This window comes from Penicillium malachiteum (assembly GCF_028827825.1).
Source record: "Penicillium malachiteum strain IBT 17515 chromosome Unknown utg000002l:1.0-8849297.0:1.0-8852440.0, whole genome shotgun sequence".
NCBI lineage: Eukaryota > Fungi > Ascomycota > Eurotiomycetes > Eurotiales > Aspergillaceae > Penicillium > Penicillium malachiteum.
This window is the reverse complement of record NW_026643095.1, coordinates 1-948,645: the sequence shown is the minus strand read 5'-3', so window position 1 is coordinate 948,645 and position 948,645 is coordinate 1. Positions and strand designations below refer to the sequence as shown.

The following is a 948,645-nucleotide window of genomic DNA, read 5'->3' as shown; positions in this document are numbered from 1 at the left end:
CATAGGCCCTGGATTGAACGGGAGCCCAAGTGCGATGATGTGCCTAAATACTAGTACGTCAGCCCCTCTGCCAGAGCAATCCCATACAGTTTTGGGAATGCTAAAGTCAGGACTCAGGCTGACATTTATGAGCCAATCAGAGCACCAATGTGTAACTATTAGATCAGAGTCGAGACCCACTATTCACACTCTCGTACTTGTAGACCAAGGGGCTATGCAATGTGTAATAGTAAGTCTTGTTGACTTCAAGTTTTAGGATGAACTTCTGAAAATAATGAAACACTCATCTATTACTTCAACATTTTACTTGAGAAAATTGATTACAACGTTGGAACATACCTGCCACTACGTCATTTCTTTCAGTTGAAGATGTGATCCTCTGCGCGCAAATAGCTTATCATATTTTACAATCTATGACCCAAGGACGCAAGAAGGCACCTTGTGAAATCAAGGAGCTCGGGGATGTTCTCTTCGGCCTTTATTGTTCTTTGGGATTTCTACAACGAGAATGTGAAGCCGTTGCATCAAGAGATACCTCCACTAGTATGCCTGATGATATTGCGACAAGGGTAAATCTGCAGCTGGCATATATGGTCAAGTCTTGTCTGGAAACATTAAAAGAGCTTGATAATGCTACGGCCAAATATCGACATATTGCCGATCCACCTTCACACGCAGTGACAACAATCCTCCCTGGTTCCACACCGCTGAACGTCCCACTCTTAAGGCTCAAAAGAGTCAAAACCTTTGTTAATATCTAATGGAAAATGATCTTATGGGATTTGCGAGGTGGCTCTTATGTGGCCAAGTATCGACAAAGACTTCAATCTCATACGGATTCCATCAATCTCTTCCTCAATACTTTGACCTGGTAAGTCACACATTTGCCTTATTCGCAATTCTTCTTGATGCGTATAATTCTAACCAATATTATAAGGTCTGCAACTGATCGAATTGGAGATTATGTTGAGTATCATGCAAGAAGGCTAGATGAACTTGTACATCAGGCCCGTCAGTTCAGCATGACTGCACAGTCTTCCGTGCCAGCTTTGCAGCCCATTGTAGCATATGTCCCGAATCACCGTGAGCTTGCTTCCACTAGTCCAGCCCAGCAGGCAAATCCTGGTGCCTTCTTGGACAACCAGACCCTGATATAGAAAGCTGTTTTAACCGACCATTTCAGCGGAGGTCGACCTTGGGGGAGTTATGGGGATTTTGATAGAGTTTTTTGATTGATTAGCATCTATGGAGAATGCCGAAATATGATTATATGCCTGAAATCGGAGGCACGGAATGGGGTTTTGTACCTAGTAAATTCGAGAATTCTCCTTCAAATGGTTGGTTTCAAAAAGGTATCATCATCTATATGAAGAAAGTGATGCATATACAGCAGTCCATCATGCAGTGGGTAGAGGAAATGATGGTTGATGTAGACCTCTTTTTCTACTTGGGTTGCAGTGGTTTTTCGAGTTTCCTCACCATCTGGCAGAATACCTAAGGAGGCAGAACCAGCCTATAGCTTAGACCATAGATTTATAAATAAGCACCTGGTCAGATTTTTATTTTGTTTATTATATCTCAACATGAGTATATCCCTCTTGATTCAGCTATCTCTTACTTTTGAATATCTCTAACATCAGATATCTCTCACTGTACCAATCTCTTACTTTAGCCACCTCTTACTTTAGATATCTGTCTATATCTAACTATATAGCAGCTAGCCTTCCCCTCCAGGTAATCATATAGGTAACCCAGTAGGTAACCATGTAGGTACTTCCATATAAAGAGGTGTTAGTTACTAGTCATCTGTAGATGCTACTGACTCAGACTAAGCCCTGTACTAAAGTATGTGAACATAACTATCTGAGAGGATGTGAACACATCTGGCCAAGCAATCGCGTGCTAAGGACATACCCCCCCAATTTCAAATGCCCGCTGCTTCACTGGCAGTGCCGCGCGATGCATGGCGTAAGGACTTGTACTACTACTAAATCAAAAGAGCAGAGCCCTGGAGGTAACCATTGGCATGACCCTACTACTATCCTCCCTTTCCACGCGGGAGAAGGAAGACTCGACCGTGACCATGGCGAAGTCCGAGTTGAGACCACAGCAAGCAGTAAGTAAATCACCACTGGCAGTCCTTCGTCCACAATATACCATTCACTGTTCAGGAAACAACATGCTGTTATAATATCTACGACAGGGCTAATACTAGTAGTATTTTTGAAGTCACTTGAAGGCAATGATATCGTATCGACATGGGCAGTGGGGGTTGAGTTCCAAGGTTTGACCTCGGGAGTGATTGGTAACTTTCCAAGGTTCTTTGACCAGTCTGCCCAGGTGTCTTTCCAAGGTTCAAATGTTGTTTTGGGGCAAGTTTACCTATCATAGAGGTGCCGGCTCTCAAAACAGCAGCGGATCTCAACGCAATATACTCTGTAAGATGATTTTAACGCCTGGTCCAGGGATTTTTCCTCATACGAACGTTAGATTATTTCTCTCATATCTTGATCATCATTAATACCAGGAAAGCTTTCTCAGCCCACAGTCAAGATGGTGCGATTTTTTGCAGCATGCTGAAAAAGGAGGAAAAGCTGGAGAAGGAAGGGAAAATTAATAAAATTCAACGATATCGTTATCGAAAGGCCCGAGGGACTGACTACCACTGGCTTTTTGAATTTGGGATAGGAATACCTCAGTTTCTCCGAACTGAACGAACACTCCGAGAAATCACACAGAGAGAAGCTATGCTGGAGGAGATTAAGCGAGGCCAAATCTCCTCGGCAAGGTCCAAAGAGATTGAGAGGGAGATTCAAGGTTTTCGAGGTAGATATTTTGTGGCTGAGTGCGAACGGCGTCAGCTACACAGAGAATTTAGTGGATCTGTGGTGAGAGGACTTCAACTATGGCGATCAGACCCCAAGTGGTATTTGTCAGACCCGTGAGGTTAAGGCTACCCGCAAGTTAGGACTTGGTCATTGTACGGTTGAATGTGGTTGTTGTCAGGATACTCGCGGCTGCGCACTTTCAAACACGGAAAAGGAATCCATGAGAAACCTCTTTGCACTTGACCCGACCTACAACCTTCTATACTACAAAGAAATCATGAGAGCATCGATTTTTGGTCTTGTTGTTAGCAACACTGCCAGTTCATTCGACTTTATCGAAAGACCACCAAAATATGAGCAAATTGTATCCTAAGTTATAGCCTACTGAGATACTTCATGATCCAAATGTTTCAAAGGCCAATTCAAAAGAGAATTTAGCACAGAACTACTTTTATTTCTCTGAACTCAGATATTAAAAAGGAATACGGTGTGCTTGAAATCAATAAGGCATAAAATACACTATTTTATAGATATACCCCGAAAGAGAACCGTGACGTGATAATATATGATATAACGTGATATGAGAAAATATGAGATAGACTCGTCAACTGGTATGGTATGCAGTATGTGCTGGTTGGAAGCGATGTGGATCATAGATATCCTTCTCAGGTTCCAATGGTTTCACTTATCTCTCATCTACCCGTGGACGTCTTACTTGAATCCTTTTTTGGAACCTTGGAACTCTCACTCATCACATCACTTTCCTTTCTGAAGTAAAGCTTGAACTGTCATATCCAAATATGCATTCAATTGCTAGTCAACACGCTTATACCATTTCAAGTTACCATCATTACCAGACTACAAAAATCATTACATCATTCAAATCAAGTTTGCAAAATGTCTGTTGAAACCAGGTGGGTGTAGGCCACCTGATCCTCTCAATATCACCTTCTCCCTCACTCCAACGCACCACACACAGGGCACATGTTCCATCCCCACTCCAGGTCCCAGTGTCATCCAACGCAACTACTTCGACCTCACAGTCCTCATGCGAGTGAAATCACACCACATCCACTGTCCAATTTGACGAGGAGCCGTTTGAAACCTTCGAGGATAAAGTTCTCAAGCTCCGCGACAATGAACTGGAAATGCCCAAGGGAAATGCGAATGTCAAGGGGCTACGTGGTGGGACCTTCAACAGTGTCGTCAGCTTCCAGTCTCCAGACAAGGACCGGATTCTCCGAATTTCTCGCCTTTTTCATAGTGAACCCTCAAGACAACAAGCACAGCACCTCAACCAAAGGCTCCACTCTACCTGATTTCATCGGATAGACCGGGCCCCTCAAAGCCATGGCGGCTGTTTTTCAATGCTGGCAATCTGAGCGCAGAAAGTCGCTGGGATTTAAGAGGCATTTTCTGGTTGCCTGAATTGCTTATTTTGGGACTGGGGCTCTTTGTATCACTGGCCAGGACGCTGATGACTTCGGTAAGGTGCCCCTTCCTGCGGGCGTTGATCCCCGTTACCTGTCGAGCGATAGTGACGAGAGAGAGAGAACGGAGAGAAGGCGCGCTGACCGAAAGCCAATGCAGCCACTTTTTCCAATGATGCACGGGCTAAGGCTCAGCACTGGGCTACTGTCGACAAACACACCAAGTTCCATCGAAAGAAGATTCGTGCTGAGCCGGCTGGCACCTGGGACCACCACTGCTTGGCGCTGCTAATCCGTTGTTATCAGAAGGGATAAAGTTCGGAGCGGAGAAAATCCAACTCAGGATTATATGGTTCTTTTCTATGCTGTTAAGTCGTGATACATGGAAACAGGCCCTCCGTGCGGGTTTATTCTGACCTCAGGACTAATTGATAACCTTTTTAGCCAGACCCTGCCCAGGAGCCCGCTGAGCAGAATCAAGCCCTCAGAGGCAGATAGAGGCCCCTTTGAAACATTCCACCATTCAATGGTTTTACCTTGTTGCGAGGTAGGATTATACCCAGGTGTTTGATTTCGGACCCAGTTCGGAGGTCCTATTAGTTTCTTTGTCTGTTTTGTTGCCAATAGTAACTTATTTCGAGGGCAATCATAGTAGTTTTTGCCCGATCTGCAATGGGCTATCGGGGCAAAGATGATTACCTCACATTGAGAGTGCAAATTTCTTACTGTCAAACTTCACCCTCTGTAGAGACCTTCTGGTTTTGTATCAGAATCGGACACGAATGACGAGTACTACCTTTACCCGACATTTTGTCTAGATAGGATCAAGTCCAAAAGTCGACCGGGCGTACTATTCTGTTGTTCAAGTTTGTACAATAAAGATAAAGTTAGGTGTAAACCAATAATCTCATTTAATTATGAGCTCTCTTCAACATATCGGATTCGCTTTCCGATAGTTGAGGCCAACAATCAAAGCAACAAGATGACAGGCACCTCCGAGTACAGCAAAAGAGTGAAACAGCTGATGAGAATGACCCAAGATATCAAAGGACCCAGGACTTAGTCTCTCAGGAACTCGACTAACGAATATACTGACTCCGACAAGCAGGAAGAGGCCCTCGGAAAGGTACCATCTAGCGCCCATCTCCGTGCAAGCGCGCTCCCATCCCAGTTGATGCACACTGTGGAATACAGGCAGCATGGCAGAAATGCCTAAAAAAGTGAAAGTGCTGCCACGAAGCGTTCGCATTCGACTACCCCCACCACCGCTATTGAATAGTGTGTATGCAGCTGCCAGGGCAGAGAAAAGGTTGAGTCCCCAGTATATCCGTTGAATTGATGGCTGGCAATAGAATGCGTAGTATGTTATAGACATTCCACCGCCAAAAGCGAGTAAGCTGATTCCGAGGATGTCCATGCGTCCCCAATAGTGATGGACATCGTATGAGTGGCTTCTTAGTGTGTGGAATGTTGTACTCAATCCGAAGCAGGTGGCTGCGGAGGCTGTGAAAATGCCGAAGGCATAGATGTCTCCATAGTCGGTATCGATGTTCATTATCTTAGTCGCGTATCGATACAAAACAAAACCACTACGTAGTCGCAAATGCTGTAGACCCGATCAGATGAGTCCAGATATTCATTGTCTCCATATGCCAGCATCGCCATAGTCGTAGAGATCGCCAGTAAGAATATGTGGGCATTGGATGGCCCTTCACAATATAGTCATTATCGCGTGGCTATTGGGGAATTTGATTCTTGTTGGCGATCGTGTGCTAGTATCCTTGATTGTCTTTCTTGTTTGACCCCGCGGTTGTTTTGGTCATTGCGTCGGGAGACGAAGATGGTTGTTTAGCGTTGCGAGCCATCTTCTCGAAGTAATCAGATTGAGCGCCCGGGCAGTTTGCGATTCACTGTTCTCTCAATCACTCCATCAGGGAGCTTGACCACAAGACTGAGGATGATGTCCTTTCCAATCCAGGGGATGTTGGTTTTCTTTTAGCGCGTTCTTCCCGATCCCCAGCCCCAGCCCCGCTTGACAGACCCCTGTTCGTTGAAGATAACCGCCATTCGCCAGGAAAAGCGGAACGGTCGCCGCTGAAACAGGAGAACATGCGGAGTAATTCGTATGCAGTTCTTTTTTTGGCCACAGCGCATTGCTGATTGTTGTCTCCGCAGACCTCACGACCTCAGGGCCATGGCGATCATCATTTCAAAGAATGAAGCGAATTTTACCTCCATGGGAGTTTACTCCGATCAAGACAACACTAAGGGGATTATATTTCTACAATATGAGAACCATATACGGAAGGAAACAACATGGAAATTTTTGGCTGTGTTTCACATAATGACGACCATGCAATTAGCGCCCATACAGCGCATTGAGGGGCTGCGCGCGTTCATCTCTTCGGAATTTCAATTGCAAAAGCCATATTCGGGGCAAGAGAGATTGATTATTATCTTCTACTTGACCAGACAAAAGCAGATTAACATGCCTAATAACAAATCCCTGTCCTTAACATTATGGACAATAACACGAGCGATATGACTACCTTAGTTCAAGGATGGAACTCAGGCCCTAACACTCGAGGGACCATGGACATAATATGGTCTTCATTACTGACAATTGTCCTCTGCACCTGGACCGCGCTTTGTTTGAACCTCCCTCACCCTAACGATGGGTCTTTCGAAATCCTCCGTCAACGAGCAAAATGGATTTTCTGGGCTATTGTCGCCCCAGAACTAGTCCTTACAGTTGCCATGGGCCAATATGCATCGGCGCGCCGATCTGTCCTCAGGTTTCGAAAGTTTACGGCCCAGCAGGATAGTTGGACTCTTCGGCATGGGTTTTATGCTGATATGGGTGGAATGCTTCTTCAGCCCAGAGCAAGCACCCCGTTTCTTGTCAATGCTCGTCAGCTGGCATATCTGGTGGAAAAAGGATATGTGGAAGTTCCCCAGATCACAGCAGGGGAGATCTGGGACCGATCCAAAACTGATGCTTTAGGGCGTCTTCTCTCATTACTCCAAGCCACTTGGTTCTTAATAGAATTGCTTGGCCGTGCTTTTCTCCAGCTTCCCACAACCACATTAGAACTTTCTACGGGAGCGATTGTGGTCTGTACCATGGGTACATTTCTCTGCTGGTTCCATAAACCAAGCGATGTACAGACTGGCATCATCTTGAAAACAGAAGCTACAAGGGCAGACATTCTAATCGATGCTGGTGATGCTGCCGCTGTTCCTTACAAGCACACGCCTCTTGACTTCATCGCTAAGCAATCACCGACATGTGGATTTGAAGTTATGGAATTTTTCAATCTGCGCTTTGACAATCGCGAAAGGCCATTACGTCGTTTCCCCAATGACCGTTTCCCTGATATTGGAACGATGGAAAAGTTTCTTCCATTCTGTACCACTACCACCTTTGCGTCTCTCCATTTGATAGGATGGAACTTTGAATTCCCATCCCAGACCGAAAAGGTCTTGTAGCGCGTCTGTAGCGGGCTGGTAGCCGGGGCAACTCTTTCTTTCTGGATCTTTGAAACAATTGCAGCACGTCAGCGATTCGGCAGATGGGACAAGTATTTGATATGGTTCAAGTTAAAAAAGGCACAATCTGAATCGAAGTCTGCTAAGAAAAAGGCTCTGGATTCGCAAGACCCTGTTGCTCGCTTGAATGCATTTGAAAAGGAGCAACTGAAGGCAAAGCCCATATTGCTTTGGGAGGTCGCTATCATTCTTCCCTTCATTCTCTTATACGCTAAAGCGCGGGTATATATGATGGTCGAAATGTTTGTTAGTCTACGATTACTGCCTATGGGGGTCTATCAAACATAATCCCTCATTGGTGAATGCCCAATAAGTTTGTTATATTCTTAATTTTTCACAGCATCTAATAAAACGATGTCTATGACATGTATTATACTCTCAAAATTCTTAAAACATAGTAGCGTCTACTAAGGTTAGCCTCATTTAATTTTGTAATACATCAATTTAAGTCACAGTCACAGTGCAGGGCCAAGATCTAAATTTTCTAGTAGTCCTAACTTGGAAGTAATAAACATAACCTTGGAATGCTAAAGTGAGAGATAACCAAGTCTGAAGTGAGAGGTATCTGAAATAAGAGTAAGAGATAGCTGATAATATATACAGTACTTCTCTTTTTTTCTTCCTTGAATGTTCTTTCTGCTAGCCATATGGAGTGTATAGGGGGTTTGGCTATGTGGCTATTATAGGCTCCCGTACCCCTACAGGCAACAAACTCAACTGCTGCCTGTTAGCCCCTTGGACAAAACCCTTCTTTTTACCAGACTGAAACTTCAAGTTTCAAGTTATATCACTAATTTTCAAGACCCAACATGTTGGTGTTTCTTAAAGATCGATATCACCCTAAGATTTAAGATTAATTCCACAGCCGCCCTTCCAGGATAAATCTGCGTTTGAATGGCCATCGAAGACTCCATCGACTGGTTCGATGACGAGAAATTCATCAGTACCGAGTTGTCGTTTTCCTCTGGCTCAGTATGGAAGCTAGACACCAAGATAAGCGAAAGCGATCACTGCAATGACGAAAGTGAGTGCACTGAGCTGGGCGTTGGATCTGAGGCACGCGGAGTATTCTCTTGCTCCAAAATATCTGGGGAGGGCCCACTTACTGCTATCATCAAAATTCGCTAAAAGTAAGTTACTTCCAGGTTTCTCCTATATTATTTTTTGGGAAACTTATAGTATATTCATGGATGCTAATATTGATCACCGGGATTCCATGGTATGGGACATCCCAAGAAATCCCTGACGTTCGTGCCAAGCAGGCTATCCGGGAGGTCCCTGGCAATTTCAAGTCGGAAATTGACGCCTTGACTCTTTTGACAAATGAAGGATGCTCCAGCACCCCGGCTTTAATTGATTGGATGGCGGAAGAACAAGCGTATGACGAATGGGTTCCGGGTGGCTACAAGCTAAGCATTTTGATGGAGAATCCACCAGGTTCCGATCCCGAAGATTTATGGTTCAGTAGTCAGATGCCCATTGATGAAAGGCATCGTTTACGAAGCGCCTTTAAGAAAGCATGGCTGTGAGTCATTTGTTCCTTGAATATTCCGTGTCTCAACTTGAACTACATACACCTGGGCAGTCATGGAGTATTGGCTAATAGTGATACTAGGGAAATATTTGATTGCGGTGGTTACCGTATAGTTCATTCAGACGCAGCCATGCGCAATCTTGTTTGAGATAAGGAGAAAGATAAATGGTGAGTCTTTTTCTGTCGTTTATTCCAAGGTTATGATCGACTTCTGACTGTTACTAGCTACCTGATTGACTGGGAGTACTGGCATTTCGAAAAGAAGAAGAGTTGGCAAGATTACTTCTACATTATGTGGAACCTTGCTCAAGAGGGGCCATCAAGCAATATCCATGATATGAGCGACTGGGAGTTATGATCCTGTTTTAGTGCTTACTGCTCTTCAGGTCTACTCAACATTCGAGTTTGAAATAAAATTGAGGACGCCATTTACGCCACTAATCCACCGAGCTGAATTGATAGTCATAGAGAATCCCCGTATTCGCATTGACCCACATGAAAACTTAGCTTCAATCGGGAAAAAAGCCAAGAACCCGAAGTCCACACAGCTTCTTGAGTGCCGAGATGCAGATCTCAGGCTCCTATTATAAAGAGACATCGATAAGTTCAAATGTTCTGAACTATTTTGAACTATTTACATTCCTCGGGAACTTTGGCTTCTAATTCGGACCTTTTAAATCTCACCACATGTTCTTCATGCCACAGCATTGAAGTTTAATTTGATCGCTTGAAGAGAATCAGGGGTGGTGGTAGGGTCTTCAGGGATTCTCCACTAAATACAGTGGAGCATAAACCTAGGGAAATATCTCCATGTCTGGAATGATTCAAGTTTATAGGTTGATCTATCCCGATTTCAAATGTTGAGCGAACTCCCCCACTTTCTCGGCCTTTTTAACTCCTAGCTGTCTTGTCATGTTTGAGTTTTCTTGCTGATCCTTTCTAAGAGATTAAGAGAGATTAGGCTATTCAGGTGCGCTTGATCATGTATTTAATACGATCGGATACGTAAGATCCTTAAGACGAGATGTGGCGTTGAACAACTTGAAGCTCAGCTGGTCGGAAGTTTAGGTCGGAGATTAAGTTGAATATAAAAGGGGAGCTCTTCCCCCAAACCTAAGAATCTTCAGATCGAAAACTCAACTTGGGCAGACCATCTCAAAAATATGATGTTCAATACTTTCAAGTCGCTCGCCATTGCGCTGGCGCTCGGCGCCAACATGGCGTTGGCACGGGTTCCTGCAAACTCTACACAGATTGCTTCCAACTCCCTTGTGAGCCGTCGTCTCACTGAGTATCTCATGCCTGTCGCTCTTGAGACTCACGAGTTTGCGCGTGTGCCAAACACAAACTTTGTGCTCTTGACCCAGATGTCCGACAGCGAGCTTATCAAGATCGAGCTGGACTCAGTCACCGAAGAGCCCATGGCTTACCACGCATTCCCCATGGGAAAGAACAGTAGCTCCCAGCTGCATGGTGTGTGGCCCTCCACCAGATATCCCGGCAAGATGTGGCTGTCCCTGCAGGGGGAGAACAAGCTGCTGCTCGTTGATCCCGGCAAGAACCTCACAACTCCCCCCACCGTCCTCCGAACTATCAACATTCCCGCCCCAGGAAACGGTCCTCACTGTGTTTTCGAAATCGGCAACCGCGTTTGGGCTGGTCTCAAGGTGGCTTCCCCGCAAACTGGCCAGTACTATGTATTCTCTGCCAATGTCGCCAACTCATCCGACCACACCCTGTACGAGTGCCTCAACAGCCCCGTCTTCATCAAGGAAGAACCCACCTCCGGCCTGATCTACGTCACCCAAGACACCGACTCCTCCATCATGCGCATCAATGTCACCAGCGGCGAGACAAAGCAGATGCCTATTCCACCCAGCGTGGGTAACAACGCTGTCGGAATGATCTCCGCCTACGGTGATATGAGTGGTGTGTGGTTCACTCTCGCTGGAAATGCCACCGGCGGTACCGGTACCTTCGGCCATATCGGAGCCTCTGGTGAGATGGAGTTCTTCACTCTTAAGCACCCGTTGCTCGGCGTCAACGCTGGTCTGCTCCATATCGCCGATGCCTCGACCGTAGCCGACGGCCCAGCCTTGTGGCTCTTGTCCACCTCGCTACTCAGCACCAACTCCCCTGATGCTCTGATCCGCGTTACTTTCAACTCCTCTAAGTCCATTGCTGGTGAGGAGTATATCTCTATGCTCACTCAGAATGCCATGGTGCACCGCGTCTTGCCTCTCGATTCTACGGTGCTGGTTTCTGAGCTCCATACATTCACACTGGCTCAACTCAAGTATAACAACACTGTTGCTGGACAGTGGTTGCCAGCTGAGGCTGTGACTAACAACACTGTTTACACTGAGGCTGGTTGAAGAAGCATCTCTCTGTGAATAGCTCATATATGCGCATACCTCATCATAATGCCTATTGGTAGTATAGACTCCGATACATAGACTCATTATTAAACTCTAATCTAATAAAACACCATACATGCCCAATATTTGACTCCGAGTCCCTCCTTGCTCCCAGGTGCCGTTGCTTCTTCTTTGAGGGTTCAGCATAAGCTGGATTATTCAGGATACTTCTTTGTACAAGGCAGAATGTCATGGAGAATCAACATCAAATAAAATTTGAAGATTCAGCACCTTCTAATGCTCACCCATCGCAACTCTTCACTGGCATCCTTATCCAGAAGTACCTAAGAGAGATGTATTCATGTATAGATGTAATAAATAAAAGGGAAATATAGTCTATTGGTGAATATATGGTCTTAGCCATAGACTTGATTCTGCTACTCTCCTTGAGTCTTCTGTCAGACGGTGAGGAAACTCGGAAAACAAACTGCAACCCAAGTAGGAAAAGAGGTCTACTATCTACAACTGACGTCTCTTTACGAAGATCGTGATCCCCAATCCAATAGCCAGTCCAACGAGAGCACCTTGAAAGAAACCTCTATTTAAAATATTCATATCCTGAGCCAATGGTGGAGTTAGTGAGTCATGGGTAAATAAAAAGATTAATGACTCAGGTATCATACCTGTGGAGCTGGGTCGCCCTTAACTTCAGGTATCGACTGAAGTGGCTCCTCTGCTTCATAGCTAACACTTAAGTCCACCCCAAGCTCTTTGTAGTATTCCTGGAGCTGTTTGATTTTTGATTGAACGAAATCTTCTCGTGCCTTGTAAATTTCTGGTGTTGTTGTAACCCGATGAACTCTCTCTGCTATGCTTGACCTTGGCCCCCAGCAATATTCATCGAGTAAATCCCAATATATGAGATCAACAGTAGACAGTGCATGTAAAGCAAGTGCAAACCATGCAGATTTATTTTCAATAGACTGATGCATCCGAACTGAGAGGCGGGAGTTATGTTCAGTCAATCCATGAGTTTCCTCTCGAGCTTCTAGTGCTTCCAAGAATAGCGTGGCCTTTGGAAGGAACTCTTGGAAGAAGGCTTCAGCGCCACGTTGATTGGCGATCCGATGAGGCCGCTCTAGGATTAACCACCAAGGAATACTTCCCGCGAATTGAGAAGGGGCTGCATAGCTGAACTCCCAGTCAATAACACCCACAATCCGAAGTGAGTCATCCACGAGAATATTGCCAGGGCGGAGATCATCACAAAACAGCTTGAAAGGACCACAGTCACTCGGAGGGATAAAATTCAGCGCGATAGCTTTCATCAACTGACGACACGCATATTTCTCTCTGCAATCCCTGGAGCTGTACACACTATTTTGCTGCTGTTCAAGGTGTGTTGACTGCAGATCCAGAAGGGATCCTATGTAATCGACAGAGGTTTGATAAGTCCTTTCTGGCATACAGTCATTCAACCCGCAGGTTCGTATTAACTCGTTCATCTCCCGAGTCAAGGGTCGTCCATCAACAACTGGCTTCCCCGCAACGCTATCCTCACCAATGCTACCAATCTTGTCAAAGTCGAGCTTTCAGAGCTGGGTAGAACTTCCGCCACTTCCCCATATAGTGTCTTGAGTGTCTCAAGGTTGACAGCAGGGTCCAAAACCTCATACTTGTCAGGGCGGTCTTTTGATTTGATTAAATCTGCCATATTCTTGCCATCAATCCAGGTCATGAGAATAAAAGGACCCAGGCCAGTCGGATTCTTATCGCCCATTCCATAAGCGATGACGCGCGGTACAGGAATCGTAGTTTCTTTGGCAAGATATTGCATCAACCATGCCTCTCTTCGGACCTTCTCGTCGAGAAACATGGATTTCCCAGGTAGGGGAAATCGAATTAACCAATCTTCCCCTCCATCATCCCAGTTGACTCGGAAGCTGAAGTTGAATGACCCGCAATGCATGGAGACCAACATACCGTCATCTCGTTGCCGATAGCGATTCGCGAGCTCGGCGATTTTGAGGCCTGATCCAGAAGCCAGCTTCACTAATTCCTGTCGCCGACTATCGATGGCTTCGAGGGCGATATCATCGAAATCCATGCCGCTCGCTGAGACGACGCTACGGAGTCTTTTGTCTCGTAATAGGGGTGTTCACGCCCAATTGAGGCTCTTCCCCCCCGGATTTGAAATTATTCCGGGCCGGAATCCCCTGTATGTGCCCGGTCCATTTCGAGTTTTTAGTGGTCAAGGGAGGGTACGAGTCATGCCAGCACGAGGTGGTGGCTATAATACTGCCATCTAACTCACTGCCCCGCTGTCATTGGATGGATCACTTAAATGGACTGTTTGCCCAAGTTGACTCATGTGGCTTGAGCTAGGGTGTCCCATTCTGCAATAGATATTGGTTGACAGCCCCGGTGAGTTCAGACTATAGTAACAACCCTTGGAAGATAATCAATCCCATTTCACTTGGAGCTAAACCATATCGGGTTATGAAATTCATTCCGCCAGGTTACACGTGAAATGCAACTCTTACCGCTTTTAGAACATCCAAATTGATACTTACAAAAAAGTGTTGGTTGAGATAATAGAATTGTAAAGGGAAAGTAATCCAAATTACACACATATGAGGTTTTCATTGCCCGATATAAATTATTCATGAGACTTGACTAGATTCGTTAACGTACATATTCCAAGGTTCTCATACATAGTACGTAAGCCTTATACCTCGGGACGGTTAACTTCGGCGCTCGCTCGGTACTGCGGGGACTATCTACATCATCCCCATAACCTCCCTTCCTAGCTCTCCACACTTTCAACATCATCCCGGAGTACCTTGACAATTACTCACAGATTCACCATGTTTGCCCGTCGCTGCGCCCGCCTAGTCTCCTCACAGACATCCGTGCCCCTGAATTCGTTTCTTTCCCGTGCACGGCCCTACTCGATCAACTCATATGAACACATCCTCACCTCGAGCCCGAAACCTGGCGTTGGTTTAAGTACGATCGCTTCAACCAGATGGGAAAATGAAAATGAAACCCAATTGACTCCATATAGTTACTCTCAATCGACCAAAGGCTCTAAATGCACTTTGCAGCCCTCTATTCACCGAGCTGAATGATGCGTTGAGCAAATATGACGAGGATAAGGGTATCGGCGCTATAATCATCACTGGAAATGAGAAAGCTTTTGCAGGTACGTTTAACTTAACTCTATCAGCACCAATTTCACATAGAACGAAAAGACACACTCCAAAAATTCCCAAGTCAGACTCGAAATAATCTGATGTCTTAACACCTTCCAGCCGGAGCCGACATCAAAGAAATGGCCCCCCCTCACCTTCTCCTCCGCATACACAAACAACTTCATTGCCCCCTGGTCCCACCTCGCAAACAATATCCGCAAACCCGTTATCGCCGCTGTATCAGGATACGCTCTTGGCGGTGGCTGTGAGCTCGCACTCATGTGTGACATCATCTACTGTACTAGCAATGCGACCTTCGGACAACCTGAGATCAAGCTAGGCGTTATCCCCGGCGCCGGTGGTTCGCAGCGTCTTACGCGAGCTGTTGGGAAGAGCAAGGCTATGGAGTTAATTCTGACTGGAAAGAACTTTAGTGGGAAGCAGGCTGGGGAGTGGGGTGTTGCGGCGGAGGTGGTCGATGGTGGTCATGCTGAGCTTTTGGATGTTGCGCTTAAGACGGCTGAGACTATTGCCGGATATAGTCGTGTGGCGACTGTTGCGGCGAAGGAGGTTGTTAATAAGAGTCAGGAACTTTCTTTGAGGGAGGGGATTGAGTATGAGAGAAGACTATTCCATGGACTGTTTGGGAGTCAGGATCAGAAGATTGGTAAGTTTATTATCTATTTTTCATTGGGTTATTGTAAAAATCGCTTCATTGGAGTTATGGCTAATTCCATAACAGGTATGACTGCTTTTGCTGAGAAGAAGAAGCCTGAGTGGTCGCATGAGTAAGAGGAATACCCGATGGGCTCATACTGCTGATCATATCCATCAGCACTAGTGTAATGCAGATAATGGTCTTTAAAGACTAAAGAATACATCAATAGTTCCTTCGGAACTGTCACTCCCAGTTGTTACGGCCCGCCGCAGCTTCATTCTTCCAGTTCTCATCTATCGTCGCATCTGCGGGCTGAGAGGCACCTGTTGGAGTTCCACACTTGTACTGCTCAAGAGATCGGTTAATGCCGATGATACCCCAGGCAAAGACAGCAACATCACGAATCGTATCCATGAGATTGTGCGCCTGAGGACCACTGGAGCCACCTGCTTTAGCACCGGGTTGGAAGCGAGGCATTCGGAAAGTGTGCGCAGAGGTACTAGGAGTGTACGTGGAGGGAGCAGAGTGATCGTCCCGGCAAAGAGTAGTCTGGGCTTCCGGAAATATTGGACCTGGAACAGTGTTCTCCTGGGCATGGGACGGCGCACCGTAAGAGTAGACCGGTTCCAATGCCCATGGTGCCGCAAAGATTCCATTAGAGTAGACCGGAACGGGCTGTGGTGGTACTGTACCACTAGTGGGGATAGGAGAGCGTGCCCGACGAAGAATCACAACGAGGCCATCCGAAGTACATGAAACGACTGCTTCCAGCTCCAAAGGTGGGTTTGGGTCTGTGAACGCGGCAAGCCCATGGCGACCCATTTCCGGATTCTCATCTTGCATGGGATTTCGGAACCAAAATCGCAAGTATGCGATCGAGTCGTTAGCTTTGGCACTTTCCAGGCATCGCACGGCATCCCGCAAACATGCTTCTTGGATACAGTAGAAAAAGCTTTTGGAAATAAGCTGGTCCGGGCTCAGTCCAAGGATCTCTGACACGCCTCTAGTAGCGTACATGATGGTAGCTGTGCGAGTAAATCTATTCACGAACATGGCTGCACGTGGCTCATGAAGTGGCTCAGATAGACGCTGCGAGAATTTGTTGGAAATGAAAGTCAGCATGTGGTATCGTGGGTCGTTGGGAGATGAGTCGAAAAGCTGGCTGACAATGGGAGCATCGACAGCTCGTTCTAGATATACAGTTAGTCATGTACCCATGTTGGTAGAAACCTGACATAGAGGGATGATAGAGAGAATTGGAGAAACACATACTTTGAGCGCCTTTCCCACGCCCATAAATGGTGGTACTTGCGATCAACACATCGTACACAACCGTAAAGACACACTCACACCCAACCCACGCCCCATTTTTGTGCCGAATCGAACAATAATTCAGCACGGCCGCTTTATCCAGTCGTACACCCCGACCATGGACACTGCGCGCAAAGGGAAGTTCTTGGGGATGAAAGTACTCCCAGCATGAACGATTCAGCACCTCATGTGGCTGGTAGCCAAGTACCACCTGAATGCTATCAGAGGCGTACCGAATCGAGGCATCGCGCGAGAGATCTGACCAGCCAGTTAGTCCATTGGTAGTGCAATAAAGTTATAAGCATGCAGCTATATTGGGCGTTCTGGTCTGAGAACCCTGTGAACGGTCGGGCATACTTGCCATGGATTGTAATGAATGTGGTGTCCATCCTGCAGAAGAGTGGGACCCCCACGAACCCCGCGTGGTGGAACGCTGAGATTTCTGACTCGCGCACTGGAGATTACTCTCCTTGCGTCAATCTGTACGGGAAAACAGGAATCCCCGGATTTTGTGGTTTGCAGAAGAGCACTTGAGTAGGAGCGGGAAATGATCGTACTGACTGCGGGAGAAGGTGTGGTCCAACGGCTGTCAACCGTGGATCGCGGGGGCTAGTATTAGTGTACAAGGAAACATTCATTAAAACTGTGATTACTAGCAACCTCTACATTAGAAAGTTAAGTAGTAGTGATCAACATTCAATAAATCATTTTGTCATTCTTATTATGTGGATTAAAGCTAGATAAAGAGCAATGTAGTATGTACATCTCAGAAGGTCATATCGCTATGTCATGCATGTGGGTAAATGATGCGGACAGCGTAAATAAAGATCTCAAATCATAAACATGAGACATGATCGCATTAAGCTAAGCCAGCGTTCTTCTCAGCTTGGCTCGGGTCATTGTTGGTGGTCTTTCGCGTCTTATAGTCATGGACGACTCCTCCCTCAATAGTCTCATCGAACACCTCAACCTTTGTGGTCGCAAACTTGCGAGCGCTGACCTTGCGTTCAAAGAGCACATCCAGCTCTGCAAAAGAACGACCAGAAGGCTCGGGGATACGGAAAAAGGCATAAACAATGCAAAGGAAGCAGCTGCCACCCCAGAAGAAACCGGCATAGTTGCCCCAGTTCCAGGCAGTGGGATTCAGCATGTAAGGGGTGATAACACCACAGACGATAGCAACAACGTTGTAAAGACAACGTCCGAGGACAACAGTCTTAATCTGCAGACGTCGTGTGGAGACCTCGGCAACCAAGGAGTAGCAAACGGTTCCAACTGTCAGTTGATAGAATAGGGCCCAAACAAGCATCATGCAGCCAGTAGCCATGGAAGCCTGAGTCTGGTGCGCCTCTGGAACCAGCCCAAGGAATCCCATGACCATAAGCATAGTGCAAAGACCGCATAGTCCATATACGATCAGGGTGCGACGACCAACTCCCATAGCCATCAAGGCCCAAGCACCAAATGTGCCGACAATGTTGATACCGTACTGGCCCATGGCAAATGAATAGGAGCTGGAATCAGATAGACCAGCCTGCTCCAAGAAGTAAGTGGAGTAGTTGGAGAAAGAGTTGCCGGCAAGGTTTTGGAATGCCCAGGCCATACACACAATCTCCGTTCGGCGGAGATCAACACCCTTAAAACAATCCAGGTAACTGGCGCCTTGGGTGATCTTGGCTTCCAAGGCAGTGGTATGAACCATCATCGAGATCGTTTCATCGGCATCAAACTCGGAGTCAGCTTTCTTGTTCGTTAATCGTTCCAATGCGCGCTTCGCATCTTGTGTTCGGCCCTTCCGAACCAGCCACCAGGGGGACTCGGGCGCAAGAGCGATTCCAATGAAGAGAGGGAGAGGCCAGATCCACTGCAGACCATAAGGGATGCGGTATGCCCACTGATCCTCTCGGCCAAGCATCGCCTTAATCACACCGACTCCAATCAACTGGCCAATTCCCCAGCAACAGTTGACGTAGGTAGTCAAGTATCCACGCAGGGCAACAGGGCAGACTTCGGAGGCGTATGTGACGGTCAACGTCTGGAAAACACCCCACGGAATACCGCAAAGAATTTCGGCAGCCAGCAGTGACTGGATGTTTGGAGCTGTGAAAAAGATCGCAGTCCAAGCCGTCACGAGCACAAGACACGCCATGATTGTATACCGGTATCCAAATCGCTCCGAGGCCCAACCGTTGATGAATAAACCGATGATTTCGCCGCAGTAGGCACCGTTACTGAGACCTGCTTGCCACTATAGTGAGTTAGTATCTTTTTTGTCCTTATCTCAACAAGCTTCCCGGGCGACGAGACTCGGGGAAGATGTGAACTTACCCGTGCCGGCACCTGATATGATCCATCAGACTGCAATTGACCGTATTTCTGATTAAATGTATCGAATCCATAAAAGTTGGTGACCAAACTGATATCGTATCCCTCCATGACAATGCAGGTGGAAATGAAGATACTCCACGCAACAGCCTTGGGGTACAATCTGATACCCTGCATCAGAGTCATATTCTGCTCCTTCTGGGTAGCAGCCATGGCACTTTGAATGACTTTGGTCATTGAGGAATCCGAACCAGGGCCTTCTGTTGAGTGGTATTGTTGAAGGTCATCATCCGCACATTCTGTGGCAGCCGGTGCCTTATATTCCACCCCGCTCGAGTGACCAGGAGCCAAAGAATCTCCCGCCGAGAGGGAAGCCCCTTGCACGTTGTTTTCGGCCATCGTGGGAACGGCGTAGAGTGCAGAGGCCCAGGAGAGGGAATGGATAAGAGGGTGAAGAAGGGGAATGGGGCGAAGAGAGAGTTGCGGGCGAAAAAGGTGGAAGAGCGGAGACTTGCGGAGGTAAAAGAAAAAAACTGCGGTCTCCACCCGTGGAAACAACACTCTCAACACTCTTTCAGGGGCTGAATCTTCCCTTCAGAACGTTGAAAGCCAAATACGAGAAACGAGCCGGTGTTTCTAAGGTCATAAATTCGCGGATTGGGCGGATTAGGTCTAGATGAAAAATTTCGGCGATCACGGAGCACTTTTAAGGGTATGGGGAAGATTCTTCCTTTAAGTCGCCACTACGGAGACAGGTTACTCAGGTACATGTGGCTACCCTTACCAGTTACACTGGTAGTTCCTATATAATATCCGCAATTTTTCAATGCCATCCAACTTTGGAATTCTTCAGATATCTTTCATTCTCGGAGAATATTCTAAAATCTATGGAATTCTTTGACCCCTCACTATTTCCCATGTGTGGCGCAAGTAGCCGCGGGCCCTTGCATACAAATGCCGCATTCGGCGGACTTCAAGCTGGCCCGAGCGTGGCTGCGTGGGATTGATGTGACATCTGGATGTAGATCGCCTATGTTTACGAGACTAGAATTGATTGTAGACCAGATATGAGTACTATTACCGTGAGAAATTCCGGTGCGGTCTACTAGCACTAGATATAGCAGTTGTGAAGAGGACAGCATAGATCCAAAATAAAAATATTTCAAGACTATCACTTTTAATAACAAAGACTCCTATCAAGGATCAAGGGTCTATTTTTCACGCGGGAGAAGCAGTGGATCCTCAATCAACCGCTCCATATCTTCCGTTCGAATATGCAGGGAGACATCAACACCATTATCAGTCCAGCCTCCACCAAAAGCATCAGTGTTTCCGGTAGGTGGCGCCTCCTTGATCAAAACGCATCCATCCAGATCAGCAATCACCCCTTCTGCGTATCGAATATGAGGGAAAGAGTGTAATCCAAAATCAACCTCGTAAATCCCAGCACGGGCCCAGCTCGTCACAAGAAGATGACGCGATCCCAGAAAAGCCTGCCAAATTCGTTGCGGGCAACTATCAAATGCTAAGCTATGCAAATGGGCAGCAATAGAGGTGGGACGGGCCATCTGGTTGATAGTCTTGCGAATCTTTAGCGCAATCGAACGCGTTCTTTCCTCTGCAGAGATCGTAGATGATGCAAGCTGGGTTCCGGTCATTTCGATGTTCACCATCATACTTGGCGATCCAATGAAATCAGGATCAAGGTTGAGTGCAGGTCGGAGTCCAAGTGTGAGATCACAATGCATGATACCTGAGTCCTCACCTTGCTTGCGCGCACGAGTAACGCAAGACCAGATGTGTGCAAGGATGGCGTCATGGCGACTGATTCTAATGACACCGCTCTCATGGGGACTTCCTCTGATAGCGTCTTTCCAGATTATCTCCACTTGTTCACGGGTTAGATGCACGATGTAGTTCGATACAGGTGACTTGGAGTCCCATTCTGACCAGGGCATTGCGTCGCCGATCGGTTCGATATTTTGGCTTCTGTATGGTTCGGGGATCACTGCTTCCCAGGGACAGCCTTCTGTTGAGATCCACCAGTCGTACCGATTTAGAGGTAGGCTTGCGCATTGCTTGAGGATTCCTGGATCGGGGCCATCTGCATTGATGTCTCCTGCAGCCATAGAGTCTATTTGATCGGGCTCGAAGATAGTATCCAGGACTGGGGCTGGTGAGTTGGAACCAGCAAGTATCCATTGACTGATACTAGCCCAATCCTTTGCAAATTTCACAAGTGAGGAGATGTCAGAAAGTGGGTGTCCAACCTTTGCCGATAGTGCGAATCCCCCACATGTAAGTTGAGTCACCTGAGCAGCCATCAAGGGAGCGAGCAAGCCGGACTTATCTGGAGGGCTTGGTCGGGAAGCATTGGCGATAACAGTTTGAGGGCTTAATTCATGGAGAGAGATAGCTTGGCGATTGTATATCGGTTGATCTCTTGTTCTCAAAGCAGGGCATAGGATGTCAAGAGTTACCGGGCTTTGTGCAGTGATGAATTCAACCCCAGGGTCTGAAGTTGTACCGTAGTGAACATAAACACGGCCGTAGTGAAGGGCATGACGAGGAAAGTCGGCTGTTTCCTTGTTTATCTGAGAGCGATCAAGTGTGGTGATACTCTTTAAATGACCGGTCCATTGGGGATACGCTGACAGGGTAATCTCGAATGACTTGCGGAAGTGATCGAATAGGCTGAACCCATCTCCTGGAAGATCAGGTTTCTCACACAGCCAGATAGCACAGGAAGTTGAAAAGTCGACTGTTGTAGCATCAACTAATGACAGCACCGTTGTCTTCTCAGTGGGCTTTGTAGCTGGGAAGAGCCGTTCAGATTTGATATGATAGATCATTTGGTGTGCAGTAGTGGAACCCATGGTGCCGAGATTGACTGTTATCGGTTTCCAAATCCCAAGATATCATGAAACTCCAGAGAATGACTTCCACGGAAGATATGTGCCTTTATACCCTTTCACTATCAGGAAAGAGTGACGGTCTAGTTCTCCGAGAAGTAACCCCAAGTGGCATAGATACCACCGATAACCTCGAAGGAGTAAAAAAAGGGCTGCTAATATTTTCTTGGCAAACTATCAAGTAATTCTATTATGCTAATTTTTTGAAATAAACTATTATTGGGTTTGTACGGAGTAGATTTGGCTCAATCAAATGGAATAATGACAATGGTGTCCGCCAGTAAGACGTGCTAGCGGATGTAGCTGAGCCTAACATTATGACCAGCTCTGACTCAATCTGAGCAATCATGAAAGGAATTATGCTGCGCCACAAATCATTCTGAAGGACCCTCTCATGAGGCAGTATTAGGGGTTGATTGGAAGCTGTGTAAGAGGACCTAGGATTTTCCATGTCTGAACTCCGAGTCAGTGGACCAGCAGATAACCGAGAAGTGACAATGTGGTAACACCATCGGGTCTCGCGTACAATGGCAAGGCTATTCCGTTATCCGATTGCATATCATGAGTATTAATGCAGCGAATAATCGAGCACGGGTGGTGTGTGACCCTGTGAATTGCAAATGATATGTGGACACTATGGGCACAACACACTGGATTTCTTGAACCCATTACACAAAATCTCGATTTCAAATGTCGAGACTTGTATCCTTCGAACTTGAATAAACTCATGATATCTTGATTGAAAATCGATTTTGCGGTGTAATCATCCAATGGTATTAAGCCACCCCCACTATTAGCCCCTATATCCCTATTCAACTCCATCTTGAGTGTCCTGCACTTGAGTTGACTATACGAGTATTTCCATGGCGATAAAAATGAAAAGCACCAGAACTAACGTCCAGATGTCTAGAAATTGAATATTATGAGAATCTAGTGTCATATTCCATAATTTAAAAATAAAATGTGTCTTTAGTTCTCAAGCATATCAAGATCCCGATTCCCGACGGAGGTCCGCGTAAGGCTCCGAGTCCGGGATTGACTCTGGGATTGAGATTGACTCGGGGCTTGACTCGATGTTCAGTCAACTGCAATAAGATGGAAAGTGACCCAGGCATTTTTATTGTCAATATGTACAGGCACTCGACTTTTCAACTGCCTGAGAAACTGAATGGTGCATTTCCTACGGAGTGTACTTTCACTTTTCAACAAGAATCGACATAGATCATGTATTCTGACAAGGATGGTGCCGCGTCAAAGGAATCGGAGACACAGTACCAAGCCCAAATCCGACCCTTATTGTTCTTGACATCCGTGTTGTCTCTTCTGGGATTCTCGGTAGCCGCTCTGGACGGCCAGTATGTGAATGAAAGCCTGAGGCTGTCATGGTCCAATCCAAGTGCATTAGCGCAGCTTCTGTGGGTAGGTCGTCTTTCCCTACATCCATTGGAAGTATAAATCCAATATTTTGATGGTAAAAGTTTCACTAACTCAAAATTTAGCCTCTTCTCTCTATCCACAGCCTTGCCCTGTATTGGCAAACTCATCCACCAGCGCTGTGGTCCGCTGCTTTGAGAGGATCACTTCTGGCGATCTTGATTGTTGCTGTCCAAATCCACGCAAAATACTTGGATCCCGATGGCTCTTTTTGGGACTTGTCAGCCGCTTCCTGTGAGCTGTATTTGGCCTTTGTGATCGCATTTACGCAACTCTTATTCCCACGCCGACCGAATGTTTTCTCATCAGACGGGAAACCCATAGATCGTGAAAGCAGTGTCTCAGTGTTGGCAAGATACTCTATGCAATGGTGTGAAAATGCTTTGGCCATCGCCGGGAGTGGTGTTCGAATCGACCACCTGCCTCGTTTGAATTGGAAGACTCGTTCGGGGTCTCAGCCACTGATAACACTGTCCAACATATCGCTATGGAATCAAGTTCTATCTGAGCGTTTTTACGGTTTCGCTCTACAATGGACTTTGATGTTAGTACGCTCAGTGATCACCTTTGGTGCGCCCTACTGTATTATGCAGCTTCTGAGATGCCTCGAAGATAACAATACTCCAACCAACACCGCATGGATATGGTTGATGGGCATCACAGTGTCTTCCATAGCGGACACTGTGCTTCATTACCACATGGCATGGATTCAATGGTCGGAGATGGGAATTCCAGTGCGCGCACAGCTTATAATGGCAATCTTCTCCAAGGCATTGCGATGCAAAGATACCAAGCTTGCTGGGGATAAACCAGAAGCCACCAACCTCATTTCCTCTGACACAGTCTCATTCAGCAAGTTCACAGCTGTCAACTACATCTTGCCTTTTTCATTTGTCAGGTTTTTTCTTTCCATACTGTTTCTTCTGAGACTTCTTGGTTGGAAAAGCACGGCAGTGGCTGTAATCGTCACGGTAGCAACGGTGCCTATTCATAAAAGAGTCATCAACCAAGAACGGGTGGCGAAGAAAAGTTTAGTTGTCGCAAGAGACAAAAAGACCAGGACCACCTCAGAGGCTCTGCATGCCTTACGACAGATCAAGTTCTCGGCTCTGGAAGCACAGTGGGAAGAGCGTATTGAAGTATGTCGCCAAGAGGAAATGAAGCACATACGCCGAGCCTTCATCGCAACCAATATCCGATCTGTGTGGAAGGTTGCGTCGCCATTTATTGTAGCTACTGCTGCCGTCTTCACGTATGTGTATACGGAGAATCAGATGTCATCCTCTGTCATCTTCCCGATGATTGAGTTGCTGCCTCATCTTCAAGGCACCCTGGGTTTTGTTCCAGTGGTTTTCCAGGACTATTTTGCTGCTCGGGCAAATGCGAAACGCATGGAGACATTTTTGAGAGCGCCCGAGTTGCAGAAAACGGTGAATCCTAGTCCAACCGATAGTGTCACATTCCAGGATGCTTCATTCGCTTGGCCATCAGATGAAGTCAAACAACCCGACGGTTCGGCTCGTCGGTTTATTCTCCAAAATATCAGCCTGAAGTTTCCAGTTGGAAAGCTCAGTGTTATACATGGAGAAACAGGTTCAGGAAAGAGTCTACTCCTTGCTGCGATCATTGGGGAGATAGATCTTCTTAGCGGTTCCATCGCCGGACCGTCATCAAACCAGCCAGTTGCATTTGTTTCGCAGACTCCATGGCTTCAGAATGCCACTGTGAGAGACAACATCCTGTTTGGAAGCAATTTTGATGAAGTCAGATACCAGAAAGTTCTTCAAGCTTGTGCACTTGAACCCGACCTCGCTGCTCTGCCAAAAGGGGATCAGACACATATTGGGCTTCGTGGGGTCAAACTTAGCGGAGGGCAGCGAGCTCGAGTGTCCTTTGGTAGAGCTCTATACTCGAAAGCCCAATTGCTGGTACTGGATGATATTTTCTCAGCCCTTGACACTCATATTGCAAGAGAGATATTCACTGCACTCACCAGTGAGCTTTGTGAAGGACGCACTCGAATCCTTGCCACCCATCAAGTATCCCTGTGTCTCCCGAAAGCAAGATATCTTGTTGAGGTGCATAATAACACGACTCGAAGTGCTCAAAATATTGCATTCGAAGAGACAGCTGTGAAAGGCGCGGAGGTGCGAGTGACTAGCGAGGTAAACGCACCGCTGGAGAAGCCAAAGAAAGCCGCGAGCACGAACTTGAATGTGAGACCAGCTCGAGCATTCGCGCAAACCGATTTGGATACATACAAGGACTACTTCACAGCTACGGGAGGCTGGAGCTTTTTTATCGTATACATTACAGGTATAGTGAGTAAACAAGCCGTGGCGGCACTGACAACATGGGCGCTGGGTCAAATCAATACAGCAAGACCAGGATCGACATCGCGTGGGCAGGCAGAGAACAGCTTGCAGGGTCATCTCCAATTCTATCTCCTTGGAACCGTTTTGGCCGTTGTCTTGGAGTGCGCGTTCAATGTTCACACGTTTTCAGGATCCTTTCGTGCATCCCAGACCCTCTTTCGCAGAATGACAAGCAACGTTCTCCGAATGCCTCTCCTATGGCTGGACAATACACCCATGGGGGGATATGCTGAAGAGATTCAGCGCAGATGCAAGGCAGGTTGATGATGCATTACTGCAGGTCATGTCGGAATTTGTCAATTGCCTCATCAGAGTAATGATCGTGCTGGGCATTGGGTATGTTTCTTTCGCCATTATCAAAAATTGGGCTCATCACTGACTGAACTAGAATGTATAATTCCGTATACACAGGACTTTTGACGGTCGTTATCTTGTACTGGTGCTCCCAAGTCGGCAAAGGATACATGAAAGCCCGGACGCTTGTCAAACGTGGTGAATCCGAGAGTAACGCCGAGATCTTAGAGTTTTTCACTGCTTCTGCAGCTGGTGTCTCAACAATACGAGCTTTTGGGGTAGTCAATCAGTTTGCGGATCAAATGCATCGGCGAATTGATGACCTTTCAACAGTCAGACGACACTTTTGGATTTTCAATCGCTGGCTAGGTCTCCAGATGTCTCTCGCAGGTATATTCTTCAGCACCGGAACTGGCATCATCCTTCTGCTATCGAGATCAGTGATTGATGCGTCTCATCTCGGATTTACTCTCACATTTTCAATGGGCTTTGCTCATGCGAGCTTCAGCTCAGTCAATACCTTTGGAATGCTGGAGACCTATATGCAAGCCGCCAACGCGATAATCTCATATTCTGAACTCAAGACTGAACGACAAGGCGGCGACGACGTTCCGACCGACTGGCCATCACGAGGGGAAGTTCAGGTCAAAGAATTGAATGTCGCATACTCGCCAGATCTTCCAAAGGTCCTGAAAAATGTCTCATTTTCTGTGGGGGCTGGTAAAAGGATCGGCATTGTCGGTCGGACAGGGGCTGGAAAATCATCTCTGACCCTTGCACTTCTCCGCTTTATTGAGCCTCTGTCCGGCGCAATCTTCATCGACGGTATCGATATTTCAAAGATTAAGTTGGAATCTCTTCGGTCTAGGATTGGCTTCATTCCGCAAGATCCTGTTCTGTTCTCTGGTTCCATGGAGTCAAATCTAGATTACTTCCACCAGTTTCCAAAAAACAGGTTAAACGAAGTACTGCGACGTGTCGGTCTCCTTTCAGAAGATGAAAATAGGAAAGCAGGCTCATTTACGTTGGAATCTCAGATCAGCGCAGGTGGAGGGAATATGTCGCAAGGTCAAAGACAGCTTCTTTGCTTGGCAAGAGTCTTGTTGAAAGACCCGAAGATTGTCATTCTCGATGAGGCAACTTCGGCTGTTGATGACAAAACAGACCAGGAGATTCAGGACACGATTCGAAATGAGTTTAGTCGAACCCTTATTGTTGTTGCCCACCGCTTAAGGACAGTTGCATCCTTTGACCAAATTGTTGTGATCGAAGATGGTCGTGTTGGAGAAATCGGCAGTCCGGCAGAGTTGTTGCAGTCCAAGGGCTTATTTTACGATCTTGTCCAGAAGAGTGAAGATAGAGATGTGGTCACCAGCATTGCATGTCAATAGACTTCAAGTGAGATATAATCAGAACATTTTCATACCAGTATTCCGAGTGTTTCGCAAAATTACTCAGACCTCATCCTACCTAGCTGAGTTACTTGGCATTGCATCAAGCCAGTATCAATTTTAGTGAGGTAAAACATGTAATAGACAAACTAAGAAGACCAAAAAAGCCAGCAACCTGTCAGTCAACTTAATGAACATCTACTACTCGAATCATGAATACAGTTACTGCTTGGTCAAAGTCACCCTCAAGGCCCTTGGTTGAATCGAGATGACTTGGCCATCTTCATTGACCTCAAATAAAAACTCATCAAGACCGACATTACCGTAAATAACGCCATCAACCAGCTGCCACGAGTGACAGGAATTACCAATTGGGCCTTGAAAAGCAGTTGGGGTGTTGGTGTCTGCAAGGCTACGCATAACAGCTCTGAAGCTGATGAAAGTGGAACCAGACTCTACTTGGTGATCGAGAGCTGTATAATAAAGGCGCACGCTGACATCGGCGAGAGTAGGAATCTGGTAGAAAACTTGAACTGTCTGCAGCACATTTACCCCGTCATTTATCCAAGAGGTGACGCTTATACCTGGACCAGAATCAATAGCCAGCGCGATAGAGGAATTAGTGTTAGGGGCTGTGTTAACGTAGGTCCCAGTAAACTTTTGAGCTTCATCCTTGGCAGCCCCTTCCAGTGCACGGATCAGATTTGTTGAGAGCAGATCACTGAGTCTGGTGAGAGTATCCGATGCCAATGCGGGATTTGGACCAGCCACAAGCACGGAGAAGCCGGCATTATGATCTGGTGAAAGAGCCATGGCTGCTCCATACGCAATAATGTTACCCATTTTGGTAAAAAGATCGATCGTTCTTCCTTCTTGGAATGAGAATATTTCCCAGGGCTGGCCAACTGCGAAGTCGAGAGAGGATGTATGAGATATCGGTTTTAGCCAGCGACGAGTGACTGCGGGAGAAAGAAGGGTATTTGAAAGTATCGAGCGAGAAACCGTGCTGAGATCGTTTGCGGAGGAGTAGAATCCGCCGGCTCTGTAGCAAATGCGAAATGATTAGCTATCAGGTATTCAAAAGTGAGAAGGAGAGGGGCGTACGGTGCCTCTTCGCCAAGTGGAAAGCTCCAATAACTAGATGCCTCTGTCCCAGGAATAACACCATACTGTGCATCAGGAGGTAATATACTTGATTTGGAAAGATTCAAAGGTTTTATAATAGCATCGGAGAGTAGACTAGCGAAGTTGCTGTTGGTGATTTTTTCTAGTGCGTATGCGAGAATCTGGAAGGCTGCGTTTGAGTATGCTGGCGAATGGCTGGTTGGAAAAGTAGGATGGCTCCTTGGGAGACCAAGAAAGAGCTCTTTGAAGTGTCAGAACTTGAGGATTGCTTGAAGGTAGAGTCACTGAGATGTACGTACCACTTCTATTGCATGTTCCACTGGATACACATGCAGGGATTTCAGCAGCCGTAAGAGCTGAAAATCCCTGAGATTCCAATGCATATAGTGGAGTCGTAGCGGCCAAATCGTTCAAGCCGTCTAATCAAATTATTATTAAATCATCAAGTCAAAGTATCAGACTCACAGTCTCGAGCAATCCCTGCCATCTGGCCCGCCAAATCCCCAACAGTTATTTCTCCCCACTGTGCAAAGTCAACAGTGTCCTCTGGCTTTGTTATATTCCGCTTTTGCTGGTGGGCAACCCGCCGAAGCTCAGGAATAAAATCCATGATTGGCCGATTAAAGTACCTGTATCCATCTGCGCGGAGCAGCCAGAGATATACAGTTCAGGCTTTTGATATACTCCCGATACGGAAGACAGTATCACCATCGATCTCAGTCACACCAACAGATGCTTGACGCGTCGTTGGTGAGGTTTAGTAATATGTAAAAAGCGGATTCTCTGCAGAGCCCTCTGTTGAGAATATTTGGATCGCGAACGAGGTTGTGTTAATAGTACCATCCGATGGAAGAGCAGCATTGAGAGTGGAGGTAATGTTGTTCGTGGCGGCATTGAATATGCTATTCTGGTGCAGATGAGTAGGCGGAGGATATTGAGGACCATAGAAGGGACAATAATTGTCAATGGCCAATGCTGTCCCTAGCAGCATGTAGCCTAATAATGATTCGAGCATCGCCATGTTAGCTTTAAAGGAAAGGATGATATTTTATGTCAGAATTGAAAGCTCAGTTCAAGTTTTTGGAAGTTGAGTTCAAAGAATCATCATTCAAATCATCATATTTGGAACCGAGCAGCCTTTTAGGTTTATAGACCAGAAATAAGCTTCTCATATTTCATCTAGGATAATTCTCGAATGCCTCTTAAATGCTGCTTCCAACGCTGGTACGCCTTAAAGCGAAATGCAGGTCAAAGAATCTTGAAATGTTATTGATCACATGGCAAAATTTCAATAGAAACGAGGAAGAGTCACACATAGTATATAACATGGATTAATTCATATTATGAGCAGTTAAGTGATGCCAGTCTATGTAACAATTCGAAAATATTGGATTCTTGGTCGCGTGACTCGAAAGAATTAGTAGGCGGAAGATAACCTTGGGAAAGTGAAGCAAAGTATTCAAGATTTCATCATAAACATCTGAGTTGAATTTGTGTTGTGTTTTTTGAATTCAAGTATGTTATTACTTGTGAAACATTGAATATGAATGAAAATGCAAAGTTGGTTGGAGCTTGGGGTCACAGTTCATTAGGTACGCATACAGGTGATCTTGAAGTTTCAGTAGTTGTTTTTTCTCATTAATAAGAATATTGATCACTGCCCAGGTGCCCAGGTGCTCCCAGGTGGCATATAGCCCAGCATAGTCCTACAGTATGATTTTTTATCCTTTCAGACATCAAAATCTATCCATCAATATTATCATGCAGATATTGCAGGGGGAGCCTGACTCGCTCAAGTTTGGGATAACTATGCCACAGCTTTCACGGCGGAGCTATTTTTACTGGTCACCTTCCAAATTTGGAAGTATCTTAAGCTGCAGCCTATTAATGACGAGATTATTCTTGTAGCAGTAATAACGCCGGAATCTCGGAATCTTGGGGCCATAAAGAGCACTGAGAAGCTCGAAAATTGGAGTGGGTTAATTCCTGAACTGCTTCAAGTTTCTTGTTTTCAATTCTCAAACCTGGAAAATCGTAATAGATGATAGTAGGAGACATAATGTGCACAGTTTTAATATCGTTATTCAAAGCCCATAGACTCCCAAGTTAGGAGCCTGAGGCAACATTTTCGATATTGGGCTTCCAAGAAATTCAAGAGTTCACATGTGCAAGTTGAAGTTTTAAACTGAACTGAAAACAGCAAATCGCATTATTGATACACATGTGCAGATCTTTCTTACTACCCCAGTTGGCAACACTCAAAAAGGGAACCTTGATATCATACTGTATTCCTTGGACACATAGTATGGCTAGTCTCGGAATTGATCTAGCTCAGCACAGGAAAAATCACTTCCCCACAACATATGGCCAAATTTCAAAATCCGCTCGGTATTCTCGGAGTTTGGACATCAGATGCGGGATAGTTGATGCTTTTGGGACCACTTTCTTAATTAGGCAGTAGATGTCGGGACCACTTCCAAGGTTCCGACAGTCATTATGTGGGGGCCCCCATTGAGTGCGAATTCTTGGTACAAAGTCCTTCAATTTGATTTAAGCAGTTAGATGCAGAATATTGTCAATTGACGTTCATAAATGTGGATTTACTTTTTTCATATACCGTAGACTGACAACGCGTTCAATGTTTCTACCTAGCCTGATGTCCTAACACTGGCATAAGTAATTCTCATCAAGCTTGAGGTAGGTCACATATTAGTAGTGCCTGATTTATTATCTAGAGAACGAATTGTCCCTACATAATCCACATGCATAAACATTTGAAATTTGAACAGTCCAAAATCCTCCCGAGCCCTGGAGGTCAACTCCATTCTTCATAACCTTAGAACCCTCAAACCTCCAGATGTCAGTATTACTAGTACTTTTTAGCCGGTTTTCCTTATTTCTAGAAATTTAGTTCAACAATTTCTGCTGAAACAGAATTCAGAACTATATTTGGGAGTAGACTATTCGAATATCCAATTTATTTATTTGTATTAACAGCAGCCTGAGAGGGTTGCTGACATACTAAAAAGCATCAAGGTCAGATGAATAAAAAGATGGGTTGACACTTCGCCTTCAGACTGGTAAAATCACATCGTTGGTCCGTATCAGCATGTAAGCTAGCAAACAAACAAAAAGTTGTTCAGGGGTGCCAATGCTTGTTGGAGCTTCAAGTTTTATTCGACTTTGCCAGACGTGGGAACCAAATGTGCTGTAGCGATCCGAATTCTTTTACCGTAGACGAAAAGAGGAATGGTAAGTAGACCGAAAATTCCCATGAGCATACCAAATATCCCAAATGGCTCATTGAAGCCATCTGCAGTAACCCAGTTACCCACAAAGAAAGACCATGCAAAGCTGATGATTGCACGCAGACTGGTAATGATAACGAAACAGTCACCACTAATAGAGTGGTAAGATTCAATTAACTGAAAAGTAGAACAGAGGTTAGACTTGCTTGGATCAACGTAATATGAAAATCTTCTTACATAGTTGAAGCCGATAGAAGGAACTTGCATCAGACCGAAGCAAATCATGCCAATGCCAAACTCCAACCCAATCCATGCATGAGGGCTTCCTGTGGCAGCGCTGAATCCGAAAGCCCAGATACCAGCTGTTGCAAGGATCAAACCAGGGATCATGGCTGGTAATCTGGTCTCTGGCTCGCTGAGACCATTCGTTTGACGATGGGCCTGACGCTTGACGACAAAGTCGGAAGTAAAGAACGTGGCGATAACACCAAGGACAGAACCAATCAGCCCTCCAATACTGATCAGTCCAGCCTTTGCACCCCACAGATAGGGTGGCTCACTGACAAATATCACAGCCATAGACTCGGCAGCGGCTACTCCACCCACCAAGCCACCATATTGCAACATGATAATCCACACACTCGGAAACATCAATGTGCGCCAAGGACCAATGAACTCATGGATTATGTTTCCACGGTACATGCCGACTTTTAGACTGCGCTTGAATGTGAAAGGAGCATAGCTTGCAGTCTCTACAATGTCCTCCCCTCTGTGAGTGGTTGGCTTCTCCTCTGTTGAATCCACAGGGTCTAGACTGGTAGGGTCTGGCAAATCTTCGTCATTTGCACCGTTCACGCGCGGAAGATAGAGAGTTTCAGGTTGAAAGAAGAAGGTGAAAGCCAATCCAGCTAGAGACATGATCACGTTGAGCCATTGCGTCCAGCGCCAACCTGCCTCCGCAGCAATATAGCTGCCGATGATAGCTCCGATGATGGAGCCGAGGACAAGGAAAACAGTGTACACTGCCTAGAGGTACTAGTGAGAAGTAATTCTTCTATTTGTAAGGAAGACCAAAGAAGTGGGAGATCTCACCATGGCTCTTCCCCTTTGATGGAGAAAGAAAATCTCGCCAATGACAGTGGGTGATACTGTCTCGGATGGGCCAATGCCAATACCCTGAAAGATTCTAGCCCCAACAAGACTCCCGTAGTCGTTGGCTTTGGCACACCATATTGATGTAAGTCCCAAGATGAGAAGACCAAGTATGGTCACTGTTCTTCGTCCAAATATGTTCCCTAATGGTACCCAGAAGATATTGGAGCATCCCATCATCAAGGTATTCACCTAAAGTTAGAGCATCAAATCAGACCGATAATAGTTTGAGTTTGCTGACATCAGAAACCTACCGCAAGTGCACGAATTAGTTTAGCGTAGGGAATTGTTGGAAATGCGATTTCAAGGTAGCCAAGTGCGCTAGTGAGGGTGGTGGCTACCACGTTCCCCACGAAGGTATAATAACATAGTGACAACAATACCATCACCTTTCTCCATGTTGCCCAATTCAATGGATCGGCAGGATCGGCACTTGGCTTGGGAATAAGTACAAGAATATCATCTTGATCCGTGTGAGTCCCCAATGCTGATCTTTGTAGTTGATGATCTGAGCAAAATGAGTATATGATGGGCCTTGTAAACAAAGAACGAAAGAATTGGGATCATTTACCATAGAGCTTGGCAGTTCCAGGCGGATGAGCTTTTTCGACTTCACTCTTCTGCAATGAGAACGCGAATCTGAATCCACTCATTTCAATGATGATAATGAGAAATTTGCAATTTGTTCGAAATCAACATGTGACTTTCAAACCCCACAGGAACCTGGATACTTATGGCCTGAAACCCCGCAAAATGGAGGACCCGCAATGTGGAGAGAAAATCCGGGGTAGATTCCCGATCGAAGGGTGATCTTTCGTCGAATGGAGCAAGCCAACTTGGGAAAGGGCAGGGAGGGGATCTTGCTTTCCAAATGAAAAAAGAGACGGGAAAGTGGGGAGATGATGGGAGATGTTAATTCACCAATAACACACCAGATTTCTGTGTCGAAGCTCTCAATTTTCACACCTATTCTCGCCATTATCATTATTCCTCCTATATCTTTCAGTCAGTCCTCTATTCACCAGGTTCTGATACTCCTACACTTCTCAGGTACCTATCGGTGATCCTGTGTCAACCTCTATTGCCAGTATAGGTTCCTGCACGGTCTACAAGAGTGTAGAAAAATAATATGTCCTGATATTACGCAAATCATCGGCGCTTAGTCCTCTGCTTAAGGCAGTCTTGGCCTCAAGATACCTCTGCCAGAATGCTGATGGTACTTCAGATGTCACTGGCAACAGAGTAACACATTCTTTGCTACACCCCTGTGCTATAGTTATCATGCAACCGTTGTCATTGATGGTTATTATATGCCCTCGTATGATTATTCCACCTATACTATTCACAATACTAGAGTACACATAGGATTTGATTGAATTCGAGTATTTCATGTATCACATCTCTCTGTTCTCTTCTTGGAAGTTTTGTGAACATCAAGGGTCAATTCAGGGGATATAGGAATTGGGGTCTAGTGACAATTGAATTTCTATGCGCAATCTCTTCTCCCCTTAGGAGCTAGGACCATCGTTTGACCTAGGCCAGTGGCCTACAGTAAATTGTGAATTGCACATATTTGTCAACTCCCATGTCTCTGCCATCAGCCTTCCCTTGCTCCCGTTGTCGTCCTCGCTTCCCGCAGCCCCGGCCACGAATAGGGTTGCCATGTAATGATCATCCGTAGCATGAGCATCACGGAACTGAGGGTGTTTCATCAGCCGTGTCAAGGCTCGACGCAGAGACGGACCTGAGTTGTTAACAAATGCGTCTTCTACAGCCTGTCTGAAGTCCATTGCCCATTCCTCAGGGGAGTGGGCTGCGCAAAATTGTCGGTATGTCGGAGCATGGGCCCCCAGATATTACGATAGAGGTTGTGGACCGCACCACCTGTACCAATCAACAGGTAACCCTGAGAGCGTAGTTGACGAAGTGCAGTCCCAGCTCGTACATGGAGATGCGGGTCGTATCGTAGGTTGTTTGAGATGATGGTGGTGGGCGGACACTTGTTGGGGAACATGCGAATGAGAATCAAAAAGATATCATGGATCCATTCCAAAGTCTCATTGGCCGAGACTTCAAACCCGGCGTTCCCCAAGAGTTCCATGCATATTTCTCCACCCTCAAGGTCGGGTACCAGCTCATAGTCCACGTACTTTGAAGGATGAACGTATGCAACCGGTTGCTTCACGGGCTTGGGGTTCATGGATATTTCGATTCTGTCAGGCCCTTTGCATGCCCAGTGCGCACCCTTGGGAGGATTTCTCAGTAAATTAAAAAAGGATGATGAAGAGTTTACCCTTACCATCATGACCACGCCTTTGATCCCCTGTGCCAGAGATTCATCGCCGCACTTTTTCCAATAGTCTGCTGATTCGGACTTCTCGCCCAGCATCATGGTTGAGCCATGGGAGAAAAAGTGCACGGGGGACGGGCCCCAAGATTCTAGACACAATTGATCAGCTTTCCAAATAGCGATAATCCAACATAAGTTTTAGGCGCTTTACCTGAGGTTTTGGTTACCATATTGTGGTGACCAATTCACCTTTGTTGGTGTCTAAGGAGGTGGCTATTTTTGGTCCAAATATTTGGAGCTACGGCCCGGAATTTTGAACGATATTCAATCCCTATTGCCCCTTTCCCTAGTGCTAATAGAAAAGACATATTTACCTGTAGCATGTGGGGAGTTGTTAACTTGTTAACACATGGGCATCGGGATTGAATGTGGGGGAGAAACCTCAGGCAAAATTACGGTATTTACATAACCTTGTAACACACGGGCTTGGAATTGGACAGTCCCCACAACTTTGGAAGCCCCATGAAGTGGCATGAACCCCATTATGCCCAATTTGGGAATGAGTTATCCCCTCGTGATTAGATTGAATCACCAGAGCCTCCGCAATCCCCATCGATTTGTACTAGTTGCCGACATTCCCTAAATATAATCCCCGAGTCTTCCCCGCGTCGGGTTTCTGTTGCAGAGATCAGCATGGCGTTTTAGACACTCAACTTACCGGCATTTGTCATTTCACTCCCCCTCCACTCGGCCTCCAGGGGCTATACAGTGCCATCATGCAGGCTCCACGTCAGGATCTTTTCCAATGCTCCACATGTGCCAAAACTTATACACGAATTGATCATCTAGCGCGTCATGTCAGATCACGTACGTTGGGTCGTCCCGAGGTCTGATACTAGAATAATCCTGGTACTGATTTTTCCATTCCTAGATACACAAGAGAAGCCTTTCGAATGCAAAACTTGCCATAAAGGGTTTACTAGAAGGTATGATATATACCAGTGCTAAATTGTACGTTGGCCACTCATGATCAATGGTTAATCTTCAGGTTGGCTATCAAGTGATCTCCTGCAAAGACATCAAACTGTGCATATCGACCCTCCGTTAGAGAACGGTACTAGTAAGCGCCGTCGCATCCGACCGCCTTTGGGTAAACCAGGTCGTGTCTCTCAGGCATGTGAAGCTTGCTCGGAGAGCCACCTTAAATGCGAAGACGAGAAGCCTTGTCGTCGTTGTCAACAAAAAGACATCCCGTGTATACCAATCAAATCCGCCTATTCCTTCCAACACCACAATACTCCAATCCAGGGACAAGAGCAACTTCAGCTCCCAAATCTGCCTACCCCTGATCAAACAGACCTTTCATCCCCTAGAAATAAAGCTCAGTCTATGGGGGACACTGACCCAGCCCTGCCACCTCATTTTTTGTTGTCGCGATCTCGGTCGCAGTCTTGCGTTGAAGGCGATGACCAACCGTATGAGGAGCAACCTCGGATACCGAGCCCATCAATCCCATCGCAGATATTATCTTTTCATAACCCTGGGTACGATGAAAATGAAGCGATATCTCTCACGCCATCATCAAGCAACATACCTCATGGTTTTTTGGATATCAATCCTTTCCTGAGTGGATCATGCACCCCTAGCGGATATCACTTTGGACTCAAGACTAGCTTGGATTTGAGTGTACTAGATCTCAATTTTCTGGAAAACTTCGACCCCCAGGTCCAGTTTGGAGAAAATCATCATCCCACAGTGCCGCCTCCTGAATTTCCAGAGGCTAGCGGGAGACATTCCAAGGCGGCCTTCCAGTCCATCTGGCGCTTTGTACCGATGTCTCAGAATCATGGATACGCTGAGCAGGAAAATTTATCACTACCTGATGAACCCGCTTTATTGAATCGTCCAGCCAGCATCAATATAATTACAAGGCTAGGCAAGGGGCAACTCTCTTCTCGGGAACGTGATAAGATTTTGGCCATCATTCATCGACAACTACGTTCGCCCCTTCTTAATCCCATTTCCGTCTTCCCAACAGCGCCGCTACTCGACAATCTCATTCAAAACTTCCTTCAAAGTCCGATCGGGTGTGGGAGCGACTGGATTCACACCGCTAGCCTGGATTTCAAAACCTGTCGTCCGGAGCTCCTAGCTGCTATGTCAGCTGCTGGAGCAGTTCTTACGACTGCCCATGTACCTCTTCAAAAAATGGGCTTCGCAATCCAGGAAGTTATTCGGCAACACCATGGTACTCTTTTCGAAGCAAACAACTCTGCAATTCAAGATCTAGAGCAGCTTCAATCCTACCTAATATTGTTGCTTCTCGGAATTTGGAGTGGTAACAATCGCAAGATTGAGATCGCAGAGAGCTTTCAACAACCCTTGGTCACCATGATCCGTCGGCGTGGAGTAATGAATCGAGGATGGTACAAACCAATCACAGTTCAGCCTGAAGATGACGGCAAAGTGCTCCAAGAGAAATGGCAGATGTGGGTTATGCAAGAGTCTTTCAAAAGGCTGGCCTTGCAGTTTCTGCGCCATAACTTTCACATTTCCATCTCCCTCCAGATCGTTCCATTGATATCATATGCCGAGGTTGACATTCCCCTGTCGGCCCCGCAATCATGTTGGGATGCACGCAAAGCTACTGATTGGAAGGCTATTGTTCTCGCTGAGCCATCTCTCCTGATGGGTCAAACCCCCTCACTGTCAGACTGTCTCATGAACATGGACCTCCTCGACGCGGCTCGAAATGTGTGCGATCTACAGAAGAGCTGTGAAGCGATTCTCCATTCCATGTGGGGAATGGTGTGGGAGTATCAACAATTAAACAAGCTCTTCCGGAAACAACCACGGTACTGGAACGGCGGGCTTATTATGAGCTCTCGATATGAAGAAATGATGAAAATTTTGAATAACTTCCGCATAATCTTTCCAGGTGAAAGCACCCAACTTTGGGAGCTGATCGCAATGAACTTGCAGCTCTCTATTGATGAGATTCAGGCATTTTGCTGCGCAGAAGATCACGAGGAAACCATCAGACTTAGACCTTCCATTACCCGGTGGGCCACAAGTGACACTGGGCGTCGGGCCGTATGGCATGCTGGACAAATAATACGCTCTGCAAAAGACTGCAGTGCCTCTATTCTTTCCGAGTTTGCTGGGATCGCGGTTTACCATGCTAGTCTGGCACTGTTGGCCTACTCGCTGACAATAAATACTGAGTCTACGTTGGGAGATAGTTACCCTCAACTATGCTTGCCAAGTGGAGAAAAGCGGTACATCTGTCTTGATGAGATTGAGACTGCGGATCTTCCGATATTCATTGAGCTGGGACGAGGTATACCTGGTATACGGGGTCGCAGAACATTGGAAGAGTTTACTCCCTTGGCAGAGCGGCACGCGATGGTGGAAGTCTTGATCGGAGTTCTGCGACCGGGAATTTTGGACCAGGCGCAACCAAGCTTGCCTCTCATCGAAACGCTTATTCTTTTGATGAACCAGTGCAAAGACACAAGCAACAGCGCATGACTACTTTAAATTTCGATTCGATTTTTACAGTCATGCATCTAGATGGCTTTTAATCAATTCAAAGCAATCTCGAAACATATTGAGCTCCCTTGGTTCCCAGAAACCCCACACTAACAAGAATCGGAATTCCAAATAAGGCCAACCCTATCAAGATACCCTGTTCAAAAAAGCCAACGCCTCCACCATTTGGGCGTGGTTTAGAGGGTTTGAGAGCCTTTGAGATTTCCATCAAGGCATGGGAAATTTCGGCGCCTTGTCCTTGCATGGTATGTTGCAGTAGATCATTAAAGGGCATCGACGTCACAAATGCCGGACATCTTTGAGAGAAAAGAGAAATAGGATAGCGTAGGGAGCGATCGAAGCCAATTTGTTGCGGTGCCGCTGGTCCAACTATGTCCATTCGTCAGTAATCCAGTCACTCCGAATTATTATTGTGTTATCGAGAAAAGGCAATGATGAATGTTCTACTCACTGAGTAGCTCCAATGGTATTTGGTTCACAAAAGAGACGTGGGTTGTGATGAACTGGGTCAGATACTTGGCCGAAACCAGATCAGCGAAGATGTATGACGCGATCAGCTTCCGATTCCTGGTTATTGTAGTAAAGAACAATCAGCTGGATTCTCTCATGACATATTGGTAAAACTCGATATTTACCCATTCGCAAGGTCGATAGCATCATCCAGAGACCGGACTCCGTGGACCAAGAGCCGACGACTGGAATTTCTATTTTGGATAACGTTGAACTCCCTGAAACGCAAAACGTCAGAAGCAATTCCCTCTAAGATATTAAAGGTGTCAAGGCCGTCTGTCTCACCTGAATGTCACCTCAAACAATTCTGCTTGGCCAAGCGCAGCAACGAGATCAAGACTGTCATCTTGGGGCTTCGTCCGCTCTGGGATCCTGCTATCAAATCTTCTATCCTCTAGGAACGAAACCATCGCATTCGTTACAGCCGCCAGGAATGGCCTTTTTACAAACTCGTTCACAAGGATGATGTCTGGAGCATATGGTGAAGTACCCCCAAAGCTAAACCTGGCAGCCACAAGAGCTTGCGCCGCACTGTCCAGATCTGCGGTTCTATCAACAATAGCGATCACGCAACCCGAGGGACTAGTGATTTCATGATTGAAGTCCAAAGACTCCTGAGTCTTCAAAGGGTTTTGAAACACGCGGATATGGTTAGGGCCAAGGTCAGCTTTGCTAGGTCGATCTACCACCACTGCAATGACGTCTCGATCGAGGGACTTGTCGGCCAGAAGTTGGCGAATTAGCGTGGACACCTCCCTGGAGGATTGCTCGAGCTAAATTGACCCGAAAAGTTCAGATTCTGTTGGCATCTTGAGCCTTCGATAAATGTAATGATTGTCAACACGCACCTGAATAACAACACAATTTCCTGCAGCTAGCGCAGCACAGATAGCTGCGATTGTCGAGTAAAAAACAGTATGCTCTGTGATAGCGACATACACAATGCCGATGGGCTCGGCTTGTGCTGGTGAATCTTCCCCTCGAGAAATTGCGTACTCCTGGTGGAGCGCCTTGTCCGAATCCAGGGTCTCGTAGTATTCTTTCAACGAACGAAGGGCGAAAAAGTACTCAATCTTCGCCTCTGTATCGGTATGCGTACCATCCTTTACCATGGTCTTCTGTATATGTTCTCCATGTTGTACGAGTATTCGATGAAGCTTTTCAAACTGATCCTGTCTGTAGAGGACATTTTGCATGCGACCATCCACAGAGGCCTCTCGGATTGACTGTAGGAACAACGTCATAACTGCAAGAATGACTGAAATGTTTAAACTTTTTCCTAGATCTCGATCAGCATAGCCTAGGACAACGTGAAATAGATCTAGGAATTTCTTCTCATTTGACTGCCTCCCCCCCTGATTACTTGACCGTAACTGATGACCTCAGGTTCACCCGCACTACATCGGCAAACCGCCCACATCTCTCCCACTTTCCCATCGCCCACATTCCCGATATTCAGAGTAAGGAGGCACCCAACATTTTAAATTGCTAAAATTAAGAAGAATAAAGGTATTTTGCAGCCTTGTAAGTACCTTGGATACCCCATTCAGTTCCCAATCGAACGCTCGACGTTAAAATTCGCCAATATGTCTTCCACAGTGACAGCGACCACCACACTGAATTCATCTCGAAGGTTACATATTCCATCCGGCTATACGGTTCACCTGTCAGATACATCTTCAAATCACCACGCGGAAACTCAGGATATGACTATAGCTCGAAACCCTCAAAATCCGCCAGATTGGCCTACCAACTATCGCAGAATTCCCCCTCGTCGGGCGGTCGATTATGACCTTGATCTCAGTGAGAGGCGGGTGTATCGGAATACATTCGAACATCTTTTGATTATTGTCATGTTTACAGGAGTAGCCACATCTGCAGTAAGCTCATCATTTCCTATAAAACTTGTGTCCTCATATTGACGGTGTTCATTATCATAGGTAGCCAGTCGAGTATGGGCATTAACAGGGGGGAGAGCAACAAGGAGTATTTTTCGTCATCGCATCGGTGGGGAGTTCTGAACGGTCTTGAATTCAAATTTAGTGTGTCATGGTACAGGAGTATCTTGATCAGACCCAATAATATATTCCTGCGCTTCTCAGTACAAGCTAGAAGCACTTGAATTTTATGTAAAGTTGCACATGCTCTTCCAAGGTTTCACCTACTAGTAGAAATTTATCCCTCAGGTCTATACTCACAAGTGCAAACTTCAATGTTGAACTATAATTTTCCGAGTCACAAAATGTCCAAAACTCTTCGGCATTTGAAGCCCTGGAGTCCTACTAGTACTAGCAGCCTTTCGGAGTTCATTTCATCATCCACCTGGACACATGCAGTGGCATAATATGCATGACTACAGGAATCCTGAGTGATTAATATACATACTCCTCAGGCCACTGGCACCCTTTGCTCAGATGCCTGAACCTTGGAACTCATGTGCAAATTGAATTATGTCCGGTGGGTGGCCGCTTTGGGCCGTCGTGCACTTTCGAGTTATTCAAGTTTTCGCAAAGGTAACTCCAAAGCCACTGATACATATGTAGCTGTAAAGGTGACAATATAATTTGAGTTTCGCTAAATAGATCAATATTCCAGCACTGGTCTGAATTCCATAACCTTCAGAATTTGCCATTGGATACTGCTGCTCACGGGGCTCCCTCCGCGCGTCTCACGCGCTGAAAATCACCTGTCTGATATGACAAGGATGGAGTGATTTTGGCAATTTTCCATTTCCCATCTACTTTGATAAACCGATGCTCCATCCAACTCCGACCGTCACTCGTCTCGCTGATCTTATTTGACGAATCTAGAGCACTGTTCTCCCGTCTTCCGTGACTAGCGAGCTGTTGCCATTGCACTATGATCTCATCCTCTGTGACAAGCTTGAAGTATGGCTGACCTAGTAAATGCTGAGTCGCCAGGGCTTTATTTCCAAGGTGTTCTTCCGATAACCATTCCTTTACAAACTCATCGGCTGCCAGTGTTCGTGACCCCCACGCGGGAACAATCAGCGTGTAGTCGATGATAACCTCGGGGGCGATTGTAGCGGCAAGATGATCATAGTCCTATTTTGCATCCATTGGTTATTAACTGTCTTATGGTGTCTGTTCAATTTTTGATTCTTACCTTTAGGTCGTATCCATCAGCCCAGGCGCGGGCCGTCTGAACAACAGCAATGTAGTCTTGGAAAGACAAGTTGTCTGGGATATAGAGCTCGAATGGGGCCATTGCGAATGATTTAATCAAGTCTTCGTATATTTTGTTCTGCAGGTTGGAAGTTCAAGTTGTCCGTTTGGTAAGAGTGATTCAAGTTGGAGAGGTGCACCTGGAATATATGCCCCCATGCGCGCATCTCCATCGGTAATTCCCCCCACCTAAGTTCCGAACATCATGTCATGCCCGGGAAATCCGAGAGAGCTTCATAATAAATATCACTCTGGGAAGTTCCAATCAAGGTACAACCATTTTACTTCTCGCACGCTTCAAAGTTCGCTGACCATGAACTCGCCATTCACATTGAGGACAGATGTCTACCAGCCCATTTCTCCCGAGACACTTGCCGGGTCGGTAAAAGGGAAAAACGCACTTGTCACTGGTTCCGGCAGAGGTATTGGGCGTGAGATTGCGCTTGCGCTAGCTCAAGCTGGCGCGAATGTCGGAATTACTGCTCGTACCGCAAGCGAAGTAGAAGCAACAGTTGTGGATGTCCAGGGCGTGACTGTGGGTGCGGGGAAGGTCATTGGGATAACAGCCGACGTTCTCAAACGGGATGATCAACAACGCCTCATTCGGGAATTCCATGAAAAGCTAGGCCCGATTCACATATTGATCTTGAATGCGGGGAACAATGTGTTCCAGCCATTTCACCTAACCGAGGCTGATGGCTGGTGGGATGTCATGGAGCTGAACGTGCGCGCCCCCGTCGAACTCACTCGTCTGGTACTTCCCGAGATGATGGAACGGAATGAGGGATCTATTGTTTTCACCTCTTCTCGAGCGGCAAAGGCCGATCTACCATTCACAACAAGCTACAACTGTGCGAAGACATCTATTACACGATTCGCGGGGACATTGCAGGCTGAGATGGAACAAATCCAACCTAAACAACACAACGCCGATAACGGAATTGAACTCTTTAGCATCCATCCTGGCGAAATTGAGACTCAGCTTCATCAGTCGGCAATCCCGGAGAAGACCCGTACTGAAGCCCCCCTACGTGGTTGACTTGTTGGAGAGACTAGGGAAGACCCGACCACACTATGCACCCCGCTTACCAGCCTGGACTGTCGTGTGGCTTTGTACCGGAAGAGCCGCGGGTCTAAGGGGTCAATATGTTGACTGTACAAGAGATGTTGAGGAGCAGATGAAATCCCACCAAAGCAATATCAAATAGTGCATGTATCTATAACTCAGATAATGAATTCATGGAACATCTGAAATAGTGAGACTGAGAATTCAAGCTTTTTAACCGGATTCCGAGTATTTAATAACTGAATTAACAAGCATTCAATAACATTCAAGTGATTCGGAAGTTGACCCGGCACTATTTGATGGGCAATTAGATCATTACGGGATTTCCTCATTCCTTTAATCTATCTCGCCCCTCTTCTAACCTTGTGATGATCAATGCTTAGCAATTAGGACCCTGCATGGACCCCTCTGGGGCGCCGGATTATCCGAAAGCTTGAATCCCCGTACCCCATTTCCAGGAAATGAAATCTGGGGAAGTCCGGGGCTTTATGTAATGAGCTGTTCATGGTCACCAGACGGCTGGGTATTTAGAGGCGTGGAAGGATCGCATCCCTGCTCTTCGGTCTATGCATACCTCGCAGTTTCTTAATCTCAAAATGGCAAAACAAGATGCGGAACATGAAGAAGATCAGACCAGGTCTTTGTCATTGGCAATGATACCTGAAGATGAACCGTCTACAGCTTATCAAGTTGGATGGCGTACCTTGATGGGTATTTTTGCGTTGTCATTTGCAAACAACTGCGCTGCTGTTTCTAACACTGTGAGTGACCTAGTCACGTTTTGAGGAACTCCTAGTTCAATTTTATAGCTAACATCACCCGGTTTTCCAGACAAACACTATCATCAGCTTTCAAATTAAGGCTCTCGGCGATGCCTCCTTCGCTTCATGGATGGCAAATGCAAATCTCCTCGTCACACTAGCGTTTGGCCCAGTATTTGTACGTGCCGGTATCCACTTGCACCATTTATGGGCCTGAATATGTCTAATTCTGCAATAACTACAGGGATCACTCAGTGATAGACTGGGCAAAAAGTGGTTTATTGTCATCGGTAGCCTAATCGGCGTCATCGGCTCTGTCGTCTCGGGATCCGCAAATCATACTGCAGTCATAGTGGCAGGAAATGCGTTGACAGGGTTAGCAAATGCAGGCTGCGTAAGGATATCCACAAAAAGAGCCGATTAAACGAAGACTAATCGTTGCATAGATTATGGGAGTCCCCGCTTCACAAGAAGTTACACCCAATAAGTTGCGACCTTGGACAATGGGCTTTTCACAGGCAATGGCTAGCGCAATTACCATCGTAGGTACTATCAGCGCGGGCGCCTTTGTAAAGTTCCAGTCCTGGCGCTGGTCATACTATTTCAATGCTTTCATCTATGGCACGTCGTTCCTGCTCGTCTTGGCCTTTTATCATCCTCCACGACCAGGACTACGTCGCCAGTTAAGTCAGCGCCGTGAACTATTCTCCCAGGTCGATTATCCAGGAATTTTGCTCTTCACAGGCTCAATCACCTCACTCATAATTGCCTTGACATGGGGTGGTTCAACCTACGCATGGTCCTCCGGGCAGGTCATTGGAACTCTCGTCGCTGGCTGTGTTGGACTGGTCGCCTTTGGTCTCTACGAATGGAAGTTCACATCTAGAGGTATCTTCGATCATCGACTGTTTCACACAAGGAATTTCCCCATTCTACTATTTGTGTGTATTGTGGATGGAATGCTACTCCTTGGTGTCAACGTTCTCTACGCCCAACAGATCGCAGGTCTATTCACGACTAATGCAATCCGCATTGCTACAATCCTTACGCCATACCTAGCCACCTCAGCCTTTGGGTGCATTCCAGCGGGCTGGATAATGGCCAGGACCAAATCCTATCGCATAATGCTTATTGCGGCTCTTTTGTGGTGCAGTCTATTTACTGGTCTAATGGCACTGATCAACCCACAACGACTCAGCTGGGCATATGCTTTCTCTGCTCTTTTCGGTATGGGAACTGCTGTTACGACTGTCATTCCAGGTATGTATAGCCCACTCAAACTTGAAAACACTTAGTTCTATAGTACTAACTTTCTATGCAGTTGTGGCAATGGGTCTCTCCGTTCCCTCTTTTCTGCTTGGTACAGCGGGTACCATCAGTATCTCGTGCCGTGCGCTTGGTGGAATTGTAGGTATCACTATCTTCACCGCAGTATATGATAACAAGATAAGTTCAGCCGCACCTCGATACGTTGGCTCCGTGCTTGATGCCGCTGGAGATGGCAACCTGATTTCAGAAGTCATGGCTGCGCTCGGCTCTGGATCTACAGCAGCGCTACAACAAATTCAGGGCTTATCTGAGTCGCTTATCCCAAAGATCGAAGCTGCTTATCTTGCGGCGGAGACTTACTCTTGGAAATTTGTGTGGATCGCTATCTGCGTTGTGGTGGCGGTCAATGCTGCTGTGGCTTGTTCACTTCACTCGGTGGCTACCAAGATGAATGATCATATTGAGTCTGCGTTGGAGATATCTGAGGCTCGGGATAAGCAGCTGCAAGAGTGAGGAAATATTTAATTTTGAGCTTAATATTTTTATTTATTTGGGATGAACGTGATTTTGGCAAATATCTTCAAATTTTCGATTTAGTAAATACACTCAAGTCCACTGAGAAGTCATAATGAGATGGTGGTAAAGATTTAGACACAAAAAGAGAAATTAAAGAACATAGAAGATTTCAGATGATGATTGACTCATCCTCATATAAGACAAAAAAAACCCCGAGCGAGTGATTTAAGGGTGGTTGGGGTTGGTCTTGTTCCACTGAGCATAGCTAAGAGTGGGATCCAAGGCCAGAGTTGGGTCAAGGACAAAGTCCTCAGAGACTTCTCCAATAAGGGTACCATCCCAGCAGTGCTCCCTGAAGCACTTCTCACAGGCCGCAGGGCGCTCAATACCCAGACGGTGCAAGCTGCGATCGATAGCCGCACAGCCGAGACAGTCAGCCCAGGTAGAGCTAAGAGATCCATTGCCCATGGTGACGAGGTTGAAGCTGTTCTCAGTAACACTGTCGAAGTTGGAGTAGGTCATCTCAGGAGTAGCCCAGCTGTAGTTGGTGTAGTAGCTGTAGGGGGCGTTGGCCATGTAGGCAACGATAGGGGAAGAAGCGTCTCCGGTAGTAGTCAAGCTGACATCACAGCCGAACAGCACAGGCTTGAGAGTGTAGTTACGGGCCAGCATCTCGGAAACAGGGGGAACCTCTGGGAAGGGGAGACCAGCGTCCTTAGCAAGGTTGTAGGTGTCCCAGATGTTAGTACCGTTGGTCCACAGGTAAGGCTCATCATCGGCATCGTCATCCCAGGCCATGCTTCATGAAGGTTAGTAAAAGATTTTTACTCTAGGAGCTGGGGTTGACTTACATGAAGTCGACATCACGCTCGGGCTGGATGAGAGGCCAGAATGGCACCGACTGTCCGGCCTCGGAGGTATCGGCAAAAGTGATGGTGTCTTCGCTGGTGAAAGCGTTGGGGATCGAGGGGTTGGCGATTTGGTCAAGGGACAAGTCAAAGAACTCGGCGAATGCATCAGAAAGAGATTCGAGTGAAGCGAGGCCGGTCAGAGAGTCGTCATCGCGCTTCTGCAGGCTGCTCTGACGCTTGGAAAACTGTCCAAGGGTATCGTTTGTGGTGGCACTCAACCACCAGTAGTTGAAAGCAGCCGATACGGCGCCCAGAACAAAGCTTGAAGATGTTAGCTCTGGATCAATTTTGCTCAATTTAGCTGGATTCACTCTACTCACCTGCCCTGGTCAAGGTTCACGACACATTTGTTATCAGTGTTGTCCTTGTTTGTCGAGCCAACGTATTTGGTAGGGGTGAAGCCCAGGTCCCAAGAACCAAATTCGAAGGGAGTGAATTCGTACTGTGTTTCTCTTAGTTAGCCACATCTGATAGACAATCCGGTTACCTCGTCACTTACCAATGTGTCGGTATCAGCAGGCACGTAAAGACCATTCTCAACGCTGTTGCTCGTGTTCATACTGCTGGTGAGAAGGATTGGGAGAGGTCCCTCGAAGTTCTTGAAGCTCTCCAACTCAGCGATCGAAGAGAATGTGCGGTTGACACCAGGAATAAACTCGTAGCCAAAAGTCAAACCAAGGAAGTCTGCAGCGGACACGTTAAATCCCTGCTCATATTTTTCGGCGATCATCTCGAAGTATGCGCTCTCAGGGGCAGCATACTGGGAGTAGCCAGTGGCTGAGAAACGATCGATATCGACACGCCAGTCCTTGACAATCTCGGCCATGGAAGAGTAGTTGTAGAATGCATAAGACGCAGTCGGCCAGGATCCACCAGAAAGACCAGCAATGTAGGTCATACTCTGAAGCAGACCACCGACCTTAGCCTCTTTCGAGCCAGGAGTTCGCTCATCAATGGCTTCCATACCACCCGCACCGGTGTAGGCGGAACGCCAACCACCACCACTGGTAGCCCATGCAATCACAGGCACATTGGAGTAACCATTCTTCTTGATCTTCTTGGTGTAGTCTGACAGGTTGAACCCCTCGAGATCCAGACGGGCCAAGTAAGAGTGCAGAGAATCAGCAACGACTGCCTTACGGCCCTTGACCCAAGCAGTTTCGTTTGGAGAGAGGGTAGGCTCGCGGACAATCTGAATGTCCGCGGGACAGTCCACATAGTAGGGCGCATAGGCGTCTACTGAGCTAGCTGCTGCTGTAGCAGCACCCAGAAGCACTAATGTTTGTTAGTTCCTCTTACTATACTATCATATGACATGAAATTCTTGCATACCTGACAGGGCGACGTGACCAATCATCGTGATGTTTCCAATTGTTCAATTTGAAACGACTGGACACTCAGAAGTTAGGAAATCGACGAAGTATCGATTATTTATGTGTCTTCAATTCGCCACAAGACTGCACGAAACTTGGGCAGTGTTGAGCAATGCTACCAAGGTTGTGTGAATAATTGTCGTGATTCGTGTCCGTACTCCGTACTTATACCACCCACTTCCAAACGCCGCCTACAGGCTATGGAGACGTGGGTACCTAGCCTCGGGGGCCAAGAAGATCTAATGACGCTCCTGTTGAACCTCAACTCCTTCTATGGCTTCCGGTCGGAGAAGAGTGGAGACCGCGAAAACTCCCTACATTTTGATGAACAAAACAAGCACATCCAAGAGTTGTAATTCCACGACCCCCTTGTGCCGATCCTTATGTCGATTAGAACGGAATCCGTATCACGGAGTTTGCCTGAAGAGACTGAGATGCATATTCGTATATATGGTAGTGCAGTCTTCACACCAGGGTATACATCATGATGAATACTAGCGTAGAATCAGGGATAATTCCAAGTTCCATCCAATTTGAATGTTGGGATGTGGAGACACGGAAGATGCGAAGAATAGATTGAAAATCTTCAGGAAGATCGACAAATTCGTTACTATAAACGGACCATCCCCGACATCTACTCCGTTCTCTACAGAGTATAATAGTCATTCCATCCAGGAACAATAGTGTTTGATATCAATAGGCTCTTTTATGCGAGATTAATTATGATCCTGATGGCGTCTATAAATTTCATTAATTCGCACATTCTTCCTATCCAATCTATTACTGGCTTCCTGAGGAAGCTGACTCCGAATTTCCATATTAGACACACTCCACGCAAACTACGCCGTACCTGGATAAATACTACTTAATAGGAAGGAGTCTGAATCTTTTCATCTCTTCAGTATTTTTTGCCTTGTCTAAAGTAGTGTGGATTTGACTCTGTGGTAGTCTATATTCTCTCCACAGAGTCAAATCCACACTACTTTAGACGAGTTGGGGGCGATATGCCACAACACATGAATTTCGGGGGCCAAAACGGTTCCGGCCGCCTACACATGCAACCAGCACCGTAGATAGTATGAATATACTAATAATATACGGCATACACTGAGCATGAATGCCGGCCGAAAATTGTTCATTGGTGGCAAGTTCAAGTTTTTGAAATGCGAGATAAACTGGGCATTGAGTACCTGAATCCTTCAAGATTGACCGGCGCATCCGAGACCCAATGATTTGGTAGTTCCAACCTTCAATTGTTGGAGCCTTGTGGCACTTTTGATGCATGAATTCAAGTCCCTTGCTATGATCACTATAACTATGGGATAATCAGAATATTTCCCGCCTCAAATCCTGTCATAATTTACTTCCAAGTGGGGATTTGCTGTTATACTCCGAACCCAAATCCAAATCTCGATTTCTTGACCTTGAAAACTACAACCCATAGAATTTTTTGATAGGACCAATAGCCGCGATGATTACTACGTACAATGCGATTTTTCCCAATACCTTTTGACTAAAAAGCGCTCGATAAACTAGGGAATCAGTGCGAAGGGGCCGATTTTCTTCTTGGATCGACCTTACATCCGTCTTTGTGAAAACCCCACCCAACATTTAACAAACATTTGACTGGTGAATTCGTCTGAACTCAGTATGTGAGTAGCGTATTCCACTCTAACAAGCGACCAATTGGATTCCAGACGTACTTGCGTGTTCCTTAGCACGGCCCCGGGGGCCCTGCTCCACAACTTGAAATGCTCTCGGCCTACCCGTCGGGAGTTCCGCAGGCACAATGCTACTTAGGCTGAAAATAGCAAAATTTGCGCATGAATTCATGTGGAGTAAACAATTGAACTTGAGCCCCAGACCAAATGTTCTCCTTTGTTCTAGCATTCTTCTTGAGAACCTGGAACTTAACTCAAATATCACAAATTCAAGTTTCAATATTGCCAGTAGACAACTGTCAACTACCACTCAAGTGCTAGTAGTAGTAACTTTTAATTTCCACAGTACTGAGACCTGCTTTCAGGGCTGGCCCCGGGGGTCTGGGTGAATCCACTGTATCTGCTTCACATTGGCATTGAAGAACTCCACTCGACAGTTTTACCTCAAGTGCCGGATACTAGGTAAGTTCAACCTTGGAAGCTCGAGACTCGGGAAAAAGTTCTCGAGATATGATGGCCCCCACGGTAGTGGAGCAAAATATCTTCAAATGATGCAAATATAGTATGACTAGACATGAACGGGTTAAACAATATCACCTTCGGAAGAAACACGCACTTGTGGTAAGGTAGTAGTGACATCCGAATATGATTTAGAAATCTCTAGGACCCACGGAGATTAAGGAATGTGCCGGATCTTCCGTCAATCATGTAAACACTCGGAACTATGGGCTCCCTGCGGACTCCTAGTATCATGCAGTACTATAAATAAACAAATCTGGGTCAAATCTGGGTCCCGAGGTTATCTTGAACATCCGACTCGGAGTCCTGGTTTGCAGAATTGTCAGCTTTTACCCTCTTCCATTCTCAGAGGGCTTGGTCCTCAAACGCAACACGGAGAAGCAATCATGAAAGGCACGAGAAAGCTGATGAACACATGTCTACTTAGGTAGATGCTAGTGTAATGTCTTACTAGGTAAGCTTATCCCACGTGGACCATGCACATGTGTAGAGAGCTCCATACTACACATGTGCAGTAATAATGTTGCGCTTCAAGTTGCATCACAGTTCTTAGTACTTTGATCCCTAGCAAGCATTGGAATTGCGCCAATTAGCGATATGCTCTGCCATCAATTATCCCCTGATGAGACCTGTGAAGATTCATCATGGTTGTCTGGGTTCAAGTTGATGATCAAGACGAATGGAAATGAGGAATATCTGTAGAGCTCGCAGTGGTGCATACTGCTGTCAGCGGCTGGGTATTCGTAGCCTGCTTCAGCTTGACCGTCATAGGATTTCTTTTTCTAATCAGCTTTGCATATAAGACTAGCAATATCTCAAGTTGTTCTCAGCTGGACATCCATGGATGAACATTTGAAAATAGATTGCCTTTCCTGGTTAGCGTGTTTGCAAATCGGAGATAATGGTTTACCCGGATTTAAGCCTCAATGCTAACCTCTTTGGGATTTTCAAGATGGCCAGTCATAGTGATGTCATTTGAGCTGGTTGTTTCCCAAACACGCAGTACGAGGTCGCTGATGAAGATCGATGCTGCAAGTCTATCTGAGAAGATTCCCGATTAATTGGACATGAATGATTTGTTGGGACAATATCAAAGATGCGGTAATCAGAGTCAGCAAGTGTAGTGCGGAACAACACCACCAGCCCTGAAAGAGCTACCTAGGATTATTTCCAAGACTTCGTTCTTTTGTCATCAGCTTATTGCCAATATATACGAATTTCTTCGTTAATGAAGCGCGAACAGTGACGCCTGCAACATTTTGTCATTTCCGAGTCTGGGACGGCGGAGCAAATTGCTAAGGTGTGGATCTCGGAGAGGATAGTATATCGTGTTCTTTTCAGCCGACGTATGTACCGCTGGCATTCATGTTCAAGTTGCAGGTTAAACCGGGTCGAGAGGTCCTCGATACATGTTAATGACACTGGTGACAGAGATATGGGGTATGTTAGCAAGTGATGCAATTTTGCAGGATGTGGATTTTAGGCAATGAACGCCAACGGGGCTAAATTAAACATGAAAGCAACTGGAGAGCGAGTTTGTTGTCGATTGGTCAATGCAGCCTGCATAGTAAAATAAGTTTGCGTAGAAGCCATACTGGGTTGATTCCCACGTGGCAAATCTGGATCTCCATGTGCATTTGCCTCAATGGATCACGTATGGTAGTGAATACGGACAGCATCGAGTCCGTAATGTGTTTTGCCCTGTAGGACCCAAGGGTAATGAGAATGCCTGGAACTTGAATCTTGAAACTCCAGATGAGAAATCCAGATTTTAACTGCCGGTACACCGTACTTACATCACGTTGTAGATCAAGCGTTCAAGTGCGAATTGACGCAATGTTTCATAATGAGATCTCCGGGTTCAAACCTGGAGTTGGATTCGGTTGTACTATGGTGTTTCTCAGAAGATTGGGGTCGTTGCTGGTGTATGGCATTTAGACCCGCCCTTATGTTTGCCTCTAACCTTCACTTTTGGCAGATGTGACAAACTCATGATGCGCCGTACCTAGGTAGCTTGTATATGCTTAAAATACAATGAGGAAACAATCAAAGTCCTCGCCGGCACTGGTAGTATGAGAACGTCAGATATCCTGGGAGTTAAGATCAACTATGGAACTTTCAAATTTGCACTGGCAGTCTCACTTAACATCATGGCACCTGGATCAGTTGGTCTGTTCCTGTGATACTCGAGGACAACGGTAAACATTTGAACTTTACTCCAAATGTTATTTTTATCTTATGAGGAGAGCGATCATTTGATTCAGAAAGATTCCATTAAAAAAAGTAAATCAAGTTCGCACCGGTATCCAATAAACCGTCCTGCTTTTTAGCACACAATCCCACATTTTGAATGACACCCCAAATAGAATTATCCCCATGGCCAAGATATCAACTAACTCAGAAAGATTTTATCTATCACAATCTATCTCTATGTCGCGCTTTTGTCCAAAAATCACCCAATCGTGACGCATGCAAATAAAACATAAATCATGACTCGCAGGCGGAAGGTGTACTTTTTGTCGCCAAGCCAACAAGTTCATGTCCATCATTAATCAACATACTTAGGAATAGTCTTCAGGATACCATCCCGACTGATGTCTTCCAATGCAGCAGTGACTGTTGCCAAGAATCGCTTGTCAGAACGCAAGTCATCACCAAAGAGGTTTCCGATGCTAAGCAGCTCGGCCGGGTTTGTGCCTCCAGCAATAGCCTTAGCTTGAAGTAGCTCACGCATAGGATCGTCGACTTCGAATTTGTTGCCATTGTCATCAACACCCCTCACATAGTGGAACCAGGCGGCTGCAACGAAGCACAAACGGCGGAAGGGGCCTTTTACCCAAATGGCTTCGGCAATCGAGGGCATAATGAATTGTGGAACCTTTCCAGAAGCGTTAAGGCAGATACGAGGCAGTTGGTCCATAATCGTGGGGTTGGAGAAACGCTCAATCAAGGTCTTAGTGTAAACGTCAAGGTCAACACCGGGAATGGAAGGTAGTGATGGTCTCACTTCCTCTTGCATCATCTGCCAAACAAACTTGCTAAAGAAGGGATCCTGCATGACCTCGTGGACGTATTTGAAGCCTGCAAGTTGACCAGGGTATCCAATGGCAGAGTGACTACCGTTCAAGAGACGAAGCTTGTGTTTCTCAAACTCCTCCACAGCGTGTACATCCTTCACCACCTGGACTCCAACCTTCTCAAATGGTGGACGGCCGTCGGAGAAGTGATCTTCAATGACCCACTGAGTGAAAGGCTCTGTAACAACAGGCCAGGAATCTTCAACACCGAAGTTCTCCGCAAGATCTTCCTTATCCTTGGCAGATGTCTGAGGTGTGATACGGTCGACCATGGCGTTGGGGAAGTGGCCTTTCTCAGAGATCCACTTTGCGAGGTCAGGGTTACGGATGCGTGCGAACGAGTCCAGCATATGCCTTGTGATAGCACCATTCTTCTGCATATTATCACAAGACATAACTGTGAAAGGCTTCAACCCTTGCTGATAACGACGGGCCATGGCAGCGTAGAGGAAACCAAATGTGGTACGTGGGGCATTTTCGTTGGCGGGGTCAAGATCGAACTTGATATCAGGGTGATCGCTTTGCAGTTCGTGTGTATTCTCATTGTAGAAATATCCGCTCTCGGTGATGGTGAGGGAAACGATGTGGGTATCAGGGTGTGCCATCTTGGCGATAACGGCTTCTCGGTCATCAGGGGCGAAGAGGTAAGAATTGATGCTACCAATGATACTGGCAGAGCTTCCCTTAGCAGAGCGCTCAATGAGAGTGTACATATGGTCTTGAGATCTCAAAGCATCACGCATGCCAGCATCGAAGGGTTGTAGACCAACACCACAAATTGCCCAATCAGTGATACCCTGGCGCATCAACTGGTCGACATAGTAGGCCAGGTGAGCACGGTGGAAACCACCCACACCAATGTGAACGATACCCTCCTTGATGGCGGGGCCTCGTGGATATTTTGGGATGCTGATAGGTGTTCTACCGGCCGCAATTCGCGCCAAGTTGCTGGTGTTAAGCTTGAGAGTTTGCATTATGAGAGGTATGAGAGGAATTGGTAGAATTGAAAAGGAATGGCGAGGATGAGAAAAGAAATAGGAAAAAAAAAAAGTTGCCACAGCTGCGACAGGGACAGCTTTATCAAGGTCACCGCTGGTTTCTCGAATAGCACAACAATAGAACCGGAAAGTGTACAGCGATGGTATTACATCATGTAGTGGAGAATAAAATACGGGTCTTTTGTGGAGTTCAAAGCAATAACTTCCAGTAAAAAGCACAATCCGGGCCCCCGGTTTCATTCTGGTCATTCTTGTATGGTCCAGCCTATGTAGTCACACGCCCCTGGGATATGGGAGGAATGCCGCCACACAGGCAACTCCACCCCGAGCCAGCCTTATCGATCTTCTTTATGAACGATAACCTAAACTCTTTTCCGAGTAACCCCATCACGAGCTGTCAACCCCACTGTGATTCTTCTGGAAACTCAGGAGGTTCTGAGATCCAGGGGAGAGCTGAGAGGAAGCTATAGCTATTGGGGAGTCACATGATATCCACATTCTCAACCATTTTCTGGTAGTTTAGGCGATCTTTGATTTCTTACATTTGACCTGTTCTTTTGACAAGTCCGATTCAAGTTACTCTTGATTCAGTTTTTTTTTTTACTCTTTCTACCGCGTTCGCCGTATGAAGTATACGAAGTACTCCGTACTGGTTCAGCTCACACTTGTCTTGACCATACTCTGGAGTATACAGGTCCTATTTTTAATTGCCCCGGGATAATGCGTTGCCGGCGATTCCGACCTATCCAACCCGAAATGCATAGTGTCTTCGCCTCCCTCGCTTATGCAGAAATCCCGGCACATCATCAAGTGACCTCCATCAGATGACCACCTGTTTCAATCAGTCTTACGAATTGGCCCATCCCCTACTCCTTATATGAATTAGATTGGACCTAGACTTTGGGTCCAGACCAATAGTTACGCCACAGCCACAAAAGAAAACAACAAAAAACAATACCCAGGCAACCAAGGGGGATCTAAAGATCGACACCAAATTTTTATTTTCTTTGCTCCTTGAACGGCAGTGACATATCAAGCCCCTTTTTTCCGATTAGCCGCGGGATCCTATTGAGGGTTTTTGTCATACGAACAGACAAGCCTCATTCTCCGAGGAGCTCGGACCATGTGCTTATTCTCCTTATTACAAAATAATCCAACTAACTCTTGAACTGAAAATTGATCATTTGAAAGATTATCGCATACGAAATCCCATTTCAAACCATTGGCACCGGCAAATATTGCCTCACATCTTCGAATTATCCTTTGGCCATTGAAGCAGAAGCAAAAACAGTTTCAGTTGTGAACTCTTTCCATTTCAAATACGGTGAAGGTGAAGACCAGTCAGACGCCTAGGCGGGGCTGCTGACATTCAATGTTCACTCCTGACTCAATATTATTGATAATATGAAATGAAACTCATCGTTATCAGCACGTCATCTATCAGAAACATGTGACCCGATTTTGGGGCAAACCCAAGTCCATTGAACGACCGGCGATCTGCTATCCGCGTTCCAGAACAGCTATGCCCTATTTTAGATATGCGGAGTATGTGGAACCAGCCTGTGTTAAGACCCGCCTCCAGATGTCGAGAACTCCAGACCTATCCGGTACTGAACGAAGGAAGTCTCCGCCATCGTATCATAAAGTCGACTTGGACGAGCTGTGGCATTTCCATGCTTTGTCAACCATTGCAAACGAAGACAGCCTAGCTGCTTTGAATAGTCCGCAACAGCTTGGATCATTCTGCGACCGTGCCCCTTTCCCTCTTAGTGTGGGGTCAACGAAGAGATCTATTAATGTATGTCAATTCAGTATATTTTTTAAAAACGCTATGCAATACTTGCACATGTGCTTGGTATTTCCGCGTACCATTCAAAACCTTGGAAGCACTTTGCTTTTTACTTCAAGTTGGTTGAGATAGAGATTCTTTGTCAACTATCTCAGACTAGCAGTTGACAACGACTAAGAGAAGTGTCAAATTCTTTTACTAGTAGCCTGTCTTCATGTAAATTGTTCGAATGGATCCAGGGCATAGATGAGGAGTTCATTGATAAATGTTTTACAACTATTCACGGAGGGAGACTCCTTCTCATTTCTTGACGGCTACAACAAACAGTCGCGGGTATGGAAGTAGCACTCGACCATCAATCGTCGACGGATAGGCTCTCTCCAACCGTTTCAAGTATTCCTTCAGGAACTCCTCTTTCTCCTGTGCATCTAATGGATTGACATAAGGCTGTAATCCCGTTCCCTTGACCCATTCAATGATAGCTTGGTGGTTTTCAAGAGAATGGTAGTAGGTCGTGTGGAACAAGTTTACCTCTGAACAAAAAGGCTTCAGCCGATCATAAATCTCCTGCGGTGACTGGAACGTATCACGACCAACATCCTGCAATTTAGTCGCCCAATGACCACTTTCAGCAGTCTCCCTCATCAACACATGGGAGGGCTGATTCAAGTTATCAGGAACCTGAAACGCAAAAACACCACCCGATGGCTGAGTCTCCATCAATCTTTTGATAACCTCAATACGCTGTTCTCTTTCAAGCCACTGGAACACAGCATTGGAGTAATACAGGTCGACGGGAGCTTGCGGTGAAAATGTATTCAAATCCGCAACACTGAATTCCAAATGTGGGAGCGTGGCTTGAGCTTTGCGAATCATATCAGGCGAAGAGTCCATGCCAACTAGGTGCGCATCCGGATACCGGGATTCAAGCACAGCAGTGGAGTTTCCAGGGCCGCAGCCCAAGTCTACTATCGTCTTTGGGGCTTGGAGGGGGACTCGAGCGAGGAGATCGCGGGCTGGTTGAGTGCGCTCATCTTTGAATTTGAGATATTGTGCTGCGCTCCAGTCATGCACAGGATTGGTGGATGTCGACATTGCGCGGGTTGATAATGCGGGGAAAGCTCGCTGATATAGATGGAATCTTCGGGTAGATGATTGAAGAAGGGATGACATGTCAATGACATGTCAAAGTAGTTTATGAGAGACGACCAAAGCACCAGGACAAAGCCTTAAGATTATGAAGCTGTCTCGATTCTTGTGTTCACTAGTCCCCAAGTGTTTGTAACTGGAACTTGAAGTTGCCAACTTAGACTTAAGATTGGATATCGAAAAGGGTGGACTGACTGCAGTGGGGTATCTGATTCAAGATTCACGACAAGCTTTATATGTGGCGTATGCTCCTGGACCGGCTATTTTTCAAGTTGCCTCAAATAACTAAGCCGTTCTAAATGCGCTCCCAGTGGTCCCAGTCGCCGAAACAAAGAATTCAGTGATGACTCTGTCTGCTGGTGTCGTTGAAAAGTGCCGATATCGGGAGTAAGGACAAGCCTTGCCGGACCCTGTCGGACCGAAGTCTATGCAAGCCAACCATCGGACCTTCTCCGATCAGGATCAGTCTTGCTATGATGTTTGAAAACTCCAGATGAAACTCCTAATCCACAATTCCTACCATCTTGCCTTTCTCGGATCCCTCTTGATGCTCTCGCATCACAAAGGCATACAAGTCACTCTTGGAGTAAAGGATTCGCTCAAAAGTTCTCTTGTATTGATCCATTCAATGTATGCTTTAAAGATAGTGGCCCATTCATCGAAGTCATCCCGATCAAGCTGTGTGATCTTGCATTCCGTTTCTAGAGACATACCGGAAGATGACCTCGCTGGTATGTGGCTGAGATATGCCACAGTCTAATTTCAAGATTAAAACGAAGGGTATTTTACTCTCCAGGTCTCTAATCAGAGCTGGTCGAGACCAATGTAGTCTCTTCTTGGATGCGATTGTGTATTGACACCTCCAATCCGTTTAAGATAGTATGAAAGAAATTGGCTTGGTACTACATAGTAATCTGCCAGTGGGCATTTGATAACCTTGGAAGTGTTGGGGCAAATATTGGTTTTCTTCGCCACATATGCACAGGTAGTCAGAGGGGACAATGTCAGTGTCGACATCAGAAAGTTTGGTATTTGTATAATCGAAATTTCTCACACTTGACGAAGGCATAATAAGCAAACTCCATTTTGGCAACACGAAAGTCCATAGATTGATAGCCTATTTATTAAGGCATTAAGTTATTTCTGCCTGGCCGATAAGGAGATAAGCCTAACCAGATAAGGACTAGTGGAATGGAAATTATTGAACGAAGCCGCGGATCTTGAAACCATCTCCTGGTCGCTTGTTGTACTTGTTGCATTATCGGGAAAGTGCACAGATTGGTGTGCTTGGACCAATTGAGTTTTGTTAAAATAAAGGTGTCAACTTCAGCCAACATTATTCAATAATGGCTAGCCCAGGATGCGTTTGGAGCAGAGCTCTGCGCAGTCGATTGTTGCAGCAACAGCTCGCGCGTTCGGCTCGACAAACTAAATTATCCACAGCCCTGGCAGCACAGCGCTCATATTTGTCAACATATACAGACGAGCCTCGAGCAGATTTCCGTGGTCCTCGTCGTCCACGCGACCCTCACCCCGACTTCAATCCCGGCTTCAAGCGTATGCGCCGGCCTACCCGCTATAACGACAATGCCGACAGAAACAATTCTGAGGGAAACATATTTTCTCGGGGATTTGGACACAAAGGAGATGATGAATTATTGATGGAAATTGCGCAACAAAAGACACGAGCGACAAATCAGAAACATGTTCGCTTAGAGATGGCGTGGCTGGAAGATCCTCTCCTGCTAGCACAGCGAGTCTCGACAGCCCTGGCTAGTGGTGATCCAGGAATGGCGGCTTCACTCGCTCGCGAGGCATTGAGGCAGCATCCGGGCTCAAAATATACGGTGGCGTGGAATCGCATCATGCAATATTGCATGGACCGAGGACACCCAAAGCCAGCCCTGAGATTTTTCAACGATGTAAGTCCATGCCCGGGAGTCTAGTTTTTCACCAGGAACTAATTTCATTTTTTCTTCAATAGATGAAAAAGCGTGCCGGAAAACCGAACCCCCAGACATTCACGATTCTGCTTTCTGGACTTCGCAACGCCCCCGTGACGCCCGGTTTCAACATTGTCCGCACTGCTGAACACATCTACAACTCGATCTCTGCTAGTAATTCAGAAGTTCCACTCGATATAATTCATACAAATGCCATGCTATCGGTCTGCCAGTATCATCATGATATTGAGTCGCTCTGGCGCATTGCTGGGAATCTCTCGGAACAGGGATCGGGGGCACCAAACATGAGGACTTATACGGTCATCTTGGGTGCGCTTCAATTTTCTGCCCGTGAAGATATTAGCAAATTGGAAGCTACAGATATTGACAAGATTTTTGCCCGGAAGTCTCAATTGATGACTGATGCCAAACGAATTTGGGCTGACATTGTTCATCGGTGGAAGACCGACGACGTTTTGCCTGATAACCGCGTGATTGGCAGTATGGCCGGAGTACTAATGGATGGTGCTAGAGAGCAGGATTATTACGATGTTTTCGCTCTTTACCACCAAACCATGGGGATTCCAATCCTAGCACGTGAACCATCTCAAAGATCCAAAGAAAAACCCTCAACGCGTTGGGAGATCAAGCAAAGGAGAACGACTTGGGAAACACCCCAGGAAGAGAACGTTCCATTTGTGGATGAGAACAATAAAGCAATCAAACTTGATAAGGACGGGCGGGTACCCAGGGGAACTCCTGAGAATGAGAGTTCCCGTATTGAGGAAGAGGAGGATGAAGAGGAAAATCTTGACACTATCTTTGATGCTCTGCCGACGGGTCCCGTACCTGAACTCCGGCCTGACAGCAAAGACCTCACTCTGATCATAGATGCATGTTTGAGCATGTCTCAGGGACTTGGACCCGGTTCTCAATACTGGAACCACCTAACACTCGAGGACACTCCTAATCGCATCCAGCCCGATAGTGCTGCTACCATGCATTACTTACGTCTGCTCCGTGTGTCGCGAGCAAGCAAGATCTCTATCAAGGTCATCCGTGAACAAATGGTTCCCTCAGGCAAGGTGGATGGCAAAGCGTTCCATATTGCTTTGTCCGCTTGCCGCCGTGACAATCGCAACCAATCATGCCTTGTCCACGGAAACGAACTCATGGATTTGATGAACGAAAATTTGATTCTTCCCGACCCTCGAGCACTTCTGAGTTACGTTGAGCTTGTCAAAAGGCTGGCAGGGCTTCCAAACATCCTGATGTATTTGAAAGGATTGGAGATTGATGAAAACAAAAAATCGCGCAACATGCTGAACTTGGGTAAAACCTTGCTTGTCAAACTTCATGTACTTGCCATGGCTACCATTCGGCCTCATGTTGCCAAAATTAATGAGGCTGTGCAAAATGGACGGCCAGCCCCGATAGGGCGCTGGACACATTCTCATGAAAAGCCTCTTTCAGGAGACTTGATTATCAACATTTTGCCTCACATTCGTCTGATGATCGACGAGATCCTGAAAAAGGAATACTCGAATTTTATGACCAAGGCTGAGCGCCAAGCTCTTCAAGCGGATTCCGTCGTGCTGAGACAGTACTCCGATCTGGCTGTTATAAAGAAGCTCAGTGGACAATCCATCTTCCCTACCAGAGAGCAGCGTACGGCGTACCGCAATGCAAATATGGACCCGGAGCTTCTGCCTGAAGTCGAAGTCGAAGGGAAGGGAGAGATGCCAGAGCCAGTGAAGCCGGAGGCTGTCATGCCAGAGGCGCAAAAGGCAGATCTAGTGATGCCAGAACAAGTGAAGCCGGAGGCTGTCATGCCAGAGGCACAAATACCAGAGCAGGGAAAGCCCGAAGAGAAAGAGGATTCTCCCTTGCAATCGAAGTCTGACTCCTGATTTCGTTAACTTGGCGATGTTTCGCCATTTGTACAATACCTGTATATCATCCATTTGTTTCCAGTGGCGTTTCGGCTTGCATATGTACAAAAAGACCATGTGACATTCTCTACTATAGACATACAACAAGCATCTCTGCAAGTGATAAATAACATCAATTAATTTCTGTTCAAAAATGCTTTCAACTCTCAAGTGCTCATTGGTCAAAGCTTAATCTATAGCTTCATGATCCCGGATTCCGTGATGTGGCTTGTCCGACCTTAATATTTGTGAACTAACCCAGGTTCTCCTCCATTTTATTGATCGATATTATGTCCCCAGTTCCAGTCCCAACGTGAATTATCAATTTGTGGAATGTGGGAAATGCCACATCTTCTTGCGTGTTCGGCATTTGGCCGAAGCCTCCTCTTTTCCACCAGTCACGCAATTGCCATCGGCAGTGACATCTTGCATCCTTAGCGGGCCAAGCTAACTATGCTCTTTAGGCTGGCTTGATTTAACCTGAATATAAAACCACTGGCAATTAGCAGATCGAGTTTTCTTTATGCACTTTGATCAACTCCCACTGACAACATGACCATTCCTCAGCAACGGCGGAAGTGGTACCAGATTAAATGGTTCGCAGACCATGATACAAAAGAAGACAGGCAACTCATATTAAAATTGGACTTATTGATTGTTCCATATGCATTTCTTACTTACTGGACGAAATATCTCGACCAGTCGAATCTCAGTGAGTACTTTCAGATTTAAAGCCTTGGGTTCTGTCTAATGCGTGATGGTTGTATAGACAGCGCCTATGTTTCCGGCATGAAAGAAGATTTGAACCTCGGAGGAAATGATCTTGTTCATTTACAGACAATGTACACTGTTGGAGCAGTGGTAGGCCAGGTGCCATTTATCTTCTTGTTCACAAAGATTCCAATGTTTTGGTTAATTCCATTTATGGATGTCGCCTGGGGTATCTTTACGCTCCTTCAATATCGAGCTCATTCATACGCTGAGATGGCCGCCTATCGCTTCTTGGTTGGATGGTTTGAGGTATGTGATGTCCATACTTTGATTCCTGGGATGACAGACTCGGAACAAAGGGCTGACTTCTGCCATATAGGCCGCCTACTATCCCGCCGTGCATTATATTTTCGGTAAGTCTCCTTGCTGGAATCATATTTTTGTCCCCAGTGTCTCATAGGTTCTAGGGTCTTGGTATCGCGGTGATGAAATCTCTCGTCGCGGAGGATGTTTCTACGTCGGAAACACATTAGGTTCCATGACAGCAAGTCTCATCCAAGCAGGCGCATCGGCCCGACTCGACGGTGTCAATGGTCTTGCAGGCTGGAGATGGATGTATATCATTTGTGCCATCATAACCATCCCTATCGCCATCGGAGGTTTCTTCGTCCTTCCAGGTACTCCAGACAAACCGAACAAGCCTATCCTCAAAGAAGACGATATCCAACGAGCTAAGATAAGATTGGAGAACGCCGCCCATAAGGTTGACGAAGAGAAATTCAGCTGGGCTATGCTTATCAGAGTTGGGCGTCAATGGAAGTTCTGGGCTCTTCTCTGGTTGAATATTCTCTTCTGGAATGCAAGCACCAACACTACTGCTGGTGGTTATTCCCTATGGCTGAAAAGTTTAAATCGTTACTCAACAAGCCATCTCAATGACCTCGCGGCCATTGCACCCGGGCTGGGGATATTTTATACGTTGTTTATATGCTTCACTTCCGACTTAATATATGGGCCTGCTTGGGCTATCACTGTCTGCAATACTTGGAACATTATCGGCTCTATCATTCTGGTTATCTGGAATGTTCCTGAATCTGCGCTATGGTTTGCCTTCTCCACCGTTTATGTCTCTCTTGCACAGTCCAGTGTTCTCTACGGCTGGATCAATACACAGCTCCGCGCGTCACCGGTTGAGCGAGCTACGACTCTGGTTATAACGAACATGATTGCACAGTCGACAACAGTCTGGACGCCTTTGCTCGTTTTCAAGACTGTCGATGAGCCACGGTTTACGAAGGGATACTCATTTGTTTTGGCTTGCTCAATATCAATGATCCTATTTACACAGATTGTGAACTTTTTCTTCAAAAGAGAAAGGTAAGATTTGTACTCGCACAGGCCCATCTTCAAGCTCATACTTACCATGTCTTCAGGAAGAGAGAAGGACTTGCCAGTGGAGAAGATCACAGTGCGAATGGGTCTATTAGTGCTCCTAACTCTATCAACCTAGAATCCGGAACTCAGAAAGAAACCGTGACTGGGAAAGAAGGTCAGGAAAAAGGCCTACATGAAAAATAGAACCCAACATTTGAAGATTTGAACACCCTAGGAAGCGCAGCATAGAATAAAACTTCGGAGTCCGAGTCATTGCCTCAGGTCCTTTTTTTCAATTCTCACTTTATTTGCTATATACTCTGCCAGCCTGAGAAAACAAACGCATGTGTCTTTCTCAGCAGTTATTGATAAGATTGATAACACCAGTATTATTTACTCTATCGGCATTTAAGGGGATGTTGAAAAATGGGTGCAGTCGAGTCACGCCACCGCCTCCTCAATGGTGAAATACCCATATAGAATTTTTGTGTGTTTCAAGTTGGCTGGACTTCTAAAGTCCCGATAAAATTTAATTCATGAGACATCGGGTTGAGATGAAGAACTTGAAGATACGAGATCTGGGGAGATGGATGATTGCGGATATTTTCATATATTGTCGACTGATCCACCCTTGTCCTCGTTCAAGAATCCACTCCGGATGTCATCATTTTCGGCACTGCTCCGATAATACCCTTTGGGGTATTCTGGGTGATTGCGCGAGATGCGCATGGGATGTGCAATGTCAAATGAACAGTGGTGCGGGGATTGAGGGGAATTTTGTGAAAGCCTTTAGTATGGCCCGACAAGCTGTTTACTAGAGAGTAGCTGTCTATCTTCACTCAAGATTGTTTTTTTTTAGGAAAGCTTCGAGTTGAGATTTCGCAGCTCGGAAAAATTTGAAGATTGATCGATAGATTTGATCATCTCTGAGAAATCATGGGTGACACAAGTATAACTAATGGCTCTGCCAATACTCCCAAGAAACAAATTTTGTTGAATGCTTTCGACATGTCGACAGTGGGACATCTATCTCCTGGTCAATGGAAGGTCTGATGTTTATCATTAGTGATCATATGTTCTTGGCTAACCTGACTTAGAATCCCAAAGACAGATCAGCTACAAAGCGGAAGCTCGACTATTGGATCGACCTGGCAAAGCTCCTTGAACGCGGTGGCATCAATGCACTGTTCTTAGCAGATACAACTGGGGCGCATGATACTTACCAAGGCCACGCCGATGAATGTATCCGGCGAGCTGCTCAATGGCCGATGACGGATCCCACTATTGTGAGCAAAACCGCATAATAATAATCATATGTCAGAATCTAACCTTTTTAGCCCATTTCTGCAATGGCAGCTGTGACAAAGAATCTCGCTTTCGGCATCACAGCATCGACTTCATTCGAGCAGCCATTCTTGCTGGCCAAGCGATTTTCCACATTGGATCACTTGACGAATGGTCGAATCGGCTGGAACATTGTCACATCATACAAGAAAGCTGCTTTCAAGGCTATTGGTCTTGAAAGCCCTATCGAACATGATGAGCGATATCGCCAGGCCGACGAATACTTGAGGGTTCTCTACAAGTAAGGAACCGAACAAAACAGCAAAATCAAGCAATGAGCGCTAACCATATCCATTTGAGCAGACTTTGGGAGAGCTCCTGGGCACCTGATGCGCTTTCACCTAACCCGGAGACAGACTCCTATGTCGACCCGGACAAGGTTCGCCAAATCAATCACAAGGGAAAATACTTCTCGTTGAATACGCGACACATCGTCGATCCATCTCCGCAGCGAACTCCCTTTCTCTTTCAAGCAGGCACATCCCCTGCAGGCGCCGTTTTCGCGTCGACCCACGCAGAAGCAATTTTCGTGTCGTCTCATTCGCCTGAGATTCTGCGGCCCAAAATTGAGAAGATCCGAAAACAAGCGGCTGAACTGGGTCGTGATCCGCAGTCGATTAAATTCTTCGGCACCTTCACGCCCATCGTGGGACGAACAGACGAAGAGGCCCAGGAGAAGTATGAGGAATTGAAGAAATACGCCTCTATAATTGGAGGGTTGGTTCTTTTCAGTGGCTGGACAGGCATCGATATCTCCAAGATTCCTCTAGACCAAGAGCTCACGACAGCCGACTCGTTGGAAGCTGGGAAAGTGACTAGTCTCCTTGACTCGTTACTCAAAACGAGTAAGGACGTTCCTCGCTGGACTCCACGTATAGTCGCAGAAAAGGCTGCGATCGGTGGCCTTGGACCCGTGGCGATTGGTAGCCCACAAACTGTCGCAGACGAGATGGAGCGATGGATTCGTGAAGCAGATCTCGATGGTTTCAATATCGGTTATGTCACCACGCCAGGTACTTTTGAGGACCTCATTGATCTGGTGATTCCGGAACTAAGGAAGCGTGGTCTGTACCCTGAGGCTGAGGCAGCTGATGATGAACCTCTCACTGCCCGAGAGAAAATATATGGCAAAGGACAGAATGAGCTGCGTGACGATCACCCAGGTACCAAGTACAAGTACGATGTGTACCAAGAGGATCCACCCTATGTTGAACCGGAAGAAGCTGAGTAGCTCAAGGAGATATGGGCCCGAAGATACTCCACATTGGGGAAACACTTGTGTTTGTGCTGTTCTTGTCATCGTTGATCGATATAAAATAAATCAAACACTACAGGCTTTTCAAAGTATTGCGAAAGGTAAATTTCAAGGTTTCTAGATAATATACAACAATAGTCAAAGGATAAGTGTCAAACTGCGCAGACTACCTAGGTAAGAGAAGACGAAGCTAGGTATGGATGGAGATAAACACCGCAATACAATTCAAAACACAAATAAAAGCAGAACCCATGGTAATATTACGTTATTTTACCGCTGTGTGACATTTCGACACGGGACCACGTAATGCCACTCTAGCCTTTCCGGGACAGCTGGTCCATCAACACTGATACACTTCATACATATTCCCCCCAAACAACTGGTGACCTGGAGTCAAGGAGCTGGTAATCCTTCAGTACTTCTTCTGTCAATCGCATAATCTTTCAACCCAGGAATCACATTCCGTGCAATCAAAAATGACAAGCGTGCAATATGGCCACTCGCATGGCGACCTGCATGACGACGAATCACTCCTGGATGATGACCTGATCGATGCCGAGGATGGTGAGCGCTTCTTTATATCCAAATGAGATGGATTATCTGTCAAATTAAATGCGTCAAGCTTATACTGATCTCATCGTGCTCTCTTAGCTATCGAAGCCGATGACCCCCTGCACGAGACATCCGATACAGCCCCTCTCCGAGGCAACATTGAAAACGACTCCAGCGCACGAGGTGGCGGTCGATCTGGCTACGGAAATTATCTGACCTCCTCTATTCCCGGTGAAGACCGTCGCGCGACGCAGAATACCATCGATGAGAGCGTCTGGGCTACCTTGTCTCGCGACCTGGTCGCCGTCTGGGAGAAGATGCGTCAGGTCTTGTGGCCCAAATATCTGCTCGGAGGAATGATGCAACGCGGTGGTGGTGGAATTGGTGGCGCTGCTGAGAGGGGTGAGGTTTCTGGATTCGGTCATAACCTGCGCGGGATCGTTGGACGCTGGCCGGATGCCGATGTTGTTCTACAGGGTGGGATGAGCGATGGGCTTCGCGACTGGGATCTTTGGTATGTCATGAACTTGGCTTCTTCTCCAATGGCCGGTTCGGTATCTAACTGTGATTTTTTTCCTTTTCTAGGGGTCCTTTGATCTTTTGCTTGGTGCTGAGTTTATTCCTGTCTGTCGCGAAGGGAGACCAAGCATCGGTTGTTTTCTCGGGCGTTTTCTGCATTGTTTGGATGGGAGAAGCAGCTGTGACTCTCCAAATTAAGCTTCTTGGTGGTAAAATGTACGTTTTGTTCTGACTCAAATCCCCATTCTACTCCCCGATCTCTGGTGCGGTGTGCTGTGCTAACGCTCTAACTCGATCTTCAGCTCCTTTTTCCAGTCAATTTGCATTATCGGTTACACTCTGTTCCCATTGGTCATCGCTGCTCTCCTTAGCGCTGTGGGTCTGCCTACAATTGCCAGAATACCCGTCTATCTTGTTCTTGTGGCTTGGTCATTAGCAGCAGGAGTGAGTATCTTGGGAGGCTCGGGTGTTTTGCGAAACCGAGTTGGCATTGCCGTATACCCTCTATTTGTGTTTTACATTTCGATTGGATGTCTCTGTTTCATTAGCTAGGGGCAGAGCTATTCTCTTTTCATGATCAAGAATGGACTTTACCTGGGCACTATGAGGAGTTTTACACTCAACTGGACTAGAAAAGTCAAATACGATATTGCCGCGCAATCATGTATACTTCTCATTTCTTCTCTCTCTTTTCAGCGTAAGATTCTCGACTACTGAAGAACGTCATATTTAACAATTAGGCATGCACTATGCACTATCCATGTGGGCCGAACTCCATACAAAGAATAGCATGCACGTTTCGGCTAGTAAATCTACTTCACCCAGAGCCATCATTCATAAGACAAACCCCAAATCGAACTTGAACGTCAGATCTACATGTCCAAATTTTGAAAGAAGCCCGGTGGAATTACAACTTGACATGTAGGGTCATAATCTGACGAAAATGAGTGCATTGGAAGCAAGAAGATGAAGAAGAGCCCTGGAGGTGTTGTGGAGCCTGAGGCATCGTTTGATATTACTATAAGATCAACAAAACATTTAACCTGAATCTTGGAAGTATGTATGTGGTATAGTAGTAGAGCATGAAGTAAAGTGATCTATAACCCTTCTGCTTAAACCACGACATGCTATAACAGCCATCAAATTCTTCCAGCTTGGAGACATCTGGATGTTTTGTATTGTTTACTACCTACTAGTCTGATACCCATCCATGGGTACGGAGGTGGACGTAAACACCCCTACTTTCTTTCACTTCAAGCTCGAATTCGCTTTTCTAAGTGATAAGTTGAGCACCAATAGATTATATCTAGATGGACTCAATTCTTGTCATGTCCAAATAGAAAAATTGCAAAGCTATAACCAGTCATTGAATGGCTTGAGTGACACTGTCAAGGTGATAATGTGAGGTTTGTTATCCCAAAAGAGTATTCGATTGACTTCTCTCAACTTTACCTCATTCACTGGTGTCATATATCGACCAAAGTAAGTAATAGTCGTGTGTAGGGTAGCTTCTAATAAATATATAATTCACTAGGTAACGATCATTCACTTCATAGTAGTAGGCTATTGCTCATTCACTGTGCGGGGCGGAGCGGTGACCAGGACTCTCCCAAGTATTTTAATCCTCGCCGTCTCCCCAACTCTTCTCTCTCTTTTCCCCCCCACCTCATTCCAAGGTTGCAACTTTCACTTTCCTCCCTGCTTTAGCGGTCTGGATCACCTTTGCTTTCTTCCTTTTCTTACCTTTAACACATCTTTCAACCTTGCGTACCTTGCCTCACAGCAGGTACTCACCAAAACAACTTCGAAGCCCAACCTCAAGTCCCTCGGCATTCGAGGACCTGTGCGCCATGGCTTCAACCAACGAACCTGTTCCTGCGAGTGATGGTAAGTAAAGTCTTTCTACCTTTGGCGCACTATTTTGGCCACCTCCTTCGTACAACCTTTACTTGCTGGCGTCTGGGAGCTGTGAAGAACGCGGCAACCCAGTCTAACCGCTGGTTCGGAGGATCCGGCGGAGTCACTGCTCATTGGGTCTTTGGTGGCTATGCGTTCTCCCCCGCATCTTCATTACGCGATTCTGGGATCCCCACTACGTGCTCTGAATTATTCTTTGGGGCTTAAATTTGACAGGACTAACATCATGTGTTTTGACCCAGTGCGCGAAGAAGCCCAGTCCCCGCTATCCGACAACGACGGCGGCGAGCGTCCCGTCCGCCAGCAACTCAAACAAACCTCCATTCAATCCACCCCTCTCACCACCGCTACCAAAGAAAATGGCCGAAAGCGTTCCTTTGACGAGTCCCGCGACGACCAAGCTAACCCCGACGAGAATGGTGAGGCTCCCCGAAAGCGATCTCGCGAGGGCACGCCACAGGACGAAAGCAATATCGAAGCTACCACCATGAAGGACGCATCTGCCGGCGCAAAATCAGAGAATGTGAGTGACAACGTTTCTTTCCCCGTTTTGGCCCCCCCTGGAAATGGCCGATAAGACCCTTCAATCTTCTCCCACGTCCCCTCGATCTTCTCCCGCATCAGCTGTGCCAAGTGTACGCGATCCTCATCCTATTCTGGACTTCGAAGAAGACTGTCTATCCCAAGACTGGAAGTCCGAGATGGACAAGGAAATCGCCTCTATCATCGAAAGCTGGCGAAGCAAAAAGGCCAACAGAGTCGCCAAACGCGCTGGACGTACCGGCCGTCCTGACAAGCGCGAGGCCGATGCCAACAGCGACGCCGATTGGGCTGACGTCTACGAGAGTATTCGACGTCAACTTTACAAGGTTGACGTTGAACGCTCTCGTAGCGCCAGCCGCTCTGGCAGTCTGCAACCGGCGGCCGAGGAAGCGACGGGCCGTGGCGCATCGGAATCGTCATTTGATTCCGTGCATGAAGTTCTGGAAGGGCTTCCGAGCTCACCCACCGTCCAAGAGTTCACCAGCGACAATTCATTTGATTTCGTTCGCGAATATCTGGAGGGGCTGCCGAGTTCGTCACTGGCTCCAGCCACCCCCCGCGACGATTCATTTGAATACGTCCGTGAATATCTGGAGGGGATGCCGAGTTCATCAATGGCTCCGGCAAGCCCCAGCGATGGTGGCGACGAAGGCGACGAAGGCGACGAAGACGACGAAGAAGAGGCCGGGCCCAATGAAGACGAGTTCGGCGACGAGGAGTCCGGCGACGATGATTCCGGCGACGCTGATTCCTGGGTCACTCCCAGTACTCCCAGTACTACCAGTACTCCTAGTGGCTGTAGCCGCAGTGACTTGATCTGGGACCACCGGGAGGAAAAGATGACACCAGCGGGGGCATACGCCGACTTGTGGGCACGTTATTGTCGTGAAACAAAGGCCAACAAGAATTTACAGGATCCCGAAACATCGACCGCCAACGAAATCCCCGATACCACCATGCACGCGAGCGACGAAAGCACTCAGAGCCTGAATAAGAAGAGAAGTCTTGAGCAACTTGAAGACGGTTCCAAGAAATTCGACACAATAAAGCCTTCAGCACGGGAACCTCCAAGTGACACCGCTGGTATTAAGTCAACGACTGACGGAGAGCCCGAAAAGAAGAGACACCGCGATAATTCACAGGAGCCAGAGCCCAAAGCCGATAATGGATTTGCCTCAAGTGCTTTCGGAAAGGCAGTCGGCGCCTCACCCTTCGCCTCACTAGGGAACACCCAAGAGTCAAATTTCGTGTCTAAAACTACCTCGCCTTCTCCGTTCGCTGACTCTAGCTTTGCCTCATATGCAGCCTCTGTTAACTCTCCTTTCTGTCCACCAGCAGCATCTAAGCCTTCAGTCTTCATGTCTGCTCCCGCTGGATCTAACAGCTTTGCCTCTGCCCCTGCAACTTCTGGATTTGGTGGCATGGGAGGTGGATTTGCAGGATTCAGTGGTGGGTTCGCTGCTGCGGCCAAGCCCGGTCTAACCAGCTTTGCATCAAACAATGCTCCGCCCACCTTCGGCGAAACAAAGGCCAAGCCCCTTGGCGCCGACGACTCCGATGACGATGAAAGCGATGGGGATGGGGATGAGGACGGTTCAAGCACATTTGAAGCCGCCAAAACTGATGAACGCTTTTACGAACAGACCGTCGAAACTGGCGAGGAACAAGAGGAGACCGTGTTCACCTGCAAAGCTAAGCTGTTCCATTTCTCAAACAAAGAGTGGAAGGAGCGTGGTATCGGAACTTTCAAGATCAACGTTCGCCAGACTGCCGACGGTAACGAAGCTGGCCGTATGATCATGCGTGCTGATGGCGCCGGACGAGTTATCCTGAACAGCCCGATCTTCAAGGGCATGAACTATGGAGGCCCCGATAATTCTGCCCCAGCTAGCAAGCAAATTTTGCTCGCAGGCACTGAGGAAGGACGCACTGTACCACTGTTGCTTCGCACTCAAAGCGAGGCAACTGCTGTTGATCTCTACGATGTCATTGACGATCTACTGGCGGATCCATCCACCACTTCAGCAAACACGTCAACATCTGCCTAGGACAGGAAATGAAAGAAACTTACGAAGATATCTAAGAGAACCCGTGACATGAAATATGTCAATCCCTCTACCCTTACTTTTATTCCAGTCGCTTGTGCCCTGGAAGTTCTCGAATGAGTTTTTCAATCCAACCATTGCATTCCTGTATCTCTATGACGTGAGCGACGCCGGTGGTTTTTTTCTGTCTTTTTTTCTTTAATTCCATTTCATTTTTATTCCTCTTCTTTTATGTCTATTAGATGCTCTCTTTTTCTCGGGGCGTCTTGTTTTGGCGTTGAGCAGTCCATCTTTACTAGACATATTCCAAGTTCTCACTGGTATATCTGATCTCACCAGAGCAGCGGCTACAATTCAAATGCTTGCAAAAAAAAGAATTGACCGTTTGAATGGTTGTGCCTCATTCCCAGACACTGAATCCCGCCTCCCAACAACTTGAGCTCGATCCGCACCACTAAGCCAATCCATTATTATCGTTTGGGCCTCTCTTCATTACCATGACGTTTTAGTCCACTTGAAGCCATGAAGGATTTGATGGATCGAGCACTTCGCCATGGTATCTCAAATACAGATGTCCGCATGTGCAGCGCCTACATTTCTCCTTCCCCGGATTTCTTCTTCTCCGGTGAAGTAAAAAACATGACCCACTCCAATGAGCTATGTTACCTTCCAATCAAGTCATGTCCCCTCGGCGATGTTCTCTGGATTGACGCTTAGGCTGGAAGTTGTTTCTTGTTGATCTCGCGGTTGGGTATATGTTGACAAGACATAAAGCTACATAGTTGGAGAGTGGATTGCGAAGAACTTGGAGCTTGTGCTATCAAATCGAAAAGCATCCGCCCAGCTGCATGTAACACGTGACCTCGTGTCTTCGATTCGGAATTTCCAGGTTCCGCGCCTCTTCCAAATTTATCTCTTCATTACCTCTTCTCACTGCAAAGGCTTTAATATTACAATGGGGTCTCGATATGACAAACAACTCACCCATCGAACATCACAATCCTCTCAAGCGAAAGCAAATTCATGACAATAATAGACGGACCCTTAGCCCCGCCTCGGACCTGGCCCCGGCCCCGAACGCGTCTTTAGAAACGGCTGAATCCACCTCCACGGAGATCCACCAAAGCAACCCCGAAATCGAACAACAGAAGTTAGGCGATGGTCAAAACAAAAGAAAGAAACCTGGCTCAGCCACAGTCAGCTCCACGAAGTCCAAATCAAAAGCCCCGAAAAAGAGAACGCCTAGCACACCTTGGCCAGATACATTAAAACGTCTGGCTCAGACCCACCGCGCCCTCAATCTGGTCTACACTTTCTGTTCCACGAGGAAACACTTCGCAACTACTTTTGATAATATCAAGAAGGCTGTGCAGGCGCAGCTTGGTCAAGGTCAAGAGCTTACCATTGAGGATATCGCAAGAGTCAAAGTCTTGGTTCCACGGGCAGTGCGTTTCGAATATGTCGATGAAGCAAGACTCGAGGTCATGACTGTTGGCGACAAAGATTCTGGCGAGGACTTCAAACATCGACAAGGTTTTTGGACTGCAGATGATCTCAACAGTGGTAGCGTCAACGAAAATAACAGCCTCGAAGTTAACAGAGATGTACTGTTGTTCGAATTTCTTGATGGAGATCTCAAACGGGAGGTTCTGCACCCCAAGACGGGTGAACCGGTCAACCCTGTGCGTCGAATGAAGGACGAAGATCTGAAAATGCCAGTCTACAGCCAGAAACAGATGCTGAAGCTAATTGAGAAACGCAATTCAAAATTCTCTGATGCTATTAATGCTTTTCTGATTCGGTGTGAAGACCAAGCCATTGACCCGGTACTTGTATTGGAACAAGAGAAAGACACGTTTATCCCTACACCTCCGGGCAGTGGCATTACTACCCCCGCCGTGTCAAAGGCCCCAGCCACCATTCCAAAAGAGCGCAAGTCTATTGCAGAAATCATTGCAGAGATTCGAGAGATGGAATGGTATCATGCCCAGATTGTCCCAGAGGGCCACCGAGTATTTGATGCCCAAGCTCCTGTCTACGGAGATTTGACGTTCCAACTGTCGCAAGATCTTGTCAATGCTCTTTACAACACGAAAGGCATCACCCAGCTTTATTCTCATCAAGCGGAAGCAATCAATCATCTCTATGACGGTCATAATGTCATCGTCTCTACCTCAACGAGCTCTGGCAAATCACTCATCTACCAAATTCCTATGCTTCACGAACTGGAAAAAGACCCCGACAGCAGAGGCATGTACATCTTTCCCACTAAAGCCTTGGCACAAGATCAAAGACGCAGTATGATGGATCTTCTACAATACATGAATGGTCTTCAAAACACAATGGTCGAGACCTTCGACGGTGACACGCCTATGACTAGCCGGAATCTTATTCGGGATGAAGCACGAATCATTTTCACCAATCCAGACATGTTGCATATCACAATCCTACCCCAAGAAAGTGCCTGGCGCACGTTTTTGAAAAACTTGAAATTCGTCGTCGTTGACGAGCTACACGTCTACAACGGTCTTTTCGGATCCCATGTTGCATTTGTGATGCGACGACTTCGCAGAATCTGTGCTGCTGTAGGCAATCAACATGTCAAATTCATCTCTTGCTCCGCCACTGTTGCGAATCCAGAAACGCACATGAAGTCAGTTTTCGGTGTACAAGACGTGAAGCTGATAGATTTCGACGGGTCTCCATCAGGTCGCAAAGAATTCGTCTGCTGGAACACACCATTCAAGGATCCTGCAGACCCATCCTCCGGGCGCGCTGATAGCGTTGCCGAGACTGCCCGTTTATTTTGCCAGCTAGTCTTACGAGGTGTGCGGGTAATTGCTTTCTGCAGAATCAGGAAGCTTTGTGAGATTCTTCTTCAAGCTGTGCGGAATGAGTTCAAGGCTCTTGAACGAGCTGAAATTGGCAATATGGTCATGGGATACCGAGGCGGGTATAGCCCTCAGGACCGCCGTCAGATAGAGAAGGAGATGTTTGAAGGAAAATTGATGGGAATCGTGGCGACGAATGCCCTTGAATTGGGCGTTGATATTGGCTCCTTGGATGCAGTCATTACTCTGGGGTTTCCATACTCCATCTCCAATCTTCGTCAACAAAGTGGCCGCGCCGGACGACGTAACAAGGACTCTTTATCAGTGTTAGTCGGGGACAGGTACCCGACTGATCAGCATTACATGCAAAATCCCGAAGAAATCTTCACTCGACCCAACTGCGAGCTACAGATTGACCTTTCTAATGAACTCATCTTTGAAGGCCATATCCAGTGTGCCGCGTTTGAAATGCCCATCCGCCCAGACGAAGACCACATCTACTTTGGTGCACAATTGTACGCCGTCACAGCAACCCGCCTCATAAAAGACACTATGGGCTTCTACCATTGTCACGACCGATTCCGTCCACATCCTTCCCGCTGTGTCGCCATTCGCGATACCGAAGAACACCATTTCGCTGTCATCGACACAACCAATAACCGCAATGCCGTCCTCGAAGAAGTTGAGGCTTCTCGTGCTTTTTTTACCATTTACGAGGGCGGTATCTTCCTCCATCAAGGCCAAACATACCTTGTCCAAGAACTTAATACAGAAAAGTTCCTCGCCCGCGTAACCCGTGTCCACGTTGATTGGAACACCATGCAACGCGATTTCACCGATATCGACCCCATCGAAACAGAAAGCATGCGTCCTGTCAGTAATGATCCATCACCTTGTCGTGCATTCTTTGGATCCGTTCAGATCCACGCCGTCGTGTACGGATTCTTCAAAATCGATAAACGTGGTCGAGTCCTCGACGCCGTGGCTGTTGATAACCCACCCATTGACATCCTCACAAAGGGCATGTGGCTCGATGTTCCATCACAAGCAATGGACATCCTTAAGTCTCATAGACTAAACATTGCAGCTGCAATCCACGCCGCAGAACATGCCGTCCTCTCCCTTCTTCCTTCATTCGTCATCTCCTCCCCCGGTGACGTCCGTACAGAATGCAAAGTCGCTAAAAAAGAACTCGGTCGCTCCCTCCGATTCGCAAATGAAACCTCTGCATCAGAGAGAAAAGAGCTCCAAAAACTCCTTCAACCACCTGCCCGTCAACGACCTGCTCGACTTACTTTCTACGATGCAAAGGGCGGAGCCTGTGGATCGGGTATCGCTAGTAAGGCTTTTGAATTCATTGGGCTACTTCTTCGACGAGCTGTTGCACGCATCGATGCTTGTGCTTGTCTCTCCCCTCAAGGCTGTGTGGAATGTGTTTGTGATGAACGATGCAAGGAGATGAACGTTGTGATGAGCAAGGCTGGTGCTGGTGTGATTCTTCGGTGCTTGCTGGGCTGGGAAGTGGATGTCGATGCTTTGCCGTGGGGTGGAGATGTCGATGGAGAAATTTTTGGTGTTGGTGGTGGTGAGTTAGCAGGCGGATTGGAGACCGTCATAAACGCTGGAGAGATTCCTTGGAAGGCTGGTTGTAGCCCTGATGATAAACCCAATTGATGGCTGCCAGTGGTCATTCTCGTTATGAATATCATCATCAATTTAAATTTCAAATCTTGGACGAGCCTCGTATCTACTTGTAGTATGAATTTCTTTGCATATTTGGATATCGTAGTTCAAAGTGCTAGTATTGAACATCAATCTTTGTGACTCTTAATATTGAAGTATGTCTACGATTCATCATAACTTGAACTTGAAGCCCGCACTTTTTGTCCATCCCACATGCCAGTGGGTAGTTCGGATAAGAAAATAGTAGGTCAATAGATCAGAAAATTGAAAAGAAGAGAGTAAGATAATGTATAGTATGACCTTGGAAAAGGTCAGATGCGATGTCTGGGTCTGTTAAGTTAATACCCAACAATGAAATGTCTGGACAACCGGGTATATATGGTAAGTGTACATCAAGTCATGAGTGAGGAAACGTCGTTGTGACGACAAAATCGAACAGAAATGGTAAAGGGATTAGGATAGAGAGGTGCAGGAATTGGTATCAAATGATGGGTATACAAGAAAAGGGTAGGGGGAAAAGTGAGGTTGATAGGGACGAGAAGTTGGAGGATGCAGAGGGTGAGATGACTTGAGTACAGTACGCATTGAGTCGCAACTGTGATGGTTGACATGAATATCTGTCTCTGGGATTCGTAATAATCGTATCACGTCCAGTGATCGATTCGATTCGATAGTCAGGGGCATTGCCCACTGAGAATGTAGGCAATGTGATAGATCCTGATTGACCCGATCGATCCGACTTGGTTTTGCCACAGGGGTTTCCTTCAGCTCCGAAAAAAAGAAGCAAGCAAGACTCCACAGGGGGCAAGGATCTAGCTCAGAATCCTCAGATCAGCAGAGCAAGGATCCACCAAAAGCCGAGGTTTAACCAAAATGGTCAAGCTATGACGTGGCCTTGAAGACTCTCAGGCCTCAGTCGTAGTTGGCTTCCAAGGTTGTGAATGCAACACGTCATCAGACTCATCACTGGGTTGACTAGGCTCAACTGATTTGATCAGGCCACTGCTAGCTCCGAAAAGAGCAGTAGCTAGCTGATCCTTAGCTCAGGAGAAACCCCCCTTGACTGCTTCCAGGACTGAGCTCGTCTCCCTCATCGTTGACATTCAATTTCCAAAACATTGATTTCATATCGCGTACACTGGAGCGGAAGTCGTCGCGGGGCTGTTTCTGGCGGTCATCGGTCATGGTGCGGATTTCGTGGACAAGATCGGAGCAGCCTTCGTTGTTTGGAAGCCACCAGTTCATGAGTTCGGGGTCTTGCCAGACGGCGGAGAGCACTTCACGGAATTTAGGTTGGAGTATGTAACTAGTTGGAAAAATCAGTTAGCTGGGCCATACTTCGAATTGAAGATGAATTAGAATTATTATTGTCACAGCTTGGACATACCCTGTTTGTTCCATCTGCGCGATCCTGCGCCGACACCACATCTCATTATTGGTATCTCTGGGAAGGAACATGCTGGTGATTCCGATGCTGTTTTTGAACCCGATGCAAGCTCCGTTTGGTTTCTTCGGCCAGCGATTGATCGTCTCCATGAGCTGAGCTTGTTCCCAGGCTAGTGCGGTTAACTCGGGGAGAAGAGGTTGTCTCAGTGCCAGCATTGTCTGGTACTTGTACATCAATTCGGTAGAAAGAAGATCAATCCAAATGTAGTTCGCATCCCACAAAGGTCCTTCATGGATACGACCCGGGACATAGGGATCCACAATATCTTCTTCCGTCAAAGGCTGCTGGTCTGGATATGAGCGAACGGTGTATTCGCAATCATCGAATGACCTCATAATATTCTTTGCTCGTTCAATCGTTTGTCCGAGAAGCTCGTTCTGCACAGCAAAGTCCTCGAATGCAATCAGTCCTTGAGACAGCTTTGCGTAAAGCGAGGCCATATCCAAACCAAAGCGCCGGTTAATGGAAGCAACCAATTCGAGCTGCTTACGTGCATCCTCGGGGTAGAGAGATGCTTGTTCTGCATCGTACTGTTCCTTTGCAAGATACCAATCTCGACCGAGAATTGCCTCTGTCCCGGCCAGAATTCCCGCAACCACGTCAAACCGCGCATACCAGAGGAAGATATTGGTGTGTAATTCGTTCAGGTTGGAAGAGTCGGGTGTGAGAAGTTCCCGCATTAATGCGTGAGCTGCTTGGTGATGATCGATTAAATTTAGCCAATCTCCAGTGTATTCCTATAGATTCCAGCCAAAATCAGTAAGAGCTTCAAATAGATTCATATGTTCAGGGAGACGCGAGTAATAATCACATACCTCGAAAGTTGTCAAGACCAGAACAGTGCACAAGGTTGCCTCTGTATGTTCCTCACCAGAACTAAGAGACTTTCTTAAGAGCACCAGCGCTTTATTATAATATTTGAGAAAGGTGTAAAGTTTTCCTCCCGAGCTCTGCAAGGTATGGTGATATGCAGCAAAGCCCACCAGAGCATATAGCAAAGGTTCATACTGTAAAGCCAGCTCGATGATACTGTGCTGAACGAAGACCATACTTCCTCTCCTCAAGAAGAAATGGCCAGGCGTGATGAAATCCTGGTGAAAATTGAGATAGAACCGCAGATCTTCGGACACGCGAGCTGAATTGAGCATATCCGTGGTAGTCTGGGTAACACTGGCCGATCGCACACTCACCGACTCAAACCGTGAAGACTCGGTAGAAGGCGAACTTCCAGGTTCCATACTAAACGAGCCAGCCTCAGAGACAGTCTTCAAGCTGCGTTTTCGCAACGACTGTCCACTCTGCGACCTGTGCAGATCAGGCCGAGATGATTGCCCTGTACTGCTTGATGGTGAAGGCCTGGAAGCCTGACCAGCGGCACTGTCGGGTTCATCTTCATCAAGAATAGGTTCCAAAGGACTGATCTCCTCAGTCCCTAATTTACCAGAAGAATCACTTCCCTGAGAATGCGGACGACCAGCCCGGGTCTTTGCCGAGGTACGGGCGCCAGTCTTGGAAGATCCAACCGCGGGGGTCGGGTAGACGCAGTCGCGACTACCTTTCCGACATCGTTCGCAAACTGGACGAGACTCATCACATTTAATGCGGCGCGAACGACAGGTAAAGCAACCACTTCGGGTGCGCTTGTGCTTCTTCTGATCTGGCAGAGGATGAAGCAAAGTTGGCTGCTTGTACGGCGCGGGAATAGTCATCGCCGGCGGAGCAGCGGATGGATCATGCCAGAACGCCAAGTTCTCAGGATATTGTTGTGCCCCGAACATGGAGTAGGCTGACATGTTCGAATCTTGTTGCATTGAATCCATAAAGCCCGCCAGGGCACCGTGGGATTGATGATATTGATCCATGATGTATTCCGTACTTGGTTCGTCCCAATAGTTAAGCTCCGCGCAGATCTCTCTCCCCCGCATGAAAGATTAGCGTGAGCTTCAAAATTGCATCATCGAAAATAGAAAGTTATCACGGGTGATTACTCTCTATATAGAAAGTGAGAGGAATTCAAATGTTATAACCTAAGGGTACGAAGTACCAAGGGTGTGGTGTTCCAGTGTTCCAGTGTTGTAGGGGGTGTGTGGGGTGAGGTTGGGACCCAGCATGACCCAGACTACTAATAAGTTAATAAGTCTCTTAGTCTCTTTACTTAGTCTTAGTCTTTTCCTCTCTATTGGATTCAGGATATGCGGAGATTAGAAGAAGAAAAAAAAACTTTGGTTTATTATTTTATTTTGAATTTTGACTAATTTATTATTTATTACTAGGATCTATGATTATTTTATTTTTATTTTTATTTTTATAAAATGTTATTCCTTATTTTAGTGCCCAAAGTCGATCGTGATCGGCGTATATAATAATAATACGGAGACTGCAAACCATTTCACTGTTGAGAATATTAGGTACGGATACGAATTATCTCGGACTATATGAACCAAAAAAAATATATATATAAAAAATTCACTTGATTAAATTATATCAGCTGATTCTGGAAGTAGACCCTCCGCGCTATTGAAAGTCGAAGTTCTTTGGGTCTTCTCTCGGAGTACGGAGTACAGCGGAGTGGGAGTCGTGGAGCCACGGAAATTCGAATCTGGACGAAGATATGGAGTTCTAAGGAATAAAAGGAACGAATGAAAATACAGATATGAAATAAAGAAATCGAGGCAAAAAAAAAAAGACTAGAAAACTTGAACCTTGCTCGAAGTAGTATTGAGAGCATTCTAATGGCCCCTTTCTAATTCCACTCAACCTAGAGGATCAGCCTCTTGGGCTTATTTTTATCATTAGGGAATCTTCCACGGGCCTCGGGTCTTCGGTAAACTTCAAGTAATATATAATATAATTTTATTTAATTTATAACATAATTTACACAGAAAAAAAAGGGGGGCCGGAACTCTGTTTCTTCTTTTTGGTTTCTTCGTTTTTCTTTGATGACGATCCCTTCAGCCACAAAGGGGAGGGGGGAAAAGTGTGATATCACCGATTTTAATCCCTTAAGAGCTTGTCATCAGTGGCTCGAGCCCCAAATATCCGGGTCCATACTCCGTAAAGCCATGATTATTGGAGGAGTGTGAATATGCAGATGCATGCTGAGAGAGAAGGGGGATCCTGTGTGATCAAAGCGCCTGTCATCCACCAGGCCAGATTATGATGTTAAACCCGGACCCAACCATGACCCTATATATAACATTTGAACCCACTTATGATTGAAAATATTGGGAAATTGAAGTCAAAAACATTTTTTAAAAAATAAAAAATAAAGAAACAACATTTGAAGAATCAATCATCTATAAACAAAATTATCGATGAATAAAAGGTCATCGAAATAAAATCAAAGAAAAGACCTAAAACGGACCCCGTCCGAAGTCCGAAGGGGGAAGCTGGTCATCCATGATTGTGGTTCAAGTGGACCTCTAGAACAGGAAAGAGAGAAGCATGGGGCTCTTGAGGTGATTTTCCTCTTGGCTAAAGACATCTGGATCATGTACAAGAAAATGTACTCAAGCTCGGAAGATTCTCAGGCCGAAGAAGTCTAGTGCTGAGATTCTCGGCACATTTACATGGCATTAAGGGGATATTAAAACGGATTCCGCCGCGATATACTCGGCAAATCTGAAACCTTGCCAGTCACCGATTCATCTCGAATAAAATGCCGAAAACGTTCTGTTCGTGACGGCGATCGGATTCAGGGTGGAGCCGGTTTGACTAAGGGACTTACGGATTCCGGTGGAAACTAAGCTTCAATCAGCGGGGAGAAGAAAGTAGATGATTCATGCTACTGGCAGTGGCCATGGTGGACATCTGGGGGCTAAGACTCAACTTAGTTTCTTTGAGAGAACACGGGGATCCGGCACAGATCGATTGGGGAAATACTATTATACTCAAGTGCTACTAGTAACTAGTACATAGTAATATGTACTCCGTAGTAGTAACTTGAAGGATAAATTGGAGTTTCCACCTTTTTCACCTTCTTTCTTGGAAATTGACCTTTTTATCTTATTTTATTTTATATTTTTATTATTCCTATATTTTATTACTTCTTTGTCTATATGTCTCCGAAGTACTCCATTACTCGAAGTTAATTTTTTATCCTATAAGGTATAGTATAAAAAATGCAAATGTAATCGGAGATATACTGACTTTTTTTTGTATGATTTCTTTTTTTCTTCTTTTTTTTCTTTTTTCTTTTTTCCCTCTGATGAACGTGTACCTGATCGACGAAGGTTTGACAGACAAAAAAAAGGTGGGCCAACAAGATCGAAAAAAGACGCTAGGCTTACAAGTCTTCTTTGGGTTTATAGAACTCCATAAGTACCGGGTGGTAAAAAGAGAATGAAAAAAATGGATCAAAGGGGGGGAGGGGGAAATAGACATTTGAGGCTTTTTTTTTCTTACCCCCCTTACCCTTACCCTTTCATGAGAAGAATAGAAGAATACTTCCAGATGTCCCAAGGATCATAAACATTTCAGGGTTAAATTGCAGGAACAACACATATTGGTAGATCATAACCCAGCGGCGGATCATAGTCTTATTCGTTCATGGAAGGAGTCTAAAAATGCAAAATAATGCCTTTTGAGGAGCTCTCACGCACCGACCCTCCGACCATTTTTCTTTGCCATGTGGGTGAAAGGTGAACCGGACTGGCGCTAAAGACACCGTGCTCCATCAGTGGAGACAACAGTTCCCACCCGGGTCCCATGTGGCCCGTCCCCCCTTGAATTTTGTCTTCTTCTTCTCAGAGGGCGATCCTGGTCTTTGGACGTGCTCGCAGCGCTAACTTCTCGCGCTGGTCCAAGATTGGTAACATCTCCGTTCAGATCTCATTAATTCCCCATATTGGAACGGGGAAACGCTGATGTCCCCACTGGTGGTGCTACAAAGTGGAGAGGTGTCCTGGGTAAGAGGCAAAATTCCAGCCTCATGATCCATGACCAAGCTCAGGCTGTTCTACATTATCCGCGGAGTACCGGGTAAAAAAGTGTGCGTGTGCCGAAGTTCGTATTTTCGTATAGATATGAAAAAGTACTAGTTGACATTCTTACTAGTAGTATCCATATAATGCCTAGGTGGTCCATGGATCATGATTATACCCGTGGAGACTTCAGATGGATACTGGATGGATACTAGATGGATACTGTACCAGCATATTAAACTCCGAGTCCTAGATCTACTGTCAATAGAGGGCGTAGATAGGCATTTCCAAGGCTGAAGCGTTAATTTCTCGGTAGTGGATCAAGGCATTTGATTAACCGGCAGATAAAGTATCGAGAAATACACCGACTGGATGATGTAGGGAAACATTCAAGTTTGAAGGATTTGGGATTGATACAAACCCTAAGATGTAAAGGAATGCATGGGTGGATACTGCTAGTAAAAGATGCATATCAGCCACCTGGCAAAGACAATGAGTGGATCTTTCTTAACCAAGCTGCAGGGTTTAGTGGCACCCAACACGAGACTCAAGTACACCGAGGCTGGAAATCATTTCATCTTAAGTGCTTGGCTACATGTTTGGGTGTGACGTTCATATCATAGAGTTGGGGATTCCAATTAAAAGTCTATAACGATCAAGTTTTAGGGAAATATCATGATGTCAAGATACTAGTATTCAGGCTAATTGAAGTTGATATTCACTCCAGGGCTGTCCAGGATCGTCCAAGGTGTCAGGTACGGAGTACTAGTATCTCCTAAAGCCTCAAGCACCGGATGATCGTCATAGCCCTCAGCGCTGGAATTCGGGAGTCTCGGATAATTAAATCAAGTCTGCAACAGTCTCAAGTACTGCTACGTAAAGCACCAACCTGAACAGATACCCAAAACTGATAGAAGATCGTAGTCTGTTCTCATACTTCTTACATCGAGCAAACTTCAACCACAACAAGAATGCCACATCACAAATGAAATTCTAGTACACTGTGACACAAATCCATACTTGTATCAGCATCTACTAAGATAGAGATACCAACACTGAGTGTTTACAGACTTGAACTCGACCAAACGCCACGCACCCCGGGAATTTTCACCCCATTCCAAAAAAGGCGCAGAGATCGGCCGATCCCAGTCCCCGTCGGATATGACTGCCCTCAATTGAGTTGACGCCGGCCGTTTTAGTTGTGGCCCCCAGCGTCAGGAAGTGCGGAAATCACCTCAAGTACTAACAGTAACTGGATCCCAGCCCAGCCCAACCCACCTAGACACATCCTATCTCCACTCATATATCCACCAGGACCGGATCCCGGGGACACACTTGTTGTGCGCTCTCAGAGATATGGAGTACATTACGGAGTAGCATTGGTGCTTTTCCTCAAGTGACCTAGTCGCCTTTTCTGCTGGACTAGTCTAAACAAAAGTACCCTCGTGCCATGAGGGCCCATGACTAACATGACCTAGTGATGATGAGCGGTGCGTCTAGGCACCAGCTGGGCACTTTTCTCTTGTGGATTAGCTAGCGGGGGCTTTCCAAGGTTCCCAGAGAGAATACACGTAGTCCAGAATTCACGGTAGTCCAACGTGGCCAGGCCACGGTGGTATGGAACAACTGATTTCTGGAATAGACATGTCTACTGCATGAGAATTCTATTGCCAAATCACAAATCAAGTTTGATTGAATAAATTATAGGATGAATCCTTGACTGATAATCATTTTCTCCATTAGCGCCGAGGGGAGCCACATCGATCACCGCCCTATAAGCCCACGGTAATCCCTGTCGATGATGGGTTCAACGGTTTGATTTCTCCCAACCCCAATTGGGGGAACTGGGGCCTGATTGCTGATCCTCAAGGTTGCACTGCAGCGACAACTTGAACCCACTCTAAAATGATCCAGTGAAAAGAAGGCTTTGCCTCGGGGATTGGGGATCATACAGGAGAAGAGAGACATGTACGAGCATGTGATGAAAAGATTGACCGGGGAGGTGTAATTTCGCACCCCTGCAACAAGATGGGGTCAATAGGACGCCTCATGGATAATTTGACTTTTACTAGAGATTCTCTTGAAATCTCCGGCAATGTTAGCCGTTCAATTTGATGTTCTTTGATATTAATATTAATATTTAGATTGGTAATTTTTGGGTGCGGATACGGAGGGTGACGCCATAAAATGGTCGATGTGCGTGGCTCTTTTCGAGGTCGATTTTTCAGGTTCTAATTATAATTAACATTATGATTTCTGCTAATCATAGACTGCTTAAATATCACCAGTGAATACTACATACTGTAGTAACTAAAAAATTGAATGAAGTACTAAATATAGTCTGACTATCGAATGACTAGTATCCACCGCATTCCAAGGTTCAAGTTCAACATTGGAAGCCTTGAACGCCTGACAGCACTTCCAAGGTTGACTAGCGTATACTACTACTAGTATTATCACGCCCGAGGTGATATTATTATCATACTAGGAGTAAATATGAATTGCTAGTAAGCACATGTGCATAGTACATACTCAACAATTTCAACATTCCAACCTTGGAAGGTTTGAACACTCAAGTGCTTGAAGTCTAAACGCTCAGATAACAACATTGAATCATAGATTTTGCAAATTTATTGACAAACGGAATTCATCACCATGTAGACAGAGTGGCGTCTTTCCGGACCAGTTTCTGCTATGTATAATGCTTGCCCAGGTGCGTCCATTATATCCACATGTGCAACCTGAAAACAGAACATTATACAAAAGCTCAGAAGAAAGGGTCTCATGAAAGGAAAATGTATAGTTCCATGGCCTGTAGACACCAAAAAGCGCTTGAGTAGAGCGAAGGAATGAATGCAGAAAAGACTGACTTGTGCATGATTCAGATTCGAGGATACCGATTTCACTTCTCAAGGCCCTGGATCTATCGACCGAATAACCGACCCTGGAAGCAACCCCGATTCTCCAACCCTTGTATGTGGCATTTCGAAGAATCGCCGCCTCTTCTTAAGAATATAAAGACGACCCGAGCCATCAGGAGCCGATCCAGTATAGAATCGGTGTCTCAACCATGGACCTAGAATTCTTGTGGGTTCGTTGGTAGGATCTACCGGGTTCCTCGCAATGGCAACTTCAATGATATCCCAATTAGGCATCATCTCGGCTCCTCTACTATTTGTGCGACGGTCTTCTCCCCACAGATTGATTTCGAGTGCCCTGATTTGCTCAAACACTGGTGGCTGTCCGGTAGCACCTGAAACTTCGGCATAACCAAGGAGAGGTGGGAGGCCGTCTAGACCGGTTTGTCCCTGCAGATGAGCTACATCGGCGTCGGTTATAGTGCAAATATCGGCTCCAGTGTCATCGATCAGCCAGAAAATAAGACTTGGATATCCCTCCCGTGGATCATCGTGCCAGTTTGTGTGTTCAACTCCCATGACTGGCGAATCGGGTTGTTGTCGATTCTCGCCAGCTAGGAATGTGGTGTCTGGAACTGGATTCAAGGGTACTAGACTGTACTGCTGCCTGTTTTCACAAATAGGACGGCTAGGATCCACAGTTGAACTACGTTCATAGTCAAATCCTCTCGTTTCAGGGCGTGGTGGTCGAATCATTCGAAGACAAATTGGAACCTATGAAAGAGGAGAGGAAAACAGAATTAAGACAATCTTCTGGAATCACAGCCGAGCTCAAATCGAACTGGCAATAACCTCGAAAGGTTAAGAAAGGGAATCATACCTTCACATTCAAAGAACGGTGGCCAATTACTTGAGGGGGTGCACCAGCATATCTGGCAGGCCAACAGATTCGTCGCTTCCAGAACTTACGGGCAGGTGCATTTCGAAGCTGTAGAATATCAGTCAGTATTTGATGTATTTAGGAAAAGTCAAGTACTTACACCTTCAACCCAGAATCTCTTAGAGCCGTTATACTTGAAGTTCCATTGAAGGAACTCCTCCCAAGAAAATTCTCTTAGGTCTGTGAGCTGTTCTCCATTTGACCAGTAGGTCACATATCCTGGAACCCACTTAAGTCTTCCTGAAATGTAGGCCTCCACAATAGCTCTGACATTGGGAAGCACCTCGCACTCGTCTCCATTAGGATCCGAGAAAATGAAATGTTGGAGTCTCTCAAAAAACGCGATTCGTTGCGCAACCTCGTAAGAAAGGCCAGGCCATCTTGCCAATAAAGAGCTAGAGCACGTTAGAAAGAAGAAGAAGGAGAGGATATATATGGGTAAACTTGATAACATACTCTCGCTTGAGTTTAGACGCCTCGAGAATCTTCAATCGCTCCTCGAAAAGATGAGGCTGAATCCCTTCTTGAATACGCTGGTCGCAACGGGCAATTTGCGCCTCTAAGTCACTATGATGATCTTTAGTTAGCTTTCTGACCAATTTCCAATAGCTTCATCCTCATTTATCTGTTTCATCTCTTGTTTAGCTCCGCGTCAGTGTGGACTTACTCAGACTCATTGAGAAGGTCCTCAGCCCAAGCTGGCATGTTAGGACCACCAACTTGAATTTCTTCAACTTCATCGTCCGAATCACTTGACTCCTCTTCGATTTGATTTAATATCGCCAAGGTAATTGACTTCAAATCCCATTCCGACTTGTCCTTGCTCTTGCTCTTGTTCTTGCTCGCTTTGGATTTGGATTTGGATTTGGATTTAGACTTGGACTTTGCACTGGATTTCTTGACCTTGGCCTTTACACCACTGCCAGTGACCAGTCCCTTGCCTTTGCTACTAGCTCCAAGTCGATCGGAACCTGCCATATTGAGTCTTGGATTCCAGTGTGAATAGTTTCAAGTAAATGAAAATTTCAAGTTGGATGATTTGGGTGGGATTCCCATAATGCTTTATATCAAAATGGACACATTGGATAGAGACTGGAAAATTCGAATAAATCTAGTTCTTTCATTTTTGTTTGCTTTCAAATTTCCACTTGAGTACTATTTTCTCATATCATACGGACCTGTCAAACTAAAAACCTTTCATCTAGTTTCTTGAATGCGCAACTCTCGTCTCAAAAATCCTGACCTAGGGAACTTCAGCAGAATTTGGTAGAAAGAATACATGAACTCATTCATGTCAACCTTGGAATGTAAGAAAAAGGCCCTTCCACATCTCTTTGACTACAAGCGATAGCCGGTAGTTTAGAAATGGATCCTTTGTCAGTATACCCATGCATGTGGTCTTTGAAACGTGACCGAGTACCCGTGCACGGGCACCACAGAAAGCTACATTTTCCTAATACGTACAGTATTCCAACTTGAATACCAGAATCAGTCCTCATGAATTTGAAGCTTTGAGAAGATTTTTGGTAAATTCAACTTAATAAAGTCCACAGGTGTCTTATATGGACTCAATTTCATTGATAAACGGTGGTAATTCGTATGTATATGCCTTTCATTCTCACAAGCTGCATCCACCGTTTCCGGAATCTCAGGGAAAATCATAAAGGAGTCTCGATGTCAAATAGTGTTGTACTCTTTCAGTCATTCATGTATTTTTGGCAAGCCGAGTGATAGCTATGCAAGAGAGAGATTAGGAAGACAAGGAAAGGAGAGAGCCAGGAATTTTGTCATTTTGAGGGGTGCCAGTGAACAGCTCTCAGACGCTGGGGAAAGATTGCACTCCACAGAGGCAACCGGGGATCCACATCGAACAATGCTTCAGGTAGTTTAAATCGAATGAGTTGGAGAGGCCTAGCAATTTCATCATCTGCAAATTAGATTCCCCATTCTTTTGGTCTTGGCTTGACCATATATCCTCCTTTCTCTTGGCATTGCGTGGCGACAACATTGGTCTTTTCTTGTCTGGGTTCCAGACAATCATTGATAAAACTGGTTGAATGAAAAAATCCCGGATTTCTTTTTGGTTCTAAGATTCGTACATGATATTTTTATAGTCATAACATCGTCAACAACGCGATGATCTACATCATCGACGAGGGCGTCGCCGTCACCGGCAATTATGTTTGCTCGGGATTAGTGCTGGCGCTGAACTAGCTGGTGCTAGTGAGCAGAATAGACAATGGAAGCGTCTTAAGTAGATTTCTGAGCCAGCTCGTTTAGCACCAAGCTCACACCCTCGATGACGGTACCCCATTCTATCTCGTGAACCCGCTTCTCAAAGACCTCGATATTCTCGTCCTCGCCCTTTCGGAAAGGAATCTCCCGGACCAGAATGGGGGTGCCCATATCCACCTCCGAGATGACGTCGTGGATCATAACGCCCGTCTTATCGATCTTGCCTTCCATCCACGCAGCATGAGCACGCTCAATTGCATTCTATTAAAAGCCGAATTAGCATTGAGATCTTCATCAGGAACGGAGATTTCGTGTAGGTAATAGCATGTCGCCATTATCACATATCTCCAAGTTCATTAAAACTTACCACACCATTGAACGCTCCAGGCAGCGCAGGATGCAAGTTGATGATGCGCACCTTAGCCAGCTCAAGGGGCTCCAGGAACTGCGGTGAGAGGATGTGCATGAAACCCAGACAAACAACCAACTCCGGCTGGTCAGCGAGAATCAGACGCGCCAGTTCAGCATCATACTTTTCGCGTGCGGCCTGGACACCCTCGGGCGTAGCAGGTTGCTGCTTCTTGTACTTGACAAGATTGTGATATTGAGTCGGGATATTGGCTTTGCGAGCACGCTCGAGACCAAATGCGTCTTTACGGTTTGACAGAACGCGGATAATGTTTGCGTTTAGGTTACCGGCGGCGATTTGATCAATTAAGGCTTGGAGGTTGGAGCCGTTGCCGGAGATGAGGACTGTTGTTCGGATGGGAGTGGCCATTTTGGAGGATTATATGGTATTTCCAAGGAGAAATGCGAGCGATTCTTGGGAGGGCTCTGGAGAGATCCGCGGGGTATTCACAGAGCTTGGGAGGTTCTCGAGGCTAATTTATTTGTAAGTATCTATCGTATGAAGCTTGTTTTTGAGGGTTAAAGGATTTAATTGAATGCAGAGAGTCCATAAGATTCAACCGAAACATACCTGTGCAATTGAGAACGACGAAAGCCACAATCAATTCATGAGAGCTTCCACAAGTTCCATTCCACTTGAGAAACTTTTGATGCACGTGACTCCGCGGGGCTCCGAGTCGGAGTCGCGGGGCATTTCGATATCGGCGATACTACAGTATACCCGCTTAAGAGCCCATTCTGCCACAAATCTCGAAAGTGTCATAACACAGAATACTAGGAAGATCTTATACGCCAAATACTATGTTCAAATGTTGTAAATTAAGCTGTGTATAATAGGACGGGAGCTTTCGTTCACTAGATATTTTATAAGTCTGTGTAATTTGTAATTTTGAATTTGAAAGTTGACCGCCTAGAGCTAGGGGTAGGACTATGTACTGCCAGTGTCTGCGAATATATATTATCCATTCCAAGGTTCCATGGTTGCCCAGGTGGATGACCAACTTGAACTCAATGCCTCCAGATGTCCCCTAAAACGTTTTATGAGAGCGGAATAGGTAGTAGATATCTAAACTTAATTCGATGTTGGACCAAAAAGTGAAGCGTCACAGGCTCTAACGATATGTAATATAGAGGGGAAAAAAGTAAAAAAGAAACGACAGCTGGCGGATTTGAACCGCCGCCTCCGAAGAGAATTGATTTCTAGTCAATCGCCTTAGACCACTCGGCCAAACTGCCTTGATGTCAAAATCTCAAATATTGACTACATGAGGGAATGAGACATCCTGAGGTTGAATTCTTTAGCGCTGCCACCTTCAAGTAGCCATTGAGGCGTAGACCCAATAGTAACATCCGTGCAACTTCTTTATTCCATATTCGAATCAGTGAAAAAAACCAAAATAATTGAAATTGTTATCATAACTGGCATACAAGGGGTAATCGCTCATGAGTATCCAAACCTCCTTTGGTAACAAACTGATACATATGAACTGCCATCGATGAACCAAACCACCAACAACTTGAAGAATTGGATAAGATACAAGGAGTAGAGATTTAATCAACGATGACAAATTACAGTCGAGAGAAAACTGTGCTGTCATTCTAGCTCGAGGAGTTTGCAATCGCAAAGAAGAGAAAGAATCCAAGAAAAAAAAACGTCGGCATGCTGAGGGGATATCAATGAGAGGAAAGATTGAAAGAGTTCTAAAGCAGACGCTGAATGCTTAATGTTCAATGAGAAGAGTATGGGGCTAATAGGCCAAAGGGACTTGGTAGATAGTGCATAGCACATCAAATCGCTGCACCTTCGGGGGCTGGAGGTGGAGCAGCATGATCAGGGGAAGAGGAAGAGGGACCATCGTTAGTGCTACCATTTTCATTCACACCCTGCCCTCGGCATAAAGGACATGAATTTCGACCAGTTGTCAACCACTAGAAGACCGAATTAGTAACTGCTGAGTAGATTGGTTGGGCGGTTGTAAACATACCTGGTCAATACAATCCTTGTGGAATAAATGCTTGCACTTGACAAGCTTGCGGACTTCTTCCGCTACCTCGTAGTCACTTAGGCAGATCAAACAACGCTCTCCATCCTGTACATGAATATTGCCGGCACCATGCAAAGACTCAGCGACCAAAGAACCACTGTACTCAACAAGACGGAACAAACCACCCGCAGAATTGACATCGGCTTGAGTGGCAACTGGAGGCTTGGCTGGGCCCAAGAGTGACGAGAGAAGGATCATGTCTTCATATGTAGGATTCTGACAGGGATATTTAGCATATAACTTTTTGGGGAATATAATGAGGAAAAGCGTTATACATACATCGGTGAAAAGACTCGGTGTTGTAAGAGCCGGGTGATTTTCTGACAGATTGGTTCCAACAACGTAGATCAGCCAGCTGCGACCTCCACTTGGGGGAGGCTGATCGGGTTCGACAACGCCGTTGCGACGGACTGATCCAGAGCCGAGGGCACGGGAGCGAGCAAATTCGGAGTCGCTTCGGCGGCGCTGTCTCGCAGCAGTGTTTGGTTGAGGGATGGACTCTTCAGTAGATTCCACAGTTGGCTGCAAAGACTGGTTTTCGTTGAGCTGGGGCAAGAGACTGGGTGACATCGCGGATGCAGAAGATGGTCTGCGGCTTGGTGTGGATGTTCCTGACGAAACGGCCGACAGACCCTGCTCAGCAGGAGTTGAGGGTGGTGGGTGAGGGCCCGGAGGACTTTCAGATAGACCAGATAGAGGGAAGCTTGGTATACTGGTGCGGGGCATACCATCAGATAACCGTCTACCAGAGAGATTCGCATTTGAGTGGCGGAGGAAATCAGGAACTCCAGGTGCCTGGAACGCTGAAGACCCTGCAGCGCGTGGTACATGCAGTCTTGGGCGTGGTTCTGAACGTTGCGTAACATCACCGGGCAACTCAGGTGGTCGTGGAGTGGCATTTGGTGGAAGGAAAGGCATTCCAAGAAGAGCGTCAAGTCCGGGGCCTCCTGTAACCCCAGGACCCGGGGTTCCGTGGTCATGATTTCCTCCACTTCCCGCTGGGACTGATCTGACTCCAACGACAACTAGAGTAACCGTCCGTCCTTCTCCGGTCTCTAAAGGCTCATCAATTGACATTCCATCAGGCTGTGGTCCGCGTTCGGAGCCGCTGCGGTTTCGGCCAAGTGATGGATTAGTTCCAAGAGGAGAATCGGAGTTGGCAAATCTGAAGACTCTCAGGAAATTAACAGGGGGTGATGGTCCTTCATCTGTGGAGGTACTTGGCCCTTCTCCAGATGCCCCCGGCTGTGGTGGCGCAGAAGTAGCACTCTGTAAGCTCTGAATGAAATTTTCCAATGATCCATCCAAACCATCATTTCCCAATGCTTGAATATTCGGTAATGCAGGTCCATTAGCACCAGATAGTTGAGCGGCAATTGCAGCCGCGGCAAGTTGGAGTACTCGAGAGAGGGGAGTCTGTTCTTCTCGTCGCAAGGTTCGGGTGGACCGCGCTCTTAGAACGCCGGGCAGCCGGCGCATGAGATGAGGATTCGGCTGACTGGGACCCGTCGTTCCATTAGCCTGCACGCTTGGCTCAACTGAATCCAATTCATGCAGGGGTTCTCCAAAATCGAGACGAGTATCCATAGCACTTGGTAGTCCATCGCTGATAGACGGCCCAGGAGAGTGATATGAAGCGTTATCATGAGGGTATGGAACGTCTGGTGGGGGTTGACCAAACATATGAGAAATTGGTGATGATATAGAGTTCCGTACTCGATGCAGACGATTACTGCGGCGCCAAGAAGTTCGGTTAGGTTCAGGCAAATTTTGAGGTGAGCTATCAACTAAAGATGGATCGATTACTGAATCTGCCATCACTGTAGACTCCGCACGCGGAGGTATGGAATATGGACTTCGGGTAGTACGACGACGAGTGATTCCCCGCGATCCAAGTGCGCTAAATGGACTGAATCGTCCAGTGCTATTAGCAGATTCAGACCTTGGAGGTGTTCTTGATACCAAGCCATGTCTGTGTGCATGCCCCTCTGCAGGGGTCTCTTCTTGACTACTCAAAAGACCACGGATCACTGAATTGGGCAATATTCTGGATCCTAGTCTTGACATAGTGGACTGTCGTCTCGCTGCCATACGTGCAATAGCTGTTGAGCGGTAATCTGCTCGATCGTTTCGGCCAATACCAAGAGCATTCTCATCTTCAATACTTTGCATTTGATGCGGAGATTCTCCAGGATATCCACTGTGATGTTGTTCAGGGTCCGGCAGTTCGTTCGGAGGGACCCATGTTGGATCTTGATCGTTATTTTGGTTCATGTTCAATATTGATGAGGTTCCTGCCTCGCCGATCTGTTCAGGTTGTTGTCTGTTGTTCATATCTTCATTCCGCGTCCGGGAGTTGGGGATAATCGAGGCAGGGGTCTGGTAATCCGGATAGCCAATGTCAGGTGAACTTCGTGCTGTGGAAGAAGACTGTCCCATAGTAGCAATATTCGGGAGTGATTGTTTAGTCGATATGAGGCTAGAGGCTGTTTACTGCCATAGGAATTCCTAAGATCATCCGCTGGCGACCGTATCAGCACCCAAGACCCGCCCAACGATACAGGGTGTCGGTTGAGTACAAAAGCGAACCCGAGGACGAATTTTGAGTAATGTGCGATGTATTCGGTAGGTATTTTGAAATATTCACACTCTTCTTTGGCAGATGGGTTCGGGGTTGGCTAATAGATATGGCGAGGTACCAAGATGGGCGGGAGGTCGGTCGGGAGGTTTCGAAGGACGATGAAGGGAAACAACGCGAGGACAATCGATTAAATGATATGGGGATGCTGGGCAACAAGCGAAAGCGCCTAAATTGGATCGGTCACTGTCCAACATACACGAGAGCCGGCGGCTGGAGCAGTCTCGAACGGTCTGACGAGCCCACAGTCAAGACCACAGATATGGGAGTAGCGATCGGGGGAGGATCCGCAGATGACGACGCCCGGGGGGCGGCGGATACTGTTGGGGGGGGGGGGGGAGGGGGGAACAACAGAAAACGGCTGGAAGCAAATTAAAAATCCAAAGTTGATTGTAGAAAGGGGTCATAAGGAAAGAGGAGAAAGAACGACATGGAGGGTGATAGCGATAAGTGATGTTTGCCTACTTTGTTTCGAGTATGCCCCATTTTCTTAGTCAACGGGAACTAAAAGGTGAACTATACCACAACTGGTTCTCTCTATCAACCCAACCTTTGATTACTCTTTGATCAATCACTCTTTCATTTGATATTCTAGAAACTACTAATGTTCAGTTTCGAGTTTAAAGCCTCAAATGAGCTATTAGGCGAAGGCTTAATAATTGAATGTATATTCTTCATATATTCAAGTCCTTCAAGTCCGAGTCTTTGATCTCTAGTAGTATGTGGATACTTCATGGAATGACAGTCTAAGCATGATACTAGATGATACTAGTAAGTTCAAGTTCAAGCTAAACAGAATCATCGGAAAACTTCAAGTTATTTAGAACTTTCGGATTGATCTATTGGTTTCAAGTTTACATTAGACTCTTGACTCGTATTGAGCTAGTCACGTTACTAGTACTGCATAGCTCTCCATTATTGCTCCTGTAGTAAGAGCGGAGAGGTTAGTGTATAAAGGTCTCAGTACTTGAAAGAACTCAAGCTTTTTCATTTTTTCTGTTTTCAGACTCTTGAGACTTCTGCTAAATTTGTTACTTTCCTTTCATTTTTCACTCTCCTGGGAGTTTGCAAATGTCAGGTTGGTTCTAGACGACAGATCATATATGGCTTTACTCCACAAAGGTTAATAGTACATAACACGAAAACATCATGATGTGGCCCCGGGTGGGCCATTGGAAATTAGTACTAGTACAGTGGCTAACTTACTAAGTAAGCTTGTCATTAACGAGCTATTTTTCGGTAATTTGAAACTCCAGAGAATACAAGACATTACAAAGGACTCGGGGCTATAAAATTGAATGCATAACATGTTTCAAACCTTCCCGCATCGGCGCTTATACTGCGAACTGAACCAGTTGATAGATCACCCACATGATTATGTACCAAGTCCCTTTCAAAGGACCAAAAAAAACATAACCCAAGTCAATAATGCCAGGTGGTCAAATTTCATACCTGGTTTGAACTTGTAAATTATGAGTAATGAGCATTTTAACTAGATGTTTGGATCGAATGGCTTTCACGTGATCACGCGGTCATCTCGCGTCGATCTAGCCTAAATAGTCCATTGATTATTCACCCCCCCTGGGTAACCTTTATCATAAAGAACTACCTCCCACGGTCAGAATTTATCAACAGGATTTGAGTCTCATAAAATCCAGCAAATTCTCTCATTTCATCATGGGGGTGGGCGATTACGTCCACTCCAAAGAAGTTGGCCAGCCTCGTGCACCTCCGGACTTAGGTCCCTCTCAACGCCAATTGCGAGCTGCTCAAGCAAAAGTCGATGTGACTGTTACCCACACAGAACTCAATGCGCCCGCAAGAGCAGCTCCACTGATTTTTCAGGAGCCAAGGTCCATTCCAGACAAGCAGTTTCGCCCAGCTCCAGAAAATGGAGTGCATCGGGATGCTTTCGACACTGATGTAGAGGGGATTGATGATTCAACTATTGCGGGAACGAGTGTTTATGGATTTGATGACCCTCAATCTCATGCCCCATTGAACCAAAATTCTTCTTACACGGAAACTTCCCCGCGTCCCTCTTATTTGCCGCGCCCCGCGCGCCGTTCAAGGGCCCCCCTGGTTTGACGGACTGGGTGATAAATTCATGAAGAAAGCAGGCTTTGACTCTGATGATGCCGATGATACCTCCAGCCAAGTTACTTCCTCTGCTGCTGCAGATGATGAGAGGACTGAGCAGTTACCACCGCAGCAACAACAGCAGCCACAGTCTCAGCAAGAAGAGCCTCAGCAACAGCAACCAAGCAGCTGGTATCTGTCTCACAAATATCGCTCAACAGAGGAGCCGCTGAGCAAACGACTGGAAAATTTCTGGTCGGCGAGCAGAAGGGCTCCCAAGTCAATGGATCAGTCACAGGCAGACCCCCGGGTACAAATCTCAGCAGACCCAGCTTCTGAACCTAGCCCACCACCACGAAAGCTTGGTCATATGCTACCACCTACAGCGCCCAGAAAGATTACTCTCCCTCATAGTATGTCCGCGACGCCAAGAACGCGCTTCAGTCCACCAAAGCCATCCCTATTGGACCAACTGGACATATCACCAACTCGAGTTGAATCCGAGTCACCCCCACAGGCTCGAACTCTCAGTATCACAGCCCTCGCCGAAGAGGAAAACAGTGACTATGAGGGTGGGGATGCAGGGATTGACGAGACAATTCGATTGAGCAGCAGAAGGGATAGCGTACACTCAGCCAACGTCTTCGGCATCACGAACATGTCAGACATGTTGGATCGTGAGGATTCTGTTCTTGAAACTGCTCAGGACCCGTTTTTTACTCAGTCAACTTCGACCCGCCCTCGCCGTAACACAGTCATTCGATCCAAGAAAAGACACCTGGAGCCGGATTACCCACCACACCAGCTCTATCAAAAATCATTTGCGGAGTTACAAGCCGAACCATTTGAAAAGGCACCAACTCCAACTCTCCCTCCAGCTAAATCGCCATCCTTGCCTCCCGTGCCTTCCGTTGTTTCAGCTCCTGAGTCTCCTCACGAAATGGGATCTCACCTCCTGACCCTCTCAGAAAAGGACCGTCACACATACTTGTCTGGTCTGTCTATGGACGACTGGGAAGACTGCGGCGATCAACTACTTGACCAGTTCAGCCATCTGCTCTTGGAAATGAAAAAACTGCGCCGTGCTCGCCGACGTACTGCCCAGGCATTTGAAGATGAAATCAAGCGTCGCCATGAGCAAATTGAGATCCAGGGCCAGGAGCTCTCTGCGAAAATGCAAGAGATGAGAACTGGGAGCGCGGATATGTTGCGTGGCCAGAATCCTTGATTTCCCCATTACTTTCTATTCATCCCTCTTATGTTGCATTTTTTTTTACTGGTTTTCATCACTTAGGATATTCATGGCCTGATGTCTTGTTTTCTATTGCTCACGGATTGAAACGTTATATGTTTTCATGCCCAATACCCCCTTATGCATTAATTGACGGTTGTTCTATGATTGTGTCTTATGGTGACCGATGAATATCATCTCTACACTGGCATCATGCAAGGAGTGATGTACGTTATGAATCCTTATAGATTATGTTAATTAGCACTGAGTAATACTACATACTATAGTATCATCATATATGGGCCCTCCCTAAAAACCTGCCAGTGTAATTCAAGTTCCAAGTCCTGTAGTCATTTCGAGTTCCGTAATACTACTACATGATTGAAGACACCCTAAGCACTTGAGGTCGGAGTCGGACTTACCTGTTGGCAAGATATGAAGATTCTTACTACCCAAGGTGGAATAACATGGTAGAAATGGAACTTTCAGAAGATTTATTGAGATATTTGATAGCTCTCACAAAAGAGATAAAAAGTAAACAATGAATGCTTGTAACGCCTTGCCTAGGTATCCCGCAATGCAAGGCCGTCCAGGGGTATACCTCGACCTAATGAGTAAGACTCAAGAAATGAATGATAACAGGCTAAGAAGATAAAAAGACCTGTGAGACGACAAAAGAAATATGAAAGCCTTAACGAGACATAGTAGTCCCGGACTTCTGCAGCGCAGCCGAAAGACGCTTGTAGTCTTCGAGCAGGGCAGCGATATCTCCAATACGCAGATCCCCCGCATCTTGCATGTCGAGGAAACGCTGGATGGGCGGTTCGATCTTCTGCTGAGGCTGTGGGCTCGCAGCCACACTAGTCGTATCGGTTGTTGAGGCAGGTGAAATTCGCAGACGATCCATTGCGGCGGGAGAGAGTGGGCGATTGCTCATACTTTCGGGAGTGTGTGGAGAATTTGGAGCGTTGCGACCGAAATTCTTGATCATCCCAGGGATGTGATTCAAAGGATTGAGAGAGTTACCGAAGTTTCGCATAGACTCCAGTGGGTTCTGGGTGTTGATTGATGGGCTCTGTGGAGGCTCGTCTCGTAGGGATGGAGCGAGAGATGGGGCAATAGATGGGGCGATAGATCTTCTGCCACTTGCTTGGGTTCTTGCACTATCGGTGCTGCGATCGCGAGGAGTGAGGATTCCACTTGTGAGACCGGTCGCTCTGGAGCTGCTTCGGGTCTGTGTACCGTCGTCAGACGGCACAGAGTTGATTGAAGCTAGGTCGTCTTGGATCGGTTTGTTGGCAAGAGGTTGAGCGACAAGACGACGAGCTTCTGCCAAAGTTTTTGGCAGCACTGGTCCGTTTCCTGAGGAGTTGGGACCTTGGTTCTGCAGTTCTTTCAGACGACCGAAGAGGAAGTTGAATGAGTTGTCTAACGTGGCGCCGATATTCTTGAGACTTTGATCTGCGGTTGTGCGGACTGCGTCGTTCGCAGCTTCAAGAACCTTTGCGGGTGGTTGAAAAATATTGCTCAGTCGTCGCTGTTGGGGTGTCGGAGAAGCACGAGGTCGAGGGAGGGTGGCAGAGAGGGGTTCCTTGGGTTCTGGTTTTGAGATTTCGGGGGATGCGGAAACAGTTGTCACTGACAACGTAGTTGTTTCTTTGCTTGGTCTGAAGGGGTCCAACCGTTCTGAAGATGGGGTTGTCACTTCAATTGGTGTTTTAGGAGGACCTTCCTGCAACTCATCCGCCCGTAGACTTGATAACTCGACGTTTTCCAGGAAGCTAATAGCTGCCTCAAGGTTGGTTAAGCAATAAGCAGTCTCACCATCTATCTTGTTGGATGTCCGGAACCTTTGGATGAAGAGTAGATTGCTCACAATGTTAATCCCCTCAGCTGGGCAAGTGACAAGTGAGTAGATTAAGGTTGGGAGAATCTCATCCGCCGAGGAGGTCGATGGCAAGAGTTTTGTTAACGCATCAACAATAGCCTTATGAGCTGCCGCTAATTGCTGAAGCTTGCCCAGAGGGTATTTGTAATCGTTCATCTTCTCCAGATATTCTCTGGCTTGAGCCAAATAGTCATTGGCCTCCTGTTGCTTGCTCTCCTCGATTGTCGAGACATCAATATCTATGCCCAAATCCTTCAGATTAATGCCAACCAGTAACAGAGCAGCAGTCTTCGAGCGAAGCTTCTCATCTCGAACATCATCCAAGGTGCTTTTATGCCTCCAGAGCTTGTCATATACCATTTCACAGACCCGTCGTTCTGCAGCCTCCTCCAACGCAACACGTTTATATTCCAGTGCCTTGCGAGCCTTTCGCCTTTCAGCAACTTCCGAAGCTGTCAACATTTGTCGACCAGCCAAATTTGACCGAACGTCATCTTGAGATCTGCTGTTGCCTAGCTTGGACAAGGCACTGCCTCGGGGCTTGGAGGTCTGCGTGGATGTATCACGGTTGAGACGAGATGCAAGAGCAGATATGTGGGTGGCAATATGGGATTCGGAACGATCATAGAAGACCTGGAAGAGGGAGGAGATTTTATCAATCGTGGGAGGCGAGCTGTGAACCTTTGCACCTAACGAGTTCACAAAACTAACATGAAGGTCTAGGTTAGCACACCCATTAATCTTCCGGATAGCATCTCAAACAACATACCGATCTATCAAGCTAAGCAGCTCGATCGGAAGCTCCTCAGAGGGATCTTGCACACTTCTTGAGAGTACAAAACCGTCGTCTGCATGGCCATCTCCCGCACCGGAATCAGCGGAGCCTCGTCTTTCGAACACATCGGGCCCATTTTGATGTTCCCCGTTATCAACCGAGAAAGACAAGGACTGGGGGGGACTTGTCTCCCCGGTCGGCTGTTCTCTGCCTAGCCGGAAGAGCAGGGCGGGATTCTAAGCTATCCATTCTGGTGAAAGACCGGGAAAAATGTGAAATATGGCCGTGGCCATGGTCGGAGGGGCCGACCATCTTCTAATTAGTCCCAAGGGGGCGACCTGGCCCTATGGCGCTAAGTCGTAAGTGACCCGCCCAGGGCCAGCTGATAGGTTCCTGTGGGTTGATGTCCGAGCTCCGACGTGCGGCTGCAGTCCACCCGTGGACACTTCTTGGGCAAAAAGAATGGAGCTAGAGGGGAGAAATTTCAGAGATTCTAACCGAGACCGATAAAGGCTTTGTTATAGCTTTATTTGATGAATTGTGTATGCTGAATGATGAAAAATGAAAAGGTATACAATTGAAAAACACTGGATTGATAGATCACCACGCGTCCTAGTCACGTGTATGGCATCACGATAAGCCGATAAAGAGCTTTATCGGCATCGGTGTAAACAGTATGAGCATTCACCTGAATTTTTCCAAATTTTGCAAGTATCAGATGTGATACTTCCCAAATTCCTTCTAGCATACTAGTAGAAAACATACTGTGACTGAGGATTGTTCTGAAGATTGCATATATGAAATATAATGTTCGAATATCAAAACTTGGCACTAAATCGATAAAGTTCCAGTTTTGTTCTTATCGCATTATCTTGGTACTTTGAGTGCGACATCTAGGGCTGTGATATAAGATACTTTTATCCTGTGTTGGAATTTGGTACTTTTCTTGTTTGCCGTGTGTAGAAAATTCTAATTTTGATCGCATATTTCGGTGCTTGTAAAGATCATTGAAAATCTTAAGAGGAGTTTAAGCTCTATAGATAAGCCATTGTACATATGGCTATTGAGTGTTTTTTCATGTTGGAACTGCTACTATGTAGTGAGTAGATCAATGTAATTCAAGAAGACCGCATTTTAAGATTATGTCCACAGACATGCATGCATTAAGGGGCTTCAAGTCCAAGTTCAACCTTGGAAGTTCACTTATGCCTGGGGCAAGGTGCATCCATCCCACGGCCATGCCTACACATTCTTAACCTGTATGCATATTCTTCTGATCTTCTAACAACACGACAAAGCATCAATCTCAATTCCAAGGTTATAACGCTCCTTGCTCCCCCGCATACAAATCAATACTATAATTAACTCCAATGTCAGTTTATAATCCCCGAGATAGTTCGGATTACGTGCTTAGAATGACCCATTACCATGTTAATCAGAAGAAGCCCCAATTGCCAGTACATCAAGGAAAGTAACAGTGCTCTAGTCAATGATGGCTTACGCTCTAAAATGATCTTTCTGTCGCTCAATTGGGAATAGCTTGTTGGGGAAGGCACCCAATTGTTTGTCTTCCCCTCATTTATGATCGGGACTCCCACGCATCCCCACGCATCCTACACTCTCCTTCACCATTCAACTCCATTGTCAAAACAATCTTGTTGACTGAAACTTCATCACAATGCCTGATCTTAAGATCCCGGGACCCGATGTCCTCTCTACCACACCGATCCCCGAACGCATGATTGCCCCCGGGGCTACCAGTATCGGAAGAAATTGGATTTGCATTCAACATGATCTTGCAGAATCTGATCTCGGATGTTCAAGTTGTGGCCTTTTTGACACTGCTTCGTTCGACCAACAAGGACAGAGATCCAGATGTTGTTGCAAGATGTGCTAAGCATATGATCGATGCTGCTTCCCGGGTTGACATAGAATCACTGCGCAATGTGATCAAATTGAATGATCAGCCTGCTGGAAATTATCAAGGTGGACTCGTAAGTATCATACAAGGGTCGCAATCAATGTCCAGTACTGATATTTGTTATACATAGTGTGACATCGTGGGAACTGGAGGTGATGGCCATTCAACTTTCAACGTTTCGACAACTGCATCTGTTGTTGCGTCTCCAATTTTGCGGATGGCAAAGCATGGGAGTCGGGATCAGACATCGAAGTCTGGATCCGCCGATATGCTGAATGCAATTTGTCCTACGGCCCCGAGAATTGACGCCATTAACAAAGACAACATCACCGAGGTGTACAATGCTAGCAATTATGCATTTCTTCTCTCATCAAATTTCCACCAAAAGATGGTACACATCAATTTGATCATAAAGAAGCTCGGAACTTGAACCATTTTCAACATCCTCGGACCACTCTCTCATCCACTCACCTCGACCATTGAAGCGCGCGTGATTGGCGTTGCTCAGAAAAGCCTTGGACCTGTCTTCGCGGAAGTCCTCACACAATTCAAAGCGAAGAAGGCCTTGGTCGTTTGTGGTGAGGGGAAGATGGATGAAATCAGCTGCGCAGGGCCGACAAACTGCTGGGGGGGTAACCGAAAATGAGGATAGGGGGTTGCAGACTGATACCTTTCAGCTGCACCCCTCAGACTTTGGGCTATCAACCCACCCCCTCAGTGAGGTTTGCGGCGGCGAGGGACCCGAGGAGAACGCCACCATTTTGATGCGTCTCCTGCGCGACGAGCTCCCACGGGAGGACCCAATCTTGGATTTCGTCCTCATTAAGGCGGCCGCTATCCTGGTCACATCTGGTGCCTGCGAAGGCCCAGATGGTGACGAAGCCATCACGGAGAGGGGGCCGGGTGGCGGACGCTGGAAGGAGGGGGTGCGCCGGGCCCGATGGACAATCGAGAGTGGAGAGGCCTTGCGGAGCCTCGAGCGTTTCATTGAGGTGAGCAATCGCCTTATTTGAGCGTCTCGTAGGTGAGGCAGGCGGGGGAAGGGCGTGAATGTATTTTTAGTGTATTTTTATATACAACTGTAAGGCCATGGTGAGGTGAAATGCAGTTGTATTTTTATCCCTTTTACATTCAATGTAATCTCCAGTATAGTAGACTCGTCCGGTGGTATACTCAAGGCATATGTGTATAGTGAGAAAAAGAAGGGACCAATGGTGAAAAGAGAGAGATACAGATGTAAGGAAAGAAGCTGCAAAGTGGTGAGAGCTACATCTCTCTAAGTCCATTGGATAATGATCATAGACACCTGGGGGTTACATGGTCCATGGATGTAAAGCCTCATGTCTTCCTCAGAAGGTGTGCTAGAAGTAAGAGGCTTATGTGGTAGAGTGGGGAATGTCAATGTATCAAACCGGATTTCACTTGAACAGACAAGTCCCATCTCAGTCCTAGTGCATCCCGCACTATCAGGGACATCATACTATGTAATAGAGAGAAACAGGTTATAGGCAAATCACTGGACGGATCCAGGGCCCAAATTTTGGTATCAGAACTTGTCACATAGCATGAGGTATCACCTAGCGGGGCTTATAATAAAACATGGAGTAAATACATAATGAGATCCAGAATGGCCTACAGACGCGCAGTAGGAGTAACATTGGTTTCAGTAGCTTCCTCAATCCGGGCACCGAGACACTTGTTCACACGACGGAACATCTCGTAGGTCTGCTTGCGAACACGCTCATGAGCACCGCACAGATGACCCGAGATATTCTTAACCAAGTTCTCCTGCTGGCCAGGCTGGCGGCCCAGGACCTGCCAGAGACCATCAGCCTGAACGTAATCCTCATCAGTGACAGGCATCTGCTCAGCCAGAACAGCACCAGTCCACTTCTCGTGCTCCTGGCTCGCCTTGACAGGCTTGTAAGTCAAGGGGCGGAAGGTAGAGGGGTAGTTGGGGTTGGCGCCATAGTTGCCGTTAACATTCATGGCACCGTCACGGTGCCAGGGGCTGAAACCGCGGACAGGGCAATTGACGGGGATCTGATCGTAGTTGCCGCCCAGACGGTGGCGCTGGGTGTCTGGGTAAGAGAAAAGACGGGCTTGCAGAACGGGATCGGCGGAGGCTTCGACACCGGGGACCATGTGCGAGGGAGAGAAAGCAGCTTGCTCAATCTCGGCAAAGTAGTTCTCAGGGTTCTTGTTCAGGGTGAAGCGGCCGAAGCGGCGCAGAGGCACCTCGCTTTGGGGCCAGACCTTGGTCAGGTCGAAGACATTCCAGCGGAACTTTTCGGCTTGCTCTTGGCTAAGAACCTGGACGTAGCAGGTCCATGAAGGGTTCTCACCACGCTCGATGGCGTTGAAAAGATCCTGAGTATGCCAATCGGGGTTCTCGGCAGAGAGCGTGGTGGCCTCTTCGTTGGTGAAGGTCTTGTTGCCCTGATCTGTCTTGCAGTGGATCTGAACGTAGTTAAAGGTGCCATCAGGCTTGATCCACTTGTAAGTGTGGCCAGAGTAGGCGTTCATGTGGCGGTAGGAGTATGGGGTACCACGGTCACTGAAGAGGTGCATCACTTGGTGGACAGCCTCCTGGTGAGTGGAAAGATAATCCCAGAACATGGTGGCATCCTTCAGGTTGGTCTGTGGGTTACGCTTCTGAGTGTGAATAAAGACGGGGAACTTGGCAGGGTCACGCAGGAAGAAAACGGGAGTGTTGTTGAACACCCAATCCCAGTTACCTTCCTCAGTATAGAATTTAATAGCGAAACCACGAGGATCACGGGCACTGTCGGGTGATCCCTTCTCACCACCAACTGTGGAGAAGCGGGTAAGCATCTTGGTCTTCTTTCCCACGCCCTTCAGCATATCGACAGTGGTCTGTTGAAATGTTGTATTAGTCGAATCCGTATAGAATATCCGTGGCGCATACTAACAATGTCGCTAATGTCATCGGTGACTTCAAACTCGCCGTAGGCGCCAGCACCCTTGGCGTGAACCACCCGTTCGGGAATGCGTTCGCGGTCGAAGTGAGCGAGAAGGTCAATCAGATGGAAATCCTGCAGCAGGAGTGGGCCATTGGGGCCGATGCGCTGAGAGGCTTGGGGGTCCATGACCTATGGAACATTCACATTAGATCCAATATTTATGTCAAGGAGTGGGAACAAGATGTCACGTACTGGGCAGCCATTTGAGGCCGTGTAGACCGGAGTCTCATTGTAGCGGTAGGTCTCTATCAAAGTAGTTAGCTAAGAACTGTCGACTGCGCAATGAGCTTGATATCGGCACATACTGGGTTCCTCGTCTTTGCCCATCTTGAAAGATATTTTCACAATCGATGAAAAGCCGAGAAAAGACTGCGGGGAGCACGGTATATAACCCCGTCAATCGAAACAGCCCGGTGGAGAGCCATGGAAAAAATTGCCTTGAAAACATGAGACCCACCCGCAATGCTATGTTGATATGGAATCATCCACAGCCCATTGGCCCACACATCAAGAAGACCCGCGCTTCTTTGCTTCATTCAAGGTAATTTGTATAAGTGGGCTCTAGCCAACAGCCCCTGGTGGCGTAGTGCCCAAAATGTTATAGATTCCTCAGGGTCCCTGCATTCAAGCAGTTAAAACCCGACATCATCCCATCGCAGCAGTATCTGTCACTCAATGGCTTCCGTGTATGGGGAAAAAGCAGATCAATCCCAATTGATTGAAGCTTGTTTGTCAGTCGACCCTGTCTGGGCCGAAAGAGATCGCGATAACGGCTCCAAGAACCCGATGGGACACTATTTTAGTCATTCGTACCCGGTTTCGTGGCGTTTCAGGGAGGAGAAACCGGGAACTATCTCAATATGGCAGGCCGGTCCGCAGCTCAGATCGATGTTGTTCGAATGCATATCAGGATGATATAGATGAAATTCCATTCTGATCCATTATACCAGTACTTGTAAACCACTCTGACCTTGTTCTGAGTTTCTGTTGACACTTTTCTCCCATTGAAATTGTGTGTGTATCTGAGCCGTGGCGGCTCCACAATAGCTTGCGACGATCAAGCGGAAACCTCCGAGCTCCGTCTCGGCTTGCGGAATCCAGCCGATCGGAATGTGTTGGTGATGCCGATTTAGATAAGAATTGACTAGCATATAGAAATGGATGAGGATGTCACTTCCAACTTGTTCCTCTCCAGATTTGAGTTGATGGATATCATATTGAGCCGCATGGGCCCCGGGGGCTGAACTCCCACAATGATGTGTCAAGAATGTGCCAGTGAGAATTAATTCCATGCGAGGATCTGAGAACCTGACCATCTTTTTATCAATACGAGTGAGTTTTTCTGCTATGCCAGTGATATGACTTCTTTCATCAAACCGGAGTCTTGATGTTGATGTTCATAATGTCACGACTCACCTGATCTCCCTCCGTAGACTCCTTTCTTGCCTTGTTTTCTCATCCTCTGTCTTTACCTCAATTTGGACTCGGCGCCATGACATCAAGCCCCGATGTTTATCAAGGTAAAGCGCCATAAACTTTAGGCTACGTTGTTTCATACGGAGTGCGGATTCGGATCCTTGCACCGCGGAGGTAAACTCGGTATATGGACACGGAGTAGATGAGATGTCCGCGGAGTTGCCCCACATTGATCAATGTATCTTTTGTATATAAAAAGCTAACAAAAGGTACATCTTCGTTCAAGTTTCGGTCCCTCGTTTAAATCGTTTAAGAGTGAGATATTTGCGGGGCCTTTATGGAATCATGGACATGAGCCTCGCTTACTTCGTACATTTGTAGACATTTGCATAAGCTTGAATCCTTCATTTATCACTTATGGCTTATAAGCAGGCTGAAATTCCCCTTTCTGTCTTGGAAACTCTACCATACTACATCGACCTCGTTTCCCTTGATATCTCTGTTCTCTACGGAACAAACCATGCCGTTTTACCTTAACTTACACCCGAGTATTATACTCTTGGGCAGTATTGCTCTGGGAACCATCATCTGTCTATCAATAAGGCGTTCCTGGATCCATCGTCAATTTGCAAGGGCTCATGGCTGCAAACCTATCGCACGATCTCTGTCAAAAGACCCTTTTCTAGGTCTTGATTTACTGCCCGGAACTTTTCGTGCTATCAAAGAGAACAGGATCTTGGCGAGAAGTTTGGAAAATTACAAGACTCATGGCAATACATTCACAGTGAGGGAGCTGCACATATCAGCAATAGTGACCATCGAACCGGAAAACATCAAGACAGTCCTTTCGCTCAAATTCCAAGATTTTTGCATTGCTCATCGCCTGGAATGCATGAAACCACTGCTTGGAGAGGGCATCTTTGATACTGACGGTGATCACTGGGCCGCATCGCGTGCTCTGATCCGACCCAGTTTCAACCGTGATCAAGTAGCTGATTTAACATCTCTTGAGAGTATATTCCAGGATTTCTTTTCATTGCTCCCGCGTGATGGGGAGACAGTGGTCGATCTACAGGGTCTATTCTTTCGCTACACTATTGATTCGGCGACTGAGTTTTTGTTCGGACAATCTGTCGGTACTTTGAAGAATTCTGAGGGAGAACTTGGATTTGCAGATGCTTTTCAATATGCCCAAAAGGCTATTCTCATGCGAGGAATGCTGGGTCCTTTGAATTTCCTTTTCCCAGATCGACGAGCTGAAGAGTGCAATCGTACATGTCGAGACTTTGTTCAGCAGTTTGTCGAGGAGGCAGTCAATGCAGTCCAGACCAGGAAGGAAGAAGGAGAAAAGTCAGATCCTAACTCAACGCGTCCAAAGCGTGTTTTCTCTCACGAACTGGCAGCGCAGACATCTGATAAGACTCGTATTCTGGATGAATTGATGAATGTGCTGCTAGCTGGCCGCGACACCACTGCGAGTTTGTTGAGCAATATGTTCTTCATGTTGGCTAAGAATCCAGCAATGTGGGACAAGCTACGCAGAGAGGTGGCATTCTTAGAAGGTCGTCTACCTACCTATGAGGAGCTTTGCAACATGAAATATGTTCATTGCTGTATGAATGAATGTAAGATACCCCTCCGTTTTCAACACTTCTTTCCTCACTAACAGATTTAGCTCTTCGCTTGCATCCAGTCGTGCCGCGCAATGACCGCCAGGCTGTAAGAGACACCGTCTTACCACTAGGTGGAGGGGAGGATGGTCTCTCCCCAATTTTCGTGCCGAAGGGTACCTTGGTTGTTTACAATTTGTTTGCAATGCACCGACGTAAAGACATTTACGGACCTGATGCAGATGACTTCCACCCAGAGCGTTGGGAAGATGGAAAGTTGATGCCACGATGGGGATTTTTGCCCTTTAATGGCGGTCCACGGATATGCATAGGTCAGAGGTATGCTTTGACTGAAGCTGCCTATGTTCTTGTTCGGATGGTGCAAGAGTTTAAGAGTCTGGTAAGCAGAGACCCGGGAGAATGGCAAGAGACAAGAGGATTGACCTTGACGTCCGGGAATGGGAACAAGGTGTCTCTCATTCCTGCTTAAATGAGATGATTTTGATATGACTGGTCTGTTCCCTGAATTAATGAGTGATGCTCTCCTGTATAATGTTTAATTTTTATGAGTGTCGTTCAACATTGAATATTCCCTTGCTCAAGTTCACGAAGAGCGACGGAAGCAATAGAAATTTCGAGACAAATCTCTAGTAAATGAATCCTGTCGTTTACATATGATATAATTTGAAATATGTTAAATGGTGATAGATCTTGATAAATTGAAATATGCATGTAGCTACGGTGTGACTGAAGATCTTACCGCAATTGTCGAGAGATTGAACTGTCACGGTGTCACCTCCCCAGCCACCAGTTGACACTATTTGATTCAGCTCCCCACTCGGTGTTACTTCAAGTCCCCAAAACAAACCAGATTGGGTGAACTTCCAGTGTCAACATGAATCTTGCTAAGGGAAGAAACTCAGCATTATGCTGAGTTTTTTAGTCAAACTTGAAGGTATGCATATATGCCCTATGAGAAAAACCTTGGAATCTCAACTAACATAAGACCTTGTTTTCACGCGTAGTTAATACTTAAAACTTTCATTTACACTACCGAAGTTAACCAAATGGTTGTGCAACACACTATTACTACTTATCCAATACTTCGTGCTTGACTTCGATAAAGTGTAACCCGTGGGCGTGAACTATTCGTGTCTTATGCTCATCACGGCACAGAAGATAAATACTCCGTACTGCTTTTGAACCTTTCATCTCAAAGAATCAGACTGAGAGACACAAAAATTCAGTCAAAATGAGTTCAATATGGGAGTATTATAATGAAAAATCAATACTGATGACAGGTGGTTCTGGCTTCCTAGGAACAGCACTTGTCCATCGCCTGCTTACAAGTACATCGGCATCGCGTATTTATGTGGTCTGTCGAGGAGGTGCAAAGTAAGTATACTCACCAAAAACCACTTGAGCTACAAGATGAATCTATTCTAATAATGCGCGTATAGGAAGCTTGAGGCCAGATGGAAGGAATGGATGCCCAGTGACACAGTCCGTCGTATGTGCGATTCCAACCGCCTGATCGTGCTGGATGGTGATATTCTCTTGCCCAATCTGGGTCTCTCGAAATTTGATTTGGATATTCTACGGCATGATACCGAGATCGTTATCCATGCAGCATCTTCTATCAACCTAGGGAAACGCCTAGATCGTGTTTTTAATTCAATCGTCGAAGCGAGTCAAATGATGTTCAACATCGCACTATCATGTCCAAACTTTGAGCGATTCATCTATGTCTCAACCGCATATTCAAACGCCCATCTTTATTCCCAAAGTCCAGGATCCGACATTCAAGTTGAAGAGAAGATTTACTATCTCAAAGGCGAAAGTGATGTTCTCGAAGAGCTTGATCAAGTACGAAAACATGGAACGAGCAAGGCATATCAAAAAGAGAATTTTCCCTGGAGCTATGCATACGCGAAAAACCTTTCAGAAAGGCTGCTACTACACAGATTCAGTGAGATTGGTGCAAAGGAAAAGCTTCTCATCGTGCGCCCATCTGTGATCGGTCCTTCTCTTCGTTTACCCTTTCCAGGATACATTATGCCCATGTCTTCACCTTGTACCATGAGTATAGCAATAGCATCTTTATACCCATTCCGGACGTTGAAAATTGCAACACTGATGGCTGAGCCTGAGTTGGACGTTCATATTGATGAGGTCCCTGTGGATGTTGTCGTCGACCGCCTTCTGTGTCATCTTGCTATGGGTACATACGGCTGTTTTCATGCTGTCAGTGGAGTGGATTCACGAATAGACTATAACTGCTTTGTTAAGAACTTGGGGATAGTTCGCCGATTTCCGTGGGGAGTGCAGCCTGTCTGGTTGAAGGAAGATTGGAAATCGCGCAAACAGTTCTGGGCAAGTCGCATATATGCGATTATCGGAGTTTCTTTTGCTTTCTCCGATGACAGGACTATTGCTCTCAGCAAGAGACTCTCTGATCAAGAGAAAGTGGATCTACAGTTGTTTTCAGGGTGCAATTTTGATGTTGCGTCCCGTGCAGAAAGCATTCGTTATGTCATGGATCAGTTTGCAGGCCAAAGTTGGTTAGCATGGATGATTGTTTGGCTTCTTTATTCAGACCTTGGGAAGGGAAATTCTCACCGTTGGCGATCTGTAAAGTTATAATTTCAAATTCTCTGCTGCTATGTAGGAAATAATACTTCCTATGGAGTCTCAGGTATCTTCAAGTCGGCCAATTTTCATTGATGATTTTGAGTACACCAAATCTTACTTCGATTCGTTCTCTCCGTGAAAATAAACGGCTTGCTTAAATCCTCTAATATATTGAGATTGACATCATTCTAGATATAGATCATTGAGTGATCCCATATACATCTGTCTCATCTCGAAGCGACGGCATTTACTGTGGATCTAAAAGCCGCAACGGCGACTGGATGGGGACCAAACGCCGGGTTCCCGGAGCATACACCGGATCGCATCTATGAAGAATCTTAGTATGCGAAAGAACATGAAGTCCAGTGGAATGAGTTGGTTCTAGAAATATGACCTCCTCCTTCTTTCTATTCTTTCTTTTTCCCTTTTCCTTCTATCCCAACGCAGTTCCTCCATGCTCCCAAGGACTAGAAACCGTCCACACCAATCGATCTATAAGCTCCCGCCTTGAGTTTCTATCATTCACAACAAAATGAATTCAGATTCAAGCACAGCCGAGTATTTTGCGTCTGCTGCTACAGCTAAGACAATTTCTACTGCCCTTTCAAATGTGACAATGTCCACCAGCGCCATACATGTGGATGACTTTGCAAGTGCTCATAAAGGCATCGCTCCTGCAATTCATGTAGCAGTCAACTATCGCTATGACCGAGATCCAGCAAATTTAGTGCCAGGAGAAAACAGAGATGTATGCTTCCTCTCTGCTCCTGTTTATTTCTCTCCCGAGGTCCTAATCTTCTTCTTTACAGCCTCACAACCCCGAGAATTCGTTCGTGTATTCCCGCTACTCGGCACCCAACAGCTCCCGATTCGAAATGGTTCTCAAAGAGATATTCGGTGGTAAAGTCATGACATACTCAACCGGACTAGCCGCATTTCACGCAATCATGGTGTTACTCAATCCAAAACGAGTATTCATCGATGACGGCTACCACGGCGTCCACGCAAAAATTGACCTGATGACCAAACTCACTGGTGTGAAGAAGTACAATCTCGATCAGCTTGAGTATCTTGCTGCAGGAGACGTGATTCATATCGAAACACCCGTAAATCCCACTGAGAAGTGCGAAACATCTCATACTACAGTAAGAAGGCCCACGAAGCCGGTGCATACCTTAATGTAGATGCGACTTTCGGTCCACCACCCTTGCAAGACCCGTTACATCTGGGAGCTGATATTGTCATGCACAGTGGGACGAAGTACATTGGGGGACATTCGGATATGATGTGTGGTATTCTTGTTGTTCATTCCATGCGTGTCGATCGGGGGTGGTATAAGACTCTTTACTCTCAGAGAATGGTTATGGGGAATGTGATGGGGAATCTTGAGGGGTGGTTGGGCCTTCGATCTCTTCGGACACTTGAAATTCGCGTGAAGAGGCAGTCGGATACGGCTAAGACTCTGGTGGAATGGATTCATCGTGAGTTGCAGAACCCTGATTCGGATATTAGCCGAGTTGTTGAATCGATAAAAACATGCATCGTTGCAGGAGGTGGATATCAAAGAGGGGTGGCTGATACATCAAATGCCTAATGGGGTTGGGCCGGTTTTTGCGATTTGGTTAAAGTCTGGGCACCAGGTCAGACAACTTCCGAGAAAGCTGCGCCTCTTTCAACATGCGACGAGCTTGGGGGATGTTGAAAGCTTGATTGAATGGAGGGCGATGAGTGATGATACTTGTGACCCTAGGCTTCTTCGGGTTAGTTGTGGTATAGAGGATGCCTATGATCTTCAGCAAGATCTTGCTCAAGCGTTTCTAGCTTTTGCGGGTGAAGAATGAGATAGTAGTTTGTTTTTATAAGGCTCGATAAGGTGTATGGTGGCTTCGAAGGTTTTTTGACACAAAAGAACTAGTTCAAGAGCAGACATTAATTATATTGAGAAGCACTGAGAAGCATCCCGGTGCAACCACAGTATTTTATTAGTATTTAGCAGCTAGTCTGTTAAGATAGCTGTCTGGTAAGCAATGAAAATTTCTTGACTCATGCCACCGACTCCTTCGAACATTTGGGCCAATTTCAGTGCTCCAATAATAGACTCCATTCCCTGTCGAAGCTCTCCTATCAGTCTCTCTGCATCTTGAGTCTCCGAATCCGGTTCTGGGAAATTAAGAAGATAATGATAAAGTAAAAGGTGGCCTGACTCCAATGCAGCACGTATTCGATAATAGGATGTAAGCAGAACATATGCGCTCTGCATGGCTGCGCAGACAAAGTATGGCAGTATGCAAGGCGGGGATGAGCTTCGCAATGAAAGATCTTCCAGAGCGCGAGCTATGACTAGCGATGATTTGAGACACATGACAGATGACTCCTGCTCCGTGAAAGGAAAGGTCGCATCGAAATTCTCGGCATTACTAAGATCGGGTTCTGCGATTGCTTCCGTTTTGTCTTGGATTGCTGTCAGATCGCAGTACTTCTCTAAAGACACGGGGATATCCCTGAAAGCGCGTGCTCGGTGTAGTCTTATGCGAGCCCTAGCACAGTAAAAAATATCAGAATGGGATTTGAGGATCATAATCAGTCAATAATCAGATAAATTCACTCACGAATGAACTCAAAGTCTTACAATAAGCCAAATCTTTCGGGAGGCCTTTCTCTCAAGCTCCGTCTCTGAGATGAACTCTGGTAGGCGATCCAACTTCTTGATAAGATCTGATAAATGAGAATTCTTTTCCTTTATACTTTGCGACATATCGCATGATGTAAGGACGTTATTGGTTTGATGCTTGTCGGAGACTTCAGAAATCGCGAGGATAGACTTCTCAGCCTCCAGTAGCAAGTTCCATGGCTGGTTCAAAGTTAGAGAGACGTTATCTCATAATTGTCGGAGCACAAAATACCTCTGGCGTATTTCCAAGTTCAGGGAACGGAGTTGTGATTCGAGGATCATTGAGAGAGATTATTGGTGACTATTTCAGTCAGAATAAGATTTCCAGCACGGAGAACGAAAAGAGCAGAAAAGAATGGAAAAACTCACCACCTGCTGATCGATAGAGGACAAGTAAAGTACAAGCATTCAAAATCCTGATTAGCAACTGACAATTCACATGAATATCTGCATTGACATACAGCACTCCACCATGTGTGACGCTGTGCCTCTGTTGCTCTTGATCCCAAATTATGCAGAGAAAGATCCATAGCAGCAGTGACAGTCTGGTTTGCACGACTTCGCATTCGCGAGATATTACCTCTCTGGCAATATTCATAAATGCTGAGCAGGACTAAAGCAATAATTGGACTGAGTTGAGACTGAACACAAGAATCTGTCGCCATACTACTGTCAGTTCTCAGGTGAAAGCATGTCGCAGATATCCCATCAATCTCATTGTCGACCTCGCTGAACGCTGCTTCTGCATAAAGATGTGCGTGCGAACGTCGTAGGTGTATTGATGGGTTGCTAAATGGATTCGTGTCACCAGGCAGTGAAATTAACGCCAAAATGGCAGAAATCGCTAATGTGCGGGAAGATGCTGGCCAGTATGAGAAGCAGGACCGATCGATGACACTTTCGTTGAGACTCAGAGCATTGATAGCTGTAGGTCCGTCTTGGTATAAGGGTGATCTCTGAGGTGGTAGAATTGGAAGAAATGGATAGATGTAAATGTAATAGGCATTCATTCTGGAGAAAGTTAGATGCCAAGCTGATATATGGCTAGTCGGCACTGGTATCATACATGTCTTGTTCTGATGTATAGATGCGTAGCTGGGGGGAAGAATCATTATGAAGGCTCTTCAAATTTTCCGTGTAGTCTCCATTCGTCAGATTCTGGCTCAAATGGCTTCGTGAGGCTGTAAATGGGATATCAAGATTTCGAATTCCCACATAAGGATTCAATAACCCAAGAATACCATCTACACCATGGTATCTGAGACTATCATTTGTATCAGAGGTCTGGAGGTCAGTGATTGGCGACCATTGCTGCGAGTCATAGCTCATCTGATGGAACAAGGGATTGGTTTGAGTTGCTGGAAGTGACGTGACATTGTCTTGAGTAAGGAAGTACGGGCCCCGCCGGATACCTCCTCGTTGACTAGGAAGATAGGAGCACGTCGACTCTTTAGAAGAACACTAAGTGATCTTTCCAGCGATAGTATCTTGACAAAATTTAAAAGATTGTGAGTCATACCCTGCTGCAGGGATGTTTTCCATCACATCGTGTTTTGGCTGTGCGACTAAGGGATGTTAGCTTTCAAATGTTGAAAATTTTGACAATCCCGTGAAAGACAGACCAGGAAAGAAATGCTGCTTTTACTGGCGGCTGCTGGCTTCGTTTGGCCTGTTGCTTAGGCATGGCTGGAGTCAACGTCAAGAATCGAGGGGAAGTTCCCAGGAAGGTTCTAGGAGCCACGGCCCAGATACATTATTGCCTTGGATAAACGTCAATTACAGACCGAGCTATACACCGCCTGAAAGCTAAATACTGGAGTTTGCCGTGATAATTATAATTTGGTGGATCATCCTTGACCGTGTTAATGTATTTCATGTAATTTAATTTTTCTGCCCTCTATTTCTATAGTGTCTTAGACCGGGTCTGAGGCGTGGTCTTATTTTTTCGCTCTATACACGCCCCATGGCTCTAAAGCTTGTGCTGCTTCAAGATTGAAAATAAAGTGTAGGGCTTGTCGATTACACCAATTTCCTCATTTCTAGTGATTTTAATCCTTTCTCAAAGCCAAATTTTGGGATCAGAAATCTCTTTTGGATGTTTCCTGCAGTCAGTCCTGATGTGTATGAATCAAATGTAAGACTAAGTCTTCTCTATTACTAATAATGTACGAGACGAGTCTATTCAAAGTCATCGGTTCTAACATCCATAAGTACCGAACTTCCAAGAACAGTACAATGAACATTTGGACACCGATGTTCTACTAGTACTTCCGAGTTATTGCTGGGGCTCTAGATAATTGATTTGAGAGCATTTCATAGTCCAAGTTTCTACCAAGTCTACTGGGTCTACTACCTCGAAGAACCTTGGAGCCTCATGATGTTTCTTTAAACCTCTTCCGCGATCACTCGGTGCTTGCTGTGGTGAGTGACACAGATGCACGCATTTTTTGGCATAATCAGCTGCTCTCAGACAGTCCAGTCTGGCCTTGAATTAGCTAGCCATACATTCAGCTATGACATACTGAAATGACACTGATGCGTAGGTGCACAGAATTCATAGCCACTACTGATAACCTTGGAAAGAGTAAGCAAATCAATGATGTATCAACTCCAAGTGCTCAAACTAATCGAACAAAAATCCCCAACATCGAGCGATTATCACTTGCAGTTCCAAGAAAAAAGAAAAACAACTTTATAGATCAATCATACTACTAGTAAAATAAAACCCCACATGTGCACCATAAAACATGGAACGGCATGAATAACCAAAAAAAAAAACTCCTTCCCTATACCCAATAAGGCTAGTTAGATGTATAACATCGCACCAATAATAAAAGATCAAAAACCCTTGGAAATAATCCCAACCCTAACCCAGATAAGTCTAAACTCCCCGCGATCAGCAGGGTTCGACCCACGTGGCATGGACATCAAAGTACCTTTATGTGGGAGGAACTAACCCTATTCGAGATGACGGGCTAAATGCAGGGAGCCGGAACTAAGCTCAGCCACGGGTAATAGTACTTATACGGAGTACGGGATCCGAGTGTATACTTCTAGTAAGGAGTAATGTACCTAGATAGTTAATTCCCTGTCCTAGAATATTCATCTGATTTATGCTATCTCAACTTCAAATGTTCAAATTGATATTGGGTTCAAGTTTGAATCATTGATGTGATGCGATGCACATGTGTTACCTTCAACATTTGAATATTAAATTCATTAAATCAATAGAAGTCACTCTCATTGGTAGATCATCATTATGCAATGTGATTAAAATATTCCTTAAACAAACATTTGAAAGATTCCATTCAATGTTCTACTCGAATACGAGTCCACAAGACTAACATCCCTGCTCACCAGCTTGAATCAAAATAGCATACACACATGTGCACGTTCCAACATGAAGGTTTACTTATACGAATGACTAGCATAGACCCAGTCCAAAATTCTACTAGTGCTATCACGTATCACATACATGTATGCACTGTGATTCCCCGTGACAAAGCGCCGTCGGCAGGAGTCACGGATAGACTAGCCACAGACACTAACTTAGCCAAGGAACCGAAACCAAATCCCAAGCTAGTGGGGATTTCAACCCAACCACTAGGGTAAGAAAAAAAAATAAAAATAAAAACTAAAAAATAAATAAGCGCCCTTGCGTCGGGTATCCATGGAATAACCTTATTTTCAAAATTACTAGCACCACACGGCTGATACTAGGTCCTTGTTTGCGCTAGCCTTATGTACATGCTTGGATTGTTTTGGATTTTGGATGGTGGCTGAGACTAGTGCTAGGTGACGTTTTGTATTGTTTTAAGTTAAAGTCTTTAAGCATTCTAATGTTGAGGTTTAGCTTCATTGTTCAAGCTCGATGTTTCTGCTTTGCTACCAATGACTGATACTTTGTACACAGCCATGGAGGCACATCTAGACTCTACGAGGTTGGAACTTGGATTTGAAGAAATTTTGATAGCTCAGCTTCACTTGACTTGTTGTCAAGGAAGTATTAATATCATTGAGATTGGTCTGTTGTCTCAAGTGCATGTTTCCTGTGGTTCCCACCAGATGGTACATAATCCAGAACTAATGAAATCGGAGAAAAGGAAATAAAAATACTCAGGCACAGGTTACAAGTCCCTCAAAATTAGGACGAAAACAGTTCAGAGGAAAGTAAAATCAGTCAAGGGTCAGATCAGTTCAATAATTCACAAGGTAGCTTTGCAGGTAAAATCACCTGGTTTAGCAGAAATGTACGTTAAAAAGTGGAGATAGAAGAGAGATAGGGAGCTCGTAAGCAAACCCACAGAGAGCAAGAGTTCCATACAGTCACAAGCAACATTGGAAACAAAAAAACCCCTCCCGTAACGTAAGAAAATAGGAATCATTTTGGGAGAGACATTCCACCCATAGGAAAATGTTGATAGGCAAAAAGACATAACAGAAACACATTGATGCAAAATAATCCGCCAAACCATTCCTTGAGGCTACAACCTCAGCAAAAAGCAACCAGAAAGAAAACACGCATGAATCAAAAGTAAAAAACCCATTTCGGAGCTTTTCCTATGGAGTGCAGTTTACTGCGGAGCCAATGGTGCTCTAGTACAAGGGGAAAATTGCATAGAAAAGAGAAGACAGGCAAAAAGCCACTCTTTGACTGGACGGATTAAAGCCACAGAGGTTGGTATCATCGAGATAAAAGACTTGGAAAAGGGGAGAACCGAATCCGAGACGACATGAGTCACAGGCAATGGGATATCGTGAAAAGAGAAGAAAAAAAGAAAGAGAGAGATGGTGAGGATGAGGGAAAGAGAGAACAAGGATAACAAAAGACAGAAAAAAAAAAGATGCAGGCCGTTCCACAACGTTGGTGATAAGAGGGGCGATTAAGAGATTATTGATAAGTGGTCGATGGAGTCTCTGAATAGCCGTAGCGAAGTTCATCAGCCGACCGATTCCTGGGTCGTAGATCGAAGGGGTAGAAAAGCCAGTTTGAGGGGAAGATGGGTCGACCCCATGGATGTCGACTGATCGTTGATATGGTTTGGTTTGGTTTTTGTATCACTCACGTTGTTGGTAAACGGGTCCGCTCTGGTAAGGCGAATGTGGGTAATTGGGAGGGTATCCCATCTGTCCATTGCTTTGGTAGACAATGCCACCGCCAGGACCACCGTACTGGCCGGGGACCTGACTATCCGCTGGTTGGTAGCCAATGGGGGGAAGCTGAGGGCGACCACCGCCGTAGGCAGAAGGTTGACCAGCCTGGGGATCGGAGGGAGGGCCGTCAACCTGGCTAGCTTGCGCAGCCTGGGCGGCAGCACGCTCCCGCTCCTCAGCAGCCTTGCGCTGTGTATCCTCTTCCTTCTTGCGAGCCTTCCATTCCTTGCGAATTTCCTTGAATTCTATATAAGAACAAGTCAGTGATGGGTTGAACAACGAAGACAACAAGATACGACAGCAAGGAGGGATCCGTGGTAGTTACTTGATCCGGCGGGGCGGGAAGGGATAGCATAAGCTAACCTCCACGCCGTCGACCACGCTACTGCGGCCCCGCGAGATCTAGTGTAACTCACTAGCGCGGACCTGCGGGCGCTAACCCCAATCCAGCGATTTGCGACAAACCACTTGGATTTGAAAAGAAACGCGTGCTTTAACCATAACAAATCAATTAGAACTGACCTTCGGGGGTACGTTTCGCGCCATGCGATTGCATCGTAACGTGCGCGTTCAAGTGGTTCAGAGTACCATATGCCTTTTCACATCCATTCCAGCCACACTTGTACATGCGCTCGATTTCTTCATATCGACGGCGAGGACGCTTGTGCTGTTGAGCACCAGGAATAGGGACGAAAGAGTAGACCTGTAATCGAAAACAGAAGACCCATTAGCGATCTAATTTCTAGTCACACACACACCAAATGAAATTTTATCTTTCCAGGTAAAATTTGGAGGGGTCTCCCTGTCACTCAATTTGAGCGTATTAGGAAGCAATGTGGAGGTAATGTTTTTGACAATCCCTGGAGGGAGTGCTTGGGGACCAGGAAGAAATAAGGAAAACACCAGTCAAAACCCAGAGGCACCCCAGACAGCAGTAAAAGAAGCCTTAAGAACCAGGAATCATCAAAAACATACCTGGCCAGCAGGGCGTGACCCTGCGGTTGTAGTAGGGGAGGCGGAACCAACCGTAGTAGTAGGAGAGGCATAAGGACCTGGCAAGCCATGTTGATGCTGGCTGTAGCCATGTGGCCAATCCGGGCGCGCGTAAATCTGGTGGGGAGGGGGGGGTGACCCTGGTACTGCATATCGTGACCCTGAGGCTGATAGGGAGAGTAAGGAGGAGGATAAGTCGGGCTGTTGGCCGGGAGTTGGGGATCTATTGGAAGGGCCGCGTCAGACTTCAGGTTCGGACTGCGCGGGGTTGGAGGCAAGAACGGACTTGTGGCTTGAGCCATAGTGGGAGCACCGCCGGGTTGAGTGTTAGGAGCGTAACCCTGAGGGCGCGGAAGATAGTCCTGATGATAGGCAGGTGATCGAGACGGCGGGGGGATTCAGTCCGTACTCGGGCTGAGGTGTGTTGGAGGACGAAATATTGGCGGGTCGCACCTCAGGTTGGGGGGTGTACTGAGTAGGGCGAACCTCGGGTTGTGGGGTGTGGTTGTAGTGAGCAGCAGGAGCAGCAGCAGTCTCTGCGGCGGGTAGTTCAGAAAGGTGTTGTGTTTGTGCGCTCACGAGTGAGAGAACGAATTGGGGGGAGAAAGTGAGAGATTGGGGAGGGATTAAGCCGGAGCTGGTGCTGGAAGGTGCGAACCTGACTGTGCGTACTCGGAGGCAGGCCGGTTGTCCATGTAAAGATCGGCGCGCCCGTAATAAGAGAATTGTCGAACTTAATGGATAGGAATTGATCAAACGCGATTCAGAAACTGTGCAGGACAAGTGAAGCGCCTTTTGGTCAGTTTCTTGGGAAACTTGCAGGGAAGTTGAAGGGAGAGGTTTTGAGAGCCAAGAAGAGAAAACGGCAAGGGGATCACACGTTTGCACGTTTTGCACGTTTTCTCAAGGAAAAAGAAGAATGACTTACGTTGAGTCCGGGGGAGGCGAAGCAGCAGTAAAATGCAGATCGATGGGGTGGAGATTTAAAAAAGAAAAAGGAAAAGGGCGGATCGACGCGTTCTTGTCAAAGCGCGTTCAAGCGATACCGATGCTTAAATCTTTAGTTCACTTTTTTTTAGGGGATGTACTTGGTGTACCCTAGGTACTTGTATACGGGGTATAAGGGTGATGGGGATTATGACCAATCTGAACCGAGGAACCTTTCCCTTTGGAACCACGTATACTTCTGTTATAAAAGAAAAGAAAAGGGAAAAAAAATTAAATAAAAAAAGAAAAAAAAGAAGCAAGAGGGGCTAAGGTAGAGTGGTAAAAGGCGAGATTCGGCAGCGCAGAACATCCTCGTGGGATCCGAGGATGAGTGGACCCGGGTGGACCGTAATTTTGGAAAAATAAAATCATATAAAAAAGGAGATTTGGGAAGAATCAAGAATTGACAAATACCCTACCAATAGAAATCGAAATAGAAATATAAGAGTGATTTATATGAATATCTATCTGTGTTGGAGAGACTCTAAGAGCACTTGAGAGTACTAGGTATACTGCTATACTGAGGATTAAGTGATGCCACTATCAATCATGAAGAGAATTGTAATAATACAAAAAAATATAATATAATAGGAATTATAATTATCATGAAAATAAAATAAAATACATATCAGAAAATCAGAAAAATCCACGAGAAAACGGTATAATGCGAAAGTCGACACTTGCCCAGTGGGAGATTAACATCCCCCTAACCCCTTAGGTCTGCATATAGTTAATTAAATATTAAATATCAAAAAAAAATATTAAATTATTAAACGACATGAAAATAAATATTCTAAATATTCTAAATTCCTACATGAATTCTGAATTCTGAATTCTGGATAATCTCATAATATCGGACCATTCCCTATTCTTTCCAATACTCCGAACATAATGAACTTGAACTTGGCCCCCTTTCCCCTCCCGGCTAAGTGTTCCATTGTCCGTGTGATTAGGAATTTTTTTATTTTTATTTTTTTTTATGAACTTGGAATTATTTTTATTACTATTTTGGATTTTTATTTTTTTTTATGTTATTTTTATTATTGATTTAATTTTTTTTATATTTTATATTTATTCAATTTTGAAAATATGATTGATCATTCTCGGATTCTTTCCAGCAGACGTCAAGGTGACGAAATCCATTCCCTTTTCAATGGGAGATCAAAGATCTTATACGTAGATATACGTAGATGTATATCATTGTCCTACATTTGACGTGGTGATAAAGGTTAGCCTCCCATCTGACTAGTCTACCCGCAACTCGGGCGCGTCTCACGACAGTGAACCTAGCGTCTCTTGCCCGTGGGTACCAACCAAGATCGCACTGACAGGGGACGATATGGGTACAAGGAGAAACTACCAGACCACCACTACTGTGAGGTACCGGCTGTTTCTCTCTGGTAATAAAAAAAACAGAAAAACACACAAAATTACTCGTATGGAGTCACTGAACCACAGAAAAAAAAAAAAAAGGGGATGGGGGCCAAGCCGGTGCTAGGGAATGGCGTGCCCGAGTGAACCTGAGAAGCTCAACGGGGCAATAAGGAAATGAGCCTGAAAGGGAATAGAAGAAGAGACTAAACCAATCTTAGGACTAGCGTAAGTCGGGGGCAGATAAAACGATTTGCTATAAATCGTCGATGGGCAGCAGATTGCAGAAGCGAAACTCGTAATGGAATAGCGAGGACGTGTGCAATGGTGGAGACCTACAAGATAGGTTTAGTGGCAAAGTCAGTAAAAGCCGAGCGGTTGAAGCCGGTGCCTTTTTGGAGTTTTTGGAACTTTTTTAGTGTAGTCCACCTTGGACACTGGTGGAATTTGGTATGTACCGGTATTCCGGGTATCTGATATCAGGGTAACATGGAACTTTCAAGTTGGAAAGTCAGGGGTATATGAGAAAAGAAAAGAAAAAAAGAAGCATTGAAATTTTTCAATATGTAAAGAAGATCTGATTTTGGTCTAATTTGTGATATTAGATAAATCTTTACTGATTTTCCCTTCAATATCACTAAGTTACGACTCAATCACTCTGTAATCTCCCGTTACGATACATATCACCCGTGGACAACTTGAATCAGGACAGGAACGCGTGTGTGGAGCCAAAAACGAAAAAGCGAACAAGAATAGCTCCCCACTGTCCGTGATCGGAGGCTATCTGCCTGACACTTGGAGGCTGTTTATCCTTTTTGGCCCAGTATTGCTCCATTGACTCCATTATTCATGCGATTGAATTATGTACATGTATTGATTATTTTGAGAACCTTTGGCGACACACATACACACACTCACACCTGGGCATTTTATCCTAACTCCGTACTCCGTACGGCATTCAAAATCGGAGAAAGCCGAGATGGCAGAGGATGACCTCCTTTTTCGTGCATTCCAAGTCCCACTGAGACCTTCTATACAAAGATCAATCTGGAAGTATTCCCTGATGAAATGATGAAATGACTACATACTCTATCTGGAAGTGGTTACCATGGTTGAACTATACTCCGTAATGGAAACCACACACGATTTCTCCCCGAGAACCACTACCTCCCAATCCAGACCATCATACGAGCCCTGGAGGGTTGAATCACGTTCATTAGCGTAGCGGGGAGCTGGACTAACTCAAACCCAAAAGTCCCCAAAGGGTAAAAAGGGGGCGGACTTGATTACCGTGGACCATGGATCAAGCCCCGATCCGGGACCATCGTACAATTGGTCAGTGATTGGTCACCATCGCTTGGGTCCTACTCCAGATTGTCCATTGAGCTCTTCTCTTGGTTCTCTTGGTGCCCTTTGTCCCTAAGAGCGGACTATCGGCGGCTCTCCGGGCGCCTTTGCTTGTTCTTGCACCTATAAGAGAGCCTCGTGGGTCATAAAAGTGGAACCCCCCTTTGGTAAATGATTAAGGAGACTTTTCAGAATATTTTTTTTATTTGGTTTAAGATAGGGAGAACACGGACAATTGGGTGCACAAAGCTGCAAGGCTCCCATCTCGGAAAACGACTGCTCATGTTTCGCCGTATAGCCGATGATTGGTGTAGAATGAAGTGGATTGGATCTCACCCCCGCGCAATAACGGAAACCTGTTGATTCCTATAACCGGTGAAGCAGTAATCAATATTAAATTTGATCAAAACAAGCAATTGGGTCCGTAAGGATTATTTTCATTCCAAGGTTCAAATGTTATATCACTACGGTGTACTATTAGAGTAGCATTTGATGGAGTATAGAGTTATGTCTCCAAGTTTCTTTCCCACATGTACACTCTATTCCTCCGAATTTTCTCCAAAAAAATAAAGATAAAAACTTTCGAGATACATTTTTGTATCCAGAGAATAATATGAAATATCACCGCGTTCCTTACTCCGTACCGGATTCGTTACCACTGACAGACACATCTGTATATCCTCGGCAACCTTGATGGTCTCCGCCAGTGGGCCGCCCCCCTCGCGGAGAGCTCCGCGGGAGGGACGAGGACACCAGGCTGGCCAAGTACGGGTTTTCCGGACACAAGCCCGGGTTGATCGATATCAAATTCATATAGCGCGTCAGTCATTGGACGCCGCAGCCGCAGGTCCCCAGTATGCGGGAGAAAGAGGCCATGCTGGACCTCTGTAACCTCGGACGATCCCTCCGAAAGTGGGCTCCAGTACTTGAGCTGTCCCCAGTTTCCATCTTTTCTTGTCCGAAGCGCTGGTTGATCGAATTAAACCATCAAGGTTGCAGGTCAAACTCAAGAGTGCTTGGCATGGTTCTTGATCCTGTTCTGGCGTCTGCAAGATGGGGTCGGTTTTATCATTCTTATTGTAGACTCGGATATTTTCCAGTACAAAGTACATATGTACGAAATCAGCTGAGTATTTTGTCCCACCTGCAAGAGGTATGGTTATCAATAAACCCTCATATCATACTCGTACATCTCAAGTACTCCCCCGGAGCTTTTTTTATCCTTTTTATCACCCCCTTGCAAATAACGGGCACCGTTATGAGGCGCTTTCCGCGGCTGTGGCTTATTCAGTTTTGTATATTGTAAGTTTTTTATGTTCAGCGTATATGCACATGCGTAATGTGAGTGTGCACGTCCAAAATTGAAATCGCAGCTGGGTCATCTTGGGATTTCCCATTATCTCCGGTGTCCACAAGGAAATATGCACGTGTAGATATTGCAAGATGGACTGGTCGAGCCACGGGTATACTCCGGGACGAGGCACAGTATTAAAAAAAAGAAAAGAAAAAAAAAAAGCTATGGACTCGAGACGATCCAAGCATTCCCCACATCTAGCTCCATCAAATTCCAGCGCCAGCGCCAAAGCCGTGAACACGTCTTCACGATGATCATTCTCTAAGAACGGAGTACGGAGCATCGTACTCGCAAAACGAAATGAAGGGGGCAGGGGGATAACAAAAAAAGAGCTGTCAGTGGGACTTGTGGTCCCCCGTCGGGTACCTCATCCACCGAGCCTTTTTTTTGCTTTTTTAACACTCTTGCCGAGTCTCCATCAAGGACCAAAAAGGACCAAATTCGGTGCCCCGTGCTCAGGGTTGAAGCCGCTTACAAGTTCCATACACACAGCATACACACAAGGAAATCTCCTAAGAGGATCCACCTTTGACTTGGTCAATGCGAGACCCATGTACATTTTCACATTTCGTAGACAAAAAACTATGCCGTACACGGTAAGTCTTACCCGCTTGTCCTTCGGTAGATCGAATTGATTCCGCTTCGGAGTAAGCGTTGTTGGTCACGGGCAAAACAATCCCAGCTGATGATCATTGCGATATTTTATAAACAAATAGACAAAATGGAAAATAGAAAGAAAAAAAAACCGGAGAACAAATTCATTTGTTCCGGATGACCTCTTTACCCCCTTATCTTCATTTGGTAATTTATTGGAATATAATAATATAATGAGACATGCGGCATCTTTTTTCGGATTTCCCCCTCGGTTAGAAAATCATAAGGGGGCTAAGAGAGGCTGATAAAAATAAATACATAATATACATAAAATAAGCGTATAAAAGTAGCCAGAAAAATGCTAGTCAGTTTTTACTAATGTACGGAGTATGTACAAGGATCCGAATCCCGAGACAGGGGGTTAATTCAGTCAATTCAGTCAAAGTCCGGCTAAAATCATACTCCAACATGTACATACCTGCTAGTGACAAGATTAACATCACCAAGGAATAAACCCTGTACTTTTACTCCGTACAATCAAGTCAAATCCTGCATGATTCATATGGCGGAGAATTTCTTGATCTGTCCACATGCGTAAAGCCAAAAGTTCCAAAAATCAAGGCAAAGAAACTAGGAATTAACTTGAACTTGAAGGATAATATCCGGATTCAAGGTTATTACAGACCTCTTCATCATGATCGATCTATACCGGTACATGCAGAGTACACCCATGCATACCATTGTGGCGGAGAGGCGTCGAGGCAAATCGGGTACAAAAAAACACCACAAAAAGCACGAGGCAACCCAGCCCTAATAATTCCTCTCCGACGAGCCGACCAGAGTTACATTTTCCATGCATATTCTACGGCTGCTCTGTACATTTCCACCAAAAGGAAATTGGAACCAATCTTACCCCCCTCATCTGCATTGCATGACAGGGGCGGGATTCCTGCTAGCGTATCCTAGCGCATCCTGGACATTGGCGGGAGTTACGGCGTTACGCTCAGACCAGCTGGCCAGTTCACTAGGATCGTGAGGATTCTTTTTTTTGCCTTCGAAGGTTTGAATCTTTCGGTTTATTCCGCTTTTTTTCTATTCTGGATCATGTACGGACTAGAGTACCGTATGGAGTATACACTTTTGAGAAACATTAAAAAAAAGAAAATATAATCCTTGCATGTACATGTACAGTACGCAGTACATATTTCTCATTTACCTGCTATGACTGGCATAGTGTATTGAGATACATCAACGGCGCTTATGCAATTGCGGGATGAGTCGACGGTTTACTGCACGACGCTTTCTTAGGATAGGGGTGCAGTTGGAGATATGCAGGAGTGGAAACTTTTGGACTCAATGCACGCGACATGCATGCGGTCGGCAATGAACACATTCTCTCGTAGGCTTGGAGTAAAAAGCCGGTTCTCAATTTTGAGGTGCCGATAGGTAATTCGCATTTGGGACTTGTTTGCGTCCTGGTTGCCTTCCTCGACTTGTTCTTTGTCTGGACATATTACGACTGCCTTGGCGTCATAATGATCTCGGTCTGCAGTGTACATGGTAGTCACAGGTACTTTCAAGGTTCAGTTATACGAACACCGTTAAGCTAGATCAGAAAAGCAATGGGCCAAAACCCACTGTCATCCTTAGCGTATTCTTATTTTGCCTTTCTCTTTCATAGGATGCCTAGTCGATGATGTGAAGCCGCTATCAGAGCGCTAGCCTCGTACAGCCTTACTGTGGGCCATTTAAGCATAAATCTTGGGCATTAGGGCATGAACTAACATTTCGGAGATTTCAGTCTGAACCACTAAGCCTTATATGGCTTTGGTTCGAATGTTTGGAGTTTTGATCTGTCAATCTAATGCACCTGCATATGCGCTTGGATAATCGAGCAAACAGTTTAACCGTCAATCCACTTGGGTAATATTCAAATGTTTGAAGGTTATTACTAGGTTTATGACTAGTAGCAACATTTGAACTAGGTGGCCATATCCATACATATGAGTATATGGCGGAAGACAGGTTCGTATAAAGTTATGTAGCCCTGAAGGCATCCTTGTAACTTGAATTAGCTACTACATAAAATTTTAATGACCTTGGAACATCTGAAGATTGGTAGTATTGGAATATGTGCAACCACCACTCGTCACGGTAATAGTACTAGTAATGCTCATCCATATCACAGTAGACATATCATCATCATCCGCCGTTACTGCTACCCGTGGACTCAAGTCCACGGGTGCTCCTTCAAATTGATGTAACTCCGAATCCAATCGATTGAAGTTCTACATATCAATATCAACACTAGTACATCCATTCAGTAGTAGCAGTTGAACTGCGCCGTTCGAGTGTGTCAGTGATAACTCATATGTAAACTCAAGCCGCCCGAGTCATGTGCAGACAGCACTCCATATTTGAAGTCTAAACACTGAAACTCAAGTCGTCTGATTTAAGCATCTTTTACGAACATCAGATGGCATTATATGAGATCATGGGCTTCTGTGGTATCACTAACAAACCCTCGACCACCGCAATGATCGAAAAGTACTTTTTTCTAGTACGTCAACAAGATTTGAATCGGAAATATGAATGAATTTTGGGACCTCAGCCCTGGAGAAAGTAGTGCTGGAACTGCGAGGACTTTCAATTATTTAACTATTTTTTAAAATCAGGTACAGTACTTTAATCTGAAGTTCAAGTTCAAGTTCCTGGTATGACTCCAGATGTCGCCGGGACCGAGAGCTGCCAACTGGTAAATGGTCGTTCCGGGTAACTCTCCCGGCCCCATAGTATGTAGTAACATCATGAAATGCACAACATCGAGTATTCAACCTACTAGTAATCCAACATCCTATACTACTTCAATCAAGAATTTATCTGAATATATTGTCGGTCCTGGAGTAAAGGGGCCCGACGGAGAAATAATTTCCGTCTGTCTGCATTGAATTACCCCGGATGTGCTGTAGATTGCGGGGTTGAAGGTAGTATATACATCTGGATAGTAGATCTACGTTACATCACATCTGGGGTACAAAAAGGCTTAAATATCATCAAGAATACTGAAAAGAACCGCCAAGCTATCAACAAGCAAAACCAGGCAGTTGAGGACCAAGATGGTTCAAACAAGTACCATTCTCACGGCGATATCCCTGGCCTCATGGGTCAGTGCATCTGTAATACCAAAATCAACTGAGAAGTTTAACTGGTCTTCCAAGAAAGCTTTGTAAGTTGATTGAGAGTTCCTAATCTAGGTAAATGAAGTACTGGAATAATACAGCTGACATTGCTAATCAAAAACATTTGAAGACTCGCATTCGGAGACTCATACACATATGTACAAGGCACACACGGGCTTCAGAACTATAGCTTCATCGGTGACAGTTTCGAATTCTCCTACAATGAAGAGGAACTTCTCTCAAACAAGATTGTTCAGAATCAAGTGAGATAAACTCATCTGTCCAATCAATCGTTCTCATAATAACCATATCTCATTATCTACTAGACTGGAACCGCGGAGGGTGGACCCAACTGGGTAGAATATTTGACAGGATGTGGCCTGCAGTCTGGTCTGACCTCACCACGAACATGCGAAAAGCAACTTTGGGATTTTGCATTTGCTGGTGCAGATATTTCAACTGAGTAGTAAGTATCCACCTACCTTCACACATCTAATCTTGGAAGACGAACAGCATGAAACCACTCGCAGATAGCTAATAGCTGATGATATAGTACACCTCTACACCACAACTTCACCGTTCCTCTCGTGGACCAAATAAAGCAATACGCAACATACGGCCACAGCACTATATCGAAGTTCCTCTCTGCAGAAGAAACTCTAGTCGCGATCTGGATCGGGATAAACGATGTCGGTGACAGTGCGAACTACGATGTGGACTACTTCCCAACATTCTACGCAAACCTCACAAAGACTCTTTTCGAATCCGCAGAAACACTATATGAGCTTGGGTACAGATCTTACTTGATTATGAATCTTCCTCCTACAGATCGGGATCCATCGAATATTGGTAGTAGTGACCCGACACCGAACGCAACGCAGGTGGTCTGGTATAATGACGCCTTGACGGAACATGCGGAGAACTTTGGAAAACAGAAAAGGGATGTTGAGATTCGTGTGTTTGATGCCAATTCGCGGTTGAATTATATTTTGGATCATCCGGCGGAGTATGGGATTGTGAATACTACCGCTTATTGTGCTGGGTATGATCAGCCGGATATTGCGTGGAATTGGGCGGCTTACGGATGTCCTACGCCGCTTGATGAGTACTTTTGGTATAACACTGGGCATATGACGAGTCATACGCATCGGCTTTTGACTACGGAGTTGGAGGGGTGGTTAGGAAGTTAAGATGAGGCGACGATATAAGGAATGAGAAAGGTTGCATTGGAAGTTGAAGATTACTGAACAGCACCTTAGTGAAACCGCGGATAGTACGAATGCAAATGGGCGATTAAAATCACTCATGACAGTGGAGCCTCCTTTGGCTTCACCTACTCCGTACTGCTACTTGAAATGGAGAGGGATGAAGGATAATAATGATCATATTGAAAGTATGCACATACGAGATGCACTACCATCTGGTAAAGTAAAAAAAGGCAGTACGCCACCGAGACAGAAAAGAACTTTTTGCGAGTCGACATGTATGGAATTTGCCGTGGGAACCCATGTTCTAGGATTGTCGAACTGTAAACAAAGATCCGGGTGAGGAGCTCTTCGAGATAGGGACCCCCAGGGAACCGGTGAAAATCATGTAAGACTGTCTATGACATCGAGGAAAAAAACGCCGTCCGTACCGAATTACGCGGGTAACCGAGAGAAAGCAAAAACGGGGAAAAGAAGTCTACCGGTGACGTAATATGAAACAGGTCATGAAGTGCGTACAGCACGACGCATTTACCAGCGACGGCTGCCGCCAAGAGGAGCAGCGTTGGAAGCAGTGAAGCCACCGCCGCCACCACCACCACCACGGCCACGGCCACCCCAGCCGCCACGACCGCGGCCGCCACCCCAGCGGCCACCACCGCCGCCACCGCTGTAGCGAACCATCTCGGCGAGACGGGGATCGATCTGCTGCTTAGCCTCAGTGAGGATAGTGACCAAGTCCCGAGCCTGCTTAGAGTCTATTGAGAGAAGATAGGTTAGATACCGAGCTGATTCGAATCAAGAGGGTGAGGAATAAGAAAAGTTGAACATACTGTCAGTGGTAAAGAAGGTAATGGCGGTACCCTTGGCACCGGCACGAGCAGTACGACCAATACGGTGAACATAGTCCTCCGAGTTGTTGGGGTAATCGTAGTTCAGCACGTGGGTAATGTCGCGGACATCTTTTGTTTACAAAATGGTTCGTTAGCAAATCAGAGCTTTAGTTGGGGATAATAATAAGGTGACCATCAGGAAGGCCCTTGTTTTCTCAGTCGTGCAAGACTTGAATGCATCAATGCTCTCGTCATGGAACTTCTTTGGAGGAAGTTCCAAAGAAATGCGAGTCCATGGGAGTGGCGGTAGAAGCCGCGGGTCCTAGAGTAACCTTGGAAAAAATGCAGGTTTATCAAACAGTTCAGAAACAACGTTGGGATATGATATGACTCCAACTCGCTTACGAGTATCTGACACAAAGGAGTCGGAGAAAAAAAAATCCTGTCAGGACTGCTTTCTGTTGCGCTGCATCGTAAGTCCAAGGTCCTCCTGGCTTTATAACCATTTGAGATGACCTGACGTCCCGTCTGGACAAGGCGTGTTCATACACCAACACGCCTCGAGAGGTTGAGCACCGTGCCATTGTAATATAACAACATTAAACACGCGTGAGTGTCCCAAAGGGCCCCATCAAGGGGGAAAGGGGGGGTATATAAAGGGGGAGGGGAGGGGAAGGGGGATGTAGTTTGATCATACCGATACCACGGGAAGCCACATCAGTGGCCACCATGATGGGGCTCTTGCCCTGCTTGAACTCGTTGAGAACCCAGTCACGCTCGTTCTGGGCCTTGTCACCGTGAATGGCTATAGATGAAGATGTTAGCGGGATTGATTATCACACTATGAAGGAATGAAGGGTTGAACGAACAAAGCGCGGGCCAGCCGTCCTGGCGAAGGAATCGAGTGATCTCGTCAGCGACACGCTTGGTACCAGTAAAAATAATAATCTTGTTGGAGCGGTCCTCCATGATCTTCTCCATGTGCTTGATCATACGGTCACGCTTCTCAAAGTCGGACATGACCTCAACAATTTGGGTAATACGGTGGTTAGCAGACAGGTCGGTAGAACCGATGTTGACCTGAATGTAATCGTTGAGGAAGTCGGAAGCCAGCTGGCGGACCTCCTTGGGCCAAGTAGCGGACCACATGCAAGTCTGACGATCAGGGCGAATCTGGCCAATGATCTTGCGAATTTGAGGCTCGAAACCCATGTCCAGCATGCGATCAGCCTCGTCGAGAACGAGGTAGGTGATACGGCGCAGGTTAGTGCGGCCAGCCTCGAGCATATCAATCAGACGACCGGGAGTAGCAATGCAGACCTCAACACCGCGAGACAGATCACGGATCTGAGGACCCTTGGGGACACCACCGTAGACACAGGTGTTGCGAATGCGGGAAGACTTTCCGAACTTGGTGATCTCGGCCTGAATCTGAACAGCCAACTCACGAGTGGGAGCCAGAACCAGAACAATAGGACCATCACCAGGGGCCAGAAGAGGCTGGGCGTTGATATGAACAATGGCAGGGAGACAGTAGGTAAGAGTCTTTCCGGAACCAGTCTCAGCAATACCGACGGCATCGCGACCAGAGAGAGCCATGGGCCAACCCTGAGACTGAATGGCAGTGGGACGCTCGAAACCCTGAGCCTTGACCTCAGAGAGAACATACTGGGGGAAACCAGCCTCGTCGAAGGTCTCGACGGGGCGAGGGACATTGCGGCCCTGGACGGCCATGTCGTGCTTCTTGCGGTACTCAGTAACTTCGGCATCAGAGCGGGCAGTAACGTTAGGGTCCTCCTTGTAGAAAGACTTCTCAAACTTGGGCATGGAGTTCAGGTCTAAAAAAAATTTGAGTTAGCCTTTGTCGCTGCGGTCGGAAATCCCTAGGCTGTCGGGATGCGGTTATAACTTACCCCAGTCCTGCTTCTTCAGACCGGCACCGAGGTTGGACATGCGGTCACCACCGGCACCGCCGTCAAATCCTCCTCGACCACCACCACCGCGGCCACCGCCGTAGCCACCACCACCGCCGCCGTAACCACCACCACCACCACCGCCGCCGTAGCCGCCGCCGTTTTCGTAGCCACCACCACCGCCGCGGGAGCTATGTAGATACAATGTCAGCTTGATGTTAAATTTACATACAGAGACAATACATAATACAGAAAGCGATCATATCAAGGAGACATAGATATAGAAGACATGATATAGATTATGGGAACTGAGCATCCAGCCCAATGGAGCCCGATGCAAAGAATACCATGTTATCAATACCTGACATGACCAAGACAACGTTACCGAGACAGCATGCGCTACGTCTCAGGCAGTGTACTAGGCAGATATAAAGATCTCCAAGATATGATCAAGAGAGGGAGAGTAATGACTCAAAAAAAGCAACTGAAGACGTACCGGTAGGAATCACCACCACCACCGCCGCGAGAGTAGCCGCCGCCACCACCACCGCCGTAGGACATGATGGGTAAAGAAAGGGGGGTTTTTGTGTTTAAAACTGGAAGAAGAATTGAACAGCGAGACGGATTCTACCTGGGGGAGAGTGCGGCAGAAGAAAAAAAGGTGTGTAGAAGGGGAGGATGAAGAGCGTAGAGAGAAGGAACAAAAAAAAAAGTCGCGCCAGGGGATAAAAAAAGGAAGGAGGCAAACTAAGCAAAATCAACCCAAAAAAAAAATCAAAAAAATCAAAATTCTAGGCCTACGCTTTACTAGAAATGGATTAGCGTCGCACGTGATATACCGAGTTTGAATTCTGGACTTGGAACGATAAGAAATAAGTCCTAGAAGATGCTAGATCGATCTACATGATGGGAATTATAAGAGAGTTAAGAATTGACTTGTAGATTGACCTGTAGACTGAGAAAAAAGAGGCTGAATGGTGGATCTATAGAATTGATGCTGTTAACGAGGTCGAGGGAGGGAGCCCTATGTTGGACGATCGACCTTTATCAGACCAACAGCTAATCAGACTAAAGAAATCTTGAAATTTCACCACGCGCTAAGAAAAATGTCAAAGGAAATACAATCTTCGACCTTTTTTTTCCTGCTTTTTTGCGTTTTTTTTGCGCTTTTTGCAAATTTCTACCATTTTAAAATTTCTTGTCACTTAGGCCCATGTCCCAGAAACTAATCTCCAATTCAGTCGCCCGAACAAAGATCTTAATCAAGTCTTCCATGCGACTAGGTGACACCTTATGCACATGTTCTTCCAACAGAGCTATTATAGAAAAAAAATAATCATAAATCAGTAAATGGTTTTCGCTTGAGGGTTTCAACAATAAGTAAGCCCTTACCTGATCCAAGTCGAACCGCTTCAGTGTAGTCGTCAGCAACGTAATTCTCAATCCACTTCCAGTACTGGTTGCCTTCACGGAGAGTTTTCTCTTCAGAGAAAAGTCTACCAGCAATCGCTCCATAACCAATTAAGCAGGGAGCTAGAGCCATTTGTAAGGCAAGCCAATCTTCGGACTGGCCCACATCAAGAATGTACCGGCTGTAAGCAGTGCAAGCTAATTGGAGATAATTTTTTAGATATAGCCCAAACATGAAGAAATAGAGCGAGTAAGAAATTCATACCAATGGTTTCTGGGTGTCTTTCCATCTCTTCCTTGGAAAGGCCAAATGAGGCACAGTAGTCTAGATGCAGAGCCATTTCTCTCTGGATGTGTAAAACAATTTGAGCGGACTAATCATCAAATTAGCAAGAAAGTTCCAAAATTTGATAAATAGAATAGTGTAATACTCACAGCTGCTATTGAATCAATGCTCTTTGATTTGTATGATGCAAGTGCGTTGCTTCGTGCAAATTGGACCTGTTGATTTTGGGTTAGAGTATTTCAACTGATTTTAGAGTCGAGGCACCCACCAGATACAGATAGTCCTGCACAAGATACTCCTTGAAACGGTCCAAGGGCAAGCTGCCCTGACCAAGTCCCTCAACAAATTCATGATGAGTAAATTTCTTCCATACCCGTTGAACATCGGGGCGATCCAGAAGATACTCAATGAATCGGCCACTAATGAAGTAAGTAAAATATTTCGTGTAAAAACTAAATCTCGGGAAAAAAAACTTACGGGGCAAAAGGCATCGTATAGATGGAATGGAAATGGTTGATTGGCCCACTTCCTTGTCCCATGTCGACACTCGTTCTAATACCTGCTTCAACAAATCGAACGGCGTTTCGCACAGCTCTGGTCATATCTTTTCCAAGAGCAAGGTTAGCCGCAATAGCTGAGGCAAGTGAACAGCCCGTCCCGTGTGTGTTTTTTGACACCAAGTACTCAGTATCAAAAAATGTTGTTTCTCCAGTAGTGCCATCGTGAAGAATGTCAATGACTGTGGTTGCTTCTTGGGGATTCTGAGTAGTTTTATGATCCTTAGTGAGCGGCAGGTGCCCTCCTTTAAGCAAAACGGCCTTCGGCCCCATAGCACAAATCTGCTTGGCGAGCAGGACGAGCCCATCAAGGTCAGCAGGTTCGGGAGCTTCCAGACCAGAATCTTTGAGCAAGAGCTGTGCTTCCGGAATGTTAGGTGTCAGGATTGTAGTAATTGGGAGTAATTTTGTGCGAAGCTCTTTCACGGCATCTTCAGGTAGAAGCTGGGAGCCACTGGTAGAGACCATGACCTATTTACTCATTAGATTCAAATAGTATCTTTGGGCGAATCAATGGAAGGTAATTAGCTTACTGGGTCAAGGACTATTGACGGGACTCGATGTGTCTGCAGTGTCTCGGCAATGACATCAATTGTCTCGGCAGACGACAGCATACCTATGCAAAGTTAGTTAATTGAAGCATATAGTAACATGAGAATAACAAACCAAGCTTTACTACATCGGCACCGACGTCTTCAAGACCTGCATTGATCTGCTTTCTCACGAACTCAGACGGAACAACAAAAATGTCTTGCACTCCAAGAGTGTTTTGTGCCGTCAACCCCGTCGTAGCTGTCAGGGCGTAGCATCCGTGTGCAGCAAGAACTCTCTGATCCGCCTCAAGGCCTCTATAAATGAGTAAGTTTACAGTTCATTTTCATTTTCATGTGTTCTAGACTTTTGGCTAGACCATCGATGAGAAATAATGGGTGTGATGACATCGCCCAAACGGGCCGGAAGGAGTTTTCTCGCACACCAGGTATACCGAATTAGGGGGATACTTACGCGCCACCAGAGCTGTCAGAGCCAGCAATGACCAGGACCCGCTTGACCGACATAATTGCAGGAGCCAATCGGGCGAAATGGCAAGGATTGGATGAAAAGCCGAAGATGAGAAGCGGGGAAGATCTGATGGTGGGAGAGGGTTTGATAAGATAAGGACTAGAGGGGAAATTTTGACTTCAAGAATTTACAGCATATCAAAATTCCTACCACTGTATAATGACTCGGAGTCAATTAACTACGAAAATGCATGAGAAGTGATAAATATGAAAAAATAACATTATGCAACTTGATTGATCCTTTAAACATGTCCCTCCTATCCCAAGAATGTAGTAGCTATTTACAAAAATCTCCGTTAGACGCCGCCGGGGCACTCATTGTATCATGAAGTGGAACAAACTGTCCATCTCGACCCATTGTCGACCACACTTCTTAAGATAGCCTTCTGCCACAGTCTTGATTGTTTCAAACCGATTCCGGTTGAACTCAGCCAAGGCAGAAATGCTGTCCTTCTTCTCGCCAGTCTCCTTGCTTGAGGCAGCCTTGGCCTTGTCCACATCCCACAGACCAGCAAAGTACAGCAACTGGTTGTACATCTGTTTCTCATTGTACTCGTACGACATGCGACCCGAACAGCCCTCGGCACGACCCCGGGGTTCCCAAACAGCGATGTCCATACACGCTGATTTGGCGGGTGCGATTACCACACGCAGAGTCATCGCAAGCAAGCCAGCCCTCGTAGTAGCGGGCGGTCTGCTCACGGATCTGGTTCTCCAACTGCGCAACGATGCTGATGACTGAAAAAGGCATCTGGCAAGTCTCATTAGGGCAGACGATGCCATTGGCAGTGCACATTTGCGATGAACCTGCCAAGCCCTCAAATACAGATTGCTCCTTGCAGGATCGGCATCTCAGGCTGAATCGGGCTGCATCGGCAAAACGGACCGCGTCTGGAATCTGTGACTCCAGTGGGAAGATCTCTGCATTTTGCTGATTGCTTGAACTGGATGTATTGATTTGGTATTTGCGAGTATCCAGTCCCAAGCATTCGGCCAGACGGACGGCATCGGTACCTGGGATCGGGGCGCACAGACGCTCAATGGGAGGGAAGATTTGTTTCAGAATGTAGAAATCGACATCGGGCTTGAGCCCTGAGTTCGGCTTCAACACATCTTGTGGGGTGTACGATCGCTTGGCGGGTGCCAGAGAAGATGTTTCAGCATCACCGCTTGTCACAATGTATGAGATAACATCATTGGGTCGAATTGTCTTTCCTCGGGCAATATCCCGAAGAGCAACTTGTGCTGGAGGCATGGTCTCCTTGTTAGGGTACTCGTCGGGTCGCTTTGAAAGTTTCTATACATTCGAAAAAAAATTAGTGAGAGAGTCTCCAAAGGCGCCATGTGGAGTGGCACATACCGTGTAAATGACATATTTCTGAGTTGGAATAGTGAACTCCTTCATCTTCTCAGCGAGTTCGCGCAGATAGTCGTGGATATTATTGAGAACAATCTCCTGGTCTTCACCAGAAAGAATCTCATTCAGAAGTCTTTGGGAGACCTCCTTTGAGAGAGCACAATATTCACGTCTCTTCATGTCCAGACCCTTAACCTCAAGTTTCTCAACATACTTGCCATCAATCTCTGTCAGGTTCACAGCAGCATACTTCTTCTTGGCATGCAGCAATAGTCGGCGGAAGACATTGTCAATGTCAATCTCCAGCAACTTATACCTCTCGTTGACTGACTTCTTGAACTCTTCACCGACCTTGAGAGCTTCACTGATGGTGTCCATGTTGGTATTGATCATGACGGAATCAGTATCACCATAGATGACACGAAGTTGTCTGCTCTCTGCCAAATCCTTGGTGCTCCTCAGAATCTCACGACCCTTGAAGGTGGTAAGCATGGCCAAAGGACGGGCATAGAATCGACTCTGCGTGTAACCTAAACAACCGTACATAGAATTGGCCGTGAGCTTGAAAGCAAGTTGCTTGGTATCCCACAGAGCGAGCTGTTCAGGAGTGGCGCGCTTGTCCTTCATCAGCTTCTTCACTTCACGTCGACGACCGACCAAGGTTGCAATGAGCTTCGGGAGAATACCCTGCTCTTGATCTGAGGACGGAACTTCGGGAACCTTCTCTTCATTTTCGTTCTCGGCCTGGAACATAGTTAGGACTGAGGTGAGCTTTGAGTTTTTGTCGAAACAGAACGATACGTACCGAAGATGTGCGATCAACTGTAGTGAAACAGATGTTGTACTCCTGAATAATGGAAGGATACAGACTGTTGAAGTCCATGACCAGAATGAATCGGTCATAGAGACCCTTTTCGGGCTCAAAGACGAGACCACCCTTGTACTTGTCCTTCTTCTTCTTGTCGCCAGCATCTTCATCATCTCCCTCCTTCTCTTCTGCTTTCTGCAAGCGAGAAGAGTATTTGTCTGGGCAGATATACTTGTTACGGTGGAATTCGTGGAGCAGAATGTACTCATTACGCTCTGCGCGAGTACCACTGAGAGTACGAGCCCACGAGTTACCAGCGATGTTTGTGAGAACCTTAGTGAGAGGCAGCATCTGCAGGCGTAGTACCAGGGCAGCAACAAAGTAGGTGTCAGTATCGCAGTGATTGACAAAGTTCATCAGGCCTTCTTTGGTTGAGGCCCATGATTTCAAAGCCGCCTCAGCATCTAAGTCCTGACGGGCGTTGCCTTCACCAAGGTAAAGCTGACACATTTCAGTCAAATTCCAGGATTGACATTTCATCATCAAAGACTATAAAATCTGTCAGTCATCCTTTCTCTCTTATTAGCTGGAAGAAATATTTAAACTCACCTTGCCCATATCATTGGCCAAGTCACACATTAGTCGTCCAGCAATAAGTTGTCTCTCGGCAAAGAAACTACCGTGCTTACTGTAGTTCTTGGGCCAATCTCCACGCTTGAGTCGCCCAACACGGTGCCAGCCAGGGGTCTTCTTCTCTCGCAAACGGTTGAGAAGAATGCCTAGATCGACATCCTGCAGCTGGTGACCCATAATGACATCCGGGTCCATCTTCTCAAACATGGCCAGGAACTTGCTGAGCAGGAACTGTTCACTTTTCTCAAGCATGATTGTTCCCCTCTGCTTTCGACACTCGGCTTCAAAGTGCATTGGGTATGAAGATCCAGACGGTCGCATCACAGTAAATGTCTTACAGGGAAGTCTTTCCGGTGGTGTAGTGTCAGTGAGAGAAACATTCTCGTACACTCGCGCACTTGCCACCAGAATCTCTTGCTTGTTCTCCTTCACGTTGAGCTGGGTTCGGAAGGAAAGAGACATCAAGGTCAAAGGTGGCACCTCTAGATTCTCTGTGTCTGGAACAGGAGTGATGAGCTGTGGCTTGGCTGCCTGGCACTCGAACTTGCACCAGGATGCATTGTGAACGGCAGAGAAGTCGGCTTCATCGATCTTAAGCCAGCATGGACCCATGATGTTCTTCCACAGGACAAATTGCTCAAAGAGGGAGGTATTGGTTCCAAAGACGTGGGAGAATGTCTCACCCTTGGTTTCCAACGCGAGGACGGGTTTATCGTATGGGTATAGTAACTTCAAATATTCCGCCTCCTTAGGAACACCACGCATTTCAAAGGCATATTTGCGGGTGCAAGGTTTGATCTTGTGCATGCCGACCTTCAAACGAGACATCAATTGATCCACTTCCTCATAAACATCCTCCATGCCGACTTCTTCCTCGGTCTCTCGTCCTTGCTTGAATCGTTGTTCACGGGGAGGAAGTATAGCTTTCGGAGAATATTGTCGACTTTGACGAAAGCACTGGCGTAGGAGCCGTTTTCCTTGTTCTTAACCTTTCCAAACAAGCATAGACTGCCGTTCACCTCGGTGAAATCAAGCCAGAAAAAGCGCAAGCTGCCATCTTCCTCGACTACATCCTGGGCTCTCAGCTTTCCAAAAGAACGCATGTCTGGTGCGGGACTACTGAGAACATTCAACTTGCTTCTCACATCATTCCAGCTAGCATCGAGAATTTCTGGTGCAGCTTTGATGGGCGATGAGTTCACAGGTGTGGTCACAATCTCCTTCTTGATCTTTGGAGGAGGTCGACTTCCCGTGATATTGATGTTTGCCGTCTTGCTGTTTGTGGATACAGTCGCCTCTGCGACATCCATCATATCGATATCGTCATCCTCAAATTCTTCTTTCTTGATGGGAACTGTGATCTTGCGCTCCACGGCCTTGCTGATTGGAGAAGAGGGCATTGGATCACCCATGAAGACGTCGTCGTCGTCAATATCCAGGGGAGCATCATCGATACCGTCAGAAAGTGCTGGGTGGTCTTTTGGCGGGGAGCTTGGAATATCGTTCTCAATTTTCGATTCGATTTTCTCACGGCGTCGCTTCTCGGATAGGGGTGGTGAAAGTACACGAACTTTTCGTCGGGCCTCTGATTTCACAATGTTTCGCGTAGGAGCATTATGGGAGACAACGTTGGTGTCGACTTCACCGAGAAGGTCTGCCATGAAGGCATCATCTGCAGCAGTCGCAACCGGCTAAAGGCAAAGTCAGCGTTACCGTTGCGGACAAGATATGGGAAGAATACGACGCACTTTGGGTTTTGGCGCTGAAGCTGAAGCATTTCCACTGTTGAAGTATTTCGAGATACCATTATTGATCTTCTCCTTGCGCTCTTTCTCTTCTTCGCGCTTTCGCTTGGCGGCTTTGCCGCGCGCAGGCAATTCATCACTGTCATCGCTGTCGTATTCGGCTGTGCGTTCGTTCCAAACTTCTCGACCATCGTCTGCGTACCCGGCACCGTTGTCGTCGACTACAAAGTCGTCCTCGTCTAGTCGGCTGCGAATAATCTTCTTGTAGCCATCATCGTCGACTTCTTCGTAAATGTCTCCCTGCTCCTCGACCTCGTAAGTGGACAGACGCTTTTTTCCGGAGGCACGAAGAGCCCGAAGCTCAGCCAGTCTGTCACGAGCAGAAGGCATGATTGTTGAAAATTAAGGACGATTGCCCATTCGGGTGTGGGAACAGAATGACGAGGCGTTGCGGGGAAGGGCAGAAGAAAGATCATGAACTAAGCCTGAATCCAGGACGCGACTCGGGACGCGCTGATTCGGACTCGCGACGCGTTATAGTGGTTTAGGTAATAGTGATTAGACACCTGACGGCTGAGGCAGGATATCGAGGTAATCAGGCACCAAGGCAGGAATATTTATATCCAATTATCGCTCGGCTTATTCAATGTACTCCAGGGCTCTCACTTTCTACAAACATTGCCAAAAAACCAAGAAAAAAAGACATCTAAGGTACGCACCCAGAGCCTTATCAGAAGAAAGCCACCACTAGCACATAGGTAGCAGTGTGCATGAAGCATACTATTGAGGTTAATCTGCAATTGATTATACCGCGTACTTAATGGGTATACTAGTACTACGGACATTTTCAATGCCATTATACTTTGCTATTGCGACTATTGGCGATTCTGCCTATCGAATTCAAAGCAAGATCCATGCGAGCAACTAGTACAATTTGAAGTGTCAAGTCATGCAAGCCAAGTCTGTACAGGTCAAGACCACGACGTTCTACTAATTCTACAACTATCGGGCGTAAATGTCTTGCTTTCGCGTGCATTGTATACAAATATGCCTTTTAAAATCTAGGAATACGTCATGTGCTAAGTGCTAGACACCCAGGGTTCACATGTCTATTCTTAGTATACACTAAGGATAAGGTCTGGCCTCGCTTTGTACCTAATTGCAATTCGGGGCCCACCAGAGAAAAGGCGAATGTGATATGCTTCAAATTGCTCCTCGCTAGATATTCGCAGTCATGTTCGACTCAAGGTCCTGGTGAGGTGTACTTCCAACATGTACATAGGAGCTTTATGCGTAGTATTTGGCGGATTCGGGTTTGGTGGTCATTAGCATCTAGATCATGGATACTGATAAGAATTGAGCGCCGCACTGTGAGGATGTTCATAGCTGGACTTGGACCAGCAATACTACAGTGTCAAGGTCTCAGTGGCAGAGGGAAATCAGCAGTGATTCAGTATGGATAGGAGCCCGGAGCTCTTCGACCATAAGCAGTCCATACGACCATTTTAAGAGTATTAGAATGTCACCGAACATTTGAAGGATGCCTTTGGTGCAGCCCAAAACCTTCTCAAATGACACTCAAGACTGCATGTCCACTGACATCAGTCTTGGGGTTGCATACAGCCGAATGGCATAAACTGCAGATTCAAAGTGACTGATCTATCCATTAGTCTTTATCAAGACTCCCGTTAATACCCTACGATAAGCAATTCAATCCAATGAACAATAAAAACCCGGTGTATTTGAGCAGATTTTCCTGGCCTATGCTAGGTGTATTTTCCAGCCATCGTGAAAGCGCCAGTGAAAAAATGACATAGGATATCCATCCTCTCCACAACACATCAGCACCGGCACCGGGAACGAGGGTCATGAAACCGCAGACACCTCGCGACACCGATCCTGTCTCACCAACCCACAAATGATCCCATTTTGAAATAGTAATCACTCGCAGGCCAACAACAACCACAGTAAAGATCCTCCCTAGTTACCCAGTCCAACAAGATTCCATGGAAAACTAGTCGTAAAATAATGAAATGAAGACATAATTTTCCATAAACCCCGATATTTTTCCCGTTTTGTTTTGTAAATCCCCAAAAACCGATATGACAACCGATAGAAGGAATTTAACGGTAGGACTTCTGGTAGCGGGAGCGAGCACCGCGACCACCGAACTTCTTGGGCTCCGCGCGACGGTTGTCGGCAACGAGGAGAGTGCGGTCGTACTGGGCGAAAGCCTGCTTGAGCTGGTTCTTGGAGTGCTCATCAACGTACTTCTGGTAGTAGGCAACGATAGACTTGGCGATAGCCTGACGGATGGCGTAGATCTGGGAAGTGTGACCACCACCGGTGACACGGATGCGGATGTCGACACCAGCGAACTTGTCGGCGCCAACGATCAGGAGGGGCTCGTAGACCTAAAGTGGTGATTTCGTTAGAATCGTGATTTGACATGATGCCAGCCGTTCCACGATGCAAAGGGTTTCGCGCGGCGTAGATTGATTCCAGCGTTGTGATGGTGTTTGCGGTTGGGTTCAGGTTGGCGGCGATGGAGAGAAAAGGATGTGATTGCGTACCTTGAAGCGCAGGATCTCGGGCTGGACCAGAGCGAGGGGCTGGCCGTTAACCTTGATGAGGCCCTTGCCTTGCTGTAAAATCGAAAAGTCTCAGTATGTTGTTCTCATCGTGTGTTGAAATCCTATGCGCCATCTGTGTGTTGAATATTGCCCATCCAAAATTCCATCATCAAAAATCCCAATCTTTAATTTTTCTTTTCGCGTGTCGATTCATTTCCTTCTTTCGTAGTACATTTCCCAGGGCAATTTCATATAACTCCGATTGACGCAATAGGACGTAGAACGGGGGGAGGCATCGTCTTCATACCTTGCAGTGGGCGACAGCGGTGGCTATTAAAAAGTCGATTAGCGATGGATTCGTGAAGGGATGGGGATATCGGAAACGCAAGACTCACCGGTCTTCTTCTTGCCGAAGCATTGCACACTCGGGACGGAAGCCATGATGCGTGAAATGGCCCTTGTCGGTTGTCGATAGGGGAGGAGTGTGTTGTCGAGGGAGATGGAAAAGAAGTCGTCCGCGGAATCCCACACTACAGTGATTCGCCTGAATTGCTGGATTGTTAGTGCGGGTTTCGCTTATAATACGCTAGTCCGAGAAGAGGCTAGTACGTTTTACTGGCTTAGGGCTTGATCACATGAGACCACGTGATCGGGCCCAGGCGGAGTCCGAATTTGGCAGGAGCAGAACTTCGGGGATTTGCGTGAAGTCGCGGCTGTCGTTGTTATCCTCAATTAGATCTTTCATATTAATCAAACGCAATGTCGCAAACAGTTGGCAAGGTGAGCTTCGATTCAATTCTATACAGCGCAGAGACTAGCTTCTCCAATTGCAAAGGATAAGACCCTGGCGATGCTAACCTTTGATCTTCTCCTTTAGACCCGCCTTGCCTACTCCCGCGCATGGCACTATGTTGATGCTGGCTCTGATGGCCGGTCTCTTGGCCGTCTAGCCTCCTCAATTGCCCTCGTCCTGATGGGCAAGCACAAGCCAATTTACGATCCCTCGACCGACTGCGGTGACTACGTCGTGGTTGCCGGCTGCCATGATTTGCACACCACCGGCAAGAAGCGTTTCCAAAAGATGTACTACTCTCACAACACACGCCCGGGTAGCTTGAAGAGCATGACAATGGACCAAATGTTTGCCAAATGGGGCGGTGGCGAGGTCCTCCGCCGCGCTGTTAAGGGAATGCTGCCGAAGAACCGACTTCAAGAGCCTCGATTGGCTCGACTTAAGAGTGAGTGCTTCACTCTGAATTGACTTTGAGCGCCGGAAGAGTACGGCCAGATGGACTGAAACTAATTCGGACAACTTCTTAGCTTTCGAGGGTCTTGCCCATCCTTACAAACAAAACATCGTCAAGTTCGGTAACGAGTCCGTTCTGGGTGCCAACCGAGAGATCACAGAAGCTTTCAAGCAGGCCAAGGAGTCTTCTGCGTAAGCTCTTTCCCTCTTTCTATATCGTGTCTGGAACTCAAAAATCTCAGCTTTGACCGAGACTTTCTGTAATTTATTTCTGCGTTATGATCCAAAACCGCAAGCGCATGGGTGTGGAGTCCATCTTGGGATTTATCTTTCTTTTTTCTCCTCTTCATTGACCATGTTCAAATACTCCTGATTTTCAGAGCATTTTCCCTACTTGGCATGTACTTATATCACTCATATAGCAAAATATCTTGAAGACAACAAATGATGTGTTGGTAAACTGAAATTTGGGGATCTTCAGATCCCCAAGGTATATAGAGACATTTATGTACAGGAAGAAAAGAACAGGAAATGCAGGGAACTCCAGAGTCCGGCTTATCCATATAGCATTTACAGCTTGGCCTTCTGAGCAGCGCGACCCACAGTGCACTTGATAAGACCGTTGGGGTTCGACTGGGGAGCGTACACCTCGGCATCCTTGCCGGTGTTCTTGGTGCCCTTGTGCCAGCTGAGGTCTGTATAATATATTAGAATAATGAAATCTAGCAGGGAGCAAGAAAGCGAGAATCGACATACCAATCTCAAAGTAGTGGTTGTTGGGGAGCGCATACTCCACAGTCTCAACCAATGGTGCGGCATCCAAAATCAGCTCGCCCATCTTGTACATAGTAGCCTGAACACTAGCACTGTTGTCCTCGGCAAAAGTCTTCAGGGTGATATTGCGAGCAGCCTCCCAAGCAGCATCGAACTTGGCAGTGTGACTCTTGACCTCAGCCACGCTATTGAAGCGGCGCCACTGCCAGTTAGCAGTAACATCAGTGCTGAGAATACGGTCCCAGGTCTCCTTCAGGGTGGTGAACTCGTCACGAAGGAAACCGTGGAACTGTGAGCCAGTGCTCTTGAGCACGGTCAGGCCGTTAATGGAGGAGTTGATATCAATGCCCTTGCCCTCGACAACATCAACCTGCACGTTGCGGGTCTCGGGGCTGTCCTTGATGAAGGAGTGAGGGTGTGGCTTGCCATTAATGTTCATGCGAACCCAGCGGTGAGTGATGATGTTGACATGTGCGGCGTGGATATGGCTGTACTTCTCAACGAAGTGGGTACCGAGGATGGAACCGAAGACCTCGGGGGTGGTCACGGACTGCTGCTTAGCGGTGATGTAGATGGTGTTCTTAATAGAGTCGGTGGCGACTACAACGCTGTTATCGGCGCGAGTGTAGCTATTAGGAAGTGGAATGTTAGCTTATTTAGCTCATTGACACCTTTTCTCTCAAGCTGCGCGCTACTCTACTCGCCACTGATAAGGGTGCTTTGGTTAACTCACGAAGTCTGAATGTCACCCTCCAGCAGGACGCAGACGGTCATCTCAACGACGGTCTGGGTACCGGCCTTCTCGTCACGGTGGACCTTGTAAACGCGGACATTGTCCTTGCCATAGCGGGCAGCAGCGAGAGTGCTCATGATGAATTGGAGATGGTTGCGAAAGGGAGATAAGGGGATAAGAGCGATAAACAGCTATGCTGGTGATGAAAGGGCGCAAAAGGATGACCTTGAGGAATCCAGATTGAAAGATTTAACAGTCCCACTTCGACAGGAAAGTGATTCTTATTTATTCGAGTGAAAAAAAATGGGCTGATGCGCTCATCAGCGAGCAGTATCGGGCACCTCCGATGCCCGCGAGTGGCCGCCGATCCCCACTTCCGATAGATCTTATCGGCCTATGCAAAAGGTTGAAACGGGATTCGAAGTCTGGATTTTTTTTTGGTTGGTTTTGAATTCGTAGTAAATGGATTGATTTTAGAAAAGCTGGGTTTCAAGCGGGGATAAATTCTGATCTAACTGGAGATTTCTTCCTTTGTTTGTGTTATCATTGGTGAACATCCCACTCTTTCTCCCCCAGATTTTCGGCCTCGAGCCGCAAGAGCTTATTATCCGAACAGTGCACAACATTGGAATTTCATTGGATATATTTTTTACGTATCAACTAGTCTCACCTGGGTCTTAGACTGATTCTTCCTTTCCCGAATCCCGAAAATCCGATGACCGAATATTTAATATTGTGTCTCTATGCAAATCCCTTGCAAACCCCGTGCCTCCACCGGCCATCTCCACCGGTCGGGGTATGCGATCAGCTTGTTCTCCAAGGGATTCATATGGTGGTGTAAATTGAAGGAAATCATTGTATGGAGACAAACGTTTTCTTGATGTCAGATTAATTGAGTATTTTGCCAAAGTCCAAAGATTGCGGCACTTGCCAGTGAGTACTATTGTCATAAAATTAAAGACTCTATAGAAATATGTCTACTAGTAGTTGGGATTTCAAGTTATTATCCCAAAATGAAAGTTGAACAGTTAAAATTGAAATCTTAACTGTCAGCCCAATGATCTAGTAAATACTATGAGTTCTATAGGAGCATTTACTAGTAGTGGTACAAGCATGCACATGTGGACTATGACCCCGGCCACCGGCAGGTCACCGGTGTCAGTGCTCTGCTCCCTTTAGTATAGATGAAGATCTATGTCAGTGCCCACTAGCAGGTGTGACGTACTGAAACATCGAAAGCCCCCAGACTCGGAGATATCATGGATGTATCCATCTATACATAGCAAGTGTCACGGCATATGCTGAGTATCATGGCGTTGACGATCTACCTAGTGGAGACGATCCAAAGTGCGGTGAAGAATGCACCTCTTCACATTGAAGTAATCCGCGCTTGAGATCAAACATGTGAATGAACTTGAATGCTTGGAATTCTTTTGGTTCATCAGATTTCCTGAGGGAAAACCTAAGATTTGACATTGATCTCTGCCTTGAATAAAGGTGCAAGATCATGTTCAAATGTCGTGTCCATGAATAGTAGGCCGACAAGATTGACTTACAACCAACCTTGGAAGTATATTACTTCATATTATCCATTTGGATAAGACGGCTGGAACATGACAGTGATATAGCCTTAATAAAAACCTCGGACTTAGAGATCAATGAATTTCCATGCCGGAGATCATGCTCACACGCTTTTAGACACACCGATCCCAGGCCCCTCAAGTGGACAAAAGCGTCAGAGGGCCAATGCTCAGTTCGAATTGCAACTCTCAAATCGGAGAGTAGCTTTGCGATCTGTGGCTTTTTTCATGCTACCTTGATTCAACGAGGCATTAAGCACATGAGTCAGTTACAAACTGATGATGACGAGGCCATGTCACAGGGGCTCAAATACAGGAATGGAAGACATCTGGAATCCCAATGACTACACTCCTGCTTTAAATTGGCTCAAATGGAGCATTGGGGTCCTAGGATCTGTAATTTTTCAGTGCTTACTATTTTCTTGAGAAATACCTCTCAAACGGATCATAGAGTCGCATAGAGTGAAATCAAAATATCGCGACAAAGAGTTTCAATAGGAAATTGAATTATTCGAAGCCATGCGGTTGATCTTCATCTCCATGGCTACACGAAGTAGACAGCCCCGAGTCCCATGGCTGTTGCATGTCCGATCTTCGGCGCCATTTATTATTGCGACAATATGGATGTCCACATTCACGGTGAGCTTCATTCAAACTTTGAATAATGTTGCAAGAAGAATTTTAACTCAGAAAGTGGGAGATAAGGACTTCCTATTATATGCAATGGTAAGTTCAAATCAGGTGTCCTTCAATCTGCAACTTGGTTAACAGCAATTGACCATTCTTAGATAGTCCCAGTCCTGCCAACAGCACTTATGACACGAGCTGGTGTGTCATATAGCGAGCGTAAGTATATTCAGTCAGATACCTCAGACAATCTCAGACACAGAATCACAGCAAGCTTCAAACCAGTACTCACGATATAATAGGCGAATACTGGGTAAGCGTTCTACTCATGTGTGAAGCCGGTACCGCACTAGCTCTCTGCCCAGTCTTTGGATACCTTGTCGACAGAGTTCATACCAGGAAATTCCCATTCCTAAGCGCCCTCGTCATTCTAGCCGGATGTATGGTAATCCAACACACATCTCACTCCTTAGCAATTTTCATCGTCGGTCGGCTCTTGCAAGGCTGTGCAGCTGCATTAGTCGTCGTTGTATCATTCGCCCTCTTGAACGATTCTGTACCAATGGAGCATCTCGGCCAGACGATCGGATACTTAGGGTCAGCGATAGCACTCGGCTTTCTGCTAGGACCATTCTTGGGAGGTATTGTTTTCCATGCAGGTGGGTATAATGCTGTATTTTATGTTGCATACTCGATTATTGCGGTCGATTGTGCGATGCGCGTGGCTATGATTGAGAAAAGAGCTGCTACACAATGGGAGCAGGAATCCGTAACGGAGCAGGACTCGGAACCGAATGGAAATGTCCCCCGTCCTGGTGCCGAGTCTGCATCAACCGAGCAGAACCAGGAAAATAGACAGACTCCGAGTCAAGATACTAAGTTCGCACTGTTTCGAATTCTTCAGCAGCGCCGAGTACTGCTTTCGTCATGGGCACTTTTGGTACAAGGAATTCTGGTTTCTGCATTTGACGCTGTTAGTAGTAGGAGAAGTCCTTGCATTTATATGTTGCTGTACTGAACATGCTTATCAGACACTTCCGATATTCGTTGAGACTCGATACGGCTGGTCAGAGATTGGAATGGGTCTGATATTCCTTCCGATGGCGATCCCGGCCTTTCTCGAGCCACTTTTTGGTTAGTTATCATATGCCCCTATTGCGTTGAATGCTCAGAGTACCACTAATAATACCATGCAGGCTTCATCACAGACCGCTGTGGCGCCCGACTTATCGCCTGTGGCTGCTTCTGTCTGCTATGTCCAGCACTTATATGCCTTCGCTTCGCCGAGCAAGATGACTTGCCATATATGGCTCTTCTAATCATCCTTTTGTTCTTGATCGGTGTGTTCATTCACGCCTGCACGCCAGCAATGTTTGTCGAGACACAACGGGCCTTGAGTGCGATGGAAGCCGAAAATCCAGGCTGCCTTGGCCCAACCGGAGCAGTCGCACAAGGATTTGGGTTACAGAGCATGTGCCAGTTTGCGGGGGTGTTCTTCGGGCCACTCTGGGGTGGATTTGTGGAGTACCGGTTTGGGTGGGGCGCCATGTCAGGGTCATTGGGGATGTTGGCTGCGTTAACGGCGGTGCCTATGTTGTGGCTTAGTTCAGATGAACATGAAGAGGACGATGAAGATCGAGAGCCACTATTCAGGTGTTAGACGTGGTTTATACCCATTCGAGTCAGTGTGAAGCATTCTTCTCTCTCTCTCTGTTGGATGCATGAAATAGGCAACTCAATTGAGTTTGGATCATCGGGTCATCTTTCCTCTTTGGGGCAATCGGGTGTATCGAATGTTGACGACGTCACGGGGTTTTAAGAGCCTCTTCTTATCATGAGATGAACCTTGGAACATAAATAAGTTCATATTCTGCTGTTGATATTTTCGCAATGTCAATACTTCTTCCCGTTCAATCAAATTTTCGCCGATATCTTTCTCACATACCCACCGCTTTGTTAGATACGGTGGGTCTTTATGCTTTTCGACTACGTGCCACAACGTAGCAACAGATTTGACTAACTTTGGAATATAGAAGTGTTTGATACCTCGATTCAAATATCTCAAGCAAACCAAGCTATCAAGCAGACATCACTGCACTTCCACCTCCAAATCCACCGCCATGGCGACTCTTCAACCTCTTCACACCGAAACAGATCCAACAAAACGATATACCTGCCCCTCTGAAACAAGTCCCCATCGTGCCACAATACTGGGATTCCCCTCTCGTTGCTCCACATTTCCAGCCCTTTACACCAAAACATGCACCGAGATCGTAGATCTAGCATGCACAATTGCAAATTTTGAGAAAGTCCGCCTACACGTCCGACCAGAAGATATCCCTCAAGCTCAGAATCTGGTATCCAAACGATTATCAATGGAGAAAGAGCCCCATAATCAAGAACTCAACGTACAATTGATTTCTGTGGCAACAAATCACTGCTGGGTCCGCGACACCGGCCCTGTTTACGTCCGCGATGCCGAGAATACAGACCAGCGCTATGCAGTTGACTTCCAATTCTGCGAATGGGGGAACAAAACTGGAGAGCTTCTCTACAACAGTTCAACCGATAAAGAAGCCGCACTAGCAGAAGAGGCAAACACTGATCCAGCCGACTGGCCAATTATGGATGCTACACGCCGAGAAGAGAATACGCTCTTTGCGCGCCGAACTTTGCAACTCGAGAATGCAGATGACTCTACTTCCCCTGTGATTCGAATCCAATCTTCTGTACGCCTGGAGGGTGGTGGGATTGAGATGGATGGAGAGGGAACCTTCATGGCGGCTGAAAGTAGCGTGCTGGTTCCTTCGCGCAACGAGGGACTCTCACGCGAAGAAGTGGAAGCTGAGTTATCACGGTTACTGGGAGTTACGAAGTTCATCTGGGTCCCTGGTCGTGAAGGACTGGATATTACGGATTGTCATATTGATGCGGAGGCGCGATTCATTCGTCCTGGTGTGGTGGTGGTCTGTAAACCGCATGCGAAGAGTGGGGCTATCTACTGGGATATCTATCGGGAGATCCGCGAAGTCCTGGATTCTGCTACTGATGCGCGAGGACGGAAACTGCAGGTGTACGATATTGAAGAGCCGGATCCAGATCTTATGAAGGGAGATGTACCAGGAGAAGAGGCAGAACCGTCAGCCTCGTATGTGAACTTCTACTTCGTGAATGAAGGGTTGATTATCCCTGCTTTTGGCGATCCGGTGGCGGACCAGAAGGCTCTTGAGACTTTGCAGAAACTTGTCCCCGAACGTGAGGTGAAACAAGTGGCTGTGAATGCTTTGCCGAGGACCGGGGTGTGCTACACTGCACGACACAACAGGTGTTGTGATATTTCAAGATTATACCCAAGATCTTACAGTTTGACAGTCAATAAGCTCGTTTTCAAAGTTTCTTTTAACAAATCAAGTCTCTCTCCTCACAGATTATTTGCCCCCTTTTCACATTCCTCGAAACTTGCACTTGAACCAGCCTAACTTCTCTCTACCAATGGGTTATGATACAGTTATAAGATACCGGAGTCGCCGGACAAAATATCTCTACAAGACACCAGCTGGCATTCTTCAACTTGACATTAGTCCATCCAGGCCTGATACAAGTTCAAGTTCTTCATGGCAACTTTTCACAGACAAGAAATCACCTAAGAAGGATATTCCTCTCTTCAACGGTTTCATTAATATTGCACTACACCCATTATTAAATTCTCAAAGCGAGAAGGATGGCTGGCTTTCGAAGTCTATTCATAAGGCAGGATTTTTGAAGAAGAGGTATGCTCAAGAGTCAAGCTTTATCGACAATAGACTGCAACTTGGAACATGGAAGCTCATAACAGATTCTGAGATAGATACTGGGATAACATCCCTGAAATCACGAAAAATGACCAATTTTGCCTCAGTTGGGCGATCGTCTATGTTTATCTCCCACATCTATACTCTGCCTGTTCTGTAGTAACACGAAAGGTTCCCTTGGCTCGTCGAGATGATTATTCTCATAAAGATGGCGCGGCTACGCCAGTTGGCGAAACGATAGATCTCGCTGCTGCAGCTCGCCGGGACCTACAAATTTTTGAATCCGTAATCACCCTTCTACAGAATCATTTCCACTTCTGCAAGTCCATCCATCTTGTTGTTAAAACAGACATAAATGATCCAACCATGGAAATGGCTGCTTGGCTCACCAGGTACGATGACACTAGTGTGCTCAAGTTCCTTGAAGAGAACTTATTGCCGCGCACTGATGAGTTGTATCACGCAATTTCACAGCGACATCAGCTACTCTTCAATGCGGAAAAGAGTTTGAATGGTCTATTCTTTTTGCCGTCGATGCGTGGATTTACGCCATTTCAAGAGCAGGCGAAACTCCGAGGAGACTTTATACGAGAAGGGGACTGGGATTGCAACCGAGATGCGGAGGTTGCTGTCTGGCGACAGATGGACGGACAGGCCGTAAATACGACAGATACTAAGTATGAGGGAACCAAGGGGTATTGGGTTATGACGGAAGTGTTTGATATGTTCCAATGGGATGGAATGAAATTCGTCTGATAAGTTCGATCAAACACTACTACCTCACCACTTGTCGTACCGTTTTCTTGTTGTAGAACCTGCACACTAAGCTGTGTTCAAGTTGAGAACAATCCTCCCAATAGTTTGTGGCATATATTATGTACCATTTGGAAAGTTTTTATCCATTCAGCCTTTGTGCCACACTCAGGCTGCTGCCCGCATGTCCCCAGACGCAGGTTTTGAAAGGTTGACTATTACTCGGAATGCTCTCCAAAACAACTTGAACATTTCAATCTCGGATCTCTAAAGGATACGAAAGGAGACAATGGCTTCATCAGGGCAATCTCAGCCCATAGATATAGCCCTACCATATCCGGCAGATAGTGATGAAGGGCATTACTCGGACTTCCAAGCCCACCAAGGACGCAAAAAAGCGAATCCTGGCCCACTAGGTCTTTGTGCCTTTGCCTTTACAGTCTTTCTTCTAGGTTGTATCCAGATGAATTGCAGAGGTATCCCCAGGCCGAATATTATCATTGGTCCCGCTTTGGCATACGGAGGACTGATCCAGCTCCTGGCTGGGATGTGGTATGAGATGGCGATATCTTCCATGACTTCGTTCTACAATCGAAAGTTGGCTAATAAGGCTTGTGCAGGGAAATGGCCCATGGGAATACCTTCGGTGCAACTATATCCGGATCCTATGGTGGATTTTGGATCTCATTTGCAGTGATATTGATTCCGGGTGCATTCCATATTGAGAGTTCGCTGGTTAAAGCTGATAATGGTTCCCATACCATGTTTGATCATGCCCTTGCTCTATACCTCATCGTGAGTGATCTTCAAACCATTGAACTCAAAGCTAAAATGAATCGCGATGGAGACTAATTGCGCAGGGTTGGTTCATATTCACATTTTTGATTGCCCTGTGCTCTGCGATGAAAGCTCCGATCACGATTTTTGCTCTCACCTTGACCGTTGATATTGCAGCTCTTCTCATCGCTCTTTCTTATTTCTACCCACACCCTGACGGAGCACCAAATAAGTATCTAGCCAAAGCTGGTGGCTTTTTTGCCATACTGACGGCATTCTTGGCTTGGTATAGCGCTTTGGCTGAGTTGGCAAACCATGAGAACAGCTTTTTTGTTCTCCCAGTTGGCCATTTCCCATGGTCGAAGAAGAACAGAGAGCAGAGAAATCGCGGAGATCGCAGTGGATTGAATATTGTCTAGTACGAGGTGACCTGCTGCGCATCAAGTTAAGTAACATCATGATGCAAATGTATATAGATTCGATGGACAACTCGAAGGGTCTCGAAGTTGCTTTGAGAAAACGCTGTTTACAGTAGGGTGAATAGGAAACATGTTCGAATAAATTGGCAAGGCTTGAGAGGGTTCCCAACCTTGGACTTCTCCGTTTCGTATCATAAGTAATAGTAATAGGCATCGATGCACAGAATGGCTCAAAAAATACAATACAGGTATGGCAAGATGCGACAGATATGACGATGGCAACGGAATAAGCTCGGATTAAACTCGGGTGGCTCGAGTCGTCTTATCGTAGAAATCTAAAGTCATTGCCGCAAGAAAGCAAGGAATATCCTTTCTTTCCTGGACCCAGAACTTTAGTAGTGGCTTTATCTCCATGGCGAAGAGACTATTATTGCCACCAGACAGCTTCATTGAGCCGTTTTCACCATCAAACAGGATAGAATTCTCTTCCCCATCGCCCATACTACCTGGGCCTCGGGAGTCAGATGAGGCATTGGGGTCCCCGTGTCGGTATGCGGGAGACAAGTGGAACATGGACGTGACGCGTACACGTCCATTAGGAAGAATGTCAAGCTTGTATCCAAGCAAAGAGGCAACAGCTTCTCTGAACTCAGTCGCCTTCGCTGAGTAGATTTCCCGGAGACGGCGGTTGCGCTTTTCCTTCTCCGCGATAGTACGCTCCATTTCTTGAATCTCAAGTTTGAGGCTTTCAAGTGTGCTGACAGGCACGACCTTTACTCCGACATGTTCACCACGCAATTGAGCAAGAAGTTCTTGATTCTCCGTCTGAAGGGTTCGGAGAGTTGTCATCTTGATTTTTTCGGCGTCCGTCGTCGGGTTTTCTCGTAATTCGAGAATGCGGGTGTGGGACTTGGCTTTGAGTGATTTAAGCTGTGACTTGGCAGCTTCTAGCTCCTTCTTAGCAAGAGTCGTTGCTTGTTCTGATTTGAACAAGGCTTCTTGCAACGTGCGGTTCTTCCGTGAAAGGACTGATAACCGTTCGCTTTCTGCTTGACCATTTTCTGGCTCCAGGGGACGCTTTGTGCCACGAGGTTCTTCCGGGGGCGAAGCTTCCCGCTTGGAAAGCTCCTCATGGAGTTTATCGAGCTCAATGCGGTACTCGTCCACGAGTTGTTGCAATTGGACGATCTGAGCGGCCTTCTTTTCATCAAATTTGCTATGCTCGGGGTTCATTATGACTTCTTCTTCGTCATATGTTTTCAGCTGAGCTCGTAAAAATTCCACCTCTTTCACTGCCAAAGTGCGCTGACGCTCTAGTCGAGCTCGGGATCGGGTATCCGATGCTGCTGGTGCGTCTGTTGAGGTATCCGATACTGCTGGTGCATTTGTTGAGGAGGCCTCTGTTGCGCTGGAAGTTTTCAATCGCTGAACAAGTTCCGCCTTTTCGTTTTCCAGGAGGCTTATTGCCGCATCCTTTTCCACGCACTGCTTCTCGGCAACACCGATACGATCAATAAAGGCACCTTTGGCGATTCGTTCTGCGACCAGAGCCTTGACAATTGTCTCAGGAGACTCAAATTCGGCAGATTGATCATTCTCCTCTAGAAGACTAGCCCAGGACTGACGCTCGTCTTCTAGCACTTGTTTCTGACGCTGAAGCGTATGATTCTCTGCTGCAAAGTGTTCCATTCGCGCAATCTGATTTTCAAGCATGCTCTTTTGTTCCTCAAGTAGGTCGATGTTGGCTCGTCTTTCTCGTAGACGTTGCAATTCCGCGTCTCGTTGACGGTCCTTAGATTCTAACTCGGCGACGCGTTTGATTTGTTCGTTCATCTGCGTCCGATAGAACGCAAGTTCTTCCGCATCGGAAGTCGTCATCCTTTGACGCTCATTCTCAGCCTCAAGGTCCAAAATCTTCGCATCTCGCTCATTCAATGTTGCTCGTGTGGTCATCTGAATGGCGCGTGCTTCTTCAAGGTCGTTCTGCAGGGCCTCGACTGTTTTCTGCAAAGAAGCGCGCATTGCTTCCAACTCTCTGATCTGGAATGGGAACTTGCGTTCTAGCTCGCCTTTCTCGGCTGTGACCTCTAAAAGGTCGGACTTCAGAGTGTGGTTTTCGGCTTCAAGATTGCTGACTTTCCGCTCCAAACTGGCCTTGTCCTCCATGGCTTTTTCTTGAGTTTCCGTAAGTTCATTGGATACGGTTTCCAGTTTGCGCGCGGAATGGTTATTCTGGGATTCGGCGGCCTAGCGATATAATATTAGCGGACTGAAAGAGAGGAATAGAGGCCGAGACAGCGTAGCTCACCTGAGCCCTACGAAAATCGGCATCAGCCTTTGATCGTAGCTCTCGTAGCTGTTTTTCGAATTGGAGGGTCTCAAGCTCTCTAGCATGTTTGGAATCATTCAACTGAGCCTGGAGAATGCCCACTTGTATGACCAGTTCATCCTTTATTGGGTCTAGATCGCAATCTTAGCGTTTCTTTGTTTCCTGCTGCGGATCGGAGAGTGTCTTACCATGATCCGGATGCTGAGGTCCAGGAATTGTGATAGAGCGACGTGGTGTTTGTAAAATACTCTTTCGTAGACTTGTAGAACGAGAAGGAGTCCCGCGAACAGAACCCTGGCGGACAGGAGTCGAAGGCATCGCAAACCCCGAAATAATATCCGACGCCGGGCGCGTGTTCTCACTCTGGTTGAGGTCCATGGTTGATCTAGAGAGGGAGGGAGGGTTAAGTGTGAAAGTTGATACAAGGACGGAAGATAACCTACCTTTTATTGCCCACAGAGAGGCACGACAGCACCTCACAGCGTGATTCAATTCATTGATGCCTTTCGCGTCTCCAATAGTCTCAAGGAAGAGGTGGAGCGGGTAAAGTTGTTTGGGCTTAGTCATCTGAAGTGAGCTACCGCAAGGGGTTTAGCGCCAAAATTTTAAAGAAATTATTTCGATTTGCATTTCCTCCCAGCACACACCCACCCAACTACCACGAAATCCCCCCCGCCCTTTTCCACTCCCTTATAACCGACACAATGGGCAAGGACAAGGTTGAGAAGGAGAAGCGCCGCGCTGAGAAGAAGGAGAAGCGCTCCGACAAGGACGGCATCCAGAAGCCCAAGAAGGAGAAGAAGGAAAAGAAGGACAAGACCGCTCTCGTCGATGCGGTAGAGAAGGAGCTCAGCTCTTTGGAGCAGTCTCCCGAGGCCGTTGCTGTCGTTGAGGTTGAGGTTGATGAGATGGCCATTGACCGTCCTATTGGTGCTCTCGTGCCTTTCGCCCAGCCATTGGTCGAGGACAAGCAGGCCAAGAAGGTTCTCAAGAGCGTGAAGAAGGGTGAGTTACAATCTTATATGAATTTCTCAATCGCCCATACATTCTCGATTTCCTCAATTCCTCCCATCCCGGATAATTCGATGTCTCGGTTATGCAAAGCACTATCCTTTCCCGACCATCCACCGTTTCGTTCTCTTATATCTACTTCTCTGTCACACCAAAACTCAATCGATATATTCTGACATGATATTTCCTCATAGCTGCTGTCAACAAGTCCCTCAAGCGCGGTGTCAAGGAGGTTGTCAAGGCCCTCCGCAAGTCGGCCGTTCCCGCCGCCAACGCTACCATTGACATCCCCAACGGTGTTGTCATTCTTGCTGCCGATATCTCCCCCATGGATGTCATTTCTCACATTCCCGTTCTGTGCGAGGACCACGGTATTCCCTACATCTTCGTTACCTCCCGCGCCGAGCTCGGTGCCTCTGCCGCCACCAAGCGCCCTACCAGTGTCGTTATGGTTACCCCCAAGGCTGCCAAGAAGGGCAAGAAGGATCTCGAGGCTGATGCCGACAGCGATGACTTCGACAAGGTGTTCGAAGAGCTCGCCAAGCTGGCACAGAAGGAGAGCAAGAATGTGACCGTCTAAGCGTGTTACTTGACTTGTTTCTGTTTTATGTCGCTTCTTCCCACTAATGTCGCTTGCTGGTGGGTTCTCTTATTGTACAGGTTTATGTTCTTGTCTGATAGGACCGTGCATTTCCTCGGGGGTCCGGCCTTTGGGTTTCTTTTATTTTTTTCAATCTTTTGCTCTACTGCAGCTCGGCGTTTCTTCCACGGTGTATGAAAAGGCAGGAAAAGAATTTCAATGAGAAATCACCCCAGTTATATATCCAATTCCTCAATCCTTGAAGATTTTCGTAATTCGGTATTTAACCTGAAGTGGGCCTTAGTGCGGCTCCTTGAATGGGTCTCCCATGTGGTTGTAGTCGCCCTGCCTCGATCCTTCAATGATTCCTATATGACAGCTCAAGCTCACGGAATCCCATATTTGATAATCTGAAATGATTCTCGTCTGGCATTTATCTGCGCTGAATCCTTCAAATGTTTCAATTGTCATGAATACTAGAAAGGAAGAATTTTGTGGCTCGCTGAAGCCCACCACAAGTTACACAAGCAATGCAACATCCCATTCTACACGCTCATGAAGTCCAGTGATAACCACAGTAACACAGAAGAAACAGTGCAAGTGTTGGTGCATCAGAGCAGAAAAATCAACGCAACTATAGTTTTTACTACTAAGTTTTTAGTACTATACTAGCGTCGAGTCTAGACAATCGGCCTTGCATCGGACCCGAACTATCAAGTGGCGTGTATTATTCCAAATTGATCAATCTGATCGAGCTCCAAATATCTTCAAATAGAGTCAAACAAGGGGCCCGGAATCACATACCACCATACTTAATGAAATCAAAATTTAGCCAACCACAGGTCTATTTGCCCCGGAAATAATGTACTGTTCATTAACCCAGATTCAGTCATCCCCCCTAGATTGAGGGATTCCCCTCATTATGTCGTACGCGGCATCTTCTATGACCTAGGTCTTACTATCCTTGCGGGTAGTTTTCTGGATTTTAACCCTTCTGCCCTACCCTAGAATGATGGTGCGGTATTAAAAAGAAACTGGGGCCCCTCGGTGGCACAACCTTTTGGTTCTTCTTCGATGTTCTTGCATATTTGATCCACAGGTGCACATACCATACTATAATGCATTTTGCATATACGCTCGTTTACTAGGTCTCTCTTTCCAGCGAATAATACGAATCCAACTTCTATATTATTCCAACATGATGCTCTCGCTTCGACCACCATATCTCATTTTGTTCGCGCTGGTTCTGCTTATCATCAAACCTGCGACATCCCATCCTGTCCGAAGCTCCAAATGGACCGAAACAACTCGGCTCGAAGAATATGAAGCGCGGGAACATGGGAATTACCATGACAAGACAGACCAGGATCCCTTCCCAGTGGGTACCCTGCTGGGATCGGATAAGGTGCGTTCAAGTTACACGAGGTTAATTTTCCCTCTATATCGATGTGCTGACCAAAAGTCATATATAGCCCGGAAATCATCCAAGAGCAACACAAATTGATTCAAGTTTTGAAACCGAACACCAGTTTAAACGTGATACTCTTCTGAGAAAACCACCGGGCGTTGTGCTAGTTCCTGGTGGTCGATCGCCTGCATCAGAACGACTACATCGGCACTGGAACCACCGTCCAAAAGGCAAATACGGCGAAATCTTCGGACACGCCAAAGAATCGGACAAAGTAGGCACAAGCGGAATATCTAAAGAAGATACTCAAACCTTGACCTCACCCTCGTTACGACTCTCAACCAGTCACGACCTATCGTTCTTTTCATATCGAATTTCGTTTCCTTTCTTCAAGCTTGCACCAATGTCGCTTCCTCAGCTTCCGCTACCAGGCATATTTACGACGGTTATGATTCTATTGGCTTTGGTGTGGATCGCCATATTGGCGATTGGATTGGTGGAGGTTGCAAATTATCTATGGAGGCGGCGGAGAATAGCTCATGTTGCAGCTGATACTGATCGACTGCTTAATGAGAATTCGTCTTCTACCGAGCTAGTGAAAGAGCCATTTCAGGTTCTTGTCGTCCCTAGAGCCCCTAGGCGACTCGAGAGACTCCAGGATGAGAATCCTGTGTTGGTGCAGAATGATGGTCCAGATGGCGGTTCTGATTCAGAGACTGAAATTGGTGCAACCTATGTCTAAATAATGTACATACCATGATAATTCATGCCGATGACCAAGGTTATGATTGAATGGACTACTTTGTTTCATCGAATATCCAGAAGAATCAGTTCTGTGTTGATGGCTATTATAATTCACATGACACAGATTTACTTGATGCTCAAGATTTATACTGTAATTCATCATTGCTCTAGCCGTAAGTTAAAGCGGAAAATAAGACATATGGTTCGATTCGGAGGAACATCTAAAATGACATCGAGCTTTTAAAGAAAAAAAAATAATTCGTTATCCAGTTTAGGCACGCTGGTTATGCTGCAGTGCATCAAAAGGAGTCTGTGTGTTCACCGTCTTCTGACGAGGAACGCCAGCATCGAGGCCACTCTCAGCATTAGTACGCTGGAACTTATTGATAGCTTCACGAGAAGGGTCTTGATCAGAACCAATCTCAGCACCGAAGCCGACATTATCGGCGCCCTTGGAGGCGAAACCACCTTCACGGATGTTTCGACCATCGGGCTTGGTACCCTGGTAACCGTCGGTGACATCTGCGACATAAGAGGGAGCCTGGCCAGCATTGTATGCACTGCTACCACTAGGAGTGGCCTGGGTACCAGCGTTAATGCCTAGCTCCTGCTTAGCAGCTGTAGAGCCACCAGCATAGCCGCTGGTGCGAAGATGGGTACCGGGGAAGTCACCTTGACCTCCAAGTGCTTCGGGGTACTTCTCCTGAGCGTGGCGGTCTCCACGGAGACCACCGATTGGAGCAGAAGAGAGGGTTTGGGAGGCAGAACCAGGGTTCTTGAGTTGGGAGGATGAGAAATCTTGTGGTTGGGCTTGACGGTTCTGGCTGAAAGCACCGCCGTGACGGACTGACTCGGCAGCTAAAGAGTCATTGGCAACTGGGCCTGAAGGCTCTTCGATAGGCTGTTGAGACGCAAGAGGGTCGGTGGTCACCTTGGTGCTGCGGGGACCAGGAGGGATGGGAGTGCCTTGAAGATCCATGGTGATTGTAGTGATTTGAATTCAGTTGTAGATAGTATGGTAGTAGCTGAAATGCTTGCTTCTGTTGAATCACAGAATCTTATGGAATGAACTGGAATAAGTTTTGAATGTTGTTAGATTTGAATGAGAGATGGTAAGCTGCTATATAACGTTTTTGCGATGGCCGCGAGACTGCATAGCATGACTCAATGAGTGAGGTTATCGTACATATCACACGAGGTGATGTCACAGTTACGATGGTCTGGGCTGTAACTTGTAGGCAAATGGATGCCATGTCTTGTATTTGATCATTGACGGTCACGTCAACCAATTCATCTATCGAGATATCGGTGGCGGATGAGCACATTCGAGACAAGGGACTGTGGAGAAAGGTATGCCCAGCACCAACCGATTTTGAATTTCAGGCTTGTTGTTGCATAGACCGAGTCTCCACATCCTTATTTCATGGTGGATACGTGAGTTCATCGGGTTCCCCCATAGCGTTGCGAACAAACTTGATATCAAGTTGGAAATTGACGTCAAGCCTGGACCCCTGTCAAATGCTGCAAACACCAATGCTTTCCTTTTCGGTAACCCCGCAACCATGCCCTTGACTATAGATGTTTTAATTGTGAAGTTCATTCTTAGAAAGTATTTTTCGTTATCACAATGACTCGAAGTTCCATCCATGTATCTTGGCATCCATTGATACTACGACCTGAGTATATGGGTTCTAAGCAACCCATCCATCCATCAACTATCCATGGATAGCTACGACTTCAAATGTTGGGCTGTAATGCTTGGTCACTCTTGGGGTCCTATTACGATACTTTGCGGTGTCTTCCTAGATATTTGAGGCAGATTATTCATGTATTATGCTACTGAGAGAAAACTTGAACTTGAAGAAAACTATAGAGAATAGCTAGGGAATGTATTCGTTGACCATGACTCCGCAAATGACTATCATACACAATGGATTCCGTAGTCCATAAATTATTCCAAGGTTGTTTAGCGAGTGGTAGCATCAGAGGGCAGATGGTCCAGGCCCTCAACTGCCTGGCGGCCAACCTTACCAGGTGCAGTGTTCTTATGCAACTCGTTGCCGTCAACACGCACACTGCTCTCAGCAGTAGCAGGACCACGCAGAGGGTTATTCGGGTCGTAAGAGATAGGACATTCGATACCACCGGATCCAACGTTCACGGTGCGCTGGTCAGCTGAGGACCAGTCACTAGCAACAGGAGGCTGTTCAGGCAAAGGCAGGTTAGCCTTGGCCTTATCGATCTGCTGTGCCTTATTGGTGTTTTGGTCGATAATGGACTGTAGAAGTGGACAGTTAGTAAAAGTCATATTCAAGCCAACGGGAGTATATTGGAATTTTACCTTCATCTGAGAAACATCAGAGTCAGAAGGAACAACGCTGCCATGCTTCTGGGCGATCTTGGACTCCTCCTTGCGGAGATCCTGGCTGGTGGTGTGGAAAGTTGACTCAGACATGTTGATAGGGAGGTGAGGTGATTGTGATAGAATACGTATTCAGGTTGAAATTTGCAGAGTATGCCTTTAAAGAAGTGCGAATATAATGGTTTGTATGGTTGTTGATATAGTATTTGGATATAGAGCTACGGCGATTCTTATAGGTGGAAAGTCAGTTTTTGCTGTGACGTTTGTTCTGGAATGACGACATAACCCAACCGGAGAATCCCCATGCACTCCACTGAAAGCAGCATGATTCAAGCCCTTGATATTCCTTGAGATCTTGATGGAAAGGGCATATTCAGCTTCCAAGAAAGAGTGACCCTGGTTGACCTGCATCTGCCTGAGTGGAGACTACCCATGTCATGACACAAGGTGGCGAGGCACTTGGTACATACAACTTGTCGCATGTTTTTGACTATGACAAGAAAAATCCTGCCATTCAAAGAAATTGACGATGGTGAATGTCATGGTCCCACTGTACTGCCAGTTCTATGATGAATCTCAACTGAATCTGATCAATCAACTCGATATCGCGCAATCAAAAGAAAATGAGACGAATTGACTCGAAACTCTGAGCCTAACCTCTGCTACTGAGAATATTTTAGGTAACAATTCATCCATATGATCGTACTAGTAATATCAATAGCACCCCATTAATTTGAATTTTTGAAATGTATGAAAATCTAGTATGGATTGTGGATCAATGACAGGCAAAGTCTGCATGTCGTACATACACCAGTCCATGGAGTCCTCAAATAGAATTTGAGATTAGTACTTGGTGATCTGAAATTTCTTCAAGCCTCTTAGTCGAATGGGTCTTATTTTGTGTAAATGTGTATAATATAACATTTAAAACTGATCATCACCACCTGGGCAATGTGGACCAGTTGCCCAGTTGAGAGGAAATGAATCCGCCGATAATATACGGTGCTACCGCCTTTATCTACCGCCCGGCAGAAAATGTTTAAATGCTTATCGCAGATCCAGGTCCCAGTCTAGGTGCAGACAGGTCGCGTGTGAAAGTGATTGTTGACTTGATTTCATTGATCGCGAGTAAAAACCCGTCAAGATGCCACGAGACCCATTAATTGGCCTGGTTGGAAAGGTTTGCGACCACAAACCCTTCCCATAAAGAGACCCAAGACACCCCGCTAACCATGAGGGGCAGCCATCAAGCGGAAAATCCACCACGCTGAACAGTTTGACTGACGCAACTTCCAAAGTCGGTATGTTGAGCACTTGCAAAAGTATGCAGGAGAATGATTACTGATTTCTTTTTTGTGGAATAGGCAACTTCCCGTACGTTCGCATATTACAACAAACCTACGAGTTTAGTTCGATGCGCTAATGGTTGACACCCTCCAGCTTCACCACCATTGACCCTCAGCGAGCGATCGGATACCTGCAAATTGATTGCCCTTGTCAAAGACACGGCGTTTCGGATAAATGCCAACCGAACTACGGAGGTTGTAATGAAGGACGGCGCTCGGTCCCCATTGAGTTGCTGGATGTAGCAGGACTTGTTCCAGGCGCACACCAGGGCCGAGGGTTAGGAAACAAATTCTTGGATGATTTACGACATGCGGATGCTCTGATCCATGTGGTGGATGTCAGTGGTACTACTGATGCCGAGGGCAAAGCCACACGAGGATACGACCCTTCAGTAGATATTGAGTGGCTACGATCGGAGATCGTGAGATGGGTGCTGGGAAATTTGATGGAAAAATGGTATGTTATGGTAAATCATGGCATCGAATCAAAGCAAAGTGTGGACATTAATAGGTGGACATTAGGGGCTCGATAAAGCGCAGACATATTGCAACAAGTTCGTCAAGCAGTCGGCACGATAGAAACCCAGATCGCTAACACATGGTATAGAGGCCAACCCCGTCGATACGCTACAAGGTCAATTCTCAGGTTACGGCAGTAATTCTCAGGTTGTGGCACGATGCCTTGATAAGCTGAATATGAAGGAGTCTTTGGAGCATTGGTCAGATGATACTATCAAGCTCGTGGTGGAAACCTTTATTGATGAGAAGTTCCCTACGGTTTTCGCCTTGAACAAGATTGATCATCCAGATGCGGACAAAGTAGGTTCAGTAACTATGTGGATTTGAACAATAACACTGACCCAAACTAGAATATCAGCAAGATCGCAAAAATGCAAGATCCTCAGAGCATTGTACTCTGTTCAGCCATATCAGAGGTCTTCCTCCGTCGACTCGCTAAACAAGGATATGTGAAGTATGTCGAGGGTAGCGAGTTTGTGGATACCAGAGAGGATCTCATTGAAATGGGTGAGCCCGATGGAGGAGGGCTTAAAGAAATGGACGAGAAGTTGAAGAGGTTAGTTGAAACGCTAATCATACGATCTCTGTTCTTGCTGACCAGATATTCTCCAGCCGAGTCGAAAATTTGAAGGACATGGTATTGTACCGATTTGGATCAACGGGTGTGGTTCAATGTCTTTCGCGTGCTGCAGAGTTACTGGGTCTGGTACCCGTATTCCCAGTGCGAAACATCTCAACATTCAGCGCCGGAGGCTCGACAGCAGTCTTCCGTGATTGCGTTCTGGTGAAAAAGTAAGTATCCATTCAATGGTAACATCCTGCATTTCTAATATACCCCCAGGAACAGTACCGTGGGCGATGTGGCCCGGAAAGTCATGGGTGATGTGCCAATTTCCTATATCGAAGGCATTGGAGGTACTCGGGTTTCAGAGGAGGATATTGTTGCTGTGGGTAAACACGATGTAAGTTGCTCTACCACCACCAAGCACATGTACGAAGCTCATCATGTCTTTAGATCTTATCATTCAAAGTGGGCCGGTAAACTCTTACATGATAGCAAGTTCCTAAAGAACAATCTGGCGGAGTTACGTTACCAATGGAAGGGATCTTCAACAATGCATATTCACATTTTAAGATGACATAGACCCTAACGCCGCCTCCAAATTCAACGAAGATTTCAATTTATCAATTCCCATCTTATTCAGAAGATCAATGGCCCTTCTTTAAAAACAAGCCAGTTAGCTAGCTTCTCTGAACACAAAAACACTCAAGTCTGGAGTGAGCTTCTTACCTGCGCCCGCTCATCATTCATTCCAATAATGGGTTCCGGGGCCGCTGGGTGTTCCTGTTTGGCTTTTCTACCATGCTTAACTCCACCTCTCTGTGTGATTCCTGAAGATTTCGTCTCATCCGCGATTCCTTCGTTTGCTTTCCTTTCCTTCATGCCAGCAGCGGCTGCGCTCGAAGCCGGATCGTGGGTATCTCCTTTCTGGGATCGGCGGGTATTGTGATCCTCTGTGGAGGCACCTTTCCATTCTTTCGTGATGGAGTTGTATCGAACGCCACCAAACCCTGGAGCTACTGTCTGAGCAATGAAAGGCCTCGGCAGGGTCGAGGGACGAGAACGCGCAAGTAAATTCTGCAGCTTCATGATCAAAGTGGTGATTTCTGATCAATTATGGGAGATCTTATGAAACAGAAAATTAGCCAATCCAATTTTTCGTAATCCTTGTTTCTTATAGCATGAATAGCGTGGAACCATTCATTGCCTTGACTTTATGACGTTTCCATGACTCTTTCCTTATCCATAGTTATCAGCAGTGGATGCGCAACTTTCCCAGGATGTGATGAACCGACTATTGCTTGAGCTTCTAACCAGATTACTCTTGTTCATTTCTCTGTGATAATTTTCATTTCATTTCTATTTATTGCCTCATCCAGATATCCATTGATCTGTGCAGCATTTGAGAAAGTTGCTGCTTATTAGCACACAGATGAAGCTCCATGTACGCTGGCATATAGTTGTCTAGATGCATAGTTTACCAAACTATATAGTAAATTTTGGTATTCGGGGTGAAACCCAGACAAGAGTAACTATCAACTTGAATTAGCACAAAGCCGAGATAGTATGGCCAGTTCAATTGTATGTTAAAGAGTTCAAAGAGTTAGTGGCAATTAGTGTAGTGATAATCTTGGAAGCGGTGTGATAAAACTGGAGCAAATGAAGGCGGTAAAGATAACGGAGACATGAAACGCGAGCGCAGCCCTGGAGGACTTATGATATCGTCAAATCCAAAATAAAACACATTCCACTGGTCGCATTTTATTCAAACTTGGGATATGACATGAAAAGAATGAGTTGAAGTAATAGTCAAAATTTGAACGAAAATCACTCATGGAAAACTAGACCTAATTCTGTTATTTAACCAGTCCTATCAATTATTATGGCTTTCTGCCTAAGCTATCAGGCAAAATCCGGATAAAAATTGTTACCGGTTCGAGGCATCTGCCAAGATATCCCGCTTAACTGTGTCTAGCTGGGGTGCTCTGCAATGTACGGAGTAGCTTCAACAGGCCTTAAGGGAAATTGAAATACCGCCTTGAGTTCACTTACATTCATGAAATGTGAATTAACATAAATCCAAGTGACATTTCTGACTTGTACACTATAACCTCCCAACATTGGAAAAGCATAAATACACCAATCTGATCACCAACTTGAAGTTGAACCAATCATAATGAAGCGACAATATCTTCCGTCAGATACACTGCCAGCTTGGTTGCTCTTAAATGGAATCACCACGAATGGTGTTGCAGTTCAAAACCTTGACTCTGAGTTGGGTACAGACAAAGGGAATGCGGTTGTGGCAACTGCAGACAAGCAAGACCAACGAGAGTCTGACGTTCTTTTACATGTCCCACGGGACTTGGTCTTATCTTTGGAAGAAGTGAAGAATTATGCCAAGTCTGATCAAGATCTTCGTGAAGTGTTGGAGGCTGCCGGGCAATTCGGCAGGGTATGAACCCCTCCCATCCCAATTCATGTGAAAGATTATCAACTAATTGATGGCAGACTATGAGGGGCGCGATCATGACTTTCCTTCTCGTTCAAATAACCCATAACAGCCTGCAAGGATCCCGGAAAATAGGAGTCTCCAACCCATGGACCGAATATATCAAGTTTCTCTCGCCATCATTTTCCCTTCCCACCTTCTGGACAGAAGAGGAGCGCGAGTTGTTGCGAGGCACTTCACTACAAGCTGCTGTTGAGGCTAAGTTGAATGTCATGGAGAAAGAATTCGAATTCTTCCGTCAGGCTACAGAAAAGATAGTCTGGTGTCAGCAATACTGGTGGAATGAAAGCTCTGATGGCTTGGCGTTTGATGACTGGAAATACGTTGATGCAGCATATCGTTCCCGCATGCTTGATCTACCCGGAAGTGGTCATTCGATGGTACCATGTATTGACATGGTCAATCATGTGGCCGGGCCGGCTGTGAAAGCCCTTTACGATACGGACTCTGAAGGAAATGCAGTCCTTCGGCTACGAGAATTCAAAACCATCAAGAGAGGCGAGGAAGTGACGATATCGTATGTTTCCCTTTACTGTCCACTCTGGATTGATATGGATAATTTTTCATCTACAGTGAAGGTTAGTCTAACTTTTTTACAGATATGGCGATACAAAGGCTGCATCGGAGATGATATTCTCATATGGATTTCTGGATAGCGAGATTGGTGGAACTACGCAAGTGACGCTTGATATCGAATTCCCCGAAGATGACCCTCTTGGTATGGCTAAGAAGATTATCTGTCAAGACACCCTTGGAATTCGGATTCTCGCCTTTCATGACCCAGCTCAGCCCAATACACTATCCTGGACTGGATTTGGAGACGTGAACTGGGACAGCCCTCTTATATGGTGGTCTAGCGTTAACGAGGAAGACGGGCTTGAAATTGGCGTTGCGCAAACTACCGATGGAAACAAGCAGCTGGAGGCGAAATGGAAAGATGTCAAGGTTGAATCAGCTCATCAACTTATTGAGCTTATTGCCGCTGAACCTTTGGTGGAGGTCTTCCAACTCCGAGCTGTTGTTTTAGTGCTTGGGCGACTGGAAACGCAACTGGCCACCATACGTGAAACAGATGAAGTCCTGAAAAGCGTTCAGGCAGATCCAGCACTTCTCGCTGGTATCTGCAGACCTGAGATTTACGACATGATTTCTCGACTCCGGGGACTCGAAGCGGCTTTACTGCAACAGGCAGTTGAGGAGCTGATGCAACAGGTAAGCGGCCATCCACCCGAGCTAAGCCATTAAACCCACCGAAGCTCCACTATGAAGATCTGCGCTAATCATTAAACCTAGCAAACCGAGTTGATGAAGTCGGAAACGGTGGCAGCCTACCTGAATGCGCAGTCTCAGGCAGAGGAGGTAGAGGATTTTTCATGAGTTAGCGATGAAGCCAAATTAATCTTGTAGCTAGATAAAAGAAATTTCAGCTTTGTTTTGCATATTGCACAATTAAAGTGAAAGTTATGTGAGGAAATTAGGTATTACCTATGAGAATGGACCCCGCAAGATCTTTCCCATATTGAAGCCACGTTTCTCCACTTCAACAGCTTACAGTGCTGTAGTCTAGGACTAGGACTACTTGGCGCGGAGAACACGGAGCACATTTGAACCAAATAATGAAGGATACTTGAGTTCACCGCAATGATAAACTCAATATAGAACTTTGATTTAGGCCCATGACGTTCATGAACTTTCAAGTTCCAGGTTGAATCGGATCTACAAGTTTCGAGTTGGAGTTGACGGCGACAACTTGAAAGTAGCCGATTACCTGCACTTGAGTGAAAAGATTTTTATTATTCGCCAGTGGTATCTTGAAACTTGAACTAACTTGATGAACTAACTTGAAACTTCGGTTCTTGTCTTATTCTTCAGAAGTACTAAGTGAACGGTCCTTCAATCAAAGTACTCGCCGCATTCTTGGAACCAAGAACTAACACCCCGGTAGTTGGATGAACAGCAGCTATATTCAACGGATCTGATAGAAAATAAGGCGTGAGACGGTGAACTAGGACTCCATACTCCTCCACTTTGTATGAGTGCTTTAACATGGTTTCGCTAATACGGGGGATATGTGGATCAGGTGGGTCATATTGTCCCACAGGATTTTTTGTTCGCGATTTTCTCGGGGGAAACTCGTGAATAGTTCCTGCAAAATCATGTACCATGGTTGCAAACCAATAATACATGGTCATCGGGTTCTTAGTCTCATGGTTATGGGGCATCGAAACCGCATAATTAGATCACTATAATTGGCGCCTATTATCATTTAAACAAGTCCAAGCATCCAAGCACGAGCAATTTTCATGGTTGCACAACCTCAGGATCCCCATGGTAGTAGAGCCCCTGTGCATCCGAGTCATCATGAGCAGGAAAAGGGGTACCGGTAAGGGGAGCACACTTTTTTACTAGACGGAGCACAAAACGCTTATGTAATAACACTTATTATATAATCAACTTTTTCTCAGCCGAAAAGAAGGTCACTGTAGCAACTAATAATAAGTTAAATTATAAACAATTATTCTACTAAAATTTCTTCTTCTATTCACCTGAGTTTATCAAATTTCTTTAATCTTTCATCCAATATGGAGGCCCTTATGAACCAATCGTTTGATACTAGTGATCAGCTAGTCCAGGCTATTAAAACACAGGCCTTACAGGATGGATTTGTTGCTGTTATTACTAGTAATAATAAAGATCGAAATATGAGGCTAATGTGTGATCAATCTCGCAGATATGACGATCAGATTGAAGCAAAAGATGGGGCTAAACGTCGAAAAACAAGTACTAGACGTGTAGATTGTTGTTTTTTTCTCTACGCTTGTAGATCTACACGTAAAACATCTGATGGAAAGTGGCATATCACTAAGTTTAACCTTACCCATACAGGACATCAGGTCAATATTGCTAATTTAATTATTCATCCAGGGGCCCGGCAGCTTACAGATAGCCAAAAACAGCAAATTTTCACCTATTTCAATCAAAATATCACACCAAGTTCAATATTAGAACTAATCCAGACAGATTTTCCTAATATTCTAATACAGATTCAAGATATCTACAATCTACGGAAGACTGATTGGAATGAAAAGCTTCAAGATCAGTCAAAGGTTCAATATTTAATCACACAGTTAGGATTAAAACAGTGGAAACATCAGGTTAAAACAAGCCCTGAGGGGCATATTGAATTTCTTATGTTTGCACATCCAAAGATGATCGACTTTGCTAATAAATTTAATAGGGTTATATGTCTTGATTGCACCTATAAGACAAATATTTACAATATGCCACTTTTACATATTGTTGGGGTTTCATCTAGTAATCATTCTTTTTCAATTGCTTTTGGTCTGATGATGAATGAGAAGCAAGCAGCTTATGAGTGGGCACTAGATACCCTATTTTCTTGGCTTGGGCAGGCCCCCCAGGCCCCCGAGGCCACTCCCAAGGCAGCTACACAGGTAGCTACACAGGCAGCTATACAGGCAGCTACGCAGGCTGCCACACAGGCTGTTAAAGTAGCTGTTGAAGTGGCTGTTGAAGAGGCTATTGAACAGGCGGCTACAGAGGCTGCTATACAAGCTATTAAACAGGCTATTGAACAGGCTGATACACAGGCTATTGAACAGACTAAGCTTACCCCCCCAGCCCATAGGCCCCCCTACACCCTACACCTGTTTTAGTTACTGATCGAGACCTTGCCCTACTAGCTGCAATCCGGACAAAATATTCTATATTTCCACATCTTCTATGTCTCTGGCATATAAATCAAGCTTTTCTAGCTAAGTGCAAGCCTGTTATAACAGAGAAAGACTCACACGCCCACCGAACACTTGAAAAAACATCAGACCAAACAGTGAAAATATCAGATGAAAAGGAAAAGAAATGGGATGAATTCTATTCTGATTGGATGGAAATAGTAAATTCTATATCCTTATATGAATATGAATCAAATTTGATTAAATTCAAAGAAAAATATCAGGCCAAGTACCCCTCTTTAATCTATTATATTGAATCGATTTGGTTGGTTCATAAAGAAAAATTTATTAAATATTGGACTAATCAATATCTTCACCTAGGAAATTCAACAACGTCACGCGTTGAGGGGGCCCATGCTGTTCTTAAGAAACATATTAAAACATCAAGATGTGATATTTTAACCCTTTGGTCCCGAATTTCTGCTGCACTACCAGAGCAAATTAGGGCTATTGAGAATGATCTTTTAAATGATCAGACTAAAGCCCTAATTTCCACCCAAGGAGAGTATCTTTTTCAACATTTAGTTCGAAAGATTACTAGATTCTCGATGAATTTAGTGATTGATCAGGCTAATATTGCTAAAAGATGTACAGCTCAGGCCCCGTTAAAAGCCTGTACAGGTGGTTTTATCCGAACTATGGGCTTACCGTGTGCACATCAGATTAAAGGATGGATTGATAGTAAACAATTTATTCCGATATCTGCGATACACCCATTTTGGAGGCTATATTCTTCTGAATCATTAGCCTGGACCTTACAGGAGCCTAGGGTCCTAGGGGGGGCCTAGGGGGGGTGCCTAGCCCTAATGAAATTCATACACCTGCATCAGTCTCAACAGCAGCTCTGAATGTTCTAAAAGCACCAAAAAAAGCACCAAAATGTTCGAAATGTGGGGTGATAGGGCATACGATCCGATCATGTAAATAATTAGTCTAAAATTTGATTTATTTTATCTTATTTTAATTATATGCAGTGATATTATATGCAGTGACCTTCTTTTCGGCTGAGAAAAAGTTGATTATATAATAAGTGTTATTACATAAGCGTTTTGTGCTCCGTCTAGTAAAAAAGTGTGCTCCCCTTACCGGTACCCCAGGAAAAGCGGTCTCGCCACTTCATTTCAGTTCGCACAGAAAATCATGTGTTAGGCTGACAATACATAGTACCGACAGGGGTATGAAATTGTGCCGAGTATCGGAAGCGGGAGAACTATATTGACCTCGGGGACGAAACAACCCAACTGATTGAGACACGGAGGCCCGTCCACCGGGTCACCAGTTGCCCCCTTCTTGGGACCTCAGAAAAATGGAACCCATGGATCTGGTGATGAATCTGTAAGATTGTACATACTGCATATGCAACTGCACAACTGCAGGTCCCGCACTATATAACACAGGAATCAAAGGGGAAAAAAGACGGCTAGAGCAAGGCGGGCGTCAGTGGGCTTCCACTGCCGCGAAGAACGACATCACATTGCATTGTCAGTATGGTGTACCCCAAATTCAAAGTCGAAATAGAGTTCACGCGACAGATGGCCTGCACCGGAGTTTGACTGTGTTTCATTCGTTCCTTCGTAGGCGGAAACGTATACTCATACGCCGGGGCGCATCCCCATGTTCGCGTGTATATCCGGTACAGATGGTGCGGGAGTTGTGTGGAGTCCGAGTCTGGGGGAGCCTCGGGAGAGACCCAACGATTCCAACTTTGCAAAGTTGAAGGAGATCTGTTGTAAAAATCCAATCATGACATATTGTGAAAGCCAATCTTCATCATAAATCATGGTACGGGGAGTTAGGTGAAAAGAAGAAAAAAAATAACGAATAAAATGGGCTGATTAACGTTGAGGACCGCGGGACTCATACCCCATACATCTCCATACATGACGGTACTTGAAGCCAAAGACACAAAACATGATTGGGTAAAGACACGGTCAGCAAAGCCCCCACTAGAACCTGACTCAGCATTAAGGCCATTGCATTCCCCTCCACTTGGTCAAATTCCCCCAAAGTTCTTGATCAAGTCTTGTGCTCTAGTACCCTGCATGATCTGAACCTGCAAAGAATCAGTTACGACAACCAACGCACCTGTTGATATACAAACTCTGCTCAGTCCACCCCCTATCTTTCAACCAACAAGTGACCGAGGCGGCCGCGCCCGTCTGAGTCGATAAAGATGCCCGGTATTTTGCCTATGAAAGTGATCAAGGTCGGAGGTACAGGCGCTCAGAGTCGAATCGCCCAAGCCTGTGACCGATGCCGCAGCAAGAAAATACGATGTGATGGAGTTCGACCATGTTGTTCACAATGCGCCAACGTTGGATTCGAATGCAAAACAAGCGATAAGTTGAGCCGTCGTGCTTTTCCTCGAGGATATACCGAATCGCTAGAGGAGCGAGTGCGAGCTTTGGAATCGGAAGTGAGAGAATTGAAAGATTTGCTGGACGAAAAAGACGAGAAGATCGACGTTTTGTCTCGGATACACTCTTTTTCGCTCTCACAACGCACCGCCTTACCCCGGTCTCCGCCCACATCCGCCGCTCCTACCATTAACAAACCTATAAATGATGAGTCGGAGGGCATGATTCATATAGTCCGTCCAGCGAGTCAAATTGCGCCTTCACAGAATTCCAACCCTTATACCGCTTTCTCCAGCACTCAAGGCTTTGCTGGTAAGTCTTCTGGCCTTGACAAAATTATAAAAGCCACTGATCTAACACCCGGCAGGAGTTCTCACCGATACCTTGGTCAACCAGAGCAAGTCAGCGTCGAAAATACCCACCAATACATTGACAAAATTATCGGCCCCCGTGTCGCGTGGGATGCTTAACCAGCCTATCAAGACACCGCCTCGTCTGGTTTCAGACCAACTTATCAATATTTTCTTCCAAGAATGGGCACCATTGTACCCTGTTGTACATCGTCCGAGTATCTTGAGAGCTTATGATTTATATATTAATAGTGTGGACTCACTGAAGAGCAACGTTCATATGATGGCTCAGTTGAATCTAATTTTCGGCATTGCAGCTCTCTCGTCAAATGTGAGTATTATGCCTTGGATCAACATACCAAATCTGAATTTCAGAATGATTCGCTAACTTTTCGTCAGTCGAGGACTAACCAAGATCCAACATTCTTTGAGGAGAACTGGACAGGGGCTCTGGATTCATTCTCCTGCGAAACATCAATGAGGAGCTTGCAATGCTTCGTTCTCGCTCAGATTTACTGCATGACTAAAGGTGACTATCGTAGTCTGCTACGATACCGTGCCCTTGCCGTGGATGTTTGTCATCAGCTGGGGCTCCACCAGACTCAGGAAAGTTATGCGTCTAATCCATTGGAGGGCGAGACGCGCAAGAAGGTCTTTTGGTGTCAGTATGTGTTGGACCGGTTCTCATCCGCCCTGACTGGGATGCCTGTTTTGCTGCGAGAGTCCGACGTTGAGACCGAATATCCTGTTGATGTCGATGATGAGAACGTCACGGAGACTGGCTTCTTGCCCACGCTTCCTGGCGAGTCTACTCGCCTTTCGAGCGCCCTGGCGCTTTTCCGCGTTTCTCGTATTCTGAATAAGACTTTGGAAGATTTGTATTCTTCTAAGGCTACATACGAGGTCTATGTGTCCAAGGTGCGCATTGTGACGGAGCAACTGGACGAATGGCTTCAGTCGATGCCTTCCCATCTTCGCCTTGAGTTTTCTCAGGATAAGCCTAGTACAAACGTCACAAGCAGCCGATCACCCCTTCTTGTGAGTACAATCCAAGCGCAGACTACTCTCTGTCTGATTTTACTAACATCATATTAGTCCCTTGTATACTATTTCATCCGATCTCTTATTCATCGTCCTGCGGTCTGCTTTGCGAACGAGAACATGCGCTCTCCATCAGTCATGGCATTGGCCGATTCTTCAAAGCACATAATTCAAATCCTCCAGCTGCTTGACGAGCGGAGACTTTGCCTCTCATTCAGTCTCAACCGTCAGGAACTACTATTTTTCTCAGGCCTTGGGCTGCTCTGGCAGGCCATGGGTTTGAAACAGGATAGCAAGTTAGCCAAGGAGAGCCAAAAACTCCTTTCCACAGTTACATCTCAATTGGAATTAGAGTCGATCGCGGCTGCTAATGAATTTGGTCACCTCTTCGGCACTTTGCTTCCATTCGACAACGGACTCCAGGGAACTATCCAGGCACGCAAACAGCCCAACGAAATGGTGGCACCAACCCATAAGCCTTCCAAATCCCCGAAGAGTCAACTGCAATCTCTCAAGTCTCGCCTCGCGTCTAGCATTGGCCGAGATCAAGCGTCAAAGCAAGCATCACCCTCTCGCCGGAATACCGTCTCTGGAGCTACTCCTCCGATCGCTGCTCAAACTCTCCGTTCCCCCAGTTGGACAAGCCTTCCACCTGGACAGGCCGATCATATCTCAAACTCTCAATACCACACGGCCAGACACTCTTTGGATCTATCCTCCAACCCTCAGATGATTCATTCATCTATGGGTTATGACGATCCTCGAAATCTGTCCTCTTCGACTCCATCCGACCCAGCCCATGGCGCTATTACAATGGCTGACTGGGAATACGTTCTCAGTGACATGGATAGAGGATTCTCCAACATCTTTACCGGCATCTACGGTGGCAAGGAATGTGGCGAAGACCATGGGCCATTTGCTTCAATTACTGCTGAATATAGCAAAGCCAATGACGGAATGCTTGATATTCCGCCTCCATCTGATATGCACGAACTTTCTCCGGAATCGTGGTCTGCCAGCAGTGGTGACTATGCTCGTCCACAGGAACACACGGCTCAGAGTGTTTTGAGTTACTCCGGAGAAAGTATGGAAAGTCCCGAAGAAAATCCCCAGGCCCTCGTGGATGTCTCGCTGAATCCGGAAGACATGGGAGTCTTCGATCCGTTCCAGAATTATTCAATGCCTGTCAAGGAAGACATGGATGAATATGCTTTGGTGCAAGGTTGGGACCGACGGCTGGCCGTCTGATTGATTTTTCATTCTACCATGACTCATGTTTATTGAGGCTTCATATTATACTCGGTGCTTATTTCTTTCTTTCATGATACCTCGGAGGGCGAGGGCGTTCTTTCTTTCATCTTGACGCCTCGGCGTTGGACTTTTGACTTGGATATATGCTTCCGCTTAGTATTTATGGAATTTGGTATTTTGATTCAATGTTGAGTGTATATGCCAATAAACTAAATCTTTATAATTTCCTTTTGGCTAGTAGTCCTATCTTAACACCACGATTGCCATTGACAGTGTACATTCGGTCCGAGTCTTAACAATCGGCTCTCGGAACACGCGGGAGGCTTGACGGTGGTGGATACTTCTCCCGAACTACGGCCGAGCTAGTTCACTCCTCTCGGTGCCACCGATCTCATCATTTGGAGCTCAAGCTTGACCTTCCTGATCCGATCCTCGCTCGTACATTTGGAACACTGATTTGCCACGAAAAGAATGTCACGAGGACACCAGGATTATACGATTGGCTTGCCACTGCAAATCTCTCGTGGCCACGGGGTCTAGGTTCTCCAAAAGCTGGATGGCACGACTCGGAAACCACGGGTGCGCCAATGAATGTACAAGACGAACTCCCCACTTCCCCGGATTCTCACGTTTCTCGCGGCCATGTCCGTCAACCCCTACAGGAGACTTCTCGAGGGTCTAAATGAACGAGTCATCGCTTCCCAATCTGTCGATTTCTCCGGACCCCACGAAATGCCAGAGTTTCCTAGCCGTTTACCCCAGTATCCAGCATTGGGCTGAGATTGATCAGGAGAAGTATAAAAGGGGCATGATGTCGAGACTCTGGGGTATTCAGACTCAGTACGAAAAGGGGTATACAGCACATATTGTCGAAATTTGATACCCCATATTTCCCGCGTGTTATCCACGTGGACTGCGTCAACCACCATGTTCAAGAAGTTTTTCCAGAAACGTCCGCAGGACCTCTATGACAATAGTGAGCTCCCTAGAGAGTCTGTGTCTACTGTGGAGCGTGAGAAAGGCCAGCACGATGTTGTCGATACTCCAATCCCTCTGTTCACCGTCCGCTCCTTCGTTATGGGCATCTTCGTTTCCATGGGAGGCTTCCTTTTCGGATACGATACTGGCCAAATCTCAGGCTTTCTAGAAATGCCCAATTTCTTGGAGCGCTATGGCCAGCCTAGTGGAGATGGAACTTTTCATTTCAGTAATGTGCGCTCTGGTCTAATTGTCGGTCTGGTATGTATCAACCTCCTCCCTTAATCTAAGACAGACCCAAGCTAATCTCCCTATCAGCTATCTATTGGTACTCTCATCGGTGCATTAGTCGCCGCGCCAATTGCTGATCGCGTGGGTCGGAAATGGTCCATCAGCAGCTGGTGTTTAATCCTCGTTGTTGGAGTCACCGTGCAGATATCATCGCCTTCGGGTAAATGGTACCAATTTGCCATGGGCCGATGGGTAACCGGACTCGGAGTTGGTGCATTGTCCCTGCTTGTGCCTATGTACCAAGCTGAGTCTGGCCCAAGACATATTCGAGGTTCCCTCATCAGTACATACCAGCTATTCATCACCCTGGGAATCTTTATCGCCAACTGCATCAATTTCGGTACTGAAAAACATACGAATACCAGTTCCTGGCGTATTCCGCTGGGAATTACATATCTTTGGGCTTTAATTCTAGGAGTCGGCATGGTTTTCTTCCCGGAGAGTCCTCGATACGACTATCGGCACAACAAAGTGGAGCAGGCTATGGATAATCTGGCAAAGATCTATGGAGTTCCACGTAACCACCGTGCGCTTCAGATTGAATTTGATGAAATCAAACAAAAATACGAGGAGGAAGTTCGAAATGGGCAGGTTACCTGGGTGCAGCTTTTCAAAGCCCCTACTATGTCATATCGTGTGGCGGTTGGAGTTGCACTGCAAGCTCTTCAACAGCTAACAGGCGCCAATTACTTCTTCTACTATGGTACAACGGTATTCCAAGGAGCCGGAATTCAGAACAGTTATGTGACGCAGATGATTCTCGGAGGTGTGAACTTCGGCACCACTTTCCTCGGTCTATACCTGATCGAACACTATGGTCGACGACGCTCTCTTATCATTGGCGCACTCTGGATGTTCGTCTGCTTTATGGTCTTCGCCTCGGTTGGCCACTTCTCTCTTGACAGAGAACACCCCGAGAACACCAAGTCCGCTGGTGTCGCGATGGTTGTGTTCGCCTGTCTTTTCATTCTCGGGTTCGCAAGTACCTGGGGTCCAATGGTCTGGACTATTATCGCAGAGCTATACCCCTCGCAGTACCGAGCTCGTGGAATGTCTCTTGCAACAGCATCGAATTGGCTTTGGAATTTCCTGTTGGCGTTCTTTACCCCTTTCATTACAAGTGCGATTGATTTCCGCTATGGCTATGTCTTTGCAGGCTGCCTTTTCCTTGCGGCGGGCTTGGTCTATGTCGCAGTCATTGAGGGCCAGGGTCGTACCTTGGAAGAAATCGATACCATGTACCTCATGAAGGTTAAGCCGTGGCATAGCTCCAAGTTTAAGTTCCCGGCTGACCCTGGTGTTATTCGTGGATCTTTTGACAAAAATGAGGGTGCCGGCTTGGGTGCTTCATCTCACATTCCAGACCCGACCACAGAGCTACAAGAGGACGGACATGCAGTGGAAAGACCGGCCGAGGAAAGTCGAGTGTGAGAATATTGGATGGAAATATTTTGAATCGTATGCTTCTATTTTCTTTTAATTTTTTATTTATTTATTTATGATGTTATGTCTTCATCATGATGGTCACGGTGGAAATATTTCATGAGTATACGAATAATAGTCAAATGGATTACAGTTACCACATCAAAATTCAACCTCCATGTCCGGGACTGAGCTCATGCCAAGTGTCTGGGGTTTTTGTGTCAAGAAACCATCCAAATAGCGAATTAGTCCTTCCACGTCTTCCAGTTCACCAACCCATCCAATATACTGATCCGGTCGAAGAACAAACATCGCACCACGGATCCTATCAAGGCCCCATCTCTCATACCCCTTTCCATCACAATATAGATCCCAAAGACACTCAGAGTCACACCAAATCTTATCATAGTCCCAGCCCATGACAGGGTCAAATGGATGTAAGATCTCTGGAAAGTCAAAAAATTCCACTTCCGTCCATGGAGCACTATGAATAGTCAAAGTATCGACTATACCTTCCGGACGTCCTGGAACAGGGCATATCGAGTGAGAATAGAGGGTCTTGTCTTATCCAAGCCTGACAAATAATGACCCAGAGCATCAACACGCTGCTTCTGTTCCTTGTCACGTATATCTCCCGCAAGTACGACTAATTTGAACAGTCCATCACTCTCCATGATCCTCGTCGTCCATTGGATCAGGGCATCTCCAGGATTCCGAAGCTTGACTGGTGGAACTCTTTCTCCTGGAATAAGCTTGGTAGCGCATGGTGGTACTATCTCATTCCCAACTTTGGAAACCAAGGGACTTTCACCATAAAATGCCTTAACCCCATCCGCGAAATCCTGGAATCCAGAAACAAGGTGAATCATTTCATCCGTTTTCCCTGGTGCTCCGCTCTGATTTTTTCCATTGTCACCAGTGAAATAAGTTGACCAGAGCTTGTCAAATTCAATTAATCGCTCTGCGAGAGGATGTCTCTCCGAGTTATAAGTGTTCAGGATGGTGGGATCAGCGACTCCAGCTACAACCAGCGCAATCTTCCACCCGAGATTAAACCCATCCTGCATACTGATGTTCATGCCCAATCCAACTTTCGGTGAGTGAGTGTGTACTGCATCGCCGGCTAAAAAGGCACGGTTGCCCTTGGAGAATGTGGGTGCGATACGCTGCCCGATCTGGTATACGGTCCACCAGTCAACTATCGTGAAATCGAATGTGTATGGTGACAAAATGGCTTGAACTCTTGTTTTTATTTTCTCAGGTATGATTGTCGAACGGTCAAATCGGCCATTTGTATTGGTACTCTCGAAAATATGGGTTGGCACGTAAAATCGGACGAGCTTTCTTTCGCGAGGAATGACGAGCATTGTGCCCGCTTTACTTGAGACGGTTCCCATGCGACGAATATCGGCTATTCCGGTCCATTGTCAGAGTGGATATTGGAATATTGGGACAGGTTTTCACTTACGAAAATTGCTGATCGGAACAACATCAATTACTCCCCTGGGTCATCATTCTTGTTAGTTTTAATGCAATGAAGTGACTCGAGAAGGCAAAACGCACCAAATATGCTCTGTATTCGCGCCTTCATAGGGAATTCCCAGCTGCTTCCTAGTCCAACTATGTGCTCCATCACAGCCAATAATGTACTTGGCCTTGACGATCTCACTTCCTGCTTGTTTTCTCTGTCTCTGACGAGACAAATCATCCCACTCATCAGCAGGCAAGTTCGCGGGTATGTTCAAGTTTGTTTTCGGATCGGAGTGTTGTATCTTAACAGATATAGGATAAGAATTGGGATCTTTATCCAGCGACTGATCATACTCCAACGACTCGGCTGTCACACCGCGCTCCACCTCGATATCTGAGTATTCTCGAATTTTGTCGAGCATGAACCGTTCGATACGACCCTGGCTGAGGAGCAGATGAGCCATCGGCGACTGGAAGACTTGCTCAGGCGTTATCGGACCCTGTCGCATTAACTTGCCGTCCTCTCCAGGTACCTATAAATCACCCCATGCGTTGTCAGATCACTCCGTCGATGAATTCTCCATGTGGGAAATTATACAGACCCAAAAAGCAGGCTCGACGGATGGATGACCCTCATGACGAACGCGATGGTAAATTCCTATACTATCAAAAATCTCCAGTGTTCTCATGCGAACTCCGTCGGCGTGGCCTGTGAACACCTTTGTGTCTCGTTTGTCGATAATCCGTGTTCGGATCCCATACCGCGCCATCCAGTAAGCGACCATTAAGCCCGATGGGCCGGCGCCAACAATGAGCCTTAATATTGAAACTCATTAGATCGTATCAGACAGGTCTGAAAGGTCGACTTACACATCGGTATGCGATTCGCGGATATGATTGTCTAGAGACATGGCCAATTCAAACGTTGGCAGCTGGCAATCTCGGGTGTATCTTGAACGTACAAGAAGGATTAAGGAGTTGTTGGACGCCTGAGTGTTCTAGGCGCAGGTAATTAATTTATAAATTGGATTAATTTATTCATTACATCCCGAGGCCCATTTTGCGACCAATCAATTCAGACTCCGAGAGTCTTTAGTACCGGAAGGTCATTAGACTACATGGATAAGCACTTGTAAGCGCCAAATGTGCAGTAAAGTCAATTTGGAACAGTCAAGTTCTCCTAGAGCTTGAGAGCTTTAATGAACGCCTAAAATTGTATGATACTAGTACTCAAATTAGGATCCAGGGCTCGGCATTACTTAGAACAAACCTTGGAACTTCTGGGGCATCTATGAAGGTCGATACTCACCGAAGCCGTGCTACAACATTGAAACAGGAGGCTTGGTACAATTATCGGGGACTGAAGAAAATCCGAAGGAACTTTATTCGCGGCTTTCTTCAAATTTCACCAGTCAACGTATACAATCTGTGTGTCACCTAATGAGTTGGCCTTGTAGGACCGCTGAGTCAAGGGCTGACCAATAGTGCCGGAACATAGGTACCTAGCTTCTATTAGAATCTAGCTCTAATAAATCAAAATCAAACCCTTAATACAAATACCCCCGCCTACATAAAGCGGCCTAAAAGAAGCCTCCGAATGCAAATGTACCCATGTAGGACATCACCCAAGTCTATAGTGACACTATTCTCTAAGCATGATCAATAGGAGATGGACCAGTGTCAATAGGGTATGTGAAGATGTAGTTCGGACCCTTGGCCATCAGACCGCTACCTCCAGGACGCATCTGAGAAGCAGGGAGCCAAAGCTTCTTGTCAGCAGATACCCACATAAGGTCCGTCCAGAGGAGAGCATCATCTTGAACAAGGATCGTTGCGCGACCTTCGGGAGTAACTTTCCAGATCGCCAGTAAATTAGTATCACTGACATAGATATTCCCGTCGCCGTCAATAGTGGTTCCACCAGTACTGGGGGTCAAAGCCAAAGGCTCAGCATAATCTTCCAGTACGAAGCCATCGTCGTGTTGGTCAACGTCGCATCCACATAGGTGGTCTTGATGCGGTATAGACCGCCATTGCAGGGTTGATAGTATAAGTAGACGCCGTCAGGTGAAACTTCGATTTGGTCGAGTCCAACAGAGAGCGTGCTGTCAGCACCGCTGTAGCCAGGCACCAGGATGCCGTTGTACATCATGGGGAACCAGGCCGAGGCGGAGTCTGAGTTGACAAGCACACGGACTGCATGGCTGCTGACGAGATCAAGTACGATCAGTGCGCCTGCAGTGTCACTAAGGTACGCAATCTTTCCTGAAGCGCTGAACCGGACATCATCCACACCGCTATCGCTGGCTTTGACGTTGTCAAGGTAGTAGAGCTTGTCAACCGCATTCGTGGTCAGATTGACACCCACAAGCTTGGTTGAGCCGTTCACCCCTGTTGAGCCACCATCAACTACCCAGTAGCGGCCATCGGGGCCAATTCGGGCGCCGTCAACGCTGACGAATGTTTTGCGAGGATTGGAGGTCGGGTTGCTGGAGTTGTAGGAATTCCATGCCTCATTCGGATACAGCACGGTTGTGTTGTCGTTGAGTAGTTCCACTATTTGGGGTGGAAGAGAGGTAGAATAGCGCTGGGATAGGAATTTGCGACCACTTCCACTCATGCTAATTCCCTGAGTTGCAAGGTCTAGGGAATAGACCAGCTCCAATTCGGATGCCTATGCGTTGACTGCGGGAGCAAGCAAGCCGATAAGGCCTGCAAATAGGGTGGTTCTCATTGTAGTGGAGATTTTGCGAGAGATCAATGCAATAAAATTCTTGATAATGATGTTTTATCTGAGTTGGAAACAGGCGCTCGCCTCTAGCTCTTCATTGCTTAAATACTGTCTCCAGTATATCCCCTATCATAGATCGTTATTCATCGCATTCAAATTTCGGTGCTGATCCGCCCAAATTCTGGAGACATTGAGTCCTCATATAGATGCCAAGCTCAGCCAAGCAGATGATAATATTGCTTTTGTGTCAACATGACGAATGTAGTTAGCTCTTGATACCAGCCTCAATAGTGCTAGATGGTGTGGCTGTGTGAATTTTAACGCTGTTGGAAATAACCTCATCGACGAATGTATGAAAGGGGTTTAGTCTCCGCTACCAGATCCATGATAAGATCATGTAGATCATCTCAAATGTAGGGACTGAACCTTGGAACTTCAATCTCAAGTATTCTAGATTTTTTTAGTAATATAAGGACACGTACCGTATGCTCCACATATCTTCAAGATATTCAAGTTAACATATTATATAGATTTTTCTAAAGTTTAAAGGATGAAATCCTATATAGACGAAGACATCTGGACCCAGATGCTACTACTCCGTACTATGCTCTCAATCTCGGTTTCCAAACACTACCCACATAATCTTGGAATCATCTTGGCAGTTTCAAATGTTCAAAACACGAGGACCTGTGATTGCGAAATGGCAAAATTCGTCATGGCAGTTCCAAGTTTGAGTTCAACATTTGAAGATTGCGTATCCACGTTCAAGAAGGGATCTGGGCAAAGTCTCCAAAGAACTCCAAGGTGAACATTTCAAGTCCGTAATCGAAAGATCCAGAATAAAATTTATTGTAACTGACATGAATCTTCTCTTTACGGATTGATTTTTAATGAGTCTCTGAAATGTTGATAAAATGTTCACATAATATTAAAAGCTAACCGAAATCAAAGATACATGATATCCAAAGTTTCATAATAATTAAAGTCCTCGCGCGGCCATCACATTCTTTAAAGTCTGCTGGAACTTGGGAACATGCTCTGGCCCGATCATAGTGTAGTGCTCCCCGCCAACCTCATGGTACTTAAGATCGTCGCGGACGAAATCCACCCAGTGATTAAGCTTCTCATACCGGTACTCTTCACGAGACGATGCAACATCTTTCAGCGGTGTACAGAAGAAGACATCCATACACGACACACTTCCAGAAGGATCATAGTTCCATCCGATCTTTTGCAGAGAGAATGCAACATTAACCCAGGTATAAAGAGAGTCATGGGTCAATCCAAGTTCGGCTGTTCGGACTGGGTCGCTCTGGGCAAGAAGTCTATCGATCTGTTCACTCTGCGGAAAGCCTCGGAGTATGGGAGCCAAAGCTTCAACACAGTCTTCGGTTATAATCTGGCAGAAATAGGCAATGTGAACCAGCCCAGCTGTCCAGTCGAGTCTTCGCATGCGATCTCTGATATGAGGGGGGAGATTCAGCGAGGCTAAGAATTTCACGTCCTCCCCAATTGCTTCGAGCTGCTTGGAAATCTCAAACGCAAGAACACTGCCATATGAGTACCCGGCAAGTGCGTAAGGACCATGGGGTTGTTTCTTTCTCAAAGCAGCATAGTAAGTCTCTATGAGTTCATCTCGGTCTTTGAAAGTCTGTTCGCCAGGATTAAAGCCCCGGGGTCTAAACGCATAGACTGGTCGATCTGGGAAATACTGCGCCAATGCCATGAAGACAAGAACTTCTCCGACACCGGGGTGGAACAACCAAAGGGGAGTTTTAGAGCCATGTGGCTGTAAAGTGACGATCGGATGATATTCGCCGGTATATTCATCGCCCTTAAATTTGCGAATGGCCTCTGCCAGAGATCTAATAGTTGTGTGCGTGAGAATGATAAGCATGGGGATTTCCTTGATTTCAAAAGTCAATTCGGCCGAGCGTTTTAGCTTCATAAGCTCCACAGAACTAATTCCTGTGTCCAGGATTGGCATATCAATGCCCATGCCGATATCTAACCCAAGCATATCTTTGAACAGGGACATCAGTGTTCGTTCCGTATCATTGCTTGGAGCTGAGACATGGGTCTTGCGATAGCAATCCAAAGCTTCGACATCTTTCTTCAGATACTCGGCATATCTTCCCCCAGTTAATGCAGTCAATATTTTTGGACGAGAGAGCTTCCCCAGGGTTGTCTTTTGCAAAATCCCCGAAGGAAGTGGCAATACAAGTGGGCGAGAGGAGGTGACGAGCACTACCGTGCGGATGATTGCGTGTAATGCCGCAATACGCGCATCTGTATCATCGGGCTCATAATCTTGTTGGTAAACGACGAAAATCTTCTCGGGACTGATAGTGGTTTCCTTGTACGAGAAGCAAGCAACAAAAGATGGTGCTACACCAGGGATCCGTGCATACTCAATAGCCTCTTCAATCTCGTATGGTAGATACTTGACAGAGTTGATGTTGATCAGCTCTTTGAGACGTCCAGCCAAATGAAGCTGCCCTTGTGAATCAATGGTAGCCAGATCTCCAGTTTTGAACCAACCATCTTCAGTGAAGGCAGCCTGTGTGGCCTCATCATTGTTGAAATACCGTGAGAACACGATTGGTCCGCGTAGTTCCAGGTGACCAGCATCATTGGTTGTAGGGCTGAGGTCATTGCTAGGCACTTCTCGTGCGGCATCCAGGGGAGTGACTCGCATCTCAATACCGGGAACAGGCGTACCCAGCACACCAGACTCACGTAGTGCCTTCCTGTCTATTTCTGGAAATTTGCGATTAAAGATCGCTCCAGCACAGATCTCGGTCATTCCAAATCCTGGGATAATAATATTTGATGACTTGGCGCCTAGCTTCTGCAGATAGTCTGTCACTCGCACTCCAGTATCGACATTGTTGAGTTCGCCGCCCGAAGTGAGAACCTTTAATTGGGAGAGATCAATGCCTTGCTTCTCCTCCGAAGATGCTTCATCAAGTTTCGCGAGTAGTTTGCGCAAGAAGAAGTCAGGAGCAAAACTCATCGAGACATTGTGCTCAGAAAGGAGGCGCAAGAAATGCAATGGATCTCCCAATACTTCGACAGCCTGGACCTGGACCTGGGTAACGCCGGCGAACATCGCTAGCAGATGAACTTCCGTGAGACTAGCAACATGGTCCAGGCCGATCCAATTGAGGACAGCTGCATCTTGACTGACCTCTATGGCAGTCAACTTCCCTCGTAGAGCAGCAAATATTTGCTCATGAGTTAACCCGACAGCCTTGGCATGTCCGGAGCTACCGGATGTGAGCATCAAGACAGCGACATTTTTAAGCTGCGAATTCACAGGCTGAGAAACAGGATTCCGATGTAATGCGCCACTAGTGCTGGGATGGTCGCCGCTATTTTCCCCATTGCTGGAGAGTGATTGGTTAATTGGGCACCCTTGCTTCGCATCCACATGGCGATCACTTTCGACCGCGATAACCCGAAGAACATCATTTTCACCGAACTCACTAGGCAGGAGTTCCGAGTGGGTCAAGACTAATGGGTCTTCGAGAATGGTATGCAGGTGCTTGAAATGAGCTTGACGGCCCTCGCTGGTGTTCACCAAGGGCGGCGACAAAGCTGGTACACTCCCGGCCAGGATACTGGCCCAGAACCAGACGATGTTATCAAGATGATGTTTGAAATGCACTAGAGTGATACCTCCAGGACGATATTCATTATGCTCGAGGAGCCATATTGCCTTCTGCGAAGCCCAGTCACGGAGTTGAGAGTAGCTGATTTGTATTGGAGAGGCGTTGCTTCCCTCTGGGTAGGCGATAATGCCGGCGGTGGAGGTAGACGATCGATTGAGAAGAGATAAGATATCTGGTTCGGAAAGAGATGTCATAATGACTTGCAATGGTTTTGCTGTTTGGCTAGGATTGAGTTTTTGTTTCTGCAAAGAAGAATTTGATGCTTTTCAAGCGAGGGATGGGGGATCTTCGTCCTTAAAGGTTGACTCCTATGCACATAATGCACTTACTCAGCTAGGGGTTAAATAGCTCACCGTCTCATATCAACTTGATGCATCTCATGTTGCTCAATGCATCTATCAATAGTACAGAGAACGAGGTTTGACGTGGCTTTTGATGCAGTTTGACCTGATCCTGTCTGTTTTCGGATCAACATGCCCTCTTTGAGTTACGCATAACTCTAGGTGCAGGTGCGGTGCTGACGCGTGGTCTTGACTCTTGATGAGCTTCATGTAAGGGTGACCATGCAAATCAACCTCTCGGTCTCATGGATTAATTGCCATAGGTTGTTTATTTGCGTAAATCAGGTAGATGATGACTCGAATCCTGGGGTCAAGGGCGCACTGCCCACAATGTACCCCGGAATAAGGATGTTCTGACACTTCAAAAAACAAAGCATCGGACATTTTTTGCTGATTCAGGAATGTCAGATGAGTCTAAGCTTTCTTGTCATCTACACTCGGACTTCCATGTCACCTTCAAATCTCTCAGTTCTTAGCTCTGGAGAGATCGACTAAGATCTCAACATTCCCGCTTGTCTCACCATAAGCTGGGCCCTATTTGAATCCAATTTGCAGTAATCTGTATCCAAGTAGTTAACGCTATGAAGGTAGTACCATTATGTATGCCCTGGTAGAATTTGAATACTCAACCAGTAAGGGGCCCTAGAGGTCGCACCTTATTCAAGAACAGATACATGGTGCTACCAGTGCCAGGGGACTGACCCTTTTTGTCTAGTGAGGTGGTCAAGGTCTTATAATATTTGTGGGCTAAAGACTTTCATTTTCCTTTCTCTGAATAAGGGAAAGAGATTATGCATAGTCTTTGATCAATCACCAATTTACCAAAAGTCTGGACACGCTACTCATCCTCAGTCTGCATGTGTATGTTTGACTTCAAATTCAAGTTCTGGTTAAATAGGTGAGAAAAGGGCTCCTCTACTTAGCTTATGAGGATTTCCAGTGATATCTGGATTTGATTGCGTATGTGTGTGTGCACTGTGTCGTACGGATAGCTTGATTCTGTTCGCGGAATAATGAGTCTGATAAGATTCAATACATACTAGGTAATCTTCAAATATCAGCACCACATTTTGATAATCATGCAACATTGTAATTACCCTTGGAGAAGGAGAGTATGAATGTCTCTCGTTCGACAAATTATTGTCAAGTCCCATCAATTTCCAGTTATCACTTGAGGGTGTTTCGTGTTCTCCAAATCTATTGTATGCAGTTCACTCTCTTAAGAACGGGTGAGTGAAGAGCGCACAAAAGGAACAAACGTGAAATACTAAAAACATCCTGCAGTAGGAGGAGCTTGGACGAAATGACCTTTAAGTTATAAGCTGCTATAACGTTGAATACTTTGGGTCACTAAAGCATCCTTAAAACCCCAAGAGCCCGCTTGCATATGCGCTCATGCCTTTCAAATGTTGAAGTTGATGTTTCTCTCACCAATTGCAAGCTTTTCTTTGAGTTCTTTCTATTGCTCTATGGTGCCATTATCTTTGTAGTTGTATATCTGCTTTATACTATAGCACTCCCACTGTTTTTGAGGATATTTTTGGGTAACATTTCTAAAGTTGTTCCCGATGCGATAGTATGAAACTTTCAAAAGTTACCTAGGCAGTGAGGTAGAAGTAATTGTAATAGTTTTCATTGAGATGTTACCTACTAGTAGTATTTGAATACTAGGTATCATTGCTACTATGTAGTAGTCTTTTCTCTCATCTTAATCTGATCCCTGTGTGTATGTTTCACTGGTAGCTGAAAATGAATAGATAATCCGGGAAAAAAAGGACATTGAAGCAAAAAAGAGAAGGAAAAAGAATCAGCTGCCAATACTATAAATAGATAACACAGCAATACTAAATTCTTCTCCTTTTCAACTTCCAAATTGCACAGGTGATATCAATGTTATATAGCCTGGAGAGGGGGGGAGGGTGGTGATGGGGGGCAGAAAAAGTGATGGTTTTCTGCCGGCCCTTCGGCCCTTTCCGCCTTTCCTCCTCACACCGCCCACGTGCAACCAATGGTGAAGCGCAGAAAATCAAAGATCCACCACTGCCCTCTAAGATATAGAGGGCCAGGCAATTGCCGTAGGGCAGGGGGCCACTGTGTGGAGCATCAGACGATATGCTCAATCCATCATATCGTCCACCTGAAGGGTGAGGCATGCCCAGCATGCAAAAAGTATGATTACTCCTACGACTCAGCAAATAGCTTGATTACTTACTCTTTACAGGACAGAGGAGATGGAGCAGAAGAGGCAGGGCAACGGAAATGCAGCGGAACAGGTTATATTACAGGGCAAAGGAATTGGAGCACAAAAAGCGGTTTTTTGTCGAATCAAGACCACCCGATGACAACTTGCTGGACTTGTCAAATTCCACAAATGAACGACTGTCAATTATGAGGCGAAGACTTGTTGAGTCCAGGTGTACTAGACCACTTGATCCTCCGTGAGATATCACCTTTCTCCCTCACCACAACACATCTCATACAGGGCACTTTTCATCCCCACTCAGGTCCTCCGACAGGTCATGAGTCCTGCTTTGCCCCTGAATAAGAGAGAGACCTTGATTTTTTATTATCGGCCCCTATGTGAGTGGCACCTCGCTGTTACTGGCAGGGTAGCCATCGCCTGGAGGACCACCCGCTACTGTGATGTGATATGACACGACGCAAAAAACACATACGCAATCTCAATTTAAAAACAACCAAGGCCCAAAGCCAGACCCCGATGCTTACTGAGAGCAGAACACTAGATGACAGAGGGCAAGACACCAGATGCCAAGAGCCCATGCTACACCATGTGAAGAGAAGTGCCATGTGTGAAATGAACGTTTATATGGATCTCAGCTATACTTCGATCGCTTTGGACTGTTGACAGACATCTGGACGAACTGCTTGTGAACTTGTCGAGGCGATTTATGATTTCATCATACTAGTAAGTGCATGTGGGACTCGGATATAGTCCTTACGCTGATCTTAAACATTAGAGCTCCTTTCGCAATTTGAAGCTTGAAGAGTTCAATTTATCGACTGAATTTGAGGACCAAATCATGATCTATACTTTCTTGCTTTGTTGGCCTTGTAAGGTACTGCGTAGATTACTTGATTTCTTCAAGCTACGTTGAGTATCGCTTGTTAGAAACCTGTGGTAGATGGACACCAGTAAGACGCATTGAATATGGAAGATAGGTCAGTCGCCATCGACATCGAATTTCCAAGGACGGGCTGAAGAGGATCTTCAGGATAGAAAAGGTAGTCTGATAAACCATCCAATGGGCTGATAGAAGCTGAGTTGTCCAGAGGCTCTCCATCCTACATAGAATCGAATTTTAGCAGACAATAAACAATAAAAGACAAACCAAGGATCAAAAGAGCTTACCTCTTGGTGGACAACTTCCTCGGTTCCCACCGAGTTTATTTTCGAACTGCCTCCGCTGGCCGGCACTGCATGCTGAGATTTGTCGTTTGATTCCCGCACAAACTGCCGAGCAATATGGGAAAATTCCGAAATGGAAAATTCAGGAAGCGAACCATTGTGACTAACTTCCCATCGGCTGAAATATCCACCCGCTATATCCAAAAACGCGAGATTGACATTGATCTCTTTATGGAATGGATTATGAACGACGAAGTCGAAAATAACAAAAAGGGCGGAGATGGGTACAATACCAAGTTCCCTGGTCAAGTTAGCGATCATCAGGCTAGAAGGAAGTTTTCGTTCTATACCAAATAGGAACATGCGGTTCATGCTCAATGTGTCTGCTGAGATAAATAATACTCCGGGCTGCTTCCATCAGTTGAAGCTTAATCTGCTGATCGGAATGACACTGCTGATCTGCATAGAGATGAATTCGCAGGCGACATAGAGACAGTATCAAAGCACAATATAAAAACTGTAACTGAGCTCTCATCTCATGCGCTGATGCATATGCAGTATCCTCTTTGGAAGAAAAGCAGGATTTGTGAGGGCGGAGGTTTTCTGGGAGAGAGCCTCTCCACGCCTCCAGCTCGTAAAACATAGACTCGATAGCTGCAAGACTAGGCCCCTTATGGATCCGAGTCGCACTCACAGAAAAGAGAGATTCGTACATCCTTGACATTAAGCGACCCAAACCTGTCGTGATCAGTAACCAGTTTTGGTGACTATCTGAAGTCCCAGGGATATCTGGAACAGGGCAGCCTATGTCATATTCAGGTATCATCTAGCACATTAGTTAGCTCTTTGCCATGCTTATGTATTCCAGGGTCAACTTACCGAAGCCCGCCCCTGAAAGAAACAAAATACTCTCTCCTGCCAATATATAACCCAAAACACCATATGACAAGCCTTTTCATGGTTCAAGTTACCAGGAGCATGAGCGGCGTTGTAACCAAGGACTTGAACTATTCTCGCAGCTTCTGAGATCAGGGTTTCTCCAATCTGCATACAGGAGAAGTTCGTAGCAAAGATTGCCTATAGTACCGGAATGAGTATTTTCATTTAAAGGATTGCTTTTTCTCCCTCACCATTGCTGCCAAAGCCTTATTTGGTTGTTATTCGACCTTCATGTTGATAGGTGCATGGACACGTACTTGCGCATGGACTAAACCTTCAATTGGAACAAGTATTTGCGGTAAAAGGCCTAGTGCTATTTCGAAGTACTTCCATGCCTTTCCCTTCCCTTGATCGAAAGAGCCACCATCCACATACTGACACCCCAACGCTAGTACGGTATGATAAAGCGCATTAAACGGAGCGCTTTTTGCTAGACGCTGTGACGTATTTGGTCCTAAAGCCTTTTCCTCAAAAGAATGACGGTCGAGAAAAGGTGACAAGGGGTGTATCTTAAGGTAGTAAGCTGGAACAACCATCAGTAAGCTTAGTTAAACAAATGTCTAATTTTAACTAACCTTCAATGTAACAAGCCGCGTCCTCCGGTCGAACTTTTATGGGCGAAGTGGGCATGGTGAACTTGATTACAGCGTCCCGTGCACGCTTAAGAATCGAATCTTCCATGGTTTTAATCAGATGGTGTACTCTGTTGTGGCCAAGAATGCGGTTAAGCGACTTGATGTGGCTATCTGAGAAGAAAGCCATGCCATTACTGGCCACTGGGTATGACGTGAGCTATTGAAAAGTCAAAATCAATTCATTGGAAAATACCTTGATTCTCATTTGTCTGGTCTGGTCAGCTATAGCCACAAGCAGCAAGCAGTAGAAAAGGCTGCCTGACCTTGAAAATGGAGCATGCATCACCATTGTTCCCTTCCATCTGCTGGCCTAGGGGATTTTGGTCGACGTACAATGTTGGACTAATTGTAGATGACAACGAACGTGCTGAGGACACATTCAAATTAATAGTAGTTATGAGTACTGTAAGACTTTATCATAATCAAGTCGAAATATCGCGAATTTCTGTCCACGTACCTGGACTAGGCAAACCGGATGATCCCTTCGGCTTCAATTGCCTCCGTGTGAGGCGAAAATGGCATGCTGCATTTCGTTTCTACTTCTTGTTAAGCCTGAAGCATCCAGCAACAACTTTGTTGATTCCGGAGTAAGCTATCGTACCTGACAAGGAATGCACACGGTACTTCTCGGAGTGCCTAATTTCTCTAGTTCGTCAAATCACTGAAGGAATCGTATCAAATTTGAGCAAAAACGAGCAAAAACTCACGTAGGCATCGAACTTTTCTCGTTTTGCAACTATCGCAAGATTTGGCGATTCGAGGTTGAAGCCTTTCGGCCATTGTCGTCCAAGCGGTTGCCGTTGCCGATGCTCACGGAGGTCAAACGAAACCCGAAAGGCGAGAATCGGCCAGAGAATCACGGGACTCGGGTGTCGGAGTCGGATTTATCTCGGCATATGCACATTGTGGTTCAACTATACGAAATCCGATGTACATTTTATGACTTCCGAGCTACGAACTCCGAGATGAATTGCGTTTATCAATATTTTAGTCCTCTTTAGTGGGACTTTCATTTCTCAAGAGATAGGGGTTGGCTGCTGCCAGTTTAGAGATTTCCGGTGAAATTTTTTCCATTAATAAGTTATGGATCCTATATAATAAATTGCTTTCCAACGTTGTCCGTATACCCATCCGCATTCATTACTAGTCTATTCTTCTCTTCCTGAATTACTACACTCATTTCACTTCATTCCTTTATAATATCAATAGTCCGCAAGCATTGAAGCTACTTCTTGGTATATTTCAAGATACCTCAATGATCTCCGAGTCCACAGCAAATCATACGGGTGATAAGGATGACCCGGTAAATGTCACACCGGCATGGTCACCACATGAGGAAGAGGAGTTGAGAAGGATTGCCACCCAGAGATCTGTGAGATCAGTAGCAAGGACGACTGGGCCTGGGAATGCACAATCTCCAAAGCTTGATCCAACGAGTCCCGAATTTAACTTGATGGAGTGGATGCTGCATGAGGTTAGGCAGTTTGAGGAGCACAATACTGGACGGAAAACCGGGGTCATATTCAAGAATCTTACCGTCCAAGGCGCTGGATCTGATATTCAACCCCAGCATACAGTTGTATCCGCATTTATTTCGCCTATCCTCGATGGCACATTTTGACGCGGTCACCGAGAGCCCAATACGATTTTGCACGACTTTCATGGTCTAGTCAAGCAAGGGGAGATGCTTTTGGTGCTTGGTAGACCTGGTGCTGGATGTTCGACCCTTTTGAAGACGCTTTCTGCTGAGACAAACGGCCTGGAATTCTTACCCGAGACAACCATCAATTACGATAGAATCTCACAGTCCCTGATGAAGAACAATTTTATGGGCGATATCCTCTATAGCCAAGAGGTTGAGAAGCGTGAGTTCCATAGGAGTTTTGGAAGATTTGACATCTAAGACTAATGAATTCGTTCTTGTAGACTTTCCTCACCTAACTAACAGTCGGAGAAACACTTGAATTCGCTGCTGCTGCACGTGCCCCTCGCCAAATTCCAGATGGCATGACGAAGAAAGGACAGATTGAGCACATGCGAGATGTGGTTATGACTGTTTTTGGTCTTTCCCATACCATCAACACAAAAGTGGGATCTGATTTTATACGAGGTGTTAGCGGTGGCGAGCGAAAGCGTGTATCAATTGCAGAGATGGTCCTCGCCAACTCGCCGGTTTGTTGCTGGGATAATTCCACACGTGGTTTGGATTCTGCTTCGTCGCTGGACTTTGTCAAGGCACTGAAAAAGAGCTCGACAATTTTCGGAACCACGCACCTTGCGACTTTATGTCAGCCCTCTCAGGCTATCTACAATCTTTTCAACCAAGTTGCGGTGCTTTACCAAGGACACGAGATCTTTTTTGGTTCCACTTCAGAAGCGAAACAATACTTTCAAGATATGGGCTGGCAGTGTCCTGCTCGGCAGACAACCGCAGACTCTTGACCAGCGTCACAAATTCAAATGAGCGAAAGGCCTACCGGGCTTCGAAAGCAAGGTTCCCCGAACTCCCGAGGAGTTCGAAGCCCGCTGGCGGAGTAGTTACCAATGCAGGGGGCTGATCCAGGAGATTGAAGATAGTATCAAGATGCATGGTGCTGATTCCGAGTCCGTCAATGCATTCAAAGAGAGTCATCCAAATCGGCAAGCCAAGTATACTCGTTCTACCTCTCCCTACCTGTTGAGCATTCCTAGCCAGGTTTCAATATGCCTCAGGCGGTTTTACCAACGCACTTGGAATGATATCGCTTCCACAGCGACTTTGATGATCGGTCAAGTCGTGTTCTCACTCATTATTGGGTCTTTGTACTATGGAACTCCCTTCGGCACCCAGGCTATGACCTTGAGGATGTCAGCATTGTTCTTTGCCATTCTTCTCAACTCACTCTTGACGGTGGCTGAGATTCAAAGCTTATACTTTCAGCGCCCAATTGTGGAAAAACACGCTTCCTATGCCTTTTATCATCCATTCTCAGAGGCCCTTGCCGGTGTCTGTGCAGATATACCCATCAAGCTCGGAACCAGTTTGGTGTTCAATGTTGTGTTCTACTTTATGTGTGGGCTACGCTATGAGGTTGGCCCGTTCTTCATTTACTGCCTTTTCGTTACGTTATCTCTGCTTTGTATGAGCCAGATATTTCGCTCATTGGCAGCTGCAACGAAAGCAATCCCTCAAGCCCTTGCTGCTGCGGGTGTCATTCTGCTAGCTGCAGTCATTTATACTGAATACATGCTACCTGAGCCTAACATGCATCCTTGGTTCAGATGGATATCTTACATCAATCCCTTGAGGTATGCATTCGAGGCGTTGGCTGTCAACGAGCTCCATGGACGCGACTACCCATGTTCGAGCGTTGTACCAGCCTACCCCGGATTTGTCACTGGATCCAGCAAGTCGTTCATTTGTGCTGAGAAGGGTGCTTTGGCTGGAGAGTTATTCGTTAGCGGGGATAGCTATCTTCTCACCAGCTACGGCTATGAGTACAGTCACCTTTGGAGAAACTTTGGGATCCTTTGCGGGTTCACGATAGCCTTCCTTGTCCTTTATTTGATCCTCGTTGAGTTCAATTCAGGGTCCTCTTCCTCAGCTGAGAGTCTTGTTTTCTTACATGGTAAAGTTTCTCTCGCGCTTCAGAACTCGGCAAATGATTCTCGGTCATCCACTACCAGGGCGAACCAGGAGCACGTAGCCTCTGAGGAGGCTATCATGCCCCCACAAACGGATACATTCACATGGCGAAATGTGTGCTACGATATTCAGATCAAGAAAGAAAATCGTCGCTTACTTGATAATGTCAGCGGTTGGGTGGAACCTGGAACGCTAACGGCCCTCATAAATGTCTCCGGAGCTGGGAAAACAACGCTGCTGAATATTCTTGCTCAGCGTATTTCGGTCGGAGTTTTGACTGGTGACATGCTGGTGAATGGATATCCGCTCAGCGCAAGTTTTGAGCGCAACACAGGCTACGTTCAACAGCAAGACCTTCACCTTCATACTGCAACTGTTCGTGAATCGCTACGCTTCTCAGCATACCTTCGCCAACCGAAGTCAGTTCCACTGGCAGATAAATACGAACATGTTGAGAAATTTAACTGCTCATGAATCGAGACAACCTAGGTAGTGGATTTAACTAACATAATATTAGTCATTCGAATGCTGAACATGGAAGAGTATGCGGAGGCTTTGGTGGGCTTTCCAGGTGAGGGATTGAATCTCGAGCAACGGAAGCTCCTCACCATTGGTGTAGAGCTTGCTGAAAAGCCTGCATTACTTTCTTTCCTTGATGAGCCGACATCCGGGCTGGACAGCCAGTCATCATGGTCCATCGTCGCACCCTTACGTCGCCTTGCATCGAGTGGGCAGGCCGTTCTTTGCACCATCCATCAGCCTTCGGCTATGTTGTTTCAACAATTCGATCCTCTCTTATTTCTCGCAAAAGGTGCGAACTGTGTATTTTGGCGACATCGGCCCAGAATCCCGTACAATTCTGGATTACTTTGAGAGGCAAGGTGCTAGGGTCTGTCATGACTCCGAAAATCCGGCCGAGTATATCCTAGAAATTGCAGATGCAAAGGGAAATGGGAATGGTGAAAAATATTGGCCTACGCTCTGGAAGAGCAGTAGGGAGGCAGATGAGATGATGATGGTTCTTGACAAAGCTTGTGCAGAACACCGGCAGGGAGAAACTTCAACTACTGACACCGACGCCAATGCTGCTTCCGCCTTCGCGATGCCTTTCAAAGAGCAATTCATCGCCGTGCTTCACCGTATCTTTCAGCAATATTGGCGATCTCCTGAATACATACATGGCAAGCTGACTTGAGGTGTTCTATCGGCTCGTGAGTGTCTATTTCTCTGGTTACTGCAACTGATTTTCTAACTCTACATTGGAACAGTCTTCGTGGGATTTTCTTTTTACCAGCCTGGCACATCCGAACAAGGCCTACAATCAATCATCTTCTCGGTGTTTATGATGACCGCCATATTTACTGCAATGGTCCAACAAATCATGCCCCAATTCATCTTCCAGCGCGATCTTTACGAGGTTCGAGAACGTCCCTCAAAAACATACCATTGGGCAGCTTTCCTTGGTGCCAATATCCTGGCTGAGATACCTCAAATATTTGTCGGAATCGTTGTCTACGCTTCCTTTGTATACTCTGTCTACGGCGTTGTAGACTCGCAACGCCAAGGAATCCTGCTACTGCTGATTGTGCAGTTCTTCCTTTATGGATCGACATTTGCCCACGCAGTGGTTGCCGTACTGCCTGACGCTGAAACTGCCGGGCTGTTTGCCACTATGCTGTTCAATATGACCCTGGTTTTTAATGGTGTACTAGTCTCCAAAGCTGCTCTACCGGGCTTCTGGTATTTCATGTATCGCGTTTCCCCTATGACATATCTTGTCAACGCAATCATTGCGACCGGAGCGAGTGGCAGACCGGTGAACTGTTCAAAGAAGGAGCTAAGTGTCTTCGAAATGCTAAAAGGGTATGCGTCTTGTGCGGATTATCTCGAGGTCTATCTTCAAGCCGCTGGAGATGCCGCAGGCAAGCTTCTCAACCCCGACAGCACCGATCAATGCGAATATTGTACCCTTCAAACAGCGGATCAGTATCTAGCTAGTCTGGACATATCTTACAGCACCCGGTGGCGGAACTCTGGCTTGCTTTGGGTTCACGTCGGATTCAACATTTTCTTTACACTCGTGGTTTATTACCTCTGTCGGGTGAGGCCATCGAAGAGAAAGGCGTAACTTCAAGTTGAACCCAGTTACTCTCATTACACATTGTCATTCACAGCATGGCTACATATTCACGAAGGATCATCTGATACTTCGTTCGCATGTACATATTTCAAGTTACTTTCATTCAAGATCGACTAGACTAGATAGAATTGTACTAGACCAAGGAGGCATTCAACTCCTGCCACGCTCTGGCGAGCATGATTTTTTTCATTTTTGAAACAACAAATTCATTCCTTACTCCTATTCTAATGTGTCAATGTGCACCGGTCATCGAGAAAGCAGATCTTTGTTTTTGCGAATATTTTTTGCATTTGCCAATCATTTTATGATCTCCATAAGGGACTCGGATGTGAACATGTACCTCGAAGGTCCAGATGTCTATGGTTGATTCCGATTCCACTTGTTACCGGATTGATAGGATTTGAGAAGTATGAGGGTTCTAGTAAAATTCAACAACTTGAGGTTATGTAACAGATTTATCATGTTCTAATATGGCTCAAAAATACTACAAAGAAAAACATTTGAAAAGACAACACATGCACATGTGAAATCACTCTTGCCAACTAGCACCCACCTTTTGAATCCAAGTCTCGTAACACTCCGGCTCCTTTCCGAGCAGCTCAACTTGATCCTTGTATTCCTCGCTAGTCATCTCGAGCTTTCGGCTAGCAAATGACTCCACCATCAATCTCAACTCTCTGCCCTGCTCTGGGCCTGTGAACGGAACAATTCGCTTCTCAAAACTCTCGAATCCCTCTTCAGTGATTGGAAGCATCTTGATTTCCTTTCCAATTGCCTTGGACCACAGCTCCGCAATTTCAGATCCCTTATAGATCTGCTTCGTTCCAACGCAGACGTGCTTGTTGGCCCATTTCTCATTGTTTACCATAGAATTCTTGACAGCAAGAGCAATGTCTGAAGGTGCCACACGACTGACTCCCATCTCACCGAGTGGCTCAGAGTATACATTTGCGCCTAGCATTGACCTCTTCGTTCTGAGGTCGTTGGAGAAGAATAGTGTTGGACGAAGAATTGTCCAGGTGTATGGAAAGTTACCATATAACAATTTCTGCTCGGTGATAATTTTGACCAGAATATGTCCTGCTGAACAATGGCTCAAAAGCTCTTGGACACCCTTAGGGGTAGTGAAGTCAACACATGCCGAGATATAGACAAGGTGTTTAACGACTTTCGATCTGGCAAGGCAGTCCAGAATGTTCATGGTTGTGAAGAGCTCATCTTGGCCGGTCAGACACAGGAAAACGGTGTCGACTTCGTATTTGACAAGCTGTTGTTGAAGCCAAGATGGATCTCTGATGGAGCCTTCCTCGATGATAAACTCAGCCGAGCCGTCGATTGGAGGTGGGAGGACTTTCTCAAGACGAGAAGCATTGCTTGTAGGGAGAATAACTCTTGCTCCCTCTAGAGGCTGGAGGAGGGGAAGCAACTCTCGGCCAATATTGCCGGAGGCAGCGGTGATCAGGAAGTTCTGAGGCATTGAGATGATGTGAATTGACAGAGAAGTGTCGGTTGTGATGTGAGAGATGAGGAGGGGAATATCTGCCTTTTTAAAGAAAAGCTAAATAAAACAGATCAGTTACGATCTTATACGAACAGTTGTACGGGACCTAGATCAAATTCGGTAAAAATCGGTGTTACAAAATTACTAGTAGGGGCCAAGAACTACCATAGGTATAGGAGAGTCATGGCTTCTAGTGTTCTAATCCACTACCATCGGATAGTCGTTAACTTGAAGGAGAAAAGAGTGCGGGAATCCTAAAATTCAATACCGTGTAACACATAGCTAGCTGACTGTGAAGACTCTTGCCAAGGTGTTAGGGGGACTTTTGGTAAATGGCCCCCAGTTGGTCTCTGCATACTCCATACTGGAACGGGTCTGGGGCGAAATCCCCTTAGTGCTAAGCTCGATCCAGTCTCCAGGGCTGATGAATATCTCAAAACAGAAGCATTGCCAAGAATAGAAGATAGTCCGAGCTACTACTCTTCATGGTCAGGCTCCACCGAAGCTTCTCATCGTAAGGGACCAGGAGGACATATGGCTCTCCAAATCAACCAACCTTGGAAATGATCCGTTTGACTGTTATTAAAATTTCTCGCCACTTCCAGTGCTTAGATCGATCTCTAAAATTTAAGTATACGTATAAGCCATTTTTAGTTAGGAACCATGATGTATTTTCTACTAGTATCAGTGGATAGGTGTGTTGGGGGCCCTAGGGATCCGAGTAGTTGTCAACTAGTGGCCCCCAAAGATCGAGTAAGCGGGTCTGTGCAGCCCCAGGCCCGGGGCCTTGGTTACTAGCAAGTTGCCCCAAGTTAAATATAGCCCCCAATTGATGTTCATGTCAAGCCTGGTGCACTTGAGGCTAAGCTCTGTGGCAAATGTGAGGTTGGAAAATTCCTAATAAGCTTGTCAAAACTAAAGCGTAACTCGTACCACATATGCGTATGCCAAGGGAAAACTACATGTGTACACTTCACTCGACATTGAAGCTCGCACTTGATAAATGCAGCTTGAGGTTCTAAAATCACTAAGCGAGATCTTGGCATTGACAGTGTAGAGTATGCCAAGTCTTCAGGTGCTAACTAGTAGATCCAAACATTCAAATACGGCTATACTAGTACAAAGAGGATTTTCAGACTATAACAGCCCCTATATGCAGTAAAACGTTGAAATGGACTGTATTAACAGTATCCCGTATAAAGAATCCCTGCCAGTGTGACGGTCTCGGGCATGGCTGTGGATGCATACATACTAGTAGCTCTTGGGAAACTTCCAATCTGGAGATTTGAATTTCAAGCACTTGAGATGCTATACTATTCTGCAAGTTTCTGGAAGTTCTCCACGTCCACTTTGTTGACATGGAGGAAATGACGTAACATCATGATCCTGATATACGGTTGCCTGGAAGGGGAAGTAAGAAGTCACCGCAGTACATACTAGTAGTAGTAATAGTTGACTAAAATAGGTGGTCATCCAGCTATCAAGATTTGAGCATACCTTTCGAAATCAAGATGACGGTCCTGGATTATCATTGATCAATTAAAATGCCAGATAAACATCGATGAGGCGACCCATTCCGGTTTTAACGGCACCTGGGTGCCAGTGGAAACAAGAAGGATATGCATAGCAGATAAGCATACCTCAGATGAGCTGGTCGTGACTGGACTTAATCAAATGAACATGAACAACTTCCAAGGTTGAATCCATTTTGGATTCCAGGACAAATAGAGGACAGATTTTAGTTTTTAGTCGATGCACCGTAAATCCAATCTGACTCGGAATTCACCGATTCCTCAACTGCCGTGTCGCCGAGCCTTATACATCTGCATCCAGGATTCATCTCGGGGCCAAGGGACTAGAACATTTGAAGGCAAAGCTTGGCTTGCCGATTGAAGGAAGAAGCCGTCATATTTTGACATTGAGGTATACATTTGATATTATTCGGTATCTAAAATATTGTGCTAACTGGTCATTAAGTATAAATTATAATACCGGAAATTATGTTCGTCCAAATCTTCAAGTTCCGAATATTCTCATCTGAGCCTTCTAACTGCAAGTATAAGACTAAACTTTTAGTTCTAAGATTGATCTAAGTACAAACTAGATAGTATGAGATTACTTAAGCTCCTTCCTTGGTGGCTGTCTCTCATAGTTCATAGACGAAATGAAGACCGCGTCTCCAACATTGAATGCTGTAGCCATGACTGACTCAAACAACGCATCACAAGACACTTCAAGAATTGTGAGCCCTTTATTGAACATTCAGTATACAGAAAAAGAGCGAATCATCATCACCAAGAAATTAAAGCTCACTCCATACGACCTGTGCACAGTGTCAGCATATCTCACGGACAATTAGCCGAAGCCAAAGCACTACAGTATGGATCGAATGAATCAATTCCCCCCACAATCTTTGTTCTTTCTTCATAAAAATTGTGATCAAAGCCGCAGCAGATACTCTCTCCTTGCATTAAGCAACATTCCGAGGGGAAAGCATTTTCGGAACTTTAGAGTATGTGGATTGCCACATAGAGCAACGAGGCGGGTGATCATCAAGAAAGGGAACGCGTACGACAACGACCCTTCAGCTCTCAGAAACCTGATCTCTAGACCTAATGATTATGTAGCTGATGCAAGATGGAAACCCGATCGATACGATCCGAAACTTCAGATATCCAAGCTCCCTGTTGTTTTCCCCACTCAGGTGAAAATCGCGTCTTAATCGTTGCTTGATCTTGCGGCTGATCGACAGATGAAGTTCCACGGAACAGCTTCCCGGTCTGAATCTCGGTATGCTCCTGATAAAACCATTGGTTGGGTCTGTGGGTTTGTTGCGTTTTTTGCTCAATCCTTGATTCCCCGGAATGTCAGTGTCGAATGGAGTGGGTGCTACTCCATCGCCTTTTTGCGCAACAGGGTGATGTCAGGTACAGTTTCACAGTATAACGGTGAATATGTGATGTCAAGGGCTTAATTTTTGCTTATATTTATCATGCCGCAAGGACTCCATCCCCGTACCAAAACATCTTATTGTATTCTTTAATTTTTATTCGCTTTTATCCTTCTGTGGATATTGTACGAGGGGGCTTTTGCACAAGTGACTAGGCGCGTTCGTGCCTTGGTGTCGACAATTCACGAGCTTATTCCATATATTGCCAACGGGGCATTTCTCCTGCCTGTGCGAGCTTTCGATCAGGCTCGATATGAATTCAGACGATGTTGAAAAGGTCCATGGATCCCTTTCCTTGAAAAGTGTGAGCCAGTCTGAGATTGAAAATACCCCTACGAAGGAGACTCATGGGAAATTTCTCGACTTGAAGCCTCAATCAAAGTTCAAAAGATGGCTTTATGGATTGAAAAATGTCGAAATGGGCGGAATTGAGCGAGTGCCCGAGGAAAAACGAGAGCCTGTCACAGCATCGACTACATTACACATGCTTCTGATGTGGTTTAGCATGACTTTGGCCGTGAACAACATCATCGTGGGATCTCTGGGGACTCTATTGATGGGTCTCTGCTTCAAGGATGCGGCTTTATGTGGTATTCTGGGCAATTTTTTGGGAACAATGGCGGTGGGATACATGAGTACTTGGGGCCCAAGGAGTGGCAATCGAACATTGGTAAACATTCCGGTGACTTACTCACTTGAGGTGTTGTTCTCACAAATCTTGACAGATCGTCTCGCGCTACTTCATGGGTTACTACCCAAATATGGTCTGTTGTTCGCTGAATATTTTAACCAATCTCGGTTATAGTATGCTTAACAGCGTGGTTGGGGGTCAAATAATTTCTAAGGCTTCCGGGGGACAAATTTCGGTTTTACTGGGTATAGTAGTTGTTGCAGTGATTAGTTGGGCTATGGCTATGTTTGGAATGCGGATATTCCAGATCTATGAACGGTGGGCGATTGATCTATATAACAAACACGAAAGAAGAACCTCGCTAATCGAATATCATTCTCCCAGATTTGCATGGCTACCTCAGCTTATGGTCTTATGTATCATGATTGGCTCTGCGGGTCCCAATTTCAACTTCGATATTCACAAGGACTACTCACCAGAACACCTAAATGCCAAACGAATCACCTACTTTTCTCTATGCTTGTCAATCGCTATCGCCTGGGCCCCGTTGTCTGCCGACTATTACGTCTACTATCCGCCACAAGTGAAACGTTGGAGGACCTGGATGGTAACAGTGCTGGGAAGTGCTCAGGCCATGACAATAACCCTTCTGCTCGGAATGGGATTGGGAACCGTTTTGGCCAGTTCGCCTGGTTACCTCGCCGAGTACGGTAACAGTCCCGGTGGGCTCTTGATGACGGCGTATGCTCCCTTGGGCGGATTTGGGAAATTTTGCGCGGTGGTCAATGTCCTTGCACTAGTTGCAAACAATACTCCTGGTGCTTATTCCATGGGTATGAACTTCCAGATGCTGGGTGGATTCTTTCAACGAGTTCCTCAGCCCGTCTTCACCACGCTCAGCACTGTGATTTATACGGCCTGTGCGATGGGCGGGCGCAATTCTTTATACGAAATCTTCAAGAGCTTCCTCCCTCTAATTGGATATTGGGTGATTATGTGGTTCGTCATTGTTGTTGAAGAGGATTTGTTTTTCCGGAGATCCAAAGGGTATGACTGGTCAGCGTGGAATACTCGAGAAAAGCTGCCCATGGGCATCGCTGCTGGAATCGCTTTCTTGATCGGCTGGGGTGGAGCGATTATTGGCATGGTAAAGATCCCCCCCTATTTTGTATTTCTTGAAATATATTAACGTATCCAACAGGATCAAGCTTATTACTCTGGCGTCATTGCACAGGTTGCTGGGGGCTCGGACCTGGGACTATGGGTGGGTGCTGGTTTCACAGCGGTGGCGTTCCCACCATTGAGAATGCTTGAGAAATGGTATATCGGCAGATGATCAACATCACCGTGTATTTGTATGGCCCTAATAGGTAGATCCGAGTTGCATATGAAGAGGACCGGACCGCGGTCCAAGGAATCAATATTCCCCGCAACCGGAACCGGCACTGAAGATTCCGTACATACAAGCGTAATCAGGGGGGAAATGTCAGGAAAAAATGTATTATGTTTGTATATGAGAATCAACTTGGAGTAGTTGGATTTATAAGTGAAGGAAAGAAAGGAAATAAAAGGAATATGTGTATAGAGTAGATCGGCAAATCATGCATTCTTTAATTATGAACTCCACCAGGACCACCACAAGTTCACAACACCCGAACCGAACCCCACTTGACGAGAACCTCAAATCATAAATGCCGTCAACCCGCAGAGGCCGCCTGCATGGCGTTTCTTTAAATTTCACCGTGGCGCCATAACTGGTGGCAGTCTCATATCACACTGCATTATCCATCAGGGGCACCGAAGTATCTATACAAAAGTCCGCCAGTTCCGTCGTGTCGCAATATCCAGCACAATGGATAACGACACGCTGACTTTGTTTACGAGCCGGGGTCAACCACTCTCAGGGGCTGTGGTAGCTCTCTTTGACGCTGCACCAAAGCAATGGCTTCCATATGCCATAGGTCTATTGATCGGGTATCCTCTTCTCGTCCGTTCGCTACGGTATAGGAGAATTCAGAATCTCCAGAAGAAATGCAACTACCCAACACGAGAATCGATGGCCAAAATGACCGACGAGGAGGCGTTCATGATTCAAAGACAGCTCGGAACTTTTGAGTTCCCATTCATGTTCCTGAAGTCCCTGCAGTTCGCCTTATTCCGGGTATTTTCTCCTGTCATCACTTTATCTTACACAAACCTTACACAGACCCACGGGGCGCCTTATACAGCTTGCGCATGTCCTAGCTCATAAACAATGCTAACAATATTCATATACAGACATATGGCATCCCATCAATCTCCCACCTCCTCACGAAAACAACCCAATTCTCCAACCCTAATACCTCTCTTAAGCGATACACCGATACAGCAGCTCTCGTCAATGAGATGGTAGGAAATAGTCCAACATCCTACCGCGCTTTCGTCTCCATCGCTCGAACCCGATTCCTACACAGTGGTTACAGAGCCAGTGGTAAAATCCTCGAATCAGACATGCTATATACCCTTGCTTTATTCGCTCTCGAGCCTGTAAGATTCATCGGGCGATTCGAGTGGCGCGAACTCACTGATCTGGAACGCTGTGCTTTGGGTACATTCTGGAAGAGTGTTGGTGATGGACTCGGAATTAGTTTCGAGGAGCTACCATCTGCTGCATCGGGATTTAAGGATGGGATTCAATGGCTTGAGGAGATAGAAGCTTGGAGTGAGGCTTATGAGGAGAAGTATATGGTTCCTGATGTTAAGAACCGGGAAACGGCGGATCAGACGACGGCTGTAATCGTTTACATGTTACCTCCTGCCTTGCATCCTATCGGATTGCAGTTTGTTTCTTTTATGATGGATGAAAGGTTGCGCAAAGCTATGCTGTATGTTTATCTCTCTGGATTCGATGTGATGGATCATATGCATGAGTGCGATGCATATGTGGAGAATTGTGACTAACTCGACATTTAGGTACGACCCACCGTCACCATTCTGGTCATCTGTCTTCTCGGTTCTCCTTACTACTCGCAAGCTGTTCATTCGCTATCTCATGCTCCCCAGACCTCAATTCTTGAAGGTGAACAATATCAGCCAGCAACCCGATGAACATAACAAGTTCTATTTGACTTCTTGGGAGGCCGCGCCTTACTATGTCAAGCCCACTTTTTGGAACCGGTGGGGCCCTACCGCATGGTTGACTTGGGCTTTAGGTCGTCCTGTTCCCGGTGATGAGGGTGACAAGTATTATCCCTCTGGTTACCATATTCAGGATATTGGGCCCAAGTTCTTTGAAGGGAAAGGTCAGAAAGCGATTGAGGAGACGATGAAGGAGCTGGAGATTACTCGAACAGGGAAGTGTCCGTTCCACTGAGATTTGCTTAACTGTTAAGGGAGGTTATTTCATTTTTTGGAAGGGTTCATATCACACAGTATTTACCTACCTGTACTTCGAAGCTTTCAGGACTGCTTGAGAGGTGGATGTGACAAGATGGAAGCGTACCGGGCTTTGCCGTTACTTTACAACTACAGAGTACATTTCAGCCTTAAATAATATGACAATATTAAAATCATTTCGTCAATTGCTTTTCCAGTTATGTGCTAATCTGGCCCGGTCATCGACTAAGAAACTCAAGACCTAGAGGCAGGAAAATAGAGACAGAATAAGTTGGGAAATTAAGAGCGCTCAAACAAGATAACTGGGGTTTTCGCAGGCCCACCAAGCAGCCAGAACCCGAAGGGTAGAGAATGTAAGCTTATCAAGGGTATTACTGCGAGCAAATCTCAAAACTCAGAGAGAGATGGGCACATTTAAACCTCCTCCTCAACAACACCCTCCTCAGCGTAGTACTCCTCCTCACCCTCGGAGACGGAGGCATCCTGGTACTGCTGGTACTCGGAAACCAGATCGTTCATGTTGCTCTCAGCCTCAGTGAACTCCATCTCGTCCATACCCTCACCAGTGTACCAGTGCAAGAAAGCCTTGCGACGGAACATAGCAGTGAACTGGTCGCCGATACGCTTGAAGAGCTCCTGGATGGAGGTAGAGTTACCGACGAAGGTGGAGGCCATCTTGAGACCCTTGGGGGGAACGGAGCACAGAGCGGTCTGGACGTTGTTGGGGATCCACTCAACGAAGTAGCTCTGGTTCTTGTTCTGGATGTTGCGCATCTGGTCCTCGACCTCCTTCATGGAGACCTTACCGCGGAACAGAGCAGAGCAGGTGAGGTAGCGACCGTTACGGAAGTCAGAGGCGGCCATCATGTTCTTGGGGTCGAACATCTGCTGGGTCAACTCAGGAACGCTGAGCTGGCGGTACTGGGAAGCACCACGGCTGGTCAGGGGAGCGAAGCCGACCATGAAGAAGTGCAGGCGAGGGAAAGGAACCATGTTGACAGCGAGCTTGCGGAGATCGGAGTTCAGCTGACCGGGGAAACGCAGGGAAGTGGTAACACCGGACATGACGGCGGAGACCAGGTGGTTCAGGTCACCGTAAGAGGGAGAGGTGAGCTTGAGGGTACGCATGCAAATGTCGTACAGAGCCTAGATCAAAGATTCAATGTCAGCTTATTTCTAATATCCACGATTTCTGTTTTGCATCGTACCTCGTTATCGATACAGAAGGTCTCGTCAGAGTGCTCAACCAGCTGGTGGACGGAGAGAGTGGCGTTGTAAGGCTCAACAACGGTGTCGGAAACCTTGGGGGGAGGGAACGACGGAGAAGGTAGCCATCATACGGTCGGGGAACTCCTCACGCAGCTTGGAGATCAGGAGAGTACCCATACCGGCACCGGTACCACCACCGAGGGAGTGGGTGATCTGGAAACCCTGGAGGCAGTCACAGCCCTCAGCCTCGCGACGGACAACATCGACAACCTGGTCAACGAGCTCGGCACCCTCAGTGTAGTGACCCTTAGCCCAGTTGTTACCAGCACCAGACTGACCGAAAACGAAGTTGTCGGGGCGGAAGAGCTTGCCGAAGGGACCGGCACGGACAGCGTCCATGGTACCGGGCTCCAAGTCGACAAGGACGGCACGGGGAACGTAGCGGTCATTGCTGGCCTGTAAATTTCAAGCATATTAGGCGGATTCGAATGTATTGTGGGTATGGATTCCACACTTACGTGGTTGAAGTAGACGTTCATACGCTCCAGCTGGAGGTCGGAGGAACCGGTGAAGCTAGAAAAATGTCAGACCGCCATTCCTTCTCGTCACCCAATTCCATTAATATTGTCACTCACTGTCCATCGCCGTCAAGGCCGTGCTCAGAAGCAATGTTCTGCCTGGGAGGTAGTTAGTAAGATGTTCCAGAGGTTCAACAATTGATGACATGGGGTGTGGCTCCCCAGCGGAAAACACGTACCAGAAAGCGGCACCAATTTGGTTACCCTATTCCCAACACGTATTGTTTAGTCGTTCAATCCCCAAAACAACACTCATATAAATCATATCGTATTCGAAGTCGAACTTACACATTGGCCGGTCTGAAGGTGGACCTATATTGATGAAAAGTTGAGGTTAGCACGGACCTGAACAGGTGGGGGGTAAGGCGCTCAGGGGTCAACAAAGACGCGTCTTTCTTGGGGAGATGGTACGTACAATCTCACGCATGGTTGTGGTGGGTGGGTATTCGTTAAGATGGGGAGGAGAATTGAAGTGAGAAAGAAGAATGACCGAGGGTCAGCGAGATGGGGGAAAGGAGAAAGAAGGTGAGCGGTGTGTGTGCGTGGGGATCAACAACAACTTCTTTTGCGCTCAGGGGGGGGATGTGGCTCGATACGGTATAGCGGGAATCACGGGACCAGTCAGCGGGTGAACCGCAAGATACGAACCACAGTTAGTTTGTTTGCGCATAAACATTGGTTTAAGGCTCTACTATGGAGAGAAATTCACTAGAAATTTTATGATCATGTACGTTCAGAGTGGGGTCTATATTCTCATTAGAAAGGTCGTTTCCTGGGATTTTCCATCTAACATTAATTTTATAGTAATTCAACGCGACTAGTAGATGTGGAGATACCCCGTAGCTCAAGGATTAGGTAATGCACTTGTATGACTAACTATGGATGGGCATCAGTTAGGTAGAAGGTGACCTCACGACTAAATCATGTAATTATATGACTCTTAAGCACCTGGTATGGACAAGAGATCTATGAGGATGCCTCCAATATGCAAGAATCTAGACAGAAAAAGGGAGAGAGGGGAAGAAACAGGAGCATATTTGCTTCTTTCAACATGGCGATCTCTGCAGACTCGAGTACTAGCCAAGAGCAAATTTTCATAATGTCCCTGGAAAAGGTATCGGATGACTATTCTAATATTGTACATTTTTAGTTTGATGGTATCTCACTTGGCAGCATCCTCCTTCTCCAGCCAGTTGCCAAATTGGTTGAGGCGCTCCTCCTCTTCCTCGTCCTCTGCATCAAGCCCACGCTCGAGCATATCCTCCAGAGCCGCCCGACGCTCATTGGTCTTCTTAAATTTCTCACGGCCTTGAGAGACGTATGCTTCAACACGTGTTCCACCGAAGAATCGACCATCCATAGCCTAGTCAGCTGTTAATAGAGTTCATCACCAATAAATACTTCGCGTAAGTAGTCCATGACTGAAGATCTTACCTGAACGCACTGTCGCGCAGCTGCCGGGTCGGCAAACCGGACACTGACCACACCATCCTCCTCCTTATCATAGAGAACCACATTCGTGACGTCTCCAATCTTAGAACACTCGTCCCGAATATCTTCCTTGATGTCAAGGATGGCAGCGACGTCCTCCTCTAATTCTTTCAATGTGAACATATGCTTCAAAATCACTGTCTTTTCCTGACGAGAGTTGGTCTCTGGGAGTGCTGCCGCGGGATCATCATCGTCCCAGTCCGCCAATTTACTAAAAGAATAATTAGCATATGAGCAATCTTGATACCCGGTAAATACATACTTGTTCAGCCTTTGCGTACGTGCAATAATTTTCTTCTTATCACGCATATTGGTCTTTGGCGGCGCATCCTGTTGGCTCTTATACGAAAAGTCTGCCGCCTGGACCTTCATAGGTCCCAGTGCACCTGGGGCCCCAAGTCGGAACTCCGTCTCGTCAAGCATCTGGATGGCAAGGTTGACCGACTCGGGTCGGAAATAGACAACCAAGGCCTCACCCTTGAATTTGCCATCATCGTCCAGATACATCTTGATTCGGGGGCGACCGCTGTCAATTTCCTCCGCAATGACGCCGCATTTAGAGAAGAGGTCTCGGAGCTCATCGAGTTCAACATCGAGAGGAATTGATGTGACATATACCGCTGTATTCACGCGTTGTTTCTTGGGTTTATTTGAATCGGCCTGGAATTCCCCGAAAGCCATTAATTCCATAGATCTTTCTAGGAGAGGGGATGGGAGGGAGGAAATTCAAGTTGGCATAGTAGCACTTACATCATCCTGCTGTTTGCGCTTCTTCCTGTCACGAGGGTGGCTTTCTTCAGTTTCATCTACTCCAGCGACCTTGTACGCTTCTTGCTGTTGTCGTAACAGGTCTTCGTCCACCTAAAATCACCGAACTACTGTAAGGGTGATGCACCACTGGCTTGCGACGACAGAGCGCAAAGCAAAGGGTAAACGTAAACTTACGGCTTGAACCCATCGCTTGATCGCAGAATCATACGAAAATTCTTGTCCATCCTCTGTCTCCAGAATAAACTTGTCATCGAGCTTAGAGAACGAAATCCGGGGGTCGCTGTCGAATTCGGACGGGTCGAGCGGGAATTGGCGCGAGGGCCCACCGTTGTCGAGATTTGGCGAAGCCATTTGAGTGACTCGACAGGACAGAAGGGTTATGCGATTAGGAGGTATTCACAATAGTGGTCAAGATTTGAGGATTTCGCAGGGTGCTGCGTGCGGTGGTGAGGATAGAGCGGGAAGCTCGAGCTTTTTGCGGAGCTCCAGTAACAGTTGCAGCCCACATCACATGGCCGCCATGTCGCCCATGGATTACTACTATTTTTGACCCATATGTTACCACAACTCAAGTCCATGTATAAAAAATAAAATGTTCTTTATATTTGAGGAAATTATTCAAACGGGTACTTAAAACTGCACCAATTTATTGAAAATATTTGCATTTAATTGTTTTGAAAAAGGGTATCTATCACATAAAAAAGAAGTAAAGGCATGAGAAATCCGCGCAGTAGGTGCAAATGCTAGCAAGAGTACAAAGGTCAAAACCCCATGCTAAAAGAACCCCCCCGAGAGAAGTAAAAGATAAAGTGAATGAACGAAGAGAAATTAAAGTATTAAAGAATGGTCATAACACAAGGAAATTAGGCCTTGGTGTCGATGGTAGTGGCGGTCTCGCCGGTGGGCGTCATCGTGCGCTTGGAGCCAGTCTCGCTACTCTCGACACCATTGACGATATCACGAGTGACCTCAACGTAGTCATACTAGGGGAAATGTCAGTATATGTTCAATATTGGAATCAGGAAGAGAATAACTTACGGCAAACTCGCCAATCTCGGCGTCGTCAATGCCCATAATCTCGTCCTCCTCGGGAGCACGAAGGCTAAGACCCGGAATGAGGTTCATGACAAAGAGAATGATACAGGTTCCGAAGAATGAGTAGGCAGCACCAGACATGGAGTCAGCGAGCTGGTATCCCAGCTGGATGTAGTTTTTGTTGATCCAACCACCAGGAATGACAGTGGTGCCATCAAGATGCGCAATGTAGTCAGCGGCGAAAAGACCAGTAAGCAGGTTACCGACCAGACCACCGACAGCGTGGACAGCAAAGATATCCAGAGCATCATCAACGCGCAGCAGGAACTTCAACTTGGTCGCATAGTTGCAGGCAACGGCACCAACAACACCAAAGACGAAAGCGGCCCATGGCGTAACGAAGCCTGAACCGGGGGTAATAGCGACCAGACCAGCAATAACACCAGAGCAGAAACCAACGGTAGACCACTTGCGCTCAAGACGGTAGTCCAGCAGACACCAGGTCACACCACCGACAGAAGCAGCGAGGTTAGTCACAACGGCGGCCATAACAGCACGCAGGTTAGCAGCAAGCGCGGAGCCAGCATTGAAACCGAACCATCCAACCCATAGGAAAACAGTTCCGATAACAACGTGAGTGACGTTGTGAGGGCGGTAGTTGAGCTCGTGGGTACCGTGGCCTCGACGCTTGCCCAGCATCAGGGAATAAGCGAGAGCAGCACAGCCGGAAGAAATATGCACGGGGGTACCACCAGCAAAGTCGAGACCACCCATCTTGTAAACCCAGCCCGACGAGTTCCATGTCCAGCAGGCAATGGGATCGTAAATGATAGTAGACCAAACAAACATGAAAATGGTGCAGGGAAGCATGCGACCGCGCTCAGCAACGGCACCAGCGGCAAGGGCAACACTGAAAACAAATAGGTCAGTATGAGAATATACTACTTGGTATGAGGGGTATGATGACTCACGTAATGGCAGCGAACATGCCTTGGAAAATGGCAAACAAGATGTCGGGAACTTTGTCACTTCCCACAGATGGTGCAGCCAGGACATTTCTGAAACCAATGTTTTCCAAATCACCAATGAACTTTCCGGCTGTGTGAGAGAAGGCGAGCGAATAGCCCCAGAAGAACCACTGGAATGATACCACACCGACTGACATAACCGACAGCCAGATAAGGGAGAGAGCTGACTTGCGTCGTGCGAGACCCGAGTAGAAGAATCTAGACAAACCAATTAGCTCTGTATTATCGATTCGAGAAGACCAAGGTATCCTTACCCTACACCGGGAATCATGAGCAAAACCAGCGCTGATGAGGTGATAACCCATGCGAAATCACCAGCCTATGCAAAGAGAAACTATTTAGTCAATGATCATTTAATGTACACCACAGCTATACACATACATCGTAGTAGATGTTGAGGTCCTCAGTGAGTGAGTTTCCTCCGGTACTGATAGTACCATTGTAGGTGATCGGGTCTGCCGACATGGTGAAACCAAAGAAATAATATCAAATGGTTTCACAATGACCGGGGTAAATAAAAAGGAACGAATCCGGTGATCCGAGATACGAGAGCTGGGGGATAAAAGATCCAGAAATAGTGTAGCCCAGGGGGATGGGAAAGTACAGGTCAGAAGAAGGGATGCTTAAGAAGCAAGTTGAATGTGAGCTGAGAAAAGGAGGATTGATAAATGATAGATCCAACATGCAGGGACGTCCCTAATAATTTAAATAGTGAGACGCAGTAATCCGGACATCAAACAGAAAGCTCCACCATCGGACACTAGATGGCTCGATCTTAGTCCCGATAGTGGGAACCGAGTGTAATGGTCAAAGTAATTGCTATGATTTATTCAATCTAATTGATAGTGATCATTCATAGGCTAAGAAAGTCCCCCATTAGCCATGTCGGGATATGAAAGGAGTCAATTTCCATGGACCTAACCGGGGGATTACGGGTCCAAGCGACGGCATATACTTCATGACCCATAACACCCCAGACGTCTATCAACCATGCGATACGAATATATGACTACAGTACTCCATAGTTTTGTATGCTGATTAAAATACTCCAGTTCTGTATTCCATATGCACAACATATGCCAGGGTATCCCATGAAATTCGCCGACGAGTAACCAAGCTGACCACGCGGGTTTCCGTGTTGTACGGGATCTGAAATCAACTGCAGCGATAAGCAGGGGGTGAATCTAAAGATAAAATGATAGACTTCATATGGGGGCAAATAATAAAAATAATGGAAACTCATTAACAATATCGACAATTCAGGTCCGCGCAGAATGATCGAGGTCTACGACTGGCTGTAGATATGAAGTTGACGCCCAACCAATCAGAGCTCGTTTCTTATCTATGCAGCTGAAGATGGAATATTCCAAATGTTCTCTACTAAATAATGATGTGCGCCTGGCGCGCCTGAAGACTTTCTCCATCCTAGTCAAATAGAATAGAATATCTGATTGATGATTCTATTCCTATTAAATTTATCTCATAATCCCTACCATATACTTGTATACTCTACTTTTAGGCTTGAAGAGTCGGAAAGAGCCTCTTATCTAGGGCTTAAGTGAACAGCCAATCAGCAGCCCGTTTAATCTTTAATCTATAACCATTTTGCCTTATCGCGCCCCAAGCTCAAACCACTCCCAAATCCAAACAAACATCCGAAGGCAAAGCCAGGCCCGCAGATTATTTCTCGTATTTCTTTTTCTCGTCTTTCTTGGCCACGGAACCCATTAGTACCGCTGACGACACCACCTGGGCATTTGAGGAACATCCTTAGACCATCTGATCCTCCAGGTATAGCTGAAATGCTCCGGTACCACTCGAGGCGACTAGTCTTTCTAAACCGTGTGGACTTGCAGGACTCCATTTTAAGCTCCAGAATCCACCGTAAAAGATTCATTGAACAATGATTGACCTTATCCCTCGCATGGAGCCTAACGGTTCCACAAAATGGTCCTTATTTCCCACTTTAACAGACTCCGTTAAACCCCGGGTCCACTCAGGTCTTAAAGAACGCTTGGGGCGGAAAATGTTCGATGCCACGCGGTCCGGGGGTTGCCAAGCCAAGATAAGCATCCTGCCATTCATTGGTCGGGGGGTTGTTGCTTCGGCATCCCGATCAGGCCTTGGCATGCCATACGGAGAAATTGCTGAAAGCACGCCTCAAGTCCTACATTACACTAGTATCCAGCTTGACGTAGATGTGCATATGTGCATCATTTATTGTTGCACTATTGAACGTTCTTGATATCACCTTTTACAGTTAAATGCAGTTACCCGTCTTCTGTACGAGTACTTCAGACATCTGGATGTCTAGTACATATGTAGTCATGCTAACAACCGCGGCTCATCATTGAATATTATTCGAATATTGAACTGTATGCCTAGTAGGTAGGAAGAAGTTCGAGTTCCAGACTTGAACAGCCAAGCCTTTCAGGTTCTCCAGGTGTCTTCTGCAAGTCATCACAAGCAAGACCATCCAGATGTCGTTTCGTGGATCCAAATGGATCCATTGATCGACCAAGACACCCGGGAAGAGACCACAATTATCCTCGCGCAGATCAGCCTTGTCACGGTAGATGCGAACTATTTTCAGGGCATTAAGTTTGCACAAAAAGCAAATAAACAAACTATGAGATTGTACCTACCTAGATCTATTCAACATGCATGCGCTGCATGTACTCCATATTTAGACTAGTCAGGAAAAAAAACACGGGCCGGGTACTATACGTCGAGTGCCCCTTATTATTTGTTTTTCTAAGTGTCTAGTTATACTCCGAGTCTGTTTGCACATGCATCTGCCAGTGAGGATGCATCAAATACATAGTATCAATACTGTCTCGAGAACCTGACTCGCCTGAGAATTTCTTCTGGGTGTTGAAACATAGTACGCAAGTGGCTAGGTACTACTGATATGCAATTATTTTTCAAGGTTCAAGAATTTAGAAACCTTGGAAGCATTACGAGCTTTGAGATCTTGAAGGAATGCTAATATTGAGATTCATTGAACTATTGATCTTTTTCTTTTGCCACTCACTATATCGGACTCGAAGTACGAGAGCTAGTACTAGTACTACCAGTAACTACCAGTGACGATCATTATTCGCCTTCAAGTTGGAACTTGGAATTCCGATGATGCCATCCAGAGGCAAACTAGTATACCTTGCCAGGCTTATAGGGCATATCACTAGAATTCCATACCTTGAACCTTGGAGTTCTCAAGTTGAGGATGCTGACCTTGGGCTCCAGCTGAGCAAACTGATGCTCCAAACTTGAAGAGATACCAGTGCGGCTCCCAAACGTCCACGGGTTGGATCGTCCTCCGGCTAGAATGGGGCGGCATTGGGGCCCCGTGCAATGCGGCGGGGCAACAAACCTTGCCAAGCCAAACATGGATTTGGGTGACTTGGAATAAAACCCATATGCTTCCAACTTCAAGATTGAACGGCATTGGAATTATCTTATGCTTATTGTCGAACTACATCCATAAATGTTGGGCTCCAAGTTCAACATAAACGCGCCTCATAGGATCCATGGATGTAGCCCTGTCAGTGTGGGTACTACTAGGAAAATTTGAGTCCGAGTCCATCATCCTGCTGCTTACCTTGCATAAAACTGCACATGTGTCCCTCCGCCTGAGAGCATGTCAAACTTTTCATAATATTCAAATGTTCGAACTTCAAGTTGGATGTTGAACCAAAGAATACGAGGTATCTCGGTGATGAACCTCGGAAGAAACAGGGCTTGGAAGATCTAGGGAGAAATTACTAGTACCTATGCAATGTTTCCTTAAGTGCTAGAGTTGACGACATTTGGATTCGTTCCAAGGTTTAGATTCAACGTCTCACGAAGTTCCTAACCAAAACTGTTACAAAATTCATATATGGAGTCTCTATAAAAAGACCTGACCCAGGCCAGAAACATCGCGGTGCATATGCAGTATCAAGTGCACCTGGGCACATGTGGTACATCAACCTGGATTCCAGTGAAAGCAGAATGTTCATATTAGGCTAGGACTGGTACTGATTAACATTTGAATAGCTTGTTAATGATCCAAAATTGAACATATGAGATGAATCATGATGTTCAAACTCCAGTGGATTCCAAGACCGTACTCCATCTGTACTAGGCAACGACTTTTTCAAGTACATCCATTGATGGAGAGCCCTCGAGCAACTCTCCCTGGCAAGGATAGGGACTCGGAGTATTTAATTGACAGGTCATCTCTTTAACTGCCCCCATCCTTGCAAATATTAGACCAAAGCACCACGGCTTACCTTGTATTGCGCGTTCCGGTTCTAGGCACTGCGATCAGCCCCATGACCGGGGGTAGGGGCCCTGTTTTAATCTATTTAATATAAATGTCGACGCTCATTTCCCGCCACGTCAGTGGTTTACCCTTCCATCCCATCTATAAGAGGCAAAGATAGGGGTCGATCTAAAGACTCGCAGCTGAAACGATAAAATAAATAATATCAAAACATCCGATTTGAAGAAGTGAAGTCATTTATGTACATCAGTGTACTTCAGTCAAGTTAGAAAACCGGAATGGAACTGACGCGGAAACCAACCCTATTGGCTCCCCCCGCCACGCACCGCCACACTCCCCTATCATCTTACCAGCTTCTATCCCCGTCTGGAGGTGACCATTCATATATCACACGGCCCACCATGGAGCACCCCGACATCGTCAGTAATGACTCCGATGGCTCGGGCTCCTCGGATGAGTTCCCCTCTCAATATCCCTTGAGAGCCAACTCATCCTTTGTGGAGGCCTTTGATGCTCAGGTCCAGACACCCGCTACCACAATCACTTCCTCCCCTCCAACAGCTCACTCCTCCTCTTTATCTTCATGGTCCAATCCCCAAGGAACACGCCCGCGTGGGGCTAGTGTAGGAGCTTCTGTTGCCCTCGAAAAACCTGATGGCTTGGCAATGGCCGGTGACCTGCGAGCACAACGTCCCTCCGCGCCCGTGAGAACACCCTCAAACACATACGCTCCCCAACGTCGACCACCACAGTACATCAGTTTCCAGCAAAACGATCGTCAGCGCTCTTCATCTGCAAAACGAGGTACCCGCCGAGACCCGAATGCCCAATACCGCGCCCAAGAAAAGGCCTACGTGCAGCGAATTCGCGCCAATCCCCAAGCCTGGTATCATTTCAACGACGCGCAGGCGAATAACAATATGCTCGCAGATGCAGATTTGGAGGAACCCTCTCCATCATCCGAGGCGCCTTTCCCCGACGACCCTTACGACCCCGACACCCAACTTTTTTCTACAAATGATAATATCCCCACACCTGAAGAGCTTCGCAACCCCAAAAATCAGGAGCGACTCGAATGGCACTCTATGTTAGCTTCAGTCCTGAAGGGTGACGTAGTAAAGCAAGAAAAACAACGATTATTTGGATCTACGGAATCAAAGCGATCGGCAGCCCAAAGCCAGGCTCTTTGGATGGGGGTAAAGGCACGCACCTGTGGGCGAAGTATCGCTCTACAGCAAAAGCTCATTGAAGATGCCCGACGCGAGCTGGGTCCTGTCATTGAAGAAATCATCACTTTCCAGATCAAAGGCGAAACAGAAATTGGCAAAGCCCCGAGGCAGCAAGTCGAGGACATCGTTGAAAAGGTCGAGCGCTGTGAAATCTTGTACTCAACACATAAAGAAATGGAAGCTGCCAACCCTCGAACTGCCTCAGAAGAGTTCTATGCTAGCCGTGAGGCCATTTTTGCCTGGCACAATATCACCGCCCTCATCAACACGGAATTGGCTGTCCTACAAAGTTGGGTCGGCAATGAATCTCTTGATTTCAGCAAGCCTAAACTTAGATCCGCCAACAGTGATTTGTCCGATGACTCGTCGTTCCTGGATCGAATTATGAAGGAAGATGGTCTAAAAACACTCCAAGGCGATCATAACATGCTTAAAGCGCTTGGTGAGGTTATCCAGAAAGCGAAAAACACATTGATTGAAAACGCTGAGGCTTTTGCGACTCGCCATCTACCACCATATATCGAGGAGCTTCTCATTTTGATCAACTTTCCTTCACGCTTGATTCAGGAAATCATTCGCGTGCGGCTATCATACGCGAAAAATATGAAAGATCCGGCTCAGCAGTCACCGATCCTGGTTGACCAGATGATCTCGCAATTTCAGATTCTAATGAGAGTCGCTGTTGATATCAAGCAGCGCTATCTTGCCATTTCACTGCCCCAACCTGGCTGGGATCTGCCACCTTGTGTCGATGAGAACTTTGATTCCGTTGTTCTTGACGCCATGAAATACTACTTTCGTCTGTTACACTGGAAACTCAATGCCAACAAAAACACGTTCAAAGAAGCCGAAATTTTGGAGCAAGAGTGGGAATATTCCTACGAAATTGGTCGCCTCCTAGATAGCGGTGATATCGAGGTTGCTGAACAGTTCAGCGCCCTGACTGCCAAGTCACTTCAACGACTCATGATTCATTTTGAGCGTGAGCTGGTCCCACGGCCCCAAGAAACTGTCGCCGACATGGACAAGCGCTACAAGAGCATCTTGGACTCAACCCGTATCCGTCAACGAAAACTTTACCGATTCTCAAGATTTTTGTGCCAGTTGTTTGAAAATGCTACCGAATACAACATCACGACCGATATTGCCTATGATTTCTTCGAGGCATTGCTTATTTCTAATCATTTCCTCATTACCTCGCCCAATTCCGTTGGCCAGAAAGGTGTCTATCTCATTGCACACCACTCATTATGGAACCGCCCTACAGACATCCAAGCCATCCTTGCCACCTCCTTCCGGGAGGACGATATTGGCAAAGATATCCCTCACATTCCGTATGTCTTGGTAGTTCGTCCGGAGAGGCCGCTTGCCTGGGCTGGCAAGGAGATGCAGGTTGACATCTTGGAGCAGCCCACTGATGTTCGTCTTGGTAAGCTCCGTCTTGTCGTTGAAGGCATGCAGGATCGCCTTCAGAATGCGAGATTGGAGTTGACTCACCTTACTGGTATTCAACTTGACATGGCAATCGAGCAGCGTGCTAACCTTGGCCGCGTGAATGTGGAATTGAACAAAATTAAGAAAATTTCATTCAAATTGTCCATGGCCATCATGGACAGTGTGGCGGTCAGTAAAGACCAGCTGCGACAGAAGACATGGGAGAATAATGATCTTATTCAAGCTTGCTATGCATTTGCAACAGAGTTTGGTAAGCGGTCTTCGAACTATGTCGACGCCAATAGACGTGCTATGAATAGTGCGCGACTGGTTGAATTGTCTCTGGACTGGGTCTCGTTCATCTGTGATGAATGTGATGCCGCCGACAGAAAAACTTTCAAGTGGGCAGTTGCTGCACTTGAATTTGCCATGGCAATAACTTCCAGCCGCCATCTTCTTTCTTTAGATGAGGAGCAGTTCGCCCGCCTCAGGCTGAAGGTTGCTGGCTGCATGTCCCTTCTCATTTCTCATTTTGATATCATGGGTGCTCGTTCATCTCTCGCGGCTCAAGCTGAGAAGCAACGGATGGAAGAGCGATCAGGCAATCGGAAGCTCAATGCTGGTCGCATTCTGAGTGACAGTGAGGCATCGAAGCTTGTTCGCGAAACCTGGGTTGCCCGCGTGACTGAAATTGAGGATCGAAGAGTGGAAGAAGATGCCAAGCGCCAAGCTCTTGGTCGGGTTCTGGAAGGATCAAATGAAGCAGATCGGTCTCTCACTGTGTTGTCGTCTTCTGCTACCAACGTCAGCTTACGCTGGCAGCAAGGCCAGTTCATCGGTGGCGGTACCTTCGGCTCTGTCTATGCGGCCATCAATCTGGACAGCAATTACCTGATGGCAGTGAAAGAGATCCGTTTGCAGGACCCTCAACTGATCCCGAAGATTGCGCAATCAATCCGCGACGAAATGGGCGTTTTGGAGGTCCTGGATCATCCGAATATCGTCTCTTATCATGGTATCGAGGTTCATCGAGACAAGGTCTATATCTTCATGGAATATTGTTCTGGTGGCTCGCTCGCCAGTTTATTGGAGCACGGCCGCGTTGAAGACGAGACTGTGATCATGGTTTACGCTCTTCAGCTCCTGGAAGGTCTTGCATACCTGCACCAAGCGGGCATTGTACACCGGGATATCAAACCTGAGAATATTCTACTGGATCACAACGGCATCATCAAATACGTGGATTTCGGTGCAGCTAAGATCATTACCCGATCGGGCCGTACAGTAGCCCCAATGGATGGGCCAAATGGCACCAAGGAGTCGCTCATTGGTAAGGATCCTCAGATTACGAACCAACGCAAGAACCAAAAGACCACCACCGGCACACCCATGTACATGTCTCCGGAGGTTATCCGCGGCGATTCCCCTGGCTTGGTCAACCGCCAAGGTGCAGTAGACATCTGGTCATTGGGTTGTGTGATCCTTGAAATGGCCACTGGTCGTCGTCCATGGTCTACTCTCGACAACGAGTGGGCAATTATGTACAACATCGCTCAAGGCAATCAGCCCGCACTTCCGACTCGCGATCAGCTCAGCGATATGGGTATTGATTTCTTGGGCCGCTGTTTCGAATGTGATCCTCTGCGTCGACCAACAGCCGCCGAGCTGCTTCAGCATGAGTGGATTGTCTCTATCCGTCAACAAGTTGTGCTAGAACCTGCTACCCCTAGCAGTGAGACTGGAAGCTACAGCAGCTCTGGTTCTAACACTCGGCACAACTCCTCCTATGCGTAATCCTTTTCATGCTCTCAATTGTTTACATCCTACCTGGGTTGATCTTCCTCCCTCGTTGCATTCGTTCTTGTTTTATCTTCCCGAGTCTTCTAGACTCGACTTGACATTTGTGTCTAAACTACGCTCGCTCGATCTCGACTTGACTTATTCCCCCTCAAACGACATCGCATGTGATACCCCTACGTCTATTGTTTTTACCCTCTTTTGTTTTACATCTGGTGCCATTTTTACGTTATCTTCTTTTATCATGGCTTGCATATACGAAGCTGAGTCCTTCATTTTTTGTTTATCTTACGCTCGGTGTTGGTTTGGGATTTTAGGATGTGCATGAGTTCTTATGTATACGAACAGCGGCGCACATCTCGATATCTGGTTAAAGCGTGCATGGATCAATTGATGCAATTTCAACGGATCCAAAATTGGACGGATTTAAGTTTTTTCTTCATACAGGTCTTGTAACGTAGAATTTCGGAATAAGGACTTCATTTTACTAGAACAATAAGGAGTGAACTAGGTCATTGAAGAATTCGACATGAATTTTGTCATAAAGGCTACGAGTAGAGCTGATAAGCTGCCCGAAGAGTACATATCACAAGAAGAGAAAAAAGAGACATGGCAAGTGATCATGATGTTAAAAGAAACTAATGTAAGGAAGAGACTGTCCTCGAAAGAAACCCCAGTTCGCCGAAGGAGAAAGATATGAAAACGCCATTCATAGTCGTGAGGCATGAGATGAGATACAATTTGGCAATGGTGTTGAGGGCGAGAGTTGCGGACCAATGGGGGTATAATCGTGTTGAGAGTCTCGGACAGATCGATCGGCTAGGTATGGAATTGGGAGGCGGAATATGGAAGACAAGCGAAGCAATGCAAGCAAAGTTTCTCATAAGGAATGGCGAGAATCATACGGAACCAGGAGGCACTGCTCAATACTGGTGACCCGATAAGATGGAAGATAGGATAGGATATAGGAGAAGAGAGCAAATAGAACCTTGGAAGGCGCCAGCAGTGGACTTCCGCTTGTTTAGCGGAACTCGACTACTGGCGCGCATCCACGATCCTCCACGTGTTTGAGCTCAAGCTGTTGGAACCTGGAGCGAGTTAGCAAAAGGACGAGATAGATCATGAATGAGCATGAATTTAGGATGATACTTGGAACATACCGTTCACTCTTAGCATGGAAGTAGACACCGCTCACGGAGCCTTCTATCTGGTTGAAACAGATGTAGTAGAACCCCTCAAAGCTAGCACCAGATATAGTTCGCACTCGGTGATCGGGAACAAGGAAATACTCTTTCCATCTCATGAAAACATGCTCCCGTTGTGCAAAGTTACGATACGTGAAATCGGTGCGCTTCGCCTGCTTCGCAAGCGGTTTCCAAGCTGGAAATCGGGACCAATGGTGGATATCGGTCTTTTCATTGGCACCCCATTCTTCATTACGAGTCTGAAATGTGTGCTTGGTGCCAATTATTTCGCCCTCAAAAAATGTAGTGAGAGTAGGGTGATCTTCTGTGAGGCCTTGGATACGCAGGTAACCGCACAAGTAAGACTCGGCCATGTCCACGTGCTTAATTTCCACGTCAACATTGTATACCTGGCGGTCTGACTGCTGCGTACCGACAAATCTACTCCCTGAGCGAAGATAGGACGACGAGTGATTTGGTAAAAGCTATTAAAAATTTGATTTAGTCAATTGCGGTCAGGAAATACATCTCCGAAGCATGCAAATGCAATGCAAGGATGTCAGCACACCTACCCTAACATTGGAAAATTCATAACGGAGTAGCGCCGAGTTGGGCGGCGTCACAGATGACTCCACGTGAGTGCATGAATCCGTTGGGGAAGTAGATCTTGGAGGTCCGGCCTCTTCATCTGATGCGGCCATCTTCTTCTCCACCCTCACCGGGTCGGTCGCCAAGAGAGCGGTCCCATCATCGGAGCGACTCAGCACGGACGGCGGGTTGACACTAGCTGGTGAGATCACCTCTTCCTCCAAGGCATGAGTTGCTTCGATGATTTCTGAAGAAAGGTCCCAGGTCGAGATTCGATCAACTTCCGGGGGACATGTACGGGTGGAGATCACCTCGGCGATCGAAGCCGGTTGGGTGTCACTCGGGGTCGGCATTGGGGATGTGGCGATCAGGAAAGGAGAGTAGACATCGGATCGTAAAAACAGACGCGCTGATATTTGAAGACTCCGAGCAAACCAATAAAACACGAGAGATTAAGGGGAAGAGAAAAAGAAAGGAGGAAGAATGGGAGATCTTTAAAGGCTTTGACTTGGGGGGGGCGGACCATCACTCAGATGGGGTCATGCGAGCGCATAGCGCGGGGGAGGCGTTTTTAATCGCCTGAGGCATCCGTCCTACGTCAGGTACGAACCTGCAGAAAACTGGGCAGTATAACTATTACTATAGACAATATAGTAAGTATACACATGTAATTTTACATATACATATCCCACTGATCTTGAGAATGAATAATAAGATTGTAAGTTGTGCTTTTTGAGACGCTGAAGGCACAATTTACCAACGAAATCCCTTTTTAGCTACTCCCTACACTAGCTGCATATGGGCTCCATACGGCTATCGGTAGGTGTGGAACCACTTCCCAGCGGAAAATCCTCATAAAAAAAAGAACGCCCGGTATCATAAACCAAGAAATGTCAGACCCAAATATCACCTCTTCCACTTTTTCGTGTCGCGTTCCGTTTAGATAGGCTTGATCTATCGAATTGCTTAGCTATGGCTCAAGAATGACCAGCCACCGGGTGAAAAGGAAACCACATACCTTGAAGTGGAGTGAAATAAGCGAGAAGATCAGCGCCTTCAGATCCTGGACAAGATAGTAGAAGACTCGCAGACCTTCAGGGTCAGCTGACTCTGTCACATCCACCAATGAACCGATTTTCGCGGTCTAGTGACAGTAGTTAGAAAGGTGACTCATTTGGAATATACGAATTCCCATTGAAAGTGAGACCTACCTCGAAGGAGATGTGCTCGCTGCCCAGTCGGATCTCCAGCTCTTGGCGTCCATCCTTGTTCTTCTGCGGCCACTTGGAGTCGTCCTCCCTGTGTAGGTGTGTAAGTATGGCAGACGGGTAAGGTCCCAGGGCAGAAATTGGGCACATACTTCATAATCTCGCTCTCCTTAATGATACGCTTGATTTCCTGAATCATTGAAGAGCTCACACACACTATATTTATTCCGACACGTCAGATTGGGCGCATTTCTGGTTTGGTTCCGCACCGCAACTTACTTTCTTTGCGGATGAGGGAGTCATTGCGGTAGTTGGAGTTGTTCGCATATCGGACTGCGGCACTGCTGCCATCGGCGAGGGTACGGAAATCGAATTCTAGAGATCAAGTTAGTTATGTTGTATAGAAATCAAAAGAAGAAGGACCCTTACCTAGAAACTCATGCCCGAACCGCCCAGAGTGACCTGAGCTGCGGAGCTGTCAGCAGCCGAGGAAACCTGGGCTCACATCATTATAATACTTACTAGTAACGAAGATAAAAGGTGTCGTTAGTCGACATTGTGAATGTTGAGAGCGAAATCTGTCAATCAAGAGCAGACGTGCGGTCTGGTTTGGTGTAGTCAATGTAGTTGGCGGAAGAACGTGGTCGGGGCTTAGTCATCCACACAGACGGGGCAAAGGGGACAGGTTGATGCTTCCCCCCCCATCGCGCATCTTAATGATTTCATGATTTCCTGGCTGGTGACGGGTGTTGGATTTCCTCTAATTGCGCGTCCCTGACATTGGCCTAATAATTTGCTCTTAGGAGTCTCTCCTCATTGTATGAATTCCCTACCTATGCAACGGATTGCTAGGTGTTCATCCCAAAACAATCAATCCCCCGAACTGACACCTTGCCAGCTCACCTTTCCCCGTCGCCCTCAATCCTCCACCCACCATGGCGTCCTTTCTTGAAAATGCATACAGTTTGATCCATATGGACAACACGGCGGATCAGCCCACCGTGCAAGAGTTGCGGCTGCAGCTGGAAAAGGGCAATGATGACACCAAGTTGGAGACTATGCGAACCGTCATCACGATCATGCTTAATGGAAATCCCATGCCCGATCTACTGATGCACATCATTCGTTTTGTTATGCCTTCCAAGAGCAAGCCCTTGAAGAAACTTCTTTACTTCTACTACGAGATTTGTCCGAAGCTCGACTCCTCCGGCAAGTTGAAGCAGGAAATGATCTTGGTTTGGTAAGGAGGCTCTGAAGCCCCAATGTCTCTCCATGGAGCTAATGGTTTTTCTCCTGATAGCAATGGCATTCGCAACGACTTGCAGCACCCTAACGAATACATTCGAGGAAATACCCTTCGTTTCCTATGCAAACTCCGCGAGCCCGAGCTCATCGAGCCCCTCCTTTCCTCGGCCCGCTCTTGTCTCGAGCATCGCCATGCCTACGTGCGAAAGAACGCTACATGGGCGGTTGCTTCCATCTTCCAGCACTCCGAGTCCCTCATCCCAGATGCTCCCGAGCTTCTTCAGACCTTCCTCGAATCGGAAACCGACGGCACTTGCAAGCGCAATGCTTTTGCGGCCCTCATGTCCATTAGCCACCAAAAGGCACTTGAATATCTTGGTACTACCTTTGATACAATCCCCAATACCGATGAATTGCTTCAATTGGCGGAGTTGGAATTCCTGCGAAAGGATGCGGTCCAGAACACCCAGAACAAGGTGGGTCCCTTTTAACCCTGGCCTTTTGCGCCTAAGATGCTAACCTCTAGCTAGTCTCGTTACCTTAAGCTCATGCTTGAGCTCCTTGATGCCCCGACCAGCACTGTCGTCTACGAGGCAGCCACATCCCTGACAGCTCTGACTAGCAACCCAGTCGCCGTAAAGGCCTCCGCGGCCAAGTTGATCGATCTTGCTATCCGGGAGGCTGATAACAACGTGAAGCTCATTGTTTTGGATCGCGTGGATCAGCTGCGCATTCGCAATGAGGGTGTTCTGGATGACCTGACAATGGAGATCCTTCGCGTTCTGACCAGTCCCGACATTGATGTCCGCAGAAAGGCTCTCGGTATTGCATTGGAGATGGTTTCCAGCAAGAATGTCGAGGAGATCGTTATGCTGCTTAAAAAGGAGCTTGCAAAGACTGTTGATGAGCAATACGAACAGGTATGTTTCAATTTTTTTGACTGATATTCACTTTGGGGACCAAGCTAATGGCATATAGAACAACGAATACCGCCAACTCTTGGTTCAATCAATACACACTTGTGCCATCAAGTTCTCTGAGATCGCCGCCAGTGTGGTTGATCTGTTGATGGATTTCATCGCCGACTTTAACAACAACTCCGCCGTCGATGTGATTTCATTTGTAAAGGAAGTCGTTGAGAAATTTCCCGACCTGCGTACGTCTATCGTTGATCGTCTGGTGTCGACCCTGAGTGAGGTTCGGGCAGGCAAGGTCTACCGTGGTGTTCTTTGGGTAGTTGGAGAGTACTCTTTGGAAGAGAAGGATATCCGTGGCGCTTGGAAGAAGATCCGCGCCAGCCTTGGTGAGATCCCCATTCTGGCTTCTGAGCAACGCCTTCTAGATGAGGTGCCCGATGAGAATTCCCTCCTTCAAGAACAAACCAATGGCCACCCCAAGGCCGCTCCCACTGGATCCCGCAAGGTGTTGGCAGATGGAACATATGCTACAGAGAGTGCTCTTACTAGCCAGTCTGCTGCTGCTGCTCGCCTGGAGGCAGTCAAGGCCGCGCAGAAGCCCCCACTCCGTCAACTCATCCTGGACGGTGACTACTACTTGGCTACTGTTCTCTCATCTACACTGACTAAGTTGGTGATGCGCCATTCCGAGGTGTCGCAGGATAGCGCTCGCACCAACGCCCTCCGTGCTGAGGCCATGTTGATCATGATCTCCATCCTGCGTGTCGGTCAGTCCCACTTCGTTAAGGCCCCTATTGATGAGGACTCTGTCGATCGCATTATGACCTGCGTTCGTTCTCTGGCCGAATTCTCGGAGAAGAAGGACCTCGAGGCCATCTTCCTTGAGGACACCCGCAAGGCATTCCGTGCTATGGTTCAAGTTGAGGATAAGAAGCGGGCTGCCAAGGAGGCCGTTGAGAAGGCTAAGACTGCTGTTCAAGTTGATGATGCCATTCCCATCCGCCAATTTACCAAGAAGAACACTGTCGAGGGAGCCGAAGAGATCGAGCTGGACCTCGTTAAGGCCACTGGCGGTGATTCCGTTGTTGAGAATGTTTCTTCCAAACTGAGCCGTGTTGTGCAACTGACTGGTTTCTCCGACTCCGTTTACGCCGAGGCCTATGTGACCGTTCACCAGTTTGATATTGTTCTGGATGTTCTACTGGTCAACCAGACCACAGAGACCCTGCAGAATCTGTGTGTAGAATTTGCCACTCTGGGCGATCTGAAGGTCGTTGAGCGGCCATCAACACACAACTTGGGTCCCCGAGATTTCTTGAATGTCCAAGCCACAGTCAAGGTGTCTTCCACCGACACTGGTGTTATCTTTGGTAACATTGTTTACGACGGTGCTAGCTCTACTGAGACCCATGTTGTCATCCTGAATGACATCCATGCCGACATCATGGACTATATCCAACCCGCCCACTGCACCGAGACCCAATTCCGTACCATGTGGACTGAGTTTGAGTGGGAGAACAAGGTCAATATTAACTCCAAGGCCAAGACTCTCCGCGAATTCCTGAAGCAACTCATGGAGAGCACTAACATGGCCTGCTTGACCCCGGATGCCTCTCTGAAGGGTGATTGTCGTTTCCTGTCTGCCAATCTTTATGCTCGCAGTGTATTTGGTAAGTCCCCATTTCAAAATTTCCCTCTTTTTATGACCACATTACTGACTCTTAACTAGGTGAGGATGCTTTGGCGAATCTGAGTATCGAAAAGGAGGGCGATGATGGTCCGATCACTGGATTTGTGCGGATCCGAAGTCGCTCGCAAGGTCTGGCATTGAGCCTGGGCTCTTTGAAGGGCCTGAAAGCTGCGACGGCTTGAGTTAATTCCTACTGATTGATTCCTTTTATACTCTTTGTTTACAGCGGGTTGCTACTTGTCTTCCTCTTTTCTTCTCTTTTTATCCTTGTGTTTTTCACCATTTATTCTCCTTGCCATTTCTCTCTTTCCTCCCAAGACAAATTTGTGCGAGGGTCATATCAGGGAGTCGTAAAATAGATAATGATTCTTTGGTTGTGCATATGAGACGACTAGCCCCATGATGATTGTAGTTCAGCCCCAACATTCCATAATAAACTAAGCAAGATGGATTCTCGAATTTAGCCCGATGACTTGATAGACAATAATTAGATCTTGGCCCCCAATTAACAAACCAATTCTGCAATCTTAGCTCATCAGAAACATCTAAAACCAACTTTGGCCCCCAAATCCTCAAGGGGCCACCTACCCCCAATGTATCATATCAGAGCGGGCAGCGACGGGGGAACTTTTGCACTTCCGGAGCTGCGCGGCATCTTCATATCTTACCCCATATTACTATCGTTAATTTCGCCCTTCTGGCGCCCTTTCTTTCTTTACAAATATCCTTAAAGAATTCTGATTTGATTATTTGAGCTTTTCAATTATTTTATATCCACAAATGACGTCTCTTAATAAAACGACGTCTCCTGACTCGGCGCCGCAGTCAGAAACACTGCAGCATGACTTGACCTTGCGCGTCGCGAAATCCGTCTCTTTAACCCTTGGAGCTGACTCTCTCGTGGTCGCCGGTAGGCTGCATTCAACCCATGTACCGGAACCAGAACCTCTTTTAACCGATGCAGACGACCGTTCTCCCAAATCGGGCCGGGGCTGTTGCGGGCTACTTTCAAGTAAGCTAAGACCTTGAATCTTCCTCTGACCACCAAAGCCTAGCGCGCGCTATGGTAGATGTCCATCTGACGGGGCTAATTGAAATATTTATTTTCTATAGAACCAAAGACAAAGCATGTTGTCTCCCTCTATAATATCGTGGACGCCCAAGTGACAAGCTCTGAGCTTACCATCACCTACGCGGTCCCGGGCAAAACAAACGGCGTTACCATAACCCCTCTCACATATCCTCTTACCGATGAAGAAACGGTGGAAGCATCCAAATGGGTTGGCAAACTTCTCGATCTTGCATACAAGAATTCACAGCAGAGAAAGCGACTCAAGGTTTTGATCAACCCATGCGGCGGAAAATCAAACGCTGTCTCTTTATATGAAACTTACGCTGCGCCAGTCTTTGCTGCTGCACGATGTGAGGTGGATGTACAAACTACCGAGTACCAGGGACACGCGGTGGAAATTATGGAGAAGCTCGATGCCAACGCCTACGACGCGGTTGTCTGCTGCTCGGGCGATGGTCTTGTCAACGAGGTCTTCCAAGGATTTTCCAAGCGACCTGATGCACGAGCTGCATTGGCGAAGCTGGCAGTCTCGCTTCTTCCAGGTGGATCTGCCAATGCATTGACTTTGAACTGCTTTGCTGATAATCGCAACGTCTCCTTTGCGGCATTGGCTACTGTGAAGGGTATTCGTACTCCTTTGGACCTCGTCTCTGTGTCCCAGGCGGATGGAACGCGGTTCCTTTCATTCCTTTTCCAAGCTACTGGCATCATTGCGGAAGCGGACCTTCATACAGATCATTTGCGATGGATGGGCGAGCTTCGATTCTTGTATGGTTTCTTCAAGAGCCTGATGGCGCATGAGGGCTGCCCTTGCGATCTTGCAGTGAAGGCCGTAACTGCTGATAAGCAGGAAATGAAGGATCGCTACGCTAAGCTTGCAGCTCAAGAGTATGATCCTGAAGCTGATCGAATCCGTGTCGAAGCCGCCGAGAAGGACCCAGCTCTACCTGAATTGAAGTACGGTGGAATGTCTGGCGATGTCCCTGACGACTGGACGGTTCTTCCGGGTGAGACTATGGGAGTTTTCATGGCTGGAAATGTTCCTACTATTGGCAGTGACAAGAACTTCTTCCCTGCAACATGGCCAAATGATGGACTTATGGATGTCCTCACTATTGATAATAGTGTTGGCCGCTGGAGGTCACTCGATTTGATGGACGAGATCCCCAAGGCGAAGTTCTTCGACAGGAAAGAGGTGAATTATCACAAGGCTCTTGCGTACCGTCTTGTGCCTCGCCATGAGAATGGCGCTATTAGCGTTGATGGTGAGGGGCTTCCATTCCAAGCGTTCCAGTGTGAGATTCATCAGGGTTTGGCCACGGTTTTGACCAAGTCGGGCACTCACCTTGAATCCTTTGGACCTTGAGTGTTTTTCGTAAGGGTCTTTCAATGTCATATGTGATTTTTTGTTTCGGGTTGGTACATTCTTACTTTGTCGGGTCTTTGCCATTTCTTCTATACCCTTTTGCAAAGACCTATATGCTTTTTTTTGTTGAGCTTCGGCTGCGACTAGATCCCTGTGCGTGGTGGCTAGTTATCGCGAATTAGTACAGCTTCCTGGGTGTATCCAAATGTTAGAGAATACTGCTATTTATATTAATACCCATTTCCTACAGTCAATCAATAATAGGCGGGGCACTTGTAGTACTTCTACTAGCAACTGATGCCAAAAAATCCAACTTTTTAAGTGTATTCGTAGTCTCGCTAGGAAATGCTGTACATGGAATTGCAATGTCAAGTATGACATCTAATCATCAAAACCACCCCACTCGCCATCGCTGTCAACCTCATCATCAGGGTTGACCCGAGTGCGCACTCCCACTCAATCAACCGATCGTCATCCAGAGTCTCAATAGCTCTTGTCCGCGCAGGCTTGAACTGACTCTCGGTACGCAGCTTCTCCAACGGCCGTAGGATCAGCTCAATAGGAATATCACCCTTAATCTTGCGCTCTCCCTCCTCGCCCTCGAACTCCAGAACCTTCTCCAACTCGTCAATCCAGATATCCATAACATGATACCTCAACCCGTCTGGACCATGGGGCATGGGAATGAAGTCCTTTTCGAGATCCTCTTCAGGCTGATCGGGATCGAAGTTCACGGGGCAAAGTGGGCCCTGCTCAATTATATCAATGTAAGCTGAGAGATCCTCCCATTTTCCATCCGCCTCGCCGGTCTTGTCATCGTCTGCGGCATCGTCTGCCTGCTCCTCGACGCCCTTCTTCTGCTTCTTTCCAGTTCCCTTCTTTTTTGAGTCTTCGCGCTTGCGCTTCTTGCTATCGGCTTTTGTGCTCTTGTTGCCCTTCAGGAGGACCTCGAATGCGACACCGACGTAGCAACGGACCAGGTAAAGGTACTTGTCCAGTCGTAGACGGTCAATGGAGTGCCAGTCTCGGCCGATAGTGATCCAGAAAGCGCGCAGGAAGCGGTGCAGTGTGGCATGAGGGAGAGAAGGAACAATAGAGTAGGAGAGGGCACGAGCGAGAGCTTGTTGAGTGAGTGGGCGGTCAGAGTGGAAGACGCCTGTACATCATTAGTATTTGGTAGGCAAGACGGGGCATAGAGCAAGATATGAACACATACAGAAGAAGAGACCCTTCCAGAGCTTGACCATATCTAGGAGCTTTAAATCATTGCGCGCGCGGAGGAATGATGTCAAGGACTCGAGGGCCTTGTCGCGGGTTTTGCGATCTGAAGATAATTATTAGATATTTTTGCCCCTGATCAGTGTATGTTTCTTGCGATGTGCAAGATATTCCGGTGGATATTCTTACCGCTTGAGGCGAGGTCCCTCACAAAGGGAGTCTTCTGAATATCCGCCATGGTGCTGGTCAATTGCGGGTTCGTTGAAGCTTCAAGATGCGATAAAAAATAATTTCTGATACTGCGATTGGGTTTGTATGGTTTGTATGATTTGCACTGTTTGCATTATCTTATCTAATCAACCACCATATTAACAGACTCTTTCTGTACGTAGTAGGCGGTCTAGATGGCATGTAATACAAGTCTGATTTTCTCTCATCCTATCACTATCGCACATAAACATCTGCCGGACTCAAGACACGTGATTGGTCATGTGACCATTCTGGTTCGACCAATCAGCGTGCTCTGTTCCAGTGGGATTATGATTGGCTCAGTTCTGCCGTGTGGAGACACGACACTGAACTGGCTGACACACCCCTTCAGCTGCAACACCTCGCTGTCGCTGCTGCATACAGATCAAGAAAACACCTCAAATAAACACTTCTACACGTTGTTGTCGTTACTAGCCCGCAGGGTCGACCGGAACGTACGTTCTGCCTCGCTGGCAACGCCCCCAACGCCCCCGTCCATCTCGCTTTTCAACGTGTTCATATCACCCTTCAGGGTCACTGTCGATCAGGTCTTCGACATCCTTGAGCCTCAGGAGACGTAAAAAGTTCTCGTGTTTCTGCCTGGGCAGGATCTTCGTCAATCCATCAGCAACCATATCGTTCGTAGGTACCCATTCAACGTGCAGCCGTCCAGCTTGCACCTCTTGGCGTACCCAATGTCCTTGAATATCGACATGTCTCAATTTTGTGTCCAACGGCAGTTCGGATGTGATCAGGTTCACCGTCCGTTGGTTATCACATCTCATAGTGATAGGGCCACCGGGATTGAACTGAATCCGTTCGAATAGTCGTTGCCACCATTCGACAGTCTTTCCGGCGTCAGCCATGGCTAGCAGCTCAGCTTCAGTAGTTGACGTCGTCACTGTACGTTGCTTGGACGCTTTCCAGTCCACTGGTCCACCAAATATCTGACAAATATATCCAGATGAGCTCTTTCGATCAGCGTGGTCACCATATGAAGCGTCAGTAGACACCATAACAGCTGGTTCTGTCGCACTGTACTCGATTGCAAGGAATCTGGTGGTGTATAAGTATCGAATCAGATGATCAACGGCAGCATGGTGATCTGGCCCTGGATTCGTCATGAATTGGGCTACAACCGAGGCCATCTTCGACGCGTCTGGACGAGTCATTGTCGTGGGAAAGTTCACTGATCCAACCTTCTGTTGATACTCTTTTATCGACGCTGGCGACGCCATTAATGCGTATGGCTCTAGGTTTCCTGGCCGTCCAGGGAACTTCACAACATGGTCTGTGAGGTTAAACTTGACTGCCATTGCTGTGATGTTGCTGTCCTGAACGAGCCAAAGTTTCCTTGCCTTTCTATTGCGTATAATCCTGATGTTCAGGAACCATTCTGCCTCCCCATGATCGGTCAATTGCCACTGCTTATTGAGTAGATCATGTAGCCTCCTTGCGTCATCTTTGGATTCTTTTCTTGACGTAATCAGAATGTCATCAACGTAGAAGAACACAATCAGACCGTCTGTGACGAACACACAGGGATCCTCTGCTACCTGGTGTAGTCCTAGGGACAACAGCACTCGTGATGCTTCCTTTTGCCACAGTTTCGGCGCAACTCTCAAGCCATATAGTGCTTTAAGCAGTCTCCAGCATTTCCCAGCCTTCTTCACCCCTTCAGGGAGTGCAACATAGACATCATCGCCTATCGGTGAGTTTAGGAACGCGTTCACAGCATCAAGCTGTACTAAATCGAGATTGTACGCAGCCACAAGTGCGAACAACATTCTCGCTGTACGTGCTGCTAACGTTGCAGCCTTCTTCTCTTCAGTTGACACAGTTTGTAGGTCTCCACGCACACATATTCTTGCCTTATGCTTCAAAAGAAAACCATTCGCATCAAATTTGTAGGTAAACACCCACATCAGCGGTAATACTTGCAGTCCACGGTCCTTTGGACGGTCAACGATCTCCGCGGTCCCCATTTTCTCTAACGAGTCCAATTCTTTTCTCATCGCGGTGATCCATGCGTCCCTATACATGTGCTTAAACACATCCTTATAGAACCTAGGCGGCGGTGGGAGTTCGTCTCGATGTTGCTCGTTCTGCTTTGTAAACATATTGGTTGCAAAAGCTTGCAAGAACTCTGCTGGTTCTGGAGCCATTATGTCCGAATCTATCATGCTCATGTCCATCATGGCCATATCAAGGTCTGTCATCACTACATCATGATCTTCCATCACTATATTAGCGTATTAATAGCTTGGATCACGCTTCTGCACACGTTTCCTCTTCCCCTCAATGATATGAGCTGGGTCGACGTCTGCACGGTCAACGTCTACACGGTCTACCCCTGTACTGTATCGTTGCTGTCTGATGGGAAATGGAACTGGATCCACTCGAATATCGGTCTGACGTGGTATTGGTCGATCACGAAGAAAATCAACACCTTCCTGAGTTAACGACGTTCGTTCTGGAGTCACTATAGCGTCCCTTGAGATCACCATAGCATCTCCTGATGTCGCTGTAGCGTTCTCTGGTGGTGGTGACGTCTGCGCAGGTGTGTACGGTGGTGTAGTTGATGTAACTTCAGGGAAAGCTCTAGGTATTGCTGACGGTGTGGCTACAGGCGTCTCTGAACGTTCAAAATAGTCATGGCCAAGCCCTTGGTCACGTGCTGGAGTCGCTTGATCAAGCCCCTGAGATATCGAGGGATCAGGTGATGGTAGTGGTCCAGTTTTGCTGAGTTCTGTTGATTGCAACTCACTATAAACGGTAGCCTCTGATTGGCCTAGCCGGAATAGATCATCTGACCTATATGTCACCTGATCTTGAACTTCGTTTTGGCTCTCATCTCTCGCTAGGGCTTGCTCACTAACGTTATCCCTAGTCCTAGCAGGCTCGCTAGCAACTATAGGATATTCCGTTACGCTAGATTGCGGTATACTTCGCTGCTGTCCGGTCCTATCATCTCCATTCAGTGGATCCTCATGTCGCTGGCGCTGATCTTGTCTCTGTCGTACACCGAGAGATTCATCCAGCCCCTGCCTCAGCACGGCTAAGTATTCATCTGTTAAAACCACTGTCGCCTCAGGCAGTTGTTCTGGCATAGCAACAGGCTGATATCTTGGCAGTCCAGGGTGATAACGTCGTGTTTCATCGAACACAGCGTCACGTACGTATTCAACCTTGCCCATAAACTTGCTGTTATGTATCTTCCTATGTGGGAACCATATCTTCCACATATTTAAAGCTACATAGCCCACAAGAAAGCCTACTTCTGCTCTTGAATCAAGCTTCTTGTCATAACCCTCCACGCTCTCAGGCGCTATCCTGCAGTACACTAACGATCCATATATCTTGACATTTGCAATGTTCACCTTTGTTCTCTCTGCTGGCGCCACAAAGCTACGTGCAAGCTCCCATGGAATAATCCATGAGCCATTATCAAGCTTTGTTGGTGTACGATTCAGCAAGTATACTGCTGTCGCCTGTGCCTCGGGCCACAGTTGTTTTGGGAGTTTCCCCTCCATCAGGAGGCATCTTGTGAATGTTATTATAACGTCTCCTGATCGTTCAGCTGGTCCATTCATTATTGGCGAGTACGGTACTGTGAACGTGTGTATAAAGCCCATGAACGTTAGGTAACGTAGTGTATTCTCGTCAACTGATCTCTCGTTGTCCGAGTGCCACACTCGTATAGGCATATTCAGCCACTTGATGGCGAATGTATGAAACTCTCGTATACAGTCTTGAACCTCGCTCTTGAACTTATGTGTCTTGCTCCAATAAAACCGTATACCCTCAACATAGAAGTGAGTAATCCATTGATGTCGATTATAGCCTGCTGGCATTTGAATCAGATCAAAATAGACTCTTCCAAGCGGTCCGTAGTGTTTTCCAATAGTTCGACGTGATATTTGACGCTGCGCCTTAGCCAGCTGACAGACCTCGCACATTGTTGAGCTACTGGTGACACTATTGATCTTGTCCTTATTCTCATCAACACGTACACCGTCGACAAATTGTGGTAGCATGCTTATCGATTCGCGATAGACATGACCTAGTCGTCGGTGCCACACCTCAGCAGCTCCGCCCTGTAGTCATTTTCTCTTTGAGGTCTGTACAGCATATGCATGTATCATAGGCAGTAGGGGCTCCTCCCTCACTGTCTCCCGTACACACATGCTCATAGCATATTTCTCAAATGCTCGCGGATCTGTAGATGGGGCGTGACAGAGATACAGTCCTTGCTCTTTATCACGGTATGTGGCGAACATCGGCTGTCCATCACGTACAAAGCAATGGTTCCCCATATCCCAGTGAGCACCCTTTTCCTCCAATTTTGATACTGATATCAAATTACAGTGGAATGTTGGCGAATACAGACAATTTGACAGTGTAAACTTGCGTTTCTCACCTGTCACTGGGTCCATTCCAATAAACCATGCTGTACCACGTCCAACTGCTGGTGTATAGCCATTGCCTGTTCGCAGGCGTATAGTGGCCTCCTCAAAATCCATAAATCGAGTTTTATCATTACAGACATGGACAGAAGAGCCAGAGTCAATCACCCATTGGTCCTTGATGTCGTTGCCTGCAGAAGTGTGGAATGCTGAGTGGATACTGATGTCTTCGTATGTGATCGGCTCCACCGATGTTACAGTCATAAAGACATCCTTCATAGCATCTCCAAGCATGTTTTCAATCCCCTTCTTGAGTTCAGGATCCTTTTCCATGGCCTTGCGTACATTCTCAACTCCTTCTTTGGTGGGAATATAGCCTTCCGGACGGATTTCAGGTCTGATATCCCAACATTTATACCATCGATGAGTACCACGACCGCACGGGCATAGGCTATACCTCTTTGGCTTTTGCTCTGAGAGCTGCTGTTTATTCTCTGATTGTTTCGTTGCATTACCCGACTGCCCTGTCTTGTTACTAGGCTGGTCGGTTCTTTTCTTCTGTTGTTGGGTCTGGCCTTGCAGTGTTGGTTCATTCGTTGCGAACGCCGCTTGCGATGGAGATGTTGAGGATGTCGTCTGGTGATACTCAGCGAGCGTAGCACGCAAGCTTGCCGCCAAATTCTCGACAGTATGGGCCTTGTAATTATCCCGCACGTCTTCGAATCTGCTCTGCCACCAGATACGATCGACATCCTTCACAGCATGGATGAAAGCCAGTGGATGGAGCTCCTTGGTCTCTATTTTATAACCAATAACTTCTATCCTCTGCTTATTCCAGGCCTCATACCACCTATCAAAGGCTTGCAGTCCCATAGCTCTCTTAGGGGGTCCAACCATCTTCATACATGACCACTTACACCATGATTCATACGGTCTTGCACTTGTACGACCGAAAATCTCTTTCAATTTCACTAGCTTCGCGTATGGTGAGCTGAAGCCGGCGCCATTGATAAGGGTATGGTGTGAAACATCCAGTCTTGCGATGATCTGGTTGCCAATAGCGATTAGGCTAGTATCTTGCTGAATCCAAGCCTTATAATCACGATCATACTCATCCAATTCATCCTGGTAATATCTCCAGGCTGCGTTGGCAATCTTACGTGACTTTTTCACGTCTGGGGGGGTCGTCAGCCTCGTCCGGCTGCGCACCAGGGACCCTGCTTGGGTGCAGCGGTCGATGTGGCCGTACGGGCTTGACGATCAGGTTGAATTGCACTTGTTCTTCTGGCAATTCGGGGTCGCACACGTCCCATACATGATACGTGTCAGCGATGTTCTCAATCGATGAGATCCAGTGAGTCCAATTGGCCTCACTCTTCAGCATGACGCTGCTGGCCGTTGCGGAGACTGCTACACCGTCCATTGCTGCACGAAGACCGCACTCAGGGGACAGGGCACCTTATTCGGAGAGGGAACGACGACGTATGCGACGACGAGGTTCTTATGGAAATTCTGAATAGCTTCACTGTCGAACTAAACCGGGCTCATAACTAACAGACTCTTTCTGTACGTAGTAGGCGGTCTAGATGGCATGTAATACAAGTCTGATTTTCTCTCATCCTATCACTATCGCACATAAACATCTGCCGGACTCAAGACACGTGATTGGTCATGTGACCATTCTGGTTCGACCAATCAGCGTGCTCTGTTCCAGTGGGATTATGATTGGCTCAGTTCTGCCGTGTGGAGACACGACACTGAACTGGCTGACACATATATTTTGGCCTCAGGTGTCAACATTGTATAGATCAGACCGATGATTATCTAGACCTCTATGAACATTTAAACATGCTGATGCTGATTCATTTTTGAAATACGCTTGGCATCACCGTTTCATTATACATGATTCTCGGCTTGGATACCAGACTAGTTGGCATATCTCGATGGATGTTCTTGCGACAGTTGAGGTAGTATTTGTCTGGATGAGATCCCGATCTTGACATCATGACTGTACAACACTACCATATAGCAGTGGAGTAGACCTGATTCCATTTTTAGGAAATCTGTGGCTCAGGGGATCTGACTTTTATTGATTTAAAATCTCAATTGCACGAAAATTAGTGCCTTGTACTCTTTGGCACCCAGGTATTCCAGTGGTCAAACAGGACATGGTCTTTCGCTCTCCAAGTTTACCTACTCCCTCTCACTTGTGTTACCATTTCCAGAGTTTCCTTTGCTTTCACCTCCCACATTCATCAATATGGCTCAACAGGATGGCGATTCCGAGATCTCTGAAGCAAGCTCCGCCCCAGAAACGCACCGAATATCCCATGGAAGCTCCGAAGCATTACCAAAAGATGACCGAACCGTGTTCGAGCATATGCGTCCCGAAGACCGCGAAGAACTAGGTCGCATCGCATCAAACTTTCCTCGACATCAAATGGCTGATTCCACTCTCAGTGGAATGACCACTGTCGAGCGGAAAGACACATTAGAAGGCCTCGAGCTAGGTGACCCTATTCTTGATCCGACTAGCGACCAGTTTGACCATTACAAATGGGCTCGAATGATGTTGAAGATGATGGATCGAGAGGGATTGCCTTTAAGAAAATCAACTGGTGTCGTTTTTCAAAACCTCAATATCTCAGGGACTGGCTCTGCTCTACAGTATCAGAACAATGTGGGCTCAATTCCGCTGGCTCCGTTCCGTCCACAGAATTACCTCTCTTTCGCAAGGCATACACCACAAAAGCAGATTTTGCGAAATTTTGACGGAGTGCTCAAGAGTGGAGAGCTACTTATTGTGCTGGGTCGACCAGGCAGTGGCTGTTCCACTTTTCTCAAGTCTCTTTCTGGGGAATTGCATGGGCTGAAGGTTGGAAAGGAGTCTGATATCCAGTTCAATGGTATTCCTATGGAAAAGATGCACAAGGAGTTTAAGGGAGAGGTATTGTACAACCAGGAAGTTGACAAACATTTTCCTCATCTCACTGTAGGCCAAACGCTTGAATTTGCTGCTGCTGCTAGAACCCCGGGGAATCGCCTCTGCGGTATCTCACGGACGCAGTATGCGCAGAAGATTACCCAGGTCGCAATGGCCGTGCTCGGCTTGAGCCACACATACAACACGAAGGGTATATTCATATACGTTGATATCTATATTACAAAAGGCTGACTTACATCTGTCTAGTCGGCGACGACTACATTCGAGGTGTTTCAGGTGGTGAACGGAAGCGTGTCAGGTATGTCATTTATTGTCTCTAAAAAATCTTCTAAGTTACTGACTTGATATAGTATTGCTGAAATGGCTTGTATGTCGATTTATTTCGCCTGTATCTTTATTCATATACTAATAACTATTAGTGTCTGGAGCCCCTGTTGGTGCATGGGACAACAGTACTCGCGGCCTGGACTCTGCAAGTGCTCTTGAATTTGTCAAATCCCTACGAGTTTCTGCCAATCTCACGAGTAGCTGCCATGCTGTTGCCATCTACCAGGCCTCGCAGGCAATTTATGACGTCTTCAACAAAGTGATTGTCTTGTGTGAAGGCCGGCAGATTTTCTTCGGGAGATGCAGTGAGGCCCGTGAATATTTTATCGAGATGGGCTGGGATTGTCCACTTCGACAGACAACAGGGGACTTCCTTACATCAGTCACTAACCCATCTGAGCGAAAGGCTCGGGACGGAATGGAGAACAAAGTTCCTCGCACCCCTGATGACTTTGAGAAATATTGGAAGAACAGCTATCATTACACAGAGTTGAAGAAGGAGATATCGCAATATCATGAGGCTTACCCATTGGGAGGTACTGCTGAAAAGGACTTTGATGAGACAAAAAGGCTTCGGCAGGCAAAGCATGCTCGCCCCAAGAGTCCTTATATCATCACTGTCCCTATGCAGGTTCGTCTGTGTGTGAAGCGAGCTTATCAACGGTCTGTTGTGTCTCTTCCGCACAAGTATGCATGATGGTTTTTCTAACTATCATAGGATCTGGAATGACAAGCCCTCTACATTGACAACTGTCATTGGCCGAATTGTCATGTCATTGATTATCGGTTCAATTTATTTCGGGTATGTTGACAGTCTCTCGGTTAGAAAAGCTGAAAAATAAAGACGTACTCACACATTCAGAACCCCTAATGCCTCTGCTGGTTTCCAGAGTAAAGGCGCCGCAATGTTTTTCGCTGTCTTGATGAACGCTCTCATCAGTATCACGGAGATCAATTCCCTTTACGACCAACGACCCATCATCGAGAAACAAGCTTCCTACGCTTTTGTGCACCCTTTCACTGAAGCTTTAGGAGGTATTGTCGCCGACATACCAGTGAAGCTTGTGTCAGCTGTGGTTTTCAACATCATTTTCTACTTCTTAGCTGGCTTGGTAAGTTGCGATTCACTTTGGATGTAATCAACCATTTCATGCTAACAAATACTTCAAGCGCTATGAACCTTCTCAATTCTTCATATTCTTCCTCTTCACTTTTCTCAGCACCCTCGCCATGTCAGGAATTTTTAGAACCCTCGCTGCATCAACCAAGACTCTCGCTCAAGCTATGTCTATGGCGGGTGTTATTGTATTGGCAATCGTCATCTACACGGGCTTTGTGATCACAGCGCCTGAAATGGCTAAAATTCCTTGGTTCAGCTGGATCCGCTGGATAAATCCAATTTTTTACACATTCGAAGCGCTAGTCGCCAACGAGTTTCACGGTCGCCGATTCGAATGCTCTCAATTTGTACCAGGTTACCCTAGTCTATCAGGGGATTCATTTATCTGCTCTGTGCGAGGCGCTGTTGCAGGAGAGAGAACAGTCTCGGGTGATTCCTACATCGAAACTCAGTACTCCTACACCTATGCTCACGAATGGAGGAACCTCGGCATTTTGATCGGCTTCTGGATATTCTTCATGGCTCTTTATCTCCTCGCCTCGGAGTTGAACTCTTCAACTTCCTCTACAGCGGAGTATCTCGTCTTTCGGAGAGGACATGTGCCCGCCCATCTTCGGCACCTAGAGAATGGGGGTGATAGTTCGGCGGAAATCACTCCAGCTGCAAAGGCTCCTGAGAATGAAAAGAATGAAACTTCTGCTATTCCATCGCAACATGATGTCTTTACGTGGCGCAATGTCTGCTATGATATTCCAGTGAAAGGTGGACAACGACGTCTTCTTGATAATGTCTCTGGGTGGGTCAAGCCTGGGACCCTCACGGCTCTTATGGGTGTTTCCGGTGCTGGAAAGACTACATTGCTGGATGTTTTAGCAAAACGCGTGTCAATTGGTGTTGTAACAGGTGATATGCTTGTCAACGGCAAGCCACTTGATACCAGCTTCCAAAGAAAAACAGGTTACGTTCAACAGCAGGATCTTCATCTCCCCACAACAACAGTGAGGGAAGCTCTTCGTTTCAGTGCGATGCTGCGGCAGCCCAAATCCGTCTCTAAGAAGGAGAAATATGAGTACGTTGAGGATGTCATCAATATGCTTGGTATGCAAGACTTTGCAGATGCCGTTGTTGGTGCTCCAGGCGAGGGTCTCAATGTTGAGCAGAGAAAGCTATTGACAATCGGCGTTGAGCTGGCTGCAAAACCTGCTCTTCTTATCTTCTTAGATGAGCCAACCAGTGGACTTGACTCGCAAAGCTCTTGGGCTATTTGCTCCTTTTTGCGGAAGCTGGCTCAGCATGGTCAAGCAGTTCTCAGCACGATTCACCAGCCAAGTGCCCTCCTTTTCCAGGAATTCGATCGTCTCTTATTCCTCGCCAGTGGTGGAAAGACAGTCTATTTTGGTGAAATTGGAGATCAGTCTAGAACTCTTTTGGACTACTTCGAAGGCAATGGTGCTCGCGTTTGTGGATCCTCGGAGAATGTAAGTTTACTTCACTCTTTGGGTTATTACAATACTAACAAAAAATAGCCTGCGGAGTATATGCTTGAGATTATTGGTGCTGGAGCATCCGGTAAAGCCACAAAGGACTGGTCCATTGTGTGGAACGAGAGCAAGGAAGCGAAAGAAGTTCAAGCTGAGCTTAACCGAATCCACGAAGAACGGGCTTCCGCTATAAGCAATCAAGAAGTTACTCACCAGGACGAGTATGCTATGCCCTTCGCGTACCAGCTTTTGTATGTCACCCATCGGTCATTCCAGTCCTTTTGGCGCGAGCCCTCGTACGTCTGGGCAAAGATCATGCTAGCAACCCTATCTTCTTTATTCATTGGCTTTACCTTCTTCAAATCCGATAGCACCCTGCAGGGATTTCAAGACGTCATCTTCTCCGCATTCATGTTATGTTCAATCTTCTCCACACTTGTTCAGTCGATCATGCCGAAGTTTGTCATCCAAAGATCTCTCTACGAAGTGCGCGAGCGACCTTCAAAGGCCTACTCATGGGCTGCGTTTCTGATTGCAAACGTCATCGTCGAGATCCCCTACCAGGTCTTTGCCGGCGTTATTGCGTGGGCCTGTTACTATTTCGCAATTTATGGAGCTGATCAAGCACCAGACCGGCAAGGCCTGATGCTTCTATTCGTGGTTCAATTTTACATTTTCACGTCCACCTTTGCGGCACTGGTGATCTCGGCTTTGCCAGATGCTGAAACTGGTGGTACTATTGCCACGCTGATGTTCATTATGACACTTACCTTCAACGGTGTCATGCAAGCACCAAGCGCCCTACCTGGATACTGGATTTTCATGTATCGGGCCTCTCCACTGACATACCTCATTGCTGGAGTTACAGCCACAGGACTGCATGGTAGAGCGATTCACTGTGCCGCAGCCGAGTTGAATGTGTTTAATCCTCCATCTGGGATGAGCTGTGGGGAATATTTGAATCCTTATCTCAAGGTTTCTGGTGGCGAACTTTACAATCCGACTGCCACGAGTAGTTGTGAATACTGTCAACTGTCCAATGCTGATCAGTACTTGGCTGCAAGCAACATCTGTAAATTTCTTCTTGTATCTCGTACTTCTAACAATCAATTACTAACGACGATACAGACTACAGTGAGCGTTGGCGGAATTATGGCCTCGGATGGGTCTACATCGGCTTCAATATTTGCGGCACTGTGTTGATGTACTACATGTTCCGTGTCAAGCACTACAGCCCTACTTCCTTGGTTCGTGGTGTAAAACAAGGTGCCTCATTGCTATGCCGTGTGTTCAAACGTCGATCTGGTCAGACACCTCAAGGGAAGAGGCGAGTAATGGTCGTCTGGTTTGAGTTTGTAGTGTTATGCCGGATGTTACTACCATCTGTATCCCACTGGCAGTGCTAGGATATGAATAGTATCTTGGTAGGGATAAGGATCAACTCTTGGAAACGAGAACTTGAAGGCCTGAGTCCATATCCCAAGGTACGGAGTACTTGTATATGATCTATTGAGTAGCCTGATCTCGGAATTCCTCGAGTTATTACATTTCCTGACTTGTGGTTTTATCCATCTACTAAACTGCTTCATTTCAAAATGTTCTTGTTTTTCATCTTGCTACTGGATGCAGCAACCTATTAGTGCTTTATGCGCAACTCTAAGCAGATGCATTATGTCTTTAAGATAGCATTGTAGAGATGCTTCTCAGAGGACTCATAACCTGATCTGCTGCATCCTGCAAATAAGGCTGCCACTTTTCATCAAGCACATCTCTGATAGAAGCGATCAACCTCGCCGGCCTTCCCCCCAAAATACCAGCACGTCTCCATCCGCTTCATAATAACACAATAATATGCAAGCAGAATCAGTGCGCCAGGATGTCTCTGAAATATCAAATCGTAAAACTCGTTTTCCAGACGCACGCACCAAAGACCCAGGATATTCCACGTACTAACATCAACCTGGGTCGTATCTCGGTCCATATAAGCAAATGCATCCGCCAATGCACTCGCGCCATCCCGATAAACAGAAATAACATCTTCCGACCATGATCCATCATGCGGAACAATGGACATGAAGTGCTCCAGGTAAGGCAATTTGCTATCACCGACATTAAGCTCAATTTCCCAGGCATAAGCAAGGGCTCTTGCTGGCCCGGCTTCAATTCGATCCCAGACCTCGTTCAGCATTTCACAACCACATCGGATAAAATGCAACCACTGTGGGAGGATTAATTGGTCTTGCCCGGTTTCAGTTGATGGATCGTTAATAAGCAAAAGAGAATTCTGGCTGTTGTCAAGCTCCGTTGCAAACGAGAATACTATAAGTAGATAACCGAACGCCATTATAGCGTCACAGTTCTCTGCTGTTGGGTGATTGAGCTCATTGCGGAATATCGGGAGTGCTGTATCCTGGTGGGAGTATGCTCTTATGATGTACATTTCTCGCTGGGCTGGATATAGATGTGCCATGTGCAATGCTGTGCAGGCCAGGATGCCATGTAAAAGGAAGAGATGATGGTATGTAAGGTCTGCTACAACTTTGAGCCAGACTCCTTCTGTTTGGCCTGGTTTGGAAAAGCTCCGATAGGATGAATAAAAGTAGTGTTCCAGTGTTAGAGAGTCGATTGCATCGATTCTGTATCTGTTTCGCATTTTTTGAATCAAGTTCGATGCAGCAGGGAGGTTTTGTGGGGTCTGGTTGAGATGGGTTTCCTCCTTAGTGGTAAAATAGCGTAGCATGTTGCCTCTGAAAAACGTCTGGATTGGAGTTGGAGTCCAGTCCCAGTTTGGATCACCCTTGCAGCCGTGCTTCGAGGGCCAGTGTGTCTCCATGCGTTTGGTTGAGACGCATAGGTAGTCACAGCCCGGGGCGCGACATCTCCACCCTTGTTCAAGTGGAAGATATGACATGGGGAAATCCTGATCCTGTGGATCAGAAACATCTTCTGGTTTTTTCAGCTTGAAGTTGCTTGCGTATAAAGTATATGGCCTTCGATGTTCATTCTGGAGATGATGGATCTCTTTCAGGTGTCGAACGATACCACCGGGTTTTATCGCATGCCTACAACAGGTACATATCAAGACTTCATACTTCTGAAGATACTTCAACAGTTCTGCGGGAGGCGGGAGGTGTTCATCACGGCTATCTTTTGCCTCGTTTTGGGGTCTAGATGCCAACCCGCGACTCCTTGTGGCGGGCATGTGGAGCTAAGAAACCTTCTATATCTCCGATATTTTGAAACCAAAAATAACAGAAGGGATTAGAAACATGTATGAAGATAGTATATGGATGAGGGAGAAAAAAAGAAATGAGAAGGTGACACGGTGAGATGAACAAGGCAAGATGATAGTCTCCGTTGACGTCCCCGCTAATAGTTTCCCGTCCAATCATAATTCCTGAATCTGACGGTGCGGTTCTACACTATAAAAAGTGGAGACGAGAGAGTGCGAAGTATGTATATCATCAGGTATCAAAGCAGCCTAATTCCTTCTAACTGAATCTATCCGATTAAAGCTAGATTATGATCCACATTTTATTACGCAAATGATTCTAGAGTCTTATATCTCATATCTGAAGCTTTACTCTGATCTTGTCCGGAATGAGCCAATGGAAGGAGTCCATTTCGCCGGTGCCGTTCTACTTACAATAGGATTTTATATCGCTTCTATATACATATCACCTTTATTTCTAAGCTTTCAATATTGCGGAGGAATAATCTAACCGACTGAAGAATTTCTTGCTAATGTAGACAACGGAGCTTCAAAAAATTCTCAACTATTTAATGAGCCTGCTCCCCCATTTTGTCGCATCTTCACCATTGAATTGACTAACACTCTCACCTGGACACCTTTTGCTAGTCCGATTTTTCTTGTTCAAAACACTACCTACTACACTCTTTCAAATGTCCTCTAAGTTTCAACGCAGTGTTCTTGTCACCGGTGGCACTACCGGTCTAGGATACCAGTGCGCCCTAGCCATAGCTCGCGAATGCCCAACCTATCAAATCATCATCGCCTCCCGAACTGATAACGGTGCTGCCGAGACTATCAACAAACTCCTGGGACACGGCAACGTCCATTTCATGCGACTTGACCTCTCAAGTCTCTCCCAGGTGCGCTCATTCGCCACGGACTGGGAAGCGAAGAACCTTCCTCCGTTATACTCGCTTGTCTGTAATGCAGCTCTTCAATTTCCCGGTGCCGCCGAGTACACAGATGATGGCTTCGAAAAGACATTTGCTGTAAGCCATGTCGGCCATGCTCTCCTGTTCTCGCTTCTCCGACCATATCTTGCTTCCACGGCCCGTGTCGTAATTACAGCGAGTGGAACCCATGACCCAGCGCAGAAAACTGGTATGCCCTCAGCATTTTATCACTCTGCTGCGGAGCTTGCGCATCCACTGCCTAAGTACACACACGGAAATGGCCGACAACATTACACAAATACCAAATTAGCCAACGTGTTGTACATGTATGCGTTGCACCGCCGCTTCGTGAAGATCAATGAGAAGACTGGGAATCATTGGACTGTGAATGCCACTTGTCCGGGACTGATGCCTGGGACGGGACTTATTCGAAATGCAAGCAAAATTGAGCAGTTTCTTTGGTATAAAATCGCACCATGCTTGATTCCTCTGATGCGTGTTTTGATATCCTCGAATATCCATACACCACGGCAATCTGGAGAGGCGTTGATGAGACTGGCTGTTAGTTCTGATGTTGAGGGTATTAGTGGTGCTTATTTCGAAGGGAGAAAGGAGATCAAATCGAGTCAGGATAGCTACAATGAGGCTAAGCAAGAGGATTTGTGGAAATGGACTATTGAGGCGGTGGCTCGTGATGAAGAGAAATTATCATTTTCTCTTCAGGATTTGCTGTGAGATCCATACTTCTAGCCCTGAATTATGTATGCATGTGCATGAACCCGTGGACTTGAATTCCACGAGTGCATTATGCAGCCGGCACCCATGTGTTCAAGTTGTTTCAAAGTTTCCATTTCTTTACCCGAAGTTTCTTTTCAAATGGGGTTTCTTTTGAATACATATATGTACACGACTCGCATTTTCATACCTGCTAGTAACTTGGAATAGTACATGTAGTAGTAGTAGTATTATCATCATTGATTCAAAACTACTACCTACTAGGTAGTACCACTACCTACCTACCTACATAGGTACGTAGGTAGTAGCTAAGATTTTGCACATGCATGTGTGAACATTTGAACCTTCAAATGTTCACGTTGGAAGTGGTAGTCTTTTCATATTTCATCGAGAAATTCCACTGGTAATTGCCCAGGTGCCAACGGTTCAACTCAAGTGCTTGAACTTGAAGTTGTATATATCTGCCTCAGCACCATGGTATTACATACTAGGAACTCTTGAACTTCAATTCAAGTTTGAAGTTCACACTAGCAGTTGAGACATCGAACTTCTTCCAAAGTCATGTACAATTTTAATTGCTAGCCCTGGATTATCTCAGGTGGGCACTTGAGTGATGAATGTTTCAACTTGAATATTAAACCTGGGGGTATTGACAACAGAATATTTGAAGGCTCCCGAGAAGTGCACAACCTTGGAAAGGACTTTATTGAAATAAGCTATTAGGATTATGTAGTCAAAAGTTGGAGTTGCTTACATCAACTAGCATCATTGGTCTAGTGGTAGAATTCGTCGTTGCCATCGACGAGGCCCGTGTTCGATTCACGGATGATGCACATTTCTTTTTTGTCTTTTTGCAATTTTTTTTAATTTACAATTCCAATCTTAACCCGTTATCTTATCAATTGGATCTTCAAGGTGGACTATATTAAGCATAGATGTTGTTTTGTCTAAACTACTTAGCTACCTGGAAGAGTAAATCATAAATCGTACTTTGAATTCACGTATAAGCTGAACAGATTACTAACTTATAAGCTAGGTGCTATTAGGACAGCAGGTATCTCAACATTAGCTGTTAAATCAAGAAGCCAGCCCGTAAGTGAAATAGATCGTATCATAATCATTAACAGATAAAAGGAAGAAAGGGCAGTTGGGGTATTATGCAAGGCAAGATGATGAACGCCATAACGCTGCAAACAAACATAACATAAAGGAGGGTAAATGGAGGTGAATAAAACCCTGAGACAAATGGTCCAATATATGATACTGAGACCAAATGTCATACAGGTTTCTTGGAAACAACTAGAGCATTGATGACATGCCCAGTCTTCCAGCCTTGATCAACCAGAGACTCATGCTCTCGTAACATATGACCAAGATAGGCAATGCGGATACGCTGATTATTCGATATCTATTCCAATGTCAGAATTGATCCATCCAGAAATACCACACCGTCTTCCAAGGTTGGAATCAAGTATCAGCCCACGTGGAAAGGAAAGAATACTCACCCCAGCTTCCTGATGCACCTTCCTCGCCAGGAAACCCACACTCTGATTCTTCCCAATGAGAAGCACTAGATCCCGCCCACCATCACTCAACCTCGCCAAAACCCGGATCAAATCTCTCTCCCTTGTCTTCCCCTTCTCATCCCTCCTGCGCTCCAAATCATGCGCAGATTGTATGAGCTCATCACCTGACGCATCATCCGTCGCCAGTTTCCCATCCGATAGTCCCTCCATATCCTCCTCCTCTTGTCTCTCAGTCTCCGTATCCTCACCCAAATATTCCGCACGCGATCGCGAACCCAGTCCCGAGTTAGGAGCTATATTCTCCGGGTCGGTGACGATGCACTGAGGTAGTCGATACAGCACACCTTGTTCATCGTAGCATCCTTGACATAGATCTCCCGTTGGAACTGTGACGCCCGCTGCATCGAGGATACTTTGTGCTGTTGCGAGATCCCCGTTTTGCATCAGTGTGATAGCTGTTTGCACCGCGGCCCATATCTCCGCTTGCCCTGTGACCCGGGTTTCGAAGAATTCGCGCCGTTCGCGATCTAGAGCTGCTCGAGTCCAGATTCGTCGCTTGCTACTCCATTTGTGTGGACGGATCGGCGCGTTATAGTGCTGATCGAGTGGGAGGTTTGGGTTCCGTGTGTGGCGGGATTGGCGGTGGGTTGCTTGGGTCGGTGAGGGGTCGGTTGTGTTCAAATTGGGACTTGTTATGTGTTCTTGGGTTGAGGGTCTGGAGTCATGGTCATCGTGATTACGCGATGCAGTTGAGGCGCAGCAGCCCTGGAGTTATTTATTAGTTATCTCTGGGTATGAGGATATTTGTGATGCTGGGTTCGGTGGGTTTGGGGTAGGTCGTGTGACGGGGGAATGTGCCGATGAAGCTGGGGTATTCTGGTTGATTTTGTCTGCGGTTTTTTTTGTATCCGTCTTGTAGATGGCAGGAATATGTATTCTCTCATCTGAAGAGGGAAAGGACTTACCATCTTGGTGGCAGTATAGATACTCCATAAGTTGGAGGAGGGGAAATCAAGAGGGGCCGTAATCTGGTGGAGTTAAAAGCTTTGTAACGGGATGAGCCGTGATCCTGAACCGAGGGTGACCCTTGAACGGAATCAAATAGAGGGATGAAAGTTATTATCGGTAGGTACTTTGAAATGTAAGGCTTCAGGCTTGGAGCTACTGTAGTAGTCGGGATGAAACATCCAGTGCCCAGACATTCCAAGGCTCTAAGCTTTGGTAGAAGGATTTACGTCAAGCTTGATTCGCTTCTAGTTACACAGGTTGATTTATCCCTGGTTGCAATGCTTCATACCATGCAATAGATATGTCGGTATCTGATATAATAATAATTAATATCTAATTTCATTCTTCATCCTCGTCGTCACTGCCAAAGATCGCCTTGAAGATGGCATCCCCAGGTCGTTCCACTTCGATCGCGGCATTATGCTCAGGCTCCACTGGGGCAGGTTTCGGCTTCTCTTCCGAATTCACAGGTTGACGACCAGATTCAATCAAAATCATGTTCATCACTTCGTGAGAGATCAAATCTCTGGGACCGGACGGGGTCTCGTATCCGCCTGATTGGAAGCGAGTACCAGGTCCCTTAGTGTCACTAGAGGACCCACCGGGGTCAAGCTGAACATGATCGGGTGGCTTGATATTGAAACGTTTACAGAGTAAGCGGGTGGGGAAAAAGGAAGTCGTCCTTCGGGTTAATTGACCAAACATGCCAATCTTGGCTGCAGCCACTGCCGGATCATCGGGTTTCTCAGAGGGCCGAGTAAGAGGGGAATCGGACGAGTCGGGTGCATCGGAGGCAAGCTTGGGACCTGAGGAGGCCGAAGTAAATCGGGATGCCATGACACCCGAGATGGGTTTGAATACTTCGGCAGCCCGAGCAAATTCTTGCATCTCTGTTACCCAATCGTCGGTGCTGGATCCTGGCAATCGGTCTGGGAGGGTATCGCGGAGACCGGCTCGAATCTCGATAAAAGTCCGATATCGAGCGCGCTTGGCTTCATCTTCGGCGTAAGGCATCCATCCACTGACACCTCGAGTCAGCGCTTGCACAGCAGTTTGTTTGTCTAGGTTGGGAACAAGGTCCCACAGATCTCGGCGTCGGTCGGCTTCCGATAGTTCATAGCCCTTCGGCGCCTTTTCACCCATAGCCTGTGGCAGATTGGTATTTCCGGTGAGTTTGACGATGCGCTCGCGAGCTTCTGGTGTCATCCAATCGAAAATAGATTTGCCTGGGAGCTGAGCTTCACCCAGGACGGCAGCTCTCGAGGTAGGGTTTAGAGAAGATGATTTGGCTGCATCTGCTGTAGACACATACTCTGCGCGCTCGGTTGCAGCTTTTCGTGAAGATTTCCAACCCTCAGGAATATGTGGAGGTTCGTATTTCTTGTCAGAAATGGAGAGGCCTGAAAGACTATCTGCGAGAACGAACCCATCCAGGGGCAATCGTCCATCGCGACATTTCCTGAACCCTCCAGCGTTGCGCGCAGCAACAACTTTTTTAGATATAAAAACGGGCTTGGCGTTAAGTAAAGGATTTGCGGAAGTAATTGCGGGCTTCAACTCCTTGGCCTTCTTTTTCTTGCCCCCGATGGTTTTGTTGTATGATATTTGCGGACCAAGAGAGTAGGGATCTTCATCATCAGACCCAGTATCATTGAGAATGCCCACACCAAAGCCTGATCGTTGCGGTTTTTTGGCTGTTTTCTTCTTGGTAGACAAGCGATCCCCAAAAAACGAGTCTGATTCTTCCTCCTCCTCCCGGTTGGCCTGGTCAGGCTTCTCAAGCTGGGCCTCACCCGCAAAGCCTAGACCCTTGTGATCTGTTTTGCGGACGAATGCGACCATTGGCGGATTCTCAGGTGCGAAGAGGTATGTCTCCTCCGGAGCACCTGCCGTGGCCTTCACCTCCAGATTGGCTTTGCGCCGTACTTTCGGCCCAATACCTTGTCCTTCCCTCCAGCCCATCTTTTTCAATAATTTCACACCCATTGTTTCGCCGCCCGTCTTAAGCAAGTCCATCAGACCTGCCCTCCGTGTAGCATCCGCTTCGGTGGAACCAAAGCCCGCAAACCCTTCGGTTGTGTTTAGGTTGCGCGATTCCTCCTGCTCCCTCAAATCCTCCTCGTCCATGAAATCCTCCGGTCGTTGTTCAGGGCGTTTCGCATCTCGGGCGCGATTCTGCCGAGACGAGACGAAGGTCGCGGGGGTCCATCCCTCTTTCGAGCCGACGGTATTGAAGTACCTGCAAGTTGTAAGTATATTTCATGATCTGACCCAGCCGAGACGAACTTACCCAGCACTGAACCCGCCAGTGAAGGCACCGTGTAGTCGTTTCCTTCCGCGTTCATCGGTCACCTCTTGCTTCCAGATGGGTTGGTAGGAGCCATCATCGCGGGATCCTTCTTCTAGTGGTGGCAGAGGAGTGCCGTAGACTGCATAGGGAGAATGGGAATGCTCCGTCTCAAAGACGGCGCGAGGGCGCTTTGTGGCCATGCTTTGGAAGACAGGAGGTTCATGTCAAGCTCCTGTTAAGTTCTTGGCAGTCATTGTCGGGAGCAGAACCAATAGGAAAGCGGAGTTGATGATTTCGGACTCTCCAATGGATTATATTCTTTACAACATAGTTCTATAATAGACATAATATTGATAACATCTAATTTATCTAAATATCATACTGATACCGCATTCTGAAATATATTAAAGAAAATGATCAACTATCTATGTGAATATTCATTGAATGTACGGAATAGGCCCGCGGAGTTCTAACTCCATGTGGAGATCACGGGACCACAGTTAGTCAGCGCCAAGTAATTTAGTCCCTCGTGCTTTCACCTTTTAACCAATCACATACTCTTTCATATATGTCTGTGCGTCCATCTGGCACGGGTGAAATGCCGAGTCCCTGTAAATCTTATCAGTTTTTATACCCTGAATTCCGGATTTTACGGCCCCCGGGGGCCATCCAAGAGTTTCAAGCCCCGTAATCATCTTATTATGATGCTTGATTTTATACTGATAAGAAAAAAAACAATCACTTCAAGTGAAATCTGTAATTCATTGTTGAGGACATGAAATGTGTGAGAACAAACACTAGTATTCCTGAATCCTGGTCTAGTCGGTAAAATGCACCTAATGAACCATAATAGACTAAACTACTCTCATCAGGGTGGCGTGGGACTGGGCCGTCGCTAATTTCCAGACCCTCGTTTTCACCTCGCCCCATTTGCGGAGTAGCTTCCCAAAGCCTCTTGAATTTCTCCTTTTACCTCTGTTGGCACTCTCTGCCTCTCTGAAGTTGTCAGGCCTCATGGATTTCCAACCTGTCATGAACTTGCCTTAGTGCTCCTCTATGCGCCATAATTCTGCATTTTCCTTCAAATGTTGCCACACCAGATTCTTTGAATATCTATTTCATCCTTCCAACCCTCACTTAACCTTGGCGCCCGTCATTTGATTTCGGACAAGGGCTGCGTCTCTTTTGCCCGCGCTCCACCATGATGCTCATCAGCAACTTCGGTACTAGGCGCCAGTACTTCTACTTCTGCCTCGCTACAGGCGCAGTGATAACATGCCTGTTAAATCTCGCCCTCTTCACTAACATAGAGAGGCGTACGATTCAGATTCCCGGACTCGGTGAATTTATCATACCCTACAGCCATGCGCCGGCACACTATGCGAACGATAACCACCCCATTCAAAGCCTGATGGAAGAAGCAAATGAAAAATGGGAGAAGTATGAGAGTTCGCATTCAACCAATTTTCGCCATGTGGTCTCCAAATACCGCCAAGCAAATGGCCGGCATCCTCCCCCGGGGTTTAAAGACTGGTATCTATTCGCTCGAAAGAACAAAGTGCACGATGTGGACAACTTCCAGCAGATAATGGATGACCTGCGACCGTTCTGGGCTATTCCTCCCGCAGAGATACGAAAAATGGCAGCATCACTACAGGAGAGTCAGGGCATCGCGGGTATCCGAATTCGAGATCACCATGTCGTATCGGAGCCAAATGGCTGGAGAGCAGAGACATTGTCGCATTCGATCGAGCGCATTGCGGCATACCTACCAGATATGGATATTGCGATGAATACTTTGGACCAACCACGAGTTATGGCGACCTATGAAGACATCCAAGATTACTTGAAAATCGAAGCAAGGAATAGGACTATGTTTGAGTTTCCGGTCGGCAAATTCACACGCAATATGCTGCATTTGTACGATCCGAATGCCACCAATGCCAATATCGACCCGGGGTGGTTTTCTGTCGCAGGAAAGCCCTACATGGAATTTGCGCAGGAGTCATGTTCACCCGGTTCACCAGCTCGAAATGATAGCATGGGCACCGAGGAAATTGAAAAGCTGTACAAGACTCCTGTGGGCGGTTTCATCTCTAACTTTACCGGTTCATCGGACTTATGTACCGTGGGACCAATTTTGGGTGACCAACACGGGTTCTTGTTTTCAGCCTCCAGTAACGTCATCACGAGAAAATTACTTCCTGTGTTTGGTGAGTGCAAGGTCAGCGTCAACAATGATATCCTGTTCCCTGCGAACATGTACTTCCTCAAGGACCCGCGATATGTCTTCAACCCACTTCATGACAAATCCTGGAATTACAAAGATGATTCCTTATTGTGGCGTGGTGTGACTTCAGGTGGAATCCAAGTGGAAGATAATTGGCATCGCTTACATCGCCAGCGTTTTGTCCACATGACAAACGCCACCGAAATGAATTCTCAAACCGTGTCAATCTTATCCCAGGATATGAAAAACGGATACCAACCTATGGATTTCCAGCCTGCCGAATTTGCGACATCCTACTTTGATGTGGGCTTCACAGAGGCCTGGGGCTGTATTCCGGACTGTTCCTTCTACGATAATGTCTGGACATACAAGGAACCCAAGGATTTTAGCGAACAGTTCAAGGCAAAGTACCTGGTTGATATTGATGGCCACAGTTTCTCTGGTCGCTGGCGCGCATTCCATCAGAGCAGGTCATTAGGTCTGAAAGCTACAATCTTCAGAGAGTGGCACGACTCTAGACTTCTTGCATGGCGTCACTTTGTACCGATGGATAACATGTATGGGGATTTGTATTCCCTCATGACTTACTTTATTGGTATGAATTCTTCTCAGACCAACGCTCCTCATGACGCCATTGCTCCTGGACCTGCTATCGCCTCACATGATTTTGAAGCTCAAATGATTGCGACCCAGAGTCGTGAGTGGGCCCAGCTCGCACTTCGTGACGAGGACCTGGAAATCTATCTCTATCTTCTCCTGCTAGAGTATGGACGTATCATCGATGATAACCGTGACGTTCTGGGATACGCTGGGGATGGGAGTGAGCTTGCAGAATTTGATGTCGAATATCAATTGACAGCACCTCTGTAACCCAGATTCAAGATTACTGCCTAATGTGTATTGGTATTTTTGACTTGGTTGTTTGGAGTTTTGGTTCCTTTTTTGGAGTTTGGGTTCCAAGGGTTTCAAGTTTCATGACCGGCATGGTGCCATGATTTGAATGTCATTTAATAATATAGTGCTTTGACCAATTGTACATATTAAATTCTTTATCAGTTTATCATGATAAATGATGAGCTTTATTCAACCTGGCGGCTGACCTGCATGTATCTCGCGTAGGCGAACGGCGAACTACTATAATATGACAGCACGAGGGCTTGAGCGTGCTGGAAGGAGATTCAAATGTTCTTTACTATATCATCCATGAGTGCTTAATACCCATTGACTGAAACCAATCACACCACTCTGATTGTTCAGCGGATAGCTATTGGCCATATGCATGTGGTGAACGTGATAAATGACACTCCTTATCAGTTCCACGGTCTCCGAATATCTCTCTAGTGCTGATTTGCGCCACATTCTTGTTGTTAGATCTTGCAAGGCTCTGATCACGACACTAAAATTTGGACATCTATGATATTGACTTCTACTATTCATAGCTCTAGCCTAGTAGGCCTTGCATTGCATCATGATTCAATTTCTCGCAGCGAATTTGGTACTTATCTCAACCTTGGAAGATATCTAGGTAATAGCAAATACTTGTACAATACTTAACTGCCAGGTGTGAACGAGGTCTCGCACAATTATGTTCCAAACTTGGGAAGTTTCATTTTGATGTTCGGATTATGATGGATCTTACATAAATTTGAACAACCTTGGAAAGAAAGGGGCACCTGGGTGATCAGATATCCAACCTTGGGTAAATTGTATGCTTTTACCCCGTATTCCTACTAGGCTCAGCCTGATCCCGATTTCCATCCATGAACAGCTGGTCTCGCATGCCCAGACGGGAGAACACACCGATTTCATGCAGCAGCGGTTCAAAACCTAGAAAAAAAAGTACTTGAATGAATTCTCGGGGGGCCTGACTGGATAGTTCCCCTCTCACCCTAATCGGGAGATTCGCGTGCAAATGCAAGAGCAGGGATCATGCGCATTTGGCGTATCTCCGAGTGATCACTGGCAGGTGATTAGTTACGTACCGAGGTGGCGATGGGTGAGTTCAATACCTACTCAGGCCGCAAAACCTTCCCAAATTCTTCATGATGGAGATTTCCAGTATCTCAATATATGAGACAAAGAGCCGTCAATAGCCAGCTCTGGACATTCTGGGGTTATTCAAAGTTACACATAAAATTATGCTCTCCACGAAATAAATTGCGGATCATCATTTGCAGGGTCTAAATGCCCACCGGATGAGCGTCGGGGCCCCGCTATGGATTCTTCTCCGCTATACTAAGATGGGATCAAAGGCCGAGGCATTGACCCAATGGAACACTTCAAGCCACTCCTATTAACTTTCTGGAAGAGCAGAGTGCGCCCGGGCGCAGGTGATATATTTGGCCATGCTTGTAAGTATTACAGGTACTAGTATTATCCCCGACGGTTTCTTCATAATATCACACATATCTGACGCGTTCTGCATACTAGTGCGAAGAGCTAGTATGGAGTACTTTGGGTTGCCTTACGCATAGACTGTGCTTTGGGCCGAACCAATGAAGGATACAAATTATCAAAGATCCGACTCATACATCTGTCTATTATTGGTCTCTCCTGAGATGTTGTTTCCGAGATTCAAGTGTTGGAGGCTTGTGTCATAAACCGGGAAGCTTGATTCAGGTAAGCCTCTGGGGCCCCCCTAGGCCGTCCAATGCTACATCCTGTAAGCCTCAGACGCCACAAAGATGCACTTGGCTCTATAGTGGCTGCCCGCAAGGCTTAATTTAGTAATTTACAGTATCTCCAAGCTGGAAGTTCAAATATTCCTCGTACAAATTAGATTGGACATGGATAACGTGCTTCATTACCTACCCTGGAGCGGAGCCTTGCATCCATATATCAAGCCTTTCAAGGTTAAAGTGTATGAGCTAGTAATATCGTATGAACCAGTGAGATTGACGAAATTTCCACTAGACCGCGCGAGAAGAAATGGGAGACAAAGAGGACATCCGGATGGATACTACACTAAACCACTGGCAAGAACAAAGAAATAGCCTTTCTTAGCACTTGACATTGTACGCCTACTCCTTGATTTTCCAGGCACCTGGGGGCTTGCCTCAATTATTGAAACTTGAAGCAATATTTGAATCCTGGAACGATATAGACCTTATTTCCTCCAGGTGTCTACATACTCCCCACACGCATGCATTATGTTCCACCTTCAAAATGGTATTAAAAACCGAGCCATAGATATTCAGCTGTCGTAACCAACTTTGAAAATAACCAATTAAAATCCATAACTGACAGCACTGATAGCAATCTTGGAACTATGTAGCCACCTCACTGGCAGTTCCTTTAGCTGCATACTACCCTGTACCTGGTCCGAGTTCCCCCTGATAAGCAATTAATACCCGCAGAAACTGTGGCGACCAAAGAGCTGCCCTCGCTTGGAAGATACCCTGGAAAACTCCTGGAATTCCATGGCTGCCAGTGGCTTGAATCAACTTTGCAAGGTTATCTTACACTCGTACTAACCCCTGCGCGGATACTGACGGCCTATCGGCCCCCGGCAAGGAAATTGGAGTATCTATTCCAGCTCAATGACTGGTACACAGGGAAATATGCGCTAATACTCACTCAAGTGCTCAACTGGTAATTGTCGTGCTATCACGCCTGTCTCAGGTGGCCCAATCTATTATACATAATGGTACCCCCCTGGGTACTATAAATCCTACGTTTCCTCCCAAATGTTCCCTCCGAGTCCCTGCGTCTGCCCAAGCCTCATCAAGAATTGAATCAACTCCACGCTCAATATGTCTATGCTTCCGGGCCCTTTGGCCGTCACGGCTCCTACGGAGCAAATTCGCGAGGCTGGTATATCACCAGATGAAGTCCGCCAGATGTCCGTCGCCGGTAAACATCCTGGTGTACGCCAGCGTCAATGGGGTCTCCAGGCGCGTCTCGACCCTACCGTAACCTTCGAGGAATTCTCATACTGGGCGAAGGTTGAGCGCGAGATGGAGGAAGAAGAGAACCGGCGCTTCAAGAGTCTTACCACTGGCTATGGTGTCATTGGATCCATCAAGGGCTACTTCAACCTAAATCCTTATGAGGATGCTAAGGCTAAGGCCAATGCTGGTAACCCCCCTGCCATCTCTTCTACTGAGTGGAACGTGAATGAGAAGGCACCTGTTGTGGCTGGAGATGAGGCGGGTGTCAGTCCTATCTCACCATCGACAACTCATGACTTCGATGCTGAGTGGCGACAAGCTGCCCGCGCACTGCGCACTGCTGGATGGGGAGGTATCTTCTATTTGATCACGACTGATATTCTTGGATGGGGTCAGACACCCTATGTCTTTGCCAATGATGGCTACGGCCTTGGTGTTGGTATTTTCCTTCTGATGGGTATTGCTGCCGGTGCATCTGGATGGATGATTTGGAAATCTTTCATCGGTCTTGACTCGTCGCGATACCCTATTGTCAGCTACGGTGATCCTTTCTTCCGTCTCTACGGCCCCTGGGCACGTCATTTTATCAATTTTACTCAAGCTATCCAAGTGTTTTTGAGTGTGGCTGTGGTTCTTCTTGGTCAGACTAGTCTCATCGCACAACTTGCTGGAAGTGTTAACCTTTGCTATATCGTCTGTGCTATCATTGCCCTGGTTGTAAGTATGGGAAGTGGGTATATGCGATCTCTTAAGCACCTTGGATGGTTTTGTAACATGGCGGTGTGGCTGAACATCATTTCCTTCATCATTGTGTGAGTATGGGTCCACGTCATGATACTGACACTGCTAACATGTCATACAGCTGTGTTGCGGCTGCGAAGTATGGTCCTGATCCTACAGCTGCCGTTGAATACGGAATTCTACCAAAGACTTGGGCCACAAACCCAGTCCCTGTGAAGACTTTTGTTGGTACTCCTCCCGCATTGTACCAGCAAACAGATTCGAAACTCTTTGCTGCGCAGTTCAATGGAATCAACAGCATGGTTTGTAAGTCTAGCACCCAGATGCACAATTGATTCAGCTTGCGAGTATGCTTTACTCACTATTTCTATCAGACGCATACTCTGGAGCTGTGCTGTTTGTCGCATTCCTGTCTGAGATGCGCCATCCCATGGATTTCTGGAAGGCTATGTTCACTGCGCAGCTATTTATCACCGTTGTTTATATCTTCTTTGGAGCATTTGTATGTTACTCTCCTTTTGAATTCAAGTTGGCTGAACGCATACTAAATTTAAGAAAAACAGTGCTATGCCTACTACGGTCAATACGCTTATGTTACCATCACTCAAGTCGTCAAGCCAGAGAGACTTCAAGTTGTCAGCAACGTACTTTCCTTGATTACTGGTTGGCTTGCCATCTGTAAGTATACCCATTCAAACTCGCATAATGTCTCTCAATAATATCTACTGACCCACTTTTAGTCCTATACTTCAACGTTGGCATGAAGATTATCTACCTTGAGGTTGGCCAAGAAATCTTCCGCCTACCTCCGATCGCCAGCAACAAAGGAAAGATCCTCTGGTGGTCTCTCGGCCCGCTCTACTGGATCCTTGCCTTCGTAGTATGCATGTCCATTCCCGAGTTTGCATCATTCACAAACTTTGTCGGTGGATTGTTCAGTCTGAACTTTACCTACTCATTCTCCGGTATAATGTTCCTGGGCTTGGTCATTCAGGAAGGAGCTAGACTACCAGGTGAAGGCTTTGACCCTTCCACTGGTGAGACGACTCGCTTTGACAGCGGTTACAAGAGATGGGTCCGTGGCTATAAGAAGTCTTGGTATCTCAGTGTACCTGTGACTATCTTCACTGGTGCTGGTTTGGCTGCTTCTGGTATGGGTACCTGGGCAGCTGTCTTGGCTCTTGAGGCTGCTTTCGGACCTAGTGGCTCTACTGTCACCTCTTGGACTTGCACAAATCCGTTCTATACAGGTTGAAATGGTGGTTCACATGGTTGGCGATATTTCTGGTTGGAGCTTAGGTGCTATATACCTGGTGGGAAAGTACTTGGAGTGGAACATTTGAAAGAGACTGGGCCAGCTTCTCAGATTCCTGAAATACATAGGCCACTGCTGTATACTTGAATTGTAGTCTTGCTTCTCTAACGAGGATCATTTTATTTACTACTACATCCACAATTACATTTTTTCACCCCTCTCATATCCTTTCCTCGGCCTCCTGTACATATCGTCGTACACGGAATGTCTGGCTTTGGTCTAAGCGATGAGACTCGCTCCAGATGTCAGATACGTGACCACAGAAATGAGATGAGACATGTATTTACTTGTCCCCAGTTTTGGAGCTCTCAATATCCCTACTCTTCTTTGGTCTCAACCCAAGTTTCTTCCGAACATTAACCGTTCTCACATGCAACGCACGCTTCCGTCGTCGTGGAGGATAGTTGACAGGACTTTCACCTCCAGTGAAAATTGCCATATCGTAAACCAGTGCACCAAATAACGCTCCACTGATATCGGCACACCAGGGACCCCAGATCCACCAAGCATGACTTTCTCGAAAAAGGTGACCGCCCCACCCAGCCATGACAGCCACAAGACGGGGACCAAAGTCGCGTGCGCAGTTGAAACACCTGAAAAATCAGTCACAACGAACTTGAAAACAATTGAACTAGGTAAATGGGATGACTTACCCTCCAGTATTATAACCCAACGCAAGAATCACGACCGAAATAAGTATACCCAGAATGAAAGCCTGCATTCCCGCTCCAGGGGGAGCATTCGTATCATCACCAAGAGCAACAACAGCACCGAAGAGAATTGCACTTCCTAGAAACTCAGTGAAGAAAGCTGTAGCGGGATGAACAAATGATTTCGGCGCAGTAATCATAGCCTCCGAAGCCGGACCGGCATTCTGAGCTACTTTAGAAGAAGCGTCGACCTCAAGTATCGCATCGTGATAAATTGCATAAGCGATTCCACCAGCCGTGATTGCACCAAGAAGCTGTGCTGTGATGTATATAGCACATTTGCGAGCGGGAAATCCACGGAAAGCAGACATGGCGATTGAAAAAGCTGGGTTGAGATGTCCTCCGGAGATACCACCTGTGATATAGATGGCTACCATAAAACCGAATCCCCATGCGACACTTTGGGATGTGTAACTTCCGGCTTCACCAGACGAGGTGTAGTGGGATAGGGTGGCACATAGACCAATAATCATTGCGACGGTTGTCTGCGACAGAATATTAGCAAGGCTTCAATATCTTGAGTCTGGTTAAGTAAAATACCCCAAGCCATTCAGCCAAAGGCTCCCGAAGGTAGTGTCTGATTCTCGACCAAGTATTGAAGAAACCATCATCAGAGCCTGGATGATGTTGTCCTGACTGCTGGTGTGTTTCACCTGCATTATCACCTTCCTCTTGCGCTGCTTGTCTGTCTTCTTTTCGATCTTCTGGTAACGCGCCATGTTGCATACCCGGTCGGACAATATGGGGAAGAGGCTGAGCTAAACTCCAAGTCGGTGCATCTCTCTCTTTGCCATATTGAGGATTGTAGTCGCGATAGTGCTCTCCGATATATGAGTTGCTCGGAGGATTGGGTGCCCCGGGCCCAGCTAGACTGAATGTTGGGTTGTTGCCAGCACCTTCATTCTTGCTGCCGTCTTCCTGGGTTCCTTCAGGAGGCTCATATTCTTGAGATTCCATATCTGATAGAATCCCTATGTCAGAACTCTGGATCGTGATTGATTTAAGGTTTTGAAGTTTAAGCTTACTGTCGTTTGCATTCCGGTTCGAATCTTTTGAACGCGACATTGTGATAGAAAAACTCCAGATCACAGAATATAATTAAATAGCGAAGGGGGGATTCTTTTTTTAATGTTGAACAATGACCTTAAAATCTCGGTGGTGGAGTTCTCGAACTATGAAAACATGGATCCACATCCTTGGAAGGGACAGCTCTTTTACGTCACTTGAAGATTCTACATCATCCATGGACCCTGGACCACTGTCGATCATTCTTTACAAGGGGAGAGTTACCAACCAATAAGAAAGAATTTGAAATCATTTTAAATTCTTTCAAAATCTTTCTCTTAAGTGGTTTTTGTGTGACCTCCATGAGCAGAAATTCATCATAGGATCATTATCTCTCTATCTCATTCTGAGTTATAGAGGCAGGACGAAGAGGGAGTTCAAGTTCCAACTCACACGGGGCCCGGCTGATCATGCCGAGGAAGCCCCAGTAAAGGTGCCTTCCATTTTACCAGTCTTGCATCATCCCAAATAGCATAGCACCATTGCCACTCTAGGTCACCCATGAACTCGACTCCAGGCATTGTCCATGTATCGAAAGAAGGATCAAGATCGACTGCATCTGTAAGATTGACTCCAGGATCATGTTGGATAATCTTTGACCTCTTCCAGGCTAAATTCGGTCGCTCAATTGGTGGTAGCGTAGACCAGAATTGTTCAAAGTCTCGAATTGCGTGTCGATCCGCAGGTACAGTCCAAGGTAGCTTATCATCATGCCCCACATCCATATTTGGCCCAATAAAGGTATCATTCAGACCATGCCCTCCCCCTGTTGCATTTCCTACCACCAAATTGCGCCGTTGAAGAGGGGTAGCATGTATGACACGATAGAGAAATTCTGGCCCGATAGCGACTAAGCTATCGAGCTTCGAAGGGAAATCGTCAATATCCCGCTCATCCTCAAATCCCAAACGCCCCAACGGTGGAGAAGCAACATCACGCGGAAGGGAAACAAATATAGTGAAATCTTGCCACTGGGATCTGTGTTCTTTCGCGAAATTGCGCATACTTTTGCCAACTTCTTCGGATATAGGGACGTATTTCGATATAAGGTATCCCCATATAGATCCCATTTCCTCATGTTCCCAAGGGGGCATCGCCCCATAGAATAAGCGGTAAGCTTCTTCATTTAGCTCGAACAAGTCACCATGCGAGGTCCACCGGTTCTTACGATAATTCGCCGAATCATCCACTATCTCAGCCGTTCCAAAGATATTCGAAAGAACCTGTAGTCGGCATAATGCTCTCAAAATCCGACCTTTCTCAAGATTGGACAACTTGAGGGGTATGAATTTGTCCTGCCACTGTTTTGGCTGTATCCAGCTGGGCCTTGGTGCGTTCCTCTGGAAATCATCCAAGAAGAAACGTAATACCCTATGAAAAAAAGAGAATTTCCCGGATTTCTTTAGAATCCCTAGGGACGTCTGTTCGTAAAGAAGGACTCAGACCAAGGTCACGTATCTCTGCGCTGCGTCGCCATGTGTCCAGCAAAGCGGTTGCTTGTTCTTTGTGGTGTTCCATAAGGAGCCCTTTTGATCGGATTGCGGTGATAGTTTCTGACAAATCCAAAGACATCTCTTCAGATTGTCTCCTGAGAATGCTACTTAGTATCACATCGGAGTCTTTAACGGACTGATATATCTTATATAATCTTAGTGATGTGAGGCCGGTAGATATCAGAGAGGCATGGTCGGATAAATGATACAAGATGAGGATGATCAGCTCCGCAGGGAGGCTCTCAAATGTGGGCTTGGACTGGATGCAGGAAGATTAGTAAAGTCATATTAAAATATGCTTATCATTTCACTGACCATATTCAATATGCTAGTAGACTGAATATTTGGTGGGATATTCATGAAAGAGGATAAATGGAGAACAGAAGACTGGGACAGAAAATAAGTCATTGAGAGATAAGTAAATCTTAATTTACTCCGAGTCTCTATTTAAGTGTTATGGCTCTATCTATGACAATATTTGCTTATAGCCGCTCGACTTCTCCTAGGAGTCCTACTAACGTGTCATAGCCCCCTTTGACTCAGACGCCTAGAGTGATGTGGACCAATCGATTTGCGCTACGCAATCCACGATCCACCAGTTGACGACTCTCACTACCAACAACTTGGAAATCCCCTATAGCTAGAAGGAAGAAAACTCTAAGTTGGACTAATTTCATACTCATGTATTTTGTCAATAAATTATGATATAATGAGCGATTAAATACGGGCATCATGTGATCCTAACATCTGCTGACCGACTGTTTCAGTCACAAGCTTAGTGGCTGACAAGTGACAACTTCCCTCCACCAAATCTCACACCAACTGCAAAATAATATTCCATGCAACAATTTTAACACCCTAGTTCAATACAACACTCCCTTCATAATGAAGATGGCGATTCAGGCAGTTCGTCTGCCCCTCAGAAACATCACGGGTATTCCGACGCGCTCTGGTTACCCCTCTTTTGCTGCACGGACAGTTCTCCAGGCCTCAAACAGACAGGCAACAATTCCAACTCGGTCGCGGCCTTTCACTACATTTCTGCATTTACATCAAAAACCAACTGAAAAGCAAAAATCAGACCCTAATTATTATGGGTCAAAGCCACCTGAAACTCCACTGGCGATGAGCTTTGAGTCGATTGGTATCGGCAAAAACCTCAAGCTTCTGATCCTCACTATGTTAGCCGTTTCAGGCACAATAGAAGTGCTCACTTATGGCAGAGAAATTTGGCTCTGGTGGAAAGGCAGCGAGGGCGATGAAGTTTGAATGCATATTTCTTTCTTCGAGGCGTTTCTTAGCCCGAATTTTTGCAGACTGAGACGACCCAGGAATGAATGGTTATGTAAGTTCTCAGCTTGTGTCCAGTTGTATGTGAAAGGGTAATATAACTGACTGAAATAGGGAACTAGGCAATGATACCCAGGAATCAGGTGTTTGGTTGGATATTGAACCATGGCTTTACGTACTTGAATGATGCTTGACGACAAATTTATCATTATTTTTTTTCACCGTTTGGATACGCCATAGCATATGCATGGAGCTTAAGAACCGAAAATAGCAGCGTTGATCAGTTGTTTATCGTGGGTTGGGGAGTTAAGGTGATAGCATTGCTCCGATGAAACAGTTTAAATTTGATCTCACACTAGGCTCTGGTCGGATGTACAAAAACTTTGAGAGAGTTCGAGCTCAAATGATATGTCCTAACCCCGTAAAATATAATATCCAAGCAGCGGCCAGTTGACAGTTCATTGGTCCTATTGGCCATGATTATAGCCTTTCTCTTATATCCGAGCGGGAACGGACCTTATGTCCGTCAGGCATCCTGCCGCATCCATCGGCAGTATATTGGCTGATGGATATAGGCTTCTAGGATATCATGAGCGGTATACAGGTGATATTTTGTGATTTAATTACTAGTGGTAATCATAATCTTTTTACAACCCCAGGTCCGAGTTCAGCTTCTCACACTACATAAGGTTCACTTCTCTCAGATATCTCCCCCACTCAACACTACCTCAGGCAAATCTTACATCGCTCAAATTCATTCCCAACTGCAGAACGTGAAGATGACAGACTCAAAGATTGTTCTCATCACAGGTTAGTCAAACCAGCCAAAAAGAAATCCCAGGAGCGAGAGACGCCGGGATACTGACCTTATCCAGGAGCCAACTCAGGCATCGGATATGCCACAAGCAAGCTCATCTCCTCACAACCAAACTACCATGTCATAATGGCATGTCGCAGCAAGGGAAAAGGGTTCAAAGCCATGGAGGAAATACAAGGCAGTGGAATCAAAGGCACTCTCTCCGTCCTTCAGCTCGATGTGACTTGTGACGAATCTATCGTTGCTGCCGTGGAGACAGTTCAAAAGGAATTTGGTCGGGTCGACGTATTTGTCTCAAATGCTGGGATCACAGCTTATTCAGAGACGGGCAGCAAGAAAATGACCACAATATTTGCAACGAATGTCACTGGAGCGGTCACTTCATCCGAAGCATTTGTGAGCCTTTTACTCAAATCTTCGCGTCCATACCTTATCCAGATTTCCAGTGGACTCGGCTCCTTCGGACTAGCCACGGATCCCAAGGACTCCTACTATCATAACCCATCGCACGAGTATCGAATGAGCAAGGCTGCGCTGAATATGGCTACCGTCCAGCAGCACAAGCGCTTTCATAGCCAGAATATTCGCGTGTATGCTTACTGTCCCGGATTTGTGCGATCAAACCTCCGAGGCGAGTCTGAGCAAGCAAGAACTGGTGGTGGTTATGCTGGTGATCCGATGGATTCGGCAAGAGGAATTCTTGATATCTGTGAAGGGAAAAGAGATGTCGATGTGGGTCGATTCATTCATGCGAATGGTATTTATCCGTGGTAGATGGTCGAACCAGTCAAACCCGCATACAATGAGAAGTCTTGAAAAGAGGAGTTATCCTGCTTAATCAACTCGGATAACTGGGAACTCTTGATGACTTGATGCTAGAACTGGAAATTGACCTTATAAAAAGGTTCAGGGTTCAGTATCATCTTTCATGTTGTTCTATGCTGCTGATGTATGGTCGTTCAGTTTATCAATTCCTCAACTTGAAATTAGTATTCACAGGGGCTCGGATCTAGCAGTATTCCCTACTGTGTAGTGTCTAGCATCTAACAGTGGAAGGCCTACCAGAAATTGGACTATTCTTATTCTACAGGTTTGAAGGCAGCTCTTATAAAATGTACCTCAAGTGCTACTAGTAGTAGAAAGGAAACGCTGACTCTGAGTCTGGAAGATATATCCATATCGGGTTAAGTACCATCCAGCGAACCCCAAAATGAGTACGAATGCTCCCTTACATTTTTAAAACGAGAATTCCAAGCATCGAATCTGCCCTGCTAGCCTAGGTGACAAGCGGCTTGCGATCCTCCGGGAGACAAAAGTATCGACTGGGATTGTTGGGTCCCTTTACTCTTGACGGTGGCAGATTCAGTACGAAAGGGTGGGTGGGATCAGCTTCGCTGGGTCAATCTTTTTTTTTGATTTTTTTTTTATATTTTTATCGATGAGACTTGTAACGATTCTCTATTCCTCAGAACTTTCAGATTTTCAAATAAAAAGAATTGAGCGAAATGGAAGGGATTCTGCGACGGGGTTTCACTACGTCAGTCAGTGAGCCATGTGGTTTCTGATTTTGAAGGCCTGGAGTTCATTCCAGCTCTCGCTGAATTTTTTTTCCTCTTGAAATCGAAGTTCTATTGAAGGCTCATATGGAGGCTGGGAATGTCTAAGTCTGATCATTTTAGCTATCGGCACAATGTAGCTAGTCCCCATTTGTGTCCGGCCCGCCCCGAACCTTGGAAGCCATCCATGGTCTTACCCCTTCCGAGTCCAAAATCATGAGTCCGCGCGCCCATTGAAAGCTGAACGACATCAGTTCGACAGAGTAGGTTCGAGAAGTATAGTCGTCATAATGAGCATCTACCCTACAAACGAGGCATAAAAGCGGACTATTTTCTAGCAAACTGAGGTTTTTTGGAGTGTCTAAAAATATCTCGACCAGACACAACTCCATCTTGTTCAAAAATTCATCATGCCCCCTCCTCTATCATCATCACGAGGAACCAGAGATATCACCCATCTTTCCCAAATTATCGGGGTAGAACCGGATAAGGAGCCCCGGTGTGCCGGTTACGCTTACTCCCAAAGACGACGCTGTCACGCCCAAACAAACCTTCATGATCGCAACCGTGCTCTGCATTTATTGAATATAGGAACTGAAGAATTGCGCGCTGGAAGGACGGTTGACCATATACTTGCAGAGTTAGCTCTTCGTGTCCTGTGCATTCGAAATCATCGATCACAAGCAAGAGGTCTTACGCAACGCTGGAAAGAGAAAGTCCAGCTATTTATTCAGGCTCAGGCAAGGTCTTCTAGAAGAAGGGCGACAGAAGCAAGGAATCGGCTGCATAGAGCTCCTGTTACAGAGCCTGCTCCGGTTTTGAGAGAGGCTGAAATTAACATTCCCTCCCCGTTGAGAAACCTGTGGACTTTATCTGACTTTTTCACAAGAGTTAATTCTCTTTTTGATTCAATGCCTGCTTTCTTTCGGTTTAAAAGTGGCAAGGCCCCGGGACAGCCAGTCTCCCCGAAGCAAGTACGTCAACCTATAACAGGCTCTTGCTCAATTTGCTTGGAGCCACTACGAAAGTCTAGCCTCTATTCCAGCAGTGATAATGGCACTTACAAGGGAGTCGTCGAGCAAAGAAAACCGAGGCTTACATACTGCAAGGGCGAGTGTGGAAATAACTTCCATTTGAAATGTGTACAGAAATGGTTGAAGTACCGTGACGCTCATAACTTGAAGGACTCGGAACCAACTTGCCCGATATGTCGAAGCATTTGGACTAACTGAGACATGGCTGGAATATTGAAAACATCATATCAATTTGGTTGAGTTGATAGAATTTTCTTTCTGAATAATAGCTTGGACAAGAATCTAAAAAAGGCATCTTACAGAGGAGAATGTACTGTCTTCAAGTCTACCCGCATGCACTAAGGGGCCATCCAGCTGCTAGCTTTTCATCCTTGGAAGCACCAAATGCTAGAAGCCCATCATCAAGAATTGTAGACCTGCGAACATCTCTAGCCGTCATTGGCTCAGCGTATGGATTCGCACGATGCATAGATTGCCTATGAATGTCAGTATAGGGGACCGAGAACAATACCATGAGCTTTATATCTTACCGATTATCCCACCAGACCATGTCCCCCCCTTGTCTCCACTCCATGGAGAAAACGTACTTTGCTAAAATCAATAACCATTTATGTAGATTCAGAAAAGAGACTCACCTTAGGCTGAGTACAATGATCTATCAGTTCCCAGATCAACTTTTGACTTTCTTCAAAGCTCTTTCCCAAGATTTGTTTCGCATGCGCAGCCAGGTATAATGTTTTGCGGCCATCTGGAGCCACTTGAACGAGTCGATGGAATGCTGGGGGCTTGGCCTTCAACTCGTGAGGAAGAGGGTTGCCAAACACGGCTGGCGATGCTAGCTTTCGCGAATGCCAAAGACTATTTCCAGGTTAATCAGCTAACCCGAGGCGCTCTTGTGACGGTGTGGACGTACTCATGTTCAATGATGAGATCTTCAATCTCAGTCTTTTTGGATTCAGGAAGCTCCTCATACGCTCTTCGGATATCGGCAAAATGAGTCCAAGATCCTCCCTCCACTGGATTTCCATGAGAGAGCAAGATGGAATATTTGGATCGTTGTTGGTGATATGAAGAATCTGTATGCCATAAAGCATTTCCCAAGCTGTGGTGCCATCTGCGACTGTCTCGTTTGACAAGTGAACCATCTAACTCAATACTAGTAATCGTTTGTTAGAATCTAAGTGAAGTCATTTTCTTGTAGGCAAACTTACTTTCCCACGTCAAATAATAGTGGTTCTTTCAAACGGTCATTCTCTCGGCCATAGAAAAATGGATTAATCTCCAGCTCATCTCCCAGCTGCTGAGAGAATGCAATATGACGGGCATTGTCTAATCCAGTTTTTCGAAATATCAAGACACCGAACTTATCTTGAAGAGCGACTAACTAAATCTCATTGTCAGTTCATGTTGCCGTTATATGGGGATAAGACTCACCTGTGCTACAATCTCAGTTGGAATAGGCTGGTCCCAATCAACGCCATATAACTCAGCTCCAAATGATGAGCTTTCAGATTGAAGTACTGGTTTGATGGTCAAAGTACCCTCGTGAATTGCAACATTCTCATCTTCTCCTTCCCGTGGAGGACATGTGTTGTCGTATACACGGATATTCATATGATCTAGAGATGGACTCATCGCGAGAGATAACAAAAGTACTTCTTATCGAAGAAATGATCACTCATTTTGGAGACAGTTCTTGCTTTTAGAGTTCGCCATCTGATATCTCGACTTCAAGATAGTCGCGATAAGAGATGATCAATGAAGCCGTGCGGCCCGATGCCGACAATACCGATAATGGAGAAAGTGAGCGATAAGATTGCGATTATAGATTAAAACCATATCTATTTGAGCTCATAGCTTGATGTCAATTCAAATTTCTCTATCAAATTATTTCCAAGCCAGAATGACCGAATCAAACTTTGTGACCATTACAGCTGGGCCATACCAGTTCCTTGCCACTTTTGAGTCAGCAGCCCCTAAAACCGTCGAACTTTTTCGCACTTTGCTACCATACAAGCAAAAAATTATTCATGTACGATGGAGTGGTGAAGGGATGTGGATCCCATTAGGTGAAACCGACTTTGGAGTTCCTTTCGAGAACCACACTGCACATCCCGCTGCTGGTCAGATTCTTCTATACCCTGGTGGCTTTTCTGAGACTGAGTTCCTATTCTGCTATGGAGGAGTTTCATTTGCAAGCAAAATGGGCTCATTAGCGGCCAATCATTTCTTGACTATTGTTGAGGGAAATGAGAATCTACGTGCTCTTGGAGAGCTGGTCTTGTGGAAAGGGGCTCAAGATGTTTTGTTTGAACTAGCTGATGAGGAAAGGTATGTATTAAAATTTTTTATCCTATTTCCCAGATCTGGATGGCGAGATGCTAATGAATTTTAGAGTACAAAATTTCAAGAGGAAAACTCTTGTCAGGCTCTAGTTGAGTCGGCAGTAATACTCGAGTGCTGGGCATTCAAATGTTGGACGCATGAAGATGATGTACATAGTCTAGATTTTATAGAGTCCCAATATTCCAATCTGCAAAGTCATCAAAGCCACCGAGAAGATTGCCCGCCCAATCAACCCCAGAGTCGTTCATCACTTCTAGTAGGGATTGAAATGCATAATCATTGACTTCTTGGCAGTCTTCTTTGTCGGCGCCATCTTCAAGGACAAGGGAAGAAGCATAATGTACAATGCCTTGAAAATCTTGTGCAGTGTGAAAAGTAGCCAATGAACAAACACTGTCGAAGACCTCAATGGCCAGATGTAGAAGATTGGCGAGGATAGATGTCGAAAACTGTGAAAGGCGGCTAGGTGCCATTGTGCTGCGATCAAACGTACAGATTTGGAGGTTATCTAGTATTTTGAAACCTTAGTCATTGGACTTAGTGTCACGTAGAAGAGCTGTGTCACATACCGTCGACTATTCCTCTGAGATAGCAAAGCACTAGGAATGTGACTGCAAACGTGTGTGAAATCCATGTTGAGTCAACTGTGCAGTGCAGCCGACTAATCGAATCTGAATCGGCATGATAAGGGCCCTCGGGAAAGGTAGACGTATCCTGTGAGTCTAGCCTCCAAACAAATCTTGCGCCATGAATAGACAATGAGAGTATCATCTGAGCAGCTGATGTCAAGCTAGTCTTAAGCATTTGAAGTAGCGGATCTCGTTGGAGTCTGCCGGGATCATGGGTTTCAACGGAAAGCCAAGGCGTTAAAGAGGCGCTATTCAGGGAAAGCCGATACCACTGGAAACCCATCAGGATTAAGTTATATCATGGTTTGGTGTTGAACTCACTCTGACTGAATTGAAGGGCATCTGGTTATGATTTGAAGGTGTATCCTCTTTGAGCCGGTTTGTTAGAAGGTTGTCTCCGTGCCTCTTCGTTTTTCATCTCTCAACTCACTTAAGCGAACAATCCATGTTCTTGTCCAAGTTAGTTGAGCGCAAATAACATATAGTCTGGCTTTCTCTGCTTACCTTTCCCACTCATCAAGCTCCCTGTTCAATTTCATCAGACAGGCTGGACCGAGCCGACGACCAGAGATATCGCCGGAGCTTCGCATAGTGCGGTTGACAAGGGCCACAAGCTCCACAAGTCCACTGACTCGAAGATCTCCTGGATACTGAGAATCAGTGTGCGAGCTGAAGGTACGAGCCATCCTCATTGCTATTTCCGGATCGAAGTCTATGGATGCTGGAAATCCAGAAGTGAGCATGAGGTTAAAGTTGCATGTGATTAAGTTGTAATAGACACGCATTTTGCTAATATGATCTCCAGAGGGCAGGGCATCCCGTATTTGGAATGGTGCTAAGACAGATCGATCTAATCCCATGAGAAGGGCATATCGCATTGCTAAGCCCAAAACAGCGCCTGCGCTGATTTCATTATACCGACTTCGAGGAAATCTAGGGGCGGGGTCGTCATTCTCCAATTCATCTTCTTGTTCTCGGACACACGGCATCCACTGTGCATATAGAAGTAGAACACGTATCGAGTCTAGTGTCACATCGGATGGGGTTGGTCGAAGAAGAAGTCGGGAGACTGCCTTATCCAGAAGACAAGTGAGCTCATTGAACTTGGGATGCACAGATCTCGCTGAATCACTATATCATATTAGTTGCTATAAGTGGCATGCTTACCGTGAAACTCACTCAAAATTCCCCTTGCTCCAAAATCTCGCACCAATAGAGCATATCGCCAAGATCAGGGCCGGAGAGTGGAGTTCGCGTTCATTCCATGATTGTCGTGTACTTTGATTTAGAAGAGGAGCGGAGGGGTGACATTTATCAAAGAATCTAGTTCGAATTAGTGGTGAATCATCAGGTGTCCTCAAGATCTTGCCTTACATATTGATTGCTTTCTGCGCATCTTCTGCGGTGAGAATGCCTTGTCGTACAGGATCAAATGGCGATATCCTACTCCGCCTAGCCACCTCAGGCTCGGAATCGCGTGTCCCTTCATATTTTGCAAGTTCTCGGATTGATCTCAGAGTCGCAATCGGTGGGTCAAGCTCAATAGCATCTACTCCAGAAAGAGATGTGCTGGCTTGGCTGGGCGATAGTGTTGGATGACTACTAGCATGGGCTCCATACTGTTCCGAAGCCGAGGATTTTCCTGATCCACCAGTTGGGATTTGCTTGTCCAATTGGGCTCCTTTTTCAAGTTCCAGAATTCGATTTTCCTGTTGATTGAGCCTTTCCACACAATTTAGATCTCTCAAATACAGATACCATTGAGGAAATGCCAGTTATTACTTACCGACGATTGAGATCCATAACCACCTGTGCCAAGGTAGATGGGCTTTTACCATCTAACAATCGCGTCTCCTCCGTTTCGAATGAACATTTTATGTGAAGCTTCATGCATCTTTTACAGGGTTCCAGAGAATTTTCTGAGACATCTGAAGATGTTGAACATTTTTGCTTCCTTGCTCGACACTGTCATTCTTAGCTATCAGGATTGTGCTTTGATTTGTATGAGTTGGAATTTGGAATTCATACCTGTAAGCATGCACGGGAAATCCGACGAGCCTTAACTGGTCGCTCGTCCTCTGAGCTGGCTGGGTGCGCATGTAGAATCATATTGAAGCTCATCATATCTCGAGCTTGTAAGAGGATATTACATTGAGATGTTGTGAAACATAGTCTCCAAATTTCGTAATAGCAGGCTTATCAACCTTATCTAGAGTCGATAACATACCGAGCGCTGATTCGACAAGGTAATATATGGTAAAAAACGTGGGGGTGGAGATGTGGAGAATACAGACCAGTTGGCCTAGGTAGTTGGTCCAAGGAACGATAATACGATTCAGAAGTTAGATAGCAGTTACAAATTAGTCAATTGATAAGATAAAATCTTCCATAATACAATGTTGAGACAAAACTCCTCGACAAAACTCCTCCCTGTGGTATCCTAGATTCTCTCCGAAATCTTCTGCCATGTACTTTTGGGCTCCTCCTAATTTCGATTCTTAGTTAGTTCGATTCAGCGATAGATATAATAAGAAAATGAACTTACAGTGCTGATGACTTCAATCGAAGACCCAGTAAAGAAGTCCATCTCCGTAGGATCGATCATCTTAGACTTGTTCCAGAATTTATAGCCGAAGAAAAGAACTGCAAACAGGGGTACAGGGAAATAGGTCGTGATGAACGAAGAGACATCGAAGGAATGAACTGACATAATATTAGCTGGGAGAACAGAAGACATTCGATATTCAAGCTTACTGAAAGAACTGAATCCACCAAATATGATCACCAAAATGCAAACTGATATTCCATCTGCAAGTTCTATTAGCCTCCACTGGGAATCGCCGAGATGAGTGAACTTACAGTAGGAAAGGTAAGGCTGGAATGGTGCTCTATAAGGCAGAGTCTTGCGGTCAATGCCCTGGGCTTTGAGGCCCTTATGCCATTGAATACTTGTCCAAAGAATGCCTGTCCACGATATCATGCCACACATTGCTGTCATGTTTGAAACTGAAGGAGTGTTAGTTGAACAATAATTTTATGGGGACTCCTTTTCAGCAATCGAAGAAGAAATTATAAAAATAATGAACACTTACAGTATCCAAAAACGGTTCCCGCCTCGCCGTCAGCAGCGGCCATAAAGGAAAGCAGAGCGAATACTCCACTGAAAACGAAGCAGACCCAAGGAAAGCCATCCTTTCGAGTCTTGAGAAATATCTTTGGTGCGTGGCCTCGTGTAGCCAGTCCGTACAGAGTACGTGTAGAGACAAACAAATCAGCTATGCCTGCAGACCATGCGCTGGTGAGGAGAGCGGCATTGATGATAGATGGCAATACGGATATTCCAGCATTCTGTTCTCTTTTGTCAAAAAGCCGACCGGAGTCAATATTCGAAATTTATTAGCTTACCTCGATAGCGATAACGAAAGGACTTTTTGCCGCCGTAGAAGAAAGGTTCAGAGATGGATCGGACGGAGAGACAAGGATGCCAATCAGAAAGGCGCTGCAGACATAAACTATTGTGACTCGTATTAGCGACTATCAGAAAGAAGACAATTGAGAAGTTCAAACTCACATAAAATCAATCTGATCCAAACACTCTTGATTGCCCTTGGCACGTTTTTTTGAGGCTATGGAGTGTCAGATGAAAAGTCGCATGTAAACCCGAGAGGTTATTGAACCTACATCAGCAGTCTCTGCAGCCGCAATTGCAGTAATTTCGGAGCCGATGAAGGCAAAGGCAGCATTGATAAGTACTAGATGCAAAGAAAGGTTAGAGACGGTGCGCAGAAATAACATAGGGACAACATACCACTGAAGAATCCAAGAAAGCGGCCCTTAGCACCACCTGTGGAAGACGGTTAGATGAATTCAAATCATGCCCAATTTTAAGCACAGATCTTACCGATCCCTTCATATTGAACAAAACCGCCAGTATCTCTCCAGAATTTGAATCCAATTGCTTCATGGTCAGGTCCACCTCCAGCACTGATTACGATTCCCACAATAATCAGTCCTATGATAGTTACGACCTGGAAATTATCAAGTTAGTCAGAAACCGGAGAGTTTAAATCAAAGCAGGCTCTCAATTAAAAGAGAAGATGTATGGGACTTGCCTTGATGGAGCAAAAGTAAAACTCCATTTCACCAAAAACACGCGTGCCAGCATAGTTGACAAGGTACTAGCCATCTGAGGTTAGAAATTTGGCTTTCCGATCAAGCGATTCATCGTAAACATACCACAATTATCAACATCAATCCAACCCACATCGCATTATTACATATGCCAGTCGTGCATGTAGAATCTGTCTGTCCTGCTGGTGTCCAGTAGGTAATGAGGACGGCAGCCGCTGATATTTCCGCTGGTAGAACGACTTTGAAGGTTCAGTATGATCATCCTAGAGTTTGTGGTATGCGGTCTTACCAATATAACTATATATAAGTTAGGACATGATTCGAATGTTCCCAGATACATAGGAAGGTAATAAAACTCACTTGAACCAGAATAGTATACCCATTGCAAAGCCCAGCTCCGGAGAGTTGAATCGTCCAGCAAGAGCGAATTGACCACCGGGAATAGGGAATTGCGAGGCCATCTCACCCAAAGATACCTAAACAACATAAGAGATTGAAGGGACTTGGGATTATGTAGCTTGAACTCACCATCACCGAGTAGAGAAGTGAGGCCATGATGCAGTATCCAAGAAGTAGTCCGGCGGGTCCTCCATCCTCCAGCTCAGTACCAGTACCCAGAAAAAGACCTGTACCAATAACACCTCCAATAGCGATCATTTGGCTGTTGAAACATAGTGAGCAGACTGCAAAGTCCTATAAGAAGTATTCATGTCTTACAGGTGACGTGGCTGGCGAAGAGTTAGTCACAGCTCTATCTTGGAATTCTTTTCACTATACCTTGAGCTGTCGTTGAAGTGCATGATTGCTATGGCTATTTTCAATTGCTCCAACGCCAACTGGTACTTCGTTGGCATCGTGAGCCAGCTCTTTCTTCTCCTAGAGAGCAGATTAGTATTGCTTCATTGCTTCATGTATGCAGACTACCCAAACATACATCCTGAAACATCTTGGTTGAGTGATTCAACTTGAAGTTCGACAAGGACTGATTTCTCACAAGTGAGAATCGCAGCGCCTTTTAGATCATCTCTCACTCTGAGTCTCTTGAGATAACCATACTCATCCATGTTATCTCGCTCCACAGTCCAGATAAGGCTGTTGTTGATAATTGCGCGGCCCCATCGGTACTTTCCCGCGACTCTTATCACAGTGCGGGCGGGCACCGACATCGCCGAAGGATAAGAAAAGGCGTCTGCTATGAACGTTCAGAATAGCAAACTTAATTTGATTGATTTGAGACTGAAAGAAATATTATCTCCTGAATCTCTTCATTACCCATTTCAGTGCACTCATCACCATTATGGCGAATTCCAATTCTAGACGGGCTTTGCTACCTGGTGTCTACGCACCACTTCCTACCTTTTTCGATGAGAATCAAGAGATCGATTATGAGACGTACAAAGCCCACTTGCTAAGTATGACATCTACAAATTTTCAAAGTTTGGGATTCCAGTTTTTGAATTTTTTCTAATCTTTTCCAGATTTAACTTTGAAGGGGATGGGTGAGTGATTCATCGATTGATTCCAAAGAGCGCGCAGCTTATCAATTCAATATACTAGTGCCCGTGTGCGCAGGCTCTCTTGGTGAAGCTGTCCATTTGGTAGGCGATAGTAAATGAACGATCGAACAATGTTCAAACTAACAATCCCAAGAGCTTCGAAGAAAGGACCTCTCTTATCCGATTTATCAGAGCCACCATGGATGAAGCAGGTCTCAATGCCACTCCAATCGTCGCCGGAGTAGGAGGCTTGAGCACAAGAGAGACTATCCAGTTAGCCCAAGCGGCCGCAGAGGCAGGCGCGTAAGTATAAGCACCAAATGTTTGACCTCGCACCTTTCCAAGCCTGATTTTAACAGTCAATAGAGACGCGGGGATGGTAATTCTTCCTGCTTATTATGCAGCAAGTCTTAATACAGACCCGGAACAAGTGGTTCAATATTATATCGACATTTGTGCAGGGTCACCCGTATGTCAGAATCAAGATTTTTGAATGATATGAAATAAACTAAAACTATCTAGATTCCCCTCCTCCTCTACAATTTCCCTGCAAATGCAGGTGGTCAAGACATGTCTTCTGAAGTCATCAGCACAATTATCAAAAAGGCGCCAAATTTGTGCGGTGTCAAGTTAACGTATGCAGTGCCCAGTCTCTATCATCAAATTCTATGATTTACTGACCATATCCATTATAGATGTGGCGGAAGTATTGGAAAGCTCGTTCGTCTCAATGCGTTATTATCCGAGGATCCTATGATCAACAGCAGCAGAAACTTTCCATTCCTCCTACTTGATGGCTTGATCGCCGATCTTACCCCTTGGATGCAATGTGGTGGCCATGGAACCGTGAGCGGCATACCCAACTTTGCTCCGCGAGCTTCTATGAGACTCTGGAATTTATTGAATTTAAAATCGCCCACATCAGAAGAGCTACAGGAAGCTACAAGGATCCAGGCTATTTTGTCTAGAGCCGATGCCTCTGCCGTTCCAGGTGGAATTCGTGCAATGAGTGAGTCTATCTACAAAATGATATTGTCTTTTTTGACTAATTACGTGTAGAATACGTATTGAACAAGATGCATGGATATGGAATCGCTCCACGGAAGCCCCTTCTCCCTCTGAACGAAAGCGAAGGGGAGAAATTCATGGAGGTGCTGAAGGAGATGCTTGAACTAGAAAATGAATTTATGGAAGATTGAGAATTTCTACCTTGTAAATTCAAATCCTATTTCACTTTGTGCATTGATTATGAATCTGGATTTTTTTTCTTTGAATGTCTTTGTTATAATAAAGTCAGTATTAGAGCATAAATTTCTATAGATAGGGTCGATATTAGTGATTTTGAGAGTTTATCAATCCCGACTTGATCTGGTATAATAAAATCACTTAAAAATCACACATGTGCAATCGATTAGCGGCTTCTACATAAAATTAAATTGAAGACACGATAGAACCTTGGAAGCATAAGATCCTAATAATCATGTCATTTCTATGTTTATCACGAGATCACTTTCCTGATTAGGTACATTTCAGATGGAGAAACAATAGTCCGATATAAGGCCCCATACTGACTCTCCTCTCTTCCGATGATGACACAAGGTACTCGGGGAATAACAGAACTCCGCCATTGATTCGTAGAGCAATGGGTCGAAATATTCGACCCGGGCCAAGTCGCCCAAAAGCATGGTGGCTCTCTATCAGCATCTTCATGATCGCATTACTCACTTTCGGGACCATAATCACTTATTCCAACAGATGGCCCGAGTCACCCATAAGGCATCTCTTTGACGACGCGCCTAGCCCCTCACATTCTTCTGGTAAAGGCTGCTCATTAAACCATGGACCTGCCCCAACTGGATCCAGCTACGCGTCTGGCTTTGATATGACCAAAAGTTGGGCCCAACTCACACCTTACAAAGATGCCGACTGGGGCGTTCCCAAGGGTGTCCCGCATGGGGGAAAGTGCGAGCTATCTCAGGTTCATATTTTACATCGCCATGCGCAGCGATACCCCACAATCTCACCTCTTGACTCTCCGAATGTTCAATCATTTATTGCCAAGCTTAATGAGAGCAGCGGAGCGACCGGTCCACTTGAGTTTCTCAATACCTGGGAGTATGTCCTCGGCATGGATGAACTGATGAGGACGGGTGCTTCTACTGAAGCTGCCTCTGGCGCCAACTTTTGGCTCCAGTATGGAAGGCTCTTGTACCGTGCAACGCCTGAAAATGTGGTCGCTTGGGATCCAGCTTTGAATGTTTATCCCAACGGCACGACTCGCCCGAAACCTGTCTATCGCACTACGGGTCAATCCCGTATTCTGGAAAGCGCGCGATGGTGGCTAAGTGGGTGCTGAATACCATTTGATATGGGGAAACGAACTAACCCTGATTCATAGGTGGCTTTTTTGGTGACCGAGGTGCTCATGCCTCATATGATCAATATGATTTGGTGATTCTGCCTGAGGAGATTTTATTCAACAATACCCTAGCGTCCTACTATTCATGTCCAGGCTCACCAGGAGACCAGACTGCCGGTGATGAGGCTGCCCGGGTCTTTATCTCTCGCTATCTCAAGGAAGCCCGCTCTCGCTTAGCTCCATATCTTCCATCGGATTTCAACTTGACTACCCTTGATGTTCTCGCCATGCAAACCATCTGCGCTTATGAGTACACTAGCTTGGCTGGCTCCAGCTTCTGTGGTCTTTTCACTGAGGACGAGTGGAAAGGCTTCGCGTACAATCTCGACCTCCAATACTACGGGAACTACGGTTTCCCTTCCCCTGTGGGCCGTGCTCAGGGTATCGGTTACGTGCTAGAGCTCGCTGCCCGCTTGGAGCAAGAGCTAATCACATCGAGTGATACAAGCGTTAACTACACATACGACAATAACATCGCTCAATTCCCACTAGGCCAGCCTTTCTACATGGACATGTCCCATGACTCTATCATTATTTCTGTGATGGCTGCGTTGAATTTGGACTACTTCAAGTATCCAAGCTCTACAGGAATGCCCGGCAATGTTGACCACCCTCAGAACAGGACATTCGAAATTAGCAATGTTACTCCCTTTGGTGCTCGCTTGATTACTGAGCTCTGGACTTGCCCGGACGATGTCACCTTTGACTCTCTGGATCCTGTTCTTTACACAAATCCAAACTTGGAATCTACCGAGAATACCACAAAGTACATCCGCTTCATGTTGAATGGTGCACCGCTACCCATGACTGGGGTTCTTGGTTGCGAGAATGCTACCAACGGATTCTGCCCACTCGAGAAGTTCTTGAGTGGTGTTCCTGAACTGAAAGAAAAAGCAAACTACCAGGATGCCTGTTATTCCTACTGGCGTAATCATACATATGGCGGGGGTGGTGGCCTTGAAATTCCTGTTGATGCTTTCACTCTAAGGTAGAGATCATGCATTCTTTCTCCCGGTGACTATTTCGGACATAGCAAAGATCGTCTACTTAAAGCATATTGTCTTTTCTCCACTTTGTTCTCTTATTTTCTTAATCTCGTGTCTAACATCGTTTTTATTTGCATTTTATTGGGTCCTTAAGCCCGGCCATAATTTAATCCTCGCTATTAATGGTTGGTCATCCTCAGTAGTTGAGTTTCTACATTGACATGGATACACCCTCCTTTACCTACATGCGAAATCAAATTCGCCAAGCCATTATCCGTAATACTCATCTGAATCTGAGTTTCTAGGAAAACACGCAAACAATCGTCATGCATAACCATGTTACGAAGGGGTGGCCTTGAATTCTTTCTCATCCCCGTATTTCAATCTTTCAAAACCCCTCAAATCTTCCATCTCACAATTCCCCAATCTACCACTGACTCTAAACATGGCACCAACAATCCTCTTTGTCCCAGGTAGTTGGGAAGGCCCAAAACCATTCGAACCGATTTCTGCCCTGCTTGCGACGCAAGGATTCATTGCTGAAACTGCTGTGATCCCTAGTACGGGAACCGTCTCACCCGGAAACCCGAACTACAAGGATGATGTACGCGCTGTTCGCGGACATATCCAAAATATAATCTCTCGTGATGAAGATGTCTTTCTTGTTCTTCATTCTGCGGGTGGATTTACTGGTAGTGAGGCGATGGAAGGACTAAGCAAAAAGGAGCTTGTGGCGCAAGGGTCCAAGAGTGGGGTTATAGGAATTCTGTTTATTGCGGGGGCGGTTTTCCCTGTTGGGCATCATCATGCACCTTTACCCTTCGGTCGATATGAGGTGAGATTCTTTTTCTTTCCATCCCATCTTTTTTTACTTTTATTTTGATCTAACTGCTATTTTTTAGGGTGGTGCTATGTACTGCGCTGATCCACCAGCAATGCTCTTTAATGATTTCACAGAAGAGGAAATGAATAAGTGGCTTCCTGGAGTCAGTACACAACCTGCTGATGGCTGGGATAGTGTCATTTCTTATACAGGCTGGGAAGATGTTCCGAGTGTTTATTTGATTTGTGAGAAGGATGGAATTGTACCAGTTCCGGCGCAAGAACAGTTGGCGGCGTTGTCCAAGAGTCGCATTGAACGGTGCAGTGCGGGTCATATGGCGCAGCTGAGTCAACCTGAGCGAGTGATTGAGGTGATTCGAGCGACTATTGATTCACTTTGAGCTCAATATCAGGTAAAATTCAAACCTGATGTCTGACGATAGCACTATTGGCTTAGATTTAGGATGACAATAATATGATGTTCCCACAATCCTAGAAACTTGAATCAATTGGATAATGACCTTGAAATTACTGGTATCTCATAGTCATATATGGGTTCGTAACATCAGATCCTCTCCCCCGAACCCAAACATCCACAATCTGCGAAGCATCAGGATCAAGATCCGAATCCACAATAAAGTACCACCCATAAAAGGCACCAGTGACGCAAGCATGATTCGGAAAGACCTTCACGAACTGTCCAATCTTCAAGGGAATACTCTCCTGTCCTGCCAGTGGAGATCCCCAAGCCACAATACCATGTTCCTGGCTAATCCGACTAACAATCAATCTCGATTTCTCAACCTCTTTTCCCAACCCCCACGAAGAAAGTACACCCCATCCAGGGTAGCTCTCACAAGGTTCCCTCGCCAATGCCAAAGTCCCCGCAGCAATAAGAGCTTCAGCCTTCTCTCGTTCTCCATCATTGTAAACACTGCACACCTCCGCAAAAACTGAAAGAGCAATCTCATCCTCTAATCTCCCATCTCCTTCCCGCGCGTGTGTAGAGACTTGCTGCATATCCAAAACGGGATAATTGCCCGCATGGAACTCAATATTCACCTTCGAACTCGGATCCTTGAATTCCCGGAGCAGGTCCTTCAATTCCTTCGCTTCAGGAGATTTGTGACACGGATTCGGGGCAAAACCTGCATTCATTTCCTCATTTTTAGTTGGAGCAAGGTTATAAGAAGATGTAACCTGTGGTGTTGCACCAACACTAATCACCAACTTCCGATCTTGAGGTAAAAGATGCGTCCATCGCTGTAACGCATCCTTACATCCCTGAATCTCAGTAACGAGGTAACTCATTGCTTCTTGCGCTGTTTTCGCACTGTAGCTAAGACTACTATGCGAGTAGAGTCCTAGCAAAGAAACAAAGCCTTTCTTCTCTGCGTCGGCGAGTCGTTCAAGTAACCCGTTTTTGTTTAGTGAAACTGGTGGTAAACCGGCACGGTGATAACCGGTATCGACTTTCAAGAAGACACCAATTGGGAAATCGGTTATCTCGAAAAATTTCTCAAGATAGGGAATCTGGTCTGGGTGGTCGATCATTACGGAGATGCTGTTCTTGCCGAGGATTTTTGCAATCTCCGCGAGACGGACCACTTTCGAGGGGATCAATGGGATCCCATAGAGAACGTTGAAGAATCTAGATGTTTTGATGCGCTGGAGAAGTGGGACTAGAGTTTCGATTTCTAAGATTGTCGAGGCGATGAAGTTTGCTTCACTGGAGACTAGGTCCATTTGCATTTCTGAGAGTTCGAGTGTCTATTATTGAATTAGTACTATATTCCCGCCTGTCTGCTTTCTCATATATTTTGAGCAGAAAAGGGGTACTTACCTTGTGAGTCTTCACATGAGCGCGGAATTTTACACCCAATTCTAGGACTGTGCGCTTCATTCGCTCGCAGTGTCGCCGAATAATGGCTTGATCAAGCACCGCAGCGGGCTTCGGGACATCGTCATCGCTGAGGTGTTTCCCTATGTAAAAGATGGCGAGCTCATCTGGGGCTGGGTACGAGGAAGTCATGATATTTCAAGTTTCCGATTCGGAATTGAATCAGTGCCAATTGATAATGTTTCAAGACTTAAATGTGATTCATGTTGGACAGCGGGGAATTGTATCGTTCCCGCGCTCTCGATATGGTATGTGGGGCGGGATGATAGCCTGAAGGATTTGCCGAGTAAGATATGGTATTTCGATAAGAGATATTAGTAAATTGATTGGGGTACATAGTATGCAATCTTGGAAATAAATTGAACAGCACTTGATTTTCGTGGTGATTTTCGTGGTTATAGTTTCAATCAATGTTGATTTCAGTCCTCAAACTATCAAGATGGCGGTCCGCGCTCTGAGCGCGCGCTCATAACTCGGACTCAAAGCTATGAATTACTAGTAAAACTACAGGTGCCACCTACCAGTGCACACTGACGGTCATTATTCGGTATTAATGTGGTCTATCAGAACTACGACTTTAGATGTTCATCTAGAATGTCAAGTGATCAAGTGGTATCAAATGATTGCCAAAATGAAATAAAAACAGAAGAAATAACTTGAGTAGACAGCCGCCTAGTAGTCCTGTGCGCCGAAAGTCTCAGCGGAATCCCATGCCCTGAGAATGCAAATGGAATCATGCAAGAGAAGAGAAGTATCTATGGACGAATTCCACGCTGCGCCGCACCCCATAACCACAAAGCAAAGAAGCAAAGTCATAGTTGGAGACAAACGAGAGAAAAGGATTAAACGACGTAACCGAGATAAGAAAAACAAGAAGTGGAATTCGCGAGGTCAGGTATATTGGAACATAAAAGATAGAAACACCAACGCCGCCCATACGTATGCGCTTTTTTTTATTTTGAATGCATGAGAAAAGTGAGGTTAGAACCTTGAAGGACTCATGCTCGATCGAGAGCGTTGTGATAGAGATCTTCGGCCTCGACTGGACGGCGCTCGTTCTGATGTGGGAGGAGCGTGTTCAAAGAAGGGAATCAGGTCGGGATTTTGACTAGGTGGTGTCTTGGAGTTGTGGGAGTATTCACCAACGACGCGGTCATCAGCTGCAGTATCGGGATGAATCTCAATACCCTGCTGTTGGTCTAATCCGCCATGAGACCCCACTGCCGGGAATCTCATCGAGTCTGCCTCGTCGTGACCACGCTCAATGGGAGACCAGCCAGCGATACTGCCAGCCACGATACCAGCCATAGCAGCAGCTGGTCCAAATGTTGAGTTGGACCGGGAGCGGGTGCCTCGTCGCGAGCGAGATTCTGGGGTAGTTGGTTGAGGAGGGGGGGCTTCCATTGTCACCATTGGGTGTAGGTGGAACAGAGGAATCCCGAGATCGGGATCCACTGCGAGATCGAGGAAGGAATTCTTGCGGGTGCTGGAGCTTGTGTCGGATGTGTCGCAGGCGACCACCACGTACAGTCTTGATGAAAGCGAGTTGGTCCCTGATCTCCTCCAGCGCCGGGTTCCATTCATAGCGGCGATCCTCATCTGACACAACAAGCTCTGGTCCAGGGGACTTCTTGCGATGCCAGAAATGAGGAACAAGCCTGCTGAAGAACTCATCGGGGACGAGGCGGATAACGACTGCAATAGGCAGGGAAAGCGCACCGAGAACCAGGCTGACTGCCCACTGGCTACCCTGATCAAGGCGTGTCACTGAGAAGGCTTGGCCACCAACGAAAACAATCAAGACTTGGCCTCCAATGATGATAATTTGAATACCAATGAACCACTTGTTGCGCCAAATTCCTTCCATGATGTTGAGTTTGTTGTCAATGCGGCGAGAGTTGTACTGATTGAAGATCTGCATGAACACAAATGTGTTGAAGACCACAGTTTTCAGTACATCTTCATCCCAGGAGAAAATGGATCCACCAGCAAAGTTCAACACAAATGTAACCACTAATTGGTAGATCGCTTGTCCGATGATCATCTTCCACATGGTCACCGTGATGAGCGGGCTTGCCTTGGATTCGGGACGACGGTCGAGGACGTAGGGTGATGGAGGATCGGTTGCAAGAGCGAGAGCGGCGAATGTGTCCATGATAAGGTTAACCCACAACAATTGAACTGCACTGAGGACTGAGTTCTCCTCATCGCTAGCGACGGCAGAGACGAATGTGAGGATAACAGCGGTAATGTTGACGGTAATTTGGAACTAGATTGAATAAATTAGCTGTTGGTCATTATGAGGACTAATTCGGGCATACTAACCTGAAGGAACTTCTTGACCGCATCACTGACGGTACGACCCCAAGCCATAGCCTTGACAATAGAGGCAAAGTTATCATCCATCAAAATGATATCTGACGCCTCCTTAGCAACTTCAGTACCAGTAACACCCATAGCAAAGCCAACATCAGCATTCTTGAGAGCTTGAGCATCATTAGTACCATCACCAGTGACGGCAACCGTCTCGCCCAGCTTCTTAAGTTGATTGACAAGGATCTTCTTATCCTCGGGACTAGATCGCGCAATGACCTGCAATCGAGGAATAATCTGGTTCATTTGCTTTGAGCTCAGTTTCCGAAATTTAGGTCCTTCAATCGCAATTCCACCTGGCGTGTAGATACCACACTCCTGGGCAATAGCCTTGGCAGTATTGATGTTATCACCAGTGACCATACGCACAAAGACACCGGCACGCTGACAAGTGTGCACTGCCTCCGCGACACCCGCTCGGAGAGGATCCTGGATACCGAACAAGCCGAAGAGAGACATGTCCTTGAAAACAGACTCAAAAACGGCCATATTGCGATCAGTTTCCTGGGTCTCAGCTCCACGAGGAGGCCACTGCTCAAAATCCCGGTAGACCAGAGCAATACAACGCAGGGAACGAGAGGTGTAGTTGTCCATTATTGTGTCCAGGGTTTTCCGGTTCTCCGTAGTAATAGGAACTTCCGAGAGCTCAGCAGTGGGATCGCGAATGATCCGCGTGGATTTGTCCATCAAAATTTCAGCGGCACCCTTAACATACATTCGATACTTGCCGTTTTCCAGCTGGGCGATAACTGCCATGCACTTACGGCCCGAATCAAAGGGAAACATCTGGGCGATCTTCGCATTGGCTCGACCCTCGGCTGGGGGTCCCATGCCAAGATAGTCACGGGCAAAAGACAGAAGCGCGGTATCGGTCTTAGATCCGATAAAGGTTTTGACGCCATCCTGCTCTCCTTCGAAGGCAGTCGAGTTCAAGACAATTGACTTGAGTAAGAGATCCTTCACAGATTCTGAGAGTGGCGAAACAAACTCCGCGGCAGAGACATCCCCAGCCTGCTCAGAGGAACCTTTGTCCCCAAACCGGGAGGTAGTACCAAGAGTAGCAGCAACCGCAGTCATTTTGTTTTCGGTGAGAGTTCCAGTCTTGTCGGAGCAAATAGTCGTCGCATTACCCATAGTTTCACAAGCCTTGAGGAAACGAACCAGGTTATTGTCCTTGATCATTCTTGTTGTAGCAAAGGCGAGAGCGAGAGTGACCGCCAGCGGTAAACCCTCAGGAACTGCAACAACAACAATAGTAACAGCAACGATAAAAATCTGCAAGAAATCCTGTCCCTTCACATCGGCACCGCCATCGATACTCTTCAATCGAACGAGGAACTTAATGAAAAGTACCACGAATAAAAGCAAGCCGGAGGCGAGACCCAATTTGGCGATGTACTCGGCCAACTTGTTGAGCTTGGTTTGCAATGGTGTTGTTTCGCCTTCTTCCTGCAGAGTCATCATGGTCCGACCGTGGGTCGCATTAACACCGGTTGCAGTGACAAGGAATGTGCCTACACCCTCAGAGACCTTGGCTCCAGAGATGATGAAAGGGTCCATTTTCTTCAGATCTTCGTGATTCTCGATGGTCCGGTAAACTTCGTCTCCCGGGGTCTTTCGCAAGATATCCGATTCACCAGTCGCTGAGGATTCATCGCACTTGACATCGTGACCTTCAATCAGAATACCATCTACGGGGACCATATCACCTGGCTCCAGATGCATGACTTCTCCCACCGCGATATCATGGATGGAGATTTCGACGGTCTTGCCAGAGCGAACCACTTTAACTAGTCTGTTTTCCTTTTTCTTGTTGAGTTTGGCGAATTGTCGTTCTTTCTGCCAGTCATTGGCCGCACCAACAACCACCACAATAATGATAGCTATCAGAATTGCCAGACCTTCCACCCATTCCACACCGGGTTCCCCATCTGTAGGATGAAGAGATTGCGGAATACCAACAGCCAGAGAGATAATAGCAGCAATTGTCAACAGGATCAGCACTTTGTCGTTGTATGCAATCCACGCCAACTCCCAAATGGTCTTCAATTTCCGCTCTGGCAGCTTATTGGTCCCATATACCCGTCTCCGATCCGAAAATGACTGGTCAGATTCATCTGAGACTGCAGCTGCATCAAGCGGTGAAAGTGACGGAGAAGTCGCCTTAGGCGAGGGACTTGTCGCAGTCGCCTCTTCAAAGCTCACAGCCCCATCCAATGTGGTCTCATCCGCGCTCAGGCCACTCCGCACATCAGTGCGCAGCCCCTTTTCCAATCCACGCATTCCACCCAAAGCACGAAAAGCAGCGAAACTCTTAGGATTGAGTAGTTTATTCAGCTGGCCAGGAGAAAATGCAAAGATATTATTTTCCACCTCGAACTCAGATTCTCGACCAGGATCCGGGGTCAGCGCGTCCTTGTCGTCCAGGTTGTGATTCTTGTTTGTAAGATCCGATTGCGAGCCATGGGAGGCCGTGGCCACGTAGGTTTCACCACCATAAGTGCTTAAGGATTGACTTGTATCTTCCGATTCCAACGAGTTGCCACGAGAGCGAGTTCCGGGTACTGAGAGGAAATTTGAGTGAGTTTCCGGTAGCTTGGCCTTGGGCGATGAGATATTATGAGGCGATGTTGGCCGGTCTTCTCGTTCGCGATCTCGGGCTTCCGATGAAGCATTGGAACGAATGGACGCGCTATAGCGCACATCGGTTGGCGAAGCATTGCTGGCACTACTGACCAATGCATTTGTATCTGACTCGACGGTATCCGTAGAAATGCGAAGTGACGGCTGCGGAGGCGTTGAGAGAACCTGGATCGGTGGTTGACTGGCATCGGGGGAGTTCATGGCCGAGGTATCGATAGTAATTGTAGGCGCTCTTTCTCTTCGCAGGGGTGCCGCGCCCTGATTGAGCTCATTGCCCTGTTGATTTGATTCGGACATGATTCCTCAAAGCTATGGCCGATTCACCGGGGCGACATTCAATTTCTTCACGTTTATCTTTGCATGGGTCCAAAAAGATCCGGGGTTGCAACTTGCGATGCGCTCTTTGAGTTTCTTATCCCTTCAAGAATCCACTGAAGCTGAAAGATCCCACAACTCGGAATCTAATCAGAATCCATGAGCTCGTATTAAAACAAGATAAAATTCTGGGGGACGACAAGAAGAGATTAAGTTGCAAAGTGGAAAGGAGTCCCCCGAAAACAGACCCCCAAAAGCCCCTTTCAGATCCACTTAAGTCTCGACGCCAATAATTGATTTGTTTTTTTCCCTTGTACGGAGTGTACGGAGTTGTATGGAGTACCGTACGTGTACCCGCAGTAAAGATCCACTTGGTTAACACAGCCCCAAGTTAGTATGATCACTCGATTGATTATCTTTTTTAGATAGCAGTAGATTCTCTATTTTGTTGGGATAAAAAGATAATAGATTATGAAAAAAAAATGAAGAAGATGATTTCTAAGTTATCATAAAAACGGAATACCGGCGGGGGGCAGATTCAAAACGTTGACATTCTCTTGCACTGCCTCATTATGGATCCCGTAAGAGGCGAATAGGGGCCCAGATTAAACCATTCTGGGTACAAAGACGGAGTAGTGACGTTTCTAATCGGGATGAGTTCTCCACTGTCTAGATACCCAAGTGAGCTTAAATGGCCTTGATACAGCTTTGTAGTTATCATGAGTTATAACCTATACTCTGTATTTCACTGAATACTCCCGACTTCATGCATGTAATAAGATAACCCTAGAGAGCATATTGCCCTAGCAACCTGACTCTATACCACTACTACACCTGGCAGTATGTACTTCAGGGCTCCGTACTATGTACCATATATCGGCAGTGCAACCAGCACTGCCAGCGAATGAAGCTTCATAGTAACACCATCAATACCAATGATGATAATTGTGCAACATAGATATGAATAGAATAACCTCAAGAAGGGGAATTTCCCGATTTCATATATATCTGTAAAATGGTGATATTAGGTAGTATGCCTCTGAGACAGTCATGAGTAGTGCTTAGTATAGCATCCTAAAATCTCACTTATGACTCCCACCTGGACAGTAACCTTAGAACCTGAAATTACCCTTCTCAAAACTCCAACATCTAGAAACTTGAACTTCAACGTCAACTTCAACCTCACTGAAAATGTCCAGCCCAATTACCATTTATGGCCTCACCGCCGTCCCCGCCTCCGCCACTGTTCTCCTCACAGAGACACCAGCATACCCACGCCTCCACGCCCACCCGGATCCAATCCCCATCACCGAAACCCCAATCCCCACTACGGCTCTTGCCCAACGCATCAACACCTATGCGCAAACCCACCTCCCCGAGGAAACCTACAATCACTGTCTCCGCGTTTACCATTACGGCCTCGCAATCAAGAAACACCGATTCCCTTTCCCAGACTGGGCCTTTACTGATGAAAGTTACTTCCTCGCCTGTCTCCTCCATGACATTGGAACCACCGAGACAAACCTCCACGCCACACGGCTGAGCTTTGAGTTCTTTGGTGGGATTCTCGCTTTGCGGGTACTACAGCAATCTCAGACCATTGATGACGATAGTGATAGTGGTAATGGTAGTGGGTCGGCGGCGATTGCACCACAAGAACAAGCCGAGAGTGTGGCGGAGGCGATAATTCGGCATCAGGATTTATGTCAAGTTGGCAAGATTTCCGCTCTCGGTCAACTTTTACAATTGGCGACAATCTTTGGTACGTATTAAGTTCATTTTCATTTTCATTATACTCCGTACACTCCGTCTATCGTCAGTATCCCCCGTTGCCATTGAGATACGATGGATCCTATCTCCACTTCGTTCTACTTGATGTACCCTAGAAGCTTGGCTTGACAGAAAAGAGCAGCACTGCCACTCTTAGTCCACCCGCTTCTCCTTGTCTTCCTTGGCTTCTTCCTCATTGGCACATTCAAGCGGCTAGCTACACCCGAGTAGTTAGCCGATGCGATAGATGCATTGTCCGTGTGCATCACTAGTTCAAGTTCCACCATACGGATACGATGGGAGTACAAACAATATTCCGTGGTCCAGAGTATATGACCTTTTGAGGAAATCAATGTGGACATCAGAACGGGTGATGCGTCATGCAATTGACTCCATTTAACTTTTTTTTTTTCCTTTTCTCCAGTTTTTAAAATTTTCCCCTGTCACATTGAATCATCATACATGTATTCAGTACAAACAGGCATACGGAGTACTAATTTTTTCTCTTAGATAATACCGGTTCTTATGCTGATCTCGTTCACCCGGATACTATCAAGGACGTGTGTGCGCATTTCCCGCGCCACCACTGGAGCGGGTGCTTCGCCGCGACGATCCGTCGGGAGAACGGCTTGAAGCCGTGGGCACATACTACAGCTTTGGGTGAAGAGGCTTTCCCAGCCAAGGTCTTGGGAAATACCTTGATGGAGCCGTATGAGTGATTTGTTTAGTAGTACTTCTGCAGTTGATAGGACACTTTGCGGCAGGAGTGTAGGTTTGGGTGAAATTGCGGGATTTGAGACCAGTCTACCCCGTATGAGTGAGATGAGATGAGATATCAATAATGTGATGAGATTTTTTTTTAATTGGACGCGTGGCTATTAGTATAATTCTAGTTATGCATCAATGCCGTCTATCCACTGGCACATGTCATGGACCTATCTACCTGAAGCCCACTGGCAGATGTTTACTTATACCCATTCTTTGTTGAGTAAAAACTCGAATTGAATATGGATCTATCATCTACCCCGTAGATCTGAATCACTTGACCCTGCAATCCTGCACATGCTAGATTGACGTGGCATGGCATTACCTCAGGCCTCAATGCCTAAGGTTTCTACCAATGAAAGCACATCTCCATCAGTACCCAAGATAAAACCCTGATGTGTAAAAGAATTGGAACAAATTCCAATGTTAAATATCACGAATTACAAGATTCAAGTCCGTAGGGTCCATGCATTTTATTGTTATTCCATATCGGATACACATATGATTCCTGCCCATCCAAATTCATGCCCAGGTATTCCCTTCTTGCCGGTTACTAATGTACACAGTACACATACACATTACAAGCCACGCAATCATTTGCGGGGCTCAAACACAGCCTCATCGTCCTCTGATCCACTGACTCGCCAGATACCCAGTGTCTGGCCATTCTCGTAAACACGGTCCTCTTTCGGGTCGGTGAGTACCATCGCTTTACTGGACAATGCCAAGGCATCCATCAACTCGCTCATGCGCTTCGCCTCAGTGAAGCTGCGAGTCAGATGAGGGATATTGGCAACCCAGATAGCCACAGTCATGCACTGAGTCAGGAGCAATGGCTTATCGAGAGAATGGCTGGCGTAGTAGAGAACGTTGTGGTAGTCCAGAATGAGATCGGGCAGATATGTCCGTCGAATGTATCCATAGTCCTTCTCTTCGTCAACTGTGATGGCGTTAGTAAAAATCCAATTATTGACACGTTTGATGCTAAAGGACCTACCATCGTCGACCTTGACAAGCCACTCCTCCACAATCAATCCTACAGTTGATTCGACCTCTTCTAGCAGACCGGTAAGTTTCTGAAGTGGATCTTCCTCAACCGCACCCGATGACTCCCGTCGACGTTTGGGCCTAGAGTTCGTTAGCGCCAAATGTTTCTCAATTCAGTGAGGCATAAACAAGGCATGTTAGTGCTTACTTAGAGATTTGATCGTAAACAATAGCAAACCGCTCCAAGGAATCGAATCCTGCTGCGAGCGTTTCAAGGTTGTACATCCGAGTAGCCTGCTGGTAGGCGGTCTCATGCGGGTCTTTGTTTGAAATGCTATTGCTGCCGGAATGACTGCGTCCGTGGAGGCTATTGCGTTTGGACTTGACTGGGCTGGTCGGAACGAATTCCTCCGCCAGACTTTCCTCATCCTCATCAGAGTAACCGAAGATATTCTTTCCAAAGGTCTCTTCTGAAATGGTTGCCAAATCCATCCGATGACTCAACTCGCGAGCAGCGGCAAGGTTTCCAGCGACTAATTCCATGTTAGTTGGCGATCAAATTTTAAGTGAACTAATGAATCGGGGGAAATACCAAAAAATTTGCGGTAAAGCCAAGCTCCAAGCTCGCTGATCTTAGACCATTTATCACCAGCGCTGCGCAGCCACTCCAGACTGCGAATCATCTTCTCATCTTCTTCAGAAATTGAGTTTCCAATCAAGTCCTTCCTAGGCGGCATCAGGACACGAGTACCGTCTGGTCGTCGCACAACTCGCGAGTATCCGCTGAGACCATTGGAATGTTCAATAGAAGAGACAGAAGCGCTAGTCCACGCCCATTGAGCGTCAAGAACAGCAGAGGCATCAATGCCATGTCTTGCCATGTGTTCAATCTGTAACTGTTTGTCTTGTGGGTCATCGATCTCAATCAAAATCTTCGAAAAAACATTGTGACACATCTCGGTAGGCAGAAGAGATGCATAGAGGGGAATGGTGTCAAACACCTTGCGCTCTTCTAGATAGGAGATGTATCCTGCCACAAGAATGGCCGCTTTCTCGGAGACCTGGGTCTCTGCAGAAGTATAGCCAAGCGATTGAACGATAAGGTAGACATGTGTAGCAACTGTCAGGGCCTTCGCGTCCTCTGCGGCGATTATGAATGTCTCCTCCACTGGAGACTCTTCTAGCTGCGGCACAATAGATCCAGTTCCAAAGTGCTTCAAGTTGACTTGAGAAACTGCTTCGGCGAAAACTGAGAAGTAAGAGTCGTAGCCCTTGCTGAGGATGGCGGCTTGCAGGTTGCGGAATGGGTTGCGTGCCTCTGCGCCGACCTGCTCGTTGCCTCTCAGGTAGTCGAAAAACTTCCGAATGTCGGCATATCCCGCTGGCTCTGGGGTGAATACAACAGGAGTGGTCGGAGAGTGGCTGAGCTTCCGGTGAAACTGCTTACAGAATCCCTGGTAACGCGAGAGCACAATGCGGTTGAAGTACACGTAAAGGAAGTCATCCCAGGAGCTGCATACCTGAGCTGCAGCCTCCGACTCTCCACAGAGCAGAGCATATACCGCTCGCTCAAAGGTAGATGCGCTAGGGTTGCGAGCCAAAGCAGCACAAGTGGTACGCCATGTGTCTTGGGAACTGCTATTCATCAAACGTGTCATTCCATTGTCGACGGGGGTTCGTGTGTTCGAGCTTTCATCGGTTTTGTCCACGCTGGAACCACAGAGACTGACAGCTCGCCAGCTATCAAGGTGTCCCGCGGCCCACTTCCGAATGGTAGTCCAGTTCTCTCCTTGTCTGATCATCTTCCAGCATTGCATCCACGTCGCGTTTTCGTAATATTCATCTTGAGGCTGAAGCACCCGTTTCTGTCGAGTAACACTGTCCGGGTCCATCTGTGTCACCAATTGCTTCCCGTCCATCCTCAACAATGAACGCACGGCAGCTGGATCATTTGGCTCCACTGGTTGAGGCCAAACACGTGCACGCTTGTGCATCTTGATGGACTCCTTAGTGTATAGCCATCCATGCGACCATAAGTCATTGCCTCGATCCGCCTGCGCCTCCATGTCCGTAATCAAAATATCCATTGCCCGGGACGTTCCTGACTTTGCCGTCTCTTCCAACCATCTCATTGCAATAACGCACTCTGTGGCATATTGATCGGCGCCAAGGAATTGCTCCCAGATTTCCCGATCGGAAGAATACCGGTGCAGGTTTTGAAATGCGGCCTGTTGTCCTTCCTGGAAACTGGCGCGACTAGCCGGATCGTCGATGCTGATGAGATTGAGGAGTAGGTTCCAGGTGTCAACCTCCAACTGCCACCGCAGCATTTCCTCCTCGAGTTTCGTTTCGCCGTCCTTGGTGGGCTTCTGATCCTTTCTTTGATGATCTGTAGTCAGATCCTCAACTGTTTCCTGGGCAAGGTCCCGGTATTTCTCAACCAAGCTGTAAGCCGCCTGGATGTTCTGGAACTCATCGGCAGTGTTCTTTCTCTTAAACTGATCCAGTCTCTCTGCGAAGTCCTGAATCTGACGCGTGACACGAGCGGCGGCATATTGAAGAGGGTGGAGGGCTTCTTGCGCGCCTTGCGCGGTGAAGAGTTGAGGAGATCCTAATTATTTATATCAGCTTCGAGTCCCATTGAAACCGACGAAGGAAATCTCATGTAAGCTTCTGATATACCTTGAGTACTGCTAGTCACTGCCATCAGGGATTTCAAGCTGGGCTCCAATACAGGGTAACCGGATCCAATGTCCGATCGATAATGATCGCCATTCGCATCGGTCATCTCTTCATCGGTGTATTGATCACCTTCCTCCTCATCGTAATCCTCACTCTCATCGTCTAAATTCTCTCCACTTTGCATGCTTTCGTCATCCATGAGTTCCTCGTCGTTCTCGTCGTCCTCGTCGATGTTGATAATTTCGGGTGCCTTAGGCGCAGGGGGAGGCTAAGGCAATCAGTTAGCTGAAAGGAACTAATCTGCAAAGTGAAACAAGATAGAAAGAAATGACGAACCTGCGACCGTAAGGTACGAGCTGATCTAGTGAGGGGAGCCATTATGATGATGAGAAGAGAGAACCCTGGAAAGAGAACATTTGAAGCCTTTGAATTGTTTGTTCCCGGGGCAAGGTCGCGTTCTCCCCAAAAGGGTTTAGCTCGGGCACGGGACCAATATATAAACTCGAATTTCAATTTTCTTTTCAATTTTCTTTTTCTTTTCTTCTTCATGTCTTATAGGCAGTCATTAGAGTCTCGGAACAGATTCATTCAATGTTTGTTCAGGTCCAAAGGGGCCTCTCAGCGTGCTCAAGATTGTCTTAGAACAATCTAGCAGTCCTTTTACTCTAGTCTGGTCCTTCTCGATGAGGATTTAGCTTGGAACGGGCTGTTACATGCCAATGCTATCTTAGTTTGTATATTGCAGAATTTTATACAAATTATTATCAATCACTTCTCTTTCTCCATCTTTGCAGCTTCGGCTCGTTGCTTCATCTTCAATCGCAATAGAGGTGCTTTCGGACAGCTTACTACCGATGCTTGATCCCCTTGTTCCTGATAGAAAGCATTGCAGCATTCGTAAAGGGCGTCGATCTGTGCCTGGCACTTTTCTTCTTTATAAGAATTCTTTGTCAAGCAATCTAGATTGACTTTTAGTATGTGTTCAATTTGATATAGCTTCTTTCTGGGGGGATCAAAGTTACTTTGAATGGCACACTAGCAGGAGATTCCAAGTTAGTCTCTGAAGTTGAGGTTTTCCTTGGTAGAGATTTGAATCTCATCCGGGCAACTGGCAACTGGGCAACTTACAGCGCGTGGATGGCATGGGGTATCGTGCGACAGGTCTTGCTTTAGATTTCCCTGAAGAAGCCCTAGTTCAAAGACAATTCTCTCCATAATTTCCCAAGATCAAACTTACCATCATAAATTGCTCTTTTTTCAATTTTTTCTTTGAAAACAACTTTCTCTTTTAAAGCAATCGTTTCAAGGAAGCTCATCGAAGGCGGCTTCCAACAGGGGACGCAAAATAGATTCTCCGCCTTTGTGGGGCGAGTGTTTTCTGCCGTTGATATCTCTCTTGCCTCTTCCCTCCTCTTTCATCTCTCCCCTCCAACCAACTTCATACTCTTTTTCTGCTCCGTTTAAAGGTAAGATCATCTTCAAATGCATCTTACTTGTACAAAAATCTGATTTCCTCCACATAGTATTCCCCCAACCTCTCAAATTTCTCTTTCCCTCGCCATCTCCCGAGTAAGCACCCCGCGCATCTTGGGATCCCTATCTTTGACACCATGGCAGAGTCACCTTCCACCCCCAAAATGTCCGAAGGGGAACAGGCCGCTGCTCCAGCCGAGCACCTTAACATCAAGGTGACTGACAACAACAACGAGGTCTTCTTCAAGATTAAGCGATCCACCCAGCTGAAGAAGCTCATGGACGCCTTCTGTGATCGCCAAGGAAAGCAGCAGGCCACAGTGCGGTTTCTCTTCGACGGCACTCGAGTCCGACCCGACGATACCCCAGAGACTGTAAGTTTTCCTTTCAAGAAGCCGAACTTCCTTTGTTGAGATAGTCTAACAAGTCGATCCTACATAGCTCGACATGGCCGACGGCGACACCCTGGAAGTTCACCAGGAACAGATCGGTGGTTAGGAGACCCTAGTAACTCCCATATCTCTCAATGGATCCACACTTGCAACTTTAGCATCTGTGACCGGCCGCATACACCAAAGAAAGCGAGATGGTGCGGTGGGAGGATTCGTCGCGGGATCATGAACTTTGCAATGCTGTCGTTTAACGAGTCAACGAATTTCACAAGAAGCGCCCAGTTCTGGGATGCTCTACATACTATTGGTCAAAATGTAAGAGTTTCAGGTCAAAGAAATATTCCGTATGAGTAAACCGAAACGCCGCCATTTTCCAGCAGCGTCTGTCCATTTGAATAGGGATCAAGCCAGTGTGGAACATCATGGATGTCCAGGTACTGTCAAGCCATATTGCAACTATTAAACCCTTAAAGCTCACACAACCAATGTCCACCAAGACTGGCTCTAGCGCCATGTAGCCCACATACCCAGTACTAGTATATACAGTAGACGTATGTATGAAACAAAGTCCCCCAAGCAAACACACAAATATAGCAAAAATCAACTGAGACAGAATCTCAAGAGTATCTAGTCTGTCCAGACAGACATCTTTAACTTCTCTTCCTCCTCCTTGGCCATCGCAGCCTGCTCGCGCTCCCGATTCCGCCTCTTAATTTCCTGCTCCTTTATCGCCCGATCATAAGCCCTCTCCTCCTCTGTACGCTTCGGCGCCCGAATACCCAGCGCACCGGCAATAAGTCGACTGGCGACTGCCGTCTGCTTCTCAGGTCGGCGCGCTGAACCAGATCCTGCAGGAGAAGCGGCTCTATCCCCTCCCCAAGTCTGAGAGGTCTGTGGGGAGATAGGTGTTGGTGGGGGATCCAGAGGGCCTTCCATACTCAAAGTTGGTGAAAGGAGGGAAGGCGACGCTAGGTCAGGCACAGCACTGGGCTCATCTCCCGAGAGATCGGCCTCGTCTTCCCAGGAATCAGCAACGGGTTCTTTAGCCTTCTTTGTTGGTTTAGGAGCTGATGTGATCGAGCTTGTTGTGGAGAATGATGGTCGTGAGATATCCTGTACTGGACCCTTTCCACCGATGGGTAGCTTGCCAAGTGTGGCATGGAGCTCAGAGCTCGGATCAGACATGGTGGGGTGAAAGGGAAAATTAGGCGGGGTAGATAAACGCAATAAAGTATGGATGCGATGTGATGGGCTTTTTCAGACGCTTTGATGGAATCGGTATAGTGTTTGTATTGGTATAATGTATATTGAGAAAAGACAGAAGAATAAAGTAGGAGATTGCAGGTGATGGCGTCAGAGCTTGGCGCATCCCTGGTCGATCGTGGAGAAATGATGGGGCTAGACCTACCTGGGCGGTGCAGGTTTGTAGGCGGGAGCTAGGCATCACATGGGCCAGTTGACTCCCCGAGGCTCAGCTTGGTTTAGTTGGTACTTCTGTGATTTGGAATACTCAAATACTTCCAAGGTTATTCATATGATTTTCCTACTAGCGTCAGAATACTTTCGGTCCGAGGATAACCGCGACCACTGGCAACTTCATGTAGTATGTACTGATTTGATGTGGTCTATGAACAAGTAGTAACTAACGCTCCTCCCCGAGGCCAAAATCTATCCATGATGTTTTCTACATATGCCGGTCTGTACATGGCATATCAATGTCTATGGCTCAAATGTGCTTTCCTAGTTCTTAGCAAGTGCAATGACCTTCTTTGCTGCCTCCTCGAAGCCATCAAAGGCATGCAGAGGAAGACCACTTTCGGCGATCTGTAGAGTGTGTTAGTAGGAACATTTGGAACATCTCAGCCCATAAAGTAATTCGTAGAACGCACCATCTTTTGTCCAAGCTCTTCATTCGTTCCACGCAACCGAACCACAACAGGCACTTGCATATCCAAGTCTCTGAAAGCCAAGATGATACCTTCGGCGATCATATCGCAGCGAGTCAGCCCACCAAAGATGTTGACAAAGATAGCATTCACGCGAGGATCAGAGCAGATAATACGGAAAGACGACTTGACAGTCTCTGAGGTGGCCTTACCACCTGTATCGAGGAAGTTAGCACAGTGACCGCCATGGAAGGTAAGAGCATCGACTGTGTTCATTGCAAGTCCTGCTCCGTTCACTAAAAAAATGTTAGCGATACCAGCTGAGCAGAGGAATGAAAACCTTAGAGCGTACCAAGAGTTCCAACGCTGCCTTCGCCCTCTAGCCTGTTGATTGTTAGCACGATTCGCAACGTGGACTCTGATAGAAACATACTTGACATAGACGATTCCATCCTTCTCAGCCTCTACTTCTTCCGGAGCCTCCTCTGCGGTATTTCTCAGGGAGTGGACTTCTTGTTGACGACCTGAGCTCCGGAATGCAGCATCATCAAATCCGAATCGTGCGCCATGCACTTCCAATTTCCCATCAGCAGTGGACCCAACTCGAGTCTCTAAAACAAACGCCTCTTTCTCCTTGAATATCGTCCACAGGGCTTGGACCAAGCCTGCAAGAGTGTCGCGGGATGATGTCGGGAGACCCACGTGTGAGGCCACATCTGAGATAAGAGATTCGTTCTGGAAATCTGTCTGGGTGTATTTGAATGGAAACTTGTACGATTGGGCTGGGTCAAATTCTGCACTGGGAGACGCGACGATACACGGCGATAGAGTAGAGCGATCGATTGAAATGGAAACAGAAATGTCAGAGGATTGAGCTTGCTCGCTGACAGGAACGGCCTTTTCCTTCAGGATATTGAAGGCTTGGAACTGCTTGATATAAAGACTGCGCTTCTGTTGAGCCGGGCGTGAGACGGGGTTGAAGCGTCTCATAGTGTGCAACCCACGCTTCTGAGATGCCGATCCAATGCTAGACTATAGACACTCAGCCTGAGATCCAAAGAGAAAAATGTCGAGAACTTACCAGAGTGCGAGGTCGGCTTGCTGTACTACCTAGTAAAGTTCTCATGCCCTCGCCGAACTTCTCTGGGTGATTGACCATAACAGCACCAGCCCGTTCAAGCGCTTGGTACTTAGCCTGCGCATCTGGTTCTCCAGGTGCAGCCCAAGCACCCGCATGTCCCATGATTCGACCAGGTGGCGCTTCCAACCCACCAACCAGCGCCATGATGGGTCTATTTCAAGATCAGTAGGAGACTCACAGCAAAAAAAGAGATCAAGCTTACTTTGGGTTCGCAGTCCGTCGTCGATAATCCTTAATCCACTCCGCTGCATCCATCTCGGCCGTCCCACCAATCTCGCCGACAAGTATAATACCCTCAGTGTCAGTATCGTGCTCGAAGATCTTCAACGCATCCACGAAATTTGTGCCAGCCAACACATCACCACCCATACTGATACAAAGACTCTGCCCCAGTCCAGCTCGAGTAGTCGATGCCACAGTCTCATAGCTCAGGGTTCCCGACTTGGCCACGATTCCGACATTACCGGGTGAGAAACATGGCAAGGGCTGGAATCCGATACGGCATTTTCCAATGGCTGAAATAATACCAGGACAATTCGCACCAACTAATCGAGTCTTCGACTGGGTCTGTAGCATGGAATGAATCTATCATGCTGGTTAGAAGGAGATATGTAGACACAGTGGGTTCGTTGACGTACCCGAAGAATATCATGAATAGGAACATGTTCAGCCACAGCCACTACCAATGGAATCTCAGCTTCTATAGCTTCTTCGATAGCCTGTGCTGTCTGATTTCCTGGAACGTAGATTGCAGATGCATCTGGTTTTGCTTTTTCCTGGGCCTGCAGGTCATATGTACCGCGGTTAGTCTACACCCTCGCATTCAGAAGCGCGCGGGTACTCTGCATACCGCTTTAACAGATGGGAAGATTGGAAGCCCAAGGTGTTCACCCTCAACACCAGGCTTCACACCTCCAACAATCTTAGTGCCCCATTCCAGTGACTCCTTAACATTGGCCGTTGCCTGTCGTCCTGTGTACGGGTTAGCTAAGTCGAATGAAATAAAGCTTAGAGCACCTACCAGTAAATCCCTGGAAAAGGACTTTTGTATGAGCACCAATCTTCAAATTGGGAAGCGTATCTGCATAGTTGGCATTACGTGAAGAAGTCGAGAAACGGCGGGTTAAGCTTAATCCCGACTGAGGAACACGTCTTGGTAAGAAGTGCAAGGACATTATTGCAATTCTTTTTTGCGAAATTGACGCTGTGCAGGGCTCATTCAACCAATTGTTGCTTGTTTCTTATTTATTAGGCCCTTCCTTGAGGTTGTCAAAGTTGCCACGGCCGTTCTCCAAGACGGCTTCTTGATCTTCAAGTCGGCTATCCGGTCTCGGAGCTTCCCCACACCGCGGGTTTCCGAGGCTTAACGTGATTCCCAAGCGAGTGGGCCACCCAAGCGAGTGGGCCACCCACCGCCTACCCTACAGTTTTAATCATAAATATTACCACCAGAACGCCAATTTATTAAAATAATTAACTAAATATCACAGTGATCTGATCGATGGCCTTCTTCTCCACACTTCTTACATGTCGGTAGCTTTCTCCTAGCTGGCTGAGGGGGTAAATAAGGCGCCCTAGGCCGTGGTACGGGAGGGATCACTGGCGCCTCAACCACCTGTATAGCACGCTGTATAGCCTCCTGGCCCTCCTGAACAGTCATACCACCCTCGTTAGGTATCTGCCTAGTAGACCGCTTGCGCTTTTGCTTTTGCTTTTCATGTGCAGCGCGTAATTTGCGTGTTTCAACCTCTAATAAAGCTGTTGAATGCATCTGAATTTCGCAGGCCTTGAGAACTTGATCGATTTGCTGTTTGAGTGGACTTGGAGGGCTCTTTGAACGTTGTTTTAGAAGAGCTTTGATTGAACTAGCTTGCCGTTGAAGCTGAATAAGATTCTGAGGTGTTTTAGGTGAAAATTGGCTTGATCGACTAGTAGGGCGGCTAGCTGGGGGTGTAGGTGTTCGAAGAAGAATATTTAACTTAGAAAATACTCGATCTGGGTCAAATGGTACTAAACCAGCTGCCGTAAAGCTGTTTTGAATAGTTTGGGTTTGAAAAGCCTCTTTACGAGCGATTGGGTAGGCTTCAAGAAAATCAAATTTATCAACATGGTTAAAACCAAGCCGCATTTGATTCTCAACAAGCCGACCATAGGCCCGTTTTAAAGGCCCAAAACATCCAACATCAAGTGGCTGATGAAGATGTAAAGAATGAGCTGGCATGCAAATTGGAATAATATTATTCTCTTTGCAAATCTGATCAAATTGGGGAGTTAAATGACTCCCATGACCATTAAGAATCAAAAGTCGATATTTTCCAAGCGTACGTTCAGTTGTTGCTGGAATAAAGTGTTTTTGAAGCCATCGAAGTCCAATTTCATCAGTTGTCCATCTATTTGGACTAGTTTCAAATCGCCAGTCAAGTGGAAGGTTTGTAAACCATCCTTCAATTAAAACTTTGCCTTTGAAAATAATCACTGGTGGAAGGGCCCATCCAGATACATTAATTGTTTCAATAGCAGTTACCCATTCACGATTTCCAGGCTGTAAAAGTAATCGTCGACCATAATATCGAGAACGAGTAACAACCTTAGCAGTTGCTGTAAGTCCCATTGCAAATCCAGTCTCATCAAAGTTATAGATATCCTCTGATAGAATACCATTCTCTTGAATTGTTTGAAAAACAAGATCAAACCATTCTTGAACAACTTTTGGATCCTCCATCTTCGCACGTTCATAATTATATCGTCGAGAGAAACGTGTAGTAAGCTCTGAATGTCGTTTAACAAAGTTTGTGACCCAATTTTTGCCAACAGTTTGAGGGGGGGGTCTGGCCACGCGCTGCGAGTAGAATATTGGCCATTTCTTGGACAGTAGCCGGGCGGGGGGCAGCTCCACGTATATCCATAGAGATCACCCATTGGAGAAGTGATTACTCTTCATTTTCGTTTAATTTGTGGTTATTCGCGCGAGTTTCGAATCGATTGGTATGACCATTTAGTCGGCGGTGGAGGGAAGTAAAAGGCACGTTAAACTGACGTACTACCTCACGGATAGAGCTAATTTTATTGTTTTTAATAGCTTGGATAGCAAGTAAGATCCTTCCCTCCTGTTCGATTGAATTTCGAGAGGTTTTAGAACGTATTGGTGGCATGGTAGGTGGTTGAAGATGGCTAGACGCGGTCGCGACGCGAGTTTTTGGTTGGGTGATCCGCTCGCTTGGGTGATCCGCTCGCTTGGGAATCACGTTAGTTATGTTTGGGTGCCTGAGTATATAGGCAACGACGTTCAAGTTGGAATGGTGTCTGCAATTTCAAGTTCGTAACTTTGGAAGATAATTAAGTAATCAATATTCCAGAGGAGATTGAATGCTTAAATTTATGGCAGTATTTTTTTATCGGATGGGTCATGGATGAATAGAGAACTTGAAGCAGTTAGATATTTGGATGAAAGAGCACTTTCAATGTTGTATGATCCCAAAATATACTACTATTACTACCTACTAGTACTACCACGGACCATCCGAGTCATAAATTAGAGAAATCATAAAATAATGCACATTATCATGAGAATTATAGAAAATACAAGTGAATGTGAGTGTACAAAATCAAAATCTATATGCTTATATTATTTCCGAGCGTGAAGCACGTTCGTTACTGCGAAAAGTTCAAGTTAGACGAAAGCCCATAAGATGAATCGAAACAAGTTTGAACCAACCTTTGCGACGCATCCTCCCAATGCTGATTCAGAGAAACCATCTTAATTATAGTATCATTATTCTCTCCAACAGTTAAACCCGCCTGTTCGTGTGTATGATTCGCAATCAATCTCGCCGAGTCCGTAGAGCCTCGACGTGCAGAGCTACTCAATTGACTTCGCACGAATTGATTCCGACCATATGCGGATGTCGCAGTTGGTCCATCGTAGATATGATTCGTCGTTTTGTCGCTTTTGCGACGCCGATTAAAATATCCTTTCACTGATGGCGTTCTTCGACGAGTCCAGGTGGTAAGAACGTTGATGGCTGGTAAACAGGCGCAGATTAGACCAAAGCCCACTTCCGCATTTCTGTATAGGATAATTAGTCTTTATTTCATTTGTTTTCCGACGCAAACAGCCCTGGTTTGGTAGGATAGTCTTGCCACTCACGCTGTTAGAATTGACGTCATGAACATCGTGGTCGAGTCGGGATGATTCCTCTCGCGAATTCCAATCACAAGTCTCCATAGACTAAATGCTATCGCTATTCCTCCGAATCCGAGTAAGACCATTACTTTGACCTTTTTCCAGAATGGCATCTGCAGCGTCCAGGTGAATGCCACGGGGAAGGCGAAAATAGCGACATCGGTGACGAAACTGATGACCGAGTCGGCAATGATAACGCTTGGCTGATCGAAGCATTTTGCGTTTTCCTGTTCCGCTGAGAGCCAGTATGCTGAGATTGGATCGCAGATGAAAATCTTAATGAAGGTGATGATGGTATAATAACCAATCACGATGCCAAGAAGCGCATACAGCGATATCATGGCTCGGTAGTAAGGTTGGAATACCCTGATCAAGATGGTAATCAGGCTGACCTTGACGAAAAGAGTTGTTGGGGCATAGATCGCCGTAGCAATATAGGAGATCTGGAAAGAGTTTAGCAGCCGCTACTTGGGGGCCAAAACAGAAATTTTGAAGCAACTTGCCTTGACGCAGGTTTCATATTGATGATGTGCTAGCTTTTCAGACGGAATTGTCCCTCCGTAGAAACCATCTGTATACAGAATATCAGCCAGATGTACTCGTCTTCAAGAGTTGATGGTCAGTCATACAAACCATGGCATTGGCACAATACCCCATAAAAAGGAGCTAGCCACCAAACTCATTAGAAATCAATCTGGATAGATCAAGAGTGAAATGCATACCCATCCAACAAAACAAGATGCTATATGAGTTGATCAGTATCTGTAACCAGGTTTCCATCAACGTATTACATACCATCATCAATGCCCAGCCCATTTATCAGTTTCCATCGAACAAGTAGCCGTAAAAACACCAAAGGTGTCACCACCACAAAACAAAGAATCTGCGTCGCATAATTGATCAAGAATAAGGAGTTGCCATTATGTACAGTTATTGACATGACAATAACATCTGAAGGTACTTATTGGCCCAGGCCTAGCGCGATGCAGGGGTGTATCACACGCAGAATTTCTTCCCCGGGTTACACATCCCCGGTCGCTTGTGGAGGCTTAGTCAGCGAGATCTGATCGCACTAAAATGACGCGCAGGCAGGATATTCTCTTAACCATAGTGCATCATACGACCATGCTGTAATTATCCAAAAATATGTAGATCCTACACTTTTATTTGATCTGATATTCATAAAGTCTTTGATCTGAAGGTAATCATCTGATTTCTAGCACATTAGATCTGTCCAAGATCTTTATCTACTACCCCAGATCGTATCAGAGTGGATCCAAGATAACCAATGAAATACGCTAGTGAAAGCCCACGCGCCACTTTGGGATGAGAGGATTTAAGATTCTCATGCCAAGCTTCTTAGCATTTCTATATTAGATAGCTCAGATCCTAATATTTGATGAATAGACAGTAGCAACCTAATCAGGATACTTGAGATAAACTTGGAAAAGTAGGACAATTCTGCCAGGGAGACCATTTATGGCTAATGATGAATCTTCAAAATCGCATGTCATTCACAGATGAAAGTAAATAAGAGGTATATTGCAAAAATCTGTCCAACAATCGCAACCCAAAAGTACTTCCCCAATGCAATTAATATTCGTTCAAATGCAGCTTCTTCCCCACGAATCGTCTCTTCGCAGGCTTATCCCGTTGTTCCCGCTCAGCGTTCACACCCTTGAGCGCATGGAGCAGCATCCCGGCATCGAAGAACCCATCTAAGGAAATTATTAGTAGATGATCATACTTTGATCTGGAGAAGGCCAAGAAGAAAATGGTAAAATACTCACATCCTCCCATTCCATCGTCCTCCAATTCCCCACTATCAGTCGTCGTAGTCGGCGTATCCGTTCCACGGTAATCTCCACGAACGATTCTACCTCTCCGCTGAGTATCATATTGTAAACGTTCAGCCAAGGCTTCAGTCTCACGAGCGCGACTAGTCCGAGGACTCGTAGTCTTCCGATTCGTAGCTCGCATTAGCTTCCGAATCTCAAATAGATAAGACTCCAGTGTTTGCATCAGACGAGAGGTCTGTCTATGCTTCGAAGATGCGCAGAATGAAATTGTCTCATCTTTGATAATGTACCCAATACCGAATCCATCGGCAGACGTAGGCCCAAAACCGAAGTGACGTAGACAGGGATTTCCGCAGTTGGAGGTTGAGAGTATCGTATTGTTAATCTTGTCCCAGCCGGCATCACTGAATATGGCGGGTGTAGGTGGAGATGCAGGTCGGAAGTTTCGGAGACTGCCGCTTGAAGGGGAAGAAAAGCCGTCATCAGAGACAGACGTTCCAGAGAATTTGGCCGATTCGAGACTTTCGCTTGGACTAGAGTATCCGCCCACGGAGCTGGAGTCGTGGAATAGACTCTCATCGAAAGAGCGTTGCCAAAGACAGTATAGAGCGTAAAGATGGCGGTCTTGGCCCTGACCCTTCGAACAGTCTTTTGTAATGGCCGTGTGGCGTTGAGTCGCGGCGCGAAGGGCCTCGATCTTCTGTTCAGCGGGGTTCTCGCCCCAGAATGTGCGAACGAAGTCTAGACACTCCGGTGTAACAGTTCTGACTGCTTCGGTGCGGCCGTGTAAAAATGATTTGGTCATGGCAGGTTCGTATGTATTCTCAAGACGACCATAAAGCCCGTAATAGGCTGCTTGGAAAGCTATTTGAACGAAGGCGTCTGGGGAGAAGCCCATGGATGTGATGAAGTTCTTGCCAAAGCCTTCAAAGTCAAGTACTTGAAATTCGTGCTGGTGGAGAAGGTCTGAGAGGTGGGACTCGGCGAAGCGGAGGGCAATGTTAAGTTCAGGTATCATATCCCACTCTAGCTTGCGAGGTGTTGTGCTGACATTTCCAAAGCTGCGCGGATCACGTTTGGCTGGGTCAGGACTGGATGTTGTCCACAGACTGGGAGCTTGACCATTGATTGTCTTGGCGAAGCGCAGGATGGTGTCGGTGTATACGTCGCTGGCAAAGCGCAAGACAGTATGACCATCCACGCCGGTATGCTCGAAGTTGATGCCCGCGCTTCCATTTTTGCAGACAATAATTTGTAGCTTGTCATACCAACGATTTGTGCAAGTTCCTACTTGCACACCCTTAATCACTTCACTAGTGCCGCAGAGCATGTTGGCGCAGAGCTCCGCGGTATTCAAGGGCTCTGTATCGTCTAAGCACAGAACGAAGAGTGCGGTGTCGACGATATTCAGGCATTCGGCATTATTAGAAGCAGGATCCTTGGTCATGATATCTCGTAATCCAGACCAGACCTTGCGGTTCTCGGTACTGAGAACACCCAAGGCACCCTTGGCAGCTTCATGAATCGGAGTCTGTGCAGCATCATCCACGATGACATGCAAATTTAGTGAAATATCACGCTCGGTCATGATTAGATCACTGTTGTCATCTAAAACATCAAACCAATAAAACTGGCCACGGCACATCACGACGATATGCTTCGCCACTGGGTCCTGGCTGATGACGCAGCCATTATCAGTGGGAAGACGCGCCGTCCCAAAGAGGCGTGAGTATTGATACATGCAGAGAGGACTGCCTCGCACAGTATCGGGTGGAAGCTCCTCCTTCCGCACCGCGCGCACGAAAGACAAAGCTGAAACAACCAAAGATGCAGCCCGAGTGACTTGGTTGTTCCGAGCAGGTGTGGGATCGTCTTCTAAGAGAAAGAATGGATTGAGATTCAAAACGACGGCTATGAAAGGTTAGATCAGTCAGATTCAAAGAGTCCGATGAGGAATATGGGAATCTCACAGCTGTCAAAATTCAAGTAGGAGTCGTACCCTACTGGAGATTAGCTAGTTTTGTTCAGTTTTCTCATAGATAGATACTCACAAAATTGCTCAATGTAGCTTGTTTTCGAGGACGCATAGTTCTTTAACTTCTCCTGAAGAATCGGACCATCTGTCTTTAGGAAATCATTCACCGCCGCCTTGGTCTCCTCATGTTCTCGCGCAGACTGCAAAGCAACAAGAGCATCCAAGTGCCTGCGGCAAGTATCTTCCAGTTCAGGAATTGGAAGTTTAGGTAAAGCGTCTTGATTAGCAAAGGTCAACCCCTGCTTCTTAGGCTGCAGTGTCTCCACACCCTCCGAAGAAGGGCGGTCTGCCGGTACATTTGGTCTTACGACCGTATGACCATGAGATTCCGAGTCTTTGATATCAGAATCCATGGCGCGACCAAATGGCTTAGGAGTGGTAAAGAAGCGAACTGCCACGGACGAATAGGACATGATGTTAGTGGGACTAGTATAGATCAGGCGTAACGGCAGGAAAGGTAAGTTGGGAGGGAAAGGAGGCGTAAAGCGGTGCGAAAGAAGTAATGGCAGTTTTGGAGGCAGTATGATGGCATTGAGGCTACCTCATTTGTAGGCGTGCAATGATGCAAGCAGAAGAAAATGACAAACTGGAAGAACCAGAGAAGATGCACAGTGTCTATATAAGACAAGAAGGTTTCGGAGGGGACAAAAAGCACATGTTATATACAAACAACCAGCAAAGTGTAACCAAGTATAGGGCCAAAAGCCCCCACATGGGATTTGGGGCCCCGTAAGGTTCTCCGTGGAATTTGGGCTCGGATTGAAGGGTGCGGGCAAAGGGACTAGTAAAGGGACTAGACTTACCAGGGTCTTGACGAACGCCCAGAGGTGGAGTTTAGGGGGGACTTGCGTGGATCCAGACTCGTTAAGGCAGTTATAGCGCCGGAGCAACGGATGCTGTCAGATGATCTCAGCCTTGATAACCTCAGTTTGGGTATAATAGCTCTTGTAGGAAGTGGGGGTTAAAAGGACTCGGAGTGTCCACAGCTCATAGTGGGCGCTAGAGGGAAACAAGAAAGTTATCACATACTCAAAACGAGGCTCCGGTCATAGAGTCTAATATTCAAGGATGAGTTCGTTAAATGAGATGAACTGTGGGGGGGGGGGTAAGCTGCGACACTACTGTATGCATAGATGCAACATGCGAGGTTGACGTCAATAAGAATATCCTTGTAAAAACGAGCATAAACTACATGAATCACAGGACTATTAAGGGACCATACCAATAAAGAAACCAATACAAGATGCAGAAAATGTGGAGTGCGGAGGGAGATACACGATGACGTTTCGGTCGAATGGAGAGGGAATGTTTGAAACGTTTGTATTGTTTGAGATGTTTGTATTAGATACGTAAAAGGCACGTGATATTTTTTCATCTCAGATTCATATTTGGGGGCCATATTTTTCTATCCACAGGATGGGCACACAAGTCGCCAGAGGGACAATGAGTCCAAGGCATATTCACATTTGTTAAAAGGAGGAGAATCCCACATGTCCATCTCCAAAGGGATCGATGAGGATTCAAGTACCTCCGCAGGACGGAGTACATACAAACCAATTCCCTGTACCAAAGCCGAGAGCTCCCCCCGGATACTCGGGGAGATCATATCACTAGGTTCGGGGAGGACATGTGGAATTCGAAGAAGTGAAAGATAAAAGAGAAGAGTAAGACAGGATGCAGGAAATGAATGCAAGACATGTTGCTAAAAAAGAAAATAGGTAAATGTAAATGGTCAGGCAACTCGAAATTGATTGAAATCAATCAACCATCACCCTTTTGTATGTATAGTTCAAATCGAATCTCCGATGCACATGTTATCCGTACAAGGCATTTAAGCGGTGTAAGTAGCACCGCCATCAGGCTGCAACACGTTATCGGCATATTCACCCTCAACATTGCCGACCGGGGAATAGTTGCAGACAGTGAACGGCAAGGCCTCAGAAGAGTCAACACCATCCAATGGATCGCAGGTCACGGTAGCACAGCCAACATGAGTGGTAGCCTTCCAGACGATCTGACTGAAGTGACCCCACTTATCGAAGTTGGTCATGCTGGGGTTTGAGCCGTAACCGGGGTAGTACTCGATCTCATCGTTGTACATCAGGTTGGTGATCATGACACCAATGTCACTAGATCCAACACCATAACCAATGTTTTGACCGTAGCCGCCGCCATCAATGCTTCTGCAAGGGGTGTTAGTTTCGGATTGTGGAAATATGATTGGTCAGATGCAGGGTACTTACGTGTCGTGCTCGTAATCACAACGGGCGGCAAGGGTGTAGGCACTCGACTCAAGGTCGGCAGACCACTCAAGTGAGGAGACGGAGTGGTTGCTACGGTGAATGTTGTGGTTGTAGAGAATCTTCTGCTGGTAGGCGCTGGTGGCTGAAGCAGTTTCGGAGCTCGAGGTAGTGGTGGAAGTGGAGCTGGTGCTAGAGCTGGAACTAGAGGTGGAGGTTGCCATAGTAGTGGGTGCGGCGGGCTCGACAGTAGAAGTGAGAGTAGAGGACAAGGAAGTAGAGGTAGAGGTTTCCTCATGGTGGTGTTTGTGAGCAGTGGTAGTAGGTGTAGCATCTTTATCGGGCAACACAGTCGACTTCTTGTACAGTTCGGTATCCGAGGACTCAACCTGAGCCTTCTCCATTGGAGGCAAAGTCTCGGTCACGGTGGGCGCAGTAACAGTCGTAGTAACAGTGACGGTAGTCCAATCAGTCACATAAACACGCTTCTCGAAGGCATTGGCGCAGGTGGCTGCCAAGGCAGCAAGCATTAAAGCAGAACGCATGGCGAGATGAAATGGTAGCAGGATCGATATGTAAACACTTTCTCCAGGAAGGTTGTTTTTGTTGGACTTTGGATTTGTCGTTGTTCAACACACAGATCAACTGTATGGACAAAAAAAGAGTGGGTTTTTTTTAAGGACGCTGTTAAAGGAATGACAGGCCCGAACACTTTAAATTTTCCTTCAAATGAGTGATAGGAAAATCCAAGTGTGGACTGGGAAGTTGGAGTAGCAAAGCGTGAGAGAAAGATTTCAATTGGAGATGGGAGGGTAAATGTAGAAAAGGGATAAAAGCACAATGACGGAGAGTGGGGCCCGTGCAATCCCAGAGTAAGATTGGATTTTAATATTCGAGGGAGATTAAATCCTTGGAATTTGTTTGTTTTTGATTACTTTGTCAAGTTGAAGATGAGATGAAGAATTAAAAAAGAGTTTACATGAAGCCTTTTCATCTTATACTTATTACTCGGGTTTTCAATGTTCATCTTTCCAACCTCACCAGAGACTGTCCGACACATACCAGACCTGCCCGCCACTCGCAGGCGTGGGACATTCCACATTCCAACGCGTCTCCGAATGGATTCTGATTGGATCTTGAATTACAAACCGAAAGTGCCGAAAGATAAAGAAAAAATCAGGAGAGGCTGGGCAGAGCATGGAGTATGGAGCGATATGATAATCATCAATCTTATTCTCCGTAGGAGTCTCGCCCCGGAAAGTGGAAAGTGCCATGGAGATGAGCACCCTGATTCTCATCATTACCATGATGACCCTGAAATTGGCCCTGAATGGATCCTGGAGGTCTCTTAGTGCTCTTAGTGGCCTGTGAGCGGATCCTCAATCCCACTTCTATCCACTAGCGCCACTCTTCCCCTTCAGGGACAACACTAAACAGCTGCCGCGCGTACAAAGACTTTATGTCATCGCAACATTTACACGTGCCGGTTTCATGATATTGATAGGTTCCCAAGATCGAGAATGATCGTTTCAAAGAGATTTTTGACAGCCAAGATCGGAGCTATGATGGGTCAAAGGATACAAGGTAGGACAATCTCCAAATGTTGCGAAACAGCGGCAAGAGCTTAAGGGGCTTCAGGACCAGGACCAAGTTTCAAGTGACGATCACTGTACACCAATCACTGTACTCATTGACGGAGTACCCACATCAACGGGGTATACACTAAAAACTTGGCTTTTGGTCTGGTCCATTTGTCAACGCCACTCTGCACGGATGTGATCTCGGATTGATTAATTGTCAGGCGCCTCCAATATCCCCGTGTTTCAGCCTCGAAACGGAAATTATACGATGAAGTCGAATCATCCAGGGTCATTAGCTCGATAAAAAGACGTCAATTCAACTTCCCTAGGGCTGTTAGATGTGATTTTGGACAGCTCAGATGCAGGGGGAAGCAATAGAAGACCCATAAAAGAGTCCAAGTCACCAAATATCATAACATCATGCCGATCGTTTCAATCAAGCCTTTTCCCAATCCCACACATGACTCGCCCTGATGAGTCCGTGGCCCACGTTAATTAATGCTAATTTCCAAGGTTATCATTTGTGTACAAAATTGGTAGTGATTTTCGGCCATAGACCCCAATGGCGTACGAAGTACGGATTACGGCTGATATCATATTAGATAGCTTCTCCACTCGGGGTTTACTCCGTATAAGGTACTACTAGAAAGCAAACATTTGAATCCTGGAGCCTATCTCACGATCCTATCAAATGTTGACTACAAAACAGTAGCCTCGGAACGTCTAGATGACCAAACCCTGTCATATTATTGATGTTAAAAAATCGTACATAATGGTATTCCAGGGCGGCTCACGGTCCCCATACTACACCCCATGTGCATGAATAATCAAATCATTGCATCCTCAAATTCATAACTATAAATGTAAATCTAAAGTATATCAGATCTGGTATTAATCACAAATTGAAACCATCCAGTACTTAGATCCCATGCGTTCAATGTTGGGATTCAACAAACAATCTCACGATAGCGCCAATATTAGGTACCATGCAGGCACCCGACGCAAGGCCCGCTCGTGCCAAGGGATAGTATAAACGCCGATCCAAAAAAAAAAAAAAAAAATACTACCAGTGAAAAAAAAGTGATAAAGCAGAAACACATGACCAGAGACATTTTCTATAGATCCACCTCTTTACATGAACCAGCCTCGCAGACTAGCAAATAGTTCTTCGCTGGACTGCCTGCCTTCAAATCTTTGTACAGGGGGTTTCGTGACTTGAGCCAGAAGGACTGGTTTCCCACAAAGTCCTTCAGGTGCGAAGGCCGGATGTCGACTAGTGATGTAACTGAGATGGTGGAAGAGACAGCAGCTTTTTTCTCCTTTCGAAGTCGCCTTTGGAGGAGCTCATATGCCGAAACAGGTTGGTCGTAATTGCTGATCAGGTTACCCCCACGTGGCACAGGTGTTGAAATATCAGCAGTTGTAAAAACTCCGGTGACTGTTCGAGTGCCAGTCTGAAGACCCACTATAACATCCAACATCCCGACAAAAAGGAAAGGGTGTTGCATGATCTCCACGGAGAATGAATTCACGGTCTGTCGTGCCAGAGTCACGTATTCAGGGTCATCAAGTAGAGCAGCCAATCGCAAAAGGTTCCGCGAGATGACAGCGTTGACGGACGGGGTGGCAGATTCCGTGCCGGTCTTCAGTCGAAGAAGTGGGCCTGGCATTCCTGGAGTCAGCGCAGTCGGAGTATTGTAGTACCCAGCGGGCGTGGACCCATTCTTGGCAAGGAAGTGATCGTTCAGGTATCCTAGTAATCATGTCAGCCACATATCTTTCCCGCTCAAATGTTTGGTGGAGGGTGAAAAACATGAAGACATACTCTGAAGGCGTTCCGCGAGTTGCAGGTAGCTATCATCAAAGGTAGCTTCATACATATCCAACAATCCACTGGTTAGATAAGCGTAATCATCGGCAAAGCCAGGAGTGTCTCCTCGACTGCCATCTCGGTAGATGCGCCACAGCTTCCCAGTAGACTTGTCGAAGAGATTATTCTTGATGAAGTTAATCGCTCGCGCGGCCGCCTCACGACATTGTAAGGCTTTCGAGCTCTCAATCTCCTCGAATAGAACACTGCACTTGGCAAGTGCGCCGATCGCTAATCCGTTCCAACCAACGATAATCTTATCATCAAGATCTGGCCGGCCCCTTGTTTTCTCACGGTGGTCCCGCAGCTTTTGCTTCCCGCCCTTGATGATTTTGACAACTTCCTCCTCGCTCAGGCCGAACTCTTTCGCGAGCTTACTCGGTGTAGCTCGAACTGATAGCACATTCTGGTTCATAAACTCATCATGAGGGTCATATTCTGCAGCCACGTTTCCGTCAGGGAGCACACCCCAATGACGGGCGCATACGGGCGCATCACGGGCACCTAACACTTGAGTGAGCTCCTTCAACGACCAAACATAGAAGGCCCCCTCTCGCTTCTCGTTGTCATTTGGGTTGGGGAGACTATCGGCGTCTTCGGATGAAAAGAATCCCCCAGTTGGTGATTGTAAGGGAAGGGTTGTCAAATAAGCAGCCAGATCATACACAGCACCAAGCAATTCAGGATCGTGGGTTAATCGGAATGCATCCACATAGACATCCAGTAGTTGTGCTTGGTCATACAACATCTTCTCAAAATGAGGCAAGCCCCAGTCGGCTGTGACACTATACCGAGAATAGCCGTGCCCGATGTGATCCCGAATACCTCCGCGCGCCATGTTCACCAATGTTGTGACTGCCATGGCTGTCGCCTTTTCGCATTCAGTTTTTCCCACGATATCGATAACCTGCCTTGGATAGGTACCAAGTCGGAGAAGAAAACTGAGATTTGCGGGTGTGGGAAATTTAGGTGCCCGGCCAAACCCACCATGGACGGAGTCATATCTGGACGCGAAATGCTGATAAGCCTCTTCCAATAGTTCAATATCGAGATCTTCATCTGTTTCGCGGTCTGTATGCTGTGAATGAGTGCCTTCTTCAGCAAATTCTCGCAACTGTTTTGTGATATCCTTGGCACTCTCAAGGCAGCGCTGCTGCTGTGTCACCCAGACATCTCTCAGCTTTTCTAGAATTTCCACAAAGCCAATTGTATCCGGGCCCTGTATTGTGGCGGAGTTTGTACCAGGCCAGTATGTGCCTCCGAAGACAGGCTCCAGATCTGGAGTAAGGAAAACATTCAAAGGCCAACCACCAGAGCCTGTGGTGGCTTGCACGTAGTTCATATAGATATCATCAATATCCGGGCGCTCTTCCCGGTCAACCTTGATGGGTACAAAAGATTCGTTTAGGATGGCAGCTACCTCGGGAGACATAAAGGACTCCTTTTCCATGACGTGGCACCCTTGGGACGGTTAGATGGGGCTTGGGACCAGACGCGACCGGGATTTAAACATACAGTGACAAGCTGAATATCCAATGCTGAGAAAGATCAAGCGATTGTTCTTTTTGGCGAGTTCAATCGACTCTGCATCCCAAAGTTGCCATGCTACAGGATTATTCATATGCGCCCTAACCTACAGCGGGGTTAGTTTCCGCCTCAGAGGAATCCCTTTGTACACACATGGGTAGGTCTGTTGAAGGGTACGTTCGAGTAGCACCGGTTTCACTCACATAGGGTGATCTACTCTGCTCAAGGCGATTGATCAACTTAGGCTTGGTGTCAGACATATCGTGATGCGACTGCGACTGCATACCCGATGCCATCTTGATGGGATTCAGGATTATGAGTTGCGGGAAAGTCTGATAAGATGTATCGAAGTAGAGTCGGGGGTACTAACGAGATCCGGTAATGGATCAGGGTTGAATACTACCCCACGGGTGTGACTAGGATAGGTTAGCGAGTCAGGAAGCCCCCGGTGGTGGTGTAAAGCAGGGGGAGGGGCGCACAAGACCGGAAGTGGGGGTGGTGGTAGTGCAACGACGGGCGATCGGGAGATCGTCCCTGTGCGTCATCGATGCATCAGGAAAATCACGTGTTTTCTATGAGTGTATGGACTTTGCCAAATTTAATCGAATAGTATTGAATTATTTCAGGTTTTTAGGAAATTTGAGGATAGATTTTCATTGCTCATTTCATGTTATGCACATGCGTGTAGTAAATTTGTACATTTGGTTTCTGGGGTATCGTCACATATCTAATCATCTCCCATCAGCTCGGCTAATTCACGCTCCTCCTCCTCGGTAAGCATGGACTCCGTAGCAGGCTCATCTTCAGCCACCACAGGTCCCTTTTGGGCCAACTCTACAGCCTCTTGAAGATGATCGGCCTGAAGAGACCATTGTCGAATAGTGCCATCAATGCCAGCACTGACCACAGTGGAACCGACCAAGACCAGCCCAGTAACTTCTTCAAAATGGCCAGAGAATACATGGTGGAGCTCACCAGTCTATAATGAGATGTCAGCATTTTGGTCAATTTAGAAAAATAAACATGAAATCCCAATTTTTCAAGGGAATGAAAGAAATAAACCAAACATACCGATCGTTGCCATACCCGCACCTCTTCATCACGACATGCCGTGATCACCCACCCACCGGCCTCATAGACAGCAATATCCCGGACAAAGTCAGGGTGTTCTAAAGTGAGGTTGGGCTTCCATCCATCGGCTCGTACCAGGCACTTAGCTGTCTTATCGGCAGACACAGTCCATAGATCGCCATCCTGATCGAAGAAAAGCTTGTAGACACTGGTCTCATGTGGAAGAAGCGGCTCAGCAGAATCACCACCAGCGAAGATTCTGAACTGGCGGATTTCTCGGTCGCTTCCCGCACTGAACACCAAGGCTTCGGATTCATCTACCTCGGGATCAATAATGAGGTCCTGGACACCCCGGGAGTGGCCCTTGAAGGTCTCAATTCGCTGACCGCTTGCAATATCGAAGACGAGTACCTGGGCATCAGCACCACCCGTAATGAGCAAATCTTTCCCCTTCAATCGAGCACACATGACTGCTCGAACAAAATCAGCATGCCCTTCATACTTCTGCCTTCGTTGGCCTGAGGCAATATCCCAGCTCCACACGGTCTTGTCCCAACATCCCGCAAACAACAGTTTACCATCTGCGCTGATACACAGACTTGTCAATGGAGCTGTTGGACCCTTGTATAATTGGGCAGTCTCGCCAGTCTGTAAGTAGTAATTAGACTATTGTTCTATCTGTAGGTATAGTAGAGGAATAGCTTACCTCAAGTACCACTCGACGAACCACTCCACTACTTAGCGCAACATAGACAGACTTTTGACTCCTTGGATCGGCATGGATAGCTAGAATCTTGCTCTGTAGCCGAATAGGGTTTCCATTGGAATTCTGAGACTTGGCATCCTTTCTCTCCTGTTCCTCCAAGGATGCACTGTTATATATTAGCACTAGTCCCAACCTCAAAATAAGTAGATCCATTTACTCACGAAGTTTGGAAGAAATGATCTCGATGAGTAGATGTAGTCATTTTGAAAATGTTGGATCTTTTTTTAACCTTCTGATTTCCCTTGAAAGAAAGGGGGGTAAATCAGAAAGCTGGATCCCTCATAAACCCAACGTGACCCACAGTTGTTTCGAGCACAGGAAAGAAAACTGCTATCTTAGCTCTTGCGGTCGGCCGTACCAATCCACCAAAACCCCCAACAGAGTTTGCTTCCTCCTTCTTTCTTCTTCCTTTCTCTTCTCATCCTACCTCCCTTTCTACTCTCTCTCCATTTATTTTCCCATCATTTCATTTCCTTTTTCTCCTCTTTTCCCCCTGTTCGCTCACCAATTGCGCGTTTGTCGCGCAACCCATCAAGATGGATATGAACCACTTAATAGGGTCAGTCATCTGCACCTCCTGGGTCCTGGGTTTGTGCGGCTGAGCTGGAGTTAACACCTGGCAGTCAGCGTTTCAACCTGATCTCTAAGAGTGACATTCGGTAAGACTCAACTGTGTACTGGTTCTGTTTATGATTGTGCCTGGCTAATTGCTTGCTAGTTATGTTGGCACCTTGCATGAAATCAACCCAGAGGCATCCACAATCGCCTTGGAGAATGTCATGTCCCATGGCACCGAAGGTCGTCGCGGCGATGGAACAGATGTTCCCCCCTCCAACACTGTCTACGAGTACATCGTCTTCCGGGGTAGTGATGTGAAGGACATCAGTGTCGCAGAAGAAGAAAAGAAGGAGGTTACACAGCCTGAACCCCCTCGGGTTCCTGATGACCCCGCCATCCTAGGAGTAAGTGATACGCTTTTGAATTGTTTGTTCTTGACGACTCCAAGAAGCACATTGACCTTGACGGCCCCGTCGGTCACTCGATCACATGATGAAATATTTTTCGGATGTAAACACAGACCTGTTCTGAATGCGCAAAACCGTGTAGATTTTTCCGTTGCCTTCCTTCTGATTGATCGATGTTTCTTCTTTTGTCTTGACTACAATGATTCGCTCTATGCCATGTTGCATTTGCTGACTGGAAGCAAAATAGAATATGTCCCGACCGGGTCCTGTGCCTGGCCAAGAACAAGGACCTGCTCCTGGTCTTCCTCAAGGCCCTCCTCCCCAACAACCACAGGGCGCTCAACAAGCCCCCTCCGGTTACCCCCAACAGCCTCCATTCCAGGGTGGTCCTTACCCCCCGTACGGTCAGCGCTTTGGTCCTCCACAGTTCCCGCCGGGTCCTGGATTTGCTCCTTATGGTGCTCCTCCTCCTGGCTGGTATCCTCCCCCCTGGTCACGGGTTTCCCCAAGGACCGGGTCAGTTCCCTCCCAATATGCCTATGGGTCCTCCGGGACAGCAGCTACCTCCTCAGCAGCGCCCAGGTCCTCCCGGTGTGCCCCCTCCTGCTAAGGCAACCTCCGAACTACCCGTCGGGGACAAAGTTCCAAGCAAGCCTGCTACCCCCGCTGCACAGAATGCCCCCACTCCCCCAGTGGAGTCCAAGCCTTCCGTAGCTGAGGCTGTCCATGGTCTCACCGGTCCAACCGCAATTCCACAGAAGAATGGCCGTGTTGTGCCTGCCATTCCGATGGCAGTTCCCAAGTCTGCTGCCCCTCATGCTGCACAAGGAAGTAGTGCTATTACGGATGCTACAGCTGCGGCCACCGCTGCTGTCGCTGCCGCGATGGCCAAGCTCCCCCAGCCAGGCCCTCTAAAGAAACCCGGCCAAGGCGATTCTGTCGCCGATGGACTTGCTCGTAAGATGAATGAGATGCGGCCATTTGATGCTCCTCGTGCCCCCCCGCGGTGGTCATCAGCACCCTCGCGGCGGTCGTGGAGGCATTCGTCACCCGCACAAGAAGATTGAGGTCCCTGAGTCTGACTATGACTTTGAGACTGCGAATGCTAAATTCAACAAGCAAGACTTGGTAAAGGAAGCCATCGCCACTGGAACCCCTGCTGCTGAAGCCGAATCCCAGGCTAGTGCTGAAATTGAAGCTTACGGCGAGACTGCTGCCAATGGCACCACCTCGACCAGTGGAACAACTCCTTACAACCGAACCAATTCCTTCTTTGACAACATCTCCAGCGAAGCTCGTGATCGTGAAGAGAACTCAGTTCACCGCGTTGGTGGTCGTGAATGGCGCGGCGAAGAGGAAAAGCGGAACATTGAGACCTTTGGACAGGGTAGTGTCGATGGCTACCGTGGCCGAGGCCGAGGCTACGGACGTGGTCGAGGATATGGACGTGGTCGTGGTCCGTATGGTGGCCGCGGCCGTGGCTATGGCGGCCGTGGTGGTGGCCGTCCCACCTCCCAGTCCACCGGTGTCCCTTCATTGGGCTAAATTGGAAGTTTGCCCAATTTCCCCAACTTTTAACCTACCAAGCTTGTGTCTCGTCTTGACTTCTCAGCTTGGTAAGGCCTATGAACGATACGAATCTTTATGCTCGAACCTTTCCTTTTTCTTCGGCGCAATGGGATGAACCATGGAAGGCATCCTGGGACGGCAATACGATGTTTTTTTTTGTTTTGCAACGGGCAGTCTGGGTGTTCATTTTCATACCCTTGGGAGGCTTCTTCCTCGTCTGGTTTTGCCTTTTTTTTTCTTTTTCTTTTTTTTTTTTTTTTTTTTTTTTTTTAATTCGATCCAGCATACCCTCTAAAGCGTCTTTCCTGATACCCTTCCTTATGGGTGCCATGCCCCATTGCAAACCCACTTTTGAGAAGTGACTACATGCATGGAGGTCTACATGCACTGTCACCCATGTACTATCATCGAATCCCGGAGATATCTCCATGAAATCAAAAAGAACAAGAGGGCCGTATGGCCGATAAATCTACCTTTCCATTGTAATTCTCTATGATGAAGTGCTTAGTAGAAAATGAGAAACATTCTACCCTCGTCCTTGTGTTGCAGTTGAAAACGTAGATGAGTAAGTGTGGTACCCGTGGCAGCATCCATCTAATGCACCAAATGCTCAAACTCAACCACTACCGGGCCTAGCGAGTCTCCTTCAAGTCCCACGTTAGTATCAGCGACTCGGAATTTCAGATGTGATGATAGGCACTGGCATCCAGGAATGAATGGCTCTAAGATTTCCTGTTGGATCATGAGCTTGAATGTCACATTTCTGCCATACAACTTAAGAACTCAGGCCTTGGAAGTAGTAGCCATCAGTTCTGATGGGGCCCTTGTAGAGATTGAATCCCTACTGTGCGTCCAGCTTCGCGCCTCGCTCTAGTAGCATTTGTACTATCTCGTTATTACCATTGTCTGAAGCATATTGGAGAGCACTTCCACCATCCTCGGCTTTGAAATTAACGTCCATGCCATGATCAAGCAAAATGTGTATAACCCTTTTATGACCTTGGAACGACGCAACATGAAGTGCACTACCATATTTTCCCGCTCGGGAATAGATATCAGCACCTCGATCAAGCAGAATTTCTACAACCCTGCATTGGCCCGCCATCGATGCTGCTTGAAGTGCACAGCCAGCTATTCTTCCTGCAGCACCCACATCTGCATTATGATCAAGCAGTATTTGCACGATCTTTTCGTGGCCTCTAAACGAGGCAGCTGTAAGTGCACTATCAAGTTGCCCCCCCTGTGGCATTGACATCTGCGTTGTGATCTAGCAGTATTTGAACAATCTTTTCGTGACCTTCAGATGATGCAGTTTGAAGTGCGCTATTAAAGGAGCCCCCCTATGGCATTGACATCCGCGTTGTGATATAGCAGCATTTCCACTATCTTGTTATAACCCTGATACGATGCAATTTGGAGAGCAGTACCGTATAGTCCCAAGTTGTTGCTGGAATCAGCGCCTTGTTCAAGCAGCAATCGTATAATATTTTCATGGCCTTTCAACGTGGCCTGTTGGAGTGCAGTAGTTTCCCAATACCCTCCCAAGGCGTTAATGTCAGCGCCTCGATCTAGTAGTAACGCCACTATATTCTCATGGCCCGCATATGACGCGAGTCGAAGTGCATAGCCATGCTCCGCTCTCAAGCCAGTGACATCAGGATGAGTGCCCTGATTCAACAAATACTCCACGGTTTGGAAAAATCCCATCCTTGAGGCGAATTGAATTGGCTGCTCGCAATCTTGGATTCGGTTTTCTCTCGAATCATTCCAGAGCGGGCATTCGTTGTCAACCACGCGCGCCCAGTTGAAGTACACATTGGGTTCAGTGAATAGACGATGCATCTTAGCCTGGAAGTCTGGCGCTCGATCGGCGTCCATTGAGGCAGTCATATGGGTATCCCAGTAAGTCGCCGCGTACTTGAAAAAAGGCTGTTGCATCGGCTCTAGCCTTGTCAAGACGGTTGTGTGATCAAGAAGACAGTCTATAGTACTCGTTGCGAGTGAATAGTGACCGTCAGTTATAGAAAACTGGCATTCATGGTGCTGGCTGTCTTTCTCTGAAACAATAAGAAACTCTTGGACGGAGAAGTGGGCGAATCGGAGTTTTCCATCTACCTCACTGACTAGCGCAGTAGTGCAGATTTTGAGGACAGCTTCGGGGAATCCAAGGCCAACAGCAGCGGCAATAGTCTTCAGGTCAAGGACTATTGGGGAAATGCAGATAAGAAGAAGAATTTTGCGGGCTAGAGGCACATTTCTAGGTGTGAAGCCGTCAAGGATCTTGCGATATGTTGCCTCTAGCGTTTGCGGGATTGAGCTAAGGACTTCCTTAATATCCTTCTCCGTGTAGCAATTTTTTCAATCTCTGCAATCTGTAGCTCAGCCCAACGAAAACGCCTGATAGACCGTTACACACTATTAGTAACCTTTCACCATATAAAAATTTGGAGAAATCAATATGGGATAATCATACCGTTCCTTAGAACTCAGCAACTTCTCTCTGATTAGATCTTTCAGATCTTGACTCAACCTCTTCAATGGATCCTGCTTGAGTGATGTTTCAACAAAAGATCTGACATCGCTATCTAGGTAGACTTCTAGATCGATTGTAGAGAATGCCTGTAGCTCCTGCTTGATATCCTGCTCTGGTCGGCTTGTAGCGAGAATGTGAAGTTTGTTCTTGTGTCTCTCAACTAGGCCTGTAAGAAGATTCAAAAGTGTCATTCTCTCCTTAGATTTGGCGTTCTCTGGGCACTCGTCCAATGCATCTAATACCAGGTAAACATGACCAGAAGTGTTAGATATCACGTTATCTAAGAGATTAGACACGGCCTGGGAATTAGGTTCGCTTCCTCGTAGATGATGATCCTCCCAGATCTTGATCATTGACGGCAACAGTGGTGAGCGACTTAACTGACGGATCAACGACCTCATCATTGCATCCACACTCTATGATTTTTCGTCGCTGAAATCGAAGTACCAGTAAGCGACATACTTTGAATCATCGGATTCACAATCATGCTCAATGTTCTGAATCACCGTGGAGCTATTAAAAGTTAGTAATGATATTTGCTTCAAGTAGAACAAATATTGCTATACCAAAGGACAGACTTGCCACAACCCGCTATTATAGACAGTTAACAATGTAATCGTTAATATTAAGCAGAGTAAGCTTCACTCACAAATTCCCGGTAGCCATAATAGCCCCCCAGAATTGGATTTCCAATCAGTGTCCTCTTCTGAATCTAGGAACCAATTACCCGTACCGTCAGTTCGCTTCTTCTGCAAGTCCCTCTGACGACTAGAGTAGGCAGCTCTCGACATCCAGTCAAGCTGTCTTTCTTCTTCTGCAGCTAATCATGGTTATCAGTAATAGACTCCCTTTCAATGAATTCAGAAAGTCATTACTCAAGACTTTAGACTCGACGCTTTTGATTTGTGCGAGATGAGCTGCAGCAACCTTCCGGTCACCTGTATTCCATTAGTCCTTTTTTCATAGAAACACCATGAAATATTGATTATAGACTGACCGAGGTTAGCAGCTAAGTAAGCCCATTTCTGTGCGAGCTCACTCTGCGCGGCGATGGCGTCTTTTAATTGTCCCAGTGGCTGCTCAGTAAGTGCAAAAACAGCTTTAAGGGGACGGACTTGGAAACAATCAGCCAGGGATCCATGGAATATTCAAGAAGGTCTAGATAGAAGTGAAGAATGAAAATTTTAGCTTACCTCCTGCACTCTCATTCTGTGCTTTCTTCACCTCCGCTGTGAAAGCAAGAATGGCCGAATAGACCCGAAGCAGGGCTTGGTCAAGGTTCTGATCACTTTCGACATCCTGGTTTCGATAGTTTGCATCAATCAATGCATAGAAGGCGAGGGTCTCAGCAAGATACTCGGATGCAGCGAAGATAGCGTTCCGGCGATCTAAGGTGTTTTGGACAATCTATGAATCATCAGTATGAAGATTCATAAATAACAGTCATTCAGAGGAGGATTACACTCATTCCAAATGAAATAACAGTCCATGCAGAGGATGCTATATCATTTCTTAGCAGACAATCTTCAAATACTGCTACTAGAGCACTCAATCCAGAGCTCACCATGTCCTGTCGGATCTAATGACACAAATTTCGAGATCAAATCATTGGCTTTCATCGCCGCGTTGATAATCTTCTCCGCCGAATCACGAACATTGATCTCATCTCCATCTTTTCGAGGAATTCGGAGGCCACCCTTCTTCCACTGCTCGTACCTAGCCGTTGTTTCTTTGATCACGTCGTGAATGGCGTCTGTTGCTGAAATAGAAAATCCAGATATGTACTTTGTGAGCTCAGGGCTCAATTCCTCGTATGCCTCTTTCCATAGATTACGAGGGCCTGATTTTTCCTGCGCCAATTTCGTCAAACTCGACTCGCTTTTGATGTTTGCCGGTGTCTTTGCTATTTTCATATCGGGCCGTGGTTGGGCCGATGGGGTTGGAGGGTTATGTTGGTCGTCATTCTCTCGATCCGCTTTGCTACAGCAAAGAGCCCGTAACCCTCCCATGATTTCTTGAACTATCAGGAGATAAGCGGGATTTGTGAAGAACAAAATTGAAGTGTGAATGCTGTGTACTCAGTATTGTGATTATTTATGGGAGGAGCTTTGACCATTGTCTCCACCATGGCGCTAATTATTCAGCTGCGCTGATAGTGCAGTGCTGCTGCAGGTGTCTCCACTTCAAATCTATTTGAGGTGCGCAGTACGAAGGATGTCTCTTCTTCATGCTCGGTCTAAGAATGCTGGATAAATCGAGCGTTCAGATGTCAGGAGAGAGTATATTCTAGGGCTTTCAGTAGTGACTTTCACTCCTACACCCAAATATACATCATACAGCATCCATCGATCTTAAAATCTGGGGATAATGACTGCCAGTGGGGGATTATTCTCCACGCAGGACACTGGCAACCTGGAATAACTCCATTTTCCCTACTACAGAGCCTCCACTGTCACAGCTCTTAGTCATGCAAGGGTTTCATCTGCATAGGGCGTAGGAATAAATGTATATCGACCTCTGGAGGAATGCCTCCAGCTGGTAGGCCTCAAGGCTCACAAATGACTAATCCAAGACACTGCAGGCGTGAACACCTGGGCAGGGGTATGGTAAAAATCAACGAGCTTGATCCTGAAAACTGGCATGAAAGTGGCGATCATTGAAATAAGACTTTAAAGTTCCTTTTGATGTGTATCTGGATGAGAGAACGTCATTGTCAACCTCGGGAGTAAATGCGGAGAAGGTTCCCCGCTTCGGCCCTCGAGATGAGATTCATGGAGAAAAGTGGGACATCTGGAAATAGAAAGAGATCAGAGTAGATAAAGCAGATGGATGCTTCTGCTTCCAAGGTTATCAGCGACGATTCCATCTCTCACCACCCTGCGTGACAATGAGTATGGGCGGGCATTTTGAACGAACCTGGGAACTTGAACAAATTATTACTGGTACACTTAACTTGAATGAACTTAGAAGCCGGTAATTGATAATGAATATCCTCGGTACTATTTTGATGTGAACTATACCCCTCATTTTAGATCCACCGGATCCTTGGTTCCTCCAGAACGTATTTGAAGAGAATGGTCTGATTTATAACAATTATGTGTTTCCTTATATTTCAGCATTGATCATGGCCCCGCGAACCCCTGCTGCAAGAGGATCCTCCATTTCAAACCACCTCATCGAGAATCAACTTCGTGGAAACTCCAAAATGGCCTCCAGATCACAAATTCCGGATCATTTACCCTGGGATCCTACTTGTAACCAGTTTCCCACATTGAAACAGCTTCCTAAATTGCCCAATGCGCCGGAGGGTGCAGCTTGGGTCTGGGGAAGTGATGATCAGGTATACCGAGCTATCTGTAATTTCTCAATCATGATTTTGCATTCTCTGACAGATAGTTGCAGCTGGGTCGATTGAATCTTCTCACACCAGAAAGAGTGAAGGCTTCTGCGGCGGAGATCAGAACAGGTGAACTAATTCGCTTGGAGTACGTGAGATCATGCCTGGAATCTATGCTACCTTTCTAAAAAAAATTACTCCAGTCTTCCCCTCGACGTCCCGAAAAAGCCTGCATTTGAACGCGAAACCTTCATTCATAACATCAAGACTCTCACGAAGGATGTCGTATTCGATGACACCTACGCCCTCAATACACAGAGTGGAACCCAATGGGATGGATTCAGGCATGTGAGTACATTACAGCTATACAAGTATCGCAAGAAAAATTGTCTTCAAGTTACTGAGAAATCATAGTTTGCACACATTCCCACCAAGAGCTTTTACAACGGCGTAAGTACTAACTAGCTTCAAATGTTTATTCCATGGAGCCGATTCTAATGGCATTTGACAGGCGACAAGCAAGGACATCATAGGCGAGGCTGCGAATCATAAATGCAGCATCCACCATTGGGCCGTCCACGGTGTTGCAGGACGCGGCGTCCTCCTAGATTACCGCCACTACGCCCAAACTCATAACAAGTCCTATGATCCCTACACTACTCACGCAATTACCTTATCAGAGCTTCAAGCATGCGGAAAATTACAGGGTCTAGATCTCCGCCCCGAGTCCCAGGGTGGTGACATCCGAGTCGGAGATTTTCTCCTTATTCGGTCTGGTTTTATACAGCGCTATGGTGAACTCAGCCCCGAGGATCGGTACACCGCGGCGACCCGCTCTCATGGTGATCTGGGATTTGCAGGCGTATCGCGAGACGCTGATATGCGCGAGTGGTTGCATGACAGCTATTTCGCAGGTGTCATGGGTGATTCACCTACGTTCGAGGCTTGGCCTGTTCCTGAAGGTGATTTCTTACATATGAGTCTTCTGGCCCTTTGGGGCTGTCCTATTGGGGAGATGTGGGATCTGGAGACCCTGGCTGTGAGATGTAGGGAATTAGGCAAATGGACCTTTTTCCTGACGAGTGCCCCGGCTAACATGCCAGGTATGTATTCAGACTCCAACTTTGATCTTAATGATCCATTTGTGGTTTCCCTGTGATGCTAACTTTTTTTTAATTAGGTGGTGTTGGTTCGCATGCTAATGCGACAGCAATTCTATAATGGCTTGAGGAAGGAGTGAATTAACACGTAAGAAACTTAGTTCTTTGAGAATCATTATACATGGGTATTGGATGTGTTTGCTCTAAGCCTCCTGAACGCTGTTTAGTTCCGTAATATGGGCCATGTCCTTTTCGTCCGGCGAAGTTGGCTCCGTAAATTCTGAATGTTGGTACCCTTGGAAGACAAATTAGCTCATATCACAGAATGGCCTGAACTAAAGACTCACCTTTAAATTCGCGAGCGGATACACCACGCTGGAATATCTCATGGATTTCTTCCAAGGTTCGACCAGATGTTTCTGGCAAAAAGAAAAATATCCATACAGCAGCCGCAACCATCAAGCCACCGTATATAAACCCAATTTTGGCGTTCAAGGCGGCTCCACCGTCACCAAAAAGGTAGGGGAAAGTAAATGTTACCAGCCAGCTACAGAACCAACTTGTCCCACTTGATGTAGCCATAAGCCTGCTGCGATTAGGACCAGTGGATATCTCAGACGTGACCACCCAGACAGCTGGCCCCAAGGCAAGGTTAAAGACAACCATGAAGATATAGACCATTGCAACAATTGCTTGGTCCAGTGCTTTAGTCTTGTCTGGTGCTGAGCCGGCACCACCAACAATGAGCAGCACTGCAGCGACTGCACACGTTGACAGAATTAGCATTGGACGACGACCAAATCGCTCCACGCAGTATTGATTGAGCCAGACGGCTGGCATTGGGGTCAGATACAATCCCATCTGAATGAGAAAGGAATTCGTTATCCCAATCGCTTCGAAGAACAAAACACCATAGCTGGTGATAAAGTTGATACCAGAGGCTTGTTGCCAGGCTATAATAAAAGCATGAGCTGTGAAAAAAATCAATCGGTTGATATAATGGTCATTTCTTACCCTGAAGTGCCATCCCCAGGTAGGCCTTGCGGCCATCAATATTCCAAGTTAAAAGATCTTTCCAAGAGCCGACAGACATACGCTCTTCTTCTATGAGTTGCATTATCTCGCGGATTTCACTTTCGATAAAATCTGGGCGATAACCATGTAACTTTCGAAGGGCGATTCGGGCTTTCTCAATTTTCCCTTTGCCCAATAACCATCGGGGTGATTCAGGCGCAAAGGAGAGAAGACCAGGAATTGTAATTATTGGAAACACGAGTTGAACGGCCATTGGAATGCGGTAGGCGCCACTGTCAGTGCGATCTTTGGTTGCCTCATCGACCAGTATTCCAAGAAGTAGTCCTAGTCCGACATTGAATTGATAGAGTGAGACCAATGCACCGCGAAATCGAGCTGGAGAGCAGTCTGCGACATATAGAGGGACCAGGCAGGAGATCAATCCAACAGCGTAGCCTTAGGATGAGGATGTTAGTATATCTGGCCGCAGAACAACCAATGATCGCGATTGACTTACCCAGGAATAAACGCCCAACAATCAGCAAAGAAATCTTAGGTGCAGAAACTTGGAAGATCACGCCTATCAACACACAAGTACTGGACACGAATAGTCCGCCACGACGACCGATTTTATCATCTACCATGAACGACGAAACCGCCCCAATGAATTCGCCAATGTTGATAATGCTCGTGGTGAGAGATTCGATACTGGAGCTGATGGCATAGGCTCCTGTAGCATCATCAAAATTGCCATAGTCTTGGAGGAACGGCTCCATGACAAGGATACCTAACATATGTGAGTTACATGTTTGACTGAGAGGAAAAATTATTTCACCGACCTGAATAATATGAAGAATCAAACCCAAACTGAAAAGCAGCGATTGTGATAAACAGACAAATCGCAATTGCCCGCCATTCAGCGCGAGCACTGGTCGCAACTGACATTTGGGCTGTCATCTTTCGCGGCGAAGCGCAAGCGACCGAAAAAAAGGAGCATCAATCTCAAGAACTTGGTAGGATCATGACTCTTTTCCTATATGCATCACCTCCTTAGACTAGACCCTCGGATCGCGCGGGGGTGAACCTTGATAAATGAGCATTGAAAGTTTCCCCCGGGTTGACGGGAATGAAGAAGTTGGGGTAGCGGGGCCGGAGTTCTCCTAATGTGATCTAGAATGTTGAAATCTCCATACATCCACGTAATCCACGTGATTATACACGTAATTTAACCACGCTGAAGTGGGTTGAAAGGTATTGATTGGCTTATGCAGTGGAGTGTTTATTATTCCTCAGTTTAGGCTTAGTGCTCAACCACTCTTGACTTCTTCATATGTTCTAGAATCCAAGTACATCGAATGTTTCTGGAATTGTATGGAAAGTAAGACTCATATCGATTCATACACCCAGGCTATTGAGTCCAACCATGACCGTTTCACACAATTTGCAATCTTCAGCGACCGATATCGGCGATGTTCCGGTGGAAGTTGTTCTTCCTACACATACCAATCCATCCTATGAACAGCGTATAATCGGCAAAGCATCGTTGATAAATGGAATCGAGGAATTTCGGGGGATTCCCTACGGAATTGTTCCAGCAAGATGGCAACATTCTTCGCTTCGGGACCGAGTACCTGACGATATCCTCTACGCTACTAAGAACGGGTAAGCAAAACTTGAAGTCATCAACCTTGAGGTTCTAGTCATGACAGAGGACTGATGAAAATAATAATATCCAAGTCCACGTTGTCCACAGGAACAAGAGCCGAACAACAGCGAATATTTCCAGTCGCATCTGGACTTCCCGGATGATGTCGCAGAGTCGGAATTTGACTGCTTGAATCTGTTTATTACCAGACCGAGTGCGTCTGCACTTGATGCGGTCGGTATCGATCCCAAACTGGCAAAGCTGCCAGTCTATGCCTATCTTCATGGAGGGGCTTACAGCTTTGGAGCAGGGACTGATCCCATGTGGGGTAGGCGACTTCCCCGCTGAGAGAGATTCGCAATCATTGACAATAGATGAATAGATCCTGCAAGATTGGTCAAGCGATCTGTCGAGGTGGGAACACCAATTCTGGCTGCGACAATCAACTATCGACTGGGTATATTTGGCTTCGGAGCTGCATCAGAACTCATCCAAGTGCAACCTGACGGCCAACTTAAGGGATGCAATTTCGGCCTAGCTGACCAACGCGTCGCACTTCGATGGGTAAAGCGTAATATTGCCGCTTTTGGTGGAAACAGTAATCAAATCACTGTTGGTGGTCAATCTGCGGGTGGAAGCTCTTCACATGCTCTTATACTCGAGTCGGTCTTTGGGAAACGAGAGCCTCTCGCTCAACGCGCGATTGCCCAATCTGGTGCTCTTGGGGTTGTCGGGCCTGTGTCAATGAAAGTCGCAAATGAGCGATGGGCTATATTTTGTGATAAAATTGGAGCGCCTGACTCAGATTCGAGCGCTCGTCTCAAGTTCATGACTGACGTACCCGCCGAAGACCTTGTCAAGACGTTTCATGAACTGAACTGGTTGATTAGTCCGCTCGTTGTGGATGGTCTCACTATTTTGGAAAAGTCGAATGGTCGCTGGGATATACGCCTGGATGGAAACGAAGAACCTGTAACAGATGCTCCAATAAATGATTCTGAGGTCATCTCTGTTCTTATTGGAGACACAGATCTTGAGGTAAGTCGCAGCTTCAGTATGAAGAGCTATGTAGTCATATATGCTAAAATACAAATAGGGTCGAATGCATTTTGATTCTGTGTCTCGCATTACAACATTCAATCAAATCGAAGAGAAACTAGCAAATAAAAGCCCTGTGGAGTTTCTGGATGAGTTTTATCAGGTCTACGGTCTACACCAAAACATGTCAACGGCCGATATACAGAAACAATTGTTCCACTTCTTGTCCGACTTCCAATTTGGCTATCCTGTTCAACTTGCCCGGGAGGAACTGATGCAATTCGGTCACTCGAAGAAAAGACAAGCGTCAGACCCCACGGCACGTCCCACGCTAGTACAATCATATCGAGTGAATTTTGGCAATCCATTCCCTGGGTTAAACTTCCAACAACCTCACCACTGCGTCGACCTGATATACATATACGACTGTTTTGAAGAAGCATTAAATGCCGTGGATGAATCATTGCCCGCAGAAGTTGTGAAGAACAGAGTCTTGGTTCGCCGTATGCAAGACGACTGGATTAGATTCATCGCTGCTCCACTGGATACGACACAGAATGAGTCGGCAACAAACTACAATGCGGACAGAACGACATCGATAGTGAACATAAAATTGGATCCTGAGTGGTGTGCAAGGCAAAAGAGATTCGATCTTCTGAGCAGATATCGACATGTTGCAAGTCAAGTGATGGGAGAACTGATTAGGGTTGAGCATTAGTTTTAATCTTTAATCTTGTACCTTGAAGCTTGGAATTTCAAGTAGCGAATATTCAAGTTGATCTGAGCTCCCACACTCAACAGGATTGACGCATTGGGCCCTCTGTGATGTACTATCGAATGACAAATGTATTGCCGGTGAAGCCTCAAGTGACTAGTGCCAGGCGGTCGGAGATCCAATCAATAATGGGTCATCTCCACTCTTTCTCCTTCTCCTCATGATAATACAAAGCTCTTGAGCTGTAAACTTCCCATCAATTCTTGCCATCCATTGTATATTCTTTCAAGCCCAATATCATGAACATGGATGGTTCATTTTCAGGGCAAGGGATTCTCCGCTTACTCATCGGAAATGAACCGACCTTGGAAAGGCGCAGGACCACAGGAACCCGTCCTAGTGTTTCGGATCAGACAACAACCTCCTTTCTAATTTCTATCTCGATCCAGGAATTTATCACGCGCTAGAAGGATCAAGGGAAGAAGAACTATGCACATTTAATATCAGCGGTCTTAATTCTCTACTCTACTGAGCCCAACCACTCTTTTCTGGCTCCGTGCTGTCCCTCCTACTCCCTTTCTAGATACCCGCCCGCCCCCAAACGAGTTACAGACAGCGCGTTCAACAAAATGCCATCCCTATCGGCTTTTCCATCGCTAAAGAGCGTCCTTAAGGGCGATGCGACTCTATTGAAACGCGACGATAAACCCACCAGCGATGCGCTCACGATCGGTGTACCAGCCGCGATAGGAGGAGTGTCAGTGAATACGATTCCAATGATGCGATGCGATGGATACTGACTCTTTCTCAGGCTCCTCATTTGCGCCTTCATCACCTTGGGTGTTCTCTATTACCGACGTTACAAGAAGGACAAACAAGAAAACCTAGCGGATGCGCAGTGGACCGAACAAGAAGATTGGGACGACGAGGTCCCTAAGGTCAACAATCGACGAGACTATAGGCCATACGATTCCAGCTCTGTGGACCAGAGCAGACTTGCAGCTCTACCGAATGCCTCGCCCCTAAGTTCAGCGGAATCGATTCATGGGTTCCAACACCAAAACCCATCGTACCAATTATCGACCTGGGACTCTCCTGAGGATGGACGGCGCCATGATTCAGAACGGGCTTAGTCTGGCAAGGAAATTTCTATTTTAAATGACTATCGTTTTTTCTTCACTCACATTCTGACTACTTTGAATGCATACGGCTCTATTTTTGGCTCCCTGGTGGAGAACAGAGCTTATCAACTGGTCTCCCAAGACACATGATGAACACTGTGAAATACATTTGTACTTTTAGCTGGCGAAGCGGGCTGGTAACTAAACTGTTTTGAATAATTTGATGACTTTACATGGATTTCTAAGTCAGTTCTCACATAAGCTACGTCTCCAAATGGGTTACAACTCTGCGATTTGCTGCGATGTTGCCTAATCCTTACGTTTTCCCTACCGAAGCCATCCCTTGGATCCTTTCCCAGTCAATCTACCACCGTTGAAACAATACTACCTCCTTCCAAGGTTCCCGCCCGTCTTCTCGAGCCGTGTCACATCTCGCAAACCGTATCCCAAGAAACGGATCGAACCCTGCACGTAACATCCATACATCCAACAGGCCCGGGCACTCTTGATTGAGACAGTCTTCTGTAGTTGGAAATGCTCCATATAATCACGCAGATATCCTCATCTCGCTCTTTGGGTGGAGAAAGTTGACCGCTTATAACCACACATACTCCATATAGCACCATGAATTATACAATGCAGACCAAGGCCTCAGCAGAGCGTCTGCACCCAACATTGAATACTTCAATTTCCATCCCAAATACTAGTATTTCTCCGATGATCTCAAACTTGAACTCTCACGTGCCGTATTGACTGCTTGGTTATCCTGTTACTCTCCGTTGGTTGGACTATCCTCCCTCTCTCACTTGAATCGTGCAAAGACTCCAAACGTTCGCGACGACAGAATGGCTTCCTCCCAGCGCGAGATACTATCTAACGAAGCAGTTCCTATTGACTACACCATCCAACTAGAGCCAAACATCGATGCCAAAACTTTCACTGGCTCAATGGATATTAGGTAAATGTTCACACCTCGTCGTCGCTTCATTCAAGTTACCCTGCTGATCACTAACATGTGAACCGACCATAGACTACGAGCCTTTTCAGAGGTCCAATGGCTTCAACTAAACAGCGTTGATCTTCGCATCAAGAAAAAAGTCTTGCATGACAATATCTCCAGCCTGCGCCCGTCGGACTCGAAGAAAATCAAATGGAGGTGAGTCCTGTTACAGTCAAGTTTGAGTATCGGATCCACAACTTATATGTCATGATACTCATATAGGCAAATGATATTAGGCTAGACATATCTAAACAAATTCTGACCCTGAAGCTTGGTCGAGCTATCTCGGGGAAGGAGTTCATTGTGCATATTGATTTCAACGGCACTATCAGCAAAGACGTGGCTGGTTTCTACAGCACCGAATACAAAGACTCCGAAGATGTTCAGCACAAACTCCTTGTGACGCATATGGAGCCGAGCTATTGCCGTCGAGTAAGAGAAAACACAATATCCACACTTTGGTTGTGATTACTGATAAATTTGTCAAAATGTTCTTAGGTTTTTCCTTGCTTCGATGAACCCATTGAGAAAGCATCATTTACCATGGAGGTTGTTGTTCCTTCTGGCCTTGCTTGCCTTTCCAATATGCCATTAGAGAAGAAGACGTTGCTTCCTAATGGCAAAGTCCAGACAACTTTCAAAAAAACTCCACTTATGTCCACTTACGTGAGTATCTCAGCGAATCACTTTCATTATCTTCACCCTCTTACACTGACCAAACATTAGTTGGTTGCCATCGCCATAGGCAGGTTCGACTCTATTCAAAGTAGAGAGAATACCCGGGTCCCTATCAAGCTTTATGCGCCACTGGGGTTAGCATCACAAGGGGAATTTGCGCTTGATATTGCCGCTAAGGGTCTTCGGTTTTTCGAGAAGACATTCAGCTGTGATTATCCACTACCGAAGCTAGACCTTGTCGCAATACCAAATTTTGAGATAAAAGCAATGGAGAACTGGGGCCTAATCGTTTATCGTTCATCGGATTTATTGGTTGATACAGAGGTCACGGGCAAGAGAAAAATCGCTGAGATCACACTCCATGAGGTCGCACATCAATGGTTTGGAAATTTGGTGACAATACGATCTTGGGATAGCCTATGGCTGAAGGAGGGATTTGCAAACTGGATGTCTTGGTTTGCAACTCACCATTTCTTCCCCGAGTGGTGTATCTGGCGGGACCATGTTGCATTCACTCTTCAGTCTGCCTTGGAGATGGATGCTCTGCGATCAAGTCACCCAGTTGAAACTCAATCCATGATGTGAACGGACCAAGCTTTTGATGATATTTCGTACAACAAAGGGTCCTACATCTTGAGGATGATCTCAACGGCTCTGGGGGAGGATGTTTTTCTGAGTGGTGTCCGACTCTACCTACAACGACATCGCTTTGCTAACGCTTCCACAAATGATCTTTGGGATGCACTGCATGAGGTTAGCAAAGTCGATATTTCGAAGAACATGTCTACTTGGACGCGTCGGGTTGGGTTTCTCGTTATCTTCGTTGAAGAGGTTGCCGAAGCGGGTCATCTTTTGATCAAGCTCACCCAAAGGCGATACCTTTCTGATGAGAGTCAGACTGAAACCAAAGACTCCGAGTCCCCTGAGATCTACCCTATCTCTGTCATAGTCAAAACTAAATCTGGCATTCAGAGTCATGATTTTTTGACTAGACATATGTCCTTTACAATCGATGACCCCGGTTTCTTCAAGATAAATGTGGACCATGTTGGGTTTTACAGGACTGCATATTCAATGAAGCGCCTTCAAACTTTCGGACTAGCTGCTAAAGAAGGACTTCTGAGCGTGGAGGACCGCATTGGAATTCTGGCAGATGCTTCTGCACTTTCCATTTCTGGGCAGCAGGATACTACAGCTCTTCTGGACCTTTTGCTTGAAATGAGAGAAGAGCCAGAGTATCTTGTCTGGCACCGCATCATAATCGTTTTGAGAGACCTTCGCTTTGCTCTTCGCTTTGCTCTTCGCTTTAAGGACGACGCGATACAAGCCGGTTTGATGAAGCTCTCTTGCCATATAGTTGATTTGAAGCTGCGGGAAATAGGGTTCGAAATTAAGCCTGATGATGACGGAGACACCCAGAACCTCAAGCAGTTGATTTACGAAACTGCTGTGATGTCTGGCAATCAGAGGTGAGTTTTGAAAAAAAAAAACGTTTTCTCGGTATTAGCTAACTTTATTCATTGTCTGCAGTGTTATCTCCAAGGCAAAATCAATGTTCAAATCGTATTGCCGTGGGAATTCAGAGGCACTTCATCCTGCTCTTCGAAACGCCACATATGTTCTTATTCTGGGGAATGGGGTCGATTCATACCATGCTTACCTGAAACATCTTTATGACAAGGCCTCGTCAGAAGAAGAGAAATCCATAATTCGTGGTTATCTTGACTGCATAGCCGCTCAACCTGGACGTCAGCGAACTTTGAATTCTGCCTTCGCTTCCCTCGTTTAAGATCAAGATGTAAGCGCATATGCATATGGAAACTATTCTATTTCACAATAAAATCTCTAACATAGTCTAGCTTCTTCTTACTCTTTGGTGCTTGTCTCACAGTGCTGATTGATCCTGGGAAATATGGGATTGGGCAAATCAATATTGGGAGGATATCGTCAGCAAAAACCCCAAGAGGCTCCATCTGATAATCCAAGCTCTACTCGATGGGTTTTCCACAGATTACCATGTCTCTATGGCGCACAAGTTTTTCTCTGAGAGAGACACGCGCAGGTATGACCAGTATGTGAATCAAGCAATGGAGATTTTGCGGATTCGAAATCGGTGGGTCAAGCGCGACTCTGGTGATATTGCTCAATGGCTCAAACGCCACTCCTTCACTGTTTGAGACACAAGACTTTGGCCACTTTTGCCTCCTTTATTTTCGGGTTTCATACTTTCGTTGCCTGGTAAAGTCCCCTTTCCTAGCATTCGAAAAGAAGAAGAAAAAAGGGAAACGGGGAAATTGAACTGAAACGTCACTTTGGAAGGTGACGGTCCAACATGCAATAGATACCGAAACATTCAATATGTTCTCAAGTGATTTATTGATACATTTTAGGTAGAGAATCAAAAGCAAATTCGAATCTTTGAACCAATAGGCTACTCTGATGAAAACTCTGATGTATCCTCTGCGCGTAATTTCTTCGTCTCATAGACATCATCGTTCTCTTCAAGACCTCGCTTTTCCAGGTTTCTTTCAGGGTGTAAAAGCTCTTTTATTTTTGAAAGAGCTGCCAGGTCCCATCAACCGTCTCTATTTGTGATTCTTTAACCCAGCCATTTGTAAAACCACCTCCATAATCGATGATCCAAGCATCATTGCTCCTACTATCGATCAAAATATTGGCCGCTTTGGCATCACCCCAAACGATACCAGCCTCATGTAATCTTTTGATTGTATGAGATATCTGCCTCCACCACTGTTCTCTTGGGAGGGACAGCGTTTCCGACTCGGAGTTTAGAATGCATTCCAAGTTCTCATTTCCACATTCAATCCACGAAAGAAGAAACCCAATTACCACTGGGTTATCTTTGTCTCGAACAACATCATGCAAGAATGGAACTCTGATCTCTTCTTCAGAAAAGACTTCTTCTACTCTCCTGTAGATGTCGATTTCTCGTAAAGCCGCTAACTGATTTCCCGTGTAGATTGGCTTGAAGTGATAAAAAGTTCCTTTAACAGAAACCTTTCTTGGGAATCGAGAAATTGCCTCATCAACGCTTGGGTGTTCGATTTCTATGTCTTCTGGGTAAAGTGAAAGCCATTTTGGAGATAGTTTTTCCTGGCTGATCGCGATTCCATCTGACATCTGTTCACCAGGGACCGCATAGTCTAAGACAGGCTGAATCCTCCCCTCTTGGCCATATATTTGATACCGATAAGTTTCAGGGGTAAGGTAGTCCTGAAGTGTCACACGGTCTTGCCAGTGACTTAGAAGTTTGAGTTTCTCGAATATCTCAAGGAAGGGCTCCATAGCCCAATCTTGAAGATCTTGCTCTGCTTCCTCAGAGACATCAAACTCATCTTCATCACAGACATCTTCCATCAACCTCGTATATTTTTCAAGGAGCTCCGGCACTGCACTGAAGTTAAGTTTTTTGGCGATAATTGAACAGAAACTAATTGAACAGAAACATTTGCCCTTGCAAATCACACTTATCGCTGCTGTTTTGTGTTCGCTATGTAGCATGATTTCTTTGAAAGACCAAATAGGACTCTCTGTATCTTCTGAACTCATGGTTGGTGTAGACATGACCGTTCTCAATGGTCTGCGGAAACAGGAATCGATGGATAGTTGATTCTGGTTTTTTTCGTTACTATTTAACGATAGACGAGTGATGCTGGCAGCCTCCACATGTGAACATACTAGGACAGGCAAAATGACATTCGTCCGAAAGTATTATAGGCTCAAGTTCAGTCCCCTGATAATCAAGTTGGTCCAAGCCCTGGAGGTAAATTGTAGGTGCACTAGCTAAAAACATTCCTAACGTTTCACCGCTCAATATTTAGCAGTGAATTCAATCTTACAGGGTAATATACCGTACATCCTACCCAGCTGCCCAGGTGGTCAACGGTCCTCAACTTATTGCGGTCCAACAATGAAATATTTGCAGGAAAGGGTGGAAGCTGTTTCGCTATCGACTGTAATTTCTCTACACGTCAGGAGACTACGTAGTACCTATCTAGGTAGATATTTGTACATGACATACACCGATTCTGTGCAAAGATATGGCACCAATATCATTTGTCAACTAGCTGAACACATTTCAAGCAACAAATTGCATCAGGTATAGCACACCTAGTCTGATGATCATGTTCGGTGAGATGATTTGCAATATATTTCAAGGTAGACACAAAAAGACCATCTCCAGCGCTTGAGGCGAGTAGTAGAATGAGTTTTCCATAGGCCCATGTGTCATTCAACTCACGCACTTGGGGTGAGAGGTCTAGTGTATCAATTTCGTCCCTGAATTCCGGTGCTCGCCACTCATGTGTGATTCCACCAATGGCGCTGACATCGATCAAGATCGCGTCGCCGTCTCCGTTGACCACCACGTTTGAAGGTTTCAGATCCATGTGAGTCTTCTTCGCCATGTGAAAATGATGTAAGGCAATGCCAATCTGGACGGGCCATCGCTCCCAAGGAAAAGCTTTCATACATTGCCCATCGAGTATGTGCTGCAAAGAACCACTGCTGTGATATTCCAGCAAGATGCCACTGATGACCCACTGGCATTGATGGGTACACATGATTTGGAGGTCACATACGGGTTTGCAGACACTGATATTCCAGCAGCCTGCACGATTCCTGGCGTACCTTTGAATTCCTGAAGATTTTCGAGCTCTCTTTCTATCACTTCTGTATCACGAGGCTGATACAAAGGGCGATTGATAACTTTCAGTATAGATTATAGCTCGGCCTTGTGGCAGACACGGAAAACACCGTCAGTGATTTCTTCCTCAATCACAAGTTCCGAAGTCCGGATTGCAGGAAATGAGGGGAATTGAGAAACAGGCGGATAAATGACTCTCAACGGGTCTTCTCGGATTGAAAGACTTAGTTGACCGATGAATTGTGACATTGTCATATCTTCAGCTCCGGTTTGTACATCGGGCGTATGTAAAGTGGTTTTAGTTTTAGCCTCTTCATCTAACAGCACCTCGGTCACGGTGTCCTTCAGCAAGGGAAGCGATCGATAGTCAATTAATTTAATGAACTCTTGGTATTCTTGACGTCGCTCACGTTTTCGTCTGCTTCTGCTATAGGGAAAATCACCCCTAAAAGTTACCTTAATCCACCATTTCTCGCCTGAGAGATGGTATATGAATGTCTGTGAGCGAATGCTAGGCTCTGGCTTTCCCTGGGTGAGATGATCCTCATCTTCATGATACGCTTTCAGCTCAAAGGAAGGAGTATAGCAAGGGGAGGTTGAAGCCAAGTCGACCGGCATGATAGGATTTTTGGATATTGAAGAGAAGTCAAGACCAGGTTAGCGCCAATTTTTGAACTCGGAGTCAAACTTAGAAAGGGATGTGCAAGGGGTACAAATTAACTATGCTGAGCACGTGATATTATGGCATGGGTGATTGGGACCTTTACCATGCCCGTTAACCCAAGAACTGTATGTCTGGGTTGGTTGGGTATAACTTGAAAGGTTGAATGTTTGGTTCGAAAGGTCTTGTAGTAGGCTTTTTGTCTCACAACGAAAAATTAATGGAGCGATAGTCTAGTGGCCCACAGGTGCAAGGCTTTCAAGGATTGGTCTGATAAATTGAATATGATAAACAGTATAAACAGATCAACGACATTTGAATGCATTGAAGAATTAAATGGACAATATGTATATGCAGTAATTTTTACACTGTGCAAATCATCTACGATGATCATGAATTATGCTCCTCATTTGATGATTTCTCCTTTGTTGAGGCGTGGGAGAAAGATCGAGTAGTAGAGGAGTGGGTTTCTGTCGGGTGAGACAGGAAGGACTGATTGAACTCGGTACTCAAGCTACGACCTCCAGTCTGTTCGTAGGAGGTCTCCTGAGTCTGATAATTTTCCTGGCTTTGATTTTGGTAATGAGACACATTGTAGGTGCCAGAGTCCTGAGTCATGATGGTGGGGAGGGAGAACGGGGATGTAGGTTGGTAGGCTCCACTAGCAGCGGCTCCCATCATCGGGGTATCAGAGATGGGACTAATACCGCTACGAACCGAGGAGAGACGTCGAAGCTCATTGTTGAACGCGTTGTCTTCCACATCGTGGATAGAAGTACCTGCCTTGCGGTGACCAGTGGAGAGACCACGAGAGATCTTTGAGCCACCATCACCGACTCCCAGATAGCTCTTGCCGGAGATGCTAGTGCTGTTACTTTTTGTGCGGTGGAGACCATCTTCGCCAGGAATTTCAAGCGCAGAAGCCCGAGAGTTGAGCTTGTTAGCCATAGCAGCTTCGCTGTCTTGTGCCTTCTCACGCTTGTGCAGGGTGCCGGAGGATTGTTGACCTCTGTCAAATCCAGAAGCCGCGGCGGTATTGGAGGTAAGAGTTTCCTGAGACTTCAGAGCATCAGCCGCAACAACAGCAGCGGCGGTGGTTGTTGGAACAACGCCAACACCGGGTTCGGTCTCAGCTGCACCCTTGTCGGACTTGTCATCATCATCCTTCTCCTCTTCCTCACGTTTCTCTCCAGGGGATCTGATCTTGAGCTTGCGCAGCGCAAGAACCAAAGCGCACATGAACTTGGAACGTCGAGTAGCACGGACAACTTCGTTGGACCAGTTAGACTTGTGACGAATATCAACCCGAATTTGAAGCTTGTCCACCTCATCACCAACACCGACAATCTCAATATTGATATCAGAGTGGAAGTCTCGAGAATTTTCCTTATCACGAACGAAGAGTTCCATTTCTTCGCGCAGAGCCTCAACTTCAGCAAATGTGGTATCAAAAGCGACAGCTACCTTGAGCTGCTCATGCATAGAATTGGAGCGAGTGAAGTTGTCGACCCAAAGGCTGTTCAGAATGTTATTAGGTACCTGAGTCATGCGGTGGTCGTTCACGTTGCGGAACACAGAGTAGAGCAATGAAATCCGCTCGACGATATAAGGTTTATCGCTAACCTCCACGCGATCGCCAATATCAAAGGGGTGCTTCACGAATAAGAACACGCAGGAACCCAGCACCTCAGCTGCCGTGGTCGAGAATGCAAAACTGACAGAGAGTAGGGCAGATGCACCGGTAGTGATAATAGTATGTAAACCACTAGTCACAAATGAGATAAAAACCAAAACTCCAAGAACGCCGGCAATACACATCAAGAGACCATCCAGGACACGAATTGCCTGGTCAACGTCGTGCATGCTATGGTTCAGAGCCTTGCGGATACGACCAAACTCAGTGATAGTGAGAATCATCTCATCCAAGCTAATGTCTCCATTACCGTCCTTGTCGATGGCATTGAAGCATTCCTCGGCCTCAACCTGATAATCAGGGCCAAGAACCTCGGTAATATCCTCCATGTATAACGCATCACGGCCCTCAACAACAAATGAGAGCCAGATACGGCGAGCCATCGCGGCGGCACAGCGCTTACGCTCAAGAGCCTGGATCACGATAGAGTGTGTAGCATTGGGGTTAAAAACTTGTTTGCCAGTAAGTTCTGCAGCGACATTACCAAAGGCAGATGTCACCTTATCACCAATACGGCCAACATTCTGTCCGACCTGTCGACCGACATTCTGAACCATCCGCAGCGGCATGATGTTGCTGCGCCCCTTTTGTAACCTTGGTGGTCGCCTGGTTCAATAGGGAGTCGAAAATCATATTGTCTTCCTCGCGAAACTCGGGGCAGTACATTGGGAAGATTTTGCGCGAAGCATCAAACAACACACTGACCAAGTGAACATTGCGTTTCGACTCCTTGATCTTCGCATCGAACTGCTTTCGGTGATAGCTGATGGAAATAAGTTGGACCACAGCCTTTTCAACCATATAGATCAGACTGCAAATAAGAAGACCAAAAAGGATGTTCTTAATGCTACTTTCCCAGCTAGAGACATCGCTACTATTTCCAGCTCCAAATCGCATGATCTATATCCTTTTGATTAGTTTTTCCCATCCTTTTTTTTCAACAGCTATTCTCAAAGCTGGGAAGATCTTGTAAACATACCGGCAAGAAAGTTACAAGCGCAATGACATTCCAAAGTACCAAGGTGAGGGGCGTTTCCAAGGCCCGCAAAATGAGTGCATATTTGCGGGTGCCAGAACTGACAACACCGCAGAGAGATTGGAAGACATAGGGGAAGAATTGCGCAAAGACTTTGCACCCCCACAAGCTAACCCAAAGCACCTCAATCCAAGTGAAAAACCAATAGATATGTACGCCACCAATCTCAGCATTCGGTGCCGCGGTCGCACCCACGATGATAGGAATCGCAATCAGAAGACCGATAGGAACCACGTAAATGGCGTAGCGAGTAATGATCGAGAAGTTGTAAAAAGCCTGGTAGAAGCGACCGATTCGGTTGATCGTACCGTCGAGGGGAGAATCCGAATCCTTTTCATTAGTTTCGAATGTGGTGCGACGACGACCTATGCCCTCCTTGATGGCGGAACCATCCTCATTTTCTTCATTAGGGGAGATCGCGCTGCTAGATCCCCATTTCTCCCCGCTTTGTTGTCCGTGGCTCGCGTGACTTGGGTGACTCTGTAGCGGGATATCAATTGTGACGTCGTTCGGGTTGGTCATCCCGGAATTCCCGTGGAAAAGGTCGGGCATCTGTTGAAACCGAGAATTGCTCGAAGCAATTTTCAAAATTCTCAGGCATAATGATAAGAGGCGGGTCTGGCACCTTTAAAGGCTTAAAGGGACCTGGACTTTGATCGGATTTGCCCTGAATGGATTGAATGGATCCCAGGACTGGTTAGCTCCATCCACCATCGAGCCCTAGAGTGGATGCTCTGGCGTCCGAGCCAGTCCTGTTAGCAACCTAGTTTGTTCTCCGCTTGGAACGCGTAAGCTCGCTTCCGTGTCTGAGTGGGGATGGACTACGGACTTTTGTCGTAAGGCGAAGAGTGGTCAAAGTTGAGACAGCCAAGAGAGAAAAAAATGGGACTCTAGGGTCCACTTTGGAGTTGTGAATGATGTGTCTGTCACATCATTTCGTGCATAGATCTACGGAGATACATGTACCGGGGAAAAGTTAATTAGCATATACTACTTGATTATGGAAAGTGGCGTTGTTTCACTATGTTTTCCAGGGTTCATTGAAGTAAAAAATCTCTGAAGCACGGAACAACCCCGATTCAGATGGTCTAAGTGGCGTTTTCTCGGCATTTTCTCAGCTTTAATTTCAATATCTCCAATATCTAGGCCCACTTATTCTCCACTGGGCGTTCAAATGTGATCCTCTAATCATGTCCCTGAATTTATGTCCCTGGATAGCGGACACCATCACCGAACGGTCCAAGAGTGATTAAAGTACCCCCACTAAGTTGATTACTATCGAATTATTAGTCTGTATAGAGTACGGAGCATGAAGTACATGTATTCCATAGTCTCCAGCTGTACCAAATCGATGCATTAAAGATGAAAACGGAAATCTAGTGACTCAGCACGGTCCAAAAAAGGGGCTCCGAGGCTGCATAATTTAGCCTCAACTGAGCATAATTCTAGCTCTACTCAAATGATAACCTTGGAAGAGACTAATATTCTCATCTAAAGATCTATCATCCAAGCTAGCAGTAATCTTTGCATCAATTAATGATTTTCAAGGACGGAGTTCTCCGTATGCAGTACCAAGGTTGAACATTGGAGTAAATCGATAGCAACCATGGATCGGCGACTTGAACTATTAATATAGTAGATGCTAGTGCGGGTTGAATTTCCGTGCCTTACATCTCATATTTCAACTTGAACATTCTCCAGATCAACTCACTCTAAGACTTCACCAAAGGCACAACGACCTAACTTGAATCTCAGATATCGAGGGCGCTTGGGATAAATAGCACTTTTTTATCCACTTTCTTTTCTCCCAACTACTATATCATGATTACGGTATATCGAACATTCGAACCTCCAAGCTTTCCAAGGGTATTTGCTTTGTATGCTCCTGTGAAAAGGGAATGGGCGACAGCTTCGGAGACCATTACGGTATAAATCAACCCTGAAAATGCGCTTTGAGTCTTGTATTTCAAACATTTGATTTTTTTTCAAACAATCTACAGCCACCTCTACTTTCTTTTACTGATTTCAACCTACTATGATTTATACTTCACTCATCATATGCCCAGGTGATCACGTGTAGTTCACCAGTTGACCTATCTACCAACCTTGGAAGTTGATTTCCGCATGGACATTTCAGATGAGCGATGTTTCATTCGACATCCCTTTTATCATATTCAAGGGTTACTAGTAATTATTGACTACAGCATAGAACTCAGTCACTCACCGGAAGAAAATGGTCACCTACACGGATTCCGAGGTTATTGGTAGCCTTGTAGCCTTGGGGGCCCTACGTAGGAAGCTGACAAATTAACAATCACCTCATACCACTTCAACCAATCACCATGGAGCCACCTTTATCGTTGATCCTCATTAATAATTATTCGTCTGATGCTCAAGGCCGAGATGCCGAGATCCAATATTGAAGGTGTGACTATACACAAGGCTGGCTCATGGGAGTTCAAGGCCAGCGCATTTAAAGATGGCATTAAGCTTCATTTTCAATGGTCATACAGATAAGAAAAGCCGAAGTTCACTGGAATCACGGGCTAATTATCAGGATTTCAATATCTAAGACCCTCGATCATGTCTACCCATGTAGAACAACCCATCTTGAGCGCCAAACCTGAAAGCTCCATACTAGACCCCGTTGTCGACTCTGATATCTCGACCACCGAAAACCAAACACCAGAAAAGTCTCCCGTACCTCCTCCTCCAAATGGGGGATTAAACGCCTGGTTACAGGTTGCGGCAGCCTTTTTCCTTTTCTTTAACTCCTGGTAAGTCTAATATCAGCCTTCAAAGAGCTACGATTAAATTTACCTAACACATTATCCTCAAGGGGTCTTGTTAACACATTCGGTGTCTTTCAAACCTACTATGAAGACACGCTACTTTCTACTTACTCTGCATCTTCCATCTCTTGGATCGGCACTGTGCAAGGCTTTCTTCTTTTACTAGCAGGAGTCATTGTGGGTCCAGCTTTTGACAAAGGTCATCTCAAAAGTCTTCTTGCCATCGGCCTATTTCTCGTGGTCTTTGGATTGATGATGACTTCATTGTCAAAGGAATACTATCAGGTATTCCTTGCTCACGGTGTTGTCGTTGGAATCGGCTGTGCATTTCTATTCCTCCCTTCTATAGCCGTTTTAGCGACCTATTTTTCCTCCCGAAGTGCTTTAGCAACAGGAATCACTGCTGCTGGTGGAAGTATTGGTAGGAAGTTCAGAATCGAATGCTTTGTTTAAAATTTGCTAACTGAATCTAGGATCCGTGATCTATCCAATTGTATTTCATAAATTAATTGGTCCTGTCGGATTTGGCTGGACTACTCGCATAATTGCATTCATCGCTCTTGCCGGTAGTACCTTCTCCTTGGCCGTTATGAGACAACGTCTACCGCCTCCTCAAAAGGCTCGATCTTTGATAGATCTAAGTGCTTTTAAAGAACTACCATTCGTTCTACTTTGCTTTGCTCTTTTCTTCAGCTTCACGGGACTTTATTTCCCTTTCTTTTACCTGCCTTCATTCTTCAGTGACTCTCTTCACGCCAGTTCCAACATCTCATTCTACATAATTTCCGTCTTGAATGCTGCATCGTTCGTTGGACGAATCACACCGGGTCTTATCGCGGACCGAATTGGCTCTTTGAACACGGTTATGCCAGTCAACCTGCTTGCTGCTATTATGGCATTTGCTTGGATGGGGATTCATAACGAAGCTGGTGCTATTGTCTTTGCTTGCATTTATGGGTTCGCGTCGGGTGCAATTGTCTCGTTACCACCCACCATTCTTCTTAGATTGAGTCCCAACTTAGCTATTGTGGGTACTCGCATGGGTATGGCATTCACTTGTGCTGGTTTAGGACTATTGATTGGAAATCCCATTGCGGGTGCCTTGTTGGATTTGGAGAAGGCTATCTTCTGGAAGGCTCAGCTTTTCTGTGCAATCATGGTGGTGACGGGCTTGGGTTTCTTTATTTGGCTACGTCTTTTCATGTGGAGACGTGGTGAGGGATGGAAGCTTTGAGCTTATGCATTCAAGGTATTGTGAATAGTGATAGATATCAAGGTTTAAACCTAGATTTAGCCTGGAAGTAAGATGAAAATAAAAAGAAAAGTTCTTAAGGAGATTCGAACCCTCGATGTTCTAATATAAATACCCTTTAATCTCCACCAATTGCACAGCCACAGTCACATGACTGAGCAGTGGCTACTTACACAGTCATCCAATGGATCTCAACGTTGATTGGTCTAACGTACAGGGGACACTTTGCTTCTGTTTTCCATCAACGTATTCAGCACTTGCGATCTGCGATTTCCGTCGGACTTGTTATCTTCTCTTTCTCCCACCCCCTCTATCACAATAATGGATGTCCCCGAGCCAGACCAGTCGCCTTTCACGGCCGTCACTGCACACACCTCTAAACTGACCAGGGTAAGTTCTCATGAGGGGATTCCGGATGTCCTCGAGACCCCCGATTCCGGCAGTAACTCTCCCGCGTGGCACCGTGCTGATAGTTGCATTATAGCAATACCAATCTTACCTGGATGCCTCGACTCCTTATACTACTTACCGTTGGGTAGGAAGTGGTGTTCTCCTGCTTATGTTCTTCTTGAGAATCGTTCTCGCGCAAGGATGGTACATCGGTACGTATCTCCGGGTTCCTGCAGCCAATGTCTCAAGGACTCAACCTCATTGAGAAGAGATTCAATCTCCAGAGACAATTATATCATACCAATATCAAGAATGAAAGTCACTAACACTATTAAATAGTCGCCTACACATTGGGAATCTACCTCCTGAATCTCTTCCTCGCCTTCCTTACCCCGAAATTCGATCCCTCCCTCACACAAGACGAAGGACTTGAAGACGGCGACGCAGGTCCCTCTCTCCCTAGCAAGCAAGACGAGGAATTCCGTCCCTTCATCCGCCGTCTCCCCGAATTCAAGTTCTGGCACTCCGCCACCCGCGCCGTCGCCATCGGCTTCGTGTGTAGCTGGTTCTCCATGTTCGATATTCCCGTTTTCTGGCCCGTTCTCGTCGTTTACTGGATTATTCTCTTCGTTCTTACTATGCGCCGACAAATCCAGCACATGATCAAGTACCGTTATGTGCCGTTTTCCTTCGGTAAGACGCGGTATGGCCGTTCATGAGTGTGAGATGAGTTGAGTTCTCTATCTCTCACTCTTGGATTCTCGCATTCGACTCGGTTCTTTAATCATGATACGAATCCTCTTATTCTGTTTCCCTGACTCTTTTCTTGTCCATGATCCTTTCCTCCGTTTCCATACTCAAGATTCCGCTTAATTCACTTCCTTTACTTCGGTTTATATTCCCGTTGCCTTTTTGTGGACTGGACTCTGGTATCTGGACAGGCGTGAGATGGGATCGGTATTGTCTATGTGTGTATGTGTCCTAGTGACTTCGATAAGATGGATGTTATGAGCGATTGAGCGATGGGCGCGAAAAAATTGGATCATTTGAATAGGGGATGGTGAGCGAGTTTTTATGTCCTCCCATAATATTCCCATTGTTTCTAGAGGGTGTTTCATGTTTCCTCTTCATGTTTTTTTTTCTTTTTTCTTTCTGTTATTACCTGTGTATGTGTCTGCCTGTGCCCTTGCTTGTTGTTCTTAGCTTTCATCCGTGAGATATGATTATTAGAGCTTTGGGCTAGTAAATACACTGGCTTGCAATGTTCCAAGGTTCAAGTTGATTCATGTTCAAGTTTTCATTTGAATGGTCTTTTAATGGCATTTCCTCAGTACAGTCGGCATATCGTGCCAGTGCTATTGATATTCATATGTACAGTCTTTTCCAATGGAGAATGATCTCTATCTCTTAACAACTTGAAGAACAACCGCTCATGAGAAACCAAATTTTGTCATATCAGCCTCTGGCGCCAGCAGACGCCAAACACCCCAATAACTGTGCGGTAAAAATGAAGACAAGAAACATCAAAGCGCAGGGGGAGTCATTAGAACAGAATGGAAAACAAAAGTCTTAAGAAACTAGGCATTAATCTTAAATTTGCAGGTCTTCAACACTGTTGGATCGCTCTGTCGTTCCAACAGCGCTGTCGCCAAGTGACAGAACGGAGATAGTGCGGTCACTCTTAGGTCGAGAAACGTCTTTCTCCTTAGTACAGATCCAGGTCGATGCATACATGTTGACACTAGAAACTTATTAGTCAATGTTCCAATCAAGCGAAAGAATAAGAGAACCTACCGGTCAATAGATGTTCCTGGGAAACGGGCACCGACACGGCGGGCTGTAAATCCGTTCTCTTCAAAGTGCTTGATATACCAGGGATCGATACTGGCGGAGCGGAGAAGGATGCGGCCGCCCTTCTTCAGAGCATGGTTCAGACGACGGGCTTGGGCAGCTGCTGCATCTTCGGTAGGATCGAACCAGTCCATGGAGTCCATAACCTATAGCCGGCGTCATTAGCACGGGTGGTTTAGAAAGAAGAAATATGGTATGTACTTACCACGGCAATTGTTAATGTTCCAGGAGTGATGCGGTTGATAACTTCGTTAATCTCATCGGTGTGAATGCGAAGGCCATCGAATGCACCGGGAGTGGAAAGCTTCACATGCGCTTGCGGTGAGAGGTAAGTGGGGTGGCATCTATCATTCTGTTAGAATAAACCTCAGTTTGCGCCATTCTAGATTAAACTTACCGGCGAGAGAACTTGCCCTGCAGACAGAGGTAGTAGAAGTAGTTGTCGTTGCTGAGAAGAGTGTCCTTCACAACGGGATCGAGCGTATCCACAACGTATTCCCAGATCGACTGGCCACTGACATCCTTGCTCTGCTTCATATCGGAGTTCAATCCATTGCGGCGGAAGAAGTCGTCGACAATCATGTTTCGCTGGTTACGGGGCACACCGGCAGCCTTCCAGGCGAACCACTCGGTACTCACGATAGCCCAGTTCAATGGCTTGCTAAGGAGGACCTTGCGAATCTTAGGCCAAATTTCTCGCTGCTCAGCGAGTGTCTGGACTTCACACATCTTGCGCACGTCGTTTTCAAGTCCAAAGCATTTAGCCAAGTAGCGAACCATGCGGATGGCATGGCGCGAGCCACCGGTCTCGTATAGACCATGGCCAGATTTGGAGGTGAATACGTGGGTGTGCTCGAGCCAGTATTGGAATGCCTGGCTGGACAGATGGGGACTCATCTTAGAAATGAGCAGCTCACGGAACTGTGGGTGTTTTCCCTCGCCGAAGATCTTCCACATATCGCGGTGACCCAGGGCCATATAGCTGGCAACCTTCAACTCGAGGAGATGGTTTTGGTTAGGGTTCAGGTCGACTGCGTGCACTCGTCGTGGGTTCTTCTGGAGATAGTCTAGGATATTATCACCAGCGCTGGTAATCGCCAGGATGACATCGTCGGGGCCGATATTGAGAAGTCGGTGGTCCACTCGAGGATCCTCCCAGGTGAAAGCATAAATATATTCATTTTGGAACTGGGTGTGCTTTGGCAGCATGTCGTTGTAGTGGATTCGGTAGTGGTGGTTTTGGTAGAAAGAGGACGGGAGAGGAAGGTTGGCACTCAGGTTCACAATCGCGGACTCGTAGGCCTTTGAGCGGACTTCACGAGCGCTTTGCTCGGCAGCTTGCTCCCGCTCTAGCTGGTGATTGGCAGGAGACAGATAAGGAGACTCGGTGAAAGAGGCATCGAGTCTCTCAATGGTATCTTGGCTGGGGGTTGAAGCGATCTCCTTAGGGCAACCGACAAAAATGTAGTAAGGAATACCGCCCAAGAGGTAGTTGCGATCACTGGCTGATACAACGGTTCCAAACTTGTATTCCAAGTAGTCTCGACGAGCGGCCTCCAAGTTGACACGGTCAAAGTCAAACCATGTTCGCCAGAAGACACGGCCAAGCCAGTTAACATGACGGTTGAAGGCACCACCAGTGTAGTTGCGAGAAGAGACATCCACAATATTTTGAACTATTTTGTTTATTAGTTGATTTCATTTCTGTTTTTTTCCCTTCACTCCAAGGGTGATTTACCATAGAAGTCACAAACTCCCAACACACCGTAGGGAGTGAGACGAGAGGTCAATGAGTCCACCACACTGTAATAATCTGCCAAAGTCAGAAGCAGAGCCAGACAGGTAAAAATCTAGTACATCCACCTACCTGGGATCATAGATAAGCTGTAGCTCATGGTAATCAGGTCTGCGCAATCGCTTATAACAGCATTCGCCGCTCGGGGGTCGATTGTTCGCTCGGGTAGCTGGAAGGACCGGGCATCCTGGCACAGAACGGTAACATTTTTCCATCCCAGACGCTCAAAGCGCTTACGAGCAACTTCGCAAAGAGATGGTGACAGATCCACGAGATAGACATGTTCGAAAAACCGATCAACAGGGACAAAAGCCGACATCGCTTCGATGTTGTATCTAATTGTGACACCAAGTTAGCTTCAACTCCAACCATTGTATGTGTATGATAATCCAATGCTATGCCTACCCAGTACCACCACCAATCTGGGAATTATTGTTAGCTTCGGCTCTTAGTGGACGGGATGCAGCTTATGCAAACTTACATCCACCCACACAGCCTTTCCAGACTTGATCTCCTTGCTCTCGATCTTATACTTCAACTGCGCTGCTACCAATCCCAGCATATCTTCACGGCCCCGAAGGAGACGGCGACGTGTGGCATCGTAGACGGTGGCCTGTCTCATTTGTGAGTACATTTAGGATCTTTCTCATTGTCCCAATTGTTGAAATGCGCACCTGTGTACGGTAAAAGCTCTCCAAAGCATCCTGCTGGTGCAAAACGGATTTATCATGAGGCTTGAGGAAATTGGCGTAAATGAATTTGAGATAGGTCAAGGGGCCCTGATCCATATCGACCTTGACCTGTTGAAAGGAGACAAGAAGGACCACGCCCACCAAGGCGAAGACCAGGAGTGCGGCTCCTGCGATGTAAAAGTGTAACCAATCCATGTTGAGCAAGCGAAACGTGGAAAGTGAGTAGTTTCGAGGAAGTAGCGGGGAAGGAGCTTGGGACAGATTCATATAACAATGAAAGCACGAAAAGGCCGATAACACGCGCCCCATCATGAGGGGCAGAGGGCATCGTCCATATCCTATCATCGCAACACATGGGTGGGGAGACGATAAGAGCGGACTAGGTGGGGGATTTAGTTAACTACGGATGGTTAATTGAGAGAGAAAGTACTAGGAACATAAGTCCGAGGGTAAATCCTCATAGTATGAATAGGTCACTAATACCCGCAATTTACTCCCGAATGCTCCTCTCATATAAATCTTAATAAGATCGACGTCCGAGTCCGGCCATCTGATTATTTGCTATCATTTATAAGTGGATCGTGACCGGGTGGATTTAGGTGTACCTATGGTACCTATGGTCTACCTATGGTGCAAGCAGTCACTAAGTAGTAGTAATAAGTGATAATGACCACGGTTAAACTATTAATTGTAAAGTTCAACTTTAAGAGGAATTGGCTTTAACCTCCCTGCAGTAGTGTCGATATCTGGGAACCACTAATAACGCTAGGTACCCGCATGTGCCTAGTAGCGGGTCTTCCACTAGGCTCACGGGAAGCCCATCACTTCCGCCCGTGGGGGAAACACTGTATCCCCATAGGCCCGCTACCAGGCTCCAATCATCGTTACGATCACCAGCACATTGGGTCTTCCCCGGGTTTGAATGGGATCTTCTAAAATTATAGAGTATGGAGTGTACTCCATAATAAAAAGGGATTGACGGTTTCAGTCTCTTTACTACAGACACGCTCGAAATCAGTTTCATCTCTTTACTCTCTTCAATTTAGCTCTAGTTTTCCCAACTTATGGTTAGGCTACCCCTGAGCCATACGGTGATGTGATAAAAGTTCACGTTGTGGTTCTTACCGCCTTAATTCTGCCACTAATTCTGCCGAAGGAATTTCCATAAACTTGATAAATTTTAAACCACTCAAGTGCTGATTATTTTGAATCATCTTTTATATCTTGTAGGAGTACAATGTCAGTTAAATATTTATGTGGTCTTATCTTGGTTCTAAAAAATATGTTTGCAATCTTCTTTGAGGTCTATAGAAATGGGTGGTATACTATATTGGGAAGGCGGGATACAAGGCGGTAAAAATCATCACGCAAACTTTTATCCATCAATCACTCCGCTGTATTCTGGGCATTATCTCAGTACGGTAATAAATAAAAGGACAAAAATAGCTACCGTATTACCCGTGTATTACTTATGCGTTATCAAGAACTATCCACCTACAGTGGCGCCGCAAAAAGTCTGCAGAGAACCCTAAGTGCCTTTCTTTACCGCTTCCTTATTGAGGAGATACCGTCAACTAATTAAAACCTAGGTATGAGTGGTGTAGCCAGTATTTGCCGGCGGAATATTTACGTGATACTTCAGGTAGTCTCGGACTTTTGCGGCACCACTGTACAAACAGACCAAACAGATCGGTTGGTATAAGATTCATTGGCTATTCTGCCCAGGTGGCCATCTATTATCTCCCTTTCGGTCAATCACATTCACTCCGCCAAAACAAAGGACGAGAGAAGACATACGTAGAGGCAAAAGTAATACGATGGAAAGCTTTACAATCACTATACCCGCCCTATAATACAGCCCTGGAGGGGTTTTCGAAAACAGATTCACCAGTTGACCTGCGAGACACGCTTTATTTGCCAGGACCTACTAACGGTCCGAGGTGCTGTTTACATATAGTATCATATTTTACATAACGCTTCGTAATAAATACCCTTAACCCTTACCCCTCCATTCCCTGACTTTTCATTCTTCTTAGCACATCTACCTAAGGACAGCCGTCTGTCTTTAATTGGAATTGGAGCTCCAATACTTTTATTAGCCCATTGCTGCCACAAACATCATATCCAGCAGGATGGCTCAGGTCCAAGGCCACTGCGATGCCCGGTTCTCCAAGTTGCGTGACTTAATGCAGGAATCCATTGCTTCTGGACAAGATATCGGTGCCAGTCTGTGTATTAATATCAACGGCGGGGACAACGTGGTAGATATATGGGGAGGATACGCTGACGCGTCGACGAAGAAGCCATGGGCAAAGGATACAGTGGTGAATGTCTTCTCAACCACCAAACTAGTCACCAACCTGTCAGCTCTGATGCTGATCTCGAGAGGCGCCCTCCGCCAAGAGGACAAGGTGTCCCAGCACTGGCCTGAGTTTGCGGCGAATGGGAAGTCTGAGGTCACAGTGGGCGAAATATTATCCCACACAGCGGGTCTCAGCGCGTGGCAGGACAAAATGACACTGGAGGACATATGCGACGTCCAGACAGCAACCGACAAGCTGGCGCGCCAGGAAACGCTGTGGGCTCCCGGAACCGCAATGGGATACCACGGTTTAACGCAGGGGTTTCTCATCGGGGAGCTGGTGCGAAGGAAGACGGGGATGTCCATTGAGAAATTTGTAATGGAGGAGATCTGCCGGCCGCTGGGCAACGGGGCGGACTTCCAATTCGGGTGCCGTCAGGAGGACTGGAGTCGGGTGGCCCCCGTCATACCTCCATCGGGACCTTCGATCCAAGAGGTGCTTAGCCAGCAGGTGGGATATGACCAGGAATCAATTATGGTGCGCACGCTTTGCAACCCTTTGCCCAAGGCAGAAGACGCCAACACTGTACTCTGGCAGTCCAGCGTATTAGGCTCAGTTAACGGCCACACAAACGCTAGGGCATTGGTCAAGATACTCTCCTGCTTCTCGCTCGGCGGGATATGTGCGGAAGGTGGTCATCGCCTGCTGTCGGCTGAGACAGTGAAACTGGCGTTTACGGAGCATGCAATTGGGATGGATCTGGTGACGGGGCGTAGCGGGAGGCGCGGACTGGGGATCTACCTCACCGGACCTGGGTCGGGAATCGCTGAAGGCAAGCTGCCGGAGGGGACTGTTGGGTGGGGTAGCGGATGGGGTGGTTCGATCGTGGTTATGGATAGTGACAGGAGGCTCACGATTGCGTATACAATGAATAGGATGCTAAATGGAGATCATCCTTCCCCGGCAGCGTATATAAAGGCGGTTTACGAGATACTTCAGGAGTTAGCCTAGCTACATACAGACGCGCTCGAAATCCGATTCACCTATTAACTCTCTATTATTTATCGAACTCTACCTCACATAACAACATTGAACATACCAATTATGGCTACATTACCTAAGGTCAAATATTTGTCAACCTTGGAAGCACAACTAGAATTTCGGTATGGTAACAAACAATTGCTTCAAAATACCTATCATATCATATTTGCATGGGCTACAAGCTAATTCGGTCTCTCTAGACCTTCGCCAAGTCACGTATGAAGAGAACATTTGAAGATTGTCATTCAAACCTCTCTCTCCTGAGGCCCTTTCTAAAGCACCCAAGGAGATTTGTAGTCTGCGCCCAGGCAAAATCAATATGGTCAAGAACAGCGGCTTCCAGGGCTTTTCACTTACCCTGGCCAATATTGAATGCACAAATGAAGATGCATGCTATGGCTCCGGCTGAATCAAACACTGATCAGATTGATGGATATCCAAGTTAACTGGCCTGTTGAGTAACGATCGTATCCTTGTTTCTGAAAAGTTACAACCCCACAGCTCATGTAATTTAATCTTACAATACGTTTCGAGACCCAGCAGAATACTAAGTCAAAGACAGACTAGCGTGTTTCAGAATAAAGGTCAGGAAAGACCCTTAGAAGAGAAGAGAGTAAAAAGGTGAACCTGATTTCGAGCGTGCCTGTAACTGTTACATGTAAATTTATTGATGATTTTATGATTAATATTCGTTGGTCATTTCAAATATTGTCTACATATGGATGACTGATAGCAACTCGTGGACTCCGTGAACGTGTCGTTACATGCATAATGCTTCATGCAGAGGACACTAGGTACTAGGTACCTATGCATTAGGGTCATATCATCATTGGTCTACGGAGTAATTTAAGACTAATTGCCCTAGAGGCTAATGAAAATCCATACTTGTCGACTCCTTATTCATCGACTAAACCGCCATTCCGCCATTGATGGGCCTTGCCCCATTGACTCGGAGCTCCGAGTCCATCGCGAGAACAGCTGGAGCCACTAGAACTCTTTGAGAATATTTCCTTTCTTTGTCGCTTTCTGAATGGTCCTAATAAATAAATAGATAAGATAGATTCGTGGATTAATTCTTCTTCACACATGTGACTAAATAATGTATCATGCGGATTCTTGAGGCGGCTGTTGCTGGTCTGGAGAGCGCCCGATATCGCCCGCACAGCGCGTGCCAAGATGACTAATCGTATATTTGAGGCACGGGCGTGTCTGGACGAAACCTTCCTTGAAGTTTGAAGATCATATTGAGATCCATGGATTTATTTTTAGGCTTTGGGAGCACAATCCATGTGGAATTAAGCACTGGAGGAAACTTCAATTTTTCTTTTATTTTCTCACATTTGTTGATAATGATGCCAGGTGCGTGCGTATGTTTATTCGAATTGACGGTTGGAACCGGGACTCGGATGAACTACTATAAAACTCCAGCCCTTGCACATGTGAAGATACCTACGGGATCCTCAATACTACCCTGCCCTCAATCTCCGAGCGCTCCAGTCTCTGCAACACATCAACAATGTCCTGTAAATCAAAAACCTCAATATGAGCTTGCACATCACCCGCAAGCGCCATTGCCAACAACTCATCCATTTCTTGATCCGTCCCCGCTGAATTTCCAACAATCGTAAGACCTAAAGAATGGTGTCAACATGTATTCTGGTACGCGAACAAAGAATTTCCTAGAATTACCTTTCACAATCATTTCAAATGGAGTAGCTGGAAGTCGGAATGGGATATGAGGGATACCGACACAAACCAGAGTTCCGAGCGGACGGAGCATATTCATACTTTGCTCGTAAGCCTTTTCGCCATTCGCCGTACAGATCACCGCGTGCACACCCAGTCCAGATGTAGCTGTTTTGGCACCCTCGACTATATCGACCTCTCGGAAGTCTAGGAATGTAGTAGCTCCAAGTGATAGACAGAGTTCCTTCTTTTTGTTGCCCCTGCAGGAAGTCAGTACTTGTCCATTTGCATAATGGAGATTGAGCTTCATTCTGACGTATCAATTGCTAGGACTTTGATGCCCTTTTTGGCTGCGATTTGGATACCCCTTTATGAGAGTTAGTACATTCAATTTTCTCGAAAAAGAATGACGTTAGAGCAGTGTAGTTGCATACATATGACCTAAACCACCACCAGCCCCAATGATAACAAGCCAGTCGCCTGGTCTAGCTTTGCTTTTTTTGATCGAAGAGTACATGGCGATACCAGCTGAGAAACATCAGTTATTAGACTCAGCTTCGAAAAGAATATTTCTTTTTCTGAGGTTCAAATGTTCATATATCACTTACCGCAGAGAAGAGGTGCTGCTAGATCTGGAGAGAGTCCAACTGGGATTTTTGTGGCGTGAATAGCTGGGCTGACAAGATATTCTGAGTCTCGAGTCAGCATGTATATCATATTAGGAATTGCCAGCCTATTCTGAAATACTCACGCTGAAAGGTACCCGGGACATTCTGCAGATGATTTTATTATCATTAGCTCGTGTTTCCAGCTCTAGAGAGGGAAATAAATTGGGGGACATACTGCACCAGCGTTTCTTTGATACGGACATGCCGTATGATTAATCTCGCATATCTCGCACTCGAGACACGAACTATACAGCCACCTTTTCACAATGTCAACAAATCTCCGTGCTTGGGAAGCAATCCATGTATAGATCTAAAGTACTGACCTAATTCCAACCATTTGACCCATCCATTTTTTCTCCTCGAGGCCACCTCCAACTAAGACGTAGATTTAGTTAGCCAACCTCAATTCGACAAGATGCAAACAACCATCGATAGACCATCAATCCTTACCTGAAACAACTCTACCCACTCCCTCATGACCAGCAACATTGGTCTTCATGGGAGTATCACCACGAATGCTATGCACATCGGAATGGCAAACGCCAGAGAACTCCAATTTGATCAAGACTTCGCCATCTCCTGGATGTGGCACATGAGTGCTACTGATCTGCACATCCGAAACATCTTTCCCTCCTGATGCGGGGATGACAGCTGCGATCTGGGTAGATGGAATAGCCATGTTGATGGGGGAGAACCGAAGAAGAACACTTGTGATGGGAAACACTGTAGCTTCTCCAATCCAGTATTGGCGAGAAGTGTAGTAGATAAGAAAGAAGAACAGCCCGATGTCGCACTCTTAATGAATTGGAGATGCGGGCATATCTCGGTGCGGGGGTCAGTGCATGCTTATCTCGGAAGATAGGAATCATCAAGCCGGTCATGATATTTTACGCAAACTTGAATATGGATGGATGATACCCCCTATGCAGGGTGTATACACATTCGAGTTCTTGCCTTGGTTGTATACATCAGTCGCAAGTATGTGAAGAAATGGCCAGAGTAGCATTTTCATTAAACTATTATCTTTAAACAGTCGCACAACGCGATACTCCAAATCGTATAGCAATATAAGACAAGGACTCTACTGATTACAGCAGAGTCGAAGAGAATGAACAGCATCACACCTCCTAATGCAGCAGATCAGCTCCAGGTCTGCGTGAGCAGCCTGGAGTCTAAGGTATCAAAGATCAAATTCTATCGCCCGGAATCAAATGATGCGTTTCATGCGTTTCATGCGTTTTCGGCTTGGATGGTTTGCTGTATAAAGGGCATTTATTAGCGATTTTCCATAATAAATGGAGATAGAAGGCAACATACCACCAACCAATCCATGCCTTCGTCAATACCCTTTCCATCAATCGCAGAACAAGCGACAATACTCCAGTTTCGATCACGTAGCTCTCCCAATTTCAATGCTTCCGAGATCTCACCAGCTCCCTTTGCACCAGGTTGATCCTGCTTATTGGCAAATACAAGCAGGGCCGCGTCGCGAAGTTCATCTTCATTCAGCATAGCCGCTAGCTCATCTGCCGCGGTTCCCAGCCGCTCGATATCTGTGGAATCGATGACGAAAATGACAGCTGCTGTGTTGGCGTAGTAACATCGCCAGTATGGACGAATAGACGTTTGGCCTCCAAGGTCCTAGAAAGTAGATACTATGATCAGTGGGGAAACAAAATTATTCCATAACTCTGGCCCGCATACCCAAACATTGAAATTCAAGTTTCTATATGTGACGGATTCGACGTTAAATCCGATGGTGGGAATCGTGGTAACGACTTCGCCGATCTGAAGACGCAAGTTGTTAATACCTGGAGTATGCTAGAGCAAACGCGTTCAAAGCTCCCGCGGGACACTTCGAGTCGATTTCCATACCTTAAGTCTGTACAGAAGAGTGGTCTTTCCGGCGTTATCCTGAATTGAAGCCAGGGTTATTAGCAAGTGACCTCTAGCTTTGGGCGCATTGGGATGGTGGCCCGGCGTCAGGTGGCATGGAGACATACAAGACCTAAAATGAGGATTCGAATCTCCTTTTTCGACCAAAAAAGGGAAGCAAGACGAGATAATGAGCCACCCATGATTGTGTCAGATAGGTAGGTTAGAGTGGCTTTGAGTGTTTAATCGCGTTGCCCAACGAGGGACGGAGAGTCGGACACTCAAGGTTGAGGTGCTTCGGGCCGAAAGAGGGAAGGAGGGTCTCGAGCGAATAGAGTAGTGAATATGTTTTGACTGCAACTAAACCTATCAGAGGTTTGGAGGTGTTTGACAAGTTGCAAGGGAGAGTGAATCAATGATGGTGGCAACCGCATTGGACCTTGGAGCAATCGGCCTGTGCGTGTGGGCGGTCAATCGGGATCATAGTGAATGGCTCTAGACTGACCCGAACCAAGCTTCCCACCTCCCGGGATTTCCTACTTGAAGAGACTCCTTCCTCCACATTCTTCTTCTGCCCATCTGTCGTGGAATTTATTCATATAATTGTCCATTCAAGGCCTCGCAGTTTGGTCCTGAGAAGACCTATCTATTCATTATCGAGAGTTTACGCCTCGGAGATAGCGCGCCCGCTCCATTTACGCACTCCCTGGATTCGCCGACATTGACCATTGACCAAATCGAACCGGCGCAAAGCAGAGTTCATCATGGTTGGAAAGAAATCGGGCAAGGCCCTTCGAGATGAAGGTGGGTATTCCAGAATACATGCTTCAAATCGGCTGGACTATCTAGAGATCCCAGGCTAATTGATGAACTACTAGGTCTGGAGCGGACGGACAATAATATGGATCTCTCCAGCTGGCCACAGGTGGCAGCAATTAACCAAAAGAACTACTACACGTATGAGTTCCCGAATCCAATTGATCTGGTATCTGGCGACTGAATTACGAGACTGACAATTCTTTGATTTACATAGTGATTACCTCAAGCGAGACGATCAGTATCTGGCATTCAGATTGCAAAACGAAGAAGCTAGAACCAAAATGACCAAGTCCGCGAAAGACCGAGACCGCGCTCTCGCAATGGCAAAAACCGAACCTGCAGAGGGAGAGGCGGAAGCAGATGGCGATGCCAATATGGAAGATGCAGAGGAGACCCCAGCCGAGACAGTAGGCTCAAAGGTCATTGTGATCCATGTTGGCAGCCAAAACCTACGAATTGGATTGTCGAGCGATGCACTACCGAAAACAGTACCAATGGTGATTGCGAGAAAAGCGAAAACAAGCGAGAGCGAGGATCAAGAGGAACCGAATCCAAAGAGACAGAAACGTGATGATGGTACACCCGAAGAGCCTGAACATCTTTTCGGAACAGAGGTAAAACCCGCTTTATCATGAGAAAAACGCAACTCATTTGCTAACATCGGAATAGTGGTCCTCTCAATTTAACAAGATGTCAGCCGATCTCAAAGTCCACATGCGTACAAACAAGCGTCGAATGTTGCCCAACTCTAAGGAGATGGTGGTCAACTTTAACCGACGTACAGTGCCGGAAACCATCTCTGAGCATAATGATCCAATGCGCATTGAGTGGACTGAACTTTCAACCCCTCCACCAGAGTATATTGTCGGACAGGCCGCATTAAGGGTACCGGACTCATCTAAGCCTCGATACAAGCTTTACTGGCCTCTTCGAAATGGCTCCTGCAACGAACGGGATTATGCCAGTAAGCGCATGCTTTTCCTGGATATCTCCATAATTCTCGAGGATGCCATCAAGAATCAACTCGGCTTGACTAGCAAGAAGGACTGGGCTCAGTACTCCTGTGTTTTTGTCATTCCCGACTTGTATGAAAAGTCATATGTCACCCAGATTCTAGAGATGTTGATGCGCGAGTTTTCATTTGCCCGAGTTTGCTTTATCCAAGAGAGCCTGGCTGCAACTTTTGGCGCTGGCTTGACTTCCGCTTGTGTGGTCGACATCGGAGCTCAGAAGACATCAATTTGTTGTGTAGAAGAAGGCATGTGTGTGGAAAACTCGCGCGTAAACCTGAAAATGGGAGGCCGCGACGTCACCGAAACATTTATCAAAATGATGCTGCATGACCATTTCCCTTATGCCGACATTGATTTGTGGCGAAGATACGACTTTCTGTTGGCAGAGGATCTCAAAAGGACGATCTGTACCATGGCAGAGGCCAATGTCTCTCCACAAGTTTTTGATTTCCACCTCCGAGTGGCTGGTCAAGATACTCAGAAACATACTTTCAAGGCATTCGATGAGGTCCATCTTGCCCCAATGGGCTTTTTTGAGCCGACCATCTTTGATAACCCGCCGAAGCTTGATGGGCGTCGCAAGCTGATTGAACGCTCGGTTGACATCTACGACGGTCAGACTAACGATCCTCTCTCAACAGCACAATCAGAAATCTTGACAGCCCTTGCCCCTCCGCTCCCCAAGACCAATGGAGAACTACAATCAGCCCCAGCAGATGCACAAGCAACCCAGAGCAAAGCCCAGCAATCGGGTGCATTAGGTCGAGTCCAGGACCAAGAAGCTACGCCTCATTCTTCTGTGGCAGGCTCCCCAGCGCCAGAAACTACAGGGACACCACAGGCTGGTGGAGCTAATACTTCTGCTGCCCCTGCAACAAGTACGCAGACTCCTCGCATTGCCGTTGAAGAGCGTGACGACATCCTGCCTGTTTTCCCTCTCGACAGTGCAATCTTGACCTCGATCGCTCATGCAGCCCGCTCTGATGAGAAGAAAATGAGAGACTTTATTGGTGGTATCATGGTTATTGGTGGTGGTACCCTGACCAGTGGGTTTCACTTGTGCTTAGAAGAGCGCCTTCAAAGCCTCCGTCCCGGATTCCTCAAGGAAATCATGATTGGAGCTCCTCCCAGAGACCTGGACCCCCAGGTTGTTGTATGGAAAGGTGCTAGCATCTTTGGCAAACTAAGTGGAACGAATGATAGCTGGATCGGAAAGCTTGAGTATGACCGATTAGGTCACCGGCTCATGGCGTACAAGTGCATGTGGGCATATTGAGTTCTTCTTTGTCCTAAGCATGCTATCATGTTCTTGTTCAGACTTATGCAAAGGGCGTTCGGGTATTTATGAATATCTCTATCAATAGTGTGCTTTCTCAAATCAAGAAAAGTATATCTTTATAACATCAAATATCTAATTCCAGGTGTAATACTAGTCTATCTAGCCGTATTTAGTAATATCTAAAAGCTTCAAGTACACTGCGCAAGTGCTCTAAGTTAGCGCTCATTTACAGCTCAGTACATGGGATTTTCAGGAGTATTTATTGGGTATCACGTGACTAATGCTTCATTTACTGTTCCAAGGTTATCAAGTTAATATTAATCAATATTCATGCACTGTTCAAAATGTAGTATGGAGTAGGCGCCAGTATAATTTCTAATTTCACGGGGGGGGTGTTATGTGACACCCCCACAGATAGGAACAACAAATCTCCGAGACCCCTCCGCCCTTCCCCCTCCCCAAACAGCAAGCGGTCTCAACCAGCAGAATATGCATGTTCTCACTGCCCGAGCGGCATTCACCGCCTTGGATGCCGGTTCCAACTGCGACCTGCGAGCAACCCACCACATTTACCAACAGCAACAAAGCTGGAGGTATGGCTCTTAACCAAAAGAAAGAAGGCCAAAGCCAGGCCTCTGGGTCTGGGGGCTTTCACCAGGAATATCTCGCATCAACCCGCTTTCGCAATGACCTTCCTCCTCCTGACATGCCCCCCCAAACACCTAGACATCCCTCATGAAGGTCTTGGTCGTTTCCTGACTCCGGGCTTTGCTTCTGGTCTTGCACGTCGCGAGGAACCCAACATCGATGTTGACTCCCTCGGTGGTATGCCCATTGACCTGGTTGGTCTTCCGGGCCTCCATCTCGGAGATGAGAGTGGTAAGTTCCCTACTTTTGTTGAAGACACTCACTTTGCCGGTCTCCATGTCTGATAATTGTCAAAATAGCCATCCTAGCTCCTGAAACATCGCAACCCATTGACCCTGCTGACCTGGCGCTTTTCGCAACACCCGAACAACTTCGTAACCCCGCTCCGAAGAACACCAATGTCAGTTTCCTCCGTCGCACTCAACACATCTCTGTCGAACGCAACACTGCTTCCACTACTTCGGCCCCAGCTACTGGAACCACATCTACTCGCGCTCGAATTCCCAAGAAGCCAAAGAAGGCTCCTGTGGATGACCCAAAGCATGTCAAGAAGTTCATCCAGAAGGGCTTTGACATTGCGTATCCAGAGAGCAAGCACACCGAGGAGGATACAGAGAGTCGCGTCCGTGGTCTTCCACCTACCAAGGCAGAAATTGAGGCCTGGGCCAATCCTGTTCACCCCGACAACCCAAAGGCAAAACCTGTCGCGTTCTTCCCTGTGGTGCCTGACCTTGAGGGCTTCGCCGACCCTGGCGGCTTGGTCCAGTTTAAGTTCGACAAGGCGCCAGTTCCAGCCATCGGTAGCAAGCGAGACAAGCGCATGGACGTTGCCCTGCTACAGCCCGCAGCCCCTGAGGACCGTACCTGTGAAGAGCATGCATCCAAGTCTGCACTCCACAAGGCCAATCCAGATGTGTACCCTGACCCTGGTCCGATTCCCTGGGACTACAATCTGTATCTTCCACAGAAGCCAGAGGATGCCAAGAAGGTCCGCGCCAGTATGAATCCCAAGAACCCAGAGCGCAACGACGAGGGTTTGTACACCCATGAGGGTGCCGACGGCACCAAGTTCCATCGTTACGACCGAATCCGTACCTACGAGACCAGCTCGCAGAGTCTCAACACCGACTCAAAGCAGAGAGATCTGGCCGTGACCCTCTACCAGCCAAGTGAGGGCGAGAGCAAGCAGCAAGCCGCCTACTACTCCACCATCCTAGGCAAGACCCGTCTAAAGCCTGAGCGTGCTCGCACCATCGCGCAGGCAGGCCTGGCCCCGAACGCCTCTCAGGCCAAGGAGGAGCAAGTCGACCAGCTGCAGATCACCGTCCGGGACCCCGATGAGGCTGAGACCTACAAGCGGGCTCTGCACCGGGCTAATATCGACCCGGAGTTCGGCAAGACTCTACCTCCACCACCAAAGACTGCTGAGGAAGAGGAGGACTGAGGGGCTCAAGTCCCCTTGAAAAGCATGCCCCGGCGTTTTTACATATGGGGTCCGGCGTATGGGACAAACATGGCGTTTCCTGTTTTTTATCTTTGAATTTTTATGGGGGCTTTCTTTTCTGAAGGGGGTTTCACAGTAAGGTGAAAGTGGAGGATTAAGACCCTAAATTTAGATAGTTTTTAGTTAGGACTGACTGAAATCCCAAGGATTCAAAAAGCATTCTTTGCCATTTCATAGTATCTAGACATATCTAAGGCATCTAGTAATAATAGCTAGGCTTGAAGCTAAATGACCATACTAGGTATAAATAATTCAAACAACCATTTAATGACGATACCTTTCACATTAAGATCATCACTGGCGATAAATATTGAGTACTCTGTGCGAGTACTAGGTATCATACTTAGATGGCACGCCGCACCAGGCAGATGATTGACCGCCTTCACAACCGTAGACTCTGACCGCCCGCAAGAACCCGATTTCGCCCTATGATGATAATCTAGATCTGCAAGCGTACTGCAGAACCTCGGATCAAGCAATTGCAGTAAGTTACCCCATGCCAGCTTTGGATATTGATGGATTTCTGTGGACTCAAGAAGCACATACTTGTGATCTTCTAGTTCAGGGTCAATTGGTGCTATAGCTCCTAGCCATATACATGCACAACCAAAACCAATCAAGGATACCATGAAAGCAGGAAACTTGAACTGACCAGTGAGATAAAGGTCCAATCCGGGGGCTCTTTCGCCGAGGCCAATTAAGTGAATACCAATTGCATTTGCATAACTAAAATGACCTCCGCTTCCGCTACGATGGCCTGGCGAGCTGGCCTTCGAGCTCGTTCGCTCCCGGCGTCCCGATGGGCCCAGCGTCCTGCGGCCGCATTGCCGAACCTTGCTTCGCGCTTTCCCGGTGCGCGATACGCATCTGAGTCTGCCGGCCCCGCAACTACTGAGCAAGTCAAGGAGACAGCGAAGGAGACAGCGAAGGAGACAGCGAAGGAATTGCCTCAGCGTGCTGCTCGACGATCTCGGAAGGGCCTTTACGGCACCTCTTTGGCTTTGGCTTTGCTGTTTGGATATATCTATGGAACTGATACCCGGGCTAGCATTCACCGGTATGGAATGGTGCCTCTGATTCGCATGCTTTTCCCTGATGCGGAGGAAGCGCATCATTTCGGTGTGGATATGCTCAAGTCGCTCTACCAGTATGGTATGCATCCTCGCGAACGCGGTAACCCAGATGCTGATGGTGCTCTGGCTACTGAGGTTTGTAGCCCTTTGTCCCCACAATAAGGCTTAATTAATTTACAGTTGGATTAATGGGTTGAATATGTAGGTATTCGGTTACACTCTCTCCAACCCCATTGGTATCTCCGCTGGTCTTGACAAGCACGCCGATATTCCCGATGCGCTGCTCGATCTTGGCCCTGCTGTTGTTGAGGTCGGTGGCACAACTCCTCTCCCTCAAGATGGAAACCCTAAGCCGCGTGTGTTCCGTGTCACTTCTCAAAATGGCATGATCAACCGCTACGGCCTCAACTCCAAGGGTGCTGACCACATGGCTGCTGTTCTGAAGCAGCGCGCCCGCGACTTCGCTTACGCTGCTGGTTTCGGTGACCAGGAAGGATCTGAGAACCGTGTTCTGAATGGCGAAGCCAATGTTCCTCCTGGTAGTCTAGTCCCAGGAAAGCTTCTTGCTGTGCAGGTTGCCAAGAACAAGCTTACTCCCGACGGTGACATCGAAGCTATTAAGAACGACTACGTCTACTGTGTGGATCGTCTCGCGCAATACGCCGACATCCTCGTCGTCAACGTCTCCAGCCCCAACACCCCTGGTCTGCGTGATCTCCAAGCCACGGCACCCTTGACTGCCATTCTGACCGCTGTCGTGGGCTCAGCCAAGAGCATCGACCGTAAGACCAAGCCCTACGTCATGGTCAAGGTCAGCCCTGATGAAGATTCCGACGAGCAAATCTCCGGTATCTGTGAAGCAGTCTGGAACTCCGGCGTTGACGGTGTGATTGTCGGCAACACTACTAACCGTCGCCCCGACGCTCTGCCCCAGGGTTTCGCTCTCCCAGAGAAGGAGCAGCAGACCATGAAGGAGACAGGTGGTTACTCCGGCCCACAGCTCTTTGACCGCTCCGTAGCTCTGGTTGCCCGTTACCGTGCCATACTTGACCAGGGACCCCAGTCGGAGACCACGGAATCAGCTCCTGCTGAGCAGCCACGCAAGGTGATCTTTGCTTCTGGTGGTATCACCAATGGCCAACAGGCACGTGCGGCTCTGGATGCTGGTGCATCTGTGGCTATGATGTACACCGGTATCACATACGGCGGTATCGGCACTGTGACCCGAGTCAAGGAGGAGATGCGCGAGCTGCAAAAGAAATAAAGCGGTGTATACGTATGTATGTGGAAAAAACGCATTAAGATAGATGATTTTCATTGGTTTGTACATAGCATAGGATAAGGGATTGCATCCATTTCATTCCATTAGTCTTTTTCTAGTTAGTTTTTTGTATTCCGTAGCTGTGCGTTAATTTCTAAGAGATTATCTTCACAATTCTTTCAATATCTTCCAATATTGTGGATCATGTTTCTCTCGTCCGACAAAGTACCTCGAGTCGAGGTCATGGCCTCGGATAGTGCCGCTGTAATAGTTACTAATCATCCAGAGATGCCCCAGCTGGATGTTCTGATGGAGACTCAATTCCACAATTGTGTAAAAAGAGGGGCGCCACAACTCGGATTACTGCATTTGTGCAAATATCAGTTCAAGTCGAATCCACATAAGTGGACCAGTCAGCGTCCAAACTTCCGACATTGAAACGCGGATTGGCGCATGAGACCGACAATGGACCTTAGGTCACGAGAACTCGAAAATAGAACAAATCGGGGAGAAATCGATAAGAGCTGTCACCGCACTTCCGTCTGGCAAATCTTCGAGGGTCTGAAGAGGAGATTAAACGTGAATGAATCAGTGTCATAGGGTAGTCAGATTGTTGTGCAAATTTCTGGTCGTCCGCATGACAGGGGCGACGTGGGGGTTTTTTAAGACCCTCGAGCTCCATCAGCTCCATCAGCTCCATAATTTTCTCCATCATCTCGGGATTCCCCAGATAGGTTTTCCCGGGGCGGGTGTCCACTTCGACGACGTTTAGGTGTTTCTTTTGGTCTGTTCGCAGGAGTATTGTGGGTCAATTGCAGCTACCTCGTTTTCCCCCTTCTTCGCTTTCTTTTTGTATTTGACTGTATAACGGTGACGGTATAGTGTAAGGTGCGAAACCATATTACACTCAAGTGCTCAGTGGAACTAGAATTGAGGACATAGAGTCCGCGGGTGTTAGCTGAATGGCAATTCCACGTAACAACTTGAAAGTGCATGATTATAGACTGGGACTTAGTCGAAGTTGATCAGTGAGAGATATGTCGTCGTCTTAAATTAGCGCTGTCAGTTTCGTAGGTCGCAGGGCGACAGGGGGCTTGATAATGGATGTTGAGTACCCGAGAACATGAACAGATGGTTAGATCGGGGATTTGAGCTAGGAGTAGCTTTTCGCGGTTGGAGGCTTGTCGATTTGGGGGGCTAAGAGGCTATAAAAGCAATCGGGGGTGCGTTCAGTGGTAAATCTGTCTTTTATTAGATGATGAGAAGCTTCTCTGGGAACACGGGGTAAACGGGAGCAATGGTGGGGTTGGTTTGGTACTATTGTCGTAGAATTCCGTAGATAGTAGGGAATAAATGCCATTGGATGTAATAAATAGCTCTCGCATCACTTCCCTGGTGCAATATAACCCTTCATAGCGTGTGGGAAGAGGAAAAAGTCTCAATGTTGAGATATTTTTTGTTTCCCTGGTCTTGGGGCGTCAGCGCCATCCCGCACACGCATTAGTGGCCGACATGGGCTGCACTTAGTTTGGGAAGTTGTTAAGCACAGACAAGGATCCTTGCAGATGATGTCACAGTATTTGGGATGCTCGGAGAACCCTTGGCCGGTGGGACCGAGCTTTTGCAGGAAAAGTACAGAGTAGGCTGATAGGGAACAAGGTTAGGATCAAGTTGGATCAGGTACAGGGGAGGAAGAGAGTTGGAAGAAGGATAAAACCGGTTGTGAGAAACTGGGAAAAAACTGGCCATAGTACGGGGACAACAACACCTGGTATTTCCACCTTCTAATTCATACTAAACACGGTGGACTCTGACAATAGTACTGCACAATGTGAATCCGATTTCTTCCTTATTTACTTCTCATTCCCCCGGAGTACACACGACCGATCGTCCAAAATCCGGAGAAAACCCCAGTCAAGTCGTCCTGCGCTTGTCCTTAAGCGGGCGAAGGTACTACCAGGTGTAGTACCAAGTGAAGTTCCTCTCATGTGGGGATAATTACAATGCGTACCACTGATTTAAAGGAGTCGTTAACTTGTTTCTATTAATATGAAACTAGATCAAAACAAATAAGCGTCAACTTGAACTTGAACTTGAAAGAGTCCTCGTTCTGGTTCCACTTCCCACTATGTAGTTATTTTTGTAGTATTGACGTTGAGTGCGGCTCCCATACTCAGTCCAGAAATGATGTAGTCTGCCCGGTTTTGATCTTCCTGCCTCAAGTTTTCTCAGCTTCAATTTCGAAATCTGTTTCCGAGTCTAGCCCGTGTCTTTTACCCCTCTGTTCAGTGATTGCAAAAGCCTCGCACGGGCGTTTTCAATGTACGCCAATCCTAGCGTACCTCAAGATCAACGCATTGGCGTCGCACAGATCACATCGAAATTCCTGAACCCTGGATGCAATTGACATGTGCACAAGCCACATCCCGTTGCAAATGACATGGATGGCTGATTTGGTGCCTATTTTGAAGAGAGGTGGTTGAGATCTAGATTTCCCATCTCTGTGAAAGTTCCCGTACAATGACTTTGCATTGCAGACGCCTGGGTAATACCAGGTAAGCGCAATGTACTGACTCCGTATGATTGTTCTCAGCCTGCTGCTGCTGATTCCGGTATTGAGCGAGTCGAGCCGGTCTTGGACCACTCACAGTGGGGGGGGTTTCCGGTGCCATGACGCTATGGCGGGGCGCTTCCCCACTGACTGGAACTGTACGCGGCGTAAGACGATATCAAGGTTGCACGACCTGACTTCACTTGCAATTGGAACAAAGTGGAGAACTGCTTGAGATATGCATTGAGGATTGGCTCCATCAGCCCGCTCTCCACCCCCGGGGTATTGTGGTTGCATGGAGGGATGAACGGGAAAAGGTATAAAGAGGGCAGACAATGCCAGGCAAGGGGGAATTTGGAAATTATTCACTACACAGATTCTTCTCTCTGCCCCCAATCAATCTTCTTCTCTCTCGACTCCAAGCACAGCTTATCAGCTTCCTATCCATTCATCATGTCTGCCCAGCCCCTCCGTATCGTTATGGCCTGCGACGAGGCCGGTGTCCCTTATAAGGATGCCCTTAAAGCCGTTCTCGAGAAGAACCCCGGCGTTGCCTCAATCATCGATGTCGGTGTCAACAGCAGTGATGACAAGACTGCCTACCCTCACCCAGCTGTCGAGGGTGCCAAGCTCATCAAGGAGGGCAAGGCTGACCGTGGTCTCTTCATCTGCGGTACTGGTCTTGGTGTCGCTATTGCTGCCAACAAGGTTCCCGGTATCCGTGCCGTCACTGCTCACGACCCCTTCTCCGTTGAGCGCTCCATCCTGAGCAATGACGCCCAGGTCCTCTGCTTCGGTCAGCGTGTTATTGGTGTTGAGCTCGCCAAGAAGCTTGCCGTCGACTGGCTCCAGTACCGCTTCGACCCCAAGAGTGGCTCTGCCGCTAAGGTCCAGGCCATCAGCGACTATGAGACCAAGTTCGCTGGCTCTGCCTAAATATAAGCTCGTGTGAACTATATGGGGCTTTCATCTTCTCCTCTTGCGACATGAGACAATTGTGCCCCGATTTCTCTATCGTCAGACTTTCTTCATACCGGTGGAATGAATTACCATATACCGGCAAATCTCTTTGCGTATTGCGCAACCAGATTCGATTTTCTTTTGTCGATATACCAAGCGCATCATGATACCACGAACCCAATGTCGAGTTCTGCTGTTTAGGGAATAAGATCATAAAGGAACTCTATATACTGGTTCCTGTATACACCACAATACAAATCTGCGGTCTTGAATTTGTCTCATTGAAATATTGTACAGATACTTTCAAATGTCTTGTACTTAAGTTATTAGGATCTTACTAGTAGTAAGTATTGATATACTATACTTAAAGATGCACAGGTCCAGCTTAGATAAGACCAAACAACCTTGGAACCCACATGACCTCTCGAACTTAGAAATCTTAGTGTGACAAGGAACTTGAATAGTTCATGTACACAAGAAAGCCGGTCTAAATCAATGAAATCGATGAACAAAGACATCTCCATCATAAATTCCCACCTCCACATTTTAAAATCTCTTCCTCATATTAAAGCTGTTTCCACATGCTCCACTACATTCTCTACCTAAGGTGATCTTTTGATTCTCGAATCTCACTCCAGGGCTGCAGCAGTACAAGGTGGGCCGCCCCACTCGGGGAAACGGATTGATCAGCGACCTCAAAAGAACTCACTAAAATCCCCTGATTCCCCGATCGCACTTTGGAAACAGGTCCATACATCTTCACACAATGGCTCAAGAATTAAAAGCAAAGGGCAACCAGCTCTTTAAGCAAGGCGACTATGTTGGCGCAGAGGACTTCTACTCACAAGCGTAAGAACCTATCATCGCAACGCGTCTGCCCCGCGATGACTTATCGCGATTTCAACCCGCATGGACAAAACCTTGATGCGCAAACTACCACTATATAAAATTGGAATCCAAGCTAACAAGAGCTCTTGTACCCTTAGCATCCTGAAAGACCCTCACGATCCAACCTTCTTCACCAACCGCGCGATCACACGTATCAAGCTCGAGAAATGGGAAGATGTGGAACATGATGCCCGTGCCGCTATCGATATCTACGGATTGAAAAATACAGCTTCCCTGAAGAGCTCCTTCTACCTTTCACAGGCACTTCTGGGACTTCAGAGACCACAGGAAGCCTACGATGTAGCTTCGGATGCATACCAGCTTAGTCTTTCGGAAAAGAGTGCCCAGACAGAAAACCTATCGCGGATTGTGTTGCGCGCAAAGCAGCAAATCTGGGCAGCTAGGGAAACGGCTCGATTGCGGGAAATGAATGAGACCTTGAAGGGTGTTGAGATCCTCGTGGAGAAGGATTTGGAGCGCTCGATTTCAGGGCTGAAAGAGCAATTGAATGCTGGGGAGATTGGAGAGATTGGGTTCGGAGAGGACTGTAAGGGTCTGCGGGAGGATGCGGAGAAGATGATTCGGGATGTTAGGGAGGCCTTCCGGATTGCTTCGAAGGGGGATGTACAGGAGCGGGTGAGTTATACTGCTATTTTTCGCAGTGTCCACCTGCATTTTGGATTCTATACTAATTTTTCCAGGTTGTGCCGGACCATCTGATCGATGGTATCACATTTGAGATTATGCATGATCCTGTTATAACTCCCTCTGGTACCAGCTTCGACCGCGTTGGTATTGTTAAATATGTGGAGAAATCAGGCGTTGATCCACTCACTCGAGTCGCAATGACTGTCAAGGATTTACGCCCGAACTATGCGTTGAAGGCAGCTTGTGAGGAGTTTTTGACCAACAATGGATGGGCTGTTGATTGGTGATCTCCTCTTCGCTATGCTCTTCGCTATACTCATGGCTTTACCTCATGTAAATATTATTTTTATTTCCCTCCTTTTTTTAATTCTTAGCTGCATAGCGAGTGTTCACAAGATTTGAGGAATTGGCATTGCTATATGCCCAGGTGCATCTGAGGCGTCTTCTAGAAGGAAGAACTGACAATGAATTGCGATTTAGTGGGAACTTCCTCACTCACTGATCGCATATCGCTTGATTTACACATCAACGCAACTCGCCACCTAGCAATCAATGTACAATATAAACCAAACATTTGCTTACGCCGAGTTCATACAGACCAAAACTTGAAGCGATTGAACTTGAATTAATCCGACTCCAAAGCCCGGAAATAGTTACCAGCCAAAGGCTCTCCAACCTGATTCGCAATATCCACCATGCTAAAATTATACCGACTACCTGCAGATGTATCAAAGTACTAGTAAAGCCCATCCAAGATCTCCTGCGACGGCTGAGGTTGTCGTGTGTACTAGTAAGTATGCATGGACCATACCTATACTAAGAATATGTCAGTGTTCGAACGCACGGCCCGGGACCTCCGAGTCTGATTCCCGAGGACGAGCATTGTTGTCAATAAAAATGTGTACAGTATTGACTTTTCTCTCTTCATTTCCTGGGGTTTTAGCGTTTGGTCTAAAAGCCTTACTTGTCGAGGAGGACACCCTCTGTGGCGCCGCCCACCTCTCGGGCTTGTGGGGTTCCCCGCATCTCGGAGACGCCCCCGTGGGAGCAAATGCTTGCCCTAGCTTTCGGTGTATATGACCGATGATCGGTTGAGCCCAAGACCGGGGTGTTTAAAACTGGAGCTATAATTCTTGGATCGAAGTCTTTCTGAAATACTCCACGAGTATCACTCTTTAGTCGCAGACTCGGATGTTCTCCCATACCTCATTGCTCTCTTTCTTTCACAATGAGGAACCACTTTGCCCGTTCGTCACGCAATGGCGACAATGCCCCCTCAGAAATATACGGGTATCGAGTCTACATGCTCGCACTATCAGCCACTTGGGTAAGAATTGCGAAACAAAATGATCCGTCATTGACGCCAGCTGAGTGATTTTCTCCCAGGCTTCAGCGATGTACGGATATGACTCTGCTTTCATTGGAGGGACGCTAGAGCTTCCAGCCTTCAAGTAGTCTTTTGGCTTGGACAGAGACAATTCAACCTCTTTCTCTTCCAACGTCGTATCAATGTTCCAAGCAGGTGCATTTTTCGGTGCCATCTTCGGGTTCTTCTTCGCAGAGTATCTTGGTCGTAAGCCCGTGATCCTTGGGTCGGGCATTGTTTTTGCCAATGGATCAGCCCTGCAACTCGTGGGACATATTTCTGAGCTCTACGCCGGACGAGTGTTGACTGGACTAGGAGTCGGGTAAACTGTCATCTCTCTTCTGCCCTTCCTCGTGGCTGAGATTAACAATAAACCTTCGGAGTAGCGCATCCTCTACCATGATTCCTGTCTATATCGCCAAATGCTCCCCACCTCTCATCCGTGGGCGCCTGGTCGGGATATTTGAGATTATGCTGCAGGTCGCACTTGTTTTCGGTTTCTGAGTCAATTACGGAGTCGACAAGAACCTCCCGAGTACAACTGCAGCCCAATGGAGGATCCCTGTCGGTGTACAGCCGATTCCAGCTGGAATGCTTTTAGCCTGCATGTCTTGGATGATAGAAAGCCCACGACGGCTGGCTAGCAAAAACAAAAATGCCAAAGCACAGAAGAATCTCGCTTGGGCTCGCAACCTTCCAGTGGATCACCCCTACGTGGTCAATGAGATGGCAGAGATCCAGGCTGCTGTCAACCAAGAGCTTGAGATGAGCGGCAAAAGACGCCCACTGTCACATATTGTGCGCGAATGTGGTGCCCCCGGTGTCCGGAATCGAATTCTGATCGGAATGATGCTCATGTTTCTACAAAATCTGACTGGGTATTGGCCCTTCTCTTATCATCTTTCCTACTTTGTCTGACTTTGCCCCCAGAATCAATTCCATAAACTATTACAGTCCCACCATATTCCGCTCGGTAAGATACTAAGCACCTTTACCTTGAAAGATGACGCTGAATTTATACTCCATTTTAGATTGGGTTCACCGGGACTTCCGTCGGACTCCTAGCAACTGGAGTCTACGGCCTTGTCAAAATGGGTACAACAGTAGTATTCATGATCTGGATCGTGGACCGCTTCGGACGTCGCGGTCCTCTACTCGTCGGCGCGATGGGCGCAGCAGTAGCCATGTTCTACCTAGCTATATATTCCCAGGTCAGCCAATCCTTCGACCACGTTCCACCCAGCGATGCTGGATCTCGAACTGCTGTCGCAATGGTCTACATCTACGCAATTTTTGCGGCTTTTCATGAAACGGTATTCCCTGAATCTTCGCATCGGAAGTTCTTCCAACCCGCGTGCGAACCATCGGAATGATGTGCGCCGTGTGTATGCAGTGGTTGGCTCAGTTTATCATTGTATACTCACTGCCTTACATGATTGCCTCTATTAAACATGGCACCTTCTATTTCTTTGGAGCGTGTACCCTCGTTGCTTTGGTCTTTGCGTATCTATTTGTTCCGGAGACAAAGGGCATTCCATTGGAGGATATGGGGGTCTTGTTTGGGGCGGATGTTAGTGTCTTTGCTACCAAGGCCCGGAAGAATTATCTGGAGTTTCGACACGCGCAGATAGAGGCTGCTGATGAAGCTCAACTGGAGAAGCAGAGTAATCTTCATGTGGAGAATGTGTGATGGATTTTGGGATTTTGACTTTGCGTGGCGAAGCATGGCATCGTTGCAGAGCTCAGCTCGTTGTGAGAGCTTGAATATTAGTATTATCATGATGTTACCTATGAATGGATGTACCTACCCATGGAAAAATTTGGATAGTACAGAAGCTTATACATTATAGGAAACGCCGAGATAGCTAGATAGTATATGATGCTACAAAGTTTTCTAATGTTGATGTTGTAGGTACAAACAAGCTTGGAAGAGACAAGATATTCGTCGAATAATCACGAGTAATTAATTTTGCATTTAGCCTAAAACCTCTCCCCGAATCTGAGTCGGACTTTAAGTAGATGTCAGCTCTTCAAGTTGCTTTACCAGTAGGTACAACGGAATATTTCATCATGAAATTACATAGTGGCACCCAAGCCTTCTGATGATGAATACTTCCAATTTACTCGCATATTTCCGCACGGCGAAGCTCATATCCGTATCAAAATTTGCGGGTAGACGCTACAAGATACTTTCTGCTCATCTGTTAGAATCTTTAATCTGCCAAAGAAGATCTCCCCACGCCGGTGTCAGCCCCGAAGCTGCTCCGAAGATGTGGATCCATTTCGGGCTCGCCCCGAGCATCCCCTCCTCACCTTGGCCTTCATACATCATCTCATTCAAAGGAGTGGATCATGGTACCCCTCAAAAGTATGGAGCGGATAAATTCTGAATCCTGAGAGGGTAAAAGGACTTTATTAAAAAGAAACCACAATTTATCGTAACTGCACTGAGGACTTCACTTTCTTTATTGTCGACACCACCGCAAATATTCGAATTCAACCATGTCCCAATCTCAACCTCCTCAGGATCCAATCCCAAATCGTCTAAAGGGATTAGTATCCATCATAACCGGAGCCGCGGGGAATATCGGCTTAGAATCTGCTCGACGATATCTTCTCGAAGGCGCAAAAATCGTTTTGGTCGACATCAGTTCGCAGGGATTGGCTCAGTCAAAAGAAGAGCTGATTAAAGCGATCAAAGATTTGCCAGATGGAGAGAGACTACATCCGGATGATCTAATCCTTACCGTTCAAGCGGATGTCACATCTGAAGAAGACGTTCAGCGATACGTCGACGAGAGTATCCTGAAATTCGGGAAGCTTGATATTGCACTGTTATGCGCGGGCATTTCATATTCGTCGACGAGTATTCTGGATACGGACGTCGAGCAGTATGATAAAGTGATGCAAGTGAATTGTCGATCCGGTAAGTAGTTCTCTTGAAATGAACGGAGAATAAGTAACTAACTTCTTTTTTCTAGCCTTCTTGGGCGTGAAGCACTGCGGACGAGCGATGCGAGACTCTGGAAATGGAGGAAGTATCATCCTAGTCTCTTCCATTGCTGGTCTTCGTGCAACACCTGGTCTATCGGCATATTCCACATCCAAGTTTGCTCTTCGTGGTCTCTGTATCACTGCAGCTGCAGAGCTGGGTCAGCACAATATCCGTGTGAACACGGTCCACCCGTGTGGTGTCAATACACCCATGTTTCTGGCCGCTTGGCCCGAAGAGAAAATGAAAAGTATGCTGGCTACTGTACCTCTTGGTCGATGGGCGGAGGTTGCAGATGTTGCGGCTTTGGTATCGTTTTTGGGGAGTGCGGATGCTCGATTTATGACTGGCGGTGCTTTGAAGGTTGACGGCGGTATCGTGACGTTTTAGAAATGGTAGAGATAGGACTTGAAATACATATAATGCTGTTTGGCTTTCTGCTCGTGATCTAGCCTCGTCTCTATCCTCACAGTCTCCTGCATAGATCCCTCTCCCTCCCTCTCTCTCTCTCTCTTTCTCTTAGACTTGGTCAATCTATCATCTCCTAGTCCCTTTCCTTCCTCGTCCCCTCTTCTAGTTGATAAAATATCGACTAGAACTTGAATGCAAAAATTATTGATAGACGTCATATTTGTTAATTGTATTTGTTTGTTTTTGGTAGACATATAACATAAGCATCGCCTCTATTCCGGCCTCTCCAGTATAGCGGACAGTTTTTCCATAGACTGAACAGCTCGCTTGACATTCTCCTTTGGTCGCCTCGATTCATCCCTCATCCTCCAGTCAAATATTTCGATTGAAACCACACCTTTCCATTCCTTTCTCTTCAACCATGCATGAGCAATATCTGTCACAGGAAGATACGCGCCTAGATGCTCTTCAAGGGGAAGCGGGCGCATGTTACGTGACCAACATAGGGACGGCGGAAAGTCTTCTTGATAGAACCGGTGCCCCGGTTGCAATGGAGGGACAAATTTCTCACCATCGGAGAGCTGAACATAGAATACCTTGTCCAAGGGACAAGTTTCAACAAATCGATCAAGTGATTTCGCCAGAGCCAAATCGGCGTCTTCACGCATACCGCTCTCAACTGTAGGGTCACCCCACACCCGAGCAGCTATATGGAAAGCGTCCAGACAAAGACCGAAGTTTTCTCGGTTCACGTCTTGGACCATTCGGAGTGAATCTTCCCATGTATCGATGTAGGTACCCCAAGCGACAGCCTCATATGCAATATCGACAGAGTACGAAGCCGCCAAGGCACTCAGCGTTTGAAGATCTGTCACCATGCGTGTCCAGTCTCCTGAGCTCTGCTCCTTATCAAATTGCGAGGGTACTTGTATGTACTTGGTTTTCAAGTTAGCGGCGATGTTGAGCCAAGTGCGCGCACGATCGAGTCGCTCTTCCAGGGGTGAGTTATGTCCTTCAAAGTTCTTGAACGGGTTCAACGACAAGACAGTAATGTTTGCAGAGGAACATAACTGCGAGATGTTTTGGGCAGCATCGCACACGCTCACGGGGGGGAGTTTGGGAGAGCGCGTAGTCTTCAAGTTCTTGGTAGGCGATTTCGATGGCGTAAAACGAGGCGGAGGCGGCAGCTTGGATCTTCTCTGGGAGTGTGTGAGAAGGATGGAGGCCAAGGGAGGAAGTGGTGATTGCGAGAGGATTGGAAAACATGTTGGATCAAGAGAATTGGTCTAGTTCTAATGAATATTGGTTCTAGCCAGAATCCGGAGCCTTTATAGAAAGGGCCTGGTGACCCCACGCCGCAAAAAACCTCTCCCTTGCACGTTTTACGGATATTTGGATATCCGGAAGCCCCATAAGATTGAAGAGGAGCATCTAGCAGGGAAATGAGGGGTAATGAACGCCGGTGATATACTCCCAGTGTGTATTGCCGTACTGCTGCTTCAGCACCAAGGTTTACTAATACATGCTGTCAAGTGACGACGTAGGGAGAAGGCCATACTCAATCTCATCATATGAATGCTTCTCCGCTGGAATTTTCTTATTTATCTCATGACGGTACTGAGTTCCAACGAAAATCGGCGGCACAGTCTAGATCGTTGTATGAGAAGTGAATACTTCGATGACATTTCGGGGACCCCCGAAATAGACCCACATGTACCCCACACTTCGGACGAGGTCTCCGAAACTTTCTCCGGGGCAAAATCGCGCTGGCAAATCGATTCTCCAGTGCCACGACCCTCTCAGCGGTGTCTTATTCGACTAGGTGATCATATCACGTGCCTGCGAAGTATTGGAGTCGAATGACGCGTTGGATATCGCGATTTGTGGCTTGCGTCGAATAACGCCATGTCCCAGCCCGGCGCAGACTCACCATCGATGCAGACGAGGCGCAAAGAGAAGCCCAAAATAATATCCGCGTGCGTTTTTATCTGGCTTCTCTCCGGCCCTGTTCACTCACCGGTTCTACAGATGCAACACATGTAGAAAAAAGAAGGTCAAATGTTCTGGTCAATACCCATGCGTCTATTGCGCACGTCGAGAGCTGGAATGCACATTTCCAGTGACAAAAGACAAACGTCTACTCTCTGAGGCGTATGCTTTTCTAAATCAGGATTCATTATCTTTTAGAGCTTCTAACACATCACAGGAAGGTCCGAGAGCTCCAGGCACGCCTATCCCGGTACGAGTCTCAGGTCCAGAATGGCGGGCATGTGGATGCACAGAGATCGACGGCAATGGTAGCGTCTGATCCGACCCAGGTAAGGAACGTGAATGCATCGCTGCTTTTCAACGCTCCAGTAGACGCTGAAAGACGACATTCGGCGGCATCACCTATGACCTACACGACATCAAGAACTGAAGCCCCTCCGCAGCGAATAGAAACCCATTTCACCCTTGGATCAAGCCAGAACTTTGGGAGCCGGATACAGGATCTTCTTGAGCGGCAAACAGACCACTCTTCAATAACGTCATGCACTCCTCAAGGGCAAGCGCCACGCTTCAGCCCAAGTGGGGAGGGGCTATTTCCAGAGCGCCGTGCTCCACTCAAGCCACGCCAGGGTCAAGAAAGCAGCCTGATGAATAATCTTCGTCTTCCGTCTGTAAAGGAAGGGTATCAACTTCTGGATACAGTTATTCTATACCTTGGTGATGCCCAGCATTACTTCGATGCTCGGGACCTCTCAGACCAGCTGATGGTATTTTACAGAAATAACTTCGATGAGATCCAGAGAACCAGCTTATGGTACCTTCATATTCTCCTTGTGTTCGCGATTGGGAAACTTCTAAGAGGGGACTTGGATGGGACGGCGGGCCCACCAGGCTATGACCTATTCAAAGAGGCCTTGAGACTATTGCCCGGTATTAGCGAAATCAGAGCCCATGGAGTCGCTGGAATAGAGATCCTGGCACTAGTAGCGGTTTATTACCAAAATATTGATCGCAAAGATGACGCTGCTTCTCATGTGCGAAGAAAAACAACCACATTCAGTCCATGATCCGATCTAACATGATGCAGATTGGCCTTGCGTTTCGATTGGCTCTACTGCACAAGCTTTATCGAAAATCTACGCTCAATCAGCTCCATCCATCACAGGCAACACATGCAAACCGTATCTGGTGGACTGTTCAAATGCACGATAAACGCCTCACGATAGCTACGGGGTGTCCCCTGAGTCTCGATGATAAAATGATCGCTTCAGGTCTTCCAGCCCCCTCGCCAGGATATTGTGACCCATTGGCAATTCAGCTAAACATTAGGATTGTGCAAATTCAAAGCCGAATATATTCTGGTTTGTTTCTCACAATATTTAAAAGTAGAGAAAGAAGCTAACTCGAATTTTAGTCATCTACAGTAATGAATCCTGCTCAGAGAACACCTTTTGTGACAGTGTCCGCGACATCATGTCCTCACTTACCCAAATTGCTAAGGAAATTCCGCAAATCCCTTCGCGTTCCACCATATCTAGCCGGGATCCATCGAAACTGGGGATACGGACAAGCATTTCTCTCTTTACGATGCTATATCAAGTAAGACGTCATAAAATCAAAAAAAGAGATAGGCTCGAGCAAGCTGACTCATATACCTAGGCAATAATTCTCACACTGCGACCTGTTCTACTCCACCTTGCCAAATTAATATTCGACCGTCAGACGACCTTCGGCACAAGCAGCAGTGCATTACAACATCTTGCCCGGACGTGCATAGAAGCCGCAAGTAAAAATTTGGACCTTATGAGAGTTTTGGTAGACGAGAAAATCATTTGTTAGTCACCCCTCAGCAAATTGCCTAAGTCCGAAGCTAACTAGGGCAGCTATATTCGGCTTTTTCGACCTCGATGCTATTTTCTCGGCATCGTTTATTCTGCTATTGGCGAAAATAATCAGCTCCGCGGATGCTAATGACTCTTGCCGTTTCCCTTTTCTCAACGCCAGTCCTGGGATCAAAGAAGGCTTTCAACTTCTGGACTACCTGGCGAGCTATCAGAATCATGCTGCTCGTGCACGAAAAAGACAGATACAGACCTTGCAAGAATGCATGCCGTCTTTCATGCAAGGATTGGGCTCTGCTGAAATGGAGAATCAGGCTGTAAGAACGCCCCAGACTATATCAAGCAATGTAAGTATTACAAAGTCTCCCAAGAACCTTTTACACACCCCGATCAAAAACTTAAAATCTTCCAGGCCGGGCACGAGGATATAACTCGGTCGTATACCGTCGGCACAGCGGAGGGGGAGTTTATCCCAGTAACATTGCCAGTTGAATTCTCGGATGATCCTCACGCGATATACTCATTTTTTCACGATGATGTTTTCGAATTGACAGGAGAGAACCAGGCAGATCTTGAGGAGGTTCAGCGACACTTTTTGTGGCAGGAGTAGTTCTATAATGATACCCGTGTCATTTCCTCAAAATTCTCAATGACCTCCTTCAAATGTTCCAAAAATTGTAGACACAGACATTATGTGATCTATATAGATGCCCAGGTGCATGTCACTGTTGATCAACATTTAAGCTTGCATAAACGGTCAAAGCGGTGTACAAAGCGGTCTAATAAACCGGCAGTTTAACCCAATTTAAGGCATCTTCAGGCATCTCAAGGCACCCCTCCTCAACCATCCCGCATCAATAACCCAACAAACTACCCCACTACAAAGTTCCTCCATTCTCAAACTCATTTTCAGTCATAAACCTGTCATTATTCGCACCATTCATCATGTCTGACATTTCCAACTTTGTCACCGCCCTCGAGGCCGCCCAGAAGAAGGAGAAGTACACTGCCGAGGTCCAGGCCGCCGCCGAGGGTATCGATGTCGCTACCCTGAAGGCTGCTGTTGCCGCCGCCGATGCCATGGGTGACACTGAGACCGTCGGTGATGAGGCTCAGGCTGCTGCCCTCAAGGCTGGTTTTGAGTTCGCCGTTAAGGTCGTCATGATGCTCACCTCTGCCCCTGGACCTTTCGAGAAGAAGGACCTTTACGTCCACTTCAAGGTTGCCAAGCAAGAGATTCTTGAGAAGCCCGGCATGTTCGATATGGTGGTATGTTAATATTTCTTTTGTGTTGTTTCTTTTTCTTTCTTTGAGAGAAGGCTCGTCTCGGGTTTGAGCTCCGGCTGACTTGTTCATTTTCGCAATCTATAGAAGAAGCAGCTCTTCGGCGAGTGGGAGAAGATCAAGCACTTCACTCCCCAGAAGTCGCAGGCTATTTACATCAAGCACGTCAACACCCTGATTGGCAAGTACGGTACCCGTGACCAGTAAATTATCATTGGGGAGCTCCAATAGAGTGGAATGTGAACGGTGGTCTTTTGAAGAAAATACAAATACAACACCTGGGCAAGGCCTTCGGAATTTTGGGACAAGGAGGTTGGTGAAGACGGGATAATATATATCTTACGAAGCTGTTTTTATTTAAGAAACGAAGCGATGCATCCATGAAGACATGTCTGTTTGCGATCTAATAATAGGTGCTGCGTTGGTCTACCTGCTGATGAAGTAAACATATTAAGCTATGAGCTGTGGCAAATATCTCAGGACCATAGAAGCACTTGAGGATATCAAAGGACCCAGCTGAGGCCCCTCCAGTCTGGAAAGTAATGCGATTCTGTGGCACACCATGGAGCATCCGTAGGGCCATACGGCGTCAGTGGAAGACTATAAGGCATGCGTAGTCCGACCACAGTAGCAGCATTCCGAGCCAGGTTAGACATGTCGGGCTGGTTCTGCTTGAAGCAGGGTACCATCAGCACATCTGAATATTGATTCACGGTTGCATCCGACTCTGAGGAGACAGGATTCTGCTTGTATAGCTCAGGCCAGACAACCACGCCAATTTCGAAGCTGGAGATCTTCACTTCACCACTTTGGTTCGTTGCTGTGCCCCAGGCTTGTGTGGATAAGTTGGCGGATGTGACCATCGCCCAGTCAACGCTGTTCATGGTATCTTCATCCGAAAAGCGAATGTATGTCTTGATATGAGGTGCTGCACGTCCACGCCCGGCCTCGCGTCTGGTGTGTTTATCACCGGAATGATCGATGGTCTCGATATTACCCGACCAATGACATAGGTATGGACGTAAGTATTCCAGCTGTTTCTTTTGAGGCGCGCTCTGGGTTTTCATATGAATTGAACCACCAGATCCATATCCATCTAGAGACTGGCGAATCTCGTCTGGAGTTGGGAATATGATCGAGTAATTTGGTGGTCCCTCGTTTGACGTGGGTGCGAGAGCTTCGAAGAGTACGCTTTTTAACCATTTGTCTGTTGCGCCGAGAGTGGCGACTGAAGAGATCTGGAAAGAGTTAGCTTGATGCCATATTGTTGTGTTTGACGAAAGAATGTACCTGGATCACAACTCGGGGTTTTCGAGAGGTCTTTTCACTAGTTCTGTGGGTTACAGGTACTCGGCCAAGAACATCCTTCAAGGCTGGCCAGCCCCATAACGTTGCTTTATCTGAGTAAAGTTGACAGAGATTTTGTTTCGAAGGAACACTACTAACGAGAGCAGCTCGAATGGCAGCGAAGTCATAACGACTGAGTTGTTGAACTAGTGAGCCAGTTTTCTTGGGACCGTATGCTCTCAAGTATGTGAGAAGATCTCTCTTGAACCGTGCTCCAGTACCAAGGGATGTATCTCCATTGGTAGATGATGAAGACGAAGCACCTCCTTTCAGCAGAGGCAAGAGGGGAGATCGCCAAACGGCTTGGGTCATGTTTGTCCAGTCTCCAAGTATCATATTCGCCGTATGAATGATAACCCTATTTCAGTCAGCGATAGAACACTGGGGGCCAACGCAGGCACTGGGGGGCCAACGCAGGAATATAAAAGACATACTGAGCAAGATCGTCATGACGCAGAAGAATCATCATTTTTGAATGGTGAGTCCCGAAACGTTCTGGCATGTAAGCTGTGATAGCCTCCACATTGGGGAACCGAGCACATGCCTCCTAGATTATAGTGAGTTATCGTCGAAATTTTGCACGTCGTATTAGGCAGATACAATGAGGCCGAATACGCAAGCTGATCCATCTCGAGACTTCAACCATAATACTTACATCAATGCGAATTCGATTTGCCGATTCCTTCTCCCAAGACCCATGAACAATCTTGACTTGCACCAGGCTTCTGACGTCTTCGTCAAACTGGGACATCAAGAAATCCACATCGAAACAGTAGTTAAATTGCCAGCACTCCTTGATCATTGGGTCTCCAAGTATGTCCCGCAATTTTACCGTCCCATCATTGGAGCCCTCTTTGTCTGGAAGATCTCGGATATGAGTGAGCTGAAAGGGAGAAGGGACCTGGCGAGCACGGTATAAGGCTGGCTTCTTTCCAGATGTCTCTTTTCTTTTGTGATCGAATTGGTCATTCTTAAGGTCGGCCCGGGGAATTGTTGCAATAGACGCGTGTGATTGACCGGATCGCGTTCTTGGCGGTGGTGATACGGATCTTCGCAGGGATGTGAGTGAAGTATGCACCTCCACCTCCTCTCTAAGCTCCCGTGTTTCGCTGGACAAGCTTGACGACAGCCTTGTCCGCTTTGAAGGTCGTTGGTCCATTTTGTCGGAGTTCAATAGAACAGTCTCACTGGTTGAGTGTTCAGATGGCTGAGATGGGAAAGGGCGTGTGGGGCCTAGTGGGGGAAGATCAACCCTGGTAGAAAGGGAGGCCCGATAGAGAACAGAAGAGACCGCAGACAAGTGGAGGAAAGGAAATACTCCCTGGGGCATTTGAATGAGATAGGTCTGGGGCTAGGATTAAGAGAAAAATGAGAGTTAGGATTAGGCTAAAGTAAGAGTAAAGTGAGAGTGAAGTGAGAGCAAAAATATCATCCCGACTCCTGATAAGTGAATATGGTTATAACCTTAAACCCATCTATGCTTATATATAGGTATAATCAAATAGAAATCTAGAGCCCAGAAATTTTCCTTCCTTGGATGATTGCCGCTTTTAGAGAGGTCCACACCTGGATCATACCTGGATCGTGCTCACTGAGTAGCTATCACAGTGTTGAATGCCCTGAGCGGTCATCAATTATGTGACACATGATTACATAGCCATGGGTGAGTGAGCCCTGGAGTGCCCAGGTGCGGGTGCTGGAGCAGGATATCTGAGCAGGAATACTCTCCATGTCCAGAGCACATCATAGGTAGGTACAGGCAGTATTCCTATGTAGGCTCTCGCCTGGCGATTCGTGTTAGTACCAGAAGCTCAGATGGCAATGAGATCGGCTTTGAGTATCCCTCTGTTGCTGGCTGGAAGGCATGCTTCAAAGCTAATCGAATCGTTGATGAGCTAGATGGGGATAGCTGCCTACAGATTTCAAGAAGGCCGCGTAGGCACATCTTTGTCGACGCTAGACATAAGAAGTTGCTAAGAGAATACCCAGAGCTTAAACGTTTTGTAGGAGGTGGCTATATTGGTGATGATGGGCAGGTTATAAGTACTAGCCGATTGATTGAAACGCTATAGGGAAGTTAATGACACCCCTAACGAGAATGAGAGGGAGCTCGAAAACAAGAAGCGCAGGTAATCATGAAATTGAACTGAAAATTTACATTTAAGTTATAGAACTAGGAGTCTAGTACTTGGTAACTAGTAGAATAAGAGATAAAAATTACGTTACTCATATTATTGGACTGTAGGTCCGAGAGGCCTTAGATCCTTAGCCTGGCACACACACATTCCTTCACCTCTCCACACTGCCACAGTAGCACCGCCATCCTCCACCTGGGCACACATATACCTACGCTAGGCAATGCTTAGACATGTTCAATCACATTCAATTATTATTAGTCTTTTGGTCTAGTCAGATAGCCCTGAAGCATACTACCCAAACCTTGGGAAGCAACTCACATAACAGATAGAGCCTGACCCAGGTGCCTAGTTTATAATACAAGCTCAGAGAGAATGGGAGTAGTCAAGCAGTGGTGACTCAGTTGGCTAGATTGTAAGATGTAAGGATTCATCTCTTCTCATTACTTCCGAAATTCATACTAATTATTACAGTGCAAATCTTGAAGTCCCGTGTTCGCTCACGGCCACTGCTATCTCGTATTATATTTTTTTTGGTCCTTTCTCCTATTCGTACGGCCACTGGTAGACTACAGTAGCGTTAAAAATGTTTGCGTTATGATTTTTACCGCCTTTATTCCCGCCTTCTAGATTAGGCTAGCTCGAAAGTATAGAGATAGACAAAATGATAGCAACGCGTGTAATTATAGTATCAATATTGGATCTATCTAAATGCTGTTTGATTTGATATTTGATTTAAAGACTCATAAGTTCTATAAATTATGGGTGGTATGTAGGCTATTGAATTTACTGGATGTCCTGGCAGAAAGAAAATGCGGTAGAATAAAGGCGGTAGAATAAAGGCGGTAGAATCCATAACGCAAACATTTTTAACGCTATGTATTTGCCTGTGGGTTACAGTGGTGTTAAAAAAAGTTTGCAGTACGATTTTTACCGTCTTATATCCCGCCTTCCTAATGGAGCTAATAACCTATAATATAGATCTCGAATAAGACTGGAAAACATATTATAAAAAACAATAATAACACTACAGAAATCTCTAGCTGATTTATACGCTCTTTAAGGTATAAAAGATAATTAAAAATGGTCGTCGATTAAAAAGTTCACAGACTAAGTGAACTTCCTCTGGCAGAATGAGCGGCAGAATAAAGGCGGTAAAAATCATGCTGCAAACTTTTTTAACACCACTGTACAGTGGCAGGAAAAAGGTTTGCACCAGCGCTAGTAATAGACTAAACTATATGCGGTTGACCGCCTATATTTCAACTGACCGCCTAGGCGGTCAGCACCGGTCCATACTACACGCCCGCCCGGGTTATTATTATTATGTACAAATATGCCGCAAACGCCGCGGAAACACGTCGAATTAGACGCCTACACACACACGCAAATATGCACTTTGAAGCATACAGGCTTGACATACAAGCAGCTACAACTTCATTTTCCAAATATACCGTTTGATACGCTCAAATCGACGGTTCAACGTGCGAAAAATCGTGTTAAAAATGAGACCTCGCCGCGATCGGGTCGACCAAAGAACATTACCGATATGGATAAAGCAGTACTATTTGCTGAGATTGATCGCAATCCACGTCTCAAAATAGTCGATTTGATTGCTAAGCTTGAGGTTGAATGCTGTGCTAAGACCTTAATGAACTGTCTTCGTGAGTGTAGCATGCGTAAATGGCGTGTGCTGAAACGACCCGAATTGACTGGATCGCATGCCACGCAGAGACTCGCCTAGGCTCTACGTGTCCGAAACTACACTCCTGAGCAGTGGAGAAGGATCTTCTGGTCTGATGAATCAATAATTGAGCGAGAGAGGGGTGCGTGTCCTGAATGGACCTTTACACGACCAAGATACCAGATTGAAAAGCAAGATATTCAGACCTACCCTTATAAAGGGATTAAAAAGATGTTTTGGGCTGCATTTTCTGGTATGAGGCGTCGTTTTGGGTTAATACCTTTATCGAGGGACCCTGATGCAGCACGTACTGGGATTACTCAATGGGTTATTCTTAAGCTTTATCAACAAATGTTACCAACTTTAATGGATGGAGTTGAGGGTGCGATTTTTATGCAAGATAACGCACCAACATATACCGCTTATGTTGTACGTGACTGGCTTGCTGAGCAGAGCTTTGAGCTTATGATTTGGCATCCTAAATCACCTGATTTAAATCCTATTGAGAACCTATGGGCGATATTAAAAGCAAAGCTTTATGGTGAGCATAAAGAGCTTTATCATATGCCAGATAATGAGGCTATACGGGATCAGATGATTATTTGGGCCCAAGAGGCTTGGTCTAGTATCGATCTATCAATTCTTGATAATTTGGCCGTGACCATGCCTCACCGCGTCGAGCAAATTATCAAGTATGAGGGCTGGTACACTAGCTATTGAATTTATTGTATTCATTCGGCAGAAATACCGGCAGAAAAACCGGCAGAATATTCGTATGCCAAGCCGCTATTTTAGCGCTGGTGCAAACTTTTTTCCAGTGACTGTATATGCTAGTGTCACGGTGCCCCACTCTTATTATTTATTACCTTCGGGCTTACTATACTCACCATTCTTATCTACCGTGAGTTTTAATTGACTCCATAAAAATTGATATATGCTGACCTAATAAGCAGTGGTAACTCAGTTGGCTAGAGTGTAAGATTGCAAATCTTGAAGTCCCGTGTTCGACTCACGGTCACTGCTACCGCATACTATTTTTTGGTCCTTTCCCCTACCTATTCCTGCGCTTAATTAGCAAGCGGTAACTTGTTTTTTTTCGATGACTAATTGTATATTCCTGAATCCCAGCCAACAATGCTCATTGCCAGAGTTAGAGCCAGGGTTTCAGTCTAGCCACAGCCCGTTCATGGTCTTGATGCACACTTTTATATACCTTATGAGTCATTGGTTTCTTTTCATAACTCTTGCGGTCCAGGTTCTTACTTCTCGATAGTCAGTTGAAACTTAAACCCCAAGGGCTACGAGGTCGACGATTTTCAGGAGAATGTAGAACAGTAACATCACAGCTCCTGCCACGAGCCCAATCCTTCCAACCGTCTCTGGTCCTCTCCAGGGCTGTCAACCGCCACATGCAACAGTTCTACAGCCCAACTCTCGGCAACTACATGTGCAGTTAGTCATCTAGGCACACCCTTCCAAGGTTCCAAGGTTCACAAGGGCACCTAAACTTACAGACACTCCCACAACCAGGCCGATCTTTCCGGCCATCGACTCCGGCCATCGACCTCGGACCAAGTCATCGCTCCAGCTTTCCTATGCGTCTACATACATACATGATATAGGTAAGCAGTCAGTCACACATGCTTCAAAAGCAGCTTGAGAGGGGTACATAGTAAACTTACCTATCCCGGGAGTCAGGATTGCGAGGACGGTGAGGAGAAAGTAAAAATGCTTCATTTTGTGTAAGGTTTTTAGCTGGTGATATCGAATGCGCAGTAAAATTGAGGACTAAGTAGGCCCCAGATAACAAGTGCTGCTGAAGTGAAGGGGAAGTGAAGAAAGGGAAATGAAGGAGAACTTACAAGGTTGACCTCCAGGGCTCAGGAAGGGAAGGTGTTTTCTATGAAATTTACTTCATTAGAGATAACTCGAGGAAGGTAGGGCCTCGCGATAATGCCTACCTAGGTACGCAACCTTGGAAGTAGGTATAACCTTGAAATGTTGGACTTTACTCCTGTGGAGTTGTCCGCCCTAGTCTTACTACCCTAATACACTGTAGCTAGCCGTCAACATGAATATAACTTTTAAAGAATTTGAATTTAATATTACAGTGATGAAACTAATGTACACTACATCTCCCTGGGGGAGTGTATGTTCGGTGGTGTGCTGTGATCCACTAATCAACTACCACATGAATCGCTGGATCTTGCCTGGCTCTTGCGGCCACTCAAATCCCTTGTAAAGGAACATGTATCCAGTCACCGCATTGATAGCAATGAACCACAGGGTCTCAATGAATCTGGGGGCGTTAGTGGCCAAGTCAGCCAGCTCTCGCTCCCGTTCAGACTGCGGACGCTGTTTGCGGAATGCCGCGAGACTCGGCGTTGGGGGGAGATGGAGACGCCACATCACCCAGGGGATGATAAAGTAGCGTGGCTCGACCAGCGGAGCAGTGATAAGAGACAGAGAAGTTGCTGCGAGCCATACGAGAATAAAGCTGACTCGTTGAACACCTGTTTGTTCCTTCTGGCGTTTAATCAAGCCTTCCTGCACCTTAGCATAGGCTTCAGCAGTAATGGGGTCGGGTTGTGGCTGTTTCTGTTTCTGTTTCTGCTGCTTGGGCTTAGGCTTGGGCTGTTGCTCCTTCTTAGCTGCAGCCTTCTCATTCGCTCGGCGGGCTTTTCTGTTCTCCGCAGGTTGTTGCTCAGGGGCAGTTTGAGCTGCCGGTGTCTGAGGTGCCGCTTGAGGAACTCGGATCAATCGAGGGGGTGCCTGGTTGATGGCGAAACCACAAGTAGAGATGATAGCCCATGCGCAAAGAAAGTAGGCAATAACAGCAGCATACTTAATGGCAGGGTGAACGCCCAACAGAAGGCGGAACACGTAGAAAACATAGTGGCGGTTATCAGCAAGAGTAAAAGGATGTACGACTGTGTTGAAATGCACAATAGCAAGCATGATGAGAAGGACAATCAAAGCAGTGAGCAGCTTTGGAAGTTGCTTATGTTTCTGTGGAAGGCCATAGTCGAGATACTTGGACAGGAGGTGCTTGGGGAGAACGAGATTCACAACAGGAATGACCAGCAAGGGCCAAGAAAAGAAGGCAAAATACGGCCAAATGTAAAGCATTTGAGCCAAGTGTATGCCAGCTGTATGAAACTCTTTGTGGCCTGAATCCCAAATGGTTAGCTCCAATGTCCATGGAGAATGCCGTATGTGATTGAAAGGGAAGATGCGACTTACCAAGGACCACGCCATCGTTCCAAAAGACGAATGCTCCAAAGGCCGTAAGAATGATTAAGTGAGGGATCATAGGAATCACTGTAGAGAATGGATTTCTCAGGCTGACAGTAGCGAAGGAAATTGCAGTCTTAAAGTAGTCTAAAATAAATCAAATTAGGATTGGGCTCAATGAATCAACAGAAAGATACGTACCCGCCAGTGTGGCCTCCGATACAAGGGGATCATAAACCTCATTCTTCAAACCACTCTTCAAAATGCTGCACATATCAGATGACTGGCAAGTTTCGGAAGATAATCTGATCTTGCGAACGACTTGCAGTCCACCAAGAAATGCCGAGACCCAAAAGATGTTTGTTTGTCGACAAGCAAGCGCAGCCAATCCAGCTACAAGGAACACCAGCGTGGAAAGGAAGGAGGTAATTCCGGAGGTATTTGTGCGCTTCAGATCCCAATTGTATGCCTCGACGACGACAAGGAGTGCAAGGATGTCGGTATAGTAAAGAGCCGAAAAAAAGAACAGTGGCGGGAACAGACAGATATTCAAGACAGAATGACTGAGCCACGCCCCCATGGGACGGCTATTCTTCACCTTGTGTACAGCATCCGACAGCGTCTGAAGTCTCCATGGAAGAAACACGGCATTGGTAAAGAGATTGGTTCTGCGGAGGGCATCGGTAGCGATCTCTGTTGGGAATTGGCCGCGAGAAAGCATTATGGCGCACAGGAGATAGGACCATAGATACAAGCCGGGTGGTGTAGTGATTTTGGGATCCCAGTGTGTCCATTCGTGTCTCCAGTATGCTTGCGCTTGTGGGACGTGGAATACTTCATCGAGGTATGGTTCGGGGACTCGGGATTGGACTTGAGCTCGCCAGATCGGAATCAAAAGCAGTGTAAATGGAATGGCGTAACGCGCCGCGCGACTAATAGTCGATTCGGAAGCGGAACTCATTTTGGCCCAAAGCTCAAAGAGCAGGACTGAAGGTTGATGACGTGTTAAGAAATTTGGGGAGATGGGAAAACAGAACTCCTAGGTACTCCGCATATAGCCACCTGGAATTTTAGATCCGGCAGAAAATGAAGCTCTATACTCCGCCTCCGCCCACCTCCGCCGACATTAACCCCTGGAGTAGTCCAGCCTTGCGGTCAACATCAATATACATACAAGAATATGAAAATTTAATTTCTACTTACTCTGACTGATATATATATATGAATTGTCCAAATATTAGTAGTTTACTTCCAGCTACATTTTCTCGTCTCTTGGTCGTGCTACTAATAACTACTCTCATACTCGAGACAGGCGTGGAGCTCACCTACCATCTTTCCCCATTTTTCGGAAGCCAACCGAACCTGGGTAGCCAGACCAGTACACTGCTTCGCTTCCTCCGAGAAGTCCTCTAGAGCATCCAAGCTATGTGTGATAAACCACCCACCTCCTCTTTCGTGATACGATTTCTCTGTGCTTGCAGTGCGCCCCTGTTCGCACGACCAATTGTGAAAGCCTCGTCATGCGATAATATCACAAATGCCTTGCAGTAAATTTCATGTCACAAATTATTCTCACATATCATCGATGAGACAACTTCTTAACGACGGGTCCCTTTTTTGACCAAAGATTTCAATCCATCAGTCGGCTGTAAGTCCGTCAAGGTGATTGATTCTGCACTAGAGCTCGACGGTCCGATCCAAAGAAATCCCATGAGACTCAAAGCAGTTGGCGCTGTACTCAATAGCTCACCTAGGAGAGCTGGAAGATAGCCGCATTCTTGACATTGTCGATGAATTGATTGGATGCTCTGCCTCCAAATTCATGTGAGAGTGTCGAAAAGCCATTGCAAAGGTTTCCAAAAAATAAGGAAGAATTGGAAATAAAGTGGGAAGAAAGATCAATGATGAAAATCATCAGATGAGCGATAGTTAATCAGGACGGAAATAGATGGACTGATCGATACTGCGAGTCTGAGTCCGTCACAGGCGAACTTTATTTAGACAGCCCAACCCTTGCTACTGATTGCAGTGTATTCAGAAGGCCACGTCCGCAAAATCAGCTAAGTCGGTTCGACTGACCACTTGAATTTGTGATGATATTTGTCCGCAAGTCCAGTCGAAGGCTGGAGCCTGCGCCCGCCGCTGAGGTCTGAGTGTCGAACCTACTCCGTCCAGACATTTTAGCAGTTCGCGCCGAGCTTCGAACTTCTTCAGAGTGTTGGATGTAAACTCAATTTTGGATCTGCGGCACTTGCTTGAAGTTGTGAGTCGGCAGCTGGAACCTGCTGAAAGGAAGAATAGCCTCGCAACGAATTGCCATCTTTACATCTTGGCCATCTGCATGAACATTTGGGTAAAGCGTCATGGAAGAATTCCAAGTCTCAACCGTCGCTATAAATTGTAACTTTTTGCTGACTTCACTTCGCTTAATTTGCCTTGACAACTTACTGAGCCAAGCGGTTGGCTATCGCTGGCTTTTCCCTTCTCATTGTCCTTTCAATCTAAGAAATTCTCGGGTAACTTTGCCCAGTCAGACCGTCACAGACTTGGCAATGGGATAATAATCGGCTAGCTTGGTTACTGGAATGCATCATGATCAACATGAAGTTCTCTTTGGAGTTCGGGCATTATGGCGTGGCACGCTTGTCATACTTCCACCTCGGTCACACCGCGATCTCCACCTACACCATGTGGATTCTTCAGCTGTCCTGGAACACGGGCATTTGATTAATCCTGACTCGGAGATCCTCAGTAAGAGCTACTATGGCCTGCCTGTTGGGCTGCCGGGACCGTTAACCGCCTGTGAGGTGGGCTGAGATCATGCTTCATGTCAGACATGTAGTAGCTCATCACCAATCGCTTTGGATTTCTTTCGCCATGGCCGAATCAATAGAATATGAGACCGAGGAATCAATGTGTCCAGAACTGATTATCGCGTTGATGTTTTAGTCAGTCTGCTTTTTCGCCAACACTACAATGAAACTAGTATAAATAACCTTGATTTGGATTCGCCCTTTTTATTTAAATTTTGCCAATTCATCAGCCTTCTCTGCGGTCTCGAATCCTACATAGTATCTCCAGGGCTTCCTGTTACATTGAGACACAACCTTGGAATCCACGCGAAAAAGCACCTAGTCGTCGAAACTGCGTTTGTGCATTACTCTTCTTCTTTGACGAATAGTCCTACCACTGGCATCATCAAGACCAGAAACCTCGTCGTGGCACAACATCTCAAAATGCAATCTGAAAAGACACCCCTCCACGGGCCCATCAATGAGAAGACCCAACCCTACCTTTTTGCGATCAAGCATCTCATTGACGCCCGGGCTGGTGAAATCTTGCACAAAAGCAACTTTGGCGGTGGCTGGGAAAAATGGCTTCAATTAGAAGTAGCCGCCGAGCTCGACATGCCTCACACGATTGACGTCCTTTGTGAGCAGTCCATCTGGCCAGGCTCGTCAGATCGGGTTGATCTCTGGCTGCAGGACCCACAGGCAAATTATCAAAACCTGAATCCAGCGGATATTGCAGAGGAACAGTGCTTATTCCAACTGCGGCGCCGGCAGGGGTTCATACAAAAGCACGATAATGAGCAGCTGAAGAACCTTGGCCAGATACATAAGCTAGGCCAGCAAGTCGGAATTGAGTTGAAGTGTCGCACGTACCTGCAGAAGCCAGCCGACCTGCAAGCCAAATTCCTGGAAGATGTGGTGAAGATTCATAATAAGCCGCTTGTTTCGTGTAAGTTAGTGGCGTTGGCGGTGACGGTCGATGAGTTGGACGTGCACCGAGAGCTTTCGAAGAAATTCGGGAATGTCGAGGTTTATTGGGATCGTGTGTCGGATCATGTTCCGATATGGTTGCTTTATGTGGAGGTTCCTTGGAAGGTTTGAACCAAAATACAGATTGAGGCCCGGGGTTGAATGCTACTAGGTATACCTATGTAGTAGGTATTTACCGCCTACATCCATTCAAGTTTGATTTTCGTGCTGGTCTCGTTTTGGTGGTTGATATCGGCTCTCTCGTAGTTGGGGCTAGACTCATATTCAAATGTTATTGGTCGTTCTTGTCTTGCGTCTTGGGGTGAAAAAATACTAATCCATGGCAGATACAAATTTTGTGCGCACTTAACATACCTAGATAGTATCGTTGAAATTCCAAAATCCATCATTTGAAAGAGATTCAGCCCGATGGCAGTAAGCAATTCAGCTTCTAAGGTTTGAAAGCACTGGTAGCTTATAGTACCTATGGACATGGGACATTGATGAGACAGTTATAACAAAGTAGGAGCACTTGAGTGCTAGTATGGATACTAGGGCAATACTAAATAGTAACTACTATATGTAGCCCTATCATACTAGATTCAAGCTGATTGTACCTAGGTATTAGTAGTAGTATAACTTGAATCCACATGTGCATAGATTAAACATTTGAAAGTAACATACTGGTTACGATGATAGGATTAAATTAGAACAGGGACCATGACTGCCCAGGTTACGGTGTTATGTATAGTGGGTATGAGGAATGTTCATATAGTATCGAGATATGTAGTATCCGAGTACTACAATCAACTTGAAGTTCAAGTACTACCTATGTAGCTAGTGCACAGGGTAGCGACGTATATTACTTCAGGCTCCGAGTCCGAAGACGCTCACGGGTATAGCCTGAGAGTACTATTACAGAGTAGAAACCATGGAAGGGTTAGGCAAGCGTAGTAGTGATTAAGTCATTAAGAGACCTCAACTTTGGAACTGGGCATGACCTTCAAATGTTGGATCGGACAGATAACTTCAAGTTCATTTCATCGCATTCAGAGACAATATGTGTACCTCGAGTGTATCGACAGTGTGAGATTCAAATTACTGATATACTCACATTTCAAAGATGCCGCTTCCTTTTCGCCGTGGATCATAGCCTGAACCTCAAGAGACTCTAAAACAGGACCAACCGAATGGATTAAACCAAACGGAAAAAAACAAAAACATCTAGACCCGTCAGCGGGACAGATATTGTCCGAGTCAGAGGTAGAAATATAGTAGGTGATAGTGACGACTATAAAGAAATTCAACTTGAGCGATCAGGGCATACAAATGCTCTTCAAAGATATCATTTGAGAGAACATAATGAAGGTGAAATAAAGTATGCTCGTTCTTACCATACTACTGCCGAGGATCCCCATATTGCACATCACCTTTACTTTCTTGAGGAAGATCTCCGAGAGGTTGTTCAAGAAGAAATATCAATTCAACTTGATATCTCAAACAAGGATACTAAAGACTCAGAAAAACTTGAGTTTTTGAATAAGAGATATTGGCTCTTGGAGCAAAAGTGGTGGTATTCTTACTGGTGTCTAAGAGAGGGATATCAGTGAAGGGCTTTTGATCTATGGCGCTCTCATCCGAAATGGTATATGCATCGGGTGCTGAAGGAAGATTGTGCTTCTAGGAATGGTTGCTGTGCGCGTGGATGTGGGCGTTGTAATCTTCGCGAACCTTCTCCTAGACGAAAGCTTGGAGTTGGGCATTGTACTGTTGAATGTGACTGTTGTCGCATGGCTCGAGGGTTTGAAGTTTCCGAAGAAGACAAGAAGGCATTGAAAAAGGAATATCGTGAAATGATCAACATACTCCCTAAGCACCTACTTGTTCGAGTTGCAACATGGGGGCTTGTTGGTGATTGCTTTGAAGACCCGTTTGATATGATTCAGATTGATGCGCCACCAAGCTATGAAAGTTGATATGAAGAGATTATATTAGCTAGATGACAATCAAGTTACTATTGATGCTTCCAGGAGTCCAGGCCTCTTCAAATGTTATAGATAGAGGAGGGGCTAAACCCAAAACAGGAACACTAGACCAGATTAGGATATTCACCATCACGTTAAGCTCTAAGTTGCAAACAAGACAAACACATACATTTAGCAATCATCAGGACGCGATTCGATCCCGCAATATGGTCGCCATGCCGCACTGACGGCGCAAAAGCCTCGATATTCCTCAATTAATTCTGATAGAAAAACTACGATTCTTACAACCCTTAAGAAATAATGGCTTTCCCTCTTCCGCGGGGCATCACTCCCTCTGAGATTGCCTTTCTCGCCGAGATGGAGACCGTGACTATCGTGCCCCGACAGCGCCTCGAGGGTCTTGAGTTACTAGGTGTGAGTAATTTATCGGATTTCGAGCATCTACATTCCGAACCTGTACACTAACTCAATTGAAGGGCCCCGTCGAGCCTCTTGTTCCACCTCGTCGCGCATCCCTTCCACTCTGGCTCGCCCTCCTACTTAAACGCCAACGACGCGCCAACATTATACCTCCATCATGGTTACACCCAGATCCACTTGGCCTAATCCTCGAGGTGGAATCGCAGCATCAAGATTATAAAAACTCCTTCTCGCCCCCTCCTCCACTGCCGGGTCAACCTAGCATCAATAGCTTTGGAAAAGAAGCCAATCCCCGAGCACAATACACACCAGATGGAGATAGATACTATGCCGCACCGCCGTTTCTACCTCAAAATACTGCACATGGAGGAGACTTTACAAAGGAGACACCAGCTTTACCATTCCATTGGGTGGAAGTCGGGAATATGCTACTTGATGCAGCAAGTGATGACCTTGTTGAGCCCGATCAAATTCGACGATTACTAAAAGACTTGCGTGAGGTGCGCATGTCGAAGATGAGATCTGGCGTGGATGTCCTCGATGCAGCCGCGACTGTTGGAGGTGGAGTTGCGCTGACTGGAGTGGGCGCAATGGAGCTGGGTGAAGAACGTGGTTTTGTGGCTGGTGTAGTGGATAATCTTCGGTATGTTGACTATGGAATTCCGACTACGGAAGACTGTTGGAGCTTTTCTTATTGACTGGATTATTAGCAAAATCGGCGCTTCGAAAGAACAAGCTAGACGTGAACAATTGGCCGACCAGCGCGCAAACGGCCAATACTCGGCGACTCAAGATGAAGAAGAAGACTACATGGAGTTTTAGAGAGAAAAAAAAAGTGCATGGGCTTTGTGTTTTTGGGGATTTTTCTTTGGCGTTTAAAGGTGCATGGGCGATGCGGATCAATGCCCCCAGAACGAATATTCAATGTATATAGACTCGTATACCCGACTTTCCTTGTCTCATGATAAATCAAATCTGTTCCAATTTACCTAACACCATACAGCATGCGAAACGCTCTAATACAAAACGAAAGTGGAGAGCATATCCCGCACGGGCTTGATTGGGAGAAATGTCCTGCAATAAACATAAACCTGGTAGGGAAGGATCCAGCGAAGCCTATCAGCAATACAAGAAAACAAACAAAGTAGTGGTGCAATTATTTCACAGGTTTGGTATTCTCATTGAGCAGAACTTTGGTTCTTTTCCATCATCCTCTTACGCGCGGCCAGAATCATGTCATCTCGGCGTTTCTGGAGGAGGCGTTGACGCTCGTCTTTGTTTTGTGACCACGCGCTAGACGAAGGAGAGGTTTCACTGGACTCTGCGCTTTCAGCTGCCAATTTTCCGCTAAGGTTATACCGAGAAATTAAGTCCTGTCCATCTCCTTTAGATGTCGACGCTGTGGAAGTAGCCTGGGTGGAAGCGTTTCCTGGTAAAGTCGGGATCTGAGGTTGGAATGATGGAGGCGGCTAGATAGAGAATGATGTCAGTAATTGAAACAAATCCAATCATGATATTTGCCGACAAATTCCTCGAATTCTCGAATAATTTAAAAGAGATAAAGAGGGAGGGGGATGTGACCACGAATGACACATCGAATTGTCGCAGCACATACCGTTTCCAATCCCCGCCCGGTCAATATACGCTCTGTTGTCGCTGCAACACTACCACCATTGCGCTGCAAGTCCCACATGATTTCACGAGTGCTCAGCTGGGGAAACATCTGAGAGATCTGCTCGACTTGAGCCGGGTCGACAGCGTTACCCCGGCCGCGGGGCCGGCCGCTTCCGCTGGAGCTTTCATCGCGGTTAAAGAACCATCGGAGAACAAAGTATGATACGACTGCTAAGGTCAAGAGCGACGGAATGTTGAGCGAAGGCTCATCGTCGTGCATTGTGCCGTGAGCGAGTTGCGCCCTGAGAGTTGGTTAAGTTTAGGCTTAGGTGCGGGAGAAGGCGGAGTAATTCCGGGTTGGGCAGGAGGTCATGTGGGACTGGGATGCCGACTTCGGGAAAGCGTCTCGGAAGTCAGTCAAGTTCAGACCGAAAGATTGGAATATCAAGAACCCGAGGGAGATTGGATGTAAGTAGAGATAGGATGTTAGGTGGCGGTTGTTGATATTGGAGAGTTTCGGGCGCAGGCGCAGCACGTGCCGGAAACTATTATGTTAGCCTGGCATTGTTCAGTGGCGAGATGGTCGATATCTATACTCCGTAGTAAATGGCGGAAGACAATTTTGATATTGGATATATATAACCCATAAACTGTAACTTAAAGCTATTATTCTCAAGTATTGGTTTTGATTTTCGATATAAAAATCTATCTGCCAGTGACTATCAGTACTAGTAGTGTATAGAGAGCCATGTACGAAGTACTAGATATCTCATTTGATCCCAAGGTCTACAGTATGAAATGATTCAGTCGGATTTGAATTCAAATTTGACCTCGGAAGGCTTGCCTATAATGATCGAATGACTTAGAAATCCAGCATATGTACTAGAAGCCCAAATGTTCTATAGCGTAGAATCTATCACTCAACCCATCCGCCGGAACGTTTCGTCATACTTGGTACTACGACTACATAGTGCTCGTAGCTCACATTACGAAAGAAAGACCCGGGGTTTACAAAATTCAAATGGAATTGAATTTGTCTCTAAAAGAGAACAACTGAAGTCTTGTGCAAGAAAGAAACAAACAGAAAGCCTTCATCATGCATAGATCATGAACCAATATCCTTCCCAACCAAGAAGCCCAGACCAACATGGAAAAACATTTGAACACTCGAAACCGCATAACACCAGCTGCCACAGAATAATTGAGCCGTGGAATAGCAAATGCTTCGCACCGGGGCTAGACCAACATAATAAAAAGACAAAGCTGACCATTCGTGAAGAAATTTGAAGCAGAGATTCATATCGCTCACTTGCGATTACTTCATATCGGCAGGGGTCAGCGCCTGAACGATACTAGTACCCTCACTGAAGCGTGTGCGGAAGATGCGATTGGCATTCTGGAACATGCCATCCTTAAGTGAGACGACGATGAACTGAGATCCCTTGAATCGAGTCTTGATGAGTCGTCCAATGTTCTGTGTGTGAGACAAATCCAAGGCCGCATCAACCTCATCGAGAATGTACATGGGAGCGGGCTTGAATTGCAAGAGGGCCATGATCAAAGACAATGCAATAAGAGACCTAAATCAGATGTTAGAAATTGGACTGTTGAAAATTTGGGAGAGACTGTCCTCTAGATTACGTACCTTTGTCCACCACTCAATTCTGTCAAACTCTGCTTCCAGACCTTACCCAAAGATACCTTGACTTCTAGACCGTCGGTGATATCCTTGCCCTCAGGCGGGTCAAGCTTAGCAAAGCTACCTGGCAAAAGTTCGGCGAAGATCTGTCCAAAGTCTCCATTGACCTTGACCCACGTCTTGTGAAGGGCCTCTTTCTTGTACTCGTTCAGATTGAGGATAGTTTCTTCGATCTTGCTCTTGTCGCGAATGACAGTCCTCATCATGTTCTTCAGAGCAGCCTCCTTCTTCTCAACGCTATCGATCATGTTCATAACCTTCGGGTTGATCTTCTTCTTCATTCCTTGGGAACGTTCTGTCAGGTTACGCAGGGTTGCCTTGCACTCCGCAATGTTCGAATTCTGGAAGTGATATGGAGTATTCGGGCGGCCGAACTGGTCCTTCTCATCCGCAATCCACTCATGTTCTTGCTCCATATGGGCCACCGCTTGCGAAGCGGTATGTTGGTCCTTTTGAAGTTTTTCGAGCTGGTGGCCCAGCTTTTGCATCTCCAGGCCTTCCTCGGTGATCTGAGATGACTTTGATTTGATTGTACGCTCAAGCTCGCGCATTTCATCGTCAAATCCAGTCAACTTAGCTCTCTCATCCTCAAGCTGTGCCTGAGCAATATCGTGAGCATCTTTGAGTCGTGTCTGCTCTCGCTTCAAAGATTCAATTTCCTCCACCTGAGCCTGGAGGGTGTTCTCTGTCTCGGCAAGTTGCTCCTCGGCCGCTGAAAGATCGCTTCCGACCTGTTCAGAGTCTAGGCGAGATGATTGCAGCTCTTTCTGGAGCTCTTTCACTGAAGCAGAGTTCTTGGTGAGAGCCTTTTTAAGAGAATTTAATGAGTTCTGAAGCTCTTCCAACTTGCTGTCTTTGTTGTTATTGAACTCGCTCATGTCCTTCTCAATCCGCTTGATATCTTTAGATGCTTCGGCTTGGCGTGTTTTCGCATCGGCGATATCCTGCTTCAGCTGCTCAATATTCGCTCGCATTTCTTCAACGGCTTGAATAATCTATGACAAGTTAGGTATTTCCTATAAATTTTGAGCCCTTCAAGGTACGTACCGAAGAAGAAGAGTTGTTGTTGATTTGCTCTTCAGTGAGTTTGATCTCATGAGTTTTAAGATCCAGGTCCTGTTTGATGGACCGAACTGCATCAAGCTTCTTCCTCTCCTTGTTCATGTTTTCTTCCAAAGAAGCAAGCTGACGTTCCTTGCTTCTCAATTCTTTAGTGATCTCATTGAGTTTTTGCAGAGTCACAAGAACACCGCTTGAGTTTGGAGAGCTTCCACCAGAAAGAGTACCCGATGGGTCGTAGACATCTCCTTCAAGGGTCACACTCTTCATCCGCACAGAAGGATCGAAGGTGACCTTCTTAGCTGTGTCGGCATCCTGACAGATGAGGGTGTTGCCGAATACGTAGTTCATGGCCGCAAGCACCTCGTCATCATACCCAATCAAAGACAAAGCCAAATCTACCTTGCCAGGGGCAATGTTCTGGGCGGCTCCAATCTTTTCAGCAGATGCCTTGAATGCGGAAATCTTGTTCAAAGGAATAATTGTAACACGCTTGCGCAGCTTGCCTTTTTGGAGCAACTGAGTACCGGTCTCGGCAGAGTCTACAACAACATTGTATAGACGTCCACCAGCACAGATTTCCAGCGCAGTCGCAGCTGGAACTTGATCCTTGTTCAGGACGAACAACTGAGCGACCAATCCCTTTACCTTTGAACGATCAAAATTTGGATGGGGGTCGGTATAATTGAAATCGATGTTAGCAGCCTTCCGTCGGAAGCCATCAGCCCGTTGGCGAAGATCGCGGATGTCTCGCTGTAATTGAGACTTTTCTTGGTAGATCTGCTCCTCTTTGCCAGGCTCGAAGCCAAGACGAGTAAGCTCTGACTCGAGCTTCGTAGCTTGCGCCTTCAGGCCTTCCAGGTCCTTCAGGAGACCTTGGTTCTGCTCCTTTGCCTTCTTGGCACGGGGTTCCTCCTCCTTGATTCTCTTCTCAAGGTGAGTAATCTTGAGTTTCGCTTGTTCTTGCTCTGTAGAGGCGTTGCTGACGCGGTTTCGGGCATCTTGCAATTGTCCTTGGTAGCCGCTCTCCTGACCTTCCCTGGAAGCGACACCTGTCTGCAATGTTTGAAGCAATTCTTCCTTTTGCTCCACCTCGACGTTTTGCGCATCGAGCTCAGCCTTGGCAGCGTCATACTGGACCTGCAATTTTTCGTAGATGGCGCTCTTTTCCTTCAGAGTCTTCTCAAGGTCGCGAACGGAATTTTTAATAGCCTTTCTCTTCTCCTTCTCCTCATCCATACTAGAGTTCTTCAAGTCAAAAACAGTCGTCAGGCGAACCAACTCATGTGAGTGATTTTTGACTTCGTCCTCAAGGCCTTGGAACTTGCCACCCTTACGGAGCTCCTTATCACGCGCGGACTTGACACGCTTCACATCCTCCTCCAAGTGCGAAATTTCACTTTTCAGCTTGTCTGCATTGTCTTCCAACGCCTGGACTCTGTCTTTCTTGCTGCTGCATTCATCGCCCGCAACACGCAAACGCTCTCCTCCACGTATGTAGTCATGAGCAACGACAAGTCGAGTCAGACGCTCCAGATCGTTTTGTGTTTGCTGGAAGTCGAGGAACGCACGTTTCTCGGAGCGGAGCTTCTCTAGCTTGGGCTCGATCTCCTCCTTCAAGAGCTCCTCAATTTCGCGCAGCTTCAGCTCCTTCTTGCTCATGGTTTTGATAGCCTTCTCCCGTCGATCCTCGAACATTCGTGTGCCGGCCGCTTCCTCAATCATCGACAGGATTTCAACCGCCTTCATGTTCAGCACCTTGGTGATGCGACCCTGCATAATAAGGAAATTCGGGTTGTTGATGTTCAACTGGACACTCTGGAACAGATTTTGGACAGTCTGCTGTTGCGCGCGGTGTCCATTGATCAGGTATTTGCTAGTTCCACCCAGCACAATTTGGCGGGTGACGGAGATATTACCATATTCTTCGAAGCCGATCGGTGATTTGGAGGTATCGCGGTTATCGAAGACAATGGTCACACTAGCCTTGGTCACGCCGGCTTGGCCACGCTTGTAGATCAAATCTTGAAGGTTTTGCGCTCGGACGGTGCTCATGTTGGTGATACCGAGAACGAAACAAATGGCATCGAGAATATTGGATTTACCACTACCGTTCAAGCCGGTAATGGAGTTGAATGCTTCGTCCCTGTAAATCCTGTCAGCAATTCCTCCATTGCGATATCATGAATGCTCCTGTTGGGAGGAGCTAGACTGGTTTGCGCACCATCCCGAAATAACCGTACGCACGGCGTACGATTTGAAGCCCTGTGATAGTCTAATTAGCTTGATTTGAGAAGAAACAGGACAGCGCAGCATACGTCTATCACAATCTCTATGATCCTCATGTTTGCGACTGAGAGTCAGCTCACTATGCGGAGTACATATGATGTTCGGAAGAGTCGAGGAGGGGCGCGACCCGTTGTTTTGCCCGCAAATCAGGTGTTTATGGTTTGCCCGTTTTGCACTAGCGTTGTCAAGATGATGTAAGCGTCATCAACAATCATCACGTGCTGCCCAGACGGCATCTATAGGATCTCGGACACTTTCATCATCAATGTCTCCGGCTGGGTTTAGAGAATTGTCTTATTCCCGATATAACTAAATACCTATTCCAAGCCAATCAGACTACACATTCAGTTCAGGCCTCCAGTTTACAAATAATCTGCTCGCTTTCACTTTACTACCTTCAAGGTACTCACAATGAAGAGCAAGAACCATTGGGTAGTGTTGCTATGGACCCAGGCAATGGGTCTTGCTCAATCAATGATACCAGCCGTACACGCCATATGGAAGTAGATCTCGTCCAAGGCTGTCACAGAACTTTAGCTCGTTCCTTGTATAAGCAGCGGAGACATTATCGGACACTTTCGATTCCTTCGCCCCCATACTATTTTGCCTCAAATGTATATAAAGGCCCAGGCCAGTCTCGAAGAACTTGAAGCCGTACTCGCATCTGCCTCACTCCTGCCTCAACTACTGTCTCACTCTAACCTCCGTCAGCAACTTGAAACAGACAATCAGTCTATCACATCTCAACTACATAATCAACCGCCCTCAAGCTTCTCGAGATGCCTGAATCAGCACCAAACTGGGATTTTCTCTTCAGCGACCCCAATTTCATCAAGTCATATGAAAATGGCGAAAGAGTCACTGGAACGTTTGCTGAGACTCTTATCGAACAGAGTGACATTGTGGCCGGCTCAAAGGCGGACCCAGAATGCTCGCTGGTCATACTAGACAATGCCTGTGGTACTGGCGTGGTCTCTAGCATTCTCCATCGTGATATCGATGATCACGTCAAGGGAAATTGGAAAGTCACATGTGGTGACATTGCGGAAGGGATGCTGCAGTATGCTCGCCGTCGTGTTCAGAGAGACAAATGGATAAATTCCGATGTCAAGACCGTGGATGTACAAGACACCAAGCTTCCATCAGGTCATTTCACACATGTCTTCACATCTTTCGGTATGCCAAAATATTATCATCATGATCCATGGATGTGCATTATTAAGTTATGAATGATTGCTGACCCTACTTTGCTTGCTAGCCTTTATGGCCGTTCCTCGAAGTTTGACAGCCTTGGACGGTATGAGTTCCTTTCATGGATAGTTTGTGAACATTGGACCTCAATATACTAATGCTCTTTGATATAGAAACCACTCGCATTCTACAGCCAGGAGGAGTCATTGGGTTCACCACCTGGATTCAGCGTAAGTCAAATCATATCTTCAAGTTGTTATTCCGTCACCTCGAACGAAAACTTACTATTCTTTCCGTAGCTGGTTGGGTTCCAATCATGAAGAAAGCAATCGACCTTCTGCCGGGTAGATTGCCGTGGCCAACTGCGGATGAGTTTCTGAGAACCTTAGGCGAGGGTAAACTTTGGGATTCTCCGGCATGGATCGAAAACCAACTCAAAGAACGAGGCTTTTGTGACATCAATGTCACCTCTGTCACAAAAAGCAACCCCGTCTCGGTATCCGACTTTGTGGATATGGCCATGTTCATGGTACCCATCGTCATCGAGTATTTCTGGTCAGAGAAGATGCGACAGGAAAGCAAGGACAAGATCAAACCAGTTCTGGAGAAATACCTTATCGATACATACGGGGAGAATGGGGAAGTGTCTGGGGAATGGATGGCTATTGTCTCCACCGCTCGAAAGGCCAGCCCTTGACCGTTGAGGGTTGAGCCTGTCCAGTGGTGAACATGGATTTTGCTTCAAATAGTACAAACCTCAGTTCGATGATCTAGCCGTTGAATATGCAACGATAGCCCAGCATTATGCGCACAAATATTAGGAAGGTCAAAACTTGAATGTCTTTGAAAGGTCATAACTTGGTTTCCCATATAGCCTCATTTACCTAGTGTAGGTAGTTTCAAGTTCTTGATAAATCACCACGCCCAGATCCCAAACGATATTGTACTATCGGCCACCCGTTAGAGCAATATTACAAACCAGATAGCCAAACGCCACTGCTGATCGATTTAAAACTACTATCCGCGCCTGACCCGGGGTGCATGCATAAGCTCTTATGAAGCATGATGCGTCTGACCAACTGGACGAGCAATCCCCCGTTGGCTTCCAATCGATTATCCAAATCCTCGTATCGAAGAATGAACTCACGCTACAGAGTTATGGTTAGCGCATGTAACAGAGTATTTCTCTTGTATTTTCTCTTCTCCCGAGGTGTGCTAGAGACTTACTCGAACCTTCTTCCAACTAGCAGGATCCCACAGTAGATAAACACCACGTTCGCTAACACCACGTTCAACATCAACTGGACCAGGATATTGTTCATCACGGGTCAACCAGCATCGCTCAAGCTTGTGGTATCGCCATTTGCGACCCATTAACTCTTCCGCAACGAGTTCCTGCATGATATCTCGAGGCATACTGTAGAAGATGTAAAAAAGGGTCTCGTCGCTAAAGCCGGGAATGCGAGATTGAAGTGATTGAATGTTGGCGACATTGTAGCAGGATGGCAAGGAAAAATCTTGTTCCAACGGGACTGCGGACATGGATGACACGAACGGCGACGCGAACGAGGTGTGGAGGGGTCTAGTAAGCGCAATAGTTAGCTAAATTCATAGATCAAATCTCGATTAGGCGGGCGCGCATACTCTGGCTGGTTCAAATCGAGTCCTAGAGTCATCAAATCTTGGCCAACAGCAAGACTGGCCACGTCGGGGCTCTCGCTATGAATCATGCGCAATAGGCCGGCCAAGCCAAATCGGTCCAACTCGCTCATCTGTGCGAGAGGTGGTTGTTCTGCACTTTGTGCGTTGGCGGGAACCGAAACATCTTGTCCTTCATTGGCTTGTTGCTGTCTTTGCTGCAGTTGTTGCGGGTCGCTGAAGTTGCGTTGACCCGACATGAGGATGTTGTTCAAGTCCTGTTGGTGTCGGTGAGTGCGGGGCCTGGGAAAGACGATCGCCGATCTACCTACCTCCTTCTCCTGCCCCAAGACCCCATTGGGTCCTTGGTTAACAGGCGACCGTGATGTTCCAATACCTGTAACTCAGAGTCAGTGATTCATTTCCACACATTCATTTCTCCCATCCAACAACGGAGGAAAGGTGCCGCCGCATACCTGAATTGTAACTTCCAAACGCAGTATTTTGCATCAACGAGCCCCGGCGGTCTTGGCCAATCTCAGCAGCAACATTTCGGCCCAACGGAGGGAATTCGTCGATGTTGCCTGTCTGCGGCTGAGTGCCAGCTCCTAGCTGGCTGCTGATGCCCTGGCCACCATTCCTGAAGTCGTCTAACCGATTGGCGAACTGGGCGCCGGAGGGAAACATGTCATCGTGAGGAGGTTGCTGCGGTTGCTGAACGGGATGTGGTTGGGTTTGAGAGGTTCGCGAAGGGGGTTGCGATGTCGGGGGAAGCTGCTGTCTCTGAACAGGTGTGTGCTGAGCAGCTCGTTGGCTGGCATTAGCCCACACATGCTGTCCAGGGTTCTGAGATTGTGATTGCTGTGGTGCGCCTGAGAGAGAGGGAAACTCGCTAGAATACAGAATCACGGTCAGTGTCCTCGATCAAAATTTCCCTTCACAACCACTGGATTTGTGCAGTCTTTGCTTTCTGAGCAAACCAGGTTGTCACTTACGAAAGGTCTAGAGGTGTGGCTGTCTGGGAACCGCCCAAGCTCTGTGCGAAACTGCCCATCGTTCCCATGCTGCGTTGCTGATTGCTTTGTAGGGTAGAAGTTCCACTCGCGGGCAGATTGAAGTTCCAATTCGCTGCGCCACCTAGATCAGCGACCCCCCACGTATTAGCATCCACTCATAACAGCTCTCCGCTTCTAACCATTTGTTCTGCAGACAAGCCCACAAAACAACATACCCAGTTTTCCGTTCGGCAATCTTGTTGAGGCCAATGTTGCGTTTCGAGCCTGTGCTTGCTGTGGCGCGGGGAATCCGGACATGCCTCGTAGCGGCTGCGGGCCGGGTCCTGCCAAAAGAGAACAAGGAGTTAGCATGAACTACACTGTCTCATAACGCGTTGCATATGATTTGGCCCAACACAGGAATGTGTCGAGAGATCCCTGCGAAAGGTTTTTTTTTTTTTAGAAAAATGTCTCGGTCGCAAATCGAAGGATCATCTCCCACAACTGCCATTGGAGGATGAAATGCTTCCATCACTTCCGTTTGGAGATAAAAGAGTCGGTTTATCAAACCCAGCTCTATAAATGGAGTGCTGTTGAAGGTATTCCCTCGAGAACATGATTCAAAGTACACCGGGACCAAGGTACTCAAAAGATAGAAGAAGAAACTAACGAACCTGGTCGATTCATGGTTGAGGTCTCGGAAGTGATATTGAAGACGCGAGCTCAGAGACCTTCAGAGACTCGGTGAGAATCGGATACGGTCAAATATCAAGTTAAGACGGTCTCTGTGGAGGGGTAGTCGTCTACCATGAAAGGTCTCTTCAACCTGATGCGGCACTGCTCCGCCTGGAGGTGGAGCGAATCGATTGGGTAATTTAGGCGCGCGGAAGTATTGGAGGAGAGCACAGGCCAGTTGAAACTAACCGCGAACTTCAAAGTCCTTTAATAGAAATAAAGGAAGTAGTGATGGATTAAAATCAGTGTCAAGGACGGGGTTGAACCAGAATAGAAGATTAAATCCAACGATGAAGCAAGAAAAGTGATATCAGTCAATGTAATGATCAGCAAATCGTCCATTTAAGATGTGGTTGCACGTGACCCTCCGTCGAGCCCGAAAAAACGCATCGTCAATTAATCGAAGCCTCCGCCAACAACTCCCCAATCGACCTCTACACAATGCATCGGCCAGTCATTACTCGTTTGGCCCAATATGGGGGTCTCGCACTCGCCGAACTACCTCCGCCATACCTGGCACCTTCCCTTCACTTCTCGATGACTCGAACCCAGTCCTCAAACTTCTCTACGACCCCCGTCGCCGCTGGCCGAGGACGCGATTTGAACCGAACCCGCGGTGTATCAGCAATTCACCGGACCGGCCCCCGATTCAAGCTCGGTGTTTCCAAGTACCCTTTGCCGAAACCTGTTTCGCCTGAGTCTCTCCCTGCCCGAGCCAAAGCTCCCAACCACGGTCTTTGGGGTTTCTTTCCCCCTTCGCGTGAGGCAATGAGCACGCCGGAGTTCGATCTGGAATTTGGTAGGCGGATACCATCTTTTCAGCTTCTTCCGGTTAACCCCTTGCTAATGTATGGTTAGGTCGCCCATGGGCTATTACCGAACTCCGTGACAAGAGCTGGGATGACCTCCACCGACTCTGGTGGGCCTGTCTCAGGGAGCGCAACCGCATCGCTACCTCAAACTTGGAGAGAGAGCGCTTGAATGCTGGATACGGATCTCACGAGGCTGATAGTCGTGACAAGGCTGTAAGTTTCGTCCAATTGTGTCTACTGGCTCGCCCCTGTCTAGATCAGTCCATCGAGGAGGAAGGACAATTTCTATTCCTTCGCTGAATAGGTCTTTTTGTATCATCACTACCCGAGTTCATTTACTGATATTGTTTGTACTTTCAGGTTACCACTACCATGTATAACATTAAGCATGTGTTGCGTGAGCGCTGGTACGCTTATGAGGAGGCCCAGCGTCTCTACGCTCAGGGAGTTCGCCCTGAATACGAGACTTACATGGAGAGCTCCGAGGCTGAGGAGACTGTCTCCAAGCCATAATGTGCAGTTGTGCTAGCTCCTCGAGGAACCAGGAGTGCATTGTTTGGAACTTGTAGCAATATTCTGGCTGATTCACCATTGTTCTTTTTATTATATACTTTTGGCATGTAAAATATCAACGCAATACTTCCCTTTGATCATAAAACTGTTCCAATTCTAAATTTATCACTAGAATGTTTCGAATTTGAAGCTTTATGGTATCCCGCTATAGGCATCAATGAGATCTAAATATTAGAATGCCACTTGGTACCAGTGGTACTTGGCACTAGGCCCTTTGTACTCTGGTCTTTCTCAGGGGCCTGATGAAAGAGCATTAAGATAAATATAGAACCAGGAGAAGCTTCAATACACTATATTTGCTTTTATAGGCCCCAATGTACTGAGTAAAAGGGGGCGTTTGGAGATTCCCACGAAACTTGAGACTAGTGGCGGGCCCGTCAAATAGTCTTCCCTTTCTTACCGCTTCGTGGATCCGCGGGGACAAACGAGGAGAATCCATCTTTCTTTCTTCTTTTTTTGCCTCCAACTTAATACCCTCCCCTATTGTATCTATCTCTCTTCCCTATCACAGTTTCCAACATGGATGAGATCGCTCCCGAGTACGACGTCGTGGTGCTGGGCACCGGTTTGTTGCTACCCCGCCATTCCAATAGCTTTCCCCCCCTCAACGCTGACCAACTTCTCCTGCAGGTTTGACCGAGTGTGTTCTGTCTGGGTAAGCTCCTCCAATATTCAAATCTACTATATAGAATATAACATATAACTAACCAGTTCTTTCTCTTGCTAGTGTCCTGAGTGTTAAGGGTAACAAGGTGCTTCACATTGACCGCAATGATCATTACGGAGGGTACGTCAACGAAGCTTCGTACAACGCCACCGCGGGGAAACATCTAACTATGAATCTAGAGAGGCTGCCTCCGTCAACATTGAAACCGTATGCCGTCTTATTCAATAATCCACAATCCTCTACTAACCCCTATTGCAGCTATTCAAGAAGTACGGCAACGTTCGCCCCGGCGAGGAGCCCTGGAAGAAGTATGGCCGGGTCAACGACTGGAACATTGACTTGGTTCCCAAGCTTCTGATGGCCAATGGAGAATTGACAAACATTCTGGTTTCTACCGACGTCACTCGGTACCTCGAATTCAAGCAGATTGCCGGCAGCTACGTTCAGCAGGGCAACAGTTCCAAGGCTACTGTGGCCAAGGTTCCCTCCGACGCTGGTGAAGCTCTGCGCTCCTCCCTCATGGGTATTTTCGAGAAGCGTCGCGCTAAGAAGTTCCTTGAGTGGGTCGGAGAATTCAAGGAGGATGACCCATCAACTCACCAGGGTAAGTGATGTGCTAGGTTTCGGTGTGATGAAGCTGGTAGCTAATTGAGGGCTAGGTCTGAACGTCAGAAGCTGCACTATGAAGGAGGTTTACGACAAGTTTGGTCTTGAGACCAACACCCGCGACTTCGTTGGCCACTCCATGGCTTTGTACTCTTCGGACAACTACATTAACGAATCTGGTGTGTCTGTCGACGCTATCAACCGTATCCGACTCTACGTCAACTCTATGGCCCGCTACGGAAAGTCTCCTTACATCTACCCCCTCTACGGTCTGGGTGAGCTTCCCCAGGGCTTTGCTCGTCTCTCCGCTATCTACGGCGGTACCTACATGCTGAACACCGACATCGATGAGGTGTTGTACGAGGACGGAAAGGTTACCGGTATCAAGGCCACCATGCGTGACCGTGATGGTCAGGCCGAGGAGATGAAGTTCCAGACCAAGGCTAAGAAGATCATCGCTGATCCTTCCTACTTCCCTGGCAAGGTCCGCGCTACTGGATACTTGCTCAAGGCTATCTGTATCTTGAGACACCCTATCGACAAGACCGACAGCAGTGATTCTTTGCAGCTTATTATCCCCCAGTCTCAAGTTGGGCGCAAGCACGGTCAGTGACACATTTCCTTTGAATCGATTAACGTCATGACTAATAGGTAGTAGATATTTACATTGCCATGGTCTCTTCTGCACACAACGTTTGCCCCAAGGGCTACTACATCGCCATTGTCTCGACCATTGCTGAGAACGATGTCAACCACCACCTGGAGCTCGAGCCCGGTTTCGAGCGCCTGGGTGCTATCGAGGAGAAGTTCATTACTCCTCCTATTCCTCTCTACGAGCCCTTGGAGAGCGGTGCCAATGACAACGTTTTCATCTCCAAGAGCTACGATGCCACATCTCACTTTGAGACCACAACCGGTAAGCATGACCTTTATCCCTACCTGTGTACTCTGTTCTGTTCTAACATTCTATAGCGGATGTGCGAGATATCTACCACCGTGTTGCTGGCGAAGAGCTCGTCGTTGAGGGTCTCCGAGAGGACCAACAGCTTGCCCAGGAGTAGATCTCCTTTCAAGAGTAATATCTATGGCTTAGATTTTGAAACAGTACATTTTCATTGAATATTTTGGATGCTCTCTGTTGTTTCTTCGTTTTCCTCCGCGAGTCTCAGTACTCGATCAGATCAAACAGGAGGACTGTAGCAAGCGCAAATATACCTCATCTCTTCCTACTAATTTTATTTCGTGGACTTTGTATCATACTACCTCGGTAGTATGTCGTAAAGTATACCTAGGTATGACTGTCTAGTTAATCAAATCAGGATATTTTGAAGGTCAAGTAGGTTGTGTATATTAGGTATCAAATAGGTACAGAAGGAAGGAGAAGTGCCAATCTCTATACATCTTGAATCTTCTTTATCAGATCATTATCTGATAAGTATGTGGATCTTGAATCTATAGCTCTAAATCAAATCTTCTGATCAACTTCCGGATCTGTATTCGCCTTCTCGTGCTCAGCAACAACGCAAATATCCCCAGTATCGGGCTTTTGAATCTCCGCTCTTAAAAGCGCCAGTCGTTTTCCAACATGCACGACCTCACACACAATCCTCGCCTCAGATCCTAAGGGGACGGGCCGGATATATGTCAACCTGAGGTTCCGGCTCACGCCACCGAACCCGAACCTGCCGGGCCGCGACACACCCATCAAAATTGTTGTGGAGAGGATATCGACGAGTGTAGCTGCGCACCCGCCATGTAGGCTACCGAGTGTATTGCAAAGAGCACGCGTCACAGTAAATGTGAAGGAAATTTTGGCAGGAGGGCCCTGCGAAGCGGATTCGAAGCGGAGTGAACAGTCTTCGGCGTCGATGTCCCATCGCTGAATAAGGAGCGTGTTAGTAAATTGTACTATGAGATCGAAGGCATTCAAGATAGAGAATATAATGTGTACGAACCACGTCGCCGGCTCCTTTGCCTATTAGGTATGTGCATTCGTACGCATGTTGCTCAAAGTCGGTTACCTCCCGCTCCGGTAGGAGAACTTTGTGGTTGGGCATGATATTTTGTATGGGTGTGTATTGTTAAAGAGGAAGGGGAAGAAGAAGAAGAACGACAGTATATTATGTATGATGAGGTAGGAAGTATAATTAGCGATCTCGGCAGTCTAGCGCGGAGGAGGGTCGAAGCTCGAAGCACTGGGTCGCTGTAGCTCGGTCCCCCTGGTGATTAACCTCGGCTCGGATCTAGATAAAGGATCCGTCTTAGTGTATTCTATACCAACCTCATGCAACCCTTGAAAAGCCAGTGCGATAATTAGAGACTAATTATTTTCAAATTATAATTTAGATGACAGACTGGAGAGCATGTCAGTAGATCCTCCAGAGCTTACACTAGTACATACCTACTATACCTATATATTCAGACTCGAAGCAAATCAACCTTGGAATTAGTATCTGGGGTTCACAGGTCGTACCTTCAAGTTCCTCAGTTTACCTCCAATGAACTTGAAGTAAATTTGATAGAAACCTCAATATCCTCACTTTACCTTTACTTTACTCTCACTTCACCTTCACTTCCCTTTTACTTCAGTACTAGTACTTAGGTACTCTAACTTGAACCTTTCATCTGGGTAGTTTTACTACCTACTAGGTAGCATGTATACTATACCATAATATTATCCATCACAATGAAGCTTTTTTTTACTTTTTATTCCTTCCAAGGTTTCAATGTTCAAGTTTTCGTACAGAGCTGACTTCGGGTGCCTGTAAGTTTACTAGTAGGTACCCTTCTCAACTTGAAGCTGATTTTAAAGGGTATCCCCAGGTGACTAACTACAGATGTATATACTAGTTACCGAAGAAAGTTAAAGGGCTGAGGTCAAGTTCAAGTTGATACTAGTACTACGCCTGGGCGGCCTGGCAGGGGAGCCAGGGTGGAAGATCCTCGCCGTGGGCGGTATCGCCCTGTTCAAATGCTGTTTTTTATATTGCAGTCCGTAGTGGACTTCTTTTTGCTTTGGGCTCGTCTTTCAATTGAGCGGTAAGAGCCTGGACCACAAGAGTAACAAACAGAAACTAATGAAATGTCAAGCAGAATCCATGGATGAATTGAACGGGCCAACAAGGAGTTCAACCGGTGAACAGCGGTGGTATTGTTGAAAAGGAGTGAGGATCCGTATGCACAGAGGGAGGAAGGGAGGGTGCATATGAGTATCCTTATGTGTATACGGGAGAGAGGGAGGGTACACGGGAGGGAGGGCGAGCGAGTCTAAAAGCTGAGTTACGAGTTACAACTTACACTTTACTTTGCTCTCATTTCTAGCCCCATCGAGTTACACCCTTGATTGGAACATTTCAAGCTTGATCCGCATCAATTGCCTATCTCAAATATCCCCACCGTCTCAAAATACAAACCAGAAACCACTAAGCTCACAGAGTCTCCTGCGCAGAAGTTCCTACGAGCAGCCCCTTGGTATAAGGACACCCCCCATAATTTGGGCAGTCATTCCTATTTTGGCGTGTTTGCACTGTTTGCAAGCCTCATCATGATTCTGCCAGTTTTTCTGCCATGTCTTATTATCTACCTAAACTCTCACGTGGGCATCAATTCCAAGTTATATCACGTCCATTGTAACCATCCCGAGGTCAATTCTACTGTCCAGATCGATAACACCCTTTAGCATATTAGGCTAAGCCTCCACACATCCATACATCCATACATCCATACATCCATACATCCATACATCCATACATCAAGGCCCTTAATCAATCAGTGGCAGCTACGGAGTGCACAATGTATGTATGCTTCATTCAAGGTCACTCGGGCTGTAGATATAAAAGAGCCTGAGACTCGGATTTTCAAGGCTACTACCAGGAAGGAAAAGTGGAGTGGTACATATGTAGGTACTGAGGTAGGTACCCATGTGGGTACTTGTAATTATAAGGGGTTAGACAGCCAGGCTCCGATAAAGGAAGGTAAAGGTGTAGCTTTGCCGGTCTAGCTGCTACATGCGCATATGTAGCAACAACACGGCTCGGGAACCTTCAAATGTTCAACTTGAAGTTCAAAATTTTCCCTTGGAAAATCAATACGTATAAGGGAGCCCTGGAGGTGTATGTATATACTAAACCTAATCAGGCGAAGAGTACATGGCTCCCATCACATCCATCAAGTCAGTCGCGTCCATCATATACATTATGTCTATTGCATCCATCAAATCTGCTGTAGTATAACAGACCTTGATCTCCAGACTCTGTAGAAGCTACCTACCTAGGTAAAGGCCATTATTTCTTTTTTGGGAAGGCGGTATTATAATCGGTCAAGCTCGCTATAGGCGGTCTGGACTTGATGCAGTATGTAAACAATGCAAACCTTCCTAAATAGGCATCTCAACCTTTGAATTCAAGCAGGGGTGTCCACCTTTAACACTATTCAATTCACAACATGAGAGATCCCCGCGCCTCCAAGCGGAGACGAGTCTCCGAAGAACCCGCTCAAGACGATGATGGAGATGTTGCCATGAACAGTGGCACTGATGACGATGCCTCCGTGCCTTCATCCCCCGCCGCCGAAGAACCAGACTCCGAAGAAGACCAAGAATACCAAGGGCCACAATCAAGGCCAGCCCGACGACTATCAACTCGCAGAAAAAGTATACAGGTTCCTAAGGGACTAGGCCTAGAGGAAGACCCGAAGGACGAGCCAAGTGTTGTTGAGACGCCGAGAAGCACCAGGACTAGCGGACGACAGCGAAAAGCGCCTCAGCGATATGAAGGGACACCAACTTCTACCCGAAAAGCAGCCGCCACGCCTCGGAGCACTCGAGGAGCAAGGAGTACCCAGAAAAGCGCCCAGAAGCCGAAACAAGACTCCCCGGAGGATGTGGATATGGATATGGATGTCGACGACCAGTCACCCAAGCCTACTCCACTCGCAAGGACTAGATCGAGACGGAGTACCGCCAAACCTAGATCATATGCGAATGATAATGTCGAGGAGGTCAGCAAGGATAAATCACCTGAGCCTGAGACTTACAATGATGGGCTCGATGATCTTGTTGCGTTACAACTTCAGCAAGACCTACACCATGGCCAGACAGAAGCGGAGGAGAGCGTGGAGATGATGGAGCCCCTTCCCGAGTATGTGGAAGCTTTGCAGAACCTCTGCAATGGAGGGCTTCACAAGGAAACTCAGATTCTCACCACATTCCTCCTTGAAAAGCTTGCTGGGAAACGGCAGATTCCGCTCAAGGGACTCGAGAACGAGTACAGTAAAGTCAATCATTTAGTTGAACAGACTGTGACTGTTGGTGAAGGTAACTCGATGCTACTTCTTGGATCACGCGGTTCTGGAAAGACAGCGATAATTGAGACGATTATCTCGTCTCTTGCAAAGAACCATGGGAAGGACTTCCATGTTGTTCGCCTGAACGGCTTTTTGCACACCGATGACCGCTTGGCCCTTCGAGAGATGTGGCGTCAACTTGGTCGCGAGACTAACACAGAGGATGATACCCTCAGAATCAACTCCTACGCGGATACAATGGCAACACTCCTGGCTTTGCTGTCTCATCCCGAAGAACTATTTGGTGCCTCCGGCAATAAAGATGGTGTGACTGCAGCCAAGTCTATCATCATTCTGTTAGATGAGTTTGACTTGTTCGTCACTCATCCTCGACAGACTTTGTTGTACAATTTGTTCGATATCGCTCAGGCCCGCAAGGCGCCAATTGCAGTGATTGGACTCACTACCAAAGTGGACGTGACTGAGATGCTAGAGAAGCGAGTCAAGAGTCGATTCAGCCATCGATATGTATATGTTCCTCTGCCCCGAACATATGAAATATTCTCAGATGTCTGTATGGCAAGTCTCGATCTCGACGAGAAAGAGATGTTGCAAATTGCAGACACGCTCAGCCCGGAGCATGGCGCTAGTCTGGAAACAGCAGGATGGAAAACACTACGTGAAGGTTGGAAGACATACTTGAAGGTAAGAAAGACTCATTGTAATTTTTTGGACCCTGGAGAGTATTAAGCTAACACAATCTTTTCAGAACTTATGCGATGACAAGGACTTCCAGTTCCATCTCAAGCGAATTTTCAACCAAACAAAGTCAGTCAAGGAATTTTTGACGAGTGCACTCCTCCCAATCGGTGAACTCAATCTCAGCACCCAAGGAGCAGACAAGCCAACAATTCAAATTCCAACCCCAAAGAGCTTCGTCTCGCAATCTCTTTCTTGCCCGGATCCTGCACTACTCCCATTCTCGACTTCCAACGGCTCCGCCTCAAGTCCATCTTCACTACCATTGGCTCTGCTTCTAGCCGCAACTCGCCTAGCTGCTCTATTTGACCCAGGACACGATACTATCCAAGCTCAAAGCATAGCACCACTTGCACTTTCCTTCCCTGCTGCGTATGCTGAATACGTGCGACTTCTCACATCTGCCAAAACATCTGCTTCGGTTTCTGGTGCTGCTGCTACTCCTGGTCGTGTCTGGGGTCGTGACGTGGCACGCGAGTCTTGGGAGAAGCTGGTTAGTTGGGGTCTTGTTACTCCTGTAGGTGCAGGAAATAGCACAGCCGACGGACAGATGTTCCGTGTGGAAATCAGTTTTGAAGAGGTGGTTGAGATGGCTGGTTCGAGTAGTTCGCTTGGACAATGGTGGAGAGATGGTTAAGTTTCTTCGAATATCTTGTATGAATACAATGTGGTCCTCAAGTGTTATTATCACTGTCATGACTTAACTCTATACATCTATGGCCACGCATATTTGCGAACCTCAGACCGTTTCTTTTGATTCAAGTATCATGGTTCGTGTAAACTATTCCCTCAGTGACCTTCCATCTATGGAAATTTACTCCATGATAAACACAGTAAATCCCTCACACCTAGTACCTATAAATCAACGAATTCCTATTGGCAACATTTGAATCAATGAAAATCGCACCGCCTCGTGATCATCAACGCCACCCAAATTAGCATTCGTCACAACTACACACTTGTAAACCTAACCCGACGCCCCAAAAGCCTAAACGCATAGCAAGCCGCGCCATTTCTGCAGGACTCCTGCCAATTGTTTCTTCGACTCAACGGGGTGATCAGATCGGACATCTGATAATCCGCTACTAGTACGCTATTCCAAGGTTGTATATGATATATCACATACCGGCACGCACTAACCTATCAGATGATAAGGTCTTCTTCTCGGTTAGTCTTAACCCCGCCCCCTGTTTAGTCTGAGTTATTTTATTTATTTGTTGGGATTTCGGTTTGTTTACTAGTATTTGAGTATTTCGGTGTTATTTGGTATTGAGCTTTTGCCGAGTTGGTTACTGCAGAGGTGCTCCCTGTACGGAGTACTTGCATGTGTATGATTCATGTTACGTGCTCTGCAAACCGAGGGCTGAGATGAGTACTCCCAGGTATGGTATACAATCTTCATGGTGTTCATAACGACTCGACGTGTTGAATCTTATTACTGGTATCACATATTCAAGCTGTACCCGTGAACTGATACCGAGTACATGGTGCATAGCACATACTACTAGTAGTATCCATGTCTAGTGTTTACTGCTCCCCGAGGAAGAACTTGAAGAACCTTGGAAAGGAGTAGTGTTCACTGTCAACTAGGCATATCCTTGCCTGAATCTGCATCTTACCGGCTTAGCATGGGATACACAATGCCAAGAATTCCGTGGACTGGATGAGTGGATTAGAGTCAGTTGGTTAGAATAATGACCTTATACCTGAGACCGTCTAAGAGTGGTAGATAGAGACCTCGGGGAAGTGAACTTGAAGTCTTCAAATGTTACACGGTGCTAGAATCAAAATAACTTCTTTAGTTAGCCATGTGCATAGATAACAGCCACATGTGCATCAATGATGCACGATTCTACTAGTACTAATGTGTATGCAGATAGCTGTACAATCCTTTGGCCACATGGGACAGGGATAATCTGAATCAAACATTCGGAACAAAGTTGTAAGACATAAGAGTTATTGATTGTTTGTGTCCAGTCCATATTCAATACTATTCGTATATGCGCGTGCTACTGGTATGAGTGTACATGGGAATCAAGTTTCAATCCTTTAGCATCATTAACCTTAGATGAGGTCACAGCGGTTCCGAGTTTGATTATGCATATTTTAACCTGCAACTATATGTATGGTTTCATACTAGTATGAGGGGCCCGGTGGATCAATTCATACTCACTGGCATCAATATTTTTTGAAAAAACCTTCCAGGGGATATTCCTGCTAAGACATTGCGAACCGAGACCTTGTACTCTGTACTAGGTAAGGAAACATTGGAAAATCCTCGCCTACTTTTCGCCACAGACCGAATCTACTCGGATAGGCACTTGATTGGATAAGTCAAGAACATGGGAAGCACGCGGCATGCAAGTGTGCTCGCCATGTGTCAAAAGTGACATGTCGCAGGTTCTCTTCGCATTTATACCCACAAACGGGTTTGGTGGCAACAGGGGCCCCCATGTAGTGGGTCGATCAAAGTACATACACGCATATTACTCAGTCGGTGTGCAGAGTTAGGTTAAGTAGATTTAGTGATTGGATAACTATGATAAATTCATGGGGCGGACTAAGATAGCTAAAAAATTGGTTGAATCTGAGTCAGACCACTAAAAGTTCTTATTTGGTCTGAGATAATAGGAAAAAATGTTTAGAATGGATCCCATGCGGATTCTGTATCCTTTACAGGATCAAGCCGTTCATAAGCTAGTCGAGTCTATCTCCCTAGACTGAAAGACTAAGGTACAAAGCTCCGTAGCGACCCGTCCCGATGGATCTCGATTTGAGTGGTAAATGCAAGCGTGGCTCCCTCGCATAAGCAGCTGCAGCTGCAGCTAAGCAGGGAGCTTGGATTTGATCTAATCTGTTGGGAAGGGAAGAATAATGGGAAAAGAGGGGAGAGATGGGTCCCCAATAATGACGGTACAGTAGTTGAGTAGTCGTTTTAGTCGACTTGCAGGACTCCACAATTCTGCAGGACTCGCACGGTGCTCATTCTTATGGAGATCCACAGACGCCCAAATGCAAGGAATCGAAGGGATTTAACTGAATAACCATGTGCAGAGTACTCCATACAGATGCAGCTGTGCTTAGAAAGGTCCTCGGGAAAGGAAGGTAGAGTGAGATACATGGATTATTGTAAATCCACCTAGGAGTTGGTGCATGCAAGTTGCAGATCAGTATTCTTGTTCCCGTTTCTGTCTATCTTAGTTCATTTAATTAATTCAAAATGTTCCCGTGCTGTTTCTATTTTTGCTCGTGGGTTTATTCCCTTAAGCCGGGTGCTCAGGCGACAGATAGCAGGGAAAGTCTGTACTCCGACGCCTTATTGATGCACCAGATAGCGACGAAAAGGCTGCATTGCTGCACTACGGCAGACCGCGTGCTCCATGTTGAACTTGGTCTAGGTCTTCGGAAAGCGACTGGACTGAAATTTGAAGTCCGAGGTTGTGTAGTCAAGATTACATTGAAACAAGGTGGAAGAGGGGCAAGAAGCATCCGGGACAAGTATCAGCCAGTGAATTCGAAGAAAATAAGAGTAACAGGTATTTGTTTCTGGGGAAAAGCCGACGCTACGAGATTCCATCGAATAGGTGAAAAGACCAAGATTTGTGTCCCACTGATCAGCGGGTGTCTTTCCGAGGTGCATTGCTCCAAATTCAAGTCAACAAAGGTCAATTGCGAGACACGGAGTAATCAGATCATCTTCTGCAAGAACAAAAGTCCCAATCTATGATGAAACGTGTTACCATATGTGGGGATTTGAGTTGTGCATTATGCCCATGTGTTCCAAGGTTGGAGGAAAAGAAGCTACTGCGATAAGTGCATCTCAACCCCGCTTCAATGTTGCAGATGAGCCGTTTTCGTGTTCGCTTGGGAGATTTACCCTTTTACCCTGGTCGCTTTTTGTTTATCTTTCTCTTATTTTGTCCATTCTCTTTGTTTCTCGGGAAAGAGCACTGCCGTGAGGACGTCACTGGCTTGGGGGCCATTCTATACTAGTAAATGACCTCGGGAAGAATCGTTGTGTGCGTAGAGATCGTCGCCCCACTGACTGGGATATTCCAGTATCTGCAAATGTGTAAGAAATATTGCGAACGGGATGTAAATACCCTCAAGTGCTGATAGGCAATGTATGGTGAGCGATAATTTGGATAATGAAGTCTTGAACATGTCGCCGAGTATCCATGCTGTATAGATTTCTGAAACAACAATGAGTATCTCTGCCAACATGCAGGTGGTTATGCGCAAAGCGACCGAGAAAGTAAAGAGAAGAGTTTCGATTAGTGGTCAATCTCGGCATGTGGTGTTGCTCGCATTTGACTCGATTTGGTAGCGACGATCATCACGCCGTTGATCCCGTCCTTCTCGCCGCCACCATGTAGTGACACGGGTCAAGGTTGATCGATGTGCATATGTACGCGATATTGTAGGCTTGGATGTAGTGAGCAACAAGCCAGGTCCAGTGGCGAATATACGGATATATGCACAGTAAGCGACCTTGAAGATGGAATCCACTCCGTGCCGACAGGGAAGTTTAGTACAGAACGTAGCACGGGTGAGCTTCTGCAGGCTGTATTTTTAGTGCTGTAACCCACTGGCAGTAGTAATTTGGATCAAAACCTTGCGAGCATTTCACAACTTCGCTTGAAATCGTATGATGTCTGCGGCTTTGATATTCTAGTCACCCTTTGGACGCCTCGAAGTTAATGGTTCACAAAGAAGGTTCAAGTGCGAGCAGCGCCCGTCAATGATGAGGATTTGTCGTCATTGTATTTTCTCTTGGCCCCCCAGCGCCCCCAACTGAAAAGGGGAGATGGGGCAACACTGCTGAATTGAGTCTGTCAGCAGGGATTAAGTCCGACTTGCATCGCCCGAAAATTCGACCGCCATGGGTTAAGAGCCAATAGAAAGTCGTGTAGGGAGACAATGGCTCAACAAGGGCCAGAGTGAGAAGGGGCGGTTCTGAAGCGAGAGTTCAATCTCAAATTTGCGTAACACGGGATGAAAGAGCTTGTCCTCCGTAGAACATCATCCCTGAATATTCTTTCTTCACCGGAGCACGGAGAAGACGGACAAAATTGGATGACAATGTACCTTGTACTCCATAGATGAGTAAACTGGCCCCCGTGAGAAAGCCACATGGATTTTAGATGATCCACCGCGGTTCTATGCAAGTCATTGCGCTTGCTGTTAACCGACACCGCTAGCTGCAGAATGGACTTTTGAGCTTCCCATTTGGCTCACAGCTCCAGATGTCAGCCCTGGAGCGGAAGGTAGAAAGTATCGATTACACATGGAAACCATGGAATTCCCACATGGAACAAGTCCACCATGCTGATATCAAATTTTGTCGATCTGCCACGTGGACTGAGAACCAGCCTTCTTTTCTTCCCGTGTTCTTCTTTCAAGTTTCGGCCGTAACCCGTGGCGGAGCATATTGTTTCGTTATGTCTCGCTACAAATGGACAGGAAAGACAAGCCCGGCGGCTAAGAACGGGGAAACATCATCGGTGAAGCCCGCGGAAAACAAAGAAAAAATAATTTTCCCTTAAATTTCTGACTCATTTTTTTTTCAATCAGAGTAGTAAGCTCTAAATGGCGGAGTAGATAGTCTATCGGAGTATGAATCATGCATGACAAAATCTTCCGCAAGGAGATGTACCCCCACTCATGTCAGGCCCATATCATATGCCAAGGACAATACCTTTCGTGGCTGCGGGACCAAACCAGAAAAATCACACTTGGATCTCAGGAACCGAAACATTTTGAGCCACATTAAATCTTGGAAGAATGAGTTTGAAGATTCTTTGGTGCAGATACCCGAACACGAGCACCCCTGAATCATGGAAAGTAAAAGGGACTACTGAGTGGATCCTCCCCCGTACCATGGATGAGAAGGGACTAATGCGATTCTTAGTGTCTTCCACAATCCTTCTAGAAGGTTTCTAGCGTCCGAAATTTTGCCACGCGAACTCCCTTTGTCCACAGCCAGCCACCATTCGTTCGGAGTAGCCGTCACGGTTCCAATCTTTTTTTATCTGGTATAAGCTGACATTTTTTAAGCGATTACCTAGGTAGGGTTGTGCCGAATATGATCAAACCAAGTATTATGTTCCGGGAATGGTGGAATAGGGTAATATACGATTTCCACTATAGATTAGAAGTCTATGACGTGATCGATTGCTCGCAGCACTTGACTGCTTTCAGTAAGATCTCGATGGAGACTTCCCATGGTTGTGGGGTGGGTTATCGTATTGTAATTATATTGTTCACTTATACGTATAATACGCCAGTATAATTGCCAGGTCTTCCCATTACAGTTTGGAGTGTTTTTGAGTCTTCGCAGATCGTCCCGATAGATCTGCGTGTAATTAATGTACCTTACGCGACTTATCTACCATCCCCCTATTTTGCGAGCATCATTACACTAGTACACATGGAGTGCCCTGTAACTGTCTATCTCTCAAGGATTTAATCTATGCTCCATAGATGAATCCTCCTCGGTATCGGGGAGGCCGATGGGGCAGCCTTACTATACTAGTAGTTTCAGAGCCGTGTCTTGGCCGGTAGTTAGGATTAATGGCGAAGGTTTGGCGCGTCAAACGCTGTACAGCCCTGGATCCATGTTGACGTAGATATCCATACAGCCCTAGAGCTCTTCCGTACAAGGAATACAAGGTACCTCCAGGGCTGAATATTGTATTCGTCACCTACTAGTGGCTTCACGTACCTTGGATTGCTGTCGATGCCAACGCAAGCCTATTAATCCTTACCCAATCCAACCCCTTTTTCTTTGCAGGGAAGAATGATAAACCTGATTCTAGAAAGTAGCCCGATGTCTACTATTTTCGGCGAACGGGACCATCGGGTGCGGCTGACTGGGCCATTGACTCAGATGAGTGGTGATGCGCAAGCCACATGGCAGCGATACGGAGAGTCTGGTCTCAACTAAGGGGAATTCATCTTCTGATCTTCACCCAAGTTGGTCTAGAGGATGCTCCCCGAGCGTTTTCCACGTGGAAATTCCCGAGCCCCCACATATTGTCTTGCCTGGGCTGAAAAGTGTAAAAAAAACAAATTAAAATGATCATCCATGCCGGCTTAGTGTGGCCGGAGTTAGTAAAGGTACAGAGTACATAGATTGGTCAAGATGATTAGTCTGATATCTGGACCGAGCGGTGGCGGAGCTATTTGTCTTGCTGACATGACCTGTCGATTCAATGCTGACAAGAGAAATCCTTTGTTCAAACCATGGGTATAGTTAGTATGTCGCAGTTCTTCCTATCTTTGGATCAGGGCCCTGAAATTTAGCTTTGGGGCTTATTGCTTTCATATTAATCTTAGGTCTAACCCCATCCTCTAGTAGATTTGATTCCAAATTCCCTTTCTCCACAGAGGAGAAGCAGGGCCAATCCGTCTCGTCATTCGGAGCAGTTCTTGTCAATGCTTTTATTGACAGTGAACCTTGGATGCAAAGCGAGGATCATAGTCTTGGCATTAAGTTGGTAGCCAAGCCTTCCAAAATCAAACTCAAGGATATTGGACCAGATTACAGGCGCGTCCGATCATGGTCTGAAACCTAAAGCCGAAAGCCACATTCTTGGGCTGCGTAGAACATGTTATCTCGCAACGATGTGCATGCATCCATGCCGAGTAACCAAGGTTTTATTTATCATTTCTTTTTATTATTTTTTTATCGCTACTTTCCGATGCAAACTAAGGCAAGGGAGAGTTAGATACCACAACCCGCCGCCCCCTTCCCGATCAAAACCCTACGACTGGTCTATCAGAACGGGAGAGACAGGGACTGTTGGTCCTTGTGTGACCCCTGACGACATACCTTCCCCAGACGGCTATATGCACATGTGTACGCTGTGCTCTGTACGCTGTGTCCCTTGTAGGTAAAGTTTGGGCACAGCATCATGATGTGGTACCACATTGGCTAGGCATCTCTGTATGCAGGTGTGCGTTCCCCCCAGTAGCATAGCTCAATTGAGATAGATAGAAATCTGGATCTGGACTGGGTTTCTGCATTGATGCGAAATTCAGGTTGAGACTGATGATCGTCTGTCTTACCAGTAACTTGGAAAGTTTAACCTTCAATCTTAAAGAGGCTTTTTGGATATGAATCATAGGAGAAAAGGGTTCAACTGGTGATAGGGTGGTATCTATGGAGTATGCGATAAAACTAGGTTTATTGAAGGCAATTCCAATCTACACCGTACGGAAGATTTATTTAAGCATTGACCAACAATTTCCCTGGAAATCACATAGTTATTTAGGCCCCCTACATTCAACCCGATCCGTCTAAGTTGGAGACATGACTCGGGAAGGTTTATGGATTTCAGCCGCGCTGTACCCCAGAAAAGAAAGGCATACCACGAGGCAGCGGTCTGGATCGCCTGACTAGTAGCGTGGTAAGTGAACCATACTAGTAGAAAAATTTCTTTTTTTCTGGGCTGATATTGAACTTGTTTGTTTTAGACCATTCCTTCACGTCTGCAAACGGACTAGGATCATAGGTAACCTGCATGCGTGGCTCGCGTGGCGGTCAGGGATTAGAACCTTGGAAAACTGTAATTTACGGCCCAATTTGGGGAGATTCAGTTTAATACGGCTAAGTTGGAGGAAAGTTGGAGTAAGTTTGGAAATTGACTGTTGAGCCGGGGAGGAAGTGCAGATTGTAAAAATACCAAAATAACGTATCCACTTATCTATACGGTAATGTTACAATAAATGAATCAATAATACCCCTCGCGATGCAAGAACCTGACTCCGGTGCGAGGATCAGCACAGGCACCTGGTTTTTACGAGGATCACTGGGTCTTAAGGTTTGGCATTCCCTTACTGTAGCTAATTCAGGTACTTCCTCTCACAAAACGTGTGGAGAATAGCTCTCACGCGGTGGTCTGATCGCAAGGTTTAAGCCTGGCTTTACCCTGGAAGGGTTAGTTTAAGGAGAATTCGCCAGAAATATCTTAGTGAGACTCAAATTTGGGCTAATTTGTCGATTTACATTTACCTGCTTTGGTCGTGGCTTTATCCACTTCAAATGATTGTTGATTGCGATAAAGGTTTATAGTCGGGTTGAAGCGACAGGACCCAGCAATTAACTACAGCTGGGCTAGTAGTTGTGGTTCTTTCGCTTCCTCTGTAACTATCCTGGAATAGTCTAAAGTAAATTGGAAACTTTAGAAGTATGAAAGAACAGGCAGCTTTATATGTATGGTCCTGAATTAGAAGTTGAGCTAAATTACTTCAAAATTTGCTGACATGCATTAGACTATATCATATAGGCTTATTATCTGACTATCCCTATTTACGCGCGTTTGAGCTCATTTCCTATTCCGCTATTTCTCCCGCTATTCACGGAGATATCTCCTAATCTATACTCTCTTTCATGCCAAGGATAGTCCGTCTGACAGCTCGGTTTATGCTTTCTAAGCGTTGGTGAGCCTCAGTAGTCCCTTGGGGGCCGATGGGGGTGCTCTCGGATAGACGGAGTGCCGTGACAATATTTATGACAGGGCCGGGACTGGCCCCAAGGCCCCAATCTGTGCGCTTGGCCCCTTACTCCATACTTTGGATGGCTTTCCCGAGAACATTTACTCCCCTGTTTACGGGGTCTGAAGCTGGGGAGTTATGCAGTGGATACTATGCATGCTCCGTAGTATCTGATATGTATGGGGTAGGGAATGAATCCACCTGATAGTAAAATTCAACCCCAAATGGGCTTCAAATGTTAATGCACTCTGAGGTTCAGAATCGAACCTTGGAAGTAAACATCGGAGCGACTTCAGTCATGACCTCGCGAGCTTACAGTGTATTATTATACGAGGACGCGAGGACGTGTGCTCCCACGTGGATCCTAGCGGGCCTACAGGGTACTCAAACTGGATTGATAGATCTCAGTGACGTATCACACGCAAGAGGCCTTCGATCTGTATGGAATCCTGATAGAAAAAAAAAACTATCAGTGTGATCGGCCCTCGTATCACTCCCAACTTACTCTGCATTTCCTCGCTTGATCTATCCAATTGTATAAATTATAGTAATAAACTTTCGCCCAACCCCCGCAGTTTCAATCACGCATTTCAAATCCAAGAGCACCGCCCGAAGCAAGGGCCGCATGATTTCTGGGGTCGGTAATTAGGCAACATTAAGGCCGGATCATGGCGGATGAGCTCGCGTGGCAGGCAGGGATTTTGATTCGTGAGTTTGAGACGGTTGAGCCTTATCTGTGTCTGGAGAAGATCCAGCTGACGTGTCCGACAGGGTTGAGTTTGGGTTCAGATGCGGATAAAGCACTGGGCTTATGACTGTTTTTTCTGGCGTTCCAAGTTTTTCTTGGGGGCGGTCTGGCGTAGTGGAGTTGACTGACGTGGGAAAAAACGGGAGATGAGGTAGGGATAGCGGAATCTACGGAGTATTTCATCATGTCCGAAGGTCCATGTACAACTGTAGCCTGACGGGTACCGAGTGCGGAGTACATTAACTCCTCATCAATGTACCCCTGTAAGTATTGCGGCTCAACGATCGCGTGCGCCTCACGCTGTGATCTAAGAAAAGAATCTGGGGGAAATGTTGACAGGAATCCCGGTCGCGATTTTACAAATGTTTTGCTTTGATTATACTAGTGGAAACGGGAACCCTACTGAAAGGGGGCCATAGACACCGAATACAGGATAGCGAATCTTACATCCCAGATCTATCATGTTCAAACTCCGGAGTACAATCTACGGGGTACATTATGTATAATACGTACAGGGACTGTCAGTTTGACAGCGCAGTTCATGAGTTTAGTCCGAAAACCATGCCCCTAAACTCTTCTTGGTTAAGGATCCAGGATCAGGACCAACGAGGCGCCACAATCCCCCTTTAAACGCGACGACCCGAGACTAGATGTCTAGATCAAATTCCAAAACAAGGCAGAAGCACGAAAGCGTTGAAACAAACGGTTTGTTATCCAATAACTTTGCTCGTTTAGTCCGTAAAGTAGTGGGGAAGTTTCTCTTGACCGATTGTTGTCTTATTGCTTTTTGTTTGCTCTTGAATCCTTTTTAGCGGCAGGAAGTGTGAGAAACACGCGCGAAACCCGAAGAAGATAACAAAAGATCCACTCAGACCCGTTTCACTGGGTATCTTTCGGGCTGAATAAGATATTTGTGACCAACACGGGTGGACTGAAGCGAGGCTCTCAATAAGAGTTGAGTTCTCCATGCGCTCAGACGCCTTCTCCACGTGTGTCCACGTGGACCACATGGGCCTCTCGCGCGAAGGCGCCTGGAAAGACTCTGGAAGGAATCACTCCGCCACAGCGGGGCCTTTAACTCTGAAACCCCGTTGTTTCGAACTTTTGAATTGTTTGTTCTAGATGATTACGGGTGTATCAGGTCAAGGCTCTAAATTATCAATAAAAAATACAAATGTTCTCACCTGGGCAGAATCACCCCCAACACTGTGACGCTAGGCTCCATGCTCCACTTTCTCTGCGAGACTGCCAATGCTCCGATACATACCAAGGTTCTTGCCGTGAAACATAAATCCTACTACGGTGTACATATTAATATTGATAATTTTTTTTTATTTGTAATTTTTTTTTTTCAATTGCTAGCGTTGGGGATTTTCCCTGTCTCCGGGGAGAAAAAGACCAAATCTCAAAATATGAGAATCCTCCGACAGAAGTCCGATTAGGGTATGACCTTGGAATGTAGGTAGAGTTATGAACGATCCGATATATTTTCTCCAATTTGGTATGATGTATTTTGCTCGGTGTTTTTCTGTGTTTTTTTTTCTTTTCTTTTTTTTGTTTGCCACACCGATAAGGTTCCTGACAGTATGGAGGGGCAGTGATTCTTTCCACGTGGGCTCAAGCTTCTCTGAGTTGGCAACGGAGCCTTTCCTGATTAGTATAGGGCCCCGAGATCATCCACTTGGGACCTCGGGAGCTGGATGAGGGATAGTTTCAGAATTTACAAAGGAGAGAGTACGGTAAGACGCCATAAATGACCAATCAGAATGGTATTTGGGCTGAAGAGTCCGATCACTGAGGTCACGTATCAGGCAACGGTAAAGTCTAAGCAGTAAAGCGTCACACTAAGGGAGAAGAAAAAGAATAACCTTGGAAGAAAGGGGGGGGTTTTCCCGCTAAGGCGTGTCCCTTGTAATGGTATGGTATTACTCCAAGCCGGTATTCAAAACATGAAGGATCTTCACGGATCTATTCGGTCTGATGGTTTCCAAGGTTCAAGTTCCCGAGATCATTGAAATTTCGGGTAATTTGGAATTGGAGAAAATAACTATGACTATTGATGATATATAGATAAATCAATAAAAGCTTTGTAAATAAGAAATTTTAAAGTGGATGGATACCATGCAAGGATCCCACTGGAATCTTTATTAAATTCCAAGGTCTTATGTGAAGAACATGGATAGAGATGAAACAGATGAAACATTCAGGTATATAATACAGTAATGGTAATACATACCCTGTACAAACAGGGAACCCACCGATCTTCACCAGGCAATCTTTTCCCTTTTCCATTCCACGTTTTTGGGATGCAGCAGACCAAACTCTTTCCGGGCTCACGCGTGGGCAGTGGGTCAAGGATGACAGGCCGAATGGCCGAAATTTTCAAGGGAGGGAAAGGGAGAGTATTTCATTTTTGGGGGATTTTTTTTTCCCTTTGAATATAATGGCTTTAAGGATTTATTTTATTTTACATTATTCTATTCTTACTATATCATTTTCTAGGTTTATCAGTTTATGGAATAATGGATTTCTTGTCTCTTGGACCGTTTTTACCTATTCATTTTTTATTTTACTTAATTTTTAATTTTTAATACTTTTATTCTTTATTTTGCATTTTAGTTTTCCCTCTTTTTTTTGTTTTTACTTTTAGTGATTACTATTTTTCCTTGATTTTTCTTTTTTCCCATTTACATCTTATATAATAAGTCATTGGGGGTTGCTCTTATATAGGAAAGGGGGACTCAGGCTGTACTCCCAACCCCTTCTTCACTCTAAAACTACTACTTCACGGAGTAACGGAGTACCCAGTTCCCGTATAAGGAGTTCCACCTTCATCTTTTTCGGAATTTCCACTTTTTTTATTTTGAATAATATTTCAACGAATTTTTGATTTTTTTTAATTTTTTTTTACCTGATTTTTCTTGTCACTTGCCCCCCCCTTTTTAGTCTGTACAGATCGTGGCACTTGTTTGACTGTATACCCACTTTTCACACTCTTGCGGAAGTCTGGTTCACCCAAATTCCTTTTCCCCCCTCCCCAAAAACCCATTCAATGCCAACCCTACCTTCCGTGAACCATTACCGAGACGATTCTCTCTCAGTCCCTGATCCTCAATTTCCTCCTTCCACTGTCACCATTCTTGCTACTACCCCAACGACTGATCCGCCTACCTTACCTACCTTCTCGGGGTCAGTCGTCGGCACTATATCTCGCCGCAATCGTCGTTCTCTCGCTACTTTAGCCCATAAGACTTCCAGTGCCTTGGCTAGTCTTTCAATCAGCCAAACTACTCCTTTGCGATCTTCTCCATCCGCCAGTAGTTTATCCCGACTATCGAGATCGTTCAGCGCAACCCCCTTGACCCCACCATTGTCAGACGGAGAGACCAACGAAGTCCTCGATTTCGCGCGTTCCCATTCTCCCGCATTGACCGACGTGAATCCTACCCAGAAACGTCGTTTCACCCTCCAGCGCATTCCAACTCCTCCCGAAATTCGTTCAGCCCCGGGCACAGTCCCAGTCGCACAGCCCAAGATGCACCAAACTTCATCCCGGTTGTTGCGCATGACCGAAGATGAGCGCCCTTTTACCAAGGTAGGTTGAATATCTATAAATTGTTTCATTGGGTGTTTCGCAAATTTGGCAGCAGGAAGCGAATATAGAAAGAGAGAGGAATGGAGTGAGCGAAGGATATATGCGAGAAAACAACGGTTAGGGTATTGAAGGCTCACATATGATAATTTTCTAGGATTTTATGGACTTGTTTTCCACATTGATGGTTAGCTTGAAGTTGGACACTCACCGCGTCCGCTTTACTCGTTATGATCACACCTTTACCTCGGAAGAGGCCATCAACAACTTGGGCTCTCTCAAGTTCTCCCAGTCAAACCGCATGCCCGATCCCAAGGACCCCTCTCGTATCGTCACCACTACTACCACCACCACATTCTCCATGGCCAAGGAAATGGCCCGTTCAGTCTGCCAACGATTCGTCGATGCCCGCTTTATCGAACCCGTGGATGGAAAGGCGTTACCGATTTTCCCGCTCAAGGGCGCTCTGTTTCAACTCACACCCAAGGGAATTAACATTTTGCAGCGTTTCTGCCAGCGGAACGGAATCACTGCCCGTCACGTGATGGATGTGTTGGAATCGCCGCGCAACACGATGCAATTGGTGAACCTGGAGCGGGACACGGAATCCGACAAATTATCCCACGATCGAGCCACAATTGAAGTCATCTTCCGCCGATTTGCCGGTCAGGATGGTCCCAACATCAAGAGCAGTATTTCAACCTCCGATTCCGACTCGTTAAGCGATTATTCCAATGGATTAGTGGGTGTGAAGATGGCCCGGGAACGGAAATTACAGGATGGAAAGCTTTACAGCAACACTTTTACCGGAAAGGGAGCTGTTGATTGGTTAATGGATTGCTCAACTACAATTGAGCGCCGTGAGACCTGTTTGATCGCAGAGTTGTTCTTGAAGTACGGTTTAATAACCATGATTCAAGACGACAAGGCTTTCCCCGACTCAAATGCCGTTTTCCAGCCATCCAAGTACTCTATCTACTGCATTACTGAGCGTGGACAGCGTGTATGCGGGTGGATCGCCCGTGATAAGAACCGCGACAACAGCACTACTTACGATAACCGTGGCATGCCCCGCGACTCCAACAACGCTCGTCTTACTCATATTCTTGGAGATCCTGCTCTTCGTCTACTCTTCCGCGAGTTTCTCCGCTACTCCTTGTGTGAGGAGAACCTGTCATTCTATCTGGATGTTTCTGAATTCACTGCCAACTACCACAAGGCGGAGAAGGCCGGTGTTTTCAACAAGGTGGACTCTGTTCGGGAAACCTTGGCCGCTGCTTATGGTGAGTATAATCTGATACCTATGCCATTTTCTTCTACATCATGTATTTGGTCTAACAATATCTCCTAGGCTTGTACAACGCTTTCTTAGCTCCTGGCTCCCCCTGTGAATTGAACATTGACCACGGTCTCCGCAACAGCTTGGCCAGTCGTATGACCAAGGCTGTTGGTGATGATGAGTCAATGTTCAAGAGTCTCCAGGAGGTGGTACACCTCTTCGAGCTCGCTCAGACCTCTGTGTTCAAGTTGATGTCTAGTGTACGTCTTCCAATTCGCCTTATACCTTTCCCCCGCTTTTCGTATTGACTTTTCTTTTGCAGGATTCCGTACCCAAGTTTCTTCGTGATCCCAAGTACTCCGTTGTCTTGCAGGAGCACGACGTGGATATTTTCGGCGGGTCTCGCTCGTACTCACCGACACCCGGTGGACCGGAACGCAGCATGAGCCGTACTGCACGGACATGACAATTACCGCGAAGCAGCGTTGATGTTTCCTGCAAGCCAGCAAACAAGGACCGGCCGCATCGTAATTCGATCGCCCACCACACCCCGGTTAGCTTATAATCGCTAAGCTTTTCACGCCTTTTTTACACGGTGTTGGAATCTTGGCCTTAACGGTTGCGAGGTCGGCCAATCGAGTTGGTTCCGCTCCCGTAAAGCTGTGCGACTGCAACGCGGGAATCCCACCCGCGACGAGGGTGTGGGTTTCAAGGGGAAAAACAAGGCCAGAAATGGGAGGCCTTTCTCCCGTTCTGTCGATATTGCATCAATATCGTTTTGTTCGATTTTCTAAACCAAAACCCCTCCCTCTTTCCTTTCCTTTCCTTTCTGCACAGTCCACGCTTATGCCATGCAGATTCGGGCCAGACATTGGACTTCAGTCCTTATACTCCCGTCTCGTTTTAATTCCCTCCGTCATGAGATTTCCTTTTTTCCCTCTCCCCCACAGATGAAGACGTTATGATCGATGCCTCATGTCATAGAGAAGGCCGAAAATGGGCACACTTGTAATATTTGGATGACATTTCTTTTTTCTTTTTCTTTTTCTTCTTTCCTATCTTCTTCTGACAGCTTGGACCAACATCCTGCTTCTACTCAGATTCAATTCTGAATGAACAACCCAAAAATAACCAAAAAATACCCAGACCTCAAAAACGGGTGGTTGATTCTTTCGAGCTTTTCTTTTTGTTGTGCATCAGACACGGCGTTTATCTGCATGGTTCATATACTACTTGATGCCAATGTTTTCTTTTCTTCTTTGTCTGATTTCTCAACTGATCTATATTTTTCCCCCCTTTTTCTTTATTGCATGCATGATATCTTTCATCCTGACGTGAGCATCTATCTTGTTTTTTTTATGTTGAACGACCCGTTCAACTTCTTGGCTGCATTACATTGTTTCATTTGGGCACAGCGAGTGAGTTCTGGTCGATTTGTGTATGTCATAGTATCTCGATTCCTGGAATCGCAATGGACATTACGATCTCATATCTATATGATTACTTCAACTAGTACTTCCCATCAACCTAAGATATTATAGTAGATAACTATCATTCAATATGAACATTTGAATGATGAATACATCCAAGTCAGTTGACAGATATCATAAGGTCTAGACGCAATCTAGATCTAGCTAGATCTTGGGAACATTGAACCCTGCCGGGTATGATCTTAAACTTAACGTTTGAGGATCCATGGCCCCGGATAGAACCCACCTGACGTTTGCCACATGGGACCTAGTACGGAGTAGGATAAAACAAGTTTCAGAGTTGATTACGATGTCTAGACCTTGTTGGATTTTGTTTACTTACAGGGTTTAATGATTTATCTGATTCAAGTTATTTCTTATCTCTGTCCATGGTTGATTACTAGAATCTTCAGGGCCTAGATGGTACTTCAAGATTAGATACCTCAAGATAAGATACTATGCAGCATCAGCCATAATACTCGGGCAATCATTTAAGGGATCGTACTCTATAGAGATGTCTGGTTCAAGTTCGCAATACTTACCTTGGTTCATCTGGCTCGGCCGAGGCATAATACTGATACTTCTCCATACACTACCTAATGCATATCCCTTTAGTTACGAGAAAGAAAAAAAGAATGAAATGTTAACTGTTTTCAATGCTTCAAGGCTTCGACTCATCCATAACGCCAGGAACCATATGTATCGTGACATTGACGTTCATTTTGAAATGAAAAAAGAAAAGTAAATGGATAGAACTAAAACAGAGAAGAGAAAAGAAAAAGGGGAATCAAGGATCAAATCAAATCGAAAGAAGGGAGCAAGGAACTTCAGGCAAACCACTTAGAGAGACAGATAAAGGGAAACAGGTAATGGAGACCCAGTCAATTGACCTATTTCGATCCCCAACCCCGAAGTCTCATGCCCTCTTCAATAGCCGTCCAAATTCCCTCTACAATCTCGCGATCTCTCCATCGTCCAGTACCATTGACACCGCCCTTCTCATCCCACCGCTCAACCGCAAAGTTCTGTACACCACGTCCCCAACCCTTAACAGTAGGTGGGAGTTCCTCACCACGCCAACCAACGTAAACACCAGTAGCATGCTTAAACAACTCTGGCGGTGAAGACCACTTATAAGACTTGAACTGCCATGTCTGACCCGTCGTAAAAACAGCCACGAGACGAGACCAGTACTCCGGCTTGAAGTTTGTCGTTCCGTCAACAAGAATAAACTTGGTTGGCTTGGGGCCACGGCTACCAGGGTGCGAGCCGCTGGCGGTGCCATTGGGATTGGAGGGATCAGACTTGAGGCGGAGGGGTCGTCTGAGTTCCATGAAGTTGGCTTCGGTGGACGTGCTGAGAGTTGGGTGGTCGGGTGGGACAAAGACACCGTCCTGAAGGAAGGACTTGATGTTGGACATGCGGATGAGGGAAGAGGCGGATGGTGAGAGGAGGATAATGGGGTCGGGCCGGGAGTTGGATTTCCGTGAGGATGGCATAGATAGTCCTGCGGAGGGTGCTGGGATCATAGAAGTAGTCTTGCTACCGGGTTTAGTAGGTTGACCAGGACGATTGCGGTTGCGGTCGAAGAAGATCTCAGCGCTTTTGCGGACATGAGAGAAGTCCTGTACGTGGTTAGTTCATAATGATATTCATGTAAATGACCAGGAGCGATTGAATTCGTTAGGTTGTAGAAGCAGGCGACACTCACTGTATGTTTAATGCCTCGCAGAACAGTGTTCCGATCTCCTGTCTTTCGCTCCCCATTGTAGATCTCCTGTAGCAGGGGATCAATCGGCTTCTGTGGACGGGTGCCTTGAGCTCCAGCCACAGTCGTCGCACCAGCAGCACCGCTCGGCAAAGTAGAAACACCACCCTTCGCACCAGATGCAATTCCAGCAGCAGCGTCAGCCTGAGCAGCACCGGCTGCGGCTGCTGCTGCTGCAGCTGCCGCCGCAGCGCCCTCCAGAGGCTTGATGTATTCGATTTCATCTGAGGCACCCTCGAGCCAGGTGATCAGGTCCAAACGCTCAACAAAAACAAGGTTCTGAACCTCTTCAACCTTTCCCCCTTCCTGGGGCTCCTTCTGCTTCAGAGCTTCATTGAGTTCTTGTGCTGACGCGATGTACTCCGGAATAGCAACGTCCTTCTTCTGCCACGCGAAGAAGATACTGCGCAGATCAACGGCGGCTTGCAGAGTTGCGGAGATGAAGCGTGTTGGGGTGTTTAGAGGTACTGATTGAGGAAGTGGATGAGAGAAAAAGAGGTGTGTTGCCTCGGCGAGGTTCTCTGTCGCATGTTCGCTGGAGAGCTCCGGTGAAGTTGTTGGTGTTGGGAGGCTGTCCGAGGCAATAGCGCGGCGCAGCAAGAGGAGTGGATCTTGAATGGCTGGATCGGTGGTCGCCATTTTGCAGATCGAGGGTGCAAGATCCTTGTGAGACGCTGATGGGATTGAAGAGTCGGAGGTTGCGGCGTGAGGTTGGCTGGATTTCACAATTGAAGCTCGGAGCACTGCACGTGACTTGTTAAATTCACCAGTTGGGTACAAAGAGATGTAGCTCAAATCTGAAAAACAAGACTAAGGAAATTGGGGGAAAGAAGAAAAAGAAAAGAAAAGAGGATGAATAAATAGGATCGCCCACAAAGGCACACATTCACTGTTCGAATAGACTTGATGAACTCCTACGTTTATGTGGCTATAGTATTGAATGAAAGTAGCCTACATTCACTGCCTCATGACTCTCATCTATATGGCAGCATAGTACTACTAGAAACTCTCAAATGCTGACAATACCGTCATCTCACACAGGAAATTTCAATAACTTACTACCATTGTGTTATGTTTATACTAAATTGCAAGAGAAATCTTTGAAAGAAATAAAACATTTGAAGCCTGAATCTTTCGTAATTACTAGTGATGTCCTATGTCTTATTAGTATAACAACCTTGGAACTTGGAACTCTCTAAAATTCGATCTGACTCTGTAAGATGACTATACTCATGTTGGGATAGTGAAATATAAGGTTATACTCTGGCATCTAACCAGTAGCTGAATACAGAAGATTTCTTATCACATGTGCATGTGAGATTACAGAGCCCCAACATTTTGAAGACTGCTGAATCTCTCGTAGCTTGATACCACCTTAGCATCACAACTCGATGCACTCGAAGCTGAACGTTGTTTTAATTGCGACAACATACAACTGGACTAGGAAGGCGCCACATCCAGCTCCAAGCACCAAGAAGCGCAGTAATCCCCGTAAATAGAATCAGAGTCCCATACTTTGTATCGTACCCCGTATTTCCATCATGTCCCAAAGCTCCTTGGCTTATCAAGACCGAGCTCAAAGGCCCACTGATGACATTGCCAATACCCCTACCACCAGCCAAAAGGCCAAACACCAGTCCAGTTTCCAGTGATGGAGAAGAGTCACGTTTGATCTGTGTGATAATTCCTGACCACGTTGAGCTAAAGCCACCCGCAAAAAATCCATAAAAAATGGAGAACACGGTGAGTAATCCCATTCCTGCTTGGGAAGAACCTGAATCCGAAGATGAACTTGAAGCCAGCCCCCAGAAGAGAAAAACAGAGAGAGCTGATCCGACTGAAGAAAAAAGTAGGACATTTGTGACATTGATACGGTCACAGAGCATGCCCACTGCAATACCCCCAAAGACAGAAGTAGCGTTGAAAATGGAGATAAGCAGTGTCCCCATAAATTCAGGGAGACCTACTGTTGTTGTTGAGTAAGTTGGAAGATATGTAGACGGCAGGAAGTATCCAAAGCTTTGAATGATGTTTCCGGCCTGGAGCACCCAGAATGTGCCCATTCTAAGGAAGCTGAGATCCAGGCGTCGGGCTGAGGCAGATGAGGACACAGGGATTCGAGGCTTCATGTACGGCAATGATAGTAAGACAGTGATCAACTGATAATTGGTTAGTATTTGAAACCTGGTACAAAAAGCTAGATGGTAATATATGACCATTCTCTTCTGGTGCAGGAATGGTCATAGACGCTGTAATGACTAGCTCATACCGTAATCACAGTCCATGCTCTCAATGTGGTGCTCGAGCCAAATTTATTCAAGCTGGCGTTTGCAATAAATGGTAATGCGACGCCAGTAATGCTCTTTGCTGCCCACATTATCCCAATGGCAAGGCCCTTCCTCCGTAAGAACCATTGATCCAGATAGAGGGACGAAGGGCTGAACAATAGACCATTCCCCAGGGCACATATAACACCCTGGGTCGCAATCAAATGCCAGATCTGGGTTGAAAACGAGGAAAGCAAAGAGCCAACGACGGTTATAATCAGTCCTGTTGGCGCACACCAAGCTTGTAGACGTGGGTATCGGGTCAACAGCGTAAAGGTAATTGGTGATAGAAGGTAGAGGATTCCCTTCAAGTTCAATGTTAGATTGGCACTTTTCAAGGCCAAGATTCGTTAGGCAATATCTGATTGATCATACAGTAGATGTAGTTCCCACAGTAGCTAAGTCTCCTTTGTTACCCTGCAGCACATCATGAGCAGAGTAATATTCTTGGAAAACACCAAACACCGTTGAGAACCCTAGAGGTACTGACTTAGTAATAAAATTTCCAAAATTGCACACAGAAACATACCCCAAACTGGAAGCTGAAGGAGACAGCTTGATGCAAGCATTAACCAAGCAGATGTACCTCTATCTGTTTCGGGTAATGCTGGTTGTTCAATCTCCATCGGCAATGAAGAAGCTGGAGATCTATTCTCCAAGTGAAGAGATTCATCGGCCGCAGTGTTCATGGTTTCTGATCGTCTGACGAATATTAAGAAAACAATAAATTAAAAGTGGAAAGAGGTGAAGCACGTGAATTATTTCCCCTCTTGTGATCAAACCTTCAACGTTGACTCATCTAAGTCACGGGAAGCTGTAACCTATTTCCAATCACCTTCATCTTCAACTTCACCTCCTCAATCTACCAATAACAAGGCTGATCACCCACCAGTGAACTATGATGACTTTGAGATCTTCTCTTTCTTTTAAACAAAGATAAAATCTCCTGGACCTAACTTCAGCGCTCGGGTTGTCACACCCACAAACTACAGTCAATTCACCATATCGCGCCTTCTTGCCTTTCCTTTATTCTATAGGCTCCTGAATGAGCGAACGAGATCTTGGGGTTTATAATGGGCTCCACAATACCAGAAATCTTCGAAAGCCTGGCAGATGCAGATTATCATATGCAACTTGGTATGTTCCATTTATCCGGACTACAACCAGTTGACCTGCATCGCAGGAGTATTTCCAATATTTAGAGCAACAAGCTTGGTTATCAACCAGGCCATCCTACCGCAATTAGGGATACTAGACATCTCTTTTAGTCCAGCATGCTTTCTACCACCGCAGACGTATTGTTACCCACATAACCCAACTTGCCGAGACCAACGCTGGTCATCACCGAGGTAAAGTTCTTTGGATCGAGGTAACGGTCAGAGGGAGGAATACGTGGGTAGTCATCTCCATTAGGTCCTTCTTTAAAAGCGCGTTACCAAGCCTCGTCCTGCCTGGCCCGGACACAAAGCAACCCTCCATGAAGTAACTCGGGGTCAAAGTAGCTTGAATGGGCTGTGAGAGACTATCCTTATTGATGAAAATTTTGCGACTCTGCTTTTGGCATAGCTCCCATTGTTTCTGGACATCTTGGAACAGCTTGGTGGCGCTACCCCGATCTGCGCATTCGCCAAACCGTCCCGTAAGAATCACTGTTCCTCCAGAGTGCATGTATATGATTAGGGCATGCCAAACAAATCTGTTTTCAGCGAAGGCAATGATGGTCTCATCGGCCACGTAAATCGCTTTGAGAATCTGAGGATTCAAGTTAAGGCTGTTGATTACTGTGTCTGGCGAATCAAAGGGCTGGATATCGGCATACTGTGCTAGTTTCTTGGTGAAATTCACCTGGCTCCGCCTGCACCATGAGCGTCGGCCCGCCAAAGGCCCTCCATGACCCGTGGACGTGGGCTATTCTGAGGTGGAGCTTGAGTGGAGGACATCCTGTCCAGACGCCTTGATCGAACCTTGGAAGTGAACAGGGTAGAGGGAGGAAGAGAGGGTCGACAAAGCGGGGTTGTGAGGAAGACAAGAGCCTCATGCTACCAGGCAGGTGGCTTATCGTTGCCTGATATAGCACTCAAATGCACTTGCAGTCCGTCCGATACATCTAACGCAACTTTCCGTGATGTCTATATCTATGCAAATCTGTCTGATGTTGCTTCATTAGTTTAATCAGGCAAGGCTATGAACTCATAATATACTTTGTCTACATCTATTAAATGACAATCATCAAGTCAAAACCTGCAGTGGGACTCGGAGTAAATAGGTTTCAAGACATATTTGACTCTGAAAGGCTCGTGAATGCCTTTGGCATATGAATAGAAAGAGCAATTTGAAGGTCGAAGGGGAATCAGATGAGAGTATTCTGAGAGTAATCTGAGCGAGAAAGAAGGTAAGAAGTAATACTTGAGATTAGTGATATACTTACTATATCTCGCTTACTAGGTCACCTGCTATTCACTAGGCATTCAGCTAACCAGTAAGTAAAACAAAATAAGTCCTTAACTTCTAACCACGTTGAACTTGGAACTTGGGGTTGCCTCGTGAGCAGCTAGAATGTCAGGCCTACAAAAAACACATGGCACTATTTAGCCTTCGAAAAATATCAAGAAAGAATTGAACAATGGGTATACTACACATCAAGATCCATAATATTGTGGAGTTTTTCGAACTTTGAAAGGTAGGCTACTACCCAAGTCCTAGCTCCTAGTATAGAAAGACAACAAAATAAAATCAGAATTCAACTTACAGGTTAAAAAGATTGGATCAAATTTCTGTAACATTTGAACATAAGATCTACTAGTACTTAGTGCTTCGGAACGCCCAACAACTGCTCAATATCCCCTCCCTCTAACCAAGTATCCATAGCCTGATACATTTTGAACATACCCTCCCCCTCAAAAGTAGGCAAATCAGTCAAGACCTTGTGACCCAATGTGGCCTGAGCAGCACCAAGATACCGATATCCAGGAGGATACTTCTTCAGTTCACTTTCCTTGAAAGTAGGAACTGTCTTCCCATCCACAGGAATAACCCGATCCTTCTCATAGATCACCTTATAGTACTTAGTCTTCCAACCAAGTTGTCCAGTCTTCTTGGATTTTTCTTTCTGACAGAAGAAAATAAATCGAGAATCACAGTCCACGTCAAAGGTTATACCGTCGATGATGAATCGTTGTGTGATTGTTGCCTTCATTTTTCCGACTGCACGCTTGGTTGCTGGGTTTAAATCGACGAGGGTTCCTCCTTCACGATGCATGATGAAATCTCCGTTTGCGCGCCCTTTCTTAGAGACTTCGATGAACCGGTCGATTGTCATACCGCCGCTCCAGGCTTTTGTCTGTTAGCTTTGTTTGAATACCAATGTCTCTGATGTAGCCATTGATTATGGGAGGGTAAGTTTGGTCTATGAGACATACTAGTAAAGATATAAGCTCCCTCGTCAGAGAAACAATTCCGATAATGGTTCCATTCTGATGCATCCCGGTACAGAGGCCACCCTTTCACGATCTCGGTCACAGCATATCGGTCAAGTATCTCCTCAGTAGACCCATTAACATGACTCCAAGTGGTAGGCTGAGTTTCCTTTTCTGTGACGTTGTACACCATTTTCAATGCTGAAAAACTCAAGTTGGTAGATAAAAATGTAGAGTATATAGAATGTCCACAGCCCGGGGCGAGGAATGAGTATCAGTCACTAGACTGGTGACGTAGGGAAAGAATCAATTCAAGGAAGAACTTGAATTGAATTTAACTTCAGTTGATATCCATGAAGTGAGGATATCCTGGTCCTTTTATACCATTGATCCATGCCAGGTTTCTCATGCAACCTAGATTCTGGACTCTCTTCGGGAAGGATGACGCAACATGAACTGAGTATCGGCCCGTAGTCCCGAGTATGGGATGGTATCATCAACTGATGGGACTTCATTGGGTGATGCTCTTGGCCAAAATCAAGAAGGATGGAAGATAGTGTGTCGTTCATGGTGATATTTGTCGGATCCGAGATATAGTAAGATGCGTCACTCTGGCATTGAATTTATCCGCCGCCTCGATTCAGATAGTGCTTTGGGTATACCCATCTAGACCAGGGGAATACTAGACAACATGGATTGAATGAGAGATTTCACAGAAATTCCACAAGGAACACAGACTCACGTGGATATTTCTCTTTTAAACCCATGTACGTACCACATAGTACGGGGTGCATGCTAGCTTCACTTTGTGCCGATCAGCAGTTGATCAACATGACGGGTATTCATGATTGGTCACTGCCATAGTCATGGCGGACACCAAAAGCACCCAGTTCAATCACATATCAGAGAAGGGTTGAGTTTAAGGTCAATTATTGTAGTTACAGACTATTTGATAGACTCAGAAAGGCTACACAAAGTAAGAGAGGTAAGAATAAAAAATAATATGATTCTGTTCATACAAGCTATTCCAATGCCATAGAATAGTGACCCATGTCAAAGGAGAAGAAATTCGGTAGATAACCTCAAATCATGAAGATAAAACACGGTGGTACCCATGGGCACACCAAACAAGGCCACCTGGGCAAAGTCCATCCCATTCCTGGTATTTCCGTAGCCCGACCTTCCCATTTCCTTAGACACGCCGTGTACGCCGTTCGGAAAGAAAAAGAAAAAAAAGATGAACCATCACACAGACCAGAAGTCTTAAACGCCGTTGCCACCCCAGTGGGGGTTTCAAAATCAAGCCACACGAGAGAAGAATTTTTGGAGTCGTAAGAAACGTAATTCCGAAGCGGGTTCATCAACCAACCACACCATTATTACCACGCAGGAGAGAGCGGAGGCGAAAAGGAGGAGAAAAATAAAGTATGCGTTGAGGAGACGAGATAAGAGGGATAAGGGAAGTGAGGTAGATATTAAAGGTGCTGATTATCACGAGGAGATTGAGGGGACGTGGGGTTGGTTTGAATCGGAAGCATCCTTCATCGCGACATCATGGGGTTCCAAGGGCTCTGTCTTGGTGGGGGTCATAGTCTCGCCTATGCTCGCTGCAAGGCCCAATCCTGGTGTGATAGAGGTCTGCTGAGATGAAGAGGAATTGGTGGCCTGTGCCTGAGATTTCTCCGTAGTTGGAGTTGTCAGAGTACCTCGGCGGCTCAGGTAGTCACCAAGACTGAGTTTCTTCTTGGCTGGTGTCGGTGTAGGCGCACCACCCATCTGAATGGAATGTGATGAGGCATCCACATTAGAAGGGGAAGTAAGACTCGCGGTAGATGCAGATCCGGGACTGATAGCGGAGGGAGGTATGATGGGATTACCCGGAGGAGGCATGTCAACACGAAGGTTTGCGCAACCAAAGGGAGTGGGGGTCCCTGGAAGCCGAGTATTATGGGCAAGGGTAGAGGGCCACGGCGGCGCCATAAGAGGCTTGCTCATATCTCGGTCACGATCCTGGTTGGTGTCGTTGAGAGCTGCTACAGAGCTGCTCTCTGGGACTTCTCGCATTTCCACATCGCCAGCAACATTAGGAGCGAAAGAAATAGACCGGGGACTATGCGCATCCACCATCGTGGCATCTTGCTTGTCCCGCCAGGCGGTTATTGGGGACTGAGTCAAGGGAGACGAAAAATCAAACGGAGCGATACTATCAGAACCAGCTGACGATAATTGTTGTCGGGCGGCGTCCTCAGCCCGTCGGCGATCATCAGCATATCGTCGGAGGAGTCGTATTGGTAGAGGAACATAGTCGATTCGTGGACGAGGAAACGCAGCACGTCTTGCTTCTTCTGCTGCCTCTTCCTCTGCATCCATGTCGACTTGCACAGCCATATCCACGTAAGTGCGGCGCGGCATTGGGGAACGAGTGAAAGGGGTATTGGATCCAGATGTCTTGCGAGACGTGGCTTGTGGACCAGTTGGAAAAGAGCCTGGCGACAGGGCGGATGTAGGCGAGTGAGATTGGCTGGCCGCAGTATCAATACGAAGGGTCTTGGTAGACCCTCGCTGAGATCCGAAATACGATCCTCCAGCTTGAGTCGACGATGAGCTGGCAACAGCAGCAGGAGATTGCGCAGATGTTACGGACGGACCACTGGTGCGTTTCTTTTTCTTTGTGGTCTTTTGGTCGTTTTCCAATTGCTGAAATTGTTTCTCAGCATCGGCAATCTTTCGACGCTCGCGAGTCGATAATTCAAGTCCGGTAGTGCCCGGATTGGAGACAGTCGGGCTCATGTCGCGGCTCAGGGGTTGGCCACGAACAGAACCGGAGGTAGATCGACTATCTCCAGGAACATCGTCATCGTCAGGATGCTTCGTAGTCTCACTTCCAGCGCGGCTGGTAGAGGCCCGGGTTGTATCCTGAGATGTGCCAGTCTTGCTAGTTTTAACCTTCTTGCGCTTACCATTGGCCTGCTTCGTGATAGTATCTGCAAGTCGGGGATGTCGTCGCCGATCAATGATAGCAAGCAGACAAGTTTGAGGATTCTCACACGCACAGCCACCGAAGTTTGCGAGAGTGTTGCTGATACATACTGAGGCGGCATCATTCGCATTGTCACTGGATTCCTGCTGAACCACGCCATTTGACGAACCAGACAAGACTTGAGCATCCAAATACCACATGATAGTGATTTCTGAGCCAGCAGGGATGCTTTCTTTCGCAACAAAGCAAAAATGGTATTCCACATCATTGGTGATAAAGATTTTCATAGTGACGTTTGGACGGCACGATCGGCGAGTGTAGCGCAACATACTCCCTTCGTGTCGGCTATCGATGTAAAGGGGGAGCTGAGAATTAAAGAAGACAAAAGGTTCCGGGTGGCGCAATTCGGACCATCGGTTGTTGGAATCAAGACAATAGTCGTCGAATATGCCCACCTTGCCGGTCAATTCTCCAATGATCGCATCCTTCTGAACTGCATCTTGGGTTTTCACGATTTTCCAAGTAGGATTACGACCATTGATCTCAATGTCGGAGTCTGTGATAGTTTCAGTTTGGAGGGAAGGCCAGTAAGAGCGATCCAGAGCAGCATCGGACCAGATGAAAGTGTCTGCAGCTGTGCGACGCCCATTGGTTACTTGGGCCAAAGCATCTGGATTCTTGACCCAGGAGGCCGACTCCCCCACCAGATTCACGTTGACAAATAGATTACTATCCATGTCCTTGTGTTCATCGTCTCGGTCGTAAAGCTGTAAGAATTCGTTGGAGTAAAGGGGAATAAAGGGCCCAGCGGATTTTGTAGGGCTCGTCGCAACCGAAGTAGAGGAACGTCGTTTACGGGACTCCATAGGGATATTGGGGGGCCCCAGCAAGTGCGCTGATGGAGGCAGATGATCGATGGCTAGTTTTGGACTTCTTGGCTGGAGGCTGATCACGCACAGCAGACTCACTACGTTGATGGCCCAATCCATTCACATCGCCGCCTTCTTTGGGTTTCTTTCTTGTCGCTTTCGCACTGGATCGTTTTCTTCGGTCTCCGGTCTCCTCGCTCTGTTCTCGTATCCGTCGTTGGCGTTGTCGGTCAGCAGCGCGACGGTTGTCTAGCAGGCGAGGCTCGCAGTCGACGCAGTTGTGCACATCTGGAACCCGCTTGTCCGGGTAATAACAGACAATGTGTTGCCATGTCTCACAGCGCTCGCAGAAGACTGTGCTGCCATCATCTTCATCGAACTGACAGATACATTTAATGGTGTAGGGCTCTTCTTCATCGGGCGCACCCGAGTCAGAAATGGCACCATTGACGGGAGAACCGAGGGGAGGGGGAGCCGGATACGGATCCGTAGTGGCGTGCGTGATGGCGAGGGAGGAGGTATCTGTCATAGTCTGACAGATTACCCCCTCTCAGGTCAAAAAGGTGAAATTTGTGAATAGGGGAAGAACGATGGCGTTGCCGGCCCGTTCCTATGCAAAGAGCATGTCAACGACAACCGGGAAGGTCGAGTCTTTTGGACTGTCCTTGTCCTGCCTGGGAAATGCTGGACGCGTTGGACTGAGAAAGCCCTACCACGATCGAGCACAGAGAGCGCCTAATCGCAGTCAAAACCTCTAAAATCCACGGGACTGACTAGGCAGACAGTTCCAGATGCACCGGTAATCGAAATAAAGGACCCAGACTCCGTAATGTTGACTCGAGGACGGATAGAAAATCCTTGGTTGAATGCGACTGACCCGTGTCCTGAAGGATGGAGGGTGGACGAGGGGGAAAATCGAGGCGAGAGTGCAGGCAGTCGGTCTCTACAACGGAAGCGATTGGAGATAGATGGATAGACTCGGCGCGATCTGCGTGGGGGGTTCAAGAAGAGTCGATTAGGAGTCGAGGAGTCGAAGACGAGACAGTTCCAGGGCGACGGGACCGTGTAGAGGGGGGAGAAGAAAGGGAGGCAAGAGTAGAGTAGCGTAGAGAAGGAATGGAGGATTCGTAGACAAATGAGATGGGGGAAGGGGATCCGGAGGAGGAGAGAAAAAAAGACGCGCAAGGAAAAAGGAGAGGAAAAAGAGGTGAATCTGAGTGAACTCTGGGATGGAGGGAAGGAGGAGGAGGATTAGACAGGCCTAAGGCAGCGAAAGGCCCCGAACCAGGAGGGCGAAAGGGGACTAGCGTGGGAGTCCTCGCGGTGACTCGAAAAGCCCGAAAACGAAAGAATAAAACCGGATAGAGCCAGAGTAAGAAACGAAGGGAGAACTGCCCAGGTGCACCTGGTACCTCTGCTGAGAATACCAATGGTATTGGGGGAAATACCCAGTCAGGGCCTGGTATAACGGGTCTAGGCCAATCAAACATTGTAATCGAACGGATCACGCTGTAATGTGATGGTAAGTTTCGTGTGCGAACACAGTAATATACGCTAAACCAGATTGGAATTAGCGCCGGGAGGCCCTAATCCGGTGGGGGAAGATCACGGGATCTGGCCAGAAAAGAACCTGGAGAATACCATGGGAGATGGAGAGGGTTAGCATCTAGAGTCTGGTTAATTGTTCATTGAACAGATTCATTTCAACCCGATCATATCATTTTAGATCAGGGTATGTCCAGAGTAAAGTCCATAGGGCCCACCCAAGGAGGGGGGAGGTTGGGCCAAGGTACATCACAGTGTTCCATGCATATGTCGAGCAGTAGCGAAGGTCATTTTCGATAGGCAGTTGGAAATAACTGAGATTGATTCGTTGAGAATCATCATCACATAGGCAGGAGAATATTGTATCTTCCAAGCCTGTAGATGAAAGCCCTGTGGTCAGATAGCACTGTAGAAGATTAAATAAAAACAAAAAAAGGAATAGAATAGAAAAGAACAATGGAAATCACGAAACAGGTAGTGGGTGAGAATTTTCCAAGGACTGGTTCAAACGTAGAAATGTAAGGGAGAAAGCAGCTGATAAACGAAACATCAGGGAGATAAACAGTTTCATGATATCGATAGAAATATCCCGAAAATGGTTAGGGAGGGAAAGAAGAAAGGGAGGCTGGGACTTAATAGAACCTGCAAGGTGAAGGAGGAGAGACTATAAAAAAGATGTAGTGGGAACGTGGATAATGGGGAAGAGGGCCATGGGTAGAAGGGAGATCTTCCGGGAGGATGGGTAATGGGGCAGCAGCGCTAATTTGTTCGGGAGGGGACAACTCATCAGGCCCCAAAAGCCCAAGATAAAATTGGAAAAAAGTGAATGTAAAGGCGGAAAGGAAGTGTATGACAAGCTCTGGGAGGTGGATATACCCAGAGAAAGAGAGAGAAAGAAAGATCTGCTTGGAAGGGAAAAAAAGTCAAGTCGCCGGCTTTGGTAAAAGGGGGGAAAGGGAATGATCTCGCAACCGCCGAATATTATTATTCCAGGCCGGTGATTTGGCGGTCCTTTTTTCGCCACTATAGAGGTCGTGAGTGCGCAAGGAACAAGACTAATCAAATCAAACCGTTAGGCGATCACAAGGCGTAAATTGTATTGAAACTTACGGAGTACATGTCACGGGCCGCTCCAGCCTCCGAACATGTTCTCGGGAGATCACACCGCCGAATTTTGATCTATCATTGGAATTTTGACTGGATAATTTTCAATTAGTCATTGAACCCTGTGAATATGGTTGGGAATTGAGGAACCTGAATCAGACTCACTTGAATGCAGCATTTCACAGACTGTCCAAATAATACCAGATATTGACGCTGTTGACACGTCCGTTCACGAGATTAGATCCTCTCAGCACCTGGGTAAACCTGAAACTCTTGAAACTGCATGGAGTCAAGATGGGAAAGGGGTACCAGCAGAAGAAAGAGTTCTGGGTGGTTCCCTTGAATTATCCCTATAAGACGTGTCAGTATGTCAATGGAATTTGAGTCAAAGCAGGCAGGAGGATAAAGAGATCCATGCTCACTATACGGGTCCACCTAGCGGGTCCATCAACAAAAAAGAAAAGCAATGGGTAAAAAACCATGTATCTCAATTGAAAAAGAGCGTAGGTGACTATTATGCTGTCAGGTCAATGAGATGTCAGAATATGAAGGGAATTTGGATGATCATGCGGATGGAAAGGGTTCGAGCATCAAAGAGAGAGATGTAGGATCTCGGAGAATGCGACGAATTCACGATTCTCACGTGAAAATTTTCATAAATCAATAAAGCCACTCAAGAAAAAGGTCCATTTCACAACGATTGAAGAAAAGCCAGGTGGGAAATGATGAAAAAGGTGGGGGAAAGGATGGATGTAGAGTAGTTGAAGCAGAAAGGGAAGGAAAACAGAGGTTGCCGAGAACTGGAAAACACATGACATTACCCAGGTAAATGTGTCGATATGGGAATGGAAAATCCAAAGGAAAGAAAATCTTGAAGAAGAGAGAGAAGAAGAATTAAAAAAAAATAAAAGGTATTGCGCGGCAAAAATGTGAACTTGAAAGAAATAAGTACGATGATTGAGTAGCAGCAGCGAATGAATCATGGTGTTATACTCAAACTCATCAAGACCGAAGTACTAGCCTGAGGTATCGATAGTATATGTGCCAGCTGACAGATATGATAGCAGACTCCGAGGCTGAGATACCAATAGACATCTGGAACCAAAGTAATTACTAGTAGTTAGAAAAGTAATACTAAATCGTAAGAAAAGTGTCGTGATAACAGCCAGGAACACTCAAGACCAGGTAGACATTTAAAAGAGCAGTATGAGACCATTTAGTAGGTAGCCAACATTGAAAGCTTGGGAGTAATAGTAGGAGATCGTGACGGAACGCTTCCAAGGTCTTCATGATATCTGTTGCCAGTGACTCTTGATACTAGCATCTAGATGTTCCACTTGGATTTCACCAGTCCCAGCCTTGGAGATCATGCCAGTGGTATGACGAAGTACTGAGGGCTATTAACTTGAAGATCTTCAACTGGAAAATGAAGAAAAATAGGTTGATGATGACATCAATGCTGCAGGAGGTCCTCATTATGTCAGGGGCAACCCAATACCTATGTATCATTTAAGCGTGGCAGATACTAAAATTTTGTTTAATTCTGTTAATTGATTTTGAGGACTCTATTATCCAAAGTACCCCAAAGAAATATTTACAAAATGATAATATGAATGAATCCTTCCACTGGGAATTTTAGAATAGAACTGGCTATTTACGCCATTGACTGAAACGTGCGGTTGTCGGTGTTGAACACAAGCAAGGCCAGCCGGTGCCGAACAAACAATCCTAGTAGCCCACAAGCAATCTGCACTCCAACCATGTGCCATGCAAGGGTGTCTTCCCTCATAGGCCCCATCCACACAAGCCAAAGATTCAAAATGGTCAAATTTGTGGACTCGACAATTTGACCTTCCTTATTCTTGACAAGACGGATAAGGCGGAATTTTGCTAGAAGATCCAATACTATTGCGATCAACGGAGATGGCGGGACTGTCCACTCAGTGACGGAGGTGTCCAACAATCCAGTCGCGGCATTGAACTTGGGAAGCCGATGGCGAGGACAGGGAATGATGTGGAATAGTTGTGGAGTCGAGTACAGAAAGTTGAAGATCTGGGGAATAAACAGCAAGAGCAAGGTCTTGCTAAAATGACCCAAAATGCCCACAACGGCAAACACCATGCCCGCAAAGTAGCAGTAGGTATCTCCCACGAATACCTTAGATGGATACCAGTTGTGACACAGAAGTGCGGCTGATACACCAATGAAAGGTAGCAGGAAGTAGATGGAGAATAGGTGCGAGTCCGTAGCTGGGTGAGGGTATGGCGTAATCGGTGCCAGGTACATAGCGTCATTGAAAAGCAACAGGACCGCAATGACAATTGACTGCGCAACCTCAATTCCGTTAATACCTGCGAGCATGTTGATGGCATTCGGACAGAAGATCGCCACTGCTGCCATATACATGTAATATAGCCATCCAAGGTCTATGAAATCTCCCAGATACTGTTGAAAAGGTACCGGTACCACAACATGAGTGACACCGAAGTCAACAAAGTACACGATGAGCATGGGAACCGCTGCAAATGCAGGAATCAAGACCTTATGTCTCCATCGGATATCGAGCAAATCATCGCCAATTCCGAGAATAACGATGGATTGCAAAGACAGTAGACCTGATAGGTATGATGCAAGCTATATCACGGAAAAAAAATCAGTTCAAAGATTTCATGAGAATTTCACAGGCAGTCGCCCCTAGCGAGACCAACCTTTCCGTGGGGAAACCTGTGAAGATAGCGACCATGCTCAATGTGCTGATCTTCAATAACCACGTCGCGGTTTCCTCCACCCGATGTGGCCGCGACGATGTCCTTGTAAAAGGCAAATGGAATGAACACAATCAAGGCTATTAAATAAACCACGGCGCACACAGCTCCCATGGTTTCAGGTCTAGAGTACAGAATTAGCATCTTCCATCAAAAGACTAGAGGTAAAGTGTATACTTACATTTCCGGCTTTCTTGGCTTGGCCATATCTTTGCCCTTCAAGCCCGCCTTGATGAACACCGGACCAAGCCACCGGATCATGCTGAATGCCACAACAAATGATATCAAGGACAGAGCAATCGAGGCTATCAAGGGAGCACCATCGCCCTGGAACGTGTTAGCCAACACGCCGAGACTAATCCCCACAAGAAGTAGTAGGCGCCATGTTTCTGCCCGAGTCAAGGTGCTAGAAATTTGCATTGTGAGGAATTGATGCCGGCATCGACTTCTGAAGATCTAAATTCTCAGGGAAATAGACAAATAGAGAAAAGCTCTAGAAGTGAACACCTTTTCCATTGGAGCATGGCTTACGCAATGTGTCTTTATGCGGAACGCGACACGATAAGCTTATCCGATTTGCCTGTTTTACTTGACCGCCTTGAGGCGGCAAGTGAGTGATGATCGCGACCTAGAAGGGAAACCCGCGCAAAGGGACGCTGAGACATCTCTGTTTCATTCGCAGCATTCAGGTGTGTGAGCAAAGCGCATTGTTGGTCGCTTGTGGATTCTCTAGCGCAACCTGGTCAAAGCGAGTTGCATTTGCTTAATGGGCACTGTGGAACATCCCGACATGGCGGGCGGGTTCGCCGACTTCGATGCAGGCCACCGAGACCTGGTAACGGTGACCAAGTTCAACTTCTACGGGAATCGAATTGTCACGGCCTCTTCTGATCATCGTATGAAAGTCTGGGACTTGAAGGATCATCATTGGCAATTAACGGATACATGGCGAGCCCATGACGCAGAGATTCGTGATGTAAGATATTCATGCCATAGTACATCTACTGCACAGTGGCTTAAGAATGCGCTCTAACACGTTTTTCCAGGCATCATGGAACGGACCTTTTACGGGTCAACACATTGGAAGTGTTGGAGAAGATATGAAACTTAAAATCTGGCAGGAGGATGTCACACAGCCACCCAATTCTGGCCGGCGCTTTAGGTCTATCTTTCGCATGACAGCGCCTCAACGGCATCCATTTGTGTCACTAGACTTTCGAAACATTGATCTTGAGTCGTGGATGGCAGCAATCACCCGTGATGGCTACTTAATGATTATGGAACCGGTCAGCCCCGATAGTCTAGCTGACTGGCAGACGCTCGATCAATTTCGAGTTTGCTCAGCACCTGAACGTGGAGAGGAAACCAGTTTCAAGGTTCAATTTCACCACGACCCTACGGATATCACAAATTCGCTTTTACCAGACTCGGATCGCAAAAGCCTTTCGCTTGTTGTTGCCGCAATGGACACGGTAAAGATCTACCGCACAGATGCCAACCGGCACTTTTATCATGCCATTGAATTGAATGGACACGCAAGTCTTGTAAGAGATATCTCATGGGCCAACGGCTCCGTGCGAGGCTATGATCTCATTGCCAGCGGTAGCAAGGATGGCCTTGTCCGAATTTTTGAGGTGTACACAACACCAGCCAATCAAGGTTCTCAAAATACCAGCTCACGAAAATCCGAACGTCGACAGCAATCTCCATCGATTCGCGCTACATCCCAGTCCGGGATTGGAAATGCTCTAGCAAACCGCACACCATCTTCCACGTCGAATCGACAAGCGAGTGCTGATTCTTTGTTCCGACACTCGTTCAAGCAAGTCGCGTGTATAGATAGTAAGCATATTGATGTGTGGCAGGTGGAATTTTCATTTGCAGGTACGTTTTCTTATACACCGTTCAAAAGCTCGACCATGCTAATCAGAACACAGGTGATTCTTTGATCTCCTCAGGAGACGATGGGACTGTTCGGTTCTGGAAGAAATCATTAGCAGGAGAGTGGCTTGAGTTTGCAGAGACTGATATGGTATCTCAGTGAAGTGACTCTGTATTATGATATCAGACGCACTCTCCGTACCCTCAGAATAATTAATGATACCCTTGTACTTGTTTCATATTTCACATTCCACAGATTTCCCGATTCGCAACTTGAAGTTCTGCACTTAATTCAGTAGGTCGTTGGGCATTTGAGTGTTTTAACGGCAGGAGCGACTTGATAGAACTCGGGGCTATCAGCGCAATCTCCAACTTTAACCTTACACAGGTCGGGCTATAGTTGGCACTTCATTGTGCCGTTCTGTCTCTCACTTTTTTATTCTCTTACTCTCACTCTGTCTTTCTTTTGATCAAGCTCATGACATTCGTTGACTTCTTATATCATTAATCCCCGACAAGGTACACGGTATGGCCGTCGGCCCAACCCTAGGAACTGGGCTTTTCCTCGCCGGCGGCCAAGCCTTGGCTGTCGGCGGACCAGCTTCACTCCTCATTTCATACATCTCCCTCTCACTACTTGTTTATTTCATGGCAACTAGTGTCGCTGAGGTCGCTACTTACCGTCCCACTCGCCATGGAGCGATAATCATGCAAGGATTCCAGTATTTGAACGAAAGCGTGGGATTCGCTACTGCCTCTCTTCGCTGGTATACGATGGCCATGTTCGTTCCATACGAGCTAACCACTGCAATGGTCAGCGTGGGGCTTTGGAAACCCGGTGGTAATATCGCAGTCCACCTTCTACTCGTTACTTTTGCCGTTGTCGGGATGAATATGCTCTCAGATCGATTGTTCAAGAGCTTGGAAACACTGCTTTATCGGATAAAGATCGGCACACTGGCGTCTCTTCTCGTCCTTTCGTTATCCATCTGCTTAGGAGGAGCCACTGGCTATGACCATTGGGGCTTTAAATACTGGAAGAACCCTGGGGCCCTGAACGAATATTTCGCCCATGGCCCCGTGGGAAAATTTCTGGGTCTGTTACAGTGCCTTCATTTGAGTAGTATCGCTTTCGCCTTTGTACCGGAGCTGGTGGTTCACCGAGTTGAGATGACCGAGACCGCCGATCAGCCCGAGATAACCAACAATATGCAGCCAGCGACGAGGTCCAATATTCCCAGAAGAGTCCTTATGGATGTATTCCAGACCACGATTTCCTACACGTTGAGCTCGCTGGCCATGGGAGTTATGGCTCCGTATGACGATCCTTTACTCACGAACACAGGAGCTGGCGCTGGTTTATCCCCTTTTGTGATCGGCATGTACAGGGCGCGAATCCGGATTCTTCCCGTCACGGCGACTCTTGCAATTCTTCTCTCGTCTTTGACATCGGCTCAAACTTTCCTGCACATCGCCTCTCGATCGCTGTACGCCATGTCAGATGCTGGTCATGTTCCATCGATGTTCAAAATTCGAAACAGTTCGGGTGTTCCCTGGGTTGCTATTGTTTTTACCGCAACCTTCACCACCCTTGCATTTTCATCTATAGCCACGTCAAGCTCCATCATGACGACCTACTTCATCCTGTTCGTAAATAGCTCTGCCTATCTGTCCTGGATGCTTTCGGCCGTCGTTTACCGACGTTATCGCCAGCATTTGCGCCTTCATGGAGCTACCACTGCGTTCCGGTTCTCTGTACAGCCGTTTGGCACATATGCAGGACTAGTCATCAGTACGCTCCTATTGCTGTCCAATGGATTGATATGTGCTGTTCCGGGAAAAGTCAATGGCCCACGAGCATCAAGGATTATCATGGCGTACCTCAGCATACCCCTCTTCTGCTTTTTGTATCTCATGCATCGGTTCGGCGGTTCTATCTCGTCCCCTTTACATAGCAAGGAAAACAGCAACAAGGAAGTACCTGATGTTCCAATCATTCCAGTTGCTCCGGCTGGTAAATATCATTCGCGGGAGCGAGAACGAGCACCGCATGGACGATCGCATCAACCACCCACAGTCATTGAGTTGGATCAGGTTTGGGAAATGGCCAGAGAAGAATGAGTAGTTCATGAGAAACCTGCAACAAGAGACCGCGTTTTTCTAGTCTGCTATAGGTACCGGAGTACTCGAGATTAGTGTGAAATGGGCGTGTGTTGATTTTCTCAAGTATTATTATTAAAAATGTCATCATCAACTTGTTTTTCTTCATGACAGCAGACAATAGGTATATAGCCACATATGCACTGCCCTGAGTGAAGCAGCAAGCATTTGAAATTGGGAAACGGGAAACTTGGATGTATCTCCCCAGCACTCAACCTTGGAAGTGGTTGGCCAGGTGTGTTCCCATCCTCTTACTAGACAGGGATGTTCTCATACTTGAGTACAGGGCTCAGTCAATAGCATCTACAGGTGACTGATGACCTACACCTCTTTTTATATAAGTACCTACAGGGTTACCTACATGATTACCTGCATCATGATGTGGAGGGGAAGGGTACTAGCTGCTATATAGTTACACATGTGGATATAGGCAACTGGCAACCCTAGGAGTATCTAAAGTAAGAGATATCCTAAAGTGAAAGATAGTAGCTGAATTAAGAGAGATATACTCATACTTGGATATAATAAACAAAAGAAAGAATCTAGTCTATTCATAAATCTATGGTCTAAGCTATAGGCTGGTTCTGCCTCCCTAAGTATTCTGCCAGACAGTGAGGAAACTTGAAAAACCACTGCAACCCAAGTAGGAAAAGAGGTCTTTTTCAATATTTTGGAACATTGCGGGTTTCGAAGGCACGGACAGGACTCGGTGTTGTGATCTCGGCTATTCTCTCTGGATATCTATCAAAAGCCACTTGGGGATATGGATCAGTGCTTTTGGCTCTTTTTGAAAGATCTGCCCATGTGAAAAGACACTTACCCTCGACCAGCAACACTAACTGACATACATGGATGCAAGGATCAAAAGATCAAAATACCATTTCCCAGTTTCTCCTTTACCATATATGCCTTTCAAATATTACATGTACTAGGTACTGCCCAGGTGCCTGTCATCGAATGTTTGAGGTAGTGTCATTCAATTTGAGCACAGCCTGAGATAGCACTGGCAGCAATTGAACAAATTTTAAATATCCACCATACTTGAATGACATTGTATTCTCCCCAAGTTGCTCCTGACATGATGAGGATTTCCTGCAGCATTAATCCCATATTCCAATTATTCAGTATCAGATGGCTCACGCAGAGCACGTGCTTCTCTTTCAAGCTTCTTGTCTCCAAAAACAGTGCCAACTTCTTTAACAATGAGCCACGCCGGGAAAATTGCAATAGCCCACAAAACCAAATTGAGGTAGATGTCTCCGACAGCTGCCATAATGGTCACACTGCTGAGGCCGTACTATGTAAGAAAATGATGGGTTAGTATTTGAAAGCAATGAGAGATGACACCAAGATTTCAAGATTCCAAAGAACGCACGCTGACGGCTTGAGAAGCAGACTCAACTCCACGCAGTAACCCAGCAATTCGGACAATCTCCTCCTCGTCTTCGGCCACGTTCCCAACCAGGAAGAACCTGCTTTATTATCAGTATGGACTCCAAAGAGGGACAATTTGCTTTGAAAATTCAACTCACAGGTACATATAATTGAGCTGGAAGCCAGCAACCCAGAACAAAAAGAGGGCAAACGCCTTCCCAAAGCCAGGGTCAACCCAGTCATACACTGGACTTGTTTTGTGAAACTCTGTCACGTTCACTGTGGCCCAAATCCAACACATCCCTTGCCAGGCGACCACGAAGAAAAATGCGTACCTCGTTCGCGTTCTGAGAGAGATAGACTTGCTATCGAGATACGAACCCAGAACATTTCCTGCTATTAGAGCAACAATTCCACCGAGGAATGAGCCAAGGGCTCTTGCACGCACGGTCAGCCAGAGATCCTCGTACGAAAACATCACAGCCTCGGTATACACAGCCTGACAAATGAATGGCACAATAAGCAAAAATTTCCGATTGATGAACAGTTTTGACATCTCCTTGAGTTCGAATCCGACACTGTTGTTAACACGAAGATGGACCGGAACTCTATCCTTGCGTTGCACTCGATCTGGTGAATTGAGAAGCAGTCCTGCAAATGGCCCTAAAGCTTGAAGCGCGATGAAGATCAGGTAAACGGAATATGATACACTTCCTGCAGTCGAACGGTTGACGTTAAGACCCAGATTAATCGCACCACCCAGTATCTGTCCTCCGACACGGAAACTGAGCCAAAGTCCCAAGAAGCGACCTTGATTGTATGGTTCAGGATACGAGAGCGCGATCGCACCCTCGGCCATCCAGAAAATGCCTGCGGATATACCACAGAGCGCTGCACCCAGAATGACCAGCCAGGAATCTCCGAATCGGTTATTCGTGTAAAGACCCGCAGCATATGGCGCATAACCCATGGTACCAACGATCAGGGTCCATTTTATACCAATGAATCGAACAACCACGCTACCCAGGAAACACGATACCACCATAAGGCAGAAGGTCAAAGCATTTGCTGCATTGACAATGTAAGGTTTCTCTTCACCTCCTCCACCTAGAGAATTCATTGCCGTCCAAATGCCTGGGGCGAGGAAATTGCAAAGACCAAGGATAATTGAGTTATAGAACGTTGAGCGATGCCATTTTACTGCATCTCAAGTCAGACATGTATATATCTCCGTCGATTGAAGTACTCTCTCTTACCTGGATGTGATTCTCCAATTTGGGGATCATAAGAGTCGCTAACCTCTTCATCCTTGGGCGGAGCTGATTTTTCCAAGCTAGTCATGATTGATGATTCAATGTGCAGGCGACTCAAAAAGGTCAAATATTTCCGAGGCCATGCGATTGAATAGCCTGAGACTCGGACTCAGATGCCATTTAAGCACTGGCACTGGAGTTGTTTAAGTACTAGTACTTTCCCGTGTGGCCGATATATATTCTGCTGCTACCCGCAGTCACCCACTCCAAAGCTGCAAGTTGAAAATGATAACTGTTGCAGCGGCATGGCAACATCGGAGCATTGCCGTTTAGAAGCTCACTGCTAGCTTCTTTTGAGAATAAGAAAATGCAAAGTTTGTAAATGATACGCTCACAGAGCTCGCAGGATGTTGTTGTTTGGGACCAATATTACGTGCTCGCACGAATTATCATAGTGCGGCACACGTCATATTGGAAAACCACAACGCAAGTTTGTCTAGAACTCACTTTTTTTGTCGAACAGATATTAATTTGACTTTAAGCCTCTTTGATTGAGTGAGATTAACTCATAGTGCAGATTTCTTACGGCCGAGAAAATTTGAGGCACTGTCCTTGGCTTCAAGTTGAGAGAACGAATACTAATAGGATATAGTCCAGCCGAGCTAGGCAGCCTGAGAGATGGCGAACATGAGTCGCTCATTCTGCAACAAAAAAGATCCCTAGGAGTTTACTGAGCCATGAAAAGATCTAATACTAGTAGCGATTAGTTTTCATATGATCTCATATGAATAAAGAAGAAACATTTGAATGGGGAAAAATGTTGTTGTTCTCCATTGAGATCACCTGGAAAAGAAGATAACATTGCCCAAGCCTTTAAATCAATTAAAACGGGGTATCAGTTACTACTATTATTATAATATGGAATCTTCCAGTGTCATTCAAATGTTGATCGAAAAGCTCAAGTCACAGCAACTTTGGAGTTGGAGCCCATTCTAAGCTGTGGAGACTGATAACAACCGAATCCATAAACATCCAAACGTTCTCGATCCCCTCCAGATGTCAAGTTCAAGAAATTTTTTATCAGATTACTCCTCTTCTTGGAAGCGAGATCGGGGTTTGGGATGCATGGCCCCTGGAACTTCAGCCAAACAGACTCGATCTTTCGTCATTGTACCCCCAGATCACATCAACTCGCGTCGGAAATACGCCACTGTCGTGCTTGATCGCAATTATGCAACACATGAACCAGATCCGGTGGAATCTCGATTTATGCAAAGATAACAAAACCAAGTGTGTTGAGCATCATATTTTCCGGTTTTGTTATAGTCTTTAATGTTGATTGTTACTTCTAGTTACCATGCCCTAAGTCCACCCATTCTAGACCGTCCAATATCAGATTTAATTCAACTTCATTAAGTATCTAGCGGAGGGTTTACGAAGCCAGCCAAAGTCCCATTGATCTACTCTGCTCCGGACCATTTCCCCTCCCCCGGGTTGCCAACGAGGAATCATCATCACGCCATTCAGGCCCCGCCATGAGCAATAAGTATCATCCTGGGCGAGTCCAAAGCAACGGCATAGGCTGAAAGCGGAGGAATAAGCAGGTATACTTTGATTTCGGTCCATTTTTGTGTACGAAAGACCTTGGATCCTCCCTAGCGGAGGCGACCCGACCCTATCATCTATGTATACGTGCTTTGGGTAAGCGTTGATACTATCAGTGCTCCCCGCACCGAAGTGATGAGCGTGCTTTGAAATGTTGCTTATATATCAATACATTTCTCGCCCGAGAAGTTGACCACGTTTCCTGAAAACTAGATAGAGTATAGATAGACTCGGAGTCGGCGTTTTCGTTCGTGGCTTTCTTTTTGGTCGCAAATTATGGCTTTGGTAGCCCCCAGCATCATGTCGACCACCACTTATCTTCAGATTGAAGAGCTTCATCGCAAACCATCTACCTTTCATCGTAACATTTTCTCTGAGACCACACCAAAATCTCTTGTTACGACTACAGTGAAGGAGGAAGTTATTACCCAGACGCCCTTGCAAGCAAAGCAAAGAGTGTTGCTTCTTAAAGCGGCCCGGGAACAATACACTCTAGTTGATGACCACCACGTTCCCTCCATTTTACACCCAGGAGAGGTTCTTGTCAAGGTATGTGACTTCAAGTTGCGAGCTGAAGTACACTGCACAGCATTCTCACGTCTGTTGCAGGTATTGGCGATCGGACTAAACCCAATCGACTGGAAAGGACCGTACGTGAACTTAACTTTCCTTCAGAAACCGCCCATGGAACTTAACTAATTCTCGATGACAATACAGTGCATTCAATTTTGGAATTCCCAGTCTCCCATGGATCAACGGTCGTGACCTCGCAGGTCTTATACTTCAAGTGCCCAACGAGTCCTCACGCCTCCGCGTAGGAGACATCGTTCTGGTCCCATCTACAGACTACCGAGATATCAGAAAAGCAGCTTTTCAAGAGTATGCAATCGCCACCGATTTCAACGCCGCTCGCATACCGTCATCAACATCTATTCATGCATCTGCATCTCTTGGAGTGGCCTTCGTCGCTGCTGCTCTAGCCTTAGGTGTTTCATTTGGATTGGACTTCTCTCGTCTCATACAGTCGCCGGGTCCAAATCTGGTGAATGTCATCAGCACACTTGACAAGAAAAACATCCCAGTCGATATCCAAGATGAAGTCTTTGCTACAATTTCAGAATCAGATCGGCCTCAACCAGGTGACTGGGTTGCTATCTGGGGAGGTAAGAAAGCCTTGATACTCTTATGTTATTCTCATACTGACAGCACTCGCATAGCTTCCACAACAACTGGACTAGTCGCTCTTCAACTAGCAAAGCTCGCCGGACTGCGCGTAATATGCGTGGCAGATGTGGCTCGACATGGTGCTAAGCTACTACAATCGGGTGCTGATCTCCTTGTTGATCGGCGTGACACAGGAAGAGCCGTGGAGATTATCCGTGGAGTGACGGGTGGTAAACTACGCTATGCAATTGATATTGTTGGCAAAGAGACAGCGACTCTACTTGAAAGAACTCTGGATCCTTCAAATAACGCGCATCTACTAGGTCTTACTGGTCTACCGAAAGAGCGAGTTCCTGGGATCACCTACCATACTGTACCTATCAAGCTCTTCCACACTGCACCAGCTGTGGGTGAGAGTTTAGTGATCTGGCTGGAAAGTCTACTGCAAACGGGTGCTTTGACTTTGCCTGAAATTATTCGCGCAGAAGGTGGGCTAGAAGGCATCAATGCTGCATTGGATGTTCTTCGAAGTGGAGAAGCATCTGGTAAGAGGATTGTTGTTGATTTAGAGTCTCACTCCTGATGCTTGAAACTTCATCATTTATGAAGAATCATGATTTTGGGATTATTTTGGGCTGGCGTTCTGGACAAACTAGATTAGAGTTATTGTTTCATACTCCTTCAAATATTGAACGACTCAAGGTTGCTGCCTTAGATGAATACATATGAATTGGTTCAAGTTAATTCTTTTTCAAGGTACCATCTGCTGTACCTGAGATTGAACTTGATCTTTGGACTCCACATATGCATTATGCCCGGGTGGTATCAATTGCCAGTGCTCTAATGCTCAAATGTCCCATAGACTCGGAGATGCTGCTGCGAATTTGAGCCTGGAGCTACAGGCACTATGTGTATGTGTACCTGCAGCCCTCCAGGACTTACCACTACAGTATCAATCAATATTTGGTTAAATGCTGCCAAGAATTGGCAAAAAGAATTGGCAAAATTGTTTTGGAGAGTATCCCTAAAGTCGCTATAGGTATAGGTAGTATGTAAATGTGAAAGAGCGCTCTTGAAATTGCGAGTCCGTTATCGGCGTACACCTGGGCACAGCGTGCATGATATTGCATACCCCGCATAATGAAGATTTGAAGGACCAAATGAGAGATAAAGTCCGAGTCCAGATGTTTTTGCATTTTCTGACTGAAAAAAGACTTCCGAGCCATAACCTGAACAATAGGATGTATTCCTCATTCGATTATCTCCTGCCGGTATATTCTAAGACACCGAGCAGAGAAGTTTCTCCCTGCCAGTGCTAAGTACTTTGTAACACTACACAACACCTGGGCATTGAAATCACCGCAATCTTGGAATGCCTCGGCCTTATGCAATCTTACTCCGAGTGTGCACTAGTAGTATGTATCAGATTGAATATGGGGTATAGCCAATTATAGGTCTTGGCACCTGTAACTTTGAACCAATCATCTGAAAACGATTATCTACATATATCGACGTCATGCATTATCAGTCGGTGAAAACTTATCTCAGATTATACAGAAAAAAAGAATCAATGGTAGCTTGATTATTCCAAGGTTATTCCAAGCCTCGATTGAATTTTTTTTTTTCAGCCCCAATAACTTCATCAACGCCTCCACGTTCTCTAAAATTCTGCGTATATGAGTCAAAGAGGCGCAACCGCCCACAAGCGCAAGTAGCCGCCAAGTTAAATTTTAGCCGGCCGATGTCGGGCCCCCCCTGCATTCCCACTTCTACCCAATCACATATCTAATATTGTCCGCTGACCGACCGAAATCGGCATTGCCCCTCGAGCTATTCCCCAGCGACATCGCGGGCACACCAATATATAAGTCTCCAACTCTTGTTATCCTGGTCTAGCCATTTATTCCAATTTATACACAAAATGCCTTCTGCAGAGACAAAACCGAGGACCTTGTACGACAAGGTCTTCGCTGACCACATTGTTAATGAGCAAGATGATGGCACTTGCCTTCTCTACATCGGTATGCGCACGAAAAAAAATATTTGTGTTTTTAACACATGGCATTAGTGGCTAACAAAGAGCTCAATAGATCGTCACCTTGTTCACGAAGTGACCTCCCCTCAGGCTTTCGAGGGTCTTAAGAATGCTAGCCGCCCAGTCCGCCGGCCGGACTGCACCTTGGTGACTGTCGACCACGTATGTACAAAGCAAACATTGCACCCCTTTTTCTGGCAACATGTCGCTAATTGCTTTTTTTAATCTCATATAGAACATCCCTACCTCTTCCCGCAAAGAATTCAAGAATGCCGAGACTTTCATTAAAGAGACCGACTCGCGTTTGCAATGTACTACTCTCGAGCAGAACGTCAAGGACTTCGGCCTCACCTACTTTGGCATGAGCGACAAGCGCCAGGGTATCGTGCACGTTATCGGCCCTGAGCAGGGTTTCACTCTCCCCGGTACCACCGTCGTCTGCGGTGACAGCCACACCTCCACCCACGGTGCTTTCGGTGCCCTTGCTTTCGGTATCGGAACTAGTGAGGTCGAGCACGTCCTCGCTACCCAGACCCTCCTTACCCGCCGAAGCAAGAACATGCGCGTCCAGGTCGACGGCGAGCTTCCTGCCGGCGTTACTAGCAAGGATGTTGTCCTTCACATTATTGGTGTTATCGGAACTGCTGGTGGTACCGGTGCCGTCATTGAGTTCTGCGGTTCTGTCATTCGCGGCCTCAGCATGGAGGCTCGTATGTCCATGTGTAACATGTCCATTGAGGGAGGTGCGCGTGCCGGTATGATTGCGCCTGACGAGATCACTTTCGAGTATCTCAAGGGCCGTCCTCTTGCTCCCAAGTTCGGTAGCTCTGAGTGGAACCGTGCCGTCACTTACTGGTCTTCCTTGAAGTCCGACGCCGATGCCAAGTATGACATTGATCTTTTCCTTGACGGCAAGGACATCATTCCTACTATCTCCTGGGGTACTTCCCCTCAGGACGTCGTCCCTATTACCGCCGTCGTTCCTAGCCCCGATGATTTCGAGGACCCCGCTCGCAAGCTCGCTTGCAAGCGTGCCCTGGAGTACATGGGTCTCACCTCTGGTGTCCCTATGACTGATATTCCCGTTGACAAGGTCTTCATTGGATCTTGCACCAACTCCCGTATTGAGGATCTGCGTGCTGCTGCCAAGATCGTCAAGGGCAAGAAGATCGCCGCGAACATCAAGCGTGCTATGGTCGTCCCCGGTTCCGGTCTGGTCAAGGAGCAGGCCGAGGTTGAGGGTCTTGACAAGATCTTCACCGATGCTGGTTTCGAGTGGCGTGAGGCTGGTTGCTCCATGTGTCTCGGTATGAACCCGGATATCCTTGACCCCAAGGAGCGCTGTGCCAGTACCTCCAACCGTAACTTCGAGGGTCGCCAGGGTGCCCAGGGTCGTACCCACCTGATGTCTCCTGCTATGGCTGCCATCGCTGCCATTGTCGGTAAGCTTGCTGATATTCGTGAGCACGCCGTTGTCAGCCCCGTCCTCGCCAAGGTTCAGCCTGTCTTCGACATCCAGGCTGAGGCTGCTGACTCCCCCATCACCGAGGATGAGCTTGACCGCGTCCTGGACCTCCCTGCTGACAACGAGCCTCACACCAACTCCTCCGCTGGCGGTGGCAAGAGCACTGGTCTTCCCAAGTTCCTTACCCTCAAGGGTATCGCTGCTCCTCTGGACCGCTCCAACGTCGACACCGACGCTATCATCCCCAAGCAGTTCCTCAAGACCATCAAGCGTACTGGTCTCGGCACTGCCCTCTTCTACGAGCTGCGTTTCAACCCTGATGGTTCCGAGAACCCCGAGTTCATTCTCAACCAGGGTATCTACCGCGACTCTAAGATCCTCGTCGTGACTGGCCCCAACTTCGGCTGCGGTAGTTCCCGTGAGCACGCCCCCTGGGCTCTTCTCGACTTCGGTATCAAGTGCATTATCGCCCCCTCCTTTGCCGATATCTTCTTCAACAACACCTTCAAGAACGGCATGCTGCCCGTTGTCGTCTCTGACGAGGTTGCTCTGGCTAAGATCGCCGCTGAGGCCCAGGCTGGCCGTGAAGTTGAGGTTGACCTTGTTAACCAGGAGATCAAGGACGCCGAGGGTAACAAGATTACTGCTTTCGATGTCGATGGTTTCCGCAAGCACTGCCTTGTCAACGGTCTTGATGACATTGGTCTGACTCTCCAGATGGAGAGCAAGATCCGCACCTTCGAGACTAAGCGCAGCCTTGAGACCCCTTGGTTGGATGGTACTGCCTACCTCAAGCGTGGTACTCGTGGTGGCGCTACTCGCATCAATGCTGCCCCTGTTCCCAAGACCAACCGTGGTGACGTGAAGGGCGAGCCACTTGAGTGGTAAGCTTTCCATGTGCTGCATTAAAATTGGCTATAGTAATGAGAGGAGCTTCACGTGGCATTTGGATTTTAAAAAACAATATTCCCCTATTTTATGTGCTTACCTGAACTGCATTTTTCGGGCCTTAGTTAGTTTTAGGCTGCTAGCATATTCAGTTAGCAGTCTACGAATATCAATGAGAATGAATTATGAATTCAAAATAACCTCCTCGATTGAAATAAGAAATAAGCCTTCTATTAGACTTAGAACTTGCGAGTACTGATCATCTTTTTGATCCCATAAGTGTCCACTCTGCTTAATTCGAGATGTGAGGTCATTACAGTAGATACTAAGGCGTTACGGACCAAAGATCAGACAGCAAGTTCACAATAGACATAAGAAATATGCGTAAAGACAGGAAAAGCTCCAAGGATAATCCATCCCACTTATTAACCCTGCACCAAAGTTTTCAATCAACGAAAAGACTATTATCTCTCAGGGCTTTGAGAGTTGTTCACGACGGAAGAAAAGAAGGAAGCCAGCACTATAAGCAATTACGTTAGAAATGATCCTCAACTCAACAAGGAATCCAAAGGGAAAAGAGGAAGACTCACCAAATCAACAGTTGCAACGACAGCGCAATCCAGAACCAAGCATTAGCTAATGCACCAGCCCCAGCCGTGATATCCGGAGAGATAGGCCCAGGCCCAATATTATTCGGAGCAAATGATCTCGCACAAATAGTAGCAAGAGAACCCAGAACCTGTGAAACAAGCAACGTGAAACAAATATGCATCCGAGTAAGCGTCTGCAGGAGAATCATTCCAAAGCCTAGACCCTGTAATGCGTCGCAAACCCCAAGCCATAGCCAAAGACTTCGGGATACTAGTGCACCGGATGTATAGCTACCTGCCCATGGGAGGAATAGACCTGAGCCAGATGTTCCCCACCATATCTGTGCCCATCGTGGTGCACCGAGGCCACAGGCTACTATCGGTAGAATCCAGCTGTGGGATCGAGATATCCAGCCTAGGAGGAAGAGGATGGCTATCCAGGCGAATCCGAAGAATGCGACGCAGAGCAGGAGTATTTGCCATGGTTTTGCGTGATTGGAGATCCAAAGGACTGGACTTGGTTAATACTTCGAAAGGAAGGGTTGGATTAGGAGTTGCACTTACAGTTCCAGTTTCGACCATACGGGGCACTGAGGAAGAAGTTCTGGAGGATAACAACAACCCAGTTCCAGAGGACAATCTTTCGTCGGAAAACTGATTTGTAGAATGATGGGACTTTACCGGGCGTTTGGCGGTAATAGTTGGGTAGACCGAAGTATACGATGAAGCCCACAGTCCATAAAAATAGTGTAATCGGTGCACATATAGCCCTGGACAAAAGTTAGCATTGCGACTCATATTTTGATAGATGATACGTACGTCATTCTCCAGGTGTTAGTGATACTGCCCTGTACATTCGCAACACCGGCATTGGTAGCTTTTGTCAGCGTAGAGCCCCAGTACCAAAGAGCAATGACATAGGCTTGTTGTGTGCCCTGAATCAAACAAGCACGGAAAACCCATTTCTTCACTGGAGCGCCACTCTCATCACCGAAATTAAGTGCAAAGAAGATCGAGCCACTGGAAGACGCAGCGGCATATACACCACTTCCGATGTTCTGGATCCAACCTCGAGCAAAGGGGTTCGGCTCAAAGTGGGCAAGACCAATGATGAGAAAGGCAAGGCCATACAGGAACCAAGGCACAGTTAGAACGAGCACGGATTTGCAAAAGCGGAAGAAAAGCCACCACAAAATAGACGTGACGAGATAGACTGTCGCGATTCCGTAAAGTTTCTCTGCTGTTTGACCAACCTCACCTGTGAGGAGTGTTATTTGGTAGGAATTGGCTGCAATGATTTGTCCAAGACCAAGGAATAGGGAATAAACAGGCCAATCGCCGAGGCGCATTTGCATCCATTTCTTGAGACCGGTCGGTGGGACGTAATCTTCTCCAAGGAAGAACTCATCTCCAGTAGCTTCCTTTCTCTCTGGGACTCCACTATCATGGGAAGTTGTGTCGTCATTGTTAATGGACCCTGGAGGAGAGCCACCATTCCCGTTTTTAACAAACTGAGAAGATGGAACTGGAGACTGGTTTCGTCCAAGCCGTGCGTCCCTGAATCGATCGAACCACTTCTTCTCACTCTTCTCGAGATACTGCTCAATACAAAGTTGAGAGTCGGAGTTCGCTCCATTCAGCTCCTCGAGCTTCTTCTCGAATGCTCGGTAGAACTCCCCACTACTATCCGTGAAAGTAGGATCCACTTTCTGCAGCTTATAGTCTTTCTTGTCACCGACGACTGAATCAAAAGATAACTGTGAAGCATTGCTCATACGGCTTCCTGTATCTGCCCATGGCCGAGTGGGTGGAAGAAGCGTGTCTTCCGTCCCTGTCGTACTAGGTGCAGCAGAGCTAGAGGGGGTTCCAATAGAACGTCCAACAAGGGAACCCTGACTTGCCCGACGAGCAGAAAGTAGTTCCCGTGTAAGAGGAATTCCGGAAGACTGTGGACCAGGCGAGGGTGTATCTAGCCGGCGCCCGGAGTCAACGGCTTCAGGTCCAATGGTATACTCGTCCTCACCATAACAAGTGGACATGATCTCGTCATCGCTGTCATCATCAGCACCGGGAGATGGAGTGCTAGAACCTTCAGCGTTTTCATCCACGTCGCTAATGCTACCTTTGCCAATGTCTCGTCGTCCACGCACTTCCAATGAAGCAGATACGGGTCGGACTCCAAAAGCCATTTGCCGACTCAGGCTGGATTTCGGTCTGCTTTCTCCTCCTGGACTTGGATCGCGACTATAGACAACTGAATTCCGCTGCATTGATCCCATGGTTCCAGGGCGGCTAGGTGACTGCAAAGGAGGCGTGAGAGTACCGCTTGAAGCACCGGATCTCATCGAGACCGCAACCTGTGGAGTCATCATTCCGTATATGGCATTATAAGCCGATGTTGCAGCTGTAGATTGGGCTTGTGCTTTGGCGCGCTCTTTATTATGGATTCGCATAGCAGTTGACTGGAGAATCTCCAAGTCTTCAATCCATTGGGCAACAGGGAAACGCTGCTTAGCCGACCTCGCTCGCATCATAGCTCTCGTCTCAAGCTTCGAGCTCAAAGCGCTGTCAATTGCAAGCTTGAATTGCTTGATGAGGTGGGTCGTTGTTGTAGATTCGACCGTATACCACCATCCGGGCATTTGGCCAAGTCCACCCACTCGAGCCCCGATACCAAGCGCACCCTTGCGACCGAACTCAACAGCTACTAGACCAAATGGTTCATCCCGTGAAGGTATCAGAGCAAACTCTGCACCTGAAAAGATGAAAGGAGGCAATGCGGTGAATTCTGGTTTGGAGAAAACCCGTCCTGGGTATAGTTTCATCATTCGGTCCAGTTTTAGAGCTGCGAATTTCCCGTAGAGATCAATGACTGGGCCGACGCAGATAAGTTGGACGTTCGGTCGTGCATCAAGAACCCCAGGCATGACATCTGCAATCAGATCAATACCCTTTTGCATCGTCCATCTTCCTACAAACACAAGAAGGTCTGCACTTGGATTCTGCTGTAGGCCAGCCCATTCCTGAGCTTGACGCTTCAACTCAATCCTTCCAAGTTCGAATTCACTATCCACACTGATCTCACTTTCCTTGGGCAATTCCTTCTTCCATTCGCCTGTATCAGATGGGTCAGGGTTAGGAAGGTTGCCAACTTTCCGTAGTCCCCAGAAGATCGGATATCTCGCATACGAGCGTTTTCCATATTTCTTAGACACACCAACAGCTCCAAAACCTTGTTGATGTAAACGCAGATAACTAGCTCCAGCGTGTAACAGATTGAAAATCTCGCCAAATTGAACATAGCGAGTAACAACATCCACATCGAGATTGAACACAGAGCACACCTCGGTCTTCTCCTTTTGAGTTCGCATTGGCCATAGTCCCTGGAATTCTGCATTATGAAGCGAGAGGCAGATCGGGACTGTCTCAGGAAGTTGATAAAGAGGTGCGATAGCACCATGATAGTCATTGATATGGTAAAGATCAATAGGGAATCTTTTGATGGCATGTGCAATACACTGATTCCAGGCAGAATAATAGATCGCGCTGTCCATGTCGTCCATTCGGGCCGGGTAAGGTTCTCCAACTGTTTGTCGACGGAAGACATCCGCGTCAAGAAGAACATAAGTGATGTTCCTAACGTAGTGGTACTGAACCTTCACCTCGAAAGAGTTTCCAAGAATAGTGACCACCATCGGCTCAGCTGGTTTATCGATGGGATAGACTACGCCTCCCACACACGGAATCACCCAAATTAGGTCCTCATGGCCGAGTTGTTTTCCCATTAGTTGTGCCATAACACCGAGACCGCCGATCTTGATCTTAATACCCCAGTCATCAAGGTCATACTCCATCGTCGCAACGAGAACCTTTCGTCGCTGGGATGTCCGGTTACCAAAGGCAGAATTGCTTTGAAGAAACCTGGATTTGTTGGCAAGGCGAACGAGTAGGTTTCTAGAGCCTCCAATTTCTCCATTATCGGATTTTAGCCTGTTAAGAATATCCAGCGAGATCAAAGTTTTCTTTTCGCTCACGCCGACTTGATTGAACTTGATACGATAGAACGTCTTCATGAAAATATAAGCACACGTCGTGGCACTGAGAATGGGTATGATCCAAAGCATGAAGAAAAGAGCCATTTGAACATGTTTTGAGCCAGCAGGCACGAGTCTAAACTTCAGGTTCGTGTCATCGAGCTCAATTCTCCAGGCCAAGTGTGGGCTGGGAGGATGCCGGGTAATGTTGATTGTTGTCGTTTTCAATGAAGAAGGTGGAAGCCGATCGAGAACAGAATCTCCATCAGAGTCTCCGAATATGTAGCTTTGATCCGGCTGACCATCGGGGTTGATACCCCAGACATTAAGCTGTCCCTGGGCAGGCCATTCGGTCATGAAGCGGAACTTCCAAAGGCGATCACCGGCTTGTTTGACAACGTTGGGAATGCCAGCATCGTATCCGTACTCATTGAACGGCCCATTGAAGAACAGATGGGGGAAACGTCGCGGCATGTCAGGATTCCAGTCGGGAGTATCACCCTCTTGGAGGTAGTCGCTACTTCCGGTGAAACGATTCCAATACTCAATGCGAACGTGCTCTCCTTTCCATTCCTGGGCTTTTGTTCCCGACCAATGCTGCTTCTTGATTGTATGATTACCGCCCTTATAAGGAAGCCATTTTGAGAATGTACTGCCCCAGTTCGTTGAGTAACGATACATATCCGCACCAGCTGCATGCTGTCGAATGAACAATGTGCCATTGTCATGTCGATGGAGTAGACTAGTAGAATAGTTTGCCGAGGTGAAAATTATTGGATTATCTTGTTGTCCAATTCGAATCAAGAAGTGGTCGATCGCATTAGTCTTCTTTCCATGCGTGCTGGTTGCGTTGCTGACGGTTAACCGATGTACTCCATTGTATACCCCATTCAATGTTGCAGTCCAAGTCCAGGTGCTAGGAATATGTCCTGTGAGAGAGGAGTCTTCTGGGTCCACAGAGCCACACTTAATTGTACTGTGATCAATCGAAGGCTTGTTGCCACTTTCAGTTGTTGACTCAATGGCGATTGCCTGAGTGAGTAGGGTGCAGTTCATTTCCGTGGAAAATGATAGACTAATTTCAAGATCCTCACTCTCTTCCGGCTCTACCTTAGAGAGGATTGGGACATCATGACCCGGACTAAATTTTGTTATCATGGGTCGTGGAGGCTTGAATTTGCTCTTGGGAACATAAGCTCGGAACTCATAAGGCTGAAGGGTCACGCTATCCAGACATCCATTCCATTTTGAAGATCCATTAAGGTGAAGTTTCGTGGGACCGTCTGTGAGGGTGACTTCATCGTGTGGGTAGAAGAGATTCTTGACTGTTGTATTAGTATCGAATGGAGAAATCAGTGCCGAGTCCCGATTGGAGCAATCAAAGTCATAGGTGACTGTTTTGTTATCATTCTGATAAATAAACCAAATCGTTTGATTGCCTGCCTTTCCAAGGTTTTGTTTTTGAAAATAAGGACTTCGCAGAACAGACCACATTCCTGTTTCGGTGGGAATCCCGTTTGAGCCTGGATAGTAGACATTGTGGGTGTGATTTGACAACAGTTGGATCCACCAGCCATCATTCAAGGCAGGATAATCCTCTCGCATTTGGTACATGTGCTTTATCGTGTTCCTTAATGGTGCTGATGGATCTCGATGATCATATGTCACGGTTTCATCATGGCAGCCCTCGCGCCCAGATTTAATCGGCCAATCGAAATATTGGGTTGAGTTGAGATTGAAACAGCCATGAGTTTTCCACGCCGTCGCGGGAGACATTGCTTGACGTCCATAGATGTAGTTAGAAGCTAGGGCATCCAACACATAGAAAGATTGTTCTTCGCCCCAAAGCAATATCGGAATCCCGGGTAGGTGTAACGTGGTAATGAAGAGAGCTAACAGTTGTCTCTCTAGTCCATGTTCAACGGTTGGCCATCGGAAAACATCTTGATTCGTGGCTCCATACATGTGACGAGGGTCGAATTTGCCAGTGTTGGCGTTGATGAGATCGTTTGTGAGCACCATTTCGTACCAGGCCTCTGTCCAATTTACTGGAATATCGTAACCGGCTGCGAGATTACCATCCATGCCAAGGAACCGAGTGAGTGAGCGGTAGATAGAGTAATGGAAAGCAGCTCCATCAATGGCCTGTTGGTTTTCATCGCGTAGGAAATATGTTGAATCGGATGAATTGGTCATATGGAATGCTTCATCGAGCGTCTTGGGTACCATATCTGGCTGTCTTCCACGACCAAGGAAAACCGAGCCTAGAGTATTGCCACTAGTAATCTCGCCTGGCAAGAAGAAATTCTTCTTACCCACTCGGCGTGCGCAGTCACGATATGCACCTGAGATATCACCTAACGCGTCAACTGTGGCTTGGGTCGCCTTGTCATATCGAAAGCCATCAATATCGAGTGACGAAATAATCATACAAGAGTGTCTGATGAGACGCTCTCTGACACTTGGTACCCACTCTCGAAGTCGATCTTGTACAGATGCAAATTTTGCAAGCTCACGCTGCCAGTCAGGGTAGACACCGAACGCTTCGATATCGCCATACTGATCGAAATCGCTATCATAGCAGCCATTCAGTTCGTCACGAACATATTGATCCACAGGGAAGCCTGTTTCATTCCAAAACTTAGGGTAGGCACAGGTTTTGTTGTATGAGTTTCCGAAGTGGAAATCAACGTAATGACGATCTGACTTCCATTGAGCCCGATGTTCTTTGACCGAGAATGGCGTTGTGGTATTAAGATACTGGTCGAATCCGATCAAATCACCCATACTAAAAGAAGTAAGATATAAAATATTCAAAGTTAGGATTCAAGGGGTGTTTTGTGGGGAATACTCACGTTGCAACTGTATTATCGAAAATGACATACATGCCACGATTATGGATCTCGGTGATCGCATCTCTCCAGGTGTCGATGGTTCCAAAGTGCTGATCCAACAAAGTAGTATCTAAGGCAGAGTATCCATCTGATCCCCATGGTTGATTCATTAGAACAAGACCGGCCAGATATATTCCCTAGTAGAGGAAATTGAAATGTTAGTAAAATCAACTTGAACCAAAACATACACTGAGCATTTGAATATCTCGCTAACCTTGATTCCCATCCCTTGAAGATAGTCCAGTGTATCGAGAAGACCCGCAACGTCACCGCCATGTCGCATTTGATTGTTGTTCAGATCATGCTCAAAGAGAGTTCCATTGATATTATCATTGGTTGGGTCTCCATTCACGAAGCGGTCCAGAAACAGCGTGTACATGGGAAAGCGCCAGTTATCTGGAGATGGATGATAGGTATGATTGGGCCATTCTCCCCAGTATTCCGCTGGATTCGTTGCCGATTCATTTTCATTGAGGTTATATGAAAGTAAAGCTTCATCGTAGGGCCAGCATGATCCTATCGCTGCTAGATGACCAAGTACGGCACCCGTGTACCGTAGATGCATCGTACAGATTTAGAATCTCAGCTCAACAGAACCAAGCAACAAGCATGCGTATTCCTGGCTGATAATTTTTGAAGATAACGGATGTATCGAATCGACGAGGTAGACGAGCGCCCCACTATAACTTTGGAAGTTCCTATAGTACTTTGTCAGCGAGGGTTACTGGAGTTATAGCTGGCAATATCCAAGAACACAAAAGATCAAGGCTAGGATAGGCGACAGGGATCAGAGTGGGACAGGATACAGAATCGAACATCACTAGAGGTATACAAATGAGAGGTAAATCATACCGAGATCAACCAGTTGCCACAAGAGACGACGGATAGGTGTTGATTCGTAAAAAGCGAGGCAACGAATGAAAATTGGGAATCAACGAGACACCAAAAGCATCGTAAGGCAAGAATATTCCAACTGAATATGCCCAAGAGAGAACCAGTCCTAAAAAGCAGAAAGAGAAAAAGAGAAGATTGAGAAACTTTGTGGGTTCAACGATAGAAATAAGTCAAAATCAAGGAAACGAAATATAAAGAGGCAAGAAAGAAAACCTTCAGTAAAAGTTAGCTGGCACCAGATACTTTGAAGAGGTCAATCTCAAGTCACTCTTTTCCTCACCGCAAATACAATGTATGATGCTGTCCACATATCAATCTATACAAATTTGGCTTAGACGTCGACGCCGGAATGAACGGTGACAACCGAATAGACTGCTGATAGGAGGTCAAAGTCTGGAGATACATCTGGAAGCTTCGGGGATATGCCTGGTATCCCGACTGACGAATGCGATTTCAAGAGGAATTGACGCTCAGACAAAAAGGTTCGCCATTGTCTCACGATGGCTCATCTTCATTTGGAACCTCCCAGCAATATCCATAGCTATTTTCATGAGGAGCGGCCAGTGTGGAATCGTTATGGCTCGATAAGAGTAGGAGTGCAAGACATGCAGTGTTTGTATGACGGGATGTTGTGATACATTCCCAAGGATGATAAGGGACCACCTAGGAGATGACGGAGACCCAAAGAGTAAAGCAAAACATGCGTCGAGCGTATATTGGTCCAATTTCAACATGGACTGTTCTGGAGCCTGAAAACTGGTCTTAAGTGTCCATTTTTGATGTTTTGATCTCCAGAAGAGGCTGTGTATACCTTAATTCTAAATTAAGATCATTTTTCGCAAGATTGAAATCCGATTATAAAATAATTATATCAAATGGTGGGTTTGTTCAACTAGTAGTATCATAAGAGTCTGACTCTAGTTGCTTTAACCTGGAGAAATCTCAAGTGCTTGCTCACCTTTTCATCCAGGGGTAAACATAGATGTGCTGGTATTCATCCGAGACATGAATGATAAAGTTTTCAGTCGCTGAGGTTTAGTGATAATCGATGACTGGATTGGTGATCTAGATTGCTATCTAGACTGCTGCAACACCTAGTAAGGCCGGCGAGATCGGATGTACCGTCCCATGTACAGATATGTACTACGTCTGCTTCAGTGTACCGGGCTATGAATGGCGAGCCATAGAATAACATTTGAACAATCATGCAGGAATTCGAAGAATATTCTCCTACAATATTACGTGATATTTGACTCCAATAGATGGTCACTGACTGTCGTATCGGTCTGCATAGCTCCTCACTTATTGCCCATTGATGGTTTTGGTCGGTCCCTCGGAACTTTTGAAAATTAAAGAGGTTGTAACATGTTTGAATGGGGATAATGAGCTGAAAAGACCAGATGGAGAATAACCTCAAGTTAGACTTTAGCATCTAAGTATTCCCTGTTACTAGCGCCTCTCAACCCTCAAGGATTGATTCCTTTGTGATATTCGTGTCTCAGGTATGGTATTGAACATTTGAATTCAATGTCAGCATATTGCTATAAATTGCTTTGATTCTCAACCCACATTTTCTATTTGAAGATTCCTGGAGAAAGGCTGATTGGCCATCCGAGGGAGATATCACGATTCTCGGACCGACAGACTGATATTGTGACCCGAAACCATGCCTATAACCAATAGATGGAACGGCCAACGGCTTGATGGATTTTGAATAAGCTGAACCCAATCTGCCTTTCATCTTGTTGCACTTTGTACCCCAGAATGATCGCCACGGTAGTTGTGGTGGCGTAGTTGTGTGTACAGGTATCAAAGCTTTCTTGCGGTGGACGCTTCTAACTTGGAAGATACTTAGCTCTTGGAGGCTACACCATACCATTTCGAGTATCCTTATGATTATTCGAGGGATGTACACATGTAATCGCAGGTACAAAGCATATGTCGCTTACCATCTAGCTAGCATTTGAGCTTAGTCCATTGGTTCCTCAGTCGGCGAGCGTCTGCATTGGTCCGAGAACGTAAGATATGTGGTCCAATACTCCTCATTTACAATTCAGATGAAATCTCTGGCATTAGAAGATCCAAGTCGTAATTTATAGTAATGGCCATATCAAACTTGAGCTAGTTAGCAGTAGGAACTACTAGTATGTTTCAACTTGAACATATCCCATTTCCTTTTGATATATAATCCCCAAAGAGGAAATTGACAATTTCGCCAATCACAGTGAAGACTATCGAGAAACTTCAGGGCTGACTTCCAGCCTATCAGATGATCTGGAAGTAGGAAGAGTCACGGTGTAGGTATAGTACAAAAAGTTGCTGATGGATGCGGTATTCAAAACTTGTCTTGACTACATGTGCTTGCTTGTAACACACAGACAACCATTGGGAAGATGCCGGAATCCTGGACACTTTAGGTTGTGACCACCCAATGAATATGAATTATGCAAAAATATTTCTCGCTATTACCACTCTGGTAAAGATGTGAGCAGATTCAAGTTTGTGTCTCTATCAGGGTTTGCAAGTTTGGGTCAGCATACCACCTGGACAGTGCCTGGGACCTGCCTTGCCCACCAACATAGCCGCATATCTCCCCTTGCAAATGACCAAATGCCCTCTCTTCTCTCGTCATCAATTTGCTATCAAACCTTGGAATTCATGCATGTTTGACTCCGGGTACTTCCATCGGAATCTTTCAATAGTCAATCGTCTGAGCACCTACTACCCATAAGACAGCGAGTCTTTAGTTCCAGATACTTGGTCTGGAGATGAGTGAAAATTGAAGGCATAAACCCTGCTCTTTGGTGTGTGACTGTCGAACATCTCCGCAGCCCGGTGTCTCCGAGGGCATTTACCTTATATCCTACTGTGGGATGTGTCTTCTGATACTGGACGCCTTCTAAGACATCGCGGTTGAGCTCGGTGATCTCGATCGCCTTGTGAAACCAACAGAAGCCGTAACAGGACAAAGTAGGGCATGTTCTTTTCAAGTTCAAGGCGACCATCCTAGTATTAGTAGGAAACGAAATTCGAGCTTGAAGTTATCATTTTGTTGGGGAGATTTCTATTGAACTTCGTTCCGATATCGTTCAAGTTGATCCGCACAGAAGCTGCCAGTGTGAGATAGAAGCCGATAATTTTGCAAAGTTACTTCAAAGTATTCAAATGTTCCATTTCACCCCATTGGAAAACGTTCCAAAGCTCTGGATTGGCAATCCAAGTGGTTTAAGTTGTACTACCAGTTCATGAACAGTTGGTTGAAGCACCCGATCCCAATAGAAATGGAAAGGGTATATGTAAATCATTTTGGTTTGGGTGCTTGTGAATAAAATATTCTAGTAACTTCGAGCTCTCCTGGTATAATGCTCTCTCTTTTTTAACCTTCCAACCTCTCTAACATCATTTCTGCATGGCTCGTATATCAGATGATCAGCGCAGAGGTCTAATTTACTCAGCACCGTAGCGAGAACGGTAATCCTTCAAGCGCTGAATCTCAGCAGCTCCGATCTTGTCACCGAGTTGCTCAATCAGGTCGTGTAAACCGATGACAGCACGGATGGGGATGTTACCACCCAGATCACGCTGAGCAACACCAATGGCGCTCTTGGGCTCGGTGTCGCTGACGCGCTCCTCACGGTCCAGCAAGACAACAACACCAGCAACGATACCACCCTCCTTCTCAATGATGCTGACAGCCTCACGCAGGGCAGTTCCAGCAGTAATAACATCGTCAACAATGACAACGCGCTTGCCCTTCAGAGGAGCGCCAACAATGTTGCCTCCCTCACCGTGAGCCTTAGCCTCCTTGCGGTTGAAGGAGTAGCTCACATTGTCCCATGTACCCTTGGGTGAAGCCTCGAGAGCATCGCGAACGGCCAGCTCGTTGGTGACAGCGGCACAGATAGGAATACCCTTGTAGGCGGGGCCGAAGATAATGTCAAAGTTGGGCTTGGCGGTGCCATTGGCGTCAGTGGTGACGAAGGGCTCGGCGGAGAGCACACTGGCGTAAGCAGCGGAGGTGGCGCGCAGCAAGGGAGCGGTATGAAGGAGAGAAGAGGTAAAAAAGTAGGGAGATTCGCGACCGGACTTCAGGACAAAGGTACCGAAGGAGAGGACATTGTTGGAGATGAGAAGAGGGAGCAGGCCACTCTTGTAGTCTTGGGAGGCGGACATGATGTAGATATTAATTGGAGAATATGTGGTGTGGGGATCCAAGTTCTTGAAGTTGTTGAATTGTAAAGGGAAAGAGATATAGAGACCCCGCGGTGCCAAGTCACATTTTTTTTTCTTATCAACGGATTGGGTACTGAGGGGCAATCAACTACTAGTAATCCACCTTGAAACCAGGGTCTTTTAGGACGAATCCATAGTATTTTTATAGAGAAATCGAATGAATATGATTCATTACAATTGATACATATAATTAGTTATTTCTAACAATGCAATAGATTATGAATGATCAAACTATTGAATATACTATTGAATCTCTCACATAAAAAAGAAAAGAAAAAAAATGGACTCACCAGTTGATCAGAACACGTGCTCCGATCGTCGGTCTCCCCCGCTAAATCGAAACTCCCCCCCATTCTTTATTCTTCTTCCTTCTCCGACTGGAGTCCCCCTTATTCATTCAAGTTTTCTTTTTTTTGATATTCATTTTTTCTTGAAATTTACCTAATTCTCGAATCCTCCGAGGATATCAACCACACAGTTCCGGAAATCCAGGTGATTTTACGAGACACTCTGTGTGAGAGAATTGGCTCTAGGTGACCGTGTGAAGGGATTCATTCGAGTATCTTGGAATTCAGATTGCTGGTAAGATTTGCTCCCTATTCTATGAGGGCGCAGATTTCGATTGAGATTCCTTTCCTCTTCATCTCGATGGGCAATTCAAATAATCTCAATACTAATTTGTAATATCCGGGGTAGATTGACATAACATCATGCACATCCGCGAGAAGTTGGCTCAGAAGGAGGCGGCTGGGGAGCCGGGAATTTCCTTCGAGTTTTTTCCTCCCAAGACCGCCCAGGGTGTACAGAATCTTTATGACCGAATGGACCGTATGCATGGATTGGGCCCCTCGTTCATTGACATCACTTGGGGGGCCGGGGGCCGTTTGTCGGACTTGACTTGCGAGATGGTTGGAGTGGCCCAATCGGTTTATGGCCTGGAAACATGTATGCATTTGACCTGCACAGACATGCCCCAGGAAAAGATCGATCATGCCCTTCAAACCGCTTACAAGGCCGGGTGTACCAACATTCTGGCTTTACGAGGTGACCCACCGCGTGAAAAGGAAGCCTGGGAAGCCGCCGATGGAGGCTTTCGCTATGCAAAGGATCTGGTCAAATACATTCGTGAGAAATATGGAAATCACTTCGACATCGGAGTGGGTGGATACCCGGAGGGCGCCGATGATAATCCCGACGTGGATCTCCTGATCGACCACTTGAAAGAGAAGGTGGATGCCGGTAGCACTTTTATCATCACCCAGATGTTTTATGATGTGGAAAACTTCAAGTCATGGGTAAACAAATGCCGGGCCAAGGGTATCAACGTGCCGATTATTCCAGGCATCATGCCAATCCAAACATATGCGTCATTTATCCGCCGATCTGACTGGACCAAGGCTCGAGTGCCGCCCGAGTGGATGGAGGCTCTGGAGCCCGTGAAGAATGACGATGCTGCTGTCCGGGATATTGGCAAGCGCCTGATCGCTGAAATGTGCAGGCAAATTCTGGCCTTTGGCATCAACCACCTCCACTTCTACACCATGAACTTGGCTCAAGCAACCAAGCTAGTCTTAGAAGAGTTGGGTCTCGTTCCCTCAGAGGAGTCTCCTATTCAACGATCACTTCCATGGCGACCATCCCTGGCCCTTGGCCGACGAACCGAGGATGTCCGACCAGTCTTCTGGCGTAACCGCAACTCGTCATATGTTGCCCGTACACAGACATGGGATGAATATCCCAACGGTCGCTGGACTGATTCCCGATCCCCTGCGTTTGGTGAGCTCGACGCTTACGGTGTCGGTCTGAAGGGCTCAAACGAACAGAACATCAAGCTGTGGGGTGAGCCTAAGTCTCTGAACGACATCTCCGAGATCTTTGTCAAATTCCTTGATGGAAAACTAGAGCGTCTACCCTGGAGTGACAGTCCCATCTCCATCGAGGCCAATGACATCAAGGAGTCTTTGCTTGATCTGAACCGCAGGGGTTTCCTGACCATTAATTCACAGCCTGCTGTCAACGGTGTCAAGTCCTCCCACTCTGTTTACGGCTGGGGCCCCAAGAATGGATTCGTCTACCAGAAGGCCTACCTAGAGCTCTTGGTTCCCTCCTACTTGATGGATGAGCTCATCGCTCGCATTGAGAGCAACGATGATTTAACTTTCCACGCTGTTTCCAAAGACGGCGAATTGAAGACCAACACGCGCGACAGCCCGAACGCCTTGACCTGGGGTATTTTCGCCGGACGAGAAATCATCCAACCTACGATCACGGAAACAGTCAGTTTCCTGGCGTGGAAGGATGAGGCTTACCGACTGGGTGAAGACTGGGGCAAGTGTCACGATGCTGCCAGTCCTAGTCGGAAGTTGATCCAGCAGGTCATGGATGACCGTTATCTCGTTAACATTGGTAAATCAACCTCACACCCCTTTCAAATAACACTTTGAACTAACGGATCTCTAGTTGACAACGATTTCCACCGTTCTAACGCTGTCTTTGACTTGTTCAAGGACCTTGTGGTCAAGGATCTTGACGTCGAAGTGTCCGGAAAGCAACCAGAGGCCAATGGTGCCACTGAGCTGAATGGCAACGCGACCAAGAACTAAGATCTCATCCCATTCAACCGGGAGATTCTAGTCCCAAGTGCGCGCATCTAATGACCCCTCCCTATTTTACGGCTACTACAACTCTCCTCGAACTACACTCAACACTACTTACGTTCCTACCTAATTCAACATCCCCTACCTATCTCAACGATACTCAACGAAAACCTGCCCCGGATATCTTTCATCCAACACCGTATCCCGGGCTTCCCTGCAATGTGTCATGGCGTCACGAATGAAGACCTCTCAACGATTTCTTCCTGAGCGTTCATTTTTTTAATTTCAACATCCAACATTTCCACTGTACCGATACCCCGTCTCTTTTAACAATGACGTTTTCATCGCTCAGGGTTTTTTCCTTTTTCAACCTCTCCTCCGAAGCCTGGTGCTTTTTTTCTGATGCCTTGTCCTTCAATCAACTGATTGATAGGCATTCAGATAAAATGGAGGACCAAAAGAAAGAACCTCATTCAACATCATAATTTTTGTCCTGTAATGGACTACCTCCCTTCTCTTCTCTTCTCTCCCCTTGTCTTTTTCCTCATCTTTCTCATCTTTCTTGGTTTGGATTCCTGGGTATAGAGATCGCAACGAGGATAATCAACATTCTCTTCGCTGCGATCAAATTGTTCTTTTGCACTTTGCAAGCAACGGTGTTTGTCCTTTTCTTTTCTTCTTTCTTAATTTCCTGTTTCTCTTTTCTCTACTTTGCAGAATCTAGTGCCTGTTACTTCTGCGGGTACTTTTTGCTATTCCGGTTGTTTACAACTAAGACGAAATCTATCCAAATGTAGGCATTTGATTGTGCCTACTATTGGAAGAGGAGCTCTTTTTGTCTTTCATAAAAAGATAAAATTGATCAGAAGAAATACAAAAGCTTGTTTATTCCCATCTTCAACACGGGAATCCCGAGCTGAATTTACTTGAATTTAGGCTTCCTTACTTGTAGGACGGTGGGTGGAAGTTGCCCACAGGTATACCCGAGCTAGGATTTCGCAGAGAAACTTGCACATGTGAGTATGGATGATCACTTATGGATGATATAAGGAAAGTGAAACAAGTAGCGAACGGAGTGGTTCTCTAAGCCAAACAGAGCCCGAGCAATTCAAATCCTTACCCCAGGAACAATGCACTGTGAACGAAAACCCCCAGTCATGTTATCGGAAACGACACTCAAATCGTGATATTACAAACCAACCAAGCATAATGACAGGAAAACGGAACCAGGAAGTGCATTAAAGCAGTCGATGCTTGGATACTAAAACGAAAAAAAGAAGCAAAGAACGACATAAAAGGAAGACAAGACAGCGTGTATATCGGATCATGTTATAAGGGCACGGGTAAGGGATTGGATTCCCCAGGCAAATGGTTTAGCAAACCACAGTATCCAGCTTCCAACAAGAAGGATGTATCCAGCAGCGCGACTGAGAACCAGACACCCGAATCCGAGAATAATCAGATAAACCGCAGCTTGAAGGAGTTCCACCAAGAAACGACTGATCGCCTGATCATTCCTGGCTTTGGGCCAGGTACCGGTATTTTGATAGACAGTCACCGTCTGGTATATGGTACTGAAAACATGGTAGCAATGACGAACCATGTTCAAGACGTTGACTATCATGAATTTGACGTAGGGACTGTCTGTCGTTTCAAGGCCAAATCTGTGCATATTGGTTATGGCCATGAGGACAATCTCGAAGATCAAAGAGAGAGCAACACTGTTGGAAGTTTCTTTGCAGGGTTCATCGTCCTTGTCGACGGTGTCGACGGGATCAAGTTCCCCCAGGTCATCGCGAACGTCTGTGATGTTGGCTTGGAGATTATCTTTGGACCCAGATACTTGTTGTCCATCCAATTCAGCGATTTCCACAACTTTCATAGCTCTTCGAGCTCGAGCTTGCTCCTTGAATCTTTCTAGTCTCTCTGCTCGAGCAAGCCGTTCAGCCTGAGAGAACTTATCGGAAGACGCTGGCTTCTCAGTTGTGCGCTTCTCTGGTGGTGGTGGCGGCGTAGGCTTCTTGGGCGGGGGTTGTGGTTCCACTGCAGGGGACTTCTCTCGAGGGGGAGGTTTCTCAAGAGATACTCTCGCAGTTCGTGTCTCTTTTTTGACAGGAGAAGGTTTGGTAGATGAAGGCGGGGACTCCTTCGCTGACCGGAAAGATCTGTCGGACCTTGAAGACTCAGAATTATCTCTGGATGGCGGAGAAATTTGCGAAACGGGAGAGCTCGAGTCTTTGCGGTTTACAAGAGAGCCGGAGCCGTTGCGAAAGGACTCAGCCCGGTTGCGTAATGATTCGGTTCCATTGCGCAGGATTGTGGCCAAACTCCCAGTGGGCGATCTAACGAGTCCTGTAGACCTTGCTAGACCGGAGGTACGGATGAACCCACGTATGGAATTGGTCGACTTTTCGGCTTTCTCTTTTGCCTTCTCTGGAGTTGACTTTCCTTTTTCCGGGGTGGCGGTCTCCTTGGACTTCTGGATGTTGTCTTTCGGCTCTTCCTCTTGTGTGGCTTTCTCTTTCGTCGTTTGTTTGCTTTTTGGAGAACTTCCCTTGGAAGATGTGAGTGACAGCACTCTTGATTTGGGCTGCGCGGGACCTGTCGCGGGTCGCAGCCCCAAAGGTGTAGAGATGACCTGAGCCTTTGCCCGAACGGCCTTCACTGCCTCTCCGGTCCCAGACTGACCAGTTCCACCAGGACGGCGAAGACCTTGAACTTTGAAAACAGAGACTTTTTTTTCTGCCTTTTCCTTTTTTTCTGGTGTCGCGGTGGGAATCATAGTACGCGTGATAGTGGGTGTGATAATGAACACATCGTCTTCGCTGCGTCCGTCTTCTAGCCTGCCTGGTAAGTTCTCCATGCTTGCTCTGGGACGTGAGTTCTCTTTGCTCGAGCCTTGGGAGTCCGGTGTTGTCACCTCCTGCTCCCGGCAGGTCGATTCTTGGCACATTGTCGCTGACGACGGCTTCAAGCATTGGGCATGCTTCGAATTCTGAGAAATTTGTGGCCATTCCTCTTGCACGATCAGGACCTCCTCCGACTTCCGGGTCGCCCGATAGGCTTTCTCCTTTAGCCTCTTCTTCGCTCCGACCGCAAGTGGTCGAGGGTGAAGTGTCGTCGAATCCTCTCCTGACGCAAAGAGAAGAATTTCGTCTGGGTTTCTCGTTTTGGGACCGTTGATCTCCTTGCATCCTAAAAAAGAACCGTCGGCAGTGTGTGACAGCCTTTTCTCTTTGGTTTTCGAGGGCGATTCTTCCCATATGGTGCTGATACGGTTTTTGCCAACTTCATCTGGGCTGTAATAGTGACCCTGTGCTTGAGAGCCAGGTACCTGCAAAGTTTGACTCGCGGACCGGTCGGTTTCTTGCTGTCTAGTCTGCTGTGGTTCTGATTCACGAATCTCGTTGATTTTGGATTGATCAGATACTCTTCGCTTCTCTCGGTGCGTTGATGAATCCCGTCTCTCATCACCAAAAGAACTTCTTGGACTTGGCCTGGTATTTGAATCGAGAATTCCACGTCCATAACGACGCTTTTTCTCAATACTTCGTTGGTACTCAGCAATCTGATCCTCAGTCATGGTAGGCGGATTGGGATCTTTGGCCGAAGGCATGTGGACCACAAATCGATCCTCCCAGTCACAGTCTGTCATTGAGTCATCTGCAGAAACTGGCGAGATGGACTGGTTGGAGTGTGGACTCGAATCAGAGGTCGTATCTGTCAAATCTGACTTGTCGCGGGAGTTGGGACTAATCCATTGAGCTCCCTCAACTCGCCACTTCTTCTGGGGCTCGGAGTCGCGAGCAAGATTATGTCGCACACTTGGTGTTATCTTAGCATTATTGGTATTCGGGCTTGGAATGGCAGTTTGAGATCGGCTCGCCGGTTTATCACCCGCTGAAGTTCTGGCGGGATATTTTTCGTGTTGCCAGGACTCCGCCGCTTCCTTAGATCGGGCCCTATCACTCTCCCTTGATCGGACATAAGAGGCTCGCTGTGAAAGAGGTGACTCCTTCTCGAATCGGTCACGTATCTTCCTCCAGTATGGATCTCGCTCCCCAGAGGGACCCGCAGATCCTCCAGATGAAAACCCAACAGAAGACAGTTTAGGAATTCCAGTCGGGCTGGGAGTTTGATTCCGCTGATCCCTAGCCCTGTCAGAGACTGATTTTGGAACTGGAAGCTTGGTCGTTTTGGCGTTTTGGAACATGATGTCGTCTGATAATCGGCGATCTTCTAGCTCCGTAGGTGGTACAAGATGACAATTGCGTGCTGGCGAGTTCGTGGACGCTTCAGATGCCGTATAATGAGCGCGGTATGCTTGATACTTGGTTTTACTTTGAGGTCGTGGGGAGAGATTCACGAGATGTCCGTCAGGCAGTTCGACGCAGCTTTCCACGTCCATTTTGTGATTGGAGATGTGACGATTAGTAGTGCCGACCCTTGAACCAGGATTGAAAAATTTCCTGGCCCATGCCGTGAAGGTACAGACTGGTTTGTTTCTGGTCTGGCAATGGCGGTTGCTGCAATTGAGGGCTATTGTTCGGAGGGTGAGGTTGGACGGGTGCGGTGGGTGTTCGTCGGGACAGTCCAAATGGCAAACGCAGAGAATGCGCGGGGTCATCGAGATGAATTGGATGCTCGGGTTGAGCGAGGATTAAACGCGTAAGAATAAGGTGGTCTGGCTGGGTGGAATGCGGGCTGCGATGAAGAATGTTGGCCCCGCGCTGGAATGTCTCGAGACACCCGCCTCCATTTGGTATGACGCCAGTCTTGCCAGTAGTCTGAGCGATACATCTTGAACTGGGATATTCTGGCATTGATGAAGAAGCTACGATGCGGATTCCATTTGGTGCTGATGAAAGAAAGCGCGACTCGCAAGGCAAGCGGCTCTTTCGTTGCGAGATAAGTATCCCAGACCCAGCAACGAGGAAAACGGCGAGGACCAGCATCGAGGAACTCATTAAATTGATACTAGAGAGGCTGGGAGAAGATCCAATCATGCCACATTCTTTGGTGCGGTGAGGTGCGAGAAAAGCCAAGAAAGACGTCAGAACTGATGATGTATCCAAACGTGCCGTATCAAGACATGCACTGAAGCTTATCCCTATTAAGCGCAACCTGGGGTCGACCCTTGTAAAAATGAGTTCATGATACAAGTCCTAGTGGCACCATATTTCACGTGGACTTGAATAGTGGGTTGTTAGTCGTGACTCGTATCTGTATGTGAGTGCCAGTGGTTAACTCCTCCTCTATGTGAGTACCTATAACAGTATCTAGAGGATACAAAGAGGCTTGCCTAAGGGAGTAGGCTAAGTATAATGTATAACCTTGGAAGTTGCACATGTGGATAAGAAAGAATAATAGAATATCCATTGAAGGATCGGCTAACTGTCGCCTGAAGAGATTAACTGGATTAATACTGGGCGGCCAAAAACCTCCACTACCGAGTAGGGAAGGGGGTCTAGTGTAGAGGAAGAAGGAAAGAGAAAAGAATGAAAAAAAAAATTGAAAATTCATAAGATCATTCTAAAACCGACCAGTTTCCCGACGATTTTGAAGACTACCTGCCCTATGAACTCCCATTCCTGGCGCTGGACTCATAGGGCCTGCAAGACTGCTCCTTTTGAGCGGACTAGGTTTTGAAGGGCTTGCTGCCCGTGGTGTGTAGACGAAATCACCATTATTCTGAACTCGCCGTTCAGCGAATGTAGTTGATGCCGACTTCCTCAACGGAGAGTTGGCATGTGTATACACGCCTAGGCTCCCTCCATCGCCTGTACTTGTAGAAGCTGGTCGGAATTGCGGTTGACGCATGGATGTACCAGCTGTGCGCACCAGAGGGGAACCATCACGGGATATCACAGGTGTGCGCAACGAGGGCTGGGCTTGGAAGATGGATGTTGCGCTGGGAGTACCGGCTGCAGTGGGGCGTCTTGGAGATAATCCCTCGGGATCAACGTGGTTCACATAGTTAGGGTTCGGGCTGGTTTGGAAACCCCGGTTGATGATGAATGTTGGTGTATAGACCTCAACCTTGTTCTGGCCATCAGCGGCGGAGGGGCCGGGACTTGTCTCCGAGAACTGTGTGCCCACGTCTCTCATCAAAGGTCGAGTTCTAGGGTGCACGAATTTCGTATCGTACTCCTTGAGCACTTCTTTGTGCACTAAGGCAGAGTCTTTTGCTTGTTGTGTGTAGGAAGTCGACATTAAGGACATTTGGGCCGAGAGCAGGATCGTGAGAAAGATCGTTGTGACAATTGTGACGCTAGGTCGGGGATCGGAAATGTGTGTTGGCAGGAAGAGCCAGTAGATGAGGACATGACCCGGGCTAAACAAACATAAGAGGCGAATGCTCATGGGTAACGGATCCCAAATTGCAACCTCCCATACATCCCGTTCTGCATCCGGATGAGCACGCGACTCAGCTGACTCAGTTGATAAAGCTCTCGCAAGGTATCGGAGAGGGAAGAGGCAATAGGACTCGAGTCCACTCGCACACGGTGCGCAGACGGAGTCGCAATAGTCTTGTCGATTGGCGCTTCGAACATGCGATAGTGCTTCTTGCGACAAAATGTGTGGACTGCATTTCCGACAGAGAAAACAAGAAGCATATGAGTGATCATAGTCGCCTATAAAAGCAAGAAAAGAGGTTAGCACCACATTCAGAATAGATATTTGCATTCAAATGGAAGCAAAAGGGTAATGTACAAGCCAACTGAGCCAGGGCACGCCCTCATCTTCACCAAACACATCGTCAATAGCTCTACTAACACTTGAGCGGCTGTTCGCGCGTGTGACAAGGAATAATAAGTTCAGTAGAATTCCAATAGTGAGCCCCCAATCCTTTTCCATCTGATCCCAATCATGTCCATCGATTTCTTCGGATACCCAAAGTAGGAAGTCCCACGGATTCAAGTAGGATTGGATGCGCTCGGCGAGCGGACGGCGTCGCACGATACGGGGCATGGTGTTGGAGGATTATGATATGATTTGTGACACAAAGGCTGGTCCTCAGCAGCTTCGGTCTGGGTCAAATTAGAAGAACAAAGGCATGTAAAGCAAAACAAAGCAGGTGAAGCGGAACCATCCACGTTCAAGTCAACAATAAACAAAATTGCATCAGCTTAGTCATTAGACCTCCGCTCTCCGCGATAACCACGATTGCTTGAATAGTGGACAACGTCAACTCTTGATTCGATCACTGACTCGATACCCAGCGAGTTCTTTACCGGCTGGCCATTTTCTGGTATTCTACTCGTCTGTCCCTCTCAATTCAGTCAACATGGCGGCGTCGGCCGCGACATACAAGGTAAAATGACCACTTGTATCCTGCGACCAAGGCCCCTCCGATAGTGTTATTAACACCTCGATAACAGGATCGCCAACTCCTAGCTGTGATTGGCGATGAAGAGTATGATCAGTCTTCCCAGCTTTCTGCTACTATTCTTGTTCTAGTCAAGCTAACAGATTCCCCATATAGCTCAGTGACAGGTCTCCTTCTAGCGGGTATCGGAGTATGTAGCTCTAAGATCCAGCTGGATCCGAACATTTTCCCCTATCGCAATTGAACTACGAGTATTCTAACCACAATTCTTGGTACCTTATAGCATGTTACCGACCCACCGGATGCGCAGCGCAATTTCCTCGTCGTCGACGCTAAGACCGAAACATCGGAGATTGAGCGAGCATTCCAGACGTTCACACAGGAGAGAAAGGATATTGCCATTATTTTAATCAATCAACACGTTCGTATTATTCCACATTTTAGGCTCATGAAATCCTTTCTGACTATCTCCAAAGGTTGCCGAGCGTATTCGCAATAGCGTTGACAGCTTCACCGAGCCTTTCCCCGCCGTTCTCGAAATTCCTAGCAAAGATCACCCTTACGACCCGGAGAAGGACAGTGTGCTCAAGCGTGTCCGCCGACTCTTTGGCGAGTAAATTGGTCCGAATTGGTTTATTGTTGATCGTCGTTTGCTCAGGCGTTTTATTACGTCGCATGTTTACATATTCTATGATTCCGTTGAAATGTTCCGGTGGTATCTCCCACCATCTTGGGAATTTTGTTTTCCTGGCTGGCCAACCTGTTCCAAGTGCTTCATCTGGTGGAGTGATAAGAAGCTTTAGAGGGAAGATACCCAAAATGTCTGAAATATGCATATACAACCTCAATATATCCGCTTTCCAAGGTTGGAATCCCTTTACCATCATTTACAATTGGACAGTTGGCATCTATAAGCCTAGCTTAAGAATAAGACGAGGTTGAAGCCAATCATTGAGGTAATAAAAAAACGATTGCCCAAAGACGATATAATTGATGATGAATGCTGAGAGGTATATTAGTGACCATGGCGACAGCGAGGCTCCGGTCAAAGTACATATTGACAACACAGATGCAAAGCAATGAGTCGAAAAGGAGGTATTTCGGATCAGCAATCCCTGAACAGGCAAAGGCTTGAAGGAAACAAGAGCATCAAAGGAAAAATGAGAGTAGGTCATGACGGGACGTAGGGAAAGGCGTTGCTGGCATGGAAAAGTCAAGCAGTGGAAGTAACAATGACAGTGTTCAGATTATGGAAAATCACCTCATCCATGTGGACACGGCAACGATGCAGATGAAGCAGGCTAGAACGCTGACGGACTAGAACTTTGGCACATTGAACTCGATATTGTTGCCCCGTAGGCAGGTGACTTGTTCGTCATCCTTGGTATAAACATCGGCCAGGACGGAGTATTTACCCTAATTATAGTGTCAGTTTTCGCATCATTCAAGATTCAGAACTAATTCTTACTGGAGGAATTTGCTTCGGCAAGTCAACCTCCTTAGTCAAAACCATCTCGCCCTTCTCCAGAGGACACTTCATATCCACATTTGCAAGCTGGTCACAGAGATCGGCAGTCTGTTTGATCAAGGTAATGAAGCCATATTTGACCTCCAAGTTCACGTAAGCGCCCTTGACAATTTTCTCTCCAAATGTACCCTTGGCGGTGATCGTCAATTTCTGGCCACTTTTGAATAACATTCATTAGTCCACACTCATCCAGGAGAATATTAGTGATACCGGGTCAGACATACGGCAACGGGGGGTTAGGCACTAGATCGACATGATCAATCGAGAGGAGGTAGTTGGATGGGTCGTTGCAGTAGACCAGCGGGTTGTCTCCCTCGACTGGCACCGCGTCAGCAGTGTTTCCTCCAAGTAAAGCCTGGGAGGGATCGAATAGGCTCGGTAACGAAGCGGCAGAGCAGAGAAGAGGAGTAGCGGCGAGCAGAGTGGCGGCCGATAAGAACTTCATGATTGCGACGGCGACGCTTCGAGTTGCAAGAGACGGGACTGGGTATTTTCAGGGTTGAATGTTTGCGAAGAGGATTCAAACGTTATGTGGGTTTTCAGATCCTCAGAACAAAGCTGATTAGGATCTAAACAAGTTCGAGAAGAGGACGAAGCAAAGACGTTGAATGTACAAGGGCTGGTGTCATTTGCCCAGATGACGAGGCACACGTGATTGGGGTCAACCCGCTTTGGGAATAGATCGTCTCATCTTCTCCTCACTTGATCCCGTGATCTTTTGTTCCTGCAGCTTTATCAAGCTCTTCCTTGTTGATACATATAGCTCTGACTTATTTCATTATTCCAATTTTGCACCTCATTTTATCTACTGTATGAACCCCTTGAGATGCACACTTCATCGTTCATCATCTGCGTTGAAAATTCCCCAGGCTAAGACTTGATCCACTGGGCCCACTTGCTTATCGGTGATCCTGATAAGTTGGTCAAGATAAACGTCCACTGGCATCAACTTGAACTTCATGTTGAACTTGAATGGTGACTCGGACCTCAGGCTTGAGTGAGCACTGTTCATCGGGGCTTAGTACATGGGACTCGAGCTGAATCTCAGGATACTAGTCATCATGCTTATTTTGGTCAGGCTTACATCCATTAGGTCTAGTTCCTGCAGTAACGATATCCTATGGACTCGAAGAAGATGCTACCTTTGGAAGCCCGACCCGTATTTGGTTAAATACCATTCACAGAACCGTCACAAATTCTCCCTTATATTTCTGAAAAAATCTTTCTCAGCATCGAATCTGCCCTGCTGGCCTAGTGGTTTAGCGGCAGGCGACCCTCCAGGGGACAAATGTATCGACCGGGATTGTTGGGTCCCTTTCGGTGGCAGATTCAGCACCAAAGGGTGGATGGGAATTCTAGCTTCGGCTAGGGATAATGATTTTTTTTTTAAAAAAAAAAATTGATATCTTTACTCATAATAGTCCCAGTCTCGCCCTTTCTACCAAAACTTTCAGATCCTCAGAATACTCAAAATTGAGGGAGATGGAAGGGATTATGTGACTGTCAACACACTACGTCAGTCAGTTAGCCATGTGGTACCTGATTTTGAAAGTCTTGAGTTCGATTCCAGCTCTTGCTTGATTTCTTTTTTTTCTCCTTTTCCTTTTGTCTACTTCACCTGGGTAGTGGTTACCTTCTAATATTACTCGTGACTTATTTGCATATTCCATGACTCCAACTTGCAGTTTTGATTCTTGAAGTTGTTTACCATGCTGAATACTAATTTTTGGACTTACTACTCCAAGGAGTAGTGCAATATGAGACGTTCAAGTCTGATGAAGCTTCACTTGATTTTCCCATGGTCATTTCTGATATCCTTAACATTATCTGAAAGTGCTTACCTTTCTGAGAAATATTTGACACCCCAAGATCGAATCAATCAGGCCTTGAACAAATCCTCTTTAATTAAGTCTGCAGCGCGCTCTGCGATAGCGTGAACGGCACTTTGAGTATTGCCAGTTGGTATAATCGGGATCACACTTGCGTCGACTACACGCAGCGATCTCGTACCCCAGACTCGCAGCCGAGCATCTACCACTCCACCTTTCTCGCGGCGCATCATAGCACATGTGCCAGTCGGGTGAAAGGTACTCTTGCCTGCAGCCTGGACATACTCTTTGACCTCATCCAAAGATACAGCCCACAAATCAGCTGGAGCACCTGGACTCCGTTTTCCACCTGGCTTCAGCATGGACGCAAATGGCTCGGATGCAGCGATTGAGTCAACAAAGCGAGTGTGGCGAGCAAGCATCTCCAGATCAGCTGGATGAGACAAATAACGGGGGTCAATAACTGGTGGATCCTCAGCTTTGGCAGAGGTGATATGAGAGCTACCACGAGATAACGGGTGCAGAATGCTGACGCAAATTGTAATGTAGTTCTCAGGCAGCTTCGCATTAATACGTGAAGAGTCGCTACCCGATCCTTTGAAATAGGCTTGAGCGGGATATGTGAAGTAACCGCCTGTAGCCTCCTCTTTTATTTTCGAGCACAGATTGAACATACTTGGTCAATTCATTGTCGAACCCGTCTGATGAGCTTGATGCCATGCTGGATAAAACCGAAGCAAGCTCGCGGGCTCCAGTCTCGGAGTCTGCAAAGTCGGCAAGTGGCAGCAAGGCAGAGGAGTAATTTCCTCCAACAGTGAATGCGCCAAATTGCTTGTTCTGGTATTCTGCCATGGCGGCGCCAATAACCTCTGGTACACCGCGCATCATATCGTCCTTGGTGTTGAGAAAGTCCTGAGCTTCAAAACTCACACCAGCCAATGGGTGATCTTGAAGGTTTTCACCAACATTGGAATTCTCAACTAGCACAGGGATATCGAATTTGTTGAGAATCTCCGATGAGCCAATTCCAGAAAGTTCAAGGAGTTGGGGTGAGTTGGAAACGCCTGCTGCGACAATGACTTCCTGGCGAGCCTTGGCAGTAACCAACTCGCCATTTAGTGCATATTGCACTCCGGTGGCAGCGAGCTCTCCCGAGGTTGCAGTACAACCTTGTGAACTTGCGCCCCGGTAATGAGGTGCAGATTTGGCCGATCCTTTGCAGGAAGGTAATAGGCGTTCAAGGAATAGCTTCGCGTTTTGCTAATCGGATCAATTGTTGCGCCGTTTATATAACTACCACAAACCTGGCCTGAAAATGGATCATGCTTCATGGCGTACCCCATCCCTTTCAATGACTCTATCCAGGCATTTGCGACGAGGTCAATAAGCGCGTCAGGGAATTACACCTTGAGTGGTCCATTTGCTGCATGGATTTGAGGATCCACATATCCAAGACTCAGCTCTTCACATTTCTCGTCAGATGGAAGGGTAAGGGTATAGGTCTTCTGGTAGTAAGGATTCACAGTTTCCCAATCCCAGCCGGGATTACCAAGTGCACCCCATGCATCGACATTGCTCTTGGAGTTGGCGATCCATGCCAGGCCATTCATCGCACTAGTGCCACCGAGGAGGCGGCCCTGGGGGATCGGTATCTGTTTACCATTCAGGGCGACCTGAGATAACACATCAGTCCTGGAGTGACAGACTCAACGATACGTGAATAAGTAGGAGTTATTACCTGAGGCTCTGTCATGAAATTTCAGCTAGAGTCGGTGGCCACTAATGCAGACCAGAGAGCTGGTGTACGTAGGGGTCTTGTCCCTGGTCTTGTCCAGCTTCCAGCACGAGTACTTGCAGGTCAGGATTCTCCGAGAGACGTCCCGCTAGGACAAGGCCCGCAGTGCCTCCGCCTACAATGATGATATCAGCTTCATAAGTCATAGCTTTCATTTCAAATGTAAAGATATGGATGTGAACAGCTTGTATTGATTGCGTGAGTTATAAGAGACAGGGGGTGCTGGAATCCGAAGAGAGGTTAAAATGCTCGATGTCTCACATGTGCACGTAATCGCTGTGCCTATTTAGATCCTCTTTGTGTTTCAATAGGAGCATTTTGAATGATCCAACATGAAAATGGGGCCGACCCCGGGGCAGACGGCTAGGAGTCAGAGAGCCTGGTGGAGATGGCCCCAGCGGATATGGGGATGAAATAATGAAGTTTTGTCTCTACTCTCAGTACCATGTATTCCATGATTGAAAAGTAAGCATGCGTACGCTGATTTGATTTGACTATCGATCCATAAGTCGACTCGTAAATGAATACTAGTTTTTTTTCCCTGCTCAAGTTAGTTGAAAAGGTCTGACACCACCAGATGCATATAAATTGAAGCCGACATCAATGACGTTCAAGTTCAAATTGGCTAAAGAGACATCTGGACAGAGAAAGGATCATCATCATCCATGCATGATGACCCACCTCTCCTCCCAAATGTACACAGGCCTTACGTATCTGGATTTGGGGGCTGAAATTTGTCAGATTAATATGATGCTGGTCAGAGCAAATTCTCAGCTGCACTTTCGCTCTTACTTCCTTTCCGGAAACCCCTACCAGCAAACCCATTTGCATGTGACTGAGACAGGATTAGCAAACGATGTTGTGGCTATGTGGTTTTGAAGATTGCAACAAAGCCTCCGGCTGACTCTTTGCTGATGGTCATGGCAGATATTGGCACGGTGCTGAAATCCTCCTTGGAGGAAGAATACGCCAGCGAAAGGAAATCAACGGATGGTGAAATCTATCGGACGATTCGACAATAAGAAGGTCAGTACGATGAAAGCTTCAGAGAGCAATGGTTCGTTCGCCTATCGCGTAGCAACCAAGAGCGTTTGGACCAGTTGGATAACAAAAGAAATCGTCGTATTCGAGGCGCTTTCAAAAAATTACTTACAATTCCAGACCTCTGGCCGGGTGATATAAGGATCAGTGTCCTCCACAGACTGATACCCTCATCCTTCGGGGCGGCTAAGGAACGGTCGTCTCCGGGTTCCACTGAGATTCAGCTCTGGTCACTTCAACGAGGAGAGTGAAGACGGTTAGACCGTCTTCAAGTCGATACATCTAATCCATCGCTCCTGGCACGAGTGGCGCACAAGTATTTATAGAAAGACCATTCATTGTACGATCGGAACCTGCACAGCGGCCAAATCAATGCTTCCGTGCAGCGACTGCCGACGGCAGTAATGCGTTATTCGTAGTTCACAAGAACAAGAAGAAGAAGTTTGCAGAAGAGGATCGTGTAGTCAAAGAGAAGGAACTTCTATCGATGGCATCTCGAGTCTGAGACCGAGTTGAAGATGGAAGGGAGCCTAGGCGATAATGAGAGAACCATTTCAGAACAACTATAGACCTATGTTACTTGGAACAAGAGCGTATTACAGCCAAGTTGTACGGCGCTCCGAAGGAAACCTATCTAATAGAACTAGTCATGGAATAGAATATAGATCTTGTGTATGCAATAGTGCTATGTAGAAAATCCTGGAGAGTGTTCGATGGGAAAACGTTAACAAAACAACAGTCCCAGTAACTGTTTCAACAGCGGGGTTACCTTAAAATACCAGAAACAAAAGATTTCTTTCGAGAAGGGTCGTCTCATGGGAGAATCCTCTTGAGAGGAAATCAGTCACATTACGGCGTAGCGTACTACGGCCTACTGAGGAGCGCACGCAACACAGAAGTATCGACGTCATAATATGAGCTGACTTCTGGTCTTATTAACATAGTCCACTTGTTCTACATTTCACCCGGCCTTGAGATAGTCCAGGGACCTCACTGAGCTTAGAGTCCTCACTGCAAGTCCCTGATATCGACTAAGAGAGAGGCTTTCATTGGTCAAGTCTAGGTAACAGCCCTGGAGCCCTGGAGGCTTGTGTGGCTTAGTCCCCATAGCCTAGCAAATAAAGTGTTTAACACAGCCCCAGAAGACGGAGTACGCCACGTCGAATCTCGCGCTCCCCAGCTGCCTAATGGCGCGCTTGTGCGGCCCAGTGCGGGGCTTAACACCCGTGGACCTCAGCCTCCCAGACACTGTATCGATCAGGGCTTTGACTTTCCCGTTGACTATTCCCAAAGTCGACTGTAACGATCCTAAGCTTTTACAACATCATTTTGAAATAAAGCGATGTCTTCCAAAGGGTCGAAATTACATTCCTTGTTCCGCCGTGACGGAAAGGACAAGGGCAAAGGCAAACAACCCGACAGCCTCGCAACTCAGGGTTCCCGTGCGGGCCGTTCCAGCGGTACGACATCTCGAACCATGGACTCGCAAATCTGCCACCTAACCTTGACGACTAATATGTTTTAGTTGATAACAAAGTATCGACAGCACCTGTAGGCGATACTGGGACTGCTTCAGTGTCCTCCACCCAGAAAACCCCCAAACATGTTTCTCGGGTCCAGGTGCCGCAGGAGCCTCCGAACAATCAAGCTGACGAACAATCGAGTCAGCTGAAGCCATATTCCGAGAACTATCTCATGTGGGATGAAGCCCTCAAGTCCTTGGGAGAGGAGGAAAGATGCACTGTTAATACTTTGCTGAAAGATTGGGATAGCGACCATCCCAAAAGGGAAGATTTGGTACACGAGGTCCAAAAGACAATGGATGGGGCATTGAAAAACAAACACCATGACAGAACAACATCTATTGGCAAATTGCTGTCGGTATTGGACAAGTTTCTTTCCGCCGTAGATGTTGCTGTTAGCTTTGACCCTACTCATGCTGCTCTGTCATGGGCTGCTGTTCGCTGTGTCATTGTGGTAAGCATATTGCTTCGAGTTTGTTGTATTTCCACGATACGGAACTCAAATTAACTACTCAGTTGTGCAACAAAGCTAAATGGAATAGATTTTTACCGCACATAATCAGCTAAAAGGAGTTGTTCTCGCTGGAATGGCGGAGGTCACTTCACTCCTTGCTCGATGTGACATGTACCAGCTATTATACATGGCCCCGAAACTCACTCTCCGCCCGCCCGAACACGTCTTGGCCAAACTAAATACATGCATTGTCCAAACTTATGCTGGATTGAAGTCATCCTTTGCTTTCGTTGAACGCCAGCAGAGTAGTTTGAAGATAGGTGATGTTTTCAAGCTCGAAGATGCGCGAGCTCATATCGATAAGCTCGCCGGAAGTCAGAAGCAGTTACTGCAAGCTGCAGACGACTGTGAGAAACATTGTCATCGGTCAAATCGATCTGACCTGAAGAAGCTTCTTGGCCTCTCATCGGAGATCCCAATCATTCGGCAGCAGGTGTAAGTAGCCAAAGCACTTCCAGGGGAGCCAATACTGATCACGCCCGAAGGGATCTGGTTTTGGAACGAATCGACGCCAGAGACGAGCTCAAGCTTCTAAAATGGATTTCGCCTATACCATATGGAACCCATCACTGTGTTATTGTGGAATCTCGCACTCCCGACACGTGTGAGTGGTTGCTAGAGAACCAAAAGTTTTGCGAATGGATGGACTACGGGTCATCGGCAATTCTGTGGCTCCAAGGCTCGAGTACGCTCCCAATTGTGGTGATTTTACATTTCCGGGACACTAACTTTCTTAGTGGGAGCCGGGAAAACATATCTCACCTCGAAAGTTATCGACCATGTTCAGAGTCTGCTTGAAAGCGCATCGGATCATGCGGGCTTTGCGTTCTTCTATTGCAATCGAAATGAAGAGAATCGAAGAGATCCCCCTCTGCGTCCTTCAAAGCTATGTTCGTCAACTCTCAACCGCTGTTGGAAGTACTCAACATATACGGAAAAAACTCAAGATCGTCAGCGATCAAGCAGAACGCCAAGGATCTCACTTGGGCTTCGAGAACTGCATAACCCAATTGAAAGAATCAATAAATGAGTACTCTGAGACCTTCATCATTCTCGATGCCCTGGATGAATGTGATCAAGACTCGCGCTGGCGGCTCATCCATGTGATAAAGGACTTGGTATCCAAATCCGATCGGCCGCTCAAGGTCTTCATCTCAAGTCGACCATACGACGACGATATCAAAATGCAGATCTCTGGCAACAACGTTAAGCTCAAGGCGATAAAGAATCAAGGTGACATTGAGAAATTTGTCAATGCCGAAGTAGACAAGCCTAGGAGATGGGGCCCAATACCCGCAGACCTGTGGATCAAGATCGTCCAGGTCCTTTGTGAAGACAGCCAGGGAATGTAAGTATGCCTTAGCTGGGATATTTGCAAATTTCAGCTCACAAATGCAGGTTCCAGTGGGCGTACTTACAGATCAAACAGCTGCTTGAATTGTCGACCCGAGCAGACATTGAGATCAGGCTTGGCAAACTTCCCGAAACACTCGAAGCAGCATACGAGGAAATATACGGAGAAATCGCGAAGTCTCCGCGTAGAAAGACCCTCGTGGATCGCGCGTGCAAGTGGGTCATGAGTGCCTGCACATCTCTCAGCAGCGATGAGCTTTTGTCCGCAGTTCACATTGATACTGACGAATCTTCTATCAACTCTGATTAGATATTATACTCATGGACCTTGATGTGGGTGATTAATTACATTGGGGGCAGCGACCTCGGGAGATGTGTACGGAGGTGTATAAGCGAAGCCTAATCAAGCGAAGGGTGTCCTTTTAGCATTCTTGGGGTGTCCAACTAGCAGCGCTCGTTATTTCAGATCTCACCACCGCTGCATCAGTGCGCCACATCCACTAAGAACATCACGATTCAATACTCGAGCGTTTCCCCTTTCTTCCATCCAGCTCATTTTCTACAAACTTGGTCATTGTTCAATATGACTTACCAGAAGCGAAAATATGGCTCCACAGAAAAAAATGAAATATTTGAGAACTTACGATATTTTCCCCACACTACTACATGATCAGTGTTGAATCGCAATATTTTCCAGCTTCACTCACCGGAAGCTCCGTCCGTGAAGCCGTTCGTGTTCCGGCTATATCATATTCCTGATGATCGGCGGATGGCTTTTTTGGTTCCTTTGTGCCCTACAAGATTTTGCGGCCTTTTTTTTCCAGATCGAGTTAAATCGTGGAGGTGTGGGAGGAGGCTAGCGCCCACGTCCGGGGCTTGAAGCCTCTTCTGAATCCCCAGACGGGTCCGTCCCCACATTTTGCTATGACCAAGGCGGGGAAACTGGTAACTTTGACTCTCTGAGTCGTATGGCAAGGTTGCCCGTGGGAGAAGTTATGCCGAGTCCTCCTTTTATTGGATGGAATGAACAAACAACCATTCTAATCCGAAGGCGTTGACTTCGGGAATACGATAAAAAGGTAGATTCAAGGTTCCGAATACTCTGCATACGCAATTACCTGGACACTTGCATCCTGAGTTTTCGGATTGTCCGATGATGCCAGTGGATATAAAATGGATACCATTCGCCTTCAAGCTGTTTCTTGCCTGTCCATGACCTTTCACTGAGATTTACTATTCATGAAATAGTCATCGCCTCAACTATCGATATGAGGATCTCGAGGTTTTGTCTTCTGGGGCTTATTCCCCTAGTATCGGGTGCTGAAGCTCCTTACTATGCCAATCTGACATGGCAAGGCCCTCGGGATCTGTTAAACTGGTCGAATCTCACGGTTGAAACCCAATCCGGGACATTCATTGGAATGTATAATGATACCTACCCCAATGTTCGACAGTTTCTCAGAGTCCCTTATGCCAAGGTCAGTATTACTAGATCGAACTAAATTTTTTCCTTTAGCTAACATTGTTTTAAACTCAGCCCCCAGTCGGTGATCTTCGTTGGAGGCCTCCTCAGAAGCCCGAAAAATCAAGCAAGAAGATTGATTCAACATTTTATGGTCCAGGTAGGAAATAGCGCGATGGCACCCTCGACTCAGATTCCTTTGGTCAACCGCTCACATTTTCTCAGCTTGTCCACAATATGTCACCGCACCTTTGAGCATATGGAACGAATATGAGCCACCAAACCTTCTCGTCAATATTGGCGAAAGACTTAACCAGGGTTCGACTGCCTGGGCCTCTGCTGAAGATTGTTTGTCACTGGCCGTATGGACTCCCGCATATGCCAACCGGACTTCTAAGCTCCCAGTATCGTTGTTCGTGACTGGCGGTGGTGGTATCACTGGAGGTATTGAGATCCCCTCTCAGCTTCCCACAAACTGGGTCTCCCGAACTCAGGAACATATCGCAATCACTATCAACTATCGATCCAATATCTTTGGAAGTAAGGCTCTCTTTTCAACTTTCAACTTTCCGGTACGCATATTAACAAATTTCTAGATCCTAAGGCAAAGGGACTCCCAACTAACGAAACATCACTCACTCTCCTTGATGTTCGGGCTGCAGTTGAGTATGCATATGAGAATATTGAGGCGTTTGGTGGTGATAAGGATAACATCATGGTAAGGGGCTCCCAATATGAATGTCGAAATTAGGTCTCTAATATTGAAAATAGCTCTGGGGACAATCCCAAGGTGGAATTCTCACTCATCTTTATACACTTGCTTTCCCCGATGACCCTATCGCTGCCAAGTTTGGTGTTATCTCGCAAGGAGCTTCGCCCTCACTCAACCTCACCACAGCTGGTGATGTCTACCAGGACTTTCACGTTGTTGCACAGGGTCTTGGATGCGACTATGGTGATGATTATGAAGCTGAACTCGAATGTATGCGTCAGGTCTCGTGGGTCCAAATTGAAGAATACATCAATCGTTACAACAGCACCCCACCAATCGCCTTCACGGACTATCTTCGTAAGTGGCATTTATCACTTTGAGCATGATCACTACTGACAATCTGCAGCCGATGAGACATATATCTGGAACAATGAAGATGCCCGATATGCTCTAGGAAAGGTCGCTCGTGGCCCCTCAATTCGATCAGATGTATCTCGAGAATTTCCAAGCTCAAATGAGACAGAGGTCAACCTAGAGGAAGAAGTGGCCGACTGTTTGGCCCTTAAGGATTCAATCCTGCGACAATCGCTCGGTCTTGAAACCCACCGCTACTACTGGGCTGGTATGTGTTTATATTCTATTCAAAGATAAGCAGATCTAACTTCGAATATTCTTATAGGAAACTTCTCCAACATCAGTCCAGTTCCTTACCTGGGCGCTTTCCACTGGACGGATCTTTTCATGATCTTTGGCACTTACATGCTGGACGTTGGTGAAATCTCCCAGCTCGAGATTGATACCTCCGAGACTATGCAGGATATTTTCCTGTCATTCCTCAAGAATTCCTCGTCTCTCAGCACCACTGAACATTGGCCTGCCTTCAACGCAAGTGAACCTAATGGAGGTACCATTCTGGAATTCGGAAATGGCACAACGAGACGATTTGTTTCTGGAGATTGGCTTGATGGTGGTTGTTACAATTCTTCCGTTCCATTCCAGATTTTCGGATAGACGAGCGCATTGACAGTGATCTAACATGCGACACCACAATCTTTGCAAATAAGAATAGGTTCGCATCAAGTATAGACAAAGTCCACAAATATGCACTCCATTCAACCCAAACTTGAAAATGTAAAAAATATTAGCGATATGAATGCTGTAATAAGGTCCCATGATTCCATCACTAAAAGGAGGCGTAGAGGCGGACCCTCTTAACCCTGAAAATTGAGTGGGTCTGACTCCGTTTGAGCCAAAAAAACAAGCCACACACTAACCTACACAGGAATGGATTTTCTGAAACCTCCAGAACTGTACCGCGGTCTCTCTCCGCGATTTCAACACTAGTCTCACTTGACGATCAATCGTGAAAAAAAAACTATGGCAAATTTTAAGCCCCTGCTGAGAATTCATTTCTCTTCTCCTCGCCAGGTCTACTTGGCATGGTGTGCCTGTTAAATCCATTTGTCATTAAACCCATACAAGAATGGCTCAGTCAAAGGAAGGATACCGACTTTCATATGTCCCACTCAATGATGAGCCCGAAAGCTCAGGCAGGGCCAAAGTGAGACCTTTATCTTCGGCAGAGCAGGTGTTTCTCCAATCCCAGGCGCATGGATTCTGGGGTGCTAGCTGGACCTGGGAGATTCTGAGTTGTCTCACATCGATTGTCTTTTTTATCGCTCTTATTCTGGTGCTTTGGCAATATGATGGAAAGCCAATGCCTGATTGGCCTTATGGCATCACTCTCAACGCGCTGGTGTCCGTTCTCAGTACAGTGATGAAAGCAACCATGGCATTTATTGTTGCTGAGAGTCTAGCTCAACTGAAATGGTCGTGGTTCAGCGGCGGGAATAAGCTAAGTGACCTCGCTATGCTTGATGCTGGTAGTCGTGGGGCTATGGGTTCTCTTCTTGTTCTACTGAGAACAACCCCTCGGTAAGTCTTGGATATACCCGCCTACCTGGACACTAATTCCGAAACTAATTCCATCTCAGACACCTGGTCACTCTTGGAAGTTTGGTACTAGTCGTCGCAACTGCCACAGATCCATTTGTTCAGCAGGTGATGGCTATAAAAGAACGACCCATACATGCCCCTGGAAATGCCTCGATCCAGGTTTGCAATACTAGCATGTATACGGACTATGGCGAAGGTCCAGGACCAGGATTGAACCAGGTTCTACTACCAACTCTGGGGGCTATTTACTCTGGAATTTTCCAGACACAGAATTCCAATGCCAAAAATGTCATGATGGACTGCCCAAGCGGCAACTGTACCTTTTCACGATATCAATCCATGGGATTTTGCAGCCGATGCGCCAATATTACGGATGCACTTGTCCTTTCGAAATCCGCGATTGTCCCCAGTGAGCCAACTTACCATTACAAATTACCAAATGGATTCATGTTCTCAACTTCTATCAACAACATATACTTGATGAACTCAACATCGAGTCGGAATCTTATCCGGTTAAACACAACCGGATCGACTCCTATAGTGAATTTCACTGCAATCAGTGCCGCAGGATACGGGGTTCCGCCTCAAGTCAGCGCCACGGAATGTGCCCTCTTCTTTTGTGTTGACACTTACGAGGCGGGTGTAGAAGGGGGTACATTTTCCGAAACCCGGACCTCATTCTCTACAGCAGAAAACACTTCCTCTGTTGTTGAAGACTTTTCCCTGATCCCAGATACCTGTTATGTGAATGGAACGCGCGTGGAGAAACCATACAATGACACAGACGATTGCATTTACAACGTCAATTGGTTAAGTAGATTGTCTATGTACAACTCGATTTCCCCACTTCTCAAGGGGAAAGGGTCTCTAGGCATGTCCAACCGACCAAGCTGGAGTTCTAATACTGTGGAAGCTCTTTATGGCACATATGGAAACTTTACAGACATCAACTCGGTTTTTCTGTCACTAGCCTCCACACTCACTATCAATTCCCGCTCTCAAGTCTGCCAGGAAAAGGTCAGTGGGATTCCGTGGACTATCCAGTCATTTGTCCATGTCAGATGGAAATGGATGATTCTTCCGGGGCTACTTGTTGTGCTGAGCATGATCTTCTTGGGGATCACGGTTGTGCATACCAGAAATCAGTATATTTGGAAGTCTTCTCCTTTGGCTCTTCTTTTCTCCAATCTACTGATTGATGAGCCTCTTGAATTGAAATCCAATCCAACTCTTAAAGGCATGGAGAATACTTCAAGGAAGATGGAAGTTCTGCTGGAAACTACGAATGAAGGTGTCCGGTTGAAAGCAGTTCCTCGATCTTGACATAATTTTTGATTATTGTTCAAACATAGTATACTACTACTCATAATTATCTGAAACTTCAAAATTAATGATCTACCGCTATTTACTTCTGGTATCCAGCACAGGCATGTTTCAAAGTGACCATCAACTTCTGTCGTCATAACTAGTGGTCCAGACATGATGCATGTTCCTATTTCCACGCCTTGGAGAGATGGAGCTTCGAGTTGCTGCCTTTCGTCAGAAAAAAGTGCAATTCAAGTGAATTATTTTCTTCTATGTACGAAATTGGATTTCTGCCGGCTACCGAGACAAAGCATCCGCAACAGATCTATACGCGTCTTGGCTTTGTGATGATTCACAATTCAAAGAACGATCCAAGACAAAGGTAACCATTTTTGGAAGTCACAATTCAGACTGTTTCCTGTTAAATGGCAGACTGTTCTGCAAATTATTTGCTCTTCAATTTGATCCTCCTAAATCCTACTACCAACCTTTGGAAGTCTACGCGACTTTGATGCAATACGTGTTCAGAATGGCACAGACAGACAATCTCGACTTGACATACAAGACATATCAACAAACCGGCCAGTTATTCCAACACTTGTTGGAGACAAAAGCCCCAGATCCTGCCACAGAAATAAATGCAGTCTCACAGGGCATTCTCAAGCTCAAAGATATCACCGAATGTCAACCAGTGGCCTACCCTTGCAATATTGATCAAGATTTCAGCGTGTATCAACCAACGGAACGAGTGGAAATTGTCCCAAAGCTGATTAAAGACCAAGCTCAGTCGATCGGAATCGAACCACTCACAAATAACACATTCTTAAAAGTTATCGCAGCGGAGCGAGAATCATGGACCAACTACTGGGAAGGAATAGTTGCACCGGGCGCAATTTTCATCGAACAGATGTTCAGAAAGAGCGGGCCTTTTGCCTCTGAGATTTCGCGACTAATGTACTGCAAGCACTTTTCTATTGAGTCCCTGAAGCATATCTTTCTGCTCAATATCATAAACCCAGATACCAAGGGCCTCGTGACGACTCAGATCTATGCTCCACACAACGGCCTTGCATGGCCAGACCCAGAGCCTCGTGTGTGGGGACGCGGGACACCTGAATATGAAGCTATCCTGGGGACTAAGCTTGGACGGCTTGTGGCGCGGTTAGTGATAGGGTCATTTGAGCCTGGGTCACGGAGAATTTTGCAGATCACTACATGGTGTCAGAAACGGCTTCTACATATCCGGTTTGATCTTGAACTGGAGTCATCGTGTAGCAAGGATCTGGTATGATGATATTAGATTTTCTATCGACGTTCCATCCATGACACAAGTCTTTTTGGCTCCCAAATGTCCTTTCCCTTACAAAATCAGCAATTCAATATTCTTCAATCTCTCCAGATGGGTCAATGCATCCTCCATTCCTAACAATCTCTCTCTATTCCCCTATTACTTCCCACCCATTTTACTTTGCTTCTAGGTACTAATTCTGTGGCTGATTGAGAGTAGCTTTTCTAACAATCCCTCGCATCGCTTCTATAAAACCCCCCCTCCCAGTCGTAGCCGAACTATATTCGAAATTCCATGCATATCCAATATCCCAAGCCGGGGTCAATGCGCTGCAGAATCCCCACACCTCAGCCACTGATGATTTTCATCCCACCCTACGCCTCGAAGATTACTGATGCTTCCATACAACACACCAGATCTACGGAGCAGTGTTAATTCCTCACCCGCTTGCATCCAGGTCCACCAATCAACCACCCGGTCCCTGAGTGCTGACGTGTCCCGTGCGCAAAGCCATCCTATGAAGACGGCACACTGGCATTTTAGCCCAGTGGGGCGCAAAGCAACATAAATTAAGACCCCACAGCCATAGGGTATATCTTCCGATGCCTTGAGCCCTATCCAGTCATGCACGTGTGCCTTTCATTCAGCATCATCGATGATTCTTGCGCTGTGGCTAAATTGGACCTTTTAGCTAATATCAGCCCATTAGAATTCTCGGTTAACTCTTTGGATGGTAGAGATCTCCCCACAAGCGGGACGCCCGGGCGTCCGTCGGCGCCTTAACGGGTCAATGATCCTGTGGCGAGGATCTACTATACAAGATGCAGAGTCCTGCAGAATCAATAGCTTCTGTTATTTGGCAATGTTTGAAGGTGGGTATCGGTGGAAGTCCACTTAATCTTCTTGTCTAGCGTATCAGATGTGCATCTTCACATGTGTGTTCGTTAGCTGCTCCCGATTGGTCTTGAACTTGCATCTATCTCAAGCTTGTGGTTGCATTGCATGCTCGACTCTATTTGGGAAATTAACTATGCTTCATGATTTTTCCGTTGAAGATCCTGATGCTGGACCATGAGAGGTATAAGAATCATGATGATTCCACTTCGAATTGGAATATTCAAGTGATTAATTCCCTGTAATCGACAGTACTTCATTATGCCGTTCTACACTCCCAAGAGCCTGTTGGCCATCGCTGCAGCTGACCTTCTGGTCGGTGTCAGTGCCGGACTTGTTGGCTGCAGTACCAGCACTGAGGTTCTGAGCTGCCACAACACCACTGAAGTCACTGATATGTGCTGCTTCAACTACCCCGGTGGTGCCCTCCTTCAAGTCCAGTTCTGGGACACCGATCCCTCCACCGGTCCCACTGATTCGTGGACCATCCACGGTCTCTGGTAAGAGTTTTTTTTCATAGGAATTCGAATTGATCAGACCGGTGCTAATATATCACAGGCCCGACTATTGCGATGGCGACTACGGTGAGGACTGTGACTCCTCCCGTGAGGTTTCTGATGTCCAGACCATCTTGAAGGACCAAGGTCGTACCGACCTCCTGACATATATGGAGGAGTACTGGCTCAGTGACGACGAGTCCGACAATGAGTTCTGGGCCCATGAGTGGAACACTCACGGCACCTGCATCAACACCATTGACCCTGACTGTTACACCGACTACACCGACAACGAGGAAGTTGGTGACTTCTTCCAGCAGGTCGTTGATCTTTTCCAGACTCTGGATACTTACACTGTATGTCGATCTCAAGGCCTTATAAACTCGAATGATTGACTAATATATCTCCTAGGCTCTCTCCGATGCTGGTATCACACCCACCAACGACAAGACATACACTCTCGCCGAATTCCAGTCTGCCCTTGGTGATATCCACGGTGGATACGAGGTTACCCTTCTCTGTGACGATGACACCGTTTACGAGCTTGAGTACTACTTCAACGTCTACGGAAGTGCTGTCAACGGAACCTATGAGCCTAGCAGCCCTCGTAAGATCCCTTTTCATTCTAGTTTTTGTTCGTCTAGATGCTAACTTCCTTTAGTCTCGGACTCGAGCTGCCCAACCACTGGTATCAAGTACCCTCCCAAGTCTAGCACTAGCAGCAAGAAGGTCAAGCGTGCTGGACGTAGCCACCGTGGTCGCAGAAACCAGAAGGCTTAGATATCGATATATATCAGGGTCAGAGAGATAAGAGGTTATGTTGAATGATCAAAATGAGATTGTGAGAGCCTGAGGTAGTTGTTATTTGAATTTCTTGAGTGATCAAGTCAGATGATCCTTTCAGTTACTAAAACCTTAGGTAGTAGGATGCAATACAAGAGATATGAGGTTGAGGTACAGTTCAGTTTGAGTTTCACGTAGAACCATGGAGCATTAATTGAGGTAAAGATCTGCCTATACGAGATCGGGATGCAATTTAACTCTGCGGATCCAAGGAAGTTTGAACTCTGGAACTATATGCAGACTCGAAATTATCGATCCCAACTGAGCAATAGAGGTTGAAATGTTTTTTATGTTAAGGAAATAATTGGTATTGAACTCCCGAAAAATGGTTCTACCAGTCTAGATCGGGGAAAGCAAAATGAGAACGCCATATCGAAACAATGCCAGAGCCACAAGTTAAATTCTAAAAGATGTACATATTGTAAAACGAATGTGAGAATCAAAAAATTGTCCACGATAAATCATACCCCGCTGGACTCCGGCAATTATATGTATTTTCAACATCCATCACTCCAGATACCCAAAGATTAAGGGGTCAATTAAACAGCGATGGCAAGGGCGATGGCAGCGACGACAGCACCGAAGATGGAGCCGGAAGGACGGCCGACGGCACCGCTGTAAGCAGTGATGGAGGAAGAGGCGGAGCTGCTAGAGGAAGATCCAGAGCTGGAGCCGGAGCTGGAACCAGAGCTGGAGGAACCAGAGCTAGAGCCGGAAGAACCAGTGCTGGAGCTAGATCCAGAGCTGGCAGTGGCTGTGGCAATGATCAGAGGGGTTGAGCTAGCAGCAGGGACAGACTTGAAGCCAGAGGCAGCAGTACCGTTGTTACCGTGACGGCCGACGGGGGAACCAGTAACAGTAGCGATGCTGGAGCTGGAACCGGCGGACTTGGTGGCGGTGGAGACGGAGGCAGTGCTGGAGGAGGTGTAGTTGGAGCAAGAGAGGTCGAACAGAGGAGTGGTGCTCAGAGTCTCGCCGACGATACCGAAGCTAGGGCTGGCACCGTAATCCTGCATGATGTACCACCAGGTGTTGACGGTACCGAAGATGGAGCAACCAACCTCATCCCAGAACTTCTTGGCGTTGGCGATGGAGGCAACAGCCTCACCCTCATCGTCACCGCTGACGGGCCAGCCAGTCTCGGTGATCCAAACATCCTTACCGTTGGCGACACCCTTGGTAGCATCGACACCCTGGTAGAAGAGGGACTTGGCGTTCTCGATGGAGTTCTCGTCGGTGGTCTGGAAGTAAGGGTAACCGTCGAAACCGAGCCAGTCAACAGCGTCGATGACGGCAGAGTTGGAGGAGTTGGTCCAGGCGTCCCAGGTGTCGACGTGACCGATGGAGGCGCCGCTCAGGGTGGTACCGGAGATGGCCTCCTTAACCTGGTTGATGGCATCGACAACCTCATCAGGGGTCATACCGACACCGTCGTCGGCAGCCTGACCGGTCTGAGAGTCACGGTAAAGATCCTCACTACCCACGGAGATACCGACAACAAGGTCGGTGAATGAGGAGCCGTAGGTGCTGATGGCGGACTTCAGGGCAGCGACTTCGTTAGCAGTGCCACCACCGGAGGTCCAAAGACCCAGGAGAAGGGAGACATCCTCCTCAATAGCGGCCTCAATAGCCTCGATGGGGGTGTTGGTGGTACCGCCCTGAATCATAGTGTACAAACGAGCGCTGTTGAATCCTGAGGTGGTCTTGAGGTTCTTAGCGTTCTGGAACTGGCTGACGAAGTCGGCCTTGTAGCGGGTGCTGCCATCCTCATTGGTGGAGCCGTAGTTGAAACCCTTGTAGGTAGCCTCAGCTGCTGCGACAGACAGGGCGAGAGCGAGAACCTGCTTCATCTGCATAATGGGAAAAAAAAGAATGTGTGTATTTGTGTGATGTGTGTTTGTGTATCGTTGATAATAGCGAGAGGAATTGTTTCAAAGAATGACTGTAGAACTTGTGAAAAGAGTGTCACAAGGGAAAGTTGAGAAAAAGAAGAAAGTATGGAGAAGAGAGAAGAAAGAGAAGAGAGAAGGAGGAAAAGTGATAAAGTAGTTCTGGGGAAATGGAAAACCGGCGTATGTGAATTCTTGGTCTAGAACTACGCCACTGCGTACACCACGGAACCCAATGTGGATTTAAAGTGGAGTAGGCCACGTTTGCTTGTCTCTATTTTATGTTATATAATTGGTTTAATTGATATCCACAAGGCCAAAAATACCCAAAAATACCCAAAAAATACTTGGGCATCCAATGATCATCTTAATCATCTTAATTAGGTCGAGTGCCCTGACAGACGAGGGAACCGCTTCTTCTCCTGGTTGCCCCGGCTATGTTCTTTAACAGATTTAGGGGTTCTTCGAGTCCCTTTAGAATATTAATTGTGGTTCATCCCCTAAAATAGATAGAGAGTAGGCCCCTTTCCATGGTACCTGCAGGTGTTCGAAAAACTCGATAGAAGCCTTAGAACACATCATCCGGCCTCTCCGGAAGCCTCGGCATCACTCCGTTGGCTCTTCTTCGTCACCCTTCGGTCCTATTTGTAAGGACTTAGTGGTCCGCCAGTGGTCCGCCACCTGTTTCAAGAATCTCGAAGCAAAGCCACAGCAGATCAGACTCAAGTGGATTTTAACTGGATCCAACTGGACCCTGCTAGTCCCCATCGAGTCATCTCGGCCTCCTGTTCTTAGTTGATGCCTATGGTATCAGGCAGAAATTGAGAATTCTTCACTGTACGAGGTCATCAATTGATCGCTATCATAGTAGAATCATAGTAGAATTCAACTCAAATATTCACGAGAGGTTGAAATTGCTACATCCTAAAATCTAGACTACTCATTTCTCTATACATAGAACATACTCGAAATTAGAATCGATTGAATCATTTTGAAGCTTCCCTGTATGTACCACAATCGTGCATTCAAAAACCTTGAAAGGTGGATTCATCATAAATGGAGTCAGGTCTAGAATTAGACACCAAGTCCCGTATGGGTCTGATGTAATTTCCTGATGTGCTCAAATTAATCGACTCATCAAATAGGAGTTATCGAATAAATCTCCGTTACTGTTACTCCTAATACGCTTACTGCAGAAATTTCCGTTCTGCAAGGGATGAACTAACTAGTATGGAAATTTCCCCGAGTTGTCTGACTTTCAAGTCCCAAAAATAGAGCTAACAATAGGGCTGTGTCACTATGGTAGTATTCATTAGTCCCAATAGTATGGTTTGACATCGGGGGGGGTGGAATGCCCCTTTACTATTATGGGGCATGTGGACAAATCTGATCTTTAAGGGGCTGGACCCCAGTAAGCACTTGATCACGCATGATGACACCATTGGCATATATGGAATATGGAATCGATTGTCAGCATTAAAGGTCTCAGTACCCCGTATTTAGATGTGATAATGTCTCAAAGATTGAAGACTAGATTCTTGATTTATGTACAGAATTATAAAATAGCACGCTGGCTGATGCAACTTAATGCTCTGAGACAAAGATGCCTGCCATACCCATGCCCTATAATACCCGTTAGTAAGGAGGATCGCTATTGAATTCAGGTTCAACTTACAGTTCCCACACACATGGATGTCACAGCAATACGCTTGTCCTGGCGACGCAGCTCTGACAGCGCAGTAACCACTTGACGAGCACCTGTTGCGCCCAATGGATGACCAAACGCACTGCGCAGAATTAGTAACTGTAGAAGATGGGGTATCCCGAAGAAACTTACATAGATCCACCACGGGGGTTCACCTTGGCCTCATCAAGAGCCAACTTATTGACACAGTAAACACCCTAGAGGTAAGTTAGAATGATGACTTCAAGCTATACTCGAAACTCAAACTCACCATAGAAGCAAAGGCCTCGTTGATCTCAAAGATATCAATGTCATCCTTGGAGAGACCGAATTTGTTCAAGATCTTGGGGATAGCGTAGGAAGGACCAATACCCATAATGCGGGGCTCCAATCCAGTCACTGTAGCACCACAGAACTTGCCAACAATAGGCTGACCCAGCTCCTGAGCACGGGAACGCTTCATCAAAACCAATGCAGCAGCACCATCAGTAATCTGACTAGCATTACCACCGGTAGTAGCACTAGGTTCCCATTGAGGGAAGGCAGCCCGAATCTTGCCTAGGCTCTCAGGAGTGGTACCATAGCGAATTCCATCATCCCGATCAACAACGACATCACGAACCTCGCCAGTCTTGGGATCCTTGATCTGAGTCTTGATAGGAATAATCTCATCCTCAAACCACCCAGCCTTCTGCGCCCGCTCAGCTTTCTGGTAGCTTCCTGCGGCAAACTTATCATGCTCTGCGCGCGAGATACCAAACTGCTGCGCGACGTTCTCAGATGTCTGGCCCATAGGCTGGTAGTTTTGCGACGCAACGGGGTGGTTCTTGATGCGCTCTGCCATCTCCGGCGCACCACCATCCGCATTTGTGCTCATACTCTCTGCGCCAACAGCAATTCCCACTTCGATTGAGCCGGCGATGATCTGGTTCGCGATGTTTTGGATAGAGAGGAGACCTGAGGAACAGAATCGATTCGAGACAGAGGCGGCGGTTGTTACGGGAAATCCGGCTGCGAGAACGGCTGAGCGAGCCATGTAGGCTGCGCCTTGGGCGAGACAGTTGCCCACGGAGACATCTTCGACCAGATTGGGGTCGATCTTGGAGTTTTCTCGGACTGCCTGATATGAAGAGTTAGTACCAGACTGGTGGTAATCTAATTGCGCAATTGAAGATTTCTTACTGTGAGCAAGGAAATCAAGAGATTGTCAACTGTTGTATCCTTCAATCCACCCTTCCGGGCCTTTGTGAGGGGTGTTCGCGCAAGATAAGTGATGACCTGTTTCGAAGGGGCAAAAATTAACCAAGGCCGATTATGGACACACGTGCAAGTCAGATACTAACAACGTCATCGGGATTCTTTGCTAAGAGCCGCTGCTTAGCCGAGCCAGGAGCCGACAGCTGGTTTGCGACAGCGGATAATCTTTGCTGAGGAGTGGACATGGTTGAAAAGAATATATGTAAGAAGTAAGGGGGAAGAAGCTATTTTCTTTTTTTCCCTTCTTCTACGGAAAGTGGAAAAGTACATTAGGGGATGTTTTGCTATTTAATGGGGTAGAACGCGGGGCCGAAATAGACCGCGGTTGACCGCGGTTCATTTTTTTGTGAAAGGATCAGAAAGCATCGGAAGCCGAGATTAATATGATTAATATTCATTCATTAAATTGAAGTCAATGAAACATCTTCAGCCGATGAGAAATGCCGTTGCGATCTGTGTAATATCTGTATGATACGGTTATTTGACGGCCCTCGGCTCGTATATGCAGGTTCTGATTGGTGGAGATCTGTATTTTACATGAATGATTGTTTCCTTCTGACATGCGGCAACCTTCTGCAAGGTTATGTCGATCATAGTAAGATGACAAAATTTACAATGAGCTTAACAGTTATTGGAGGTTTACACGAGATAGTGTTTTCAGGCCTCCGACATATACGAGGTAGGGGGGGTAACAACTCCCTTTGAAGAGGCAACACTTCTCTAAAACAACCATGGAAGAGTCCATGCAGCTCTGGTCACCGCAATACCGGGGGCGCCAAGATTCAAAATGTCGGGGTAGGAGTTCGGTACCAGCGGGGGGATTTCCCGACAGCAAAAAGAAAGAAGCAAAACTCCACCTCGGCCTTGCTAGTTTGGTCAATAGTGTGCGGCAGATCAGTGCCTGGACAGCTTCCGTCGATGTCACAGTGGGGAGGAGCCCGTGTTTTATAACTCCCCCAACAATTTTCTCCAGACTTCAAGTTCATATTACGACTTTAACTGCTAGAAGGACTTGGAATCACTACACCGCTCCGATTTTTACTTTCCCATCCAATTGAGGACTCGGAGGCCTTGCATTATACACTGCTATATTCTACGCTTGTGTGCATCTCAGATTCAAGTTCTCAACTTGAACCACTTGCGTCATACAGCAAACCCCGCGCGTCCAGCACGATGGACATATTCTCTGAGGCCAGCCTGCCCGCCGTGGCAATGGCATCAGCCATGTCTGTGGCTGCGGGTGCATATTTGAATGCCAAGCTCTCGATCTCCACAGACTTGTCAGCCCACTTCAATGATAAGGCATTTGGCAAACGAATTGGGGAGCGAATGGGACAGCTCGGCGATACGGTCACCATCTACAAGATGCTCGAAAGAGTGGTCGATGTGGAGGGTCAGGGATCTGCAGATGCTGTGTGGTTCGAGCAGAAAACTTGGTCATATACGCAACTAAAAGACTGTAAGATCATTTCCCTTAAAATACGAAGGCTCTAGATCTGACGAATTTTTTTTACCAGTGGTGGATCGCTTTGCAGCGCTCCTGCATGCACGAGGCGTTGCATCTGGAGATTTCATTGGTGTATTTACCACAAACTCGCCTGAAATGGTCGTGGTACTTTATGCATTATCAAAATTGGGCGCTGTTTCTGCGATGATTAACACCAATCTGCGAGGTAGGTGATTCCATGCAGCCCTGGAAAGACCCATCACTAACCTTATGAAGATGACACTTTTGTCCACTGCCTCAATGTCTCAGGTGCTAAATCGATCATTTCAACACCTGATCTGGCAGAGCATGTTTGTGGTGACTTACCACACTTATCATTCAACTTTTCCTCTTTCGACGGAGTTTCCACTGGCTCTGTGGAACTAGTGACATCCACAGAATTGCAGCAATTCTCACCATCAGGCTTATCAGCAGCCAAGCGTGGTCCCAAAGATCCAAGCGCTCTGATCTACACATCAGGCACTACAGGAAAGCCGAAGGCATGCGCGATCCTGAATATGCTCACAGTGATTGTCTCCACTCCACTGTCATCAGATGCAAAAAACAAGTCCAAGTACTTCCCCTTGCGAACATATTCATCCCTTCCACTTTTCCACGGCACCGCCTTTTTCACCGGAGTATGCTACTCCGTAGGAACTTGCGGAACGCTTTGTCTGCGACGCAGGTTTTCTGCATCGCAATTCTGGAAGGATGTACATGATTCGCGGGCCAACAAGATTCTGTACATCGGTGAGTTGTGTCGGTACCTTCTCTCCACCCCACCTTCTCCGTATGATCGTAACCACGGCTGCCTTGTTGCAGCGGGCAACGGATTGCGCGGTGAGATCTGGGAAAAATTCAAGACTCGATTCGGCGTCCCTGAGATCCGCGAGTTCTATAGATCCACAGAAGGTGTTGCCAAGTTCGATAACCATGGTGTCGGAGTCTGGGGCGCTGGAAAGGTCGGATTCTCCGGTCCCATTCGTCGGTATATGGAGGATGATACTTTCATCGTGAAATATGATACAGATTCCGAGATGCCATGGCGAGACCCTAGCACTGGGTTTTGTGTGAGAGCGAAACTTAATGAGGAAGGTGAGGCTATTGGGCGCGTTCGGGATCGTGGATTCTTAATCGAGTACCTTGGGAATGAAGACGCGACGGAGAAAAAGCTTCTCCGAGATGTTTTCGAAAAGGGTGACCTGTTCCAGCGGACAGGCGATCTTGTTGTTCAGGATTCGTCGGGCTGGATTCGATTCCAGGATCGCGTGGGTGATACATTCCGTTGGAAGGGAGAGAATGTCAGTGCGGGTGAGATCCGGGATCACATCTGTCGGATCGATGGTGTCCATGATGCCGTGGTATACGGTGTGAAGCTTGCTGGGTAGGTCTTGGAGTTGATATGTTGATGGACTGAGATGCTCATATGATTTTAGATACGATGGTCAAGCTGGTGCTGCTGGCATCACTCTAGAGGAGCATTCACCTGCTGTTCACAATGAGTTCGCTGCCAAACTTTACCCGGAGTTAAAGAGCAAGGGTATACCATCGTATGCCTTCCCTCGTCTTGTTAGGTTCACAGAGAAGTAAGTTAAACCTTGGAAGACATGAAAAACCATCGAACTAATGGGTATCTAGGGTGGCAACTGGTGTCACTTTCAAACAGGCTAAGGGAGACTTGGTAAAGAAGAGTTGGGATCCCCGAAAGGATTCTTCAGGTGATGGCTTGTACTGGTTGAATGGAACTAAATACGAGCAGTTGGTAGATGCGGGCTGGACTAGCATTGAGGATGGAAAGGCCAAGCTATGAGCACTCAGAGTTCTTCAAGTTCAAATGTTGGCTGTGATATACCCTCTGTTAGCTCAACTTGAAGTCCAGACGCTATATAAACTCAGACTCGGAGCTTCGATCATTCCCGAGGTCATGTACAAAATTCAATATAAAAAAACTGCAGAGTTAGAATGGGAAGCATCATGGTAATTCAATTTTCCTAGTATGTTCTCAGGCTTCATAAGATTGGTCTTCAAGTCAATAATCGAAAAATCACCTAAGGGTGGCTGAGTAGTTAGAAGTATTCAGAAATATGAACTGGTGGTGGGTGCCTGCAAATTCTGGCCTTGATATCGTTTCTCAGTTATAGAGGTAAAATCAGGAGTTCAGGTAACCATCCACATCGTAGTAGCTCAGCGGACTATCGTGTCTGTCCCAATGTGATTTGACACTATGATACCATAAGTCTAGTTTGCTGGGACTGAGGGTTGCTCAGTAGCATCAGCGAGCGTGAGACTTGCCTAAGTGGAACACCACCGTGAGAAAGCATGCAGCGGACTATGTGAAAGGCTTCTGTGGATGGACTTTTTTTTTGCTCTTTCTTCCTATACTCCTTTCATATTCTTATCTATTTTATTAGATTTGTTATGATTTTTTGAAAGTTGAAGCTTTCATCGTCTTCTCATTTTGACGCCTCACTTGCCGTGTTTATTGCGAAATCAAAAGTCCGTGGATCGATTCCTGCTCACTACATTTCTTTTTATTTCTTTTTGACCACGTCCACTGGCAAGACCAGGCTAGGTACCTTTCTCCTGAAAAGTTACACGCTACTATCCTGTTACTTTCCAAGGTTCGGATGTACTTGATAGAAACCATCATGAGATTAACAGAAGACTCCTATATACATGAAAATAGGTAATGTAATACTTGATATGTATCATAATATTTGCTTTTCTAAAAAAAATATTCTTCAATTTTTTATATCCCTTACCAGGACTCGGAATACTATTCTTATTCCGCTATCACGATCCCCCCAAGTTAGTTGACTATATGGCCAGAAACAGCAACATCACCAGGCACTACCTTATTATTGCGTGTATATAGGTGCTGTGAAAGTGACAGATCCTGTCTCGCACAGCAGCCATTCTTGAACAAACGCAAGGCAGCAAGATGAACCTGTTCATCTCGACACTGCCTTAGCACAAAAAGCAAGATGGTGGTAAACTCGATCCCGAAGATAAACTTCGGTCCATCCGTATAAGCGTCAGAGACAATATCGAGTATCTGTCGAAAATAATATTCATGTGCTGAGTATGGCGCATCTGGACTCAGTCCACCGTTGGCCCATATCTTGCATACAAGCCATCGGGCTTTGAATAGGCGATTCCCGCGGCGCTTCATGTTCGCATCGAACCGCTCCAATCCCAGCAAGAGCGCATAAAATGCATCGAGGTCTTCATTTAGTTTTCTTTGCTGAAATTCAACACTCATTTCAGGCTCGGAGGGTGATTCTGTATCTTGGCATGACTCCTGGTTTTCCCTAGCGAAGGCTAATCCCACAGCCCGAGATGTAAGCTCAGTGAGTGCCTGCTTAGCTTGTATCAAATCAGAGAAGCCTGAAACGCCACAGGGAGATTTGTATTCAACCGGTCGAGGCATTTCCGGGAAGCAGTCCGGAAGGAGAAGAATGAAAGCATTGAATAGTGCCAATGTTGCCTCGAGCTCAACTCTAGGTTTGTATGCTTTGACCAGTCGCATAGCGTGTCTTGTGTGAAAAATCGCGGACTCAGGACAGCCGCGTAGGAACTCAACTCCAATGAGTAGGATACACGCCGTTACCACGACGTCAAGGTTATCGATTTTCGCACCCATGATCTCCTGGATCGCATTTCCGTAATGTCGATGAGCGAATCTTAAATCCGCTGTTTTGGGTGGATGAGATGAGTTGCCTACAAATTGCACGAAGAAGGAGCTGATCGCCATCATTGCATGTCTGGTGATTGGCTCGTGGTATGTCATTTGAGGAACCAATTCCGTCCAGAATGAAGGGAATGGGCCTGCGATCATGGGCGCCACGAATTCGCGGAAACATTCGACATTTCGCATTTCAACTGGTCCACCCCAAGGCCTTTGTGAGGGGCGCATATGTTTTAGTTCACTTGATTCCTCATACCCGTCGCACTTTCTCCCCGTGGATGTGCAGTTTCCGCAATGTGGTTTCGCTTCGTTGCACTTGACCTTGCGGATTCTGGATGCGTCGCGCGTCAGAATCGGGACCAGGTCGCATAATTTATTTTCAGAATCTCACCGGCACGTAATGCATCCTGTTCGGGTTCTCTTGAAAGTATTTCTGCGGGGCATTGGGAGACTGGAGACTAGCGGTGGAGGATAAGGGCGGATCTACCCCAAGTGTTTTCAATATCCTCTACCCCGGATTCTGGGTATGAAGCATGAAATGTAATCTGAACCTGGAATTTGGTGTCGCTGACAGGTTTGATGACATCTGGACCCTGAGGACCTTGGAAGGCAGAGGGTCAAATATGGTGAAGTTCAAGTGGAGGACCATTTAAGCATCGGTTCGATGCCAAGCTTCCCGAGGTCATCTGGGCAATTTCTTGGCTCCATGACAAATTAAAGAGCCTCGCCACCTCCAGGGCACTCGTGCATATTAAGGCAACCGAGTGAGCAACTCTAATTCATCGTATTCAAAAATGTGAAGGGATACATAGCAGGTATCAAAGTATGCATGATTAAAAGTTCTTAAAAATATCTACAGCTAGATCTGACAAATTATGTAGCAATGAGGCAATACACATGCAGGGCACTGCCCAAGTACTCGTGGCATGGCCTCAACCTCCGAGAACAAACATTTCGAATAAATACATCCGAGTCCGAGTCGCAAAAACGCGAAGCAATATTTTCAAATGTTGACACGATGATGGATAGAAATGAACATCTTCCGATCGCACACCGTTCTTGTATTTGTGGGAACGGCCACCCCGTTTTAACAAGTGAGCGAGCCAAACTGATGGCCTAAAGGCGCTTTCAGGTCGAGAGAACACTTAAATTCGGGTCACATCATCCTCGTTCTTCTTATCAAGATGGAGACGGCGACGCCACTTCATGCGACTCTTCTTCATCGCACGCTGGGTTCGCTCCCAGGGGTAATTGACAGGAGACTCTCCACCAGTGAAGATGAAGAAATCGTACAAGAACGCACCGTTGAATGCACCGGCAATGGCGCCGACCCAGGGTCCGTAGAACCAGTATGGGTTCAGGAACAGATCACTAGGGAAACCAAGAGCCAGAAGAGCAAGACGAGGACCAAAGTCACGACTGGGGTTAAAGGCAGCACCAGTTTGGTAAGCCATGGTCATACACAGGCAGGTAATCACCAAACCAACAATAAGCGAGTTCATACCAGCACCGGGAGGAGCATTTTGGTCATCACCCAATGCCAGGATCACACATGCAAGGAAAGTGGTTCCCAAGAACTCATTAGCAAAGGCCGTTCCGGGATCGATCCAGGATTCACGCTGGCTGGTGACAAAGCTGGTGACGATGCCGCTGGTGGCGTTGGTTGCAAGATAGTTCTCAATCGAGCGGTAGTAGAGACCATAAGCCGCCAGGGCAGCACAGAATGCACCGAGGAATTGAGCAGCAAAGTATTCCGGCATCTTGGACTTGGGGAAACCACGGTAGAACCAGAGCATGAGGGTAACGGCAGGGTTGAGGTGAGCACCGGAGACACCACCAGAAATGTAGATACCAATCATAGTGGCCAGGCCCCAGGACCAGGCCGTCGTGTTCGGGTTGCCTTGATCATTAATGGTGACAGACAGATCAGCGCAGAAACCAATCGTGAGCTGAACGAACACGGCTAGAGCCTCGGCCAGAGCCTCGCGGTGATGTGTCCGGATAACAGACCAGGTGGTGTGATTGTTGTGAATTTCATCCTCCACAAGCTCCTGGATCAGGGGATGCAAATCTTCGGGGTGGGTGGATTCGTCGAGAAAAGGGATCTCGACCTTCGGTTCATCCAACCCTGGGATCTCCTGCTGCTCGGGAATAGGTCCCAGGCCCAGGTCATCATTGAATAAATCATTTGTTCTACCAGGGACTTCGGTATCCTCTGTGGTTTCAGAGCCTCCTTCCTGGACAACCGACAGCGCCTCTTGAGACTGATTCCATTGCGATTGGCGTCTTCTACGAGTAGATGAAGCACGGGACAAACGCGATCCTTGTCTGGTAGATGTGGTATCACCATTCAGGATCTTGTTCATGAAGGCTTGCTCACGCTGCAACCGAGCATCCTCAACCTGCGCCGCCATTTTCCGCGGGTCGGTGGTTTTGTCAATCCTCCCCTGCTCAAGGTCATTGGGATCCACATCCAAGCCGTATCTCTGTGAGTTCTCAAGTGGAAGCTGGGCGTTTGCACGCTGCTGAATGAGCTCATCCCTGGTGGGCACCATACCCGGTCGCACCACACGGGGCAAGGGCTTTGCGAGAGACCATACTGGCTTCGCATTGGCAGGCTGTTCATATGAAGGGTTCAGGTCCGCATATCCGGGCTGCACAAAGGGCTCCTGAGCCATGCGCAGTTGAGGGGTCTCATCAGGCCCGGCCAGGGTAAACTTGCCCTGTGTTCGAGCCGCGAGTGTAGTTCGTGGAGCTAGACTGGGGATTCCAACACTGCCGCTACGCTGCCCTGAGCTACGTCGTCGCAGTCCACCATCATCCTCGGTCGCATCCCCAGATCTCCTGCCTCTGGGAGAGATTGCATCTCTACGATTCGGGGAAGTTGGTCCATCTTGGTTTCTCGCACTTGCGCCGGACTATACAGAACGTGCTATTAGTCAAATGAAAGATCACCATGGCATACAATGCACTTGGTGGGTAATTCGTACTTACCAGCGCTCGGGGCCTTCTCAGGTCTCCTTCTTCACCTTCCATGATGATTTACAATGTGAAAAGCTTTTCAAACAGTTTCCGGGTAAATTCTCAATTCAAGGCTGCCAAGGCTAACGGGGATCAACGATCAACACCCGTTCTTACGACAGACAACCTTTGACGCAAGATTGATTGCTCAAAGTGAGGAAAGGAAAAAATTCGACCGTTTAGAGTGGATGCCGGGGGAATAAGAACATCTCATCCCGAGGTCCCTGTTCTCTACACTTCGTAAGCGAGTGGAAACAAACTTGACGCAATGGCTTAAGATCATCGAGATCTCCCAATTGGCGTACTCAAGCTTTGCATGGAGTGGGTAGAAGTTCCAATCAATAGAAAAGGGGCGCAAGCCTCTTAGTTCCTGTCCTGGCCCACTATGGTCCACACATGGAGTCCACATTGTGCTTTTGATTGAGCCATGGAATGGGTCCTGGCTCCATCCATTCTCCCTCATCAGCCGGGAGGCGTCGAACGGTTTCAGCCATTGATAGGCTAATGCTGAGCGGGACTTATGCAATCTCCTTCCAAGAATTTCTCCCGTCCTATCCGGACGCGTTGTGGCCGCCACTCAAGAACATAGTGTATAATGAAGGGAGGAGAGGGGTGGAAGAGGAAAGTTATGCGGATGACATCAGTTCAAATGTTTTTACCCGAACCAAATTCTTTTTTTTGTCTCGATTTTCAATTCTCCCATATTATATCTCCTGACAGGGATTGAGTCTCCACTTTGATACCGCGCTATTCTCTGTCGTGATAGAATGGGAATTTTGGGCCAAATGGAAAATATCTCCCTCCCTTTGGTCCCGTTTATTGTCGTAATTCGTTCCGACTCCTCGTGGTCCTTAGCCACGCCTTCAAATTCTAACACTTTGAGCTATCATCCCGGCTTTCCAGTATAGACTAACCGCCGACGTGTGAAAGGTGATCGTCTTTCGTTTTTACCCAAATTTCAAATCATCCTGAAAAAACTGGACCCAACAAGCCCCGCTTACCCTTTGATCCGTTAAGGGTGCACCTGGAGCCATCGTACTGGATGGATTGAGCCTGCGATCAGATAATCAAAGCTTGACAACTCGCAAGCAGATGTTCTCTTGTTTGGACACACAGTCTTCCATACTGGCAGTCTAATACTTCGTACAGACCAGCTACATGAATCATTGGGTGCCGGAACTCGGACACATCCCCCTAGTGGCCCCAGTCTTGAACTGGAGCCGTGGACCGTGCGATCGTCATCTTGCAGCACACCAAATCCCTAGACGATGGTAACGAACCACACCAGACATGATGGATTGACATGATTCAGTGCAAAATTCTCAATTCCGTGCGGGGTTACTGACAGTCCATCTGATCAACCCGGATCAACCATGAGATGCCTTGCCTATAATGGTATGCATTGCCTACCCAAATACTCCGACTCCGAGGGTTGTATCAGTTATGCAATGTTTGTGAGCTATGGCACATACATATGCATAAATGGTGGTCTTATCACCATCAAACTGTGATGTCAATTGTTGTGGGTCCCGTCATACGTGCATAATTGCTTTTTTTCTCCTTATCCAGGAGAGTAGTGGCACGAGTCTCTCCAGACTCGATCTTCCATTCCCTATTAATATTCAGACATCTGGGGCATTGGTGAAGCATTTTTAGTTACTTTTTGTCTTTGAAAATCAAATTAGCATCCCGATTAATCCCTTCTTACAAGGAATGTTTGCCCTCTGCAGTGTGGGCGCTAATTCTCTCTAGAGCATGGACACCCCTGAAACATTTGAACCTTGATGCATAATGCATTTGATATAGCCCGGCTGTATAGCCTACACTTATGCGATTCAAAGAGTAGAATTCAACTACCATCATAGGTCAGAGGAAACGTTCAAGCAATCCAATTCAAGTTGACACACTGCCGATCATGCATTTAAATACGCCATTTTAGCTTCAACATTGGGGCAATGTTACTGCGGAGTGGTTTCGACACACATGTCCATCTTTCAGTTCTGAAAATTATGTAGGCATTTCAATTTGACATGATTCCAACTTGAAGGTTTCACGTTGCGTATGTGTCCGAGTCACCATGCAAACCTACATAGTATCATATTTCTACATACGAGAAAACAAAAATCCCGAGGTGGTTTAATTGAGAAGGTTATCCAGATGTCACAGTCCCGGCTAGAACCTTGATAAAATCATGATCCCAACTTAGCACTTGATCATTCGCCACTGGCATGAAACATCTCACTAGAATTAATCATGGCACTCAAGGTGACTGGCCACATTTGCATTGCCAGCAGAGGGTCAGCACCACCAACAACCCAAAAAGCCACTGAACCGAAAATCAATATCCGAGTTAAACTCTCCAACGGAGTATCCGACCCCATCTCCTCTGAATTCGAATTATCCTGTTGGAGGGGAGTGTTGAACAGTGCTTGGCTCGATGTTAAGCTTTGATGTTGCACAACCGAGATTGCTCGCAGCAGGGATCAGCATAGCTCATCGAATGAGGTTACCACAAATGGGGCGTTGTTGCTTTTGAAGAACCACCTGGGCAGCGTCCAAAAGAGTTGATCGGAGAGCTCGCTACAAGGGAAGAGCTAAAAAGAAGATTGAATTGTTCCACCGCTATGAAAGCACTAATCACTGGCCCCATTGAAATATTTTTGCACAGGGAAAGGCTATGCGGGACGGCGAATTCTGACATTATGGGATGGATGAGCTGTTGGAAAAGCCAGTATTGACAGACATTGTGCGGGGGCTAATTGGAATATTAAGAAGGAAATTGGTCGATATTAAACTGGTATTAGGAGTATTGTAAATAATTGCACTATATCTAAACATGGAGGAATCAAAAACCATCATCGCCAGACTGGTAAATTGCCAGAATTGGTGAATGAGCCATTCATTTGTCCAATCTGCACACCCGAATTATTACCCTCAAACTTGATATACGTATTCCGATGAACATCACCGGCCTTAAGAACATTCACAATCGCTTTCTCATACTCAACATTGTGAGAATGAATCTTGTACAACAAGTCTTTAGCATAAACAACAGCTACCATCGCCGCATATCTCTGCCAATCCTTATTCTTGTGCGAATCAGCATAGTCACAGATGCCGCGGATAATCAGGCAAGGGAAGTGATTGACCAGCCCGGCTGCTTCCATTTCAAAGCACAAGACATCCTGCTCCTTCGAAAGTTGGTCCCTGATTATGGCATCTTTCATAAGATTGTTGGCGGATGCAATCAAGCCGTAATGAACCATCGGGTTATCCATATCCTTGGTGCGCTCGCTTCGCGAAATGAGATCAGATTTATTTATCCCACAGCTATCAACACAGTTCATCTCGCTATCGATGGGATGGACAACATTTGTTTTATATAGCCGGTCGCTTGCAGTATCAGGACGCGCAAACTTTCTTCGTAATCGTGGTTTATCTGCAAGGATCTCGGTGATAGTGTCTTCAATCCCATTGCCCTCAAGTTCGTATTGTGCTGCAAGCCCATTTACTGCCGTGAGGAGGATCGTAGGAGGCTGATTGACGAATCCTGTAGCCTTGAAGCTTTGGTCTTGTATTGTCTTCCCGAAGTCATAATGCAAGACACCACCCTCTCCATTATCAGGAATCCCAACGACGATATCTCCAAGCCGGATATCATGCTTCCGACTTGGTGCACCGCCACCTATCCCAACCATCAAGGCAATGCGAATATTCGGAAATGAATTTGTCATGCTTTCGGCTACACGAGCTGCCGATGCTGTACCATACTCTCCCATCGGTAGAACAGAGATGACCACGTTGTGATTCCCAATTCTTCCTAGGGTGTATTGGTCTTTGTTCCCAGGTGGTAAACGAACTGGCTCATGCTTCTCGTCTAGACATAGTTGGGCGGCAGTATACTCGGGAAGGATGGCGGATATCCAGCCAACGGTGTAGTCTTCGGGGTTCAAGTTGGACATTTTGAAATCTCATAGAAGGCAGGAGTCATGTATATGCGTTCGGGGATCTTCAAAGATACTGAATATCAAAACTCAGATCGAGTCGAAGAAGGCGGGCGGCGACTGGTTTTGGCCCCACGTTCACAGCGCCTTGGTATCGACAAATGTACGGCATTGAGGAGCTAGTCACCTGATAGTGAGGCTGAGATTTCCCCTCACTTGGTGCCGATCCTTCTAGCCCGATCTTGATCATTCTTTACGTTGCCCCGAGATATTTTGATCAGGACCAGAGAGGGGGAATCAATATCACGATGTATTATACATTGATAAATACATGAAACCTACAGGCCTGAAGAGTTGCGATTTGAATGTCCAAAATAGACCAGGTTCTTGATACCAATGCAACCAATACCAGCGCATTGATGAACCCCATGAATGATGCACCATACACGACTCAATTTCCATCGATCAAAAGCCATCAATTTCCTAGGATTATCACTGGCCCCACCCAAAGGATTCGATCCTCTTGTCCCCCAATAGTGACTGAAATATCCACCTCCAATGAATGGGTGTGTAGAATATACTACACATTGAGTCTGGAGAAATTGGAAAACGTAGCCTTTTCAAAGAAGTATCCTCGGCCTTAAGACCATTCGAGCGAAGAACAAGCTGGAAAATGTTTCCGATGTCGACTGGCTCCGCCTTTTCGCTCCAAGGGAATGGAACCGCTTCAGTGGATTCAAATGCCTTCTCAAGTCCCAGCTCATGAGTTTGACGCTCAATGTCGTAGGGAGAGTTAGCGGGTGATCCATCCACATAGACCATAGTCTTTGATACGATTGACATCTTGCATGTAACAAGACGGACCTCTGGGAGATATTCTTTGCCTTTGCTAGGTGTTTCTGGTTGTGAAAATCGAAGTTTAAGGGGAAGAATTGCCGAGTCGTTAAGGTGAATAGTCTGTGGTGCACTTATATATACACGGTAGTCGAATCTCGGGATCTTTAACGAGCCAAAGTATTCTGTGCCTTTTGTCGGAATGAAAGGTCCGTGTCTTGCATTCCAGGAAGAAGATGATGGCTTTGTACACGCCTTGTGAACATTTTCTCTTGAGATCCAAAGCCTTCAAATATGTCCGTGGTATGTCGCATCTTGACAAGACATACAGATTTCCATGTAAATGGTTTGCCACCGTGTGTATACTTTAGTTCCGCCTCTAGATATGCCTCAATGAAGAAAGAGGAACGAACACTCTGCCCGGAACAGCTGAAGCTTCCTGGCAAAGGGCCACTAACAAGTGCTTCATATTCTGATGGAAGCATTTGTTTCTTGGTCTCCCTGTCCCTTGTCGGGATATCAGGGGAGTCTGGTATGTGAAATTCAAAGGGCCAGGATATGGGCTCATCTGTAGCCTCAGAAAGATGTAGAGGTCCTTGGAAGAGAACTTGGGTTTTTGGGATCCAAAGTTGTCTATCAACGGCTCGGGACGAAATAGAAGGCATATGATGATGATGAGGGCCCATTGAGAGATCAGGCCCCATTGAAGTAGCATTGCGATCGATCACCTCCAAGTGCCCTTTGAGGATCAATCTTAAAGTAGCATCGGGTGTGACGACTGGCGAGCGACGAGTGACTGTGCCGATGATGGAATCTCCCGCGGCAAAAGTCCAGCCTTGTGGAGCTGCGATTTCGACTTTTAGGTCTGCGTTTCCGATGCTGAAGATAGGCATGTTGTACTTGTTGTCGTGAGATCCAGAGTTCGTGCTTCTTATACAATCAGAGTTTTTTTTTGTTGCCAAGACACGTGAAAACAAGCAATGGTGAACAGGGAAAGGCCCGTCAAAACCAAAACAAGATCATTTGATTCTGATGGAAATTTATCTAGGCGAACCTAGCCTCAGTCTTGAGTGGGTTTTGGGGCCGAAACTCTTGGCTCGAGAGATCGACAGGGAGTTTCATGCTCCATCTCAAGAAATAACCGAATCTTAGATAGTAGTAAGATAGAGTGACAATAGAGCCCTGAAGTGCTTTCAAATGACTTTTTCCAAGGTTTCTAACTTAAAATGGTCTTCAGGGCTTCCTTCAATATTGGTCACCAGGTCGCGAGTGTCAAGGGTCATACTGGCAGGTCAACGTCATTTCTGCACTTAAAGCTTGCCAAAGTCATTCGTTTCAAGTAGGATCCACCAACAAAGCAGCAAGCATGATGAGGCCCCCGAACCCATCCATGCCACCACACCACTCCTCCCAACTCGCTGCCATTCGTAAAGGGCTCACAGAAGTAATCGCAGAATGGACCAATCCCTCATCATCGGAATCACTACCTAGTCTAACAAGCTCTCCGCTTCTCGCCAGACCAAAAGCATTTCCTGCCGCAGGATCCCTTTTGTTCTCTAAGTCCCAGGACTGCTCGTCACTTGCCTCCCAGAGCTCCTTCTTAGATGGAAGTGGTGCCAATACTAGATCTGGGGGCAGATTGCACATTGTTGCAGGGTCAAAGTAGACCAGCATGTTCACCACTCGGTAAATGACCGCTAGTCTGCGTCTTGATTCCTCATAGAGCCAATCTCGCCAGCTTCGTTCGCGGCTGTAGTTGTTTGCGATGTCTTTTCGGGTAAGATTCTGGGCTATAATCTGTAGGCTGCAATTAGACATCGGAGCAGTAGTAGTAGGAGTAGTAGTAGTATTCGCGAAAAGCCTATAAATTTTAGACTTACTGTCACTGTATTGAGTAACAGCGAATCGAAATCATTGTGCTCCGTTTCACCTTCATCTAATCTGAAAAGGATATAAATAGACACAGACTGCATAGCCGCAAGCAGTCCCCAACTGGATAATTTCCAGGCCTAATTTGAATGATATATTAGTCATTAACCCGATTTCAATGGACTCATAGCAGACTTGACCTACCTCGCTACACAGTCGTTCGCACTCCATCTGTACATTCTTCCAGAACAGCTTGCGGCTTCCACTTAGTCCACTGCCCATCATATACACTAGACTGATGCAGTTGTCCAGTGCCTCCATCTCAGATGTCGTTGAGGTCTGGTTTGGATGGATGAATGGTGGAAGGGCATTTTGACGCAACATTGTCAGAACATAGGACTTCAGAGTATGTTGGATCAGAGTGACCGTTCTTTGTGTATCAGGTCGAGTTTTTGGTCGCTGATTGAGAGACCGAGAGTTTGAGCTTGGTTGTGAAGGTATAGACCAATTTACAGAGTGGGTATGGTCAAACAATGGCTCATGATCAGCAAATAGTCGCCAGCCCGGTGAAGGCTCTTGAACATTTCCATTGATTTCAGCTGTCAAAAATTCGTTGAAAACAATGTCTGTTATATCCCAATTGGGACGTTCTCCTTCGGTGATTGCGACGTGGTTTTCTAATGTGAGAAGGGTACCGTTCCCGCCTGTAACATCATGGTCATTCTCCTCTAGATGATCTTGAAAACATGAAGGAGTTAAGAGCGATGGATTTATCGTACGGCTCTGTTCATTTGAGGCAAGATGGCGGATTTGACTGCCTTTTCTTGCTTTTTCTGCTGACTTTGTGATGTAGCGACATTCAAGGCCCTTGACTTTGCACCTCGAACATTCAGGCTTCATCTTATCGCAGCGGACCTTCCGTCTGGCACAAAAAGTACATGATACAGGCTTCGAGGAGATACTAATTTGTTGAGATCGACAATAGTATCCATGTCTTTTCAGTGTGGATTCTAGAACGCTGCCAGGTTAGTACGAAGCGGTCATGGTGAAGAAAGCAGTATGTGAAAGTAAGAGTTACCCTTATCGAATGGTTTGTTGCATTCCGCACATCGCAGGACAGAGTCCAATCTTCTTCCCGACATTTTGAAAAATGAAGAAGTGTTACAGCGCAATGTAGGTCGAGATCTCGGGGCAGTTTGTTGGGGCTGGTCGACCTTATTCGACATTTGTCAGCTCGGGGCGGGCCAAATTGTAAATGCCGAGTATGGAATGATAATCCATCTTCCCCTTTCATTGATCTTTTTTTCAGCTGATGTTACTCTAGGAAATTGAATGCTCCGCAGTGAGATATTTGGGATTCAACGATGGTGACCATAGTGCCCTTCAAATTGTACATCTCCGCCACTGAGAGTCTGAGACCAGTGGCAAGTCGCATGTCAAACCATACTATTTAAGCAAGGCCATTTTTCCTCGAAGGGATGCTTTCTATTCAAGCAATTACCTCATTGCCTCTAGAAGACCGAAGATTTGCATATCATCTTACCTTTCACTCAATATGGCGCCTTTTCCATCCCCAACTACGACATGGCACACGGAGAGCTACCCATCCATCTCTCCCAACCGTCCTGAGCTTTCCGCCAAAGAAAAGAGTGTACTAGTAACTGGAGGTGGTACTGGAATCGGTGCAGAGACAGCAATATCCTTTGCACTAGCAGGGGCATCTCGAATTGCCCTTCTTGGCCGCCGAGAACAGCCCCTCCTTGATACCAAAGCACTCATCGAAGAGAAGTTTGCCAATGTCGAGGTATTCGTGGCCCCCACTGATGTCACGGACAAGAATCAAGTCGATACAGCATTTGCAAAGTTTGCTGAATCTGGGAAACTCGACGTTCTGGTTAGCGGTGCGGCCATGATTGGTCCCCAAGATCCGGTTCGTGATGTAGATGGTGAGAGGTTCTTGGTCACTGTCGATCAGAATTTGCGAGGATCTTTGTTCGTCGCGCAGGCCTTTCTTCGCCATGCATCGAAGAATGCAGTTGCCATCGATATCAATTCATCTGCTGCCCACGTGAATTTCGGCCCCGGATTTTCTGCCTACAATGTGGCCAAGCTGGCGGTATTCCGGCTTTGGGATTCTGTGGCTGCTGGGAACCCGGATCTGAGCATTTTTCATATTCAGCCTGGTATTGTGGACACAGACATGAATAAGGAAGCAGGAGGTGTGAAAGCTACCGGTATTGAAGATCATGGTAAGTGTGATCCTGAACCAAATGGGCCACATACTAATATTGTGTTAGTTTCTCTGCCTGCGCACTTCAATGTTTGGCTTGCTAGTCCCGAGTCTCGGTTCTTGAAGAGCAAGTTCTTGTGGGCAAACTGGGATGTTGATGAGCTGGAGGCGAAGGCGAAGGAGATCGAAAGCAATGACCTGCTTAGTATTGGGCTGGGTGGATGGCCGTTTCAAGATACCAACTGGAGTGCCACTTGGAAATCTTGATTGATGAAAGCTAGCTGTTAGTTTTGAGTATAGCTTAGAGAATTTTTCCCCGATGTGATAGCAAACAACTCAACCTTCACATCTCAACTAGCTCGAGTACAGCAAACATTGGATCAAAACTGTTCGTAGAAAATTGTGACTGCACTTGGGAGGAAAAACATGAAAATGCTGCTGATCCTCGGCGTTTATCTGCTCGCAAGACCAAGATAGACTCCATCCTCAAGTCAATTGATCGAGTCAATTGATTGCAAGCTACTCACTGAGTCTAAGACTCTGAGCCCGTAAAAGCGGCACTGGCTTAATTAAGCCCCACTTCCAAGGTTGTCATCAGAAGGTCCAAGCGCAGAGATACACGTTCTTCAATAGCGATGGTTATGATAGGACACTTCCATGTACGCTGAGTTCACTAAGCAATCGCTAAACCAAGTCGGGTCATGTGGTGGAGATAAATCCAAATTGTGAAGGCGCGATCGGCACCAGCATTCCAACGCGACTGGACTCCGCCTCTCACAGGGTTTTAGCACGCGGGGCCGCGGGTCAAGAGGCAATTTAAATGGATTAAATCTTCAGTGACCTTGAACAAGACCTTTCACCCGATATCCCCTCTTTTTTCTTTTTTCCTTTTTTTCTTGGTTCCGTTCATGATTCTGCTTTGATTTCCGTGATCGTGATTCCAACTGGCATGCGTTTGACTGGGTTTCTACGAGAGCTATGGATCAATTAAAGGACAGTGCTCTCTCCACTGTTGAGGTGGATCTTCAAGGTCCACCTCAGGGTCTCGAACAACTGAAGAAAATCGATAATATCGCCCCGGATCAGTTTGACGAGAACTATCACACATCCAAAAAGGAGATCTGGGCTTATTACTCGTGCGTTGCTCAATGAAGAGTCCAGGAACTGGGAGAAACTAAACACTCCTACCATCTAGTTATTACATCGGCAACAATGGACTCTCTCTTTTCAGTAGGTGCAATATTTTGGCATTCAATGATTTCCACCTTTGGTCCCAAAGGCGTCTACGAGAGCATCTAGCTAATGAGCTAATCTGTATAGACTTCGCACCCACGGCTTTCCAGAATTTGCTTTACCAAGCGGCTCCACCAGATGGAATGCTATACTTTATTGGACAGTCGCGTACTGTCAATAGTATTGTGCTATTATGCAATGGAATCTCCTTCGCGATCCAAGTGGTGGTTTTCCTAGTGATTGGAAGTTTTGCCGACTTTGGCCATTGGCGACCCAACATTCTAATCGGACTATCTATTGTCGCTTGGGCAATCGGCTTTGGTTGGCTCGGAGTTCATAGTTGGGAGGAATGGAAGGTCGGAGTTGGTCTCTACATTGTTGGTCTGATCGCTTATCAAACTACATTGACCTTCTGGACTGCCGCGTTCCCAGCGCTCGCCCGCAACACTGTTGAGATGAAGGAAAAGGCAGATGAATACAACTCGGGAATCATTACGCGCGAGCAATACAACTACGCGGATACTATGATGCGTAGTCGCTTGGCTAATATCGCCTTCTACGTTCAATCTGTTGCAGAGATATTCATTCTAGCTAGCATTGTTGGAATCATGTTTGGATTGGACGTTAATGCAAGCCAAGCAAATAACAACTGGGGACTGAGTGTGTTGATCGCTTTCGCCTCGGGTGTCTGGGTTCTTGTGGCCTTGCCATGGTTCTTTCTTGAAAAGCGCCGTCCAGGACTAGATCCAGGCAAGCGATCTATTTTCATCGCTGGTATATGGCAGCTTTGGCATGCCATGAGACAAATCTGGCATCTAAAGCAGAGTCTACTTTACCTTATTGGTATGAGTTCTCTTGATCTTTCAACCAACAATTGCTAATTGGTTCCAGGCTACTTCCTCCTCGGAGATTCGCTCAACACCACAGTTACAGTAATCTCTACTTTACAAAATAGTATTGTTTCCTATAATACTTTGCAGCTTACCTATCTTTTGATTGTCGGAATTGCGGCTCAGGTGAGCGTCAAACATTGGGATTTTCCATGGAATTTCTGACGTGATTCATAATTCGCAGGGTGTGGGAATTTATGCTTTCTGGTATATTCAGCAACGCTTCAAACTGGGGACAAAGACCATGTTCAATGCCATCGCTTTCTGCATCATCCTTCTTGATGGTTGGGGAATGATCGGTATCTGGACTCAAGCCTTTGGATTTCATAATGTGTGGGAAGTTTGGGTATGCCGTTCCCCTCCTATTATTAAGATACGGAATATCTGGTTAACTATTTGCGCAGGTCTATCAAGCTTTCTACGGACTCTTTGTCTGCCCCTGGTACAGCTACTCCCAAATTATGATCTCCGAGGTTACACCCCGGGGACACGAGTTCCTGTTCTTCAGTCTCTTCAGCATCATTGGAAAAACCTCATCATTTATCGGCCCAATTGTATCGAGTGCTATCATCGATGCTAGTCCGACTGGGAACACATCCACCCCGTTCTATTTCCTGTTTGCATTGAGTATATTCAGCTTCCTTATTCTGGTGTTTGGAGTGGATTTGAAGAAGAGTCAAGCAGAACAGGAGAAGTTCTTGTTGGATAAGATGCGGCGTCTCGAGGATAACGGCTCTGAATCATTAGGCAATAGAGCATGATCAATGTCGATGATCTGAATTTACGAAGGCAACTGGGCGTTATGGAGAGCAATACACGAAGACTCTATGCATGCACATGTGCATAAAATTCGATGTTGGTGGTTTCAAGTTATATGATATTACTCCAGGGCTGCTATTAGTATACACACATCGCAGTCTAGAACTATAACTTTCACAATTTAAAAATTATCGGAACCATTATTCATGCAATCATCAAAATTACTAAAGTCTGCCCATCATTCAAACATTGAATGTTTCCCAGGCTACTTTGAGATCGTCAGTTCGATAGGGTCCGAAAAATGATGCTTCATGTATTGGGCGAACAACGACCGAGTTGGTATCCTCTCGGCGCCGAGGTACTCAACGCTCGGCGCCGAAGCAAAATCCTGGCCTCTATATAACATTTGAACACTTGATGGGCTCAAAAATCTCCTACATATCATATCTGTCAATTTCTTGAACCGAAATATTTCTTTTTCTCCCAATATGTCTCCTATTGTCGCACGACCTGTTATTGTGGTCGGCGCCAGTCTGAGTTGGACTTTCCGCAGCCCTATGCTTGGCCTACCACAACGTCCCAACGATTGTCCTTGAAAAGCATGCAGGTGTTTCAAAGCACCCTCGAGCAATCGGATTCACACCAAGGACAATGGAAATATATCACTCAGTTGGCATCGAAAACACCGACCCCGCTCCGGACGACTTCAAGCTTGAACGGGCTCATGTTGAAAGTGTGACTGGGAAATGGCACAAGAACTCATCCTGGTCTGATACCGAAAAGCAACAGAAGACTGATGATGGGAAAACTCATTTTCAAAACGAAGAATGCCCAAAGGAAGAATACTCTGCTGCTCGTGGGTATGCCAATCCACAAGACAAATTGGAACCAATTCTTGAGGCACGAGCACTCGAAGCTAGGCGCGGATATCCGGCGCCAACATACACTTTTGAGTGTGGAGCAAGATGAAAATGGTGTGACTGTTACTGTCAAAGATCCTCAAGGAGTTCAACTTCACATCAAAGGGTCATACCTCATTGCTGCAGACGGTAACCGAAGCACGGTCCGTGAACTTCTGCAAATTCCACGCCAGGGCCGTGGATTCATGCAAACTATTCAGAGCGTCCTCTTCCGTGCTCCTCTCCAGCAATGGACAAGGGGTATAGTGCAATTTGATATCGACCAACCCAACTTGAAGGCCTTCCTCACATCTTATAGCGATGGTCGTTGGGCCTTAATGTTCAAAGACGACATCGAGCGCGACAAAGAGGTTCTGCGTGCAGCTATATACCAAGCTGTTGGAACCAATTCATTTCCCCTTGAAATCATCACCACGGCAAATTGGGAGCTCACAGCCCTTGTGGCAGATACATTTCAATCAGGTCGTATCTTCCTAGCAGGCGATGCAGCACACACTCTGCCTCCTAATCGTGGTGGGTACGGCGCGAACACGGGTATCCACGATGTACATAACCTCGCCTGGAAACTGGCTGCTGTGCTATCGGGACAGTCTTCGGCAGAGCTCTTGGAAACTTACGATGCTGAAAGGAGACCGGTGGCACTGCTGAGACATGACCAGATTTTTGTTCGTGCAGACTATAAGGTTCATTTGCAAACGGCTATGCCAGCTGGAGAAAAGATTGATGACGATGCGATGGAGTTTGGGCAAATTTATCTTTCGAAGGGGATCATCGGGTCAGATGAGTCCCTGCCTAAAGCTTTGAAGCCTGATGAATGGAAAGGTCAGCCGGGTACTCATTTGCCCCATTTTTGGGTTGAAATGAATGAAGGATGTCAGTCAAGTCTTGACCTCATTGGCTCCAATTCGTGGACCTTACTTTTCACGTCTGGAGAATGGGCTGATGCGGTCTGCCAAATCAATAAGAGGTCTCGCATTCCACTCAAGGGCATCCATGTTGGACATGGCGTTCGAGTTGTTCCTTCAGGGGACTTTTCCGCGTCGTTTGGAATTTCTGAAAATGGCTGTGTCCTTGTCCGTCCAGACGGGTACATAGCTTGGAGATTGACTGATTTGCCCTCCAAGTGTCAGCAAATGCTTGAAGACATTCTTGGCCAAGTCGCATTTCAAGCGGGTGATCTTGCAAAATAGCAGGACAGTGACCTAAGAAAGCTTTTTGTAGAAATCCGACCGTCTGACGTGAGCTACTGTATACTACTTAGAGTGGATAAGTGAGGATCACTACTATACATAGCAGAAACTCAAAGTTTCTTTATCTCAATATAATAAATTGAATTCTACTACAGCAGTTCGAATCATTGTTTTTGCGACAGCTCTTGCATCACAACTTCTGCATGGCCATCTTCTCCTGTCCTCATACTAGTGGGCTTGGATCACACATGTGAATTCTCTGAAATTATCCTCCGACTGTTCAACATAATAAACCTTTCCCGGAAATATTTCGGGCGCAGGTACCAGGTTCAACACATTCTCTGTCTCTCTAAAGGTTACCTGCGTCCTCCCACGATCCCTGTTGATCAGGTGTCTTGTACATCGGGAGGTTTCATGCGAATATCGGCTTTATTTCAGTGCAACATGCTTTGAGCCAGGTGTTCTTCTGCAGGTTACCGACTCTGTACTCAAGTGTTCTTCATGTCAGTGGTCAATGGCTCATATCATATATCAAGTCAGGATAACCTAAATAGTGCTTAATGGCATAAATCAGCCTACGGTAATTGATCAAGTTTCACTTATGGAGCCTTCCCGAACTTCGATAATGGATTCTGTAGTACAGCATATCCGGCTTGGGCACTTATGATACTTGGCTGTGGGAAGAGATTGGGTATAGCTCAGAACTACACTCTCAGTCGTGTATTTTCAAAGTTTTCATAGCTTACTTGTACAATCCCGTAGCTTCTCAATTTCCCATAGAGAGGGAAGTGATGGTCAAGTTATTTAGTCGTGACTCATAGCAAACGACTCGGACCATCCCATCTTTGACGTTTTTTAAGTAAACTCTTACTTTTTGATATATAGTCTCACCCTGTACCCCCTTCAATAATGCTATTTACACCAGATAGAGAGTTATAGGCAAGATATAGACTATCTATATGGGAACACACTTAGCTAGATGTAGTAGATCGTAACCGTGTGTCACCGTTGCCATCAAAGTTCCCACTATGTGCAGTTGATGTGATTTCAAGGTTATATTCGCTACCAAGTTTAACGGCACCTTCCTGATTTAGGTGTTAATTCAGACGAAGCACGACGCGTCTTTCGGTTGTTTACCTTCTCTCTCCTCTTTCTAATCTTTCCTTTTCCTTTTTCTTCTTTCTCACCCCCTCTTGAACTCTTCAACCTTCTGATCCTCTTTCAATCTCTTAGTCTTTCGGACTTTCTCTTCTTTTACCTTTGACTACCCATCATGGCAAGCACTCAGCAGCTTGTCGGTACCGCCGACCTCAATCTTATTGAGGCCCCTGTCACCTGGCGCGCTTACCTGATATGTGGCTTCGCCAGCTTTGGCGGTAAGATTCTATTCCGTGAAACATTGTTCTTGATTAAGCTGACATCTCCTCTCAGGTATCCTCTATGGCTACGACTCGGGCTACATCAGTGGTGTCCTGGGCATGGACTACGTCAAGGAACACTTCGGTGTGTCCCATGTCCCCAACAAGGATGATCCTTCTGAGTGGATCATTCCCAGCTCTCGCAAGTCTCTGATCACCTCGATTCTTTCTGCCGGTACTTTCTTTGGAGCTCTTATTGGAGGTACGGCTGCCGAGCGCATTGGCCGTCGTCTTACTATCATGATCTCTTGCTTGCTCTTCGCTATCGGTGTCGCTGTTCAGGTTGCTGCCACTAGCGTTGCTAGTCTCGTCGCTGGTCGTGTTGTTGCTGGTCTTGGTGTTGGCGGAGTCTCTGCCACTGTCATTCTTTACGTCTCTGAGATCGCCCCTCGTCGTGTTCGTGGTCTTCTGGTTTCGATGTACCAATGGGCTATCACTCTTGGATTACTTATCTCCTCCGGCGTTGATCAAGGTTGTAAGGACATAAACGATCGATCTTCTTACCGTATTCCCATTTCGATCCAGTTTGTCTGGGCTGCAATTCTCGCCGGCGGTCTTTTCCTCCTCCCTGAGTCCCCTCGCTACTATGTTGCATGTGGTCGAATGGATGATGCACTGCACTCGCTGGAACGAATCCGTGGTCAATCCGGTTCCAATGTTGCTGTGCAGGCTGAGCTTGCAGAAATCAAGGCCAACTTTGAGTATGAAAAGCAGTTCACCAGTACTTCATGGGCTGATTGCCTGAAGGGTGGATTGACTCCTCAAGGAAACCTCCGTCGCGTTATCACTGGTGTCGCTCTCCAAATGTTCCAGCAATGGACTGGCATCAACTTTATCTGTAAGTCTTTTGCCAGATGATATATCATTTTGAATATCATACTCCTTTCCTAACCTTATTTAGTCTACTATGGTACCACTTTCTTCCAGGAGGTGGGCATGAGCAACCCATTCCTGATGTCTACCATCATGAACATCGTCAACGTTGTTACCACCCCTGCCTCTTTCTACTTGATTGAGAAGTTCGGCCGACGCAGCTTGCTCATTTACGGCGCCATTGTCATGACCATTTGCGAGTTCCTTGTTGCCATCGTGGGTGTCACAAAGGAAGGGACTCATGCTGCGTAAGTACATGAACACAAGATCAACCCCTCAGGTCTCAAACTAACCAATCATATATAACATAGGAGCATCTGTCTTATTGTTTTTACCTGCTTCTACATTGCTGCGTTTGCTACTACTTGGGGCCCCGCTGCCTGGGTAGTCATCGGTGAAATCTATCCCCTCCCAATCCGCGCCAAGGGTGTGGCTCTCGCAACTGCTTCGAACTGGTTTTGGAACTGTATCATTGCAGTTATCACCCCATACATGGTTGATGAAAAGGAGGCCAATCTGAAGGTCAAGGTCTTCTTTGTCTGGGGCAGCGCTCTGTTCCTGTGCATTATGTTTGCCTTCTTCTGTGTTCATGAGACCAAGGGTCTGAGTCTGGAGCAGGTTGATAAGATGCTTGAGGAGTCTACTCCCATGACCAGTGCCAAGTGGAAGCCTCACGACACCTTTGCCCACGAAATGGGTATGACCAAGACTGAGCCTACAATGAGCCATGAGGAACAGAAGTCCGTGAATGTGATGGAGCGTAACGCTAGCGCTACCGTCTAGGATACTTCTTTTGAACAGCCTAATGTGAATGCGCATTACGGCTCACTTGCTTGAACCAATTGGGTTTTTATTCGGTTTTCTGGCCTATTTTATTCGGTTTTCTGGCCTAATGTTGCTGTGTGCCACCTGAGGAGTTTCAGGACTAATCTTACTACCTTCTTGGCTTGATTTTACCGGGCGTTCAATTCTTCTATTACCAACTTTATTCACTCTTTTATCTAGGAATTGAATTGTCTTTTTTTCGTTTTTGATTTGCATGAAAGAATTGATCATGAAATTCTCCGTAGTGATATTTAGTAACTTTACAGAACAAGGGTCTTTCTGCCCACACAAATGTTACAACAAGACGAGAGAAAGAGGATAATAAAGAAAAGTAAACGCCAATCCCATGCTCTGCCATAAAGCGCCGAAGTCCGAAAACATTGAAACCCACGGACACAGTTTTTGGTTTATTCCTCGTCGGAGGATGCATGCTTGGACTTGCTCTTCTTCTTCTTTTTCTTCTCCTTGTTGTCGGCAGCATCCTCTCCATCGGCCTCGGCGTCTCGCTTGCGCTTGGACTTTTCCTTCTTTTCCTTCTTCTCCTTCTTCTCCTTCTTCTTCTCTCCACCCACATCCTCCTCGGGAGCGATGAAATCCTTCTCGCGCTCGCGCATCTTCTCCTCTCGCTTGACGCGTTGCCGCTCGATGACATCCTCCTTCTGCGCACGATCCTTGGCCTCCTTGGACAAGAAGTATTCTCCAGACTCGATTTGCAGATCCACCTTGCTCTTTTCGGGCGCAGGGGGGAATGGCGTATAGACCTTCTTCGTCTTGTCGGTAACAACGTGAGGAACACGACGCTTGGAAAGCGTGCGTTTCTTAAAGTTGGGCAGGAATCGATCCCATGACTCGTTCGCCAATGTAGGGTCCTTAGCAAGTTCGCGCTTGATCATCAACTCCTTGATGTGGTAGATCGGGTGAATGTTCGCCATGCAGTCGTCGATGATTCGTCGCACTTCCTTCAATCCCTTGAACGGGCCCATGCAGGCGACTGTGTTACCCTGAACAAGAATGTAGGTGCTTGTGAGAAGTTCCAGAGCCTTCAAGGTTGAGCCGTTGGGACCCAGGATACGCTGACGCCGTTTCACGAATCGTTCCTTGTTGCGCACTTGATTACGGATCTTGATGATGTCACATGCCACGCCGTCGTCGAGGATCTTCATCGCTTGGGTTACGGGAACGCTACGCGCCAGGAGCTTGATCAAGTCACGGGCTTTTAGGATCGCGGCTGGGTCGTAGGTCTTTCGGGTGGTTTTCACGGTCATGCTACCCTCAACCAAATCCAGGGTACAGGCGACGCCCTGCTTTTCCAGCGCTTTGGTGATTGTGGGCCATGCTTCCTTCAGGTAGACTTCACGGTATTTAGGGAACAGGGTCATGAATGAGGACTCCTCGACGAAGTTTCCGGAGACATTGTCTTCGGGTTTGAATTCTTCGATCTAGTTTGCGGGTTCACCCAGGTTAGTTATGCCTGTTGCGGTTTTTGGTTTTGGGGGTTGATGAGAATGTAAGTAATTTACCTTCCATTTGTCGATATCCTCCGTATCCCACGCTTTTTCCTTGTTGTAAGTGGAAGGCATGGCGGCTGTGATTTGAAAAGAAGTGATGGGCTAGAAGAGCGGAATTGAAGCTCAAATCAACTTTTTTTTTCCCGTCCCCGCCTTTCCCTAATCGGGTAATCATACACCCTTATAATTCAGGTGTCAATTTCTTTCCATAGATTTGCTTTTGATGTCAATTTTGCCTTGTCGCGTCCAAGACAAATGTGGTTTATTATTTTTACTAATAACCGGTACACGCCATAAGCGCCAGACTATTGATTTCTAACGACCTCCTTATATCGAATGTCACTTTTGGTCTCCCCTTTCGAGTCTACTCTTTTGAAACGGGCCACTGGGCACCCATACAGTTATGCTGCAGGACTGGCTCTAACTGGCTCGAAGCAAAAGTCCATAGGCATTTGGAATATTCATTCATTTGACGACATGGTGTACTCCGTAACGTCGATGGCCATCCCAATGCCCCTGGATCGGGCCCTGTATAGCCCCCAAGGAGATCGTCTCGGCTAGCCCGTGTCTAGAATCCCCAGCCGCCATGAGGGAGATATGGAGGGAAAGGGTAAAGGACAGGGCCTGTTTCGTTCTCGACCGTTCTCGTTTTCTGTCAAAGTTGGAACGGGATTATGCATTGTCGCGCTGGATCCAGTGTTGACTCCTCTGGCTCCGTTGAGGACATTGCGGAACAGATTCTAATAGGGTGATGAGACCCGGCCCAACGCGCCGGGTAATGCCTCTCCTAAATAGGAGAATAGCAACGGGTACTAAGGGGCCCGAGCTCACCGTTTGGGTATCCTCCATCATGGCGCCCATCCTTAGCCGCAACTCCGGGGTGTTGTTTTCTTTGTACGGGGTATCTGGAGGTCTAGCACGCAAAAAGGAGGACTGTTGATTGATTCACCATATGGTATGAAGTCCATTTGAAACTCGATTGATTTCCAAGGTTGCTAGAACCAGAAATCAACATGAAGTCGCCAATATCGTAGTCTGTTGTAAACTCAAGGTGTAAAGGGTAGAGGGTGCCCGGGTGGTAATAGGGAGATTTTTTTGGAATCTCGAAGTCCCTCTCCCCAACTTTGAATAGTCAAAGCACATAAAATGAGAATTGGTGAAATTGGTAGGGATCAAGGAAGGAGAGAATGTGCACAGTCCCAAGTCCAGGCGCTCCATGCGCAATTGGTAGCTCATCTTCGGTTCTTGCCTTCCCGGTAGTTTGGGTCAACGTCCCCCCTCTTTCACTCTTCCACAGCTTGCTCCTTTTTCGACTTTCAGTCCATCTTTCCGCAATCAAAAGCGTCGGCTTGATCACAGGATATGGCTGGGGATGAGTACAGGATGCCTTGCGGGTTTGTCGAGATGATATGGTCGGATCAAAACCTCCATTCAGCCTCAAATCAACAAACAGCCATTTCAGGGAGCACGGTGCTGCATGGCTTCAGTCACTTTCATCCTATCCCCAATCAGGCACTCCTCTAATCACGGCATCGCAAAAGACAAATGTCTCTGATTGGTGAACTTAGGGCCACTCGGGACAACGATTAGCGCAGTTTCTCGACCACTCTCGATTTGCTTCGTGATCCTCCCGATCCGCTCAAAGCCCCGATCCGCAATGACGATCTAAACCACGCAACAGCTCTTCTATCCCACCATATCCGGGTTTGTGTTGGAGTTGAATACATTTTTGTCGCATGTCTGAGCGTACTACAGTCGTCTAGTACTATCAGCCAGGTCATATCTCCATCTTCTCCTTGTGCGACCATACACCCGGGTCTCAAAATCGACAATTCGGCACATTTTCCCACGGCACTTGAAAGTGAGCAGGATATCTATGAATAGGAGGACGGTCGAGAGAACAATACAAATGGCTCAATGTGATATTGGTGCGATGAGGAGAAATTGTTTCAACTGACCGTCTTTGGCTAATTGGACATGGATTGGCGTCTTGAAAATGCGACAAAACGCAGTGTAGTATCTGGAATAACCTCGCTACCAGATGTCTAAGTATTCGAACAACCTGTTCAAATGCCCCGAAAGTTCCGAGGTCAGCCCATGCCAGTGTCTGACCGGTCTGGCCCAATCCTCATGACGGCTTTCGGCCGATGCAAACATATCTGATCTTATCAGCGTCGGGAAAAGCCCTCATTCCAATAGCGGGTACGTACAGTGGAAAATATGCCTTAAGGGAGTGGTCTCTAGCTTCTCGCCGGGCGCGCTGTATCAATGACTCAAAATTCGCTGTGGGCATGTGTAACCGCTGAGTCAGGGGATAGAGTGTCAAGGATTCGAGCAGTTGCTGGATATTGTCATTATTTGACTGCCCGATGGATCGCATTCTTGCATCTGTCCCATGTTAGATCCCATCGGCTTGCTTTGTTCTCCTGTACCAACCAGTCGACCACGCCGATAATGGCAAGGGCATCATCGTTACATCCACCTCTTCGAATCCTGCCTCTGTGAGCAAGGTTCGTAGCTTTGACCCGATGCGAAGATCTTTCCTATCCTCCAAGGCACGCATATATTGCTTGCTCCATCTTCTCAGAGCATGCTCGTCGGTGATTGCACCATTGTCGGACTGGACGTTGTAGTAGATTTCGATCATCTGAACCCATCCTCCCGGCTTCAATACCCTTCCAGACCGAAAAGCAAGGAGTCAGCATGGAAGTTGTTTTCCAGAAAAGCTTTCGCCACCTCAGGAAACCCTAAAGGTAGCTTTGATGACTCTTGGGGTTGTTCGCACCTGAAGATGTCGCGGGTGAAAGATGGCCATCGAGCACGGTGGAGACCGGTCGCAAGGAGTCGAGACTGGACAAGGTCGAAGTGGTTTGAAGGAAATGTGAATGCTCGATTTAAGTCGTCAACCTGCATCGGGTTCGTTAGCGACCGTCGGCTCGTTAAACCATTCTCCCTGACGTGAGCACTGCTGGGCTATCCTGAAAGGGGCTGATTCCCTGGAAGCAAAGTTGGAGAACATCTCAACTGATTGTGTGGTAAAGCCAGTGATTAATATTAAAGAAAACAGAAGAAACCACTTGCCTGAAGCCAAAGATTCTCTGGAACATCATCTGGGCTCATGTGCGGGGCAATGTCTACACCAATGACCTGACCACAACAAGGGTTAGGCAGCTCAGTTAGAAACGGGGATCTAGAGAACACACTCACTTCGCAATTAGGATGCTGCTCTGCAACATCCACAGCCCAAGATGCGGCGCCATGGCCACAGTCCAGCACTCTTCGCAGTCTACGAATTGGAGGAAATATTAGCCGGTCGTCAAAAATCTTTTGAAAGATTTTCTGCTGGTCATCCAGCCGTTGTGCTTCTTCCTTCTCGATGTGTTAGTTGAAAGGAATCATGCGAAGAGCAACGATCATCTTACGTCGTCGATTGGCTCAAAATATGTACGGTGGTCGATCGAGTATTTCTGATACTCCCGACCTTGTACTGTGATGGTATCCAGAAATTCTCGATCTAGCTCTACAGTTTGTGAGTCAGGGTTCCTTTCAATTCAAGGATTCATATGTCAGCATTGATGGGACATTCCAAGGTTGGATTGAGAGAGAGAACAGGTGGAAGGAAAAGGCAGTTTCAGTACGTCATTTTAACCCTGAGTCTTTCCCTCCTGAATACCGTTCACAGAAAAGAGCAATTTCGGCTGGTATATGGAATGTGTATTGACTGATTCTGTGGAACAGTGGGGTAAATTCTCCGTGTCAAGGGTCACATCAACTAATAACCCCAAAAAGAATGAGGAAATCAAAGTGCTGCTGCTGCAATTTTCATGGATGCGATCGGGTGCCACTTGGGTGGAAAGGATGTTTGGCGGCAACGGTACACTCGGACTGGATGGCGGCTCGAGGATCATTCAGACGCTTCTTCGGCGGCTGTTAACGGGCTGTGTGAGGGGCTCAGTCTCATACAAGGTACGTACTAAACAAGCGTACAAATGACAGAATGGAGGACCAGTCCACCCGATCCAACGAATACAATCCGCTGTCGGTACCGACTCTTTTCGAATGTCAAACCTTCAGTGATGATCCCCAACTAAGCTTCAAATATTCCGTATGGTTGCGTTAAGATGGGGGCCCTTTTCTGTTGAGCTTTGCTTCAAATACGCCTAATTCAACGCGGCCTTCTGCTTTTAGTCTGCTCCGAAATGTTCCTATGATCTAAGAACCCTTGGCGAACTCCCTGCCCAGGTGGCCAGATATCCTGACTAAACACCAAACTACTTGTCAATATAGATATGCGTGACGAACACCTTTTTTTTACTCCCGAGGGACTGGGTCGTATATCGATTCCAACGGGCAAGGGGAGCAAAAATGGCGGGTCGGTCCAGTTACCGAGGAATGGTTCACAACGCCGGCAGGTTCCAGGGAAGTACCAAGTATCAGGATAGACTCGGCCCCGTTTTGTTGCTTAAGGCGAAGCTAACAAACCTTGGGACTAGGCGGCAGTGCCGTCAGCTAATGCACCGTTCGGTGTATCGCATATGACCTACTTTACCTCGAGGGTCCAAGAGCGCCCGACAGAGTGGATCAAGTGAAATTCAGTCCTGTCGGTACCGCAGCACGTCCCCGGTCCCGTCATAATGCATACATTGTATTTGCTGTGGCTTAACATGACTGGAGGTTCGAAGATGTTCAGCGGCTGAGGCGCCAGATTAAAGAAAACCAAGCAAATTCGGCATTTGACTACTTCTCAGACAGAGGAGCTACCCTTTCCCCTCTCTCCACGTTACCAATCTACATACGCACCTAAGATGAGGATGATGTAACGGAGACTTGGCTAAGTGCCCAGCAGACCCAAAAAAGGAAAAGGAAAAGAAAAAAAAATAATCAAAACCAAAAACTAAGAATTTTGTACCCATATCAGATCACGGATCGGAAGTCTTATGACCCCGTTTCCACAAGGCTAAGGGCCGAAGTGAGAGACAACGTGTGAGAATGTGAGAGAGAAGGAAACAAGTGGAATTCATAGATCGTGGGAATGTGGTGAAGAAATGAGGTAGATGAACCAAAAAAAAGAAAGTCTGCAGAAATCATTATTGGAATTCAAACCAGCCCTTGCTGGACGCAGGCCTAAAGCCCTGCATTCTACGGATTCCAGAGGAGCGGGAATGGATCTTCGTAAGTTCCAGCTGTCAGTCAAACCAAAAAGCAGCAATTGGCCCAGGAGGTCGGTGACAGGTTTACAATATCATAAAATGTTTCGCACGCAGAAGCGAGACCGAAGTGCTTCCGATTCTGGTGACCAATCTGCATGCAGTGCTGCGGACGCTAAGTGGCTTTCTCAGCTGGACACGATGGCTAACTTCCCCCCCCTCAAAACTGGAAGTGGGGTTGACCGGGTCACGATCAGCAACATCCTCGTTGGATGCCCTTCCCTCGGGACTCTTCTGGTGGATTGATTCATTTCCGTCATCTTCACCGCTTGTCTTGACTATTACCGTGGTTTGATTTAAGACAATAGAATGTGAGTTGACCCGAATTTGCAGATTCACTACGGAGAACTGAGTACAGGGATGTTGGGTTCCTGAGGGGCTACTAATGTAGCACCGAATACATGCGAGAACCTATCATTCTTGTCTGCCAATAGCTTCTTTCTCTCTCTCTCTCTCTCTCTCTCTCTCTCTCTCTCTCTCTCTCTCTCTCTCTCTCTCTCTCTCTCTCCTTTCCTCTGTGTGATAGAAGAATCGGAATGCAGAGTTGAATGATGGCAAACTGAAGCGGAGAAGACACCCATCCCGAGAACCCAGGCTACCGTGGAGATTTGTGGATTCTTTTCCTCGGTGTCCACATCAATGTTTCTTTTTTTCCAAACTACCGGGATCTATGACCAAACCTCTCCTTTGTCTTTTATCCAAGGTAATCGGCAGTACTGTACTCCATGTATTTCCAGAGAACGGAGTACATATTGACTCATCCAGCTAGTCAATTCTCCGATTCGGAAACCCAGCAACTTAATATTACGGTTCTTGGGTTCCATCACCATGACAAATTTGGTATTATGATCTGATATTGACTAATGTGAAAAAATAATAATAATCAGCCCCTGCTCGATGAGTTCGTCGATGACGACACTGAGATACACCTGGCCTTTGAACCCGTGTTAAATCTGCAAACTGTAACAGCAGGATTGAAGAGTCTCCATTCAGAATGAAGGGTGATGATGTGGCCCTGGTCCTTTTTTTTAAGTTTGCAAGTGCATACGCCCCCAAATGTGCCATGTGCTCTTCCTCAATGTTGGGTTCCTTTATTTATGAGCTCTTCACATTGCTTTTTATCATTCTCCATTCTTCAAATGTGGAATGATACCTAGGTATGTGTCATTTCCCATCTGAAACGGATATATTATTTTACTAACACCGAATTGGTATGTTCATGCATGTCCCATGGGGCAGAGAGGGACGGCCCCCTCCCGAAAGGGGGGAACATAGCATCCAATGCGTCGGGTCCGGCAGGGATATTTGTGCATTTGGGTCACGTCCGGGGTTGCAAGGTTGCTGTGAGGCCGTTGGGTCTAATCCCAGCACCATGGTTCAACTCTCGGGAAGACAGGCCCTCACCTTCGGGGGCGACCAGCGGCTAGCTCCGTTAGCGTCGGCTCACGGACAATATACTTCCCCTTACGGATCCCTGTCCACCTGCCCAGGTGGGCAGCATTGTACGGAGTACATGCATTTTACACGGAGTAAATTCGCATCTGGTTTTGGCAATTGTTACGTGTTATCTGTGCAGCGTGCTCTCCATCTTGATCCAATATTGACTCTCCACTTTAGTACCCCTCTAATAACTTGAAACTTGCTTTTTTCCCCCTCACTCTTGTCTTCATATTTGTCTTTCTAGTATTATCCTAGGAACCTTCAAATCTATTTATAATATTCCAATGTCATCTTCGTATCTCCGTATTAAGGTCCATTGGATATCTAACTGATCCCGAAGCCTTGCCACCTGGGCACGAATGATCGAAACTAAACCAAAGATCCATGAAACTCAGAGATTTCAGACCCGACAATAAGGATCAAACAGTGGAGCGGGAAAGGATCCAAAGGATCCCTTCTCGAAAAATATTTCCAAAATTCCCAGCACACCAGCTCGTTCTTTACAATCTAGGTAAAAGGAGAGAGAGAAAAAAGGGGGTGGAGTCCACAAGAGTTCCACGTAGGAACTGGGTCAGAACTTTTAATCCAATCCATCAATGCCACATATTTACATAGTCATGATCAACTTTGAATATTTTTGAATATTTTTGAATATTCCGTCCAGCAAGGAAAATTGTTATTTTCTTAGCGTTCCATTGGCTCGGGTTCTAGCCCCCCCTCATTCAACCCACTATAGTGGGCTGGAGCCGATCTTCTGTCGTATCGAGCATAACAATGTCGTGTTACTTTCTTTTTTTTTCTTTGTTTTTTCCCTAGGCTCCACTACTTGACACTCCGTCCAAGTCCTACTGGACTCGGAGTACTCCGTACTCGGTTGAAGATATATGAAGCGGCAGACTGATGCAAGGATACACTTGCCTTATCCTTGTTTGTATTTACGCCCTGGTCCGCTGCTCCGTTTTCTCCGACTCACTGCAGAAATAAAGACTGGATTATACCTAGGTAAATGACAATCCATTGTTTTGATGATGATTTCTCCATGCACTTATAAGCTCTATCGCATCTGGATATTTGAAGCAAGACCTTGCCAGTGAAACTCAAACCTCGGGTCCCCCGCTGAACCCCTTGGAAACATTTGAACTTGAATTTATAGTATCTCAACCCTTGGAAGCGGGGTCTACAATCTCCAACTTGAAGGCTCTAGCTTGAACATTTGAAAAAATAAATTACTTGGTCAGAACTTGGAGGGTTCATCAATGTATTCTGCCTATATTAATGTTTCTGCCGCCTGCCACCTGGGCAGTGGGCAACCTCCCAGGTGCCCGAAGTCGCAACTTACATACAATGTTGAACATTTCATGAATTGGAGATCCATCTCGGTGAACATTTGAATACGAGGGACACTCGCTTAACCTACTCCAACTAGGTATAAATTTATCATGGATTTACCGGTATTAGCATTTGAGTAATGTGACCCCAACTTTGCGGATAATAAAGCACAGCCACTATATATCCAGACTAGTACTATGATATACTACGAGTAGTACTAGTAGTTTATCATAGTACTCTAAACTTGAAATACAGTAGTACTACTGTACTACTTAGCACATTAGTCCGAAGGATTACGTCCTCAAATGCACACCTGGGCAGATGCATACATATACATTGGTGGTAGGTACCTAGTATGGACGTGGGGCTTCGTGGGAGATGAGTGTGCCGAGTTGCCACGTCCGAGGTACAGTAGCGTATGAACACCCTGTCCTTGCGGGTCTAAATGCTCGGGTGGGCCAGACCCAGTGCTCTGGGCCGGTGTGAGCTCAAATGGTCCACGGGTTTATTGTACACATGTGCATTCTTAGCTCATTCTAGTACGGCTTGGCTACTACGACTGAAACTTGAAGATCCACCACGGGTACAACACATGTAACGTGCAATCTTGCCAGTGGGTTTCGTGGCTTGGAGATTATGATATTCCAAATGTTGTATATTAGTATGCAGTATGGAGTATACAGTATACGCACCGGTGGCTTTGTGTTTGATTTCAATGTTCATGTAGGGGCCTTATTAGAACTTGAACATTGAAAGACTCGAATTTTTTCAAGTTGTTTATTTAAATTTCAAGTTGTGAGTAGTATTTCCACTGGTAGTAGGATACTCATTGGAATTCCAAATTTGAACGTTGTGGACTAATATTTATTCTGTCCAGTCGAGAATTTCAAGTTAGAAGGACCAAGTTTGAGGGGCTATATGGACAGGAATGAAAGGCTCTAGTAATAGATTATGTTCAAGACCTTGTGGCTGTTTGGTACTAGCCATTTTGTGGATGAGTATTCCAAATCATTATCAAGTGGGGCATTGGCACTAGACATGAATATTTGAAGGTAATGTATGGAATATAATGCAATATCATGAAATAAATTAAAATGAACTTATGGAAGACTTATAGTCTTGGATATATGGGTGGGGTTAGTAATGTGACAAGATGAACCATTTAAAGAAAGTGAAGATCCCTTATAGTTAAGTTGAGGGGAGAAAAGTCAGAAACTCAGCCCTGCTGGCCTAGTTATCAGCGGTCTTTGACTTACCTTGGCGGGAGGGAGGAGAGGTAATGATCAGGAAGGTCTGGCCCTGCTCAGTGGCTGAGTAAACCCCAGAGGGTGGGCGGGAATCCTACTACGGGCAGGGGACAAGAAATTTTCTAAATTTTCGATATTTTTACATAAAATAATTTTAGAATCGCTCTTCCCATTGATCCTTCAGAAATCAAAAATAACCCAGAATGAGTGAGATATCGAGGGTGTTGTGGTGGTTCTGGGTGTATCAAGTGAGGTTATTCACAGCATCTCCCCTCTCACTTTGATTCACACTTGATTTAGAAGTCCTAGGTTTAATCCCAGCTCTTGTCATATTAATTTAATATTTTCTCTCAATTCACTTGCCCATGGTGCTTACCTTTGGTTTACATACACAGCCTAACACTACCTAGGTAATTAATTCAATAGACTTACTACTTTCTCAACAACTTCTAGTCACATCAGTGATCACAAAGACTGCAAGCAATTAGGAAAGGCTTTCAATATCAACTTAAAGACAGCTACTTGATTTAGCTTAAACAAGCCTCCAAGATTTCTACTAAGAATCAGTCAAGCCTTCGAAGATTGCCTAGGTGTTAATATTGCTTGCCTTATTATCTACGTAGTCATGGTATATAGTAAGATTGAGTACCTACCCAGGTGGTTAGATAAGATCCATCCAATATAGAATCGTCCCATACATTGAGTAGAGTAGAAAGTATCACGGAATAAAAATACAGTTCAACGATAATAAAGCAGCTTGCCAGTGCTATCCCCGCCGAATAAAGTCTGATTAATGCAGATGTTCCTTGACCGAATCAACCTGATCAAATCCACGATTACCGCACATCCTCTCGTCCCGTTGTGAATTTGATACTCGCCGCTAAGATTTGCATGAAAGTATCAATTTCCGCATCATTCCGCGGTGCATAGATGAGCAGGTATTCGACCGGGACATCCGGTCTCGTTCCGAGACTTAACCACGTTATGGCTGATGTACCTGAAAAGCCGTGTCGTTGACCCCAGCCTGCCTCGATGACTTTCTTGCCTGAAAGTTGTTAGAATAGCCTGACCAGCATGAAAAGTACTCTCGAATGTGAAACTTACAATCCGCAGGTGATAAACAGAAATGCGCTGAGTGGTCGCCACCGTTGTGTATGTGTGCCAATTCACCATTTGTATGCTTTGCAATTCCAAAGGCGGCTATGTGATCAGCGAGGAAGAGGGCATCGGCATGTGCCTCTTGAAGTGAGCGTGACCATTTGACTAGATGGTGATTTCGAAACCCGAAGGCCTTGAATGCTGCATCAAGTTTCTGTATGCGATAATTCCAAGTTAGTTGTCTTTCTCATAACTATGCGATACCTCAAGTTCGTAGTCCTGGAGTTGAGCCAACTCTCAATGGTCTTGAATTTGACAACACTCAAAGCCAGAAAAAATGAATCAGCAAGACTCACATCTCGAATTTCGTCCTCTGGTAATTGTGTTAATTGTCTCTGAGGTGCAACATGCGGTCCCACTATCGGTCGATCTGCGATCGGCCTCGCTTGCTCTGGCGTAAGATTCAAGTACCCTTCCCCACCAGCGCCATGTCCCTCAAGCGCATCAACCCGCTGAGTGTAAACCTCAGTGTCAAGCATTTCGCTCATAAATGGCTGAAATAGTGTGCGCACGACGACCCAGCCGAGTAAATTGCTCGGAGGGCCGCCTGGTCCATATGATATAAAGATTTCATAGTCGCGGTAAAGAGCTGGGAGCACGAGTGAGGTACCGACAACGGCGGTTGTACCTAGTACGACAGCTAAGCGCTCTTGCTGGCTGTGTGGCAGACGAATAGGTACTTTTGATAGAGATGGGAGATGTTTTGTGATTTGATCGATGTAAGACATCTTTTTTTTGGCTTTGTCGGAATAAACTCCGAGTCTCCGACCTGAAGTTTCCAAAATATGGGTGAATCCGGGGTTGAACTCGTATAGGCTCAAGATGTGGGGTGTGATGGAGAAGTGGATGAGTGTAAGATCCAGGGGTCGAGTTCAACTTGAAGTTCTTTCACAGGATTTCAACATTTGAAGAAGTAATGACGAGATGCGAGGAGAGCGCCACTTATATGCTAGTAGCTCGCGGCGGGGTTATGTAGCTAAGGATCCGAGTTGTAGCGGGCCTAAACTAGTGACTAGTCGTGAGTCAAGGCTGTCGGAGTGCGAACTCACCGACTTCAAGTTCCGGCTTCCATGGTTTAAGTTGTGTCTACGGGTGAACTTTCGGATATGTACGGAATAATTTGTGGAGATATTGTAAATCTTTCATCTTCTCATAAGGGTCCTCCATTCTCTAATTTGGAAGTTTCTATTCTCATCACGGAGATCCACTATGGGCCCCACATCCCTTGAGACTTCAAGAATGTCTTGCAAGTTACGGCTAAATATGGCCTGATAGGATGGGGCGGTAAACTCGCGAGGCCGTTCGGCTCAGTTCGCGAATATGGATATCTCTGTTAAAATCCCGATACCGAGACTGATGGCAAATATGGGTACGGAGTACAAATCACCAATTTGTGGTGTTTATGAGTGCGGTGTGAGAGAGATTAATACGATAGCACGGCTGCAAACCTGCTGCGGATGTCGTCATTTCTCAATCTTCTTTGCTGATCGAGCTGAGGGAGTGTGCTAGCTTCAACAAAACAACACTCTCAGTGGCAGCGAAGTAATTCAGGCTATGATTTTTTGGATCATCAGCAAATTTGTCAGAGCGATTTTAGTCAATGGAACTAACCTGTCCATTAGAATCCGGAGGTGGCGGTTGAAATGATCCTCATATCGCTTCAAAGTGTCCTCGAGCTTCCCGATTCGGGTTGGATCATAGGCTCGAGCGTCGTCATCTGGAGCCTTGTCCCCGGACAGATCCGGGTCTGCAGAAGCCAAGGCTCGCGTAAGGGATGCTGCAGTCCACGATGCAAACATAGTGCAACAAGTCATCAACTTCGAATGAATCTAAATGAAAGTAATTAGTATCAACACCCAAAAAAGACATTGTAAAGTTTCGCTTACCTTCAGTAACTTAGCCTGTGTAAGCATACACTCTTTCAAACAAGTATCAAGGAAGTCCACATGATCCTGCATGAGTTCATCAACTGTTCGGTTCACCTGCTTTGTGCCATTCACCGTCACTTCTGACCCCTCGGCATCGGCCCCATTAACCCGATCCATCAAGCCCACCCAGTTGGGCTCAATAACTTCTGCAGTACAGAAATACAACAGTTGTTGAACAAATACAAGCATTTTGGCTCGCAGATTCCACGCCCGCCGTTTCCAGATTTCGAGCCGTCTATCAGAAGATTTGTGCCGCCAGCTTGTCAACTTATTTTGATCCGCCCAGGAGGTCACCAGTAATGTTTCCAGATGGCGCAGAGACAAGAGATGTCGGAAAATTAATTGATAGCGCAGCACAGTTTTTCGACTGATGACCAGAGAAAGTGGGAATGGCACCGTGTAGTCCAGCTCCAGTGCATCGAATCCGACAATATCTTTTTCCTCGTCCGCCGCCTGGGCTGTAGAGACCTGCTGCCTCTCGAATGCTGCCTCTGGGTGATCTTGGTCGATTCCAGAGACGCTAACAACTTGCATCAACCACCTGGTAAGACCGATCTTGTTCATCCGGACCTTGACGTCCTCCTTGAATGGATCGTGAGCAGCGATACTTCCTGGTTGACGAAGTACAATATCGAGGAGTGATTGAAGTTTTCCCTCGTTGACAGCCCTAGCGGGCTTGCGCAGTTCAGACGCACTTAGTTCAAGGAAAGATGAAAAGAAATCGGAACGATCCAGGAAAAAGTAGTGCTTGAGAGAGCGAAACCGGGTCGTCAAGGAGTTTTTCGTAAGGAGGAGGTTCAGTAATGAAGCATTTGCGTAGGTGTAGGCGGCATTGACGTTATCCAAGAACCGAGGATCATCGAGTGTTTTGGGCACATCCTTGACGGCTTTGCTAATATCAACCCCACCACATTCTCGTACCACATTCAGGTATTTGCCTGCAAGCAGTACCTTGTCTCGAACACTGTCAAGTTGTGGTGGGACCTCGTCATTACGAATCGTATAACGCTTTTCCCAATACTCGTCGGTATAGTCTTCTTCGAGCTTCTCCCGCTTGATCCATTTCTGCTCTTTGATCAGGAATTCTCCATGGGGATCTTTGATGGCACCATGATGAAGCCATTCATTCAACATGTTCATGTATGGTTTGCTGGTTTCGCGCAGCAATGATTGAACTAGACTTTTAGTGGTAGGATCACCGGAGAATGTAGCCAAGCGCTCGGTGAGCAATCGGAGAACATTCCCGCCTTTGCAGATCTTCTTGCTCGCCATCGCACCGGGCACCAGATCGCCACCTTCCTTAAGCTGTTCGAGAATGTTATCGACATCGTCAAAATCATCAATCGACTCATCTTCATCCGGGTCCTCCAGAAGGCCATTACGTCGGAGTAGTTCCTGGCCCAAAGAGTATAGTTGGGCAAGACATTGACCCGTTGACATTGTGTGGAGGTGGAGTTGATGAAGAGTGAAAGTTGGATTGTTCAGCAGCTGGCCTTCGAGTTGAGCGATGAGGATCAAGTAATCCTTCAGTATCTTGCGAATAGATGCGCAAAGCGCATGGCTAACCGCGCCATACTCAGCGCGACTTTGGATCTCCACAAACGCTTCCATTGCGCTGTAATGCGTTGCCATTTTCAACATTGATTGTGTAAGATCTCGCAGAGTCGGATCGAGACCAGGGGCCAATTGGTATACGGGACCAGTCAAGCGGTCTTTCTCGACTGATGGGTTATAGGAGCTATGGTAGTGGATGTATTGGCCTTCGAACCCCATGAATACAAACAGTAAATCCTCCAGAACCGCATTTTCCTGGGCGTCAGGTGAAAGATCTCGAAGTGGTGGCGGGCATAGTGATTGCGGAACTGTTGCAGCTGACGGAGGAACAGAGACACGACAGGCGAGGGGGGCAGTAGAGTGAGGAATCAATGAAGCTTGTGGATCCCATGGTACTATAGCAGATTCCATCTGTTAGCCCTTGTTACAAGCGCAACGCGGGAAGAACATGCGACGCGATACACATTCCATGAAAGAAGCTCACCTGTAACTTCGTCTTTTTCTCGTCGTCGACCCCCGGGACTTGCGCCGTCCATCTGACTGGGATAGTTGGGTCGAGACTTATCGCGATCACCGCGATTAGTCGCACTAGACGACTCCTTGACGGGATTCCTCCGCACCGACCTATCTCTGGTTGCTGTGGATCGTTCGGTTCGCTTTTCTGACATATTCCTCTGATCCCTGAGACAATCTGTGCTTCTGACTTGCGGTGCTGGAGCGCAAATTGTCCATGTTGTCGTGTAGCGGCGATGCGCCGCGAGGCCCAGCCTCGACGCGATTGGAGACGACGCGGGGTCGTGGAGCGTTCATGTAGCTGGCACGGTCATTGACGGACATAGTCCCAACAGGGAGCAGAGCGAGGCCCTAAGCCTAGACGACCTAGGTCGGAGTAGTAGTAAATCTGAGGATCCTCGATCAATTAGAAGCAATTGCAATCATTCAAGATCCAAACAGACCCGTGGAAACTCCACTTTGCAACCCTTGGGCAGCGTTGGTGCCTTGTAGCCTTATTAATTAGGTGTTTACAAGGTGTCCACCAGGCACTGATGACTTGCGTAGAGCTTCCGCCTCACTTGAGCTCCATTGCTCCCCCATCAATCCCTCCATCCTTGATACCCTCTCTTCTCTATATTCTACCTTTTCTTTATTGATCTTCCTGTGAACCTACATCCTTCAATATGTTCATTGCCCGCTCTGAATATGGTAAGCTCCATCACTCTGGTACCAACACAGCGACATCACTAACAGCTTCGGAATAGACCGTGGAATCAAGTACGCATCCTAAATAGAACCTCGCGGGGTCTCCAATCCAAAGTTTTTGTGTCTAACAATGATGCGTCAAACAGCACCTTCTCCCCTGAAGGTCGTCTATTCCAAGTCGAATACTCCCTCGAAGCTATCAAGCTAGGTTCAACAGCGATCGGTGTATGTCTGCCTCTTCCATTATGAGATGCCGATGGATTCCCTGGAAATACTCTCTTCCTCTTGTTTGGGGGATACTCCTCTATCGACCTTTCCACTGACATAACTCAGGTCGCAACATCGGAAGGTGTCATCCTTGGTGTCGAGAAGCGAGTCACATCCACCCTGCTCGAAGCATCATCCGTCGAGAAGATCGTCGAGATTGACCAGCACATCGGCTGTGCTATGTCCGGCCTGCAGGCTGATGCCCGCAACCTTGTTGAGCACGCCCGTGTCGAATGTCAGAACCACGCTTTCCACTACGCCGAGCCACTACGCGTCGAGAGTACCACACAAGCCATTTGCGACTTGGCCCTTCGATTCGGAGAGAGCGGTGATGACGAGGAGAGTGTAATGTCCAGACCCTTTGGTGTCGCATTGTTAATTGCTGGTTATGATGAGGATGGCCCTCAGCTGTATGTGACCTGAATTTCTTCCCCGCTTCCAAGGTGGAGGTACGAGTGACTAATCATGTTTTCTTCTTCCTTAATAGATATCACGCTGAGCCCTCGGGCACATTCTATCGGTACGATGCGAAGGCTATCGGTTCTGGAAGCGAGGGTGCGCAGGCGGAACTGCAGAATGAATACCACCGTTCTTTGACTCTCGCCGAGGCCGAGACGCTGGTTCTGAAGACACTGAAGCAGGTGATGGAAGAGAAGCTGGATGCCAAGAATGTGCAGCTGGCCAGCGTTACTAAGGAGAAGGGATTCCGCATCTACAATGATGAGGAGATGGGCCGGGCTGTGGCACAGCTGGGTGGAAACCAATAGAGGATTTAGTATCTAAGTATGGAAAGTTAGGCTGAACGGAGCTCGATGAGCATCATTATTTTGGCATTTGAAACTAAAGGCGCTCATTACGTAGAGCATACAATGTGACGCCTACTACGTAAAAGGATATGGTTACGGCCTTCTAGTGCGCGCTGGCATACACTACCTAGGTAGTCGTAGTAGACTCGGGATCCATAAGGCAGAAAGTCGTAAGCTTCAAGTTAAACTGGAGCAAGACTGCCAGTGGACATGAATGTAACAGGTAGTAGAGACTCGGAAGCACTCAAGTGCATGAGACTTCAAGTTGACCGGTTGACCTAATTCTCAATTTCACTAGTTGAGCTCACTGACAACTGTGATTCCAGCCAGCCACCTGGGACATCAGGTACATAAGCACTATAGGTACTAGTACCTAGCAATATTTGAATTTTAAGGGAAATTTTGAATATTAAACTAGCCCTTTAGTGCTCACCTGCAGATGAGTATCGTTATTAATCTGCAGTGCTTGGCTACCATACGCCGTTGAGAAACATGAGGCCGCTAAGCTAGGCCCACTCTCTTCACAGATTACAGAGCGGGTCCAGACATCTGGAATATCCGATATGTTTCGGAAGATGCTTAATATCTCTTGACATTCTTGCCTTTTTTAGTCAAGATCAAGTAAGCTCAAGTCACAGTTCTCTTCGTGAGTTCTATGTTCTATATACGAGAATGTATCACACCTTGTTTTGGGATCATGCAGTACAACCATCCACCAGGACAACGCTAACTGCATGATTCCTTACCCTGCTCCACGCTCTATCATTGGCTCTGGACCCTTTTTCAATCTAGGAAATGAGCAATCTAAGCAAGCCACCTTTGGGGGACAAGCCTCCTGTCAGATTGTATCCTGCTGAATGATTAAATGTGGAACAGGGGGCATTTCCCCTGTAGATAATCAGCCCCATATAGCCACAAAGCTGAAAAACTTTCCTTCACAAAACCACGAGGAGAACCTTGGAACATCTCACCATGTCAAAGTGGTCGAATCGCGGGTGATCTACGAATCTACGATAGCTCGGCAGTGATAGCCCTGTCAGTGTGGAGTTAAATCGGATCGGATCCAGAACTCCCTCGGCCTTTTATCCCTCCGTTTTCTTTCCTGTTTTTCATTTACTTCCATTCATGTTCTGGCCCCCGCCATGTCTACAATCGAGGCTTGCAATTACTCACACAAACAGGTTTGATTTCACGCCATGTCAGACGACGAGCAAGATTCCGGTGGTGAGAGCCGTTCCGCGGAGCCGAGGAAGCCCCGCAGACTCCCAAAGAGGCGCACCAAAACAGGCTGTCTGAGTAAGTATGGTACCCAGATCCAATGGCATATCCATATTGACTCACTTAAATAGCTTGTCGAAAACGGCGCATTAAATGTGGCGAGGAGAAACCTATATGTAGTAATTGCGTGAAGTCAAAACGCATTTGCGAAGGCTATGCCCAGCGAGTGGTTTTCAAGAACCCTCTGGGGATTCTGGGACCCTATGGTCCACCCCAGGTTCTTGATCCACAGATGATGCACCAGCCGCAACGAGTCGCGCTGTATAATGACTATAATCCTCTACCGCCTCAACAGGCGGCAGCTGCGGCGCAGCATCCTATGCTAGCTCCGCGACTGACAGAACCCGTGCCGCCTGGATATCCATATCATGATGTTACGCCAAATGCTGCATCGACTTCTTCAGTGGCAGGACCGTTGCCTCTGATGGAGATGCAGCAGCCAGTAGACTCTTCACAGTTCTATTACCCAGCGCCTTTGGTGCAAGCTCCTCCACGGTGGCCAAGTCAGTCAACAGAACGAGGCCCGGAAGGATCTATATCCTCTGCTTCAAGCGAATATACACGTCGTCAGTCGCAGTCTATCATCCAGGATCAGTTTGCCATCCAATACAACACAATGCCACCTCAGATGCCGCAACCTATTACCGACTGGGCAAGCATCGCATCGCAGGATTATAGCAGCAACTTGTATCAAGTAAGTGATGTCGCCGATGATCAACTGTTCCCCGGGGGAGTCTTGCTAATATAATACCCTATCCAGTCATATCATTCATCCACTGCAGCTTACCCATCTCAACAGTCTCTACAGCCTAATGTCCCGGCACAATTTATTCCACCTACTCAACCCCAGGTTATGTACGTCGAAGATGAAGCCGAAGACTATTTCGATGTGGAGTCAGACGACGAAATGACCGAACAAACCCAAACAGAAGGCTTCAATCAATTGAATTTGATCATGGCTTCTGCAGCGAATGATGATCGTCGACTCCGGTCTTTTACTACTCACCTGAACGAACCGAACATCCTAGCCTCTTATTACCCTAACCTGGGATCATCTCCACTGAATAACCCCAAGACAGCCCGAATTTTCGCACATTTTATCCATTCAACCGGTCCATCTTTGTCGATATTCGAGCGGCACCCGACAGACTCCTCAATTATGCTGGGCGTGCCTGTCCCTCCCGCCCAGCGAGGCCTGTGGACATATACCCTTCCTCTGAAAGCTTTGGAACACCCATCTCTTCTCCAGGCTATTCTCGCAGTTAGCAGTTTGCACATTGCATACCTGCAGCAAGCCCCCACCACCGTGTCTTTGAAACATTATCACTACGCCTTGAAACGCATTGGTCATGCCGTTGGTCTCCCAATTCGGCGAAAACAGATTGGAACTTTTGCCGCCACTCAACTCCTGGCATATTACGAGGTCATGTCCGCCGATCATAGTAAATGGAATAGTCATCTCGTCGGTTCCGCACAGTTGATCCGTGAAATCGACTGGGCAGGTACCACTCGGGATCTGCGGGCCTACCGGCGCGGAATCAATGAACAGCGAGCTCAGATAGGGTGGTCCGATGCATCATACTACTATGATCAGTCTTATGGCGCTGATACGTCTGAAGACGATCCGTTCGGTGAAAAGGAAGGTACCATCGATGCAGCGCTCATTGGGTCATTGATGGGTCGGGCGATCAGCTACGATGAATTTGGACATGTTGAAGAGGGCCAGTCACAAAAATCTCAAAAACATTTCACACGCAAGGACATCGAAAACTATCGCATTCAATGCGATTTGTACTGGTGGTTCACCAAACAGGATGTGTTCCATAGTATGATTGGGGGTGACAAATTATTGTAAGTGAACACAAGATGATACCTCGACTACTTGGATATCCCATTGACCTTTGAAAATAGCATGCCGCAATATCTCCGAGCACAGTGTCCCCCTCGAGCAGGAATGGGGCGAATAGACGCAATCTATGGATCTGCTGATCACTTCTGGCTACTACTGGGCCGGGTTGTTGACTTTGGCTATCGAGATCGCAAACGAAAACTGAAGGCTCTCAGAATGGCGGGCACTGACTGGAAGCCAACTTCGGGGCTATTCAGATTCATGGGACGCTTTGCAGGTGGAGCAGGGATGCCCGGGGGTCCAAGACCTCCAGGTCCTCCGGGTCCTCCAGGTCCACCTCCAAATCTACCTCCAGGCCCTCCAGGTCCGCCTTCTTTCGGCTCTTCCAACAGCTCCAACGCAGGGAGTGGTCCCAGATCTGGCCCTCCCTCAGACTCCTCCCAGGGAAGTCCACCTTCCCTGGGTCCACCCGAAGGACCTCCGATGTATGGCATGGTTCCACCCCAAGGCCCGGCTCGGCTACCAGATGCCTTTTCACGAGATAGACGTGGACAGCGGGAGTCACCCGAACAAGAAGACCGGGGCGAAGATACTACCTATGCTGACGCGGAGCAAGAGTGGGAGGAGATCCTGGTAGCTATGGATACTTTCATGCAAGCTCTAGGTCGAGATTTCCAGCCTCTGCCCGCAGATGTCACCCCCCTCATCGAGTCACCGTTCGGACCAGCTCGACAGTACCGTACTAATACCATCGCAGTTATCTGGGGCTTTTATTACGCTGGTCGAATTCTGTTACATCGTCTTCATCCTTGTATGCCACCAGCTATGATGATGGCTGCTGGCGTCGCTGCTCCAACAACGGCGGAATATGCCCAGATAGTAGGCCGCATCACAGCTGGTATCTACTACCCACAGTTATACAATCTCCAAGCTGGTAGTCTTAGTCCGACACTCGGCTCCTCGTTGACGGAGATGACGGTTCCGATTTTCTTTGCGGCTGTGCAATACGTCGATCCGGTACAGCGGAGCTGGACAATTGCCAAGTTGAGAGATGTTTCCAGGTTAACTGGATGGAAGACTTCGGATGCGATTGCGGCTGGTTGTGAGAAATCTTGGGTTATGGCGGCAAAGTATGGACGAGGCCCACCGTATGAACGGTCTTTCATGGGGGATCGGGATCGAGATGCTGAGGTGAGTACCTATATTAATTTCCTTGATGGGCTTTCGCTAATATTGTCTTTGCAGGATGTTGTTCAGAGAGACCGTGACGCTGCTTTTAATGAGGATCGAAGGTTTATCACGGTGCGGCCTACCGATAGCGCGTATCGTGCAATGGGTCTTTTGAGTCTGGAAGGTGATATGCAGAACTTGGAGCTATGAGGTCCAGGTGCATTCCAAGGTTGGCTATGACACCCGGCATACATGCACCTACAGTGAAATGCTGTACGCGACTATTGTGGCATGAGAAAGCTTAATACACGTACATAGCCATGGTCTGCATCTACTACTTGTGCTGGAAGTCTGATAATATCAGGGATTAGTTCACTTCCAAGCACTTGAGATTCTCGAAGGTCCGAGTCTCAACAAAACTTCAACTTGCCTTAGGATTTTAATTTCTTAATATCAATAGTAGGATATTCTTGGAAGATAATCGGATTAGAAGGTCTGATTGAATCTTCTAGCACTGACGCATTCATATCTACTACTAGTTTGATTATACATAGTATTAGGTGATGTCGGAGGATAGCCTCACCTAGATAAAATCTAGGCCACGGAGTCTGTATACAACTTGGATCTCTTAAGGCATGTCATATGGAAATATGCATGTTACTTATGGAGCTTCTAGCCTTTCAAGTTTTGAATAGAGGAACATGAAATGTGATGGATATGGTATCAAGAGAGAAACTAATTACACATTGTGCCAGAGGGAGAGTTGGTCATATGGAGGCTCATTCAAGTTCATACACATGACTTGGACTGATAGGGGAGGGGGGATAAACCAAGCATAATATACATAACTTGTGCTGACATGTAAATGCTTTTGTCAACTTGAAGGAGAAGATTGAGGGAGATACAAGATGAGGAAGGGCATGTGCAGGGGGAAAAGAAAGCTCAGAGGTTGCATAATAGCGTGTGCCTGTCTGCGGCTCATCATGTGCTTCCAGTATGAGTAAAGTCAAGATAATGCTTCTTCGAACTGCCAGATCGCAAAGCAGCCTCCACAAGATGATAGGAGGCCTCTCCTCGTCAAGAGCTGTCTGAGCTTATACATCTCAGAGACTCGCTGACTGTCATGGGGTTATTAGTTTAACGTGTCGGTTGGTTCCACTCCCTACCCAAATGAGATCACGGGGAGCGGAACTACTAAGAGACGGTGCATCAGGATTGCTCCATCTACCGAAGAACGATGCCTCAGTCACACCCCTACTCACGTTCAGTCTCCGAAGAGAACACCAGCATGAGTATGTAAAGGTCTACCCGAAGGTACGCTATAGAGGGACTCGACGCAGTGTATCTGAAGGTGAGGTCATCGGGGCCGAAAACGTCGGCAAGGTTCACGGAGGAGAGAAGAAGAGACGGAGAGAAAGAGAGAGAATAGAGGATTAAATATTCTGGGGCGGTGGGGGACGCGTCTGGGGGGACATACGATCATTCACTTCACTCAGTGTCATCGCCTAATTAGGAAACCATCACTTCCAAAAATGACTCAAGTCGCCAGGCAGAACTGGACCATCAAACTTTCTCCAAGTAATCAATCACACTAGCTCTGAACTTGACGCATATCATATTTGGGCCTGGAAAGCCTCCGAGTCTGAAGCTGAGGCTTTTCCGACCATGTTCTTGTGCTACGGATACTAATGTCTGAAGTTCGAGAACCAACGATTCTCAAATACATTGAAAAGATATAGCTGCAGAATTTTGAATCCCTTTATTCGATATCGATCAAAATGTGGTGTATACGATTAATGAATGCTTGACTCCATGATCAAGGCACCGAGTTGGTGTTCCCCCAGGCAACGACAACCGCGGATGTATCACTCAGGAGAGAATTTGTGAAGTTTTTCAAGAAACAGTCATGCTATGGATGCTTCCAAGGTTATGCTCTCATCAAATGCCCGGCTCACTACTCTTCACAACATGATGCCCAGGTGGCAGGGGGATTCCCGTATATAATCTCCGAGGTTCATAGAACATGGTTGGTTCTCCCCGGACCCACTATCATTTTAGAGCCTCGTGCTTTCCCAACTTCAAGCTTAAGCACTTCCAATTGCTAGCAGCTCTGAGTAGATCTGTAGTAATCACCAGTATGTATCATACTGTGAAGCTTATTACTCTGGATTTTGAATACACAAATTACTTTCCAAAATCTTCCCTCTCCTCCTCAGGTAATGATTTCTCCCACATCGAAACCCATTGGTCTGTACAGTATCCCTTGTTCCCCAAGTGCCCTCTGAAGTCTCCACCATGATGGGTCATCCGATCCGGAGAGCTCCTCTGGTATATCTAGACCAACACTGACGATCGCCTTGGTTCGAAGCCACTCTCTTGGAAAAAAGCCAGCACTCTCCCAATCAATAAAACCAACTCTGCCAGATGTTGGGACATCTTCCACAATGAGACTCACAGGCCCAAGGTCAAGACGGCAAAAGACATATTTAGAACAGTCCATTCCTAGGAGTTCACACCTTTGTTGGAGACTCTGAGGATCGGGGTGCTTCTCTTCGCCGTATCCAAAAAGATCTTGCTGCTCTACGCCGTTTCCATCCACGCCACCAATCTTGTCACGCTCTAATAGCTGCAGCGATACACAAACGCTGATCACGGATTCGACATATCGATGTTTCCAGGTCTCGTCTAGAGAAGGCCAGGCTTCTGCGAGAGTTCGTCCTGGCACCCTGCTCATAAAAAGAAAAGACCTGCCGTCACGGATTGTATTGTGGAAAACTTGAGGAACCTCCGAATCAGGCCACTGGGTATGGACGAATTCTAATGTCACGGCTTTGAGAGTCACATTGGTCTTCTGTGGTTTGATTTTGCAGAAGGCCTCAGTCCCTACCGAGAAAACAGCGGTGTAACATCTGATATCATAGACCAGTTTGAGTGTGGGATGGTTCTCTGCCAGGGGCACGGATGGAGGTCGAGGTGTAGGCACATCGGTGACAAAGTGACTGAAATCTTCCTGTTGATCATACCAGGTCGAGAGAGGGGAGGCGCCCTTGGAACGACGGAGAAGTAGACTATCCACGAGCCAGGTATCTTCGTTGACCTCCGTGACCAAGTCTTTGAGGTGAAATAAATGACCTCTTCCATCTTTTCATTGACTGCGAGTCAAAGTAGCTTCAACTTCTTGGTCGCAGGGGGTGAAAGAGTTGAGAAAGTTACAATGTGAGGTGTTCCATTTACAGGAGGCGGGGAACATGCGGCTCAAGTACTGTGCACAGCCCACAACAGCTGCCCAGGTCATATGGCCCATGTTTACGTGCAAAGCTTTCCCACAAAAGATTTTCAAGGGCGGTATTGTAGTTTCAAGTTGTTCGATTATCACCACCTTTGGGAGTATAGACGGCTTGATATCATGCTCGCTTGGCAGCTACTATCATCTTCACCCCACAGCCTTACCTGTAGTACCCATTTAGATAGATAGCATTGGCATTCAAGAAGCAATAAAACATTTCAAGATTAAGAAATGACTACTCTTCTGGCGAAATCGCTGAGAAATCTTTCCTTGATCTGACCGAAAATGAATAAGGAAGTAATCGACATCTGGGATGTGATACCTGCCTCGTTCAGCTTCCGCGTCAAGTGATAAAGACCATTCAAGATATCTCCATCTAGATGGCGCAAACTATACCGTTGACACTCATGACCCTGGAATAAAAGGTCCAGTGTGTCATTCTCCGCTCCAACTTGAATGTCCAAGACAAAGTTTCCGAGTTCATTCCAATATCGCCCTACATACTCTTCAAGAGGAAGCTTTCGGAGGAAGCTTTTGTGTGTCTAGTCGCCGCCTGGCTGCAATGGCTGCCGCCTGTTTCTCATACTGGCTAATGAGCTTGGCTCTTGTGTCTTTAGTAAACTCAACAAAGTCAACCGGATCCGGAAAATCAAAGAGCACTTGTGCGATGCTCTGGGAAATTGTGTCTGGGAAATCCGTTAATGAAATCGAATTGGCAAGGACGACAATAGCAGACTTCGTCTCTGGGAATAGCGCGATATTGCTATAATACCCTGCAGTGGAACCCTGGTGGTATAGGCAAATCATCGACGGTGATCCCTTTCCAAGCAGAGGAAGCTCCTCCACGCTGCCGAGTATGCCTATGTTTTCGCCCATAACGCCGAGCACTCCAGGAAGTTGTGTGCGAATCCACCCCATTGCGTAGGAACGTTCTCGAAATGAAGGCCCCAGAACGGGAATGTGCCCGGATAGCAAAACATTTAGCTCATCTGGAGCATGATCACTCGAGTAAGGTTCAAGAAGGGCTTTTGAATAATTGAGCATATCCTCCACGTTAGAGTATGCCCCTGCGGCAGCTTCGAAGAGCGTATTTTCGAAAACCATCGCACTTTGTAGATGTACTGGTGTCGCCTTTGAATCGGTGGCATACGGCTCGGCTATATTCTCGTCATTACGAGAGGATATCTGAGTCGTGGTCCTTTTATCATAAAGCAGTTATACACATGCCTTTGCAGATACGCATCCAAAGACTGGCCTGAGAGCTTCTCGATGATGAGGCCGGCTATTGAGGAGCCCCAGCTACTGTAAACCCATTTACTCCGGAAAGGAGCCACCTGGACATTCTGATTGAATGTGGGCAATAATTGATCTGCAGGTAGAAGAGCCTCTCCGTCCCCTTGGAATGTAAGAGAAATGTCACCGGTCAGACCAGTTCAGTGAGCGAGTAAATCAATGACGGTCGTCAAGTTTGTGAGACAGGGGTCTTTGTGATGAAAATCCGGTAGGATATCCTTCACAGGCGTATCCCAGGATAAAGCGCCCTCATGAACCAGATTCGCAATTCCGATCGCAGTCAGCGATTTTGTAAGCGACCCTAGACCGTAAAGCGTCTGTGAATCGGGCGCGATTTCAGCCGCAACATCACGATATCTCAGGTTGTCTTTGTATATAACATGACCGTCATGGATCACACCGATCGAGGCCCCTGCTGTTCCTGAAATTTGGCGGATACGATCTAAAGTTGGCCTGAGGTTTTGAAGACGGGATAATACGGGAGACAGGTCGTCACTCTGTGGGAGGAGTGCAATTTGCGCGACAAAGAGCGAGGCCAGAGATTTCCACATCTTTTGTTCGGTGCTTAATATTTTTCTATTCAATTTCCAAGTGTACTCGGGTATTTTGAGGTATCTTCGAAGTGAGATTTTGAGAAAGAACCTTGGAAATGATGATGTTAGTTGCCCAATGTCAACCCCTGTCCCCTATACTTAACAGAATGTACATATACCAGTACTAGGTAGTAGTGGCGGTCAGCCTGAGAAATAATAAGCAGAGGATTATAACTTGTAACTTGAAAACTTGGTGATGTTCTTATCTACATAATTTCAAGTTACTAGTACATTAGATTAAAGACTTCTGATGTGGATATGCCCACTGTACAGACTCTGCAGAGTACGCATTTGAAGTTCTCCTTGCATCGGTGGAGACTACATACCACATAGACCTCGGGATATGCTCGGAAGCGTTCGAGACCCTCGACCAGTTGACTTGAATGCTCTCGTACTAGCTACTACAAAAAGCATATTTTCCACGAGATCAGCAGATCTCGGAGATAGATCAGTAACACCTGATCAAAACATTCTATGATAGGTAGATCAGAGAAGGCGTATTCCAAGGTTCGTAGGCGCAACAGTGTACTCCGTACCTACATTATGACATGCGTGGATACAACCTTGGAATATTGTGGCGGAGACTCGGACAAGGAAAACCCACGTCGAATCAGAGAGTAATCTCAGTCATCCAGATAGACGTCTGCCTACTTCTGCCTGAATTTATATTACAACTGGCAGGTTTTGGGAGCTGAGTCTCTCTGACGATCCTCCTTTTTCGTATCTGCGTTATCTTTCCTTTATCCATCCTTCCATCCTTTCCCACACCCGTGGTTGACGCCAACCCCACCATCAGCGGCCCGAGTCAGCCGCCCTCGTCATATCCACGGTTCTTTGCCTCACAAGGCTTTCTCTCATTAAACACACAAACAAACCCCGGTCAACTTCTGCCTGGCCACCAAATTTTCACTATGTCTCGATATGACGATTATCGTTCCTCGTCCGGGACACTGGAATCCCGCGACCGCCATGACCGTTATTCACGGGCTCCCCCCCGTAATGGAGCGCTCTCGATCTCGCTCACGACCCCGCCGTGTAGAAGACGAGCGCTTTGAATTCCGACTCCGTGAAGAAGACCGCTACGGTCCCCCCCGCGCGTGCCCCTGGCCGCTATTACGAGGACGACCATCTGGTCCAGCCAGCCGGTCCCCTTGTGGCGCATGACCGTCGCCGTCGACGAGACGACAGCCCCTCCTTCACTCCGCCACGATTGATAAGGAGACAGTCTTCTCTCGATACCTTTGATAGAATTCCCAAACGCAAAATGGAGCCCGCTCCCAGAATGCCTCGAGTACCTCATCCACCGCGTCCTCAACCCCCGCCGGGTCGCTATCGCGAGCATGAAGTCTATGAAGACATTCGCATTGCTGAGCCAGATTATTATGGTGACGAGGAGTTTCGCGAGTTCGAAGAGAGAGAAACTACACGTCGTCGGAGTAGTAGACGCTCGAGTAGTGCGGCAAGGCGCCGTCATGAAGAGAAGCCGTACCCGCGAAAGGGAAAGACTCGCATTCCGAGCAAGTTTGTGCATATTCATGCGATTTTGGATTTGGGATATCCTTTCAAAGAAGAGGTATGTTGCTCTATATTTAATCCTGCGCTGTCTTCAATTTTTCACTCTTCTGTGCATTGGAGGTTGGAAGATATGTTGCTAATGGACAGCTTAGGACGAAACAATTGTCATTCTGAAAGCTCTATCTAAGGAGCAGATCGATGAAGTGATTACCCTTAGTCGGCAGTTTAGACGCCCTTCCCATGTTGAGAGTAAGTCAACTGTTCTATACTATTGTTTTAATAAATTGAACTAACACATTTCTAGCTGAGTATCTGGAGATCTCACGACCACCTCGGGAAAGAGTGACGACAGAGCATCTTCTGATCGATTCTCACTACTCGCCGCGCGCAAGCCATGACACCTTCATTCTCTCCACCTCTCCACCTCGTCGCCCTGATGTTGAGTATGAAGAAGTGATTGAAAGAATAGACAGGAATCGTCTGCAACCAATCTCCCGACCTCGCTCTGTGTCCGTGCATACTCATGGTCGAGTTCTGTCACCTGTACGATATATTGAACCTCGCACAGCCGCCCCAGAGCGCCTCGAGGTAAAGCCTCGCGAGTCCGGGTCTTTGGTTGTCATGCGACCTCGTCATAGTGATCATGATGTTTCGGAAATTCGAGACCTGGAGGAAGAAATTCGACGTCTGCGTATGGAACGAAAAGGCGGCATTGAGATCACGCGACAGCGCGATACAGAGATCATTGATAGCAGGGGCAATGAAGAGGAGGTTACTGAGATTCGCCGACAGGAACGCAAAGGTAAGCTTGAAGTCTCATCGCTAGATCCAGGTCTTGACATACTGACATTATTGTAGAACCCAGTTCGCGGATGATGCGTGCCATGATGGCCACCTTAACGTAATCATACCCTGGAAGATGACACGATTTACGGGCTACGACACGATGAATTTGAATATTGTTTCTTTAACTTCTATATATGTATTTTTCATTGAGAATTTCCTTAAATGTGATACTATCACTCTTTCATTATCGCTCACCTCGTAGGTGATTTCACATAAATTACTCAAACACTTCCAATACCTAGTTATTGTTCATTGTTGTTGCCTGAGCCGTGACTGGTGTCGACGTGGGGCGGTGCGTTGCGGCATTAACGATCGCACCTTCTCGTAGTCTATGTCCTTATCGTCTTTCTTCTCCCCATTACTCTTCTTCCACTTTACATTCTCTCATATCTTACAATCATGGATCGAATGCAGGCATTCGGTAAGAACTTTAGGTAAGTGTTCAGGCCCATTTATTCACCTCATCAGCTCTATATTGAAATTCGCGCATGTTTGCTGTTCCCCCGTTCCAGACCAGACCGTGATCGCTGACGTCTTAATCTTTCATGATGAAATAGCGCAAGCTTCACTCCTTTTGCGCAGCGCACCCAGCAGATGATCAAGGAACAGCTGGGTCATGCCGAGGATAAGACAGAGCTTCCCCAGGAATACATCGACCTTGAGAAGCGCGTCGATGCGCTCAAGCTGGTCCACCAGAAGCTGCTTCAGGTGACGTGAGTGCATATCTGATAAAGGACATTGGTCGCGCGTGGAATGAAGCACTGACCGATGCGGGAAACGATCATTCCTCTTCGTATAATAGCTCCCAATATTCCAACGAGGCCTATGACTACCCTCCCAACATCCGCGAGTCCTTCAACGACCTCGGCCGCACCATCAATGAGAAGGTCAACCTCCTGTCGCAGGCCAGCTCTCCCGCCGAGGCTCAGGCTGCCCTGACCGCTCCTCCATCTGCTAAGCCCCAGCCCAAGACTTTCAACCACGCCATCGCCCGCGCTTCTCTCGCTGGCTCGCAGACCCTCGCGCAGAGCATGGATGGCGAGGACCCTCTCGCCAGCGCTCTGGAGAAGTACGCTTTGGCTGAGGAGAAGGTCGGCGAGGCCCGTCTGGCTCAGGACTCCCAGATTCAGTCCCGTTTCCTGGCTGGCTGGAACACCACCCTTAACACCAACCTTATGTTCGCCGCTAAGGCTCGCAAGAACGTTGAGAATGCCCGTTTGACCCTGGACTCTGTCAAGGCCAGCAAGAAGGCTGCTGCTCGCGGTGACCTGGATAACTTGAGCGAGGATGCTCGTCAGGAGATTGACCAGGCCGAGGATGAGTTTGTGGGTCTGACTGAGGAAGCTGTTAGCGTGATGAAGAACGTATGTTTTTTCCAAGTTTTGCAGAAACTCGGGCAGTTCCCTTTAAAGTTTGAGCAGCCAATACTGACCCTTCTCCTTGCATTAGGTTCTTGATACCCCCGAGCCCCTGCGCAACCTGGCCGACCTCATTGCCGCTCAGCTGGAGTTCCACAAGAAGGCTTATGAGATTCTCAGCGAGCTTGCCCCGACTGTGGATGCCCTACAGGTCGAGCAGGAGGTGAGTACTGGCTACAATAATGCACATTCGAGTCAAGTCTAACTATATTTTGCAGGCTAGCTACCGCAAGGCGCGTGAAGGCGCTTAAGCGTAAGCAGTGTGGTTTTTTTCCTTTGGTTTTTTCTTTAATGCAGTTCTACAGGCTATATAGTAGTCTGTTGGTCTTCTTTGTATCTACCATTTTCTCGCTTTTTTGAGATCATAAGAAACTGCCCAATTTTTCAATCTTGTCGTGCCTGGGAGCACACTGTTAGATCTGTAGCTTGATCATTTATTCTTTTGCTGCCCAGTGCTCGTATTAATTTGGGGCTGAACAAGCTGCTTAGTGCAAGCAAACCTCATTATTCAGATTCAAAAATACCTAGGTATTTATAAGAAAACCAAAAGAAATGTGTATCACTTGACCTATATGGAAAAGTCCGGTCATTTCACCATCCTGTAAATGCGGGTTATGATGCCAAGTGCTTTGGTGACCGCCCTCGTGGCCTGAGGCAGCCCCGCTAGCTCCAGGAGCTCCGAACAGCCAGACTACACATCGTGCAAATCAACTCCCCGCCAACCGTTTTGTTTGAGAGGATTGCACTATTTTTCGACAGAGAAATATCGGCCACCGTCAATCGCATTTCCTAATCAATCCCGACTCCTTGCAACATAGTGCCCTTGCCGTGGACGTTCCTTACCAACATCCTCAACTTCACCCTAACCCGATACTCAAGCCTTCTATTCCCCGGCATTCTCGATACATCAGCGTTGAATACCTAGCGCATATCATTTGATTTCGTCTCTACGCCTGCTACATTCCAAGTGCAGCAGTACAGTGTTCTGCCAAGCGTCATAGACCAGGAACCCGACTTGAGACGGATAATCCGATCACCACGAATACCTGCTTAATAGCTGGACAATTTAATTCGCCATTATAAGGGTTACTCCCAATACAACGAACCTTTTCGACCGAGCGTTCGATAAGAAATCATCAATCTGAACACGTCATAGCGTGGACACATCCGGCCCTCTTCCTTTCGAGTTTAACCTGAACACGCATAAATACCATCAAAATGGCAAACGGGTACGTCTACATGCAAGATCATGCTATACTCTGGGTGTATGCGTCGAGGCCGGGGTGGAGTAAATGTGTCACTACATACAACGGGCCCTCGCGCATTCCCATCAAGCAACTCGAGAGAGCAAGAAAAGCTAATGTACTCTAATAGTTGGAGTCTTCTCGTCGGCCTCATTGTCGTCGTTGCCGCTTCTTTGGGTGCCTGGTTCTTTAGTCCTAAGGGTGAGAACAGAACGTAAGTATATGTCTTCATTTATCATGACCATATTATATCTTAATCCTAACTCTGCTGTACAGTGTCTGGCGAAGCGTCCTTATCCTCTCTTTCGCGTCTTGTTACTTGATGTGGGGTATGTTATGTCTCCATTCGAGATTCTATGAATACCGAATCCCGACCCCAGACTATCATCACAATGGAACTAACAATGCATATAGCAATCGTCTTTCTCGCTCAGTTACACCCTCTCATCTCACCGAAAAAGTCCGATATGCGTCCTGGCCGAGCACCCAATTAAATTCCTTTACGTTTTCTTCTAGTTTGAGATTGACATACCCTGAGGCCTGAAACTGTTCTTTCTTTTTGTCTTCGTCTTGTGCTGCTATTTCAGGGTCATGGGGTTTCCTCTTTTCTTTACTTTTCTTGTGACATATTACATTGGATGATTTGATGTGAGCGTAGCTCATTTTATCCTTGTTTCTGGCTATAGAGCTGGCATATGAATGCTATTCCGATTGATTCATACCTACTACCTAGGACTCAAGATTCTACCTAGTGTCTACGACATAGTATTTGCTACGAATACAACTCTTATCATACTGCCCAGGTGGTGTTCATATGAATTGGTCTTTAACCTTGGAACTTGAAACAACTTGAATTAAAATATATACTCTAAATTCTAGCATACCACACTTGAAACCCTTATCCAACCCCCACAGCTCCAAGGATAACCTTCTGAACCGCCCACCGAGCAACCTGTCCCGCAACCGCAACTGCAACAGCCCTCAAATACCCACATCCAAGCAAGATATAAAGCGCCTCAATATTACTCAGTAACACAAGATGTGTATCGACAACACCAAGCGACAACAATGAGGCAAGGATATCAAACAAGCCTGTAAGGTACCTCGTAGGCAGGAAGGGTCGTAGGAATGATTCTGCAGCTCCAAGCCACGCTTCAACAAGCGATGAGGATCCCGAAGCAGCGTACTCCGCGTCCCTAGACGATGAAAGTGCAGCCTTGGAGTGTGGGTTTGACGTTGTAGCTGTAGTTCCCGTTTTGCTGGTGCCGCTGCCGTCCGCACCCCAGATTACCAGGAGGATGGGGAATAGCTTTGCGCAACTGCTTACTAGCAGGGCGGTGCTAATTGCGGTTGGACTTGCGGCTGTTGGCGGTGGCAGTGGTTTGATGTTTTGGATTGGGGCTGTAGAGGCGCGCCGGAGAGGTGGTGGTGGTCTTGCTGGTGCGGGAAGAGAGATTGATGCTGGAAGGAGATTGTGTAGATTGTGTGGATTTTGAGAAGGGTCTGGTTGGGATTGAGGATCACTTGAGGAGCTCGGGTTCGGGGTAAGTTTGTTTGATTGGGCTTGTGCGTTTATGGTTTGTGATGAAGGTGAGGGCTTGAGGGTTGGTGTTGGGGGTTCAGTAGGTAAAGGTGTGGTTGCGCCGTCGGTCGTATCGCCGGAGTTATTGGAATACGTGTTGCTGGACGGGTTGTTCGCGCTGTTGGGAACCTCCGACGAGACATATCGATGGGATTTTGGAACGAGGACCGAGGCCAGTAGGCGGACTGTGAGGTGGTGCGCAAGGGTCGCGAGCGCGTTCAAGGTGAGGAAGAAGAGGTATTGCACGACGATTGGAGCACGAGAAATGAAAGCCGTCGCTAGAGATGGGTCTTTCTCGAGTCGGGCCCAAGTCAAGTAAACGTCAAATAGGAGTAAAAGGATACCGAGACGAATGATTGATCGCTATGGTTGGCTTGTTAGCTTCCTGGCTATTATCTCGGGGGAGCGGTTATTCTCACATCGAAACGGTTGTCATCGCGTCCAAGTCGGTTGAAGAGGAGATGCCGATATACCTTGAGCAAACAATGTTAGTCGTTATAATGAGTGAGGAAATCAGACGAGCTTACTTGTGGTTTGATGAGTACTAGGTCAATAAAGATCACGACGAAGTCATATTCGACGTATTTGTCGGCGAAACGCTGGCATCGTGGGCACTGAGTCAATCGCACCCCCTTTCCTTGGGAGCGATCATCGGCCCGACTGTAAGCACTGTACAGGTGCGAGACCGGATACGAACACTCTATGCAGATAGGCATTGTGTCATGACGCCGTGCAGGGGCAAGTTGAACTTGAATGCGGGCGGACAAATTGATGATGGGGTAAGATGGGGTCCAGGGAACCAATTGTAGCGCTTGTAGATCTATAGACTCATCTAGCACAGAATCGACCACAACACTAAAGATGCAAAAAAAAGTAGAGAAAATATTGAATGCGTCTAGGCAAATAAATGTTAATTTTTTGTTTATTTTATTCTATGTTCATCATCAAAATTCCCGCTCACTGTACACTGGGATATTTTGCATCGTTCTATGCACATACGTATCAATCAATCACGCTTTTGTTGTCTGCCCAACTCGGCTGAATAGCTCGACAGACAGCTTCGTAGTCTTGAAAGCGTTGCGAGTCCTCTGGCAACCCAGGAGTTGTCCAAAACATGGTCCAATTGCTATCAGACAGCTTCCAAGAGCCGGATGATCGTTCAAAATACCACTTATTCACCGGGTTGTCTTTGCGACTACGCCAGCATACTCCATTAGGGAAGCAGGTGCGCACCATCGCATTAAACACAACGTCGGCAACACCCCCTGCACCTTGGCTGCGTTTGAGAACGGCAAACTTGTCCAAGTAGGGCACCATACGCGCGGCGCTTTCTGGGCTCCCGTCATCGACCACCCCGGGTGGTGCTTCCCAAGTCAAAATCGCACCGCCTTCGTACTCGCCCGCAACGATCAGACCAGCAATACGGTCGTTCACTCGGTCGAGATAGTTCTGTACATCCAGCTTTCGGTCAAATGAATCTTCGATAAGATGGACCAGGCGAGGTAGGTCAATGGTTGGATCGTTCAATTGTAGTCGTGGCCGATGATCAGCAGTCCACACCTGGACATGAGGGTTTGGAAGAAGAGTTAGGGGCATGCCACGCTTGAGAAATGTGCTGTGGGAAGTAAGATGGCTGATTGCGCTAGGTCGACCATTGGCAGAGGCACGACGACCTGGGGGAAGAGATGAAGAGAGAAGAGGTTTATCGGTGAGGAGGTTGTGAATGAGAGGATTGCGCTGGCGTCGGGTTCCAACGGCTGACAATTCTGGTGTGGTACTCTCAGCGGGACGCGATGAGTTGGCGACTTCTTGTGGAGAAGTGATGATTCCCGATGCACCAGAAGGTAATAGAGCGAGTGTCCGCTGTGAGAGGCGGAGATTTTCCAAGTGACCATCAAGAATTGGTTTCATAGTTTTTGACCCGGGCAGTTGGTCCGACGTTTGTGTGACGGGCGAGCCGACCTCCTTGGCGGCAAATTGAGAGAAAGGATTGCTATCCAAGATTGAATGGGCTGCATTGAGGTTCTTGCTGACCTCGCCTTCGACTATTTCTCCGCAAAATGATTTTCGCATCTCTAGGAGCTCGTGCTCAATATCATCGAACTCTTGCTCTATGTTGATGAAAACATGGGAGGCCTGAGGACCTCGGAAGGCAGGGATTCCTCCGAGGGGATGTAACAGAATCACACGGTCCAGCGAGACCTCTCTCTGCAATGAGATGATTCGTTCAGCAGTGATTTTAGGATCTTCATCCGGGTCCGGGATAGTGGCCAACCCAGCAAATTCCTTTGTCAATGCAACGACTGCATCATCCGCGGATACAGGGACAGCCCTAGGGTTTTCCTCGACATATGCAACAGGAGTGACAATCACAACATGACCATCTCGAAGAGGCGAAAGGAGCCCCGTCCGAGACATCACAGTTGGCTGGCCTGACCGCCTCTCTGAAATTGAGAGTGCTGAGTCCAAACGAAAAGCCTTCGAGTCGGGCTGTCCATCAACCGCTGCAGAGATCCGATCGGCCTGCGCAATAGCAGTCTGTCGTACTGTGGCATTATCCATGTGCCCTGGGTCAACTACCACACAGCAGGCCATGCCTAATCGGACCAGCTGCGAGAGTGTTCTAGCCACCCCATTGATGACTGAGTCATCGAGTGACTGCGGCGAGGTGATTTTGATCAGAGCCAAGTGTAGTCGCTCCGGTATGACCTGCCTTTCAGGAGCGGGCGTTGTGTTTTGACGAAACACAGGACTATCGTATACTGCACGGGTGGCGCCATAGAAGGAGCCTAAGTTCACACCGGAGGGCAAGGACGCTGGTTCTGGTTCTTTGAGTTCATTGGATTCTTCGGCGAGCTTCTGGGTGGACTTGGGAGGAGCATTTTTGAATCGAGATAGGTATTGTTTGGCTTCTCGTTTGGTCGAAGCTGAGCTCAGAAGGCTAAGGAAAAATTCCTAAGAGCGAAAGTTCATACAATTAGCAACAATATTCAGTGTATAGAAGCGGCGTTATATCATACCCGGTCGAGCAGCTTCTCTTTCGCGCGACGTCCAAGCTTTTCATCTGTACGGGCAGTACTTGAAAAAGCTGCTATTTGGCTGGCACGCGCACCAAAAGACTGTATGGGAGATATTATGGCCGATTCATTGGAGCGGGGGACATTGTGCTAGTCGATTGGTTAGCTGCGGATTGCGGTGAAAGCGACGGGAGCTCGGAGTTGATAGTACCTTTGCCAGCGAGGACCGCGGCCAGTTTAGAGCCCGAGCAGTCATAGTGAGACTGCCCACTGGCCGTTGCAAAAGATAGTAATAGCAATAAAATGTTAAAGGGGGAAGTGATCATTCCAAACAAAAAAGCGAACCCAAAAATATCGCATGACGCACCCTCGGTTGTTGATTCACCGCCTGGAACCCTGTGAATGAACGGCTCCATAGCTTTTACCCGGTTCGGCCGGGATCGGCTGATTAGAACGGACATTGGATGAATTTAGTTGCTCACTTTGCATTTAACAAGTATATCTGACATGAAGTACAGAGTACATCTGGAATTAGCCTATTTAATACCGTATCTTGATTTGTTGCTTACTTTGCATGAGATGTCTGATGTCTTTCTAACTTATTGTAGCTAGGTCATGTAGGTATTCCACTAGACCGTGTTGAACCAACTATAATTATGCTAGTCCTAAATTAGTATAGATTAGATTAAATTATCCACTATAGAGGTGAACATAAACAGGGATATCATATCTGATCAAGATTATACTGGCAGATATCTTAGAGTAATATTTAAGCGAGCCTATACTAGATAGGACCATATGTACTAGGCCTTAATCCTGAATATTTAGATCATCCGTCTTCTTTCTCCGAGTTGAACCTTGGAAGTTGTTTTCTACTTTAAATTACACGTTCATACTAAGATCTTCTCTGTTTCCCCTGCTTGTATGTGGGCTTAGACATCAGTAGTAATAAGAGCATCTTCTAAGGTTAATGTGTATAGATAGGTACTGGCAGTGGTATGGATAGTAGTAGTATAAAAAATAGGCTTGTAATTAGCACATACCACCATGACTGATAGATACTTACTATATCCATGGATGTGCCAGTGCTTATAAACTTGAATGTCTGATAAAAAGATAAATGCTAGTATAAATGATCAATATTATTAGATACTCAAACTTGATGTTAGGTCTAATAGTCTATGATTTATAGACTATAGATGGGTATTATTTCCAGCTCTGGAGGATTAAAAATGTTATGGGAAAGTGGGAAGGAAACATAAGAGGTCCATTATAGTTGAGTAGAAGAGAGAAAAGTCAGAAACTCAGCCCTTCTGGCCTAGTTATCAGCGGTCTTTGACTTACCTTGGCGGGAGGGAGGAGAGGTAATGATCAGGAAGGTCTGGCCCTGCTCAGTGGCTGAGTAAACCCCAGAGGGTGGGCGGGAATCCTACTACGGGCAGGGGACAAGAAATTTTCTAAATTTTCGATATTTTTACATAAAATAATTTTAGAATGGCTCTTCCCATTGATTTCTTTGGAAATCAAAAATAACCAAGAATGAGTGAGATATAGAGGATGTTGTGGTGGTGCTGGGTGTATCAAGTGAGGCTATTCACAGCATCTCCCCTCAGGCTCTCACTTCGATGCACACTGATCTCAAGGTCCCCAGTTCAATTCCAGCGCCAGACAACATTTGGATCCTTTTTTAAACCCAACATTTAAATGAATTGGTGTTCACCATGTGCTGTATCCACAAGTTACTATATCCTAAATGTATGTGTACTCTAAGAAAGCGGGTTCGGATAAAATTAATGTTCAGCCTAGCATCAGGTTATAGTGAATGTTTAAGTTCTAAGTCCACGTCAGATTACTAGTTAGGTAACTACTACTTATACCATGATATATAGAATTATTATAGCACTTTAGTGAATTACTCAAGTGATTGAGTAGTACTAGTAATAAGTTTCATAGGTACCAGCCCTAAAATTATTTACCCACTTCAAGTTTAGCTGCTCTGATGCTTTTGATATATCTTGGACGTGGGGTGTTTGCAAATGAACACCAGACCACCAGTGCCTACTAGGTGGGTTTATTACATATCACTTGAATTAATTCAAGATGATTCAAATGCTAAGGTCAAACCAATACATCTCAGATCAGCTACTATACAAGAGTATTGGGATGAATGACATCACCTATGAATTTCAAATAGAACTGCCGGTAAGCATGGCCATGGTTTTGTGACACAAGATCTTATACTTAGTTCATCAGCGATAAGTAGATATATAGGGTCAAGTCTTAGGCACATTCCGCCCTTGGAGCTAACATTTGAAGTTGAACCAGTGTTTCATACATAGATATGAGTAGTATGATCGCTGTTCTTTGTTCTCCCCATTGTCATGTCTGAGACCCATTACCCACTGATGGAGCCCACCAAGACCCATTTGAGTCCATGCCCCACCAGATTACAGATCGATGATCTGTATATGGGGTATATATTCAATGAGAGTAGAAATGTATTTTTAGTCTGAAAAGAGTTCCTCGAATCATCTTCCAGAAGGAGTTGACTGCTCGAAGGTGTTGAGTACTTATCAAGAACGAGTCGGAGTGGGCATGAAGGCTGAAACTGACTAAAAGCAGAAGTACTCCGCAGGTAACTGGTACTTTGTCACCCACACCCCCGCCACCTTCCTTCTCTTTTACTTCAAAGGGATCTTGATATCATTATATTTGATTTTAAGAGCCTTTTTCTACTGTGATTCCAACCTCTAGTAAAACCAGGTATGTCTATCTGGTACCTTGTTCTACTCCCCCTGCTTCCCCAATTCTTGTCCCCATCCCGCAGTGTGCCCCTCCTTGCGCACAGAGAGTGACGCGGAGTCGCAAAATTCTTGCATACTGGGGACCCCCTTTCATTGCAGCAATTATCATTTTTTTTTCTTGTCTTGGAGCAATTTGAATCTCTAGATGATTATCTAGATATTACTTGCAGATAAACTAATCCACACTGGTCTAGATTTGCATTCCCCCTCCCCCCCATCCGCGCCACCAAACCGGGTTCCCCTGCAACCACAAGTGGAAAAAAAAAGCAAATTTACCTTCCCTCTCAATCGCCCACGCGCCAACACGCGAACACCCCCACAAACATCTCTCATTAAGTCTATTGATATAATTCGATCGCTGTTGAATTTTTTTGACCCCGCCACCCGATTCAATCATGTCTGATCCTAGCGAGCAACCGTCGGAGTCCATGAACGGCCAGGACAATGCTCTGAGGCCCCTGTCCAACGCGGACGATCTCTCACTTGGTAATCCTAGCAACAGCGAGCTGTCCCGGATCATGAGCCGCGCCGGTATCGCCTTGGCCAATGGCTTTCCACTAGATGATGATGATGACGATGTTGAGGAGGAAGTGGATGAAGAATACGTCGCTGTTGACCAGGAGGACGCCAACGAATATCCATACTGGTTCCGTCGCCCCCCGACTCACCACCGAACCAAGCTCGATGAGTTGAATCCCTTTGTTCAGGTCCTCGGTTCATCAGATGTGGACGATTGTGTGGCCGTTGAGGCTGCATTCCCGGAGCAGGAGCGTTGCTCGCGTGAGAAGGTAGGACAGACCCTTGTCGATTTAGTTTGCGGCTCCAGGGTCGCATGGTGGCATGATTCGTCGCGTGCCCGTTCCCCACCCATGTTTAATATTATGCAGTGATATGGCTGGCTGTTCCCTTGGCTAATTGGATCCACCTGTACTTTGTACATTACAGTTTATTTACCGCCTGACTAAATGCCCTGAGTTGAGTCTGGGTCTTTTCACCTTGCCTCTCAAGGATGACAGCAAGCCCAAGCCTCGTCCTACTCTTGTTGGACATCTCATTGCTACCCGTACCTCGGAGCCTTGCGTGACTGACCGATCCATGCGCCTGCCTAAGGAGTGGGAGGGTCAACGATGGACACGCGAGGATGGCGAGGCTGTGGGCCACGAAGAAGTTGGTGGCACTATTGCCATCCACTCCTTGGCGGTTCTCCCTGAGCACCAGGGCAAGCAAGTTGGTAGCACATTGATGAAGTCTTACATTCAAAGAATTCGTGATGCGCAGATTGCTGAGCGTCTTGCTATTATTGCTCACGGTCACCTCATCCCATTCTACGAGTCATTCGGGTTCGAGAACCGTGGTCCTAGCAAATGTCAATTTGGAGGTGGTGGATGGGTTGACTTGGTATGTTGAACAATCGCCCTCCTTCCTCTAGCTCTAGCGGCTATTTTTATCTGTATACTAATTGGCGTAGGTTTTGGAGTTTGGTAATCATGAGATGAACTAAGCTTCAGCTGTCTTTTCATTTTGCATTTATCTCGGCGTAGACTGACTGTCTGTGGCCAATTGTTCCGGTGTCGTGTTTCTTTTCCAGCTCTGATCACCTTGTTTTCTTTTCTTTCTCTTTTCCCCTTTGACAATTTTCTCTCTCATGTTCCCGTTACGCAGTCTCATGTTCGATCATCGGTTTTGGTCCTCCAGGGTTGAAAGAAAATGGAGTTAATGTTTTCTACTTTATTATTACTGGGGTGGGATTGTGATGGGCTTAAAGTCTTTACGGACCTTCAGGATAACCAAGGGGTTATCTTCCCTACGACGGTCACAAGGTTTTGTGTACCATAGTTTCAATGCGATGTATATGAAAAAGATTATCTTCCTCAATCCTTTTAAATCCTTTTAAATCATCTTCTATTAATGTAAATTCTTCTATCTACAAGCATAAAAAGTCTCGGTTATCGTATCCAATCCTGGTCCCCGCATTAGTTCACCGCCCGGCAGAAAAATATCCCGACCAAAATTTTCGGGGAGGAAGATTCAAACAATCTTCCACTCTAGAGTCACTGCAGTAATTCTTGACTCCTGTGGCCCATCATGAAGACGACGTGGAAGGATGTATGTTTCTTGCTTATCGCCTCACTTTCACCTTTTGAAGCCTTCCTCAAATTTCACCTGCTGACTGGTTTTCACCGCTAGATTGCGCCTGTGCCCACCCACCAGGAATTCCTGGATATTGTCCTGAGCCGTACTCAGCGACAATTGCCCACTCAGATTCGTGCTGGTTTCAAAATCAGCCGTATCAGAGGTACTTCTCCCTCCCTTATACCGTTCAAATAAGTCCGACCGAAGACTTGTTATTTTTTTTTGGGTGGCGATCGCAACAAAAAAAATGTTATCGCGGTTATTGATAAAGCAACATCGCTGATCAAATTTTTTTTCTGTTAGGATTCTACACTCGTAAGGTCAAGTACACCCAGGAGACCTTCTGTGAGAAGTTCCAGGCCATTCTCGATGGATTCCCCCGTCTGCAGGACATTCACCCTTTCCGTAAGTGATTCTTCGCTGAAACACCCGACTTAACCATCTAACCCGTCATCAGACAAGGATTTGATGAACACCCTCTATGATGCCGACCACTTCCGCATTGCCCTCGGTCAGGTTTCAACCGCCAAGCATCTGATTGAAACCGTTTCCCGCGATTATGTCCGTCTTATCAAGTATGCGCAATCTCTGTTCCAGTGCAAGCAGCTGAAGCGCGCTGCGCTCGGTCGTATGGCCACCATTTGTCGCCGTCTCAAGGACCCCCTTGTCTACCTGGAGCAGGTCCGTCAGCACTTGGGTCGTCTGCCCTCGATTGACCCCAACACCCGCACTCTCCTGATCTGCGGTTACCCCAACGTCGGAAAGTCCAGCTTCCTGCGCAGCATCACCCGCGCCGACGTCGATGTTCAGCCTTACGCTTTCACCACCAAGTCTCTGTTCGTCGGTCACTTCGACTACAAGTACCTGCGTTTCCAGGCCATTGATACCCCCGGTATTCTCGACCACCCCCTGGAGGAGATGAACACCATTGAAATGCAGTCCATTACCGCAGTTGCTCATTTGCGTTCCGCCATTCTGTACTTCATGGATCTTTCCGAGCAGTGTGGTTACTCCGTTGCCGACCAGATCAAGCTTTACCACAGCATCAAGCCCCTCTTCGCTAACAAGATCGTTTACATTATTGTGAACAAGATTGATGTTCGTCGTCCTGAGGATCTGGACCCCGAGCAGCAGGAACAGCTGCAGGAGATTCTCAAGTCCGGCGATGTTGAGATGCTGCAGGCTTCTTGCACCACCACCGAGGGTGTCACTGCTGTCAAGAACGCCGCCTGTGACAAGCTCCTTGCTGAGCGTGTCTCGCAGAAGCTGAAGTCCAGCTCAACCGCTGCCAACCCCAGCGGTCGCCTGGGCGATGTCCTTGCCCGTATCCACGTTGCCCAGCCCATGGGTGGTGTGCGCGAGTCCTTCATTCCCGAGGCCGTCAAGGACCTCAAGAAATACGACAAGAACGACCCCAACCGCCGGAGACTGGAGCGCGACCTGGAGGAGGAGAACGGTGGTGCTGGTGTTTACAGCTTCGATATGCAGCGCGACTACACATTGGCCAATGCCGACTGGAACCACGACAAGATCCCCGAGGTCTGGAACGGAAAGAACATCTACGACTTTGTGGACCCGGATATCGAGACCAAGCTGGCTGCTCTGGAGGAGGAAGAGGAGAAGCTCGAGGCCGATGGTTACTACGACTCCGACGAGAGCGTCGAGGATGCCGAGGACGCCGATACCCGTATGAAGGCGGATCTGATCCGCGAGAAGCGTGTGCTTATGCGCAACGAGGCCAAGATGCGCAAGTCCCTCAAGAACCGTGCTCAAATTCCCCGCAGCGCCAAGTCGAAGAAGCTCTCCGAGATGGAGCGTGGTCTCGACTCCGCTGGTTACGATGTCGATGCTGCTGGTTCTCGTGCTCGCTCCCAGAGCCGCGGACGTGCTCCTACTCGCTCCGAGCCTGCTGGTGATGATGATGACGCTATGGATCTGGATGATCCTCGCCAGGCCATTGCCCGTGCTAAGAGCCGTGCTCGTAGCCAGGCTGCTACTGATCGTCGTAACGATGGTGTCACTGACGAGACTGCCCGTACTAAGGCTGACCGTCTGTTCAAGCTGGGACAGAAGAAGATGAACCGCATGGCCCGACAGGGTGAGGCCGATCGTCACACCACCGCTTCTCTGCCCAAGCATTTGGTATGTTTTATCTTTTCCCTTTTATTGGCATTGTTTATATATATACTAACCCTGTATACAGTATACCGGAAAGCGTACTATCGGCAAGACCCAGCGTCGTTAAGGGAATCACCTTCCAAGCCTTTACATATACAGGCTCCGAAACGAGACCCTTTCATAATCATCTTCGATTGGTTTCTTTACCGGGTGCACAATGGTGTCGGGCGTTTGTGTTTTTCAAAATCATTTCATTTCTGTTTGATTTTCTCGTTTTTTCTCCCCTTTTTTGTTAGATGATCTGATTCATCCTGTTTATTGGACGGGATTTCCCATCTTCCACTTGCGGATGAACAGCTTTATGATTTCAAGGTTGTGGGGGTTGTTCTCCCAGTCAATAGGACCAAAAGTTCTTGACGCGATGATGTTGCATATACCAAATACAGATGAGGATTCATATCTTGATTCAAGTTTTCGTATAGTCCTTCAAGTTTTAGTAAAGCCCAGACCCTTAAGTACTGGTTTGCAGGTGGTACTTTTAGTAGCATCTCCACCTCAAGTGCTGCCAGTGGACACTGTCCTCAAGCGCTAGTACAAACTATGTACATGGTATTTCAGGTTAGCATATATGACATGGATGCTCCGAGTCCTATGTACATCCATGCACTACTACTACCTACTACTACTATTACAGGTACTAAATACTACCAGCACTAATTTGAACTTAGAAAAAAAGCAGGGAGGAAATATTAAGCTGGACCAGTCTGCCAGTATGAGTATGAATGGTCATGATGAACCCTTTGAATATTTCCCATATTCATGTGAGTTCTTTTCACTGATAGAAGTTCGAGTGCAATCTCATGGGTGGCCAAGGTTCAACCTTGGAAGTTCTAAGAGTTGACCCTGAAATGCACGCTGACACGCCCAAGTGCCTAACAATGCCTTGACAGCCCTGGACCAAGGTGCATGGACCTACCTACTCATGTACTCCAGGGTTACTTTTGGGAAAGCTAGGAAAGACATACTTCCAACCTTTCTTAGAAATCTTGGAGCATTCAGTTAATGCATATCTAAGTTTAATACCCATCTGGGCAAGTATGGCGACCATCGCTGTCACTGGAGGCCTAGGCTGCTCACCGGTGACTGCCAGTGCCAGTCTCTCCACACTCCACAAATATCCTCCACACCCAGGGCCATAAGATCAGGATTCAAATGACGTATCATCTGGACCGTGACATATGGATCGAGAACAAACAAATGTGTCCCCACTATGTTTGTATCTCGGATATTTCAGCGAGGCCATATCATGCTGGGATCAGGGGAGCTGGGGATCTGCATGGTCTATGCGTTTATGGCCTGCATAATTAATTAATTGTTATACATTATTGTACTCCAAGTCTCTAAAGAGGCCGACTCTTCCCGACTCGGGGTGAACGTCACACATCTTGCCCCATATTTCCAAGATTGCCGAACATGTACTTCGTATCCCGGGGCTCGTATGACAATTCCAGCAGTTTTGTGTGACTGGAAGAGATTCTTGTTTGTGAGTGTCACGGTGGATACCAATGGTGTCTAGGACATTGATGTCTACAACTGTACATTCAAGTTCATATAGGCTTCCAACTTGAAGTTCGAACAAGACATGGAGATAGTGGCACTCTTGGGGCTACTCTGGTTTCTGAATTCCTGATCTTAGAGAAGAGATGCTTCCCCCAAATCCAATTCTTCAATGTTTGCTTCAATTTTACTGAGACAAAAGTACTAGATAAAAGATCCGTGGATTTAATGTAACTTTGAGTCTGCAACTAGCAACCAATGCAAACTTGAAATAATGGAGTATTAAATGAGTATTGAGTAGGGAGATAGCGATATTGAATTTCATAAGTTGAAGTTGAGGGCCTGCAGCTGCAGCATAGATGCTACTACATCTTATGATAGTTAATATGTACTATCTTCACCCCATCTGGGAGACTTCCTGCTGCGTCAACCTCAGTAGAAGATTGGAGACTGATCTTCGTAGTTATTGCCATTTCCGGCCAAAGAGTCAAACGCTTAAACGCTTACGAAATAATTCAAAATTTTCTTATATTTTCTAATATTATCAGATTTATTATTTATTTTTTTGTTTTGTCCCATGGAAATTTAGCAAGTTTTCATGATACTCTAGTGCAGGCACCTACATAACAATGCCATAGTCAATATCAATATTCATACTAGGATTTCTATTCCAGGGTCGGATATTCAACTTGTTGTAAAGAGGACTGGACATGGCTTGCATATGCCGGGACCTTGCACGCATGCAAGAAATTTCATGAGACTGTTGAGCATGAGGAGCAACCCAATTGAGCAATAATCCGATAATTCAGCGATTGGTCTGAATCCTGATTGATTCGTCTGCAATTGATTGTGCTATATGATCTAGGAAGGAGGATTCAAGTTTGATCCACTATCACCCCTTTTTTGCCTTTTTGCAATTTTTACTAGATTTTCATACATCTAGATTTTCATTTTTTTTTTCCAATCTATTCTTATTTTCGTCAAAACCATTCCTAATGTAGTCACCGTAGATAACGGAAGGGCTCTTTGAGTGGGTCACGAAAATTTAAACGCCGGATCCGTCTTGATGTTCCACTTTGGTCGATCCCGTACTCGGGATGCCGAGTGCACTTTGTATCTGCTTTCAGACATTCACTAATAAGAGGAAAGAAAACAAATAGTCAAATGTGACTATTTGTTGATATGTAAGCGATACCGAAATACTATATCCATAAACAGTCAGCTTGCCTTGTGATTTTGCTGGATGCAAGCTGCCTTGCACTTAATCCTATACGGCATCAATCCCGAGTCCGTTCGGCGTCGGGATGCAGCAACAGACTCGGTGTGCCGATTGGGCTATAGTGGGGGCCATGAAAAGCTCAACAGATCGGAAACTTGCACGGAAGTCGACCGAAGCTTCAGTATGTACCTATTTCACCGAAGGGTGGGTCTGTCTCGAACTACACCGAAGATCATATCAGTATTTTTGGTGCTTCACTTAGTGTTCAAGAGATAAGGCTATTTTGGTGGCTTCACCGAGATTATTCAAGATGCATATAATCTAGACGAATGCCCAACTGATTTTGTAGACTTTTTCTCCCTTGTACTTGATATTAAGAATGATGGTTTCAGGGTGTTCATAACCTTTGAGCGATCGCCGGTACCTGAGACCTCGGGAGCTGGCTCGGGCGCCACCCTTTGAATCCACGTCGACCCACATCAGACTTCATCTGAATTTTTTTTTCTCTTTCCTAGACATCAGAGTTTTCTTTAGAGCAGTATAGCTAATGGAAAAACTTTCAACTTGAAGTCAATTCAAAATATATTCCAAGTTTAATTAACAACATAATTCAATCATGATATTCAAGTTGGCATGAGATGTAAACAAAGTCCCTTAAGCCCTAATTTGAACTATTGGAGTCTACTATAACCCTAACGGTTTTAGTTCATTTAGTGATGACGCTTCTATGAGGTGTTTATATGAGGTGTTTACGTTTTTTAATAAAATATTTTTTTCAGTACCCAATTTTTTCTCGTCTCTGCCGTCATCAACATCAGCCGATCCTGCCCATGGTGCCTTGGCCTTGGTGGTCTCACGGACTCGATCCGTTCCTCGACCAGGCACCACAATCTCATTCGTTGTTTGAAGACCCAGTTAACTCATCTACGTAGTTTTCTAGAAGGTGGCAAGGCAACTCGGCTATTGGGGTAATGACATACCAACGCTTCCAGATCCTATCCCTAGATCGGGTGCACACTGGAATGTGCACCCCAGAATTGGATGCATGCAGGAAAACACAATGAAATGGTCATAAGACATGAGTTAGAATAGTAATTGATATCCAAACATGAAACAGAGAATGTTCTAGGATCATAATAATAGTAATCAAACAATCAACGATGCATACAGTTCTAACTGCACTCTGTATGTATCCGTAATAGTCTCTCTCTTTCCCCGTTTGCAACCTCACTCACGTGGACAATCCCGCTTGAATTTACTTCCTACTCCACCTTCTCCACCCCAGGAACCCTCCAAATAGTATGGAGTTATGCCCATGGAGACAAATGCGAAATTTCCTCCGCTCTATTCCGGTTCCAAACGTGGGACGAGATCCGGGCCCCCATTTGGCTTTGCCATGGTACCCCAAGGGGAGAGACCCAGTCTCTCTTGATGGATTCTATTTAGTTCATGACTTTTCCTCTTCCCCCCTTTGTTTTCCTTTTTCTTTCTTCATTCCATATCCAGCTTTTACCTTGCCTGGATAGGTTCATCTCACAATGGGTCTTAACAACCTCATCTCCAAGGTCAAGCCCTCTTCTGAGGCGCCAGAGACCTCTCAGTTCTCCTCTCAGGCACCTACCCCATCTCGTGCTGACTCCACTGCTGAGAAGGATACCACTATCATCGATGAAAGCCCTGTCAAGTACTTGACATGGCGTTCCTTCATCCTTGGTCTGTGTGTCTCCATGGGTGGTTTCATCTTTGGTTACTCCACTGGTAAGGTTTCACAACAGCTTTGAATCACGTAGCTCTAGATGGCTAACTCGAAGTTTAGGTCAAATCTCGGGTTTCACTTCTATGACTGACTTCAAGATGCGTTTCGCTGAGTACGACGCCGCCACTGATACCTACGCCTTCAGCAACGTTCGCAACGGTCTCATCGTTGGTCTGGTAGGTTCTGCCACATCCAACAATACAACATGTGATAGATAACAGGGAGCTAACTCTTTTATTCTTCTGTAGCTCTCTATCGGAACTATGATCGGTGCCCTCGTCGCTGCTCCCATGGCTGACCGTATTGGCCGCAAGTACTCCATCTCCTTCTGGGCTGTTATCAACATGGTTGGTATCATTGTGCAGATTGCCGCCACCGATAAGTGGGCACAGGTTGCTATGGGTCGTTGGGTCATGGGTCTGGGTGTCGGTGCTCTTTCTAGCGTCGTCCCCATGTACCAGTCCGAGTCCGCTCCTCGCCAGGTCCGTGGTGCTATGGTCAGCGCCTTCCAGTTGTTCGTCGCCTTCGGTATCTTCATCTCCTACATCGTCAACTTCGGTACCTCCAAGATGACCCACTCCACTGGCTCGTGGCGCATCACCATGGGTATCGGTTTCGCCTGGCCCCTGATCCTGGGTGTTGGTACCCTTTTCCTGCCCGAGTCCCCCCGTTTCTCTTACCGCCAAGGTCGTGTCGAGGAGGCCCGTGAGGTCATGGCTAAGCTTTACGGTGTTCCCGAGAACCACCGTGTTGTTGCTCAGGAGATGGCCGATATGAAGCAGAAGCTTGATGAGGAGAACGCCGTTGGTGTTGCTCCCTGGCACGAGATCCTCACCGGTCCCCGCATGTTCTACCGTACCATGCTTGGTATTGCTCTGCAGTCCCTGCAGCAGCTGACTGGTGCCAACTTCATCTTCTACTACGGTACTTCCATCTTCAACGGTATCGGTATCAGCAACTCCTTCGTTACCTCCATCATCCTGGGTGCTGTCAACTTCGGTATGACCCTGCCCGGTCTGTACATCGTTGAGCACTACGGTCGTCGCAACTGTCTGATGGCTGGTGGTGCCTGGATGTTCGTCTGCTTCTTGATCTGGGCCTCTGTTGGTCACGAGATCCTCAACGCTGACCCCACCAACCACTCCGCTGGTGTTGTCATGATCGTCTTCACCTGCTTCTTCATTGTCGGTTTCGCCACCACCTGGGGTCCCATCGTTTGGGCCATCTGTGGTGAGATGTACCCCTTCCGCTACCGTGCTACCTGCATGGGTGTCGCCACCGCCGCCAACTGGACCTGGAACTTCCTCATCTCCTTCTTCACTCCCTTCATCTCCAGCGCCATTGACTACCGTTACGGTTACGTCTTTGCTGCCTGCTGTTTCGCCGCCGTCCTGGTTGTCTTCTTCTTCGTCAACGAGACCCAGGGTCGCACTCTTGAGGAGGTTGACACCATGTACGTCCTGCAGGTCAAGCCCTGGAAGTCCGCCAGCTGGGTTGCCCCTGAGGGTATCATCGCCGATATCCACGCTCCTCACGAGCCCAAGCCCGCTGAGAGCGGTGTTGGCGAGCACCAGCACCACGACGGTGTTGAGATTGCCGAGGAGCAGCAGTAAGCTCTCGGTCCAGAATGGAAACTTAATCTTGTCCAACAAGAAAAAAGAAGCCAAGTTTAATTTAATGGCTTGTATGTATTTTAGATAATGATTTTTTAGTACCGTGTGTAAATACACACAAAGCTCACCTTGCTACGGCGCTCCATATAAGACGGGAGAAGAGTTTGATAACAAAATGAAATGGCATTACCATCAACTATATTCAACCTTGAAGTTTTCACAGTAATAATAAAGAATAACTAGATATAAACAAAATCATGAAGCTCACTTCTGGTTACCATACTCCAATCCAGCCTCCTTGCGAATCGCTCCATAAACACCCGCAATATCTCCCTTCTCACCCATCTCCTCCTTAACAATACTAAGGAAGTGATCCGTAACCTCCACATTCCTCATACGCTGACCAGCCTCCTTGGCAATTCCAGAAGCATGACGAAGATCCTTTCTAGCAAGATCAACCGCGAAAAGAGGCTCATCACGGAGATAATAATCACCAGTAACCATACGACCCGCATACTTAGCAAAAGGTCCCGGAGCAAAAACATCCAACCACTCCTTAAGAGGACCAACACCAAGACCAGTAGTCTCAGCAGCAGTGAGTGCCTCAGCGAGAACACCAACAGTGTTCAGAATAAATGTGTTTCCGATAACCTTCATAGTAGTCGCACGTCCAACATCAATATCTTCTCCAGTTCCAGAGGAAAGATCAATTGTTCGCGATGCAGTAACACCCTCATAGAATGGTCGTGCCTTCGCAATGGATGCCTGTTTACCAGCGGGGACGATAATTAGTTGGCCGATATCAGCCATGTTCGGTGCCCCGAATACCGGGCTAGCAACGAATCCAGCTCCACGTGCAGCGTATGCACTCTCGGTGCGTCGTGATGTGTCCGGGTGCACGGTTGAGCAGTCGACGAAGGTCTTTTGAGAAAGATCCGTGCTATCGGCCAGGATTCCAGAGGTAATTGCGTCCAATGCGGCGTCGTCACCTACACAAGTGAAGACGATATCGGCATTTGCGATTGCTTCGGGGAGGGTGGTTGCGACTTTGATCTTGTCGGGCTGGTTAAGGGTTTCGGCGTGTGTGATTGCGCGGGAGGTTGTACGGTTGTACAGAGTGAGACTGGCCTGAGGACCTTTTTGGGCGATGTTGGCACTCATGCCCTGTAGTTTTTTGTTAGATAGTGGTATAGTAGTTTAGATGTGGGTAACTTACTCGGCCAATGTTGCCGAGACCAATCCATGCGACGTGAACTCCAGACATTATTGTACAATTGATGTGTTTTTAATATTCACGAGTGTTAGAATTGAGAAGAGCGAATGAGTCTGGCTTTAAATGCGATCCAAGCTTTCAATCGTGGGGCAGACGTGGGGTAGTGACGATAAGTCGGGGCTTATATCTTAGCCGGGGTTTCCGATGGATTGAGATGATGTTGATGATGGATGTAATTGAGTTGGAGGAGATGAGTCTTTTTATATTCGTTTGATTGAAAGGAAAGAGTCATACAGCCTTGCGATCCCGAATTGTTCCTTCTACAATGTAGTCTAATTGTTACTAGTTAACCGTTATCCCGAGATGCGGAGCGGGTGATGCGGTACGCACGGCCCGCATGTCCCGCGCGGTGCGCTCTACTTTTAATATACGCGGAATGCACGTTGCCCAGGTTGCAATACTGCTTCAACTCACAGAATTAATTTGAATCTCATAACACTATTCTAAAGCTTCGCTTTCTCATTCTCAACGATACTGATATCCTGGAAAGGAAGACCCAAGTATTGCCACATGTACGCGAACCTAACAGATATGATGTTAGTCAATTCAAGCCAGTTGACACCTCATGAAACAAGTCTTGCATTCTGATACATACCGATCACTCCCGAAGAAAGGTTCCTCCTGTCCCTGCGCATTCCGCACCCAGAACCAAGGCGCCCCATACGCTCCTAGATCTAGTGCTTTCTGGGTATTCGCAGTGAGCGCCTGCTTATACTCCGGACTCGACGCAGCAGCCAAGATCTTCTCGATGTCCTCATTTGAGAAGTCGTGGCTTTTAAGGAGCTCTGCCAATTTCTCTGGTTTGCTGACGTCGATGTTTTGATGGTACATCCATTCTGATAGTGAGAGAAAGGTTCTTTCGTATTTCTCGCGCGGGTAGTACTTTTTGATATAGATCAGACATCGTTGAGGCTATACGAGTTAGTCTGAAGTAGATATAAGTGTTGACTGGAAGTTTGTTACCAAGATAGAGAGAATAGGGAAGAAATCCGGTGTCTTGGTTTGTGGCACCCCGAAGTATTTACATGCCCGCTGTGAATCGAATTTGCCGTACGATGCCTTGGCTGGGAGTGTCCATGGCGGCTTGTTTCCTAATAAGATACTTATGAGTAAGGTTGTCTTGGATATAGTGGACTCAGAATGAAATACCAGAGCCAACATTCACACCACCTAAGAAAATAGGGGTGAAACCTGAGATGGCTAGTCAGTGTACATCCACAGACAATGAGAGCTATCACTCACTCAACCTCTATACCATGCGACTCTAGCGCCTTTCGATTGCGTCGCAGATACAGCACCGCAAAGTAGGAGTATGGAGAAACTAATTCAGGTATCAGAATGCGCTACTGGGTCCTGCCGGGTCAGATGGATACAGGGATGGCGATTTCATACCACAATCGATGTAGGCGTCTATTTTTCCTGTCATGGTGTCTAGGTACTGGCTGATTCGTCAGGAATGGTGCGATGATGATGCGATCATTCAGAGATGAAAGAAGCTCGTATATAGGTGACGGGGGGGCCCGACTCGCCCGAGGTGTGGATATGGGCCGAGGTTGTGGAGTTTGATGAGTGATCAAGAAATACGGGGGTTCGAGCGTGCAACATTTAACATGGGAACATTCCAACTGAATATTTTGAGTCTGGTGTATGGAGGATGAATCAAATTTATGACGGGTGAAGTATGCGATGGAATCAATGATTCAATGATATTCCTTGGACGAGCTAGTCAACTGGTATTGCTAATGCACCACGTTTGGAGATAACCCAACAATGAGCTGCCAGTGGAACATCATAATTTGAAAAGCTAGTCAATATGAGTGTCAGTTGTTCAAAATTGATGAATTAAAGCTGCTAGATATGACAATCTCCTAGATACGCCCACCATGCGCCCAGATGCCACTTTCATGCACTATGATGTGGGGTCTTATGCAGCCCCAGATTCTACCCCCAAACAACCAACTCCCCCACTGTTATCCCCCACTGTCCACTGCGCTTGGCACTGCCCACATTGCCGAACTATAGTCATGTAGAGTCTTAAAATGGAGATGATTTGGAGTATAGATCTCTTTCAGAATGTTGTATTTTTTCAAGGACATATCATATAATGTTCCTGAAAACGGGTACCATTGCCTTCCTCTCCTTAGGCCTACGCTCTTGGGGCTCAACACTGAACTCCGAGTCGGTCCCATGGCCGTCGATTCCTGAACAAAAACAGGTCACATCTTCCACGGGGCCTGTTCATGTTTTCCCAGTCTCTGTGATCAAAGGCATCAGCAGTGCTTTCAAGAGTGGAAGTTCCACGGACTCATTGGTGTTTCAAGGTGTCGGAGATACCTATACTTGTGAGACTCACTACCAAACTATCAGAATACTTGAATCTAACATTTGAACCTCTTTCAGTGGACTACGGTGAGGATATTTCTGGAAAGCCAGTCTTTCATATAGCTTCCGTCGAGGGAAATCCTCAGATTGAAGTCAAATACACGGAGGCTTTTGAGTAAGCTGCACTTTATGCAACAGTCCACTTTGCTCTCACATGGTCTAACAACTTTGAATAGAGGCTTATTAAACCCAAAAGGCGATGGCCCCTTTTCATTTGCAAATGGATTGAGCGCGACCTTTCGAGTTGAAACGTTTAATATCACCAAGCCCGGACTACTAAAAGGATATTTCATCCAGGGTTCTCAGCGATGGCAATCTATCAGACTAGTCAATGAGGGTAAACTGACCATCAGGCAAGCTGGTTTCATATCTTCAGTTGACCAAAGTCCTGTGAGTTGCCCTCAAAACACATAATAATTGATCCTGACTAGCTCGTGAAACTATCTAGTTGGATTCCGTGCCTGGCTATTTTGCTTCGAGCAATTCAACATACACAGACATTTGGGCACTGGGGCCTCGCACACAGCAACTGGCTTGTTATCCGCCAGACTCACAGACATCAACATGGGATATCACATCTAATGGTGCCTATGTACGTGGGCAAAAACCGGCAAGCTCTACCCGTGTTGTCAATCTGGTCAACTACACATTATCATTCGAGACCATGATTGACTATGGCGGCACTGGCTGGCGTGTTGATACAGAGATTGATGCTATCCAAGCTACAGGTCCTATCTGTATGTCTCCAACACGCCTAATCATCAATGAATTTTATTCCTGTTTCTAATCACTTATCAAGTCGTTCTCACGAGTGAGTACCCGGAAGGTTCCTTCGCAAATATCGATCGATCTCTCGTTCCACCAAATACGTTGGTCCTTGGGCGCGGATGGTCTCTGCAAAACCAGACCAGTCTACCTGGATACGTACTAGATAAATTTCCTATCAACATGGTACGTCTTTTACTACTCGTTGAACTTTAGTTTCTAACAATTCATATAGAATGTCACCGAGAAAACCTGGCACACTATCAAAACAGTCTCCCCGGGTGACGATACCTGCACGGTATACCTCGATGACCATCAAATCGCACACTTCAACATCAGTTCATACGGTCTCGGTGATCCCAATCCATATATTCCTGGTGGTGCCTACAAAGGCTTTGCCTTTGGTCCTTGGCAAGATCAAGCCGCCTACTACCGGAATGTGAAAGCCACACTAAACAGCAACAACGAAACCGTGTACAGCAATTCCATGACTTCTCAAGACGTGTTGATCGAATATGGTGTTCAAACCAATGACCAGTATACATGTTCTGATTCCGGGAAGCGCGATCGATTCGCCTGGCTTGGTGACAGAATCATGTCTGCCCGCGCGGTGATGGTAAGTTCGAATCAAAGAGAATATGTCTGGGGTCCAGCCCAGCAGTCCTTTTCCAGACAGATTACCTCGGGCCAAGTTCCTGCCAATACCTTATTCAGTCCTTTGGATGTGCAGGGTACGCTGATTCGCACATTGAATGTTGATCCGTTGGTTGTCGACTATAACTTCGATTTCATGCAAATCATATACGACTACTGGATGCGCTCTGGGAATGATACATTCTTAGAAGAGTTCTGGCCGCAAATGGTTATGGGTACCAGTTATGTGATTTCGCGGGCTCTGGATCTGGGTACACAGTTATTCGGTGAACCGTTTGGCAGTTTGGGGACTTCACTTTCTGGAGAGAAAGGACAAGCACTTGGACCTGCGAATACGGTGTCACTTATTCTAGGATTGGAACGCATGGCAACAATGGCAGAGTATTTGGGAGATTATGTCACGGCTCATATGTACAAAGGTCAAGCTCAACTTTCCCGAGATGCTATTGAGACACGGCTTTGGAACCAAACTGGCGGGTACTATACCGCAACTCTTGGAGGCTCTGGATACGATCTTATGGATATTGCACAAGTTCTTCTAGCTGGTATTGGCACTGAAGAGCGTCGCGAACGATTCGTCCAGAAGCTTGATAGCTTGAAGGTTCCTGCTGGGTATATCAATGGGACGAGATTCTTTGATACCCCCGGTGTGGTGGACCCTTACTATATGAGCTTTTTACTGGAAGGACTTGCGATTACGAATCGTACGGAGCTTGCACAGGAGTTACTGGATGCGACGTGGGCGCCAATGGTGCGTCGGGATCGGAATTACACTGGTGGATACTGGGAGTATATTGTAAGTCTGATCCTTTCCTGCACTTTGATATGATCTAACACTAGTACCTTTCCAGAGTACAGATGGAACGTACCCAGGTTTGGATCTGTTTACAGGTATGAGCCACTTTTGGGGTAGCTATCCAACAGTGTTCCTAACAGAGTATGCTCTTGGTGTCCGACCTACCAAGCCAGGCTATCAGGAATTTCTGTTTGCGCCCATGCCTGGATTCAAGACGGATTGGGTTCAGGGACGGGTTCCCACTTCCTCTGGGTTGATACTTGCTGCTTGGGGATATGATACCGAGGGGAAAATTATGATGGAGATCGAGTCACCGTCTGGCCTAAATGGAACTTTGGTTCCACCATTCGATGGGAAATATTCGGTTGATGGACAGCAAGGACAAACTGGTACTCTTGCCTTCAAGGGTGGAAAGAAGATCGTCGTCTTCCAGGAGTAGCTATCGAAGAGACATCTGGACGGTGTCAAGGTTTAAATAGATCAAAAATTATACTAGAGAAAGTGCGAGTTTTCTATGTACTGTACATCAATATACATGGAGGCCTTCCCTCGGATCTTGGATGAAAGGAAAAAAGAAACAGCAGTTGTTAGAAAAACACTCCACGGAGGAGAAGAAATAGGAAAATGAGGAATGACAACGCCGGGAACCCCACAATGGAAGCAAGCTGCGAGGAGAAATAGGACCATCACAACATGCTATGCAAAGAAAAGACAATACCTGATATGCCAGGATTGAGACCTGTGCCGTTGGGTAATACGACAGCCAAAATTACCCTTGGTCGCAACCTTTTGGCTTGAGCTTTTTTGTTTATCAATTTAAAATCCATGTCTCTTTAACGGCCAGTGGCCCAGCTGAACCAACCCTTGGACTTCTCCTTCGCAGCTTGCTCAGCATTCTCAGCCATCACATCCAGCTGACCAGGCATGGCCTTGGCAGCAGCAGCCTCAAAAGCCTTCTTCGCCTCGGCGGCGTCCACCACCTTGGTAGGCTCAGCTGCTGAATTTGAGACAGCGACGGCAGTCTGGGCTCCGGTAGCAGCAGCATCCTCTGTGTTCATCTTCTCGAAGAGGAATCGCTTCGCCTTGGCCCATGGGCGCTGTGCCTTCTCCTCCTCCCGGTTGCGCTTGATAATCTCTCCAATCTCCTCCTTCTTGATAAGCTCGAGTTGTTCCTCAGTCGCGTAGCCGCTGGCCTGGGCAAGACGGGCTTCGTTGAGAGTCTCAATCTGCTTCTCCATCCACAGAGTGCGTTGGCGGCGGTTGTACATTGTGAGGGAGACCATGGAGTAAGCTGTGAGGATAGCGCAGGTACCTAATTAGAAGACAGTATTAGCTCGATGTATCAGATGGTGATACGCATACCATATCGTAGCACATGTTCATCAAACCCGATACATGGTCATGTTTCCCACATGTCCCTTGGGGAGGTCAGGTCCAAGCTTAGATACATACCAGACGCAAGAATCAAAGAGTAAACCATTCCCTTGTGGGCCTTGTTGGCGAATTTCCGTCCAATTTCAATCCATCGATCAACACCAGATGAGTTCTGAGCCATCCGGGCAGCCCGTGCCTGTGCTCGCAATCGTTCCACCTTCTGCTTAGGTGTCTCCGGGGTACCATCGGGTCCGGCCTGTGGTGCTGGCGTGGGCTTCGCTGTGCTGTTCTTCGACTTCATGAAATCCGGCAGATCGTATGGCTGGCCGTTAGGCTTGGAGCTGGCGTAGGGCCCTGTGGCCGTAAACCGCGTTGCGTCCGCGGCGGATCGAGACATCGCGACAGCGTCTCTCTCGGGTGATTTAGGAGCGAGTAGTTTTTAACAAGAGCGCAATCAATCGATTTGGTATTTATGCACCCTTTACGATCGATTGTGAATTGTGGATTGGAATATTGAAGGCGCGGTCTTGAGGAGAAGTCCGGGGTTGAGAAGTGGAAAGGTAAATTTTCAGCGGCGGAGGAGGATCGCGCCAAGACCCGATAACAGCTTCATCTTACATATGGGACGACTCTTCCTTCACTGCTCCGTACTTTTTTCCCCTTCTACATTTTAAATTAAATATTGATCACCAATTTTTAATCCGTTACCAAAATTCCTCCTTCTTCCATCATTCATCACTTCTTAATTCTAACATTCTTTTCATCATGGCGGACTATCCCTCTAATACCCCGGACTTGAGCTCCGTGCTTCAGACGCTATCTACACTGGCTTCTCAGAATAATCAATCTCAATCTCAATCCCAAGCACCTGAATGGAGCCACTCAAATTCCTCTGCTCAATCAAAGCCACACATTGACTCTAACATTCCTGCACCTCGCACTACATCCCAGAGCGTACCACGTCGTCATCCCAGCTCATCCTCAAAACCAGCAAGTACACCCACTGTGGATCCTTCGACTATTACGACCTGGCCTGCAGCACTGCGATATGTCATGCGAAGTGTCGGCCAAAATGAAGAAACCCAACTTCGTGTCCGTGGTTTGATTCGAAGTCAACATAGCCATGAACAGCAATGGTGGAATGGCCGCCAGGCTCTTCTACAGCGGCAGCAGGCTCGAGGAGATAAAAAGAAGGAGCTGGATGAAGTCCTGTAAGTACTTAATTTTCTTGAACATCTCCTTTTCGCGGCTAATTAGCTAACTTTCTTCAATAGACGATCTATTGGTGCACCTGTTGATTCTGCCAACATATCAGTAAGTGAACGTTGATTTCGAAGCTTGCAATTTTCGACAGCGCTAATCTTTCTATTACTCATAGACTGCTCAAGAAGACAAGGCAGAACTAATGAACTATGACTTCAAGATTTACAAGGCGTCAGTGAAGATGGCGGATGCCTTGATGGCGGAGTTACGTGGACTAAACATCCCGTTCTTCGTTCTCAGAAAGGAGATCCAGCCATCTTCATCAAAAGGCGAGAGTGAAGCTCTGGTGGAAGGACCACCAAAATTGTCTGACTCCGAGCTTGCTGACTTGCAACGTCGCATGCTGGAGCTACTAGAAGATCTTTGCAAAGAATGAAAACATTCAAAGGCTTCTATCAAGTATGATGACTCAAATTTTAAACCAGAAGTGAATTTTCGATAACTTCGTATTCTATTACTGTATTCTTATTTAAACCTCAGTTTTGAAGTTCAGATGTTACCCATTGCCAGGTTTTAGAGTGCATCCTCTGTTTCTGCCTCCACATGTGCATGGCCTTGGATCATGATCCGATACATCAATTTCAAGTTAATATATCACCTGCCAGTGAGGCGGATCCTCAACTTGAACTTCAACCTCGGGATACTTGAAATTCATGTTTATATCATTTCCGAGTCTTCACTGGATACTTAAGACTTCACCCCCGAGATCTTCCACATCTTCCACCTTTCCCACTTCTACTACTTCTACACACATAGCACACCTCCGCACTCGACTCCAGATCTTAGCACAACAGCACATTTCTGAGATCGGTACGAATCCTACTATGTCACCAAATTTGAAGGACATTCAGAGACATATCTATGCCGTGCCATCGGACAGATTCCCCTACACAGGTAGTATTCATCAATCCGACATTTGAGAAATTCAAGTTCGGCCCGGCACCAGGAACTGGGAAAGATCTTAGCAGCTAGAGAGAGGGAAAAGTGGTGGACTTTGAAGAACCGTGAGCGATTGGCAAGGGACTTCAAGTTGTACGATACATTGATATGTACTGGGTAGGCACCTACCATCAAACAATGAAAGATCGTGTGTATTTCTCAGCACTTGAGTGCTTAGCTACTACCTAGTAGCTGCTACTATATATGCTAGTTGGATATACTATAAGTAACTAGCAGCCCTAGAGATAAGCTGTTGCCCTAGATGCTGATTCTGGGTATTATGGCGGGCTGTGAGTAAACCTGAAAAACTGGAGCAAACCACATGCGAGTAGTAGAAGAGGCCTTAGGCCTATTAGGTGGAAGGGAATCAAAAGGTTGTTTGGAACAATGTAAAGAAAGACTTCTTGCTCCCAATTCAGACTAACCCGGGAGAATGAATATGTAATGACTAGAAGCGATAGTGGACGCGAGTCACGTCACTACAAAGACTGATCAAACCTCCCCCATGACTACCTAGTAATAAGAAATCACCGTAAGAACCAGAAAACCAGACTCCAAGCCGGAAGAATAGAAAGTGTAGAATAACCGCATCTCGTCAACCCATGCAGAGAAAGAGAGAAAAAAAAGCACAGGAAACACCGTTGAATGCTGATATGAATCGAATCGAGATAGAGATAGGAAACAGAATGTTTCCAACATTCCCTTGCCAGGATTGGGAATGCCCTATGCAAAAAGTCAAAGCGTGAAGAACGTGAAAAGGATATAGATCATACGCCGATGACCGATGATGAAATTGAAAAAAAAGAAGAAGAAAATTGACAAAGAAGGAAAGAATTGATACATCTATGCGTCGCGGGTCTGCATCACTCGTAGGCCAATCGTGATGTTTCATTTAGCGCTGCTCGGCTTTCTCAGCCACTGCCACGGCTACAGCCACTGCTGCACCCAAGATTGCACTCTCAGGAGCAAGGTTCAGAGAAATGGCAGATTTAGAACCTGGGTGGGACTGTTCGGATAGTTCATCGAGGTAATTCTGGCAGTTATCACGGAAGCCGGGGTACTTGTTGATGACAGTACCGTCGCACGCAATAGAGATGTTCTTCACGGCCTCTTCGCTTTCCACAACGGTAATCCCGGGAGCCTCTTTCAAGATATCCTTTGCAGATTCTGTTGATGTGGATTCAACTTCATTGCCCAGGCACCACATGCTGTGGATACCAGTGGCTAGGTATGCGGCAGCGCGGCGGGAGACAACTTGAGAAACGCGGCGGATGAAGCGCAGGTCCTCGACAGAGGGACAGCCGGGGAAAGTGTGTTGTTTCTGTAAAAGCGCAGCAGAGGCGGACAGAGAGGCAGAAGAATCGTCCTCCAGGAATGCAATAATGCTTGTATCGAAGGAGTAAGGCTCACGCATTGAATGGGGCAGCTCTCCACCAAACAGTTTCGCCGTCTCAACCGCTTCAACCATAATGAGTCGAACAATCTCACCCAAGTACCGGCCCGTAATCATGTATTCCAACGGTTGATAGTCGGGTCGCAAGTGAGTCATGTTCAAGATATCGTCCCAGCGAGTCATTGGTAAGACACTTCCACCAAACATGCTCAGCTCAGTGTTGACAATAACATACTTTGCATAGTCAAACCAGCCTTCTGGACGTATGCCGAACTTGGTGCGCCCGATTTCGTGCACAGGGAAGTGGATGGCCATGTTGGTACCTGTTCCAAGGATCAACGACATGCGTGTCTTCGGGTCGACATAGGCACGCGACAGCAATGCAGCGGAGCTATCATTGACAATAGCAGCCATCTCCACATTCAAACTACGCTTGCGACAAGAGTCAATCAATAATTGACCTAGCTCCTGTCCAACGGTTCCGTTTGAACAGTGGAATCCTTTGCCCATGTGAATCACCAGTCCGCTACTCATTGAGGTCTGATCTATGGGGAATGACCACGAGAGACCTATTGGCAAAGCTGCCTCACCACGTCCATAATCCGTTCCAACATCCATGAGCATTCTCTCAATCTCTCCTGCCATCCAGTCGAAGAACTGTGTTCCTTCCAATAATTTCACTGTGTTATCGATTTGCGACGACGCTACCCGCACGATGCGCATTTCCTCTTCCCGTCCGTGCAGTTCAATCAAAGCAACCCGAAATGTTGATCCACCTACATCCAGTGCTAAGTATGTGCCTTTCTCAGACCCACTCGGTAAAGCATGGGTGTAGGATGGTAACATGTTGCATGGGGAGGTTTGTAGGCAATGGCGAAATTGTACGCGGATCTTCTCCGACATATCCAGCATTTTGGATGTCGACAGGGGTGTTGTAAAGAGGGTTTCCACCTCACTAGCGAAATCATCAAGAGAGCGACGGCGCCAGTGGGCACCTAAGAATGGTTTGCGACGTTTGTGGCCGAAGCCGCGAAAGAGGGAGGGAAAGAGGATCATGGTCTCGAGAGCGGCGACCACGTTCTGGAATAGCTCCTGCAGGCGATGCAAGACTTTAACCAGCGGAGCCGGCATGGTCGCAAGGGTAGTTTAGGAGGAAAAACGATTGGAGAGGATTTTGGGGATGAAGATCAGGGCGACATGAAGAGATAAGATCCTCAAAAGTGTTCAAGTTCAAAAAATCCGGGTGGGGAGTTTTATTAGGATTTGTCTAAGGTGACACTCTCCCACAGTAGTGTTCAAGGTGGATCGGAGGTGAGAGTGTAGCAGAAGAAGAGGAGAGGAACCCCCACCCGCGTGAACACAAGAGAGCCGCGCGAGAAAGGATAGAAAAAAGGTAAAAAAAGAAATAATAAAACCCAAGAAAAAAAGAAAAGAGAGAAAGTGTCAACAAGCATGAAGCATGGATCAACATTGGTCCATTCTTGATGATCAAGTGTCACTCGGAGTGCAACTTGAAGCCCTTGCGGTGTCGCAATGCGCGAAGTAGGTAATGGTATTGTAATGTAATTTTGAATCAAGCTATTGATTGAGTGAGAAGGTAACTGATATTGTGTAGTAGCGAGATTGTAATTTAAGTATTGAAGTGGTTATATTACAGTGGAGAGATCTCTAAGTTTAAATCGAACACTATTATCACTTCAATCATCATTTACTCTCTTTTATCATATCAAAACATGAAAGAATGAACATAGTATTAATCCATGGACATTTAAAGTCATGATTCTGATAACATTCCAAGCGTGGTATGTTCGTACATACTCAATGACCCCCTTGAGTGCAACGGTGGTAGCCGGCCCAACTGGTCGGGACCGTTACACTCAGTGGAACCGCCCCGACTTATAACCTCGTGGAGACCTGTACTTGACCTTTCAACTCTCACCTTCACCTTTACAGTAGATTGTTTCAAAGCACATGTAGCATGTTTCCCCTTGATAATCCTCAAGCTTGAAACAATCTGCCACGCTTGAGTCTCCCCTGAGTATCCCTGGGTTGTGTGTGTGTGATGGTGGTTGCATCACTGTAATCACGGACCACGAGTGCCATGTTTCGGACCTTTCGGCGGAGTACTAGTAGTAGATATGGATCCCGTAGCATCTTTGCTGATCTGGAAAGTACCTTAGCTTTCATCCAATCCAACCTCCTTACTGTGATGGTTGTCTTGCATCCATGCATATGTATCATGCGAGCCACATCTCTCCAAATGCCAAGAAAACCGGCACTTCAACACTCGCATCCCAATGCTTCAACCGTGACATCATTAACATCATTCGTGTGCAAAGATGGCATCATCAAGGTCTGGTAGTTTTCAATTGTAGTAAAGTTTTGCAGCATTGACACCTTACCATAACATCGTCGTGCTCAGAATCAAATCATGTCTCCTGATCAAATTCTGGATAAGAAGGGTCAGGCTATAACGCAAGGGGATTATGTGTTGACCAAGATTCGTGGAGGACATCGAGAGGGAGAGGTATGCCTAAATCGTTTCGGTGTTGGGTACATCGAGATATCACCTTGCCATGAGGGGCTTGTCATTCATACGGAGTATAGGTCGAAAAGGTTGTCACTGATCAGGCAGAAGCTCTGGCAGAAAGGGTTACCAACCCTCCCAAGGTAAGTGGTGCCCAATTGGTCTCTCCTTCGATTTTGAAGTTGCATTTCAATTGGTGGCAACGGGTCTGATGCCTGTTGTGGTATAGGTTATCTTTACTGATCAACATGGACATCGAGTTGCGCACAATCCCCTATCGGTGGATAAACAGCCGGGTCGGGGTTTAATGGGCATGTAAACCCACATTCCGAGGATTCACAGCTTGGATTATTTGGACATTGGGAATATGCAAGCTGTCGTCTGGTTATCTTTGGCAGATCCCGTGTTGATCTGTGGGGGAGGTCAATGTAATTGAGGCCATAGCACAATCGTACTCGTACTAGTATGTGGGGTACTGCTGGAGATATTGGACTTTTCACTTTTTCTCCGCATGGCAATATTATAAAATTGAACCTTGTGCTGAAAATTCCCTCAGAATGGTGGAGTAAGAAGTAATGCTGAATCCATGAACGTGACCATGACCTTCAGGCCCCCCCTGTCTCTCAGAAATGGCAAAGGACACGTCGAGCAATTCTCACCGTATTGATCGCGTCAGCCGTATCTGGAATCGCGCCTCCACCACAGATGAGCTGTCAGAATAAGTTTGTCAGCGTGGTTAGCTGTCGGTAATGGAGCATGCCCTGTCAATGAAGCCGGGCTATTTAGCAATCGGTACTTTTGCAGCTGAACATCCTGCGTTGAATCACCAATGCAACTGAGACAAAGGCTAAAGTCAGCCTCATGCTATAGCCTTGGAAGATATCCAGTCCTCATGATCATTGATTTGGTCGATCTTTGTGGTAGGTAACAATCCACGAGAATCTACAACAGGATCCCTCGTACAAAGTACCGAGTCACGAATAGATGTCCGAGCCAGCATCTATCTCCAAAAATGATTCAAAAATTGATATTGCAGCCAGACTTACGGAGTGACTGAGTAACTGCGTTACATCCATTGCTTCGTAGTCCAGGAACACACTTGTGCAGTGATATCATGTGTGGGAGCATCTGACAGGTGCGCTATCAGATGCAAATATCGGGTTAGCGCCGAATCACACGCACAATCCATTTCTCACGACGATCTGACCAATCATCAGATCCATCACAGTCAACTGGCTATTCTGGATTTCATCTGTCACATATCACATCTCATTCTTTAAATGTTCGAGTCCAGACCCTGCGTGTTCATGGAGACGACTCAGCCCACTTCCCCACCAATGCGATCCAATGGACCACAGTGAGATGGGTAGAGCCCCTGGCCCCACGAGTCAGGTCGCTTGTCTAACCCGCAAAGTACCCATGTCCAGACGGTCGCGAGCCAACCAGGTTGGGATAGGCAGGGCATTTATGTAAGTATATTAATTATAGTAGGGACTGACCCGAGTTTTCAGTAGGAACCCCTGACACGGCGTGGCTGTGAACGGTATAATGCATAAGGGATCCGCTGGTTGTTCTGGACTGGATCTAAATGTATTTATTCGAGGGCTGTGTCGGCACTATGTACCAGGTGATTATGATCGGTGAATTTCTACTCTTAGCGCTTAGCGTGCATATTGGATTGGGGGAAACGGCTCATTGAGACTACGTGTCGTCCAGACCTCTAACTAGGAACGCCACTGTTGTGGGGAGGCCACGACGTCACTGGGGAGTAAATCCTTTTCTATTTTTTATTATTTTTACAGATCAATTATATTTGAAAATATTCAGCCTTTTTACCGGATTATCCTTGTTCATAATATTTGATAGGTTATTATGTACGGAGTAGGGAGTGCACAGTGACCTGTTAGTACACTGCATGTGCATGCGATGACTCGGATTTCGGTCTATTAGTACAAAAAACCTTGGAAGTAGCATGTCAAACTTTCCCAGTTGACTCTGCGTATAGAATACTAGTATTCCAGGGTAAAATCTCATATACCCATACAAGATGACCGCTAATTTGAACTTGAAACAACCTTAAGTGGCCTGTTTCGTATAGAGGAGATCTTATCTCAGATACGAAGTATAAAACCGTTAAAATTGAATGTTCGTGTCTCAGAATGTTTCGACACTGCCAAGCGTGTTGGAGCCGAAGTCTACACACTAAGTTCGGCTTAATTGGACATAATTACTTGATTGGACTTGACTCTTTTGTTCCATAGCGTAGAATTGCCGGTCTAGGGCTGGATAAAGTGGGCCTTGAGTAGATCGGCATTAAGATTTGAGAAAAATCAGTTTTTTTCTCCCGAGGTCGGGGGTTTTTATTAATGTTCCTGGTTCTTGTAGGGATAGAATAGAGAATAATCTCATATTCATAGATAAATTCATGTTGACTTTTTGATAAGTAATTTATGATATAAAACTTTTACTCTCCAGCACTTGAGATATCTCCGCACTATGTATGCGGAGACACGCATCAAAAGGTCCCGTGCCAAGAGATTAAAATTTCATGTTGATTGGTCTGGTAAAACGGCAAATCAAAAAGGGGAAAAAATTAAAAGAAAAAAAATGAGAAAATTAAGAGAAAATTAAGAACCAACGGACTATTCCGAGGGTGTTTCCGGGGAGTTACTAATACTTTCAGGGAGCTGATGTGGCCTAGGAATTCCATAGAGTGGCTGAAGATCATGATCATATTCTATCTTCTATGCCCAGGTGGAGGAAATTAAATTGTAACAATTGTAACAGAAATACAAAGTAAAGAGTCCTGCAGTACGGAGGTCGGTCCGGGAAAGTTCTCGCCAGAAATTATAATTTCTTTTTCTCACACTAGGCTATATACAGTAAATATTGAAATATATCGCGTAATCAAGATGTATATAAAACGGAAATATATAGTACTGAAATATAATAACAGCTTGAAACAGTAAATATTCACATATCTTCCCATATATCGCTGTCGCTGTCGCTGTCGCTGTCGCTGTCGTTGCCGCTGCCGCTGTTATAGGCGTTATCACCTAACCCGCTAGGGGCTACTTCACCTAATTTATCACGCCCCTCACCGTATTCGTTGCCCCCTTCTAGTCTAATGACTTGCTGTATATGCCATGGTATACGTTCAATCCAAGCTTGAATTTGCGCCTGTGGTAGATCACGCCACGCAGCCTCCCATACTTTAATCCCTTCTTTACGCGATTTAGGTGCTCCTTTTCGCGTAGTGTATCTCTTCATCCAAGGCCATGCAGGTTCAATCATATTTAGATCAGGCGAATTTCCAGGCCAGATCATTCGTTGGACCCCCATTATATCAAATATTCGCTGTTGGTAGTGATGTGAATGGGCTGGTGCTTTATCCTCTTGAACTATTGTTTTCGTTCGAATTCGAGCACATTCTTGGGCGAATGGAAGTAGTTTTGGGGCTAAAATCACGGTGTTGTATCGGTACCAATCGATTCCACCTTTCGAATTGCGTGCAAGCTTTCCATTCTTCTGAGTCCATCTCCACTGAGGTTGTCTTCCAGGCTTATTGCGTAGCCCTAATCGCTGTATACCTGAATTAAGCTCCCATTCTGCACGCATAATAGGCTCTAATTCAGTATTCCATTCGGCGATTTGGTGTTCTGCTTCACGCTTTTGGGCTGTAGTTTCAGGTACCCAACAATGACAGGGGCCCTTCTGATCATAAGAAAAAGCACCCCAAAACATGAACTCAGAGGCCCCCTTCCAACGTTCTCGAATACAGCTTCGGACGAACCGCTCACTAGAAGTACGCCATACACGATATCCACCCCGACGGTGTAATAAAACAACCGCAGTTTCATCAGTCCAAATCACATTCTTCCAGTCTTCTATAGTCCAATGGGCGTGTTTTAAACACCATTCAAGACGTTGTTTTTTCTGCTCAGCGGCAAGCCCAGGCTTACGTGTAGGCTTTGTTTTTCGTAGGCCAATTTTTCGTAGTACATGCCAAACTGTTGTTTTTGATATATTAATCCCTAATTATAGAAGAAATATTAGAGGAAATAACATATCAAGTAACATATGAGATAACATATCAAATAACACACCAAGTAACACATCAAATATTATACTAAATAACATATTAAATAACACACTAAATAAAATATCAAATCTTAGAATAACTAACCTGATTCACTGCGTAGCTCTGCAGCTAGCTGTTCACATGTTTTCTCACGCCCATAGCGGTCTACACGGATTTTCGCCCCAAGTGTGGTTTTAAGCTCATCTGTTTGCTTAGATGGACGCCCAGAACGTGCTTTATCAGCTAACATTTCATCTGATATATTGAATGGTCGCTGATTCGGCTGAAAACCTCGTTCGAGTGCACGGTTCCATATGTCTCCTATAGTACGCCGTGGAATATTCATAAATTCACTGATCTCCTTAGGGGCATGTCCTTGGGCCCTTAGGTATACAATGACAGCACGTTGCGCAATATTGGTCTTCATTGTAGCTGTATAGGTGGGACAAAAGTGTAGCTGTGTAGGTGGGATAAAAGTGTGAAGGGGTGTACGGACTGTAGGCGGGGTAAAAGATAAAGATCTACGTGTCCACGGGTGTTATAAGCAATATTTAGCCTAGTACGTAACACGGCAATACATCCAATATACAGCAGGCTATACACCTGACATACAGGGCCGGTAATATATCAAGAAAAAGAAATTATAATTTCTGGCGAGAACTTTCCGGACCGACCTCCGTAGACACCTGGGCACCTGAACAGTAATAATAAACGAAATTACTCGACCAGACTGGGTTAACAATACGCATATCAATACGAGAATCTTTCCGCTCCATCCACATCTGTGGACATCTGCGGGCATCTGCGGGCATCTCTTCTTCCCTCACGCTTCCTCACTGGTTCCACCGAAACAATGCCAAGGCTAAGTTCGTCTGGATCGTCAGATTCCATATGCCACTGCACGCTCCCCTGAGCGGTTTCGCCTATGGAACTCCCCTAGCTCAGCCCTCTCCACTTCAAAGGGACTGACGACGCATTTGCCCCCGTTCAATCGGTGTCCTCTTTTCTGTCCCTTTTCCTTTTCTCCGATACCCGTTGTTGTCTCCTTCTTCTACTGCAAGGGAAGACTGTCCTTCCTGACCATTCATTTTTTTTATCATGTTGTTTCTAGGCGCTTTATTATTATCATCATGCCTGCAGACGGTAGGCGCAGCGCGACAGGATGAAGATTTAATGTCATTCGTCACGGTTAGTTGAGCCTCCTGCTCCTCTTATCCCACAATAATGGCGTGATTGCAGTCTAACCACCACCTTAATTATATTAGCTCCCCGAAGTCCGAGCCTTAAAATGGGAAGTCACTCATCATGATCGGGAACGTCAAGCTCCGGGTTATTGGTTTGTCGCGCCCTATGGTCAAATCTCTCCGGAGACGCCTACCCATAAGTACCAACAGTACCAAGTTGGACCGTATATCTACGATAACGATGGTGTATGTCTCCAGTCGCCCCTTCGCGTTCCATGTCAACCACAACAAATAAACCAAAATGCGATTCGACAAAAAAAGCATCCGCTTACCATTCCTTGGAAATAGGTCCTTGTTTGGGCAGGTCCAGCCCTGTTCGATAACCGCAATACCTTCGACTTTCGAGCGAACTTGAACATGGACGGCGAGCCACGACTCTCATTTATCGTGGCATGGGATATCGAAAACGGAGCCGATCGAGGAAACGGAGTCATCCTCGATAACCACTACCAGGTCGAGCGCGAGGTCCTCCCCTTGGTGGATGTCCACGACTTCAACATGCACGAGTTCAACATTATGGATGGCGGCAAGACGGTTTTGGCCTGCGTCTATCGCCCCACGGAAATCAGCCTCGAAGAATTTGGCCGCCCCGAGGAGAAGAGCTGGGTCGTATCTGGTGGTTTTGCGGAGTTCAACATTGAGACCAATGAGCTTCTGACCCAGTGGAACAGTCTCGACCATCTTTCCCTCACGGAGTCCAATATGTTCCATGCCTGGGATGTACCTCAAGGAGCGCCAGGCTGGGACTACGTCCACGCCAATGCGGTGGATAAGAACGAGGCTGGGGACTACATCATCTCGATGCGATTCACCAACACTATCTACGGTGTTTCTGGTGCTGATGGAAGTATCATGTGGCGACTGGGTGGATTGGAGAGTGATTTCACCCAGGACTTTACCTTCTCGAAGCAGCATGATGTGAAATTCGTCTCTTCTAACGGTACCCACCATGTGATTTCTTTCCTGAACAACGCATCCGATGAACGTGGTAACGACGAGAATCTGTCCTCGGTTCTCTTTGTTGAGCTTGATACCGTGGCCATGAATGCTCATGTTCTTCAGCGTATTAACCGTCCCGATGGGGATTTGACTCGCCTGCGTGGAAGTGCTGAGACCCTTCCCAATGGTAACGTTTTCATCGGCTGGAGTGAACGCGGTTACCAGTCCGAACATGCTCCCAACGGGGATTTGTTGATGACCGCTCGCTTTGCTTCGTCTCGGTACTCCACCTACCGTGCGTACAAGTCCGAGTTTATCGGCCGTCCTCTCACCCCACCCGACCTGGTGGCTTCTGTCTACGGAACCAGCAACTCCGATATGAGCACCATCATGCACGTTAGCTGGAACGGTGCTACCGACGTTGCTGGCTGGAACTTCTACGCCCAGGCCTACGACCGTGGTGAGCCAGTTTTCATTGGACACGCCAACAAGACCGACTTTGAGACCCTATATGTTGTTGACGGTTACATGGACTGGATCACTGCTGAGGCAGTCGACCGTGAGGGTAACTCGATGATGAAGTCTATTATTGTGCGCAGTGAAATTCCGAGCAACTGGCACGCGGCCGGCTTCCTGGGAAGCAATAGCCCCTCCCCCCGATGACCCATCTCTCGTTTCGTCCGCCTACGAGAACTCCAAGTCTTCCTCTTCGCAGTCTTCAAGTGATTCCTCCACTGCACCCTCCACTGACCAAGTTGTGGAGGATAACACCGACGCTGCCGAGAATACCGACACAAGCGACAGCACTGACAGCACTGACAGCACTGCCAGCAGTGATGGAATGGATGGCATGGATATGGGCGATGACAGCGATTCCTCTCTCGCTGACGCCAAGGAGGTTGCCAAGGCCGTCTCCAAGGCCTACGAGGTGATTCGTGGCGTTGGTGGTCTGCTGCTCTTCATCCTGATCTCCTGCTCTGTCGGTGGTGTCTTGTTCGCTGTTTACCGCGTGGTCAGGCGCCGCAAGACACGTTCCTACCAGCACGTCTCCTCGATCGATGATCTTCCCACAGAACAGATCCACCTGCGTTCCCAGGGCCCTGAGTAAATTCTTCATCCCAGCCCTTTAATTTCTCCTTTTCACCATTTCCCTTTTGCATGATTAGTAGCGTCGCATCTGCCTTCGCATTTACATTCTCTGAGTCGTTCTCTTCCTGGTGAAGAGACGATTCAGATAAAAATTGAACATTGGAAATTTCCTCGACATCCTACGGGGCCTGAACGAAAAGATAAGGTGGTTGAGAGGGTATGGGTATATACATCAGGTCATGATCCTTCCACGCATGTCATACCCCATTTGGCGTTTTTCTCTCTCTTTAACTTGGTTTGATTTTTGCATTTTACACCTTCTTCACTGGTCTCTTGGGATGAGCAATGGCGGAACCTGAGATGGTCGGCCTCTCTCAGATTCCTTTTCTTACTTTTTGCCTTATACCTTTTTCACCCTCTTCTTGTGTAATACTATTTCACCCCTATGGGTTTTTTTTGTCCTCCTGCTATTACTTTGTGAACTATCCACAGAGTCAATGTACATATCTTCCACCTCTTCTTGTACAATGACGGGTCAGGTCACGAGTCATTAGATTTATGTACTTTCATCGGATGAATACAGTCAAGTCAAAATACATACTCACCGTTGATCCCCTATTCTGGTTCCAACTTGAAGCTAACGGGCCCACTTAATGCTTCCAAGTGGGTAAAATGATAACGACGTTCAGGGACATCTATGTACTTCACACTATGAAGGCCTCAATCAATTACTTGGCTTGAATTTCTTCCAAGGTTAGCCATTAAGAATACTTGCAGCATTATGAAAGACCGAGGCGGTGAACCACCCTCCTTGCAAGGGTCAGGACTCAGGAGTCCCACTGGCAAGTCACCTTGCATAGACCATTTGATCAAATCAATCGAAAATTGCCGAAAATCCGGACTAACCATCTCAAGTGCTGTGATGACACAACCCAAACCCATCCTGCCACTTCTGAGATGTAAAACAACCTTGAAGTCAGCACTGGAGGAAGAGGATGATATTCTCCTCGAGCTAGGATACCCGGAACAACGTATTGATTTGTTTGTATCGCTGTGAAGCGTTCGCGGTGGCATCGAAAAAATCGCATCATATCACCTTGGGCTCAGCGCTTCAGAAACTTGTCAGGTTGGAAGTTTCACAGAATGGGTCCATGGCAGCTTCAACGTTTGCATTCCGCTTTATGTTACCAAACAAGGCCAGCAGTATCCGGAAAAGCGAGCCCTTATCAGGTTCCCTCTGCCATACAAACTGGGGGAATCTAGGAACCCTGGCAATGTCGACGAGAAACTTCGTTCAGAAGCTGCAGCTTTCATCTGGATGCGTGAGAATTGTCCTGAAGTACCGATTCCTCAGTTGTGGGGGTTTGGCCTTGTTGGAGGTGAATGCGTACGAAAATCTTATATCATTCGAGGATTTTGACTATGATCTCTAATCTATGGGCTATACAGTTTACGAAACCTCAGAATGTCTCCCTTAGAACCAGACTTCTGTGATATTTGAAAAGATCCATAATGTGGCTCCTAGGATATCCACTGCCCTTTCCATATGTTTCTCATCGGCGTTCGATCCTCCTTGAAAGTGGTTACTTGATCATAGATTTCATCGGTACCTCTAAATCTGAAGAACCAGTGGAAATGCTCTTAGAGACCTGGGATGAACATCGTTGTCAACAGGAAAAGCGAGAGAACTTATTCAAGGGTTTCTCTCGTATGATACTCTCCATGAGTCAAACGCCATTACCTCGTATCGGATCGTGGACCTTAGACTCGAATGGGGGTTTGAAATTATCAAATCGACCTCTTACTCTTCGACTCCATCAATTAGAAAACGCGGGAATTCCAATCAATATCAGTCGCAGCACGACCTACACAGGGACAGAAGCATATTATCTTGATCTTCTTTTTTGTCATGATAGTCGTATTCGAAATCAACCAAACTCAATCACCGATGCGGATGACGGTCGAGCCCAGATGGCAAGGTTGACGATGATGAGAGCGCTTCTTCCTCATTTTTGTAACAAGGAATATCGAAACGGTCCCTTCTTTTACAGACTCACAGATCTTCATCCTAGCAATATCTTTGTTGATAATCAATGGAACGTGAAGTTTATCATTGATCTCGAATGGGCATGTTCTCTACCAGCAGAGACTCTCCGTCCACCATACTGGTTGACCGGTCACCCAGTCGATGAATTAACAGGCGAGCATTTACAAGTCTTCGAAGAGACATACAAAGAGTTTATGGGAATTTTTGAGGAAGAGGAGAACTTTCTACCTCCTATCAATAATGTTCCTTCTTATAGGACAACTCTTATGAGAAATACGTGGCAACGGGGAAGCTTTTGGTATTTTAGTGCCTTGGACTGTCCGAAAGGTCTATACAACCTCTTATATCAACACATTTGCCCCATCTTTACACCACCTCAACAATTTGATCCTGAGTCAGATGCTTCTAAATCTTTGCAACTGATATCGGACTTCTGGGCTCCTGGTGTTGAGAAACTCATAGCTGCTAAACTGAGGGATAAGCAGGAGTATGAAGAGTCGATTTCTGACTTGTTTAGTAAGGCCTCGAAATTGGCTCCAGATAGCTCCAAGGAGGATTGAATTGAAAACACTTGAGACCTTTTTTCCAAATTCGTACTCCAGGACTGTACAATTCTCTTACATATGTAGAACACGTATGTTGTATTAGAAAGGAAGTGATCTGAGGTGGAGTAGTTCCACATATACGCGTGCCCTGACCCACCAGCTCAGCTGCATTTGCATCAAGTTTCTCCACTGATGGGCAATAATTAATGAAAGAACCTTGGAAATTAGAAGAGACTAGTATTTCAACATAGTTTGTCCTGCGAATCATCCCAAGGTCTAAGTTGGATAAGAAATTATACTATTGCATTCTCAAAGATCAAGACTCAAATAACAAGCAGTCGACAGGATATCAAATCAGAAAATACAAAGAAGAGGTGACAAAGAACTTGAAATGCGCATATTTTATCGAATCATCACCAATCAAAACTTGAACTTCAAGTTGAACCCCAAACTATACTCACGTCTGAGACTTGCTCAGAATAATTTCAGCCAAAGCCATCAACGACCCACTCGACAGTAACTCCAATACCTGGACATTAGCATTTGCCTCACGCGCAATCCAATTCCGAATCTCAATAGCAACCAAAGAATCAAGACCTAGCGATGAAACTGTCACAGAAGGATCCATATCTTCTAACGAGATCTGAAGCACCTGCGCTAATTTCGCCGCCAACGCCTGGTAACAGATCTGCAACGCCACCTCCTTGGACTCCGCTTCATGCAGCTGCACATCCAGCGGCACAGAGGGGCCTCCCGCTGCACCTGTTCCAGAGCTCAGTTTCTCCTTGGCTGCCGCATATAAGTCACTGAATTTGGCATCCTGAGCCCAGAAGTGGTCTAGCGTTGTCCGCAGACTCAGACCTGTAATGCTTTGTCCAGAGCATGATCGGTCCAGATCACCTGTTAGCGCTGCGCCGAAAAGTGCGAGCACTTCTCCCTCGTCCATCGTGTCACTGCCGATATTTTTCAGGACCTCTTGCAGTCGCTTCACGTCCACGTCGGCAAGGTATCCTGCGTCGCTGACGGCTGTTAGATCGATGGTTGTTCCTGGGAGACCGTGCGAGCGACGGTAGGCCATGAACTCGTCTAAGAATACGTTCGCTGCAGCGTAGGCGGCTTGGCCTCTGTTACCAATGACACCAGCGACAGAAGAAAGGGCGATGAAAAAGTCGAGCGGAGTGCCCGAGAGGACTTCGTGGAAGTTCCACGCTCCTTCAACCTTGTTTTCTGCGACGGATTGGAAGTCATCTAGCGTCATGTTCTCAAAAAGCATGTCCTGATAGTGTTAGTCAGGTTGTTAGAGGAGATGACACTCTTGAGTACTTACGCGAAGAACCATCGCTCCATGTACAACACCACGCACGGGAGGGAGATCCTTCATGTCTTCCTTGATGAGGGTCTCGACAGAGGCCTTACTAATGACATCGCATGCCTTAACAGTGACTAATGTTTGTTCAGCAGCTAAATCATCAATTAGAGCCTGTACCTTGTCATTAATGGATGCTCTCCGCGATACGAGTACGATGTTTCTCGCTCCTTTAGCGGACATCCATCGGGCCATGCTTCGACCGAGACCACCAGTACCGCCGATCAGGATGTAAGATGCATCGACTTTTAAAAGAGAGGAACTGGTCTTGGGCGCCACAGCCTGTAAAGAGTGAAGTCAGACGTATCCTTGCTCCCATGGTGTAATAAAAATTTTGACCTTACCTTAACTTGATCTTCTGGGTGAGAAACTATCACGATCTTACCCATCGCCTTTCCTGTTTGCAAAGTTCGGAAAGCACTCTCCAACTCGGAGATGCGGTAGGTGGTAAGAGGCAAAATGGGGCTAATCGAGCCCTGGCTCATCAACTGTCCGACGTGATCCAACAGGCGCTTCATAAGTGGAGGTTTGTAGAGCGCAACCTTGGTAAGATCAACTGACGAGAAGGTCACATTGTACTCAAATGGCAGCATATCGAGACGAGAATTCTTGGTGATATCCGCTTTTCCAATCTCAATAAAACGACCAAATGGCGAAATACACTCCCATGTTTCGCGAAGAAGATCGCCTGCTAGGGAGTTCACCACAACATCCACACCTTGGTTGTTCGTGGCTCTCTTGATGCCATGTGCAAAGGAAGAATCACGACTATAAAAGATGTGATCTTCTGGAATGTTGTACTGAGTCATAAGGAAATGCTTCTTCTCCACACTGCCAACAGTCACGAAGACTTCCGCTCCAATCATCTGGGCTAGCTGGATTCCTGCTTGTCCAACACCACCTGCGCCAGCATGAATGAGAACCCGCTCATTAGCCTGCAGGTTGGCTAGGTCAAATAGTGCGTAGTACGCAGTACAGAAAACAACAGGAACTGTGGCAGCCACCTCAAAAGACATGAAGTTCGGCACTGGCGCGGCACTAGTAGCCTTGCATCGTGCATATGTTGAGTAAGCTCCCAATGGCAGCGCCATAACTCGTTGACCAACTTGAAGATGTTGGACGTTCTTCCCCACAGATTTCACGATGCCACTGCACTCAATTCCGATGTAAGGCTGTGCCAGCTGGCCCATAGTAACCACAATATCCTTGAAGTTCAGACCTGTGGCCTTCACTTCGATCTCGATATCATCGTCAGGTAATGGTTGGGGAATGTCATCGGCGAAGTATAAACTGTCAAGCGATCCTGGGCTTGCGATCTGGAGATTGAAGCGTCTACCTGGTTGGCCAAATGGCTGGGACGTAATTGTTTTTTCATGGGTCTCGTTATGGACGAATGCATTGGCATCATAATCGTCCAGAACACGTGGAACCAGAAGCTCTGCACCCTTAGCCTTGAACTCGAAATCTGTGACTGGCTTTGTGCCATCAGTTGGCCACAATACCTCGATTGCAGCTAAGATTGGACCCGATGAGGTTTCTAGCTCTGATGTGTTGATTCCTAGAGTAGCAACCTTGGATAATGCCTCTGACCGTAGACTGCGAGTAAGACCCACAATCATATGAGCATCAGGTTTATCCGTCCGATAAACCCATAGTACATGGGATGCACTGAGTAGGATTCTTTGGAGGCGTTCAAATGTATCCGAGGTAAGCTTGCGCAGAGTCTCGTTGCCAGTTTGCAGTACAATGACATGTTTGTTAGAGCATTCTGCTTTTTCGAAAGTTGAAATTGACGGTCGCCAGCTGCTTGTGGCAGTAGAAATTATCTTGCTCAGCTTCTCCGCTGACCCATCAAGCCTTCCAAATTGTGTGACTAGAAGATCGGTCTGGTGGATAGTGCCATTGCCGTTGACACGCAGCTTATCATTCTCAATGACATGACCATTGGGCTCCTTTGCTTCCCCATTGCCAACGGCAATCTCAGTTTGTGCCAGCGGCTGCCACTCAAGCTTAAAGCAAAGGTCACGAATCTCCGGGCCGCGCAGTGAACCCGCATCCTTGAGCGGAGTCATAACTAGGCCCTCCATAGCGATAAGAACCTCTGTTGAATTCTCCGGAGTTATCCACAGATCAAACTTCGTTGGTTCAGGTGATGGCTGACTAGGACCTCCATTGCACCATGCCTTCACATATTCACCAGCTTTTGAGGGAATTCTGTTACAGATTGTGAGATTCTTGATCATTGTTGGCATGTAGAGGGTCTCAAGCTCCATTCTTCCATGACCAAGAATTGGCCAAACAAGGTGTAGGAGCCCATCCAGAAATGTTGGGTGAATGACCAAGGGTGCCTCGAACTGTTTCGGCATCATACTCTTCGTGTCTCGCACGTATAGATCTGCCCGCGAGTGTACTGGATTCGAGAAACAATTTTCCAAGCTTTGGAATACCGGTCCATATCCTGCTCCTACTTCGGTAAGAACCTGGTACATATTGCTGGAGTCAATCATGTATCTGGACTCTTCGACCACTGTGGTGATCTGCTTTTGGAAATAATCTACCTCTGTCTCTGCGACATTGGAAACTGTCGACTGTAACTTTTTATTCGCGCGAGTCCTCACCAGACCTGAACAGTGTTCTGTCCAGCCTCGCTTGGTAGTCCAAGAGCAAATGCGGAACTCGTCCCAGATATCCGAGTTACCACGCGTACCCTCTGCATATGGCCGAAGCGTGATAGTCATTTCTGAGTCCGCATCATCACTCAGTACAAGAGCCGAGCCAGTTCTAACTTCTCGAAAATCGAAGTATGAGAATACTGAGTCGTTTTGCTCTGCTCGTCGTTTCGCAGCTTCGACAGCCATTGACAGCTTGGGTCTATGTTAGTATTAATCGAAGATGGCCGAGGGCAAATACTCACATATCCGGCCAGCGGAAACACTGCCATGCCCTGCATTTTATGTTCCCTCAACCAAGGGACATCATCAAGACGAATAATATTCCTCCATGTCGGCTCCAGATCATTTGAGTAGAATGCCTGTGCTCCTAAAAGATCATTTCGCACACCGTCTCGGGAGCAATGCTTCTGAGGGATGCGAGATTCATGCCAGTACTTGGTGCTATGCTGCCAGGGGTATCGAGGGAGGTCACGCAGGAAGGCCCGAGTTGCTCCTCCACTAATCGGGAAATTGATAGTGTTGATGTCAATAGTCCCACCTCGTACGAAGACAGCGCCGGCTGCATCTAGAACAGATTGGGCAGGGTCTGTATTGCGAACAACAGTGGGTGCATATCCGATCTTGCTGGCAACAGAGCTGAGGACCTTCAAGGTGTCTAGAATTGGCCCCTTGAGAGCGGAGTGCGGGCCAATCTCCATGAGCAAGTTAGGTCGGCTATCTTCATCAACACACATCTTGCTAAGAGCGTTGGCAAATAGCACTGGAGAAGTCAGGTTCTGGACCCAGTATGCTGCGCCTAGATTAGATGGCTCTGCGATATGGCCGGTCACTGATGAAAAGAAGGTAGCTGTCGCTGTACTGGAAGGTTTGATAGACTCAATGGCAGAGAGGTAGGCTTCGGCTACATTCTTCATATGGTTGGAGTGATAAGCAACATCAATTTTGAGCTTTCGATTGAAGAGTTGGGTGCTCTGTAGGATAATCTCCAGCTCATCAATAGCGGGTGCATCTCCGGATACGGTCACGCTAGAAGGACTATTGACACAGGCAATGGTAGCGTAGCCCTTCAGTGTCTTTAGCATAGGCCTAATTGCCTCTGGACTTGCACCGACAGCAATCATGGAGCCTTGGAGTAGAGGAAATGATCCTTTCAGTAGTTGCGTCATTTGACCACGTCGGTATGACAGTGCCATGGCTGCTTCCAGGTCGTAGATGCCCGCGGCATAGGCAGCTCCAATCTCGCCGGAGCTGTGACCTATAACAGAAGATGGTTTGACGCCCCATGATCGGAGAAGATCAGTCAGGGCAATTTGGAGAGCTGTGCAAGCCGGCTGACTGAGATGTGGCGAGTTGATCTCGGAATTCGTGCTATCCTTGCGAAGTACTTCAATCAGAGAAAAGTCCGCACCCAGGTGTCTCAAGTATTTATCGGCTCGCTCCATCGACTCTGCAAAGACATTATACTCGTCCATGAGAGGAAGACCCATTTGTGCCCATTGAGCACCCTGTCCAGTAAAGACAAATGAGATAGTCGGTGCACCCAGCACACGCGTCGGGGTTGCTTTCAGTTGAGCTAGACGAATACTCAGTTCGTCTAGCGATGTGGCTGAGAGAGCGACTCGGTATGTAAGATGCGACAACTTGCTACCCAAGGTATGTGCAAAATTGCCGAACAAAGACCTTTCAAAAACCTCCGGTCGCTGTTCAAAGTAGATACCAAAATCTCTAATACGGGTATTGAGGGACTCTTTGTCATTGGCAGAAATCAGGAACAATTTGTGAATGGGATCCACGTCATTATCCGGGTCATCTTTAGCCTCACTTGGAGGAGGAGGCTTTTCGAGAACGACATGAGCATTGGTTCCACCAAAGCCGTAATTTGAGACACTGATGTACTTTTTGCTCCGAGGCCAGGGTCTTGTAGATGTGACAACCTTCATATGCCACTCATTCAAGGGGATATTAGGATTCGGCTTCTTGAAGTCTGCATTTGGTAGTAAGAGTCCTCTGTCCAGCATCATTGCAGCCTTGATGAGGGAAACCATGCCACTTGCACCTTCAAGATGACCAACATTAGACTTGGCAGAGCCGATATAGAGCGGATTTCTCATGTTACGGTTTTGACCTAGAGCTGCATGGACAGCCTCGGCCTCGATAGGATCTCCGGCCTTGGTGCCGGTACCGTGCATCTCAGCAAACCCACAGTCATCCGGGTTCAAGTAAGCGTCACGGTATACTTGACGGATCAGGTTTTCTTGTGCTTTGCCATTTGGCAGAGTGATACCTTTTGTTCTTCCGTCTTGATTGACACCTGTATTAGCAATTATGGCGCGAATGGGGTCTTTATCGCGTAAAGCGGCATCAAGTGGCTTGAGAAGAACCACACCGGCACCTTCACCTCTTGCAAAGCCTGACTTGGCTCTTTCCTCAAAGGCATAAGTTCTACCATCCTCATTGAACAATCTGGCAATATTGATATTAGCAATTGACTGCAAAGGGAAAATTCAGAAGCGCAGATGATGATGATATGACCTGTGCACTCACTGTGACATGGACATGGAAACGAAATAATCCGGGAGAACATTTAGTCTACATCCCCCAACAAGAGCCTCCTTTGACTCGCCACTTCGAAGACTCTGGACAGCATAATGCAATGCGACAAGAGATGAAGAGCACGCTGTATCAATCGTAACACTCGGTCCCTGTAAATCAAAGAAATAAGAAATCCGATTAGATTGCAGCGAAGGGGCATTTCCAGTGGCCTGAAATTGAGGGCATGTCTCGATATCGCGCAAATTTCTAAGTTCATAGTCGGCGAAGTTCCCTCCACAAAAGACACCCACGTTGCGTCCTGCCAAGGATTCTTTGGGAATGCCTGCACTCTCCAAAGCTTCATATGAACACTCCAAAAGAAGGCGTTGCTGAGGATCCATGGAGATGGCTTCTTGCATGGTAACATTGAAAAAAGGCGCGTCAAATCGAGACAGCGTCTCATTGTCTAGAAAGTAACCGCCGGCCGGATTGAAAGTCCCGGGTTTGGAAGGATTAGGGTGGTGATAGGCTCCGGGGGAGAACCGGTCTTTGGGGATGGGCGACCAGCCACTCCGACCCCGGGTGCATAGTTCCCATAAGTCGCCGGGGGAAGAAACCTGACCAGCCAGTCGACAAGCATATCCAATGAGTGCAATGGGTTGCAGCTTCTGGGAGTTCCCATTGCTATGCAATGTTCCATTGGGGTCGGCTGAGCTATTCATTGTGAGAGGAGTTGAGGAGTGAAATATAAGGGGTATATGAAAGGAACAAGTCTCGCAGGGAATAGGAAGGTGCTGATGACTGGGACTTAAATAGATAATGTATGAAGCAAATGAGCCTTTATGAATCAATTGACACCATCTCCTAGATTGTTCTTTTTTATCTTTTTATCTTTTTGTGATTTAATTTAATATCATTTTCGTCTGAATGTTTTTTATTTTTATTTATTTTTATTTTTACTTTGACCTCATATACTGGTTTCTCCCCTGAGTAACCGGCCTTGATAAGGCACTGGATGCTCAACATTGGATATTATCAACGTAACTTTGAACAGTTCCTGCTGTGCTGCATATTGGGGTTAGACACATTATTCAGGAACAAGTCGGAGTTCCATGCAACCCACAACATTTGTAGAGCTTCAAGTGGATCGTCTCAAGTTGATTCTAGATCTTGCTATCGGATCACATGTATTTTGGAGGGAATTGATCTAGCTCATAGAGACTGTGAGTAATGACGTGTTCAAGGTAGGTTCATGTTTGAGATCGAGATGGTCTGGACACATAGATAGCTTCATGCCTATTTCTTTTCCTCCAGTCTGCCATGTTCTTCCGTTGTCTCCCTCTATTCTTCCTATCTATCATAGTTCAAAATACGAGTAATTGTGGTTCTCCGAAGATAGCGGTTGTACAACCTTCATTTGGCCAGATTCAACTATTCTTGCGGCCTAGATACATCCAAGATGAAGTTTCTTTGTCTTCACGGTGCCATTGGCAATATTCATGTAGGTGTATCAAGATAGAAAGACAGTCTCGGAGAAATGGACTGATATGCTGACCTACTGAAGAATCTCAGTATCCAACTGTGTACGCACTACAACCACTACGCTATATCAAATTACCATAGACTTTATTAACACGAAACACTACAGCACCCTTGCAGAAGGAATTGGAGTCAGATAATTCTGCTTCATTCCATTACATCAATGCACCAGTGAAGATTACCCCTCCTCCAGGTAATGAGCTTTGAGTCTTGGAAAGAAATTCAAAATATCTAATGGGGAAGCTGTAGGATTTGAGGAATACTTTGGCACTGGCCTACTTTATCGATGGGCAGACGATGGAGGTGCTGCTGAAGATTCTATGATCAGCCGCGTTCGTAAAATCCCTGAGGGTAATAATCCCGAGGATGTGATGCGAGATCTTATCGGAGATCGCGATGTTGTCTGGCTGAATTACAAGGAAGTAATGGACTTTTTATACGAAACAATGGAGAGTGACCCCGAGATTCAAGGAATCATTGGATACAGCGAGGGGGCCTCAATTGCAGCTACTCTTATTTTAGATGAACAGAAACGTCTTGCAGCCACTGGTCGTCCACGTCGAGTCAAATGCGCTTTGTTTTTTACTGGTTGGCCTCCGATGCATCCGGTTGATGGAGTGCTTCTCGCAGACGAGACTGACGTTATGATCGACGTTCCCAGTCTGCACGTCGTTGGTGCAAATGGTAAGCCTGATTTACAAATTCGTCACGTTTATCTCTGAACGAAATAAAGAAATTCCTCATTTTTGAATACTGATATCTTGATATCGGATAGATCCTTTCCGACACGGTGCATACGCTCTATACAATGTTTGCGATCCTGATACTGCGGCATTTTTTGATACAGGCAAGGGACACACCATTCCTCGGTCTGGACTTGTCATTCATGAGCTAGGGGATGCTGTTCGAGGTCTCATGAACAAGGCATTACACCCTGAAGATCTCTAATCGGCATCAAGATAGACTTGGGTGCCCGTGCCCGGACTTGATGCAGGGCACCTTCGGCCCAGGGTTCATAAGTGGAAATGGTCATACAAGACGCAGATATGGCGTTTGTGCAAACCCTCTTCCGAAAGAAGCTTTAGGCTAGCTGTTGCACAATGAACCTCTACTTGTACATGTAACGTCAAACTTCTCTATCTATCATAATCCGTAAATGGCTCTCGTTGAATGTTCGTACCGAGCCACGAACCACGGGAGATTCCCGGGCTCCGTCATTATTCAGTTCATCACACATTTTGAGATAAATCGTGTTTTGTCTCAGCTTCTTCAGGGTCGAGATAATCTAATTACATGTGATCTCTTTATCTTCCTTCGTAACAGGGTTTCATCTCGACTGTCTACCCGTGCTTGGATGATAAACCAATACCAACGAAATACTCAGGACTCCGGCTGAAGGGAGAAATGCCGATTTCAATATCAAAGATCTACTGGATTCCCGGCTGTCACACCAGGGTTCAGATGGTTCTCTTCCGTGCGTACCCCTCCTTTATAATTAAGATTTGTGGCGGTTCATATCTGATGTCTGCCTTAATCTCCCTGACAGCAACGTTGTAGAACTAGAATAAAATCCAAATATACTTGATAAGGCCCGACCACCCATGTCATGACCTAAATCCTCCTTAAATATGTGCCCAGTTGGCGATCCTAGAAAAGACAAAAGGGTGTCCTCCGTAGATATCAGAAACTCCGATTGACCAATCCTATCACCTTAACTCTCCTAGATTGCGAGACTACAGACCAATCGTTTCAAATTGACACATCATGTTCTTCCAGAAGCTCTTCCTGCTGTTCACTTTCTTCGGGATTCACCCGTCCCACGCCCAGACAACTCCACCGGAACTATGCGCCACTGGAGTCCATGCTATTCTCATTCGTGGTCAAGGCCCAGGCGATCACTTGAATGTAATGGTCTCTATGCAGAATCTGGTTTTACAACTCATTCCAGGCTCTAGCAGTGTAGCTCTGCCTTATCATCATGGAGGCAATGATCACAGAATCGTGGCTGCCGATGGTGCTACTATGATGCAGGAGTATATTCGAGAATACGTCGCCTCGTGTCCGCATTCGAGAATCTTTCTTATGGGATATTCACTTGTACGTGCAACTCAGGTTCTACATATCCACATCTGGATGCTAGTGCATATCTAAAACTCCAAATGTCCGATTTAGGGCGCCATTATCATGATGGATGGACTTTGCGGAACCAGCTCCCTCTGGCTCAACCCCGTTTCTGCAATTGAACCTCAATTCAACCGAAACGGTATGCTCCACTATTACTATCCTGATACTACTTCATCAAAAGAGCAACCCTCTAATCCAAGCATTGAATTTCTACAGTAATTGCGGCTGCTGCCTACGGTGATGAAACCTTTATTCCAGGAATGCCTTGGAATGCTGGAACCTGTATCGACGGAGTCGGGGTTAGTGATGAAAAGATTCTCAATTCCGATAACGCAATATGATCGCTAACTTCGGGGCCCATTGCATATAGTTATATCCACGAATTCATCCCGAATGGTGTGACCCATACGCTAGCTCGATTCGAAGCTACTGTGACAGCGGAGACAATTCCTGCTGCATGAAATATCCACCGTTTGAGGATGGTGCTCATTTCTTTTACATTTTCCGATACAATATGGATCTGTTGCACTTTATTCAGCGACGACTGAATGAGACTGCAGTGCCTTGATTCTATTGTCCGAATAGCTGGATTAGCAAGAACCTTGGAATAGGTTGAGAATCGGATGTAAACTTGATTAGGCCAACATCGGATCAAAATACCAAAAGGGAAAGCACTGGGTTTATATGTTCAAGTTCTAATGTTTTCTTGGCTCAATACTTTCTTTCATGTCTAGAGCTCTTAGTAGTCGTTGAAGATGAAGTTGCCCATGTCAATGTTATTTTGTCGATGAATCGGGAAAGGAGAATCTATTCTTCCAGTATGGTACACCAGTTGGCGCAATTTTAATGGAACTTGAACATTCGAGGTAGAGAAATTGAATAGAGAGCAATCTTTGCAACAGATAATCAATAATTTAGACTCGGAAACCTTGAATTTTGAAGGACTTTTATGGAATGATAATTCAAGCTAGACAAGTCATTCAGCTCTAAAATGAAGCTATACAGAAAGTGAGAATAAGTGGCAACTAATTCCGTTCCGGGCGATCTCAGCTCCTCTTTTTTTGGGACTTCTATTTGCTTTTTCCCATCCAACTTCAGTTCTGCCTTCAATTAACCCCAACCAACTCCATGTCATTCTTCTCTGCTACCCGTCAAGTCACTGGAGTCCTCTCCAAGCCTCAATTCCTCTCTATCGCACGATCGTCGGGTCCCCACCGCCTCTACTCAACCCCGAGACCGCCCAACAACGCCCCTCACACTCAGCGTTCCCAATTCAAGATCCTCCCCATCATCGCCATCCTCGCTCTCGGTTCCGGCTCCTACGTTCTGCTTGTTAAGTCTCGCACCGGCCAGAACACTCGTCCTAATTAATCACTTTCCGAATCCGGTCTACCCCTCCTATCCTAAAACAACTTTACTCTTCTCAACCCCCCTAATTCATTTCAAAAATCAACTTCTCCTCAATTTCAAAATGGCCGCCTCTACTCCTCGCTTCTCCCCTAACGACGTCACTGTCGTCTTCTTCCTCGGTGGTCCAGGAAGCGGCAAGGGTACTCAATCCGCAAACCTAGTCAAGGATTATGGCTTCGTCCACCTCTCCGCGGGAGACCTCCTCCGCGCCGAACAAATTCGCGAGGGAAGCCAGTACGGCGATATGATCAAGACTTATATCCGTGAAGGAAAGATCGTCCCCATGGAAGTTACCGTTGCTTTGCTCTCCAACGCCATGGCCGATTCTCTTGCTGCGAACCCCGTTCCTGCTGGTACTAAGGCGCGTTTCCTGATTGATGGTTTCCCTCGTAAGCTGGATCAGGCGGTTTTCTTTGAGGCTACTGTTTGTCCTTCTGAGGTTGTCCTTTTCCTTGATTGCCCTGAGGCCGTTATGGAGACTAGACTTCTGAAGCGTGGTGAGACCAGTGGTCGTGATGATGATAATGCGGAGTCTATTCGCAAGCGTTTCCATACTTTTGTTGAGACTTCCATGCCTGTTGTGGATGATTTCGAGAAGAAGGGCAAGGTTGTTAAGGTTCAGGCTACTGGATCTGTTGAGGAGGTTTATGCTGAGGTGCGGGCTGGTATTGAGGCCAGGAATCTGCACCCTCGTTAGATGGTGTACTTGTGGTGATGGCATGTAAATAAGAGTGGCCTCGTCAAGATTGAGTCTGGTGTGTTTTATCGAGGCTGGTGTCTATTTATTTCCCCTTTCTTGATTTGCCCCGGTGGATACTGCTGAATATAGACCCTAGAGATACATTTGATCTTTGTTTACTACCCTAGTATAACCCCTATAGTACCGTGTGTAGCAGCAGGCTCCAAACGTACTTGAGTGCATCATGATACATCGTACGTATGATACTTGAAACGCCAATTGATGGTTTCACGTTCAAGTTGGTTTGAAACTCGAAACTTGAAGTTCGATCTCTATGAGTACGTAGGCCGCATAGTATAACGTTGAATCTTGAACATCTACTAGTAATTCGTTTCCACACATCCATGGATGCATGATGTACAGCTCCGAGTCGTTCATACATCTGGGCATATCATCTACAGCTCAGGAACAGGTGAACATTTTTGGAATATTGTATTCTTGATCAGAGTTGTCCTCCAGAAAACATAATCGAGACAAATAAGGAAATTCAGACATGACATGACTCGTGGGGATCCCATAATCAGCGGGGGGCCAGTAGATCCATCCATACAACTGGCCAAGTGAGAAAAAGAGATATCAATGCATAAAAGAAAAAAGGTAAAACAGGATGGCTCCCCTCTATTAGCGGAAAGGAAATTTTTTGTGTTCTCTGAGTTTGTCCACTCCAATCTCATTAAAAACACCGGAAATCCATGCACTCCTAAACAACTACCGAGAAAATTTACTCAGCAGCAACCTCCACCTCGCGTGCTTGCGAAGCCTGAGGCTGCTGATTGCGCCGCCGGTCAGCGGAGCGAGACTTGTCACCGTTCTTGGCCTCCTGCTCAGTAGCGACCTCACGAACGAAACGCTCACGCTCGGATCGGATAACGGTCAGGACACCCTCCAGGGAGCGGCGCCAGACCATCAGACGACCCTGAACCTCAGCCCACTGCTTCTCACCGAACACACGGTAAGTGGCACGGTGGACCAGGAACTCAGAGCGAAGCTGGGAGAGCTTGCCCTCGACGAGACCAGCACGGATGGTGTCAATGACCCACTTCTCGACATCGGAGTCAGGGATACGCAGAGCGGAGGTAATGGCGGAGTAGGCAAGCGAGCGGGAGGGGGTGGAAGCGGCGAGAGAAGTCAGGGTCAACAGACGCATCTTGGTCTGAAGGGCATCACCGGCCTCGGCGAGAACGCCACCAGAGATGGAAGCAACAGGGTTGGCGGCAATGAACTCCTCGTAGGCATCGAGAGTGTCCGAGGTGAAGATCTCGAGCAGCTCGAAAAGAACGCTGTCGCTGGTGCGGAGGGACTGAACGGCATCAGAAGCAGTCAGAGGGGTGAAGTCGAAAACAGCGGGGCGGCGGAGAGCGGAGGCGAGAGCGCGCACACCCAGCTCGCGAGCAGCGGGCTTGCTGGCATCGGCTGAGGGAATGGTCTGAAGAGCCTGCACAATGTGGGATTGGGCCAAGTCGTCGTCACCGGCAGCGGTGGCAGCATCGGCAACAGCCAGGTGGAGCTTCTGGGCCTCCTCGGCGTCCAACTCCCAAGCAGACAGCCATGTGGGCAGCTGGTTGGCGAGCTGGGGCTTCAGAGCCTCGAAAGCGTATCCGGATCCAGACTGGCGAATGACGGCAACAATGGCCAGGAGAACGTGGTAACGGCTGGAGTCGTCGGCGGACAGAGTGTTGAAGATGGTGGTGAGGATAGAGATGGCCAGAGTAGGACCGAATTGGGGAGAGGTGGTGATGGGCTTAGCCAGGTAGGCGCAGATGCGAGGAAGGAAAACATCGGGGTTAGAGGCCTGGTGAACGAGGTGCACGAGGAGGTTGTAAGAAGAGGTGATTTCTGAAATTCGTTCCATCACATGTCAGTCTTATTCCTGTTCTCCCACAACGAATAAAAAAAAAGTTGCGCTGCTGTCCGTCCCATCTTCAAATATCAAATTTCTTTTATCGGTCGCAACTTCGCAACTTCACAATCCACCAACTCACCCTTCTCGGGGGCACCGTTCAGAACGGAGGCCGCAGCGACAATCTTCTTCAGAACCTCATCGTGTTGCTTGAGGTCGGGCTCGCCCTCAGACTGTTCTTGCTGGCGGATCGGCTCTAGGAGCGGGGCGATCTCGGTCTGGAGGCTGCCCTCTGTGCGGAGAGCATCGATGTACTGGGCGAACTCCTCGGCGAGCTCGGCGAAAGAACCCTCAATGAGGAGGGTGTTGGACGGAGCGGGCATGATTAGGAGATGTGGTGTGTGGTGGGAGGGGAGGGAGGAAGAGGACGTTCTTTGATGGTGGAGTCTATCGATAAGTTGAGAAATTTCAGTGTGTGCCAAAAAAGTCTTGGCGAAGGGAACACTATAATCACCCGCTCCCTGGTTACTATGGTGGTTTTACTTAACAACACACTGATTATTTACTCAACTCTGGGAATTTTGCTTTACAGATTACAATTGAACAACTCAATTATCATGAACAGTTTATTAAAAGTTATGGTCTGTTCAATAACAACTCCTTGTGTGTTTCCGCTAAAGACAAGGGAACGGACGCCACCTTCATAGATAAGGGGATAACATCAATGCAAACTGCAATCTCAGGAACACAGAACCACCAAATTTGTTTGCAAACCAAACCAGTGAAAAGGTTGACGTCGCGCTAAAAAAAAGAAATGCGGAAACAAATCGCACGATAAAACTCAAAAACGTGCGTCCAACTTGAAAAGCGTGGCTAGTATCACATAACCAGGCGCATAGCCAAGAACATGATGGATGCCAGAATACCGGTGGAGGCAGTCTCAAGCATGCCGCCGAGAGGGACTGCAGCATTGGTAGTGGTAGTGCTGGCGGCAGCGACAGAGGAAGTAACAGCCTTGTCAGAGTCCGAATCGGTGGTTGTGGCAATGCTCATAGTGTGAGATGCAACTGCGGATGTGGTAGATGAAGACATGGCGAGGGCAGTGGCATTCTTGGTTCCACACTTGGCAGCCTTCTTGCAAGCCTCCTGGCCAACAGAGTCATCGGGGTGGGCATCGACGCACTGGCCGTAGTTGGCCTCACAAACGTAGAAGGGAACTGTCTGAAGGAATGGGGTGACATCGGCAGAGCTGCCATCGGCGCAGACGCAGCTGAACTTCAGGGTGGTCTGTGAAGAAATGTGTCAGATGATAGACGTAGTATGTTAAAAAGGATGGCTTTCACATACTGGGTCGCAGGTGTTCTGCTTGGTGCCGGTCTTGCAAATGGCCGGGCACTGGTTACGCTGTCCCTGGCACCAAGAGTCTATTTCGCACTGGTCAGCTATGAATCATATCAAGGATTTCATGAGTCAACTCACTCAGCTCATCGGACTTCACCAAACCAATGTTGAACCCAGCAGGGAAAGTCCATGAAGCAGCAGAGGAGTTTTGGCCGGAGTTCTGGCCAAGTGCCGAGACCACAAGGGTGGAGAAAAGTACAATAGAGGAAAGCATGGTGGGTGGTAAGATGGTGGAGTGAAATTAGAAAATGGATACAAAGTAATAAGAGGGGGAGAGAAAAGAAGAGAAGGGTAAGAAAAAGGAAGTAGAGAAAGGTGAAAGTTGCAGGGAGAAGAAACAAACAAGGTGAGGCAGGTACAATCGGGAAAATCCAGTAATATGTACTACTCCAGGGTTTGATCCTAGATACGTTCCAAGGTTACCTAGGAACCCTCTACAAATACCCCATAGAACAGTCATCTGTGGCCCTGATTAAATCTACTAGTCAAATACCATCTTTTCATATAACCAGGGTAACTGTGCACAGGGACAACGTGCATGACCTCCCACATAACTTTCCACTTTTCATCTCCTAACTTTCTCTATTTCATTCCAAAGATCATATTTTGGTGAGAGATTTTCCATATTACAATTGAACTTGGTACCTTAAATGGCACTATCAGTCCCCTACAGTTCCTGGTCCCACAAGTCACGAACCCAACCTTGGAAGAGTATATCGCGATGGTAACACAGACAACACCGTGACTTTCTGTGGCTCCCCTTAATATACACTGTTTTCATCCAAATTTAGCTATACAAAGTAAACACTAACACTCAAAAGCTCGAAGAATTGTTGTTTGCTACATTCCAATTCAAATTCTTCATCGGCTGGGACCTGGCCTCCTTGCAGCTGTCACCCATCGATTGCATACTCAAGTAAAACTGAGTCCGGTACTTAAGATTGGAAACAAGGATAACAGACCCCAGAATCTAAGACACATGGGTTAATTTGATCAACCTATGTTATCCTGAGCATGTCTTCAAGTTGACTGATGATGTCGATCTGTATATAGATTGAAGAGTGAGCCTTACCCGATTTGGTCAGCCGAGGTTCACCGAGTTCCGGGGTAAACGGGAAGCGTCTGACCTGCATTACAACGATAAACATCTTTCCCTCGATCCTCCTTACAGAATCGAGCAAAGGGTTTTCAATAATAATTCACGTCCAGGATTATAAACAACAATGGCGGACATAGACCCCGAGATCGCTCATTTTCGTTCCCATCAATGGGTTAACTCCCTCATCTCATCCGAGGACTATATCCCTATCCCCACAGACTCGCGGCGGATCAAGCCCTCCACCGGAGAAGATGGATATTTCGCCAACACATTAGGAACGCCGTCTACTATCCCACATGTTCTCACTCTGACGCGACGTGAAATTGCCCAGCCCCCATCTGAGGCTCCCACCTGGCTCCCCGCAACTAAGCAAGATGCCGCTGCCGCCACAAAACCCACACCAGGCATAACCCCAGCGGATGTGATCATGATATTTGAGCTGGGAAGCCCGGGTCTGTCCGGTCATCCAGCTACTGTTCATGGAGGTGTCGTGGCGACAATGATCGACGAGGCAATGTCTCTTGCTGTTGCGGCGCACAAGAATGGACCTGGATCCACGGCTGTCTCGATGGATGATAACCCCCGCGGAAAAGTATTCACTGTTCAACTGGATATTCGATATAAGCAGCGGGTAAAAACGCCTGCTTTGCTGGTTGTGAGGGCCAAGGTTGTTGGGCGTGTTGGCAGGAAGTTCTGGGTGCGGGCGCAAGCTGTCCAGGAAGATGAGGAGGGTGCTGGTGGTCATTTGGAATGGGCAAAGAGGAAAGTTGTCAAGGCAGATGCCATGGCTTTCTGGATTGTGACGCCAGAGGAGAGTCTCTGAGGTATCATACATGTAGACATGGATTGAAGCCGGTGTGTGCATATCAACCTACACTGGGCTGTTGAGCACTTGCAGGTATTTTGAGGTCTATGTAGTCTTATAAATATTTGACCTCGTCTAGACATATTAGACATCCATTTGTTCTGGCAATATCGTATTCATTGAATCGCCAAATCCCAAGTGTTTCTAGTCGATTTGTGTTGATTGTCAGTGGTACTTCTATTGGTTGAGCTTTACTAAATATTCAACTGTTGGAATTCAATGAACTTGTCATTGTGGTGTTTAAGGCTAATAATGACTCGAATTTGCAAGCTCTGAGAGTCTACATTCACCTAGCTATATACAGATACACTATCTAAATCAAATTTGTGCAAAAATCCCGAGATCTATATGGCAAAAAGCATTTACAACTTTGTCACGGCCTTCCGATTCCCAAAATTCCGACTTGCGCTGACCACCAGACCAACCTGTGACCCCATCGCAACAACCTCTCCATCTTTATCCAAAATCGTAACGTTCAGGTCCGTCCGTCCATTGCTCACCACCTTTGTGTCAATCCGAGAATAAAGCCACTCCACCCCTCCAGGAGGCAAGCGTTTCTTCAAATCAAGACTCAGTGTCACAGTCGGATACCAAGACTTCGCCTTACTACCATCCCCATTCGCCTCCGCAGCTTCCACGGCCGCAGTATCCAATCCATCAAGCGCCATGGGAAACATATCAAGAAGATAAACCACCGCCGCATCAGTCCACCTCCCATTCTGATCTCCACCCGGTCGAAACCTCATCCACTGATCAATTGCCATCATCCCATTCCGTTGATGCTGTTCAAGCCCGGATCCAGGTCCATACATCTCGAATTGGCCCTCTGCAAGTCGGAAATTAGGATACCGCGAACTCATTCGTCGCCATAACCCGTCTTCGCCTGTACGAGCTAACTTGTCTAGATCGACACCGCTATCTGCCAACGATCCAGCCGCGGGCTTCGGGTATGGCTGCCATCTTGTTTGCGCGCTCAATCCCACTTCCGCTGAGGCAGGACTCACGGTCATATACCCCGCTACCTTCACCTCTAGAAGATCCTTTTGCTTCTCCGAGGATTGGAGTAGCTTTATGTGGATTGTGCTGGTACGAGCGCCTAGCTTTACATCTTCCACTTCTAGGGTTATGGGACCGACGGCTGTGCGCCGTAAGAATGAAAGTTGGATAGAGATGGGAGTGGCGGGGGTGGGGTACAGCTTAGGATGGGCGTATTCGAAATGAGTGACCGCTAATTTGTATATGAGTGCAGTGGTGTAACCGCCATGAGGAACTATGATATACATTAGTATTAATCTTCATATTCTGTCTTTTTTTCGATTTTTTTTTTCAGAAATCCCGACTCGAATTCGACTCAAAAATGAGTTTCATTGTGCAAGGGAGAGGGGTCGGTGTAGATACCTGTTCCAATGCACCACTCCCGTCGGAGATTAGCCCTGTATGTATTGTTGCCTTGCGGCGTGACACGAATTGCGTCTTCGAAAAAGGCGTTGACGGTCATTATGTACAGCCTAAGAAGGGTTCATGTAAGTGCCCTATACCTAGGGGATGTATCTGTGGGAAAGTATCTTGCGAGTTTCCAATCTTTTATATGCGCGCTTCCAAGGTTAGAAGTTAGAATCCCCACTCTGCATCAGGGCGAACCTCGGCTGGATCTGATCTCCATCCAGTGGAGTGCCGACGCTGACTCAGCTCATAATGTGCCCTGAACTAAGAGAAACTACCAAGTAGTTGCATGACTAGTCAGTTAATTAAACGCCTTGAATGGAGCTTTGGAGAGATACTAACTGGGGCACCCTCAGGGGTCAATTTGAATGCCAAATGCGGGGATTGCTCAGGTGGGTACGGAGTATACGGTACCTATACCACTCCTATTGATGCATGGTAGCATCACTTGGCAGCCTTATTTATAGCAACAAGTCTCCATATGGAAGCATAAGATTGAAGAAGATAATATGAAATTTCAAATGTTTGGAAGTGGCTGATCCATAATGGAACATCATTGAAACTATTCCAAGGTTTATACCCAAAGTTTGACATTGTAGTAGTACTCACATGTGCATGTGTTCAAGTTTGAGTCATACGGCTGGCTAAAATATGAGTAATTCGGACTATTTAACTGACAGCGGGACTTGACACTGATTACTACGGAGTAATTGCCAGTACACAGTCATTGTCATTTTCATGCACGGACTCGGAGGTGCTCCACTTCGTTATATATGCATAGATGTGGATTATATGAGATCACGGACATGTAAGACCTGTCAGAAACCTTCGAACATTTAAAAATTTGAAATTCAAATGTTGAACCTTAAATCCGATGATCAATGATTGAATATTAGTATCTGAAACATCACTTGAGTGGAGAAAAATATAATCAAGGATACAACATCACGATTGAACCATGTATAGACCATTCGAGACTCGAGACAGATCATGATGCTCTACGTCAATTTCCAAAAACGGATATATAGCGACATGATTATCCAACAACCCGAAATCATCCCAATTAGATCGCCAAAGGCTGACAAAAAAGAGATGAAAATGAGAGAAAACTCCAATTACCTCTTGACATCATAGATTCGTCTTAACATGCGCAAATTTAGGACAACCAAGTTATCTTAAAAGATTAATTCAAGCCGCTCTACTGCACGGCGGGTTTGGACGCAGTCGGAAATTGCTGCAAACAAGACAGGACACCTACATAGATGGTTAGTACATGAGGGGAAATAAATGGAATCAGGCTATACGAACCGGTCACTCCTTGTGTCAATGTAGCTTTAGCCTCGGTGCTTCGTGATCCCAATGTCACAGTCATGGCATACTCGACACCTTTGGCTTTTTGCAACTTGTTAGCCCAACGGAATACGGGCTCATCTTCTCGGTTGTCGCCAATAACCAGCAGGAAATCAGGTTTCACAGTTTCATGCTTTTCGGAGGCTTCCAGACACCATCGCCAGACGAGTTCGGCCGCTGATGCTTTGGTGGTGCTGACGGTTTCCACAATGAGAGCTCCTTCAACGGGTATAGCATGCACCCCGTAACTGGAACAGGCATCATTAATATGATCGGCACATTCAGCAGCAAGTCGTGCGGCGCCAGGTCGGTCTTCAGCGGAGCCATAGTGAAACACAAGCGAGCAATGACGCTCCTCAACCCAGCTACCTTCAGTCCGGTCTTTGAAATACGCTAGGATATTCGATACGGACTTCTTCCAGGTTTGAATATGGGCCTTGTTGGCAAGCCAGGTCCACTCGTCGGATTGAGGTTCGCGGACAAAACATCCATTCTCGGAAATAAGTCCCAGGTTGTTGACTTGCCGGAATAGTCGCTCCATTTCCTCTGGCATACGCGAGCTCATCACGTATACCACGTTGGCGGGATCATCCGTGAGCTCCGTCAGGGTGGTAATCGCACGTTGAGGTGTTGTAAGAATGATGCTGCGAGGAGATCCCCATGAGGCTAGAGTACCCTCATAGTCAACAATCATTAGCCGGCGCTTGGACTGTCGGTATCGCTCAACAAGTCGTGGCACGGAAAGACGCGGAACAGCCATAATCTCTCGTGCAGACTGTTCATCCCAGACACGCTTCAGGGTCTCATTGAATGATTTGACCCAGTTGGCAGTAGAGTTTTGAAGGACCGCACGGTGCAGTTCCTCCCATACCCGTTTACGTTCCGTCTCATCTCGAGTCAGTGCTGTGTGAATCGCCTCGCAACACTGTCGGTAATCCCACGGGTTCACTAGGAGAGCGTGATTTCCGAACACGGATGCACTGCCGGTGAACTCGCTCAGAATGAGGGAGCCGTATTTCTTCTCTCCGTAGCTCCCGTCTTGACAGTACACGAATTCGTGGCTGGTCAAATTCATGCCTTCTCGGAGACTGGTAATCATCAATGCATCCGCGACAGTGATAAGAGCAAGATATTGTGAGAATGCAAGATCTTGCTTCAAGAACACCAAGGGCTGGTGAGCCAAGGTTGAGTGATTAGAGTTTATTCGCATTGCAATGTCGGAGATAGTAGCCTCTAATTCGGGCTGTTCTGTCGTACTGGTCGCGACCTGAATTAAGACCACCTTGTCTGCCCACTCGGGATAGGTGTTGAGGAAGAGCTCGTAGCTCAGCAATTTTTGACGGATTCCCCGGACAGAGTCAATCTTGTCGCGGGAAACAATGAGTCGTTTACCCTGGTATCGTTCAAAGATAATATCGACCCATTGCTCCACATCCTCCGTTCGACGTCGCTTGTCCCAGGAAGTTGGGTCAATACCAATCGGGAATGTCCCCACATTGATGAAGCGGTCTTCCATCTGAATTCCCTCAGTGGTAGCCTCCACGCACAAGATGCGACTGCAAGTTTGCAAGAAATGTCGACAATATTCACTAGTCTGGAAACCGATCAGATTAGCACCGAGGATGCCTTCAAGCAACTCCTTGCGCGGCGCCAAACACTTGAAGACCTCCGAAGATGGGAATGCAATGTGTAAGAAGAAGCCAATTTCGGCATCGGGGATTAGTTTGCGTAACATGGCTGGAACGAGGAGCAGGTGATAATCCTGAATCCATACCGAGTCACCTCGTTTCCAATGTTTCGCGATACGATCCGCAAATGCCTGGTTGAGTTTTACATAGTAGACCCAGGAGTGGTCTTCATATGCTTTACTCTTGGGGTTATCTGGAATCTGGTAGTGAAAGACCGGCCAAAGAATGGTCTTGCAGAAGTGGTTATAGTGACCATCAAAGTCGCCGTCATTGACAAATACGGTCAGCGAGTCATACTCGAGCTCCAATCGCTCAGCGATATCATTGCGCGTAGGATCTGCCAGCACATCGGTCGGCATGCCCAGTGTGCCTACCCATACCATCTCCTCCAAATATCCAGCATCTTTAGATGAGCGAACAGCATTTCGCAGACCACCGTTGCCTTGCTCTGCCGTTTGAATCGTCCACTCCGCCCTTGAGAAGGACATTTTTCGACTTATCAACCCATGTTTTTTAAGTCCGACGTATGGATTCACATGCGCAGCAACTTCAGGAATCTTAGGCAGAGTAGTCTCCTTGATCAACGAGATGGGGTCTTGGTGCTTAAGGATTGACGGCGACGGCGACAGAAGGGTCTTTGCTTTCGGCTGGGTGAGCTGATGAGTTGAGCCCCATGCTGGCGAATGAGCCTCGCTCTCTGTGAGAAGTGGGTTTTCAGAAGGTGGAGTGGAAATAAGTGGAAACGGGTAGCCTGTCTGTTGATCCTCAGCTTTAGCTACAGCATGGGCAAAGATACGTTCGTGGTCGGTCGTCGCGCCTGGTGTAAGTCCCGAATGTACTACACTGGCTTTATTATTCTCGAATATACCCTTGTCGAATAAACTGGCACCGGAACTTGTAGGCGGAGTGACTGGAGTCTTGCCAGGGCTGACAGCTGGCGCCGGCGCTGGCGGGGGAGCTTCAGCCGCAACACTGTTGCGACCTTTATTCACATGGAAGTTTACTGTGAAGGGAAGAAATCTAAAGAGATCATTGTATCAGTAAATTTTGTTCTTTGTCTCCCTGTTTTAGTTTTATTTGGTAGATACTCAAGTATTTCATTTTCGCAAGTACTTACAGCGATGCAATAATAACCGTCATGGTGGTTAGCCCGTCAATGATAGAGGGGTAGGGGAATAGAGGGGCAGTGTATCACAGGAAAAGCTTCCTGCGTGTAGGGATTGAGCCCAATGAGAATAGGTGACCCGCGGTAAGCGAAAGTATTTGGATGCTAGGGATTGATTAGTATAACGAAGCTATGAGATAAATCAGATGGAGATCTGTTTTTCTCTCATGGCTACGTCATGTGAAGGTGCCGATCAAGGATGAAAGTGGACAGGTTTGCTTATAACCTTTGAGAGCAAGTAAGAAAAAAAGAAAAGAAAAAGGATGACCAGAAGATGTCAGGTTTCATCCACTCTTGTATCTGGAACCTGGAAATCTGACAATGATGGAACGACGTGGGGGGAAACCCGAACAGCAAGAAAATACGGGCCTTTGAACCTCCAATGGCGTAGATTGGGGCATTAGAGGGTATTGACGCTAACGGTCCATACCAACTACCGATGACTCCGTGACCATAAATGCCCCGATGGATGTTATAATACAGTATGGTATTTACCAATATATAACGAGAGTATAGGCACTTTAATATGATTCGTGGAATCAGTTAAAGTCACCTGATTTTAGATGAGGTAATCACTTTTATCTGCATCAAAGTGGATATGGATATTCAACCTTGGATACGTTTGCTCTGTTTGCTCTTCTGCATATTTATCGCAAGTTGAAATCAGAATCTTGGAATGACGGTATGACCTTGCGTCTCACATCAGCGCCAGTAGCCGGTATTCAAAAAAGAAAGGCTGCCAAGCCGGTCCCTGCAAGAGCCCGTGGCTCGCCCTTTGCCGCCCATGCGCGTCGTAAACCGAAGGCCGCCGCAGCCGGTGTGAAAGCACCAACCACAGACTTTGGCCAGGACGAGCCTTTACCCGATAAAGGCGCATCGCTCTATATTTCCAAAACAACCACAGCTCGAAATGTCGAAGAAGCGATCGAATACATTGGAACTCAAATGTTCGACGAGCTTCCACAGCGCGCCGGAATGAACAGTACACGCATTGCGGCGGTTCTGAACTTGCGCCGATCGCTGCCCCCGCTTGCCTCTGTGGCCCATATACACACGCTATTGAATGCGCCCACACAAGTTGAGCGGGAGGTGGTTGAGTTGGTGAGAACAGGAAAGGTTCGGCGTCTGATTGTCCCTGGGCGGGGCAACGATGCAGCAGGATTAGGTGATTGCCTAGTTCTTACGAAGGACTGGAACACACTGGTCCGGGAGAGCCCTGCTCTAGACACAGCAGTTAAAGGTGAGTGGCTGGAGCGTTGCATCGCTGGAGAAGACCGAGTACTAACTTTTCAAAAGAGAAATTTCTAGATATCCTCGATCGCATCGGACCTCATTCTGCCCTCTCACAGGGAGTTTTTACTACTGACGAGTATAGAGCCCTGATGCGCGCAGGTTTCCTGGTATCCTCCTCAACCCTCACACAAGGAACTTTGAGCATTGCGTCGCTTCCTAATTTGCCCAGCGCAGCGGCCTCATCGGCTAGTCGAAGTAGCTCATCCCACGAGACCAACCAACCTATCCAAATTGATCCTCATACTCGCGCCGCGACTTTGTTTCTATCACTTCCCAACACAGGAACATACTTGAAATTGCTGAGCGCTGCGCGCGCGCACTTACTTGCTCTTCTACGACGGTCTCATTGCGGCGAAGCTCCCCTAGGATTGCTCAAGGATCGATGGGATGGAGCAGTCGAAACGGATAAGAGTTTCAATTTGGCGAAAAGGGCTCGAGGTGAATTCGCAGGAATTCTTCCAGGGAAAACTAAGAAATGGAAAGATATGTACGGTTTGCAATTCCGCTGGGTTCTGGAAGAGACGCTGGGGGCCGGACTAGTAGAGATATTTGAGACAGGCAGTGTTGGGCCGGGCATCCGCTGTTTATAAATCCAGGCCATCAAGTGATCCCATAGACATTTCATGAATGAAACGATAACACTTTCCAATCTTTGTATCATTTCAATAGTAGCACAAGCTTCAAGCTCACTGGCAAGTTTGCCCCTCTGATAGTGCTGGCAAACCCCGTATTAAGAGCAATCTTAGAAGCTCTGCCGATCTTCCCCTCGTCACACCTCCACCTAGAGCTTCATTCCTAAACGTCTTCTCACAAAGAAATTTTGTGGCTTGGACGTCATCATGGCTCTCATACGTCTCGAACCACATCTTTTTACTTCCCTCCCTGCCCATCCTTCTCTGCCGGAAAGTGACTCCCGCCCACAGCTTCAGCCGTTCCTGCAGGAAGCTCTCTGCCAAGCCATCTACTTTCTCAACAAGGTTCCTTCGAGATTCAAGAGCTCTAAACAGCACTCCTCGGCACCATCTGAAGCCAAAGTTCGTCTGGGAAGTTGGCGAAATGATTCAGATGCCAAAACCTCAAATAAAATTCTCAAGCCTGAATTCTGGGTGTGTCGACGGAGTGAACATGTGGATGCCACTGCCCCAGGAACCGCGTCGTGGGAGGAATTTGAGACTGGACTAAGATCTAATCACGCGGAGCACGAGATGGACTACACACCGACTGTGTCAGGCGTGGAAAAACTACTGGAATGGCCGAGAAGTGAGGCTCTAGAGGTCGAAGAATCTGCAAGTATTAAGTACATTTTCAAGGATGTGGATGTTGAGGGTATGTTGTACTGTGACATCCAACCCTATTGACATTACCACATCGATACTGACATAGCTCCCAGTCAACCTTATCACCCACTCGTTCAAGCCAGATGCTTTGATTGCTCCTCGCAGCTTCATCTCACTCACCATCTCTGCTATGTATGATCACATGGAAGAAATCACTATGCAAGGCAACCACAATAATCAAAACATGACAGGATTCATCACAGTTCAAATCCCGCTTAAGTCTACGCCAACATCTACTCCGTCTGACCTGCACCAGAGAATTATCTCTGCCGTACCGAAACAGGCCATATTTGCCAACTACGCCAGCGTGGAACGAGTTAGTCTTCTGCCACCTCTCCCGTCACCTACCGATATCAATCCTGATCGCATCCATTGGACCATGGCAACGACTTCAGATGCAGGTGGCTTAATTCCAAAGTGGGTTCAACGAAGTTGGATATTGGGTGGTGTGCCGCGTGCTGTTGTTGATGATGTAGGATTGTTCATCGGATGGACGATGCGTCGACGGTCTACTTGATTGCAAATGCTCAAAAGTACCTGGGCATTATCTTCAAACACGAGAGAGTTCCATTATGGATCAATGATAGGCATTCAAATAACATTCAATAAAATATGACACATTGTCAGCCGTTTATTTCAGACTTGAATTTCGTACAATGCGTGAACTTAGAGTTGACCCATGCGATTACGCCTTAAAAACAGCGTATGCCTGCAATGCAGCAGATAATCCAACAACCAAGGTATTCTCTTTGATACCATGCTTGGCATACCAGGCTGAACTGGCCCATAGCAGGATGTTGATGATGCCCGCAATAGTTTTGTTAATAGGATCGTTGAGTGCAGTTGGGTTGAGCGACCACTGGTAATGGATGAGACCTGAAAATAGTTAATATCAGAAACCAGGGATAGCTGGGTTAATACTCACTAGTCACCAAGAAGAATGCGCTTCCCTAGATAATTGAATGGATGAAATATTAGATAACTATATCTCTAGAAATGTGTACATACTAGCGAAGCATGAAGTTGTTCTGAGCTCATAAGAATGTGAACATTTTGAACATACCTGATACCAACCAACCGTTCCACAAGCCCATGGTCTGGTGTTGGCAATAGCCTTGAACGATTTCTCAGCGGTCCATTCCTTTCCGCTAATCTAAGTCCAAAAACAGATATGTCAGCAAGTTCTCGCTCGATATAGACGCTTGTCATCAACTATCCAGGGAATGGCATGATGTCTCTCCAGGAGAAAGACCTACCGTGTGTCCAATAGACAGCAACACGAAGGACAGAGCAGATGCTTGAAGGGATCTGGAGGGTGCCACAGACATTTTCGCAGAGTCAGAGCCCTGAAGGTGAGCTTCAAAAGGGTTTCAAATTTAATGTACTTGGGAATATGTACACAAGAAGTTGAAGTAAATTGAACTTGAATCCACATAAGCCGGCACGGCGGTACTTCGGTGTCCCCACATCCCCATCATCAGTTGTTGACTTGTTAATGTTGCCAGTTGGACCGAGGTTGGCCCCACGGTGCCCCCACCTGCTTGCATGGGACCATGATATCTACTATATAGTCCGATCATACTAGAAATGCAAGTTTAAAGTCAATATTAATTATAATAGTGAATATTGCATGTGAGCAGGGATATGTCCATTGCGAGATTAATATTATACATTGATTGTAACCATCCATCATCATAGTAGAAAGTGCTCGAATCCATAGCCCTGGAGTGCTTAAGCTTGGCTCTCCCCTTGTTCTTCTTGTTTCTTCTCCTTATTCACATCCTTCTTTACACTTTTCCACTCCATTGCTATTGCTGGAAATAATGCGACACATGACATGACGATACCAAGAATGAAAGTTCTCGTAATCGCATCACTATACGAACTCACCACCTCCTTCAGCTCAGACGCAGGAACAAGATCTCGAAATGCAGTAGCACCTGCAGCGACCAGCTTTGTTGCATTAATTCCAGACACTTTCTTCAGATTCCCCACCAAGATATTCTCAAATAGTGTTTCGGCAATAGAAAGGAAAACAGCACCGTTTAACTGCTGTGCGAACATAAGCAGCGAGGCTCCGACAGGCACATCCACTGTGGCAAGACAAGTCTGGACGGCGATTTGGGCTTGCTGAAATCCAAGCCCTAATCCAAGACCGAAAATAACTTGATATCCGATCCACTTGGAATGTCCAGTATCAGGCTTGAATGTATGGATCAAACCCGCACCGATGGAGAGTAGAACCACAGCGGCATACATAAATGGATTGTAGTATCCCCATTTCGAAACGGCAACTCCTGAGAAAATGGTTCCAACTACCATGGCGAGCACAAGTGGTAGATTCATGATTCCGGATTCCTCGGCGTCGACGTTCTTGATTGCTTGGAACCAAATCGGGAGGTAGTAGAGCATGACCATCATTCCAGCACTAGTACTCATTGTCCAAAACACACCAGCTAGAACGGATCTCTGTGTGAAAACTCGCGGTGGAACTAGCGATCTATCCCCACCTCGGATCTGTGTGAAAACGAACACACCAGCTAACACACCGAAGAGAATGAAAAGGAAGATAATCCGCCAGTTCGCCCATGCGTATGTTGAGCCACCCCATTCCAATGCGAGGAGTAGACAAACAACACATGGCATGAGAAACAAGTTACCCACTGGATCAAGCTGGGTGAATTTCTGCTTTAGAGTCCAGTTGCCGTTTCTTGGTGGCGGAACATCCAGCAGGAAGAAGATGGCGACTACTGCAGCTCCGCCAAATGGAAGATTAATATAGAAACACCATCTCCAGGAAACCTGCGTTGTGAAAACACCTCCAAGGATAGGACCAAGTACTGATGCAATGCCAAAGATAGCGCCTGCAAGTCCTTGAAACATGGGTCGTTGTTGAAGTGGGCATGTCAATACAATGATAACCATTACACCTGCTGAGATCCCACCAGTGCCTAGACCGGCAACTGCACGGCCAATGATCAAGGCAAGAGATGAGGGCGCGGCACCACAAACTGCAGATCCGATTTCAAATACGAGGATCGACAAGATGAAGACCCATTTGGCGGGGTAGAAGGTGTAGACTCGGCCGTAGACGAGTTGTGAAGCAGATGAGGTTAACATGTAGGCGCTACCATACCATCCTATGTCGTTGACACTGTGGAACTCGTCTGTAATTTTGGGTGTTGCTGTTCCAACGATTAAACGATCCTATAGGTCAATTTAGTCTTTAAGTTGCGCGTTGGAGGTTGATCCTTACGGTATGGGACTGGAACTTGAATTCGGGGCTGCCAGGTTGACTGTTGACTTACCAGGGAAACGAGGAACATGGCGATGTATAATGCGAGCATAATCAGGATGATCTTGCTCATTGGGGGATACTTGACTGATTCGGTAGTCAAACTGCGTTCGAGAGCATTGGTGGCATCATGTTGGGAGGATGCGTCGTCGAAACTCTTTTCAAGGACATCATGGTCTTCAACTTGGGGCGAAGATCTTGAAGTCTTCTCATCTCGGTGTTCTGGTGAGGTGGACTCCATATTATTGAGAAGAGGGGATGATCCCTATGCTCAAGTGGGATGCAGGTTGTATGTGTAGTATGACTTGGACTGGAAGTCGCGATGTAGATCGGTCCAATACTAGGAGTCGGGACTCGGGAGTAGTGAGTTGTAGTCTGAGTTGGTTGATAGAAATATTGGAAGTGGAAGACTGTCCTATTTGTACCAGCAACAAAGAAATTTCAAGTTTTCTTCTCTAGTGAAAATCATGGAAGCCCGGACTTAAGCGTGGGTTTTGATGGTTCCGTTTGACGCACTAAAATGCCGGGAGCAGATGGTTCCGTGGGCATTGTATCAAAGTTATGCGAGCTTCTACTAGAACGGCCCAACTAGTCTCAAGTGCTGACTCGCAGAAAAGAAATAGTAGTGAAAGTAAATAGAGAATTTTCTAAAGGCTTGATTAAAGTTGGAAAGACTGTCTTTGTACGTCTACTACATAGTGCGTCTCTATAGTAGATCCGAGTCACGAATAGGTAGACCCTGATGGTCTTGTACTCGGTATTATCCCTACACGATTTAATCTAAATTCTAATATTTGAGTCTGAGTGCCTAATTTATTGGATCATCTGCACATGTGAACAGGGATATTATTCAAATTCTTCATCTGGAAATTGAACCCTGAAGTCCGTCCCCGTTCCAGGTGATCTACAGAGTATATGCTACTAATATCCTTCAATGAATCTAAACCACTGCCAATATTGATGTTATTTCTCATAGAATCTAGACATACAAAGATATATCTTGAATAATAGGTCATAACTATACTATGAAATTCTTAACTCCTCTTATCTCAAGTTAAAGACCGAAACTTGACTCTATTGAATGCATAAAATGCGCTGGAGCGAATTTGCCGAAGCGGAATCCCGTTTCTCCGACCATCCGATCCTCCACTTTGGCTATCAAAGAATGGATATCTTCTCCCTTCCTATCAACTTCACTCTTTATACCGAAAATATTCGGAGTTAGTATCGGGTATTTCATGAGACTTTACGGAGTACTTGGTTCAAGCTTTTCTTTTCCTTTCTGCAGACCCACGTGGAGGCCCCCACGAGACCCAGACCCAGACCCTGATTTACATTTACATACTACCAAGTTGACATAATACATGTATAGAGCTCGTCGTTCACTGTCAGCTCTAAGTGCTAGCATAGATTGATACTTTATAATGGACAGAAGTAATCAAACAGAGGGTATATTATCACTACCTAGAGACATAGTTCAACAAGACAGAAGAAATGTTTGAAGGGAACAAAGTAGAAACTCCAGCCCGGGTCATTCCATGCATCGATCAAATGCAACCAAAAATTTGTCAAAGAAAATAAAGCAACTGGACTTCAGCCTCCATGTCATGATATTCATTCACACCTTTACATGACCATCAAAAGAGCCGATAAGTCCAGACTGACCAGCCACGCCATCAAAGATGTCGACAGTTTTGCGACACGCCGAACTCCTTCGGCTGATCCAGAAGAACGAAATATCATGTTATCCATTCAAGGGACACATGGAAAAAAAATCAAGGAGATAGGAGAAAAGAAAGGGAAGGTGGTGCTGTATCAAGGCGATATCAGAGAAGATTGTCACGCAGCCAGTAGATCAGAAATGCAAGGAAAAGAAATTAGCAAAGAAATTTACCACCAACGCCGGCGAGAGTCGGGACGGTGATCATAAAGGACATCAAGAGCCGATATCCACCACCCTGAATAGGACGGTGGTAATCGAAACGTATCAACAGAGGAGAAGCGGAATAGGAAAGACCAGTGCGGAAATAACAAGCCATATCGTACATGCGCGAGAGTGAGATGAGATGGAAAGGAAAGAGAAAAGACGCTGCGGCGCAACTACCGCGAAATGGGACCCGGTTGGTTCGAGTCTGCAGGGGGTGCTGTCGATGAGTTGATGGAGGCTATGTGTGCGCGAAGTGAGACAACCTCATTGCGTAACCCATTCAATTCGTCATGCATCGAGCGGACATATGCCCACAATTTATCGATTTGACTGGCATCACCAGCTCCTTCGGGACCGAGACCATCAAGCCCCGTTGGAGGCGGAGGTAATCCATGACTGCTCGAGTGGCTGTGCGATGACGTATGTTTGTTGGATGCGGGACCGAAACGAGGGTCTGGTGAATTGATCACAGGGGGTGGAAGCTTAGTGCCCGGTTGTGGCAAGGTGAGACCTAACGGGTGGCTGGGCCCTGTTATTCCTCGCCCGAATGACACTTGCGGGTGAGGCAATGTCTGCCCCATACTTGGGGAATGCCCTCGATGTGAAGACGTGCTCGAATCGTGATGTGATAAGGCGTTGGGAGATAAAGGTTTTGAGCTCTCAGCAAGATTACTAGGCGTGAAGAGAGATGTTCCAGAGGGATGGCCTGCTGGAGGGAATGTGAGGTTCCCCGCTTGCGAGGTTGATGATGTCGATCCAGATCCACCGTGCGTGACAGATGGAGTAAAGATACCCCCACGGTTCGCAGCAATCGGTGGATATGTGCTGGGCTGACGAGTGTTCAGTGAATCGGACCGTGAGATACTATCATCCATCTTGCGCATGCCCTGACTATTGAGTCGGCGCTCTTCTTCTCCATCCATCGACTCTGGCTCCGCGTACACCAATCCATCCATGCCGTCATCAGGGTGTTGACCATCTCCGTATTCATCGTCCGGCGCAAAACTTCCCATACTTGCGCGACGACCTGCACATCCACCTTGACCTTTGTTGTGTCTTGCGAGCGCATCACCACGAGCAAAACGTCGTCCACACTTGGGACAAGTATGCGGTCGTTCGCCCGTATGCAATTTAGTGTGCCGTTTCAAGTCGTGCAGTCGGCGGAACCGACTTTGACATGTGGAACAAACAAAGGGTTTCTCTTGACTATGAGTGAGCAAATGGCTCTTAAGATTATGTTGACGGGTGAATTCAGTGGCGCAATAGGGGCAGCGATGTTTCTTCGCTGATGGTGAGCGAGGGCTACCTCGATTATAGCCCGTATGTGGTAAGCTTAACCCGCGACGAGGATCATTGATACTCCCCGTAGGCATGGGATACGAAAAGGCTTTATTACTATCCTGGTCGATCTCCGAGTCATCTCGCGGGCGATGATGGTGACGATCCCCATCTTGCGAGGTCGATTCTTCAATAGGGCCCGGACTTGCGACTGTAGATGCATGCATGAGGGAGTTCGAATGGTCGCCGGGTCCATACGGGTCTGGTGTGGCGTTGGAATGAGTGTCTATTTGCATCTGTTCTGGAGATGCATGAATCTGTGGTTCTTGGATTGAAGGGGCCGGTGATTTTTCACTGGCGCCCAATGCCTCGCGAGCCACCTGAGAACTATTCCGCTCCGCATCCCTATCTTGTTCCACCGGACGATCCGGCGCTGAGGAAGGACTCGTCATCTGAGGTGGTTGAGAGCGGGAGACGTGTAGTCCCGCGCTAGCGATGGAGCTCAAGTTGGATTCTGGTTTCGATGGAGGTTTAAGGAAGGAGATGGGATCGGAAGTAACAATGGATGATGATGATCCGGTGATAGGGTTGGAAACAGCAACGGGGTCGTTGGTGGACTGCATCAATGCCGCCATGGAAGCAGAAGGGTTTGCGCCAGCCTCGAAGGGTGGACGAACCAAGGCAACGGCTACTTCCGAGCTCATGTTAGAAGATGATGTGGGATGACTGGGGAAGTATCAAGAGAACAAATTTGGGACTGACTTCACCCAAGATTATTATTGGATTTTTCTTTTCTTTTTTTGTTCTAAAAAAGACAGAGAGAGATCCTAAAGGGAGAAATGGGCGTGTTTAGGCTGGGGTTTGGGGGGATGTTACGGAGGAAGTCCAGGGCGTGTGGGGCGGGTTGCTGGTTCTCTTAGGAAACCGAGTGTGGCGCAAGCTGACGAGGTTTGGTTTCAGCTTTGCCCAGAAGAGATCCACCAACCCTTAAGAACTGAGAGAAAAAAGAGAGAGAATGGAGGGGGGGCTTAGGCCTTGTGTTAAAATAGCAGTGGGAATTGACCAGATTGGTTAATGAGCGGGAACTTACCGTGGCGGGTGCAAAAAAAAGAGAATAGGTACGTAACAATACTTGATGAACAGGTTGCCACACCACTTGGTGGAGTCAGGAATTTATTAGAACGAAGTTTTTCTCGGAAGAAAAAAAAATAAGGATTGAAAATATGCAACTGATTATCGTCGATATACTCAAAGAGAAAGAGATAAAAAAGAACCCGGGGGTAAAAGTCTCCTGGTCAACATTCGCAACGTATGGTAATGGCAATCGGTCACGGTCGAGGCTCTTGAACCCTGAGCTACGGGAGGATGTATCCGGTACTTGTGGATATATGAGATCTGTCATATATAACAAAGTAGCATATACTTATATCCGATTGAGGCTGTGTACAATCCACTAACGCGTGTGGCTGGTCGTGGGTCCGGCACGTTGTTTTTTTCTCATCTCTCCCTTGCGGCTGATGACCACACTATCTTACTAGGAGATCACAATGAGCCCGTATTATATACTGCTTATACTCCATACACTACACGTCCAAATTGAATGCCAAAAAACTTGAACTGGAATAGATTTTCATCGTACAATGATGTCACTGAAGGAAACCTGGAAAAGGAGGTAAAGACTCGGCTGATCTACTCCGTATGGAGCACGTACACAGCTCAGGGATTTGCTCGTGCTTCAGCCACTCGTGGGAATCCTTGAGATGACCCCGTAGATCCTGCCTCGCCCCACTGGACATAATGACTTGACACTCATGACTCGAACTGAGAGGCGCTAGTCAAGGTATGACATTGCGGTTCATCATGACTTCGCCTTGTTTCGGGCTTCCTTTTTGAGGCGGTGGCCTAAGGCTCTTGATGATCGACCCTTAATACGACCGAATGAAAAGATTAGCCACTGGCAGTGCAGAGGCTAGGGCTAACATGATGGTCCGCAGAGTATGCTGTACATGAGTGCGCCGTAGCACCATGCTGAACATGCGAAGGAGCCACGCGATTGGCTTAAAATACAGATGCCACGGACATCGCAGCGGGGCTATTCGGCCCACAACTGAAGGGAACAAGTCAGATTGGTTCGCGTGTCCGTGCAGAACATTCCCAGTTGCCTCAGCCCTGGACATCTGGAGGCTCTTGAGACAGGTCTTGTCTGAGGCTGAAGGAATGATCCTCAACCAATGCATTCTCATCCTAATTCGTCTGATCGGTGATTCATCTTGTAACCGGATATTTTAGCCCCATCTGCAAAGAGGCTGATGCGTTCAGCTTGGAACGTGCAGGTCGGCACCGCCTCCTGGATGATCCGTGGCTTGTATACCTGTCACTTGTGACCAGTTGGCGGAGCTCATTCAGCGCCAAACAGAACATCTGGCACAGATCAGTACAGCCATATCGATCTTGTCCACTTACCGCTACACGTTGGAATATCGCATACGAAATATTCTTCGGTTCGGCTCAAAATTGATTGTTTGACCGAATAGTGGCCAATGGAAAATCGTCAATTTACCATGCAAGAGCCACTCTCCTCTAGAGAGTAAGTCCAGTAATTAAATTGGGAAGTGGGAACTTGAAGCCACTAGTTTGATCAAATAACATAGCACCCAGGTGTTCTTATATATGGGAAATCTGGCTGGAATGGCTGAAACGCAGTGGCACTGCTGCCCCACTATAAATTCTAGATGGCGCCAGATGCGATCAACCATGCAACCCCAGGTTGGATGTGGCTTGATTCAAGTCGAACGCCAACGTTCTTTTATTCAAATGTTTAGCCGAGATTATGCAGTGGAAGAGGATCGGCGATTCAACTTCGTTGGCACGATACAAGCCTTGTCACTCATGGACCTGGTCGCAACCTTGGAAGCTTCCGATTATCAGGCACCGCTGCATGGACCTAATATGATATCAAAATATGATATGCTATCCGCTGGCAGTACTTCCTGGCTGGTACCATACAACATTGAAACCTCAAATAGAAACTTCAGGCCAATCATTAACAGGACAAGGTGTCTAAAAGGAGGTCGCCAGTCGAAACTTGCCCAAATGAAGATGGCGCCCTTAGGTCAAACCAATAACCTTGGAATAATGATTTCCAGTGGCGGTTCGTTGTTCGTTTGCCCCGCGATTTGAAGATACTCTCCCATGGAGAATTTGACGTTGGTATGCGTCCTGGAGGCTCAGAGAACAGGTTTGGTAGCATGATGTGCTGGTTTGGTTATTGTTGATCAGACGAGTAGTCCCATCCACTTCTAATGTTTGCACATACAAGTACTTACGAGTCCGAGTCCTTCAAGTCCCTCTCGCCTTCTTCCAATTGCTTCAATGTTTGATCCTTTTCTCGAAATTCGACTAATATAGCTAGTTGCGACTCTATCGATTACATCCTACGCCGCACGACACGCAAGTGCTGGGAGGAATATAGTATTCCAGGGCCAAGCTGTTGCACAGTCTGGTGGTACCATGAATCTAGCCGTGAAATTTCTCCTTTGAAATGACAAACCCGCAAGCACTTCCCAGGTGTTCTTTCAAGTTCCTACCTGACACAAAGAACGATGGTTAGAATTGATCTTAACACAATTATTGTGACATGCATCATCTTTCTTTCTTCAACCTGTTTGGTCTTAAACCCAAATAATGGATCACCCCAAATTCTTAGTCTCAACGCGAAAGACAGCGCTGGTCGGATACCAATTCTCTCCTATGCAGAGCTGGGAAACGAAGAAACAACGCTCCTCACCAAGGCTTAGAACTTCAATTATTGCTGGCTCGAAACCCCAACGTCGAGATTCACCACGCATATTTGACTTGACGCTCTACAGAGCGCACGGTGCCGTGGCCCTCGCGATATCCAGGAAATGGCGAACGGAAGCCGTGGTCTAGCTACTTGCTCATGGCGGATTCAGAGCTCGGTGACTAGAGCTATCGAAGGAAGGCCTACGTATGAATGTTGTGAAACTGCGTCTCAAATATCGGGCGAGACCTAATTACTTGTATCGTTGTAGTCGGTACCTTCAGACATATGGCGGTCCAAGAACAGTGGCTCCCGTCTCACCATGAATATAGATCGAAAGAAGATTGTTATCGATACGAATCCGACATTAGAAGAGCTTCGACTGAACTTGTGCATTTCAGGTTTGTGACATTTGTTTGCATGGCCTTGTTTGAGCTATGGAACACAGTAGGATGCTCCAATAGTTCAGAGTCTCTGACTACGGGTAATTCCCAGCCGACATCAGCGATGAGTTTAAAAGTCCATCTTGTGGATAAAATCCCTAAGTCGTTGCCCGCATACTTACACCCTATGATGAAGCTGCAATGCCCTGCAAGAGCGTTGTCCAGAACCTTGGAACTATTCTGCGATAAAGATGTGCTGGCAACAGACCATGGTACTTAATTTTTTGATCCGTCCGAGTCAATGATTTTCGGTGATGAGATGTGTAAAAACGCTTAAAATGTCACGACGGGGTACATCAACCCTCGATGGCGCGCTTATAAAGCGATCATGCATGAGCTGAACAGGTCTCGGGGAGTCGGGGATGAAGGCACACTCCGATGAAGTCCGAGGATAATCATTCCGATGAATGCAAACCAGGAAAAGGAGTAGCGTGGATGCTAATGATGCCGGGATTCCACTATTCACTTTGTTCTTGGCCTGCAATTACATGGTGTATTTGACGCTTATGCGCCGGGGAAGCAATGAGGATTGAAAGTAGATACTTCCGGCTCTCCAGATCTCTCTTGAATAGCAAAATAACATCGTAGTTTTTCATCAGGTTGAAATGGCAACTATCTCTGAGCAGGAAAGTAGAATAGTATTCTTCCAGGTTGAATAACCTTGAGCATTGTCATGTAGTGGAAAACCCAGTTGTGCCTGAGGGACCAGGCTCGGCACTCTAGTTATGTACCTGGCTGAAACGATCTCCAGCGCCGCGGAGATTCATTGGTTGAGAAGGTCTGAATGGAAAATGATCTTCCAAATAATGTACCAACCAAAGTACTTCGCATCCAAGGTACATTGCCACCCTAAAAACTGGTCAAGATCCTGGTCAAGGCACTCAGAGTGCATACATTAGACCGGTGCGGAGCACACACTAGGATGTGATGTGATACCAGCGACCTAACATGCCACTAGTTTGACCACTCTGCGTTCTACTGTACTATTAGTCCCACAATCAACAAATGGGATATTGGCAATGTTTTTATCCAAGCGCTCATCGACAAGTTCAAGTTTTTCAGCGCTGGGGGTTTGAGTGAAATTGGTGCATATGCTAGGTTCCAGGTGGGTACTATGGAAATGGGATATCGAGGGGTGCCAGGGCTAATGTGAGAGGCCTTCGAAGTGTCTGGGATTATGGCTGATGATCTGGATGAGGAGTCGAGAACTCAGTAAAGGAATTCCAGCCTTGAGTCCAACATTTGAACATTCCAAGGCTGAGACAGGTCTGTGGGCGCTTTCGACTTGATTATATAGCTGAGCTGCTGTGACTCCCCATGAGCATTGTCAAGGCCAAAAATAATCCTCGTTGATCTTATCGCCGAACACAGCATTGGACACTCGCATCAACTTCGCAAATTTGCAAGTACAATTGGAACGCACAGACCCCTCTGTTCCCTCCATCATCCCTGGTGTGACATTAGCTGCACAAGTTCAGCGGGTAGTTTGGGTCAGCGACAGGACTCCAGAACAAGGTACGAAAGTACCTGTACAGTACGAAATGCAAACTAATAGCAGTTTGAAGGCGCAACCCCTCTTTTCTCCGTAAAAATGCCACTCAAATTCCAGCGGTTCTGTTAGTTCTGTGGTTGGCCAGGCGATCGTCGAGTTAGCGCCCGGTTGAGGTGATGGGCTTGCAGGGTGAAGAGCCATCGGGAAGGCCATACCACATCTGACTGGCTACTCCACTGTGACAAGCTCGACCGATCACCCCCTCTAACCAGTCACACTTCGTCTCGTGCAGTGTGAATATGCACTCGATTCCGGTGTTGGCTCGTGCTTCCTCCAATCATGACTTGAATTTTTTCTCACTTTTCTCCTCGGCGCTTACTCTTGCCATGGGAAAGGTGATGGGATAGCATGGCCTGCAGTCCCCGCCCTCCCAGCCATGGGCGTTCGGCCATGATTGATATTCAAGGTGGCTTCCGGATCTGCTGATTTATTTTTTCCCTCTCTTTTCAGATCATCATAGTTGCCAAGTCTGGTTTCATTCTGTGTTTTATCCGTGGACGCAGGCTTCGCACACGGTATTCAAAGGTGATCCCGTTTTCAAGGTTGATTGAGCTTCAGCCGTTGTCACACCTTACGGAGAATCAATACCCAGCGATCAATTGGTTCTGACTGTTCCTTTTTGTTCTATTCCTGGCTTCGTTTTTGCTACTGTAATATCGTCAAGAGCTGGCTCTTTTGACCCTGTTCATTTCCCGACTTTCTATCATCTATATCGTTCATCATAATGTCGACTTCTGGTGATAGTCATAACGGCGAGCCCGTCGTTCCTCACGATATTACCCGAGCCTCCTACCACAGCGGGATGGGTGATCATACACACATCATGGTCAACCAGACAACGGAGACTCGTGTCTCTTCCGAGAGCAACAACGCTTCCCTGAAGAGTCCTCGCACTGCTCGCTTTGCGGAAGCGACCACGATCTACTCGCCAATCGAACCGTCCAGCAAAGCTCCCTTTGCTGAGACAGGAGTGATCTCGCAAGGTGTTGCTGATACTGGCTTTGGCTATGTATCAAACAACACTCCTGCTCAACATGCAGACGACTCAAACCCTCCTTTGTCACCTTGGCGAGCCGACCTGAAGGTTCCCAAGTCTGCCATGACTTTGAACCCTCTCAGTCCAACCTTCCGTGAGGAGTACTTCCTCGAGAAAGGTGAACAGCATGCGGAGAAGGAGAATGCTCGTGATGTACGAATTAAGCTGCGTGTGCGCATTGCCAAGATCTTCCTGCGCTTCGTCAACTTCGGCTGTAGTCTGATTGTCCTGGCCATGTTGGCAGTCACCCTTCGGACCTTCATGATGACCAAGGACCTGCCAGAGCGTAACAGCAGCAATGCGTGGAATCCTGGAACCAGCCCTTGGCCACAGTGGTTACTGTTGGGTCTGGCATGTTTCTCTCTTCTTGCCTGTATGATTGTGTTCTGGGGATACTACAAAGGAGGTCATAAGCGTGCTGAGAAGCTTGCGATCTACTACAGTACCATTTCAGTCATCTACTTCACATTCAGCTTCGTTATGTGGATCGTTACTGCAGCTATCTACGAACACTCAAAAGCAAATGGAAACGACAAGGATCTTTGGGGTTGGGCTTGCGCACAGAACACTCGTGAGCAGATCTACTCCAACACCATTGACTACGCTCTTCTCTGCCGTCTCCAAGTAAGTCTACGAGATTGAAATTTTCAGACCCATGATCCCCAATACACAATGCTAATCTCATATCTTTGTAGGACTGGGGTCTCGTCTGTGCTATTATCGAAGTCGTTATCGAACTCCTCGTGATTCTGGTCTACGTCGTCGTCTTCTACCGCATGTGGTCGAAGCGCAAGCTTATGAAGTCTATGAATGCTCGTGATCGCGCTCGTTCAGACTTTTACCTTGCCCAGCTGCACCGCCAGACCGCACCAAACACACCCGGCTTCCCAGGCTTCTCATCGTACCCTCCCAAGTCCCCATTCACCGCTGCACAGGGTATCGACATTGAGAAGGGAGAAGGTGGCCCTGTTCCTCAATTTGCTACCGCCCCTCCTACTCAGTACGCCTCGCCTCGCTCTCCAACTCAGCCCAAGCCCGCATTCCAGCTCCAGGCTCCTCCTATTCGTGTTCAACAAGCAACTCCCCAAACAATCCAGGAGGAGTTCGCTCCCCCGCCTAGCCATGGTTTCAACTTCAACACCCAGCCACAGCACCATGTGACTAGTGCCCCTGGCGAGCACAGTTACGGCTCTGTCCCCATTCCAGGTGCCTACTAGAACCCCGTGAATCGAACTCCTAGTGAGCCTGTGGGTGTCAAGAAATCTTTATGAATAGCGAGGGAGTTTGTCTCTGCGAAGTGGAATGGAACGTACGAAAAAGAAAACATATCCCAAACAAAGAAAAAAAAATGAAACCCATCAAAATCATCTTATGAGTACCAAGTGGAATATTGGACATACACCTGATTTCCCTATCCTTAATTGTCTAGGCACTGGGGCTTTATGCACAAAGGGCGTGTTGGCGTTTGGATGATACAGATACCTATTTCGTTTTTTTTGGTGGGCTTATTCGACTATGTGTATTCACGCCTTTCTCTCCTTTTCTTCATTATAGTCAATTATACATGCCCTTTGAACGGGTTCCTATCTTGCTAAGAACCTAAGTATCACGTAGAATTGTCAAGTATGGACATCTAGTGGAACCCATCTGTAGTAGGGCTTGTGGACTTTTCGAGAGTTGTTTAAAACTTGAAGGAGAGTCTCGGTAGATCCTTATCTCAATGTGTGAAGACGAGAAAAATAAATCAATTGAAATGCTTCATTCCAACATTGAATTGAACAAGATGAAATTACAACTTAATCTGACAAGCAAATCAGAACGCCACTGTGCAGAGAATAAGAAACCTGACCAACTCCACGAAATTCTATAAATTGATTCCGTTGCCCCATCAATCATCAATCACACATTCTACTCCGACCGTCTGTACATGCAACGAACCAGTTTACATGGCGCCCTCCTCAAGGACAGCATGAACATCTCGGCTAACAAAGATTTCCTCAAGGCTGCAGGCGCCACTGGCAATTTTGCTAATATCGCTTTCCAAGACAAGACCTTGTTCATTGGCCAAATGGAGAAGACAAATGAATCCGAAAGAAGTGCTGATATCACGCAAGGTCTCGGTCGGATAAACAGACTTCAGCGAATTCATAATCTGGGTAAAGCGTAGGCGGGAATCGTTCTTGGGTTCCTCGGGGCTACCTGCTCGTGGTGTCGTTGGCTCAGGGACCTCAGCTTCACTCTCCGGCTCGGTCGGTGCCTCGCTAGAAAGAACCCCAGGTTGTGAAGCTGAGCCAAATTCTGTGGCGGCAATCAACCTTTGACCCATGCCCTTCCACATTTCAGTCTTGAGTCGTCGTACGTCAACCTTCTTGGCGACACGGGCATAGTTAACATAATCTGGGCGCGCACGTCGTCCGCCTTGAGTAACTAGCTGGGAGCCATATCCGCCAGCTCCAGGGCGGGCCGGTGTGGCACCAACCATGTTCAACAACGCCGCCAACCCAGTTTGTGATGCAGGATCTGTGACAGAACGTCCATCGACCGCTGGAGACAGCATTTCACGGGCATCGGCAAATGGCAGATTGTCGTCATCGTCATCAAGATCCATACCATTAGGGAAGGCAAGACCATCATCATCGGCGAAGAAATTAGCATCGTAAGCGCCAGCAGCACCTTCTTCGGCATTGTCTTCCACCTTGTGATTCGCCCAGAAGGCCTCGTCCATGTCGCCATTTCCAGAAGTTTGTTCTTGAGGACGAATCGTTCGTCTGCCCAGAAGTTTCTTCGATCCCATACGGGCTTTGGGCTTGAGGAAAAGGCGGAGAAGGTTGCGGGAGTTGAAATGTTTGTCATCGGGTAACAGATTTCGTCCCTTTGTCTTCCATTGTGTCTTTGGTAGGGAAATCGCCGAGTTCGAGCTGGCCGGCATGTAGATTAACTCAGCAATGGCATGATCCAGAGGAGCTCCAAAGTCGATCTCGAAAGGCTCTTTCTCCTTTCGTGGCTTGGGGGCTGAGGTAGTGCTGGCTGCTGTATGATCTTTAATTCTTCGAATTTTCCAATGCTCTGGACCTGCCCAGTTCTTCTGAAGCGCATTGTCAAAGTAACTGAGGATATTTTCATGGTCTTGTTTGCTTGTTTGATGAGACATAGAAACCGCATATGAGTCCTCGTGGTCCATGTCCTCATCACCATCTGCATCTTCGCCATTATCTAATCGGTGCACCTTGAGCATTGGTTCCAAGGCCGCCTCCCTGGCCCAAGCCTCTCCTCCATCACCGAAGCCGGCGTCGCCACTCAGGTCAAAGCCGGCCAAAGAGGCCTCGTCATCGTCAAAGCCAACTGCATTGTCATCATCCAGCATGATTCCCGATGGCTCGTCAACTCCATTTTCATGGTTGTTCTCCTGTCGCCAATCCTCAGGCGCTTTGAGAAAAGGAATGTCCAAGGATCCGCTCGGGTCACCCAGGTCGAAGTTCTTCAGGGAAGGACAGATATCCTGCTCTCCTAATCGATCCAAATCGGGGAAAAACCGGCTGGCTAGTGTAGCTAGATCAATCTCTGGGTCATCCTCGAAGGTGTCGCGTGCGCTCGGAGGGGCAGGTTGTGTCTGGTCTTCACCTTGAGACTCTGGATCGGGAGACTCTCGATCTTCGCCTTCTGCTGTCTTAGAACTGTCGTCTACGGCGTCATCACTGCTATCAAAGACAATTCGTCCCACTCCATCGATAGCCAGGTGGTTGAGCAGCAGACCCTTGGCTCCGCCTTCGTCAAAATCTGCTGACGCCTTCTTGAATAACGGATCCACAGCAAACTCCAGCTCGAACTTCTTCAGTTGTAATGATGCAAAAGATGGGGCCAATGTAGCTTCGTGGGAACGTGTCTATTGCCGTCCGTATGGTTAGTCGAGTGTTGAATGCGAGTCGTTTGAGTGAAATTGACTGTACCTTCTTGCGCGACTTTCGCGGTGCGCCATCTTCTCCCTCCTCATCCTCATCGCCGTCTTCTCCTTCTGCATCAGCATCTCGTCCCCTCTTGTCGCGACTATCAGCCAAACCACTGAGCAGTTTTCCGGTTTCAGTAGCGACGCTGTCTACTCGACTTGTGTAAATCTTAACACATCCATCGAGGGTACAACTAGCCTTCTGAAAGTTCACACCATCTCCCTCTTTCAGGAGGGACATATCATGGAAGTAATCGATAAGGGCAAAGTTCCAGGAGTTGTTCGCATTAATCTTGTTGTCGGTAGCCATCTTCATCCATTCCTCAAAGTTGGCGAGGATAGGAACGCGCTTCATCGGAGTCACTGCGCGACCATTGACATCGCTTTCCCGACCGCGGTGACTTGATGCGCGCGGTGTCCCCGGACTTTCGCTTCCGTCGCGGTTAAGTGTGTATCGGCGCGGCGGCATCGGTGTTTTGACTGCGGCTTTGATTTGGCTCATTTGTCGATCGTGTAATGCTTGACGGGCCTCCATACGGGCGGCTTTCTCCCCCATATCATCGTTGAGGGGAATCCTGGTGATCGGGGTTAGTGGTGATCTCACTATCGCATCATGAGGAGGGCTCTGTACTTAATAGGAGAGTTCTTGTGAGGGGTGGAGTTGCCGTTTGAACGGCGATGAGCCTTGTTTGCGACACGAGGCATGGTTGCGGTTTCCCCCGTTCGGGGATAGCAAATCGCGAGGTTTGGGTTGTAAATTTGGTTGATGCCGGGCAAGAGGGGCGACAACATAACATGAGACGTCAACAAACATACGGCAATCTGGATGATCCAGTAATGCATAATATCACATGACCTTATCTGTTGGATCCTGGAACTTCAGGCATTCTATTGTTCAGGCATTAAGGCAGTAATGCTGTTCAAGATCTCATCTAAACATAGACAAACGCCCCATCCTAGCTTCTACCTCCAATTCTCATCTTATTTTCTTATTTATCTTCTAGTCGTTTCCAGGTGCTCCAGTTTCAGCCCTACTCCACAGTTTACTCAACATAACAGCATGCCCCTCGCAGTCTAGCGCATTGGCCCACTTCTGCAGCTCCACTCCAGGCTGACATCACTTACTCACCGCATTGGCAGGTTAAGGCACATCTAGCTTGATGGAGGGGGTTCGAGTCTTGTGACCAACTAAGACCAAGATTTATGATGATAACAAGCTCTCAGATCTACTAGATCTTTTCTTGGTATCTCTTCAGCCCACAATGGTACCGCCGCCAACGTTATAATGGAGCAAATTTCATCTTTTCTGCAGCCTACCGTTCGCAAAGGGCCTCGGTATTCGGTCCGGCCGTTTTACACTACGCTTGTAGTGTTCACGGCCCTCGTGGTACTGAGCTGGACTGTACGCAGTGTAATCATTGGAGAATCGCCCCGCTCTACACCAAAGAATGTGTTTCTATTCAGACGAGAAGATGAACCCGAGGTACCGTAACCCCAGCTATCATATACCCTACGCGTAATCCATTCCGTCGTGGAACTGCACACGAGGCTAAATCTTGCATTGTGTGACCACATTTAGTGCCGCCTAGTTCGCGAGGTCGAAGATCAGTGTGCCTACGTTCGCACTCACTGCCCAGACCACCAAGATGGCCTATTCTCATATCTACAGCTTTATTACTGTGCTCTGCCCGAAGCGAAACCGCTAGCATTCCTCATCCTAATCCTTTGGCTATCGCTTCTTTTTAGCACCATTGGCATAGCAGCCAGCGATTTCCTGTGTATCGATCTGAGCACTCTGGCGATTATCTTGGGGTTGAGCGAAAGCCTGACTGGCGTGACCTTTCTCGCGTTTGGTAACGGAAGTCCTGATGTCTTTTCCACGTTTGCCGCAATGCGGTCGAATAGTGGAAGCCTAGCGATCGGTGAACTTATCGGAGCGGCCAGTTTCATCACATCCGTCGTTGCCGGTTCTATGGCATTGGTTCGACCTTTCAAGGTGGCACGGCGTAGTTTTGTCCGAGATGTGGGTTACTTTATTGTTGCTGTCAGTTTTAGCATGTTCTTGTTGGCGGATGGCAGGCTTCATGTCTGGGAGTCGGCCGCTATGGTGGCACTCTACGTTTTCTACGTTGTGATGGTAGTGACTTGGCATTGGTATCTCGTCCGGCGTCGTCAGAGATACGAAAGAGACCTTGCCGCACGAACCCATTTTCACATCCCGGACAATCAAGAACTGGAGGTTGAGGCACCTGTGGAGGATGATGATCCAGGAGTCGCTGCAGAATCACGAAGCCTCCTCCGTGGCGCGTCGACTGATGACTTTGATCTTTTAGAAAGAGCGGAAGGAGTCCCTGCTTGGAAAGAAGAAGACGACGAAGACGACGAGACTCGCAACCGCTACCTTGCCGAAATCAGTAACAATATGCATGTTCATCGACCGCAAAACAGATCTCGGAGAAATACCATGAATCCCATTCGTCCGAGTCTCGTCGGAGCGCTTGAATTCCAATCTGTACTACATTCTCTCCAAAGAGCACGGAACACAAACCGCGACCGTACGATTAGCTTCGTCGGATACTCAGAAGATGAGGACAGCTCCCAGCCTTTTGACACACGGTCTATTGCGTCACACCCTCGAGCTACCAGACCCTCTACGACTGATGACCGCCTGTCGCCGCTTAGTGCCAATGGATCTTCGAGAGTTCGAGCTGTCTCCGCCAATGATGCGGAGGGGTTACAACTCGACACCAGTGTGCTAGGGCAGCGTCAAGATCAGGGACCACGCTTAACAGTGAGGCGGCCTTCCAATGAGACTAATGATCGACCTCATTTGGAGGCACCTGAGCTGCCCCGCATAGATATCAATGCCGCATTGACTGCATCGCCATCTTCCTCTGTCCTATCGTCCTCAAACGCAAGTCCGGTGTTGCCGGAAGGCCCACGAACACCCGATCTACTTGCTCCTCCGGGCAATTTTCAATTCCCCAATTACCAAGCGAACACTCCACATGAGAGATCTCCCGTGTCGGTATCTCCACGAGGCAGGGGTTCTAGTCCTCAGCCTGGCATCACACCCGAGAGCCCATGCGCGCCATTTCCTGCGTTTATCGATGTGACATCTGCACAGTCATCTCGACCACCAAGCATCCGACTTCCCAATCCTGTGACTAGTCCATCGGAGCAACTCATGGTTCATGACAGTATTGATGATATACGCAACGATGACCTTTCATTCCGGAACCCCTTCAAAAGATGGTGGCCGTACTCTATTCTTCCTGCTCCTCAGCAGATTGCCTGCACGCTGTTCCCAACCCTAGCTGGATGGAAGTCGAAGGGTATTGCTGGGCGGCTGTTAGGAATTGTGGCTGCGCCCAGTGTTTTCCTTCTCACCATAACTATCCCAGTTATCGAGCCTGGGCCTCCGGAATCCGCTGAGCTAGATCCAATACCTGCCGTGGTTATTGATGTAGTCGGCGACGGTGACGACAGCCATGCTCCAAGAGTGCGCCTACCAGCCGATAGTCCCATACTGGGACCTATGTTACATGACCACCATGACCATCATGCCTCTATTCCTCATCTATCAGTATCCCATTCCCATCGCAAATCAACTATCCAAGATCAGTCCAGTCGACCACGCTGGGACTCTGAGCTTCCTCCACCACCGGTGCCCGCATCTTCCGGGCCGGCTAGAGATTGGAATCGTTGGTTGATTATCACCCAGCTTTTCACCGGGCCTTTCTTCTTTGTCCTGATTGCGTGGACCACTTTAGATGAAGACCTAGATCCGAAGAACCTCATTTTTCCTTCTTTGATCTCCCTTCTTTTCTCCTTCGTGTTCCTATCACTTCTTCTTATCACCACTCGGCGACGACCTTGGCATCGACGGGTAGCTCGAGGCCAAGACTATTATCAGCCTGGTCAGTCGCCTGATGATGACCCACCTCTCTCGCTTCCATCCTCGTGGAGACCGTTCCTCTCCCTCCTCGGATTCTTTGTTGCGATATCCTGGATTGCTACTATCGCGACAGAAGTAGTCTCTCTACTGAAAACGCTTGGTGTTATTCTCGATATTTCAGACTCACTTTTAGGGCTGACCGTCTTCGCTGTCGGTAATTCTCTGGGTGATCTTGTCGCTGATATCACTGTTGCGCGACTGGGGTACCCTGTCATGGCTCTTAGTGCATGTTTCGGAGGTCCAATGCTCAATATTCTTCTCGGTATTGGCCTGGGTGGCATGTATATGACTCTTAATGGCGGGAGATCCCGGCAGCGGCAGCGTGATGAGATTTTCAGTTCAAGTGCTGCTTCTTCTGAGCAGCAACCTTATGAGATTGCTATCTCCAAGGTACTGGTCATTAGCGGTGCTACTCTTCTGGTCGTTCTTGTTGGACTTCTGATTGTGGTCCCGATGAACAACTGGCGCATGGATCGTAAAATTGGTTGGGGTCTTGTGGCAGTCTGGTGTGTGAGTACTGTGGGGAATGTTATTGCGGAGGTTGCATCGTGAATGATCTATATGAATCTTTGTACAATCTATTATTTCGGAGCTGTGGCGTTCAATACATTCAACTGATTTATTTCTTGAGTCCATCTTCCAAGCCTTTCCGTCAAAACAATCAAGGTACTTTTGGGCCATTGACACCTATACGGGAGATCCCACCTGGGCAGCGGGAATGGCGAGGATAAGCCTTATGAGGCAAAACTCAGTGTCGCCAAGACGGCACCTGGAGTTTCTTAGAGTCAGACCGAAGACTGGGCTTTGACCCTATTGACTTGCTATATCGAGTCTGGGGTACCGGTGGGGTGAGAACTAAGTATCAAAGGTATTTTACCTCCGCTGGAATATCATGACAAAGTACGGACTAAAAACAGAGACAAAATAGCATGACATTTCATAACTCCAGACACAACTGACTACTATTAGCCGGTGTAGGTTTAAGTTAAGCCCTCGGCGTTAAGCATACGCAATCTAAACCTTGGAAGCCGATCACGCGAAGCCACTTCAATATCTCGCTCTTTGAACCATTCTCTTTTCACGCTATTAATGGGGAAATTCCGGAATCCCCATCCTCATCTTATACAGCAATCGGCAAAATTCCTGCGGGGGAGGTCTGTACTCCATATTTCCTCCAATGGGAGATCAGAATTAACGGAACTCGGCACTCGGACCCTACGACCTATTTCGATGATAGCAATGGGAAAAGAGAAGAGAATGGAGTTGATTCTTGTTCATATAGGACAGTGGAGCCCGGCCCAGTTTTCTGAAGGGTCCAAGTCTGAAAGTGCGATACTCAAAATCAGCTATCATGGCGCTCTCTCCTCGCTGGTACCAGGTATGTATGAACTTGAAGCTGTTTATTGCTTGAAAACGAGTCTAATGAAATGTGAATTCTAGTTTCTGGTCTGCGTATTCGCCTCGCTGGGCTCTGTGCTCTATGGATATGATCTTGGTGTTATTGCTGAGGCCATCGCCAGTCCCTCTCTTGTCGATAAATTCAATCTGAATTCTACAGAGAGTGGAGCTATTACTGCTGTTTTCACGGGAGGTGCCTTCTTCGGAGCTATCTTTGCAGGTCCAATGGGTGATTCTGCTGGTCGTAAATACACTATTCTCGTGGGATCCATCGTCTTTTTACTAGGAGGGTGCGTAAAAAGGCCACAATTCTCATATTTGTTTTTGTGACACTCACTGATTACGAACCACAGTGGTCTGCAAACTGGTGCACAGACTATCGGTTATCTATATGCTGGTCGAGCTATTGCAGGTCTTGGGTGAGTTCTCTTCTAATAGTCTTGTGGAGACACCAACTGACCTATGAGTCCAGAGTTGGTATCTTGGTGATGATTATTCCCATTTACCAAGCAGAGATCGCACACCCAGATATTCGTGGTCGAGTCATTTCTCTTCAACAATTGATGCTTGGAGTTGGCTCTCTAGTAGCCACCTGGATCTCCTGGGGCACCTATATCAACTTTGCTGACGACGATTCGCGCCAGTGGCGTATCTCCCTGGGAATTCAGATGGTGCCCGCTGTCTTTCTGGCCGCCTTGATTCTTCTGTTCCCCGAGTCTCCACGTTGGCTCATTGATCATGGAAGATTAGAGGAAGGTCTACAGACGTTGGCTAAACTCCACGCTCGTGGAAATGTTAATGACCCTTGGGTTCAAACCGAGTACGAGCAGATTACTACATCGATTGCACATGAACATGAGACAGAGGCCAAATCATATACTGAGCTGTTTACGGACCGATCGTCCTTCCGACGTCTCTTTTTGGCTTGTTCGATCCAGGCTGCGGCTCAGATGACTGGTGTCAGTGCTATCCAGTACTTTAGTGTTGAGATTTTCGAGCAGATGGGCATCGCAGCCAACAATACCCTCAAGTACCAGGGTATCAGCTCGATCATTGCCATTATTGCCCAGTTTCTCTGCATGCTTTTCATCGATAAGACCGGTCGCCGTTGGCCTCAGATCCTTGGAAACATTGGAAACTGCGTATTCTTTGTATGTCCCACCTTCAAGTTTCCCCTACACTTCTCATAACAGTGATTTGGTTGGACTAACATCAATAGATTATTCCTACAATTCTGGTCGCCAAGTTCCCACCAGGCACATCACACAACAACAGCGCTGACTGGGCCTTCATTGTCATGACCTGGTGCTACAACTTCTGCTACAGTGCAACAATCGGCCCACTTACCTGGATCATCTGTGCCGAGATCTTCGACACTAAGACTCGTTCCAAGGGCGTTTCAATTGCCGTTATGGTTTCTTTCGCCTTTAACACGATGATCGGTCAGATCACCGACCCAGCCATCAATGCTATTGGTGGAGCGCACTTCTATATCCTTTTCTGTGTTTGCAACTTCTCAAACGCGGTCTTCTTTTGGCTTGTCCTACCTGAGACGACTAAACTTCCTCTTGAGGATATGAATTCGCTCTTCTTGAATGAACCTTGGTTGGTACCTGGAACTCAGACGAAGAAGTTTATTGAGCGAAGTAAGCTACCGTTGCCTATTGCCGAGGGCAAGAATGAGCATTTTATTGAGCATGAGGAGACTACAGTCTAAGAGTGCATATGTGGTGTTGGTGCGAGTTACTGAATGGTTCGAATTGAGCGATGATTATACCCAAATTTGAGGGTAGCATTGAAGCATTTTACTAGTTAAAACATCAGATATGAAGAAATTGATAATGTGTTTCCAGTCAACTGGTATTTTCTCTCTTTAAAAATCGGGTAAATATCGGAAAATCAATAAGTTAGTGAGAATGACCTGATCTTCAATGTTTCTTCCTGTATAGTATTAGACACGATTATCATTTCCAATTGCCCAATAGCTTCAGGAGTGAGGAAATGTCAACTGGGTTGCATCTATAGTGGAGTCGGCACTTACCCCGAGTATCAGTGCGGGGATGAACATTCAGTCCAATATGAAGCTTCGATCGACACAATACAAAACCATGGTGATTCTCCTCAAAACTGTTCTCACTATTCTCGTGGTATCTCATATCAACATTACAAGATGACTCGCCTCTCATATCTCAAACTTCTTACCTCCCTCCTCTTTGCATCAACCCTAGCCTGCACCACAGACGAAGAATGCAGTCTAAATGGAATCTGCAAAAGCAATTCCTGTATCTGTGATCCAGGCTGGACGAACTCAGACTGTGGAAAACTAGCCCTTCGCCCAGGTCCCCGATCAAACGGATACAACCGTACATCCGAGGGGATATCATCCTGGTGTAATGGAATAATCCGTGATCCCAACAACAAAGACCTCTACCATCTCTTCATCTCCGAATTCATGCATGGCTGTGGTCTTGATTATTGGTCTTCATATAGCTATATCATCCGTGCCGAATCCCAGAATGGTCCTTTAGGTCCATATGCCTCAAAACAAGAGATCCTTCCTACATTTGCACACAATCCCACTGTCATTTGGAGTAGGAAGGATAAACAGTATCTACTGTATAACATTGGATGTCCTCAATCCGTCCCATCTACATGTCAAGATGTGAATCTCACATGTGGACCTGGGAATAATGAGAATGGTGAAAGCGGAATAAGTGTGTTATCATCAAGAGACCTGATCAACTGGTCGAAACATGGTCAAGTCTTTCCTGGTCTGGATAATGCAGCTTGGGATGCTGATACAACGAATCCGGGTCCATTACATGTTCATTCGAGTTCTCATTCATTCAGTGAAACGATTCTCGCATATCGTGGTTGTCCTTATAACTGTAATGGCACCGAGCTCATTAATATCGCCTCTGCGACCGATTATCCAGATCCTTATACGCCTATTCATCCACGAGATCCGATTTTCGAGCAAGCAAGTGAGGATCCGTTCATGTGGATGGATAAACGAGGGAACTTTCATCTTTTAGTACACTCGCTACTATCTGATGCGGGATTTGGTGCTGGTCCTAATGTTGGACGTCATGCTTATTCGAGATCTTGGGATGGTCCTTGGACTTTTGATATGGAGACTGTTGCTTTTAATACGACTGTTGAGTTTAGTGATGGATCGAGTATTGATTATTATCGACGAGAGCGGCCGAATTTGTTTTTTAGTGATGATGGGGAGATGAGACCTCTGTTTCTTTCAACTGGAGTTCAGGAGGTAAACTCTCCTGCTAGTTATTCCCTTATTCAACCTATTGGAGAGGGAAATCGAAGGTACTGGCAGCCAAGCGAATGAACTATGCTTAAGATCATATCTTGGGACTTTGAATAAACTTGAACGATATAGCAAAATACGAGAGAATATTTGTAAATGACACATCAACAAAGCTAACTACTTGTCATCGTCCTCGTCTCCAATCTCATATACCTCGATGTCTTCCAAACAAACAAAAACAATAAAAAAGAAAAATGCAATTGGTCCTTATTTCATGAGAGATGAATCCATCTCTCAACCCAATTCTGTACAGTATGTTCGATTAAGAGATTATTTCCTTACAGCACACGACCAGCCGAGGAACTTTGGCTGCGGTCGTTGGTCTGCGTTTTGCGGAGACCCTTGCCAGCTTGGATAGAGGCAAGCAGGGCAGAATGGCCACCACCGCCACCAGCAGCAGCGGGAGGTGGTGGTGGAGGAATACCAGGGGCACCAGAAACGGGAGGAGGAGGGGGTGGAACACCAGGAGCGCCAGAGGCAGGGGGAGGGGGGGAGGAGGAGTAGCAACAGGGGCACCAGGTGGAGGGGGAGGGGGTGGTGGTGGAGGAGGAGCACCAGCTGGAGCAGCGGGCGATTCGGGGGGATGCCACAGCGGGAGGAGAGAACGCTGGAGGTGGAGGTGGAGGTGGTGCCACAGGAGTATCCTGAACAGGGGTAGCAGAGTTGGAAGCTGGTTTGTCTTCATCCATGGCGCTCAGAGGGCGAGGAGGTGCCATGGTACCGAAAAGAATACTAGCAAGCTGCTTGGCGCTGCCACCGCCGGCACGCTCATCTTCATCGTCAGAAGAGTCGACGTCAGAGCCAGCATTAGACCAGTCATCATCTGCTTCAGGGCGTGCACGGTTCTTACGCTCCAGCGGCGCCGCACCGGTAAACGCAGGCTTGATGGGTTCCGCCGCTTGTTGGGTGAAGCGGTGGAAAGGATTGGTAGACTGGGTGGCCGGTGGGGAAGTAGCTTGCACCGGATCAACCTCAGCAGCAGGTTGGCCAAGAGACTTGAAGTATGGGTTCTTCGACTCAGACTCGGAAGTGATAGCAGGGAAAGCACGGCTACTGTCAGGGGAGCTCACAACGGGCTCAGGCTCTGGAGAAACAACGGGTTCGGGCTCAAAGGCAGGCTCGGGCGCAGGTTCGGGCTCAGAGATGACTGGGATGGGAGGTGGAGTACTATATCTGGGGGTCGCACTCTCAGGGCCCTCATCATCCGAGGAGCTATCGTCATCAATGCTCTCAAGTTGACGCTGCAGCTCACGCTCACGCTCCTTGGCCATCTCGAGCTCAGCACGCTGGGCTTCGAGTCTAGCCTCTTGATCTTTAGCCTGACGAGCGGCCTCTTCTCTGCGACGCTTCTCTTCCTGCTTCTTAACCTTGCCCTGTCGGACTTGTTCTTCAAGAGCACGGAGTCGAGCAGCTTGAGCCTCCTTCTCTTGGAGGAATTCCTGTTCCCGCAATTTCGACTCATCTTCCAGGCGTTGAGTCTCAGCCTCCTGTGCTTCCTGTTCCTCTTTGATAGCCTGTTCACGGGCAGCGTGCTCAGCCTTGCCAGCTTCTTCGGCCTTCTTTGCATCCGCCTGACCGGCGCTGTCAGTTCGGGCCCTGCGAGTAGGGGGCGCAGGTGGAGGCTTCTTGCCCGCGGGCTTCGGCGCAGCGGCAGCAGCAGCAGCAGGAGCAGGAGCAGGGACACCTCGCTCCTCAGCCAAGCGGCGCTGTCTCTCTTGTTCTCTTTGAGTATCTTCTTCTTCAGCACGCTTCACACGATCCTCACGTTCCTTCTTCTCTCGGGCCTGGCGCTGTTGTAGAGTCTCAGTGGCATCAGCAGGCTTCAAACCAGCAGCAGCCATACGCTCTGCAATACGCTTCTGAGCACGCTCCCTGGCAGCAGCGACACGGTCCTCGTGTGTGTTGCCAACACCCGAGCCTGAGGAGGCAGTGGATGGGGGCATGGAAGGACGAGCTGCAGGAGACTCAGCTGGAGGGGATGAATATTCTCGTCGCTGGTCTTGGACGGACTTCTCGCGTCTAAAAAAAAATGAATTGGTTAGCACGAGATCTTCCTTGATAGTCATGATATGAGGGGTATCATACTCTTCCTTGCGTACGTGCGCAGTCCGGCTGTTACGACCCAGGTCATAGATAAAGTCACGGATGATATCCTCAACTCCCAGAGCATCTTCCCAGCGACGTCGCTCATGCGATCGGGTAGAGTTGTCTCCCTCATCACGTAGGCTGTCCTCCAAGCTGCGAGTGAAGTCGCGGACACTCTCCTCAACATCGCGGGTCATAGTGTCGTTGCGCTCTCTTTCAGCATTGGCCTCGGCCCTCTCAGACTCCAGTCGGCGAGCAGATTCTCCGTCGTCCTCGGTTGAAGGAGCCGGGCGTCCAGCAAGTTCAGCAGCACGGGCCTGCATACGTGCGCGAGCTCGAGCCTTGATCCGATCAGCCTCGGTCACTGCACCGCCAGGACCAGTGCCGACAATATTGGAAACACCATTGGGGTTAGCCTTTGCTTCCTTGAGGCGGAAAAGCTCAAGCTTCCCCTCGGCAATCTCTCGTTCAACGCGACGGACGTCAGATGCGGCTTGAGGAACTTGGTCTTCAAAAGATTGCAGCTGACGACGAAGGGACCGACGTTCCGCGCCACTATCCAGGTTACGGAAAGCGGCATTAGGGTGGGTATCAATATCGTCTTGCACACGACGAATGCGGTCCATGAGAGACTCTGCTTCCCGGCGGTCACGACGGTCGAGAGCATCGTCATCTTCAGCCTTGTTCTCATCCTGGAAGTCAACTGCATCCAGCATGATCTTGGTCTCGCGAATCTTCTTGAGGAGTTGTTCTACGGAAAGCTCATCGGCTTGAGAAGCTTCAGAGGCAGCAGGTGAGGGTGAACGGGGATCATTACCGACGCGACGGCGTGCACTTGAGCGATAACCGCCAACGGAATCGTTGTTCTTGAACATGGTTGCGTCCTTACGGGAAGCTCCAGATTGCGCTCCATTGCCACCGCGGAAAGAGTGATCCTTAAGATAGCTAACGCCAGTCTTCTGCGGCTGCAAGAAGGCTCCGCTAGATTTACGGCTCTCGGCGTCTTGAGACAAGAGTGACTTGACGGTACCAATCGAGTCATTCAGGTGTCTTGTAGAGGGTGGGATCAACTCTGGAGGCAGGCGGCTGGGAACTGGATAACCATTCAAAGCACGGTAGATCAAATGCATACCCACAGCAAATTCATCCATGTTCAGACGCCCACGGTTGTTGGGATCCGCGAGAGTCCAGATACGTTCCAGATCCTTACGGTTCAATCCACTTTGGCCCATAATCTCAATAGCAGTCTCACCACCAATGAAACCCTTACGCATTCCATCCCAAGCACGGAAAAGGTCATCGTAAATCTTCTTTTCTTCCTTTGTAATAGCCCAAGCCACGGTAGCATTTCCAGAAAGGTTCGCCATAGTGAAACCACCTTCCCGGCCAGGTTGCGGCATAAGCTGCTGCTTCATGGCCTCAATATTAGGCAGACCCTGAGCGGGGGTGTTGATAAAGCCCCACTGCCCGGGGATACCAGTAGGCTGGGCGGTCAACGCACCAGTCTGTGCAGGGCTGAGGTTTGACGCAAAGCCAGTAGGCATCGGAGGCATTGGAGGACGGGGGCCAGAGTATCCGGTGGCCTGGGGGTTTGTCATAAAACCCGTCTGCTGCGCCTGGAGAAACTGCGACTGGTTCTGGCCCGGGAAGCCCGTCTGTTGGGGCTGTTGGATGCCAGTCTGCTGAGGGAAAAATCCAGTGGGCTGAGCTGTCAGTTGGGTCAAAAGCTGAGCATTGCTCGGCTGCTGAGGTTGAGGTTGCTGGACAATAGGTGGGGTGGACTTGTTCTCCAGGAGAGGGGCTTCAAAGTTGGGAACATTGGTGCGTTGAGCCGGCTGTGGAGCTGTGTCGGGGACATCAAATGAGATGATATCAACCATACTGGAGACCTCATTCTTGACAGTCTCCGGGAGACTTGTGGGTACCTCCCGACCAGTCAAGCGCAGGTTGCACAGGTACATGGCCAATGCAAATTCTGGGAAGAACAGTTGGCCTGACTTGGTGGAATCGGACAGAACCCAGATGTTAGCCAGATCCTTGCCTGTAAGCTTGGAGCGCAGCAACAAGTCCTTCGCCTTCTCGCCATCCATTGTTTTGCTATCACCCACCGCCGACTTGAAGAGTTGCTCGAACTTGGCCTGATCTTGAGCCGTAATAAACGAAAGTCGAATATTCGGGATCTTTGACCCAGCCTTCGGGGGCACTTGTGGAGGCGCGGGGGATACACTAGCACCAGTGAAGGAGTTTGCCATTTCGCTCGAAGTCTTGACTCGTGTAGGAAGCCCGGTGGCCTGAGACACTTGTAATTGCGGCGGTTGCACTTGCGCTTGCGCTTGGGGCTGGAGTTGCTGGTTCTGAGCAGGGAATCCGGTATATTGAGGCTGCTGGAAGCTTTGCTGCTGAGTCGGCTGGGGCTGCAAGTGCTGTTGCTGTGGTTGCTGACCAGGAAAGCCAGTAAACTGCGGCTGGAGCTGCTGTCCCGCAGGGAATCCGGTAGCTTGGGGTTGGAGGTGGGAGCTACCAAAAGGTGACGGTTGGCCTGCAAATCCAGTTGGTTGTGGCGCCATGAACCCTGTTGCTTGGGGCTGTTGCATTGGCGGCTGCTGTTGACCTTGCGGGAATTGCGAGTATGAGGGCTGTTGCTGCTGTTGTTGCATGAAAGGTGCCTGGCCTGGACGGCCAGCGCCACCACCGCCGAGGAAGGAATTCGACGAGGAATACATTATGAACGCAGCGCTCGCATGGACAAAACAAATGTGCAGACGAACCAAAAAGGGGATTGATAAGCAAAAGAAGCCAAATGCAGAGAGGGGGTTGGAATCAGGAGCAATGCAAATGACGCCGTTGCAGGGGCGCGGAGTTACACTAACCTGATTGGGCGCTTAGTCATTATTCTTGGTGGATGCCTTGCGCTATTATTATCTCTTTATCCCCGAAGTATGCCACGAGGCTAACTATGAATATAGCTACGAGTATGTAGCATGTAGATTAAATTACTTCAACTCTAAGGTTACGAGTGGGAGTTTGAGTTTAAATCAGTGAGCACTTTTCCTTCTTAAAACTATGTGGCATATTCCGCCAGACGCAAACCATAACCATAACCATCGTCAGTCCTCACCGAGACTATGATGCAAAACAAAAAGAAAATTGGAAACGATGTCCAAATCAAAATCATAGAAGGAAAAGGCATAGAAGAAAAAACCGAGAAACCCTCAAGATTGCTCCATGCTCCCATACGCCAGATGAACGGAAAAACAGGAAACGGCGAGAACCAAAGAAAGGCTCGCGAGCAGCTTCTGAGGAGCTTACTCAGTCTGCTGCTTAGCGGCAGCATTCGCCATCTTGCGAAGCTCGTACTCCTTAGTGAATTCACGGGAGATGATGCCCAGCTCCTTGATGAGACTGTTGCAGCTGGCGATAACAGCAGCACGAGGGGTGATCTCGCCGTCAGTCTGGACACGCAGCTCGAAGCTGGGAGTCAGAGGGTGGGGGACCTAGACACAATGAGCCTTGTTGATCGTAGAAAGGGAAAAGCAAAACTTTAAATTGACATACCCGGTAGGCAGAGAAGGTCACGTTGGGGTGCTTCAGCAGACGGGTGCGGAGCAGGTTGGCCAGGGTGTGATCTTCCTTGTGGAAGGTGAAGATCGCGGCATTGGGCATACCTATAGCGCAAAGAGTCAGCAAACCAAAGATCTCGAACTGAGGTTGATGTCAAGTCACTTACGGGTGTCAACTTCAACGTCGATCTTCTTCTCACCCGGGGCGAGGAGAATGGCCTCGTAACTGTAATTCAGATCAGCCATGCATGTCACATTGATGAGATAGACTCATGTAAAGATTCCAAAAAAAAGAAAAGAAAAGAAAAGAAAAAGAAAAAGAAAACATGAAACATGAAGCAGGTGATACAAATGTGACCTTTTCCAATGTTCTCTTGACACTGACAGATCGGGGCGGTCATCGACGGCACGGTAACGATCATTACTGTGCACACGGCGTTGCTTGCGTTGACCCGCCAGTTCTCTGGCGACGACGGACGTGGCCGTCTCGGGCAGGTCAGGGTCATTTGCGGGAGCACAATACTCAGCAGGCATGGTGATTGGATCTTATCGAAAGAAAATGAAATGTGTGGTGGAGGGAAGACGAGGAAAGATGAGGGTGGGGGAAGAGAAGGAAAGATTGGTGTGGGCAGGAACAGAAACATAAACAAGCAAAATAGGATCACATAGCAGGCAACGCAGGAAGGAGCTAGAGTTTCTTCGTCTCATCGACGCCCACCGCACCACCGCAGCGAGGGGTACTGGCGACGCCGAGGTTGATGTCTCGATACAACCGCACCACCGCACCACCGCAGCGAGGGGTACTTGGACAAGAAGTACTATTCAACACCGTAACATGGTATGAGGGTTTCAGGCTTCCCCGCGATTTGAGTACAATAGATGCAACAGGTTCCCAGATGAAGTATTGAGGTACAACATCTTTCACCATGCCGCCTGCACAGGCCAAAAGAAAGAGGGGACATTTAGGGAGACACGACGTGAGTGAAATGGAAAGGGGTAGGGATCGATCATGGAGGGAGAGAAAGAGAATAAGTTAGTGTAACTGACCGGTCCGGAGCGTTCATTTTGATTCAGTTATGGATATGGTGATGGTTTTGAAATGTTGAGTGAGTTGGGGTAGATGTAAAAGAGAAAAAGAAATCCGGCAGTTCACTTCTTTTATAGTCTGTATACTTCAGACCAACTTAATATCTGAATCTCACTAGTGGGGCAATCTGATTGGTCAGTTTTACCTTCAGACCGTTTGCACTCCAAAGTAGTTCAATAGCCTTGACCGTGGCCCAAAAATCTAGGTCTTCGAAGTGAATGGTCAACGCCAAACTCTGTAATCGCAGACCACGCGTAACTGAGTCCAGAAGAGAGCTTTAAGTGAGGATACACTGTTGATTTAATTTTGAAGATATTCAATATCAAGAATTTACTTGATAAAATGAGAAACAGTGTTGAAGACGATGATCGGGATATCGCGATATCGCGATCAAGTCACATGATTACTTTGATATCAGGTCACGTGTTAAATATCACGTGTCAGTCGTGCTTAACCTAATCGGGACATCGATCTATGAAATACTCGAGTGTAAACATGGAATAAAATATACTGTTAGTATGAAGGAACCTTTGAGTCAGAATGTATCTATATCAAAGCTCAGAGTTTTAGCTTTCAGGGCTCTATATGTGCGACCGAAGTCAAGTGAAGATGAGAGGTTCGATTCCGCCTCCACAAATAACACTGTGCAGTCTCGGCCTGAGGCTTAAATTGCCGATCTGCAACGTCATGTCCAGGTGTGGGACATTCAACCTCTCTCGACTCCCAACATTCATCACTCAGGTACTCCAACAAAGATGGCCTACCACTCATCAGTCTTCGGTTTTCTTAATTCGGGTTGATGCTACCACTTTTCAATTGGAGTGTTTAAATGGCCGATCCGAGTCGGAGTCCACACTGGCACTGACACAGCATCGTGCGTGATCTCCATGGATATATATAGTGATGTTGGCAAATAACTATAATGGACACATGAAGTCACCGTGACCTTCAAGTTGACCTCAGCTGTTCGCTCATATTATACAAGCTTTTCGTTCAAAATCTACAACCGAAGAACATCACACCTGGGGCATTTTTAATAGCTCCATAAGGGATGCATTGGAACCCAAAAATTTTGGAATATTTGAAGTGACCTCGGGCTGCCAGTACCAGTGGGGAGGCTCAAGGTTGGAGGAGGCGTTATTGTCTTCCAAGGAAGGTTCCAAGGTTCCAACTTGAAGGTATATAGTATGTGACGATGTCGAGCCCTGCAGTTATTCAAGTTCCACCGTGACTCCACCCGAGGTCGGGATTGTTTCAAGCATTTGAGGTTGCAATCAATGTCAAATACCAGTTGACCATGGTGTACAATCCAATTGTGTTCAAGTTCCAAGATTGTCAAGTTGAACAGAATTTGAGTGCTAGTGCTTGTTTACTGCTATTGCTATTGCAACTTGAAGCACTTGAGTAGTTTTGTGGTATTATTTGCTTTGGAAGGGACTTGAAATGCACAGAAACTTGAAGGAATGATATATGGCCATTATGACCAGAGATGGATTAGTCGAGTAGACGATATTCTGCCCTTATAAAGGCAAGGTAAAACCCACAAATGCGATGCTCACAAACAGTAAAAAAAAAAACAAAAAAAAAGAAAACAGAAAATGATCAAAGTCGACGCCATGCCATCCTACGCCAATGCCGGAAAAACAAAAGAGAATATGTATCATACTTCAGCCACCGCTTCTTCTCAGAGTCTGATGGCCATGAAAAAAAGGTAAGAACTGGGAAATAAACCCCGCCTTATCTGTTGAAGGGAAGAAGAAACCGAAAAAGAGGTGGCCGAAACGATTTGTATCGATTTATGTGCGTGGTCTTCGTGTCAGGGGAGGTGACGATGAGAGTTTTGATAGGAGCCCTGGAGAGGACGCGAAATGACAGAACGTAAAAGCACTAAAAAGAGGAAAGCTCTATAAGACGCGGCGCAATGCTGTGGGTCCTCTGAAAAATGAAAATGCATGTTTTCACAGTATCAGAAGGCGAGAGAAATAATCTTAGTGCACCGCACCTAGAAGATCTCCGAAAGAAGATGTTCCTCGTTTGAGTTTCCAGGAGCTCTTCTTCTTTTCTCGGTTCTTTCTCATCTCAGCCCAGGCCTCATCATCATTTTCCTCATCGGAACCATGAGATGGCTTTTGAACAGCTGAGCCTGCTTGGCTGCCCCGCGAAACGGGTCTCACAGTCACCGTAGCCAGCGAAGCTGATTTCGGGAGAGCTCCATGTGATTGAGAAATGGAAAGGTGGGAGTGATGTCGGTTCTCATCATTCCATGAGTTGTTCAGCGGGGAGCCCTGGTGGATGTGTTCACCCTGCATGGAAACGGGGCGATATCGCGATGCCATTCCTGCGGTGCTGCGCTCCGAGGGTGCAATTGATGCAGCATATCCGGGTGAGTTATGTGGGAAGGGTCCACCTGGGATATTAGGCATTGGTGAGCCGGTGCGACGCGTAGCAAGATTGGGGTCGAGCATGCTCAGAGGACGGGGATCATAATTAGGAGGAGTTGACGGGGGAAGACCCGGCATAGAGACCGGTCTCATATTAGGGTTGCTAGATACTGAACCAGGCCCCGGCATGTGAGGAACGCCCATGGGGGGAGGTCCCATAGAAGTTCCTGGCATGGACATAGCTCCTGTCATGTGTGGCATCGGCATACCGGGTAGCATGCCAGGTGGCATACCAGGTGGCATCATCTGCGGAGTGGCTCCCGGCACACCCTGCATACGCATCATCTGCTGCATCCATTCAATTTGGACCTGCATCATAGTTGACATATGATTGGTCAATTGAACCTGTGCCTGTTCAGATGCAGTCATCGTCGGCTGCGGGGGTGGAGACATCATGGAGTATGGTCGAGGTACACTTCCCATATCATACATAGCCTGAGTGTTCGGACTGCCTCGTCTCAACTTTCGCGACTGCTCCTCCTGCGCAATTATACCCACAAGGCCTCCGGTAGGCACGGGAGGCGTTGCACCAGGACCACCGTATGATGAGCCACCACCCAGAGCCAGGGATTCTCGGTTGGTTGGGTTAACCAGACTGGCTCCGAAGTAAGGGTCTCGTGGAAGATTTCTGGCAAAGACAGGTAGACTGCCCCGGTTCTCCTGCTCGCCACCCACAAGAGAGCTGGAAGAAGAGATATACGGGTGCATCATGGAAGCCCGAAGGTTCGGGTTGGAGCTGACGTTGGTCAGACGGGTAGGAGGACGATTGCGGTTGGGGAACCCGTGAGCCGCAAGAATGGCTAGCGGAACCTCATCATCCTCGTCCTCGTTGCTTTTACCGCTCGAGGACTTTTCACCTGTGCTGGATAGATGAACACTAGAACGATTCATTAGGAGGTTGGGGGTACTGTTGCTAGCTCCACTCATCACGGGGCGTAGAGACGGCGATGGCGATGGCGATTGCTGACCGATCACTTTCTGCATTTGCTGGCGATAAACCGACAGATGAGCTTCTCGCTTTCGCCGTTGTTTTTCAGCCTCGCGCTGCCTCTCGGCCTCATCTTCTTCATCGTATGCATCATCGTCCGACTTATCCTCAGCATCGGAAGAATCACTGTTGGAGTTCTGGAGTTCTTGTTGCTGGCGATAATGCTCAAACTGGGATGGAGTCATCACCTTGTTGCCCGGAGAAGGGGACTTGGGTAAACTCTCTGCGAATTTGACTGCGAGGCGTGCATGGTCAGCCACGGAGGAATCGATTTGCGTGGGAGAACGAGGCGAGATCGGGTTTGAGAACATTGAATCCATTCCAGGACTCAAATTCTCTCTGGGACTACTCGCTTGGCTTTTCCCAACAAGTGCAGCATTTGAGGGAGATGCACTCTCTGACCACCGTGGCTGAGGGCTGGTATCCTTGCTCCATAGTAGAGAATTTCGAACCATAGCGGCGTCTTCATCATCAATACCGCTAGAGTCTCGATCCCCGGAATAGATAATGCTCCTTCGCAGTCCCCCATCGTATTGTGGTTTTGGGCGTTGAAGAGACGAGTGAGTCGCGGTGACGCTGGTCATTTGTTGTGGCACAGGGGATCGTTCACGATATCCAATGGTTGTCTGAGGACTTGACAGGGTGGGTGATTTAAGACCGAGGGGTATATCGTCTGGATCCTGGAGTAAACCCTCCCCAGAATCATGACTGTTCCATGAGTAAGGAGAAGGTTCAACGACTGTCGATCGATCTGTGTTGATTGGCATAGGCTTGTGAGCCCTTCCTGAATTCTGAGATTCAGATTGTGACTGCGAGGATGGTGAAAACTGTATGTTCGTTAGCCAATGCACCCCTTGCGTAACACTCATAGCACCATACCTGGTTATCCCGGCGAGGGGAAGGGTCGCGTAGCGATGCGCTCTGTCGCTTTTCTAAAGTGTCAAACATCTTTCCAAAGTCATCTCCTCCCAAGTCCAATTGTGCATGAGATAGCTTTGGGGGTGTTGCCGTTTCATCTGTACTAGTAGTCATTGCTCGCTGTCTTGAAGACTCAGTCACCGGAGCATTTCGAGGAGCGGATGGCGTAGATGAACTGAAGCGTCCACCAAAAGAGAATGTTCTCCCTGCAGCGCGTATGGCAGCTGAGATTGGTGGAGGAACATCATGGATACGGGAATGCGGGGAGGTCTCGTTAGGCGATGGCACCTCTGTGGAGGAAGGCTGAGTGGACGAGGAGCTCAATCGTGTTGAAGTTGAGCTCTCGTAAGTGGCCGCCCCCCCTGATAAGTTTGTTTGTCAGTCGTTTCCTTCGGGATTCCCTGGGTCGGGGCGAGTCTTCATACCGATTTCTGTCCGTGGGTTGCCCCGGTTCCGCGAAGATGTTATCCGAATCTCCCAGTGGTACTGTACCTTCACTCATATGCTGAGTGAGCGGGGCACCGTCTGTCATCGATCTTTGAGGTCCTGGGCGTTCATAGACCCGGAAGGAAGACTGGCTCTGGGTCTCCCGACTCTCCACATCCTCCAAAATATTGCCAGATGACTTTCGTCGACCGAACCCTATATTCAGTTTCATAGGCATTGGGAATAGTCTGTTGTCTTGCAATGAACCAGTGGTAATTATGGACTGCCTCTTTCACTGGTGGGCAACTCCCATAAAGGTTCGGTGGGTCCTGAAAGGAGGGGGAAAGAGGAGAAGGTAGGATTGGGCCGGGTTTTGGGACAATTGTTGATGTGTCCAATGCAGACAATGCAGATAAGATGACAGGGGGGTGGGTAGTAGAGCCAGTTGGCAGTGTTAAACTATCTCAAGATCGACGAGTGCGAGAGGAGAGACGAAAGAATTATGACTCTGATCAATCAGGGGACTAAGAAAGAATGGAAGGAAAGCAAGTCAGTTGATGAACGAGATTCTCGCACGGTGTTAACAGCCGAACACAATCGACACACACAATTCAATGCTCTGTTAGCGGCCGATCAAGGTCCGATATGAACCCACACTGGGGTGGGTTGAATGGGTTGACACCTTTTTGATTCTTTTTTGTGTACCACTCCCTAACAGGAAAAGCCTCAGTTCTCTTACAAACACTAACAAGGTCTGAAAGAAGTTTTGAGGGATGATGATGGATAGGAAGCTTCTAGACTAGATTAGGGGGGAGGGGAGGGGGGAAGGCAAAGATGGGAGAAAAGACAGAGAAACAAAAACCTAAGGCTAACCCACCTGAGACCACGGATTGTTGTGACGGTTTCACTTGTAGACACTTAGAGCCGAGCTCCAGCGAGTCAGATCTGAAGAGTAAAGTGGGGAGTGGAGTAGGAAAAAGGGACGGACCCTGATCAACCCCCAAAAAAGAAATCCACGAACCAAAGAACTTCAAAAATGCGAAGAATTGGAGAATGCAGGGAAGAGGGAAGAAGAAGAAGAAAATACGGAGTAAAGAGAGGATCAAATGTGGAAGAGAGAGTCCCTGCATGATCTTCCGGACACTCCAAATTCGACTTGGTCACTAGTCATATTTGCATCCAATAGTCCAGGATCTACTCTGTATGATTAAAGAGGGAACAGGTATCTGATCCCAGTTGATCAATATCAAATTTTTTTTTTATATCATATTATTATATTTTTTGTAATTCTAATTTTATTAATTACTTTCCTGTAGGTCTTCTTTCTACTACCAATAAATTAATAAGTCCAGCCCTAGAGTAAGTGAAACCACTTTACTATGTATAGCTAAGTGAAGACTAAAAATAAACACCGGAAAAAACTACCTGATACGTTGTTAATACAACTTTCGTATTAATGCATTAAGATCGCAAAGAATGCGACCAATCCAAATTATTTATTATGGAATGTGGTGGCGCTTAAAAACTCAGGTTGAATTTACTAGGATGCTTTAGGTCGATTCCTGCAGATTATCGTCATTCAAAACACATCTAGACCCAGTACCTGGTTGCCTATCCCTTTAATAACAGCCCTGGAGACCACATATTATTCCAACTCTATCTTCTAAATTGAGGCCTTGGATATCCATTTCAGGTGCCCACAGTTGCCCAGGTGGCTTCCAAGGTTCCAATGTTAAATTACAATACAGTAAAATCGTAAATCATTTACAGTTGACCCCCGTATCACGTGAGACTCGGTGTACACCGACAACATCCATCTACTAATGGAGTGTACTATGAAAATATAGAGAGACTCGGGAGAAATACTTGTTGGTCGCCTGATAATTCTCTCTGTATCACGCATTTCGTCACACAGGACTCGACTCTGGAGAACTACGGATTCGATCGGAAGATGTGGAAAGGACAATAGTCAAATTCAAACAAAAAAGTAGAGAGTTAAGAAGAACGGTAATCCATAACACATGTCCAACCAATCCTCCGAAAGCTCCCTAATCAACACCTCCGATCGCCTTCCCTAGATTTTCTATCGTGTAGATGATACATATCTTGCAGATCATGCAAAACAAAAAAAAAGTGAGATTCCCAGTAAAGCCTTCAATTTCGAACGCGTGTTTCAGGAAGCGCTGGATGAATTTATTTGGCAAAGTGGAGATCGTAGTTCAGCCACTTGCGGGCGTTAACGCCATCCACGTCCAGACCTGGAGTACCATAGGTCAAGGGCGCATAGAAGATGAAGCCTGCAATAGTAGCCAACAGGATGACAATGGTCGCGGCCCAGGTAGCAAGCACCGAGTTGAGGCCCATGCGCTCCTTGGCGGTCACAAAGCGGCGAACACTGCGGCTCACTCGGGTTCCCTTAGCCTTGCCGGAGGGATCATCCACAGGAGGTGCGGCAGTGGCGGGGTCTAGAGGAGACACGTTGAAAATGAATTCAACCAGTGCACCCGTCACCATGGTTGAGGCCAGGTGGGACGGTAAGTAGTGGTGCAGGAAGCGCTGACGACCCATCAGCCAGAAGGGGAAATAATGGGCAGCCCAGCACAGGAACAGGAAGCCCGTGCTGTTGTACAGACGTGATCGAGTACCAGGACCCCAAACTGTTTAGGAAGAAAAAACTTAGTCACCTGAGAGATTTGGGCGCAATGTGTAGCAGAGAATAACTTACTTTCTTCCAATGCATCAACACCGCGGCGAAGGGACAGCTGGTCTGCTGCGACAATGCCGGCAAATACCGCCAGCAAACTACTGGCAATCCACCATCCAATAGGGTTACCCAAGAAGTAAATCTGTCCACGGGTTTCATTCTTGGTCCAGAAGCTCACACCACGCAACAAGAAGGGCCACTGGAAGGGCTCAGTAGCATACGGGTGGCTGCTGGTCAGCGCATTGTTGTGGTGGAACATAGCGCCCTGCAGTTCAAAGTACTTGCGCAGGAAGGACAGAGACTTGACCTGGCGTTCTTCTTTCTGAAGACGGGGGCTGTCTGGCTGAATTCCCTCGATAGTCTCTGCATACCAAATGTTGCTGGACTGAAGGATGTTCTTGTTTCCGTTGATCTCAGCTTGCTTGAATCCCCATTCTGGCAGGGGAGTGGTGTGAGTCCACATGGCAACCCGAGTCGGAACGTGGACGAGCTTGAACAAGCTAGAAAAGGTGCGGAACTCTTGGAATGGCTTTCCATTCTCAATCTTGATCTCGAACAAGGTATCGTTGTGGCGGTCACCATCGGCAAGCTCCCTCGAGACAGTGGTGAATTCCTGGTTGGTAGGGAAGAATGGAGACGCAACATCGTGTGTCAGCAGGATGCTATCGGTGCCAACATGACGAAGCTGGATGATATCGCCATTTCGCACGCTCTTGGGGTTGGCCTCGGCCAGAGGAGAAGTGGGGAGAACCTCCCACAAGTTGTTGGTGTCGTTGTGGGGGTATCCGGTGACTTGCTGACCCTGGCTGGAAATACGGCCGTCATCATATCGCAGGGGGTACTGCTCCCAGTGACTGTGAAGCAGGACCTTGGTGTCCTTGTGGCGCATAGTGATCTGATCAAAGTATTGAATTCCCACCGACTGGGCGGTCATCGCATTGTCGCTCAATGTCTCCTGGAATTCAGGAGACATGAATTCGTCACCGGGTCCAGACCGAGTGAGAACAGCGAAGTGAACCTGGAACCAGAACAGATAAAAGAAGAAGGGAATGATGAGTAGACCGACAACTCTGGCCGCAACATGCTTGACCCAGGTGATCATATCAAGGGCTCCATCACGGCGGTTGATATCCAAGAGATTCCACAGGTCGATCGCGACGGCCGAGCCGATAGTGACAAAAGTGAAGAAGCCAACGTACTTGGTTGAGATGACACAGCTCATGGAAAATCCAGTAAGCAGCAGCCACTTCCACCACTTACGGCCAAAAGGCTGGAAGCGCAACTTGTAGAAGCGAACATAACACAAGACACTAAGTGCCATGGTAATGACGAGGGTTGAATCCAGGAGGATCAATCGGTCCTCACCCACATGGGCATTGTCAAAGACCATGAGACCAGCAGCCAGTACACAGGCAGGCAACGAGTATCCCGACTCCCACATGATCAGAAAGACCACAGGGATTGTGAGAGCACCCAGAGTGGCGGGCATAGCACGGAGAGCTAGGTAAGGCACGTTGTTATCAATGTACGAATCACCAATGTTCTCGAACAAGAAGTGGCCATCATATCCAATCAACCAGCCCATGAAGGCGAACAGAAGCTTTCCAAAGGGTGGGTGGACATCGAAGAAGTAGGTGCGCTGGAGGTAGTACGAGGCAAACTATATCAAAATCATTATGTTAGTCTCTGGTATATTGTTTTGATTTCAAGATATAACCATCGGAACTGGGTTTAAAGAGCGACCGACCTTTCCGAAGTGGACTTCATCGAAGACAACTTCATTGGGGAAATCAATTCGCCAGAAGCGCGTCGCAAATGCGAGCGCAGTCAGGATGGAAATGGCCAGCCAATAATCCCACTCCGACTTTGGCTTTCCCGAAGCTGCGGCAGCTGGAACAGTGACACTGTCAGGCGGCAGACGAGTCGATGACTCCTCTTTCTTCACACCTCTCTTTCGCAGAGAGGCTGAAGGGGAGCTCATTGTGAATTTGTAGGAAAAAGGAAAAGCAAAAGGAAAAGAACTAGAGAGCGACCGTGAAACCACCTATAGTAAATAGACTTTTATAAACATGTCAGTACCAGGTTAATCAAACACCAGAAACGACCTCAGCTTGGTAGAGGCCAGAAGACAAGAGATACATACTCAAATCACCAAAGAACATGGCACCAAATAAGGCGGCTAGCGAAGCTGGAGAAAGAGAAAACAAAAGCGCAATAGGAGGGGGCCTCGGAATAGGGACACGCAACCATCTTGCTTTCGGGTAAAGGGTAAGGCGGTGGGGCGGCACATGTGTCCCTTTTTTTAGATGATTTCCGCTAACATCTTCTATACTCCGCACACTGCAATATGTACAAATTTGCAATTTAACCTAGTATTTTTTTCTAGATATTTTACTAATATGAGACCCTTATATATTTACATGCAAGTCTTCGAGCTTAAATGAGTTCTATGTAGAGAGAGGGTCTCTGCTAAAGGGAGTATCATTCCTCGACTCGGAATTCCAAGATTCTCAAAAGCAGCTATGTATCAAGCTCGCTTCAAGTTGAATTATTCCTTCCAAGGTTTAATAAATTTAAGCTACCCATAGTAGACATCAAGCTGTGAAAGAATGAGACTCCTAGGGCACCGTGACTATGATGTTTTTGGTTCAGTGGCTTGAGCTTTACATTGGAACTTTCAAGCACTAAACAAAGCTAAGAACATCTTGACATCTGGAAGGTTCAAGCCCTCCAGGCTTGATTAATAGTACTAGTAGATCAGTAGTAATATGGGCATGGGCATAGTCATGTTCAAGGTACTAATACCCATTTATTTGCTCTGGCATTCATTTATGTACTTAGCTACTTACTATGCGTTTCAATTATTATCCACCGCAAACATTGAAATTACTGTCATCTACATCTGTGGAGCAACAATTTTACAAGATGCAGGTATAATTCCAAGTTGCTTCATCTTTGTCATTGATCTAAAGCTAATCAACCATTTCTCTCTTATAAAAAGCCAGCCTGTTCCAAGATTTTCTTTGGTAACTCTCTTTGACATCGTCCTTTTTCATCATATCCGGACACATCGCCTTTAACAGCATTCAAAGCTAGTACACACTGGAGTGATCAGGGGTTGTTTCGAGTTTTTCATTTGCTGGAAAAGCCATCAGGTTGCTGCCATCTTAGATTTTTGCCCAGCCTGCCTCTAGGTATAAATCAGTGGATATTCTACCAAGCTTCCAGCAAAACTCAGCGTGTGAAACACTTTATATCCATCTCACAAGACCTTTCATATTAACAACGCTTTTTATCTTCAAGATGGTAAGGTACGGGGCTCAAACTTCAAGCTCTAAAAAACGACGTGCCAGCTCGAGGATCGGTGAGAAACGGAAATCGAAGAGACAGGCAAAGGTTCGTGTTGTAGACACATGGGAGAAGCAGGATTACAGGGCGTCCTTGGAAAATTCCAAGAAACATTTCAACAGCACAATCAACGTCAAGGATTTGGACCTGGACGTCTCTTATGTTGGAAGGGTCGAGCATTTTCCTCAAGGGCTGCCTGAACGGACACGATGGGTCAACAAGGGTGAAATAATCAATAATGCACACGATGTTCCACGTGGTTGGAGTTCTGTGGAGGCAGACCTGGAACCTGAGTTAGTACTGCCTATTGATTTGGTTAAAGAATTTTTGTGAAAATATGTATACTGACATGTTTCTTCATATAGAGACTATGATGCTCAGATCGCTAGATGCAAGGAGCGTATTGAGGATAGAATCATGCCGACTATATTCGAAGACAGGTTGAAGGAATTTGAGAAACTCAAGATCACTCGGGAGTAGGTCCGCTTATTTGAATAATTTCTCCCATTTTTGAGTATTAATGGCGCTAATTGTCAATTTCCTCTTCCTAGGGAGAAAATGAAACAATATTCAGGTCTTGAGTGGCCTGTGGTAAGACGTTTGGAAAATCTCCTTTCACTCCAAGAATGGTATGAGGATACAATGGAGGGTGAGACGGAAGAGGATAAGCATGATAAATTCGATCAGTTGGTGAATGTGAAGGCACTTATAACGGCATATAAATCGAAGGCTCTGGAAGTGACCCCTGATTTGGTGACATACTGGTGGCAAGGAGTTCAACGCTCTCAGCCACGGCCTATGATATGGGAAGAGTACTTTGCTTTATGGCGGGAGAGCGGCAGTGGCAACTCCTTTTGGGTAGAAGGTGTAAGTGAAAGTCTTCATATTGAAGATTACCTAGGTACTGATAGAGATTGATACCTAGTTACTTGAGGATGTTGGAATGCACTACATTCAGAACTATGTCACCGTCGGGATCAACGATCCACTGAATAATATGCAAAGTAAAGTGAGTCTCCCCAGGGGCCTCTTTACTCCTGCTTTGGTGCTTTTTTCAAATTCTAGTCTGATAACACTCATTCCATAGGTCAATTTGTCCCTTTCGCTTCCTGATTCAGACCAATACTATGATTTCGAGTTTTTGCATGACACAGGAAGCAGAATCATGGTGGCCTTTGAGGCCGACTATGCTAACCTGCAACTTCTGGAAGGCATCGTTACGGGCGCTGCCCCGCCTCGGGTTTGCCATGGAGCTTTAATGATGTATACGATGAATGGCCGTTCTTGGGTCCATGTTTATACCATCTATGTCAATGTTCGAGATCCTCACGGCCAGCTAATGATGTCAGAGTGGCACCCTATCCAAATTGCTCTAGTGCCGGGGTCTAGAGAGAATAACCAATGGGGTCATCCTAGAATAGACGGACCATGGGTACATTATAATTTCTTTACTGGGACTAGTCCGGATAATACAGATAGGATCTTCTTTACTAATACGAAGGGAGAATTGATGCGTATACTACCTCCTCGAGGGAGTAACGCACCCAAGACTGGTCTCCCTATGATTCCAGGTTTATATCTGGCCCCAGGGCTCGCACCTGCAGGTGGCGGTGGAGCCTGAGAATTGCTGTAACATCTGGACATCTGGATGTTATGACTGTTTAAATGTTCAAGTTGATATTCTCATTCCTACTGATCTTTGGTTCAACGTTGGCTTATACATTCAAGATGATCCTTCTCTGTTTACATGTTACTAGTGTCATTCTTCAATTCAATCGATTATACCATAACCTTGATTGCTTTTGTTCTAAAAGGGCTTTCACTCCAGAATAATTGACTCAGACAGAAGGTTCAAGTTGCTTTAGATCTGAGGTTCTGCCATGTAAGAAGAATGTTGTAGCTGCAGATGTAACATGAGTATTTCAAACCATTTGAAGGGTTAGTGGTAACGCGGTGAAACAACATTTCAAAGGTAGTATACGAACTCCAACCTAGGATGTCTATGAGATATTGGGAAGAAAAGAGAGATCCTACACCTCGAGTACTGCTACTGCTGAAATATTAAGAGTTGCTGTTTTCATAATTTGAAGTGGTTTGATTTGGTGCTGATGATATGTTGGATCCGCTTCATATGATTATTGCAATGAAACATGCGATGAGCAAGCAAAGAAAACAAATGTGAACCCAGTATGCGCCCATGAAGATCAAAAAAAAAAGTGAAAAATGAGGAGTAAAAGAACAAAATGCTCTATTTAGATGATGTCGCCAATATACCAGCGCCTCAAAGCAAAACAGAAATCTCATAGCTCGTGGGTATCAGTCAAAGTAGACAAAAAGCGAACTCAATCATCCTCATCCGATAAATTAAGCAACTCCAACTCGGTCTGCACCATAGATTGAAACTCAGCTCGGCTCATGCCCGTGGCCTTGGCCAACCGGAACAGGCTCTTGATACTGGCTCCAATATGCTGCGACACTCCAACTTCATAAGTAGACTGGGAGGCTGCCTCCATCTCCAATCTGGCCACTGTATCTGAGGTTTCAGAGTGGTTCGATGAGATTGACCCAGACGCAGGTCGCGGGTGACTGAGCGATCTGCCGGCCTCGTGACGAGGAACATCAGCTGCCGCATACCCATTGGTACGGGCCTGCTCCTCTTGATCACTATTTACTTGTCTGCGAAGCAGGTTCGAAAGAATATCGCCATTTAGCGAGGTGGGTCCAACTTCCTCCGTTTGTTCTTCGGGATCATGGCTATCCATAGCTGGCTGAACATCGCCGTATTGAGAGAAGTATGAGTCCTCGGTCAGGCTGACCGGGGCATTGGGGAATGAATCTCCACCCATGGCAGGGGTCTTTGGTCCCGGTGTACGTCCAGGGCCGGGAGTTGAATCGTAACGCGCCCAGTAATCAGCGTCATCGTCTTCTTCTTCCTCCTCCTGCTGACCCGCACCACTAGTCTGGTTTGGTGAGTCCAATACATCGGAGAACAGTTTCTCCCGAGCCTGAACATTTGCTTCACCGATCGAAGACGACCAGGTGTGTTCGTCCGCGGCGGGAGTCTCACGCGGAAGAAGTTCCGCTACTCGCCAGCCTCGACCATCGCCTTGGTCATCTTCGGGACACCATAGGTAGAGCACAGACAATTGGTAGTCTTGTAGTATGACCTGTGCACGGAGGGTTTCGTCGTCGATTCGCTTATATGTTACAGGGATGTCATCTGGCAACTCGATCTCGCCGGAGACAGGATGCGGTTCGAAGGTGGTGTTGCCAATTATATGTTGTAGACGATCGCCCTTCTCAGATGACCAACATAATAGTTGGATCCATTTATCGTTGGATGATACAGAAACCTCGCTCAGGATCTTGACGCGTTGGCGAAGGATTGGAGAGAGGAGTGGGAGGAGTGCAGGTGGCGGACGGGGAGAAACAAAGGCTGTGGGGAGACAAGCCAAAAGAGGAGGGAGGAGATCTCGAGGTTTGGGAGGACTGATAAGTTCGACCATTTTGTTGTGTTTTGGAGAAGAAAGAGAAGTGAGTGAAAGGGAAGAGGGAAAACCCGTGTTAAAAAAGGGAACTGGGTGAACCATGTATCCAAGCTCCGCAGAGGCTCCATTCGCCCGAACGTGGGGCAGTCAAAGCATAAAACGGGCCCGGAAGGTAACTGGTGGATTGATCATGGGGCCATAACACCGATCCCTTACCGTAATGAGTAAAGTGATCTATGATATTTATATCTTCATAGTCCCTGGGGGCCATGACGTTCAATTGGGGTTATTTATTGGTTGTTTTGGCGCTTATTGAATTCCCTGTGGCTCAATATTTCCCGAATCAGTTTAACCAAATTTATGCTTATCTGTGGAGTCGCAAGGGGAACGAATGAGATGAAAATACAACTCAGATTACTTTTCTTATTGGAATGTCGGACCCCAATTTAGTTTGCTCTAGATGTATAGGTTACTATAACAAGTAGTTTTGTCTATAATACTCCGTAGGGCTTTGTAGTGGATCATTCAAGTTCCACTATGAAACTATCTTGAATAGTAGATATAGATGCTCTTTATAAATATCATTCAAGTAGTATGAGCAGGGATTTGACTAGTCTAGCTAGTCTAGACTCTAGATTATGTCCATGCATGATTTAACCGACAGGGATTCGTGGGATTTCCAGTTGTCCCTCCTTTTAGTCTTATGATCAAATCCTAGTATGTCAGGTGATACTCCCTTCAGAAATTAACATCTCATTCTTCACTTTCATTTTCAATTTGATAGAGATGAAATCAAGTCATGTGGTATGGCAGATCACACTCGGAGCCTAAATAATTCTGGTACCTGACCTTCAAGACATAAAAGTCATACTCAAGTACTCCCTTGTATCGAAGACTCACCGGTTTGGTAGCAAACCAGACGGACACAGGTGTACCAGGGTTAACTTCAAGTTGAAGCCATGACTTATTTTGACCTGGCCTCTGTGCTCCCTCCAGGGCTTCAAATGTTACTAGATAATTTTCTATCTGAAAATTGAAGGCACAATGTAATATGGTACTGAATAGAGCATGGCTCTTGACTTGGGATTAACAAGATTTGATAAAAAATTTAAGCATTTAAGCTATGCGGAGTAAAATTACCATTGTCAACAGAAACCCGTGCTGTTTACTGTTTACTGTTTACATGTACCACTTGGGCATGTCCATGTGGCTTTTACACCGCATATGGGTTCAAGTTCAAGTTAGGGGTAATTAGCGTTGCGGAACGGAACGCAGTACTCCGTATAGCTCGGTTGTATCTAGTGCCATTATCTAGTGCCATTACCTCGGTAGAAATGATACTAAGACGGTTCAAGAATCAAAGGAAAAAGGTAGCGAAGAAGAAAAGAGAAGAAAAGAAATCAAGTCCCGGGAAAGGTAATGCGAGGCTCATACCACGGGTTTTAGGGACCCCTTGTTTGTCACACGAGTCAACTGGTGGAATTTGAATAATGTCAGATTCTAACTAGTCTGTTGAGATATCACAAACAGAATTTACCGTGGCCTTATTCCTCTAAAAAGAATTCCACAATGACACACAGAATTCCCACCTGGGCACTTCTATCTTTCATTCCTAGTACTCGCAATTTCGGTAGATTTTATGACTCGGAGCAATCTAATCAATCAATTAATCAAACGAAGGAATGCTTATTCAATCCAAAATAAGCAAAAAAAAAAGATAAGAAAAGAAACATGTTGCTGATTCTGAGTGGTCTTCAGAGAAAAAACTCAATCTCTCACATTTCTTATCATCATACTCATCGACCACATCATGGAAGCCAAAGCTGATCTCCCAGTCCAACCCATCTCTGATCGAATCCCTATTGATGGGGTACAGAATGAGGACCAAGGACTCGATTTGGCCACCTTGGAGAAAAGAGTGCGATTAAAGGTGGACCTGCGTCTTTGTAGTATTGCCGGACTATTGTGCAGCCTGAATTTACTCGACTCCGGTATTCTATCATCCGCCGCCGTGACGACCATGCTCAGCGATCTGGAGTTAGACAAAGGCTCCAGGTACTCAGTCTCAATCTTCATTTTCACCATCGCGAGCGTCATCTTTCAGCTCCCATGTACCATTGCCGTGCGCTTCGTTGGACCTCGTCTCTGGTTTGCGAGTATCACATTTGTCTTCGGACTACTGACCGTTTGCACGGCATTCATCCATACTTGGCGTCAGATGATTGCCCTGCGTGTGTTACTGGGTATTGCCATGTCCGGAATCTATCCCGGTCTGACCTACCTAATCAGTACCTGGTACCTCCGACATGAACAACAACTCCGATTCGCTTTTCTGCAGTCGGGCGAAGTCATTGTACTGGCCACGGGGAATATTGTCAATTTCGGTCTCAACCATTTAGATGGTACTGCAGGCATGGCCGGGTGGAGATGGATGTACCTTGTTCAGGGTCTGATTACTTGTGTCCTGGGTTTGGTCACATATTGGTGGATGGTGGACTTTCCTGAAAACGCGTCTCGCAGCTTTTATTTCCTCTCGGATCGAGAGGCACGCGTCGCATCCCAGAGGATTCAAAATGACCGAGCGGATCTGATCCCGGAACCTTTCTCGTGGGGAACATTGTTGGCGAATTTCAAAGACCTCAAAATATATGGGTTTGCCTGTCTGTTCTTTCTTTTAAACCTGGTATCGACTGCATTGTCATACTTCCTGCCTATCATCCTGGAAAATGGTATGGGATTCGATAGTAACCAGTCAATTCTACTTTCAACGCCAGTAAGAACAGTCATTTATTATGTTTTGCTTTTTACCCCTTTTCCAAATAAAAAAAAACACTGACCATATATTTGCAGCCATATTATTATGCCGTGATTCCAGTTCTGATTACATCCCTTGCAGGGGACTATTTCCGCAAACGTGGCCCATTTATCACATTCAATGCACTCTGCCTGATAGCTGGTTTCCTGATGTTCGGCCTGCCTGGATCAAAACAAGTCACCGTGCGCTACATTGGGACATTCCTAGCTACCGGAGCTTATATTTCGAATTGGGCGGCTCTCAATGCGTTTCAAGCAAATAATGTTGCTGGTCAGTGGAAACGCGCTGTTACCTCGGCTGCTGTTACTGCCTTTAATGGATTGGGTGGTGTAGCAGGTAGCTATATTGTTCGCTCTCAAGAAGCTCCAGAGTATCAGACGGCTGTTTGGGTGTCTATCGGGTGAGTGGCCCTCCCAATGTGAGTCATTATTGTTGATTTATTCAATCGCTGATCTGTGATAGCTCTCATTTTCTCATGATTGCACTTGTTGTAGCGTTCACTGTCTACTTCTACATTGTGAACCGGCAGCAAGCGAAGGGACTGAAGGTTGTTGAGGGTGTGGTGAGTTGAGCCCGACAAAATAAACCGATATTATACCTAAGTGTGGTTTCTGATAATCTCACAGCCCGGTTTCCGCTACACTTACTAGGTTCCCAGAGAACTGTTGTTGCAAACGAAGAGGAATACCTACTACATAGTATATGTGACGAGATGCCTATTTTGAGTGAAGCATTATTGATGAGATTCAAGACTAACATTTGAATATGATGCATGACATGGATAATTTGATTTCATTATTACTAATTTACAGCTGCCAGAAAGAATGAATTCCGGGCTATTTCTATCTATTAAACTTTTGAGTCACCAGCTGTTATATGGACTTCATAAGAAACCCACGTATGGTGTTGGATATTCAGGTCATCTTCCTCCAAAGTACAAGATCGCTGATCTTCCAGTTCGGCCAAGGAAGAGGGTCGACTGCTCTAGGTTTCTTCTCGTCGGAAAACACTGGCTGCAGATGGTGCTAGTTGCTCGTCACTTTTGGGTTGTTCTCTGATGTTTTGCATATACCACCGCTGATGATGACTTGAAGTAGCTCGGTGCCTTTGACAACATGACATTTTTATAAGAAGTGTTTGAGGAATTAGTCGAGTAATCAGAGGCCAGATGCCGACGAGACAAGTCGCAATAATTATAATTGCACTCTCGACGACAGTAAGAATTCCTAGTTTGATCGAGAACCCTGATGGAACCTTATAAGCAGTTGATAATTTGCAGGTGCAAAATATGGATTACTCACAGGTAACATCACTCAGCTCAGCTGGAGAGCTGGTATAGTAGATGAGCATTCGAAGAACACTGACGATGATTCCCCTGATCCAAAATGAGTGCATGCGTCTGATTTGTGAAAGAGTTGTAGAGCTTGATAAACTTACAGACCGGATAGGAGAAATACACCCGTGAGAGCCATTTTCTGAGACGTTCGCGCATGTAATCTCCAAATTAAGGGAATCGGCAATACCACAATCATCACGCCAGTAGCAACATTAATCGGCGAGACGGCACGATAGAATATGGTCTGATTGATACATGTTCCATCTGCGATAGTAGGGTCCCATCCATATGCAACAGTTGAACATTGGAAGATGGTCTGAAAGAAGACTGAAATGCCTAGTCCTAGGACTATGGCGCCGACAAAGTACGCTGCCACCTGGAATCTGCGTGTGTAGAAGATGCGTACATAGAAGAGTAAGAGAGAGATTTTTGCGGGTGTTATTGTCAATGGGAAGTCGAATATTTCGAGAGCGATGAATCCCTGGGTTTTGTCAGCTCAGGTTTTCCAAATTATTCTGCAAGGATGAATACCTTCTTGATAAGAGTGACATCTTGGTGTGGGTATGCAAGATCATCGATATGATATCCCAGTCCGGCTTTCTCGACCACTGTATGTTGTAAGTGGAAGTCCATGGGTGCCATTTTTGAAGAATGAGCTAAAGCACTTACATACAATGTAAAGAATGGCTTTAGCCAGACTTCCGATCTGTATTCATCCCAAAGTTAACACTACTCTCAAAACTGATTATCCAAGGTCCTCAGGGGTGCTGCGGGTGCATACCAAAGCAATGAGCATTACCCATTCATCTGCACCATATTTCGTATTCTGCATGGAGCGAGTATAGAATTTGGCAGCAACGAAGAGTATTTGAAGCACAGATAATGCAACACATGCTGCAATTAACCCAGTGCCACCATTTGATGGCTGTTCGCCTGATTCCCAGCCAGTGCCACCCATAAAGGACTAGGGTGGCGGATAATGTCCTTCAACAGAACAGCAGCTCTCTTCATTTGAAAATGCCCAAAGGCTAGTGAGGACTCCTGATATTGGGGGCAGATTGATCTATTTACACATAGCAACCCCCTCAAACTTGTGAAAGAGTCCCAATATCATGAGAAGCTTTCTCTCAGCCAGAAGCTTATCGGTAATCGGAGACAGGCGATTCTTTGAGATTATGCTCTTTGTTAACGCGGCTAATGCACCCAATGGGGAAATTCAATTTCAGCGAGATATGGTTCCCCGTTTAACCGTATGATTCTAGAATTCTAGACTCCGATCCATGGCTTCCACTCTTGCCAAGCACTAATTATTTGAGATCTTTGCTTAGTTGTGGTTGCTTGGTTGAGGGGTGATAAGAGCCCCAAAAAATGTTGGAACTAGCCTTTCATAAAGCAAGGATCAGGCTGTATACAGTATAATCCAGATATCACAATTGGTGGATTATTTTAAGTTTATACTGTTCCCCGGATCGATGCATCTCGATAATCTCGATAATCTCGATAATCCCAGTTCTAGAGACAATTTTAATGGTTTGACCCGCTTAGCCACGTAGTAACTCCGCGGTCATTGATTGACATCATGGCCGGAATGGGAAGTCATCCGCTATTCTAATATTCTAATATTCTAGAATTCTTCTTAACATTGAGTGCGCTTTGATCTACTGGAGACGGATGAGCGGGTTCTCCACTCCCGAGAGATCCCTTGCCTGGTCCCTGCATGTGCTTCGCTCTTTATTATCTGGTAGCGATCCTCCACCTGCATGTACACATGTGGATGTCGGAGACATGCCGACTTGGTTAACTTGACTTGTAAAACTTCGGAATATTTGAATCGATTGAGTTTTTTTAGATTTTGGCAGATAATTGAGAGAACTTTCAAAGTCATTCCGAGTAATGCTATCTAGTATCTATGTATGTGTCCAATTTTTATTCCAGGGAGAGACTACTACCATCCGAGACCTCCATTCTCAACTTGAATGCCGATATTCTTCAGTCTACTACTACTAGGTACCTAGAAAGAATCAAAATCCTACATCAATTTGGAAATATAAGATCAACTTGAAATGAGTTATACTACTACAAAGTATCATCAAATGGTAGATCTGTACATATTATACACCCCACTTATGCCAGTTGGCCTACAAAGTATATACAAACATTGGAAGCATCCCGACAGATGTCACTGGGTGAATCCGAGTCTGCAACATGCAGTCTAGATTTCAGGACTCAGGACTCGGAAGCTTAAACACTACTAGGTAGTAAATCTGAGATCCGATTTTTAACAATCCAATGTTCACATTATCCCTGAACCATATCCAGTCGTAAAGCTAATTTAATTAACCTCAATGCCAAGTTGGTCTAAACTTCGAGCCTCGTGCATGTACCGAGACTCGGAAGCTTCACCAAGAGGGAAGGATGTAGTGTGACTTTTCCCCACTTGGCCTAATAAAACTATGTATTCTACATCATGGTCATCTTGGAAAATCGATCTTCGTTCTTCGATCCAAGCTTCAATGTTCAAGCTTGGGTCCAGCTCTGGAGCCTCGCCTTTGCCGAGATCCTATAACCCTATACCGATACCCGCTGCAACACTATCCAGATGTCATCTACTGACTGGGAGGTATAAACTATGCTTTTTACCGCTAAAAATAGTAAGGCTTAGTTCAAGTTACTTTGAGACTTTGAGAGGTTCTAGCCAGATAAAAAGATGTTTCTTTTAAGCTAATGAAATCTAGTATTCATTGTGAGACCTGTTCCACTAGGCTATATTAGGCATGGTCTACTAGTAAATAATGAGAGAACTTCCCCGCGTTTTCACCCAATCAATGCAATCATCCTAAGGTCAGACCTGGTGAAATTCAACACATAGTATTTGGTCTCGGCAAACAAACATCGAAAAATGTATTTAACCATTCTCTCCGACAAATTGCCTCATATGACGGCAGCGGACTTCACGCACGAGTTCCGTATAGTCCATGCTTCCGAGACACGATCCGTGGCTACCAACCTTGGAATCATTCTACAATACGTCCAAGGCTTAGCTCTGCCCACTCTGAACAAGCCTGGACTTTCTAATCTTCCTCTGGAAGAAGGAAGTCAGTACCAGTCACTTGCACGTCTGACCTAGCCCTCAGTTGAAGTCATGCAAGGTTCATTCTCCACAGACGACTATCGCCGTTCAGCGGGAAAACACATTTTTGCAACACCTTTCCGCATATTCTTGACCGAACGTGTCGAGCCACTGGCATCATCTATCACTTCCAACACTGGCTCTTCGATTGTGTCACCCATAGCAGAAAAAGACGCGTACTCAATCCGGCTGATAGTTACTGTCTTCCCCAACAGTGCTCTTTCAGGGGCCAAATCTGAAGAGGAATGGGATCGTCACGCTGCCTGGACTCACAATCTCAATATTCCATATGCTAGATATGCAGTCATTCCACTGGATCAAGAACGTATACAGCGAATTTTCGATCAAACACCCTTCGACCCTCTGCTGGCGGCTGATGCAGGGGGCTACGATGAGTTCCTCTTTGCATCCCATGAGGAGGCTACTGCGTTTTTGGAAGAATATAGTTCCCAGTTACGATCTTCATATGAGCGTTTCGTCGATCCCACTCACTCCTTTGCTTATGCATTTGATGATCTTGAACAATTTGGTTCGTCGGACCGTGGGTTGTGGCAGAAGACGATGGGCTTGCTTGTGGGATCATTACTACGATTCAAGGTTTACTACAATGTCTGACTAGACAGGTAAATAAAATGGAATCTGAGTGAAATCTGGAATTGGATGTCTGGGAGTATACCTTCAGGGAAAAGTGCGTATAGACTAGTAGTAAATCCACAAGTGTACCTATGCATCATCTTTCATCAACCATGTTCAAGTCAAATTTTCAAACAACCTCGGAAGGCTGGTGGTTATTTCCATAGCTCTGGGGCTGAGATCATTTGTTAGATGACATTGGTGATTATTGCCATAGCACTAGAAATCTGATTATTTTTCCAACAACTTAGGAACGCTGGTGGTTATTGCTATGGGCCATGGCTCTGGGGCTGAAAGTATTTATCAGACGACGCTGGTGATTATTGCTATGGCTCTGGGGCTAAGAAATTCTCCAAACAACTTTGAAACGCTGGTGATTATTTCTATGACTCTGGGCTGAGATTATTTTTCCAAAGAACCTAGGGACACTGGTGGTTATTGCTTTGGATGGCTTCTGGGCTAAGATAATTTTCCAATGAACTTTGGAACGCTGGTGATTATTTCTATGGCTCTAGGCTAAGATTATTTTTCAGACCACGTCCTGGTGATGATTGCCATAAGCTTAGAGCTGAGATTATTTTCCAAACAACCTACAATCAATCACTGTAGCCTCATAGAGATGCCCATTATAGTAACTATCCAATGATCCATGGACGCTCTTGTATCTCTGTTCTAATAACCCTCACCAGGTATCCGTCATTTGGTAGCTTCTCATAGTCCGATAGGCTTTGAATATGTGCAAGGCTCTCATACAATCCAGCATAAGGCGATTTGTTTCCCTGTTTCTTCACAAGTGCCGAAGCGATCTTACTGAAGTGGCGTTCATAAACCCTTGGCGGAGTTTTGTTCTTTTCCTTTTGCGCATCTACAATGATCGCGTACTCCGTGTTGGGCTCCAGCATGACTGGCGATTGGGTTGTCAAGAGTATAGTCAGCTGCTCAGGAGTATCCTCAAAGCCCTTGGTCCATTCATCCAGAGAGGTCTCACTTTTGTTGAGGTTGAACACATCATCGGACAGAAATATCCACGATGGGAAAAGAGTCACCTTGAGTCCCGCTGGCTTGAGACTCCCAGACTCGGACCCAAGATAACGAATTGTATCAGTATATTGACAGCTTTTCATGGCCCACCGTAAACCAGCTTCGTCAAAACGAGGTCCATCTTGGAAGATGACATCTTGTGGAAATTCATCTAGCAGTGTATAGAATTTCCGCATGCGATTGTCAGAGCCCTTCTCATCTAGAACTTTCTTTAGATCTAGATTCAAAATTCCCGTCAAGATAACCGGTCGATCTTCAGCCCTGGTGGCTGCTCGCATCGCGAGATTGAACCAATTCCATGCAACTATCTGACTGGGACTGATCGGATCAAGAGATCCATTGATATTGACAGGTTTGACCATAAAGTCGACCAATTTTTCAAACTTGGATGCATAAGTAATAGAATGTTGGAAATATGTGAACCAGGTGCCGATGATGTATTCTACCAGTTCTCGTTGAAGGAGTGCAATTTTGCCTCTTTCCAATTTCGTTAACGTTTCCTCAGCGATTGTGGAAATGTTGATCGGACCGTCTTTGAAAAGAACGTATAGTCTGCTTTTTGCTGCTAGGCCCTCCTGGAGTGTCCATGCACGGCGCATCCAGCCAGAACAGATCTGCACCCTTTGTAGTAACTCGACGCTCGTTGTGTCTTTGGATACAATTTGTCGCATCTCCGAGTCCAGAATCATGGTCCGATAAGCTGGAGAAGAATCGTTCATGTCAGTTCATGATCAAAATGAGCTGAATTGCAGCCTTGGAATTTTCAAGTGTGGAGAATACTCAAGGCTGCATAATACAATACTGACCATTCAGGTATACCTCTCGAATGCGTTGAATAGCAAGCTTTCGCACGTCGCGGCGGTGTGGAATGCATAGAGTATCAATCCAAAGATAAACTGTGTCTTTTTTGTTGAATATGGCTGAGTTTCCAGCGAAGTGGGCAAGACGTGCTGTCCCTGTGTGAAGCGGCCCGTATACACCTTCATATCGAGGAACGTATTCTTTATCATTAAGCAACAAGCTGGCCTTCTCGAAAAGAATCTGCAACTGACACGATGGAAGGGAGTTTCCTTTCGTATTTCCCAATCCATCTGACCATACGTGTGAGATCGACACGTAGCGCTTGCCAGTCCGTTTCTTCACAACATCAATCGTGAGACTTCCATCCTCGGCTGATGGTGTGATAGCAACAAGAGGTACACCACCTTCCTCCAAAATAGTATGCAACTTATCCACGTCCGCAAACATGTGTGAGCAATCACAGTCATCCTGTGTATGGCGGGTCAAGTATTCGTCTTCGTTGATATTGTTCGCCACGCACTCTGTCTTAGCGCAGAGTTTATGCGTCTCTGAAGAAGCGCCAGGTCGAGGAAGTTGCAGCAGATATGCCTGGGAGAGTACATTTCCAAGCATGCGAGCCTTTTCCACTTCAAGTGGACACCAACCTTCTGCTACCATTCGTCGATATTCCCATTTTCCAGCAACTTTGCAGCTACGTATGTGCATGTTTTCAGTCTGAGGCCCATCTCTTTTGATCGCAATGTTCCAGAGAGACGTGCAAAGAATTCGAATGAGAAATCCCATTTCGGCTCTCACACAGCTAGCAATTCGTTCATTGCGGATCTGTTCCGCGACCAGATTGACAATCTCGACTGTACGCTCGCCCAGTCTTTTCTTTTTCCAGTCCTTGCTGTTATCGACGTATTTATGCAGATGTTGAGTTGTTATGTATTTTCGGTCCTCTTCACCATCGCGGAGAAAATCGGATTGATTGAGCTCACGCCCGAAGATGTGGTGCAACATGCCAAAGTATAGCCAGCATTCTATGCCTGAGAAATATGCCGATGGGATAGACGATGGGCCTGGTTGATCCGCAGTCGAAGGGTTCTCCCACCCATATCGAGCTGGAAACTCGCACCATTTCTTTTCATCGTAGAGTGGTCCGTAGTATTCAATCAATAAGGGCTTTGGTGGGGTCCTCTCTGGACCGAAGAGGTGATCTGCCATTTAAAATGCCTTGGTGATTGAAATCAGCGCTGAAACCAATAGTGCCAATCTTTCAAAAACTGGCACTCCGGATATGAAGAAAGTTGAACTCCAAGTTACCCTCCTAGAAAGCACCTCTGATTATTCGAATGTTCAATACGAGAGGCCTGTCAGCATGGACTTCTGGGCATCGAACATAGTGCATCACGTGTTAGCCCCCACTACAAGAGGATGCTTTTGACGTAGTCTGATAGCATGCACAATTTCTCAAGCAATTATTTTTTTTATATTCAAGTAGCTTCGCCTGGCAATGTTGATAATGTACGTGAGGTCTGCGGGAAGATTCTAGATAGAGACATTTCAGAAATATGTGATCGAAGAGAAGGACAAAAGAGGGGTATATGGCAATAATACTGGACACATCAGAAACAAGGAGATTCAGAAGACAACAATGAAAAGGACTATGCCACCCGATCCTTCTGTTCCAGTTTACCAACCAACCGCTTCATACCCGTCCATTCATCGGCGGACACCTCTTCTGCGGGTCCGCCAAGTCCCTTACCAACTTCAAAGACAGTCACGACACCATTGAGTCCACCAGTTGCGAGGCGTCTACCTTCTCGCTCCTCCCATGCAACCTTGTTGAGACTGCGAGAAAGTACAGCACCAGCGCCACGCGAAGGAGTTGTTTTGACAACTGGAACTTCAGTGTCTGCATAAAGATCCCACACTTCGAGGTTGCCAGCACCATCGACGAGAGAGAAAACACCAGGTCTGTGGGGTGACCAGCGTGCGTCGTAGACCACATCCTCTCGAGTAATATCGAGGATGGGAGAAACCACTTGCGCTGAAGCCACAGTAGACGTGACAGACGCGGTTGTGGCTGGTGGTCGTACACGCCACAACTTCACACTCCAGTCTAGACTAGAACTGAGCATAAGGTCACCTAGATCAACGGGACCCCGAGCAGGGTGGAAGGCTGTAGACATAATTGGAGCTGCGTGGCCACGGTAGGCGAGGCGGTGATCAGTGCCTGCCTTGGCACCGGCTCGGTCGTATCGATGGCATGGATAAATGCCACCTTCTTCGGTACCAACAATAAAGAAAGTTGGATCAGATTGAGGGAAAGACATGGTCGTTGGCGCAAGATCTTCTGTCTTGGAAGGAGGTGGTGTAGTCAATTCGAGATATTCTTGTGGTTGAGACAGCATATCTACAGTCCAACCACAAACCACACCGTCCGTTGATGCAGTCAAAATATTATGAGCATTTTGAGTTCCGACAATTGAGATACTATAAACCGGGTGGGTATGGCCAGATCCAGTCAATGGTGTCTTCTGCACGGGAGCACCACCGCCCATGCGTGAGGAACGAGTGTCCCATAACAAAACTTGGCCTGAGTATGAGCCACCAACAATCAGGTTAGGGTGAAAGGGAGAAAATTTGGCTGTGAGAATATCGGATGTTGAGTGGAAAACGTATTCGGGGCGGGACTGAAGGTGTTGATTCCAGACCTGCACGAGGCCATCTGGCTCATGAGGAGCAGAGGGGTTCTTGGTGTAAGAGGCAAGCACAAGTTCCGGAAACTGTGTACATGTCAGTATGCGTATCAATATCAATGGGTCAATTAGTTAAGTAACACATACCTTCTGAGAGAAGCTGATATCAGTGATCGTCCGCTTCTTGCTCCATCGCTCATCCCAGAACTGGCAGACTTCCCGAATACCCCTCCGCTTCTTGCCGGTTTCTTCATCTTCCTCCAGGTCTCCATCGATGCCACCTAGTTCATAATCTGCAAGAACGTCGTAATTTTCATCCAAGGCTCTCTCGATGACCTTGGATGAACGTTCCACGAAATCCAAGAAATCATTTGAAGAAGTCACGGCCTTCAACTCGTCATCGTCAAGCGTGCGAAGTGGATAACGTAATTGGGCGGATTGAGTAGTCGAGGCATTATTAGCATCCTGCTGAGTAGCTTGTATTTCCTCCTCGATCTCTTTGCGGAGCTTTTGTCTAATTTCCTCGTCCCGTTCTCTCCCCCGCCGACTCAGTCGCTTGTTTGCACGTGTTGTTTCGGCCTCCTCTTCATTATCGGAGGCAACTGAACCATCTTGGGATTCTGTCTGTGTCGCCAAATCATCTGTCTGCACGGCCTTGCTGTAAGTCACGACTTCTGGCCTGGGTTCAGGGGCCAGCGGGGCTTCGGGCGCGGGAGAGGTATAGGTCTCATGGCCAACAGTTTGCACAGCAATAGACTGCGATTGAGGTCGCAAAGAAGCAACATAAGGTTCGGCATTCTCTCCGCTCAGTTGGCTGGCACTCAGGACGGAATTAGGGCGACTTCCTCTCCTCGATTGACCTTCAGCGCCGTGACTGATGGTTGCTGATCCAGGGCGATCCACGAGTCGGGAAATTAAATCATCAAGTTCGGCTCGACTATCGGAGCGACTAGGTACTGGAGAAGCAACCTATTCATTGTAGGGAGTATAGATGTTAGAAAGTTCACCTGCAGCTTGTATAGGGTGCGCGGTGTTTACCTCTGAAACATCACCGACACTGTTTCGTGTATTTGTGAACTCTTTTTGACGAAGTTCACGCTGCTTTTTCAGCTCAGCCAGCTTAGCCCGTTTGGCCAAGATCTCATTCTTGCGCTGTTGCATGGACAACATCTTGGAAACCGACCAGGCTGGTTGTTTTGTAGATGTAGTCTTGTTGTTGCGCTTTCTTTAAACTACGGGGGATGACATAAGCGTCTCCGAACGGCGCCGGAAAAACTCGCGCAGAACAGGGACAGAGAACCTCTCGCCCTGCCCCATCCCGAGGATTCAACTGCCATTGAAAGTCGACTCCTGTTGAACGGTCCTTCGGTTTCCCGCCTCTTGATTTTTTGTCCACTCATTATCTCCCGGAAACCTCGAAATAATGGCTAGCACACAGGGTGTCAACGTGAGTCCTCATCCGATACAATCAACCTTCCTAATCTCTCCTCGTCCCCTCGAAATGCGACATCGGATGTCTAACCATTTTTCGCCATTTTACAGGTCCTCCGTTACTCGGCTCTCGTTGCCGGTCTCGTCTACGGTGTTTACCACCAGTCAACCCTCAACTCAGCAGCCAAGCGCGCCGAGATCGAGCACGAGTACACACGCAAGGAGCGCCTGATCGAGCAGGCCAAGGCCGAGTGGAAGAAGCGCAGCCAGCCTCAGGAGACCAAGACACAAGCTTCCGACCGTACGTTCACAATACCTTTCTATTGAATATCACCCCGGACAATATGGTTTCGAATTCCCCGTATCATTGCAGTACTAAAACAACATCTCCCGATTTAGTGATCACCGATTTCGAGAACCCCAAGTTCGATCTCGAGGCATTCTTGCAGGCCAAGGCTGCTGAGAACCCTTGAATATGATGAGATAGATAGAGGAGGAATGATACGCATCTCTTTGCGGAACTCGCACCTCCTCCCAGGGTATTAGAGGTGATTTGCTCGGATCCATTACTTGTACGATTGTTTTGGGGTCAATTCCCCTCGAGTTGCAACATTGCGAGCGAAAGACGGAATGGTTACTTCTTGATTCGTTTTCTTTTCTTTTTCTTTTTCTCACCGGTTTAGACGTTCTCATTTGGATCCTGTATATACCCTGGGCTGTCGTGCGTCTGTACACTACAGTTTGGACCACAAGAAAGAGCAAAAAGATCGTTATGCATTCCGGCGTTATTACTGGGTATCCTATTGATCCAGTTTAGTATTTGCTTCTGAGGGGCATTCCGCTTCATGTTCCTCGGGCCTTCTAATGACTGGACGTAGACGCGTCATCCCAAATCATTAATCCTTATCTCCAACAGCACTCGAGCCCATTGCCCTCCATTTCTAAGATTTTCCTCAACCTCGACGATTTCCCAGCATTGCCATTGCATCATGAATGCCGTTAGTCGCTTTTTGGTCGGCGGAAGGTACAATTATCGGGGTTGGATGGAGTAGTTTCGTCTCGGGGTCCCATCTCCACCCACACTGAGTAAACTTTTCGATTATAGCCGGATCTTCTTGTTCTGCAGCAGCTGGATCAAGGCCAAGGTAGGTTGCTGCTGCTGGGAGCCGGATCGCCTCATAGGAAGTACTGACACTGATCAAAGTTTGGTCCTGGAAGAAACCTGCGGGGAAATGTCAGCGTTCAAATATTGATAGTATAGACAGAAAAAAAGGAAAACATACTATCGTATCTCCGGACCAAAGGCTGGAGGTTCTCAGGCCACTGTAAATTCCGGAGGATTTGATAAACTTGCGCGTTTTGTGTCTGCCAAACGGCTCGTAAAAGGATCAAGCAATTCTTTAGACAGGGATCTTGGAGGCGTATGGCCTCAGGCATTCGCTGAGTCAAGGCTCGGGCTTCGGGTCTATTCATTGAAACTTATTTAGCTCGTGCCTATAATGTGAAGGATGAAAGCCATATAACCATTGGAACTCACATTTGTTTAGTCAGGAGATGAGCGAAGAAGAAGCTGGCATAAAAGAAGCTTAGGAGCTCGGGATCAGCACTGCCCGTCTCTGGGCTACCACATCCTGCAGATACTAGGCGAGCATCTGTTTCATATTGCGATAGGATACCGAATAGCTGTGAAGGAGACACATTTGACTCAGCCAGCTTAGACAGCTGCTGAACAGAGAGATGAGGGAGCTCCATACTCTGTGGAACGTGATTCAGATGTGTAGAAACTTATGGCCAGTTGATCAGATGTTCATAAACACCAAAGATATCAGAAATATTCAGTGAAAAGATCACGAGAAGTTCACCAAAAATATTGAAAGTGATGATGATGCGGGGAGATTAATCGGAGGTGGCGCCTTTCCCCGATGCCAAGACCCTCAAGAAGTGACCACCTTGCGCAGCTCCTCCCTCTTCAACTACTCCGAACACCAACTCCAATTGCCAATTCTCAGGCCTTCACTCCTTTCTTTTCATGTTTCACTATTGATTTTTAACTCTTGGACTTTGCTCCTTCTTCCTGGCCATTATGGCCGAGTCTTCTCTTGATCTTCTGCTTAAAGGCAGCTCCGGGCGGAACACACGCGGTTTACTGCGGATCGTCATCCTCTTGACAATTGCTGCTGCTGCTGTCGCCAGTCGACTGTTCAGTGTTATCCGTATGTCTTTTACCCAATTGCTTCAAATTGCAACAACTAATCAATTATTCAATCTAGGCTTCGAAAGTATTATTCACGAATGTACGATCTCCCCTCAACCGTTCATGCAGCCATCTATATACAACGTGGCCATGAGCCCAAAATGTCGGATTTAAGATATTGACCTCTACGAACTCACATAGTCGATCCTTGGTTCAACTTCCGAGCCACAAAGTACCTGGTTGAGAACGGTTTCTATAGTTTCTGGGATTGGTTTGATGACCGTATGTTGTTATTCTCCCTATCCCGCGGCTTGCGCGTCCTTTAAGCCCCCCCCCATGGTATCACAGGGTAGTGCTAATGAGAACTGTCCCCCAATTCAGGAACATGGCATCCCCTGGGTCGTGTCACTGGTGGCACATTGTACCCCGGTCTTATGGTGACTAGCGGCGTCATCTACCACATCCTGCGCTTTTTGACAATCCCTGTCGACATTCGAAATGTCTGTGTTCTGCTTGCCCCCGGTTTCTCTGGCTTGACGGCTCTGGCCATGTACCTCTTGACCTGTGAGATGTCGGCATCTCCATCAGCTGGTCTTTTGGCTGCGGCCTTCATGGCAATTACCCCCGGCTACATCTCACGTTCCGTGGCTGGCAGTTACGACAACGAGGCCATTGCCATCTTCCTTCTTGTATTCACCTTCTACCTGTGGATCAAGGCTGTCAAGAATGGCTCCATTATGTGGGGTGCTCTTGCTGCTCTCTTCTACGGATACATGGTGTCCGCCTGGGGGGGGTTATGTCTTCATTACTAACCTTATTCCTCTCCACGTCTTCGTGCTTCTTTGCATGGGTCGCTACAGCTCTCGCACCTACATTGCCTATACCACATGGTATGCTTTGGGTACGCTCGGCAGTATGCAAATTCCATTCGTGGGTTTCTTGCCCATCCGCAACAGTGACCATATGGCTGCCCTAGGTGTCTTTGGGCTGCTTCAGCTTGTAGCATTCGCCGAGTTTATCCGAGCATTCCTCCCCGGCAAGCAGTTCCAGAAGTTGCTGACCTCTATGGTCCTGCTCACTTTCGGTCTCGGCTTTGCTGGTTTGGTCTTGCTCACTGTCTCGGGGGTTATCGCCCCGTGGAGTGGCCGTTTCTACTCTCTGTGGGATACCGGCTATGCCAAGATTCACATTCCTATCATTGCATCTGTTTCCGAGCACCAGCCTACTGCCTGGCCTGCGTTCTTCTTTGACCTGAACTTTTTGATCTGGCTCTTCCCCGCTGGTGTTTTCTTGTGCTTCCAGAAGCTCAAGGACGAGCATGTGTTTGTTATCATTTACGCTGTTCTCTCCAGCTACTTCGCTGGTGTTATGGTTCGTCTGATGTTGACTCTCACTCCCGTCGTCTGTGTCGCTGCCGCACTTGCTTTGTCCGCTGTCCTTGACAACTTCCTGGTTCTGTCAAAGCCTACCCCAGAGTCCCAAGCCAAGGCCAACGCTGTGGATGCCAAGTCTTACCAGAACATGAAGTCTCCCATTGTCGGTATCTACTCGCACTTCTCCAAGGCTTTCGTCTCCGGCTCAATGTCCCTGTATCTGCTTATCTTCGTTGCACACTGCACTTGGGTTACTTCGAACGCGTACTCCTCGCCTTCCGTTGTCCTGGCTAGCCGTGCGCCTGATGGAAGCCAAATGATCATCGACGATTACCGTGAGGCATACTACTGGCTCCGTCAGAACACCCCCCGACAATGCTAAGATCATGTCCTGGTGGGATTATGGCTACCAGATTGGCGGTATGGCCGACCGCCCCACCCTGGTGGACAACAACACCTGGAACAACACCCACATTGCCACCGTAGGCAAGGCTATGAGCTCCCGCGAGGAAGTTAGCTACCCTATCCTGCGTGAGCATGATGTTGACTACGTTCTGGTTGTGTTCGGTGGTCTTCTAGGCTACTCCGGTGACGATCTTAACAAGTTCTTGTGGATGGTCCGTATCGCCGAGGGTATCTGGCCCGATGAGGTGAAGGAGCGTGACTACTTCACTGCTCGTGGCGAGTACCGTGTGGATGAGGAGGCTACTCCCACCATGAAGAACAGTTTGATGTAGGCTTTTCCCCTCTCTCGTTCTCAATCATCTGATCCTTGAAACTAATATTGCTCAACAGGTACAAAATGTCTTACTACAACTATCAGTCCCTCTTCCCCTCCGGTCAAGCCGTTGACCGTGTCCGTGGCGTTAGACTGCCAGCTGAAAGCCCACAACTCAACACCCTCGAGGAGGCCTATACCAGTGAGAACTGGATCATTCGGATCTTCAAGGTCAAGGATCTTGACAACCTTGGCCGTGACCACAGTAACGCTGTGGCCTTTGACAAGGGTCTGAAGCGTAAGCGTGCCTCCAAAGGAAAGGGCCCTCGCGTTCTGAGAACCGAGTAGAGTTGTCCATGTTTCATTACTTGTTTTGAAATTGTTTGTTGTCTTGGTTTACCCTGCGATTGCGATTCTTTCTATGGCATAGCAGATTTATCCTGTCATGTATTTTCTCTCCTGATTGGATATATTCCTGCGATGAGTTACTCAGGATAGTATACAATAAATGCCTTTAGAAGATCTTGCTCCACATCTGTTGTTTCGTAACTATGCACTCAATATTGTCAATCGTCCGATCCCTTACAGTACAAATAATAGCGCCAATGACCACTGGTACTAGTAGATGTCAAGTCAAAGGAAGGCCAGACATCTGTCGGAGTTAGAAACCAGAGAAGAGTTTAATAATTCAAGTTGTAGCTAGGCTATACACATATATCCCTGCCAATTCATTCTGTACAGTAGGACACAACATTTGAGTGTGCCGAAACCAAACCATTGTGCTTGCAGAGTCATGTAAAAGTATGACCTGCCCGAATACGCCATAACCCCAAATTTGCTCCATTGCTACATTCTCGCAGGGGAAGAGATGGTCATGCTGGACACTTTAGCGGACCTCCCACATGCCGTGAATAATATGGTACACGCAGACAAATCGATTCACAATTCGCTCAGAGCGTCCAGGTAGAGATCAAATTGACCTGATCGCTGTAAATTGTGGCTTATCACAGCCCTGTGGGCATTTATTTCTGCTGCGGTAGAGGCTTCGCGGGGGCATCAGGGACCTTCACGTCAGAGAACTCTTCCTGACCGACGGCACGGATAGTGTAGGCATCTATAGATTGGAAAGAAGAGTCATTAGCATATATTTCTCAGTCAAAGACTCCATCGCAAAGGCCCATGCCGGCCTGGGGTAATAAGTGGCGTGATTTAGCAAGATGACGGCCATCAAGAGCCGCTGAGAGGAGTTATGGTGTCTTTTGTGGGTTGATTGCAGAGATCCAGGATTCAGCAGTACATACAAACGGTAATTGAGAAGACAATGAGACCCAATCCGGTCAGGGAGTTCTTGAAGAGATATGGGCGACGGGCACGCAAGAGGGCAGCGCCCGCTCGGTAATCCTTGCCGTAGTATGTGGAGTTAAAGCTGGAGATTGTCAGGATATGTTAGTCAAGGTACAAGGCATTTCCAATTGATTGTATATTTTATACACGTACATTCCAGCAGGCATGGTGAATGATGGGTGTTCTTTAAAGATCAAAAGATGGTGAAGTTGAATGCGCGCAAAGCGGATGGGACTCGGAGTCTTGGCACAGTCATCTAACATTAATGTATAATCTACTACATAGTATAGTAGAACACCTAAGGTATTGAAATGAAAATAGAGAAATTTAATTCAGGATAGTTCCGAGTCACTTTAAGACTACGTGTGAGATTGTCTCTGGCATAATTGACTAATGTTTCAATTTTATCGTATATCTTCATGGTTGGGTATACTCAAGTGCTAGTAATGCAGTGGCATATATAGAACTGCACATGTCCAAACTTAACTATAGTTTTACTGTTTAACAAGAGTAAGACTATTGAAAACCCGTGTGACTCTTTTTTTAAGCGAATAATTAACTGTCAATAATTCATCGTTGGTCTTATTCATATTTTATTCTGGCTCCTTCACTCTTCGCTGGTCAAACTGTGTATCTCGGATCACGCCCAGTAAATCATCTTTTCTCGGCCCCTGCGGACTTCTTCTCTACTCTAAAGCTTTGAACTTGGACTCTTTGTTTACCCCCCCACCACCAACTCCCGCTCAAGTTCCTCCTTTTTTCTTAGTCTGATCCTATCTTCGTCTGTTGCGCATACTATTTCTCGTTACTGCACCCCGTACTTGGTGTGGTTGCGCGTTGGCGCCAATAGACGCCGCTCAATTGACGCGCCGCTCCCAGTAAAGCACAACCTGAGCTATCCTCCATTGTACATCCATCGACTCTATTTCACCCGATTTAACCTTCGAATACCTTCCCTCCTCCGACTCCAAGAGCAGCGATGGCTCAACCCGTGGACGATGTTGCCAATCAGGTGGTTCAACTAAATGCTGCCCGGAAACTCGTCCTCGGTGACGCAGCCTTCTACCCGCAGATCATCAGCGGCATCCTTCCCATTGTTGGACCTCACGCGAGATTAGAACTACGACGATGGGGCGCGGAGTTTCTTGCCGAAACCTTTTCCAGTCCGATGCTGCCGCCTGCGCAGAAGCAACAGTTGGCACCAAATGTCTTACAGTCTATTCAAGAGACTCTGCTGTTGCCCGAAACAGACTCCGCAGTTCTACAGAGCTTGGTGCAGACGGTCGCCAGCTTGTACCCTCTTGTTTTCCGCCATATGTAGGTTAATACCGGCCCATACTCCAGTTCGGAGGAAGTATTAAGTGCGAACTTTGTCGGCCATGGATACTAATTCTTTGCGACAAGTGTTAATCATCCCGACGACAAGCAGTCATGGGAGAAGATGAATGCAATCAAACAGGATATCTTGCGACGAATGGACTCTTTCTCATGCCCCGTCAAGATTTGCTGTGTCAAGTTCCTCCAACGAGTGGTACAGGTCCAGACCCCGGGCCTGATTTCAGACCCCAGAGTATGTTCTCCGACTCCAGCTCCCCGTGCGGTCTCCCACTTACATCATTTCTAGCGTCCGGACCAGAATGAGACTTCTCTGTCTATCGTCCCCAGGACCCACGCTGTCCTTGCCATTCCCCACCTCGAGGCCGAAGCATCGGGCCTGCTCGACAGACTCTTAGGTGTATTCCAAGAAGAGACTAGGTATGTATTCAGGCAATTCATTTTGCACAACTCTTGCTAATTCAATGCTAGCGATGCTCTTTTGGTCAATGCCACCCTAAACTGTCTCGCTCCTATCATCCGCACACGCCCGACCATCACAAACAAGATCATCACCACTATTCTTGACTTCTACCCAGCGAAGCATGTTCACCCACCTTTCACCCCTACTGTCCGCGTTAGCGTCAAGTCAATGGAGCGCACTGCCCGGGCATTAATCATCAATGTCATCAAGAAGTATGATCATCACCTAAAAGCTTAATTATATAGATTTGATGCTCACGCGACACAGGAATCCAAGTCACCCTCTAGTAGGGAAAATGCAGGTGCATATCGAGCGCCTGATGCAGTCCCGGCTTGAGATGACAGAGGACGCGTCTAGGAAGCGTGCATTCCCTGTAGAGCCCACTGATGGGCTGGACAATGCAAAACGAGTCCGTCTCGACGCTGTTGCACCACCCCTTCTCCAGATCCCTCCCATGGCACCAGGCCCCGCGAGCTTCGATAAGCTTTTCACCCTAACCCAGGATATTGGGCTTTCTTCCTTTGATGTGAAGCAGCTGCCCTCCGATCTTGTTGTGAAAATCGCAGTGCCTCTTCTCGCCCAGGTTAACCAATCAATGCTCACTCAAGCTGTTGATGTAAGATAATACAACTCTCTCTTCCATTCTGATTTCCCCAGCACTAATAAGTTCCCAGGCACTTCGAAATCGGTATGAAACCATCACAAAAGAACAGAATCTGGCACGTCAGCAACAGCAGCAGCAGCAGCAACCTTCTGCTGCAGACGATGACGATGACTATGAACCGGAGTACCAACCAATGGACGTACCTGAGAATGGCCCCGAGGAGGCTAATGCGGTGGAGCCAGAAGTACCTGAGGTTCAACCTGACCTAGTATCCTTGGGTTCATTTGTTCTACCCCAACCACCTCCACTTAGCGAAGAGGAGGCTGCAGAGGTCGGCCGTAGTGCAGTTTCACGTGTATTCTCAATGATCGATGCCGAGACAGAGCCATCAGCCAAAAATAAAAGCCAGCAACAGCTTGGGTTTGCTCGTTTGGCCGGAAGCAACTTTGATCGAGAAGCATGGGTTCTGCTCTTAACCCGACTAGCCACCCGTGCTCCAGCTGGACTGGAAAGTGGTGATAAGCTGGGTAAAGGACAAGTCGGGAAGAGATCACCCATGATCTCTAATTCAATCCGAGAGACTCTCTATCGTTACATCTTGGAAGATTTCCGTGGTCGCCTGAGTATTGGAATGACCTGGCTGAATGAGGAGTGGTACAACGACCGAATTCAGATGTCAGCAGCTGCGTCTCGACGGGATGATGGAGAAGAAAGTGAAATAAATGTGCAGTCTTACTACGATTATTGGGTTCTTCGGCTCCTGGATGGAATTTTACCCTATCTCGACTCTCGCGACATGAAGGTGATTGTTCGTTTCCTTAGTGAGATTCCTGAGGTTACTGTTGATATCACCCAGCGCGTAGCTAGTCTCGCCAAAGACCCTGAACGGGTCAATCTTTGCGTGCACGCTCTGACGTAAGTCTCATGCCAATTACCTACGTTCAACCATTTGCTAATCTGTCCTAACTACAGGTATTTGATCATCTACCGGCCCCCAGCCCGTGAAATGTGCCTGAACACTCTGGAGGATGTTTACCAAACTTGTAAGTCACTACACATCATTGGATGGATAGATTTGTATACTAACATCTTGGTATCCAGACGAGGAATCCCGCCCAGCTGCGGGCAGAGTTTTGGCCAAATGGCGTCCCCAGCAGACGCAGCCTACCGAACAGGCCAATGGTACAACCGAGCCAGTTCCTCCTGTAGTGGCCCAAGACACGACAAACAGTACTCCAGCGGAGTAAATTTTGCTTTCTGTTTCATTCATTTCATCACTACTGTTGTGAAATGGGTCCGAGACCCACGGATCGGCTCTATTTGAGCATTCTTACCCCTTCATGTTTTCACATCCTTTCATATCCATATCCCGATTTCGACTTTCAGAAACACTTGCCGTGTTCAGGGCCCTTAGGAGATTTCCCACCAATTATGTGAATGGCCCAGATGGAAGAATTATTAGGAGTTGGGCTTGGCTAGGCTGCCTATCAATCTTGAGTGATGCTTATTTGAGCCAATAACTTATTAGTACTTCCAGGGCTTTTTCTCTTTTTACTTCAAGTTCTAAAAGGTCATATCTTCCACATTATCTAGTACACATACATACTATCTACTAGTCATTTTTTAAATATTCTCAAACATTTGAAGCCTCAACCCACTCAACCCCCAGACGCTGACAGCCTACTACGCTTCCATTCATACTATCTTCTACATTTTGAACTAAAAGAACAGCCTATGCAAGATATAGATCATTTGAACACCAGTTGAAACTTGAATCATTCGCACAGCCAGTCAACAAGGCCATGGTATATGTGATATGTACAAAGAACCAACTGGAAAGAGACAAGAAGAATCCAGCTCTTCTAAACTCAGAAAGGAAAACTTGAATAAAACCAACGCAACTCCGAATGCAAGAGAATTTTTTCCCCTACCTAGGTATCGTAGTAAAAAAGTCACGTCACGTAAAATAATAAAACAATAAAAAGACAAAAGCCATGATCCATACACCGCCCCATATGATAAGAAATAAAACAAAAGCCCATTTTCCATGCTGAAGTCACACTGGCATAAGCCACATCATGATCTTTCCCATATGTGAACAAGTTCCAAATTTCTGAGATCAAGGTGGAAATCTCAATAAGGTTAATCTGATCAGCACATACACCATATTTGCTCTGTCTAACTCTGAACGCTGATCAAATACATATGCTATTCCATCAATAGTGGGAATAAAAGAAGAGAGGAGGAGAAGATATAGAGAGGTAAGAGGTTGAGGCGAAGACAAGTAGAGGAGAAGGAGGGAGAAAAAGGATCATCAGATACAAGTTGAGGAAATCATTATCGTCTTTATTGAGACTAGTAATTCATCTTGCCTGCATGGCTTGGACCAGGCCCTGCAGATAGCTCAGAGTGTGGACGATAATGTAACCCGTCAACAGGTTTTGATGTGAGAGTGGGAGAGGTGTCTGGCTTGGACACAGCAGAAGGCTGGAACAGACCTTGACGAGCAGGAGGTGGAGAGAAAAGAGGATTGCGGGAAGAATTGGGTCCAGGGGAACGACGTTCCATAGCAGAGTGAGGGTGGGATTTTCGCACATCCAGCGGCGAGGAACTTTGAGATCGGAATCCAGATTTACGTTCAAGATCATAATCTGGATTCCGGAAAGTTCCTTGTGCTTGATGTCTTGGATCCTGCTCAATGCCATAGGGTGTGTTGTTGGCTGATGAATTTGCAGCCGAGATGTTCTCCGGGATTGTGGATGCGGACCCGTTTGGTGCATTAATATCTACCACCCGCTTTTGTGCTGCTGGGGTAGCATATGATGATGATTGCATAGGCTCATATATATGGCCCTGAGGTCGGTGATGTTGAGAGTACTGATGTTGTGGCTGTTGCTGATGAATTGGGTGCTGAGGATTGGCCCATGGTGTTTGTTCTAAGAAAGCCTCCTCGGCTGCTGTGCGGAAGACATTTGATGACATGGCTGACATGGCACCTCGAGGAGGCAAGGTCGTTGAATGTCGTGGAATCGATGTTCGTGTTTCAATCGTGATCTGCGCACCGGTTTTTGTCAGCGATTTGAGCAACCTTGTGGACATGAGTTAAAAGGGATTGGTCAGCTTACCCCCATCTTTTCAAGATCATCCTCCAATTCAGACGGTCGCGCGCCTAATAATGCAGGAGCAGCTGGGAACCCAACATATTTAGCAACACCAGCCATGACAGAGACCTCTTGGTTATAGGCAGCTTGATGGGCAATCTGTTGCGAGCGACGAGTGGGGAATGGGATGAGATGATGTGGGCTTAATTCATCTGTCTTGAAGCGGTCATGCTGGATCGCATAGAACTGCTTGCTGATGGCACTAGAATGTCGTTCTCTCACATCTCGAATACTTTGGAAGTAAGTGCTGTGTGCCTGGGCACGTTCAGCCAAGCTCTTATTTAGCAAAGCTTTCACGCGATAACGGAACAGATTCTGTTCATATTTGATCTTGGCATCGCGGTAACGTTCCACGCATTCAATCTGGCGCAAGTACTCGGGATGTGTAGGGTTTGGACCGCTGAGCATTTCGATCTCGCGGTTGATCTTCGTGATTCGTTCGTCATAAATCCTGTCATCAGGTGAGCGTTTGGTAAAGCAATTCAAAGAAAGGGGGTTCTTACTTGTCTCGCAAAGCTGCAAACTCCTTTTCTAGTGTCGCCAGTGACTCCATCGCAGACATTTTCTTTGCAGCTAAATATGTTGTTAGAGAGCTAGTTTCACAAACTAGAGAGAACTGAGACTTACATTCTTCTTCCAGCTTAGCTGTCGTCTCAGCATCATTGGCTTCGTCACCACGTTCTACAGGCTCTTCATCTTCTCCAATATTTTCAACAGCAAGGTCTTCTGCCGTAGCCTCATCACCGGCTTCAGTTTCTTCATCTGCGTCCACGGCACGTCTACCTCTTCGCTTGCCCTTCTTGCCTCGTTTGCCTTTGACTGGTGGGGCAGGAAGATCGGACTCGGGGACGTCGTCGACCGGCAACTCGTCGTCAATGGGAGCGATGGGATCTTCAATGGGTTCAGGCGAGAGAGGAGTGTCGTCGTCCATTGGGTCGCTCAAGTCACTTTTGATCGAGCTTCGACGCTTCTTGACCGGCTCTTCGTCGCCAAGTTCGGTACCGGTCTCATCACCGGCCTCGACGCGCTTGCGTTTCTTTCCGGCACTATCAGGAAGATCCAAGTCATCTAAGTCACGTAGGTCTGGAATGTCATCGGTTAACCCATTGTTAGTCGGGGACCGGCGCGGTTTGCTTGGAGAGTCGTCTACAATCTGCTCTTCATCATCGACGTCCGCCAGAGTCGTCGATTGATGGAGCTTGCTAGGACTTGGACCGGCACTACCAGCACTGAGAATGATGTCTCCGCGCTTACGGATATTGTGAGGGGAGTCCTCAATGCGCTCGGTCTCTGCCTCCGAGTCATTCTCGAGCAGCCTTTCTGGCTTTATCGAGTCTTCAAAGTCGGAGGGTTCATTGTCCGATACGTCGTCAATCTCACTCAAGCTACTTGATCGACCATCATCCATAAGCGGGTCATCCAAGAAGGGATTTCGCTCGCCATTGGTCATGGTCGACTCTGGGCCCGTAGGACCAACAGAAGTCTGCTCTCTGCTCTCGGCTACCTCCATCTCTAATGATGGAAGAAATTCGAGAGGACTATTATGAGATCAAGATCAAGTGAGGTTGTGGGTAGAATAGGTATCTCGTGCCAAAAGTCGCTTTCGGCAGAGCGGAGGCTTGTGGGGGGAAAAGAGGGCGGCAAGATCACCGATCACTGATCAGCGAGAAGGGTTTTGTGTTGAGGCTCTGTATAAATCACAGAATTTATTAGCTCAATTGCCATTCTGGCTGGGTATAATCTTGAGGGAATGGTGGGTGGGAGAAGAATGGGACGTGTAAAGTGGAAAAGAAGGTCAGCGCCTCCAGAAGGCGGTGCGGAGATTGATCATCACTGGGACGCCCCCAGAGTCGGCATGCGTCGCTTCCAAGGATGCAGGAGAGCGCAACACCTCGGAATGACCAGAGAAGCTTCTCGAGGGAGTTTAAAGCGTATATTGACAGGTGCACAGCTTCGGAGAATATATAGAATAACAGAAAGGTGCAAGCAACGTACCGTCTCAACAATGCGCCGGGAGTAGCGTTGGTAATGAGTAGAAGCTGCTCGCAATCGAACAGTTTTTTCTCACTTCCACCGCGTTCCAGGGGCACCTGTAGAAAACTATAGCCAAATCCACGCGTCTTGCCAATGTAGGGTTCCACCAGAAGCTGCTGGACTGCTGATGCGCCAGCACTAGGATGGCGAGGGGAGGTCGGCTAGGAAGTGAGGAGCACCACAAGCGAAGGTGAGCTGGATGAAGCAAAGGTCGGCATGAATCGGTATAGTATATGTAAGGTATATGGCGATCACAGTCGTAAGGCCAGCGAGGAAGCAAATCCAGCGGGGAATAGGAAAGGAGGAAGCCCAAGATCGCTATGATGGGGTGCAGAGCAACAGAAGCGAGTGGGTTCTGCCACATCCCGAGGTCACCGCCTGCAAAAAACCTCCTAGATCACGTGGGCTGACGTCGCCGGAGACGGCCAATGAGTTACTGATAAGGATGAACTGGCCAAACATCTTGATCTAAGTGTATGATGGGTGAAGATGGGGAGGAGAGAGATGGGAGTAGGAGAATTTGATCTGATATTTATTATAGTTTGATAAGCTTATTTTTGAAATTTGTCTTAAATAAGGTCGAGAATTGGTGCACTGATCCACGTAATTGCGGCAGATAAGGTTATTTCATTTAGAACTGAGGAATTCACTCTGATTATAATGTTTTCATAGCCCTAAAGACTGCACTCTATTCATATAGTCTTAAACTGACCAATATCCAGGATCTCATAGGATCATTTCCTCTCTGTTGATATTGGAGCATATAAATCACGTGATATACAGCATTTGGTCGCGCCAAGCCCGATAAGGCCTCAAGAAAAAAAAGTTCGGAGTTGTATGCGCAGTCAACGTCTCCACCCACTGAACATTTATCAAAGGACCAGGACTTTTCGAAGCCTCTAGATTCTATTCACAATGGGCAAGAAGTCTAAATCCCAGTCCAAGGCTGATACCCAGACCCCTGCTGCCTCTGAAGGACTTCCTTTGATTGGTAGCAGCTCTCTGGACCCAACTTTGTCTTCCCTCTTTACCCAAAGTGTATGTCTTGAAATATCTGACCTTATTGATGGGCTTGTACTTACTTTTTTTGGATCTAGGCTGGACCTGTCAAAGCCCCCGCCGTTCAATATGTAAATGTTCCTTCCAAATCGACCAAAAAGGTAGAGGAAGAGCAACAAGAAGAAGAAGATGACGAGGAACTTTCAGAGGCTGGTTCAGATGAATTGATGGATGATGCTCCTGAAGACAGCGACTCTGAATCTGCTGAGGAACCCGCCGCCGAGACCCAGAGCCGTAAGCGCAAGCGAGGTGCCGCTGGGGAAGAAGTGGAGGAGACATACATGCGTCGCATTGCTAAGGAAGAAGAAAGGGAAGATGAGAAGCGGAAGGCTGAGCGTGCTAAGCGCCAAAAGTCGACCGGCGAGGAAGAAGCCGACGCCGACGCCGATTCGTCTGAAGAGAAGGACTCAGAAGCCGAGGACAGTGACGAGGAAGACGATGCGCCTGTTCCTGTTCACGAGAGTGTATCAGGCACCCAAAAAGCTAGCGACGTCGAGAAGTCAAGCCGTACGGTCTTTTTGGGTAATGTTTCCAACCAGGCCATCAAATCTAAGACCGCCAAGAAGACCCTTCTTCGTCACCTAGCCTCTTTCTGCTCCGCTCTGCCTGAATCGACTGGCCCACACAAGGTTGAGTCGATTCGATTCCGTTCTGTTGCCTTTGCTAGCGGTGGTGGAATCCCTAAGCGTGCCTCTTTTGCTCGTCGTGAGATTCTGGATGAGACTACTGCTAGTACCAACGCCTACGCCGTCTACTCTACTGTCCAGGCTGCTCGCAAGGCCCCAGCGGCCCTGAATGGAACCATCGTTCTGGACCGTCACCTTCGTGTTGACAGCGTTGCTCACCCTGCTGCTATTGACAACAAGCGCTGTATCTTTGTCGGTAACCTGGACTTTGTTGACCAAGAAGGCCAAACGGAGGATGAGAATGGAAAGAAGAAGAAGGTCAGAGCCGCTGCTGATGTTGAGGAGGGCCTCTGGCGCACTTTCAATGAGCATACCGGAGATACCAAGGACAAGAAGTCTGTCAAGAAGAACGTTGAGTTTGTTCGTGTGATCCGTGACCAGTCTACCCGCGTTGGCAAGGGATTTGCTTACGTCCAATTCTATGACGGCAATGGCGTTGAGCAGGCTTTGCTGCTCAATGAGAAGAAGTTTCCGCCCATGTTGCCCCGCAAGTTGCGTGTCACTCGTGCTAGAAAGATCGCTAAGAAGCAGGAGAGTGGTGGAAGGGATTCAAAATTGGCTGAAGCCCAGAAGACACTGCAAGGTCGTGCTGGTAAGCTTCTTGGTCGGGCCGGTGCCCATAAGGTCAAGGAGGATGCCAAGAATACCATTGCTGGAAACTCGCTTGTGTTTGAGGGTCACCGTGCTACTGAGAAGGATAACTCAGGTCTAAGGAAGCAGAAGAGCCGTGGCTCCAAGGGCAGCAAGGCTAAGAAAAATGCCCGTAGCGTCAAGCGAGCGGCTGCATACAAGGCTGCTGGTGGACAAAGGCCGTGAATGTGAAAAATAACCTGAACTCATTTTGTATCTATTATCGGCGTTAGACTGGGAAATATCATGCAGATATCTTGTGATTTTCTTCTACCAGTAGGTTCTTAAACGTCAACTGGTACTTAAAGAGACGAATAAACATAAGAACCTGACGTCATGGCTGCCAGTGAGACTTGGTATTCCTGTTCATAAATCTCCAAATCATTTTTAACCGCAATAATGCAATGGAGCCTAAATCCTAGCCAGGGTAGATTCTTGTTTAGATCGTGATCATCAGGTGTAACAAAGCCAGCTAGTAGATATTGATGCATCCAGGGCTGATAAGCCTGGGACCTGATAATGCGGGGTGATAAGAGATAAGCCGCTGATGCATATTGTACGTCAATACTGGTGGCAAGGAAGTTGTACAATACGCCTCCTAATTACCAGTCATATTCAAGATTTGATTAAATTGACCAAGAAACTATTCTAGATATGGATCAAAAGTTGCAGTGGTGCTTGAAACTTGAGAATCGAGGTCAAGTTGCTGTCAACTTGGGTGGGGTCTTAACCTCACTAGGCTCCACTCAAATGTTCCCTCCTCCTTGATTCATTACTTCTTCTCTCACCTTTTCTCGTTACCATTCCTATTTCCTTTTGACTAAACTCTCGTTTCCTTGATACATTCACCTTTGAACTACATTTGATACATCCCCTATCTATTATGCGACGAGCTCCATTTGGTAGACCAATGTCTTCCCGTCTAAATCCCCAAAACCAGCCTGCCCCAGACGAAAGCCCAAGCAACGAGCCAGAAAATGATTCGCAGAATGAAGTATTCTTCCCAGGAGTCTGGGACGTACTGAGAGTACGATACTTACTGCAATGGAAGCTTCAAGAAGGATTCCCACCAGAGTTAATCGATGAGATTATCGACGAGGCCGAGTACTGGCCTTCAACAGTGAATCACATGGAAGGCAAAATGCCAAAATGGATTAGACAAGACCACGATCAAGTCATATTGAAAACTGTCCCTCTTTGTTATGACCGGGAGGTTCGTTCTATTCTTCATCACCTCTGATGTACCGTTGAAAAAGTCCCCGCTAACTGATATACAGAGTATAGAGCAATCATCCTCCCCCAAACCGCTTCCCAACCGTGGTCGCCATCCATGTCGCAAAATAATATTCCAGATCACTTCACATGACCAGGGTGGCAGAGGAAGTATAACGGATGAGGACAGATATAGAGGGACATGGACATGGTTTGACACCGAGATTATCCAAAAAGCACACACTCGAAACATGTACGCAGACGGCAAAGAACAAGAATTGCTTGAAAATGAGCGCGGAGATAGGCCCAGGAATTTTCGACCAGGCGATGAGGGACTTCTTCCGCATGATAACAAGCTCCAGGTCAATGCGAGACATTGCCGCACTGTCCAGAACCATACTATTGTATGGCATTACCGGGATTGCATTGGCCCTGAATCTCATGAAGCATACTTTATCGAGCGCAAGCAGGGTCGAGGGAGATTGACGCTTGATGGTCGCTATGTGAGGGAATTGGAAATCGGTGACTCGATCGCGTTGTGGGCGAAAGCCAGGTTTCCTGGTTGGGTTAATTATGCATACAAGGCTAGCGTTCGTGTGTTTTGGGCTATATAAAAGGAGGAATCGGATTCTAAATTTGAGCATGAAAACTTTGGTTAAGTAGTAGATGAACTGAGTATTTTTATCTGTAGATTAATGATGGTAATGGTGTCTTGATACTCATATTCTGTTGAATTTCTTCTATTCCCCGTCATAGTCGCATCAGCGTACATTTTCATGACCTCCATTATTGTCCAACATTTGAGTCATCAATATAATGAAAGGGAAAATAAATAAAACATCCCATATTTCTCCATAAACACGTCTTTTCTTCTTTCAAAGTTCTCTCCAAAGTTTGAATCCCAACTCCAGGGCTGATGACCATTTTCGTCAAATAGATCTGATATCTGAAGTGTACCAGATCTTAACCATCTACAACAAAATACCAACCCCAAAAACACTAGTAAGCAAAGTGGAAATTCCGAACGGTCTTAATACCACAGCTCCACTAGAGGTATCCGTCGAAGAACTTGAGGTACTCTCCAAACCAGATCCGGGTTCAGATCCAGATCCCGTCGACGTAGCCGTAGCTGTAGCACTATATTCACTTTGACTCACAACAGCCTTCTCATCAAACCCAGTAGCCGTAACAGTCCAAGTAGTCGAAGCTTGAGACCAAGACATCACAGTCCCACTCGGCGGGATACTAACCGTTCCACCGACATTAGTTAGCGAGGATGTTCCGTTTGACGGGAAATCACCCGGCTTGTAGAACTTGTCTGATGGATCTGCGAATCCGACGTTTTGACAGTTTGTTGAGCCCAGTGTACTGTCACATGTATTCCAGCTGAAATCTGTAACTGAGGTGTAGAGATTTGGATAATCGGATGTGAAAAAGACGGTCCAGAGATCGGCGCCTGCTTGGATTGGGATTGTGTCCGGACAGACTTCCCAGGCACTGGTATGAAACTCGAATTAGATGGGATTCTCCAAGATTCTTCGTGGTGATGTGACAGCTGGAATGTTTTGATTCGTAAGGTCAACTTACGCTGAAATACTAGCACTCGCTCCACAGCATGCACATCCTACAGCCGTAGTCGCGATATCGGCAACATTCTTGCCTATATTCGATAGATCGCCTAGGTCACTCGTCACACTGTTGACTGTCTCATCGGTAACATTCAAAATACAAGAGACTTGTTCTTTGCGTGCTGTAAGTGTGTTTCGAAGCACTTTGCCTGAGATCACAGGAACAACGTCCAGCCGCATCGTCTGGTGCGGGCCAGAAGGGGATTGGTTCGGCGGCATTGGGACATATTGTGAAGTATTGTTGGATGAAGAGTTGGTATTCGCATGAATACACCTGAAGTATAGATGTCAATTAGAGATTGAATTAACTTGGGACCAATTCTCGACTTTAATCGCATCTCTTGATGCTTTTTCTTATCCCTTCAGGTAACTGGTATACATACCTGATTCCAGCACGAATGTGCCATGCAATTAATATACTCTTGATGGGCGGTACAACCACAGTCCACACTGCAATCCCCATTACCTGTGCACCCACTTAAACAGGAGCTCCACTTATCGGCAACGTCGTGATTGCAAGACGAGTAAACAGATGAAGCTGCACATGCACTAGCCGTGATATTGGTCTGTGCGTACGTCTGCGGGAATCCGACGAGAAGCGTAGTGATAACCGCGAGTGGAATGATCGACGACATGGTCACTTGTTCAACTTGAAGTTTGATCGTGCCGGTTCGAATGAAAAGCAATTAAGTCGAGTTAATAACGGATCGAGTGGGCTGTATCCAGAACTTGGGCCCAGTTGAGTGATTTTGATTCTCTACGAGAGGCCTCGGACTTGAGATTTCATTCTTGGTGTGGAATTTTCTGGGGGTCAGAACAGGAACTTGAAATTATATAGGGGCCCTTCTAAGCAGTAACTGGAATTGAATAGCTGATCCATTGGGCACTCGATCCATGGCTATGCATCGCGGAGTCGCCCATGCATCCTGCCGGACGGAATCGCATTGCGGACTGGGCCGAGCTGTCATCAATGGTCCTGCACATCTGAGAATCGTTGCACATGAAGCAGGATTTGAATAGATTGATGCGCTTGAAACCATTTCCAGCCGCTGACGCCAATTAGGGGCTCTACTTAAAATTCATTTGCATATTTCATATTCGTATGCCATATATGTTGCTTCAAGTTTTTCTGATTCTGTTTCAATTGACGTAATTGAGATAGAATTGGTATCACTAGTTGGTCTGCTCCTAGCCGAATCTGTTCGTTTTTCCATCGCGGGTGCAAGATGCTCCCTTGCTGCTGTCATGAGGCAGATCTTCAGAGCTCAACGTAATTGAATGAGCCTTGCTTGGGGAATCGAATCCTGGATAGAAGGGGGATAATAAGCTAGAATATGCCTCATCCGACGAGGCTGGAGTTTTGCATTCGTCACGAGTATAACCTGGACATGCCTTGCAGCACGTGTGCCTGAGCTTATCCCTTGTTTAGGAAATGTGGGTATGATCTCTGCAGTCTGATCTTTGGACAGATTCAGATTCAGTTTCAGTTTCAAGACCATTTGGGCAGCATAGACCAATCTGATTGAATGCACATTTTATGTACACTGTCAGTCTGGACTCTGGAGTAATGCTCATTCTGTCAGATCTAGTGCTGGACGAGCCTAGTCGGAGCTGGGATGCTGTGGAACATCTGGGCACCGCATGGAAGCAGGGTTCAAATGTTTTGTCAATATTGAAAATTGATCGTGGCGTCGTCACTAGGCACGAGGGAATTTGCACAGGTCAGATTCAATGTTTGGTTCTGGTGTCAAGAACCCTGGAGATCTCCACATGAGCACTCCCGAGGTCCTGGAGGTGGGCTCCTGCATGGATGACAAATATACGATCACGAGACAATAACAGCCCTGGATGGTCTTCCCAGGTTCAAATGTTGGATTCAATATGTTTCATATCTCTGGAGATTATGAGGATGGGAAATACTAGTACTCTACTCGTAGAACGAAAAGAGTCATGTGGACTTCACAAAGATAAGTCCCATTACTAGCGTATAACCAATCTCACACATCTCATATCAGAGTCCATGCTCCGGTGGAGAATGTCCACAAGTAGTAATTTCTCCTGCCACTATCGAAATTAAACCGTTGTGTCTCCACTGTAACCCCCCCACTAAGCTGATCCTCATTATTCTCCAGGGCTCCAGGTCCGAGTTCCAAGGCTGCCCTGCAAATGTCGGTCAATCGAGTTTTGTTTGTTTCTCCTTGCGCGCTGTTTCGCGTGCTGTTTCGCGTTTGCGGTTATGATCAAGGCTGGTTTGTTTCCAGTTCCGTTTTAGATGGACTCAGTATTGGAAATGTTCATATATCTCGTTCAAATGTTGATCAAACCCAAGGTTTCGGTAGTGAACGAGGGCGATCTCATCATTTACCGATTCTCGCATGCTGAAGATGGCCCACTATGCCGATCAATTGACGCATAATTGTAGAGTGTGACGTCGGGCACGAGGAAGATGGAACTACATAGGTTCTTATTATGAAGAGGTTGACAGAAAATGGAAATATTTGAAGGGACTTGAAATTAGTGTATATGATTTCCAAATACATTATACATAATACATTCGTAAAAGAGAGATAATCGCACAGGGCAAGAAACCCAAAAATGAGGTGGATATCAAAGATGAAAAATAAAGAGATGCTGAATGGACCAACAGTTGACCGAACATTGGCGATACAGTAGACAGACAAGATTAGGAGGAACATTCAACATCGAAGAAAAGAAATCACATATAGCTGTACAAAACCAAGATCATCAATCAATCCTCCCCAATGCTTTACAGAAGCATGGCAGCACCGGCAGCGACGGCAAGCAGACCACCGGAGACACGGGTCACACCACCGGCGTTAGCGGTGGGGACAGAAGTCTCCGAAGCAGTAGAGCTAGCGCTGGAAGAGGAAGAGCTGGAGGAGGTTGAGGTAGCAGTGCTAGAAGCCTTGGTGGAGGAGGCAGAGGTGCTAGTCTTGGTGCTAGTCTTGGTGCTCAGGGTAGTGCTGGAGGCAGAGCTGGTTGAAGTGCTAGTAGCAGTGGTTGAGCTAGACGACGAGGTCGAGGTCGAAGTGGAAGTAGTCGAGGTCGAAGTCGAGGTGGAAGAGCTCGAGGTACTGGTAGCAGTAGCCGAGGCAGACGCGGTAGCACCTGCAACGGTAAAGTAGGGCAGGAAGTTGTAGTCATTGGTGTCGCTGCTGTCCAAGATCTCAACGGTGTATTCGCGACCCGCAACTAGATCGGAAGGAACATCCCAGGTGTATGAGCCAGTGTTATCATAGTCGGCTATAGTTGGTCAGTATGTGTGCATGAGTTTCTTTGTCGCGTGCTTGGAGAAGTACATACAGACAATGGATTCACCGGTCTCTGGGGTGGTCACTGTGTCCCACTGCAGACGCAGGTCAATAGTGCCACTGGTGGTAGGGTCCCATGTCAGAGTAGTGGGAGAGCCAGCGGTGAAAGTGTAACCACCCTCAGGGTTATCGAAAGGGTTGGCAGTATCATCAGCGGCGACAAGAGCCGAGAAAGCAACAGCAGCGAAGATAGCAGCACGCATTGTGTAATGTGTAATGTGATTAATGAGAAAAAAAATTATAGTAAATAAAAGAGGGATTTTCAAGATCGTATAAATCAGAGAAAAAAGAGTGTATACCCAAGAAAGCGAAAGAAGAGAGACGGGAGTAGTGCCCGGGGGCTTTTAATACTTTTAATATGTAGGAAGTGGCCGGATAAGAGAGGATCCCCAGGAACCAATTTTAAGGGTCAAGGGTAAATAGCGCGACCCTGACAACAACAAGAAACCAAGAAACCACAGAAGTGATTGGTGGTGAATCTTTCATAACCTTGGAAAATAGTAAGAAAATAGTGGGAAAATGGAAAAAAATACTACTGTAATCTATGTATTTGACGCCAATTGATTTAATTACTTTCATGGATCAACGCCACGAGCTGGGGATTGGTCCCTTGGCAATGAATCCCACCATTCAACTCCCTCGCTTGCAGTACCTTAAATGACTTGATCCACTTCACCTCGGTTAGCTCAAGTTAGTTGAAGTTACTAGAGCTAAATACGGTTGTTTCTCGGAGGTCATAGGGTCTTTTGGTCAGTTTCCATGGCTGTGCGATGGATCTGTTCTCATTTTCTCATTTTATTTTAAGATCATGATTCATTTAATCCATAGTAAACGGGAAACAGATTCAAATGTCTCATCCATTTTTGCCATACAATAGAATAATTCAAAAGACTCGGTCCAAATAGCTCAGTATGGACTAACATCCCCGAGCCCCAGGAAATGAGGATGTGCACCTGGTGTCTTCCACGCGAAGCTCGGATTTTCAACCCGACCCGACCATTCCTGAATCCTGGTGTCTTCTTAATTCTTATGGGACAAGTGGATATTAAAAAAAAAAAAGTGGATTTGTTTTTTGAAAGAATTAATACACAAAGAATAGGTTCGTGTCAGTTCGTGATCCTAAAGATCTTCAGCGGGGCAACCGTTCATGTTCACGTTCATGTTAGTATTTGAGGTCGCTTCAAGGAGACCATTTTGCCCCAACCAGGATATGACCTCCATTGCTCGCTTATCCTCTTCAGCTTTTTGTTGTTCAAGCAACTAGAAAAATATCAAATGTTAGTAAATATAATTATAGTACCTAATAGGTAGCAATAATGATTCAGGGATAAACTCACTGCTTGGAATAATCCCTTGCGCCCCTTCTTCTCTTTGGGCTCAACCGGGGTCTTCTTGGTCCGCTCAGAAACCTCATGGGAAAATTTACATTTCTCGCCTCGATTGCACTGCCCTGTACGTGCAAAGTGACGGCATACGGGCTTCTTCCCTTCTCGAGGTGGCGGGGCCACTCTTTCCGGTCCCTCGCGCCGGGAACTCACTACCTCCGGCGCAGAGTCATCATCGGACTCCGCGCTTTCTGACCCACTAGATGAGGTCCAGTCACTACTGTCAGCCTCTCCATTGCCATTCATCACATTCAAATCCATCGCACTGTCCCCATCAGCCCCCACAGTTAGATCACCCAGGTGAGAAGTAGTTGCCGAGATGGACGGGTCCCTCGGGGTATCCGTGGATTCAGCCTTCGCCTTGACGGGATCCACTGTCTCATTTAATGAGGCTGAAAGTCCCGGTTCATTCGAGGGATCAGTAGACGGAGTTGGCGAATCTTGCTTTAAACCTTGTACTTGTTTCTGCAGCTGTTCAACCTTCAAACGAGCGGCCTCGGCTTCAGCCTCAGCCTTAGCAAGAGTGCGACGGATCTTATCCGCTTTGCGCTGGGCTTTCTTGGCGGCGTCCAGAACTGTATCTCCATGTACTGAGGCGTCGTTCTTGTGCTTAGTAGCAGACTCAGTTTTAATCTTTTCCTTTTCCTTTTCCCTTTCTTGCTCCCTCTCCAAGCGGGCAGCCTCTCGTGCTGCGTCTCGTGCTGCTTTGGCCTCTTCTGCTGCCTTTTTCTTCTCTTCTATGCGAGCTTGAGTGGGGAACTTCTTCTTGCGCTCTGCAATCCAGGCAGCGATATCAGCCGAAGACTGTAGAGTCGAGGTACGTCCCTTGTAACTAATTTGCAATGGTCCGCTATCTGGTGCCAGTTTGGCCTCCTCGTCCACATCTTCCTCTTCCTCACTGGATTCATGCTCTTCAGTCTTGGGTGTTAGACCAAGCTGGTTATGCTTTCTCTTCCGCTTCTTCGGCTTGCGAGTAGCATCGGCTGCAGGAGGTGGTTTGCAAGGCAGAGGGTTTCCGAAACTTGGGACTGCAGGCGGTGCTGGCACTTTCGGAGCAGAGGTGGGTTTGTTGAACGCAGAGGAATGATCTCTTTTATTAGGGTATCGTGGTTTAGACCCATGATTTCCATGGGAGTGGGATCCCCGTCCGCGTCCAGGCCCAGATCCATGTCCGTGTTGGTGTCCATGACCATGACCATATCCAGATGATGGACCGCTATAAGAGGAGTGCGTATCGTTGCCCCAGTGCATGTTATTCATCATAGCAGGGGTATTCGGTGGCGAGCCATGTTGAGGAGGAGGGACCGGTGGTGGATATGTAGGTGCAGATTGTGAAGGATATTGAGGATGAGCAAGGTTGGCTGGGCCATTATACGCTGTGAGTGGTTGATATGGTGCCGAGCCAGCGGGCGGAGAAAAAGCGTGAGGAGGAGGGTATGCAGAGGGATTCGGAGGCGGTTGATAAGTGGTTTGCGCATGAGGATATGGAGAGGGATTCATGTATGGCGCAGCCGGCATGGGTTGAGTTGGATAGGCAAAATTTCCGGTTGTAGAGCTGTAGCCCCCGACGTTAGGATACGAAGGTCGAGTAGCATCCGCTGAAAAATGGCCACCACGACCGCGCGCTCCATAGCCTCGACCACGACCTCGACCACCTCCAGCTCCTCGGCCATTCCAGTGCCCATTTCCATGCGCAGAGGGGTAGGCTTGTTGCTGGACGACAGGCGGAGGAGGTGGAGGAGGAGGAAAAGAAAAGCCCTGGGAGCTCATGGTGAATATATCATCACAGAGGTCCCAGGCAGGACTTCAGGATCATGACAAACTTTATAAATAAACCAAAATAAAGTAGTAAACAAAAATTGTAATTTGAAGTTTTTCGAGCTTAACTTCTGACAGCGCAGATCACGTGGTTATGGTATCCGCAATCGTGATTGGAGAGAAACCCGCAGGCTTTTTGATTCACTGAAAAGAAATTGAATGATTGTGACAGCGACATACATAGATGGGACTTGGACCATGAAAACTGATTTTGTCTTATAACACATCTTTCTATCTATTCATCGCTCATAAATCCCGCCAATATGTTCATCTTGGTATGTCCTAGTGAGATTTTGCTAGAAAAGATATCAGCTGACTGACTACTGCAGACTACTATCTCTGATTTGATCCAGATTGCACCCCAGGACTTTTCAAAGTTCAGTGCAGTGGCAATCGAGGATAATATTAATGAGAAATATGCCAATAAAGTGAGTCGTCACCAAGAATTGGATGACATCTGGAGTTTCATGTCTGACACCTGCTAGGTAATTCAAAAAATTGGCCTGTGCATCGGTTTCTATGATCTACTTGAATCCTCTGATGGCCTTATCGGTCATGGAACTGGTCTTGTCAATGTGAACGGTTAGTTTTGCCCCAGTGCTTAATATGCGAGCTTCACTAATCTCCTACTAGTCAAGTTCCGGGTGATCGTCTTTCGGCCATTCAAGGGTGAGATCATGCTAGGCAAGATCGCTAGTGGCACTGAACATGGCATTAAGAGTATGTTTACTTTTCCGAGGCTTCTGAGTATTTGCATGCTAACACGACGTAGTTGGAGTGGAGTTTTTCAACGACATTCTGATTCCTCCCGAGCTACTTCTCCCTGGTGCCAAATTGTGAGTTCTTATCGACTGGCTTGCAAGAAACTATATACTAATTAGATTACAGCGATTTTCAGGATCAAGTATGGACGTGGGACAACGATGACGGCACCACTCTGTACTTTGATGTGGGTGAAGTTGTGCGCTTCCGTGTGGAAACAGAAGAATGGCATGACCAGATCCCCAACGGGCCTGACAGTGAAACAACTGTCGTTGAACGAAAAGCCCCCTACTCGATCATTGTAGGTCACTGTTTCAAGATTACAATGAGATCTGCGGCTAATCAATCTTATAGGGATCGATGCAAATGGGTGGTCTTGGCCCTATCACTTGGTGGTAGTTGTGGTTGCCCCAGACTGTGGGGAGCGTTCTTCATTTCTTATATTCAGATCAGATACCCGTGCCGATCGGTACATAGACCAATTAAAAGTTCGAAAGTTGAGTAATTTAAAACCTTGAGACTGTATCTTCTTAGGGTATAGTTTTATTTTTCTATAGTAGATATGGAATTGTGGGGTACTCCGAGTCTGTACTGTTCTAGTAAATCATCATATACGGACTCGGAGTATCTTGAGTAGTATAAGATAGCTATAGCTAGTACAAATACATTAATGGAATTTAATAGCTTATAGTATTTTCATAGTTCCAAAGGGAGATTAAACAAATATCAATTATTTAATTATTCAATGCAAGATCGTTTCATCTTGATTTCCAATCTTCATGTCTAATCCGGAGTCCGTGCCTTGCCCGGAGTAATCTTAATCGCGATTATCTTAGATATGTGGCGACATCTTTCTCCGCCTACTCCGATTACTCCGTTATCTCGGACCATGCAGAGTTTTCTCCGCATGCGATGGCGCGGCTCCATCCGGTAAAACACCCAATAGTGGAGCTTTCTGCGTCTCTCAACCAGTCGTATCTCGCAGATCTCTTCGCCCTATGCTCGAATTTACTGGCAACGTAAAAGAAACTAGGTTCCATGGAGATTTTTTTTTTCTTCGGACCAATTTAGAAGGGATATAACAAAGCATTCTTCTTTTTCATCTTTCCTCTGAACCCTGTCCCACCCTGGAAGATTCTGCTTGATAATCAACCATTTTGACTTTGAAATTCCCTAAAGCGGTCATCCATCCCATCATTGATAAATCACATCATTAGCCTTCTTTCCAGTTTTTTGATCTTTACATCTTTTTACATTTTACATCTATCACAATGGGTTCTATGGAGAATGGCAATTCTACTGAGCGCCGGTTTGGCACCCTAGCGGTCCACGCCGGTGCCCATCATGACCCCACTACTGGCGCTGTCATTGCCCCCGTATGTATTCCGCCATCTGATTATATGGACCTTTAACTAACAATTGTTTAGATTTCCTTGTCTACCACATATGCTCAGACCAGCGTTGGTAACCCCGTTGGTCTCTACGAGTACACTCGTAGCTCCAACCCCAACCGGTTAGTCGCAATTTCAATCTCATCCCAAGGTTTATGTGCGGATTATTAATTTCCATACAGGGATAACTTCGAGGAGGCTATTGCTGCCCTTGAGCACGCCAAGTATGCCCTTGCTTTCTCCTCGGGTTCCGCTACTACTGCGGTCGTTCTCCAGTCCTTAGCTGCGGGGTCACACGTTGTCTCGGTCTCCGACGTGTACGGTGGCACCCACCGCTACTTCACTAAGGTCGCCTCAGCTCATGGTGTTGATGTCACTTTCTCGCCCACTATTGAACAGGATCTTGAGCGTTTGATTCGTCCTGAGATTAAGCTCATCTGGATCGAGTCTCCCTCAAACCCCACTCTCAGCCTTGTTAATATCCGTGCTGTCGCTGACATCGCTCACCGCCATGGTGTCCTGGTTGTTGTTGACAACACTTTCATGAGCCCCTATGTTCAGAACCCTCTGGTTCACGGTGCTGATATTGTGGTGCACTCTGTCACCAAGTACATTAACGGTCACTCCGTAAGTTATTGGTCATCGCTTTGAAAAATTACCCCAATTAACATTGTATCATAGGATGTCTTGATGGGTGTTGCTGCTTTCAACTCCGATGCCTTGAAGGAGCGTCTCTCCTTCCTTCAGAACGCCATTGGTGCTGTTCCATCTGCTTTCGACTGCTGGCTCGCCCACCGTGGTCTGAAGACCCTGCACTTGCGTGCCCGTGAGGCTTCCAAGAACGCCACTGTCGTTGCCCAGGCTCTTGAGTCTTCCTCTCACGTCATCTCCGTCAACTACCCCGGTCTTGACTCCCACGCTCAGCGCGCCATTGCTCTTAAGCAGCACCGCGATGGTATGGGTGGTGGTATGCTGAGCTTCCGCATCAAGGGTGGCCAGGCTGCCGCTCACACCTTCTGCCAGCACACCAAGATCTTCACTCTCGCTGAGTCTCTGGGTGGTGTTGAGAGTCTCTGTGAGGTTCCTGCTAGCATGACTCACGGCGGTATCCCCAAGGCTGAGCGTGAGGCTGCTGGTGTCTACGATGACCTTGTCCGCATGAGCTGTGGTGTTGAGGATGCCGAGGATCTCAAGGCCGATGTTCTCCGCGCTCTTGAGCTGGCCGTTGGCGCTTCCAAGGCTTAAAAGTCTGCTTTACGCATTTCCTTCCAGACATTTAGCCATCGATATGAATTTTTGCATCATGAATTTAGATAATAGACGATTTTCCTTGAGTGTCCTCAGCTTCTTACGAGCTGGACCAAGCATTTTGATTATAAAATTTCTCACAATTGGCTATCGAGTTTATAGACCATTTTGAATCAATATAATCCAGCATTCACTACTTCAAAAAGCAATAACAATATTCAATGTTTCATTATCCCCCAGCAAAAATATTCCGAGTCCCAGCCGCAGTCCTTGATCAGCACTTGGGATGGTTACCACCAACTGAACTTGAAGGGCCCTAGCATACCGTCCCGGCGACTCACGCTATCCGATAAAAAGTGCTGAGTCTTTGTCGAAGCTTGACTAGACTGAGGTTGTTCATTTTCACTCAGATTCTTATCGTCTTGAGCATCTTCTTTCATCTCGTACATCTTACTGAGTCCCCAGCTCTCGTCATTTTCCCAAGGAGCCTCTTTTTCATTCAGACTCTCGTCCTCTTGTTCTTCTCCTTGGGTCCCATACATCTTTTCGAGCCCCCAATTCTCGTCATCTTCTGAAGAACCTTTGGTTTTGGTCGGATTATCATCATATTGAACTTCTTATTGTGCCCCATGCATCTTTGGGGGTCCCCAATCATCATCATCCCCCCAAGAACCTGAGTGTACCGAATTTCTGGAGCTTGAAAGAGATCGCCGGGAACCAGAAGAATCTGGCTTTAGCTCTTGGTTGAACGACAATGCCGGTTCAGTGGCATCGAATTCTCCATCCTCTTTTCCTTGATATTGCTTGAGGTAATTGGGAATTTGAGGATTCAATTCCTTGGGCTCGTGCATTTTGCGGAGATCCAAGTTGGTACGATCTTGGCCCGGAGGTCGAGAGAACCCTTCGCGAGTAGATTCGTCATCACAACTGAAGTCATCTTCTTCGCTGTCTCCGTCAGATTCTTGTTCCCTCGTGGCTCCAGGCCTTGAAAAAAGTTCGGTTCGTTCGGCTCGTATGCGCTCCATTATCTTTGTAGCTTTATCCAAGTAAATCTGCGCCGTCATAGGCTTGCCACTTGTATGATTTTTGACAGAAGAGGAATCCGAAGAGTCGAGCCTGTCAAAATTGATCTCAGAATACTTCTTCTTTAGGACCCGAAGCATCTTTTCCTCTTCGTTTTTCTTAAGTTGATCCACAATCCTATCAACCTTTTCTACCATGGAATTCACAGTAGTCTCTACAGATCTCAGTCCTCGCGCATGTGCGTCTAGCTGTAAGTTGATCTTTTGCATTTCCTTCGGGAGCTCGCTTTCTGTCATCTTATCGCACTTGGAAGGGCTTGCGTGTAATTGTTTGATAGTTTTCTTCGAAATTTCAGATCTTTTTTCGTGTGGTTCTTCAAGTTCGTAGGACTCACGTCGAGACGGATCATTTTGTGCGTTTGCGTTGACGTCTTTTTCAGGAGGGCTTCTGTACAAACCCTCTGCGATGAGCTCGCAAGCTCTTTTGATTCCTCCATTTTGTCGCTCAATAATTTCGCGTTGAGACTGGATGAGTCTGTCTCGCGGATCCATCAAGTCAGGATCAGATGCGGACACATCTTGGGTCTTTTTCGCCTGGAACTTTGTGAGACTGTTGAGATATGCCCGTAAAGCCCGATCGAGCCCCTTGAAAATTCCGTCTCTCAGTTGAGTATTTTCTTCCTCGTGGATAATAACGCCCCAGTAGTCCCACAAGGTCTTGTAGAACGATGTTGTTGCTTGAATCATGCCGTCCAATTTTTTTGGATTGATCGCTCTGTGAAGCCATGGTTTCTCTTCCGAGGTTGCCATCCATTTAAATAAACTTGAAGTGTTGTGAAATTGAAGATTTGAGAGTATTAGATATTCTTTCAAGGAACGAGAAGGAGCGATCAGGAGTCACAGCACCTGGCAGAATTTTGACTCACATTTCTGTTTAGTCCACGGCCCCGGGGATCTATTATTACTGTCATCTTCTAGCATCTTCTAGTCCAGCCTGGGAAGTTCCAAGGTTCAAGTTGACTTTACCTGTGAGGCTGTGACTGGCAAGTTTATACTTCCCAAACGGGCGGCGGGGTTATGCTTAGTCATACACAGTGGCCCACATGGAATTTTTGGTATGCCATGAACAACTGACAATCCTAAGAAAAGTACAAGTTTCGGGGTTGAATAAATTCAGATCCCTTCAATATACTGCCTATTTCAGAGGGGTATAATTGGGAACATAGCAACTCGCAAAACAACCATTGACCTGCACGCTTCGACTCTCACTACAGCTTGGTGATCATCACTAGGTTTGATCATGGCATTCAGCTTTGGCTTCTCGGGGGATGACATCGACCTTGATGATTCTGAGATTAATAATGAGGCTCAGGGTGTCTTTGTTCCGACAAGCAATGGCAACACCTTACCTGAACTGGTGAAGGCTGCCAAACATGATATGGATGAGTGGGTAAGTTCATATGGTTGTTGTATAAGATGAAACCTACTATGGTACTTGTTTCGCCCAGTCTAACTAATAGCAGCTCTCAATTCTTCCATCGCAAATTTTCTTCAATCGACTTGCAATCAGCGGTACACCTATTGTCATTGGGCGTAGAGAAGTCATCGACATTCGCACTCAATTGATGGCGGAAGATACCGCAGACCATGAAAATGAAGAACTGATTGCTGGCATTGAAGAAGGCGATCTTAAGCCAAATTTCTATGAGGGTGGTTTTAAGACCTGGGAGTGCTCCTTGGATCTGGCTAAGCTTGTGGCTGGCGAGAATACTATTACTGAACCGCTGGGTGATTCCCAGACGAATATCCATACTATTGAGGTTCGTTCACGATTATACTACTACGTACCATCTACCAGTGCTAATACATGATACAGCTGGGTTCTGGCACTGCGGTACCATCATTGACTCTTTTTGCCCACATTCTCAATCAAACGGAGTCCTCGGAAGGAACTAAAAACATTCATTTCACTTTCGCAGACTACAATGATGATGTCCTGCGACTTGTCACATTGCCAAACTTGCTGTTGACATGGTATATCAATCGCCAACAGGCTACTCCGGCACCGGAAGAGCAGAATCCCGCTCAAGTGCAACAGGAGGAAGAGCTGGATATCACGCCTGAGCTGATCAGTGAATTCAAGAGTGATCTTATCCGACGTGGAATCACTTTTGACTTTATCTCAGGCGCTTGGTCTCCTGAATTCGTTGATCTGGTTTTCTCTGCTCGACCTGTTGGCGATTACAAGACCTTGTTACTTGCAAGCGAGACTATCTACTCCCCAGCATCACTGAAGGCCTTCTCGGAGACACTTCTTGATTTAGTGCGTCGCTCTAGCACGGATTCCACGAAGAGCAGAGCCATGATCGCGGCTAAGAAGGTTTATTTTGGAGTTGGAGGCGGAGTGGATGAGTTCCTCGCAGTGTTGAAAGAGGTCGCTGCAAGCGAACTGCAAGTCGAGCAGAGAGTGGATGTGAAGTCGGAAGGCGTCGGCAGGGTAATCCTAGAGGTCACACCCACTTCTAATTGATACCAGACAAAGTAGAAATACAAAATCCTAGTTGCACGTTCATGCAACCTGTTATATCTTCGAACAAATGGAATTCAATGATCAGGTTCCGGGTAAGACTTCCCTGTCACAGTATCGGATATATGTACATGTTTTGCTCCCCAAACGTACGCATGTCCATTAAAGACTGCAAACCAACGAATAAAGTAAAGAAAAAAAGAAGGCATTCAATCAAATCTAGATAGCCTCATCGTAGATGGAGACCACCTTTCCATCTTGCAGACGGCCAACACGAGCCTGCTCAATCTCCTTGTTCAAGTTCTCGTAATGGGCAACCACCTTGCTGAGATCGGCCTGCGAACCAGGAGAAACGTTGTAGGGGGATCCACCGTTCATCATACTAGAAAAGTAAAAATATTAGCATTCTATCGAACGATACCCATCCAACCGAAACGGAATCACATACTCAGGCTGCATCAATCCATAGGCCTCACGAGGTCCTTGACTCTGGAGCAAGTGGCGGTCCTCAGCGGCCTTCTCCAGAAGAGCAGTGTGAATGGCATTGCGCTGCTCGTTCACGTCCTCGGGGGTGGTGTACTTGCTAATCAAGCCGCCGATCCAGGACTCGGAGCCGGATTCCTTGCTAGCCTTGGTGTAGCGGTAGATCAGAAAGGCGGAGGCAAAGCTGCCAACGGTGACATAGAAGCTGCGCTATTAAGCATGACAGACGTGTTAGCAAGACATTCCGTGCCATTGGTTTCCTTGTTCCCAGTCTCATCGGATCACCGGGGTTCGCGGGGATTGGAGGAGCTTACGCCGAAGCTTTCGTTCACGGGCTCAGCGTGAGCGTGCGAGGAGCCGAAACGACGAGGTGGCTGGGAGCGCAGCAGCTGCCGCGATGAGGCAGCACAGCGTCTGGCGGCGAACATGGCTGAAGGACAATGGGCAGAAGTCGGTTGGTGATGACCCTTTCGGGATCCGTGATAGGATGAAGTTGCGAACCGACGAGAACACGTGATGTGGATGGATTGGGACTAGCGTCAATCTCTCTACTCACTATATAGATCTATCATCACCTGGATCTTTTTTACTTGAAATAATTGATTATAGTGCAAGTCAAATGCTACTTCGATCTTCGAATTTGGCCTCGGAGATCTTGAATGAAGAATAAAACTTCATACCCTTTTTTTGTCTTTCAATTAGAATTTACGACATCTTCAAAATCAAATCGCTTCATTACACTTGCCTAGCTTCTGCGTAGATTTGCGATACTAATAAACAACCTTGGAAAGGCACATCTTTCGAGCCGCTGAGACTACTTGACAATGAGTTAATTCCGAGCCCTTGAGAGCACCACGAAGCCTACTTGCAAACAAACCCCGCTGCTTCTACCCGCTTTTTAAGTACGTTGGAGAAACAAACACCCTTACAAGGTTACAAAACTTGATCACATTTTGAGTTCAATTGATGGACTAGAACCTAAAATGGCTCTCAAGTGCTCATTGTACTAACCTCATCTTCCACCCATTTGAACTTCCTCTTTGCATGGCGATCATGCCCATGGCCTTGAAAAACTGTGGGAAGTCCTGGCCACCGCCAATGAACAACTCACACGGTCACACTTTGGTGTTCAAATTGGTGACCGACGCGGGATGGCTGCTGTTGGAAAGAAACATGACGGACATGCGTCGCCTAGAGCTCTTAGGAATTCTATTCCTCGCTGTGTGCCTTTGGGCACTTACCCAAGTGACCCTCGTACTACAGAGCGGCAATATCTGGATTTTTCTTGGAGGTTTCCACCGGAAGCCCTGAAGTGAGGCATATTTGCCATTTCTTTCTTTTTCTTTTTCTTGTGATATACAGGCTGTAGGAACTGGATTTTCTTTTGATTTTTTTGACTCTATTCCTTAAATATGATATGAATATGTACCCAAGTAGCTCTCAATTGGTACTACCAGTATCGAGAAGATACTTGATATATGTAGCAAGGGACTCTTTCATCCAATTTGGCCCCATACGAACTTCTTATTCTGAATACAGACGAGTGCATATGCATCTTGTCGTGGGGTTGGTAGGTCCTAGCCCAAGTACCTGCTTGTCTACCTACTCATCTGCCTACTAATCTACCTGGTTGTTTATGTCACGGTACCTATTCTCAAATTTACTTGGGCTTTGAAGTTATATCTTGACGTCTCTACATGTATAGTTGGGCGCCTACAATGAAAATCATATACAGTTCGAATCTATAACTACTTCCAAGTTTAGGTATGACTCAAGATTGATAGTCCTAGCTCCTCACTAAATATAGCTGCCTTGGTGAATTTAAATGTTTTTTTTTATTATTTTTACCTACATACTAGTAAGTTTCTTTGTGTTACTTCAAGTTGGGCCGCTCTGATTCTATGATGGACAGGCCTGATTTCCCATTAGAAGTGAACTCTCAACACTCACATGTGCCAGTGATCAGCTTGGAAAATGCATTCAATATCATGCTGAGAAATGATTTCATTAATCGGATATGGATTAATACATTATATGGAGCATGTGGACCTTGGAAGTGCCCTGGTGGAGTCAATTGTGTTGGGGTCTTGCAGTTGTATATCTCCGAGTCGCTATGTATATGCACTGGGATTAGATGCCCGCCTTTAATTTGAAGTCTTATCCATTTGTAGTTCCTTTCACGTAACGCTGGGATCTTTTCATCTTATGAGCTTTAAGTATTAGTCTAATTTTTCTTCTTAAAAAAAAAGTCGAGACTGAGTTGACCTGTAAATTAGGTGGCTGGGACTAATACGAATACAAAGCGGTGTGTTTACTCCATACTCCATACTCCGCCCTGGGCCCATAATCCCAACTTCACATCACGTCAATATTGGAACATTTCATCTTGGTCTGGTTACTATTTCCAGCATGCCACATGGATTACATTTCCCCCTCACTCCTGGAAAGTTGGGGTGGTCATGAAACAGCTGCATAAGCAGGGATGACTCGGAAGGGGGGTGTAGGGCATCCGGGATTTGTGTGGTCGCAACTTGGATTGCCTCATTCTTTTTTCACCGTTCCAACCACCTCACATTCAGGTGGATCCCCGACATTTACTCAAATCCACCCAGTCTAGGTTGTTACACCTAGTCCTAGCTGAACCATACCTAACCCACTTACAGTGTCTGGCTATCAATTGAACAAGTCAGCTTTCAGTCCCCACAAAGCGGTATCGTTTCAACCCACGCCCAAATTCGTGCCCAATTGCCCCATGATACTCGACAATTGGGTCTCGCTTCGGTCCCAAATTGAATCTTTTTCCAATTTTACTGTGCGCTGTGTGGCTTATGGGTTTGCCGATCCTCACTTTGCATTGGAAACCCAGTCGGCCTTGAGATGGGTATCAATACCCACTAAGGTTCGGTCCGCCATGCGACCTCGCCATTGGGGGTTCACTTTTGTCCTTTCTCTGTTTCTAATTTTCTTTTTATTTTGAAATCCAATTTACTTTTTTTTCTTCTCTTTTTCTCCTTACTGAATTGCCTTGTTTTCAAATCTATTTTGTTGAGAAATATTCGGAATCCAGAAATCGAATATCACTCTAACCGCCAGAAATTCCGATTTGGACTTACCCGATTAGTCTACGGGTAGCCTTGAATTCGTGTATCGCATTCATTTGTGCCCACTTGTCGTGTGCTATTGAATATCCTGCCCGACTAGTATCCAACTCATCATACTCCGCACTCTGGCCCCCAGTCTATCTCCTATCGTGCCCTACTGTGCGTGATCTTTTTGGGCTATATCTTGGAGCACAGGCACCTTGCAAATGTACAGTGCAGAGTCCCCATGAATCACCCGGCTTGGATCTATACTCATCACCTCTTATTATATTCGCCTTGAAAACAGAATTCCTATTGGAAACACGTCTAACCAGCCCATCACAAAAAAGAGATATTTTTGGGCACTTATCATTCTACCACAATGGGTGCCGGTGGCAAGAAGTCGAAGGGGAAGGATAAGAGTAGTAAAGCCGGCTCGAAACAGAAGAATAAAAAGAGCAAGAGCCCTGAGACTACAGAACAACAAACAGCTACCGAATCTTCCATGCCTGGCAGCCCAGAGTTGGGGGTGCAAGAGCAAGATACTACCGACCTTGGTGAAGTATCGGAACAACCGCTTGAGAAACCTGAACAGACACAGCCTCCAACACCTGTCGAATCATCAGACAGCCCATCTCCAGAAGAACCGCCAAAGGAAGAAACAAACCCCAATGCAGGAATTGACGTCACACAATTTCTCGAACCTGACACAGAGGAACTACCTGCCTTGAGCAACGAAACCACCGATACAACCGCCACTGTCGATACTGAAGCACCTGGCTCCAACGAGGAAGCACCTGCATCTGTTGAGGTAGAGGAGGAACCTCTGCCGAAAGAGGAGAGCGAACCTCTCGCCGAACATCTGGAGCCCACTGCTGAACACTCAGAGCCAACCGTCGAGGCCGAGCACTCAGAGCCACTCGTCGACCATTCAGGACAAACTATCGATCATCCCGAGGCAGCTGCCGAAACCTCAGAGCCAGCTATTGAGACTCCAGAGGCAGCTGTCGAAACTCCCGAACTAGCCGTCGAAACCCCAGAACCAGTTGTTGAAGACCCAGAGCCAACTATCGAGACTCCCGAAGCAGCTGTCGAAACCCCAGAACCAGTTGTTGAAGACCCAGAGCCTATCGAGACTCCCGAAGCAGCTGTCGAAACCCCAGAGCCAGTTGTTGAAGACCCAGAGCCAACTATCGAGACTTCCGAACCGGTTGTCGAGACCCCAGAGCCAACTGTTGAGACCCCCGAACCAACTGTTGAAGCTTCTGAACCGGCCGTTGAAACCACTGAGCCATCTGTTGAACAGTCCGAGCCTATCGCAGAGCAAGCGGAGCCGGTTTCCGAGCACTCGGATCCTGTAGCTGAACACACAGAGTCCGTTCTTGAGCACTCAGAGCCTGCTGCTGTTCCTGAAAACGCTGAGCCCGTTGCTGAGCGCGAGCAGCCTGAAGCAAAGACACCTATATCAACCCCAACTCGACCCCCTTCATTTGTCTCACACTCTCCCGTGCCATCACTGGTACCCTTACCATCGCCTTCTTTTACCGAGGCACGGTTTATGCAAAGTGCTTCGCCAGAGAACCATTTCTATCATCCCGGCCCAGCCTTTGTCCCCTACGGCTCACCTCACGCTTCACCCCACGGCTCTCCCTCTGGACCAGCTTATATTCCATACGGCTCACCTCACGTCTCTCCTCACACCACTCCAGCTGGACCAGCTTTTATTCCCTACGGCTCTCCTCACGCATCTCCCTTCGCCTCACCTTACGCCTCACCGATACCCAAAGTGAGCAGTCCTCTTGCCCGATCCCATTATCCATATAGACCTCCAAATATGTCTCCAACTGCAACTCCACCCCCTCAAGTCCCAGCGGCTCCTATATCTCCAATGGCTATCGCTGCTCCATCACCTCAGATGCACTCAATGGGCCCTCCACCACCACCAGGACCACCCTCAACTACTCAAAGCTTTGCAACTGCTGTCCACTCCCCTGTCATGAGCACTTCAAGCGTTGTTCCTCCCTACCATCATCCCTACCCCCATTACCCACCACCAGGCCACACGATGCAGCGTAGCTACAGCATTTCGGACTCTAACTCCCCATATGCTGCATCATTCCAGGCTATTCGCGATCTTGGCCTGGGAACTGGTCACCTGTCAGAGAATGGAAACCCATCTCCCCCAGAGAGTGAGGCTGAGCATGCTGAGCTTCTACACCGAATTCAGTCCGCCATTCCTGATATCAACCGCCTCCTTCATGGATTCAAAAGCACTCACAGCAGGCTTTCGAGTCGTGAGGCTGAGATGAAGCAGATCGGAAATCAACATGAACAAGCTTTGCAACATAAGGATTTCTATATTGAGGCTCTTCAAGCACAGATGCGGAAGACAGCCAATGAAAGTGCTGAGGAATGTGCCAAGCTCAAACACACCATAAATGAGCTGCGCATGGAGGTGGGAGACCTGCAGGAGAAGCAGAAGGACCTCGAAGATGGCTTGGCTACTCAGCAAAAATCCAACGAGGAGCTTTCGCAGACGAAATCGGATCTTGAGGTAGAGGTCTCAAAGCTTAACACCACTCTCCAGAACACTCATCAAACGCATGCACAGGAGAAGGAAGAGCAAAAGGATGCACATGCAAAGGCTCTTGTGACCCAGAAGCACGAGCTAACTGAGCTCTTTGAAGAGATCAAGAACGAGGACGAGAAAGCAGCTAGCGATGCCTTGGAGGCTCGCGAAAAGGAACTTGGTGATCAACACGCAGCCAAACAAGGCGAGTGGGAGACCGAGAAGACCGAGCTGCATGAGTCACTGCAAACTCATCGTACCGATCTTGAGACTCACAAGACCGAGTTGGCAACCACCATGGCTGCATTGGAGTCCAAGGAAACTGAACTTCAGCACAAACTCGAGGAGCTCACTTCAGTCCGTGATGAGGTCACAGCCAAACTGGCCGAGTTGGATGCCAAGGAGAAAGAGCTTGAGGAAACCCGGGCAAAGAATGCCGAGGAACTTGAAGCGCTTCAGCAAGGACACGCCACCGATATGGGCGCCCTGAGAGGCACACACGAGGAACAGCTGGCGGCTGCAGCCAAGGAACTGGCAGAGAAGATTGCTGCTATCGAGGCCGTCCTCAATGAGAAGGAAGAGGCCTGGTCGAAGGAGAAGACTGAGTTGGAGAGACAACTTGCAGAGAAAGACGGCGAGCTGTCGAGCTCCGAACGAGAGAAGGAGAGACTGGAGGGAGATGGCTTGGTCAAGGAGCAGCAACTGCAACGTGCAGTCGATGAGATGCGATCTACCATCGACCACTTGGATGGTGACTGCGACCGTTTGAGAAAGACACTCCACAGCCTCGGTGAAGCCACTGATCTCAAGACCACCAAGGGCGACCAGTTCTTGTAAGTTCAGCCTACTGTCTATGAGTCTATGAATTATCTTTTATGTTTCCTATGTCTATGATCATGACCATGTCTTTCATTTTCATCTCTCTTTTGTCATATCTACTGAGACCAGCCTTACTCTCTTTCATGGTCTTTTCTTTTCTCTCTATAGAATCTCATGTTGATAACGAACCGTCATAAAATGTACATGATTCTAATAATCTCGGTTTTCTTCTAGTTTGGACTGTTTCACTCAGCTATCGCAGTTGATTCACGATCTTTCCAAGCAACATTTCGGTTACCTCCCCATTGACCCGCCGAAGGATATTCTCTCCAAGATTCCCTCGGAGCTGCCGTCATTCCTTGACAACACACCCGCTTCCCGGGAGCTTCGCTGTGCCTATGTCCAGCATGTTGTGTCCAAGACCCTAACCTACCGTGTCTTCCAACCCTTCTTGTTCACTCTGGGCCGAAGGTACGATAAGGCCGACACATTTTTCCAGATGCTGTCAATGGACATTCGTCGGAAGTCCGTCCGTCGCGAGGCATTCTGGCGCCAGCAGACTCTCAAGGCGGCCTACACTACCTCCGACGCCAAGCAATCTATCAACGTTGCGGCTGCAGTGATTGTGGACGAGATCATCGACCACATCAAACACTTCGCGGACCCCAAGCACCTGGACTCCCTCCTGACTGGTGTTCGCAAGATCGTCAAGTTAGCTGCTGAGACCTGGCGCCATGCTCGCGTGGAGCGAGAACTCGTCCTTGCTTCCTTCCCTGCCCCCGATGCTGAGAGCATCTCCAACGATGGATGGGAGGAGTATGGTGTGATCCCGGCTTTAGACGCCAGTCCTAAGGGTGATCCTGCTCGACATGTTGTTCTTCGCACCTTCCCCAGTATTCTCCGTGAGGCTGCTCACGAAGACTTTGCAAGCGGGGAGCGAGCTACCTCCTGCATTTACTCCCAAGGAGTTCTTCTTTACTCTGATTCACCTGTCGTCATGGCGCGACTGCAGGAATTGGCCAAGAAGTCCACTGACAATTTGGTTGGGGATGAGGGACAATCCTCTCCTCCGAAGACCCCTCGTGAGGGTCTGTCTTTGAGGGAGAGGTTGTCAATGAAAGAGAGACTGACTACGATGACTGTTCAGTCTGCGCCTACGAGTCCTACCATGAAAGCACAAACTATGAGAGCATAGATCTGGTGATCTTTTTTAGTCGTCCTTTTCTTTTCTTTTCTTTTCTTCTTTTCTTTCCCAACTTGGGCCCGACACTCTTTGCACATATATTGTTATGTGACAATTTTCCTTTGTCTTTTATCCCTTTCTGATGTTGTTTTTCTTTTGATTTTTGATTTTTGATTTTTGATTTTCTTATTCGAGGTTTGAAAACCGGTGTATGATCTATGCTCTGTTCATGTATTCGTCGGTTTTGGGATTAGCGGGAGCATACTTTAGGTGTGATGATATTGTTTGATTTGTATAAGATTTTAGCCTTGAATTTGATTGATTACAGACCTAAATCTATTAAAAAAATATAGTATCCAATAACACTGAGATCATAGAACAAAGCAATTATATCTCCATGAACCTCGTAAATTCAAGTGCTTGAAGCTGAGACAAGATGAAACACATTTAGACCAATGACGCGGTGGAACCCTGATAAGCCTGCGGGACCCGCCACGATCCAGTGATTCTGTTCATCTGAACCTTGGAACCATGGGGGAGAGTGTAAACAATTAAACAAAATAAATAAATAGTTAATACTAGAAACTGATTATCTTCATCAAGGATAGAATAATATCTTGTGGAACTTAGAACATCTGGAATTATCTATTGGATATTAAGGTCTCCCAGCTGAGGGATAAGAATAGAAGCGATGTGCAGGAACGGGCGCTCCAGCTGAGCCCAGTATCGGAATGCCAACATTCAACATTTGAATGTTGAATGCAGTTAACTAATTTAGGGAATGTAAAAAAAAGCCTTATAGGAATAGAATCATCCAGATCTTACTCAAGGGATGATAATATACATCATATTATAGATAAATCTGTAGTATAACTACCTAGATTATACTAGTATCATACTATGATGCTATGCCAAGCCAACACGCTTAATGAGGCTCATTTTGCACATTCACCAAACTCACAAGGCTGATCTTCCCCCTCTTTTCCCTCTATGAAACCTGCATCTCTTCCCCGGCGCTTACTTACAAATGTAGGCCGAGTTCTTCAATCTTCCTTGAAGTCTGATCTGATTTCTTATTTCTTATTCTCTTCAAGGTTCATACTCTTTTAACTTCAAGTTCTTCCATCCTATTATCCTATTCTTATCCCATTTGGCCCCCCCCATTTATTTCCCTGTCAGCCGTCTATTCTTGGCCTCCACTTCCCGTACAAAAATAACCCAGAACTTTTGAACTCGAATATATTCCACCAAACTCAAGAATACGAATTTGGATCTTCTTCGGCAAGCCCGATGACCAATCTATATCGTATCGAAACTGCTATTCCTCCAAACCTCCCACCCAACAATCTACGTTCTTTCAATGATTTCAAGTTCCCCTCTTCACGTTCGGGTCACATCTCTCCTCCCTCTGAAGGCAGCTCCCCCAACTCGCCCTTCGCTGCAAGGGCCAAAGGATCCGCGCGCATTTTGAAAATGCAGAACCCCCCACGTGGGTCATGCGCCCGCCATGCCCGAACTACAACCGCAGCATGAGGACCCATACCTCTCCGTTTCGTCCGATCCTGAAGAGCTCGATTTTCAAGCTGGTGCTATTCGGTTAACTCCTGTTGGGGGCAGCCCGAATTATCCCAGTTCTTCCCCGAACGGCGAATATGAAACCATGAGTGCGGGCCTCACCATCCAAACGAACTACTGGACCCCGCAAGGAAATGGTTATCAGGATCTCAGTACTAGCAACTCTCCGCATCCCAGTGGATTTTTGGCACCATCGGATATTGAACTACGGGGATCGAACTGGCAGGATAATGGGTCGACTTCAAGTTATAATGAAGTCGCAACACCCTCGGTCCAGGACCAGGTTTGGCCTTCGTCTATCGATACGACACAGTGGCTGAACCCAGAACAATCAATCCCAAGTCCTTCATCTATGCAAGAACAGTTTATGCCACAGAACAATGTGAACACTCTGTCTGCTGCACCCAGTTATGGGATAACTCAACTGTCCATCTCAACAGCGCACGTGCCTGGAGACAATTTTTCGTCGGCTTCGACTACTAGAGGAAGAAGTCCTGTGAAGAGTCCCATTGGTATTACGGTGTCAAGTGTGTCGCGCGGAGATTCTCCGATGGAAGGGGTTCACTGCAGACGTCCCTGCCGATCGACAATGCATCTCTCGCCAGGCGATCTGTCGAGTGACTCTGGAGATGATGGGCATCTTGATGATGATCACCGATCTGTTTCGTCTCTATCGGTCGCACGAACCAATAATGGAAGGTGGATTCGTAGCCCCTCAGGTCATGCTGGTCTTGGACCTTCCTCTCGTGGGGATGAGTATGTATCAAGCCCCAACGAACTGAAGGGCCAGCGGGAGCGGGAGATCAAGGATCAAGATATCACCCTCTGGCGAGCTGATGTCAATGCTGCCAGTAGTGAAGCTGGCGATGTTGAGGCGCCAAAGTATCCTCGAGAAAGAAAGCACACGAGTAATCGGATGCGAGCAAAGAGCACTGGGGCTCGCCCTTACGAAGAGGAGGATTATTTCAGTCAGAAAATGGGTGGTCGTCACCTCGCTCCTGGTCCTGGTCTCCTGGTTCATGAAAGTGAAGAGGAAGAAGACGAAGATGAAGACGAACATGAGGAGGAGCATGAGGAGGAAGAAGAAGATTACCGTGATGATAACAGTGTGAAATCCGGTAGCCTGAAGGTCGCATCGCCCCCTGCCGATCCTGCCGATCCTGGCCGATATGATCGCTCAACGCCTGAAGTCTATTCAGCTCTCGAATTGACTAGCCCTGCCCAAAAGTTCCGCCTCTGGCCTTGGCAAGATCCCATTAAAGATCTAACGCCAAGATCGGAGGCTATGCAGCCAGGAAGTTCAAATGCAGCCATTATTGCATTTGAGAAACGTGCAAAGGATGTCGAAACGGCGTCATTGGCAGCTACCATCGATAACAACAGTATCATTCATGTCATGTCCAACTTAGAGAGGATGAGTCTCTGCAGCGAAACAAAACCTAAAGATACTTTTGGTACTCTTTGGAAGCGTTCCATTCACCAGGCATCATCGAAACTTAAACGCCAGGCATCAGAATTCTCGATGGCAATTCCCGACACCAGCGCCTCGAGGACTAGCGTGGAGGCACCACTTCAGCGGAAGGAAAGCCAGTCACACCGCCACAGGTACAGTTTGTCAAAACACCACTCACGCTCACCGAGCCTGAGTAGTGCTTTGATGTCTGTGACGGGACAAATGGCAGCGATTGGAGGCAACAACGCCGTCCATGCGGTCTCGCCCAATGCGGATGTAGCTCACAATGGTTATCAAACGAAAACTCGTGGTCGAAGTAAAAGTGATTTGCCAAGACCTGCTACGCCTGGGCTGATTGATCTTATGACCAACCACGGTGGACCTCCAGTTGCCAACTTCCGTTCATCTCCAAGAAATTCGACAGAGACAGCTCAACCGCGACCCAGTATAGCGATAAATGGTGATTTGAAATGCGCCAAGGTGGAGGATGAGGATGATGACCAACTCAATACTGCCGATGCCAAGGGACTCGTCATGGATTTCCCCATGATGTCGCGTTTGCCAGTGCCTACATTGGAAGGGTTCAAGGCGCAGATTCTGCAATTGAATCCCAACCTCCAACCGGCTCTGATTCATCGTTTTGCGAATGCGCAGGTCCGTCGGTATAGGAAATTGGTTGAGCTACAGCAAAGACATGCACAGGCCATTGCTAGTGGTGAATGCCCGTCCGGTCACTTCTGTGTTTCTTTGGGTGGCAAGGCCACCATGCTAGAGCAGCGCAAACCTTTGCTTTGCACAGAGGCTGGACAGACTCAGTTCAGAGTCACTGATGGGAGCCGTCGTGATAAACAATCTATGGGTGATAGCCCTTTCCCCTCTGCTAATTTTCCAGAGGGAGTTCCGAATCCACCAGTTGCTCGCCTTCCAGCCAAGTTTGAATGTCTCATTTGCTTTGATGTCAAGGAGTACAAGAAACCATCCGACTGGTCCAAGCATGTTCAGGAGGATCTGCAACCTTTCACGTGCACCTTCCCTGAGTGTAATGAGACCAAGAGCTTCAAGCGCAAAGCAGACTGGGTCCGACATGAAAATGAACTGCATCGGCATCTAGAGTGGTGGACCTGTACTTTTGACGAGTGTGGGCATACCTGCTATCGCAAGGATAATTTTATGCAGCACTTGGTCCGTGAACATAAGATCCCGGAACCCAAAATGAAGAAGGGCAGGGGAGGAGCAGCAGCAGCCACTTCAGAGGGGCAGCAGAGTGACAGACAACGGGCACGAGACTTGGAGTATCTGTCCAAGCTCGTTGATGACTGCAGACACGAGACGGAACGCGAGGCCGAGTCAGAACCCTGTCGATTTTGCGGGAATATCCTGGGCAACTGGAAGAAGCTCACGGTACACTTGGGCAAACATATGGAGCAGATGGCCATACCTGTTCTGGAACTAGCTAAGAAGAGCACTGCCACTGCCACTGCGTCGTCTAGCTCGGTGCCCCTGACAGGGGCTTCTAGCGGGGCTGCAGAGACATACTCCCCTCTTTCTGCACCGTTTCACCTCCACGACGATCGAGAAGCTGCAGGGGCATCGACGCTTCCCGTTCGTCAGAATCCTAGCAAGGCTCAGGCCAACGGTACCCCTGTCAACGGAATCCCTTACCAGGCGTCAAACCTTGACTACCCATCTATTTCGGGGGCCATGCTCTCCTCCGAACCGGAAGCTATGACTGATTCATATGATCGAGTCCAGTATAATCAGAACAATAACCCTGGTTATAATGATGGGATGGTCCAGTTTCAGTCCACCGCGCTCCACCCCGATCAGACCCACCTTCCGCATCATCAGAACTCAGTGACGTACCCACCACCCTTTAATGCGGTCCACCGTCCCATTTCATCGTATTCTCAGCTTCATGATCAGTACCCCGCTCAAGGAAGCTACCCGGGATACCTTGTTCCTGGAGCCAATGTTTACACACAATTTACGAAATATGCTCCCATGTGATATGTTTTCATTGTCCTTTCTTATTTTATCTTTCCATATTTTTTTATCTTTTTTTTATTTATTTTTTTCTCTTCTGAGCTATTCAATTTGAATGCATTTCAGGGCGTGTCGGGTTATACCCCCTTCTATGGATTTTTGCTTGTTGCCGGTCAATTGCCGAGTTGCACGTCACGCTAATGGATGTGCATGAAAGGGATGAGATTAGTGTCTTTTGATCTTTATCATGATTTTATTTTTTTGGATCGAATGTTCAGCTTTGATTTGAGACCTTTCCTTTTTTCCTAAGCGTTTTTGATCTATTCCATGGTTTCTTACAATGCAATTATCCAGATGTCCCATTTCATTACTAGTACGGGAGCACTCTACGGACTCGGAGTATATTATGATGACCTATAGATCTCAAGTTTCTTTTTTTTCTCAAGTACTGTAACCCTATAGATGCAGAGTAGTCACTTCTATAGTTCATTTTCTTCAAATTTTTCTTTTTCCGCGGACTCGCTCTCCCTATCTGATTCTGAATCTCTTTCAATATTTTCTTTTCATGGCTCCACTAGGAACAATGGTGGCCATGCGAGCGTTGTACTATTTCCTGCGTGAATGGAATGGCCGATGATCACTCGGGTTTTGTAGGTACACATACTTGAGAATTCTCAAGCACTTTGAGTGTTTGTTTTAGGATGTGTGTTGTACTCGGCTACATCACCCTATTTTACCGAGTTCACCGAGTAGGACACAATGTAGGGCATCTAACAAGTAACATATGAGAGATCATATTTTTTGGAGTTAATTTCTCTTAGTGTACATAGTACCCTGCAGTTTCTCAGGTTGTTTTATCCGGAGCTTCCCCGAGTCCACAGTCCACAGTCCACAGTCCACAGTTCACAGTCTGAAATCCACAATCCACGGATTTTGTCTGTTCTCCGTTTCACGGATTTTAGGAAGTCCGCAAGGGGTAATAACGCGTGGATGTCAAAATGTCATTCAATTTAAAATCTTCGAACCATGCGCTGTTTTTTTTTCTCCCTGTCTTATCCCTTGCTACTAAACCGTTATAGTCATAGCATGGCAATGGCAGATTGGATCCACAGAACGGATCGGCCCTGTCACAACCAGAGTTAGAATAAGTTCAAAGTTCAGTTGGATCCGCCAGCCACAGGATTTAAGATGAGAAAGGATTTGAGATGGTACGGAGTGCCTATTACACACATTAGTCTATTAGGTAGTTCATGAAGAAGTTGACTTAACCTTGGGATAAAGAAAGGAAAAATCAATATGAATTTAGTTCTAGTCGACTACACCACTAGTATAATAGAGAACCTTGGAATCCTTGGAAATGAAAAAAAAAAGAAAAGAAAATATGACCATAACGTTGGGAACGTGTTGCAGCGATAATTTAGATAATTTAGATAATTTAATCTGCTCGAAGATCTGCGTTCTTATTGAATGTGGAGGGATTTTCATGTTTAGGCCCCGTAAGGCAGATCTACCCGGGTGAGAAGAACTGAAAAGAACTGGGGGGGCTGTGCAAAATACTAGTACATGTAGGTATCCCTTGATTCACACATTCTTCATCTTTTTTTATTGTCTCAGAAACATTCTTCTTATTTTTATAATTTTTTTTTATGTCTACCTAGATGTCTCTATCTCCCCTTGATTCGCGTGGTTTGGAAATCGGCTCGGGGCGATAAGTGGAGAGAGTGTGTACTGGAATTATCGTGGTGCGTGTTTTATTATTATTATTTTAATTTATTACAAGTAACTCCTTTCGAGTGTGCATGCATGCACCTCGTTTTTCTTTTTTAACACAATTTTACTCAAGGAGGGGGAAAAAAAGAAGTACATTTAATTCCTTGTCCTTCCTGATCCCCTTAGTACCTTTACCCTTGTACTTTCAAGTTACCCTCGTACCCTCTTTCACCCGGGTATAAGCTAATATACTCCACTTGATCAGCTGGATCTTATATTCCCACTATGGAGGTAAGTTTATTCCTGCGGCTCCATTGCTCTTTTCTTTTACAATTACCCACTCGTGAAATCTCCTACTAGGCAACTAACTTGTTCCCTGCTTAGGACTTACGTTGGAATGATTCAAGTGACATCCTTCAAGACATCATGGTCGGCTCTATGGGTTCTCATCAAGATCTATCCGAGTTTCGACCAAATCTAAGCCTTGGAGACTCAGCCTCAAATCCACTCGACTTACACTTGAGTCCTGATCTGGATTCTTCTCAAAATCCTCCTTTTCTCAATCACTGGCCCTCTGCTCCTCAGGATTTTTACTACCCAAGTTACCCCGCCTCCAGACTCACCGCAAATCAAGATGCCTGGAATCCTTTACTAGCTGCTGGTGTCCCACAGTCTACTTCTGTACCCCCGATTCATATGGTTGATGATGGTGTATTTACTAAACCCCACTATCGGACTCCATCTGATGCGGGGAGTCAATATATGGGGAGTTTACACTCCGCTGACTCCGGGTATGGGAGTATAAGTGGGGCGCCTCATACTGTTCCGTCCTATGTGGATTCCTTGTCGAGTCCGCAACTGGGGAATGAACATTTGTTCGTGGAGTCCATGCCACTGTTTGATCCTGCCCGTATGAGTACGGGATCAATCTTTCAGGATTATGGGGATGCTCCGTTTGAAGCGTCGGTCAAATGTGATCATCCCAGTTGTTCTTGGATTGGGAAGTGTCCTTCTGATAAGAGGTATGTCTATATCCTTTCTCTATGTGATTGGGTTTGAGTAATAATATACTAATATGTGCTTGCTTGATAGGAAGCACGAGGCCCGCCATCGAAAGTTGTTCAAGTGTGATGAACCTAACTGCCCACGGAAAGAGGGATTCGGGACTATCAATGATCTCGCCAGACATAAGAAGTGTGTTCATAATAAGGAACCTGAACGTGGACCCAAGATGATGTATCTTTGTTTCGGGAAGGATTGTCCTCGACCGAATAAGAAGTGGCCTCGCTTGGATAACTTTAAACAACACCTGAGTCGCATGCATGCTGAAGAAGATGCTGATATTCTGTTGAAAAGGTGTTTTCACCCGATATCACTTTCGTCTTATTGTTGAGTTTACTAACACAATTAGATCAATGGACTGGTATGAGAGTGTCACTGGTCGTCGACCAAATCACAAAATGGAGGATACCTCCCTCGAAGACTCATTCATGGATGCCCCAGATCATATGTCGACCCACTCTGGAGACATGGAGGATCCATGCGACTTGCTCCATGTTTCAGACAATGTCGAATTTTCCTCCTGCTCAGCATCGCCCCGACCAGTTTCCAGCAGTGCAGCTTCTGAAGTTCTGTCAGAACTCCAGCCCCAATTCCCATTGGGTTGCATCGGCCTCCCACAAGCCCTATCTCAGGATGCACGCGACGCAGCTGCCGACCGGAATAGCAAGTCGGAGACCTTCCTCACTGACGCAGCTAATAACCTCATCACCGCTATGACAAAGATGGTGAATAACCGTATCCGACGATCGAGTCAACACACCGATGAAGGTATCGATATCGAGTCTGAAAATGCACAACTATCCCAGCCACAACGCCAGATGCTACAGAAGGTGCTCTCCGTCGCCTTAGAGCGTCTTTCCGATGAAACCCCTGCGGTTCAAGAGCCTGCGGATGAGAAGCAGGATTGGTTCCAATGCGATATCTGTTCCAAGCGTACCCGGCTCCGCTGTGAAATGAAGTAAGTTTACCCGGTATTCCACTTACACTGCAATTCTAACAATGATTTCCAGAAAACACCAAAAACGTCACGACCGACCATACGGTTGTACATTCCCCCACTGCGCCAAGTCCTTCGGAAGCAAGGCAGATTGGAAACGCCACGAGACCTCTCAACACCTGCACCTCTCCAGCTGGCTTTGTGCATTTCACGACTCCGCCAAGAACGTCTCCTGCGGTCGCATCTTCTACCGCGAGGAAACATATTCCCAACACTTAACACAACACCATCACATCCACAAGACCCGCTTAAAGCCCGCCCTTGCGTCGACGCGTCTCGATCTGGCTGATCAATCCCAGTTCTGGTGTGGATTATGCAATCGATCGATCCCACTCCAAGCGAATGGTCCCTCGGCTCTGGATGAACGATTTAATCATATTGATACGGAGCACTTTAAGAAAGGGGAACGTGGGTCTGATTGGACTTTTCCTGAATTGCGAGACTCGGTCTCCATGCCTCAGGCTGATGTTAAGCATGAAGCTGGGTTATCGCAGTCCTTGTCGGATGTGGGGATGAATCATCGCAAGCGTAAATACACAGGTGTCCATTCGCTTTCGGATCGTCAATAATTCGGGGTCGGGTTCGGATTATCAAGGATTATGTTTTACGTTAGCTTTGTTTTTTTTGTATAAGGTGATGATATATCCCGGTTCATATACGCGGTTCAGGTTCTGGTGCATAAGTTGGCTCGGGTTAGTTTCAATGTCTCTCTTCAAGTACACGATACATAATTCAGAGAATAAGAGATTTCAGTTTGAAACATTGAGAACAGATGATATTGTACAGTTATGATTTACTCCTTCAACCTATTTCTGGGCTGCTGCTAACTCCCTTGCCTTTTTTTCTAAGGCGCTCACTTGTTCTAAACTTGTTAGTCAATGTATACTCTAAGAGCTGGAGTGATAGCAGGTTGTCTAGAATAGAGCTTACCATTCTTCTCGAGCTTTGTTTCATCCGTCTCGAGCTTCACCCATGTCCAATAGATGATCTGGTATGTGAGCACAGCACCCAGGAAGACCTTCCCAAAAGGACGGGCGAAAGCCCCGTACGCTGAGAGCTGTATGAAATTAGTATTTGACTATCTCAATGAACTTCATTTTCATTTTCATCTGAAACTCGAACTTGAACATGAAGGAAAGGATGAGGATACATACCCCTTCTCGGTAAGCACTCTTCTTCTCAGCATTCAGTCTTGAAGCCGTAGAGCTCAGTGCCCGTGTCCCAGACACATTGGGCACTGGAATTGACAATCGAGATGTAAGACGGGTGATTTGTCGTAGAGACATTTTTGGATTTGATGTGGATGATGGAGTATGGGGAATTGGCGGGAGTTTTGCGCGGTTCTGGGCTTGACGAAAAGGGTTTGGCGTGGCTGGTTTGATGTCTTGGCATTGAGATGTACTTGGATCCTTGTTCATTGGTATGAGGGATTAGGAGGGGAATTGATATGAGATTTAGCAGGAATTGATCTATCAGGTTATTGGAAAAGTAGCAGTATTTATTTGTATACTTTTTTTCAAGGAAGATTTTGGAGGTGTAGGGAAATTGTGGTTGATGATACAGTGTGGCTAGTGCTATGGCGGCTTATAGAATGTTGACGCGAATAGCCTCAAGTATGTACCAATCCGGAAATCTTGAGACATCTTGAGCTGAATACATTGATTGAACTATATTATTCCCATCTAATGAACTAGTTGAATGCAATAACACACATTTCATTTGTTAATCTTGTATACACTTAAAACCAGTTATGATGACTCAGCAGTCACATGATATCAGGTCCGGTTCAATTCTGGTGGGCAGCAAAGGGAAGGAGCCACAACCCAAAATAATAGAAAGCTTCCCAGATGCGATTCTCCACGTCCCTGACGCTCTCTGACATCTTCTTTGACCACCATGACCTCCCCATCTTCCCTACCTGAAAAGGGCCGAAGATGCCTCAAATTGGGTCGGAATACATCCAAAATACATTCACTGAGATGATTAACTCCTTTTGATAAGCTTAACCCCAGTTAATCAATGGTTAATTCACTGCATTGTGGTGGGCAATGCCTTCGGGGCACCTGGGTAGGGCGACTATTCACTCGGGGTGGTCCGTGCATGTGATTACTAAGTCTGCGCCACATTAACTGTGGCTCAACCCTCACAGTGAATGTGCCGAGCGCGAGTCCCTTCCGCCTGGGGGGAACCATTCACTCATTGTTGATGCGAACATAAAAAAAGAAGAAGAATCTCAGCCTGGAATCTTTCTTTCTCTTCGTCACAGATTTCTGTCATGCTTTCTTGCTCGACTTCCTTTCCCCTGTTTAGCAATTATCCTTGATTGTTGTACCTCCCTCTTTGTTTTTGCCCTACGGAAGGGCTTCGCGTCGCTCGCATTCTAGTCATCGCTGGTCGAAGACCTGATTGCTATCTCGGTAAGCTACTTACTTGGTTGTCCTTTGCTTGATCTCCAGAAACATCTTTGGGCATACACTCAAGCTGTCCCGAGATCGATAAAGCCTACGCAAAATGCGCCCCATCTCTATCATGTTCTCCAGGTCGCTAACGATTTATCTTCTAGTGTTTTCCGTTTCTTATCCAACCTCGACCTCATCATGGCTCGCGGTAATTCCAAGCGCTCCCTGGAGGAGATTGCCAACATGTCCGACTCCAACGACGAAGATTGGAGCGAGACTGACCACCGTCCGCGCTCGCGACGTGGGAGCCGAAAGGCAAAGGGCAAGCCAAGTCCTAAGAAACGCTCCCGACCCTCGAAGAAGCGCCGTCGCAACTCCCACACTATTGTGTCTGATGAAGATGATTTTTCCGACGAAGATGACCTGTCAATTGAAGAGGAATTGGAGGAATCCGATGATCCTAATGTCCCCCGCAATGCCCGCGGCACCGCTCGTCGCAGCACCACCACTAAGAAGCGTCCGCTCTATGAAGAGCCTGACTCCGATGCCGATGCCGATGAAGCTGAAGATGAAGATGAAGATGAAGATCTTGATGCCGAGGGCGAGACTTTCGATGAAGCCTCCCCAAAGAAAAAGTCAAACCTGGTTACTTTGAGACTCCCTCCTGCGGTCCTGTCACAGCCCGCTTTCACCTCTACCCGCCGTACTACTCGCCGTACTCGCGATGTCTCTGAAGATATCGTCGCCTTAACTAACTCTGGTCGTCACATCCAGACCGTTCAACGGGGTACCAGAAGCCCCTCTCCCACCATCATGCGTCATGTCTCTCGCGGTGCTACAGTGCCCCCTATCACTGAAGAATCTGTTATGTCTTCCGAAATCCTGGCTTCTATGGAAGTATTGGAAAGTGATGCGCCTGACGTGACTATGGAAGAAGGTGTCGTTCCTGAGTCGGAGAACGGGGACGCAAAGAACCAGGGCGATGCAGACGATGAATACAGTGACGATGGAAGTCCAATCAAGCGACGAAGCAAGCCCACTCAGTTTGAGCCCAGCGCCGGAGAAGAGACCGAGCATTCCAAGGAAAAGCCTGAGACTGAGCCTCGCCGATCTGGTCGCAAGAAGCCAGTAAAGAGCTCACAGAAGAAGGCCGAGGACGAGAGCGACTTTGAACCCGAAGAAGAGGATTCTAACGACGACGTCTCTGAATCTGAGAAATCATTGGCCTCCCCACGGAAGAGCGGACGCGAGACCGAAGATGACAGCACCGCTGGTCGTCGTGCAGGACTACGCAAGCGCACATCTCAATCTCATGGCCAGTCTGATGTCGACGAACTTGCTTTCGAGATTCAAGACCTGCGCGAAGGAAATGGAAAGCCGCGACGTCGTGTCCAAGAACCGACCACTTACGATAAACCACGCCGCAATGTCAAGAATGTCGATTACCGTCTCTTTCGCCCTGAGCCCAACTCTAATGACGCTGAAGATGAGGCGGCTACCGATTCACACTCTCGTAAGGGGCGTGGTGGAGGAGGCGGCGGCGGCGGCTATCAACGTATCCTCTACTCAACCGCTGGTCCTTTCGGTGGCACCGGTCTGACGTCTATTCTGGGTCCCTCTGATGCCCTCGCTGGAGCTGGAGGTGAGGAAAGTGACAGCAGCGATGACGAGTTCGAGCCATCCAAGGCCACTGGTCTTGTTCCACAGACACACAACGCTGATGCGCAGCTCGCTGGAACGCCGGCCAACTTCGGCAAGCTGAAGGATAAGCAGACCTTGGCAGATGCCGACCCATTGGGCGTTGACATGAATGTCAACTTTGACAGCGTGGGGGGTCTGCAGGGGCACATCGACCAGCTCAAGGAGATGGTGTCCCTCCCCCTCCTGTACCCGGAGATCTTCCAACGATTCCATATCGTTCCTCCTCGGGGTGTCCTCTTCCATGGACCCCCAGGAACCGGTAAGACTCTCCTGGCCCGGGCGTTGGCAAACAGCGTGAGCTCTGAGGGCAGAAAGGTCAGCTTCTACATGCGGAAGGGGGCCGATACGTTGAGCAAGTGGGTTGGTGAGGCGGAGCGTCAATTGCGTCTTCTCTTCGAAGAAGCGCGTAAGAACCAGCCAAGTATCATCTTCTTTGATGAAATTGACGGTAAGAGATCTCACTTTACTTTCAGTTTCCTTTTACAAATATCCTAACTTTTCCCCATAGGCTTGGCTCCCGTGCGATCTAGCAAACAGGAACAAATCCACGCTTCGATTGTTTCAACTCTCCTGGCATTGATGGACGGTATGGATGGCCGTGGACAGGTCATAGTTATCGGTGCTACCAACCGCCCAGATTCAGTCGATCCCGCTTTGCGTCGTCCCGGTCGTTTTGACCGCGAGTTCTATTTCCCCCTACCCAACCTTGAGGGCCGACGCGCCATTTTGGACATTCACACCAAGGGCTGGGATCCCGCCCTCCCCGGTGAGATCAAGGATGAGCTCGCAAAGATCACGAAGGGCTACGGCGGCGCTGACCTGCGCGCTCTCTGCACCGAGGCTGCACTAAACGCCGTCCAGCGCAAGTATCCTCAGATCTACAAATCCGACAAGAAGCTCATTATCAATCCAAAGCACATCGATGTTCTTCCCAAGGATTTCATGATTGCCGTCAAGAAGATGGTCCCCTCTTCAGAACGATCTACCTCTTCAGGAGCATCCGCCTTGCCGCAGAATGTCGAGCCTCTCCTCCGCCAAGCATTGGCCGAAGTTCAGAAGGCTTTGTCAGAGGTCCTTCCCATGCGCAAGAGACTTACTGCCTTGGAAGAAGCTCAGTACGAAGAACCTAACGATGGCAATGGCTTCCGCCGCGAACAGATGATGCAAGAGTTCGATCGCTCGCGTGTCTTCCGCCCACGTATGCTCCTGCGTGGCCCGCAAGGAATGGGTCAGCAATATCTCGCTGCAGCCCTTTTGCACCAGTTCGAGGGTCTACATGTCCAGGCTTTCGACCTCCCCACCTTACTCAGTGATTCCACCCGCTCGCCTGAAGCTGCGGTTATTCAACTCTTCGCCGAAGTGAAGCGACACCGACCAAGTGTGATCTACATCCCTAACATCCAGACATGGTTCGAAACAGTTGGAACTACTGTCATTTCTACATTCCTTGGTCTACTTCGCTCACTCCCTCCTTCTGACCCTGTCTTGCTCCTCGGTGTTCTTGAGGCCGGTGAAGATGATGTGGATACTGCTCTGCTTAAGCAGTTGTTCGGTTTCTCTAAGAAGAATCTGTTCGACTTGCCGGCTCCTGATAGCGACGCTCGTAAGGAGTTCTTTGGAAAACTCATTGAGTACGTCAAAACTGCACCCTCCGATTTTCCAGACCCAGAGAACCGCAAGAAGCGTCAACTCGAAGAACTGGAAGTCGCACCTCCGCCTTCACCAGTGACTGCAGCACCGATTAGCAAGGAGGAGCAGAAAGCTCAGAAGAAGAAGGATCGACAGACCCTCAATCTCCTTAAGATCCGCATCCAGCCCATCATGGATCAGATCAAGAAATACAAGCAGTTCCGCAATGGTGTAATTGAGGAGGGCCAGTATAAATACTTGCTGGATGAAGCAGACCCCAATATTGTCACTAGTGACCTTCCCGATGAGCAAGGCGTCCCCCGACCATTCGAGAAGGCGGTTGACAAATACGGTGCTCCCGGCCTCAGAGAAGTTGCCACAGAGAAGTTTTTCTACAACATGGACATTGTAATCATGGAAAAGCGTTTGTCGAATGGGTTCTACAAACGTCCCATGGACTTCCTGGCCGATATGAAGCGAATTGCAAAGGATGCACGCCAGACCGGAGATCACAACAGAATTTTGCGCGCTAATGAGCTACTGTCTAATGTCGAAGTGGACATCTCTATGATTGAACAAGCTGACCCGGCTCTTGTCACTGAATGTGAGGGCGTTTACTTGCGCGATCTCGCTCGAGAGAAGGAAGCCATTGAACGTGCCCGCAAAGCTGAAGAAGAAGCAGAAAAGCTGCGACTGGAAGAGGAGGCTGCCTATGATGCAGCTCTTGCAAGTGTCCGCCCCATTACACCTGCCCATCAGATCACTGCCAGCTTCTCAAATGGACTCCAAAACGGCGGTGGCTCCGACCTGAACGACCCTGGTAACAATGCCCAGAGCAATGGTTCTCACGGCGATGCCGACGGCGACGTTTTCATGTCCAACTCTGAAGATCACTCTGTCAGCAAGAATACGCAGGTCAGCTCGTTTGGACCTTCTGCTCAACCTAAGCCCCTCTACTCCCACACCGCACCTTCTCAGCAGATTCGCCGTGAGTCCGGCCTGTCGAGCTTCTCGCAGAAGGGTCCCATGACGCCCATGGCTCCTGGTTCTCAGCCTGGAGATTACACCAATGAAGCATCCACCACCCAGACCACTTCCTACAAAAAGTCCTCTGAGCACTCCTCTCACCAGCCAGAGAACCTGCCTAGCCCTCACATCTCTCGTCACGATTATCCCGATCTCTCTCAATACCCCGACCGTGTCTCGCAGGAGGAGCACCTCCCTGACACACAGCAAGGTGGCAGCTCTCAGCCTTCGCCGCGTGCTCGCGACTCCCTCGAACAATCACAGCAGAAACCACAGCCTCCTCTGTTCTCGGCCAATCTGGGCTCTCTGCTTGTCGAGGAGCCAGCCCCTCAGCTGGCCCTCGACCTTGACTACGTCAGCCGCCTTCATGGCGAGCTGACCCGGCAGTCAAGCAGCTGCTCCATCGAGCAGCTGGAGCAGATCAACACGGCCCTTATGGAGTACATTTGGCAGATGCGCGGGGAGTGGGACCGCACCTGCGTGGCGCAGGGTGTCTCCAAGACCTTTAACGAGGTCTTGGAGGACATCCTGGCCGCGTAGGGCGGGGAGGGCAATGTGGGCCGGTGTCTTTTCTTTTCTTTTTTTTTTGATTCTTATCATTTTTATTTTTATTATTATTATTATTATCGTTCAGCGGAATCAAAATTATTTTTATCATACAAATGAAATGGTACTACTAGATGATAGAACATGTCAATGATTAGATACTACTACCTAGTACATACACCTGGGCACATGTATCAATGGAACTTTGAGCTTCCAAGGCCGAATCAATGTTATCTAATACTATGTAATTACATACCTAATGGTACTTACCATGTACCTGGGTGAATAGCTTTGGACGGAGTTCTTAGATATTTTGCTGGTATAAGTAGAATATAAGATTTGACATCAGGAATTAATATTGAGTGCTAGCTTTGAAACTTGAACTTGTATACTACCTATGTACTAGGTAGTAATGAAAGTTCTACTAGTACTAGCCCTGGAGGTAGATTGAAGCCTGCCCAGGCGCCAGGTAAGATATTCAAGTCTTACCTAGGTGGAGATACTACCTAGGTAGTATGTAGTAGTACTATACAACATTCAAGTTCTCTCAAGTGCTCTTCCAACTCACCTCCAGGCACCTGGGGCTTCCTATTCCTTTAATCTTCCCGAAAATCCACTCACTACTACTACCTAGGTAATAACTTCAAATACTACTGGTAGTCACCACTTAGCCTTTCTCCAAACTGTTAAACTGTTCCTGCCTAGCACTTGCTCATTCTTATTCTCCGGCTCTACCTCGGTACTTGTCCTTTTTCCTCCTTTACTTTTATATTCATCTTTATCTCCCAGTCACAACATTTGGACTGTCTTATTTCATGATGGATATAGGGTGTGAGATCATCTGGTTTCTAATATATCAATAATCTTAAACCTTGTTACTTCTACATAGTAACGTTGTAACATTTGATCTTCTTACTCTTCTCATTCTTCTTCTCACTCTTCTTCTCACTCTTCTTCTTCTCTCAAAAACATCACCCCAATGTTCCTATGCATTGAGCGATCGCTGCCAGCGTGCCAGCACTTGAGGTACCGCCCTCCACTGAGACCTTTAACGAAGTCTCCAGGGCTTGCAAGGTATCCAGATCATCAATGATGCAAACATTGACTCCAATTGGAGCAAGCGGCTGATCTATTCAGCAACTGGAGGAGATCCATACGTACCTCATGGATTATGTGTGGCAGGCGCAGGGGTTATGGGGCTGTACCTCCGTTCAAATATTATTCACTTCAAATCATGATCCTACAACCTCCGCCGACTCCCAATCTCTGCTCGTCGAGGAGCCAGTCCCTGAGCTTTCTATCGACCTTGCCTACGTCAGTTATCTTCATGCTGAGTCGACCCGGCAGTCAAGCGGCTGATCCGTCAAGCAGCTGGACCAGAACACCTAGAGCGGAACATTGAAGCTATGGCCAAACAAAACTACAGCCTCCATTATTTGCCGAGGTAGCAGCTAGCCCTCCCCACGTCCTCGGGACTCGATCGATCAGAAGGCAGTCCCAGAATCGGCCACAGCCATCGCTGTTCGAGGAACCCTCACTCAACATTCAGTCGCTCCTGATGATGGACCTCGAGTTCATCGCTCACTTTCATGGGGGGGGGGGGGTCAGCCGAGAAAACAAGCGGCTGCTCTGTGGAGCAGCTAGAGCTCATCAGCACCTATCTAATGGGTGTTGCTTGGGCTGCATAAGGGGTTTGGGACCGCACCTGCGTGGCCCAGGATGTCGCTAAGACCTTTAAAGAGGTCTTGCAAGGTATGCAGACCATACCGACATTGGTTCCAGTTGAAGCAGGTGGCTGCTCTATTGAGTAGCTGGAGTAGATCAACAGGCCAAACTTCTAGAGTAATGATGGGCGTTGGTGATTCGGCGGTGACGTCTTTTCTTTCTTCTTTCTTCTTTTTCTTTTTCTTTATTATTTTTCATCATTATTCAGCCAAAATGAAAATATTTTTTAATCGTGCATATGAAATAGTACTAGTAGAATAAGAATACTTCAAACATTTGAACATCGAATGTTACTACCTAGGTAGTAGTAGATATGGAACTTGAAGCTTCCAAGGTTGAATCAATCCCTGGAGGTGTCATTCAATATCAATTGTCTACCTAACGATCCCTGAGCGAATAACCTTGGATGGACTCAGAGTTTCTGGATCTATGGTGGTACGAGTAGAATGAGTATAATCAATCTTAAGTGGTAACATGTATACTAGTAATGGAAGTTCTAGCAGATAGAGGCATTTTAGGGCTACACGATACTACCTGTTAGATACATCCACCATTCGATGTTGTATCTACCTGCCAGATATTATAGCCTACTAAGTCAATAATTCATGCAAAATTAAGCCATAAAAAACCAAGTAGCATTTGAATTTATATAATCAATTATTTCAAGTAAAAGAGCCTTGATAGAGCATAATGTAGGTTATTATACTACGTGTTCTGCCTGAGGCAGAGATATGATGTCCTCACCATGTGATCGGGGATCCACCTTAAACACCTGGCCTTTGCATTTACATGTCTTTGATACTTACTCCGTACACCCTTCCACTCCGCTCTTTGTCAATTTGTCAATTCCACTGGAATATGACCTGAGCTTAGTGGAAGTTTCTATCCTAACGTCTATAACCCGAAACGCCTACAAAATCCCACGCTAGTGGTCTCTACAACTATCTCGTGTCCCTACCATCATCCACACAATCATGGTGAACTGGTTAAGTCTCGCCGTTCCTTTCGCCTACCTAGGCATTTTGATCGGCTCTCTCGCAACATTCTCCTCGCTCTATCGCAAGCGCAAGTCTCGTATGTACTCTTCAATTCCGATCGCGCGTCCTGAATAATATCCCGATCCATACCCCCCTCCCTTCCTAAGCTTCTGAAGCTTCTGGCTACCAGTGGTTACCATATCAGACCTTACAGCTAATTCATATTCAAATTAGACAAGGCTGCTTCTCTTGAACCATGGTTCCCAGCACATCTTCAACGCGATATCTACTTCTCCCTCCTTCACCTTGACCCCTCCGCACAAAAAGAAAATCAGAAAAAGACCCCCGCGGCCCCTGAGTCAGTGCTCAAGGCTGCTCTCCTCCGTCGAGCGACAGAAGACATTCGTCGCGTTCTCGCCCTGCGTAGCCAAAAACAGGCTCTCTCTACATTACTGCAGCGTGGAAGTGTGGGAGATGATCTCTGGCAACGGTTCCTGCGTGCAGAGAAGGAAATGGAGGAGGAGGTTAAGGATGTTGTTGCTGAGGTGAGTTACACCCAATATACAAAATATACACTCTTGATTATCATTTGAGGTGAAAAAGAATCGCGCTAACTTGTTCCAGGCAAATGACTACGTTCAAGGATGGGGCCAAACTATCTTCCAATCTGCCAACGAGATGATCCAGAATGAGGTCTACCGCAAGCGTATGGCCGAACAACAGGAGAAGGTCGCTGAGGAGAAGGGGTGGTGGAATAAGAAGAAAGCTACTACTAAGGAACAATTCATGAAGGAGTTGAATGAGGGCGCCGCATCTCCTGTTCAGTCTCCTGCGAAGTCGCCTAACCCTGCTGCTACTTTGACACCTTCTGCTCCGAGTACAGTGCAGGGAAGTGACGATGAGGCGGTACTGGTTGAGGCGGAGCCATCAGGTGGTGGTGGCAAGAAGAAGAAGGGAAAGGGCAAGAAATAGATTATTGACTTGTAAAATTAATTTTCTTTTCTCAGCATTGGGTTAATTCATTTTTTTTCTTTGCTTTGCTCTGGTCTTAAGAAAAATAAATTGGAGTATAGTGCTGAAAGCTTCGGATATATGGTCTATGGATATGAGATATTCTTATTATGAAGAGGAGAATAATGTAAATCCCACACATGGAATCAAAGATCAAGAGAAATAATATACAGGGCTTGGAATAGCGAAAATAACAAATCCCGAAACGCCAGTGCATGCAATGCAGTTAGTTTTAATGGAACATCCAAGTTACAACAGTTGACTGTCTTCCACACCCAAGGGTGAACCAAGATTAAGTTCCTCGAATCCCATCTCTGCTGCAGCGCGGTACAGCTCATCTTCAACTTGAGCTGGATCCAGTCGCTCAGAACGGCTTAAAACGATGCGTAGTAGTTGGCCCATGATCTCGAGCTGATACTGTTGCGTTTCGTGTGGATCAAGCTGTTCGAGACTCAACCCTTGTGCTTGAAGTGCCATGGACTTGCGCTCGCCAAGCATCTCTAGAAGACGGCTGACTTGCGCAATGTTCTCTTTGCTTCGAGGGGTAGAGGCTAGTCGACGGAGACGGTGTTTTGGTGTACCAGCCGGCACACCAGCCAAACGAGCAACTTGAATCACAATTAAGCGAGCGGTGTCGTTATCTGGTGCGAACCCGAATGCCATCTTCATGGACTGGAGTGCCACGAGTGTACCGGCGAGATCTTTCGATAGACAGAAACAACGCACGACCTGATCATACAGTTCCTTGGAGAACTCGGAATTGGTGGTGTTGCGAGCCCTTGGAGGAAGTTGCGCGTACCACTGCATCATTCCAGTAAAGAGTTGCCGCGCCGAAGGAAATTCTGCATCGAAGGTGGTGCGACCTCGATCGTACTGTAGCTTTGCACAGTCCCATAGACATGCATAAGTTTCTAGGTCGGGGCGCACGGAGGTAGACATTTTTCGGAACCTGGCCCAAAGAGAATGAATGTCTTGCTTGCGTAGTTCGGCATAGAGGAGGTGGTTCATGAAGTATGAGTTTGGTTGAATGTGGGCATCACTGAGACACTTGGCCAGGTACTTGACCATATCGTCATCTCCTCGGCGGGTATAGTGCAGGAGGAGAACGGAAAATGTTTCGATACTGGCAGGTGGCACTTCCCGCTTAAGGAAGAATGGGGTTCGACTGTGGTCGGCTTCTTGATATTGGACCTCAATTTTAGGCACGGGCTTCACTGGCTCATATCGCTTCCAGACAGCATTGATGCGGTGTTGTATCATGGCCCAGCCCAGCCGCTCTGCCTTGTCTCGCGCTTTTGCACTACCGTCACGGAGCCACCCGGCAATCAGACCATTGAGATGTTTGGAGTCTGGACGAACGCCTCTCTCGTACATTAGTTCAATTACCAGTGCGGCTGAGTCGACTTGACCCATGCCGATAAGCTTCTTCATCCAGCTCGCATAGAAGAACCTGTTCTGAAACTCGCGGGGAAGCATTGTGAGGGCAGCTAAAGAGACCTTGTTCACAGCCTTCTCATTGATACTTGATGCATGGAGATTACCAGCTAGACCAAGAGCTGCTTTGTACACGGCCGTGGAATCATTGGCAGGGCTTCGACCCGTCACCATCATATCCTTGAAGATGGCGATAGCAGTATCCAATCTGCCAGCCGTGAGAAGACCGATGCTGATGATATCGTAATCTTCCATGGTCATGTTGGTATCCAAGAATGTCTTCAGTTGTAAGTACAAGGCCCATGCTTTGACCTCCGCTTCCTTCCCTGGGATATTGCCCCATGCAACGATCACCGGGATCAGTACTCTGGCTTGGGATTTATCATTTGCCAAAAACGCCAGTGCTATATCTTGAGCGCGCTGAGGGTTATTCTCGGCGGCGAAGAGGTGAACACCTAGCATCCAGTATTCCTCGAGATCTTCCTTCTTCTGTGAAAGCTCGGCCTGGTATGCTTCCCACTCTTCCAATGCTTTATTTGTGGCACCTCCATCATGTAGCGCCTGAATGTAGGACAGGATCTGTGGTGTGGCGAGTGCTCTGTCGGCAGATCTGGCATCCTGGACCAGGGATTGTAGATGTGTTGACCGTAGAGGTTTTGACAACTGGGGTGTATTTTGCGATTGCCACACAGCTTCCATAGCCTCCGAGGGAGTGTGTCCAGAAAACCCGGAATAGCTTGTTTGCATCGTCGATACGCCTTCCATAGATCCTGACTCGCGCGTTCGTCGGACACGTTTCCGTTATATTGGCGGAGAGATTTTCGGAATCGATCCGCATATGGGTGAGAATCAGTGCCTGCTAGTTTTCTAGCCTCTGACGCCTTTTTAGCCGCTGCTTTGCGTTGCTCCCTGGCAGTGTCTTGCCAATTCTCTTGTTCCAGGGCCATTCCCTCAAATTCTTCCTTCAACATCTCATCCAGCTCCTCGTCAAATACATCCTCCAGGGAAGGATGCGATTTCTCCACGCCTTTTCCCTCCTCATATTTGCGGAGCGCCTCTAGCGCAATTTTTCTATCCTTCTCCGGCAAACTTTGAATGAACGGGCTATCGGGAGCAAAAGGGCCTTTCTCTAAGACCTTGAGCTCCTCCTGAAGCTTCGTAAGCTCCTGCCCAATTTCCTCTCGTTCGGCATTTTCTTCGGCTTCCGGGTCAACCTTATGTCGCTGCTTGCCGGTGGCGTCTTGTTCATAAAAGTTGACCTTATCGTTCGGCCCGCCAAAGTCGAGCCGACGCGCCGTTACGACGCTAAAGGCGCGCTGCGAAATCGACAAATTGCGCGCCGCATTGTAACATCGAGCTCCTCGAACAGCCTGGCGGAGCATATGGGGAATTATTCGGTCATTTGGGGGGAAACAGAGAAGAATTGGAAAGCGATCCGGGGTACAAGAAGGTCGAAGTTCTGCACATCGGAACGCCGATTAATCCTGCCCGTTTGGGTTTAGCGTGCCAATTACCGTCATGATCTCTCTCCTTCTCCGATAGACGCGACTCTCAATTATAACCAGCAATGGATTCTGATGGATTGGAAGATGTGTTGGACTTGTCCAAGGACAGGTCTCAGAATCAGGTATGCCGTTAGCCTTACTGCACTGAGTAATTGTCGTTCAGGAACAACATACTAACATGAAAAACAGGGCGTCTACATTTACCAGCCCGCAAAACCAGGGAAATCCTCCGGCGAACGACCCTCGAAGCGCAGAAAGATGTCATCGATAAATATTACGAAAGAGAAATCCGAGACTGAAGGCTTTGTGCCCTTGTTGAACGGAGACGAGAGCCCCGAGTGCGTGCAATTGAGATACAACACATACAAACAACTATGGGCAGAGCAAGAGGACAGGATTCAGGTACATGGAGCACCGATAGAAATTGGAAGTTGGTTTGCTGACGCTATGTGTCTAAGGTTATCCTGGAAGATGTGGATGCTGGTGTGCTGAAGGATGTATCGTCTTTTGTGAGGGATACATCACCACAAACGTATGAGAATCTTATCCTGGCGCAGAGAGATTGGGGCTTACAAAATCATAGATCAAATGGATGTATTCCAACGGCTCTAGTTACAGTTGGATCGAACGTTTCCTCGCTGAGTCGACTACTTGCCCGACTTAATGATCAACTCAAATCGACCAACGAGGGTGGAGTGGTGGTGCTTGAGTCGGGCGATGCGCCTAACCTGAAGACTTCCTTGAAAAACATAATTCGAGCTGCAGTCACGAATACGGAAGGGACTGATGGATACCAGCGCTTCCTGACTGATCGGACTGTACGTGTTACTACGCAATCTTGTTTCCAAGCCATTCTGACAGGATTTAGGGACCGCGTATACTCGGATACGACTTGGATCTGCTCCACGATTATGTTCAGAGAAGAGGCACTAAAAAACTTGTCCTTGCCCTGCGAGACAGTGAAGCATTTGACCCTGGTCTATTGACAGATCTATTTTCTTTATTCAAGTAAGAACTCCTTTTCCATATTGGTTGAGCCAGTTACTAATTCACAATTAGATCGTGGCTTGATCGCATACCGTTCACAGTCTTGCTCGGAATTTCAACATCTGTTGAAATTTTCGAAGGAAGACTTCCTCGAGCTTGCGTTGCAATGCTCCAGGGTCAACACTTCGAGGTTCAAGAGGCAGGAAACTGTGTCGATCGTATCTACGAGGCCCTTCAGACAAGCTCGGACGGGAAGATGTGGGTTGGTCGCAATATTACAAGCACACTGTTTGAGAAAGCAAGTGACTATTTTCAAACCCCCGAGGCCTTTAGCCGTATGGTCAAGGTAATATAACCTTTCATCTATTCAGTGAGACTATGTTTAACCCCAGCCTAGTATGCATGCATGTCGCATTTCTTTGCCAACCCTCTGGCCGTTCTTCTGGGAAACCCAGACCCATCCCTATTAAACCAGAACCGATTCTGTGAGGCGATCAGGAATTTGCCGTCATTCCGAATGTTTGTCAATCCCTCACTACCTCTCTCAAGTGCTTGTACTAAAGAGAATGTTTCAGGTTTTGCGAGGATCTGCTAGAAGTAGGATCTACGAACGAGGCGCGCAGTATGATTGAGGATGATGATTACCTTCTTCGGGCAGCTTTCGACCACGTTAATGCGGGCCAGGAAATAATGCGTCAGATCTTCAGCGCAGTGCTACTTATTTACACATGCCTCCAACACACCCAAGCTACCAAGAAGGCACCTGTCTCGGATATCTCTGTGCGCGCACTCTCTGGCGAGCTCAGCGAGTCTCCTCTGGTGGAAGATATGCTTGCCACATTAAGGACTTTGGACTCAGACAAGTTGGCAGACATACTGATCACCCTTCCGACTTTAGCAGAAGATTCCCCTCTTACAGATATCCAAGCCGATCTGAAGACACTACTAGAGACACACTCGGATTCGTTACCTCTACGCAGCGAATACAACGTGAACAGCTCAGTTGTCAAAACAACTGTTGTCCAACAACGAGTTCTACTCACGAAGGGCAAGGCAAATCTCAGGAAACAGGATGTCGAGTTCACCCAGATCATCGATCGCCTGGTTTCTGCTTTACAGGTGTATTTTGCTGAAACCTTGGTTTCCCCACAAGAACTCTTCATGCATGAAGCGTTCCTATTCGATTTGCGCAATCCTTTGAAGGAGACATTCACACCTCGGCCACGATTTGCCATCGAACGGGCCCTGACCAGTCCATTCGACTATCTCATGTCTACTACCGCCGATGCCAATATTTCCGCCAAACAGCCGGCGGCTGCGATTTTATACCAGCTTTATCTTGAGTCGGGTGCATTGGTGAACGTCCACGATCTCTGGAAGGCCTTTTACGGTGTCTATGAGAGAGATCAAAGCAATCAATGTGACGAGCGTGTGGTTATGGCCCTGTTCTATGGGGCCCTGTCCGATCTGAAGATGTTTGGAATGGTCAAGAATAGCCGAAAGAAGACTGATCACTTGGCCAAGTCCTCATGGATGGGAATGTAGAATAATGACTATCGAATCAATGGAATTTGCATCTCAATTGCATTTGCCATTTTGGGCGGGGTATCATACACATGCTATCAAATTATCACTAGTGTTTTTTCAGCGACAAAGCTGTTTCCGCTTTTTATTCAAGCGCAAAGATTCAGTCGCATATTAAAGGTAGAAATCAGTCATCTTGGATGGGTCGCTGGATGATATCTTCCCGTCCAAACGGCTGTCCTCCTTCGCTTAGGACCATAGCTTCTCTCCGTCGCCGACGAAGGGCTTGTTCTTCAACACTGCCTTCTCGCGGTCGCCGCGAAGAAGATCCGCGGTAAGAGCCAGCCGTATCTTCGCCATTTGTCATCCATACATCCTCCTCTTCGTCCTCGTCCTCGTCGTCGTCATCCACATCATCGTCATCTTGATCATTCGCTTCTTCGAGCATGCTGCCCATGAGTCCATGGTTCCTCAATTGCTTGACTCCTTCTGGATGCGTAGTCAGAGTACTGAAAATGGAGCTCATGACTGTGTCGTCACCCCACCAGGTCTTGAGGAGGAGCACCACTTCATGACGACGGGAGGGCTCGTCCAAAGCACAAGGGAACGGATATTTGGTAAGCCAGCGAGTCACGATACCAGCTTCTATTGCGGCGGGAATATTTTCCGGGAGGAGAATATTCAGGATCTGGAGCGCTTTCTTTTCTCCAATTGGTCGAGTTCTGGCGAGAACAGGCGAGGTCGTCGGATACGTCACTTCATTATGCTCTTCTAAGAAATTGCAGAGGCAGTTGATAATGGCTGTGTAGGCAGGAACATCACGGAGACGAGTGCAGACTGAGGTTCGAGAAACTAAAATGATCAGTCTTCCGTTCAAGATACTGGCTTTATAGGTCACTTACGGGCTCGATTCGAGACGAGGAAATGAAGCGCAGTTAACGCTTTGCCTCGGCGAACTTTGTTTTTGGATGATATGTCCTCCAGAAGGAGATCGCGCGTATCTCCCTTGGTCGAGCGTTCAGAAATTATCCGAAGGGCCCTGCAAGTATGTCAATAGGTGTTCCACAAGACATGTGGGGACATTCGTACGCAGCTCGAAGGTCATGGCTCGTGCTTTCGGAAAGCTTTAACAGAGTATCTAGCTTGAGGGCTGGACCAGTGTTAGTAAATAATGGATAAATCTCAGCTCGTAGAAAATGAACATACCTTCCTCTGTCCCCTCACTTATTATCTTATCTTCCCGTTCAACATGCTTGATCTCTGTCAGATCAACTACCTGCCGAAGATCTGTTGCAATACCGCGGACAGCGAAGAAAAGCGAGATTCCTGGAGCCCATCAGTTTCCGTATAGTTCCATGGAATTTGAACAGCACTTACCTAGACAGACCCATAACACTCCATCTCCAGAGAATGGAGCCATGATGTATGTGAAGTTGGAGATGCGGAGAGGCGGAGAGGCGCGCGGCAGAATACAGACCGAGGGCGGTGAACAAATTATTTTTTTCCCTCTTGAAACCGCTTTATAGCGATTGCAAAAAACTATACGGAGTACGCAATTCGCTACACCTCACATCACAATGCCGCCTTCTCAGCTAAAACAGCTGAAAGCGTCGCTTCGTGACAGCGGGGTTGTCGGTCCCCAGCAATCTAAAAAACAAAAACGCCAAAATGCGAAAACTGGTGTAACGGCGCAAAACCGGAACCAGCGCAATGCCGCCTTGCAGGCAATTCGAGATCGGTTCAACCCTTTTGAGATCAAAGTCGGCACCGGTCGAGGAAAGTTCGATGTGACTACTCGGGATGGTAACTCGGCTAGTGCAGTGCGAGAACGTCCAGGTGTTACGAAGTCACTCGGCGAAGAAAGAGTATGTGAAATTGAAATTTACTTTCCAAGGTTGGAGACTTACACCGTTTTTTTTTTCACAATTATAGCGTCGTGCGACCCTTTTGAAGGAGATGAACACTCGAAACAAAGTCGGTGGTCTGGTCGATCGACGATTCGGTGAAAATGACCCGAGTATGACACCCGAAGAGCGAGCCGCCGAGCGATTTGCGAGAGAAAGCCAGAAAAAGATGCGTAAAGAGTCAATGTTCAACCTTGAGGAGGATGAAGATGAGTTTCAGCTTACTCATATGGGTCAATCTTTGTCATTCGATGAGGCGACCCGTGACGACTTCGAGATGGGTGATTTGAAGGACGACGAAGAAGACGACGAAGAGTTGTCCCGAAAACGCAAACGATTCATTGAAGGGGAGGGCGAGGATGAGGATTTTGTCGACAACCCTGAGGGAGAAGGTCTTCATGAGCGGAAGAAGTCCAAGGCGGAGGTCATGAAGGAGGTGATTGCTAAATCGAAATTCTACAAGCAAGAACGACAACAGGCCAAGGAGGATGATGACGATCTACGTGATCAATTAGACAAGGAACTCCCCGACCTTTTCGAAGCTTTGCGAGGCATGAAGGCACCTGCGAAGCCGGAGCCCCCGAAGCAAGATCTAGACACCATGAACCCGGAACGTGCAGCTATGCTCCAGGGCCCAGAAAAGACAGAGGCCGAGAAGGAGTATGATCAACGACTCAAGCAATTGACCTTCGATAAGCGATCCCAGCCTACAGACCGAACAAAGACGGAAGAGGAGAAGGTCGAGGAGGAAGCTGAGAGATTGAAGAAATTGGAAGAAAATCGTCTTAAGCGAATGCGCGGTGAACACGTTAGCGACGACGAGGCGGAAGAATCTGATAAGGATTCTTTCTTCCAAGATGATGAAGAGTCCGACGTGGACGACGCCGCGGCTTTCGGACTTCCCACCATATCGTATGAGCCAAGGCCAGAGATGGGTGTAGAAGACGAAGATGACTTCCTCATTGAGGATGACCTGGTCGAGACAAGGTCCAATGCGAGCTTGTCTATGGGTGAGAGTGATATGGAAGAGGAGGAGCTTTCAGATGACGAGGCTGAAGAGTCAGAACAAGAAGACGAGCTCATCAACGGAATGTCATTACCAGCCGCCAGTGCCACATCAACAGCGGTCGCAGCCAGCCAATCTGCCGATGGAAAATTGGCGTTCACCTATCCTTGTCCTGACAGCCACGAGGAATTCCTTGATTTGATTGAGAATGTGCCTACCCAGGACGTTTCGACAGTCATTCAGCGTATTCGTGCTCTGCACCATCCCCGTCTTCATCCCGACAACAAGGCCAAATTGGGTCGATTTTCCGAAATCCTGATTGAGCATGTCTCGTATATGGCGAGCGAAACCGAGAACCCGTCCTTCGCTTTGGTGGAAAACATTCTGCGACATGTTCACTCTCTGGCCAAGACTCATCCCCTTAACGTGGCCACCGCTTTCCGTGCTCAGTTGCGTGAGATCTCGAAAGAGCGTCCCTTGAACCTGCACGCCGGTGATCTGGCTATCCTGACAGGCATTTCTACCGTTTTCCCCACATCGGATCATTTCCACGCTGTTGCCACGCCTGCTCATCTGTGCCTGGCTCGGTTCCTGGGTCAATGCTCAGCTACTACTCTGTCTGACTTTGCAACTGGTGCTTTTGCCACGACTCTTTGTCTACAGTATCAAAATGTCGCGAAGAGATACATGCCTGAGCTGGTCAACTATGTTCTGAATGGTCTGAGCAACCTGGCCCCAACAGAGCCTACCATCAAGGTTGGATCCTTCCCGTACCGAAAGACCCAGGAGTCTGTCCGCCTGGCCGCATCTAAGAAGGTCACTCCTCGCAAACTCCACTTCCGTGATATCACAGCTTCTGCCTCAGAGTCCGAGGCCGATGAGGATCTGAAGATCTCACTCGTACTCACATTTGTCTCTCTAATTGATACCGCCTCGGACCTATGGGCTGAGAAGGCCGCTTTTACCGAGATCTTTACGCCTGCTCAGGACATCTTGAAGGATCTGAAGCAAGCATTCAAGAGCAAAGCTTACATCGCGGCCCGGGATCCCGTTCAATCAACACTGGACAAGCTCGCTTCCCATATGGAACAATCTCGCCTTACCCGCCGCCCACTTCTCCTTCACAACCACCGTCCTCTGGCCATCAAATCTGCCATCCCCAAGTTCGAGGAGAACTTCAACCCAGACAAGCACTACGACCCCGACCGCGAGCGTGCAGAGTCCAACCGTCTCAAGGCGGAGATCAAGCGCGAGCGCAAGGGTGCTATGCGGGAGCTTCGCAAGGATGCCAGCTTCGTGGCTCGCGAGAAATTACGCGAGAAGAAGGAGCGCGATGCCGAGTACGAGAAGAAGTACAAGCGTCTTGTTGCAGAAATTCAAAACGAGGAGGGTCGTGCTGCGAACGAGTACGAAAGGGAGAAGCGAGGCCGCCAGGGCAAGCGCTGATTCATACCTTATTGATATCCTTTGTCCGGACCTTTGCGATACCATGGCATTTATTTATCATGTCTTATGTTTTCTTTTTCATTCGGCTGGATTGGTACATATTTCTTTCCTTTTTGCCCATTTTATAGAGTGCTAATGGATCGATTTCCGTCTCGGATCAACTTCATCTTGGTTAGTAGTTCTTGGTTAATGACCATTACGGAATGTAGACTTTAAAATAGTAGTAAACCGAGTATCCCTGTAGATGTGCACAAGCCTATTACTATTGGCATAATGCATAATGCTCACTGGCATTCATCTAATAAGTGCGCACATGCTCTAGCTTGGTCTGATGAGTTGCCATTCATCTTATCCCTACATCATCCTCCCACTCAATGAAATCGAACAGCTTAAACTACATTTATATACTCAACTTGAACTGGACTGTGACTGCTATCCATTGGCCAAATTAGCCAAAGACGTAGATTTGAATAGATCAATTGTAATTGATTGTGCCAATTTAAATGTCACCTTCTTTTTCAAGGCTGAACGTTCAATGAAGTACTAGTAATAAAACTTGATACCTTGAATATTTTATCTTTGAATTCAAGTTGGAGGATATGACATGACTTCAAAATGAAATTTACTTCATTGTATTTGCCTCAAATATTTGAAAGTAGCTTCCAGCTTTTCAATAAGCAAACACACTCGTGGATATTTTGAGTCCTAAGTATTCAGGAGTTAGCTTAGAACTTGAACTTGAATCCATTCAATTCAACATCAACTCCACTCTCAAGGGGAACTCACTACTCCTACAGGTATTTCAAGTACCCTAGAGATCCGCCTTTATTACGAAACGCGTGTTGAGATTCATTTACTAACAAATTATATGGAATAGAATCTACCATGGCACCCGTGTTGAGACCAGGTGTACTAGACCACCTGTTCATCCTGACATGATATCACCTTCTTCCTCACCTCAGACACCACACAGAACACACCCCCTGTCACCCATTCAGGTCCTTCGACTACCTATCAACCACTTGCCCGAATTCTATCTCCTTGTGATAACAACGCCCAAAGCCTTAAAAAGGCTGGGAAGTCCTGGCCGCTGTAGGCCAAAATATGACCGGACTGCGTCACCTAGAGCTTCTAAGCGTTCTTTTCCTCGCCGCATGCCTTTAAGCACTCATTCAAGTGGCCTTGAATGAGTACTACCAGTAAGAAAGAAGACTCTCGGTGTAGCTCTTCTAGGTATTCTAGCTTTCCCCGCTTGAATGAACATCTGTGCAAGGATACTTGTCTAGTGGATACTAACTGACTTTTATTTCATGTTGCGCCCGAAAAGTGACAACCATATAGACAACCGTCAATGGTTCCGAGGAATTCTCCCCTCCGTGGATAAGAAAGACGCAGGTGCCAGGCTCTTGCAGATGTAGAAAGAGAGGGGGCCAAGATCCTCAACAAAGGGGCTTTAACGGTCGATCCATACCTTTCCATCCGCGGCAATGTTTCGTGATATCATCAGACGTCGTGCTAAGCAATGCTGTGTGGATGGACATTTTGCAGGAAACCCAAAAACTTGAAGTATCAAAAAAGAGGGAACTGCAGCGAGACATACCCAATTGCACAACTTCTGCCGTGGATGATTCTCCAATTCCTTGTGGCAAAAGACTATGCTAGTGCAAGATTGTGTATAATGTACTCGACGTGGACAGCATGGGTTTTCATGGAATACAACCCCAACTTGCCAATCAGGGATCCAACGCCGTCACAGGCCGAGGCGATTGAATTGACTAGCCTCCGAGAAAGAGTTTGAGACTTTTGAAAGCAAGCGGAAGCGTCGCGCACCAAAAGAAACGGTGGGATGAACTCCGTCTAATCAAGTTGTAAGTAAAATACCTTGGTATTCATGACCCAGTGACTTACATATACGATGCTAGATAGAAAGACTATATTGGTGATTATTTCTTACAGAGGATAAATGGTATGGATACACGCTGCTCGAGATCCCTTATGATAGCAGCTAAATCGGGTCATATACTAACTTATATGTTGGAAACATGGGACTTCAAGTTTGTTAAATAATGGCCATTGACTGCCAATGCCTCGAGGGAGGGGGTTGAATTCTTCCTGCAAGTTTCTACCGGACCTGGATATAGTATTGTTGAAAAGCGAAGGCTTGACCGTCTGAGAACTGACTATATCCTCGAATATTCAATGTTGAATGAAATTAATTTGAAATAAGTTGATTCTCTTAACTCTTATGCAGATTGATAAAATGTGTGACTGCGCTCAGCTCCCTCTTGCCACCAGGGACAATGTGTCCACCAGAGTGCCATATCACGGCGGGCTCATTTGCATCATCTCTGTAACAGCTACCTACTAATTTCATCGAAGATTCTTCTTCTACAACAGTATCCATACTTCCAAGGAAATGCAACATTGGGGTCTGGATGGCGGGATTATAGAAAGCACGGTAATCCGAATGGGAAGCAGCATATCCTGAAATACAGACCACAAACTTGAGAGGAGGATGATTGAGTTGGGCGAAGCAATCTGGATAGGGGATGCCACCCTCACCCTCGGAGCTCAGTCTAGCGAAAGCCTCCGATCGATTTTCTTCAAGAAGAGAGGCAACCATCGCAGCCAATGCCCCACCTTGACTGAACCCAACGATTCCATCGAACGGGCCTGAATCCCTCAGGATTGATGCGATAAGTGTCAAAGAGGCATCTAGGCCGGGAAAAGACTCGTCAAGAGATTCGGATTGAAACCAGGTCCACGAGCCGTGTTGGTTTCGTACTTTGGACGTGTCGCTGGGTGACTCATAGGCTAGCGAGAATGGGGCTGTCGGGTATATCAGTTCGGCTCCGGGTTGATTGGAACCTGAGCCGAATGCCCGCTTGAGCAATTTCTCTAAGGCCTGGAGTTTGGCAGAGAAGAGTTCCCCCGATTGACGGGATCCTGTAATTTTGTCAGAATTGAGACTTAGGCGACTTTGAGAGGCGGTAATTACCATGTAGCATCAATATCTTCATTTAGGCGGGAGAGTTGGGTATTCGAAGAGAGTGCTTGCGAATAAAAATTTCCAAATTTTGGTCAAATCAAGTTGAAACGGGGGCCATAAATGCGGCTTTGGAGTCAGACCATCGGTGATTGGGGTCTTTGGGGTAGCGCGAACATTACGCTAGTATCGCAGACTAAGACATACTAGTACAGTAGTACGATGGACCCGATCAAAGGAGCTAGTAACGATGCACATATGGCCATTGCAAGGCTCTCTAAGTAAAAAACATGTAAGACAGTATGCATGCTTTGTAGTCTGTAGAATATCGGGAGGCTCTCCTGCACTGTATGAGTCCTTGAAAGCGTCTTCCTCTTTGACTCCATAGACACATGTGCATCTATAATTGCATCTCATCTCCATCCGCTCGCAAGATAGCTCTCATATCTGTGGCCCAGTTCTCAGAAACCTGTTTTTCCAATGATTTCAATACTCGTCGGTTTCCATTCTTCAACGCTCTGAAATACCAATCATCTTCGGTGGTTTTCTCGGCATCTTTAGATATGACTCGCAGCAAGTTGTAGGTTGACATCGGATCAACAAACATCTGGAAACTCCTCCTCCTTTCATCTGAATAGATGTCGAGTAGTTCATCGGAATATCCTTCCTTCAGTATCATTACTAAACTATCATGTAGCGCCATTACGTCGAGAAATCCAGTATTAAGACCTAAGCCACCGAATGGCTGGAATGGTATGTTAGCAGATATTGTTGCAAAAAATAAACATAACAAAGACATACATTGCATATGTGAGCTGCGTCTCCTGCAAGGAGTACTCGACCCCTTCTCATAGTGGAAGCGAGACGCTGATGTATAGAGTAAATACTCTTGTTTGTGATCTCATAATCAAGTGGCCTTGGACCAGGCATGTAATTCTCGTAGATAGATTCGACATACTCTGGACCGAGTAGCTCATCGTTCGAGCGAGGGTCATTAACTGGTAAACCGATTGTGTATCTCCACAAACTCCTCGTACCTTGTTTAGGTTCCATGAGTGGAGTAATCACACCGAAATGGGTCTCATCCATTATGAAGGATGTCGGATGAGGACTCTCTTCCCCAGGCTGGTTATAGATCAAAACATCGGTTGCGAGGAGCTTCCTGTCCCAAGTATAGCCTGCAAATGGAATATCCAGCAACTTTCTGGTCTTTGATGTAGCTCCATCTGCGCCAACCAAGTAGGTACCAGAGAGGCTGAACGAAGATCCCGTGGTCATATCCTTTACAGTGATGGAAACAGTATCATCGATATTGTCCTGGATACTCTCCAGATCAGAATTGAAGCGTACTTCAACACGACCAGTGGAGACCGCTTCCTTTAATAGTAGCTCCGAGAGTTTTGCCTGAGGAAAGTGTAGGGTTCCTGAGCCTGGAGGCATTGACGGGTCCACAGTTTTGTGTTTCTTGAAATTGGCGACCATTTCTCCCAAGTCCTTTCCTCCAGAATCATTATCAATTAAGGGCTTTCGCCAGCATGGCCCCACTGAGATGAACCCGCCCATTGCTTTGATTTTGTCGTAAATCCCAATTTTCGCAAACTCATGCTGAACGATTCCAGCGTGACCGCAAGCTCGAGGAAGCTTACTAGTTGAGTCTTCCTTTTCGATCACAGTTGAGTTTATTCCAGATTGTGCTAATTTCAAAGCTAGGAACAGACCGACTGGGCCTGCACCAACAATGAGAATTCTTGGGGAGTCGAAGCCGGTAAGAGCATGATCATTGGTTGGCATGATGAAATGTGGTCGATCAAATGAGGTGTTGATTCAGTTGAAAGTCTCTTTTCTGAGAAGATTTTTGAAGATGAACAAATTGCATTTAAAATGGATGTCGCTCAGGGTGGAGGCCCAGTGTGAAACCACGGGACTCGGCATGTTCATGCATAATCTTCTGGGTGCTGAGCTTAGTCTTTGGAATCAATACCTGAAAGCCTGCAGAGATCCCGCAGAAATCCAATCTATGCAAATGTGCATATCCTCCACTCAGCTTGGGCCGTGTGGATGGTCTCTTCGAATGTTGTTGGGTACACCTGCAGCTGATTAATTCGAATGCTTTTTGTCCTGCAATGAATCATTCTTGTAGTCCGCCACCATCCCCGTCTTCAAACAGCGAATCCCTGTGTTTATCGGGTAACTGCATCAAACTTGAAGGGGATTCCCATCTTTTTGCCTGGTTGATATTGAAATTAAAAAGAAAACATGCAAGATTCCCGGTTTACAATAGTCCACATTTACGTCAGACAACATCTCATGTATTTCCATTCCTCATGGAATGAATCAAACTTGAAATCGTGGTTTCACTGCTACAGTTTCTATTAGATCGGTCCGATTACTTGATAATAGTATCTCAGACGAATACTAGCATACTACCATCTGAAATCATGGATGAATGTTATGCACAGAAATTCAATAGTATTTGCATCACTAAGATTACTGTCTCAACTCAACCCCAATACTAATCAAGTACTCGCACCGACTCCGTTGACTCGATGGAACACTCTCCATCTTTGTCTGGTTCGTTCGAATGAAAATCCGATTATAAGCATCATCACCCGATCCCCAGGTATTCCACTCAGGACTTGAAGAGTCTCGAAGAGTATTAGGATTCAAAGTTCGAACAAAACTTGTCCAGTACCCCTGCATCACAGGAACAATACCCGCATTACTTGTATAATAGGATGCTGGTGGAGATGTGCTAACATAACCCGGTCCCCAGATTGCATTCACTTCAACGGTGTGAGGTGTACCAAATCCCTCGGTTACTTGTGTTGGATCTAGCACCGCGTAGTGGTAGTTCCAACTTGGTAATCCTGCTTTGGCGTAGACTGAGGACATCAACGTCCCGGGACAGATGTACCGAAGCTCTCCGTAGGCGTTACTAGCGGGTCGCCAGTATGGTCCTGTGTTGGGGAAATTCCGAGTCTGGTCTTTTCGTAGATACATGTCGTTGATCTTGTTTATTTGGTCGGTAGATATACTTGGGAATTGGTCCTTGATAAAATTGTCGGCTTGCTGCACGCTAGAGGTGTTTGTTGGAACGAAGATGGTTCCCTCGTTGGTATCGTCTCCGAATATTACCGGGACTTTGACAAATTTCCCTTCTTCGAAAAGAGTGATCGTGTGATCTTGCACTAGGTCCCCGTCGATTGTCGGACTGTACAAGTACAACGGGTTCCCTGGAGCACCTGGCAATGGAGTGACGATGTTCACACTTTGTAAGGCGTTGACGTTGAGATATCGAAGACATGATAGAGTGTCATTGCTCTTGTTACATCCTGATCGAGTTGCCAGTCTGTTATAAGAGAACTGACTTTCAGTCACGTTGAGCATTGCTCCGAAACTCTGGGATTCAGCTGCAGCTCCAACAAATAAACCGTCATCCCGACCACCGTAGGCAGAGAGTAGAAGTGTGACTGATGCACCACCAGCACTATCTCCACCGATAACGACATGATCGGGATCACCTCCGAACTAGAGCTTGTTAGTTCTGGATCTGATGAGTCGATGTTCAGTGCTTACCTTGCTGATATGCTTCTGCACCCACTCAAGAGCCTTAAGTTGGTCCTTTAATCCGTTGTTAAGGCTTGCTCCTCTTGCTATCTGGTTCGATGCGAGGAAGCCAAAGGGTCCGACGCGGTAGTTGAAGGTTACAACCACGATATTATTACCAGATGCTTGAATCAATCCCGATCCATTATAGTTGGGATTAGTCAAAGCTGCAAAGCCACCTCCTTGAATGAAGAAGTAGACTGGCAGCTTGTCGCCAGCAGCAGCAGCCCCTTTTGGCGCATAGACATCTAGGAATAGGCAGTCTTCTGCAGTATTAGAAGGGACGGCTGTATTCAAGCTGCTAGCGACTGGAATACATAGTTTCCCATGCTATAGTCACATGTTAGTGAGGACGCGTTAGAATGTAAGATCTACAGAGCTCTTACCTGAGTAGCCTGCTGAACACCTGAGACCACAGCAGGGTCCTGAGGCGCCTCAAATCGCAAGTCACCAAGTGGTGCAGCAGCAAACCGTATTCCAAGCCACTGGGAAACTCCCATGGAGGTTGAGCGACCTTGATACTTCGCATAGCCCAAATCCACGACTGGAGAGTCAGCCAGAACTAGCGAAATTTGCCAAAAGCAAAACAGTAGAATCCACATTTTGAAATGGCCTGACTCTTTAGAGGGGAAACCTCTCACTCCATGGGGCATAATAAATAGAGTCGGGATTCAAAAGAAATACCGATACTAACCTTGAACAGGATGAAAGGGAACTTCCCCCTCACACTCTCTCCTTTCTTAATAGTATTTCCCTAGCTCCATTTTTCAATAGATTGGATCAAAACAACGGATAAACACCCTTGCATTCGGGTCGGAACTATTTAGTATAAACCAATATTATTCCAAGGTTAAATCGACGTGACATTGTTAGTGGCTGACGCGGACTCCACCTGATCTTTTCTCCCCCGCAAAAATCCATTTTTGAACTTGGAGCTTTCCTCATCTTGGACATCCCGGTCCTCCTATCTTTCATCAGTTCTTTCATCATGTCGCATGACGAGGATGATTATATGTCAATGATCATTGAGGAACCAACTCAAAAGGAAACTTTCACTCAAAAGAAAAAAAGACAACAAAGAGAGGTACGTTCCATCCCAGTCCAGCCACATTCCTTATTTCCTACGCCCCTTCCGTCCACGCATAGACCTTTCTAACCTTCTTTTTTTCTTTTTATAGGCTGAAGCCCGTGGAAGAGTCCCTTCTAAAGCTGAACGTGCTGCTCAAGAAGCTACAAAAAGAGATGAGGCTCTAGCTACGAGTACCTTGGACCCTTCGAACAAGGGGTTCAAGATGATGGCAAAATTAGGCTTCAAAGCTGGTGATACCCTTGGAAAACGTGATCCCACACATTCAACCGAAGATACTTCCGAATCGGCGCTGCGAATATCTCGAGCGCGTGCTGAGCCTCTCAATCTTATCTTTAAGGAGAATCGCGGAGGTATTGGGTTGGATACGGAGAAGAAAAGGAAGATCCGGGAGGAAGCTGAGGAGGCAACTAAGAAGGTTAAGCGTGAACAAGGAGATTATCGGGATCGTGTCCGTGAGGAACGCGAGTTACGCAAGACGGAGGCACAGCTGCGCGGTGCGCAGAAGGTTGCTGAGAGGATGGATATTGAAGCAGAGGAGGGTGGAGATAAGGGTGCTAATACGGGCGCAGATCAGGCTGAGAGTGATTTCGGTGAAGATAACGATGAAAAGCGTACCCCAACTGATGATCAGGACGGCACACCTGAACCTGGAAATCAGGACTCGAGATCTACACACTCCAAACCCAGACCGAGCAAACCGATCAAATCTGTTAATATCCTCTACCGGGGACTAGTCCGAGAACGAGAGGACCGAGAACGTGATAGACAAGCACAACATGCACTACATCACTCCCTCCCGTCGTCATTCTTTCCGAATAAGCAGTTACCAGGCTACGATGATGGGGACTTCGATCGCGAAGATAAGCAGGCTATTGGGACTAGACCGGGTCCATATATGGCTGCGGTGGAACAAGAGGTTGATGACGAGGATCCAGAACTCGACGAGTTTAATGCGCTGGAACCCTCCGAACGACTCGAGAAATTAGTGATCTATCTACGGGATATGTATCGCTATTGTTTCTGGTGCAAGTTTCGCTATGAGACTGATCTGGAGTTGACCGGTTGTCCTGGTCTTACTGAGGAAGACCATGATTAAGTATCTTTAACCACCAGCTTCTATTGTACATTACGAGTGATCAGACGAACGGGCTGTAGAGCAGCTCACAAAATTCATATGCATTTGTGCTGCTGATTGCAGTATCAATATAACGATTCAACCGACTGGGTAGTCCTAGTATACACAAAAGCCCTTGGTATCATAACAGAGTATAACAGAGAAGATAAAAGAAACCAGTATAATCCACAAATTTAATGACCGTCGATAGAATATACTTTATATAAAGCATCTTCTGTGATCCGATCAAGGCGCACCGCGCCATGCAAGAAAAAATAAATAAAAAAACATAAGAAAATTCACAGATGGTTATATCAGTTAACCTTCTCCAATAGCTCATCGAGTGATCGATTTTGGCATTTCTGCAAAGTCTGATAACAGCTCGCGCAAACACGCAAGCAACAGAAAACGCATCGATGCCGGATCTCTTGATCATGCTTGTTGCAGGTTTGGCAGGGTAGCGGGCACCATACATTCTGCGCAACGGGCATATTCCGATGTTCCTGGAAACAGGTGAAATGAACCTTGTGCAATGGTGCAGGAATGGGCGTCACTGCAGGTGGGATAAATGGGGAAGATTGATCTTCGCGCATCGGCTCCTCAATGGGGCTTCCGGGACCTTCGGGAGTTGGGATGAAATCCTCGAGAGGTGTGTTCGCCTCGTTATCTTCTTCTGGAGTGGAAATCACAACGGGAGGAGTAGGCTGGTATGCTTGGTATGTTTGTTCGCTTGGAACGATCACTGCTGGACGCTCGGCTGGTCGAACTGGCTGGGGAGCAGCTGGCGAAGGTGGTGCGCGCACCTGAGTCCGCGGTGATTCGATCACAGGTGAACCCGCGGGATATGGAGATTGTTCTTGCGGTTCAGGTGCAATTACCGGAGGCTGGGCCGCGGGGAATTGGGGAATAGACGCATTCTTGCTAACTTGCCGGCGTGGAGGAACAGTTGTCGGGACCTTTGGAGGTGGAGGAATTTGAGAGAGTGGGCGTGGTGGCAGTTCCTTATTCGGAGGAGGAGCACGTTGCGGTGGCGGCGCAGGTGAAGCAGCATAGGTGTAGGCAGGTGGGATATAGATCTGCTCATCGGGAGTTGCAGGTTTGGACTCGGATTTTTTGAATAGGGAAGATTTTGAAACGGCCCCGTTTTTCATGCCGGTCATAGATGGCATGCGCAAGCCACGGGTGCGCTTTTCTGAGTCAAAGATTGCCATTATAAGGTCAATTGACTATACTCCGTACAGTCTTTCAAGAAGAGGCTGTAGTGGGGATTGCGATTATCAACGCCACAGGGTATGACGATCTCGATCTCCAGGGTCGATGGGTCTCCGTGCGCAATTCCGAGATTGGATCAGGGACTTCAGGGTCTTGACGGGATCAATAGATATTGTAAAACCCTCAGTGTAAATGAGATGAATAAGATAAGATCAATTGGATTGAAAGGATCAAAGAAAAGGGGAATAAGCGAGAATCCAACTCGGTGTAAGAAAGAAAAAAAAATTCCATGGAAATGAGTAGGCCCCGTTAATCTTAGACTGGGTGGGGAAAGAGACTAAGAGTTATACAGCAGGTTTTGATCCCCACTCTGAATCCCCTAAATGAGAATCAGAGAGATCGACTGATCCGTCATCGCTTTTTCATACCCGATGATTTCAAGAGAATGCAGGATATTCTTGGGTCTTCCTAGACCAGCGCAAAGTGATTGGATAGAGAGGAATGCGATATCCGATCGCGGTGGAGAAAAGAGTAATTTGATTAATTTGATTAATTTGATTTGTTTCATACGATCCCGAGATACCGAAATCAGTGAGAAATGAGTGAGATGGGATCAAAATGGATCAAGATGGATCAAATTCATGAGACCCATCACAAATCGGGTCGTATAATTCAGCGCTAAAATTCAATAGATCCAAATTCCGGTGTCAAGCCATGGAAAGCCACGCAGTTCGTCTTTGTATAGTCTAATGCACCATGAATTCTGCAACTAACCCCTGAGTTGGTATCGACATTCCATAGGTCGTGCACCGGGTTCAGTGATATCATTGGTGATTCCAAGGTTATGATCTTCTGTTTTCGTCATCATCCTTGGATGTACAGTATTTTTTGTTTTTTAAGCCATTTTTACATAGTGCAAATTACGGAGTATACAAGAGCTATTCTACTGTTGGCTGTTGGCTGTTGGCTGTTCGCTATTCGCTATTCGCTGTTCGCAGTTTGCAAAAGATGATCATTGAACTTAACTATCGGGTTCCGCAACGGGTATGTAAGATCGGCGTTCCCGTGCGGCCTGTAGGTTTTTTACCGTTAGTCTTCGACAATCACGGATAAAGGAATTCAAGTGGCTGAGTGCCGATTTTAAGCACTGATGCCCACCTGGGTGGTTATGCAGATTATGCTTACCTCGAGATATCGTTCAATCCATGGCTTGGCAAGTGCCCATGAGAGGAGACCCCCAGTAGCAAAGATAAAGATAAACACCACCGCTTCATCTTTCCGGGAATCGCGCTCTATTTGATTGTCAGTCTCGGTCCTTGTTTCCTTGCCTTATCACTTATATTGCAGCTCCGGCATCTCCCACTCTCATATGATCCACTTACGGAAGCAAGTTGTAAAGACATCCTCCTCCTTAGCTCCCTTACACGTTGGGAGCTCGTAGTTCAGGCAAAATTTGCGATTGCAGTCGTTGCAGCTAAGCGCTCGATATTTCTGGGCGCGTGGCTCAATTTCGTGATCATCTTCGGTAAGTTCGAGTCCTAAGCTATCGAAATTTCGCTCGTAAAGCTTGAAGACATTATTGATGGTCGAGGATCCGGAACTGGATTTGGAAGGGTCAAGTGGAATGATGGTACTATTCGAGAAGCAGGTGCATTTGCAGAAGGATGTCGGTGCTAATCAACAAGGCAAAATGGTTAGCATGAGCGCTGGTGTTCATACACTGGTCTCCACTTACAGGCAGCTAAGGTCAAGGATGTGAAAGAAAGGAATGCAAGAATAACTAGCAGCAGATGCGCTTTGCCATTTCCAAGTCCCCTTGAAAGATACATCATGACATGGATTTGTGGCTTCTCCAACTCGTATATGCGCAACTGCGTCCACGAGTGTTAAGATGACGCGGTTATCACTTATCAGTCACGTGGTTTATCGATAACATTTTTGAAGTCAACTGGTGCATCATCTAATCTACATAGTCTGCCAGGTGGTCTCTTCTCTTCTCTTTTCTTTTTTCATATTTATTTATTCTTATCTATCAATATTTTCTTTTTTTTAAACTGAATTTTGGTGGAATTTCATGCGATGAATACGAGGTCTCCGTAATCAAGCAACAAGCTGAAGATGATCATCGGTGTGCCACAAGTGATATATCGTGCCTTAGTCTCTGGCATCTGCATTAGTGGCCCCATTCCAAGTTTGCCTCGGGTGCTGCCAGGCTTAATGCCACAACATGACCTGGCACTAGCATGTAGTAGTACTCCGAGTCCAGGGTAGAAGGTGGAAATCTCAAATCTTGCTCAGACCACCCAAAAAGCCACTAAAATCCCGACACGTCTACTTGCAGTCGATTAAAGTGCCGGCACTCAAGTGCTTGAAATTTAAGGAATGTTCAATTTAGTACAGTAAACTTGAAAACATTAAATATTTTTCCATAAAGCATTAGAATGAAACCCTACTAGAAGCCTCCAAGTGATCATAAACAAAGAAAACCGGAAAGATGTACACAGCACTTGAGTACTACCACGCTGGCTCCTTTCCCTTGCTCGTTTCGCCTTGCTTAGGCTTTCTCCCCCACACACGCCGCCTACGATTAGCGTCAGCTGAGCTCAATAAATGTCATTAATTATAAACGCACGCATAACCATATCCATGATACTTGGTATTCCTCAAATCCAATCGGACTTTCGCCAAGTACACCTCGACCTCATCTTTGGTCCAGGGATCAGGAGATCCGTAATTAGTGAGGAACCACATCGCGTATCCCTCCAAACCAACCATCCAGTGATGATAGTTCAGCAGACCAACCTCTTTCAATAGCTTATCTCTGGGCCATGGTCCCATGGGTACCTTGTAGAGCTTTTCTTGTATATCAACGAAGCCGGCCTGCTTCAGCGCACCCCGCATAGTCTCCTGTGTCGTCAAGGGACGACCGGCTCGCTCACCACAAGGGATGAACATGTGGCCCCATTCTGAAAGTACACTATCTTTAGGTAGGGAACCATCATCGCTGTATACACGGATGTCGAATTCAGTTTGTTCGATCCAGCCGCCCGGTTCGAGGTTCCTAGGTAGAGAACACGTTAATTTAGTTATTCAGGGACAGAACAGCGGTATACTCACTTGTAACAGTTCTGATACAAATTGTCCCAGCCCTTCTCAGAAAAGGATCCAAGTAGCTGACGGATATGGATATAATCGAACTTGTCCTTCCAGGTCCACTCACGCTGGATATCATCCACTTCGAAAACACAGTTGGGAGGAACCCAAGTCGCTGGAGGGGGGAATAGGTCTACACCTCGGACGGTTGCTGTTTTTAGGATCAGTGTGGTGATACCAAGTGGTATAATGAAAAAGAGGTCTCACCATCTGGGTAAGCATCCGCCATGTCACTGTAATACGTCAATAATGTTCCGTAGATAACCAGTCAACTTTCACATACATCGCCCAGCTTCCCTTCCCAGTTCCAATGTCCAGAATGTTCTTATGTTCTGTTAGTGATCTGTAGGAAAGTATTGATCATATTCCTCACCTTAGTAAATTCATCGATAGGGGCTCGGTGCAGTGGCGTAAGGCTTTCATATTCTAGCATGAGGCAAACCATGTGGCTGATAGAGATTAGTCCAGGTCTATACAATTCATTTGAAGCAAGATATCAATTCCTTTGATCAGGGAATCTCTTACCCCATTTCAAAAGCCTCGAATTGCTTCTCATCCGATGGACTCCTGTATAGATGTATTAGATTATCCTAGAAATAAGGCCCTTTTGGTTTTGACAGACTACCTACCAATAGTCATCTTCTTTCAATGCTTGATATCTATGATTGATTGTCAATAAGTGTATCTGCTAGTTAGAAATAGGGGGTAGGTACTAACCTTCGGCCATTTTCCATGCGACCCCGAGCAATGGCAGAGGCAAGAGATGTGGTCTCTCTGTAGATATCCCATCGTCAGTGGATCCAAGAATATGAAGTCGATCTTGTCAAAATCAGACTTTAACTTACGATTGAAAGTCATCGAGTAGATAAGGTTCAACCTCGGTATGAACATCAGGATCCTGCGTCAGCTGTGTCAGATCTGTTTAAGTTGTTCTAGTCTCTTGATCGAGTTCTTACTATGGCGATCACGTCGGTAGGCATTGTGATAGATCAAATTTGGATAAAATCTGGTAAGAAAGGGGAGGAGGTGTAAGAGGGGAAGTACACGACGATACTTGGACGGGTCAACGGGTGGTATCTTAAGCGTAAGCGGTGATTTAATTCAAAAACTTTGTATGTGTGGCCGTGTGTTGCCGTGCGGGATCCTTTTTCTCCACCATCAATCCCACTTGATTTGGGATTTTTCAGGGATATCGTTCATTTGTGGGATATTCAATTCAGCCCAGGATTGACTCAGTTCAGCTCTATCTAACTGGATTGATGAGTCTCACAGTGGTTATCTCTTGTCGGGAACCTCGGGAACCTTGGGAACCTTGGAACATTAACAGTGTACAGAGGCAAAAAGAATATCTGCATGGGCTGAAGGTGGAAATGTTCTCCCTTCGTCTTCCATTGGTTTACATCATCATACTGGTCATTACTAGCTCCACTAACGGGCCGTTGTCCAGTGGGGCATGCACTCCAAAGGTCCACAGTACAGGGGGAGGAACATGCCGAATGTAACGCCCACCAGGGGGTGGAGACCTGTCATTTCAGAAATATCAGTCTTCTATTTCAAGTACACCAATGGGTAGGTATTTCGCTCTCAGAAACATCGAGGGAGACCTCATTCAAGCTGTGCCTGGCCCTCGTGAGGAGTGTCCCCTTTCATCGCATGGATTCCATAACTGTATCAAGTGTTATCGGTCGTTCAGGACATATCACCCCAGTAGGTACCGATGGAGTCATGCAATCATCCTGACGGATTCATCACTGAGCAAAAATGAAAGTGATATTCCCCCAGATCCCACCACCATAGTCCAGAATGCGTTCGCTTTGACCCCCATTTGTCCGTTTCCAGGTTCATGCACCCAGGCCACAATAGACGCATGACCAGTGTGTCGCTGAGTCTAGTTCCTGCAGTCTTTCCCTCCATGGTGCCCTCTACAAGCTCGCGCCTGGCAGGATTTCTCCGAGTCGATGTTATTACTCTTCGATGCCGGTCATTCTGGTTGTTGTGGCCCGTGCTGTGTAAACATCTTCAGTCGATTCCTTCTCAAATTGCCCTCGACACCGGCGAGTCTGGTTGATGAAGCCCACTGGTTTGCGTATGTCTGGCCACGTCTTAGTGTTGATGTTCGTTGGTGTCTGGGAGACGGGACGCGTTGTGAGGCCTGGGATGGAGAGGAAAGGAGGAAGAAAGAAGAAGTGAGAGAAGGCCAGATGAATACTAGGCGATGAACGGTGTTTCAAAAGGGAAAGGCCTTTCTGCTTTCGCCACAGCAACTGGAATTATCTCTCATTTCAGATAAACCAAACGAAAAACGGTCTGGGGCATATCCAGAGGCCTCCACAGGGCTTTGACACTCATAGAAAGTGTCTCTGTAGCCAAAATTGGAAGCGAGGATTCTGCCAGCATGAGGCAGCAGACTCCAGTGATATTTTGTTATCTCCGTTGGTTTTCTTCTATCAGCGACTTATCCACCTAAAGTTCTACATCCAAAAATATCCACTTCTATGACCCAGCTGAGATGCCTTCACTCCAGGTATCTTGGGGGTTCATCTATCAAAAATGCCACACATGGAGTACCAATCTTTGTGCTACATGAAAATATCTGGTGTGATATCTGATCGATCTGATATCTGGTATCAACCATTAAGTACCATACATTCCATGCCACCATAAGTACCTAGACTGGTAAGATCTTATTTAACAGGGCTTGGATTCACTAAATTTTTAAGTATTGATCTCGGAGCATATAGTAACTTTGTTAGGCAGGAACATTCATGATCATCTGTCTCTTTCCATCTTTGCTCCAAGCATCCTAGTTCAGCTGATTCATTTAAAATTTCTCACCTTCGACCTTTTAGTGTCACATAACTTATTCTTAATCCTCATCTGTTCAATCCCTCAAGGAATCAAGTCCTCTGTATAATTATGTTCTCACATCTGTTGCATCCTCGATCTCTCTGTTTGGCAGTGGCAAGTACGGCTCAACTCCATGCAATGCGGCATTCGTCTGTTCCAAGATATATTTTCTCACAAATTCCCAGAACAGACTGGTCGGCGCAAGATTGGCACTCTTCCCCAGCTCCAGGCTACCCAACTAGCCATTTCACAAAACGCAGAGCATGTTCGACACGTCGACCAACACCTCAAGAATCGCGGAATCGTCAAGATCGGCCTCCAATTCGACGACGACGCCTCTACCTACCTCGAACAGTTGATCCTCCAGTTACACAAACGTCATGGCCACGGACTCCCGATAACTCACAGCGCCTTGCGTGGCTCGCTCTGGGATATACGCCCTCAATTTACCAAGCCACCCGATACTCACACGGCTCGGTCTGAAACCATGAACGAGTTCCCCTGGCATACCGATTGCAGCTACGAAGAATCACCTCCGCGCTATTTTGCGCTACAAGTGATTCATCCAGACAAGTCGGGTGGTGGTACTCTCTCCGTTTTGGATACTTCTCGACTGGTATCTCTCCTATCACCCGCTGCCCGCAAGGGACTCACTCTACCTGAATTCCGCATCGCCGTCCCGCCCGAGTTTATAAAACAGGACTCGAAGACACATATCACGGGGAACCTTCTGCGGATGGATGAAGCCAAGGGGATGGCCGAGCTTCGTTTTCGGGAGGATCTGGTCACGCCGTTGACTGCGCCTGCGGCGGCTGCATTCGAGGAGCTACAGCGGGTTCTCAATAGTGCGGATCTTCAATCTCAAGTTATGCAGTTGACATCTGCCATGCTTCCAAGAGGTTCAATTGTTGCGATAGATAATCGTCGTTGGTTGCATGGTCGGAATCAAGTCCTTGATCCTAATCGACACTTGCGTCGTGTTCGCTGGGACGCTGAGCCCTTCAATGCGCTGTAATTAATATCGTGTTTCTAATTTGTCTTATAGTTTTGCATGCATGCGAGTTTGTTTGTTTGTTTGTTTGTTTTTACTCAAATTCTACCTGAAATTAGACTCCTTCATAGTAATAGTGGAAGTAGTATCGATACTGATCTACTAGTACCCGGCATGTCATATACCCCGATTCGGATTCAAGTTCCCACCTGTGCATGCTCACACAATTCAACAGCTACCACTTCAGCTACTGTCAACTTTCCCGTCACTAGATTCATGATCAGACAGCTCTTGCATTTAGAAAGAGGTTCCAGGCCCAGGAGGTTAACCGTGTGAAACACTTCTAACGTTGAGGCACTTGAAATATTCAACTAGCCGTTCCTTCCTCGAATAACATTCGCCTCAAAGTTTTATCTCCTCCCTTATCTCATGCTAATGTAACCATCATTCAGGGAAATCTGGGTAATTCTTCAAGGCTGAAGCCACCTTTTGTGTCAGCCGTCCTTATAATTCATCACCATCCTCAAGATATCAATTGGAATATCACAGTCTCAGCTTCCAATACCGGGAACTCAAGATGCCTGTATCATTTTCGTCCCTTCTTGCACAGACAGTCCTATGCTGGAAATCATTTCAAGCGCCATCATCTTTGGACCCGGTACAATTGCTTCTTTCTGTCCCTTCAGCAGAGTCCATCCGTGAATCCAGCGCTTTCTATACGTCCAATCCACACTTTGCCGGGCAGGGCTGGGATCAAGCTCAATGGACCCAGGAAAAATGGAAGAATTTCGGAGTCCATGATACCCAAATCATCTCATACGATACTCAGCTACCTGCTCCGACCGACCAACAAAGACTGGCTCTAATTCGAGACTCTGAAGTGCTTTACGAGGCACCTCTGACAGATAGCGTTGGTGGATTCTTTCCTGCATTTTACAGCTTCGTTACCAACGCGAATATCACTGCGCCATATGTCTTCGCGAATTTCGGTTCCGATGAAGATTATGACGATCTGGTAGAAAATGGCATTGATTTGGTCGGCAATATTGCAGTGCTGAAGTCTGCAGATGCATCATCGTATCTGAAAACCCTTGGTCTTGGAAAATCTCGGGAGGTTCAAATTAGGACCGCTCAAGAGCGAGGTTTTGCTGGCGTCATCATGTATCCCGATCCACAAAACGATAATCATATCACAGAGTCGAATGGTTACGCTCCATATCCTGACGGACCAGCACGACCGGCGAGGATGATTGAGAGAGGAGGCATTGGACCACTTGGTAAGTGAGAGCTTTGATATTTCATCCCTTAATTTTAGGCACTCACACTAATGATCATCTAGACTCATATAAAGGAGGGTTGACACCTAAAATCCCGTGCATGCCCATATCATATGCTGATGCCATTCCCATTCTCTCCGCGTTGAACGGATACGGCCCATCTGTTTCTGATCTGGGCAGTCGATGGCACGGTGGGGAACTCGAAATACATGGTGTGCACTATAATGTCGGACCTTCACCTCCTGATCTCTTTCTGAACCTTAGAACCGAGGCATATCTCCACCCTGGCCAAGTGCACAACGTTGTTGGCAAGATCCCTGGCTTCTTATCGGACGAGGTAATTATCCTCGGAAACCACAGAGATGCCTGGGGACCCGGTGCGGGCGATCCCAATAGTGGATCAGCTGCATTGAATGAAGTTGCCCGCAGTTTCGGGGCAGCGATCAGACGGGGCTGGAAGCCATATCGAACCATCGTTTTTGCCAGTTGGGACGGAGAAGAGATAGGCCAGCTAGGCTCTTTTCCTTGGATACAGGAACATTTCCAGTGGCTAAATGCCACCGTCGTTGCATACCTAAATGTTGTTGTAGCTGGGGCGGGGCGCAATTTCCATGTCAAAGCCAGTCCACTGCTGTACAAAACAGCATTGAATGCGATGACTTACGTGCAATCTCCAAATCAGACAGTCGCTGGCCAGACCGTACTCGATGTCTGGAACAATACAGGCACAGGGACCATAGGCACTGCGGGCGGCGGTGATGCTATTCGATTTCAAGGTCTTCTATGTGCTTCAACGGTCGACTTTGGATTTTCCCAAGGTCTTGAAGACAACGTCTTCCCTTATCATTCCGGACTCGATAATTTCAACTGGATGAGCAATTACGGAGATCCCAAGTGGGCATATCATTTAACGAGCGTAAAGCTCTGGTTGGCGATGGCAGCACATCTTTCGGAATCCCTTATCCTGGACATGCAGGCTACTGACTATGCAGAGGCATTGGAGAAATGGGTGAAGAGTCTATTCGAAAATCAGAAATGGTCAGGATTTTGTGATCCAAAGGCTCTTTATGATGCAATTTCACGCTTTTCTCCGGTCGCACAGCGCTTCGACAGATCTGCAGCCTCACTCAAAGTTCAGAAACAAGGGTGCTCCCCGCATCTCAGAAGGGCCATTGATCAAATCAATCAAGGGTACATAAAACTTGAGCGAGCGTTCTATCACGAACCGGGTCTAGATTCACGCCCATCATTTCATCATGTGCTCTTTGAGGCTGCTCCATGGCATACGGAAAAGCCGGCACTTCCAGGACTACGCCGCAGTCTGGAATCGGGGAATTGGACAAATGCAGAGGTTAGTCTACGTTGATCTTATGACTTGCCCCCTGACAAGTAATTGCTGACTAGATCAGAAATGGAGAGACATTCTAGTGACAAAGGTCCTAAAGGCAGCCGACCTGCTTGAGGAGCTCAATCGCTAAGGGTGTAGCTGGGATCAACCGCATATTCCAGGAAAAGTCTGGATGTAACCCTAGAAATTATAGCGCCATTCATAATTTCATTAATCAAGCATTATTCTTTTTGATTTATGATCCTGACAGGTCCGTGCCAGTGCCACTGTTAATAAGATTGACTACCCTTGAACCATGGGGATCCTAGCTATAATCCATTCTGTTTTTGACCTGCATGTGGGGTTCTCGGCCCGTGCAGTCCCACTGGCTGTTTTGATCATTAAGAGCCCTCAAACCCCTTAATAAAATTTTGTGTTTGGGGGGAGTCCTTCAGCCTGGTCTTCTCTCTATATTTGTGAGTCAGCATGTTGGATACATTCATAGGTAAAGACGGAGCCCTTGCCAATGCATCGCCAAGTCCCTTCACAAGTGCAATTTCATAGTCGCTGCGGGCCTTCTGTTCAGTTCCAGGGTCTGTGAAGGTCGTTGCAACATCGAAATCAATCCAGACCAGCCTATCGGTGTTTCCATGAACGAGGAGCATGTTTCTGGGGTAGATATCTCGATGATGAACGCCAGCACTGTGTATCTCCTTCAAACCCTCAGGTGCGTGAGCATAAAGCGCATCTGAGTAATTCACACAATTCAGGCACTCTGCATTTGGGAGATATTCTAGCAATATTGCGCTTGGCTTTAACTTGTCGCGGGCGAAATGTTGAACAACATGATGAAAAGCAAGATGAAAGCAGAATGAAAAGCAGCCGGATCCACTTCGTTGATGGAGCCGTAGAATTTTGGAACAATGCCCCGCTCGCAGACGCCATAAGCAAAGAGCTTCTCGTATGCGTTCGATTCGCAGCGAAATCGGTTTTAGATCACGTCCTTTCTCGGTATATCCAGGGTCGCCGTCGTTGTGCAAAAGTTTCAATGCGTATATCTGTCCATCCAGCTCTACCTCAAATATTGAAGACGCTTCGGAGTGTGAAATATCCCTTAGAATTTTGATTTTGGAGAGATCAGTATGTGTTATGAGAGTGTTTTCTGGATGCATTGTTCAAATATTGTGCTGTCAGAAGGTGGTTGGAGTAGGTAGGTCACGGTCAAAACAAGGGGGAATAACGGAGGCTGGAGGTCCACACATGTGCAGGGGAGAAAGGAGGTCTTTTATTACAGTAATATAAGTGTAAACTTTTGGGAAAGTTGGTTATATGAGCATTATTTCTTGAAAATCACTGTATAACCGTTGTATCGCATTTTTTGTATTCAAGGTTGGCATATTTATTAGGACCCTGAATAAATCATTCAGTTGGAGTGAAATCTTACTGATCGTTGACTCTCAAAAAGCAAAGGTGTCATCCGCTGATCCAGTCAGCCAAATTCGTGGATCTTTAAATGTATCAAGGTCTTTTTTTTTCTAGCGAAATATCGACAGCGGGGTCGTGCCACTCATGAGTCCTTTTCGTTTCGGTCTTATGTAGCGATTCCCCGATATATCGACAGCTACCGAAATCAATGAGAATAAACGACCCATCCGAGTCTGCATCAATCATAATGTTTGCGGGGTTGATATCGTTATGGACAAGTCCAAGAGAGTGAAGGTGTTTGATCGCAGCCAAAAGCCCTTCAAGGCGTCTTTTCATATCCCCTTTTACAAGTTCGAAGTTCGCGCCCACTTGAGCAGAAGCCAACCTTGCCATAAGCGTTGTGGATTAACCGCTTCAAGTAGCGTTGTTGTATATTTTTTGAAGCATAGCCCAGAAACTCGGTAGTCGGTTTCCTGGTAGCCGTAATGAGTTGCGATGTTTGAATGAGGATTTCTGCGAAGAATTTCACACGCTTCGATCTCGCGAGTGATTTGTGATTCAAGATCTTCGTCGGTATATGCGAGAAGACTTGGAGTTTTCACATAAATTGTGAGATCTGGTGCTTGTATGTAGATCGTCCAAGTAGCAATCACTCGAGGGCCTCTATTCTCAGTTTGATTTCCTTGAGCTCTTGCAGATCGTCCAACGTCGTTGGCGGATTAAATCTATTTGTCCATTTTCCGGAATATAATATCCCATCTTGTCTAATAAAGATCTGGACATAGGAGAATTTTATCTTTCCGTCAATCCTTTTGAAGGATTCGGTCTTTTGGATGATCTCCATAATTATGAAATATCAATCCTGATGATATGGTTGATAGGAACAGTGTTTGTAGAGGGAAGAAATGTAGATTTCAGCTCAAGCTTGAAGTTGTATGCCCAACTGCCAAGGTAAAGGCGGGACTCACCCTCCCTTCACTACCCAAGCCTTATAGTCTTCAATATAAAACTATTCTTCTTGAACACAGCTATGGAACATTCAACATACCCTATACGATAGTAAATACTGCCAGAACTCTTTCTAACAATAATCAATCCACCTGTTCGTGCCTCCGGGTAGGTTGTCACAAGCAGACACTCTTGAGACCCAGTTGTCCACTCTGACTCGCCATCCATATTGAGTGCGTAGAGAAGACCATTAGTTAATACAATATTCGAGTCGTTGCAACTTTCAAGATCCTGTAAGTTGATGTGATTATGAGGAGCTTGGAATTCCAGTATGCCGTCGCTTGAGGCTGCACCCCAATTCTCATCCACGGGTCGGATGTGATAGTAAAAGTCATCTCCATCTAAGGTGGATTGAAAGTTAGTCGAATAATACACAGGACCGATCCAGCCTGCCCAGGACCAGCTGGGAAATGTTGAACGGCGTTGTAGTCTTCTTTCAGACATCCATTCGAGACCTCGTCCTCCTGGACTTAATGGAATACCATGATATGGTTTGATGCCATGCCTTTCGCTCATATCTGACATAACGCCGCTAAATGCATTCAGGATATCATCGGGATACGTCAATGACCTCCCGCTGTATTCCCTAATCTGCGTGACATATTGGTTAAATGGATCAGACTCGGAGTCTCTGAGTGATTGCGAAGAGTGTTTTATCGGAGGTAAGACATTTCCAGGACTAGTCTCCATTTTCATCAGTTTCCGACAGTTGTAATAGATTCGATCTGCAGCGAAGATGAACTGTCGCTGGGAGAAATAGAGTTCTTGATACGTCCATCCTCGGGTGTTCCATGTGCTTGTATCGAGAGGATGACGCCATTCCGTAGCTGGATCGGGTAGAGCATGAAAGAGGGTGATGTTGTCTACAGATCCTATGAGCGGATTCATCTGCCGTGAACTTTTGTTCACGCCTGGTAGGCCCGAAGTAGCGTCTTTGCCTGATGCAATAATGGTGAATGCTGATGCACCGTATATCTTGTTCATGGCTTTCATAGTGTACAATAGCTCTTCTGGATCATCCTGCACTATGCAGAGCTGGTCAATCCAAAGATAGCGCAGGCCCATTAGTTTCACAAATTGCATAGCATCGGAAATTGTTGGTTCCAGTGAACTGCAGTCAAGCTGGACATATGTATCCGATGACAAAGCCCCATCAGTAGACAATTCTACAAAGTCTGCTCGATGGAGACCTCTTGAACGGCTACTGCCACTGCCCCAGACGTAAGAGAGAGCCACATATCTTCAATTTAGTTAGTTTGGTGCTGGAATATTCTTTTCTGTGGAAATGCATACCTGCAGTTTAACGGTGCCAATATAACACGGTCTGTCACGACATCAATGACTCTAAATCGTAAGGCTGGATCTCTATATAATGAAGACATGTATTCCTGTGCTTCAGATTGGCACTCGGGATGGGACAATTTGCATTCATTCCAGAATCCGTTCAGGATGGAAATATCTGCCATCGGTGCCCATGCGGATCGGTAGTAGTCAAGAACTTGACGACTCAAAACACCGCACTTGAGCAGATACTCTTTTTTCGCCGTGTCGAAATGGGCCAAACTGAAATGAAAGTGAAAGATAATTAGGCCCCTTGGTGATGGAACAAACTGCATCAATATCCCCATCCTGTAAGGACTCTGGATCGGTAATTAGGGGAAGTCTTTCCTAACTTGAGGACAAAGTTGCAAAGTGTGCAAGATCCCTGAGATTTCACCAAATTGCGAAATTTGACCTGGTTTGCCTTTCTTAATCCTTCTTGATAATAGAAAGAATAGCTCTCAAGCTGAAGAGCACATTCTACCTCTAGTAGGCATTTCCAGTTATACCTGGAGCAGTTATCGCAAAGTCCACGGGCAGCAGCGTTGAATGGCAGTCCTGTTGCACAGATAAAGACACTGGTATGGCTCTCATTCATGCTGCTATTTCTTGTTGGTTCTCGATCATAGACTTTGTGGGTTTGATTTTGATTGTCTTTATATGCCGATCGGTCACGTCTATCATATGATTCATATCCATTGTTCCGAGGATTGTAGCCATTCGGTTCGATGTGCTTCGGATCGCATGTATTATCTGCGTCTTCTCTTTGATTAATACTTCTCTTCTCTCTCCGGCTATCTCCATGAACAGACTTATCACCTTGTGGAAACCAGAAAATCGTTGAATCAACCGGCAAAATCGCGCCTGGCGAAACGAACTCAACGTTCCGTCTCGGATCCGGTGCTCGATCAGTGGGGAATGAAATGGCGCTTTTGTAAATATCTGTGTAAGGGGATCCATCCTGCCATGTTTGAATGCCCTTTTCAGAACTTGAAGGGCTCGGATGCCCTATTGCAAAACTCTCACTAAACATTTGAAGAGCTAATTTCGTTTCCGTTGCCTTTTAGTAGTGTGTGCCCTGTATTTTTGCCTGTCAGGACCTGGTGATGCGTAGATTATTGTCTGTAGGATATATTATGAAGCGATCAATTGAAATGTTTTCAAGAAACCTTGGAAGCCCTGTAGGAACTTCGAAATCATGTTATGAGAGTGGGGTAAAAATGACACAAAAGTCGACGCGGAAGCATTCAACTGTTTAAGCGCTAAAGCTCGCTGAGTGCAGCGAGTGCAGCCACCAGTTGATTTGGACATTGATCCGGAAAGATCCAACTGGATGAGTGTTAGAGACGCTAACCTGAATAGTGTGGCATTAAAAGTCAGCCATTTAAATGCTTTGAATGAACGGCAAAAATGTCAAATATCCATAGATAGTAAAGCGATGCAATCATAATCATAATTGTTATAAAAGCAACTGAGCGTCCCACTTACTGCCACCAACCTACCCTCCGGGGCTGCATTTCTGAATGTCCTGATAGTACATACTAGTGGAATTGAATTGTTCAACAAGCTGCAATAACTATCAAAATGTCGGAAAGCTCAGAAAGCTCAGAAAGCTCAGAAAGCTCAGAAAGGTCGGAAAGGTCGGAAAGGTCGGAAAGGCCCTTTCATCCTCCAAGGACGACTTTTTTTGTATGTAAAACCGCGAGTGAGGTTCAAGTGGTGGGTGATGACTCGGAGGGTTCAAAAATGGTGGTGGAAAGAGAAGACTACAAAGGTAAGCACGAAGTTGCTTCTACTTACTGAAACAATAAGCTGCATTAAGAACTCAAATGGCTCAGGTGCTCCGGATACTCACTCAATAATTTGTCCCTTCAGATCTGTCTTCTGGCCTTTCTTCTGTTCCACAGATAGCATTCAATGCTTCCAAGAGGACAGACGTTCCCTTCCTTCCTGACAAATCGACCCATCTGCTCCGACAAATACGAGAATGGGCCAACAGTCGTGATGAAAAACACATCTTCTGGCTATCTGGTGGACCAGAGAGTGAGAAGACTTTAATTTCTCGCATAGTTGCCCGGGAATTCCACGATAAAGGATGTCTAGCAGCGAGTTTCTTCTTTTCTAGTGGCGACATTGATGCGGGCCACCTTGGCAAATTCGTTACTAGCATTGCATTCCAGCTGACTGAATACTCCGCCGCTCTCAAAGATTCCATCAATGAATGTATTATGGAGGAGGATGACATTTCGAGGAAGGATTGGCGCCATCAATGGGGAAGGCTTATCAGTGGTGGATTATATCGCTCGGTAACAAACTTGAACTCTCATCAACCGCTGATTATCATCATTGACGCCCTGGATGAGTACGAAGTGGGAGACCATGATATTCGAGAACTGCTTAGCTATATAAGCAGTACAAGTAGCACGCTACACCGGGAGGCTGTGCGTCTGCGATTCTTCATTACCACTGGCAGCCGACCGTCGAATCGAATACAAGCAGCATTCGACAAAATAAGTGTGACCCAATATGACAGTTTCGCCCTTGACGACGACTTCATGGAAATAGTGCCTTACGAAGGACAACTGCCTCTACCGCTGGATAATACAAACCCCGCTGAGCCACGAACAGAAGCACTCACATTGATACTGAGGAATTGCACCAAATACTGTCACTATGAAGAAGAGAGAGCTGTGCTTGACTCCACACTGCGAGAAGTCCTGAGTACTAGTCTTGTTCTCTTCGCTCCACTTCCAATTTTTGCCTTGGCTGAAACAATTGAAAAGCCCAGAAGCAGCATAGAAAATATTCTCTCCAACCTCCGTCCACTCGGTCTTTCACTCAGCGACTTTCTTAATATACAGAGCTGGAATGATCTGGGGTTACGAGTTGATGAGAAAGAGGCACATGGTCTTCTAGCAGGGAGGTGTATACAGCTCATGGTCAGCAAACTCAAGAAAAGTCTCTGTGATCTGGATACTACATCTGCGGGTCTGGTGTATCGCAACGGGTTGGAGGATTACATACCAGCAGAACTAAGATATGCATGTTGCTACTGGATTCAGCATCTCTACCAGAGCAACTTTCGGGACAAAAGTGGCCAGATTTTCTACTTCTTGCATAGACACTTCCTCCATTGGTTCGAGGCTCTTGCTTTGTTACAGAAGACCCGTGATGGAATTCATGCAATAAATTTGCTGGAAAGCATGACTGAAGTATTTCAAGGTGTCTCAAACCCATTTTCCAGTTCCTGAGCTAACAAACATCTCACCTGCTAAGAACGCAGACTTATGTACCTTCATCTGCTATATGAAAAAATTCGCCCTCCGTTACCATTCCATTGCTGAGAAGGATCCTCTGCAAATCTACACCTCAACGATCACTGTCCATCACGAGAAGAGCAGAGTGCAGAGGCTTTTCAAGGATCAAGTCCCCAAGTGGATCTGTCTATCCACAAATGCCCGAAACGAATGGAACTCAATGCTGTATCAGCTGGAAGGCCATTCTGACGCCATTGTTGATTTCGCTTTTTGTTGTGATGGCCGTAGGCTAATATCATCTTCCCGAGACTGCTGCATTCGAATCTGGAACACTAATACAGGTGAAGTCATGGAATCTTTCTATTTCGGAAGAGCTGCGCGTTTTTTGAGAAACCCGTCCTCTTTCGATAAACCGCCGTTCCCTTCTGGAAAAATGACGTTGGCTGTTTCGGCTGACGGCACCAAGCTGGTATCGCCGATGTTTAAAATTGTGCAACTGGACACTGTTGTCTGTCAGATAGAGCAAGAATACAGTTTTCAAGGAGAAAGAGTAGCGCTTTCACCAGATGGCAGCCAGACAGCATCGACAGACAAGTCAAACCTCGTCCTAATCTGGGAGAGCGACACAGGCCATGTGCAGCAAATTCTCGATGGCACTTCGCCTCGATCGCATGTCTCGACCAAGGTCTGTGATTGTGATTCCGATTGGCAAACTGGTCTTCTGCAATGGGTCAGTGCAGGGCTAGTGCAGATTCTCGGCTCTCATATCTCGGTAGCTGTCTCAGGTGACGGTATTAAGCTAGCAGGGGCAGGTTGTCGTTTCCCGAGAGGGTATTTTCCGATAAATGGTCAATACGGCCAAAGCTCTGGCTTAATCCGACTCTGGAATCCCAACGCAGGCCAAATCAAGCAAACCTTCAACTTTGACACCACCGAAATGCTAGATGACAGTGGAGAGGATTCGGAGTTACCCTATGCCATCAAAATCTGGGATATTAGCACCGGCGAAGTAAAGCGAATCTTTCACTATAACTATAAATTCTATCCCGTTTTGGCTTTTTCGCCTGACTGTAGCAGTCTGGCGATCGCATTGGGCTCCCACATCCGAATTTATGACCTCAACAATGGGCAAATGGAGGAGGTCTTTGGTGGCCATTCTAGCACAGCTAGTCGCATCTCAACCATGAAGTTCTCACCGGATGGCAGCAAATTGATATCAGGATCAGAAGATACAATCATTCGTGTGTGGGAGGTTGGCGTCCAGCAAAAGAGCAAATCCCGGCCCCATTCGTCAATCTTGACAGCGTTGCGACAGTGGACCTCTCAGGGAGACCTGATGAAACCAATTATGATAGATCTTCCAGCTAATTAGGACTTATATTGACAATAGAATTATAAATTGCTGGCATGATTCTTTTGAGTATGCCTCACTAAGGTAATATCAGATATCCTTCTCTACTACACTTTGATCCCATTAAAAGCCACATTCCCTTGGCAGGCATTCTTGACCACTGGCAACTGCAGGCTTCCAGGGAGCATACGTACTTGCCCAGGTGGCTTGTTTGTGGCTTTTCCATATCAAGTCTAGCGCTCACGGCTTACTTCAAGTTACCGAGCTGCGGGGCTAGTACATAGCTCATCCTAGTCACCCAGGTACCGCTGGCTGAGGGCTTGTGGCTAGCTGAATCGAAAAAATGAATGCTGTTTGACCAAGGGGAATTCGGACGCACTTGGCCGAGAGCCAGAAAAGGAAAACATTTTGAACAATCCTTGTTCCTCATAGGCTTCATACAGCCACGATGTTTATTCTTTGCAGGGTTCGTTCATTCCATCCATCTCTGGAATAAGCCTGCACGTGAAGACCCCGCAACAAGGCTCAGGCCTGCCAGAGCTACTGAGCAAGGTAGGTGATCTCTATCCTAAAGGGAGAGTGACTCTAGTTACGACTCCGAAGGGCACCTTCAGGGTTTGAAATATCTAATTATTATTTTCCACTAGTCTACATACCGAGAGATTGAGCTGTGAGAATGGAAGGTCTTCACATACTTGCGAGGGAGAAATTTTGGAGGTCAAGCCACAAGTTTCGTCGAGATGAGGAGAGACAGTCTTATTGTACCGTTAACATTTCAGTGTCGCAGCAGTTCCCAGCGCAACTGGATCAAAGAACGATAATAGGAGAGGAGCTGCTGCCCTTTATAGCTCATGAGATATCGGGGTCTGACAAACAGAAAAATTCATTGTTGAAGCTCATTCAAATCCCTCGTGAACAGCATAGAATTCTATGCATTTCCCAGAACCTATTCGACCAACTGATAACTGCAATGCGAATCGATCCCTACTTCTTATATCTCATCTGTCAAGACTATGATGGTTTCCATTACTCAAAAGGGCCAAACAACCTGCTAACTGCTTTTATTGGCACTCCAACTTACGGCCTCGTTTGGACATCTCAATGGCAACCGACATCCACGTCGACCATCGCACTCTTCCTTCCCCGACGGAGCAATACCTTCTCTCAATTTAATGATGTTCTGGAGGTCTTTAAGAATCTGGCTCACACTCCGTGTCTTCTTGCATATGTATCCATGGTACATACCTTGCAATTCTTTGACGAGGAGACTAAGATGCGAGAATACGCCAGAATCCGGCTCGTTGAGGATAGCACTGGCTACGGTCCAAATCCACCAAAGGCTGTTCGGCGTTTTAGCGTTAGCGAATTGACATTATGGTCTCAGACCACGGGGGAAATTCAGGGAAATATCTACAATAAACTGCGCCACCATAAAACATCCAGGACACTTCTGGATTTTGTTAGTGACGAATGTCAGCTACTAGACATAGAGGTGGATGATTGTCACCCTCAATGCCGGGATAATATGAGGCGGCTTGCAGAAACGATCCCTGTTCTGAAGCGACAAATGGACGCTTCTGAGGCATATCTGCAGTATCTTCGAGACAGAGCAGAAAAGCTCTCCTCTGTGGTATGGTCCAATTCTTAACAATCGGTTACCTCTAGGACGCGAAAAGGCTAACAAAAGTGTAGCTGATCGCCTTGTTGGGTCACGAGGATGCTGAGATCAACCTTGAAATCGCGGTATCTATGAAAAACGATAGCGCATCGATGAAAACCGTTGCCATTATGACCATGGCCTTTCTCCCCGCAACCTTCTTTGCTGCTCTTTTCGCTGTACCCTCCCTACAATGGGACCATGATGATGTGGTTCAGAGCAATTTTTGGATCTATTGGGCGTTTACTCTCCCTACGACGGCGGTTGTGTTCTTGGTTTGGCTGGTGGTCACAAATCATAACCGGATTTTCAACAGATGGGCCAAATGGCTTTTCCTGAATACGAGAAGGAAAGTCTGAGAGTCCTGAAGGTTATTATAATATTATATTGTCGTGTGCTTGCTTTTCTTCTGAAGATGAGACTTGAAAAGAGCGCGGAGTGTTGATGGAGTCCAAGGTGGATCGAGTATCAATCAACGAAGTTAGGTTAGATTTCATCGCAGAATGCCTCATTCTGGCGATTGGCGGTATTATGAGTGTTTCAATACTTAGAAATCTCATTGACTATGTAATGGCAAATTTAGGCCCAATAGGCATTACCCAACGTTCTCTCTATTCTAATACTAGCTCTAATTGGCAGGGTAATGCCTCATTGATAGGCATCATACAACTTCCGAAGTTCCGATTCCCTGGAAAGCAGCGCCTTCGGGGTATCCCACTCTACGATTTGGCCCTTCTTCAGTACCAACACACGGTCAAAGCGATGAATGTAGGCAAGACGATGCACGACAGATAGAACTGTCTGACCCGAGAAATGCCGATCGATAATTTCTTGCATCAATCGCTCCGTCTCCATGTCAACGCTGATAAAAAAACTTTTAGCATGCCGATTTGTCAAACTGGTGATGGTGGGCTTAACAAAAAAAGAAATAGAGGATCAGATACATACCTGCTCATCGCTTCATCCAGAATCAAAATCGAACTATGTTTTATCATCGCTCGTGCGAGACTCAATAGTTGAAGCTCACCAACTGACCACGCCGAAATGGAAATAGAGCTGTCGAGTCCGCCCATCTCCTCGATACGGTCGGCAAGGCCAATCCTCTGTAGAACATTCTTGAAAGTATTTTCATTAGAGGAATTTGTCGGATCCAAGTTGAATCTTATCGTTCCGGGCATGATAAATGGCTCTTGTGGAATGACATTCAGACGGGAGGTGATTTCCTGTGGTTGCAACTCGGCCAGATTTTGTCCATCAATTTGAATGGAACCGTCTTTCAGTTCAATCATTTGGAGAAGTGCAAGGATGAAAGAAGTCTTGCCACTGCCTGATGGTCCGCAAATTGCGATCTTTTCTCCTGGGTTAATTGAGAGTGAGATATTGTCCAGAATCACTCGATCATCGTCCCTTTCATCTCGAAGTCAGTATTTTAACCATTTCCATCCTAACCTTGAACTGATATGGTCGCAAAACTTACCCAGTCTGAACTTTGACATTCTTGAACTGAATCTGGCCTTGTGATGGCCACCCTGGCTCCAAAGTCCTCGTGGGAATTTCACGTTCCTCCGAGGGCGTTTCCTGCACAAACCGTTCCACGCGTGCCACTGCACCAATGGAGATCTCTGTTTGGGTCCAGTACTGAATCATATAGTTGAGGGACTGACTGAAGGTAAACACCATGTTAAGTGCCACACCAATAGAACCGGGCGTGAATTGATCTCGGAGCGCTGTAGTGGTTGCCACGACTGTTACAGCTACTGCGGCAATGGTTAGATCCAATACAAGAGCAAGCCACTGCTGAACGCAGTAAAGGGCATAGACAGGGTGCTGGGAGTCATTAAGAAGGCTTTTGCCTCGATCTTGGTTCTGAGGTTGCCAGCCAAAGGCTCGAATGGTCGCGGCTCCTTGGATTGTTTCTAGGAAATGAGTGAAGAGTGGAGATCGGGCTTCGATATCGAGCAGTCGGACTTGGCGGGAAGTGCGAAGATAGCATCGTTGAATAGCGTAAATAACAGCCAATAGCGGTGGAACTACCACGCTGAGATACTTTGATACGGCGCACAGAATGACCAGTTTGGCAACGCAGTTTGCACATTCTGTTTTCAAGATAGTTAATCGATGATCAGCGAAGTGTCAAACTATTTCATGCTCACCAGAGAAGGCATTTATGGAGATGATTGGTAGCTTCATATCAATCAGATCCATATCTTGACTGAACCTGTGTATTCTGTTAACTCGGTTTTAACATCTGTCCACCTTGGGAATCAAGAATTACCTATTGGTCAATTTTCCTGTATCCATGGTTCGAAGGAAACCAAATGGTGCTCTTTTGAGTAAATTGTTAGCAAAAACTGCAGTATTGATCCATAATAGGGTTCTTACTGGACTGTTGTCTTCAAAATATCGGAGTGCAATGTCAGAGCGGTATTCGTAACCATTCCTATGATCAGAGCCCTGCTACACATCAGCATTTTCTCTGTATTCCTGGAATCAGGACATTGTATACCAAGATGCAATTGTCAAGCTAACAACCGCTACCACACTAAGCATAGCGTAAACCCCCAAGTACATGCCAATCTGTTGATTAGGGTGCTTTTCGTTTGCTGCTGACCACCAATCCACCCAGAGCGCTGCATGTCTGTAAGAATGGGTCTTTTCATACACTTAGGATGGACTTACTAGGGATATTAGTTGTGAGAGCATTGACTCCAAGGAAAATCACAAACGTAATGCACAGAAGATAACCCGCGGAGCGGCAATAGTACTGATAAACTGACCAGGTACCTTTGCGCCGAGACTCGTCACTGACACTGGCAGTGTCTAGCTCGGAGTCGTCATCAGTGAAAATTTCTTCCATCTGCATATCTGGAATGTGGATAAGCTCTTCGCTTTTTTCTGCTCGAATGCTGGCATTTTGGTGGACACTCGCAGCCCCCATAGACTGGTCAACGTTTTCGTTCACAGGGAGTACGGTTTCCAAATCAGACACAATTTCAAGGTTGAAATTTGGAGGTAGGTCAGAGTATTGGCCTTGAAATTGTATCTTTCCTACATCTAGAAGGATCACGTTGTCCGCTTGTGATAGTAGTTGACCTGAGCATTTGAGAGATTAGCGTCCTATATTGAAATAATATTCGGTAACAGCTTACGGGAATGAGTGGCCAGCACAACTGTGATTCTGTGCTGTCGGAAATATCCTCCCTGTCCAAAAAGTCGAGCACTAATCAACGCGGTTGTTCTGGAGTCTAATCCACTAGCCACATCATCAAGCACCACAATGGGCTGCCTGGAGTACACCGCTCGTGCCAAAGCCTTTTTTATGGTGAGTAACAACCTTAAACTCATCTGAATCGATTCTAGCAGCTTACCAGACGCTGTCTCTGTCCTCCACTCAATGCAACGCCCCCGCTCCCGGCCTTGAAATTGTGATTTCCCGGTAGCGTTTTGATGTCATTGTCGAAGGCACTAGCCCATATGCTGTATTGATACCACTTTTCATCAACTCCTTGTGACGTGTTGGTTATGTTCATTCGGATAGAGGCATTCATGATCCAAGGTGACTGGGCACAGTAGGCGGCTTGTGAAAAGTGTCTTGAGACAGAGCCTGAAAGCATTTCTGTTTCACCAAGAATACTTGCAATTAGAGTGGACTTCCCGGAGCTGATGGAGCCAGCCACCATAGTCACTTTGCTTCTGGGAATGCTAATGTTAACGTTCTTCAGGATCGGTTTCGCATGCTTCGACCACGCAAAATCGGTAGCATTGCACTCGATTATGGTTGATTGTTGTGCGTTTGAAAGAGTTTGCAGGTGTGTACTATCCCCTAAATTGGAGAACCCGGATTCCTCGGCATCATTCTCGTGGGGGTTCATCAAACAGAATGCTTCGATACGCTCAAAACATCCTAGACACTGATAAGTACTAGGAAGAGCTTGGATGAACTTCTGCAGTGGTGTCGTCATTAATGAGATGAGCGACAGCGACGTGAATGCCTGGGTAGAGAGAAGTGTGCTATCGCCTTTCACGAGCGCAATGATGCTAAACAACAAGAAGGTAGCCATCGGAGCGATGTCAACGGGAAAATTAGCTATAGAACTATTAGCCATGCTCTTTTTCAAAAGAATCTTTATCCTCAACCAACATAAAAATATCTGCCAGATGAGAAGCTTGCGGAACTTTCGAGAAGTCTGAAGCTCGACTTTCCGGAGTGAATCTACCAGATTTCGCAGAGTCTCTGAAAGACCGAGCATCTTGACAGCTTTCATATTACTGAGCATGATCGTAGTGAGTTCCAGACGTGTCTCAACCCTTTCGATCCAGCGTTTTTGGCTAGATTTGGACATGGTGGAGATGCGTGTTGTTACCAAGAGACATACTTAACTCAAAGTTTGTCAGTAATCGAAATCGAGATGGTTCGAATGTGTGGTAGACTCTTACACATAGCGAGGACTGCAGGGACAACAGAAGCGACACCAACCTGCCTAGCCAGAAGCCAAATCGCAATACCCACCTCAATCGGGGAAGCCCAGAGCTCATGGATTGAGCGAAACCCGGTTATAATGCGCTCGACATCTGTTCCCATCAAGGTAAGAGCAGCACGATCTTGCAGATCAATGGCCTTGACTTGGGTGGTTTTCTGTTGCAGTATGGATATCAATCCACCCCGAACCATGGTCACGAAGCGGAAGGTTTGACGCCAATAAATTGCCGTTGATAGCTATATTTCAAAAGGTAAGTTTCAGGAACCAAACTATCTAAGAAGGAGGCACTATACTTACCGCATAGCCAAGGTAGACCAAAGCGTACGCGCCAACAAGGGCGTGACCGATATTCACTGAATCAGATAAATCCGATTGCTCAAAATATGAGACCGCTTGCGTGATGAGGAAGGATTGGCAAAAGGTGAACACTGTTAGACAAAGTCGAGGAATAATTGCAGTCAGATATGGAACCAAATAGGCCCGAAATGTAGCCCGTAGCAGGATGTGGGAGCTGTGGCGCTTTTTAATTGATTCCCACCCTGCACGAAGCCCAACCAACGTCTCTGTAGCTTGCAACGGAGCATCTATGGGTGGCAAGTCCTTGATACCCAGGATTTGGGAGAATCCAACTCGCAGAAAAGGTAGAATCCAGAGAAAAAGTGCCCAACTCCACACGTCGCTTCTTTCTTCTCGTGTGGTATTCTGATATTTTGTGTATAAGAATCGCTTCTTAGGGATTAGCTCAGCGCTCAATGCCGCAACTGTCGTAATAAAGACAAGAGTCCACAGGACTGGAATTGGCGAGATTTTCTCTCCTATGAGCCAAAGAGTCCGCAAACGAGGAAGCTGTAGAATTGCTAAAGTGGACCAATACAATGTGAGCATTATAGAAGGGCGAATACCATACTGATCTTCCCAGTAGCAGGCAAGCAGACAAATTGACACTGCGACCAGAGAAATTACGTCTGCTGGTCGGGACAGAGCAGTGTGGAGCTCATTGTTGTGACTTCGGAATACCACAAAGATCAATTGGAAGACAAGAAGTATTCCGATGGTCGCCTGTGATTTTTTTCATAAGCTTGACATATCCTTTTGATCTCAAAATTTCCAATAGCGTATCACTTACAGCTTTTAAGATGACCAACTGATTTGAACGCGACTTCTTCAGCTCCTTCCGACTTAGAAAGAACCAAACAGGGAATATGATGAGGAACAGCGAAGAAGGTAGCAGGTGGAAGAATCCATCCTCAAAGGTCAATGTGAAGTCGAAGTTGCGGCACTGAGGGTCTACTCTTGGGCCAAATAAGCGGTCACTTTCACAGACAGCCATATTGGCTGTATAATTTAAGTTTCCAGGCTAAGTAGATGTACGAAAAAAGCCGTTTAATGATCTAGATGGATATCAGAGTAAATGCGACGCGGCATTGACTATGTACGGAGTAGTAGAGTGAGCTGAAAATGAAAGTGGGGGATATGGCATTTAGGCATCTATCTAGTCTAGCGCATGGCGTTGTAATTTCCACTGAGTTCGCCTGTACTCTTTGCCTAGCTGTGACACGCGGCTAAATATCATGACTCTAAAGATTATCATGAAAATTTATCTTCCAAGACATTCCAGCATCGTGATTAGAGTGTCAGTATTCCCATTTCTGATTTCTACTCCATACGCTGTAGATCGATGATTTATAAGGGCCCGTTGTGGGTCAGTGACTCAGTGGGTAACTTCAATGTTGAACTGGAGATTCCACCTGGGTACTCGAGTCGACCAGCTAATATTGATAATTTGAATCTTCTCGCGCTCTTTGTTTGGGGGTTTAACCTTGGAAGCATTTAAATATCACATGGCAGACTGTACTGTGTAGGTGTTACTACTATATGTAATCCTTGGCCAATCTCCGGGGCTTTCATCTGAGATCTACGTTCGATCCGAATTTGGAAATATGTACGATTCAGCCATTCAAGACCACATTTATAAAACACTACAGAGCACCAAGATAAATCTATCTTAAGTTCCAGGGTTAGCGAAGACCAAGATCCACCCTCATAAATTCAAATACTGTCCAGTCGGGTGGTCCGATGAGTCGGGATCTAATGAATGCCACATGTGCATGCAGCTAAGTAATTTCTGGACAAATCTCCGGAGATGGATTTCCCCCTCATATTCCTTGCAGCTATGGCACTTGATAAGATGAATATCAGCTAATAGAATGGTTGCAGTGAGAGATATTTCTTCAGTGCAACCATACTAAAGGAGGCCCTTCCGCACAAGGCTGGGATGAAAGAACGCCATCCATCAACGCCATCCATCGCACAGGGATTGTTGCCAGTGTTAATTGGGAACAAAGCGTCTTCAGGGCCCTTGGACGTGGCGTTTCTACAGCCTGTTTTGGTTTCCCCTGCTTCGTGTCAGCATTTAATATTCAAAAGCCGTGGACCCTGAGTCTTGATTCTGAACATGCGACCGAAGATAACATCTAGATCAAACTTAATCAGAACACTATAATTTTAAAACCTTCAAGTTCAAGTTACATTCAAAGACATTACCATTATAATCCCAGCTCAAGTTATGGTCTGTGCCACAGTTCATGTGGACATCCGAGGTCCTTCTTACAGTAGTGTGCGTACATCCTTGTTATACCCAAAATTGTCTCCCAAGGCTCAGTTTTTACCCATATATTTTACTTAAAAATTATTTTAAACTTATCAGCGAACCTCGGCGAAAGATAGGAGTCATAGGACTAGCGCAGTGGCAAGATGGCCACATGTATTTCGTTATCTTGGGGCTCCACCATACTCCAAGGCAGCCGCAGCCCTATCGCTCACACACAGACACTAGCTTTGTACAGCAGGAGTCGCTGCAGGACAGGACAGGGGAACAGGATTCCGTGATTGAAATTCCCACGTTTTTGAACTCAACAAGTTCTCACAATTTACGGTGTCCGTCGGAATGGAGCCTTCCAAGGTTAATTGTTTAAGATCCTTGCATACCAAAGTTCAAGTGAAATAGCCGATGTCCGTCCGAAGCCACATGATTGAGCTCGGGCACAATGTTCATTATGCTAATTGTTGACATTATTTGCGACGCCCTATAACTCTGTATAATGGTTCTTAGTATCTTATATGGGGTGCCAAGTTCTTATGCCGGTGAATTATTGGTTAAAGGGGCGCCCGTCAACGTTAATGGCTGACGCGGCCCAATAAGAGGTGATGTTTGCGCCTCTTCAGCCGTGTTGAGATCAAAAAGTACCTCCAGGGCTGGAGTATCGGAGCGTCAACTCCGTACGAAAAGTATCGGATCCTTCTTTCTTTTGCCGCAGATATTCCGTGATACATGTCACTAGTACAAAAATGGTTTACTGCGTCCACTCCTCCACGAGATTATACCCTAGATTGCCACGGGGTACCACGGGGAGAGAGGGAGAACGCCAATATTACGATAGATGATGCGATATAACCACCAATCATAAGATATCGCTTAAACATAAGTAAAACAGTATGTAACCAAACGATCCAGTAACGTCCTTTACTTCCGAAAAGTGGATTTAAAATAATTTCATTTTCCCCCTTCCCCGCCTTAAAGGAAGTGGAGTACAGTGTCGGATCAGGAGGGATTTTCATTTGTTTGTTATGGAGTTCGCTATGATTCACTCCGGGGGATGTACCGTACGTGATTCTTTGTGTACTATTTGTGTACTCTGTACTCTGTACTCTGTAGGTACTCTCCGTACTTCGTACTTGAACGGGTTCCACCAGGATGTCTTACTATGAATGAAGGGGTAATTCAGAGTCCTCAATTGTACTACATTGTAGTAATTGGGTCCCTATTCAACTGTTATCATGATCATCGGCTTAATCTTATTTTTATCTATGTTTATCTTACGTTTTCCATATCTAAGGGCGGAATTGCCGAGCCCTACAACCTAGGATTTCTGGGCATGTACCTAGTACCTAGTATAGTACTTGGTATAGTACAACTCCACTTTGCAATACCCGATATCACAGTTTATCACAGCTTAAAGGTGAACTCTATTTACTATGCAAAATCAAGCTAAAATTCAAGTCTAAAACAAGTCTAAACTAATTTTACCTTAGTCTCGCGGTTTAGTTTATTGCACGCCATGCTGGGAAATGCCGATGTGGCAACCAATCATTATATTCGTGACTATCTAGTTTAGTTCAAGAATGCAGGTGGCGTATCGGAGCTCCGGGGTGCTACCGGATAACTTGAACTTGACTAGTAGTTACGTGATATTATTGTCCTCAAGCTTGAATGGTCCGATGCTAAACGAGCTGCATATAACTATGCTATGCCACCCATAAGATTCATTCTATTCAGAATTATTCTCGTGGCCCTTTTTCTTCTGTCTGTGTTCGGGAAGTGCTTGAAGAGCACTCTCCCCAAGTCCAGATGTCAGTCAACATGGCTTCCGAGGATCTTAACACTACCTACCGCTATGAGGAGAAGAAATCAGAGATCGAGGAACATGTCTTCCCCACCGAGGGGGAGATTACAGACGTGGAATTGGATGACTTGGTCGAATTGCTGAAGGAGACCTTGGCTGAGCACGAAATGGATGGTAACTTCCCTCAGGACATGTTAGACAATGCTCGAGAGTTTCTGGCCAAAGATGTCAAGCAAATCACTGCTATGGAAGCTCAGTCCTTGCTCCGCGACATTCGTGAGCAAAGAGAACTTTTGTTGAACGACTCACCCTATCCTGAGGTTCGCGCTGTGGTTGATCCCACCGACGACCCTTCTATCTCAGCAAACACCTTTCGAGCCTGGTTCTTGGGTCTCCTTTTGACCATTGTCTTCACTGGTGTCAATCAGCTGTTCACTCTGCGATACCCGACTATTTTCCTCTACTCCTATGTCTCCCAGGTCGTCAGTTTACCCCTGGGTAAATTCATGGCCAAGGTACTGCCAACTCGAGAGTGGTCCCTGTTTGGTTACCGTTGGTCTTTGAACCCCGGTCCCTTCAATCAGAAGGAACACATGTTGATCACCGTCATGGCTAACGTCGGATATGGTGGTTACATGGGTACTTCCTACACAACTAACCTCTTCACTGTGCTCAAGGTGAAGAAGTGGTACAATGACCAGGAGCTGTACAACAAGGCTGGCTTCCAGATCTTGCTGACTTTGTCTACTCAATTCCTGGGATACGGATGTGCTGGTCTCGTCCGAAAGTTCCTGGTTACTCCGCCATCCATGATCTACCCCAAGGCTTTGGCAACTATTGCCCTCAACAAGGCCCTGCACAATGACCAGAAGGGCGAGTCCATCCACGGATGGACCATGTCGCGTTACCGCTTCTTCCAATATGCATTCGGTGCCATGTTCTTCTGGTACTGGTTCCCTGGTTATATCTTCCAGGCTCTTTCTTACTTCAACTGGATGACCTGGATTGCTCCAGAGAACACCAACCTGGCCGCAATTACTGGAAGTATTACCGGATTGGGTCTTAACTTTTGGCCGACTTTCGACTGGAACATGGCCTCTGTCGTCTACGATCCCATCATCACCCCTTACTACGCCTTGGTTACCATTGCTGTTGGTACCTTGTTCTTCTGTATCTGTGTTATCATTCCTATCTGGTGGACCAATGTGTGGAAGACTGCATACTTCCCCATTATGAGCAACTCTCTGTTCGATAACACCGGTGCTTCATATGATGTCTCGAAGATCATGGTCGATGGAACCTTCAGCGAGGCGGCCTATGAGGCATACAGCCCTCCCTACATGACCGCCTCGTATGCTGTCATGTTCTTTTGCTTCTTTGGCGCCTACATGGCTGGTATTGTTCACATTCTTCTGTACAACCGTTCTGAGATTACCAAGGGTTTCAAGACAATGTGGAAGTCTATTTTCAAGACCGAGGATCAGCGCAAAGAGCATGAGGATATCCACAACCGTCTGATGGATCATTACAAGGAGGCACCTGATTGGTGGTACCTAGTCATTCTGATCATCTGCTTCGTTATTGGTTGCGTGGTTTGCAAGGTCTATGTTCCAGCCTTCCCCATCTGGGGCATGGTTGTCTGTGTCTTCCTTTGTCTCTTCCTGCAAGTCCCTTACGGTATGATCTACGCTATCACCAACTCCGAGGTCACCAACAACGTCGTCGCCGAGTTGATTGCCGGTTATGCTATTCCCAACCAGCCCATCGCCAACATGATCTTCAAGACCTACGGTGTTGTCTCTTGCGCCCAGGCCATCCAGTTCGTCAGTGATCTTAAGATGGGCCACTACATGAAAATCGCCCCTCGTGTTATGTTCAGTGCTCAGGTCGTCGCCACTTTCGTCTCCGCTTTCGTCAGTATCGGTGTCAACGCCTGGGCCCTGGCTAACATCTCTAACATCTGCTCCGATGACCAACCATCCGGTTTCACCTGTGAGAACTACACCACCTTCTTCACATCCTCCGTCATCTGGGGTGCTATCGGTCCTCGCCGTCTCTTCGCCTCTGGCATGATCTACAATGCTACCCTGTACGGTTTCTTGCTGGGCGCCCTACTCCCCGTGCCATTCTACTTGCTCGCCAAGTACTTCCCCAAGTCCGGTGCCCGTTACATCTACTCCCCACTTCTCCTGTACGGAATGATGAACTTTGCTCCATACAACTTCACCTATGTCGCCGCGCCTCTGATCGTGGGTACTGTTTTCAACTTCTATATCAAGCGTCACTACCTCGCCTGGTGGGAGAAGTACGCTTATGTCCTTACTTCCTCTTTCGGTGCCGCTCTGGCTATTTCGGCGGTTGTCATTTTCTTTGCCGTTGAGTACCACACTGTTTCTATTAACTGGTGGGGTAACTCGGTTTCTTTTGCTGGTTGTGATGATTCCGGTTGTACTATCATGCCTGTCCCTGCTGGAGGTGTTCCATCATGAGTGTGATCATGTGTAATGGATGATGATAATGAGAGACTCTTAGCTAGTATATTTAGCATCCTTTAATTGATCTCTGAATTTATACTCACTCCGGCTAGTCCGGAGATCAGTGTACATATGATTCTTTTCAGTCAGAGTAACATTAGTAGTGTATTTTGATCTTCAAACTTCGATGTCCATTTTGATGCGGTATGATACATATCTCAGCCGAATCAGCCCACACACAAAAATGCACTCAACTTGAAGGAACTCACATGGCCGGGCTTATCAGACCCGCCCGACTAGAACGTACATTTCGAGCTGGGCACTGACGAGCATGGAGAACCAATGTGGGTTAGGGGATTCAAATATTCGAGATACGTACTGCACTCGAGAAGGGACAGTGTTGCTTTCGCTGGGAAGGGCTCAGAGCAGGCTGTTGAAACAGACCCGAAACTTGAAGGATATGAAGTGGGAGAATAGGTGGAAAATTACCCTTTAATCTAAAAAAAAACAAAATCTTGAGCGAGAAGAACCAACATCCTCATGGCTTAAATAAGTCCAAAACAAAATAAGACAAAAATATCAATTTGATTGGCCCGAACCCGGGATTGAACCGAGGACCTCGCACATTCGAATATCCACACCATTTCTGGTATTGGCCCAAAGCGCGAATCATACCACTAGACCATCCGGGCTAATTGATACTGTCCATGAAAGATTGTGGGAGTATCAATTGCTCCTGTATAGCTAAATTAGAGTTCGAATTTGTTTGGATTAAACTGCCTCAGCTACCACATATACTCCCAAGGTTACTATGTACAATTAATAGAACAACATTTGACATTATAACATTTTCAAAGTTGAATTGCGGTTCCAAAACTGCCTGTGGGGTGTTCCAAGCTTCAAGTTGAAGTGCACTTAGAACGACGATTCTTTCTATTCAATGTTCTCCATCTCAGTCTGTCTCCTCAATATGTATAACTTAGTTAGCTAGAAGTATATTCATTCCTCATGACTTGCCCTTCATTCCCTTCTTCCGGTTCTCTCTCTGTCGTTGCTCCTTGGCTACATCTCGTCTCCTCTTCTTCCACGCCCGGTTATTATCACCCCGGTTCTCCCAGAACCACTTGGAAAACTCCGTTTCGTCCTTGTCCGCGCCAGCTTCACGTGCCTTGGACACTGGAGTATCGACTGCCATCTCATCCTCATCCTCATCCTCATCCTCCATCTCATTCCATTTCATGTGTCGGCTAGGAATGCCTGTATCCGGTGTAGGTGCTGCACTCCGTAGACCACGATCTTGAATGTCTCGCTTGGTAAAGGGAGTGAATGGAGTCTGCGGCTCAGATACCTTCGGCTCGTCATCCGATTCGATATCGTCGCCATTGCCGAAAAAGCTGAACCCGGTATCGGGCTCGGCTGTCGATTTCTCGGTAGTTGTCTCGGTCGCTGGTCGTTTGAAGAGAGCTTCCAGGGGATGCACTTCTTTGGCTGAATCTTGAGGTGTGTCTTCGGCGGGCGAACTGGATTCAGATGCTTCAGGCTCGGGTTCATCGGTGGTCATGGGAACATCGGTAGACTTTGCTTCCTCGGGAGAAGGTTTTTGTTCATCGGATTCTTCCTCTTCGTCGGATGAATCAGAGTCGGATGAAGAGCTGCTGTCGCTGGCGTTGTCGCTGTCTTCATCGTCGTTCTCTTTCTCCTTCTCATCCTCATCCTCACTCTCGCTTTCTGACTCCGAGTCTGAGCTTTCATCTGAACCGCTAGATGAGGTCCAATCTTCTGACTCTGCGGAAGATTCTGGCTCTTCAACCTTGGCCTTGGACTTCGACTTCGAAGAGGTCTTGACCGGGCGCTTCTCCTTCGCACCGGGAATTTTACCGGGAAGATAATCCTTCTTCCGGGCCTTCTTGCTAACATCCTCCTTCACATTCCCAGTGTTATCCATCCAGCCCTTCTCTTCATCGAATGTTGCCGTCAGTGGAGTATTCTCATCCGTCGAGCGCAGGAAACTAGGTTGCGTGAATGTTTTGGCGAACTCGTGAACGACATTATCGGAACCCTTCTTCTTCTTAGCCTTCTTGTCGTTGGCATCGGGTACGGAGACGCGATTGGGTGGGATTTTGGCGAGGAATAGACATTCTGCCTTTTCGCTGTACTTGGACTTGGGCTGCGGTTTTTCCTTCTTGTCGTCTTTGCTCTTGCTCTTGTCGTATTTCCGTTTGTCTTTCTTTCCACTGCTCGGATCTGTCCAGCCTCGCTTCACCTTTCGGTCGGATGGCAACTCGTATCCCTCAATGGTATTTTTCTCGGGCTTTTCGGATTTTTCGGATTTTGACTTCTTGGACTTTTTCTTCTCCTTGATCGGTTCAGCTGACACTTCTTCCTCGAGTTGTCGCTTCTGTGGGCGGGCTGCTTCGATCTTGAATTTCTTGCCCTTTAGAATGGACCCATTCAGCTTCTTTTTGATCTTCTCGGCGTCCATCTTTGGTAATGTGACGTAACCGTAGTTATTCTCTGGGAAGGTAGAAATAGTGTGGAAGGAGATCTCGGTAGCTGTGGCTCGGATGGATGGTGGTAGAACAGAGGGGAGGAGCTCCGAGTTGAAAGGAGTGATGTGTAATCGAACTGACTCGGAATCAGTCATTGTAAAGTGCCCGTAGTTCAGGGCAAGTCTTTACAAGAGTTCATCATGTGTATCTTTTGTTTCTTTTGACTTCAAGTTTTCTCTTTTTTTTTCTCCGCAAGAATCTCCGTTACCGCCTTCCAGATTAAGATAGACCCACCCAGATCCACCGATGATCATATGAACGCTATATGAAGCCTCGTTCTAATTGGGTGCAAAAAAATAGTGTTGAAGCATTGTAGATTTGACAGCCTTGGAAGAGTATCTAGTCTTGCTTACCATATACTTCAGGTTATTAATCCCATTCTAGTTTTGTCTTATAACAATTCAAATGTTCATGTCAAGGTCAACGGGTAGTCAAGCCAAAAATTACCTAGTATCGCACACTCAGGCTGGCACTGGTGGCACTGTCACCCTCCGAGTCGGCTATACTAATATATACTACCTAGGCTAGTAGTAGCTGAGTTTTTCAAGTTACAGCTTGAGTAAAACTTGCACATGTGAATTCTCTCAGGCTATTCTAACGTAAAAACTTGAACATTTGTATACCATTGATAACTTAACAGGGATCATATGCCCAGGTGTACTAACTTTGAAGCTAGGCCTGAGTAGATGAGAGCCAGAAAAATATTCTTGAAGCGTCAATCGATTGCGCGGCTGTATTCAGAATACAGACTTGGATTTCCCTCAGCGCGATCTCAGGTGGAATACCTGCTAATCCTGCTGCAACATCCATAAGTATTCCTGCTAGCATAATGCCATCAAAGCTAAGGTCGCTTGATTCCCACATGATTTCCGTCTCCGATGGTAAATTGAGATCGCTGAATATCGTACCAAACATAACAGCAGGTAAATATGATGTCAGGGTAGTTAATGCAACCCTAGTCATAGCATCAATCGTTAAAGGTCTGGAAAGGGTATAATATGATATATATTTGACCATTTCCACCTTATAAGCCATATTCCCAAGGATATACACTGTACCCAAGGCGTTTGTTGGCGTCAATGGCACTCTCCTTGGAACAAGACTTCCTGATCTTTTCTCGTTATCCGAAACCTTTGAGACTCGGTAGTAGGTAGCTTGGCTCTTCAGAGATTGGCAGTGCCAGCTGAGCACCCAATTTGTATTGACAATTGATGCACTGTCCCGGGTTTGTGCACAGTTGGAATATGGTGAAAACACAACCTCGAGCTCACTTTCGACGCCATCCGCGTAAGTCATCGTTTCAAACACATAACTCGATATTGATATTCCGTCTGGGAGCCGAAAACAGCCAAGTCTTTGACTGCTAATCAAGAGTATCAAAGGATTATCACTGGACGAGCATGAGCTGTCTTTGTTGAAGATAGACATATAAGCTAATGTAGCCTGACCAGTTATCGCCAGAGCCCCTAAAAGCACCATGCATACTTGGTATGATATGAGATGCATGATGTACTTCTCGAGACTGAAGTGGTATGTCGGTTTGCTTTATCTTCCACGTCTGTTCGGTATTGATGAAGACCTCGGAATCGTGTCGTGATTGCTGTTAGTTGTATCAGTGACTCGAAAACAGCTTGGTGTCTTGCTCTTTGTACTTATACACAACGTCGAGCAAACATGATAGCACGTTTGACCGGTTTACCGGCTAATAGCCTGAGATAATAGCGCCCGGGCGTACCTCGATCATATCCAGTGATAAGGCGAGTCACAGCTGAACAAGCACACCGCCAAGTCCCGTTCTTAGGTTGTTCGGGTAAGGGGAAGCGACATTATTTTGTCAAATACGGATCGCTTCTCTTGTTGTGGCTTGGTGGCTTGGCTGATGGAGTTATTGAATATGACAACACCAAAATTTGTACTCGAGATTAGATACACGGGCCTACCCTCAATTTCCACGACACAGTCAGCTTTTCACGTGGTTTGTTTAACGAGAGCTATACTTGACATTTCATACTAAAATCTCATGTAATACGGCCACACTACTAGGTAGGCTTTTTCTTATGCGAAATCCAACATCGCCAACACTACCCTCAGTTTCCTCAGCGCAGTCAGCTCTTCGAGTGGTATGTTTAAAAAGGGTTATAATTGACATGTCATTGGCTGTGTATGACTATACTAAAATCTCATGTAATAAACCCAATATACCCAACACTACTGACCTAGTCTTCAGTTTGGCGATTAGCGTCTCCACGCTACTGAAGTGCTCAGAAAACTGATTTATAGATCGTTGGATGTATGACTTCACGTCCCTTACCACTTGTATAATCGACCAGCCTAAATTCATTACAAGAAATGTATGTGAACCACATAACTCAATCTCCGTGAGATAGGATAGGATATCTCTAACCAAAGCTCAGTTTTTACTCTCACTTCATCTATACCTTGTCATGTTCTCTCCATTCGCAGTACTATCAACATTTCTGACCCTTTGGTTAGCTTATCATGCCAAAGCAAGTGGAGAAATAGCTGCGGAGGTAAACTTCTACTCCAATGAATGTACTTCTTGGGTTAATACAAGAGCACTGTACTATGACCAAGAACCGCATGTCATGAAAAGAACGGATCGAAACTGCCATAACCTCTACGTGCCCACCGGTTCAACACATCTGAACGTTGCGAGTTGCAAACACTTGAACGGAACTGAGTCAACTATACCCTATTACTGCACGTGTTTCTTTTTCAAAAAATTTGGATGCTCAGGGCCTGCTATCATCATGCCGTCGCACGTCGACTTTTGGGAATGCTTGAGTGATGTGTCCACACTTCGAAGCTGGTTTTGCACTGCGCCAGATGCTTTCTGAAAACTCCGGAGATTGAGTTGAGTGATTTAGCAGGATTATGGGGGTTATATGGAGAGTGCACATTATCTCACGGTTTACAAGATTTAAAATCTTTGTTGAAGATTCCGATAACGTAATTCCCAGTCTCGCCGTACACCCGGTTGCGCCGTACACGCCAAACACCATAGTAAATGCGATATTTTGGAGTGTGATATTTCAAACCACAAGAGGTAATATAAGCTGATAATGTACTACCCTATCAAATTTATCACATCAAGCCTAATCATGATGCTGAAAACTATTTCTAGTTAATCTGATATACATATATAAGCATCCATCACCTCGTCGCTGTGTAATTTTGGTAATACATGTAAATAATCATGTTGTCTATTTATTAACAAGATCATATTAATATATTCTGTACTAGGAGTTCACCTATCAATAATCGAGTGAATTCATGATCTTGTTGTTGATAAATAGCCACCTGAAATATTGCATTTACTATGGTGTTTGGCGTGTACGGCGCAACCGGGTGTACGGCGAGACTGGGAATTACGTTAATATGGAGAGAGTATTGGTATTATAACATACATATACAGATACGAAACCTCGTTCTAATTGGCCGGGGCTGCTTACAACACTGCTGAATAATCAATATCCCCAGGACCCGTGGACCTCGGGGAGATGAATGGATCTACTCCGAGTACGGAGTACTCTGTAGACTCGGACCTCTTTTGCTTCTTTTCTTTTCTTTGTCTTTTACTACCTAGGTACTGGAGGTCCTTTGACCACTAGTGTTATTCCAGTTCACATCCTCAGGTGCATATTTACCCCAAGGGCGCTCCTATTTTTCTTCCGGATCCATACTATATACTGCACATGTGGTAGCGGCTACTAGCCTACGGCCCTTTTGGCTACCTGTATGGCAGAGTAGGGAACCACCTGGGAATTCGCCTACTGATATGAACAACAATCCAACTAACTATGTATTGAACATGCACACATGTTTTTAACTAAACATGATTGTCAAATTATTCCAGATATCAGTGGCAAAAGTATATCTGGATTAAGTAGTTGGTCATGTGTGCATAGGAATCGGTAGGATGAACCATGGAAGAGGATCACGAGTAGTGCTAGTACATGGGTCTTCTCCCAGTCTCAAGGTATTTGGTCTGAGAATAGCTCTGAAATAAGAGTAAACACCACTATTAGTGCCTTGTACTTTTACCTGCCATATATACAGTTACCTACCTGAGTACCTATACACAGATACCAGTTGACACCTGAACACCTGAACACCTGGGCAGGGGCTGATGTAATCCAATGACGACGGTCTGGCCCATATGGGGCTGTGTTGGGTCATTCTCGCCTTACGGAGTACCACAATACTAGTTCCCCGTTCATGATCTTGAATCTCCAAGTTGTTTTTCCCATCCGCCACATCCCGGAGATCTGGCCCTTACGTACCTCACCCCGATCCGAACTTCCCCAGTTCTCATACTCCGCCCTCCCCGCTCCCATCTTCCCACTCTCCTCTTTCCCCTGCATCATCCCTCCCCCTCAAATGTGTCCTTCACTTTAGTTCCTCTTTGACTTCCCCCCCTCTCTGCTCCACCCCTCTCGGGGGCCACCCTCGGAGTTATCCCGGCGTTTGTCCTGGTCGACCGAACGCTTTCACCCACCCCCTCATATCCCTTCATATCCCCATTCAGTATGGGAAACTCTCAGACTAAAGAATCCCGGACTACCGCTCCCCGCCGAAGTCAACAATGGTCCGGTGCATCCGATACATCGGGCCGTGCTGTGTATCAATCCTCTCGCTCTGGTCGAGGTAGCCGGCCCGATCTATCGTTGCTTGGAATCGGAAGCAGCCATCATGATCGCGATGTGGCGAGTCTCGAGCATCGCAGGGAGAGCAAACAGGAGCGAGAAGCGCGCCGGTTAGAAAAGGAACGCACTGCTCGGATCAAAGAACGCGAACGCAGTATGAAAGAGGAGCATGTTGATGGAGGTTATTTAGTCACACAAGGTGTGTACGTAGGTACGGAGGACTTCAACAAGGCCGTAGTGCGGCAACTGATGGTAGGATTTCTCACTCTACAATGCAAAATCATCAAATACTGACTGACCTCCTCAAAATAGATTGAACGTCGGTTGGCCCCATTCTGGCGGGGGCTGAATGACTTCTCTGAATCATGGGCCGAACACCAGATCATGGCCGCGGCTCGGGGTATGGAGATCCCTCCACCAGATCAGATCCCACCCGAGTTGGAGTACAATCCACCCAAAGCGACAGCTGTAAAGGAATCAGCGGATCCCACCAATATTCAGCATCTCACAGTCCCAATTACTTCGCGCTCCCAATCCTACAACTCAGATGTCTCCCAAAACTCGAACCCCGCGCATTCATTGCCTTCGGCCATGTCTCCCATTGCATCTGGTACCTCAACCTCACCGCTGTTCCGGGCCCGGGCAAAGACTCTGGCAGCTTTGTCGACCTCAAAACATGGTTCACAGACAGATCTGGCCCCAAGAGAATTACAGCTCCCTAAGGATGCGTTCGTTAACGGTCAACCGATCGAGGTCTACCTGTACAAGGATTCCAGCGAATGCCCAATCTGCTTCCTCTATTACCCTCCATACTTGAATCGCACTCGTTGTTGCGACCAGCCGATTTGTTCTGAATGCTTTGTCCAAATCAAGCGTCCAGACCCCCACCCTCCAGAGCATGGCGAGCCAGACTCCAACGCCCCAACGCCGGCAGACGGAGCTCAGGCTGAACAGGAGTCCCAGCTCGTGTCCGAACCTTCCGCGTGCCCTTTCTGTGTTCAGCCAGAGTTTGGAGTTACCTATGCTGCACCTCCGTTCCGCCGAGGTCTGACATATGCCGTCGATCCTGGTTTCCGCCCCTCCCCCCAACCTTACCTCACCAATGTCATCTTCATCATCCTTGGCATCCGCCAACGTTGCACCTATCCCAGGCCGTCGTCGCGCTACGTCATTATCTGCTACTGACCCTGGAGTGGTCACTACCGATAAGGTCCGGCCCGACTGGGCTCAGAAGCTGGCCAGTGCGCGCGCTCACGCGGCTCGCCGATCCGCTGCTGCGACAGCCTTACATACTGCGGCTTATTTGATGAATCCAGGTTCTGAATCCCGTGGTATTGGGAACTTTGCTCGCAGACGGCGCGGAGCGACTCAAGGAGATGCCAGCCGGTCTGGATCTCCCGCGCTCAACGCGCTCGCATTTCTGACCGAACGACCCGACCGAACACCGCCGCGTGCACCTGATACCGATTCCGCCGAGGAAGGTGCGGGCCGTACTGCGCCACCTCGAGAAGGTCCTAGGCGTACCAGAATTGACGATCTGGAGGAAATGATGATGATGGAGGCGATTCGGTTGAGTTTGGCTAGTGAGGAGGAACGTCTCAAGCGAGAAGAAAAGGAGTTCCGAAAAGACGCTCAGAAGCGAGAGAAGGAGACCAAAAAGGCCGATAAGGCCGCTCGCAAGACAAGCATCCACAGCAACAATGCCAGCAGCACTGCATTGAATACATCTGGTGAAGCATCTCTTGCCAAAGTAACCAGCAAATCCTCCGCCGTTGAAGAAGAGGAAGAAGAAGTGGTGACGGGCAAGGGCAAGGGTGTTGATCGCGTTGCTCCATCAAACCCATCCGCCCCATCGGCATCTGTCAATGCTAGTCAGGCAGATCAAACCCCGGTGATCAATGAGCAGCTTGCTGTCGGCGATTCTTCAAGGCCATTCCATCTCCGACAGGTGTCAAGTGCCTCCTCATCTTTCTCGTCGACAATGGAAAATACCCCCGAAGAACGTCCAGTGGGCCATGGATCTGGGGACGGAAGCAACGCATCCCTCGAGCCACTCTTCAACTTCCGCAGTCTCGCGGCTGTCATCGGTGACGAGGAAAAGTGCCACGAATCCGAACATGCCGAAGATGCCACGGCTCAAGCCGAGGGACCTTCTAGTGCCACGCCGAGTGCTGCGCCGAGCGCTACACCGTCTGTTCACCAACCCGCGACTGAGTCTGCAGTCCCAGAGTCCATGCCTGAGGCCACACCTGAGTCCAATCCCACTGTGAACGCCGATGCAGGCTCCAAGGAGCTTGAGACACGCTCTGTAGAGATCACAAATCCTACCTCCGATCCTGAGGCGACGTCCTAACCCTCGTCTCGCTCATTTATTACCCTCTTTGTTCCCCTTTTCCTTTTTCATTTTCCACCTCCATTCCTGTTTATCTGTCATAGCATGAGGTTAGCCGGCGCAGTAGGACAGCACGTTTTTGGGAGGTCTTGTGGACTCGCGCCATTCCATATGTTAAGTTTCATTTCCAGCCGTTGACAATCGTTCCGGCTGTCTCCATTCATTGCATTCATTGTTCTCTTTATGTTTCGCCATAGAACTTCAATCAGGACAGTATTTCTCAAAATATCATTTCAGTTTCTTTAGAACAATTCTACAATTTAGGTAAAAAATACACATAAACATTCGCACATGGTCAATGGTCCATAATGTAACCATGAGATGCGGGGATGATGGTGATTGGCTCGGAATGGATTAAGAATCACGCTAAGCACAAAGTGGAGATAAGAGATAAACAGTATAAATAGTATAAATGGGATAAAATATGATCTATTTGACTATATAATTGAATTATAATAATACTATGAATGAGGCTAGAGGTAGTTTGAATTTTGAATCTACTGGTATGTTGTGTATACTAGTAACTAACCTTGGAACTCATATTTACCCGATAACTCGGCAAGTGAAGCCGGACATCTCGCCACTCGCAAACTGGACTTGATCTCGGTCCGCAACCAAACAGGGTAATCGAATGCGCGGACTGATCAGGGCCAATGATAGAATCAAAAATGACAATGAAAAATTCTGGAAATCATACATGAGTTCATGTAGGGCGGGCTGAAGTCGTTTTCGATCAACTTTTACCCCTGCATTCCCCAGGCCCTCGGTGCGGCCGCTCCCGGGAAAAGAGTCCCAAGGTTGAGAAGGTGAATGACTTGAGTAATAGAAATGCAAAGTTTTATCGCTCCCATTTCCCCCACTATCTCTCTTTATTATCTTCTTGGACTCGTTTGATACTTTTTTTTTGTTTTCTTTCTTTCGGCGTTTTTAAGAGCAGAACGACTTCGATCTTCTTCCCATCCCAAGGCCAAGTAACGCTGTCTAGACACATAGCCAATATCGATAGGAAAGACTATTTGACTTGTGGGGATAGTCGTAAGGTCTTAACTACTTCTGAAGGACGATGGTATTAACACACCAAACAAGATTATCCGCTTCACAAGATGACAGCTTTCCGACAACGCAGCTTTTTCTCCTAGGTACTCATTACACTCTAATGTACCTAGTTGACTCATGACTGACCTTTATTTAGCAATATGTCGGGTCGCTGAGCCCATTGCCTTGACCTCCATCTTTCCCTACTCATGGGTGATGGTCAAGGATTTTAACATGGCTAGTGGCAATGATGCCTCTTTCTATGCTGGTGTCCTGATCTCGGCTTTCTCCCTCGCTGAAGCCCCCACGGGGATGTTCTGGGGTAGCCTCTCAGATAGACTGGGACGAAAACCAGTTCTTCTCTCTGGTTGCTTTGGAACAATGCTCTCTCTTATTCTAGTGGGACTGGCTCCCAATTTCTGGATTGCATTGATAGGGCGCGCCTTGGGCGGGGCTCTCAATGGCAATATTGGAGTTATCCAGACCATGGTTGGAGAGTTGGTTAAACGCCCAGAGCATGAACGTATGTTTTTATTTCTTGATTCTGGAGTTTATGATGAAACCTGACTAACGTCTTGCAGCCCGCGCATATGCCGTGATGCCTTTTGTGTGGTCTATTGGGACTATCATTGGACCTGGTAAGTTATCAGTTCCCTGATCTTATAATTAAACCGATGTACTAAGTATTTGCAGCGATTGGAGGTCTGTTAGCAAGACCAGCGGACAGCTTTCCTTCCCTCTTCCCTCAAGATGGGCTTTTTGGACACTTCCCATACCTATTGCCCAACTTAGTCTGTTCTTTCCTACTTCTCTTGAGTATCATTGGCAGCTGGCTGTTCCTTCAAGAGACCCATCCGGATCTCCAGCCTGAGATTCGCCATCAATTCTTTGAACATGCCTCGGTAGAACAATCTCTACTGGCCACTTCGGGTGCAACCGCCAATGCAGGTGTTGATCTACGTGCCGACTCATATGGTACATTTAACGAGGTCAGCTTATGTCGAGACAGCGCTTGGGATGACCAGACTGGTGAAGGGTGTCGTACCTGGAAGAAATCATTCAAGCCCAAGGCATTTACGTGGAAGGTTACGATGCTGGTCATTGCTTTAGCGATCTTCACCTACCACTCGATGACATACGACCATCTTCTCCCAATCTTCTTGCAAGACAAGACCACACGAGACCTTTCAGCCGCTTCATCTTCTCCTTTGAATATCCCAAGTGGCTTGGGTATTTCCACTCGGACTGTCGGTGTGATCATGTCTACGGATGGTATAATCGCACTAGTCATCCAAAGCGTCATCTTCCCTGCGCTGGCCCATTGGCTCGGAGTATGGCGACTCTTCATTCTAGTAACGGTTTTCCATCCGATCGCATATTTCATGGTTCCGTTCCTGGTATTTCTACCACAACACCTTACATTCATTGGCATCTACGCCAGTCTGGTCGTTCGCAACATTCTGTCGATCATCGCCTATCCCGTGCTATTGATTCTCATCAAGCAGGCTAGCCCATCAGACTCTGTGATGGGTAAAATCAATGGCCTTGCTGCATCGGCCGGTGCAGCCTCTCGCACTATTGCACCTCCCCTTGCAGGTTTCCTGTACAGTGCTGGTGCGGATATTGGTTGTACTGGGATTGCTTGGTGGGGAAGCAGTCTTGTTGCGCTGTTTGGAGCGTTGCAGATTTGGTTTATTCAGCGCAAGCCACGCTCTTGGGAAAATGTGAAGCTTGGTGCTTCATGAAATTTTGCTTCTGCTTCTGATCATTCCAAGGGAATTATTTGTGTCCCTGCCATGATCAGTGTCATATCATGTCTGATGATTTATTTGCTTTTTTATTTAACATCTTTCTGGTTATCTTCAGCGCTTGATGTTTTGTTTTCTTTTTGGCTTGGTCTTTCTGTACATTAGCGATTTTGGGGATCTGAGGGTTTACACATTTGTGGAGTCAAGCGTACAACTGTATTACTAGTAGTATATGTTAATATTGAATTTGAAAATAGATTGGGCATTCAACATTTGAAGGAACTGTATTCTTGAATAATCTTGTTCTGATAGTGAAGTGGTCAATTAGTCCGAAGTGATCATGACGTATAAGCTAGGCCTCTTTTACTACTCGTGTGTCTGCACATGTGGTTTTCTTTTTGCTGCCACTGGCACCGCTGGGCGCCTGGCATAGACAGAAGGGGACTACCTACGCTTACAGGTTACAATATCTCTAGCGGTCAGAGCTACCAGTTGCCTATATCCAACTATACTATACATGCCAGTGCACATGTGTAGTAGCAGCTAGCCTTCCTTCTCTTCCAGGTAACTCCGTAGGTAACCCTGTAGGTACTTACGTACAAAGAGGTGTAGGTTATCAGTCACCTGTAGATGCTACTGTCTGAGCCCTGTACTTAAGGATGTGAACATCTATCTGAGAGGATATGAACACACATGGCCCACTAGTTAAGTGCTCCCTGGCTGTTAAGATTCCGTCGCCACGCTTTCAGTGCCATGCGGTTTCCCTGAGTGACGTTGAGGGATATTGCTGTGTTCGTATCACCTCCTAACCTATACATCATATTCCGTTCCAATGATGTGCAGAACCAATCTCAAGCGCGACCGATGGCCAGCCTCCTGAATCTCTTGTCACGGGCATCCAAGCGCCATCGAGTTTTTTTTACCCTCAGGATTCACCTGAACGACTGATCCTGTATCTTGATTTAAAAGTAGAGGCGTGATAGAGCAACCACCCCATGGATATTACCACCACCCCAGGGTCCACTTATTCCCTAAATAGGTAGGCTTCCCGCATGTTTGCCTTGTTTACATTCCCCATCTAATATTCTGCCACTTTTTTCTGCCATCTAGTACAACTTAAAAGTACAGGATTTAAGAAGTTATGATAATACTCCTGGTTAAGAGATCTGTTATTCTTCTAATTTGGATAATAATTAAGTATTAGCTGTATATTTTATGACCATAATTAACCCTGTAATTAAGAATAAAATAAGAACTAATTGTTATGATGTATTATATAACCAATCCTAACCCTTACCTACTAATCTAAATTAGAAAGAGTTCATACTAAGAGAGAAGGGAGTTCAACCACAAAATCCTTTATTATACTAATAGTTCCAAAGAATATAAGCTAGAAGCTAGAAGCTATAGTATAGAGATGATCTTGTCTTATCCAGAGTAAAATGGAGAGGAAAGTGTAGACCTGGGATTTGGATGTATCTTTTTTGACCGCCTATATACCGCCTTTAAAGTGGCGTCTTTAGGGTGGTGGGAATATCCATGGGGTGGTTGCTCTATCACGCCTCTAAAAGTATTGACTGAGATTCATACCAACGGGACACAATTCGCTGAAACTCAGCTATAGTAAATGATTGGGCTATGTGAGATACATCCTTAATAATTTCAAAAATTTGAAATTTTTGGGTTGATATGTAGTGGAGTGGACATCTTTTACTACTTATTGTACTCAAGTCAACTGGTGCTAGTGTCAGGTGTCCACAGCCTTTGTTTTCTGCCACCGCCTTAGACATGTAATGGTTATCTCTAATAGCGCTAGTCCGAATATGGGTTAGCTCTGTTTACACAGCAACCATCACGACAAAACACTGACAACACGACAACAAGTGACGACCCTGCAACCTTCACAACAAAACACTGACAACACGACAACAAGTGACGACCCTGCAACCTTCACAACAACAGAGGGTATTGCTGTTTCCTCAAACATCGCCCTCGCCAACATCATGGCAAACCCTCTTTCTCCTCTTTCCTCCTCCTTCCAAAATGCACGAGCTCAGTCCCCGCGAATTGGCTCTTCACCTTTCCTCACAAAAACAATGGACGAACAATCCGAACAGCGCGTTCCCTCAAGTCCTTTGAAGAAGTCATGGGCAGAACATGATTCGCCGGCCTCAAATCACTTCGACACAAACGAAAACTTTATGCCTAATGAACATTACGACGAAAACGAGCTGGATGAGATCAACGACGAGGGCGACTTCGAAGGAGCTGCTAGCTCACCATTCCAATATGATGAGAATGAAGAGACAGTGGACTATCAGATGCAAGGATACCAAAATCAAACACCCACAATGCTGCGAAGTCGATTCGCGATGGCACAAATGGAGGACCCCATGAGTTCCCCCTTCCGTCCCGACGCCAGAGATGAGACAGTGGATTTTCAGCGATTGCGTGAGGTGCAGCCATTATCACCAGGAATTAGCAAACGCTTGGCCGTTGATAATCCACTTAGCTCTCCGTTCCGTGCCGAGGTGCAGGATGACAGCGATGACTTCGATGATCTTCGTGAGATGCATAATGGATCGCCTGGTTTTGATGAGCAGCCTGAGGAGCCGCAGAGCTCCCCATTCAAACCCGAATCAAGACAGTTCTCTGGTTTCAACCGCCAGCCTGAAGATCCTCAGAGTTCTCCTTTGCGACCTGAAGCCCGTGATTTTTCTGGCTTCGATGAACAACCACAAGAACCCCAGAGCTCTCCCTTTCGCCCTGCGATTAGGGAGAGGGAAGAGACATTTGCTTTTCAAGAACTTGAGGAGCGCGAGTCAAAACGAGAGTCTGTTGGTAAACCCCGATACGCTTCTCCCGTGGGTTGCGACTCGCCTATCCAACCCGAGCCAAAGGATACTACTCTCGACATGCCAAAATTGCGCTCTGTACCACGTGCATCATTAAGTGTACCAGATGTCCAGCCAAAAGCTACTACGCCCCGCAAAAGGTCGTTTGATCAGACTCCACAAGATGACGAAACTGCACAAACCAACGAGCGAGCTAAGAAGGGTATGGTCAGTCGCCAGGAGGCACCTGAAATACACGTCGATCTTGACGAGGAGTCGTCTATCCTCCATCACGACCAAAGCCTACTTTCAACTGCGAGTGCTGCTCAGGACCGATCAAATATTGCAAACAGCATGATTGAAGACAAGCGCAACGAGGGCATGAGCACCGTTTTACATGATAATGATGAAACCACGGAGAAAGAAAACTTCGACTACAATGATGAGAACAACAGAGCCTTGGATGAAGAAGAAGATGATGCGATGGATGAAACAGGCCTCAGCGAATTCTCCGTTCTGCCAGATATGACCTCCTTCGCGAAACTTCGTGCCGAATCGCCCATGAAATCAATGCGTGGTAGCGTCGGACCTAACCACGGGTTCGGCGCAGACATGTACCGTCGCAGTATGGATCCAGCAACGCCCGGGACTGCGCGCAGATCGCACAGGTCTGGTGCCATTAACGATTTTGACTCGCCCGCCGGATCTCCCACTCCTAGACGCAGACCCTCTCGAGATGTTGGCCACGCTAGTGAGACCCCCTAACTTGCTTGAATTGACCGACCAAATGAATTTCTTCCCTCGTCATTCAGCACAGCAGCCTCCTCGCTACTCTCCCCGACGATCTCCTGTCCGCAACATGAGGCAGTCCATGCGGTCTCCCTCAAAGTTGTCTCTTCTGGATTTCGATATTCCCCCCGCTCCCACTCCCCGTTCTATTCCTACAGTCACTCCGCGTGAATTAGAGTCACTGAAGTCTGGATTCATGTCAGAGATTTCTTCCCTGAAAGCTACTTTAAGTGGCAAGGAAGCAGAGGTCGCTAGCTTGAAGACAGCCGTTGGTGATGCAGAGAGACGTGTGGGTGAAGCTCTGGAAGAGATTCGAAATGAGGCCGCTCGTAGAGAAGCAATGGAGATGGAACAAGCTGAATGGGACCGTCGTGGCAAGGACATGGAGCGAGTTTTGCAGTCCGTTCGTGCTGAACTAGAAGATGGTGAACGTGAGCGAGACCGTCTTACTCGTAAAGCTGATGAGGCGGAGAGGAGTAAGGAGCAACTCGAAAGCCGAATTGTTGAGCTTGAGACCCAGCTATCTACCGCGCGCTCTTCTGCTTCATCTCAATCTGGTAGTGCACTAGGTTCCCGAAAATCTTCACAATCGGCTGAAGATACTGCACGAGAGGTGCAAGACGCTGTCGAGAAGGTCGCTCGTGAACTTCACACACTTTACAAGAGCAAGCATGAGACCAAGGTTGCAGCATTGAAGAAGAGCTATGAATCTCGCTGGGAGAAGCGTCTTCGTGAGTCGGAGAACAAGCTGAATGCCGCTCGTTCCGAAAATGAACGACTCAAGGCTGAGTATGATGCTGCCAGCTCGGACTCTATGGCTACTGCCAATGCCAGCATGATCGCTCGGGAGAACGACGAGCACGAGGCCGAGAAGCGTGTCTTTGAGGCGCAGATCAAGGGTCTTCAGCAGGAAATGGCGGCCCTGAAGGAGGACAGTGAACGCCTACGAAGCGATCTGAAAACCGAACGCGCTGAAAAGGGAGAGCTTGTTGCTGCCGTCGATGAATGGTTGGCCATCCAGCAAGGACCTCCTGCTCCCGCTCAGCAAGAACGTCAGTCTTCTGTTGTTTCCGCTGTTTCTTCTGTTGGTGCTCCTGCGGAAGACTCCCATGCAACCGATGAGCCTCCTGCTGAACCCTTCCGTCGAAGTATTAGTCGTCCAGGTTCTAGTGGCATTCGTCCTCCTGCCACAGCTGAGAAGAAAAATCGGTTTGGCGCCCCTGGTGGACATTCTCGAGGTAACAGCGGTGGCAAATCTGGAATTGCCGTGTTCACACCTGGTGGTCGTGGTGGAATCATGAGCTCAATTGAGCGGATGGGACGTGGTGGTTCTTAAGGGTATTGCGTTACTTTGTGGATTGCTTTCTTGGGGATTCAGGAGATTGGGTTACTGGGTTTCGGTTTTCGGTTTTCTTTGGTTTTGTGATACTTTGATTCCCCTTTAGCTCATTTGCTAGTGTTTTCTTTTGTTATGACATTCCATGCCTAGATGTGTTATGAATTTGCTATGAATTTGATATGAACTGGGCAAGGCCTGTGAAGCGCATGCATCGGTAATCTGGTAGAACCTTGAAATGTTGGAAAGAAATAACTCCAGGACATTTGAATACGCAGACCCCCCCATGGAGAACATTTTTAGATTTTGATATTACTATCTAGTACTAGTAGTAAATGATGAGTCAAGCGAGGACTTATTCAGACTCTCTGCATCAACAACTTGTCCGCCTGGCATTGCTTCAATTCTTGTAATAAAGCTTCTTTCCTCGGATCTGCCCATATTTCATATTCCTCAAGCGAGAGACTTTTGAGATGTCCATTCTCCCATAATGCCACAGGCGGTCTTGGAGGGAGTCTATGGCAGTTCTGTATGCATAGGCGAAACATAATGACTTCGTTGAACCTTGGCATCTCCAGGATGGTTTTCTGAGCCCAGGGATGATCAAGATTGAGTCTCCAGCGCTCTTCATTGAGCATGTCTATGTTTGCATTCAACCTCAGGATGTAGGTCCAAGGATTAAGAAGGTCCAATGGGACCCCGTTTTCATCAACTTGGGGACCTAGCCAGACTTCCTCTGGATGTTGAATTTCATCGAACCCAGACCTGCTAAAAGATCCTTCCCATAATTTCCAGACCCATTGTGTTCTGATTTTCCCTCCGTTCTTCAAGTCTAGCGGCAAAGGCTTCCTTGTCAAAAGCCTCCTCAAGGAAGGAGTGCGCCCATTCATCCTCCCGTGGAATTGCCTGACAGAACCTTTTTAGTCGCGTGATGTCGCTTGGCTCGACAAGTTGAATCGGTTCCTCTCCTGTTAAGCCCCATAGATCAGACTGAAAGGCTTGCTAGCGGTCATGTGGACAGAAATAACTCTGAGACAAAGAGTATACTCCTTGTGTAGTGTGAGAGCAGCTTGATACTCAGCATAAAGCTGCGTCCCTCGGTCACCCGGACTTGATCGAAGGCAATAGATCTAATCTGCCAGTAACACATGGTCACCTGTTCGCATACGTGAAATAAACCACGTGAGATAGTCAACCGCAAGGTTTTCCATCCCGTATGAGTAGTCTCCATTATCGTTGTCTTCTAGCGACAAATTCCAATAGAGAGCTACTGAATCATGTTTCCAGTCAAACCAAAGTCGTTTGAGCCAAGGGGCATCGGAAAACTCGGGATACTCTCGATCATTTTCCCGCCACGAGGAGGGAGCTGTCAACTCGGCACCGGTCTTTAACGCTACCTGGTGAGACTCTCGACAGACTCGTGTGATGACGGGAGGAAGGGCAATTTGACGTGATATCCAGTCAAGCTCACAATTAGTGTTGATGTCGAGATCTGTAGAAGCAAGCATGATCTCCACGAGCCTATGGGGAATGCAGAATTCCCAAATCAGAAGACGTATCTCAGTTGGGAGAAGCGAGAAAAGGGTAAAATCTTTGGTCATGTTGAGTGAAGTCAAAGGTTGCAGTAAGAAATGAATTTTTCTAGAGGGGGAAGTGGAGAGAAGAAACCAGGAGGATAAGAATTGAGAGAAAGAGAGAAGGAGAGAAAGAGGTTGACAAAAATCTTGATCCCACGTGAGTGCCTGGCTGTGGCAGTACTTGCCTAGGTATACATAATAGCCCTGGAGCCCTGCATAGATAATGGAACCTTGGGATCTCGCTGCACTATAAAGAAGCTATAACTTCATGTGCTATGAAGATTCCCTTTCCATGCACGCGTCTTATCTCAGGTAGAAAATTGACAAGTCGTCAACTTATACCGCGCTTCGTGTAACTGATGACCAACTCTTTGTGTAAGTACCTACAGGGTTATCTATGGGGTTACCTTGAGGGGAAGGAAAGCTAGGTACTAGTTTCTACATGTATGATTATGTAGATATGGGCAATTGGTACAATTTGGTACTAGTAATGTTTATGCCAGGCAGTGGCAGACAAAAACCACAGACACCCGTGAGTCCGTGACCCGAGTAGTAAAAGAGGCCTAAGAGACCTACTACTACTAGAATTGTAGTAGGCATAATATTCAAGATATTGAAAGATTCCTTGGAAATTTCATGTTGATAAGATGCACAAAATAGTACTAACTTGAATAAATTTCGACCCCATTTAAAAGAAGTCGCAAAACCGGCCTGAGCAAGAATCAATGAAAAATAAAAACTACCTAGGTACTTTTCCACGATAATGAGTAATCAATTCTGTCTCCTATCTCTTCTCACTTGGAGTCAGTTCCCCAGTTCCTCGAATCCGTCCACGGGTAGACTGTCGAGCTAGTCCTGGCAAGGCCTGTGAAGTGCATCGGTAATCTGGGAGAACTTCTGAATGAGAGCGACGTGTCTCCATTCCACTGCAGTTCTTTTCTTTTCGTTCTTTCCTGTGTAGTCATTTATGAAGGCTCGAATTTTTCCTCGGACTTGTGCGTTTTTGCCTTCGTTAACTCTCAAAGTTTCCTCGGCGTCGATAACTCGTAGGCTTTTTGCGTCGTCTCCAGACAGAGGTTCCTCGCGCGTAATGAGAGTCAAGCCTTCATCTTTCTCCTTCCACCACTTGTCCAATCCAACATCAAAATCTGCCATTCGGGCATATTGGACTTGTTTTGTGAGCTTCTTCAAGGGCTCGATTATGTGTGAATCGTCAAGCTTTCTGTTCTTGATCTTAGCGCGGATATTGGTCACGAAGCCTGGAATATAATCCGCGAAGAGGAGTGGCCCAGCGTCTTTTGGCACGCCCGAATTTGGAAATAGAACGAGAGCCTGAAAGGCGCCTTTGTACCCCGAGTCTCTGAGCTCTTTCGCTGCCTCCTCTGGATCCGGAAAGGCATGTTCACCCGACACTGTTGTACCTTTCCATTCCGTGGATTTCCCCACCTTGTCGATGAATTTTAGGAACTTATTCATGTTGCATGGGATTCCGTCTTTACCACATCCTGGGCCACATTTCCAGGACTAGAACCAGAAGCCATATGATCCAATCGATAGAGGTAGTAAAAGAATACTCCTTGGTAGGGTGCGGCGCGAATCGAAGCAGTAGACGCGGCGACATCCAATGCTAGAAATGCGAGAATGGCCAGCAAAACCAGAAAAAAAAGGCAAGAAGGCTGCATCTTGCTTTGCTTCTTGACGCGTAGAGAGCTAACATCAAAGATCATGATCAGGTTGTTTACTACTAGGGAGCTCTTTGACGAGACTATTTGCCTTGATTTTGAAGTAGGATTAGCCGAAGATTTGGGCTTGAGCCTGTGAAAGACTGAGGATGGCAAGGGGAGATGAAGGAGATAAAGCCAGAATTGCTAGGATGAAGGTGGAAGAAAATGGCCGATGGTCGAAAGTTGAGAAGGCAGGGAGGCACTTTCGCGTCGCGGATCATGCCAGTGCTTGTACTGGATCCGAGTCAGTGGGCTTTTGAGAATTGCAAAGCATTTATGGCGGTATATTCTCGGAGGCATCTCAATCGTCCATGCACCTCCAAGCTTGAAAGCTTCTGCTGCGGTGAGACAAGCGGCATGTGAGCTCATGATGCCATAAACTGTAATAGTAGCCGAGGCTGGAGATAAATATTGTTGTTCTCTTAATCGACTAGGCGACAAAGATACACGTTGGCATGATAGGGGTAAGCACTCAGTAAGGAAGGTAGGTTGGAAATTACAGCATACTTGCTCGCTTGGTTTGTTTGTTTCAGAATCCATAGTTATCAATCACGAAACAGGGGGCGGTTTCGTCCAACTGACTTGCGGCGACCTCGCTACCACGAAAGAATTTGAAGCTTCGACATGTCATTCTGACAAGGTTTTGATTGATAGAGATTGAAGAAGGGAGCCGATGCAAGATGAAGGGAGTTGATGAGAGATGACAAGGTGATGTGAGAGATGCACATGTGCACGAGAGGATCAGCTGACTACTGGTATATTCGCCTACACACTTTACATTTAGCTCTCTCTTCAATTTCCAGTTCTCTATCTATATCTCTATCCTCATCCTTTTACTTTTCCCTCTCACTAAGTCATCCTCTATTCCTTTAAGCCACCCCTTTAAATAACTATTCAACATCACTCTTCAACATCACCTCTTCCACCGTCACTCTTCACCGTCACTCCTTAACATCGCTATTTATGCCTCTCACTGGACCTCAACCCGACGCAACTGCTTCCCTGCTGCCTGATCCTCTTCAACAAATCGATCTTTCTCTAGTACCACCGTGCCGGTGATGGTCTTCTTTCAGGATGAAGGAACCCACGTCCTTTACCACTGTTCCTAAGAGGCAGCATATTCAACTACCTCAGCATCAACCTCGCTTGCGCTGTAACAAGCCAGTGAGAATCTCCGACCAAAATCATTCTTCAAGCTACATATACTCGTCCATGAAAAGGTCGTTCATCTCCATTCCAAGGGCCCTCCGCCTGAACTGTGAGCTTGACTAGACATCGCAACAAATCTTACATCCTCCCATAGTTACACGAATTTGTCGAGAATCCCGTTATATGGCGTGAGTGACCATGGAAACTTCAGAACGGAAGCGACGGCCAGGAATGACGTTATTGCCCTGCGCCCTCCTGGAGCGAGAGGCTATGGTTTGACTGCAAATCCGATTCAGCAGCTGTGTATTGGGACCTAGGCCATGAAGATTTTGGTACTTACGGTCACAAGCTTGACATCAATGTATGGGTGCTTACCTACTTTACTTGGTACTCTTCGCGGAAGCAAGCAAGAACTCCCCTGGTCTTAGCGATCAGATTTACTCTCTCCGATCATCTCCCAGCAAGCCAGGACACAACCTTTGTCTTAAGCATCAACTCAGTCTTGCAATGAATAAGGAGTACTATACACTCATTGTCTCAAGGTTGTTTCGGTCCACATACTACTCAAGTCTTCGATTCTGACCTGTGGGGCTTGACGGGCGAAGAATTAATCCAACTCGTTGAGCCGACCGATATCCCTCGACTTAAAAAGTTCCGCCAAGCAATCCCACAAGATGATACATGGGCACACTCCTTCATGCAGCAGGTTCTCGACGAGGAGGCATTTGAAACCACACTCGACCAATGGCGAAATGGATTCAAGGCATAGTGAATCTGGAAATTGTGGGACGGATATTCGTCTCGACCCAACTTCAGCGAAATCATTAAATCTCCTGAGGAAGTCTGGCTGGGTCCGTAAGTCGATAAAAATGGGGAGCCATTGAACCTTTTGGATCCCCAGATATACATGGCCATCTTGAATGATTAGTATATCGATATAGTAGATGCAGGGCGGTGGAGTCTAAATGATCACTATCGTTTATTATCCCTGCTACACATGGCGCTTCGTACGATATTCATGTGCTGGCCCCTTTCTTAAGAAGGGGAGATACCGGTATAACAGCTTAATTCGATACTTACGGCGGAGGATAGCGGCCACCCCCCGACATAATTCAATTAGGAAATTCTAGTTCACCGCCCTATATACTACCCAGTATTTGTATCGTGGATTATGATACACCGCCTTCCTAATGGCGTAAACGGTATCTGCTACCTGGGCGCCTAGGTCTAAGTTGTTGGTGCTGTCTAGTACAGTGGTGTAACATAAGTATTTAACCTCGACTACTTTTGGGACCACTTTGAGTCTGACCGCTATTTTATACCGCCTACTATATTAGTACACCGCGTTCTCCCACGCGTAGCGTAACCTGCTGTTATACACAATCTATTATTATTCGAACATATATCGCCTACAGTTATATTGCTATATTATGCCCCCTATACGTGGGAAAAGAGGCCCTGAGCTTGATTGCCTTACTAGGGCTAAGATCTGCGAGCTACATGCTACAAATGGCTGGGGCGCAACTACTATTAAAAAGATGCAACTACTATTAAAAAGATGCGCTTTCCCGATATTCCACGCTCAACTATTCAGTATACTCTTACCCAAGAGAAAAATCGTCAAAAACAAGAGAGCCTACCACGCTCAGGCGCCCCAAAGAAGCTCACCGAAGATGATCGTGACCATATATACGAGACTATACAAGAAAACCCATCAATATTAATCAAAGACCTACTTGCAGAGGTTGATTTTAAGGTCCATCGTATGTCAATTTGGCGTTTAACCCATGAAATGGGCCTTCGAAAATGGAGGAAGATGCAAAGGCCTTCCTTAACACCTTTACATGCGGAAAAACGCCTACGATGGGCCCGACAATACCAACATTTTACACCTTCAGATTGGGCCCGTGTCTATTGGTCAGATGAATGTACAATTGAGCGTGGAATTGGCCAGCGTCAAGAATGGAGCTTTATACGCCCAAAAGACCAGCTTTTTCAGCATCCACAAGAAGGGTCTCAGATCCAAATGATTCCAGCACGAGGAAAGCAAATTAAACAGATGTTTTGGGCTGCTTTTTCTGGTCAACCACGTCGATCTGGTCTTATTCCACTTTTTGGAGATCCTACATCTCAACGGGGTGGTGTCTCTTCTCGTACGATTGAAGAGCTTTATAGGTGTGTTTTACCTACCCTTCTTAATAGCCTTGATCATGATGCTATCTTTCAACAAGATAATGCACCAGTACACACAGCTTGGATTGTACGGAACACTCTTGATGACCTAAACTGCGATATTATGGAATGGCCTCCCTATTCACCTGATTTAAATCCAATTGAGAACCTATGGGCTTTACTAAAGGCTGAAATATTGAAGCGTTACCCTGAGCTTATGCACCTACCAAATAACACATCTACATTAGATCTATTGGTTAAAGCTGCGCAGGAAGCATGGGAAGCGTTAGATATTGAGATCTTTAAGCACCTATCAGACACTATGCCCCATAGAGTGGCAGATGTTATCAAGTATGAGGGCTGGCATACTAGCTATTGAGGCCTTAGCATAGGACATGAATTTTGGAGGTTTCTGCATGGCAGTATTAAAAAGTGGGTCCTCCGGTCCAAAAGTAGTCGAGGTTAAATACTTATGTTACACCACTGTAAATCAAGTAGTTCTAGGCTTAAGAGCTATTAAGGGTTTAAATTGATGTTAGTAATAAAGTTTTTTTTCTCTTTAGGGCTTATTATTATTTAGATTAACTAAATATTAACTAAAATTAACATTAAAATTAGTCAAGTTGGAAGATGTAAAGATTTTATTTTAGGTCCGTCATAGTACTCTGTAGAATTTTAAAAGTTCCGATATTAGAATATTAGACCAACTGGCTAGTGTCTAAGGTCTACGGCAAGGCTGTCTGCCTATCCATAGACTACAGTATAGCCTTCTCGTTCCTTCTTCATCCATACCATCTTCCAAACACACTTATTCCACTCTACATAATATCAAGTTTTTCTCAGATCTTAAACTAATCTCTATACTACATATTTTAGCTGAAAATATTAGACCACCGACCCTGTCCGCCCACCTAGGCAGGTCCAAATATTGGACCCTATACGGAGATATTACAGTAATTTAAATTATGCCGGTTTTAAAATTTGAGATTTAATTTTGTCGGGGGAGGGGGCGTTGGGCGCTATCGTCCGCCATAGATACTCTATGAACTCATTAGCCTTCCCAAGGCCATTATTCTATCATTTTACATGACAAGTACAATACACTCAGTTTTCAAGACCATAAAAAAGCGTTAAATTTCGAGAGAATTGAAGCCCTTGGACTATGAAATCACATGAAGTAAAAGGCCTGGGCCATCTATCTAAGGGTATACGGATGCCAGTAGTGACACGAATCCGCGAGTTTTATAACGAGTTGAGTCGTGATGAGATCGTGATCATGATGTTGTACATGTTTACATGTATTGCAGCTTCCCCTGTTCCTTTAAGCCTCAGGCTTCACACTTTCCTCCTCAGCAAGAACCTTATGCACTTCCTCCGCCATGTTATATTCAAACACAGCTTTGGACGGGTTGGAAGATGCGAAAAATCCTATTCGGTATGTTAATAAATCATAGTCCAGGATCTCAGTTTCATGATGTCCAAGTACTTACCAACTAACAAAAGAATGAAATACATGAAGAACTCCTCCACGACATTCTTCTTGTGCTTTGCTTGTTGTCGTCTTTGCGCATCCTTCAAGAGAGCATTGACTCGTGGGGCTCGTAGCTCCCTGTGCTTCTTTGCAGCGAGGTTGATGGCATCTCGCTCGTTGAGAGCCGTAGCGGATTTAGAATCCTCGCTCTGCTCATATGCCTTTCGAAGGTAGTGTGACAGGAATAATGGGAAGCACTCAGAGTCTTCTAGGGCCTGACCTGACCCTTGTCCTGATGTTGGGGGCAGTGCATGGGCTGCATCACCGAGCAACACGATACCATCTCGGTCCCAGACGGGCAACTCCGGTGTTGTCCATGTCGGCCACATGGTTTCTACCTTGGCATTGTTCACAATATGCTTGATTACGGGATCACTCCACTTCCCGTGTCGCTTTTGTAGAGCTTTCATGATGGCAACACCATCCATGTCCTTGGGCTCTGGACAATCTGGAATGCCGTAGGTAGACCACCAAATTATTGTGTCGCCAGGCTCACTGATGTGAAGAGGGGAGTCTCGATGCTTATCCGTTGGAGCACTTGAGGAGTAACAATAGCCAAACATTCCGGCGCCACCGAAGGTGAGGGTCATGGCATCATCGGGGATGTTACGTCGAATTTTATCCGTGACGGTAAGGAAGCCTCCAACACCAACAAAACCTCTGTATCGCGTATGTTAGATCAGTCTTCGTTAATATTTGGAAGTGAAATAAACTTACTCATATTGGGGTGGATATGGGTCGTCCTCTGGAGTCTCTGCATCAAATACAGCTCGTTTCACAGTAGACTTGACACCATCAGCGCCGATGACCAGATCAGCTTCCACGGGTTCGCTTCCATCCTTGAACGTGATCAGATGTTTTCCCGAGGGACCACTTCGTGGAATGACTCTTTCAATTTTCTTAGTCACAAAGACATCATCAGGGATTCGATCTCGGAGACATTGCCAAATGTTATGCCGACTCATAGCCACCGAGTTGATCTGCTCTCCATCGACATTTGCACTCTGGCCCATTCGCATTAACGACCAGCCATATGAACTTCTAAAGTTGAACGACGAGTATGGATGTCCACCACTGACCACATCCTGAGCTATGGATGCATCTAGGCGACGGAGAACGCTGAATCCATTCGGGGCCAGCCCCAATCCACCACCCACCGCTAATGTCGCAGATCGAGTGGATCCTTCTTCACCGACAGCCGAGACGGCCCTCTCCCGAAACGTTGTGGTTCGGGCCGTGTCATACGCCTCATAAATTGTGTAGGTGTGCGAGTCAGATGGGGAAGGAGGTTGAGGGAGGTGCTTTCGAAGATGAAGGTAGGTGGCACAGCCATTAATCCCAGCTCCTACAATGACGATCTTCATCTTGTAGTACTCTAAACTCAGATGAATGTTCACTCGGAGTAAAAGATGATCAAATATTTCTGAAGAAATGTATAGATAAGAGTAAAAAGTCTTGGAGCTTGGAAAGCTTGGAATGATTGAAGAAAAGAAAGACCGAGGTCCGAGTAAGGACTATATAAATGATTTCTAAAAAGACACCGAGACGACACGGAGTACTTGTTATTAGGCTACATTAATTTAATCTATGATATCCATGAATCAGGTGATTCCGGTTTCCTTTGTTTAACGTTCAAGTTCTAATTCTAATTGCTCAACCCCGTAGACTACGTATGCTCAGTTGCTGCAGGGATCATCGTGCATGGATGCCGTGAACGCACGGTACGCCTAGGAAAACGCTCAAATTTGAGCCGAATGACTAAATATGCAAGTATCCAGATGAAACAGTGAAAGGATTGCATATGAATACTACCGTTTTTAGGTTATGGGGATCACCTTCAAGTGGTTTTTGTCTCACCTCTAATATATGTAGGTACTCCCTAAGTGCTGACCGAATATGCATAATCAGCTATAACACCAATCAATTCATGCTCACTCAGCCACTTGCTTCAGTGGCAAGATTCTCAAATTCCAATTTGAACCAGGATGAGTGCAGGTAAGGCCAACCTTAGGAGGTAAAATCAACATGAAAACGGCGATAATCATTCATCGCCCCCCTTCTAGGTTCCATCATAAAGAGATTTCTGATTTGCTAGATGCATTCATTAAAACAAGGTTGCCTGGAATCCGGATCTTCTCGGTGTTTCGGTCTTCGGCTTCCAGGACTCTAATGCATGGGGCCGCGCATTCATATCGGGTGGCCCCCAATATTTCGAATGTCTAAGCCTGTGCCAAGAGTCACACAGGATCATTGACCGAACGCTGGATCAAGGGGTGAAAGGCTTATAATGAGCACACTTTCCATGAGACCCTAATATTGATCATCAATAAGCTTCTTCCTTTGTTTTTCAAGGATCTACAAGGATCTTCAAGGTAGTTCAAGGTGGTTGGGAAACTTGAACGTGCAAATGCGTGATGACGCCACTGATCTACCCTTCCATCTAGTCTCAAGGCCCCTCCTTTTAGTCCCCTCATCATCTTTCCCCTCTTTCAAGTTATTAAACCCCTCCATGATGTGAGATGATCTTTTTGTTCTCTTTCTCGGTCCCACTTAACCCGTTCTTCTTAGCTCTGGCGGTTAGCGGGGAGGTGCAAGCACCCGCCAAGTCAATAATGATGATCACGTCGGCTTGTCTCCGATATTCCGATATGAAAAACGTGGGGGAAGACCCTTTCTCCATCAGAAGTTCCCACTCAAGTGCTGGTTTCTTTTCCGGTCAAAGACCCTCAGACTTCTGATTTGCTTTCAACTTTTGAGCTTGTACAGACTTTGATGCCAAGTCTTTTTTTGACTCTGAGAGTTTGTACGCGCCACAACTCCGGGGTTGGAAGCGACCGGGATGATGCCCGATAGTGGAACGTTCTCCGCGTTTCCATTCACTCGTGCCAGTATCCTGCAGCGGCATAACATTTATGACAAGTTGATACCGTTGATACTGCTACAGATGGTTAAACTAAACGCCTATGTGCATATGTACTCTCCCATGATGGAAGATAAATGTGCATTATGGGGCTAAAAGATGCATGTCTCTTGTCTAGTCTCAATCGGGAGTCTATCTCGGCAAGTATTAAATTGGCCTGAGCTTCCGGCTCGGCTCCTTCATGAACTTGAAGCTTCCAAGTCCATTTGGATATCTGAATTAGAATGGTTTATTCCATTCAGACTTCAGTGTTCTTGTTGGTTTTGTGTCGCTTACGCAACAGGCTTATGGGATCAAGGGATGATATATCCGGATCCAAATAACTTCAACTTTTATTCTAGAATAGATTACCGGCCCCGGACTCAGGCTAGGATTTCCTGGGGAGAATAGACCCAAGGATCGTGCACACGGGAATTAACAGGATTCGGGAACTGACCTTTGCCATGTTCATGATTGGCGTCCCACTTGGATCCGCTGAGTGACCTCGTGAGAGCCAGAATTCTCAGTCCCCGCAATAGCCCGAAACAGCCCTCGTGATTCTTTATCCCCACACTGGAAACTTGATCATTTCGTCACTTTTTTTCTTTTCTGTTGGATGGTTGAATAGTGGAGTGGTTCCTGGTGCGTTTATTTCTTTTTCCCTTACTCCCGTACTCCTTTTCCCCCTTGATCCCTTGATCCTAAGATTGAATGGATAGGGTGGATCAGACTAAAACAAAAACAAGATTCAAGATTCAATGTGAATGAAGTGTATATAGCGCATAGAGTCTTGATGCAGACCTGTTTCTGAATTCTCCGAGAATCGGGTCTAGTCTTAGTATGGATGCATCAACTCTGTGGAGCTAATCAGATTACATGAATCCGGTGCGGGATATAATCATCTACATGTACATGCCCGGATATCATAAGCCCTGAAGTATCCAATACTTTTATTTCTTTTGAATTCTGAACATCCAGATGCCTGGACTCGGACCATGGACCATACTCTTTAACTTTTTTGATTTTTTTTTTTGCCTCCAGGGGACCGGGATCATATAGGCGATATGGATACTCTCTAAGATGGAAAGATCCGGTCATCGGCAGTTTCGTATATTATGAACCAATCATAGATAATGTTATTGTGGAGTTTTAAACGTTGGCGTTCAAGTTCGTGGGGAATTCAATTGTTGAACATTTCCGGAGTGACAACTGTCCTCCGTTCAAGTTGTAGGGTCGAGGCCCGCTCTATTTAGTAATGTAATCTGACCTTCAATGACTCCAGATGTCCGTATTTGAATTTATTTCTTTTTATTTAATTTCCCTCTACACTGCCCTGGTGGCATCCATGTAATGACTACGGTATTCGGAATACCACCCGGATTGTATACAGTACTCCAGTTCGTACACTCCGTCTAGTGAGGCATTTAACCATCAATAGAACTTCATTCAGGAATGAATTCCGCTCTACTCCGTGCACATATGATATTGATTGATCCACTACTAATACTCAAACTTGAATCCCCTATTAATTCACAAATGAAACGCTGATCGAAATACCCAACTTGGTAAGCTTGCGACAAGCCTCCACCACACTACTAAACAAGCCCCACATCTTCTCCGCCATTGGCGGCTGGAGACGGCTTCTCCAGTCGTTTTGGATTTTTTTCCCTCGAATCCACAAGTTATCCTGAAAAGACGTTCCCTGGTCCAGACCCCCAGGTTCTAACTTCTGCTCCACGAGCGGCTACGATCTTCTTTTCTAGTCCGTGGATTGGTCCAACTGTTGTATTCCGTGTGGACCTTGGAGTGGTACGGATGAGCTGTAACGAGGAGTACATTCAAATGTTTTATGCAGACTTCTTTTCATCGGCGTATTTCGGGGAATTTCCACGACTGATTCCAATAGATTGGATCACAGGGATAAGCAACTTAGATTCGTATCAATCACTTTATAGGAGAAGCTCTGAATGGTCCTAACTGCGGAGTATATACTCGTAAGAAGGAATATCTTGGCACAAATGCATGTGCATGTGCCAAATGATATCAGTACATATACCTACATAATGTAGTAAAAGCTGGGCAACCAAGGTTCTTGAGAGCATTTTCTGTCACGTACAATTCGTACCTGAATTACCACGCTAGTGACATGTCTCCAGAGAAGAACTTGATGGCACACAACCCCGACTCCACTTAGTGGAGGTGTTTTACACATCATTTTACATTGAATTTGAAGTTGAGATTTTCAATTCTTCACACCTTTTAGATAATTCAAGTTATTCTTTAACATTATTAAATTATTACTACTCTTCTCTAATCATTCTATATTGCTATACGTAACTCGGATACCCGGCACCGTATCGGTGCCGTTGGGGTCCCGTGACCGGGCCGAGCGTCATGTGCTAAACCAGATTGAGGTAAAGTGACGACACTGGATTTTAATGTGGATTTTCTATGTTCAAGTAGCCACTGAGGATTACTGAGGATTATACTGGTCAACCACTCTGGGGACTGTGTTGGTCAACTTTGGGGAGGATTCATTGATTCATTTTAATTGGTCTAATATGAGTCCCCGAGTGGAAATGTCTCGTGTGGGGAATGTGAATAGTTACCTTTGGGTAATTTTACTTACGGAGTGCCCCCAAACCTGGGTTCTGATGGAAAAGAAATAAAATTATTATAATTATAATAATTATAATAAAAATATAAATCTGATTTGAATATTTCCTTTTTTTTATTGTCTTAAATAGTAAATTTCCCCAACTTGACACTATACTTAAACTATTCATTTCCCCCAGTGCCCCCCATCGCGTCCACCCCCAGCTCTACTCAAAAAAAAAACATCATTTTAAAAAAAAAAAAGACCCTCTCCACTCTCCACTCTTATTCTTTTTTTTTCTTTTCGCCCTTACTTTTAAGGGATTTGTACGATTAATTACTTCGAATGTACCTCACACGCCCCCGGTCATTATGAGTAGTGTCGCCATGTCTGAAACCGAGTCCGGGAAACGCAAGGCCTCGACCGCCGGCCTTGCCGCACATAACCGCCCTGTCAAGCGCCGAGCCTCCAAGGCATGTTGTTGTTGTCGAGCACGTAAAGTGCGCTGTGATGTGGTGGAAAATGGATCACCATGTACCAATTGTCGTCTAGACCAAGTCGAATGTGTGGTCACAGAAAGCAAACGGAGAAAGTGCGTACTACACAAACATTTGATTTTGAAAAGAAAAAAGAAAAAAGAAAAAAATTCAGTCCGAACATCAATTCTGCACTACCCGAGTATTGAGTATCGAGTATCTCTTAGCTAACGTAGACCTCGTACAGGAAGTCTCGTGTTGAGGTGGAAAATGCTCATGCAGACTCCCCTGGTGAGGTCTCGGAAGACAATCCCTTGCATGCGATTCAAGGTTTGCCTGATATGGCTCCAACTTCGCCATCACAGGCTTCAGTGGATATAGATCATGGGCAACATATGCCACATTTACTATGTTCGTGCCAATCGAGATTACCATCATCCAGATGTTACATGCGCATCATTGATGTGTACATTCTTGTAATTGAAAACTGACCTTCCTACCAGATCAAACACAGGCAAACCGAATCGGCTGTGATGATCTATATCGTCATGGTCGTCGTATGGCGGCAACCCCCGCGGTCCCCACTTCAATGCCTCTAGCCAACGCGACTCTGCAAATCCAACAATTGCTCGACCCGAACTTCGGAACCCAACGAACCGCCGGTGATTACTTACCTGACTACATTCGTGGCTTACCCGCCCGGTTTCAGAAGGAGGATATCGAGTACCTCGCCGCGAAGGGCGCCCTGACTATTCCCGATATCAACTTGCGAAACGAACTCCTGAAGGCCTATATTCACTATGTGCATTCGTATATGCCGCTGTTGGATCTGGAAGAGTTTCTACAGACAATCGTGCAGAATGATGGCGTGCATCGCATTAGTCTCCTCTTGTTTCAGGCTGTCATGTTCGCGGGAATGGCTTTTATTGATATGAAGCATCTCCAAGCTGCGGGCTATCAGACCCGTAAAGCTGCGCGCAAGATTTTCTTCCAGCGTGCACGCTTGCTCTATGATTTCGATTATGAGGTAGATCGTATCTCTCTTGTTCAATCCTTGCTTCTCATGACCTACTGGTATGAGACTCCTGATGATCAGAAGGATACCTGGCACTGGATGGGTGTTAGTCTGTCCCTGGCTCATACAATTGGTCTGCATCGAGATCCTGGGAACTCGCGTATGGATCTTCGTCGCCAGAGAATGTGGAAACGCATCTGGTGGAGTACCTATACTCGCGATCGATTGATCGCGTTGGGTATGCGGAGACCTATGCGTGTAAAAGATGATGACTGTGATGTGCCGATGTTGACGCTGGATGACTTTGAATTCCAAGCCTTCTCACCGGAAATTGTGAAGATGGTTGGTGATTCAGAGATCCTGCAGAATATCAGCCACCAACGAGAGTTGGCGCTGATGTTCATTGAGAAGGCTAAGCTGTGTCTCTGTGTGAGTCATGTGCTTTCCGCTCAGTATTCGGTTCTCAGTCATAAGTTCGGAGGTACAATGGAGACTACCATGATGCTTGTCCCGAAGAAATCAACGGCCGAGTCATTTGAGGTGCGAAGATGTGACCAGGAACTGGAGGATTGGGTCGCCAATCTCCCTGTGGAAACTCAATATACACCATCCGGAGTTTCAAAACTTCCTGAGGCTCGTGAGGTTCTACACTCTCATCGGGCTCTCTTGAAGATGGTCTATCTTACTACCTCCAGTGCTCTTCATCGCCCTCAGGTCCTGCCCGCCGTTCCTTACCCATCTATGGATTCCGAGTTGCAGGAGCTCTCTCGCCAGAAAGTCCGATACGCCGCAGTGGAAATCACCAACATTGCCCAGGACCTCCACATTCTAGACTTGACTCGCTACTATCCTACCACCGGAGTCACGGTTCTTCTCCCCGCAGTCATTATTCATCTACTCGATATCAAGTCCACCGACCCCAGCGTTCGCATGACCAGTCTCCAGCGTTTCTACCAATGCATGCGCATCTTACAACGTCTCCGTGAGATCTATGCCTCAGCCGACTTCGCCACTTCATTCTTGGAAGCCGCAATCCGAAAGGCTGGTATTCAACTCACGGTCGCACCGCAAGACGTGCATTCTAAGCGTTCTCGCAAGACCACCGTGCCTACCACCAGCAGTGATCCCTTCGATTCTTTATCTCGCAATAACACCTTGACCCCTCCACCCGATTCTCTGGCTCAGAAGATCCCCGACCTTACATATCCACAAAAGGCCCCCGCAGGCGGGCGGTCTACGGGTGGCTTGTTCGTTGCGACACCTCCACACTCTGATGGTAGTGAAAATGGCAGCACGAACAATATCAACCCTACCCACGACGCCTTTGCGATTCCAGAATTGAACTCTGAACTCAGTCTTACGGAATTGATGGATCTGGCCAATGATGCTGAAGTTACTCAGAATGACTTTGACGCGCTTATCAATTTCGATGATGCTGGTAATGAGTTCTTTGCCGATGAATCTGCTCAATCACAGGCGCAGACACAGAACCAGAACCAATCCCAGTCTCATTCTCAGTCCCAATCTATGGATGATAAGGGCTTTGATTTCGCTATTGATAATATGACTATTCTCGGCTTTGATACCGATAAGTATACTGATAAGTCTATGGATTTTGCGGATCGTGCGTCCTCGGGTCCTGATTTTTCTACCGAGGCTCATTCTCGGTCTGGGCTGACGAGTGATCTTGATACGGATCTTGGAATTACCCTGGAATAATGTGCATCGGATCTTCTTTTGCACTTTTCATTGTGTTCTTTTCATCTTTCCTTTGCCTCCTTAGCGGAATTATTTAATTATTGTCTTATTACCTGCGCATTGGGATGGTGATTGGCAGGCTTTCATATCTGGCGCACATTCGGGTTTTGTTTGGTCTCTCTGATGATGATGACGATACTCTGTATTTCAATAGAGGGATTCCAAAAGCATGAGCAATATGACGACATTCAATTCAATCTTACTACTAGTATGTAAATCGTTACACCTGTTAGTGCCTATATGTACGGTGGTTATAGTGATTTCCAAGATTTGTAGAAATATCAATTGATAGTGTATCCCGGGCCGCTAATAACCGAATTGAGCTACATACATTTACATTGATGATTTCAAGATAATCAAACATTCCAAAGATACCGTAACTCCCAGTCAGATTGATACTCTCAGTATCACATGAGACCACAGATGTCATCGCGCAGAGATGATCCTCATGCGTGTCGGAATCTTGATAACGGCTCTCCAGGTTCAAGTTCATGGGATCGACAGGGGCTAGTACTAGTATGTATGGGGCCCCGGGGTTAACCATGGATCTTATGCTGAATTATGCACATGTGCCAATATTCATATATGCAGATTATACTAGGATATACCTGACACATGTGCAAGGATCATGAGCCGAGGTATTTCCATTTTTATCAGCCTTCAAATGTTGGAGCCTCAGATCGTTTAAGTTGTCCTACTTTCTGATCGGGATTCGGGATCTTGAGTTTCCGTGCATTCGTAATTTCATGGCTGAGTCCAGAAGTTTATTTTGATTTATTTTCAGACTCGAAGTTGGGCCGAGGATATACGAGGCCCGAGGCATTGCTCAGCCCTGAGGTTTAGTATAGTATCTGGAGGGCTCCGAGTCCGAGTGGTGGACCGATCAGATCATTCTCAGGCTGGTGGCAGTCATCCGACTCCGAGTCGGCAATATTCTCCGGATCTACATACTAGTGCATGTATATAGACACGGGGAATTGATAGTATTGATCAAATAAACGTGTCGGTTGAGTTCGGATAAATGAGGCTCCAATCTACTAGTAGAATGGTCAACTGGCTATACCATTATTACTAGTACTTTCCACGGGGCCATGATGGAGGTACTCAAATTAATGGTATCTACTCAGATAATATGTCGCAAATCTTTTATTATGAAGTTGATGCTATTAGTCTCATGTGAATGACTAGGCTGAGATTGAACCAAAATCGATAGTACTGGATCAATCTACGACTACCTAAGTCTATATGCACATATGTGGACCATATGCCTATCCATAGAAACTTGAAATGAAGCCAAGATATGTTGTAATCTGAATTAAATGCTCGTATTTGACTGCTACTTCCTGATGTTACCTTATACTAGGCAGCAATCTGCGTCCATTTTGAAGTTTCAAGAGCCAAGGTTTAATGTGGGTGTGGCGTTCCGATCATGATGCGTTTAGAAGCAAATGATATCAATCTAGAACAATTGAAGAGAAACCTTACAAAATGCAAATAATATACTCTATCAAGTTTCTGAGTCGATATTACGTACATGTTAGACATCTGGACCTTCACACCTGGGCACCGTCCTCTCCTGCATTTGTCTAAGTCAAAGACGCACTATTGTAGGCTGGGTTAATTATCCGTTTTAGACGTCAACTGGTCAACTGGTATCTGTGAATACTTATATGGCACCGTGACTTGCATACTAGCATCATTCACATATGCACTTAGTATCAATCAATAAACTATGGTGTATCAAGACCACGAGGCTAAGCTTCAAGGGGACGGTTGAAATGCTTATTTTTACACACTTAGTTGAATGGATAGGTGGAATATTTGAAAGTAGTAGTCTATAGTACGAATAACTGCACCCAATTCTCTGTAAAGAGAGCGAGAGTATTCACTTATAAGAGTGAGTTCGTTACCTATCGACTCTTACTAGTTTGATTCTAACTTGAACATTTGAAAGTTATATAAATTGCGCCATAATCGTGCCATAGGAAAGAATCCTTTCAGAGTCTTATCTTTCTGTTTGCATATGAGGCCCAACACCAGAGAAGCTTCGACTTCTTCTCGTCTCTTCTATACCTGCTATTTATTTTTATTTATCTGATTTGATTTAGTATCATATTCTTTTTGATCTAAAGCTTCTTACACCGCCATACTTCAACTTCAAAAACCAACAGATCGGGGATCGAGCCCTGCTCACTCCATTCCTTTTTTCATTTTCTTTTGAATCCTTCCTGCTTACCTATCTCGCATGCATTCGAATTGGCTGCCTTTTCTCACAATAATGGGTGTATTACCCGCAGCCTTGCATCGGGCAGCGCCACCTGAGGAATCTGTAGGCTCCCACTGCGCCCCATTTAGCGCTGCCGATCTTCCCCTCACCAAGACCCTGAAAAGTCCCAAATCGAATCAATCATCGTCATTAAGATAACTGTCCCGTTATTGGAGACTCTCGCCAAGACACTCTATCCTAGCTCTGTTGAGGGGGGTCTGGCCTCTTGTATGGTCCAATATAGAGTAGTGATGCTACCTTCCCCGGAGCTCCTGCGGAGAATGACTGAATGGGTCCCGCGATTATGTTCCTCACGCCTCCTACTGGCCTCCTCACCGGGCGGACCGCTTGGCTGGCTGGTTAACCATGCCTAAGGGAGTAATCGGCCACGCCGATTGCGTTGAGCACGGCTGTTATCTTCCAGTCTCGCAGATAATGCTTTTGTCTCATTGGAGATGGCTTATTATGCAGCCTGTAGCCGATCCTCTTGCCTGGAACTTGGTCGATGTATTTAAGTTGCGGGGGATCGCTTCATTGATTGCAGCATAAGGCTCTCGGTGTACAATTCGTGAGATCTTGATCGAAATGCGTCTCAATACTTGGATCCCGGCGCTGCTACCACTAGTTGCAGCTAGTTCTATACCTCGGGGAACGGAATTCGCACGCCGTCAACTGCCTAAAGAGCCTACAGGTGTTAAGACAATCACCACGGCTAATAATGTCACTATCCGTTATAAGGAACCCGGGAAAGAGGGTGTCTGTGAGACTACTCCCGGTGTTAACTCATATGCAGGTTACGTGGACCTAGCAGAGAATGTCCATACTTTCTTTTGGTTCTTCGAGGCTCGTCATAACCCAGAGACTGCACCAATCACACTTTGGCTTAATGGAGGTCCTGGTAGTGACTCGTTGATTGGACTTTTTGAAGGTGAGTTCGTGCAAGTTATGGACTTGGATGGGGATTTATAGCTGATCAGAACAGAGTTGGGTCCATGCCATGTTAATGAATCTTATGAGACTTATCTGAATCCTCATTCATGGAATGAGGTTTCTAACATGCTGTTCATTTCCCAGCCTCTGGGTACTGGTAAGTTATCTACTGTGGAGTCAACGGAATGGATGTATGCTGAGAGGTACTTTAGGATTTTCATACTCGGAGGAGGGAGAGGGTTCGCTCAACCCAATTACCGGCTCTTTTGAGCCGGCCGATGTCGCAGGCGTTCAGGGTCGCTACCCAGTGATCAATGCCACTATGATTGGTAAGTTTTACGCAGCCAAAGTATGAGTCTTGAGCTGATCCCCGCAGATACGACCAACCTCGCCGCTGAGGCAACTTGGGAAGTCCTGCAGGGATTCCTGGGAGCATTGCCCAAGTTGGATTCGAAGATCAAATCAAAGAGCTTCAATCTCTGGACTGAGAGCTATGGAGGGTGAGTGCATGAGCCTATGATGCATGATTAAGTGAGATACTAACATTCAATAGACACTATGGACCGGCTGTAAGTGCGATGCACCAATGGCTCGACTTGACTTGACTAACTAGATTTCAAATGTTAGTTCTTCGACCATTTCTATGAGCAAAATGAGAAGATTGCCAATGGTACCGTGGAAGGTGTTCAACTGGATTTCAATACTTTGGGTATCATTAATGGAATCATTGATGAGGCTATCCAAGCTCCTCACTATCCTGAATTTGCTGTCCACAACACCTATGGCATCAAGGCTGTAAGTATCGTGCTTTATCCAATAAAGTTGCTCCTTATTAATCTGAGCTTTTCAGGTCAATGAAACTGTCTACAACTATATGAAATTCGCCAACTCAATGCCTAATGGCTGTCAAGACCAGGTCGCAACATGCAAAGCAACTAATCGTACCTCTCTGTCAGACTACGCTCTATGCACAGAAGCAGCCGATATGTGCCGTGACAACGTCGGTATGTTTCAGAAATCATTTTCAATCCCACTTTCATACCCAAACTAACCCCTTAAATAGAGAGTCCGTACTATTATTTCAGTGGCCGTGGCGTATATGATATCCGTCATCCATACGAAGACCCGACCCCTCCAAGTTACTTCGAGCAATACCTCGCCAAAGACTCCGTGATGAACGCCATTGGCGTAGATCTCAACTATACAAGCTCCAACGATGAAATCTACTTCGCCTTCCAACAAACGGGTGACTTCGTCTGGCCGAACTTCATTGAGGATCTAGAAGATATCCTTACCCGTCCTGTTCGTGTTGCTCTGATCTACGGTGACGCAGATTACATCTGTAACTGGTTCGGTGGACAGGCTATCTCCCTTGCAACGAAGTATAAGCATAGTAAGGAATTTGCAAAAGCGGGTTACGCACCTTTCCTTGTGGATGGAGTTGAATATGGCGAAACGCGTGAATATGGGAACTTTTCTTTCACCAGGGTTTATGAGGCTGGTCATGAGGTTCCTTATTATCAGCCTGTCGCTGCTTTGCAACTTTTTAATCGCACGCTGAATGGTTGGGAGTTGCCTAAGGGTGAGAAGAAGTTGACGCCGGATTTTGGTTCTAGTGGTCCTGCCACTGCGACGCATACGGAGTCCTCTGTTGCGTTGCCTACTAGCACTACCAGTGGTTCAAGTTGACTCCCTAGGCTGGAGTTGCGACTATGAGGACTATTAGGTTCATAGAATTTGCACAGTTCTATGTACCTTTTGTATATAGACTTCTGTCTACTCGTTCAGGGTTAATTTATATGTCAAATCTGACGATACTTTTCAAGTTCAAGTCACGGAGTATGAATCAAAAGATGTACATGTATTGATCGAAAGTAGAGAAGGAAAAGGTCCCTACGGGAATATGTAAACATTAAGGCAAAGCAACACGCCTTATAATGTAGCTGGTCCTCATCCAAGAGTGAGACCACGTATAACAGTGATGATACAGTCATTCAAGTCTTTCAGGATTTACTCCTTGCCAGAAGTGTCTTCGTGAGACTCGGGCTTTTCACAATCGTCGGTTTGCACCGTAGTTCCACCCAAAACATCAGCAGTGGTTTCGTCGGAGAAGCGCAGATCCTCTTCCACTGAGGTGCTTTCCTTGACTTTGAAGAAAATGATTGGTGAGGCGATCATCATGCTGCCGACAAGGAGACCCCAGCAAGAGGCGAATTCGGTCATATAGGGAGTTTTCACGGCATCGAGACTGGAATATTGTCAGGAAGAGGTCTGTAACACATGGAAATATTTTACTTACCGCCACATTCCAGCTGCACCGGCAGACTGGATGCCCTTGTAGAAACCAGCAAAGTTGGCCAATTTGCGGCTGTTGTTTGATAGAGATCCCATGTACCTGATGAAAAGTTAGAGTGTGGATTTCACAACAAATGGAGATGCACTTACCAGTAGGTGCAGGTCTGAAACGCCGCATCATAAAATCCGTAAAACATGTAGAGGAACATAGGTCCGATATAGCCGCTATCTGTGAAATCCATATTGGCTTTGACAGTTTCTCGGGTGTATGTTTTCTGGAAATCATAACCACCGCCCCAGATGGCCATCGTAACGGCAAGGAGGATGCCGAAGTTGATTTTCGCGCGGGTCGGACGAGAGAACCATTTCATATCCAAGAGTTGTCCGAAGATAAATGCGCCGACCATCTGCATAAGCCAGTACAATAGACTGTTCAAGGCTCGAGTTCGAATCGTGAAGTAGGCGAGATTAACAGCGTTGAAGTGGTAACCGTAGAACCAGTTGCTGGCCAGGAACATGGGGAACATCGCGATGATGTACGCATCCGAGCGCAGGGTTTCCCATAGACCCAGAAACTCCGATTTCCATGTGGGATTTTTAATCACGATGACTCGGGAGCCATCTTTTCGCTTGATGTATTTTGAATCGGCGATTACCCAGCACAGGGCAAATCCCACGGCCATCAACACCAGGAAGGCAATGTAGGTGGCGTTGTCGACATTGCCGGCTGTGCTGTGCATATTCTGGCCCAGAGGGATCAGACTGCCAATGACGCCGCCCAGATTGAAAATCACCCAGAAGATGGCAATGTATTTACCTTTCTCATGTTCATGTGGATAACTCATCATCACCGCACCCTGCGCACACCATAGTAAACCAGCGCAAACACCTAGCAGGGCACCCGCAAAGATAAGGAATCCAGCATTCTGATTGATATTATAAGAGAGGAGGGCGGCGACATATAAGAAATAGCCGAATCCACCGAGAGACAAGGTCAATCGCAGACCAATTCGATTCGCAATGGAACCTGCAAAGAAACCCACCACAGCAAAGGTACTGTACAACGCTGTGTTGGAATTATTCACATCGGTCGCATTGACTTGTCCACCGCCTCCTAGTCCACTCACTGCGTTGTACATGCCAGGACAGAGGAAACACACGCATGAAACGAGAATCAACTGCGTCTCGGGTGATGCGAACCAGGGAGCCTCCCACGAGCCAATCCTGAACATGGGTTTATACATCCATGGTTTCCCGACCACGGCATGATCTATTGCTGTCTCTGGATCATCTACCTCCATTGGGTGTAATTGTTTCCCGGGTGTGACCGATGTCTCTGGTAATTGCTCGTCTGTAGACATGATTGTGAAATAATTTCAATATGGGGGCTAAAATGCCCTGAAGATCTCACAAATGTGAGAAGTGACTCGAAGTGACTCGAAGTGAAGAATGAGATCTGGGAAAGAATGATCGACCACGTGAAACCTTGATCTGGAATGTCCCTTTTTTTAGTGTCCAAAAATGAGAGGTACTTGACTTCCTCTTTATTTCAAGAACTCCAAGCTGAATTGAACAATTTATGAGTGAAAATTCATAAAAATTCCAAGAATCTTCCAACTTTTAAACTGTTTCACTTATAAGCGAAAAGTGGAGAGGACCCTTTTTTTCAGGTATTGTGGTCAGGTGGAGAGAATTTGCGGGGGAGAGATTCAAGAACTGGAGAAATGGAGTCATTGAAGTCTCGATAATTGGAACCATTGGAACATTGTCACTTGAACCATAAAACAACATATGAAAAAAAGAAGATACGACTCTGCATGCGGTGGTATTTGACCATGAACTGCAATGATGCTATGACTAAACGGATCCACTTTGGTGCATTAGGGGAAGATTAGTGTACATCAGGCACTACTAGGTAGAGCCACTTTCATTGCGACCACACCTTGATCGTACTACCTATCACTAATATTACTAGTATGACTTAGTACTTGGATCTGCGTCATTCTTTTGGATCGATTAATTCTTTGGAACATTAGAAGTTCAGTGAAGTCATTAATCTGAATATCTCAGCTCTCGTGCGGCTACTCCCGGAGTTCAAGATCTTCTACGCGCACAAGAGTATGCAAGATCCGGACTCAGCCGAGAATTGACCAGTTGATGCATATTTGCTGTTCTAGGATAAGAGGTTCAATTTCTAATAGTATTCGAATTCAATCTTGGAATGTCTTGGCTGTTTTTTTCTTCAAAAAGGTCCAAGTTGTTGGAGTCTTGGGTTCAAATGTTGTGTAGTATGCGGGTAAACATGAGATGATAAGAGCACGAACCCTGGGGCGTGACATTATTTATAAAACAAGATGAAGTTGACCGAAATCCCATCTTGGTCAGATCCAGATCCCTGGGATTCGAGATTTTCATCAAGTTCACTTTTACTCTTAATCATGATAGATTCAACTTGCCAGTGGCGTTCTCATTGTGGTGCTCTGATCGCCGCATCCGTCTGAGATATACCAAGTAGTACTAGTAACTACCGGTATGCTTAAACAAGGCTAGATTAACTCCATTCTGGTTATTAGTATTTGACATAATACTAGTAATATGCAGGTACATCCCAATTTAGGGCCTTTCCTTGTATCTACTCAAACTCTACTGAATTGGTACCTGTCCATATGGGCAAACATGGACCTGAAATTCTTGAGACAATCAAGTGTATAGCTTAGCGATGTCATATGTACTGTATAATATTCACAATAAATGGAGATCAGATGAAATTATAGTCAGATTTAAACGCAAAATATCATAAGAACATGAGATATAGTCAATGTCTGCAATCAATTAGATGCATACAGATGTGAACTGTCAACCACCTGGGCACCTGGGCATAGTTCCAACCTTGGAAGGCAGATACAGAATGTTATGCGTATTGTAAGTTTGGAAGTATTGTATCTGTCTTGTCAGTCCCGTTTGCGGGTCAAAACAGCAGGCGGTCAGTGTAAAATTACCCTTCCAAGAAGGCGGTCTCTTCTCTTACCTCATCCTGGTTGCGACGTGAGGTTGCACTCTCCACCTTTCTTTCACTTTTCTCTACCTAAACCATCTTGCCCCCGGATTTTGGAATTTTGACACTTGCTAAGATCTTTATTTGATTGTTCATATTATTTTTTGATAGTGGATTCCGAATGCAACTCCCGATGACACCATGCCTCATGCACCCCACTCCTATCACTCTCGACTCCACGTCATCTATACTATTGTTGACCACCACATGGAAAATCTCAGTAGCAATGGTCCCTGATAACATCAATTCCATGGTTGGAAGAATCCCGAGTGGAGAACCATGAAAGAAAACAATGAATACCAATGATATGCACGGTTGAGGGGGAAGGGGGAACAAGTAGAAGCAAAATCCGGTCTTGGGTCTCGCCCACATGGCGTATCATGGCGCATGCGACGATACATTCTGAAGATCTCACGTAGTTGTAGTAGGAAATTATGTAGGAGGGGCGATATCCTTTCCTGGCGTCGTACGCTCTGGTTCCCCCGCGACGTAACCAACCTTTTCAAATCTTCTGAATCATTTTATTCTCTCTTCTCATCCGTCCTTTCCATCTTTTTCCCTCGAATCCGCGACTTCCATCTTTCTCGACTTCTCTCCATCACCTACTCTTTCTCAACCTCCCACTGACGTAACCACAATGTATTTATCTTCACCTCATTTATCCTACAATGGCTAATCTGAATTTCAGGCGTGTGATCATCAGAGAGGATCCTCAGACGGCGTCTGTGTACATTGCCGAGTACATCGTCAGTAAGTTGACCCAGACTGAGAGATACCCGAGGACAAGACTGATCTATTCCAGGCCGTATCAAGGAATTCAATCCTACAGAGACTCAACCCTTTGTAATTGGTCTTCCCACAGGAAGCAGCCCCGAGATTATTTACAAAATCCTCGTCCAGCGTCATCGCGCCGGCGAGATCTCCTTCAAAAATGTCGTGACATTCAACATGGTAGGTGGTTGTCACAGCGGAATCTATCCATGCAAGCTATTAATTCATTTGTAGGATGAGTACGTCGGTCTTCCTCGCGACCACCCCGAGTCCTACCACAGCTTCATGTATAAGCACTTCTTCTCGCACGTCGACATTCCTCCCCAGAACATCAACATCCTCGACGGCAATGCGCCCGATGCCGCAGCCGAGTGTGCCTCGTTTGAAGCGCGCATTGCTCGTTACGGTGGAATCGAACTTTTCCTCGGTGGCGTTGGACCTGATGGACACATCGCCTTCAATGAACCTGGTTCCTCGCTGAGCAGTCGCACCCGAGTTAAGACTCTGGCTTATGACACCATCTTGGCCAACTCCCGTTTCTTCGATAACGATGTCAACAAGGTGCCTCGCATGGCCATGACTGTCGGTATCCAGACCATCATGGATGCGCGCGAGGTCGTCATTGTCGCGACTGGTGCTCACAAGGCATTCGCTATCCAGAAGGGGCTAGAGGATGGCGTTAACCACATGTGGACCCTCTCCGCACTCCAGCTGCACCCCCACCCGCTAATTGTCTGTGACCGCGACGCCACTCTGGAGCTTAAGGTTAAGACTGTGCGCTACTTCGAATCTATCGAACAAGCTGGTACCGATGCCCGTACTCAGGGCCCTCCTTTGGTCTACCGCCCGCGCACCTATGTTCCTGCTCCAGTCAATGTCAAGAAGAGCTCTCAGCGCCAGCAGGTTACTCCGGATACTACCCCACAGAAGGTGCCCAAGGATCTGCGCATCAACACCGAGCTTGGTCGGAATATCGAGGACGATGAGTTGACCCCAGATAGCATGTCGTCTCGTATGGTTGACTCGGCTATTGGTGGTATCGACGGGGCTTTGAAAAACGATCTGATCTTTGATCGTATGGGCGCGAGAGTGACTACACTTTAAAGTGTATTGATGATATGCGACATGCACCTTCTGGCTTTGTCTTTTTAATTTTCTCTTTTGTGCTTCATCGGTTTGGGTCAGGAGAATGGGGTCTTATTTCTTACACCGGTCATTGCTGCATGGTTTTACTCGTTTTAGGAGTTATCTGTTTCCGTCGGTCGTTTGAACCTGATAGATATGCTACGGTGGATATCCTTTTGAATCTGCATTCCATAAGTCATTTAGGCGCTAGCGAATGAATCAGTTTTGAATTCAAATGTTGATTTGAAGTGTATGATTAGTATGTGTGTTTTCATCTGCAATATTCAATGCTTCAACCTGTTCCAAGGTTGAATATGACTCGGATAAACTCGAGTCTAAAAATTTCAACATGAGACAATGCTTTATACTTCAGACACCAGTCTAATTCCAAATCATATAGTATGCAGGCTACACAGCATATTGCGGGGAACTTGTGCAAGGTACTACTAGTGAGGATTGAGTCATGCATAAATGTTTCATTCAATGGGTATGTTCAAGTTGACGATGGGGACCTGAGCCCCTTAATATCTTATCGGGTCATGCTAATAACATCACAGCTTGGCGAAGACTGTCGCAACGGCACCACTCATATCCACCAAAGTGCTCTTATTCTGCAGCCAAGCCTCAATACCGCGACGACCATTCTCCACACCCAGACCGCTCTTCTTCCAACCACCAACAGCCATCTCAGCTGGGCTCTCTCCCCATGTGTTAATCCAAGTAATACCAGCTTGAAGCTGGTCAATAATGCGATGAGCCTGGTTCAGATCCTTGGTGAAGACTCCAGCGGCCAGACCCAGTTCAGTGTTGTTGGCGCGTTTCACAGCCTCCTCAACAGTATCGTAGTATAGTAAGGACATGACAGGTCCGAAGATCTCCTCCTTCACAATGCTCATTGAGTCATTGCAATCAGTGAAGATAGTTGGCTTGACCCAGTATCCAGCCTGAAGGTCTTGAGGAACATCAGGCTTCTCAGGACCACCGCAGAGAAGGGTAGCACGGTCATTCTCGATACCGTGACGAATATAAGAAACGACCTTCTCGCGGTGAAGGGCCGAGCTTAAAGGTCCAAAGTTGGTCTGTTCATCGAAGAGGGGTCCAGCCCGCACAAATGGAATCTTCTCCAACAGACGCTTCTCAAACGCAGCCTTCATGGATCGGGGAACGAATACCCGAGTACCGTTTGTGCAGACCTGACCGGTGCTGTAAAAGTTGGCCATCATAGCTCCATCGACGGCGCTCTCGAGATCGGCATCCGGGCAGACGATCAGAGGACTCTTTCCGCCCAGCTCCATGGTCACATATTTCATGTGACCGCTGGCTGCACCAGCAACCTTCATACCGGTCGAGACTTGTCCGGTGAATGAGACCTTGGCGATGATTGGGTGGCTTGTCAAGTATGCACCAACGTCGCCAGCGCCGTTGATAACATTAAAGACTCCATCGGGGATTCCAGCCTCGGTATAGATTTCGGCAAGGGTCAGACCGTGCAGGGGGGTGAATTCACTAGGCTTGTACACCATGGTGTTACCGGCAGCAAGGCACGCGGCGGACTTCCACAAAGCACTGTAGGGATTAGCATGCTTCTAGACTTTTCCTCTTTCTCTTAGATTTTCAAAACTCACATCTGAATAGGATAGTTCCAAGCTCCAATGCCTGCACAAACACCCAATGGAGCTTTCTTGGTATACACCCACGCATCCTCTCGCAACTGGGTAGTCTCTCCGTTCAATCCACCACCACCAATGAAATTAGCATAGTACTCCAATACATCAGCTCCAGTCACCACATCCACTGTGCTGGTCTCTGTGTACGCCTTGCCGGAATCCAAGGTCTCGACGCGCGCGATCTCATCATTTTTCTCACGGAGCAAGTTCGCGGCTTTCTGTAGAATGCGAGCGCGAGCAATTGCAGGCATCTGCGACCAAGCAGGGAAAGCTCGCTCTGCCGAGGCAATGGCAGCATCGGTATCGGCATTAGAAGCGATTTGGATATCGGCTAGAGGGGTGGCAGTGGCGGGATTCATAGTTTGGAAGGTTTTTCCCGATGAGGCGGCTTGCACCTTACCGCCATAGTAAAGTTGACGAGGAGGGAATGAATCCATGATGTGTATAATATGATTTTTGTGATTATGTTTAGAAGAGGAAAGAGAGGGATTGTGTTTTTTTTCCCAAGTCGGGGATTGGGACTTTGATTTACACCTCATACATATTTTTTCCACACCGCCCGTCCGGTTCCATCTCAGTCTCAGCCCGGTGGGGTTAGTGTGTTTGATTACATACGACGGAATAGGAATTAATGTATTCCCATTGGGTAAAATGGATCCACTTCTTGTATCTGATTGGTTCAACGGGATTGTAGATCCATGGCTTGCTCTTCTCTCCGGGGTTGTGTGTGTGACGTAGATGGCTCAATAGGGTAATGTCTCTTATATTGTAAAGATATATAAGATAAAAGAAGAAATATGAACTTGGGGATAGTTTCATTTTGGGAGATCATAGACTTATGATAAGAGACTATATACACAACAAATGTCAGACTCTCTCCCCCTTGTAATCCTTTGTACTTTTTTTTCTGCCGCTTACTACTAGTAGTGGGAAAGAAGTGGATCATTCTTACTCTTATCGCCAACATCAACTCCACTTCCCCCACTTTTCACCTTCTTCCACCACTCATCATCTTGAATCTATCATATCCCTGACGCAATAGGCAGCAAAAAATGAGATGAAAAATAATAAAAAAACCTTGTTTGGTCGCCTCATTTCCCAATTCGGCATGTAGATTGAGATTTTGAAATCACTTTCTGTACTCCGAATCAATATCTTCTCTCCACTCTCCTTGTTTCCAAGCTTCTCCGAAATCAACGTATATTAACACGGTGAGAAAAAAAAAATTACTAGTATTTCAATTATCTTATATATTCCCCTCTTTCTCCGGGTTCTTTTTTTGTGTTTTTCTCCGTATTCTCTATAGTTTATTCCATCATGGCTACTACCAACGATTTCTCCGCCGCTGAGGTCAACAGCTACGACTACATTGTCGTAGGTGGTGGTACTGCTGGTTGTGTCATTGCTGCTCGTCTGGCTCAGTACTTGCCCAACAAGCGTGTCCTTGTCATTGAGGGTGGTCCCAGTGACTTCTCAGATGACCGAGTCCTTAACTTGAAGGAGTGGCTTAACCTTCTGGGTGGCGAGCTGGACTACGACTACCCTACTACTGAACAACCCAACGGTATGTCTCGGCACCTGTCAATTCGTCTGAGTCTACCATAGTCTCGAGCTGCAAGGAGACCTCGGGACGATTGGTCACGTTCTCGATCTATATGAACTTAAAACTAACTTCTCAAAAAGGTAACAGCCATATTCGTCACTCTCGCGCCAAGGTGCTCGGTGGCTGCTCTAGTCACAACACCCTCATCTCTTTCCGTCCATTTGAGTATGACTGCCGTAACTGGGTCGCCCAGGGTTGTCATGGCTGGGACTTTGAGACCTTCACCCGTCTTATCGATGGTCTCCGCAACACTTTCCAGCCTGTTCACGGCCGCCACCGTAACCAGCTGTGCAAGGACTGGATTCAGGCCTGCTCATCTGCTATGAACATCCCTATCATTCCTAACTTCAATGCGGACATCCGTAAGAACGGTGAACTCACCGAGGGTGTTGGCTTCTTCAACGTCTCTTACAACCCTGACGATGGCCGCCGAAGCAGTGCTAGTGTGGCTTACATCCACCCTATCCTCCGTGGTGAGGAGAAGCGTCCTAACTTGACTATTCTGACCAACGCTTGGGTCTCCAAGGTCAACGTCGAGGGTGACTCCGTGACTGGTGTCAACGTTACCCTCCAGTCTGGTGCTAAGCACACCCTGCGTGCTCGCAAGGAGACTGTTCTCTGCGCTGGTGCCGTCGACACTCCTCGTCTGATGCTGCTCTCCGGTCTGGGTCCTAAGGAGCAACTCTCTGCCCTGGGTATCCCCGTTGTCAAGGACATTCCCGGTGTCGGTGAGAACCTCATCGATCACCCCGAGAGTATCATCATGTGGGAGTTGAACGCCCCAGTTGATCACACCATGACCACCATGGACTCTGACGCCGGTATCTTCCTCCGTCGTGAGGCTCCCGATGCCGCTGGCTTCGATGGCCGCGCCGCAGATGTCATGATGCACTGCTACCAAATCCCCTTCACTCTTAACACCACCCGTCTGGGCTACGATGAGCCAGTCCACGCTTTCTGCATGACCCCTAACATCCCTCGTCCTCGCTCCCGTGGTCGTCTCTTCCTCACTTCCGCTGACCCCTCCGTCAAGCCTGCTCTGGACTTCCGTTACTTTACTGACCCCGAGGGCTACGACGCCGCTACCATCGTCGAGGGTTTCAAGGCTGCTCGTAAGATTGCTCAGGAGTCTCCCTTCAAGCAGTGGATCAAGCGTGAGGTTGCCCCAGGTCCCGACGTTCAGTCTGATGAGGCTCTTTCTGAGTATGGTCGTCGTGTCGCTCACACCGTCTACCACCCCGCTGGTACTACCAAGATGGGTGACCCCGTCCGTGACCCCCTGGCTGTCGTTGACTCTAAGTTGAGGATCCGTGGCCTGAAGGGTGTTCGTATCGCTGATGCTGGTGTCTTCCCTGATATGCCTTCCATAAACCCCATGTTGACCGTGCTGGCCATTGGTGAGCGTGCTGCTGAGATGATTGCTGAAGAGGCTGGCTGGTCCCACTCTCAGCCCAGACTGTAAATGTCATCATCATTGCAGATTTTAGGTGATGGTCGTGCTTGACTGATTTCTACGAAAGTTTCTTTTTTGTTTGTTTGTTTGCACTGTTTTATACCGGTTTAGCATATCAGCGAGCGGCGCAAAAGCTCCAGTGGATGTGAAGATGCCCTCTGCGTGCGCGTGGATTGCGCATACAGTACATCATTTATTCTGAATTTAAATGAATTTAAATGAATACCATTGAATACGAAATGAAAAAAATTATGAAATTTCAAACTTTGAAGCATAAACATGGGAGCAAGTATGTGTAGGACTCGGACGAGGGAATATTTACTCCACTATTAGTACAACCTTAGAAGATACTAATACTCGTAGTACTACAACACAACATCATGGCTGGAACTTGAATTTAATAAAATCTTGATTGAATAGCTTAATACTAATACATATTGAGTAATTTGAGGCTTGATGTAGAGCTGAACTCTATGATGCGCTGCACGGGATTTCTCGATGCTTGATGAATGAGAATAGATGCCTGAACGCCCGAGCACCGATACTAAAGAGCATAGAAATGCGCAACTTGCCAATAAGATACCACGACTGAGTCCGAAAAACAAAACAAAAAAATGAAAAGAGATACGCGAAGAGTAAGGCAATGCCCGAACTTAAACGCCCACGGTCTTCAAGTTCTCAGCATCATGAATCTTGACACCGAACTTCCATACCTGGTCCACTGTCAAAGTAGAACCGGAGAAAGGGTCATCACTCTCGCCCAAAACAACCAAGTCCGCATCCGCACCGCTATCCAATGATCCCTTGATTCCCTCCAGACCCAACAGGCGCGCAGGAGTAGCAGTCACAGCGTTGATCGCATCCGCAGTGGAAGAACCCGACCAGCGACGGAAATTGTTCACACATTCAATGAGCGTCGCGGAACTTCCTGCAATCTTATCCGATCCCTCCAGTGTCAGACGCGCACCGGTCTTGACAATCCGCTCGCCATTTGTCCACTCATAAACTCCATCTGGAAGTCCACACAGGCGCATCGCATCTGTCACTAGAATCAATCCCTCAGGGTGCGCGTTGTAGGCAATCTTGATAGAGGTCGGGTGCAAATGGATTCCATCAGCAATCACTCCGTAGTATGGACGACGGCGCTCGCTTTGACCCAGAAGACCGAAGATACCGGGGTTACGGTGATAGAATGGGCGCATGGCGTTGAACAAGTGGGTGATCATACGGGCTCCCTGACGAGTAGCTGTAACTGCTTGTTCGTATGTAGCGTCGGAATGACCGATAGAGTAGATGATGTTGCGCTTTGTGATTTCGGGAATCTGCGACATCATGTTGCCGACTTCTGGTGCAGCGGTGATCATCTTGATAGGACAGATGGTGCCTAGGTTCTCCTCGCCATAACAGTGGAGCAGGTCTTCGAAAGTTTGCGCCGCGCGCAGTACCTCTGACTTGTGGATGCCGTTTCGTCCGGGACTGATGAATGGTCCCTCGACGTGTGCTCCGAGGGACTCGGCGCCATCTTGCGCTTGGTGAGTTTCGCCAGTAGGACCAAGTGAGGGAAGCACCTTTGAGACGTTAGTGTCCGAAATGAACTTGTTAACTCCATGAGGACTCAAGCGCATACCTTCCAGTACACCTCAGGTGTAGAGCTGACTACAGTCGGGAGGTATGAAGTAACACCAGTGCGAGCCAGACCAGTATTCACCATGCGTAAGCCCTCATCATACTCTTCCTTTGTCTCACAGGGGACTGAGAAATCAAAACCGTGAGCGCCATTCAGCTGCACATCTATCAGTCCAGGTGCCAAGATTCGACCACCTAGATCGACGATCTCATCGGGAGAGAGGTGTAGTTCATAGAATGCCTCTTGATCCTTGAGGATCTTTCCGGAAAGTGAGTCAATCCATAGATCTTGCTCCACCAATGACGAGCCGCGCACGAGGCGACAGTTCGTAAACTTGGTGATTCGAGGGACCGGGGTTGTTTTGCCTGGCATGGTGAGTGTGTAGAATGATTCCCTCTGAAGGAAACGAAGGACGAGGTGATGGAAAACAATCAAATGAAGTAGTTTATTGAGAACTGTACTATGATGTAACCGTAAACTGATTAGGTGTAGGTGACATTTCCACCGAAAACGATTGATAGAGTAGATGTAACCCTTGAGCTAATCAGTTTAGTGTGACATTGGGTGGATCAATATTATGGGGTAATTTTGATACGTGACAGCTGACCCATGGACTTGGTGCTGAGTGCAGATGTAATTAATTTCAATTAATTTCAATACCAGGTATCAGTCATATAATACATTACATTTGGGCAGATTCACCCTCCACCAAAATTCCCCACTGTTTTGATTATTTTCTGCCGGTTGAAATTGTATTACACAATCCTCTCAACGCCCCAATAGTTAGGCCTCCCAGTGACAATTTTCCCCCACGAAGCAGATGCCGAGTCCACATTTTCTCCAGAAAATCATGAAGTGATTACTTTACCCTATAGTAACTAGGTAAGCAAAAATATGGATCACATTTTCTCCAGTGATTAGGTATAATCTTAGTAAGGAGTCTAGTCCGGGGTCCTTCCAAGGTTATTTTCTATCTTATCTATTCCCCCCCCCAACATCTTCCCCCCGATTGCGGCTCTGGGGCCGTGCTGCTTATCCCATTCTGACAACCACGCTCTCCCCTTCTCCTCCTCCGTCACCTGACTGCGACCTCGGAGCTTTCCCCCAAACTCATAACCTCTTTCTCCTCCCGATAAGGAAACATATACTCGGGGCTGGATTCTATCCCGCTTGCAGCGCTGGTTCTTTTTCTGTTTTCCTTGGGCCCCCTGGCATTCCTCATCCCCCCCCAGGGCCATGGCCCCGAAAGAGGACATGCTGCCCCCGGGTTGGGAGGATCTAGACAGGTATGTTGATCTCCTGTTCCGGATACTGCTCCTCCAACCCTGCCCTTCCCATCTCCACCACGCGTTGTGGAACCCCAAATCAGTTACCCCCGCTTGTCTTCTTCCCTGTTCTTTCTTCAGGCTATTTAGATCACTTTCCATGGGGACAATTTGATCAAGAGTCACTGAAGGAGTTCTCGGAGGGAGATCCGATACTGGGGAAATTAACCATAATTACTAAAAAAAAATGGAAAACTCATCCATGCTGACCTTGTGCCAGGCAAATGGGCCAGCTGTTTATGATGGGCTTTGATGGTACATCTGTCAGTCCGGAAATTCGCACCCTTATTGAGGATTATCATCTTGGATCCGTCCTACTGTCAGCCAAGAACCTTAAATGTAATATCTAAAATCCTTCGCGCTCAAGCGTTTATTCCCAATTAACTAACTGTATCCATTAGCCGCGGAAGAGGCTACTCGATTGGTCCTTGAGCTGCAGACTATTGCCCGCAATGCAGGTCATCAAGTACCTTTATTGATCGCGTTGGATCAGGAGAATGGCGGTGTGAATAGTCTGTATGATGAGATTTATATACGACAATTCCCCAGCGCCATGGGAATGGCTGCGACGGGATCAAAGACACTGATCCATGAGGTCGCAGTGGCAACCGCCCAAGAACTCAAGGCTGTTGGTGTGAATTGGATCTTAGGTCCCGTGTTGGATGTCTTGACCAATATCCGGAACCAGCCACTTGGTGTGCGAACCAGCGGTGACGATCCCCAAGAGGCTTCGCAATATGGTGTACAGTTCATGAAGGGGTATCAAGAGGCTGGGCTGGCCACTTGTGGCAAACATTTCCCTTCTTATGGGAATTTGGAGTTCCTGGGTTCTCATTCCGATGTCCCGATTATCACGGAATCCTTAGAACAACTCAGCCTTAGTGCCTTGGTACCCTTTCGTAATGCCATCACACACGGCCTGGATGCGATGATGGTGGGCGGTGTATCCATTTCATCGGCTGGGATGAATGTCATGCACGCTTGTTTGAGCGACCAGGTCGTTGACGAACTTCTGCGGAAGGATCTCAAATTCAAGGGAGTCGTTGTATCTGAATGTCTGGAGATGGAGGCTCTGACACACAATATCGGAGTCGGTGGCGGAACGGTAATGGCTAAAAATGCTGGATGTGATGTTGTCCTGCTTTGTCGCTCGTTCCCTGTACAGCAGGAGGCAATTAATGGACTAAAGCTGGGTGTTGAAAATGGGATCATTGGTCGGGCTCGCATTGAACAATCACTTCGACGAGTCCTGGACCTCAAAGCACGTTGTACATCGTGGGATCAGGCTCTCAATCCTCCTGGTCTACTTTCTCTCACTCAGATGCAGCCTTCTCATACGAATCTTTCAACACGAGCTTATGACAATTCGATTACCGTCATGCGCGATAAGAATAACCTGCTTCCGCTTTCAAGCGTGATCGACGCTAGCGAAGAGCTGTTGCTTTTGACTCCTCTGGTGAAGCCCTTGGCAGCCTCTGCTGTAACACTCTCGGCGGCTGAATCTATTCACGGCTCTCTTGACCCCGCAGCCGCACTGGATCGAACAGCCTCAGTGGTCAGTGGGGAGAGTGTTTTTAAGGAGTTGGGCAGATCTCTTTCTCGACAGAGGAATGGTCGAGTCTTACATACCTCCTATACCGCAAATGGCGTGCGCCCTATCCATGAGGATCTCATTAAACGAGCCAGTGCGGTGATTGTTGTCACAGCAGACGCCAACCGCAATTTGTATCAACAAGCATTCTCCAAACATATTTCATTGCTCTGTCAATCATCTTATTCTTCGACAGGTGAACGGTCAGAGAAACCACTTGTTGTGGTAGCTGTCAGTTCCCCATATGATTTTGCCATGGATTCCTCAATAGGAACCTATATCTGCACATACGACTTTACGGAGACCGCACTACAAACCTTGGTCAAGGTTCTATATGGCGACTTGACCCCGAAAGGCTCTCTCCCAGGCTCCATCAGCCGCAGTCAAAAAATCCACCAGTCTCGTCAACACTGGCTCGTGGAGAATTGGAATGAAGATCGGGATGCCCATGCCTTGGATAACTTGCTTGAGGTGGCCCGGGAGGATTGCACACAGGATCAGCGGTCAGAGCTCCTCGGTGCTACATCCAACAGCTTCCTTCTACGGAAGGAGGATATCGATGAAGCACATTTCGTGGTTCGCAACAGCAGCACACAGGCACTTTATGGGTTCTGTGCAACCTACTTCTTTCGGTCCACTGGCACCGGTGTTATTGGATGCTTAATCGTTGATCCTTCTCGGCGGAAGCTTTCCATCGGCCATTCCCTTCACAGTCGTGCAATCCGGACTCTTCTTCAGCGGAAGGGAATCAAGCGGTTTCAGCTTGGATCACGGCTCCCCGGCATCTATCTCGGCATTCCCAGTGCCCTCTCCGTTGAACGGAAACGCTTACGACAATGGTTTGCAAATCTGGGCTGGAACACCGCACTCTCTCGCCCTGTCTGTAGTGTCGTGCTGCGAAACTTAGGAACTTGGACACCACCGGATGGACTTACGGCCGCGCTGCAAAATACCGAAGTGAGCTATGACCTGGTCTACGGCTTGGACTACGCTCGCGAGATTCTTGACCATATCAAGACCAATGCCCGGCAAGGCGTCACTGACATCTACCGCATTGCACTTGGTGGCGCTCCGAATTGTGGTATCATCCGCGCTAAACGTCCGTCGGATGATATGATCCTCGGTAGTATTGTCATCTATAATGAACGCTCTGCATTGGCGGAGCATATGCCTATTCTACGCGCCACCCAAACTCCCGTCGGTGGGATCTCTTCACCTGTTATCTCTCCTTGTGCGGATGATTATTCGATTATCATGCAGGGATTGATTCTGTTGGCTATTAAACAGATTCGCAAGTTGAATGCGCATGCGGTGGTGATGGATTGTGTAAGTCTTTCTCAGTTCTTTTTTGGACGTGCTTGTGCTAATAAGATTGCAGGTGGATGGAGATAGCAACTTTGATTGTCTTTCCTCATTAGGTTTTAGTATGCTTCATAGCTTTGAAGAGGTGAATACTGATGCGGCTACTTGGACAATGATGCATTCAACATAGGACATGGCACTGAGTTAGTGTCGCTTCTTCTTTTTCTTTGTTCCTCGGCGTTTTCTCTTATTTGGTTTCGCATCTATGATATCCATCTGGCAGTTTGGTTCTGTTTATATTACACTATGGGATTTACAAAGTACTCTGTACATGGAATCCATCGAGTCCGAGTCCGATTCTTGGCGACTTGAAATTTATTGAATGAAATTCCCTAAATAACATGATCTTCTTTGTTCCAGATGTCCATTCGAATCCTGATATGCTTCTGATTATGCTTCATGTTATGGTTATTATGACTTACCACTGCATATTCCTCTAATCTTTAGAGGCAAATCGAGGGGTGGGTAGGACAAAAGGTTCTACGGCGTCATTCGGACCAATCTGACATCATTTATGATTTCTTTACTGTTTGTTTTTCTTTTTTTTTCTTTTTTTTCTTTTTTTTCTTTTTTTTTCTTTTTTTTTCTTTCTTTTTTCTTTCTTTTTTCTTTCTTTTTTCTTTCTTTTTTCTTTCTTTTTTCTTCAAATGTTCCAGTCAAGCGACACAATGCCGATCACGGGAGATCCGCAACCTGCGTGAGTCCTTTGAATCTCATTGGGGAATAAACAGATGCCCAGGTGAGCACCTGGGCAAATGAAGTAAACCTCGGCCGGAAGCACCGTATTTTCACCTAAATGATATCAAAATCTCGGGCTCCGTGAAAAAGTAATTACCGATTCCCCGGGGTAAATCCAGTTTAACCCGAGAGTGGAGTAGTTGGTGAGGCACCACAATAACACTTGTCCGTGACTGGACCGGACTTCCGTTGGACGAGAAATTTATTGAGGCGAAAATGAGATATCTGTTTTACTGCAATTTCATATCCCTGGATTCTAGGTAAAGAAAAAAAAGAAAGTCAAGAATCCACTTGGATTCTGTGCTGAGGGGGCAAGAGGCTCGAGTCATCATGGAGGCTGGCGGGTAAGTCGGATAAATAGAAGTATACGGAGTACAGCTCAGGTACTTTTACTACTAGCACTTGAGTATTCTGCATGATTTCATTTCTAGATTCGAGCTGTGTGAACCAATTATTCCAGCCATAATAATGTACTCTAGACTCAAATTGGTTATAACAGTAAACAATTTAATTAATTAAATTGAACTCGAACTGAATAACGGTTAGACTAAGACTCGGGCGTCGGGGCCACAATTCCTCCCGACCTTTTCTAAGTTAGACTAGAGTTGACTAGACTGAATAGAAGTGACTAAATTTGACAGGCAATTTAGTAGAGTTTCTTGAACAACTTGAATAATCTTATAGAGATACTCAGTACGGAGTACGAGGTTCAACTTGATCCAAGATTTCAGAACAGTTGAATCATATTTCATGCCTATCCCATCAGGACATTAGGCCCACACAGGAGACAAGAACAAGCTGAGCTGGATTCCACTGAATTCCACTTTATCCCCAGGAAGAGGTTTCCGCCTTCTCATTTCTTTCCTCTCATCTGTTGTGGAGTAAAAAAGGCGCATAGTACCGCGGTTTACCGAAATAGGTCACACCGGCTCATTTAATCCGGAGATCATTTACGAGCACTGTTCACCCTAATGCGTCTAGATCGATCGCGATGATCACCGGGTTGGGCACTTCTCTTTTTTTTTCCCTCATTCTTCTTTCTTCTCTCACTGTTCGGGAAGTAAATGGAAGCTTCGGGAGATCAGGGGCCGCAACATGAGATTCCCGGGACGCATTGGGTAACGCCTTAAAAATCTGCAATGATCCAAACCCGGACAGAGATAAACGGGGATTAGAAGAGAGAGAATCTTATTGCATGATTCGGTACATGAGAAAAGTCTCCACTTACCTTTTAGTGCGGAAAAGGAGGGGGAAAGAAATGGGGCAAATTCAGTTTCCCATTGGTTTCATTGGTTTCCCGGGGAGACAATCTGGAGTTAAGAGAAAAAATCAATGAGAATAATTCAAATCGGGTAAATGCACAAAGGGAACAAAAAGTCGATCCCTCTTCACATGTCTTTGGTCTAGACAAATGAAATCTTCATGTTCCACACACTCGTGATGCTGGCGAGAGATTACACGGGTATGACCTGGATGCATCACCCGACGCACACGAACCTGCAGAGAAGATCAGACATCAGAGACGGACATCGCCGGTCCCACTCTGGGGAAAAACAAATGGGAAACAAATGGGCATGACTGTAATTGTTCCAGGTTTCCCAAGAAATCAAGAAGAGAGAATTCCAGAATTGAAACTGCTTTAGCCCCCACGAGGCAAACTTGAACATCTGCGATCAGAAAGCAGAAAGAGAGGAATTGTGTTGGTTCCTGACTCCGACTGGATAAACTGGATGCGGACTCCAGCGAATGTGGATTTGCCCGTTCGCGGTGGGACCCGGTACTCCACACCAATTGTTTTCAATCAAGAGGGGTCTATGCCCCGTGCTTTTTTGGGTTAATTGCAATTTGTTAAATGATTTAATGAAATTAATGAAAAATGAAAAATGAAAAATGAAAAAAAAAACAAAATGAGAGAGGAAAAGCGTAACTCGTGTCTCTGGTGGATGGATGCATATGGTGGCGTTGATTGGGGGGGGCCACACCCCTTCAATCCAGGACGATGGATGCTGCATGTCAGACGGATCCCATTGTTGATCATCGATCCTTCAATGTTCATGATCGAGAAGGATTGAATAGTATTTCAAGGGTGATGAGTATTAACATTGAATGAAATGAGATACTAGTAGAAAGATAATCCCAGTAGTGGATAAGAGATAATTCATCATTCATGAAACATTTGAAGAAAATACTGAAAACGAATTCCTCGTACAGGTAAAACCGGTAAATTATGGAATCGGATTCAACCTTGGAACTTGAACTTGAATTACCTATAGAATATTACATTCAGTTCTATTCCAAGTTTGTTTAATCTATATCTTCAGGAGTACTAGTACTGAATCTCTGGAATGTCGATCTGGGGACCTGCAGGATTGGCGTGATTCTGAATTCTCTAAACCGTTATCTCTCACCTAGTAATATCGTTCTTCATGGTGGATTCGAGTTCTGCATGATCTTCAGGGCCCACGAGAGGTGGAATTGTATTACATTACATGTACAGACGTTTCCAGGTTTCAAATTGCCGACAGCCGAGATTCATATTAGATGATTATGGAATAACATGGATTCAAAGAGGCAAATACTTATTCTTGGATATAGATTAGAATAGAACCCAGTATAATATTGTATATGAATATACTCTCAAACTCACTTGGACAGGTTACATGAGAGATAATCAGAGATAATTTATCTATACTAAGGAGTATCTGAACTCCAGGGCTGTAATATATCTGTAATATAATGTAATATACCGTATCCCGTCTTCGTTCTCCGCATAAACCGCGGCTCCACTTTTCCCCCGAATCCGTTCGCATCGCTCTTACCCTCTTTCTCCTCTTTCTCTTTAGTATATTCCAGCTTTCTTCTTCTGGTTCTTCTTTTTCTTCTGTTTGTTCTTCTCTCCTTTCAATCCTGCCCGCCATGGAGGGCTACGATACCATGGCTATGCCACCTTATCTGGCGAGTCCTCTCTCCCTCGGTAATCTTCAGGGTCCCGATTATCTGAACGCTATGCCCGGCTTGGATCTCCCCGATCACCGCTCCAACTTTGACTCCGAGACCTTTGTCAGGTAAATCTATGACCCCCCCGGGATTTTTTTCCAAGGCTTGAAGGAAGGCGGGCCAAATGGAAGAAGGGAACAGGGGGAAACCCACCCCCCACACGAGCACAAGAATCAAGAAAAACAAAGATGGAGAAAAGACCAAAGGACTAACACCACATATCTGAATCTAGTGATGAACTCGGCTTTCCTTCAGCTGGAATTCCAAACTCGTTGAAACGCTTCTCCTCGGGCTACGATGATCCTTTCACCGATATGGTCGCTCCATTTGATCCAATCCCACCAGAGCAACCCCAGGATTCCTCAATCGATCATAATAATAAACTACTGAGCTTCTCGCTACCCGCCTATCATTTCACATTACTGGATTTCTCCATGCGGCGGACATCCTTGTCTGTCTCGGCCCAGCTACATGGAATGTTCTTCTTGGCCGAGTCGCCCTATACCACATCACCATCGGAGAACGCCCCGCCGCAACAGGGGGCGGAGTTGACTTGCTATCGTCGCAACTTGTTCCAGATCACCGGCTCTGTCACTCTACCCCGAGGGATGCGTTATATTATGACAGATAATGGGGATCGCATTCCAATTCTCGCACAGGAACTTACCGTGTCCGCTACGGAATCCGTAGAAGGGAACCCGGTGAAGATCATTTCGGTGCCCTGGAAGACCCCTTCGGCTGCTGCCGCTAACGCGGGCACCGCTCTGGAGGACCACACCAATACCGGGGCCGCCAAAGTTGAGAAGGAGCCGCCGCCAATTGCCCTGGACATCATGGCGGGACAGGATCTCGACACGGATTACGCCACTTTCCCCATTGCCTGGAAACGTTTACAGTTCCGCGTGGCCACCGCCAATAACGGCCGCCGCAAGGAGTTGCAACAACATTTCCTCGTGCGTCTCAAGGTAGTCGCAACCTTATCCACGGGCGCCAAGATTCCCATCGCAGAAGTGCAGTCAGGTCCGGTGATTGTCCGAGGTCGTAGTCCTCGCAACTTTCAGTCTCGAAAGGATCTTCCTCTCAGTGGTAGTGCGGCGGCATCCCGCAAGAACCAGGCTAATGCAGCGGCGGCACTCAACCGGACCCCAACAAATGAATCAGTGCCCCGTCGTGCCAGTGTTACTCCCGCCAAAGGCAAGGCCCCCTCAGGCACGGTTCAAAGCAGTTCTCCCGAGACCACCTCAGTTCCACCCCCGACCTTAATGCAACAACCTCAAGCGACCCCCGACTGGACTACAGTGCCCCATGCGGCGCCCAATCCTTTAATGTCTCATCACCAACCTCTATTTCCTAATTCCAGTCCGGAACAACTCGCTCAGGCCGTCGATCATCAACATCGTCGAGTCAGCAGTACAGCGACGGGGCCCCCGCCTGCGCCTATTAATTTGTCTCTGTTGGATGAGGATGATGGAAATGGAGGATTGCAGCTGGATCATAAATTGATGACCCCCTTTACGAATGAAATGCCTCAGCCACAACCTGTCGTCAACATGGATCATTCTGCACCACCAGCTAAGATGCGGAAGACGTCCCATCACATCTCTCAGATCCCCTCCAGAAGTGCCACATCATCCATACCTCTTCTGGAAACTGCCAATCTACCCCAGCAGTTTGTGTCCTCGCTACCTTTCCCTAATGAAGGTAGCGATTTCCTCTATGAGTACTTCCCATTAGGGTTGGATGATTGGCAGGCACCAGTGGATGCTGTCTATCGGCCCCATGTGGTACATCATACCAATATGCCAGAGATGAAGTTTGTAGCAGCGAGAGGCCGTAGCAAGCGCTACTTTGCCGCCGAAGATGTGTTCTGATCCTCTCTGATATACTGCGATGGAGTCTTGGGTCTTTTTTTTTCTACGTCTCTTTTCTGGCTGGAGAGCCTGTTTTATCATGTTCTGTTGGGATTTATTGGGTCGCATTTGCATGGACTGGATGGTTACGGTTGGGGAGGGTTGGTCTACTTGATTTCAATTCCTACTCATTGTTCCCTGTTTAGAGTTTATTTCCGTCTCTTCACTTGTTCCTTTGAACAGGGAGCTTCATGTCCCCATTCTTTTGCTCTTTGCCGATATACCGGGGTGTGAAATTTCAAGTGGTTTAACCCGCTACGGGAATCGGCATGGACTTGGGGTTCTCAATGATGGAGTCTTTCTTCTGGGTCTTTTTGGGTTTCTTTGGTTATGACTGGGTCCAGCGGGTGCAAAATCCGGCGATTAAGGCGTGTTTCGGAGTTAATTTGCTTTGTCTTTGGAGGAGTGGTTTTTGGGAGTGTTGGTGAAAGGTCAAGTAGATGACCGAGCTATTCATCCTCGGTTGAGAGAAAAACCAGAAAACTCGTTGGGTTTGGATTTCTGTTTGGGATTTTTGGTCTCTTGGTCTATGTTTTCTGCTGGTTATATCCCATTGTGTTATGATGCTACGCTGCTACTTGCCTATGCCCGTGCCAATGTACGAGGTGGCTTTGATGGCTTTGATTTGGCAGGCGGAGTTCAATTGATCAAGTTGTTTCTCACAGATACTACTATATACTACTATCTCTGAATCATAATCGATCGAAATGAGTACTATTTATTGCTTGCTATTATCTAGTAAAAATCTTAGGTGTATGCGAACTTGAGAATAACTTCAAGTTGAACTGAATGACTCACAAGAAACTCTGGAGTTGAGTGTACTTTTACTACTTCCTACTTCGGAATTGGTGGAACCTCATGTAAATAATAATAATAGTTCATTACGTTTCCGTCAACTTCTCAGATCCAGATGTCTCTCTTTTTCAGGCCTATAGATAGCCCAGCCCGTCTCCACTGATGGCTTCTAGATCCGCTCGGATTTCCCACTCCGTCGCCCCGACCCGGCCCGCAATATCCGCCTGGCGTTGCTTGCCCAGGCTTAACCACTGTCGAAGTACCGTCCCATCAACCATTCCTCGACCAGAAGCACCATCACTCTCCACTGCACGGAAAGCACGCGGGTTTAACCCACCAGGATGTTCAATCGTGTTGATCAGTTGGGACTGTAGAGCGGATAATCGTCGGTAGGATTCTTCGGCAACAGTGGTCACTAGTGCCAGGGATCCATTCTGTGAAGTAATTAGGACATTATGTGTGGCGATTGTTTGATCAATGTCCATATCATCTTCTGTTGGTTCCATCTGCTCTGATGACACGGCTGTGCGAGGGAGTAGTGTCACTGTTGACGCGAAGTTGCCTGTGTAGAACTTGCTTCGATTAAGTAGTCGGTCTCCGTTGGAGGATTTGGGATCTGTCGACATTAGTATTTATGGTCCTTGGTTACTTGGTTTTCTTTGTTTGCACTCACCCTCAGGATCGTACTGCAGTACATGGAGATTGCAGTCTCCATCAGCGAGAAGCATGTAGAGCTTGTTTCCATCTGGAAGGAAGTCTGCTGCGACTACCTCGAGGTACTCGGGATCCTTGCCGAAGAGTGACATTTTGTATGGTTCCTCCTATAAAGCCGATTAGTATATGCGTAACGTGAGGGAACTTGAAGTGATCGCCTTACCGAGTATCCGGCAAACCAAAGACCCTTCATTGCATCGCCCATGAGACACATTCCTGTGCCCTTCAGTTCCTTCGCGACGTTGACATAAGTCTGCATGTCCATGAACGCCACAGGAAGAAGGCTCCCATCTTCCTTCAGTCCTCGAACCATGCATTTCTGTCCTTGAGCCACAAGAACAAAGCCTTGTCCACCGATGCCAGAGAGCGCAGTCACTGCTCCTTTGACAACCTCCTTGCCGATGAGCTTGAGTTTCCGTCCCGTTTCTGGCTTTCCTGGTTCGGGAACTACGTCGATCACGTCGAAGACATAGATGCATCCTCGAGCTGGAATATCCTCTCCTTTGGTCGTCGCTGTTCCGACGACAATCAGATCTTTACGCTCGTGCGTGTTTTCGGATACCTCGAGTTTGATGTTCTTGACCGCTGTCACATGCTCTGCGAGCTCCAGGGGGTAACTATCAACATGGTTAGTCTCATAAAACACTCTCTTTAAAGATATTTTTGATGTCAGAATGGGCTTACCTGTCAATCACTTCCCAGGTCTTTGGGCTAACGACCTTAATGTAACTCTGGGGTACTTCGGGGAGAAATTCCATTTCTGGATATCATGTTAGTTATAGGGTGAGAATGATTGGAATAGGATTGACGAACCTTCACCGCGCCATTCGGGGTGGAGCTCATCGTTGTCGGGTAACCTGAAGCCCTCGTTGGAGCTGGTACCAAGCACGTAAGTCTTGGATGCCGTAGCATAGGTTAAGAAGTCGACCTGCTCATCCAACTGAACTTTTCGGATTATCCAAGAATAGTCGAGATTGGTGTTTTGAGGCAATCGACAGGTTCGAATGATGTGCTAGACGCATTTTGTTAGTAATAGCAAACTTTGGGACGTGCGACATAAAATACCTCGGAGTCCACATAGACAAAACCATTCTCACAACTGGTGGCTGGCGAATCAAAGGTACTGAGCCATCGAGTGTATCCACCACGTAGACGGACAACATGTGGAGAGCTCTTTGAGGTTCTCACAAGGAAGCTTCCTGGGTCACCTGGCATGAACACAGTGCTGAGACCTGAAATGTTTGAGAGGGCGCGCAATGGCCTGGGACGCTGGAAGGTCGTCTCGTCCTGGATAGATGATGAGGGAGATTTAATCTTGGAAAGGGTATGGTGACACTCTCGGTAAAATCGAAGGTTAGATTGCTCATTGCCATCCTCTGATTGAATGAAGACTGGTCGGTAAACAACCAGATCGTCATTGCCGGTGCGAACGATCAGGTATGGCTCAGTAGTTGAGGAATCACCAAGGTTGGCCACAATGGTCTCTTTGATAGACTCTCGGGAATTTGATCGGCGAGGTGGCTCTGTTGATAACAGAGGCTGCAGGCAGTCAACACCGTCAATGACTGACAAAAGATTCATGTCTGGAATGCTGAATATTGAGAGTTTGCAATCCGGACTCAACAGGAAAAGGAGATTTTGTTTCTGCGTCTCATTGGAGTTTGAATAAAGGGGGCTGAATGAGCGGTGTTTGTCATGGAAGAGAGACGCGGAACACCATTGCAGCGTGGAAAGTCCCTCTGGGAGGGGTACTTCATCAAGATCACCGCTGTCATCGATTTGAAGAAGCAGGAGAGAGGCGTCATCGCGTAGAATGGCGAGGTACGGATCAGCAAAGCTGGCGCTCACGGCATGGGACTCTTCATCATCGCTATCTTCATCCCAAATCAGATAGATCTGTGCGAGTTCTAAGTCTCTGTCGTAAATTCTGATTTCATTTCGCAGGACCTGGACAATACGGGTGTCCTCTGCCAACAGCCCAATGTCAATCGTAACATCATCATTGGGGTTGAAATCGGGGGCCTTGACGGGCTTCAGATCTTGCCCCTCCACGGCCAAGACCTCTGAAACCTCCTTATCAGCTTCAACAAGTCGTGAGATAACCACATATTGACGTGAACTATCTTCAGTCTGATCGTCCTTATTGACAGAGCCCTTCTTGCCCGTGACCATCGAAACTGACCACACTCCATCAGCGTCGTCGATTTTCATGGATTTCACGGTCACCGGGTCAATTTCTCTGGTGATGATAGCGAGCCCACCGGCCTTGCCACTGCCTTGAGATGCGACCAACTCTAACTGGCCAGAAACACCTTGAACGTCTGAGACCGGGTCTGAAGCTGAGTTGGCGTCGCCCACAGTAACATCTCTCAGGGGACCAACGCTAGGAAGTCGATCATTCAACTGCAAATGATAATATTCAGGCGTCGAATGCTCTGAGCCTCTGCGTACGTCAACTTGAGTTCGCTCCGGTACAGAGGAGTACAGATCATCCTCGTAGGCATCATCATCCATTTGGTCCTCATCTGATAAATCACCGAGATTATCAGTAATCTGCTTCTGCTCTGATCGTGTCTTTTTGTTCGGAGCCGAATGAGACCACCCCAGAAGCAACGAGTCCGCATCTTCGCTGCCAAGGAAAAGATTGCCATCGTTGAAGCAGGTGGAGCAGGAAGCCGCTGATCCAAGAAGATTTCCACCTGCCTGGGCTGGTAGTGAGTGAACAGACATGCCCGATACAGATCGGCCATCTAATTTGAATTTGATGAGTGCCAGTTCTCCGGAAGCAAGGGCAAGAACCAAGTCGCCGCTGTTTTTACCCAGTCGCTCCACTACACAACCTTCCAGGCGGAAACCCAAGTCGGATTGATCACTCATGGAGAATGACGAGACAAGACGCGAAAATTCGTTCACACCAACCGCATTTGTTTTACCGGCCTGGTCAACATGCACAATCTCATTGGAACCAAGAAGCAGAGCACCTCCAACGGGAGGGGGCAATGCCACAACCTTGAACAAGTCACTGGGAAGTCGAGAGACGGAAAGAAGCGTTGTCGATGCTCGCTGCTCTATGTCGAGGGTGAAGACTGTGTAAAACATAATGTCTTTTCTCTCATGGGCGAGAGCGGTAGATGTTGCAACTTGAGAATACAAGATACCAAATGTCGGCTCTCGGTATTCATAGAGAAACGCCAGGCTGACAGGGTGCAATAACGAAGGATCCAGGGCCGTCAATGGCAGAACAAAAGAAGCAGAATACGGCGTGGAATATGAAGAGCCATCTTTGTTCTTATCCGCTCCAGTTGGTCCCTCAAGTGCCTGCGCTTGAGGGCGTTCACCATCTAGGTCTGGGTCATAGTCGTCCATCGCAAGATCATCACCTGCTTGATGGAAAGGTAAAATGGCGAGATTGCGAACTCCAAAGTTGAAAACAGCACATCGACTGCTAGGGTCCACACTGAGAATACTGCCACAGGAATCGAGGTCTGGGACCCAAGGACTGCGGGCCAAATCATCTCGCTCATAGTAATGGATCGAGACAGTGGAGATGTTGTGACGTTCGGGATCCCACTCGATAAGACTGAGTTTGGCATTTCGAACGGCCAGCAGAATTGCCTCGCCACCACTCTTGGAGTTCAGGATCTTGACTCGACTCAAATCTGTCACAGTGCCTGGCAGAGAGTACTCTTTCTCTAAAATCAATTTTGGCTCCGATAGACCAGAGTGGGTCGAATTGGTCTCGGTGTTCTCGGGAGTTGGTTTGATCAGAGAAAACACTTGCAGCAAGGATGAACGCACCACAACCAGATTGTTAGCTGTGGATGATAAGAAAGGAAGCGCAACGGCATGGGTAACCCCCATTGGGGGTAACAGCTCTGTATAGCACTGCATTGCGCGAACGGAGCACGAATTTTAAAGAAGTTGAAATATTCTCATGAGGAATTAATGGATGTATAAAAGGCCGTACATGGAGCCGAGCTAAAAATAATTCACTTGAGTAGCAAGAATTTTCAGATAAAATTCAAGCTAGATCAGTGGTTGATGGTCGTAGTTAAACAGTTCCCCATCGAGGGTGAATATCGAGAAACAAAGCATGTCACGTGGTAATTACCAAAAAGGGGTTAGCGTATGACGACAAGGTACAACAGTGAATGTGAAACCAACTTCCTACTTTCTTCCATTAACTCTCTGACGTGAATCTTTTTTTTAAAAAAATTCCTCATTTGAATTGAGTCACGGTCATATTTTGTTTTGAGAACAAATATCATCTTCGGTTTTGTCCCATGTGAGAAACTTGAAGCTATTTCAAGCTCGAGTCCTCATTATGGCACTCCTTCAGACTTCCTTGATCTGGATTGTGTATGCAGTCGTGATAGCAATCCTACTGGCGGTGGCCTCGGTGTTTATCTACATCTATCAAACACCTCGGGATCGCTCTCCGTCTGTGACCATCACCTGCATAATCGCTATTACGAGTCTTTTGGCAACTGTACTCTTGCTGCCAGTCGATGTTGCACTTGTCTCATCAACTACCTCATCTCGGCTGGGTCAACGGAAAGACTGGGCCACTCAGGAAAAAGTCGATAATATTACATTTTCTCTCACAATCATTTATTATCTTCTGTACTCCCTTGATGCCTTGCTCTGTCTTCTGGTCATCCCTTTTACCTACTTTTGGTATGAGGAGTATGACGAGGTTGCCTCTGAAACTGGAGAGCAAACAGTAGGGCAGCGACTCTGGGGTGCCCTCAAGTATACTTTATCCTTCGTTGCAATTGTAGTCATTTTATTCCTGGTTGGGTTCTTTGTCCCCATCTCCAAGGACAAGAAAGGCTTGGATTTGGATTATTTCAAACGATTACTAACTGAGAACCGTGAGTTGAGCCACGTCTTAGTTTAATCCCCCCCTTGATTTCCAGGTTTCGATGAAACTAAATATGAAATGCAGATGGCGAGCGGGCATTGACATTTGCTTTGGGTTTATTGATAACCCTCGGGATCTTCTTATATGTCCTTTACACATCAGTGGGACTTGCTTTGTTCCCCATCAGCTTGATCAAAACTGCACCCTCAATTTCCAGCCCTACTTTGCGGGCATCCACAGCTCAGCAATTGGAGGCAAATCAGGAACGACAAAGGCAGCTTGAGGGCCGTTGTGGGGGCAATCCAGAGCTTCTCTCATCCAAGGATCGCAGGGAACTTGACACGCTGGGACGGGAGGAGAGAACGCTGATTCGAAGACAACGCCTCGCTGAAGAAGCTCAAGGGGAAGGTCGAAGCTGGTTGATGCGAGTATGGTTCAAGATTGAAGCAGTCTTCCGCCCCTTCAAACTACTAGGTGGTCTGCTTCTTCTGTTGGTTGCGTTTATCACATGGGTGTCTATGCTGTTGACTACCATTGACAAAGCGAAAAACTCAATCTGCAAGCACCAGTGTGGATATATCCTCGGACATATCAACATTTTCAACCCTGTGAACTGGGCGCTCGTACAATCTGCCAAGGTCTTCCCAGTTGATTATGCGATCTTTACTGTGCTTGTTTTGCTTTTGTTCTGCAGTTCCATCGTGGGCATTGCAGCGGTCGGAATCCGCTTCCTTTGGATTCGTATCTTTCAGATCAGGAAGGGTCATACTTCACCTCAGGCTCTCCTTTTGGCAACCGTCATGCTGATGTTAACGACTCTGGCATTGAATTATTCCATCTCCATGGTGGTCGCTCCTCAGTATGCCACATTTGGCCCCCAGACCTTCTGCGACCGTGAGCCTACATTACCATTTGGGCAGCCAGATTGCTCCGATAACAAGGATCTCATCAAGCCATGCTCCGAGTTAGCAGAGAATCCTGCCGCGCAGAGAGTATGCACTCCTAGTGTTGCCAGCACGTTTTTGAACCGTGTTACCTTCAACTTCCCATTCTTTGGAGTCGTATTTTTCTGGTCCCAATTTGTCTTTCTCGGTAAGAACCCTGTTTCTAAAAATGAATACTGGCTCCGTTTGGCTCTACTAGTTGACTAATATATTTATCTATAGGAGTCTATCTGATTATCTTCATCACATCACTCTTTCGGTCACCAAAGTTGGACGAGAGACAACTCGATGAGGATGCCGAAGAAGCTGAAGAAGAGGGTCTACTTGCCAATACAGGAAGACGTTTCAACGCAACTTGGCAAGATATTACGGGCAGACCAGACCGTGCTTGAATTTTAGTCTTGTCAGAGCGAACAACTTGAATTTGTTGACTTTATGATTGTTATGATATTTTTTGTTTCTTCTTGGAAAGGACTTTTTTGGTCATGCGTCGTTATCATCTCGCGGATGCACATACTATATGTGGTGTAAAAGAGACATAATCTAATGAAATACATGAAATTCGCGACGCAAGATACTCTCGCTTTCTTATTAGTAGGCGTAATAGCATGATCCAGCATGCGTTAGTTGAAATTGCCATGGTCAAGCACTCTGGGTGATTGTGATATCAGTCGTAACAAGGATCAACCTTTCATTTGCCCATTCAGTAGAGCAACTGCATTCTGGAATGCTTTCACCACCTCCATGTCTTGTAGAGAAGAACAATGGTTAGCTATTGGTAAATAGGGCAGAGAGTTCTCAGCTCACAATGCTTTTTCTTGTTCTCCAAATTAACCTCGGAGTTTTGAACATGCTGCGTCTGTGTCTTGAATCTTCAAGAATTTAGTGGGGATTCTCCAAGCATTGTGGAGTGGACCCTTACCGTTTCAGAGCTCGTTGCTCATCTTGTAGCACAGCTGTCTGGGACCACGCAGTAAAAGCCTTTGAGATGATTAGATTCAAGTAATTGGAGGTAGTAGTAGCAGTAGGTATATAAATTGAATCTCACCTCCAGTACATTGGTTGTTTGCGCTCGGAGGTCTTCCTCAACACGGCTGTGCTCGTCCATAGCGTCTGTGTACTTCTCTTGCAGCTGATCCCAATCATATTGCTCCAGTCTCTGAGTTAAATGTGCCAGAAGAAGCTCTTCTGTGTCCAGGACTGGCTCAAGAGGCTCAAGAGGCTGTGGGCTGCGCGTCTGTTCAAGCTCCTTTGGAGATGGTGATCGTAAGGCACTCTCATGGGGATCATCGGTGGACCCCATGATGATCAATCGTTTCCCAGTAGATTTGTTCAGGCAACAATGAGAGTGAAACAAGTTTCAATTGTGATGGCAGTTGTTTGGAGGTAATTCAAGTTTAAAGCTTTATCACCTGGGCAGGCTGTCTCGGTGATCTAAATAATTGCAGGTGAGCATTTACCCGCACAACTGGGACCGGCTGCGTCACCTGACGATCGTCAATACAAAACCCCCATCTCTCTATCTCCTTCAACCATCCCATCTTTGGTCGATTTTGAATATAGCGCTGGTAGCTTCAAAACATCATGGAAATGCGACTCATGGTTCTTCAACTTATCCTCGTCAACCTTCTGCGATGAGCTGTCACATATGCCATTCTACTCACTCCCGCTCGCCATTCCTTTGCTCAACATGCGCCCGCAATCGGCTTTATCAGCTTCGCCTCGAACATACACAGATCCTCCTTGAAAAAGAATCCTTGGGCCGTCAGATCGAGCTAGCTGTTGCTTCAAATGGTCCCCATACTCAACATTCCCAGGTTGAGGAAACACCTTCGCAGGGTGCTGGTGATAGCTCTCGGTTCTGGGAGCTTCAGACCATATCCAACAAAGAGGCTTGCGCAACTATCCGAGTCGAGGCGGTGTCGCAGCATCTTACAAAATTGAAGGATGAGATCGAGGCAAAGAAAATCGATATAGCAAAACGCAAGGAACGACTTGCTCGTAGGCGTTCTGATGCGGAGTCGGCCCAGTATCAACTTGGAGAGCGGGAGGGTACAATCTTGACAGGGATACAGAATACAGCGAAGCGGACTGAGCATCTCTGGCATAATTTACATATCAAAACTGCAGAATCCCGGATCTATCTCTGTCGTGAAGCTGCCCACCTTTATGGCTTGCGTCCGAAGACAGCGAGGAGGGGCGATACTCGTCCGACTTATGTCCTAGGTGGGTTGCAGATCTTGGATTTGCGAGATATGAATGGTAAGTTCACTACAACCTTTCTATATCCATATTGTCTGATATACTAATAACATTTCAGGCTCCACACCAGCTCACATTTCCACATCTCTTTCCAATATTGCCCGTCTCCTTGTTCTCGTTTCACATTACCTTTCACTGAGATTGCCCGCGGAAATCGCACTACCTAATCAGACCAATCCTAATCCGACCATTTACATGCCCGCCGCATCATATAATACTGGTCAACCCACTGGTGCCGGTTTAAGTTCTACCCCGGCAGCACCACGATCAGCACATTCACAGCCTCGTCCGCGGCCACTCTTTATTGATAAAACCCTTCCACGGCTAGCCAAAGAAGACCCGGCAACATATGGTCTTTTCCTTGAAGGAGCGACTCTCCTTGCATGGGACGTCGCTTGGTTGTGTCGGACTCAAGGGTTAAATGTGACATCGGAATCATGGGAAGAAGTCTGCGATATTGGAAACAGCATGTGGCAGCTACTGGGTGCTTCACCAGCTCAACCATCTACTTTGATGCGGGCCTTCGCTGGTCGAGACACCCAAGCGAAGATAAAACCCGCAAAGGATACTCCCCAAACCACAATCCATCGCACAAAGTCTTTCCCTATGATTGGACACTACTCACATGGTACTGTTCATTCCTTTCTAGGCGCTTCTGAAGGGTCCGAATTCATGCGGACATGGAAGTTGCCCACTCCAACCAAGATCACAGATAAGCTGAAATCCAATCTTCTTGGTGAGATGGCCAGTGCAGAATGGGAATTACTTGAAGAGCAGGAGTGGGACGATGAAGCCTTGCAAGCCAATAATCCTGCTCCATCTCAAGAGGCCAAATCCTCATCAGGTACTGGGTTATCTGGAACCAACGGGAAGACCAGTGATCAAACATCTGATCCACGTCCCAAAAGAACCAGTGGCTGGACTAAGCTCCATAGTAGATAGAACTTGAACCATATTTTTTCTATTTGCTTGCAATACAATTTGGTCTTACAAGTGTATAAATCCATGTATAAATCCATCGGAATGTGTAGATCAATGCGGAGTAGATTGAAGTCCCGGGAGTGCGGAGTTACTAAGGTGCCGAGATAAGATTGTACCGCGTGGCGGTTACAACTTCGAACTTGCCATGTTTCCCCGATTCCGGGATCTTATGGACGGCGAGAGAGGGTAGAGTCAACAAACTTGAAGAGCCCAATTGTATCAGGTTCACTCATATCTTGAGTGCCGTGCTGTGGGGAATTGATTCTACTTCCTCTCTGTCAGGAGATGTGGCCGGAATTCGGCCGCATCTAAATTCCTCAAACATGAACAATGCCCGTACATGGCAGAATACTGGGGATGAGTCTCTAGGTTGGTTGGTCATTATTTATTATTCGGATAACATATAGCTAATCTTTGCTTATCACCTTCAGACTTCAAACGTGCACTATCTATCATCTCAGAAGTACCCGAGTCTCTCCTGAGAGCTGAACTTGTTCGCAGAGATGCGGCAGGAGATGCGCCCTCGTGCGGTTCCGAGGAACGGGGCACATACAACACGCCCCTGCATGTTATGGCACTATTCCTTATCTTGGGCTTAAGTACACTTGGTATGCGTTGTCTTCTCTCCCCCTGTGTGCCAAAAGAAGCAGAACGACTAACGATTTTATTCGATACCAGCATGCTCATTCCCCGTCCTTGCTCGTCGCTTTCCTGGCCTTCCAATTCCGCGTCGTTTTCTCTTCGTATCAAGGCATTTCGGTACAGGTGTTTTGATTGCGACAGCGTTTGTCCACTTGCTCCCGACGGCATTTGTTTCCTTGACGGATCCTTGTCTCCCTCGCTTCTGGAGTCATACATACCGCGCCATGGCTGGATTTGTCGCCATGTTGGCAGTTTTTGCCGTAGTTTTGGTGGAAATGTTTTTCGCCATGAAAGGAGCAGGACATGTACACAGCAGTGACTACGACAACTTACTCGGTGATATGGGACGTGAATCCTTGGGCGAGTTTGGACATGATGCCACGAACTACTCCCGTTTGGAAGAAGCACAAGGCGCACATGGTGGTATTCGTCTAGAAGGTGTTCGTCAGACTGGTCGGAGGGGTTCCGACGAACCCGCTTCTGGCTCTTCGCATGACTCGGAACGGCCGGCTGGTTCTCGGCTAGATAAGGAGGAAGATGAGGACGACACTAGCCTTGATGAGCTTGATGTTTATGGTGATGATATGCCCTCTCCTGTACCTCGGTCAGGCGCGCAGTCACATCACCACCATTCACGCTCGCATAGCAATGGTCATCTTCGGCAGCAGTCGGAATTACCTCTGCAAAACCCACAGCGTCAACTCTTACAATGCCTGCTTCTGGAAGCGGGTATCCTATTCCACAGTATCTTTATTGGCATGGCCCTCAGTGTCGCAACTGGGACCTCTTTTATTGTGCTTCTCATCGCTATCAGTTTCCATCAGACCTTTGAGGGTTTTGCACTTGGTTCGCGCATTGCCTCTCTCATTCCTGATCTTTTCGAACCGTCTTCTGCGAAGCCTTGGCTGATGTGCCTGGCTTATGGAACAACCACTCCACTTGGTCAGGCCATTGGCCTGGTCCTACACAATATGTATGACCCTGCAAGTACCACAGGTCTGCTTATGGTTGGCATTACCAACGCTATCAGCAGTGGTCTCTTACTCTTCGCTGGTTTGGTAGAGCTCCTTGCGGAAGACTTCCTGAGTGAGGAAAGCTACGGGACTCTCAAGGGTAAACGCCGGGTGGAGGCATGCATATCGGTTGCCTGTGGCGCTCTGCTAATGGCATTCGTTGGTGCCTTTGCCTAAGAGTGTGGTCTTCCACCTCTTTTTACGGTTTCTTTTGTTACTTCTCTAGACCTAAGACAATTTACGCTTCGCTATTCCTAGTTGTTTTGGCTCATCGTGTGATGAGTATATGTATAGAACGCATTTGACCTCGAACCTTGAAAGTAGGACGAAAAAATGAATGATTGAACTGAAAGCCGGCGACTGGCAGTTTCAAATGTTGTCACTATGTACTAGTATTGACCTGTTCTCCTGCTTGGGTTCCAGTGGGTTTTCGAGTTTCCTCGCCGTCCAGCAGAATACCCAGAGGCCATAGATTTACCAATAGACTAGATTTTTCTTTTGTTTATTCCATCTAAACATGAGCATATACATACCTCAGGCTCTTAATTTAGCTATCTCTTACTTTAGGATATCTCTGAGTTTAGATATCCCTAGGGTTGCCAGTTGCCTACTATGTCCAACTACTATATAGCAGCTACTAGCCTTCCCCTCCAGGCTCAGGCTCCAGGTACTAATCATGTAGGTAACCTCCAGGGCTACCTCCAGGGCTAGTAGGTAACCCCGTACATAGGTACTTACATACAAAGAGCTTTCAAATGTTAGGCCATCAGTCACCTGTACTTAGACCGTGACCTTGCTACTGACTCGGACTGAGCCCTGTACTTAACTTTGGAAGTGGTATGTATGTGAACATCCCTGTCTGACATCTCAGTGCTGCATGTGGAGAGGATGTGAACACATCAGCTGACCTGGCCAACCACTTGAGTGCTAGGGACTTACTTACCTTTCCCACTCCAGGGCTGGCAACCTTCGGGGAATTCCAAGGTTTCAAATGCTCTCTGTTTCACAGGTGGTAGTGCCGCGCTTCGCGCCGCACATGTGCATGACTCGGAGGACTCCGAGTCGTACTAAAAGCATTATTACTTCACGTTCACTAGTATGCCAGTGTATAACTAATAGTGCGGGATTACATTTAGTAGTATGTGGTTCAATTTGAATTCATTTGATCCGAAATATATAATCAATTTGTTAATGCCAACATCTATCTTCAATCCTGTTGGTCTTTGCTTTGTTGATAGTCATATCATCATTAAATTATAGCGCTTAAAGGAGAGACTCGATAACCAGGGCACTGGCACCGCCACCACCGTTGCAGATACCAACACATCCAAGCTTGCCATTCTGAGCCTTCAGAACACCAATCAAGGTAGCCAGGATACGGGCACCACTGGCACCCAAGGGGTGACCAATGGCGACGGCACCACCGTGGATGTTGACCTTGTCCTCGGAGAGGCCAAGCAGCTTCATGTTGGCAAGGGCAACAACACTGAAAGCCTCGTTAATCTCGAAGGCATCAATAGACTCCTGAGTCACGCCAGCATGCTTAAGAGCCTTAGGGATCGCCAGAGCGGGGGCAGTGGTGAACTTGCTAGGGGTCTGCTCAGCATCACCCCAACCGCAGATCTTGGCAATGGGCTTGAGGCCGAGCTCCTTAACCTTAGCCTCGGAGACCAGAACAACAGCGGCGGCACCATCGTTCAGAGGGGAGGAGTTGGGAGCAGTAACGGTACCAACGCCGGGGATGAAAGCAGGCTTCATGGCGCGGAGCTTGTCAGGGTTGAGCTATTTTTCGAATAACGAATTAGCAAATTGGACATCTCAAAATATCCACCAGTGAAAAACTTACGTTCTTAGGCTCATCATCTTGGGAAACAGTAACACCGGGCTTGCCACGGAAGCCAGGGATCTCAATGGGAGCAATCTCATAATCGAAGAGGCCGGCCTTCTGGGCAGCCTGGGCCTTCTGGTAGGTGCGGATAGCATACTCATCCTGGTCTTGACGGTTGAACTCGTGGTCCTGAGCACACTCCTCAGCCTGGAGACCCATGAGCTCCTGCTTTCCGTAGGCATCCTGGAGACCATCCTTCATGATACCATCGACAAGGCTCTGGTGGCCGTACTTGGCACCAGTACGGAGGTTGGGGAGGTAGTGGGGGGTGTTGGACATGGACTCGGTACCACCAGCGACGACGATATCAGCGTTACCGGTCATGATGGTCTGGGCTCCGAGGATGACAGCCTTCAGGCCGGAAGCGCAGACCTTGTTAACGGTAGTGCAGACAGTGGAATCGGGGAGACCAGCACCAATGGCACACTGTCTGGCGGGGTTCTGACCAACACTTGAATCGAGTTAGTACAACTAGAAGCAATGAATATGAGACTGGAGGAGGGACATACCCAGCGGACAGAACGTTGCCGTAGAAGACTTCCTGGACATCAGAGGCATTGAGACCCTCAGCACGCTCAACGGCAGCTATAGTCCTTGTTAGTATCCCCCGAAGTAAATAAAAAAAAAAGTCCCCGCAGTGGACCATGTGTAGATTGTCATTGAATCATACCCTTAATAGCGTGGGCACCAAGCTGAGGAGCAGTGAGGCTGGAAAGAGATCTGTTCAAAAGTAATCAGATTAGAAACACTGAGCGTGAATTGAGTTGACATAAAAGTGTAGAAAGCACATACCCGAGGAATGAGCCCACCGGAGTACGGGCAGTAGAAACAATGTAAACGGGAGGAAGGGAAGCCATTTTGGAAGACAATTATTTGAATGAAGAATATTAAAAGAAAGAAGAAGAAGAAGAAGAGAAAGGGGGAGAGTAAGAAGATCTTAAAGGACTGGAGGGGGGCTTTCTGAATAGTGGGGAGTGAGGAGCTGTACGGTGTAGGCGCGAGTACTTGAGACCCGCACGGACCAAGTCAAAGTTGAAGAACGTTCATCTTTCTCCGGCATCACGCCAGCACCAATTCGGGTCGTGGATCTACTTTTTGCGCGTCATCCCGGGTTAATTCTTTGGCCATCATGGATGACCTTTATGACGAGTATGTTACTCTTATCATATCTGTTATGTTTATTGCGGTTTTTTTTTTATTTGTTCCAATTGCCTGGGCTAACTCAAGAGCAGGTTCGGTAACTACATCGGCGAGGCCGAGTCCGATGAGGAACAAAATGAACAGGTTCCCCAGGCTTTCAAGTTCGATGAAGCTTCCGATTATGATGAGGAGGAGGAAGAGGTTGTCAATGATCAACAATTAATGGAAATTGATGGTATGTTTCGCGCGCTCAAGTGGCCGCAAAAGCTGTCCCTTTCCTGTCGCAAGTGCTGATGAATATTTTGCCGCAGAAGGACCCTCCAACGCCGTCATCCTCCACGAAGACAAGCAATACTACCCCAGCGCTCAACAGGTGTACGGTGCCGATGTCGAGACTTTGGTTCAGGAAGAAGATGCGCAGCCTTTGTCCGAGCCCATTATCGCTCCTGTTCAACAGAAGAAATTTGCGCTTGCGGAGACAGAGCTCCCACCCGTCTATTTTTCTCGAGAGTTTATGTCTGATTTGCTCAATTTCCCCGAGCAGATTCGAAACATCGCTATTGTCGGTCATTTACATCATGGAAAGACTGCATTCATGGATATGTTGGTTAAGCAGACCCATGACTTGACAGAGAGGTTGGAGAAGCGGATAGGCAAGCGCAAGGAGGAGCAGCTGCGATACACCGATATTCATTTCCTGGAACGAGAGCGAGGACTCTCAATTAAGGCGGCACCAATGAGCTTGGTTCTTCCCGGTACTAAGGGCAAGTCCCATCTTCTCAACATTATCGATACCCCCGGACACGTGAACTTTGTGGATGAAGTTGCTGCTTCTATCCGCCTGGCAGATGGTGTTGTCCTGGTTGTCGATGTTGTGGAGGGTGTTCAGGCCAATGCTGAGCAAATCATCAAGCATGCTGTTCTGGAGGACCTCCCGTTGACTTTGGTCGTCAATAAAATGGATCGTCTCATTCTGGAGCTCAAGCTGCCACCCACCGATGCCTACTTCAAGTTGAAACATGTGGTCGAGGAGGTTAATACAGTTATTGAGAATGTTCTTCCTGGTCAAGGTGAGAAGCGACGTTTGAGCCCCGAAAAGGGCAATGTTGCTTTTGCATCTAGCTCAATGAACTGGTGCTTTACTCTCCAGTCATTCGCCCGCATGTATGCCGACACATACCCACGACTTGACTCCACCGAGTTTGCTGCTCGACTCTGGGGAGACATTTTCTATAACCCCACTAGTCGGAAGTTTACTCGCAAGGGTATTGAAGAGAAGGCCATGCGCTCTTTTGTCAAGTTCGTTTTGGAGCCAATTTACAAGCTTTACTCTCACACCATCAGTGAAAGCCCCGAAGATCTCAAGCAAACTCTCGCTAGTGTGGGTGTCAACCTGAAGCCATCACAATTGAAGACCGATGCGAAGGAGCTGCTGAACCTGGTTTGCGAGCAATTCTTTGGTCCTCCTTCTGGCTTTGTTGACATGGCTGTGCAACATGTTCCTTCTCCGGTCGATGGAGCCCAAAGAATGTTGGAGCGATACTACACAGGTCCATTGGACTCGAAGATTGCGTCCTCAGTAGCAGCCTGTGATCAAGATGGACCTCTGGTTGTTCATGTCACCAAGCTCTTCAGCACCACCGATGCCACAGGATTTTCTTCTTTTGGAAGGATCTTGAGTGGTATTGCCCGACCTGGTCAACAAGTTCGTGTTCTTGGTGAGGGCTACGCCCCTGAAGATGAAGAAGATATGGTCATCGCGACCATTTCGGAGACCGCGATTGCAGAAACCGCCTATAGCATCTCAACAGACGGCGTCCCCGCCGGTAACTGGGTTCTTCTCGGTGGTGTTGATAACTCTATTGTGAAAACAGCAACCCTCGTTCCTCTTAAGTTGGAAGATGATGAAGAAGTCCACATTTTCCGCCCCATCCGTCATATGACCGAGTCAGTATTCAAGGTTGCAGTGGAGCCAGTCAACCCGTCAGAGTTGCCCAAGATGCTGGATGGTCTGCGCAAGATCAACAAGAGCTACCCCTTGATTTCTACCAAGGTGGAAGAGTCTGGTGAACACGTTGTCTTAGGTACAGGAGAGTTATATATGGACTGTGTTCTTCATGATCTTCGCCGACTGTACTCAGAAATGGAGATTAAGGTCTCCGACCCAGTTACCCGTTTCTGTGAGACAGTCGTGGAAACATCTGCGATGATGTGTTACTCGATTACTCCTAACAAGAAGAACAAGATCACCATGATTGCAGAGCCCTTGGACGAGGGCATTGCTGAGGATATTGAAAGCGGCAGGGTCAATATCAAGGATCCCATTCGCAAGGTGGCTCGTTATTTCGAGGACAACTATGACTGGGATAAGCTGGCAGCTCGCAGCATTTGGGCTTTTGGTCCTGAGGAGATGGGTCCTAATATTCTCCAAGATGATACACTCCCTTCGCAAGTGGATAAGAAGCTCCTGGGAACCGTCCGTGACTCCATCACCCAGGGTTTCAGCTGGGGTACCCGAGAAGGTCCCCTTTGTGAAGAACGTAAGTCACCTCTACATACTCTTATTTGTCTATTGAGCTCATATACTAATCTGTTCCAGCTATCCGTAACACCAAATTTAAGCTTACAGACGTTTCTCTGGCCGACCAAGCCATCTACCGTGGTGGTGGTCAAATCATTCCCACTGCTCGTCGAGCAGTCTACTCATCTTTCTTAATGGCTTCCCCACGACTAATGGAGCCAATTTACTCGTGCACAATGACCGGTCCAGCAGACGCGGTGGCTTCAGTGTACACAGTCCTATCACGCCGACGTGGTCACGTTTTGTCCGACGGTCCTATTGCCGGAACTCCTCTTTACTCCGTACGGGGTCTGATCCCTGTGATTGACTCCTTTGGTTTTGAGACGGATCTTCGCATTCATACTCAAGGCCAAGCCATGGTCAATCTGGCATTCGAGAAGTGGAGCGTGGTGCCTGGTGATCCGCTCGACCGTGATGTTCAACTGAAGCCACTGGAGATGGCGGGAGCTATGGCTACCGCTCGAGACTTTGTTCTGAAGACAAGACGTCGCAAGGGATTGGCGGAAGATGTGACGGTCAGTAAATTCCTGGAGCCAGAGCTTTGGAAGGGACTGAAAGAGAGTGGTGTTTTGGATTCATGATCTTTTTTTTCTTCGCTCTTGAACGGGTCATAGAAAAGAAAAATAACCAAAGTTATTTTGGACAGCGGAATTCTGGGCGGCTATGGAGTCATCAATTGATTATTTGGCGTATCTTTTTCTCTGCCAGTGTGACTCTTAATGCGCTTATCAAAAGAAAAGGGATACAGGTCATTATGGAATTGACCAAACTATCTCGACTACTGTTTCATTGAATTCGTATCAATTGGGAAGGCTAAATCCCTCCCAGCTTTTAAGTCGTAATAATACATTCATATATTCCAGGGTTGCCCTCGTCTCTTAAGATGTCATATGCGCAGTATGTAGTGGTGCAGTGGCGCTACGGAGGTAAGGGGACTTATTGACATGTCTCCATCATCTTGGCGATGACCTGCATCAGTGCTCCATTCTCCAGTGCCGCCGCAACTCTTTCTTTATCTCCAAGTTGCTTATTCACTTCATCGCCCGTACTGTGAGTTCCTTCCTTGATGCGCACATCGAGTCGAAAGCGGGGAGGGAGAGATTGCTCTAGTCGCACCCGCACACCGAGACCAATGACTGTTGCTAGACTGCAGTGTGTGATGGTGGGTGTGATCAGAACTGTGACAGTTTGAAGGAGAGAATCTGGAACGTTGGGCAATGTGGGCTTGATGAAGATATCTGGAAGGGAGACGACGGCCAGCTCTCCCAAGGAGAGAGGATGTTCTGGATCTGAGATTGACCTGATCAAATCTAGAGAAATCGTCGGCGTTAGAATGCTGGTTGTTTCCGTATAAGCTTGAACGAGTGTATAAGAAAGACATACCGTAGATTTCCTGCTCGTCTATCGGCTCCTCCAGCAAGTCGTCATCTTCGGAATCCGAGGAAAGAAAGTCGGCGGGGTTAGGAACTGCGGCAAAGATGCCTGAGGGGTAATCGCCTGATTTGACAGTGGACCGATTTCTGGTGGGCAGATCGGCCGCGTTGAGAATAGTAGGGTTGGAGTTCTCCATAGTGTTCAAGGTCCTGTGACGGGATATTGTATTGAATCGTATTGAGGACAAGGTTCTAAAGCCCTGGAGGTTGACTCGACTTCTCGTGATAGAGATAACCGTCTTATCGATGGAAGGTTCTCACGTGATTTGATACGTGATCTGGTAGATCATCGTACTTTCCATTCTCAGAACACTATTTCCTATTTAGGATTAGTTCACCTAAATGGGTCTAGTCAAAATGCTTTGTCATCTTTGGCATCCGGATTGAGATGGAAAGCCCTTGCAACTCTTTGCAGCCTTTGACATCTGTCAGAGTACAGAATACACCACGGATGTACGGAGTATGCACTGTATAGGCTCTTATTCTTACATGGCATGTGTGCCTGACTAGTCCTGCATCTGCATATCATTGCGTGGTGGTACATGATTTGTAGGGATCTGTATCGAGTAGAATGGGTTAGGGGGGTTGATCCCCCCTGATTCCCACATGTGCATTGTTGCTCATGACATCTGGGATGTTTAAGTTTTCGGGGCTTTCATGACTCGGGATTTTTAATCTATACGGTTTCATGATTTCATGATACATGGAAGAATGTGGAAGAATTAGGGCTGTTCCGGAATTCGGAATCCAGAAAGTTACTTGGTCCTTTTCCAATTCTCGAACCATCGTTCATGGAGCCCAACGAAGTGGGCGGGGATCGACATCCTACATGAATATGGTGATCTTTGGTCAGCCCCAGCCTCCAGAGCTTGCCAAGCCGATCACTTCATATGGACAAATCTCTCTGAGAGAGAGACAACCCCCCCCACTTAAAGAGTCTATTCACGGATTTTGTAACCGTGGCGGTTCCAGTTTGATCTTCCAGAACCCTCAAGTGATTAGGCTAAGGGGTTCCATTTCTGCATATGTACACTTCAGGGCTGATGATTCCCACATTAGCGTCAAAGGTAAAGGGATAAGTTTCTCCGAGAACAAAATTCCGAAGTAGTCCCGGAGAGAAAAAGCTCAAACGCCGTGGTTTCAGGTTAGTTTAGAGCAAGGATGGACCTCGGAAGTTCACCGGTGGCTAACTTGAATTCCGTGAAGTTTTCGTTTTTATCTCTTCCATTCTGTGAAGAAAATTAGAAATTGAAATATTAAAAATTTAAACCAAACTGGCAGGTTAAAAAGACTCAACGAAAAAAGGATGTCTCACATTTGGAGCACTATCAGATCCACCTGAGCACCTGGGCACCAACAGGTAAAATGTCCATGTGGGTGACAAGTTCAGATTAATACAGATTAATACTAGTTCATGGAGTTAACCCTGGAATCTCGCACTTGGCATTGAACATTTGAATACGTATACTAGACGCTAACTCGAAGAGGCTGGCATCGGTAGTTTAATTCGCGGATCTTCTGATCAGCGTGAAGTTCAAGGATAACACTGGCATAAAATAATAGTACCTAGGTATTAATAGTAATGATCATTCGGACATCAGATGAATTCCAAAATCCGATATCTTCAAATGCTAAGTCATGATCTACTACTAACATTGGATGCCGCGGTATATACTGTATGCATTCTTTTTTCCAAGGTTATGTACATGGTATTTTATATAATAGTAGGTATAGAATATGTGGACCTCGAATCGCTCTTACATTAAGCCGACTCGGAACCTTTTTAGGCCACCTGCTTGTTCCAAGGTTTCTATTATACACCATATGTGCAATTAACATGAACCTTAACCATAAATTAGCGCATGCATATATGGAAGACTTGGAAGACTTGGAATTAGATAGACTGAATTACTACTAAAAGATTATTATCAATTGATACTAATTAGTATATAAGTTGCACTTTTGCAGTGTGTATTATTACTATATAAGTATTATATACATAGGAGATACACACTAGTATTAGACCAGGATCTCTAAGCTCATATGCATTAATATTCCTACTATGTGATAAATGGGACAAAAGGTCTTTCCAAGGTTCAAAAATGATAAAAAATGATATATAGATAAACTCATAAATAATACATTTATATCATATTACAGTATCAAGTGGAACTGAATTACGTCGTGTGAGAGTACTCTGACTACGGATCGCCTCCACTTAATCCACCCGTCGACTTTATTGGATGCTCATCAACCACCTTGGCGCACCCCTCTCAGCTTCCCTCTCCGCCCTTTTCCAATCGCCCCCTCCTTCATGAAAGACGCCCCCTGATGTCTCCACCTTAATGCTTTATCATGCTCTGACCCTCCCGTGAGCTTGATTCCTCTTTACTCCGGAGGACCCTAGAACCTCGGCGGGTCTCCCAGGATGCGATCGCATCATTCAACTTCATCAATCCCCTCCGCTTCCCTATTCCACATTGCCCTCCCACTTTGATCGACACTCTAAAAATTCTCCGTCTGAGCGCCCCGAATTTTATTTGCGCATGTCGCCTTGATTGTGGGTTTCTCTTGTCGCCTTCCATTTTCTTACCCGACCTATATTGGTACCTCTGGACCTCGTCGTGGACTCGTGGTGCTTTTGTACTACAGTACAGGTGACTACCTTGAACCGGAACCGGAATCGCATTAAAAGGTCAAAAGGGTCTCGCTCGACGCCAGACAAGTGGTTTCATTTGTAATCGTCGTTTCAGCCTCCGGACCCCCGCGGTTGAGTCCTTGCGATTAACACGATCAAAACTCATACACCATTTCCTGATTGCGACGAAGAAGCACCATAACACTGATACCCGAAGAGAGAACGAGAGAGGGAGAAAAAGGACCATTCAGAAGACGAAGAAAGACCGCGCTCAGCGCATCAAGCACAAAAAGAGTGCGAACGAACGACACCGAATAATCCGCGTTACACCGATCTCCCACCATGCAAGGCTATTCATTTGCACCTCCATCAGGGCCTCCCCGAGATGGCCAGAAAAGTAAACACAACCCTCGAAAGATTCGCCTCAAATTTGGTATGATATGATGAATGGTGGTTGATATTGGTTTGATTTAGATTACGTATTTGTTGATGAGCATAATCGGCATAAGAGGTTAAAAGGTAAGCTTGTCATCGGCCGATGAAGCCCTTCATCGTGTTAACCTGAACTAGTAATGCGCGCGTGCAATGGCTGCCGAAAGAGAAAGATTAAATGTGATGCGGCGACAACAAATTCCTGGCCCTGCTCAGCCTGTACGCGTCTGAAATTGGTCTGCGTCCCGCCAACAATTGGCCAAGAAGGAGAATACGATCCAGATACCCACGGCATGGAGCCCAACGAGGTGGGAAATAGTTCCCTCCCGGAGGGCTCTCATCATTCTTTTTCCATTGCTCCGGCATATAGAGACAACCATCAAACATCAATGGGGACTATGCCTGCATATGATGGAATGGGAATGTATCCCCAATTCGTCAATGCTCCACACAGTCAACCTGCAATGTATAACGACATGCGCTCAACATCCATGGTCATGCCCCCACAACCCTATCAACAACAGTCAATATATTCCGGGCCGCAGTCAACGTCTCTTGGAACGACGGATCGCGGAGTCTATGTGGAGGCAGATTCATCTACAGCAGAAAACCTAAGTGAGGTTTTGGGTGAGCTCAAAATTGATGAGACGGGAATTGGTATGGAGTCGTTTTTTTCCCCAGAAAACTCACTGGTATAGATACTGATTCATCTCAAATTTCACAGCTCCATATATCCGACGACAAAGAACAGATCGCCAAGAACCAGATGCTCCTATCCAAGAGGAGGCTGAAATGAAATTACCGCCACTCAGCACTGGAGCCGGGGCTAAGATTCGCATTCCACCAGAGCTCATGCCTGCAGAGGAGGACGTAATGGAATATTTTAAGATCTACTTCGACGAAATTCATCCATATGTACCCGTCATACCACGCGCTCATCTGTACTATCAATGGCAAAATGACCGTCGTTCTATCTCTCCTCTTCTCCTCGAGGCTTTGTTCGCCTGTGCTGGACGAGTGTCCGAGGAACCTTCAGAGGGTGCGCAATGGCTTGCTTTGGCCAACAGTGAGTTCAACCTTACCCAGTCTTCTTCTTTGCCCCTTTGACTAAAGATTCTCCTACAGGGCATGAGCCAAGCTTTATGGACGTCCCACGTGTGAGCACAATTCAAGCCATGCTTCTTCTCCTCAAAGCCAGAGAATCCTTACCGAAGAAAGGGTATTACTATCGGTCCTGGCAGACAGTGAAAACAATCGTGGCAATGGCGAAGGATTTGGACATTCACGAACATTATAGTAATCATGCGGAGGGAAGGCCTTGCGAGCTAAGCCCTATCGAATGTCTGATCCACACTCGAATATGGCAAGCCCTTTTGGTGGTGGAAGTAATGATAGGAGCCCCTCAAGGTGAGTGTTTTATTCTTGCTCCACTGTCCTAATGATTTGAAGGACATGATCCTCTAACATGATTAAGGCCGATCCGACTATGGCGTGGACTTGGAGACGGTAGATATGCGACCGACGTTGGATATCAGAGGCTTGGATGTCTATGAGACCGATCGCTCTAGGCAGTATGCCTACTTTGTCCGCAATGCACACCATATTCGAATCATCACGGATGTTTATCACAAGGTGAAAAAACAAAAGGACTGGGGAGCCGATCCTCGCTTTACACAGAAAAATCCTCTATTTGCAGATTGGCTTCAGAGCCTGCCTCCAGATCTACAGGTGAACTATCCACCTGATGGCTCTGCGCCATGGCTGCCGTCCCATTTTGTGGGTAATATGCATTCCCACTGTCACCTCGCGATCATCTTGCTTCATCGTCCACAAATTCAAGCATCTCAGTCATTTACGGCAGGAGGAGACTGGAAGATTCATTTCTCCCTTTGCTATTCCTCTGCCAAAAGCCTCTGTCGCTTGCAGGAGGCTCTTCTGGAAAAATACGACCTCTCTGGGTTATTGTATATGCAGCGGGGTATCAATTTCGCCATCTATTGTATTCTCACATGTACCATGCTTCACCTGGTCAGTCCCATGATACCAATGCAGCTTCTAGAAAATCTGTTCCCTCTAACACTCGCAGGTTGCCATCACCTCTCCGGATCCCGAATTTAACTCGGATGCACGGGAATATTTCACCCGCCACATGCGTATTCTTGAGCGATGCTCCACGGCATGGCCCATGCCAGAGATTCAAGATCAAATCGACTCTTTAAGGCTTGCTTTCTCTGCCGATACAAGTCAAGCATTTGAGCTCAAACCAAGCTTTCCTTATGGCAGCCCCTCTGATGGCTACCACCCCAGTCCTCCTATGGACACGCAGTATCACCCGCAGCTGAATCAAATGTCGAACAATCTTCAAGCTAGAGTGGGTTACAACACACATCAAATTACACCTCCGATTTCTGCTGGTACTGAAGATTCCAAGTCCGACACATCCTCTCATCTACAATCCCTTGGACTGGTCCCTCACCAACCGTCAACCTCTCACCCTATGGAACAGCCCATGGTCGATGAAAATAACTGGGACCCAAGCCGGATCATCCAGTGAGTGTTCCGCATATTCCAAACGCCTCGCTGTTATGAAATCTTGCTGACCCAGTATTCCTCTTTAGCCAATGGGATATGGCCTTCTCTGTAAACCCCTCCACCGTCAGCACCAATTCTCCTCCAATGCCTATCAGTAACCCAGCACAACCTATGTCCGCCATGGTAAATCACCAATATCCCATGCAATATGAGTCACCGTCCAAGGTGACTGTTCTTCCGACTCAGTCGGTTTCCCCACCACAGTTCCAGGCCCCTCCTGTCGTGTTCAGCGCCCGCGATTGGCAACAAAGCGTGGCAAGCGTGTATGATCCGCATGGTCTAAAGCGGCGATGGAATTATTCAGTTGATATGGACTCTGAAAATATGGCTAAACGCCATAGAGAATAACCCGAGTCATCTACGAATACAAAATTTATCCTCTTCTTCCTTCTTCACTCACCCATACTTCTTTTATTTTTTTTCTTATATCGTAGTGATATAAGCAATTCTGTTCATCCACCCTCTTCTTTTACCGCTCGATTCATCTGTCCTTCGGGGTTATCTCTGTAGTACGAAACCTCAACCTACGTCAGACTACGGCTGGTAGACTTGGAATGAACTTTTTCAGCGAACATGATGTTAGATCAATGGTATTGCTGATTTAAACGGTGACTGGATGACTGGATACATAGAATTCTCTTGATGATGAGCCCTTGTAGATAAATGGATCCAAAAATCACCGTTTGCATGATTCTGTGTGAACTTCCACATCCATTCTTCCAAATAAGATAGGCCATGCTAGCCCTCAAAGGGGGTCGGTTTTCTCCAAGTGATCATGAAGAAAACAAAAATGAGATTCGTTTGGGTGTAGTCAAGAGGTGTATGAGAGCTCGGGGGTGTAAATCCCTTGATGTAGATCGAGTAGATTGAAATCTCAGACAATGGGTGTATTAGTTAAATTCAACCCCTTTCTGGGTCAATAGCAAGAATCACAATGTCAGGGAAAGCTGGTAAAATGAGGCCAGCGAAGATAGAGTGAAATGAAGCCAAAGAATGGTTGTGAACTTGTGATGCGGAGTCCTGGATTTAACCGCGGCGACCGATGCCGATGCGCTCTTCGCGGGATCGAACGATTCTGGCCTTATCTCCTGGCAAGGGCTTCAACTCATCACTTGGATCGTATTGCGTATTGGCGCTAGCTTGGCCTTGCTCGGTCTGTTTGTTTTCCTTGTTTTCTTTGTTTTCCTGTAGACGGCGGAGTCGCGCTTCTTCGAAGGCTGCGATGTCCTCCACAGTGATTGTAACAGCAGTTGGCTTTCGGCGGAGCATGATGATAACTTGAACTACCTGATAGAAATAAAGGGGAGATATTTCCAAGATTCCAGGGTTGAGTTGAAGTATATAAGAGAAGTAGAGTGATCAAGGGGGGTCTAAAAGCGGAGTTACTCACGTGACTCCTAAAAGTCCCAATCCCGGAGAACCTTTGAAGTTGCGCTTTTGTGCAGGTTCTCACATCTCCAAATCACCATGTTCTCCCTCAGACAGGTCGCCCGTAATGGCGATCGGCTGCGATTGGGCATGTCTTTGCCCATCCGCCAATTCTCTATTTCTCACACAGTTGCCGCAGAGAATGACGGGCATTCAGCCAGTATGTTCTCACCCGTCACTCCAAAAAAACATTCTAGTTGGAACTATACCGCCAAATTGGATTCTTCACGCAACCTACTCTATGGAGTCTACTTTTGGGACTTCAATTAACATGATTTAACCATAGGCCAACCTCCCCCCCAAGACAAACCCGACTGGTACTCCCCGCAGCCCTCGCGCCGCGAACAAGCCCCCCCGGAACCCGACCTCCAGGCTCTCGGCCTCCAGGCACTAGACCCCAGAACCAGAACCAAAACAGACCTCGCCCTGCGAAGGCTCTAGATGCGAGATCTTTCGCCGCACCCCGCGCTGGTGGTGAACAACCACGAATCATCCGCAACCCCCGACTGCGTACTGGTGCTGGTGCCGGTCCCAATCGAGGCGGAAAGCCGGGCCAAGGAAAGGGCAAGCCTATGGGCAAGAAGGGTCGTGGAAAGGCCTTTGGTCGTCGAAACTCAAAGCAAAATGAAAAGGATGATAGTGAGGAGATCACCGCTGCTGCTATTGATCAAATCGAGCTTGATCAAGTTATGAAGGCTCGTCCTGCGCCGATTCGCTATGAGCCTAAGGATATCGATGTTTCTGCTCTCCAGGAAACTTGGCCTGCTTTCCCCACTGATACTGCTGCTCGCTCCGCTGCTGTTGCTGAGAAGTTGGCTAGTCTGAGTGGTCGTTATGCAAATGGTTATATCCCTCCCTATGAGCTTGGTCGACGACTCTGGAAGGGTGAGAATGTTTTGTTTAACAGTGAGGCTGAGAGGTCAGAGGCTATGGAGGAGGTTCAGCGCCTTTCTCAGGTTCGTGCCGATAAGATCTCTCAAAAGAAGGGTGATCTTGTTGAACCAAAGAAGATTGAGTTTGGTGGTCTTAATGCTGAGGATACTAAGTCCTTGATTGACACTTACGCTTCTGGAAAGTACCCCTCTGTTGAAGTTGGTAAGGACCAGCCTGCTGTTCTTGCTGAGGTTATGAAGAACCTCCGTAACAATGGCACATATCAAACTGCTGGAAAGCGGCCACAATTCCTGGCGAAGGTTGAAGCCCTGATGGCTTCGAGTCGTGTCAAGCGGACTTGATCTTGGCCACTTTTTGTATTATATGGGTTTTCTGATGTGGGTTAGATGAAATACTTTTTTTATATTCTGGGCGCTTTTTTGTTCTTTTATTCCTGGGTGGTTTATCCCCCTGATACTTGTATGTAGAATTAAGTTACATTTGTGGCTATATTACAAAGAATCTGCTTCTTTTTCTTCTTGTTTAGACCTGTTCAAGGCTCTTCTTAGCAGCTTCAAAAAGATCCTTGACCTCCTTCTGCCCTTTGTCTGTTGCCTTTTCCATCAAGATATTGGCATTGCGGACATCATCTGGTCGAGCCAACTTCTTCTTCTGCATATCTTGTAGACGCTTGTGCATAGCTCCTCTAGAGTCCCGAACTGCACTGGATGCCTTCTCGAAGGCTTGTTTAGCCGCCTGGACACCTTGAGCGCGTGACTCCTTGGTTGGTGGTGGGATTGGGATATTCAGCTGGAGAGCGTTATGAGGATCCGGTTGAGGGGTTAAGGACAGATTTGAGGAGACGATTGCAGATGTGACTGGTTTGATATGCTGGAAGATAATAAGTTAGCTAATGTCCAGGGAATTAGGAGACCAGCAAAGAGTAGTTAGTACTGACCTCTTCATCAGAAACTAGAACGGTAACCATCCGTCCACCCTTTGGTACAACTTGAGCCAAATCGCGGAGTTTGAACGAATCTTGAATCTCCTTGCCTAGTTGCACTTTTAACCCTTCAATTGACGCGGTATTGAATCGTCCACCTGCACGAAGCTTCGATAGATCATCCTTCAAGCGTGAGACTGCAGCGGAGACCCCGGTGTTCAGTTGAGATAAATCGAATGGGTCTTCTGTGCTGACTGGAGTAGAAGAAGGTTCGGGCTCTGAAGCTGCGGTTTTCTTTGCTTTCTCCTTCTTCTTATACAAGGCGGGTGAGCTGCCAAAGCTACGACCTTGAGTCAAAGGCAAGCTAGTTGTGACGGTAGAGAGTGGGACACATGGGATTCGTAGATTCCGGGGAGAAATTCGGCCGTGTGAAAGACCCCGTAGAGAGAGTCGAATGATACTGTGGTTCATGATGGCGGTGGTGGAGACTGGATTGTAGGAGAAGAGTTTGATAGATGAACTTGAAGTTGAAGTTCACCCGTTCCCGCCTACTAAGAGATGGATGACATAGCCTCCCAAGTCAGACCTCTCCACGCTGGCAATACTACTAGATAATGTAGTATATTTAAGATCAGATGGATATATTGATCTCAACATTATTACATATAGATTTCAAGTAACTATTTGGGATGGAACAATGAAAAATCTTCAGAATACTGAGTTCGTCACACATTAGATTTGCAACGTCAATCTTCGTCTACATAAAACATACTTTTTCAAGATGTGAAAAAAAAAGGACAAAGGGAAATAAGAAAAAAGGAAATCACTGCGCCTAAAGTTTTCCGGCTTCAAACACAAAAACATGGACCAACTTGCACCTCCCTCATTATCTATTTGTTGTAGATTCCCTTATTCAGAGTATCTAGAGGGAGACAGTCTGGCCATCCTATGTTCACTCCATTTAGCGGGTGGCCATGGCCTTGGTAATCAGACGCTTGAGAGCCAACTCCTTCTTCTTGAGGTCCTCGGGGGTGGAGTCCTCAATCTCGAGCTGGGCCATGGCGTCGCTGAGAGCGGCCTCGATCTTGTCCTTGTTACCACGCTTGATCTTCAGGGACATGGTCGGGTCGGAGACGATCTCCTCAACACGGGAGATGTAAGACTCGAGCTGCTGGCGAGACTCGAAGCGCTTGGTGAAGTCCTCGTCGGAGGACTTGAACTTGGCAGCATCCTCAACCATCTGGTCGATCTCGGCGCTGGAGAGCTTACCGACAGCGTTGGAGATGGTGATGTTGGCGGAACGGCCGGAGGTCTTCTCAGTGGCGGTGACCTTCAGGATACCGTTGACATCGACCTCGAAGACACACTCAAGGGCGGCCTCACCGGCGCGCATGGGAGGAAGGGGAGCAAGAGTGAACTCTCCCAGGGAGGTGTTGTCAGCACAGTTGGTGCGCTCACCCTGGTAGACGGGGAACTGGACGGTGCTCTGGTTGTCAACAACGGTGGTGAAGGTACGCTTCTTGATGGTGGGGACGGTCTGGCCACGGTTGACGACGGGGGCGAAGATGTTACCCTCCATGGCAACACCCAGAGAGAGAGGGACGACATCCAGAAGGAGGAGGTCAGCGGTCTCAGCGGAGGTGGCCTTGCCGGAAAGGATACCGGCCTGGACGGCAGCACCGTAAGCAACAGCCTCATCGGGGTTGATGCTCTATTAAAAAAAAGTAATATTAGTACCCATCAGAAATTCAGTAGGACTGGGAATAAAATCTTACCTTCTCGAGCTTCTTGCCATCGAAGAAGTCGCTCAGGAGCTTCTGGATGCGGGGAATACGGGTGGAACCACCAACAAGGACGATCTCGTCAACCTTGCTCTTCTCCATACCAGAGTCCTTCAGGACCTGCTGGACGGGGTCGAGGGTGCCGGAGAAGGCCTTGGCGTTCAGGTCCTCGAAACGGGCACGGGTGATGGAAGAGTTGAAGTCCTCACCATCGAAGAGAGAGTCGATCTCAACGGTGGTCTGGGTGGCGTTGGACAGAGTACGCTTAGCACGCTCGCAAGCAGTGCGGAGACGACGGAGGGCACGGGCATCACCGGACAGATCCTTCTTGGTCTTGCGCTGGAACTCCTTCTTGAAGTGGTCGAGCAGGTTGGTGTCGAAGTCCTGACCACCAAGGTGAGTGTCACCAGCGGTAGCCTTGACGGTGAAAACACCACCCTGAATGTTCAGCAGGGAAACATCGAAAGTACCACCACCGAGATCGTAGATGAGGACGTTACGCTCCTTCTCGGTCTTACCGGAACCCAAACCGTAGGCAATGGCAGCAGCGGTAGGCTCGTTGATGATACGGAGAACGTTCAGGCCAGCGATGGCACCGGCATCCTTGGTAGCCTGACGCTGGTTGTCGTTGAAGTAAGCGGGCACAGTGATAACGGCCTTCTCAACCTTCATGCCGAGCTTGATCTCGGCAACCTCCTTTCATCTATATTTTTCAATTGTGTGAGTGGGGGTGGCAATTTTGAGTTTTGGCATGGAAAAAAAAAACTTACCTTCATGAGGACCATGGAGGAGATCTCCTGGGGGGTGAAGGTCTTGACCTCACCGAGGTAGTCAACCTCGACGGCGGGCTGGCTGGCACCCTGGTCAACGACCTTGAAGGGCCAGGACTCAACGTCCTTCTTGACAATGGGGTCATCGAAACGGCGACCAATCAGACGCCTGTCAAATTCTCCAGTCAGATACAAAGAAAAAACTCAAGTTATCGGAATATCGTGAAAAATTCAAGACTCACTTGATATCGAAGATGGTGTTCTTAGGGTTCATAGCAGCCTGGTTCTTGGCGGCCTCACCGATCAAACGCTCCTTCTCAGTGAAAGAAACGAAAGAGGGAGTGGTGTAGCTACCCTGGTCGTTGGCAACTAGATTGCACCAGGTTAGTGAAATTGTGTGATTGAGCGTGGATAATTCCATTCCGAAGACGTACTGATCTCGACGTTGGTGCCCTCATAGTTGGCAACGCAAGAGTAGGTGGTACCTATTGATTATAAAGTCAGTGATATCCAAAAAAGAGGAATTATTTTCGCAGTCATACCAAGATCGATACCGATCGCACCGTCGTACACCGGAAGGTCCGCCATTGTGATTTTTTGTGGTAAAGTTGGAGGAATGAAAAAAGGTGGGAAAGAGGGGTTGAGACGGGTCGAAATTTTTTTTTATAAAAGCAATGCCCACACATTGACAGGCAGAAAATTTTGCGGGAGCGGTACATCACGTGGGAGGCGAGCCGAGTGCTGACTGCGTTTCAGTCACGTGATATACGTGCGATCACAGGAACGTTCATCAACTGGTCAATATAAATCTGGGTATCTATCTACAAGGCTCCATCTTCCCTTATACAAAGTACAAATTTTTAAAAACATTTTCTGTTACGCTTGTTTACTACATATAATTCCTCGTTTGATGAGATTGCAATGGTATGACTCATTGCTAAATTGAACAGGGCAAAAAAAAAAAAAAAAAAACAAAACAAAAAAAGGCTTCAGAAAACAGAGCCAGACTCCAAGAACACATATCCAAAGTAAGAAAAAAGACTGGAGAAAAAAGAACCCAAATGTCATGTCATAGAAAACCAAATCTCTTTCTTCATCGCAGCAAATTGAAAAAGATGGTGACTCGCTCATAGTCAACTTCTGATCCAGGTGGACCAGACTTCGGAGCTCCCCTGGCAGGTCCAGCAATTGCCTCAAAATCGACTCGAGTTATTCCTGGGTGAAGCTGAATATCATACGCCGGCGTCAATGCTTCTCCTGTTGGGTGAAGGTGTTGCATGCCCATATGAGCAATCATTTTAACTTGTCGTTGCACACTTCCGAGAATTAATGTGGGTTTGACTGTCAACAAAGTATGTGAAGAAGGTAAAGGAATGGCAATTGTTTGCTGAGAAAGTTTCGATGAAGGTGGGATATTCAAGTAAAATCCATCTTTCAATGACAATGAGGAATGTGTGGCGATCTGCACGTTGCGGATTAGAGCAGAGGTGGCATCTTAGTAGAAGGGTCGTTAGCTGGGTCTTGAACGAAAAAGGGAGCGAAAAAAAGACGATGATGGAAAATGTACCTTGGCCCGCTCGTCTCCAGATTGAATCAATGGGTGATTTCTCTACTGGTGGTTGCATATGAGCTAATTGCAATCGTAAAATATTAGCATTAAAGATCAAATCTAAGAGGAAATCGCCGTTGTCATGCATGGGGCTTCATACTATCATGGGGAAACAGGCCACCAGCAGAGTCCGAAGGAACACCACTCGGGCCATGCGATGGACCACGCATGTCAAACCGCTGAGATGAGGTCAATGGGGTCTCGGATTTAATACCGCCAGATGCATCTCGTACACCGGTCGCACCATGGGATTGTTCAGTAGTTGATGGAGTGGTTCCGGTACTTGATTTAGGGCTTCCAATTTTTTGCCCGCGCAGAGACCTCGTTCGGGGTGTCAAATGATGCGTATCAGCCTCCTGGCTCATCGATTCGGTACGAATTAGCTCTTGTTGTCGTTTGAGGGAATCGTTATCCACAGTGACCCCAGATGGAGTTTTGTTATCCTTTGGAGGTTCGAAAGTCTGTCCAGCCATCTTCAACGTTAATCTTTGCGGTCCCGATTCGGATTGATTTTTGCCGACTTTTAATCTTATGCGAGGTAATTCGGGGTGGCCATCTACCTGAATTGGATCCGGGACGATCCTCCTGACTTCTGCCACACGTTGATCGAAATATTCCTATCGTCATTTTTAGCACACCCGATGCTTCAGAAGGGCAAACAAGCATAAAATGTATTCTCCCGCTTCAGAGTTCTCCCGCTTCAGAGAGAGGATCTTACCTCCATCACACCCGCCAGAGCGGCAATCTCGCTGCCATCTTCATTGTACTCTCGTGCATTTCGCCACAAGTAGCTGACCTCATCTGCGAATGATTGCCATGTCGGAAAGGCGGTCATTCCAGTTCCTTTCTTTCGACCATCTGTCCCACGGACCTTTTTTTGAATACTTCTCAACGAGACTGGATACTGAATAATTTCATAGTAGTCCCGATAAAGGGCGCGGTCCGGTTTTCCAACAAACGGGTAAGCTACCTCCTCCCCACTACAAAGCCAAGTCAGCGCTATCGGAGTTATACGACGGTTCATTATGCTTATCGCAAATACTTACTCCTCATCTTTGAGTCGAAAGAGTTCGGTCAAAATCTTGTCCTGCGCGGTTTGCATACTGTCGCCCTCGAATTCCGTCTCTGGCTCGGCCTCATCTTCTGATTCAGAACTCTCATCCGCATCGGGCTCATCGACTGGTTCGGAGGAGTCGCGGTTGGACTCTTCAATGTCCTCGAGGTCTTCGTCCTAGTGCATGACCACAATGGTTAGTTTGCCCATTGCGATACTGGAGGCGCCGCAGGTGTGATATAGTTTGCGCATCCACGTTGAATGGAGCTTCCAGCTCCGTTCCAGCTGAAAAGGTATTGAAGCGCGATGAATCACATATTTTGATTTCTTATCTTCACTGATGAAAATCGCATAAAGAAGCGCAACATCAAGGTAAACTTACAGACACTTTGCGACGCTTCTGACTGCGCAACTTCACCTCGGGGGAAACTTGGGCGGCTGCCCCACGTCTTTTGGAGGTCATTGTAGGTGCCTATTCGGAGTATTCAACAAGGCGATATGAAACTGAAATCTCCAATTGAGAAACAAAGGATTACCAAGGTTCTCCAGGGACTCATACCTCGACGTGTGCAGACGCGCTGCGACCGTCCGAGTGGACCCGCCGTGTTATGTAAGCGGCATTTTGATCGCGGCTCCGTATTGGTCGGAGCTCCTCTAGTTGGTACTTATGTATATAGCTTATAGATGAAAGTGATATTAGATTTTAGTAGAGAATGTGGTATAACATAAAGTTTGAAGGAGTAAGATTAGTGTGATAAACAAATCTATAGTAGAGCTCTTGCGAATCATTCAAGTCTACGTGGCCAAAATTATACAAAATAATAAACACGCACCCTACTCTTAGACTCTTAGATACATCCAGATCACGGGACCTTTCCACTCGTTCATAGAGAAACCCCCCTTGACACCTCAGGCATAAATATTTTCCCCCCTCCATCTCTTCTCTCTCTCTCTCTCCTGCTCTCTCTTCCGCGTGCCCGCAAAACAAACTGGTTCGCTCCTCAAAACATCCCCGCGACGATCTTCACTTTCACCCCTCCCTACCAAGATCGCAAAGTTTCACAACCAAACCTCGATCCTTCTCTCTATCGAATTGGTAAGTTGTCTTCTGGTGGAAAAATATACTCCACATATTCTCAGAAATTCACCTACATGCCACAGACCTGAGATTAACTCGACCCACGTGCCACAGAATCAACAATTCGTCGAATTTCCCCGGACTCACATCTTCCTTTCCCATTTTTACCTCCATCTCTATCGCCAATGGATATCGATCCTACCCGTCGTAACAAGAAGCCCCGCTTGTTGTTGGAGTCGGAGCGAGAGCGTCTGGATGAATTTATTGACTCTATTCACTACTCAGCCCGGTATGACCTATCGCATCCCCAATTGCAGGTCCAGTTAGGACAATTCCTGTCTGTATTTGAGAAACTAACTCCCTGGTAGTTACTCGGACGACAAATTCGAATATCGCCATGTGCAACTGCCAAAGAACATGCTCAAGAAGATCCCCGCAGACTATTTCGATAGCGCCAAAGGAACTTTGAAGTTACTGTGGGAGGAAGAGTGGCGAGCGCTGGGAATTACACAAGTAATTATCCCTCTCCTATCATCTCTGAAGTCTAGAGAACCATTGCGCTGACGTTTCAATTCGAACAGAGTTTGGGCTGGGAACACTACGAGGTGCATGAGCCGGAGCCTCATATTCTCCTATTCAAGTACGCATCTTCCCATTGAGCTCTCATCGTGGCACTACATACTTACATTGACGTTCCTATAGGAGGCCCCTGAATTACCAGCCGCCGATGGTACAATAGATGTGTGATAAACTCGGTGGTGCAGTAGGTGGAGGTTTCCTCTCCTCACCCTGAGAACCCCACAGGATGAATCTTTTTCTTTCACTTTTTTTTTCTTTTTCATTGTTCTATTACATGGACATGCATCAGAGCAGTATGTTCTCTAGGGTCCACAACAGCTTCATCATGGAGTTTCTGGAATGAGATATGATTCAAATTTCCCCAATTCTCCTCGGAATCGGTAGGGCCCTACAAGCCTCATCTACACGCAACAGTTCATCCCCTCGAGCCTATCATAGATGGGCCAAATTTCCTCGCAGTCAAACCACGTTCTTGGCCAGCCATTCTTCCCACTGCTCTACAGTGAAACTGCTGCTGGTGCCTCGCTCCTCCACGCCCTGAACCGAAGGTCAGCATCCTATTATGCGGTTCGTTCTCGGGTTAGGGTCTCTTACATTGAAAAATACCGTTGGCGAAACATGAACTCCAATTACTCGATCCGTCTGTTTATCATTAGGTGGTTGTACAGAAATGCGGGATGTACAGGACACTTGCCTTGATGATCCACTTCAAGTCATTGGTGACCTTGTTGCCCGCATTCAATTGCCCACTCTCTCCGGGGGTTTCTGGGATCTTCAATAAATCCAAGAACTTCCCTTCGTCCACACCTACGGATCCAGCAATCTTGGCCAATCTTTCGTATGTCTTGTTGCGGGTTTCGTTCACCACGCTGATGTCGAAAAATTCAGTTTGGTGCTTGAATAGAGCGGCGCTAAACTCCCAGTACTTCTCTGGAGCCAAACGGAGGACCGCAACAGCAGCCTCGTGGGTGAGGGTGGAAGATGGGTGCCATGGCTGAATGTGCTGCCGAAAGATAACCTGGAGTCGAGAACCATACTGTGCCGCAATTCTAGGGCTCAACTCATAGAAAGTATTGAACATCTTGGCTGAGAACTAGAGACCATCATGTTAGTCCTGGAGCAAATTTTGCTCCATTAGTTCCTGTAACTCACTGGGCAGACATAGTCAAGGTCTGAACATTGTTAGCTTCAATTCCCATCGCTACTACGAGTAGATACATATCGTCAATACGTACATAGTTCCAGTGTATGACTTTCCTGGAAACTAGCAGCGGTGAGCTTGAGACCAGCGAATTTGGGAGGGACGGCCATGATAATGGTAAGAGATCAAAATGCGTAAAAAGACTCGGGGTCACCGTGACGGTAATCTGTTGAGGGAAGTTCAAGCCTGGAGTTGAACGGATGAAATGAGGTGATATGAGGGGCAGTGCGTCACCCTACTATATATAGTGCCCCGCCTCAGTATGACGACTTGGATTATGAAGATTCACCACCTGGACATCAATGCAGATTCAACTTGAAGTTGAGGATCAATTAAATTCGAGTTCTCACATGTTCAAGTCGAGACTAGGTATCACATAGTAAAATATAAATTATATATAGTGATGTAATTTTTCATCCAATTCAAAATTGTGGTACATATCGAGTCTGTTTTATCTGATAAGTTGATCAACAATCTACACAGATCATACTATCTCTATACACGGTCTATGATAATAATCGCTTCAAAAAAAGACCATGCGATTTATGTACTTGCATAGATGTGTTTTCTTTTGAGACTCTTGAGGTTAATGCTCAAGACCAGTCTATCCAGTGCTGCCATGGGAACGATGAAAAAAAAAAAATCAAAATGGGGTATTAATTGAACCTAACATTACCGTCCTCCAAGGGGTTTCTGCTTCCGGAGGTTGATATCCCGCAACACCATCTCAACCGTGCGCCATTCAGACTGAGATGGATCATATTCTCCACGGACTTCAAACCGACAGAACCCATTTGGTCCCCTCACACCAACGGGCCCGGAAATGAAAAATGTTCCCCGAAGAGGTGTCCGGCGAATCGAAGTCTGATAGTGGTTCAATCGCATTCGAAAGGCGAGGGACGCCAAATGTAAATCTGATCCGGGTCCTATGTCAGGCAGTGGGAGTCGTTGTAGAGTGGATATGACAAGGGAAGGATGAAGAGGTTGGTCTTCGGTTGGTGTTCGGTCTGTAGATAGCTCCTCAATAGATGGGGATAAGTCGGGCTGTCTCTGGTCCATACTGCGGTCGATATGAACATTGCGTGGTAAAGTCAAAATTTCGGGGTGATTTGTTGTTGGTTCTCCTGTAAAACGAGTGACCTGTCTCTTGAAAAGCACTAGATAGGCATCTTTTATGGCAAGTGCCATATGAACAGGCTTCATAAATGATTGGATCCTATCGCCTATTTCGGGGTCGATAGGCTTGGTGACCCACGCTACACCATCATCGTTAAATTCGATCCTACAACACCACCAGGATTAGTATCCACCCTATACTCATATCCATTATCGCTAGAACAGACGTACCCAGATCGTAGATATTCCGGAGGAGCACGGTTTGGAAATTGATGTACTAGCCAAAACCCAGTGAGAGAAAGAGGGCCGCCGAGGACTCGTGTCAATTGGCCGGAAGCGTTCTCCAGAACGATAGCGGCGAGTTCATCTTAAGACTGTTAGCTAGGATCCAAGAACCAAGGACTAGTTCACCCACCTCGTAGTTTCTGAAGTCTTCCTCGGTCCTTGGATATTTGAACAAACTCTTGCCATTCCGGGTCCGATGCGGCATAGAGTTCGCCCTCTTCCAGCCAAGACCAAGTCAACGGAACAAATAAAGGTGCGCCCAGTTCATCTTCGCCTTCCAGCAACTCTTCTCCTCCCGGTGGACTTCGGCGCAGGCCGGTTGTGTTCGGTGTTGGCTCGGGTGGGATATCGGTATCGTGGCTATCATCGTCGAGGCGAACGAGAACGAATGAACTCCATAACTGATATGCCGCACCATACAAGAGACACTTAGAGACAAAGGATCTGTAAAAAGAAAAAGATTAAAATTGTTAGCATGAATATCACGGTAATATTCAGACCGGTAAATGCGACTCACCTCAGCCAAGGCCGTCTAAATCTCACATGTCGGACTGTCGGGACGGGGTGTGAATAAGAGCCGGGGTTGAAGCGAAATGGGCGGGCTTGGCTTCGAAATAACTGCCTGAGCCGAAGCATTGAGATAAATCAACAAAAATATGTTCGAACAAGATGGTTGAAAGAAAGATAGTTGGCGCGCCGACTCTTGGGGGATAAACTCACGTGATATCTTATCGCAACCTGTACCTCTCCACGTACGTAACAACCCTCTTCTAGATTGAATGCTGACTCCAAATAGCTTCTATTCTCACCGCACTGTGGGCCTTTCTGGTCTGGAATTATTTGGAAGAGGTTGAAGACGATACATCCTCTCTATTAATCTATTCTGAAAGTTTCCTTGATCCATTCCGACACAATGCGTTGGGTCTCCAAGCTCTTAGCCATTGCGGCAACGGGCGCCCTGGGGACGAATGCTATGGAGGCTTCCATCTTCAAGTCCACTATGGGTCAAGATAAGGACCTGGGCTCTTCAACAGTCTCCGAGGATTTTGCACGACTCGCTCTGAAACTCCGTGTCGAGTCTTCTGTAGCATCGGTTCTCGGAACCGAGGAAACAAACCTGGATCGTCTAGACCAGTTCGTTGATGCTCAATTCCCCCTGTTCGGTGGCAAGAATGATGCTTCTGCGAAGACTCTCATTATTTTAGAGGGAGTCGACGAGAAGACCGGTGAGAATCCGCAGTTATACTAGCCTACATGTACCGAAGTTGAACCCTAACACGACTTGTTCTGCCAGGATTGAGCATGCGCCAGAGACATACACCCAATCTTTTCGTCCCCCGTGCCTCCAACGAACTTCTTGACGATTCTTCTATGTCATTGGGTGGTGAGGATGAGGAAAGCATCTGGATGTACCAGGAAAATGCAAGCAAGACGAAGTCAGAAGGCATTCAGGTAAGGGATCTGTACGCCCGTGGGCGGCAGGATATTGAGACACCTCCCAAGAGAAGTTGTTGGCTGATATGATGGTGGATATAGCTGGCCAAGGAGTGCCTTTCCAAGAACCCAGTTCTCTCCGCTTCCCAGGAGCTGTTCCGCGATAATGTCCTGGAGACGATCCAGTCGGCGGAGACACGGATGAGCAAAGATCAGAGCACAATTATCTCCCGCCTGTCTTTCAAGGTATTTTTTTATATCATTCTCTGGGTTGTATGACTGTTCAAATACTGACTATGCCATTCTTGCAAATAGAGCGGCTCCGCGGAGAACACTCTCGATACAAAGCTCTTTGAATCCATCTTCCAGGATTTGATGAACAACTCTCCCTCAGAAAGCCAGCAATTGACGGTTGTGCTTCTTTCCGGTTCTCGCAATGATACCAATGCCCCCAAGAAGCTTGCTCAGCGGGAGGTCAAAGCTTACCGCGATGTCAGCCAGTCTACTCCCAGGGCACTGGATGAGTCCTTGCAGCACTCAAACCTGGCTCCCGTGTGCCATCTTTCTAACTCGTCCTGTACTGACTCAACCAACAGCTGCTCCGGACACGGATACTGCTACCTGAAGTATGGATCGGGCAGCGAGGGAGCCGCTGGTAACTGTTACGCCTGCCGTTGCCAAGAGACCGTGGTGCGGAAGAGCGATGGTGGCATTCAAAAGATTCAGTGGGGTGGACCTGCATGCCAGAAAAAGGACATCAGTTCGCCATTTTTCTTAATAGCTAGTGTCACCGTCTTTGCTATTCTCGCCGTAGGCACTGCGATTGGTATGCTCTTCAGCATGGGCTCCCAGGAGTTGCCCAGCGTGATTGGAGCCGGTGTGGGTGCACCCAAAGTTCAGTCATAGGGTGTTATATCTGTCTTTGGTTTATTTCATGTTCATGGTTTCATTTTTGTTCCACCCTTGACCTTCGGGTTCTCTACTCTACCGCGCCCATTATCAGCCTCTGGAATGTTCATGTATATTTGGCTGAGGCGAAGAATCTGGTCATTGTCGTTTGATATAATTGGATCTTCTTCATACCTACCTGTATCAATAGTATCATTTGAATGATCTACTTAACTTGAAGCTATCATGCCACATCTGAATCGGAGTCAATAGTAGTACGGTCATGGTTCCATCCATACATAATAACATCCATCTGAACTCAATGTTTGCACATTAATTCAAGGTCCCAGTCCAAAATACTAGTAGTGCAGGTGCACACTGACGCTGGCAGGTTTTTGTTAAACTCAAGCTTCAATTGATTGAAGCACTACTACTATGTACTACTATGGCCGGGGCCGCCCCGCAATACTCACTGGCAGGCTCCACATATATACTTCCACTGCCAGTGGCACCTGGTACATATTTCCAGTGAGAGTTCGATAATATTATGTCAGGTGAACACAATCCATGATCTGATACTACTGAGACATCTGGACATCATCCAGATGGAGCTACTATACCTAGGTATTACTTCGAAGTCCACATGGATGGCTCCGGGGATGTGCGAAGTCTGGAGGTTCAAGTTGTACTCGATCAACCTGTTCAAATTTCATCAAAAGCAAGACCGTTCAAATACGGCAATTACTACTAGGAGAGATTGAATGCTTTCCGCAAGTAGAAATATTGGGGAAAAAAGCAGATCCATTATCCTTTGGGCCCCCCTGGACCTTCGGTAACGCCATAGCCCAGCGCCTGCCCAGGTGGTAATAGAAAAAAAAAAAAACTTGAAGCGTCACAGTCATAAGTGGCGTGCAGCCCGTAGTTTGCCCTCGCTGTTTCCTTGCAAAGCACCGTTAATTTACATACAGAATAAAATAATCGACAGGAGAATGGGCTTTGCAGGCTCAACATTCCAGATGTTGACCTGTATCATGCAAAAATTTGGGGAATCGGAATCGTGAAATAGAGAAAGGAATGGTTTGGAAACTTCAAAGACCAGCTTCCAGTTGACCAGGTGTGCGTGGCTGAGATTGAGACTGTTCAGTCACCGGCTGGCTAGTCAAGTCTGAGGAGTTTGATGTGGTGTTACGGGAGGAGCCGGGTAGACGAGTTGGGAGAAGTCGTGGCCAATGTGGTCGACGACGTGGTGGTGGATCTTCCAGAGGTACAGGTTGATCATTCGCATGGTCTAAATGGCCATCTGATCCCAGGGAATCCACGGGATGGTCACTCGGAGATGTCGAATGAAAAACTCTTCCTGGAAAGGCCATCGGCACTCGGAATATGGAATTTGGATTATTCCTGGAATGAGTCGGACGTGGCAGTCTCGGTAAACCGTCGGAGCGAGTTGACGTTCCGCCACGACGGCCCTGCCGATCTGACGATGTAGTATCTGTTGCGTTCGGTCGAGGTTTGGGGACGTAATAGTCTGCCTTGCATAGAGGACAGCACGCTCGTCGGCTAGTCAACCAGGGATCGACGCAGGATGCATGGAAAGCATGCCCGCAGGTGAGGCCACGAATATCATCATCATCTTCAATGGTGTCCAGACAGATCGCACAAGAATCTCCGGGGTTGGGGAGCATTTCAGGGGGTACGGCTTTGCGAATGTGATCGCCTTCCTCATCATCATCTTCAAGGTCAATGTTTTCACCGACTAAGGCATGCTCCCACTTCTCTTCCGTCGCAGATGCATCTACCTCTCCATGAGAGATAACCGCAGATTGGCTTGCCTTCTCTTCTTCTGGATGTGTAGTTGTTATAGGTTGTGTATTATGAGATGTACTATGGAGGGTATCGAGGGTTCCTGCCTCATGCTCCATCTCAATCGGATTGATTGTAGTTACGGGAGCATCATCTGATGTCAAAACCACGCCATCCGTATCCTTCAAACTTTGTGGTCGACTATTGGGCGCAGTGATTCCTCCCTCTGTCGAAAGACCTTGATTGGCACGCGACGATCTCCAGACCTTATACTTCATTAAGGGGAATCGCGCGTTGACTTCGTCCATAGTCATGAGCTTTTTCTCACGTCGTCTTCGATGGGCTCGGGGCATGGTTACTAGATCGATGCGTTCTCCAGTTTCCTCGTTGCGTAACTGTCGATTACGTTGGTTGTATCGAAAGCAGTATTTCACTCCAACAATGATCCTAGGTTGCTGTTAGTTCTGATATATCCGACACTGATAAAATGAGAGAAGTATGGATGTGCTCCCCAGAGGAATTTCGAGTATATTGGCGGGAAGGGAGAGGAAAGCCAGTGAGAAGAGGTTCATACCATAGGTTGGTGAACACTACACCAAATCCAAGAGCGACAAAGAACAGAAGAGGCGAGCTTGTCGCTGAACCATTGTTATTTGAGCTACTTCCCGTAGTTGTCGCTGCGCTGCTCGCAGATGAGGTTGTAGATGCATTCATTGTGGAGTTCAAAGAGAGTAGAAACGAAAAGAGGAGAAGTTGCCTTGATATTAGGATTCCACACAAGGGGCTTGGGGATCAATCACACCCGCATCCCGGGAATTCGAAAAGAAAGGAATACAGGGGAATTAGGGATCGCCGTCTAGGTGATGATGATGGATTGAGCTGTCGCTCTCAAAAGGAGTGCACCGAAGTCATAAAGTGGAGCGCAGACCATTGACAAGGGTCGGGGTACGGGGGATCGACCACGTTAGGGTCACTGGGGCTCTCTGAACTTGCCAGGTAAGGGTCTCATATCCTTAGATCCCGTTTTCCTTATAGGATTGAAGAGTTAAAGATTTTAAGGGAGAAATAAATATGGGAAGAGCAACAAGGGATCTTGTTATTGTCATATACTGAGAGGGGGGAAGAGGGAGAATCGGATGAGGCTGGGGAGGAGAGACATTTGGAGTCACGGGAACAGGGAATAAGCAATAAGTCATAACCTTGGAAGTCATAAGTCATACACTGTACATTTTAACTACCCATATACGGGATCCTCGGGATTAATGATAAAAAGAGGGGAAATAAAATATAGAAAAAATTATAATAAATTAAATCAAGAATAGAATATGATCAGGATTAATATGAAATATAATGGTATTCTGAGAGGAAGAAAATGTGTCTTTTTTTCATTATCTCAGTAGATGATCATACTGTTCCTCCCTAAGGAGAAAACTTATCACTAACATCATACTACTCCAAGTCCCTATACACTTACCTCTATATACCATACGTACTACCAACCCTTCTTCTGCCCCCCAATCCTTGATTTAATTTCCAACTCTCTCTTTCACTTGCAATACTATTACCGCCATCACCATGGCCGAATCAGCAGCACCTGGACCAGCCAACCCCGTGGTCTTCTTTGATCTTGCTCTCGCAGGTATATCCCTCTATCTCTTCCTTGACCAACATAAATTTCGATTTGAATTAATCAGTTTACTAGGTCAACCCCTGGGCAGAGTGAAAATGGAACTGTTTGCCAACGTCACTCCCCGCACTGCAGAGAATTTCCGCCAATTTTGCACTGGCGAGACCAAGAACCCCAAGGGACAGCCTCAGGGCTACAAGGGATGCAAATTCCACCGTGTCGTATGTCTATTATCCTGACCTGGATTCAAAGTTATTGTTCAAGTTGTTGTTGTTCTGACCTCGCTCCCATAGATCAAAGATTTCATGATTCAAGGTGGAGACTTTATCAATGGGGATGGTACTGGATCTTGTACTATCTACGGCACTCCCAAATTTGCGGATGAGAACTTCGCCTTAACTCATGACCGTGAAGGCCTCCTGAGCATGGCTGTATGTATTATTGAAGGATTTGTTCCCTTCTCTTCCTATCCTTCTATGTATTTGTTTCTTTTTTACGAAGTTCATGGCTGATCCTTTATAGAACTCTGGACCCAACACAAATGGTTGCCAGTTCTTCATTACAACCACGGCCACACCTTTCTTGAATAACAAGCATGTTGTTTTCGGTCAAGTGATTGACGGAATGGATATTGTTCATATGGTTGAGCACACACGTACAACCAGAGATAAGCCAAACCAGGATGTCACAATAGTGCAGTGTGGAGAGATGTAGGAGATGAGAAAAGCCATTCGCATTCAACTCGACTCAAGGACTCTTGAGTCAATCTATCAAGGAGTATGAATCTTATTTTTTTTGTTAGAGTTATGTTGCAAGGCAATTCAATAATATTTGAATCTTGAACTTACGAACCCGTGGAAGCAAGACGCTGCGTGAAATTAAATATGCTATTTAGATTTAGATGAAATGACCTTGATCCAAGCTAACAGAACGGGGTCTCTGTCATTCGTGTATGTACAGGTACCTCCCTCTCTCCCTCTCTGAAGTCATCTATCCAAAAGACGAATGACCACCAACCAGGCCATTAGGCCAGAGAAGAAGCCAGAGAAGAAGCCAGAGAAGAAGCTTACAGATCCATATCGATATCCATTGGATCCTCGTGTTCGTGTTCTTGTACTTGTTCTGTTGGAACCAGGATGCGGTTGACATTGTCAGCAGGGTTGCGGGCGGAGGAACGAGATGCGCGAGATGCGCGGGCCCGAGCTCTAGACTCAATGATGGCCTTGCGTACACTATCCTTCTCTTTTGGTAGTGTCAAGGAAGCAGGTTCTGTGTATAGAACCAACTCTTTACCCTGTGCTGGATTGGATGCCAGGACTGAATCTGGGACCGAGATCATCTTAGCAGCAAGGGGTGATAACACCAAGGTACCTTGAGGTAATTCCGAGTCGGCCAATTCCTGATCCAGATCATGAATATAAGTTGTATGTTTGGTGTCATCTAAGAGCATAGGATCAGACTCGTGGAATGAGGTCTCATATGTGGTCCGAGCACGGGATTCATGATCTGGTTTAAAGAATGTCAGCTTTATCGTTATCCGCATCTTCCGATCAGCAAAAGGAGCTTGGGGCTATCACATACCAATCTGAAGACATCCAAATCTCTTGGTTAGTGGTTGTTCTCCATCTGGATCCCCTTCAGCAGATCGCTTTTTGCTTCTGAACTTCTCATCACTCGCCATCCACTCCCCCTTTTGTACTGGATTCAGGGATTAACAAAGCCCCGAATCTTCTCTCTCTCTTCACACACTCTCTTTTCTCCTGAAGTTCTTGGGGTCAGAAAACGAAACAAAAAACATAAAAAATCAAATCAGAACGAGAAAAGTAAAGAATATTGAAACCAAGTTCATATTCAGGATATTTGAGGAGGGAGGGAGAGAGGTTAATAACCTTGTCTTAAGGGTGGAAAGTGGTGTTCTTTATCGCGAATGCGGGTTCCTCCAATTCAGAGGGGGAAAGTGCCTTTGACTCATCTTTGCGCGCCCTTTCCACTTTTCTCTCCTCCTCGCTTTGTTCCTCTTCGCTTTCACCAGACTTTCTCTTCTGTTAGAACTGTCATGGCGTCTGATACTTCCACTTGGACCGCCTTGCGTGTCCGAGAAACTTTTCTCGACTTTTTTAAGCAGAATGGCCATACTTTTGGTGAGTTTGAAACCCCGCGATACTCGGCTTTTGCCCCTCCTTTGGCCACCAACTTTTTTTTTTATACTAACACCTTGATGATGTTTAGTGCCCTCTTCTCCTGTCGTTCCCCTCTCCGATCCTACCCTCCTCTTTACCAATGCTGGAATGAACCAGTTCAAGTCCATCTTCCTGGGTACCGTGGATCCTTCATCAGACTTTGCGAAACTGCGTCGCGCTGTCAATTCTCAAAAGGTATTGAGATTTTGCCTAGATATACAAAAGAATCGAGAAGAAAAAAAGGAGAGAGGACATTTTGCTAATCATTTGCTCTTGGATATAATAGTGCTTGCGTGCGGGTGGAAAACACAATGTAAGTGTTGAATCTCACAATGATTCATGTTGGAATCTTTGTTAACCTTTGTATAGGACCTCGACGATGTTGGCAAGGACAGCTACCACCACGTGAGTATCTTCGCAAGCTTGTGTGATAATGAGAAAGAAAACGGTTATACTCATACTTCATGATCTTGTTCACAGACCTTTTTCGAGATGCTCGGTAACTGGAGTTTCGGCGATTATTTCAAGAAAGAGGCTATCTCGTATTCTTGGACTCTCCTGACCAAGGTTTATGGTCTTGACCCCGAGCGTCTTTATGTGACTTACTTTGAAGGAGATGCGGCGGGAGGCTTGGAACCCGACCTCGAGGCCAAGGAGCTCTGGAAATCAATGGGTGCTCTGGAGGATCATATCCTACCTGGAAATATGAAGGACAATTTCTGGGAGATGGGAGATCAAGGCCCTTGTGGACCTTGCAGTGAAGTGCACTACGATCGCATTGGTGGTCGCAATGCTGCACACCTCGTCAACATGGACGACCCTAATGTGCTGGAAATCTGGAACAACGTCTTCATTCAGTACAACCGAGAGGCAGACCGATCCCTTCGATCCCTCCCCAACAAGCATGTCGATACTGGTATGGGCTTTGAGCGTCTGGTCTCCGTTCTCCAGGATAAGCCTTCCAACTACGATACCGATGTTTTTACCCCGATCTTCCAAGCGATCCAAGATGTTACCGGAGCCAGGGAATACCGTGGTCTGTTCGGAGCTGAGGATAAGGATGGAGTTGATACCGCATACCGTGTGGTTGCGGATCACGTCCGCACACTGATGTTTGCCATCTCAGATGGTGTCATGCCTAACAACGAAGGTCGCGGCTATGTCATTCGCCGTGTTCTGCGCCGAGGCTCCCGCTATGCCCGCAAGTACTTCCAGGTGGAGATTGGAAGCTTTTTCTCCAAGCTGGTGCCAACCGTGGTTGCCCAACTGGGAGATATGTTCCCCGAACTGAAGAGAAAGCAGCAGGACGTGATGGAGATTCTCGATGAGGAAGAGTTGTCTTTTGCCAAGACATTGGACCGCGGAGAGCGTCAATTCGAGCAATACGCCCAACAGGCCAAGACTAAGGGTACCGACAAGCTTCACGGTGCTGATGTGTGGAGATTGTACGACACCTTTGGTTTCCCCGTCGACCTCACTCAAATTATGGCGGAGGAACGTGGCCTGCGTATTGATGACGCGGAGTTTGAGGAGGCACGCTTAACTGCCAAGGAAGCCAGTAAGGGCCAGAAGAAGGCTGCTGCGGATGCCATTAAGCTCGATGTCCATGACCTTGGTAAACTTGAGCAGATGAACAATGTTCAAAAGACCGACGATTCTGCCAAATTTGGCCGTGGAAACATCACAGCTCAGATCAAGGCGATCTACCACGGCAAGGCATTTCATGATAGCTCTGAATCTATCCCCGAGGGATCCCAAATGGGAGTCATCCTCGACTGCACCAATTTCTATGCTGAGCAGGGTGGTCAGGAGAATGACACTGGCAAAATCGTCATCGACGGACAAGCTGAGCTTGAAGTTGGTGATGTTCAAGTTTACGCTGGCTATGTCCTCCACACTGGCTTCATGAAGTATGGAACCCTCACCGTTGGTGACTCAGTCATCTGCGAATACGATGAACTCCGTCGCTGGCCCATCCGAAACAACCACACTGGTACTCACATCTTGAACTTTGCCCTGCGAGAAGTTCTGGGAGATGGAATTGAGCAGAGAGGTTCCCTGGTGGCAGCCGAGAAGCTCCGATTCGATTTCTCACACAAGTCCGCTATCTCAGACACCGATCTGGAGAGTGTTGAGGCCAAGGCCACTGAATATATTCGTCAAAATTGTGCTGTCTACTCTCAGGAGGTCTCCCTCGCTACTGCCCAGCAAATTTGTGGAGTCAGAGCCGTCTTCGGTGAAACCTACCCCGATCCCGTGCGTGTTGTCTCCGTCGGTGTTGAGTTGGAAGAGATCTTGCGTGATGTGAAGGATCCGAGATGGCACCAAGTGAGCATTGAATTCTGTGGTGGTACTCACGTGCAGAAGACTGGTGACATCAAGGATTTGATTATTCTTGAAGAGAGCGGTATTGCCAAGGGAATTCGCCGTATCATTGCGGTCACCGGCGAGGATGCTCATGCTGCTCAGCGTGTTGCTGAGGAATTCGGCAAGCGCCTGGATCAACTAGATGCCATGCCCCTTGGCCCTGGCAAGGAGCGGGAGGCCAAGCAAATTCAAGTGGATCTTAACCAGCTTGTCATCTCCGCCGTTCAAAAGGCTAGATTCCGCGAGCGTTTCACTGCGATAAACAAGCAGATCCTTGATGGTCAAAAGGCTCAGCAAAAGTTGGAAGTCAAGATGGCTGTGGAGGCCATCACAAGTCACTTCCAGGCCCCCGAAAATGAGAAAGCTTCTTGGCTTGTTGTGAAGCTCCCAACCCCAGCCAGTGCCAAGGCTGTCAGCGAATCTCTCAACCATGTCAAATCGAAAATGCAGGACAAGAATGTGTATGTCATGGCTGTGGACTCTGAACAGACCCGAGTGTCCCACGGTTGCTACGTCTCTAAGGTATGTGGAGTCACTTTTTGGTGTAAACCAAACCCTCAGTGGAATCTCTTTTGCTAACTTCAATGATTTACAGGGACTTGGAGAGCAAGGTGCTTCCGCTACCGAGTGGGCTGCTGTGGTCTCTGGTGCTGTCGGTGGTAAGGCTGGAGGTAAGGGACAAACCTCCCTGGGTAACGGTGTTCACGCCGATAAGGTTGATGAGGCTATCTCTTTGGCTTCAGAATACTTGAGCAAGTTTAAGCTCTAAATTCCAGGGTTTGCAATTTTTTCATCATGTTAAAAATCGAATGATTGTGTTCTCTAGGTAGTATTTATATCAAAACGAAAAAAAAGTTGTGATATCCTTAAGTTATTCCAGATGTGATCTTTACGAGTAGTCAACTGCCCAGGGATTATTGAACAGTACCTAGAGTTGAAACATTTGAACGAGCTTGATATCGAACTTGATATTGATATTCTATACTAAAATTTATCAACTTGAAACACCTAGTACAAAAACTTCAGCTGAACACTGGCACAGAACCGCTAAACATCTCCATCTTCAAAGTATCTAATTCCCTTCACCCTCTTCGCCCTCTTCTTTCTTTTCCTTTCTTCTCAAGGCATTCCTAAGCGCGTCTCGTACGCGAGATCGTCTCCTCCGAGTCTTTTTAACACCATTATGTTTCTTTGCCTCAGGCTCTTCTTTCGGGCGCTTGTTCAGAAGATCTCTCAATATTCCCCTCATCTCAAACGTCTCAACGACCTGATTCTGACGATCCTGAAATTCTATCAACAGTCTACCTGTAGGGTTGTTTTCAGGGAACTGAAGAGAATCCATGGGAATTGTCATTATTAAATCCGCAAAAGGGACTGCTCGCATTCTGACTCGATCAACAATCGTATCAGGGTTGGTCGTGCTGCCTTCAGGCCCTTCACCACTGCCTTCACCTACTTCGAACGTGAGGGTCATAACGCCAGGATTAGGGATTATATTAGCATTGAACCCTACCGCCAGGTCATCAAGACGACTGGTTTGGTATTCGATCGATCGCTTGGATGGGATAATCCCTTCTGCGAGTCGTCGAAAAGCCAAAACATAGCCTCGACGTTTGTAATCAATGCTAGCTAGTCCGCTATTCCACTCCCAATCGTCGATGTCGTTGATCAAGAAGGGCCCTTCCTCGTTTTCTTCGGGGAACTCAGCCCATTGACTCTTCGCTTTAAACATACTTCTATAATCGTCCACGGGTTCATTTTCATCTGTTATTTCAGGTTGTTCGGCTCGGCGTGGTGCAACTTGTACAAACACAGCAAATAGTTCATAACGAACATCCTCAGTCTTCACAAATTGATCATGAAAGACTCCTTGTTTAAGCTCCAAATAACTACTGAGCTCAACAGAAGTAAGGATTGATCCTAGATCTCGCCGTGAAAATAACTTTCGAGGAGCCCGGATAACGATTAACTCAGGGGGTTCTTCCACTACATTTCTGGCCATGATCGGATTCCGAAAGCAGTTCTCGCATATTCCGTCTTCACCCCATGAAAACATCTCAGCTGCTGGGTGCATCATGAGACTAAGCGCTGGATCGTTGCCTACCTGGATCGCCCAGTTGTAGGGTGTTTCTTCTCCCCGTATAGGGGGGGGGGGCAAGGATTGGGGCCTCGACATTCCCTGGTCTGGAAAGTCTCGAAAGAAAAAACTTGGCTAAACTCATCCCGACTTTTTGAATTTCATTAGTCTCTAGTTGGAAGGGGGAAAAGCGGTACTAGTAGTATTCACTCACAACCGGTGGGCTCGACGATAGACTGAACGTCGATCATCGTTCGGGATCTGATGTCGGAACTGACTCTGAAGTTCAATGTAGAATGCCAGAATATTCTGTTCCCTTCCTGCACGGCTTCCTCCATCCCAGTCAGCGAGAATAGTATTGACGAAGGCCTGATGGCGACTCAAGCATTCTTCTCTATCTTCTGCCCAATAGTTGCGAGCCAAATGGAGAAATTGGCATAATTTACAGTCCATGCCGTCAAATCCTTCTGTACATCGCCGATCCCTGCCCGAATGCTCTAGATAATAGTAATTCAACCATTGCAGGAAGACTGGGTAGTGGAAAAGCATCTGGAAAATCACATTTTGATATTCGATACAACCGCCCAGGTTGGGAAGTATCTGAGCTGTATCCTGTTCAATTTCATCTGGCCATTGTCGCCAATCCTCCCACTGAAACCTTGAAATGAGTTCAAATCTCTCAAAGGCTCATGTGCTTGTGATGGAAACTTGACTTACCGGAAGTTCATCATCACTTCCCAGACTGCCGATAATGTGATCTTCTGACTCGGAGTCCGCCATGGCTGAAAGTTGTCGTCTACACTAGTGGTAGTACTGTGTATATTGTTAGTATTAGGTACTGATTCGATCAGATCCACTTAATAGAAAGTGAAACAAAATATAACACAAATTGAGGAAGGATCTTACTCAGAGTTGTAGCGTTTTAGTAAAGAAAGATAGCACTTGAGAAGTCGAATAGTGTATAATGGTGGTAATATAGCTCGGTTGAGAAGGAAAGTTTCATCATGACATGGGAACTTGGGATTCCAAACCATTTTAAATCTCAAAGGACGAGATCTGAGCGATGAGTCCCTTGAGAAATCCAAACGGTTCTTCTTTCTGTGTTTGAAAGAGAATAGGATTCATTGCATCTTGGGCAGTTCCAAACCAAGTCTAGAAGATCCTAAAGATTGGCTGTCCAAAATGGATAGTATTTCTATATTTGAACTCAAGTCAGCTCTCTGTGACTTCAATCGTGATTTGGTTCTTTAGATATACTGGATCCGGAAAATTGCAAAAAAGCACGAGATATGCTGAGGCATCTGGGCAGGTAGACAAGATCGCAACATTCAGGACTTTTTTGGAGAATAAAGAATGTTTCCAAGCTTCAAAGCCGGTCAATAGACTGAAAAGCACTAGGGAAAGCATATTAATAAATTGAAGAGAGGGGGTAGAGTCAGAGAAACCTTGGAAGAGAATCAGAATGAGAGCAACTTGAAGAAGTCATAGTGGCTGTTGATTTGATGTAAGAGAAAGCTTGAGATGGACTGGATAGATAGAAATAAAAGAAAGGCAAGGCTGAAAGAAATTTTTTGAAAAGATCAAATCAATAAAGACCAAGCAACTCGACTAATGCATTCTGGAAAACTAAGGGTTTCTTGCAAGGAGCATCATGATTACTGAGATTATTTGGTGATTGACTGGGGTATTAAGGAGCTTCAAGGTTGAGGATATTTCATGTGTTCGACATTACCATGCGATCAATGATTGGAAACAAGGCTAAATGCCCAAGTGATGAAAACTGCACGTTATGTGGTTTTTTCTTTTCACTTAACAGCATTGGCTAGTTTTTAAAAGGGAAAATGCGAAAGACAAAGATCGGTATATAATTCTTGTTGGCATTAAACCAGGTGAAAATTGACTAAACACCATTCCAAGTACTATACTCTTCTATTGTGTATGTAATCGAGTCGAGCACTGTATTTGCGTCCCGGCGAATATCAACTTCATATGACCGATTTTGAATCGCCCAAGCTCCAATCTTGACATCCCACTCACTGAATGCGTATTTATCCAAGCGGACTTGTACTTCCTTTGATTCCCCTTGATTCAGAAAGGTCTTTGAAAATCCCTTCAGAACTCCATCTACATAGACTTGAACGACCTCATGTCCAGGAATCAATCCTATGTTGGTGACAGTAACCATCGCGTTGAGATCAACCTTTGAATGAGCCGATAGAGCGTTGAGATGCAAGTTCTTGACTTCGAACTGGGTATATGATAAACCGTGCCCGAAAGCAAATAAGGGAGGGGGCAAATCACGCGCACGATATCCCATCTTCAGCCCTTCTTCATATCGAATTTGCAAATCTGCATCAGTTGGAAAATTGCCAAACGACGGAGAGTCCTCTATTCTCGCAGGAAATGTGACTGGAAGCTTGCCTGAAGGGTTGGAATCGCCGCTTAGCAGATCCGCTAGTGCGTTTCCAACCTCCTGTCCGGCATACCAGCACTGAAGAATCGCGTCTACATCATTAATCCATGGCATTGAGATAGGAGATCCAGTTTGATTGATGATGATGCTCTTTCGAGAATTGCGAGCCACAGTGCTGATCAGATCATTTTGCTGAGGTGATAAGTCCATAGACTGTCGGTCGAATGACTCCGATTCGTATTCTTTATTATTTGCAGTGAAGACAATTGCAACGTCACATTCCCTGGCGAGTGCAGAGATCTAGGAGTTAATCGTAGAGCTGAGATTTTCAAAGAATCCGACTTGTGTTGCTTGCGGTGCCATCTTAAAGACCGGCGAAGGAGGTGATGCGGTAGTTGAGAATGTATCAATAACGACTTGATATTCCTCACCCGCTTCCATTTGGATTGCTGCACGCTTCTCAAAGTCCCCTGGCTGCATAACGTACTCAACTCGCACATCTGTAAATCCATCGTGCTGCAATATGACTTGGTCATTGACTCGGATGATGCTCCTGCCACTTGCGGTTACGCCAAATGTATGAACACCACTGGACTTCGGTTTCAAGACGAAGTGCATACGGTTGCAGTGTTTTGGCAATAATTTCTGTATTCGAGAGGCGATGACCAGAGTTCGTGTTGTCTCTAGGATTTCATGGTAGATAAGCTCTCCGTTGAATTCCCAACCGTTATACCAATAGCAATCAACCCCGGGCTTTCCAAGGCTTGGGGCTGTCATCAAATCAAGACCTGCAGAAGGAATCTTTTTGAAGATAGGCACTCCTGGGTGGTACTTTATGTCCGCATTGCTGAATTTGCGTTGAAGAGCTTCGAGAGGGGAGATGCAGTATGTCGGAGTCATCGAAGCACTTCCGCCACCGTGAATGATTGGTGTTGAAGCAGGGGACCCAAAGACACCGATCTTAAGAGATGAGACCGGCGAAATTGGCAAGCCACTACTTTCATTTTTTAGAAGTACAATACCTTCGGCTGCCACCGATCGGATGAGGTCCGCCGGGGTCTCCTCTGGTGTGATGCCTCTCTCGGGGGTATTCTTAACATCGGATCCGACCTTTGCTGCAAAGGTGATGACATCTTCAGCGAGGGAGTCAATTTGGGCTTCAGAGACCCTCCCTTCATTCACAGCTTTGATGAGATGTTCTCCACGGAATCGCGTAGGTCCAGGTAGTTCGAGTGCAACACCCGCGGTAATGGGAGAAGCGGTAGAGTAGACGCCCTCGAAATCGGAGATTACAATTCCATTGAAGCCGAGCTCCTTTCTTAGTAGTCCCTGAATCAAGTCTTCATGCTCGGACATAAATGTCCCATTGACTTTATTGTATCTGCAAAGATGCATTGGTGAGATTCCACGAAGGAATTGAATTTAAGTGCTTGATTTAGGATACTCACGCTGTCATGATGGCCCATGGAGAAGAATTCTTCAACAGAACTTGGAATGAAAAAGCATATAGCTCTCTCAAGGTCGTCTCATCTATTACACTGTTGGAAGTCTTGCGATTGGTTTCGCACTCGTTCCCAAGAAAATGCTTCGGACAGGCCGAGACACCCTCTGATTGGACTCCATTGACAAAAGCTGCGCCCAAAATCCCAGATAATGTTGGGTCTTCAGAGTATGCCTCGAAGTTTCGTCCCCCTATGATGGGTTAGTACTTCTAAGCCACGGTAATATTGGTGATGGCAATAGGGGAAATTGGGATTTACCTAGTGGACACCGATGAAGGTTGATTGTTGGAGCGAGAAGCAAGCCGGCATTCTTTACTTTGCATTCCTGACCGAGTGTTTGACCGATTTGAAAGACAAGATCAGGATTGAATGTTGAACCAACACACGATGCGCACGGGAAGCAAGTGGCCTTGGTGGAGGCGTGAATTGATTCACCACGGACACCATTCGGGCCATCGCTACACTATTTCACTTCAGTCAAGCTATCAGGCAGAGTGCGGGAAGAACTCACCTTGATTTGTCTGATATTGTGCTGTGGCAAACTAACAGTTCGCCAGTACGAAGCACCTGCAAGCAAGGATACTTTCTCCTCGAGCGAGAGGTGTTGAAGAGTTTCAGTGGCCATGATTGTCTGTATGAAACTCAATGAAGGTATCTAGAGGTGTATCTAGTGGTGCCAGGAAATTTCAGATATTAGTATTCAGTGGCTTTCAAGCCACCTCGGATTTTCCGATGGACCCAAGACGAATCGTTGCCATGCTTAGGTCAGTACCAAAGTACATTTCCCCATAACTGTGCCCAATCAAATCTCTGACTTGGCTCTGGAGTTAAGAATTCTGAAAGAAAATGAAATACATAAGTGGCTTAATATTTAGACTCAATAGCCTAATGGGAGAGTTCATGGAAAACATCAAACAGCGGTCACGGATCAGCCCAATAAGTCTAATTCATCCATGACTCGGCTAACATACCCAGGTGGCTGAGATTATTACTCAACTGTGGATGAGAATCCGGACTAGCGGATGTGCATTATGCTTGTTTTATGCCTAGAAGTGATAAAGATGTGCGGGGTATTTCGTATTTGTTCAAATGGCTGGGATGATACCCCGGTACTCTGGGTCCACGTGGATTAGGAATCCCCGGGTCTTCCCCAGATAACCCCGGATTTCCCGCAATTTTGCATAATCCGGGGTTTTAATGACCGAGATATGATACAAGCTCCAACTTATCAGGACTTATTGGGGGTAATCCACCCAGGTTGTTAGAGCATCATTTCTCGAGCAATTACCGTCAACACATCGCAATAGTCAAACACAATGACTACCAAACCAGGTACCGATCACATCGAGTTGACTGAGCCTGAGTTCCTTCAGCTCGATCGTGAATTGTCTGTCTGGAACTTGATTAAGAAACACAAACGAGCTCTCCTAATTTGTTAGATATTCAATTCATCATTCCTCTTATCCTTTGGACCTTGACTTACATTGCTCTTCTCACACAGGTAGCATCTCATTTACTTCCGGTATTCTCTTTGGTTACGATACGATTGTCAATGGAGCTGGAATCTCCATGCCTGCATTCATCATCTACTTTGGTAAGGCTGATGCTGCAGGCAGCTTATACCTTTCTTCCCTCTGGACTTCTCTCTGGACCTCCATGTCTGCTCTGGCCCAAGCACTTTCGGCAACGGGAACAGGATTCTTGGCCGATCGGATTGGGAGAAAGTGGTGTGGTGTTATCGGAGGCATAGTCTCGTTAGCCGGTGCAGCCGTACAATACACAGCCCAGACGCCTAGTAGCTTATTGGGTGGTAAGATTGTCGGCGGCCTGGGTATCGGTATGACCATGGCCACGGGTACGACATACGCCTCTGAAGTTGTGCCTCCGAGATTGGTTCCTGCAGTTCAAAAGGGACTGGTCATTTTTATCCTGTTCATGCAAGGTGTGGCTATGGGAGTCATTCGTGCTTTTGTACCCAATACGGCAGAGGTTGCCTTCCGTAACGTGTTTGCCATACAATTTGGTGTTGCTGCATTGGCGATGATTGCTTATGCACTAGCCCCTGAGTAAGATTCATGAACCCTTATAAACATTCCCAAGTGAGCTAACATTTTCTCAGGACTCCGCCCTTTTTGATTATGCAAAACCGCCACGAGAATGCCAAAAAGACCATGCGCCTCTTATACGGAGACGATTGTGAGCTGGAGGATCGATATGCTTACCTCGTTCAAACTATCACCGAGGAAAACGCGCGTAACTCCGAGCAAGCAAGCTATTTTGAATGTTTTCAGGGATGCAGCCTCAAGAGAACCCTTACCATGTGGTTCCTGTTCGGCGCTGTCAATATCGGCGGAGGTCCATTCTTATCCCAGTCTATTTACTTCCTCATCACAGTCGGACTTCCCACGGTCCACATTTTTGATATTTCTATTGGTGGCTTCGCCCTTGCTATCATTATCATTATATTTGCTGGACTTGTGATGCAACGCATCCCGCCAAATCTGGTCTTCCTCGGAGGTTGCTGCATCAATTTTGCCGTCCTATTGATCGTCGGCTGCCTGTACTATGCCAAGGGCATGGGCCCGGTCTGGGCTATTGCTGTTCTCATGTAAGATTTGAACTTCCCCTATCAAGCCACATATAGAAGTTAACTGATGTGTCAATAGGAACGTTCTGATCTCTCTACAAGCGGCTTTCATGCAAGCCCCTGGCTGGAGTATTGCGGCCGAGATCTCCAGTCTACGCCTTCGCGCCAAGTCTATGTCCCTTGGAATCATGGCTCAAACCCTGACTACCTGGGTGTTTACATTCACTGTACCATACATGTACAATGTGGACTCAGGTAACTTGGGAGCTCGCACAGGTTTTGTCTTTGCAGGCACATCGGTCTTGCTCATTCTGGGAGCTTTGACCATTGTTCCGAATACTACAGACCTGTCGCCCGGTGATATCGATGACTTGTATGAAGCTCGTGTCCCAATTCGGGAGTTCTCTAAGCATAGCCATGGCCACTCTGAGTCTGTCTGAGTTGGGGCTGTCACCGGAGTTAAGGTCACCGAATGATGAATTGTGACAAATGTTGGAATTATGTTTCTACTACTATTGATATTCGAACGTTCAAATAATATTATGTCAAGTTCTATAATATGTCTATGAATTACCCAATTAAACTTCAAATTGAAGCATCAGGCTATACTCTTAAGTCCTGCGCTGCACGTAGGCAGAGCACTTGAGATCGATTAATCCGAGTCGACTCAGGCTACTACTCATTTGGCCCTCCAGGGCTGTGGAGACAGAGACGATATGAGGCTTCAAGTTCAAGGAGCACTTAAGAAAGTTGATTGAAAGGTTGAAGATTCATGAACTGTTGCTTCAGTCATATTCCATAATTCTATTGCTTTCAAATGTTCATAAAGACCGTGGTGTCTCCAGTTTCTATGACAACTTGATAACCTTAAAATCCCCAAACAAAACCTCTGGAATACTTCTTTTGGGTTCATCGTCCTCTGATTGCTCTGGACTAGTCGCAAAAATGCCAAAACAAGGGCCAGTAAAATCCAAAGCCGTCATTTCGATGGTGTCCACTGATCCAGCACAAACCCAGTCTGTTGCGGATGAAGAATCTTCAATATCTTTTTGAACTTCCCGGAAAAAGAACTCATATTTATTCGGAGAGGCCCGTATCTCAAAAATTATAAGTTCTGTATCTTCTGCTGCTGGATGTGAACTGAGAATGGCGGAATTGGTCTTGCTCTTGAGCTTATTTGTGTGGGCGACATATATTGAGTCGGTCGCAAAGTCGTAGTATGAATCAATGTGTCTAATGTCGTCTTTAAACACTGACAATCCAGCCTTTGTCAAAGACACTGAGCCTTTCTGAAGTTGATCTCGCTGCAGATGGAGAGTGGCAAAGGCAGTGCAAGTCAGACCCCGCTGACGTTGACCAAGAAATGAAGCCGTTCCCTCTCCAACTGACAAATTGTTGGCTCGTGCCACGAGTGAGATCATTTTCCGATCGAAAGAAATTTTATAGTCGGATAATTGGGGAGTTCGAAGATAAAGGAAGCCTTTATCCGTAGGCCCATTCTTCTTGAATGTCTCCAGAGCCAGATTTTGACCGCCTTCAATTTCCACTGAGTTGAATGAGATACGAGTCTGTTGAATTCGAGGCCACTCTCCTTCTGACCAGTGGACTGGGGTGAGAAAAGTCTCGCGACCCATCGGAGCTCTCCTGTTTTCTTCATTACGAATGCCCAGATGAACAGCCCACCAATTTCCACTTGCATCTTCAAAGAGGTCACCATGTCCAGTATGCTGAACATACTCATCTGTGCCATCTCCGGTCAAGATAGGATTTGCTGCGTAACTCTCATAAGGGCCCCAGATGTGGGTTGAACGCGAAATTGTGATACAGTGATGTTGCCAGGTTCCACCTTCTGCTGCCATGAGATAGTAGTAGCCGTCTTTCTTGTAAATGTGAGGTCCCTCGACATCGCCTTTGCTTAGATGGCCTGTCCAAATGGTTTTGATCTCAGACAGAGGCTTGCCCGTGGTTATTTCCACTTCAAACTGACGGATGGAACACGTCGGGTTGCCCAGTGGTCCTGCATGCCATGATCCTTGGATATAGACGTGATCGTCCTCATCAAAGTAGAGACTGGGATCTATCCCTTCAAATTCAAAGTAGATTGGATCGCTCCACTGATCCGCCCAGATATCGTGGGTGGTTACGTAGAAGTTTTGTGTGTTGAGTCGATCGCCTTCCTTGCGCACATTCGTGCAAATTATACAAAAAGTCCCCTTGTGATATCTGATTGTTGGAGCAAAAAGCCCAGTCGCGGCAATGATTGCCTGACCTCCTCCGATGGGGAAGCCATCCACTCCTGCTCTGGCTAGGGATAGCTGATTCGGCCTATTGATCGCATTTCCTGGATAAAGCACATAATGATTAGAATTTTGATTAAAGAAAAAAAAGGTTCGTTATGTTGAAGGGGAAAATACCAATGTGTGTCCATTCTTGAAGATTGTGAGAGGCATAGATCGGCAGTCCCGGATAGAGATGGAATGATGAATTCACAAGGTAAAACACGCTCTCCACCATTACCACAGATGGATCAGGCGCAAAGCCTGGTACTATAGGGTTCTCGTAGATCATATTCACGATTGCTGAAGCTTGGGAAATTCATTCAAAATGGGTTGTGCTAGTGCCGAAGTTGCAAATTGCGGTCGATCTGTGTTCTACCCACAACTTGGAGAGCTGGTGTAGTTCGAATGTTTGTCAAATAGTAAAAGCTATAAACTTCTCAAATAGCACAGCTCTGACCTGATTAATTTAGCCAGAAATTGAAGCAATCAGGCTAAAAAAAAGAGAAAAAGCAATGAGTCGGAATTCCCGGGTTGTCAGCCCTGGAGATCCCACAAGTGTATATTTGGATAGCAGCAAGCCATAGCGGATACGTTCGAAATACTAAGTGTTTATGAAATGTTATTTCTCGGGGTGAACTGGGCCGAATCCGCGAGCTTAGAATGTTTGAAAGAACTTTATCCTCTAAATTATGCAAATATTCATTTTTTGAAGAGCTCATGCCAATATGGAGTTCACGGACATACCTACTACTATCTTTCAAAATACGAAGAAGTCCGAGTCGGATTTATTCAGGCTTACTATGTGCCGTTTGCATAAAATTAACACTGCAATTTCGTTTCAAATATTATTTGATAGGTATACAAGTTCCAAGGTTGAATTGAATGAATAAAGTGCCATGATCCTCTAAGGGGATGAGTTGAATGCCCTTGGAGTGCGTTGTGACTTTTAAGATTGTTCCATTAGGCCTCGACCTCCATGATGGCCTTGTGATTATTGGGTTGACTTGGATATTGCTTCTTGTCAAGATTGTATATGACGCTGTTGCGCCATCTTTGGAACTCAAGAGCGCTGGTGTCCGGGTAGACTGCAGGCTTTGTCTGCGTGACAAATTTGGGCAAAGGGGCGACAGGTATGTCGCGACTAGCCTTAAACGGATAGGCCATGGACATCCGAGATGTTATCACATTATCATCATGCTTGGTCGCCTCTGGGATGGTGACTTGGTAGATACCGCCGGCGATTCTTCCGTTTGTCCAACGGGTCAGTGTGTCGCCAACATTGACGATCATATCTGAAATAGCTGCCGGGGAATAGAAACAAAGCAATCAGAATCCTGAGTGCTCCGGTCCTCAATTTCCAGGCCGCCAGTGCCATCTTGGAATAATAACGTGATAGGACCAAAGTCAATATGTGGCGCGATGCGGCTGGTATGACCCATTTGCATCTCCTTGACAGTGGTTTCACGATAGTGCGTTAATCGAAGCTCAGCAGCACTAGGTATACAACGAGCGATCAATGACGCATCCTCAATGCCCCATGCAATTTCCAAGGCTCCTATGAGCTGGAGACAGACTTCATCGCATTTACGGTAAAAATTCTCCATGAACGGCTTAAAGCCCGATAGTTCCGGGTCTTCAGGCCACTGATTTGGAAAATCGGTGTCATGCTCAGGACCTTGATCAAAGTACTCCTGCAATCATGGCGATCAGAAAATGAGTGCAATTTAAGCAGGTTTGGGAAGGGATAATATGCGGCCTTACCTTAGAGTCAGTCATGCTTCTGATTTTGGTATCAGAATAAAGCTTGCTAACTTCTTCGACCCTCAAAGGAGTGTAGCCACGCATAGGCTGAGGACCTGGTTTGCTCGAAATTTCTCCCTTCAATTCAATGGGCCGGTCAAAGAACTTATGGCTCTGGTACGCGAAGAGTAAGTCAGTAGAGGTTGGAATCTGGGAAAGGGTTTAGGACATCTCCTACCCATAACAACAAATCCTCCACTTCCTGCTCACTGAATGGGTGATTCTGCAGTTTGGCAAATCCGGTTACCTCAAAGCTGCTGAGTAGTTCTTGAGTGAACTGTTGACGGCATGTCTTGTCAAGTGAGGTAAATTGATGATAGTCTAAGCTTGAAACAGCCATGATTGAATATATGCGAAAAGTCTTTGGAAACTTTGAGAGTCAAGTTTCAATCCAGCTGTCTTTAGAAGATTATTGGGCTTATTAAAAATCATGCTAAAGACGGTAATATGAGATGGAATTTATAGCCCAGAGGCTTTCAAATGTTGTATTCCAAGGTTGCCCTCAAGTTCTTCAGGTATTCCTAATTCCTTGAACAAAAACATTGAAGCTCAGCGGAGAGGCAAGATAGCTCATTCCTTTACCCACTATTTACTGTTTTCTGTAATATTCCAATATTGAAAAACAATCCTTTGATCCTTCAACCTGCTGGACTTCGAGGTAAGCTCCTCATTTGTCAATTCTAGCTCACAAATATTAGTGCATTCTCAGCATTTCAAGAAAATGATGCAATATGTACCCATTGCCAACCAATACGGTCCGGACCTAGTTCAAATGTTTGACATCCCTAGTAACTATGTGGGTGATTTTCACATCTACATTATTCATAGTGATGTTGACTTGATTTATGACGACAAATCTGCAAGGTGAACCCTTCGCTCGGGTCATCAGGCGACCACACTAGAGACCCCTGAAACACCACATGGTGGATACAACGATGTCTTATTAGTCAATTTTCTAAAACAGAGTGAGTCTGCAAGATATTCGTGAAGAAAAACTTGAAGATCTTCAATATTTCATTTCGATGCTATCGTGATTCCAAGGGTAAAAGAGAGTACCTACATGTAATTGAAAGAGGCAAACTTGAAGTCACCCCACAGCGACCAATGGCTTCAACTTCAAGTTGCAATTAATTCTCTCGATGATAAATTTGACTGATCCTTCAAATGACAGAGTCACGATGATGCGAGAATTGCTTGTAATTGTGGCAAACATTTGAAGTCTAGAGCTTGGATATATTGATACCTGAGAAAGGGAGTACTGTTGTAATAGCTGAGTACAAAGATGGCTCCTTGAAACCCTCACTCTGAACAGGGACAACATGTACTTCCAAAAATAGAAGGTTCAAAAATGAGCGATTGATCTGGAACTTCCCATCCCTTGGTGTTATCATCCAAAAAACTGTTATTTGAGAATGTCTCCAGATATAGATCCATGTCTCTATCAAAGCTCAAAATTTCATCTAAACCAAATAGATCATCTGAGGTTGAAATGCAAGAATATATGGGCGATTGGAGTGTCATCGAAGTTGGCGTCACCGTTGTTGGCATTTCGAGTTCTGTTGTATCTTTCGGATTTATCAAAGAAAGTTCTTTGAAGTCTTCTGTCTCTGCTTCATCTCCAACCTTCTCGAACTCTGCCATATAGGTCCCTATTGTAATACCCATAGTCCTCTTGAAAATGCGACTCATATAACTCGGGGACACTCCAACTTCCTGGGCAAAATTCTTTAATTTGAGCTTCATTTTTGAGTCCACCTTGTGTATCCGCAATAGTGCTATCACATTAACAACGATGTCATGCCTTTCTCCAACGAAATCCGTGTTGGCGGGTTGATAGCGCTTGCATGATCGGTAACCGGCACTTTGGGCTTGGTTGATGTCATCAAAGAATTCAACGTTGGCTCTTCGAGCAAGACGTGCGGGACAAGTAGGTCGACAATAGATCTTTGTGGACTTCACGCCGTAGATGAAGGAGGAGTGAGAGGAGGGGTTGCGGTGGGTCAAAGCAAGCCACCGAGTATGTGAAGTTTTGTATCTTTCTGATTCATTTGATGATTTCAAGGCTTCCATTTGCATTTTCATAGAATATTTAAAAGAGAACCAGTACTCAGACAGAGATCTGAAGTTTGTGACACGAGGATAGACGAGGTGATAAAATTTGATGTTCCTAGATCATAGTAACTGCAAATGTTGAATGGGATGAGGTGAATGAGATGGATGCTCGGGCGCAAATATTGATTGCGTAATTCTTTGTCCTTAGCCCTGGAGGTTTCCAAGGTTGTCAACTCGCAATTTGCATCATAACCTGATTCATCCCTGACTGATTACCTAGTTCTTGAAATTTAAGAGATCTGCAAAAACTAGAATAAAGAAAATAAAAATTGTACAGTGTGAGGTTGTTATGTCTTCTTCCTCTCCAGGGCTTTCATCTATAACTTAAAGTGAGTATTAACACACGTAGTTATATCGCTGGTGCAAGCTAGTGAAGCATCATCAAGCCTGGGGTAATCACCTCTTTTCAGCTCCCTTAAACATTCCCGAGATAAATGATAATTCAAATCACCCGGAAATGATAATAAAATGTCTTTTTGCCTGTTGTCATTATGATACATATCAAGTTGTGGTTTTACCACCTTGTCCTCCAATCCCATCCCTTTTATTCTAATCCGAACCCAAAGAAAACACAAGAAGGCGAATACATAATTGAGACCAGCGAATAGTGCAAGTCCCCAATAACGTTCTTTTGCTAAACCATTAACTGCATTGAGAAGGCCTCCTGCTATTGGGAGACTTGCCAACACCCCAAAAGCTACCACCGTGAAGCAGCTCGCATAGTATCGGCCATATTCTTGGGTTTCGCACAGCTGACCCAGGAATATCGGTAGCAAGCTGACATTTGATCCACTGAAGAAGCCAAACAGAATTACAAATATAATCAGTAAAGCATCGTTGCTAAGGCCTGGTACAACAATTTCTGGCAGCCAGAAGCCTAGGACGGAAACCGTGCAAAAGAACAAGGAGATAATCATGGTATTATACCGACCGAACCGATCGGCCAGATCCCCCACGATATACCGGCCTCCGCAAGAGGCAGCATTTAGAATGGCGAGGAGCTAGTATGCAAAAGCTGCCGAGCCTGTGATCGCTTCTGCCTGTGACAGATGCTGTCGATCGATGTAGTAGCTCGGTACGTATATGATTGGGATAAATTACGCTAAATCGGTGAAGAGCATACCGGCAGTCATCATCGCTAACGCACCTGTTCCATCTCAGGAACATTGTAGGGTCTGGTAATGTATCGCGCCAAGTAGTATCTATTCCTTTCCGAGGAGGCACTCGACTCCGACAGAATGTCAGGGCTATGGAGCAAAAAGAAATCAGAACGAATCCAAGAATGCGGATGGACCATGGCCAGCCAACTTGTGGGAGGAGAGCTTGTAACATCAAGGGAAAAATAACTCCACCGACGCCGCTCCCCACAAATGCGACTCTGCTGGCGAGACCGCGACGCTTCATGAATCAATGGGCGACACAAGCCATGGACAGGGTAAGGAGAAGGGAGGAGCCGATTCCTGTGAGGATCGAGAGTGCGAGAAAAAACTGATAGTATTCTGTGGCTTGTTAGAGGCAAGGTCTTGCTAAAGATCATAGTGGTCTGGGGATGTGTGGTGCTCAAGTGAATTCAAGCTGGGATCTATATTCTTGCCTTTGCAGAAACTTATAGAGAATATACCAATTATTGTGCAAATGCTCCCGGCGAGAATCAGTGCCCGAGGACCCATTGCGTCAAATGTTGGACCGATTTGTACTCCACAAATCCACACGATGAAGGCATAGACTGAGAAAACCCATCCTATGGTGGAAGAAGAGACATCTGGCAATATCTCTATGGAGATGATAGCATCGAAGACGCCTATTGTGTTGTACATCCCCAATGATGCCGCTAAGCCGCAAAATGCACCCAGTACCACTAGCCAGGCCTCACCGCCACCCTCGGGATAATCGATAGAATCAACCTGAGATGTTGGGCTTGTTATCAAATGGCATTGTAATTTCTGGCTAGGATCCAAGGAAGCTTGGGATGTTGGAGCTTGAGCAAGTCTTTCATTGTCGTTGCCGACCGAAATAATCACCATCATCGAGGAATCGCGCGGGATAGTGGATAAAAGGAAAGAAAAAACAAATTGCGCAGATGAAAGAGTAGGATCATGTATTGATCAAACAACTTTCACGTTCAAGTTATAACAATAAATAGTAATCTTGATATAGTGGATCAAGGTGATCTCAGTGAACCTGATATGGCCAATCAATATCATGATGACCTGATGGAGTGAACTCAATATGACCAATCAACAACATATCATGAATGCAAGTTTCCAAACTCATATGAGCAGGGCCTCAAAAACGAGCCCTGGAGATTACAAATATGCGGCATGATTTCCTTCAGCAAAAAAAGGGCTAAGAAAATGAAAGAATTTGGGGATCACACCTTTCATGGCCACAAGATCAAGATTAGCTTAAACATGGTTCTGGCCTCAATCTTTCTAAGAAATAATGCAGATTTACTATAAGTATCATTATTTTAAAAAAAGAAAATTCATTCATTCGATAGTAACATTTGAACAGGAACCTAGCCCTGGAGGGATCTATTGTAAGCAGCCATAGAGAATACTTCTCCAGGCCAAGAACTAGTATACATATCATCCCCGAGCTCTCAGAATTTGATAACCATTCAACTACTCTGATGTAATTCTCAGCTAGCAAAGAAGATAAATCGAGATTTTGGGTAATCAGCTGAGAAATGCCATCACACTTTCAAACTTGAGTCAGGTTGACTCTTCCAATCTTTTACATTTCTCCATCCGCGTATTCGCTGTCTCAATGGTTTCTTCCCATTCGATACTGGTAGCTGCTCCATCATAGAGTGCAAATCATCTTCATCAGCGTCATGTGAATTTATGAACATATTTCTTCTTCTCTTGAAATGACGAGGTTGGAATAAGACTTCAAAGGCATCTCGAACTCGCTCTGCTTGGAGTGCGACAAACAACACCATGGAAATGATCAACACTGTGAGAGGGATTGATATCGCCCAGAAACGTGTTTGCGAGTTTTGCATATTTCGAATGTCTATTGTGTTCATCCCAAGGTAACTGGTCACAAATGATAAAGGTGTAAACATAAACACAACGGTTACGATGGTGAATATGAAAATAGCCTTGCCTTGATCTTCCTATCGGACGTCAATTCCATTTAGCGTCATAGCTGCCAGTGTCTGTCCCTTATCCAAGAGCTCTTCTATTGTGTTATCGTCGGCATCAAAACGATTAATAAGATTCCATAGGTGCCCATGCTCGAGATCGAAAGAAGAGATCCGTGATTCAGTCGTGATACGGAAAGATGATGGGCGAAGAACTTCGAGATAGTCGTACAATATTCCCATCTGTAAAAAGTCTCATACAGAAATGATTGGAAGATAGAATGAGAGTCAGAAAGCGGGGAATATCTCAAGTTGCCTTGAAGCCTGAGATCTGCGTTGTTGGCCCCCTGAGTTTTAAGTCTTGACACATTCAGACTAGTATGCTCGGAAATGGGGGCTGAAGTACGGAGTACTCCATACTACTACTGAAATACACATAAATGTGCTCCAGATGTCAGTCAACTGGTCCTACCTGCCCGGCCCCCGGGGCCAACATCTCAATGTTGAACATTTGAACTTCAAATATTCATACAATCAGGGAGGTAGCATTTGAGGTTCGACTGGGAGCATTTTCTACCACTTCCAAGGTTCCAAGCCTGAGGTTCGGTTTTCAAGTTGATTGCTCCTCCGAGTTTGCCAGCGATAGATGATCGGTTTTATTTCTCCCTTTCGACAAAATATTAGTATTTTCCTTCAAGTTTCCATCAGTGCTACTATACGTTATCCTAATATATACATAATAGTGACTCGGACCTAGTTGATAAGATCAAATCACACCATCTCTAATCAAAATGTTCTATCAGAAAGCACCCAATCATCCAATCATCCATGGTACTTTAAACTCCGAGATTCGGAAATACTAGCCTCCAGGGCTACTACCTACTAGCGCTGAGCTGACAAATGCTTCAAATTATTAATCACATCAGCCCTGGAGCATGTATGTAAAAATCTGAACATTTGAAGGATGCCACTGGCATATATATGCCAGTGCCTTTTGCTCCCTTGAGGGGATGTCAAGTTTGGTAAGGAATATATTTTGAAATACAACTGGCAACAAGATGGCGCTACCAATAGATACAAAAATTTTGAACAAGAGAGAGCCCCCCCGTCAAGACACATCTGGTGGTGTCTGACACTGGTTCTCAATCCCAATTTGAATGTGAAAGCGAGTGCGCAGAGAAGAAAGATGTCTCAAAAGGTTCAGCGTCGGGTGATCCTGAAGAAGCACATCCACGTCGCAGAAAAAAGCCTCTATCATTCTTTCTGGCATTCACAGCGCTGCTCTTGATGGTATTTTTGGTGTCGTTGGATGCTACAACATTAGCAGTTGCAATTCCGGTAATTGTCACAGTCCCTTGATTCTTTGAGACCATCTGGTTGACATATTTTCTCCCCTTGGATAGGTCATCACCAGAGATCTTTCAGGAAGCACTTTGACCGCTTTCTGGGCCAATATCTCCTTCACAGTGGCAGTCGTAGTCATTCAGCCGATTTATACAAGCGTGTCCGATATAATTGGCCGCAAAAAGCCGCTTTACGCGGCTTTCGCGCTATTTGGTATTGGATCTATCGTGTTTTCTGTCGCACACAGTATGGCAGTCCTGATTGTGGGACGCGTCATCCAAGGACTAGGAGGTGGTGGACTTGATGTACTGAGTGAGGTCATTGTCGCCGATATCACGACTCTCCAAGAGAGGGCAATCTATATCGGACTGCTTTCTCTTCCAATGGCTGCGGGATGTATCGCGGGTCCCATCCTCGGTGCAGTTTTCAGCGAGTATGTAACGTGGCGGTGGATTGGCTGGATTAACCTACCGATAATTGGTGTTGCTCTCTTCCTTGCTGTCTTTTTCATGCGTCTGAAACCCATTGAACAGTCCTTTCGCAGTAAATTTGCTCGAATTGATTGGCTTGGTATGCTTGTCTTCGCCGCCGGCTGTATTCTCTTCGCCTTACCACTCAGCTGGGCGGGGAATATATACCCTTGGAGCTCTTGGAGAACCATAGTCCCACTGGTGATTGGGGTTTTGATATTGGTCGCGTTCGCATTTTATGAGAGATATCCGAGTGATCCTGTGTTTCCCTACCGTATCTTCCGCTCTCGAACGGCCTCAATGACGCTACTCGGAAGCTTCATTCATGGATTCGTCCTTTACACTCTTTTGCAATACCTGCCTCTGTTTTTCCAGGCAGTATACTTGGAGTCGCCACTTGAATCATCTGTCTCGATTCTCCCATTCTGCTGCGTTGTCTTTGTCTTCACGGGCATCGCCGCGTTCGCCGTTGATTTCTTTCGAAAATATCGATGGGAAATTTGGACAGGATGGGCATTCCTTGCTGTTGGCTGTGGCATTTTCTCACTGTGGGATAGGTCATCATCTCTTGCTATCACAGCTAGTTTCCAGGTGATCGCAGGAATTGGCATCGGTACCATTTTCAGTGTGCCCCCGATTCCAATGCAAGCTAGTGCTCTTCCCGAGGACCAGGGTCTTGCAATGGGAATCATGGTCGTATTTCGGCTATTTGGTGCCCTGATAGGCCTTGCAGTCGGTGCCACCACATTCAGTAGCGTCTTTGCTAACAGAATCGACGGCATCACATTGCCCGCTTCTGTGGCGTTGTTGAAAGATCCCAGTCAGGCAGTGAGTTTTATCCCATATGTACGAACGGTTGATATTTCGCCTGAGTTGCGAAATCTCATTCGAGATGCATATAAAGATGCCATGCAAGCTATTTGGTATGAGCTTGCCGCGTTTGGTGCAGTGGGTTTTTTGAGCTCGTTATTTGTGAAGGAGTTGACCATGGAGACGGAAGAGCTGGGACGGCAACAGTTTGAAGTGTGAACTTGAATAACAAAAGCTATACTATAGCATAGATGGAGCTAGTTAGATATCCACTGGTCGGGATGCACTATTCTTCGTTCAAATGTTAGATATTGTGACTCCGGTGAGAGAGTCTAGAGATTCAAGTTCTTGAATTCCTGGTTGTTATTGCCGAGATATTTAGTCAACTGGTAAAATGGCACGGACTCCACGCTAACCCCAAAATGGAGCGAAAAGCGCCGTGGGGGCCAATCGACGGGTTCAAGTTGCGAGATTGAAAAAGAAAAAGAAAAATAAATTAAATAATATAAAATAATATCAAATGAGAAGAAAAAAAGAACCTAGCTCTACGAACTAAGGAGTACCCACAAGACACATATTTTTTTTCTTCGTGCACAGCTTTGGAAGCAGGTATGAGTTTTACTCTAGGGTCACAGGATGTTTGTTGATACCAATCCTGGTCAACTGCATGGTCTGAAAAATTAAAAGATCCAGAGGAATGGATCTGGGATAAATCATTGATACGCAAAAATGAGATCTATAATAAACAAAAGTACTACGGAGAGTAGATAGGACGGAATAGTTCATAAAAGCAACTTTAAATCCTTTGCAATCCTTCATACAAAACGCCGTATAATAATGATTAATAATCCGTGTGAGAGTTTCAATATGGGAAATATTCTGCCTGATATTACCGCCCCACGAAACACAGACCGCAATGAATAGAATACGAACGAAAACCAACTAAAACCAACCAAAATAATTTCATGAACAAGTGTTCGGAGTGGAGTTATTTTCCGGCATATTTCGGGGATTTTCATTGGCTTTTACGGAATGCGGAAGGAAGAGAAATGTATGGAGTATGATAGATCATACATTTTTTTGCAAGTTCAGCTCTTCCTAGGACCCGACAGTTTGGATACAAACCCAAGCCCCTCTGACTGTGTCAAATTTGGTTGAAAAGGGGTCTTAAGCGGGGGGGATTTATTTTTGTCCCAAATCTCCTCCTCTCGAATTTCCCTCTTTTTTCTCATTGTTCTATTCCCCATCCCGAGGTCATAATGTTACCGAGTCCCCGCGATACACCCTCCGCGGTGCCATCCGAACCAGCTTTAACCGCAACTCCAGCCGATAGCCAGACCCCTCTTAACGCACCTACTCCAATTGCAGTCGATAATTTCACCGATGTATGTAAAAAATGGGCCTGCAAGCTCATGATTGCCTGGGATTTGACAATCTAACATTGGAAAACCTTCCAGGATACCAACAGCGAATTCGATGATGACCTGAGTGATCTCACTTCCCTGTCCTCAACTGTGCTCGAGTTCGAATACGAAAATGGCCGACGGTACTGCAGTTCTGACTCAGTAAGTATTTTGTCCTTCATGGACCCATGCCCTCCGAGTCGGGTTCAGGCTTCATTCGCTAACTGACATGGGAATAGGGAAATTATATGTAATTTTATGCTTCCTTCTAGAGGCCCCTGATTGACAATGCTGACCATATTAGGATGCCAAATGACGAGGAGGAGCAAGATCGAATGGACCTGGTAAGACACTATCCATATTAGCATTGTTTATTCACAAGCTGACCGACTGTACCGTCAGACTCATCATATGTGTGTGACGCAACCTATTCATCTTCATCGTCAATCAGTATAGTTACTAACAAAAGCTATAGATGGCTGATGCTCTTAGGAGGGGAGCTCTACAATGCTCCTATCACATCATCACCACAGAACATTCTTGACCTGGGAACTGGAACAGGTATTTGGGCCTTGGATATTGCCGAGTAAATCCCCCCTCTCTATTTTATTCCGCTATCCATGGCCGGAAGAATGACCCTGGATGATAGGAAATTTCCGAGCGCCCGCGTCATTGGAAATGATATCAGTCCCATTCAGCCCAGTTGGGTGGCCCCGAATATCGAGTTCATCATGGAAGATTTCGAAACCCAATGGCCGTATAAACTGAACCACTTTGACTTCATCCATGCACGATGTCTGGCAGGGTATGTGCATGCCACCATTCCCCAAACTTAAATGTGATTTGTCTTTAACACAGTCAACAGATGCGTGACCAACTGGCCCAGGTTTATAAAACAAATTTTCAACCATGTCAAACCCGGCGGATACTTTGAATCCCACGAGAGTGCTGTGTGGGCCCGTAGTGATGATGGCTCTCTCGCACAAGGCTCCGCGCTTATGGAATGGCAGCAGGCCGTCAACTTTGCCGGGGAAAAGAGTGGAAGAGAGTTGAATATTTACCACAAGCTGAAAGATTGGATGATTGCAGCCGGATTTGAGGATGTCACCTTGACGGTTTACGCGCTACCGTTCTCACCCTGGCCTCGTGATCCGCATTTGAAAGCAATTGGCAAGTACCAGGCAGTGCAGCTACAGCAAGCTATCGACTCCTACTCTCTGCGCTTGTATACGCAGGTCCTGGGCTGGAGCCCTGATGCTGCCCAGATCCATAACGCTGTCGTCAAACGGGAGCTGCGGGATAAGAGACTGCACGCTTATGTTCAAACGTATGTTCCAATCTACCTGTTGAATTTCTGGATAGCCAAGATTTTTACTAACTACGAGCAGAGTTGCTGTCTATGGGAGAAAGCCTAATCGCGCCTACTACTAGGCTACTAATATGTAGTGATGTTCGTTATGTGAAACAACCAATGAATGGCTAATGAGTGATCATGAAATGAAATCTTTATCGCGAAATATCGCAAAATCACCCGTGGAGTACGTGTGATGATTTTCATAGGGCAATTGACACCGTGTTCTATTCAGACCGCTACATATTGTATTCAATATTTGAAACCTTTCCCTCGATTTCTAGACTGTTCTTTAAATACTAGTAGCTCGTGGGCGGCGCGGCCCGTGCGGGGTGCTCGTGCCCCCCTTCCCCGCCTTCTCCCCGTGGACCTTAAACCAGAAAGGACTGGACTACACCTTACATCCTACTCGTTAATACACCTTCACAGCCAAATCATGCCTTGCTCATTAAGGTAAATGCAAGCTCACCTGAGTAGTATCTAGGCACTGCCGCCTACGGACACGGTCATAGCTATGCCGACCCCCACTAGTCCACCGGGACAAGTCGCCTCCCAATCCTCGAAAGTCCCCCGACTTCCCCTCGACTTTAGCCACAACAAGCTCCCAATCGCCCAGTGAGCTTGGAACCTTGGAGGATCGATTCAATTTCGCCTAGTTTTCCTGGAACTTTGTCTTCATGTTCTGCGTGCTGACTGTGCTGATCTGATCAAGAGCGGCATCCCGACTGAGAATCTTCAAATTCTCCTTACCCCTCTCGATCTCCTCGATGGCACCGTGCTAGACATTAATATCTCAACGGAAAGCGAGTTCTCAGATATTCGCCATATTTGAAGAACAGCCAGGGAACCGGAACAAAGGCAAAAGCAATAAATCCAAGTAGTGTGTTACCCCAGCCAAGTCCCAGGCGAGCGTACATATCAGGCCCTGCGAGTGGCAGAAGTGCCGCAAATAGACTCCGTAGCACGGTATTGCCAGCTAGAGCAGAAGCACTCCCTTCAGTTCCAAACGAGTCCACAAGATACAGCTGTGCTGGCATCATAATCAAGAATGCGCTGATCCCGATGAGTCCAGTGCCGAGCATCGAAATGATCCAATGTGCGTGGAATTTGGCACTCCAGCCATACCAGATAAAGCCGATAGGGACCAATGGCGAACACCACATCATCAAAATCAGGCGTAATTCAGGTCTGGCAACAGTCCCACCACGTGGCTGCTTCAGAAGCTTATCGCTAAGTAAACCAAATAGCGCAATACTGAACATCATGCCAATGCCGAGTCCAAGGTATGAAAGTCCTGAAATTTCAGGACCCCAGCCATAGGTTTTTTCAAACACATCTGGAAAGGTTGTAAAGAGAAGATAGAGGAGGCTGAACATGAACGCACAGTAGATTGAAATGAGGAAGACAATCGGGGATAGAAAAATCATCTTAGTCGGTCGCATAATAGAGCGCGTAAGAATCTGTGAAGGGGTGAGATTTTTATTCAAGGTCCGAGCACAGAGCTTAGGGTTTCCTGTCTTTTTACATAGTCGGGCCGCTTTGCGACTTAGTAAGGCTGGCTCATAAGTCTCCCGTAAAAAGATCACAGAAAGGAGAGAGATCACGCTTGACTATAGGTGAGCCTGTAAGAAAAGTGAAAATACGCAAAGTTGGGTTGTCACTCACTAAGATGAGGATCAACCAGAATGTCCAACGCCAACCAATATCCTGCGAAACAAATCCGCCGATGACAGGGCCGATGACCTAGAGCATATGAGAACAAAAATTGCTCGGTGGGTCACGGTATAAACTGGGAGAACTCACCGGACCAAGAAGAGGACCCATGCCAAATATTGCCATTGCCTTCCCCCTCTCAGCCTCAACGTAGAGATCGGCAATTGTGCCACCTCCAATGGCCATTGGTGAAGATGCAGCAACACCGCAGAGAAGGCGGAATGCTAGGAACATGCCCGCGTCAGTGCTTAGAGCACAACCCACAGTCAATCCGATAAAGATCATGTTGCAAATATGGTAGACGATCAGTCGACCATACGTTTCAGATAACGAGGAGAGGATAAGTGGACCCAGACAGAATCCCAAGAGATATATCGTGACCGTCAAAGACTCTACAATCGTGCTGGTGATGCGGAACTCCTTCGCAACATCCTGAGCCCCCGGAGCAAACATAACGGCGGCGAGATTCCTGTTTACCTTGTGAGAATAGGATTAGCATAAGGGTCATTGAAGGAATTATCTCACGAGTAAAGAGTGAATCCGCTGACCAACAAGACATGGACAAGCTTTTTGCCCGATGACCAGTTTCGCGGGTTCTTTGGATCGTCAGGACCGTCCCAGTCGACGAAGTGAACATCTTCATCAATGACTCCTTCCTTGCATGCCAGCTCAGGGTCAGCCTGAGAGGTATCGAATGGCCCTGCCTTCATGTCTTGATGGGCTTTTGATGACGATGACATGTATCGATTTCAGATTTAAGCCAAGGTCTCGACAGATATGGGCGAGTAACGATGGAAATAAAGTGGAGAGTAGTCCATGTGGTCCTGACTTTTGTTCCTGACTGCCTGGGCAGATTATAAGTGAACGGTTCGGAGGTTCGGCTTGATCAATCGAGTGCGGTGCCTTAGCGGAGAGCCTCCGCGGGCCTGTTGAAGGGCCGGTATTTTCGTACACCTTGGTGTCATGCTGGGTGATTCATACACGCTATCCATATAGAAGACTTCTGCCAAGTGATCCAAGAGTTCTCCACCGATCTAGCGTTTGTTCGGATGATCGACGACCCTCCGCGGAGTTGCGGACGTCTTAGCGTGGCGCGACAGGCCCACTTCATTTCATATATATCGGCCTTGTTGCCCGGAGGAAACGTTTGAGTAATGCCCGACGGTCGTAGCCCCTTGCTTTCATCACCCGAAGATCCAATCACAGGTCCTTGGGTGCTAAGAACGATGGTGAAGGAGGGGAAAAGGTGGTGCTGGCCAGGTACACATGTGAGAGATAACCTTGGAAGTTACGTGCTACGCACGCGGGTGTTCGGCCCTGGAGGGCCAACTGGTGACTAAAGTGATCCGATTCCCTCATTCCAACTTGGGGGATGGAAACTTCAGGGCTCCCAACATGTACAAGGTATCAAGGAAAGCTTTAGCTGAGCTTCAGAGGTTGTAATGCATGCCAGTGACACAAGTAGGCCTATTGGCTTCTGGTTATACTGCCGCGATACGACTTCATTTACGGATTTCTAACTTGAACCTTCAACTCTAAGTTGAAAACTTGAACATTTCGAGGATGTTACTGAAGGTCGTAGTGATCAGATGAACTACGGAGTACTCCGTAAATGAACAACCCTGGAGTATATATATTCCGGAGAACGCGGCACTGCCGGACGGCAGAGCACATGACCGGCCCCCTGGGAACGCACGTGACCGGAGCGCTCTTATCTTCCCTGTTATCTTCCAAGATTCTGGTTATCTTCTGGCGCCAAGGTCCTGTAGACCATGAAAGGTTGAAACTTGAACTTGAACAACACCAGTTGCCAGTGATCATCATTTTAAAGTCTACAATTACATGGCATCCAATCCAGGGGCATTTGCCTGTCAACCCTGCAGAGCTTCTAAACGCCGTGTCAGTCAACTGGTCACGATGGTCGGAATATTCCCAGATTCCTTGAATGGACGTTGACTTGTTGATAGTGCGACGGGTCAAAACCACAATGTTCAACCTGCAGCAAGGCCAGCAAAGTCTGCACTTATGTCCTTGAGAAAAAGACGCGAAAGTATGTTCTATTTTGCTGGCCAAAATCCCAATACATTCATGCTAAACTCAGCCAGGCGGAAGTACTGGGACGAGAGTTACGTGAAGTCCCTAGAAAACCAAATACAGTCACTGCTAGCCATACAAAGAAATGAGTTAAGCATTAAGAAGGCTCCAGAAATGACGCCTCTAAATGAGTCATATGTTCTGGGGCCTGAAAACAGCGACAACACTCTGAATCATCCTGCTTTTCCTACCAGGCAAATCACAGATGAAGCGGTATTCAGTCAGTCTTCCAAAGTAATGGAAGAACTTAGCGTCATGATGTGGCGAACCAATCTTGCGGACGGTGTCACGATTGATAATGAGCCAAAAGCTACACCCGTCGCTCATTCTCAACCGACCCAGACGTACAGCCCGATTCGCAATATTCCCGAATGCGCGGGAGACCTTGCTCGCATCGAAAGACTTGCTGAGCTTTTTCTTCAACATATAAATGCAGAGCATCAATTCACGCAATATAAAACGACAGACTCGTTTTCCTGCTTCCCCGACCAAAAAGCCGATCTACTGCTCCTTCATTCAGCGATTTTAGCGGCTGGGGCGACGTTTGAGCATCAGTCCGATTCACTGGAGGTCAGCAACCAATTCGCAGAGTTGAGTGAGAGTTTGGTTTTTACATGCTTCAAAAATGCATCGTCTATATACGCCATCCAGGGTCTTTGTATTTTGTCATGGAGATCTCTTGCTCTTGGGCACGACCATATTGGATGGGCTTTCCTTTCAATGGCTGCAGGACTAGCCGTGCACCTTAGGCTGCATGTCCTGGTATTGGACGAGGTCGCCTCGCAGCATCTAAAGACAACGAGGGCCAATGCACAAACCTTTTGGTCTTTTTACATGACAGACCGCACGTCAATATCTATACTTGGGAGGAATTGCATTCTTCCCTGGCGCCGTGTGAATGTGCCTGTAATTGATGCATTTCTCTCTGGAGAAGACGCAGATCTTGCAGAATTATCTTTCGCATGGCAGTGCAAATTATGGTATATGCACGATCAGAATATGGATCAGATGTATGTTTTACGTACAATGCGTACAACGCTACTTCGTAGGTGTGAGAGCTACTGACTTTCATCTAGATTCTCGTCTTCTTTCGAGAAATGCAGTGTTTCTGATCAAGTGACGCTTCTCGTTTCGATGCACGAGACTCTCAATCAATTCATGAAGTCGAGAGATCCCCGGCTCGATCTTGGTCGTGGGCCAACTCCCAAACCTGTGTTACTTTTCCATATGGCATATCAAATGACGATTTTAATAACCATGCCTCCATTTCTACGAGTCTTCGCTTTGGCCCGGACAAGCAGGCAGATTTTACATGCACGGCCTCTGGTTTTGCAATCTATAACGTCAGCTGCTTCATCCATGATCCGGCTTGTGCAGAACTACTGCACGTGGTATGGATTTGAATATGCGAATCCTCTTCTGATACATCACCTGCTCAGTGCATCGATCGTACATTTGATGAATACAACAACCAAACTACCCACATTCCGACGTTACAGCACTCGGTCAGTCAGGAAATGTATATCTTTGCTTCATGAAATGGGCCGATATTGGGAGATTCGATCTCAAAAGAGCATAAACACAATCCAGACATTAGCCCAACGCTGGGGTGTGGAAGACGTGCTGTCAACTAATGAGCACACCGCTTCCAGTGGTGGACATGGTGACGCACTAGATCACATACCGCCATTTATGGGCGATGTTGATTGCAATAATTCAAACAACAACCAGAGGGCGGAGCAGAATATTGATTATTTTGATTTTTCTCAATATCACCAAGAAATCCAGGTAAGTCTACCGGATGATACAGAGCAGCAATACGATCTTTCAATCATGGATCTTCCTGTATCAGGTAACCATTTTGGACTTTCGCCTCTCTTTCCTAATTTTGGCAATGTGGATGATTTTTTCTGGAGTTCAGAGTGCTAGATTTTCAAGGTTTCCAGGCAAATTTCAATGAAAAACGAATTTGGAATAAAATTTGCAAAATCAAAATCGGAGAACAATATAGAACTACTTCTGGCTGGAAATATCACCAGCGATCACGTTAACCAGATCCGCGGTCGTATTATCACGGATTGTTTTCTTCACTTCTTTACAAACGTTCAACCACATGAGATCAGGGCGGCTATAATGTCCGGTCGCGTCTGCGAATAGCTTTGTGCCAATAATCTGGTCCATGTCAAGATCGGCGTAGATGATCGCTTCTGTTGTACTCTCGACGGGCTCTGACAACAGCCTGCCATCTGGCCCAAACACTGCGGAGCTGCCACCCCCAGGAGAAGACATCAGCGCCCCGCCAGACGTTTTCATCCTTTCAATACCTTTCTCAGTTATCAGAGCTGTACAATGGAGAACGAAACTCTGTGCCTCGATCGCATAGGTTCGTGACAGATTTTGGCAACCTAGATCTATCTCTTAGCTCTTACTCTGTATAGAGCAAAGATCAAATTTGATATGCTTACCTTCTTTTGACATTGACCATAAGTCCGAGCCTCCAGTATGAGGAGTTAAGCTTGGCCAGGCAGAAACATGAATATCCTCATTCTGAGAGAATGTATGGTATTTCAGTAGTGGCTGGATATGCTCCCAGCATGAGAGAGCGCCGACTCGTCCAAACGGGAGTTGGGACACGCTTGAAAAGCACTCTCCTGATGCATCACCAAATACGGTACGCTCCATATGTGTTGGCTTCATCTTTCGACGGTGTGATTTCAACACTCCATCTGGACCAATCATCACCTGAGAGATATACACGGAGTTGTTGTCATTCTCGGAAAATCCCAACGAGACAGCGATCGAATGGGCTCGGACTGCATTCTGAATCGCCTTCATCTCGACCGAATCAAGCCGGAGGGAGTTCTTCACGTAGGCAACGTTGAGTTCAACATCTAGAAGGCGGGACCTAACACAAGAGATTAGTGAGCAAATATCAGTGGTAGTATACAGCCAGATGGGAATAATATACCATATCCAGCAAGGGTAACCCGGAATCCAGCATTCAGGGAAAGCAATCAAGCTTGCCCCTTGTTTTCCTGCTTCTTCGATCAACTCGCATGTCTTCTTGACACCCTCAGCAAGATCCAACCATGCTGGTTCAGACTGAGTGACAGCCACGCGCACGGTTTTGCTACTCATTGGTGACGATTTCCAAAATGAAAGGGAGCTTCCAAATAAAGTGATGAAATTAACTACTTCGACTTGATTTTGAGACTGCGGTTGTCCCTGCGTTTTATACCATTGGAGTTTGGGGTCAGACTGTCAGACGATAACTTGAAGCTGAATGAAAGTTTGAAAATGCTTATTGTCGGACTTTTTGTCTCAAATGATAATACGCTATTAGCAAAAAATTATAAAGTTATCAGCAATTACCTAGGTAATCATGACCCCGCGTCTGCGGAGTGAATGGGCTCCGCAATGGCTATATATGATTTACCCTTTGTGCGGAGCGGATAGTCTCCGCATGAGAATGATAAGGTTGGAATCCCTTACCGATAGCCAATGATCATTATGAGAAACCCAAGTGTCATGTTGAAGAACTCTGTTTGCGGGGAAGCACGAGAGAGGAATTCCTACCGAGCAGAGAGCTAAAACATGAACAATAAGTGGTTCAATATACGATAAGGACAATGAGTGCGAGTTTCGCACTTACCAAACAGGTTAGTCTATATCAAACTGGACCATCGTGTACATCGTGACGTGTTCTAACATCAAATGCAGATCACGGTCCTCCTTCCCTCAAGTACTTAATGGTAGATGTTTTTGCTTTCCTTTTTCTTTGATGAATGATTCTCGTGTCAGATTTCATCCCCCCCTTTTGAGACCATATAGCAAAATTCAGTATGTGGGGTGTTCAACTTTCGTCAGCTGAGCCTTTCGTATACTCTATTTTCGGACTTCAGTACCACCACGAACCTCCAACGGAAGAACAAACCACTTGTCAAAAAGAATTCGATGATCTAATCGCCAACCATGCGACTCATATAGATCGCCTAGTCCAGGAAGGAAGTGCAGGCTCCAAGGTAGCCAAAACATTCATATGGCTTGGTTACTGGAAAACACGAACGGAATACCTTGATTGGTGGACCAGCGATGCAGTTACCAGTTTCTGGGCAAATCTATCATCACATGCAGGACTGTGGAGAGAGATTATGATGCCGAGTGATACGCGTACCCAATTTGGGACCAATCAACCCAAGCCATCTGGTCTTGGTTATTTGGGGACACCTACAAGTCTGGGTGAGAAGTCCGGGTACTGGGGCTGTTATCGGCACCGAATGTCTTCTTTTCAGGACGACAACTTTACGACGAATGTTGATAAAGAGATCGTCCAAGTCCAACACTACACACTACAAGACACCGATCATGAGCTTCCGATCATACCTGGACGTCAAATTCTGACCAATCTTCCCGATAATGTTTGTTTCGTGATTGAGGGCCAAGACCATTCTGAAATCACGGATGAGGAGAAGGAATTCTGGTTCAAGAATTTTGACCAGTCTGTTGAGCGATGGATGAATGATCTCGTCTTCGCTGGGGAAGGTTCTGGAGTCCTTGACAGTAAGCTCTGTTACTGTCCCGAAAGTGGTATATTTCGAGAGTCAGACTCGGACTTGTCCGCTTTGAACTACAATAAGAAGGTCCAGCTCTTTTATTTCAAAGATTTGAGACATCTGGAGAGGATTGGACGCAGTAACAAAGGGCACGTTGATCTGCGACATCGCTTTATGGGTGCCTATGGCCCTGGCGGGGAATTGACCTCTGGCAAGATTTGTTTGTGGGTTGAGACGACAGTGATCAAGGGGAATGAAATAGAATGCGAGTATGTTGGGTGTTTTGAAGGGACAGGTTGGTTGGCTCTTGGCGAGCACGAGATATTTGCTGTTCAATACTCAGATTGAGGCTTTTCAAGTTCCTCGTTGCATGAACCTATTGGTCGATATTCGAGTCTTCTCCATATCTACTCCATGAATCCGAGTATGATCCACTTCATGCTCGCCGAAATAATGCCTAATAGTTGGTCCGGAAGTCACTAAATAAAAGAAGTGCCTTATGTGTTAGAGACTTGAATTCTGTGTATGTATTAACGTGTCTCACATTTGCAGATGGTACTTTTAAAAAGAAAATTGCTGCCTAGTTCTACTTGATACTAACCAGATAGACACTGGATAAAGTACTTAGCTGGGTACCCTACCCCACTATGTACAGGCGACTCAAGCATTTAGCTAGATTGACTTGGATTCGTGCCCTCGGTACACTCTGGCGTCCTTTTAATATTCCCTATATGCGTCAAATTTTATTACCTAGTTATGGCAATGGCCTATCTAAGTTTGAGTGTTTGATTGAAACGTGCCCTGATGATTTCAACGAGTCTTCCGATATAGTCAAGGCAGACTGAGAGTGAAATTATGCTCAATATGGTCAGGGTCCATATTCAAATGTTTCATAGACTACCAGTAACCAGATTGTATTCAAGCAAAAGACAATCTTTGGAAAGACACCTAGATCCGCGTCACTGCACATGTCGAGTATCTTGGGTTTAATTGGATATTTCATTCTTCAAATGTCAACACTAGCTATATTTGTACAGGTGGGCTCTCTAGAATATCAATGCATGTCGGCACCTACTAGTAGTACCAGTTGACTCTGGCCCCGGCGAGTCCGAATACTGTTAGTGTGAATCATCAACTGCTTGACTCCGTACTGGCATCCTCCCTTACATCTCACGCATTTAAATTCAAGTACCGATCCCCCGCTGTCTCTTGTCTTTCTCATTTTTTTAAATACAAAACCAAGATCACTGAGCTTCAAGCACATCATGAGCGACCACAACATCTGTGACAAGTGTGGCGCAAGGCGCCCGGACGAAAGCAGAGATTTGCAAAACTTTGTCACTAAATCAGTCATCGGGTTTATCACTACCTATAACTCTATGCTTCGTAATGTTGAGACTAGTATTCCCGGGTGTTCTCGCACAGTCTGTGCGTAATTAGTCTGCGATTGGGTTATTTGCTGTGGGTAATTCCAAGGTTGGGCTGATCGGTTGACCAGCATTGATTTGACACTACACAGTTGACACCCCAGTGATATTCCAATCTCTTGGTCAGTGAGAGCAGTGTGTAGGAAAGGGGATCAATACACACGAAGTCTGAGCAAGCCCGGTGAGACCCCGCGTTCTGCATGTATCACTCGGGATACCAGCAGCCTATTTGTGTGATAAGTGACGTATGCGACGAGGGAGATGGCCATTTCTAACGAGACATTCGGGTGCACCCGAACCAAAATATCAACCGTCGCCGGGAAGCGCGGCTTGGAAGGATAAAGTGCAGTATTCAGAGCTGTTCTCACCAATGGTGATATCTTATACATCTGCGCCAAGGGATGCAGCACCTGTATATAACTGGAAATCGCTCGTGAGATTGCACAGAGTTAGACGAGCGTCGGTGACGGTTGCTGTGGCGTGCTGTGCGAGCGACAGGGAGTGATCTTGTTGGTATAGGCGGTTACTTGCCTGGGACGGACTGTGGAATGGCATGGAATGAGGGGGCATGGGAAGAAGAAGAGAAATTTTGGAAGCTAAATATGAATGTTCATGATATGCAATGTAATGTAAACTTGAATATGTCAAACACTTCAGCTTTCTGGTTGTTCTTCCGCACTCATAAGCGACTCTGACAAATTAGGAATCTTTTTGACCGACTCTGAGTCGGAGCTTGATACATATACATAAAGAGTTTAGTCTCCGCATTTCCACAATAATGCTTCTACTAGTAGACATGGATGGATCAACATTTGAACTCTCCCCACGGGGCCCCAGAAACTTGAACATAAATGGGGGTCAACCCCACTGATACCGAGTGTTGCCCAGGTGTGAGAGATCAAAAATTCAAGTTTGAATCAATATTTCACCTTAATTCAATGCTCAATCCATGATCATGGTCTTTATGAACTTTCTACTTACACTGGCAAGTGCCACTGCCGTATCAAGTCACGCAGTGGATATCCTCCAATTGGAGACCACAATCGGATCTGTTTATGGTATAATTAACAGCTCAACCCCGCACGTCGCTCAATACCTCGGCATACCATTTGCAGAACCTTCACTTGGTGACGTGAGATTCAAACCGCCTCAGCAAAAATCTCGTGGGCAGGCGATCTTCGCCAACAAAACCGGTCCTTCATGTCCACAGCACCTTCTGAACAAACAGAATGCTCCATCTGTCTATACATATGACGCGCCTTGTTTACAACCGTATGGTGCTATCGACGAAGACTGTCTCACACTGAATGTGTGGACTCCACTGAAGAAGAGCAAGGAGCCACTCCCGGTGCTGATTTGGGTCTTCGGTGGAGGTTTCTATGAAGGAGGCTTGTTGACTAATGGCTTTGATTCGAGTAATTGGATTCAACGCACAGAGTCTCATACAGTTGTTGCATTGAAGTTTGTCATTTTCCATCTTCCAAAATAGTGCGCAACTAACCTCTGATAGCTATCGCAATAACATCTTCGGTTATCCCAATGCCCGCGGCCTGGCCGAAACAGGTGAAAATTTGAATATGGGTCTTCTGGATCAGCGATTGGCGTCGAATGGGTCCGAGATAACATCGCAGCTTTCGGTGGTGATACCTTGCGCATGGTGATGTGGGGACAAAGCTCCGGAGCCGCAAGCTGCGATTTCTATAACTATGCATACCCCGATGATCCTATTGTTTCCGGATTCATTCTTCATCCGGGTAACGCCTTGGATACTGGAGTGAACAATGATCTAACACATACCAACTTCACTTTCATTGCAGAGTACTTTGGGCGTGTGGATCTCTCCAGATGTCTGCAGAAAGTCCACTGGAAAAACATAATCGATCTTTATGAAAGCTACAATCTAAATCATAGCACCGGACAGCTCAAGTGGACTACTGTCATTGACAATATCGCCAAGTTTGAGAATCATACGAAACGAACTCTAGCTGGAAAGTACAGTAGGCTGGTGAGATCTCTTTCTTCAAATACTATAGGATTGCTCGACTCACAAAAACTGATTTAACCCGTAATCGAAGGTGCCAACGCAAATGAAGAAGCTTCCCTCATAACATGGCCCGGTCCCGCTGGTCCTAACATGACCTACATACACATAGAGTCACTATCAGTGCATATCTGTCCAGCAGTTCACCATACCAGGTTGGTCTGGAAGACATCAAGTATCGAGTGGAACTTGAAGCTAATAAAACATACATAGTCTAAGCTATCAAGGAGAGTCTTTGACACTCTTCTACTCCAACGAAGCAAACTTCAGCAATATCTCCCCTCGATCCTGGGAAGGCGCCTACCACACTTCTGAACTCCCATTACTATTTGGAACTTGGGAGGATTACGGGGGCCCGGGAACAAGCTTTGAAGCTGCTGTATCGGCGCACTGGCAGGATCTATACCTTGAATTCATGAAGGATCCTGTTCATGGGTTACCGAGGTATGGATGGCCTGCGTATAGTCCTAATGGCTCAGCGACATTGATGGGAGAAAAAGGGAGAGTGCTTCAGCTTATGAATATTACCGTTCTTCAAGATGGATGTGCTGGGATTCCAGAGACATATGACTAAGTGAGCCTGAACTTGAAGGTGCCCAGTTGTAGGTTGACAGCTCTGGCATGTAGCGACTTTACAAGCCATCTGTACACCGTGTAGCACCATGTTTATCCTTGCAGCCCCGCCCAGGTGCCATGTGATCACACTAGCATGCAAGGGGGTGGTTTTGGCCAACACGACCATGATGAGTCTACACGAATGGGATATGAATATAACAGAACGAACGAATTAAGCTTTCCAAATCCCTTGGCATATGACTTTTGATTTTGCCTGATTAAAAACCCTCATCATTGGCCTCGACTAGACTCCTGGTTTCCCATTTCTCGGTGCCACAAACAACGCTCGCGCCTTAGCAACAACAGTGGGCTCCCCATTTTGTGGTAGCGTCTCTATATGCCCTTCCACCCATGCTTTCCTCTCAATAACATCCTTTGTCTCCGCTTTCAATACAGCGAAGCTATCAGTAGGTAAAGGATTCAAGTACTCCACATCCAGTGTCACAGTAGCACCTGCTCTCCCAGGCAAAGATGGAAAGCAGCACCACCCCAAGCCTTCATCAAGAATTGTAGCCAGAAGTCCTCCGTGGACAATACCAGGATATCCAGATACCTGTTTCCCGAAATATATTATTTCAATCAAACTCCTTCCAGTTCGCTCAGCGAATACGTATGGCGGTATGGGTATCGTTTCCGGTCCAGTGAGAGGACCCGCGGTGAGATTTTGTTCGCGCAAATCCCGAGGGTAATCCTCATATCCTCTATATTCAATAAATCTTCCACTTATTCGTAGACTTTGAACCATAGGATGGTTTTCAATAAAGGTTTGTATCGCATGTGGGGAAATTGAAGACATCCAGATTTCATCACAGTTTCTGGCTGAATTAGATATACTGTTCAGATTTGCGGTGAAGCATAACCCACGGATCAGTCGTTGGGTATGGAAATTGAGGGTTTGACGGAAAAATGAATAGCATCCACATTTGAAGCTTGAAATTCTCAAGTCTTTAACAAATTCGATTTCGGGAGTAGGAGATCCGGTGGGAAGATCATGGTAAAATAAGTATAGCTCAAGTGCTTCTAGTTGGGTAGTTGCAAAGTTAGCGCAGTGCATGACCCCAATGCCCGGCGTGCATTAAAATTCATGAAAGCATATCCCGATCTCCACACATCCCTGAGCCTCGCCATATATGGATGGATAAGTATTGAGAAATGGGTCACTCGGCAATATTCGAGCGCCCAGATGATTCTCTAGCCACCAAAAGGATTGAATCAGGTAAACGTCCTACTTCCAAATGCCCTTGCAAGATTCACGCGGCATCCGCGCTATGACCATTATATTCACACTTATCATTGGATAGTCTGAGTCTGATGATCGCATATTTCCGAGCATAAACTTCGAAAAATCCGGTTCCATGGATCATGTGCAGTAGTGGGAAGGTGAGGAAAAGAGGTGGAATAAACCTACTCTCCCACCATGATTGATAAAACAATTAAGATATGCCACTGGTGCTCAAGATTTCAATCCTTTAATTGGGTTTTCATGTTTATAGCGTTGAGCTTTCAAGTTATAAACACCAAGTAAAGTTTGAAGAGAAAGTGTCGTTTTATTTTAACAGATGAAAATTTGAATCTCATTCCAAGTTTGAATCTATTGAATCCTTTAACAAACTAGTGTGCTGTTAGTGATTGTGGGTCTACGGATTTGCCTTCGAATCCCACGCCACATCATCAGCTAGGTAAACCTGATAACGTTCCAGATATACTTGGTCCAATTTGACCAAGTAACATCGTGCAGCCCAGTCGATAGTCCTTCTG

General features: G+C 46.7%; 359 protein-coding genes across 359 annotated transcripts; 174 read left to right on the top strand and 185 right to left on the bottom strand.

The window, feature by feature from the left end:
* Positions 1-767: 767 nt before the first annotated feature.
* On the top strand, positions 768-1,157 carry N7483_003404 (uncharacterized protein; the record flags this gene model as incomplete). Its single annotated transcript, XM_057086841.1, has 2 exons — positions 768-871; positions 938-1,157. 2 exons carry the CDS (start codon positions 768-770, stop codon positions 1,155-1,157), a joined length of 324 nt encoding a protein of 107 aa, XP_056946670.1.
* Positions 1,158-5,186: 4,029 nt separating this feature from the next.
* N7483_003403 (uncharacterized protein) lies at positions 5,187-5,813 on the bottom strand (the record flags this gene model as incomplete). The annotated part of the gene is made up of 1 exon (XM_057086840.1): positions 5,187-5,813. One exon carries the CDS (start codon positions 5,811-5,813, stop codon positions 5,187-5,189), a length of 627 nt encoding a protein of 208 aa, XP_056946669.1.
* Positions 5,814-6,778: 965 nt separating this feature from the next.
* Positions 6,779-7,747, top strand: N7483_003402 (uncharacterized protein; the record flags this gene model as incomplete). The annotated part of the gene is made up of 1 exon (XM_057086839.1): positions 6,779-7,747. The coding sequence occupies one exon, from the start codon at positions 6,779-6,781 to the stop codon at positions 7,745-7,747; it is 969 nt and encodes a 322-aa protein (XP_056946668.1).
* Positions 7,748-8,997: 1,250 nt separating this feature from the next.
* On the top strand, positions 8,998-9,336 carry N7483_003401 (uncharacterized protein; the record flags this gene model as incomplete). Its single annotated transcript, XM_057086838.1, has 1 exon — positions 8,998-9,336. One exon carries the CDS (start codon positions 8,998-9,000, stop codon positions 9,334-9,336), a length of 339 nt encoding a protein of 112 aa, XP_056946667.1.
* Positions 9,337-10,504: 1,168 nt separating this feature from the next.
* Positions 10,505-11,716, top strand: N7483_003400 (uncharacterized protein; the record flags this gene model as incomplete). The annotated part of the gene is made up of 1 exon (XM_057086837.1): positions 10,505-11,716. The coding sequence occupies one exon, from the start codon at positions 10,505-10,507 to the stop codon at positions 11,714-11,716; it is 1,212 nt and encodes a 403-aa protein (XP_056946666.1).
* A 659-nt stretch (positions 11,717-12,375) lies between these two features.
* On the bottom strand, positions 12,376-14,567 carry N7483_003399 (phosphotransferase family protein; the record flags this gene model as incomplete). The annotated part of the gene is made up of 3 exons (XM_057086836.1): positions 12,376-13,264; positions 13,375-13,809; positions 14,557-14,567. 3 exons carry the CDS (start codon positions 14,565-14,567, stop codon positions 12,376-12,378), a joined length of 1,335 nt encoding a protein of 444 aa, XP_056946665.1.
* echA (enoyl-CoA hydratase echA) lies at positions 14,566-15,684 on the top strand (the record flags this gene model as incomplete). The annotated part of the gene is made up of 4 exons (XM_057086835.1): positions 14,566-14,707; positions 14,766-14,899; positions 15,013-15,559; positions 15,635-15,684. The coding sequence occupies 4 exons, from the start codon at positions 14,566-14,568 to the stop codon at positions 15,682-15,684; spliced, it is 873 nt and encodes a 290-aa protein (XP_056946664.1).
* Positions 15,685-15,793: 109 nt separating this feature from the next.
* On the bottom strand, positions 15,794-17,225 carry N7483_003397 (PAS domain-containing protein; the record flags this gene model as incomplete). The annotated part of the gene is made up of 3 exons (XM_057086834.1): positions 15,794-16,740; positions 16,823-17,119; positions 17,219-17,225. 3 exons carry the CDS (start codon positions 17,223-17,225, stop codon positions 15,794-15,796), a joined length of 1,251 nt encoding a protein of 416 aa, XP_056946663.1.
* A 495-nt stretch (positions 17,226-17,720) lies between these two features.
* N7483_003396 (putative MFS alpha-glucoside transporter) lies at positions 17,721-19,585 on the bottom strand (the record flags this gene model as incomplete). Its single annotated transcript, XM_057086833.1, has 2 exons — positions 17,721-19,109; positions 19,190-19,585. 2 exons carry the CDS (start codon positions 19,583-19,585, stop codon positions 17,721-17,723), a joined length of 1,785 nt encoding a protein of 594 aa, XP_056946662.1.
* An 812-nt stretch (positions 19,586-20,397) lies between these two features.
* On the bottom strand, positions 20,398-22,062 carry N7483_003395 (transferase family protein; the record flags this gene model as incomplete). The annotated part of the gene is made up of 1 exon (XM_057086832.1): positions 20,398-22,062. One exon carries the CDS (start codon positions 22,060-22,062, stop codon positions 20,398-20,400), a length of 1,665 nt encoding a protein of 554 aa, XP_056946661.1.
* A 1,260-nt stretch (positions 22,063-23,322) lies between these two features.
* Positions 23,323-27,592, top strand: N7483_003394 (P-loop containing nucleoside triphosphate hydrolase protein; the record flags this gene model as incomplete). The annotated part of the gene is made up of 4 exons (XM_057086831.1): positions 23,323-23,517; positions 23,598-26,008; positions 26,151-26,243; positions 26,296-27,592. The coding sequence occupies 4 exons, from the start codon at positions 23,323-23,325 to the stop codon at positions 27,590-27,592; spliced, it is 3,996 nt and encodes a 1,331-aa protein (XP_056946660.1).
* Positions 27,593-27,814: 222 nt separating this feature from the next.
* On the bottom strand, positions 27,815-29,327 carry N7483_003393 (serine hydrolase domain-containing protein; the record flags this gene model as incomplete). The annotated part of the gene is made up of 4 exons (XM_057086830.1): positions 27,815-28,634; positions 28,697-28,958; positions 29,017-29,136; positions 29,183-29,327. 4 exons carry the CDS (start codon positions 29,325-29,327, stop codon positions 27,815-27,817), a joined length of 1,347 nt encoding a protein of 448 aa, XP_056946659.1.
* A 147-nt stretch (positions 29,328-29,474) lies between these two features.
* On the bottom strand, positions 29,475-29,738 carry N7483_003392 (uncharacterized protein; the record flags this gene model as incomplete). The annotated part of the gene is made up of 1 exon (XM_057086829.1): positions 29,475-29,738. One exon carries the CDS (start codon positions 29,736-29,738, stop codon positions 29,475-29,477), a length of 264 nt encoding a protein of 87 aa, XP_056946658.1.
* Positions 29,739-31,890: 2,152 nt separating this feature from the next.
* Positions 31,891-33,770, bottom strand: N7483_003391 (uncharacterized protein; the record flags this gene model as incomplete). Its single annotated transcript, XM_057086828.1, has 5 exons — positions 31,891-32,142; positions 32,203-32,991; positions 33,058-33,309; positions 33,372-33,625; positions 33,689-33,770. The coding sequence occupies 5 exons, from the start codon at positions 33,768-33,770 to the stop codon at positions 31,891-31,893; spliced, it is 1,629 nt and encodes a 542-aa protein (XP_056946657.1).
* Positions 33,771-34,625: 855 nt separating this feature from the next.
* Positions 34,626-35,637, bottom strand: N7483_003390 (DODA-type extradiol aromatic ring-opening family dioxygenase; the record flags this gene model as incomplete). The annotated part of the gene is made up of 4 exons (XM_057086827.1): positions 34,626-34,930; positions 34,978-35,362; positions 35,417-35,556; positions 35,619-35,637. 4 exons carry the CDS (start codon positions 35,635-35,637, stop codon positions 34,626-34,628), a joined length of 849 nt encoding a protein of 282 aa, XP_056946656.1.
* A 546-nt stretch (positions 35,638-36,183) lies between these two features.
* N7483_003389 (Zn(II)2Cys6 transcription factor domain-containing protein) lies at positions 36,184-38,938 on the top strand (the record flags this gene model as incomplete). The annotated part of the gene is made up of 2 exons (XM_057086826.1): positions 36,184-36,274; positions 36,516-38,938. 2 exons carry the CDS (start codon positions 36,184-36,186, stop codon positions 38,936-38,938), a joined length of 2,514 nt encoding a protein of 837 aa, XP_056946655.1.
* Positions 38,939-38,996: 58 nt separating this feature from the next.
* N7483_003388 (ALDH-like protein) lies at positions 38,997-40,713 on the bottom strand (the record flags this gene model as incomplete). The annotated part of the gene is made up of 5 exons (XM_057086825.1): positions 38,997-39,328; positions 39,411-39,526; positions 39,595-39,687; positions 39,755-40,225; positions 40,253-40,713. The coding sequence occupies 5 exons, from the start codon at positions 40,711-40,713 to the stop codon at positions 38,997-38,999; spliced, it is 1,473 nt and encodes a 490-aa protein (XP_056946654.1).
* Positions 40,714-42,114: 1,401 nt separating this feature from the next.
* On the bottom strand, positions 42,115-42,697 carry N7483_003387 (uncharacterized protein; the record flags this gene model as incomplete). Its single annotated transcript, XM_057086824.1, has 2 exons — positions 42,115-42,534; positions 42,596-42,697. 2 exons carry the CDS (start codon positions 42,695-42,697, stop codon positions 42,115-42,117), a joined length of 522 nt encoding a protein of 173 aa, XP_056946653.1.
* A 270-nt stretch (positions 42,698-42,967) lies between these two features.
* N7483_003386 (SDR family NAD(P)-dependent oxidoreductase) lies at positions 42,968-43,862 on the top strand (the record flags this gene model as incomplete). The annotated part of the gene is made up of 2 exons (XM_057086823.1): positions 42,968-43,667; positions 43,711-43,862. The coding sequence occupies 2 exons, from the start codon at positions 42,968-42,970 to the stop codon at positions 43,860-43,862; spliced, it is 852 nt and encodes a 283-aa protein (XP_056946652.1).
* Positions 43,863-44,316: 454 nt separating this feature from the next.
* N7483_003385 (uncharacterized protein) lies at positions 44,317-46,263 on the top strand (the record flags this gene model as incomplete). The annotated part of the gene is made up of 5 exons (XM_057086822.1): positions 44,317-44,481; positions 44,552-44,659; positions 44,726-44,875; positions 44,928-45,741; positions 45,803-46,263. The coding sequence occupies 5 exons, from the start codon at positions 44,317-44,319 to the stop codon at positions 46,261-46,263; spliced, it is 1,698 nt and encodes a 565-aa protein (XP_056946651.1).
* Positions 46,264-46,491: 228 nt separating this feature from the next.
* On the bottom strand, positions 46,492-48,534 carry N7483_003384 (uncharacterized protein; the record flags this gene model as incomplete). The annotated part of the gene is made up of 5 exons (XM_057086821.1): positions 46,492-47,065; positions 47,118-47,438; positions 47,498-47,619; positions 47,677-48,452; positions 48,510-48,534. 5 exons carry the CDS (start codon positions 48,532-48,534, stop codon positions 46,492-46,494), a joined length of 1,818 nt encoding a protein of 605 aa, XP_056946650.1.
* Positions 48,535-53,278: 4,744 nt separating this feature from the next.
* N7483_003383 (mannitol dehydrogenase family protein) lies at positions 53,279-54,781 on the bottom strand (the record flags this gene model as incomplete). Its single annotated transcript, XM_057086820.1, has 1 exon — positions 53,279-54,781. One exon carries the CDS (start codon positions 54,779-54,781, stop codon positions 53,279-53,281), a length of 1,503 nt encoding a protein of 500 aa, XP_056946649.1.
* A 2,113-nt stretch (positions 54,782-56,894) lies between these two features.
* Positions 56,895-57,689, bottom strand: N7483_003382 (uncharacterized protein; the record flags this gene model as incomplete). The annotated part of the gene is made up of 1 exon (XM_057086819.1): positions 56,895-57,689. One exon carries the CDS (start codon positions 57,687-57,689, stop codon positions 56,895-56,897), a length of 795 nt encoding a protein of 264 aa, XP_056946648.1.
* Positions 57,690-59,089: 1,400 nt separating this feature from the next.
* Positions 59,090-61,596, top strand: N7483_003381 (pentatricopeptide repeat-containing protein; the record flags this gene model as incomplete). Its single annotated transcript, XM_057086818.1, has 2 exons — positions 59,090-59,665; positions 59,728-61,596. 2 exons carry the CDS (start codon positions 59,090-59,092, stop codon positions 61,594-61,596), a joined length of 2,445 nt encoding a protein of 814 aa, XP_056946647.1.
* Positions 61,597-62,169: 573 nt separating this feature from the next.
* Positions 62,170-63,906, top strand: N7483_003380 (uncharacterized protein; the record flags this gene model as incomplete). Its single annotated transcript, XM_057086817.1, has 5 exons — positions 62,170-62,329; positions 62,387-62,637; positions 62,708-62,741; positions 62,796-63,705; positions 63,762-63,906. The coding sequence occupies 5 exons, from the start codon at positions 62,170-62,172 to the stop codon at positions 63,904-63,906; spliced, it is 1,500 nt and encodes a 499-aa protein (XP_056946646.1).
* Positions 63,907-64,638: 732 nt separating this feature from the next.
* Positions 64,639-66,277, top strand: N7483_003379 (xenobiotic compound monooxygenase, DszA family; the record flags this gene model as incomplete). The annotated part of the gene is made up of 4 exons (XM_057086816.1): positions 64,639-64,749; positions 64,800-64,988; positions 65,040-65,287; positions 65,350-66,277. The coding sequence occupies 4 exons, from the start codon at positions 64,639-64,641 to the stop codon at positions 66,275-66,277; spliced, it is 1,476 nt and encodes a 491-aa protein (XP_056946645.1).
* Positions 66,278-66,777: 500 nt separating this feature from the next.
* Positions 66,778-67,924, top strand: N7483_003378 (Yip1 domain protein; the record flags this gene model as incomplete). The annotated part of the gene is made up of 4 exons (XM_057086815.1): positions 66,778-66,865; positions 66,953-67,367; positions 67,439-67,588; positions 67,675-67,924. The coding sequence occupies 4 exons, from the start codon at positions 66,778-66,780 to the stop codon at positions 67,922-67,924; spliced, it is 903 nt and encodes a 300-aa protein (XP_056946644.1).
* Positions 67,925-69,515: 1,591 nt separating this feature from the next.
* On the top strand, positions 69,516-69,866 carry N7483_003377 (uncharacterized protein; the record flags this gene model as incomplete). Its single annotated transcript, XM_057086814.1, has 1 exon — positions 69,516-69,866. One exon carries the CDS (start codon positions 69,516-69,518, stop codon positions 69,864-69,866), a length of 351 nt encoding a protein of 116 aa, XP_056946643.1.
* Positions 69,867-69,990: 124 nt separating this feature from the next.
* N7483_003376 (uncharacterized protein) lies at positions 69,991-71,880 on the top strand (the record flags this gene model as incomplete). The annotated part of the gene is made up of 1 exon (XM_057086813.1): positions 69,991-71,880. The coding sequence occupies one exon, from the start codon at positions 69,991-69,993 to the stop codon at positions 71,878-71,880; it is 1,890 nt and encodes a 629-aa protein (XP_056946642.1).
* Positions 71,881-72,845: 965 nt separating this feature from the next.
* Positions 72,846-76,382, top strand: N7483_003375 (ATP-dependent 3'-5' DNA helicase; the record flags this gene model as incomplete). The annotated part of the gene is made up of 1 exon (XM_057086812.1): positions 72,846-76,382. The coding sequence occupies one exon, from the start codon at positions 72,846-72,848 to the stop codon at positions 76,380-76,382; it is 3,537 nt and encodes a 1,178-aa protein (XP_056946641.1).
* Positions 76,383-77,429: 1,047 nt separating this feature from the next.
* On the bottom strand, positions 77,430-79,700 carry N7483_003374 (Zn(II)2Cys6 transcription factor; the record flags this gene model as incomplete). Its single annotated transcript, XM_057086811.1, has 3 exons — positions 77,430-77,697; positions 77,779-78,575; positions 78,654-79,700. 3 exons carry the CDS (start codon positions 79,698-79,700, stop codon positions 77,430-77,432), a joined length of 2,112 nt encoding a protein of 703 aa, XP_056946640.1.
* Positions 79,701-85,669: 5,969 nt separating this feature from the next.
* On the bottom strand, positions 85,670-87,536 carry N7483_003373 (uncharacterized protein; the record flags this gene model as incomplete). The annotated part of the gene is made up of 5 exons (XM_057086810.1): positions 85,670-86,253; positions 86,588-86,606; positions 86,659-86,953; positions 87,015-87,125; positions 87,226-87,536. 5 exons carry the CDS (start codon positions 87,534-87,536, stop codon positions 85,670-85,672), a joined length of 1,320 nt encoding a protein of 439 aa, XP_056946639.1.
* Positions 87,537-88,808: 1,272 nt separating this feature from the next.
* Positions 88,809-89,571, bottom strand: N7483_003372 (phosphoribosylglycinamide formyltransferase; the record flags this gene model as incomplete). Its single annotated transcript, XM_057086809.1, has 2 exons — positions 88,809-89,054; positions 89,161-89,571. The coding sequence occupies 2 exons, from the start codon at positions 89,569-89,571 to the stop codon at positions 88,809-88,811; spliced, it is 657 nt and encodes a 218-aa protein (XP_056946638.1).
* Positions 89,572-90,989: 1,418 nt separating this feature from the next.
* N7483_003371 (RING-H2 finger protein) lies at positions 90,990-93,685 on the bottom strand (the record flags this gene model as incomplete). The annotated part of the gene is made up of 3 exons (XM_057086808.1): positions 90,990-91,130; positions 91,187-91,462; positions 91,526-93,685. 3 exons carry the CDS (start codon positions 93,683-93,685, stop codon positions 90,990-90,992), a joined length of 2,577 nt encoding a protein of 858 aa, XP_056946637.1.
* A 248-nt stretch (positions 93,686-93,933) lies between these two features.
* Positions 93,934-94,260, top strand: N7483_003370 (uncharacterized protein; the record flags this gene model as incomplete). The annotated part of the gene is made up of 1 exon (XM_057086807.1): positions 93,934-94,260. The coding sequence occupies one exon, from the start codon at positions 93,934-93,936 to the stop codon at positions 94,258-94,260; it is 327 nt and encodes a 108-aa protein (XP_056946636.1).
* Positions 94,261-95,561: 1,301 nt separating this feature from the next.
* N7483_003369 (uncharacterized protein) lies at positions 95,562-97,191 on the top strand (the record flags this gene model as incomplete). The annotated part of the gene is made up of 2 exons (XM_057086806.1): positions 95,562-95,949; positions 96,005-97,191. 2 exons carry the CDS (start codon positions 95,562-95,564, stop codon positions 97,189-97,191), a joined length of 1,575 nt encoding a protein of 524 aa, XP_056946635.1.
* A 694-nt stretch (positions 97,192-97,885) lies between these two features.
* Positions 97,886-100,169, bottom strand: N7483_003368 (VPS9 domain-containing protein; the record flags this gene model as incomplete). Its single annotated transcript, XM_057086805.1, has 3 exons — positions 97,886-99,788; positions 99,852-100,064; positions 100,120-100,169. 3 exons carry the CDS (start codon positions 100,167-100,169, stop codon positions 97,886-97,888), a joined length of 2,166 nt encoding a protein of 721 aa, XP_056946634.1.
* A 1,478-nt stretch (positions 100,170-101,647) lies between these two features.
* On the top strand, positions 101,648-102,208 carry N7483_003367 (uncharacterized protein; the record flags this gene model as incomplete). Its single annotated transcript, XM_057086804.1, has 2 exons — positions 101,648-101,851; positions 101,909-102,208. 2 exons carry the CDS (start codon positions 101,648-101,650, stop codon positions 102,206-102,208), a joined length of 504 nt encoding a protein of 167 aa, XP_056946633.1.
* Positions 102,209-102,371: 163 nt separating this feature from the next.
* N7483_003366 (uncharacterized protein) lies at positions 102,372-102,791 on the top strand (the record flags this gene model as incomplete). Its single annotated transcript, XM_057086803.1, has 1 exon — positions 102,372-102,791. One exon carries the CDS (start codon positions 102,372-102,374, stop codon positions 102,789-102,791), a length of 420 nt encoding a protein of 139 aa, XP_056946632.1.
* Positions 102,792-103,410: 619 nt separating this feature from the next.
* Positions 103,411-105,089, bottom strand: N7483_003365 (catalase; the record flags this gene model as incomplete). Its single annotated transcript, XM_057086802.1, has 4 exons — positions 103,411-104,655; positions 104,712-104,891; positions 104,955-105,007; positions 105,068-105,089. 4 exons carry the CDS (start codon positions 105,087-105,089, stop codon positions 103,411-103,413), a joined length of 1,500 nt encoding a protein of 499 aa, XP_056946631.1.
* Positions 105,090-106,698: 1,609 nt separating this feature from the next.
* N7483_003364 (cytochrome P450) lies at positions 106,699-108,278 on the top strand (the record flags this gene model as incomplete). Its single annotated transcript, XM_057086801.1, has 2 exons — positions 106,699-107,803; positions 107,854-108,278. 2 exons carry the CDS (start codon positions 106,699-106,701, stop codon positions 108,276-108,278), a joined length of 1,530 nt encoding a protein of 509 aa, XP_056946630.1.
* Positions 108,279-109,040: 762 nt separating this feature from the next.
* N7483_003363 (uncharacterized protein) lies at positions 109,041-110,431 on the top strand (the record flags this gene model as incomplete). Its single annotated transcript, XM_057086800.1, has 2 exons — positions 109,041-109,183; positions 109,249-110,431. The coding sequence occupies 2 exons, from the start codon at positions 109,041-109,043 to the stop codon at positions 110,429-110,431; spliced, it is 1,326 nt and encodes a 441-aa protein (XP_056946629.1).
* A 520-nt stretch (positions 110,432-110,951) lies between these two features.
* N7483_003362 (cystathionine beta-lyase) lies at positions 110,952-112,013 on the top strand (the record flags this gene model as incomplete). The annotated part of the gene is made up of 3 exons (XM_057086799.1): positions 110,952-111,167; positions 111,229-111,525; positions 111,573-112,013. 3 exons carry the CDS (start codon positions 110,952-110,954, stop codon positions 112,011-112,013), a joined length of 954 nt encoding a protein of 317 aa, XP_056946628.1.
* A 402-nt stretch (positions 112,014-112,415) lies between these two features.
* On the bottom strand, positions 112,416-114,774 carry N7483_003361 (Zn(II)2Cys6 transcription factor; the record flags this gene model as incomplete). Its single annotated transcript, XM_057086798.1, has 7 exons — positions 112,416-112,956; positions 113,104-113,270; positions 113,323-113,391; positions 113,552-114,101; positions 114,157-114,551; positions 114,610-114,655; positions 114,713-114,774. 7 exons carry the CDS (start codon positions 114,772-114,774, stop codon positions 112,416-112,418), a joined length of 1,830 nt encoding a protein of 609 aa, XP_056946627.1.
* A 3,374-nt stretch (positions 114,775-118,148) lies between these two features.
* N7483_003360 (putative C2H2 transcription factor (Con7)) lies at positions 118,149-119,932 on the bottom strand (the record flags this gene model as incomplete). The annotated part of the gene is made up of 5 exons (XM_057086797.1): positions 118,149-118,489; positions 118,767-118,947; positions 119,220-119,460; positions 119,578-119,773; positions 119,896-119,932. The coding sequence occupies 5 exons, from the start codon at positions 119,930-119,932 to the stop codon at positions 118,149-118,151; spliced, it is 996 nt and encodes a 331-aa protein (XP_056946626.1).
* Positions 119,933-128,006: 8,074 nt separating this feature from the next.
* Positions 128,007-129,259, top strand: N7483_003359 (SGNH/GDSL hydrolase family protein; the record flags this gene model as incomplete). Its single annotated transcript, XM_057086796.1, has 4 exons — positions 128,007-128,116; positions 128,200-128,332; positions 128,396-128,535; positions 128,623-129,259. 4 exons carry the CDS (start codon positions 128,007-128,009, stop codon positions 129,257-129,259), a joined length of 1,020 nt encoding a protein of 339 aa, XP_056946625.1.
* Positions 129,260-129,805: 546 nt separating this feature from the next.
* On the bottom strand, positions 129,806-132,581 carry N7483_003358 (DEAD-box ATP-dependent RNA helicase DBP2; the record flags this gene model as incomplete). Its single annotated transcript, XM_057086795.1, has 6 exons — positions 129,806-130,032; positions 130,108-130,236; positions 130,805-130,912; positions 130,977-131,945; positions 132,021-132,211; positions 132,517-132,581. 6 exons carry the CDS (start codon positions 132,579-132,581, stop codon positions 129,806-129,808), a joined length of 1,689 nt encoding a protein of 562 aa, XP_056946624.1.
* Positions 132,582-133,208: 627 nt separating this feature from the next.
* N7483_003357 (uncharacterized protein) lies at positions 133,209-135,331 on the bottom strand (the record flags this gene model as incomplete). Its single annotated transcript, XM_057086794.1, has 9 exons — positions 133,209-133,336; positions 133,413-133,628; positions 133,696-133,804; positions 133,866-133,931; positions 133,985-134,135; positions 134,194-134,744; positions 134,807-134,889; positions 134,940-135,121; positions 135,279-135,331. 9 exons carry the CDS (start codon positions 135,329-135,331, stop codon positions 133,209-133,211), a joined length of 1,539 nt encoding a protein of 512 aa, XP_056946623.1.
* Positions 135,332-135,649: 318 nt separating this feature from the next.
* Positions 135,650-140,267, bottom strand: N7483_003356 (DNA-directed DNA polymerase alpha catalytic subunit POL1; the record flags this gene model as incomplete). The annotated part of the gene is given in 7 exon segments (XM_057086793.1): positions 135,650-135,871; positions 135,894-136,631; positions 136,695-137,435; positions 137,497-138,048; positions 138,109-139,023; positions 139,041-139,823; positions 139,881-140,267. 7 exon segments carry the CDS (start codon positions 140,265-140,267, stop codon positions 135,650-135,652), a joined length of 4,338 nt encoding a protein of 1,445 aa, XP_056946622.1.
* A 1,733-nt stretch (positions 140,268-142,000) lies between these two features.
* Positions 142,001-142,891, bottom strand: N7483_003355 (40S ribosomal protein uS9; the record flags this gene model as incomplete). The annotated part of the gene is made up of 4 exons (XM_057086792.1): positions 142,001-142,291; positions 142,451-142,522; positions 142,758-142,780; positions 142,846-142,891. The coding sequence occupies 4 exons, from the start codon at positions 142,889-142,891 to the stop codon at positions 142,001-142,003; spliced, it is 432 nt and encodes a 143-aa protein (XP_056946621.1).
* Positions 142,892-143,209: 318 nt separating this feature from the next.
* N7483_003354 (mitochondrial 54S ribosomal protein uL13m) lies at positions 143,210-143,886 on the top strand (the record flags this gene model as incomplete). The annotated part of the gene is made up of 3 exons (XM_057086791.1): positions 143,210-143,230; positions 143,328-143,688; positions 143,771-143,886. Coding segments are annotated over 3 exons (498 nt in total), but the record flags the coding sequence as incomplete, so codon positions are not given.
* Positions 143,887-144,266: 380 nt separating this feature from the next.
* On the bottom strand, positions 144,267-145,340 carry N7483_003353 (urate oxidase; the record flags this gene model as incomplete). The annotated part of the gene is made up of 3 exons (XM_057086790.1): positions 144,267-144,391; positions 144,453-145,099; positions 145,204-145,340. The coding sequence occupies 3 exons, from the start codon at positions 145,338-145,340 to the stop codon at positions 144,267-144,269; spliced, it is 909 nt and encodes a 302-aa protein (XP_056946619.1).
* Positions 145,341-147,598: 2,258 nt separating this feature from the next.
* N7483_003352 (MFS transporter) lies at positions 147,599-149,070 on the top strand (the record flags this gene model as incomplete). The annotated part of the gene is made up of 4 exons (XM_057086789.1): positions 147,599-147,629; positions 147,749-148,383; positions 148,442-148,544; positions 148,607-149,070. 4 exons carry the CDS (start codon positions 147,599-147,601, stop codon positions 149,068-149,070), a joined length of 1,233 nt encoding a protein of 410 aa, XP_056946618.1.
* A 460-nt stretch (positions 149,071-149,530) lies between these two features.
* N7483_003351 (agmatine deiminase family protein) lies at positions 149,531-150,789 on the top strand (the record flags this gene model as incomplete). Its single annotated transcript, XM_057086788.1, has 2 exons — positions 149,531-150,709; positions 150,775-150,789. 2 exons carry the CDS (start codon positions 149,531-149,533, stop codon positions 150,787-150,789), a joined length of 1,194 nt encoding a protein of 397 aa, XP_056946617.1.
* A 113-nt stretch (positions 150,790-150,902) lies between these two features.
* On the top strand, positions 150,903-151,957 carry N7483_003350 (uncharacterized protein; the record flags this gene model as incomplete). Its single annotated transcript, XM_057086787.1, has 2 exons — positions 150,903-151,180; positions 151,309-151,957. 2 exons carry the CDS (start codon positions 150,903-150,905, stop codon positions 151,955-151,957), a joined length of 927 nt encoding a protein of 308 aa, XP_056946616.1.
* A 286-nt stretch (positions 151,958-152,243) lies between these two features.
* Positions 152,244-153,150, top strand: N7483_003349 (acetate uptake transporter family protein; the record flags this gene model as incomplete). Its single annotated transcript, XM_057086786.1, has 3 exons — positions 152,244-152,506; positions 152,575-152,749; positions 152,815-153,150. The coding sequence occupies 3 exons, from the start codon at positions 152,244-152,246 to the stop codon at positions 153,148-153,150; spliced, it is 774 nt and encodes a 257-aa protein (XP_056946615.1).
* Positions 153,151-153,447: 297 nt separating this feature from the next.
* Positions 153,448-155,857, bottom strand: N7483_003348 (coiled-coil domain-containing protein MAD1; the record flags this gene model as incomplete). Its single annotated transcript, XM_057086785.1, has 3 exons — positions 153,448-155,397; positions 155,459-155,610; positions 155,668-155,857. 3 exons carry the CDS (start codon positions 155,855-155,857, stop codon positions 153,448-153,450), a joined length of 2,292 nt encoding a protein of 763 aa, XP_056946614.1.
* Positions 155,858-156,183: 326 nt separating this feature from the next.
* N7483_003347 (40S ribosomal eS12 domain-containing protein) lies at positions 156,184-157,070 on the top strand (the record flags this gene model as incomplete). The annotated part of the gene is made up of 2 exons (XM_057086784.1): positions 156,184-156,484; positions 156,685-157,070. The coding sequence occupies 2 exons, from the start codon at positions 156,184-156,186 to the stop codon at positions 157,068-157,070; spliced, it is 687 nt and encodes a 228-aa protein (XP_056946613.1).
* A 1,198-nt stretch (positions 157,071-158,268) lies between these two features.
* On the top strand, positions 158,269-159,220 carry N7483_003346 (uncharacterized protein; the record flags this gene model as incomplete). Its single annotated transcript, XM_057086783.1, has 2 exons — positions 158,269-158,475; positions 158,600-159,220. 2 exons carry the CDS (start codon positions 158,269-158,271, stop codon positions 159,218-159,220), a joined length of 828 nt encoding a protein of 275 aa, XP_056946612.1.
* Positions 159,221-159,493: 273 nt separating this feature from the next.
* On the bottom strand, positions 159,494-160,201 carry N7483_003345 (uncharacterized protein; the record flags this gene model as incomplete). Its single annotated transcript, XM_057086782.1, has 1 exon — positions 159,494-160,201. One exon carries the CDS (start codon positions 160,199-160,201, stop codon positions 159,494-159,496), a length of 708 nt encoding a protein of 235 aa, XP_056946611.1.
* A 987-nt stretch (positions 160,202-161,188) lies between these two features.
* N7483_003344 (uncharacterized protein) lies at positions 161,189-161,677 on the bottom strand (the record flags this gene model as incomplete). The annotated part of the gene is made up of 2 exons (XM_057086781.1): positions 161,189-161,500; positions 161,564-161,677. 2 exons carry the CDS (start codon positions 161,675-161,677, stop codon positions 161,189-161,191), a joined length of 426 nt encoding a protein of 141 aa, XP_056946610.1.
* A 1,051-nt stretch (positions 161,678-162,728) lies between these two features.
* Positions 162,729-164,491, top strand: N7483_003343 (Ygr210 GTPase family protein; the record flags this gene model as incomplete). Its single annotated transcript, XM_057086780.1, has 10 exons — positions 162,729-162,764; positions 162,828-162,885; positions 162,949-162,958; positions 163,025-163,387; positions 163,453-163,484; positions 163,538-163,749; positions 163,800-164,005; positions 164,062-164,241; positions 164,291-164,411; positions 164,465-164,491. The coding sequence occupies 10 exons, from the start codon at positions 162,729-162,731 to the stop codon at positions 164,489-164,491; spliced, it is 1,245 nt and encodes a 414-aa protein (XP_056946609.1).
* A 167-nt stretch (positions 164,492-164,658) lies between these two features.
* N7483_003342 (uncharacterized protein) lies at positions 164,659-165,100 on the bottom strand (the record flags this gene model as incomplete). Its single annotated transcript, XM_057086779.1, has 2 exons — positions 164,659-164,670; positions 164,741-165,100. 2 exons carry the CDS (start codon positions 165,098-165,100, stop codon positions 164,659-164,661), a joined length of 372 nt encoding a protein of 123 aa, XP_056946608.1.
* Positions 165,101-166,175: 1,075 nt separating this feature from the next.
* On the top strand, positions 166,176-167,900 carry N7483_003341 (SET domain-containing protein; the record flags this gene model as incomplete). The annotated part of the gene is made up of 4 exons (XM_057086778.1): positions 166,176-166,466; positions 166,523-167,040; positions 167,123-167,735; positions 167,817-167,900. Coding segments are annotated over 4 exons (1,506 nt in total), but the record flags the coding sequence as incomplete, so codon positions are not given.
* Positions 167,901-169,873: 1,973 nt separating this feature from the next.
* N7483_003340 (uncharacterized protein) lies at positions 169,874-170,200 on the top strand (the record flags this gene model as incomplete). Its single annotated transcript, XM_057086777.1, has 1 exon — positions 169,874-170,200. The coding sequence occupies one exon, from the start codon at positions 169,874-169,876 to the stop codon at positions 170,198-170,200; it is 327 nt and encodes a 108-aa protein (XP_056946606.1).
* A 2,248-nt stretch (positions 170,201-172,448) lies between these two features.
* facB (C6 transcription factor FacB/Cat8) lies at positions 172,449-175,271 on the top strand (the record flags this gene model as incomplete). The annotated part of the gene is made up of 4 exons (XM_057086776.1): positions 172,449-172,944; positions 173,000-173,313; positions 173,382-174,020; positions 174,078-175,271. The coding sequence occupies 4 exons, from the start codon at positions 172,449-172,451 to the stop codon at positions 175,269-175,271; spliced, it is 2,643 nt and encodes an 880-aa protein (XP_056946605.1).
* A 930-nt stretch (positions 175,272-176,201) lies between these two features.
* Positions 176,202-177,974, top strand: N7483_003338 (sugar porter family MFS transporter; the record flags this gene model as incomplete). The annotated part of the gene is made up of 2 exons (XM_057086775.1): positions 176,202-176,513; positions 176,571-177,974. The coding sequence occupies 2 exons, from the start codon at positions 176,202-176,204 to the stop codon at positions 177,972-177,974; spliced, it is 1,716 nt and encodes a 571-aa protein (XP_056946604.1).
* Positions 177,975-178,127: 153 nt separating this feature from the next.
* On the bottom strand, positions 178,128-180,346 carry N7483_003337 (putative phenol 2-monooxygenase; the record flags this gene model as incomplete). The annotated part of the gene is made up of 6 exons (XM_057086774.1): positions 178,128-178,409; positions 178,478-179,376; positions 179,434-179,468; positions 179,529-179,968; positions 180,038-180,251; positions 180,306-180,346. The coding sequence occupies 6 exons, from the start codon at positions 180,344-180,346 to the stop codon at positions 178,128-178,130; spliced, it is 1,911 nt and encodes a 636-aa protein (XP_056946603.1).
* A 738-nt stretch (positions 180,347-181,084) lies between these two features.
* On the bottom strand, positions 181,085-182,055 carry N7483_003336 (SMP-30/gluconolactonase/LRE family protein; the record flags this gene model as incomplete). The annotated part of the gene is given in 2 exon segments (XM_057086773.1): positions 181,085-181,446; positions 181,464-182,055. 2 exon segments carry the CDS (start codon positions 182,053-182,055, stop codon positions 181,085-181,087), a joined length of 954 nt encoding a protein of 317 aa, XP_056946602.1.
* A 1,090-nt stretch (positions 182,056-183,145) lies between these two features.
* Positions 183,146-186,034, bottom strand: N7483_003335 (non-ribosomal peptide synthetase; the record flags this gene model as incomplete). Its single annotated transcript, XM_057086772.1, has 1 exon — positions 183,146-186,034. The coding sequence occupies one exon, from the start codon at positions 186,032-186,034 to the stop codon at positions 183,146-183,148; it is 2,889 nt and encodes a 962-aa protein (XP_056946601.1).
* A 3,273-nt stretch (positions 186,035-189,307) lies between these two features.
* Positions 189,308-191,117, bottom strand: N7483_003334 (fungal specific transcription factor domain-containing protein; the record flags this gene model as incomplete). Its single annotated transcript, XM_057086771.1, has 6 exons — positions 189,308-189,484; positions 189,552-189,849; positions 189,899-190,374; positions 190,428-190,625; positions 190,745-191,010; positions 191,063-191,117. 6 exons carry the CDS (start codon positions 191,115-191,117, stop codon positions 189,308-189,310), a joined length of 1,470 nt encoding a protein of 489 aa, XP_056946600.1.
* Positions 191,118-192,377: 1,260 nt separating this feature from the next.
* N7483_003333 (uncharacterized protein) lies at positions 192,378-196,875 on the top strand (the record flags this gene model as incomplete). Its single annotated transcript, XM_057086770.1, has 7 exons — positions 192,378-192,701; positions 192,858-192,987; positions 193,071-193,532; positions 193,588-195,126; positions 195,265-195,558; positions 195,629-195,886; positions 196,016-196,875. 7 exons carry the CDS (start codon positions 192,378-192,380, stop codon positions 196,873-196,875), a joined length of 3,867 nt encoding a protein of 1,288 aa, XP_056946599.1.
* A 541-nt stretch (positions 196,876-197,416) lies between these two features.
* On the bottom strand, positions 197,417-198,364 carry N7483_003332 (SDR family oxidoreductase; the record flags this gene model as incomplete). Its single annotated transcript, XM_057086769.1, has 1 exon — positions 197,417-198,364. One exon carries the CDS (start codon positions 198,362-198,364, stop codon positions 197,417-197,419), a length of 948 nt encoding a protein of 315 aa, XP_056946598.1.
* Positions 198,365-201,591: 3,227 nt separating this feature from the next.
* Positions 201,592-203,305, top strand: N7483_003331 (purine-cytosine permease family protein; the record flags this gene model as incomplete). Its single annotated transcript, XM_057086768.1, has 3 exons — positions 201,592-202,008; positions 202,064-203,116; positions 203,171-203,305. 3 exons carry the CDS (start codon positions 201,592-201,594, stop codon positions 203,303-203,305), a joined length of 1,605 nt encoding a protein of 534 aa, XP_056946597.1.
* A 516-nt stretch (positions 203,306-203,821) lies between these two features.
* On the top strand, positions 203,822-205,321 carry N7483_003330 (uncharacterized protein; the record flags this gene model as incomplete). Its single annotated transcript, XM_057086767.1, has 3 exons — positions 203,822-204,130; positions 204,247-204,833; positions 204,922-205,321. 3 exons carry the CDS (start codon positions 203,822-203,824, stop codon positions 205,319-205,321), a joined length of 1,296 nt encoding a protein of 431 aa, XP_056946596.1.
* Positions 205,322-205,758: 437 nt separating this feature from the next.
* Positions 205,759-207,558, bottom strand: N7483_003329 (beta-tubulin; the record flags this gene model as incomplete). Its single annotated transcript, XM_057086766.1, is given in 8 exon segments — positions 205,759-206,490; positions 206,553-206,645; positions 206,662-207,009; positions 207,072-207,126; positions 207,189-207,230; positions 207,311-207,336; positions 207,420-207,443; positions 207,547-207,558. The coding sequence occupies 8 exon segments, from the start codon at positions 207,556-207,558 to the stop codon at positions 205,759-205,761; spliced, it is 1,332 nt and encodes a 443-aa protein (XP_056946595.1).
* Positions 207,559-208,293: 735 nt separating this feature from the next.
* N7483_003328 (U2 snRNP complex subunit CUS2) lies at positions 208,294-209,744 on the bottom strand (the record flags this gene model as incomplete). Its single annotated transcript, XM_057086765.1, has 5 exons — positions 208,294-208,494; positions 208,566-208,833; positions 208,885-209,282; positions 209,373-209,483; positions 209,568-209,744. The coding sequence occupies 5 exons, from the start codon at positions 209,742-209,744 to the stop codon at positions 208,294-208,296; spliced, it is 1,155 nt and encodes a 384-aa protein (XP_056946594.1).
* Positions 209,745-210,256: 512 nt separating this feature from the next.
* Positions 210,257-211,921, bottom strand: N7483_003327 (ammonium permease MEP2; the record flags this gene model as incomplete). The annotated part of the gene is made up of 5 exons (XM_057086764.1): positions 210,257-210,376; positions 210,432-211,338; positions 211,400-211,654; positions 211,711-211,775; positions 211,838-211,921. The coding sequence occupies 5 exons, from the start codon at positions 211,919-211,921 to the stop codon at positions 210,257-210,259; spliced, it is 1,431 nt and encodes a 476-aa protein (XP_056946593.1).
* Positions 211,922-216,124: 4,203 nt separating this feature from the next.
* On the top strand, positions 216,125-220,180 carry sskB (uncharacterized protein; the record flags this gene model as incomplete). The annotated part of the gene is made up of 1 exon (XM_057086763.1): positions 216,125-220,180. The coding sequence occupies one exon, from the start codon at positions 216,125-216,127 to the stop codon at positions 220,178-220,180; it is 4,056 nt and encodes a 1,351-aa protein (XP_056946592.1).
* A 1,024-nt stretch (positions 220,181-221,204) lies between these two features.
* N7483_003325 (GID4/VID24 family protein) lies at positions 221,205-222,308 on the bottom strand (the record flags this gene model as incomplete). Its single annotated transcript, XM_057086762.1, has 3 exons — positions 221,205-221,271; positions 221,344-221,852; positions 221,940-222,308. The coding sequence occupies 3 exons, from the start codon at positions 222,306-222,308 to the stop codon at positions 221,205-221,207; spliced, it is 945 nt and encodes a 314-aa protein (XP_056946591.1).
* Positions 222,309-222,894: 586 nt separating this feature from the next.
* On the bottom strand, positions 222,895-223,720 carry N7483_003324 (mago nashi family protein; the record flags this gene model as incomplete). The annotated part of the gene is made up of 7 exons (XM_057086761.1): positions 222,895-222,909; positions 222,974-223,099; positions 223,167-223,254; positions 223,316-223,379; positions 223,443-223,538; positions 223,593-223,630; positions 223,686-223,720. The coding sequence occupies 7 exons, from the start codon at positions 223,718-223,720 to the stop codon at positions 222,895-222,897; spliced, it is 462 nt and encodes a 153-aa protein (XP_056946590.1).
* A 378-nt stretch (positions 223,721-224,098) lies between these two features.
* Positions 224,099-227,197, top strand: N7483_003323 (coatomer subunit beta; the record flags this gene model as incomplete). Its single annotated transcript, XM_057086760.1, has 5 exons — positions 224,099-224,403; positions 224,464-224,884; positions 224,939-225,328; positions 225,387-226,995; positions 227,055-227,197. 5 exons carry the CDS (start codon positions 224,099-224,101, stop codon positions 227,195-227,197), a joined length of 2,868 nt encoding a protein of 955 aa, XP_056946589.1.
* Positions 227,198-227,795: 598 nt separating this feature from the next.
* On the top strand, positions 227,796-229,453 carry N7483_003322 (uncharacterized protein; the record flags this gene model as incomplete). The annotated part of the gene is made up of 3 exons (XM_057086759.1): positions 227,796-227,925; positions 227,980-228,027; positions 228,129-229,453. 3 exons carry the CDS (start codon positions 227,796-227,798, stop codon positions 229,451-229,453), a joined length of 1,503 nt encoding a protein of 500 aa, XP_056946588.1.
* Positions 229,454-229,834: 381 nt separating this feature from the next.
* N7483_003321 (ribosomal RNA processing 1 family protein) lies at positions 229,835-230,909 on the bottom strand (the record flags this gene model as incomplete). Its single annotated transcript, XM_057086758.1, has 4 exons — positions 229,835-229,865; positions 229,910-230,609; positions 230,670-230,777; positions 230,861-230,909. 4 exons carry the CDS (start codon positions 230,907-230,909, stop codon positions 229,835-229,837), a joined length of 888 nt encoding a protein of 295 aa, XP_056946587.1.
* A 2,266-nt stretch (positions 230,910-233,175) lies between these two features.
* N7483_003320 (uncharacterized protein) lies at positions 233,176-233,891 on the bottom strand (the record flags this gene model as incomplete). The annotated part of the gene is made up of 2 exons (XM_057086757.1): positions 233,176-233,794; positions 233,851-233,891. 2 exons carry the CDS (start codon positions 233,889-233,891, stop codon positions 233,176-233,178), a joined length of 660 nt encoding a protein of 219 aa, XP_056946586.1.
* A 1,886-nt stretch (positions 233,892-235,777) lies between these two features.
* N7483_003319 (uncharacterized protein) lies at positions 235,778-236,749 on the bottom strand (the record flags this gene model as incomplete). Its single annotated transcript, XM_057086756.1, has 3 exons — positions 235,778-235,809; positions 235,842-236,461; positions 236,487-236,749. 3 exons carry the CDS (start codon positions 236,747-236,749, stop codon positions 235,778-235,780), a joined length of 915 nt encoding a protein of 304 aa, XP_056946585.1.
* An 837-nt stretch (positions 236,750-237,586) lies between these two features.
* Positions 237,587-242,533, top strand: N7483_003318 (uncharacterized protein; the record flags this gene model as incomplete). Its single annotated transcript, XM_057086755.1, has 10 exons — positions 237,587-238,460; positions 238,517-238,568; positions 238,621-238,637; positions 238,690-239,260; positions 239,316-239,399; positions 239,460-239,709; positions 239,768-241,195; positions 241,244-242,270; positions 242,327-242,445; positions 242,519-242,533. The coding sequence occupies 10 exons, from the start codon at positions 237,587-237,589 to the stop codon at positions 242,531-242,533; spliced, it is 4,437 nt and encodes a 1,478-aa protein (XP_056946584.1).
* A 424-nt stretch (positions 242,534-242,957) lies between these two features.
* N7483_003317 (uncharacterized protein) lies at positions 242,958-244,400 on the bottom strand (the record flags this gene model as incomplete). Its single annotated transcript, XM_057086754.1, has 1 exon — positions 242,958-244,400. One exon carries the CDS (start codon positions 244,398-244,400, stop codon positions 242,958-242,960), a length of 1,443 nt encoding a protein of 480 aa, XP_056946583.1.
* A 701-nt stretch (positions 244,401-245,101) lies between these two features.
* N7483_003316 (uncharacterized protein) lies at positions 245,102-246,079 on the top strand (the record flags this gene model as incomplete). The annotated part of the gene is made up of 1 exon (XM_057086753.1): positions 245,102-246,079. The coding sequence occupies one exon, from the start codon at positions 245,102-245,104 to the stop codon at positions 246,077-246,079; it is 978 nt and encodes a 325-aa protein (XP_056946582.1).
* A 1,276-nt stretch (positions 246,080-247,355) lies between these two features.
* N7483_003315 (uncharacterized protein) lies at positions 247,356-248,573 on the bottom strand (the record flags this gene model as incomplete). The annotated part of the gene is made up of 3 exons (XM_057086752.1): positions 247,356-247,487; positions 247,585-248,370; positions 248,571-248,573. 3 exons carry the CDS (start codon positions 248,571-248,573, stop codon positions 247,356-247,358), a joined length of 921 nt encoding a protein of 306 aa, XP_056946581.1.
* Positions 248,574-248,952: 379 nt separating this feature from the next.
* On the bottom strand, positions 248,953-251,103 carry N7483_003314 (uncharacterized protein; the record flags this gene model as incomplete). The annotated part of the gene is made up of 2 exons (XM_057086751.1): positions 248,953-250,852; positions 250,904-251,103. 2 exons carry the CDS (start codon positions 251,101-251,103, stop codon positions 248,953-248,955), a joined length of 2,100 nt encoding a protein of 699 aa, XP_056946580.1.
* A 1,001-nt stretch (positions 251,104-252,104) lies between these two features.
* Positions 252,105-254,003, top strand: N7483_003313 (uncharacterized protein; the record flags this gene model as incomplete). The annotated part of the gene is made up of 1 exon (XM_057086750.1): positions 252,105-254,003. The coding sequence occupies one exon, from the start codon at positions 252,105-252,107 to the stop codon at positions 254,001-254,003; it is 1,899 nt and encodes a 632-aa protein (XP_056946579.1).
* Positions 254,004-256,885: 2,882 nt separating this feature from the next.
* Positions 256,886-259,019, top strand: N7483_003312 (uncharacterized protein; the record flags this gene model as incomplete). Its single annotated transcript, XM_057086749.1, has 5 exons — positions 256,886-257,835; positions 257,886-258,070; positions 258,139-258,266; positions 258,328-258,442; positions 258,505-259,019. 5 exons carry the CDS (start codon positions 256,886-256,888, stop codon positions 259,017-259,019), a joined length of 1,893 nt encoding a protein of 630 aa, XP_056946578.1.
* Positions 259,020-259,362: 343 nt separating this feature from the next.
* On the bottom strand, positions 259,363-260,746 carry N7483_003311 (MIP/aquaporin family protein; the record flags this gene model as incomplete). Its single annotated transcript, XM_057086748.1, has 3 exons — positions 259,363-259,672; positions 259,733-260,274; positions 260,330-260,746. The coding sequence occupies 3 exons, from the start codon at positions 260,744-260,746 to the stop codon at positions 259,363-259,365; spliced, it is 1,269 nt and encodes a 422-aa protein (XP_056946577.1).
* Positions 260,747-261,243: 497 nt separating this feature from the next.
* N7483_003310 (uncharacterized protein) lies at positions 261,244-262,665 on the bottom strand (the record flags this gene model as incomplete). The annotated part of the gene is made up of 3 exons (XM_057086747.1): positions 261,244-262,077; positions 262,274-262,606; positions 262,663-262,665. The coding sequence occupies 3 exons, from the start codon at positions 262,663-262,665 to the stop codon at positions 261,244-261,246; spliced, it is 1,170 nt and encodes a 389-aa protein (XP_056946576.1).
* A 567-nt stretch (positions 262,666-263,232) lies between these two features.
* N7483_003309 (uncharacterized protein) lies at positions 263,233-263,616 on the top strand (the record flags this gene model as incomplete). The annotated part of the gene is made up of 1 exon (XM_057086746.1): positions 263,233-263,616. One exon carries the CDS (start codon positions 263,233-263,235, stop codon positions 263,614-263,616), a length of 384 nt encoding a protein of 127 aa, XP_056946575.1.
* An 800-nt stretch (positions 263,617-264,416) lies between these two features.
* N7483_003308 (uncharacterized protein) lies at positions 264,417-265,228 on the top strand (the record flags this gene model as incomplete). The annotated part of the gene is made up of 2 exons (XM_057086745.1): positions 264,417-264,447; positions 264,513-265,228. The coding sequence occupies 2 exons, from the start codon at positions 264,417-264,419 to the stop codon at positions 265,226-265,228; spliced, it is 747 nt and encodes a 248-aa protein (XP_056946574.1).
* Positions 265,229-267,369: 2,141 nt separating this feature from the next.
* Positions 267,370-268,658, bottom strand: N7483_003307 (TauD/TfdA dioxygenase family protein; the record flags this gene model as incomplete). Its single annotated transcript, XM_057086744.1, has 6 exons — positions 267,370-267,520; positions 267,575-267,630; positions 267,680-267,902; positions 267,958-268,200; positions 268,256-268,428; positions 268,479-268,658. The coding sequence occupies 6 exons, from the start codon at positions 268,656-268,658 to the stop codon at positions 267,370-267,372; spliced, it is 1,026 nt and encodes a 341-aa protein (XP_056946573.1).
* A 289-nt stretch (positions 268,659-268,947) lies between these two features.
* Positions 268,948-269,439, top strand: N7483_003306 (uncharacterized protein; the record flags this gene model as incomplete). The annotated part of the gene is made up of 2 exons (XM_057086743.1): positions 268,948-269,375; positions 269,409-269,439. 2 exons carry the CDS (start codon positions 268,948-268,950, stop codon positions 269,437-269,439), a joined length of 459 nt encoding a protein of 152 aa, XP_056946572.1.
* A 115-nt stretch (positions 269,440-269,554) lies between these two features.
* Positions 269,555-271,822, bottom strand: N7483_003305 (fungal specific transcription factor domain-containing protein; the record flags this gene model as incomplete). The annotated part of the gene is made up of 8 exons (XM_057086742.1): positions 269,555-269,898; positions 269,960-270,290; positions 270,341-270,387; positions 270,450-270,469; positions 270,524-271,150; positions 271,199-271,342; positions 271,394-271,741; positions 271,806-271,822. The coding sequence occupies 8 exons, from the start codon at positions 271,820-271,822 to the stop codon at positions 269,555-269,557; spliced, it is 1,878 nt and encodes a 625-aa protein (XP_056946571.1).
* A 637-nt stretch (positions 271,823-272,459) lies between these two features.
* Positions 272,460-275,316, bottom strand: N7483_003304 (Amino acid/polyamine transporter I; the record flags this gene model as incomplete). Its single annotated transcript, XM_057086741.1, has 19 exons — positions 272,460-272,504; positions 272,565-272,722; positions 272,774-272,827; positions 272,879-273,025; positions 273,112-273,367; positions 273,425-273,531; positions 273,591-273,645; positions 273,701-273,771; positions 273,828-273,863; positions 273,921-274,047; positions 274,132-274,197; positions 274,256-274,389; positions 274,440-274,447; positions 274,511-274,626; positions 274,679-274,811; positions 274,868-274,878; positions 274,928-275,026; positions 275,085-275,132; positions 275,182-275,316. 19 exons carry the CDS (start codon positions 275,314-275,316, stop codon positions 272,460-272,462), a joined length of 1,806 nt encoding a protein of 601 aa, XP_056946570.1.
* A 131-nt stretch (positions 275,317-275,447) lies between these two features.
* N7483_003303 (dihydrodipicolinate synthase family protein) lies at positions 275,448-276,845 on the top strand (the record flags this gene model as incomplete). The annotated part of the gene is made up of 8 exons (XM_057086740.1): positions 275,448-275,562; positions 275,629-275,649; positions 275,708-275,748; positions 275,801-275,949; positions 276,013-276,115; positions 276,169-276,281; positions 276,342-276,655; positions 276,706-276,845. 8 exons carry the CDS (start codon positions 275,448-275,450, stop codon positions 276,843-276,845), a joined length of 996 nt encoding a protein of 331 aa, XP_056946569.1.
* A 443-nt stretch (positions 276,846-277,288) lies between these two features.
* N7483_003302 (histidine phosphatase family protein) lies at positions 277,289-279,057 on the top strand (the record flags this gene model as incomplete). The annotated part of the gene is made up of 2 exons (XM_057086739.1): positions 277,289-277,991; positions 278,045-279,057. The coding sequence occupies 2 exons, from the start codon at positions 277,289-277,291 to the stop codon at positions 279,055-279,057; spliced, it is 1,716 nt and encodes a 571-aa protein (XP_056946568.1).
* Positions 279,058-279,496: 439 nt separating this feature from the next.
* N7483_003301 (alpha/beta hydrolase) lies at positions 279,497-280,274 on the top strand (the record flags this gene model as incomplete). The annotated part of the gene is made up of 2 exons (XM_057086738.1): positions 279,497-279,886; positions 279,954-280,274. The coding sequence occupies 2 exons, from the start codon at positions 279,497-279,499 to the stop codon at positions 280,272-280,274; spliced, it is 711 nt and encodes a 236-aa protein (XP_056946567.1).
* A 127-nt stretch (positions 280,275-280,401) lies between these two features.
* N7483_003300 (uncharacterized protein) lies at positions 280,402-281,905 on the bottom strand (the record flags this gene model as incomplete). Its single annotated transcript, XM_057086737.1, has 2 exons — positions 280,402-281,643; positions 281,717-281,905. The coding sequence occupies 2 exons, from the start codon at positions 281,903-281,905 to the stop codon at positions 280,402-280,404; spliced, it is 1,431 nt and encodes a 476-aa protein (XP_056946566.1).
* An 849-nt stretch (positions 281,906-282,754) lies between these two features.
* On the bottom strand, positions 282,755-287,086 carry pmcA (putative P-type calcium ATPase; the record flags this gene model as incomplete). The annotated part of the gene is made up of 3 exons (XM_057086736.1): positions 282,755-283,143; positions 283,184-284,042; positions 284,099-287,086. 3 exons carry the CDS (start codon positions 287,084-287,086, stop codon positions 282,755-282,757), a joined length of 4,236 nt encoding a protein of 1,411 aa, XP_056946565.1.
* Positions 287,087-288,295: 1,209 nt separating this feature from the next.
* N7483_003298 (putative urea hydro-lyase/cyanamide hydratase) lies at positions 288,296-289,593 on the top strand (the record flags this gene model as incomplete). The annotated part of the gene is made up of 2 exons (XM_057086735.1): positions 288,296-288,866; positions 289,385-289,593. 2 exons carry the CDS (start codon positions 288,296-288,298, stop codon positions 289,591-289,593), a joined length of 780 nt encoding a protein of 259 aa, XP_056946564.1.
* A 639-nt stretch (positions 289,594-290,232) lies between these two features.
* N7483_003297 (nucleoporin Nup84/Nup107 family protein) lies at positions 290,233-293,686 on the bottom strand (the record flags this gene model as incomplete). Its single annotated transcript, XM_057086734.1, has 6 exons — positions 290,233-290,579; positions 290,637-290,767; positions 290,835-291,159; positions 291,219-293,237; positions 293,309-293,576; positions 293,645-293,686. The coding sequence occupies 6 exons, from the start codon at positions 293,684-293,686 to the stop codon at positions 290,233-290,235; spliced, it is 3,132 nt and encodes a 1,043-aa protein (XP_056946563.1).
* Positions 293,687-294,076: 390 nt separating this feature from the next.
* On the bottom strand, positions 294,077-294,452 carry N7483_003296 (uncharacterized protein; the record flags this gene model as incomplete). Its single annotated transcript, XM_057086733.1, has 2 exons — positions 294,077-294,267; positions 294,437-294,452. The coding sequence occupies 2 exons, from the start codon at positions 294,450-294,452 to the stop codon at positions 294,077-294,079; spliced, it is 207 nt and encodes a 68-aa protein (XP_056946562.1).
* Positions 294,453-294,918: 466 nt separating this feature from the next.
* On the top strand, positions 294,919-295,279 carry N7483_003295 (SUMO family protein SMT3; the record flags this gene model as incomplete). Its single annotated transcript, XM_057086732.1, has 2 exons — positions 294,919-295,155; positions 295,223-295,279. 2 exons carry the CDS (start codon positions 294,919-294,921, stop codon positions 295,277-295,279), a joined length of 294 nt encoding a protein of 97 aa, XP_056946561.1.
* Positions 295,280-295,800: 521 nt separating this feature from the next.
* On the bottom strand, positions 295,801-296,358 carry N7483_003294 (uncharacterized protein; the record flags this gene model as incomplete). The annotated part of the gene is made up of 1 exon (XM_057086731.1): positions 295,801-296,358. One exon carries the CDS (start codon positions 296,356-296,358, stop codon positions 295,801-295,803), a length of 558 nt encoding a protein of 185 aa, XP_056946560.1.
* A 555-nt stretch (positions 296,359-296,913) lies between these two features.
* On the bottom strand, positions 296,914-299,375 carry N7483_003293 (putative succinyl-CoA synthetase subunit alpha; the record flags this gene model as incomplete). The annotated part of the gene is made up of 9 exons (XM_057086730.1): positions 296,914-296,997; positions 297,063-297,355; positions 297,412-297,443; positions 297,493-298,091; positions 298,141-298,351; positions 298,403-298,785; positions 298,839-298,982; positions 299,051-299,172; positions 299,222-299,375. The coding sequence occupies 9 exons, from the start codon at positions 299,373-299,375 to the stop codon at positions 296,914-296,916; spliced, it is 2,022 nt and encodes a 673-aa protein (XP_056946559.1).
* A 2,968-nt stretch (positions 299,376-302,343) lies between these two features.
* Positions 302,344-303,199, bottom strand: N7483_003292 (uncharacterized protein; the record flags this gene model as incomplete). The annotated part of the gene is made up of 4 exons (XM_057086729.1): positions 302,344-302,826; positions 303,013-303,049; positions 303,106-303,125; positions 303,179-303,199. 4 exons carry the CDS (start codon positions 303,197-303,199, stop codon positions 302,344-302,346), a joined length of 561 nt encoding a protein of 186 aa, XP_056946558.1.
* Positions 303,200-303,976: 777 nt separating this feature from the next.
* On the bottom strand, positions 303,977-306,630 carry N7483_003291 (choline/carnitine O-acyltransferase; the record flags this gene model as incomplete). Its single annotated transcript, XM_057086728.1, has 4 exons — positions 303,977-304,101; positions 304,174-306,093; positions 306,153-306,182; positions 306,234-306,630. The coding sequence occupies 4 exons, from the start codon at positions 306,628-306,630 to the stop codon at positions 303,977-303,979; spliced, it is 2,472 nt and encodes an 823-aa protein (XP_056946557.1).
* Positions 306,631-308,048: 1,418 nt separating this feature from the next.
* Positions 308,049-309,002, bottom strand: N7483_003290 (CAP domain-containing protein; the record flags this gene model as incomplete). Its single annotated transcript, XM_057086727.1, has 2 exons — positions 308,049-308,400; positions 308,461-309,002. 2 exons carry the CDS (start codon positions 309,000-309,002, stop codon positions 308,049-308,051), a joined length of 894 nt encoding a protein of 297 aa, XP_056946556.1.
* Positions 309,003-311,152: 2,150 nt separating this feature from the next.
* On the bottom strand, positions 311,153-313,730 carry N7483_003289 (thioredoxin domain-containing protein; the record flags this gene model as incomplete). The annotated part of the gene is made up of 4 exons (XM_057086726.1): positions 311,153-311,790; positions 311,863-313,368; positions 313,423-313,535; positions 313,588-313,730. 4 exons carry the CDS (start codon positions 313,728-313,730, stop codon positions 311,153-311,155), a joined length of 2,400 nt encoding a protein of 799 aa, XP_056946555.1.
* A 431-nt stretch (positions 313,731-314,161) lies between these two features.
* N7483_003288 (WD40 repeat domain-containing protein) lies at positions 314,162-315,473 on the bottom strand (the record flags this gene model as incomplete). Its single annotated transcript, XM_057086725.1, has 4 exons — positions 314,162-314,413; positions 314,506-315,153; positions 315,212-315,377; positions 315,433-315,473. 4 exons carry the CDS (start codon positions 315,471-315,473, stop codon positions 314,162-314,164), a joined length of 1,107 nt encoding a protein of 368 aa, XP_056946554.1.
* Positions 315,474-315,807: 334 nt separating this feature from the next.
* N7483_003287 (uncharacterized protein) lies at positions 315,808-317,781 on the top strand (the record flags this gene model as incomplete). Its single annotated transcript, XM_057086724.1, has 5 exons — positions 315,808-315,830; positions 315,895-315,930; positions 315,990-316,233; positions 316,518-317,193; positions 317,276-317,781. 5 exons carry the CDS (start codon positions 315,808-315,810, stop codon positions 317,779-317,781), a joined length of 1,485 nt encoding a protein of 494 aa, XP_056946553.1.
* A 1,350-nt stretch (positions 317,782-319,131) lies between these two features.
* On the bottom strand, positions 319,132-322,347 carry N7483_003286 (uncharacterized protein; the record flags this gene model as incomplete). Its single annotated transcript, XM_057086723.1, has 10 exons — positions 319,132-320,122; positions 320,279-320,713; positions 320,801-320,851; positions 320,905-320,929; positions 320,988-321,158; positions 321,214-321,276; positions 321,336-321,452; positions 321,532-321,745; positions 321,801-321,838; positions 321,903-322,347. The coding sequence occupies 10 exons, from the start codon at positions 322,345-322,347 to the stop codon at positions 319,132-319,134; spliced, it is 2,550 nt and encodes an 849-aa protein (XP_056946552.1).
* Positions 322,348-323,462: 1,115 nt separating this feature from the next.
* Positions 323,463-324,896, top strand: N7483_003285 (uncharacterized protein; the record flags this gene model as incomplete). Its single annotated transcript, XM_057086722.1, has 6 exons — positions 323,463-323,678; positions 323,741-323,823; positions 323,879-324,023; positions 324,090-324,125; positions 324,187-324,778; positions 324,856-324,896. The coding sequence occupies 6 exons, from the start codon at positions 323,463-323,465 to the stop codon at positions 324,894-324,896; spliced, it is 1,113 nt and encodes a 370-aa protein (XP_056946551.1).
* Positions 324,897-324,978: 82 nt separating this feature from the next.
* On the bottom strand, positions 324,979-326,746 carry N7483_003284 (sugar porter family MFS transporter; the record flags this gene model as incomplete). The annotated part of the gene is made up of 5 exons (XM_057086721.1): positions 324,979-325,070; positions 325,123-325,728; positions 325,790-326,245; positions 326,307-326,576; positions 326,629-326,746. The coding sequence occupies 5 exons, from the start codon at positions 326,744-326,746 to the stop codon at positions 324,979-324,981; spliced, it is 1,542 nt and encodes a 513-aa protein (XP_056946550.1).
* Positions 326,747-327,212: 466 nt separating this feature from the next.
* Positions 327,213-329,190, top strand: N7483_003283 (alpha/beta-hydrolase; the record flags this gene model as incomplete). The annotated part of the gene is made up of 4 exons (XM_057086720.1): positions 327,213-327,451; positions 327,527-327,762; positions 327,817-328,472; positions 328,531-329,190. 4 exons carry the CDS (start codon positions 327,213-327,215, stop codon positions 329,188-329,190), a joined length of 1,791 nt encoding a protein of 596 aa, XP_056946549.1.
* A 626-nt stretch (positions 329,191-329,816) lies between these two features.
* Positions 329,817-330,320, top strand: N7483_003282 (uncharacterized protein; the record flags this gene model as incomplete). The annotated part of the gene is made up of 2 exons (XM_057086719.1): positions 329,817-329,944; positions 329,999-330,320. The coding sequence occupies 2 exons, from the start codon at positions 329,817-329,819 to the stop codon at positions 330,318-330,320; spliced, it is 450 nt and encodes a 149-aa protein (XP_056946548.1).
* Positions 330,321-331,153: 833 nt separating this feature from the next.
* N7483_003281 (M1 family metallopeptidase) lies at positions 331,154-333,775 on the top strand (the record flags this gene model as incomplete). The annotated part of the gene is made up of 7 exons (XM_057086718.1): positions 331,154-331,266; positions 331,339-331,464; positions 331,545-331,740; positions 331,807-331,974; positions 332,035-332,473; positions 332,582-333,455; positions 333,517-333,775. 7 exons carry the CDS (start codon positions 331,154-331,156, stop codon positions 333,773-333,775), a joined length of 2,175 nt encoding a protein of 724 aa, XP_056946547.1.
* A 758-nt stretch (positions 333,776-334,533) lies between these two features.
* N7483_003280 (uncharacterized protein) lies at positions 334,534-336,413 on the bottom strand (the record flags this gene model as incomplete). The annotated part of the gene is made up of 2 exons (XM_057086717.1): positions 334,534-335,396; positions 336,248-336,413. The coding sequence occupies 2 exons, from the start codon at positions 336,411-336,413 to the stop codon at positions 334,534-334,536; spliced, it is 1,029 nt and encodes a 342-aa protein (XP_056946546.1).
* Positions 336,414-336,727: 314 nt separating this feature from the next.
* On the bottom strand, positions 336,728-337,270 carry N7483_003279 (uncharacterized protein; the record flags this gene model as incomplete). Its single annotated transcript, XM_057086716.1, has 1 exon — positions 336,728-337,270. The coding sequence occupies one exon, from the start codon at positions 337,268-337,270 to the stop codon at positions 336,728-336,730; it is 543 nt and encodes a 180-aa protein (XP_056946545.1).
* A 433-nt stretch (positions 337,271-337,703) lies between these two features.
* On the bottom strand, positions 337,704-340,594 carry N7483_003278 (uncharacterized protein; the record flags this gene model as incomplete). Its single annotated transcript, XM_057086715.1, is given in 3 exon segments — positions 337,704-339,590; positions 339,601-339,906; positions 339,986-340,594. The coding sequence occupies 3 exon segments, from the start codon at positions 340,592-340,594 to the stop codon at positions 337,704-337,706; spliced, it is 2,802 nt and encodes a 933-aa protein (XP_056946544.1).
* Positions 340,595-342,625: 2,031 nt separating this feature from the next.
* N7483_003277 (uncharacterized protein) lies at positions 342,626-344,068 on the top strand (the record flags this gene model as incomplete). Its single annotated transcript, XM_057086714.1, has 3 exons — positions 342,626-342,819; positions 342,882-343,255; positions 343,308-344,068. The coding sequence occupies 3 exons, from the start codon at positions 342,626-342,628 to the stop codon at positions 344,066-344,068; spliced, it is 1,329 nt and encodes a 442-aa protein (XP_056946543.1).
* Positions 344,069-344,407: 339 nt separating this feature from the next.
* On the top strand, positions 344,408-345,195 carry N7483_003276 (Rer1 family protein; the record flags this gene model as incomplete). The annotated part of the gene is made up of 3 exons (XM_057086713.1): positions 344,408-344,476; positions 344,571-344,688; positions 344,816-345,195. 3 exons carry the CDS (start codon positions 344,408-344,410, stop codon positions 345,193-345,195), a joined length of 567 nt encoding a protein of 188 aa, XP_056946542.1.
* An 871-nt stretch (positions 345,196-346,066) lies between these two features.
* On the bottom strand, positions 346,067-349,009 carry N7483_003275 (class I SAM-dependent methyltransferase; the record flags this gene model as incomplete). The annotated part of the gene is made up of 9 exons (XM_057086712.1): positions 346,067-346,217; positions 346,271-346,473; positions 346,533-346,671; positions 346,725-348,003; positions 348,066-348,140; positions 348,195-348,457; positions 348,528-348,544; positions 348,604-348,735; positions 348,797-349,009. 9 exons carry the CDS (start codon positions 349,007-349,009, stop codon positions 346,067-346,069), a joined length of 2,472 nt encoding a protein of 823 aa, XP_056946541.1.
* A 1,937-nt stretch (positions 349,010-350,946) lies between these two features.
* Positions 350,947-352,128, top strand: N7483_003274 (serine hydrolase domain-containing protein; the record flags this gene model as incomplete). The annotated part of the gene is made up of 1 exon (XM_057086711.1): positions 350,947-352,128. The coding sequence occupies one exon, from the start codon at positions 350,947-350,949 to the stop codon at positions 352,126-352,128; it is 1,182 nt and encodes a 393-aa protein (XP_056946540.1).
* Positions 352,129-353,607: 1,479 nt separating this feature from the next.
* Positions 353,608-355,191, bottom strand: N7483_003273 (zinc-dependent alcohol dehydrogenase; the record flags this gene model as incomplete). The annotated part of the gene is made up of 9 exons (XM_057086710.1): positions 353,608-353,789; positions 353,848-354,104; positions 354,161-354,211; positions 354,279-354,372; positions 354,453-354,533; positions 354,596-354,617; positions 354,688-354,769; positions 354,836-354,887; positions 354,963-355,191. The coding sequence occupies 9 exons, from the start codon at positions 355,189-355,191 to the stop codon at positions 353,608-353,610; spliced, it is 1,050 nt and encodes a 349-aa protein (XP_056946539.1).
* A 551-nt stretch (positions 355,192-355,742) lies between these two features.
* On the bottom strand, positions 355,743-356,590 carry N7483_003272 (ADP-ribosylation factor family protein; the record flags this gene model as incomplete). The annotated part of the gene is made up of 5 exons (XM_057086709.1): positions 355,743-355,769; positions 355,830-356,153; positions 356,217-356,333; positions 356,388-356,426; positions 356,516-356,590. 5 exons carry the CDS (start codon positions 356,588-356,590, stop codon positions 355,743-355,745), a joined length of 582 nt encoding a protein of 193 aa, XP_056946538.1.
* A 561-nt stretch (positions 356,591-357,151) lies between these two features.
* N7483_003271 (putative chromatin remodeling complex subunit (Arp8)) lies at positions 357,152-359,495 on the top strand (the record flags this gene model as incomplete). Its single annotated transcript, XM_057086708.1, has 4 exons — positions 357,152-357,191; positions 357,266-357,344; positions 357,421-357,820; positions 357,876-359,495. The coding sequence occupies 4 exons, from the start codon at positions 357,152-357,154 to the stop codon at positions 359,493-359,495; spliced, it is 2,139 nt and encodes a 712-aa protein (XP_056946537.1).
* A 689-nt stretch (positions 359,496-360,184) lies between these two features.
* N7483_003270 (uncharacterized protein) lies at positions 360,185-361,590 on the top strand (the record flags this gene model as incomplete). Its single annotated transcript, XM_057086707.1, has 2 exons — positions 360,185-360,377; positions 360,446-361,590. The coding sequence occupies 2 exons, from the start codon at positions 360,185-360,187 to the stop codon at positions 361,588-361,590; spliced, it is 1,338 nt and encodes a 445-aa protein (XP_056946536.1).
* A 791-nt stretch (positions 361,591-362,381) lies between these two features.
* Positions 362,382-363,987, top strand: N7483_003269 (dihydroorotate dehydrogenase 2; the record flags this gene model as incomplete). Its single annotated transcript, XM_057086706.1, has 2 exons — positions 362,382-362,858; positions 362,929-363,987. The coding sequence occupies 2 exons, from the start codon at positions 362,382-362,384 to the stop codon at positions 363,985-363,987; spliced, it is 1,536 nt and encodes a 511-aa protein (XP_056946535.1).
* A 3,001-nt stretch (positions 363,988-366,988) lies between these two features.
* On the top strand, positions 366,989-367,471 carry N7483_003268 (RpiB/LacA/LacB family sugar-phosphate isomerase; the record flags this gene model as incomplete). The annotated part of the gene is made up of 1 exon (XM_057086705.1): positions 366,989-367,471. The coding sequence occupies one exon, from the start codon at positions 366,989-366,991 to the stop codon at positions 367,469-367,471; it is 483 nt and encodes a 160-aa protein (XP_056946534.1).
* Positions 367,472-368,261: 790 nt separating this feature from the next.
* Positions 368,262-369,318, top strand: N7483_003267 (putative U-box domain protein; the record flags this gene model as incomplete). The annotated part of the gene is made up of 3 exons (XM_057086704.1): positions 368,262-368,344; positions 368,482-369,019; positions 369,085-369,318. 3 exons carry the CDS (start codon positions 368,262-368,264, stop codon positions 369,316-369,318), a joined length of 855 nt encoding a protein of 284 aa, XP_056946533.1.
* A 941-nt stretch (positions 369,319-370,259) lies between these two features.
* N7483_003266 (sugar transporter) lies at positions 370,260-370,486 on the top strand (the record flags this gene model as incomplete). The annotated part of the gene is made up of 2 exons (XM_057086703.1): positions 370,260-370,358; positions 370,418-370,486. The coding sequence occupies 2 exons, from the start codon at positions 370,260-370,262 to the stop codon at positions 370,484-370,486; spliced, it is 168 nt and encodes a 55-aa protein (XP_056946532.1).
* Positions 370,487-370,540: 54 nt separating this feature from the next.
* Positions 370,541-372,087, top strand: N7483_003265 (sugar transporter; the record flags this gene model as incomplete). The annotated part of the gene is made up of 6 exons (XM_057086702.1): positions 370,541-370,719; positions 370,784-370,893; positions 370,945-371,275; positions 371,328-371,370; positions 371,429-371,710; positions 371,791-372,087. 6 exons carry the CDS (start codon positions 370,541-370,543, stop codon positions 372,085-372,087), a joined length of 1,242 nt encoding a protein of 413 aa, XP_056946531.1.
* An 812-nt stretch (positions 372,088-372,899) lies between these two features.
* N7483_003264 (SDR family NAD(P)-dependent oxidoreductase) lies at positions 372,900-373,779 on the top strand (the record flags this gene model as incomplete). The annotated part of the gene is made up of 2 exons (XM_057086701.1): positions 372,900-373,323; positions 373,379-373,779. 2 exons carry the CDS (start codon positions 372,900-372,902, stop codon positions 373,777-373,779), a joined length of 825 nt encoding a protein of 274 aa, XP_056946530.1.
* Positions 373,780-374,072: 293 nt separating this feature from the next.
* Positions 374,073-375,066, bottom strand: N7483_003263 (sugar phosphate isomerase/epimerase family protein; the record flags this gene model as incomplete). The annotated part of the gene is made up of 2 exons (XM_057086700.1): positions 374,073-374,870; positions 374,899-375,066. The coding sequence occupies 2 exons, from the start codon at positions 375,064-375,066 to the stop codon at positions 374,073-374,075; spliced, it is 966 nt and encodes a 321-aa protein (XP_056946529.1).
* A 669-nt stretch (positions 375,067-375,735) lies between these two features.
* On the top strand, positions 375,736-378,240 carry N7483_003262 (fungal specific transcription factor domain-containing protein; the record flags this gene model as incomplete). Its single annotated transcript, XM_057086699.1, has 7 exons — positions 375,736-375,776; positions 376,007-376,823; positions 376,877-377,150; positions 377,204-377,388; positions 377,449-377,623; positions 377,673-377,977; positions 378,043-378,240. The coding sequence occupies 7 exons, from the start codon at positions 375,736-375,738 to the stop codon at positions 378,238-378,240; spliced, it is 1,995 nt and encodes a 664-aa protein (XP_056946528.1).
* Positions 378,241-378,575: 335 nt separating this feature from the next.
* On the top strand, positions 378,576-379,121 carry N7483_003261 (uncharacterized protein; the record flags this gene model as incomplete). The annotated part of the gene is made up of 2 exons (XM_057086698.1): positions 378,576-378,899; positions 379,002-379,121. The coding sequence occupies 2 exons, from the start codon at positions 378,576-378,578 to the stop codon at positions 379,119-379,121; spliced, it is 444 nt and encodes a 147-aa protein (XP_056946527.1).
* A 296-nt stretch (positions 379,122-379,417) lies between these two features.
* Positions 379,418-381,420, bottom strand: N7483_003260 (tyrosyl-DNA phosphodiesterase 1; the record flags this gene model as incomplete). Its single annotated transcript, XM_057086697.1, has 4 exons — positions 379,418-380,152; positions 380,205-380,619; positions 380,696-380,808; positions 380,917-381,420. 4 exons carry the CDS (start codon positions 381,418-381,420, stop codon positions 379,418-379,420), a joined length of 1,767 nt encoding a protein of 588 aa, XP_056946526.1.
* Positions 381,421-383,732: 2,312 nt separating this feature from the next.
* On the top strand, positions 383,733-384,800 carry N7483_003259 (uncharacterized protein; the record flags this gene model as incomplete). Its single annotated transcript, XM_057086696.1, has 2 exons — positions 383,733-384,086; positions 384,141-384,800. 2 exons carry the CDS (start codon positions 383,733-383,735, stop codon positions 384,798-384,800), a joined length of 1,014 nt encoding a protein of 337 aa, XP_056946525.1.
* A 1,464-nt stretch (positions 384,801-386,264) lies between these two features.
* alg10 (dolichyl-P-Glc:Glc(2)Man(9)GlcNAc(2)-PP-dolichol alpha-1,2- glucosyltransferase) lies at positions 386,265-388,275 on the bottom strand (the record flags this gene model as incomplete). The annotated part of the gene is made up of 3 exons (XM_057086695.1): positions 386,265-387,250; positions 387,324-387,461; positions 387,516-388,275. The coding sequence occupies 3 exons, from the start codon at positions 388,273-388,275 to the stop codon at positions 386,265-386,267; spliced, it is 1,884 nt and encodes a 627-aa protein (XP_056946524.1).
* A 2,275-nt stretch (positions 388,276-390,550) lies between these two features.
* Positions 390,551-391,207, top strand: N7483_003257 (uncharacterized protein; the record flags this gene model as incomplete). The annotated part of the gene is made up of 1 exon (XM_057086694.1): positions 390,551-391,207. The coding sequence occupies one exon, from the start codon at positions 390,551-390,553 to the stop codon at positions 391,205-391,207; it is 657 nt and encodes a 218-aa protein (XP_056946523.1).
* Positions 391,208-393,360: 2,153 nt separating this feature from the next.
* psf2 (DNA replication protein PSF2) lies at positions 393,361-394,302 on the top strand (the record flags this gene model as incomplete). The annotated part of the gene is made up of 3 exons (XM_057086693.1): positions 393,361-393,474; positions 393,537-394,123; positions 394,191-394,302. 3 exons carry the CDS (start codon positions 393,361-393,363, stop codon positions 394,300-394,302), a joined length of 813 nt encoding a protein of 270 aa, XP_056946522.1.
* Positions 394,303-394,658: 356 nt separating this feature from the next.
* N7483_003255 (CUE domain-containing protein) lies at positions 394,659-395,374 on the bottom strand (the record flags this gene model as incomplete). The annotated part of the gene is made up of 2 exons (XM_057086692.1): positions 394,659-394,949; positions 395,096-395,374. 2 exons carry the CDS (start codon positions 395,372-395,374, stop codon positions 394,659-394,661), a joined length of 570 nt encoding a protein of 189 aa, XP_056946521.1.
* Positions 395,375-396,409: 1,035 nt separating this feature from the next.
* On the bottom strand, positions 396,410-400,197 carry N7483_003254 (condensin subunit SMC2; the record flags this gene model as incomplete). The annotated part of the gene is made up of 5 exons (XM_057086691.1): positions 396,410-396,674; positions 396,740-397,788; positions 397,841-399,998; positions 400,077-400,117; positions 400,171-400,197. The coding sequence occupies 5 exons, from the start codon at positions 400,195-400,197 to the stop codon at positions 396,410-396,412; spliced, it is 3,540 nt and encodes a 1,179-aa protein (XP_056946520.1).
* A 723-nt stretch (positions 400,198-400,920) lies between these two features.
* gtmA (gliotoxin thiomethyltransferase) lies at positions 400,921-402,029 on the top strand (the record flags this gene model as incomplete). Its single annotated transcript, XM_057086690.1, has 4 exons — positions 400,921-401,317; positions 401,400-401,438; positions 401,506-401,562; positions 401,632-402,029. 4 exons carry the CDS (start codon positions 400,921-400,923, stop codon positions 402,027-402,029), a joined length of 891 nt encoding a protein of 296 aa, XP_056946519.1.
* A 274-nt stretch (positions 402,030-402,303) lies between these two features.
* Positions 402,304-404,337, bottom strand: N7483_003252 (NOT2/NOT3/NOT5 family protein; the record flags this gene model as incomplete). The annotated part of the gene is made up of 6 exons (XM_057086689.1): positions 402,304-402,480; positions 402,560-402,914; positions 402,977-403,367; positions 403,447-403,862; positions 403,966-404,107; positions 404,202-404,337. 6 exons carry the CDS (start codon positions 404,335-404,337, stop codon positions 402,304-402,306), a joined length of 1,617 nt encoding a protein of 538 aa, XP_056946518.1.
* Positions 404,338-405,141: 804 nt separating this feature from the next.
* On the top strand, positions 405,142-406,025 carry mrpl4 (mitochondrial 54S ribosomal protein uL29m; the record flags this gene model as incomplete). The annotated part of the gene is made up of 3 exons (XM_057086688.1): positions 405,142-405,499; positions 405,559-405,725; positions 405,873-406,025. 3 exons carry the CDS (start codon positions 405,142-405,144, stop codon positions 406,023-406,025), a joined length of 678 nt encoding a protein of 225 aa, XP_056946517.1.
* Positions 406,026-406,604: 579 nt separating this feature from the next.
* On the top strand, positions 406,605-408,419 carry N7483_003250 (secretory pathway gdp dissociation inhibitor; the record flags this gene model as incomplete). Its single annotated transcript, XM_057086687.1, has 8 exons — positions 406,605-406,650; positions 406,716-406,740; positions 406,813-406,872; positions 406,932-406,959; positions 407,011-407,356; positions 407,412-407,963; positions 408,017-408,274; positions 408,331-408,419. The coding sequence occupies 8 exons, from the start codon at positions 406,605-406,607 to the stop codon at positions 408,417-408,419; spliced, it is 1,404 nt and encodes a 467-aa protein (XP_056946516.1).
* A 404-nt stretch (positions 408,420-408,823) lies between these two features.
* On the bottom strand, positions 408,824-409,415 carry N7483_003249 (PaaI family thioesterase; the record flags this gene model as incomplete). Its single annotated transcript, XM_057086686.1, has 2 exons — positions 408,824-409,237; positions 409,314-409,415. 2 exons carry the CDS (start codon positions 409,413-409,415, stop codon positions 408,824-408,826), a joined length of 516 nt encoding a protein of 171 aa, XP_056946515.1.
* A 2,386-nt stretch (positions 409,416-411,801) lies between these two features.
* N7483_003248 (origin recognition complex subunit 4) lies at positions 411,802-414,037 on the top strand (the record flags this gene model as incomplete). Its single annotated transcript, XM_057086685.1, has 2 exons — positions 411,802-413,346; positions 413,411-414,037. The coding sequence occupies 2 exons, from the start codon at positions 411,802-411,804 to the stop codon at positions 414,035-414,037; spliced, it is 2,172 nt and encodes a 723-aa protein (XP_056946514.1).
* A 6,608-nt stretch (positions 414,038-420,645) lies between these two features.
* Positions 420,646-420,977, top strand: N7483_003247 (uncharacterized protein; the record flags this gene model as incomplete). Its single annotated transcript, XM_057086684.1, has 2 exons — positions 420,646-420,658; positions 420,790-420,977. 2 exons carry the CDS (start codon positions 420,646-420,648, stop codon positions 420,975-420,977), a joined length of 201 nt encoding a protein of 66 aa, XP_056946513.1.
* A 5,721-nt stretch (positions 420,978-426,698) lies between these two features.
* flbA (developmental regulator FlbA) lies at positions 426,699-428,983 on the top strand (the record flags this gene model as incomplete). The annotated part of the gene is made up of 4 exons (XM_057086683.1): positions 426,699-427,241; positions 427,396-428,521; positions 428,590-428,777; positions 428,840-428,983. 4 exons carry the CDS (start codon positions 426,699-426,701, stop codon positions 428,981-428,983), a joined length of 2,001 nt encoding a protein of 666 aa, XP_056946512.1.
* Positions 428,984-430,876: 1,893 nt separating this feature from the next.
* N7483_003245 (RNA polymerase II accessory factor CDC73 family protein) lies at positions 430,877-432,393 on the bottom strand (the record flags this gene model as incomplete). Its single annotated transcript, XM_057086682.1, has 2 exons — positions 430,877-431,611; positions 431,698-432,393. The coding sequence occupies 2 exons, from the start codon at positions 432,391-432,393 to the stop codon at positions 430,877-430,879; spliced, it is 1,431 nt and encodes a 476-aa protein (XP_056946511.1).
* A 776-nt stretch (positions 432,394-433,169) lies between these two features.
* Positions 433,170-434,564, bottom strand: N7483_003244 (putative MFS monocarboxylate transporter; the record flags this gene model as incomplete). Its single annotated transcript, XM_057086681.1, has 3 exons — positions 433,170-433,913; positions 434,024-434,386; positions 434,457-434,564. Coding segments are annotated over 3 exons (1,215 nt in total), but the record flags the coding sequence as incomplete, so codon positions are not given.
* Positions 434,565-435,422: 858 nt separating this feature from the next.
* Positions 435,423-436,021, bottom strand: N7483_003243 (triacylglycerol lipase; the record flags this gene model as incomplete). The annotated part of the gene is made up of 2 exons (XM_057086680.1): positions 435,423-435,852; positions 435,927-436,021. 2 exons carry the CDS (start codon positions 436,019-436,021, stop codon positions 435,423-435,425), a joined length of 525 nt encoding a protein of 174 aa, XP_056946509.1.
* An 866-nt stretch (positions 436,022-436,887) lies between these two features.
* On the bottom strand, positions 436,888-437,690 carry N7483_003242 (uncharacterized protein; the record flags this gene model as incomplete). The annotated part of the gene is made up of 2 exons (XM_057086679.1): positions 436,888-437,414; positions 437,501-437,690. 2 exons carry the CDS (start codon positions 437,688-437,690, stop codon positions 436,888-436,890), a joined length of 717 nt encoding a protein of 238 aa, XP_056946508.1.
* A 1,298-nt stretch (positions 437,691-438,988) lies between these two features.
* On the bottom strand, positions 438,989-441,875 carry N7483_003241 (putative PHD finger and SET domain protein; the record flags this gene model as incomplete). The annotated part of the gene is made up of 2 exons (XM_057086678.1): positions 438,989-441,372; positions 441,446-441,875. 2 exons carry the CDS (start codon positions 441,873-441,875, stop codon positions 438,989-438,991), a joined length of 2,814 nt encoding a protein of 937 aa, XP_056946507.1.
* A 3,774-nt stretch (positions 441,876-445,649) lies between these two features.
* On the bottom strand, positions 445,650-447,181 carry N7483_003240 (UDP-N-acetylglucosamine--dolichyl-phosphate N-acetylglucosaminephosphotransferase; the record flags this gene model as incomplete). The annotated part of the gene is made up of 3 exons (XM_057086677.1): positions 445,650-446,630; positions 446,705-446,885; positions 446,943-447,181. The coding sequence occupies 3 exons, from the start codon at positions 447,179-447,181 to the stop codon at positions 445,650-445,652; spliced, it is 1,401 nt and encodes a 466-aa protein (XP_056946506.1).
* Positions 447,182-447,551: 370 nt separating this feature from the next.
* Positions 447,552-448,805, top strand: N7483_003239 (putative nuclear pore protein (SEH1); the record flags this gene model as incomplete). Its single annotated transcript, XM_057086676.1, has 3 exons — positions 447,552-447,737; positions 447,808-448,645; positions 448,720-448,805. The coding sequence occupies 3 exons, from the start codon at positions 447,552-447,554 to the stop codon at positions 448,803-448,805; spliced, it is 1,110 nt and encodes a 369-aa protein (XP_056946505.1).
* A 365-nt stretch (positions 448,806-449,170) lies between these two features.
* On the top strand, positions 449,171-450,763 carry N7483_003238 (putative proline permease; the record flags this gene model as incomplete). Its single annotated transcript, XM_057086675.1, has 1 exon — positions 449,171-450,763. The coding sequence occupies one exon, from the start codon at positions 449,171-449,173 to the stop codon at positions 450,761-450,763; it is 1,593 nt and encodes a 530-aa protein (XP_056946504.1).
* A 1,156-nt stretch (positions 450,764-451,919) lies between these two features.
* On the bottom strand, positions 451,920-453,517 carry N7483_003237 (DUF895 domain membrane protein; the record flags this gene model as incomplete). The annotated part of the gene is made up of 4 exons (XM_057086674.1): positions 451,920-452,099; positions 452,178-452,274; positions 452,335-453,376; positions 453,433-453,517. The coding sequence occupies 4 exons, from the start codon at positions 453,515-453,517 to the stop codon at positions 451,920-451,922; spliced, it is 1,404 nt and encodes a 467-aa protein (XP_056946503.1).
* Positions 453,518-455,334: 1,817 nt separating this feature from the next.
* N7483_003236 (zinc-binding alcohol dehydrogenase family protein) lies at positions 455,335-456,781 on the top strand (the record flags this gene model as incomplete). Its single annotated transcript, XM_057086673.1, has 4 exons — positions 455,335-455,583; positions 455,644-455,684; positions 455,752-456,197; positions 456,252-456,781. 4 exons carry the CDS (start codon positions 455,335-455,337, stop codon positions 456,779-456,781), a joined length of 1,266 nt encoding a protein of 421 aa, XP_056946502.1.
* Positions 456,782-458,119: 1,338 nt separating this feature from the next.
* Positions 458,120-460,586, top strand: luA (3-isopropylmalate dehydratase LEU1; the record flags this gene model as incomplete). Its single annotated transcript, XM_057086672.1, has 3 exons — positions 458,120-458,219; positions 458,289-458,395; positions 458,469-460,586. 3 exons carry the CDS (start codon positions 458,120-458,122, stop codon positions 460,584-460,586), a joined length of 2,325 nt encoding a protein of 774 aa, XP_056946501.1.
* Positions 460,587-461,057: 471 nt separating this feature from the next.
* Positions 461,058-468,669, bottom strand: ags2 (alpha-1,3-glucan synthase Ags2; the record flags this gene model as incomplete). The annotated part of the gene is made up of 6 exons (XM_057086671.1): positions 461,058-461,106; positions 461,177-461,687; positions 461,741-461,946; positions 461,996-467,998; positions 468,066-468,241; positions 468,319-468,669. 6 exons carry the CDS (start codon positions 468,667-468,669, stop codon positions 461,058-461,060), a joined length of 7,296 nt encoding a protein of 2,431 aa, XP_056946500.1.
* A 3,776-nt stretch (positions 468,670-472,445) lies between these two features.
* N7483_003233 (orotate phosphoribosyltransferase) lies at positions 472,446-473,171 on the bottom strand (the record flags this gene model as incomplete). Its single annotated transcript, XM_057086670.1, has 1 exon — positions 472,446-473,171. The coding sequence occupies one exon, from the start codon at positions 473,169-473,171 to the stop codon at positions 472,446-472,448; it is 726 nt and encodes a 241-aa protein (XP_056946499.1).
* Positions 473,172-473,941: 770 nt separating this feature from the next.
* N7483_003232 (methylenetetrahydrofolate reductase (NAD(P)H) MET13) lies at positions 473,942-475,834 on the top strand (the record flags this gene model as incomplete). Its single annotated transcript, XM_057086669.1, has 2 exons — positions 473,942-475,637; positions 475,692-475,834. The coding sequence occupies 2 exons, from the start codon at positions 473,942-473,944 to the stop codon at positions 475,832-475,834; spliced, it is 1,839 nt and encodes a 612-aa protein (XP_056946498.1).
* A 1,318-nt stretch (positions 475,835-477,152) lies between these two features.
* N7483_003231 (putative NTP binding protein) lies at positions 477,153-480,236 on the bottom strand (the record flags this gene model as incomplete). Its single annotated transcript, XM_057086668.1, has 1 exon — positions 477,153-480,236. The coding sequence occupies one exon, from the start codon at positions 480,234-480,236 to the stop codon at positions 477,153-477,155; it is 3,084 nt and encodes a 1,027-aa protein (XP_056946497.1).
* Positions 480,237-480,258: 22 nt separating this feature from the next.
* On the bottom strand, positions 480,259-480,783 carry N7483_003230 (uncharacterized protein; the record flags this gene model as incomplete). Its single annotated transcript, XM_057086667.1, has 1 exon — positions 480,259-480,783. The coding sequence occupies one exon, from the start codon at positions 480,781-480,783 to the stop codon at positions 480,259-480,261; it is 525 nt and encodes a 174-aa protein (XP_056946496.1).
* Positions 480,784-481,360: 577 nt separating this feature from the next.
* N7483_003229 (Nur1/Mug154 family protein) lies at positions 481,361-482,800 on the bottom strand (the record flags this gene model as incomplete). The annotated part of the gene is made up of 3 exons (XM_057086666.1): positions 481,361-482,232; positions 482,265-482,463; positions 482,543-482,800. 3 exons carry the CDS (start codon positions 482,798-482,800, stop codon positions 481,361-481,363), a joined length of 1,329 nt encoding a protein of 442 aa, XP_056946495.1.
* A 316-nt stretch (positions 482,801-483,116) lies between these two features.
* On the top strand, positions 483,117-483,775 carry N7483_003228 (H(+)-transporting V1 sector ATPase subunit F; the record flags this gene model as incomplete). The annotated part of the gene is made up of 4 exons (XM_057086665.1): positions 483,117-483,143; positions 483,211-483,348; positions 483,442-483,579; positions 483,635-483,775. The coding sequence occupies 4 exons, from the start codon at positions 483,117-483,119 to the stop codon at positions 483,773-483,775; spliced, it is 444 nt and encodes a 147-aa protein (XP_056946494.1).
* A 700-nt stretch (positions 483,776-484,475) lies between these two features.
* On the bottom strand, positions 484,476-485,131 carry N7483_003227 (ML domain-containing protein; the record flags this gene model as incomplete). The annotated part of the gene is made up of 3 exons (XM_057086664.1): positions 484,476-484,574; positions 484,627-484,843; positions 484,911-485,131. 3 exons carry the CDS (start codon positions 485,129-485,131, stop codon positions 484,476-484,478), a joined length of 537 nt encoding a protein of 178 aa, XP_056946493.1.
* Positions 485,132-486,565: 1,434 nt separating this feature from the next.
* Positions 486,566-488,465, bottom strand: N7483_003226 (GMC family oxidoreductase; the record flags this gene model as incomplete). Its single annotated transcript, XM_057086663.1, has 6 exons — positions 486,566-487,043; positions 487,192-487,775; positions 487,854-487,872; positions 487,920-488,188; positions 488,254-488,261; positions 488,306-488,465. 6 exons carry the CDS (start codon positions 488,463-488,465, stop codon positions 486,566-486,568), a joined length of 1,518 nt encoding a protein of 505 aa, XP_056946492.1.
* Positions 488,466-490,693: 2,228 nt separating this feature from the next.
* N7483_003225 (uncharacterized protein) lies at positions 490,694-491,827 on the top strand (the record flags this gene model as incomplete). Its single annotated transcript, XM_057086662.1, has 3 exons — positions 490,694-490,811; positions 490,889-491,328; positions 491,438-491,827. The coding sequence occupies 3 exons, from the start codon at positions 490,694-490,696 to the stop codon at positions 491,825-491,827; spliced, it is 948 nt and encodes a 315-aa protein (XP_056946491.1).
* Positions 491,828-492,167: 340 nt separating this feature from the next.
* On the top strand, positions 492,168-492,740 carry N7483_003224 (uncharacterized protein; the record flags this gene model as incomplete). The annotated part of the gene is made up of 1 exon (XM_057086661.1): positions 492,168-492,740. The coding sequence occupies one exon, from the start codon at positions 492,168-492,170 to the stop codon at positions 492,738-492,740; it is 573 nt and encodes a 190-aa protein (XP_056946490.1).
* A 1,269-nt stretch (positions 492,741-494,009) lies between these two features.
* Positions 494,010-495,926, top strand: N7483_003223 (alpha/beta-hydrolase; the record flags this gene model as incomplete). The annotated part of the gene is made up of 7 exons (XM_057086660.1): positions 494,010-494,219; positions 494,279-494,363; positions 494,429-494,743; positions 494,800-494,921; positions 494,975-495,272; positions 495,322-495,537; positions 495,595-495,926. The coding sequence occupies 7 exons, from the start codon at positions 494,010-494,012 to the stop codon at positions 495,924-495,926; spliced, it is 1,578 nt and encodes a 525-aa protein (XP_056946489.1).
* A 472-nt stretch (positions 495,927-496,398) lies between these two features.
* On the top strand, positions 496,399-498,194 carry N7483_003222 (DUF3176 domain-containing protein; the record flags this gene model as incomplete). The annotated part of the gene is made up of 2 exons (XM_057086659.1): positions 496,399-496,850; positions 496,910-498,194. 2 exons carry the CDS (start codon positions 496,399-496,401, stop codon positions 498,192-498,194), a joined length of 1,737 nt encoding a protein of 578 aa, XP_056946488.1.
* A 511-nt stretch (positions 498,195-498,705) lies between these two features.
* On the top strand, positions 498,706-499,467 carry N7483_003221 (uncharacterized protein; the record flags this gene model as incomplete). The annotated part of the gene is made up of 1 exon (XM_057086658.1): positions 498,706-499,467. The coding sequence occupies one exon, from the start codon at positions 498,706-498,708 to the stop codon at positions 499,465-499,467; it is 762 nt and encodes a 253-aa protein (XP_056946487.1).
* Positions 499,468-500,619: 1,152 nt separating this feature from the next.
* On the top strand, positions 500,620-501,635 carry N7483_003220 (T2 family ribonuclease; the record flags this gene model as incomplete). Its single annotated transcript, XM_057086657.1, has 4 exons — positions 500,620-500,858; positions 500,917-501,211; positions 501,267-501,462; positions 501,517-501,635. 4 exons carry the CDS (start codon positions 500,620-500,622, stop codon positions 501,633-501,635), a joined length of 849 nt encoding a protein of 282 aa, XP_056946486.1.
* A 602-nt stretch (positions 501,636-502,237) lies between these two features.
* On the bottom strand, positions 502,238-503,554 carry bgt2 (GPI-anchored beta-1,3-endoglucanase EglC; the record flags this gene model as incomplete). The annotated part of the gene is made up of 1 exon (XM_057086656.1): positions 502,238-503,554. One exon carries the CDS (start codon positions 503,552-503,554, stop codon positions 502,238-502,240), a length of 1,317 nt encoding a protein of 438 aa, XP_056946485.1.
* A 1,617-nt stretch (positions 503,555-505,171) lies between these two features.
* On the bottom strand, positions 505,172-506,713 carry N7483_003218 (putative peroxisomal 3-ketoacyl-coA thiolase (Kat1); the record flags this gene model as incomplete). Its single annotated transcript, XM_057086655.1, has 6 exons — positions 505,172-505,210; positions 505,263-505,374; positions 505,425-505,489; positions 505,543-506,391; positions 506,454-506,549; positions 506,615-506,713. 6 exons carry the CDS (start codon positions 506,711-506,713, stop codon positions 505,172-505,174), a joined length of 1,260 nt encoding a protein of 419 aa, XP_056946484.1.
* A 988-nt stretch (positions 506,714-507,701) lies between these two features.
* N7483_003217 (putative bifunctional fatty acid transporter/acyl-CoA synthetase (FAT1)) lies at positions 507,702-509,824 on the top strand (the record flags this gene model as incomplete). Its single annotated transcript, XM_057086654.1, has 5 exons — positions 507,702-507,987; positions 508,046-508,201; positions 508,252-509,398; positions 509,451-509,600; positions 509,653-509,824. The coding sequence occupies 5 exons, from the start codon at positions 507,702-507,704 to the stop codon at positions 509,822-509,824; spliced, it is 1,911 nt and encodes a 636-aa protein (XP_056946483.1).
* Positions 509,825-510,823: 999 nt separating this feature from the next.
* Positions 510,824-511,891, bottom strand: N7483_003216 (uncharacterized protein; the record flags this gene model as incomplete). The annotated part of the gene is made up of 1 exon (XM_057086653.1): positions 510,824-511,891. One exon carries the CDS (start codon positions 511,889-511,891, stop codon positions 510,824-510,826), a length of 1,068 nt encoding a protein of 355 aa, XP_056946482.1.
* A 956-nt stretch (positions 511,892-512,847) lies between these two features.
* Positions 512,848-514,738, bottom strand: N7483_003215 (MIP/aquaporin family protein; the record flags this gene model as incomplete). Its single annotated transcript, XM_057086652.1, has 2 exons — positions 512,848-514,620; positions 514,697-514,738. 2 exons carry the CDS (start codon positions 514,736-514,738, stop codon positions 512,848-512,850), a joined length of 1,815 nt encoding a protein of 604 aa, XP_056946481.1.
* Positions 514,739-517,578: 2,840 nt separating this feature from the next.
* Positions 517,579-518,685, bottom strand: N7483_003214 (5'-methylthioadenosine/S-adenosylhomocysteine nucleosidase family protein; the record flags this gene model as incomplete). Its single annotated transcript, XM_057086651.1, has 1 exon — positions 517,579-518,685. The coding sequence occupies one exon, from the start codon at positions 518,683-518,685 to the stop codon at positions 517,579-517,581; it is 1,107 nt and encodes a 368-aa protein (XP_056946480.1).
* Positions 518,686-519,159: 474 nt separating this feature from the next.
* On the bottom strand, positions 519,160-520,623 carry N7483_003213 (uncharacterized protein; the record flags this gene model as incomplete). Its single annotated transcript, XM_057086650.1, has 3 exons — positions 519,160-519,666; positions 519,831-520,380; positions 520,556-520,623. 3 exons carry the CDS (start codon positions 520,621-520,623, stop codon positions 519,160-519,162), a joined length of 1,125 nt encoding a protein of 374 aa, XP_056946479.1.
* A 213-nt stretch (positions 520,624-520,836) lies between these two features.
* Positions 520,837-521,754, bottom strand: N7483_003212 (uncharacterized protein; the record flags this gene model as incomplete). Its single annotated transcript, XM_057086649.1, has 3 exons — positions 520,837-521,298; positions 521,382-521,510; positions 521,575-521,754. The coding sequence occupies 3 exons, from the start codon at positions 521,752-521,754 to the stop codon at positions 520,837-520,839; spliced, it is 771 nt and encodes a 256-aa protein (XP_056946478.1).
* Positions 521,755-522,925: 1,171 nt separating this feature from the next.
* N7483_003211 (SDR family NAD(P)-dependent oxidoreductase) lies at positions 522,926-523,867 on the top strand (the record flags this gene model as incomplete). Its single annotated transcript, XM_057086648.1, has 2 exons — positions 522,926-523,619; positions 523,668-523,867. The coding sequence occupies 2 exons, from the start codon at positions 522,926-522,928 to the stop codon at positions 523,865-523,867; spliced, it is 894 nt and encodes a 297-aa protein (XP_056946477.1).
* Positions 523,868-524,578: 711 nt separating this feature from the next.
* Positions 524,579-526,484, top strand: N7483_003210 (putative autophagy protein (Atg22); the record flags this gene model as incomplete). Its single annotated transcript, XM_057086647.1, has 6 exons — positions 524,579-524,736; positions 524,796-524,830; positions 524,921-525,676; positions 525,725-525,849; positions 525,908-526,069; positions 526,128-526,484. The coding sequence occupies 6 exons, from the start codon at positions 524,579-524,581 to the stop codon at positions 526,482-526,484; spliced, it is 1,593 nt and encodes a 530-aa protein (XP_056946476.1).
* A 649-nt stretch (positions 526,485-527,133) lies between these two features.
* On the top strand, positions 527,134-528,592 carry N7483_003209 (uncharacterized protein; the record flags this gene model as incomplete). The annotated part of the gene is made up of 2 exons (XM_057086646.1): positions 527,134-527,342; positions 527,383-528,592. 2 exons carry the CDS (start codon positions 527,134-527,136, stop codon positions 528,590-528,592), a joined length of 1,419 nt encoding a protein of 472 aa, XP_056946475.1.
* A 1,273-nt stretch (positions 528,593-529,865) lies between these two features.
* Positions 529,866-531,666, top strand: N7483_003208 (sugar porter family MFS transporter; the record flags this gene model as incomplete). The annotated part of the gene is made up of 4 exons (XM_057086645.1): positions 529,866-529,968; positions 530,024-530,848; positions 530,912-531,131; positions 531,195-531,666. The coding sequence occupies 4 exons, from the start codon at positions 529,866-529,868 to the stop codon at positions 531,664-531,666; spliced, it is 1,620 nt and encodes a 539-aa protein (XP_056946474.1).
* Positions 531,667-532,115: 449 nt separating this feature from the next.
* N7483_003207 (KRR1 small subunit processome component) lies at positions 532,116-533,288 on the bottom strand (the record flags this gene model as incomplete). The annotated part of the gene is made up of 2 exons (XM_057086644.1): positions 532,116-533,147; positions 533,229-533,288. 2 exons carry the CDS (start codon positions 533,286-533,288, stop codon positions 532,116-532,118), a joined length of 1,092 nt encoding a protein of 363 aa, XP_056946473.1.
* Positions 533,289-535,344: 2,056 nt separating this feature from the next.
* N7483_003206 (class I SAM-dependent methyltransferase) lies at positions 535,345-536,859 on the bottom strand (the record flags this gene model as incomplete). The annotated part of the gene is made up of 7 exons (XM_057086643.1): positions 535,345-535,604; positions 535,653-535,891; positions 536,002-536,123; positions 536,298-536,363; positions 536,424-536,588; positions 536,639-536,759; positions 536,855-536,859. The coding sequence occupies 7 exons, from the start codon at positions 536,857-536,859 to the stop codon at positions 535,345-535,347; spliced, it is 978 nt and encodes a 325-aa protein (XP_056946472.1).
* Positions 536,860-543,275: 6,416 nt separating this feature from the next.
* Positions 543,276-544,325, bottom strand: N7483_003205 (uncharacterized protein; the record flags this gene model as incomplete). The annotated part of the gene is made up of 3 exons (XM_057086642.1): positions 543,276-543,484; positions 543,544-543,751; positions 543,894-544,325. The coding sequence occupies 3 exons, from the start codon at positions 544,323-544,325 to the stop codon at positions 543,276-543,278; spliced, it is 849 nt and encodes a 282-aa protein (XP_056946471.1).
* Positions 544,326-545,067: 742 nt separating this feature from the next.
* Positions 545,068-547,916, bottom strand: N7483_003204 (gamma-tubulin-complex subunit SPC97; the record flags this gene model as incomplete). The annotated part of the gene is made up of 5 exons (XM_057086641.1): positions 545,068-545,149; positions 545,209-545,426; positions 545,484-547,474; positions 547,564-547,716; positions 547,784-547,916. The coding sequence occupies 5 exons, from the start codon at positions 547,914-547,916 to the stop codon at positions 545,068-545,070; spliced, it is 2,577 nt and encodes an 858-aa protein (XP_056946470.1).
* A 341-nt stretch (positions 547,917-548,257) lies between these two features.
* pup2 (proteasome core particle subunit alpha 5) lies at positions 548,258-549,313 on the top strand (the record flags this gene model as incomplete). The annotated part of the gene is made up of 5 exons (XM_057086640.1): positions 548,258-548,282; positions 548,339-548,351; positions 548,426-548,504; positions 548,613-548,956; positions 549,034-549,313. The coding sequence occupies 5 exons, from the start codon at positions 548,258-548,260 to the stop codon at positions 549,311-549,313; spliced, it is 741 nt and encodes a 246-aa protein (XP_056946469.1).
* A 1,235-nt stretch (positions 549,314-550,548) lies between these two features.
* Positions 550,549-553,859, top strand: N7483_003202 (uncharacterized protein; the record flags this gene model as incomplete). Its single annotated transcript, XM_057086639.1, has 5 exons — positions 550,549-550,648; positions 550,702-551,324; positions 551,391-552,481; positions 552,542-553,670; positions 553,725-553,859. The coding sequence occupies 5 exons, from the start codon at positions 550,549-550,551 to the stop codon at positions 553,857-553,859; spliced, it is 3,078 nt and encodes a 1,025-aa protein (XP_056946468.1).
* Positions 553,860-555,861: 2,002 nt separating this feature from the next.
* On the bottom strand, positions 555,862-556,953 carry N7483_003201 (uncharacterized protein; the record flags this gene model as incomplete). The annotated part of the gene is made up of 2 exons (XM_057086638.1): positions 555,862-556,760; positions 556,884-556,953. 2 exons carry the CDS (start codon positions 556,951-556,953, stop codon positions 555,862-555,864), a joined length of 969 nt encoding a protein of 322 aa, XP_056946467.1.
* Positions 556,954-557,442: 489 nt separating this feature from the next.
* On the bottom strand, positions 557,443-558,039 carry N7483_003200 (beta-lactamase/transpeptidase-like protein; the record flags this gene model as incomplete). Its single annotated transcript, XM_057086637.1, has 1 exon — positions 557,443-558,039. The coding sequence occupies one exon, from the start codon at positions 558,037-558,039 to the stop codon at positions 557,443-557,445; it is 597 nt and encodes a 198-aa protein (XP_056946466.1).
* A 329-nt stretch (positions 558,040-558,368) lies between these two features.
* N7483_003199 (serine hydrolase domain-containing protein) lies at positions 558,369-558,779 on the bottom strand (the record flags this gene model as incomplete). The annotated part of the gene is made up of 1 exon (XM_057086636.1): positions 558,369-558,779. The coding sequence occupies one exon, from the start codon at positions 558,777-558,779 to the stop codon at positions 558,369-558,371; it is 411 nt and encodes a 136-aa protein (XP_056946465.1).
* A 963-nt stretch (positions 558,780-559,742) lies between these two features.
* Positions 559,743-561,241, top strand: N7483_003198 (uncharacterized protein; the record flags this gene model as incomplete). Its single annotated transcript, XM_057086635.1, has 5 exons — positions 559,743-559,817; positions 559,861-560,394; positions 560,489-560,585; positions 560,641-561,138; positions 561,195-561,241. 5 exons carry the CDS (start codon positions 559,743-559,745, stop codon positions 561,239-561,241), a joined length of 1,251 nt encoding a protein of 416 aa, XP_056946464.1.
* Positions 561,242-561,581: 340 nt separating this feature from the next.
* On the top strand, positions 561,582-562,851 carry N7483_003197 (BAR domain-containing protein; the record flags this gene model as incomplete). The annotated part of the gene is made up of 5 exons (XM_057086634.1): positions 561,582-561,616; positions 561,740-561,895; positions 561,985-562,546; positions 562,632-562,763; positions 562,819-562,851. The coding sequence occupies 5 exons, from the start codon at positions 561,582-561,584 to the stop codon at positions 562,849-562,851; spliced, it is 918 nt and encodes a 305-aa protein (XP_056946463.1).
* Positions 562,852-563,818: 967 nt separating this feature from the next.
* N7483_003196 (V-type proton ATPase subunit e) lies at positions 563,819-564,338 on the top strand (the record flags this gene model as incomplete). Its single annotated transcript, XM_057086633.1, has 4 exons — positions 563,819-563,829; positions 563,975-564,058; positions 564,121-564,173; positions 564,259-564,338. 4 exons carry the CDS (start codon positions 563,819-563,821, stop codon positions 564,336-564,338), a joined length of 228 nt encoding a protein of 75 aa, XP_056946462.1.
* Positions 564,339-564,742: 404 nt separating this feature from the next.
* On the bottom strand, positions 564,743-566,142 carry N7483_003195 (sterol homeostasis protein ARV1; the record flags this gene model as incomplete). Its single annotated transcript, XM_057086632.1, has 2 exons — positions 564,743-565,789; positions 565,954-566,142. The coding sequence occupies 2 exons, from the start codon at positions 566,140-566,142 to the stop codon at positions 564,743-564,745; spliced, it is 1,236 nt and encodes a 411-aa protein (XP_056946461.1).
* Positions 566,143-566,428: 286 nt separating this feature from the next.
* Positions 566,429-568,699, bottom strand: arg2 (acetyl-CoA:L-glutamate N-acetyltransferase; the record flags this gene model as incomplete). The annotated part of the gene is made up of 3 exons (XM_057086631.1): positions 566,429-568,381; positions 568,447-568,593; positions 568,655-568,699. The coding sequence occupies 3 exons, from the start codon at positions 568,697-568,699 to the stop codon at positions 566,429-566,431; spliced, it is 2,145 nt and encodes a 714-aa protein (XP_056946460.1).
* Positions 568,700-571,642: 2,943 nt separating this feature from the next.
* On the top strand, positions 571,643-572,748 carry N7483_003193 (polyamine acetyltransferase; the record flags this gene model as incomplete). Its single annotated transcript, XM_057086630.1, has 3 exons — positions 571,643-572,035; positions 572,193-572,645; positions 572,716-572,748. The coding sequence occupies 3 exons, from the start codon at positions 571,643-571,645 to the stop codon at positions 572,746-572,748; spliced, it is 879 nt and encodes a 292-aa protein (XP_056946459.1).
* Positions 572,749-573,332: 584 nt separating this feature from the next.
* On the top strand, positions 573,333-575,625 carry N7483_003192 (putative GTPase NOG1; the record flags this gene model as incomplete). The annotated part of the gene is made up of 5 exons (XM_057086629.1): positions 573,333-573,353; positions 573,435-573,543; positions 573,684-573,785; positions 573,838-575,522; positions 575,584-575,625. 5 exons carry the CDS (start codon positions 573,333-573,335, stop codon positions 575,623-575,625), a joined length of 1,959 nt encoding a protein of 652 aa, XP_056946458.1.
* Positions 575,626-579,812: 4,187 nt separating this feature from the next.
* Positions 579,813-581,643, top strand: N7483_003191 (sugar porter family MFS transporter; the record flags this gene model as incomplete). The annotated part of the gene is made up of 3 exons (XM_057086628.1): positions 579,813-580,032; positions 580,091-580,206; positions 580,279-581,643. 3 exons carry the CDS (start codon positions 579,813-579,815, stop codon positions 581,641-581,643), a joined length of 1,701 nt encoding a protein of 566 aa, XP_056946457.1.
* Positions 581,644-581,907: 264 nt separating this feature from the next.
* N7483_003190 (NAD(P)-dependent oxidoreductase) lies at positions 581,908-582,907 on the bottom strand (the record flags this gene model as incomplete). The annotated part of the gene is made up of 2 exons (XM_057086627.1): positions 581,908-582,807; positions 582,860-582,907. The coding sequence occupies 2 exons, from the start codon at positions 582,905-582,907 to the stop codon at positions 581,908-581,910; spliced, it is 948 nt and encodes a 315-aa protein (XP_056946456.1).
* A 452-nt stretch (positions 582,908-583,359) lies between these two features.
* On the bottom strand, positions 583,360-584,342 carry N7483_003189 (putative DSBA family oxidoreductase; the record flags this gene model as incomplete). The annotated part of the gene is made up of 6 exons (XM_057086626.1): positions 583,360-583,438; positions 583,512-583,828; positions 583,880-584,007; positions 584,066-584,107; positions 584,172-584,237; positions 584,309-584,342. The coding sequence occupies 6 exons, from the start codon at positions 584,340-584,342 to the stop codon at positions 583,360-583,362; spliced, it is 666 nt and encodes a 221-aa protein (XP_056946455.1).
* A 678-nt stretch (positions 584,343-585,020) lies between these two features.
* On the top strand, positions 585,021-587,952 carry N7483_003188 (Six-hairpin glycosidase-like protein; the record flags this gene model as incomplete). Its single annotated transcript, XM_057086625.1, has 7 exons — positions 585,021-585,258; positions 585,317-585,413; positions 585,475-585,688; positions 585,747-586,035; positions 586,098-586,249; positions 586,299-587,513; positions 587,569-587,952. The coding sequence occupies 7 exons, from the start codon at positions 585,021-585,023 to the stop codon at positions 587,950-587,952; spliced, it is 2,589 nt and encodes an 862-aa protein (XP_056946454.1).
* Positions 587,953-588,346: 394 nt separating this feature from the next.
* On the bottom strand, positions 588,347-589,284 carry N7483_003187 (cytochrome c oxidase assembly protein COX14; the record flags this gene model as incomplete). Its single annotated transcript, XM_057086624.1, has 2 exons — positions 588,347-588,825; positions 588,966-589,284. The coding sequence occupies 2 exons, from the start codon at positions 589,282-589,284 to the stop codon at positions 588,347-588,349; spliced, it is 798 nt and encodes a 265-aa protein (XP_056946453.1).
* A 368-nt stretch (positions 589,285-589,652) lies between these two features.
* On the top strand, positions 589,653-590,526 carry N7483_003186 (DUF2458 domain-containing protein; the record flags this gene model as incomplete). The annotated part of the gene is made up of 3 exons (XM_057086623.1): positions 589,653-590,098; positions 590,162-590,201; positions 590,266-590,526. 3 exons carry the CDS (start codon positions 589,653-589,655, stop codon positions 590,524-590,526), a joined length of 747 nt encoding a protein of 248 aa, XP_056946452.1.
* Positions 590,527-591,981: 1,455 nt separating this feature from the next.
* Positions 591,982-593,613, bottom strand: N7483_003185 (putative hexokinase; the record flags this gene model as incomplete). The annotated part of the gene is made up of 1 exon (XM_057086622.1): positions 591,982-593,613. One exon carries the CDS (start codon positions 593,611-593,613, stop codon positions 591,982-591,984), a length of 1,632 nt encoding a protein of 543 aa, XP_056946451.1.
* A 6,575-nt stretch (positions 593,614-600,188) lies between these two features.
* N7483_003184 (uncharacterized protein) lies at positions 600,189-602,381 on the top strand (the record flags this gene model as incomplete). Its single annotated transcript, XM_057086621.1, has 4 exons — positions 600,189-600,278; positions 600,356-600,520; positions 600,623-601,832; positions 601,873-602,381. The coding sequence occupies 4 exons, from the start codon at positions 600,189-600,191 to the stop codon at positions 602,379-602,381; spliced, it is 1,974 nt and encodes a 657-aa protein (XP_056946450.1).
* A 903-nt stretch (positions 602,382-603,284) lies between these two features.
* N7483_003183 (uncharacterized protein) lies at positions 603,285-603,856 on the top strand (the record flags this gene model as incomplete). Its single annotated transcript, XM_057086620.1, is given in 3 exon segments — positions 603,285-603,403; positions 603,422-603,749; positions 603,812-603,856. The coding sequence occupies 3 exon segments, from the start codon at positions 603,285-603,287 to the stop codon at positions 603,854-603,856; spliced, it is 492 nt and encodes a 163-aa protein (XP_056946449.1).
* Positions 603,857-603,874: 18 nt separating this feature from the next.
* On the top strand, positions 603,875-604,969 carry N7483_003182 (uncharacterized protein; the record flags this gene model as incomplete). Its single annotated transcript, XM_057086619.1, has 1 exon — positions 603,875-604,969. The coding sequence occupies one exon, from the start codon at positions 603,875-603,877 to the stop codon at positions 604,967-604,969; it is 1,095 nt and encodes a 364-aa protein (XP_056946448.1).
* A 442-nt stretch (positions 604,970-605,411) lies between these two features.
* On the bottom strand, positions 605,412-606,515 carry N7483_003181 (beta-ketoacyl reductase; the record flags this gene model as incomplete). The annotated part of the gene is made up of 2 exons (XM_057086618.1): positions 605,412-606,230; positions 606,282-606,515. The coding sequence occupies 2 exons, from the start codon at positions 606,513-606,515 to the stop codon at positions 605,412-605,414; spliced, it is 1,053 nt and encodes a 350-aa protein (XP_056946447.1).
* Positions 606,516-606,568: 53 nt separating this feature from the next.
* N7483_003180 (type I iterative polyketide synthase) lies at positions 606,569-609,058 on the bottom strand (the record flags this gene model as incomplete). The annotated part of the gene is made up of 1 exon (XM_057086617.1): positions 606,569-609,058. One exon carries the CDS (start codon positions 609,056-609,058, stop codon positions 606,569-606,571), a length of 2,490 nt encoding a protein of 829 aa, XP_056946446.1.
* Positions 609,059-609,078: 20 nt separating this feature from the next.
* N7483_003179 (type I polyketide synthase) lies at positions 609,079-612,246 on the bottom strand (the record flags this gene model as incomplete). The annotated part of the gene is made up of 2 exons (XM_057086616.1): positions 609,079-611,455; positions 611,537-612,246. 2 exons carry the CDS (start codon positions 612,244-612,246, stop codon positions 609,079-609,081), a joined length of 3,087 nt encoding a protein of 1,028 aa, XP_056946445.1.
* A 737-nt stretch (positions 612,247-612,983) lies between these two features.
* Positions 612,984-614,011, top strand: N7483_003178 (uncharacterized protein; the record flags this gene model as incomplete). The annotated part of the gene is made up of 5 exons (XM_057086615.1): positions 612,984-613,025; positions 613,089-613,107; positions 613,173-613,256; positions 613,313-613,747; positions 613,839-614,011. The coding sequence occupies 5 exons, from the start codon at positions 612,984-612,986 to the stop codon at positions 614,009-614,011; spliced, it is 753 nt and encodes a 250-aa protein (XP_056946444.1).
* An 816-nt stretch (positions 614,012-614,827) lies between these two features.
* N7483_003177 (uncharacterized protein) lies at positions 614,828-615,755 on the top strand (the record flags this gene model as incomplete). The annotated part of the gene is made up of 4 exons (XM_057086614.1): positions 614,828-615,160; positions 615,236-615,326; positions 615,404-615,486; positions 615,558-615,755. 4 exons carry the CDS (start codon positions 614,828-614,830, stop codon positions 615,753-615,755), a joined length of 705 nt encoding a protein of 234 aa, XP_056946443.1.
* Positions 615,756-616,315: 560 nt separating this feature from the next.
* Positions 616,316-616,558, top strand: N7483_003176 (uncharacterized protein; the record flags this gene model as incomplete). The annotated part of the gene is made up of 1 exon (XM_057086613.1): positions 616,316-616,558. One exon carries the CDS (start codon positions 616,316-616,318, stop codon positions 616,556-616,558), a length of 243 nt encoding a protein of 80 aa, XP_056946442.1.
* Positions 616,559-616,658: 100 nt separating this feature from the next.
* On the top strand, positions 616,659-617,294 carry ura6 (uridylate kinase ura6; the record flags this gene model as incomplete). The annotated part of the gene is made up of 1 exon (XM_057086612.1): positions 616,659-617,294. One exon carries the CDS (start codon positions 616,659-616,661, stop codon positions 617,292-617,294), a length of 636 nt encoding a protein of 211 aa, XP_056946441.1.
* A 763-nt stretch (positions 617,295-618,057) lies between these two features.
* N7483_003174 (PCI domain protein) lies at positions 618,058-619,559 on the bottom strand (the record flags this gene model as incomplete). The annotated part of the gene is made up of 2 exons (XM_057086611.1): positions 618,058-619,172; positions 619,319-619,559. The coding sequence occupies 2 exons, from the start codon at positions 619,557-619,559 to the stop codon at positions 618,058-618,060; spliced, it is 1,356 nt and encodes a 451-aa protein (XP_056946440.1).
* A 496-nt stretch (positions 619,560-620,055) lies between these two features.
* N7483_003173 (uncharacterized protein) lies at positions 620,056-620,791 on the bottom strand (the record flags this gene model as incomplete). Its single annotated transcript, XM_057086610.1, has 3 exons — positions 620,056-620,463; positions 620,524-620,600; positions 620,656-620,791. The coding sequence occupies 3 exons, from the start codon at positions 620,789-620,791 to the stop codon at positions 620,056-620,058; spliced, it is 621 nt and encodes a 206-aa protein (XP_056946439.1).
* A 1,009-nt stretch (positions 620,792-621,800) lies between these two features.
* On the top strand, positions 621,801-622,499 carry N7483_003172 (PaaI family thioesterase; the record flags this gene model as incomplete). Its single annotated transcript, XM_057086609.1, has 1 exon — positions 621,801-622,499. The coding sequence occupies one exon, from the start codon at positions 621,801-621,803 to the stop codon at positions 622,497-622,499; it is 699 nt and encodes a 232-aa protein (XP_056946438.1).
* Positions 622,500-622,903: 404 nt separating this feature from the next.
* On the bottom strand, positions 622,904-624,039 carry N7483_003171 (thioesterase family protein; the record flags this gene model as incomplete). Its single annotated transcript, XM_057086608.1, has 2 exons — positions 622,904-623,811; positions 623,940-624,039. 2 exons carry the CDS (start codon positions 624,037-624,039, stop codon positions 622,904-622,906), a joined length of 1,008 nt encoding a protein of 335 aa, XP_056946437.1.
* Positions 624,040-625,182: 1,143 nt separating this feature from the next.
* N7483_003170 (putative alpha,alpha-trehalose phosphate synthase subunit TPS3) lies at positions 625,183-628,162 on the bottom strand (the record flags this gene model as incomplete). The annotated part of the gene is made up of 3 exons (XM_057086607.1): positions 625,183-625,238; positions 625,293-628,042; positions 628,140-628,162. The coding sequence occupies 3 exons, from the start codon at positions 628,160-628,162 to the stop codon at positions 625,183-625,185; spliced, it is 2,829 nt and encodes a 942-aa protein (XP_056946436.1).
* Positions 628,163-628,871: 709 nt separating this feature from the next.
* On the top strand, positions 628,872-630,070 carry N7483_003169 (Stk19 family serine/threonine-protein kinase; the record flags this gene model as incomplete). Its single annotated transcript, XM_057086606.1, has 2 exons — positions 628,872-629,427; positions 629,484-630,070. The coding sequence occupies 2 exons, from the start codon at positions 628,872-628,874 to the stop codon at positions 630,068-630,070; spliced, it is 1,143 nt and encodes a 380-aa protein (XP_056946435.1).
* Positions 630,071-630,319: 249 nt separating this feature from the next.
* On the top strand, positions 630,320-631,334 carry N7483_003168 (SRPBCC family protein; the record flags this gene model as incomplete). The annotated part of the gene is made up of 2 exons (XM_057086605.1): positions 630,320-630,806; positions 630,871-631,334. 2 exons carry the CDS (start codon positions 630,320-630,322, stop codon positions 631,332-631,334), a joined length of 951 nt encoding a protein of 316 aa, XP_056946434.1.
* A 168-nt stretch (positions 631,335-631,502) lies between these two features.
* Positions 631,503-632,145, bottom strand: N7483_003167 (uncharacterized protein; the record flags this gene model as incomplete). The annotated part of the gene is made up of 3 exons (XM_057086604.1): positions 631,503-631,676; positions 631,881-631,970; positions 632,074-632,145. The coding sequence occupies 3 exons, from the start codon at positions 632,143-632,145 to the stop codon at positions 631,503-631,505; spliced, it is 336 nt and encodes a 111-aa protein (XP_056946433.1).
* A 403-nt stretch (positions 632,146-632,548) lies between these two features.
* On the bottom strand, positions 632,549-634,353 carry N7483_003166 (MDR family MFS transporter; the record flags this gene model as incomplete). The annotated part of the gene is made up of 2 exons (XM_057086603.1): positions 632,549-634,024; positions 634,126-634,353. 2 exons carry the CDS (start codon positions 634,351-634,353, stop codon positions 632,549-632,551), a joined length of 1,704 nt encoding a protein of 567 aa, XP_056946432.1.
* Positions 634,354-635,738: 1,385 nt separating this feature from the next.
* N7483_003165 (uncharacterized protein) lies at positions 635,739-636,151 on the bottom strand (the record flags this gene model as incomplete). Its single annotated transcript, XM_057086602.1, has 2 exons — positions 635,739-635,830; positions 636,007-636,151. 2 exons carry the CDS (start codon positions 636,149-636,151, stop codon positions 635,739-635,741), a joined length of 237 nt encoding a protein of 78 aa, XP_056946431.1.
* Positions 636,152-636,212: 61 nt separating this feature from the next.
* N7483_003164 (C2H2 zinc finger protein) lies at positions 636,213-638,021 on the bottom strand (the record flags this gene model as incomplete). Its single annotated transcript, XM_057086601.1, has 1 exon — positions 636,213-638,021. The coding sequence occupies one exon, from the start codon at positions 638,019-638,021 to the stop codon at positions 636,213-636,215; it is 1,809 nt and encodes a 602-aa protein (XP_056946430.1).
* Positions 638,022-641,001: 2,980 nt separating this feature from the next.
* On the top strand, positions 641,002-641,247 carry N7483_003163 (uncharacterized protein; the record flags this gene model as incomplete). Its single annotated transcript, XM_057086600.1, has 1 exon — positions 641,002-641,247. The coding sequence occupies one exon, from the start codon at positions 641,002-641,004 to the stop codon at positions 641,245-641,247; it is 246 nt and encodes an 81-aa protein (XP_056946429.1).
* Positions 641,248-643,817: 2,570 nt separating this feature from the next.
* Positions 643,818-645,346, top strand: N7483_003162 (uncharacterized protein; the record flags this gene model as incomplete). The annotated part of the gene is made up of 2 exons (XM_057086599.1): positions 643,818-644,753; positions 644,825-645,346. 2 exons carry the CDS (start codon positions 643,818-643,820, stop codon positions 645,344-645,346), a joined length of 1,458 nt encoding a protein of 485 aa, XP_056946428.1.
* Positions 645,347-646,071: 725 nt separating this feature from the next.
* On the bottom strand, positions 646,072-648,777 carry N7483_003161 (condensin subunit BRN1; the record flags this gene model as incomplete). The annotated part of the gene is made up of 3 exons (XM_057086598.1): positions 646,072-648,012; positions 648,077-648,647; positions 648,704-648,777. 3 exons carry the CDS (start codon positions 648,775-648,777, stop codon positions 646,072-646,074), a joined length of 2,586 nt encoding a protein of 861 aa, XP_056946427.1.
* A 580-nt stretch (positions 648,778-649,357) lies between these two features.
* N7483_003160 (sodium/calcium exchanger protein) lies at positions 649,358-652,582 on the top strand (the record flags this gene model as incomplete). Its single annotated transcript, XM_057086597.1, has 2 exons — positions 649,358-649,555; positions 649,652-652,582. The coding sequence occupies 2 exons, from the start codon at positions 649,358-649,360 to the stop codon at positions 652,580-652,582; spliced, it is 3,129 nt and encodes a 1,042-aa protein (XP_056946426.1).
* A 799-nt stretch (positions 652,583-653,381) lies between these two features.
* N7483_003159 (sugar porter family MFS transporter) lies at positions 653,382-655,145 on the top strand (the record flags this gene model as incomplete). Its single annotated transcript, XM_057086596.1, has 5 exons — positions 653,382-653,408; positions 653,471-653,718; positions 653,782-653,847; positions 653,901-654,579; positions 654,648-655,145. The coding sequence occupies 5 exons, from the start codon at positions 653,382-653,384 to the stop codon at positions 655,143-655,145; spliced, it is 1,518 nt and encodes a 505-aa protein (XP_056946425.1).
* Positions 655,146-655,598: 453 nt separating this feature from the next.
* Positions 655,599-656,777, top strand: N7483_003158 (uncharacterized protein; the record flags this gene model as incomplete). The annotated part of the gene is made up of 1 exon (XM_057086595.1): positions 655,599-656,777. The coding sequence occupies one exon, from the start codon at positions 655,599-655,601 to the stop codon at positions 656,775-656,777; it is 1,179 nt and encodes a 392-aa protein (XP_056946424.1).
* A 257-nt stretch (positions 656,778-657,034) lies between these two features.
* On the bottom strand, positions 657,035-661,564 carry pan1 (actin cytoskeleton-regulatory complex protein PAN1; the record flags this gene model as incomplete). The annotated part of the gene is made up of 1 exon (XM_057086594.1): positions 657,035-661,564. The coding sequence occupies one exon, from the start codon at positions 661,562-661,564 to the stop codon at positions 657,035-657,037; it is 4,530 nt and encodes a 1,509-aa protein (XP_056946423.1).
* Positions 661,565-662,146: 582 nt separating this feature from the next.
* N7483_003156 (DNA-directed RNA polymerase II core subunit RPB11) lies at positions 662,147-662,935 on the bottom strand (the record flags this gene model as incomplete). The annotated part of the gene is made up of 4 exons (XM_057086593.1): positions 662,147-662,335; positions 662,397-662,506; positions 662,569-662,627; positions 662,787-662,935. 4 exons carry the CDS (start codon positions 662,933-662,935, stop codon positions 662,147-662,149), a joined length of 507 nt encoding a protein of 168 aa, XP_056946422.1.
* A 2,541-nt stretch (positions 662,936-665,476) lies between these two features.
* N7483_003155 (uncharacterized protein) lies at positions 665,477-668,499 on the bottom strand (the record flags this gene model as incomplete). The annotated part of the gene is made up of 3 exons (XM_057086592.1): positions 665,477-667,726; positions 667,797-668,175; positions 668,261-668,499. 3 exons carry the CDS (start codon positions 668,497-668,499, stop codon positions 665,477-665,479), a joined length of 2,868 nt encoding a protein of 955 aa, XP_056946421.1.
* Positions 668,500-670,454: 1,955 nt separating this feature from the next.
* pmt4 (dolichyl-phosphate-mannose-protein mannosyltransferase) lies at positions 670,455-672,946 on the bottom strand (the record flags this gene model as incomplete). Its single annotated transcript, XM_057086591.1, has 3 exons — positions 670,455-670,918; positions 670,987-672,625; positions 672,713-672,946. 3 exons carry the CDS (start codon positions 672,944-672,946, stop codon positions 670,455-670,457), a joined length of 2,337 nt encoding a protein of 778 aa, XP_056946420.1.
* A 1,322-nt stretch (positions 672,947-674,268) lies between these two features.
* N7483_003153 (uncharacterized protein) lies at positions 674,269-675,934 on the top strand (the record flags this gene model as incomplete). The annotated part of the gene is made up of 5 exons (XM_057086590.1): positions 674,269-674,606; positions 674,679-674,789; positions 674,865-675,180; positions 675,239-675,322; positions 675,401-675,934. 5 exons carry the CDS (start codon positions 674,269-674,271, stop codon positions 675,932-675,934), a joined length of 1,383 nt encoding a protein of 460 aa, XP_056946419.1.
* Positions 675,935-676,655: 721 nt separating this feature from the next.
* Positions 676,656-677,819, bottom strand: N7483_003152 (uncharacterized protein; the record flags this gene model as incomplete). The annotated part of the gene is made up of 1 exon (XM_057086589.1): positions 676,656-677,819. One exon carries the CDS (start codon positions 677,817-677,819, stop codon positions 676,656-676,658), a length of 1,164 nt encoding a protein of 387 aa, XP_056946418.1.
* Positions 677,820-679,560: 1,741 nt separating this feature from the next.
* On the top strand, positions 679,561-681,266 carry N7483_003151 (putative MFS transporter; the record flags this gene model as incomplete). The annotated part of the gene is made up of 4 exons (XM_057086588.1): positions 679,561-680,574; positions 680,652-681,016; positions 681,079-681,178; positions 681,243-681,266. Coding segments are annotated over 4 exons (1,503 nt in total), but the record flags the coding sequence as incomplete, so codon positions are not given.
* A 643-nt stretch (positions 681,267-681,909) lies between these two features.
* N7483_003150 (uncharacterized protein) lies at positions 681,910-682,784 on the bottom strand (the record flags this gene model as incomplete). Its single annotated transcript, XM_057086587.1, has 5 exons — positions 681,910-681,991; positions 682,054-682,433; positions 682,484-682,560; positions 682,622-682,658; positions 682,734-682,784. 5 exons carry the CDS (start codon positions 682,782-682,784, stop codon positions 681,910-681,912), a joined length of 627 nt encoding a protein of 208 aa, XP_056946416.1.
* A 2,310-nt stretch (positions 682,785-685,094) lies between these two features.
* N7483_003149 (uncharacterized protein) lies at positions 685,095-685,697 on the top strand (the record flags this gene model as incomplete). Its single annotated transcript, XM_057086586.1, has 1 exon — positions 685,095-685,697. The coding sequence occupies one exon, from the start codon at positions 685,095-685,097 to the stop codon at positions 685,695-685,697; it is 603 nt and encodes a 200-aa protein (XP_056946415.1).
* Positions 685,698-686,350: 653 nt separating this feature from the next.
* Positions 686,351-688,763, bottom strand: N7483_003148 (uncharacterized protein; the record flags this gene model as incomplete). Its single annotated transcript, XM_057086585.1, has 2 exons — positions 686,351-687,456; positions 687,563-688,763. 2 exons carry the CDS (start codon positions 688,761-688,763, stop codon positions 686,351-686,353), a joined length of 2,307 nt encoding a protein of 768 aa, XP_056946414.1.
* Positions 688,764-689,203: 440 nt separating this feature from the next.
* N7483_003147 (uncharacterized protein) lies at positions 689,204-691,411 on the bottom strand (the record flags this gene model as incomplete). The annotated part of the gene is made up of 3 exons (XM_057086584.1): positions 689,204-690,328; positions 690,389-691,210; positions 691,280-691,411. 3 exons carry the CDS (start codon positions 691,409-691,411, stop codon positions 689,204-689,206), a joined length of 2,079 nt encoding a protein of 692 aa, XP_056946413.1.
* Positions 691,412-691,664: 253 nt separating this feature from the next.
* On the top strand, positions 691,665-692,145 carry N7483_003146 (ATP synthase subunit e; the record flags this gene model as incomplete). Its single annotated transcript, XM_057086583.1, has 3 exons — positions 691,665-691,688; positions 691,784-691,973; positions 692,072-692,145. The coding sequence occupies 3 exons, from the start codon at positions 691,665-691,667 to the stop codon at positions 692,143-692,145; spliced, it is 288 nt and encodes a 95-aa protein (XP_056946412.1).
* A 480-nt stretch (positions 692,146-692,625) lies between these two features.
* On the bottom strand, positions 692,626-693,424 carry N7483_003145 (CSN8/PSMD8/EIF3K family protein; the record flags this gene model as incomplete). Its single annotated transcript, XM_057086582.1, has 3 exons — positions 692,626-692,894; positions 692,956-693,137; positions 693,210-693,424. 3 exons carry the CDS (start codon positions 693,422-693,424, stop codon positions 692,626-692,628), a joined length of 666 nt encoding a protein of 221 aa, XP_056946411.1.
* A 331-nt stretch (positions 693,425-693,755) lies between these two features.
* Positions 693,756-696,305, top strand: N7483_003144 (dolichyl-diphosphooligosaccharide--protein glycosyltransferase subunit STT3; the record flags this gene model as incomplete). Its single annotated transcript, XM_057086581.1, has 7 exons — positions 693,756-693,885; positions 693,943-693,966; positions 694,068-694,148; positions 694,248-694,659; positions 694,727-695,455; positions 695,601-695,972; positions 696,035-696,305. The coding sequence occupies 7 exons, from the start codon at positions 693,756-693,758 to the stop codon at positions 696,303-696,305; spliced, it is 2,019 nt and encodes a 672-aa protein (XP_056946410.1).
* Positions 696,306-696,979: 674 nt separating this feature from the next.
* N7483_003143 (uncharacterized protein) lies at positions 696,980-697,468 on the bottom strand (the record flags this gene model as incomplete). The annotated part of the gene is made up of 3 exons (XM_057086580.1): positions 696,980-697,071; positions 697,259-697,383; positions 697,455-697,468. 3 exons carry the CDS (start codon positions 697,466-697,468, stop codon positions 696,980-696,982), a joined length of 231 nt encoding a protein of 76 aa, XP_056946409.1.
* An 812-nt stretch (positions 697,469-698,280) lies between these two features.
* On the top strand, positions 698,281-700,950 carry N7483_003142 (RNA-processing protein PTA1; the record flags this gene model as incomplete). Its single annotated transcript, XM_057086579.1, has 8 exons — positions 698,281-698,618; positions 698,706-698,871; positions 698,926-699,056; positions 699,108-699,311; positions 699,367-699,715; positions 699,774-700,618; positions 700,676-700,746; positions 700,805-700,950. 8 exons carry the CDS (start codon positions 698,281-698,283, stop codon positions 700,948-700,950), a joined length of 2,250 nt encoding a protein of 749 aa, XP_056946408.1.
* A 1,108-nt stretch (positions 700,951-702,058) lies between these two features.
* On the bottom strand, positions 702,059-704,374 carry N7483_003141 (uncharacterized protein; the record flags this gene model as incomplete). Its single annotated transcript, XM_057086578.1, has 4 exons — positions 702,059-702,757; positions 702,829-703,315; positions 703,368-703,437; positions 703,492-704,374. 4 exons carry the CDS (start codon positions 704,372-704,374, stop codon positions 702,059-702,061), a joined length of 2,139 nt encoding a protein of 712 aa, XP_056946407.1.
* A 1,439-nt stretch (positions 704,375-705,813) lies between these two features.
* On the top strand, positions 705,814-707,459 carry nop12 (rRNA-processing protein NOP12; the record flags this gene model as incomplete). Its single annotated transcript, XM_057086577.1, has 2 exons — positions 705,814-705,936; positions 705,996-707,459. The coding sequence occupies 2 exons, from the start codon at positions 705,814-705,816 to the stop codon at positions 707,457-707,459; spliced, it is 1,587 nt and encodes a 528-aa protein (XP_056946406.1).
* A 697-nt stretch (positions 707,460-708,156) lies between these two features.
* N7483_003139 (uncharacterized protein) lies at positions 708,157-709,099 on the top strand (the record flags this gene model as incomplete). The annotated part of the gene is made up of 2 exons (XM_057086576.1): positions 708,157-708,486; positions 708,551-709,099. 2 exons carry the CDS (start codon positions 708,157-708,159, stop codon positions 709,097-709,099), a joined length of 879 nt encoding a protein of 292 aa, XP_056946405.1.
* Positions 709,100-709,456: 357 nt separating this feature from the next.
* N7483_003138 (uncharacterized protein) lies at positions 709,457-710,748 on the bottom strand (the record flags this gene model as incomplete). The annotated part of the gene is made up of 3 exons (XM_057086575.1): positions 709,457-709,982; positions 710,073-710,387; positions 710,534-710,748. The coding sequence occupies 3 exons, from the start codon at positions 710,746-710,748 to the stop codon at positions 709,457-709,459; spliced, it is 1,056 nt and encodes a 351-aa protein (XP_056946404.1).
* Positions 710,749-712,880: 2,132 nt separating this feature from the next.
* Positions 712,881-713,648, bottom strand: N7483_003137 (GPI anchored serine-threonine rich family protein; the record flags this gene model as incomplete). Its single annotated transcript, XM_057086574.1, has 2 exons — positions 712,881-713,377; positions 713,438-713,648. 2 exons carry the CDS (start codon positions 713,646-713,648, stop codon positions 712,881-712,883), a joined length of 708 nt encoding a protein of 235 aa, XP_056946403.1.
* A 916-nt stretch (positions 713,649-714,564) lies between these two features.
* On the bottom strand, positions 714,565-716,600 carry N7483_003136 (CCCH zinc finger protein; the record flags this gene model as incomplete). Its single annotated transcript, XM_057086573.1, has 2 exons — positions 714,565-714,705; positions 714,783-716,600. 2 exons carry the CDS (start codon positions 716,598-716,600, stop codon positions 714,565-714,567), a joined length of 1,959 nt encoding a protein of 652 aa, XP_056946402.1.
* Positions 716,601-716,911: 311 nt separating this feature from the next.
* On the top strand, positions 716,912-717,809 carry N7483_003135 (DNA-directed RNA polymerase III subunit RPC25; the record flags this gene model as incomplete). Its single annotated transcript, XM_057086572.1, has 7 exons — positions 716,912-716,923; positions 716,978-717,076; positions 717,134-717,230; positions 717,282-717,368; positions 717,421-717,484; positions 717,537-717,711; positions 717,765-717,809. 7 exons carry the CDS (start codon positions 716,912-716,914, stop codon positions 717,807-717,809), a joined length of 579 nt encoding a protein of 192 aa, XP_056946401.1.
* An 872-nt stretch (positions 717,810-718,681) lies between these two features.
* On the top strand, positions 718,682-720,046 carry N7483_003134 (cystathionine gamma-lyase CYS3; the record flags this gene model as incomplete). The annotated part of the gene is made up of 4 exons (XM_057086571.1): positions 718,682-718,786; positions 718,838-718,923; positions 718,984-719,428; positions 719,483-720,046. 4 exons carry the CDS (start codon positions 718,682-718,684, stop codon positions 720,044-720,046), a joined length of 1,200 nt encoding a protein of 399 aa, XP_056946400.1.
* Positions 720,047-720,339: 293 nt separating this feature from the next.
* Positions 720,340-720,591, bottom strand: N7483_003133 (uncharacterized protein; the record flags this gene model as incomplete). The annotated part of the gene is made up of 1 exon (XM_057086570.1): positions 720,340-720,591. One exon carries the CDS (start codon positions 720,589-720,591, stop codon positions 720,340-720,342), a length of 252 nt encoding a protein of 83 aa, XP_056946399.1.
* A 75-nt stretch (positions 720,592-720,666) lies between these two features.
* N7483_003132 (uncharacterized protein) lies at positions 720,667-721,818 on the bottom strand (the record flags this gene model as incomplete). The annotated part of the gene is made up of 1 exon (XM_057086569.1): positions 720,667-721,818. The coding sequence occupies one exon, from the start codon at positions 721,816-721,818 to the stop codon at positions 720,667-720,669; it is 1,152 nt and encodes a 383-aa protein (XP_056946398.1).
* A 553-nt stretch (positions 721,819-722,371) lies between these two features.
* N7483_003131 (protein-histidine N-methyltransferase) lies at positions 722,372-723,601 on the top strand (the record flags this gene model as incomplete). Its single annotated transcript, XM_057086568.1, has 3 exons — positions 722,372-722,521; positions 722,595-722,891; positions 722,948-723,601. The coding sequence occupies 3 exons, from the start codon at positions 722,372-722,374 to the stop codon at positions 723,599-723,601; spliced, it is 1,101 nt and encodes a 366-aa protein (XP_056946397.1).
* A 216-nt stretch (positions 723,602-723,817) lies between these two features.
* N7483_003130 (putative NADH-ubiquinone oxidoreductase 178 kDa subunit) lies at positions 723,818-724,509 on the bottom strand (the record flags this gene model as incomplete). The annotated part of the gene is made up of 3 exons (XM_057086567.1): positions 723,818-723,980; positions 724,047-724,291; positions 724,396-724,509. The coding sequence occupies 3 exons, from the start codon at positions 724,507-724,509 to the stop codon at positions 723,818-723,820; spliced, it is 522 nt and encodes a 173-aa protein (XP_056946396.1).
* Positions 724,510-727,543: 3,034 nt separating this feature from the next.
* On the top strand, positions 727,544-731,744 carry N7483_003129 (uncharacterized protein; the record flags this gene model as incomplete). The annotated part of the gene is made up of 2 exons (XM_057086566.1): positions 727,544-730,563; positions 730,784-731,744. The coding sequence occupies 2 exons, from the start codon at positions 727,544-727,546 to the stop codon at positions 731,742-731,744; spliced, it is 3,981 nt and encodes a 1,326-aa protein (XP_056946395.1).
* A 1,495-nt stretch (positions 731,745-733,239) lies between these two features.
* On the top strand, positions 733,240-736,767 carry N7483_003128 (putative C2H2 finger domain protein; the record flags this gene model as incomplete). The annotated part of the gene is made up of 1 exon (XM_057086565.1): positions 733,240-736,767. The coding sequence occupies one exon, from the start codon at positions 733,240-733,242 to the stop codon at positions 736,765-736,767; it is 3,528 nt and encodes a 1,175-aa protein (XP_056946394.1).
* Positions 736,768-738,738: 1,971 nt separating this feature from the next.
* Positions 738,739-741,081, top strand: N7483_003127 (putative C2H2 finger domain protein; the record flags this gene model as incomplete). Its single annotated transcript, XM_057086564.1, has 5 exons — positions 738,739-738,744; positions 738,838-739,475; positions 739,546-739,809; positions 739,865-740,473; positions 740,526-741,081. The coding sequence occupies 5 exons, from the start codon at positions 738,739-738,741 to the stop codon at positions 741,079-741,081; spliced, it is 2,073 nt and encodes a 690-aa protein (XP_056946393.1).
* Positions 741,082-741,318: 237 nt separating this feature from the next.
* On the bottom strand, positions 741,319-741,798 carry N7483_003126 (uncharacterized protein; the record flags this gene model as incomplete). Its single annotated transcript, XM_057086563.1, has 3 exons — positions 741,319-741,374; positions 741,443-741,569; positions 741,667-741,798. 3 exons carry the CDS (start codon positions 741,796-741,798, stop codon positions 741,319-741,321), a joined length of 315 nt encoding a protein of 104 aa, XP_056946392.1.
* A 1,311-nt stretch (positions 741,799-743,109) lies between these two features.
* On the top strand, positions 743,110-747,807 carry N7483_003125 (chromatin segregase YTA7; the record flags this gene model as incomplete). The annotated part of the gene is made up of 2 exons (XM_057086562.1): positions 743,110-745,060; positions 745,121-747,807. 2 exons carry the CDS (start codon positions 743,110-743,112, stop codon positions 747,805-747,807), a joined length of 4,638 nt encoding a protein of 1,545 aa, XP_056946391.1.
* A 1,170-nt stretch (positions 747,808-748,977) lies between these two features.
* On the top strand, positions 748,978-749,416 carry N7483_003124 (uncharacterized protein; the record flags this gene model as incomplete). The annotated part of the gene is made up of 2 exons (XM_057086561.1): positions 748,978-749,127; positions 749,240-749,416. Coding segments are annotated over 2 exons (327 nt in total), but the record flags the coding sequence as incomplete, so codon positions are not given.
* Positions 749,417-750,512: 1,096 nt separating this feature from the next.
* N7483_003123 (Sec63 complex subunit SEC66) lies at positions 750,513-751,487 on the top strand (the record flags this gene model as incomplete). The annotated part of the gene is made up of 3 exons (XM_057086560.1): positions 750,513-750,612; positions 750,750-751,060; positions 751,140-751,487. The coding sequence occupies 3 exons, from the start codon at positions 750,513-750,515 to the stop codon at positions 751,485-751,487; spliced, it is 759 nt and encodes a 252-aa protein (XP_056946389.1).
* Positions 751,488-751,775: 288 nt separating this feature from the next.
* N7483_003122 (pentatricopeptide repeat protein) lies at positions 751,776-754,342 on the bottom strand (the record flags this gene model as incomplete). Its single annotated transcript, XM_057086559.1, has 2 exons — positions 751,776-753,696; positions 753,753-754,342. The coding sequence occupies 2 exons, from the start codon at positions 754,340-754,342 to the stop codon at positions 751,776-751,778; spliced, it is 2,511 nt and encodes an 836-aa protein (XP_056946388.1).
* Positions 754,343-754,527: 185 nt separating this feature from the next.
* N7483_003121 (uncharacterized protein) lies at positions 754,528-756,997 on the top strand (the record flags this gene model as incomplete). The annotated part of the gene is made up of 7 exons (XM_057086558.1): positions 754,528-754,587; positions 754,655-754,867; positions 754,924-755,283; positions 755,334-755,473; positions 755,525-755,798; positions 755,850-755,971; positions 756,028-756,997. 7 exons carry the CDS (start codon positions 754,528-754,530, stop codon positions 756,995-756,997), a joined length of 2,139 nt encoding a protein of 712 aa, XP_056946387.1.
* Positions 756,998-757,163: 166 nt separating this feature from the next.
* On the bottom strand, positions 757,164-758,396 carry N7483_003120 (uncharacterized protein; the record flags this gene model as incomplete). The annotated part of the gene is made up of 5 exons (XM_057086557.1): positions 757,164-757,828; positions 757,879-758,015; positions 758,066-758,126; positions 758,183-758,302; positions 758,354-758,396. 5 exons carry the CDS (start codon positions 758,394-758,396, stop codon positions 757,164-757,166), a joined length of 1,026 nt encoding a protein of 341 aa, XP_056946386.1.
* Positions 758,397-758,553: 157 nt separating this feature from the next.
* Positions 758,554-761,332, top strand: N7483_003119 (snoRNA-binding rRNA-processing protein NOP14; the record flags this gene model as incomplete). Its single annotated transcript, XM_057086556.1, has 2 exons — positions 758,554-758,841; positions 758,909-761,332. The coding sequence occupies 2 exons, from the start codon at positions 758,554-758,556 to the stop codon at positions 761,330-761,332; spliced, it is 2,712 nt and encodes a 903-aa protein (XP_056946385.1).
* A 2,236-nt stretch (positions 761,333-763,568) lies between these two features.
* On the bottom strand, positions 763,569-764,352 carry N7483_003118 (alpha/beta hydrolase; the record flags this gene model as incomplete). Its single annotated transcript, XM_057086555.1, has 2 exons — positions 763,569-764,278; positions 764,331-764,352. The coding sequence occupies 2 exons, from the start codon at positions 764,350-764,352 to the stop codon at positions 763,569-763,571; spliced, it is 732 nt and encodes a 243-aa protein (XP_056946384.1).
* A 366-nt stretch (positions 764,353-764,718) lies between these two features.
* On the bottom strand, positions 764,719-766,109 carry N7483_003117 (uncharacterized protein; the record flags this gene model as incomplete). The annotated part of the gene is made up of 2 exons (XM_057086554.1): positions 764,719-765,063; positions 765,120-766,109. 2 exons carry the CDS (start codon positions 766,107-766,109, stop codon positions 764,719-764,721), a joined length of 1,335 nt encoding a protein of 444 aa, XP_056946383.1.
* A 696-nt stretch (positions 766,110-766,805) lies between these two features.
* N7483_003116 (uncharacterized protein) lies at positions 766,806-768,526 on the bottom strand (the record flags this gene model as incomplete). The annotated part of the gene is made up of 3 exons (XM_057086553.1): positions 766,806-767,846; positions 767,895-768,254; positions 768,311-768,526. 3 exons carry the CDS (start codon positions 768,524-768,526, stop codon positions 766,806-766,808), a joined length of 1,617 nt encoding a protein of 538 aa, XP_056946382.1.
* Positions 768,527-768,912: 386 nt separating this feature from the next.
* N7483_003115 (putative G-patch domain protein) lies at positions 768,913-770,110 on the top strand (the record flags this gene model as incomplete). Its single annotated transcript, XM_057086552.1, has 2 exons — positions 768,913-769,008; positions 769,103-770,110. 2 exons carry the CDS (start codon positions 768,913-768,915, stop codon positions 770,108-770,110), a joined length of 1,104 nt encoding a protein of 367 aa, XP_056946381.1.
* A 332-nt stretch (positions 770,111-770,442) lies between these two features.
* On the bottom strand, positions 770,443-771,339 carry N7483_003114 (uncharacterized protein; the record flags this gene model as incomplete). Its single annotated transcript, XM_057086551.1, has 1 exon — positions 770,443-771,339. The coding sequence occupies one exon, from the start codon at positions 771,337-771,339 to the stop codon at positions 770,443-770,445; it is 897 nt and encodes a 298-aa protein (XP_056946380.1).
* A 1,022-nt stretch (positions 771,340-772,361) lies between these two features.
* On the bottom strand, positions 772,362-773,169 carry N7483_003113 (uncharacterized protein; the record flags this gene model as incomplete). Its single annotated transcript, XM_057086550.1, has 4 exons — positions 772,362-772,412; positions 772,526-772,632; positions 772,723-773,013; positions 773,076-773,169. 4 exons carry the CDS (start codon positions 773,167-773,169, stop codon positions 772,362-772,364), a joined length of 543 nt encoding a protein of 180 aa, XP_056946379.1.
* Positions 773,170-773,854: 685 nt separating this feature from the next.
* Positions 773,855-774,938, bottom strand: N7483_003112 (class I SAM-dependent methyltransferase; the record flags this gene model as incomplete). The annotated part of the gene is made up of 6 exons (XM_057086549.1): positions 773,855-773,921; positions 773,973-774,401; positions 774,458-774,644; positions 774,701-774,726; positions 774,777-774,817; positions 774,867-774,938. The coding sequence occupies 6 exons, from the start codon at positions 774,936-774,938 to the stop codon at positions 773,855-773,857; spliced, it is 822 nt and encodes a 273-aa protein (XP_056946378.1).
* Positions 774,939-775,014: 76 nt separating this feature from the next.
* Positions 775,015-775,473, bottom strand: N7483_003111 (uncharacterized protein; the record flags this gene model as incomplete). The annotated part of the gene is made up of 5 exons (XM_057086548.1): positions 775,015-775,060; positions 775,123-775,152; positions 775,211-775,267; positions 775,339-775,400; positions 775,450-775,473. 5 exons carry the CDS (start codon positions 775,471-775,473, stop codon positions 775,015-775,017), a joined length of 219 nt encoding a protein of 72 aa, XP_056946377.1.
* Positions 775,474-777,473: 2,000 nt separating this feature from the next.
* Positions 777,474-778,355, top strand: N7483_003110 (uncharacterized protein; the record flags this gene model as incomplete). Its single annotated transcript, XM_057086547.1, has 1 exon — positions 777,474-778,355. One exon carries the CDS (start codon positions 777,474-777,476, stop codon positions 778,353-778,355), a length of 882 nt encoding a protein of 293 aa, XP_056946376.1.
* A 553-nt stretch (positions 778,356-778,908) lies between these two features.
* Positions 778,909-781,086, top strand: N7483_003109 (PA domain-containing protein; the record flags this gene model as incomplete). Its single annotated transcript, XM_057086546.1, has 3 exons — positions 778,909-779,608; positions 779,671-780,959; positions 781,018-781,086. 3 exons carry the CDS (start codon positions 778,909-778,911, stop codon positions 781,084-781,086), a joined length of 2,058 nt encoding a protein of 685 aa, XP_056946375.1.
* Positions 781,087-781,336: 250 nt separating this feature from the next.
* N7483_003108 (kinase-like domain-containing protein) lies at positions 781,337-782,107 on the bottom strand (the record flags this gene model as incomplete). The annotated part of the gene is made up of 1 exon (XM_057086545.1): positions 781,337-782,107. The coding sequence occupies one exon, from the start codon at positions 782,105-782,107 to the stop codon at positions 781,337-781,339; it is 771 nt and encodes a 256-aa protein (XP_056946374.1).
* Positions 782,108-782,704: 597 nt separating this feature from the next.
* Positions 782,705-783,204, bottom strand: N7483_003107 (uncharacterized protein; the record flags this gene model as incomplete). Its single annotated transcript, XM_057086544.1, has 2 exons — positions 782,705-783,023; positions 783,068-783,204. 2 exons carry the CDS (start codon positions 783,202-783,204, stop codon positions 782,705-782,707), a joined length of 456 nt encoding a protein of 151 aa, XP_056946373.1.
* A 165-nt stretch (positions 783,205-783,369) lies between these two features.
* Positions 783,370-785,286, bottom strand: N7483_003106 (HET domain-containing protein; the record flags this gene model as incomplete). Its single annotated transcript, XM_057086543.1, has 4 exons — positions 783,370-783,388; positions 783,409-784,608; positions 784,662-784,931; positions 785,198-785,286. 4 exons carry the CDS (start codon positions 785,284-785,286, stop codon positions 783,370-783,372), a joined length of 1,578 nt encoding a protein of 525 aa, XP_056946372.1.
* Positions 785,287-786,434: 1,148 nt separating this feature from the next.
* On the top strand, positions 786,435-789,317 carry N7483_003105 (WD40 repeat domain-containing protein; the record flags this gene model as incomplete). Its single annotated transcript, XM_057086542.1, has 4 exons — positions 786,435-786,462; positions 786,564-787,910; positions 787,972-788,229; positions 788,293-789,317. The coding sequence occupies 4 exons, from the start codon at positions 786,435-786,437 to the stop codon at positions 789,315-789,317; spliced, it is 2,658 nt and encodes an 885-aa protein (XP_056946371.1).
* Positions 789,318-790,266: 949 nt separating this feature from the next.
* N7483_003104 (uncharacterized protein) lies at positions 790,267-791,312 on the top strand (the record flags this gene model as incomplete). The annotated part of the gene is made up of 2 exons (XM_057086541.1): positions 790,267-790,926; positions 790,989-791,312. 2 exons carry the CDS (start codon positions 790,267-790,269, stop codon positions 791,310-791,312), a joined length of 984 nt encoding a protein of 327 aa, XP_056946370.1.
* Positions 791,313-791,601: 289 nt separating this feature from the next.
* Positions 791,602-796,764, bottom strand: N7483_003103 (multidrug resistance-associated protein; the record flags this gene model as incomplete). The annotated part of the gene is made up of 14 exons (XM_057086540.1): positions 791,602-791,815; positions 791,902-792,360; positions 792,431-793,049; positions 793,107-793,171; positions 793,229-793,279; positions 793,336-793,407; positions 793,460-793,583; positions 793,633-794,046; positions 794,103-794,265; positions 794,322-795,040; positions 795,095-795,328; positions 795,391-795,670; positions 795,732-796,493; positions 796,561-796,764. The coding sequence occupies 14 exons, from the start codon at positions 796,762-796,764 to the stop codon at positions 791,602-791,604; spliced, it is 4,380 nt and encodes a 1,459-aa protein (XP_056946369.1).
* Positions 796,765-799,854: 3,090 nt separating this feature from the next.
* On the top strand, positions 799,855-802,326 carry N7483_003102 (OPT oligopeptide transporter; the record flags this gene model as incomplete). Its single annotated transcript, XM_057086539.1, has 1 exon — positions 799,855-802,326. One exon carries the CDS (start codon positions 799,855-799,857, stop codon positions 802,324-802,326), a length of 2,472 nt encoding a protein of 823 aa, XP_056946368.1.
* A 991-nt stretch (positions 802,327-803,317) lies between these two features.
* Positions 803,318-804,955, bottom strand: N7483_003101 (uncharacterized protein; the record flags this gene model as incomplete). The annotated part of the gene is made up of 1 exon (XM_057086538.1): positions 803,318-804,955. One exon carries the CDS (start codon positions 804,953-804,955, stop codon positions 803,318-803,320), a length of 1,638 nt encoding a protein of 545 aa, XP_056946367.1.
* A 577-nt stretch (positions 804,956-805,532) lies between these two features.
* N7483_003100 (uncharacterized protein) lies at positions 805,533-806,156 on the bottom strand (the record flags this gene model as incomplete). Its single annotated transcript, XM_057086537.1, has 2 exons — positions 805,533-805,842; positions 805,912-806,156. 2 exons carry the CDS (start codon positions 806,154-806,156, stop codon positions 805,533-805,535), a joined length of 555 nt encoding a protein of 184 aa, XP_056946366.1.
* A 3,254-nt stretch (positions 806,157-809,410) lies between these two features.
* On the top strand, positions 809,411-811,880 carry sip5 (Sip5p; the record flags this gene model as incomplete). The annotated part of the gene is made up of 3 exons (XM_057086536.1): positions 809,411-809,779; positions 809,840-810,596; positions 810,679-811,880. 3 exons carry the CDS (start codon positions 809,411-809,413, stop codon positions 811,878-811,880), a joined length of 2,328 nt encoding a protein of 775 aa, XP_056946365.1.
* A 1,102-nt stretch (positions 811,881-812,982) lies between these two features.
* Positions 812,983-814,699, top strand: N7483_003098 (MFS transporter; the record flags this gene model as incomplete). Its single annotated transcript, XM_057086535.1, has 4 exons — positions 812,983-813,058; positions 813,112-813,477; positions 813,536-813,592; positions 813,648-814,699. The coding sequence occupies 4 exons, from the start codon at positions 812,983-812,985 to the stop codon at positions 814,697-814,699; spliced, it is 1,551 nt and encodes a 516-aa protein (XP_056946364.1).
* A 1,826-nt stretch (positions 814,700-816,525) lies between these two features.
* On the top strand, positions 816,526-819,661 carry N7483_003097 (uncharacterized protein; the record flags this gene model as incomplete). Its single annotated transcript, XM_057086534.1, has 3 exons — positions 816,526-816,529; positions 816,587-818,287; positions 818,349-819,661. 3 exons carry the CDS (start codon positions 816,526-816,528, stop codon positions 819,659-819,661), a joined length of 3,018 nt encoding a protein of 1,005 aa, XP_056946363.1.
* A 1,130-nt stretch (positions 819,662-820,791) lies between these two features.
* On the bottom strand, positions 820,792-821,262 carry N7483_003096 (2EXR domain-containing protein; the record flags this gene model as incomplete). The annotated part of the gene is made up of 1 exon (XM_057086533.1): positions 820,792-821,262. One exon carries the CDS (start codon positions 821,260-821,262, stop codon positions 820,792-820,794), a length of 471 nt encoding a protein of 156 aa, XP_056946362.1.
* An 825-nt stretch (positions 821,263-822,087) lies between these two features.
* Positions 822,088-822,965, bottom strand: N7483_003095 (uncharacterized protein; the record flags this gene model as incomplete). The annotated part of the gene is made up of 2 exons (XM_057086532.1): positions 822,088-822,684; positions 822,738-822,965. The coding sequence occupies 2 exons, from the start codon at positions 822,963-822,965 to the stop codon at positions 822,088-822,090; spliced, it is 825 nt and encodes a 274-aa protein (XP_056946361.1).
* Positions 822,966-825,669: 2,704 nt separating this feature from the next.
* Positions 825,670-826,662, top strand: N7483_003094 (uncharacterized protein; the record flags this gene model as incomplete). The annotated part of the gene is made up of 1 exon (XM_057086531.1): positions 825,670-826,662. The coding sequence occupies one exon, from the start codon at positions 825,670-825,672 to the stop codon at positions 826,660-826,662; it is 993 nt and encodes a 330-aa protein (XP_056946360.1).
* Positions 826,663-827,604: 942 nt separating this feature from the next.
* Positions 827,605-829,178, bottom strand: N7483_003093 (uncharacterized protein; the record flags this gene model as incomplete). The annotated part of the gene is made up of 3 exons (XM_057086530.1): positions 827,605-827,711; positions 827,774-828,474; positions 828,532-829,178. 3 exons carry the CDS (start codon positions 829,176-829,178, stop codon positions 827,605-827,607), a joined length of 1,455 nt encoding a protein of 484 aa, XP_056946359.1.
* Positions 829,179-833,695: 4,517 nt separating this feature from the next.
* Positions 833,696-836,519, top strand: farB1 (putative C6 transcription factor (Ctf1B); the record flags this gene model as incomplete). The annotated part of the gene is made up of 3 exons (XM_057086529.1): positions 833,696-833,901; positions 834,033-834,196; positions 834,289-836,519. 3 exons carry the CDS (start codon positions 833,696-833,698, stop codon positions 836,517-836,519), a joined length of 2,601 nt encoding a protein of 866 aa, XP_056946358.1.
* Positions 836,520-836,641: 122 nt separating this feature from the next.
* On the bottom strand, positions 836,642-837,051 carry N7483_003091 (uncharacterized protein; the record flags this gene model as incomplete). The annotated part of the gene is made up of 2 exons (XM_057086528.1): positions 836,642-836,698; positions 836,890-837,051. The coding sequence occupies 2 exons, from the start codon at positions 837,049-837,051 to the stop codon at positions 836,642-836,644; spliced, it is 219 nt and encodes a 72-aa protein (XP_056946357.1).
* Positions 837,052-839,409: 2,358 nt separating this feature from the next.
* On the top strand, positions 839,410-841,443 carry N7483_003090 (S10 family peptidase; the record flags this gene model as incomplete). Its single annotated transcript, XM_057086527.1, has 8 exons — positions 839,410-839,752; positions 839,807-839,911; positions 839,967-840,083; positions 840,131-840,254; positions 840,308-840,323; positions 840,382-840,549; positions 840,605-840,758; positions 840,818-841,443. The coding sequence occupies 8 exons, from the start codon at positions 839,410-839,412 to the stop codon at positions 841,441-841,443; spliced, it is 1,653 nt and encodes a 550-aa protein (XP_056946356.1).
* A 321-nt stretch (positions 841,444-841,764) lies between these two features.
* Positions 841,765-843,410, bottom strand: N7483_003089 (unc-93 family MFS transporter; the record flags this gene model as incomplete). The annotated part of the gene is made up of 3 exons (XM_057086526.1): positions 841,765-842,002; positions 842,054-842,149; positions 842,200-843,410. 3 exons carry the CDS (start codon positions 843,408-843,410, stop codon positions 841,765-841,767), a joined length of 1,545 nt encoding a protein of 514 aa, XP_056946355.1.
* Positions 843,411-845,772: 2,362 nt separating this feature from the next.
* On the top strand, positions 845,773-846,979 carry N7483_003088 (uncharacterized protein; the record flags this gene model as incomplete). The annotated part of the gene is made up of 3 exons (XM_057086525.1): positions 845,773-845,854; positions 845,907-846,055; positions 846,110-846,979. The coding sequence occupies 3 exons, from the start codon at positions 845,773-845,775 to the stop codon at positions 846,977-846,979; spliced, it is 1,101 nt and encodes a 366-aa protein (XP_056946354.1).
* Positions 846,980-847,551: 572 nt separating this feature from the next.
* N7483_003087 (betaine-aldehyde dehydrogenase) lies at positions 847,552-849,104 on the bottom strand (the record flags this gene model as incomplete). The annotated part of the gene is made up of 2 exons (XM_057086524.1): positions 847,552-848,566; positions 848,626-849,104. The coding sequence occupies 2 exons, from the start codon at positions 849,102-849,104 to the stop codon at positions 847,552-847,554; spliced, it is 1,494 nt and encodes a 497-aa protein (XP_056946353.1).
* Positions 849,105-849,984: 880 nt separating this feature from the next.
* Positions 849,985-851,732, top strand: N7483_003086 (GMC family oxidoreductase; the record flags this gene model as incomplete). Its single annotated transcript, XM_057086523.1, has 2 exons — positions 849,985-850,231; positions 850,351-851,732. 2 exons carry the CDS (start codon positions 849,985-849,987, stop codon positions 851,730-851,732), a joined length of 1,629 nt encoding a protein of 542 aa, XP_056946352.1.
* A 644-nt stretch (positions 851,733-852,376) lies between these two features.
* Positions 852,377-853,722, bottom strand: N7483_003085 (N-acetylglucosamine-6-phosphate deacetylase; the record flags this gene model as incomplete). Its single annotated transcript, XM_057086522.1, has 2 exons — positions 852,377-853,291; positions 853,351-853,722. The coding sequence occupies 2 exons, from the start codon at positions 853,720-853,722 to the stop codon at positions 852,377-852,379; spliced, it is 1,287 nt and encodes a 428-aa protein (XP_056946351.1).
* An 864-nt stretch (positions 853,723-854,586) lies between these two features.
* Positions 854,587-857,758, top strand: N7483_003084 (putative beta-N-acetylglucosaminidase; the record flags this gene model as incomplete). The annotated part of the gene is made up of 4 exons (XM_057086521.1): positions 854,587-854,636; positions 854,896-855,014; positions 855,077-857,592; positions 857,645-857,758. 4 exons carry the CDS (start codon positions 854,587-854,589, stop codon positions 857,756-857,758), a joined length of 2,799 nt encoding a protein of 932 aa, XP_056946350.1.
* A 3,524-nt stretch (positions 857,759-861,282) lies between these two features.
* N7483_003083 (NDT80/PhoG-like DNA-binding family protein) lies at positions 861,283-863,234 on the top strand (the record flags this gene model as incomplete). The annotated part of the gene is made up of 2 exons (XM_057086520.1): positions 861,283-861,431; positions 861,596-863,234. 2 exons carry the CDS (start codon positions 861,283-861,285, stop codon positions 863,232-863,234), a joined length of 1,788 nt encoding a protein of 595 aa, XP_056946349.1.
* A 968-nt stretch (positions 863,235-864,202) lies between these two features.
* On the bottom strand, positions 864,203-868,673 carry N7483_003082 (cleavage/polyadenylation factor CFT1; the record flags this gene model as incomplete). The annotated part of the gene is made up of 6 exons (XM_057086519.1): positions 864,203-864,684; positions 864,742-864,889; positions 864,946-865,399; positions 865,467-865,542; positions 865,596-865,794; positions 865,848-868,673. The coding sequence occupies 6 exons, from the start codon at positions 868,671-868,673 to the stop codon at positions 864,203-864,205; spliced, it is 4,185 nt and encodes a 1,394-aa protein (XP_056946348.1).
* Positions 868,674-869,106: 433 nt separating this feature from the next.
* N7483_003081 (uncharacterized protein) lies at positions 869,107-870,982 on the top strand (the record flags this gene model as incomplete). Its single annotated transcript, XM_057086518.1, has 3 exons — positions 869,107-869,656; positions 869,731-870,738; positions 870,813-870,982. The coding sequence occupies 3 exons, from the start codon at positions 869,107-869,109 to the stop codon at positions 870,980-870,982; spliced, it is 1,728 nt and encodes a 575-aa protein (XP_056946347.1).
* Positions 870,983-871,273: 291 nt separating this feature from the next.
* Positions 871,274-871,893, bottom strand: N7483_003080 (uncharacterized protein; the record flags this gene model as incomplete). Its single annotated transcript, XM_057086517.1, has 4 exons — positions 871,274-871,338; positions 871,398-871,462; positions 871,513-871,571; positions 871,639-871,893. 4 exons carry the CDS (start codon positions 871,891-871,893, stop codon positions 871,274-871,276), a joined length of 444 nt encoding a protein of 147 aa, XP_056946346.1.
* Positions 871,894-872,224: 331 nt separating this feature from the next.
* N7483_003079 (Atg14 domain-containing protein) lies at positions 872,225-873,794 on the top strand (the record flags this gene model as incomplete). Its single annotated transcript, XM_057086516.1, has 2 exons — positions 872,225-872,852; positions 872,911-873,794. 2 exons carry the CDS (start codon positions 872,225-872,227, stop codon positions 873,792-873,794), a joined length of 1,512 nt encoding a protein of 503 aa, XP_056946345.1.
* Positions 873,795-874,156: 362 nt separating this feature from the next.
* On the top strand, positions 874,157-875,665 carry N7483_003078 (putative ZIP family zinc transporter; the record flags this gene model as incomplete). Its single annotated transcript, XM_057086515.1, has 3 exons — positions 874,157-874,202; positions 874,241-874,441; positions 874,512-875,665. 3 exons carry the CDS (start codon positions 874,157-874,159, stop codon positions 875,663-875,665), a joined length of 1,401 nt encoding a protein of 466 aa, XP_056946344.1.
* A 1,086-nt stretch (positions 875,666-876,751) lies between these two features.
* On the bottom strand, positions 876,752-878,233 carry erg10B (acetyl-CoA C-acetyltransferase; the record flags this gene model as incomplete). The annotated part of the gene is made up of 5 exons (XM_057086514.1): positions 876,752-877,270; positions 877,335-877,827; positions 877,886-877,961; positions 878,047-878,096; positions 878,169-878,233. The coding sequence occupies 5 exons, from the start codon at positions 878,231-878,233 to the stop codon at positions 876,752-876,754; spliced, it is 1,203 nt and encodes a 400-aa protein (XP_056946343.1).
* Positions 878,234-878,505: 272 nt separating this feature from the next.
* On the top strand, positions 878,506-881,678 carry N7483_003076 (U5 snRNP component Snu114, putative; the record flags this gene model as incomplete). Its single annotated transcript, XM_057086513.1, has 4 exons — positions 878,506-878,525; positions 878,609-878,751; positions 878,828-881,056; positions 881,116-881,678. The coding sequence occupies 4 exons, from the start codon at positions 878,506-878,508 to the stop codon at positions 881,676-881,678; spliced, it is 2,955 nt and encodes a 984-aa protein (XP_056946342.1).
* Positions 881,679-882,033: 355 nt separating this feature from the next.
* On the bottom strand, positions 882,034-882,667 carry N7483_003075 (iron-sulfur cluster assembly protein CIA2; the record flags this gene model as incomplete). Its single annotated transcript, XM_057086512.1, has 2 exons — positions 882,034-882,407; positions 882,481-882,667. 2 exons carry the CDS (start codon positions 882,665-882,667, stop codon positions 882,034-882,036), a joined length of 561 nt encoding a protein of 186 aa, XP_056946341.1.
* Positions 882,668-885,510: 2,843 nt separating this feature from the next.
* N7483_003074 (Zn(II)2Cys6 transcription factor) lies at positions 885,511-888,540 on the top strand (the record flags this gene model as incomplete). Its single annotated transcript, XM_057086511.1, has 8 exons — positions 885,511-885,601; positions 885,643-885,687; positions 885,739-886,257; positions 886,325-886,666; positions 886,726-887,007; positions 887,075-887,628; positions 887,687-888,150; positions 888,219-888,540. 8 exons carry the CDS (start codon positions 885,511-885,513, stop codon positions 888,538-888,540), a joined length of 2,619 nt encoding a protein of 872 aa, XP_056946340.1.
* Positions 888,541-889,218: 678 nt separating this feature from the next.
* N7483_003073 (CDC26 family anaphase-promoting complex subunit) lies at positions 889,219-889,461 on the bottom strand (the record flags this gene model as incomplete). The annotated part of the gene is made up of 1 exon (XM_057086510.1): positions 889,219-889,461. The coding sequence occupies one exon, from the start codon at positions 889,459-889,461 to the stop codon at positions 889,219-889,221; it is 243 nt and encodes an 80-aa protein (XP_056946339.1).
* Positions 889,462-889,659: 198 nt separating this feature from the next.
* N7483_003072 (uncharacterized protein) lies at positions 889,660-890,855 on the top strand (the record flags this gene model as incomplete). The annotated part of the gene is made up of 2 exons (XM_057086509.1): positions 889,660-889,780; positions 889,951-890,855. The coding sequence occupies 2 exons, from the start codon at positions 889,660-889,662 to the stop codon at positions 890,853-890,855; spliced, it is 1,026 nt and encodes a 341-aa protein (XP_056946338.1).
* A 181-nt stretch (positions 890,856-891,036) lies between these two features.
* N7483_003071 (ribosome-recycling factor) lies at positions 891,037-891,907 on the bottom strand (the record flags this gene model as incomplete). Its single annotated transcript, XM_057086508.1, has 2 exons — positions 891,037-891,384; positions 891,452-891,907. The coding sequence occupies 2 exons, from the start codon at positions 891,905-891,907 to the stop codon at positions 891,037-891,039; spliced, it is 804 nt and encodes a 267-aa protein (XP_056946337.1).
* Positions 891,908-892,397: 490 nt separating this feature from the next.
* On the bottom strand, positions 892,398-894,575 carry hscA (putative Hsp70 chaperone (HscA); the record flags this gene model as incomplete). The annotated part of the gene is made up of 6 exons (XM_057086507.1): positions 892,398-893,147; positions 893,212-893,913; positions 893,988-894,156; positions 894,230-894,356; positions 894,422-894,472; positions 894,530-894,575. The coding sequence occupies 6 exons, from the start codon at positions 894,573-894,575 to the stop codon at positions 892,398-892,400; spliced, it is 1,845 nt and encodes a 614-aa protein (XP_056946336.1).
* A 505-nt stretch (positions 894,576-895,080) lies between these two features.
* N7483_003069 (bromodomain-containing protein) lies at positions 895,081-897,113 on the bottom strand (the record flags this gene model as incomplete). The annotated part of the gene is made up of 6 exons (XM_057086506.1): positions 895,081-895,481; positions 895,555-895,656; positions 895,697-896,213; positions 896,315-896,576; positions 896,643-896,827; positions 897,033-897,113. The coding sequence occupies 6 exons, from the start codon at positions 897,111-897,113 to the stop codon at positions 895,081-895,083; spliced, it is 1,548 nt and encodes a 515-aa protein (XP_056946335.1).
* An 800-nt stretch (positions 897,114-897,913) lies between these two features.
* On the top strand, positions 897,914-898,467 carry N7483_003068 (cyclin-dependent protein kinase regulatory subunit CKS1; the record flags this gene model as incomplete). The annotated part of the gene is made up of 4 exons (XM_057086505.1): positions 897,914-898,017; positions 898,097-898,241; positions 898,310-898,368; positions 898,431-898,467. The coding sequence occupies 4 exons, from the start codon at positions 897,914-897,916 to the stop codon at positions 898,465-898,467; spliced, it is 345 nt and encodes a 114-aa protein (XP_056946334.1).
* Positions 898,468-898,766: 299 nt separating this feature from the next.
* Positions 898,767-899,618, bottom strand: N7483_003067 (DsbA family protein; the record flags this gene model as incomplete). The annotated part of the gene is made up of 5 exons (XM_057086504.1): positions 898,767-898,844; positions 898,902-898,949; positions 898,996-899,400; positions 899,460-899,479; positions 899,543-899,618. The coding sequence occupies 5 exons, from the start codon at positions 899,616-899,618 to the stop codon at positions 898,767-898,769; spliced, it is 627 nt and encodes a 208-aa protein (XP_056946333.1).
* A 562-nt stretch (positions 899,619-900,180) lies between these two features.
* On the bottom strand, positions 900,181-901,545 carry N7483_003066 (uncharacterized protein; the record flags this gene model as incomplete). The annotated part of the gene is made up of 4 exons (XM_057086503.1): positions 900,181-900,790; positions 900,856-900,991; positions 901,040-901,353; positions 901,427-901,545. The coding sequence occupies 4 exons, from the start codon at positions 901,543-901,545 to the stop codon at positions 900,181-900,183; spliced, it is 1,179 nt and encodes a 392-aa protein (XP_056946332.1).
* A 277-nt stretch (positions 901,546-901,822) lies between these two features.
* Positions 901,823-903,249, top strand: N7483_003065 (DUF3844 domain-containing protein; the record flags this gene model as incomplete). The annotated part of the gene is made up of 4 exons (XM_057086502.1): positions 901,823-902,135; positions 902,204-902,361; positions 902,446-902,589; positions 902,659-903,249. 4 exons carry the CDS (start codon positions 901,823-901,825, stop codon positions 903,247-903,249), a joined length of 1,206 nt encoding a protein of 401 aa, XP_056946331.1.
* Positions 903,250-904,319: 1,070 nt separating this feature from the next.
* Positions 904,320-905,748, bottom strand: N7483_003064 (E3 ubiquitin-protein ligase RNF103; the record flags this gene model as incomplete). Its single annotated transcript, XM_057086501.1, has 2 exons — positions 904,320-905,481; positions 905,609-905,748. 2 exons carry the CDS (start codon positions 905,746-905,748, stop codon positions 904,320-904,322), a joined length of 1,302 nt encoding a protein of 433 aa, XP_056946330.1.
* Positions 905,749-906,609: 861 nt separating this feature from the next.
* Positions 906,610-907,375, top strand: cyp3 (putative peptidyl-prolyl cis-trans isomerase; the record flags this gene model as incomplete). The annotated part of the gene is made up of 4 exons (XM_057086500.1): positions 906,610-906,673; positions 906,737-906,882; positions 906,955-907,092; positions 907,184-907,375. 4 exons carry the CDS (start codon positions 906,610-906,612, stop codon positions 907,373-907,375), a joined length of 540 nt encoding a protein of 179 aa, XP_056946329.1.
* Positions 907,376-907,727: 352 nt separating this feature from the next.
* On the bottom strand, positions 907,728-908,342 carry N7483_003062 (uncharacterized protein; the record flags this gene model as incomplete). The annotated part of the gene is made up of 2 exons (XM_057086499.1): positions 907,728-908,167; positions 908,243-908,342. The coding sequence occupies 2 exons, from the start codon at positions 908,340-908,342 to the stop codon at positions 907,728-907,730; spliced, it is 540 nt and encodes a 179-aa protein (XP_056946328.1).
* A 375-nt stretch (positions 908,343-908,717) lies between these two features.
* N7483_003061 (alanine--tRNA ligase) lies at positions 908,718-911,977 on the top strand (the record flags this gene model as incomplete). Its single annotated transcript, XM_057086498.1, has 6 exons — positions 908,718-908,802; positions 908,891-909,036; positions 909,128-909,154; positions 909,211-909,246; positions 909,322-911,730; positions 911,804-911,977. The coding sequence occupies 6 exons, from the start codon at positions 908,718-908,720 to the stop codon at positions 911,975-911,977; spliced, it is 2,877 nt and encodes a 958-aa protein (XP_056946327.1).
* Positions 911,978-912,280: 303 nt separating this feature from the next.
* N7483_003060 (uncharacterized protein) lies at positions 912,281-913,384 on the bottom strand (the record flags this gene model as incomplete). Its single annotated transcript, XM_057086497.1, has 1 exon — positions 912,281-913,384. One exon carries the CDS (start codon positions 913,382-913,384, stop codon positions 912,281-912,283), a length of 1,104 nt encoding a protein of 367 aa, XP_056946326.1.
* A 111-nt stretch (positions 913,385-913,495) lies between these two features.
* Positions 913,496-914,065, bottom strand: N7483_003059 (uncharacterized protein; the record flags this gene model as incomplete). Its single annotated transcript, XM_057086496.1, has 2 exons — positions 913,496-913,936; positions 914,003-914,065. The coding sequence occupies 2 exons, from the start codon at positions 914,063-914,065 to the stop codon at positions 913,496-913,498; spliced, it is 504 nt and encodes a 167-aa protein (XP_056946325.1).
* Positions 914,066-915,185: 1,120 nt separating this feature from the next.
* Positions 915,186-917,825, bottom strand: N7483_003058 (beta-glucosidase; the record flags this gene model as incomplete). The annotated part of the gene is made up of 5 exons (XM_057086495.1): positions 915,186-915,998; positions 916,071-917,079; positions 917,147-917,390; positions 917,459-917,663; positions 917,712-917,825. The coding sequence occupies 5 exons, from the start codon at positions 917,823-917,825 to the stop codon at positions 915,186-915,188; spliced, it is 2,385 nt and encodes a 794-aa protein (XP_056946324.1).
* A 691-nt stretch (positions 917,826-918,516) lies between these two features.
* Positions 918,517-920,227, top strand: N7483_003057 (uncharacterized protein; the record flags this gene model as incomplete). The annotated part of the gene is made up of 4 exons (XM_057086494.1): positions 918,517-918,634; positions 918,702-919,266; positions 919,320-919,808; positions 919,867-920,227. The coding sequence occupies 4 exons, from the start codon at positions 918,517-918,519 to the stop codon at positions 920,225-920,227; spliced, it is 1,533 nt and encodes a 510-aa protein (XP_056946323.1).
* Positions 920,228-920,635: 408 nt separating this feature from the next.
* On the bottom strand, positions 920,636-922,355 carry N7483_003056 (glycoside hydrolase family 43 protein; the record flags this gene model as incomplete). The annotated part of the gene is made up of 2 exons (XM_057086493.1): positions 920,636-922,128; positions 922,202-922,355. 2 exons carry the CDS (start codon positions 922,353-922,355, stop codon positions 920,636-920,638), a joined length of 1,647 nt encoding a protein of 548 aa, XP_056946322.1.
* A 671-nt stretch (positions 922,356-923,026) lies between these two features.
* On the bottom strand, positions 923,027-924,206 carry N7483_003055 (Clavaminate synthase-like protein; the record flags this gene model as incomplete). The annotated part of the gene is made up of 4 exons (XM_057086492.1): positions 923,027-923,367; positions 923,466-923,757; positions 923,828-923,980; positions 924,045-924,206. The coding sequence occupies 4 exons, from the start codon at positions 924,204-924,206 to the stop codon at positions 923,027-923,029; spliced, it is 948 nt and encodes a 315-aa protein (XP_056946321.1).
* A 2,219-nt stretch (positions 924,207-926,425) lies between these two features.
* Positions 926,426-926,895, bottom strand: N7483_003054 (MFS general substrate transporter; the record flags this gene model as incomplete). Its single annotated transcript, XM_057086491.1, has 2 exons — positions 926,426-926,458; positions 926,497-926,895. 2 exons carry the CDS (start codon positions 926,893-926,895, stop codon positions 926,426-926,428), a joined length of 432 nt encoding a protein of 143 aa, XP_056946320.1.
* A 490-nt stretch (positions 926,896-927,385) lies between these two features.
* Positions 927,386-928,002, bottom strand: N7483_003053 (uncharacterized protein; the record flags this gene model as incomplete). Its single annotated transcript, XM_057086490.1, has 2 exons — positions 927,386-927,477; positions 927,600-928,002. 2 exons carry the CDS (start codon positions 928,000-928,002, stop codon positions 927,386-927,388), a joined length of 495 nt encoding a protein of 164 aa, XP_056946319.1.
* Positions 928,003-930,353: 2,351 nt separating this feature from the next.
* N7483_003052 (MFS general substrate transporter) lies at positions 930,354-931,909 on the top strand (the record flags this gene model as incomplete). The annotated part of the gene is made up of 2 exons (XM_057086489.1): positions 930,354-930,404; positions 930,470-931,909. The coding sequence occupies 2 exons, from the start codon at positions 930,354-930,356 to the stop codon at positions 931,907-931,909; spliced, it is 1,491 nt and encodes a 496-aa protein (XP_056946318.1).
* Positions 931,910-932,949: 1,040 nt separating this feature from the next.
* N7483_003051 (class I SAM-dependent methyltransferase) lies at positions 932,950-934,524 on the top strand (the record flags this gene model as incomplete). The annotated part of the gene is made up of 9 exons (XM_057086488.1): positions 932,950-933,075; positions 933,148-933,255; positions 933,333-933,343; positions 933,398-933,437; positions 933,496-933,506; positions 933,569-933,679; positions 933,743-933,898; positions 933,959-934,420; positions 934,482-934,524. 9 exons carry the CDS (start codon positions 932,950-932,952, stop codon positions 934,522-934,524), a joined length of 1,068 nt encoding a protein of 355 aa, XP_056946317.1.
* Positions 934,525-935,229: 705 nt separating this feature from the next.
* N7483_003050 (MFS transporter) lies at positions 935,230-936,897 on the bottom strand (the record flags this gene model as incomplete). The annotated part of the gene is made up of 4 exons (XM_057086487.1): positions 935,230-936,054; positions 936,110-936,187; positions 936,248-936,626; positions 936,683-936,897. 4 exons carry the CDS (start codon positions 936,895-936,897, stop codon positions 935,230-935,232), a joined length of 1,497 nt encoding a protein of 498 aa, XP_056946316.1.
* A 1,312-nt stretch (positions 936,898-938,209) lies between these two features.
* On the top strand, positions 938,210-939,316 carry N7483_003049 (fungal specific transcription factor domain-containing protein; the record flags this gene model as incomplete). Its single annotated transcript, XM_057086486.1, has 1 exon — positions 938,210-939,316. One exon carries the CDS (start codon positions 938,210-938,212, stop codon positions 939,314-939,316), a length of 1,107 nt encoding a protein of 368 aa, XP_056946315.1.
* A 948-nt stretch (positions 939,317-940,264) lies between these two features.
* N7483_003048 (carbon-nitrogen hydrolase family protein) lies at positions 940,265-941,389 on the bottom strand (the record flags this gene model as incomplete). The annotated part of the gene is made up of 3 exons (XM_057086485.1): positions 940,265-940,656; positions 940,717-941,156; positions 941,220-941,389. The coding sequence occupies 3 exons, from the start codon at positions 941,387-941,389 to the stop codon at positions 940,265-940,267; spliced, it is 1,002 nt and encodes a 333-aa protein (XP_056946314.1).
* A 704-nt stretch (positions 941,390-942,093) lies between these two features.
* On the top strand, positions 942,094-943,152 carry N7483_003047 (phenylacetaldoxime dehydratase family protein; the record flags this gene model as incomplete). Its single annotated transcript, XM_057086484.1, has 1 exon — positions 942,094-943,152. One exon carries the CDS (start codon positions 942,094-942,096, stop codon positions 943,150-943,152), a length of 1,059 nt encoding a protein of 352 aa, XP_056946313.1.
* Positions 943,153-945,180: 2,028 nt separating this feature from the next.
* Positions 945,181-946,846, top strand: N7483_003046 (chlorogenic acid esterase precursor; the record flags this gene model as incomplete). Its single annotated transcript, XM_057086483.1, has 5 exons — positions 945,181-945,692; positions 945,742-945,761; positions 945,827-946,228; positions 946,307-946,427; positions 946,486-946,846. The coding sequence occupies 5 exons, from the start codon at positions 945,181-945,183 to the stop codon at positions 946,844-946,846; spliced, it is 1,416 nt and encodes a 471-aa protein (XP_056946312.1).
* Between the last annotated feature and the right edge of the window lie 1,799 nt (positions 946,847-948,645).